Source organism: Lepidochelys olivacea (assembly GCF_965140295.1).
Source record: "Lepidochelys olivacea isolate rLepOli2 genome assembly, chromosome: 12".
In the NCBI taxonomy this organism is placed as follows: domain Eukaryota; kingdom Metazoa; phylum Chordata; order Testudines; family Cheloniidae; genus Lepidochelys; species Lepidochelys olivacea.
This window is the reverse complement of record NC_140422.1, coordinates 17,964,812-19,118,244: the sequence shown is the minus strand read 5'-3', so window position 1 is coordinate 19,118,244 and position 1,153,433 is coordinate 17,964,812. Positions and strand designations below refer to the sequence as shown.

The 1,153,433-nt window shown below is 41.2% G+C and overlaps 12 protein-coding genes, 1 long non-coding RNA gene and 1 pseudogene across 24 annotated transcripts; 6 read left to right on the top strand and 8 right to left on the bottom strand.

Annotated features, from left to right (window-relative positions):
* Positions 1 to 96,176: 96,176 nt before the first annotated feature.
* SHCBP1 (SHC binding and spindle associated 1) lies at positions 96,177 to 135,076 on the bottom strand. Of its 2 annotated transcripts, none has more exons than XM_084644239.1 (13): positions 135,043 to 135,076; positions 126,861 to 127,034; positions 125,992 to 126,107; positions 121,210 to 121,418; positions 119,706 to 119,798; positions 116,445 to 116,678; positions 116,178 to 116,346; positions 114,499 to 114,619; positions 105,064 to 105,195; positions 101,022 to 101,140; positions 100,160 to 100,246; positions 99,649 to 99,790; positions 96,177 to 98,252 (listed from the first exon to the last, which is right to left on the bottom strand). In XM_084644239.1, exons 1-13 carry the CDS (start codon positions 135,059 to 135,061, stop codon positions 97,930 to 97,932), a joined length of 1,938 nt encoding a protein of 645 aa, XP_084500365.1. In that variant the 5' UTR covers positions 135,062 to 135,076; the 3' UTR covers positions 96,177 to 97,929. The 2 variants fall into 2 exon arrangements, with proteins under 2 accessions (XP_084500365.1, XP_084500364.1); XM_084644238.1 differs by lacking the exon at positions 135,043 to 135,076 and adding an exon at positions 129,618 to 129,852.
* Positions 135,077 to 206,192: 71,116 nt separating this feature from the next.
* Positions 206,193 to 210,881, top strand: LOC311528760 (histamine H3 receptor-like). The gene is given in 4 exon segments (XM_084644160.1): positions 206,193 to 206,468; positions 206,471 to 206,800; positions 207,257 to 207,423; positions 209,714 to 210,881. Coding segments are annotated over 4 exon segments (1,485 nt in total). The 5' UTR covers positions 206,193 to 206,371; the 3' UTR covers positions 210,605 to 210,881.
* Positions 210,882 to 214,411: 3,530 nt separating this feature from the next.
* VPS35 (VPS35 retromer complex component) lies at positions 214,412 to 255,419 on the bottom strand. The gene is made up of 17 exons (XM_084644440.1): positions 255,335 to 255,419; positions 240,148 to 240,246; positions 237,775 to 237,871; positions 236,639 to 236,762; positions 234,822 to 235,004; positions 233,779 to 233,992; positions 232,749 to 232,832; positions 231,685 to 231,794; positions 225,618 to 225,714; positions 225,383 to 225,531; positions 223,671 to 223,878; positions 222,800 to 222,955; positions 221,302 to 221,424; positions 219,932 to 220,111; positions 218,275 to 218,514; positions 217,102 to 217,245; positions 214,412 to 215,386 (listed from the first exon to the last, which is right to left on the bottom strand). The coding sequence occupies exons 1-17, from the start codon at positions 255,335 to 255,337 to the stop codon at positions 215,207 to 215,209; spliced, it is 2,391 nt and encodes a 796-aa protein (XP_084500566.1). The 5' UTR covers positions 255,338 to 255,419; the 3' UTR covers positions 214,412 to 215,206.
* A 166-nt stretch (positions 255,420 to 255,585) lies between these two features.
* On the top strand, positions 255,586 to 268,005 carry ORC6 (origin recognition complex subunit 6). The gene is made up of 7 exons (XM_084644895.1): positions 255,586 to 255,730; positions 259,502 to 259,631; positions 260,523 to 260,686; positions 262,781 to 262,870; positions 264,757 to 264,869; positions 265,949 to 266,023; positions 267,298 to 268,005. Exons 1-7 carry the CDS (start codon positions 255,663 to 255,665, stop codon positions 267,423 to 267,425), a joined length of 768 nt encoding a protein of 255 aa, XP_084501021.1. The 5' UTR covers positions 255,586 to 255,662; the 3' UTR covers positions 267,426 to 268,005.
* Positions 268,006 to 270,983: 2,978 nt separating this feature from the next.
* Positions 270,984 to 310,345, bottom strand: MYLK3 (myosin light chain kinase 3; the record flags this gene model as incomplete). Its single annotated transcript, XM_084644159.1, has 13 exons — positions 270,984 to 272,872; positions 274,470 to 274,602; positions 277,294 to 277,446; positions 278,659 to 278,787; positions 282,840 to 282,910; positions 284,927 to 285,068; positions 285,858 to 285,967; positions 287,561 to 287,654; positions 290,100 to 290,205; positions 295,801 to 296,396; positions 301,248 to 301,686; positions 303,546 to 303,636; positions 309,827 to 310,345. The coding sequence occupies 13 exons, from the start codon at positions 310,343 to 310,345 to the stop codon at positions 272,801 to 272,803; spliced, it is 2,655 nt and encodes an 884-aa protein (XP_084500285.1). The 3' UTR covers positions 270,984 to 272,800.
* A 55,303-nt stretch (positions 310,346 to 365,648) lies between these two features.
* LOC311528855 (UPF0547 protein C16orf87) lies at positions 365,649 to 383,086 on the bottom strand. Of its 2 annotated transcripts, XM_084644303.1 has the most exons (5): positions 382,820 to 383,086; positions 378,413 to 378,643; positions 373,363 to 373,459; positions 370,769 to 370,951; positions 365,649 to 366,186 (listed from the first exon to the last, which is right to left on the bottom strand). In XM_084644303.1, exons 2-5 carry the CDS (start codon positions 378,431 to 378,433, stop codon positions 366,068 to 366,070), a joined length of 420 nt encoding a protein of 139 aa, XP_084500429.1. In that variant the 5' UTR covers positions 378,434 to 378,643; positions 382,820 to 383,086; the 3' UTR covers positions 365,649 to 366,067. The 2 variants fall into 2 exon arrangements, with proteins under 2 accessions (XP_084500429.1, XP_084500428.1); XM_084644302.1 differs by lacking the exon at positions 378,413 to 378,643 and having other exon boundaries at positions 382,820 to 383,084.
* LOC311529250 (large ribosomal subunit protein eL34 pseudogene) lies at positions 379,300 to 380,847 on the bottom strand (annotated as a pseudogene). The gene has a single exon. The product of its transcript is annotated as a large ribosomal subunit protein eL34 pseudogene (transcript).
* Positions 383,087 to 383,169: 83 nt separating the features above from the next.
* Positions 383,170 to 443,954, top strand: GPT2 (glutamic--pyruvic transaminase 2). 4 transcript variants are annotated; one of them, XM_084644298.1, is made up of 13 exons: positions 383,170 to 383,221; positions 392,491 to 392,582; positions 396,859 to 397,221; positions 414,324 to 414,413; positions 416,191 to 416,299; positions 425,040 to 425,173; positions 426,706 to 426,949; positions 427,598 to 427,677; positions 428,326 to 428,462; positions 429,379 to 429,553; positions 434,504 to 434,659; positions 435,468 to 435,580; positions 440,929 to 443,954. In XM_084644298.1, the coding sequence occupies exons 2-13, from the start codon at positions 392,580 to 392,582 to the stop codon at positions 441,017 to 441,019; spliced, it is 1,695 nt and encodes a 564-aa protein (XP_084500424.1). In that variant the 5' UTR covers positions 383,170 to 383,221; positions 392,491 to 392,579; the 3' UTR covers positions 441,020 to 443,954. The 4 variants fall into 4 exon arrangements, with proteins under 4 accessions (XP_084500424.1, XP_084500425.1, XP_084500427.1 ...); XM_084644299.1 differs by lacking the exon at positions 383,170 to 383,221 and having other exon boundaries at positions 392,108 to 392,582; XM_084644301.1 differs by lacking the exons at positions 383,170 to 383,221; positions 392,491 to 392,582; positions 396,859 to 397,221 and adding an exon at positions 397,446 to 397,467 and having other exon boundaries at positions 440,929 to 443,952.
* A 1,591-nt stretch (positions 443,955 to 445,545) lies between these two features.
* Positions 445,546 to 463,482, top strand: LOC311529055 (borealin-2-like). Its single transcript, XM_084644722.1, has 10 exons — positions 445,546 to 445,875; positions 450,027 to 450,155; positions 452,853 to 452,902; positions 453,357 to 453,417; positions 455,191 to 455,258; positions 456,114 to 456,184; positions 459,377 to 459,472; positions 460,560 to 460,689; positions 462,339 to 462,425; positions 463,345 to 463,482. The coding sequence occupies exons 1-10, from the start codon at positions 445,740 to 445,742 to the stop codon at positions 463,390 to 463,392; spliced, it is 876 nt and encodes a 291-aa protein (XP_084500848.1). The 5' UTR covers positions 445,546 to 445,739; the 3' UTR covers positions 463,393 to 463,482.
* Positions 463,483 to 469,720: 6,238 nt separating this feature from the next.
* Positions 469,721 to 486,953, bottom strand: DNAJA2 (DnaJ heat shock protein family (Hsp40) member A2). The gene is made up of 9 exons (XM_084644492.1): positions 486,754 to 486,953; positions 482,602 to 482,661; positions 481,247 to 481,470; positions 478,594 to 478,674; positions 478,099 to 478,232; positions 475,030 to 475,226; positions 471,519 to 471,663; positions 471,051 to 471,178; positions 469,721 to 470,495 (listed from the first exon to the last, which is right to left on the bottom strand). The coding sequence occupies exons 1-9, from the start codon at positions 486,829 to 486,831 to the stop codon at positions 470,307 to 470,309; spliced, it is 1,236 nt and encodes a 411-aa protein (XP_084500618.1). The 5' UTR covers positions 486,832 to 486,953; the 3' UTR covers positions 469,721 to 470,306.
* Positions 486,954 to 486,998: 45 nt separating this feature from the next.
* Positions 486,999 to 638,880, top strand: LOC311528952. Its single transcript, XR_014713730.1, has 4 exons — positions 486,999 to 487,283; positions 494,940 to 495,012; positions 637,107 to 637,200; positions 638,364 to 638,880. It is a non-coding gene; the product is annotated as an uncharacterized lncRNA (long non-coding RNA).
* NETO2 (neuropilin and tolloid like 2) lies at positions 567,792 to 617,585 on the bottom strand. Of its 3 annotated transcripts, none has more exons than XM_084644490.1 (9): positions 616,490 to 617,582; positions 599,619 to 599,675; positions 593,631 to 593,771; positions 590,003 to 590,251; positions 585,280 to 585,303; positions 585,042 to 585,169; positions 580,070 to 580,298; positions 571,395 to 571,508; positions 567,792 to 569,419 (listed from the first exon to the last, which is right to left on the bottom strand). In XM_084644490.1, the coding sequence occupies exons 1-9, from the start codon at positions 616,521 to 616,523 to the stop codon at positions 568,839 to 568,841; spliced, it is 1,557 nt and encodes a 518-aa protein (XP_084500616.1). In that variant the 5' UTR covers positions 616,524 to 617,582; the 3' UTR covers positions 567,792 to 568,838. The 3 variants fall into 3 exon arrangements, with proteins under 3 accessions (XP_084500616.1, XP_084500615.1, XP_084500617.1); XM_084644489.1 differs by having other exon boundaries at positions 585,259 to 585,303; positions 616,490 to 617,179; XM_084644491.1 differs by lacking the exon at positions 571,395 to 571,508 and having other exon boundaries at positions 585,259 to 585,303; positions 616,490 to 617,585.
* Positions 622,011 to 837,611, bottom strand: ITFG1 (integrin alpha FG-GAP repeat containing 1; the record flags this gene model as incomplete). Its single annotated transcript, XM_084644488.1, has 18 exons — positions 622,011 to 623,342; positions 625,909 to 626,026; positions 634,668 to 634,750; positions 636,407 to 636,531; positions 675,443 to 675,521; positions 682,896 to 682,939; positions 693,739 to 693,847; positions 696,976 to 697,126; positions 731,423 to 731,583; positions 738,737 to 738,831; positions 764,966 to 765,050; positions 783,535 to 783,596; positions 813,680 to 813,774; positions 823,637 to 823,711; positions 825,183 to 825,240; positions 828,193 to 828,335; positions 829,366 to 829,435; positions 837,185 to 837,611. The coding sequence occupies 18 exons, from the start codon at positions 837,609 to 837,611 to the stop codon at positions 623,283 to 623,285; spliced, it is 2,040 nt and encodes a 679-aa protein (XP_084500614.1). The 3' UTR covers positions 622,011 to 623,282.
* PHKB (phosphorylase kinase regulatory subunit beta) lies at positions 837,531 to 1,047,120 on the top strand. 4 transcript variants are annotated; one of them, XM_084644481.1, is made up of 33 exons: positions 837,531 to 837,666; positions 840,351 to 840,463; positions 856,345 to 856,362; positions 865,892 to 865,981; positions 874,778 to 874,916; positions 892,041 to 892,140; positions 900,485 to 900,592; positions 903,031 to 903,111; positions 932,279 to 932,394; positions 944,923 to 944,986; positions 961,884 to 961,979; positions 964,642 to 964,839; positions 970,090 to 970,147; positions 974,666 to 974,743; positions 976,794 to 976,952; positions 979,483 to 979,577; positions 997,047 to 997,102; positions 997,332 to 997,425; positions 1,004,519 to 1,004,602; positions 1,005,104 to 1,005,208; positions 1,006,619 to 1,006,701; positions 1,006,785 to 1,006,875; positions 1,010,650 to 1,010,711; positions 1,010,800 to 1,010,962; positions 1,012,454 to 1,012,535; positions 1,015,726 to 1,015,783; positions 1,017,913 to 1,018,003; positions 1,019,252 to 1,019,454; positions 1,029,480 to 1,029,614; positions 1,033,593 to 1,033,722; positions 1,034,163 to 1,034,270; positions 1,035,615 to 1,035,755; positions 1,046,087 to 1,047,117. In XM_084644481.1, the coding sequence occupies exons 2-33, from the start codon at positions 840,409 to 840,411 to the stop codon at positions 1,046,222 to 1,046,224; spliced, it is 3,279 nt and encodes a 1,092-aa protein (XP_084500607.1). In that variant the 5' UTR covers positions 837,531 to 837,666; positions 840,351 to 840,408; the 3' UTR covers positions 1,046,225 to 1,047,117. The 4 variants fall into 4 exon arrangements, with proteins under 4 accessions (XP_084500607.1, XP_084500609.1, XP_084500610.1 ...); XM_084644483.1 differs by lacking the exon at positions 856,345 to 856,362 and having other exon boundaries at positions 1,046,087 to 1,047,116; XM_084644484.1 differs by lacking the exons at positions 840,351 to 840,463; positions 856,345 to 856,362; positions 1,017,913 to 1,018,003 and adding an exon at positions 1,016,812 to 1,016,902 and having other exon boundaries at positions 837,564 to 837,666; positions 1,046,087 to 1,047,120.
* The last annotated feature ends 106,313 nt before the right edge of the window (positions 1,047,121 to 1,153,433 follow it).

The following is a 1,153,433-nucleotide window of genomic DNA, read 5'->3' as shown; positions in this document are numbered from 1 at the left end:
TTAAAGGAACCGGGCTTCTTTCTACAGGCAAATTGCAGAAGGAAGTTTTTCAGGGTCTATAGCACAGTTCTGTAAGTCTTATGACTGCTTCTTGCAACTCCACATTTTTGATTAGCTCCCTATAGCAATGAAATTGCAGTGGGCAACTATCCACCCTCCCATTCCACACACACACACACACACTCCTGTTGTCCTTATTACATCATTTCTTCTACCGCCACCCTCAAATGAACACAATGGAGCAGGAGAGAAGAGAAAATTCTTGGGGTAGCAGTAAGTGTCCTTCATAAAAGCATCTTACCTAACAGGTTCTTCTCCCCAGTCCCTGTGAAGGGGCCAGAGATTCTTCCTATGGGGAGGGATCATTTGCTGTGGAAATGGAATAGTGATGTCCTCTTCCATCTCCCCAAGACCGCCAACAATATCTGACAGGTTTTGCCATGGACACTGGCTCATTTCACAGAGGGATGCTGAAAAGTCACCACATAATGGTTGAGACACACCATCAGGCAACAAAGCATGTGCACTGTTGAAAGACAATCAAATGCTGAGCCACCCAAATGCCCAAAGTCAGAGTTTGTCTTTTATTTTAGCATACTTACTAATAGTTGCTGCATTCAGACAAAAGGAAAATAGCTAACGGTTGTATGTGCATTGGTAATGAAAGGCATTAGGGTAAAAATCTTTTATACAATGTTGGGGAAAATTAAGAACAAAGGAAGGAACATACAAGGTAGAAGGGGCATATCATAGTAGACTGAAGCCCCTGAATGAGATTACATAAGAAACACAAGGATAAAAAGGATTTCTCTCACTCCCAGAGCTCATACCTCTGGGTCAGATTTGTGCAGCTTGAAGTCTCCTGGGCTGTCAGTCTAACACTTTTCAGAAGCACTATTTACACAAATATTGAAGTTTACAGTGTAGAAAAGAACTCTGTTGGCCAGGAAGAAATGCAGAATTGCAGCCAAAGAAAGGGCTTGTAGCTCAAAGTCCAATCTATATACACAGAATTGAAACAAATGTGAAAACTTAAGTTGAGAAGAACAGTTAAAAACAAGCGATTACAGGAATTCTGGGTGGTAGAGGACATGTATAAAATGACAAATCATGATGTGTTCATGCAAATCAGAGGATCTGTGTAACAGAGCCAGTACACTGATACAAGGAATATCAGTTACTTTGACATGGGACTGGGAATAAAAGTTATTTAATAATTAAGGAAAGGCTAACATTGTTGGAGATTGAGTAGTGTTGTTCTCTTACACAGTTTGTTGAGCAACCAACATGATGAGATACTATTTCAAATGTATCCCTATAAAATGCCTTGGCAATAAAATAAGATAAGAGTTGCTTAACATCCAAGGCTAATTGAACCTAATTTGACACTTGAGATATACATGAATGCATACTCAAGCCACTCCGTATTGGATTTTAAAGTGACAGACTGAAGGAATATGAAGTAGATTGTAGAAACTGACTGGAATCCATACACTTAAAAAAAAAATCTATTGAAAAAATGAAAAAATAGCTAAAGAAGAAACTAAGGCCACGAAATCTTTATTTGTTCTGGTTATTGTAAATTATAAAATGTCAAAAGTGACAAAAGGAGGCAGTGCAGTTCATCAGTGAAGTAAAGAACAATGACAATGGTAAACAAGATACCCAAGATCATATAACGGAAGGACTGAGAAGATTAAATTTGAGCAGTGAAGGGAGGGAAAGGAGCCAATCTGTCATAATTAAAATACAAAGCACAAGGTGTCACAATAGTGTAGTATAATGAGATTGAAAAATCTAGTCTAAGTGAGAGAGAGAAAGACTATATAAAAAGCAGGCTCTCAGAGTCATGTAAAATTTTAGAAAACAATTTTCTATAAACTTTTCTATAGATGTTTTAAAACAGTCCTGAAGAATGTAATGCAAAGGTTATACTTCAGTATTAAATTCTCAGAATTAAAAAAAAACCCTATAAATATTCTCTTCTAATTTCTATTGTATTTTTGAGAGACAAGGTGAGTGAGGTAATATCTTTTATTGGATCATCTTCTGTTGGTGAGAGACACAAGCTTTCTAGCTTACACATAGCTCTTCAGTATTTTAGTCATTTCTAGAGAGCTTTTTAATTCTCTCGACTAAAGTCCTGTAGCACTTTGATAGATGTGAATCTAGTAGAAGATTTCAAAAATCTTGCATGTGCACACAGTGGTGCGTATTCTTCTGAGTACCTAGTATGGTTTCTCTTTCCAAAGAGAAATGTGCATGCATAGGCAGACGGAAAGCTTGCCCAGAACTGGAAGCAGCTAGCATTTGGGTGTGGGCATGACTATGGGATTTTGAAGAGAGTTAAATCATCTAGATGCTCAAACACTGGGAAATGTAGCAAGTTTTAGAATGTGCAGGAGGTCAACAGGCTACTTGGATCTGCTTCTTTTCAATGTAGCAATTCCCCAAATTCTTACATTTTAAATGGATACGTTTAAATGACAAATGAGTTCTCTAAATAGTATGACATGACCAGAGGATGGGAATCTGGTCAGACTATGGTAAAGAAGCTTTTAAAAATTATTTTAGTGATATTTTCTATGGGTTTTGAGCGCTAAGTGGGGTAGAAGATAAGAACTAGGAATACGTCTTGTGAGGTATCATTTGAACACTAATACTTGCTGGTCAGTATTGTCATGGTGAAATGAATATAGCAGCACTATGTGTAAAGTTATGAAATGTCCCCTGTAGGATGTTAAAAATATAGGTTTATGAAACTTAGGTTTTAGAAGCCTCACAAGCCTGGGCCCCAAAGTACAAATATCCCTGGGGAAGGGTTTTTCCCTCTGCAACAGAACAGACTTGATTCCCCATCATCTTTAAGACAGTTCCTCAATAATTAACTTCATTTTATATATTGCATGCACCAGCATTTCTCTTCTCTCTGGTATCCATTTTATTCCAGTATAATCTTTCAGATTAACCAATGAGATGCTGGTCATTTAGCATGAACATAAATACTCTTCAGCTAACATTGATCTCAGCTGGTAAAATGATCAGTGTACATTCAGGGAAGTTACTAGGTAAATTACTATATGTTTAATGCCCAGAGTGAGGCACTTTAAAATTATATATTTTATAATACTCTTTTTCATCTAAATATTGCAATAGCTACTGAACAGACATCATATTTCTGAAGACTTAGGGTGAAATCCCAGCCCCAGTGAAGTCAATAGCAAAACTCCTGTGGTGTTTAAGGGGGCCACATTTACCTTTGCTCAGCAGCCTCTGCAGACACATGCATACCTGTGATCTTTCAGACATGTTCAGAGATGGTACCAGAAATTTCAGTTAAAGCATTATGAGGGGGAGTACTTTTTCCTTTTTAAAAGCATGTTCAAAAATCCAAATACCTCCATCAGAGTGACACCAAGATTTCCGCCAAAGTCTCTCCCTATTGCATTTTCCCCTATCAAGGTACCCCATGCACACAGCTCAGTAGAATGTTTGGACACAACTCTGCAGGAGAGGCAATGTGCTGATCATTTTTATTCCACAAGCACCCAACTTGACATAGGAAAAACTTTGGTAGTTCGGGTGGAAGTACTGAAAAGTTATCTGCTTGATTTCACATCCAAAGCAATGAGAACCTTCCAGCAGTTCTCTCCTTTTCTAAATGATGGGAACAGTTCAATATCTCTGTCTTTAACAAGCTATTTGTTTCTTCTGTTCCTTTACACTTTTAGGTTTAGGTTGCTAGGAAAAGCAAACTAGTAGAGTCTCCACCAGGCACACACCCCAGGACTTTTACAGGCTACTTATGCAAAATGACAAAGTGAACTGGAGACAGTTAGCATCCTGCACAGAACATCAATTATAACTAGGAATGCACAGAACTGGCAGGCAGTAGAAACCCTTCTGCTTTTCATTTCTTGTCACAAGGTTTTAAAGGAACCATAATTTTCCATAAGCATTTAAATGCAGTTGACAAATAAAGACTGACAAGCATCAAACTGTCTCATCGATATAGACAATATCTCCACTGCTGCAGCTGTCACATTCTTCTTGCAATAATTACTTTAGCCTTCACATGTGTGGCTAAATAAAGGAAATGAAATTCATTCTATCTTGCAGCTGCCACTGGTATGGCATGTCCCCGTGTCAGAGACATTCTGCCTGTGGACTAAGGAGAATAGAAGACTTCCAAGAGGAAGGGAAGGGAGCTTAGAACATTTCTTACAACTGTTCACCTATTATTTAATACAACACTGAGATACACACAAGTAGATGCAGAATTGTTTCCAGAGCCAGAGTCTTCATGTCATCCAGTGTGCAGGAAGATAGTGCCCACCTGCAACCTTTTGGATAGGGACCACCATAGTTGCCCCCCTCACTTTGCACTTAAGAAACACAAGCATGGGCATCTAGGGACCCTTTATTCTCTCTCCATTTCTTGCACACCCACTCAGAGGCAGACATGTCCCAGTTGAAAGCAGAAAGACCAAGGCTGCCTGATCATTTCAGGGTAGAACTTCAGTGTTCTTCAGATGCAGCCTTACTACTCTAAAAAGGGCTCCATCGTACAAGACGCTGAGCTCTCAAGTCCCAATCCAGCAAAGCACCTACGCACATGCTTAACTTTCAAGTTTATGGGACTACTCTTGTGCTGAAAGATAAGCACATGCTTTGTTGGATTGGGAATAGAGAGTGTTCAGCCCCTTGCAGGATCAAGCCCTGAATCAAAGTTAAAAAGCTAATGAGCTTGCCAAGGATTTCACCATTGTGGGTCTAGATAACAGCATATGAAGTATACTTTTGTCAAATACTCTAGTATTTTATATCTCTTGCTCTGTGTGTTAAGTATATTTTGCACTTCAAATATTTCTAAAAAGGATTTTCCATGAGGTTTTAAATTTTAAATGTCAATTCCTTCCATGCCAGCCTGCACTTTCACGAGAGCTTTGATTTCAACTTTATACCATCTCACTAAGTGTTCCATTGGAATTAAATGAAAGTGACAGCATCTGAGTTGGTTGAAGATAATACATTTGGAAAGAGATTATGTAAACTAGTACTATGTTTAATTAATGGATGTCTAAATAGAGACTTGTCTTTGCAAATCCAGTTATAGAAAAAGATAGCTTTGTGAAGGTGTGCCACTAGGCTATTTTCATGCACTTAGGTCTATAAAGAAGGCAAATCAGCTATGTGTCTTTCCCCTGTATGCAGTAGGATATGTTCATCCAGAGCAAAGATGTTAATTTGTTAAACTGAAGATCATGAAACAAAATAAAATTAGCATAAAAACTTTAAAAGAAGATACTCCTAATACTTTATTGTGAGCAGATAGCATCATCTATTAGCATGATACCAGTGATGGGGTAACTTCAAAGGGGTTGGAGTTTCAGTCCAAATAGGCATCCAAAAAAATGCAGATCCTTATTAAAAGGAAATAGAATCCCTTTTCTCCACAGAGCTCTTTTTGTTTGGAAATAGCATGATATAAGGCTCTCCCAAAAGATTTTCAGTAAGCTAGAAAAGCTGCTAAAATAACCTTTCTTGGGGTGGGTTGGGTTGTCTTTTGTTGTTGTTAGTTTTTTTACATCTTTGCTTCCAGTTGGGACTGAAATCAGGAAGTACACAAACGTGTAAAAACCAAAACACACACACCACCATTCCCACAAAATGTTAACCTTTTTCAAGTCTACAAGATTTGGTACATTCTGTTTTCAGACTGGTTTTGCTTCAACCAGTTTAGTTAGGTTTCAGAGTAACAGCCGTGTTAGTCTGTATTCGCAAAAAGAAAAGGAGGACTTGTGGCACCTTAGAGACTAACCAATTTATTTGAGCATGAGCTTTCGTGAGCTACAGCTCACTTCATCGGATGCATACCGTGGAAACTGCAGAAGACATTATATACACACAGAGACCATGAAACAATACCTCCTCCCACCCCACTGTCCTGCTGGTAATAGCTTATCTAAAGTGATCATCAAGTTGGGCCACTTCCAGCACAAATCCAGGTTTTCTCACCCTCCGCGCCCCCCCCAACAAACTCACTCTCCTGCTGGTAATAGCCCATCCAAAGTGACCACTCTCTTCACAATGTGTATGATAATCAAGGTGGGCCATTTCCTGCAGGAAATCCTTGTGCAGGAAATGGCCCACCTTGATCATCATACACATTGTAAAGAGAGTGGTCACTTTGGATGGGCTATTACCAGCCGGAGAGTGAGTTTGTGGGGGGGGGGGGGTGCGCAGAGGGTGAGAAAACCTGGATTTGTGCTGGAAGTGGCCCAACTTGATGATCACTTTAGATAAGCTATTACCAGCAGGACAGTGGGGTGGGAGGAGGTATTGTTTCATGGTCTCTGTGTGTATATAATGTCTTCTGCAGTTTCCACGGTATGCATCCGATGAAGTGAGCTGTAGCTCACGAAAGCTCATGCTCAAATAAATTGGTTAGTCTCTAAGGTGCCACAAGTACTCCTTTTCAGTTTAGTTAGCTGAATCACAACACTAATGTAAACCTCTCATTGTACCTTGGCATTGCAGGAGATACATTTTGCCAACATCTTTTACTGCTCAAAGATGCCTGCAATATCCAATAACCTCGGAAGAGATTTACCATCAACTCTGTCCTTCCTCCTGTTGATTTAAACCAAGACCTTACCCTTAAAAGGCTAGCCATCTCCAGACCAAATTATAGTCCATTCCTTAACGATGCAAAATGAACCTTTTCCTTCTTAGGAGGTAATACTGCTGAATCCCAATAGGGCTATTGTTCTTTGAATTATTGTAGTTTCAGGCAGCAACCACTACAACTGGAACTCCCCCAACAGTTACATTATACACTTCTATTTTCAAATGTTCATCATTTTTGGACAACGTTCATGCATGCATCTGGAATTTTCCATCTTTGAACTTTGCCTAAAAGGTAAAAGAATCCCTTCAATGTTCTTTTGTTCTCACACACTTACTTACTATGTATCCAATTTCTCAAATAAAATCTCAGGCACTTTCTCTCTCCCCCAGACAAATAACTAACAGCTTACCTTTTAACCTTCCTACTTGAATACATAAGGAGACAGGTCTTCAGCTGGTATAAAACAGACAAATCTAAATATTTGAGCCACTGAGTCCTGGAAAGAGGAGCACACACGTTGCTAAAGAGGTTGGAGAATAAAGTTAAGAGATGGAAAAACTAGTTCTCAGCAGCCATCTGTCAAGTTTCTTTGGCTAATGAAGCCCTGGCCTCTTTTAACAAGATAATGCCCATCCTTCCTGACGAGGTGCCCAGAAGGGAGATGAATTATTTGTTCTCAAGCTGCTTCTGGAACACTTGCAGGAGGGAGATATCAATGTCTGAGTGAAATGCAATTTGCCAAAAAGTCATCTCCATAAAACATCAGGAAGGAGAAGAAAATCATGAGTGTCAAAAGGTCACTGAGTCCATGAGTTGAAGGACTCCTGAAATTTTTTCTGGTCTGCAAAAACTTAGTTTTCACTTTAAAAATAAAATTGAAAAAAACAAAAAAGTTTCTGACTCTCTCCATTGGCAAAATATAAGCAGTATAATATGCCCTGGCTCTTTGCTAGGGAAAGACATTTCTGAATTTGATCTGGGAAATTTTCTACTCAAAAATTGTAGTGTATTTGAGTAAAAGCTTTCAACATTTTTGAAATTTCAAGTTTTGACATTTGAAAATTAGTTTTGCTGAGTATCAAATTGTACACAAACACACAACTTCAAAAGTTAGTTCTTTTTGCAAGATGGTTAGCTTTTTCAGGCAGGGAGGTATCTTCCTTTAGGTCTCTGTAGCACATTGTACATTAAGGGTACAAATGTAATATAAAACAAGCAAATAAAAAGGCAACATTTTGAGACCACAAGATACCCTAAAATTAAATTACAAGATTTTAAAAAGTTTTCCTCTTCCCTCAAAAAAGGAATCACTAATTTCACATAGTCTTAGAATTGCAAAGTTTAAAAAAAAACACAACAGTAAAATATTAAACTATGATGTGTAGTGGTTATGTTTATAGCGTCTTCAGTCTTGAAACACTATACTTGAAACGAGACTAGTAATCTCACAAAACAGAAGAAACTCCAAGTGCAACCACTGTATATATAACATGGTGTAATTAGTGTTGCTGTAGAAATCTGAACTTTCACATTTCTGACCTTTTATTTTTATATTCAATATGAGTCATAACATTGTGTTAGTGTACTGTATGCATTTCAGGTGAGTTTTTCCACAAGTGCTCACTGTTAGGGTAACTGCTACCACTGAAATCAACTGTAAGAGTCAGTAATGGAAGCAGAGTTAGGCCAGTGAAAAATCCCACTTGTAAACTCATGGGGCCGGGCCTGTTATTTAGTGTAGGTCTTATAGCACATAGGAAAATGGGGCCCCAACACGATTGTGGCCATTAGGCACTGCTGCAATATTAATCTTAAATAAAATAATGAACATTTTTGTATGGTGCATGCATAAGGTTTCAGGTCTGGAGCTCCTTATAATTAAAAAGTATATTAAGAAATAATAATGAGGCTATGGTTTCACATAAGTGAACATGGTTATCTTTGTAAAGAGTCTGTTTAAACCCAGGCATGTTTTGTTTATTTGATTCCCACAGACACACCCCACCCTTGTTTAGGTGCCAGTTTTGAAATCTGTAAAACTAGAGGAAGTTCTATACCAGAGTGCCTTCTAGTGGCTAAAGGGTACATATTTAAGGTAACATTTGCTAAAGAATTATCCAATATCAACACACAAAATATCTAGAGATATCACAGTGGGATTATCTGCTGATAACCCACTAGTGTTTGTGGTGAATCCTATTGTTATCACAAGTAATTGTATCCCTCTGAAGTATCCCTCTGAATCCTATTGTTATCACAAGTAATTCTAGCAACAGATACACACAGTTTAGGCAAGTAGGATGATTATTAACCAAATGAATCCAACCAATAGAAAAATAAATGTTTACTACAAAACAAGGTACTGGTAAATACTGGGCAAATGTTTCAAGTGCTCAGGCAGTCAGTCCATTCTGAAAACATAGGACAGATAAATGTCAGTTGGCTAGTGTAATAGCCCAATTCAACTCTCAGTGAACTTTTTGGTAGGACATGTTTGAGTGGGTATCCACATGTACATGTAGAAAGTTTAGAGAATACTGAACAACTGATTTACAAAACAAGCACACATCTCTCTCCCCCTCTCTCTCGGGGTTTTGTGCTGCCGATCACTGTAGTAGCTGAGCTCAAATTGCCAAAGCACAGGGATACTATACAACTACAGGCTCACAGCTAAAGTATTTTTCGGCAATAGTTGATGGAATTTGCTGCACTGTAATTAGCTACAGCTTTCTGAATTCAACCACACCACCCACCACAAGTATGGTTGCCTCAGCTTCCCATGTCAGTGCCCAGAGCGTCTCCAATTTAAAACATAGCTAATTTTACCTCAGTTAGGTCTCAAAGTCAGCATTAGACATTTCAAAAGAATACTGAAAGCTTGAAGGTGCATCCTGGTCACTCAGTACTAACCAACCACACATTGGGCAAATCAGCCTTCAAGGTGAAGTCTGTTCAGGCAGAATAAGGCCTTGCTTTGGGGCATCGGAGAGGGGGAAGTCACCACTCACGCAGTAGCAATATACTCAAGTTATCTAAACAACATCTTTCCTTCACCTTTCCTGAAGGACTTACAAGGTTTGCAATTTACGCTTATAGGGAGAGAGCCTTGTCCCCACTAAATCTACCTTGCACCACACTCCTACTGCATGTAGCTTCTCCTCGAAAAATAATTTTGGCATGTCATGGAGTGAGCAGGCATAGCTGGCCCTAACTCCCAAGCCCAGAGGATTGCTCCAAATAATTCTTTAGGGCCATCGTTAGCCAAGGCAGCTTACAATATCCCTGGGGCTGTTGTGAACCACTCCAGGGGCCAGGCTACAGCAAAACCAATCCTAAGACTGGGAGGTACAAATGGCTCCTCTGCAACCTCCTCCAATGCACCAAGCACTGTTAAGATCTATTTCAGTAGACTTTGATCCAGGCCTGCTGGCCTGAATGGCTATTGAAAAAAGTGGAAGGTAATAGGGAAGGTGTCTATTTAAATGCATTTACAATTTTTTTCCTCCTATCTCTTTTGGGGAGGCCACCATGCTTCAATGGACCAATATGACACCCTCTTTAACACCACCTCCCTTATCTAAAATATCTTAAGGAATCGGACCATTATTCAAAACAGTATGATGCCTTAGAAGCTACAGCTATTGTCCAAGTGTGGCTTACACCATAGCAAGGGTCCTGAGTATTCCACAGCCACAGAATTCACCATTGTCACACAATTGTGACAAAATTACATTTCTAGACCGAGTAGATGTGAAACAACATTTAAAGGCTTTTAGGAGCACAGTATTGGTATAGTGCCTAGCCCCAGCTTAGCTGAGACCACCTAGCACTACAACATTAGGGGGCATAGATCAGCTTTCACATTCTACTCCTCATCAGTACCTGGCCCGAGGAAGCTAATGATCCAACAGCAGACCAAATTCGGTGATGAGTCCTGGTCACATGCCACCTGAGGCATACTGTGCATACGCTAAGAAGACTACAATATTATAAATGTTAAACACATGCACAGAGTGTTAACCAATTCAAGGTTGTCTTCCAGAGTATGCATACAGCCTGAAACAATAGCTCTAAGAAGTCTGAATAGCTCCCATTCATCTCAGTAGACATTAACTTTGAAACCTAACAACAATATTGACATTTAAAAATTGTTCTAAACTATTTCATCGATGACAGTTTGAACAGAAAAGCCAGCTCCTGTGCTTATCCCACAAGAAGCCAACAATTTCCCCAGGTTATCCTGGATGCCAAAATCCCTGTTTCCTACCTAGCTGCCAAAATCATCAGAATCCCAGTGGCAATATGTAACTATGATTATAAATGTTATCAGTTCGAAGATGTGAAACACATTGAATATGGAGGGCAACCAAAAATTAATATCAAATTCAATATGCAAGAACTGCACTAATTGTATTTTCCATTTTCATATTTAAATTCAAACACTAAAAACATTATTCCTGTTAAACAAAGCTAAAGAACAGCCATTAGCCACAACATTTAAAACTGAAATTTTAGTTTTGTCTGATGAGGGTTTCAACATTCTCCTCTGTGCTGGTTCTTTTGGAATTTCCAATGATTATGCTTTGGGGGCAAAGATTAGGTGGGGGTCCAAAAAAAGAAAAAAAGACTGCCCACCAACCTCCTTCAAAAACCACAACGATAAGACAACCCACCATCTGTGCCCAGTGTGAAATTTGGAAAAGGTACCACTTACACACACACACACCCCAATTACATAACATCTTGAAGTATCAGCACCTGTAAGTTCTTTTTAAATTAAAAGATCTATGGTTAAGACTGAACATATGGTCATAGAGTTTAAGGACAGAAGGGACCACTAGATAACCTAGTCTGATCTCCTGTATATCACAGGCTGTCACCACCACCTGCACATCCACCTCACAGAGGAAGTGAGACCAAAGCAAATGAGACCCACAGGAGATAAGACTATTATGTGCCACAGGCAGAGAATAGGAGGGATCGGGGTGCACCAGTGTTCTTCACCAGCATCCCATTTCAGTCTTCCCCATGATTTCAGTGAAGTAATATAATAAACTTTTCACTGCCACTACTGATTCTCATGTAATTTAATGAGATGAGCTGGATAGAAGGTAATTAGGTAACAAAAGCATAGGGAGAGGAAGGATAGGCCAGTTAGGGTGGTTGCCTAAACCTGGGTCTCTCGCGTCTCAGTTCCCTGCATCACCACAGGCTTTTTGTATGGATGGGCCTATTGTTGGAGTAGGTAGGTGAGGTTCTGTGCTCTGTGATGTCCAGGAGATCAGACTAGATGATCATGATGGTCCCTTCTAATGTAAAGTCTGAGTCTATGTCCTTGAGCAAATAATTTAGCCTCTCTTGTGTCATGGTTCCACATCTGTAAAATGGGGATAAGCACTTTTCTACCTCAAAGTTTTTGTGAAGATTAATAAATTACAGAATGTAAGGCAGTCAGATAGGAGGAGGATGGGTACACACAGGTACTAAAGATTGGGCAACTTTTTAATCTTTCTAGAGAGCACACATATTTCCTTGATGTCTTTCAGTTTAATTCTTCATCTCCTCAGCTCCCAGAATCTAATTTGGACTCTTTAGCAGACAGCCATCATGTCTTCTCCAATCAGCACCATTTTGCCTCAGATTTAAAAAGAAAAAGTTCCCTAGTTTTAGCAAGCAACTCATAACACACACACACACCCTGGTACACAAGACAGGACAGTGCAAGCCTCACCGCACTGCTCCTTCAATTGAAGGGACCATCACTAGGAGAAAAAGGGGCAGTTCCGTTTCTAGCTCCATGCAGTCCTTAGCTTCTCAGCAAAGACTACGGATAAGGATGCCCATTAACGCAGACTGTGGTGGTGGTGCTTGTGTTCTGCACGCCTGGCCTCTAGGAACTGGACTGAAACTCAAAAACTTGTTTCACACAAAACACTGGACAGCCAAAAAGGCCAAGAATTTTGGGTCACTACTGAAGATTGGATTTTAATTAGTAACCTGAAATAAAAGGGTCTATTTCCTAGACCTATGCAGTTCCCCACTTTTATATTTTAAATGTATATACATCCATTTACAGAGCAATGTGTGTTCATGTGCCACATCCAAAACAAGAAATCATCTATTTGCACTCAGGTAGCATGGTGATTAGCACCAGATTTTATTATGTAATTGGATTAATATAAAGAGGAAAAAATACCTATCCATCTGCTATAAGTACCCCTGTCATAAGCTAAAAATACATCAGAACAAGACCCTAATGTGACTATACTGCAGCAATGCAATTCAATATAAGGCTTCATCAACAAGCCAGGCAACTTAAAACATCACATCACCTTTACGCAAAACACTTATATTACACAAATAGGTCCCTTTCTCTCTGATGGCTTATTACAATATCATGAAGATCTAATGAGCAGCTATGTCATTTATTGCCTCCAATTCTCTCTCCTATACTGGGTCTTAATAAGGTGGGTGAGGTAATATATTTTACTGGACCAACGTCTTTTGGTGAGAGAGAAGCTTTCGAGCTAAAACAGAGCTCTTCTTTAGGTCTGGGAAACATACTCAGAGTGTCACAGCTAAGTATTAGTAGACCTCATTCTATGGAATTGTGTGGGTCTGATGCACTAGCATTACTGCTACCACCTCCGCTTGTATAACATGCTACCACAATGACACATCAAGCCTGTGGGGGTGGAACTATAATTTTCAAACATGAATTAGACACAAGGAGAAGAAAAGGTTCCTCTTGAACAGTATGGAACAGGGAAAGGATAGAATAAGTGGACCACTCCACTACTGAGGAGAAGACAGCTTAAAGGGAAGGATCCACAGATACAGTTAAATCATCAGACCACCATCCGCTTCCCTAAAGTCTCATACAGAGACGAGAGAGAGAGAGACAAAAAGAGAAAAAACTAGCTGCAGAATCCTCTTGCCCACTCCACCATAGAAATAATAACCTTCATGTTTTTTACTTACGGGAAATAGTCCCTTAAAAAGAGGTAGTCACCTACAATCTTCTGCATCCTGTTTTTGTCCTGAGGCACAGCCACCAGTTGTTGCTTACCGCTAGAAAGTGCCATCTTGAGTAAGATGAATGAGTCTGGAATTTGGGAATACTCCCTATTTACAGCATCATATGGTGGCCTAAATGAATAACTGCAGTCTCCAATTGTGATGCAAGAAAAACAAATGTTAGAATAATAAATAAAAACAGGACAAGGATAAGCTTTCTCCAATCCTGGAGCAACCTGCTGCTGGCCTGAGAAGGCTCAGGAGGAGTGTTGTTTTGATGGACTTTTATGGCAGGCAGGGGAGAAAAGTCAACAGAAAATAAAACTGACACACACACGCATATTTTGGGAGATAGGAACGAACTTAGAAAGCTGGGGAAGGCTGGAGCCCATAAAAGTGGTTTCCAGGCACTAAGCACCCAGCACAGGTCAAAGCACCTCTTTTTTTAGGTCTTATTGTGCAATTGCAGTTATAGCTCTGAACTGTAAATGTCTTTGGGTTTTTTAAGACTTCTTCTGAGAAATAAGTGGCCACTTGTTTCACACAACCAGAGTGTAACAGACCTGGAAAAATCTAATGACCTAATATAAAGCTATAGTTGGATGCATCATATTGACCAGAATTCTTGATATAGGAAGATTCAAGACACCTATGTTATGAAGTGGGATCTAGTTCCCTTAACATAGGACAACAGGAATAGAGCTGGTCAAAAAAGTTTTGGATACATTTATTCTCAGAAAAATACAGTGTCAGGTCAACCAAAGTATTCAGAAATTTGGATCAAATTTGGCAAATAGTTTCAGTCAAAAAAAATATTGAAAAAGTCAAAAATATTTGGTTTCAACATTGTCAAGGCAAAATGTTTTGACTTTTCATTCCAAAAATTCAGCTATATTTAAAAAAAAAAAAATCCAAGAGTAATGCCCAAAAAGAGATTTTTTAAAAATCATTTCAAACAATTTCCTTTTGACCGAAAATAACACTGTTTTTTAGTTTTTGATTTTCTTTTCAGCGTTCATCAGACCAAAATAAACTCACCCTATATTCACTCAGCTGTATTCAGGAACCTTCCAAGTTCTCATTCCTGTCCTGATTCTGAAGATTTCAGCAAGTCACATAGTGCTCTGCCTAAAATTCCCCATTTCCAAAATGAGAGAATATTTACCTTCCCCACAGAATTTGGAAGGAACACTGATAGTTAAAAGTCCTTTGAAAACATTAGCTAATGTATTATTATGTTCTCCCTTTTGTCTTCAAGGGTTACTAGAATTTCTTTCAGTAGTTTCTGGTTATTATTGTTAGTCTTCCCAAGATACTGGCTCTCTCTCTTTGGTAGATTCAGAAGTCTGTCTTCTATAACCTTTCTAATCCTTATGCAGGCTCCTGTTCTTGCATTTACAGTCAATTGATTGCATGGGATTCATCATTTTCTACAGACTGCTCTTGCCTTTGCTATTATGTAGAGATGCTAATCCCTTAATAATTTGTGGATCAACTAGAGAGGCATGATTTCCTTTTGGAGATATTTCATGTGACTAAAGAGGTGTCAAATTAATTTGATTTACAAATGGTTAACAATGTATCCTTGGGCTCCATTTCTATCTGACATCTTGATTTTATATTCCATACTTATCGTGAATATTGATCGCCTGCTGTTCTTTCACATTTTCTTTGGTGGCTACAGACTGGGGACATCCAAAAGTCAAAAGGGCAAAATTGACACAAAGATGCTACTCAGAGCTAATTTAGAGCACAAGTAGAGAGGTACTATCCAGTAATGCCAACCCCAATCACTCAAAAGTCTGAGTCAGCACCCCTCCCCCCAAAAAAAAAATCACAATTTTTTTTTTAAAAAAAGAATGCATTTTAGGTTATTTTATTCTCTTTCTAGGTTTTGATCCTTTAGGGTTCACATTTTTGAGCTAGGCATAACCATGAAGGCTAGAAAATAACTAATATGAAAGATGAAATTTTTCTATAATAACCCAGCTCTAGGAACAGGTGCTTTAAGAAAGACACCTAATCTTATTAGGCTCACAATAAGGTCCTGAATGCTGACAATACTGTAGTAATGGACACAAAATACGGTAAACCCTGCCTACAGACAAGTCCCCATTACAGTTCTCACTTTATAAAACTTTTTTTTTTTAAAAAAACCCAAAGATACTCATGCATCCATAGCACAACCATGATAAGATCACCATTCTGTATTAACCAATTATCTTTATCCCCTTTAGAAGTAAATTATTGCATTTGAAAAAAGGACCAGCATACCAGTGTTTGAATGCCTCTTATACTCACAAAAACAAAAACAGTTAGTGTATTGCAGTACAGTGATTGCAGATATAGCGTAAGAACAAAACCAGTATAAGAATCTTGCACCTCAGTCAAAATTCTAACCCACTCCTGTTCAGAATCCAAAATGGACTAAAATGTGCTAGCAAATGGAAGTGGACTCAAGATCATTATTCTCCTTAGCTATGCCTGAGTGTAGCTCACCTCTTTGCGGAGAACCAGTACAATGCAATCCCCACAATCTCAAGATGTAAGCTTTGTCTGGTAAAGCAGGAGGAAAGACTCCTCCATAAAGGGTTCTCCCCAGCTTCTGTTCAGGGCAACAGCAGAGCGTGCATATTTTGCTGCGGTGTGATTCCACTCATTCCAGACTGGATTAGTTAATCCACAGCACACTTTGGAACAACAGGTTATGCCTATCAATGGCAGCATCGAATGCGCATAAGGGTCTGGAGGTCCCTGTTGGGGAGAATAATTCAGTCATTTATGTGTGCTAAACTCTTCTTGTTTATCCCTTCCTTCAGGATCAAGCAACCAGGGCACACATATTGGTGACTAGATGCACTGGCATAATAATGTGCCTGTGGCCCACAGGCAGATGGCTGCTTCCACAAGTTCACTGCTGGGCCTCAGCGGGAAGACAACTCTGAGTTAATATGGATGGGGGGCACTCCCTGGGGTAAACTGATGCCCTTTTGCATTTGTTGGCCAGGGGATCTTGGTCTATGAGCAGATGAATGGGTCAGGCAAGCTGGTGTATGGATCTGTGGGGATTAGGCCTAAAGGCAGGCAGCCTGTTCCCCTAGAGGTTCACAGCTAGACCTTGACAGTGAGAGGATTCTGAGCTGGCATGATAAGAGCGGCACAGCCTGGAAGCGGGTGATACCCCCCTTGCATTCTTTGTAAGCTAAGCAGCAGTCACTGGGCATGATTATTGTACACTGGATGAAAGCTATTTGGAACTTTGTAAGGGGGTTGACTTAATCATTAGGGCAAAGAGATTTAGGATAGATGCAGGACCTTTTCCTGGGAGTGACTGTAAACTGGTCTGAAATACTGCAGTAGAGGGTATAGCAGTGAGCTATCTGGCCTCTGTGGGCTGACAAGGCCAGAAGATGTGTAAATCATCAGATGGCTAAATCTGTACATGAATGAGGAGGGTTAATAGTCATCCCTAAAAATATATTTGGAACCAGAGTTATTCAGAGATGATGGGTGACACCTAACCAAGGAAGGGCTATATTTTTGGCTATTAGGGAGAGAACTGGTAGCCATCTGGGAACCCAGTTTGGGATTGATGGGGGGGAGTAGGGGAAGGCAGCCATTTGCTGCTTCCTCCTGGTGGCAGATGTCCAGTACAGGTACTCATACCACAAGTGGCCCAGTTTCCTGATAAACAGAAATTGAAAGTGGAGTTAGGGGAAAGCATCCTTAAACAGGCTACAGAATGGGACTGGGGCCCCTAATGTCTGGTACAGTAAGGAAATGGCCGCTTCACCCTTGTATAAGGGGAGGGTGGTGTGGTCCCAGCCAAAAAAAAACCCTTACTAGTACCTTAGGTACAAGTGACCATGACTTGATCATATTTATAATGTGTAAACAGAATAAAGTTGAGACCAGTAATATATATATGGCAACATCTGCACTGCTACTTTTAGTCCAGCAACACAAACCCTGCAAGCCCAAGTGAGCTGACCTGGGCCATCCACAGGTTTTTTAAATGCAGTGTAGATGTAACCCTGTGTCTTATATCAGCCCCAAGCAAGATAATGGAGTGGCTGATATGAGACTTGATTAATAAAGATTTAAAGGAGGGTAATAGAGTTAATGCCAATCAACACGGGTTTATGAAAAATAGAGATCCTTAGTTTGACTGAATCTTTTTTTTAAAATGAGATTACAAGTTTGATTGATAAAGTAATTGAGGTAATATACTTAGACTTAATTAAAAAGAACAAGGAGGACTTGTGGCACCTTAGAGACTAACAAATTTATTTGAGCATAAGGTACCACAAGTACCCCTTAGAGACTAACAAACTTATTTGAGCAAATAAATTTGTTAGTCTCTAAGGTACCACAAGTACTTTTTTTTTTTTGTGGATACAGACTAACATGGCTGCTACTCTGAGACTTACTTAAAGCATTTAGGTTGGTACCACACTGACCTTTTGATTTAAAAACTGCAATGTTATAAAATTAACACAAATTAAATGAATTAAAAGCTGGCTAACTGATTAGGTACATTTTGAGACCTAACAGGGAATAATCATTGAATGTGTATGTGTCATAAATATAAAGGGAAGGGTAAACCCCTTTGAAATCCCTCCTGGCCAGGGGAAAGCTCCTCTCACCTGTAAAGGGTTAAGAAGCTAAAGGTAACCTCGCTGGCACCTGACCAAAATGACCAATGAGGAGACAAGATACTTTCAAAAGCTGGGAGGAGGGAGAGAAACAAAGGGTCTGTCTGTAGTCGTCTTGGCCGGGGACAGAACAGGAATGGAGTCTTAGAACTTTTAGTAAGTAATCTAGCTAGGTATGTGTTAGATTATGATTTCTTTAAATGGCTGAGAAAAGAATTGTGCTGAATAGAATAACTATTTCTGTCTGTGTATCTTTTTTGTAACTTAAGGTTTTGCCTAGAGGGGTTCTCTATGTTTTTGAATCTAATTACCCTGTAAGATATATACCATCCTGATTTTACAGGGGGGATTTCTTTATTTCTATTTACTTCTATTTTTTATTAAAAGTCTTCTTGTAAAACACTGAATGCTTTTTCATTGTTCTCAGATCCAAGGGTTTGGGTTTGTGGTCACCTATGCAAATTGGTGAGGCTTTTTATCCAACATTTCCCAGGAAAGGGGGGGTGCAAGTGTTGGGAGGATTGTTCATTGTTCTTAAGATCCAAGGGTCTGGGTCTGTAGTCACCTAGGCAAATTGGTGAGGCTTTTTACCAAACCTTGTCCAGGAAGTGGGGTGCAAGGTTTTGGGAAGTATTTTGGGGAGAAGGACGCGTCCAAACAGCTCTTCCCCAGTAACCAGTATTAGTTTGGTGGTGGTAGCGGCCATTCCAAGGATAACGGGGGTAATATTTTGTACCTTGGGGAAGTTTTGACCTAAGCTGGTAAAGATAAGCTTAGGAGGTTTTTCATGCAGGTCCCCACATCTGTACCCTAGAGTTCAGAGTGGGGGAGGAACCTTGACATGGTGGCACAGTGGTGGGATTAACCTGAAATCATTTTGAGATCCAGTTGAGATTTTTTGAACTAGAAATACAGATTTTAAAAAGGAATTTTTAGGAAGTCCAGAAGGCAGCTTTGAAACTGAAAGCAGCTTGGTTTCTCTCTGCTTTGTGGCCAAGCAGAGACAAAAGGGGATTATCTTGTGAATTGCAGGTTTTCTTTGCCTGGAGGCAGGGTACTTAACTCCTGCAGGGAAATTCACAGTCTTCCAACCCAGAGGTTTTTTTTTTTTCTTTTCTTCCTAAAAGTAAATAGGGGGTGTGTGCTCTACCCATTTGCCTGGAGACAAAAGTGGCAGGGTTTTTTTTAGGATTTTGATTTTTTTTTGTTTTACAAGGAGCACAGGTTTGAAAAGAAATTTTTTTTCTTTGGGCTGGGTAAGCAGTTTTCCAAGTAGTTGGAGGTTTTTTGCTTTAATTTGGGCCCAGAGCAGAGACAAGGGAATTGTCTTTTTCTGTAGGCTGACAATCACTATCAGAGAATAGGTATTCTATTCCAGCACAGCAAAATTTTACAGCCAAGTTTTGTTTGTTTATTTCTAAACCTCGGGTGTAAAGTTAGTTAAAAACAGAGAGGTTAGAATGGCCAAATCCTCAGCTCGACTACAGCTGGAATTAGCCAAATTTCAGGCTGAGGAAAAACAAAGGGAACATGAAAGACAGATAGAACTCATGCAGCTGAAGAAGGAACAAGAAAGGGAGGCAGAACAACACCAAGAGGCTGCCCACAAGAGGGAAATGGAGGCAAGGAAGCATGTGGAGGAGGAGAGGGAAAAAGAGAGGAAGCATGTGGAGGAGATGGAGAGGATAAAGGCCCAGCAGAATATACCAACAAACCCTAGCAATCCTTCTCCAGGTACCACTTCCCATCCCAGAAAGTTCCCCACCTACAAGGCGCAGGTGATGATACTGAGGCCTTCTTAGAAAACTTCGAAAGGGCCTGCCTTGGGTACAACATCTCTACTGACCAATACATGGTAGAGCTGAGGCCGCAGCTCAGTGGACCCTTAGCTGAGGTGGCAGCTGAAATGCCTAAAGAACACATGAACAAGTATGAACTGTTTAAATCCAAGGCGAGAGTCAGAATGGGGATAACACCCGAGCAGTCTCGTCGGAGGTTCAGAGCCCTAAGGTGGAAACCAGACATGTCATTTACCCAACATGCCTACCACATTGTAAAACATTGGGATGCCTGGATATCAGGAGCAAGTGTTGAATCTCCAGTAAATTTGCCCTTCCTAATGCAAATGGAACAATTCTTAGAGGGTGTTCCTGAGGAAATAGAAAGATACATCCTAGATGGGAAACTCAAAACTGTAATTGAGGCAGGAGAGATTGGAGCCAGATGGGTGGAGGTGGCAGAGAAGAAGAAAACTGGTCGCAGTTGGAGCGGAGACCAGAAGGGACCACCCCAGACCACACCCTATTACCGGGGGCCGCCCAAAGCCCCACCTACCTCCCAAAGAACCCTCCAGACCCCTTATCGTCCCACCACCCCATTCTCCAGCAACCCTCCTCGCCCCAGTGACCCGTCAGCTGGACGATGTTTTAAGTGTAACGAGCTGGGGCATGTAAAGGCCAACTGCCCCAAGAACCCCAACAGATTACAGTTCATTGCACCGGAATCACACCAGAGGTCCACAGGCCCAGATACCTCCCAGATACCCTTGGAGCGGAGGGAAACTGTGAGTGTGGGTGGGAAGAAGGTCACCGCGTGGAGGGACACCGGAGCACAAGTGTCAGCTATCCATGCTTCCTTAGTGGACCCCAATTTAATCAACCCAGAGATCCAAGTGACGATTCAACCCTTCAAGTCCAACTCTTTCAATTTGCCTACAGCCAAGTTGCCTGTCCAGTACAAGGGCTGGTCAGGAATGTGGACTTTTGCAGTCTATGATGATTATCCCATCCCCATGCTGTTGGGGGAAGACTTGGCCAATCATGTGAAGCAGGCCAAGAGGGTGGGAATGGTCACCCGCAGCCAGGCTAAACAAGCCGTGAGGCCTAGCTCTGTTCCGGAAACTTCTATCAGGACCCAGTCAGAGGTGATGGACCTGGACCCCAGGCCAATGTCTGCAACAGCAGTAGTGGATCCAGTCCCAGAGACCCAGACGGAACCAGTCCCAGAACCGGAACCAGCCGAACAACCAACACCAGACCCCGTGTCAGCACTGAATCCAGTACTTGCAACCTCAACACCAGAGGGCCCCACCGAACCTGAACTGGCAGCAGCCGATAACCCGACCCAAGAGGCTCAGCCGGAGCCTGAATCCCAACATAGTGCACCAGCGGAGAGCGGTTCACAGTCAACAGAAACAGCTCCATCCCCTATATCGCTTCCAGAGGGACCAAGCCTAGGTCCACAATCCCATGAGGAACTGATGTCTCCAGCATCAAGGGAACAGTTCCAGACCGAACAGGAAGCAGATGAAAGCCTCCAGAGAGCTTGGACGGCGGCACGGAGCAACCCACCGCCTCTCAGCTCTTCTAATCGATCCAGGTTTGTTGTAGAAAGAGGACTTTTATACAAGGAAACTCTTTCTGGGGGACACCAGGAAGACTGGCATCCTCAGAGACAGTTGGTAGTTCCAACTAAATACCGGGCCAAGCTCTTGAGCTTAGCCCATGATCACCCTAGTGGCCATGCTGGGGTGAACAGGACCAAAGACCGTTTGGGGGGGTCATTCCACTGGGAGGGAATGGGCAAGGATGTTTCTACCTATGTCCAGTCTTGTGAGGTGTGCCAAAGAGTGGGAAAACCCCAAGACCAGGTCAAAGCTCCTCTCCAGCCACTCCCCATCATTGAAGTTCCATTTCAGCGAGTAGCTGTGGATATTCTGGGTCCTTTTCCGAAAAAGACACCCAGAGGAAAGCAGTACATACTGACTTTCATGGATTTTGCCACCCGATGGCCGGAAGCAGTAGCTCTAAGCAACACCAGGGCTAAAAGTGTGTGCCAGGCACTAGCAGACATTTTTGCCAGGGTAGGTTGGCCCTCCGACATCCTCACAGATGCAGGGACTAATTTCCTGGCAGGAACTATGGAAAACCTTTGGGAAGCTCATGGGGTAAATCACTTGGTTGCCACTCCTTACCATCATCAAACAAATGGCATGGTGGAGAAGTTTAATGGAACTTTGGGGGCCATGATACGTAAATTCGTAAATGAGCACTCCAATGATTGGGACCTAGTATTGCAGCAGTTGCTCTTTGCCTACAGAGCTGTACCACATCCCAGTTTAGGGTTTTCCCCATTTGAACTTGTATATGGCCGTGAGGTTAAGGGGCCATTGCAGTTGGTGAAGCAGCAATGGGAGGGATTTACACCTTCTCCAGGAACTAACATTCTGGACTTTGTAACCAACCTACAAACCACCCTCCGAACCTCTTTAGCCCTTGCTAGAGAAAACTTACAGGATGCTCAAAAAGAGCAAAAAGCCTGGTATGATAAACATGCCAGAGAGTGTTCCTTCAAAGTAGGAGACCAGGTCATGGTCTTAAAGGCGCTCCAGGCCCATAAAATGGAAGCATCGTGGGAAGGGCCATTCGTGGTCCAGGAGCGCCTGGGAGCTGTTAATTATCTCATAGCATTCCCCACCTCCAACCGAAAGCCTAAGGTGTATCATATTAATTCTCTAAAGCCCTTTTATTCCAGAGAATTAAAGGTTTGTCAGTTTACAGCCCAGGGAGGAGACGACGCTGAGTGGCCTGAAGGTGTCTACTACGAAGGGAAATGTGCTGGTGGTGTGGAAGAGGTGAACCTCTCCATGACCCTTGGGCGTATGCAGCGACAGCAGATCCAGGAGCTGTGCACTAGCTACGCGCCAACGTTCTCAGCCACCCCAGGACTGACTGAACGGGCATACCACTCCATTGACACAGGTAATGCTCACCCAATTAGGGTCCAACCTTACCGGGTGTCTCCTCAAGCTAAAACTGCTATAGAACGGGAGATCCAGGATATGTTACAGATGGGTGTAATCCGCCCCTCTGAAAGTGCATGGGCATCTCCAGTGGTTCTAGTTCCCAAACCAGATGGGGAAATACGTTTTTGCGTGGACTACCGTAAGCTAAATGCTGTAACTCGCCCAGACAACTATCCAATGCCACGCACTGATGAACTATTAGAGAAACTGGGACGGGCCCAGTTCATCTCTACCTTGGACTTAACCAAGGGGTACTGGCAGGTACCGCTAGATGAATCTGCCAAGGAAAGGTCAGCCTTCATCACACATCTCGGGCTGTATGAATTTAATGTACTCCCTTTCGGGCTGCGAAATGCACCCGCCACTTTCCAAAGACTTGTAGATAGTCTCCTAGCGGGATTAGGAGAATATGCAGTTGCCTACCTTGACGATGTGGCCATATTTTCGGATTCCTGGGCAGACCACCTGGAACATCTACAAAAAGTCCTTGAGCGCATAAGGGAGGCAGGACTAACTGTTAAGGCTAAGAAGTGTCAAATAGGCCTAAACAGAGTGACTTACCTTGGACACCAGGTGGGTCAAGGAACTATCAGCCCCCTACAGGCCAAAGTGGATGCTATCCAAAAGTGGCCTGTCCCAAGGTCAAAGAAACAGGTTCAATCCTTCTTAGGCTTGGCCGGTTATTACAGACGATTTGTACCGCACTACAGCCAAATTGCTGCCCCACTGACAGACCTAACCAAAAAGAAACAGCCAAATGCTGTTCAGTGGACCGGAAAGTGTCAGAAGGCCTTTAACAAGCTTAAAGCGACACTCATGTCTGACCCTATACTAAGGGCCCCAGACTTTGACAAACCGTTCCTAGTAACCACAGATGCATCCGAGCGTGGTGTGGGAGCAGTTTTAATGCAGAAAGGACCTGATCAAGAATTCCACCCTGTAGTGTTTCTCAGCAAAAAACTGTCTGAGAGGGAAAGCCACTGGTCAGTCACTGAAAAAGAATGTTATGCCATTGTCTACGCTCTGGAAAAGCTACGCCCATATGTTTGGGGACGGCGTTTCCACCTGCAAACCGACCATGCTGCACTAAAGTGGCTTCACACCGTCAAAGAAACTAACAAAAAACTTCTTCGGTGGAGTTTAGCTCTCCAAGATTTTGATTTCGACATCCAACACATCTCAGGAGCTTCTAACAAAGTGGCTGATGCACTCTCCCGTGAAAGTTTCCCAGAATCAACTGGTTAAAATCGTCCTTGAGATGTGGAAAATATTGTTAGTCTTTATGTACTTGGTAGTATATTTAGAGATGCATGTGTCTTATTAACTCTGTTTTCCTAGAGCTCCAGGAAGAAATCCCAGCCAGTGTTTCACCCTAGCTGAGATTTGGGGAGCGTGTCATAAATATAAAGGGAAGGGTAAACCCCTTTGAAATCCCTCCTGGCCAGGGGAAAGCTCCTCTCACCTGTAAAGGGTTAAGAAGCTAAAGGTAACCTCGCTGGCACCTGACCAAAATGACCAATGAGGAGACAAGATACTTTCAAAAGCTGGGAGGAGGGAGAGAAACAAAGGGTCTGTCTGTAGTCGTCTTGGCCGGGGACAGAACAGGAATGGAGTCTTAGAACTTTTAGTAAGTAATCTAGCTAGGTATGTGTTAGATTATGATTTCTTTAAATGGCTGAGAAAAGAATTGTGCTGAATAGAATAACTATTTCTGTCTGTGTATCTTTTTTGTAACTTAAGGTTTTGCCTAGAGGGGTTCTCTATGTTTTTGAATCTAATTACCCTGTAAGATATATACCATCCTGATTTTACAGGGGGGATTTCTTTATTTCTATTTACTTCTATTTTTTATTAAAAGTCTTCTTGTAAAACACTGAATGCTTTTTCATTGTTCTCAGATCCAAGGGTTTGGGTTTGTGGTCACCTATGCAAATTGGTGAGGCTTTTTATCCAACATTTCCCAGGAAAGGGGGGGTGCAAGTGTTGGGAGGATTGTTCATTGTTCTTAAGATCCAAGGGTCTGGGTCTGTAGTCACCTAGGCAAATTGGTGAGGCTTTTTACCAAACCTTGTCCAGGAAGTGGGGTGCAAGGTTTTGGGAAGTATTTTGGGGAGAAGGACGCGTCCAAACAGCTCTTCCCCAGTAACCAGTATTAGTTTGGTGGTGGTAGCGGCCATTCCAAGGATAACGGGGGTAATATTTTGTACCTTGGGGAAGTTTTGACCTAAGCTGGTAAAGATAAGCTTAGGAGGTTTTTCATGCAGGTCCCCACATCTGTACCCTAGAGTTCAGAGTGGGGGAGGAACCTTGACATGGTGGCACAGTGGTGGGATTAACCTGAAATCATTTTGAGATCCAGTTGAGATTTTTTGAACTAGAAATACAGATTTTAAAAAGGAATTTTTAGGAAGTCCAGAAGGCAGCTTTGAAACTGAAAGCAGCTTGGTTTCTCTCTGCTTTGTGGCCAAGCAGAGACAAAAGGGGATTATCTTGTGAATTGCAGGTTTTCTTTGCCTGGAGGCAGGGTACTTAACTCCTGCAGGGAAATTCACAGTCTTCCAACCCAGAGGTTTTTTTTTTTCTTTTCTTCCTAAAAGTAAATAGGGGGTGTGTGCTCTACCCATTTGCCTGGAGACAAAAGTGGCAGGGTTTTTTTTAGGATTTTGATTTTTTTTTGTTTTACAAGGAGCACAGGTTTGAAAAGAAATTTTTTTTCTTTGGGCTGGGTAAGCAGTTTTCCAAGTAGTTGGAGGTTTTTTGCTTTAATTTGGGCCCAGAGCAGAGACAAGGGAATTGTCTTTTTCTGTAGGCTGACAATCACTATCAGAGAATAGGTATTCTATTCCAGCACAGCAAAATTTTACAGCCAAGTTTTGTTTGTTTATTTCTAAACCTCGGGTGTAAAGTTAGTTAAAAACAGAGAGGTTAGAATGGCCAAATCCTCAGCTCGACTACAGCTGGAATTAGCCAAATTTCAGGCTGAGGAAAAACAAAGGGAACATGAAAGACAGATAGAACTCATGCAGCTGAAGAAGGAACAAGAAAGGGAGGCAGAACAACACCAAGAGGCTGCCCACAAGAGGGAAATGGAGGCAAGGAAGCATGTGGAGGAGGAGAGGGAAAAAGAGAGGAAGCATGTGGAGGAGATGGAGAGGATAAAGGCCCAGCAGAATATACCAACAAACCCTAGCAATCCTTCTCCAGGTACCACTTCCCATCCCAGAAAGTTCCCCACCTACAAGGCGCAGGTGATGATACTGAGGCCTTCTTAGAAAACTTCGAAAGGGCCTGCCTTGGGTACAACATCTCTACTGACCAATACATGGTAGAGCTGAGGCCGCAGCTCAGTGGACCCTTAGCTGAGGTGGCAGCTGAAATGCCTAAAGAACACATGAACAAGTATGAACTGTTTAAATCCAAGGCGAGAGTCAGAATGGGGATAACACCCGAGCAGTCTCGTCGGAGGTTCAGAGCCCTAAGGTGGAAACCAGACATGTCATTTACCCAACATGCCTACCACATTGTAAAACATTGGGATGCCTGGATATCAGGAGCAAGTGTTGAATCTCCAGTAAATTTGCCCTTCCTAATGCAAATGGAACAATTCTTAGAGGGTGTTCCTGAGGAAATAGAAAGATACATCCTAGATGGGAAACTCAAAACTGTAATTGAGGCAGGAGAGATTGGAGCCAGATGGGTGGAGGTGGCAGAGAAGAAGAAAACTGGTCGCAGTTGGAGCGGAGACCAGAAGGGACCACCCCAGACCACACCCTATTACCGGGGGCCGCCCAAAGCCCCACCTACCTCCCAAAGAACCCTCCAGACCCCTTATCGTCCCACCACCCCATTCTCCAGCAACCCTCCTCGCCCCAGTGACCCGTCAGCTGGACGATGTTTTAAGTGTAACGAGCTGGGGCATGTAAAGGCCAACTGCCCCAAGAACCCCAACAGATTACAGTTCATTGCACCGGAATCACACCAGAGGTCCACAGGCCCAGATACCTCCCAGATACCCTTGGAGCGGAGGGAAACTGTGAGTGTGGGTGGGAAGAAGGTCACCGCGTGGAGGGACACCGGAGCACAAGTGTCAGCTATCCATGCTTCCTTAGTGGACCCCAATTTAATCAACCCAGAGATCCAAGTGACGATTCAACCCTTCAAGTCCAACTCTTTCAATTTGCCTACAGCCAAGTTGCCTGTCCAGTACAAGGGCTGGTCAGGAATGTGGACTTTTGCAGTCTATGATGATTATCCCATCCCCATGCTGTTGGGGGAAGACTTGGCCAATCATGTGAAGCAGGCCAAGAGGGTGGGAATGGTCACCCGCAGCCAGGCTAAACAAGCCGTGAGGCCTAGCTCTGTTCCGGAAACTTCTATCAGGACCCAGTCAGAGGTGATGGACCTGGACCCCAGGCCAATGTCTGCAACAGCAGTAGTGGATCCAGTCCCAGAGACCCAGACGGAACCAGTCCCAGAACCGGAACCAGCCGAACAACCAACACCAGACCCCGTGTCAGCACTGAATCCAGTACTTGCAACCTCAACACCAGAGGGCCCCACCGAACCTGAACTGGCAGCAGCCGATAACCCTACACAAGAGGCTCAGCCGGAGCCTGAATCCCAACATAGTGCACCAGCGGAGAGCGGTTCACAGTCAACAGAAACAGCTCCATCCCCTATATCGCTTCCAGAGGGACCAAGCCTAGGTCCACAATCCCATGAGGAACTGATGTCTCCAGCATCAAGGGAACAGTTCCAGACCGAACAGGAAGCAGATGAAAGCCTCCAGAGAGCTTGGACGGCGGCACGGAGCAACCCACCGCCTCTCAGCTCTTCTAATCGATCCAGGTTTGTTGTAGAAAGAGGACTTTTATACAAGGAAACTCTTTCTGGGGGACACCAGGAAGACTGGCATCCTCAGAGACAGTTGGTAGTTCCAACTAAATACCGGGCCAAGCTCTTGAGCTTAGCCCATGATCACCCTAGTGGCCATGCTGGGGTGAACAGGACCAAAGACCGTTTGGGGGGGTCATTCCACTGGGAGGGAATGGGCAAGGATGTTTCTACCTATGTCCAGTCTTGTGAGGTGTGCCAAAGAGTGGGAAAACCCCAAGACCAGGTCAAAGCTCCTCTCCAGCCACTCCCCATCATTGAAGTTCCATTTCAGCGAGTAGCTGTGGATATTCTGGGTCCTTTTCCGAAAAAGACACCCAGAGGAAAGCAGTACATACTGACTTTCATGGATTTTGCCACCCGATGGCCGGAAGCAGTAGCTCTAAGCAACACCAGGGCTAAAAGTGTGTGCCAGGCACTAGCAGACATTTTTGCCAGGGTAGGTTGGCCCTCCGACATCCTCACAGATGCAGGGACTAATTTCCTGGCAGGAACTATGGAAAACCTTTGGGAAGCTCATGGGGTAAATCACTTGGTTGCCACTCCTTACCATCATCAAACAAATGGCATGGTGGAGAAGTTTAATGGAACTTTGGGGGCCATGATACGTAAATTCGTAAATGAGCACTCCAATGATTGGGACCTAGTATTGCAGCAGTTGCTCTTTGCCTACAGAGCTGTACCACATCCCAGTTTAGGGTTTTCCCCATTTGAACTTGTATATGGCCGTGAGGTTAAGGGGCCATTGCAGTTGGTGAAGCAGCAATGGGAGGGATTTACACCTTCTCCAGGAACTAACATTCTGGACTTTGTAACCAACCTACAAACCACCCTCCGAACCTCTTTAGCCCTTGCTAGAGAAAACTTACAGGATGCTCAAAAAGAGCAAAAAGCCTGGTATGATAAACATGCCAGAGAGTGTTCCTTCAAAGTAGGAGACCAGGTCATGGTCTTAAAGGCGCTCCAGGCCCATAAAATGGAAGCATCGTGGGAAGGGCCATTCGTGGTCCAGGAGCGCCTGGGAGCTGTTAATTATCTCATAGCATTCCCCACCTCCAACCGAAAGCCTAAGGTGTATCATATTAATTCTCTAAAGCCCTTTTATTCCAGAGAATTAAAGGTTTGTCAGTTTACAGCCCAGGGAGGAGACGACGCTGAGTGGCCTGAAGGTGTCTACTACGAAGGGAAATGTGCTGGTGGTGTGGAAGAGGTGAACCTCTCCATGACCCTTGGGCGTATGCAGCGACAGCAGATCCAGGAGCTGTGCACTAGCTACGCGCCAACGTTCTCAGCCACCCCAGGACTGACTGAACGGGCATACCACTCCATTGACACAGGTAATGCTCACCCAATTAGGGTCCAACCTTACCGGGTGTCTCCTCAAGCTAAAACTGCTATAGAACGGGAGATCCAGGATATGTTACAGATGGGTGTAATCCGCCCCTCTGAAAGTGCATGGGCATCTCCAGTGGTTCTAGTTCCCAAACCAGATGGGGAAATACGTTTTTGCGTGGACTACCGTAAGCTAAATGCTGTAACTCGCCCAGACAACTATCCAATGCCACGCACTGATGAACTATTAGAGAAACTGGGACGGGCCCAGTTCATCTCTACCTTGGACTTAACCAAGGGGTACTGGCAGGTACCGCTAGATGAATCTGCCAAGGAAAGGTCAGCCTTCATCACACATCTCGGGCTGTATGAATTTAATGTACTCCCTTTCGGGCTGCGAAATGCACCCGCCACTTTCCAAAGACTTGTAGATAGTCTCCTAGCGGGATTAGGAGAATATGCAGTTGCCTACCTTGACGATGTGGCCATATTTTCGGATTCCTGGGCAGACCACCTGGAACATCTACAAAAAGTCCTTGAGCGCATAAGGGAGGCAGGACTAACTGTTAAGGCTAAGAAGTGTCAAATAGGCCTAAACAGAGTGACTTACCTTGGACACCAGGTGGGTCAAGGAACTATCAGCCCCCTACAGGCCAAAGTGGATGCTATCCAAAAGTGGCCTGTCCCAAGGTCAAAGAAACAGGTTCAATCCTTCTTAGGCTTGGCCGGTTATTACAGACGATTTGTACCGCACTACAGCCAAATTGCTGCCCCACTGACAGACCTAACCAAAAAGAAACAGCCAAATGCTGTTCAGTGGACCGGAAAGTGTCAGAAGGCCTTTAACAAGCTTAAAGCGACACTCATGTCTGACCCTATACTAAGGGCCCCAGACTTTGACAAACCGTTCCTAGTAACCACAGATGCATCCGAGCGTGGTGTGGGAGCAGTTTTAATGCAGAAAGGACCTGATCAAGAATTCCACCCTGTAGTGTTTCTCAGCAAAAAACTGTCTGAGAGGGAAAGCCACTGGTCAGTCACTGAAAAAGAATGTTATGCCATTGTCTACGCTCTGGAAAAGCTACGCCCATATGTTTGGGGACGGCGTTTCCACCTGCAAACCGACCATGCTGCACTAAAGTGGCTTCACACCGTCAAAGAAACTAACAAAAAACTTCTTCGGTGGAGTTTAGCTCTCCAAGATTTTGATTTCGACATCCAACACATCTCAGGAGCTTCTAACAAAGTGGCTGATGCACTCTCCCGTGAAAGTTTCCCAGAATCAACTGGTTAAAATCGTCCTTGAGATGTGGAAAATATTGTTAGTCTTTATGTACTTGGTAGTATATTTAGAGATGCATGTGTCTTATTAACTCTGTTTTCCTAGAGCTCCAGGAAGAAATCCCAGCCAGTGTTTCACCCTAGCTGAGATTTGGGGAGCGTGTCATAAATATAAAGGGAAGGGTAAACCCCTTTGAAATCCCTCCTGGCCAGGGGAAAGCTCCTCTCACCTGTAAAGGGTTAAGAAGCTAAAGGTAACCTCGCTGGCACCTGACCAAAATGACCAATGAGGAGACAAGATACTTTCAAAAGCTGGGAGGAGGGAGAGAAACAAAGGGTCTGTCTGTAGTCGTCTTGGCCGGGGACAGAACAGGAATGGAGTCTTAGAACTTTTAGTAAGTAATCTAGCTAGGTATGTGTTAGATTATGATTTCTTTAAATGGCTGAGAAAAGAATTGTGCTGAATAGAATAACTATTTCTGTCTGTGTATCTTTTTTGTAACTTAAGGTTTTGCCTAGAGGGGTTCTCTATGTTTTTGAATCTAATTACCCTGTAAGATATATACCATCCTGATTTTACAGGGGGGATTTCTTTATTTCTATTTACTTCTATTTTTTATTAAAAGTCTTCTTGTAAAACACTGAATGCTTTTTCATTGTTCTCAGATCCAAGGGTTTGGGTTTGTGGTCACCTATGCAAATTGGTGAGGCTTTTTATCCAACATTTCCCAGGAAAGGGGGGGTGCAAGTGTTGGGAGGATTGTTCATTGTTCTTAAGATCCAAGGGTCTGGGTCTGTAGTCACCTAGGCAAATTGGTGAGGCTTTTTACCAAACCTTGTCCAGGAAGTGGGGTGCAAGGTTTTGGGAAGTATTTTGGGGGGAAGGACGCGTCCAAACAGCTCTTCCCCAGTAACCAGTATTAGTTTGGTGGTGGTAGCGGCCATTCCAAGGATAACGGGGGTAATATTTTGTACCTTGGGGAAGTTTTGACCTAAGCTGGTAAAGATAAGCTTAGGAGGTTTTTCATGCAGGTCCCCACATCTGTACCCTAGAGTTCAGAGTGGGGGAGGAACCTTGACAGTATGTTTCTAGTGGGCTCCCACAGGGATTGGTTCTTGACCCTCCCTATTTAACATTTTTTATCAATGAGCTGGAAAAACCACCACTGATTAAGTTTGCAGTCAGTGCAGTTATTCCAGATTTACAGAGTTGTAAAATAAATCAGAATCTGAACTCATATTGTGTCATTAGCAGAAGAGCAACCCTAACTGGATTTTATGGGATTTGTACATTTAAATATTTTTTTAATTCTGACAAGAATTTGGAAGTTGTAAAAGAACCAATTGCTAAAACTTATTCATGCTGGGTGAAAAATAATGAAGCCACCAGAGAGTTTATGCAAGTCTTGTCTAGGCCAGCACACTGTAGACTAGCAATTTAGATGGGCTGGGGGGAGTGCAGAGAGCAGAATGCCATTTGTTAGTAAACTGTTGTTCCTATGGGTTGCTAATAAAACAAAACATTAAAACAGCTCCCCTGCTGCTTTCAGCACGATGCAACACCGGGGTACTGTACCAGGAACAGCAACACACAAAAATCCACTCAGGCTTAAACCGCTATTCTAAGAAGGCACGGCAACTTCTCTAAAATATTCTCTCCCCCTTAAGACTCCTCAGCCCGTTGAAGAGGCACAGACCACGCAGGGGAAAAAAGACAACCCCATAGTGCCAGGAACAGAGACACACTCTGATGGAATGCATCCCTGTAGTCACCCACTGCATGCTGTTACAATAATCTTTGTACAAGGCATGCCTTGTGAGATATCATTTGAAAACTCAACTTGTTGATCAGTAATATCATGGTAAAATGCATGTAGCAACTTTATGAACATAAACTGAAATCATGGCTGAAGTGTTTTCCCCAGATCAGTCTGGGGAGTGGCAAAACCAGTTTCTCAAAGGCAAAGGGCAAGCAGACGCCCCATCCAGACAGCAACAAAGCTGATGGGCCATTACGTGTCAAGTAAAAAGAAAGGGAGTACTTGTGGCACCTTAGAGACTAACACATTTATTTGAACATAAGCTTTCATAAGCTACAGCTCACTTCATCGGATGCTAAATGTGTTAGTCTCTAAGGTGCCACAAGTACTCCTTTTCTTTTTGCGGATACACACTAACACGGCTGCTGCTCGGATACCTATCAAATAGCCATTCTTTGGCAAGAAGGGGGGCAGAGACAAAGGGCTGGTCTAGACAGTCGCTTTACAGCACTGCAACTTTCTCACTCAGGGGTGTGAAAAAACACCCCGAGTGCAGCAAGTTTCAGCGCTGTAAAGCGCCTGTGCCCCAGCACTGGAGGTGGTTTTTTCTACACGAGCCATGTTAAAGCACTGCCTGAAAGTTGCATTTCATAGGAACAAACTTGAATACTGCATAAAAACAGAAAGCAGAACCAACTACAATTATGGAAGAAAATAATTTAAGTTAAAACTCCTCTGCCTGGTTAATAGAGGATGACCTTGGCAAAAAAAAGTCTTGCCCACACAAATACGTTCTATATATTCAAAGCTTCAGTAAACAGCCACAGAGTTAAAGCCAGAATAAATCTCCAGAGAAGACGAAGGTGTATATAAGTTTGCTTCATCAATGCAAAAGGGGACATTCTGGGTCAATTAAAATGAAAAGAAAGATGGAATATTATTTGTCTGCTTTTCTAAAATTACCTGACTAAATCCTATCTTCTCAATTTTGTTCTTTGTAATATCATTCTTTTTAAAATTATCTCAAAATTGTTTAACTGTCTTCTGCAATGAACTGTCTTCAAAAAAAAAAAATCTATAAGCAGCTAATAAATCTATAGACTAAGGATCCATATTCAGATGTGGTCACCTAGGCCCTGAATCAGCAAAGCACTTAAGTACGTGCTTAACATAAAAGCACATGCTTAAATCTTACTGAAGCCAAAACACGTGCTTTGTCAAATTTAGTCTGCAGTAAGCAGTTGCAGCACCCTTGGAAGACTCATGGTTTTATTTAATGGTAAGATAAATGTGCGGGGGAGGGGGAGGAGGAGATCTAGGGTAATGCTTCCATAGGCATCAAAACTGACTATTAATACACAGCACTACATAATAGGAGTGCAGCCCCATGGAGTGCTATATCACATACTTCATTCAGGATCTAGACGGCATCTTCCTAATCAGACTCAAATGCTGTCTGCATGTTTTATGTTAGTTTATGCTGTTCCAAAAATCAACATGGTTTTAAAATATATTGCTATATTGTAAAAACATCCAAGGTGTGACCCCCAGCTTGCTGCCTGAAATAAATAGTACTAACTACCTGAATACAGAACTGAAACCCTAAGCAGAGAAAGGGGCCTTCAATCCTATATGTTTGTGTTTCTATCTTTCATAAGGAAAGAAAAGTGTTATTGCATTTTTATTTTATCCAGGTGTTTTCCTTTAAAAAAAGTTCTACAGACTAAACACTACTACTAAAGCTGGTCACAATTAAGACACTATGAAAACTTCTACGGGAATTTAATCTGTGTTTTAAATATCTGAAAGTGAAAACATTTTGACTAGTTATAATGCTGGTCAAACATCCACATTTTCAGGGTTAAAAAAATGCAATTTGACCAGAAAAAAAATTAAATCAAAATCTGGAAAATTTCAAACTGCTGTAATCACTACAAACCCTGGGCACAACTTTAAAACATGGGTGCATGTAGGACATCTACATCGGATATTATGGTATTCTCTCAACTGGATCATCCAAATACATTGAAGGTAGATCCTGCTAACCTGCCTATTTATATAATTGGGTTCCCAATTTTCCCAGTCAACTTGCATTACCCTGTAAAGCAGACGATAAAGAATATCAGTCTGCTGCAGACACCGATGAACAGTTCAGTTAAATGCAAGAGGACGAGCAACTCTGCATTCACTGCTGTTCATCCCAACAACATATTCTCTCTTCTCTAGAAACTACAGCTTCTCCTACCACACAATGCTGCAGTAAGATACAATATATATGCATGGTGAGAGCACATACTCTTAGATATATTGGTAAATATCTAAATGGCAGTGCACATTCAAAGGAAATAGTAAAATAAAATAGCATTTGGTGATCAAATTCATTTTTAAATGAAGTGGGAGAGGGTGGCAAGTCCTTTCCACTAGTTTTCTAGACACACAGCATCTCTTTCCCATAAAGTGAAATGCCACCAGAAAAATGCACAGAACATTTAAAGAGTAATAACTAATATGGACCACTATAACACTATCACCTCATACTTCATAGTGCTCCCCACCAGTCATTTATTTACACTGTGTTCCCTGGTACCTCTCTCAATACCCACACACTGTATTAATTTTGTATTTTCCAGGTCTCTCTCTCTCTCTGTACCCCCGGGTATTTCTACCAGACAGTGACCAGATACTAAGCAGAATTAAACACTAGCAGAGCCCTCATGCTGTGACTGAACTTTCTAAGTGTATATGTGACACACTTACCATCCCATCTGTGGCTCACACCACCACCTTCATGGTCTGCAGATAGTAGCTCTTGCCAGGTTAACTAAACAGAAGCAACTTCCTGATTGAGGTACCAGGACCTATACTGAGTTTCCTCCATTGGAATCACTTATATTCAGCCGCACAATTTACAAAAATATCTGAACTGTTAAGAACTTAACTATGTTGTTCACACTTCACATCATGTAAAAGGTTGTGGGTTTTCATTATTTATTGTGTGTTACTTTTCCAAGTCCTATAGAAGTCAACTCAACTACACATAACTACATCTGGAGTTAGGTACTCTGCTAAAGAAAAAAATCTGAATGACATTCATTCTCCTGGGTTTCAGCTTCAAAGATGAGACTGAATAAACACAAACAAAAATAGACATGTCAGATGATGTACCCCAGTTTCATACAAACGGTAACCTCTACCAGTGCAAATCATGACCAGTTTTGCCAGTCTAGGCTAGGGATTTGTACTGGTGCAGCTACTCTGACAGCTGTCCATGGTGGGTAAAAAAAATAAAATAAAAAAATCTCACTTCAGACAAGTGCTTAGTTTTCTCCTTTTTAGCCAGTATAGTTGCTGAGCATTAGCGAACACATTTTGTTAACAGAAATGGGGGTTGTAAAACTCGTTTCATGGAATACTCTGCTGGTGAAAGAACCTCCCACAGTGCTGCAATCTATCCTTTTCATCTTCTTATGAACACAGAGTAGGCAAAGAATGACGAAGTTCTTCCATATCTTGAGGATACATACGTATTCAACTCTCTATTATGGCTCATTAAAAATCTCTTGCCTCCACTGACAAAAGGTCCTCACAGCAGCAACCCTCTTGTTTAAAAGCATGTGAGAGTTAACCTGTGAGATTCCTGCAAGTCTGACCTTTATAATACTAAAGAGTTTAACAAAATAACTTCCAACCAGATAAGGTCCAGTGGGATGTTTAAAGTGAAAACCGTGACTAGAAACAAGCAAGTCCCTCAAACAACATTTTATCATAAGGATGCTAAGTAGTTACTTGTATAATCATCAGCTGTGTTTCTCCCCACCCCTTTCCTCATGCAGCCATCTCAGAGCTCACTGTGGTAACCAGCTGTTCTTGAATTAGCATGGTTTTAAATCAGCTTCAAATATCTCACTATTGATACCTATAAAAATTCTGGAACCATTTGTAGAGTTCCCACTCTCCGCTGCTGAATGTAAGCAAGGACATGAGACTCTGGCCCTAAATGGTAACTTGTATATCATTTCTCTCATGACCGTCTCATAAACAAACTAGGGAAATACAACTTAGATGGAGCTACTGTAAGGTGGGAGCATAACTGCTTGGAAAACCATTCTCAGAGAGTAGTTATCAGTGGTTCACAGTCATGCTGGAAGGGCATAACAAGTGGGGTCCTGCAGGAATCAGTTCTGGGTCCGGTTCTGTTCAAGATCTTCATCAATGATTTAGATGATGGCACAAAAAAAAGAGTACACTTATAAAGTTATAAAGATAGTATTAAAATTCAAAATGATCTGGACAAACTGGAGTAATGGTTGAAGTAAATAGGATGAAATTCAATACGGACAAGTGCAAAGTACTCCATTTAGGAAATTACAAATCATTTGCAGGCATACAAAATGGGAAATGACTGCCTAGGACGGAGTACTGCAGAAAGGGATCTGGGGGTCATAGTGGATCACAAGCTAAAAATATGAGTCAACAGTGCAAAAAAATAAAAATTAAAAATAAAAAAAGCAAACGTTCTAGGATTATTATATGATAATGACATTCTGGGTGTCATTAGATGAGGTTTTTGAATGCAGTAATAAGTCACCAGGACCAGATGGTATTCACCCAAGAGTTGTGAAGGAACTCAAATATGAAATTGCAGAATTACTAACTGTAGTCTGTAACCTATCATTTACATCACTCGAAGATAGCTAATGTAACGCCAATTTTTAGAAAGGGCTCCAGAACCGATCCCAGCAATTACAGGCTGGTAAGCCTGACTTCAGTACCAGGCAAACTGGTTGAAACTACATAAATGAATATAATTTGTTGGGGAAGAGTCAACATGGTTTTTGTAAAGGGAAATCATGCCTCACCAATCTACTAGAATTCTTTGAGGGGGTCAACAAGCACGTGGACAAGGGGGATCCAATGGATATAATATACTTAGATTTTCAGAAAGCCTTTGACAAGGTCCCTCACCAAAGGCTATTAAGCAAAGTAAGCTATCATGGGATAAGAGGGCAGGTCCTCTCATGGATTGGTAACTGGTTAAAAGAAAGGGAACAAAAGGTAGGTATAAATGGTCAGTTTTCAGAATGGGGAGAGGTAAATAGTGGTGTACCCCAGGGGTTTGTCCTGGGACCAGTCCTATTCAACATATTCATAAATGATCTGAAAAAAAGGTTGGACATTAGGAAAAACTTCCTGTCAGGGTGGTTAAGCACTGGAATAAATTGCCTACGGAGGTTGTGGTTCTCCAACATTGGTGATTTTTAAGAGCAGGTTAGACAAACAACTGTCGGGGTGGCCTATATAATACTTAGTCCTGCCATGAGTGCAGGGGACTGGACTAGATGACTCTCAAGGTCCTTTCCAATCCTATGATTATCTTCAAATCAGTCTGTTTACTGATGAATGTGGGATGTGTCTGTTGAATGCATGTTTGAGATGCTAGTGGGTTTTTGGCAGATCTGAAAGCACTTCAAGAGTACAGCTTTGCTTTTGGTATACATGACGATGCAAAATGGTATATGACAGAGGGCCAAAGCTTTTGAAAGCGGCTATGCTAGTTCAGTGATGAGCTGCCAGAAGCTGAAGAACTGGTTCCTTCAGTCGCTCCGGGTCTTCGGCAGCACTGAAGGACCTGCTGCCAAAGTGCCGCCGAAGGCTCAGAGTTCCACTGGGTGAGTAAAAATTCTCAGGGGTGCCTCCCCAGCCGAGAGCTCAGGTGGGACGGACAGGACAGTCCCGGGGGCTGCATGTGGCCCGCGGGCCAGAGTTCGCCCACCCCTTTAACAACTGGTTCTAAACCAGCTTCAAAATTTAACAACCCGTTCACAAACCGGCTCCAGCTCACCACTGGGCTAGTTTCACCTGAGAAAGGTACAGCTAATTGCAGCACACATTAACAGGCTTGATTGTACTGAAAGGGTATTCAGTGTTAGTATTTTTACTTCTGTTAATTACACACACAAAATACCTTGATGTCCATAGTACTGTACATGTTTACAATAGCACTTCATAAACCATAAATTTACAAGCAGCTGCTTAAATGCAATGGGCCAAATCCACCTCCAGTGTAACTCCACAGAAGTCAATAGTTTTATATGGAGGGATGAACTGGACTCAATTTGCTTTACTGCCTTTGGATTTTCGTTGAACATTTGGCTTCTCTTGGGAATTGTACTATTGCAAATTTAACAGCTTTCACTAACGTTCTCTGTTCCTTTAGCATAAACATTTCAAAGTCAGGCTGAGGTTAAATATGGATAGAGACCATGTGTAACAAAACAAGCCTAAGATCCAAAAAAAGGTGGCTAATCTGTCTATTACTGCCTTGTGTCTTCCATTTTTTCCCCTGGTTCCGTGAGCTAAGTCTAGCATTGTGCAGAGCTGCAAGATTCACAGATCTGCAGTAAATCTTAGATCAGACTGAAATCAGTGCAGCTGGCTGACGTTTAAGAAGAGAGATAGAGTAGGTTAGCTAATTTACAGTATAGTTTCTGCCAGCTGTAATTTCAGCCTCTGAACGCTCTGGAAATTGCAGCCAAAACGCTTGGGTTTGGGGGGAAATGAGCAGGTTGGCTAAAACTGCAGTGTGAATTATAGAATGACAAAGTATCTTTGCACCCTTCCTCTACCCCCTTCTATATTTTTCTTCCTTCTTGAATATATAACTTTTCAGATTGATCCACTTTTAAATTGCTCTTGCTTTTCTGTTTTCCTTTTTCAAATTTCCCCTCTCAAAAGTCTGCTATGTACAGTATTGCCTGAAACCATCTACCTACAGCTTTGGTTTCATTCTGTTCTACTAGCCAAATCCACCTTGGAAAGCCAAAAATTGTTTTCCATCTTCTGCAGAGTTTTAGATACCATTATAATATGTGCACATCATATCGAACTGCAGGCCTTTACTTTACACTTCTTACATAGTACTTTACGGCTACAGTGTTTACATATAGCCTTTTTCAGCCTTAGCATGATTTTTACATACAGTAGAACCTTACAGTTACAAACCTACACCTCCTCTGGAACCAGAAGTACACAGTCAGGCAGCAGCAAAGAGGGGGAGAAAGCAAATACAGTACAGAATTATGTTAAATGTAAAACTACTGAAGAAAATAAAGGGAAATTAAATAAAAAAAAGATTGACAAGCTAGGGAAACTGTTTCCATGCTTGTTTGATTTAAATTAAGATGCTTAAAAACAGCATTTGTCTTCTGCATAGTGAAGTTTCAAAGCTGTATTAAGTCAATGTTCACTTGTAAACTTTTGAAAGAACCAAAGCGTTATGTTCAGAGTTACCAACATTTCAGAGTTGTGAACATCCATTCCCAAGGTGTTTGTACTGTAGTAGCATATGCAGCACTACTGCATAGGTCAGGGGTGGCCAGCCTGAGCCTGAGAAGGAGCCAGAATTTACCAAAGAGCCACAGTAATATGTCAGCAGCCCCCCCGCTGCCCCCAACAGCTCCTCCCCTCCCCCCCGCTCCTAACACCTCCCACCCACAGGCAGCCCTGCCGATCAGCGCCTCCCAATCATCTGTTTCGTGGTGTGCAGGAGGCTCTTGGGGAGAGGGTGAGGAGATGGCAGGCTCAGGGGAGGGGGCGGGAAGGGGTGGGGTGGGGGCAGGGCCTGTGGCAGAGCCAGGGGTTGAGCAGTGAGCGCCCCCCGGTACACTGGAAAGTTGGCGCCTGTCGCTCCAGCCGCGGAGTCGGTGACTATCCAAGGAGCCGCACATTGACCACCCTGCCATAGGTTTTAAAGAAAGAACATTCTTCCTTTCGGTTTGTGAAACCTAATGTAAAAAGTCACATAGTTAATACTAATTAACTATGTGAACTAAGCCCTATCTCCCAGAGGCCAAATTCTGCAGCATCACGTGACATAGGCCACATCTGCTCAGATGAGTAAGCGTTTGCAGGAGCAGACCCTCAGCTTTCATTCCAGTGGGAGTTTGGCCTATATAAGGACTGCAGAATTTGGCCCAAAGGAGGCAGCTACTATTCATGAAGAAAGGTTGTAACAGAAAATTAAAAACAGTTGTAATATCTGTAAAGAACTCTTATGAATATTCAAGCACTTTTTTAGATAAATAAAAAAGCAGCAAGCATATGTTGCCCGACTGAATTTTTAAAAAAAAGCAATGCGTGTTAGCAACATATCAGACCTCAACATCAGGATTACAACTGTAGTATGTCAGGCAGTGGGGAAAAATTTCACTGGTAGAGTGAAATGGATGAAGTTTGCCATTTCTCCATTTGGCAATATACATCCATTTAAAAACAAACTATTAAAAAAATCCACACCCATACATAAATCAGAAAAAGTATCAGATCCACAACCAGATGAGATTTAGGGTGGGGCACAGAATGCTATATTGTCAGCAGATTCTGAATCAGGAAACAGCCCATTTCTGCCTGTGGATGCAACCCAGGACCAAGACCACAAGACCATGTGCAGACCCAGAGTCAAATCTAACCACTCTCAGACTTTGAAGGAGCACAGATGCCAAGGTCAGGTACATCCACCCGCAGTTGTATGCATTTGTGCCATTGAGCTAAATTTAGCTTATGCTTCCATAAACTGTTTTCCCCACATAATGTGAGGAAGCTGCCTTTTCATTTTAAGAGGCAAAGAAGGGCATCAATACTGGTGTTGGGATATACAGTAGTATATGCTGTAATATGTTATAGGCCATATGGGCGTAGTATTAATGCTGTATGCTTGACATGAGTTGCAACTGAAGCAAGAACTTAAGGTTATGAACAGTCAAGAATTGTCTGTGCAAAATAAATTATAAATAAATTAAAAAAAAGGGGAATGGAATGTCTTGGATTACGATGGCCTGCCTGGAACTACTTTATTGGAGTTATGGATGAAAGGCTTAGTAAACAGAGCTAATGATGTGATGGACTGGTCTATAAAAAAAAATGGTTGCTTGCTATCGCCGAAGTCGGAGTCAGACACCGATCCAGAGCCCTGAAAAAGGTGGTGTGTGTAATGTGGGGCTCCCCACACCTTGTGATTGGACTGAATTTGGACTGGCCATCAGGATTTCCTTCAGATCTTCAGACTCTGATGTAGTATGAAAGGATTGCGAATGTGGAGTGGGGTCTATACTGTAATCAATAAAAATATTTAAAAGTATTATATACCAACAGTGTGTCCGGTAGCTGCCTGCTCCCCCATCCCATAGGGTATCAGAGCCTAACACTGGTTCTACCAGGAATGAAGGCTCTAGATTCTGTGGAGCTTTGTTCCTGCACTGGATGCAGGAGAGAAGTGTGGGGCAAAGGTGGCTCAGTCCCAGGACTGCTCTAAATTGCACAGGCTTGTAACAACCCTCTGTGGGCTGTTACGCTGACACGTATAGCCAGGAGCACCGTGTGCTTTAACCACACCCCTTCTCTGCATTTGGAGGGCAGGGAATGGAGCGGTTATGCCAACCTCACAGCAGGTTGAAAACCTACTGTAATAAGCGTGTTGTGCAGGGCACACTTAAGCCCCTTTTCACTGGCAGAGTCTCATAAAAAGGTCTCTCTTCATGGGTGACAGTCTGGTCCAAAGCATTTAGCGTAACAGTATTGGTAGGGAGGAAGCCTGTTTATATCCACTCCTTGAGTGATGTGAAGAGAGATTCTTAGATAAGAAAACAACACAAAATACATTTGATCCTTTTGCAGCAGAAGTGATCACAACTGGAAGAGGATCCATCTGTTTACTACAGACACCAGCTGAAACCTGCCATTCTGACAGTTCATCACGAGAGACATTATTTATTCATGCTTTTGTGGTCCTCTGCGCACAGACTATTCGAACATGTCTTTGGTAATTAATATCACACGACTTTACAGGGGATGTGCACCTAACTCCCCTCATACATGTTACACATTGTTCCACAAACTTGGTCATGTAATGAAGACTCTGCAGAGACTATGATGCATGACAATAGTGGACCCTGCCAAGCAAGTTGCCTGGCAGCATTCTATAGCTATGTGTTTCCCCAAGGTAAAGAATCCAAAGTAATTCAGGTGGTTTCCTATTTCTATAGGAGAGGAATAGTTCAGGAGCTTTTCTTCAATCATTATTGCAGCTTCCTAAAAATGGGACTCACCTCACAATCCAAGTTTATTCATATCAAATTTAAAAGATTGTTTGGATTTTTTACCTATATATTTGTTTTTGCTGAATCCTGGAGGCCCAGGATCCAGCAGAAAATAAAAGTTACAATAAAATCTTTAGCGTTAATGGTCCTCATCTTAAAAATGCTGCTGTACAAATATCATTCCAGCTAACATATTCAGTTAACTCAAACTTGGTGAAGGGTCTGTGACATGGGAGCAGTGGGGGGCAGGGTGAAATTAGGGTGACCAGACAGCAAGAGTGAAAAATTGGGGTGGGATGCAAGATAATAGGGTGTGTGTGGATACACGTACACAAAAAGACAAAGCCCCGAATATCAGAACTGTCCCTATAAGTTCAGGACACCTGGTCACCCTAGATGGAGAATGAAGTATCTGCCTCCACAAGCAAATCCTCAAAGTCAAAAAGCAGAATAACATTGTTGGAAAGGACTCTACATGACTAATGAACAGGACTCTCAGTCACAATCCAATATCATTAGACTCATACTAAAATTAAGATAGTTGGCAATACTAAAGATGTTGTGACACTCAGCTGGATGTGGCAAAAGTCATTCATTTCTTTGGTACTGCGAGATCACACTATTACAATGCACTCAGCAAGGGGTCACACCTTAACTCTATTGCGAAGTGTAAACTGGCACAGAGCATGTGTGCCTCCTTAGAACCAGCTCCCACGGAAGTCAAATGACAATTTCCTTTGAGTTCAGCGATGTATGATCAGGCTGTTCCCGAGCAGTCTCTCGCCAGGGGAACATTGTACTGAGGCTCCATAGCTACCGGTTAGCTTCTAGGTACAGTTTGACCTACAAAGACTTAAATTGTCTGGATCCCGCCTTCTTGAGAGACTGCCTCTCTTTCCACCCACTGAAGAAACTCAATCTAGAACTCCCTTTGTTTAAAGGGGGAAGCTACCAACAGGGCCCACGAACTTTGAAAATTCCTCACCACCACCCCACCACACACATGCTTCTGGGTCCAAACAATCAGACCTGTTGGCCCTCAGGCCCATCTATTTTCTCAGGCATTTGGGGAAAATAGGGGGGCAGAGCACAAATGAGCAAGCTTTGAGGAAGAATGGAACATTAAAAATAAACCAATGTCGTTTGATGCCTGCATTTCGTTAAGGGGTTGGGCTAACTGGGTTATATGAGTAGATGAGCATGGTATGGGAATATTTTATCTGATGGTAGGGAACCTAGAATCATAGACAGGAATCTTGCTTTGGCTTTAAAAAAAAGTCAGAACTCAAGTACTGATGCGCTATGAAGTGAACAGAGTATTTTGAGAGAGAGAGTTTACGTATTTCTCCCAGACCAGGAGGGCTCCAAGGATCAATCATTTTAACAAAGAGGCCATAGAACAACCGGCAGACACCAGATGTTACCTTAGAAGTTTCATCCAATCACCTTAAGATATTGTTCCCTCTGCAATCCAAAATATCAGATATAAAGCAAAGGTAATGAAATCCAAATGATGGAAATCTTCACAGCAGGGTTTTCCCAACCGCACTTTAACTAAACCACAAGCCAAGTAACAAGGTCATCATATGTAGAAATACAGCTGTTTGATCACGTTAAGTATTATTAAATTTGGTGTAGAGCCAGAAGAAGATGACCTGCACCTTCCTTGTGAATGCCTCACTGCTGTCTCATCAGCAACCAAATGATCAGTGGTATATACACTAGAACTGTGCCAGATTTTCACAGTAAAGCTCTAAATCATCTGAAACTCATATCATTTCAGGTTCCATTATAAACCCAAAGCTCAGACCAGACTCACTGAACAGTTCATTTGGATTCATGAAGCTTTCAAGCCAACCTGGGCCGATGTGGGTTAGTATCAAAATCCCATAGACCCAATCTTGTGAGATGCTGAGCACCTTCAATTGCCATTAGCTACCTGGGAGCCAAGTGCATTCAGTATCTTGCAGAATCAACTCATAGATGTTTTTGCCATGAAACAGAGTCAAGTCAAAATGATATGAGGTATTCCAAAATTTTCTTGATGCAACCCCACCAACTGAAAGAAGTTCACAGCAGGGATCAGTTTAGCCCTTCACTGCAAGTTCATTCAAACCCAAAACCCTAAACGGCAAAATCCCATGTCTAACTACTAGGTTCTTTGTTCCTCTGTGATGGGTTTGACTCCCCTTCTGGGGTGCAACCTCATGTGCCGGGGTCCCACTGAGCCTGCCAATTACACCAGCCTGGGCTCCCTTACCTTGTCCTGCTGTGCACATGCACACACACCCCTGTAGAATCAGGGTCTGCAATCAGCTATGTGGGAAAACTCAGCTCAGGAAATATCACCCAGCACTTCGGTGCACACCCCCCTCTGGAGTGTAAACCCAAAACTAAACTGTCTTGTGCTGTATAGAAATCTATACAATGTAAGCTCAAGAAATTTGCTCCCTCCCTCAATGTGGAGGAAGATAAACAGCTTCCCCCCAGCTCCCGAAGTCATGAATTGTACAAACTGGGTTTTAGAACAAACAAAAAACACGTTCATTAACTACAAAAGGTAAAATTAAGTGATTATAAGGGATAGCAAACAGAACAAAGTAGATCACTGAGCAAATTTAAAAAAAAAAAAAAAAAAAAAAAAAAAAACACATCCAAACTAAGCTTATACACTAAATTAACTGGTTAATATTAGCAAATTCTCACCTTAAGTGTTGTTTTATGCAGGCTGCAGAGTTTCTTGTAGGTAAACTGCACTGCTTGCAGCTTGAATCTCTAGGTATATGTTTCCCAGGCTGATCTTTCTCACCTGGGCTCAACCCCCATCCCGTCCCCCGCCAGCTTAGTTCCTTTGTTTCCTTCAGGTGTTTTCAGCAGTCTTCCTTCTTGGGCGGGGAAGCAGTGGAGAAGAACCCAGATTAACTCACTCCCCAGCCTTAAATAAGACTTACATATGGTGGGAATCCTTTGTTTCCTATTTGACCCCCACCCCCTTCCAGTGGAAAAGTACTAGCATTTCAAGATGGTGTCTGGTACTAGGTGACAGGATCACATGATCCTGCAGTGTCAAAGCAGTATCCCAGGAAACTTCTCAGGAAGGAGAGAGATTAATATCTTCAAAGTCCTATTGTTCTTCCTAATGGCCCATCCTGGTTGTTTGCATACAGTCTGCTGGATGTTCCCCAGGTGAAAACAGTTGTAATTATTATCAATATTTCTAACTTCAGATACAGAAATGATACATGCATACAAATAAGATAATCATTTAGTAAATCATAACCTTTCCAATGATCTCTCATTACCCATCTTGCATAAACATCTTAGTTATGCCATATTCATATCATAATCTTCCTATGAAGAATATGGGGTGTAATGTCACATCCTCCTTCTAAATTGGGAAGGCAGCATAAGCATTTTAACCACACAACGAGTAACCCCTCAACAGGACTTTAAGCCTGTGCAAATGTTTTTCATAATTACTAAACATGATCAGCAAATGCAATGGAAGAGAAATCAATCTTCTCCTTTCAGAATTTCTTCAAGCCAAATACTCTAAGGCTTTGAACATCCAGGCCCTTTAACTTTGATTCTGAAGCTACAGAATTTGCAATGAAATCCACCTTTGCTCACTCTAGACTCTAGTCTCATTTAAAATATCCATCCACGCAGCCTTGTAAGAATAACCTTTAAAATGCAAACAGTATAAATCAATACCGATGGTACTTCCTGAAACAATCTCTCCTAGAGGCAGGAGTTGCCCCATTCATTTCATTTCAATAGCTAATAACGCTAAAGCCTAAAGATGACAATTTAAATGTCAACATTAAATATTTCATTGCTTATAATTTTAGTACAACTGGATGATTAATATCCCCCAATCCTAGACTGCCTCTCAAACTTCTCCAGATATCAAAAGCCCCAACAATCCCCTACCCAGCTGCCCAAACTTGCCGCTTCACCCCATGCCAGGATTACTTTTATAATGCCATTATGTCTTTCCTCTTTATCGTGGTATCAATCTAGTTGGATATCTAAAACACACAGGAGAAAGAGCATGAAACAGACGGCATTAATTCAACAGATTAATCTGTCCCCTTAGCCAAGACTCAAGTAGTTTTACACACACACACACACACACACCCTTCAGAAAGCTTCCTCTTGCACTAATTTGTTATCTTACCCAAAGCTTCTACAGCTCCCAACCTGAAATGGCAGGAACCAAATATCTGAAGTTATTACAAGATGACTTCAAAATAGGACAGTTGTTTGAGGATCAATGAAATCAGCATATTGTCACAGAAAGAGAATGAAGTGGGGATTTCCCCCCCCTTTCATGTTGTAGGAGTGGAACACACTGCTCCATGTAAATAAGTAGTCTATCATTTGCAGGGACTTCCCCTTTCAACAGGAAAACACTTCTGAAGTTTCAGATAATAGATGACTGACAAGGAAATCATGGTCAACTTTGCCGCATTAAGGCTCCAATCCAGCAAAGTTTGCAAGTAGTACCAATAACTGCACATGCACTCCCCCCCACCACCACCACCACCACCCCCCACATTTAAAAGGTTTGCTGGATAAGGGGTTTTAGTCAGGATTGCTCCTGAAGGTCTTTCCATTTGCCCCTGAAGATTCTTTCTAAAAAGTTTTAGATTAAGTTAACTGCTCAGTCCCCCCCCCCCCCCGCTTCTTCTCTGAAGTCTTCCCACAGGCCTGATTTAGGAGTTTCCTTCTCTAGTTATGCTCTGCCTCCAGGGATAGTCCCAGGGTACAAGCACCATCCTGCAGGACTCTGTAATGCCTTTCCCAGAAAGAGGAGACTCCTAACTTCTTCTCACCAGTACCCTGCAGTTCTTACCACCTCATCCGATTCTCCCTTGCTGGGTCTAATCCTTAATTACCTGTCTCCCCCTTCAGGTGCCACAGAATGGGCTAATTGGGCTTTCTGGATCCCCTTAAACTCCTCACTGGAATTGAAAGGGTTAATACACCCCACCACACCATCTTTATACTAGCAGAGCACCTAGCACAGTGGGGCCCCTGATCCCGATAGAGGCCTCCAGGCATTATCACACTTCAAATGACAAATAGCAACTTATTATTCTTTTTAAGGTAAATATCTTTAACTGGACCTTCCTGTCTTGAACATCCATTTTACTGCTAACAATCACAGTACTTAAACTCTCCTTTTAAGACACATTAAGAATCTATTGCAAGAGAAGCCTTGCATTTAAGTTTAGCAGTAATGTTACTGTGCAACATCTTGTTAACATGTGTCATGCTGTATGCCACGACAACGTAAATTTGAAGCTAACAATATTCAGCAGATCTAATAAATTTTAAACACCATCACCTACTTGCACTTGCTATCTGCTGTTTCAGCAAATGACACTTTGAAATGATTGCAGCAAAAAATAACCTCACAGTTCCCCCTCCTGTCTGTAGGGTTGACACATCTGAAGTTTCTCCATTGCCCCAAAACACTTTTTGAATAATCACAGAATCATAGAAATGCAGGGCTGGAAGGGACCTAGAGAAGTCATCAAGTTCAGCCCCGTACACAGAGGCAGACCAAGTAAACCTAAATCATCCCCGACAGGTGTTTGTCCAACTTGTTTTTAAAAAACCTCCAGTGTTGGGGATTCCACAACCTCCCTTGAAACCTGTTCCAGAGCTTAACTACCCTTATAGTTAGAAAGGTTTCCCCCAATATCTAACTTAAGTCTCCCTTGCTTCGATTCAAGCCCCATTACTACTTGTCCTACTTTCAACCTGGAAAACAACTGATGACTGATTTCTTTGAGAACCACTGTGTTAAAGGCTATTCTAAACTATTGGACTGGTGACCCCTCTGAGTGCAAGCCTCTGAGTGACCCCCCCACCCCTTATAAATTAAAAATACTTGTTTATATATTTAACACCATTATAAATGCTGGAGGCAAAGTAGGGTTTGGGGTGGAGGCTGACAGCTCGCAACCCCGCATGTAATAACCTCACCACTCCCGAAGGGGTCCTGACCTCCAGTTTGAGAGCCCTGCTTTGACATATCTGAAAACTTCTAAAGGCTAAACATGGCCAGGTTTGTGGGGGTTTGTTTGTTTGTTTTTAAAAAAAAGCATGCCTCAGGTCAGGTTTTCTAAACTTTTTCCTAGGGCTGTCAATCACAATTAACTCAAAAAAAATTAAAAACAATAGAATACCAACTGAAATGTACTAAATATTTTGGATGTTTCTACATTTTCCCAGTAGATTGATTTCAATTGCAACACAGAATACAAAGTGTACAGTGCTCACTTAATATTATTTTTATTACAACTATTTGCACTGTGAAAATGATAAAAGAAATAGTATTTTTCAATTCACCTCATACAAGTACTGAAGTGCAATCTCTATTGTGAGAGTGCAACTTACAAATGAATTTTACATAACTGCACTCAAAAAAACACAATGTAAAAAACTTTAGAGCCTACAAGTCCATTCAGTGCTACTTCTTGTTCAGCTAATCGCTAAGACAAAACAGGTTTGTTTACATTTATGAGAGAGAATGCTGCCCACTTCTTAATTACAATGTCACCTGAAAGTGAGAACAGGTGTTTGCAAGGCACTGCTGTAGCTGGCATCACAAGATATTTACATGCCAGAGGAGCTCAAGATTCATATGCCTCTTCATGATTCGGTCATTGTTCCAAAGGATATGCTTTCATGCTGATGACACTCATTAAAAAAAAATGCATTAATTAAATTTGTGACTGAACTATTTGGGCGAGAATTGTACGTCTCCTGCTCTGTTTTACCTGCATTCTGACATATTTCACGTTATAGCAGTCTCGGATGATGACGCAGCATGTGTTGATCATTTTAAGAACACTTTCACTGCAAATTTGACAAAATGCAAAGAAGGTACCAATGTGAAATTTCTAAAGATAGCTACAGTACTCAACCCAAGATTTAAGAATTTGAAGTGCCTTCCAAAATCTGAGAGGGATGAGGTGTGGAGCATGCTTTCAGAAGTCTTAAAACAACACTGATGTGGAAACTATAAAACCCAAACCAATAAAAAAGAAATCAGCATTCTGCTGGTGGCATCTGACTCAGATGATGAAAAAGAACATGCGTTGGTCTGCGCTGCTTTGGATTGTTATCGAGCAGAACCCATCATCAGCATGGACGCATGTCCTCTGGAATGCTGTTTGAAACATCAAGGGACATATGATCCTTTAGCACCTCTGGCACGTAAATGTCTTGTGATGCCAGCCACAACAGTGTCATGCAAATGCCTGTTCGCTTCTTGTTTACAATGTCACCTGAAAGTGAGGACAGCATTATCTTCTGCAAATGTAAACAAACTTGTTTGTCTGAGTGACTGGCTGAACAAGAAGTAGGACTGATTGGACTTGTAGGTTGTAAAGTTTTACATTGTTTTTGAATACAGGGGTTTTGTACATAATTCTACATTTATAAGTTCAACTTTCAGGATAAAGAGATTGCATTACAGTATTTGTTAGTATTTTTGTTATTTTACAGTGCAAATTTATAATCAAAAATATAAAGTGAGCACTGTATACTTTGTATTCTGTATTGTAATAGAATATATATTTGAAAAATGTAAAAAACACCCAAAAATAATTTAAATAAATGGTATTCTATTATTTTTTATTCACTTGATAGCCCCTTTTTCCCCCCCTTCCATTTTTGCTGCTCTCCTCTGGATTCTCTCCAATTTGTCCACATCTTTCCTAAAGTGTGGCACCCAGAATTGGACACAATATTCCAGGTGAGGCCTCACCAGTGCCAAGTAGAGCAGGTCAATTACTTCCCATCTTTCATACAAGAACCGTGTTAATGTACCCATGGCCTGCATCATGCAGGAGGTCAGGCTAGATGATCATAATGGTCCCTTCTGACCTTAAAGTCTATGATTCTATATTAGCCTTTTGGGCTCATGTTTAATTTTGTGATCCACTGTAACCCTCACATGGAGGCAGAGCGTAAATGCAGACGTAAGTACTTTGTGCATTTGCAGTTTTAAGTAATAACTTCAGCAATATTTTTTCCTACAGATTGTGCATCTTCTTGGTAATACCTTACAGTGGCAGTCCTATGTTCCCAGAGACAGCACAGGTATTTAAATAGCTGTGGCAACATGTCAGTGTTTACATAAGCATTAACAACTTCCCATGTGGTCTTTGGAGCAGGTGTTCCCCTGAAGAGATTCTGCACCCTAGAGCACTTGTAGCTTTCTATTTGTTGGCAGTGTGATATTTTAAACAGACAATGTTCAGACACTAGAGTTCGTATATCAAGAGCAACTTACAAAACTCTGAGGAAAACAAGCAAAGCACAATATGCAAGAAGCAAAGTCTCATCCTTAAAAGATACCTAGCAACTACTATATTTTTATCCCTTTTTCTTCTGCTGCTATAGAAGCACTTGTATCTTTCATCTCAATCGTCTGAAAGCCTTTCCAAGAAAGAAGTTAAGCTCAAGAAATATATTTGTGTATGTCATTTTTCCCCAGACACTAAATAAAACCTGTCCCTTTTTAAATTAGTTCCATATAGAACCTAATACTTTGGCATATATACTCTCAGAGCATCATTGTAGGATATGTTTCCATTACCAATTTTAAATTCTTGGGACAAAAGTGTTTCATATGAAGCACAAGCCAAGCTGCTGTGTAGGGAGCAGAAGCATCCTAGTAAAGAGTGCCTCAGACTTCCTGCCTACACATGGCAAGATGGCACAGACAAAATAGATGTAGATTTGTGTGTACACACCTATCTAATGTTGCAAGCATATATATTTATTTTTGACACAACCAGCAGGGAATGCACAAAGACTGTCCAGTGCTGACTCCACTAGCCTTATTCTTTTTGTGGATCATTTACCTATTTTTAAAAATCAGGGTACAGAATTTGGGTACTGTCTGTTGCATTGTACATTATAATTTCTCTCTTCATAAGACAAAGGCAAAAAATTCTGCGTGGTCTCCCTTCATGCACTCAACAGTGCACTCTGTCAGAAACAAATAGGAATATGGAGAGAGGGCTCTACTGGTTCAAGGTGTGGCCATGTCCTTGACCTTCCTATGATTGTATTGTCATTGGTCACATGTTGGGAGGAAGGCTGCATCCTACTCCCCCAGGAACAAAAGTGAGGAGAATTTCTGTTTTCTCCTCACTTTTGTTCCTGGGGGAGTAGGATGCAGCCTTCCTCCCAACATGTGACCAATGACAATACAATCATAGGAAGGTCAAGGACATGGCCACACCTTGAACCAGTAGAGCCCTCTCTCCATATTCCTATTTGTTTCTGACAGAGTGCACTGTTGAGTGCATGAAGGGAGACCACGCAGAATTTTTTGCCTTTGTCTTATGAAGAGAGAAATTATAATGTACAATGCAACAGACAGTACCCAAATTCTGTACCCTGATTTTTAAAAATAGGTAAATGATCCACAAAAAGAATAAGGCTAGTGGAGTCAGCACTGGACAGTCTTTGTGCATTCCCTGCTGGTTGTGTCAAAAATAAATATATATATATGCTCGCAACATTACATAGGTGTGTACACACAAACCCCACCCCCCAAAAGTAAGTTCTGGAGACCAAGTAACATCCCTTCTCAAAAGTCTGCATATCACCTGGCACATCAGAGCCCAAGTACACAGACACATATTCCAAAAATATCCCAATTCAATGTTGTAAACAATATGGCTTGTTAGAGCAAAATGCCCTGTATCACACTGTAATTAGCTATCACTCATGTTTGTCAAAATATAAAGATGAGAAGATTTCCATTGGAATGTAAAGAGTGTCTTCACCACCCCCTTTATTGTGGGTCTCTTTGAAAGTCCACCTCTCACTTACTAGAATGAACATTTGCACTTTAATCTCTTTCATCCAAATTGTCACTAAGGCTCAAGTAGTGGAAGGTGTTCTTGAAAAGTGGAAGGTGTAACATACTCAGTTTCTCTCTCCTGTTTAAAAGGGTGATTGCTTTGGGATAGAAAAGGAAAGGAAAGATACCCACCTGCAGAAACTTGTTTTCTGCAATTTTTAAAAGATCATGAGTTTTTTCCCTCCAAATTATTAGCAATTAGAAGTTTCAGCTAAAATAGAACAAGCAACAACTAGGAAATTAAGTGACTCTTAGTGGAATTTCAAAGCCTCAGCACTGTCCCAATTACAGCATTCTTAACGGTATCAGAGATTAAACAAACTAATGTATTAAAGAGATCCATGTGAAAAATGAAGCCAGACTGTTGGGAGAAGAAACAGTACTTGGAGTACTTTTGGTTTCTTATCCTGCATATGATAGTGACATAAGGCTTGGATGTTTCTGGACAGCCAGAAGTGATCTATGCAAGTTCCTGTCACCATATTGTCAGTCAGAAAATGGGGTTCTACTATTTTAAATAAATAATGTTACTCTGACAACTCTTTTAAGCCTTGTTCCAACGCATGAGGCTCTCTTAGCCACAAAAAAGAGCAGTTCCTGCACCCAGGAGCTTACAGGCCATGGTCCAGTGCTTCACTTGGAGAGGTAGTGTATAGGAATTGGGTAGTATGCCAATTAATAGTTTTCAAGCCCTCTAGTCTCACTCACTGTGTTCTAGGTTTTAGCAACACCCAGACTAGCTATGTGGATATGTAAATAGGCCACATGCTTTTTATACTTAGTGAACATTATTTGGCTTCCCTTGCCCATCTGGTTTCTTCACTTATTATTGTGTAAACAATATGACCAACTCTTGCAATTCTTTCTCCAAGTGACAGGCTTTCAAACAGTGCACAAGCTCATCTTGAGAGGACACGAGAAACTCCAGCTAGAAACCAGAAAAAGTCTTAGTCTTCTGTTTGCTGTTCTCACAGCAGAGGACTGTGGGGTATGGGGGAAATGAGGAAGCAAAGAGCCCAGCACAGCTCTGCTCCCTCCTCCTCCTGTGAGACACAGAGACAGGGTAGTGCATCTGCTCCTCCTCCCAACCTCCTTCCCCCAAGCATCTGTCCTAAGAGGAGGCAGAGGGGAGCGAAGAGCTCCTGGAGCTTCCCCCCTCCCCACCCTGGAAGGGTTAAGGGGACCCTGCTGCAGCTCCTCCAGGTCTGGGAGAGAGGGGTGAAGAGCCCGAGGAGGAACAGAGGTGAGGTGTGGGGATAGGTTGGGGACAGGATAATTCCTAGACAGGGGATGGAAAAGTGTAGTGGTGGTGAGAACACCTGCAGCAGGAGCCAGAATCACCTCACCCAATAAATTTGGAAGAGTAGGCAACACTAATTGTTACACAAACACACACATTCTGAGTATGGCCAGGGGGGAATTTAAAAATTGAAAGACAAGCTAGACAAAGAAATAAAACACAAACCAAAACCCACAATATAGAATTATTTTTAAAAAATTTAAATCTCCTGAGGTTGGCAATACCACGTAAAGGGTAATGGACCCAATAGGTGTAAGTCAAAGAAGTTATGCCAGTTTATACCCGCTGAGGATCTGACCCAATATTTCAAAACTGCAACCAACGCTTTATAAAATTCTTTATATGCTCCAAATTCAGGTACAAACCCTGGGCCTGGTCTTACAAGTTATTGGGTGCCCCCCTTCTCACTCAAGTCAATTGACGCTCAGGATACCTCTGCACTACAAAGTGCTGAGTAACACTGGAGCAGTTAGATCCGTTCTGAAGCTGGGTTTTCTGCCCCCAAAGCGTGTGGAAAATTCCATGGACCAGACACTTTTTTTGCCAGAAAGACTGAATTCAGAAACGCTGACAGAACCTTCGGGGAACTGTAATTTGGTAGTGCATGCTTCCAGTTCTTCTCTAGACCAGAACTTCTGGTGAGACTACATCACCTGTGATGCATCACAGTCTCCTCTCATTGGGGGAGGCAGGGCATAAGAAGAATTGCATAGCTACAGGTACATAGGGCTAGATTGGCATCTTGCAAAGAACTGTGAGAAAGTGACAGTGCAGGTACACAGACAGACAGGAGCTAGCTCTGCTCAAACTGTTGCATTAAAAATAAAAGCATGGATGTTGCAGCACAGGCCCGACACCTGAGTACAGGCCCAGAGGGTCAGGTGTTTTTATACTCAGCTTGCACCACAAACATCTACACTGCTATTTTGCACACACTAGCTCATCTGTCTTCCCAGACTGGGAGGCATGCTCCCAGCTTTTATGTAGATGTACGGTGCTTGTGTAGACACACAGTGCATGTTGCTACACTAAACTTAGAGGGAGGAGCACTGGTTGCAGGTGGGAAGTGTTGCAAGCAGGAAGTCAGTCTGTGTGTATATGGCTAAAATGCTAGCAGCAGTTGTAGCACCTCTGTAATTACGACTCTTAATAAAGAGCCAATTTAGCTTTAGAAATTGGAGTCCTCATGTAGTTACCCAGCATGAGATACATGAAACACTCCGTTTTTTCCCTAGATTCCTCTTGGTCCATGGGAGAGAGTAAGGGGCACTAACCCTTTTTCCTGGAACAGGGCCCCCACCATGCTGGTTCAGCTGTGCTAGCTAGAGGAAAGTCTCTGACCATTCCTGCACCAACTCACTTGAGTTGCAATGAAGTAGTGGCTCTAAGATAGAGGTTCTCTACCTTTCTCCCCCAGGTAGTCTGTACACAGTTGTACGAGAGAACCTTACAACCCTCTCATTTCCCCATGCAAGCCCATAGGCCAGCTCAGAGAAGATTCCACAATTGTTAGCAAACAAGAAATAAATCCATCTATGGACAACAGTAAATTAAAGTTGGTTTAATTTGAAGGTTTTCAGATGATGAATCTCAGCAGTTCAGAAAGGGAGCTGCTTAAATTCTGGGATGTCATCTCAAATAACTGAATTAGATTTGAAATTGGAATTACAGCTAGTAGTTTGGGTTTTTTAAAGGCAGCATAACTAACTATATTTAAGTTATGAAGCAATCTGAGCTACTGAATTATTACTGAACTAGGTAAAGAATAAAAGCAGGTGAGATTTATCAAGTATATTACCACGTATTAGTTACCCCAGCTGACATTTTAATGGTGATGGAAAATGTGAACAAGCTAATGGAGGATTTTCATAAACCCAAGCACATATTTTGCCACATGCAGCTTTGAATACATAAATTCATGCTTTGCCAATTGTAATGAGACAGAGTGCAGAAGCCTGCTGGGCCCTCTTAAACATTTCCTGTGGAAAAAAAAAAAAAAACACCATTAAAGAATTGTGAACATTCCCCTCCAATTTATTATTAAAACAGCTCTTCATACTCCCTCTGCATTCTTAACTCACTCCTGTGAGCTGAAATTAAATCTTTATTTGATTAAATATCATTGGAAGCCACAGGATAACCAAAATGGCTGTCCCTTGAACATGTTTCATCAGATCTATCCATCCTTGTTAAAATACTACACTAACAACTCAGAATGCTGTAGTAAAATGGAGTGCTTTGGATCCAGACCAAAGGACATTTTTGTAGGAGCAAACACTATTGTATAGCCAAGATTATCAGAAATTGGGAGCCTAAAATGTAGACTAATAAGTGGCCCTATTTCTAAAAGTGCTAAAAGCCCGGGTGCACAAAAATTAACTTTAAAGACGGCTTCAATCAGAAAGTTCTACTTCTAACGTGGTTTGAAGCAAGGAAGATGAAAAGTTCACCTTTGTCACCTTAAACCCAGCACTTTAGAGTCTATTCTAGACTCCAAGGTAAAGACTTTGATCTCACTAATTTCTGTGTACGGAGCTCAAAATTCTTGTGTACAAGGCCCTGATCCTGTAAAACGATAATTTTGTTCAAAGTGTTAAAGTATACAAAATTTTAAGAAAAATCTGTATTAGCCAAGCAGTTTACTTAAAAAGCAAATAGATACAAATGGCAAATGAGTGACTCACAGGCTACTTTTAGTGTAGTAAACAGTAACTCTGCTATGCTGTGATTAGCCCCTGCAGAATAGATACTCATCAATATTCACTATCTCATTAGTTAATGAAAACAGAACAACTGCCTGTGGAATTATTTCCCCACTGTTATGAGTCTACAAGTTTATTAAGCATTCATCTGCTGTTACTTATGCAACTGATCTCTATTTCTCCTCCTGTGACTTAAAGCACTCCGAGTACAATTATTTCAAATCCCGCAAAAGATACTCAATGTGTTAAAATATAAAGGCCTAAATGAAACCAAAGTTAGGTCAGTACCAAGTAGGAATGATTAAATTAATTTAAACACAATGTTTGTTGATACAACAGTTGTTGTACAACTGCACTCACTTCACTATCTTCTGATTTTGAGGGTGAAATTCCGTTTGGTCAAATGAAAGACAGCATCTCCCAGAACATTTAATTCTTTGTATTCTGCAGCTATTAAGAAGCCTTATTGTTTCAACCTCACTCAGTCTTTTAAAAATTTATCAGAAATGCAAGTCTTAAATAACATTTTGCCGTTATTATTGTTAGTTTCACAGGCAACAAGGTGCTTTACAGAATTACAAACTTGGACCTCAGTCCTGCAAAAAAACAAAAACAAACAAAAAAACCAGACACAGCAACTTATGCATGTCCTTCACTTTACACACTCTTAATAGATCCCCCGTCTTCAATTAGGACTAACAATGCATAGAGATATATACATAGGCTAAGCTCTGCAGGAGTTGGGTCTATGCAACTGCAGAGATCATTGCACCCATTAAATCAGTACCAGCAGTATTACAGACTTGTCAACAACAGAAATGGACACTTTTGGCAAAGAGCTCTGCAGAGGGTATTTAGGAAGGATGACTATAATTACTCAAGCTAGAATTTGGCCAGGGCAGCAGGGTCAACACCCAAGCTTCTTCAGAAAGTTCCAGGGGTTCCTTAAAGCCCTAGGTTTTACATCTCTCACTCAAATGAAGTTACACCACACAGTACACAGGAAAGTTGGAGTGAAATGCTGAGACATTTTCTGAGGCGTCTCCTTGTACAACATTTTGACCGTTATTTATCTCGTACAAGGCATTGATGTAGCTTGCTGAAGGGCAGCTGTGGTACCCAATGACTTGTCAAGATGCCAGCTTCTTTTAAGCAGTCACTAGCCTGTTTGTACCATTTATTACTATGAAACATGCATATTTTGCACACATTTGGTTCTATTATTCAACTTTCATCCACCACATGAATATTATTTTCAAAAGGTGATTGCAGGTGCTAACAACAGCCCTGAAGAGAAAAGATGAGCAATGCAGAAATAGGAGCTTTAGCTTTCAAGGACACAATCCTTTGATTGTGGTTAAAGACATTCTAATAGTAACAGCACAGCACTGACCAAGAATAGATCACTGATCGTTATTAAATTGTTTGTTGTTGTCAGACATATTGTTGCTTCCCTTTGTAAAATCTTGTACCCATGTGCTCATCCCTCCTTAACAGAACACTTTGGCTGAATAGCAAGATGCTCAGTGACTCGCATGCTAACAGTTTTAAAGAGTTAAATTCAACTTTGCAACATTATAGCTGAAGAGGCTTCCTGCTGTGGTAAGGGAATATGACAGATGGCATGAGATATTACAGTAATTTTATGACAAAGAACTGAGCATATCACAGAAGAAATTTGAAATCTATTCGTCGGTTTCCCAGTAGAAACAAGTTTAACAGGCACTGAAGCATAAACTTGATAAACTTGTTCTGGAAGACGGAGGAAATAGGGATCTTACTGAAACAGTATGAATGACTTCTTTGTCTCAGTTATCCAGATAAAAAGACTTAAAGCTTCTATTTGTATAGAAATAAATTGAGTGCCAGTTCCATGAGTTATCCTCATATGTTAGAGTAGAGTAACATTAACTATACATTGCTTAAAGAATGGACTGTTCCAAGATTTGTTCCTTTCTCCTAAAAATTCTTTAGGATGAATGGAATTGGTAACCCTTTTGGATTTACTATTAATAAAAGCATCAAGTAGCATCCCAAGAGCAATTTGTCTAAACCAATAAGGATAAAGTCCTTTACGCTTTGCTGACACAATGTTGGATTCAGTTCAAACATAGAAGCACAGGGGGGGTCACTGAATTTACCAAAATCCATGCAAATGGTTTAAGATGTTTATCCTTTCAGAAGAACAGGTCACAGATAAAAATATCACTAGCTATCATCTTCAGAAATTAGTCAAGACATGACAGGGCTTGTGGGGGCTAATGGATAGGCACTGGACCAGGAAACAGATGGTGGGTTCTGTTGCCACCTGTGCAGCTATTCTTTTATGTGACCTTGGGCAAGTCATTTCGCTATGCCTCCATTGCCTCTTCCAACTCATCTTTGCCCGTCCCATCTATTTAGGATGTAATCTTTTAGGGATTACTGTAATGCAAATCATCATCAATCAAATCCACAGAATGAAGGGGTAAGAATTGCTTTGGAAAAATAAAATATTGCATCAGAGAGTTCATATATTAACACCTATACATACAGACATTGTACATGGTACCAATGTTTGTTATCACTAAGCAAACGGACTGACTGCATCGTGGAGGAAAAACCACATTTCTGCAGGGATAAAGAAACCAGAAAGAAAAGAATCTGAAACAGGAAGTAAGATGACCACCTCTCTTTCAGTCCACAGATAGCTTGGGCTCTTATATTTTAATTACTAGCTAGGAAAGCAGCAGTAATTCATTTTTAAGAACTCCAGAACATAGCATGGGTGGTTTTGCCATAGATACTTAAGTGAGGAATTGAAATGCACAATGTACATAATCTGTGTTGTGTTTTTGAGTCAGAGCTCGACACAGTAACAAACTACCAGGCAAAGCCAGAACTATAGCAAGTATACTGGTCAGAATAGAAATCACACAGAATAACAGCAATGTATACCTAAATGCCCCCAGCTAGTCTGTTTCCACAAATGGTATCTGCTAACTCATAGTGAGGAAGAGAGCAAGTCTCCTACATCATCCCTCCCTTTTGAAACTCTGAAAACCCCCTCCCTTGCAAACCATTCTATCCAAATCACGGTCATCAAAATTCTTGCCAAGGAATGGACGTACCTCCACTCAGAATCCTTAAGGGCCATTACCAATCAGTTACCTGACAGAGAAATTTTGAAGTCAGGAGACATTTACTCCCTCCAAAGAGCTAAACCTACTTCTGCAGCACTCACAGCTTCTGTTCTCCTAGGAAGCAGCAACAGATGAGGAACAAGCCCCATGACGTACAAGAACTGCTAGCCCAATGTTTAGCCACCCAACACTTACCAGTCTGAGCCCGCTGGATGTTGCGGAGAGCAGCTACTCAAGGGCACTCACCTGAAACTGCCAAGCTGTCCCCTGGCAGCTAGTGAAAGAGGCAGACAGCAATTTTGCTGGAATATTGGAGTTAGCTGCAGAACACGGAACTTTAAATCAATAAGAAACAAAAGATGAGAGGAGCAGGAAAACTGTGAGCGGGAGCCTTTCCAAACCTGCTCTAAATCAGAATTCATGTGAAGAGACAAAATCTCAGCTTCTTGCTGGGGTTTTGGCTTTATTAATAACAATATAAAGTTCAGCTGAAGCCTTCTTCCCAGCCTCAGGGACTGCTGTTGGAATTCTTATTTCAGGACAGCTCATCTTTCTCTCCAAAGAGCCACTCCCACCTCCCTTATACCAATTAGGCTAACAAGCCACCCATGTATCTGCAGAATCTACATGTCCCTTTTGCAATAGGAGCAACACCTGCTATCAGGATGGAGCATTTCAGACAAGCCCAGCCTCCTGTTACAGGCATTCAGACACACTTAAGGTAGGGAAGCCAGGATTAACTTTTTGCCCTTTTCCCCATATTTGAGAACTGAAATTGATTCAGACCACACTGACTCTTATTTCAAGTCAGGTCTGTCAGCACTCTCATTGTGTCCACCAGAACAGGAGCCTCTCATCTGTCAAACCAGCTGCAATACTCTGCTTCAAAAAAACTAAAACTAATTTTATTGAAACCAGCATCTAGTGTCTGGACTGATGTTGAGTAGAACAATTTAAATTTATTGCAGCGCTATAACTTTTATAGTTTGTCGGTTGGAAGGATTTGAAGTTTCTTTTTAAACATGAAAAGAAATCCAATACACTTAAATCATTTTGCAATGTGAAAGCCCAGAACCCAACTCATTTTCAAACTCAACCATTTGTTAGGGTGAAAAAAAAAAAAGCTATTGATTTTACAATCACTCTCTACAAAAAGAAAAAAAAATCTAGAATAAAATTCAAAACTCTCCAAATTTTTTGAAACAACATCCATGTAGAGTTATTTTTTACCTGCTTCTAGCCAACAAAAGCAAAGAGACAAAAGGGCGTGTGGAAACAGAATGAGCCTTTTCCTAAGTGAAAGTGTGGCAGATAGGCAGCCCTGAAGACTCAAGTTCTCTGTTTCTCCATACAATAGGATACAGCACTGTCAACAGAAACTTCTTCTTGTACTATCCCATTAGCCCAACTCAAACCTGCTCTGGAAAGGCCACTTCTAGGGGTGAAAGAGTAGTTCACTTTCCATGATCATTCAGTTATTGACCTCTCTCCTGAAACTGCATAGAGATGCCAAGTAATGCTGTTTCTGACAAGACGGTCCTACAGCTAAGGCACCAGACTGAATCTCGGAAGATCCGGGTTCTTTGACCAGCTCAGCCACAGACTCGCTATGGGTACGTTTACAGTGCAAAAAACAAACCACGGCAGTGAGTCTCAGAGCTGGGGTCAACTAACTCAGGCTCATGCTACAGAGTCAAAATAGCAGCATAGGCATTTGAGCTTGGGCTGGAGCTTGGGCTCGGAGACCCACCCCCTCCCCAGGTCTCAAAGCCCAGACTCCAGCTGAAGTCGGAACATCTGCACTGCTATTTTTAGCCTTGCAAGTCTGAGTCAGTTGGCCCAGGCTTTGAGACACTCTGCTGTGAGGGGGTTTTGCAATATAAATGCACCCTCTGTGTCCTCCATTAGGTCAGTAGATCTTTCTGTACCTCAGTTCCCCATATGTAAAATGGGAATAATACTTCATCCTTTGTCTTTTCTATTTAGCTTGTAAGTAGACCTGCACAGGAAATGGTTTCTTTGTATTTCAAAAGTTTTCCCATCTCAAATCAGGAGGAAAAGTCAAAAGCTTTCACAGCCTGAAAATCCCCCCAAAAATATTCTGGTTTAGGTTAAACAAAACATTTTGTTTTGATTCTGACCTGCATTATTATTAATTATTTATTAATAATAATAATTAATAATAAATAATTATAACTAACTTACATTTCAAAGTGAAAAGTTGTTTCACACCAGAAAACTGAATTTATTTTTGCTTTCAAAGTATCAAAATGAAACATTTTGACAATTTCAAAAACTTTCAGACTTTTTTCAAGTCAAGAAGCTCACTGAAACTGATCCTTTCCCAAGAAAAAACATTTCAGTTCCTGACCAGCTCCAGCTGTAAGCTCTTTGGGACACCAATTGTCTTTTTACCTTTACAGCACCTAGCCAAACAGAGCACCAATCTTAGCTTTGTTCTTTTTAAGATGCAAATAATAGTTATTTTACATAGGCAACTCTGCAAAGTAAATATTTAGTGAATGTTTTAAAAAAACAGCTATGGTTATATGGGAATAGCTCAAGAAGAAAAAAAATTTCCTAGGTCCAGTGGCATAGCTGGTAGCTTGATTCCAGCAATCTTACTCTTTAGGCACTGAAGTATAGTAAAGATAATAAAGTTAGTTAATGCTAATATTGATCAACGCTAGTTGGCCATCCGAGGAATAGAGGAACATTAATAAAAAAAGTTAAAATAGAAAATATGTTTCAAAGTGAATAAAGATAAATAGGCTTGGCAGGATTCAATTTAAATTGTCAGTCAGCAGTAAATGTTGATTTCACCTGATGCATAGAAATCAACAACAAAAAATCCATGGATAGCAGTAGACGAGCGCAGTCTCCCCTGCCCCTTGTGCCTGCAGGGATCCAGTTTCCAGACCCCCGGCTATGCAAGGAGCTCTCTGACACTTCTCTGCCTCAGCTCCATTCACCCACTCACCAGCTGGGAGCATAAGGGGGCGACCCTGAGCAGGAGTTGTTCAGCAGTAAGATAGCTTCCCTGACAGATGGGAGCTCATCCCCCTCCCTGGCTAGGGGTCTCTGCTGTGCTCTGCTGTGCTCTGCCCTGCCAGGACTGCAGCCTTCCCAGGCCTTGTGCATGCAGGGATCACCGACATCATGCTGGGAAACTGAAAATGTATTAAAAAACACTAAAATTGGGTGAAAGTTCAAAATTTAAGTCGATATTAACTGTCACATTTATTTAAAAAAAAATTCTGCCAAGACTAAAGATACACATAGGAAGCACATGAGGTACTCAAGAAAAAAAGCAAACAGACAGAGAAAAAGTCAACTGGGTCATTAAGGGACATGAATGTACTAATAGTGACAGATGAGGTTGACATTGCTGAAGGCCTAAATAAATTATAGGCCTTAACATTCATGAAAGAAGCTGAAGGACATCCCTGAGACAGAGAGACATTTTCCTGGGGATTGATGGCATAGCGAGTGAAGTGTTAGAAAGGCTTTGTTTATCCCACACCTCATACCACAGTTAGACAATTAGAGCTATTAAAAGCTGACATGGCATCAGGCTCAAATGAGACTGCTGAAGAAAGTGACAAGGGAAAGAAAAGCTTTTGGCATTGATCTGTGAGAGCTTATTAACAACATGACCAGGGAGAAAGGGAAAGTTCCAGTGCGATTTTCATGTTCTATATACAGATGTCCATGTGCACTCCGAGTGAAGGCTAAAGACCCAGGGACAGGTTTAACCAACTTTTCCAGGAGAAATCCAGGCACCTTGGAGAGAAAGTCCATCAGGAGAGGTGGCAAAAGAGGACCACTACCACCTTCTCTGTTTAGGAGGCCTTCTAGTAGCCAGCACAGCCCAAGTATAACCAGGCAAAGACAAAGCCAGGGGATGTGCTAATCCAGCATATCATCTCAGCTGTTTTCCTCAGGATGACACTGGAAGAGTCCTGATTGCAAACTAAAGCTGCTCCTCTCCACAGTGGAAAACAGCACTTGCCCTCTGTTGGATCATCCCTGAGGCACAGGGATGTGCTTTGCAGGGAAGGATGTCAGTTACATCTTTCTGTGCCAGCACTGGTGAATCTGACCTCTTACAAGATTGTCAAGTAGACGAAGGAGGAAGAAAGAAAGTGCTACCATTGATTTAAGCCCAAATCCTACAAAGAACTCCAGGCAGGTGAATCCCCAAACCCCCTCAACTCCAATGGAGCTCTGTATGGGCATAAGGCTACACATGTGTGGAACAGCCTGCAGGATCCAGACCTTAGAAATTATTGAACTCAGTATCATTCCACTATAGTTGTGCCATGCCCCATGATTAAATGGTGGCTGATGGATATACTGCGATCATCAATGGCCTAAGCCATATCTGAAATCAAACCTTGATGAAAAAGCTTTAACGTACTGCACCAGATAATTCCCCATTTGGGATTGCTGAATGCATAATTTCTCTACCACATTCACATAGTGTAACTCATTAGCCGGTAATGAATAATGTATATTTTAAACATATTTGTTAAACAAGGATATATGAAGCAAGTTATTGATTATTATTTCCCCCACAATTCCTCTTAAAGAGAGTCCACAGACTGACTGGTTAATTGGAGCAGACCACTGCTCAGAGTCAAGCCATCCAATAATCATGAATTTCAGTCTTGCACTTTTTTGTTCAGCCATTCAGATAATTTAAATGATCTTTTCTGCACATCACAAATCAAACCTGAGACATTTGCAAGAGATATTTCCACTCCTATTTATAGTTTAAGAGCTCCAATGCAAATAACAACAAATGGTTGATCTTACTTTATCAGACCCAGAAAAGCAAAAAAACAATCCCAGGAAAAACGAAAATTCTGTGCCAAGTTGGCATCAATGCCCCCACTAAATCCAAGTGGTCCTAATCCTGCACATCCTTCAGCATAAATGCAACCCTATGCACATGAGTGGTCCCATTGGCTTACACAGAACTATTCATTTGAGTGAAGTTATGCATGTCCGTGACTGTTTGTAGAATCAGTAGCTGTATTTGTACTATTAGACATCAGTAGAGTTCCTGTGTATGAAATTCTGCTTCTGAGATCAAATACTGAACAATGAGTAACAGACTCCAGGATGAATTTTCAGACAAAATGATTTTCCGTCTGTCTATGATATTCATGAGGCCAATACTGGACTACAGCGTGCAGTTCTGGCAATGGTGAAAAATTGAAGAAAGCACAGAAAAGAGCCACAAAAATTTTGAACAACTGGAGAAAATGCCTTACCGGATATGTCTCCTGGGAGCTAGGTGTCTACTGTCTACGGGGAGACAGACATGCACTAGCTCTGCTTGAGTTGGCACACTAAAAATAGCAATGTAGCGACGGGTAGCACAGGCAGCAGATTGGGCTAGCTGCCCAAATACAAACCCTCTGTATACTTACTTGGGTGGCTAGCCGGAGTTGTCACCCAAGCTACCCCTGGCTATTTTTAGCTTGTTACCTCAAGCAGAGCCAGTGGATGTGTGTCTGTCTCCTGAGCTGGGGAAGCACCTTCCTAAGTGCAGTGTAAATATAGCCACAGAGAGAGATTTAAAGGGCTCAATTGGTGTAGTTTATCAATGAGAAGATTGAGAGGTGACTTGATTATAGCGTACAAGCTAACCCGATACTGGAATCCATCTTAAATCTGGTACTTTTCCATTTAGAATGGGGGTGGGGATCAAGAGAGACAAAAGATTCCCGCCTTGCGCCAAAGCTATAAAAGGGGGTGGAACAGAACAAAGGGGGCTTCCAGTCATGTGAAAATCCCTAGTTAACACCTAAGATGTCTGCTGGAACTAACAAGGACTGTACCAGGGGAAAGGATTGGGCCCAGACTAGGAAGGAGTCTAGTCTGTGAAAGAAGCTTATTGGAACAGCTCTGACGGTGAGATATTATCTGTAATCAGTTTCTTAATGTATTAGGCTTAGACTTGTGTGTTTTTGCTTTATTTTGTTTGGTGACTTACTTTGCTCTGTCTGTTATTACCTGGAACAACTTAAATCCTACTTTTTATACTTAATAAAATCATCTTTGTTTATTAATGAATCCAGAGTAAGTGATTAATACCTGGAGGAGCAAACAGCTGTGCATTTGTCTATCAGTGTTATGGAGGGCAGACAGTTCATAAGTTTACGCTGTATAAGCTTTATACAGACTAAAATGGATTTATTTGGGGTTTGGATTCCATTGGGAACTGGGTGTCTGTGTGGTGGAGATAGGTGACCTGCTGAGCAGTTTTTGGTTAAAGTCTGCAGCTTTGGGGGTGTGGACCAGACCTGGGTCTGTGTTTACAGGTGGCTAGCAAGTCTGGCTCAACAAGACAGGGTTCTGGAAGTTCCAAGCTGGCAGGGAAAATGGGCTCAGAGGTATTTCCAGCACATGAGGTGACATTCCAAAGGGGGTCTCTGTGACCAAACCAGTCACAACACTATCTCCACAAAATGACAGACAACTTACACAAACCTAATGCCTGTTCCAAGGAAGCAAAGAAATTGTTCAGGTTCATGATTTGCAACTGAGTGGAACATGCACTATTTCCCAGTAACCTGATTTATAGGAGATTTGATTTGTTTATGTGTTGAAATAGTACACCAGCATGTTTCCCACATCAGACAAAATGCAAAGAAATATGAAGATTCTCCCACTGTGGACTAACAAATTTAAAACAGCCTCTTTTGACTGTTGCTATAGTACCCAGCTGCTTTAAGGGCTACTGCTGACGGTTCAAGAGCAGGCTACATGAAGTATTTGTGCAATCACGTTTTATACATAGATAGATCTCATCTTCACTAAATAAAAAAAGCCTGAATCGCAGGAGAGACATGTTTTACTCACCACACTGGCAGAGCGAATGTAATTATACATGGCTCTTGAATGCCTAAGGCAGGACACTGAATTTACACCATGAATTGTTAAAGGTGATGCCTTGTCATCACCCTCTGCTGTGTCTGTTCTGTGAAGTGAATCAACAGAGGGTTTCGCTCTTCAGGGATGTCAGTCCAGCACCAGAGCCTGTTTTAAATTCACTCAGAAAAACCCCAGCTGCTTGTTTATCCTATACACTAAGTCTTTTATAGTACTGAACATGTTCATTTAATCCTAGAATTTAGAGAAAGTAAATACTGTTAAATGAACATCAAGTCTCCACTGCTACAGGATTGTTTCCTTCACTCTGAGGCTAAACCCTGAGATGGCCTCAGTACCAACACTCACAGTCAGTAGAGTGAGAGTGCTGGGTCCGTGTTCAGTACTTTACAGGATCTGGCCCCTAAAGTTTCCTATCCGTTTTTTCTAAAATCTAGACGATGTTTTTTCCTGATGAAAGATATCTATAAATTCTAAATGCTGTGGAGCCCTCTCCCTAAACCTAAAAGGACATAAAATGGCAAAACGATGGCTATTTACCTATCCTCAGGGCAAAAGATACAACTGATGTAAATTAGGCCCCGTCTACACTACCACTTGTCAGTAAAACTTGTCGCTCAGGTATGTGAATATTCCACCAGCATAAGTGGTAGTCTGCACAACACTGTGTTGGCAGGAGAGCTTCTCCCACCCACACAGCAGGTACATGAGAGATCTTACAGTGGCACAGCTGCATCGGTACAGCTGTGCCGCTGGAAGCTCGCTAGTGTAGACGAGTATAGCCTTGTCTACTTGTGTCAAGGCTGATTCCCCACACTTCGAGTGCAGAAGGTGGGGGCCTGCAAGGATTCTAAAAATTAATACTGGCCCCTCCAGGTTTGTATTAAAGTCCCACGTTACAGCTTTTCTGACCTTGGATGGGTAGATGCTGCCACCACCTAAGTGCAGAAACCCCTTTGAGAATCCAGGAAGGTGCACTTGGGAATTTCTTCCTCTGGGGTACCCTCAAGCCCTTTCACACCCCCTTTGGGGAAGAGCTGAGAAAGAAAACAAAGGAACTCAGTTGTTGCCACCAGCTAATTAAACAACATATGCACAAACCTCTTATGGACACAAAAATCCAATCCTGTTCTTTAAAAAGGTAAATTTTATAAAAAACAAAAAGAAAGAAAATACATCTGGAACTTAGGCTTTTTGCAAGGTTTTAAAAAAACAATTACAAGGATTAAGCAACACAATAGCTTCCTGAGGTCCAGCTTAAAGGTTGCAAGCAAAACAAAAGCACCTGGGTTAGCACAGAGAAGTCCACAAGCCATAAAGAGATAAACTTAATCGCATCTTCCTAGACATTTCCTGATCTACTTACATCTCTGGGGTTTCAAATGAGTAGTTTTTAAGCATGATCTGATGATTTTCATACCTGGCCCAAGCTTTTACAGCATATCTCCAGCTCTGTCCCTCTCTCCAGGAGAACAACACAGACAGACAAAGGGGAAGTTTTTTCCCCAATTTTGAAAAGTTCTAGCCTTCCCATTGGCTCTTTTGGTTAGGTGCCCACTACCTTCATTTTACTTATGGACATTTTAACCCTTTACAGGTAAAGCAACTAGAAAACAGCTACTAACAGGAATTTTATAGCTAATTGGCTTGCTGGGTTTTCATAAAAGGAAGCTACCCCCTTCATTTATCAGAACTTGTAACACTGACAGATCTTTTTCAGATATTTTTTAGACCCTTTAATAAGAGCAACTTTTGAGGCGGTAACAACAAACTCAATATACTGATAAATAGCTCATCATCTTTCCAAGCAAAGCTAGAGAAAGGTCAGCACCAAAACTCCAGATCTAAACTTCTTAGCTCTCTAATGAGAAGAACCAAACTTTCTGGATCTGAATCACTTCTCAATTTTGGCAGAGGAAATCTGAATTTACCCAGAATTTCAGGATATTCAGATTCAGCTGACTACATTTGCAGGTTGGATCTGCAAGTATTAATTCAAAGCATAGACCCAGAGTTCTGATCCAGGATTTTGGCCTGGGCCACTCTCTGTTCTACACATATATTTAGAGTGCAATACAATGTGCAACTGAATTTTACCAAAATGAGAAACCTATCTTAATACATTACACACCAAGAAAGTTGTTTAAACCTTGAATGACTTTAATATATTTTCAAACATAAAGACAAGGTTTTAGACACAAGTGGTTTTCCAAAACTTCATAATGTAAATATTTACTGAAAAACTTATTTATGATCTGATAGCTCTCCATTTCAAAGTCAGATCTCTCACTCCTACAATTCTTACAAAATCACACTTTTTACAAAATAGAGAAATTTTACACCCAATCAGATACCAGATAGGGTCTCTCTGTCCATGGACTTAAATTACCTTTTCCCTTCTCATTTAAATTTAATAAAGTTAAGGTATTTATAGCTTGTTTTTCATAAAAATGTTCATGAAAAACTTTCCCATCTCTAACTAGCTCTACATCCCACACAGTAACACAGTGAAATGCAAATCAGGCACCGCATTAATTCAAGGAGTGCAAAAAGGCCCATATAGCTAAATCACTAGGAAGAGGCTTCCCAATCTATCCTCCTGTAACAGGAAAATAATCTCAGAATGCCATTCAAAAAGTGCAGCCTCACTGGGGAAAAATAATGGAGAGTTGGGAAAGGGTTAAATAAACAAACAGGATCTGTCTGAAGGGATATATAGGTATTTTTTCCCCACTTGAGACTAAAGTACTAGAGAATAATATTTATGGAGAGAGAAGATCATCCCTTTTAAGCTAGTTAAGTTATGTTTTTAGTTCATAAGGAGCCACAGAACACTGCATCGCAGAAACAGTTCTTGTATAAAGTTAGGCCAGACCCCCCACAAATGTTTCTCCTTTGAACAAGTTAAGGCCTTCATTTTAATTCTTCATATACCTGATTGTATAATTTTTTCCCCTCTTGATTTGCCTCCGCATCTGCTTTGTCACTTATTTTTTCCACTTGCCATCACTTTTTCCAGCCAAGTGGCCCACCTACTGTTAATGATTTCATCACTCTATTTAATTAATTGCATTTTTAAATTTAGATTACTGCCTAGTTCAAGAACTTTTCATGCTGTCTTAGTCATCACAGTTGCTTCATAGTCCACTAGTCTACTCTGAAGATGTTCTCCATCTCATTAGCCAAATCATAGCTCATTTGCACTGATAAACAAAAGCAACATGCATTGATTAAATATCTCCTTCTTTAAGGAGGCTATGCGGGCTGCTTTCTGTTGATTAAAATGTTTCCCAGCTGTTTGCAATTCTGGTCTAACTCTTTGGGTTGTCTCTTTAGTGAAGTGATATGCTTCACTGTAATTAGTTTTCTCTATTAAAATCTATTTTTCTGAATGTCAATAAGGAAATCCACAATTCCTTTAGCTAATCTAATTCACTAATAAGCAGAACATGGCCAGAAAATTATTTCTGTTATATTGTATTACATTTGTGCCTCCAAAAATACTATTACATTTTTTTCATCTAGATCTGTATTAAATTACTTGTGGGATATTTTATCTCCAACTCTGATAGTTATTTGATTGATGAGTCCCCATTCTGATTAAAGTATTCCCTATGTTTATTGACATAAAAGGACGCAGTCAAAATCTGACTTACATTTTGATGTTTTCAAAATTCTTTGTGGGTTTCTTTTCCTAAACAAAATGTACTAAATTAATTTTTTTCTCTTAAAAAATAAATAAAAACGAGCCTGCACCTTTAAACTCATGCAGCCTTAGAATACAGTAATAAACAACTATGCAAGTGCAGGGCAGGGGAGGAAAAAAAGGAAACGTTAGGAAACAGATTTCAAATTAGTGCATTTCTAATGGATTATTTACTAGAAGTGGGTGAAAAATGGATAGCAAAACTTTTTTTTCCATTTAAAAATGTTTATTTTGTGTGTATCCTAAACCCCTGTAAAATTGGAACAATTATGACATTCCACACAGTAATTTTGTTAATGTTAGGATGATTGAACATTTTGCAGCAAATTTTAAAATGGGTGAGTTTGTAATTGGTGTGCAATTCATAGAGTGTTTGTTCTGATTCCCTGATTGGCTTGGCTTACCCTGTCAGGTATGATAAGTTAGCAAAAGCCATTTTGACTCACTTTCTCAGAGGTGATCATTGCATTTTGCATGTTCTTTCCACTATTGGCACCACCAGCTACAAGATGGTGGCCTTTATCTGTGCAGTGGTGAGATAGGCCTTCATTGCTTGGTCATGATCATGCTAAATGAAAATAGCCCCAAAGCGAGGGAAGACCACTCATCTGTGCCACCATGAAAAGAGCTTATACTTGGTGCCTTCAAATGTTTCTGTTCCTCAAATTAGCACACTGACCTGGCGGGGGCCACAGGATGAAAGATTTTGGCGCACAGAACCTAGTAGAGATCCCTTTGCCAGGTTCCTGGCTGCCCCCCCCCTTCCCTTTCTCTCTGCCTCAGCTCACGTGTGAGACTATTTCTATTGCTCTGTCAGTGTCACTCAATATCTTAAATAAAAATTCCTCAGATGGTTGCCATGGTACTTTGAGAACCTGAGCTAGAAGTAGATTTAACCTGTCTGCGGGGGGCTGGCGGGGGGGAAATGGAATCCTGAAATTCTGAGGGCATGAAAACTGCACAAAACAAACCAGCAAGAAGTGTCATGAGCATTTTCTCCAATCTTTTCTAGCCTTATTTATACATAAAAACAAGGAGAAATTATGGAAAATCCCTGGTCAGTTTCTCTTTAACCATGTTCTATGACAGCATCTAAGAAAAAGGTTTGGTATGATATCTGAGAAATAATAGCTGCTCATAACCTATTACAACTGTCAGTAAATAACTCTGATATTTGTAAGCATACTGCACACATGATCTATAACACTCATCCTTACAGCTTGTCTTTCCTTAGTAATCGCTTTGGAACTAAGGAATGTAGTTTGTTCTTTTATATAGACTTTGATGAATAACTTTTAAACATGTGACAAATGGCTGATTGGCTTAGACTTCTTCAAATGTGTTTGGTCTCCTTTCCTGTTGAGAAGTCTGATTTCCTTGAGCGTCTGTGTATCTAGAGCTTTAAGCATCTTTCAACTAATCTAGAGAAAACTACTGTGGGGTCTTGTTTCTCATTAATGCTTTGGCAGTATTCTTCAACGTCTTAGAACTTAAGAATTGAATTACTTTGTTCCTTTTTCCCTGATAAAATCAGGCTTCTTCATTCAAGAGGCAGTATCATCCTCTCCTCTAACTTGTTAGAACCAAGTATTCTTCTTCATTCTTTACCTTCATCTTCAAAGCAAAACTTTTTCCTCTTCCCCTTGGACATAAAGAATCATCTCCACTTTTTATTTTTGACATTTGTTTTTCCAGTCTTCCTCTTCAATAATTCTCAGTTTGTAACTTTGAATTTCTTGTCTTGTGCTTTTTTTCCCTTTTATGCTGCTGTATGACCATATTTTTCTATTTCTAGGTGCTGACAGCCAATGCAGAGTTTGTGCAATATCACTGTTTTACAGTCAGTGTGCTTAGATCTATTTCTAAACTTACTGTATTTCTGCCATTATCCATTTGTTGTATTCACACCACAGGTGGAAGTGTCAAGTGCACTTTGGTGAGTTAAGATCCCAATCCAGTTGATTTTCAGTGAGACTTGTGCTCCAAAGTCACTTATACCCAGCTTCACAAAGGTGCCTGACCCCAATGTTCAAATGCCTAAGTCCTGTTTTTAGGCATCACTCCAATTAAAATCCTTGCTCAACTGCCACCTCACGCTGTAAATGCCTAAATGTAGTGCCTCCATTTTTGTAGTAGAAGCTCCCTGAGTGTCTATGTTTCTGCCTGGGACTGTACACACTGCAGCCTCACTCTGGACATCTGGGTGCCTAAGTTCCAGGCCACTCCACGAACCAGGGGACACTAGGTACTCTTCTGCCTAACTCACATGCAGAGCCCAATCCGATAGGCATGATCAGAAACTGCCAAGTTCTACACAAGGCAGCTGGGGAAGGGGGTCTCCCCTATGAGCTGTAGCATGGTGGTGGTGGTCCTCTTAGCCCAGTGATTAAGGTACTCCCCAAGGATATAGGAGACCGTAGTTCAAATCCATGTTTTACCTAAGAAGAGATTTGAAGAAGGGATTCTCATCTCTCAAATTAGCATACTGGACTACAGAGACTCTCTCTGGGCCAGTTAATATTTAATCTAATAGAAATATTTTCAGTCAGAGATTGAAGGAGTCCCAAAGCAGAATATCCCATGTAGTGGTAAAGGTATTCACAAGAGAGGCGGACCATCCCTGTTAAAATCTCTTTCCTTCAGCAGGCAGAGATGGGGTACTCTAACCACTGGGCTAATATAATGTAAGGGATGCTCACCTCCCCCACTACAAGCTGTTTTGGTAGATCTACAAGCTGTAGATTGTAGATCAGGCCCCACACTTGAGTTAGGCAAAGGAGCCTTTATCTTCCCCCCAGTTCATGGATTGCCAGCAGAGATAGGTGCCCAACTGTGTGAGGCGGCAAGGCTGAGGACATACTCCTCTCACCAGCATCTCCCGTTGGCTAACTCAGGCAGCTCCCTACCTAGCACGTTGGCTTTATGGATTGTATTCTAAGATGCCTCTCTCATCCCATTCATTGTATGAGGAACCTAGTTGCCGAACATGAGTTAGGCTTTGTGAATCAGGGTGTTGTTCCTGTGATCTTCTAGGCACCACTGTCCCCTTGCAGATCTGGGCCTTAGACACATTTGAAAATTGTACTCTAAGTCAAAAGGAATCAGTCACAGAAATAAGTAAATGTACTTGATTTGGGAACAGGAAAGCAAAATCCTCAAACTGTAGCAGCCATCCAAAACACTTGCATTAAAATGTTTAAATTGATTTATCATTAAAATACAGGTACTTTATATACCTAATGGGGAAAAAAATCAATACTCAACCATGCAATTTTTTTTTTGCCAAGTCTCTTATTGACTTAGAAGAAAGCACAATGTAAAAAAAGTCAAAACAGTTTCATTTACTGCATCACTTAACTACTGTTAGCTAACAGCATTTGTAAACCCTTGTATATAATCAAAGCAGCAGAACAAAAATTAACTCAAGAAATTAAATCCAGGAATGACAACATGCAAGTAGAAATACCGAAATCACAATTGAAATCTAGCTTGTTTAACTACTCCCTCTGAATTTAAGTATTCTAATTAAAATAATCTAGGATTAATACTGCATGAGTCAATTATTGAATTGTTTCTTTATATCCAATATACACAAATGTAAGGATGAATTTAAAAGCACTGTGTCCTTCTAAAATACCCTGCAGAGAACAAAAATGCAGTTTTCCAAGAAAACAGCCTATGAATGTGAATAAAGTGCTTGACAGATGAAGGATGCTATATGTTTGAGATGGTAATAGGTACTACAATGTGAGTTACACTGTTTCAATAGTTTAAAACTTGAATTAAGATGATATAGAGAAAGTACTTAACAGAACAGAAAAATGAACAGGAATGCAGGTAAAAAATGAATGGATGCAGCAGGTCATTTATTTATTATATTTATTATAAGGCAAAAAGTTCTCTCTCTGTTTTTTGTAAAGGAAAATCATGCCTCACCAATCTACTAGAATTCTTTGCGGGGGGCGGGAGGTCAACAAGCATGTGGACAAGGGGGATCCAGTGGATATAGTGTATTTAGATTTTCAGAAAGCCTTTGACAAGGTCCCTCACCAAAGGCTATTAAGCAAAGTAAGCTGTCATGGGATAAGAGGGAAGGTCCTCTCATGGATTGGAACTGGTTAAAAGATAGAAAACAAAGGGTAGGAATAAACGGTCAGTTTTAGTGGTGTCCCCCAGGGGTCACCAGTGGGACCAGTCCTATTCAACATATTCATAAATGATCTGGAAAAAGGGATAAACAGTGAGGTGGCAAAATTTGCAGATGGTACAAAACTACTCAAGATAGTTAAGTCCCAGGCAGACTGCGAAAAGCTACAAAAGGATCTCTCAAAACTGGGTGACTGGGCAACAAAATGGCAGATGAAATTCAATGTTGATAAATGCAAAGTAATGCACACTGGAAAACCTTCCCAACTATAAATATAAAATGATGGGTTCTAAATTAGCTGATACTACTCAAGAAAGAAATCTTGGAGTCATTGTGGATAGTTCTCTGAAAGCATCCAGTTGAGGTGCAGCAGCAGTCATTAAGAAAGGAATAGATAATAAGACAGAAAATATCATATTGCCTCTATATAAATTCATGGTATGCCCACATCTTGAATACTGTGGTCACCCCATCTCAAAAAAGATATATTGGAATTGGACAAGGTTCAGAAAAGGGCCACAAAAATGATTGGGGTATGCAGCGTCTGCCACATGAGAAGAGATTAATTAGACTGGGACTTTTCCAGCTTTGAAAAGAGATGACAAAGAGGGGTATGATAGAGGTCTATAAAATCATGACTGGTGTGAAGAAAGTAAATAATGAAGTGTTATTTACTCCGTCTCATAACACAAGAACTAGGGGTCACCAAATGAAATTAATAGGCAGAAGGTTTAAAACAAACAAAAGGAAGTATTTCTTCACACAACGCACAGTCAACCTGTAGAACTCCTTGCCAGAAGATGTTGTGAAGGCCAAGACTATAACAGGGTTCAAAAAAGAACTCTAGATAAATTCATGGAGGACAGGTCCAGCAATGACTATCAGACAGGATGGACAGGGATGGTGTCCCTAGCCTCTGTTTGCCAGAAGCTGGGAATGGGCAACAGGGAATGGATCACTTGATGACTACCTGTTCTGTTCATTCCCTCTGGGGCACCTGGCATTGGCCACTGTCAGAAGACAGGATGGACTGGGCTAGATGGACCTTTGGTCTGGTCCAGTATGGCCGTTCTTATGTTCTCTCTCTCTTTATTTATATACTTCAAAGCAGGTCTAAAAATGAAATGCTGCATTTGTGTTTAGTGAAAAGAAACTGACAAACTAATCTACAGTAAATGTTCTTCCATTATCTGGACTGCTTAATACCAGCACAGAAAACTGAGAACAGACTGACCCACTCCCTACCTACTGGTAATTCAGGGCCCAATTCTTAATGCTTACTACCCCTTAATGCTGACTACCATGCCTCCTGTGTCATTGCAGCAAAGTAAACCAGTCCTAATACAAATATGACACTCTCCTCCATTGAAATAATCCCAAATTGGAACAAATCCCCCAGGTTTTGAACATACCATTTTTAATGTGGGTCAGTGCGATCGCTAATGTCTTTGACATTCTGCCTAAGCCAACCACAGGGAAATGTTATTAACTGATTTGACTGTTCTTAAGGATGCTTGGTTAGACCGCAACTGGAACCATGCAAACTAAATCCTCCTAGGAGATTTGAAAATTATGAAGGAGATCTTGACCAGTTATCCCATACTTTACATAGCTTTTATACAATCACTATAGAGTGAAAAACGTTCTTCCACTTCTCCTTCAAATTGTAGTTATGGACTTAATTGTGCAGATCACTTGTTCTCCTGGTAAACTATGTTAAATACACCCCAAATCAAATTTTCTTTCTAACCAACTGGCTAATTCCTAGAAAAAATGCTCGTAGGGACATTAAAAGTTTGTGCCACAAGTCCCTTAACCCTGACTCCACATCTGATTCAAAATGAAAAATGTAGGCATACAATCCGGCAGACAAAGTGTGTGCTTATGTGCAGAAATAAGCATGAGCCTGCTGAATGGCTTCCTTTACCCATGGAAGAACTGATCATGTTCACAGCTAAAATTTTCATGGGTCATTATTCAATAAACCGGCAGGAATCACCTTTGGGTGTTTTCCCAAAGCATTAGCAGCCTGCTTGTATGAATGGGAAAGACACATTATGCAGATTGGTTGATGCTTAGGCACATTGACCGTTCCTTCTCTAAATATAATTTTTCTTATATTACACCCTTAAGAATGTTTTTTAAAAACAAGTTTACTTCATGCCCTGATTATTGGTGTTGATGTCTGTCTTGGAACTGTATTTTTCAGTTTCCTTATTCCTATTTAAACTCAAACTCTGCATTTTGTTGTGTGCATATGCCTCCCCTGGACTATAGAGTGATAAAACAACAGGAGGAATGGCATCTGAGCTAAGGGAAAGAGGACTGAAGAAAAGGGTTTCCTACAGAATTTTTCCTTGGCTACTCATCTACATTTTTAGACCTACTGGAAGTGGGCAAATGAGGTAGGTAACATTACATAGATATTATAGCCAGAAGGGACCATTATGATCCTTTAGTTTGACTTTCTGCATAATAGAAACCATAAAATTTCACCCAATAAGAATGCTGCCAGGCCCACAAATGTCTCCAGGTTCAAAGGTACAATAGCAATACTGGTTGATTTAATCTCCAATACAGAAAAATAAATAGATTTCCCCTGCATGATGTGACACCACTATGCATCAGTGAAAGAAAGAGGTGCATTTTAAAGAGGTAGCTGAAGGGCGAAAGAATAGAGGCAATGGCCGACTGATCGAGGAAGGATGCTCCAAGCATGAGGACTGTGTGGGAAAGCCACAGATATGGCACTTAATCAAGGTGCCTGGTGGAGAAAGCAGGGCAAAGAGGTGCCAAAGGAGATGAGAGCAGAGAGGTGAGGCAGGAGCTTGTTCAAGGCCTTTCTGAAATATTGTCACTGATTACATTAACAAGAAATGCTCTAGTTTAAAGGGATCTCTTAGGTAAAAAAAAAATCTCATCCATAATAATTAATGCAAATAAATTCTAATGAACAAAGAGTAGAGAAGAGGATGGTCCTGTGGTTAGACTATTAGCCTAAGATTTGAGAGACCCAAATTCTTTTCTGTTTCCCCAGATACTTTCTGCGTTATCATCGGTGAGTGCACTAGTCTGTTGTGGGGCTCTCTCAGTCGGTCTTGGTCCTCCCATTTTCTATTAAATAATTACATAGTAATTGGGCCCTGGAAAGGGTGAGAACAACACTGTAGTCCAATGGTCAGGGCATTCGCCTGAGAGGTGGGACACCACTGTTCAAATCCTCTCTCCTCATCAGGCAAATGGGTGACTTGAACCAGGGCAAACTGCAATCTGCTGTCCAGCCACTTCCCTCAGTGGCAACTGTAGCCAATTGTCTGGCCACTTCCTCAGTGGTGACAGGGAGGGGACCAAGGCCCACCCACTATTCCAGGTCCCAAGGACTCTATAAGATGGCCGCCACTTGATGCGTCCCCTCCAACTCCTCTGTTCATTGTTCTGGGCCTCTTCGCCCTTGCCTCAGGGCCTCAGCCTGCAAAGCCCTGCAGCCGCCCAGGAGTCGTTTTTAGCTCCCCCCACTGCTAGCAGCACTGCTCTGTCCAAGAAGCTGGTGCTCCCTGCTCCTGCTAGGAGCCTGATCTTCCTTCCTCTAGCTCTAGGCAGCTACTAACCCTGCTCTGCCCTGCAGCTCTTCTTATATGGGCCTGCCCGGGCCTGACTGGCTGCTCCTCGCAGACCCTTTCTAATTGTCTGTCTCCCGCCCAGCCTCCCTAAGCTTCTATTAACCCCTTGTGGGCTAGTGTGGAGCATATGCCTCATCACAGGCGCCTAAGTCACCTGACCTCAGGAGAGGGGTTACCAGCGGTGGATTACAGTCAGAGATAGGCACCTTCACCAATCCTGGACTAAGGCACCAAACTCAAAGAGTGGTGAGCTTATGACAAATCCCTTGACAAATCCCACTGCGTAGCTTCGGCAGCTCCCTGCCTAAAGAACTGACTTTTATGGATCTCATTCCCAAGTCCATCTCTTCCCCTGTGCAACGAATAGGGAGCCTATGTACCTAACCCAGGCTTTGTGGAACCCAGTGATTTTCAAGGCAACTAAAAGTTAAGTGTTTCAATGGTGAACATCTCAATGTCTCAGTTTTCTAAGGCCCAGATCGACTAAGATATGGACAGCCAGTCTGTAAAATGGGGGTAACAGCACTTCCCTTCCTCACAGGACTGTTGTGAAGCAGGAACCACAGTTATTTAAGAGGGAGGGAGAGAGTAAGAGAGACAGGAGAATTAAACTAAAGAGGTATTTTATATGCTGCAAAAATGTTATTTTCTGCCATGCTTGTTTACGCACACACATTTCATATAGTGTTATGTGACCTTATGGAAGCAGTGAAAGGCAGTCTGGGATGGCAGAAGAGGCAAACATGTGGAGTCAGAATCTTTTCCATACCCACAATGCCATCTGAAAGGGAAATGGTCCATGGTCATTCCATTCAGTGCACCAGTCTGGTTAATGGAATTAACTGCAAAACCACTACACATCTCTCTCTCTCTCTCTCTCACACACACACACACACACACACACACACCCCAGCTGCTTCCACCAGATTTTCAATTAAATATTTGTCCCCTTGCAGTTATGACTGTTGAGCAGTTGGCAAGAATTGACAGAAGAGCCAAGAGAGAAATGCAAAGAAACTGCACAGAAGGCAGAGTAGTAAAGCAAAGGGAAGGGACAGAACTAGAGAAGAGTGCAGAAAGAAGCACAAAAGGACAGCAGAAAAAAGAGGAGGAGGCAGCATAACTTAGTACTGTACTTAGAATTAAGGCTGGTTGGAGTATTTTCAACCAAACATGCTGTTTCATCAAAGTGCTAATGTTCCGCAGACAGGTAAAGGTTTTGATGATGTGTTTGTCTGAAAGCTTTTTAGGTTCAGAGCTCTCTGGTTGAGAGAGAGATTAAAAAAAAAATCAAAAACCTGAGCAGTTGAGTCCTAAAACAGCTGTTGTTTTGAAATAAATCCTTTTTGGTTTTCAAACGGAAGGTTTTGGTTTTGTTCAAATAAGGAACAATGACACAAGAGCCAGCGTAAGGCAGGTAAAGTGGTAGATATCAGAGAAATCAGTCAGCTATTTTTAGTAGAATCCAGTTGTACCTGCAGAGAGAGGATACTAGGTCATGCACACATCCACCATCATCTCCAAACATCTGCAACAGTGCAGTTATTTCACTTAATTATCTGCCAGGAGACAGATTTCATTGTGAGCATCTCTATGAGCTGGACATTCTGTAATAATCACATATTCATGCACATGTGGTTAGTGGCTTAAATAAGTGGTGTCACTTTTGCACAGAAAGCAGCTGGGATATTTTCTGGCTTCTCACAGCAGTGCATTAACATGGGATACAACCACTCTCCTCAGTTCAGAGTCAAACCTTATATAAACTGCCTCTAACTGTTAGGTGCTGATATAAAATGTAAAACATTGTAGCCATTCCAAACTATGAAGGGTTCTGCTGGAGAGTCTGATTGCAAACTATTCAGACTGTCAGTCTGTCCAGTCTCACCACTCTCTGATCCTGTCAAAGAACATACAGCCAACAGTATAATAAACTGCCCCCTAACATGGCAACATTAAGCTTAAACATTAACACCCCATTGAGATAAATGCAGGAGAGTAGCTCATAACCAGAAACGTTCTGAGTGCTAAGACCGAACTAGATCAGGGTACGTCTGAAAGGTTTTCTTTGCAATCATGAGGGTTACAAAAGTGTGCATTCTGCACAATCAGAACCTGTCGTTGGGGCTGGATAAATCCATCAAGTGCCCTGGCTATTCACTGTTGTCAACCTTTTGCATGCTGAACTCCCATTGAGTTACACAACTCTAACTCAGATCAAGGCGATGGGAGTTGTGTGTGAGATAATACACCAAATACAGACAAAGGCTATGTCTACACTAATGCCTATGCTGGCAAATCTTACATCACTCCAGGGTTTGAATATTACACCCCTTGAGCAGCATAGTTACACCAACATAAGCTTTTGTGTGCACAGCACTGTGTCGGCAGGAGAGCTTCTCCCACCGATAGAGCTTATGCTGCTTGTGGAGGTGGTTTTTTTAGGCTGAAGGGAGGGCTGTCTCCAATCGAAATAGAGCGTCTTCACCAGACATGCTGCAGCAGCACAGCTGTATCGATAGAACTAGCCAGCTGCAGTGCTGTATGCACAGACATGCACTTAATATCCGCAAAAAGTATTTCACCTCTTTGGTGGAGACTGTGCCAAGTAATAAGAAAAAGGACAGAGGTGTCAAGTATCTTTCTCTCATTTCCCTATTTATTGCAGGAAGCCAACCCTGTGCTCACTGTATGATGTTAGCATGAAGGAATGTTAGTTAACATAATATTATGATGTCACTAGCTGTTGAGATCTGTATCCAATATCCCATGGAGGTACAGGGGAGAGGGAGACACAAAGGGGAAAGATAGTATTTGATATCTGCTGCTTCCAAAAAAAAAAAGTGGATTTATCACCCCCCTATTTAACTTCATCTAAAGATTGCAGATTCTTTCCATTTCATTCATAACAGATTTTATCAAATGTGTCTCAATTCAGAAGACAGTCCCACTTCTATTCATATTCTCTGAATTTGTATTTGGGGATGAAAATACCAAGTTTTTTTTTTCCCAACTCTTTCCACATAGGCCTTCCCCTTTAAATGTAAATATCAACACAGTTGTCATATTTATGTATGAGATATGTAGGAGGCTTCTTTCATGTCACTGTACAACCTCACTGTTTTTCTATCATTGTGTTCTGATTTTTCAGGTCAGAATGTAAGGCTAGGTTTCCTTCCCTTTAATTTTCCTGTATTGTTTAGGTGTTAGCATGAAGCACTGACTTCTCAATTTCAGTAACTCTGAATACAGTAAAAAAGCTGCAGCTGTCAGGAAATCATGAAACCCAATGATGCATGAACACAAGTTTGTAAACCAACATCAGAACCATGGAACAGCTTTAAAGGAGTAATCGGAAAGATTTACACAGACACTGCTATAGCCCCTCAGAGATCTTTAAAAAAAAGCAAGTCATATGTCACCGTCATACCTTTAGGTAAGCCTCCCACATTTTCATGTTATCTTCCTCTGCCCATAAGCATGCCATGAATTCAGGTGAACCATAAAGATGTATTATGTCCCCTCTATCTCTGCCTACAGTAGAATATGCACTGCTGGGTAAACATACAAGAGGACAAATTAACTAGAGATAGGCCCAAGCTGAAAGTAGATCTGAACCCTCTTGAACTCAGAGGATGATCAAATCAAAATTTCGTGCTTGGGATCATCTCAAGATGGGCCTGGCACAGAACAACCAAGTCCAAATGACCTCAAGCTTTAGCGCTCAAGCTGATCTCAAATATTAATCATATGGAAAGGGGGGAAAATTCCAGCCCTGTGGTCCTTCACACAAATCCAGAAACAACAGTACAGTAAAAGCTTCCTCTTAAAGTAACTTGTTTCATTTTCAAATATACATCCCATGATTAACATGTCCTGCTTCCAGTTACCAATGAAAATAAAAGTAATTGTTTACAGTTACGTAACAGATACTAACATCAATTGAAAAGAACCAGCTTTGAAATGACAAGTAAAATTAAACTATTCAAACCAGGTACAAAGCATCATGGGGCTGTGAAGGGATGTATTTCAGCCTGTGGAGAAGGGCATTAAGTTAGTAGATAGTAGATTCAGACAAATGGCTACAAGTACTGGAAATATGCAGTTTTCACAGAGCAATGTGAAGAGAGTTTATCACCTTTTGAGACCACTATTAATCTATTAACATAGGCCATGTTGATGAAGACATGGTCTTACCTCTGTCCCAGAAAATAAAACTGAAGAAGGAAGCTGTGCAAGTTAGCACAGTAATGAATCTTCCCTGAGTCCATCTTTCCTGCCAGCCATAAATAAGCCTTAAAGCACTAATAACTCTCTCCGAAACTTGCAGAAAATGAGCTGCACCCAACATGCGTGCACATTAGAGACTAGTATTTATTTAAAAACAACTGCAGGACTAGAGAATGTGCTAGTGATAAATACTTGTGACAAAGATGCCTAATGGTATCTAACAAGCACACCAAAATGTGGAGCAGTGTTTGCATAAAAGAGCATATTGTAAAATACTCTTTTGAAGAGAAGATCTGAAAAACACTGAGAAGTCTCAATCTGACACCTCAGTTCTATTCATTCCTTTCCAGTTTTAATTTTCTGTTGGCAAATTAAGGCCAGCAACAGCTGGTTAGACCTTCCAGTTGTTCACCTAGAATTACATGAAGGTATCATGCTGAATTAATGGCTCACAAACTGTAGTCCCTGGACCATGACACACATGATAGTGGTCTGCAGCCAGGTGGTTATTCACATGCTGATAGTTTTCCTTATTTTTAGCTGCTAAGAAGCTGAAGATATAAAATAACATCAACAAAGTGTTCAAACTATGTGAGCCATAGGGCTGTATCTATGCGATTATGAAGGAGACGGTAGGATCTGTCTGATCTCAAATGGGAGGAGAGAACCCCTGTGCTAGATAGCAAACAGCTAATTAGCTTGGATGATCAAATCACGCCATACATTAACAAATCTACTTCTTTATCTGAGCCTAAAGTGAAGAAATCTGTACTCTCAGTTATGGAGCAATCTTTCAGAAAGTTAATCATCCATCACTGTGCACTGAGATACCCCACAGGTATCAGCATCACCCATATTCCATCAACCCATATCAAAAGGCATCAGGATTCAATGCAAAGCACTCAGCACCCTCACCTCTCAAGCCCTAAATATGTATTTCTAATTATGTGTGAGCTCTCTAGCCTAAGTGCCTGTAATATAAAACATCTACTCAGATTATGATGTTAGGAGATGAGCTGAAGTGATATATATCAATCTAGAGACATGTATATTAATTTTAATTACATTTCTTTTCTCCATTCCCCCTGGACTTTGTTCACTCAAGGGTTGGTGCAGTGGTTAATTTATGTCATATATTAGCTCTGACACTTATTAAAAAACTCTAAACCATAAGAATTACAAACTTTCTATAGCTCACTTTTATTTTTAATAAAAAAAGTAAAACTTTAAGTCAGATAGCTAGGTAGCATCTAAAATGAAATTGTTCACTCAGACAATTTAATGTAATTCTTTGTCATGAATTGGGTTCGTACAAACACATCTTTAAATCACATTTTATCTGCAGCTCCAGCTGAAACTTTAGCCTTTTATTACAATATCAGAAATGGGGAAAACAGTTATCCTCCCTGGGAAGGATTTTTAATAAAAAGGGAAAGCTGAAGTCAGAGGGGCATTGGTTCAAGTGCAACTCCCAGCTACACAGCGCACAAAAGTAATCGAAACTAAATATTTTTTTAGTATTTTCCAGGGCCTAATTTTGCTCACTACCTCATCCTTCAGTCAGAGAAGAGCTAGCAGCAGGAAGTAGCGTTGGGATTTCTTGCCAGTAACCAGGATCGTGGGGGCAGAGGTCTCATCCTTTCACAGTGTTGGTATGTGGACTGGAAGGAGGGCTCCACACAACTAACACCTGATGGGTTCCTCCCCTTTTCATAAGCAATGGAGTTTATAACTAGTGAATCAGAAAGCAGCATTGCTGAAATGCATTGAATAATATTGGCTTTTTAGCTGAGATATCAATTTTATTTCTTTTTACATAATGTGTATTAAGTGTATTGTTGATTAAAAGATGTTTTTATTGGGTTTTGAAATAACCTATCAATTTTCACAATTTCTAATTCCCAGAAAGATTTGAAAATGGTGCTTTCAATTTAGCTAATATCTGCAAACCATTCCCTGAAATCACACCACAGAAAAGTAAAAAACCCAGACTTCATTTATAAAAAATGAAAATCTGTCCATTTTAGTTCAATTGCTATGTTTTAACCCTCAGCTTCCTGCATATTACAAACAAACTTTGTATTCACAATAAACAAAACCCACACTAATTAGTTCCGAGCAGAATAGGAGCTGATATGTTCCATTAAAAAATCAAAACAAAACAAAACTAAACAAAAACAGCTATCTGGCAGAACTCCTTTGCACTGGAAAAAATGTTTTCTGACACATAACATGCTACTTCTGGCAAACCCACTGCAGTGTAATACTAAATTAACATTTTTGATAAGGTACAGAGACAACACATTATTTAATTTCACACAGTAAAGGACATAAAGGGAAGGGAAGAAATAAAACAAAGGGCATCATGAAAAGTGTGGATTCCTCCTCTAATTAGGTCCTGGATCAGCTTGTATTCTTGTGGTACTATGTTTCTGTGACCAAGCAGTTAGTCCAGTTCAGCTTAGTTACCATCAGAAAATCTAGTTTGCATTTTCAGTGACAGGACCTGGAACTAGATATCAAGAGTCTAATCCACTATGGCAATTCCTGTGCAGTTCCTTCCTTTAGCATTAGTAAACAGTCTTAGATTAGTCATAATTCTGCAAATAACATGACAGAAACATTCATAGAATCATAGAATATCAGGTTGGAAGGGACCTCAGGAGGTCAACTAGTCCAACCCCCTGCTCAAAGCAGGACCAATCCCCAACTAAATCATCCCAGCCAGGGCTTTGTTAAGCCTGACCTTAAAAACTTCTAAGGAAGGAGATTCCACCACCTCCCTAGGTAACGCATTCCAGTGTTTCACCACCCTCCTAGTGAAAAAGTTTTTCCTAATATCCAACCTAAACCTCCCCCACTGCAACTTGAGACCATTACTCCTTGTTCTGTCATTGGCTACCACTGAGAACAGTCTAGATCCATCCTCTTTGGAACCCCCTTTCAGGTAGTTGAAAGCAGCTATCAAATCCCCCCTCATTCTTCTCTTCTGCAGACTAAATCCCAGTTCCCTCAGCCTCTCCTCATAAGTCATGTGTTCCAGTCCCCTCATCATTTTTGTTGCCCTCCGCTAGACTCTTTCCAGTTTTTCCACATCCTTCTTGTAGTGTGGAGCCCAAAACTGGACACAGTACTCCAGATGAGGCCTCACCAATGTCGAATAGAGGGGAACAATCACGTCCCTCGATCTGCTGGCAATGCCCCTACTTATACAGCCCAAAATGCCATTGGCCTTCTTGGCAACAAGGGAACACTGTTGACTCATATCCAGCTTCTCGTCCACTGTAACCCCTAGGTCCTTTTCTACAGAACTGCTGCCAAGCCATTCGGTCTCTAGTCTGTAGCGGTGCATTGGATTCTTCCGTCCTAAGTGCAGGACTCTGCACTTGTCCTTGTTGAACCTCATCAGATTTCTTTTGGCCCAATCCTCCAATTTGTCTAGGGCCCTCTGTATCCTATCTCTACCCTCCAGCGTATCTACCTCTCCTCCCAGTTTAGTGTCATCTGCAAACTTGCTGAGGGTGCAATCCACACCATCCTCCAGATCATTTATGAAGATACTGAACAAAACCGGCCCGAGGACCGACCCTTGGGGCACTCCACTTGATACCAGCTGCCAACTAGACATGGAGCCATTGATCACTACCCGTTGAGCCCGACAATCTAGCCAACTTTCTATCCACCTTATAGTCCATTCATCTAGCCCATACTTCTTTAACTTGCTGGCAAGAATACTTTGGGAGACCGTGTCAAAAGCTTTGCTAAAGTCAAGGAACAACACGTCCACCGCTTTCCCCTCATCCACAGAGCCAGTTATCCACCATAGAAGGCAATTAGATTAGTCAGGCATGACTTGTCCTTGGTGAATCCATGCTGACTGTTCCTGATCACTTTTCTCTCATCTAAGTGCTTCAGAATTGATTCCTTGAGGACCTGCTCCATGATTTTTCCAGGGACTGAGGTGAGGCTGACTTGCCTGTAGTTCCCAGGATCCTCCCCCTTTTTTAAAGATGGGCACTACATTAGCTTTTTTCCAGTCATCTGGGACTTCCCCAGATCGCCGTGAGTTTTCAAAGATAATGGCCAATGGCTCTGCAATCACATCCACCAACTCCTTTAGCACTCTCGGATGCAGCGCATCTGGCCCCATGGACTTGTACTCGTCCAGCTTTTCTAAATAGTCCCGAACCACTTCTTTCTCCACAGAGGGCTGGTCACCTCCTCCCCATGCTGTGTTGCCCAGTGCAGTAGTCTGGGACCTGACCTTGTTCGTGAATACAGAGGCAAAAAAAGATTTGAGTACATTAGCTTTTTCCACATCCTCTGTCACTAGGTTGCCTCCATCATTCAGTAAGGGGCCCACACTTTCCTTGACTTTCTTCTTGTTGCTAACATACCTGAAGAAACCCTTCTTGTTACTCTTAACATCTCTTGCTAGCTGCAACTCCAGGTGTGATTTGGCCTTCCTGATTTCACTCCTGCATACCCGAGCAATATTTTTATACTCCTCCCTGGTCATTTGTCCAACCTTCCACTTCTTGTAAGCTTCTTTTTTGTGTTTAAGATCAGCAAGGATTTCACTGTTAAGCCAAGCTGGTCACCTGCCATATTTACTATTCTTTCTACACATCGGGATAGTTTGTCCCTGTAACCTCAATAAGGATTCTTTAAAATACAGCCAGCTCTCCTGGACTCCGTTCCCCTTCATGTTATTCTCCCAGGGGATCCTGCCCATCAGTTCCCTGAGGGAGTCAAAGTCTGCTTTTCTGAAGTCCAGGGTCCGTATTCTGCTGCTCTCCTTTCTTCCCTGTGTCAGGATCCTGAACTCGACCATCTCATGGTCACTGCCTCCCAGGTTCCCATCCACTTTTGCTTCCCCCACTAATTCTTCCCGGTTTGTAAGCAGCAGGTCAAGAAGAGCTCTGCCCCGAGTTGGTTCCTCCAGCACTTGCACCAGGAAATTGTCCCCTACACTTTCCAAAAACTTCCTGGATTCTCTGTGCACTGCTGTATTGCTCTCCCAGCAGATATCTGGGTGATTGAAGTCTCCCATGAGAACCAGGGCCTGTGATCTAGTAACTTCTGTGAGTTGCCGGAAGAAAGCCTCGTCCACCTCATCCTCCTGGTCCGGTGGTCTATAGCAGACTCCCACCAAGACATCACCCTTGGTGCTCATGCTTCTAAACTTAATCTAAACTCTCAGATTTTTCTGCAGTTTCATACTTGTGCTCTGTGCAGTCATACTGCTCCCTTACATACAATGCAACTCCCCCACCTTTTCTGCCCTTCCTGAACAGTTTATATCTATCCATGACAGTACTCCAGTCATGTAAGTTATCCCACCAAGTCTCTGTTATTCCAATCACATTATAATTCCTTGACTGTGCCAGGACATCCAGTTCTCCCTGTTGTTTCCCAGGCTTCTTGCATTTGTGTATAGGCACTTGAGATAACTCGCTGATCGTCCCTCTTTCTCAGTATGAGGCAGGAGCCCTCCCCTCTTGCGCACTCCTGCTCGTGCTTCCTCCCAGCATCCCACTTACCCACTTACCTCAGGGCTTTGGTCTCCTTCCCCAGGTGAACCTAATTTAAAGCCCTCCTCACTAGGTTAGCCAGCCTGCTTGCGAAGATGCTCTTCCCTCTCTTCGTTAGGTGGAGCCCATCTCTGCCTAGCACTCCTCCTTCTTGGAACACCATCCCATAGTCAAAAATCCAAAGCCTTCTCTCCGACACCACCTGCATAGCCATTCGTTGACTTCCACAATTTGATGGTCTCTACCCAGGCCTTTTCCTTCCTTCAGGATAGTTATAACGTCTACCCAAAGAACCATCACAGGGATGTCTACTTAATTCAGTCAATGTATAATTAGAACCAAACAGAAATTAGGTCATATTAAAAACAACTTTTAGCCTGCTTTTGGATTGTTTTAGATAGGTTGTTCACTTATGGGTTGATTTTCAAAGGTGCTGAGCACCTTTAACTCTCTCTGACTCCTATGGGATTGGGGAGTGCCCGACATCTGAAAAAAATCAGATCTCTGAGGTGTCAGAAAGTTTCCATTTAAGTAACAAAAAAAGGCAAAGCTCTGAACAGCATAGAAATGGATGTTGAGAAACCCCATGATGACAAGGGACTATGGACCTGACTTTCAAAAGTGCAGAGCATCTGCAATGCCAACTGAAGTCCATGGTGCACCCTTTTGAGAATTGGACACAAGTGAAAAGTTGTGTGACAAACACATGATAAAGCCAGGATCTTCAAAAGTGACCACTGAGGTGGGGTGTTTCCATTTCTGGATGTCTAAATTGAATCACTTTAAAGTGGCCTGAACGTCAAAGTGCTTGTGTGCAACACTTTCTGAATATAAGGCCACTTTTAAAGTATCTTGTGTTCGGCATGAGTAGCATCACTAGTCACTTTTGAAAATCTTGGCCATGCTAACTGAAGAGCACTACCACTGCTGAGCAGGCTGATAGATAATATGGGGTTCCTACGTATAACAATACCAACTGTTCATTTCAAGCCAAAGTCATAGGAAGGCATTTTATTCATTGATAAAAAAGAGGGAGATCAGCCCTAAAATAACAGTATTTTGTTGGTCTTAAGTTTAGAAACTAAGATTTTATTTGTTTTGCCTTCCCCCTCACCTTCTCTGCACCTCCCCCCACCCCTGACAAGTTCCAAAGACACTGCCTTTTAAGACCAACTTAGTTATTAAACTTTTAACCTTTTCTCCTAAATGTAACTGGACAACTGCCTGTCTTTGATTTTACAATTTTAGTTTATTATTATATGAAATTATGTGCTTGTAATTTAACACCACATTATCCGCAGGAAAACTTATCAACTGTAACAAAGAGACAAACCTGACAAAAATCTTACTGTGAAGAGGAAAAATAGGAAGACTCAAGGATTCTTTAGCATTTAAAAAAAAAAAAACACGTTAATTTCTCTCCTCCACCCCAAGCACCCACACTGAGTCCAAAACTCCCCCAGTTCAGTTGTAGTCAGAGTACTCTGGCAGTCCAAGCAGTATTATAAAATGTACTATACAGTGGGTGGCTTTATAAGTCCTAACTGACCAAAAAATCACAAGTCAAAACATGTAGCACTGCATGCAAGAGCTGGTTTTAATTAGAATTCTCAGTGTGGGATGGAACAGCTTGATTACCTCCAGGGAACATGGAACTGGAAATGTGCCAGCAACAACAGGCTGACTAGTCTGGAATGTAACAAATGACAAACGCTTCTATAATGGACACAGACTAATGATGTAGGGACTGACTCTTCCCTTCTCATTGGTCGTGAATCGTATCTTACTCCACAGACATCCCCACTGGCTTCAGTAGGACTGCTCACCAAGTGAGGTATTATTAAATGTGAGTAAATGGGGAGCAAAGTCTGGGCTTTAAACATGCTCTAGTTGAGTAGGTGCTAGTGAGTTGGAGATGAAGTGGGAAATGTCAAATTTAAAGCACATTTCTACTCTGAAAACTATGTAACCTGCTTACTCATCGGGGCTACGATTTAGCAAAGCTCTTAAGTGCTGTCCTGAATAGGGATGCTTTCCTTGGGTGAACTCAGCCCTGTCAAAGGGATGAATGCAAGCCTTATGAGCAAAGGCTGAAGGAACTGGGCATGTTTAGTTTGGAAAAGAAGAGATTAAGGAGGGATATGATAGGGTCTTCAAATACTTTAAAGCCTGACATAAAAAGATGGAGAAAAGTTGTTCTCTCTTGCCCCAGAGAGCAGGACTGGAGGCAATGGGTTCAAACTACAGCAGAGCAGGTTTAGATTAGGTCTCAGGAAAAACTTCCTAACTGTAAGAACAGTAGGACAATGGAACAGACTGCCTAGGGAGGTTGTGGAAGCTCCTTCTCTGGAGGTTTTCAAAAGGAGGGTGGATAGCCATTTTAGATGGTTTAGACACAACAAATCCTGCGTCTTGGTGGGGGTTAGACTAGAGGACCCTTGTGGTCCCGTCTAACCCTGTGATTCTATGTCTCTTTACTTCAGTGACAAAAATAAAAGTTTACTACTTTTTACTCCTGTTAGCCCGACCGTTAACAGAGCGAGTGGGTTTCTATTCCTTCTGGTGAATCAGCCGAAGCGGCCACTAAGCTCCAATTCCAGAGCCAAACAATTACACCTGTTCGGACTCTGGCAGCAGTGGTTGTTGACACCAGTGTCATAAGAAGTGCAATCCATCACCAGTGGAGTTGCACGGTTCTCATCCGGGGCGTTATTTGATCTGCTGAATCTTTATCACTAGAGGTGGCATTCAGTTTATTAGCAATAGTAGTAATCGGTGACCTTTGTGCAAAAGCTCTTGGAGTCTAGAAAACAGGGGCAGAGAGATCTTGCAAGATTTTCCATTACTTCTTCCTTCAGGTCAAGCTGGAGGTCTGACAACAATAAGCCTGTTGTATTGTTGGGGAGGAATGAGAGCCTGAACAGAATAGCCTCCCTGTTAACACATTTCTGCCGTTGTGATGGGAAAGCAGATAAGATTAAAAAAAGTGAGAAAGAAGATGTGCAACCTCCACAAAATCTTTGAGGCGATGCCTTTATTCCTTTTGTGGAAAATCATTATTTACAATTTGGGGCTTTGAATGCCATATCTGATGCAATCTGATCAGATCCAAATTATCTCTTGAAAGGGAGAAAATATTGTCTGGTAATTTAGAGCAGGAGACAGCCAGCATTCCTTGGTTTTATCCCAGGCTGCACTATGGTTTTGCTCTTTCACCTTGGGCAAGTCATGTAACTGATCCACGCCCTAATTCCCATTTGTGAAATGGAGTTAATTCTCATCTATCTCTGAGACATCTATAATTGTACTTTGAGATCCTTGGATGAAAGGTAATATATGAAAGTGCAAATTAACACCGCTGTCTGACATCCGCAGATGAAAGTAGCTATGGAAGTGCTGCCGCTGCTGCTAAATGAAAACGAAAAGCAACAGGTAAGAGAACATTTTCCTGAGTATGCTGTGGATTTCTTTGCCAACAGCCTCCACTCCTAAATGCTCATGCAACACAGGAATAATAATATCTAGCTCTTATTACTGACACCCCTCTGAAGTAGATGAGCGTTGTCCTCAAGGTCACACAGCAACACCAGGGTAAAGCCTGGGACAAAACCCAGTGAAGCTGCTCTATTCCTAGACAATACTTTTTTACTATTTAAGAGACATTTTGGACCTGATCCTCAGATGGTATAAGCTGGCAAAGCTCTAGAATCTGGCCCATTTTCTCCTAAAATAATAGGATTTTTGCTGTTATAGAACACTCATTTAGACAATATCAGCTCTCCCCTCTCACTTTGGCCTTCCAGACAGCCAATGAATGTTTTATGAAGAAAGGAGGTGGGTGTTGAGCTATTGGTTATAACAAAACCTAGATCAATTTCTCTTTGCTTGCCATCTGTTTTTTTGTTTGTTTGTTTGTTTGTTTGTTTGTTTTTTGTTGTTGTTGTTACAAGGAAAAGCTAAGTGAATTTTTTTAATTGCCTAAACTGTGAAGTGATATATACCCAGTTATTGATCTCTTTTAACTGACCTTGTTAATCATTTACTGAGTTTTAAATCAGAAGCTCCAGCACTATTGATTTGACTCAAAAGGCTGTTCATAAGCCTTAGGCGCACAGCTAGGGTTGTTCCAAACAGAAGATATTTTATATGTCATTTTTATTGACCTAGATGAAGACACGTAAATATCAATGGTTAGTTATGAGTGGCTGTACTGGCGAGGGATCGTTTGGGAAGAAAGGACTTACAGAAAACAAGAATATAGATCCAACTGCTGTCACGAGGAAGAAATTAATATAATTCATCATGCAGTAATGGCTATGGCTCAGGACGATTGAGCATGAGGAAAGGTGGATGTGCTGGCTACATTTATCCCCCCATGGAAATCCCAGCATGACTGTATTATCTCTATTCAATGAAGAGACACTGTGCATATCAAATAACCACTGCGAAAATCCTCCCTGAGGCCTCAATTCCACAAGCAGCTTGGAGCCCACCTTTGCACCTGTATGGAGCCCCACTGACTTCTACATGTATCAGGTCAGTGCAATTGACTTCAGCTGGTGCAAGGTCCACACGGAGTAGCTTGCAAGACTGGTGCCTTAGATTACAAGCTCTTTAGTCGGGCACTGAGGCTACCTCTGGTGTCTGGAGTGCATAGCCCAGCAGGGCCCTGATAGATGCTACTCTAATATAAATATTTAGACTCCTGACTGGTTTTGCATGCCCCCAATCTGAGGTGAGGGACACAGAGTTAAAGAGAACAGTCAGTAACACTGCTTGGTTCCAGTCAGCTAAGAGGTTTGATTGTTATTTATGTTGTGGTAGTGCCCAAAACCCCCATTGTACTAGGCATTGTACACAGCTCAAGCAAAAAAAGGCAATCCCTGCCCCCAAAGAACTAAGTATAAGATAACAGGTGAATGTAGAAAGATGGGGAAGCATGAAGAAACAAGCAGACGCTATGGGATAGCAGGAAAGGCAGTGGTCTCAGCAAACCACCAGCCCAAAAGAGGCTCCTCCTTTTTGAAGGATTTGTCCCTTCAAAGCACAACTGTGGCTTTAGGTGATAACTTCTAAATTGGGAGGCAGAGGATAAAATTCTTTTAAAAAGAGCTTGTATTTCATTTTCTGGGCAAGTGAGCATCCAGTAATCATAGGTCTTAAAAATACAGTTAAGGAGAGCTTGCTGGGTCTTTGGCTAGTGTAGGTCCCTGGCCTCTCCCACATGACTCCATTCCTCTTTAAATTCCTTGTAATGGTTAATTACCTGGTTTGGAATCTGATATCACATCAATTCATATCAGCTCCCTCTCCCTGGTGCCTTTTAGGGGTACAGCACGAACTAGAGCACAATCTTTTCTTTCTTGGCTTAAAGTATGGTGGAGCAGAATTATCCCCAGCAAAATACTGTCACAGGTTTGGACACATACATTTTACATCCATTGAAAGAGTTACAGAAACTGACCCAATGTTCTAAACTAGGAAAATCCTGCTCTGTAATATGGAATTACAGTGTCCATTTTAAACAAAGCAGGTATCCAAAAGAAGAAGTGACAATTGGAGTTAGAAGGACACTCTTTTGAAACACACATTAGCCTGAGCACATAGATTGAGGAGGCAATTCTTTGTTAACCTTTGTTAGCCCATTCGTGGGGAAGAGCTAAATGAAATGTATGCTGCACATTTAATACAGATGCTATGATGAAAAGCCAAAATGCTCATTTACCTTTTGCATCTCAAAACAGGATTTGTTTCACTGACAATCGTATTAAGATATAAGCACAAAACCAGGAGTAATTCCTTTCATTAATTTCAATGTTACCTATGGAAATCAGAATAAAATTATATTTTAGCAGCGTTGACACAAAAATAATGAGATAGTTAGTGCTGCAAAAATTAAAACCTTATTTCATAAATAGTTAATGTGATTAAAATCTATTTCCCAAGCCTGCAAATAACTGAGTATCCCACAAGGATACTAGACCCAAAACAGACCCACAGATTTACTGAGACTGTAGTTTACATATATGTGGAGCCCTACAATAGTCCTGGGTGATAAAGTTAAGCAGGTTGGTGCCAAGAAATTTTTGCAGACAAAATATCACCTACAAAGCAGACTGTGAATTAAAGGCCAGCTAACAGTATTTTATTAAGTACATTTGACTTAACAGAATCATTTACTTACACCTGCAGTGTTTTGTGTGTACCATGAAAAAGTGAGGTAGGATTCCAATTCGCACTGTTATAATTTATTAGTCTGATTGGATTCACTTTTTTTAAAAATAGTTCTGAAATTCCACACATTCTTTATACTCTAATAAAAGTTCATCTGAGTACTGAGCTGCACAACTAATAGTTTCTCAAGGGCTGAGTACATAAAGATTCTCCTTAAATGTAAATACGTTTTGTCCTAGACTAAGATGCAGAGGTTTTGAGCTGCATCTTGTTTTTCTACAGTGGCTGAGTGGGAATTTTGTATGTATTCAAGTTTCTTGCCACTCTGTACTCTCATTTTCTCCTTTAAAATTGAATCTACTCACACCATTTTCATTCATCTGCAAGCTGCTCATTGAAATCAAATCCAGGTTTAGTAGAAGGAAGTGGCTTACAGACATGTCCTCCATAGTTTCCTTTATAGGACCAGCTTAGCCCTTTAGATGGGCAGTAGGATACTATCTCATATGGCCCCCTATACCATACTATTGGAGTCTCACACTCTTTAAATGTATTTATCCTCACCACCCCTCTGAGGAAAGGAAATGCATTATCTCCCTTTACAGGTGGGGAACTGAAACACAATCAGGAGATCTGGGCTCAACTCCTGACTAACAAGAACTTTGACAAGCAACCTCAGACAGTTACTTAATCTGTCTCTGCCTTGGTTTCCCAGGTGTACAGGATACTTCAATTCTCCCAGTCTATGGGTCTTTAGATTTTAAATTCATCAGGGCAGTGACTATCTCCTACCAAATGTATGTACAGAACCTTGCCTAAGAAACATTAGGGGCTCCAGGGAAGTGATTGCTACGCTGGCCAGGGAAACTCCCGAGAACAGTGCTTGTTAAGGGTGCTAGTGTCTAGTTTGTGTACATACTGCCTAACCATGCCAAATACCCCCATACAAAACCACTTTGACTCGGCAAAGCTTGGAGACTGTTTATTGCACCATCAGTCCCTGTCTACGAAGGCCAAGGCCTAACAGGATTTATGTTTAAATATGGTCCACAAAAGCCTGTTGAGGTAGTATTGTGCACCTGCTCTTGCTCAACCCCTTTAAAGGATTGCAGTGAATAGGGGGGCAGGGCAGAGCAAGGGTTACTGAAAATGTTTTCTGGCCTGGCTGGCAAAATGGCTAAAGCCAATCCTGTACCCCACCCTAAGCACACAACTAAATGATCCTTGTGTAAGAAGAGGTAAAATCAAGGAAGGAGGAAAGGCATACACACTGGGGGGATGGCCACATCAACTACAGTCAACAAGCCAAAGGCTGGAGGTTCCTAGGTTTACGTTAAATGTTGCTACCTCTTTACTAGAGTAAAGTTTTCAAGGGTGCTGGGTTCACCTAACTCTGCTCCCTTTGAAATTAATGGGAGTTGAGTGAGGCTAAGACTGAGCTTTTAAAAATCCACCAGAAAACATCTTGTGCCTGGATCAAACAAGGGAGAGCAGCCCTCCAAAGATTTACTTTTTTGGCAGCAAGATGCCATCACACTGCTGTTCAGCGGTGTCAGCAAGAGTACTGGGGAGGCAGATTCTAAACTGGGATGCAAAAAGATAAGACACTATAAAGCTGTGAGAATATGTTCCTATACCACATATGTCTCACTCTCTCCTTCTCCATCTTATAGGGACCTCATTTAGAGAGACGAATTTAGAAGCCAGTGGCAAACTGCACAGCTTGGTTAGTCAACACATACACAAGCAATTGTTCTGGCCCCAGTGAAAAGTTCTCACTTCCTCCTCTTTAAGCATACCTACCTCACAGAAAGCAATCTGTGAATGGAGGGCTACCAAAGGTAAAATGAAGAGGCTTTCATGTTTCTTGGGCAGACACATGTATGGACTGATAGAGACGACTGAACTCTGATGAGCAAACCAGGTTCTATAGGTCAGACAGTCTGTATCCATGGACTATTTAGTGCTTTGAGCTACACAGATGCTAAATAGCAACCCACCATTTTACACTTTAGTTTCTGTAACAGGCAAAAAGGACAAAAGTCTTCTGACTCAAATGGCAATACTACGCTTTCCCATTTTCTCTCACTACACATATGGACCTCCATTGGATCAACTCTGGTCTCTGGCATCCAAAAAGCAACTGAGTAGTAAAGCAAGCATGTTAAGAGAATATGGTTTTAGTAGTTTACCTCCATACCCATTTAAAAAAGTAAAAAAAAAAGAGGCAAGATGTCAGACATTAAATAGCTTTAAAGTGAACCGTAGGAGAGAAATACCACCTCTAAACCAGCAAATTTGAAGACAGATGAGGGGGGAAAAAAACCACAGATCTACAGCCTTTTTGTGCCAATTTTTAATTAGGAATACAGATTAGAAATTAGACATAGAACCTGATATGTGCATAAACCTCCATGAAGAGTAAAATGGTCTGTGTGACATGCATTATTTAGAGATAGACTACTGAGTCCCAGAGTTAAAATATACCAGATATATGTACCCTATATATAATCAAACCAGATATATAATCTTAGGCCATGACAAAATTTCCATATATTTGTTGACTAGCAGAAATGCAAGGTTCTGTGCTTAATGAATTAAGATAACTGGAGTGAAATTGGGATCTGTGTGGCATTTAATTCTCTAACAATCAATGGAAATTAAATATTCATTTGTGTGTCTTAAGTGGAAAAGCATGCAAAAGGTGGGATAGGAAAGCAGGGAACAGCAATAAGCAGTAAGCATTAAGCAGAATTAAGATATTTAATCACCACTTGACTGAGGTTGGAGTGAAGAGTGTTAAATAGTCAAACCCACATCAATTTTTCAACAAGCTATGCATTTCATTTCTTGTTTTACATTGTGTTAAGCTATCTTCTGAAGTTTTCTGCAGCGTAACATTGAAAATACTTTATCATCCCTTTATCAGCAAGCTGTGTTATTTTACACCTTACAGGACTTTCAGGTCCTCACTCTCCCTGCTAGTATTCCCTTACACACATTCTAAATTACAAAAAAAGCAAATCTGTAGATCTTAAAGGACAACAGGATGAAGAAAGTTAATAAGCTATTACACCAGAAAGATGCTCTAGCAGTTATGGGACTAAAGTCTCACTCACGCAGTCAGTGCAAGTTTTTCTTCAAGTTAGGACCAAGTAAGAACTTGGGAGCTGACCCTTTGTCTTCCATTCACCTTGTGGAGCACAGAGGTGAATGCCTGGTGGGATTAGATCTGATACGCTTTGCCTTTGTTTTATTGATAAAAATTCCCATGGGCTGGAGAAAAAAATTCCAGTTGAGAACTACATTTCTGATAATATTCCATTCCTTCTAAGAGTATGGTCTGATGTCACAAGTAACATGTTTTATTACTTAAAAAGCATTGTGTTAACATCTAAAAATATGACAAATACAAACATGTTACTTTAATTCCTTTTCATTTGGAAATTGTTGCAATTCAAAACACTACTACGGCTAAAGAAAAGGGTACACTGATATTTTTAGCACTAGGCAGTACAAGTTACATGCACACACACATTGCTTTGAGCAATACCATCTTTTCAGATGTTCAATAGATTTCCTAATAAATCCGGTAACTATAATACTGGTAACCCCCAATTTCTTAACAATAAATAAGTGATTGAGTAATACCCTAATTATAAAAAAGCCTTTATTAACATACAAATGAAGTACTATGCCAGTATTACATGGAAGTCAGAACCACTTCAGGCACAGTTAAGAAATAGCATGGAGGGAGCTATATGGTTGCAGCTGTTGTCCACCCTCCCCTCTGGTGCCTAGGTCTTTTTAAAAAGTGTTTTATATTTAGTAGCTAAATAAATACTATAATAAAAGTGAAGTACATGGCTGGTAAAGGAAAAGCTTGTGGATCAGCACTGTCCATAAAGGTTTCCACGTTGGAGTTCTGTTTTCTACATTTGCTGCAAGGAAGCAACCTCACATGTGCAACATGCACACTGTTAAAAAGAATAAATATTCTTGAATTTCATCACATTCTAGCAACATAATGGAAGGCAGATGAGTCAGATAAACTTCTCTGAAAGTAGCAGTGAACATAACAGCTTGTGCAAATCGCCTACCCTAATGGCATTTCAAGTCAGGACAGTCAAAAGAGGAACGTGCCAAAACTTCCTTTCCCATTTCGTTTGAACTGATTGCCCACGATAGAAACAAACATTTCCTGAGACATTAAGTTGTCATCAGCCTCTGTGATTCCCAGTTCACTCAGCCTTTTCTTGTGCATCTGGCTCTTCTTTACAGAGGTAGCAACAAGTTCATTTGCAATTTCATAATTGCCTGCAGTTTGTTCAGAAATCTCAGCTCTCTCATGGAGCTCCAATTCACCTGTTGCACATTCATGTAGCTCTTCATGTCCCAAATCTTCTACATTGTCTGTCCCACCGTTTGACTGGATAGTCTGTATATTTCCTAAATCCGAAAACAGTGATGAGGTTATTACAGACTGTGCAGATGCCTGGAGGAGCTGAACTAATTAAAGTGTCAGATTCGGAATACTTTGAAATTTAGGGGTTTTCTTTAAGTCTTATTAAACAATGAAAATATTCCCCATATTGCAATAACTTTCAAGTATTACATAGTTCAGCTACATCAGCTCTTGTCAATAGGAGCTAATTCTTCCAATGCAAACACAAAGGTACAGTACATATAGCACAAAGAACAAAGTCAGGTGGCAACTGAGATATCCAATGACAATCCAGCATGAAGAGTTAAAATGCAAGAAGAAGTTTTCAAGGTGATTGCCACTGGAAACAGCAAAGTGGCAATGAATATTTTATGAAAAGTTCAGAGAAAAAATTCATCAGTTTCCTCCTACCACCCCTTTGGGATGCAATTTTAATGATAGCCCCATATATTCCAAGTATACGAGTGTGATGCTTAAGAAAGAATCTGGAGACTTAAATAAATTACTCAGAGACAGTCAAGTATTTGAGAGAGAGACAGCTGAGTGGGGATAAGATATTGCAACTGAGAGCTTAGTATCTTTTTTGGAAATAAGACATGGAAAGTACAGTTGTCAAGTGATATTTATGGTGGGGAACAACTACACTGGGAGGAATAAGCTAGATCCAACAAGTCTCATTTCTGCTGCATGGTGGAACAGGAGAGCAGAAAATTAATATGGGTAGCAAAGGGTCGTGGGAGGAATATGCCCACTTTCTCCCTGACAACATGCCATTTTGTGTGTGTGACCAAGTAATTAGTTCCAGTCCTGTAGGATCTGCATAGTGGAGCAGACAGGTCCAGTAGGCAAGAATCAACTGGAAAGCTCCTTTTCCTCACTGAATAGCTACACTCCATTTAAGATGGACTCAGACACACTAAACGAGTGGCTGGGTCAGAGGGGAGACAAATGGAAAGCCTCAAGGACAACTAGCATGGAACAGAGATTAAAACTCCTTTTATTGCAGAAAGTGTCATATTTTAAATGGCTAAGTAGTCAGGATGTTCTGAAAGACCATCATGCCAGCTGCCCGATACTGGCTTCCAGTGCCCAGAATAAGTTTTTACAAATGCTTTGATATTATTGGATAAAAAAGTGAAATTGAAGTACAAGTAATTACACACATGCAACCTGCAGCTACTCCTAAACATTCCTTTGCAGCAGCTGTGATCTGGGAAATCTCAGTCCTCTGATAATTATAGGGAAGTCAGACCTAGATTTATATTTTTTTCTCCTTATTAGAAAGTTTAAGACTTTCTTTCTGCCAAGTTATATGATGTGCATTTTCTAAATATTTTACAGAAACCATAGATTCACCACTACATTTAGACTCCTATTAAGTCACTAGAGTTAAAAAAATACCTTCTGAATTTTTGACAGCAATGTCTTTTACATCAGAGGAAACGGTAGATTTAACCAGGACGACTCCATACCCGTCATTATTATGGATCACATTGTTCACCATGGTGATCTTGGGAATGTCATAATGCTCATCTAAGAAATCCTATAGCGGAAGACAAATGAAAAAAAGATTTACATAACCAATTCTCAGAAAGGGAATTTCAACCTAGCTAGAATGTCTTCTCTAAAAATGAAGATAATACAAAATAACTTCATCTATTTGTATATTTAAGGGACATAAATATAGTCACCATTTTCCTTGTTGCAGCCATGAAGTAGGACTATTTTGCTATAATAGACAAAAATTTAAATCCACTGCTTTCAATGTTATCATACCTTGTCTTTCAAATAAGTTAAAATAAAAAAAGTAGTGACATCATGAGATAACTAACTAGAATAGTTACTGGTAGGTACCAATCTGAATAGGTATGATCTTGATAACTGATCAGAGCACGTTCCATCTGGAACTCACTTTTATGAGGATTCCCTCCTTGCAGTGGTGTACGCCATTGCCCAGCAGGGTACATGTGCTACCTGGGTATATTTCCACACCAGCACCCTGTAAATTAAAGAGACATATCACAAATGAGTCAGCAAGTTCCCAGTGTAACCCATTACCCCAAAGTGGATCTTTGTCTCTACCCAGTGGCTACATGATAAGAGTCTTCTATTTCTTCCTGTTCTTGGCTTAGTAAACTAAGTCAGGTAGGAGATGCTCATGGTTCAATCCCCACTGGCAATGCTGCTACCACACCACAACAGTTCTGTTGGGATGAGATTGCATGACACATGCACAGAGATGTATTTTCTCTTGAATACACCACACCAGTCCTAGGAAATCCAGTGATTTTTTTGTGATGTAATGAAGTGTTAGATTTTGATCATCTCCTTGTAAGAATCAATAGGTAACATGTTCAAAAACAGGCAGTTCAGCTGGAGAAAGAATATCAGTTTAATGAGAGACAAGACCATTTAAGGTGCACAAAACAGGCTCATTTTAAGAACAGCCTTATCCCATGAATCAGCTCCAAGAATGCACCTGGGGTTATTTCATAACTGACTCTTGGTTATGGTTTGATTTTCAGTCTCACATGCAAGTCAATATGAGTCTCCCCTCGTAGAAACATACTACATAAGAGGTTAAGAGAATTTTCTGACTGATTTCTTAAACACCAATTATATTTAGCCATCTAATGGAAAATACCGGTGGTTTTTTAAAGGATCAAGGAACTCATCCACTTTCCTGATTATGATTCCCTATTTGCCCGCAGGGAGCTTCATTTTATTCAAGATGGATTTTTGTTTCAAAAAAATATTTAAAAGTTAGTTCACACCTTGGCACCATACAGATCAGAGTTCTTCATTAATAGCTCTGCTGATGTCCGCACAGTAACCCCTGTAGTTTCACACTGTAGCACACAGTTCTCCAGTGTGGTTTTCCCATGGTGAACACCTGCAATCAAAGACATCCAGTGTCGACATTAGAGATCATTCTAAAAGAGACAGTATAATGGATGATCTATAACAAGAGGAATTTTCTGTTCATCAGGCCAGACAGATACTGTAATGAGAACATATTAGAATAATATCTGTTAAGGAAACATTTTTTCAGTCTGATTTCAGTGGAGCCCAAGCTGGACACTACCATTCAGGCTTTTTAACGAGTATGCTCTCAAAAGTATTTATTTTCTGGGTAACAAACCAATGAAAGTTAAGTGGAAACGATTTCCATACACATTCAAAGACACACTGTTGCGGTGCAGCTACTTTCCAGCACATCAGCAGCATAATCTGAGTCCAAAACCAGGGAGGATAAAGGCAATGTATTAATGATCCTCCAGTGGCAGATACTGTATTCAATGAAAAGGCTCTTTTGCTATATATATATATATATACACACACACACATATATATATATATATATATATACACACACACACACACACATATATATATATACACACACCCACAGCCCCTGCTGCTTGTTTCCACTGTGGAAAGGCGTACAGCCAAAGCAAATGGGGCACAGCTAGGACAATGCAGATTCTCAGTTGTGTTTTCAGCCCTTGCCCCACGGCCAATGCAGCCCAACTAAGTCTGAGTAGTTATCAGGCTGCTCAGTCAGGGGACATGAGGACCAGGACCAACCCCACACAGAGCTGCAGCAGGATCAGAAATGTGTGCAGCAGGATCAGAAATGTGCAAATTACCTTTAAAGTTAACACTCTTGAGTCTGACACTGGATAATAACAGTCTGTCTGGCACACATAGTACTGTGATTGGGACCACAAGCATGTTTGATGTATACCTAGCCTGCAAGATCAACTGTCCTCCTGACATACTTCAGAAAGTCTGAAATAAGAAAGTGGCCAAGTATATGCTGGCGATGGCCAAACCGTGGCTCGTGAGCCACGTGTGACTCTCTTATTGTTAAAGTGTGGCTCGCGGAGCCCCCCTCCCCCCATTCTCCACCTACCAGACTGGGGGGTGGGGGAGAGAGCTCAGGACTTCTGCCTTGCAGCAGAGTGATGGGGTAGGGGGTTCTGCTCAGTGGGGGCGGGGGAGAGGGGTCTCGGGGCTTCAACAGGAGCGGAACTGAAGCCCCAAGCCCTGGCAGGTGTGCCCTGGCTCTTGAACTTCTGAAGATTGTCGTATGTGGCTCAGAGGGTCAGTAAGTTTGGCCACCCTGGTACATGCGCAAACATAGCCCTAGACCTGCTACATGACCCAAATGATCAAACAAGCAAAAATATGGTAAAGTTCTGCCTTTACACCTTAGTGGATAATTTTCAGGTTTCGACTTTCAGAAGATTAAAGCAAATTTAAATAGAATTAGACCTAACCAACCTAAATTTAAAGGTAACAATGCAATAAAGTCATAAGTGTTTTGGTCTACAGGGGGCTTAGAGCCAAAGAGTTCACTGTCTGCATAACTGTTGCCAGATAACTCCAAGTATGTGTGATAATGATAATGGGATGGTCACTGTGAATATTTATAAATGGGCCAATACTTGGCAACAGGTATCTGATAGTGATTTATAAATTTGGCTTGGGCACATTCTCAGTCCAAAGGAGGAGCTCCCAATATTACTGCCCACAGCTGACGGAACTAGACACCTGTTGGAAAAATTGTGATGAAAATACAGAAAGTTATTTCTTCCCATCCTGTGGCGGCTTTAATATCCAGCTCTGCAACAAAGGAGGACTGGCCCCTCTCTTATTTCTTCATGTGTTACCACCTCTTAAAGTGTTCACCTGCTGCCACCCAAGCAGAGTTTAGTCAACAAACACTTTCATACATTTGCAGCATGGGCCTGCGGAGAACTGTGCCATACCCTAAACTGATTTTGTTCAATGCTAACTTAGAAAAGAGGACAACTGTCTAGCTTTGCTGACTCTCTCTCATTAATTGCATGGTTTTTACAAGAGAAAATAATTCAGAGTAATGCATTGATTTGGCTTAATCCCACAAAGAAAATCAGGGATGCATGTAACACAGCAAAACAGGATAACTAGAAGATCTTTTGCAATACAAATAATCATCATCATATATCTGAGACCAAAGCAATTACACACACGGATGTTCTCACATGCCAGTGTACATGTAACCCGGTGGATGTTATCTGGATTATACTTATTTTTATAACTAAATCAGTTCAGTAACACTGATGCAAAAACCTAATGTAGATTCACTTGAACTAATCCAAATTGTGCTTATACCAGTTTCTTAATTTCATAAATTTCTGAATTAAGCTAAAATCAATTTAAATTTGCCTACAATAGTGGTTTGCATAGGTATAACTAAAAACAAATAGTTACACCAGTGCAAGTTTTCTAATATAATCCAGGCCCTTTGTTGCAAAGGAACATTAGAGTTTTGGGTTTTTTTGTGGTTTTTTTTTTTTAAATGACAGCAGTAACCTCTCCATATCAACCTTGAGTCCCTTTCTTTGTGAAGATGTTTTTCCTAAGTTGATAAAATATGAAATACCTACATGAAGGTGCTAAGCACTTTAAAGTGATATTTATTTCAATCCACGTGTATTTAGTGAAGTGTTAATTAGCATCTTCTCCAAAGGCAGATGGGCAGGACCCAATAAGTTTATCTTCAGATGGAACTAATTTTTTCCTTAGATGATCAAAAGAATAGTCTGAGTGATACTCTATTCCAAGAAACGATGAAAATAACAGCCTGTAAAGTAGCATGGTTTTGCTTACAAAATGCAGATTCTCAACTGAAGGGTTTACAGCATGAGAAAAATCTTATTAACCTGAGACCAGGGCAGGCAGCAGTGCTTTCTGGGGAAGCAACGGGATCAAGTTCTCGATTGCTGGACAAGGACAACAGGAGAGGTCAAGTGACATGAGGCACAATAGCACAAAGCTGCCAGTCAGAGGTAGGGAACAAAAGGGAAAGAGGCTGCTTAGAGCTACAGAACTGAGCTGCCAGCACGAAGAGTGGGGAATGGGCCTACTGGATAGCTACATAAATATTGTTTGAGGAAAGGGACAAAAGAAGTATCCTGCTGAGCATGCTTATGGCTGAGCCTCAGTTCGAATGTGCTGTCAGCAAGCGGAGGGGTTGGTGGTGACTAAGGAGAGGAAAGGTTGGTTCAGCAATAGTCAGGTATTTCCAAGGCAGTTCTCTCTGCCAGTAAGGTGAGCAGGTTTCATTCACCAGCCAAACTGGAGTAGGCTATGTAGCAATTTTTAGAGGCAGGTAGACTTTGCAACTAAATTTCCTTTAAACTGCTAGGCCGCACCCCTCCCCGCCAGACCTGCCCTGGACTTGCAGCACACGGCCAGGGGAGAGGAGCCCCTCCCACGGCCCCGCCCCACTGGTGATGCTGGGCAGAGGAGCCCCGCCCTTGGCCCGGCCCAGGCCCAGGCCTGCCGGAGCTTCCAGCGAGAAGCGCCTCTCCTCTGGCCCCGAGCTCCTGAGGTGAGAGAGGGCTGAGGGGGGTCCTCTCTCCCCACCACAGCCCCAGGGCAGCCTGCACCCTAAACCTATCATCCCCGGCCCCACCCCAGAGCCCACACCTCCTGCACTGTAACCTTCTTTCTGCTCGGCAGTGTTTGCTCAGGGCTGGGGAAGGACAGTTTGACTAGATTACTGTTTTTTAAGAATGAGAATAAAGCTTGACAATTTAAGATGGCAGTCAGATAGTTCAAAGACTGGGAGTTATTAAATTCCAAGTTCTTAATAATCTAGGTAAAGAAATCTTGAAGGTCTGATGTTTATACCAATAGGACCCCTTTTCTGTGTACTTTTGCCGGTTGGTAAGAGTGTAATATTGAATGCAAATTTACAGATTAGCAAAGCTTTAATTCTACCAATAATTACGAAAGCATAAAAATGGACAAACGCTTTCTTACTTAAGATCCCCTCTACTGCATCATGCTGAACCAGCTTCAAACTGGAGATTCTTATATTCGCCCCTGTACAGTCAAAAAAGTGGTCTCCTTTGCCCCTCTTTTCTATCACAACATCATCTGGCAGGCCATACCCTGAAAGGAAGGGAAAAAAATCTTAGTGTTACTGTGATTCACGGGTGGACACAGATGCTCAGTGCACATCACAAGATATCAAAATTAGAGTTAAAGGACTGTAACTTGAGTTCTGTCATACGAGCAGGTTTATGTTTTCCACACATCACTCAGACCACCACAGTACTCCCTGCTACATCAGAAGGTTGGTCTCCCAAATGGCTGCTTCACTCAAACCACTACTGCCTCACTGCAAAGGTTTTGAGGCGGAGGGCTACACAAAAACAACAAATTTTATCCATTGCACTACTGACTTTGGAATTTAAATGAGGTGGGTCAAAACCCTTGACTGCTGCAGTTTCCAGGAGAATTCTACTAAAACCACAAACTTTAAAGCAGATGACAATACTGATTCACTAAACCATCCACTGATGTATCAGCATGTAAAGCCTTTATTACTTGTATAGTAAAAATATAAAGCATAGTGAAAGAGTTTGCACTAAATTTTAAACAAGTCAGATATAAACTAATTAGGTCTCAGCACCTCAGAGGGTAGATGAGAAATATAGAATCACTTTCCCCACCACTGATGTACAGACCCTTCTGAGATGCCAGCTGATTCACAGTGCATAGCAAGAATACACAATTTGGGACAGGAAATGAATACTGTATCCAGCTGAAACATACAACACTACAGAAACTGAAAGGAGAATTATTACCCAAATGCAAGGATATCATGGTTAACATGCCTAGAAGTGGCCTAGAGATCTCTAATGACCAGTCAGGGCCTGCCCCTAAAACAGCATGTCTAACAGCAAGAAAAGGCTTGGGTAGAAGGTGGGGACTGAAGAGGGAAACCTTTCCCCATTCCTCCTACTCCATGACATTTGTACAGAGAGTCTCAAGGGTCTCCTCTCTCCATGGGATCTAGGGAGAGCATAATTATTTCTAACTTTAAAAAAAAAGGAAGTTCCAACATATTGTTAAGTTGAAAGAACTTTCTCCTTAAGGGTTTTAAGAAATTCCCATGTCAGCTGTGGACATTTTAAGTTTGGAAAACCCACTGTACAATCGATCACCTATCTGCCATCCCCACCATGTTCCATTGATCACCTTTCCCTGTAGGACTTTAAGACATCTGCACTCTGTAGAAGTAGTAGTCTGAAATTTGGAGAAAACACTAAGCTGGGATATACTTGTACATGTGTCGCCACCCAAATATATTTTGTCACTACACTAACCTTTGCCCTTTTCATGTATATCGGTATTTACAGATACTTGGATAACTGGCAGCATGTGTCGCCTTAATGAGGAATAGGAAATCATAGAACTGTAGGGCTAGAAGGACCTCGAGAAGTCATCAAGTATCACCCTTTGTGCAGAGGCAGAACCATCCATGACATGTTTGTCCAATCTTTTCTTAACCACCACCAATAACAGGGATTATACAACATCCCTTGGAAGCCTATTCCAGAATTTAACTATCCTTATAGTTAGAAAGTTTTTCCTAATATCTAAACTAAATCCCCAATGTTGCAGATTAAAGCAATTACTTCTTGTCCTATCTTCAACTGACCGCCATACCTTTTCCATTAGTTATCCCCACCCCCCATCTTCTTTTCTCAAGTTTAAATATGCCCAGGTTTTTAACCTTTCCTCATAAGTCAGGTTTTCTAAACCTTTTCTCATTTTTGTTATTCTCCCCTGGTCTCTCCCACAGCTTTTCCAGAGGGTGGCACACAAAACTCCAACTCAGGCCTCAACAGTGCCAAGTAGAATGGGACAATCACCTACCATGTCTTACTTATGGTACTCCTCTTAATGCACCTAAAAATATTAGCCTTTTTCACAGCATCACCACATTGCTAACTCCTATTCAATTAGTGATCCCTTCTAACTCCCAGGTCCTTCTCAGCAGTACTACCACCTAGCCAGTTAGTTCTCATTTGTAGTTGTACATTTGATTTTTCATTCCTAAGTGAAGTACTTTGCACTTGTTTTTACTGAATTTCATCTTGTTGAATTCAGACCAGTTTTCCAATTTGTCAAGGTCATTTTGAGGTCTAATTCTGCCATGCAAAGTGCTTCCAACCCCTCCCAGTTTGGTGTCTTCCGCAAAGCCGACTCTCCACTCCATTATCCAAGTCCTTAATTAAAATATTGACTAGCATCAGCACCAGGACAGACCCCTGCTGGGCCCCACTAGATACACCTACACAGTTTGATAGCAAACCATTGATAACTATTCTTTGAATGCTGTCTTTCAACCAATTTTGCACCACCTTATAGTAATTTCATCTAGACCACATTTCCCTAGTATGCTTATGAGAATCAAAGGTTGGATTGTCAAATGCCTTACTAAAATTAAGATATAATCTAAGATATCTACAGCTTCCACCCTATCCAGGAGGCCAGTAATCCTGTCAAAGAAGGAAATTAGGGTGGCTTGGCCTGATTTTTTCTTGACAATTCATGCTGGCTACTCCTAGGTGCTCATAAACTGATTGTCTAATATTTTATCCCAGTATCTTTCCCAAGTTCGAGTGACTGGTCTATAATACCCTGGGTCTTCATTCCTCTTTTTAAATATTTGCTCTTCTCCAGTCCTCTGGAACCTCACCCATCCTCCATGAATTATCGAAGATAATTGCAAAAAGAAAAGGAGTACTTGTGGCACCTTAGCTTCAGCTAATTCCTTAAGCACCCTATGATGAATTTCATCAGGCCATGCCAACTTATACATTGAATTTATCTAAATATGATTTAACCGGCTCTTCCCCTTCTTTCCCTCCTTCCCCCTTGTTGTTAATATTAATTTATCACCTTTAACCTTTTCAGTGAAGTCTGAAGTAAAATAGGCATGAAACACCTCAGCTGTCTCAATGCCAATTATTTGCTCTCCTTCCTTGTTAAGTAGGGGACCTAACACTTTCCTTCATCTTCTCATTCCTAATCTATTTATAGAACCTCTTTTCTTATTGCCTTTTATTTGCCTTGCTAGCTGTAGCTCATTTTGTGCCTCAGCCGTTCTGATTTGTCCCCACAGGCTTGTGCTATTCTTTTGTACTCCTCCTTGGCAATTTATCCATGTTTCCACTGTTTGTAGGATTGCTTTTTGATTTGCAGGTCATTAGAGAGCTCCTAATGGAGCTAATTGGCCGCTTCCTATTCTGCTACTCTTCTGATGGCATTCAGTATGCTGTTTGTTTAGTCAGGATTCTGTAAAGTATGTCTGCCTATGGACTGTGTTTGATTGTACAACAGCTGGAGTTATTCAACCACTGTACAATGAAGAATTAAATATTTAATATCTCTGATGGAATGAAGATTATGGAAGGGTAAAGTTGTCTTGGTTTGGTTTTTCCCCTGAGACTATCATTGCAAAGGCAAACTTATCTGGGTGCTCGAACTGCGAACTTAATCACAAGTGCTAGGGTTTCTTCTAAATTTAGTCTAAACTCAATTCCCTAGTGCTTACTTTACTGATAACTATACATTCTTAAAAGTTTTTATTTACTTCACACTTATTGTGTCTTCAAATAAATAAAGGAAGGCACCAATACAATTGAGTCATGTTATTCCTTCGACAAATTTTCCCAGCCCCTCGTGCCAAGAAAGCACCAAAACAGTATTAACTGCACAGATTAGAGCCAGTGAGATTTTACTTGATGCTCCTGTTTAGGATATTTTCAGCAACACCTTCTGCTAAACTTTCCCCCAATACAAGCCCATATACAGAGATTAGTCATCCTGACACTTGCTCATTAAGGGAGTAGTCCCTATTAAAATAAACTTACTTATATGCTTTGTTCCATAAAGCAGAATGGCTATTTCTAGTCTATGACTCTAATAGTCCGGCTGCTTCACCCCTTGTATGACCATTTTCTCAAAGACAGGACAACAACATCTGTCATAAATACCACCCACCAGAATTTCAGAATACTATCCTCACTGATAAATCAAGCAATTTATGGAAGCCCTTAATCCTGCAGATGTATTGCATATGGGCACGTATATCGATATAAATCAAACATATACAAGAGAGAAAGAAAATTATAGTCATAAAACAAAAAGGCAAGAAAATATAGTAGGGAACAGCAGGAAATTAAACTCCCAGACTTTTTTCTATTAACAAGGTTTGACAAGATAAAGATAAACAATGCAGCTTAAGCAGGTTCTGAGCAGCCCACAATGATGCATAGGTTATTCTATAAAACTGTATTCCTACAGTTATTTGGTAAACTGTTAACAGGTGTAAATACCTATAGCTCAGGCATTACTAGGAGAGATACAAGGATGCAGTATATCCTAGACAAGGCAGGAGCATTTAATTTTAAAGCCATTCTCAAAAGCACAGAAAGATTTGTTGACAAGATACCATAAACGTGTATACATTGCCTATTTGGTTCTGCAAAATAAACACAGAGATCTGAACCTATAGCCAGTGACCTCCTTCTCTATATGGTATAGCATCACCATTCACACTGCTAATTTGTGCACTACACTTCCCAACAAATATTTGAATGCAACAAGCTATTAGGCCTTGACTTGTCCCTTACTTCAGTAAGGTTACACACAACCTGTGCTGTACAAACAATCTTCAGAAGAATACCCTTCTCAAGTAGACTAATAACCCCTATTTTATAGACGGGGAAAATGAAGCACAGAAGTGAAATAGTTTGCCAAAGGGCACACAACTGGCAGAGACAAGAATAGAATTCAGGTCTTCGTAGCCACCAGCCTAGTCCACTAGACCGAATTTCCACTTATTGACAAAAGCTATAAATATAAAATGCAGAATATATAACATATGATCAAGGATCATACTATGTTAAATCACATGAACCAAGTACATTTTGCAGTGCTTCCTCCTGGCAATGAAGAAGGAAAACTAGCTTCCTTGATGATTCACAAAATTCAACTAATGCTCAGTGAGTCTTCCTGGTCAGTGTAATTAAGTGAGGTTCTACTGTACAGAAAACAAAAAACCAAAGGCATAGCTCTACTGTATACTCTTTATATTTGAGAGCCAATGCTCTGCAGCTTAAATACAGACATTACCTCAAGTGACCTTTGTGCTCATTAAATTAAGTCAATCCTTCCTTATATACTCCTGCCAGAGTCTGTCCGCTAGCTAAACATTCAGTCAGTTACTGAATGATTTCATCCAAATAAATAGCATGAGAACACACTAAACTGGGGATTAATGTATTCTTCCGAAGTCCTGTCGTGGCCCATTTGCTGCTGTAGCACACACATCCTCCATGGGCAGAGACAGCATACATACCACTCAGTATGTTTGAAACCGACTCCTGGCTCTAGCAGCAGGGCCTCTGAAGGAATGTCAAGGCACTTAAGAAAAAAGAAAAGTTAAACTCCCAGGCAACAGATCCCTCCTGAAGTTAAGTCCCTTTGCACACTTCAGTTTACTTTAAGAAAATGGACCAGTTAACATTAGTTTCAGGCTCTTCCACGCTTACAAGAACCTTCTACCTTATCTTAAATCTTAACTGAATCAAATTGTACCAGAGAATCTCTATGGATAGAAATTCCATGCTTGCACAATAGCAGCACAGAAGTGGAAATATATTATCAACCCCCTGACGAGGATGATTACTGTGATTGTGAAATACTCAGCGAGATTAGAGAGGCTACAAAGGCAGAAAACACAATAATGGGGACTTCAGCTATCCTCATATTGACTGGATACATATCACCTCAGGAAGGGATGCAAAGATAGACACCATAAATGATTGCTTCTTGGAGCAGCTTGTACTGATACCCACAAGGGAAGGACAATTCTTGATCTAGTCCTAAGTGGAGCACAGGATCTGATCCAAGAGGTGAATATAGCTGAACTACTTGGCAACAGCAACTAAAATAGAGTTTAATTTAACACCTTGGGCTGGGGTGGGGGAGGGTGGAATACTGAAGAAACCTACCGCCTTAGCATTTAACTTTGAAAAGGGGAACTGCACAAAAAAGAAGCTAATTAAACAGAAATTAAAAGGAAAAATCACAAAGGTGAAATGCCTGCAAAATGCAGAGTCTATTTTAAATAGTCTAGTTTAGAGAGGCCCAAACTAAAATGTATACCTCAAATTTAAGGGGAAAAAAAAGTAATAGAATGCAATAAATGCCATAATGGCTAAACAGCAGAGTAAAAGAGGTAGTTAGAAGCAAAAAGGCATTCTTTAAAAATTGGAAGTCAAATCCTAGCAAGAAAAATAGAAAGGAGCATAAACTCTGGCAACTGTAAATGTTTATGGTAGGCCAATAAAGCATCTGAACAGCAACTAAAGATAAAAACAACAGCAAAAAAAATTAAGTACATCTGAAGCAATAAGTCTACCAAACAACAGTGGAGCCACTGAACAATCAAGGTACTAAAAAAGCATTCATGGAAGACAAGGCCATTGCAGAGAAACTAAATGAATTATTTGCATCAGTCTTTACTGCACAACAGATGTGGGGGAGATCCCCACACGCAAGCTATTCTTTTTATGTGACAAATCTGAGGAACCATCCCAGACTGAGGTGTAGAGGAGGGTTTGGAACAAATTGATAGATTCAACAGCATGAAGTCACCAGGACCAGATGGTGTTCACCTAAGAGTTCTGAAGGAACTCAAATATGAAACTGCAGAACAACTAACTGTGGTATGTAACCCATCGCTTAAATCAGCCTCTGTACGAGAACGCTAGCTAATGTAATTCCAATTTTTAAAAAAGGCTGCAGAAGCAATCCTGGTGATTACAGGACAGCGAGCCTAACTTCAGTACCAGGCAAATTGTCTGAAACTATAGTTAACAGAACAGACAAAAACACGATAGATGTTGGGGAAGAGTCAACATGGGAAATCATGCCTTGCCAATCTACTAGAATTTTTTGAAGGTGTCAAGAAGCATGTGAACAAGGGTGATCTACTGTACTTGGACTTTCAGAAAGCCTTTGACAAGGTCCCTCACCAAAGGCTCCTGAGCAAAGTAAGGAGTCATGGGATAAGAGGGAAGGTCTTCTCATGGATCAGTAACTGGTTACAAGATAGGGAACAAAGGATAGGAATAAATTATCAGTTTTCACAATGGAGAGAGAGGTAAATAGCAGGGTCCCTCAAGGTGACAAAAATAGCAAGGTAACAAAATTTTGCAGAGGATGCCAAGTTACTCAAGACAGTTAAGTCCCAAGCAGACAGCAAAGAGTTACAAAGGGATCTCACTAAACTGGGTGACAGGGCAACAAAATGGCAGTTGAAATTCAATTTTGATAAGTGCAAATTAATGCACATTGGAAAAAATAATCACAGCTCTACACACAAAATGATAGTGTCTGAATTAGCTGTTACCATTCAAGAAAAGATCTTCGAGACACTGCAGAAAGTTCTTTGAAACCATTTGCTCAATATGTGGCAGCAGTCAACAAAGCTAACAGAACGTTAGGAACTATTAGGAAAGGAAGAGATAAAACAGAAAATATCAAACATCTGTGGTATGCCCACACCTTGAATACTGTGTGCAATTCTGGTCACCCCAATCTCAAATATTATATTAGAATTGGAAAAGATGCAGAGAAGAGCAACAAAAATGATTAAAGGTATGGAACAGCTTTCATATGAGAAGAGATTAAAAAATAAGGATTCTTCAGCTCAGATGAGACACAACAAAGGGGGGAGGGAGGGGACTTAGAAGTCTATAAAATCATGAATGATATAGAGAAAACGAATAGGGAATGGTTATTTACCCCTTCACATAACACAAGAACTAGTGTCACCCTATGAAGTTAACAGGCAGCAGGTTTAAAACAAACGAAAGCAGGTGGATATAAATCAATACTTTCTTTTTAAATCTAAAATATCAGATTTTTTTTATTTAAATTTGATTTTATTTAAATTATAAGTTTTTTCTTTAAAAAAATAGCCGTTTAAAAGGAAATTTGAATTTACTACACAATACGTTAATAAAAATTATAATTTCTTGAAACATTTAAATAAAAAATAAATGAGATGAATATATGAGCCTCTAATAAAAAACTGAGTTAAAGGCTGCTTTTCTAAATACAGAAAGAATAGAGGGCAAACATCTAACTTCTGAGGTCAAGCTTTATAAATATGACAATACATCATGTACTACATTAAGGGCTTGTTTTGCTTAATAAAAAATAAATGTTATATGCTATTTTGTGTGTTTAGTTTAATTCCAGTTACCATCCTATTGCAGTTGACACAAATCATGAACAAAAAGTTAATTATCTAATAAATAAGCAATATCATTCACCATTCAACCTAGTAAAAATGTACAATTACTAAGAATCTGAAAATATTAAGCTATACCATTGTTCAAATCAATGTAAATAGTTATAGTGTACCACCCTAGGTAGCAAAGATGTACCAAATCTAGTGTAAAGGCTCTAATTAGCTGTAAATCAATGTTTATATTAACCAATAAGAATACACCTGTCTTTAGAAAGTAACTGAAGTACAAATGGAAAAGTTGATTAAAATCAATTATTTAAATCGAGGCTTTCCACTTTGATTTAAATCGCTGATTTAAATCAATCCACCCTGAAAGAAAATACTACTTCACACAATGCGTGATCAACATGTGGAACTCGTTGCTATGGGTTGTTGAGAAGGCCAAAAGTGTTACTGAATTAGATATGTTTATGGAGGACATCCACCAATTGCTATTAGCCAAGATGTTCAGGGACGCATTGCCATGATCCAGGTGTCCCTAAACTAGAGCCCTACAGCGGGACTGGGGTCCTGCAGGACCCACTGCCATAATAGCGGGACCAGGTAAAATGCACTATGTTGCGGGTGGAATTGGATGGGCAAAAAAAAACAGACTGCTGTACTTTGTAGGAAAACACTTTTTTTAAATAAAAGTTTAAATACTTCAATTTAAGCGAGGGATAGCAAGATTTAATGTCTATTATAACAGGAGAAAGTATTTTTTTACGTGGTTTAAGGTATGCTTTATTAACCAGCCTTATTTTTTTTTTTTTTTTTTTAAAGTAGTCTGGGGGGAATCTGTCTCCCCTGCAGGACCTAAGTGTTTGTGGGTGGGAGGTGGTATTGTGCAAGAAACAATGTGGGAATGGGTGGGAGTGGGTATTGTGGTGCGGAACAAGAGTGGGATTAAAGAACTAGTTCTGCACAGTGTTCTACCCTAAACCTCCAACTGCCAGAAGCTAGGACTGGACTCACTCAAAGTTGTCCTACTCTGTTCATTCCCTTTGAAGCACCAGGCACGGACCATTGTCAGAAGATTGGGTATTGGGCGAGATGGACCACTGGTCTGACCCCATCTAACTGCTCTTATGTACCTTCTAGTTCAATTGAGTCAGCAATGCAGAACATGCCATCTACAACGTAACGGCCAGGACAGATGATGACAGTGTCTCCTTCATAGCAGGCACTGACAGCTGTCAGTGGATCACTGTGGAACTGTAAAGGAGAGATAAACAATCAGCTTCAGAAAATGTAAGAGAATGGCTTGAGTTCATGCCAACAGAATTCCCTTTTAATTTGAATGTTGCTACTTAGTCAAAATGCTACCGTTTCTGCTTAAAGGAAACCCATTTTAGTGGCATCTATAGAATACAATTAATACTTTGTGTTCATATCGTGCTTTGCATGCAAGGATCTCCATGTACTTTTAAGAACAGCGAATCAGCCTTAAGACATGCCTGAAAGAAGCATAATTCCATGTACAAATGGGAAACTGAAGCAGGTAAAGATTAGTGCCATGTTTTAAAGAGCCTAAATGCAAACCGCAATTTGCCTGTAAATGCAGTGTTGGAAGTTCTGCCCTAAGTGATTTACCCTAGGTCAGTGGTTTCTCAAGCAGAGGGAGGTGTACACCTGGGGATACTCAGAGGTCTTCCAGGAGGTACATCAATTCATCTAGATATTTGCCTACTTTTACAACAGGCTACATAAAAAGCCCTAGCAAAGTCAGTACAAACTAAAATTTCATACAATGACTTGTTGATACTGCTATATATACACACATATACGTACATACATACACACACACACACACACAATAGTTATATTTCAATTCATTTATTTTAGAATTATATGGTAAAAATGAGGAAGTAAGCAATTTTTCAGTGATAGTGTGCTACTATGCTTACAAAATCAGATAAAATTACAAAAGTAAGCAGTTTTTAAGTGAAGTGAAACTTGGGGGTACACAAGACAAATCAGACTCTTGAAAGGGGTAGTGTTGTCTGGAAAGGCTGAGAGCCACTGCCCTAGGTCACAAAGGAAATATGAGGCAGAGGCAGTAACAGCCAAGGGGACTAGGTGGGAGCTAGTCTAGACACTGAACAATCTTCTCACTCTTGGAGCTGATCTCTCCAAAAAAAGAATTAATGGACACTGCTGTTGCAGTGTGGGATCTGCCTGGCAGACATTTTGGGTTAGTCAGTCTCCTAAGTGGGCAGGCTGGCACCTATCACAAGCATGACAACAGGATTCTACTCTTAACTGTGACTGAAAATGGCATAATGGAGTTCCACATTTATTGCCTCAGTGACTTCCAGATTAAGCATGCTCAATTTACAAGTATTAAGATCCTCTTCCAACTGCTCGCCCTGCACACTCAACTCCTGCCCTCTCACTGACTATTTATCAGTAGAATCAGACCTGCTCAAAATTTAAAAGAAATACCTTTAAAAAGCGTGCACTCAGGTACGTTAAAACTCAAAGTAAATATCATGCCTTACTCAGAATACTTCATTATGAAATTGTTACAGGAATGCAGGGTAGTTTCCCCTATTTCTTCACACAGCTTGTAAAGGAGTATTTACCAGATACAAGTTAGATAAATTCACTGTTTCTTCCATTCTTATTACTCGCTATTTATATTACAGTTGGGATTAAGGTTCCCTCATGGTAGGCTCTGTATGTACAGAAGTGAATATTGTGAAAGAAGAAATTAATCTATTGGGGAAGATAGAAAATGGAGGACAGAGAATGAAAACAACTACTATTTTACCTGTATTTCTAGTTCTTCATCACAGGTCTCAGAACAAAGCTTCTCCCTGAGCAGAGACTGCAACAGACTTGCCATCATAGTAGAAGATACAACATGAGTGATCTTCGTACCCGTTGGACGGGAGCCTTTGGCTTGGAGACCAGCGTGCTTCTGGTAACCAAATACATATCTGAAACATGAGCAATAAACCATCAGATCTGTCCTAATAGAAAGAAGAAACCAGCTAGGAAATGCTCTCCCTCTCACACACACACACACACACAGTACCTCAAGAGAGGATTCTCAATGAGCTTTAGCTTTTGCTTCAGATGCTCTATCTCATCATACAGCTTTAAGCCTTCCACCATAGAGACATTTTCTGCCTCGGAGTCAGAGTCACTGCTTGATATGCCACTCCTCAGGTTTAAGAACTTCCTGTAGAGCACCTCACATTGAGACAGCAGATTGCGATAATCAGCAATGAGTCCAGAAGGGACACGATCCTCAAGTATGTCATAATGCCTACAATTCAAAGTGTAGAAGAGTTAGTGTTCCTCACTTTCCTGAAGCAGAGAGAACCTGATCCAAAGTCCATTTTAATCCATGGGAATCTTTCCACTGACTTAAGTGGGCTTTGAGTCAGAAGGGCTGAGCTCCCTGCATCTATGACACCCCACTTCAAAGGGGCATGGCTGACCAAAAAAACCACACATTTGTCTAAATATGTCAACCCCCGTTGTTACAATGCACACCCACGATTATTAGAGTTGAAAGAGTACACGCAGAAAAAGGGAGAGAAATATTTTTTTAAAAATACAAAAAGATATACTTTTAAAAACCACAAGAATTACCAGGAGGCTTCAGAGGCACGTACATTACCAAGAACTATTTTTAAGTCACTACTTAAACACTGACTAGATGGTGCCCTTTCAAATGTGGGCTTTGAAATAGCAAAAGCAGAAGTTTGTTGAGCAAGAGAAAAAAACACAACTCAGAGAAAGCGAGAGACAACAATTAGAACTGGATGATAGCAGTGAAAGAGCAGATGTACTATAAGATCAAATGTACCATCAAGGAGTCTCTCACACAAGAGACGGAAATACTCCTGCGAAGTGGCTCTGCTGAAGTCAGACAGAGTCACATCTTCCAGATAGAATATGGCTTGCTGAAAATTCCAAAGCAGTGGTGCTACAGTGATCACTCCAGAAAAAGATCAAACAATGAAAAGATACTTGAAAGCAAAAAGAAGAATCCTTCGTCGTCTTCAGTACAATTGGAGGGGAAGCAAGTCAACCCCGTGTAATAACTCCATGCGCAGTCACTGAGGGGTCTTACTGGAAAGAAGAAAACATCCAAGGAAACTAAGGGCCAAGACAATTGCCAAGTTTCAATCACTCAGATGTTCACTAGAGGGCACTCAAAAACGTGCCATAAAGAACAAAAAGCTGGAGGCAGAACAAATATCCACGTGACTGTAACAGACAGACAGTAAAGTGGTACAAAAACCTCCTAGCTAAAACAACTGTGCGGTGATAGTGTTATAAGATGCAGCATGCCTGGCGACAACGCATGAATATACTTCAGAGTAGGTGAGGAACTAAAGGTAGCTGATTTTTTAATGTAATAGAGAAGTACAATACTTGAAGAAAACAATGGAAACTGTACATAAGTTAACCCTAAAATGTGAACGCTCAATTTTAAGACTGAGCACTCTGGAGAACCTACAGTAGAACCTACAAACACCAAATTTACGAACTGACCAATCAACCACACACCTCATTGGGACCCAGAAGTATGCAATCAGGCAGCAGAGACCAAAAAAAGGAAAATACAGTACAATACTGTGTTAAACGTAAACTACTAAAAAAATAAAGGGAAAGTTAAAAAAGATTTGACGAGGTAAGGAAACTGTTTCTGTGCTTGTTTCATTTAAATTAAGATGGTTAAAAGCAGCATTTTTCTTCTGCATAGTAAAGTTTCAAAGCTGTATTAAGTCAATGTTCAGCTGTAAACTTTTGAAAGAACTTAACACTGTTATGAACATTTCAGAGTTACGAACAACCTCAAATCCTGAGGTGTTTGTAACTGAGGTTTTGCTGTAAAACTAAACCTTTACCAACCTTCAATAAAATACTTTACATAGAATTATTTAGCTGTTTCACAAGACCAGAACTTATATTTATAAAGTAAATAAAATCATTGATAAAGTTTGCAGTGCGAGGACTGTCTGCTTTAATTTAAACTCACAGGAGACCTTCTGAATAAGAATGTAAAACATTGCTTGTCTGCATGGATAGAAGGCTATGTTACCGCTATTTATCAGTTGACACACCAGTGCTTATATCAGAGCAGAAGAGCATATTAACTTCAATGTGGCTTAGAGTACAGGCTTGCTTCAAGCATAGTGTTGGGAATGAGAAAGGAAAATATTTACTCTTCATTGCAATACAAAGCTGAAGTATTACGGTTCCCTTTTGGTTCCTCTCTAAAAATGCTTCTACTCCCATTTCAGCCCATTAGCTACCTTTAAAAAAAGTCTGATTGAATGGGATTAGATTCCTGTTTCATTAGATGCAAAGTATTTTTCCTCCAAGGAAAAAAAGCAACTCCTTCCTTCTGCCTCCCCATCTGCTGGCAATGTAGAAGCAGAAACACATAAGAAGTACTTCCATGTAACATTTCCAGACCTCAAAACATTTCCTCCCGGTTTTGTATGAGCTCAACATGGCCCAGGTATAACATGAAACTGAACTGTCATAATGAACTCCATTTCAAAGACTCACCACTTCAGAGTCATCTTCATAACAAAACCAGATTGGCATGCAATATGCATTCCTGAATTCCTATTCTAAATAATTATATGCAGAAAAGAATGGATTGAGGAAAACAGGCATGAAAATAATGGACTGACATATCGTCAAATATGAGGAAAAAGCCCTAGAGAATTGGTAAAGCTACTTTCCAGTGATTCATTTCAGGTATTTAAAAATGAGTTTCTAGTATATTTCCAGAACGTGCCCTTGTGTGCTGTTGAAGTTCCATATGGCTGGATGGTATTAAAAAAACCACATTCAGAAAAACTTAATACAACGTAATCCTACTGGGGAAAGAATACACATGCCTCCTTCAGCATCACTAGGTTTTTCTTATAAGTTTTCCTCTATATTCTGTTCCATTTGGGTTCTTATTCCACACCGAGAGGTCTCTGAGCATCACACACATCTTAATTAGGATTACACTTCACACTTGAAGTCAGACTAGTCTTATGTTTGAAAGAGGCTATACCTGGTTTTGGAACGCCATCTAATGGAAGGAAGAGGGTTGTGCCAAAAAAAAAAAAAAGGCTAAGAAGAAAATAACCGGCAATGAAGTTGTAGGTTTCCCCTAGATCTCTTTCCAAATAAAAGATTTCTAGCAACTGATAGTAATCTGAAGCTGCAACAGCCTTGCTTTGCAAAGAGTTTTGCATGAATTTTGTTTTGTCAGTCACTACTCCAAAGCTTTCCCTTTCAGCCTTCTTTAAACTAAATGTTAGAGAAAGTCACTTACAGTCTCAGTCGAGGTTCAACACATCTGACAAAATAATCGAAGTCATCCTCATCCTCTTCATCCCAACTCCTCCAGATGTGCTGGTAGAAAAACCTTTTGAAATAAAGCAAGTAGTTAAGAGTGCGCTGTCCATCGATGAGCCCAGTCACTTTAACAAAAGTTAGGACTGAAAATAAAAATGCAATAAATTGAGGAAGACATCTCAAAATATTACACCTCTCTAATTCCCATATCACCCTCCTCCAAGCTATTCAGTACACAGAATTTCTTGATATTCCTTGTCTGCTGTAAACCCTATGGGTAAAGTTTTCAAAAATGCCCAGAATGACCTAAGAGCATAAGTCCCATTCATTTTGACTAAAGTTATGCTAAGCACCTTTTTGAAAATGGGATTTATATTGCTATTGACTTAGGCATTTTTGAAAATTTTGCTATGTGTCACTCCAATTCAAATTCTTCCACTGCCTCCTCTCACCTTCCACATTAAGTTTAGCATCCTCACCCTTCAAATGCTCCTTCTGGGCTCTGAGTTGATCAAACATCTATTAGCCATTACAAAAGCAGGATCCAGGAGCAGCATCCAGGGTCTTGCCTTCTCACTGGGACACTGTCCTGGAGAGTGGGGCCCCTCACCTTCGTTTTAGTCTTCAAGTTCAGTCTTTGTGGCTGTTACTAATCAATTTCTCTAAACCCTATGAAGTGTGTGTGCGCGCGTATTGGGGGGCGAAAGAAAAAAGAAAGGAAAAAAGATCTTAAAGGAAGAGCTAGAAAATAAGTAGGGAATGTAGATCAGGGACGCATTGGAGAAACAGCAAATAAGGGAGATGTAGTGTGCACACAGTAGGGAGAGAGAGAAATCCGGGAGAGAAAAGAAAGAAACTGAAAACATTGCAAGGAAAGATACACCACAGTGAATTATAGGGGAAAGGCAGAAAAAGTGCAGTGAAGGGAGGAGGTGAGAAGGTCTAGTAAAAGCAAGGAACAGAGCCAGTTACATCTTTTAAACTTAGTAGAAAATTATTTGGTAATGAGCTACAATGAAACCCAGCATGCACGTTTGATTCCTTGTGACATAGCAACACTGGTGTTTTTCTTCTGGTCCTTCAGGTTAGTTCTTGGGCTAGCCTCAGTAGGAATAGAAATAACTAGAAGGCTACACTGAACTCCCGCTGACTCTCTTATTACACGCTGTAACGATCAATATATAAAGGTAATTAAAACCAAGAATGCTGATCTTAACAGGATGCTTTGTTCCATCAGGTTTACTTTTAAAACCTGGGTCAACATAGCCCCAGGAATGGTCTCAAGAATTCACAAAGATGGGAGTATACCAAAAGCTCTTTCTGAATGGACACTAACAACATCTTTTACTGTAGGTGCATGTATGAAACCCATGCACATTATTTATTGTAGCTCAGATGTGATGCCTAAACTATCTGACTCTTTTAAAATTAAAGAAATAATAGTTCAGGAGACAATTAGCCATTTATGAACATTTTCCTACCTGACATGCTCTATGGCCAGGGCTGTCTGGTCAAACTCTCCTGATTCATCAAACACAACCCACAGCTCCTGCACTGGTAACTGATGCTTCTTCAGCTCCAAGAGCTCTTGCATGCACTCCAAGGTAAAGGTGCTAACATGGGAGTCACACAAGAAAGGCTCACTGAGCCGAACCACTGCTTTCAGAGCGGAGTACTCCACATCCACAACCTGATATGAATAACACAGCTATTAGGGTGGCTTTAGACAGAACAGTACATACAACCAGAAAAGCCAAAACACACACACACACACACACACTCTTATTATAGAAGCCAATCAGCAACTTTATTAAAGCATGAAGTTTTTTTAAATACTACATATGGCATTTTATTCCAGAAATGTCTGCGCATGTATATTTGAAATTATAACCCCAAAACAAGCTTCATTGCTCAGCAAATACATATGTATACATACATCGCTTTCCATCTTCAAAGGACTGTACAAACACTGAGCCTCAATGTCCCTTGGAGGATAGGAAGTTACTATCTTCTTTTTACAAGGGCAAGGGTTAAGGACCCGATTTTTGGATATGCCAAGTATCTGGCAGCTCCCATTGACTTCACTTGGAGCTGAGGGGCTCTGAAAAAAAAAATCAGGACCCAAGTGCCTTGCAGCAGCCCACAGTGGCAGAGCCAGGAATAGCAAGAATTCCTGTGCACTAATCCCATATTTAGCCCAGTAGGCTGCCATGCCCTTTGGCTGGAAAGTGTTTCAACGAGGACCAAATGTGGCATGGGGAATCCTAAAGCATGTCAATCCTTTCCCTCTAATTTAGGGAGGGCAAAGCTGATCAAATGCAGGCCTATGTTGCTGGAAAATACAAACAACTTCTGCTTCTCTAGAAAGACAAACACCAACATGTTTACATGCTTCTACTTATTTTAAGATTGCAATTTCCTTGCAGGCGTTGTAAGTATGGGATGGGAATAGCATTTCCCTTTTTTAAATGAGAGTTAAAAGTTGAAAATCAGATTCATGTAGAAGGTTCACACAAAGGCAACGTGGCGCTGACAGGCGTTATGAGTCCTGCAGACTTTAGCATGGCCATAAGCAGCAGAAGTGCACACAATGAGGAATTATACCTGGCCGAGACAGGGGGAATAGAGAGGGAGGATTTTATTAATGAAAACCTTAATACATAGAAAACTGATGTAGGTTTTACATTCAGATAACAAGGCTGAATTTCTACATCCTGCTCTAGGCTTGCCTCCCTCTGTCCCAGCTTCCATTCCTCTCTGTGCTCACAGTCCCCTACACCTCCATCATAGAATCACAGACAGGTTGGGCTGGAAGGGGCCTCGAGAGGTCACCAAGTCCATGCCCCTGTGCTGAAGCAGGACAAACAATATGAGGACCACGTCTGACAGGTTTTTCTAACCTGTTCTTAAAAACCTCCAATTTCCCCATTCCAGTTCTTAACTATTCTTATAGCTAGGAAGTTTTTCCTAGTAGCTAACCTGAATCTCCCTTCTGCAAGTCAAGCAGATTACTTTCTGTCCTATCCTCAGTGGACACAGAACAAATGATCACTGTCCTCTTTATAACAACTTTCTACAGACTTATGCCCCCCTGCTCAGCCCTCTCTTCTGTAGACTAAACATGTCCAGTGCTTTCATTCTTTCCTCACAAATCACATTTTCCAAACCTCTCCTCTGGACTCTCCAGTTTTGTCCACATCTTTAATAAAGTGTAGTGTCCAAAACTGGACAGAGGATGTCTTAGGTCATTTCAACACTGCAGGCGTTATAGCAGCATAGTTACAGCATCATAGCTCTGCCACTGTCACCTTGTAGTATAAACAGACTATAGTGAAAGAAGTGTTTGTGTCATAGTAGGAACTCCACCTTCCGGAGCAAGGAGAGCTAGGTCGACAGAAGCATTCTTCCATCGACTTAACTGCATCCACACCAGGGGTTAGGTCGGTATAGCTATGGCACTCGGGGGTGCAGATTTTTCACAGCCCTGAGCGCTACAGCTGTCGATGTAAGTTTTAAGCATAGATCAGGTCTTACAGATGACACTTGTTAATATACCACAGAATGACACTTGCCTTTTTGCCACAGCATCTTACTGTTGACCCATTCAACTTGTGATCCACTGTAACCTCCAGATACTTTTCTGCAGTACTGCTGCCTAGCCAGTTTTCTCCCCATTTTGTAGTTGTGCATTTGATTTTTCTTCTTTGGTGTAGTACTTTGCACTTATCTTTATTAAAATCATCTGGTTGATTTCAGACCAATTCTCCAATGTATCAAGATTATTCTGAATTCTAATCCTGTACTCCAACGTGCTTTCAAACCCTCCCAACATTGTCTCATCTGCAAATTTTAGAAGAGTAATCTGTACTCCATCATTCAAGTCATTAATGAAAACATTGAACAATACCAGACCCAAGACACATCCCTGCAAACCTTGATAAGTCCTCCTAGTTTAACAGCAAGCCATGATAACTACTCTTTGGATATGTCTACACAGAAAGTAGACCCCCTGCGGCTGACCCATTCCAGGCAACTCAGGCTTGCGGGGCTCAGGCACTCTGGGACCCTCCCATCTCACAGCAGAAGTCTACACAGCAGTGAAACAGCACCATAGTCTGAGCCCTGTGAGCACAAATCGGCTAGCATGGACTAGCTGCAGGTGTCCAGTTGCTGTGTAGACATTCTTAGAGTACAGTTTTTCTAACCATTGTGCAGTAATTTCATCTAGACCAAATTTCCCTAGTTTGCGTACGAGTGCCATGTGGAAATGTGTCAAAAGCCTTAATAAAATCAAGATGCATCATATCTACTCCTTCCACCCTATCCAGTGACACTATCAAAGAAGGAAATGAGATTGGATTTGTCAAGAGCAAATCACGCCAAACCATGTTGGCTATTTCTTATCCCCCTGGGTTTGAACAAACTGATTGTATAATAATTTGTTTCAGTATTTTTCTGGGCATCAAAGTTGGGTGACTGGTCTCCAATTCCCCAGGTCCTCCTTTTCCCTTTTTTTGAAGACAGGTACTATTTTGACCTTCTCCAGTCTTCTGGGACTTCACCCATTGTCCCTGCAGCATCCCTTAGATGTCCCACATCTTTTGATTTGCTTCCTTCTCTGATCTCCAAAAGAGCCCCCATTCTTAGAGCAGAAACTACAGCTCCATGTCACCCAGTTACAGTCCTTCAGTTACCTGCCCCTCTGCACGAACCCCCTCCTCCATGTAACCCAGACACTGTTTAACACTAGTGTATTCCAAAGGGGTTAGCAACAGTGGGACATTTTTGCCAGTTAACCTCAGTGTAGAGAAGACCACATTGTCATTTGGGAAGGCTGGTAGTTGCTTGACGCACCTTGGGAGAAACCCAGCTGAGGACCACATTGTTAGGCATCTGCCCCTAACACCAGAAAAACCCATTTCCTGACCAGAAAATGTGAAGTGCCACATCAGCAAATCCTAAACTACCCAAATCATGACAAAGTCTCATATGGACAGCACACAGCAGCTGGTGCTCTCAAGCCCTTTTGCATACCTCTGCATCCCTCCAGTGGTTCAAATGTCTGCGTGGCCCTAAAGCAGGGGTCCGCAGCCTTTGGCACACAGCCCATCAGGGTAATTTGCTGGCGGGCTGCGAGATGTTTTGTTTACATTGACCATCCGCAGGTACGGCCCCCCCACAGCTCCCGGCAGCCGCGGTTCGCTGCTCCCAGCCAATGGGAGCTGCGGGAAGTGGCACGGGCCACAGGAACATGCTGGTTGTCGCTTCCCGCAGCTCCTATTGGCCGGGAGCAGTGAACCGTGGCCACTGGGAGCTGCAGCCAGCCGTGCCTGCAGATGGTCAACGTAAACAAAATGTCTCACGGCCCGCCAGCGGATTACCCTATTGGGTCACGTGCCGAAGGTTGCCGACCCCTGAAGTCACATCCTTGAAGGACTGATACTATCATTGAAGCAGATCTAGCTCATTACAAAAGACCTCAATGCCACGATTTGTTTATATGAGAGAATACTTGAAAAAAAATTTCAAGTCAATACCATCCTTACTAGTATAATATAAAAAGAAACATTCAAACAGATAAGCAACTTCTAAGGCCAAGGGAACACAGAAGGAAAATTCCATGTTGACACCATCTTTTCTTGTCTTAGAAACTGCAGAGTGCGCCTAGGAGGTGAAATCTATTTAAATTCAGGCTTTTATAGGTTCAACGTTTTTTGTTCAATAGAACTAGGTGCAAAACTGAGACATAGAACCAGAGTGCAAATTGTTTTCACAAAGGCCCAGCCAGTAAAATAAAAATGCAGCCCATACAGCTGAAGCTCTATAGAGCAAGAGAGGCAGTCCTGTGGATAATTATTATTTGTAGTATAGCAGCCTAGCAGACCCAATCAGGGCCCCATTGTGCTAGACAGTGGACACACAATAAGACAGTCCTGGCCCCAAACAACTTACAATCTGCACAAAATGCATTACAATCATGAGGACTAACAATTAACTGCACTTCATGTGACTGTCAATGATAAGTTTCTACATGTCACAAGTTGTGCTCCTGCATTTTCATGTCCAAGAGACACCACCACTCAAGCCACTGCAAGCAGTTAAATAGCTTTTCGCCTAATGCACTATCCTCCACACTGAGAATTAGATGTGAAAAATATGCTATTTTCGATCAGCTTTAATTAAAAAGAAGTGATTTGCCTGTTAACAGTGGAGTAAAGTGATGTTAATTGGAGACAAATGTCTAGCAACTGAATTACATTTACCTCGACCAGCACCTCAAACACATTAGTGCGCCAGATTGCTTGCCATCCAGATGGTTCAAGGACCTTCTCTAAGTACTCAGCTGTGAATTCTTTTACCTCAGAGGCCTTGCAGTCAGCTAAAATTAAATTAAAATCACTTACAACACGTATTTATGCAATAAAAGGACAAAAGGAATCAAGTTCACACATGAGCAATTAAAGGGAAGCTGAACATAATGGGGTTTTAGGGTTCCTTTATTATGTCAGAAGTTGTCTTCAACTTTGTTCTGCTCAGTCTTTTTATTATTTGTATTGTTGTAGTGCCTGGCATTCTTAATCACAAACCAGGACCGTGCGGTGCTTGGTGCTGAATAAACAGCAAACAGAAAGACAGCCCCGACCCCCAAACAGCTCAGACCAGAGGACTGGAGAGCGTACTCTCAGCCCCCCAAAAACTTCACAAAAAGAGCAACTGCCCACCGGACCACCCAAGTCTCTCATCTCAGTTATGTGACTGGAGTTAAATAAGCGGGGGGGGGGGCACTGTTTTATCTAGTCCTATCAAAAATCCCACCCCCTTTCCATTCTTCAGACTTCAGTCTCTTCTGATGTCAAAATCCACAAGGTCTAGTCCTCCAGCTAAAAGTATGTCATGATATTTTTAATGTAAAAGTTAAAGATATTTATAGAGTCTCAACTCCATCATTAATTGACCTCTCTTGTACCTGTGCCACTAGTCTAGATCCTCTGTAGTTACCATGCTATGGATGGAAGATGGTGCAATTTAAAAGGAGGACCAATACATACAGATTAAAACTGAATCACCAGGAAAAGGCAGCACCACAGAGATCATGACAAGAGGGAATTTTGGAAGCAGAAATGTCACTCACCCAAGATGTAATCCTGATAGGCTTTAAATCGCTCATAAAGCAAAAGGTGATTTGTTTGGAACGTGTCTGGGAAAAGCACATTCCCGTCTGGCACAATCCTTCCTAAAATGGTCCCTGATTTGTCACGACTCCCATAGTCACTGCAGCTGTAGTCATCATCTTCTTGGAACAACTCTGAAGGAAAAAAGTCACAACCTCAACTCAAGTACTGTTCACTCTTTCATTCCTATCCCAGGCTAAGTGCAAAATCCACACATGCCTCCTCTCTAGACCATATGTTAATTTACCGTTGGAGTGGTGGTTAAACAGCTGAATTAGTTTTTCCATTTTTCAGGAATACACACACTTGCCAAAACAGGGTTTCCCTATCTGTTGGATATAGGCCCAAACAGGATTTTTATAACTGAGATTATGCTTTTTTTTCCATTAAATGTAGTATAGAGAATGTCTGAAAGGCTTTTGCTAATAGAATGGATTTCCCCAACTACTTTTTACATTAGAAATATCAGGATTGGCAAGCCTGGTTTGACTGGATGACCTCTTGGGGCAAAGTCCACCTCTTGGGGCAAGGTCCACCTCTTGAAAGGGTGCGCAATCCACTTTGTAACTGAAAGGCAGATATGTTAAATTAAATACATGTGACTGTCGAGCCCACCCCACCCTGAAGCCTTCATTAGTCACTGAATAAACCTTAACAAGACATTCAAAAAAATCAAATCTAGCTAAAAATATATTCCCCTCAATAGTTCAGTTTTCAGTCTCTAGTGCATGTCAGTTTCACCAATTCACCTGTCACCCCAGGCTTTCTACACTAGAGACTAGAATAGTTTCTAACAACCAACTCAAGCACAAATAGTTCAGTGTGCCCATGCTAGTGATGCGGACTTCTGAGCCAGTGCAGTTTTGTCCAAATTCCACCGCTCAGCCATTTCAACTGCAATGCCTTCTAGACAGCGAGCCCACAGGTCCCCACAAGCCTGCCACAAACAGCGGATTCTCTGACACTTGAAAAAGCTACAGTGCTCTGTGGGACTGGGCTTATCTGAACCATGCTAGTACCATCCACACAAGCACAGACTGAACACGTTCTCGTTCTGCTATAAGCAATGAGGCACAGTGGATAAGGCACTGGACTGGGAGTCAGGAGCCCAGGGTTCCATCCCCAGTTTGGCCGCTGACCTGCGATGTGACCTTGGGCAATCACTTCATCTCTGTGTGTGTTTCTCCTCCCCTTCTTTTTCTGTCTGGCCTGTTTTGTCTGTAAGTTTGAGGGCAGGTATTGCAGCTTCCCATGTATTAGTACAGTGCCTGGCTTAGTGGGGCCCCAATCTATTAGAACTTTTAGATACAGACACATGTAACCCAGCTGGATCACTTGTGTGTGGACACAAACCTTTTACAAGTGTTCTATGGGGACCAAACATTCATAGTAAATTTCTATAGTGTAGAGAAGATCTGAACTTCTGATGTAAAAAACACAAAAAACTGACAAAGACCTCTCCGGCCTTTATACATCACAAAGCAGAAGAAATGTCATTGCCCTTTCCTCTGTAAACTTACCTTTAAAAAAAAAACAGCTTCTGTAAGTGGATTATCCACACACGTGGATTTAATGGGGAACAACTTCATGTGTAGATACCCTTTAAGGTTCCTAGTTGCATTGGTGGCCTCAAGCCTGTTAAGGACCTTCCAGAATGCTAACCCCACTCAACACTGCACCCACATCAATGATGCGTTAATGTCAGAGCCATATAAACAGTAAAACAATTACTCTTTAAAGTCTAGGACAGGTCCAAACTGCACAACTGTACACCTCATCGTTCCTAGCCAGGAGCAGCATTTCTATACCTGGCTAAATCAGCCCATGAGCAACCTGCAACTACAGATACCAGGGACACAGCAGAAAGGAACATTTCAGCCTTTGGTGGGGAAGTGGGAGAAGAAAATTCCCCCCTTTCCCTACCCACCAGGATCAAAAATTCAAAGGTCCTACCACCACCCGCCAGGTTTTGATGGGCATAGTTTCAGGCAGACACCCACTGATACTGAGGAAGAGCTCTGTGTAATCTGCATCTGAAGAAGTGGGTTTTTTACCCACTAAAGCTTATGCCTAAATAAATCTGTTAGTCTTTAAAGTGCTATAGGACTCCTCGTTGTTTTTGTGTAATCTCAAAACCTTGTCTCTCTCACAAACAGAAGTTGGTCCAGTAAAAGATACCTCACCAACCTTGCCTCTGATATCCTAGACCCGACAAGCTACACCACCACCGCATACACTCATTGATCCTGTCCCTTAGACATCAACAATCTTCCTACAATTTATCACTCTGACATCAACTGTTTGTCACCGAACTGGAGAGCTGGGTGGGGACAGAAAAGAAAGGCAAGAGCGAAACCTCACCCCTGTCTCAAGGAATCAGAGCCTAGGGGGGCATTCAGTGCATCCTCACACACTCGGGGCCCAGCGCTGCTGGGGAGTGGGCACGTTAGCGAGGGGCCCGGTGCTAGTGGAAGGCTGCTACCGTAGGACTAGAAAGTAAATTGCAGACTAGGAGGGGCCATGGGGCAGGATGCAAGGAAACTACATTCCACGGATCGGGGGGGGGGGGGGAGAGAAGAGCAGGTATGGGGGAGGGGACCGAGGAATTATTAAAGCACAGGGTGCACATTCCGGGGGGAAGTACAGGGGAGGGGGAGTGTGGGGAGCCAGGGGGAAATATGCTCCCGGGGAGTATAAACGGGGGAGGGGGAATGTACCTTGCTTCAGGCCCTGCACGTTCCCCTGCAGCCCGACACCGCCAGCCGCCGGGACCAGCTGCGGCCCTTCCCCACCCCCCTTCTCTTCCTCCTCCCCGTGCACCGCCAGCAGCGGCTCGGGCTCCCCCTGCGCCATGACGAACGGCTGCTCCGCGCTCCCCGGCCCGACAGCTGGGCTCCGCCCGCCCGACCTACTCTCGGAAATTTCAAACTTTCGCGGCACCGAACCCGTCCCTCATGTAAGCACGACGGAGGATTCTGATTGGTCGCAAGGCGCCGCGGGCGTTGTGGGAGCCAATGGGCAGCGGGCAGATCACCCTGTGGAACGTTGACCTATGAAAAGTGCCGCAGGATTCCAATCCGCGGGAAGGCAGAAGGCGTCGGATGGCCGAGGCGGCCAGGGGGCTGCTCGGGGAAGGGGCGAGGTGGGCTGGGCTGCAGCGGGGGCCAGCAGGCGGGGTGAGCTGCTTGAAGCTGCAGCCAGCCGCGCACGCTGTATGGGCCGGGGCTGGCAGCGCGGTACGGTGCTTTGCACCCACCACAGCGGCCTCTAGGGCCTGTTTCCCGTTCCTTCTAGCAGACGTTTACCAGACCGGTTATAATGGCAGTTAACAATAATGAAATATTCACTTGGATTACTTAAGCCCAATGCTGAGATCGTTACAGGGATTTAAGGGGTGCACGGGGGGGCTTGTGCTGGTCCTCTGCACTGGGGTGAATTTCACCCTCAGTGCAGAAATGTCAGACTCCTGAAACCACACATTCCTGTCAATAAAATGTTCATGCTTCTTTCTGTGATATCCAGGCAGCAGAGTTTTGTGCAAGATGTAATCAGTCTGCTTGGCAGATTAACAAGCAACATATTACAGTATTTTAGTCTGGAGGAGAAGAAAACATGGGTTTCTCAGAATCAGCCAACAGCTAGAAATCCTGAGTCTAGCCTTTCTTTTTTAGGTGAAAGTGGGAAGCGTTCATAATGTGCAGAACATAACGTTCCAAGAGCAATCTGAATCAAAAATTCCAGAGATTTTTACTGATGGTTCCAATTTAAATGTACAGCTGATTGAACAGGTTGTTATTGCTATAAAAGACCCTCATGGTTAGGGCTCCTCATATAGGTTTTATCCAGATATCTAAGTTGTTCCAATTTTTACAGCCCATCTCTGACTTTGCTAGGTTTCAGTATTTTTCTTTCAAATATTTTAATGGGTAACCTTCTTCTTTCCTATGTTATATTACTTTCTACCTGCCATCAAAAAAAGAACCTTAGAAAGATCATTTGGGGGCAGATTCTTTGACTGTTCCAAAGGAATGGTCAAGAGTTTACAGTGAATGTCTCCAACGACATTATCAAAGGTTAAATTCAAAATGAGGTGGACAAAGGTAGAGTTAAACAGGAAGAGTCCAGTTACCGAACCCTGTGGATAAAGAGGAGGTGACTAGCGCTAGTTATAGCAGAGACATTTTGGACAGGTAGGAACAAAAAGTGGAGAAAAGGGTACCTGAGATAAGAACGTAAGAATGGCCATACTGGGTCAGACCAAAGGTCCATCCACCTCAGTATCCTGTCTTCCAGCAGTGGTCAATGCCAGGTGCCCCAGAGGGAATGAACAGAACAAGTAATCATACAAGTTATCCATCCCCTGTTGCCCATTCCCAGCTTCTGGCAAACAGGCTAGGGACACCATCCCTGCTCATCCTGGCTAATAGCCAGTGATGGACCTATCCTCCATGAATTTATCTAGTTCTTTTTTGAACCTTGGTATAGTCTTTAGCAAAGAGTTTCACAGATCGACTGTGTGAAGAAATATTTCCTTTTGTTTGTTTTAACCTGCTACCTATTAATTTCATTTGGTGAACCCTACTTGTTGTGTTATGAGAAGGAGTAAATAATACTTCCTTATTTACTTTCTCCACACCAGTCATGATTTTATAGACCTCTATCATATCCCCCTTTAGTCGTCTCTTTTCCAAGCTGAAAAGTCCCATTCTTATTACAGTGGGGAAAAATGTGCTAGCCAGCCAAGAAAAATACTTTCAGATAGTATCATATGCAGCACTAAAGGCAACAAAAATAAGGGGATCAATGTCCAGTGGAGCAGACCATTGACCACACAGGAAGTTAGTACCTCAGCACAGTTTAATACTGGATGGGACAGTTTTGCTTACAAAACCATTTTGTAACTGTGCTACAGCTGTGTTTGCAGGCCTGTTTTCCAAATCGTTGTAGCATTCTGCTAATATGGGCTAGGTTCTAGAAGAGTTACTTCTGGAAATGAAGGCATCTCAAGTCAGTTACATGCAAACTAAATAACAATGGGTCCAAAACAAACCTCTGGAGCAACAACTGAGTTTAGGTGAGTGGAGCTATTTTTAGGTTAATGGAGATATAATATGACTTACACTACACTATTTTGCCAGTGCCTCCTTAAATAACAATTTTAATATATGTTAAGGTTATTTGCAGACTGGGGCCTAAATCTCTCTTGCCTTGCACTCTGTGTCATCCTTTACATCAATGCAAAATGAGTGCAGTGGGTGTGAAATGCTACCAGATCAAAAAGGTAGCATTCGGGGAAAGCGGTAGATTTAATATTCTTAGACTTCAGCAAGGCTTTTGATACAGTCCCACATGACATTCTGATAAATAAGCTGGAGAAATGTGGGTTCGACAGAACTACCGTTAAGTGAATACATAATTGGTTAAACAACCACAAACAAAGAGTAAGCGTTAATGGAATGATGTCAGATTGGAGGGAGGTCTCAAGTGGGGTTCCACAGGGATCTGTCCTGGGTCCGGTGTTGTTTAACATCTTTATTAATGGCCTGGATGTAGGTATAGAGAGCATACTGATCAAGCTTGCAGATGACACAAAGCTGGATTGGGGCGTTGGGGGTTGCCAACCCTTTGAAAAATAGAGCTAAAATTCAATGGGATCTTGATAAATTGGAGAACTGGGCTATAGACAACAAAATGAAATTTAACAAAGACAAATGTAAGGTGCTACACTTAGGGAAGAAAAACCAAACGCACAAATACAAAATGGGGGGAAACTGCTTGGCAGCAGCACTGGAGAAGGATCTGGGAGTTGTGGTGGATCACAAGCTCAACATGAGTCAGCAATGCGATGCTGTTGCAAAAAAAGCAAATGCGGTTTTAGGTTGCATTAACAGAGGCATAGGATGCAAGTCATGGGAGGGAATAGTACTGCTCTACTCGGCACTGGTTTGCCCTCAGTTGGAGTACTGTGTCCAATTTTGGTCATCTATGTACAGAAAAGATGGAAAAGATTCAGAGGCGAGTAAAAGGGATGGAATGCAAGCCATATGAGCAAAGGCTGAAGGAACTGGGTATGTTTGGTTTGGAAAAGAGGAGGCAGTTGCTGTGCTGCACGGAGCAGCGACCCAGAGCAGCCGGCATGAGAAGCGCCTGGTCCCACCCCCTCTGCTCCCCGCCCAGGCCCAGCTGCCAGGAATAGGAGGCAAGCATGCCAGGGAACAGCTGCAGCAGGAGGACAGAGCCCCTCTCCCTTCCCCCTGGCAGGACAATCTGGGGATGCACTTTACCCCACATGCCCCCCCTACTAGTGATGTAAAGGTTTAACTGTCTAACTGATAACCAAAACTGATAAGACTGATGCTTAACGATTAAACTCCACTGCCGCCCTCCGATTGGGGCTGCACTGCCGCCCTGTGCCCCGGATCCCGACAGCCAGGACCCCGGGCACGGGGCCGGCAGAACTCCTTAACGGTTAACTGTTTAACTGTTAAGGAGTTTAACTATTTTTAACCCCTATTTACATCCCTACCCCCTATGCATCACCTCTGCCTGGGGATATGTCTACACTCAAAACTCTGCAAGTGGTGCAGCTGCACCACTTCAGAGTAGATACTGTAGATACAGATACTAGATACAGATACTAGATACTCTGTACTAGATACAGAGTAGATACACCAACGGGAGGTATTCTCCTGTCGGCATAGGTAATCCATCTAGGTCAACAGAAGTATTCTTCCATTGAACTAGTGCATCTACACGTGGGATTAGGTCGGTATAGCTACATTGCTCAGGGGCATGGATTTTTCTATACTGATGTAAATTTCTAGTGTAGGCCTGGATATCTACAAGTTTATTACTACCATGTATGTGTTTTCTCAAACGCATTGTTTAATGGATATCACCAAAACCATGGCCCCGATCCTGCAAAAACTTGCTCACATGCTTAGCTTTTAGTCCTGTTGAGTCCAATAATTGACCTATTCACAATAAGAAAAAGACCAAAGCTGCAATGCCTATTTATTGTAAATCTCTACCATAATCCTGTAATAAAATAAATATAAATATTATGAGAACTAAATATATCTGGTTCTGATCCTGCAAAGACTTAAGCGTGTGAATAATTTTACACTCCCAGTCCTAATGTCAGTGGGACTAATCAGATGTGCAATCACTCATATGTGCTTAAATTTTCATAGTATTGGGGCCTTAGAAATTAACAATAAATACATCATTTTAAAATAATGCCATTGTTGTAGTATAAAGAGGATACAGGAGTACTTTTTTACAATGAATAATTTTTATTCAAATATTTTCCAGCATGACATCTTTAACAAGTGTAATGACACAATACAAATATCAAAATCTTATCACCAAAAACAATGGATCTTTTCAAATGGTTTTACAGAATCATGGATTTGTTTGGGGAAGGAGGGATCACTTTAATTAAAATGGCCACAAGGGGGCCACCTAGCATTTCTAATCATAGTTCAAAAATGTATTTCGATACTAGTCTATTTTTTCACATTCACTTTTAGAATGTCAGTTAGTTGTGCAACAGCAGCACAACCTTGCTAGCAATTTACATGTTCAGAAGAGAATGAGGACCTGATTCATCACTGCATTACATCACTTTTATGCTAAAGCAGATCCACTGAAATCAAGAGTTGCTCCAGTGTAAGACTGAAAGAAAACAACAATGGTTCAAAGGAAAGGAGTACTTGTGGCACCTTGACTAACAAATTTGTTAGTCTCTAAGGTGCCACAAGTCCTCCTTTTCTTTTTGCGAATACAGACTAACACGGCTGCTACTCTGAAACCAATAATGGTTCAGGCTCTGAGTCTCTTCTAAGGTATATCATCTGTAACCCTTTTGACTATATTCTGTGCATATCCACCTTGATTTTAACTATGAAATTTTGATCAATTATAAAATTAAAATTAATATATTTAAGTCCTCAAAAGAAGACTTATAAAACAGGAAGTCCAGGAGTGAAATCCCTGGCTCCATAGTCAATGGTAAAACTCCCATTGACTTCCTTTGGACCAGGATTTCACTCCAAATTTCAGACACAAGCTCCTTAACAGGGCAGCCTGCACTTGGACGATCAAAGTGACTGAAGAAGCCTGTAGTATTGTTTAACCTACCTGGAAGCAGCAGCTCCATCTAGAGGTTGCATAGCCCAAACCTTCCCTTTGAAACTGGCACCAGGCTGCACGGTCAAGTTCACTCATTTATATCAGGACCATCACTGAATGTGCCACACTAACCACAATCATCCCTTTCTGTCCTAGAATTAGGAAAGAGATGATACATGGTCATTTAAATCACAGTATCTTTTTGAGAGGAGAGTGGGGAAGAATTTGCATTTTAGACAGTTTACCTATATGAAGGGGTCAGGCAGGGATTTTTCAATAAGTATTGGCAGATAATTCACATGTAACTTGGAAAATGCTACAGGAAGGAGCAGATGAGGCAAAGGTAACCCGAGGTGTGCTGGCAACACTCCCCAGTCACTGTTCCCTTTCAGCTCCTGTCTGGGAAGTTGAGAGACACTGTTAACAAAATGTATTTCAAATAGCTGCTTAGCACAATATATTTAAAATTGTTCAGCTGCCTTAGCTCTGTCCATCTGAAATTCCACTTATGTGTTTCCATTCGGGCTTTTCCATGCTGGAGCTCTCAGCAGTGGTTAAATCCTGCTCCACCTCCAAAAAGCTGCAAGGTACTGATCTGTGCTTTATGGTATGAAAATAGCCCCAACTATGCCATGTCACGCTCACAGTCACTAGACAAAACCCATTGCAAAAAGAATATTGGCCTTGGCTTTGACCGTGCAACATGCATGCAACACCTTCTCTCTACACACTGCCCTTTCCCCATTTTCCCACTGCCAGCTTCTTCCCCTCATAACCACTTTATGTCCCTGCACTAGTTTCTTTGCTTCATGTAGACACCTAGTGGGGTGGGATTTAAAACAAATAGGACTAAATTCTGCCCTCAAATACACAAGTGACTTATACTGGAATCAACAATAGCTGTGTGTGACTCTAAGGGCAGAATTTCACACTTCTGGCAAACATTTCTTCATAAGATCAGCCTTTAAAAGAAACTATGTTTGCAAATTATGAGTGTCTGAAGCGACACTAAATCTTAATTACTATTTAGGAGCTTGTCCATCCATTTATAACAACACATCATTTCTGAGCATGATGTGAGATTTGATACAATATTTCCTTCATTTAAACAGTAAAGTGACAGTTATTAACATAATTTCTTTATTATAAATCAACTGCATTGAAATGTGTCAGACACTAGTCTCCTGTTTCACAAATAATAATGTCTCTCCTGGGAAGGAAGCTTTACTGACTGAATGGGGGTTTTGAACTCAATCTCCACAGTACATACTGAGCAAAATTGTATTCATGTGTTGTACACAGAATGAGAGGGAGAGTGAAGTAAGGGACAGAGAGAAAACAAGGAAGGGGGCTTAGAGAATCAAATGAAGTTGAGAGTAAAAAAGGACTGAAAAAGGAATGCACAAATGGAGGAACAAAGATGGAGAAGATCCTACAAAATAGAGATAGGAAGGAGGATGGTATTAAGGAAGGAAGAAAGTGGGAGAGGGGAATTCAACTGAGATGGGGAAAGTTTAATCACAGGAATGAGAAGAGATAACCAACATGAATCTGAAAAAGAAAAAAGTTTAGAAAGAGGAAAGAAGCCCAGCTTGGACTAAGAAAAAAATTCAGAAAATCTTTTTTCTTTTTAGGCTGTATTAAAGGAAAAACTAGTCAGCAGAAAAATACAGGATCTACAGCAGTGGCTCTCAGTCTTTTCAGACTACTGTACCCCTTTCAGGAGTCCGATTTGCCCTTGCCTACCCCCCACTCAAGTTTCACTGCACTTAAAAACTACTTGGTTACAAAATCAGACATAAAAATAAAGTCTTTTAATCATAATGTGTTTCAGATGCTGGAAATAGTAGTCATCCTAGTAGTTCACAGGCCTGTCAAATGTGTCCCAGCATTCCCCTGCCATGGAGAAATCACCAAGCATGAGACAAAAACTACTGCAATTCACTGCATGGCTCACCTGGCAGACTTGGTACCACGTGCTCCTCAAAGGAGAACGATATGCAGCCTCCAGACCTCAGAAAAGCCCAAAAGTTGACAGAGAACTAGTTCCCAACCTTCCGGTTGACAAAGAATTACTGCCAGTAATAGCTCCCTCCCCAGGAGCAGTGTTGCCCCCTCTCTGAAGCTACACATTAACACTTCGCTTCCCTCCTGCTCCCTGCAAATGAGTGCATGTCTACAATAGAAATAAGAAAAGGAGTACTTGTGGCACCTTAGAGACTAACCAATTTATTTGAGCATAAGCTTTTGGGAGCTACAGCTCACTTCATCAGATGCATACTGTGGCAAGTGTAGAAGATCTTTTTATACACACAAAGCATGAAAAAATATCTCCCCCCACCCCACTCTCCTGCTGGTAATAGCTTATCTAAAGTGATCACTCTCCTTACAATGTGTATGATAATCGAGTTGGGCCATTTCCAGCACAAATCCAGGTTTTCTCACTCCCCTTTCCCCCCACACACACACAAACCCACTCTCCTGCTGGTAATAGCTTATCTAAAGTGACCACTCTCCTTACAATAAGAAAAAGAAGTACTTGTGGCACTTTAGAGACGAACCAATTTATTTGAGCATAAGCTTTCGTGAGCTTTCGTGAGCTCCGATGAAGTGAGCTGTAGCTCACGAAAGCTTATGCTCAAATAAATTGGTTCGTCTCTAAAGTGCCACAAGTACTCCTTTTCTTTTTGCAAATACAGACTAACACGGCTGTTACTCTGAAACCTCTCCTTACAATGTGTATGATAATCAAGGTGGGCCATTTCCAGCACAAATCCAGGGTTTAACAAGAACGTCTGGGGGGGGGGTAGGAAAAAACAAGGGGAAATAGGTTACCTTGCATAATGACTTAGCCACTCCCAGTCTCTATTCAAGCCTAAGTTAATTGTATCCAATTTGCAAATGAATTCCAATTCAACATTTTCTCGCTGGAGTCTGGATTTGAAGTTTTTTTGTTGTAATATCGCAACTTTCATGTCTGTAATCACGTGACCAGAGAGATTGAAGTGTTCTCCGACTGGTTTATGAATGTTATAATTCTTGACATCTGATTTGTGTCCATTTATTCTTTTACGTACAGACTCTGAAACCTACAATAGAAATGTAAGTTGACCTATGCTAGGACTTACTGCGGTGGTTCATGTCCACACTACCCTCCTTCTGTCGGTGGTGCACATCCTCCTTAGGAGCATTTCCATCGTCTTAAGAGAGGCAATGTGTAGGGCTGAGAGCATGGGCTCGGAGCTCCCTGTTGGGAGCCTGGCTGCCCCCCAGGCTTTTGGCATCCTGTTCCCTGCTGCAGCCAGGGTCCCGACTGTGAGCTCCACGCTTGGAGTTTGGATGGCTCCCAGGAGCCTCTGTAGCCAGGAGCCTACGGGCAGCCGACAGGCTGTGCCCGCCCAGCTCCCCAGCTGAGGATCTGACCCCAAAATTGCAAGCCACCTCCAAAATAATCGAATGTTTCTACCTGAACAAAACAAATAAGTTTTGCTTAATTTTATCTGTAATTCAAAGAGAATCCAGCAAACATTAATGATTTTTTCCTGATATATTATCAGACAGCTCAGTGGAGAGCATGTCCTATTTTTCATACAGCTGCCTTGACACAATGTCCTCTGTCAAGGTTCCTCCCCCACTCTAAACTCTAGGGTACAGATGTGGGGACCTGCATGAAAAACCTCCTAAGCTTATCTTTACCAGCTTAGGTCAAAACTTCCCCAAGGTACAAAATATTCCACCCTTTGTCTTTGGATTGGCCGCTACCACCACCAAACTAATACTGGTTACTGGGGAAGAGCTGTTTGGACACGTCTTTCCCCCCAAAATACTTCCCAAAACCTTGCACCCCACTTCCTGGACGAGGTTTGGTAAAAAGCCTCACCAATTTGCCTAGGTGACTACAGACCCAGACCCTTGGATCTTAAGAACAATGAACAATCCTCCCAACACTTGCACCTCCCCTTTCCTGGGAAATGTTGGATAAAAAGCCTCACCAATTTGCATAGGTGACCACAGACCCAAACCCTTGGATCTGAGAACAATGAAAAAGCATTCAGTTTTCTTACAAGAAGACTTTTAATAAAAATAGAAGTAAATAGAAATAAAGAAATCCCCCCTGTAAAATCAGGATGGTAGATATCTTACAGGGTAATTAGATTCAAAAACATAGAGAACCCCTCTAGGCAAAACCTTAAGTTACGAAAAAGACACACAGACAGAAATAGTTATTCTATTCAGCACAATTCTTTTCTCAGCCATTTAAAGAAATCATAATCTAACACATACCTAGCTAGATTACTTACTAAAAAGTTCTAAGACTCCATTCCTGGTCTATCCCCGGCAGAAACCAACATATAGACAGACACACAGACCCTTTGTTTCTCTCCCTCCTCCCAGCTTTTGAAAGTATCTTGTCTCCTCATTGGTCATTTTGGTCAGGTGCCAGCGAGGTTACCTTTAGCTTCTTAACCCTTTACAGGTGAGAGGAGCTTTCCCCTGGCCAGGAGGGATTTCAAAGGGGTTTACCCTTCCCTTTATATTTATGACATCCTCTCTTTCTCCCTTCCTCATGTGATGAGACAACCTGAAAGCATAAAAAAAGATTAAAAGACTGAACAGTTTTATCAGCTAACAGCTTTTACTGCTAAATGTAAAATAATGCTTGGCAAGCTGAAGAAGTCTACCTACAGCAAGTATGTTTGAAGGGAGAGCCAAGACAAGCAGGAAGAGATGTAGTATCTATCCAGGGAGGAGCAGAAACCATACAAATGCAGGAATGACAAAGAAACTAAAAAGAGAATGACTTTGGGGCTGAAACATGAGACATGCAGGAATTCAGTGTTCTATTCCTGGCTCAGCCACCAACTTAATTTGTGACCACAGGGCAAGTCATTTAACCACTTCCTGTCTCAGTTTCCCCATCTCTAAAATGGGGATAATAATACTTACCTACTGCACAAGTGTCATTAATTTGTTTGCAAAGCACGTTGAGGTCTGTGGCTGAAAGGTTTAATATAACTTCACATTATGGTTAATTAATGTGTTAAACATAACCAACATTCCTCATGGCTGGCCTTTCATCTGTCTTTTGCAGCTGTACAAAACTTAAGTCATAAGCCCAAGTAAATTGAATTTAGTGAAGAAACACAATTAAACGCTTGTGAACCTGTATAATTTCATTCTCTCTAAAGGTCAAAGTCAATTATTTTTAATGAAACATTCTGTAGATTCACATTTGAGACTTCTCTAGACCAGTTTCCCCTCATCCAAGTGTGTGTGTGCACACATACATATATACCAAAGATGGAATCATACTCATGGGTGGCACATAATGGAGGTTGGGGGAGGCTAAACCACCCCAAACCTCGTGCCGCCAGTGGTGGTGCGGGGAATGGTGGATTTGGGGGCCCGGAAGAAATCTCCCCCTGCCACAGGACTGGGGCTGGAAGAACAGCAGGAGCACAGAGATTTTCTGCTCTTGGGGCCGCAGCGGAGGGAGAGGGAGGGAAGTAGCGAGTGAGGGGCAGGTCTGTGGGGGAAGAGGTTCTGGGCTCAGAGGTCCAGCCAGCGCCAAGAGCTCTGCCACAGTCCCTCCCACCCCCAAGGCCTAGGTCACTCACTCATGCTAAGCATTCTTAAGCCTATGTCCTAGTATGGCTAAGCTAAAATTTTACAGGTCTCAGTCTCGGCCTTTAGGCCTTGCATTTCAGCCATGCTTTACTTATATACATACTACACTCATCATTCTGAGATATCAATCCTATACTTCTATAATCCTACAATTTAAATCCATTTAGCATACATTGATTATACATGAACTAGCATATAAATTGACCATAAAATCACATTATATACAAAGATAAATGGATGAAAAAAATAAATGAATTGGTTACAACTCCCACAATCTTTATGGCACCCTAAATAGCTTCAAAGATTCTTATTCCTTTACCTGCTGGGCGTTTAATTCCCACACACCACATACACACCTAGTATTGCTAAATCCCTACATTCTCCAAAGTACAAGTTTCATTTTATCAACCTTTGTAGGTTGCCCTCGAAGTAAATCAACTTGTGACAAATTCCAGTCTTTGTGCTCACAAAAGTTAACACTAAGGATTCTGTTTCCAGTCACTTCTCCAGACATGTTTTGGATTCCTACCTAACAGGCCCTGTCCTTTTCCCAGTGAAGACAGTGTTTAAATGGAAGCAGAATCAGGCCCAATACAAGGATTTTTCATTTAATGTATTCATTATTATACATATATTGGGCCAAATCCTCAGCCATGTTTTATCTCAGGTTAATGGGAACTCTTTAAATCAAGGAGATACTGAGACTTAATAGTCAGGTACATAACTGCACAAGAATGAATTTCGTGCAAAGGACCTGATCACGGTCTACGCACCACATAAACCTTATTTTGAGATCTGAAGTGGGACTTATGCACAAGTTCTACGAACCTCATAAGTGTTCTCAAAATACTATGCCTCCCAACTACTATCACTAAGCTGGGGTAAAACCTCAGAAGGGTATCTGGAGGCAGTCTCTTCTTCGGATGCTCCAAAGTCCTGGTCAGTAATCTAGGAGGGGAATACACCCATGAGATTACAAATGGCTATCTGATTGTCTTCAATGCTATTGTAGTAATATAAGTGAGAACATAATTTTTGGTCTCTCTATATTGAGAAAAGCAGTGTAACAGGCAAAATAGCAGACAGGCGGATTTTCAAACAGATGTTACAATTTACATTGAATATACACCACACATGTTGGATCATATTAAAGAAGTTCTGTATTAAAATCACAAATGAGTTTGATTCCCCAGAGTTTAAATTCCAGGGTATTACTAATTAAGAGGTCTCTTGGTTTTTGGTACTGTTTCTCTCCCTCTATGTGTGAAACTTGCAAGCTGCTAATTGTGTTAGTACATTCCAAGACAGAGTCTGTTCTCAAAGCAATTCACAGAGAGAGAGACTCAAAGCAATACTCTAACAACAGAAACAGCACCCAGAGACTCCCCGCCCTTTTGTTGTATTAACCATTGTGATTAAAATAGAGATAGAGGATGTATGTGGATGGATGCTTGGTGTGGATAATAACTGAATGATCAGGGAGGTGCCAGCCTAAGAATCCAGTGTCCATCGGCTGAAGAAGGCGTCAAGTGGAAATAATCAGAGGACCCCCCCCCCCCCCGGTGGGCAGACTGGAATCCACCCAACAGCCTCAAGGATGGGAGAACCAAAGAACAAGATAACATCTTGGAGCCATCAGGAATGTGCTATCTGCTGATTGATTCAGCAACAGCATGATGAAGCAATTCCCATAGACTGGCATAGGAAGAAATTCCTATAAAAATAGACTCTAAAAAGTGAGAACTTTGGGGTCTGATTCTGCAAACCAACTTCCAGGAGCATCAGATGAGCATCTGACAAGGCCCTGCTCCCTCCTCATGTCCAGGCCACCTGGCCAGTGGCTTGGCATGAGCAACTCTAAGGCTGGTAACTATGATAACAACCTTGCAGAACCTGTGTGTGTGTGTGTGTGTATGAATGAATGAATGAATGAATGTGAGAATAAATTTGAGATTGAATGGAATGTTATAACTATAACTAACTGCTTACTATGATTCTTTCTGTATTCACAATAAATGTGGTATTTTGCCTTTTTCCCTTTAATAAGATCCTGCTGGTTTTTATTTTATTGGTACAACATTTTGGTGGAGAATTGCGAAAGGGGGAATATTGGTAAAAAACCTCAGTTATTGTAAATATTGGTGTGCACACCGCCAGCTCTAGTGAGCTAGGCATTTCTATTAGGTTAACCAGACCTGCTGGCCTCCGAGAAGGTAGCAGGGGACCTGCTGGCCTCCGAGAAGGTAGCAGGAAAAACAGATTAAACCAGACCTGCTGGCCTCCGAGAAGGTAGCAGGGGACCTGCTGGCCTCCGAGAAGGTAGCAGGAAAAACAGATTAAACCAGACCTGCTGGCCTCCGAGAAGGTAGCAGGAAAAACAGATTAAACCAGACCTGCTGGCCTCCGAGAAGGTAGTAGGGAAAACAGATTAAACCAGACCTGCTGGCCTCCGAGAAGGTAGTAGGGAAAACAGATTAAACCAGACCTGCTCGCCTCCGAGAAGGTAGCAGGGGACCTGCTGGCCTCCGAGAAGGTAGCAGGAAAAACAGATTAAACCAGACCTGCTGGCCTCCGAGAAGGTAGCAGGGGACCTGCTGGCCTCCGAGAAGGTAGTAGGGAAAACAGATTAAACCAGACCTGCTGGCCTCCGAGAAGGTAGCAGGGGACCTGCTGGCCTCCGAGAAGGTAGCAGGGAAGAACAGGTTAACCGGACCTGCTGGCCTCCGAGAAGGTAGCAGGGAGAAACAGGTTAACCGGACCTGCTGGCCTCCGAGAAGGTAGCAGGGAGAAATAGGTTAACTGGACCTGCTGGCCTCTGGGAAGGTAGCAGGGGACCTGCTGGCCTCCGGGAAGGTAGCAGGGGAAAAACGCATAGATTAAGCTATGATTTCAGAATCTAGGCTGGGTCACTTGCTAAGTAATACCAGCAGTGACAAAGAGATTGAAATATCCATGTTAAGATGTTTAAAAGAAAACAGGGTAAGCCAGTACCAGAGGGAGGAATGGAGTCAGAAGGAACTCCAACCTTACCTTTTGTTAAAGAAATTACACCTTTTAAACAAATCCTTCAAAAATGTGGGCACAGTCCTTGGACTAAACAAGCCCTAGCTGATGTCTGCACTATTTCGGACTTAGAGGATAGATTGGCTCAGTATATCCTCATGTACAAACCTTCTAGTGCTGCCAAAAGAGATGCAGCAGCAATTTGGTTGTTGTGGGAGGCATGTAAGGATTCTTCCCTCCGCTTGTCTTCATGTAAAGAGGAAAAGGCACAAATGGAAAAGGGAGCAGACAATTGGAAGGTGCTGGCTACAAATATCCAAAGCCAGCTGAAAATAGTGAAAGAGGCACTCCAGGAATACAAAAAGAGTGAAAAAGTTAACTCTGCAGAGGCTGGAGGGAGGCAGGTAAAGGGGGAGAAGGTCCTATGTACGGCACCCCCAGGCATAATTACAAAGAGAAAAGAGAGTAAAAAAAAAAAAAAAGTTAACTCTGCAGAGGCTGGAGGGAATTAAGCAGTTAAACTTTGTATTTCACCCAAACAACTTTTAACCAAAAATGTTAAAAGGAAAAGTGTTAGAGCATTCTTGGTTTCTTTGCAGCCATTCTGAAAGAAAAATGGGCCCTTTTCCAAAGGAATGTCTGTAAATTAGCCAGGCAAAAATAAACTATCTGATTAAAATCATTTGACTGGACAATTTAGTCAAATTTGCTAAAAGAACATAAGAGGGTTCTATTGGAACTTAACTGCCTCAAATGTATAAAGGGAATGTAAAGATGTAAAAAACAGAGCAGTGTGGAAGGGATGTTAAGGAAAAGAAAATGTGTATGTATCTGTCTGTGTGTGTGTAAATATGTAAAGTTCTAAGGACCAGTTAGTTTTGTTTTTGTTTTAAATAATGCCACTAAAAATCCATTTGACTCTTTAATTCAAAGTTGCAAAACTGACAGACCTTTTTGCTAGACACAGGTAATTAGTGTTGTTTGGCTTTGGGATTTGGCATTTAACCCTTAAAAGGTAACTCAATGCTTTACAAAATTTAAAATGTGTTTAAGTTGTGGCTGCAGCAGGGCAGTCAAAATCAGGAGAATATAAAAAAAAAAATTGGATTCTTTTTGTTTGTTTTTTGTTTGTTTGTTTTTGTAACAAAATAGCAGATGAGAGTTGTAGTAAAAAAAAAAAAATTAAAAAAAGACAGTGCCTCTCTGAAGCAACAGCAGGGGTGAGGTGCACAAAACAAAAAGAAGCAATGTTAGAAACACTGAGTCTTAAAATGGCTCTGAGTAATCAGACTGTCACTTTGATAAAGGTACATGAAAACTCTGTAAGCAAAAAAAAAGAAATAGTGACACCTTATGTAAAAATGGATCTGGATAATGTTATAGAAGTTAAACTATGGAAGGAATGTGCATTTGCCCCAGAACATGTGCAGGGTATATTGTAGAAGGGGCAAAAGAAATGCAAACATACCATGCTACTTAATTAAAATGCTATTAGGGCTCCAAAGGGAGCCACAATAGGTTGGGTTTTCTTTTTCAGATTGCTGTGTGTTTTGGAAGCAGAAGTTAAAAGTAATCAAAACTCTGGTGCAAGTTGATTGTGTCCCTTTTAAGATAGAGTCTCTGAGCTGCTGATGGCTTTAAATCCAAAAGCAGGAAGTTTCTGTGAAAATGCAAATTACCTAAATGATAAAGGAAGGAAAGAACTAGCAGCACAAAGGAGCTGCAGATAAAGGACATACCTGGTCAGCAAACAAATTGTCTAAATAAAAGGCATGGGATAACAAGATAATTTTAATAAATGTAATGATAATAAGTATCCCTGTAACAACGTATAGTGTGTATGATTTTTGGAAAAATCCTTTAAGGTCGTATGGTAATGATGCTTCTCAGTTATTACCTGTAAATAAAACTTAAAGCTTAACACAGCAGGAAAAACATTATAAACTTGGTCTACTGTATAAGAAGGAAAACTCAGGGATTTAATGACTAAACAGTGGGATAATTTCCCCATAACCCTTAAAAGATAAAAGCCATTGAAACCTGGCCTGCCTATAGAACAAAAACAGGAAAATATGGGGGCAATTTCTCTGTTTTGCCTGCAATCAGCAAGGGTATTTGTAAAAGAAATATTTTAAGCAATAATCTGCCACCCCAAAAGGGGTAGAAACATGTTCTTTTTGTCTTTCAGAAAATCAGGAAAAGCTGCCAGCTGAAAAGCAACCCAATACCATGAATCTACTGTCACAATAGAAATTGTGTTCTGTGTTCTATGTTTTGTCTTGTGTTTTGTGTTGTTGCTAGCACTGTTGTGTGTTTAAAAAAAAAAAATACTGAAGACCTGCAGGAACTTAAAAATAAATTAAGCTTTCTGTCCCAGCTACAGGACAGCCTGATACAAAAACAAGTACATGCCAATGTAGACTTGGTCCAAATTGGTCTGGGTAACCTAAAAGGCCAATGGAATCTTTAGTAATGGCTTAATACTACCACATGGCTTATCCATAAGAAAAAAAATATTAGAAATAGGAAACTACACAGCCATAGCTATGGGATGCACTGAAATGCAGATACTTGCACTAGCTACTTTGGAACACAAAATGTTCTGGGTCATATTGGGAAATATTAAGGGTTTGATGCATTTGTTAAAAAAGAGATCATTGTTTGACACTTATCAATATGAATGGATGCAATATGTTTCCAGTATTGTAAACCAGACTTGTTAATGGGAGAAATTGTTGTCAAAATTGCACACCAACAGTCCCTGGAGGCAAAGGTATTGAAGGTTAACCCACTCCCCATATTACACATGGGATCCTTTTGGCTACCCTGGACCTTGAGCCAGTGGGCTGGGGAGGGAGGGAAGCTATTGGACACTAGAGGTTGTACCGAATGGACTCCTCAAAAGTGGGTGTGCCTCACCTTGCCTGTTGCCCCAGAACCTTGTAGTAAAGATACATCACTAGGATCATGTATGTGGCATGAATTGGAATCACAAACTCAAATTGCCTCACAGTACTTTCTCTTGAATAGGCTACATAGAAAGTGACACTGACGATTATAAATCTTAGTGTCAAAAGGGGGATTATGTTGGATCATATTAAAGAAGTTCTGTATTAAAATCACAAATGAGTTTGATTCCCCAGAGTTTAAATTCCAGGGTATTACTAATTAAGAGGTCTCTTGGTTTTTGGTACTTTCTCTCCCTCTATGTGTGAAACTTGCAAGCTGCTAATTGTGTTAGTACATTCTAAGACAGAGTCTGTTCTCAAAGCAATTCACAGAGAGAGACTCAAAGCAATACTCTAACAACAGAAACAGCACCCAGAGACTCCCCGCCCTTTTGTTGTATTAACCATTGTGATTAAAATAGAGATAGAGGATGTATGTGGATGGATGCTTGGTGTGGATAATAACTGAATGATCAGGGAGGTGCCAGCCTAAGAATCCAGTGTCCATCGGCTGAAGAAGGCGTCAAGTGGAAATAATCAGAGGACCCCCCCCCCCCGGTGGGCAGACTGGAATCCACCCAACAGCCTCAAGGATGGGAGAACCAAAGAACAAGATAACATCTTGGAGCCATCAGGAATGTGCTATCTGCTGATTGATTCAGCAACAGCATGATGAAGCAATTCCCATAGACTGGCATAGGAAGAAATTCCTATAAAAATAGACTCTAAAAAGTGAGAACTTTGGGGTCTGATTCTGCAAACCAACTTCCAGGAGCATCAGATGAGCATCTGACAAGGCCCTGCTCCCTCCTCATGTCCAGGCCACCTGGCCAGTGGCTTGGCATGAGCAACTCTAAGGCTGGTAACTATGATAACAACCTTGCAGAACCTGTGTGTGTGTGTGTGTGTGTGTATGAATGAATGAATGAATGTGAGAATAAATTTGAGATTGAATGGAATGTTATAACTATAACTAACTGCTTACTATGATTCTTTCTGTATTCACAATAAATGTGGTATTTTGCCTTTTTCCCTTTAATAAGATCCTGCTGGTTTTTATTTTATTGGTACAACACACAGACCAATAGGAATAAGTGGACTTTGCGTAAACATGAAAGTTATAAACACAGACCCAACTCTTTAATTAACACCAAGGTTTACTTCACAGAGGCGTAAGTGTATTGCATATTGAGCACTGCGTTTCACCTTATTACATTTTGCCCCTTTCAGAATTTTCACGGCCATTGATGGGAGCAACTGTTATTGCACCTGCTGCCACCCTGGCTTCCTGTCCCCATGGAGCTGCTGACCATACCTTCAAAAGCATAGCAAAAATGGCTTGGCGTGCAATGATTAAAGACAAAGGATGAAGTCATGATTACTGCAGATGCAGAATACCACAATTCATTAGACATCATTATGCGAGGAAGAAGGCGTGCTTGGAGAGAAAGAAAATTGCTTGCATTGATGATTTTGAATGATAATGGCATCTATTCACACACTATAAACAAAACAAAATTAAATTTACTAATGATGCAGAAGAATGCAGCTGTTGGTGGTGGTGTACGTTGCTTTGATAAATGTTTCCCTTTGTTTCAGTTAAAATTTTGGATATCCTGTTTTAAAATGATTCTTCCTATAATTGTGTGATAGCTCAAATGCTTTAGGTTCCTTTTCAAAAGTCAGCTGTGTTGTTATCTTGAGGACCAAAGTGGTGGAAATTGCAGTCCTGACTCCTAAAACATAGCTGCTAAAGGTTGTCAGAAAAAGATCAATTAGCACAAAGTGATTTCTAACAAACACTTGTCACAACAGTGTATCATAGCATCTTTACAGACTGTAAATGATGGGATGGGTCTGAAGCATCTGAACTCTGTTGCTTGGATTAATAATGGCGTGTAACAGGTAATCGGTTCATTTTGGATATTGTGGGCCAGATGGGAGATTATGCCAATCTACATCTAAAAAGGCTGTGCCCCTTGATTAATGTATAGTTTTATGCCACTGCTGTGGATGAATTAGTTAATGAAAATCTACCAAAAATCCTTATTTGCTCTATAAATCTGGTGATTAATTTGTTCATAATTAAAAAAGACATACTTGAAAACACACACACACACAAATTCAAACTAGAAATAAGATACACATTTTTAACAGTGAGGGCAATTAACCATTACAGCAAACTACCAAGAGAAATGGTGGATTTTTCATCTCTTGAAGTCTTCACATGAAGACTGAATTCCTACCTAGAAGTTATGCTTTAGTGAAATATAACATATTGGGCTCAACACAGGAGTGACTAGATTACATTCTGTGGCCAGCATTATTCAGGTCTGTCTAGGTGATCTAGGGTGCGTCTACACTGGGGGAAAACAAGGCAGCAGTAAGTCTCAGAGCCTGGGTCAACTGACTCGGGCTTGAGAGGCTCTCACTATGGGACTAAAAATAGCAGTATTGACTTTTCCACTAGCGCTGGAGCCCAGGCTCTCCGACCGTCCATGGGTATCTGAGCCTGGGCTCCAGCCTGAGCCTGAACGTCTACAATGCTATTTTTAGCCCTATGAACCTGAGTCAGTTGATTCAGGCTCCGAGCCTTGCTGCCACTGGGTCTTTAATTTTTATTTGGCTGTGTAGACATACTTTTAAAATCTATGAATTGATTCAAAAATTGATACAAAATTCAGATTAAACTTACTAACCTTCTAGATCAATATATTTCATCTGCCACTGTACTTGCCATTCACGTAGGGCCCCAACTGTATGAGTGGTTATCCTCATCTTCATTGTTTAAATTATATTTTATAAAGCAATGAGACAATCTAGTCAGTCACTGGATTTCTAGGACATTCTTGTACTTCTCAAGTAGCAAAAGTCATTCATTTTGTACTTTTAAAGCTTCCCGAGGCAAGCTGCTAATACCCAGAAATATCTGTCATTGCATGACTACATAGCTTTTAAAAATTTATTCCGGGTCCTTTATACCAAAGTAGCTGAAAAACTCACCATCCAAAAACATGTTCTTCAGTAATTTCAAAAATATCTTTAATTCTAAAATCAAATGTCTTTGTAACATTTCCTATTTCTTTTTTGCACTATATATTAGTGCCTGAAAGATAATATTTTTCATTTTAGTCAAATGCAATCTTATCTCTTGTCTAGCTTTTAAAATGTCTATACTCTTCATTTTGTTTGTATGCTTGTATGTGGCACAGCTCGTTATTTTGTAGCAGTGCAGATCACTATGTGCCTGCTTAGATATTGTTGCTATTTCTGTACAGTGAGGGAGCAGAAAAGCAGAAGCACACATGAATCTCTTTTTTTCAGATCATCAATATTGGCTTGTTGACAAAGTAGCCAAACATTATCCTTCAGGAAAGATAATTGCTAATAAATTGTCTCCTCTTTGCTAACTTTATTTCTGAATACTAAAAACAAAACAAAAACAAAAACCTCTACATTCATCATACGTATTACAATTATAGTTCATCAGAATAGCCATCAACAAAGCAATCGTTGCAGCTAAATGTGTATGAAAAATCTCCCCCGCTGCCAAACCAGGGGAAAAAATGGGATGATGCCAAATTTGTTAAAGTCGAATGTCTGACACATTTTCCTAAAAGTCTGTGAATTTCTCATTATGTTGAAAACTTGGCTTTTCACAGCTTTATAGTCAACAAGCACAATGTAAAGAAGAACAAGCAAATCCCAACACTCTCTAAGATACTTACATGGCTTCCATCACTATAGTATCTCAGTGCCCTGCCCCCAGACTTTAATGTATTTAGCCTCACAACAACACTGTGAGGTAGGGCAGTGCTGTTATTCTCATTATACAGATGGGGACTGAGGCATAGAGAGGTAAGTGACTTACCCAAGGTCACACAGGAAATCCATTGCAGAGCAGAGACTCAAACCCAGGTCTCCAAGACCAAACTAGTGACCCAACCACTGGATCAACCTTCCTCAGTGGAGGGTTATACTTCCTTAGGTGGGGTCAGAAAAAAATGCTTTAAAGCAAAGAGGATTGGGGCTTTATTCTTCACTGTGTTGCACCATTTTTGGTCATTAACAACCATAAAAAGTGACAGGTTTCAGAGCAGCAGCCATGTTAGCCTGTATTCGCAAAAAGAAAAAAAGAGTACTTGTGGCACCTTAGAGACTAACAAATTTATTTGAGCATAAGCTTTTGTGAGCTACAGCTCACTTCATCGGATACATTCGATGCAGTGAGCTGTAGCCCATGAAAGCTCATGCTCAAATGAATTTGTTAGTCTCTAAGGTGCCACAAGTCCTCCTTTTCTTTTTTCATAAAAAGTGAGTGCATGATCAGACTCGAGGTCAGTCAGAATCTTGCCACTGAGTTCAATGAACTTTGGATCAGGCCCTATGTGAATGGCAAGCACGGTGGCAGAAGAAATGCATTGTTGACAAATGTGAGGAAATGCACACTGGAAGGAAAAAACCTGATCTATTCATATGCATTGCTGGTTTGATTTTTAAATGAACTGTAGCCACTCAGAAAAATGACCTGAACGCCACTGTGCACAGCTCAATGAAACCCTCAGCGTGCAGCAGCAGGCAAAATGCAAACAATGGTAGGGTATGTAAGAAATGGGATAAACATACCACCAAATGTTATTCAGTCATTATATAAAATGATGGGACGCTCTCACCTGGAATACTGTGCTTGAGTCTGGTCACTCTATTTCAATAAAAGACATAGCAGAACTAGAAAGGGATTCAGAAATAGGTGGTGAAAATGATTTGAGGTCTGTCTGGAAAGACTTCGTACCACGGCAAACTGAAAATATTGTAATTGTTTCATTTACGCTATGTCTGCACTACAAGCTCCGAGTAGGGTTCCCAGCTCACGTATGCACTCACACGAGCTCATTGAGAGTAGCATTAGCATAAATCAGTGTAGCCAAGCAACCCAGGCCGCGGCCGCATGGCTTAGCTGTGCTGGGTAAGTTCCCCTGTGCTTCCGTGGGTTTGTACGCTGGGCAGCTAAGCCATGTCACCACTGTTGCTGCCTGTGCTACCACGGCTACACGACTGTTTATCTTCACGCTACTCTCGTCGAGTTCATACAAGTGTGTGTACACAAACCGGGAATCACACCCCTGGCTCATAGTGTAGACAGAGCCTTAGAGAATAGCCCAAAAAAGAGTAAATAGGGTGCTCTTATTAACCTTTTTTCATGATTCAAGATACACATTTAAAACTGATAAAAGGAAATACATTGTTACACAATGCAAAATTCATCCATAAAAGTTATTATCAACAGGTATCACTGAGGTAGGATAGGTAGGATTCCAAAAAAGGATTGGGGATGAAATCCTGACCCCAGTGAAGTCAATGGCAAAACTCCACTTGACTTCAGTAGGGTCAGGATTTCACCCTAGATTTTTATGTGGATAGTGAGAACATCCAGAGTTTTATTAGATAATTTTTTAATCCTATCAAGGGATATAAACTTTCATGCTTTACATTATAAAAACCCAACCACTAACTAATATGGATTAGAAAAAAACTTCCCCTAGGGACAGATGGTTCATAATTGTCATCTATAGCAGTGGTTCTCAACCAGGGATGCGTACCCCTGGGTGTACACAGAGGTCATTTGCCTAGTTTTACAACAGGCTACTGTGACAAAGCTCTGCCCTTGCCTCCATGGGTCCTGCATTTCCTGGCAGATTTCGCTAGCCTCAGAGGCTCAGTCTGACCCTCCACGTAACCCTTCTTTCTCTAGAGACAAAGGTCACAGTCTACTGAGCCATTTTCATCATACGCCAGCAAGGGAGGTGAGGAGAAGTTATCCTTCCTTGCACAGTCTCTGTTGTCTCCCAGTGTCAGTGATTAATCAAGGGACAAAGGTGGGGGAGAGGGGAGCCTGGGCCCACCCTCTACTCCAGGCTCCAGCCCAGGGACCCTAATAGTATCAGCTATGGTAGCTGACCTTTTAGAAACATGACATGTACAATTCCCTGGGCTACTTCTCCCACAGCAGCCCTCAATTCCTCAAGCTCCTCTTCACCCTTACCTCAGCACCGCCTTCCTTGTGCCTGATATGATGTGTACTACTCAGCCTCTCCAACAGCACAACTTCCTCCCACAGCTCCTGACATGCACACCCACCTGACTGGCTGAGAGGCTTTTAACTAGTTTCAACCCACCCCTGATTGGCTTCAGGTGTCCCAATCAACCTAGCCTTCTCCCTGCTTTCTGGAAAGTTCTTAATTGGCCCCAGGCGTCTTAATTGACCTGGAGCAGCTTCCATTTCACTTAACCTGGTACCAGGGATTTGTTTAGCCTGGAGCTAATATATCTATCTCCCACTACTTTTCTATAGCCATCTGGCCTTGCCCCGTCACACTACATAAAAAAAGCACTAGCAAAGTCAGTACAAACTAAAATTTTATATAGAGAATGACTTGTTTATACTGCTCTATACACTATATACTGAAATGTAAGTACAATATTTATATTCCAATTGCTTTATTTTATAATTATATAATAAAAATGAGAAAGTAAGCAATTTTTCAGTAACAGTGTGCTGTGATGCTTTTATATTATTAGGTTTGATTTGGTAAGCAAGTAGTTTTTCAGAGAAGTGAAACCTGGGGTATGCAAGACAAATCAGACTCCTGAAAGAGGTACAGTAGTTTGGAAAGGTTGAGAGCCACTGCTCTTATTGCACCTTCCTCTACAGCATCTGTAAGCTGCTGTGCCTGTCAGAGACAGGATATTGGATTAGATGGAGTACTGGTCTAAACAGGTATGTCAGTTCCTATGTTCTTATACATAAGTAGCATATTGGGTGTATCCAAAGGCTTCAGATTTCTTGTTGGACTGTCTTTCTTGGTCCATCTTTAGTCTTCATTTGTTGTTCTAAATTATATGAAGTGTGATAAATGTTCAAGTAGGAAATACTGTGCAACCAGAAAGCCTGTATCAAAGAAATAATTTCACAAATAACAAGAGAACAGCAAAGAGGTTGATTGTGCTCATTTGGTTGCCCAGCATGTCTTTCCTCTTCTTCCAAAAGAGAAAGTTTCTCAGAAAAATACAAAGGTGAAATGTGTCGGGCCTGATGCTCCTTTTCCTTACACCAGTGCTACATTTGTGTAACTGCTGATTTCAGTGGCATTTCCCCTGATTCACGCTGACTAAAAAGAGAATTGAGCCATCCTTTCCAGGATTTTCATGCTGACTTTAAAATTAGGTTTTTCAGCTGTAAACTGTTTTCATGATTTTATTACACCTGTAAGTTAGGTTGTGATTCACCACACCAGGAATTTGAAAGGAAAATATAGTTTCTTAACGTCTAAGGGCCAAATTTAGAGGTGTGTATAAATAAGTCTAAGCAAGTCCAGGCATATCTGAGTTGGCGAAATATACAAGATCATCTAGGTTCCTCATTGTCCATTTTAAACTCCTAGGCTTACACAGACTACTTGGACTCACAAGGCCAGATTCAAAGGTGATTTATAAATTAGGGCCCTCTTATGCCAATTTAGGCTCCCATAGAGCTACTTATACCTACTTTACCAAAGTCAAAGGGAGTTAAAATTATGCTGTACTGAAGAACCTGTGGCAGCGGATTGCCCGGTTTTTCCATGAGAGTTTCCTGGAGATCTCCGAGGAAGATCCCTGTGAAGTGAGGGAGTCAATCAACAGCCTGTTCCGCCGCTCAGCCTAGGCATGCAGTGGGAGACAAGCCTGCTTTCTGCAACCCTCCTGCCCCAACAACTTGCTTTGGCGAGTCCCAAAATCAAATCCACTTACCAGGGGCCTCCTCTCCTGTTTGCGCTTCGCCAAGATCCGACATCTGTGATTGACTAGCCTCCTCCAGGGTAGAAAAGAGCTCCTGGCTGCATGCATCTCTGGCCTCCGAGTCATCCTCTGCCTCTGGGTCCCCCTCCCGCTCCTCGTCCAAGATTTCCTCCTCCTGGCTCGATCCACTCTCAACTGGCACACGAGCTACCGAAGTATCCATTGTGGTCTTCGCAATGGAGGTGGGGTCGCTGCCGAATATCGCGTCCAGCTCCGTGTAGAACCGACAGCTCATGGGCGCAGCAGTTTGCCTCCCATGCCTTGTGGTAGGTGTTCTGCAGCTCTTTCACTTTCAGCCTACACTGCAACATGTCCCGGTCATGACTCCTTTCTGTCATGCATCGTGAAATCTGTCCGTACGTATCATAATTCCTATGGCTGGAGCGCAGTTGGAACTGGACAGCCCCCTCTCCCCAAATGCCAATGAGGTCCAGCAGCTCGGCATTTCTCCAAGCGGGGGCTCGCCTGGTGCATGGAGCACGCATGGCCACCTGGAAAGATACCCTGAGACCACTGCACACATCACCGAGCAAACAGGAAGGGGACTTTCAAAATTCCAAAGGAAGGTATGGGGTGGGGATGACGGTTGCTCACCTGAGGGCAGGGCAGTAGAGTTCAAACTAATGACCAGAGAGGTGAGAACAGGCATTGTGGGACACCTCCTGGAGGCCATTTGCAGCGCTGTAATTGGCCAGGGAGTCTACACTGGCACCACGGCGCTGTAGCCCCGGTGCAGAAAGCTCTACGCCCAGTGATGAGCTGCCAAAATCTTAACAATGGGTTCCCTCCTCACCCCACGAGGGGGTCGTTGCCCACCCCCACCCCCCAGGACACCTGCCCCATCCAACCCCCCGCGTTCCTTGATGCCCCCCCAGGACCCTTGCCCCACGCACCCCCCACCCCTGTCCCCTGACTGCCCCCAGAACCAGGCAGGAGGGTCTCGTGTGGGTGCCCACCCCACCCCGCTCCTAAGAGCCAGAGGCACCTGCCGGGGGGTGAGGTGGGGAGTCCTGGCGGTGCTTACCTGGGGCAGCTCCCAGGAAGCATCTGGCAGGTCCCTCTGGCTCCTAGGGGCGGGGGAGCGTAGCTGTGGGGGAGTAGGGGGATTCCCACAAATCAGCTGTTCAGCGGAAAGCCTGGGAGGGCTGAGAAGCAGGTGGCGGCTTCACACTCAGGCTGAAGGAGGTGGAGGTGAGCTGGGGCGGGGAGCGGTTCCCCTGCGCGCCCCCCGCCCCGGGTTACCTGCTGCAGGTGGCCCTCCTCACTGCAACTGCGCAGTTTCTGTGCACTAAGTGGCTTGGCAGAAAGCTGCTTTACTGCGCAGAAACTTGCCAGTGTAGACAGGGCCTAACACCTACATAGTGCCATAGAAGTTCATGTAGCCTAATAAACATAAAATGAGACAGGGCCCTGCCCCAGGGAACTTACAGGTACAACACAAATAACTTAAGGATGAGGAATGAGAGGGAGAGCACAATGGAAGGGTAGGCAAAAGCAGTAAGTATAAAGAGAGTGGAAGAAGGATGTGGACAAGGTGCTTTGTGCACAGGCAAGCAGAGACTGTTCCAAATGCAGGAACCTTTGTGAAAAAAGGCATGAAGCCGAGATTGTCAGGAGCCAGTTGTGCAGGAGCATGAAAGTGGAGACAGAAAAGGTTGTCTAATCACTTTTCCACGTAAGTACCAGAAAGGAATGGATAGCAGAACACAGCAGTGTTTGGAAGTGAAGTGCTCTGGAAAAATTAGATTGGCCTAGATATTCTAAGTATGTGCTATGTTTATATGTGATATTATTTATCTAATCCTCCTGGGGCAAGATTACTCCACAATTAAAAATCTGTCAGAAATAATTTGATACAATGGCTACATTTCCCACCCCTCCACCCTACAAATACGTTTATCTTCATAGCACACAGTTACCATGGTTTCTAGGTGCTAAAGATAGCATTGGGCATAAAATTCAGGTACTTGTTCAGAGCCTCTTTTAATTTTGTATATCACTAATGACTTGGAGGTGCAAATAGCATGCACAGACACAGGAAACCAGTGTCAAAATTATTGCATTGTGTAGATTTGGCTATCTAAACAATTTCTAATCTGTCAGATACTTTGATTCAAATTTTTTCAATCAATTTAACACACATCTAGTAATGACTCATAGGCTTGATTCTGGGCTAGTCTACACTGGCAATGCTAAAGCTGCTCCCAGCGCTCTTAAAAAAAACAAAACAAAACCAAACAAGCCCACCTCCACAAGGGGCACAGCTACCAGCAGTAGGAGTGCTGGCGCACTGTCTACACTGGCTCTTTACAGAGCTGAAACTTGCTGCGCTCAGGGGGTGTTTTTCATACCCCTGAGCAAGACAGCTGCAGCGCTGTAAAGTGCCAGTGTAGACAAGCCCTTTGGGTGATATACCAGGATATTTTTAAACTCTACTAACAACCTGCCAGTTTACTAACTATCAGGTATGTCTGGTGATTGCCATTAGACTAGCTATATGCAGTGTAATTATAACCAGGTCGGTCACAGGATATTAGAGAGATAAGGTGGGTGAGGTAATACCTTTTATTGGACCAACTTCTGTTGGTGAAAGAAACAAGCATTCAAAAGTCTCACAGAGCTCTTCTTCAGGTCTATAACGCACTAATCCCCTCTTTTTGTCCTATGACTGCAGAGGTGTTAATGGGCCACTAATTTGAATGGTCCCTTACAGCATGTGGTCACTACTTATGCTGAACGATCTGTTCCACCTTGCATTTTGCTGTGATGCTGGGAATTCCTTTCCTAGACCTGATGGAAGAGCTCTCTGTGGATCAAAAACATGTGTCTCTCACCAACAGAAGTTGGTCCAATAAAAGATATTATCTCACCCAACTTGTCAGACAAGATTTATGTTAAGGTCAAAGATTGCATCAATTCATTCCTGACTAAAACAAGGGACTTAATGTTGCCATAATTATATAACCTGTCCTATTTTTGTCTTGTGAGCCAAAATAGCTCTCATAACTGCTCCACGCATTACATCATAGTCAGCTATTCCTGAATTACTAGAGGAAACTGCATTTCTTCAATGCTAATTCATGGTGATGTTTAATTAATCACAAGACATTAAACACCAGAACTTTTAAAATCCCCAATATACAATTTATGATCTGACTAATTTATTAATTGTAATAGTTTTCATATGTCATTTTAAAACATAACAGCTAGATTTACAGTGCATAGGTGTTGACTTCCTCACTGACCTTTAGATGTTCAATCTATAAATCACAAATTAGCACATATCTGGTCCTATGTTGGCACCTTGTATAATTACAGTTTACAAGCAGCATTCAAATAAGTTTAAAAAAATATTGTAGTGGGTTTTTCTTTAAGTTCTTGTGCATCTAAAGGGGTAGATTTTACCCTGAAAGTAAAACACTCCCCTCTGAAAATTTCAGTTCACATTCTATATACACTTCATGTATTATAACACATTACTTGGGAGCTAAGAATTTTGTTGTGAAAAACAAATTGATGCCACAACCACCCTCTCTTTTCCACTGTGGAGTAAGCCCTAGGACATGACATAACAAACACAACATTCCTAGTTTTTCATGCACTCTTCCAAACATCAGGTACTCTGGGCCTTATTTTTAGAGTAGATCTGAGAAAGAGGTTTGATTTTTTAAGGCCACTTTTGAAACCTTCCCCTTTATTTACAGTATTGTGTGTTTCAGAGTAGCAGCTGTGTTAGTCTGTATTCGCAAAAAGAAAAGGAGTACTTAAGAGACAATACAACCACCTCTGATTTACGGTGTCTATGAAGCAAAGACAGATAATTTCCAAAATACAAGGATGAGTCCATGGGCAAAGGATGTGAATGAGGATGGTGCATTTATTATATTTAGGGTGAGACTTTTCTATTGGCCTAATTCCGCTCCCAAAAAGCTAGAGGCATTTTAGCATTGATTTCAATGGGAGCAGAGTTAAGCTAATCCTGAACGCTTTTGAAAATCTCATCCATAGTGGACTTAAAAGACAGGATGTCTGTCACTACCGGGTATTTTTCTCTTTCTTCAGTACTCTATGCTCCAGGTACCATAGTTGGACACAGTTGGGCTACTGATCAGTTGGGCTACTGATTAGGGTGACCAGATGTCCTGTTTTGAACAGGACAGTCCAGTGTCTAAGGCCTCCTGCAGGTGTCCCAACTTTTTCTTAAAAATGGGTGAATTGTCCCATATTTTCTGCCTCCCATCCCCCGTCAAATCAGTACCAGCAGGTCCTGCTGCTGGCCAGATCACTGCTCACCAGCTGCCCACCCACCAGGTCAGTGGCGGGCGTCCAGTGGCCAACAATGGGGGTGGGTGTGCAAGGCTGGTGGCAGGGTGAAGCTGCAGCACGAGGGGCCAGCTGCTCCCCCCAACAGTCCATCAGCACAGCACCTGCAGCTCTGGAAGTGCGGGGAGGAAGAGGAAGCGATTTCCAGCCTGTTCCCACCCTGAACCTGCAGGCTCCACAGCAGCCCCCCCGCCAGGCAGGGGCTTAGCACCCTCTTCACCCGCTCCCTCCCCCACCACGCTAGGTCCTGCCCCCAGGGAACTCAGAGCTGCTCCATCCCTGAGGCACCCTCTCCCACAGAGCCACCTCACTGGCCAGGCTCCATGGCTGCTGAAGCCCCTGCAGCCAGGTTCTCTGGGCTTAACCCCTTCCTGCCTGCACTGTAGCCGGGGGACAGGAGGCGTCTGGGTTATGTCGGTGGCCAGAAGCAGTCTGGGGGTGTTAGCTGCCTTTTGACACTGTACGCAGGAAGGGATGAGCTCTGCAAAGACACAGGCTGGGTCGTCCCCCATCCTCCCCTGTGGCTGGAAGCAGCTCCTGCCCCTTCCCTTCTGCACAGCGCCAAAAGGGTGCTGCTGGCCATGTTCTGATATGAATCCTGGCAGAAATGGGGGGGGGGGGGAGAATGTGATTCCACATGCCCTTCCCTACCCCCACCCCCAGCATTGCCTCAGAAAAGACACAGCGCCTGGTACTGGGAGAGGCGGGTCCATCCCAGGGGCCCAGCCAGACACAGAGGGTTGAGAGCACTGGGCAGGGAGGGTTGGTCGGTCCCCCTCCCTGTGAGAGAAAGAGAGAGAGGTGTAAGGGGAGGAGACGGGTGTGTCACCCCTCCCCCTGTGACCCCTGAAGTCTTAAAGGCAAGGTAAATAAAAAGAATTCAACTATGCAGCATTTCTTCTTAACAGGGGCTCAGTCAACTTGATGTTAATTTAAATGTTTGTACTGCATAGTTCTGATTGATTGCCATTGAACTTGCTTGAATATGAATAATTTTAACCAGGTGTCCCATATTCAGCATAGGGATATATGGTCACGCCCCTACTGATCGATCATACCCTCTATGGAAACATTTGCTCTCAATTTACATGAAAATTGTAAACTGGCTGGTTATTAAGAGACATTCCTAACACTAAACACCACTAAGATGCTTATTTCTACTAGAAATGAGAGTAAGCCTCTCCAGCAGAGCTAACTCTCTTCAGGCTTTGGAGAAATTAAAATGAGAATTGATGACTATGTTGGGCAGTTGCATGAGCTGTGGAACTATCCTGAGGACAAAGCATGTTGCTGATGTAGCATAGTAGAACAGTGTAAGGGTGCCCCTCTAATATATTGTAGGTCCTTTTCTCTAAACCTTCTTGCTTGTGTGTCAGACACAGTGTGAAAAGGTTTCAGGTGAGTGGGTTCCTCAGGCCATATCCTCAATGACAAAGAGAGCTTTTTTTAATACCTTGACTTGCAACAGTAGCACCAGCCTCTTGACGATGAGACTTGGTATAATAATAATCATCTTTTGCCTCTGCTTGCGTCTTGTGCAGAATGCCTGATCACTTGTGATCGTTTAACACCTACGCTGTCTTCTTTATTCTTTCCTCTAGCTCCCCATAAAGTGGTGCATTGATTTTTAGCTGGTCCCAGTGATTTACATTCCTTAAAAAAAAACCTCAGTATATTTGATCCTCATGCCCTCATAGGTATTTGCATTCTGACACCAAACATCTTTCTGAGGTGCCATCATTGCACCATAAGTTATCTGGTGACTGAGTCATTATCATGTTGGTGATAGGGTGTGCAATTCACCACTTCAGCCTCAGCCCATCCCACCCCACTTTCAAGATCTGGTTCTGCAAAATGCACTGCAGAGTAACAGGGTTCACTAACATGGATAATTTGCAGAACTGGAGCCTTTAAATAATTTATTGAAAAACTTCTTTTCCAGGAATCTATGTTTTAAAGCATTCTCTGTCCCACTAAGACAACCCCTATGTAATGATACCACTTTGCTTTTACATATTGGATTTTCTTTTTACATTATAGGCCAGATTCTGAACACAGTTTTTATAAAAGGAACCTTCATTGGCAAGACTCTGAATTCACACTGGTGAAATTGAGATCAGAATCTGGGCTCATGTATTTTTCAAATATTTATTTTGCTAATCTTATTTTCATCCATTTGATTAGAGCCTATGGTCTGGGGAGGGGTGGTATTTTTATAGATGAGAATTTCACTATAGCTGTTTATGTGTATTATACCTAAACAAACATTAGGGTCCAGTTCTAACTATCTTCAATTAGGGACAGATTCCGATACTGTTATCCCTATTGGGTAGCACCTAACTTCACAATTAGCTCCATTGACTTCATAGAATATCAGGGTTGGAAGGGACCTCAGGAGGTCATCTAGTCCAACCCCCTGCTCAAGCAGGACCAATCCCCAGCTAAATCATCCCAGCCAGGGCTTTGTCAAGCCTGACCTTAAAAACTTCAAAGGAAGGAGATTCCACCACCTCCCTAGGTAACACATTCAGGTGCTTCACCACCCTCCTAGTGAAAAGGTTTTTCCTAATATCCAACCTAAACCTCCCCCACTGCAACTTGAGACCATTACTCCTTGTTCTGTCATCTGCTACCACTGAGAACAGTCTAGATCCATCCTCTTCAGAACCCCCTTTCAGGTAGTTGAAAGCAGCTATCAAATCCCCCCTTATTCTTCTCTTCCGCAGACTAAACAATCCCAGTTCCCTCAGCCTCTCCTCATAAGTCATGAGACCAGTCCCCTAATCATTTTTGTTGCCCTCTGCTGGACCCTTTCCAATTTTTTCACATCCTTCTTGCAGTGTGGGGCCCAAAACTTGGACACAGTACTCGGTGAGGCCTCACCAATGTTGAATAGAGGGAAACAATCATGTCCCTCGATCTGCTGGCAATGCCCCTACTTATACAGCCCAAAATGCCATTGGCCTTCTTGGCAACAAGGGAACACTGTTGACTCATATCCAGCTTCTCGTCCACTGTAACCCCTAGGTCCTTTTCTGCAGAACTGCTTCCTAGCCATTCGGTCCCTAGTCTGTAGCGGTGCATAGGATTCTTCCATCCTAAGTGCAGGACTCTGCACTTGTCCTTGTTGAACCTCATCAGATTTCTTTTGGCCCAATCCTCTAATTTGTCTAGGTCCCTCTGTATCCTATCCCTACCCTCCAGCATATCTACCTCTCCGCCCAGTTTAGTATCATCTGCAAACTTGCTGAGGGTGCAATCCACACCATCCTCCAGATCATTAATGAAGATATTTAACAAAACCAGCCCCAGGACTGACCCTTGGGGCACTCCACTTGATACCGGCTGCCAACTAGACATGGAGCCATTGATCACTACCCGTTGACACCTGACAATCCACCTTATAGTCCATTCATCCAGCCCATACTTCCTTAACTTGCTGGCAAGAATACTGTGGGAGACCACATCGAAAGCTTTGCTAAAGTCAAGGAACAACACGTCCACCACTTTCCCCTCATCCACAGAGCCAGTTATCTCATCGTAGAAGACAATTAGATTAGTCAGGCATGACTTGCCCTTGGTGAATCCATGCTTACTGTTCCTGATCACTTTCCTCTCCTCTAAATGCTTCAGAATTGATTCCTTGAGGACCTGCTCCATGATTTTTCCAAGGACTGATATGAGGCTGACTGGCCTGTAGTTCCCAGGATCCTCCTCCTTCCCTTTTTTAAATATGGGCACTACATTAGCCTTTTTCCAGTTGTCCAGGACCTCCCCTGATCACCATGAGTTATCAAAGATAACGGCCAATGACTCTGCAATCACATCCACCAACTTTTAGCCCTCTCAGATGCAGCGCATCCAGCCCCATGGACTTGTGCTCTTCCAGCTTTTCTAAATAGTCCCGAACTACTTCTTTCTCCACAGAGGGCTGGTCACCGCCTCCCCATGCTGTGTTGCCCAGTGCAGTAGTCTGGGACCTGACCTTGTTCGTGAAGACAGAGGCAAAAAAAGATTTGAGTACATTAGCTTTTTCCACATCCTCTGTCACTAGGTTGCCTCCATCATTCAGTAAGGGGCCCACACTTTCCTTGACTTTCTTCTTGTTGCTAACATAACTGAAGAAACCCTTCTTGTTATTCTTAACATCTCTTGCTAGCTGCAACTGCAAGTGTGATTTGGCCTTCCTGATTTCACTCCTGCGTACCCAAGCAATATTTTTATACTCCTCCCTGGTCGTTTGTCCAATCTTCCACTTCTTGTAAGCTTCTTTTTTGTGTTTAAGATCAGCAAGGATTTCACTGTTAAGCCAAGCTGGTCACCTGCCATATTTACTATTCTTTCTATACATCAGGATAGTTTGTTTCTGTAACCTCAAGAAGGATTCTTCAAAATACAGCCAGCTCTCCTGGACTCCTTTCCCCCTCATGTTATTCTCCCAGGGGATGCTGCCCATCAGTTCCCTGAGGGAGTCAAAGTCTGCTTTTCTGAAGTCCAGGGTCCATATTCTGCTGCTCTCCTTTCTTCCTTGTGTCAGGATCCTGAACTCGACCATCTCATGGTCACTGCCTCCCAGGTTCCCATCCACTTTTGCTTCCCCTACTAATTCTTCCCGGTTTGTGAGCAGCAGGTCAAGAAGAGCTCTGCCCCGAGTTGGTTCCTCCAGCACTTGCACCAGGAAATTGTCCCCTACACTTTCCAAAAACTTCCTGGATTGTCTGTGCACCACTGTATTGCTCTCCCAGCAGATATTAGGGTGATTAAAGTCTCCCATGAGAACCAGGGCCTGCGATCTCGTAACTTCCGTGAGTTGCAGGAAGAAAGCCTCATCCACCTCATCCCCCTGGTCCGGTGGTCTATAGCAGATTTCAGTGAGACTAGTCATGAAGTAAGGTGCTGCTGGAATTATTAATTTAGGATACTTCTAGACATTAATTTAACCCTACACTCTTTTATACACAATTGCTGTAAACATGCCTAAAAGCCTAAACAAGCAGCAATTTACTACATCCAAACAAACAGTAACAAAACATTTATAAGTAAGGCCCTACTTAACTTGCACTATTGCAGATTCTGCAATATTAGGCTACCACTGCAGTTTTGACACTGGGAGCTCTGGCCACCCTACGGCTGAGAGCAGGAGCCTCCACTGTCAGCTGGTGACAGCCCTAGGGCCCTGCTCTCAGCCCCAGGCAGTCAACAGCTGGACATTTTGGAAAATTAAAAATGGACTTGATTACAGCAAATAAGGTCCATTACTACTTTTCTGCAGTTTTCCATGGCTTTTGTCCAACTCAGCTGCAATTTTTTGCTAATCATCCTGAAATTCAAGTCGGGCCTTATTTAAAAGCATTTGATCAAAATACTCAAATGAACTAAACGCAGGAGTGCTTAGACCCATGTTGGTCAGCTCCAGCTTGGTCAGGCAGTTATTAGCAATGAACCCCTCAAGAGTTTACATTTCATACAATTAACGAAGTGATCTATTTTTTTTACAGGTTTTGGCCGGTTTGGGATCCTTGCTGATTAAACATACACAATCCTCTCTCATTAACTATCCCTGGTATCTGGGGCCTCTTCTTCCTTCTATCTTATCAGTTACCTTTCAGGTTCAGCTTTTCCAATTAAGTCATTCTTTCAAGGCTTTCCTACGACTTCTAACAAAATCTGCACTTAACACACAAAGTGCAAAGCATTTTTTCATTAAACTAAGCTAACTGAGCCTGAGGAAAGGGATTGGAATCTGGCCTACAGTCCTAATTACAGGTTGAGGTAGGGTTTCTGTACCCATGAGAAGCCAACCACTGCTAGGAATAATCCATTACTAAGAAATGGATAATCCTTTTCAAATTTATACTTAAAATAACAAAGGGCTACAGGGAAGTATATATAAATATTAAACTTAATGTAGCCATTTATACTCCAGATCATGTAAAGCAGGGAAGTGGGAAGAATGGAGAAGAACCCAAAAAAGGAATCAGCAGACACTTGTATTGTAGTTGGGTTCTTTAGTTACAAGATTTAGTCATTGCTTTTCTTTCCCTTTGCTTCTCTTCTTTTTTTTATTATTTCAACCCTCTCTTTTCACTCTCAGTGATTTGTACAGATCAATGACACAAGATACCACACTTCATATAAAAAAAAACAAAGGGCCTGACCCTATTCCCATTGAAATCAATAGGAATTGTCCCATTAGTTTATATGGGAGCAGGCACATAGGCGGCAAGTTATATGGGCCCGTGGTGTCCGTGCGCCACCAATATTCAGGAACGTGGGCCCGGCTTCACCAATGTTTGAGCTTAAAATTTTCAGAGCCATCCCGTCCACAGGACAGAGTGGGGAACCGCCCCAGGCTCCACACCTTGGGGGGCCCCGCACTTCAGGGAGACACAGGGCCCAGGGCGGCCTGCACAGTTAGCGGGGGGCCTAGCACCGGCAGTAGCGAGCCACCCGGCCCTAGCCCACCCTGCTCTGCCCCGCCTCTTCCTGCCCCTGCCCGACCCCTTTCCCCAAACCCCCACCCCACCTCTTCCAGGCCCTGCTCTGCCCCCACCCTGCCTCTTTCTGGCTTCTGCCCCCTCCCCCGAGTGACACTAGGTGCCAGCAGGGTGGGCTGGGGCCAGGTTGCTTGCTGCTGATGGTGCCAGGTCCCCCACTAGCCTCCCAGGCTGCCCTGGACCCCAGGTCCCCCTGAAGCACATGGCCCCCCACAAAGAACAGGGCCCAGGGTGGTTGCCCTGGTCCGTATGATGGACGGCTCTGCTTGGACCCGTTCTAGGCACCACCAAAAATTATACTAATCTGGCACCCATGGGCATGTCAAGTGTTAAATTTTATTAGAGCCAAACAGTGTGCAAGGCAGGCAGGCGAGAAGGTGGCCTGAAGCAGCTGGAATAAGCAGTCTGTTCCAATAAAACTGACAGCAGTAGCGTCTGGTTTTCAGGAGCTTTGTCAGTGTAATGAGAGCTGAAATAGTGATTTCTCAGTGTTTTACACTGAGTGACCTACACTCAGTCTGTATGGCTGTGAAGCCTGCTGACTACCTGGGAAGGGTACACCAACTGAGACTGGCTCAGGAAACAAAAAACAAACAATGTTACATTTTGAATGAGATAAATATGAAAAACTAACAACGTATCAAATGAGAGGAACAAACGAAACAAAAGAGTGCGAGTCCAGAAGGACCCAGCAGTATCTTTGTTTTTCTTATTTTCAAGCTGCCTGGAGATTGAAGTGAAAAGACCTGTGGTGAGGACCTCCTGCTGGTATTACTGCCCTTGTCCTGCTGTGCTTAAGTACCAGACAGGCCAAGCCATGCCACCAGGTATTTCTCTTTATTAGGCAAAGGTCACATCTGCATGATCATATTCTATGCAGCTAGATAGGAGAATGCTGGGGGAAAATTGCACCTGACAACCTGTAGACTTCCACACATGCTGATTTACTTCAGAGGAATGCTGTGAGCTGCTAATTCATAAGGGACAGATTCTGAATCCTTTATTTTTGTTGGATAACCTCTTACTCTCCTCTTAGTCCTAGTAAGGTCAGTGGAACTTCTTGTGAACTTCTTTATGCAACCTAAACAGGTATATCAGATTCTGGTCCTAACTGTTTGTAAAACACTAAGAACAATCTGAGCTGCTACAGAAATTATAATGTAATAAGATTAATTATTGAAGTATCATATACCATATTCTCTCATCTCACAGAATCCAGTGCAGTCTGAATAGACCTCTATGCTTTAAAGATATCAGTAATCAAGGATCAAAATCTTCAGACTTTCTTCAGACTAGTTCAATTCCCAGTGAACTCAAGTTCTAGAAGGTTGACTAAGATGAGAAAGCAGACATGATCACTGGAAATCTGTGAGGGCCTAAAAAAGGGGGAGGGGCCTTTAAGAAATGACTGGGGAGAGGGAAGGAGAACAATGGAAGGAGAATTTGAAATGTTTTAACCTTTGCCTCTTGTAACTTGACAGAAAGCCATTTTGTCTATGTAATGGTCCTCACTTAGGGGATGGTTGGGAAGTATGGCCTAGTGATCACAGCCATGACCCAGAACCAGCAGGGTTATTGTTGGTAGAGCCCAGACCCAGGCCTTTTGGAGCTACCAGTGGTCTGGCAACTGAGGCTGCTTAAGGCTGTCCTCCCTGGGCCACTATTCCCCACTCCCCTCTACTGGGCCAGCTCAGTCCAAGGCTTTCCCTGCTGGGGTAATCCACACCAAGAAAATAAAAAAGGGATTACCAATGTCCAGGGTCCATGCAGGGTAGAGGGGGATACTTTCCTCTCTGACACAACTGCCCCAAAGAGGCCCTCCTTGAGGGAGGACCCACCCCAGAAACAGAGACTAATCAGCCTTCCCTCTGCTCTGCTGGAGCTGTGAAGTGCATGTCTGCCCCCACATGAGCTGTTCCCCCCATCTTTTAATTCCTCCACCAGATGACACATTGGCTGCAAGTGTGGCAGGGTGGGGCTGGCTGAGCCCAAAATAATCCCTTAATTTCTTGTTGCCCAGTATAGGGTTTGTACATCCATCACACCCTGCCATGGAATAACAAGCTGCTGCTGATATTTCATGCTGCACTTTTCTGACACAGTCTTCTACTAGGAGAAAATCCATTAACCTTTGTGAGTAATAGGGATGACACATGCATTGCATGGCCAGAAGTGCAGCTTCTCCATTCATATCTATACACAAACATAAGAATCGGAGCTTTCTCTTCAGGGAGGAATGGTATTTCTGGTCAGCATCTTGAGTTTGCTCCATATGAGAGATGAGTCCCTTCACCTAGTTAAATTTATGGGATCAAGAGAAGATAAAGGAGATGGAAGCCTGAATGATTCAGGGATCTTCAGTATTAGTATGATCAGAAAAAACTAGGTTGTGAGCAAATACAAATTCAATAAGATCCTGATTCAGGACAGTACTTGAGCACATGCCTAATTTTAAGTATTGTTTGCAGTGTTGTTGTAATCATGCTGTTCCCAGGATATGAGAGACACAATATGGGTGAGGTCATATTTTTGATTGGACGAACTTCTGTTAGTGAAAGAGACATAGAACTCATTTAAATCAATGGAAGTATTCATATGCTTAAAGTTAGGCATGTGTTTAAGTATCTTTCTGAATCAGGCCCTAACAACACTTTGATGAACTGGGATCTGAAAGTGAATGCGAAAAATCCAGACAGGCTTTCACCCTAATCATTTCTAAGCACCTGTCCATTCTAGGGGTTGCATAGGAAACGAGATATAGAAAATACCACACTGTTTACAGGAGTGAATAAAACATACATACTTGGCACACTTTAATGATCCAGTAGATCAACTTACTTTCATTTCCACTGTTCCATTCTGTGTGACAGCCACACACAGATGATCTCCTGCTAAGTCACCAGCAGCTGAAAAAGAAATTAACTGAGGCCTCCTGTATGCACAGAGCTCTTTCAAGTTGGTAGAGAGCTGCAGGGTGAAAATGATGAGTAGAACAACAGTATTCACTGTCAGCTTTCCTGCCAGGTCTGAGGGAAAGAGCTGCTGATTTCAGAAGCAGAGCTGTAGCCAATCTCGCCTGTAACCAAGAAATAAAGAGGGAAAGGTGAGAAAAGAGGAAAGATGGGGGGGGAAACTAGGAGAAAAGATGAAGAAAATGCTTGTAAAAGGAGGGAAGAGCAAAAGAATAATGTGTAGAAAGCTGGGAAAGGTGGGGAGAGAAAAAGGAGAAAAGAGGTAGTGGAAAAAGAGACTATAAAGGACATCAAGGAAAGATTGACACAAATACAGGAAAATTGTTGTCCAAGTCCCCAGCAATCAGGATTCCATTGTTCTAGGCACTGGAACACTGGAATTGGCATGATAGCTGGAGGCAGATGGGATTCGGTACATAAGCAGAGTCATTTAGACCAGTGGTTCTCAAAGCTGGTCCGCCACTTGTTCAGGGAAAGCCCGTGGCGGGCCCATTTGTTTACCTGCCGCGTCTGCAGGTTCGGCCAACCGCGGCTCCCACTGGCCGCGGTTCGCCGCTCCAGGTCAATGGGGGCTTCGGGAAGTGGCACAGGCCAAGGGACGTGCTGGCTGCCCTTCCTGCACCCACGAAAGCTTATGCTCCAATACCTCTGTCTATAAGGTGCCACAGGACTCTTTGCTGCTTTTACAGATCCAGGCTAACACAGCTACCCCTCTGATACTATATCTATATAGTGTGTGTTCTCTCACACACACACACACACACACACACAATCTCTGTACACAGTTATAATTTAATCTAGTCTAAGAAATTTATGCAGTTAAATGGGAAAAGAAAGGAGACAAAGTTAAAATGCCCCATCCCATTTATATTTATTAATTTATTTTGTTTTAATTGCAAGATGTGAATTCCCAGTGAAATTAGAATGTTCTTATGAGATCTTACAACATGCAGCAAAGAAATTGTGTTCATAAACTAAATGTAAAACTTCATCTGAGTGAATTAAGTGTCAGCAAATTCCCTATTATTTTAATAGAACACATTTGCCCAGTGCTGATAATACACTATCACACTTCCTGCTCCCAGTCATTTTGAACCTTAACAAGACTGATGACACTTAAGAAAAGTCAGCCTAGCCTTATAATTCATGTAGCTTTGGAAACTAAAAATAAAAATCTATCCTGACTAAAATCCTGATCGTACAATTAGATCTCCATTGAAGTCCAAGTCTATTCCAGACCAATCCCCCATGCCCTTGGGAGGTTATTTCACATTCTGTTCAATTTAGGATATTTTTCCTGATATTTAGTCTAAATTTTCCTTTGCATAATTTGCTTTAATTACTCCCAGGATTATATGAAACCAAACAGCTTTGGTGAATGATCCCTGCAGGCCTGGTTTTTGCATAAGCAGCTTGAAAATGCTCCATCAACTACTAGATAGCAGAGCAGAGCAATCAGCAAGCTCCTCTGAAAATCCTTCTTGTGGATTTGGGGGACATTGGGCCTATGTTCCAGATATGACAGATTAAGGATGCATGCTAGCCAACCCCCAAGTATCCAGGAGGGGACCAGGATAAGATTCATGGGGTCCTCTGCACCTTTGAAGACTGCAAAAGTGAAGGCATAGGTATAAGGCCCACCAGTTGGATTGTGGGAAATGGAGTAAGTGGGCCTTGGAGATTGAATAATTTAAGTTTTACATGAACTTCTAGCCCATGTTTGTGCAAGCTGGGGAGAGCTTAAAATTTTGGGTGGGGAAAAAAGGAAAATTTAATGAACTTTTTTCCCTTTTTTTCTGAAATTCAAAATTTCATTGAAGTTTGAAAAATTTCAACCAGCTCTACCCAAAATATTTACATAGTAGTTCTGTCTTTTCTGCCCTGGGTCACCCTAAATATTTCTGTTGCCTCCTTTGTGCCTTACATTTTTCCAGTGTTTGTAGAGAGGTCTTCGGTTCTGAATTCTCTAATAATCAAATGTCTTGCAAAATAAAATTCTTACTAGGGAGCATGCAGGTTAATGGGAGTTACAGATGCTCAGCACCTCTCATGATTTGGCCTATAAAGAGGAAATTTTAAAGACAGAAATCTTGAAGAAAAAAAAAAATCTTCATTTGCAATGAAAAAAAAACAAAAAAAACCACAACCCAAAAACAACCTACCCACACTCCAAGCATGGGAGAACTATAAAACAGAAAACCATGTCCAACTGTCATCATCTATGAGCATTCTCAGTAGTTACCTGAGATTGGCTCTTTTAGCTAGCTTGCACAGAAGCTGGCTTGTGGAAAGATGCAATTGCTTGCTTGGCAATGATCAAAGTGCTGTTGCCAAATCCCAGTGTTTGAGTTCATTGCCAAGCAACTTTGGAATGTTACCATAGTGCTAGGTGTGGTCCCATGAACCCCTGGTGCCAGCTGGCAGAGAGCACAGGGGATGCACAGAGTTTTACAGGGATCTCCTGGGTCAGATCTAAGCATAATAATTCATTAGAGGGTGGCATGTGAGGTCTCCAATGAGAGTCAGTAGTCAACTTGTCATCATAATCACTGCAAATATATGCACAGATAATATTTAAGAAGTTGTGGCTTTATTGAAAATGATGTTCTTAAGGCAAGTTACCAGGAGGTGATATACCTCAGGTATGTTCCTTTCAAGCAAGTGGTACAGACACTTATCTGCTTTTTGGTCAATGTGTAGTGGGTATTGTCCACCTCACAATGCATGTCTATTTGTATACTGAGCCTAAGGCTCAGCAGGAGATTGCGACACCAACAAGAGAGGAGAGCCACAGGAACCAGCAGGGGGGCTTCCTGTTAATGAATATGAACAATGGATTGTTAATATATCTGGGGCTGTCAACAGAGACCCTGGTCCTTTCACCAAGGAGACAGGCTACCAGTGTCTCAGGAACACAAGATCACAGTCAAGCTTGGCTGTAAAATGCAGGAAGAACTTGGTCGAGCTTTGCTCTATAAGACATGAAAGTATCTACTTAAGGAAGTCTAGGTTCTAGAATGTGCCTTATGAATATTTCTACTTGCTATCACTTGTATCTCTATACCTTATTGAATAAAACTTGTATTTGTTTTCCCTACAAAAGTGTCTAGGTGCTAATCTAAGGTGTAACTGGTAAACTGGGGTGCACGGCTTCTTTGGGAGCAGCAAATCTGCAAATATTGCACGTATCAGTGGAACAGAGGCTAGACTCTCCAGGGAGATGCTCAGAGGGCTCGAGGATTGGAGTGTGCCCTCTGCTAGCTTGTGGAGAGAGACAGCAGAGCCTGCTTAGGTCTAAAAGGGAGTGCTTGTGTTGGCTGTGGCCACTGGAGTCACGGAGCTGACCTCCAGCAGGCACAGACAGGGTTCCTCACACTAAGGGCAGATGGTAGCGAGATGTCTCACAATCCTGGGTACCCCTGCAAAACATCACTCTAGGTTGTTCATCACAGGTGAGGCAGCATGGGCAAATCTTGCACCACCATGCCAGTTGTATGGAGAGAGGATTTCAGTTTCCTCAATTGTCTATCCAGCATTTAAATTTCCCTTCGCAAAAGGATTAGATTTAGTCTAAACCAAGCCAGGGAAGTTCAATGGAGAAAGCAAACTATATACTGTACATATACCTTAGTACTATGGCTCTCCTGTTTCCCTTAGGCTTAAGCCCTCCTACATCCCACCCTTTCAAATTTAAAAAGGTATTTCCAACAAAATGGAGAGCAGTGACATTTCAGCCATTTGATTTTGCCTGAGGATATTAATAGTAAAACAGAACACACAGTCCACCATGTACACATAATTATGTCAATTGTCCAGTACCCAGGAAAAAAGGAAATATAGGACTACATTGCCATGGAGACAAAAGTGTTAATTTCCATCAGTTCTAATGATATTCAAGAGGACAAAGTGCTATTGTAGAAGCCCCTGAAGCAGTTTTAATGGACCAAATAAATAAATATCCCTCAAACTCATCACAATTTTTTTTAAACAGCAAAAGTAACATTATTTTAATTATATCTACATTTTACTGAGAAATTTCAATAGACAAATAGTAAATCTGCTCACTACAAAAAGTTAACTCTATATTCCCATCTGCCTTGTGTCATTTTTTTAGATTGGAATTTTTATATAACTTACTCTAATTTTCTGTAGAAAAACCTTTGTCAGTGAAAATGCACAATGCCTAGAGCCCTGTTCTCCCATGGCCTGTTACAAGTAAATCCTACTGAAGTCATTGGGGGAATACTCATATCCTGCTCTAAGATTTGAGTATTCTGACTTTAGGACAGCAACCATTTCACCATATCCTAAATTAATCTTAGGTGAGTTTAAAAGATCAATTTGGTGAACAGGTGCAATGTTGATGGTCATATTAGAAATGAAAACAAAGGGTTAGAGAGAGAGGGGAAAAATTAGGCATACTGATTTTCTACTGACCGCAAAGTTGTCTTCTGAAATGACAAACCCTGCACTGGGAAGCTATGTGATTTGTATAAACATAAGGAGTTGTGTGCATATGAACAGTGGCACGCTCAAAACCTGCAGATGTAATTCAGAGATCAGATTAAAATGTGACCCTGTAGTTCTACAATCCTACAGAATATCACTGGCAATTTATGCCACTTAGAAGAGTCCTTAGGAAGTTTTCTACTAGTAACCTTAAAAGGTAGCAGATGTGTCTGCTACGTATTAAAGTAGGTCTCTTCGGTGACACAATGACTGATGAAAAGACATGTTCAACTCTAGGAAAAGAAACCTTGATACAAATTAGAAATGCAAGGATCTGGAGTTAGATACTCAGGATCCAAAGCCCATTGAAGACAGTGGAAAGATTCCCTCTTACTTCTATGGGTTTAAATCAGTCCCTTAGTCCTGCATTAGTCCACCCATCTCCTTACAAATATGTAGCTGCCAACTTTAAGCAAAACTCTCTGCTCAGATCTGGATTGTGACTCCCATAGATTGTGTCGAGGTGTTACGAGGATGAACATTAGAAGATCATAGATGTAAACAGCAATTTACAGACATATAAAAGGGACATACCACTCATGTGGAGGTTTTTGTAATCTGAGTCAGGTAAATAAAAATCCAAAACAATAAAATATCAAGCATAAAATTGAACATTTTATGTCTGGAAGCTGGAAAGTTGTGAGAAAGCAATAGGTAAGAAAAGGTGATTTGAATAAAAGGGCAAATGTCCATCCCAGGACAAAAAAAAAAAAAAAAAAAAAACACACACAACCACCCACATCTACCTCCCCAAAAGGATTTAAAATGTAATTTCAGGAGTTCCCATTTTCCTCTGCAGAATGAGAGAAAGATGTAAAGTTATTTGATGCATCAAGCAAGGTGTATTTTATTCTGAATAAATGGGATATAGCTGAACCTTCCACTAGAATCATATCTGAGCCAAAGCTAAATTGTCATTAGGAAGCAGGTGTATTCACTAGCAAGGCGATGCCTTGACATTTTCTTCATGATAGGGAAGATGAGCTTTCTAAGGGACAATGAAAGCGTTAGTCACCGACACTTTCACTCTGCAACATAAACCCACTGAGTTACACACACACACACACACACACACACAGAAACAAACAATGTCTGCTCATGTACTTACTAAAATGCCATTATTTTGTCTTCCATTTCTTCTCCCTTCCTCAAATCAATGAGAAGGGCCAAAACCAGAACATCAAATCTGAATACTGTATTGCCACATTTCAGGGGTTGTCAGTTCAAATCCCAAGTTCCAAAGCTTCCGTTTTCTTATATTTTAGTTCTGGGTTAGCTCCATAACTGGAAGAGACCTCTTTTTCTACCTCTAATAGAGATAGAGCCAAGTGATAGAAATCTAATTAAAAGAAATCTGACTATGCATGATTTCTGCCATTTGAGGCCAAAGTCTCATGAGAAGAGCTCGCAAGATTTCAGTGCCATCAAAACTAAACCCCAGATTCTCACACTATTCTGTGCGAAACTGTCATACTAGCAGAACCCTGAGGTGGACGTGGATTTGCACACTGCTTCTTTGACCCATCTGTGGCTAATTCTGATAAATGGTTTATAAATAATTCAGAAAAGCTTATTACATCTCTTCGCTTCCAACATGCCCAAATGCCATCTCTTATGAGAGTTCATTTTAAATCTTGCCGTTTTAAAAATTAACTCTCAGATGTTATCCTGCCTGCTCTAACAAGTCACAGACCTGTCACTTTTTGAAAAAAAACAGACTAATTTATTTCTATGGGAATCACAGATTTCAGGACACTAATCAAATATTAAACTCCATTAAATCCCAGTCTCTACATCTGTACCCCAGCAGCCCATTATGGAGAGAGAGTTACCATGTTATACAACCTTGTGTTGCTTCTTCAAAATTTGGTACCTTAGAGACTAACCAAATTATTTGAGCATAAGCTTTCGTGAGCAACAGCTCACTTCATCAGTGTAGCTCACGAAAGCTTATGCTCAACTAGTACTAGTACGCCTTTTCTTTTTGCAAATACAGACTAACACGGCTGCTACTCTGAAACAATGCTTCAAATTTCCAGTTCTTGGTCTGCAGATATTTAACTCTCTCAAGCAACAGACATGCAGTGCACAGCTGCTAAACTGAATTGCTTTGAGATACACAAGTAGACTTCTTTAAATTCTAAAATAAGGATGCTTTTATTAATCTGACTTGGAAAATATTAAATAGAGATGCAATCTCCCTGAAGACATCTAGCAAGGAGGACAGTGATTTCAGTTTGCAACTTAACTCAGAATCCACTTTGTACTCAGAGCACAGGAATATTTGTCAGTCACTCACTCAGCTGAACATTTTATTTCACAGAAGAGTAGAATTTTTTTTCCCCCCTTACATTGTTGTGGGGATTAATTCCATCTCTTTTCTCCCATATGAAACTGGACCAGCCATGACCATGCAAGGAAGGAGCTGATTCAGTCCCAGAGAAGGCATTCCCAACCAAAACAAGTGTAAATAAGAATGCTAGAGGGCTTTACAACCTGGGACGGCCCAGCTGGCTGCTTTCATATGTACCATGTTCACAGAAAGGGTAGATATTTTCCCCACTACCCATATTAAGAACACCAAGTTTTAAAAGCTTCACAATGGTCACATCTACTGTCACATCTTTACATATATTCAGTGTATTTTATTAAATCTATAGAGTTTGTGTGTTGATGTGACAGGGTGTATGCATGTCATCTAGGAGTTTGGGAGGGACCCCACTGTCTCAGGAGATAACAGCTAGGGCAGACACTTGTGGTGAGACAGCAAAAGCATCCCAGCCATCAGGGCAATATGCAGGATTCACATGGGGATAGTTGCTCTTTAAAGGCCTGATCCAAAACCCATTGAATTCATTGTAAAGATTCCCATTGACTTCAGATCAGGCCCTATACATATACGGGCCACAGGCCCCAGGTCCCACCAGTATTCTAGAAAGCAGGCCCAGCCCCACCAGCGTTTGAGCTAGGGTACAATCAGAATTTTACTCAGAAGGGGGGTGCAGGCTACCTTGCCAACCACCCCAAATTAGAGTGGTGTTTCAACCTGGCACATGGGATTGCAGTGCCTCTCCAATTTGGACCCGCCACCCCTCCATCATGCCATGCCTACGTAAGGGGCTTTACCCCCCGATGCCCAAGTACAGGAAGCTCTGCTCCTTAAACTCCTGCCAGAGGCCTTGGGCCCTACCAAAAATGTTACAACAAATCAGTTATAGTCCTATAGGACCCTTACCTGCAAATTGCAGGGCTGCTCCATCTTCCCTTGATATCATTGGGAATTGCAGCTGCTCATTACCTCTCTGGATCACTTATGGCCATGTTTCAGAGGAGCTCAGTGCATTAGGAGTGCACAGGAGACGGAGTAGTTTTGGAAATCTGGCCATTTCTGAGTAGCTTAAATGGAAGCCTGGCTCCTTTGAAAAATCCGGCCCTGACTGTGGAAGATGAATACTGCAAAATTGGTCCTGAGCGCTTTGCAAAAATCTAGGTGAGTCTAGGTAATTTCCCCTCTCTATTGGCTGGCCCACATAAGTGGTTAATGAGTCTGTTAGAGCCACCAGCTAAGGGATTTAGGTAAAGAGACATTTAAAAGCAGGAACCTTAGATTAGACACTTAAGTCCATATTTGGGCTCCTAAATAGTGTTCTGTTCTAAAGAGCCATAAACTAGTTTGAATTAGCAAGCGGCTCCTTTTTCCTCACAGGGTGGGAGCCTTCTGTTTTTCAAAGCTACCATTTTATGGGTTGTATTCTCATACCACCATGTAGGTATCTGTAAGGGATATACTTTGATAGATCAGTGCAATGTGCAGATCTTCCCATTGAAGAGATACAAGGAATAGGAATAGATGGTCCAGAGCATTTTTAAGTAACTGCTGCTATTTTCCCCACAAGCTACCTGTACACACTATACAACATAAGCGATACTGGCCCCTACAACAAAAGCAAGAGAATAGGCCGAGTCTACCCTGCATGCTGTGTCAGGAAAAAAAATTTGCTGGGCTTTCTATTTCTAAGCAATACTAGATTATCCTCTGTAGTAAACACAGAACTGAATGAGCTCACATTGGAAAAATAGCATTTATTTTGGTGAAAGGAAGTGTATTAGTACCTACAAATCAATTCCTTATGAGATGGAGGATCTGCACACACAGCTCCTTAGATGTTAACAGCAATCAATGCATTGTTTTATAACCACCAATCAAGCCAGCTGAAGCCTCTGTGTAGCTTGCACTCTGTCCTCATTAAAATGCAGATACCCAAAATCTACAGTATGGCATGAACTCTTACATTACTGAGGAACCAATTTAAAAGGACATGTATTTGCACATAGTATGCTTTCAACATAGCAAAATGCTTATTTAAAGCCATATAGTTCCCTTTGAGAGGGAGAAATTTATGCTTAACCTGATCACCTCCTATGCAGACATTGTCAGCACCTCTCCAGCCAGAAGGACAAGCCACTGCAATGTTAACTTTTGAGTGAGAAATAAGTGGGAATCCTATCCATGAATTATTTAAAAAAAAAAAAAAAAGTGACTGACGGCATTTTGAGGTAGCTCCACCATAACAAAAGAATTTGCTTTCAGGGGTAGCCATACCACAACACAACAATTTGCATGCATATCACACTGAGAAAAAGTATTTAGTAAGGAAGCAGATTTTGGTTTAAAATTTCCAAGCAATTATGAATAAAACCAACTATTTTTAACATTACAGAAAGCACCTGGACAGAGTCCTATTGAGCCTTATATGTAATCATCTAGTACAGAAATAGAATGACATGCCTACAGTTGTCCAGCGACAATAATAAAATTACATCACTTCTATGTCCTAAATTTCAGCTAGTAGAGGAGGTACAATGTGATGACCTCCATATATACAAGCACCCAGTAGGAATATTAAGTGGCTCCAGATATGGAAAAGGACGGTTAAATTGAAACTGATGACTTTTATAATCTACGAAAAGCAACACAAGAGTTTCAAGAGAAGAAGTGTTACTGGTGATGGAAGATTTTAATGCAAAAGTAGAATTGGACTGGAATTCCTGAGCAGGAGCAACAGGCAGATTTGGACTTGGTGAAAAAAAATAAAAGGAGAAAAATTATTCAATTTTTGCCTGAATAACAATCTGGTTATAATGAATATGTTGCTTCAACAAAGAAAGCTGAAGAGGAAAAAGACTTGGTTATTACCAGACGGGCAAATGAAAACCATGATCGACTTTATGCTTGTGAATCGCACATAGAAATCAAGTGTATTGTCATGCAAATCATTTGCAGTCAATATCAGATCAGATCATAAATTAGTGCTGGCATCAATGAGGTTGGGCCTGAGAACAATCAAAAAAGTCCTGAAAAATGAGATTCATGATATGGACAAATTGAAAGTCAGATATCAGAAAAGAATACAAAGAAGCTGTGCAGAAAAAACAGGTCTCTGGTGAAAGAAGAAATGAATGTTTAAGAGACATGAAGCAGTGTAAAAATGGGATTATGAGTGTTGTGCTACAAGGACAAAATGAAGAAAACAAGGTGGATTTCAGAGGACGTGCTGCAGTTGAGTGACAAGTACAGAAAGCTAAAAGAATAAAAAGGAAGATGCAAGTCTAAAAGCTAAGTACAATAGGTTGACCAGAGAGTTAAAACAGAAAGCAAAGAGACACAAACAACTGGATCAGTGAACAATATAAAGAAGCAGAAGAGTATGTGAAGAGAAATGTAATACAGGGGTTGTATTGCAAGGAAGAAGTAGTGATTGTGACACACGATTTGAAGATGTTGGCGAACACAGACAAGCACGAGCAGATAACTGAGGGCAAACAAAGTGATGGAAAGAATATTCTGGGGGGAACTGTACAACGTGCAGAGCTCAGGAGATGAAATTGAACTGAAGAAGCTTCCCAGGGCAAAAGAGAAGAGCAGATGCTGGACTACTTAGAAGTAAAGAGCTCAACAGAAAGTTGACAAAGAAAAAGGCTCTGGGAAGTGACAACATAACTGCAGAGCTGCTAGGAACACACAATAAAGGCAAAGCACAGGTTATTTAACAAGAGCTACAAACAAGAGCAAATGCCAAGCAAGTGGGGAAAAGTGATAAAAAGTATCAATGGGTGAGGAGGAGCGAGTGCAAGAACTACAGAAAAATTACCTTACTGAGCATGCCAGGAAAAACATTCGCCAAGGGTTCATCTATACTAGCAATTGTATTTGCGTACATGTCCAGAGTTATGCCATAATCCCGCAATGGTCCACACCTAAACCCCAGAAGCGCATGCCTGAAGGCTAGTGGAGGGCGGGCAAGCTAGCATGCCTAAGAGATATGGGCGAGTACATGCCTTAGGGTTGGTCTACACAGGGAATTTACAATCAGCAAAATCCACCCCCATGAGAGACACCGTTATATTGACCTATCCCCCGGTCCAGACAGTGCGGGGTCAACGGAAAAATTCTTCCATCGATCTAACCGCTACCTCTTGGGGGAAGTGGGTTACCAGTGCTGATGGGAGAACCCCTCCCATCACCATCGGTAGTGTCCAACTGAAGCGCTACAGAGATGCAGCTGTAGTGCAGCAGCCTTGCCAGCATGGTAGTGAAGTGTCCTGTGGACATACTTTGTCCGGGCACAGCCCGGTACCTGTGCTGGTTTGCAGTGGATGGGGGTAAGGGGCATGTAGGAGGTCTCGAGTTTCAGTCGTCCCAACAATGCACTGAACCCTTTTCTTCCTGACCCTTACCTGATCTATAAAGGTTCCTGTCCCCCTTCCCCCCCCCCCCCATCAGTAACAGCATGCTGCGCTGACCACATCAGAATCAGAAGACCTTTCCGCTGCTCTCTTTACAGATCAGTGCAGGGGATAATGGATTCAGCTTAGAGCAGCCACTTAGTCCGGCGACCACACGAGTACCACATCAGCATACACCATCCTCCTCACAGCTTCAGCTGGAGCAGCAGGAAGATTCGCCTCCAGAGAGAAATTTCATGGAGGTAGGAGCAGGTGGACATTCAGAGGACTCTGGCTTCATTCCAGCCTCATTAAGCACTTGAGGCTCCTGTTCAGTAAGCCCGAACAGTCACTTCAGCAGACTTGTCGTACATGCCCCTTCTGTCAGGAGCTTGACCGGATGCTGTCAAGTGCTCCACGTACACAGCCTGAAGTGGCTCACAATCCCCACATTGTCCAATGGGCTGCCAGGGCCAGGAGGCAGCAGGGACCTGGGGGATGCCCCAGAAGACAAGCAGCATGCGATTCAGCACCTCTACCTGGAGAAGCCAGTTGAGGAAGCCCCCTGATGAAACTGAGGTGTCCCCCAAGCCACAGCAGGAACCAGACCCCAAGGCTGGTAAAGTACAACAGACCTCCATCCTCCCCACCATTATCCTATCTTGCTCTGATGCTAAATGCTGGGTTTTAAGATACAGGGCATTTGAATTACTGTACACTGACTTTTCCTGTCTGGACAGCAAGCCATGCGTTATGTCTCTGAGTCTGAATTACAAGTGCTGAAACCCCAGAATTGTCACACCCCATCCTCTTACCAGACTCCTCCAACTTTCTCCCTCATCCAGCCCTCACTCTGCTCTCCATTCCCCCCCCCACACACACACACACACAGAGTCCTCAAGCAAGACACAGTTATAACTCACTTGTGCTGTTGATTTCTGGTTAAACACTATCATGCATGCAGCTTCTAAAAGCACTTTTAAAAATAGATTAAGGGAAAAAAAATCATTGTGCCCTCGTGTCTGCATTTCTCAGCCAGCAGTCAGGCAGCCATGGTCCTGGGGCTATGCAGGCAGAGGCAAGGGAGGGGAGGATTGGAAAGGTCCCAGCTGGGGATAGGACAGTTGTGGAAAACTTATAGTTGGTTGTCTAAATTTAGTAAAGTAGTCTCCTGTCCCTTGAAAGGATACACAGTTTCAGAGCTTCTCCCGTTACCCCAATCTTACCTCCCCCTTACAAACAGGAGATGTGCAGAATGGGGGAGGTGGTGGGAACTGAAGAGGGAGTTAGGCCCAGGGTGGGGAAGGGAACAGAACACAGATGTAGAACACTGTGGCTGTCTGAAAAAAAGTTAGTTGCAACAGTCATTTCATCCTTGGAAGATTGCAACATTTTTACCATCCCTGTTCTTGTCTCTTCTGGAATGCTGAAACATATCAAAATTGTAACCTTCTACAGCCAAGTTATATGCTATAGGGAGATTTTTCAGCTTCTTCCAATAAATAAATAAATCACAATGTTGTCACAGGGACCTCTCACTGCTGCACCCTGCAGGCTCTCTCTCACTCCAGGAGCTGCATCTTCCTCTATGTGACTTGGCCCTCCACGCAGGTCACTATGGTTCTCCCCTTCTGTGGTATTCAAGTCTTCCAAGAGCAACTGTCCCAGATAGTCTGCTTCCTCTTCTCTGGTCCATTTCACTTTCCCAGTGGCTGTTAGGGGAACCTGGTCCTGCCCTAGGTTCCAGCTCAGGGGCCCTTTCATCAGCAGCCAGTGTCCGCCCTACCCCATACCTTGCTGCCTTTTCTACCTTGCTGGCTCTCCCCCCCCCTCTGGGTTTTCCAGCCCAAACTCCCCCCTCCTGGAGAGTAATTGTAAACTACCTGTCTCTATAACCCCAAACATGCTTTCCTTCACCCAGGGAAGGACTGCAGACTACTTCTTTGCAACCCCCAGCTGCTCTCAGCCCCTGTGTTTTACACAGACCCTTCCTGTTCCTGTCCAGCTGAGCCCATTTAATCAATCCCTGCTCCCTGGCTCCTCCTCCAGGTGCAGGTTGGAGGGTTAATTGGCCCACCTGGCCACGTTAACCACTTCAAATCTTGGGTGGACACATTTTATCTTTGAAGTGGCCGGACCTTCAACTCCTAAGAGGGAAACCATGCCTCCAGGAGGGCAGGAGCATCAGCATAGAGACAGCAGAGGCAGACAGAGAAGGACTTGGAAGAACTGCTTATAGGGTTGGACAGGAGAAACCAGGAGCAGTTTGAGTTCCTTAGGGTACAGGAGGAATGGGCTCTTCAGCAGCAGGAGATACTGATGAGGTGATTCATGGAGCAGGAGGTACACCTTAGGGAATGGGAGCATTATTGAACTGGTGGTCAAACAAGATCAGGGTCTGACTGCAGCTGAGGCCACTGAACCAATATATCAACAGCAACCACCACATCCTCCTCCCTCCTCTTCCAGTTGCCGCCCAGGGTGCTGCTAAACCACAAGATCCTGTTTTAAGGATTACTTCACTCTGAATCACTGGGAGGAGAACATGGAGCCTGCAGGACTCTCAGGAGCTCATCCTCCACTGACATCCAAAACTCTGCACACGGGAATCCCCAAAGTGAACAAGAAGGGAATGATGAGCCAGTGGGAGTCCCTGAACCCACCCTCCAAAACCCATGCAAGAGACATCCCCAGTTTTCCCCATGAGTAAATGTTACCTATTGTCCCTCCTTGTGAGGAGGAAGGCAGTAACATTTGGGCAGTGTTTCCAGTTGTATTCCCGTACTTTTTTGAAGATTTGTGGTTGATCTTTCTTTTTAAAAATCTTTCAGTTACACATTGCATCTCATACTTTTTATAAATGTTATACATTCCTTTATTTGTGTGTAGCCTGTCCTTCCTAAGTATGATGAATTGAAGTGAAGATGTTTTAAGGTTCAAAACTGGATCTCACAATTCACAGCACATGAAATTGAATGGTGTATCAATATCTAGTGCCATTATACTAAAAACACTTTTCCGTCTCCCCACGCCAAAGGTTCAGAAATATCTGAAATCCCAAGGATACACAGGAGGGATGGGGTAAATGCAGTTAGTGTTATGTGCTTGCAGAAAGCACTCCCATCTTTCAATGCAGCAGAAGTCTAAAACACAAAAAATGGGGAGATGAATGTCTTTATGACTTAGTTCACATGGAGAAAATCTAAACACAATTCCAGTAACAATAGAGGCAATGACAGCATCTGCCACTATCCTGTACAAAAGTGGCCCCTCCTTCCACCACTCCTCCCCACCCCTGAAATCTTACTCAGTTTCAACCACAGTAGGGATTAGTGCTCCATAACAGTTACTAAGGACAAATAGCCCCACTGACACTGAACAGTCAAAAATCCAAATGGCTGCATACTAACCATCAAGCAAATCTTCACAAGCTCTTTAAGAGAGAGTGAGTGCTCACAATAACAGAGGTTTGTAAACAAACGAGAATAGTGAAGGCAGAAACATTGCATAATGACCCCATTACAACTCAGCCACCACCCTCCACAGAACAAACCAACCCCAAGTTGATAACCCACTGGAGGTGCTCTGTTATAATTGTCTTTACTGTGTACAACGTCACAGCAAATAACCTTCAGATATAGGGAAACAAAACCATCACAAAGCTATGTAGCCTCACAAGCACATACCAATGTTCCCTCATGTGCATTTCCAGCAGCTGTACAGCAGATGTCACCTTCTGCCTCCCAGCTGCCAAACTGTACGCACATATGGCATCCTTGATTCCCTTGCCCATAAGGAACCAAGACCAGTGTGCACATTGTTGGGATATGACTTTCTGAAATGGTAGTTCCAACATTGTGTAACAACACAACAGTGGCAGCGTAGACATGGGTATGAGCATGTGCACAGCATTATACCCATGTCCTGCACAGCATATGTAGACACTTAGCATGGGTATGAGGAGCATGTGCAAGCATATACATGATCCAATACACGAGTATGCACAGCAGTGTGGATGTAATCCAAGACTTTACAGAGAAGAATGAAGAGGTACTATACCTGGAAGTGGTGTTTGCAGAGGAACAGGCCAGATTCAGATCAGGACAAAGTACAAAGGATCAGCTGTTTGTGATAAGACAGATATCAGAGAACATGTAAAGCACTACCAAATCCATTACAACAGCTTTATAGATATCAAGCAGGCACTTGATAGCATTTGGCAGAAAGGGTTAAGGCAAGTCTGGAGAATGTATGGCATCCCCAAGAAACTGATTAAGCTGAAAGAAAATATCTACAGCAAGTCAACAAGTACAATGAGAGCAGACATGATGCTGACTGAATGGTTCAGAATGACTACAGGAATGAGAAAAGTATACATGTTATTGACAGATCTGTTTGACTTTGTATTGGAAGCAATAAAAGCTGTAGCACTGAGAGATGAAACAGGAGGAGTTAAGTTATGTGGGAGGACAGTGCATAACCTTATGTTCGCAGAAGATACTGATCCCATCGCATTGACCAAGGAGGATTTACAGAGAATAACTGACAAGATAGACCAGGAGAGCAGAAAATTCAGCCTAAAGATCAGCATGGAGAAGACAAAAATTATGACAACTGGAAGACAAGAGGAAGAGGTAAAGATGAAAATCAAAGACAAAGAATTAGAACAAATGAAAAAAGTGTATACCTTGAAGGACTGGTATCAAAGAATAGGAATTTTGAAGACAATATTAAAAGAGGAATCCAAATAGCAGCTGTTGCACACAGAAAACTCTGTAAGATCTGGAAGGCTAAAGACATTTAAAAAAAAATGAAAATCAGCATATATGAGACAATTGTCATGCCAATACTACTGTACGGGTCATAATGTTGGAATATGAGAAAAGACAATGAAAAAAATATATTGACTGCAGAAAAGAACAGGCTGAGGGGAACACTGAGAGTTTCAAGACTACAGAAAATAAAAAAAAACTGATAAGAAAATGGCTAGCACAAGAAATAATGCTGTCGCAGAAGATCCAGTCAAGATGATTGTGATGGTTTGGACATGTGTCAAGAATGGACCCAAAAAGAATACCATAAATGGCAATACATACCAGATTGCAAGGAACTAGAAAGAGAGGATGCATTGGATAGACAGGGTGAAGAATGACACAGATCGAAAAGGTTTAAAGATTAACTAAGCCATGAAGCTGATATAAGACAGAAAGTGGTGAAAAAAGTTCATTCAGCCCCATCTTCCCTGCTGAGATGATGAATAGGAATCAAAGAGGAAAGAGAAGAAAAGTTACTACATAATTTTATTTCTGTAGCTTTTTCTGAAAGAAGATCAAGAGTAAAAAGTGCCAACAGCAGAAGGATGAGCATGTCAGAGAAAGTTATTCCTTTTCTCCATTAGATCACATGTCCCAGTGTAATTTCCTCCATTTCTTTTATTTTGTGCTAATATTTTCTGTAGCAATGTAAGGGCAAGAAAACCAGGTAGATTGTCAGTATTAAAAAAAATGTTAAGAGAAGGGTCTGATTTGCCAATGCCTTACACCCTGTGTAGTCATCTGTACAAAGTGAGTATAAAAGTTATTATTCTGATTGGGTAGAATTTTACACCCCTTTGCACATAACTACACAAGATGCAGTGAAGAATCAGGTTTCAGAGTAACAGAATCAGACTCTGTGTGTTTAGCCAGGTTGTGTTAAAAAAATGAATCAAAAACATTTTTGTTTATTTCCATTTACTAGAAACAAAACACTGTTTTCTATACAGCCCTTCACCAGAGTATCGAAATTCTAAAACTGAGACAAGTCCTGAATGCAGACAGGCAGACAGACAGAATCTGGAGCTGTTGTGGGGCTGCTGATATATTACTGTGGCTCTTTGGCAATGTACATTGGTAAATTCTGGTTCCTTCTCAGGCTCAGATTGGCCACCCCTGTCTTAGAGGGAGCTGAGATCATGTGCATATTTTTACATGATAAAGCCCGTGATATAAAAATGCCTGTCTCAGCACCTCCTCACCAAATGATTGACTTACATTCAAATCGTAGGAGGCAGTGATAACCATGGAAATACACAGCTATGCCATTATCACTAAAGTTACAGTGTGATCACAGCCACTGAGAAGGCATAAAAGGTAAATTGTTCAAGCCTTTTCTGAAAATTGAAGAGGCTCTGACTGTTTAGATATTGCAGTTCCCATAGAATATAAGAGATGTTTTGCATCGCTGATTTTTATGACATTCCAGAAGCAAAAAAGTAAGCAAATACATTATGTTCTAAGTTCATTTGTAATCGAATAGCAAATATTTTACAAGAAACAGCAATACTTAGTGAATTAAATGCACTTTTCATTACCAATGGCAAGATGCAAAGCTGAACGATAGAACCAGCTGGCAATACGAGCTGAAGATCACACTGTTTGCACCTCCTTAGCAAATGAGCTGGCACCACTGCCTATCGTGATGATCAATATTGTCTCTGTTCAGTTGTGTTCCTGATCAGTCCGTCTGTATCCATATGTTGCCTCATTTTATATTTAAATTGTAAGCTCTTTGGTGTAGGGACAATCTTTTGTTTTGTATTAGTACAGTGCCTAGCACAGTAGGGTTCTGTACCATGAACAGGGCTCCTAGGTGCTATCAAAATACAAATAATTAACAAATAAGGCATATAGACACAAATATCTCTACTTAGATATATATACTCAGGACCCTGTTCTGAAAAGTGTTGAGCACCTTCCACTCTTATTGAACTGACTGGGAAAGGATAAGACTCAATACCACACATGACCAGGCCAAAGGCACACACTGGGAAGTAGATTAAATCTATTCTAGAAATGCACACATCATAAGAGTGCACATCTTCTGAAATGACCTCCATACAGCCATCAGATGGTAACAACTAGAACTGGTTCAGTATGTTAGCTAAATACAACATTTGACATATATTGCAGGTATTTGTGGACTAGCAGGTTCACTGAATAGTGTTCAGCCTGCTACAGCACTGGTCAAATAACAGAAAAGATTATTCATAAATAAATTATTTGACAAAGACAGTGGCATTCATTGAACAAGATATTTGCCAAATACTATTTAGCCAGTTGCAGAAACAACTTGTGGGCTCTACCAAACTGATCTGTACTTGAATTTTGATCCGGTGATTTATTGTTGAGGGCTTTAAATTTCATTAGCCTATGTCAGAGTCATCTAATGCCCCCATTATTTTCCTATGTAATTTAAGTAAGTGGGCCTCTCAAGTCACCTCTTCTACCCCCACGCTAGCTAAGAATTAGTGCAGACATGTCAAAGATTAATGTGTGACACACAGAGGAAAAATTCATGCAGGAGACATGGCAGATTGCCAATACAGGTGCTAGTCTTCTGACAATGCAAAGCCTTGACAGCATTAACCTTGCATGCAAAATCCCATTCAAAGGAAACAGAAAGAGATTTTAAAGTAATGAAAATAATATGAAGGGTGGATGGGTGGAGATGTTACATGAGAGAAACATGAATTCATAAAAAACCTGAAAGAACAAATTACATTATGGATCTACTCACTTCTTATCATGCTTGCAAATCTTTCAGTGAAGACCAAATAACCCATCGTATATATCTCACATACTTCCCAGCAGAGCAGTTACAGTATTAGGATGTGTTCCTGTAAGTTGTTCCTTGCGTACAGGTCCCTGTGCCTAGAATATGGAGCTCCATTGACATCCATTGTGTTCTAGGTAGACACAGAAATCTGACCTTGTGGAACAGATTACAGGATCAGGACATTAATGTGAAATCAAAGTGGTACCACTAATGCAGCATCAGGTTCAAAATCACAACCCAGTACATCAATAGAAGTGGCTCATACAATGTATGAGCCCTAACAGTTTATTTGCCATCATATTGGATCCAAGGGAGATGCATATGGTACATAAGGTGTTTATAGCCTCACAAGAGGTGGGGACAAGAAGGCATCGCTTGGAATCTGAATTAAGTTTAGGATATGATCTGGATTCAAGACCAAATGGGGAACAGTATTTCAATCTGATTGCACCAAAATCATATGATCTGATCTTGCAAAAATAATGAGTCCACAAAATAACAGAAATCTCATGATTATGTGAGATTTCAGCTGCTTGGTGTTTTCTATTTGTTTATTTCATTTTCTTTCTCTTTTCAAACTGTAATTATTTTGGTTTCTGTCACCCTTCTAGCTTTTACCCTTTTCACAGGTGAATTCTGATTCTGGTCTCCCTGATTGTAACCTTACATCCATACCACTTTTGTACTGTCAGTTTTCAGTACATTATTGAATTCCAGTCAGTTTCCTTTAACTAGAGTTACTCATTTCTTGCAGTAACTAGACAAAACTAAACAAGTTAAGAATGGAATGGCAATTTTAACTCTGAGTTTCCTTACCTTTGCCAGCTGAAATTTGATCTGTGACATTTAGCTAAAATATTTAAGAATGGCAATAATCAATTCTTCTCTCTGAATTAGCTAAGATGAATAAACATTGATTGCAGCAGGTGGTTGCTATACAGAGCTAGATCACATAACTCCAGCGGTCACTGTGCAAAACAAGGTTTTGTTTGTACAGTTGGTACAAAATTAGAAGTTGTATTAAGGACACAAAGGACTTGAGATACCAGCCTATTTCATATTTTTCTTAATGAGCTTCACACTGTGAATCTTGTATGTTAGATTTTGTTTTAATGGCTTGTACCAATATTTTTTCAGTTATCATGGTGCTGGAGCTTATTCTGCCTTTGGCAATTATTATTATAGCCACCACTGGACTAAGCAATTCAGGTAGGTGACAAGCCTAGAAGTCCGCGGATTTACAAACAATAGGCCAAATACAGCAGGGTGGGATTTTCAAAAGCATTCAGAGTTGGTCTAGCTCTGCTTTCACTGAAGTCAATGATAAAACTCCCATTGACTTTCCATGGGAGCAGAGTTAGGTCAAGGGTCATTCGTAGACCCTATTCAAGCAGAAGTAAAAGTGAGTATCACCTGAGCAGGAGCTGCAGAATTTGACCCAATGCAGTCAAATATGCGAGAGGATGAAGTAAAATATGGGATAAGATAGCATGTACATATCAGAGTTTAGTCTGGGCACTGTCCCAACTGCTGGAGTCCCATGAGAAGCAAGTGATATCTCTTGCACTACCAGGTAATCTATTCTGTTGGACCTAAACGCTCCCTTCCCTGGAGACTCACAACCGCATTAATGATGTAGGAATGGCATGGGGAGCAAGAGACAGGAAAAGGAAGGAAGAGAAAGAAGAATATTTCCCCCTCCCTGTATTTGCATTCTTTGTATTTAAACAAGATTTTAAGAGGCATTCTGACAATTAAATATCTTTGCAATGATATTGTCAGAATGGTCACTCAACCACATTAAAAAATACCACATATTGGTGATTCAAACTCAGTCCAACAGCAGCATTAAACAGTCATAAATGATAACAAATGATCTCATCCAATACGTCAAAGGAACAGAAAACCTCCTTTCCATCCCCCACTACCTCTAGTTATGGCTTCTTCTGTATGGACACCCTCATCTCACAAATTTCATGTAACAGAGAAGTCTGTGTTTTGTAGTCCTTTATGTTTTCCCATCAAAAGCAAAAGAGGCCAAACTGAAATGAAAAAAGAACCTTGCTGAAATCTTAAAAGGCTCAATAGAATTAGGCACATCCATCTCAACCCAAACACTGCATTCCCAGGATTCAAGCAGGAAATGGAATTCTGTCCTTTTTGAGAGATGGATTGAGCTCCTTCTCTAACCAAACACCATTATATACAAAATTCATGAGATCCATTTCTAAAATCTCCAAGGAGTACAAAGCTCAATAAAAAGGAAAAGAAATGTATTGGTCTTACAAAAGGAAAACACATTGGCCATTCTTGGGACAGATCAATCTCTGAGATACATCCAGCACTCTCTTGCTTTCTAAATCACCACATACTGAAACTTTATAGATTTGTTCCTAAATTTTTTTCACTGGTCAAGGAATATGTTAAAAACTCTTCCTCAGTGGAGCATTATTTGTAAAATTCTAATATTAGGGGTCTGTGGAAGACCTTCTATGAGTCCTTGATGTGAGAATAAAGTTTCTGTAATCTATCTGTTTATTTCAGAACTTGAATTCAATATCCTTCTTCTTTTTTGAGAAGTCTTTACCTCACTGTAGTCAATGGTTATTTTACCATTGACTTTAGTGGAACCGGGATTTAAACTGTAATACAGTGAGGAAGTGTTTCATCATGCATGTCTAGAACAAACTGACAAAAACCTCCTCCCCCCTGCCCCATATGATTCCATGTAATGTGTAATTTAGTCCCGCAAATATTTTAGTGAAGTTAGCAATTTGAACAAAAAATTTCACCTATGACCTGAATAGATACCAATATGAGTGGGAAACAATTTATAGGTCATAGTCTGAAGGAAGAACATAGGCCTTACAGCACATTCTATTACTTGAGTAATATCAAAGGAGTCCCTGAGATTTAAATGAGAATAAATACTCTCTCTCTTGGTTAAAAATATACATCAGGTTAAGATGTATTACACAGTAAAATATATGATCAAATTCACTGCTTTTGAAAACATAAACTAAACTGAGAGAGAGAAGACTTATTCAATACAGATTTTTTAAAATAATAGATTGAAAATCCCCACGGACCTTTATTAAAATGTAGATTGGACACTGCTAAATACAATTCTGGAAAAACCAGAAAAGTGTCCAAACCATTGTGTAGTTCATTTAAATTCTTTTTCTTCTGCTTTTATTTCTAGGGTTGAAATATATCTAGTGATCTGAGTTCTAATGACCATGATCCTCTTTCATAAGGAAGATTGTCTGTTCTGTTGTATAAGTGAAGTGTCACTACCAAAATGCATATTAAGTTTTCTCTTCAGAGCTCTGAAAATCAAGCCACTTAAGTGCCTAACTTTAAGCACCAACATATAAAATGTCCTAGAGTTTTATATCTCCCTTATTTTTCAAAGAGAAGTCAGTACATATTTTTAATTATTTTCTTCTGGGCAACTTTCATAGCCAGACACACATTGCCACAAATCATATTGGGCATCATAGAGAAAATCTTTTTAATTCCCTTAGGTTTTCCTATTTACTTAATTAAATCTCACCTCCCATGGATAACTGGCAGAAATGTCTGGTTTAGAATTGGCCGTTTTGCCAAATTCTTACATTTTCCACTTAACACAAATTTCAATACACAAATGTTGATACAAACAACTTTAAAGCCATTTTAAAGTGTAGCTATGTTTATATGTAGTTTTTGTCCTTTCAACAGCCGTGCTGCTGCAAGTACTTTTTCACTAGAAATATCAGAGATGAACTTTAAAACAATAAATGGATCAGATGATTCCAAATACGAAAAAATAGAGCACAAGGGCAGGCAAATTCACCTCTGTGGACTGCACTGTGGTTCTCTTATCTGGGCGTTGAATCTCTTGCCAGCTCTTCATTCATTCCTTCTAAGGAACTGCCATTCATCAATAAGTGTGGAATGAAAGCAGGGTGTGACACAATGATCCTCAGGGTGGCTCTGAGGTGAATTTATCTTCATTTTTGTAAAGGGCCTTGGATTTTCATCAAGTATTTCCAGATGCTCTATTCAAATAAATTATATCAATCAAATAGGATGTTGTGAGAGGCTGGGCACAGCTGGCCAATCTAATGTCATTGGACAGGGAACCATATTCAACAATTACAGCTAATAAACTACAAAAAGCAAAGGATCCCAGCAATAAAAGGGTGAGCAACAAAGGAACGTCCCAACAATTCCAGCTAATCAAAGATATGACCTCAGTTCACAGTGCAAAAGAAAAACTTCATAAATAACTCCATAGGCAAAATGTGCTGACTCACTGTGGGATAAGTCTTATTGCTGTTCATCTGAATATTTTCCCCTCTACAGCTATTATGGGCCCGGTCCAAAGCCCAGTGAAGTCAATAGGAATAGGAAGTCAATAGGAAGTCAATAGGTCCTAAACCAGCTATAATTTAATCTAGTGTCATGTTTGATTTTAAAGGCTAGTTTTAGTTTTTCAAATGCTTTAATTTCAAGAAGCACCCACATGGCACAGAAAGAACAGGCTTCTCTGGGTGCTCTTAGCACTCTGATACATCTTGGTGATCTTTTCAGAAATGAATTTCCTATGCCTTCCGGCTAAGGCTAGCACAATCCAGAGGGCTCTTTTTCTCAGTACAAGTTTGCTCACTGAAGTCTTGGTTTTCTGCTCACCATTTTTTAAGCCTTTCTCAGTGTTTCCTATTGCCCAGTTTATTCAGATGTGACACTGATGATAGAAGTCGTCAGGGAAGCAGTAGATCTTCCCCTGTGGAAACTGTTCTAACCCTTCTTTATATGCTTTTGGACCAATAGTCAGTTATTTGTAAAAGTAAAGGGTAGTTTCACCTGCTTCCTACACAGGCAGGTATGGTTTAAGCACAGCACTAGAAAATTTCAGGAAAGTTTTTAGATTAAAAAGACTGACTGTGAAAGCACAAAGAAAATAAAAAACTAAGAAACCGACCTTTCCCCTTCACCTTTCCATACAACTGTCTCTAAGCTTTAGCACTGAAAGAAAAAAAAAACATTCTTTTCTTTTTAAGCCAGGGATTTATCTGTAAAAGTCCTCTGACTTTAATAGCATAAAACAGCAAAAAAGCCTCAGTTCACATTTTAAGTGGGAAAGCTAAAAAAATCAAATATGGTTTTGCAAAGTATAGCAGGTTAGTCTGCATGTAATGAGGTCACACTTTCAATGTCACTTCTCATTTGGTGGACTGTTTCACTTCTTGAGTCCTCCGCTTCTCAAAGGACCCTATACTGCAAACATGTATGCACGAGTGGCCCTATTTGCCTTTTTAAGTGGAAAAAAGTTATTAGTGATCTATTTATAAATTATGTATGATCCCTTTTGGATTATAGAGAGGAGAATGTTATAGCTACCTTGGAGATTTAATGCCCAGTTCCCATTAATTTTCATGGGAACTGGACATCCAAAACATCCAATCTCACCCACATACAAGGTAAAGCAGAGATGCCAAAATGCTCTCTGTTCAAACTGACTAATATAGAAATTAACAGATCCAAGTAACCACACATAATCACCGTCTGGACTGGAGAATCAGAAAAACTGTAGGAGATGTTAATTGTACTGTCATGTTCTATGTTCCCACAGAGAGTGAACTGTGTGTTTTCCATGATAAATAGAATTTGTAATTCATCATGCACAGATTGAAAACTGATTTTAGTTGCTGAACTATGATAGGTGTAGAAATGAATTATTAATAACAAAATAATAACAATATAAAATATCTTAATTAATCTCTCCTTCTTTCCACCTTCCCCCTTCCTCTCCACAGAGAATTCAGATACTTATGCAAAGTACAGGATTATCTAATGGGCTGGATTTATGTTATTGCCCCTTTTTTCCAGTGGAGGAGAAATCAGTGATCCTGAGTATTGGCACACCCTATGTGTAACTTGCTCTATTTACACATGTATACCTGCCCAGCAATGAGATGACCAAACAGCACACAGAACAATTCTTTCTTCCAGAATCTGAACCCAGTATCAGTGTCCACTTCCCAGGGAACCACTCTGCCTCATGAGTTTACTCTAATCAGGAACCAAAGCAGAGAACAAATTATATTGCACCTCTCACAGTTCCCTATCTCCACAAGCTGCCTCTACACCAAACTTTGTATAACCCAAAACTAACGACAGCAGAGCATGTCTTTCCAAGAGTCAAAACTTGCCTGTATGCTAAGAAAAAGAATTTGGAAGACAATGAGTAACAGCATTACCTGGTGACACCTGCCATAACAACATATTTAAATTTTACCCACTCTTCATTGTGTTATCACTTTAAATGAATATTGTTTTAAAATATTGCCTGTTTTCATAGTGTTGGGATCAATAAATATCTATTATAGCTTTTGAAATATAAATTAAAGCATACTGGATATTGAAGGGATAGTGTCAAAATAAATGTGTCATGGTATTTGAAATGTGTTTTCTTATCCATGTCTCTAATAAAGCCATAGGAAATAATTGTGCCAATATACCATGACATTTGCCTGGTTTGGGGTTTTGTTACAAGTTTAAACATCAAACTAGGTTTGCTCATATTCACAAATCTTATGTGCAAAACCAGTGATATTAATATCTGTGACCTGGAGCCCAGGACAGGGATGATGGCACTGACCCAGCAAAGCACTTACGTGGTGCAGAACTTTAAGCACTTGAGCAGTCCCATTGGCTTTTAAAAAAGAATTAAACAAGAGAGGTTTTTGTAAAAGAAAGGTTAAGGAGTATAGTTTCATATTAATGTAGCATTATTATTTGCCTAGCTCCCATTGATGCTAATGGGAACTGCATGCTTCAATCAATGCACACAAATCTGAGTATCTCTCAAAATGTGGTGGGTGATAGCTGACTGGACTATTGTGTTTACTACAAACAGAAAATGGATTTGAACTCTACAATTCTGCTGGCATTGTTTTTATGAACCTCTTTAACGCAAATCAGTTATAGCAACACTTTTGCTTCTATAAAAGGCTTTCATCTGAGAGGCTCCAAATGCCCATCAAGTGTAAACACACTGTCGAATAATGGGAAACAGATATGAACAGCTAAATGATTTGCCCAAGATTTCCTGTCCACAGCAGAGCCAAGAACAGACCACAGGTCTCCTGGTGCCCACTACTGTGCTTTAATGTTTCCTCTGGAATTAGTTAAAACCATGCTTTATAGACTTTGCAAACATGTTTGAAATTAGAGTCTGATTCAAAATACATCAAAGTCAATGGAAATCTTCAGGTTATAAATTGTCATAAACTGTTGATTTATAGCTATGAATGCTGCCTGTATGCACTTCATTACCAGGTATGATTGTGAGCATACTGCTGATCTTTTGTTTCTCTTGTATAATGGACTAATTATATTTTGTTTTATATTTTCATCTTTTTATAATTCTGAGCAGTTTTCCTGTGATGTGTTATGGATCCTAGGTCTATTCTGCTTTAAAGAGAGAAAATAAAGAGACATTGAGCTGCAGTATTATTCAATCCAAATCAAATGATGACAAAGATTTTCTTAATTTAACTTAAAATTAATATGTTCATCAGTTTAGATTGAAAAAATAAATCATTTTAGACTTATGAGATCTGCTGAATGCAAAAATTAACCTACTTAGATGTACTCCAGATATTCCATGGGTTAAAAGTTCTTTCCCATAATCACTGACATTTGGAGTAAGTAACAGGTGACTTCTTGGGCTAGGTTGGACATATCTGTTTCAACAACCATGTGTGTCAATATTTATTCAATTCCCGTTTACTGTATTTTCAATTGATAAAATATTAATAATATAAGATTTGGGGTTCTACCATCAGTAATTTGGAGCAATTACCTACTGCAACAAATATACATAGATACTTTTGTACGTGCAAATGCTCAATATGCAGATATAATTGCATGCAGACTTTGGGCATCAACTTTATGAAAATCAGACTCTTTCACTTAAAGTTTTCTTCCAGCTCTGAAATGAAAGAAAGTTTGTCTCATGTTCTAAACAGAGGCTGGGAATCACAGCTCTTGGTTTCCATCTTGTTGTGCCACTGACTTGCTGCATGCCCTCTGCCAACTTATTTCACTTCTCTCTGCCTCAGTACACCCATGTGTAGAAAAGATGTGATTTTTTTTCACTGAAAAACAACCCCATATCAAAAGGAACATTGTGCAAACTGCTTTCAAACAGAAACAATCCATAACCAAAGTTATACAGACTGGAGTTGAGAGGCAGACCCTCAGATGATGCAAGTTGCATAGCTCCACTGGCGGAGTGTAACATCAGAAAGAGAAGAAAGCTGGACGTTTTACATAATACCTGCCAATAACCATGGGAGACTGCCCTTTTACATCCTGTAGTTTAAAAGGCATTATTCAACCTCTCTACAAAGACATACAGAAAATTAAAATTATTGTCCAAACATAATTCACAGTAGAGATGAATAGATAATGGGTTAAATATTGTTCAACAGCAAATAAAATATCCACAATTAATAATTCACCCAGATCTGATGCACAGACGTTTCTCCAAGGCTCCACTGTCCACATGGTCATTTGTCTGTGCCTCTATGAGAACCCCAAGCCTCTAATAATTCTCCTTTCTCCCTTTATTTCTTTTATGTTTTGATCTAATGTTTCCTGATAGCTTTCTTCTTGCTGTTGATGAATTTGGGTTGAAACACATCTAACCTGCTAGGGAAGCAGATTCAACAAATGCTGCCTGTTTCTTCTGTTGTTTTTTTCTTTCTCTCCAGTTAGTATGCCAGCTATAGTCTAATGAATCATGGCAATGATTTAGTCTTCTAAAATGTGTTGATTTTCCTTGTGTGAAAAAATGCCCTTCTTCATTTCACCTTTTCATCCTATTGATAGCTCTGCATGGAATAAAACCGTCAGGTCAATTAAATTTGAGAGATCATTCTAACCTGATTTTGACAGTAACTACAATCCTAAAGACAGTTTCCGACTCTGCATGATTGAAAGTGAACTGTGAATTCACAGACAGACTAACTACCTTATCATCATGAGACATACTTGGGATTTGATGTGGGAGGGACTGATGTCAAAGCCTGCACTTGTTGTTTACATTTACAGTGGACTGTTATGTCCCTTTACTTGATTGTCTTTTGTGCCTTTTACTTTTAGTGTCTCATATTTGTATAACTCTGATGTCTATACTGGAACATGGTGGGCAGTACCCTGTTTTCACCTTAGCCAGATCCAGCTTCAGTGTTCATCTCATATTTTGACATTTGTCAGTGTTTCTAGAACAAAATCTTGTCCTAGCCCTGAAACTTCCTCAAACATTAACCATATCTCTCTAACCTAAACACAGCTTCCACACTGCCATTTGTCATTGTAATGTATTCTGCATATGTATTACTCTTTGTGAAACATAGTACTGTCTGAGTTCAAAGATTTATGCCTATTTATTCCTAATGTCCTAGTTTTTCCAATATTCTCTTTTATCCCCCCTTGCAAATGTGATAAATGCATTTTTTCAGCTCTATAAAGCATCACATAAAGTCTTTACCTCCCCTAACCTGGCACTACTCACCTTCCTCCCTGTTTCATGTAAAAGTGAAAAGGTGCAAAGCCCAAACCATAATAAACCCTTGAGCCTTCCAACTGGAAACAAAAATAATAAAGCTAAATAGAACTGGTATACTGTCTCGTTATACAACATGGCACAGGGAGATCTGAAGCACTAGATAGTGCTTTCTCACATTACATCAAGTTAAGTCGAACTGCATTTATAAGTAAAAGCCTTTGGTTTTGTTCTGATATGGAATGAAGACAAATTTTGAAATTGTGGAATTTCCCACAAAATGGAAATTCCAGTTCCCACACAGCTCTATATCAGTGGTTCTCAAAGCTGGTCCGCCACTTGTTCAGGGAAAGCCCCTGGCCCGCCGGACCAGTTTGTTTACCTGCTGCATGCGCAGGTTCGGCCAATCATGGCTCCCACTGGCCGCAGTTCGCCACTCCAGGCCAATGGGGGCTGCGGGCCAAGGGACATGCTGGCCGCCCTTCCCGCAGCCCCCATTGGCCTGGAGCGGTGAACCACGGCCAGTGGGAGCCACGATCGGCCAAACCATCAGACGTGGCAGGTAAACAAACCAGTCCGGCGTGCCAGGGGCTTTCCCTGAACGAGCGGCAGACTGGCTTTGAGAACCACTGTTCTATATAACACAATATAACTAAACTTATAACCCAAAATGGGAAACATCCCCCACATAATAGCAGATGCAGAAGAAACACCATCTCACTACTCCAAATAGAACAACAAACAGCAACACCCAAATAAGAGGTGTCAGCTATTTAAAGGTGTAATTGCAATATAACGTTGACCTCCACACAACTGTAATTACAGTCTATCAACTTGAGTATTATCAACCATCAATTTCAAGGTGGGGGTGGGGGGAAGGAAGTAGGTAAAAATGGTTGTACATAGCATAGCAAGCATACACTGCATTCAAGCATGAAGTGAGGTGATTGATAGACACCTGGCATGCCTGAGATCATTTATCATGGGCTCTTAGGACAGATTTGAAATGAAAAGAGTGAAATTACAGGGGCTTATGAAGGTCCCTGGATGTATGTGCCTTTCTTTCTTCATGCAGAATTTCCAACATAAAGGTGGATTGAGAAAATAAAAATACAGGATAAAAGCATGTGTTAATTGTATAATAGTGATGAATCTGCTCCCCGTAGCCCATTGTCTTCCCACTGGCCAGAACCAGCTGTGACTCCTGAGCTGGGCCTCTAGCTGGGGTCTCCATTCTCCAAGCAAATGGTTGGGGGTCCCAAGTACCCTCGCCAGTCCTCTGTAACAACAAACTCCCTCTCCCATCACCTCGTTAAACCCATAGCACCTAGGGAAACTGAGTCCCACCCCCTCTGCATGCAAACCATTGGAAAACCAAGAAAATCTCCCATAGGAAACAAGGAAAAACAATAAAGCATGGATAAAGCTAATTGGACCCTTGCTTGGCAAGAGGATCTCATTTCAGAATAGGCCAGCATTCCACAAGTCCTTTCTCTAACTCCTCTAAATCCATCTTATGTTGGCAATGCACTCGTGCTCATCTGAAATTAGCACACTGCCATTTTAACATATGGACATATGCATTAACATGCAAAAAAAACAAAACAAGCAAATGTAAGCACATCAAGGTCTCGGCACTGGGAACCAAGGTTCCAGCAAACAATATCCAGGGACAGCTTTGGAACATACAGGTCTGAAGGGAAAGAACATCTCCCATTCCTTCTTACAGCTGGAAAGGCTATAAAAATCCAACTCTTGATGCCATAGATACAGAAGGTGAATTTTCAGTGAAGCAGGGGGGAGCATATTAAAATATCTGTTCATGAGCAGCTCGCTGTGGAAAAACAACCCGTTGGTTTGGGGAAAGTAAAGATATGGAAACCAGAATGAGCTTCTAGCTCATTTCTGGAGAATACCAGCTACACCCTGAAAGGAGGTATTTCAGAATTATATATGAATGCTGGAATTCCTGGTTTGCTGTATTGTCAGCTCTGCTAGTTAGAATACTTAGAATCATAGGATTAGAAAGGACTGCAAGGGCCATCTAGGCTAACCCCCTGTCAGGATGCAGGATTTGTTGTGTCTAAGGGTACATGAAGAAGTACCATGTCACCTCTTCACCCCACCCCGACTTTAGTAATGCCCTCTAACAGGGCTAGGAGGAAACTTGTAACCAGCCAGTGGTGCTCGTGTTGCTGCCCACTCCCAACTTTCACTAATCTGCAAACCACACCAGTCTGCAGATTACTAGGTTTTCTACTGTACATTTGTTCAATGCAGAATTTTTTTTTAATTGTGTGCATTTGCATGCTCATTAAACAGTAAGATTCAATCATCTGTACTGGGTCTCCTTGCTAGTAGCACAGATCAGAAAGGTTCTACTTCCTTACCCATGAGAGTGAGAACAGTAATATTAAATTAAAAGGAATCATGCTATTTGTCTGGAGATGATGGAAGAACATCAAACAAAAACACCTGAATACATGTGGAAGTGAAACACTGATTTGTCAAAGTGGAGAAAAATAGTAGGAAATGAGTATGATAGAATTCAATTTCCCCTAATCATTTAATTAAGACCAGATCTATCTAATAAAAGCTTTTCATTTATTTAGTTAATAAATCTATGTATATATTCTCTCAAGCAGCACAAAAATCTGTTCTGGTTGCCACTGACAAAGAAAATACATTCTCCCTCAAGTATTGAACTCTGTTACTCAGTGCTGCTAGCGGAGACAAGAAGAAAGCTGGCATCTGTCTGCACAATCTGAAAGGGGGCTATTAATAAGTAAACGCTTTTTGCAATAATATGCTACAACTGAAAAGTTGCCTTTATATAAGACGACTTTCTGCACTGTGGCTATATCTACGTGAAGGAATTTTACAAAAAATACCACTAGTTACATCTCAGTACTAACATCAACAGGGGGCCTAGTGTAGGCAAGGTTCTGATCACATTCAGAGTTTTGATTATCATGTCAGTTAATCCCAATTAGAGATGTTTTGCATTTGTACTGCTTCAAATACCTGTATTTGGAATCCTTTGGTCAGACAGAATAATCAATAGGTGATGCTAAATGATGAGGTTTGTAGCATGTTTTTCCCCTTGAGATGTCAAGTCATTTCTGAAATAGGCTATCACCGTCAATTAGAGGTGCGCATAGAATTTGCATTAATAATTTGACAAATGTCCACCCCTTTTTTTTTTTTGCTAGTTGCTTGTGAACAGATTGTGATTCTCAAAAGTACATGTTATTCAAAATTAGTTGCTGAATAATTTCTGCAAATTATTCTTGGGGAAAGCTCATTTGCAAAGAGCTTGTTGTGGTAACCACTTGAAATTCAAGTTGGCTTGCTTGGCTATGTAACTCACATGGTGTGTCTCTCACTAAGTGGTGATCAGATTAAATGTAAGTGTTTGTGATTACAAATTCAGAATTCCTGTCCTGCAAATATTGTACAATATTCACATAAAATGTGCTTGCATCAGTGAATGTTCCTACTAATGAACTCCTTCACTAAGACATTCCCAGAGAACAAACACAAAAGGACCACAAATTCTGTCAAAGTGAATTCATTTAAAAGTTCAAATGATTATTCATGCAGATTTTTTGCAGTTTTCACCCAGCTGTAAAGTCAACCAACATAGATTGGTCACAGCTGTAACATCAGGCCCATATTGCTTTCAACTACCTGAGAGGTGGTTCCAGAGAGGATGGTTCTAGACTATTCTCAGTGGTAGAAGAGGACAGGACAAGGAGTAATGGTCTCAAGTTGCAGTGGGGGAGGTTTAGGTTGGATATTAGGAAAAACTTTTTCACTAGGAGGGTGGTGAAACACTGGAATGCGTTACCTAGGGAGGTGGTAGAATCTCCTTCCTTAGAAGTTTTTGAGGTCAGGCTTGACAAAGCCCTGGCTGGGATGATTTAATTGGGGATTGGTCCTGCTTTGAGCAGGGGGTTGGACTAGATGACCTCCTGAGGTCCCTTCCAACCCTGATATTCTATGATTCTGTGATATGGGATTGATGTCTTTTAGTGGCAATATATTCCCAAGTAATATCATAAATATAGTGGCCTCATAAAGTATTTGTGAGAAAGGTTAGAAGAAATCTCCATTCTGGACTCACTTTCCAATTGATACAAAAGTGTCTAGAATTTTTTAAACCTGGAACTCTAGAGACTTTGGAAATAGCCCAAATTTGGCAACTTTCAGGGTATGCTGCAAAAAACACCAGTTTAACAGGCTTGGGTTTTGCTTCCTAGATGATGTAATAGGTACGTGGCTGGCTGTCAAGTTCCTGTGGAACAGGTTTTAATGCTGTTGAAGTTTAATTTAATTGTACTTATTTTATTATTAATTCATGTTAAGGTACCTAGAGCTTTGCATAGGTGTCTTTGGTGTTCATTTGAAAATGAAATAAATAAATTTCACAGCAAATTGCTGGGTGCATCTGTTCCCTTGGGATTTCTCTTTTATTGTTTATTTATCTCATTTCTAATGGTGGACTCTATTCTATCTGTGTTCATTATATTGAGAGGGCCTAGTTTTCAAAAAGAGTTCAGTACCCATAAGCTCTAATTGAGAACAGTAGGAACAATAGCAGCATTAGCGTCCTGAGCACTTTTGAAAATCTGGACTTGAGTTTATTGTGAGCTGTTAATTATAGTAGTATGTTATATTGTACTGCATTAGTCTGTAGGCTATATTCTATTGTATGCTGCCTGAAAGCCTTTGTATCTGAATTTTAACTGTGTTAAAGGATTTTTACCCTGGAATTTTAATTTTATAGTGTTGGGGGCTTGAGAGTAACTGTGTTAAAAGAAATAAACATTACAAACAGCTAAATAGCTTAATAATTTAGTAAATACAGAAACAATCAGTATACTTTTTGCAATTACAATGTACAATAAAACAACATAACAAGGAAAATCTTACTACACTGTACACATGAAGCAATTAAAATAGAATTTCAGTGGTTTGAGCATTAGCCTGCTAAACCCAGTTGTGAGTTCAATCCTTGAAGGGGCCATTTAGGGATTTGGGGCAAAAATTGGGGATTGGCCCTGCTTGGAGCAGGGGGTTGGACTAGATGACCTCTTGAGGTCCCTTCCAACCCTGATATTCTATGATTCTATGACAGCTGAGTGGAGTGAGGCACTCCCAGCAATGGGGCTGCCATGTGCTCAGGACAGAATAGAGAATTTCAACACAGAGTGGAATATCATATGATGAATGAATGAAGATATGACTTCAACATTAATTTAAGTTTCCCATTTTCCCAAAAGATCTTTAATGCTCTTGCCATTCAGATCACTGTGAGAATCCATCTCATCTCAAAATAAAACCTATTTTGGTTTCCAAGCTGACTGAAATGCAAGAAGTAAATAAACAACAGAAAGAGTGAAAAGTAAATTGCATTTTTAAAAAAATTGTTCAGGTTTAATAGGACTTGTGAACACAGAGAAATTGACCAGAATTGCTCCTCCCCATGTGGACACTATTCCAGAATAAGAGTCAATCTATTACCAAATAATGAGGATTCTTCCAAAGTGGAATAAGTATTCTGAAATAAAATCTTTTTTTTTCCAAAGTAGAATATCTAGATAGGGAGCTATTCTAGTCAATTTCCCCTAGGTGGCAAGCTAGTAATCCAAGGTATTATTAGTAACATAAGAAAGGAAATGTGCTTAAAAGGTGTTTTAAACTGTCCATACCTATGCTATTGATGGACATGAGGCTTCTCAGATGTCATTTTTGTGTTATTCATCTCAGGTGAGAGCTGCATTTACTGGACCAACAGAAGACACAGCAAGATTCTGCCATCTGTCAGTTACCCATTTGAGGGTAACAGGTGTAACTGAGGGTTGAATTTAGCCCATTCTGTGGAAAATGTCAGCTGACTGTAGTGGGAAAACACATTCTGTACTGTAGCTACTATAGTGACATTCACCCACATACCCAAATACACTAGAGTCACCAGGAAAGAGCATGATTCAGGCAGCTCTGTGTCTCAAAAGTGACCAGGAGAGTAGGCAAAAAATAGTCTTTGTGATTTTCAAAAATGAAAACAATCAAAAAAATTCATGGAATATTTTGAAAAATTCAGAACCCAGAAGAATGAAAATGCCTTGAAATTTTTTAAATTTATTTTTTTTTAAAAAAAGTTGTTATTTTTCAACCAGCTCTAATAAACTAGACCTTTTGCTTCAGGGATTAGACGGAATTTATTCCTGCATCTTAGTCTCAGGAATCCACAATACAGTCCTCTCCCAAACAATTCAGAAAGATTCTGTACTTCCTCTCTTTTTGCCATGCTTTTTAGCACATCCCAGTTGGAAGGCTGTCCCCACAGGACCGGCAGCGTATGTTTCAGAATAAAACAAAGCTATTTTCTCAACAATTGATTATTATTAAGAAAAAATCAGCATGCATCTGTAACAGGGAAAGGAACAGTATAACTCACTACACATGAGAGATAACCTTTCAATTTACAGGAAAATGAGAAAGTGTTTGAAATCTGTATTAGCAAAATCTGCCATTCTGAGCATGCTGTGCATCTAGCATGTGTTTGTTCTTAGCAGAGCTTGAAGACTTCAGGGAGCATTATCGGGATCTAAAAAAAAAAAAACTCTACACAGAGCAAAAAAATGTGGAGTAATACTTCACTTTTCTGGGAAAAATCTTTAATAGCTGTGGCCATCATGTCTCTTTAAACGGTTAGTACTAAAGGAGAATCAAGAGGTGATTAACCAGTGTGAACCAGTGAGAATCTCAAAAATCTGGCTTCAGGTTGTACACTACAGAAATGTGCACTGATCTCTCTGTACTATGTGAAAATTAAGGTATGCATAATGAGTTGAAGAATATAGCAATTATTTATGAAAAAACATCAAAAAAATCCTTCTCTTTTCTTTATGACTGGGAGTCTTGTTTTCTCTTCTTCGTATCTTTGTGCTGTCTCCATGTATTTTATGCTCAATAGCATAATCAGCAGAAATTATCAATGGGCTTGATCTCATGCATATTGAAGTCAATGAAAATTCCCATCGGTCTTAATGAAAACAGGAGCCAGGCAGGCCCAACATCAGGTAATAATCACTATTAAACCTACCTTAATCATAGACTTAGAATTTAAGGTCAGATGGCACCATTATATCATCTTGTCTAATCTCATGTATATCGCAGGCCATTATATGTCAACCCATTACCCCTGTATTGAACCCAACAATTTGTATTTAACTAAAGTATAAACTTGTGTTTGGCTAAAGCATACCTTCAAGAAAGTCATTCAGTCTTGGTTTGAAAGCAAAATGATGGATAAACCACCACTAGATAGTTTGTCCCAATGGTCAATAACCCTCACTATTAAAAATGTGTGCCTTATTTCTAAAGTGAATTTGTCTGTCTTCAGCTTCCAGCCCTGGGTGTCTTGTTATGCCTTTTCATGCTAGATTAAGGATCCCATTGTTCCTGGTATAGTCTCCCCATGAAGATACTCATACACCATAATCAAGCTATCTCTGAGTCTTATTTTTGATAAATTGAACAGATTAAGCTCTTTTAAATATTTCATTGTAAGACATTTTTTCCAGCCCTTGAATAATTTTTGTGGCTCTTTTGTGCACTCTCTCCAATTTTTCAACATCCTTTTAAACCTTCTAAGGACTTTTATTTGTTTGTTTCCCTCCCTTTTTCATTGTGTGATTTTATTTATTTGCTTTAGGAAGAGAAAGATACAGAAGCATATAGAAAGGGTATTTTGCTTGTACATATTACACTTCAGCCTCAGTATCAGCATAAACTTGGAGGACCAGATCTCAAGCTAATGTAAATAGAAATAACTCCATTGTGTAGTTATGCTGATTTACACCAGCTGTGGAACTGTCATGGAATTTTTATTCCCAATGTTGATAAAAGCTAGCTTTGGGGGTATTCTCTCTGTGAAAAGGGGCCAGTTTGTGTTACTGAGTGCAAGCGTGCATGCACACATACAAAGATTAGGCAGTTTATTAAAACAGCTTTTCTTGTTTGCTTCCCCTGAGATCTATATGACTAGCTTGTTCTTCAGTGTCAGTCCAGTTGCTTTTGAATTTTGTTATTGCAAACTGCAGATTTATGCAAATCTCTTTTTTATTTTTTTTAAAAAAGAGAGAGAGATGTTTATCCACTCTGCAATGGCGTGCAAGGAATAAGTGCCTCCAATAATTGTCTTTGGCCAAACGCTGCTTGCCTTAATTACAAAGATGGGCCCATTGGAGTCAAAGGGACAAAAAACCCTGTCCTTTGAGAAGTGTGTAACTGTCACTGAATGAAAGCAGGATTGTATGCATGTATCGTAGGGCAGAACTTAGCTCAGTAGGACAACTCACATGAGTTGAGATGAGTAGGATTTCACCCATTAAAAGGATATATACCTTCAATCACAGTGGACTTCAATAGATGTTGTGGGTTCTCTAGAGCAATCCATTCTGACCCAATCCTCCTTCCATTGAATCTAGTGACATTCACTTCAGTGGAAGCAGGATCGGGCACTTAAACAGAAAGTGCAGCCTAAAACATTGTCAAATACAATGTATTTTGTAACAAAGCCCAACATAAAACTGATTGTCAAATAAAAAGCATTTTTCAAACAATAATTGCTCTTGGCTTCCCAAAGTGTCAGCTCTGGAATTTTTGATTTCCTTTCTGCCTGGTCTATTTTCTCTTTTGTGTACAAATAAATCATTTTTTCACATTTTCCCTTTACACCGCCAGGGTAATTGGAAGGGCTTCAACAAGGCACATTGTTCTAGCCTATTGTGTGAGACTAACTAAAAGTGTTAGTTCAATGTCATCTTCAAATATCTTTCAGTGGCTGCTTAAATCACTAGCCTTGTATAACACAGTTGCTGACTACTCAAAAGCCCTTAAAAAGGTTGCTCCATGTTGGTATTTCATAGTATTGAACAGAAAAGAAACTAAGACTTCCATCCTGAGCATTGTGAAAAGAGCTAAAAATAGAGCAAAAGTCACCTACACCAGGATTTTGCAATCTTTTTCTGGGCAACATGAACGATTCATTGAAGTAACTTTTGGTTACTGGCTCCCTAACTTTGTGGACAGCTATTCAGCACGTTGCCTGGATAGACTAGAGCTTTCTTTGAATAGAAGAGCCTGAGGTTCCAAGTTAAAGGCAATGACAAATAGAGACCAAAATGTGTCTCATGAAACTCTATCATTTCCCCCACTCTAACTGACACCATGAGATCCTAGTAAACTCAGGAACCGCTTTCGAAGTCTGTGAGGCCAGAAATCTGAAGGGACCCGACCTGGACAGATTCTGGCCAATGATTTGCAGTGCCTCAGGTTTCGGGTGCCCTAGGCGGGACCCATTAAAGGGGGTCTGACTTTTAGGAAGTCCTGAGCACCTGCCCTCTCAAATCACCCGTGGCCGGCCCCGGACTGCGCTAAGGCGCGGAACAGACGCAGGCGGGGGCTGGGATATGAGGGGGGTTGTACCACCCAAGCAACTCACAGCCCGCCTCAGGCTGAGCGCACTCACTGCGGGCGGGAACGCGGCTCTCCGCCGCGCGGCGGGGCTGCTCTCCTCAGCAGGCGACTTTGCCGCTTCAGGGCCGAGCGGGACCAGGGGGGCCGCTCCTCTGTGCCCAGTCCCTGCGCTGCTCCCGCTCCCACACTCCCGCCTGCCGGTCCCCGCCTCCCGCCGGCCGGCCAGTGGAGGAGGGGACGGGGCGGGGGATGCAGCCCGCCCTGGAGTTGCTCCGGCAGCTCGCGCAGAGGCTCCAGAGCCCGACTCGCCTTCCGAGCCGGCAGCGCCCAGCGAGCGGCTTCCCGGGCCGGGCCGGGCCGGGATGGCGCGTACCTGTGCCGTGCCGCGCCCTCAGCCCAGGGCAGCAGCCATGCCCGGGGACCTGCCCTGGCTCAACCTCTCCAGCAGCCCGGCGGCGCTGGGCAACGCGTGCGCGGCCGGCGCGGGGCAGCTGCTTCAGCACCACGGCCAGTTCTCCGCCGGCCTCTCGGTGCTGCTGGCCGCGCTCATGGGGCTGCTGGTGCTGGCCACCGTGCTGGGCAACGCGCTGGTCATCCTGGCCTTCGTGGTGGACCGGAGCCTCCGCACCCAGGGCAACTTCTTCTTCCTCAACCTGGCCCTCGCCGACCTCCTCGTGGGTGAGTTCTGCGCCCGGCGGCGCGCCCGCGGGAGCCGGGCCCCGGGACAGGCTGCGGGGCGCGGGCTGGTCGGGACGGCCAGGGGCAGGGCCCGGCCCGCGCTGGGACCCCCGGGCGATGCGGAGCGCGCAGAGAGAGCCAGTCCCTGGGCGCTGCAGCCGGGGTAGGGACCGCTCCCGGGACGGGGCAGGGAGCGGGGCAGCAAGGTGCCCAGCTGGGGTCTGTCCTCAGGTTAAGTCCCTCGGGTTAACGCCCGGGGGGCAGGGCGCGTGCAGACACCGACCCCGCCTTTCCCAGGGCAACAGGGAGCCAGGCTGCAAGCCGCGGCTCAACCCCAGCCAGCTGCCATTAAACGGGTGGGTCCTGCCCCGATGGAAGTGCCGGGCGTTGTAACACAGGAGTACGCGGAGCCGGGGCCCGGGTGTGCTCCTGCGGCGCTGAGCTCTCTGTCCGCAGGTGGCTTCTGCATCCCTCTCTACATCCCCTACGTGCTGACGGGCGAGTGGAAGTTCGGCAAGGGCTTGTGCAAGCTGTGGCTGGTGGTGGATTACCTGGTGTGCACCGCCTCCGTCTTCAACATTGTCCTCATCAGCTTCGACAGATTCATTTCCGTTACCAAAGCGGTAAGGGACAGAGCCCTTCTACCATGACTGGAGCTCTACGCCCCTAGCTCAGCCTGGAGCTTAGGGGGAGACTCCTGGGTTAAAAAGGATGAGATCAGACATGCTAATAAATGCAAAAGAGAATGTGGGTTTTTGAGGCTGTCACTGCCTCGCCTGGTCAGCACGGTCTGCATTACCACTGCTTGCCAACTGTGCTCCAGCCAGCTCACGGGGACTGAATGCTACCTTAGCAAAACAAAGCAAAGCTTAGAGTGGTTTGGTTTGAGTCTTTAATTTAGGAGGAACTTGAACCTTAACAGACAGTTCACAGAGGGACGTAGATTAGCTGCCTGGAGGCTGGGTTAGAACAAGGGCAGAGAGGTATAGTCTCATTCACAAAAGGGTATGTCTACACTTTGAAATTAGGTCAAATTTATAGAAGTTGTTTTTTTAGAAAGTGTTTTTATACAGTTGATTGTGTGTGTCCCAAGGGTTGGGGTAGTGGTGGCTACACCCGCTAGAATGGCATGCAGTTCATCATAGAAGCAGCATGTCTGTGGCTTTGAACCGGAGCAGCCTGTTTGCCTCTCTGGTTTTTTGGTAGGCTTGCCTGAGCTCTTTAATTTTCACACGCACTGCTATGGGTCCCTGTTACAGCCTCTGTCCTTCATGCCCTTGGAGATTTTTTCAAATGTTTTGGCATTTTGTTTTTTCAAACAGAGTTCTGCCAGCACAGATTTGTTTCCCCATACAGTGATCAGATCCCATACCTGGCCAAACAGGAAATGAAATTCAAAAATTGGCAGGCCTTTCCCTGTCTACCTGGCCAGTGCATCTGAGTCAAGAGCACTGTCCAGAGTGGTCACTATTGAGCACTTAGGGATAGCTCCTGGAGGCCAATACCATTGAATTGCGTCCACACGACCGCAAATTCAATCCAGCAAGGCCAATTTCAGCGCTAATCCCCTCATTGCTGGTGGAGTAAAGAAAAAGATTTTAAGAGCCCTTTAAGTAAAAAAAAAAAAAAAAAGGGCTTCGTTATGTGGACGGGTGCAGGGTTAAATCGAGGTAACGCTGCTAAATTTGACCTAAACTCATAGTGTAGACCAGGCCAAAGAAGCAGTTGTACTTGCCTGTACAAGCCATGATACAAATACTAATTAAAGGCCACAACAGGCATGTGAAGCAGGGAAGTTCCCTCTCCCTCATTTTATAGCAAGTCAAGGACCAGCATAGGATTACAATCACTGTTCCCTCTAAACTGTGTATGTGCATGTGCACAGATCCTAAACCCCGTGCACACAGTGAAACACTGCCCGCACCCAAATTTGCACAGAAGCACAATAATTTACACAGAAGAAAGTTTTTGCACACACAGCCTGTCAACAATTTGCACAGAAGAATTTTTTTTGTGCACAGGGCCTGTCAAAAATTAGAGGAAACATTGATTACAATTCAGGCTTCTGACCCCGCCCCCCCTTTGCCCATTGCTATAGCCCTCACTTCTCTCAATATTTGGGCGTTCACTGAAATACACATTGTGGATTGAGAACAGTCATTTTGCAGAAATAGCATGCACCTTCTTGCCTGGCCAAGTTTTCCTTTTGTCCTTCATGTCATTGCTTTTCTTTGGGAAGCAGGAAGTTTTCCCAACATATTGATTTTCATATCCAGTTTATTACAAGTCACAGACTGAGGCACTAATATTTGGAAGACATGTGGGGACCTAATAATTTTTGGTGATCATAACCTGTCATACCAAAATTAAACATTACAGCCTTTCCTACAGTTTAGTAAGTGTGTACGGAGGTGTTCTGTAAACTCAACTCATCACTTGAAAATGTAATACAAGTTACTTAACTAATGCCACAGAAGAAAATATAAAAACTAAGAAATGAAAATTCACTCCCACAATATCCCTCAAGCAGGCATCACAACTACAGCAACACACATGCGACCTCTGACTGGGGCTAGAATAGGATCCTTTCCTCAAGAATTCATATGTTTCATGCAGTCCGCAGCAGCCTTAGTCTAGCAGCTCTTAGGAATGGTGCAAGGTGCAATTCTTTTTGCACAGAACATGGACAAGCAAACAGCTAGAAGGGTGTCTCTTTTATTAAATGGTGGGTGTTGGAAAGGGAGTAGCAGGAATAGCTTTGGTTTGTTACAATGTGTTTAGTAAGGAAAGTTTTTCATTTTTGTGTGCCCAGCATGTACAACAAAAATAAAACAGGAATCCTTAACATTGTAGTTATAGGTTATTGGATTGTTCTGGGGAGCACAATCATTTGTTACTTTTTTCATTGCTTAGGTGAGTTACAGAGCTCAGAAGGGAATGACTAGAAATGCTGTATTAAAGATGATAATCGTATGGATTGCAGCTTTTCTTCTCTATGGACCAGCCATCATCAGTTGGGAGTATATTGCTCAAAAAACTATCCTCCCTGAAGGAGAGTGCTATGCTGAATTCTTCTACAATTGGTATTTCCTAATGATTGCTTCCACTATTGAATTCTTTACGCCTTTCATTAGCGTTACATACTTTAATATAAGCATTTACATCAACATAAGGAAACGCACTCCCATGAGAAATGAAAACCTAGCACCTGATCAAGAGGACTGTGAAACAAGTTTCCAAGGGAAAAAAAGAGAGCATGTAATATTTTTTGTAAAACCTACTGCCAGACAGAGAGATAAGAAAAGAAGAGCAAGTAGCCTTTCACCCACTAGACCCTGTAGTTCAAAGCTCAGCCTATGTAAACTTGATAACCAGACCCTAGATTTTAATGTCAGTCAAGATTTACCACCCTTACAGGTGGATGTTGAGACTAAAGAACCCAGGGGCAGTCTTTACAAAGCTATAGAAAACATTTGCAACACCACAAGAAGAACAGATATTGCCAACAGCATGGCAAACAGAGTTAGACTTTCCCGGGACAAACGAGTAGCCAAGTCTTTAGCAATTATTGTCTGTGTGTTTGGTTTGTGTTGGGCTCCTTATACACTTCTGATGATCATTAGAGCAGCTTGTCATGGGCAATGTGTGCATCATTCTCTCTACGAGACTTCATTTTGGCTTCTGTGGCTGAACTCAGCCATTAACCCTGTTTTATACCCACTGTGCCACATGAGCTTTAGAAAAGCTTTTATAAAACTGCTGTGTCCTGGTAAGGCTAAAATTCATCCCCGCATTTTTATGTAAAAATATATAAGAAAAATGAGCTTGTTATGTAGAAACACTAATTGCTTCTAAAAGGAACCTACTAGTGCTGCTTTGGTTTAGGTCCATGAATTAGGACTACCCCTGGTTACTTTAAGTCAGGGTAGACTTAGGAGAATTTAAAGATCAATAAAAATACAAATAAATCAGAGAAAGATTTATAACATTGCAATGCTAATGCATCACAACCAGAAAGTGATCCTATCTAGTCTGTTTTCATTCAAAGCAGAATGACATGCAAAAAGGCAAACAGCATTCCTATGAAAAAAATAAAGTAAGAGTTTGCAAAGTCTTTCACCTTTAAAACTTTCAGGTGTTAACAGGTTAGGATTTTTTCTTAAAATATGATCTATAACCTGATAAAATTCCCTTTAATTACTTTGCAATGATAAAGTGTAGACGACATCTGCAGGCCATAAAAATTCAGAGTACAGAAAGTAAAAATACTGCAAGAATTAATGTAAGCTAAAAAATAGAGTCGAGTTTGAAAAAAAGATGTATTTTTCAGAAGGAAGAAACTGGTTAAATTTACAGTATTTTTATCCATCCACTGATTTATCCCTCCATTAAAATAATCAAAATGTACAAAGTTTAAGAAAAGATAAGCTGTGTGTGGACCTATCAACGTGTAAGCAGTATTGCACCAAATTACTGTATGTACATTTATAAACCATGCTGCACTAAGGACCTAATTCAAAATTCACTAAAGTCTTCCTTGGCTGAAGTGAGTTTTGGATAGGGGACCAAATATCTGTGCATGTTTTTAAAAAGAATATCACACCATCGTGCTCTTGCTTGTGTATAATGCCATACCTAAAACACAGCAGCCTATCTATTTTATACCTATGTAAGTCTATAAAACAGAGTTAAAACTAAGTGAATACAGAACAATCACGAATGAATAAAATGTATTTGATAAGTAACAGAAAGGTTTAAGAGTTATTAACACTGGATGGGTATACGGAAATGTGTACTACTCTAAATATGAATGTTGATGTTGCTTATTTTGGGGCTATTGAGAGAAGAGATTAATAGAAGGAAGAAAAATGTGGGCTCATAAGAGTCTAATTCTAGTTTTGTTATTTTGTCATGTTAGCAGTCTGTTAGTACAGAGTCCAGCATAATGTCAATGGGCATTAGGGTCAAAGTTGCAGAGAAATATAAACATGTGCTCCAATTACATGTGGTAGTATAACAGTATATATTTACCCTACAGGCATCTTTTTAAATCTATGAACAGTGCTTAAAGTGATCCTAAATGTTTTTATACATCTCACTATCCACAATGATGGTCTCAAATAAAAATTAGTATTAGACTAAAATTGATTTCCTGCTACTGCAAGATTTTAAGTGAATGAAAATATGTTTAGACAGATATTGGCTGAAATTCATTTTTAAAAACTCAAATCTTTCAAAGCCTAGTTATATACAGTCAGATCAGACACATTCAGTGAAAATCCAGGGAAACACCCCCAAAATAAAGTAAAAAAATATAAACATGCAGTCTGAATCCTTCAAAATGTACATCCTTTTGCAGATAAAAATGGTTTGCCTTTTTTAAAGACTGTGTCCAGTGGCCCATCAGAAAGTTACCAGTGGTAAGTGAAACTATTGACACATCAGGCCCAATACAAATCCTTACTAATCTTTTATTCAAGTCCACCTCCTACCCTCCCATCCCCATCTCATCCAGCGAAGACTGTTCTCCGCAGAGTCTCTACCCAGGCGGGGCTTAGGAGATGGCAATAGGAAAAAAAAGACATTGAAAAAAATCTCCTTTTCTCAAATATTCGTATGGGAAACACTACCAATCAAGCACTTATATTATTTGGAGCAAATCCTGTCCCTAGAGGACAGCCATGCTGTGCATTGAGGCAGGCAGGGGAGAGAGAATGACCAGCCATGGAATGTCAGTGCATAGCCATTCCATAACCAATGAGGTAGTTGTGTAGCTCATCTAGATAATACTTTGTCCTGCCATGAGAGCAGGGAATTCCCTTCCAGGCCTATGAAATACCAGTCCCACTACTCTCGCCCTCCTAAACCTATCTGTGAGAGTGAAATGCAGGAAGCCCCCACAGAAGACAGAGCTCCACAGCATGCTCCCCAGGCCCACAAAAAGATACTGCAGTGGTTCTGCTGCGTTCAGGTGTGTCTGTTAATTGGAGAGGTGAAAGCATGATTTGGTTTTTTACCTTTTCAGTTCTCTCATCTTTCTCCCTTCACCTCAATGGGACAAGTCAAATATCGCTGGACACACTGAATGCCAGTCACATCTTCTACACTTTAAGCACACTGATCTGAGCAGTGAAACCCATGAAAGGATCAGTTTCTTAGCTTGCAGGAGAATGTCCCCCCATGAGCATCCTGTGTTGTTTTGCAACTACTTCCCCATTGACAAACTGAAAAAAAATCAGTAGGTGAATAGCAGTATTCATATTTGTCCATTACCATAGCAGACACACGTTAATCAGCTGTTAAGACCCATCTTGTATTATATGCGGCCTGTGAACCACTGTTTTGAAATCTGTTACTTACAGTAAACTTATTTTTTTTTATAAGTTTTATTAAATTAATTGTTTAAGTCATAAAATAGCCTACTTAATACTTATAGCAGCAGCCTGGTTCCAGCATACATGGTTACTTTGGAAACAGAAAGGGACATGGTAAAATGGACCTATTCCCAAGACTCTGTTAATTGTGCTCTTACTTGGATATGCTTCATGAAGATCTAGCAGATGGGCCTTTAGGACTCCTAGGAGCAGGATAGGGTCTGTATTGTAAAACAAACGGTGACTCTTATTTCTTAGCTCCACACCACCATCACCTACAAACTCTTACGATAAAGATGACTCACTAAACTTTTCAGACTGAAGATTCGCTAGCGCTACAGAATAGAAGTTATGTTCACAGCTTTCTAGCATAAAAGTTTGTAGACAGACTGTTCTTGGAAGGCCAAAAGATGCCAACAATAAACTTTTCCATAGAGGGCACAACTGGTAATTTGTAATCAGTGCATCTCTTGCAGATTTTGAGGCACAGCATAAGGTATCCTTTCCAGAGCTCCACTATTAAGAAATTATACATTTAATAAAGGCACCCATCACCATAGCACAGAATCTGCAGGATCAAATCAGTTGCCTGGATTGCCAGAGATTTCTAGGTGGTGTTCTCTCACATGCATTAGCATGTCAACATAAACTTCTATACTAATTGCCCAAATGGGTCTACTGCTGCTATTTGTACAAGGCTAATAAAACAGTTTTTGGTAGACATTGGGACTGACTATTAGTCCTTAAATTGAGTCAGGATCAGGCAGAGGACAGAATTTTTAGTGAAATTCTGTTGCAGAATGAGACCACCAGTTTCTTAGACTGACTAGCAGCTAGCCCATTAGCCAATTTTGTAAGCCTCCTGATCTACTTTTAATTTTCCTCACCCCTTAATGGATAGGGTATCAGGCTGAGTACTTCCTTTAAATTCTAGTGGGGTATTTTATTGTATGACAAATCTCACAATAGGTATTCTATAAAACAAAAAATATATACACACAAACTTTGAGCCAGATGCTAATAAGTGAATGTGGGTTAGTGTTTCTTGGCTGAATTCTGATGTTAGGTAGCCATTTTATAATCCTGCCATCTGTATTCATTGAAACACCAGTGTATGCTCTCCCCATTAGTTTGAGTTAAACACACTTAGATTTTATGACCCCACCTGTGATTCAAGAAATTTACTTTTGCTTTTATTGTAACAAACATTAAATGCAACAGCAGACAGACATAAAACCAGAGTTAATAGCAACTTTATTGTTTCAATGGTGCAAAATCATGATACTGAATAAACTTGTGTAATGCATTTTCCCCTAAATTTACAATGGTTATACATATACTATATAGATCACAATTTCTCTATTTTTTTATACTATTTGGAACAAAATTATCTTGATAAATACGCCCTGTGCACAGTACTGGCCCTCACTGAATGTCACAGAGCCCTAATATGTAAAATATAATTTTTGTTTCTGAGCATGGTGTTTTAAAACTCTCTAAACATGCATTAATATATTCTAGTTTTTAGGGAAAATATTACACTTAGACTTAACTTGCACTAAAAGAAAAGCTCAAGCAGAACCCAACAAACAATAGCCCCCAAAATCAAACGCTCTATTAAAAAGAAAAAAAAAAATCAGATCACTTTGAGATGGATAGCCACTGTCAGGTTAGAGTTCCATAGTGCTACAGAAGCGACAGTGAACAGAGACAGAAAAGATAGGTCATAACTTGGAATAGAAGAGCCCTAACATGTCATATGAATTTTAAAGAAACAGGTCCAGTCATGCTAACATGATCAAATCTATAGTTGCTGGTCCAATCTGAACACCTTTTAAATTTGTTAACATATTGAACACAAGTGTTTGGAAGTGCTGAACTGAACACATCACATTTAAATGAATTGTAACCTAACTTGGCATTTCTGAAAGGCACAGTCTATTAAATCTATCATAATAAAAAGACATACTGTGTGTAAATGGAAAGACAGAAATAAGTACAGTGTGTGCATGTCTGTGCAAGTGTGTCTTCTTTAAAGGACAAGACCTTCATAAATTGGCCCTTCAGATTCTGGTGATTCCCTCCTCAAACGCAGGTGCTCCAGTGTGTTATGAAAATGTTTGTTAATTTGTTCAGTTTCTTCAGTAGATTCAAGGTTTGGAAGGTCTTCTCGTATCTTTTGTATGAGCTGATTCAAAACCTGAATTGTCACCTACAATAAATATATAAATAGCTAAATCCTACTATTAAATGACAACTGAGCACATTTAATAGAGATCTTAGTTCTTTTTACCCACAGACTTTGCCTCCAAGTAAGTGCAGTTAGGGCACAAGAGAGGTAATCTTGCAGCTCTACCAGAGGCTTGTGTGACAATGATTTTGTACCGCCATTTACCCATCTTTAAAATAGGTACAATGTTTACCTCACCTCACAGGAGTCTGCAAAGACTAATTCAACAACATTAAAATACTTCAAAATCCCTTGTAAAAAATTATAGGGCCAATTTTTATTTATTTCTAGGAGCTTTTCTAATAACCTTAGACTTAGAGCAGCTTCTATTGTAGAGAAAGCAGTCCCTGAAATCTGGGATTCTCAGTGGCGCTTAAAAAAGTCTGGCATCCAACTCACTGGAATTCAATGGGAATTGAGTATCCTTAAACTCATCCAAAAACCCACCCTAACCTTTACATAAAGTACAAGCCATACACAGGGAATCATTTCCTCCATTGTTAAATGCAGCTGCCTCTGGGGTGAAGCACAGCAACTATTTAACAAGACAGTACTACAGGACAGAAATCTGGAAATCTATTGGATTTAGCATATCACTGTAGTCAGATGTAAGAGAATTGATTTTCACAGCAGGATCTATTGAAAGCGTCAATGCAGTTTGGGCAAACCAGAGGAAAATGCTTCAAATAAATCACAGAAAAGGTAGGTCCTCTGAAACTAAGTTTTGAAGTTGTGCATCTTGGAAGGGTATGTTAATTAAGTACAAAGCAGCCTCTGAAGTATGTTAACCACTGAAACCTAATTAGGCTACAAACCCATGCAACCTGACTTCACAGTAGCATTATCACGAAGCGTACAAACTTCAAAGTTACCCCATACTCATTTTCACAACCACATACCATATTGCATCTGAAATCCATTTAAAGTCAGTATAATACCAGAAGCCCTACTGATAAAATAAAAGTTTGCATGTGAAACAAATTAGAACCAGTTCTCCCACTGGGAAGAATAGCTCAACATTCTCCTCTAACAGTTGTCTCTCTCCTTTCACATGCACACAAGCAAGATGTGCAAAATTAAACATGCTATCTACAACTAAATTAAAGTTAAACTTTAGGAGTTGAGTCCTAATAAATTATTATCCAGCCTTAGTTGCTTATTTTATATTCATCTTCACTTACAGCGGGCTAATGGATAATACAAGAACTTTTACTGAACATCTACATTTTATATTATAACCTGCTCTACACCTAAAAATAAGGCTGACCTAGCTACAAATCACCCAGGGCTGTGAAATTTTCAGATCCTATGAGATGTAGTTAGGTCAACCTAATCTCCACTATAGAATACTTCCACTGACCTAGCTACTGCCTCTCGGGGAGGTGGATTACCTACATCGACCAACAATCCTTCTGTCAACATAAGAAGCGTCTACATTACAGCAGCACAGCTCTTTCCTCCATGGAACTAGAGACAAATGGCAATTGCAATGACTTGGAAAAAAGGGGATCTTTTTCACAGACATAGAACTGATCCACTACTTTGTCAACCAAGCAATTCTAAGTAAGAGGTGCTATGAGATGAATTTAGCTCACATCATTAGGAGAGTTGGGTATAAATTGTAGTGTAAGAAAAACTTCAAACAGGGCTCTATTTTAAAGAAAAATCCTATGGTTCTCCATTACATCTTCACTTACCACATCATTTTCCTTTTCATAAAAATAGATGTATCTGTTCAGAATTTCTATAAAAAGCTGAACTTGGAGTGAAGGATCCATGCACTGATTTGCTATCTTTAGAGCCTTTTTCAAGCATTCCATTACTCTCTTTCCTCCGTGAAGCTAAAGATAGAGAAAATAAAATGTTTATACATAGGGACAAACATAAGCCTCCAATACCATTTCAACCAACACCTGAGTGGCCAACAGTCAAAAACACCTGTGTACCAGGAATCTTGCATAGCCTGAGCACAAGGACATGCAAAAACCTACATAAATTCACCCACCTATTAAGACGAATCAAGCACTCCTTGAGATAGAACTATGAATGTACCCAACACTTCTTTTAAAGAGCTTTATATTTACTGTCTCAGATCACTTTATCAGCATACACACTTGCCCACTGGCGTCCACTCTAGCTAAGGTGGCAAAAGCTTTCATTATAAACCCTATGAGTTTATCATCATACTAAAACTTTCTGAAAGAGTCACTAACTGGGCTGAAGTTTGTTGCTTGATCTTTGCAGGAAGGGGCCTTTAAAATTTAATTTGAGAAAAAATCCCTTCAACTACACGAGACTAAAGGGTTAAATTTTCCCCTTTTAAAAATGTAATTACAATCTTTTCTACATATGAAACAAGACCACAGTAAAGTCAGACAAGTATGCAACTTGGTCAAGTCCTCAACAAGGATTGCTGCTTTGAGTCTGAAAAAATGATTTTGGAACCCACTTGGTCATTTTGAAAGTTAACTGTGCAGTATTCACAATAAAATAAGTCTTCAGTAAACCTATAAATGAACACTTCAGTATGGCACTGTGGCTAATTCAGTACTCCCATCCAAAGTCAATAGTTTTTTCTACTATTTTAGGCAATACTGGGTCTGTCCTTAACTACATGCTTTTCAAAATTTGCACTATTCAGCTGTTCATAACATTTTAGTTACAGAGCTTACTTTACTTTGTAGTTCTCATCAAGCCAAGTTTTAGGAAAGTCAAATTTAGTTGTTTTGTAATAGATAATATAAAACAGACTTTACAAGATCATAGCTTATCTAAGGTCTTCATAGACATGAAACCAAAACTCTTAAGAAAGAGTCAGACACCCAAATTCTGGGAAAATACCTAAAATTTGCGTGAATATGCCCTCCTACCTCCTCTCCATTTTTGTCAGTGTTTCGGCCAGACCAAAACAGATGGGCACAGGTGCTTACAGCCCGGCACTGGTCTGGCTTCTTAAGCAGCTTTGAAGCAGCCAGTGCACACTGAGTCCTCAAAGGCTCATGGTTCTCCTCACTGAAGCATTTCATCCTTTCAAATGTTCCAATTATCAAGGTGATTGCAGCCAGCTGTGCTTTTGAATCACTGATTTCATCTTCATACAGAGAGAATGCCTAATACAACCAAGAGAAGAGAAGAGATGAAACAAAGTTACAATTACTGTTCTTTACTGCAATATTAGCAAAGGGAATGTAAGCGTGTGTTCTAAAAGCTCTCTGAAGCTTTGTGGGTGGAATTCCATACACACTTTCAGGCTGAATACTTAGTAAATAGGACAGATTAATTCCAGCATGGATAGAACCAAGCTAGAAAGCCAGAAACTGAAAAAAAAAAACAAAAAAAAAAACAAGAAAGCTTGTCTAAAGCTACCTAAGAGAGAGACGAAAAAAACTAAACGAAAAACCTAGTGGCCTACAACAAGTCAGCTTTAAAATACTCTCAAAGCTTTATTAAAGCTTTGTTTAACCTTTAGTTAAAATGCTACTTAAGAAAAGGAGCTTCCTATTACAGACGGCCCTTGGTGCAGGCTCCACTCTATGTCCAGAATATGTAAAATTACACAGGGGAAGAAAGCCAGTAAGGAGTAAATCAGTGACCCTGGGTAGTAAATCCCACTGACATGAATGTATAGCATTAAAACTATTTGTAAAGCAGCAATGCAAGTGTCTCATGAGGAAAAGACCCTCTTATTTAAAAAGACTGGGCACATACATACACACCTGACATCAGTCTCATTTTCATAAAACAAGATTCTATACACAAACTTTTAAAAGTCACACACCAGCCACAATTAGAAAGTGAAGCATAGCACATGCTGAATGTCTCAGCTATCCAGACCTGGCATTGGAAACACAAGGCAATCCGGGGGGTGGGGGGGGGGATCATCTTTCAAAAGGTTATCAAATGGGGGGGGGGGTTAAGAGGAAAGAATATGTTGGCCTCAAACATTCATTGTTTTCCAGTAATCTGGTCAATCTGCAGTAAAGTTAGCTCAAGCAGTTATTCAACAGGGATCTATGAAATAAATGAGGTTCATTTTCAGATAAAAGGACTATTTGAAATAAGTTTTGTGGAGTTTAGCAGCAAGACCCAGTATGAAAACTCAACATTGCAACTTCTGAAGCTTATTGTAAATGTCTTGGGGTTGCGTCACATCGGACAGGTAGCTGGAGTTTTGGACTAAACCTAGAAAACTTGCTGAAGCAGCATTTAATGTAGAAGAAGCCCTATTTTCCAATGAAAGGACTGCTGGATCAGCACGTGGCACTGCTGTATTCCAGAAGTTGTTGAATTAAAGCACTTGTTCAGGCAGGGAGAAGCTAAACTTAACATGGGGCTGAAGAAGTAAAAGGGAAGATTTAGGGGTCTCTTCCTGAAGAGGATCAGTTGCTAGAATCACACCTTCAGTGATCTTTGCAGTTAAATGTCAGATTTAATTTCTATAGCCAACCAATAACAAAGACAAACTAGCCACACCAAGTTTTTAAAGCAATGCAGGTGAAGAAAAATATTCAGCAACATCATTGTTACCTGGGACATGAATTCATAGGCCACTGTTTCGTGGTTTTCAAAACTAGTTTCTCCAGCAGCCAGTGCTCCTTGGAGAAAGAGCCGCAGAGGCAGCTCTGCCAATTCTGCTTTGATTAAAGCACTGATGGTCTGATGTGCAAATGAGAAGATCTTCTGGCATTTCTTTTCCCATTTGTCATCCTAAAGAAATACAGTTAAGTCAAAGCTTGGACTAAGCCATTGCAACAGCAAGAAGGGAAAGATTCAGGAAAGGGAAGTAATCAAAACCATGATCATTACTCTTCTTCTCTTCCTTTCTCAACTGATCTCACTCAGCTTTGCATACTAATTAAGAAAGCAGAATGTTTAATCACATTAGAGCAGGTTTACCACACAAAATCTGTTTGCACTTCTGTATCCTGGTCTAGAATTCTCATTAGTCTTTCACAGAAAACCTTCCATTTATGACAGTTCAAAAGTAGCACTAAATATGACCTTCCCCACCACATTTTGGAGCTTGACTTTCAGAAATGTATACCCAATTTTTGGGCACAGTTACCGTGATTATGCTTAATACTCACAAGCAAGTCAGCCCAACCACAAAACAGTGAACGTGCACATGATGTAAAGAAAAAAAAAGTCGTGAACAGGGGTCATTATAAAATATAATCTTAAATTACGTGAGATTTCGAGGCTCACCCTAAAAATATTTTGATGAGGAATGTTCTAACATCTCCAATACCAATTAACATCATCATACAAAGTGTGGAACAAACATTTTACTGCAACAAAAAAGTCTTTGGATGAAGTGAGATTGCTAATTTTCAAGGGACCCAAAGTAGAGTAAACTCTGCAGAATTTTTTTTTTAGTATGTACAATTTAGTAACTACAGCATTATAATTAATCTGAAAGAAGGAATTATTTGCTTTCAAAAGGGCTAACATTTTTAAAGATAGTTTATTTTAACTTTATGCACTTTTAGAGCTATAGGTATCTAGCTTGATTTTAACAGCAATTTCATTGCAGTCACCTGAAGTATGCTCCCTTAATCATTCGCTGCATGATATCAGAGCATTAAAGTCAGCCACCTTCAGTCTCAGAACATAATCCAGAACTATCCAAGTTTACATCCAACTTTTGTTTCATAAAAATTTTGGGCGAACAGTTTTAGATAGGAACCTGAGTGGATTAAATAAAAAAACTTATTTCTCTCTTGACTGCTTGAGAAATTGATTTGCTTTCTTATTTAATATCTGCTTTAAGAAGATGAAGAAATCCGGTTTTAAGACCCTGTATCAAATTTTGAACTACACAGTAAACTTTAGCCAAACAGAAAGGATTTTTAGGAGGGCAGGCCTAGAAGCAAGTACGCAAAATGTGCATATCTCACCACTTTGGAATTCTCCTTGTAGCGAAAGGCAAGCTGGTATGCAGCAAAAACCAAGGGTGCCAGTGTGAAACGAATACGTTGGTTCCCACCTGCGCCAAAGTGTTTCCGGGCAGTGTTCAAAATCTATAATGAAAAAAGGACTAAAGTTATTTTCGTAAGCCTAGAGATATTTCCATGTTTGCCTTAAAGAGGACTTAGAAAATGCACATTATTTTCTTTTCAATTTAATACCATACATAAAACTCTCCTCTCTACCGCGGCATTTTTAGTACACCACCTCCACTGTGAATTTAGTTTTGATTTAAAATTCAGCTCTCTAAACTTAGTTTAAAAATAACTAGTTGGATCCAGTGTCTGTTTGGGTTTATAATGATCACGATGTATATATTAAGAACAAGAACTCAAGTGGATAATGTACTCCAGATTCAGTTTACTGCTTACTGACTGCATGACTTTATTAAATCAATTCTTGAATACAAATGCTACTAATACCCAAAAAAAACCCACATTTGAAGTAACGGGAACATGCATAGTGAAAAAAGCCACATCACACTACTTGTATCACCCATGTACAATCACTTGTGATTGTAAAAGTAAAAATAAATCTCAAGAGATGCTTCTGTCGCCTTTTTACCTTCCTTTCCTATATTGATAGTATTTCACACACAAAAAAGTCAAAGAACATTAAGGTTGCAAAGTTGAGCATTCAGATGTTTGGATATGTCAGAATTAAGGTTCCTGGGCAACTTTATTAACAACCATATGGCTCATCAGCATGGTTGAGCCTTTACATGGACAGCACATGCCTCTGCCACTTGAGCTAACTGAGAAACTGGTAGAGAAGGCCAACCTATTACAGCTAAGCAAACCAGCAGTAGCGGGAGAGGAGATGCACGCTTTGCTAGTGGATTTCACAACTACTGGCTGACAGCAGAGGAATGGTGAGACTCAGAAAACGTGAGTTCCAGTCCAAGATCTGGAAGCATGGTCTAGTGGGCTACTTGTTCCATTTGGTTTTAACATTTAAAGACATGATCATGTCTTTATTTATTGTAGACACCTGTCCCATATAGATTTGGCAATACTGCACGTTGTCTATGACTAGACAGCACAAGAGGATAGATTCTCTGACTGCCTCTATGTTCACATATACCCAGCATACACTGGCAGATGCAAGGCAGTGCACAGATATTGTTTCTTCAATTTCAAACAAGACTGAAGGTCACTTCAGACAACTTGGCCCATATGACAGAATATTAACTGCTGTAATCACTCTTGGACTTCTGCAACACCAAGTTTTACACAAGAGTCAACTTGTGTATAGAGAAGTCTACGTGCTCTCCACCCTAATCAGTATTATTAAACTAAGATCTAAAAATTAGTTCCTTTGCTTACAGCTGCATTAAAATGTACCTTATAAACAAATGACGGTTTAAGTTATTACCACAGGTGACATGCTGAAGAGCATGAAATGCATGTGGAAGTGTTAAAACCATACCAGATACTGTTGATCAGGATCATCTGAATGTAGAAGATGAATAAATCTTCCCACAAGGCTCTGCTCATCAGCAAAATCCTCAGGGTCAGGGTCTTCAGCAGGCTGATCTGGTTGGTCCTGGATCAGTGTTGACACCAAATTCATAATTGCATCAACCTGTAAAGAAGGCAACAAAACATATCCAACCAGGCTTAGAATGGTATCAAACATGTAATAAACTACAAACCTGAGCCAAGCCATTCATCAGATCCTATCAGCATAAAAAAGAGTTACTGGTCAGGAACATACAAACTCTTTACATTACTATCTTAAAGAGCAATTCACAGCACTCAAAACACACTGGGAAAAGAGACTTCATTATTATTTTAAACTAAGGAATCTTTATCCTGCTCTGAAGGGTGCCCCTCATAATACAATAGCACCCACTCTGCATGAACAGAAGATTTCATCTCTTCAAATATGTGTAAGGTACTTTTTTAAAAAGTTGTCTAAATACCTTCGATTAAAACAAATAAAAAAAAAACAATGGTAAATCTGCTTTTAGCTAGAGACTTTACATAGTCACCTCCCCACTTAACTCCCACTCATTAATTAGCCAATTTCCTCTGATCACATCTTGGAGGCTTAGGCACACTGGACCAGGGAGATGAGTGAAAACAACCTAGATAATTTTGGAGGGCGAGTGTAACTCTACCAAGCACAGTAAAGAAAATCATGTGCTAATTAAGCTGTGGTTAGACTGTGGTTTTGAGATACCACACACACTCAGCCACGTACATGAAGTCAGTTAGTGTTGGTTTCCAAGACTTCACACAGACAGAAAAAACACTGAAGTTTGTGATAGTTAATATTTAGCTGTATCCTTTCATACCTGTTCTTGGGAGACAATTACTGTGTTATAATCCAGTACATTGCTAAGCACGTAACAACTCATGCTCTTTCTTGACTCATAGTCAAAGTACTCAAAGAGCGGGTGGAAGTGCTTTAGTTTCAGAACGGTCAGGATATTGTTGTAGGTATCAACCGGGATCTTTAAAAGTCGTGTTAGCTCTTTTGAAACAGCACTGCTTGTTGCAATACTGGAATATAAGTAGACAAAAAAATTATTAGAAATCTCTTATGTTGACTGATATTAAAAAAGGAGTAGTAAAAGCTAAAGGTGGAAATAAGTGTTTCTCAACAATATAGTTTCACTGTTCAACATGTGTTCAACCACTTGCTTGTAGTGGGACAGAAAAATCCCTCTACACAGGCAATCTTTGATGGCAATTAAGGTGGAAGTTAAAGGCACAAATCCTGCCTCCAGCATACATCCCAAGTAGCAAGGCTACACACTAGGAGTTGGCCTCCCAGACCAGAGTGGTAGTAGAACTGCATTACAGCTATCATTCCAACTGGAGGACCAGAACAGCCGTGCCTATGCCATCCTCCCACCTCTTCTTCTCCTTTATGAGGAGGAATGGCCAATACACATAATTAGATCGTTGTGAACCTGTACAAAGGGAGGCCCTAAGATAGCGAGCTCAGCTGCATGTAGGTCACGTGAACCTGTGTAGAGACTTTCCAAACCCTGCCCCCACTTCACAGAATGGAATCAATTACACTGTAGCAAGGTCCTCTGTGCCTGAATGTGGGGAGGAGGGTTTGCCCATAAATTGTCTATTTACTGGCAGGAGAGAGGGGACCTGAGAAGTAGTATTTAATAAGATACCTGAACACCACGAACTGAGCTAAGCATCTTGTTCAATTTAGCAATAGTCACAGGTAAACGGGAATACAAGAATTCAAGTCTGTAATTTTTAGAGATTAAGAAATTTGTTGACATTACTTTAATACTGTACAGCGTGAAGGGTTTCCTCAACTCTTCCTAGAGTTGCATTTGTTGATTTTCTTCAGAAACCAAAAGGAAACCTTGAAGATCATACCATAGCCCTTTCAGGAATAATCCTGTATTCCTACAATGTAAAACTTGAATGCTGTCCACCCCCCAGGAATGTCTTATAAAAGATCTGTGTACCTAAGATAAAGGTTAGCACCAATCAACCACCTAATTTATTCAGGGTCTCTTCAATACGTGGTCTTCATCAGTAATTTCAGGATATGTCGACTCTGCATTTAGACACCCACAGCTGCCCTGTACCAGCTGACTTGGGCTAAGGGGCTGTTGAATTGCAGTGTAATCGTTCGGGCTCAGGCTGGAACCCAGGCTCTGAGACCTCACACGGTGCGAGGATCCCAGAGCCCAGGCTCCAGCCCAAGCCCGAATACCTGCACTGCAATTCAACAGCCCCTTAGCCTAAGCCCCACGAGTTAGTCAGCTGGCACAGGCCAGCCACTGGTGTCTAACCGCAGTGTAGACATACCCTTAGAGACCAAATCATCAACCTGTATAACACTGCATAACATAACATAACACTGTATAACATTTTACAGTCTACCAAACAAATGAATAGTTAAGATAACATGTCAATCTCCTCTTTTTTTGGCTGACAGGAGGGTGTTTAAAAAAGCCAAACTAAATACAGTTGCTCCCAGAAAAACTACAGAAAAATTTCATACTTAAGAAAATTAGTGTTCACTTACTGTTCCAGATTAAGTTTATTAAATATTTCCACAGTTGTCTCCAACACTTTATCAACATAGTCAACACGATCTGGATAGCATTTCATAGCTAAGTTAATAAGCGATACTTGCAATGACACCACGTCCTCTGAAGGCATATCTTGTCTAGACTGAAATTTGAGACAGCAGAAGTTAAATTTGAGAGAAACGTCTAGTTTGTTAAAAACCAGATTTGCATCTTGTATTCAGAACACACCTGTATAACAGTGGCCACCTGCTGCGAAAAGATGTCAAAAAGCTTAATATCTGCTGGGATCCCTGGTCCATCTTCACGGTGAGCAAATAAAGCTAACCTGTGAACAGAGGAAGGAAAGAAGCTCATTCAGGTTAGATTCTTCTTACTTTAGGGAGACAAAGGGTTAAATACACACAAAGAAAAGAGTAAAACATGTACATAGACTCAATGTATTAATACCTACTGGACATGAGTAGGAAGTTCGTGAGAGAGATCAGAAGGCACAGCAGTCTTCATAAAAGTAAACAACTAGCACAGCCTGGGAAATACTAGTCCCAAGGAAAGAGATTGAGAATGAATGGTGACAAACAGGGAGCAAGGAAAAATAAAATAAAGGAGGAGAATGGGAGGTCTCAGTATGTTTTTGAATTCATGCTCCTAAACATGGGGCATACATCCTGCACCTCCGCAGCAGAGAACAGTCAGACAATGGTCATATTCTAATGCAGCCACTATTTCATGTTATTTGCTGAGAAAACATCATTTACTTAATCTCTGTACTGGTCTCAAGAGAAAGGTATATTGGAGATAAATACTGACAGCTGGCTGTACACTCATGAAAGAAGTGAGATCAGCAAGTCCAGGACTTTCACTGCTTGTGCAGGGCAAAACATGGAGACAAGATTATGGTTGGAAGCAGTGGTGATCAATTTATTTCCATGTTATGGAGAGAATGCACATCTGCTAAGAATGCAAGCAAGACAAGAGGGGATGTTTATCTGTTCTTTATGTCATGTAATTAGCTGGAATTATGCCCAGTAGTTACAATTCATGCTCACAGCACTGTTTCAATATTTAAAGTTACAAGGGAGAACAGGATGTGTTAGAGGGGGAAAAAACCACTTCAAAAAGAACAGGAAGCCAGTAACATTTGCTCTGCTGTGCAACAACAATACAAAGACTTTGCCAAGCTCCACGTGTAAGTGGGGGAATAGTTCTGCTCTTGTGGGGAACTTTCCTGGCTTCTGCACTACCCCGGTGAAGTGGGCTAGCGAAAGGATCTGAGTCCTCGCTTTCACTTCCTTTACCCAGTGGCCTCCCTGCCCTTGAGGACTCCCTTTCCACTCTCCTGTCTGGCAGAGTCCTCGTAACCCCAACAAGGCTGGGCCTAGGATTCCTGGGGGGCTCGACCCCCAACCCTGCTGTGGTCACCTAGGACAGGGGCTAGGGTGCCCCACGCCGGGGTACTGTGTCTGCACTGGGCACTTCTCTGACCCACTGACCATTACATACAAGTTAAAGCAAATGCAAGTTATATAATCAACAATTCAATTTAAAAAGAATAAGGGAAAATGAGGAAGGTTAAAGGAAACATCAATCCGCTCTGTGGCAGGGAACATCACAAACAGTGTCTCTGGAATGTCAGGGCAGTTCACAGTCTGCTCCTTGTAAGTCCCAGGCCTCCTCCTCAGGCCCTGGCTGTGCTGCAGGGATGCTGCGCATTGGATACTTGCTCTGGTGGTGGCCACACGTTCTCAGGCTCTAAGTGGCAGGACCCTTCTTCCCAGTGTCCCCCCCTCACCCTGTCGGGGTTACGATCCAAGCCTGGCCTGCAGAGCCTCTTGGCTGAGGCGTCTCCCTGTGCTGGGCCTGCTGCCCAGGGTCCCCCTCACTCTCCTCAGCTGCTCATCGCATCCAGCTCTGGACTGCTCCAGCCCCAGCTCCATCACTCTGTCTCAGCACTGCTGCTGCTCTGCCTCCAGCTCCCTGGGCTGCTTCTTTGGCCCCTCTGCCTCTGGGTGCTGCAGCTCTGCTCCCAGGACAGGTCTGCTCTGCAGGCTGCTTCTGTGACTCTGCTCCCAGCACTGACCTGCTTCCTGGGCTGCTTTTCTGACCCCTCTGGCTCTGGTTGCTGCAGCTCTGCTCCCAGGACAGGTCTGCTCTGCAGGCTGCTTCTGTGACTCTGCTCCCAGCACTGACCTGCTTCCTGGGCTGCTTTTCTGACCCCTCTGGCTCTGGTTGCTGCAGCTCTGCTCCCAGGACAGGTCTGCTCTGCAGGCTGCTTCTGTGACTCTGCTCCCAGCACTGACCTGCTTCCTGGGCTGCTTTTCTGACCCCTCTGGCTCTGGTTGCTGCAGCTCTGCTCCCAGGGCAAGTCTGCTCTCTGGATCTGGCACAGCTCTGCTCCCCAGCTCAGCTTGGGCCCCTGCTTTCTTCTTAGCTCAGCCCCACTCTGTCCAACCCAGGCAAATCCAGCTCACATGGACGACAGGACCTCCCTGGCCTCCTGACTCTCTGATTAGCCTGCTTGCCCTGTCATTCAGGCTGACCTGGAGCATTGGCCTCTCCCCACTGTTCCTGGGGCTGTCAGGCTCAGGGTCCTGATTCCCCATCCACCCATCCCCCTTTTTAGTACTGGGAGCTAGCCATCCAAAACACCCACACTGAATGTTAGTAAGGGGGCAACAGTCCCCTTACACAAGCAATGCCACTTAATTACTTTCTAACCACTGTGCCATAGGAGTTCTTCCACTGCCTCACTAAAAGGGGTCTTTTGGGGGGGAGGAGAGGGAGAAAAGACACCCTCACGGAGTGTGCATGGAATCAGCATGTGCCAGCAATGCCCCTCTGCCATGTACATTGGCCAAACTAGACAGTCTCTATGCAAAAGAATAAATGGACACAAATCTGACATCAGAAATCATAACACTCAAAAACCAGTAGGAGAACACTTCAATCTCCCTGGTCACTCAATAACAGACCTAAAAGTGGCAATTCCTCAACAACAAAAACTTCAAAGAGACTCCAATGTGAAACTGCAGAACTGGAATTAATTTGCTAACTGGACACCATCAGATTAGGTCCGAATAAAGACTGGGAGCGGTTGGGTCATGACAAAACCTAAACCTAAATTTCCCCCTACTGTTACTCACACCTTCTTGTCAACTGTCTGAAATGGACCACTCTTACCATTTCAAAAGTTATTTTTCCTCCCTTGGAATCCTGCTGTTAAGTGAATTGTCTCATTAGACTGACCTCATACTTGGTAAGGCAACTGACATCCTTTCATGTATTTATACCTACTCCTGTATTTTCCACTCCATGCATCTCACGAAGTGGGTTCTAGCCCACGAAAGCTTATGCCAAAATAAATTTGTTAGTCTTGAAGGTGCTACAAGGACTCCTCGTTGTTTTTGCTGATACAGACCAACATGGCTACCACTCTGAAGCTTTAAACCAGTTACTCATCTGCAATACTTGTGACATCTGGAACAGGATTTCAAAGTTCGCTCAGACTTATTACAGAAAAGGCAGGTGAGAAAGGTCCATTTGCCATGCTCCGTTTCCCAACGGAGGGAGAGAGAAGGGCCTCAATGATTTAGTTTAGAGGCTGCAAGGGTCCATGAGCCAGGATCAACCCATCCTCACACTTCGCACAGCTACAGGTGCATGTTTGCAGAGGAGCAGGCAGCTCCCTGAAAGCCAAAACACCGTCCCTTCCTGATTCTGCAGTGGCCTCAAGGCAGCTGGCCATGACAGTAGAATATATGTCAAGTGCTGCAGAATCCAAGTAGAGAAACAGTCCGACAGCACTGGCCACAGTATCCTGGCCAGCAGCAAAACAGAAGGCAGCATTTGCACACTATGGACAGAAATAATCATAAGTCAAGGACCCCAAAGCTACAAACCAACTTGACCACTTCTCGTAAGACTCCCTGAACAGAGGGTTCTGATAAGTGTGGTGGGCTAGAACTTCTAGAGGTTTTCCTCCCCACAAGCATCTCTCTGTCTCAACTGTGTTCAGCTTCAGTCAGTTGCCTCTCTACATCTTGAGATCATCCAGATACTGGGATAGCTGAACAATGGTACCATTTATGCCAAAATGTGTTGTAGAGCTGGGTCCTGCCTGCATAACGCTGGCATCTCTGACTATGCTGCCTCCCATCTGCCCCCAATGGCTTCCTGTAGATATTATGAAGGAGGAAATGGGGGGACAACTCCGAGTGAGTGGTCTGCAGTGAAGGAGCCAATCCTGCTCACAGTCTGACTTGAGAAGAACCATGGGTGCAATCTCTGGGCTTTTCCATTAACCCCTGAATTTGCGCTGCAATTACACTATAATCAAAAGCATGAGTTGCCAAAGACAGATCCAGTAATAAGAGAATGGGCATCCTACTTTTGCCTTCAGCCAAGCAGGGGTGATCCACCAGCACAAACAGCACCGTTTATTTTCCATTCCTGGCCTGCATCCTGGCTAGGAGGTGTCCAGAACATCAGAAGTAGCTCCTTGCTAGATTCCATCGCCATCACAAAGGTTAGATACCAGTCAGCAGCCGATGAGTTCCATAGGATCCAGAGATTTTTTTCTTTTTTAGTTCTGGTCAGACTTATGTGATTTATGGTGGGAGATTAGTCTTCTGAGACGTTGTCATGAAACTCTCTGACATCTCTTGGTAATGAATCTGACCTCCAGCTTTTGCTGCACAACAGGCCTCTTTGTAAGAGATGGAAGGTTACAGAGCAAATACAAGAGTTCAGCAGCTAATCCTGCTACCTTCCATTACACTTCTTTTAATAAAAGGTAAGAGCCCAACCATAAGTACCACATGAAACTAAGCTGCATACCTATCCCTGCACACATTTAAGTCATATTTGATTGGACATGAGGCTACCATGTGGCTACATACCATAAATGTTACTATGGTCTCCATACTAGACTAACATTTCATGAATATGTTGGATGGTTATAGAATTCTTTTGTTCGGCTGGAACCCAAGACGCATAACCTAAATATCAAATTTTACTTGACACAAATGAAGCCATGGTAATCTCAGTCATCTCTGCTGTTCACTTCGGAAGCTTAGCCCTTTTAGTACTTAGATGTTTCTCTATTAATAAAGTAATAAGGTAGAATGTGCACATATGTTTATATTGGAAAATCCGAAGAATAATAAGATCTTTGTTTTGACATGGCTGTATAGAGACAGCGATTTGACTCTCCAACTGCACTTCCCATTCCCACTGACACTCTGTATACACACATGACACAGAGTACCAATTTGCACCCCATATCCCCAAACTGTTGGATATGCCCCCTAGAGGGCACGGAGGAACATTCGAGGGGGAGCGACTGGGGCCGGGGTCAGGAAGGGAGCACCACCCAGCTCTACTCCTGGCCCCAGCCCCACCCCCAGCTGTGGTCTGAGACTCGGTCCCCTTACTCTTGTCTGCGTCACCCCTCCTGGAGCTGCAGCCCCACTCCCGGCTGGGAGGAAGGGGGCAGACAGGAGGTTGGGGGAGGGTCACTGGGTAAGAAGTTTGGGGAGCACTGCAGACAGCAATATAGGCCAAAACATTTTCTTTGGTTTATTCAGATATTTATAGTTCAAATAAAATCAATAGTTGCAATTAAAAAAAAATTAACAGATACCAAGAAGTGTAAAAAAAAAGCTCTTTTAGGAACAAGAGGAGTAAAGCTCTGCTGATAGACTATGAAATTAAGAACAAAATACTTTTACCTCCTCAAAACATTCAAGACATACAAAATATGTATATACAAATAAATGCTGGGATCTCACAGATGCTCAAACAAGAGACTGCGTAATAGATAGTTTTGGATATGCAGCCACCTCTGATGTAGCTGCTGCTTTGTTTCATGTGTTCACATCAGAGCTCTTAAATCACTGTGACTAAGTTCATTCATTCATTTCCTGGAGATAACCAGAAAAATCCATCAACCAGAATTCACAAGTCACCAATTCTCCTGGATGGAAAATGCAAAGTTCAAAAAAGAGCAGACACAATCAGTTCTTTAAATACTATATCTATGACTAAGGAAATAAATATGAAAGCAATATACAGTAACATCCTTATCCAGTAACATGAAATCATTCAAGACCAGCTATTCATGGATTTTAATTAAAACTGAAATTTGGAAGATTCAGAAACAAGGACGTTAAATCAACAGTAGGAGAAATCAAAGAAATAAAAAAACAGTAGATCCTCAGCGGTTTGTGCTGAAGCTATTTAGTACTGTAAATTCTATTTAGTCAATATTTATTCCAGCTAAATCCTTCCTCATACTCACCTGTCAATTAAAGCGATGATAATGTTTTTCACATTCACATTTTGGTGTAATTCTGCACAGGCTCGGAGAAAAGGGTTAAGGGTCTGGAGATGAAATTCGTCTGGGAAAACCTAAAATTCATATCAAGAATTACCAGCCTTCACAGCAGTATACACCTTTAGTTATTCATCTCTCTGGAGAAGTAACATGATAAAATTGCTACTAATTTAAAGAAAATAACTGCAGGATAACTGCACTTCACACTATGCAAGAGAAGTCTTGGTGTCACTTCAGGGCAACAGGCAAAATGCGAAGCAGAAGTGGACTGGACATGAAATGAAGCAGATGAAGACTGCATAGGTCTCACAGCACACGAGCAAAGCTGTTACCATCAATCATTTGTAATGCAGACACCTTTGTTTGAACTTACAAACTTCCATAACAAAAAACGCACAGGAGAGGAAATGGGATACATTAGCTGCAGCTTCGAGAGTCACACCTCCAGTTTTCCCCACAAGCTGCAGAGTGTCAAAGCATGGTGCTAGTACCAGGAGACTGAGAGGGCAGCATATGGGAACAGGGCTCAAAACAGTACATGATACTCCCAGAACCCCAAACAAAAACTGTTCCATCACCTATGAGAAAGGAGTGACAGCAACTATGGCCCTGTTAAGAATAAGAAGGGACTGGAATGAGGAAAATTAAGTGGCCTAATGCTCAAGAAGCAACATGCAGATTTAGCCAGTGCACCAAGATGAATATTTTGACAGCTAGTACAAAAAGTATATAGAAGAGTGAGTGAGTGTGTGTATGTATATATATATATATATTACACACAAAAAAGTACTACTTCCCAGCGTCAATTATATGGGCCAATAAACAAAAACCTAAGGAAATTCAGCAGTTTAGTGTTTTGTTTGTTTTTTTATGTAGAAACAGGTCAACTGCTTAGCCCCCACCCCTCCACCTCCCACAAAGAAAAAAAAAAGACCCACCACACTGCAATACACCCACACACTTTACATTTATTTTAAACAAACATCAAGTGAATGTTTATGCTACTTTTTCTCCTTTCTGCAGCTTACCTGAATAATACATTCCATGAGATACTCCTGAGCTAGAGCATCCCTGCAGTTTACTACTTGCTCCAATATTCCAGGCAAAACTATCTGTAAAGGAAGGAAGATGTTGCAATATTTTTTTCCCCCATTGACTTCCTCAGGCTATACAAATCCTGAATCAGATTTTTAAAATGTTATAAAGTTTCAGTCTGCCTACGCATGTACAAACTTTAGAGTTTTACAGCAATAGTCAGATTATCTCACTAGATATCAACATATAAATCCCGGCTGTACACTGACACTGAAATAGTAACGAAGAATTTAATGTCCATTCTTACTGAAAACATAAAATTAAATTTTTCAAATTGAGGCACATGCACACGCTCGCTCGCTTTCTCACCCTCACTCACTGGGCAGATTACAAACATACCGGTGTCCATTTATATAAAATCTCTCCCATTTTAATTAAATGTAATTGTCTTCAGTGGCATTTGTCATGGTTTACAAAGCATTTCTCATCTATTACTTGAGAATGTCCAGATAGCTCAGGGGACATTTCAGATTTTTGGATCATCTGCATTCTCTAGTATTGACAGTTTTTTTTGAGGTCTACTATTTTGAACAGGAATGTAGTCAATTGCTTGAATGCTTTGAAAGGTATCATTTTGTTCATCTTTTTGGCTCCTTTCCCTGTACACATGCATTGCATGTATGCTTATAAAGGGAACTAGTATTTCCCAGTACACAGATTGGGGGACTGGGAGGCAGGACCTCAGAGTCGAATGGCCAGTTCTGTGTAATCTTGTGCATATATCACTTTGTCTTGTTGCACCTCATATTAACCTACCTGTAGGTAGATTTACTTACCTCCTGGAGCATTATGAGATTTCATTAATGTTCTGAGAGCTTCAAATAAACAGCGCTACAAAAGCGCCAAATATTATAGTGATTTTTGTGAAACTAATAACTTTCATAGACAATGGAACTCTTGATTCATGTTTCATTCATCTGGTAAATATGGATACAGTTAAGTGTTAGATGAAAGAAAGCTCACCTGTTTATATCTCTCCACATTAACACCTTCCAATTGACTAAGGCGAACCAAGTTTGTTCCCACTAGGATTCTCAGTTCCTGCCTTTCCCGCTCCCTCTTTTCTCTATCTCGACTGTGTCCTTGGTGTTGCATTCGCACCCAGAGTTTGTTCATCTCAGCAAAGTTCAGCAGCACAAAATCCATGGAATCACTGATGTCGCCGGTGGTTTCTTCGCTGAAATCAGGTCAGTAGTTAAAAATAAGAATGTTTTGGCTTCTATCCTGGGGGGAGGGGGAGGGTTGCGCACGTGTTTACAAAAGATGCATGTTCCACTTTCCCCTTGAAAGGGGAAAGAACTTTAAAGTGAGATCAAGAGGAATTTTAGTTTTAGGAGAATGTGACAAAAAAGAGAAATCTACAACCAATCAAGTACAGATACAATAGACCCAATCTACATGAGCACTTGAACCACGTTAGAAAAAAAATGGTGTGGACAGGGTCAGTAGCATAAAGAATAGTTTTTTAGCACACTTTGTCCCCATCCACAAAGGCTAGAAAACATTTTGCAGACCAGAGATGTATTTGAAACATTAAATATTCTCTACAGTAGAGAGTTTATAGTCTACATTGTGAAGACTAGAGCCCATTTTATCTTGAATCCTACTTTTTACAGTAAGAGAAAACACAAAAAGCTTACATCCCAACCTTAAAGCCAATAAATTAGTTATTGGCCAAGTTCTATGAATATTTCTGGGTGCATGGGGGAAGGAGGAAAATGAGGATGTCGTTTTGACCAGTGAGGCCATTTTAAAGCTATACTTAAGGGTTTTTTTTGCCTAAGCATACAAAGCATGTCTTAAGGTCACCTGCCAGGAATTAATTCATCAGGTCTTCACTAGAGACTGGACTTTCATTGTCTATCCAAAGAACAATTACAAAAAATAAATTCTATTTAAAATATGCACCTATTTCAAGCCTTACAAGATCATAGAGAATAAACACTATTAATGTATTCTTCGTTTAAGGATGAAGCCATTCTGAGCTTGCATCACATTTCTCTTACTCTGTCTGTTCGCCTTCATCTGGTAAAATATTCCTGGTACACTGAAGAAGGTAGTTTCGAAGAAACAAGCCTCTTAGAGGATGCTGGACACCACGGCACATTTCCACCAAATCTTTCAGGATATCTTTTCTGGACTGAGGAAAGGACTTGACATAGACAACACCTACTGTTATCAGCAGATAGCTAGGGGGAAAAAAAACAGTTGAAGAAATTCTGATTAAAATGGTGGATTAAGTATTATTGAGAAAACTTGTATTGATACATGAATACAATACAGTAACCTGGTCAAAGGCAGGTCTACCCCTCTCGTCTCACAAGATACTTAGAAAGGATGAGAAAGAATTAAATGAAGTGTGTATGTGAAGTGTGGGGCACAGATTTTGGAGTGGGTGTGCAAAGAAGTTTATCTAAGTGTGGGTAGTAACAACAAATACTTGGCCCTATTACAGTACTGTATATATTCAAAGCATTGTACAGATGTTAACTAATCAGTGCCTACAATGCACACCCCTTTTGCCTGCTGGGCAAGAATTATTTTTCCCATTTACAGAAAGGGAAACTTAGGGCATGTCTACACTTATTGATAGATTGGCACTGCTCCAATCAATGAAGTGAGTGTCGATTTAGCAAGTCTGGTGAAGACACTAAATCAATGGGAGAGCACACTCCCATCAAATTTAGGGTGACCAGATAAAAGCGACAAAATATCGGAACACATGGGGGAAGCAAAAAAAAAAAACACAAAAACAACCACCAAAGTGGCCAAAGCTGCAATATCGGGACAAATATCAGTTGGGATGCAGGACAAAACTAAAAATCGGGATGGTTTTTAAAAAAAAATTAATTATGGGACTATGATTTTAGAAGGGAATTGACATTGCACAATACCTTGCAGAACTAGTTAACCTAACCCTACAAGCAACTCCTCTTAGGAAAACTTCTGTATTTGCAGAGTATCCCTGATGACTCGGCATGAGCACAGGGGTCCACTCACACAATACCGCTTGCAGGATCGGAAGCTAAATCAACAAGAGGATAAGGAACACTATGTATTTGGGGCAATTAATGAAGTTAAGACTTTTCAGTAGTCTCAAGTGTACTGTATCTGAGTTCAGTTATTGTATCATTGGATAAGCTGAATTTTTGTTTCATCTTCTTTAGGGAATCTTACTAAGAGATACTAAAGATACTACTAAAATGAAGATAGAGACATGCCACAGTTCTGTTTTTTAAAAAGAATGTATAAACTACAGGAATATTTAATATTATATTAAATGTGATATTATAAAGTGTTTTTTCTATTCCCTATGCCAACAACTGAACATAAGCAATTGGAAAAAGAGACCTCCCACTTATCTTTACAAATATAGGGCCAGATCCTCAGCTGTGTGCAATCAATTTACACCAGCTAAGATTTGGCACTTATGTCAATTAGGCTTACTAAGATCAGTACAAGATATTTGAAGAAGCAGTTAAATAAAAAATGTAATTTCTAACAGCTGATTTATATTAAAAATTAGAGTCAGTGAAACAATTTTTTTTTAACTTTATTTCACTAAATTGCTAATAAAACAAAGTACTTGAGTGGGAGAATCCAACTACTAGTTACAAAAGCTGCATTTGGGGCTTAAATATCTCAAAACAATCAGGGGGCTCCTGTGTTATCAGATAAAGAGATTTTCTTTAGAGTACTTTGAAATCCTGCTCTGAAGCAGGAGACAACACAAAATCCAAGGCAAGAATTTTCCCTGAGCAAGAAGTTTTAGAAAAATAGCATTCATTATTTAAGAAAGTTTTGTCAGTGCTCATTTACTTACAGTCTTGGGATAATATTTCCAGCATACTGTACTAGTTCATAAAGATCTGCCACTTTCCTTCCCTTGGCAAATTCATCTGTCAGATATACCTCCAAATAGTGTAGCTCATCAGAAATAGCCATATCTTTTCTCTTATGGTTAAGGATTAAACATTAATATCACTACAACAGATATGCATACCCATTTACTTAACAGTACCAAGAGGAAGATACTGCCCAAGGAGCTTACAATCTGAAGCTAACAGACAAACAGTAGGAGTCCAGCACAGGGAGCTGAAACGGTTTCTCACAGGACATCACTACTGAAAGATTGAATTTACAAGTTGAAATATTTGAAGGAGAAAGGTATTCAGCATGCAGAGGAGTGAGAAAGTATTGAGGGCAAGGATACTGCAGTAGAGGGTGGAAGCAAAGGCACATAGGACTAGGCAAAATAAAGAGTGGTGCAGAAGGTCATGGCTTTCACAGAGGGATATCCCGATCCTTAGCAGCATATATAAAAAATTAAGGCTGTAAGAGTATAGAGTGGGGAAGTAACACCTCGCTTCTCTGCATGTCAACAGCATATTTGCTGCATGAAAAGTTACTAAATGTTCCCTCAATTGATATATCACATCAAAGAGAAGTAAATGTAGTAGTCTCCCAGCTTTTAGAAAGAAAAAGCTAAACCACACAGGGGCCAAAAAAAGGAAGCTAATGCCTGCAGCATGTGCTTTTGGTGTAGGCAAGACCGTTGTATTGACTATAAAAAGACCACCTAGTTTTCTAGGCAAAATCTAGGTGCTCCATAGTTCTAACTCCTTGCTCACCACACTCTGTAGTTTTTAATAATGCCATACAGAATCTTCTAAGAGATCAGGCCCACAGAGTTCTGAAGTGATTACGGACTACTTTGTTCATTCTTGTTGTATAGTACAATCTCTTTCACAGTGAGCTGGTGTGTTTCCTTCTTCAGCTTATCTGGATAGACAACAGTTCCAGCAGAGATAAAGAAAACTGAATAAAGCAATGTTAGGAAAAAAAATGATTTTACAAGGAAGAGTCCAAAGGGATATCATGTTACTCCTAGGCGCACAACTACACAGATTGCAGTGCACAGTACCTCAAATATTCTCCCATCAACCATTCAAAAGATACAGAGTTCATAATAGCTCTTTGGAGATAGCATAGAAGTCCGCAGTTCACCAAGCATGTTGGAGGCATGTTTCAGAGCATCCATAAGCTTGTTTTTGTCCTAAAGATTGAGTGTAAGAACAAACATTAGCAGTGTTCACTTGTCGTTCCCCAGCCTAGACAACAACTGCAATTTGATTTGTGAAGCAAGTTAGCTTTCTAACATGTTAAAAACAGCGTTGGAAAACTAAATGGGTAAAAATGCAAAAAAAAACCAAACAAACCCAAAAAGCCAAAACTGAAAAACAATCTACTTCAAATCCAATTATTTTAAGTAACTTGTTCACCATCTAGACAGAGAAGTAGTGAGTGTTTAACAAAAAAAAAATGATGTAAGTTTTGTTTTGAGTGTCTTTTGATATGGGGATATAGCATACCTGTGGGCTAGTACATGAAACACTGGAGAAACAGCTTATTATTTACACTAGTGTGGCAACCCTCACCCCTCCTCTCCCCAACAAACACAATCCCACCCTGGAAACCAAAGCAAGACATCTTTACAACTCATTAAAGTTCTAGACCCAAGTCTGCTTTCCAGCTCAGTCTAGTGATGAAGCACAGCACTATGCCCTAACAGATAAAGATACAGGGTAACTCACATTATTAGTGGAAAACTCTGCAAGAATTTGGATTAGATTCCCATGTCCATCTCCATAAAAACACTGCTATTTTTAATGTGTGTGTGGAGGGGGGGGGCAGGGGAGTAGTGTTTTATTAGATCGTCGAGAACAAGCAGGTATATTTAGAGAGTTCCATATAATTATCTGGACCATGAACCTGCATGCTTCTTTGTATGAATATAAAACAGACTACTGGGTGGCTAGGGATTAAGTCTTAGGTCTACAGAGTTTAGGAGCATGGGATTTCAAAATGTCTTTAAATAGTGGGACAAGTTCTCCTTTCAGTAACACGGATGGAAAATATAGTTGCAATTTCTCTGCGGGTTGTTTTGGAGATGCCAACACATCAAGATATGAACAGAGGAAATTCATAATTCTGTTGGTGCTCCTGTTTCATCCTCTTTGGCTGCAAGCACAAGACAGCAGTTGGCCAAGGACCACTATAAGCTTTCATAGACTCAAAGCTTCTCAAACTCATTTTAAATTCAGCTTTAAGTTTTATTCATTCTTTTGGAGATAAAGCCAAGTTCTTCACATATGCTAGGCTTCCTACTGTTTATGCACCTCTCATCTTCCCTCCAACTGTCTCTTCAAGTTTCATCCAGCAGAGGAAAAGAGATGAAGGGAGATCTCAGTGCAATGTCACTCATTAGTGCTTTGCATCACAGTACAATCCATTAAGGCTACGTCTACACTACCCCACGGAGCAATGCACTAGGGTCAATTTAGCAGGTCTAGTGAAGACACGCCAAACTGACAGCAGATCGCTTTCCAGTCGAACCTGGTATCTACCCCGAACAAGAAGGGTACAGTAAGTCGACGGGAGAGTGTCTCCCATCAACCCAGCATAGTGTGGACCCACGGTAAGTCGACCTAAGCTACATCAACTTCAGTTAAGTTATTCATGTAGCTGGAGTTGCGTAGCTTAGGTCAACTTACCACGGTAGTGTAGACATAGCCTAACTAATGCCACAACTGCAGCCCTTGGAAGGTCCCCAGTATATGCTATAGGAATAGTACTCCTGCACAGCAGCATGTAGAGGACTGCCCTGCTGAAAATAAATTCAGCAAAATTCTGCATCTTGACTGGAGGGAAGAGACATGGAAAAGCACTGTGCAGAAATACACACTCAACATACTGAAAGTAAGGGACAAGCAGGATGTGTTCTTACCATGTTATGGACTACTTAGTTTCACAAAAAAGGAAAGAGCAACAATAAAACCTTTGTGAAGATAATCTAAAGAGCTTTTAGGCTTGTAGGCACTCGCAGATTTCCACCTGAGAATACTTATTCCCTCACTTGCTGCATGGAATAGCAGCTACTCGGACATTTTTACATTTTGCTGAGGGAAACTAAGTCAGTAAAACTTCTGGCCTATGAAATGAAAAAAAAATATTCCCTCCATTTATTTCAGCAAGCAGTGGCACTAAAAGAAGTGCTCCAGTTTCACCCATTGCTGGAAGTGTCATTTCCATTGGATATGAGAGCTTTGCTGCCAACCTTCATAGTGTGCTGGGTTTCCCCACAACAGGAGAGTCAGTCAATGCTTGTATGCTCAAAGCAGATTGTAAAGTTTATCATGCTTCCAACTGAATCCAATGCATCAAACTGCAGCTCATGGGGTAGGAGAGAAAGAGTTCCTTCCAGCTTCAAGAAATTACATTCCACTATTTTTAAAAACAAAACAAAAAAACACACACAAAAACATTTCTTACCAAGCATCGCTTCATCTGGAAAGACTGGACCTTTACAGCCTGAATGGCTTCATCCAGGAGCTTTTCCTGTTCATCTTGAGGAGATTGCTGTGTTGTCGGCTAAGGAAAGAGAGAGAGACACAAGGAAAAAAATTGACTCAAGTGTAACTATTTATGGTTTGTTCTTCTCAAAGTTGCATTCCTACCATTTTGACTATGAAATGTCTGCTAGGCTTCTGCAAGACTAATCCCAGTTCTACAATTCAGAGTTATTTATCATTGTCCTTTCTCCTAGGGTATGTCTAAGCTCCTGAGACTACACAGGCATAGATAGGTCGGTATAGCCCAATAAACTCAAGCTGGAACAGCAGAGAAGGGCTATTAGGAATGAAAAACTTACCTTATGAGAGTAGACCCAAAGAGTGTGACTTGTTTAGCCTGACTGAAAGAAGTCTGAGGGGAGATATGATTGCTCTCTATAAATACATCAGAGGGCTAAATACCAGGAAGGGAAAGGAGTTATTTAAGTAAAGTGCCTATGTGGAAACAAGAACATATTAATATTAACTGGCCATGAACAAGTTTAGGCTTGAAATTAGACAAATGTTTCTAACCACCAGAGAAGTGAAGTTCTTGAACAGCCTTCCAAATGGAATAGTGGGGGCAAAAAAACCTAATGGCTTCAAAACTGAGCTTGGTAATTTTATGGAGGGAATGGTATGATGAGACTGCCTACAATGGCATGTAGCCAACCTGCAACTGCTAGTAACAAATATTTCCAATGGCTGGTGATGGGACACAAGATGGGGAGGGCTCTAAGTTACTACATAGAATCCTTTCCCAGGCTTCTGGCTGGAGGGTCTTGCCCACGTGTTCAGGGTCTAACTCAGGGGTCGGCAACCTTTCAGAAGTGGTGTGCTGAGTCTTTATTTATTCACTCTAATTTAAGGTTTCGCGTGCCAGTGATACATTTTAAGAAGGTCTCTTTCTATAAGTCTTTAATAGACAACTAAACTATTGTTGTAGGTAAAGAAAATAAGATTTTTAAAATGTTTAAGAAGTTTCACTTAAAATTAAATTAAAATGCAGAGCCCCCCGAACCAGTTGCCAGGACCCGAGCAGTGTGTGCCACTGAAAATCAGCTCGCATGCCGCCTTTGGCACGCATGCCATAGGTTGCCTACCCCTGGTCTAACTGCCATATTTGGGTCAGGAAGGAATTTTTCCCCAGGTCAGACTGTCAAACACCACGGGGGGGAGCGGGGGGGGGTTCACCACTCCCACAGCATGGGGAACACTGGACTTGCAGGTTTAAACTAGTGTAAATTGTGGATTCTCTGTAACTTGAAGTCTTTAAATCATGATTTGAAGTCTTTAAATCAATTCTTCAACAAAAAAACTTCAAATCCAGACTCCAGCGAGAAACTGTTTGAATTGGAATTCATTTGCAAATTGGATACAATCAACTTAGGCTTGAATAGAGACTGGGAGTGGCTAAGTCATTATGCAAGGTAACCTATTTCCCCTTGTTTTTTCCTAAACCTCCTCCTTCCTCTTCCTCCCCCCCCCCCCCCCCGACGTTCTTGTTAAACCCTGGATTTGTGCTGGAAATGGCCCACCTTGATTATCATACACATTGTAAGGAGAGTGGTCACTTTAGATAAGCTATTGCCAGCAGGAGAATGGCGTGTATAAAAGATCTTCTACACTTTCCACGGTATGCATCCGATGAAGTGAGCTGTAGCTCACGAAAGCTTATGCTCAAATAAATTGGTTAGTTTCTAAGGTGCCACAAGTACTCCTTTTCTTTTTGCGAATACGGTTACTCTGAAACCTGTCACTTCTACAGAGGAAGAGCTTTTGGTTATGTAAGGCCATTTTTGGAAGCAGGAGAGGGGAGCACCATGGGCAGTCATAGTGAGAACATCCTCCCACTTTGCTTCTCTGCAGCAAAGCCACTGGATATGATGGAAACAAGTCTAACACTCACCAAGGCTCAGCAGGGACCTGCGTGAGACATTTGGCCAAAATAAAGCATGGAGAGGCTATTGGCTGCACCGCCACTGCCATGCAGAGCGCATTCAGAGGCAACAGAGTATGGCTGCTGCTGCTCCCCTCCCCGGAGCATTAAGAACAAAGTCCCATTCAAAACTGTAACATTTATCTTTGTGCAGAATTACAAGTTACTCGGATAGCAAAGTTTACCAGTACCAGATGGCTCTAACTGGGGCAAATATTAGAGAAACAGAATACTAAACAGATCACAAGTGCAGTATACATTTGTAGACAGTGAACATGTCCTCAGTAAGTGACCGTAAAATGTCTTTCATGTGTTCAAGGACTTCTGCTCCCCCACTTCACAGCTTTGCACCCTGATGAATCCAGCAAGCTTCAGCTCTGAACTAATTTGGGTCCTTCTCATTGATTTAGATATCAGACAGCCCTTCAGAGCCCATTACTGTTTCAGCAGAGAACAACCAATCTTTTCACTGATACCAAGACTAAAGGGATCATGACATATCCATGGAGATACTAGAAGTCGCTGCGTCAGTAGCGTGCAGCTTGGATGATAGACTTAAATATTTGGTACAATATCATGAGCACATCCAGACCAAGGAGACACAGATACAAGTACTCCCTAGCCCTACCCCAAATACAATCTCCCTTGTTATTTGCCAGGTTAAGATCTCATTTATTGTATCACATTTTCTGCCCATATACAGAGCAGAAAAAGACTTTTAGTCTTCTACAATGTTTGAGGCTTTGTACATTAACACTGATCTTATATAAATATTAGTATCACCTGCGCCTTCACTTCTGAACTAGAAGAACAGGGTTGTGATTTAAACTGCCACATTCCAAAATCCCTTTCACAGCAAGCATCTTCTTTATTTCTCCATTGCAGAATTATAGTAAGTCAGTTCACAAACAGCAAGTTTGAAACTTAAGCAAAATATATTAAAGGCTGCAATATCCAAAATTCAGCCCAATAGATCAGTTTGCATTAAAATATTCAAATTTCTAACACGTCACCCCCTACCCCATTTCCTGGGAAGTGGAGACAATTGTTTGCTTCAAAAAACTCCTTCCTGTTTGAAAGCCTTGTCACTTCCTTATTATTATTATCCCTTTTTATAATAGAGGGCTACACTTATTACAAAGCAAACACCACGAGGAAAGGAGGAGGGGGAGATGTCTACTGCAATTTAGAAATTAATTTAATTCACAAAAGACTGAAGCAGAACCACAAGCTACTGTTTTTATCATGACTAATTATGAAAGTTAAACTGCAGTTTTTTGTAAGTGTTATTTTTGTGTAACTAGTGACTGTATTTTTAGGGTAATGCCTCATTTCATTCATGTACAGATAAGCCTTAATTATGATTACCTAAGATTTCTACCCAAATTCTGTGCCCTATTGGACAGTCCAAAAAAAGGCATTGCTCCCTCTAGGCCAAGGACGCATTCTGGTGCAACACATCTTCCCCTAGCTTGGTCCTGGCCAGGCCTTTTAACAAAGCAGCGTGACACACATACCTCTGAAACAGTTTAACGCAAGGAAATTTGTTTCAGGAATAAGATGTCCATAATTGCAAGAACACATCTATTTTCCCCCTCACTGACTAAAGTGTTTGGGTTTAAAAACCACATAATTCGGCTTTTCCCTTTTCATCTGAAAGGAGTGAAGTTAATTATATACCAGTTGTAAAAATTCAGGGCTGAAGATAAATGTTGTTCATACATATAAGCCACAAAGTATATAGTGCTAAAGCAATGTCTGCAGAGGGAGATAGTCACCTATCCAAAACACACAAGAATAACTGCAGAAAATTCAAAAGTAAATATTTGATGCCATTACAACTTAATACTATTATAATTCTACTGATTTTTAGTCAATGAGTAAATCCAAGTTAATATTTTTATTTTAATAAACAGATGTGATGCAACTGACTCCCCAGCACAGTCAAGTCACTACCACTATTCAACCTATAATGTCATCAAAATTAACTTAGAGTCAGATATTCACATAACATTTTATGCCCATTCCCAATTACGTCTCTGAAGGACAGAGATCATTCCCCAAGGCCTAGTGCAGTCTCCAGCGTTAAAGAGAGATAATAAAGTAGTAATAACAAGTGCACTAAAGAAAGACACTTCATTAGTATGATTAACACATAAGCCTTGTCCATGCTAGGAGAAGAGTTGTACTAGCTATCACTATGTTTAAATATTGGATAGTGCAATGGTATATTGGGGTAGGAGGTCAATGCTAGCAGACCATAGAAATATAGGGCTGGAAGGGACCTGGAGAAGTCAGTTTCCAAGATGTAATTCCAGTCTGGTCAGGGACTTGGTGTGGTCCTAGGAAAGTCTGTTAAGATCAGTTCCCATTTTTAAAATGATGGGAATACTACCTCAGAGGGACAGGACTTGAAGAATATGACAGATGATAGTAGTGAGAGACTACTTACCAGCCAAAAAGAAAGATAAAATATGAGGTAAGAATCTCTATCAAAGAAATCCAGGGACAACAACACCCTGACAAGAAGCCCAGCCCTACTGGCCATCCTCAAAGGCTGGGAAGGAGGAAGATTCCTAGCAGAATATCCAACCACACATCCTTGTCTGTGCATTATAACAGCTCCCAGCTAGGATGCTAGATACACACGAGGCTCCATTCTTGCCCCCCTCATATACTAGAAAGAATGACGAGCTTTCCATCTTTTCTCCACGCTCCAGAGGATCCTGGCTGCTACATATAGCAAAGAGAAGAAAATGAATAGAGTCTCCACTGCTCTACTTCGCCCCCACGACTCATCTCCGTTTTGGGGGTTTGCCTCCCTGTAACCCCACAGTCTGCCTCTGACAGTCACTAGCTTTCCACAGACAGCAGCAGACAGTGGAGATTCCCAGGATTCTTGATAGCATCACTGGGTCCCACAATGTTCTTGACAGCAACACGAGTCAGTATTAATTTCACTCAGCTACTGCTTGGTAAAGCTATAAGCAATGTCTGCAGCCTGGGAAATCTTTCTACAGACTCAGGAAGACAACACTATATCGAAAGCTGTCTTTGTAATGGTAAGGGCTAGCTAGAATCCATTTTCTTAAATCAATAGCAGAAGTTAATGATGTGTACCAGGTCAAGTTCCTACTCATACAAGGCAGGGGGATTTCTTCAGGCACTGTTATACCAAGAGACCTGTATAGAGCTATGTATTTCAGAAGCTCTAATTTATGTGGTGTTCACTGTCATAGTAACTGACCACTTGGCAAATATGATTTTTTTTTCACCGATCCTTGTACCTTAGAAAGTATTAGCCGCATTTTACAGATGAGGCACCGATACAAAAAAATCTGTAAGAGTGGGAATCAAATTGACACCCGTTCCCTGTCCGGTGCCTTAACCACAAGACCATTTTTGCACAAGGACTAATTACTAGTACGACAGCAATTGCTAACAGATTTAGCACACTTCCTCAGAGAGTAATGCCAGGGTCAGGAAAGTTTGTTCTACAGTTTGGTCTGCTGGTGGACTTCATGGCACCCTCTCTCTCTGCAGAATATTAAAGTAATAAGAGCATCATCTTTTAGAGCCAAAATTTCAGGTGTACAAATGCACTCTGATTAGCATATGTAAATCAGGTGTTTTCATGCACACATGAAGAACTCTTCCTTTGCATACACAACCATAGAATTGTGCTCTAAAATTAGGCAAGCCTTTTGCAAGCTTAAGACTTCTAAAAATAAAATCAGGTTCTTACTTTCAATGTAAAATTACTAAGCCAAAGATGCAACAGACAACAAGACTGGCTGCATTTGAGTCAATGTATTTAATATTAACACTACATTTAACTGAAAGAGAAAAAAAAGTATTGCAAGTGACAGTATATTCTTATCTAACTCAATTGCTGTAAAAAATAATAGCATAATTTGATGTTCTACAGGGGTGCCAAATATACAGCTCAGGGGCTGGGTACTACCTGCATGATCTATTTGTATTGCTCACATGATAACCAGATTGTGCAGAATCTAAGCTCACGTGTACACTCTCTGCTATTTTCTTAAAAAGTTGTTTAGTCCTCAGGGCTGCAAAGAGTGCCTTCCAAATATGAACCACGTGTAACCAACTGCATGATATCTGCCTCATTTGAGTATCAACTTTGGAACCCACTGACACTACCACATGAGCTGCTCCACTGCTCATCATCCTCACAACTGAAACAGAAATTTTCAGCTTTGAAAAAGAGCTCTGTTCACATTCAAAAGCTTGTCTCGCTCTTCAGCAGAAGTGGGGCCAATAAAAGATACTACCTCACCCACCTTGTGTCCCTAATACCCTGACACCAACACAGCTACAACACTGCATACAATTATACTATTTTTGAACAGTCACAATTTCAGCGTTGCTTATAATGTCCACTGTAGCTCTTCAACAGCAGAAAGTTAGTATATAAGCCCACTGAAGAGAAATATTTTCTGTTTCCATCCTATGTCAGCTGGAAAAGTCCCTTGCTGCAGGTTTGCTTTTTTTTTTTCTTCCCCCCCTTTTCCTTTTTAACTTCTGTATCACTTTGAAGTATTTATATTAATATGATCTGAACAAAGGTTGTTTTTTTTTATTTTTAATACTAATTTTGGCCTGCAAAAAGTGTAACTGTTCTAAAAACAGAGTGGTGAAGATACTAAGGTTCTTGTTAAATTTAGAAGCCTAGATGGAATAGTGAGCAACTGGAGTCACTGACAATTAAAAAGTGTGTGACTAGTTAGCAGAACTGTCTATCATTCAATAAGCAGTAAGCGGAGTTGTCAACTAGTAGGGGACTTTGCTTGGAAGAAGCTTAAAGACTCCTGGAAGGTGGGCCCGGGCAGCTGATGTGGTTGTATAAAGGGTTAGTCTGCTTTACTTATTTTTCAGCCTTCACAACCCGCATTCACTAAGGCAGTTCATCTAGTTCTCATTCCAGCTGTAGTAAGTATGAAAGCTGCTGATGAAGCCTGCAAAAGGGTAACACAGTATATTACCGGGTATCAGAGTTTGACTCAATATCCTTAAAGTTTAAGGAAGTGGTAAGAAACAAACAACTGAATGGATTTAAGCACTGAAACTAAATCATTCTTCTACAGCAATATAAACATTGCAAAGCATTAGAAAATGAGAAAAGATTCATGCTCATCTCAAATAGAAAACTGGGTCCTTTTAGATTCTTCAACATCAAAAATAAGAGAGTTTCATTCAGTATCTATTTGAAGATGAAGACTAGAACACTGATGAGAATTTGATGATCCAAGAAGTAAGATTTTCCAATGACATCAAATTCCAGCTCCGGTAAGTCACTGTTCCACGATGCCCAGCAATAGAAACTTTTCAACATGGACTATAGTGGGGGGGGGGGGGGAAATCAGTGTGTGTTTCTCTCACACACACATACAATAATGCTCTAAAAAAACTGAAAGACAAAGACTTGGACTTGCCATGACAGTATAAAAGAAGGTTGAAACTATCACCACCACCTTCAGTGCAGCATAATATGAGCAGCATAATGAAAAGATGGAAAGAAGCACTTTGCCCTGAATATAATCCTCCAGACAGATTTGAATTTACAGCTGTGCAGGTCTATTACTTAATGATCTAAGTGATGAAACTGAGGTAAAAAAATTAAAGGAAGAAACCCAAAACCCAACCCCTCAAATAATTTGACATTGACATAAAATGGTTAATTGAACACCAGAAGCAACTCTAACAACTACAAGCATCTATGTAGTGAAAAGTGTGTTCCTATATTATGCTACTGCATTCAGCATATTAAAATAAAACTCCAGAATGTTATGTCCAAGGTGTTGAAGATGCTATCCAGGATGAGCACAGAAGAGTATAAAAAGGAAGTCTCTGCTGTTTGTTCAGACAATAAAAGATTGTAAGTTCTCTGACAAAACTACCCAGAACTTTTGGCATATGAATATTCACCACATTACTTAAACCTCATCAAGAAAGGAATAGCACTGCACAGTCCCAAGACACAACAGAGAAGGACTTTTGAGTTTCTAAAACCATAAGGAAGCAGATTAGCTGAGTGAAATAAGATTTATGCCTCAGGTTCCACAATATTTTGCAGAAGTTCCTAAAAGATTGTTTATCTACATTTATATCCGGCTACCTTGTGTTGAAATCTACACTGAAATTTGCACTAAGCGCAAAGACTGATCACAACATAAAAGTAATTTCACAAAAGCAACTGAAGGTGGCTTCAGATGGACTTGACAGATTACAAGATGAACACACCACTGTCAGTGTCACTGGAAATATGACTGCATAAATTAACAAAGTTTTGGACCACATAAGGACACAGTTCAGAGAAAATATGGAACCTTACCATTAGTCTATATGACTGATCACAAACACAAAAGCCAATTGGTTGTCCCCAGACAGGGAAGAAGAGGAAGTTACACTACTAACAGAACATAATTCTGAGTTTCTTCCTTCTCTTCTACAGTTTAACATTACAAAGGGGAATGTGTCACATTTTGTTGCATCAAAATGCTGGAAAATTATAGAAGTCTCTATACTGAGCAGCTGAATTCAGAACTACCAGTTTTTAAAAAGCCTTACATTTGAACAAGTTGGAGGAAGGAAACTGGCCGAGTGATAAAATTAAGTAAATTTGAAGAAAGATCACTATCTACAGGCAGATACGAAAGAATAGTAAGCCTGATTAGTTAGTAGACTAGGATGCTAACTATTTACTCCTGGGGAAATTCTGCGCCACAGCGCGTGTGCAGAATTCATGTCTATCACAGATTTATTTGCTTCCTTGCAGAAAAAGGACTGTCTAACAGGGAAGCTGCAAGAGCAGTCACGGACCCACTCCCTAGCAGAGCAGATAAATCATTTCAGCACCCGGAGCAGCCAGCAAAGAGAAATCACAGCGGGGTTGGGAACACCCCACTCCGGACCTCCACCCCATACCCAGATCACCCTCCACTGAATGCCCTACACTCAAACTCCCACCCTGATGCCCCACCCCTTGCACCACCCTGACCCCCACACCACTGATTCCCAGCTAGCTGCACCCAGACCCCCAACTCACCAACACCCAGAACCTCCTGCTGAGCCCCCCACACCTAGACCCTCCGTTGAGCCCCAACTACCTTCACCTGGAAGCCCCTGCAGAGTCCCATTGCCTCTGTACCTGGAACCCCCACAACAAGCCTCTGTGCATCCAGATCTCCTCACACCTAGACCCCCCACTGAGCTGCCTGCACCCAGATTGTCCCACACAGAATCCTCTCACCCCACACCTGGATACTCCCTGCTCCCTCCACACTTGGATCCTGCCTGGTTGAGGCTGCCTGCCCCACACCTGATGCACCTGACACAGAGGACCGGGGCCCAGAGTGTTTCTGGGGCAAGTCCAGGCCCTGTGCTGTGTCAGGGTCGGGTGCAGCCTCACCACGGAGTCTGGGTCCCGGGATGGGAGGCTTGCAGGGTGATCTCCCACCTTCAGTAAGCCAGTGGCCTGTGCTCTCCACTGCCATGCTGGAGCCTCTGCATTTATTTATTGACAAATAAAACTTGCAGAATTTTAAAATATTGTGCACAGAATTTTACATGTTTTAGCACAGAATGCCCACAGGGGTAAAATTATTGTTTTATTTACAAAACTACAACCTTTTCATTTTGGACAATATGTATCTTGTGTGAGGAATGGATTATTACAACGTGAATGATGTAGTGTAAGTCTGATGTTTAATTTAATAGGAAGAACCTGGTCATCCTAACCACCACCTATTCCCATTCTCCCCCAGAAGAGGTTTTTTTCAGATGGGTGGGGGGGGGAAGAACCACAACAGCCAGGCACAGAATAGATACAGATTTTAAAATGAAAATGTTAAAAACAAAACAAAGAAAGCTACTGCTCTGCACTTCCCATAAACTTAATATTTTAGTCTGTAAGATGAAAATTTCTCTTCTGAACAGATTGTAAAGTTCACAGACCTTCATAAAGTGCATAAGTTAAAGCAACTTACTAGATATTTTTTTTTTTAAAAAAAAAAAGAAAAATATGCATCTGTGTAGCAGCTTTCATCACTACACAAAAGAAAAGGGTGAGGTTACAACTCCCTGTAAAAAGGGATTTGTAATGCCAATAAATCTTATGTTAGCATTACTTGGCTGGGCATGCAAGTCAGGAAATGATAAAGGAGGGTTGCATGTGTAATTCCAACTTTGCTCCTTTCGGAGGTCTAGTCTACATCTAAAAACTTAGGTCAACCTACAGCACTCAGGCCTCTGAAAAATGTCATGCCCTGCGTGATGTAGTTAGGTCAACCTAACCCCCATAATAGACGCAGCTAGGTCAACGGTTCTTTCATCAACGCAGTTTCTACCTCTCTGGGAGACGGGGGTGATTTACTACAACAATGATCAACCCCTTCTGTCACTGCAGTAAATGTCTACACTACAGCAGCATAACTGCAGCTGTAGTACCTGTGGTGTAGACATATCCTAAGTATGTATTTTCAGCTAGTCTCCAGGTGATCATGTACCGTTCCTCAAGTACAAAACACATTTTTCTACAGCCTAACTAGGTAGCTAAGTTCCCTGTAAGCTGTGTGGCCACAGAGCAGCCTTTTAGCACTACGCAGGTGCTCAGGGAAACCACCCAGGCAACTGCCTCAGCCAGGGCACTCCTCCCCCGGCCCCAACCTAGCCCAGCCCCGAACCTACTGTGGCCAGGGCGTTCCCCCCACCCGGGCTCCAACTCTGCCCCGGCCAGGGCACCTGGACTAGTCAGTTCACACCTACCCTGGCTCAAACATACCTGCAGCGGCCCGAATGCAGCCGCAGCCAAGGCGCCACTCCCCCGGTACAAACCCAGCCCTGGCCCGGACCTGCCAGGGAAGGGGCACCTAACTTGCAGCCCCAGCCCTGGAGCTGCTGCAGCAGGGAGAGGTGCCTTTCCCCACCAAGCCCAGGTGCTGCTACAGGGAGAGAGAGTTTGGTGGAGTTCTCTCTCCCTCCATAGCCCTGGAGCACTCTCCTACACCCCCACCCCAGAGCCCACACCACCAGCCGGAGCCCTCACCCCCTGTACCCAACCCTCTGCCCCAGGTCCACCCCAGAGCCCGCATCCTCAACTGGAGCCCTCACACAGCCCTGAGCCCCCTCCCACATGCCGAACCCCTCGGCTCCACCCCCACCACATGAATTTTGTTACGTGCACCAATCTGAAGGTGATGCATCACACATCACCTCCAGATTGGAGCACGTAACAAAATTCATTCCGCATGTGAGTGGGGAAAAATTAGAGGGAACACTGCAAAGTAGCATCTTTTTTTTGTTCTTACACGTTCACATGAATATCATAATGATCGCTATGAATTTATAAAAAAAAGTTGTGAGTTTTCTTCTCTTCTTAAAATACTGGTATGTATTTTATTAAATTTTGTCACTGAGTGTTTACTATATAAACACTTTTCAAGCTGCTTCTACTGTAGGTGGTATTCAGGGGATCAAACAATAAGCTACAGAACTAGTTTGGATAGTGAATGCTATACACCATTATAAAGTGTTACACAACAGACTACAGATATAACATAGAAGTGGCCATATTGGGTCAGAACAAAGGTCCATCTAGCCCAGTATCCTGTCTTCTAAGAGTGACCAGTGCCAGGTGCACCAGATGGAATTTACAGGTAATCCTCAAGTGATCCATTCCCAGCTGCTGGCAAACAGAAGCTAAAGACACCATCTCTGCCCATCCTGGCTAATAAGCATTGATGGACCTATCCTCCATGAATTTATCTAGTTCTTTTTTGAACCCTGTTATAGCCCTGGCCTTCACAACATCCTCTGTCAAAGAGTTCCACAGGTTGACCGTGCATTGTGTGAAGAAATACTTCCTTTTGTTTGTTTTAAACATGCTGCCTATTAATTTCATTTGATGAACTCTAGTTCTTGTGTTATGAGAAGGAGTAAATAGCACTTCCTTATTTACTTTCTCCACACCAGTCATGATTTTATAGACCTCTCTCATAACCCCCCAGTAGTCTCTTTTCTAAGCTGAAAAGCCCGTCTTAATAATCTCTCCTCATACAGAAGCCATTCCATACTCCAAATCATTTTTGTTGCCTTTTTCTGAACCTTTTCCAAAACCAATGCATCTTTTTTGAGATGGGACAACCACATCTGCATGCAGCATTCAAGATGTGGGCGTATCATGGATTTATTTAGAGGCAATAGGATATTTTCTGTCTTATTATCTATCTCTTTAGTAACTATGCCAAACATTATGTTAGCTTTTTTGACTGCCACTGCATGTTGAGTGGATATTTCCAGAAAACTATCCACAATGACTAAGATCTTTTTCTTGAGTGGTAACAGCTCATTTAGACCCCATCATTTTATATGTATAGTTGTGATTATGTTTTCCAATGTGCATTACTTTGCATTTATCAACATTGAATTTCATCTGCCATTTTGTTGCCCAGTGACCCAGTTTTCAGAGATCCTTTTGTAGCTCTTCGCAGTCTGCTTGGACTTATCTTAAGTAGTTTTGTACCATCTGCAAATTTTGCCACCTCACTGTTTACCCCTTTTCCCAAATCATTTAGGAGTATGTTGAATAGGACTGGTCCTAGTACAGACCCCTGGGGGACACCTCTATTTACCTTTTTACATTATGAAAACTGACCATTTATTCCAATGCTTTGTTTCTTATCTTTTAACCAGTTACCAATCCATGAGAGGACCTTCCCTCCTATGCCATGACAGGTTACTGTGCTTAAGAGCCTTTGGTGAGGGACCTCAGATGAGGTCTAAGAACAATTTGCAGTGTACTCGAAATTTAGCAGACTGTTTGGCATAAAGTAGACTAGTAGAAAGTATGATGAATTACTGAATGGTCCAGAGAAGGTACATCTCGTAACGCAACAGAACATTCAATGAGGGAAGGAGAGAAATTCAAAATCAGTATAAGGAAATACTTTTTTCACACATGTAATTAAATTGTGGCATTCACTGCCACAGGAAGTCATTGATGCCAAGAAGTGAACAAGATTCAAAAGGGACTGACCATTTATTTGGATATGAAGAATATCCACAGTTAATACAATTTTACTGAAGAGATATTAAACCTTATACTTCAAGGCTTAAGCCAGTGGTTCTCAACTTACTTACCATTGTTGGCCACATCCAATACTACCTGTATGGCTCTAAGGATGTCACATGGGTCGCAGCTCTGTGCTGACTGGGCCACAGGTTGAGAACCACTGGCTTAAACCAGTCTCTATTAGGGACCTTAAAGGGGAGCAGATTATCCCTATCTGCTCACTGCAAAGTTCTTACACCTTCCTCTGAAGCCTCTGGTGTCAGTTGGCTACTATTAAAAATAGGATACTTGACTGGATGAACATCTGATCTAAGTACTAAATATATAACAAAGGTTGTAAAAAGTTATGTGATCATTTAGTTAACAACTACCACAATGTATTTGTAGAGGGAGATAAGGCTACACATTGAACTTGTATCTTGTCACTGCCTGACTGGAATGCTTAGCCACACAACCCCAAGACCTCTAAGCATGTTTCAAATGAAATGTACCCATACACCTTGATAGATTTACCATAGGGTTCCTGCCCTACATATCTTAGGAAGTCTGTGGGAGTCCTTTTTCTCCTGCAAAGTTTCAGAGCTATGTAGCTTTTACTTCATAAGATGTGCAGCAAATAAGACAAGCTCTTTACCTCATTCACTGAACACTACCACTAGTTTTTTCATTCCATAGCACAGTTAGTCAACACCTGAATGTGCAGTGCTTCCTGCCTTAACTGTACGTTACAAGCTTAGCAATAATACACAATGCAAAACATACTGAGCATATACAATTTTAAGCACATCACAACTTTCAAGTCCACTGAAAATAAGACGCTACCCGATGAATGCTATCTCCATGCCAAATTTCAAGTTTGTCTCCTCACCCACTTCAACAGTATGGCTGTTTGAAAACAAGAACAAACCTATCAAAATATTTTCACTGTACATGTGCTCCAATTAGTGAACTGTTTTTGTTCAAACTACCCAAAAGAAAATTCAGTTTTAGTCAGAGACCCAGACCGGAAACGATCAGCCTGAAAGATGAAAACTATGGAATATTATGAGTGACTGTAGACAGCACATTGGAGTGGGGACAGTAAAGCCATCCTAACCGTAGCTTTGGTATTACTATTACTTTTACTGTGCCACTCCTGCTATTGGCAAATTGCACTTAAACTTTAACCACAAAAGCATTATTAAGGCACTGCTATGATAAAATATATACATCCCATGTATAGTCAAATATTTAGTTGTGAAATTTAACGATACCTAGGTATTTCTCTACTAGTGGATTAACAGTTCTAAATTGCAGTAACAACTCACATTTTAGTCAAGAATCTCTGAGAGGTTTATAAGCATAAATGAGCCGCAGGGAGGAAGGCAATCATTCTTCTACCCATTTCACAGCTAGGCAGACAAAGAAGTCACAGGCCAGATTTTCTCCCCAAAATATCAGCATCAAAGCCAGCCACTGCATTTTCAATGGAGTCACTGCAGAGCCACAACAACATAACAGAGCGCTCAACTGGACCAGACCCAGTAGCACCAAGCTAAAGGAATTTCAGCCTTAACAAAAAAAAAAAAAAAAAAAAACCAGGGATTTTCCCACCTCATTCAAAGTATATAAAAAAGATCTCAGCCTCCACAGAAGTGGATTCACAGTCATCAGCCTCAGACTGAGTAGAGCACTGGAGGAGGGAAGGAACCACTTAACACAACAGTGACATGATGGCAGAGGTGGGCTGGTTTTAAAGCTAGACCTTGCTAGGTTTGCCAAGCCGGGTGGCCCGAGCAAGGATAGCGTTGTACTGCACTTGTTCCTGCCCAGGGCACGCGGGCACAGACCGCCCACGCCCAGGAACCGCCCCGACCCCACTCCTGCCGGCACAGACCCCTCCAGGGCAACAGGGGGAACGCGGACGAGGCTGCCTCTCTCCCCCTCCGAGAGCCAGGGCCTGCCCCTCACCCCAGCGCAGCAAGGCCAACCCCCGCCCCCCGGCAGGGCTGCAGCCCCCGCCCGCCTCCAGCCGCAGGCCAAGGCAGCTCCCAGCCTGCCTGAGCCCCAAGCCGCCGCCGCCCTCCAAGCTCTAGCCCGCAGGCCAGCCCCGCTCACCATGATCGCTCGGAGCCCGCGGCCAGCACCAGTCCAGACAGTGTCTCTCTGTCATGTGACTCCACAGCCTCCTCGAAGCCCCGCCTCCCTGCAACAGCGACCCCTCTTCATTGGCCGACTCCGAGGAAGTCAAGGTGTCAAGGCTGATTGGTTCTAGTGAGCCACGATTGACGCTCGGGATAGCCAATGAGTTTCAGAAATACGCCCCGCCAAGGCGGCGGCTCACCTCCCCCGCCTGTAGTGCACGTCACGCCCTCAGGACAGGAGCCGGTGTGCGGAAGGGGCAGGGCCAATTGTGGCGAGCGGCGCGCGCGGGGAAGTGCGGCCCATGGAGGAGCCCGGAGTGATCCAGCGGCTGGCGCCCAAACTGGGCATCGCTGCGCCCGGAGTTCTCAGGTAGCGGGCGCGGGACACGCTCCCCAGTGCCCGGCCGGGGCAGCCCCAGCGCCTCGGCGGGGCCGGATGGGACCCGTCCCCGGAGCCGCCGGGATGTCCTAGACGGGAGTGGGGGCTCGGGGCCCATTTCCCTGGGGCCCGGATCCGGCCGCCCGCCCGCAGTGGTCTCCTGCCCCCTCGCGCCCCCTGGGCATGAGGGGTGGGTTCGCGCCCCGGCGGTGGCGGCGTTGTGATGGTGGGTGGCAGGATCCCTGTGTGACGGGCAGCACCTTGGGTCCGACGGGAGCCATGGGAGCATCTCTTTGCTGTTAAATAATAGAGGGGATGATCGCCCGGAGCGTTTACACTGTAATTAGGCTTGGCAGAATTCGATTTGTAGTTATCGCTTCAGCAATCGCTGGTTTATTTATACGCATTTTTTTTTATCAGTTCAGATTGTCTCAATTGCAGAAAATTATGGGTTTTTAATTTTGTTTTAGATTATTTAAATTTTCACAGTTGCAGGAAATTATGCTGGGGTCAGACAAACAATGGCAGTAAAAGTTGATTCAAAAAGTTAAAGCTTGGTAACCATTGAAACACAAATTGTCAGCATCACATGTCAAAATATACGAAGTAATCTTCTTAAATCAAACTTAAGTTCTCAAGCAGCATTTTTCATATGCTATCTGTAAAGTTTGATTGTTGATGGAAATTTGTTTGGTCAGTTTGTATGTGTACAGTGAAATCACAGTGGATTTTTACTTAGTAAAAAGAAAAACATTGATTTTTATCCACCCTGAGTGGAATCAATGTTTACCAGTAAAAATGTAATCTTTCCAAGCCTAACAACTAGCTTTTAAATAGCACTTTTCATTAGTAGATCTCAAAACACTTTATAAAGGTCAATATCTCCATGTTACAGATGGAGGAACTAAATCAGAGTCATTTACACATGCACACACAGAGGCTAAACTGGAACAGAATCCAGGTATCCTGAGTCCCAGTCCAGGGCCCTATCCTCTAGGCTATTCCCATAAAGCTCCTTGTGCAGAGATGCGATTCCTGGATATGTCACTTTATTCCAGAATAATTAGTATGCTCAAAGTGCACCAACTATTCTGGAATAATGTGTCCACACAGGAAGCTATTCCAGTCAATTTCCCCATGTAGAGAAGTCATAGTTCTTTGCTGTTATGGTTGTAAAAAAACCATAACCTGAATGTAACTATACAGTGTACAAGATAAATAATAATGTGTGACTGAGTTTGTAGGGAGCCTGACATTTATAGCTCTGATGTGTCAACTGCCCCACTTATTTCAGTGGGTGCTAACTCAGATACTAATAACTAATTAACTGTTGAAATTTAAAATATCTCACTGCTCAGAACATGTAAGAATGAGGAGGAAGTATGCTACTATCAGAGCTGTCCCTTGGGTAGGGCGAATCGGGACAACAGCTCCGGGCCCTGCACTTTGGGGGGCCCCCTGCGATTGGCCGGCGCAGTCAGTCCCAGAAGACAATGTGCAGCAAATTCCCAGTTCCGGCCGGAGCCCTGAGCCGCTATGGCCAACAATAGCTCCGCAGTAGGCACCGGCAACTGCCAGCAGCAGCAGGTGGCCCAGCACCAGGCCGGATCTGTCCTGCCATACAAGCTGCTGATGCAGAGTGGGGCCCCCAAGCCTGCGGGGGTGGATTTGCAGTGGTGCTAGAACATTTTTAATAGTGGCGGTGCTGAAAGCCATCCACCACCACCACCCTCCAGCTGAGGCAGGGAGCAGAGCCCCAGGCGTGTGGGGCTGGCAGCTGGGATCCTGGGGGTGCTGCAGCACCCTATGCACCCCTAGTTCCCACCCCTATGCTGATTTGACCTGGGCCCTGCACCCCCCTAGGGATGGCCCTGGCTACTGTGATTATAAACGCAACTTAGATTATGTCTGCACTTAAACAGGCCACAAAACTTCATCCACCCACTCATATAAGGGACCACTAGCCTCTGGCTGAGTTACTGAAGTCCTCAAATCACTGTTTAAAGACTTCATGTTACAGAGAATCCACCATTTACACTAGTTTAAACCTGCAAGTGACCCAGGCTCCAGGCTGTAGAGAATGGCAGAAAAACCATGGGATTCCTTTTGCCTATCTCACCCCTCGGGGAAATTCCTTCCTGACCCCAAATGTGGCGATCAGTTAGACCCTGAGCATGTCGGCAAGACCCAGCTAGACACCTGTGAAAGAATGTTTGGTACCAAGTTTTACAGAAAATCATACTGCTGAACTGATGGAAGCTACTGGCTAAGCACGTGGAATGGGAGTTTATTGAAGTGCTAAACCAACTTTTGACAGCTGTAGTCTCTGTTTTCTTCATTTCAGTTTATTGAACTAGGTCAGTTCAACGATGAGTTCATTGAAAGTTAAGGAACCTTTTCTTTTCCAATCTATGAATAAAAACAAGGCGGGAGGATAAGATCTAGTTCTAAAATCTTGAAGGACATAGTGACCAGAAACAATCAGTTTAATTCATTAACTACAGATAGTTCTTCCTTTATTTAATAAATAAGTTTTCAATGCAAAACAGTTTTGATGAAAAATTTCATTGTGTCCTGAACACTTACGGTAGTTTTATTTAATAAAAACATGTAAAATGCTGGTTTTGTGCATTTTTAATTGTATTGAATTTCCATCCAAATAGAACTTGACACAATCACAAGTAAAAATGTATCATCTAGTAAATAAGAAATGCATCATTCACCATTTTCTGACATAATAAATGTAAAAATTAAGCTCTATAATTGCTTAAATAAATGCATATAGATATAGTGAATCCTCCCGGTTAGCAAAAAGAAGTACCAAATTTAATGTGAAGGCTGTATTTAGTTGCAAATCAACCTGTTTTAATGGTTACCAACCATTGAGAATCAACTTTCTTTTGGAAAATAACTAAAGTACAAATACAAATATGATTTAAAAATTTGTGATCTAAATCAATCCATTGTGGTAGGGCTCCGTGTGAGTGCAGGAAGGAGTATGCTTGTGGTAAGCCTGTTGCAGTATTGGGACCACATTGGTTAAAATACTTGCAAGCAGATCTGTGCTAGGATTCCTGTCATTGCTAAGCCTCACCTATAAGAGCAATGGTGGGACACCTTAATGCAAAAAAGCAGAATCTTGTACAGAGAAGACCCTTGGCCTAAATGATTCTTCCCATTATCCACTTAAACTCTGCTGCCTTTTTAAATCTCTTATAGGGACGCACTTGTCTCTTATAGCTGGCCTAATCACAGACTTGAACTGAAATAACTACATTGGTTTTAATTCACACCTTAAATTAAATTAAATTTGAAATGAGAGAGTTCATGCATAGGCTGGCCCTGAAATAACTAAAGGTGTGAATTATAATAGATGTAATAGTTGAACATCACTAACACCTGCAACTAAATCCAATCTCTTAACTTCTCTTCAGTGCCTAATCCAGGGGAAAAGGTAAATTACTTTTAACACTACTCAAAATTACTTTGAATTCCTTTTAACTACAATTTGACTGACATTTCTGTAGGCTACAACATGCTACAGTGCATACACAGTTATGCAAATCAGCCTGCCAGTGCTTCCAGGTTTATTTAACTGACGTCCTATTTTTCGTAATCTTTTTTTATTTTGATTTAAAGCAGCCAGTCCTGGGTATGTATGTTTGCATTCCTGCAGATGTAAATGCCACCAGTCTGTATCCTCAGTAGTATTAACAAACGGCATTTTGTGCGTGTGTGTGCTCATGTGGGGCTATTTTATAGAAAAGCAGAAGAATATCTGCGACTGTCCCAGGTGAAGTGCACAGGATTATTGGCTCAGATGACAGCAACAAGCAATGCGGTGATGTGCCTGGACCTAGCAGCTGGCTATATGCAACACCCAGTGGACAAAGTAGGACACAATACGTGACATGGTTCTTTGTTCGTCCTAACTCTTACCAACTCCCATAAAACTTGTACAGTGTTTAGTGTATATGATGAGGCAGCAAGGAAAGACTAGTAAATTCCCATTTCCTCACATTACAGACCAGTCTGCAACTGGGTCCTTCCAACAATCCAGTACTATTCCAGTTTTCATCAGAGGTTAACAATGGAGAATTGAAGACTAGAGTCTCCATTACATTCTGTTGTGAATTGACTTCTACTGCCCCTGACTGAGGGTTCCTTAAGGGTGGTAAACCGTAAGCCGATGTGCCCCTTTATTGTGAGAAGTGATGCAAGGGGGCTCTTAAAGCTACCAAAAGGAAACAGTGGCTACATATGAGTCCCTCTGCCCCGTGGAAGCCTGTGGATGTCCATTTGCAGGACTGCCAGGCAAGACAACTGTCTTTTTTTTTTTTTGGTGATGGTGGGGACAAAAGACATAGCTGATTGTCCATGTAATCTTTTTTAGATTCCTCCTCCATACATGGGAGAGGTTTCCATTGCCTAGATTCCCATGAGTAGCACTGACCTGTCATACAAATGCTCAGTGATCCTGGTATCTTAGTTCTCTAAAAGGCAGTTAAAAGGGCCAAATCATTTTCCAAACTGCAGCACCGGTATAACTATCTGAAGGTAACTCTGCATTGAAATGTGTGTTGTTCCTTTGCCATTGTGTATTTTTTTCCTCTTCATAGGGCAGCCTCATGTGTGTAACAGATCTAACCAAACAATGAGCAAACAACAACAAAACTATTTAAAACAAAAATAGAAGATGGATTGTATTGTATTCTATTTAGATGGGTTAAGTACCAGAAGGGAAATTCTGCTTACACATGAAGTTTTGTTTTGTTTTTCAAAGAGCTACTTAGTTAAACTCTCCGGTTTGAACAAGAGGACTTACCAGAGCTGTATGAAGTCTTTTGAGTGTTTGCTAGGTTTGAACTCTAATCTGGGAATCCGAGATTTGGCTGTACAGTTCTGCTGCATGGAGGCAGTGAACACCGCTTCAAAAATATTACAAAGGTAGGGCACATAACCTTTTATGGCCATCATTTTATCATCCATTTCTATTAAGAAATGGAAATGCTTTCTTTGTTTTTAAATAAGACTGCTAAGTGTGAAAAGCCTGATTTTCAGAGGTACTGAGCACCTGCAGCTCTCACTGATCTCAGTGAATGTTGAGTGGTCAGCACCTCTGAAAATTAGACCACTTATTTAGGAACCTATGTTTGAAAAATTTAGACCATTTGGGAATAGACTGCAGGACTCCTGACTCCCAGTCCAATTTCCTATCCACAGCCCCACACTTCCTCTCATTTAACCCTACCTGTAGCCCTTTCTCAGTCAACCTTGCAGTTCCAGAAGATACATACAAATGAAAGAAACTACATGTTGAGAGAAATGTATCCATTCCAAAATGAATCCTACATTTTCTTGGTCAAACCTGTTGAATAAGAAAACTTCACAAAGTTGAGAGTCCCTTCACTTAAAACCCTCTCCTCTGTGTAATATCCACTTTAACAAAAGCAATTGTTTAACAGGAAATTACAAAAAACCAATGACAACAACAACAAAAAATGGAAGAAGGGGAAGCCGGTAATAATGGCTATCAATTAGAAGATAGAACTATAGAAAATTAATCAAGGAAGCAAAGGGACATAAGGAGACATCTATGGCCAGCAGACTTAAGGGGGAACAAAAAGTAGGAACAAAAAAATCCTGACAGTGGGGTTGGTACATTGCTAAATGGTAGAATTATCAATAATAATGCAGAAAAGGCAGAAGTGTTCAATAAATATTTGGTCTGACAGGGTGGTCGTTGTGGATAATCAACTGAACCTGAGCTCCCAGTGTGACACTGTGGCCAAAAGGGCTAATTCAATCCTTGGATGCTTAAACGGGAATGTCAAGTACGAATAGAGAGGATATTTTACCTCTGTATTTGGCAGTGGTATAGATGCTACTGTCCAGTTCTAGTGCCCACAATTCAAGAAAGATGTTGAAAACTTGGAGAGAGTTCAAAGAACAGCGACAAGAATGATGAAAGGATTAGAAAACCTGCCTTCTAGTGACAAGCACAAGGAAATCCATCTATTTAGCTTAGCAAAAGAAGGTTAAGGGGTATCTTGATTACAGTATTAGCACCTACATGGGGAAGAAATATTTAATGGTGGGTTTATCCATCTAGCAGAGAAAGACATAGCACAATCCAGTGGCTGGAAGTTGAAGCTAGACAAATTTAGTAGGTAAATAAGGCATATTTTTTAACCTGAGATTATTAACGATCTACACAATTTAGCAAGGGTCATGGCAACTTTTAAATCAGATTGGATGTTTTCCTAAAAGATCTGCTCCAGGAATTACTTTGGGGAAGTTTTATGAGCTGCGTAAAAGAATATCTGACTAGATGAACATAATGATCCCTTCGGGCTTAGAATCTATGAATCCTGGGCTGCAAAGAACAGTCTTCACTTATGTAGCTGACACTCTTCATGGCTGCATCATATTTAAAGATTAAGGCGATTGAAACTTACCTGTAGATGTTTCCTTGTATAAACAATACACCTGTCAGTCTGACAACAATAGACTGAAATAAATGGTCTGTTGGCTGTTTCATAATACTCGGAGAATGAAATTCACCTCTGTGCTGAGAACCCGCAAAGCCTTCTGCCATGCTTAAGCCCTATATTAAGTGGGGATTAAATCGTTACAAGAACTATGGGCTGGCCCTCTGCACTGGGATGAATTGAATCCAAAGTGGCTTATCACATTTTTTAGAGATAATTTATAGATGTTAAATACTAGGTTCCATTGAGTGTGGTGAGTAGGTAGAATAGAGACTGTGCTGACTCCACCTTGTCCCCTCTGCCTGATTTCTTGATCTGAAATAAATATCACACCTCCCACCCCCCGTATCTCAGGATGTGCTGCCATCCCTTTCCCCTCTTTGCCCCTTTCTTCTGTTCTCAGCCAGGAGTAGAAAATGTTTGTCCCTGGCTGAGACAAAGAACTAAGCAATCTTGTACCAGGTCTTTGTTCAGCTCCAAAGTAATAAACTTCACAAGCTTTGTTTAGAAGCAAACTGGCTGTGTAGTAAACACCGCTGCTCTCTTTTAGGTATGAATCCAGTCTCTCTGAAATGCAGCAGATGGATCTTGATTTATCAAAACCCTTGTTCACAACAGCTGCATTGTTCACAGCCTGCAGGTATGCTCTTCATACAGTTACATGAGATTCCCCATTATTCTAACTGCGAGAGCACAAAATCACATTCTTGGATTTCCCCGCAACACATGCATGCTGTACATGATGATGAAAGATTTCACAAGTGTGAAGTGGCTGTTACAATGCAAACAGCTGCTCCAGTCCCCAGAATTCCTTAATATCCTGAAGCACCATTAGGTGGTTAAATGTATCTTGTAGCACTACTCTCAGAACCGCAGATAGTCTTGACAGCCTGCTGAGGCTAATGTCTTCCTTGTAGCGAAGTATTCAGCCTAGATTGTGTTTTGCCTTGGAGAAAGAAAACATTAAATCAAACACTTAGTCTTGTAGCCCAAAGGCAAATCACATGATTTTATAATAAATGTTGCCACTGGTACTTAAAGTATCAATGGATGGATGATTCTGTAATGTGACAGTCATCTGAAGATCATCTGTTGGGTGTGTTTGACCTTCTATCAAACCTTTCCCCATGTTAATTTTTCCCCTACTATTACTCACACCTTCTTGTCAACTGTTTGAAATGGGCCATCCTGATTACCACAACAAAAGTTTTTTTTTCTCATGCTGGTAATAGCCCACCTTGATTGATGAGTGTCGTTAGAGTTGGTATGGCAACACCCATTTTTCATGTTCTCTGTGTGTATGTATGTATGTATATATAATATCTTCCTACTGTATTTTCCACTGCATGCATCCAGTGAAGTGGGTTTTAGCCCACAAAAGCTTATGCCCTAATAAATTTGTTAGTCTCTAAAGTGCCACAAGTACTCCTCGTTCTTTTTGCTGATACAGACTAACATGGCTACCACTCCGAAACCTGTCAACATAAGAATGTTACTAGTTAATATCTTGCATTTGGTGGGAAGCTTGTTTATTTGCCAAGATGGACTAGAGTGTATTTGAGTTGGTCATATTACCAACAACGATGTTTGTGGAATGTGCAGTGGTAGTGAGATGATGTTTTGCATTCAAATTGGGAGCCATTGCAGAAAGGCTAAAGACTGACAAGCTCCAAATAAAAATAACGAGGAGTCCTTGTGGCACCTTAGAGACTAACAAATTTATTTATACCCAAATAAATTTGTTAGTCTCTAAGGTGCCACAAGGACGCCTCGTTATTTTTGCTGATACAGACTAACACAGCTACCACTCTGAAACCAAGCTCCAAATAGTCATCTGTTTCTCCACCTCCCCTACCCCTGCAGGCAATCTTGCCTTTGAGACATGGAGCCCTCTAAAGAGAGAGCTGCAACAGCCTGCAAGTTAGTGTCCAGCAGACAATGACTCAAGAAAACCCACATGGACTTTTACTGAACATGAATCTTCTCCCAAGCCAAGAGTTATACATGTTAGAAATCTTATGAACCAGTCTGGCTTTAGGGGTGTTGTACAGTTCATCAGATGAGCTTTAAAAATGAGCACCTGTCTACTGGGGTGAAAGTCCCATTTGACTCATTGCAGGAGTAGGATTGTTTACCCAGTGTCCTGGCCAAATTACAACTTGTAGAACTACTTTCTTCCTGTTTAAATTTCCCCCTGTAATTTCAACAAGGTGTGAAATTTTTCACTTCCTGTTCCAAATTGTTACATACTGTTAGGATTAACTGATCATCACAACTTCCCTGTATGGCAGATGGATATGGCTTATCTCCTTCTTTGCAGATGGAGAAACTGAGGCAGGGAGGAAGTCCCTTGAGCAAGGTCACAAAGTGAGTCAGTAGCCAAGTTGGATTAGAATTTTGGAATTCCAGGCCCCAGCCTTCTGCTTATTCTCCCAGGCAGCGCTGCCTATAAATGCATTCATTGACCTGAGTTATGTGTGTTTGAATGTTGCTTCCTTCAGAAAATAAACTAACTTCCTGTTTTAGGTGCTTGAAACTAAAAGTGGATAAGAAGAAAATGGTGGATACCTCTGGGGTGAAGAAGGCAATATTTGATCGGCTCTGCAGCCAGCTGGAGACAATTGGCCAGCAGATCAGCAGTAAGTGTTCAGTGCTTGCAGTCTCATGGTCTGGAACGCAGGTGATGTAGCCATGCTGTTGGGTCCCACAGGGCAACATCCTTCTCTCTCTGCACCCTTTCTTGGGGTGATCTCCTCTGCTCCTATAATTTCAACTATTCTTTTGGTGCCAGCTTGTCTGTCCACTCCTAACTTGTCTCCTTCAATTCACTTTCTGATCACTGCCTGTCTTGTTCCTCAGGGATGTCATGTCAGTCTGTCATCTAACTCACATAACGCAGGAGCCATGTCTGACTCCTCCATGGTGCTTACCCCACACATGGAGCAATACAAAACTTACAGCTCTTCCTCTGCAATAGATCAAGTTCTGGCCTTTTCTTTACTGCCACACAGCTAAAACTCTCTTCTAGGTCCTGCTCTTCTCCTGCCTTTAGTAGTGCAGCTGCCACCTCTGACTGACGCTCCTGTAGTCCCACTCCATTTCGTATAGTGCAGCTGCGAAGATCATCTTCCGTACTTGTCACAGAGCCCCTGTTACAATCCCTCTGTCTTGTCCCTCTCCAGTCACCAAGTCGATGTCCTCACCTTCCTTGTACAACTCTGCCCCATCATGATTTATGCACTTTTTCCTCGTACTCCACCATTGGCACCCTCAGCCCCCATCCCCTGTCATTGCACCTCCTACCATAATGCTCATCATGCAGAGAATGTCCCACTTGAACTTATCCATAAAGCCATTGCCCTCTCCTCCTTGAAAACCCCTTCAAGACCCACATCTGTGGCTGCTCCTACAAGAAATTAGCCCATTGCTGAAACAGGGATTGTTGATGCCACTTTCAGCTGGGAAGTTTGCCAGGGAAGACACTGTTCTTGTGTGTGTGGCTTGCACCCAGCACATTGCAGGTGCTACTGTAATAGAAATACATTGATTAAGGTGATGGAGAAATCAGAAGCAAGGGAGGGTCCTGCCAGAGTTACCAGCAAAGGTAAAGGGGGGGAGGGTACATAAGTATGGCATGAATATGAATCATTAGGTGCTCTAGTACCCCAATGACTGTCCACAATTAAATAAATAAAAGCAGCTTTCTCTTCTTTAATAGGAGACTGTGCTTCACTGACACCTCAGCCAACCCAAAGCCAAAAGACTTTGCTTGAATGCATTGAAAAGGAAGAAGGTAAGTTGTCTCCTAATTGTGAAATTAAGCTTTGTTCTTCTGCTGTTGCCTAATAATGGCCAGATGTTGGAAATGCTAAGAGAGCCTAGTGAAGTGGGACATGACCCCTATGGGGTCATGAAGGAACATTCAGGGTACTGCGCAGCAGGGCCTGAGCCAGCCTCCGGGGGAGGACAACCCAGTCCCACTCCACCTCTGCCACAGCTCCGACCCCCAGCCCAGCTCCGACCCTATTTGGAGCGCACTCTGCCCCCCCCCGCCCCGCACACACACACACAACCCAGTTGTAACTCCACCCCCAGCGCAGCTCTGCCCCCCGCCACAACTCTGCTCTGCCCCCCAGCCCAGCCCCGCTCTGCCCTCATTCCCTTTCTATCCCAGCCCAGCCCCGCCTCTATCCCCAGCTCTGCCTTAAGCCCAAGCTCCACTGCTCAGGAAGTCTTGGGTGTGCAGCAATGGAGTGGGGACACGGACCACAGGCGCCGGCTTTCTCCGGGCCCTGGGGGTGCTCAACATCCCGCTCCACCCCAGGCCCCACATCCACCCGACCCCTTCCCCCAAGCCTGCCCCGCCTCTTACCAGGCCCGCCCCCACCTCATCTCTTCTTCAAGCCCCCACCCCACCTGGTCCCACGCCGCCCCACCTCTTCCTGTCCAGTTCCACCCCTTCCGCCCAAGCGCATCCTGTCCCCACTCCTCCCCCTCCCCCACAGCGCCTCCTGCACGATGTGGAACAGCTGATTGTGGCAGGCAGGAGGCACTGGGGGGGTTGAGTCTATCCATAGGGCCGCCGGCAGATGGGAGGCGCTGGGGTGGGAAGGGGGGAAGCTGGCTGCTGGTGGGTGCTAAGCACCTATTAATTTTTTTCCACGGGTGCTCCAACCCTAGAGTACCCATGGAGTCAGCGCCTATGGCGCAGACAGATTCCATTACTGGTAAGCGGGGGGGTGGGGGTGGGCACTAGAGGAAAAGTTTGGGCATCACTGGCCTCGTGGAAGCACCATTACGTTTTTGTGGAGCAAGTCTAGTGGAACTAGGGTAGCCTTTTCCACTCAAACAAAAAGACAAATACGTGAAGGTCACAGTGTTAAACAAAACTGCAGCTTGATTTTTTTTCCCCAATGATTGATGGTAGTCTTTGTGTGCATGAAGTAGACTGGCATGTGTACATTCCAGGGGCCTGAGACTCAGCATTAGGCGCTCTCTGTAGGCAAAATATTATGCATGATAGATAGCGTTTCCTGAAAGTTTTTTGGGGTTTTTTTGCCCCCATAGAACATGAGGATGAAGTTGAGACCCCTCGCAAGCGGCAGAAAAGTGAAACCGAAGCAAAACAAGATTATGAAGAATGGAAACAGAGAATCCTGGAAAATGCTACTAAGGCAAAAGGGGCCAATGTCTGACTTCAGTCTCTGGAGTGCCACCAAACACTGTCACTGCCTCTGGTTTATAATTTTAAATCCCCCTTCACACTAGTGCAACTTGGTAGCAAGTGAATTTATGGATGGTAACCAGCAATTCTTATTTATTTGACTGGCAAGATTTTAAATTGTTAAGCCTGTCATTTTACTAAGTGGGACCAGCATTATTGTGACACACTATTACTAGACAGTTGGCCAAAGTTTGAAAATTGACCCTGTGATGCCTTCCCCTCGGACCAGTGCAGACCTCAGCTCTAGGACATGGATAGCCTTGCTACTTTTAAGCAACAAACAGGCCAAATAATGGTGCGGTATTAAGTGATCTCTGAGAAGGTTGCACACTCTTGTATTCCACATTGAAGCTTAAGTCATGGTTACTAAGCTATATGGAAAGGGTCCGTCCATGAGGAAACAACTTGTGTCATCGGCAAAACAAAACTGAGGAATTGAGACTGTTAAAACTTTTTTATAGCCATAATATCTGATTAAATAAATTTTCTGCTGTGTATGTGGGACCTAAATGTTTTTAGAAAGCAATAAAGATTCTTTTTCTACGTCTGGATCTTTAGTTTAAGAATTTGTATATGGTCCTAGGGTTGCTTCTGTGACCTCCTATCACTTTTATTGTATAAATACCATCAGGATCAAAATCTAAATGGGTTTAAAGAAACTTTCTGTACTTACTTTAAATGTTCCTTTACGTCAAGTAATAAGGTCTACAGATCTGTGATAAGAGGTACTTCAGTCTGCTTGCAGCTTGGGAACAGAATCAAACCTGCCAGTCAGCGGCAGCAGGAGAATGCCCCATCCTCTGACGTTGGCTCCACTTGAGACCGCTTCCACAGCCAGCATAATTCAGTTTTTTTTTCTCCTACATTAGATTAACTATACTTTGACGAGAAAACACAAGTTTATTTTATGGCAGAGCATGGGGTTAACGTCTGAAAAAATAAACCCAAATCTTCGGATGTCACTTTCCATCTCTGCTCTGGGTGACCTGTTTGTCTCCAGGGTGAGCGGATCTGACTAGGCTCTGTTTCTCAAATAAAGGACCCTTTCAGGTAAGCCAGAACATTTCCTATTCATTGGGCTAAAAGACAGTGGGATTTTCACAGCTGTGTGCCTCCACTGTTGGAAACAAGGTCAGCCGTTGACTATTTACATTGAAAATGAGGTTTATGGAAAAGTTGTGAAGACTATTTGTCTGCAGCAAAAGTACAATCATGGGTCTTGTCTGGGAAAGCTAACTGAATAAACTTATCTGCATAAAGATAGTAATCATACTTCCAGTCCATTCATGTGGACATCATGATGACAGCTACCCCAGGAGTTCAAATGGGGAGTGCTGCACCAAGCAGAAAGAGGTTCCACAGTTGCGCTCTCTACACTTGTGGGGCAGGAGTCACTGTAGTTGCCTTCAGGAAGCACAGAATGTCAGGGTTTGTACAAAACTTTATTTTGTGAACAGGCTGAGAAGACTATAGTGCTTGGATGCTAATACACCTTAGGGAGTTGGGCATTCCTCTGCTGCCATAGACTGATAGCTGTGGTTCTGCACTCAGGTTGAAGTAGCCATTGTAACAGAGCTGTGGAAATTAGTACAATAAAGTGAACGCCTGTGTTTCAGTCTCCTCTCGCCACCCCACATTTCCACACAGGGCCCTGGTATAAAGGACACAACTAGCCTTTTACAATATAATGCATATATGAAATTAAAATGAGAGGCCCATCTCCAAGGTTAACCAGTAGAGAGCCAGCGCAGAACCTCATCCTTCAGAGCCACAGCATGGAATTTACAGAGGCAGGGTAGGTAATCCTGCATTGTCACCTTTGGGTCATCCTAATAAAAGGCTGCTCTGGGCCCCCAGCATAATTAAAAGAGCCTTGTACACCATCTGAGGTGTGGCACCCTCACTCCACTGCCTTACAGGCTGCAGCACTGCCAGGAATGGCAGTGCGCTGGAGGGCTGCAGCCCCACACCAACACTGCCAGTTCATTGACACTTCACTTGTGAAGCAGTGTTCCTGGGGGAGCTTTTGGGCTGTCCTCCCAGAGCCTGCACTAAGGGAGTCCTCCCAAAGCTGGGAATGGGGGTGTTTAGGACCCTTTTATGCTATGGAAAGGGGCCAAAGTCTCTTTTAATCCACTGATTCATCCGTATGGGGCTGTGGAACAAAAGTCCCCTCTGATGTAATAAGGATGAAACCAAAAGGGGTTCTATAGAAACTTCTGGGTTTTTTTAAATAAATTGAAAGAGCTCTGCAGAGAGGTTAACCCCAGGAGATTGGGGGGGAAGGAGAGACAACTCTCCAAGTTGTGAAAGCCTGGCCTGCTACCATCTGCGGGATGGATATTCTGAAGGGCCTTTCATTTTAAGAATTAAGGTCTGATCCTAAGATAAGCAATTGAAAAAACTAAACATCAAGGAACAGGGTGCAGCCTGCAATCCACGTAAAACATATATCATGAATAAGGCTACGTTTTAGTCACAGATACATTTAGTAAAAGTCATGGGCAGGTCACAGGCAGTAAACAAAAATTCACTGTGCATAACCTGTCCATGACTTTTACTATATACCCCTGACTAAAACTTGAACAGGGGGCCATGGGTGCTTGGGGGGTAGGAGTGGCCCTGGGGGAGGTGGCCCAGGACCCCCAATGGTGCTGGGGGTGGCAAGGCTGGCAGGGGCTACCTACCCAGCTCTGCATGTCCCTGCAGCTCCTAGGCAGCAGATGGGGCCAGAGGGCTCCATGAGTTGCTTCCACCACAAGCACTGGCTCCGCAGTTCCCAGCCAATGGGAGTGGTAGGGGCGGGGCCTGTGGGTGCGGACAGCACGCGGAGCCTCCTGACCCCTCTGCCTAGGAGCTGCAGGGCCGTGCCAGTGGGACCTGGGGACCCACACTCCACGCCGAAGTAAGCATCCCCCTGCCTCTAGCCATGAACCCCTTCCCACACACCCAAACTGCTGCTGGCCCAGGGTCAGCACTGACTACTGCAGAAGTCATGGAGGTCATGGAAAATCACAGACTCGGTGACCTCTGGGACAGACTTGGAGCCTTAAGCATGATTAAGTAAGGGCATTCATCCATTATCCATTTACAAAGACAAGATAATGAAGAAGAGATGCTGATTGACCAGCTTTTTAAGAGATAAGTTTGCTTTTCTCTCTCTTCACCCACTCTGCTCCACCCCATTTTAAAAATTTAAGCGTAAAAGTGGAAGCATTCCTTCCTGTCAACTTACATTTGTTTTGGGATTGGTTCAAGTTAAAATTTTAATAAGTTGATTCAGGAAGAGGCCAGACAAATGCCTGAGGAGCAGGGCAAACACTGAGCAGTCTCAACTCACTAAGACTAGCTGTAAAATGAGATTCCAGAATTTTTTTCTAAATCAGATTTCATAATATCAAAGGAGGGTCCACACTCTGGGCGAAAGTCAGATGTAGCAGGCTGAAATTCTGTTGTAAAGTGCTCACCAATGCTGCCTTTACTGTATTTCAGACTAGAGAGAAATAGGCCAGTTACATTTTTGCTGAGATTTATTAGTGTTAATGTCATAACTATGCATACTAACAATAACTATTTACCATGCAATGTCACTGGGGAGGGGAAATGTGAACAAGCTTGGGCCTTCACAGAAGGTGATCCATTGTCAGGATTTTTTCATGTAACTTTTGTTGCCCTCTGACATAATGCCAAAAGTGCTGTACGAGTCCAGTCCATCTGGAAGTGAAGGGAGACGTTCTAGAACTGAAAAGCTAGACAAGCTTAACATTAAACTAGTGTAAGCAATTTTTAAGGTCTTGATGAGGGCTGGGAGCAACAAACATTTTAGGCAATTGAAAGGCAAAGAGTTAATGGGAGTAAAATTGTGATTTGATTAGGCTGAATGTGCAGACGTAAGCTGCTACTGTTAGTGATAAATTATTTTAATCAGCTCACATAGAGTGGTGCAGCCTGTAGGTTAGCCACAAAGGAAACAGTGTGTCAGCCACCTCTACCAAAGTGCCTGATAAACACTAAGGAAGCACAATTGGTACTGGGATTGTGTTATATGGGGTGACTCCAGTTTTATAAGCATCAGAAAAAAAAATTGGTTCTTGAAATTAACCTTTTTCTTGACAATACTAACTTATTTTTGTTTTTAAACAATCAGAAAAAGGGCAACAGCTCCCATGTGACTGAAACAGAGTCAAAGGCTGGCAATTCACTGATCCCCTACCCAGCAGCTGAACAGAAACAAAAACCAGTTCATCCGTTACAAAGCAGTAGTTTTTCTGTTACACTTCATGGCATTTGGCAAAAGTGTTGAACTCAAATATCAGCTTAGAAAACTAAGCATTCAGGTCCCAGCTACAGAAAACTATATTTAAAATGTATCTCCTGAAACTCACACCCAGAGGGGAGAATAAAAGAATCTCTGTTCCTGGGGAGGAGGTGACACCTAACTGCACTGTATTTCATCCACCAGATTGTCATCCCAATTGTTTTTCATTTGTGGTAGTTAAACCTAAATTCATACCAACACAAGGAGCTATTTAATCAGTTTGACCCATTATAAAAATATAGCAGTAGGGGACAATCTGTCTTAACTTGCTCCAGGTTTTAAATGCCTCTGAAAGCAGTAGGTTTTGTTTTAGAGGATAAGGTGGAAGACACTTTTTCTTTCTACTCTGACTAGTTGCCATGCATTATTGTGATGCTTTGGTGAAGAAAAAAAAAAAAACGGGGGGGGGGGAGGAGGGAGGGAGGCAGAAAAAAAATGAACCCCTTCAGAAGAAAATGTAGAAAAACTGCATTTCTCTACCTCAGTTTTGTCCCTGGGTATTTTGCTTTAAGTAACAATTATCTTTGGGAAAAATAGAGCACTATTATCCCTCCAAATCTATCACCACTGTGGCAATGCCCTAAAAGTGATCGTACAGCACCTCATTAACATAGAAAGTCCTAAGGTATCCCACTGCTGCTGACCAGGTGCTTGCTGCTATACTCCACCCTTTGGATTCATATCAATAATCAAAGACTTCCAAAAGAAGTGGGTCCCACTCAAGGAACTTAGCTGCTAATTATAAGCATATCAATATAGCTATAAGTGGAGTTATATCAGGAATATTTATGTATCACTATGTCCAGTAGCTGAGAGCTTGTAAAACAGAACTATGGAAACCCCTGTTTTATAAAGATTAGTAAAATTCATTCTATGTTGTTGTGCTCTGAGGCAGTTCTGGTACCTAAACACACGCCTGATACATCACATGAGGATGGCAGAAGTGGTGGTGGAAGAGAGAGAAACATCTAGTCCTTTTCTCTCTGCTTCATCTCTAGCTCTAAGGCTTATAGCTCTTCCACAGCAGCTTATGCGAGGTTGACAGACATGCTCGGAAACCTTCTCAGACGATTGGCAGCAGCTACCACGTAGAAATGTTTCTGTGAATGAAACAGAAAAACCTAAATGTGAGCATAACGGAGCCAAAGCATACTGTGCAATTAACATTGGGTTTTTTTCATTGAGGGACTCCGAATAGTAAATGCAGATTTTCTCTAGTTCCCAGACCTCTGCACTGAATACTACACGGAACAGTCTTCAGTTGTGTCACTCCAATATTGACTACCCATTAAAGACAGAGTAATGCACCTATGTCAACTGAAAAGTAGTGGGAGTGGAAGGTTCATGAAGTTTTCGGGGAACATTGGGGGACTAATCAGCACCAGTTCTCACATCTTCTGTTGTACCTGTCAGCCTTCGGGAAGCCAGCTATCTCTAAGTAAACCTCCATTCTTTTGCAGCTCCTAATTAAATCAGGGTTACACTTAAAATAACACAGTCCCCTTCCTCACAAGAGAGTCATGTAAATAAACTGTCATAGAAACAGCCACAATGGATTAAATAGCTTAATCTCCTGTCTCTGGATAATAGCCAGCGTGTTACCAACTCACATGCAACAGACATTAATTACAACACTTTAGGGACCCAAGGTGTCAGCATGATCAAAGGAAAAGCAGCTATCTGCCATTAGTGTAACATTAACAATGCTAGAAGAGTGACACTTGAATCCCCTCCAGTGGGAATCATGAAATGCTTTGTCCTAGAGAATCGACTCTTTGTGGCTGTAAAACAGTGTTTATACAATGAACAAATGGCTGTATGCATCTGTTAGCAAATGTGTAATAAAATAACTTGGGATGAAGACATTTTTTAAATGCAACAAGTAGCAGTAATTCTGGAGTCTGGGAAAGTAAATGACATTTGGTCTTCAGGGTCTAACTCATTAGGAAGGTTTTGCTACTCTCACTAGTGAGTTAAAACTGGGTTGGATTTCGTCCTCTTCCTATAGGTTAAATGTTCCAGGGTTGTGGTGTCCCTCCTTTGCAGAGTATAATTATTGATCACCTTTTATGGAAATTCCTACATATTTACTGAGAATGGTTCAAGAATTAGCAAGAGATTATCAGTGGTCCTGAAAGTATGCAACTTTCCATCTGGCTGGATTGTGACACAAGAAGGTCAAGTAATTTTCCCAAGGTTGTACAGTGAATGAGGGACTCAGGATGGATTTGAACTCAGCTTCTGCTTGGTCCTAGACCTTTGCAATGAATACTACACAAAATAGCTTTCTGTTGTTACATTCCAATATTTTCTATACATTAAAGACAGGCTAATGCAACTATGTCAACTGAAAAGTAACTGCTTTTGCTTGGAAGGTTACACGTTTAACATAAAATAAATAGTGTCTGAAGCCTTTGAATCCCTAGAATTTTACACCTAATTTTTTTTGAAAAATCAATCAGAAATAAGAGTAAAAATTTAGAAAAAAAAATATCTAAACTCAGAGATGCCATGACTTAAAAGGGGAAGTGAACACTCAAATCTATAACTGCAAATATAATTCCAAAATTCATACTGCAAGGGAGTTCTCCATGTTTAGAAGAGGACTATGACAAAGAAGAATAAGGGCCCTGACTGCACTGAACTAGTACGATCACTCGTCTTCGGAAATAAAGATGACAGATTTTGTATATTTACCTTCCATTTTCTATGAGCCATATAACTCTGTAGCAGCAACTGGGACTTCAGGCAAAGCTTGGATTTCTTGGCTTTGCCAGGCAGATCATTTAGCCATTCGTGTTTCAGACACTGTGCTGCACTCATCCTGCAACTGGAAAATAAAATTTGTGAAGGGCTGTGATGTAAATGTTGCTACCACTATTGTGATTTACAAATAATCTCTTTGTCTGCTTGCAGTGGAATGGTTCAGCTGCTCTTCACTGATACCACATGTGAAAGGTTGTTTTTTCTAAATGAAAATAAAAGTAAACATACAAAAAAAGATGGGGGTAAGGCCCTTTATAGCTGTTAGTTATCTCAGCGTAGAGAGCCTGCGTGAAGACCAATTCTCACTCCTACCCTCCAGGTGGGACTAAGTGGTGCTTAGAGGTGTTTTAGGTTCTTCTGCACTTGGGTTTATGCCTGAATATTGTGTAGCCTTGTTGCTCTATTTGGATGTGATTTTGGAATGTGAATGGTAGAACACATGGCATTTAGGTAGGACTGTGCCAAGAGCATCAAAGAACACAGAGATATTAATGTGTGGTGATATGTAGTCCATCTCCCCTGACAATGCAAGAGCGTTCCCTTCAGTATATTTAAGGAGGATCACAGATGCCCACAAAAGTCAATTAACACTAATGAGAGCATCCATGTGTAAACAAAAGGTATGGCTTTCAAGTATTCCTCCTGCAGCTGGCTGGAAACTTATAGATTCTGTTTCAGATTCAACTATCTGCACAGAGCTTGTCTTTGTGTTCAGTACTTTGAAGATGTGACAGCCAAAAGGTTGGTTTATAACTGAAACATAATTTAATTGTAATAAAAATAACTACGGTATGCAGACAATCAGCAAGGTGCTCAATCGAAGGTCATTTCCATAGGTCTTTGAAAACATATGGAATGCAAGAAAATCCTGGATCTTGTCTTTTGGGGCATCCTTTGTGCAATTTTTTTTCAAAATTTGAACTTGCCTTTGAACTTTGATATGAAAAGATAGGGCTAAGTCCTGCCTTTGGCTCACCTGCCACTCAAGGAAAAAGGTGTCAGCAGAACTGATGTTTAGCAGCCCTTTGCATAATGTGAACAGCCAGCCAGAATCCCTCCTGATGAACAAGAACATGCTAGGAGATAGGACAAGCTGTTGCACCAGGTCATCCCCAGATGTCTCAGGAGGGAAGAGTTTGCTGTGCACTGGTCATTCCTCTTTCTCCAAGAGAGTGAGCCACAGCCTGCTATTATGCCTAGTGAGCAGCTGGCAGATCCAACAATGCTTCTTGCTTATAATAATAATAATAATTAATAATCATCTGCCCTTAAATAGCATTTTTCATCCCCAGATCTCTAAGTCCTCTGCACAAACTTAAATCCTTATTAATTCCTTTTTACAGATGGGAGTCTCTCTCTGAAGTTAATATCCCACAGCAAGTCAGTGGCCATCAGGAGCAGACTCCTTGTCTTCTGACTCCTAGCTCTCTGTTCAAATCCACTAAATGACAATTACTCTTCCAGTTTAATGCCCATCTTAACTTTCATTGACAAGTTAGTATTAAGAACTTTATTATTAAATCTCATTTGCATAGTTTAGCTGAAAGCATAGGCCTGGGAACTCTGGGCACCCCCAGGTTTTATGCGGGACCACTGACCTCATGCCCAGGCCTCCACTCCTCAGCCCAGGGCTTGGGTTCCAGCCTCCGGCCCTGCTACCCGGCCACTGGCCCTGTGCCTGGCTCTCTGCACCAGGGCCATGCCCCGGATTCCACTCCCGGTCTCTCTCAGGTCCTGGCTGCTAGCCCCTCTTCCCAGCCACTCTTCGGACACTGGCCCCACTCCCTGGCCACTGGTCCAGGGCCCTGCACTCGGCCCCCCCACTCCTGGGGCTCTGCTCCCAGGGTCCTGGCAGCTGGCTCCACGGCCGAGGCTCTGCTACTGGCCCCACATGTGGGGTCCCAGCTGCGGGCCCCATGCCCGCCCCCAGCCTATGCCCTGTTGCCCTGTCTGGGTCCCCCCTCCCAGAGACATGGCACTGCTCCCAGCCCCAGCCTTGGGGGGAGTTGTGGACAGTGGTAAGGGGGCTGGCTTTCAACACCCCCACTATTAAAAGAGTTCCAGCACCACTGGCTGACAGTCTGGAAAAAGCCAGTGTTCTAAGAGTTCCTGTTGGCAGTTTTCTCCTAAAACAATGTGAAACATTCCCATCATTGGTAGAAGGAGTCACTGGACATATGTTCATCAAGGGAAGACGAGGCCGCTGGACCATGTTCTGTCCTGCAATGCAATGTATACAGCTCCCTTTGACTTCAATGGGAGCTGAGTGTATGACTCCAAGAACAGAATTAGGCCCCAAATGGTTCTTTGTACCTATCCAGTATATGGAAGGCACTTGGATTGGGAATTATGTCACTTTCATAACTGCAGCTACTGCTTATCACCTTTTGTATTTTGAGAGACATTTTTGCAGTTTGTATCAATGCTCATAAAGAAGCCAAAGTGATGACAGAACTAGCTCCTGGACATCTGTGAAAGGTTCTTAAAACAAAACAAATGATTCACATTTCCTCTGCTTCAGCTCTCTTGCAACAGGCACAGTTACTGGGAGAGCCTTTACCTTGATTGAAATACGTTGACATTTTTCTTTTAAAAAATGAGGTTTGTGTCACTACTGAGCTGCCTGGTAGACACAAACATGGCAAAAGAAAAGTCATAGTACTAACTTTCAATGATTGGCTGCCACACATACATTTAGCTAGGAAGGACTCATTCTAAATGGTAGGGCTGCCATGACAAACATAGAAGAAGATACCTCTTCTCCTTCACAAGGAGTTTGGAAATAAAGTCTTTTGCCTCTTCTGAGAGTTGTTCAAATGCTTCTGCATCAAAATCCCAGCTGCAGTTCACTATGTAATTCATTGTCTCTGCGTCCGTTTCTCCTAGGAACGGTGATAAGCCACTAAGCCTTTAAAAAGAAGAGAGAGAGAGAGAAATGGGCAGCTAATAATGGGAAGCATGCATTTCTCCTATGTATCCTCACTGTGCTCACTGCTGCTTTAGAATCACACCAGTCACTTAGAAAAGAGGGTTCCAGGTAGATACATGTGCTATGGTGGGGCTTGGCTACCTGGCTCAGTCCCTAACTACTCAGGTCAGTGGGTTTGTAATAACTAGGAGCATGGTGGCACAATAAAGCTCAGTCAGGGGGAAGGAATGCTTCACGTTGCCCATTTGCAATTCACTCAGCCAACTCCAGGGTCAGAGTGAATGGATACCCCAGGAATTGAACTCAATGCGATGTGAGCACATGATCAACTGCTTCTTCAGACAAGAATAGGACTGCTCAGTTGCCTAAAGCTAAGCATGCACATAAGTGCTGAACTGAGGCCTAAATCCATATTTATTCTGGATTAAAATACTGTTTGAAATATAAAATATTGTCTTCAATTAGTCTCTAAGCCCAGATTTGTTTCTTCAATCATTTATGACTGGATTCACCTACAAATTTTTTTTGGCTTCTACATAAACTTAAATAAAAAATGACCCAGTCCACTGAAAACAGCTACAAAAAAATGTTGCAATGCTGTGTAGTTAGCGAGCCTGTAGAGATGACCCCCCCATGGCTCGCAGCCTAAACTCCGGGGGAGAATTTTAATCCCATTCGTGGCTGTGAAGTGAATTTTTCAGGCCCAGGAAGTAACTCCACACAAGACAGGAATAACTCTTGTGTGCATGTTGGGAGCAAAAGTCCTTTTGGATCAGGTTCCCAAGGGCCTGATTTAAAATGAAAAGATAAGTCTGGGACCTCAATAACTCATTGAAAGCAGAAGTTTTGTTAAGTTTCAGGCAACTGATTACACCTTGTCTAAGTAAATTAAACTTAATTTGTTTTGTTTTTATTAACTAATTAGACACCAAGAAGGCAAAGAGAAAACAGAGGGTTTAAGTATTTAGAATGAAGATTGATTGTTTTTCAGGTATTTAAAGTTGTTTGGCAGTGATGTTCCCTTTCTTTGGCTCTCTCTTTTGGATAATGAAGTGAGTGCAACAAGAAACACACTCTCCCTAGATGGGAATCTCTGAATAGGCTGCATTCCAGCTCTGCAAATACCTTCCACTGGCCTTTCTTACAGAGCAGATGAAGCCATGGCCATGACCCATACAGAAGCTTACTCACAGCATATATGTGATGACGCCTACACTCCACATGTCAGTTGGGAACGAAACAAAGTCATAGTTCACCACTTCGGGAGCCAAGAATTCAGGAGTGCCAAAATTAACTTTCAGCTTCTCACGAGGTTTGTACCTTCATCAGAAACAAGAAGAGGCATCAGCACTGACAGCAGACTAAGTACATGCACTGCACACTTGCAAAAAGAACTGTCACATTTTTCATACTGTAGCAAAGCTGGACAGGTACATTCTACATCTAAGTCTTCAAAGATGCAGAATTTCAGCCTGTGCATCCCCACAGAGAGTTTTTATAATTCACAGTCACTTCCAATTAGTTTGATCAAATGTTTAAGTGAATCAGCCATTTAAATCTGAACAAAATCAAAGCAACTAAATCATTTGTATTAACTTTTTGTCTCTAGTGAATCATGCTTCTGGTGCATATTTTAACTTTGGCACTCTGCTTCAATTCAGAAAGTCACAGTTATAAACAGCTCATTATCCATCATTTAATTTTCCTAATTTAGACAGGTGGTAGTATGGCAGGAGAAAGAGCCAGAGAAAGACTTAGGACAATAAAAATATGGTTGCAACTAAAAGTTGCATGATTACATTAGAATCACCGCCATGTCTTCTGCAAGCTGCTGTATGCCCCCATGTGGTGATTCAGCTAATAAGATCAATCCAAGTCACAGGAGCAGAGGTGGATGAAATAGGCTGAGGGCACTACAGTTGGTTTTCTATGTTATTACAGACAAAAATCAAATTGGAATAGCTAACATTCAGGCACATGTAACCCAACCTCTGTCACTTTTATAGATACTATGTTTGAGTGAGAAATGTCTGGCACAAGTTCTAAAGACATCATCCTCAAACTAGAGAGACAAGGTGGGTGAGGTACTATCTTCGATTGGACCAATTTTTGTTGGTGAGAGAGACAAGCTCCATCCTCAATCCTCAAATTGGCAGACACAGGGCTTAATTCGTATTGCAAGTACATGATAGAGTAACCTATACACCCCCATGTGGCAACAAGCTTTCCACAAAGAGAGGACAGCTTTAAACTCTTGCTGGTCTCCAGAGGAGACTCACGAGCAAAAGTCGTTCAGAAGATGCACTGAATCAACTTCCATTTTTAGGCAAGTTTGGAGATATTTTGCTCAGCAGGATCCCAAACCATAATTCACTGTGTAAAAGTGCTCAGATCACAGAGTTATGGACACAATATAAATGCCCAGATGGAAGCCTGAGAAGAGATCATTATTTGATTTTAGTAACCAGCAGGTTGGTTTTGCAGGAAGTGAAAGATGTTAATAATTTGCCAGTTAATATAAGGAAGGGCACAGTCTTGCAATCATCACTCAGTAATAACTCCTATTAAAGTTAATGGGAGTTTTGCCTATGTAACGAGTCAGATCAGGCCATAAATGTTTGTTGTTTTTAAAAGACTATTTCTTGCAAGACTATGTTTCCAAACTGGCTTTAATAAAACCTTTTCTATTGGGCACCCCTTTCCCTAAAGCTGTAATTTTTTTTTGTGTACATTTTTTTCTATTTTTATAAAATCCTTTTAAAGAAAAAAGCTCTTTGAGCTGAAAGTACATGGGTTTGTATAATGAGAACCCCACAATGTTTAGAAAATATTTTTTTAGGTAAATATTATTATTATTATGCTACCATAAGAAGTTGTTGATTTCTTCTCTGGAGGGACTAACTCATGCCCACACCTCCTGTTTTCACTCAAATATTCCCTCGCCTTTTCCTTTAGGAAAGAGAATCATGCTTTATAGCTGCTTATGTTTTTTCCCCCATATTCTTATTTTTTTTCTGTATATAAAACTGAGGACCCTCTTTCCTGGTCACTGCAAATATGTAATAATAGGCAAAGTCATAATGAAGAGGGCAAAGAGGAGTCCTTAACATAACTGACTCAGATGCAAACATCATCTATATCACTGAGCCACTTCTGGACAACCCTTTGGAGGTACAAAAAGAAATAAAAATCCTTGAAAAATGAAACAGCAGCATATGGGTTAAGATGTAATGTTTACATAAAATTTCCTTTGGCACAACAGCTATGCATCCTCTGGTAAAAGCAGGGCTAATGCTGGTAACATTTCCTAAGGTGAAACATAAAGAGTTAAAAAATTATTTTAGAACTGTTTAGTGAAATCCTGGTTCCACAGAAGTCAATGGGAATTTTGCCATTAATTGCAAGGGATCCAAGATTTTACCCACTGGCTTTCCTCTGGTTCAGTGCAAGTGAGGGCAAAACATAGATGCAATGGTAATAGCAAGGCCTGTCAAGCCCCTGAGAACCCGGAAAAAAGGATGGGTCTGGATTTTTATTTAAGTTAGAGTGGTCAGAATACAAGTGGCCCTGCAAGAGAACTGGGTCAGCATAGAATTGATATAAACCATGACCTGTTGTTTACCTAATCAAATAATCTCTACCTACAGAATTAAGTTAACATTTCCTCAGGATTCAACTATTATTCTGTTCTTACAAACACATGGTCACTTGCTCCACTCTGTAATACCAGACTCTCAAAAGAGCTGTGCTCCTTTTAGATGTAGTTCCATATTAACTGGAGAGAGGGATGAGAGCTAGCAGATCATAGCTGCCACCCACCCAGACTTAGACCAAGGGACTTTTTCACAGTCTCCCTGGCTGTTTTGCAGAAACCTTCCCTATGGTATAAGACCCACTCCTGCACCAAGGATATAATTGGCCCTTAACAAATGATAAGTAACAGCTCTGCTCTCTCCTCTTAGTCTTAGGGAGAGAATGTGGGATGGTGACCAGGGAATATTTCCCCACATGCCTAGTGTTAAGTAAAAAACCTGGGGCAGGCACAGAAACAACCAGGCCTCCTTCTAACCATGTCCATGTGAGAGGTGTTAAATCCTGTACCATTCGGCTGATGTAAATGACCAATGTAAAAACTGGACCACTGCTCACAAATGATGCTGTCTATAGGTCTCACAGGCTTCAAATACTGAACTATGTTAAACCAGAACAACAGAAAGTGAGCATTGGTACATCTTTTGCTTGACACATTCATAGGAGTTTGACAAAGAAAACCCTTATCAAGCCTCCTATTAGTCCCTCTCCCTGCTGTTGCAGGAGTGTTCTAGAACATTCTCTAGTATTTTGTCCATTGTAATTTTAAATGTCCCAAGACGTGGGGCTTCTATGTTTTCCATGGACGGCCTTGCTAAAACTTAGTATCCCTCACTGTTAGGCTCAGATTGAGCATGCATTTTCCTTCCCTTAATTGCATTCTATTACTCGATGTTTCACCACTATTTACTGGACCAGCTAATTCCTCTCTCTCCTTGCTGTTTACCCTCTAAATATTTATAGGTGTTTATGCCTCACCTTAGCTGTCCTTTAGCCAAACTACCCATATTAATCTTTTTTGCCTTTCTTCTTAAGTCTAGTTTTCTGATCATTTTTATTCCTCCACTCTCAGTTTCCACCAATTAAGCAATATCTTTCTGGTAATGTGGTTTCTAGAAGTGAAAACAGTATTCCAGGTGCAGTCACACCAGTTCCAAAAGAGAGATCATTACTGCCCTGCTCTGTGATACCTTTGTGCGTAAAGGCCAAAACTGCATTCTCCACATTGCAGCCATTTCAGACTGCAAACTCATGGCTCATTTCCTATACACCCTCATCCCTTACCCTCATCCATGAGAAGCAGACATATTGTGGCAGATGAGGGATAGAGACTGTGGAATTAGAGCTAATCCACTGTATTCCTGTTTCAAATGAGATAGTTTTGTCATGCATTTTACCATCTGTCTTGGGGGTTTTAGACTGAGGCCCAGCGCTGCAGAATCTGAGCACCTTCAATATAAAATCAATAGCAAAGGTGAAGTCCCTAATGGACGTCAGAGTCGCTGGGGGAAAAATCTCTATTTGAGACATTATTGTGTGTAAATGAGAATACTAATACAACATTAGCCTGCACAAATGTCACTGGAAAAGACAACATGACAGTTAGTGCACTAAGTTGCAAATTCATGCCTGCAGGAGCATATTGCTTTGCTCCTTCATATTTCAAAATCACTTTAGAGTCACTGAAATGTGTGAACAAACATCACAAGAATGAAAGAAAAGAAAATGTCAATGGAAAAGAAAATGTCAATGGATTTTGAGTGGCTCATAGTTGAACTTACCTCCTAGCTAAACCAAAGTCAATAATTTTAATCTGGTTTCCAGTGTGATTTATACATAATATGTTTTCAGGCTAGAAAAACAAAAAAGAATATTTTTAGTTAAATAAATGACAGTGAAATTGCACATAAGACACACTAACAAGAAGAGTAGCCAGAAACATGACCTGAAGTGCAAAGATACAGAACTATTTCAGGAAAAGATTTTTAAAACAATGCTAGTTCACTTCTTTGTTGGTTCACATGTGTCAATCTCACCTTTACGTGGTTTACTACAATGGTGGTTGTATTTTTCCCATTCATTTCCTAAGGCTCTGTTCTATCCTGGCACCATGTGCAGAATACATTATACTGATACAAATATATATTTGAGCCCAACTGTGGTGAAGGACAGCATGGTTCATGGGCTGGTTATGGGGTGCCTAGAGGGCTTGTATAGGAAAAATTACTCTATAAGTCTAGTTGGGAATGTTACCCACAGATCACTTGTTGAAATGCTCCCTTCATTTTTCCCCTTAAAGGGGAGAGAATCAATGATGTGGCAAAAGAAGCAAGGATAAATATTCAGAGGTTTATTGAGATCAACTTTTCCCCTTGGTCTGTTATTACCATGGGAGGGTGATTTTTGGGCCCCATCATCCTCCTAACTAGCTCAGTAAAATGTGTGGGCTTGGATCTCTCCTTCAGGGATTTCATTCCTTACTGCTGCCATGGGGAGTAACTATTTTCCCAGATTTGGCCATAGCAGAGGTATCACATAACATAATTTAAAGGGGTCCTTTTTAGGGGAGGACTGAATGGACACCTTTGTGTGGAATGGTTGAGCAAGCCAGGTGGTAGACGCTATAACACTGGGTTTATTCAAGAAAGTGCAGTATCTTGAGAGACCAGAATGCAAACAAGGAATGAGCCTATTACAGCTAAGTAGCATAGAATCATAGAATATCAGGGTTGGAAGGGACCTCAGGAGGTCATCTAGTCCAACCTCCTGCTCAAAAGCAGGACCAATCCCCAATTAAATCATCCCAGCCAGGGCTTTGTCAAGCCTGACCTTAAAAACTTCTAAGGAAGGAGATTCTACCACCTCCCTAGGTAACGCATTTGCTTTTCCATCAAAATTAAATTTGTGTGTTCTTTTTTGGTGACGTTTTCAGTCTCACTTGTCAGGAGGCGAATAGAGAGTTACTGGGAAGCCACTTAGCTATCCAAGGCTCAGCACCTCACAAGACCAGGTCCTCAGTCCAACTATTATATTTATTATAAATATTATAATTATTTCACATGGATATTGTGGTTAGGGCATTTGGAAAAATGTCCATTGAAACAGATTTTGTAAAGAAAATTGGATTTTCAACTAAACAAAGTTCTAAATGGGAAGTGGCTCCTTTCTGCAAATAATTCCAGCTTTTCATTGAAAAATCAAAAACAATTAAAATGATTTTCAATTTTGGGGGTTTTCAACAAAAAAACAAAATTTTCCACAAATCAAAACACCCACAACACTTTCCAACCAGCTATAATTACAGTAGCAACTGCACATCAACCACATAGGGCTACCATTGTGCTAGACACTGTATAAACATATAGAAAATGATAGTCCCTATGCGCAAAGAACTAGTGGAGAATTGTCACTAGAACATGTTAGTTTACAATGGCTCAGTTCCAGATTGTCAGTGGGAGACACAGACAAGGACAAACATGAGAAGAAGCAAAAGAGAGGACAGGTCTAATAACACAAATATAGAGGGGATTCTAAACCCTCTATTTTCTCAGGTGACAAACCAAGGCACAATGCAATTCTACACAGCTATGAAAAGCTTCTGATCTGAAAGCTGTAAAAGCAGAGGAACCTGCTGTTTATTTAATCATCTTTAAAATAAGCTATCAAATTTAAGAAAAGATTAAACATTAAAGAAAAAAATTAATTTTCCAGGGTTAATTCACAGTGGCCACTGAACTAAATTAGTTTATGTCATTCCAAGATGAAGGGGATGACAAATTACCCTTTATGCGCAGCTCCCATACATACAGACTCTCCATACAGCACAATGTACAGTTTAGCCAAAGACCTGATATCTGTAACTACTGACCTTCAGGTCTAAATGGAGAATATACTGCTGATGTATGTAGTGGACTCCTTCACATATTTGTTTGGTAAAAAGGATTGCATCCAACTCAGTTAGATGGTAGTTCTCATCTGTGATTCGGTCAAATAATTCACCACCATCAACACTAAAATATTGACAAAGAGAAATGTGAAAAAAATACACATATTCCTTGTTAGATTGGGGGTTAGATGCCTAGGCACTTTGGAAAATCCCACTAAGCCCCTATCTTCATCTTTAGGTGCCTAAGTCCCTTTAAAAATCTGGCCCTTTGTCTCTGTCCTGCTATTCTTCTTCACACTCTCTCTGTTCATTCAGTACTAGCCTTCTCAAAGTGTCACCAGACACTCTCACTGCTAGTGGTGCAAAGGCAATTCCTGACTTTTTGAACAGCGTTTATGAACCTCTCCATCAAAATCATTCCTACTTTTTGTTTCTAACTTCTCCAAAAACCACATTGTTTTCTCTCTTCTCTGTCTCTCTTCAGTTCCCTCTCCCTCTGCTATTTCTTTAATTTAACTCTCATACCCTTAAAAACTTTCTAGGTACAGTTCATATAGAAAATGCAGTTGTGTTGTATCTATGGGCCAAACCCGCACTAATGAAAAATAAAACATACTGATGTTTTTCTCAGAATAACAGACCTGTCTGAAATCCCTCTATACTCTCTGGGGTACAGCTGGTATTCTTACCATTTCTTTAAGTTCTGATATTGTCAAATATGTGATTTTCTCTTAAAGAGTTTGCTTCTAAAAATGAAAGAAGCCTTCACCCAGGTTGGGAAACACTTGTAGTATTCCCACCCCCTCAGCCCAATGTATTTTCCTCCATTTCTACTACTGGCTTGAGCAACCACCAAGTTCAAAAGAGCTGATGATTCCTAATTAATTTTAACTTACTATTGATTTTAACTTACTATTCCATGATCAAGGTGAGGTTGTTCTTGCATTCAAAAGCATCATAAAGCTGGATCAGATTCACATGATTTAACTGGTTCATGATGTTTATTTCATTTTTCACTTCCTCCTGAAACATTACAGACAGGAAGATAACAATAGTGACTAGCAACCAGCAGATGCTCCTATTGGAGCATGACCACGAACACTCTTGTGCGCATTCAAATACAAACATTCACACAAAAACTAGCCATTCCCCAAACATTCATGCCAACCGATTCCCTGCACACACCAGTGTTAGTGTAAGCAGAGTCTGGATGAGCTCTCCCCTGACATCTAGTGGTGAGCTGTGGAAAAAGACTTCAGAAGCTGATCTCATTTGCATGGACGCATCCACCCTGCCTCGCTGCTCATCATGATGGGACTGCTTGCCCAAATGATCACTTGTGGCCGGTGTTGGATCCCCAGTCTCCTTGTTATTGGGGCAGGAGTAATAAAGCGTTGCTATCCTTGTTGTGTGAACCGAGGGCAGCAGAACTGTACCTGCCATATCAAAATGGAGGGACTCACCCTCAACTGAACAGCACTCGCTAGACAGAGGACATGGGTTCCAAAGCCCAATGAGTTGAAAGAGTGTGGGTACATGTACCTGGTGGTGTAGACCCTGTTTAAGGGTCCATTTGACCCTTCTCTCTATGGTATAATAAAAGAGCCAATTTAGACTCAATTGAGAGTCTTGTTACATGCTGCAGAGCTGAAATCTCTGGTATCTAGGTCTACTCTGGGACAGTGTCTCTATTGCAAGAGACTGCCCAGTGTGCACCAGCAATGAGTCTCCCCCACTAACAGCTGAAATCACTGAGAGCTGTGTTAAGTGTCGGGGGGCCCTGAAGACATCTTGGTGAGCAGGTAGCTGGTGGAGAGGCGTGGCAAGCGGCCAGCAGGGTGGCTGGCGGAGAGGGCCAGAGCAGAGCCCCACAGAGGCATGGCAATCGGAAGTTGGGGCAAGAGCAAGTGCCCAAGCAGTGCAGCGTGTAAGATGCCTCCTTTCCCCCCCACCCTCCACACAGGGTGGGAGGTGAACTCTGTGGATGAACCTCTGAACTCTGGGGCTGCACTGGCCAAGGACAGCAACTGTGAGTGGGGTATAAAGAAGGGACGGGAACATTAAAGGGACTTCTGGGTTGCTGGACTTAAGACCCTGAGGGGAAAAGGACACTGCCCAACTTACTTGGGGGTGGGTCTTTTGCTCATGGTTTGTGTTTATGAGCGGTGTATTCCCAAATTAATGCTGAGTTACTTCTCTCCTTTTATTAAAAGTTTTTGCTACACTCAAACTCTGTGCTTGCAACAGAGGATGTATTGCCTCTGAGAGGCACTCAGTGGGTGGTGTGTAATTGTCCCAGGTCACTGGGTGGGGCTCGAGCCAGTTTTGTGTTGTATTGTTGACAAGGAACCCCTAGATACTGAACCCGGCCCTTGTTGCTGCTGAATTCACCTGGCAGAAGGCTTACATTAGTGAACACCAAAATAAGAGGACATCAAACCTGGTCAGATCAAACAGTCATATAGGATTCAAGCAAGTAGTTACTAAGGCTGGTTTTGTCACACTTGATACAATGTTGAGTGGGAAAATACTTTAATAAGGAAAGCGATTCGCAGGTGCTTGTAATAAGCCAGATTTACAGTGTCTGTCCATGGAGGTTCACAAAACCATACTTACCCTTTCCTTTGCTCCTTTCACTTTTATTATTTTGGCTGCCAGGTTAAGACCAGTTGACACCTCCGTGCATTTGTGAACTTGACCAAAACGCCCCCTGTTGATACAGAGAGTAAAATGACTTTAAAGTAACTTGCTGCAGAAGCCTTTCAAACACCTATTCTTATCATTGATTAAAAATAGCCTGGTACAAAGTGAACAGAATCAGGTGGTCTGTAGCATGAATCTCCTCTTTCTCTCAGCTTATGAAGGATTAGTTTTATCTTTCCAGCCAGTTGTTCAATTCTTACATGAAAATATTATGCTCCATTTGTATTATTACATTACACAATGACATGGTAACCTGCTGATATTCTTTTTTGGTTCTGTAATTATACACTCCTGCTGTCCTTCAGTGATGCATAGTGGGGTATATTAACAAGGATATTTCTGGTCTGATCACGTAACTTTTAAAATTACATTAAAGCCAATAACTACAGGGCACACATTTATTGCATGATGTAAATTGTCTCCTACCTCACCCATGCACTTGATTTTTAAGCACCGTCTTTTCTCCCACTGCATCACCATCATGCTTGGACCTGTTCGGCCATATTTGCACTTAACTCCACCTGGAAATCATACTCTTCCAAATTACAAATAAGTGCAGAAAAATGAAAGGGCCGAAGGGAAGTGCTCACCTCAAGAGTGAAACCCAGGTGCTATGTCAAAATAATGTCAGTTTGAAAACTCAGCCATTAACACCCTTTAACATGTTGTTGTTTGTGTGACTGGGATGAAGCTGACAGCTTTGCTTTTGTTGGTCACTGGGCCACTTTCTAGAAGGAAGGGGGGGGCGGCTGTATGAATGGAATGTCCTGCATCTCCCAGAGAGGGGGCTAATCTTCATGGATGGAGACTAGCTGGAGCAGCAAGGAAGGTGTTAAATGAACAACTCAATGGGAGGGTGCTACAGCGGTAAATACATTACAAATTTAAACTCAGTGAGTCGTGAACAATTGAACCAATGTGACAAGGAATGTGAAGAGAAGAAATTTTCAAGTGCTTAGATACCACTGCTTGGAGTCTGGGTAATAAGCAAGAGGGTTCGGAAGTTCTCAATGATGGGAAGAAATGTGCTATAATTGGCATTACTGAAATCTGGTGAGACAATAATGGAAAAGCAAATTAATGGATAAGAATATAATTAATGCCAGTAAACATGGTTTTATGAAAAACAGGCCTTGTCAAACAAACCTTATTTCATTCTTTGAGATTATAAATTTGGTGGATAAAGGTAACTGCATAGATGTACTATAGTTATACTTTTGTAAGGCAAATGACTTAGTACTGTATGACATTCTGATTAAAAAATTAGCACTATAAATATCAATAGTGAACACTTTAATGGATTAAGACCTAGCTAACTCCATCTAGCATTTCTAGTGGAGTACAGTACTAGGCCGACACTATTCAATATTTTCATCAATAATTCTGAAGTAAATATACAATCACTGCTCATAAAATTTGTGGTTGACAAAGATTGGCGGAGTGATAAATAATGAGGACAAAGCACTTATACAGACATACAGTCTGGATCACTTGTATCCATTCTAACAAATGCATTTTAATACAACCAAATGCAAAGTTATACATCTAGGAACAAGGAAGGTAGGCTATACCCACAGAATGGGGACTGTAAACTGGAAAGCAGTAACTGAAAAGGATTTAGGGGTCATAGTGAACAAGCAACTCAGCATGAGCTCCCAGTGCGACTCAATGTCAAAAAGGGCTAATGTGATCCTTGGGTATATAAACAAGGGAGTAGGGAGGTGATTTTACCTCTATATACAGTGTTGGTGAGACCGATACTGAAATACTGCATACAGTTCTGGTGTCCACATTTTTAAAAAGATGTCAAAAAATTGGAGAATACGACTTAAGAGTTCAATCCATTTAGCTTATCAGACAGAAGATTGAGTGGTGATTTGAATACAGTGCATAACTACCTTCACAGAAAGAATACATCAGGCATTAAAAGGCAGGTTGGTCTAGCGGAGAATGGCATAACAAAAAACAGTGGCTGGAAACTAGAAGTGGACAAATTCCAATGAGAAAAAAGGCTCACTTTTTAGCATTGAAACAAAATTGAAACAAAATACCAAGGGAAGTGATGGATTCTCCATCTCCTGATATCTTCAGATCAAGACTGGATGACTCTCAAGAAGATCTGCTTTAGCCAAACACAAGTTACTGGACTCAATATAGGGGTAACTGAGTGAAATTTAATGGCCTGTAATATACAGGAGGTCAGAGTAGATGATATCAAAGTCCCTTCTGGCCTTAAACTTTATGAATCTATGCATTTACAAGGTCATCTAAGAGCTGCAGATCTACATGTGTCACCAAGAGCATCCAATGAAAACTATGTATTTGTAGATACTCTGTGGGCAATGGGTAATTGTAATCATCCTAATAGCTCTTTTTCTGTGTATTTAAGCTACTGCAGAGATGTTGCTAAGTGCACCATTCACAGCACAGCATTACAGAGAGACAGACTTACCCTCCTAATACTTCATGCCGGCACACTGAGTAGCACGTTGTTATCTCTGTGTGTTTGACGCTCACTATGCGATGGTCAAAGGGAGCAGGAGAAGGAGGGCTGTCATCTACACAGGAGACAGTTCATTCATTGATTTGGTTTTCCACAAATCATTGCACATTACTTTCATCATCCCCCCCCAGTATTTTCACTTCCCAGGATACAGCTGTATCAAGACGTCAACCAAGGGCAACCTGATAGGTTAGCTAACTACAAACAGGCCTGTACCACCTTGGTCATGGTTGTATGCCTTTTGGCACCTCACTCACTCTACACCTCATCAAAGGTAACGTTCATCATACTCCCACCACTCAAATATCCCTGTCCCTCAGAGAGTCCCCCCAAAGCCAATCTGACCACTGAGACTGGCATCATCACCACAGTACCCCATTGTTTTCTGGAGCAGATGCAAACAGAAATATGGTTCTCCCCCATCATAGTGTTGTTCAGCACAGCTGTGGGTGAGCAGCCTGTACGGGGGAATATCAGAGGGCAACACAAGGACTCAAGATATCTTAGATCCAGCCAGACAATTGTTAGCCATTTGCTTTTAGCAATATTCAAAACAAAAACCCTGGCATTTAATAAGGCTCCCATCTTTCTTCCACCTTTTCACTTTACTAGGTCCTCTAACCAGCAAAGCACTTAAGCAGATGAGTAACCCCACTGTCTCCACTGGATGGTAGGAGTAAAATGTCATGAGTGAGACACCTACCTAACACCTAATGACTCACAACCACTTACTCATTCAGTGTCAGGAGAATGCCTCTCCCAGTAGCAGCGATCACTGCCATTATCAATAGACGAAATCAGTTCCTGGGGAGATGTCCCAATAAAGTAGCTGATCCAATTTAGCATGACGCAAATAAGGGCCAAATCCCAAAGTCAATCTATGCGTAGAACTCGCTTTGACATAACTGGGAGTTCTTTGTGCAAAGCCAGGGAGAGACTGGGCCATAGATGTTACTGATTAATTTAATACATGCTCATTATAAAATAGCTGCACAGTGTATATTACACCTTAAAATTCCATTTGCGCATACATGTTTGCACCTATCAGCCACTACTGTAGAACCCAGACCTTGATCAGCACACCTCCTGGGGCATGCTCCATCCACTGTGGGCAGAGAGTACTCCTGTTCTTGCAGCAACCAGAGTGTGATCACTAACGTGCTGCCCAGAAAAAGACTTATGGCCAGGGGTATAACTAGGGACAAAATGAGACCTTTCCTGCAATATTTTACACTCTCTTCACCTGCTAATATTAATGTGTGGTTTGTACACCCCTTCTCTTACGTGATAATAAAGGCTTTTATTCAAAGAAATAAAGCTTTAAAAGTATCTCTCCTTTTTCAAACACATAAAATTTCATCTCATTTTATTTTAAAAGGATTATTATTCCAATACAGCCTTTAAATTGAATCCTAAATCCAAAAGAACATTTATTCTGAGACTGCAACTGAAAAGGAACATTAGAATAAAAAGTAAGTCCCATGAATGTGAATAAAGTTGTTGTCTGATGCAGTCAAGTGTATGCTTGGTGCCTGAATAAATGCTCTCAAACTAAGGCCTTGGCTACACTTGCGAGTTACAGTGCAATAAAGCTGCCCAGAGCTCTGTACCTCACTCCCCATCTACACTGGCAAGGCACGTACGGTGCTTTGTCTCCGCGGCTCCAGCGCTGCTGGTTCTCCACCTCCCGCAGAGGAATAAAGTTTGTTACGCCGCCACTGGTGAGCTGCGGCACCAGTGTGGCCGCCCAATGCACTCTGATTGGCCTCCAGAAGTGTCCCACAATGCCTGTTCTAGCCACTCTGGTCTAGTCTGGTCTGGTCATCAGTTCGAACTCTACTGCCCTGCCCTCAGGTGACCAACCGTCAGACCCGCCCTTTAAATTCTCTGGGAATTTTGAAAATCACCTTCCTGTTTGCTCAGCCAGGCATGGAGTGCTCTCAGCAAATCTTTCCAGGTGACCATGCCTCCACGTGCCAGGCAAGGCCCAGTATGGAGCACTGGAGAGTTGTTGGACCCCATCAGTGTTTGGGGGGAGGAAGCTGTCCAGTCCCAGCTGTGCTCCAGCCGTAGGAATTACAATACCTTGGGGCAGATATCAAGGGGCATGTGGGAAAGGGGCCATGACCGAGACGCACTGCAGTGCAGGATTAAAGTGAAGGAGCTGCGGAGTGCCTACCGCAGAGCCCGTGAGGCAAACAGCCCCTCAGGTGCTCCCCCCATGACCTGCCGATTCTACAAAGAGTTGGACATGATACTTGGGGGCGACCCCACCTCCACTCTGAGCACCACCAGGGACACTTCAGAGCGGGAGGAGGAGGAGAAGGAGGAAGCGGGAGTGGGAGTGAGGGTGCTGGGGCAGGGGAAGACATTCTGGAATCCCTGGAGGCATACAGCCAGGAGCTCTTCTCAAGCCAGGAGGAAGGTAGCCAGTCACAGTGGCCGGTACTTGGTGGAGGACAAACAGAAGAGCAGGTTCCCAGTAAGCAGCTTTTTTTTCGGGAAGGAATTTTTTCAGTGCGGGCTCTTTGGGCGAGGAGGGTTAGGGCTGCATGCATGCCTAGATGAGGAATAACGCATTGATGTGGTCTATCACTTTGCGGTAATCGGCCTCGGTAATCTCTTCAAAAGTCTCATCCAGAACGTGGGCAATGCACTTGTGCAGGTTTATTGGGAGAGCCACCGTGGTCCTTGTCCCAGTTAGGCTAACATGTCTGCACCACTGTGCCACGAGGGGTGGGGGGACCATTGCTGCACACAGGCAAACTGCATATGGGCCAGGGCGGAAGCCACATTGCAGTAGAAGACCCTCCCTTGCTTCCCAGGTCACCCTCACAGCGAGACATCTTCCAGGATGAACTCCTATGGAAAATGTTGGGACAGCATTCAGTGTAGGTGCTCCCAGCAGCTGTTGCCTCTCCCCAAGGCACAGAAACCAAGAGGACAGTACAGCCGTGAAACAATCAGTCCCCCTTGACCCTGTGCTTACTTACCATTTTGGGGCTCCCGTGGGTTATGTGTGCTCTCTTCGGGATGGGAAAATTATTCTATTGTGTAGACTGTGTATGCCCTCCTTCAGTTCGGGGGAATCATTATTCTGTCTAATATAAACAATGCTGCCTCTGTTAAGTGTTGCATTTTGCCTTTACAGATGCAACCTTGAGATCTCAGCAGTCCATGTTATCACTGGCCGAGAGACTGCAAAGACTCAGGAAGAGGCCACGAAAAAGCAAAGAAGACATGCTGCAAGAAGTGATGCAGCAATCTCTTAAAGAGAATCAAAAAGCACAGGAGTGGAGGGAGAGCGAAAGCAGGATCCGCCAGGAAAACGCAGTGCACTGGCAGCAAAGCACGGAGCTCCGGCAGCAAAGCACGGACTGGCTGATAAGCATACTGGAGTGCCAAACGGACTCTATCCAGGCGCTCGTAGCCATGCAGGCAGAGCACTACCATGCCTGCCCCTGCCTGCAGCCACTATCCCAAAACTCTTTCCCTTGTGCCCCCATGTCACCTCCAACCCACTTTCCCCAACATCTGGGTTCTTATCGCCACCAGTTGCTTCACCACCCAGCCCTGAAAACTATGACCCTTACCCACTGCACTCAACCCCCATCCTGAATTATAGCCATCCTGAAGTGCAGCACTTATTGCACAGCACTCCAGACAGGAAGGCCGAGTATGAGAACAGGACATATGCAAATCTGTGATTGAACCGTTCCCCACCCCACCCCCTTGCCCTTTCTGTTTCCCAAGCAGTTGTGTTTCTTTTCAATAAATGGATTTTCTGGCTTTGAAAACATTCTTTATTATTGCATAAAGTAAAAGATGCCTTAGCCCAGGAAAGAAACAGGCACTGCAAGTCAGCTTAGCAAACACAGATTCCTACTAACATTGGAACGACTGTACTTCACTCCTGTGCAGGGCACCAGACATTACTGGTGGCTTTCAGCCTCAAATTGCTCCCTCAAGGCACCCCTAATCCTTGCAGCCCCGAGCTGGGCCCCTCTAATAGCCCAGCTCTCTGGCTGTGCAAATTCAGCCTCCAGGTGTTGAACCTCGGAGGTCCATGCCTGAGTGAAAATTTCACCCTTCTCTTCACAAGTATTATGGAGGGTACAGCTCACGGATATAACTGCAGGGATGCTGTGTTCGGCCAAGTCCAGCTTCCCATACAGAGATCACCAGCGGCCCTTTAAATGGCCAAAAGCACACTCCACAGTCATTCGGCACCGGTTCAGCCTGTAGTTGAACCATTCCTTGCCGCTGTCAAGGCTCCCTTTGTGGGGTTTCATGAGCCATAGCATTAATGGGTAAGCGGGGTCTCCAAGGATCACAATGGGCATTTTGACTTCCCCTACTGTGATCTTCTGCTCTAGGAAAAAAGTCCCAGCCTGCAGCTTCCTGAACAGGGCAGTGTTCCGAAAGATGCGTGCGTCATGCACCTTTCCAGGCCAGCTTGTGTTAATGTCAATGAAATGCCCACGGTGATCCACAAGCACCTGGAGAACCACAGAGAAATATCCCTTCCGATTAACGTACTCAGAGGCTAGGTGGGGTGGTGCCAGAATAGGAATATGCGTCCTATCTATAGCCCCTCCACAGTTAGGGAAACCCATTTGTGCAAAGCCATCCACAATGTCCTGCACGTTACCCAGAGTCAAGGTTCTTCTGAGCAGGATACGATTAATGGACCTGCAAACTTGCATCAACACAAGTCCAACGGTTGACTTTCCCACTCCAAACTGGGTCGCAACCGATTGGTAGCGGTCTGGAGTTGCCAGCTTCCAGATTGCAATAGCCACCCGCTTCTCCACTATCAGGGCAACTCTCAATCTTGTGTCCTTGCGCCGCAGGGTGGGAGCGAGCTCCTCACACAGTCCCATGAAAGTGGCTTTTCTTATCCAAAAGTTCTGCAACCACTGCTTGTCATCCCAGACTTTCATGACGATGCAATCCCACCACTCAGTGCTTGTTTCCCGAGCCCAAAAGCTGCGTTCCACGGTGCTGAGTGAGTCCGTGAATGCCACAAGCAATCTCGTGTCATACACGTTACATGACTTGATATCGTCGGATTCCTCACTGTCACTTTGGATCTTAAGGAATAGCTCAACTGCCAAACGTGACGTGCTGGCAAGACTCGTCAGCATACTCCTCAGCAGTTCGGGCTCCATTTCCCGCAGACTGAAACGGAACACAGATCGCGCTGCACAGAAACAGTTGAAAGATGGCGCCAAATGTGGACAGAAACACAGGAATTGCTGGGATGTGAAGCAATGCAACACGGGGTGTTGGGACGGGACCCAGAACGCCCCGCACCCCACACCCCCTTCCCACAACCCACGAAGCCAGAATGGGAAGAGGTGCTCTGTGGGATACCTGCCCATAATTCACCACTCCCAATGCCGCTGCAAGTGCCGCAAATGTGGCCACGACAGTGCACAGGCAGCTGCCAATGTGGAGACTGCAGCGCTTTCCCTACTCAGCTGTACGAAGACGGGTTTAACTCACAGCGCTGTATATCTGCAAGTGTAGCCAAGGCCTATGACAATAGCACTAATGAGCATGTTTCAGCTATTATAGTGTATAACATATGCAGGAACCCAAGAATTCTCAGTGTAAAAGTCCCCAGGTATGATTGTGAGCTACTTACCAATGATTACTTCATCCTCCTTGCCAAATGCTTTGCTGGTTTCTACTGATGTAGTGTTTTCTGGGGCGTCTCCTGTATGTTGATTTGCATTGTCATCTTTTTGTCCTGTGTATGTGCTTTCTAATTCCACACATTTTAATTCTAATTCAGATCTAGCATCCTTTGTGGATTCTTTCATTGTTTTTGTTGTTTCTTTAGGGCTTTTCATTTTGCCACCGAGATCTTTTTTAGTATCATTTTCCGCTGTGCTTTGAGAGGATATGGACTTGCATTTTAATTCTGATTTCTCTAGGGGCTTTTTATCAGTCGAGACTTTGTTCAATAGCATCTGTGGCTTCCCTAATTTGGGTTCCTGTTCATTGTGTTTATTAGCAAGCTTCACCCCTTTTACTTCTTGAATTGGGTCAGTTCTGGTGTTTGGGGGGCACGGATTGTGTTTAAATTTGCCAGTCAGATGTTTAATTCCTTCAACTTCCAATGGTGAGGACAGAGGGGATTTTACTTTGGAACTTGTACCTCCATGATCACCTAGGCTTCCTTCCTTGGCCACTGGAATCTTTTCTTGGGTTTCAGTCATCTGCACATTGATGGAAATCCTGCAGAGCAAACATTTTCCTTTTTATACAGATAAATAGCCTTGCTAGAGTAGTGGAAAATATTTTTTACCCTTTGTTTAAATCCCAGTTTCGTAATAATTTCCCTACTAAAAATATCAGATACTGAAATTGCTAAAGACAATAAGAAAATGCAATATTTCAGCAATACTTCAGGATAAATTTACAACATTCTGAAGAGACTCAGTCCCACACAATCTGATTTTAATAGCTATTTTAACATGCCAGCTTGTATAGATGTCTGCCCTCTGCTGGACATAAAATATAACATACCTAAAGCTCAGATTTTGTCATGGATATTTTTAGTAAAAATCATGGACAGGTCAGGGCAATAAACAAAAATTCACGGAAGCCCATGACCTGCCCATGATTTTTGCTAAAAATAGCCCTGACAAAATGGGGCAGGTGGAGGATCCAGCACCCACAGCGGCTGGGAGCTCTGGGGTCCCCCCTGCTGCCTGGTGGCTAGGAGCTGCTGGAGGCCTGCCGCCAGCAGCGCCTGAGAGCTGCAGGGCTGCCTGCTGACAGCTCCAGCCCCAGGGCAGAAAAGGTCACAGAGCTCTCTGGCAGGCACGGATTCCGTGACTTCCGTGACCACGGTGACATAATCGTAGCCTACCTACTCCAGCATTCACCAGCGCCTCTGTGGTGGGGAGCCTTTGTATTTAGCGCTAAAAATTGTGGTCTGGATTTTTAGAAGTACGTGCTAGCTCTTAAAAACCTGGGTGCGTGTGTTCTAGTCCCCCTGCAGTTAGCTGAGAGCGGAGGTGTGAGAGTCTGCATTCATGGGGTGTTATCGAATATTACTCTTTTCACAGTCTGCTATTGAAAATATTATGTTGTACACCTCGGCTCTTTTGGCTCCTCTGTTTTGTTAATATTATTTCCTTTAGCATTCCTGCCACTAGAAACTTTTAAACATTTTCATTAATCTTATGTTGTCTGGAGATAATGGGATTATAAAAAACCTGCTATATTCTGAAGTTCTCTCAGAGATATTCATATAATTAATAAACTTAGAAACAGCAGCAGGATCAGGCTCTGCAAGAGAAATTGTGGAATCCCCATAAATGGAGGTTTTTAAGAATAGGTTGGACAAACACCTCTCAGTGATGGGCTAGGTATACTTGGTCCTTCCTCAGCACGGAGGCGTGGTTTAGATCAGTGGTTCTCAAACTAGGGGTGCCGCTTGTTCAGGGAAAGCCCTTGGCAGGCCGGGCCAGCTTGTTTACCTGCCGCATCCACAGGTTTGGCTGATCGCGGCTCACGCTGGCCCTGGTTCACCGCTCCAGGCCAATGGGGGCTGCAGAAAGGGCAGCCAGCACGTTCCTTGGCCCGCGCCGCTTTCTGCAGCCCCCATTGGCCTGGAGTGGTGAACCGGGGCCAGTGGGAGCCGCAATTGGCCAAACCGGTGGATGTGGCAGGTAAACAAACCAGCCCGGCCTGCCAGGGGCTTTCCCTGAACAAGCGGCACCCCTAGTTTGAGAACCACTGGTTTAGATGACCTCTCATGGTCCCTTCCAGACCTACATTTCTGAGTACTGCAGCTGGCTTCAGTGAGGCGACTGGACATCAGTAAGGGCTGTAAAGTTGCATCTGAGGGACTATAAAACTGCAGGCAGAGAATGTCTCTGGTGCCTAGAAAAGGAAACACCTATCTAGTTTCCTCAAAAGTATTGTCCTTCTGTAACAAAGATGTTGAAAAGAAACCTTTTCTATCTTTTGCATAACAAGTCTGTAGTTTTGTTCTCATTTTTACCATCTCACTGTCATTATAAGCATGTGATAATGTTGTGATAAATGAAAGGGGAAGGGATAGCTCTGTTTTAGGGACACCCAGCCAGCCAGTTACCTATAAATCCCTCTTGGTAGTTGTTCTCTACTTGCTTTACCTGTGAAGGGTTAAAAAGTCTCCCTGCATAGGTAAAAGAAAGGGAGTGGGCACCTGACCAAAAGGGCCAATGGGAAAGCTAGAACTTTTTAAAATTGGGAAAAAAACCTTCCCCTTTATCTGTCTGTGTTGTTCTCCCAGAGAGCAGAGACAGGGCTGGAATTATGCTATAAAAAGCTTTGGGCCAGGTATGAAAAATCACCAGATCATACCTAGAAACTACTCATTTGAAACCCCAGATATGTAAGTAGATCAGGAAATGTCTAGGAAGATGCGATTAAGTTTATCCCTTTTATTACTTTATGGCTTGTGGACTTCTCTGTGCTAACCCAGGTGCTTTTGTTTTGCTTGTAACCTTTAAGCTGGACCTCAAGAGAGCTATCTTGATGCTTAATCCTTGTAATTGTTATTTTTTTTTAATCTAGCGAAAAACCTAAGTTCCAAATGTATTTTCTTTCTTTTTGTTTTTAATAAAATTTACCTTTTTTTTAAGAACTGGATTGGATTTTTGTGTCCTAAGAGGTTTGTGTACATGTTGTTTAATTAGTCTGTGGCAACAGCTGATTTCCTTTGTTTTCTTTCTCAGCTCTTTCCCGGACGGGGGGTGGGCGTGAAAGGGCTTCAGGGTACCCCACAAGAAGGAATTCCCAAGTGCACCTTCCTGGGTTCTCAAAGGGGTTTTTACAGTTGGGTGGTGGCAGCATCTACCCATCCAAGGTCAGAGAAAATCTGTAACCTTGGGAGTTTAATACAAGCCTGGAGTGGCCAGTATTAATTTTTAGAATCCTTGCAGGCCCCACCTTCTGCACTTGAAGTTTCAGAGTGGGAAATCAGCCTAGACAAATGTATTAAGAATCTGTAGTTCAGTGGTATTAAGCTAATAAGTCAGCTGATGCCAGCTTAGAGCAAACATTGCTATGACTATCTAGACAAGTCTAAACTTGGCAGGAAAACCTGGGCATTTCTCTAACAATTCCAAACATTGGAACTCTGTTCTTTTTACGTTTCTGTAGAGGCCTATTGACTTCAATGAGAGCTGCACCCATGTAACCAAGCGCAGAATTTGGCCCACTCATTCAGACTTCACATACAGAAAATATCTCTGTAGGCACCCTGACTACAAACTCCTCCATAAATAAAGTGTAGGAAGATGCATGTTCTTTTCACATTGTTATTTAAGAATAAAAATGCAGAGTAAATTTTAAGTCTGATTATAATGAAATGTTGTGTGAAGTTTATCGAGACATCAAACAAACACACTTCCTTTGCATTTACAGCCCTTGTGTTCAGGGGGTTCCCACACCCCAATCATGTGAATTTGGGAAATGTGCTGGAATAACATTCCTGGAATCTTCTTTTACTTAGCCACACAACTGGTTATGGAAATGCAAGCTTCCCCCACTCTGCCCTGCCACATCCTTACACTGGACCTCTTCTAGAGGTAAAGGGAAATATAGTCTCCAAGCCCTGCCACAGCTTAGCCTTTCTTCTAAGACTGGGGTGCCAATTGCTGCCATTTGCAAAGATGTTTTTTCTCATGTGGATCTGTGTGTACTGAGAAGTAGACCAAGACCACTTCCATTCAGTTTATTAGTTTGGTTCTTCAGTCTCCGGCCTTGTCTACACTTACTGGGGGTTTGACATGCAGCGATCGATGCATTGGCAGTCGATTTAGTGGGTCTGGTGAAGACCCGCTAAATCAATCACAGATCGCTCTCCCGTCACCTCCTGTACTCCACCTGAATGAGAAGCGCAAGGGAAGTAGACAGGAGAGCGTTTCCAGTCAACATCACGTAATGTGGACCCCATGATAAGTAGATCTAAGTACACCGACTTCAGCTACGTTATTCACGTAACTGAAGTTGCTTAACTTAGATCCATCTCCCCCTGTAGTGTAGACAAGGCCTTAATATGCTTGTATTGCATTCATCTGGGAATACTCCAGCACCTGAAAATACCTGTAAATTGCACAAATAACTAAAGACTACCTAGAGAATAAAGTGCCTGTCTTGTATTTAAGGCACCAGAATGCATTTTAAAAGGAATATTTTCAAATGCACACATACAAAAAAGCAGTCAGTTTTTGGTCTGTGTTCAAATGCTGACTTGTGTACCTGCACATCGGGATAATTGTGTATACACAAAAATGTACATGAGCCTAAACTGAACATGCATGGTCATGCACAGACATGTTTTAAAAATGGGATCTCCATTTTCATTTTTTTTCCCATAATGCAATTGCAAGTTAAATCACAGAACTTTTCTAAAGTCCTAACCAAAAAAAAGGACAAAAAAGGGTATCTGATACTAAATATGTCATATGTTAAAGAGAAAAAAAAGTTAGAAAAAGAAATGTTTGCTCACATCTTTGTATGGCCAATGCTTAAAATGGGCTGGGTCATGTGGTCACAGACCTAACCAAAAATACTGACTTCTTTGAGGTGTGCAAAGGACTATTATACATGGGATTGAACAACCTGCCCAAGCCCTGAAATTTTATCACACACTAAAAAAATTCTATCCTCAGTCAATGGCAGACTCCTCTTGCAGACCTATTAAGCCCCATGTGTGATATTTATAGAAACATCCATGTTAGAAAGGAGTCAGCCATTTACAAGGTTCAAGGAAATGAGACACACGTAGAGCAAACCCATTTCAAACCTCCCTGACTCAGAACAGATGTGTAATATTAGTAATTAGCGCTTATCAAGCACTTTCTATCTACAAACATTATCTTCGTATAAATTTATAAGCCACCACGCTGGGCCTAATTCGTCTTCAGATTAACTGTTTACATGGTTCCACAAGCTCCTTTTCTAACAAGGCTTTTCTTCCTACGGTTTCACATATGAGCAAGACTGAATCGTCCTTTTAATAATTTGCCTATTATTAACACATGGAATGTTTCAGATCACACAGAGAATTACAGACTAGATCACTACCTTGTACGTATCACTTCACACCCTGCTCTGGATACAGACTTTGATGTGGATGGCACGGCTTCCATGGACATAGCACTGAATGTAGAGGGTTTGTTTTCACTTTCTTTTGATTTCTGAGTGATAGGATTTCTGTGGTGTTCTTCCAGTCCTGGTGCTCTGTCCATATCAATTGCTTCAGCAGTAACATTCTTGTTCCCCACAGGGCCATGATTTATGAAGGGAAGACCATGGTTTGGAATCAAAGCTTTAATTCCAGTGCCTTTTTGTGGCTGACAATTCTTAGAGCTATTTGTTTTGCCAGAACCTGCTATTTTTTGCAGCTGTGTTGTCCTTTCTTTAACTTGTGGACTGGAGTCAACTTTGGAGACTACAGCGTCAAAAGAGTTTACTTTTTCACATGCTCCGTTAGTTTCATCCAACTTTTCTTCTCCTTTGGGCTCTAAATAAGAAATAGTATTATCGTAATGTCACAGCCTTCCCCTGACACAAGAAAAAATATTACATAGTGGTATAGGTTGTAAAAAATAGGGAGGTAGCCAGGGATGTTGGACTCTATCAAAAACCTACCATCATAGTGAAACTAGGCAATGATGCTCATGTGAAAGGACTAAAAGACACACAAAAAAGACTTAAGCTTAATAGAAGCATGTTTGACATTTCTGACACTGACACATGCAGGTTAATAAAATTACTTACTTGCATTGCTAGCTTTTCAGCAATGGTAAAAGTAAAAATAGAAACTGGATTTCTGAATAACTAAAAACCAAACTGATAAGAGAGAGATAAGGTGGGTGAGATAATATATTTTATTGGACCAACTTCTGTTGGTAGAAGGAATGAGCTTTGGAGCTTCACAGAGTCCTTCCTCAGCTCTGGGGAAGGTAACCAGAGTGTCCATGCTAAATACAAAATAGGACAGGTTGTTAGGCATGCACGTGTTGAAGGAGACTACTTAAAATGAAGTAGGCAATTACCACCTCTGCCCTAGGACAAAGGAAGATAAGTAGGAAGACCTGACTGGACCTGAGGAAGAGCTCTGTGAAGATCAAAAGCTTGTCTCTTACACCAACAGAAGTTGGTCCAATAAAAGACATTATTCCACCCACCCCGTCTCTCTCAGACCCTGGGACGAGCAGGGCTACAACAACACTGCAAACTGAAAATTGATAAAGAGTCAATTGAAGGACGTCCAAGACTTTAAGTACTCTATGGGTCAACATGACATGTTGTTCGGACTCCGAAATCCCAAAAGGCACACCCATCCCAGTGTCCATACTATAAGAAGTAGCACTGACATTGCAAATTGGGACAGGAGGTTTCCAGGAGACACTAAGACTCAGAACACTGCCTCTCTCCCCTAGGGTTTCTTGGTCCCCACTGGAGCTATTCCAATAATTGCAACTGCTCTTAATTATTAGTGATGGTGCATAAAAAGGAAGGGCAGTCTAGATGGGACATGACTTCCATTTCATCTAGGTTTCTACTTGCGCAGGCCCTAGAAATCAATGTGATTTTTGTTTAATTTTTAGTTTAACACCTCAGCCCAAAAGTACTGAGGGCTTTTGAGTCAGAATTCTGAGCAGCAGATTCTTTAGTTTATGTTATTTTCTAAGCCAAGAAACCAAGACAATTTTTGGCCATGCTTGAGAGGAGCCTCTGGTGACGTGGGGAGGTGACTGTAACGGGGCACTATTCACAGTCACATTCACCCCGGTGTAACTCCACTGATAACAATGGATACAATGGATGACTGAAAGGTCTGAGGTCTGAATCCCTTTTCTAACCCTATCCCCTGAGACTTGTTGCAAATATCTTCGCTGACCACGTGAGACATTCCCAGTTCAAAAATAAATCTGTATTTCTGCTTCTTCACGTGCTTTTTTCCTCTATGACTTTACAGATTTTCTTTGTGTTCTTGCGATTGTATCCCTGGTGTCTTCCAAACAGACATTGCTCTCTTTTAATTAAGCTAACTACAACTGCGAAAGCAAAGAAATACAGCATTAACCAAACAAAGATAATGGCTGCTATTCATTTTAATGAACTGTTGCTATTGGATTTGGTTTGGCGGTTTGGTTTTTTTGGGAAAGGGAGTTGTATTTTTGTTTGTTGTTTTTTTGTGATGGTATCAAACATTCAACACACGCTTTTCTGAGTACTTGATAAGTCCAGGTACTTAGTTACAAAGGGATAATTCAGTAGTACCTACATATATAGGAGAATATTGAATCTTCTCTTCCCAACCTATCTCAAATTCCACAGTGGATATGTTTATCATACATACAGGCTTACATATACCTTCCAAAGACTCTTTGCTTTCAGCCTGGACTCCTCTGTTGCTAGATACATGCTTTGGTTTCGCACCCTTCTCTTCAGGTTGATCTTTAGTCTAAAAAATACAATTGAATACACAATTAATTAACAAAGTTAAAGATGTCCATTTCCCACTGGGTCCCTCTAATTCTCTACCAGTGGAGGCAGTTACACACTATGAAATTGGTGGTAACGACTCAGCTTCATTGCATTCTCAGTTTGCTGCTGCTTCTTTATTTCCCCCTCTATGAGGCTTCCTGGGGCTCCAGGGATGTGAGGCATCTCTCCACCATCTGCCATTAGTGTGAGGAAGTCTTGTCTGTGCTCTCCTTGAATCAGCTCTCCAACTGCACCGGCACTACCCTCTAGACCTCGCAAGCCCTGCTGTCACCCTACAAGTTAGCAATTGGCACCCCTTGCCCAACTCTCAAGCCCTCCGAGTGTCTTCCTTGAGTGTCCAGCCCAAGTCCACTGGACACTCACAGTATTCAGATTTGCTGCTTCCAAAGAAACAGTGTACCCCAGTTTACCAGGTCCACCTCAGATCACTGCTCCGCTTGACACACAGCACAGAGGAGAGGAAAGTGATCAGGAACAGTCAGCATGGATTCACCAAGGGCAAGTCATGCCTGACTAATCTAATTGCCTTCTATGACGAGAAAACAGGCTCTGTGGATGAGGGGAAAGCGGTGGACGTGTTGTTCCTTGACTTTAGCAAAGCTTTTGACACGGTCTCCCACAGTATTCTTGCCAGCAAGTTAAAGAAGTCTGGGCTGGATGAATGGACTGTAAGGTGGATAGAAGGTTGGCTAGATTGTCGGGCACAACGGGTAGTGATCAATGGCTCCACGTCTAGTTGGCAGCCGGTATCAAGTGGAGTGCCCCAAGGGTCGGTCCTCGGGCTGGTTTTGTTCAATATCTTCATAAATGATCTGGAGGATGGCGTGGATTGCACCCTCAGCAAGTTTGCAGATGACACTAAACTGGGAGGAGAGGTAGATACGCTGGAGGGTAGGGATAGGATACAGAGGGCCCTAGACAAATTAGAAGATTGGGCCAAAAGGAGTCTGATGAGGTTCAACAAAGACAAGTGCAGAGTCCTGCACTTAGGACGGAAGAATCCCATGCACCGCTACAGACTGGGGACTGAATGGCTCGGCAGCAGTTCTGCAGAAAAGGACCTAGGGGTTACAGTGGATGAGAAGCTGGATATGAGTCAACAGTGTGCCCTTGTTGCGAAGAAGGCCAATGGCATTTTGGGATGTATAGGTAGGGGCATTGCCAGCAGACCAAGGGACGTGATCGTTCCCCTCTATTCAACATTGGTGAGGCCTCATCTGGAGTACTGTGTCCAGTTTTGGGCCCCACACTACAAGAAGGATGTGGAAAAACTGGAAAGCATCCAGCGGAGGGCAACAAAAATGTTGAGGGGACTGGAACACATGACTTATGAGGAGAGGCTGAGGGAACTGGGATTTAGTCTGCAGAAGAGAAAAGAATGAGGGGGGATTTGATAGCTGCTTTCAACTACCTGAAAGGGGGTTCCAAAGAGGATGGATCTAGACTGTTCTCAGTGGTAGCTCATGACAGAACAAGGAGTAATGGTCTCAAGTTGCTGTGGGGGAGGTTTAGGTTGAATATTAAGAAAAACTTTTTCACTAGGAGGGTGATGAAACACTGGAATGCGTTACCTAGGGAGGTGGTGGAATCTCCTTCCTTAGATATTTTTAAGGTCAGGCTTGACAAAGCCCTGGCTGGGATGATTTAGTTGGGGATTGGTCCTGCTTTGAGCAGGGGTTGGATTAGATGACCTCCTGAGATCCCTTCCAACCCTGATGTTCTATGATTCTAGATATGTTTATAGTGAAGTCAAGTATAAGTGTATCAAACAAAGCATAGAGATTTAAATTGCAGCAAATAGCAGTATTGGAAACAAATAGTTACATGTGACATAAAATCATAACATTCATTCTATAGCCTAGATTTAATTAACTAGATACTCATGTCTTGTGGAGTCAGGCTCACCCCAAATCCTTGCAGCACTTTATAGCCACGTTAGCTGTGACCCTTCTTTCATGAGAAAGACGTGCTGTGAGTGTGCCTTCTAGGTGAAGGATTCAGTGTGTTTCCTGGCAGCCCAAGATATAACAGAACAATCCTCTTTCTCTTTTTTCATAAGCAGAACACACACACAAACCCCCCCGCTCTTGGTTTCATCTTGCAGATTTCACAATCTCTGATTTTGCCTGTGGCTCAGGATATAAATAGGCATACACTGTGACGCATTCAAGACACAATACACAAACCACCAGACAGGGAGATAGGTGTCCGTTACCTCCTGCCTGAAAGGAACATTTCCAAAGTATGTCACCTCCTGGAGACATGCTAAAACTCCGAGACTTCGGAGCATAAGTTTTAGTGTGGACACATAATTCCTTAATATTATCCATCCATACATTAGCTATGATTATGGCAAGCTGTGGGCCACTTGTGTTCATGACTTCACATGCCACCATTCAGTGAACTATTATGTATAGATATTTCCTAGGGGATCCCTGTAAAACCCTATGCACCACCACCACCCCCCAATGCCCTCTGCCAGTTGGCATCAAGGACTCCCTGGGTCACATCCACCAATTTTTTTTAAATCTTTTTTCTAAAGCAAAATCTTGTGGAATAATAAATTAGCTCATAGGTCTCAAAAAATATTACTTGCCAAAACTACACCTGGGGTGATTTTTCTCCAATATACAGTTCTATCACATAGTTTTTAATCTAAGACAGGGGAGGCACCAGATGAAGAAAATGTTGGTTTCATCCCTTCTGGCTCTCACGGAGAGATAAACTGCACCTCTTTACACATTTAATGTTATTTTACCATGTAACCCCCAAAAGGACCTTCCATTCATTAAGCCATAGTGAAGTAATATAGACAGGCGGCTATCCCATTGGGCGCCAATCCTGCAAACACTCACCCACATGCTCCAGCCCATTGACCTGAATTCTGGGGTACTGAAAAATCTAGATCCAAATTATTTTTGGCTTAGGTTCATCTCTTTCTCTGGCTGAAGAGACACCAATCTCAGGTGGCGAATGTTTGTTGAATGCTTTCTGGGTGATACCCAATCCTTTCTTTAACAAAAGACACGTTGAAACCACGTCGACTGTTCATCCTAGCTCTAATATTTAGCCAATGATAATGCAGACCATAGAAGAACAGCAAAAAGTAGTGAAAATACATGTATTGGCTGGGAAAATATTAAATATTTGAACCAGAGAAAGGATAATTTAGAGTGGAGAATTGACCTGGTCTCCTACCCTACCCAACTACTGAGTGTGGCAACAAGCAAGAGCTTCTGAACCTCCTATATATTTGAACACACAATTCCAGTTACATGCCTTTTGAAAATCAAGTCCCATTAATATTAGCATAAGGGTTTGAGGTGCTATGTGTGTTGACCTTGTATACCCCAATGTTGACATAGTATAATAAGTTTTTTTCCCTCTCCCTCCACCCTCCACTAAAAAAGTTTTCAAATGTCATTGCCACTTTTAACTAAAACACTCAGTATGCCCATGACAATGGTGACACTGTGGGGATCTTTATTCTTGTCGAATCCCCTTCTGCAAGCGAGACTGCCATGTACCACACACTCCAGCATTGTTTTTTGTAAGTCAAGAGTCAGAAGTTTTAGACATTTACTTATTTTATGAATTTGAGGCCAACCCTGCATTCTCACGCAAACAGTCCTAAAGACGCCACTGAATCCTATTGTTGTGTCAGCAAGCAGCTACTTATAAAAATAAAAACATAAGACCCCCTCCGTCACTGATTCATAAATTCGAAGAAGATGATCACAATGGTCCTTAGTCTAATCTCCTGCACAACATAGCCATACAATTTCAACAAAATAATTCCTAGAGCAGATCTTTTAGAAAAAAACATCCAATCTTGATTTTAAAAAGTGTCAGTGATGGAGAATCTGCCATGCCTCCTGGTAAGTTGTTCCAATAGTTAATTACTCTCATTGTTAAAAATTTACACTTTATTTCCAGTCTGAATTTGTTTAGCTTCAAATTCCAGCCATTGAATCATGGTACACCTTTCTCTGCTAGATTCCAGAGTCAGTTGTCAAATATTTGTTCCCCATGTAGATACTAATGCACTGTAATCAGGTCACCCCTTAACCTTCTCTTTGTTAAACTAAATAGGTTGAGCTCATTGAATTTATCATTATAAGTCAAGTTTTCTAATCCTTTAATCTTTCTTGTGGCTCTTCTTTGAACCCTCTCCAATTTTTCAACATCTGTCCTGAACACGTAGTAACGCTGGATAAAACCACTGCTCTGCTATATGGTGCACTATCATAAAGAGATGGCTAGGAAGCAGAAACAAGCAAGTAACTGGTTATTTTATTTGCAACTGTAGTGCAAAAAGCCTTCTGGAACCTTTTGGGTTTTAAATTAAGTTCTTTATGCTCCAGTTTTACAATGTATACAGCAACACACAAATGAAGGGATGTGGCTGGTTAATTAACGTTGCCCACCTGTCCAATATGTATTTGCTTTCCTATAGGTTTCAGAGTAACAGCCGTGTTAGTCTGTATTCGCAAAATGAAAAGGAGTACTTGTGGCACCTTAGAGACTAACCAATTTATTTGAGCATAAGCTTTCGGCTCAAATAAATTGGTTAGTCTCTAAGGTGCCACAAGTACTCCTTTTCATTTTGCTTTCCTATAATATACTATAACCACATATGAGTTGTCTCTCGTGCATCACAGCCATGCTACCTTCAAAATCCCTCTTAAAAATATCTTTCTTCCAATAAGTCTTTCAGTGAATGTAGCAAAGAAAGAAATTTAAAAACTAGTTTACCATTTTGAAGTTGTTCTTTACCTGGCCATCTAGTGTACTATGTACTTGCCTTTCGAATTTGGAGAGTACACCCCATGAAGCAGGATCCTAGCTGTCTCCAGGTATTACATAGTTCCAAGAACATTGCAAGTGCTAGTAATAATCATATCTTTAAACCTAAAGCACATCAATTTTTAGAACGCTTTTTTCATGTCTCCTACTATTGTACCACACTTCAGTTGGAACAGACTGCAAGTACTGGCACCATGTAAATGTCTGACGGGGTTTTTCAGTGATCTCAACCCAGTTTCCACTGGAAATTTAACCAAAAAAAAAATCTCACAATCTGGTTCAATTGTCAGCCTCTGAAAGAGTAGTGGTTCTTCATATCTGTATAGAGATGGACTGTTAGAGCTGTATCTGAAAATTGGCACAACACCCTCCTGATCTATACTGAGGTCTATTACAGTCTCATTTTTGTAAGAGCTCAAATTCACATTCCACCCATATATTTTAATTGTTGTTTTTTTCAAGTTATTTTGATTTGATTTTTGATTTTCAAGTTATAAAGCCAGGAGCATTCACAGAGTATTCAAATAATTCCATTGCAAGTAGAGTCATTCCTAATGCAATAATGTTTTTACCACCCCATGTTATGAGACCCCCAGGAATGAGACCATGTCCCACAAACACCTCATTGTGCAGATTATTCTTTGTTTCTCATGATGGGACACAAATAGTAGTGAATGATGACAAACAAGACTCAGTGAAACAACAGATATTCATTATAAGTGCCAGTTCATTTTTTTAAAAAGAAAACTAATGAATTCCAAAATATCCTACTGACACTATAAACCATTTCCTGCCCATTATGCTTCATAATTAAGAAATGGTTATGAGTTAGTGTCCTGCACTCTCAGCCCTATTGATCCAATGGTTCGATGAAGTCAATAGAATTGCACAGATGTAATTGGGAAGAATTAGGTCCATGTTCCATTGAAGTTACTGAAATTGTATGAACATAAATGAGGGCAGATTTTGGCCCTTGATGCCTAAATTGTCATGATCAGTTAGAAAACAGAATCCCATTCTGTCACTTCACAGTACATTAACTATTTATTATTCTTCATCTAGGGCTGGATTCCGCAACTAACTTGGACGTCATTGGCCAGGATGTAACTGAGGGCAGATTTTGGCCCTTAAATTGTCAACTCCTTGATGCAGAGACCTAGTCTTTACACCTATTTGAAACCTTCCTATCATGTTTTCTGCCCTATACCATTTATTCTTATGCCTACTACTGAGAGAGGAAAGCCTGAACACACACATGCATTATGTACAAAGTTAACAGGAAAGCCTGGAGCCCTTCTCCTTAACAAGAAAAGGATCGTGAACAGTAAAATAAAACCAACCTCCATGAGGATTTCAACCAGACTCCCTTTCTTCCAGGGTACAATGCCTCTCAGAATGAAATCCACTACTTTAGAATTTTTGAATGTCTCTCCCACAAATGTAATGACTTTATCCACAGTATCAACCATTTTTTCTATCTTTTCCAGCCTCTCCCTGTGCTTCAAGGCATCTTGCTGTGTAGCTCTCATCAGCTTCAGCATTTCTGAGCACGCATTTTCGGTCTCAAATGGGCGAACGCTGTCCCCAGGTTTCAGGCCTCTTTTTGCTGCATCTGTCTCAGCAGCGGATGCTTGGGATGCTGTTAACTTGTCAATGTTCTTTCCTAGGTCGTCAATGCCTCGGTTCACCTTCTGTAGCTTGCCATTCAGGTCTTCTTGGGAACTCAATAATTTATCTACCTTTTCACTCAAAAGATTCAATTTTTTGTCCATTGTGCTTAAATGGTTCCCTCTTGCTGGCTGCAACCTAGCCACTGCATTTCCAGGCCCCTTTCCATGCTCCATGTTATCCTCAGACATTCTGCCCAGACAAGGAGCCAATGGCAGTGCAATTTACTTGGCTCCTCATTAAGTGTGTAAATTAGAGGGTCGTTCTCTGAAAGCTCATCTTCCTTAGTAACTTCCTTACCCTACAACCAAGGATAAATTCTTTGGCTTATTAGAGATGCTAGGAGTGTGTCATTGATCAGCCATTGTGTGAAAAGGTTTCATTTTTGCATTATCTGTTCCTTACTGTGTGCTTTCAATGAGGGAGTTAACTTGGCAATGGACTGTTTTTTCTTGGGCCCCCTTGACGTCACAAAACCATTTAAAATTCTTTCTTGAGAGGCTGTTGATAGGCAAGCATCTTAACAATTGACTACGCCTAAAGCGGATATCTCTGGGTGTGGGAAGGAGCAAGGATTTCATGCCAAGCCTTGTTTTCTGATATTGAAAAATACCCTTTAAAATGTTTCTCTTTTGCCACAGCAGAGAAGTATAAAAGTGAATTTAGTGGTGTCGTGCTAAGGCTGGGAAGATTTCAGCCTGGTAGAACACATGCATAACATCCAGCACAGACGCACGCTGTGCTCTTTAGGTTGGCTGGCACTTGAACTTAAAAATAGAGCACAATAATGACAATGATCTGAAATACGTATCTGGCACCAGGATGTCTCTGTCAACTGAAACGTCTAAAATTAAATTCTTTCTACAGTGCCATGAAAGTGCACAGTGTAAAAAAAAAAAAAAAGACAGTGAGGCATGTCACAATTGCTTTCATAATTGGCAGCAAAATAATTAGTCTGGAGTCCTTTATTTGCTATTGATACACTTTTTTTTTCTGAAGTGCATGAGTGCTGACACCACAAAAACAACCATTGTTCTTTGGAGAGAAGAGAAACCTCTGTTTAGGTTCAGAGATAGCCCACACCATGGCAGAGCTGAGCACCTCACAAACAGTGAGTTTATCCTCACAGCAGCCCTGTGAGAAATGGAACTACAATTATTTCAGTGTCACAGATGGGGATCTGAGGCACAGAGCTTAAGCGACTTGTCTAAGGTTACAGAGGAAGTCTGTGGGAAAAGCATGAACCAAATCCAGATCTCCTCAGTCTCACTTCAGTGTTTCAGAGTGACCTTTCCTGTCTCCATACACAGTGAATTAAAGAAGTTCTGGTCTTTCACACCAGTCAGTGTTTGGGCCTGACCCTAAGAATGATGGCACATCATAATTCCCACTGAAATCAATGGGCTTTGAAGTGCTTAGCACCACTTCTGATCTGACTTTTCAGGGTGTGGGGAAAGTAATACTTTAGGTGAATTTAATTTTTCATTAGAAGTAGTTCTGGAAAGTAAAGTCCTCTATTTACCTACAGGAAAGATACAGAAGGGGGAATAACAATAGAAGCATCCCAACCAAATATACCAAACCAAATATACCAAATATACCAACCATCTTAACAATGTGCCACAACCTTTGTTCTGGAGGGACCACTTCTCTGAGTGAGAAAGTACATTTGTCTTCATGTCCACTATTCCCTTGGTCTGCCTGATAAGGCTCCAAGTAACTCCATTTGATGTGGTGAGTTCATGATGTCCACTAGGACCTGGTCACAGAGGTCACTAACTTCTTTCACAAAAGACACCAAACAGGCATCACATAATGATTTTCTGCCTGCCAGCCTGGGCTGGATTGAACACTGCGATAAGACTGTGTGTGAAATCCTGCCCCTTTGAAGTCTATGGGAGTTTTACCACTGACTTCAGCAGAGCCAAGATTTTACCCTTTGTTTACACTCCTGATCAAACCACTCCCACATTGTTTTTTCACTGTGGTCTTGATTATATGGAAAAAGGCAAGTTTAGTATGTAATGGAGATTTCCCTTGAATCTGAGCTCCTCACAGCTTGACAAATGTCTCAGTCTCTGACATCATGAGGCACTCCAAATCAGAAAAGCACTAAATTCTAGCTCAGCTGCACATAGAGACTTGCACAGCACAGTGCTTTCCTATACCATGCCTGACTCCAAGTTATTGACATCAAAGCCTTACTTGCAAGAGGACACCTACAATTTAAAATAAAGGTAAATATTGGAATTCCAGAGGAAGCTGGAAGTCGAGTGAATATGCTACATTTTTCTATGACTAATGAGTTAGATTCTGGAGCCCCCTACTTTCCAATCCAGGTCACACTTTGAATACATCTTAGATATTTATGAGGTGACAGTTTCTTCTCCCAAAATGGGTCAGGTCAGTTTCCAAGAGTAAGAAAAATGGATGTTTAAAATTATACCCAATAAAGCACCTAAACAGTCTCATTATATGATTATTTAGTGATATTGCAAGAAAATTTTATTCTATAGGGGGAAAAAAATCAGAGATAGGATTTAAGGGTATATACTCCATTAACTCCCAATGCCATTAACTGAAGTTACATAACAAAATAATTGCAATGCTATTTGTTAGTGTAATCATGCTGTTCAAGAAGCAGAGTGTCTGAAAATCAAAGCACAAATCATAAACTAATGACACACAAATGCTGTCATATTGATTTTCGTGTCTTTATTTGTTTTTTTTTTAAATAAACCAAAGACTAGAAACAGAGCGTAATGATTAATGAACAAAGATGTTTTGTTCACAGATCCAAGAAAAAAGCAATTAAGTCCAATACCATACTCTCAGTAGACACATTTCCACTGTAACTAGATAAAACATAGAGAAAGGAGAAAAGCTTCCTTTTTGCCTACATAGGGGGTTGCTATAGTTGCCTTAACTGAGGTGACAAAGTTAACAATGCACTGGCTAGTATGATTTAGCTCCAGTCTGAAGTAAATACATGCTGTGGCTCAGAAAGTTATGTAGGTTCCAAAACACTGATTGAGTCATTAAAATGACTGGGAACTAATATAAAATGCTATTTCAGTAAAACAGATAGCCACAACGTTAGTTAAGCACACTAAACATAAAAACTCTCATTCAGCTCAGGAACTCTGCCCATGTGTTAAATATTTTAGATGCCTTGAATTAAATACATTCATGTAGCACCAGCATTCCAACAAAATATATTTCGAGATTAAATTCTATCAAGTGCACAAACAGTAGGTTTTGCTAGGAATTTCTTTACAAATAACATCTAACTTTGCACTGTTATGGAAAAAGAAAACAGAAAGGCACTAAAGAGTTCAGAATGCCTTTGTTTTGGTATATTTAAATCAGACAGTTAGTAACAAATACTTGAAAATGCAGGTCTAGGTACAAACAGGCACTTACTATCACATACCTACCTTTGTGCACAAATACACATAATTACCATGACTGCATTATCACAGTAATTGTGCATGCAGTTGGGATAATATGTAAATACAAACATAGGTGCACAATTGCACGCATGTATATTTGGAGGTGCAGTTCTACCCAATGGAAGATGTGGCCCTTATTAAACTTAACTGAATGTTTCACAAACGAAATTCCTTTGGTTTGGCATGGCAAACTAAACACCTACATTAGTAATGTCCCATCATCATTTATGAATGATTATTGTTGTGTTTACCAGAAAATAGCTGCTTACATGGAGTAAATGAAAGGCAGTTTTCAATTACAATTTATGATCACTAATCAGGGAAATACATATCAGGAAATTTTAAAAGCACCGGGTGAAAGAAGTATGATCCTGTGAGATTCTGGAGTGGAGACAGCATCTCTAGTGCTCTAGCAATAACTAGAGCAGGCTGTGGAGCCTACTCCAATTCCCGCTTTGTATAAGGCCAATGGAGGTGGCCCTATGCTGTCCCTCTGTCAGGCTGGGGAGGAAGGTGCATGCCCAATACACTCAGCACTACAGGGGATTCTGGGCTGCAGAATATAGGCAGCCTAGGATAGGCTGGTAAATTAGATGAACTCGTGGGGGCTACTTAACTTACAACAGGGTGGGAGAGGGTGAGTGGGCCACAGTGGCCACCAGCAGAGGCAGAATCCAGGCTGTTCAACCATGGCAAAAAGTGACATTTGCCCCTCTCCGTCTGGGCTGTGCCTTCAGGTGGGACAGCACAGAATCTGTCCCATTATACTTACCAGAAAGCTTAATCCTATCAGGGGTGCAAGAAAGCAGCACAGTACAGAGGATGTCCAGCTCTATGTAATATGCACTCCCTGCCAATGCTGTCTCATGCATAGAAGGGTGAAACATGACCACAGACTTGTCCCATCCAAACGTGCCCTTTTAGCTAACAATAATGCAACTTAGCTCCCATCCGTTGTGTGCCCATGTGCAGCCAGCCAAATTATGCTCTTCTGCTGACTCGGGGGTTGGAGAACATGGGGGGAAAGCATAATTTGTCCCGGAATTTCTAGCCTATAGTGAGAAGTTTCAAATGACTGCCACGTCAGAGCTTATTAAATTCAGCTGGGTCAATTAATGTTAGTGCTACGTATGTGAAGTAGATCCAGTAGGTAACAACGCATTCAGTTCTGGGGGTTATTTAGTAAAGAACTATCTTCACAAACTGAATTAAAAGTTGATGAAAAAAGAAAATTAATTGGACCAATGGATTTGGCTGGTTATTTTGTCTTTGGAAGGATAACATGTTCAGACACTGGTAGGAATCCTTCACTCATTTCACTTGGAATGACAATAGCACATATTTTTTAATCAGGAATTTGGTGTAGCGCTAAATTTTGCATTTTGCTTGAGTAGAGCTAGGAAGGCACTCACTTCCACTAAGGCCATGTCTACACTACCACTTTTGTCGGTATCACTGATGGCACTCAGGGGTGTGAAAACACACACCCCTGAGCGACATAAGTTACACTGACAGACGTGCCAGTGTGCACAGCCCTATGTCAGCAGGAAAGCGTCTCCTGCCAACATAGCTACTGCCACTTGTGGAGGTGGTTTTATTATGTCGACGGGAGAGCTCACTCCCGCTAGCATAGAGCGGCTACACAGGCAATCTTACAGTGGCGCAGCTGCATCAGTACAGCTGTGCCACTGTAAGCTCGCTAGTGTAGACATAAAAGAACCCTTCAACACATTTTTTAAAATACATTTAAATCACTGGACTTCATATTGTAAAGCATTGTGTGAAAATTTTTGGATAACATAAAAAAAAAGTAAATTACCATCAAAGGCTGAGTTATAGTTAATTAAAAACTCACTTTGCCATTGGCAGGGTCTACCACCAATAGAAATAATACTTATCACTTACAAATTACCATTATATGACGACAACCTTCTCTCCCCCCGAAATGTGAACCATCTTAAAGTGACATACCAATACTTAACAATGGTGAAGAGTCCCAGACTTGTGTATTGTAGTTCTCTGCTTATCTGCAAGCCAAAGTATATGGTCAGCAGTGAGCCAAACTGCTCAGCTAGTGTTCTGCACCTTAACCCAGAAGCAGCATTTAACTTCCTGCTAGCACCATTTATCCCAATTGACCTCTAATGACATTTCTCCTGAATGGTAACAAATGAGTACCAGGATTTTGCAGAATAGCCTACTGCTCTCCCTCCATTACAAGCTGGAGGGACTGAAAAGACTGTTATAGTACTTTCTAAAGATTTCCATGCACTAACTAAGCCTCCCAGTAGGGAATGAAAGAGGTCAGATGTAGACAAGGGAAAAATTCAGCCCCAACAGAGACCAAAAATGAGCAGCCATGAGATGATTTTAACTTTAATTCATTACTGTCATGGGCTGGATTTCAATCAACAGCCTAGCAGTAAAAGGGTTTTTATGACATTACCAATTGTCAAAGCCATTCTGGTATGATACACTTAAGTATTTTGTAATGCACTTATACATAAGGTAGAGTATGACTTATTCTAGTTATGTCTCTTTAATCTACGTGGAACACAAGACCTTCACCACTGGCTCCCATCTTTGGAGTCTTAATTTCTTCCTATGTCATTTTAATAGCTTTCAGTTCTGTTTCTGTTGTGCATTTCCATGTTGCTCTTGGTCTACTTCATCTCCTCCTATCCTTCGGATTCCAGTCCAGAGCTTGGGTTGTTAGGGTCTTTCCTCCATGTGTCCTAGCCATCTCTATTTTTGTACCATCATTTCCTGTCCTAACAGTTTGTTTCTTCCTCCAAACCTCGTCATATGTGAATTTTTTCCAACCATCTGATATTGAGGATTTGTCTAAGGCAGCTGTTTTAAAAACTTGGAGTTTAGCTAATAAGATCTTGATAGAGTTTCTAAGTGTCAGTGCCTTATAGTAAGACAGACTTTACAGTGGTGTTAAATATTTGAAGTTTGGTTTGATGGTCAAGGTTTCTGTTTCTCCAGTGTTGCAAGGGCACATCTGGCTTTTGTTATTAGGTAAAGCTTACTTCAAAATAATTCACAGATCCAATTTATTGTAATAAATTAGGAAATCTTAAGATTCCCTAGACATTCTTGATATGTTTTTTCTTACATTAACTTTTTTTTTTTAAACCTCTGAAAACCATCTTGAAAACTCTGCAGTTGATATAGTAACTTACAAAACACCCTCTTGTCAGCTCTGGCCATTGCTTTGCCTTTCCAAACAAATGGACCTGAAATGTAATGCTATTAGGTGTTTGCTCAGTTAAGTACTGTGACAGGGTCAAGCCAGATGGCTACAGGAGAGTGGTGGAAGGTAGATACATTAGCCCCAGGTTAAGCAGGTCCCTTTTCCCTGGGTAAGATAACAGGGACTATTCCAGAACAATCAGGAACCTGCTAGACCTAATTAAGGAAAGCAGGCTAATTAGGACACCTGGAGCCAATTAGGAGGCTACTAGAACCAATTAAGGCAGTAGGCTAATCAGGGCACCTGGTTAAAAGAAAGACCTCCCTTCAGCTAGGGAGAGGCATATAAGGAGCTGGGAGTGAGAGGACATGCTGCTGGAGGACTGAGGAATACAAATGCCATCAGGAAGAAGGTCCTGTGGTAAGGACAAAGAAGGTGTTGGTGGGAGGTCATGGGGAAGAGACCCGGGGAGTTATAGTTGTCACACAGCTGTTACAGGAGACATTGTAGACAGCTACGATCCACAGGACCCTGGGCTGGAACCCAGAGCAGAGGGCGGGCCCAGGTTCCTCCCATTCTCCCAACTCCCTACTTGTCACAACAGGAGTTGACCTGGACTGTGAGTCATATCAGAGGGGAAGGTCTCAGGCCTGTCCCCAACCCACTAGACTACGGAGATTGTTCTCCTTCCTTTTCTCCCATGCTGGCCAGTGATGAGGTTAGCTGAGTGAATGGCAGGTTTGAGCCAGTGGCAAAAGTGGCCAAACTGAAGGCTGCAAATCCGCCGGAAAGCACAGGCCCACCAAAGCAGAGGAGGAACTTTGTCGCAGTACACATAGATTCATAGATTCATAGATATTTAGGTCAGAAGGGACCATTATGATCATCTAGTCTGACCTCCTGCACAATGCAGGCCACAGAATTTCACCCACCACTCCTAAAAAAGACCTCACACCTATATCTGTGCTATTGAAGTCCTCAAATTGTAGTTTGAAGACCTCAAGGAGCAGAGAATCCTCCAGCAAGTGACCCGTGCCCCATGCTACAGAGGAAGGCGAAAAACCTCCAGGGCCTTCCAATCTGCCCTGGAGGAAAATTCCTTCCCGACCCCAAATATGGCGATCAGCTAAACCCTGAGCATATGGGCAAGATTCATCAGCCAGATACTACAGAAAATTCTTTCCCGGGTAACTTGGATCTTACCCCATCTAAAAACCCATCACAGGCCATTGGGCCTATTTACCATGAATATTTAATTACCAAAACCATGTTATCCCATCATACCATCTCCTCCATAAACTTATCGAGTTTAATCTTAAAGCAAGATAGATCTTTTGCCCCCACTACTTCCCTCGGAAGGCTATTCCAAAACTTCACTCCTCTGATGGTTAGAAACCTTCGTCTAATTTCTAATCTAAATTTCCTAGTGGCCAGTTTATATCCATTTGTTCTTGTGTCCACATTGGTATTGAGTTTAAATAATTCCTCTCCCTCTCTGGTATTTATCCCTCTGATATATTTATAGAGAGCAATCATATCTCCCCTCAACCTTCTTTTAGTTAGGCTAAACAAGCCAAGCTCCCTGAGTCTCCTTTCATAAGACAAATTTTCCATTCCTCGGATCATCCTAGTAGCCCTTCTCTGTACCTGTTCCAGTTTGAATTCATCCTTCTTAAACATGGGAGACCAGAACTGCACACAGTATTCCAGGTGAGGTCTCACCAGTGCCTTATATAACGGTACTAAAACCTCCTTATCCCTACTGGAAATACCTCTCCTGATGCATCCCAAGACGACATTAGCTTTTTTCACAGCCATATCACATTGGCAGCTCATAGTCAACCTATGATCAACCAATACTCCAAGGTCCTTTTCCTCCTCCGTTACTTCTAGTTGATGCGTCCCTAGCTTATAACTAAAATTCTTGTTATTAATCCCTAAATGCATGACCTTACACTTCTCACTATTAAATTTCATCCTATTCCTATTACTCCAGTTTACAAGGTCATCCAGATCCTCCTGTAGGGTATCCCTGTCCTTCTCTAAATTATGATCTCAGAATCATTAACAATATTTTAAAAGAAATGTACATTTGGAAGCTCCTGAAAGTTCAGATTACTTTAACAGATGAATTATGATATCTCGATTACATGAAAATCCACAGGAGGTGATCAGATATTTCTAGATAACACTGTTTAGTATTTTCATGCATGACTGAAAAAGATATTCTATTGCTTTTCTCTAGGCTATTTTGCCTCTCAGAAGGCAGACTGACCAACAGAACACCTGTTAATGGTTCATATTCACTGACTTTGCCCTACAGCTTATTCTCACACAGGAGTCCGATATCAACAGCAAGCCGGAGGATTAATGTATCTTTCATTTTCAGCCTTTTCATTTTTTTTCCAGACAGCTGCACTAATATTCACTGAAAAAATTCAAGACAGCATGTAATGTTCTTCTTCAGTTGGGTACATTTATGTTCCCCTGTGTTTTCACATTCCAGTTACATCTTCATTCAAGTAAATCTCCTCTGAAAAGTGAATGTAAAAATGGCACTGCTGGGTTCTGACATTTATTATTTTCCAGTGACTCCATATCAGATGTGGTCAGTTTACAGTTTATATTAAAAAATGCTTAATCTAACTGCCAGCCATAAAAATTTAATCTGGGATTTGGGAAGTGAGCGGAGTTATTTTCTTTCTCACTACTAACCGGAATTCTGCCAGCTATGAAGACCTGTTATGCTTTTGTGGGTTTCCACAGGTAACTGATTGGAAGCCATTAAACACTGATGGTGATGATACACAAGAAGAAAAATGATACTACTCACTCCATTAGTTGTGTAGGCTCTGCAATAAGGCCAACATGAGTAAAAAGGAGTAAAAAGCAGGTTTGTTGAGTAAGAAGGTGGTCTTTTCTAGATGGTCAAGTTTCAGAGTAAAATAGCACTCATATATCTGGGTCTTGCTCCAAAGCCCATGGAAGTTAATGCAAAGACTCTCACAGACTCCAACATGCTTTGGATCAGATCATCGAGAAAGGTCTCCAAATTGCCAGCAACATGTTCACTACTTGAACTGCTGGAAATCACCAGCTTTGCATTGCGTTTGGTATTATGCTTTATTTACCTTCTAATCTGGAGAAAACAACAAGGTATTTCATCTTATATGCACATTTGAATTCAGAAATTTTAAAATCAAGCTATTTTAAAGTGTTTGAATTTAATGCTGCAATAAGCAAGTTTTCTAGCAAGTGACATGGATCTTCTTATGTGGCATCTCCAATACAGGATGTATGCAACAACAGAACCCCATTCTAAACAATCTTCTGTTAATCTGTTTGTGGCTGAATAGTCCTTTTGATCGTCCCAGGATCCACTCCATCATCCATCCAAGATCATCTTTTTCCTGCCTCATGTTCTGCCATTAACTTTCCCTCCCAGTGCCCATGAACATATACTACCCATTGAACCCCTGAAAATGTGACCTGCAAATCAAATCTTTCTTTTCATAAATTCTCTTGTCTAGCGTTTGCTGACTTCTAGTCATCTCCAATAATGGAGATTACATTGATCATTTAATCACAATGCTTTGAACCAACTAATTTTGTATAACCCTCAACAGTGTCTTGATACAGTTTGCAAAATCACTGAAAAAAACATGTAGCAATGTTATAACTTTCCAATGTTTAGCAAACTCATTGGGGTTTATCTGTACCAAGACAGCTGTTAACACATTACTGTGGGAATATACTACCTCCATGATGATTCTTCTTGCTTATCCATTTGTTTTTTCAGTAAAAGTAGAAGGAATTGCTACAGCACCATCAGATCCTCTTCCATCAATGGTTACTGAGAAATCTCTATAACCAGCTTGGTGGACTATTTGATGTAAGTTTAATTTTCAGCAGTGTTTGTGCATTCTGGGTACTTAACTTGAGACATACAGCGTCTGATTTTCAGAGATAATGAACACCGACAATGCCAACTGACCTCCAAATCAGACTTGATGCATTTCAAGTTGGGCACCAAAAATGAAAGCTCCCAAAGTTAGTGCCCAATTTTGAAAATGTAACCCTTAAATTCATGGTGTGAACTCCAATACCAGACCACTCCAAGGCCAGACTCCACACCACATTAGGTTAATAATGTGTTCAATATCACCCATAAAATGGTGGACATATTCAGATGGTTATTTCTCATAATTGGACTAGACTTGGGAGTGCCACTATATGGTTTTGGAAAAGTTTACCAATAGACTTATTGTAATATAGAGATTAATTCCAAGCTGCACCATAACTTGAGCAAACTTGTATCAAATTGTCTCTTCCTCACATTTCCACCCCGCACATAGCAGTATCATTTTGTGTTAACAGCTTTTTTATTTTAACATGAATTTTTGATAAAGATATGCATGAGTTTTACTCTTCTCACTAATAACAGAATATCTATACTACTGACATTACAGAGAAAGTGTCTCTTACTTGCCATCTTTTCTATAATGAAATTTTTGTGTTCTGTGGCATATTCATTTGCTGATTTAGATCTCTGTGGCATTTTGATCAGACGTCATTCACAAGTACAGGAATAATTGATCAGTTCAGTTGGGGCTTAGTCTCAATAATGCATGATGAGTAACAAGCAGTTCTGTAAAAAGGATTGAGAGTAAGAGTCTAACTAACACTGGCGGATTTTGCAAGCTTCTCCCCATCAAAGAAAAAAAAACCTTAAGCCAGTGGCCATCACCACCAGTGAAGGTTAAAAAACATGGCACTGTATCTTCTTTGAAATACAAAATGCTGTATCCATTACTGGAGACAGTGAAAAGTTCTAGAGATAATTTCACAATCATTTTAGGAAAGTAAAAACAAAAAAAATATAGAAAACATAATAAAGGATGTCATCTTTAGAGTAGTTTAGAAAAAACAAACACACACCAGCCTCCAAGCCTTGCTATAGCAACAGCAGGAAGGCAATGCAATTGTGTTGCTTATTAAAGCAGACGCTCTAAAAACCTTTGGCTGTGAATATGGTTTGAATTAGAGCTTCAGTGATGTGTGTCAGAGCATCACATCCTTTTTCTCTTTCCCATTTGAAGTTAATACCCCATGGAGGTTAAACAATAAATAAATAAACCCTAAGCAACAACAGTTCTTAGTGCTTGTGCAGGCCTTTACATTTTAAAAGCACTATGTACACACAAATCACTCCTCACAACTTTCCTCTGACACTGGATAACATTAACAACCCTCTTTTTACAGGTGGAGAAGTAGGCACAGAAGGGATATACGAAGTCACTGTCAGAGCTGGGATCAGCATGCATGAATTCTTGGTTCCTAACCATTACTCAACCCACTAGACCATGCTGTCATAACCCAACTTCTAATACACCCCTGAACACTTGGGCTAGTCTATTTTTATGTGAGTTAAGCAAGTGCAGTCTCATTGGTGTCATGGGGAGAACTAATATGATGCCTGTCTACAAATGTAACCCCAAATCATATGGTCTTCTTTTGCCATCATGTTGCATTGCAAGCACATGCTACCACTCAGTGTGGGTGGAGTTGACATTACTGCTTTCTGTGTCCCTGTACCTGCACAGAAAGTTGGAGGGAGGAGAAGGAAAGAGTCTGGAGGAGATACACAAAGTCAATCTATATGCACATGGCATGAATGCTAGCTGCAGATGCAGCATCTATATTGTCATAAAAATAAAGGGAAGGGTAACCACCTGTCTGTATACAGTGCTATAAAATCCCTCCTGGCCAGAGGCAAAACCCTTTCACCTGTAAAGGGTTAAGAAGCTAAGATAACCTCGCTGGCACCTGACCAAAATGACCAATGAAGAGACAAGATACTTTCAAATATGGAGGGGGCGGAACAAAGGGTCTGTCTATCTGTGTGATGCTTTTGCTGGGAACAGATCAGGAATGCAGCCCTACAACTGTTAGTTAGTAAGTAATCTAGCTAGAAATGTGTTAGATTTCCTTTTGTTTAATGGCTGGTAAAATAAGATGTACTGAATGGAATGTATATTCCTGTTTTTGTGTCTTTTTGTAACTTAAGGTTTTGCCTAGAGGGATTCTCTATGTTTTGAATCTGATTACCCTGTAAGATATTTACCATCCTGATTTTACAGAGGTGATTCTTTTACCTTTTCTTCTATTAAAATTCTTCTTTTAAGAACCTGATTGATTTTTCATTGTTCTTAAGATCCAAGGGTTTGGGTCTGTGTTCACCTGTACAAATTGGTGAGGATTTTTATCAAGCCTTCCCCAGGAAAGGGGGTGTAGGACTTGGGGAGGATATTTTGGGGGAAGATGTCTCCAAGTGGGCTCTTTCCCTGTTCTTTGTTTAACACGTTTGGTGGTGGCAGCATAGGGTTCAAGGACAAGGCAAAGTTGTACCTTGGGGAAGTTTTTAACCTAAGCTGGTAAGAATAAGCTTAGGGGGTCTTTCATGTAGGTCCCCACATCTGTACCCTAGAGTTCAGAGTGGGGAAGGAACCTCGACATATATAAATGGTTCTCTAGAGCATGTTTAGTTTTAGAAACATGGAGTTATTACCCAGAACACAGTAAATGAAACAAGGTGGCAGAGGTCAATCTAGCAAGAACCACACAAGAGTGTACAATTAACAATCAAATGTATCAGCACCTAGAAACAGAGCCAGCAGGCAGCAAGGAGGGACTAGGACCACTAGGAATGCTGGATTTCCAAATAACATATTTGCAGATGCATGAAAGCAGTGGAAACAAGAACTGAATCTGCATCCAGAGCTGACCATGGGGGATAAAAAGGAGAACATGAAGGCAAAATCTTTTTTTACTATTTCAGTGGGAGCAAGGGGAGGATGAGAAGTGAATGAGACACTATTTCCAGGAATAATGGCTGAAACACTGGAACAGCTGATAAAGGAGATGGATGAGTACTGTAACCCCAGACAGAGTGAGACTGCAGAGAGATACTGGATTTTTTTATCCTGAAACCAAGAAGCAGAAACGTACTTACATTACAGAGCTGTGAACCCTGGTGTCCACATGTAACTTAGGAGACATTAAAGATTCCCTATTATAGACAGGGTTGTTTGTGGGACATATTATCACACTTTACAGGAGAGATTATTGAGACACACAGATCTCACCCTAGAGAAATGCCTCCAAATAGCAAGGGCAGCTGAACTGTCCAGGGAAAGGATCAAAACAACAACAGCCATTAGTACAGAACAAGAACGGGATCAAGTTCAGGGAACCCAGGAAGTAGGATAGAGACAGACTGACTGAGAATGCAGGTATAGTCTAGTGCATGTATTGTGGAAAGCAATATGAAAGGCATAAAGAAAACTGCCAGCAATGGTATAAAGGGTGGGGAAAACAGAACCACTTTCAAGCGCTGCAGCTATCCCAGAAAGAAAAAAGCAGTAGTCCATGCACTGATGAAGGATATAGATACTTCCAGTGAAGAGGAGAATATCTACAGTGTGACTTTAGCAGATTCAAAGACTCTCAGATTAAACACGCTGCAGAAGGCTGCCAGTCATTCAAGTGCCATATTTGCAACTATGCTATTGGATCAATGACCAATTCAGTTCCAGATGAGTTGTGGGGCCAGCCACAAAATAATCCCAAAAACACTGATACACAGACTAGAGAAAAGTACAAAGTGCTGGTAATGGACAATAAAACCATTTTGAGGCCAGCTGGCAAATGCAGACTATTGATAAGACTATATGAAACAAGAGCTGTGATCGCTTGGAGTTTATAGTAGTTAACACATAGAAGTAACACCTACTGCTGGACAGCAGGGCAGTGCAAGCCATGGAATTGATCACAGTACAACACCAGAATACCCTCAGTGTGGGAGAGGAAGGAGAACAGGTACCAGGGGCCCTGCGCAGCATTCGAACAGAATTTAAGAAGATATTTAAAGGAAATGGACATTTAGAGGTCAAGCCGAAGTTGGAAATAGATCCCCATACGCAGCCTGTGAGACTGCCAAAGCAGAGTTCTATTAGCTCTGGTGGATCCGCTGAAGAAGAACCTGGCAAGCCTGCGAAGAGAAGGCATCATTACACCCATTGAAACTAGAACAGCGTGAATCAGCAGCCTGCTTCTGGTGAGAAAACCTTCCGGTAAAATGAGAACCTACACTGAACCAAAACCACTTAACAGAGCAGTGAAAAGAAGTTACTACCCATTACCAACAACTGAGGACATACTACCTGACCGTCAAGGGCAAAAGTGTTCACTGTTTGTGATGTCAAGACAGGGGTTCTGGGAGACTGATCTATCCAGACACCTCACAACCCTTGCTACACCTTTCACCAGGACAGCCAGGTACAAATGCCTATGTCCATCTGCCCAACCCCAGAGATGTTTGTTTGTGGCATTTGATCCTTGAAATCTGGCTAACTGTGGAGTATTAACCATTTTACTGCCTGTAGCCCATTCTGGTTTTTGTGTAAACGGAAGCAGGCACTAGAGAGGGACTCCCAGATATCAAGATTGTAGCTGATGACATTCTTATTGCAGGAGGAAATGACAATGAAGAAGCAATCTGCAATCATTATGCCAACCTGCTAAACAAGCCTCTGAACACTTGAGACAGTTAACACACAACAATGTAGCATGGGAATGGTCAGAGACCCAAGAACATGCATTTGAAAGAGTAAAGAAAATAATAAATGAGACACCAATCCTAACATACTACAGCCCTGTAAAGCAGCTGAAGCTGCAACATGATGCCTCAGGAGGTGAACTAGGAGCAATGCTGATGTAAAGCCAGCAGCCTATTGCATTTGCACATAGAGTCCTGACAGGCTCAGAGAGGGGATACGACTCAGATAGAAAAGTTGCAACTGGGTGTGCTATTTAGAATGGAACGATTCCATCAGTTCACTTGTAAGCACAAGGTGGAGATGCAGTCAGATTACAAAACATGAGAAAGCATCATGAACAAGCCACTGTTGAGTGCGCCCCAGTGACTACCATGCATGTTACTGACACTCCAGGGTTATGATGTGAGGATAAGGCACCGGGAGGGCAGATACAATGAGCAGTGTATACCTTCCAGAATACCACACAGGCTGCTGTATGGAATAGGAGATAGAGCCTATCAATATGCTACAATACCTTTTCATTTCTAATGGGAGGCTCCAGGCAACCCAACAAAGCATCTAATAGGAGGGGGTGCTACTGGCTGCAGAACAGTTCACGCCCCTGGGCTGGCCAGTTTACCAATGCCACAGGAGGTCATCCCTCCTCCTCAGAGGGTGAGGGATGAGCTGTGAGTGCAAGATGGGATTTTGTTTGAAGCAGAGGCCCCAGGGCCAGCCTTATGGGTCGGTGACCGCCCAGGGCACTGTGGTAAGGAAGGCGCTGTGGTCAAAAGGCAAGGAGCAGGGCAGGTCTGGGGTGCAAGGCCATGGAAGAGAGTTTGGGGTGATGGGGGGGGAAGGCATGGGAGCCCAGAGGTGATAGGGGGTGCGGAGTCTGGGGAGGCAGCAGGGGCAAAGAGCAATGGAGGGACAGGTGTGGAGCCCGGGAAGGCAGCAGGATCCAGGGGCAATGGGGAGAGCCCAGGAAGGCAGCAGGACCTGGGTTCAGTGGGGGAAGGGTGGGGAGCCCAGGGAGGCAGCTGGGGCCTGGGGTGATGGGGGAATGGATGTGGAGGCAGTGGGGGCCGGGGCAATGGGGGGAGGGCCAGGGGTGGCAGTAGGGGTTGGGGCAATGGGTGGGTAGCTCAGGGAGGCAGCGGGGGCCTGGGGTACCAAAATACAAGTTTGCCCAAGGCACCATTTTCCCTAAGGCCAGCCCTGGGAGGCCCAGTATGACACCACTCAACAGATCAAAGACAGCAACATGGTGGAAGCAAGTCCCCCACCAACAGTGATGAAACAGAAGTGGGAGATAGACTTGAAGACCAGCGTACTTGAAGGACTATAAGGCCAAATAAACCACAAGAAGCTTGGTGGTAATAGCCACACCCAGGGGTTGGCTATGTACTAGTAACCTCCGGCCCCAGCAAGTCAGCAAACACCGGCACAAGAGACACAGCAACAAAAATTGTTCAATGGGACATTGTAGCAGCCTGCCATGGAACTTCAAGGGAGCAGCACAGGTTGCAGGAGGGATGGGTTTGGAGCAGGCATGAGGAAGTCAGTCAGTGCGCTCATGGCACAATCGCTAGCTGCGAAGGCAGCATCTCTGTGAATAGTTCTCTTAATAAAGAGCCAGTTTAGTGGCTGGTTTAGTGGTTTAGAAACCTGGAGACCTCTCATGTTATTACCTTGCAGGCAGAACATAAAAACACTTTTCACTGTATATCTATGTGCAATAACATGAATTTGCAGGTGCTTTGTAAACACGTTCCAATCACATGTGGAGTTGTCTGGTGCTGTAAATCCTATCATAACACATTGTACACAACAGTAATCTGAGCTGTCCACTTATGTGAGCAGCAGCAGCCCAGCAGATCACAACATACTAAGCCAGAAAGAGACAGTCTCTTGACAAGCAGACACAAACAGTAAGCTTGATCCCGCAACTACTGAAGTCAATTGCAAAACCCTCACTGGCTTCAATGTGTGCAGAATCAGACCCAAAGCTACAATCTACCATGTATCATATTAGCTGAGATCTGGTTAGCATTAATATCCAGCTTATTGGTCAAACTCTACCTTCAGATTAGTTCTCATTCACTTTAATAAGACCTGTGTGCATAAATCCAAGGGCAGAGGTTGACATTATGTGTTGCCCTCTTTAGGTTTGCTGTATGGCAGTGATGAAGACTATTAACCTTCCCCCATATGCAGAGATTCCTCTAGCATCACATGAATTCAGCTGTGAAAAATCTTAAATGAATGAATGTAGGGAAGGTATGACTGTAGGTTACCAGTGGTCCTGAGTGTTGTAGCCAAAGGTTTCCACAAACAAAGTTCAGTTTAGGACTCATGAAAGCCAATAACAATACATAGCTCTTTTATAGCTTTTTTAATCTGCAGAATGCAAAGAATTTTACAACAGAGGTCAGTATCATTATCCCAGTTCTTGAGATGGAAAAACTAAGGCATAGAAGGGGTGAAGTGACTTGCCTAATGTCATCCAGTAGGCCAGTGCCACAGCTGGAGGTAGAATGCAGGTGTCCTGAGTCCCAGTCCAGTGCTCTAGCCACTATACCACACTACCTCTAAGCAACAAAAATCCAAGCCACAAAAGCCCCAGGAGAGCACATAACTGCAGCTCTGGAATTTAATATTTACTCAGTACAACCCTAAGTGCAATTTCCTTCAATACATAAAAACCTAGATTATACCAGCCCTCACTAACATATTTTGCATTATGTATTAACTTCAGGAACATATAAATTAATTCCTCAGAAATCTGGCTTAATTTAATTGCATTTCTTTTTGACAGGAGTCATTTTAAAAACACTGCATGCTACATTTCATGTTTAATGTCACGTCATCATTCAACATGTATTTTACTGAAAGAGAAATTAAAACAAGAATATTAACAGAAAATTATTTCAAATTTTACCATAGGCAACTTAAAGATAGCATTAGTCACTCTTCATGAAAAAGCAGTTGGGTGGTATATGTCATTCAAATAAAGGGCCGAATTCTGCTTTCAGTTACACTGGTGTAACTCTGCTGGCTCTTTAACATAAGAACAGCCATATTGGGTCAGACCAAAGCTCCATCTAGCCCAGTATCCTGTCTTCCGACAGTGGCCAATGCCTGGTGCCCCAGAGGGAATGAACAGAACAGTTAATCAACAAATGATCCATCCCCTGTCACCCATTCCCAGCTTCTGGCAAACAGAGGCTAGGGACACCATCTCTGCCCGTCCTGGCTAATAGCCATTGATGGACCTATCTTCCATGAATTTATCTAGTTATTTTTTGAACCCTGTTATAGTCCTGGCTTTCACAACATCCTCTGGCAAGGAGTTCCACAGTAATCAAGAACAACCAATCTCCTTGATCATTCTTTGATTATTAAGTGATCCAATGATAAAAAATGTTTCACAATAGCTCTGGCTACATTAAAAGCATTACATTACACACAGTGGAGTCCCTTAAAATCTTCAGGTGAAATCTTGGCTCCATTACAGTCAATAGAAGTTTTGCCATTTACTTCAATAGGGTCAGGATTTGACCTTTGGTATTAAACATATTTATGCTATTTGTAATATTTACTGTACTTAGATTATGGTATTATCTCAAATGTCATGCACCTGCTTAAATAGTTAAATGAGATAAATGAAAAAAATTTAAATGCCTTCTGTAGGAAGCTATTTGGGCAAAATAAATGGATTTCTTCTTCCAAACAGTCTGAAAGAATGTCCAGAAAACAATTCTAGGTTCTGTTAGACTCCCATGTAAACAGTATGCCCTGCAACTTTTTAATAGTTCCTTAAAAATCTATATTCTATATACAGATGGGTTTTCTATTTCCATCCAATAAGGATATTTTCACCAAAGGAGAAACTGACTGACTGTGCAGTGAGATAGTGAAACTGACTGTATTGAAAGGGCTGTCAAATGTGTCAAGTAAAAACAAAAATAAAAAAACACAGAGTAAAATATTGTTTCCCCACTAACTTCCTTCCACTATAACAATCTAAGTGTTACTTGTAACTGTCGATCTAGGACTGAGAAGCAGCATAGTCCAATGGAGAGGTTACTGGATCGGGAGTCAGGAAACCTGAGTCCACTTCCAACTCTACCACCGACCTGCTGCATGACTTTGGCAAGCCATTTCACCGCTCTGTGCCCACTCCTCCTCTCACCCTTGGTCTGCCCTGTCTCTATAGATTGTAAGCTATTTGGGGCAGGTCATGTTTCTTGCTATAGTGTTTGCACAGTACCTAACACAATGAGGCTCTGATCTCAGTTAGGGCGTCTAGGTGTTACCACAGTATAAGTGATAATATGAAGTACACATTTTGCAGACATTCAGTATGCAATGTTCAAGTTAACTGTGTCCCTTTAGCAGCATGCCAAATAAGCAGACACAATTTGGCTGCTTGTAAAATTGCCCCAATAAGAGCATGATTGTGCTCTTATTTAAGTCCATGGTAAAACCCTTCTTTGATTTCAGCTGAAGTAAGGGGGCAGGTCCATTACTGTTAGTGACAAAATTGTCTCAATTTATAAGTATTTAGCTAATACTTAGGGGAAAAAATGCTCTGTTGTGATGCCCACCAAATCTGTGATTAATTTCTCTTTTCCCTCACAGTGATTATGTCAGGCTCTTGTAATTTTTTGCACAAGTATTTAGCTTTTATGAGCCACTTCTTTATTCTAAAATCTCAGACAGTTATGAGATCCATTCTAAAGCAAATAGCTGCAATAATGCAAACAATTCACATCCATGTAATTTTATGGCTGCTCAGCATACTAGTCAATATGTTTGTTACTTAGAACCTTGCAAAATAGACAATGTTTATTTCCTCATGTCAGGTACTACTCCCATTGACTTCAGTGACAGTTTTGCATAAGAAAGGACTACAATATTTGGAAGATAGTATCAAACTTACACAGTACTTACGAAAATGGTGACTAGTGTTATTTCAAAACTAAATTTAAAGTTTTTAAAAAGTCCCTTACCGTAAATCTTTTTATGTAATCAGACACACAAAATCCTCCCGTGCTCAAACAAAGGGATCTGTGCAGTGAAGATTCCTGATACAAAGCTCCCATTTTTTTTTAGCCTGCGTGGCAGTAACCCAGGTAGCCTGAAGCTTTTTACTGAATTAAGCAACGCCTAGTTAGATCTTAATAGAATTCTGTGTGTGTGATAAACTTAGCATTTCAACTTATCTGACACTACACCAGGCATTTCAATCATTTCACTTCCTTATCTGTAGTGCTAGGTTCTATCTGTATCCTTGCAGCTCATTTCCTGCATCACCGATAAGAGAGGAAACAAACTCAGCGGAAGACGATGGCCAAATCACTTGAAGTCAATCAAGAGTCCTCTGCTTTATTGTTTTTGCCCAATTTAACTTTTTGTGCTTATATTTAAAAACTTTGGTTGTAGCTGTCATTCACTAGCGTTGTTCCGACATGCAGTGACAGACATTAATGCAGTATTCACATCACTACAATTGTATCAGTACAGGTGACCTTTAGAGGGCAACAATGTCATAGGAATTGAGGAGATAAAGGTAAATTGTCAGCCTCCATATATGCATTCTAGAGAATTCCTCACACAGGTACATCCACCTGCATACATGGTTTAGATAATTTAATACCTGTGCTCAGACAAGTATTAATTTGCACCTGCAAAATCCTCCATGGTCAAGTGGTTTTACAGGTGTAAATTAACATTTAAGTACACACAGGTGATGAACTATTTCAAGTGCATTGCACCCATAAAGCAAGGACATGTATGTGTCAAGCAATTTTGTGAACACACAGCTGGTGGCCCATAAAGGCTCGTTTAAACATTTTCCCCAAAATTGAAGTGAAAAGCACATTTATGCCAATATGCATACAAACTGAGCCCCCAGTAAATTACTGCACCTTTATTTTGTTTTAGTAAGAATTTAATAAGTTTTTAGACGGTAAGTTCTTTGGAGCAGGGACCATATCTTTTCATATTTTTGCACAGTGCCCAGCACAATGATCCTCATGGGGCCTATGGACATTATTGTCATATAAATGTTAAAATAAGACCACCAGCACATTTTCACAAAAAGAAAAAAAGACATTGGAAGACCTGAGAAGAGAAGTAAGTTTTGCAGAAGTAATGACTGAAATCTACTTGCAGTTCTGTGCTGTGGCTTCATTTTGCCTCTGTTAACGCAATAAATGATAGTAACTAATAGTTTTAGCTCTTTGCAGGTGTGACATTATCTGATTAAAATATGACCAGATAGATCATTGTTGCAACCACTGTTATATATTTGCAACAAATCTTGACAAAATGTGGCATGTAAGATGTCTACAAAAAGGTTATGATTTGCTGGTTATGATTATGCTATTTGTATGCATGGACCATTTTTGTATTTGAAGTTATGAATATTGGCCCCATACCTGGATTTCAAATGTTTGCTCCTGGGGTAACACCCACAAGGTAACTAGCCAGCACATCATGAAGGGACTATTCAAATTGAGTGGCCCATCAAAAGAACATTTAACTAACAATGGACCATGGGAGACACCCATCTACACTTAATGGAATTTCCTGCTGTGACTAGGTGAAATGCAGGGACATGGGACTTGCCCGTGTGACTCCAAACTCCATCTTGTTGCTATAATTTTTCACAGTAAGAACAATGGGATTCCCTCCACATGGCAGAAGATATAAAAGGTCCTGGAAACCCTTCCATTTTGCCTCTCTCCTGCTCCAGCCTCTGGAATGTGGACTTATACTAAGGTGAGCATTCTAACCAATGGACTAAGGGCCTTCCAATGATTTGGAAGCAACTAGAGACTTATTAAGCCAGCAGTTTATTCCATCACTGTTACAAGCCCTGAACCAAGAACTTTGCAATTACTGTATGTATTTGATTCCTTTATCCAATTTTAACTCACCTTTCTTTCTTTTTATGAATAAACCTTTAGATTTTAGATACTAAAGGATTGGTATTAGTGTGATTTTTGGGTAAAATCTAAGTTGTATAATGAGCTGGGTGTGTGATTAGTCCTTTGTGATCAGAAGAACCTTTCATTTGATGAGACTGGTTGTAAAGAACCACTCATCTCTCAATCCAGTGGTTCTGGAGGGAAATAAGAACTGGAATGCCCAAGGGGAAACTGCTTTTATGACTTCTTGTTAGCCAGTGTAGTAAAACAGGAGTTTACTTTGTGGCTGGTTTGGTATATCTTATGAAAGAATAACCACCAGTTTTGGGTTGTGTTTGCCCTATTTCTCAGCAGTTCATCCTGAATTTGGCATCCTCAGTGGTCACCCACTGAGGCACGATTACCACAAGCAATTATGTCTGCTTGGATGAGTGCATTGTAAGAAACTACTTACCTTAGATCAGTGGTTTTCAAACTTTTTTTCCTGGGGACCCAGTTGAAAAAAATTGTTGATGCCCATGACCCAGCAGAGCTGGGGATGAGGGGTGTGGGGTGTGGGAGGGGCTCAGGGCTGGGGCAGAGGATTGGGGTGCAGGAGTGACAGCTGTGGGGTGGGGCCAGGAATGAGGGGTTATGGGTGTGGGAGGGGGCTCTGGGCTGGGGCAGAGGGTTGGAGTATGGGAGGGGGTCAGGGCTCTGGGCTGGGGGTGCGGGGTTTGGGGTGCAAGAGGGGCTTCAGGTTGGGGTGGGGGCTCAGGACTGGGGCAAGGGTGTGGGAGGGGGTCAGGGCTCTGGGCTGGGGATGGAGGGTTTGGAGTGTAGGAGGGCCTCTGGGTTTGCAGGAGGCTCTGGGCTGGGGCAGAGGATTGGGGTGTGGACTTACCTCCAGCGGCTCCCTGTCAGCAGCGCAGCCAGGGTACAGAGGCAGGCTTCCTGCCCTGGCACCGCGGACCGCACTGCGCCCCAGAAGCAGCCAGCAGCAGGTCCGGCTCCTAGGCAGAGGCACACAAGCAGCTCCGCACGGCTCTCGCCCACAGGCACTGCCACCCCAGCATTCCCAGCCAATGGGAATGCGGAGCCGGGGCTCGGGGCGGGGGCAGCGTACGGAGCCCTGTGGCCGCCCTGCCTAGAAGCCGTACCTGCTGCTGGCCGCTTCTAGGGTGCAACACGGTGTCGGAACTGGTAGGAAAGAGCTTGCCTTAGCTGGGCAGCACCACTGATGGGACTTTTAACGTCCAGTCGGTGGTGCTGACTAGAGCCGCTAGGGTCCTTGGGTGCTGAGCAAGGTGACCCAGTGCCTTACATGCCATGACCCAGAACTGGGTCACAACCCGAACTTTGAAAAACACTGCCTTAGATTACATTGGGAAAGAGTAAAGTAGGATCCTTATATACAAAGTGATAGTCCTTTACTTAGGGCCAGTGACTACAGTGGAGATGCATGAGTGTCACTGAAGACAGCTTTTGGAATTAGCACAGGCTATGTCTTCACTGATGAAAAAAGGTGTGTTTTACTGTGGGGTAACTAATGAGCATTAGCTATCCTGCAGTAAAAACATAGTGGAGACAAGGCACTGTACTTTTATCATGAGGAAAAGCTGGTGAGGTTAACCAGGGGTGGTGGGTGTCACCTATCTCTCTTGTGGTAAATTCTACAAATGTCTTGTCTTTACTTAGGATTTTCCAGCAAGGTAACTATTGCCATTCGTTATCTCACTGTATAAAAAGTCACCTTTGTGTCAGTGCAGACACAGCCAAAGAAATAACAGGTAAGGGAACGATCGTCATGTGGTTAAAACCAAGAGACGGACTGGTCCAGGACACTTGATATGCTGAAACAATCACGGCCTGTCTTGCAAATGGTCTGTATTTTGACCTTGCTAGGCATGTTTTTCAATTATGCTAACCTACATCAGAATAGAGGCCATTTTAACGTTCAGGTGAAGGGGTTGGAGGAGACCTGCAAATGGAGAAATCGGCTTAGGGCTTTGGATGGTGCAATATAAGCTCTTGGGGGGGGGGGGGAGCATATCTATTGTGCAATATTTACAGTACATCTTGACTTGTGATCTATACAGCTTACTCCTGACTAAATTACATGCCCTAAGAGTCAGGAAAGATGGGCTCTGGATCTGGTCATAGACTTCCTATGTGACTTTGTACTTTATCTCTGTGCATCGTTTTTCTCAGCTGTAATACTGGGTTATTAATACTTTCCTATCTCACAAAGCTTTACAAAGTTTACAAAGCTTTTGGAGATCCCAGGATTTACTATCTATTAATATTCTATATTATTCTTGTTACTATTATTAAAGATAGCACTAGACTAAAATCTGAGACCCAAAACACCACCAAAATTCAGGAGCTTCAAAACCCAAATCAGTACCCAGGTGCATATTTTGCAATCTAGGCAAAATCCAGCCCTTAGTCCTCTGCTATATGGACAGGAGAATTAGCCACCAAGAGAAGGGCTCCTAAGCTATTCTGCCTGCACAGGACAAGATAGTTCGGGGGCCCTAGGACCGCACACTCAGCAACATTCCTTACATCTGCTCAAATGAAGCTCAATGTATGCTTCCCTACCCCAAATGTCTGCTACCAGACAACACCAGGAACTCAGGAACCAAGAGGTTGAACACGGCCCCTGTCCTAGGTCTTAGGGAAGTCCTAGATTGCAACCCTCACAACCTTAAAGGTGCCCTGTGCAGGTTCTCATTTGATAGAGGCCCAGTTTCCTGATAAATAGGAATTGGATGTGGATTTAGGAGAAGGCATCCCATAAAGAAGTTCGGGGACAGGATTGAGGCTCCCAATGTCTGGTTCAGTGAGGAGACACCCCCTTTTCAACTCCCCCTAGTCCTCATATTAAGAGGGGGCCGTTGGATCCAAGCAGTGGGCTGGAAACAAGCTGTGGAGAGGTGAGGGGCAGGGGGCCGATGGCAGACCTCTACCAAATAGAAATGACTGTGGAAGGAATGATAACTTGCACTGTATGAGTTATGTTGGGTAGTTCCCAGAGGAGTTAAGTTAATTAAATAACATCCTAGTTTAAACCACATCCCTTGAATCTTGTGTTTCTTCCCGGATGTCCAGGACAAATGCATCATGCTTTATTCCTGCCTGGGTGCAGCACTGAGGAAAGAGAAAAGGCTCCTTGCATCCATACAAGATAGGACAAGGTTTTTATTCATACAAGGCAGAGTGTGTTTTATAGTGTCACAAATGATACACAATGAAAATTAAAATGCAGCTAATTTTGAGAGGGTACAAACAATTGCACTGTTGTTTTGTATTTTACAAAGATATTGTATTACTTAATGTGGCACCAAAAGCATGTAAGCATCAAGCCAACTGGGCAAGCTTGCACGACAAAGAGAATCCGTTAGGAAATTTGGCAGAGAGACTGGAACAAGCAATGTTCAGCCTGCAACCTTCCATTATCGGATCTAAATACAGAAGGGTAGCGTAAAATGATACCTTACTGCAGTATTATTAATAATTAAGAATATAATTATGATGCTCAGATCCACCAGCTTTTCCACTCTCTCCTTTTTAACATTTGTAAAGACTGAACATGAAGCTTACTTTTTACCTTCTATTTGGCTCCTGTAGTTCAGACTGTTGGATACTTTACACAAAGATGCTAAAAGCAACTAACAAAAGCGGTCATATAACAATAAGAAAAGGAGTACTTGTGGCACCTTAGAGACTAACCAATTTATCTGAGCATGAGCTGTAGCTCACGAAAGCTCATGCTCAAATAAATTGGTTAGTCTCTAAGGTGCCACAAGTACTCCTTTTCTTTTTGCGAATACAGACGAACATGGCTGTTACTCTGAAACCTGTCATATAACAATGACATTCAGTTTGCAACAGAAGAAAATCAAATGATCCAGTTTGTTGTACTAGATCAGCAAACAGAATAACAGACATAAGGCCATATTTTCCTCTCAAATGCACCTATATAAATCCAGACTAATTTGTCTGGATTTACACCAGTGTAAATGAGAGCAGAATTTAGTCCTCAGCATTCATATGTAGATATTCTAAGAGTTAATTACAAAAAGCCCCATTTTAAATGTAATATTCAATGTGCAGCCAGACAGTATGTCTAGAATAAATGCAAAGCTATTATAAAAATGACAGGGGACTGAAACCTTGACAAGTTGCTTACAAATTCCTGCTACTGTGTGAAATATGAAAACAAAAGTGACACAGAAAAATCAAGTTACTGCTCTAAAACAAAATATGGCCTTCATCTTTCAGAGACGCACATAGAGTCTGCTATCCTTAAACTGAAGTTTCTTTCTTTCATACAAGATATCTGATATTTCCCTTAGTCACTGAAGTATGCGGACATTGGTCAACAGGGTTACGATATGCAGAGTGAAGATTAATACAGGACAAAAAAGTAGATTAAGAGGTTTGGGTTTTTTAGAACCAGATGCTGTGAGGTGCTTAGCAAGCAACTCCCACTAAAGTCAATGCGAAATGAGGGAGAATTCAGTCCTTATAGGTGACTTCCCTCACCTCCCAGGATCAGGCCCTTACCAAGTGCTGACAATGTGCTCAATGCTCTATAGACTGAGTGGGAGCTATGGTCCCTGCCTCAAGGAATTTATCATCTATTATCGTTCTTTATCTACAGCAGGTTTCAACTATGTGTAGTTCAGAGCAGACGTGACGTAACTTGCTTGCAAAGAAATATACAAGAAGAAGCTTCAGTTCTTTTGCCCATGTTCTCTCCCACAATTCAGTATACAGACCATAGGAAGGTTAGCACTCCCTGCCCAAAAACTCAAGCTCTGATTAAATTTTCTGAAGCCCATATCAAACTCAAACTCAGCTTCCAAATTCTACCAACACTTACCCTTTCATTCCGCTTCCATCCACACAGAGTAGAACTGGATATCAGCATATAGCAGCGTTCCCAGGACAGACACAAGGACACTCAGATGGATGCAACAAATCACTGTGTATGAGAAAACTTAAAAAAAAAAAAAAGAGAGAGAGAGAGAGAATCAGTATCTGATCAGAGCAAGTACTCAAGGGTTTCTGAAAAGTTTTTGCAGATGAGACATCCTCTAAGAACAAGTGATTCCTGGATGTCAGAGTCTCACTATGAGTGAGCATATTTCTATAGCTGCTTCACTCAGAATGGATTAATGTTAAAGGTCAGGTCTGAAAGCCTCCCCACCTAATTAATATTTATTTTACACTGTGGATCCCCTTACATAAGAAATCTTCCCTGAGGCCATAAGACTCTCACATTTTATTCCATTGTTAAACCTTCAGTATCCTGCTCTCACTATTTGCTTCACAAAGGAAACACATTAGCAATAACAGCTTCAGTGGGACTTCTTCTATTTAAGTAACTGATACCGGGACAGATTCCTCCCTGAGGTAACTATTAGCTCATGCAACTTTACACCAGGGATGAATTTGCCCTGTAGACTACGAATAGTTATAATTGTTGGCAGTTTTCTCATTCTTGAATTACTCTGCCAGTGCTCTGTATGCCAAAATGGGTGGGCATTATGTCTACAGCTGAGTAAATTAGGGAAAGCCCATCCAGCTAGCAAACACTTTAAAAAATTAACTGCAAGCATGCAAGCCATAAAAGCAGATTAAAAGCATCATAAAGGCCATATTTTCACATCTTGCTCCCGTCAAACATTTGCAGCTAATTATACATGCAAAGCAGACTTTACAAAGCAATTCCAGCCCTTATGGCCAGGGAGAGGCTTCTGGAAGCAGACCTGGTGCAATTTCACTGAGCGAGGATAGAGGGCAGAATTGGGGAAACCAGGCGGCAGTTCTGTACCACCAAATGGCACACAGCCCTACTCCATGGGAGCAATCCTCACAGCAGCAGGCAGAGGATTAAAGGCAAGTGAGATCAGGGCAGCCCAGGGAAACAGATGTGAATGGGGAGGTATAAGGCCAGATATTATGCCTCTGCATGAATCTAGTTCTCCACTCTATGACAGAAACACAAATACAATCAGGTAGAAAAGGAGGACTTGTGGCACCTTAGAGACTAACCAATTTATTTGAGCATGAGATTTCGTGAGCTACAGCTCACTTCATCGGATGCATACCGTGGAAACTGCAGCAGACATTATATACACACAGAGATCATGAAACAATACCTCCTCCCACCCCACTGTCCTGCTGGTAATAGCTTATCTAAAGTGATCATCAAGTTGGGCCATTTCCAGCACAAATCCAGGTTTTCTCACCCTCTGCCCCCCCCCCCCCCCGAACTCACTCTCCTGCTGGTAATAGCCCATCCAAAGTGACAACTCTCTTCACAATCTGTATGATAATCAAGGTGGATGAGCTATTGCCAGCAGGAGAGTGAGTTTGTGTGTGTGTCCCTGGGGGAAAAAAAAAGGGAGGGGGTGAGAAAGCCTGGATTTGTGCTGGAAATGGCTCACCTTGATTACCATGCACATTGTAGGGAGAGTGGTCACTTTGGATGAGCTATTACCAGCAGGAGAGTGAGTTTGTGTGTGTGTATAGGGGTGGGGGGGTGAGAAAACCTGGATTTGTGCTGGAAATGGCCCACCTTGATTATCATGCACATTGTAGGGAGAGTGGTCACTTTGGATAAGCTATTACCAGCAGGAGAGTGAGTTTGTGTGTGTGGCTTTTGGAGGGGGGTGAGGGGGTGAGAGAACCTGGATTTGTGCAGGAAATGGCCCACCTTGATTATCATACACATTGTGAAGAGAGTTGTCACTTTGGATGGGCTATTACCAGCAGGAGAGTGAGTTTGTGGGGGGGGGGCGGAGGGTGAGAAAACCTGGATTTGTGCTGGAAATGGCCCAACTTGATGATCACTTTAGATAAGCTATTACCAGCAGGACAGTGGGGTGGGAGGAGGTATTGTTTCATGATCTCTGTGTGTATATAATGTCTGCTGCAGTTTCCACGGTATGCATCCGATGAAGTGAGCTGTAGCTCACGAAAGCTCATGCTCAAATAAATTGGTTAGTCTCTAAGGTGCCACAAGTCCTCCTCTTCTTTTTGCGAATACAGACTAACACGGCTGTTACTCTGAAACCTGTCAAAATAATCAGGTAGGTATATTTTAGGGGGTGGAGGGGTTTTCTTGGTTTGTTTATTAATTCAGGCCATAATTTGTGGCTGCTGAAAAATTTTATTTAAAAAATATATTTTTCCCCTTTCCACAAGTGCTGTTCCTCCATTTTAGAGAAATGACTTCATTAGATCAACAAGTGTAAACTCTGAATAGTGTTATGTTCAAAAACACATACAATAAATGCTGTGCCTTGACATCAGAATACAAGCAGCAGGCCACCTAATCATGTACAGATCCCAGAATGCACATGGGTCCAACCAGTCGCATTACATTTATCAATGAAACACAATAGGAAGTAATTTGTTTTGCTTTTAAATATGCTTCCAACATGGGAGAGGCCTGATTGTAAGCACAAAGCAAAGGGGATTTGTACTGCAGAACCTGGAGTCCATTGTTTCTTACCGGCCTCAGGCTCTGATTCCTGCTGAGGCTCGGAGCCCTCCTCAGACTCATCAGGGGAGGGGTTCTTCAACCATCTCCTCTGGCTAGAGGTGCAGGATCACATGTGCCACTTCAGGCTCTGAACTGGGAGCCCTTGACTTCACCCAGTCAAGCTGCACACAGAAGGGCAATCTACAACACGCCCTCCTCGAGAAACTGTTGGAGTCTTTTCAGCTCCTGTACAGGAGCCTTAAGTGCTTTATGCCTTCCCAGCTCTGGGCTGGAGTCCGCTGAACATCCACCTGCTCCAGCCACTGTGAAATTTCCTGGCAGACATGAATGTTCCTGCCGCTGCAGGTGAAATCATGGAGCACAGTGTACTCTGACCACACATTGATCAGCACCCAGGTACAATAGGCAGGTCAGGCAGCTGCTTTCAGAGCTGGATCCATTGTCACCTGTACTGAGCTGTAAAGAGTGCAGTGGAAAGCTATTGTGATGTAGTCAGCACAGCACACTACTATCAGTGAAAAGGGGCAGAGACCTTTATAGATTAGGTAAGGGTTAGTTGAAAGGGTTCAGGGAATGGGGGTAGAGGACTATTGAAACCTGAGACCCCGCACATGTCCCTTACCCCCATTCACACTGCAAACTGGCCACAGCCTAAGGCGTGTACTTACCTACACCCCTCAGGCATTCTAGCTAACTCACCCTTTACTTGCCTCCAGACACAGGCCTCTGGGGTTTAGGTTTGGATAATGGGGGGTTATGGTACAACCACATGCATGGACATGCACAGTCACGAGTGTGGATGTGGTGAAGTATGTCATTTTCTGTAATGCTCGTAACCGGAACAAGTTATTCAATAGCTGGTTATTTTTGAATGGGGAATGTCACAAGCTGTGTAAACTTCACTTGACTCTGAAAACACCTGAACAAAATCTGTGGTACTCCAAAAATAAAACAAAATGCCCCACAGTGAAAGTGTGGACACTGACCTTCTCACATGTGGTAATATTTTAGCTCATATACTACAGCAGCTCTTCTTGGTCTTGTAACAGGTTTTTCCAATGATGGGAAAGAAGAAAGGGAAATTAATTGGCTGTCATTGATGTTGTATAATAGATTTTCCCAGGCTCTCAGCTCTCGCTTGGTCTACCCTGTTCCGCATTAGGTATACATTTCATTAACACAATCTTCTTCTATGACTCTAGCCAGAACAACAGCAGCCACAGCAGTCCACTTGGTAATGAGTTCCTCTAACTCAAATGGTCAATCAACCACAGAAGCTGTGGTTTCTGTGAATGAGATGCACAGAAGTACATGTGAAATGTCGAAGCTTGTGGAATGCTGTACGTATAGGTGGAATTAGCTTCATTAATCTCTTTACATTTGGAGCTGGAATACGGAGGCATACATACTAGGTGTTCAGTAGCACACACACACTCTCACATCCTTGACTTCCAGTTGCACGGTATTTAAATTAGTGAGAAGATGTTCTGTTGGGAGACACGAATGAGGAAAGCTGGCTGTCTTTCCTGTCACATTACAGCCTCCTCACCAATCTAGCACCCACACAATTGCTGTTGGGATTATTCTAGGGCTGGACAGCTGAAATGAGAAATCACATCTCCTCAGAATGGATCAAGGCAGTAGAAGAGGTGACATTTCATTTTCCTGGCTCTGCATCCACAGCGGGAGGTGTTAACTAATTTAGTTTGCTAGGTGGGCTATAGGAGAAGGTATGATACCCAATGTTATGGCTGGGGGTAGTGTGAAATTGATTTTGGTACTGTAGGGCTGCTGGATATCTAGTCAAAGGAGAACATCACTAACTTTGTTCAGTCTAGCCCTTGGAAAGCTTCCTAGTAAGATGTGGTTCCTCACTCTGAATAAACTGTGAGAATTATTTGAGGATCTATTTTAATTAAGATGAGCACTTCTGAGCCCCCCTACTGGTGGGTGCATGGTCATCCTAACAACCTGTGAGATGCTGAAGATGCATTAACTTCTCTGTAGCCATCTCCACACAGGGAAAATCCCCTTTTGGGGCAGAGGATGCCCAAAAGATAACAGTACCAGGGGACGCCTAGGCAGTTCATTGCCTGGGAGCCAGCAAACGGGGGAACCCCAGAGGCATCAGGAAGAAATAGCACCTCCATCCAGATGGCCTGTGTCTCACTCAGCTCACACAGGGTTTGGGGAAGGAACTGCTGCCCATTCTACAGGGGAGAATCCTGCCCCTCCTTCCAACCCATTCTATCCTGCCCTCCCTGAATGCACCCTAATTATCTCTTCTCCAATCCCCCAGGCTTTCCTCTCTTCCCAAATATCCCCCTTCTGTTTGTCCTTCCAAGTTCCTTCTGACACCCCTGCCCCAATCTCGCCAAACATACTTCTGCCACAGAGATCTCTGAAATGTACACAAGATGGCCCCCCTCTACTCTACCCAACCCAAAATCCCCACTTGTCTCAGTCTCCTTCCCATCTTTTCCCCCTTAAATTCTCCTGTTATCCCATCCTCTGCCTCCCCACTGCCAGTTCACCCTAGCTCTGGTGTCTACCTTCCCCAAATCACCTCTTATAACCCCAGACTGATTCCCTCAGCTCTCCATATCAATACATCCTTGATCTCACCTTGCATCCCCAAGTTTCTGACTACTGTCTGGTTCCCTCCTCTCCCCAGCTCTCATTCATCCCCCACACAGCTCTCCCTTTGTGTCCTCTCCCTCCAACCCCAGTTCCCCTGAGGCCCTTGCTACATAAGCAAATTCCACAGCAAGTCATGCTGGCTAACAATGAGAACTGACCAATTAAACCCTAAAAATTACTCATTTTCCTTAGACACAAAGATATCTCAGTAAGCTGTTACACAGTTTTAATCTCTCCATGGCCCTTTAAGTCAAAGTGTTTGCCTTAAGAGTTGCTGTAGTCATAAAAACAGAACGGAGAACAAACCACTAACATCGCCTTAAAAATACCATAAACTCATGCAAAGAAACCCTGAAACTAATCATTGAACAACAACAAAGAAAATGAACAACTAGAAATAGGAAGAAAGTAAGCGTAGGAATATGCTTAGAAATAATAAGAATAAGCATAGAAATAGGAAGAAAGTAAGGTAATAATTTCACCTTCGGAAAAACAAATTTGTATTATTTTATGAAAGAAATTTGTAAAACAAAAAAAACAAAAAATTTGTTATAAAACAAATTTGTATTATTTTATTTTTATATTTTATTATTATATGAAAGTAAGCATAGGAATATGCTTAGAAATAATAAGAATAAGCATAGAAATAGGAAGAAAGTAAGGTAATAATTTCACCTTAGGAAAAACAAATTTGTATTATACCTCATACTTCCATTAATCACTCCAGATATATGCTCAGTGCCCCATTTTTGTGATTTTTCCCAAATTCTAAATTTTCAAGGTAATTTGGAAACCAACATGTTTAAGTGATCTCAGATGTTCAAAATGAAATATTTCCCCTCATCCTTTCCATTTACTGTGTATTTTTACTTTTGATATTTTTAAAATTGGATTTTTTTTCTGCAAAGTTCTCTCATATCAAATTTCACACATCCAATAAAGTTACTGGAAACTAACAATTTCACACGCCACATTCTCCAGTGTGTAACTGCCACCTGTTTTGAAATCATGGCTACTGAACATTATAACCAATATTGATATTAAAATATGTGTTTCCTGTTCTGAAGTCTGGGTATAACTTGTACTTCCTTAACCTTCACTGAACTACATTTAGCTGCACATTCATCAGCTGTGTGTGAATGCGAACATCCCTGTTACTCAGTAACAGAGTCTCTCTCTAGCTGGTAGATAGCACAGTGAATGTTGTAAGCAATACAACACAAGTTGCCAGCTTCATAATCTGGCCGGTGCCAAGACATGTAAGCTAAACATTTTGGATAGGATGCCTTTTAGATCTTTGTAAAACAAATGGGAGCGACAATGACAGACAAATACATTGGCTAGTGATCAAACTTCTGGATAATCCTGCACCCTCTGGGACACACTTCTTCCATATCAGGACTGCTACTGAGCATTTCTGTGGATTAACGTATCCCTGAATTTTTATCTTAAGTTATGTTTACTACATTTCCCCTAATTTTCACCTTCCAACCAAACTCTCCATCATCGCTTCCTAGCTACCAATTTTAGATACTTCTATCTATTTAAACTGTAAGGTCATATCACTAAAAAAATACAGTTACAGGGTTACGTTTCAATGTACTCTTTGAAAAATTAAAAAGTTAACTCGTCTATGTGTAAGGCCCCCCTGACAAACCAGAAAATATATTTCCCTGCCAATTTTCGTCAATTTTTTTTTAAACTAGTTTTCAACAGATTAGCATTCACCCTGAGTAAAACTACAGGCTCAGACCCTCGAACAATCCTGGCACAGATTAAGTCCATTACACAAAGTCAGCCAAAAAGGGGCTTAATGACAGCTTTAAGAAGGGAAGATGCAGTTAGTAGATGCAACCAAAAATCTACCCCAGGGCCCAGTGGGAGACTAATTTGGAATCAATAAACTGGCTTGATCAAAGTTAAAGAAACTAAGGTTAGTCCCATCCAAAAAATCACAAGCGGCTTTTCTGGATAAACAACAGCTCCTTGGGGCACCAACACAGGAGAATTCAGATGTAAAGAAATCTAACATATCTTCTCATGTCTAAAATGCCACATCCAGAAAGTGGGCACTTGCTTCTCTAGGTAAATTAGAGGTCCCAAAGTGTGGGGAACGCCCCCTTAAGGGGGCATGGAGGAACATCCGGGGGGGCTGCGGCATAACCCGGGGAGGGAGCGCTACTCAGCCCCTCCCCACCCCCAGCTGCATCCCTGACTCCTGGCTTCAGCCCCAGCCTATGTGCGGCTCCACTCCCAGCCCAGGGCCAAGGCTGAGCGCAAGGCTGGAGTGGAGCTGCACCTGATGGAGGGCTTGGCTGCCAGCCCCCACCACAACCTGGCTGCGGTTCCACTCCCACCCCAGCCTTGGCCCTGGTCATGCCCAGCTCTCGGCCCTAGACCCATCCCCAGCCTCAGCCCCCTTATCCCTGTCTGCACCCCGTCCCCCAGAGCTGCAGCCCCACTCACGACCCTGGCTCAGGGGGCAGGGGAGGCAGACAGGGATAAGGGGGGTGCGACTCTCAAAAGTTTGGGGACCACTGAGGTAAAGACTCTCCTTTAATATTGAAAGCTCTCTGTATCACCAGAAATAAAGGAGACAATAATAGAACTTCATCACTTTCTGAGAAGTTAACTGATCTGACAGTTTTGGCATAGAAGGAATTCTGCTAAGAATCCAATAGACTTCCCTCACTTGAAAACCAATAGACATTTGAACAAAGCCTGCATATTAGCTATTACTTCTTTATCATTCACCCCATCTTTAATGCTGAGTGATCCTGGGTTTCCATAGCCTCAGTTTTGTGACTTTGTTTTCCTTAACTGTGAAGTGACAAGGTGCAAAAACTCAACGTAGTGCATGTGTAGCAAGTTTTCTCAACCAGGAAGCATCTAATCAATCTCATTGTAACAAAAAATAGAAGTCTAATGCCCAGTTGTGTGTGTGTGACATACCCTGCAATGTATTCCTGGTATTTCCAAAATCTATTCTAGCACCTACCAAAGGTATCTAAGGCAGTGAAAGAGTTCTAGTGGGACTTCTACAGACACGTCTTTCCCCATCACTCCTCACTCCCCAGAAAATGCAAGAGGGATCCCTAAAAGGAAGGCCATTTTCTTTGAATAGCCTCATTGCTAAGAACCAGCTTTGTTTACTTACAGTTTGGATTAGCACTAACAGAAATTGCCATCCTCTTTAGAGTCCCCAACATGCAGATTCTTCAAACATGGCACCAAGCCTCAAATGCTTTAAGGGTCTGAAGTGACTTCAGCAAGAGTTAGATCAGGCCCCAATTGCAAGCAATACAGTGTATAAGACTTCGCCTCTGGGAACGAGACCCTCCAGTGAGACAGTGTACACCTACAGGTCTTCCCCCATTAGGTGACAGTAACAGATGTTAGGAACCTTTCGAATTGCAGGTGGGCTGGTACCAGGCTCTTAAATCTGTGCCCCTTCAAATTTCAGAGACATGGTAACTGGATTCAAATCCCTGAGCCCACATGCTAATGTTTTGGTCCTACATCAGGAAACCAGTTTTGAATATAGCTGCACACCAGGTGAGCTGATTTCATTAGACTAAAAACTCTTAAGACTAATTCTGAAGATCTTGGTACCATCTAGTCTAAACCTAAACCCTAACTGGTCTGGAATCTGAAAGCTGAACCATTGCTAAAACCTAATCTGAATTCACATCTGAATTCAACTTCCTTGTCTCACCCATAACTGTAATGTCTGCATTTTTTCTGCTGTTGTCCAAAGCATAGAAATCAGTGAGGTAAAAGCAACAACAACATCACTCTGTAATTTGCAAGCCTAAACTGATGTTGTTAGGGAAGAAAGGCAGCCAAACTGCTTGAAAAAAAAAAAGCTGCCTTCTCGCCAGCATCCAGTCAAATTGACACAGCCATCGCATAGCAATCACACATCAAGATGTAGCAAAATAATCATTGTTTGAATATGATATATTCTATTTTTTAATTCATTTTCTGTTTGACATATAGCAGTGTGTGTATGTTCCGGTAAGGATCAGGAGTGGTTTCCTGGGAAAACAGAGAGTACTCATATATGCAGGATCTTCACTTTACTCCATTAAAAAGATACTAAAATACCCTCAGTTTAATTTCACTTATTTCTAAGTTGTTGACTTTCATTCTGCCCAAGTTGCTTAGCGGGTTTTAAAAAAAACAGCGTAGTATTTCAAACTTCATTCCTTTAGGAAGTTTAACTGTAGACACTGAGTAATTTTAATGAAAGCCCCAGCTGTCGCTAAACTATGTACAATAGACAGCTGTTCTTTCTTTCAACAGTTTCTTATGTTCATGTGTTATAATTTCAGTGACCGCTTGTGTGTTAAAGAAACAAACTATTAACATTATGAGTATGACACATGGTGCAGCTACTCAATACTGATTACATTCTCCTGTCACCCAGTGTATCTTTTGTGAGAAAACTGTAGCTGTAATTCATGAACAATGCTATCAGTGAAAATAAAACTAACTTATCCCTTTAGAAAGCTTGATAATAAAAACATATTTTAGCACATCAAGAATTTTAAACTTTTAAGAAAACCAAACTCCTTTTAAAAAAATGTTACCTTCCAATTTAGTGTAACCTGGCACAGTGCAGCGAGGGCCATAAGAAATAGCAATGGACCTAACAGTAGCACATTACCATTCATCTTAAGGAGTGATGTTACAAGATAGCCCAAAGAAATAAATGTTTGGCCCCAGAGTATAAGAGAGACAAGGTAGGTGAGGTAATATCTTTTAAGTTGGTCCAATAAATGATATTATCTCATCTGCCTTGTGTCTCTCAAAGAACTATATGGCATTGAGAATGAACTCCCTTCTCATTCCTTGGGTTGGAGAAGCACGGAGAGAGTTTACGCTATCGTTCTCCACCCATGCTGTACGTGCTCTGCAGGTCAAATAAAACTGTGTACTAGTGCTGTCAACTGGCACCTTTCACAAGCACTATAATGCATGTGTTTAGATAATTTTTTCTCCCACAATGGGCTGGCTTCCGGAAGTGCTGATTACAGCTAGTTGGAACGTTTTCAACAAAATGAATTTTTGCCAAAATGTGCAGTTTCATCAAAGCTGAAGCTTTTCACTGAGACAGAGCAGTTTTAATGAAGTTTTCACTGGGCAGGTTGAAAGCAAGCAGACACAGCTGGGATGTGGGAGGCTCAGGTTCAAATCCCTGCTTTGCTTGATTCAGTGATCTGGTATGAAAAACTCTTCTGAAAACCAGGCAGCAGAGCAGGGAGTAAAACCTGGGTCTCCCACATCCCAGGCGAATGTCCTAACCCCACGCTACAGCTACACACTCACACATATATGCACACCCTTACCTCCCTGAATTGAAAAGCTCAGGTTTTGAGCCAGAGAGAGAAACTGACACAATTCCATTTTTGCAAAAACATTCAACAAATTTTGTTTTTGTTCCACTGCAGAACAATAACTAATTTCAAACCGCGCCCCCCCCCCCAAATTGCCATGAAATAGGATCATCATCCACGGGTCAGCTCTAGCACTGAGCACATGGAATGGCCGTTGTTCTCAATAGAAGTTGTGAGTGTTCAGCACTTTCCAGGATAAGGCACGAAAGGAGGATGCCAAGCCACACCAAAAAATTAATTTAAAATATTTAACAATAAGGCTTTGAAGGGTAAGGAGAAGTGAGACACAGAAATAATTGCAGAAGAGTATGACACTAAAGGCAGCAAAGGGGCCTCTGCAAGGAAAACAGCACTCACCTCTGGTTCCTAATTATCAGCTGCAGTAGCACAAGCCCTAGCTCAGAAGATTGTGGCCCTCTCCCTGCTGGTGGATACACCGAATAGGTGGCAGAGAAGAATATGTAACTGGTGAAATGCTCCCAGCTCAGGAGAAGCTGAAGGAGATTGAAAAGGAAACCAGTGATGATAGCACAATTTCAAATTCAAATCTGCACACAAATATGTTTGCTCAAATAAGAGCTCTCATTTTTCCAACCACTTCAATCTTTGGGAGGTGGGAAGGGGTAAGGAATGCACACACTACTGTGCCATGCCTTTCGTGTGAGTGACACTGCTTACCTTCCACATCTAGTTTCATCAACTAGCAGCTACAAGCAACACTTTGTAGCAGCAGGAAAAAATCTGACTTTTTCTAATGGTAATAATTTTATTTACTGATTGTAGTCAGCTCCATCTATATTTCATAAAGCTAGACACAAAATATGGTGCATATTCCTGGGGTGCCTAAGAATTATTGGAGTACATTAGTTAAGTCAATGTGTTCTGCTTCAAAATAATGGAAGCAAACGACAAGTCATTGGAATAGTCAGTCAGAAGCCATGTTCAAAGTAGACAAGTCAAAGTAAGAGAGAAACAAAATCCTCCTCTTGGCTCTCATCTCTGATGTTCTGCCCTCCCTATATTCTTGAATCATCCCTGGATGTTTAATATGAGTTCTGAAGAGGTAGGGAGAGCGGAATACTGAAGTCAAATTCAGCTGACTGGATCTGCAGGGAGAATTTGCCCTAAAATAGCTTGAAAACTTAAGAGAAATGATGGAACCTATACAGTCTAAAATAAAAGTACTTACAGAGGATTAATAGTGGAAGAACAATTTCACACACAGAGAGAGTGAAACAACTTGCTTTAATATTCTGTATACTAGTTTAGTGAAAGGAATCCCTCTCATTGTGATGAAAGGCATAATTCACTGAAGTAGGAGAATATGAAGTGACCAGCCATATAAGTTCCATCAGCCTCAGTGGAGGGATCGTAGGAAAAGCTAGTACTGTTGTGCTCACTTGGGAAAGGGGAGATTTTTTTTCTGTTTGTTCTGTTTTTTAAAAGAGGACGTTAATCTAAAAACCCTGAAGTTAAAAGTGAGGAAGTTAAAACCCTCAGACTCAGTGTACAGAAAACTTAATGAATCACAACTGAGTCACAGAAAGCAAACAAAGCAGGAAGGCAAGAAAAAGCAGCATTGTTAAATGGTGAAGTGATACGAGATTTAGACTAGAAAGGACAATGCGGGACTTCAGAGGCACCTAGTAAAACTAGGAAAATGGCCAGCATGCCAGATGAAATCAGCACGGATAAAAGCAAGGTATTACATCTTGACAGGAACCATTTGAACTACTTACAGATTCCTGGATTCTAAGTTATTTGAAACTACAATGATGCCCATGTCTTTTTCCTGAGTGGACAGTTCATTAAAAGTTTCTGCTCAATGCACAGTAACTGTCATAACATTTGGTTTACTTTTAAGTGTAAACAATGGGATAAAAAATATGCCATTGCAACAAATATGGCAATTTCCTGCAATATTTTTGGGAGATTTACTGTATTATGTTTATGTATCATTGTGGACCAGGGATTGTATCTAATTCCATGGGGTAGATGACCAGGAATGAAGAACAGTGATGAGGTGATGAGGCAAATTCACCCTGGTTATAACACCTCCAGAGAAGTACCACCATCATCCTGAGGGGCTCACCTATACTTGTTCAAACTGGATTCAAGAGATCAACAGACAAAGAAAGAACTTTTGAATAAATAGCCTGAGTTTAAACAGACTCAGGGCCTGCTTTCCAACCCAACAAACGAACTGGACCTTCTGTCCAAGGGGTGTCCCAATCCTTCCTGGGAAGGGTTGGAAGGACTTGGACCTACTGAGGTCCCATAAGATTGACAGGTGACCTCTGATAAGCTTTTAGCGCACATATAGAAACTTTTATTTTTATATATATTTTCTCTATAATGCTTTTACCATAAGAATAAATGTGCTTGTGTCTAAAGGCTGTGTAATAACTTATAACTGCTGGCAGTTACATTGTTCATAGCCTTTGAAGAGAAACAAAAAGTACATACTGACCTGTTCAGGCAGTCTGGCTTGCTGAGGATATCACAATGGAGGCAGGGAACTTGCAGCCTGGAAAACCCAGTCAGGAGGAAGAGAGATGCGAGTCTCCACCCAAGAGAGGTGATGGCTGAGAAGCCAAGACCTAGAGTTGGTGCCCTTGTGGGACCATAGGGAGAGAATATAGGTGCAGTTGCCCTGAAGCGTGACAGTCATTATATAGATCAGTGGTACGCTCTCATCTAGAATACTGTGTTCATTTCTGTGCACTCTATTGACAACGATATAGCAGAAATGGAACTAAAACAGAGATAGGCAACAAAGGTTACAGTCTTAGAAATATTTCCAAATTAGGAGAAACTAAAAAAAGTGGGACTATGTAGTTTAAAGGAGAGAAAAATAAAAGTGTGATTCTATTTATTCACAGTACAAGAATACGGTAACATTCAGAGAAAGTAATTTTTTTAAATGTATGAGAGAAAATGTATGTATTTTTATACTACACATAATTTGCCTGTGAAAATCATTGCCACATAGTAAGGAGGCCAAGAGTTTAGGATTCAACAAGGGATTTGACAGTTGTATGGATAATAAAAACACCTACATAAGAATGGCCATACCGGTCAAACCAATGATCCATCTAGCCAGTATCCTGTTTTACGACAGTGGAAAATGCCACAGTTACATTCTAGGCTAAAAGATTCATAAGTAATAATGATTAGCTCATATGTTAAAAGGACATAAACCCTCATCTTGCAGGGCAGAAACCAGCCATCAACTGATAGGATTGGGAAAAAAGATCCTCTATGAGCTAATTACTTAACAGCTGCCCACTACAGGATTTCTTGCACCTTTTTCTGAAACATGTAGTAGTGGCCACTACTGAAGAGTGGATTGTGGATTAGATGGACCTATGGTATGACAATCCCTAAATCATACAATAACATGCCCCTCCCATGTGGAATTTAATCTAATCACATTCAGTACTGTGATTGGGCTTGCTATATGGAAAATAACTCTCCTTAAAACGAAGGCTGCAGAGTTCTTATGTGGACTTCTTCCTCTGCCTCCTTCAGTGTTATCCAGACTACTGTTGTGTCAATACCTCCCTGAGACAGGTATGTATTATCACTGTGGTTGGAGTGGAACTGCTCTGGAGTAATTTATCAATATTATAAATTGACCTAGTTATTGGATTATTAAATCAACAGGGCTCTTGGGAAACAAACAGGAAGATGAAACAATGATTCTAGGTAAGACAGCACCCTAGCAAACTGTTAAGGGGCAATGCAAGATAACTTTGATGCTCTACCTCTGAGCCCCTGGGGAGCTCACAAAGTGGTTTTGGGCAGCAGTACAAAAGGACCCAAGAAACTGACAAAGGACTGCTGGCTGTCTGGAAAGTGATAAACTCTCCAGGGAAGGAGCAGCAGTTTGGGAGACAGTTAAGGGAAACAGACTAACATCCAGATGCCAGAAGCTGGGGTGACTGAAGAAACTGAGGCTGCTTAGGGTCTCTATCAAAGGATGGCAAGACTCTAGGTAAGATAGACATGTGTAGACCTTTTGTTGTTTTAAAATCCTATTTTCTTATGTTTTATTCCTACTGGTATGATTAAACAATACTTTGGTTTAAGCAGGTTGTCTGAGCATTATAGTCACACCACTGGTCACAGACTGCTGCAAAGAACCAGCACAGGTACCGAACCCAGTTGAACCTGCTGGATAAGCATGGTTGATAGACCAGATCATGGGCTAGAGTATCTTGTGTAAAAGTATGATTCCACCCCAGAGACGTTAAAGGCAAAGGCCAGTCAGCTGGAGGGGGTGCAGTCAAAATAGACCAGAGAGGGGACATAGGTGCAGCTGTAGCCGTTACAGTGACAATCACCATTTTACAAATGAAGAATGTGAAGCATAAACTGGTTAAGTAGTTTTCTTTGGGACCTACATCAAGTTTGTGGCAACATCACATAATCTACATCTCTTGATTTTAAATCTTGTCCCCTCCCCACAGGACCATCCTAACATGTCAAACACATTTTCCTTTCTTGTTTTCAGGATCTGTCCTATATTCAACTCCTTTCCTATTAGCACAGGAAAATGAGTAGATGTTTCTGAGAATAAAACAAAATAATTCTTAAGCATTTGCACTTTTTTAAGCCATATTTGAAAGTTAGAATTGCTCTCCTTTTATCTGTGATATTGATGGACAACAGATGGTAGAAATGAGCAATGATTGTCTATTCAGGTATTTCTGCACTGCAATAAAACACCAGTGGCTGGCCCATGTCAGCTCATTCAGGCTCATGCTGCAGGGCTATAAAATTGCAAGATACATGTCTGGGCTTGGGCTGGGGGGGTCCTAAAGCAGGGTCCCTGAGCCCAGTTCCAGCCTGAATCCAAACAGCTACACTGCAATTTTATAGCTTTGCAGCCCAAGCCCTGTGAGCCAGAGTCAGCTGATACAGGCCAGCTGCAAGTGTTTTATTGCAGTGTAGACAGACCCTCTGTGACATAACATCACAGAAACAGTTGATGACAGTCACTCATTTTCAGTTTGGAAAGCCACTAATAACTCCCATTAACAGCATTTCCAGCTCTAAACTTACAGCTAAGATAACCAAGTGCTTTTTTAAAAAAAACATTAACATCTTTGATGCACTTGCACTGAAAAAGCAAGCAAGCTAAAATGATTATTTCTAGTTCCAGTAGCAAGTACCCATGGATTTGCATTACTTTTCTAGAATTATGCTGCCATCTAGCAACAGAATAGGGCATATGCAAAGAAACCGTGAACTAGAATTTGAGTTATGCATCCATTCTATTTTATATTCTGACCCAGTAATACTGTATTGTAATATCTCTTGCAATATAAGGCACAAAGGCCAGATTTTTCAAAGGTAATTAGGCATTCTTCCACTCAATATTGCAATGCCTGACTTAAGTGCCTGAGCCACATCTGAAAATAGGGCAGAGCAGCGCAATGCCTCACTCAACACCTTTATAAATCTAAGCCAAAATGTCTTGTTTTAAAGCACATAAAGGTGTAATGATGGTTTTGGATTTCAGGGTTTGGCATAAATTTACAATTACACCGCAACAGTTTGGGACAGAAACAAGATCAATAACTGAGTAATGGTAAGTGAAGGAATTAAAGCAGATGTTAAAACAAAGTTTTCCACGACACGTTTGGCAAAGACTACAGCTCAGGGGTCTCAAACTCCCGGCCCAGGGGCCATCCTTGGCCCAACAACCTCCCCAATGTGGCCCGCGGGGCTCCACCAATTCTGGGGCCGGGTCTCTGCCTTGGCCCCGCCTGCCGCCCCCGGGCGCTCCCCCACCCACGTCCCCTGGGCGATTTACAATGGCCCGGGCCCCGCCCACCACCAGCAGCGCAGCGCCCCGCAGCTGAGCAGCTTCCCGCGCACTCACTCCACATGTCTGCTGGCCCCGCTCTGCCAGGGCCTCCGTGCACTGCCCCACCCCGAGCGCCCCCGCGGGCAATGGGAAGCTGCGGGGGCAGTGCCTGGGGGCAGTAGCGCGCGGAGGTGCCCCGGTCTACCGCGCCTGAGAGCCCCAGGGGAGCCCCGCAGCCCCTGACCCCGTCCCAGAGCCTACACTGCCACATACCCCCTTCTGCCCCCAAACTCCCTCCCAGAGCCTGCACCCCAATCCCCTACCCCAGACCTCCTCCCTCACCCAAACTCCCGCCCAGAGCCTTAGGCAGGTGGGAAGCGGAGTTGGGGGGGGCGCTTCTGGGCATCATGAGTGACATTATTGGCCCACTGGGAGGATTTGAGGACTGGCCCTGACCCTAAGCTAAATTGAGTTTGAGACCCCGGTATAGCTACTCAAATTGGCTCAGTTAAATGTCACAGCAAAAGGGAGGTAATCATAGAATCATAGAATATCAGGGTTGGAAGGGACCCCAGAAGGTCATCTAGTCCAACCCCCTGCTCGAAGCAGGACCAATTCCCAGTTAAATCATCCCAGCCAGGGCTTTGTCAAGCCTGACCTTAAAAACCTCTAAGGAAGGAGATTCTACCACCTCCCTAGGTAACGCATTCCAGTGTTTCACCACCCTCTTAGTGAAAAAGTTTTTCCTAATATCCAACCTAAACCTCCCCCACTGCAACTTGAGACCATTACTCCTCGTTCTGTCATCTGCTACCATTGAGAACAGTCTAGAGCCATCCTCTTTGGAACCCCCTTTCAGGTAGTTGAAAGCAGCTATCAAATCCCCCCTCATTCTTCTCTTCTGCAGGCTAAACAATCCCAGCTCCCTCAGCCTCTCCTCATAACTCTTGTGTTCCAGACCCCTAATCATTTTTGTTGCCCTTCGCTGGACTCTCTCCAATTTATCCACATCCTTCTTGAAGTGTGGGGCCCAAAACTGGACACAGTACTCCAGATGAGGCCTCACCAATGTCGAATAGAGGGGAACGATCACGTCCCTCGATCTGCTCGCTATGCCCCTACTTATACATCCTAAAATGCCATTGGCCTTCTTGGCAACAAGGGCACACTGCTGACTCATATCCAGCTTCTCGTCCACTGTCACCCCTAGGTCCTTTTCCGCAGAACTGCTGCCTAGCCATTCGGTCCCTAGTCTGTAGCTGTGCATTGGGTTCTTCCGTTCTAAGTGCAAGACCCTGCACTTATCCTTATTGAACCTCATCAGATTTCTTTTGGCCCAATCCTCCAATTTGTCTAGGTCCTTCTGTATCCTATCCCTCCCCTCCAGCGTATCTACCACTCCTCCCAGTTTAGTATCATCCGCAAATTTGCTGAGAGTGCAATCCACACCATGCTCCAGATCATTTATGAAGATATTGAACAAAACCGGCCCCAGGACCGACCCTTGGGGCACTCCACTTGATACCGGCTGCCAACTAGACATGGAGCCATTGATCACTACCCGCTGAGCCCGACAATCTAGCCAGCTTTCTACCCACCTTATAGTGCATTCATCCAGCCCATACTTCCTTAACTTGCTGACAAGAATACTGTGGGAGACCGTGTCAAAAGCTTTGCTAAAGTCAAGAAACAATACATCCACTGCTTTCCCTTCATCCACAGAACCAGTAATCTCATCATAAAAGGCGATTAGATTAGTCAGGCATGACCTTCCCTTGGTGAATCCATGCTGGCTGTTCCTGATCACTTTCCTCTCATGCAAGTGCTTCAGGATTGATTCTTTGAGGACCTGCTCCATGATTTTTCCAGGGACTGAGGTGAGGCTGACTGGCCTGTAGTTCCCAGGATCCTCCAGGATCCTAATCAATAGGAACATGTTAAACCAATATTATTAGTTGCATAATAGGATATTATATTAAAATACTTTTGGAGTTTGCCAGCTGGAATGGCGTTAAAAAAAAACATTTCCATTCCTGTTAATACATACCTCTTACCACAGGAATACTTACTGCTGTAATACTGTACTAATAGCAAGGGTTGATGTTACAACGTTACAGTTGTTTGTATGCCTACTTTGTTACAATATGCATTTATCTTATGTGAACATAACATTGAAGTCAAAAAGAATTCTATGAAGGTTAATAAGAACTATCCATTTTGAAGGGAAAAAACAAAGTAACTTAATTGAATAATGTAAGCACATTACAAGAAAATAAATATTTGTTTTACTCTCAGTGGGAATTAGGACCATGGTACCATAAAGGAGAATTAACTCAAACTGGGCCCAAAATGTGGGTATTATAAAATAAACAAGTCCAACAGAAGTGCTTCCATTTTTTAAATTCAAATTAAAACTTATTTTTTATGTTAAGACTCTCCTGTAGCGATTGCAACCTAAGTATAGAATCTGAAAGTGAAATGCACTGTAATCAAAAGTGAAACTGATTTCACTAGAATGAGTTGTCCAAACTAAGACAAAAAAAGTTAAAAGTAATGAAAAATAAATTGAACATACAAAATTCCAGATTTAATGATTTACAGGGGGATTAGTAACTTAGCTAAAGACATTTGTTAGTTTGCAGTATATAATTTAAGAAGACTGTCAAAATATGAGAAGGGTGTGATTTAGTGGTTTGAACATAGGACTGGAAGACAAGATCTTAATCTAAATTCTTGACAATGAACTGCTGTGTGACCTTGGGCAAATTACTTAATCTCTGTGCCTGTTTCCCCATTTGTAAAGTTGTACTATCTACTTCAGAGGGGTACCCTAAGGATTAATTTGCGTTCTGTAAAGTGTTTTGCCTATGAAAAGCTCTATATATTATTTTCATCCTTATTATGAAATAAATACAAGTGCATGGATAGACAAGCTGTTGGCTTAAAAATCAGTCTCTGAAAGATGCTCAGTGGAAATAGGCAAGTTCTTAAATTAGTGCTGTCCCCATTAACCTGTCCTGAAGATGGATTTATTTTTAAAGCTATGATTTAAATTCCAGATCACTGCTGATTCTTTGCGCAATAACTCTCCACTGAACTGTTGGTGAAGACTGAACATTTATTTAGTAATTGTATATAGATAAGAAACAAAACAGTCCAAAAAGGCAAAGTGTCTTAGATTTCAGACAGAACATTTAAAAGTCTGGAAAGATGGTTCTTTATGTACTTTGCTTACTGATATGATCAATACCACTGACATCAAGATAAGAATGTATAGCACTATACTATAACCCAAGAATTAGCAAGTGTCTGAAACTAATGTATGTGAAATAACAACAGTGATTAAAAGGCCTCATATGAGCTCACTCAGATATGCCTTTGTATCAAAATAATCTAAATCTAACGAAGAGGTAGGTTAAAGTAAAGGCAAAGCAAATAGAGTATTTCCTGCTTTCTGCCCCTAACTATAATTGTATTCTAAGTATCTTTTGCAGTAGCAGTAGAAAAATCGGTCACACTCTTTAAAAGAGTCAAATCAACTCATTAAATGATCTGGAAAAAGTGTGAAAACAAAGAAACAAATTTCTTGCAAGCCTGAGAGGCTCAGAAATCAGCCAAATGACTTGCCCAAAGTCCAGCGATATAACCACGTGAACAGATTAAAAAAGGGATAAAGGGTGTGAACTTCTGCTTTCATAATATACCCCACATCATGTGTCTCTTAATAATTTTATTCATTACAATGTAACAAAAACACATCAGAAGTAATCACAGAATGACAGCATCAGTAAACAATTCTGGAATTCTTAGACATTCAAATAATTTTCCAGAATGAAAAAATATTGCATACGAAATACAACTCTAAATGAGCTTTTATGCCAAGCTATTCAAACAGATTATTGACTTAGCTGTTATAGATGTGGTGAGATTTCATGAGCAAATTCACAATGCATAATTTAACAGACTAACTTCCTCCACTTTGAAATTAAACAGTTTTCTTTTTAATTTCTTAATTATGAATAGTTTTGTGAGCATCTTATATACACTACATGTACTGTCCGTTAGTCTGTCTGGTCAGGTAAATAACATGGCATTGCTATGGCTTTCCAATTAGATGAGTATATAACCATTGATGGCAGGAATACTCTCAAATAAATAAAATAAATAACTATTTTCCATGAGTATGTGTAGGAGGAATGGTAATAGACTGTTAAGCTCTTTAATATTTTCTCTTGTGCACATGTGCTCTTTTAATATATCCTCTTGAGCTATTCATATGAATGATTCCTATTATTTTAAGATTTGGAAATTTTTCATTTTGGTTTTGAAGGACATTTGTAGGATGGATTAAGACTTGGCTCTAAAAGTGTTGCAGCTGAAACCTGATATTGACATTAACGATAACCAATTCGAACCAAACACTATGATGCAGTATTTCAGCACATGCGAACTAGGCTTATATACACAAACACAATCCAGTATGCAATCTTTGGTTAAAGCTATGTTCTGTTGTCTGTATGTGTCCAAAACCCTTAACCATGACCTAAGCTTAGCTTCTCACTTTATAAAATTAAAAAACTGACATATGCCACAAATCAAAGGCTTAAAAGTTTCAGCTTTGGCCTCTTAAATTCTCAAGAATCCTCAATAAGATTAGTTAGTATAGGTATCACCCCAGCTGCAAATATAGGTTAAGGTATGTGTGCTTATACTCAAACCTCTGATGGAGACATAGATTTGTCCATCTTTCATGCATCATTGGCATCTAACAGATTAGCGAGTAATCCAAAAAGAGCTGCAAGAATGCATGCATTTCTCCTTCTCATTCCAAAATTTTACCTACCAGAATCTGTGGTCTCCATTCACTGGCCACAGCAAGGTGAGACATAACGGTGCATGTCTGTCAGATTGTACAGATCAAGTTTGTCCACATACTACCAAATGTAGGAAGAGTTTAAATGAATGCAGAATGCCAGCTGTTTAATTTCAACTGATTTCATAAGTCTACAACACTAATTAGTATTAACTTTGTATGCTTTGGAAAATAAATATGACCTCCCTTGAATTATACTCTGGGGATGGGAAGTGAGAAAGGAACATTGCCAGGTACTGGACAGACTGACACAAGTCTAACCTCCATGATTATCTGTAAATTGGTGGGCCAACCCACCAGCCAGGTAAGTGAAACAACACGCTTTATTTTGCTCAGGGCTTTAATAATTTAGAAACCGATTTTAAAAAATAAAACAAAGCAACTAACAACAGCCTCACTGCCTTTTAGGGTACTGTCATAGGGCTTGCCTCCAAGGCTTCACAGTCCTTTCAGTTTTCCATGCAGGACTTCCAAACCATCCCAAGTGGAGACTTCCAGCTCCTCCCAGCCAGCTCCTGCTTCTTAAAAGGTGTCCTCCTCTCAGACCTTCTACTGGCAGGTGTAGAGCCCCCATTACCTTGTACTTTTTTGACCTTCAATCTCTCCTAAGAGACAGGAAGCCTTGTGTGTATCTGTAAGGCACATGTCTAGGAAAAGATGGGTGAGGTCATATCTTTTATTGGACCAACTTCTGTTGGTGAGACAGACAAGTTTTCGAGCTACACAAAGCTCTTCCGAGGATGTGAAGAACTCTGTGTAAACCAAAAAACTTGTCTGTCTCACCAACAGAAGTTGGTCCAATAAAAGATATTACCTCACCCACCTTGTGTCTCAACTGTCCTGGGACTAATACAGCTACAACCACACTGCACAGGTGATTAGGAAAGGTTATGTGACCTGCAACTGTAGCTCCCAGTTTTAAAGGGTCCAAGAGGCTCACTGGAATCCAGGCACATGTGAACCACAACCTAGTGCCCTGCTGTTTCTGATATGGAAGTCAGAAGGCAAGATTAATTTTGTAGAATAACACACTTGGTTACGTAACAATGTGCAGGGGAGAAAGGGAGGTACCTATTCTCAAGATGCTGCTAAGGCAACAAATGCCAACTAAATGATTCAGTCCTCGAGATTTCTTTTTTACTCAGCAAAGTAATGTAGCAACATATCAGACAGTATTAAATGAGTGAATACTTTTATCTTAATTGCCCTGAATCAACTGAAAGGATAATTCACTTTCTCGTTTACATGCTATTTATAAACTGTAAAAGATTAAACGAAGCTCTGAGGAAAATTTTAGACTTCCAGATTAATCCTGAGAATTCTGCCTCCAGAACCTTATTGTTCCTCTAATTATTTTAGAAGACAATTGTGACCTAACATTTCCATTTACTTTCATCTGAAAAAATCTGATTTTTTATATGAAGATGGGAGCTAAAATACCCATAATTGAAGAACGCAAGAAATACAAATCTGGCTACTAAGTATTTTCAGAAGATTCAGAGGGAGGGCCTAGAACTCCGCACTAAAATAAGAGGTGTACAAAAGACAGAGTTGCATCTGAAAATGTTACACACTGTAGTCTTGCTTCTCAGAAAGTAAATGTTTTCCACTGAAGGCAGCTATTTTAAACAGGCGCAGCTACATTTAAAAGACATTGCATTCCCACCCTCCCACCCACCCCATAATTTAGCAGTCATTAGCTTTAGGTTACTGCTTTGTTGATAAGTACATGGATTACTGCAGTGCATTTATTTAGATTTCAATGCACTTTAAAGTGCATTCATTTACAATGATTTGCTTCAGCTACCAACCCTAGCAGTCATCCTATCATATGGAATTCCACTCAGCTAGTCTGTCTTCCCTTACTACTTGCCACTGTGGCCATACACAGATTTGGAAAGCAGAAAACGTATATGTTAAAGTGAAGAAAACTGTCTTGTTTGTGATTCCTGTATAGATCAGCAGGTTAAGTGTTGTTTCTTTAAAAGGACATCATTTTGTAATAAACAGTTTAAAATTAAAGTAATTTTCCATACATTTTACTTTTCCACTTGACAAATTTCCATTTCCTCTCCCCCTTGTGGTTCAATGGAACTGATATTAACATACCTTTTTCCTTTTAATCGTGTACCAGTATTGAAAATATCAGCAGGGTTTGGGAATTTTTTTGTTAGTAAATCTTTGTTCCCCTCTATTGGCTAGTTCTGCAGCAAGGCCTCATTAGCTATTGTTCACCATAAAAGAATATTGCAATTGTAACCCTTCTGCCCGTCAGAGTTGGCAGCAACAAGGGCCGGGTTCAATATCTAGGGGTTCCATTCCAATAACACAATGCAAACCGGCTCAAGCCCCCACCCAGTGACCTGGGACAAATATATACCACCCCCGCTGGGCGCCTCCAAGAGGCAATACTTCCCCTCTCGCAAGCACATAGTCTGAGTGTAGCAAAAGCCTTTTAATAACAGAGAGAAACAATGTGGCATTATGTTGGGGAAACACCACCAACAGGATTCATAACACAACCCATGAGCAAAAAAAAACCCACCCCAGGCAAATTGGGGCATGCCCTTTTCCCTTTGGTTCTTGAGTCCAGCAACCCCAAATCACCCAAAGTCCCAAAAGTCCAATGCCCCAAAAGTCTCTGTCCCTGGTCAGGGCAGCCCAAGAGTTCGAAAGTTTATCTGCGGAGCTTTACCTCCCAACCTGGGTGGAAATGGGACGGGGGTAAGAGGCACCTTACATGATCTGAAGCTGACCGCCCCATAGCTCCATAGTGGCGCTCCGCTCCGTCAGCCGCCCCACAAACTCCTTCGCTCAGCTGCACTCCGCTCCGCCAGCCGCCCCACGAACTCCTTCGCTCCGCTCCGCCAGCCGCCCCACGAACTCCTTCGCTCAGCTGCGCTCCGCTCCGCCAGCCGCCCCACGAACTCCTTCGCTCAGCTCCACGGCCCACAAGCAGCTCCTGCCATCCACACACTGATCCGCGTCGAACTGCTTCACCAGCCGTCCCGCAAACTGCTCCACCATATATCTTCAGGCTCCCCCACTACTTAACACAACACTCAGTGATTTCAGCTCTTAGGTGAATTCAGCTTGTAGTAGGGGAGCCCCAGTGCTGGTGCACTGTCAGCCCAAAGTGAGCTCAGCAGCCTATAACTAGACTTCTAATGAAATCAAAATTAGCTCTGATATTCCACAGTGGAGAGAGGAGGAAGTGCAATTAGCATGTAAGGCCCTCACCAAGGGGCCCATGCCACCAAGTATTAATACTTGTCCACAGCCTCTCTCTATTCACACAGTTTTGGAACCCATGACCCTTGCTTAGCGAGTGCTACTTAGTTGATGGTGAGTCCCTCCATCATAACAAAAGGCCACGTACAGTTCCAAGCACAGTTCCCATAATCTGGGTAATATCAATTTATTCTTCCTGCCCCAATAACAGAGACACTGGGGATCCCACAGCAGCCAAAGTGACCATTTGGGCAGCTATGGTCTCATTCTAGGCGTGGTGGGTGTGCCTATGCAAATGAGATCGGCCCCTGAAGTTCTTTTCCACAACTTGCCACACCTCACCACCAGATGTCAGGGTGGAGCTCATCCTGACACTGCTTACACAATCTTTTAAAAAAGCATTTTGATAAGGCTTTCTCCGAGACTAACAATATTAAGGGAGGTCTAACCTGAGATCTAAGATACTTGCCTGTATCCCTTGAAAATAGCCTCATCTTGAATAACACTGAGTGAAAGGTGCAAAAAATGTGAAGTGTCATTTAATGTTTCACAAAGACTTTATCATAGCTAGGAGAGAGTCAATTTAGTAGCTATGTTACTCCTGGGAGAATTCTTCACCAAAAAATTAAAAATTCTGTACACAATATTTTCAGATTCTGCAAAATTCTGCATATTTTATTTGTCAAACTAACACAATATAATCACACCAGTTTCAATTATTTTGGTCATTTATTTCAAAATACCTGTCAGCAAGTATGTCTGTAACAATACAGACAACAAAAAAGATTCAGGAAATGTTTTTTGCAAAGATTCCTTTTTTTGACAAAGATTCCTTACTGGGCATATTTATACAGAACTCTGAGTAATAATTCATTTAAACTACAATATAGAACCATATTTCCTGCACCCCTCAGCAGCAGTGCAAAGGCTTGGGGGAGTCGGGAGTAATGGAGGAGATGAGGGAGAGGGAAGTAATTGCTGGGAAGGAGTCTAGATTTGAACTTGGAGGGTCGTTGGCTATGAGTGGGAAAAGTATGGAACAGTTTTTTTGCGGGGAGCAGGGAGGGATTGTTATGGAGCTTCCCCCATGCAGACCCTGGCTGACCCCTAGCCTCTCCCATTCAGTCATGCACATCTGCCCTTGTCCCCTTGTGTTCCTGCCACTCCTGTCTACGTGTCCCTCCACCCCCACTCAGACATCGACTCCCTCATCCCCCTGTGGCCATCCCCATGTGTCTTTGTTCCTCCATTCAACCACCCCCGCATCCCTATGTGGCCCTGCACCCCCTCCCCCATCATCATGTGGCCCTGCACCTCCCTCCCTCCTGCCTGGTGGCCCCGTGCCTCCACTCCCATTCAGCCCCTGCCCCAGTCTGTCCTCCCCCACTAGCCTTTATGAATCTGTCTGACCCCCCAGCAGTCCCATGCTGTCTCCCCACCTGGCCCGACAGGCGCTGTGAAGAAGGCAAGCTCTCTCTCTTCCACAGCTGGCTGGGAGCTGCTGCTGTTTTACTGCCACAGCACCCTTTGGTAGGCAAAAGGCAGAACCACAGCAACTTTCCAGCAGCAGCTTTTTTCTTCAAAAAAAATTTAAAATATGCACAGCTCATTAATTATGCACACGCAGTGGCACAGAATTCCCCCAGGAATAATACTAGGTGTAAAATGAGCTGCAGCTACTCAAGTAGCACTGTAGTATTTAGAGAAACACTCTGTACTCTGTTTAACAAATGAGTATCAATATAATTAGGATGTTTTTCCAAAATCTATTTTTGACCCATAAGTTCATAGACTTTAAGGCCAGAATAGACCACCATAATCATCTAGTCTGACCTTGTGTGACCTCAGCCACCCACTCCTGTGACAGACCCCTAATCTCTGGCTTAGTTACTGAAGTCCTCAAAGATTTTAAATTACAAAGAATCCACCATTTACACTAGTTTAATCTGAAAGTGACCCAGACCCCATGCTGCAGAGGAAGGCAAAAAATCCCAAGGGTCTTCCCAGATCTGACCCAGGGCCAAATTATTTCCTAAGCCCAGATATGGTGATCTGTTAGACCCTGAGCATGCACGCAAGACCCACCAGCCAGACACCTGGGAAATAATTCTCTGTAGTAACTAAGAGCCCTCCCCACCTAGTGTCCATCACCAGTCATTGGAGATATTTGCTGCTAGCAGTCGCAGATCGGCTACACGCCATTTCTAGGTGATCTCATCATACAGTCTACCTCCCATAAAGTTATCAAGCTCAGTCTTGAAGCCAGTTAGGTTTTTGCCCCCACTACTTCCCTTGGAAGACTCTTCCAGAACTTCACTCCTCTGACAGTTTGAAACCTTTGTCTAACTTGAAGCCTAAACTTATTGATAGCTAGTTTATATCTCATTGTTCTTGTGTCAACACTGGCACTTAACTTGACAAGTTTCTACGGATTCATATTGATCAACATTCACATGTGAATGTTACTGCTAGAAACTGAACACTCAAATGACTGACTACAAAAATATAATTTAGACTCGGTAACAGGTACCAGCTTAAGATAACAGAGTGACTGTTCATGCTAGTCCTTAGTGTTGTTGTAGCTGTGTTCATCCCAGGATATTAAGACATACAAGGTGAGTGAGGTAATATCTTTTATTGGACCAACTTCTGTTGGTCCAATAGAAGATAACCTCACCCACCTTGTCTCTGCTCTTTCTAGAAATACAAACTAAAGAGAATCTAGTGGTTTGCCTGCACCATAGAAAAACCTATGTTCTCTCCTTAGAAATAATAAGAAAAGGGAAAGGCTGGGAAGATCCTTATAGTGGCGCTGAAACGGGGGGGTGGAGGAGACCTGGGGGCTGTAGCCCTCCCACTTTTTAAAAGTGGACAGGTCTGGCCTGTTCACTTTTCCCCCATGGCAGACCCTGCCTGCTTCCCTTGCCCCTCCCCCTCCCCCTCGGCCTCACCCTCTGACCAGGCCAGCAGCTGATGGAGCCTGGCTGGGAAGCCCGGGCAGTTGTGGGAGCCACATGGACCCTCTATCTCCTTGCGGTGCAAGGGGACTGAAAGCAACCCCTGGCCCATGTCCCTGTCCTCAGGGCTCCCCGCCTGGTCCAGGGCAGGTGTAGATGGAGGGTCTGCAACTCCACACTGGCTCCCCTCAGCTACCTGTGCAGCTCTTACAGCCAGGCTGCAGCTCCAAGGCCCTGTGCTGCAGCCAGAGCCGGGTCAGGGAGAACCACACAGGCACCTGTGGGGAGCCTGGGTCCCTCCACCTGCCCTGGGGCGGGGGTCTTGGAGGGCTGGGACACGAGCAGTGGACTGCTTTTGGCCCCACCCCGGGCAGTGGAGGCTTCCTGGTCCCACTGTTCTCTGGGAGAAGAGGAGGGGCGGGGTGATGCCTCAGGTGGGGGCAGGGCCTCCAGGGCACCTGGCCCTTTGTCCCCTCATTTTTTGGAAGGCTCTGATGGATCATTACTAACTGAAGGAGATGCAGCTGGCAGCTACCAGGTGCAAAATGGTTACTTTAGGACTTCAGCTGTTTGACTCTGCTAAATTTAAGGAGTCTGGCTCAGAAAGGCATATCTGGGATAAAAAGAGAATACTATATAAAGCGAACTCCGTACTAAGAAGAGTTCCCATGGAACATGAGTCACCACGCAAGGTGATCCTAAAAAAGGAACTGCTTTGCTTCCATGCTTATCCCCACTATATCACGTCTATAAAATGAAGAACCAGAACCACTGATCAAAATACTGATCACAACCATCTTCAAAATGAATAACCGTTCTTAAATTAAAAGGAAAATAAGGTCAAGACACCTTAAATAAGTCCTGTTACAAATGTACTTAATTTCCAGTTCAATAAAATATCAGAATATCAATTTATTAAAAGGTTAGATGAACTATACATATGTAAACTGTAATATAGTTGAAAAATCTGAAATATATTTAGTTCTAAAAGAAAATCATTCTTTCAGAAAGTATTTAAAATATTGCATTTCTGGGCAGCAAATCTAACGAAGTGCTCTGGAAATGGTGCATTCTCTCTGTGCATTCATCGAGCATTAGTCTCCAAAGCATAAAGAACTCAAATGTTGACAACGTCGCTTCTTGCTGATGTGTAGCACACAAAAGTCTGTGAGCTCCAAAACAGCAGCACAGTTTTAACAGGGAAAAGCTATGGTCCTGGTTGATGAAGACAATATGCCTCCTGGGAGTCCATGACACCTTGAAAATATGCTAGCCACACTGCATACAACAAAGTCAGTTGTATGTGGTGAGTTAGAGAATAAGTCTTTGATTGATAATTTTTCTGTTTATTTCCGCCAAGGCCACTGAAAACACGAAAGCCTTTTCATCTGAAAGGTTAGCATACATGTCAACTTCTTTTTCTTGTTTCTCTGTAGAAGAAGAAGAAGAAAAGTCACTATGAAACAAAAGCTTTTCTCCAGCTCCTGTATCAGAAGTTTGTATATAAATTACACAGATACTAAATTACTGTTATATGGGACAACATTCAATATTAGTATTGAAAAGTGGTATTAAAGATAAGCAGCTCCCGTCAGGGAAAAGAAGTCACTGAATCAACAGTCTGAAAATATATGACACAAATGCCTATTCTTCAGTGACAAGAAAAGATGACTCAGCCTAACATCATATGAATGATTCCTAACACACAAATGAGAGAGTAGTTAATGCTGCCTAATGCTTCTTCCTCCAGGTGAAAGACAACTCTCTACATGTTACATTTAAAGAGCACCTTTCTGAGAGGACATAAATGATGTATTACAAAATGAAGGTTTCAACACCTGTAAGAAGTAGGGTAGTCCTTTCCCTATAGTATAGGTAGGAGAGTGAGATTCTGAAAGGTTAAGTAAATTGTCCAAGATCACTGAGCAGATTAGTGGCAGAGCCAAGAGAAGAACCCAGAACTCATGACTCAAAGCCCCATTAGGGGTTTCAGATTTCTAGTACTTCAGGAACACTAGCCTTTTCCTGACATGGGACATGTTAATACCCCAGGGAGCCTGCTCCATCCAGACAAGCCAACTGAGAGTGGAGGGGGCTGCAGGTGGGTCACTTAAGTGCAAGAGTGAGCCATCAAGGAGCTCACCTGCTGCAGCACTCCAACCTTGCAAGGCTCTCCTGTGGCACACATAAGGTCCATAAAACGAAGCTTTGTCACAGCCACCTCTTTTAATTCAGCACTCCACCCACCCAGTCTATCCCGAGCTCCTCCCTGATAACTGCCCAGCATTACAGAAGCTCTTTCGTCAGCTTCTTTTTGTCAACTAGCCAGAAAGGGCTAAGTGAGGCTGAGCAGGGGCTAACATGCATTGCAGGAAGGAGAGCATACTTGGGTAGTCTAGCACTCCATGAGGGAATCTGCACAGATCCCCTATCTTCACCCCCTCAAAGCACTCCCTCACCTGGGTCTTTCCAGAGGACTGGGAATGGGGCTCACAGCTAAGGGGGATCACCACCGCATGGGCTTAAAGTTTGGCTTATTTTAACCTATCAGTGTCCCTGTAAGTATATAATGGTGTCCAGACACACTCAGTATTTAGATTTCAGTCTGGGACCATTTGCTGATTTAAGGTCTTTTCTCCCCACTCAATGGCTCAACATTAAAGTCTGTTGAAAGCTATTTAGCAACCTCAAAGCACCTACACAACTATGCTTCCCACGTTTCACTACACAGCAGCTTGCTTAGTGAGGTACTTGGAATATCAAAAGCCAGCACAGATGTTCTAATGCAAAGCTATAAGAAGGTTGTTTTAGTTAAGTACTAGCATTCAAAACACATTCAATTTTGGGAATACAAGTCACTGTAGCTGGATCCCTGGTGAGGTGAGATGCAGTACCATCTGCTGCATTCAGCTTGAAGTCAGGAACTAAGAACCAGAGTGAAGTGAGCTGTAGCTCACGAAAGCTTATGCTCAAATAAATTTGTTAGTCTCTAAGGTGCCACAAATACTCCTTTTCTTTTTGCAAATACAGACTAACTGGCTGCTACTCTGAAACCTAACAAATTTATTTGAGCATAAGCTTTCACTTCCGATGAAGTGAGCTGTAGCTCACGAAAGCTTATGCTCAAATAAATCTGTTCGTCTCTAAGGTGCCACAAGTACTCCTTTTCTTTTTGTTCCAGAAGAAAGCATTGTAAGTGCTAATTATTCTGTATGAAATACTTCTAGCTTGCAGTCATCTTTTTTCCTGTTTCACACTACTCTAACCCAAACAAGCTCAGCCATCCAAAATTGTTAACATCTTCAAAGAAGGGTTTCTGAGTTTCCTCCAACTCCTTTTTGCTAAGCATGGCAGGAGATTCAATGTATTCAAAATAAAATGTATTTGAAGTACCTCCTTTTCACCATGAACATTCACTTGGAATTCAAATGATTGTAAAATTAATTTTACAAAATTACTCTCATTTATTTACAGGCTTCTTAACCAAGTGAACATTTTTTCCAAGATGTTTTCAAATGAATAGCTATTCCAATGGAAATACAATTTTGAAGAACATAGTGAAAAACATTGCCAGATGATTCTACTATGAAGCAGTACCAATCATCAATGTAGAACTTGTAAGTTATAGCCATTCTTACTACAGTTTCATCCTTCTCACCAGCAACTATTGAACATTTTATAGTTGGTTGACCTTTTCCTACCTGCTACGTACAGCCTCTGATTTAGAAAAAACAATCTGATATCCTATTAAAACCTTCCTCATCTGAAGACAGTCTGACTCAGTTCTCTATTATTCACACTTGAGACTTCTCTGCAGGTATGCACAACTATTTTTGTAAGACACCAGAAATGAGAAGAAATCCTTTGCTGCCAAAATGGAAAATTACACACATCAAAATTTCAGCACACCAAAATAAAGAGAACTCTATCCTAGCTAACAGTGATCTTATAGTGAAGGGTCAAAACTGTGTAGGGCCTAGCACACCACCTCAGCAGCAATCAGAAAAGATTTTTTAAATGCTCAAGAAATACATATAAAAGAAACAGCCACACACACTCTTTGCAGGGTCTAGCAATGTGTTCTCCTCAAACACAATAAATGGCCCTGTCATTTCTAGAACCAAAATTCCAGTGAGTTTTGGATAAGGAATTTAAAAAAAAAAACAACAAAAAAACTCTAGTGAAATCACTATGGAAAAAGTTCTTTTGTTTTTACAGTGAAGACAAAATATTTAAGTTTCAAAAGACCTAAAAGGGCCTATTGCATAATATGGACTAATATCCACTTTTTTCCCCCACAGATGACATAAGATTTTGAAGTTACAACAGCACAGAAGAACAGCCCCAGCATGGTAAGCTTCCAAGAGTGCTTTTTACACTCCAGTAATGTTAAATGAAAGTTCTGGATGTTCTAAAACATGTAAGGGGAAACTTGCTCTTTCTTCACAAATCCTCATATTTGTACGCCAAGCTTTGGGATGAAGTGTTTATGGCCCAATTGAAATCCTCTAAAAATAAAAGGTAAATGAAACGCCAACAGGCTCTTGGTACCAGCAGTTCCAAGAGGCACAGCCACAAAGCTGCACAGTAAAGGGCTGAGAAGTACTTAGAGATGTGCATATTTGATGTCTTACAGTGTTGTTAAGCATCGAGACCGGGACAGATCCAACAAGATAAATTGAGGGTGGTTTTTTCAAAGCTGCATAAGTTACTTAGGAGCATTAATTTCATTAGAAGACAACAGGACTTGTGCTCCCAAGTGACCACTTTTGAAAACCCCCACCCTCTATTACTATTATTACCAGAAATATAATATAAGACAGGTCATAAGTTTGTCAAGAAGCTCTTGCTATTTCTGTCCAATTGCTCCTTACCAATCCTGACTGTATTATTTTCTTTGACAATTAATCAGAGCACCCTAGTTTGTGACTGCAGCGAATAAGGAGTTGGAATGTGTTTTCCTCAAACGCAAGAAAACTATAAAATCGTAACACCAATTCCTTTGGCACCTTCATTTGGAGCATCCCTATCTTGTCTGAAGTACCATGTGAACCAAGAGCATCTGAAGAGAACTAGTTGTGAGATACTTAACATACACTCTCATTATTAAGGAGAGTGTGAATCTCCGACATAGCCCAGTATCTTACTTCTAGCAGTGACTTACACTGGCTGCTTCAGAGAAAAATGAATCCATGTGGTCAGCTGTGTAAAGGTTCATCATGGAGACAGCAGGAAGAAGGAAATCCTCTCTGACCCCTGCAGACAATCTGCTTAAGCCTAGAAGCCTATGAAGGACCACTGGATCTTATCAGAAGCAGATGTTTGCAACAGTTCTTGCTTCTCTGAAGGAAATGAGTTAGCCTTGCCATAAATAACATTACCCAAGTGTTGGTCTGGATAGGAAAACTAACAAGTCACTACAGCATGAGACATTTTTTCTTCCTTCTCATAGACGTTAAGGTCACAAGGGACTATCACGATCATCTAGTTTGACCTGCTGCACATTGCAGCAGGCCACAGAACCCCACCCACCCACTCCTGTATTAGATCCCAACCCCAATTGAGTTACTGAAGTCCTCAAATCATGATTTAAAGACTTCAAGTTTCAGAGACTCCACTATTTAACTAAGGCTATGTCTACACTGCACATCTGATAACGGCATGGCTGTGCAACTGCAGCCACGCCATTGTAAGGTGAGCAGTGTAGCCACTCTTTGTTGCTCCCAGCGACAAAATAAAACCACCCCAAGAGAGGGGCAGTAGCTTTGAAACCAGGAGAGCATCTCTTGCTGCCGAAGCACTGTCCATACCAAAGCTTTTAGTTGTTAAAGCTTTTGTCGTGCGGGGTCGGTTTTTTTTCACACCTCTGAGTAACAAAAGTTTTAACAATGAAAATGCAGTGTAGACAAAGCCTAAAACAGGTCGCCAGTTGGATTAATGACAGCATGCCATTAAAAAAAAACCCCAAAACCAAAAATAACTTTCCCCAAATAGGTTTTCTAATTCTCATACCTCTTTCTTCCTCACACTTTTTGGCTGAGGCACTCTTAGGTCTTCCTCGTCCCCGTCTGCTATGATCTGAATGGCTGTTAGATCTGGACCTTTTTCTGTTTTCTAAGTCTTTATTTACTGCAGAATTTATCTTCTCTCGCTTAACTCTCTCTGTTCGTCTCCTTTTGGCCTCACTCTTGTTTTCTGTATAAATGAATAAAGAAAATGTTTGCTTTTATGTCTTTGTTGTTATTCAGTTTCAGCACTTTCCCCACCCCACCTCTTCCCTTAGGTCTCTTAACAAGAATGATTAGTTGCCTGCACAGTAGTAACCTCTCAAGCAGTTCACAACACTTGACTGCATCTGCACACCATCCGCTGAGCTGAGAGTTGAAAAAGTTGTTCTAGGCAAAGGCACAGACATACCCCTTTTTTTTTTTTCATCACAAAGATCGAGTCTTAATTATGACGACATTTATGTAGCATTTTGCAATAAATAAGGATCATCTATTAGCAATACAGTGCATAGGAAATGCTTAGTTCTTAAGTCAGTGAAACTAACTGCACAGATCACAATTTTAAAATGTTCCTGATGTATCACTTCTGATGTACTGAAAGTCACTGCTTTCATTCCAGGTGTTCCCAATTACTATTAAGAAATGGATAAAGAGGCAAACACTAAATCTTCATTTTTTGTCTTGTTTTGCCATCACTCCTGAAACCATTCTCATATTATACAATTCAACATAAGACACCAATTCAACTGTACACTCAGTATGTACGACAGCAGCACCTAGAGGCTCCAACTACCATCAGGACCCATTGTGTTAGGGGCTGTACAGACACGGGCTATGGCTACACTTCAGAGCTTACAGCGGCACTTCCAGTGCAGACGCTCTCAGCAGATGGGAGAGAGCTCTCCTGTCAACTTAACTACTCCAGCCTCCGTGAGTGGCGGTAACTATGTTGGCGGGAGAAGCTCTCCCGCCAACATAGCGCTGTCCACACCGGTGCTTAGGTCAGTGTAACTTACGTCACTCATGGGGGTGGCTTATTCACACCTCTTAGCAACAGAACTTACACCGACTTAAGCTGTAGTGTGTACACAGCCTTAATCAAGCTGCCTTCACACTTTTCACATGCTAGTTTTGGGAAAAAACTTCCAAATTTTGCACCCGAGAGCTTTTGGTATTTACCTGTTGGATGTCATTCTACTACTTTCCTTTCGTCCCACCTCCCAATTTACTGTAGACTAGACATATGCCACAACTAGATGGCAGGACATAGCTTGTGAATATATTAGACAGGAGAGCCAGATATATTCACTTTCCCACTGTAATTACACAAGAGCCTTGCATAATCATAATAAACCCTTTAACGTATCTAATTGGGTTGGTAACTAGTTTCATTTATCAACCACTAGCTAAACAATGGAAAAAACACCAATCACACCTTCCAAAACAAGTTCCACAGTCATTCCCACACTGCCTCCAGCTTGCAAGAATCAACATGTCTGACATCACCACTTTATATTTTCCTAAAGCTCACAATTGGAACATTTTCTCTTCAGATTAAATTAAAAAAACTCTCTAATCTGATCATGTAAACCTTGTAAGTGAAGAACTTCTACAATTCTAAATCAGATTCTTTGGGGATCTTTCCTGAAGGGGATTTATTCTAATGTCCTATTAGTGGTAGACAAACCATTAATAAAGAACATAAAGGAGAACATGAATCATGCTAGAACGCACATCCAACTGATTCCTTTGCATATACATCAACAGAAAACCTCGAATTCGGGAAAATATATTTTTTTATTTTACTGCATACTTTAAAAATAACATCTTAAGTAGCTTTTAGTTTAAGAGCTTCCAAAATACATTTGTTATACAAAGCATTAAATGACATTCTGCTATTTCAGGACTGAGTTAATAAATTCAATGCAGCTCATTAAAAACAAAAATAGGAATTTACTTTTGAATAAAACAACTTCGGTCATCGAGTGCTATGAAATCTGGCTTCTCTAGACATTTATCTTCTAAGTAGGATTAACAGAAAGCTTTCCGTAGGGAGTATATTTGCATGGTGAATAAGTAAGCAGCTAACAGATAAACAATGAATAAAATGGCACGTTTCAGAGTAGCAGCCGTGTTAGTCTGTATTCGCAAAAAGAAAAGGAGGACTTGTGGCACCTTAGAGACTAACCAATTTATTTGAGCATAAGCTTTCGTGAGCTACAGCTCACTTCATCGGATGAAGTGAGCTGTAGCTCACGAAAGCTTATGCTCAAATAAACTGGTGAGCTGTAGCTCACGAAAGCTTATGCTCAAATAAATTGGTTAGTCTCTAAGGTGCCACAAGTACTCCTTTTCTTTTTAATGAATAAAATGTCACTACCACCCGTACACAGGAAGGAAGGCTGCAAAAACACCACCTTTTGTCTTTCACAGTTTGTGAAAGATTAACTTATATTCAAAGTCTGCCTTGCCCCAGTGTAAAGGAAAGAAGAACGGACAAAAGTCCAAGTTTATAATATAGGAGGCCATACGCTCTTCATTGTTTTTTTTTTTTCCAAAGCAGAAATATGAAAGGGAAAGCCCCTCAGTAAGGTTTACCTGCAGTGGGTGGTGATTTCTCAGCACGTTTGGCATGCAAGAGCTTTCGACTAATAAATATGTAGCCACAAGGGCACGATTTGCATGCAACAGGAACCTGAAAGAAAGTGGGGAAAATAAGGTTTTGAAATATCACAAGAGTTCCTCCGTTAAGAAAAAAAATCCCAAATACAAGGCACATGTGACCTCCAAGATATTCTTCACATTTTGTTTATACCCCAAACAGTATTCCGTGTTATTGTGCATTTCATAAAGTTTCATAACAGGGTGGATTTGATTTAAATCACTAGTCAGGAAGACTTGATTTAATAATGGATTTCTACATAAAAGTGCATTCTTGTTGGTAGTTATAACTTTAATACATATTCTTCACAACTCAGAGATAGATGTGGTTTCATTTGTAGAAGGTACACACTATACATTTTTAAAGTGATTTATTTTGAAAACTTTTCAGATTAGTTTTACAGCAATATCAGAAAATGAATGATTGTTTGGTTATTTCATTTACCAAAGGTAACTGAAGCAGATATTTATGAAGTCATTGGGAGGTGAACTATTCAACAGGTTAAACATTAATATTTGGAGGATTTTCTTGCCATGCTGTATTAGGAGGAGAACATCACCAGACAGACATTTAAATTGTTTCATTTAACTAAAACAACATTATGTATTCTGAATTTTTTTCTTCCACAGCAAACATATAATATTTTAACAAACCAAGCATATGAATGTTTGAATTTAGTTAAACATTCAAGTTTTTTAAAATCAGGTTTGTATTTGTTAAAATTGTTTTTAACTAAAAGAGTTAAAGGAAATATTAAAAAAATTAAATTGACTATGTAAGCCAGGTCAACATGAAAAACGTAAAATATTGGCTTCCGCAGCTAACTCAGTTGTCTTCACCTTCATTTTTCTGTTTGGTCATAATCTGGAAAAGAAAAACGAGCTTTCCTGCTTTTTCAGGTCCCAAATGATTTCTCAATTTGGAATGAATGAATTAGTCCAAAGGAAGAAAATATTCTCTCTTTGTACACTGGCAGAAGACACTACTGCTGTTAAATGTGAGATCATCACTTCAACCGTCTCTGAATCCACTGCTTAAGTGACTTCCACCAGTTCACTGGTGTGACTTTTTTTAAAAGATCATCAGCAAACATATATTTCTTGAATGGTTCTTATTCCCAAACTGGGTCTCTTTTACGGCCTGCTGCCATTATAGGTTTACCCTTCTAGAGAGAGAATGGTATGGTAGATCTCAAATCATATGAAGACTACACTCAGAAAGACCTCAAGACTTCTGGAATATGCTGTTCAAACAGTTTCACTTTTGTTTCTACTGCCTGTCCCTCCCTTCTCACATTTATCTTCTCCTTGTCCAGATCTATTCCGCCCCCAACAATCTTCTATTCATTGAACTTTGAAATTTAGCACTTTTAGAGAGAGGTAGAGGATTGAATCTGTGTACACAAATTTGCAGAGACACAACAGGGTTGAGGTCTGTTATTTCTCACCTCTATATATTATTTATTTCAAAACATTTTTTCTGTTAACAAGCATGTTATCTCTGGAGACACAAATCCAGTTTGAGAACTGCAAAACTAAGCATCTCTGATGGTATCTTCTAGACTAAGCACTGAGTCCCATTGGGTAGATAGAAAGATTAACCTAAATAATCTATACAGAAGCCCCTGGAGCCCCATAAAATTGGGTCCCTAATCCATGAACTATTGGAACTCATTTACAAAACTTTTCTTAAACATTACATGATTATATTGCCTGGTACTATAGTATTAGAATTTATGATCCCTATTCTATGATTAGATACCTTTGCGCTATAATGTATTTTAATTAAAACTATGTTTAGATAGGTTTTTTCCTCAAAAAGTATTTTATCAAAAAATCGGATTTACATAAAAAAATCTGATTTTTTTTTTTTTTTTAAAAACACTGATTTTTATCCACGCTGTTTCATAGTAAGTAGAGGAAACCCAGCACTACCCCATCTGGCTGAATACTTGCAATATGGAAGAATTTAGAACGATATGGGAAAATTCTAGAATGCTTACAGCTACAAGGACAGTAGCGTATTCCTTCCTTATTAAAAAAATGTTAACAAAAATTCTTTCCTTCAACAATTAAAAAAACAGAAAAAGTTACCAAAGCACATCATCTACATTAAACATGTTGCAAATCATGGCTTTAGGAGTCAATCAGGAGTGCATTGTGCTGCTTTGATTAGATCTGTATCAAGACAAAGTTATGCAAAGGACTAAAAAACACAGAGGAAACTAAAAAGATTTGGAAGAAATTAACGTTCAAATAAAACAGTGTTAACGCAGGATACCACACAAAAGAAAAAAACAAAAACATGAACATGTCAAAAACATCGAGACAAATCTCTTCAGGTTCGCTGCTGCTTCTTAAAACCATCAATAATGAAAGTATTTATTGTTTATACTTTACCTGATGCACAGGAAACCAATTTCAGTGTGCTTCTAACAGAAGAACAAAATGCCATAACCAAACTGCTGGTCCATACAAAGGAGAATTCTCCTGCTACACAGGCCACACAAACTGTGTTATTGCTTTCTGCAGCACAGCTACATTTTCTGTGCTTTGCTTCACACGTTTATAAGGACGTCACATTTAAGAAAGGTTTCAGAACAACAGCCGTGTTAGTCTGTATTCGCAAAAAGAAAAGGAGTACTTGTGGCACCTTAGAGACTAAATAAATTGGTTAGTCTCTAAGGTGCCACAAGTACTCCTTTACATTTAAGAAAAGCATTTTTTCGTTACCAAACTTGAAGCATGCAGTGCAATTCTACAAACAGTTCACTTAACTAGTAAGCCATGCAGCTCATTCAAAACGTAGTTGGTTATGTTTTTAAATTAAAAAAGTGTGGAATGGAGGAATACCTCAGAATCAATGGCATGCATTATTTTTACATACAACTCACATATTTTTCTGAGTAAACCTGGCAATTATTTAAGTTTTTTATTCTTTGAAAGAAACACAATTCTAGCAGGTACTTTTTCTTTTCTTTGTTTTTTTTTAATTTAACCCACCCACACAGTTTTAAAAAGCTGCATTCTTTGTAAAGCTGTCCCAGAAGTTTACAAATAAATTTTCATACAAATTTTAATCCTCTTCTATTGTGCAACATCTGATCTCATCCAGACAACTGTGAGGCAGTTCTATTAAAACTTAAAAGGGAAATTCAGGAAGTCCTTGTTTTGCTTACTTGTTCATGTGCCACATCAAAGGGGAACACATCTCTTGGAATAGCTGCAAATGTTGCAGAACCAGTACAGGGAGCACAAGATTTGATCTTTTCGTAGAGCCTACATAAATAGCTATTTTTAAACAATAACTTTTTTAGTCTAAGCTTGTTAGAGGCCAAGTGGCAGTTGGTTTCCTTTGCTGTACTCTTAGGCATCATCATCCTCATGTAATTTAGACTTAATAACTGATCACTTCTGTTTATACCTCACACTTTGATCAGGAGAAACCTCATATGAAATTTAAAAAAAATGTACATTCAAAGTATTCAAGAATACCATCCTTCTAGAGACCACTGAACCAATACTATTTCACCAGCCCAAAAAATAATTCTCAAAACTTGCTTTCACCAAGTCTTTGGTATTAGGATATAGCTGGCTATAATTGTTGTTTTGCACATGTAACCAAATTTTGAGAAGGCGGCATCAGATGGTTATTGAAAATTAGAATTTTTTTCTATTGTATCTAGCGGTTATACTGCCTAAGAGTGGTAAAATAGACAACTTGAAACCTAAACAATTTCAAAAGAGTTAAGTAGTTTCAGTTGCTGCTTCTACCACCAGTACCTCTGCCAATTTTTGTAATTTTCCAATCATTTTTACAAAAATGTCTCTCACAAATTATTGCATAAAAGACCCACACAAACAAAAGGAAACTGATTACACAGAAGATATACTGACCATACTGAAAATGCTGTCAAATGCATAAAACTTAAAAAATAATTTCTATAATTGTTCAATTATAGTAATCTTAAGTGTCACAATTAAGAGAAATAGGCAAAAAAATTCAGAGCAAGTGTGATTTTTAGATTGATGATTTAACTTTAATGGAAAGACTTTTTGTACACAAGGTTTGGCCCGCCCCAAAATCTGACTAACCTACCAGAGATTGCGTTTGCATTTAATAAGCCGATTGTCTGATAACTGTGCTGCAATATCAAGAACCAAAATAATATATTTATTTTTAGATATAGCTGAATGATTGATATCTGAAGTTAATTAAGGTGGCACAGGATTTCTATTCTACTCTGCTTTTGATCACTCCAATCTCTCTGATATTCACCTTTTCAGACTTAATCTCTGCCTAAAGGACTTTTTTTTTGGGGGGGGGGGAGGCAGGGAGTTGAGCTTAAAGGGAAAATGATACTAGATGATTTTGAATATAAGTACAGGTTGAATTTTTACATAGTTGCTTTTCAGAGAAATGCTGGGCTCCAACATCTTTGAAAGGAAAGTGCTATAAAAGTGCAAAATATGGGTTAAAATTCTGTGAATGCTTACTAATAATACATAGTGAATCTATCCCACAATAATAGTCAGAGTTTGCTGGACCATACCCTACCTACTATTCTATGCCAAATTTTCATTTAATTCATTTGCATAACAAATATTAAAAAATAATCTGTTCTTTGTTTCACCCTATTAACGCCATTTGCCTTGGGCTCCCTGATTTACTCAACTATGTGGGTTTGATTTTGTTTTCACACCACATATGGTGAGTGGTTCTAAGCAAGCTCTTACACTTAAGGTGTATGCAGTCAATATACTAAATCGCCTCGAGAGTTTGAATTTAAACTATTTCCATGAAAAGTTCCACACACACATTACTGGCAGCACAGAATTCTGGGCATGTACCTCAACACCCCTGTTCTGAGAGTAGTTGAGAACTGGTAGCACAGACTGACTGCCCAAGATGAGAACTTCCTCTATGGAAGGACTGACAGATAGCTATGGGTGACTATTCTGGGGAATATATAACCTAGCCACTTACATATAAAGCTGTGGGTTCCATTGGTGCGAAGGCAAGAATTTAGCTTCTTCTACTGTGTGCACAAGGGTTCCGGAGCATTGAGAAACAATCAGGCCACACTAGCAGCCTTTGGGCTGGAACAGCACATATGCATGTAATTCCAGGCTAGCAGCAGGAAGAGCCTAGCACAGAAATTCAATTTGGACATGCATACCATTTACTTTAAGCAGAATGAATTTAGATTAGCAGGACCTTTAAAAAAACAAAAACAAATTAATTACTTGCTCTTATAGCATCATAAGCCCCCAACAATATTAGACTGCAAAAAGTCTTACACTGAAATACCTTTATTCATTTTAATTTCTTCTTTTATCACCCAGGATGACAATTGAGCATGTTACTTGCTTCTCCCAGAAACAAAATATAATGCCAAATTGAACATGTCAGCATATTTGCAAGCAATGCTCATATTAAAATTTTGTATTAAAGCTAATGTTAAAATTATACAATACACAGGTTAAGGAAACAGTGTCTGTTCATCTGGGTGTAGTGCTTAGATTAGTACAAAATCTAGTTTAAAAGTCATAAAATATATAATCTTACATAGTCATAAGTATATAATCTGCAGTAACCCAAATTTAGGTGAATAAATTTAACGATAGAGTTTAGCTATTATGCTCCAAATATTCAGGTACATCACTCATGAAAAATTATATAGAGTTGGTTGTAGAAAGCAAATATAGGAATCAGTGTAGATTGTCCCTCAGTAATTGAGCATTTAGGATAGGTTGTCCTTTAGTAGATATAATCCATCAGAGAAGTATTTCAGTTACTTTCTGATTTCACTTCTCATGACCCATAGAATCATAGGACTGGAGGGGACCTCGAGAGGTCATCTAGTCCAGTCTCCCACACTTTTTTTTTTTTAAAAAGTTGAAGTTTCATTTATTAGGCAGACCATACAAAGAGATTCACTTAGATTTCTGACTCTGTGCTTGTGCCTTCAACACTTTCACAACAATCTTCCGCTCCTCAATAAGGAAAGCTTGTTTGATTCTGTCACAGACACATTTAGCACACATAGCAGAGCCTATGGCGGTTCCAATATGCTTCTGTGTTTTTGACAGCCTCATAAGGACTTAAGGGCGCACAGCACGAACACCCCAAAGTCTTCCTGGACACACACCACATGCAGACTTTGGCGCCTTGCCAACTTTCTTAGTGTAAAGGTAAAGAATCCTGTTACTTGTTACAGGTGTCCGGGACAGCCTGGTCTTCTTAGAGGCAGTGTTGTAGGACAACCTACAATGGTATGTCAGATGCTGAACCATTTTTTATATCGGGTGCCAGGACTAAGTATTATTCTAGCCCATTCCTGAGAGATGTTTGTCTAACCTGCTCTTAAAAATCTCCAATGATGGAGATTCCACAACCTCCCTGGGCAATTTATTCCAGTGCTTAACCACCCTGATAATTAGGAAGTTTTTCCTAATGTCCAACCTAAACCTCCCTTGCTTCAGTTTAAGACCACTGCTTCTTCTCCTATCCTCAGAGGTTAAGAAGAAAAATTCTTCTCTCTCCTCCTTGTAGGAACCTTTTATGTACTCGAAAACTGTTATGTCCCCTCTGTCTTCCCTTTTCCAGACTAAACAAACCCAGTTTCTTCAATCTTCCCTCACAGGTGATGTTTTCTAGACCTTTAATCATTTTTGTTGCTCTTTGTGGACTTTCTCCAATTTGTCCACATTTTTCCTGAAATGTGGCGCCCAGAACTGGACACAATACTCAAGTTGAGGCCTAATCAGCATGGAGTAGAGCGGAAGAATTACTTCTTTTGTCTTGCTTACAAAAATCCTGCTAATGCATCCGAGAACGATGTTTGCTTTTTTTTTTTTTTTGGCGCAACAGTGTTACACTGCTGACTCATATTTAGCTTGTGGACCACTATGACCCCCAGATCCCTTTCTGCAGTACTCCCTCCTAGGCAATCATTTCCCATTTTGTATGTGTGCAACTGATTGTTACTTCCTAAATGGAGTGCTTTGCTTATTGTGCTTATTGAATTTCATCCTATTTACTTCAGACCATTTCTCCAATTTGTCCAGATCATTTTGAATTTTAATCCTATCTTCCAAAGCACTTGCAACTCCTCTCATCTTGGTAGCGTCCGCAAACTTTGTAAGTATACTCTCTATGCCATTATTTAAATCACTGATGAAGGCATTGAATAGAACCAGACCCAGATCCGATCCCTGCGGGACCCCACTTGTTATGCCCTTCCAGCATGACTGTGACCCACGGATAACTACTTTCTGGGAACTGTTTTCCAACCAGTTTTGCACCCACCTTATAGTAGCTCCATCTAGGTTGCATTTCCCTAGTTTGAGAAGGTCATGCGAGACAGTATCAAAAGCTTTACTAAAGTCAAGATAGAAATATGAAAGCATATCCCAAAAAGCCTAGCCTCCCAAACAAGACTTGAGGATGAACTGAAATGCCTTAAAACTAATGTAAGTCTATTGCAAGTAGAAGCCAGGCAAGAATAAGCAAATCAACAGTTAACTGTCATACAATTTAAAATTTTTCTTTATAAAAATAGGACACTGTCTGATACAGGCCTAAAAATAAATCGGTTAGAGTTTTATAGGATCTAATATGAAATAGAAACATTTTTCAGTAAGTTAAAAAAAATTATTTTTATTTAAACATTCTCTTGTAGTGCTGTACCATTCTGCCAGTGGATTACAAAAGAGTGAAACTGACTAGTCATTTCCATTGTTCAAAATTAGTACTATGTAAACAGTAAATAGCAAGGACAAGTTAGTTAGAAATAAAATGGTAATAATCCAATTTGGTTATTTTTGCTATGTAATTTTTAATGCTGTTGCAATACAATTCATCCCCAGGGCAATACACCAGTAAGAGATGATCAACTTGTGGAGCAGTAGCTCACAAAACTCCCTACAGATTTGAGTCACACTACACTAGAAATCCTTCTGATTAAGGTCTCAAACTGGTAAACTGCAGCAAAGGGAAAGAAAACTACTGAATCAGTATCACACATTTGAGAGTATTAATCATCCAAAGGCAAAATTGTATTTGTACAGTTAATAAATTGTTTAAAAGTTACTAATATCTTAAGTGTAAATAATTATATATTCTTCACAAAAACCTTCTGCATAAGACAACTCTATAATGCTAATCAATATTTCCAAACGTTCAGATTATATTCCAGATAAAGACTAGAAAGGCAAAGGCTATATTGCACTAGAACACTGGCTCAGAATTAAGCACCATTTAGAAGTGAGTTTATTTTAAACTCAGGAAGCTAGCTCAACTTTTTCATAACTGAATGCATCTGGGCCACAAACTTCCTGAATTAACTTTGCAAAGGTTCAACACCCAGTCAACGTTTTAACTCAGAAAGTCAAGAGATGACTACTCTAACTATCAAGAGCTGGAGAGTGGACAGAAGCAACAGAGAACATTAAAAACATTATATTTAGTGAGGAAGTCCTTGTTGTGGAACACATCACACAAAGCGACCAGTCTTAAGACAAGTGGAAGCAGTGTGGAAAAGGGCTGTGACCTTCTGAACTCTATGCAACTAGATAAGAGGTAAGCCAGGATAAGCACATTGAACATGCCCTGTGCCATGCAAGGAGAGGGCAAAGCAGACTTTTAATAGGATTCTTGAATGATGATGAATTATGAGGTGAGAAGCAATTACTGAATAATAAATCAGACTTCCATTAAGAAAGGTGAACCAGGTTCTTGTGAAAACAACAAGGAGTCCTTGTGGCACCTTACAGACTAACAACTTTATTTGGGCGTAAGCTTTCGTGGGCTAGAACCCACTTCATCAGATGCATGGAGTATCAGAATCCCTTTTCCTACCACCTAAGCTGCACTGTGTTACTAACTTTTTCATACTGAGTGACTTGGACCTCATCAGACAAACAGAATCCCATTTTGTAAGTGGATGCACAGTGCAAAAAAAAAAAAAAAAAGTTCTGGGTTATTTTTAAAAGCTCTGTTCTCCGACCTCACTCTGTGTCCCCCAGCTCTCCTCCGGTCTCCTCAGAGGCACTTTTCTCAGCTTCCGGAGCACAACACTCCAGATAAATAGCAAAGTAGCAGCATGCCCCTTCCCAAAACAACCTTGTAAATCCTAAAGTGCTGCAGTTATAAACGCATCTGTCCTGAAGGACGTTTTATTAAATAATGGAGGCGAGCGGGGATTGCAAAGGTGAGTCCCTCTCTTCCCCTGCCAACCCCTGATGGACATGTGCAGGGCGCTGCAGAGGTTTGGGATGAGGAAAGCAGCACTGCGCGGGCTTCTCCCTTACAGGGGGGCTGAACGGGGCAGGCTCAGTTAATGGGTGGAAGGGGGCAGGCTCGGTGCCCCTTGCCCAGCCGAGGTCTCACCTGCTGGTCGCACTCCGGGCAGGACTTGGTGGCCATCTTCACTTTCTTGGCCCTACTCGAGGACATGCTCTTTGCTGCTGCTGCGGCGGCGGCGGCGGCTGGGTGGGAAAGTGGCCGCCCCACCCCCAAGGGACGCGATGGAAAGCGGGGCTTGCCGGCACGGCGCGCGCCACACACCTCACGCGGCCGCCCGGGCAAGTGCACTCTCGCCCGCGCGACCTTAGGACCCGGCTCGCGCCCGAGCCCGCGCCCACTGCCGCGAACTCTCGGGCCCAAGCGCTCCCGCGTTACTCTCCTCCCTGCCGTCACAAGCCACGCCCCCGACGGCCGCAGCTGCAGGGCGGGATTTAACGAGACCCCGCCCCGTCAAGGGATTGGCCCGGGCCCCGACGGCAGTCTCAGGCAAGCGGGCTAGGGGGGAGTGGGTACGGCGGCGCGCGACGCTTCTTGCTCTGAGGGAAGGCGGGGGGCGCGGGCGGGGGCCGCGGAACCGGCCGTGGGTTCAGATACAGCCCATTCCCATGCCACAGTGGTTCCGCGCAGGGCGCTGCAGCGTGGCCGCTCCGGGGCCGGGGAGAAGGGCGGACGCTTAGCCGCCCGTCCAGTTCTCTCAGCGCCCGCGGCTCCCGGCCGTTGCCCCCGGCTCAGCCAGCGGGAGAGGACGGAGCGCTGGGGCTGCGGGTGTAGGCAAAGAGGAGAAATTCAGTGCTGACAAATAGCAGGGCCTGTAACCAGGGAGAACAAAGAAATCGCGTACTTGCAACACCCATTGCGCTAACGCGAGTTTAATCTTGTCTCACGAGTACCGTTGCAAAATTCCTTTTGTGTGGAGCCCGGGCAGCTCCTGTCGTTGCTTCAGGGAAGGTGTGGAATTGGGAGTCGGAAAGTGGGTCTCCAGGAAGATGGTTTTCTGAAGTGGTTGAAACTAGAAGAAAAACATTTTGAAAATCACTGCGCTGTTCGTTTTTATAACGCTCTCAGCGCTAAGGGTTATCTCCCCCGATCCTTCAATTTCGATCTTACACAAGTAACACGTCATTCAAGGATGGTCACTTTAGGCATCTTCCTTTCCCAGTTGACTGTCCGTCCCATAACTATTAGCAGCAATCATAATATGAGGGAAATTAAAAGACAAGTTTACTCTTATTTCCAGTATTAAAGTATAGGCTAAGTATGAATAAGAAGAATAGGGGTAGTAAAACAGGAGTGGAATTAAATACACATCTCACTGAATTAAAATCTTTTATATACAACAAACACATTTTTTAAGATTTTAAAACAGACTATACAAGTCCTTTGTACCAAGAAATCCAGAACAAGAAAACTCTGGGGGTGAGAAGTGAATTTTTATTTTGCTCTATTCTGTTTTACTTTGATGTTTCTTTCTTTATTTTTGGGTGCCTAGTGCTTCAGCCTGGGTTATGCACACATTATACACTTGCAAATTCAAAATCGTTTCTTTTAATCCATTTCAGTCTTTTTTCTAAATATTGTGCCCGGTATCTGTAGCAAAAAATCAGTAAAATTGTCCGGTAGATTGTTTTTATATATTAGTATTTTTGAGGGGGAAAGTATAGAGAATAAGTGTTTATACCATAATATAAATTTATTGCTGACCAAATTTCTTTTTGAATAAGCTTTCTAAAACAATTTGAGAACATAATTTAAATGTTTTTTTCACATTTGAAAACTAGGTCAAGAAATAGCTCTTAGTCTGAAACTGTTGAATTGTAAAGGGCATTTTTCCCCCTAAAAAAAGTGTTTATAGATGAGCTCAATCTCTGGAGAGAAAAAAGAGGGTGATAGTGACAGTGCTGACAACCTTAACCATAGCCTTGGATGACTTTTCTATATATTGTAAAGGGTGTAATGAGGAAAGAGGAGGGAAAGTCTCCATGGAAAATTCACGTTGAACATTATTGTTTAAGTTCTACTGAAGTAGAACTGCCGAGCTGTACTGGGACTGCAATGCTTCCACATGGGTGGCAATCCATGTATTGTAAGGCTGGCTCTGCACACAATGCAACACAGGAAATTTGGAGTTACATCTCTATTTTGGACTTTAATTCACTTTGCGTTGTCTAGATATTGAAGAAAATCTTAGGATAAAGGTGCTCTTACTAAGAATCTTATCTGTGTTTTCCTTCAGGCAGAGAAACATAGGGACACACTGGAGGATACATTTTTAAAAGCTGATCTTTTTTTGTTATTGCTAGTTTATTCCTCAGTTAAAGTAATACATTGATAAGATGGCTTGATGCAGTCATTTAGTTCCTGGTGGAAAGGAATCAATACAGGGAGTGAGGTATTTAATTATTTACCAGGACAGTGCAGCTTGTTTTTTCCACTGGTCAGATTAAAAAGACACTGTTCTTTCTTCAGACCAATCCAAACAGAAAAGGATTAGAGCTTCTGTTAACTCCTCATAGGATAGATCTTCCTACAGTTCACAGGCCTACCATCCTATCTCCTTGCTGCCATTTATGCACAGACTAGTGCAGGGAGTCAGGTGCCTGGTGCAGTTAAGCTAGTACACCATCCTATAAGGCTCCCTGTTGATTCACTAAACCTAATTGTTGAATTGCTGGCAACGGTTTCAGAGTTTCTTTCTTGGGGGAACGGGAGTAGGAAGAAAAAACAAAGAAACACCTACCCTGGACTGTTAACCACAACTTCCAGACAAAAAAGAACCAACCGTAATGGTCTTCTGCTGGAAGCTCATAGATCCAGTCAAGTTCTAAAAAACCCTTTGTAGGTACTTCCATCTGCTTTCTATCTTCCTTTGCCCATGTTGTCTTTTTGGAAAGCAGATGGGCATTGCGCAGGCCAGGCGCAATGCTAAAATGGAGAGAGCAGGTATAACGGAGGGCAGGTATTCTGCTGAAGAGAGCTGTGTTCTGAGCTCAAAACTGTGAGTCTCCTGAGTTCTGATCCCAGCAATGACACTTATGCCCTTTGTGGCCTTGGGCAAGTTACTGAAAACTCCCTGCCTCAGTTTACCTATCTGTAATGGTGATGATACTCAGAGTGTTGTGAATATTAATGAATTAATGTTTATAAGGCATTTTAAATGTGAAAAGAGTTAAGAATTATTCTAATAAAAAGGGAAGGATAACCCTTGTAGGTGGAGGCAGGGAAACTAATTAAAATTGGAACATATACTCTCAAGTAATTAAAAGAACATACATACTGTAGGTCAGCAACATATTCTTTATTGTGCATTTCTGCTAAGTGCAGACTTAAAATGGCTGTGCTTACTTTTTAAGGCAGACTGTGAAAATTTACTATATGTCCTATGAAGAGCTACGCTGAATACAAGACGTATAATACTCACTCTCATAAGCAGTTTACTACTGGGTGACCTTCTCCTGTTTATTCTAAGGGAGTCCACATACTGACTAGTTAGTACAAAGAAGATATAAAATGAAATGCAAACTATGGCTCAGGAAATAGATGGCTATCCCCACCCTTAGCAGTTATTTGAAACACAGGCCCAGATAGTCTCCTCCTGTAACAAAGTCCACAGGAGGATTTTGGAAAATATCTGCGGGGACCCCCTTGGGGAGATTCTCTCTCCTCCCACTCACACATATACTGTTGGGGGAAGAAATTGCCCGCCCTTGGGGAGGGAAAGCTGCTGTCCTGCCCCCAAACACAGTGGGTCCATGTCCACTTTTGACCCAGCATGCCAGTCCCTGCTTCTTGAATGCATGACTCCAGTGGAGCCACACTGCCAGAGACTGAGCACAAATGTCCTGCCTGAGGGCTCTTAAAAAAAGATAATATAGCCCCCGGGTGGCCATATGGGACTGGAAATGGGGGATGACTTCTATGACTGGACTTGTTACTAGCCTGCCCAGCACCTCACCTCATCCCACCCCACCCCACCCCTTCGCTCTCCAGCCCTTCCCTCAATACAGTCCCGAAATCATGGAGAGCCTTTTATATTATCTAGAGAAGAGGGGCACATGGTGCCATGGAGGCAATTGAACCCCTCTCCCACACAGGGGAAGGGAGAGAGTTCCATACAGCCGGTAATTTCTTTTTATGTATCTTCAGTGTTTACAAGGGATCTATCATAATCTGCAAGCAGTCTACAATAATGAAGTCAATGTCAAACTGAATATGTGAGTGGTATGATAAGTGACATAATACTGACAAACTGATGAATCTATTCATATTTTGTAAGATGTATGGTATAAGGTAAAATAACATAAGAACATTATAAAACCCTAAATGTTAACGTACCCAGGACCGGAATTGACTGATCTCTAGGATTAAAACACAGATTAGGGTGTGCCATAGCTATTCTAGGTCATAGTGAAGTTTTGAATCTACATTTAAAAACAGAATAGACAAAGTTTTTATGCTGATGCTGAAAATCTAGGTGATAAGCTCTTACATTATACCCAAAATACCCAGTTCAGATCCAGACAGGTTGTCAGGTCAATTGAAATCTCCGCATTGTTGCTGTCATTCCTTTAGGGATTAGTAACACTAATTTCACGGCCCACTTTGTCCATGGTTGCTGGTGTTAACAGAGACCCCTATCAGAGGTTTTCTATTCTTTCCTATTGCTTCTAGTTTTACTCAGTCTTTCCTCCTCATTCACTACCCATTTCTTATCCTTGCCTGTTAGTTGTTTTGGAGAGATGCCATGGCTTCTCCACCTCTTCCCTTTCTCGCATTGCTGAATAAATTTACCTATCCATATTAACTATCAAGTCATGGTTTTGATTATTCCCAGGTTTCAGGTCTATTAGATCATACTCTTCCATGTTTGCTAACATCTGTCTGCTGTGCTTCATGTCCTGATATAAAGTTACTGAATTGCCTACCCATTCCTTGTTATTCCCTTCCTTGAGAGTACACTGAAGCACAGATTTTCAAAGGTATTTAGGCAGCTAGAAGTTAGGTGCCTAAATGTCTTTGAGGATCTGGGTCCAGGTCTCTGAGATTGACTGTTCTCACAATGCATTCAGATTCAGCCTGTAGCACGTTATTACTAGCGTAGGCCTTTCTCCATACCTGCATAAAAGGAAAAGCATGTTTATCTTTGCTATAAACTGGGATTGTAACCAAAGGCACAAATCCATGCTATGCAGACAAGAAATTTCAGAGTTTTGTTTCTGAATCAAGATTAGGTTCAATGAGCCAGGAGTCTTATGCTGCTTCTGTTACAAGAGAGATGATTATTTATTTCTTTATTTACATGAATAGAGAATACATAGCGGAAACTGTTTTGTCACACAAGATTTCAGAGTCTTTAACAAAAACAGTAGTGTCCTGCTTTGCATGAAACATTATCTACTGGAGAATGAAAGTAATACATAAATCAATATAAATCTATTGAAATATCATTTATATCAAAACAAAGCATTAATGAATGATATACAGGATGCTGATAACGTTCAGTTTACAGTTCAAAAATATCAATTCAACTATACTGTTACAAATGAAACAAAAAAACGGTTCCCTTACTCCATGTAAAGCTGCTGGTATTCATTCTTTAGGCAATTAATTATTCATTACTGAGACCTTCTGAATAATGCATGTGGTTTTCAAATGCTTTCATTACTTTCTGGCTTTCTTCCCTTTTTATGATTGTGTTCCTTAATATATTCAACTGTTTCACATTCAAATGGAGTTACATTTGTTTAATACATGGTCTCGTAGATTCTGTCTACGGAGAAAACAAATCTAAGCTCTGAAAGTCAAATACTAGCACCATTTCAGACAGCAGCCCTGGGCCCAGTCCAGCATCCAGAAAGACACTAAGCGTAACTGAACCCTTTGGCTTCAACAGGAATTAATGGTACTCAGCATATCAGTGGAAATGCTGAGCACCTTGATGAACTGAGACCCATATGAAATGTGCCTCACAAGAACTTGAAATAGCAAGCAAAAAAGTGATGACACTATTTCCATCTCATTTTAGATCTCGTATGAAAAGTCTTTTCTTGTCCTTGTCTGTTCTTCTTTGTGTCTCTCTTTTATTATGTCATGTAATCTGAACACTGAAGTGTTTTGGGATTTAGAGTTTTTCCTTCCTTTGATTTATTGGAATGCTTTTATATAGAAATTTACGAAAAGAAGCCTCTGTTACACTACAGAATCTCCAAGTGTAAAAGTACTAAGAACAACACAAATCTAATAATTATAATATTAAATTATCTAATCTACAGATTAGTAAAAAGAACCACTGTATAAGTTTAAATAAAAAATGCCTCTTTTCCCTTCCCATCCCACCTCAGCTTCATCCCTCCAGATGAAAGAATTATTTATTATGTGCAAGACACTCCAACTGGAAACTGGCAGTTTCTCCCTCTCTCTGTGTGTTATCCCTGCCTGAGGGGAAATGATGAAGGCCTTACATTTCTAGGGTAACTTTCATAAAATATATTTCAAAAATACTCTGAAACCTTTCATAAAATATGTATACAATAAGTTCAGTTTCACTTCCTCTCAGCAGCTTTAGTCAATCTAAAAGAATTCTGTTCTTTAATACTGGTTTTCTATAGTCCAGAGAGGGGCCTGTGGACCCATGGGATGAAAGAGTTTTAGGTCACATCTACACTACAAATTTTGGTCAACACGAGTTAGGTTGGTGTACAGCCGCTGAAGTATATATATCACTCAGCTGTGTGCATACTCAGCTGCTTGTGTTGACAGTGTGCACTAGGAGAGTTTGTTGATGGACATAGTGAAAAAAACCTCCAGGTTGCTGGTAGTATTCACAGAGCAGCTGCAGAAGGTGGAGCAGTGCTTCTGGGCCCAAGAATCAAGCACTGACTGGTGAGATCACATCATAATTCAAGTTTGGGATGAAGAGCAATGGCTGCAGAACTTTTGAATGAAAAGGTCACATGCATGGATCTGTGTGCTGAGTTTGCCCCAGCCCTCCCTCACAGCAACACCAGAATTCACAGAGGAGAAGCAAGTGGTGGTCATGCTCTATACGCTTCCAGTGCCAGATTGCTATCTGTCGGTGGGAAATTATTTTGGAGTTGGAAAATCCACAGTGGGGGCCTGTGATTGGGTGTCCATCCTACACAAGGCTTGCATAGGTAAAAGGAGCAAATAACCCTTTGACAGGCTGCACTGGGAGAAGAGTCAGGGCTGATAAGTTCTAATTGATGATGAACCCTAGCTGCACAGGGGCAAGCTGAGCTAGTATAAGACCAGGAATTAGAGGACAAGAACTCCGCAGTCATCCCTGAGAGAGGAGGAGGAGGAAGAAGTCTAGGGGGCAGGGGCATGGGCCCTACCAATAATTGGCAGGGGTACAGAGCTCCACCGGGGTTGGGGTGGGGAGAGCGAGTTCCTTCAGCCCTGGGACTGCAGTGAGGGTACAGAATGTGCCCCTCCAAAAGTGGTCACATTTTTATTCCTGCACAAACCCCTGCTAGGGGGAAAGTAAGCCCTGGGATCCTGTGTTGGACAGTTGGACTATACACTCTGGCAAGAGTCTGAGGCGCGTGAAACAGCCACAGGGAGCAAATATAGCTTTGATGGTAACCTAGAGGCGGACTGGAGCTAGCGAAGAAAGGGAGAAAGCAGCCCAGAGAAACAGCAACGGGGTCTGGGATTGCATAGACTGTGGCTGGTAGTCACAGCCTGTTCCCTAGGCTGGAACCTGGCATAGAGGGTGGTCCAGGATTCCCTTACCAAGCCACTGGAGAAGAGGAATAGTCTGGGCAGTGGAACGGAAGACAGCCTGAGACAGATCATCCAGTGGGACTTTGATACCCTGGAAGGGGAAGTCTACCAGAGGGCCAAGCCACAAAGAGAGAGCAATTGAATTCAGAGAGAGACAGGGTGAGCAACCAAAGGAGGAGGCATAGACTGGTCTAGAGCTAATCCCCAGATGTGGCCACAGAGAGGTGCCACAGTGGTGAGTAGTAAACCCTTTGACAGAGCCCTCCCTTGTCGTGAAAATGTGTAAGGCTATTAATGGTCTCCTGCTAAGCAAGACTGAGTTTCAGTAGTGTGCAAGAAATACCAGTGGATTTGCACCAATGGGGTTCCCAAGTTGTGATGGGGCAATAAACAAAACACATATCCCTATTTTGGCACCAGCCCAAATTGCTACATCAACAAAAAAGATACTTTTCCATGGTTATGCATGTGCTAGTGGATCACTGGGGTTGCTTCAAAAGGTGCATGATGCTTGCACCTTTAAGAACAGAGGGGCTGTTCAGAAAGCTGTATGCAGGGACATTAATTCCCAAACAGTAGATTACCAATAACGATGCAGAAATGCCAAATAGTGATTCACAGCCTACCTCTTGCTCCCCTAGGTCATGAAGCCATAGATTGGCTATCTGGACAGTGCCAAGGAACAATTCAACTTCCAGCTCAGTAGGTGCAGAATGACTGTGGAATGTGCTTCTGGTCGACTGAAGGGACACTGGTGGTATTTACTCACTAGCTTAGATCTCAGTGAGAAAAACATCCCAATGGTTATAGCTGGATGTTGTGTACTGCGTAATATATGTGAGGTAAAGAGCAAAAAGCTGCTGTTGGGGTGGAGGTACAAGGTGAAGTGGCTGTCCGCTAAATATGAGCAGTCAGACACCTGGGCTAGTAGAAGAACCCAACATAGAGCTATGTGTTTGAAGCAGGCTTTAAAGGTTCATTTGCATTGTCTGCCACAGTAGCATTCTCTCTTGCTGGCTTGAGATAGTCTGTCTTGGATAATTTAAATAATGTATTTTGGGGGGGTTTTGCCTGCTGGTGTCTGTTGTGTTGTGCCTTCTGCAAATGATAAATACTGCTGGACCTGGGGCTTTGCTTGCTGCTATGAATTGTGTGGACCTTGCTGTAAGTTTATAAATATGGCTGGGTGTTTTCCTGACACTGAATACTGTGGTGCATGGTGTGTGTTTATAGATACCGGGGTGATGGGGCGGGGGATTGTTTTATGACTACTGCTGTGCATTCTGTAATATCTGTTGTGACCTAATAAAGATACTTTGATTTTTCCAAAAATACCGCTTTGAGGGCAAAAATTTGGTATAAAAAATCAAAGTGCAAACACATACAATGTTATACAAACTTCTAACATAACAGGATGAAACTTTTGAAATCCCTATTGAAAAAAGAAGTAAACATTTATGTCCATTTGTGTTAACAAAAAGGTGATTTAGTATAGTCCATTGTGGCTACACATACACCAATCTGGTTTTCACAGGTCAGCTAATGTGACACTTTGGTTTTCCTTGTCCACTGGCATGGAGTGGTAGGGTAAAGATTCATTCCATAATACCACGTGGTATGGCAAGGGCTGTAGGGAGCAGCGACCATGGAGTTCTCCAAGTAGTGCAAAGGACAAGCTTTGGACATGTTTTGGACAAAAGTTTTAAGATTCTACTGTATGACATTGCTGAGACATGCTCCAAGTTTAGAAAAGCAAGCACAGACCAGTTCCTCAGAGATAAAAGGCAAACTGACATGTCAGCCAGGTGTCAACAAAGTCAAATGGATTATCACCTCGTTAACCAGCTATTCTTTGGCAGGAAGAAAGGTGTGAGTAAGAAATGTACATCTTGTCAGACAGATTTGCTGTCACCTGAACCCCAGCTGGAGATGATTCTCAACAAGGAGGAAAAGATATAAAAATGAAGAACAGAGACCCTAAATTTCCTCTCTTCCCTCATTTCTACTCACAGCATCAACAACGTTTGAAAGACTAAAGAAGGCTCATTGAACTGGGGTATTGGTCCTGGCTGAAAGAATCTAGCCAGACTGCTGTAAGCATATGGTGAGAGAAACCTTTTGCTTTAAATTCACTTAGCTTGTTAAGCGAGATATTAGTTTGTGTTTTACCTTTTCTTTCTTTGTAACCAATTCTGACATTTATGCCTCATTACTTCTAATCTCTTATAATCTATCTTTCCATAAAATACCAGGTTTACAATGGTGCCAGTGACACCATGGCACCTGGCCCGCTCCACTTGAGGCCCCAGGCCCCACCAGTTTTTCTCTTCCCCAGTCCCTGCCCCCTGCCCACTGGCTGCCCCTATTGGCTCACTGGCTGGCTGAGGGCTCCTTTCCACCCCCTGGCTGGATCCCAGTGCAGCTCCAGCTCCTGGCGGTTTCCGCTACCTGCCACTTGGGGGGGAGGGGGGCCACCTGCCTCTGACCTCAGAGCCAGGCTGCCTGGGACCAGTGGAGAAGCTGGGCCAGTCTCAGCCAGTGCTAGGGGTGGGGGGGCTTGGCTTGGCCCCTCCAGGTAGGGTAGAGTGACCATACTTCCTTACGGGATGGCCAGGGGCTCACCTGAGCCCCCCTTACCCTCCCGCCCACAGGGCTCGCCGGAGCCACTGCACCTAGGGCTGACTCCCTGCAGCTCCATGCCCTGTGATGCCTGCAGCTGGGGCTGAGAGTCGGAACTCCGAGCCAGGCACTGGGGCTGACCCGTCCTGCTCCCAAGCTCTGCGAACTGCTGTCCGGACTGGAGGTGACCCCTCCTCCCCAAGCTCTGTGTGCTGCAGCCAGGGGCTGTGGCTGACACTACCCCTCCCCAGCCGAGTTCTGTGTGCTGCAGCCAGGGGCTGACTCCCCCAGCTCCGTGCTGCCCATAGCAAGAAAACTGCAAGAAAACCAAATTCTCTCTCTTACCACTATCGTGAGGACATGGAATATGGGAATTAATGTAGAACTGCCCTTTGCTAAACACCACTTGCTCCCCTATGTGCTCTACCATGGAAACTTGTGTTCATATGATTTGCACAGAGTACACAGATTGCTGGTTGGTCATGACAGTTGATCACATATTGACCAGTTTGCAAAAAGCAACCACCATTGACATCTATACATCATGAGCTTGTAATGAATGTATGCCATGGGTAGTTTGGTTCTGTACGACAAAAGTTTTGTATGGAGGACCAGCAACATAAGGATATTTTGCCGTCCTGTAGGGGATCACAAAACATTTTACAAATATTCATTAACTGAACATCACAAAAATCTTTGTTGGGGAGATGACGGTTATCCTCACCTTACAGGTGCATACACTGAGTTTGAGTGACTTGCCCAAGATCGCAAAGCAAGTCAGTGTTTACTTTTGGGGTGAAAACCTGACTCAACTAATGTCAATGGAGTTTTGTCATTAACATCAACAAGGCCAGGATTTCAACCCAGGACTCCAACTCCACCATATTGTCTGATAGGCACCCCTAGTTCCCCTCAGATAAAATATTTATATTTAAAAGTACATTAAGAGGGATGTACTATAGGTAGATGAAGGTATATTTATAATTATGATTATAAAACCAGCACTTATTTACCTATACTATTAAAAAAATTACACCTAAAAGAAATTTAAGATCTTTTCATAATTCCTTCTATTTTTTTATCGTTTACTTTTTGTATTTTTCAGCTTGGAGAATAAAATGAAGCGATTCATTTTCATGTCATGTGCATTTAATTACAAGTCATTTGCACTTTCATGTTAACAAGTCCTATTCCAATGCTATAGTGCATGTGTTACAAACACAGAGGATTGTATTTATTCTTAAAAACATCTACTGGAATTTTAAACAATTGAAACATTTCTATTTGTTTGATAAAAGCTTATTTTAAATCACTTATTATTGTGCAACAAATTTGACCTTAAGTGTCCCTCTAATTCAATTTGAAACCTTTTATTTTAGAATTTTATATTGATCCAGCAATAAACTATTAATACTTTGATCTATTTCATTAGTAGTCAAAAGCAGGCTTCAATAAATGTTCATTTTTGGATATGTTAGTGAGGTATTGCTTTAAAGGAATGTTGTCAAAGTCAACAGGCCCCAAATGTGATCTCTCCCCTTTCAAACGATAAAAAAGTAGCATTACCATAGTCTTAAAATCCATTTTCCACTATGGAAGAGGTCATCAGCCTGTACAAGACAGGCTACAAATATCTTAAACCATGAATGTTTGTTTGAACTGCAACCAAACAAATCCTGAATTCCTAACACATGGTGCTCCCCAGTGTCTCTTGTTGTTGATTTTGGTTTTTCTGGGGGGAAGGGAGAACTGTGTTGTTAACCCTAACAGCATAGAAAGTGTAGTATACAACAACAAACAGATTACAACATAGTTACAAAAGAACATAGCTAAAGAAGGTTGCGGGAGGGAGTTTATTGTAGGGACCTAATAAGCATCTCAAGGAAGAGAGTAAAAATACCAGGAGAGTCTTTGCAGCACATAAAGAAGGAACCCAAAAGAAATTTAGAGCTTACAACATTATACTGCACAGAACAGAAGACTAAATAGCCTGGTGATGTGGTCAAAGAGAGAATGAACCAACAAGGATCTCTATCCTATGGGACAGGGAGAGCAAGTGCAGCTAAAACAGAAAACCTCCTGTCTTCCCCAACAGCTTTCCTTCTATGCATCAGCTTGGAAAGAAGAACACAATCCCTACCTCCGAGCCAGGACAAATGAGAAAGGGCCTCCTCCCACATAATAGCCTGGAGAGGAACCATAGAGACCACATGCACCTGTCCACCTCCCCCTAGAAACCTCTCTTTCCTGCTCTTGCTCCCGGTCCCCCTGAAGTAAGTGGCCAAACTCCAGCTGATTTTAATGAAAATACGAATGAACCACCAAGAGAAGAAAAGAGCCTTGCCCTTCCCATCAGCTAGTAAGAATAAGCAGAAAGAGAGGAAAACCTTTCATTTTCTGAAGGGGGAGCTAGTCTAGGAGAACATGCTGGAATGGGAAAATGAGTGCCAGAAATTGCTACTGTTTCCTTGAGCACTTATTGTAATTTAACGTCCGTCCAACCTATGAGCTGGCTAATCATCATCAGCACGCGACAGATGCGGTGATATATAGATGAAACAAGAAATAAACTAGAAAGTCAAGTTAAAATTTAAACTCCAAGGAGATAGGAAGCAAGGGCTGGAGAGAGGGGATCGGTTTTTGCCAAATGGACAGGGACAAACATCAGCAGAGAAAAGAGATTATAATGTTTCTAATACGTTAAAACAACAGCATACAAAAAAATGAAATTGAAACAAAAGGAGTATGATCTAATACTTTAAGTGGGGTTTTGGAAGCCAGACTTGCTTTGTAATCCTAGGGAAAGCATTTTAACCTCTCTATATCTCAGTTTTCATATCCATGAACTGGGAATAACACTATTACTTACCCCAAATGTCTGTGTAGTTTAACGAACATCTGTAAGGGGCTTTGAGACTTTCAGATGACAAATGCAAAGTAATCGTGTTTCTAAAATGTAAGTGTCCTTTTAAAGTACTGCCTTACTCGGTCCTAGCTCCAAGATGATGCAGCAAAGGCTCGTACCAGTCTCCAAACCTGCTGCTAGCTCTCATGGAGGATACCGGATATCTCTGCTGTTTTTTTCTCTAAAGAGGGGTGGTAGCAGGGAAATAGCTACATTATTTATTCGGCAGTCGCCACCTTTATTTAATACCATACGGCATCTTTAACGTGCATCGGCTCCCTCCACCCCACGATTCCTTTTCAGCCTACAGCCGACACAAGGAAGATACATGACGTACGCAGCCCTGCTTTGAAGAGAGTCTGGATAGGGTAGTTTGTTGCCTCATCACCTGATGCTGTGGGCAGGCGCTGTGGAGAGTTTGTAAGAACTACAAACCCCACCAAGCAGTGCGACGGGTAGTCAGGCTGGTGCAAGCTCTGTTACTTTTTGCATGCTTGGGAAGCAGGCTACTAGTAGCAGAGGGTTTGGGCGTGTGGTGGTTTGCAGTTGTGAGCTAAATGGCTTTCCCCGGGACAATGTATTAATGCAGAGATCTTTTTTGCTTTTATTTTAATTTTTTCTCCAACGCTAAACTATTGCAATGGTGGGATTTATTGATAATCTGGTGGCACTGCAAGATCAATTGTGCCTTGCAATTAAGTTCCAAGAATCTGGATGTGGGGGAGACTGCAGAGAACTGAGCATGCACTTGTAACTGTGCCTGTCCACCGGAATCTCTTGTCGTTGCACCTTTTATTTGTCTGTGTAGATTTTTAATATTTCCAATTTGTAAAAATAATATATTATTATTTGGAAGCGACTACCCGCCAGGAGCATGCATCGGTTTGCAGTGCTTGCCAAGCAAACTGCGGCAAGCCCGGGCTGTAAAGGGCCACCCTGCAGGAATGGAAGGAGAGACGTGGCTTTGCGGTGTATTGCCTCGCTGGTGAAGGGAAAACAGCACCAGCAGCGCTTTACGCAGCGCACTTGTCCGGGGAGAGAAAGACTGGTGCGTTGGAACAGCGCTGCCAAGGCCTCTGCGGTGAAAATCAACGAGAAGACGAGCCGGGAGAAAATCCTGACGCTGGAGTCCATGAACCCCCAGGTGAAAGCGGTGGAGTACGCCGTGAGGGGCCCCATTGTCCTGAAAGCTGGCGAGATCGAGAAGGAGCTGCGGAAGGTGAGGCGCGTGGCGCGGCTGGGATGAGCGCTCGCGCTGGTTCCCGGACCACTTCCCTCCAGTCCTGGGTGCCCGGCAGAGGGCGATGGGCCAGGTGTTGCTCTCTATCTGCCGGGGGCCGTGCTGGGCCAGCCCCTGGCCCCTCCTCCGATGCCGCAGCTCCTGATTGGGGCTGGGGGAACCCTGGAAGGAAGGCACGTTCCTGCACGTTGATAACCAGCGGCAGAATTAGCAAAAGAAAACGTGGTAAATATCAGACACAGCCTTGGAACATCTCAGCGCTTTCTCAAGCCCCCTACTTCCCCCACGCTTGCTTCTCCTAACATTTTAGGAAATGGCTTTGTAACCACTTCTAGATAAGGCATTGACAGGGTGAAAATGCGGTGCGGTGAAGTTCTATATAAATGGACGGGCAGGTTAAAAATTAATACTTAAAACAATTTTCTTACCTTTGTTAGACTCTTACATTAGAACTTAACTAATTTTCGCCCCATACCACGTTTTGTTTGAAGTTGAGTGAGGGTGCTGCTGAATGAAAGCATGTTTTTGTTATCACCCATTTTTGTTAATGGATTTTGTGGGAAATGTCTTGTCATTTTATGTAACTTCACAATACCTAGAGTAATATAGCCCTCATCCTGATTGGTGACATGGATGCTAGGGCAGAAGAAATAAATAATATCAATACTTCCCCCCCCTCACTCCCCCCAAAAATACTCAGTTAACTGTCCTTGTTCTTTTAAAATCTTAATCTAATGTAGTGTAGCACTATATGTACAAGAAGTGTTGTTATAGTTACAAAACTAGCCAGGCCTCTTTGGAGGTGGAAGAGGAAAAAGACAATAAACAGATGCTCTCTCCAGTAACATTTGTTACTGTCTCCGGCATAATTGAACAGGTCAGCTGACATATACACTGTGAAAGTAGTATTATTTTTCTTTTTCTGCCTTGGCCCTCTAACTCTCTTTGGTGTAATCCAGTGCCCCTTTGTGTTTACACAAAAAGGTGAGTGATTAGTTTTCCCTATACAGTGGATGCATTTAAAATATTCACTCTGATTTTAGAGCTACTATAAGTTTAAGTGGTGTTCCCAGTTTTAAATATCGGGAATATCTCTGAAACATGTATTATCACTAGAACTGAAAAGATCTTAATCACATCCACTATACCCATCGTAGTTTTGAATACTTCAGGTCCCTGCTACTCCCTTCTTCTTTTTTCAAGCTGAAGTCATTAAGGCTATGTCTACACTACAGCTTATGTCAGATTAATTTGTCACTGTGGGGTGTGAGTAAACCAACTCCGTGAGCAACATAAGTGTTGATGTGGACAGCGCTGTGTTGGTGGGAGAGTTTCAGCTACTGCTGCTCTCAAGGGTTGAACTAGTTAAGCCAACCGGAGAGCTCTCTCCTGTGGGCTTAGAACAGTGGTTCCCAAATTGTGGGTTCTCGGGGAGGGAAAAATTCCCTAATGGCGGACAGAGCTGTCCCTAGGGACCCTGGGCAGCACAGGGCCAGCAGCCCGGAGCCCCTGGACTTCCAAGAGCTAAGCAGATCAAAGCAAGCATATCTCTCACACTGAGGAGATTTGAAATTCAAGACTCCTTATAAGAAATCGAAAGGGAGGTGGATATTTTTTGCTGTTTTTAAAATTAAATAGGCAGCTAGTATTGTTTTTTAAAATTATTATGAAGAACAAGTTAAGCTTTGTTGTAATGTGCGTTCTTTGCTTGGACTTCTCAAGACCTGAATGCTTGTGTAAGAGGAATACTTGTGTAGGATTTCTCTGCCTCTTATGCAGTTTGCTCCCTCTGTGCTATCCCTCCCATGCATTACATTCCAAAACATTTCTTGGGGATTGGCCTCTAAAACTTGCTTGCAGGATTCTCACCGTCACTCTGTCATACAATGGAACTCTGTGCGATCTCTGGTTTTAGGAACAAAATATAAACACTTCCAGCATATTTGGTGAGTGTATGTTTCTTTTGCTAACTAGTGTTGTCCCCTACCTTGATTATGGTTGGAAAAAGCCTTTTTATGTAACCTGGAAAACAAATGAATATATTTTCCCAGTTCTTCCATCCTTCTCTCTGTAAGCATATGCGTCCATGATACACAAAGTACCTGAGAGTTCCTTGTTAACATAGGAAAAAGTCACTGCTAATGGTTTTTATAAAATGTAATTTTCACCTGTTTGGTTTCTGCTTATGTGGCAGATTTTTCCATGTAAAAAAACAAGTTTTTTTTTTCTCAAAACAGCACAATGGAATATTATCAATGACCATCTGTATTTAGGTCCACATGACTATGCATCGGCTGAAGACAGATAAAACAAACATAGTTTACTGAGCCAACTAGTGCCTAGTGGGAAGGGGAAGGAGCAGGATATGTGAAAAAGCTGAGTAAGTGTATCTGCAAAGAACGTTGTGATCCACCTAAATATGCAAAAGCAGCTGCAGTCAACACTTTCCTCTCTTGCTTTTGTGCTCAAGTTGATCACTTCTTTCCTTGAATCCTTAACAGCATTCTGAGAGGCACAATTATGCACTTTTAACATCTATTTCTTAAACAAACCCCCAGCTAGTAGAATGCTGTTCTATACAAGCAGTGGGTGGCTTTTTATGAACAGAATGATAAGATGGAGAGATGGCAGATGGAGTGTCTTCCCCTTCTCTCTGTGTTGAGAAGGGATGCCAACCCCTTGTCAGTGAGGTTCATACCCCCCAGGCACCTCCATATTAATGACAGGTTTCAGAGTAGCAGCCGTGGCACCTTAGAGACTAACAAATTTATTTGAGCATAAGCTTTCATGAGCTACAGCTCACTTCATCGGATGCATGCAGTGGAAAATACAGTGGGGATATTTTAAATACACAGAGAACATGAAATACACCACACACACTGCAATGAGAGTGATCAGGTAAGGTGAGCTATTACCAGCAGGAGAGAGAAAAGAAACCTTTTGTCGTGATAATCAAGGTGGGCCATTTCCAGCAGTTGACAAGAACGTCTGAGGAACAGTGGGGGGGAATAAACATGGGGAAATAGTTTTACTTTGTGTAATGACACATCCACTCCCAGTCTTTATTCAAGCCTAAGTTAATTGTGTCCAATTTGCAAATTAATTCCAATTCAGCAGTCTCTCCTTGGAGTCTGTTTTTAAAGTTTTTTTTATTGAAGAATTGCAACTTTTAGGTCTGTAATCGAGTGACCAAAGAGATTGAAGTGTTCTCTGACTGGTTTTTGAATATTATAATTCCTGATGTCTGATTTGTGTCCATTTATTCTTTTACGTAGAGACTGTCTGGTTTGGCCAATGTACATGGCAGAGAGGTGTTGCTGGCACATGCTGGCATATATCACATTGGTAGATGTGCAGGTGAACGAGCCTCTGATAGTGTGGCTGATGTGATTAGGCCCTATGATGATGTCCCCTGAATAGATATGTGGACACAGCTGGCAATGGGCTTTGTTGCAATGATAGGTTCCTGGGTTAGTGATTTTTTTTGTGTGGTTGCTGGTGAGTATTTGCTTCAGGTTGGGGAACTGTCTGTAAGCAAGGATTGGCCTGTCTCCCAAGATCTGTGAGAGTGATGGGTCGTCCTTCAGGATAGGTTGTAGATTCTTGATGATGCGTTGGAGAGGTTTTAGTTGGGGGCTGAAAGTGACGGCTAGTGGCGTTCTGTTATTTTCTTTGTTGGGCCTGTCCTGTAGTAGGTAACTTCTGGGTACTCTTCTGGCTCTGTCAGTCAGTCCTGTTAATGACTGCTCCTCATTCTTAGGAAGTGCATGTGTTCAAAGTTGCCTTTTTCCCCTCCCCCATCTTCTTTTGCATAAGAGGTTGAAACTCTCTGTTTAATATAAACTGTGCCATAGTTATTAAGAAGTGACCAACGGTCTCATTAATTTTTTTCAGTCCAATTACATTTCATATTGGCATGTCAAGCTGAACACATTACCAAAGTATTAAATAAAAAGCCTCTCCCTCAGGCAGTCTGTCCTGGATAGGTGTCCACTGCGTTTTGGGAGATTTAGCCTGGTGTCTTCATCATTTTATTAGGTTTCAGAGTAACAGCCGTGTTAGTTAGGCTCTAAGGTGCCACAAGTACTCCTTTTCTTTTTGCATCATTTTATTGTACTTTTCTGAAATGGTGGCCAGTAGTGTCCTATTCACTTTGCAGTATCATTCTTTCATTTCAGGGTTACACGCCGTTTTTCCTCCTCACTTTTTGACGGAAGAGGTTTTGATTAATTTTGGTAATTGAAGAAAATGTTTTTTCTTGAACTCCCTCCTATTTTGGACATTGGAGTTTGCTTATTTTTTTTTTAAGTTTCTCTTGCAGTGTAATGTATGTGGGTCTAACCCTGAAGACCACCTTGAAATTCCAGCTGGAATAGAATAAGATCGCTTGCTTAGTTGTGCAGGTGGAGCACATTGTATGTGAACTGCATGGATTTCACTGGATTCCAGCTTGCATCAATGTGAAAAAAAGTGAAGTTTTTAATCTGTAGATAATGGGCTGTCCGAAATGTTAATTTGGTTTTTGACTAAATGGAAATATATAACATTTTTTTGCAAAAAGTGTCAGCTTTCTGCAAAAGATTTTTACTTTTGTTGAAAAACCAAACACCCCCAAAACTTTGGCTGAAAACTGATTTATTTATTGGGAGATGCCACCAGTTTTCTGTTGTCTGGGCTCCCCAGCTGGGCTGTGTCTCCCTTGATGCACCATGGTGGCTTAGCAAGCAGGAGAAGACTGTGTTGTATCATGGGAAATGTGGTCCAGCCAGGAGGACTGGGCCATTGAGAAGAGGTGGGCCATGAGGCACATGAAATGGAGCTCTCATGAGACATTGCAGTGGCATTTTCAAATAGAAATTTTTCAGATTTTGACCAAAATTTTCCGCAGGAAAAACGTCACTTTCTGACCAACTGCAAGATAAAATTTCCATGCTTTGGGTCAAGGCTACCATGTAGACCCTTTCCGTGTTTGAGCACCATTGTGATAGTGAGAGTAACTCTGCTACTTCTGGTAGTAGTCCCTTTGGTAGGAGTAGGTTTGAATTTCAGAAGGGCTCGAGGCAGTGTGCTTTCAGGGGAGGGCCTTCAACATCTACAATTTGCTTCTCCCAACTGCTAGAAATTGCTAACTTTCGAGGCCTGGTGCAAAGTTCATCTCCTCACTTTGACTTTTTCCGAGGAGAAGACTAAGCAGCACATGGTGGTGGTATAGTGATTGGAAGAGGCAGGGTAAGGGGATTCTGTTTTGTTGACCCTTTTTAGTGCTGAGTTGGAAATGGATTTTTTAAAATAAGATATATGATGGTCATATTTTTAAATTAAAAATTAAACAGAATATATTGAAGAGCAAAATATTTGTTGTAGAAATGCATGCTCATTGTTGACCTCTCCTACTTTTCAAATCAACACATTCTTGGAATGGAATTTTCTTTGATCTATTGTTACAAAAGTTAATTTAATACAAATCACCATTGTATTCTGAAGGATTGAGCTCAAAATACTCCCAGTGCTGAGATAGTTTAATCATTGCCACCATCCCAGAAGTCTTATTTGCAATATATGTAGGAAGCATTTTCAGACCAGGGTGAGTAAAGTTCATCCCGTTGAACTCCACAATAGGGTCTGCAGTCACTCACCTTTAAGGAGACAGTGGTGTCCCATCTGATTCTAAGCACCCAATGCAATGTACTCCATTTTAATGCTGTTTTATTGTCACCTCCCAGCAATTGCCAGTATGTGTCCCCCAGCCTCAAATACATTCCCCCTAGTTTAGACAAAGTTTCAGTGCCCCTTTCCAGAGTAACAGCCGTGTTAGTCTGTATTCGCAAAAAGAAAAGGAGTACTTGTGGCACCTTAGAGACTAACCAGTTTATTTGAGCATAAGCTTTCGTGAGCTACAGCTCACTTCATCGGCTGCATACTGTGGAAAATACAGAAGATGTTTTTATACACACAAACCATGAAAAAATGGGTGTTTATCACTACAAAAGGTTTTCTCTCCCTCCCACCCCACTCTCCTGCTGGTAATAGCTTATCTAAAGTGATCACTCTCCTTACAATGTGTATGATAATCAAGGTGGGCCATTTCCAGCACAAATCCAGGTTTTCTCCCCAACAAACCCAAATATTCATTAAAAATGTTATTTCAGTTCAGGAATTAAGTACCAACTTCCCTCCCTTGCTCATGTCATTCACTGATTTTTTTCTCATGAATTCACCATCTTGCTATTTGTTTAAACCCCAACTTTTCTCTTATTCTAGCTACTGAAATGTGAGGTATTATACCTAAGCCTATGTACATTGGTTTTCAGAATGTGGGGATGGGATTTCTACCACTAACCCAACATCACTGGTGTTCTGTTCATTGTGCGAAAGCAGTAACATTTTAGTGTCTAACCAATTAAAAACATTTCAAGTCATAATCTCTTGAGTCCACAGAACATGTTCCTTTTGATTTATAATTCTGAAGAGTGATTATGACAAAACTCCAGGTTTCATCTCTATTGTGCCTTAATGATGATGTATCAAAGGGGCTGAAGAAAAAATATTCTGTCTTTTTAATGATTGAATAGGTATCACTTGCAACCTTTCTTCTTCCCCCCCCTCCCATTCCCAAATCATGCTTGATCAACAACAAAGTTTTGGGATGGGGACTACATGGCTCAAGAGATTGGTAATGGGTCCTAAAGCTTTTCACCTATGGGATGCTAGTTTGGGTTGGTAGTGACTGTAAGTGGCTACTTTCTGATTGCTGCTTATTGGCTAATATGATATAGGAGGGATTGAGCAAGTCCATATCCCAGTAAACATGTGTCCTCGTCACAAAAAGCACCAACCTCTTGACACTAACTGGTAGGCCAAGGGTGGGGAAACTCTTGCCAGCATTATGCATCTGGCCTGCAGATTCATTTTGTCCGGCTCGCAGCAAGTCTCCACGCCGCAAGCCTGAAGCCTCGGTGTCGTCCTTCCCCCCCCCCCCCCCCGCCCAAGGCTGGAGCCACAAGCGCCGGCTCGCCAGCATGTCTCTGCAGCCCTTAGGTGGAGGGGCGATCAGGGAAGCTCTGTGTGCTGCCCCCACTGCCAGCTATGCAGCTCCCATTACCCAGGAACCGTGGTCAGTGGGAGCTGTGGGAGTGGCACACACGGGCAGCGTGCACTGCGCAGAGCCGCCTGGCCCCTCCGCCTAGCGGCCGGACATGCCAGCCACTTCCGGGAGCAGCACAGAGCCAGGGCAGGCAGGGAGCCTGCCTTAGCCCCACTGCACCGCTGACTGGGAGCTGCCTGAGGTAAGCACTGCCCAGCCGGAGCCTGCACCCCAAACTCCCTCCTGCAGGTCTGAACCCCCTCCCACATCCTAACTCCCTCCCAGAGCCCGCACTCCCTCCCACACGCCAACCCCCTGCTATAGCCCTGAGCCCGCTCCTGCACTTCAAACCCCTTGGCCCCAGCCCGGAGCCCCCTCCTGCACCGCAAGCCCCTCATCCCCAGCCTCACTCCAGAGCCCTCACCTCCAGCCGGAGCCTTCAGCCCCTCCATTACCGGAGCCCCCTCCCACACCCCAACTCCTCATTTTTGGCCCCACCCCAGAGCCTAAGGGGAAGACCTGAACCTCCATGACCCGCCCGCGGGGCTGGAGCTGGAAGCACCTGCTTGCCCTGCTGCAGGGGGAAGCCCCGAGCCTCTGCCCGCTGTGGGTCTGTGTGTGGCTCCCGGCTGATTTTTTTTTTTTTTTTTTTTTCTGTGGGTCAATGGCCCCGGTAGAAAAAAGATTCCCCACCTCTATGGTAGGTAAAGAACTGAGTGGGCCTGGAGATTGAAGTATGTTTGAGGGGTAAGAGCTACAGCTCAGAATTGAAATGTGCAATCTGACAGTAGTAGCTTCTAAAGTGAAACTGTCAAATTAAGTCACACGTTGTATACAAATAGTTCTTTATTCAGTTGTCAGTAACAACTTATATTGGTTCAAGTGAAAAAATTTATATTCATTTTACTCTTCACTATTTAAGCCGTTGGTTTACTTTCTGCACTTAACTCTGTTTGGACAATGGCAGTAATGAAATCACTTCAACTTTAATAGTCCTAATTTCAGGTTTCATGTGCTGTAATGTTTGGGTTAAAAGTACTGGTGTGAATGTTTGTTTGGTAACTCCTTTTCTTTTTTTTTTTCTTTTTTCCTTTTGAGGTTTTTAAATTGCATGGAAACGTCTCTTCTGACTTACTAGCCTAATTTAAGGCTAAATGTGGGTTGACAGTGTCCTGGAGCTGTGGAAAGGTACAACAACAAACAGTTTAGACACTGACATGCAGATATATGATTTGACATTCAGAAAAAAACACAAATGAAATGAATTATTGATCACACTCAAACACAGGATGGCTAATTTAATATGAAAATTGATGTTTAGCCTAATATGTCCTGAGCAGGGGGAGAAAGCGATAGAGAAACCTCTCCTGGAGATAGCTGTTGACCTCATCAAGACAGTCAGAACTGTTCTTCCTCATTTGCCTGCACATGTTATGTAAAAGGAAGATACAGTAGTGCAGTGGTCTCCAACCTTTTTACGCCCACTTTTTGAATTTAAGGGCAACCCAGGATCTACCCAGCTCACTCCATCTCCCCCCTGCCCCGTTACTCACTCTCCCCCACCGTCACTTGCTTTCACCGGGCTGGGACAGGGGTTGGGGTGCAGGAGGGGATTTGGGGTGCTGGTTCTGGGAGGGGGGTCAGGGCTGGGGCAGGGGCTTAGGGTGCAAGAGGGGGTGAGGGGTGCAAGCTCTAGGAGGGTGTTTGGGTGCAAGAGGGGGCTCCGAGCTGGGGCAGAGCATTGGGAGCCGGGGGGGGGGGTGCAGGGTGCTGGCTCTGGGAGGGGGGTCAGGGCTGGGGCAGGGGGTTGGAGTGCAGGAGGGGACTGCAGGCTGGGGCAGGGCGTTGGGAACCAGGAGGGGGTTTGGGGTACTGGCTCTGGGAGGGGATCAGGGCTGGGGGTTGGGGTGCAGCCTCCCGCTGGCCGGCACTTATCTTGGTCGGCGGCGCAGCGAAGCTAAGGCAGGCTTCCTGCCTGCCTTGGCCCCATGCCACTCCTGGAAGGGGCTAACGCACCCCTGCAGTCCCTGCGGGGGCAGGGTGCACATGGCTCTGCACACTGTCCTTCTCTGCAGACACCACCTCTAAAGCTCCCATTGGCCACAGTTCCTTGTTCACAGCCTGCGGGGGCAGTGCTTGCAGGCAGGAGAAGTGTGCGGAGACCTCTGCTCCCTCGCACTCCTGGGGCTGTGCGGCCATGCTCTCCGCTTCTGAGAGCGGCGTGGGACTGTGGAAGGCAGGAAGATCGCAGTTTTCTGGGAGAGTCCCCGGGATTGACCAGTCGATCAAGATTGATGGGATTGACCACTGGAGTAGTGAAATCTTGCTTTCTGTAACACTGGTGCAAACTGATGCAGGTTAGGATGAGAAAGTTGAATCGTTTTATGATTTTGGTAAACGTTACTTGTTTGATGTTTTTCTGCATAAAATCACGTTGTGAACAAAGAGAATGTTATGCGATATGCCGTTAGTTTTACAATTTGCACAGAGACCTTATTTCCACTGCTTTGATAGTTAAATGGAAAAACGTTCTTCAGAAGAACATGCAACTTTTAAAAATGTTCCCCAAACTTCTAATTTATTTTTCCAGGGTAATTACACCATGCCCTGATAAACACTGCTATATGTGTTCAGCAGAATGCAATCCACAAGACACAATAATTCAGTCTTCTCATGAAATATAATGGCAAAATCTTTTCCAAGTTATTCCACTATAATTTAGGAGTTTCTTTAATGGAAGGCCTAATCACATGTCCTGAGTATTATGTTATTCCTTTATTTAAAAAATGTTATAATTAAATCTTACATATTTTTTTTTATGTTCATAGACATTCCTCTGACTGGAATCTCGCTGGTACATTTAAATAAAAATAATCATCTTTTGCAACATACTCCTGTTGTTTGTAGCGTAGCCACTGGCTTTTAGTACCACCAATTACCTCATCCTACTCCAGGGGACATTAAAGCTCAGCACTGCTATTTCAAGTCAGAATCCAGACTCCTCATTCTCTTTCCCCATCAACTACAGTTTTTGTCAGCTTGAATTACACATGCATAACACAAACTCAAAGCCATGCTCTGTGGTAAGCAGGTCAGGTTTTTTTGCTTTTGAGAGCTGGTTTAATAACAGAAGATTAGAATGCTAATTCAGGCCTTGAAGTTCCTATTAGTTAGGTGCCCGAGGGTGGTGCTTTTTAGGTCTTTTTTTTTTTTTTTTTTAAATACTTGGCCTCTGGGGTACCCAGCTCAGTCGTGGTGAAAATTTTTTGTCTTCTCTTCCCATTAGTTATGTAGCCTTCTCTTATTTGTGCAATCCACAAAACAGACAGGCCTGGTTTATGTAAGGAATTAAAAAAAGAAATGGTTCTCTAATGTGGCACCGCTAGAGAGCTGAGACCTGTGAGAGGAGCGAGGAAGAGATGGAGATGAAGGTGAAACAATGAGAGAGACAAGAATGGGCAAAGACTGAAAATAAGAAGCATTTGCTGATCTGGCTTCTTAAGAGGTAGTGGGGATTTCAAAAAAAGGAGGAGTGCTGCAGCGGTAGAAGAGGCAAACTGAACCTATTCCAAAGGAGATGACCCACAGACTGAGGAAAGGGAATGTTAATGGGGATGATGGAACCTTTTGTTTCCAGGTTGCCTGTTGAAATCCAGCCCAAGAAGGTAGCAACTGAAAGTTATTGCCTGTCATAACTTCAGTCCGGTTCCAGTCAAAACCCACCATCCCTGCAATTATCCCTCTTGTTGACAATCTCAGCAGAAGGGCTAAAGAGCAAGCCTTTCATCCCCAGATTTGAGGTGAAGCACTTGGACACTTGCACAACAGCTTATTGTGTTCACTGGTTCTTAATCTCCCCTTCACCCGCCTCTTCTCCCCCTCCCCCAAAATACCTCTTCAGTATACAGAGCTGTCAATGCAGCTTCTATTTCAAGACCCAGACTTGCACAACTTCTGGCCCTTTCTTCATTTAAAAAAAAAGGGGGGTGAGACCTTGAAGCAGAAATGGAAAAAATTACAGTTGTGTTATGCATAAATTTATTCCTGTTTCCTACATTCCTCTGAAAGGATTCCACCGCTAACTGTTAACTCCAGAATGAGGAAAGGTGAGGGCATGTGTGGCAGACGGGGTTCCAAGGAATTGATGTTTTTTGTTGGTTAACTAACTAGGGCTCTCTCTTTACTGCTAAAGAAAGGTAGGTTTTTACTGTTAGATAACTAGTGTGCGTTAGCCATCCAAGTGAAAAATCACAGTGGAGGCAAGGCACTGTAGTTTTACCATGAAGTAAGTTAGGTGAGGTCAGTCATCGTCGGGGGGGGAGGGGGGTATAGTTGACCTTGCCTAGCTACCTCATGGTAAAAGCTTCAGGTATCTTGTCTCTACTGGGATTTTACAGTGAGATACTTACTGTGCTTTTAAAAAACTACAAACCAACTCCTGCATACACTTTTTGGCAGGGAAGTCATAGCCTAGATTTAAGGAGCAGGTAATATATTTACTTTTCTGCGATTCAGACGCTAACTGCTATGAGGTTGGCTAGACCTCATTAAACTAATCTCTTCCCCTCCCTCCTGTGACAGGTTAACCTGGGAGCTCCGCCTTATGTGAGGAAAGGCTAGACTCTTGCACTTCACTAGATGAAGAAGTGGCTTCTGTAGGCCTCCTTTTAAAAAAAAAAAAAAAAAAAAAACAATCAAGGAATGCTATGGCATTCATGGATGAAAAGTGAGAAGATGGAGGGGTCTCTAGCTGCATGGCTTGTTTTTGTTGGTCATTTGTCTTGTTTGTCAAGATGTTTCTGTTCCAGTTTTGTTAATATATGGCTCGGGAACTGTCATGTGGTCCCTTTGAAATGTGTTTTACAGCTCAGAACAAGCATAATATAGTATCTTACTCTAAGGCAAAATTCCACCTCTTACACAGTGAACCAAATCCAGCCTCATTGTAAGCAAGAGCAACTGCCATTACTGTGAGTAGGAATTTTGGCTACATTTTCCAGAGTTGATTTTGACCATTTCTTTGAGCCTTTTTATTTGTAATTTTAAACTTAAAATCAAATGAAGATGGTCTTTGTTCTCCGTGGACCTCCAACTTATTTGAAGAAAGCAACATATTACCAATCCATTATTTTATTAGTCAGAAATGATACTGGATGCTGAGGAGCAGGAATGGATGTAATACAGATTCAGTAAAACTGCTGAACCCTAAAAATCAGATTTTGAATTATGAAGGATCTGTAATTCATTCCAAGCACTTCTCCTGTCAGCATTAAACCCAGAACGCTCTGTCTTGACAAGCAAAAAGGGTGTGTCTTTTAAATTGTGTTGACTTAAAATTTTGAAAAATGTATTCTTTGAGTCTATTGAATCGGGATAAGTTAAGACCTTCAGCTGCGTCTTCCCTCTCTACCTGTTCCATTTCAAAGGAAGCTTGAATGTTATCGTTTTCCTGTCTCTGAATGGCATCATCTGCAGTAACAGAAATCGACTAAGATCTTAAGAATTCACATGCCCATGGGGACCATTATTACCTTCACCACATCTAGTCTCTATGCTAATACCCACTGGCTTCTTGATAAAGAAATGTAACCGTAACAGTCCCGTTCATAACACTTGATGCAGACAAAAGAAGACAGTCCAATTGCCTGGTCCTACAAACCAGTGCACTTAAAGTTTTATTTTCTATTCTTTTTATCCTTTTAAAGAGAGCTCTGATTACAAGCTAGTGTTCAAGTGCTTTCCTTCTATTCTCGTAATGGATTCAATTCCTCATAGGAGAAGTATGGCTAGAAAAAGTAGCCAGCTGTTTAGATTTCACAGATCAAGCATTTTAAATGCTAGTGTTTTTACTATTAACTTTTACATTAGTTAACACCTAAAATCTCCAATCCTAGTATCTCTGCAAACACATAATATAGTACGACACATTTTCTAGCCATTGAGCTTGCAGTCTAATGAGACAAGACACAAACGTTAATTAGGCAGACAGTGCATAAATAAATAGTCAAAAGAACTAAACTTGTTTACATTTTTCCCTGTTTTTTATTTTCCTCAAGTCATCCTGCTTCCCCTCCCTTCCCTCTCTCCTGTTTGGGTACCCCAGTCAACCTGCTCCACCACTGATGACCCAAAATGCTCTCCTTTCATCCTGCCCACCTCACAGATGTAGTTTCAGGTCCAGTCTGGAGAGGAAGAAGGCGGGGGGGGGGGGGAATAAGTTACAGAATGGCCAGAAATGTATAAAGGCCTTGTGGAGGATCTCTAGGGTAGATAGAGGCATTATGGTCTCCATTGCATCATCTGTTGACATTTCCTGACTGGCTTCTCTTTCCCCATGGCCCGCCAGCAGGTTCTATAACTATTCTTTTACCTGAGATAATATTATGGGGCAGGTGTGTAAGACACTTGTTGCTTTTGGGCAGGGTGAGTAATGCATGTGATTATGTGCAATTTAAGATTTTTATCTTTCCACAAAACTGTGTTCTGGTATGTTGGACTGCTTGCCTCTGGTCATTTGCAGTATGCCCCTGCAAACAAAGCTGTCATAGAATCAAAACTCTCCGAACCCAAAGGCTCAGTCTACAGTGGGGCTTTCAGCTGCGTTATAACACTGCTTTATGAGACTTGTTTAAAGTTGGCTGTGGCTGAGCTGGGTTCTGATTATGACCTCATGCTTCACTGCTTATTCAGACAAAACTGTTAGACTAAGAAGTATGTGGTTGGGCTCATGATTGAGCTGGCTAGTGTGGACAGGGGCCTGATGGATGTGAAATCCATTTTAAAAGTGTATTGTAGGCTTGGTGTCTACCAAGGCCACCATTTAAACTTGATTTCACCATAGTTTAGCCCTGTCAACAGAAGCTGGATCAAACTTTATCTAAAACCCAGTTGGGCCATAATAGAATCTAGCAACTAGCTATTGCTAAATTCTGTTTGTTTCGTAGTGCAGGAAACGTTCTCTCTAACTTCTAGGCATTGTTGGCAGCATGGTTCTTTAAACTTGGGTCAATACCTGTGTAGACTAGGCCTAAAAATACTTGTAAAATATTTCTAAACTCTTCCTAAACTGGCATGTAATGACTTCAGATATGTGCTTTAAAATACATTTATTTTACTAGAGTTTGTTACTCATTATGCCAGTGTAACACTATGGAGGTTCACCCAAACCAGTAAGAGGTTGTGTCACCACCTGCTGTGTGACCCAGAGTCCTTGTGACTCAGAGCCCTGATACCATGCTCCCAGCACAATGGCCTCAACCTGGCTTCCACCAGCCTGATTACTCCTTAGGGTGAGACCAACCGCCTTTCCAGTCTTGATCTCCCCAAAGCCATCTCCCCTGTAGTGTCCAGTCTCTCTTACTGGACCCTCACAGAAGTTAACTTTACTGCCTCCACAGAGACAGATCATACAGCCTGTTAATTTAGCTGAGGACTTTGTCTTTCAGTTTGATACACAGAACTGAGATGATTTTGTAATAAAACAAGAATATGTTTATTAACAAAGAACAGATATTTATGTGATAAGCAGGGATCCTAGTTTTCTATGATAAAACCCCCCAAATTCTCCAATAGAAAAACATAAAAATCTGTGTTTTTCTGCGATTAAAATAAAACACTGAACTTTAGTTTCCCTAGCCACAATATATGTAGGTATCAGTAGAACAAAATGTTTTATTGTTATATTTACAATTTTTAAGCAAGTTCGAAGCCTACCACCAATGTGAAATTTGTCCTTACCAAACTCAGTGACATGGTCTTATGGGGTGATTTTTTTTTAACGTTTTCAGCATCTTTTCATAACTTCAGTTACAATTACAACAGTAACGGAGGCTGAAGTGAAAAATGAGTTGCATTAAAACACGAATCCCTATACGCCATTGAATAACCACTGTACGCCGGAAGTGGTTTATTGGAGTATGTTTAGCTATGTAAATTTAAAGCACAATCAAAATTGATCACAAGAGGGGGAGGTAGCGCCCATTGTATAAGTGACACTGGAACTTTCAGTAAAATTTAGTTAATATATGTTTTTATTTTTTTCACAAAATGTAAAAACTAAAGATTCTCTGTAAAAATGCAAATTCCTTGTTTTTCCATCGCAAACAGATTTCTAGGATCCCTGGTGATAAGTAAGAATAAAAGACATAGATATGGTTAAAAGTAAAACAAAAGAAAACATGCTTTCTAGTGACTAAAACTTAACTTCAGCACGTTGCAGTCTTTGTTTAAGCAGGTTTCTCAGTTCCAGATACTCTTGGTTTTCAGGCCAAGAGGATCCACTTTTCATTAGCTCAATGGGAACTACTTTGTCCCCTAGACCAGTGGTTCCCAAACTTTGACAACCTGTGAACCCCTTTCACTAAAATGTTAAGTCTCACAAACCCCCTCCTAAAAATGAATATTTCCAGGGATTTTCTCCTTTACCTCAGTATAAATTATAAAAGCAGTGATCTTGGAAATATAAAATTTGTTTTTATGACATGCTTATTACATGCTATTTATTATTAATTATTTTTTATCGTTACAGTATTTTTATTATGAAAATGGCAACACTCTTCCAAGATCTCACTTTCGTAGCTTGTATCACTTTGAATAAGCCTGTTATCAGACAAGGCTCCTATGTTTCATCAAGGAGTATCAGATGTGAAACAGCATGGTGGTATTTAAGAAGCCAACTCATAAAGAGTTCCTCCTACACAAGCATTCAGGTCTTGAGCAGTCCAGGCAAAGAATGCAGTTTACAGCAATGCTTAAACTTGTTCTTCATAATAATTTTAAAAAACAATACTAGCTGCCTATTTAATTTTAAAAACAGCAAAAGATATCCACCTCCCTTTCCATTTCTTATAAGGAGTCTTAAAGTTTAAATCTCCTCAGTGTGAGAGATTTGCTTGCTTTCATCTGCTTAGCTCTTGGAAGTCCAGGGCTGCTGGCTCCGTGCTCCCTAGGGACAGCTCTGTCCACCGTTAGGGAATTTTTCCCTGAGAACCCCCTATGACATTTCATGAACCCCCGTTTGGGAACCACTGCCCTAGACAATAGATGCTAACATGGCTCTTTGCCCTTGTTTATACTTCCCAAAGTCTACTGTCTCCGTTTCAAGAGCCAGGAAGGTTTTCTAGGGATGCAGGCTCCATCTTCAATCATGATTATTAAAATGTTTTTTCCTGCTCATTTAGCTCTATGACTTTGTTTGCCTTCTATGCAAATGTATTTTTCATTGTCCTCTGAGGTATTACCTGGCTCAGTTTACATTGTAGACACAGGAAAAGAGGCAAAATAACTTTCCTTTGTCTAGGACAGGCAGGGCTTATGCATTGCTTGCAGAGTATCTTTAAAAAAAATTTTCAGCATACAATTATAATTCTTTATACATCACCTGTACATATATTACATGATCATACTAATAACCTGCAAGTTACTGGTTTGCGTATGATACCTTATGCAACACCTTTTATGACAATAAGGTGTTGATTCAATGAATGTGCCCAGCCTAATGGGAGTTGTGATATGGTGTGCCCTCTGCCAGTTAGTACTGAGGGGCAACTAGGGTCACAGCAGGATAGGGACATCGTTCCTTAACTAAGCACAACCACTGTTCTAGCTTAATAATAATAACAACAATTAATAAACAATAATAATTATTAGCATTAGCGGGGAAAGAGGGAAAATTTTTCCAAGGACATCAAAGTGCACCTTTTTTCTTTGAGTCTGTGCCCAGAACTACACACACATATAATTCAAGTCCATCTTTTGTATTGCAAATGTGTGGGTAAAACTAGAGGCCGTGCTTTGAAAATGTGTCCTGTTTTTCTTTTGTAAGGTGCTTTGAGATCTGTTGATGAAAAATGCAGTGAAAAAGATATTACTAATTATTGTTATTGTATTATAATAAATAAGAAATAAATAAGCTATACCAGTTAAGTGGTAAAATAAATGATAGAAAAACTTGGTGTACTTTAGAACTAACAGCGCATTGTGAATTGTCTCACTTCAGGGAATCAAAAAGCCTTTTACTGAGGTCATTAAGGCCAACATTGGTGATGCACATGCAATGGGACAACAGCCCATCACTTTCCTTCGTCAGGTAATAATTTTATAAAATAATATTGTTTCTAATTCTGTTTCCTCTATAGAATATCAAAAAATTTCAGAAACCGTGATTTGCTAGAAAAATTTCTTGTAGCTAGACATTTGATTCCCCCAATATGACTGTAATGCACACCTACTCAATTGTTTTTTCACTATGTTACCAGTTGTGCTTTATAGCCTATGCATGTTGCATGCTTAATTGTTTGTTTGCTTGTGTGAATGGACGTTACTTCCATACATACAAGGGATGTGACACATGGAGCTACCAGTTCAGCTTTTCCAGTAGTGCCTCTACCATCAAAACTCCATAGTTTGCCTTCTAGTAGTCCCCACTGTGGCCCTCTTTTGCATGGGTCCCTCTACAGTATTCTCCCTCTTTTATGCCCCTGAAATGTCCACCTCCTGGCCCTTTGCTCACATCCTCTTCCAGCAAACCAGTTATTGGTAATATAGGTAAGGAAAACATAGACTGTTTTTAATCCAACAGTGTCCTTTTAGGGCCTGACTTTTCAAAGGTGTGGACAAACAGTTGTACACACCCAATTGCAAGTGCCTGATTTGTGTGTTCAAATACCACTTCTGAGCCTGCTGACCAAGTATTTGCATATGCATGTGGGGAGTTAAATGCATAGCAGACCTCTGTTCACAAATAGTCAATCTGAGTGTGCACAAGAGGTATTTGCATGCATAAATTGGGTTGCAGGCATCTTTTAAGGACCTTAATATCTTAACATCTCTGGGCTAGTTTTGAAGAATGTGTTTAGCATCCAGGCATGAGTTATATTGTGGAAACTATACCAAAACAAGAACAACTAAAGACTTGTAGCTACAAGTACATTTTCAGTGAACATCTTGTGCAATTATGCATGTAAAATCTTCAAATTGCATTTTATTTATTAATATTATGGCATCACTCAAAGGTCCCAATCAGGATTGGGGCCACATTGTACTGGGCGTTGTACAAACACAGATGATAAAAACAGTGCAGCTCACCATGTGATATACATACATGCATTAATTCTGCTACCATCTCTGACCAGCCAGGATACTATGGCCCATCCATATCATCCTGGTGAATGCATGCAAAATGAGGCAGAGATTGAGACAAATGAAAGCTGCTCTCAGTAGGGACCTCTTGATTTCCCTCACTGTGGCTTAAATTTCTTCATCATAGTTTATTTCCTTCAGAGCATGGTTCCACTTCTACCTGCTGTTCTCCCTTCATTTCTTATTTAAATACCTTTAGCAATTCAAATTAGTAAAATAAAGACTGCAAAAGTTATTTCAGAGAAGTATGACTAGGGCTGGGAGACTGGGGTTCATTTCCCACTTCTTCCATAGACTTGCTGAGTGATCTTGGGCAACTCCTCTTATCCTCACCTGTAAAATGGTGCTAGAAATAGCTATTCCTTTATCCCTTTTTCTGTTGAGATTGTACATTTTTCAGGGCAGGAATGATCCCTTACTATATGATTGTACAGTGCTTAGCCCAGTGGGGCCCCAATCTCAATCAACTGTAATACAAATAAGGAAAAAGAAATTTGCTGCTCTTAGCATTATTAATTCGGTTCCAAATTCTGATGACAAATATGTACACTTTTTATGATTTTTGGGGGTGGGGGGGGATTTATTTTTCATTGGTTTGAGACCTAATCTATTGATATCCTTCACCTCAAAGGAGCTAACTTTCATATTAACAACTTAAACATAACCAGTGCCATTGAGCAACTGATAGCAATAGTCAGTTTACAAAGTTTTTCTTGGTACTGTAGGTGGTTGCACTTTGTACATACCCAAACCTGTTGGACAGCCCAAGCTTCCCAGAAGACTCAAAGAAGAGAGCGAGACGGATCTTGCAGGGGTGTGGAGGAAATAGCTTAGGTAAGATTTTTATCTAGCCTCATTTGTTTTTAATTATAGGTCTGTTATTTTCTGTTTTAATATCTTAAGCTTGTGTAGTGATGGGCCTTTTAGAAAGGATGTAATTAGATGAACTTGGGTGGGGAGGAAGTGGCCCAAGAATCGTGAACGCGGAGTGTTTACAAGACTCTCTACTAACAAGATGGGGTTGATGCAGAAGATGGTAGGCAACCATTGGTGCGTAGGCACCGACTTCTACTGTTCCCGGTGGGTGCTCGTCCCTGCCCCTGCCTGCCTCTTTTCCGCCTCCTCCCTTGAGCGTGCCACGTCCCTGCTCCTCCCCCCTCCCTCCTGAAAAGTCCTAAGTGCCACCAAACAGCTGTTTGGTGGCGGGAAGCACTGGGAGGTAGGTGGAGGAGCAGGGATGCAGCACACTCAGGGAGGGAGGAGGAGGTGGGACAGGGAGTGAGAGGAGCTTGGCTGCTCATGTGTTCAGAGCACCCACTAATTTTTCCCCGTGGGTGCTCCAGACCCAGAGCAGCCACAGAGTCCGCGCCTGTGCACTGGTGCATGCTGTTGAGAGGTCAAGCAGTAAGCAGACTTCTCAGCAAGATTGTTATTGTATACACATTTCTGGATAACCCATTATCATAGTATATGGGCACTCAGAAAAATGACCCAAATTCTGTTCATTTGTCTAAGGCAGAGGTTCCCAAACTGTGGGCTGTGGCCCCAAGGTGCGCCACCAGTGCAACTGCATTCTCCAGTCAAACTGTTTGGTTTCAAAGATCTTGAAGCATTTCTTTGAGTGCACATTACTAGGGCTTTCTATCATTATGATTTTTTACATTAAAAGGAAAAGGAAAAGTACATACTTTATTTACAGTGTTATAGTTTATATGAATATAATCATTAGTAATTTTCCTCGAGGTGTTAATAGTGAGGCGCAGTGCCTACTGGAAAAATGTTGGGGAGCCCCTGGTCTAAGGTATATAAATTGCACATACACCTGGTTGTAAAATGTATTCTACCATTGTCCTTGTAGTCATTCTAATGACAGCTGAAATCAACCATGTTTACAAGACAAAATAACCCTAAAAGAACATGTTGAAGCTCCAAAACTGTTGTCTTGAACCTCGTGTCCTCCCAAAGGCCCATGTGTGTATTTAGAAATAAATAAAAACAACTTGGGCTGTCGATTAATCACAGTTAATTCCCGCTATTAACTCAAAAAAATTAATCGCACTGTTAAACAACAGAATACCAATTGAAGTTTATTAAATATTTGTGGATGTTTTTCTACATTTTCAAATATATGGATTTCTATTACAACACAGCATACATAGTGTGCAGTGCTCACTTTTATTATTATTTTTGATTACAAATATTTGCACTGTAAAAATGATAAACAAAAGAAATAGTATTTTTCAATTCACCTCATACAAGTACTGTAGTGAAAGTGTAACTTATAAATATAGAATTTGTTGGTTACATAACTGCACTCAAAAACAGAACAATGTAAAACTTTAGAGCCTGCAAGTCCACTCAGTCCTACTTCTTGTTCAGGCAATCGCTGAGACAAACAAGTTTCTTTACATTTACAGGAGATAATGCTGCCTGCTTCTTAGTTACAATGTCACCTGAAAGTGAGAACAGGCGTTCGCATGGCACTTTTGTAGCCAGCGTTGCAAAGTACTTACATGCCAGATATGCGAAACATTTGTATGCCCCTTCATGCTTCGGACAACATTCCAGAGGACATGCTTCCATGCTGATGATGCTTGTTTAAAAAAAAAATGTGTTAATTAAATTTGTGACCGAACTCCTTGGGGGAGAATTGCATGCATGTCTCCTGTTCTGTTTTACCTGCATTCTGCCGTATATAGCAGTCTCGGATGATGACCCAGCAGAACATGTTCGTTTTAAGAACACTTTCACAGTAGATTTGATAAAACGCAAAGAAGGTACCAATGTGAGATGTCTAAAAATAGCTACAGCTCTCGACCCAAGGTTTAAGAATCTGAAGTGCCATCCAAAATCTCAGAGGGACGACGTGTGGAGCATGCTTTCAGAAGTCTTAAAAGAGCAACACTCTGATGCAGAAACTACAGAACCCAAACCACCAAAATGGAAAATCAACCTTCTTCTGGTGGCATCCGACTCAGATGATGAAAGTAAACGTGCGTCGGTCTCCTCTTTGGATCGTTATTGAGCAGAACGCGTCATCAGCATGGCCCCATGTCCTCTGGAATGGGTGTTGAAGCATGAAGGGACATATGAATGTTTAGTGCATCTGGCACATAAATATCTTGTGACGCCAGCTACCACCATACAATGCGAATGCCTGTTCTTATTTTCAGGTGACATTGGTTACAATTGACAGGAGATAATGCCCGCTTCTTGTTTACAAACTTTTTGTCTGAGCAATTGGCTGAAGTAAGGCTGTGTGGATTGGTAGGCTCTAAAATTTTACATTGTATTATTTTTGAATGCAGTTATTTTTTTGTACATAATTCTACATTTGTTCAGTTCAACTTTCATGATAAAGAGATTGCATTACAATACTTGTATTAAGTAAATTGAAAAATACTTTTTTTTTTTGCAGTGCAAATATTTGTAATCAAAAATAAAGTGAGCTCAAAACACCCAAAATATTTAAATGGTATTCTATTATTGTTTAACAGTGCAATTAGTCATGCAATTAATCACAATTAATTTTTTTAATCGCTTGACAGCCCTAAAAACAACCTTTACCTACTTGGGGTGCCAGTTCATTTTTGGCCATCTAGAAGCTCAGCCCACTGCTTGTATCTGGGAAGTCATATTTGAGTTACTATTTTAAATATAGGTTTCAGAGTAGCAGTCATGTTAGTCTGTATTCGCAAAAAGAAAAGGAGTACTTGTGGCACCTTAGAGACGAACAAATTTATTTGAGTCTCTAAGGTGCCACAAGTACTCCTTTTCTTTTACTCTAAATATAGTGCTCTAGCCAGGGCACAGAATCTGAAGAATCTGACAGACCCGATAAACTCCTTTCCAGTATGAAAAGAGACTAAGGGTGACATTTCAAAGTACATATTAGAGTAACTGATGTGTCTATTAATTTTTGTGATTGTAGTGCCTCATTGTTTTATTATTTTATAGCACCTACTACGATAGCAAACAGAATATAATTAGTGATTTGATTAGCAGTCAGGCACATTCAGAGAATGTCAAACAGTTCATCTAGTGTCAGTTCAGCTTTCATTTTTGTCTTTTTGTTTACATGTAGTTCATAATTTCATCTTTTTTTGTGTTGGTTTTTATGTGGTCTTCTGAACTCCTCTCCTAGTTCAATTTAGCAGATTTTTTGCTTAATGTTTTTACATTTTATGGAATTTGTTATAATCCCATATACTAAACCAGGGATTCCCATCGTGGTCTGTTGAGCACTTCCTGGTGGTTCATGGAGAAGAGTTTAGACACATGGTGCCAGCTCGCCTCACTTCCAGCTGCTAAATTGCATTAAAAAATAAAAATACTCGAGTCCTTTCCTATTAGGGGTCTCTTGTGATCTCATGCTATGAAACAGTGAGCCATGCTATGAAAAATAATATGAATCCGTCTGTGGATTAAACTGACCTTTTGTACAGCATGCCTATGCCTAAACTACAAGCTGGGGAAATGTTTTGTTTTGTGGCTCATAGGTGGTTAGTCACCGAGGTCGTGGAGGTCATGGAATCCGTGATTTCCAGAGATCTCTGTGACTTTAGTCTGTGGTGGTCGGGAGCTGCAGGGTCCCACGCTGCCCACGGGGGCAGGGAGGAGGTGGCGGGGGCACCCCACAGCTCCTGGCCACTGTGAGGAACGGGGGAACCCAGCAGCTCCCGGCCATCAAGGGCTGCAGGGGAACCCCCAAGCTCTGGGCTGCCAGGGGCCCCCGGAATTGTAGGCAGCAGGGGTGCCATGCTGCACCGCTCCCGGCCGCTGCAGGAGGCAGGGGTACCCCACAGCTCCTGGCCACCACAGGCAGCAGGAGAGACCTGAGAGCTGCGGGCTGCTGCAGGTGGTGGGGGCCCCCACAGCTCCCAGCCTTGGGCAGTGGGGGACCTTGGAGTTCCAACACCCAACCCGTCGTGGGAGCACCCAGAGCTCCCAGCCTCTGCGCAGATGCCCTGCTGCCGAGGTGTGGAGACCTGCAGATCCCCTATTATGTCACGGATATTTTTAGTAAAAGTCACGGACAGGTCACGGCTTCTGTTAATTTTTCTTTATTGTCTGTCACCTGTCTGTGACTTTTACCAAAAATATCCATGACAAAATCTTAGCCTTACTCCTAGGTAAGGCTACAATTTAGTCACAGGTATTTTTAGTAAAAGTCATGGACAGGTCATGGGCAATAACCAAAAAGTCACGGCCAGTGACCTGTCTCTGACTTTTACTAAAAGTAACCCTAACTAAATCTTACATGCTGAGGGGTGGGGGTGTTGCAGCAGATGCTGCTGCTCCTAGGGGTCGGGGACAGCCTGGGGCCCTGCCGCCACCGCTGCTGCTGCTCCTGGGGGTGGGGAGGCAGCCCAGGGCCCTGCCGCCACCGCTGCTGCTGCTCCTGGGGGTCGGGGGCAGCCCAGGGCCCTACCGCTGCTGCTGCTTCTCCAGGCTGGGGGCGGGCCGGAGCCCTATCGCCGCCACCGCTTCTCCAGGCTGGGGCGGCCGGAGCCCTCTCGCCGCCAGTGCTCTGGGCGGGGGCAGCCTGGGATGCTGCTGCTGCTCCTGGACCGCTGTTCTGGGGCACCGTCCGAGACAAGTTGCCTGCAGAACAGTGGCTGGCCCAGGGCCTCCCCAGCTGCTCAGGTGGCCCTGGGGTTAGCCACACCAGCGGCTGCAGGAGGCCTGGAGGTCCTGGAAAGTCATGGACTCTGTGACCTCCATAAAAGACTTGCAGCCTTACTCATAGGTAGTAACAGGCACAGTGCGGCCTCTATATACTGCAGGGGCAGCTGATGCAGCTCTTAGATAATACTTAGCACTGTATAGTACTTCACATGTTTTGAGGAGTGTTGCAGACGCTAACTATTAAATCCTCCGAAAATCTTTGTCTTCTGCCTTCTCTTGGAGGTCTCTCTATTTGTAGAGCAGTGGTCTCCAACCTTTTTATTCCACTTGATCACTTTTTGAATTAAGGGCAACCCAGGAACTGCCCCGCTCCCTCTCCCCCCCCGCCCAATTTCTCACTCTCCCCCACTCTCACTCACTTTCACCGAGCTGGGGTCACGGGTCGAGAGGGGGTGCAGGCTGTGGGCTGGGGCAGAGGCATTTGCAGTCTGGGAGGGGGCTCCGTACTGAGCCTGGGGCAGGGGGTGTGGGCTCTGGGAGGGAGTTGGAGTGCAGGAGGGGGTGCTGGGCTGGGGCAGAGTGTTGGGGTGCAGGAGGGAGTGGGCTCTGGGAGGGAGTTGGGGTGCAGGAAGGGGTGTGGGCTCCGGGAAGGAGTTTGGGTGCAGGAGGGGGCTCCAGGGTAGGGCACAGTGTTGGGTGCAGGAGGGGGTATGTAGTGCTAGCTCTGGGAGGGGGGTCAAGGCTGGGGCAGGGGGTTGGCATGCAGGAAGGGGTATGGGATGCTGGCTCTGAGTGGGGGGCAGGGCTGGGGTTGGGGTGCAGGAGGGCGGTATGGGGTACTGGCTCTGGGAGGCGTGCTGGCCGCTTCCTGGAGCGGCATGGGGCCAGGGCAGGCAGGCAGCAAGCCTGCCATTACGGCAGCCCCACTGCACCACCGGAGATTGCACTCAGCTGGGAGATTCTCTAGGATTGACCAGTTGATTGCGATCAACCGGTTGGTGACCACTATTGTAGAGTGAATCATAGAATCATAGAATATCAGGGTTGGAAGGGACCCCAGAAGGTCATCTAGTCCAACCCCCTGCTCAAAGCAGGACCAATTCCCAATTAAATCATCCCAGCCAGGGCTTTGTCAAGCCTGACCTTAAAAACCTCTAAGGAAGGAGATTCTACCACCTCCCTAGGTAACGCATTCCAGTGTTTCACCACCCTCTTAGTAAAAAAGTTTTTCCTAATATCCAATCTAAACCTCCCCCACTGCAACTTGAGACCATTACTCCTCGTTCTGTCATCTGCTACCATTGAGAACAGTCTAGAGCCATCCTCTTTGGAACCCCCTTTCAGGTAGTTGAAAGCAGCTATCAAATCCCCCCTCATTCTTCTCTTCTGCAGGCTAAACAATCCCAGCTCCCTCAGCCTCTCCTCATAACTCATGTGTTCCAGTCCCCTAATCATTTTTGTTGCCCTTTGCTGGACTCTCTCCAATTTATCCACATCCTTCTTGAAGTGTGGGGCCCAAAACTGGACACAGTACTCCAGATGAGGCCTCACCAATGTCGAATAGAGGGGAACGATCACGTCCCTCGATCTGCTCGCTATGCCCCTACTTATACATCCCAAAATGCCATTGGCCTTCTTGGCAACAAGGGCACGCTGCTGACTCATATCCAGCTTCTCGTCCACTGTCACCCCTAGGTCCTTTTCCACAGAACTGCTGCCTAGCCATTCGGTCCCTAGTCTGTAGCTGTGCATTGGGTTCTTCCGTCCTAAGTGCAGGACCCTGCACTTATCCTTATTGAACCTCATCAGATTTTTTTTGGCCCAATCCTCCAATTTGTCTAGGTCTTTCTGTATCCTATCCCTCCCCTCCAGCGTATCTACCACTCCTCCCAGTTTAGTATCATCCGCAAATTTGCTGAGAGTGCAATCCACACCATCCTCCAGATCATTTATGCTTTTGAGTGACCTGCCCAAAATTAGTGGTAGCATCAGGATTAGAATTCATTGTCTCCTGATATCAGTCCCATGTTAGGTCTATTAGCCTGTGCAACCTGCATGTGAAATTCTTTGTGTTTCACAGAGTATGGATGATCTTTGAAAAATGTATAGACTCTGCAGGAATCTTTTCCCAGAATAAGTGTATTTCAAAGTATTTGCAGCTTGTCAATGTAAGCAGGGTTCTGATTAAGATTGCTGAAAGCAAGAAAGCCATCTTCAGACAAATGATCATTCTGAACATTAGCATTTTAAAAAATATAAATGACTAAGCTTGCAAAACTTACACAAATGTCAATGGATAAACAAACATTTTGTATGTTAGTGACTGGAATGTGATTCTATAGTATGGTGTGAGTTAAAGAGCAACTGACCCTCTGATTAAGTGTAACAACAAATATTTAAAAACTGGCAGCGCAGATAGAAAAATTCCGATATTCATTTTTAGGTTTTCAGAATAGTGTGTCAGTCACCAATCTCACTTGGCTGATTAGCCCACTCTAAATACTTGTCTAAAATGAGGTGTGTACATTTTTCTGACTGGGAGCTGCCCCGCCATAGTGCTGAGGGTTCAACATTTCCTTTTTTGCTGCTTCTTCCTCTTATTTTTTGTGAATATGGCCCTTCCACACATACTTTTATGGTCTGAGGAACTGTGCTCAAATTACAGCTACAATAAAACTGGCTTCTTGAACAGGTTTGGCAGTCCAACGTGGAAGTGGCCAAACTGTATTTCAAAATCATTTCAAAATCAGCTTTATCTGGGCCAACCCATTCTAACTAACACTTTCCACTGTTGCTACCATTGAGGGGAAACTTTAGGGCTGCTGGTATTTTAACAGCTGTTGACTTACCTTGCTTAGAGCAGGTGTAAATGAAATGGTAGTTAAAAATGTTGTGTTTACAGTGTTTTGGGTGAAACCAGATAATCACTATACTCTTGAATGAACTGTTGCAGAAAAATGATTAAAAAAAAAAAAAAACCCACGATATTACTCCTGGGGGAAACTTTTCACAAAATGATCATTCCATATGTGACCTCTCAGTCCTCATCCTCAAAGAAAACCTGCACCACACCTTCAGATGAGCCGAATCCAATTACCCCACTCCATCCAACAATCTACTTAAAGCCAAGAAGGTCTTGCAGCTTCATGGCGTTGTGCTAAATTAGCTGTGCACTTACCACTTCAGCCTCCATCAGCTCTGGGCCTTATACCTTGAATTCATCTTTCAGTCTGCTGCAGGTTTATTTTTTCCGCATACTTAGCAATGGTGTATTTAGGACCCAATAAACTGCCTTTATTTAAGACAGTTACAACTGTGATTATAAACTTCATCAGAAGCTTGTGTACCATAACCTTACACAGTACTTTTGGTTAGCCTAGCTGCTTCACCTACAGATAATTGAAAAGCGATTTAGATTGGAAGGCAGGATGGTTCTCTGTTGTCACATGGTAATCTGAAATTAAAAGTCTTAAAAGTTTCAGCATGTTTTAAAAAACCTTTATTTTATTATTCCATTCACACAGGTTTCCTCCATTCCTTCCTCTTGTTATTTAAACAGCAGGTCATTTTAAAAATTAAATTGGTTGACCTTTTAGGTGTCGTTCAGTGAAATGGCTGGGTGATTGTCAGAGGGAAGAATTGGGTTTTTATCCATATGGCAAGGCAAACTTCAGATAATTCATATGGGCAATCCAATATCTCCATATTTATTTTGTCTTTCAGAGATGCTTATTTCAGGTTTACAGCCATGGCCGTGTTCCTCTTGCAGCCCTGTGAGTGTATTACCTCATTTCCTCTTTCAGAAAACTGCTGTGCTGGGGAAATAATAAAGCTCTCCTACATCCAAACTATCTCATAGATACCACTGTACGGCCCAAACCTGGGCATTTAAGATTTGCAGATTGTGTACATATGAATATCTTCTCATGTTCTCTGTTTCTCACAGGGTCTTACAGTGCCAGTCAAGGTGTAAACTGCATCCGTGAAGATGTTGCTGCATACATTGAAAGACGAGATGGAGGAGTTCCTGCAGATCCAGATAATATATACCTTACCACAGGGGCTAGTGATGGAATTGCTGTAAGTGTTAAAAGTTTGTGTGTACATGTATATATCGTGTGGTACATTAGACAGATCCCTTAAGAAATATAGACTATAGAGCATGATTCTCATCTTCTTTGCACAGTTGTATGTCTGATCTCTCACATACGCCACGCCACGGATCCTGATCTGATTTATGTTGAAGTCAGTTACGTTATGTGTGAGCAAAAGAGAGGAGTTCTGAAACAGGCCCATGGATACTAAAATCTTCATATGGCCGTCTAAAGCTTTTTAAGTGTCTAAATATGGATTATTAGCCATCTTGGCTTGAAGATTTTGCTGTACATGACTAAGGGCTTGGCTATACTTGAAATGCGTTGCTGTAGTGCTTCAGTTAAGATGCTACTTCTGCTGATGGGAGGGGTGTCCCATCAGTGTACATAACCTACCTCCACAAGAGACAGTAGCTAGTAGCTGTATACGCTGGCTGCTAGATCAGCTTAACTGCACCACTCGGGTATGAATTTTTCACACTCCTGAACAATGTAGATAAGCCAACTTAATTTTCCAGCGTAGACCAGGCCTAAAATGTGGAGACACTAAAGCTTAGAAGAGGATGTTATTCACTGGAGGAACCAGACCCCACAGACTGAGAATTCTTGGAGAGCTTTAAGGAAACCATGTGTTACGTAGATTCAGTGGAACCCGCACTAAGGGCCACCTTCAGTAGCCAGCCTTCTTACATTAAGCGATTCACTTTAAAGTATCCCCAAAGTTTCCAAGGCAGTTTTTGTTTGTTCTTTAGCTGAAGATCATCTCTACTAGGTAACGAGTATATGTTGATCCTTTGCATGGTTGCTGAAGATAGATTTCCTTGTATTTGCTTTGCTGTAGTGCATATTTTAATTTTTTTAATTAGTTTGCAAAACTTTTAAAATGACATCTTGTGGCACAGTTTGGTATTACAGTACTCTGATTTATAGCAGCTTCATTGATTCATCCAGTGTAATGGGTTTCCCAGACTTTGCAATTCCAGGGGCTCTACTGGCAGTGTGACAGGAGTGTGAGCATCACATGTTTTTCCATAAAACTTTATCAGATATAAATGCATATAACTATATTTGATTATACCGGTACTGCCTTTGTTGCTTGTTTGAATTTGCCAGTGATAAGCCTGCAGTTGATGAGTTTCAACTTCAGCTGGCAGTTACAGCAAGAGGGCAGCTGTTGATTGTTTTTAAAGGACTCTCTATGTTGTGTTCGGCCATTGTTATGTGCTAGTAATTTTTGTTATAAAACACCTTAGCATTCTCCATCTAACAGTTGGTGTGAAATGTTTTTTGACTTAAAAGATAAACATCCTTCAGTATTCATAACTAGTAGTGTCACTGTCATGAAGGCTGGTAACTTTGTGCTTCTGTAACTGAAATTTGTCTAAGGCTTTGCGTCCTATAGAGCGGGAGAAAGTCACACAGCAAGTTGTTCCAGAATATACTGTGATTTCCACTGTCATCTGTTTTTTTGTTTTGGTTTATTTTTTTTTTTTCCTTTAAATTCCTAAACTTTTCCAGACTATTCTAAAGATCTTGGTCTCAGGCGGAGGGAAATCCCGAACTGGAGTGATGATCCCAATCCCACAGTACCCCTTGTATTCAGCAGCCATATCTGAACTAGATGCCATCCAGGTGAACTATTACCTGGATGAAGAGAATTGCTGGGCACTAGATGTGAATGAACTTCGTCGTTCCTTGAATGAAGCCAAAGCATACTGTAATCCAAAGGTCCTTTGCATCATCAACCCAGGAAATCCCACTGGTTTGTAATGGTTTCATTTAAATGTTTCAGAGTTTGTTTTGTTCACCCGTTTTTTCTTTTTGCTTTACATGCTTAGGACTTGCTTGTGACTTATCATTGCACATGTATAGCTGGACTTTAATGATAAAATTAGCGATTCCACTCTGAAACTTAGTTAAGCGGTTTTTAATTTACTGAGATAATTTACCAGCTAAGCAAGCAAGCCTGGGTTCAAAGAACATATAAACCCAGGTTTAAGTGTTTTGTGTGTGCATGCTAAAGAGGTTTGGGCTTACCCATGTAAGAGCATGTGTAAACTGCAATGAAAAACATATCCAAAGAAGACTAGTCTTACCCTCAGCTGACTTGTTGACAGGGGTCTAAAAATTAATGTCTCACAAATTCACTGTCTCCTATAATTTAGACAATACATCTCAATTGTGATTGGAGGTTCCCCACCCACCGCCCCCAGACATATTGTATAGAGTATATATAAGTGATTGTAATGAGTTTTATGTACCAACTTCCATAGCATTTTTTTTTTTAAGGTAAGAGGGACAGCTTACTGAAGAGGTAGCAGCCTTCCTGGTTCTAGACTGAAAGACTGTGTACATGTTCTCTACTAATTAACCTGAATTGCAACTTTTCTTCTCTCACTTTAAATTACAGGTCAGGTTCAAAGTAGAAAGTGCATTGAAGATGTTATACATTTTGCTTGGGAGGAGCAACTCTTTCTTCTGGCTGATGAGGTAGTAGAGCATTAAGACTACATACCTTTCTGTGGTGAACACACCTGCAGTGCAACAGAAGCACTAGGTGCTCAGTTCTCTTCCTCTGTGCCCAATAAGTGTGATTGTTGATTTCTAACATGGAGCATGGATTCTCCCAGTGTTACCAGACTAAAAGTTGTGAACAAAAAAGCCAGCTTCTCGGTCCTAAAGAGTTAATTTGAAAAATTTAGTGTGCTAGACTTGACCTAAGCAAAAAGGGTAGTGGCTCCAATAAGGATGTAACTCCAGAAAGAAACTGGAACAACATCTGAGTCTTGACCTACATAATATAGGGTGACATTAGCCATTGGTTTAGATAATTAAAAGGAGGGAAACTGAAGCCAGGGGTGGGGTGGAGATTGGGAATTGAGTACACAGATGAAAAACATAAAAGTTAAGAAATAATATACAAAATCAAAGTTCAATACTCTTCTTGCAAGGGATACTCAGTTAAATATACTGTAAGCTATACATTTGTTATGCTTGAAGGAACTGTAACTTCTCTTTTGTAAAAGCTTTCAAGCATTCGTACATCCCAAACTTTCTTCAGCAGCTTACATTCTGTGTAATATGCTGTCATTTATTCACATTTGGGCAGAGTGCATAATGTTTCCTCTGATTGTGTAGGTTTATCAAGATAACATTTACTCAGAAGAATGTCAGTTTCATTCCTTCAAAAAGGTTCTGTATGAGATGGGACCAGAGTACTACAGCAATGTAGAGCTAGCATCCTTCCATTCCACCTCCAAGGGATACATGGGCGAGTATGTCCATCTTCATTTCTTTATTGTATAACCTCTTGCACAGTATTTAGTAGAATAGCTTCCCCTTACTTCTTGTCAAGCAGGATGATTTTTTCACATTAGTGAGCTGAGTGTCATCTTGTATCTTCTGGTACTGTTACCTAAAAACTAGTAAACAAGGAAAATGCATGAGTTTATATATGGAACATTGTATAACTTATGGGCTGGCCCAGTGGTTTTGCAAACTTTTTATTTAATGGAGTAGTTTTTAAAAAAGAGAGCACCTATCACAGACCTGGAAAAGAATGTGAACCAGGCACTCCTTGATCTGCACAAGCTGGCAACTGACAAGAATGACCCTCATTTGTGTGACTATCACAGACCTGCCTCCCATCCCAACACCCCAGTCCTACATTAATAGGTTCCTAAAATAGTTATGTGTGCAGCCTACCAGGGATGGCACAGTGAACCTCTGGACTACTGACTAGTTCAAGATTCACTGGATCAGCCTGATTTTATGGAGGGGTGGAATGTGTGTGTGTTTGTTTCTTTTATGGGGGGATCAGGGGAGGGAAATGGCAGCTTCCTGATCAAATGGATTCTGTTTCTGCTGTACACGTTTGCTCTGAGGAATAAATATCCATGTTAATAGCTAGACTAACCTCGTATTGAAGCTGCATATGTTAATGTCTAAACGTCACACCCAATATTTTCTTTGATGGTACTTAGCTACCATTATACCTTACCCAAAACAGAAGAAGATATTTAAAAATGTAGGTTACATGTATTGATGCTAAGCAAAATGCTCATGATTAATATAAAGTTCAGCTGGATGCTCCCTCTTTTTCCTCTCTTGGGGTTCTTTTCAGTAATAAACATTCCAAATTATATTCATTTTTTTCCTCTCTCTCTCGCTCTCTATCTACTGTATTCTCAGGTGCGGCTACCGAGGGGGTTATATGGAGGTGATTAACTTGCATCCAGAGATTAAAGGACAGCTTGTTAAACTTCTCTCTGTTCGTCTCTGTCCTCCAGTCTCTGGACAGGCAGCTATGGATATTGTAGTGAATCCTCCAGTACCAGGGGAAGAATCTTATGCACAGTTCATTAAGGTCAGCTTTAATATTGTTTGTGTATTTCTTAACCCTATCCCATACATCACCAGGGTGTGATGAGAAGATACAGAAAGCTCCATCTCAGCTTTTCTTATGGTAGAGCCCTGTAATAACACTGGCCAACAGGACTACAGAGTAATTTCTAATACTCTTTGTACTAGTAGCTTCAACATCTTGGTGGAGCCACAGCTCTTCCATCACATGTTTGTGGCTTTTCATTGAGTTCATCTGCTTTTAAATATAATTTCTTTCCCCTGTGGCTTCCATGGTAAATGAGGGTAGCTACTCAACAAAGCTGGCTTCTCTGAAAACTGCACAGGAAAAATGAAGCTACTAAGTGAGGGTGACTTTGTAAGTGAAACCATATGGTACCCTTTTATATTGAATGCTTATTTGAACAAAGAATAGTAGCTTCTCATTTGTACAAATGCTCTACCAAAGTCAGCTCTAGTGTATAAATGGAGTTAAAAATGGATAAATGTGGCCCATTATTTTAAAAAGAAGAGTTTTTACATTACATGCAAAATCAATCTCATTGTAGTAGAGATCTGTCAAACAGAAAATGCTTAGCTGGTTTTAATTGTGTGTTTTGGTGTGCGTGTGTTTTTCTTTTTAAAGACAGCTCTTTTTATCTTGTAACTATAGCCTGGTGAGCAGCCTGGATAGCTTAAGATATTGTTAATTAGACATCACTGATTTGTCTTAGGATCACCAGCCCAGATTGATGGTGACCGAAAGTCATCATCATCTGAAGAATGCTATTCTGTGACCTTTTGAAAGGAGTTTCTCAGTACTGTTCCAAATGAACAAGTGTTCCTCTCACAAAAGCCCCAGCTGGTATCCTGGTAGGTAGTCTCAGCAGAAATCCTAAAAACTGAATGAGTATGGAGACTGAACTACTCTCTCATCCCTGGAAATTGGTCCTGCCAAGTCAAGCTTGAGGCATATTGAAAATACAATTTGAGAAGGCTGACCTGCTGTACCTATTCTGTGGTTAAATAGAGAATTCCAGGAATGTTGTTCTAGAACCATTGTTCCAGAACCTTTCACAAATGCTAAATTCAGAAATGTACTTCCTTAAAAATGATACCATCTCCCCTCTACACACAGCCTGTGGACTAGGCCTCCCACTTGAATTCAGGGCCTTTCAAGGGTAGTGTCTGCAGCAGTGACTTGGCATCGGCTTTGCTACACATGCAGAACTTCCTCTTGGCCACAGAACCGCAGAAGCTCCGTTCCAGCGGTTTGGGGTGTTATACCAATTAAATAAAAACCAGCAGGATCTTATTAAAGGGAATAAGGCAAAATGCCACATTTATTATGAATACAGAAAGAATCATAGTAAGCAGTTAGTTATAGCTATAACATGCCATTCAATTTCATATTCATTCACACACACACACAGGTTCTGCAAGGTTGTTATCATAGTTACCAGCCTTAGAGTTGCTCGTGCCAAGTCACTGGCCAGGTGGCCTGGACACGAGGAGGGAGAAGGGCCTTGTCAGATGCTCATCTGATGCTCCTGGAAGTTGCTTTGCAGAATCAGACCCCAAAGTTCTCAGTTTCTAGAGTCCATTTTTATAGGAATTTATTCCTATGCCAATCTATAGGAATTGCTTCATCATGCTGTTGCTGAATCAATCAGCAGATGGCACATTCCTGACGGCTCCATGCTGCCAGATGTTATCTTGTTCTTTGGTTCTCCCATTCTTGAGGCTGTTGGGTGGATTCCAGTCTGCCCTCGGGGGTCCTCTGGTTGTTTCCACTTGACGCCTTCTTCGGCCGGATGGACACTGGATTCTTAGGCTGGCACCTCCCTGATCATTCATTTATTATCCACACCAAGCATCCATCCACATACATCCTCTATCTCTATTTTAATCACAATTGTTAACAAAGCGAGATGAATACAACAAAACGGCAAGGAGTCTCTGTGTGCTGTTTCTGTTGTTACAAAGTATCCCTTTGAGTCTTTCTCTGTGTGAATAGTTGTTACAAAGTATTGCTTTGAGAACAGACTCTGTCTTAGGATGTACTAACACAATTAACAGCTTGAAAGTTTCACACAGAGAGGGAGAGAAACAGTAAAAATACGAGACCAAAACCCAAGAGAGCTCTTAATTAGTAATACCCTGGAATTTAAACTATGGGGAATCAAACTTGTTAGGGGGCTTATTCCTTCACCCGCTTACTTCCCTGGTCCTTCTCGCATGAACAGAGAGCAACAATACCCGAAATCCAAAGGTGCAAACAATTCGATGTTTATTGGGGTGAACTTCCAGCAAGCATTATTCCAGTTTCTTTCCTTAGTATCCTCCTTCCCAGCTCTGACACCACAGAGCCTTACACCTGTGTCCCTGTTCCCATTCCTGCCCTTAGCCAAACATTATTCCAATTTCCTTACCCCCATTCCCATTTCCCCCTTTAGCAAAACATGATTGCAATTTCCTTACCCCCATTTCCCCTCTTTAGCAAAACATGATTCCAATTTCCCCACCCCCATTCCCTGTTCCCATCTCCCACACCCACCCACTCACTTCCTGATTGACTGCAGGCTATATAGTAAAACTTGAGTTCTGCTTTGCTATACCTTAACCAATCATTTTCCTGAAATTTAACTAACCAATCCTAACATATTGTAACATGATTATGTAACCAATTATATCCCACCACCTTAATTAGTTTACACCCAGCAAAATGAATTATACAGCAGACAGGAACAATCACAGAACCAGACAGAGATTATACAGACAAACAATAGCAAAGTGGGAACTATAATGACAAAACAATACAGAAGTTAGGATTTCACATCCCAGCTATTGATAAGTGGGTTCTTGCCAGACAGGATGCTATCAAACTAAGTTTCCTTTGTTTTCTAGGCACTTCCCTTTCTCTGGAGGTGATAGGCACTATCAGGACAGGATTATATTCCTAAAAGCCCAATAGCACCTTATTTCAATGTGACTAGTCTGGAATGTGAGGAGGTGACCGGTCGCTTCCCAGCTTATAGAAAAGGAGTACTTGTGGCACCTTAGAGACTAACCAATTTATTTGAGCGTGAGCTTTCGTGAGCTACAGCTCACTTCATCGGATGCATACTGTGGAAACTGCAGAAGACATTATATATACACAGAGACCATGAAACAATATCTCCCCCCACCCCACTCTCCTGCTGGTAATAGCTTATCTAAAGTGATCATCAAGTTGGGCCATTTCCAGCACAAATCCAGGTTTTCTCACCCTCCGCCCCCCCCCCACACTTATGGCTTCCTCTGCTGCTTAGCCAAAGGCCTTAGCCTAAGAACAGGGCCTCAGACTGTCACAGTAAGAGAAGGCCCTTACACCAGCAGACAGTGATTTTGATTCTTTCCTTTATACCTCTAGAACTAGCCAAGTGATAAGAATACACCTCAATTCTTAAAGTACAGGCCTTTGCAGAGAGGCCTGAATATCTACATCCTAACAAAACTCATTTGTGATTTTAATACAGAACTTCTTTAATATGATCCAGCATAACAGGGGCACTTTGATTGTATAGCACACGTGTCAAGGTTCCTCCCCCACTCTGAACTCTAGGGTACAGATGTGGGGACCTGCATGAAAAACCTCCTAAGCTTATCTTTACCAGCTTAGGTCAAAACTTCCCCAAGGTACAAAATATTACCCCCGTTATCCTTGGAATGGCCGCTACCACCACCAAACTAATACTGGTTACTGGGGAAGAGCTGTTTGGACGCGTCCTTCCCCCCAAAATACTTCCCAAAACCTTGCACCCCACTTCCTGGACAAGGTTTGGTAAAAAGCCTCACCAATTCGCCTAGGTGACTACAGACCCAGACCCTTGGATCTTAAGAACAATGAACAATCCTCCCAACACTTGCACTCCCCCTTTCCTGGGAAATGTTGGATAAAAAGCCTCACCAATTTGCATAGGTGACCACAGACCCAAACCCTTGGATCTGAGAACAATGAAAAAGCATTCAGTGTTTTACAAGAAGACTTTTAATAAAAAATAGAAGTAAATAGAAATAAAGAAATTCCCCCTGTAAAATCAGGATGGTATATATCTTACAGGGTAATTAGGTTCAAAAACATAGAGAACCCCTCTAGGCAAAACCTTAAGTTACAAAAAAGATACACAGACAGAAATAGTTATTCTATTCAGCACAATTCTTTTCTCAGCCATTTAAAGAAATCATAATCTAACACATACCTAGCTAGATTACTTACTAAAAGTTCTAAGACTCCATTCCTGTTCTGTCCCTGGCAAGCGCAGCATACAGACAGACTCAGACCCTTTGTTTCTCTCCCTCCTCCCAGCTTTTGAAAGTATCTTGTCTCCTCATTGGTCATTTTGGTCAGGTGCCAGCGAGGTTACCTTTAGCTTCTTAACCCTTTACAGTTGAGAGGAGCTTTCCCCTGGCCAGGAGGGATTTCAAAGGGGTTTACCCTTCCCTTTATATTTATGACAACACGTCTGCAGAAAAGGCACTGAAATTACAATGATCTTATTCAGTGGGGGAAAAAACTGCAAGTCACAAAACTTGCCAAGACCAGAACAATGTTAAACCTTTGGGTTTGCATTCAGTGTTACAGGAAATATATGCCTTTTGTCATCTTCCAGCAGAGGGTATTTAAAATGGAAGACTTAGATTTGACTAGTGAGTGACTGTTGCATTATGATTGACATCACTTTTGGTCCATTGCCATTTGTCTTGGGTATTTGTTATTGCTAATCTTTGATATATTCTATTTACCTCTTACCTAGTAAGGAGTGTTATTGCTAATCTTTGATATATTCTATTTACCTCTTACCTAGTAAGGAGTGAATGTAAGGAAACATTTTGTTTTACCAACTGCAAAACTATTGAACCAACCTACAATTCATCATCTAAGGAGAAATTCAACTGTTTTCTATTCTCCCTCCCCTCCTTTTCTTTTCAACAGGAAAAGGAGTCTGTTTTGGACAATCTTGCCCAAAAAGCCAAGCTAACAGAAGACATGTTTAATAAAGTGCCAGGAATTCACTGCAATCCACTTCAAGGAGCTATGTATGCCTTCCCAAGGATATTTATCCCTTCCAAAGCCATTGAGGCAGCAAAGGTCAGTCAGCCATTGTCCGTCTAACCTCCCCACATTGTTATTGGTTGTTATCCATGAGGGAATTTTATGCCCTGGAGTAGAACAAGTGCTTTCCAGCTACAAACAAAGACTGGCAATTGCTAAGAGATTATATCACTAATAAACAAGTGGCAGGCAGTCCTTTCATTTTCCAGTTCATTTCTGATTGGGGCTCAGTTATACCTGTGTTACTGAGACCAAAAGTGGGGTCCTTTGTGAATTTTATGAGCTGAAATAATGCCTCTGAATGACGTAGTATATAGACTGGGCATGTTGATTTGACTAACTTAAAATATAAGAAGTTCCTCCAAATTATTATTCAGGTGATTTACTACTCAGCAGATGTTTTGGGAAAATCCAGTAGGAATGTCTAATTATTTGTGCTCTGGGCAATATTGTAAGGATAGGCATGTAGGAGTTAATTCATCAAATATTTTTAATACCTTTAATCTGTTAGACACTTCAGTGAAATTGGGTTTAGAACACCAAAAAACTCTGTTGCGAGAAGTTTCTATGTCTCAGTCAATCAAAGAAGGGAGTAGTTACGTAAAGACAGAGCGACTGGCTAATTCTGTTCTGTTGAGCTGGACTGATTGAGAGCCTACAGTGTGGAGTGGATCCATTTCACCACCAACGGGAGATGCTGTGCATCCATGTAGTGAAGAAAATGAAAGTGCAGGAGAAACGTTTGGAAAGAAAAATGACCATAAAACTGTATTTTTTGCATTATGATTTCATGTTATGATCTGGAGATGAAAAATTACTCCAAAAATTCAGTCTCTTTTCTCAGGCTCATAAAATGGCCCCTGACTTGTTCTACTGTATGAAACTTTTGGAAGAAACTGGAATCTGTGTTGTACCTGGCAGTGGATTTGGCCAAAGAGAAGGAAGTTACCACTTCAGGTGCAGTATCTATTTAATAGCAAATTACAGCGTATTATAAGAATCCAGTTGTTAGAATCTTTCTCTTTACTAAATAAATAAAACTGTTAGAGTTCTTATGGCATGTCCATGGTATAAAAACAGACTTGGACTAATTCACATTGTTTGTGACACCAGCCTCTTTTTTTTTTCTCGGGCATACTCTATGTAGCTAATAATTATATCTAGAACAGTAGGACTGGTTTTTGCCATGTCATTCGGCTTCATACAGTATTTCCCCAATTTGCTGACATCAGTTCCAAATATACAGAACAGAGCACAGTGAGGTATCTAAATGAACCCTCAAGGGATCAGAAAATACTGGTTCTTAGAAGAAGTGATCTTTAATTCTGCTGAAACGGTGGTCTACTTTTAAAATGGTTATCTTACGGTATGGCTCTATACTGAAAAGTGATAGTGAAAATTGCACCACCTCACTCAACGGTTGCAGTTCCTGTGTACCTTGAGTAATGTGTGCTCACTTTAATGAAATAAGGTGTGGGGGTTTTTTTAGCTATTTTTGGGCCTGACTGCCGCTAATACTTGCACTAAGCAGCACCTTACTCTGCAAGAAGTATAGTTATCTTTTGGGGACTACTTGGGGAATACGGTGTTGCTGAATGTAAGTGTTGTAGAATCCAGACCTTTGTTAGTATTGCATAATTAGTATAACGGGGAAAATGAGCTGGATTGTATTTTGACTTGCCTGGCTCCAACAAAACTGTTAACTGAATTCCAATTGCAGGGCCAAATTTTGCCCTTCATTATACCTGTGGAAGCCCATGAAAACAATAGGGTTGCTGTGACCCAAGGATCTCGTGATGTCAAACATATGGCACAGGAGTGCATAAGGGTTACAGTTATCCCCTAGGTCTGGTATTTACATTCTAGTTTGTCAAAGAGTGTCATGTAAAATTTCTACTGAAAGCCTGTGTCACACTGGTGGTCATAATCTTAGTGAAATGTATGTGTGAATATATATTGGAAACTATATTTGTAAGGCCTTTTAGTTAAAGGCAGGTCACCCAGAAGTGTAGCATGCCTTGAGACAGATTCCACCAAACAGGAGATGGGAGACACTTATCTCCTTAGCTGATCATTGTGTATTGTATGTCTTACAATAGAAGTCTATTTGCATACTGAGTCAAATGCTAATGAAGAGATTGCTGGGACTTCAGAAGGCAAATTAACAGAAAGAGATAAACAGTGGGGGATGAGAGGACCCTGTTTTAGAGGTGAAGAACAAAAGACTGGGCTAGTATATCTAGGGGTGCAGAAAGATGTGTTGGGGGAGACAAGTTGCCAGCAGGCTTGATCTCATGAAAGGAGAGTCTCAGCCATGCTGGTTGAAAAACACTGTGAGAGGGAGTTGGGGTAAGCAGTACCATAATAGACATAAGAATGGCCATACTGGGTCAGACCAAAGCCCAGTATCCAGCCCAGTATCCTGTCTGCCCACAGTGGCTAATGCCAGGTGCCCCAGAGAGAGTGAACCTAACAGGTAATGATCAAGTTATCTCTTGCCTGCCATCCTTCTCCACCCTCTGACAAACAGAGGCTAGGAACACCATTCCTTACCCATCCTGGATAATAGCCATTAATGGGCTTAACCTCCATGAATTTACGCAGTCTCTATGCAAAAGAATAAATGGACACAAACCTGACATCAGGAATCATAACATTCAAAAACCGGTAGGCGAACACTTCAACCTCTCTGGCCACTCAGTAAAAGATGGTTTCAGAGTAACAGCCGTGTTAGTCTGTATTCGCAAAAAGAAAAGGAGTACTTGTGGCACCTTAGAGACTAACCAATTTATTAGAGCATAAGCTTTCTGAGGAAGTGAGCTGTAGCTCACGAAAGCTTATGCTCTAATAAATTGGTTAGTCTCTAAGGTGCCACAAGTACTCCTTTTCTTTCAGTAAAAGATGTAAGGGTGGCAATTTTGCAACAGAAAAGCTTCAAAGACAGACTCCAAGGAGAAACTGCTGAGCTTGAATTAATATGCAAACTAGATACCATTAACTTGAGTTTGAATAGAGACTGGGAGTGGCTGGGTCTATTTCCCTAAGTTAAGTATCCTCACACCTTCTTGTCAACTGTCTAAATGGGTCATCTTGACAGGTTTCAGAGTAACAGCCATGTTAGTCTGTATTCGCAAAAAGAAAAGGAGGACTTGTGGCACCTTAGAGACTAACCAATTTATTTGAGCATGAGCTTTCGTGAGCTACAGCTCACTTCATCCGATGAAGTGAGCTGTAGCTCACGAAAGCTCATGCTCAAATAAATTGGTTAGTCTCTAAGGTGCCACAAGTCCTCCTTTTCTTTTTGGGTCATCTTGATTATCACTACAAAAGTTTTTTTCTCCTGCTGATAATAGCTCATCTTAACTAATTAGTCTCTTACAGTTTGTATGGCAATTTCCAACTTATCTGTATATATATATATGTATCTTCTTACTATATGTTCCATTCTATGCATCTGATGAAGTGGGCTATAGCCCACGAAAGCTTATGCTGTAATAAATTTGTTAGACTCTAAGGTGCCACAAGTACTCCTATTCTTTTTATGAATTTATCTAGTTCTCTTTTAAATCCTGTTATAGTCCTAGCCTTCACAATCTCCTCAGGCAAGGAGTTCCACAGGTTGACTGTGCGCTGTGTGAAGAACTTCCTTTTATTTGTTTTAAATCTGCTGCCCATTAATTTCATTTGATGGCCCCTAGTTCTTATATTATGGGAACAAGTAAATAACTTTTCCTTCTTCACTTTCTCCACACCACTCATGATTTTATATACCTCTATCATATCCTCCCTTAGTCTCCTCTTTTCCACGATGAAAAGTCCTAGTCTCTTTATCTCTCCTCATATGGGACCCATTCTAAACCCCTAATCATTTTAGTTGCCCTTCTCTGAACCTTTTCTAATGCCAGTATATCTTTTTTGAGATGAGGAGACCACATCTATATGCAGTATTCAAGATGTGGGCATATCATGGATTTATATAAGGGCAATAAGATATTCTCTGTCTTATTCTCTGTCCCCTTTTTAATGATTCCTAACATTCTGTTTGCTTTTTTGACTGCCACTGCACGGACATCTTCAGAGAACTATCCACAATGACTCCAAGATTTCTTTCCTGATTAGTTGTAGCTAAATTAGCCCCCATCATATTGTATGTCTAGTTGGGGTTATTCTTTCCTGATTAGTTGTAGCTAAATTAGCCCCCATCATATTGTATGTCTAGTTGGGGTTATTTTTTTCCAATGTGCTTTACTTTACATTTATCCACATTAAATTTCATTTGCCATTTTGTTGCCCAATCACTTAGTTTTGTGAGATCTTTTTGAAGTGCTTCACAGTCTGCTTTGGTCTTAACTATTTTGAGCAGTTTAGTATCATCTGCAAACTGCCACCTCACTGTTTACCCCTTTTTCCAGATCATTTATGAATAAGTTGAATAGGATTGGTCCTAGGACTGACCCTTGGGCAACACCACTAGTTACCCCTCTCCATTCTGAAAATTTAGCATTTATTCCTACCCTTTGTTCCCTGTCTTTTAACCAGTTCTCAATCCATGAAAGGATCTTCCCTCTTATCCCATGACAACTTAATTTACGTAAGAGCCTTTGGTGAGGGACTTTGTCAAAGGCTTTCTGGGAATCTAAGTACACTATGTCCACTGGATCCCCCTTGTCCACATGTTTGTTGACCCCTTCAGAGAACTCTAATAGATTAGTAAGACATGATTTCCCTTTACAGAAACCATGTTGACTTTTGCCCAACAATTTATGTTCTTCTATGTGTCTGACAATTTTATTATTTACTGTTGTTTCAACTGATTTGCCCGGTACGGACATTAGATTTACCGGTCTGTAATTGCCGAGATCAACTCTAGAGCCCTTTGTAAATATTGGCGTTACATCAGTTATCTTCCAGTCATTGGGTACAGAATTTACCTGATTTAAATTGTCCTGATTTAAAGGACAGGTTACAAACCATAGTTAATAGTTTTGCAATTTCACATTTGAGTTTTTTCAGAAGTCTTGGGTGAATGCAATCTGGTCCCGGTGACTTGTTACTGTTAAGTTTATCAGTTAATTCCAAAACCTCCTCTAATGACACTTCAATCTGTGACAATTCCTCAGATTTGTCACCTACAAAAGATGGCTCAGGTTTGGGAATCTTCCTAACATCGTCAGCCGTGAAGACTGAAGCAAAGAATTCATTTAGTTTCTCCGCAATGATTTTATCATCTTTAAGTGCTCCTTTTTTATCTCGATAGACAAGAAGACAGCTTGTTAGCTGAGTTTAAGCTTTAGAATTTGTGTTATGATTTTGTTTTATATGTAACCCTTTATTTCTAATATTTCTGTTTTTACTATCCTATGAATCTCTGTGTTACATACATTAACTTGCATTCTCTATAAACAAATCTAAGTGCTGTGAGTTAAGTGGAGCTGTGATCTGAGGTGTAACTAGTAAGCTGTGATGTGCTGTTCCTGTGGGAACAAAGGATCTGGTCATTCTATGAGAGTCCAGTGGATAAGGGGCTGGACATTATACAGGGACGTTCTGAGGACTCAGGGGTTAGATTGTGGCTATCGCTAGCCTGGATGAGGGACAGCAGAGCCCAGGTGGACTGAGAGGGGAGTGCTTGTGTTGCCTATGGCTGGGAGAATCAGCCCTGGCAGGTACAGACAAAGTTTCCTCATTCTAAGGGCAGGTGTCCGGGGTTACTCACAAACCTGGCAAGTGTCACAGTTGTACCTGTGTAACTGAGAGCAGAATTTGTTTTGTAGAATTTTTTTACTGGTGAGAATACAAGAGCTGGAAGGAACCAACTCCACTTGCAGATAGCTGAGTTTGCAGGGCTGGCTGTTAGAAAAAACACATTTCACATGTAAACTGAACAAGCTTGATACAGAAACGTTAAAATAATAAACATAGTACCCCACAATGTAATTTTTGTAGTCTCTTTCCAGAAGTTAAGATTCACAAATGAAAAGTAGACTGTCTATTGGAGGCGGCACTTAATGAGGTTTTGCTCTATTTAAAAAAACTGAGATGACAAGCCCCTGAATTTTAATACACAGGTTAATCAAAACCAGGTGTTCTATGTACAGTAACTGTAGCTGTAACATAAATTCAGAAAATAAGGGAATCTTTTTAAAAGCAGGTTGCAGGAAGTTAAAAGTTCTACTTTCTGTGCACCGTTTGGGAAATATATCTCTGGGGGGGTTGGGGTGTCTGTTTCTGGTTTCCATTTCTTTAATGTTTATTACAATGTATCTTATCAATTGTTTTGCAATAGTGTTTCTTCTCTTTCCCAGAATGACCATTCTCCCTCCAGTAGAGAAGCTGAAGATTGTGCTGGAGAAAGTGAAAGACTTCCACATACAGTTTCTTGAAGAATATGCATGAAAGAGATGCAGACTTCCCCCCCCCCAAAGCAAATGCAAAAAATGAACAATATGTGCTGAGAATGGGCTGTTCATCTAGTTAACTGCATTTACAATAGATAGAGCCCATATGTGGGTAAAACTTACACTTACCTGAACAATTAAACCTAATGTCTGGTGTGGGAGATATTGCTATACAGAGGTGGGTTGGAGGGGGAACATGAAGAGGGAAGGTGAAGAGAGAGTCTAGTAGACTATTTTGTGCCTTGATTGGAAGTTTATATTCTTGACTTATGCTTCTGGCCTAATTGGTTATGGAGGAAAGTCACGTATGAAAACTATTGATATCGTCTTCTACAAAGCAGAAATGCAGATGGCCAATATATTTGCTCAGAAACATCCATTTCCTGTTTGAGATTTTACCCCAAAAAAATCCTAAAATCTATATTCTGGGTGTGGTTGATTTATTATTGTTTGAGTATAAAGTGTTACCCACATCTGATCAAACTGGCAGTTGTTAGAATGTTCATAAAAATCTCTGGCAGATTATTTTGTGTGACTAAGTTCTATTGCATCTGAACTTTACATTATTTCTAAATAAAATCTGAGTGGAGACAGGCAGTTCTGAGGGCAGAGATAGTACATATGATGTGTTTAGAGTCTTAAGAAATTGAAACTTAGTGAATTATGACCACAAACTAGTTTATCCACACACAATTCAAGCTAGAGTAGACTAGTACGAGAGAACAATAGCATTGAGCTTTTCATCTCATAACCACTTTGTTAAAAATATAGAAAAGCTGAGGAGTCTCCTGTTCATATATGCCATTTGTGTATATTGATTATTACAAGCAACCAACTTCAAAGCAAATGTGAACACTGTTAAGGCTTAAAAATAATAAGGTCCAACACAAAAACTTAAAATTGCAGCACCTCTTGATCCTCTGAGAATGATTCTTTGGAACTTGATGATTAGGATATTAGTTATGGGAGAAGAGTCTTTCGCTTTTCTGGTTACTGGTTTGAATCTAGCCCAACTCTGTAAAGACTGAAAGATGCTTCCATCAGACAAATGTTTGTATGTAGCTTAAAGGAAATTAATTGGTGATTTCAGTCTTGTTCCCAGTGAAAGTGACTGTATTGCACAAACTACTATGTATGGCATTCTTGGCAGGGAGGTTAACGGCCAAATGGACATGCAGGATTGGGCACTCTGAATTCGAGAGGGCTCTTCCAGAACAGGATAAGGTATTGTATAGATGCTTGTACCACCTGTGCCATTCTTATTTTGTGGAGGAACAAAAAAATTTAGTCTCGAGGTAGGCTGTCAATTTGGCACCTTTTTCCAGCACAAACACAGAACTGAAAACTCCCACTACCAATCACGGAGATACCAAGTAACTTCATCAAGTTTTGTCTGAGTAGTTTGTGCAGATCACTGTTTAGTGACAGCATCTCATTTATTCACATATTAACTTAGATCTTATTCTTTAGAAATAAATTAGAAATCTTGTTTGTTTACTGACATTATTTTGTTAGTAATACCTGGCTCAGCATGTGGTGCTAATAAGGAAGTTAAAATCTTGGGAGTTGATTCAAGTACAGGGACTAGTGAATTAACACATTGGATAAAAGGATGCGGCAGTCTAGTGTGTTAAGGATAAAGATGATTATTGGCCACATCTCTTACAACAGCATCAACTGGAACAGACTGCAGTTAGAAACTATGAAAATATCAAAAGGATGCCCTATAGGGAATTAATCAGTGACTTCCTTTCAATTGCTAGTGGACAGATATCCAAAACACAACCTCAACTGAAAACGGGACACTGGGGAGTAGTGTTATCATGGAGGCCTGGAGACTGAACTAAACTTTTAACTTTGAAGAGATGGGTCTCATCTCATCAGTTGTATCTCACTGGGAGGGTAGTCTGGAAAAGCTCGTGTTGCTGCCACCCATAGATAAACAGAACGCTTCATTTGGCATCTTTCATAAGCACTAATATAACTACAGAAATTTAAAAGTAAAAAAATGTAATAAGAGGTCAAAACATTCACATTTAAATAAAAAATTATCCAAGTAATTACATTTTTTCTTGCTGTTGAAATTAGTCCCCAAGTCAAATCTGGTTTGGGGCTCACTGCTTGGAAGTGGCTGCCATAACGGACATGTAGTTTGAAAATTCTACAATCTAATAATGGAAGTTAGTATATTTTTTTACACTTTTGTAACAGCAGCTTTTTTTCATGGGGTAGTATTTGTAGTCTAACAAACCAATAGATTTTATATTTACCTTGTGTTTACACCTGATATTCCTGAAAACAGTCCAAGGTTTACAACATACGAGAGACATTCTATATGCATGTTGAAAGCTGCTTTTTTCCCCCCAGTCAGAGCAGCAATCCTTATAGGTAAATTTTAAATCTAGGATAGTGACCTAATTTTAGTTTTCTAAACATTATATGATGGTGCCTTTTATGTTTCTGACATTGCAAGGGAGAACATTTGTTTTGATGTATCTCCTAGAGAAGGGTTAGGGCTTTCTACTGTTCATCCACAATATTAGTATGTACTGTGGCAAGCTACAGTATGCAGGTACGTTTTTGTGGGACATAACTGAAAAACTGAGAAACAAAGACTTACATTTTCATTGTCTTCAATGTTTAACAGACCATCTCTATCTTTTAATGCATGTTTCTAGGTTTCATTTACCTACAGGTGCTCCTTAATACTGTACTTAGATTAACTTAGATGTATCAAAGATTTCAGAACAATAAAATAGATGTCAAAGATGTGGTAGTATTTAATCTTCTGGGTTGTTTGAAACCAAATGTCCAGTTTGTATGGTGAAATATTTATTAACTCCGTGGTCTCTCACAATAATAAATAATTTGATCAACATAATGTATGGTTGATTTCATACTTCCTCAGATACATCATTCAGTACACTTGTCAAACTTCTGTTAGCAGAGTTCCCTCTTTCCCATGCTGTAGATGGCCTTAATTAAGAATTAATTCAAAATTGAAGGGGGCTGATGTCAGAAGATAGTACTGAAGTCAATTGGCAGGAAGCAAAATTCAGCCCATTGATAGAAGAAAAGAAATCTATACAATAATTAATTTTAAAAAACCCTTAAGTATCTTTTTGAAATACAAGACCTGGGCTGCATTATACTACATATGAAACTGAGAGCAGCAGTTAATCTCCAGAGCTGTTCCTGGAGCCAAAGAAGAAAAGGGGGCTAGATCCTTGCAAGTTGGAAGAGGAATCTAAATGTGCTACTTAAGCAAAAAGCTAGCCCTTATTTCCCTAAATACCTACATGTAAGCCAGCAAGCTACAAAGTCCTTGCCTATCATCATCTATAGAAGCTCTTCAGGGAAATGTGGCAAGGGCTTTTGGAGCAGGAATTGTGTTTATCATCTGTTTGTAGTGGATTTAGCTTAATACCATCCTGATCCTAATGAATGATTTACTGAATAAGCCATTTAAACCATCAGTTAAAGAGATGAGTCATCCTAGTACCACTTACAAATGAACTATATGCTGTAAAAGACAGAAAAAGTTCTCTGACTTGATCATGCAGTACAATGAGATAGACCCAGTGCATGAGAAGGAAATCCAGCCAGCCAGCCCTTTAAATGGATTCCTTTCTAAATCCCTGCTCCAAAGAGTGTAGGACCAAGCTGTTAATATCATGGTATACTCCAGTCTCCTAAACCAAAACAATTACTTATCTTCCTTTATTCTTATTGCTGAATAAAGAAGAAGGTGCCCTTATTTCTGCAGTTTGAAGTCTATGTTTGTAAGCTGATATTAAGTCAAAGAGGGTAGGAGGGAAAAGTCTGGCAAAAGAATTAGGTAAACAAATGTATTAATGGTATCATTGCCTGGACACCCAAACTCATAATTTTAAATGAACAAGTGCCCAATCACACACTCTTCTTTACATTATTCTGTTTTCTGATTAAAAAATGAAGGTGAGGTGGGTTTATCCCTCCTAGCCCTGGGGAGGTGGGTAGAATCCCAGAGTGCCCCGCTCCTCTCGGCCCAGGCAGGGGGCGCCCCCCGGTGTGACCCCCTCCTCTCGGCCCAGGCAGGGGGCGCCCCCCGGTGTGACCCCCCTCCTCTCGGCCCAGGCAGGGGGCGCCCCCCGGTGTGACCCCCCTCCTCTCGGCCCAGGCAGGGGGCGCCCCCCGGTGTGACCCCCTCCTCTCGGCCCAGGCAGGGGGCGCCCCCCGGTGTGACCCCCTCCTCTCGGCCCAGGCAGGGGGCGCTCCCCGGTGTGACCCCCTCCTCTCGGCCCAGGCAGGGGGCGCCCCCCGGTGTGACCCCCCTCCTCTCGGCCCAGGCAGGGGGCGCTCCCGGGTGTGACCCCCTCCTCTCGGCCCAGGCAGGGGGCGCCCCCCGGTGTGACCCCCCTCCTCTCGGCCCAGGCAGGGGGCGCCCCCCGGTGTGACCCCCCTCCTCTCGGCCCAGGCAGGGGGCGCCCCCCGGTGTGACCCCCCCTCCTCTCGGCCCAGGCAGGGGGCGGTCCCCGGTGTGACCCCCTCCTCTCGGCCCAGGCAGGGGGCGCTCTCCGGTGTGACCCCTGCTCTCGGCCCAGGCCGTGTGGAGCCCTGCGGGGGCGGGTCCGGCCGCTGCCCCCGCGGCGGAGGAGGGGGAGCCCCGCGGCTATAAGCGCTACCCGGGCCGGCGGGAGCGGAGCGGAGCGGAGGTTGCGGCTCTCGCTCGCTCAGCCATGCCGCCGAAGAAGTACCTTGCCGCGGGCAAGAAGCGCAGCGCCGACTCCGGTGTGGAGACAGAGCGGGGCGCGCTGACCCAGGAGCAGAAGGACCAGCGGATCAGCCTCTTCCTCAGGGGCTTCAACCAGCAGGGTGAGGCGCTGCCCCGGGCCGGGCCCCTCCCCGCGCGGAGGCTCTGGCCGGAGAACGGGCAGCTTGGGGGGGCTGTCCCCAGCCAGCCACTCGGGAGGGGGGCCGAGGCCGGGGTGGTGGCTGCTGGGCCTTCTCCGTTCCAGGCCCGCGCATCTTCCTCTCTCCCGTCCCGCCCGCTGTCTCTGGGGCCTCAGCCCGGGGCGGTCGGCGGGTGAGTCTCCGTGCGGAGCGGGCTCGGCGGGAGGCCGCTCTCCCGCCACGCGAGGGCTGGCCCAGGGTCTGGGGCTACCGCTGCTGGCCAGACGATTCGCCTTCCTGGGTATCGGGTCAAATCCGATCCCTCCCGCTGCAGGGCCAAACCGGAGCAAGTGGCTTCCCCTGAGCAGCGTTACTCGGGGGGGCGCCGGCCTCGGCCCGCTCCGCATGGTGAGGTGGGCGCTGTGAGGGACCGTCACGGTGATTGATGCCAGTTAATTGGTAGCGTGAGGGAGGAAGGGGGATATTGATCACACTGAGCAAGTGCATCCTTGCTCTTGTGGTGGGCGCTGCCCGTTGTATTAGTACAGAGTGGCCCACTTCCTATCCTCCGCTAGAAAAGGAGGCAGGTAGCTGAGAACAACAGCACAACTTCCAGTTAGAAAATACGACTTAAATGTTTGGTTTGTTTTCTTTACAATCCCTTCCTAGATTTCGTTCACTAAGGCTGATGCCTTAAAAGCGGAAATGGCGAAACACTTGAAAGAAAGACACAATGACAAATGGAAACGCATTCATTTTTAAAAAATGAACAAACATGTGAGCACTAGTAGATAAAGTTTGGATTTGTGCAAACAGGATGTAGATAAAGGGAGTTAGCATCTTCGTAGAATTCATGGGTCTGTTCATGTTCTTATGAATGTGGAAACTTTCCATCTGCACTTTCAACTTAAGCATTGGGGCACAGAACTACCCTGTACAACTTCTATTGGGATGACTATTGTCTGCAGAACGAATAAATACATGTATTTACATTTGATTTCTAACTACATAATTCATGTCTAGCTAAAAAAAAAACATACATGTGACATCAGTCCTGATATGTTTCAGAGTAGCAGCTGTGTGATGAAGTGAGCTGTGCCTCACGAAAGCTTATGCTCAAATAAATTGGTTAGTCACTAAGGTGCCACAAGTACTTCTTTTCTTTTTTCAGTCCTGATATGTAAGCTTGATGTTATCAGAGGCAACAAGCTGACTTATTATGGTCTAAGGATTTCTAATGAAATTAGTTGAACTAGACTTCTTGGAACTATTCCAGTAAAATCAACAGAGGCCTTCTAATATTTACTGACCATCTGCACTGAAACTAATGGGAAATGGCTACTGAAGTCTACATTTGATCAGATCAGTCTGGCAATTCAAACGGCATGCAATACAAGGATAAAGAAATATAGCTTTGGCAAATGCACAACTTACTAAATGTTAACATTTGATATTATAAACTGCCTGTCAAGGCACTTAATGACTAACCACCATTGAACAATAGCCTTCAAAAGAGGCCAAACTACTAGTTTAAGTTGCTAAACAACCATAGATTTGTTCAGCACCTTTGAAAAATCAACCCTTAGACTTTTCCTACTAGGTGTGACGCTACAAATTGGTTTGCTAACTCGTATGCAGGTAATAATAGCTTTATCATCACTCTCTTTAAATAAAGAAATACACTTTATTTACCTAAAATGTTGTTAAACTTAATTTTATGCAGTCTCTTTCCTTCCCTCCACTTAATGGCTAATGGCTTTGTAACCTTGGGCAAACTGGATAATCTATCCTTCTCTCATCTATCTGTAAAAATGGGATGGCTTTCCATATTTTCCAGGAGTGTCCTGAGGCTTAATTAATAGTGGTGAGACACTTGACGACTAAGGTGATGAGGACATATAAGTACCTCAATAAGGATAATGCTAGTTTTAAAACGTTGAATTGTTTACCAGTTTGAGGCCAGTCAGATACTAGGAACATGTAGCATTGCATAACTTAAAATCTGCATGCTACAAGGGGCCACAACAATGGTTCCCTCAACCCACCCAGCAATATTGTTAACCTATCCAGCTATATTCTCAGCCCAGCAGAAGCAGCTATCCTATCTTGGGGCCTCTTCTTCTGCCCCTCCACCCCCACGAACATGATACAGTTCTGTGGTGACCTAGAATCCTATTTTCGACGTCTCCAACTCAAGGAATATTTCCAAAATACCTCTGAACAACATACTAATCCACAGAGGCCTCCCTACCAACATTACAAAAAGAAGGATTCTAGGTGGACTCCTCCTGAAGGTCGAAACAGCAGACTGGACTTCTACATAGACTGCCTCCGCCGACGTGCACGGGCTGAAATTGTGGAAAAGCAGCATCACTTGCCCCATAACCTCAGCCGTGCAGAACACAATGCCATCCACAGCCTCAGAAACAACTCTGACATCATAATCAAAAAGGCTGACAAAGGAGGTGCTGTTGTCATCATGAATAGGTCGGAATATGAACAAGAGGCTGCTCGGCAGCTCTCCAACACCACTTTCTACAAGCCATTACCCTCTGATCCCACTGAGAGTTACCAAAAGCAACTACAGCATTTGCTCAAGAAACTTTCTGAAAAAGCACAAGATCAAATCTGCACAGACACACCCCTGGAACCCCGACCTGGGATATTCTATCTGCTACCCAAGATCCATAAACCTGGAAATCCTGGGCGCCCCATCATCTCAGGCATTGGCACCCTGACAGCAGGATTGTCTGGCTATGTAGACTGAGACAAACACTTACAAGATCTCTATCAAGCATTCTTACAACTACAATACCCACCTGCGGAAGTGAAGAAACAGATTGATAGAGCCAGAAGAGTTCCCAGAAGTCACCTACTACAAGACAGGCCTAACAAAGAAAATAACAGAACGCCACTAGCCGTCACCTTCAGCCCCCAACTAAAACCTCTCCAACGCATTATTAAGGATCTCCAACCTATCCTGAAGGATGACCCAACACTCTCACAAATCTTGGGAGACAGACCAGTCCTTGCCTACAGACAGCCCCCCAAACTGAAGCAAATACTCACCAACAACCACATACCACACAACAGAACCACTAACCTAGGAACCTATCCTTGCAACAAAGCCCATTGCCAACTGTGCCCACATATCTATTCAGGGGACACCATCGCAGGGCCTAATAACATCAGCCACACTATCAGAGGCTCGTTCACCTGCACATCCACCAATGTGATATATGCCATCATGTGCCAGCAATGCCCCTCTGCCATGTACATTGGTCAAACTGGGCAGTCTCTACGTAAAAGAATAAATGGTCAAGAATTATAACATTCATAAACCAGTCAGAGAACACTTCAATCTCTCTGGTCACGCAATTACAAACATGAAGGTCGCTATCTTACAACAAAAAAACTTCAAATCCAGACTCCAGCGAGAAACTGCTGAATTGGAATTCATTTGCAAATTGGATACTATTAATTTAGGCTTAAATAGAGACTGGGAGTGGCTAAGTCATTATGCAAGGTAGCCTATTTTCCCTTGTTTTTTCCTACCCCGCCCCCCCCCCCCCCAGACGTTCTGGTTAAACTTGGATTTATGCTGGAAATGGCCCACCTTGATTATCCTACACATTGTAAGGAGAGTGTAAGGTCACTTTGGATAAGCTATTACCAGCAGGAGAGTGAGTTTGTGTGTGTGTGTTTTTTGGGGGGGGTGAGAACCTGGATTTGTGCTGGAAATTGCCCACCTTGATTTTCATATACATTGTAAAGAGAGTGGTCACTTTGGATGGGCTTTTACTAGCAGGAGAGTGGGGTGGGAGGAGGTATTGTTTCATGGTCTCTGTGTATATAATGTCTTCTGCAGTTTCCACAGTATGCATCCGATGAAGTGAGCTGTAGCTCACGAAAGCTTATGCTCAAATAAATTGGTTAGTCTCTAAGGTGCCACAAGTACTCCTTTTCTTTTTGAATTAAGCTGAACTTCTAGTCAAACTGACTGACCCCTGTAAATACATGATCTTAACTCTTTAACTGGAACAAAGGTACTACCCAACAGGCAAACTATTAATGCACTTGGAAGTGTATTGTACACTGAGCAACAGGTCTGTTTTGTTTTTTTTTATTTGAAGCCAAAGACAATCTTCAAGAAATGAAGAAAGAAATTGATTCACTTATGCAAACAGCTGAGAAAGCTTTTAGAGTGGAGTTACTGAAGATGCCCGTTGCTGTCAGAAAAATGAAAAGAAAAGACTTGCTTAGTAAGTGTGGTTTTCTTAGCATTATCCATGCTGTCTATAAGCATGCATTCCATCTACTTTCATGTCTTAAGGGTAGCGCTAAACCTCCCTGTAAACCAGTTTCTCAAATGGGTTCGTGGACCTCTCGGGGTTCCCAACGGTACTCCAGGGCTTCTGTGGGCCCTGCTCGTCTACACCTCCCCTTTCCTTCCTCCCTCAACTCCTCTCCCTCCCTCCCAGCACCTGCACACTGTGGAACTGCTGTATCTCCCAGAGGCTACTGAAGCGAAACCGGGAGACTTTAGGCGCCAAAAGTCCAGAGGCGCAGTGGGGGCAAGGCAGGCTCCCTTCCTGCCCTGGCTCTGTGCCGCTCCCGGAAGCGGCCGGCATGTCACTGCGGCCCCTGAGGGAGGGCCAGAGGGTCTCCGTGCGCTGCTCCCATCCCGAGTGCTGACTCTGCAGCTCCTATTGGCAAACTGCAGCCAATGGGAGCTGCAGGGGCAGTGCCTGCAGGCAGGGGTAGTGTTTGGAGACCCCCTGATCCCCCTGCTAAGTAACCGCTGTCAGAGAGATGTGCTGGTCGCTTTTGGGAGCAACGTGAGGTAAGCGCTGCCTGGCTGGAGCCCGCACCACTCACCCCCTCCTACACACCAACCCCCTGCCCCAGCCTGGTGAAAGTGAGTGAGCGTAGGGGAGCGCAAACAACACAGGGAGGGGGGATGGAGTGAGTGGGGGGTGGGAAGAGGTGCAGTGGGGCCTGGGGGGAAGGGGTGGGGCCTGAGGCTGAGTGGAGGAGCTTGAGGGTCCCTGAAAATTTTTATATCAAAATGGGGGTCCTCAGGTTGCTGAAGTTTGAGAACTGCTGAGTAGACTGTTATTTGCTTATTACTTTTTGATAGCTACTTCCTTGATTGAGTTAATTTATTTAAATTTTAATTGTGATGCAATCATACATAAAGACTAGAAATTATTATTCTGATCAGCTAGTCTGACCTGTATAAAACAGGCCATAGAACTTCACCCAAAAACTCCCGCATCAAACCTAGAACTTCTGTGTGAGCTTCTATATATTAGAAAGACACTTTGTCTAGATTTAAAGACTCCAAGCAATAGAGCCCTGTACTATCAAATCTTCTCACCATGTAAGTAACTAGGCTTAAGACGGTTTTGATTCCAACTTCTACTTATGAAATAATAGAATCAATTCAATCTGTGATAGACAGCAGCAGTAATTTGCTGCTATAGGAATATTGGTTTCAGAAGTTTCTCTTCCCAAGTGACAGGTTTCAGAGTGTTCTCTTCCCAAGTGAAACTCTCATATGGGACCAAATCAGGATATGCTTATGGAATCTAAGGTTAATCAAAGTGGATCTGGATGCCTAGCTTCTGCTAAAATCCCAGTCTAAAGTAGTTACAACTGTGACTAGTGCCTTAAATGTAAACTTTCCTTCCCTTTTCTTTCAGTTACAAACCATGTTTTGTGAGAATATACGTAGCTCCTTTAGAGGTATCAGTACCCTAGAATAGTGGGGAAAGCTGGTATCTGAGCTGTTGGCCTTCAGAATTCAAGGAATTATGAAATGAAGGGCTTGTCCAGATATTGAATTAGTGTATGACATATTGGGGTGTAAATCTACAGTGCACAAGCTTTCCGCACACTAACTGTCCATGTGGACCCTGTTGATCTGCACCATAAGTTCCCAGATGCACTTTGACCTACTCCAAAGTAGCAGCAAGGTCCACATGGATGGTTAGGGCATGGAATGTTAATGCTCTGTAGATTCACACCCCAGCTTGCTGTGCATTCTCTCCATCAAGACAAGCCCTAAAACTCTCTTTTCGGGCTTGAAATTGTACAAATGACATACCAACCCAGTCAAGGTCAATTTCTTGCATCAGTGGTGCATCACAGCTTTCTCCCCAGCTGCATAACTTGTTCTCTTCCAGGCTCTCGCCTTCATCTAGAACAGGTGTGGGCAAACTACGGCCCAGGGGCTGCATCCAGCTCACCAGACATTTTAATCCAGCCCTCGAGCTCCTGCTGGGGAGCAGGATCCAGGGCTTGCCCCACTCCAGCCGGGGAGCAGGGTTGGGGGCTTGCCCCACTCTGCACGGCTTCCAGAAGCAGCAACATGTCCCCCCTCTAGCTCCTACACATAGGGGAAGCCAGGGATCTCTGCACACTGCCCCTGCCCCAAGCGCTGCCCATGCAGCTCCCAATGGCTGGAGACTGCGGCCAATGGGAGCTGCAGGGGTGGTGCGTGTGGACAGGGCAGCATGCTGAGTCAGCTGGCCATGCCTCTGCATAGGAGCCAGAGGGGGAACATGCTGCTGCTGCTTCTGGGAGCCGCTTGAGGTAAGCGCCGCCTGGAGCCTGCGCCCCCGGCCCCCTCCCGTGCCCCAACCCCCTTCCCCAGCCCTGGTCCCCCTCCAAACCCCTCCGACGCAGGCCACAGTAACCTCCTGCATCCCCAGCTGAAGCCTTCCTCCCTGCCGCAGCCCAGAGCCTCCTCCCACACCGTGAACCTCATTTCTGGCCATACCCCAGAGCCTGCACCCAACCCCCAATTTCATGAGCATTCATGGTTTGTCATACAATTTCCATATCCAGATGTGGCCCTTGAGCCAAAAAGTTTGCCCACCCCGATCCAGTTAAGCAAATAGTAGTTACTGTAAACAGGGTATGTTTGTTTGTTTTTTTTTCCCCTTGTGTAACAGACCTGCAAGGAGGAGAGGAAGCTGCTGTTGTAGCTGCCGCTGTTGTAGCGGTAAGTGTTTGTAAATTGTAGCAGAACTTTAAATATGGAAAATTTTAAATTCTTACTGACAACATAAAGGAACTTTAAAGGGAACATTCTTTGCTATTAGCTTAATTTAAGGAAAAAAAAAAAAGTGCCAAACAAAAATACGTGGCAGGACACAATGGCCTATAATAGTGTGAAACTACTGCACATTGTATCTGACTCTTTTAGGGTAACTTACAGATATTGTTGCCACAACTTCAAGTTTAGTTATTCACTCCCATCCTGTCTTGTGCATGTGACTGAAAATGGATTTGCTGAAAGTTTCCAGCATGAGGTAAAGATTACGATCTCTGAAAACACGTTGTAAAACTTCACTTTACAAACTTAGTCACCCTCTCCACTAAGCTAACATAAATGTGCATCTTGGGGAAATTTACTGATTGTACAGATTTCACTTTGTTCTTTAAATATCTTCTAGAATGACTGCTCTGTAGAGGACATTCCAAATAGCAGGCTGGTGAGGAATTGCAGCAAAAGAGGTGAATGATTTCATGGCATGGATTACCAGTATCTGATTTATTTTTTTATTAGTGGTATGAATTTAGTGACTGCAAAAGCAGTATTGTTGTTAAGACTCCCTTTGGTACTCTGAATGTATAATTTATTACAGTAAAGCCTACATAAGAACAGCCATACTGGGTCAGACTAAAGGTCTATCTAGCCTAGTTTCCTGTCTTCCGACAGTGGCCAACGCCAGGTGCCCCAGAGGGAATGAACAGAACAGGTAATCCATCAAGTGGTCTATTTCCTGTCACCCATTCCCAGCTTCTGGCATACAGAGGCTGTGGACACCATCCCTGTCCATCCTGGCTAATAGCCATTGATGGACTGATCCTCCATGAACTTACCTAGTTCTTTTTTGAACGCTGTTAGCCTTGGCCTTAACAACATCCTTTGGCAAAGAGTTCCACAGGTTGACTGTGTGTGTGAAGAAATACTTCCTTTTTTTTTTTTTTTAAACCTGCTGCCTATTAATTTCATTTGGTGACCCCTAGTTCTTGTGTTATGAGAAGGAGTAAATAGCACTTCCTTATTTAGTTTCTCCACACCAGGCATGACTTTATAGACCTCTGTCATATTCCCCCCTTAGTAGTCTCTTTTTTCCAAGCTGAAAAGTCCCAGTCTTATTAATTGCTCCTCATATGGTAGCAGTTCCATACCCCTAATCATTTTTGTTGCCCTCTTCTGAACCTTTTCCAATTCCAATATATCCTTCCCCTTAGTTGTCTCTTTTCCAAGCTGAAAAGTTCCAGTCTTATTAGAAGTCCCAACAGATATTTGGGATTGCAGGAAGGGGGAAGCAGAGTGGTGCAGCATTGTGTTGGGCACTGTAAAAATATCTGCTAAGAGATTATAATCTGAATAAAGGGTGGAAGGGAACATAGGTGAAGTGAGTTTCCCAAGGTCACAAAAGTCAGTGGCAGAGCTGGGAGTAGAATGCAAGTCTCCTGGGGAGTCCCATTCCGGTTACCTATCTGATGGACTACTCTGTCTGTAAAAGAATAAGTGATCACTCTGTATCTGACCTATCAGTCCTCATCCTTAAAGGAAACCTGCACACTTAAAAGATGAGTTTGGGAGTTTACATTCATAACTTTATTAAAACCATGGTTTTTAGTCTCTAGCAAAGACACTGGATTTATGGCTTATTACAACAATCTGAACCCCACTAATCCCCTTTAGTCCTCTGACTATAAGGGTGTTAATGGGCCACTTCACCTTGAATAGTCCCTTAGAATGTGTGCTAACTATTTTTGCTAAACTGTCTGACCTTGTATTTAGCTGTGACACTCAGTACCTTTCTCAGACCTGAGCTCTGTGTAGCTTGAAACCTTGTCTCTCTCTGCAACAGAAGTTGGTCCACCTCATCTCTGTAAAAGAGTTTTTTTTTTCTTTAATCTCAGAACAGGTGCAGTAGAAATGTTGCACCTCTGTCAGGGTCTGAACCTACTCTGGAGGGGGGTTCACCTCTAAGGGTGAGAGAGTCGCTTGGTATCCTTGGCATCCCAGATATGTCAATGAGGGTGGAGATCCATATACAGTAGTTATGATGTTGGGCACACTTGCAATCCACCTAAGCATTGAACTGAGTGCCAAATGGCCATCAAATGGTGCAATCAATTGCTATTTGTCTACTAACAGTCAATGTAGAGCTAAATGGGCTTGTTGTGGTGCCCATCGCTGGAGCTGTTAATATTCCATGTATTTCTAATCCACTTTGAATTCTTTTTTTTGTTTGTTTGTTTTTTTAGTTAAGGTAACTACAATTGTTGAATATAAAGATGAGGAGAATGTGCCTGCCAAGAAAGCATCTCAAAAGGTATGTGTTAAAGGAAAATAACCAGGGCTAGAGCTGTCCTGAAACCTGAGACTACCTCAGTTGGTCCCTGGTCAGTTGCCTGCTTGTCATCTTAAAATAAACTATTTAAAAAAAAAGAAAAAAACCCAACTTAATTCAAAATTAGTTGTGGTCCAATATGCTTATTTTAATTAAATTTAATATAAAATCCTATTGTGAGCTTGTTTGGTAATCAACGGATAATTAATTAATAAAAGTATGTACAACAATCACCGGCTGTAAATTCAGTACTATTTAAGTCTCCTCCTGAAATTGAATAACTTTCTGGTAAGGGTCCATCCTACTGAATCATTAGGGGATATGATGGGACTCTAAAGTCCCTAACTTGATTTTTCTGTTAAAACATAACTGTTTGATGCCCACTTTATGTTCAGTAGATACCTCTCCATATTTGAATGGGTTGTTTTTAGAGACAAACAGTGATAAAAAGCATTGCATCTGCATCAACTTATCCAATCTAAACTCTGTCCCACAACTCAGGGACTTGGTTTTGCTCAATGACTTGCAAGTTTCAACTGGGCATTATGACATGGGTCTTCTTCCCCCATATCCAGCAAAAAGATGTGCCAAAATGGCTCATTCGAAAACAGTGTTATGTGGTGTACTGAACTGTCAAGACAAGCAAGACAGTAAACTGTTCTGTACAATGAAGCTATAGCATAGGGATTTCATGTGCCTCAGTTTACTCATCTATAAAGTGGGTATAATTCCCTATTCAACAAGGGTTTTAGGAGGTTTAAGTCTTCATCTGAAAGTCTCAGTCCTATTACATTTAATGTAATTTATTCTAACAATGCTTTATTTATTTGTTTTAAGGTGTCTAAAACAAAATCACTGGTTTCCTTAGCTTCTGGCATACATCTCAAAGAAAACCACTCTCTCTCTCGGTAAGACCATGATCTTCAGTAGTTTTTGTAATTTATTTGGACTGAGTGGCTTTTCAAAGAAACAGCAGTGTAGATTTTTTTTTTTTAACTCTAAGGAGAAAGAATTTAATGAACATTACACAAGCTGGATCAGATTTTGTGATGTACTCTGCTGAAGTAAATTTGAATCAGATGACCCCCCCCCCACTCCCCAAAATGGGGTGGCCGCTAAAGGGTTATAGTGCAATCCATTTGAATGTATACACTTGTGCATACAATTGTGTGTTTAATATAAAAATGTCTGGTTTCAGAGTAGTAGCCATGTTAGTCTGTATCCACAAAAAGAGCAGGAGTACTTGTGGCACCTTACAGACTAACAAATTTATTTGAGCATAAGCTTTTGTGAGCTACAGCTCACTTCATCGGATGCATGCAGTGGAAAATACAGTGGGGAGATTTTATATACACAGAGGACATGGAACAGTGGATGTTACCATACACACTGTAGTGAGAGTGATCAGGTAAGGTGAACTATTACCAGCAGGAGAGGAAAAAAAACCTTTTGTAGTGATGATCAAGGTGGGCCATTTCCAGCAGTTGATAAGAATGTCTGAGGAACAGTAGGGGGCAGGAAATAGTTTTATGTTGTGTAATGACACATCCACTCCCAGTCTTTATTCAAGCCTAATGTAATGGTGTCCAGTTTGCAAATTAATTCCAATTCAGCAGTCTCTTGTTGGAGTTTGTTTCTGAAGTTTTTTTGTTGAAGAATTGTGCCTTTTAGGTCTGTAATCGAGTGACCAGAGAGATTGCAATTTCCATCCCATGATCAACCTCCGTCTGGACCAGTCCACACAAGAGATCTACTTCCTGGACCTTACAGTGCTAATAAGCGATGGTCACATAAACACCACCCTATACCGAAAACCTGCTGACTGCTATACTTACCTACATGCCTCCAGCTTTCATCCAGACCACACCACACGATCCATTGTCTACAGCCAAGCTCTAAGATACAACCGCATTTGCTCCAACCCCTCAGACAGAGACAAACATCTACAAGAGCTCTTACAACTACAATACCCACCTGCTGAAGTGAAGAAACAGATTGACAGAGCCAGAAGAGTACCCAGAAGTTACTGACTACAGGACATGCCCAACAAAGAAAGTAATGGAACACCACTAACCGTCACCTTCAACCCCCAACTAAAACCTCTCCAGCATATCATCAAGAATCTACAACCTATCCTGAAGGACAATCCATCTCACTCACAGATCTTGGGAGACAGGCCAGTCCTTGCTTACAGACAGCCCCCCAACCTGAAGCAAATACTCACCAGCAACCACATAACAAAAACACTAACCCAGGAACCTATCCTTGCAATGAAGCCCATTGCCAGCTGTGCCCACATCTATTCAGGGGACACCATCATAGGGCCTAATTACATCAGCCACACTATCAAAGGTTTGTTCACCTGCACATCTACCAATGTGATATATGCCAGCATGTGCCAGCAATGTCCCTCTGCCATGTACATTGGCCAAACTGGACAGTATCTATGTAAAAGAATAAATGGACACAAATCAGACGTCAAGAATTACAACATTCGAAAACCAGTCGGAGAACACTTCAATCTCTTTGGTCGCTCGATTACAGACCTAAAAGTGGCAATTCTTCAACAAAAAAACTTCAAAAACAGACTCCAAGGAGAGACTGCTGAATTGGAATTTAATTTGCAAACTGGACACCATTACATTAGGCTTGAATAAAGACTGGGAGTGGATCTGTCATTACACAAAGTAAAACTATTTCCCACCCCCTACTGTTCCTCAGACGTTCTTGTCAACTGCTGGAAATGGCCCATCTTGATTATCACTACAAAAGGTTTTTTTTCTCGCCTGCTAGTAATAGCTCACCTTACCTGATCACTCTTGTTATTGTGTGTCTGGTAACACCCATTGTTTCATGTTCTGTGTATATAAAATTTCCCCACTGTATTTTCCACTGCATGTATCCAACAAAGTGAGCTGTAGCTCACGAAAACTTATGCTCAAATAAATTTGTTAGTCTCTAAGGTGCCACAAGTACTCATTTTTATAATAAATAAAAAAAAAAAGTCTACAATTTAAAGATTAACTAGATAACATTTAATGGAGGAAAGTAGCCTTTTAAGTAACTTGAAATGTTACAGTTAATAAGAATAACAAACTGTACGGTAATACTTTTGCTGATTTTTACTGCTGAAAGTGATTTGCATGAATATCAGTAGTGGAATATCTATTTGAGCTACTTACAGCAAAAATGAGCCGAAGTCTACCCTACTCTTCTTTGGTTTGCGAATCGGAGGGACTGATGTCTCCAGTCAAATTGGCATAAAAATCTGTGCAATTACGTATTGCAACTGTTCACTTTTTAAAAATCTGAACGTGTCTACTAGTTCAACATACACCTTCTGTCCTCTTTTAAAGTATACTCTAGATGCTGAATCAACTCCTACTATACATGAGAAGAAAACTAGAAAGCCTTAACTAGGTTTAGTTATTCAGATTCCTAATTTAGTATTACAGATAATCTTCAAATCCGTAAAACTAGTCAGCTCCTCAGGCAGGCAAAACCTGTTGTGTCAGTCTCTGGTGTATGGTTTTTCCCTAATGTTCAGTAGCATTTTGCTCACACCAGGTCCTGAAGCAAACTCGCTCAATTCTGTGTGTGGGGAGGGCTTCAATCCCTCGCTCCAAAATCATCTTTATGGGCCCATTAGGATCCAAAACTAGAAGTGGCTGTTCTGACTGTGGTTCAGATGTGGCTTCTCAAGAATTCTTGTGAGAACTGATTTTAGGAATACTTCCTCCACTTTTGATTAAAACTGCCAGGAGACTGAATTGGAACCTTCACTTAACTATGTCCAGAAACTGTGCTCTCTCAGCCAGTTTCTAATACAAATAAGCCTATATTGCTTCTAGCCCCCTCGACTTAAATAGGCTAGATTCTGGTGGATTATATCTTGCTGTGTAAAGAACTTCACGTTTGCTGTGCCCCCCCCAACCCCCCCCTTTTTTAAAGCAACATTAAGTAGATAACTACAGAGTACTGTAACATTGTCTGATTTAGCAGTCTTCTGCTTAGGGAATTTAAAATATCTGTTTCATAACTGGAACTCTCTAGACTAAAAGCACTGTACTGTGTAAAAGCAAATGATCTTTTTCTGACAGATCTGCATGCTCTACTCCAAATGTGAGGCATTTTAAGGCTCCTACATCTGATCGCACAGCTGCAAGCTATAAATCTGCTCCACGGGTTTCTAGAAGGTAAGCCTTTCAGGTCATAACACAACTGATCTTTTTTTTTTTTCTTTTTAAACTCTCTTACAACCATATATATCTGGATACTAAATAAGGAATACTCCTTTGAACCATCTAAGGTGCCACAAGTACTCCTTTTTCTTTTTGTAAGTACAGTGTCTGTCACTGCAGGATTTTAGGAAAGGTAGGTGGCTTTTATCTATAAAAGGGCTCTTGTTCATGGAGGAGGATGGGGGAAGAGACTGAAGTGGATACAGTTTACACTTGTGTTGAAATTCTGGAGGTACTGGCTATGTTTTCATCGTTAAGGTTACATTCTGAAGCTGGCTTAATGGGGCACAAACTACTCGCTTTCTCTACATGTGTTGACTATAGTTTACGGAAACACAACAGTTTAGAAACAAATTTTCAGTACTCTAATTTTAGCTGAAATAATTCACTCTTGGTTGAAAATACTTGCAACATTTTGTTTAAATTCATACAAATACTTCCAGTCAGTTAAACTATACATTGTAGCTGGAAATGTTCTTAAAATTGGTAATTCTGAACTTGCTTCTGGCAGAAACAACCTTCTGAAATGAAATCTTTTACAGTAAGATAGCTAAAATCAGCCTTGAAGCAACAAAGTGGTTCACAGCATTACCCTGGCCTGCTATTATTATGTCATTGTATCAAGAGTCTCAGAGTAACAGCCGTGTTAGTCTGTATTCGCAAAAAGAAAAGGAGGACTTGTGGCACCTTAGAGACTAACCAATTTATTAGAGCATAAGCTTTCGTGAGCTACAGCTCACTTCCTCAGATGCATATCGTGGAAACTGCAGCAGGCTTTATATGTACACAGAGAATATGAAACAATACCTATTCCCACCCCACTGTCCTGCTGGTAATAGCTTATCTAAAGTGATTTCCAGCACAAATCCAGGTTTTCAAGAGTCTGTCTCCATCAGGTTAAAGATGCCTGAAACATTATACTTGCTCTCAAGTATTGGAGTCTGCCTTTTACTGAATCACATTGGCTCTTATGGCTCTCTCTGTAGGACATGAAAATGCAATTTATTAGAGGTGAAACTCTGTTCTTGTATTCCACTTCTAGACTACCACAAATAGCTGTCTCAAGAACTGTACCTGTGAGAGAAAAAGTCCAAGCCATGTCACTAAGAAGTAACTCAGTGCCTCGGGAAAAAGCTGTTCCTTTTGTAAATATACCTCTGGCTGATGGAAAGGTAGTAAACCTTAACTTTTCAATTTCACCTGCTTTAAATGAATCTTTCTGGCAGATACATAAACAAAGGGTATCTGGAAATTTTTTTTTCCTGTCTTTGCTAGCAGTAGTAGTTGCTAGAGTTAAGTGAGCAGCTTGTAAACAAAACGGCATTTCAAAATGGTCACTTTCTGAAATGACCATTTCTATTAACTTTCCATATTATAACAACGTAAGAATGGCCATACTGGGTCTGACCAAAGGTCCATCTAGCCCAGTATCCTGTTTCCTGACAGTCGCCAATGTGAGGTGCCCCAGAGGGGATGAACAGAACAGGTAATCAAGTAATCCATCCCTTGTCACCCATTCCCAGCTTCTGGCAGAGGTTAGGGACACCATCCCTGCCTATCCTGGCTAATAGCCATTGATGGACCTCTCCTCCATGAACTTACCTAGTTCTTTCTTTTTTGAACACTGTTACAGTCTTCACAACATCTTCTGGCAAAGAGTTCCACAGGTTGACTGTGCTTTGTGTGAAGAAATACTTCCTTTTGTTTGTGTTTTTTTTTTTAAACCTGCTGCCTATTAATTTCATTTGGTGACCCCTAGTTCTTGTGTTATAAGAGAGTAAATAGCACTTCCTTGTTTAATTTCCCCACACCAGGCATGATTTTATAGACCTCTATCATCCTTTCCCTTAGTTATCTCTTTTTTTCAAACTGAAAAGTCTGAGTCTTATTAATTACGTCTCATATGGCAGCAGTTCCATACCCCTAATCATTTTTGTTTTCTCTTCTGTACCTTTTTCAATTCCAATATATCTTTTTTGAGATGGGACGACCACATCTGCATGTAGTATTCAAGATGTAGGCATTCCATGGATTTATAGAGAGGCAATATGGTATTTTCTGTCTTATTAGCTATCCCTTTCTTAATGATTCCCGACATTGTGTTAGCTTTTTTGACTGCTGCTGCACATTGAGTGGATGTTTTCAGAGAACAATCCACAATGACTCAAAGATCTTTTTCTTGAGTGGTAACAGCTAAATACTGCATTAGTGTCTGTCTAGTAAATGAGTTAGATTCTTGTCTGAACACTTGGACCTATGATGAAGGTTTCTAGGTATCATACCAATGACTATACTGACCAGGATTAGTGATGTGAAATAAGCATTTGATGTATTTCCCCTACACCTTCACAGAGCTGTACAGTCTAAAATAACTGAACACTTTTTAAAGAAACTCTCTGTGAATAACTTGTTTCAGTCTGCACTACTACTGACTTTGAAAGATGGGATTCTGGTTGTGAAAGTTGATGGATATTGGTTAGCTAACAAAACTTACATCTCACTGTGCCCTGGGTGTGCTGAGAACTCCTGTTCCTTGAATTATTTCCACTTAGATTTGGCTCCCTGACCAGCAGCAGCCCTAGTTTAATGGCCCATTAACTTGTGTTCATAATGTCAGTCATAACTAAAGCCAGTGATAACTTGGAAAGAGACATGTACAGACTAACTTTTTGGGCAGAATTTCTTTTGAGCCAATAAAGCTGTTCACTGAAGTTGAGTTAAGGCATATGTTTATGGTTGTAAGAAAAACTGATATGGTGATTCATGTGAAACATGCTGAATAGTTTTATCTCAAAATTAATAACTTTGTGATTATGCTCAGACTCTCTGTTCTGCTGGTGAAGACCTCCGTAACATCAATGTCGAGTTGCTTAATGATGACACGGTTCAGCATATTCATAATCTAGTGGTAAGTTTACAGAACCACTGTCTTGTAAATAGTCTAAGATTGCACAGCAGTCCTGGCACTTCGTCTTCAAATCACCTATGCAAGGAGCAAACTATTTCTAGTAAGGGAGAAATGTTGCTGCAACATTGTCCCCTTACTAGAAAGAGACAGGCTTTGTATAGGTCTATTATATTGAGTCCTGTCGGTGACATTGCTTCTAAAGAAAGGGCAGAATTTTTCTTCTCCTCATGCCTGCCTGCCTGCCATGTGAAGAAACTCTGCTTTTCTCACTAATATCAATGTGTCAATTTGCAAATCAAAACAAAGACAGCTGAGTTTCACATCATGTATACTGATGGAGTACATCACTCTCTGAATAAGAACTATAAGGGTCCCATCAAATCTGTACTAAGCTTGGACAGTAACTCCTCCCCCAACATTCTGACGGTGTGCTTATATACCTCTCTCCAGGAGAGAAATTGTACTCTGCTGCTAACCACCACTACTAATTTTATGCCAACTAGTGGCCATCCTCCAAGAGGTTTTTGTAATGGGGACTCTAAGACCTGGCTAGTATGTAATATTAGAAATACAGTGAAATATCCATAGGTAATGAGTACTATATGGAAAAGTGAGCCACCCTTATAGATGGTGGGACCTTACTTTAAATTATATGAATTATAGCAGACTGAAGATTTGACAGCTACAGTATTGGCATGCCTCTGTCTCTATTGCAAGCACAGGGTGGGGAGGTGTCTTTAAAAAGCTAAATACTGGGCAGCAGCTAGATGGTTCTGCCCTCTCTGCTAATCTGTACATTATCCTACTACTCTACTGCTGAAGATTTGCTCCTCAGTTTAGCTGTCTTGCAGAGTTTAATCAACTCTAGTTTTAATGTCTGCCAATAAAGTTGGTCTAAAATGGCTTTCTTTCCCCACAGAGCCAGTTGACTGTTTTATGTGGAAAAGCAACAGTTAAACCAAGTTAATGGAGTCTACATGTGTATCTCTTTTTCTCTCAGCTGTGTATTATATAAATATTCTGTGCAATTACTGCTTGTCTGTTTTAAATGTTTACATAGAACTGAATATCTTTTTAATAAAGTTTTATACTGCATATTAAACTTTCTATGTATAGAAAGACTTAATGATCACATTGCTGTAAAATTAGTATGTTTTTACAACCTCAAAGCCATGTTACTAGTTGCTTCCTTAACTGAAAGATGAGGCTGCTTCCTATTCATGTTAGTTTAATGAAGGGACAATTTTGTATCCTTTCCAGATTGTTCATCTCTATTCTTGACCACTTGCGCTCAGTAAATTTTATACATAGGAATATATAGTAAAATACATCTGTTACATCAGAAGCTAGTTCCCATCATTCTGAAGTTATGCAGCATTAGTGCTAAGCACCAATTCAAGGTTATGTAAGGTGATATAAATTCACTCTTTTAGAACTGCTTAGACCTACCTATGTGCAAGTCTCAATTTGTAACTTGTATGCTGGGACATGCATGGAGGGTGTAATGTAAATTAAAGAAGGGTGGATGTCACTCTAAGCTCCTATTAGGCTGTCTTGGTATTTCTCTAGTCTAGCCCATAGTCATCTGACTAAGACCAGGCTACACTCAGAGTAAAACCCTAAGTTAAATGAAAGGCATTTGGGCTCAACTGTATCGATCAGTTTCTCATTAGGCTTCCCTAAATTCATTTTTGCAACTGTTCTAAAGTTTTCAGTTTCAAAACTCCTTGATACAGCACCCTGAAGCTTTACTTGTGTGTACTGTGTTGACATGAGCTGCCAGTTCTTTATCTTGTAACCCTTATGGGGTTAATGAGCCTGGAATTCGATTATCATCAACAGGATGTCATCAACCATTTCAGGTTTCCCTCTTGATCCAAAGAACAGTTGTCCCTTGCAGTCTTGATTATAAGAAGCCTCTATATTAGAGGAAGCTTTTCTTTCTGACATCAAGATGTTGGATAACTAGGAGGACAATAGTGTAAAATTAGCAGTGGATTGTTTAGCAGTTGAAGAGTAAAAAATAGCAACCTTCTGAACAGTTACTCTGACAATCTATATCTGATAAAACCTTCCACTTGAGTTGACTTTCAACCAAAATTTTTTTGCATAGTAGGCCGTCCTGTAAACTTCCATTCAAGTTTGGAGCATAACTTACAGAAGCATGTTCCACTAGCTAAACTTTAGTGTTGCTTCTCACAACAACCTCACTTGGGTGCAAAGATGAACTGGGCCTTAACACAAGGGTCTGTGTTGAAATAAGAGCGGGACTGCAGCCTGATCAGTCTTACGAGAACTCTAGTAGCTCAAAGAAAAGGAGTACTTGTGGCACCTTAGAAACTAACAAATGTATTTGAGCGTAAGCTTTCGTGAGCTACAGTGGTCCTGTAGTGGCTTTTTACGTGGGTTTCCCTTAAATGTACACTTATTATTCTGCATATTTCCTAGAGTAATTCCTTCACTGGAAATAGGCATATATTTAAGTATGGTGAGAGGCAAAGCTGTGCTGCTGGAGTAGCTTTTTAAAACTAAGGGACTTTCCTAGTACTCTGCCTCTGTTACAGATCTAGTGCTGCTCATGCCAATCTGTGTCCTCTATTGGTAGAGGATTAGCAGTGGAAAGGCTGAGCTAATTTCTCTAACTTCAGTAGCCGTTCTTATGATCCTTTATTTCTGTTAAGAGCATAGGAAACTTTGTCACATTACCTCTACTTAATGCAGCTTTTGACACTTCTGCATCACTGGTGACCCTTTCCCACTAGAATCTTTACTTAAAAGGCATCTGCCTTGTCTGTCATAAAACTACATACATAACAGCTTCCCTTTCTGGTTACATGTTCCAGTTAATGAAACTAGCCTTATTTTCATCTCTCTTTTTTGCAGTGTAAAATTGCCAATTATAATCAAAGGGAAACAGTCCTTGCAGACTCTCAAACATAAACAAAGGAGAATGTTATGTTGGGAAGTTGAGAATATTAAAAAAATAATTGTGTTCTCTTGGTTAGGTTGGGTGGGATTACCATGGCATTGGGGGAAGAGTTAGTTAATTTATTATCAGGGTTTATGTTCTCCTCCTGAGTCTCAGTAAAGTTGGCAAGAGCTTCAACCTTGGCCATAGAGTTCCTATAGTTAGTGGTAATAGACTCTTTGTTACTATTTCACTCCTTATAAGGGTAGTTTTCTCACACCTTTTGTATTTCCACTCTGAGGGCTTTTCTAAACATGGAGATTTTCCTGATTAACCCTGTAGGTGGACACACTCTGGGAATAAATGAGGAACAAGTCAACTTGCAGACAAGACCTAAGGTAAAAGGGGGGGGAACTCCTTTGGAAGTCAGAATTTTGGTACTTGTGATCTGTCAAAACAATCCTACAGCTCTTGACTGCCCCATTCAGTACTAGTACAAACCAAATGTCCATGTCCTAATTTGCAATACCCCCCAATAAGATGATCCAAGCCATGTCAATAATGCCATCTCCACCACCTCAAGAAGAAGCATATAACTGTCCAAAGATGATGTATAGAACTAGGATTGCAGCTGTTCTACAGCTGTGGAATATCCTGAGAAGATATTACCACACATCTTGCCATTAATTTCAGAAATGCAAGATCTCCTTTTTCTTAAGTTACCTATTTCAGAAATTGAAGCTAGACGATGTGATGGTGGTAGGGCAATGCAGTAGGGGGAAGAGGAAAATGGATTAGAAAAAATCCTTATGCTCACAGAGGGATTGGAAAGGAGGTACAGTGAGTAGCTAGAACAGCTCAATTTTGATCAGTCTTAGTAACCTCCTAGGTGCTCAAATACAGCAGTAATATACAGTGTACATAAGTAAAATAACTGTACCCCATTTCCCAGAATATTCTTGAAAATGTTTCTTTAGGGTTGAAAGAAGCTTTTAATCCCTCTGTATGAGGTAGCAACACACTAAACCCTGATCTGCACTAAGAACTTAAATCAGTATAGTTTTCTCTCTTATACATCTCGGATTTTTCACATGCTTAAGTATACTGTTGTAAATTCCTAATGCAGACAAGAGGTCAGTAGAATTCTTCTCCTGTTGGAATAGGTGCTGCCTATTGGGGAAGTGGATTACTTATGCTTATGGGAAAATCTTGGTGTTGGCGTAGGTGTAGTTAATGTCTACGCTGAAGGGCTATCAAGGTGCAGCTGCAGCATTTTTAAGTGTAGACATACACTTATGGTCTAGGCTTATGGAGGGTGAGTTTGTGACAGCTGGGCAAGATAAAGATAAATAACTTGGCATAAATGGTGAGTAGGTCCTCAACGTTAACACACTGTCTATGCTCTTTAATCCTAGTGGACCCTAATAAGTAATTCAGAAGAACCAAATTACTGTCAAGTGACATTATCAAGCTTGTTAGGACACTATCCTACAACACTTAGTACTTATCTTCAACTTGTTTCTTTTGCAAGTCATTACCCAAAACCATATAATCAAAATGCTGCACAATTGTTGCTAGGGAAGTATATGTTTACATGTTTAAACTTGCTGTACTTAAACAAGCCTAAGCAAGTATTATGAACTTAAGCACTGATGTGGGAGAAGGAGTCATGTGCAGGTCAGTTCATTCTACAAAAATAGACTGCTCCTTTAAACATAAGTACTACTTACTTCCCTGCCTACCTCAGCACCTGGAGCTGATCAATACCCTTTTCAGTGCCTGGGTGGGAATCTAGACTCTTAAAAAGCAATCATGTTCTATTTCCCTATGCTGAGTACTTGTAATGATGCTGCATTATTGTGGTTCCACTGCATAAGCATAACATCACTAACCTGAAATAAGCAGTAAGATCATCTACACCAGGGGTTCTCAAACTTCATTGCACCACCACCCCTTTGTGGAGCCTGAGCCCTGATGCCCTGGGTGGGAGGGAAAAGGGGCCACAGGCCAAGCCCTGCTGGGGGGAAAGGGGCTTGCAGCTTGAGCCCCATTGCTCCAGGTTGGGTGGAGGGTGGAGCTTAGGCTTTAGCTTCAGCTCTGGGTCCCAGGAAGTCTAATGCTGGCCCTGATGACCCCATTAAAATGGGGTCATGACTCACAGTTTGAGAACCACTGATATACATTTTTAGAATTAGGGAGATGAGTATTACAACTCAATGTAAATATCTTGATGGAAGTACAAGAATTCAGTGGGGATGGGTAAAGCTAGTCTGTCCTGTCCTAGTTCTCTAATCACTCCTTCAGTATGTACTTTGGAGGATCCTCTTCATCCTTCCCCCAGTGCTTTTGGGGGAGGCATTGTGCTGTTTATCCCTTCTCTTGTCCCTTTACAGGTTCTCAAAGTAATCTCATTCAGAAACACCAATTCAACCACCATCTCTGCCTCCTGTCCAAAGTAAAATTGCACCCTGCTATCTTAATCTTTCTCCCCTCTCCCTGCTGCTACTTTCTTAATCGCTGTGGACAACACCATACTCCTGTCTGTCACCCAGGCTTACCACATAGGTGTCTTTCACTTGAACCGCTCTCGCCCCTTGCATCTAAGTCTTATTTCTTTCTGCATAACCTCTCTAAGAGATGTCCTTTTTAAATCATTCACACAGCTAAAACTCTTCTCTAAGATCTCATCTCATAGCTTGATTACTACAACATCCTCCTTTCTGGCCTTGACAACATCCAACTCTGCTCATATTCATTCAGAATGATACTGCAAAGATCATTTTCTTAGGCTGACATTTTGAGCATGTCATCTCTCTGCATTTCTCCACTGGTTTCCTCATCTCTGTTGCATAAAAGAAGCTGCTTGTCTTTACTTTGAAGGCCCACCCTACCTATCATCTTGCCTTTGCTGTTTAGATGTTGACTCCTGCCTCTGATTAGCCTGTTGTACCAGCCTCCATTACACACACATTAAATTTTCAAATGAGCATGTTCATGTTTTCTCTTATATTGACATCCTAGGTGGGAGGAGCTCCCTGTGAACATCTGCAAAACTAATTATTGTCCTTCTCACTGCTGTCTACAACTCAAGAACAGTTTGATGCTATGCTGGGGCCCTGTCACATTGTCTTGTATTTTTTTTTTGTACTCCTATGTCTGTCTAGCTGTTGTTACTTCTTGTTTTGAACTTAGTCTCTGCTCCAAGGAACAAACAGTGTTTGGTTTGTACAGTGCCTCACACAGTTCAGCCCAGGTCTTAGTGTAGGACTCCTAGCTCCTGGGGGAATATAAATAAATAGATCTCCCACAAACCTAGTTTTATACTACTGTATTTATATTAAGTAGGCATATTTTTGAAGATAGTTTAATGCCTGATCCTTGAATTTTATTTGGACTTCTGCCTACATGAAGACAGTTCTACAAAAAAAAAATGCAATGAAAATTGAAAGTAATGATGTAGTGATGGAATTGTTCTAATTCCCATCTGGTGGTTTAGATACTATTCCCCCCCCTCCCCCCAGCCGCCTTACAGAAATAGGGAATGCAGTGTAGTTGTAGCTGTGTCAGTCCCAGGATATTAGAGAGACAAGATGGGTGAGGTAATATTTATTGGATCACTTTCTGTGGGGGAGAGACACAAGCTTTGGAGCCCTATAGAGCTCTTCTTCAGGTCTGGGAAAGGTGCATTTAGCTGTGATGCTCAAAGTAAGGTGGAACAGACTGTTTAGCCTTTAAAGTAAGTAGAACATAGTTAAGGGTCTGTTTATGCCAAGGGTTAGGCTAATTATCATATACAGTCTCTTGAAGTCACCCATCTTCAATTCTGGAAGGATGTTAAAAAAGCCTTGTTGCCACTCTAAGGACAGTGGATTAAAGACATATCTCAAGACTTGCCTAATATCAAAGGGGCACTAAAGGGGCACCCAAAAGCTAAGAGCTGTTAAACAAGGAACAAAAAAATCCTTAATTTTGAGAATAAAGAGGATTTGGTTTTGGATGTCAAAGCTATTTTTCTAGCATCTCCATATTGAGAGGTGAAATCTTTTCACGCATGTTTAAAGATTTAGAAGGCAAGGAATTCTAGTGTAAGATTGAAACCACCTGTATGCAGGCCAACCAGTTCTTATGTTAATAAATTCAAAAATACTTTGATTAATAAGGAAAGCTGCATGCAGGTAGAGGTACTTAACACTGAAATGGCTTTTCATTTGATTGTGAACTCCATGGGGCAGGGACAAAGGTTGTACATAATGTAGTCAAGTACAAGGCTGCGATTGTACTAGGACTCCTAGGCAGTATAGTAAAACAAATACCAAGGAACTAACCAGTTAGAATCAAGTTTAGTGTATCCTTTTAGATAAATAAAAGTGTGACAAGGGGAAAGGAGTATATTATACACCAACTGCTTTTATTTACTTTCAGAAACCTCACAAGATGGTAAAAAACTTTTACAACCACTTCTAATTTAGTCTTCTGTTGTTCCCAGTCAGCTCTAAACCCATTATGTGTGAAGCCCATTTATTTACCATGCATCTAAAATGATAGATACAGGCTATGAAATTCTTTATTCTATTGCAGCTTATGCAGGTGCAGCCAAATACCAAGCCTCAGGACAAGTTGTACACAAACTTTACAATGTAGAATTTGAATTTAAAATATGAAACTTAAAATCTACACAACTGGTAAAAATCAAGCACAGATACGAGGACAAACTTAAAACCCATATGAAAAGGAGTCTCGTCTTCCTTTCAAGTGCTTTATTCTGCTACAGAACAGTCAAAATGAAGATGTAAGCTTTGTGGTTAGTTTAAATTATACACTCTGTAGATACTATAGACCAATTTAAAGGTTACACATACAGCAATAGATGTCCCTCGGTTCATCTGGATTGCTTATACAATCCAGCTGGATTGCTGAAAACAAGTCAGGCAAAACTTGAAAGAAAATCCTTGTGCAACATTTTAGACAAATGTTTACTGATGGGCACACTGTACCCCAGGTCCATGATGAGTGCTTTCTTCATCAGAACTATCATTGTAGGCTTCACGTCTCTGACCACCTCCTGATCCACGAGTGTTATCAAATTCCTGAAGATCTACCTCTTCTGTATCACCAATTACAGTGGGAACTTCTGGTCTAGATGGCAGAAGATCTTCAAGTTCCTGCCAATAAAAGGAGTACAGTTAGTGGTATATCAGAAAGCATAGGTGTCAATATTTGGCACACATCTCTCCTGTGGGGGCATTCATGTTAGGTTAAGAATGTCTTACATAGTTATCATAAATGGATTAGCAATCTTAAAATTCAGCAGGTGTTTGCACCACTTTGCATTGGTTAAAATCCGTCCTTTTCACTAGTACAACTTTCTCATATAGACAAAGCCGTAAGCAGCAAGAACTGATGGGTCAGAAATCAAAACAGCAGCCACTTTCTTTCATTTGTCCTAGTAATTGCTACTATATCAAGAGAGCAGTTTTCAAGTGCTTTTATATTACACCTGCACCCCAGAACACCAACCCTCCTGTGGTTTTTCATGTAAACTAACCAACTTCAATGGAAAGTTTTAAAATCACTTGTGCATTGTAAACTACATTGAACAATTTGGCTGTACTCGAATCCAAATATAACTACTCGAAAGAAAGTGCGTGGGGCACAATACAATGAGCCCTTAAGACATCTCAAAAACACATTTTTGATCAAACTGAAGGAATACTTACTGAGAGCTTTTCCGGGCTAATCCAGTTATTTTCAGGAAACTGTACATCAAACTTTATGTAAAGATCTCCTTTTTCAAAGGGATTCCGATATTGTGGCATTCCTTCACCTCGAACTACACGAACACAACCTATAATTAAGGACAGAAAAAGATCAATCAGTTTAACGGAAACCTGTACTGTACCAGCTTTCCGTCTGACAAAGTAATATCTCTGCATTTCTATAACAGTGGCTACAAGTTGCAAGAGCATGAGAGGTTTCAGAGTAACAGCCGTGTTAGTCTGTATTCGCAAAAAGAAAAGGAGTACTTGTGGCACCTTGAGACTAACCAATTTATTTGAGCATAAGCTTTCGTAAGCTACAGCTCACTTCATCGGATGCAAGTGAGAATAATTTGATGATACAACATTTCAAATAGTACAACCACACATGTATCTAGATAAAAATTCTTATATCAAATCAAGGTTTACCTGGTTCAATTACTTTTCCAGGAGGATATTTCACCACAATCTGACGTCCATCCAGGTGTTTGAATGTGAACTGAAATCCACACAGTGCTTCAACAAGTCCTATCTTGTGTGTCATATGCAAGTCATTTCCTTCCCTCTGGAACACCTAAGAATGAGACAATCATCATCATCATCTTTATTCTAATACTTATTACTGTCAGATCTTTAATTTAATCCTGAAGTAATAAAATCCATAAACTATAAAATTTCTACTTTCGAAAGTTAGCATTCATGTAAAGATCAAACTACAGATCTACACCAGTTCTAGCTTTCCACAATTAAGCAGGTCCTAAGAGTTGCATGTTGTGCAATATGCAATAGTATATAGATGTTAATTTCTGCAACTCTAATTTGTTTCTAATGAATATGGAACCAGAGCTATAAAATGCTCTATGACTGTACAACAGACTGAGTCTTTCCCTGACCCAAAGATCTTCTAATCTAAAGACAAATGACAACACAATGGAGACCCAGTAACAAAATTATATATTTAAAGACTATTTCACTTAGCCTCAAAATGTTCATGTAGAAGCTAGCTGTTGATCATGCCACTATTTTCAGATTTAAAAAAAAAGGGGGGGGGGCAAGACAGAGTGTTGTTCAAAGTCCTCAGGACTAAGCCCAAACCAGTTGTGGATAGTTGCTTTAACTCATCTATATATTCAAGCAAGATCACAGCTGCTTGAAATTTTCTGTAATGAGGCTTTTACAGAGGTGTGAAGTGAATGAAGGATTGTTAGCCCATTGGCATGAATCCAGAAAGGTTGCTTCTTTTTCCTTTCACACCTCCATTAGAGATACCTGAAGTTGTTCACTGCTTGCTTGCTCACAATGTACAGATATTTAGTGTAACAGCATATAAAACTTGGTTCATGACTTCATCCTCAAAGTTATCCTTTCTTGCACAGCAAAAAAAGACTTGCTGGAAAGTTTTTCTCCAGCACTTGTTTTTCTCCAGCACTGTCCTTGAAAATAAAATATGGCAACAGTTTTATGCTGACATGTGTGAGAAGACAGCAGAGTTTCTTCCCAAGAGCAAGTAGTTTTTGGAACCAGGAGATATAGTCTCAGCTGGCATATCAACCATGACAATAATTTTAGTAGTTTCATTCTACCTGCAGACTCGAACACATTCAAGTAAAAGTCATTTTCTCAGCTTCTAAACCCAAATTTAAGAACCTGCCAATATCTTAGTTTCTCCCATCTTGGAAGAAGTCAAGTGATTGAGAAGCATTTTTCAGTACCACAGTTGAGCTATTCAGGCCTCAAGCTCCAAATGCAGTTTAGCTACCATGATTTTACTTAGAGTCAAGTGGCAACAGGAGACCTGTATTCACCTTTCCTCAAGCTTTTCAGTACATTTAAACTATGGTACCAAACTGATTTAATGCTTTAGTGAGCATCTCTCAAACTAGGGCCCATGGGCCCTGCTGATCAACTCCCCCTTCTCCCTCCCAGTGCCTGCTGCATGCCGGGGGAACAGCTGTTTAGCAGTGTGCAGGAGGCACTAGGAGGGAGGGAGAGGAGCAGGTGCAATCATGTCTGGGGCTGCGGCCCCGTTGATCAACTCCTTCCCCTCTCCCCAATGCCTCCTGCACACTGTGGAACAGCTGTTCCCTGACATGCAGGAGGTGCTGGGAAGGATGGGGACTCGCTCAGGGGATGGGATGGAATCATGTCTGGGGCCAAGGGTCCTACTGACCAACTCCTCCCCCTCCCTCCCCGTGCCAGGAAACGGCTGTTCAGCAGCATGCAGCAGGCGCTGGGAGGGAGGGGGAGAAACGGGGACAGGGCATGCTGGGAGGGAGGGCAGAAAGAGGTGGGGAAGAGGAGGGGCAGGGGCAGAGAGGGGGCAGGGCGTCTGGGGGTGTGTGAAAAATTTGAATCAAAATGGAGGTCCTTGGGTTGCTAAAAAGTTTGAGAACCACTGCTTTAGGTTCCTCTCAAGCTCATATAAACAAAACACAATATCACCATTTCACCACCATACTAACAATTATGCTAGCAATCTTTTGTCCATATATTCTTAAACTGCAACATGCTTATTAAAACGCAACTGAGGACTGACCTACAGAGTTACCAGTAAATATGGTCATAGCAAAAAGGAGAAAGCCACAATATGTTTTACTGTCCAAGACAATACAGCAGCAGACATAGCTAGATCAAAAGACCAAGACTGAGAAGGCCTCTGCTTCAAATCCTGGAATTTCTGACCTGTCATTAGTGCTGGCAGTACCTGACACTTGAAGTCACATTGTTTATCCTAGTTGCCTTCCTTTCCCTTCACCCAAGCACAGCCAAGAAGTTGGGAGGAGCACAAAGTTGCAACTGAACACACAGGGAAACCAGACAGACAGCTGTAGGAGAGGCTGGGTCAAGTGCTTTGGTGTTGGAGTGCTACTCCAGCATGAATCATTTAAAGATTTTTCAGATACCTGTATTACTTCAGTTTTTAATTCAAAGCTTTCCTGATGGATGACTAGAATTTGATTACTGAAATATGTATGAACTTAAATTCACAATACTGCATTGTGTTTATGGAACACCAGAAAAGGAACAGCTTGCACCACACAATTTCACACAATAGTTTTATACGCTGTTTTCACAATACTGAACCATCACTTATGTTTCTTCATCTAATACTCTGAACTTTGCCAAAAATAGTTACCACATTAAAGAATGGAAAAATTCTCCTGGACTTTACTATATACTGCAACTTTCCTTAATTAACATGTTCCAGTAATTTAGCATCGTGTACTGTGTCAGAATCAGTTTTATAGTACCTAGTTCAAATGTATGAAAACCAATATTCTCCAAGGTACATACTGTGTAGAAATATGCCAAGACAGAATAAAAATGCAACTAGCCAAATGCAGGTCTACAGTTTGGGTAGAAAAGAGGAGGGGTCCTATGATGAGTGCAATATCAGCACGACCATACTACTTATCTGGGTTAATATCTCCCAACGCATTTGTCACACTTCCTAGGTTAACAGAAGCAGACAGCACAGTTTACAGCAAGTGAAGATTGAGGGAGATTCCCCATTTTCATCTGATAGCCTTTGGAAAAACAAAAAAAACAAAAAAAACAAAAAACCCAACTCCCCCCCAAAAAATCAGCTGGCTTTATACTCAGCTTTACTTACTGCATGCCAGGGTTGAAGCAGGTGCACAACAAGGACAGGACATTCATAGTGGTAAGTCTGCCAAGGGTAACCCTGCTTCAGTTAGGAGAGTAACTTTTCATGACCATATTGAGACAGTGGGATGCTTGGTGTGCTCATCTGCATGTCTACAGACAGAACCTTCTAGCTCAGAATTATAGCAGTTACCACTAGGAACAAGCCATGTATGCTAAGTTCAGTTTCTCTCCCTCAGTTGTTCGTTTAAAGTAATCTAGGAAAGTGTATAACAGTTAAATATTTCTAAGGAAAACCCACCAACTTTACTTCACCTATCAAGTCACAAGTTACCTCATTCTCCTTTTCTTGGAGCAGGAGGACAATATCTCCCGGTTCCACTCCTGGGGCCTGATCTGCTTCTCCAGTAAATGTAATCCTCTGCCCATGTTTCATGCCTTTATCTACATGGACTTCAAGAATCTTTACTTCTTTGATCACCTTCTTCCCTTCGCATTTTTTACAACGGTCTTTTTCATTAATAACTTCACCTAGAGAAAGAAGGATTGAAAAATCTAGGAATGTTTTTCTTCCTTATTTGAGGATACAGTACCACTTATTTCACCATACATTGGGGAATGTGTCCAAGAGAACCAATCTCAAATCACTTTGGAAATTTTTTTCGTTTAGTGTTATTAGTGTGTCCCACAAGGGGAAAGCTAATAATTTAATGCTATCCTAATGAGAAGAAAGAGACCCAAAAGGCACTGAGAGGCATGAGATTATCTGCCATCCCACAAAATTATTTTGAAGAGTTAGAACTCAGATTGTAAGCCTGATGGAACAAGAACCATGACTTCCAATTCCAAACAGCATGACCATTTAAAGAAAACCTGCTAGACAAAATAAGCTTTGTCTATGGCTTTTATTGCTCTTCATGAATAAAAACGGCCCCCTCCACTCCTAAACAAAAAGTTACAAGGAGTCAGGTTCTTCCTTTCCTCATTTTGCTTGGGAAACCTATGAAAAATCTTTGAGAAACCTGAATGGTAATGGGACATAACTGAAACTAAGATTCAGTTCTCCTTTCTGGGGTGTGGAGGCTGAGTTTCAGACCATGGGGAAAGGCTCTGGCAGGAGAAAACTACACTGCTAAACATAGCAGCGTAAAAGTGGGAGGCACTGCTTGGGTGTGTAGAGAGCGGTGTAGGGTATTTACCTCTGGCAGTTCAGGTATGTAGGGCACTCTACTCACCTAAGCTGTCTCTCACCATCTACACTACTATTTATACCTGTACAGATGGTGAGAGACATCACTGTAAGTGTACACGTAACCGGGGGGTGGGGGTGAGGGTGGGAACACGGGGGAGAGGAGAGAGAAAAAGCAGCAGGTCAAGTTATAGCTTAGCGTGACACCACCATTCAGGTTCTCCTGCAAAGAGGACCTGACATTCTTAGTGTATATGTTCACTCTTAAAGCATTTTTTACACCCTGACAATCAGTAAAGAACAAACAATTGTGCTTTGCCTTTCACCTTTAACAGGAGAACTTTGCCTTCTAGAAGACTGCAGGGTGGTTATCCAAAAAATATCCAATACTTCTTAAGAGCTTTTTTGTTTTCTAGTTTATTTGGATATACTTTTAAAGGACAGATATTTAATACGGAACTGCCTTCATTATAGTAGACCAGAATAACCAGAATGTATTGGTAAAATATCCTGTACAATCCCATCGCTTCAGTTGCCGGTACAGTGCCTATTGCTTCTTCCATTTAAGTACTGCAAGCAGAAGCAATTGTTATGTTCAGATATTTAGCTACTCAGAAATTAAAGCCATACTCCTATGTGAAACAAGTGCACAGAACATTAGGATGCAGCAGGTGTGTCCAGTCCTACAGGAACTATGCATTTACATTAAATCAGGCAAAGTGACAAAGCAGCTAAAAACAGGAAACCACACTGTTTTTCAATTCTTTGGTAAAAAGTTTGACTGGTTATAGAATAAAAACAGACCACCAAAAACTAAATTTTTATTGCAGTTCAGCATTTTCAGCTATTACGTCATAAGTAATACAAGCACAAGATTTCAGACAAATTAGTGGTGTTTTGTAAATTAAGAAAGATCCAGGAAATATATGCAAGGCGGAGGATGTTTAATTCACTACCACATATGAGCCCAAATCAGCAAAAGTAATATAGAATATAACACTACTATTTCCATCTTTCAGAAAGTTGTATATGGATTTTAACACTTGCTTCTGAAAGAGAAATAAATTGATAATATTTTGGATCGCTGAGAAGAGTGGATACAAAAATAATTGATTTTTGTATCCACTTTCTCAGCGATCCAAAATATTATCAATGATTTTTGTAGCCAAAGAACTTTAAATTAAATACAGGTTTATTTTTAAAACTCTATTTAAAACTAAATTTGAGATGACATGTAAGTTTAGGCCTAAATTTACTATAATCATTTAAATAATTTAAAATAAAAAATATCAAGCAGTATGTTTGGTGCCTAGTTTGAAGGAAAGCTTGCTTTCCTCTTCCAAACTACGAATAAAACTAGGTGAAAGAGGATGAGATCTACTAGTTCTAAAATTTTGAAGGACATGACCCCAGAAACAAATCGATTCAATTATTAACTACAGATAATACTTCCTTTGTTTAATAATTTTAAATGCAAAACTGCTTCCATTAACTTTTTTGTTATATTTCCAGCACACTGAAGGTAGTTTTATTTAATAAAGCCATTTAGTGCATTTAATTGAATTCAAATTTCCATCCAGAGATTGACAAAAGATACAAGTAAAAAATTAGTCTAGTAAATAAGAAACGGATCTTTCACCATTTTCTAACATCATAAAAACTATAAATTTGAATGCAAGTTTCCTAATTGCTTCAGTGTATAGATATAGTGCATCCCCTGGTTAACAAGAAGCAGCACCCAATTTAATGGGAAGGCTATATATAGTTGCCAATCAACATATTTCAATGGTTGCAAATAAATGACAATCACCTTCTCTTTTGGAAAATAACTCAAATGAACAAATGCAAAACATTGCTCTAAAATGCTTTGATTTAAATCAATCTATCCTGATGCTAAGTTAAATTTATCCCATAAAAGTAAATGTTTTTTTACAGTGCTAGCACCAGACAGCAAGACACTGGGGCAAGCATGTCCAAATATTTCTAAGCAGTAGCACCTGCTATTCAGGTTCCAATCCTCCTCTAAGCAGACTACAAATTTTGTTCCTGTTCTGATACATGAAGAAATATCCCTGACAGACTAAAATCAAACTTCACTAATTACAAACAAAATCTAATTCAGAAATTCTCCAGATGAGATATGACAATTTACTATTGAACCTAGATTCGAACCACATTAAATATTTTTAAAAGCACAGGAAACATTTGGCCTACCTTCTCCATTGCAATCAGAGCACACAGACTGCATCTGCTGAACCATCCCAGGAGCCAGCTGTCTGATCATGATACGTACACCTCTACCTCGGCAAGCACTACACTTCTGAACAGCTCCAGACTTCCCACCCTGACTAAATTGGAAAGTGCCAGTTAGATTATAATTGAAGTTATTTTGAGACTATATGGAAAATAAATACCAACCTTCCGTTTTACAACCCCAATTGCACTGATGCAGTGTCAGTTGCAATTAGGCTAATCTATCACTGAGATACAGAGGACAGCTCTTCAAGATTTCACAAAGAGCGCCATTAATTGCATCATAAGTTAGATTTTGGTATCTTCATGCTTCAATACTTGAACCGGTTCCTAGCTTACATGTGACGAATTACTACACTTCATGCTATATACCAATTTGAATTAATAGTTTAACACATTTAAGAGTAAAAGCAGCCAAGAAGTTCTAGCACTGTTAATGAAAAATATAAAACTTACCCATTACATGAACTACAAAGGACATTCTTGCTAAGCTGTAGTTTAGTTGTCTTTCCATTATATAGATCTTCTAAAGACACTCTAGAAAATAAAGAAAATTCTCCAGTATTAGCATTCCAATAATCACTTTGGGAAAAAGTCATTTTAATAGTCTAGTTTAGGTACAAGCTATTGTCTAAGACAATTTAGGGTAAAACTAAAAATCACAGCAACTTTCAGCCTTGTCTACAAATACTTCTGAAAAAAAACAACAACCCAGACATATGTAAAAGAGACAAACAGGAAGTTTTTGAGCAAGTAAAATTCTGTACACCAACACTGTAACAAAGGCTACATTAAGATAAGCAGTTATTAAAAACAGAGAACCCAATCTTTTAGGATTTTAAGTCAAACTTTGCAGAACAGTTTCATGTCTGGTGAAATCCCATTAGAAACTATGCAACTGTAAATGTACATACTTCAAGGAAAAGCTTTAGATTAGTCAGAAGCCAGAGCTGAGGTTAGCTGTCTAGTAAAAGCCAACAGGAAACAAATTAGCCTAGTCTGAAGAATTAAGAAGGGTTTAAAGGAAATCTAAAACAAGTCTCTCAGATGGGTTAACACAAGGAAGACAATTCCTAGCAGTTCTGGAGAATAGTTATAGTTTAATATTTTCCTTAAGAATTCACACTAGGAGTTTAATTTTATCTTATTCATTTCCATTGGAAAAGTGTTTTTGTTGATATACTGTTGGTATGTTTCCATGACCACTTTAGCAGTCAGATTTGCTAACATTGAACTACAAGGTATCTAATGCACTAGAAAAAAAAACCTAAAACCATTTGGGTCTTATCAGTATAGTTAAGCTACTTAAAAGTAATTGTCTAACAACATTAGTTCAGAATTTTGCATATTTCCAGAGACTTCAGAAATCACTCAATAATAAATGCAACTCAGTTTATTTTGAACTGCAAAACTTTGCTTCTGGTGTCAGGGTTTAGAAAGAAACAACTAAAAAGAGTCATGAGAATACAAAAGCTAATTTATAGTTTGCTTGTACAGTACTAGTTGCTAGACAAAGTAGCTGGCATGCAAAAATAAATATTACACTAAGCACTTAATGCGAGGAGTGGCCTAGCCCACAGAATAGCAGAGGTGAAGGTCAGAAAGAAGCTGGTCAGCCTGCAAAAAACAGCAGTGAAAATATGGTGTAGGCTTATGAAGATGAACAGGGATTCTAAAAATCCATTTGCCATGGAAAAAAAAAAACAACACAGAATTTGCTTTTTTACAGGGAATCTTTAGTTTTTATATTTTGTAAAAAATAAAAAACACATTAACTAAATTTTACTGAAATTCCAGTGTCACTTATTCCAGTGGTGCCCAACTTTTTACACAAGAGAGCCACATAAATTTAAGCACAACCTTATGTGCACCAAACAGATTCTACACATTTAATAACATTTCAGCGGACAGTGGGAACTTTATATTTTGTGCATTTGAACAAAATTCTGAAAATACAGAATACAGAGATATTTGGTATATGTAAGAAATACAAATTGCAATTCTATAAATTTTGTTTTATTATAGTGATTGAAGGCACTCAGACTTCAAACTGATTTAAATATTGTAAATATATATCAATAAAACTGTGTTCAAATGATATATATAGTGGATAGGGAAACTAAAGTTCAGCATTTCATTTTAATCACAGAAAAACATGGATTTTTATGTTTTTTTAAATCGGAGAATTTTTTTTTTTTATCATGGAAGAAGACAAGGATACCTGAAGATGAGTAGCTGCAACTGATTTGCTGGCAGTAATTTCTGCTCTGCATAATTAATGGAAAATCATAAGATATTTGCACTTGTTTTCACACTGGTCCCAGGATAAGAGTATAAATACCTAAAAAAGTAACCCCATAACACACTCGTCACTCTACTTCCCCAAAAGATTCAACTAGTGAATACTAAGTTGTTCCATATGTTCTGACCTAAGGAATGCATGACTAGTTATGTTAAGAATATAACTAGAGAAAATAATTCTTACCAACCATTTATTAACAAGCTAATGAATGGGGCTGCAGAATTTCTAATCAACAGGATCCCAACAAAACATATAGGTTGTAGGCTCCCAATGAAATGAAAGACAGTCATTTTCAATTCTAAGGGAACTAATTCTCCATGGACCAAACTTCTAGGTCCAAATAAAACATTCAGGTTAGATGGTGAATACATATCACCAGATTACTCGGAGGCTGGAAGGCTAACATGTCCCACTGAACAACTTCAGGCATATTTATGATCAAATAATTTAAGACAGTCATTTGTGCAAATCAGTCAAGAATGGGCAAGATTTAAATGTTTATAAAAAGAAGCAGAGTTTATACACTGACTATAAAGATATGGACCTTAAGACTTGAAGTTTCAACCACATGTATTATTCTTTTAAAACACTACTACCAAAGGCAACCTTTTAATGCAGGAAGATCCATTTCTTTTAACTTTTGCTGAAATCTAGAAGTAATGCTTTCAATGAATTTGAGTTGGGAACAGTAGACCTTTTGAATGAACTGAGGCCCACTAGAGCATCAATGATTATCAGACAAGGTTCACCTTCACCATATCTTTTCGGAAACTTAAGTGAGAAGAATCATAGTATTAAGATACTCACTTAAGTGGATGCATCATATCTTCTCCTCTTCTTCTACCATTGCGACTTCTACTCTGACTACCCATGAAACTGAACAATCCACCACCAAAAATGTGGGAGAAAATATCGTCCATTCCACCACTTCCACCGCTACCTTCTCGAAGACCCTGTTCTCCATATCGATCATATAACTCGCGTTTCTCAGGATTTGACAGAACTTCGTAGGCAAAACTTATTTCTTTGAACTGAAAAAGAAGTCAGGAAAAAAAGCCTGTAAGTTACTTTTACATATATAAAAACAGATTTACTTGGAAGACAGTCACAAAGGAAATGCTAGCATCTGATTTATAGCCCCACTTTATCCTTTTATGCATGAGGGAGTGTACAACCCTAAATACTCTTCCACTTCAGAACATTCTATTGCAGTCTATATTTTGACCTTTAGAACAGGTAGATTTGGCTGTGCTTGTATGCATCCAACCCTTTTCTTCTGTTTTACCATGAAGGATGAATGTGTCATCCTCTTTACATCTCTCTATTGATTTCTCCTTCACTGCCCAAGTACAAACTTCTTATCTTTACCTCCAAGGCCTTGTCAAGACTGGGATTTAAGTATGTGTGGTTACCACATTAGCTAAGTATTAATGTTACTCTTAAAGTTGTAATCTAGACAAAGTCTAAGGTCCTGTCTTGATGGACAAAATGGATGTTTTAATCATGTTAGCTTAACAACTGAAGAGCCCTCAACAGTTGTTAAAACAATAACCTGTTGTAGTCTACACAGTCAACTAACATGGCTCCAGATATGCTAGTCTTCTTAAATATTAAGAGGACTTTTCCGTCATGTTAACCCAACACATTTGAGACATCACTGAAACATCTTTTTTCTTTCTCAAGACAGGTTACTTAACTAAGCCTTGCATGTCTAATCTATTTTATCTTGAAGGTGAGCCCTGTATTCATTGTTTGCATCTCTTTCAAATACCTCCACTTCCATCTCTTATGAGTGGAGAACACTTCCATGAAAGATCTGCAAAACTGCTGCCTTACTCTTCAGTTCCCTCCTAAACATTCACCTCTCCCATGATGCCTCAAAGCACAGCCAGCTGACTCCAGTTAGGCAGGCGGTGAATGGAGGCTTTTGCTTACTATACAGCAACTCATTTTATGTTACTTTGTCCTTGGCCACATTTGTCTCATCCACTTCAGAGACTGTTTCATAAACTAGATTATTATTTCTTTGGGTCACTGTCTTTTTGTTACTGTGTACATGAACAAGTCCTAATATCGCAGGGCCCTGAATCTCTTGTTTGGTGCCCCTAGATACAATGGCAATACAAATAAATACATTTCAAGATAAAAAAAAAAAATCTTACTTTGTCTCCTGCATTTGGATTCTTATCAGGGTGGTATTCCTTGGCTAGCTTTCTGTATGCCTAATTGACAAAAAAATAAACACAAGTCATTAAGTCTGTGATGGATTCCAGGTTTCAAAATAAATCAAGTTGATTAACTGAACCTGTACTCTACAGAGAACGATACAAACATCTCCTGTAAGTGTACAAACAGCACCTACTTAAGTCAATAATCAGATACAAATATTCCAAGGTCAGAATTTAGCCATAAAGCAAAAGTCCACTAGAATAAAACAAATGAAGAGAGTCCTCTGCAATAAAACAGAAAGTACCTGATGTTTTATTTTACTGACTCAGTATTAACTACCCATTTATGGATTTGGCACATTAATGCAGTGCATAGAATAACTGAGGTACTACAAAACCTAGCATTTAACTGTTGATTTTCTGTATTCTGGTTTAGGTGTTACACTGAAACTGAACTCAACCAATTCTTTATACAGCATTCATTACTGACCTAAAACTGTAATTTCCAAATATGAATAAAGGGTGAGGATTACCATTAGCTGGAGGGTATGGATTTGCATACCCTAGTTATTAAACCATCATACTGGATGTAAATCCTGTCCTGATTTGTCATGCCCCTCAGAAGTCCATCAACAAAATGGCTGCCTCAGGTTCTCAACCCAACCAACCAACCCACCCACATAGATAGTTTCTTCATTCTCTTCCCTACATACTTCTCCAGAAAGATTTAGCGCCACTTTGAATTAAGTATATGGACAGAAGTAGTGGACTCTAATCTTTTAACGCAATTGTTCTGAAAGAGTAGCACAAGGAAGTAAAGCAGGATCTCTAAAAAGTGGTTTTCAAACTGCTTCTTTCCTTTTGAACACTTCTGGCTGTACCTGAGCAACAATATTTTGCATACAGCTTAGCATAACCTACATTCCTACTACCACTTCAGCGTTATGGAGCTGAATTTAGTTGGGGGAAGTTTTCACTACACTTGTCTCAAATCAGTTACAATAGTTACTTGTGATTTAGAGGGAAGAAACTTTACTAATATAAAGAACGAGGAGTACTTGTGGCACCTTAGAGACTTAGCAAATTTATTTGGGCATAAGCTTTCGTGGGCTAAAACCCACTTCATCAGATGCATGGTGCGTAGAGACTGTCCGGTTTGGCCAATGTACATGGCAGAGGGGCACTGCTGGCACATGATGGCATATATCACATTGGTAGATGTGCAGGTGAACGAGCCCCTGATGGTGTGGCTGATAAGGATAGGTCCTATGATGGTGTCCCTTGAATAGATATGCAGACAGAGTTGGCAACGGGGTTCTATTTTTAAAAATAGAAATTTTTAAAAAGTTAACTGCTCAGAGAGTAGAGACCTAAACTTCTCAAGAACAAGAAAAAGCAAGGTGTTGAAAAGGATTTACACATGTTTTTTCCTTTCTATAGTATAGTATTACATAAAATCTCCACGTCATTTTCAACTGACCTATTTTTCTAGAATGCTGCATTTGAACTATATTTGTATTATTTTCATTTAAACTAAAAGCTCTTGGGGTAGAGAACACATTTCCCTCTTTTGTGCAGGGATGACTAGAATGATACTTACTCCTTAGGGAATTCTGTGCCAAAAAAAATTAAAATTCTGCACCTAAAAATTATGCGCACAGTATTTTAAAATTCTGCAAAATTTATTTGTCAATAAATAAATGTGGGTTGAGCATGGCAGTGAGGAGCACAGGCCACTGGCTGCAATGAGGTGGAAAGATCACCCTGAAGACCCCCACCTCCCCCGGCACAAGGACTTGGCAGTGACGCTGCACCTGACCCTGACACAGTGCAAGGGCTGGGCCAGAAACACTCTGGCATGTAACCTCATGTGCCTCCCCATGCCTCACCTCTGTTTCGAGGGGAACAATCCCCCCGCCCGCCAAACTTCCCTGTCATTTTCTGCAGGGAAGCACTGGAATTCTGCTGGGGGAGGGGCGCTGTGGGGCATTTTCTGCAGGCACGTGGTCACACAGAATCCCCCAAGAGTAGATACTGCTTTATAACTAGAGACCCATCTTTTCACTGCATAATTACGAAATATTCTGCATTCATGCATGTAAAGAGGGGATATGAATGCTTACTGTAAAACTTAGCCAGCGTAACAAAACAGAGCCTTGATTATAACCCAAATATTCTTGAATACACTGAAAAAGTCAACTGCAAAATCCCCAGGCCATGTCAACATGGAGTATACCAGTAAAACTCACTGTGTGGACACTTTCATTCTGGTATATGTGATATAAGCAAAACCAAAAAGTCACTTTTATACTGGCATAGAAGAATGTCCAAGTAAGGGGTTATACCAGTATAGTTATCAGTTTAAAAATAAAATCATACCTTAGCTCATCCTAGTATAACATTCCTGTTTAGACAAACCTTTACTAGATCACTATGGGTATGTCTACACCTCAGCTAGGAGCAAGCCTCCTAGCCTAGCTAGACAGACTCACACTAGTGTGCTAAAGATAGTAGTGCTGACATAGCTATGTGGGCTGTTGAGCCCACCCAACCTCCTGGGTCTGAGCTCAGGTGGCTAGTCTGAGTCTCTGCTGGAACCACCACAGCCCCACTGCTATTTTTAGCATGGTTTGAGCCATTTAGTTGAATGGAATTACTCAAGTCCATAGTTATTCAGAGAAGTATTTTCAGGATCTGGGCCTATATTAGCATACTACTTCAGCCCTAGAAGATAAAAGATAGTACTTAGTACAAATTAATCAGCACTGAAGATTGTTTTGCCATCTCACCAGCATCATGATGATAAAGCTATTTTGCTTTGCTTTCACTTTTCTTTTCTGCTTTGGTGTAAGGGCTTGACACCAGATTAAAACAGTACCTAAATACATTGTCTCAGTTGCATTAGGGTAGCTTGTAAGTATGTTCTCAATATTTGGACACTCAGTTAAGTCTAAACTAATTAATGAGAGAGGATGCTCTTGGCACTGGTAGAGACAGTTGGCAACCTTACCATTAACTGCTAAAGTACTTTTTAAGCAATGTTGAATCTATATTTTGGACTATATAAGTGCTTTTATAGGTATTAAACAGTTGTGTTCCCAGGTTCTCCATTCATGTAACGAACAGGATACCCAAAACAGGCTTCTTTCTGTAGACTGATGATATTTGGCTATGATCAGCTCATAGCTTCCTTTCATCAAGACACTTCCACTTTGTTGTTTCATAATGATCAATACCCACCTCAAACAAATTTGGCTATTACATGGAGATATATAGTTCGCTTGCAATGATGGGTGGTACTGCTACTGTGATCACAGGCAGTGAATAGTAACTACTTCGCCAAGGCTCTAGTGTAGTTTTTAAATGATGGGTAGTGCCGTTCTCTGGGGGAGTGGGAAGGGGAGGAGTGGCTTGTACACTAGAACATTAAATGGAACCAATAAGTGTTTAGATGTCAGTGCTGAGTACAGGGTAATGAAGATCACAAAGCTTTAGGCTCTTTTGTTCAGCTTCTTTGTTTATTTTCCCTAGGTGCTTTCAGCCTGGCAAAGATCAGCTCTATAAGGATGGGACAGGAAGACCCGAACGGAGCCTGTGCCGTTGCTGAAGCAGGTCAGACATTGGTACTGGCTGGAACGTATTGCACTCCAGCGGGTTTTACAGCTGAAGCCTTTAATTGTGAGGGGATCGGCCAACAGAGCACCACGGAGATCCTACCTTATAGAGGAATAGGAGACGGGGGGAGTCTCCCCCTGGTGCTCGGTTACCATTCTGGGCATCAAGTGAGGAGAGAAGAGCAGGCGGCTCTAGGGCAGGGAACCCTGGCGATCCCCTCAGGTACAGCGGGGATCCCAGAACTCCTGGCTAGGATCCCCTCCTCCCACCGGCCACCTGCGCCCCAGCTCCTTCCTGCTGGATGCCTTGGCCTCCCTGCGGCCTAGTCGCCTCCCCAGCGCCGGCCTGGCGGGCAGGCCCAACCGGCTTCACCGCACGGCCTAGCCTGGAGGCCTGGACTCCAGCCGGCCTCCCGCCCAGTCTGATCCCGGCCAAGGCTCGCGACTGCCCGGCCCGGGGCCTCCCCGCTTCATCGTGACCTCCCGGCTTGGGGCCTGCCCGGCCCGGAGCCTCCCCCGCCCGGCCCGGTACCTTCTTAAGCTCGTTGTCGGTGGCCCCAGGCGGCACGCCCAGGATATCGTAGAGCTTGGTGTCGGCCACGTTCGCCATCGCGGAGGGACGGGGCGGCGCAGGCAAGACAGGCCGAGGGGCAACGGAGCCGGCAGCGAGGACGAGACCGGGACCAGAATGAGAGAGGCCGCCACGACGTCACCCACGTACGGATAACGTCATCGCGCCGCGCGACGCCACCCTCCTGCTGCTGCAGAGCCCCGCTCCTGCCTGTCCCTCAGGCAGACGCCCCCTACCGGAGGGCCGCGCCTGCATCTCAAGGCCACGCCCCCTCCCGCCCCCGGCTTGCCTCGTGGGTCAATGCTGTGTGCCGGAGCCGGGCAGGGGCCCGTTCCCCCGTCGCTGTCCAGCTGTGGGCGCGTCGGGGGGGCACAGACAGCGCCATGGGTCCCCCTAAAGACGAAACAGACTCCCCGCCCCTGAGTGCAGGCGGCCCTCGGCTGAGAGAAGACATGGAGCAAAACCTGGAGGGGATTGTGCTCTTCTTACAGGTGTAGTGAGTCAGGCTGTGCTACACCCAGAGTTACACTCAGGAGCGTCCATTACAAAGGGGCGGTTTTAGCTGTAGATGCGCCTCTCAAGCTTTTACCTTTCAGTATGAAATTTTCCGTGTTTGCTCAGCCCCTGATTACTTCCTTCCACATTTCATAAGCGTTATTGGAGTTTCCCCTGAGATGTGTTGAGATTTACCTCTACCCCACATAGGCTCACAGTAAATAATCAACAGGGAAAATGCCGAGCCATGGAATAGAAGTTCCAGAAAACTTTCGGTGGTGGTAAAAATGAATCCAATATCACTTCTGTATTTTTTTTAATCTTCAGTATTATTTAAGTTGTGTTCTCTCGTTTTGTGTCTTTCTCGTGCAGTTTAAAGGAAGGGGTCATACGTTAGGATTTTTGTAAGTTGAAAGCTATAGTTCCTATAATCTGTGTGAGTAAGTGGTAAACAATGCTTGCTATTTTAGGGAAGTTTCTGAGTTAGCTAATTCTGACACATGAAGCACCATTTAGAATGGGGTTTAACCATGAGATTTGAACCATATCTGAGCTTTTCCAGGGTAAAGAGGGTTTGGATAGTATGTTGATACACATGCATTTTACAAAGGTGGGTCAGTCTGTGCTGCAAAGTTTGGGTCTAGATGTGGTCCAAATTTCTCCAAAATACAAGTAGTTCATCTGCATCACATTACATATTATAGGTGATTATATTGGATTATTATCATTTAGTGCAGTAGATTTCATTTTTTTGCTGCTAGGATTGTATTTACTGCTTCAGAAACATCTTCCTAATATCTTGGTAGTTATAATAACATTTGTTTTGGCACCTTGTGCAAACATTAGGTATTATGGCAATGTTGCACTGGCCCACAGAGTAATCTCCAATGAGACTTCAACCAGACAAGTCTTCCCTCCCCCCCAAAAAAAAAGGGGGGGAGAGGAATTCTGTTAGCATTTAATGAAAGGCTTCTCTCTTTACATCTTGCATAAAGACTAGCTGCTTAGCCTTCTTCCCAGGTGAACGTCTTCAGAGGTTTCAGAGTAACAGCTGTGTTAATCTGTATTTGCAAAAAGAAAAGGAGTACTTGTGGCACCTTAGAGACTAACCAATTTATTTGAGCATGAGCTTTCGTGAAGTGAGCTGTAGCTCACGAAAGCTCATGCTCAAATAAATTGGTTAGTCTCTAAGGTGCCACAAGTCCTCCTTTTCTCTTCAGAGGTGTTTGCCTCATTAGAGTGTTCTAGAATGCAGTGTAGGGGCTAGTAGCTCCAGGAAAGGGAGGCACTTGAGGCAGCTGTCTGTCTGCATATGTGCAGAGTAGCCTTGTAAAGAGGGGTGAAGAATTATCCAGCAGCCCTTCTCTTGCTCAAGTTTTGAGGGAGGGAGTTGGATAAAACCTTGAGTTCCCCCGTGTCCGAAGCCTGAGGTGAAGATGTTCCTACTGGTATCTCCCCTACTGCCTAAGGAGAAAATGTGAAGAGGCTAAGCCTTCAGAAGGGTATGTAGGAAAGGGAGAGCTGAAAAGCAGGGTGTTTTGTGCAACATGGCCTTGAAGAGAGGACCATAGAGGTACTTTGAACTGATTTATTGCTCTGGGGTGTGGGTATTTGAATTGATTGGCTGCTGTGAGGGAAGTGGATTTGAATTGATTCAACTGTCTGTCCTGTTCTCTCTCCACACATTCACACAATAACCTGATAGGGATGTGCCGGAAGAAGCTTCATGCCTCCTCCCCCTAGTTTAGGAGGAGGGGGAGGGAATTTCTGGCCCTTCGGTAATGGATCCTGCTTGTAGACCTAAATGCTGTCATATCTTGTTTATTATGGTGCTTTTCACATGAGCCAGCAGGGAATAATCAACAGGGAAAATGCCGAGCCATGGAATAGAAGTTCCAGAAAACTTTCGGTGGTGGTAAAAATGAATCCAATATCACTTCTGTATTTTTTTAAATCTTCAGTATTATTTAAGTTGTGTTCCCTCGTTTTGTGTCTTTGTCATGCAATTTAAAGGAAGGGGTCATACGTTAGGATTTTAGTAAGTTGAAAGCTATAGTTCCTATAAAGTTCCTTTTAAAGTGAGTCAAATGGTAGCTGACAGGGACAGGACAGCAAGTACAGAGAAGCCTGTCTCTGCACATTTGAAAGAGACATGCCTCTCCCCAGAGATATTTCCCCTTCCCCACCTGTATGCCCGCCCACCACACTGCAGACTATTTGAGGCATGTGTCTTTTTCCTTGGGAGGCCCTTGTTGCCTCCCTCCAGTGCTGCATTATGCTGTGCATAACCAAATGTCAAACTACCACATAATCCAACAGCAAATACATAGAGTAAGAAAATAACTTTGAGAGATGAAAGTGTTTTGAGCCTACTTTGAAATGGAGTAAAGAATCAACAGCCTGGATGAGCAAGGTTTTACCAAACTAAAATAAAATAAGCCAAAGGCCAAATATTAAGCAATAGCAAAGAAGGATTTCCTTCTGCTGGTATCAATGCCAGTATCTGTCCATCAGGTATCTAGGTAAAATATAAGCCATGTGCTAAATGAAAATATACCATTTATATACCCCAGGTATTGTTATCTTTGTTCTGGTTCTGTCTCTACCCATTCTTTGTGTCATCCGTTCTTCTCTTACATCACCACCCCCAACAAATTGATAGTATACAAATATAATAATGCACTGAAAGGGAAATGCATTAAAACCATAGCAGCTGCTACATCAAGTAGCTGAGGAATTTCCTTAGTATTACCTTTTAAAAAGAAATGATACAGTCTTTACCACTGCCAAAGAGGTTGTGTACAGCAGGACTCGGTTAAAATGAATGGTACAATTCAAATCTTTCGGCTGTTTCAGGCTGTTTGCAGACTTAGGTAGGCATTAGGTAGAAGCATTTTTTTTTAATTAAAGCTGAGTTTCCAATTTCATCATGTGACTCCAGAAGCTGCTTATGACTTAATCTGACCCTGGCCTGTACCCAGATGCTCCTGTCCAGTTTTTACACTGAGCCCATTACAAGGTGGGACAGAACTTTGTGAGTTTAGAGAGTATGATGTGAAGGCTCAAATGCTGTAGACTTGATCAATAAGAATTACATTTGCAATTATATATTACACCTCTGAGTCTCAGTGCCATGGTTTAAGGAGCTCCCTGTAGCAAGGGTTCACAACAGATAACACTTTGCAGGAGGTACCCAGTATCTTGAAGGATCCCTAAGTGGCAGCATGATAAGGGCCTGACAAATAAAGGTAAAAGACAATTTTTAAAAAATATTTAAAGTTTCAAATATGGATCCTGTTCCTTCAAACACTTATACATGTGCTGATCTTTTAAGCATGTGAGTAATCACATTGAAATCAGTTGCTTAAAGTTAAGTGTGTATATAAGTGTTTGCAGGTGGGGACTATAATCCCAAATTTCAGTCAGAGAAAATGTAGCTAGAATTCTCATGGGAAGTAACCGTACAGGCAGGATTATAGAAGAGGTGACTCTATTTTGCATTCCTTGTAAACATCAAGCTCCCATTTGACTTGAGACGATTTTGTTTGAAAAGACTTATGAGGTTTCTTTTTTTTTTTTTAAATGTGCCAAGTGATTTAGCAAAAAATCTACTAGGATTAAGAATGGTTTTATGAAACTTTTTTTTTAGAATTGTTTGTATGAGAACAAGATTTATTTCCTTTTTCAAATTTTAAGCATTCCTCTTTGGTATTGGAAACTGAGACATAACAGTATTTTGTTAGAGAATCAGAAAGTGAAACTGATCAGTCTTGTTCAGGGGTAGGCAACCTATGGCACGCAAGCTGATTTTCAGTGGCACTCACACTGCCCGGGTCCTGGCCACCGGTCTGGGGGGCTCTGCATTTTCATTTAATTTTAAATGAAGTTTCTTAAACATTTTTAAAACCTTATTTACTTTACATAGAGCAATAGTTTAGTTATATATTATAGACTTATAGAAAGAGACCTTCTAAAAACGTTAAAATGTATTACTGGCATGCGAAACCTTAAATTAGAGTGAATAAATGAAGACTCTGCACACCACTTCTGAAAGGTTGCCGACCCCGGGTCTTGTTTCACTGTTAAAGAAATGCAAAGTTCATAAAGTAAATAGATTGCAAAAATAGATGAAAAAATATTTTAAAAATATTTTAATTTTAATAGTCTACAATACTACTAGTAATACATAATAGTGCTCCTTCCTTTCTTTCCCTCCCTCAAAAATGAGAGCTGATGCAGTACCTTAAGGGCCTGATTGGTCTTTGCCCTGCTCCTTGTGTAAACATTATACCAGTGCAAAGTGGGTGTAAAATGCTACCAAATTAGAATGTTAGCATTTTACATTCACTTTCTAATCACTTTGCACTGGTGTAAATAATGGCACAAGGTGCATTTGGTTTTAAATCTTATACCTATCAATAAACCTCTCAATGGAAGAAAAAAGTTTATCTCCATTCCTGCAATGATATTACAAATACTAAGGCCATGTCTACTCTATGGGTGCTGTCGCACCATAGTGTAAATGCTTCCGACAGTAATAAAAGGGGTTTTTCCATCTCTGTAAGTAATCACCTCTCTGAGTGGTGGTAGCTAGGTCAATGGAAGTATTTTTCCATCAACCTAGCCACATCTACACCAGCTGTTGGTCGACATAGTTACAGTGCTCAGAGTGTGAATTTTTCACACCCCTGAGTGCCATAGCAATGTGGTGCTAATTTATAAGTAGATCAGGTCTAATTTTTTTGGGCAGATTTCCAAGTACCAAAATAACTGATAGATTAATGGGCGAAAGAAGCTGAACACGTAGACAAAAGAAAAGTTACTTTTTGAATTCTTTATAATATTCAGGGAGCAACTAACAGGATAGCAAAACCCAAGAGTTTTTAGAAAGTCTAACTCCTTTTAAGCGTCACAACACACCTAAAGGTAATTATGTACTTTATTCATTAGAAAAAGAAAATAAGGGAACATCAACAAATAGTGAAAAGTAATGAGATTCTGTCTGTATTGCTTGGATGGGCTAAAGGGGGAAAGAGAGTCCAGGGGCTTCTTCCCTCTCACTCAGGACTTGTTTTCAGTGAGAGTTAGTGGGCATAAAGCCAGCGTATAAATGTACAGTGCACTAGACTGTTGTGCGTTAAGTTGTCATGTGGACCCTGCTACTGTGCACTAAAAGTTCTGTAGTGTACTTTGATATAAAGAAAACAGCAGTACGTTAAGGTGCACAACCTGAAGCAAATACTCAGCAGCAACCACACAACAGAACCACTAACCCAGGAACCGATCCTTGCAACAAAGCCCGTTGCCAACTGTGTCCACATATCTATTCAGGGGACACCATCATAGGGCCTAATCACATCAGCCACACTATCAGAGGCTCGTTCACCTGCACATCCACCAATGTGATATATGCCATCATGTGCCAGCAATGCCCCTCTGCCATGTACGTTGGTCAGACTGGACAGTCTCTACATAAAAAGAATAAATGGACAGAAATCAGATGTCAAGAATTATAACATTCATAACCCAGTCGGAGAACACTTCAGTCTCTTTGGTCACTCGATTACAGACCTAAAAGTTGCAATTCTTCAACAAAAAAACTTCAAAAACAGACTCCAAGGAGAGACTGCTGAATTGGAATTAATTTGCAAGCTGGATACAATTAACTTAGGTTTGAATAAAGACTGGGAGTGGATGGGTCATTACACAAAGTAAAACTATTTCCCCTTGTTTATTCCCCCACCTCCCACTGTTCCTCAGAGGTTCTTGTCAACTGCTGGAAATGGCCCACCTTGATTATCACTACAAAAGGTTCCCCCCACCCCTCTCCTTCTGGTAATAGCTCACCTTAAGCGATCACTCTTGTTATAGTGTGTATGGTAATAACCATTGTTTCATGTTCTCTATGTATATAAATCTCCCCACTGTATTTTCCACTGAATGCATACGATGAAGTGAGCTGTAGCTCACGAAAGCTTATGCTCAAATTTTTTAGTCTTTAAAGTGCCACAAGTACTCCTTTTCTTTTTAAACAACTTTTAATACACTATAGCAGGGTCCACATGATCAGCTAGTGTGTGACAAGCTAGTGTGTTGGAGATTTACATCCCTGCTTCCCATGCATACAGGCCTGATCTACATCTAAATATTAGATCAATCTAGTTACTTCATTTATGACTGTGAAAAATGTCATTCAGTGTGTGACTTGGTTAGGTTCGCTAAACCCCAACTGTAGACCCAGATAGGCTGAAAAACTCCTTCTGTCAATGCAGGAGGTGTCTATGCTACAGTGGTACAGCTGCAGGGCTGTAACTGGGCTGCTGTAGCTGCTGTGGTATAGATATAGCCTCAGGTCACCCCTCCATTTAACCACAGCACTTAGATACGTTTATAGTGAAAACAAGTAAAAGTTTATTTAACTAAGTATAGAGATTTGAGTGAGAGCAATTAGGAAACAAATGGTTACATATAAAATAAAATCATAAGATGCATTCTAGAGCCTTGACTTAATTTCAGTATATTCTCATATCTCATAAAGTATTGCTCGCCAGTGTTTTCTGGCCAGACAGGCCGTGGTCCCTTGTTTCTGAGACAAGCCACCATTGTCAGGTTATCTCCTAGGTGAGGGCTAGAATCTTGTTCTCTCTCTTCCCTTTTTTTTTTTTTTTAATGCAGTTACAGACTATTGTGTCTTCCCCCAGGAGGTCTCCTGTTCAGAGTCTTATTTTTTGGGTTCCTTTGTCTTTGCAAATTCTCAGGCTCACACCAGGCCAAGACATTAAACACAGGTAGCCTGTGTCCACGGATGTTCATTGTTCTGTAAGTTGATGGATTTATTTCAGAGGCTCACATGGACTCAGATGACAAGCTTTACTTTAACAGTTTTGGAACTTCTTATTTTACGTATCTCTTAAACAATTTTCTGTATAAACATTTTTCAACTATTATGACAACCAGTGAGCCACTGGCTCTTGGTAGAGACCTTACATGCCTCCCTTACGTAAACTTAATATGTGTATATCTGACCCAGGGGATCCCTGAAAAACTCTTTGTATCCCTCTGCCAGGTAGCACCAAGGTGTTCCTGGGTCACGCTTCTGTAACATCATGTGGAGCAACTACTTATAGGATCTAATCCAGAAACAAAATATGCATGAGAAAATTTAATACAAAACTAACTGCAAATGAACAAATGTGGTGGTGGTGGTATTTTTTAAATTTGCATGTTCACAAATAATTTTAAGCAGAAAGGAGGACTACATTCATCAGATAAATTATTTGCAACGAATAACTCAGCCCACCCTGTTAGACTTCTGGAGGCTGTCATCCCTGTGGGGCTTTAAACTCTGGGCCAAGGTCAGCTGTATTCTCCTTCATACAGCTTGCATTACCAATGGGGATTATACTAGACAACAAGTCTTAAATAAGGTTATAGTGGGAAATAAATAACATTTTAGTTAAGACTTACAGTATGAAACAGTTGAAAACACTAGTAATAGAGATCTAACACAGGGCTCAAAATTATCCATGCCACTGGTGTGAAATGGTATTGCCAAATTTTGTAACTTTTTTAAAATTATCACCTTTAGCAGTTTACGTGGGTTGTTCTATTAATCACTTTTCTGTATAAACTTTATTCTCTTATCTTTTCAGAGTTTGCAGCAACAGAGTTTCTTTTGTTTAAGGAAATCCTCTAGCATTCCCACACTACGTAAACATTTGAACTGTAAGTACCCAGTCTTTTAATATTTTTCAACATTTTGGGATTACAAAAAATTGTCTGTATCCTTGGAACACTTTATTTTAACCTAATGTCCTGTGGATCCTGGTGCAACTCTTTCCTTGTAATTCTAATTAGGGGTACCACTGTTTCCATTCCTAGAAGAAGAATTTCAGATTGTGATGAGGTGCTCAGTATTGAAGTGTGTGTGTGTGTGTGTGTGTGTGTAAAAGTAGAAATTCAGTGCACATATATAGCCCCTGTCTTGCATGTGTGCAAATATCAGAGGTTGCATAAACATTGGAGTTTGTACATTCAGAAGTCGGGTGAATGTACGCTTTTGAAAAATCTGTCCCATTAGATACTGTATTCTGCAGACCATACAAACTGGTTAAACTATGAAGGGAAATATTCCCATTGTTTGTTTTGTCTGAGGTTTATTTAGTCTATTATTTAATCTAGCTGAATGCATATTCTGAACAAACAATTTTCTGTGTTTTAGAGAAGCATAGGAAGGATATTTTCCAATGATACAAGGGAGTATCATAGCAATAATAAAATTTCAAACTTATCTAGCCTAGGGGTTCTCAAACTTCATTGCACCGTGACCCCTTCTGACAACGCACATTACTACATGACCCCAAGAGGGGGGACTGAAGCCTGAGCCAACTTGAGCTCTGCTGTCCTGGGGGTGCCAAAGCTGAAGACTAAGGGCTTCAGCCCCAGGCAGGGGGCCTATAACCTGAGCCCCACTGCCCAGGGCTAAAGCCCTGAGGCTTGGGCTTTGGCCCTGAGTGGTGGAGCTTGGGCTTCTGCCCTGGGTGGTAGGGCTCGGGCTTCAGTCCTCGACCCCAGCAAGTCTAAGCCAGCTCTGGCGACCCCATTAAAATGGGGTCATGACCCACTTTGGGGACCCAACCCACAGCTTAAGAACCACTGATCTAGCCCCATTCTTCCCAAATTATTTCATAGATATATAATACTGTATAAACTGTACATACATTAAGGTGTGCAGTGTTATACTAGGATCAACACAGCTACATTAGAGAAACAAGGTGGGTGAGGTAATAGCTTTTATTGGACCAACATCTGTTGGTGAAAGAGACAAGCTTTCAAGCTTACACACAGCTCTTTTTCAGGTCTGGGAAAGGTATTCTTAGGCGTGGTCTAACCTAAAAAGTTAGGTTGTCCCAGCTGTGTTGCTCGTGGATGCGAAAAATTCACATCCTTGAGCAATGTAGTTAAGCTGACCTAATCCCTGTGTAGACAGTGCTAGGTCACCAGAAGAATTTTTCCACTGACCTTGCTATCACCTGTTGGGGAGGTGGATTAGCTATGCTGAAGTGCTGCAGCTGTGCCACTGTAGAGTTTCAAGATTAGACAAGCCCAAAGTGTCACAGCTAAGTACAAGGGTAGAACAGATAAGGGGATACATGTTCAAGAAACTATTCAAGGTGAAGTTGGCAGTTAACACCTCTACAGTTGTAGGACAAAGGAAGGTTAGTAGGTTACAGATTGTTGTAATGAGCCTTAAATCCATGATTTTTTGGTATCTAGCAAAGTTATGAATTTAAGTTCTTAGATTCATCTTTTGAAAATGTTGTTGTGCAGGTTTGAAACCTGCGAGGGTCCTACACATGCCTATCACAACATGTGGTGTACCTCATCCAGTGCACTAAATGCATCAGCAACCTCTATGTAGGTAAAAAAGAGACAATTACTACACTCTCAAATGAACTCACCCAGAAAAATGATAAAAGACAAACACACCGTTATCACCCCATGTGAGTACTTTTTACAAATGAGCACTCCATATTTGACCTCTCTCCTCATCCTCAGAGATAGATATTATGGGATGTCTTGTTCCTAACATGATAGTGCTGCCATCTGCTCCAAAAGCCATCCTCACCTTTGTGCAATGTGGCTGTGAGAGAACCTGTGCAACAAGCAGACGCCAGTGCCGCAGGGAAGATTTGGTATGCGCTAATGCATGTAACTGGGACAGTGGTGAGTGTAGCAACGGAGTATTAAACACAACAGACACGCGCTCTGAGGAAGAGTAGAAATGTTTTAGCTATGTGCGAATTACTGTGACTATTTCTGAGAGTAAATATAGCTTGAAGGGGTGTTGTGTTAGACAATCAGTAGTTCATAGTTGTATGCATGGGTTACATAAGAGTGCATGGTTATACTTTATTCGTACAGTATGGGCAAACAAGACATTCTGCAGCCCTTCTTCTAAGAGTCATTATTGTTGTATAAGCAGTTTACATGTACTGTCATATTCAGTGATAGTAGGGTGATAATTACAGTTGGACTATGTGTGCTTTAGACTTATTCTTCAGCCAAGCAGATAACATCAAAACTGTATGTTTTATAATTAGGGGGTAGGGCCTGTTTCTATGAATTATAGCCCTTTTTGTTCATTTTTTTAAATGGATTTTTTTTGGATTGTATGCCCGATAATGTTTAAACATTACGTGATATAGAAAAACGGCACCACGTTCAGCATCTCCATCTACCCTGGTGCTGACTGCCAGATATGTGCCTAGTGCAGTAGCAATGAAATTTTCTAGCTAACTAGAAACTAAGATTTCTAATTAAGGTTACCCCTTAGTGCCCCAAATGGGTTCAGGCTGGTAGACTAAAACAACAAGAAGGGAACGGGGTAGATGCCCCTTGGTGATAATGGGGTATTGTGAGTATACACATCAGAGGTGCCCTGTAAAATATTTCTTTTGTATTAGGTCTACAGGGCTTCCTAGGCTCAATTTGCATAGCTTTTATCCAACCAGAAAGGAATTTTTCACTGCTTGGGGGGGAGGAGGTGGAAGAGGGGAGAGCATTCCAGTTTTCCTTAAAATTCAAGGTAAACACAATATTTCAAGATTTTGAGAAACCCTGATTTCTCACTGCTTTCACCTGCACAGCTCTGCTGCTAGAACAATTCTCATAATTTTACTGATAGGGTATGAGAAAGTAGTAACCACTTTATTAGAAGTGGAAGGACCTCAGTAAGCAATTATCAAGCATTCAAATCTTTTGTCATGAAAGCTTTCTGAGGAGTACTGTCTGTCAAAACCACTAGAGACTGAGGCATTCTTTAGCAATAATGTGTCTAGGGGCAAAACAGTTTACTTAAAATTATTTAATTCAGTGAATTCAGTCGGTTTCAGACTATTGTCAGCAAATATTGCTTTACTGGTATACGAAAATGAGCAGAGATCCTTTTTGCTGTCTTCTTTCAGTCACAAAGCAACAATTTTGACTTCTAGAGTTTCATTATTTTCTGGTGAGATGATCCAATAAAAGTCCTGTATTGGATACAGAGCTCCATGTACTGATACCTTAATGTAGCGTGTAGTCATGTTGTAAGACGGTTCCACTCTGGAAAACTTCAAGCCCGGGGCAACATTCCTCTAACCAATTAAGAAGTGGTGTTTCATAGCTGTACCCTAAAGGGCAAGTTGAGGCTCATGCATGAATTCTTTATGAGCTTATTGAACCCCCCCCCACACACACACACACTATTGACACTGTTTTAGCTCTAAAGGTTACATTGTGATTTGGACTTCAGCAGCAAGCAAGACTGTATCCCACAACAACTGTGGTGCTAACCTCAGCAGGAGCTGGTGCTTTAACATATCTCTCCTGGGTTTGCAGAATTTCAGAAATAATTTTTAATAACTAATATTAGAATGAGAATAAATTTTATCTGCAGTTTATTTTATAATATGGGCCATGTGTCTAAAGCATTAGATTTACCCCCTTGCTCTTAACTGCCACCAAACCTCATAGCCTTTGTGAGCAATACATAACTTATTTAAAAAAATCTTTACTACTAACCCCCCAAGTAAAACAAAATAAGTCTGCAGATATTCTTTGTCATTTAAAACAATGAACTACTAGTTCACACATCTGTTCCCTTTGTGTTTTCTGAGAAAACAAAAAATAACGGTGTTAACTTATATATCCTCACACTTTTCCTTGACTAATGAGTCATTTTTGACCTATAGTGTATAAAAAAGCCAGAACAGAAAGTCTGTTTTGTACTGTAATGACCTTCTCTGCAGTTCCAGAGGGAAAAAGGCCTGCAGCAGACCTAAAATGAAATCCTTTTTCCCACCAGCACAAAACACAATAAACTTTAATAAGGTCAGACAGCTAGCTAGCTTTTCAAATAGTAGCACAGCTTGGTTTTCAGACCCACAGTTTGTTGCATTCTTCATTTCAATGGATGGCAACAGATGACTGAGAGAATGCAATGAGATGGTTCTTTCAGAAGGTCAGGGATTCAGAAGATAATTTGCTCTCGATCTACAAAAGGCTGGTTTCATTCACAGACATGAATGCTACCAGCTACGAGTTTTGAAGACTCCTTTTCTAAGGCTGTGATGGTCTGTGGTCCATTGCATTTCTAGGACCATTTAGGTGGCAGGTCGTGCTCTAGAGAATTTTCCTCAATCACTGCCTCTTGCTGGATGCTGGAATTGTTAGTTTAAAACACTAAGAATGATGCTCCTTTTCACTACAGTATTATTATAGTGGCTGCAGCCTGTGCCACACCACAAGGTGTGTAGGAATGGCAGATGAGCCCCAAAAGAAGAAAGTGGCAAAGGTTTCCTCCTCTTGCTAACAAGCATCAAAGAAGTCTTCTGCCTTGTAGTCAGCCTGCAGCCAGGCACATTAATAGGGTCTCAAGCCAGTCTGGGATTGTTTAAGACCATCTCCCTTGGACGTGCAAAGAAGCTCCCTTTTCCCCTTGCTTCAGGAGGCTGAAAACTGCCCAGGGCTATTTTGGCAGCCAGTGTTCCTGATTACAGACCTTGTCTCCCACATTTACCTCCCAGGCCAAGGGATAAGGATTTAAACCAGGGAACCTGCAGACACCTGACAACTCCCACCAAAGTTGTCAGGTGCCCTGCACCCTCTAAACTTGGTAGACCGTGTTCATCTGGGCTACTACCTGCTGTCAGTTAGAACATCCTCTGGATTCCTCTGTTAAGGCTCTCAAACCAACAGAAACGAGTGTCATGGGGCAGGCACCCAAAGGAAAAGCTGCAATTCATCCCCTGGGATATCCACAGACAAACTCCTAAGCTCCCAGCCATTAGTTCCATCAGGACAAGAAAAAAGATCCCAAAAGACATGAAATAAGGGCAAAAATATCGCCTCTCCTAAACAGTGGGCGGTGTATTTCACACCCCCACCCCTCTGAGTCTGAGCCAGAGAACTCAGCTTGAGGAAAAGCTGCCCACTGTCCCTCAAATTAGGAAATGCTCCACAAAGGAGTGAGGATGGTCTTTTTTTCTTGGATTTCTGTAATGGGTGATGTGACCATGTTTAAAGTGATTGATATAAGCCATATCTGTGTGAAAGTGATTTGGAAGACTTCCTCATACTGACCTTATTAAAGCTATTTGAATTCTATTGCCTCATAGTGATGGGCTCTTATCTTTCCTTTACTATCATGTTTCTCTTTTCTCCCCATCTTTCCTCTTCTCTTGTCACTAAAGGGGTGACTTTCCCTCTGTCTGTAGTCTTGAAATTGACTTGGGGAAAAACTGAATCAGAAAATACTGTGAACTCTTGCTCTTTGATTTTAATTTGGTTGTTGTCAACCTTCCCTTGATCTTGCCACCAGAGGGAGCTTTTGTTTGCTAAATAATTTTACACACACACACGCATGCACACACACACACACCTTAATGTCAAAAAAGAAAGAAAGATCAGCAATTATTCATCTGTTGAAATTGAGCATTCTGGTATTTTTGTCATAGCTGATAAATTGTCTCCGCAGCAATTTAACCCCCCCCCCATACACCTAAGAACAAAATCTCATCTGTTACATCAAATTAACTCTGGAGTAGTTCCACTGAAATTGGTGGGATTTCTCTTCATTTATGAAAGTGAGATCAAAATCTGTCCCATGATAGGTGGTCAAGTAGCTCTGGCAGTACATTACATTGTATTGTGCAGAAAATCTGTGTTTGGATGCAATCCATCACTCCTATCTTTGAGCTGGCATGGAAGATAGTAGCAAGAAGAATAAGGTCAGAACTTCAAAAAATCTAAAGAATACAAGCTAGAATCCTATAGGTAAGATGTGGAAGGAGAAAATTTCCTTGATGAACTTCAAAAGATAGGAATTGGGGATCTGAGATTGACTGACTGATCTTTGGTATATATTTTGCAATAAAACACAAATTCAGAAATGTGCATGTGCAGTAGCATACAGTACAAAGGTGCCCACACTTTGGGTACCATTAGGCAAGCTGCTGATGCTTTTTAATTTTTTTTGCTTTAGTGTAAAATGTAAGCAGGGATGTTGTTTCAGGGCTCCTGAGTGTAGCCAGGGCATGTAACATCTCATCCCCAGATACCTTTGTTAGACCCTAATGTTATACACATACATTTGGCTCCCCTTCAATTCCAATTCAGTCATTTAGGGAGTGGGAGGAAGATTTGTCAGTCACTGACACAGGAGTGGAGAAGACTCACATCTAGGGGACAAGGAAGGCCCCTAAGAGGAGGGCTTTAGGCCTTTTGTATGTAAAGGAGAGAGGAGGTTGTCAGAATTTGAGGAGACTCCCAAAATAAGGCTGGAAGAGCCGTAGCTTAGGCAGTTAGTAGGCAGTCCAAGGAGTTGGGAAGTCCTGGATGGAGAGGAGAGGGGCCCTGGATGTTTTACTTTGCATAAGATTGGACCTTCAAAAAGAGTCAGACTTCTTGAGGGAGTCTGTCACCTTATGTTCTCTTGACAGTGAACCTGAACCTTTCTGTGGACTTTATTCCAATGTTCGAACATGCACTAAATAGTTCAGCCCCATAGAGTGTCAGCAACTTTAAGTGCTCTAAACATTTTTAAGCAAGATTAAATTAGTCAGGAGGATTATCATGTATGGGGAAGGATTATGGTAGCTAATATACGTGAGAATCACATTATAATTCCTTTTGCTGCTTGTGGTGGTATTTTGAGGTTTATTTTCCCCCAGTTGAAAACCCAAGAGGCACATTAAAAATTAGAGAAAGAAATAGCCATCCTCCAAATGGGAGGAAGATTTATCAATGTTTCCATTACAAGGTGGATGCCAACAACCACCTACTGGCTAGTTGTACGAACATCCTCTACCAGCTAGTTGAGCTATTGAGAATGGAGACTGTGTTCCATTCTGCCATCCTAAAGTGTTTGGGGAAATATCTTTTGATTTGTTTCTGGTTTTATTTAAATAAGGGGGAGAGCTTAAGGGTCTGGTGAATGGAAGGCTGGGGAAGAAAGTAAATTTCACACTGAGAACTAAAATCTTTGACACAGGAGACCCAAACTCAGAAATGATCCCAGGACTTCCGTTTGCTAGGCAACAGACAGAGGAGATCTAACTGGCCAGGGTGGTATGAATATCCTCTTTTTTGTTTATAGTATTCCAGACTGTTAGGGACCTTTGTTCTGCCCTTTTAGAGAAGTAAGCACCATAATTGTAACCATATGTGAGTGGGAGAAATGAGAAGGAAATGGTATTAATAGCTCCAGAAGAAAAAGGCTGCTGGGAGAAAAGAGCCCCACTCTGTGGAAGGTCAAGTGTGGGATCATAGAATTTAAGGAGCTACTGAGTTCTGATCCTTCAGTTAGGATGTCGAGCACCCATCCTGAAAATAACATTTCTTGCAAGTGTTTGTTTCCGAAATTGTTAATAAAACAAATCCATCTTAATGTGCCACTAAATTTTATCACCTCAAGAGTGACGATAAAAAACAGTTTGAAACATGATAAATGGAGCATAATGGCCTTTTTACTCTTCTCTCCATATTCAGTTACAGGTTATAGATATCTTATCTTCCATTTCCAAGAAAAACATAACCTAAACAATTACGGTATTATATCAGTCACATTTTTGTTGTCTTTTTAGCTCACAATTAAACTAGATGTGCCCTTTGATCTATCACAGTTATCTTTTCAGTGCTAATTCACTTTATAGGTTTTTTTTTTTTAAACCTGGGAAAATTATATCTTTTTGTAATTTAGTTTTCACTTAGTATGTGTGAATCTTCAGCATTCAGATACTTTAAATTGGCTTAGCCACATACTTTTGTTGGTATTTTGGCTTTATTCACCAAAATAATGAATGAAATCCCTTTTGAGAGATAATTAGGAAAAATTTTTTTGTCATGGTGGAACTCCTCTTATATGGTAGCTTAAAAACAATTTTGCCTGTCCTGTACTGGGTGCTGTTTTCATCTAAATTACACTGTGAAATTAAGAAAGTTAGGGTTTTCTATTCTTTTATAGGCTATATATGTATAAAGAAAACCAAGTAAGTCCAAACATTGCAGTTGTAATTTAAAATATTCTAATGAAATATCTACTAGCTGGGTGCTGGACCAGCAAAGGACTATGATGGGTGTCACTGAGATCTGAGTGCCTGAGCTGTAAACACATTATCCATCTCCCTTAACAAAATGGTGCATGTTAGACATCTGGAGGGAATTAAACCAACATAGGGAGGATACAATAGTTGTTTACATATTTCTAAAGCCAAGTTTACCCAAGGTAACTCCATTTAAATCATTGTGGTTGTGTCCACTTAGGTCAGTGGTGAATTTGCCCTCTAGAATCTACATTTTAGAGTGTCCTTACAGGATGACAAATTTTGTGAGTAAATTCTGGTTCACACATAAGCAGGTTAGCATGATCACACTATATGCATAATAATCACAAGGGATTTGCGTGTCACTTAAAGCAAAAGTTATCTTAGTTGAGCCAACAACCTAGAAAAACTCTCTGCATTTTGCAAAAAGAAAAGGAGTACTTGTGGCACCTTAGAGACGAACCAATTTATTTGAGCTCATCCGATGAAGTGAGCTGTAGCTCACGAAAGCTTATGCTCAAATAAATTGGTTCATCTCTGAGGTGCCACAGGTACTCCTTTTCTTTTTGCGAATACAGACTAACACGGCTGCGTCTCTGAAATATCTCTGCATTTTATATTTCTCTCTGGTACTGCTACAAGATGAGGATCCTCAAGGACTAGTCTTTCATCGTTAGTAGTTTGTCAGCTAAAACCTGCCTGAAGTGAATTTTGTGATAAAACTTTAGCGTTTGATGGCCCATTTTAATATCCCGAACCACACAAGTTGTCAGATGTTTTAAACTCTATGCAGGAAATGTCTACAAGTGGTGTAGCAGATAGGTTACAGATCAGGCCCTTAGTTGTGCTTGCAGAACTGTGAGGAAGGATCCTGGTTAGCCTGTAGATTATTACTTTTTATGTGCATTACTATTAATTTATTACCTTATTAAACTTTAATAGAGGTTGGCTGCTAATGCAACAGAAAAAACAACAGAATGCCAATGGCCTCTAATTCATTCAGTTCTATTAGTTAAAACCGAAACCAATCACGTTTAATCAACAAGCTGATTTTCTTCAGTCAATGCAATTACAGTACATGGATTTGGCACATAGTCAATTAACAGAGCAGCTGGCCTACAATGACTGTATTGATAATCTCTCAAATAAGATGCCCTGGCAGAGATAAAGCCTCATAACAATAAATATACTGCTTCCAGATGGTGAAATGAGTAATGAGCCCGGATGCCCTCCAGCACTGCTCAAGCCTGCAAATGCTCTACCTTCAGCACTGCGTTTCTTTGTCAACTGTGGGAACTTATGGACAGAATTAGCTAAATGCTCCAAAAGGAAGCATCTAAACTGTTAGTGTGTGACACAGAAGGGTTATAGACTGGCACTTCCATAACCCCCAGGGAAGTTCCATTGCTAGTGTCAACCTGACAGAGAGGGCAAAGAGCCTAGCTGTGATGCAGCATCAAAGTGAGCAAAATCAAATAATAATTTCATCCCTTGCTGGCAGAGTCTGTGACAAAAGAAGTGTGATGTGACTAGGGGAGATCAGTGGAAGAAGGAGCTGTCTGCAATGAAATGTTTTAATCTGGCTTTGGCAAGGAAATGTGTAAGTTCAGAGAAACAAGGTTTAAAATAAAAATGATTGCATAAAAATCAGAGGATATTTTTCTGGTAAATATTTGCTCACCTTCAGTGTTCATTATAAGTGAAGTGTTAGTAGTACTGACCTGGAGGAGGTGCTGTTCCGAGCTTTCCCATACATATGCTTGCGAAAACTCTTTTTCTGGCCTGCAATGCCTTTGCTTTCCTAGTTCTGTGCCTATGCTGAGCAGGGACAACCGATGTAGCCAATGTGTGGTGGTTCGGAGATTTGGACAAACATCCACTGGCAAATAGACTGAGACCAGATTTCACTTATGGGTTCCAGTCTAGGTTAGCTTACATCTCTAGAGTTATAATAATGCATTAGCCAATTGTTCCAAGAATACTCATTACAATGGATTTTAAAGTAATTTAGAAGTAAGACTTGAGGCTTTCTAAAGTGTGAACAAAAACCGACCTACCCGATCCTTGGGTGTACTAGACAGGAAAGAGAGCATAGGGAGACTGTTCCATCTGTTCAATTGCAAGAGAGGATTCTAAACTCAGTGCTTATTCGAGCCAAAATGGATACAAATTGATAATTCTTAAAAATAAATAAAAGGATTTTTAAAATCAAAACTAGTTTTTTTTAAATGTGCCTATTTTAAATTTAAAATAGGCAACCTGTGTTAAGCCCTAAATTTAGTATAATCTATTTAAAACCATTTAAATTAAACACAAAAAGTAATACTAAGTAGTACATGTTTGCTACCAAGTTTTAAAGAAAGTCAGACCGCTGGGCTGGTGGAAATCACTGACTGAGCACCTGGAACCAGAGTTTGTTGAAGTGCTAAAGCAGCTTTTGACAGCAAGTAACCTTTGCAGACAGAATATTTTCTTCATTTTAGTTTACTCAATTAGTTCAGTTCAATGACTAGTTAATTCAAAGTTAAAAAATCAATTGAGATTTGAAAAAGCAGGAAATTTATTCCAAGAATAAAATAAGAGAGAAAACTAGATGTGAGGATAAGATCTACTAATTCTAAAATTTTGAAGGACCTGATGACCAGAAACAATCAGTTCAATTCACTAGCTACAATTAATTCATTTAGAGTTGCCAATCCTCCAGGATTCTCCTGGAGTCTCCAGGAATAAAAGATTAATCTTTAATTAAAGATTGTCATGTGATGAAACCTCCAGGAATACGTCCAATCAAAATTGGCAACCCTAAATTAGTTTGCTTTTATTAATCAATTTTAAATGTAAAACATGCTTTAATAAACTTGTTAACACTTTTCTTATGTATCAAGCATGTTTAATTTGATAAAATATTTAAAGTGGTGGTTTTGTGCATTTTTAATTTAATTTGAATTTCCATTCAAGCAAATCACGTTTCTTTTAAAAGTCAACTAGTAAAAAGAAATGTATCATTCCCCATTTTGTAACATTGTAAAAATCAAGAATCTGAATACATGTAAGTTATACAGTTGCTTAAATAAATTTGTATAGGTATCGTGTATCCTCCCAGTGAGCAAAAAAAGCACCAAATTTAGTGTAAAAGCTGTATTTAGCTGCAAATCAACATATATTAGTGGTTACCAAGCAATGAGAATCAACTTTTCTTTAGGAAAATAAAGTTCAAATACAAAACATGATTAAAATCGATGATTTAAATCAAGGGGTTTCTTTCTTGCTGTTTTAAATCATGATTAAAATCAGTAATTTAAATCTTTTTAATTTAAATCCCATCTTTACCTTGATTAGAGCAAGGGGATAAGAAATGACTGTCAGTGTAATAGTCACAGGGGACCCTGGCAGCTCCAACCAGGCCATTTAAAAGTCAGGCCCCTCGGCCTCAGCCCCACCCCAGAGCCTGCACCCCTAGCCAGAGCCCACACCCCAATTCCCTGCCTCAGCCCAGAACCCCCTTCCACACTCTGAACCCCTAATTTCTGACCCCACCCCAAAGCCCACACCACAACCCTCTGCCCCAGCCCAGTGAAAATGAGTGAGGGTGGGGGAGAGCGAGCAACCAAATGGGGGGGCATGGAGTGAGTGGGGGCGGGGCCTCTGAGAAGGGGTGGCGTGGGGTCTTGGGGCAGGGGCGTTTGGTTTTGTGCGATTAGAAAGTTGGTAACCCTATGTATATCACAGGCCACCAATAGCACCCACACGCTAAATCCAAAAACCAGTAAGATGACAATAAGGAGAAACCCTTAAGTCCTAAATCCTCTGGCTTGTCCAGAGCTATTCCTTTTTAAAGGAGACCTGTGAATAGAGTACCAGTGTGATGTACAGTCTGCATCCATTGGGGGTGTCATAAATATAAAGGGAAGGGTAAACCCCTTTGAAATCCCTCCTGGCCAGGGGAAAGCTCCTCTCACCTGTAAAGGGTTAAGAAGCTAAAGGTAACCTCGCTGGCACCTGACCAAAATGACCAATGAGGAGACAAGATACTTTCAAAAGCTGGGAGGAGGGAGAGAAACAAGGGGTTTGTGTGTCGGTCTGTAGTCGTCTTGGCCGGGGACAGAACAGGAATGGAGTCTTAGAACTTTTAGTAAGTAATCTAGCTAGGTATGTGTTAGATTATGATTTCTTTAAATGGCTGAGAAAAGAATTGTGCTGAATAGAATAACTATTTCTGTCTGTGTATCTTTTTTGTAACTTAAGGTTTTGCCTAGAGGGGTTCTCTATGTTTTTGAATCTAATTACCCTGTAAGATATATACCATCCTGATTTTACAGGGGGGATTTCTTTATTTCTATTTACTTCTATTTTTTATTAAAAGTCTTCTTGTAAAACACTGAATGCTTTTTCATTGTTCTCAGATCCAAGGGTTTGGGTCTGTGGTCACCTATGCAAATTGGTGAGGCTTTTTATCCAACATTTCCCAGGAAAGGGGGAGTGCAAGTGTTGGGAGGATTGTTCATTGTTCTTAAGATCCAAGGGTCTGGGTCTGTAGTCACCTAGGCAAATTGGTGAGGCTTTTTACCAAACCTTGTCCAGGAAGTGGGGTGCAAGGTTTTGGGAAGTATTTTGGGGGGAAGGACGCGTCCAAACAGCTCTTCCCCAGTAACCAGTATTAGTTTGGTGGTGGTAGCGGCCATTCCAAGGATAACGGGGGTAATATTTGTTACCTTGGGGAAGTTTTGACCTAAGCTGGTAAAGATAAGCTTAGGAGGTTTTTCATGCAGGTCCCCACATCTGTACCCTAGAGTTCAGAGTGGGGGAGGAACCTTGACATGGTGGCACAGTGGTGGGATTAACCTGAAATCATTTTGAGATCCAGTTGAGATTTTTTGAACTAGAAATACAGATTTTAAAAAGGAATTTTTAGGAAGTCCAGAAGGCAGCTTTGAAACTGAAAGCAGCTTGGTTTCTCTCTGCTTTGTGGCCAAGCAGAGACAAAAGGGGATTATCTTGTGAATTGCAGGTTTTCTTTGCCTAGAGGCAGGGTACTTAACTCCTGCAGGGAAATTCACAGTCTTCCAACCCAGAGGTTTTTTTTTCTTTTCTTCCTAAAAGTAAATAGGGGGTGTGTGCTCTACCCATTTGCCTGGAGACAAAAGTGGCAGGGTTTTTTTAGGATTTTGATTTTTTTTTGTTTTACAAGGAGTACAGGTTTGAAAAGAAATTTTTTTTTTCTTTGGGCTGGGTAAGCAGTTTTCCAAGTAGTTGGAGGTTTTTTGCTTTAATTTGGGCCCAGAGCAGAGACAAGGGAATTGTCTTTTTCTGTAGGCTGACAATCACTATCAGAGAATAGGTATTCTATTCCAGCACAGCAAAATTTTACAGCCAAGTTTTGTTTGTTTATTTCTAAACCTCTGGTGTAAAGTTAGTTAAAAACAGAGAGGTTAGAATGGCCAAATCCTCAGCTCGACTACAGCTGGAATTAGCCAAATTGCAGGCTGAGGAAAAACAAAGGGAACATGAAAGACAGATAGAACTCATGCGGCTGGAGAAGGAGGTACAGGAGGCTGCCCACAAGAGGGAAATGGAGGCAAGGAAGCATGTGGAGGAGATGGAGAGGATAAAGGCCCAGCAGAATATACCAACAAACCCTAGCAATCCTTCTCCAGGTACCACTTCCCATCCCAGAAAGTTCCCCACCTACAAGGCAGGTGATGATACTGAGGCCTTCTTAGAAAACTTCGAAAGGGCCTGCCTTGGGTACAACATCTCTACTGACCAATACATGGTAGAGCTGAGGCCGCAGCTCAGTGGACCCTTAGCTGAGGTGGCAGCTGAAATGCCTAAAGAACACATGAACAAGTATGAACTGTTTAAATCCAAGGCGAGAGTCAGAATGGGGATAACACCCGAGCAGTCTCGTCGGAGGTTCAGAGCCCTAAGGTGGAAACCAGACATGTCATTTACCCGACATGCCTACCACATTGTAAAACATTGGGATGCCTGGATATCAGGAGCAAGTGTTGAATCTCCAGTAAATTTGCCCTTCCTAATGCAAATGGAACAATTCTTAGAGGGTGTTCCTGAGGAAATAGAAAGATACATCCTAGATGGGAAACCCAAAACTGTAATTGAGGCAGGAGAGATTGGAGCCAGATGGGTGGAGGTGGCAGAGAAGAAGAAAACTGGTCGCAGTTGGAGCGGAGACCAGAAGGGACCACCCCAGACCACACCCTATTACCGGGGGCCGCCCAAAGCCCCACCTACCTCCCAAAGAACCCTCCAGACCCCTTATCGTCCCACCACCCCGTTCTCCAGCAACCCACCTCGCCCCGGTGACCCGTCAGCTGGACGATGTTTTAAATGTAACGAGCTGGGGCATGTAAAGGCCAACTGCCCCAAGAACCCCAACAGGTTACAGTTCATTGCACCGGAATCACACCAGAGGTCCACAGGCCCAGATACCTCCCAGATACCCTTGGAGCGGAGGGAAACTGTGAGTGTGGGTGGGAAGAAGGTCACCGCGTGGAGGGACACCGGAGCACAAGTGTCAGCTATCCATGCTTCCTTAGTGGACCCCAATTTAATCAACCCAGAGATCCAAGTGACGATTCAACCCTTCAAGTCCAACTCTTTCAATTTGCCTACAGCCAAGTTGCCTGTCCAGTACAAGGGCTGGTCAGGAATGTGGACTTTTGCAGTCTATGATGATTATCCCATCCCCATGCTGTTGGGGGAAGACTTGGCCAATCATGTGAAGCAGGCCAAGAGGGTGGGAATGGTCACCCGCAACCAGGCTAAACAAGCCGTGAGGCCTAGCTCTGTTCCGGAAACTTCTATCAGGACCCAGTCAGAGGTGATGGACCTGGACCCCAGGCCAATGTCTGCAACAGCAGTAGTGGATCCAGTCCCAGAGACCCAGACGGAACCAGTCCCAGAACCGGAACCAGCCAAACAACCAACACCAGACCCCGTGCCAGCACTGAATCCAGTACTTGCAACCTCAACACCAGAGGGCCCCACCGAACCTGAACTGGCAGCAGCCGATAACCCTACACAAGAGGCTCAGCCGGAGCCTGAATCCCAACATAGTGCACCAGCGGAGAGCGGTTCACAGTCAACAGAAACAGCTCCATCCCCTATATCGCTTCCAGAGGGACCAAGCCTATGTCCCCAATCCAATGAGGAACTGATGTCTCCAGCATCAAGGGAACAGTTCCAGACCGAACAGGAAGCAGATGAAAGCCTCCAGAGAGCTTGGACGGCGGCACGGAGCAACCCACCGCCTCTCAGCTCTTCTAATCGATCCAGGTTTGTTGTAGAAAGAGGACTTTTATACAAGGAAACTCTTTCTGGGGGACACCAGGAAGACTGGCATCCTCAGAGACAGTTGGTAGTTCCAACTAAATACCGGGCCAAGCTCTTGAGCTTAGCCCATGATCACCCTAGTGGCCATGCTGGGGTGAACAGGACCAAAGACCGTTTGGGGGGGTCATTCCACTGGGAGGGAATGGGCAAGGATGTTTCTACCTATGTCCAGTCTTGTGAGGTGTGCCAAAGAGTGGGAAAACCCCAAGACCAGGTCAAAGCTCCTCTCCAGCCACTCCCCATCATTGAAGTTCCATTTCAGCGAGTAGCTGTGGATATTCTGGGTCCTTTTCCGAAAAAGACACCCAGAGGAAAGCAGTACATACTGACTTTCATGGATTTTGCCACCCGATGGCCGGAAGCAGTAGCTCTAAGCAACACCAGGGCTAAAAGTGTGTGCCAGGCACTAGCAGACATTTTTGCCTGGGTAGGTTGGCCCTCCGACATCCTCACAGATGCAGGGACTAATTTCCTGGCAGGAACTATGAAAAACCTTTGGGAAGCTCATGGGGTAAATCACTTGGTTGCCACTCCTTACCATCATCAAACAAATGGCATGGTGGAGAAGTTTAATGGAACTTTGGGGGCCATGATACGTAAATTCGTAAATGAGCACTCCAATGATTGGGACCTAGTATTGCAGCAGTTGCTCTTTGCCTACAGAGCTGTACCACATCCCAGTTTAGGGTTTTCTCCATTTGAACTTGTATATGGCCGTGAGGTTAAGGGGCCATTGCAGTTGGTAAAGCAGCAATGGGAGGGATTTACACCTTCTCCAGGAACTAACATTCTGGACTTTGTAACCAACCTACAAAACACCCTCCGAACCTCTTTAGCCCTTGCTAGAGAAAACTTACAGGATGCTCAAAAAGAGCAAAAAGCCTGGTATGATAAACATGCCAGAGAGCGTTCCTTCAAAGTAGGAGACCAGGTCATGGTCTTAAAGGCGCTCCAGGCCCATAAAATGGAAGCATCGTGGGAAGGGCCATTCGTGGTCCAGGAGCGCCTGGGAGCTGTTAATTATCTCATAGCATTCCCCACCTCCAACCGAAAGCCTAAGGTGTATCATATTAATTCTCTAAAGCCCTTTTATTCCAGAGAATTAAAGGTTTGTCAGTTTACAGCCCAGGGAGGAGACGACGCTGAGTGGCCTGAAGGTGTCTACTACGAAGGGAAATGTGCTGGTGGTGTGGAAGAGGTGAACCTCTCCATGACCCTTGGGCGTATGCAGCGACAGCAGATCCAGGAGCTGTGCACTAGCTACGCGCCAACGTTCTCAGCCACCCCAGGACTGACTGAACGGGCATACCACTCCATTGACACAGGTAATGCTCACCCAATTAGGGTCCAACCTTACCGGGTGTCTCCTCAAGCTAAAACTGCTATAGAACGGGAGATCCAGGATATGTTACAGATGGGTGTAATCCGCCCCTCTGAAAGTGCATGGGCATCTCCAGTGGTTCTAGTTCCCAAACCAGATGGGGAAATACGTTTTTGCGTGGACTACCGTAAGCTAAATGCTGTAACTCGCCCAGACAACTATCCCATGCCACGCACAGATGAACTATTAGAGAAACTGGGAAGGGCCCAGTTCATCTCTACCTTGGACTTAACCAAGGGGTACTGGCAGGTACCGCTAGATGAATCTGCCAAGGAAAGGTCAGCCTTCATCACACATCTCGGGCTGTATGAATTTAATGTACTCCCTTTCGGGCTGCGAAATGCACCCGCCACTTTCCAAAGACTTGTAGATGGTCTCCTAGCGGGATTAGGAGAATATGCAGTTGCCTACCTTGACGATGTGGCCATATTTTCGGATTCCTGGGCAGACCACCTGGAACATCTACAAAAAGTCCTTGAGCGCATAAGGGAGGCAGGACTAACTGTTAAGGCTAAGAAGTGTCAAATAGGCCTAAACAGAGTGACTTACCTTGGACACCAGGTGGGTCAAGGAACTATCAGCCCCCTACAGGCCAAAGTGGATGCTATCCAAAAGTGGCCTGTCCCAAGGTCAAAGAAACAGGTTCAATCCTTCTTAGGCTTGGCCGGTTATTACAGACGATTTGTACCGCACTACAGCCAAATCGCTGCCCCACTGACAGACCTAACCAAAAAGAAACAGCCAAATGCTGTTCAGTGGACCGGAAAGTGTCAGAAGGCCTTTAACAAGCTTAAAGCGACACTCATGTCTGACCCTGTACTAAGGGCCCCAGACTTTGACAAACCGTTCCTAGTAACCACAGATGCATCCGAGCGTGGTGTGGGAGCAGTTTTAATGCAGAAAGGACCTGATCAAGAATTCCACCCTGTAGTGTTTCTCAGCAAAAAACTGTCTGAGAGGGAAAGCAACTGGTCAGTCACTGAAAAAGAATGTTATGCCATTGTCTACGCTCTGGAAAAGCTACGCCCATATGTTTGGGGACGGCGTTTCCACCTGCAAACCGACCATGCTGCACTAAAGTGGCTTCACACCGTCAAAGAAACTAACAAAAAACTTCTTCGGTGGAGTTTAGCTCTCCAAGATTTTGATTTCGACATCCAACACATCTCAGGAGCTTCTAACAAAGTGGCTGATGCACTCTCCCGTGAAAGTTTCCCAGAATCAACTGGTTAAAATCGTCCTTGAGATGTGGAAAATATTGTTAGTCTTTATGTACTTGGTAGTATATTTAGAGATGCATGTGTCTTATTAACTCTGTTTTCCTAGAGCTCCAGGAAGAAATCCCAGCCAGTGTTTCACCCTAGCTGAGATTTGGGGGGCGTGTCATAAATATAAAGGGAAGGGTAAACCCCTTTGAAATCCCTCCTGGCCAGGGGAAAGCTCCTCTCACCTGTAAAGGGTTAAGAAGCTAAAGGTAACCTCGCTGGCACCTGACCAAAATGACCAATGAGGAGACAAGATACTTTCAAAAGCTGGGAGGAGGGAGAGAAACAAGGGGTTTGTGTGTCGGTCTGTAGTCGTCTTGGCCGGGGACAGAACAGGAATGGAGTCTTAGAACTTTTAGTAAGTAATCTAGCTAGGTATGTGTTAGATTATGATTTCTTTAAATGGCTGAGAAAAGAATTGTGCTGAATAGAATAACTATTTCTGTCTGTGTATCTTTTTTGTAACTTAAGGTTTTGCCTAGAGGGGTTCTCTATGTTTTTGAATCTAATTACCCTGTAAGATATATACCATCCTGATTTTACAGGGGGGATTTCTTTATTTCTATTTACTTCTATTTTTTATTAAAAGTCTTCTTGTAAAACACTGAATGCTTTTTCATTGTTCTCAGATCCAAGGGTTTGGGTCTGTGGTCACCTATGCAAATTGGTGAGGCTTTTTATCCAACATTTCCCAGGAAAGGGGGAGTGCAAGTGTTGGGAGGATTGTTCATTGTTCTTAAGATCCAAGGGTCTGGGTCTGTAGTCACCTAGGCAAATTGGTGAGGCTTTTTACCAAACCTTGTCCAGGAAGTGGGGTGCAAGGTTTTGGGAAGTATTTTGGGGGGAAGGACGCGTCCAAACAGCTCTTCCCCAGTAACCAGTATTAGTTTGGTGGTGGTAGCGGCCATTCCAAGGATAACGGGGGTAATATTTGTTACCTTGGGGAAGTTTTGACCTAAGCTGGTAAAGATAAGCTTAGGAGGTTTTTCATGCAGGTCCCCACATCTGTACCCTAGAGTTCAGAGTGGGGGAGGAACCTTGACAGGGGGCATAAAAGCTCCCTTTCTTAGGTATCCAAAGCACCTGTTATGGCTACTGTGGTTTAAATACATGCTTAAATCACCAGTCAAAATTCAGTACACAAACTCCACAAAAACAAAATAAAAATGGCCATGCCAACTTTAAATCCACCCCCGCCCCCCCAAAAAAATCAAATGGAAATGAATCAGTAACAGATGTCTCTAAAATGTGCCAGCCATCTTGCATTAGCCATTTTCATATTACACAGATGCATACTTACACACCTCAGCTTGCTCTAGGATGCTCTGGGACTCCAGTCAAGAATCCCATTCATGGGAAATGCCAGGAATGTGCATGAACTCTAATAATACTGAACATTTTAACTAAAAATTGTGAAACAACTAAAATTCACATTAAATAAATGAAGGCATTTCATCTATACCGTCACATGAATCTTTAAAATTAGAATGCTGTGTCACCCCATGGCAATAAGTTGTTTTTTTCTCTCATAAATTATTCTGTATATTAAGTATTTATGATATCCATGGTAGAAGAGATCTGTATGTACAATATACACCACTTTAAGGCTTGTTAATCATCTTAATTATAGAGTCTGCTTTCCTCTCATAAAAAAGGCAGAGTTGTATTACTTTTCACAATCTGTCCCTATAAATTAACTACCTCTCTGTTTTTCCCATACATGTTGCAGTGGGGGAGGTTTAGATTGGATATTAGGAAAAACTTTTTCACTAAGAGGGTGGTGAAACACTGGAATGCGTTACCTAGGGAGGTGGTAGAATCTCCTTCCTTAGAGGTTTTTAAGGTCAGGCTTGACAAAGCCCTGGCTGGGATGATTTAACTGGGAATTGGTCCTGCTTTGAGCAGGGGGTTGGACTAGATGACCTTCCGGGGTCCCTTCCAACCCTGATATTCTATGATTCTATGTCTTTTACCATGCTGCTTTTTTTACTTATAAATAGACACTGTCAGATTTGTGCATAAGTAATTTGTTTATTTAAGTACAGAACAGTTTTGGACATCTAAAAATCTTTACATATTTCATTTCAGTATATTATGGTACACTCACATTCTGTAAAATCTTCCAAACAAAGCAAACTACATTGCACGAGGCTTAGTGACTTGATAATTGTCTTATTAACCTGCAAAAATTAAGGCACTCTGAAAACCAAAAAACCTAAGCCATGATGCTTTATCATCTGTTCACAGAAATAGCTTAAAAACTAATCATCACCCAGACAGCAAAGCCATGGAGAAAATTCATTAAGAGATCAGATTTTATGTAATTTAAAATAGGGCATTAGCAAATTGAGTCTTTTACGTACACTGTTATAGTGACCCTATGGGTAAATATCAGAAAAGGTTTGTACACAGCTCCTGCATTAGGGGATTCTGTTCTGCTCTCATAAAAAGGGAATCTTAGAACACAATTGGGCTTTTTTTTTTTTTTTTTTGGTCAATAAAATAGGGGTTTTTTTGGTGGGGGGAGGAAGGGGGACAGGATGTGCCCAGCGGTACATTGTGTATTCTATTCTTCCTGCTCTTGTACTAAGGGAAATAGATCAGTTATTGAATCAAACTTTTTGTTCTGTCTGTATAAAATGGACAATTAAGAGGGGAATTGAACTCTCCCAGACCTGAACAGTTTCAATGCTGATTCAGTGTTATGAATGATTGTAGACTGCTTTGCTTTTCTGTGTTTAAAAACCCTTATATATCAAGCTTAGCTCTGTCCGATGGGACAGAAGAAACAGTCCCTCCTCCCCTCCCAGCAGCAATATATTTACGGCCTAAAAATGTTCAATTGGAAATTCAAAAATGTTTGTTGTAACTGTATGCGTAATTTACATATATTATTGCTGCGGTTGCACCTGCAAACCTGATGTTTGCATGTAAATAGCCAGTTATACTACTAATTATTGGTTAAAAATATTTTAAAAAGTGAAGATTAAGAGACTTTCATGATCAGATTCAGTTTTCCCTGAATGCCACGTTTGGTCTTCAAATATTATGGAACATAAAAACGGCTATACTGGGTCAGACCAAAGTAGCCCAGTATTCGGTCTTCTGACAGTGGCCATTGCCAAGTGCCCCAGAGGGAATGAACAGAACAAGTGATCATCAAGTGATCCATCCCCTATCGTCCATTCCCAGTTTCTGGCAAGCAGAGGCTAGGGATTCCATCCCTGAAAAATCGTTCATTCTTAGTAGTTCTGCTTTATACATTTAGTGTGAAATTCACTCCTAAGCAGAAAGTCCGCCCAAAATTTATGCACCATGTAAATTCAATTTAAGCCCTGTATGTTGCATGGGCCTTATTCTGGCAGTCTGCAAAGAGGTGAATTTCGCCTTAAGGACCTGATTTTGCCAACCTTAATTTGGAGTCAGTGAGCTCTTCGTGATGTAAGGTACTACTTTATCTGAATAAAGGTGGCTGAATCAGGCTCCAGATTATTTCATATTAAGTCTGTGTTAAGATTTTTAGTAACGTACAACTAAACGATACCTACATATGTCAGTTATCCCCTGCACAAATAAGTTCATAGCCTAGCCACTAACCAACTTGTAACCCACACTTAAATAAAACAGCAACAGACCATGTCAAGCCAGGTAGATACCATGCATAGATATTAGTTGTAACTATTTTTCTATCCCCGATATCCATAAACTCATTTTTATAGCTAATGAACCTTTAAAGAGAACTTATCTTGTCTATGCCCAACGAAGAGGCTAAAATCTTCCTTATATCCTAGGCTAATAAACAGACTTACTTAGGAATTACCATACTAGATCAGACCGATGGGCCATCTAGCCCAGTTTCTCATCTCTGACAGTGAATAGCACCCAGATACTACAGAGACAGTGCAAGAAACCTCATAGCAGGCAGTTGTGGGATATTTCTTTTAACAAAAAGTCTCATTATAATCTCTAATAGTTAGAAATTGGCTTACAGTGTGAGACATGAATGTTTTGTCAGTTCTGATACACTTATTTTTTAGCACTGACTAATATAACTCTGGGTATTCTTGTTATCCATATAATAGTCCAATTCCTCTTTGAATCTCGCTAAATTGTTGGTCTCAACAGTATTCCATGGCAATGAGTTGTAGAATCTATCAGTATTGCAAATTACTAAATGAAACAACATTAGTAGACATCCATGTAGGGCCCAATCCTCCAGTCCTAATGCAAATAAAACTCATGTGGGCCTTTTACCTGCATCAGAATCACTGTTCCCTATTAGCTGTGTGCATAAGCACGTGCACACACATACTAAACCCCACGCACATGGGGAAACACCGTGCGCACAAACATTTGCACAGAAGCACAACAATTTGCACAGAAGAAATTTTTTGCGCACATGGCCTGTCAAAAAGAGGGAACATTGATCAGGACTCCAGGATTGGCCCCAAGAGTTTAAATTAATCTTTTTCTTTTCTCGGTTATATCCCTGCCCCTTGATTCAGTGCAACACTTCATTTTTTTTGGTATTTATTTGTTTGTTTATGGATATCTTTAATAAAGTCTCTCTCTGATCCACACCCTTTATAGTTTTGGCATAATCAATATATGGTTACTGCTGGTTTTGACTGGCTTTGCTGAAAAGCCAGCAGTTATTCCCCCACGCCAAAAAAACTTCCATGAAAACAAACAAACAAACTCCCCACCATCTAGAACAAAGGAAAAGGAGAATTGGTAATGCTTTTGCAGTTACATTTATGCAAAGGCTTGTCTGCCATCTGCTGACCTTCTCCAGTGTGGTGATGAAGATCATTTTCCCTTGCAATCTTCTTCAAAGCTTGACTGGCTGAAAACAACAAGATACTCATCTTTGATCTTGGTAAAAGCAAGTTGTCTCTGCTGGTGCCTCCTTGCTGATGAGGTCAGCGAGAATGTGAATGTGATTTTGTTGTTGTTTTAAACCAATTCAAGGTTGCATTAATGAACAGGCCCCAAAAGCCTACTCCTAGGGGGTAGCTATTTTGAGCATGTTATTTAGGAGATGGGTAGACTGCAACAAGGGGAGCCAGAGACACAGGAAGACCCTAAAGAGCAGCTAGCCAGCCAGCACTGGTCACATCGTTGCAGCAGTGCCAGTTTGCATAGGAGAGGAGCTACAGCTGTATGTTTAGTGGAATAGCAGAAAGTTGGAGAGGTTTGGAGTGAAGAGACTGGTTGGAGGGAGGAACTTCAGAGCTGGCTAGGGGAAGATGACAGTGTGGTGAGTGCACTGCAATTTTGGGTGCATCAGAAAACAAGGGGATTAAAATGTAAGGGTTAAGAAAACAGGATTGGACATTGGCTTGACCCAATTCTGATTGTACTTCCAAGTTGGTTTTGATAGCAGATGGCCTGATCATCCCCTCCTATTGGAAAAGACATAGGATGAGAACTTTCTAAAAAGAAGTCTCCATGAGGATGTATGGTATGTTGGGAGCTAAAATTTGACTCTCCACTGAAAAGCCACCCCAAACCTGGCACATCCCTTAGGATCTGCAGGAGGCCCTGTGCCAATTCAGCAGCATTGGTCCCAGTGGCCCTACTGTTTCCTTGGCAGCGTGGCTTCACTGGAGTCACAATACCAGGAACTTGCTTTGGTTGTAGTTTCCCCTGGATATCCTGAAGGTCAGGGGAGATGTCCAAAAATGTTAATACAGCCTAGTGCTTGTATTAACTCGTCTTTGTAACTTCCATGGGGTTGGAGGGGGATGATTTCCATTTCCCTTGGTACTGAGGTTCAAGTCCCCTTCCACATGTAGGAGTTAAGATCAGCGGTCCTCCATACATAGGTCTAAGAGTATAGGATTTGACCCTGAGCAGGAGGTGTTTTCTGCGTAATCTTCTGGTAGATTTACAGTACTTGGGCCAAATTGTGGCAAGTGCATAACGACTCCCTCAAATCATGTCACCCACATGGTGTAAAAACTGTGCTAATGTGCATCCATTATTCTTGCTGTGAGAGGCCACAACCCCATCACAGCCCACAACATGCACAGGAGGCTATATGCAAGAGCTAAAATTTTGCTGGGGAACCTGGACTGTGATTTTTTTTTTTTTTTTTTTTGGTGCGTGTGCAGGGATGAAATTGAGCAACTTTTGTTATGGTTGTGTTTTTTCTTTTGTTTTGGTTATTTTGCTGTGCACACAGCCAAAATTTGTCCCAAGAACAGCCTGTGTTATTGCTTAAGTAACTGAGCTAAACCTCTTTTCTACTGCAGATTCTCTTTCACTTCAAGGTCTCCAAGTGACAGAGTGATCCTTCCTTAACTTCGGTTCTGCTTCAGTTGAAAGATCAATTTCACTTTTGTTTTATAGTTATCTTTATTTTCTGCTTCCAGTGCACTAACACTGTGGCATTAACTTTCCAACACTGCAGGGAAAAAATCTCTTTTCATTAACATCTCTTTAAAAAAAACAACCCTGAAAATATCTGCAAAATTTTGAAAAATCTGAACCTTATTAATATTAGGGTTCATAAATATGATTTAAAAAGCAAAACAACCAATCAAGTGAATTTTGAGTAGAATTGGTCCAATATCAGAAAACATTTGCTAAATATGTTGTTTGGTCAATTTTGCCATTTATTGTCAATTTATAATTTGAAGAGTACTCAACTCTAATTTTGAGTTTAAATCTACTTGACCGAGTCTCTTAAATGTTAGAACAGGTAAAGAAAGAATAAACCACATGGTGATAATATTTTACTTTTAATGGAGCATGGGCATTGTTTTCAGTTCTGTAAGGCTGCAGGAAGGCAAGCCCAGGGCAAGGGGTTTGTCTTGTAGGGAGGTTTCCTGAGCAGGGGTAGGATCCAGGGATGAGGAGATCTGTGGAATGGATTGCTGCGGGGAGCCCTCCTCTCACAGGACATCTGAGTTGGGTCAACTGGGGAAGAATCATGGGAAAGAAGTGAGTCTGAAAACTCTCAAGTAGATGGCTTGGAGAGTTGGGTTCTGGGAACAGACTGGAGACAGAACTCGGGAGGATGAGCTGGAAATGATGTCTCTGTAAGGGGGCATGGAAAACCACTGTGATTCTGTTGTATCCTGGGATTTTGGGAAGTGTGGTTTTATCACAATGATTCTGTAGATTATATCATGGGTACATGAATAATTTATGCTTAAGGCGGGACTTTGAATGAACACCAAGAGAGGTTGTGTTCCTTTTTATGGAGGGTAAATGAAGGGGAAACTGAGGCAGATATAATGGTTGTGCCAAAGCCTGCCACAAGGGGATGCTTGAGATAGGAGAGCCATCTCCTTTGAGATATATGCAGGGAGGTTGTGTGAAAGAAGAGCTAGACGTTAAGGGATACGTAGGATGTGTAGGTCCTCTGCATAGGGTGAATTTCATCCTCTGTATATAAAGAGGATAGCTTATGAATCTAATTATCGCTCTATTCTGGTTTATAATGACGTCAATTTGAGTGTGAAGTTACAGAGGAACAAAGTGGGGACCATAAATCTTCACTGAAGAAGAATCCTGTGACTTCTCTGGTGTTAGGAATGTTTTTATCACTCAATTATTCTTCCTTAATTTGCAATTTTCAAAAAAGACTTGAGAAAACTGAAAGGGAAATAAGAAAGTATGTACATAAGGTAAAAGAGCAAACTGTGTCTGAAAGATCTTCAGGTCAAAAGTTCAAATACGATGTCTGTTTATGGCATGCAGTTTTTTTAAATGCCCAATCACTTTATGCATGGAAGTAGAATAATTTACATGAGCAAATCTCATTTGCATATTCTGCTCCCTTTGTCTGCAGATTAAGTTTATGCTTCTATCACTTGCATGCAGGTGAGAGCAAAGAATATTGCATGTGTATACAAAACTGTGTGCCAACAAATAATACCCACATTTTGAAAATTTGGTCTTCATTATCATTTTATCTAGACATTTGCTCACGAACAGGTGCTGTCTGTAACAAAGCTAGTTTTGAAGAGAGATATTAATAAAATATTTTGCTGCCACCACTCTCTCATTGAGGTTATATTACTTATTAAATAAAGAAAATTCCCTGATCCTTCTTAGATCACTCTTGCAATGCAGCATGATATTATTAATGATCTGGATGATGGGATAGATTGCACCCTCAGCAAGTTTGCGGATGACACTAAGCTGGGGGGAGAAGTAGATTCGCTGGAGGGTATGGATAGGGTCCTAGAAAAATTGGAGGATTGGGCCAAAAGAAATCTGATGAGGTTCAGCAAGGACAAGCACTCAGGACAGAAGAATCCCATGCACCGCTACAGGCTAGGCACCGACTGGCTAAGCAGCAGTTCTGCAAAAAAGGACCTGGGGATTACAGTGGATGAGAAGCTGGATATGAGTCAGCAGCGTGCCCTTGTTGCCAAGAAGGCTAACGGCATATTGGGCTGCATTAGTAGGAGCATTGCCAGCAGATCGAGGGAAGTGATTATTCCCCTCTATTTGGCACTGGTGAGGCCCCATCTGGAGTATTGCATCCAGGTTTGGGCCCCCCACTACAGAAAAGATGTGGACAAATTGGAGCGAGTCCAGTGGAGGGCAATGAAAATGGTCATGGGGTTGGGGCACATGACTTACGAGGAGAGACTGAAGAAACTGGGCTTGTTTATTCTGCAGAAGAGAAGAGTGAGGGGGGATTTGATAGCAGCCTTCAACTACCTGAAGGGGCGTTCCAAAGAGTATGGAGCTAGGCTGTTCTCAGTGGTAGCAGATGACAGAACAAGGAGAAATGGTCTCAAGTTGCAGTGGGGGTGGTCTAGGTTGGATATTAGGAAACACTATTTCACTAGGAGGATTGTGAAGCATTGGAATGGGTTACCTAGGGAGGCCCAGCTTGACAAAGCCCTGGCTGGGATGATTTAGTTAGTGTTGGTCCTGATTTGAGCAGGGGGTTGGAGTAGATGACCTCCTGAGGTCTCTTCCAACTCTGATCTTCTATGATTCTATAATATGGAGTGGATATCACAATTAGCTGAATCATTTTCTTTAAAAGAAAAGGAGAACTTGTGGCACCTTAGAGACTAACAAATTTATTTGAGCATAAGCTTTTGTGAGCATCCGATGAAGTGAGCTGTAGCTCACGAAAGCTTATGCTCAAATAAATTTGTTAGTCTCTAAGGTGCCACAAGTTCTCCTTTTGTTTTTGCGGATACAAACTAACACGGCTGCTACTCTGAAACCTGTTATTTTCTTTAAAGTTTACCCTAAAACTAAAGGCGACACTTTATTGCCAAAGGGCATGATGAATACAAGGGAAATATGCAGTATAAATACATTCTAAAAAGTGCAAGCATGTGTGACTGTTTAAAACAACCAGGAAAGGATTAATAATTGTGTACCTCTCACATGAGCCAGCAGCAGGGGATTTAAGGGAACGGTGTATTGTCCTTCCACCAGTGAAGACAGGCAAGGGTCAGGGAAAAGCCTCTGGGAACTGCAGCCAGGCAGGGCAGGGGAATTGCTTTGTTTTGGTGTTACTCATGAGTGCTCTGTTTAACCAATAAATTGTGTCCTAAGGCAATGGCATGACAGTGGTTTGTTCCAGGGCTGATGAGAGAGCCCACTAGCCTATGCCATACCTGATAAATATTTTAAAAAGTAGAACAAATATAAAGTATTGTGTATAATATCAAGCAAGGAAACAAAACAACCTTGGTTTTCAAAACGTATATGCATGCCTTGTTTGCATGTGTGCTTACATGCACTAATGCCCCTAATTGGTCATTGTGAGACCAAACACTGTACAATGGCAGTAATTATACAGGTAAATTTGGGCAAATGCATGTACATTTTTTTCTGAATTTGCATAACTATTTGAAAATTAAATCCTCAGATCCATACTGAACAGCAGGATTCTTTTAAAATAAAGTAATATTATATGTAAGGCTGCTTCAGCAGGTCCTTAACATTGCCTAAAATACTAACTGCAGGTGAAAGTAATTGACTTGTCATCTTTTCCCACACTATATATTTCTCTGAGTAATCTGACTACCTTTCTGACTGACCTTCACCCCTTGTCTCAGATCCAAAAGACGGCCCCTTTCTTTAGGGCTCCCGAAGGACTGATATCTAGCAGGCCTCTCTTCCTCCTGTTAACAATATTCCCTGGGTTTTCCAAGCCTCTTTCTTCCCTTTGCCCTCTCTCTGAGCTGTATTGGTGGCACGTGGACCTCAATACAGCTCCGTGTCACTCGAAAACTGGCTCAAAGATGCAAAATCTGCATACTGTGGTTACCTTAGCAACCCTCCAGTGTTATCCCTTTGGAATTTCCAGGGCAACAGCGCTTCATTCCCTCTTTCATTAAAAATTTGTTTTAGTTCAGTGTCTCAGTGCACTAGCTTTTCACTCTGGAAATATGGGTTCAAATCTATGTCTCAAAAGAACGTGTGTTCGGCTGTCTTATACATCCTTGTTCCTAGTGGAGAAAAATATTTGCTCACATCACAAAATCATTTGGTTATTTGGAACAGTCTTGTACAATTGGCAGCCTCTGGTTGTCAGAGCTCCAGGATCTGAAATAACATGGATTTTGCAGATCAAGATTGAGATGCATGACCACAGCTTGCAGGGGAAGCTTATTCAGCACCTGCCTGCCTTTTACCTGGTTTTAGATAATGTGTTTACAATATGGTTGTTGGTCCCAGCATATTAGAGAGACAAGGTGGGTGAGGTAATATCTTTTATTGGACCAATTTGCGTGTGTGAAAGAGACAAGCTTTTGAGCTACACCGAGCTCTTTAAGAAGCTTGTCTCTTTCACCCACTGAAGTTGGTCCAATAAAAGATATTACTTCACCCACCTTCTCTCTTTAGATAGTGCTTGTGAAGTAACAGCACTCTGTTCTCCCTCAAATCTTATCAAACAAAATAAAAAGATCAAATTAAAAGATAAGGGAGAAGTTCACCTTCTCTGTTTTTAAAAAAAAAAAAAGCATACAGGGAACCTTTGTTTTATTTGTGTCCTTTTGAGTCTGCAGTTCCATGCTGGACAATGAAGCTAGCTTTGTAAGAAATCTTGGTCTGGGTGTAGGTATAGTTTTAGAATATAAACAAAAAGTATCCGAACACTTTCCATACAGATTTACAAATTAGGTATTAGATTTGTTTTTCCATCACAAATGTCTGTGTGCCAAGACCAGTGATTTGACAGCACAGTATTCAATATCTAATAAAATATATAAATAGTGATGAACTGAACTATGGGTAGGGTTACTATTAACCCAGCTTGAAGTGTCTACTCTAGGAGACCAGCAAAATGTGATTGCATGGGTAGAGGCGTTTGTTTAAATAAAGTTCAAACAGAATTGTACTGGAAACCAAGACCGAGTCAGAGGTGGCTCTGAGGGAGTACGTTGCTGCAGTTTACTTTAGGCATAGTTAGTATACAGTCTATAGAAAGAAAGAGCACAGGCCAGAATATGCAATGCACATTTTACATCGTGCTCTCCATCAGTAGAAGATGCATGGGAGCTGCTAGGTTTCCTGAGAAACATGAGGCAGAACATTGTTTTATGAGCCTACCTCACTATTTCATCTCTTCTCACTCTGTACTTTGATTTGCACCAACTGAGTTTCCCAAAGGATGATGATCTTTGTATTTTTCTGTTTCTATGTGGATTGTGATAATTGGCATGTTCTCCCTGAGTCTGTCTGCCGTATGTCCTGGCTTTTCCTTCAAGTCACTCTTTAAAACACATTTCTTCCAGGGAAGCATAAAACTCTAGACACTGCCTCTCTTTTAAAAATAATAAATAAAAAAAAATCAAAACCAAAAACTCATCACTAATAAGCGGCTTGCTGCATCTCTTATGCTTTGCGTTCATTCCATTTCCCATCTCTTGTCTCCTCATTATCTATTTAGACAGCAGGCTCTTTGGGACAAGGACTGTTTTTGTCTGCAATGCATCATATATGCTTTTGCTGCTGTGTTAATAACTGTGAAGCTGCTTATATTACTGGTTACGATACCTGGTTCCACAATGCACAATCTCGAAAGATGTGGGAAGCGTGCTGTGCTAAGATAAGGATAATTCTCCTCCACGAATTCATAAACCTGGATCTGTTGTTTGAAATGAGAATGATACACCACTAGCTGGTGGTCTGTGCCATGTCTTCATGTCTGTGCCAAAATAACCCTAACTACATTGCTGTGAAAAGAAAAGGAGTACTTGTGGCACCTTAGAGACTAACCAATTTATTTGAGCATAAGCTTTCGTGAGCTACAGCTCACTTCATCGGATGCATACTGTGGAAAGCACAGAAGATCTTTTTATACACACAAACCATGAAAAAATGGGTGTTTACCACTACAAAAGGTTTTCTCTCCCCCCACCCCACTCTCCTGCTGGTAACAGCTTACCTAAAGTGATCACTCTCCTTACAATGTGTATGATAATCAAGGTGGGCCATTTCCAGCACAAATCCAGGGTTTAACAAGAACGTTGGGGGTGGGGGGTAGGAAAAAACAAGGGGAAATAGGTTATCTTGCATAATGACTTACCACTCCCAGTCTCTGTTCAAGCCTAAGGTAATTGTATCCAATTTGCAAATGAATTCCAATTCAACAGTCTCTCGCTGGAATCTGGTTTTGAAGTTTTTCTGTTGTAATATCGCAACTTTCATGTCTGTAATCGAGTGACCAGAGAGATTGAAGTGTTCTCCAACTGGGTTATGAATGTTATAATTCTTGATATCTGATTTGTGTCCATTTATTCTTTTACGTCGAGACTGTCCAGTTTGACCAATGTACATGGCAGAGGGGCATTGCTGGCACATGATGACATATATCACATTGGTGGATGTGCAGGTGAACGAGCCTCTGATAGTGTGGCTGATGTTATTAGGCCCTGTGATGGTGTACCCTGAATAGATATGTGGGCACAGTTGGCAACGGGCTTTGTTGCAAGGATAAGTTCCTGGGTTAGTGGTTCTGTTGTGTGGTATGTGGTTGCTGGTGAGTATTTGTTTCAGGTTGGGGGGCTGTCTGTAGGCAAGGACTGGCCTGTCTCCCAAGATTTGTGAGTGTGTTGGGTCATCCTTCAGGATAGGTTGTAGATCCTTAATAATGCGTTGGAGGGGTTTTAGTTGGGGGCTGAAGGTGACGGCTAGTGGCGTTCTGTTATTTTCTTTGTTAGGCCTGTCTTGTAGTAGGTGACTTCTGGGAACTCTTCTGGCTCTATCAATCTGTTTCTTCACTTCCACAGGTGGGTATTGTAGTTGTAAGAATGCTTGATAGGGATCTTGTAGATGTTTGTCTCTGTCTGAGGGGTTGGAGCAAATGCGGTTGTATCGCAGAGCTTGGCTGTAGAAAATGGATCGTGTGGTGTGGTCAGGGTGAAAGCTGGAGGCATGTAGGTAGCGGTCAGTAGGTTTCCGGTATAGGGTGGTGGTTATGTGACCATCGTTTATTAGCACTGTAGTGTCCAGGAAGTGGATCTCTTGTGTGGACTGGACCAGGCTGAGATTGATGGTGGGATGGAAATTGTTGAAATCATGGTGGAATTCCTCAAGTGCTGCTTTTCCATGGGTCCAGATGATGAAGATGTCATCAATATAGCACAAGTAGAGTAGGGGCATTAGGGGACGAGAGCTGAGGAAGCATTGTTCTAAGTCAGCCATAAAAATGCTGGCATACTGTGGGGCCATGCGGGTACCCATAGCAGTGCCGCTGATTTGAAGGTATACATTGTCCCCAAATGTAAAATAGTTATGGGTAAGGACAAAGTCACAAAGTTCAGCCACCAGGTTAGCTGTGACATTATCAGGGATAGTGTTCTTGATGGCTTGTAGTCCATCTTTGTGTGGAATGTTGGTGTAGAGGGCTTCTACATCCATAGTGGCCAGGATGGTGTTATCAGGAAGATCACCGATGGATTGTAGTTTCCTCAGGAAGTCAGTGGTGTCTCGAAGGTAGCTGGGAGTGCTGGTAGCGTAGGGCCTGAGGAGGGAGTTTACATACCCAGACAGTCCTGCTGTCAGGGTGCCAATGCCTGAGATGATGGGGTGCCCAGGATTTCCAGGTTTATGGATCTTGGGTAGTAGATAGAATATCCCAGGTCGGGGTTCCAGGGGTGTGTCTGTGCAGATTTGATCTTGTGCTTTTTCAGGGAGTTTCTTGAGCAAATGCTGTAGTTTCTTTTGGTAACTCTCAGTGGGATCAGAGGGTAATGGCTTGTAAGAAAGTGGTGGTGGAGAGCTGCCAAGCAGCCTCTTGTTCATATTCCGACCTATTCATGATGACAACAGCACCTCCTTTGTCAGCCTTTTTGATTATGATGTCAGAGTTGTTTCTAGGCTGTGGATGGCATTGTGTTCCGCACGGCTGAGGTTGTGGGGCAAGTGATGCTTTCCACAATTTCAGCCCGTGCACGTCGGCAGAAGCACTCTATGTAGAAGTCCAGTCTGCTGTTTCGACCTTCAGGAGGAGTCCACCTAGAATCCTTCTTTTCGTAGTGTTGATAGGGAGGTCTCTGTGGATTAGTATGTTGTTCAGAGGTGTGTTGGAAATATTTCTTGAGTTGGAGGTGTCGAAAATAGGATTCTAGGTCACCACAGAACTGTATCATGTTCGTGGGGGTGGAGGGGCAGAAGGAGAGGCTCCGAGGTAGGACAGCTGCTTCTGCTGGGCTAAGAGTATAGTTGGATAGGTTAACAATATTGCTGGGTGGGTTGAGAGAACCATTGCTGTGGCGCCTTGTGGCATGTAGTAGTTTAGAAAGTTTAGTGTCTTTTTTCTTTTGTAGAGAATCATAGAATATCAGGGTTGGAAGGGACCCCAGAAGGTCATCTAGTCCAACCCCCTGCTCAAAGCAGGACCAATTCCCAGTTAAATCATCCCAGCCAGGGCTTTGTCAAGCCTGACCTTAAAAACCTCTAAGGAAGGAGATTCTACCACCTCCCTAGGTAATGCATTCCAGTGTTTCACCACCCTCTTAGTGAAAAAGTTTTTCCTAATATCCAATCTAAACCTCCCCCACTGCAACTTGAGACCATTACTCCTCGTTCTGTCATCTGCTACCATTGAGAACAGTCTAGAGCCATCCTCTTTGGAACCCCCTTTCAGGTAGTTGAAAGCAGCTATCAAATCCCCCCTCATTCTTCTCTTCTGCAGGCTAAACAATCCCAGCTCCCTCAGCCTCTCCTCATAACTCATGTGTTCCAGTCCCCTAATCATTTTTGTTGCCCTTCGCTGGACTCTCTCCAATTTATCCACATCCTTCTTGAAGTGTGGGGCCCAAAACTGGACACAGTACTCCAGATGAGGCCTTACCAATGTCGAATAGAGGGGAACGATCACGTCCCTCGATCTGCTCGCTATGCCCCTACTTATACATCCCAAAATGCCATTGGCCTTCTTGGCAACAAGGGCACACTGCCCTTTGAGAAGCAAAGTGTGTGTTGTAAATGGCTTGTCTAATTTTAGTAAAGTCCAGCCACGAGGAAGTTTGTGTGGAAGGTTGGTTTTTTATGAGAGTATCCATTTTTGAGAGCTCATTCTTTATCTTTCCCTGTTTGCTGTAGAGGATGTTGATCAGGTGGTTCCGCAGTTTCTTTGAGAGCGTGTGGCACAAGCTGTCCGCATAGTCTGTGTGGTATGTAGATTGTAATGGTTTTTTTTTACCTTAAGTCCTTGGACACTGTTACTGAGGTTGTCTTGAAGTTAACCACAATAGGCCAGAATCTGTTCTAATTTACACCAATGTAATCTGGAGTAATTTAATTGGATTTACATCATACCTAGATCAGAATCTAGCCTAGTAATTGACTGGGAGAAACTATATGAAAAGAAAAGACACATGGAGCCTGATACTACATTCACTTAGACATAATTCTATTGAACTCAATGAAGTTACAATGGCATGAAACCAGAATAAGTGAAAGAAGAAGCAGAGCTCATGATGTTGGGGGTGGGTATTTGTATCAAACATTTTGGAAATGGTGTAAATGAACAGTTAGGGTTTTTTTTGGCAGTACAGTCCTTGAAATGGTGCCAGGGTTGATGAGAGCCTGAGATCTCCTCCTGCTAATGCATTGGTTCAGTTCAGGCTTCCTGGATTTGTCTTTAACCTGTGATTTCAATTCTGAACATACAGGCCAAGATCCTGGGCCTCACCATGGCCCCTTTGTAAAGCTGCTTAACCAACTAGTGGAAGATCCACTCCACCCAGTGTGTGGGAATCCTGGGGCGATATAGAGCTTTCTGTGCTGACTCTTACCACCTCCCTCACAGTCTCGAACATAGGAAATGTTTTGGGGCTGTACTACTTCATTCCAGTAATCCTCAGTTCACATAATGGCTGGCACGAGTGGCTGTCATAACTTGGTCCCCAGTATTGGTTGATATAAAGGTGCCATTAAGTCCCCCTTCTCCTCTCGGCTGAATGACTTAGAGGAGCGTGTCTGGAGCTAAGGATCAAGCCCTCAAAGTATTTGAGAAGCATAGAGGGAAAATCTAGTATCCTGGCACACAGTGCCCATTGGCACTAATTCTTAAGTAGGTTCCTGAGTCACAGTTCATCAGGAACGTACATTGCAATTCTGTTCTAAATTCAGCTTTTGGTTTTATAACAATACATAAAATTAAAGCCCTGTCGTAGCACAATAAATACTAAGGTAAAACAAGAAACTCTGACCCTGAAGCAAAACCAAAAAGTTAAGAAGATAATTCTCTGCTTCACCAGCTCCTCCTTTAAAAAAAAAAAAAAAATCAATCTGGACACCTGCCGTGGGTAGTTGCCACCTGCTGTTCCCGTTGCTTTATAATGGTTTCTTGGATAGCTATTAAGCAGATATTGTAATTACAAGATTATCCAGAATCCTCAGTCGTTGGTAATGCCATTAGCAGTTACCATTTTGTCACATTTATCCCAAGTGTTCTCATGTTGTTATAATTGCTGGGTTCTTTAAACCCCCGTGGAGGAGCAGACAATAAAAGAATCATATCAGTGAAGTCTCAACATGGCACAATTCAAATAGTGATAACATTGGCACTCCCCTGCAATGGGAGGCACAGAAGAAAACAAAACAGTAATGTGGGGCAAAAATGCCCTAAAATCGATGGGAGAAGAAACTGTGGTTCCACACTATTCTCCCTTCTGTTTTCAGAGACTGCTGAAGCCCCTCCTTGTGCACTCTCCAGGGTAAGCTAGTGGGAAGTTGATGCCACACACAGGAGCAGGTGGAGATGTGGAACAGCCTCTTTCCCAAATATGCCCCTGCTTTTGCTGAGTTCCACCCTTCCCGCAATCTCCTTATAGAAGGAGAGGAGTCTTGGGGATAATATTAATAAGGATGGGCCCAAGCATAAAGCACTGTAGTGCATGCTCGCACTGGAGTCAATGGCAGTTTTGTCTGCCAAAGGACTTCAAGGTAGGACCCAAGGAGATGCTATGAACTGGACAAAAGGAATGTAATGATTGTAAATACACAATGCTTCAGTTAAATACCAATTATTCTAATATTTTTTATATATATGCAAGAATGTATATGAGGACATTTCCACTTTGAGCTTCGAACAGCAAAGCATTGGGTAAAATGTTCAGAAGTGCCCAAGCGACTTAGGAGGTTAATGGCAACATTTTAAAAAATGCCCAAATTCCATTTTCATGAGGTTTAGGCTCCTGCGTGCCTCAGTCACCTTTTGAAAATGGGACTTGGGCTCCTGTGTCATTTAGACACTTTTGAAGCTTTCACCGTTAATCTCTGCTCTTGGGATTTATGATATCAACTGAATCCTTGTTCGAATATCCATTCTTATAGTAATCATTTTTACTTCTGTAGCCCCTTGTGCTGAATTTTACAAAATTTAATTAAGCTTTGCCTTTTGAGGTAGTATTGTTATCCCCATTTTATAGATGGGTAAATTAAGAGCTTTGTCCAAGGCTATGCCATGAACTAGGGTATATTTACTCTAGGAAAAAAAGCATTGTTTTTTTTTAAAACCCTAGGAAAGACAAGATTGATTGCCTCAATCAGCTAACAGGTGCTACAATACAGCTTGCATGTCAACACTGTCAGGTTTTTAAAATGTTAGCGAACAGTTTTTTGTTTTGTTTTTTGTTTTTAAACCAACACTTTTATTTTAGCCTAGACATACTCCCAGGTCTGCAATTATGGGTAAAACCTAGGGTTCCTGACTCCCAGTCCCCTGCTCTTTCCAGGGCGCAGCACTTCCTCCGAGATATGTTACCTGTAATATTTGTGACAAATGATTGTCACGGTTCCTGGGTGGACTGTGTTTCAGACCACTTTTAGTTCCTCTAGAGCAAGGGTGGGCAAACTTTTTGGCCCGAGAGCCACATCGGGGTTGCACCACTGTATGGAGGGCTGGGTAGGGAAGGCTGTGGCTCCCCAAACAGCGTGCCCCCCTACCCTCTCCTACTTCCCACCCCCTGACTGCCCCCCTCAGAACCCACAACGCATCCAACCCCCCTGCTCCTTGTCCTCTGACTGTCCCCACCCAGGACCCCTGCCCCTAACCACCCCCCGGGCTCCACCCCCTATCCAAGCCCCCCGTCCCCTGAGTGCCCCGCCCTCCGGGACTCCCACGCCTATCCAACCCCCCTCCCCGTTCCCTGTCCCCTGACGACTGCCCCCCCCCCAGAACCTCTGCCCATCCAACCGCCCCCTGTCCCCGGACTGCCCCCTGGGACCCTCTGCCCCTTATCCAACTCCCCCTGCCCCCCCCCTTACCACGCCGCTCAGAGCAGCAGGAGCTTGCAGCCCCGGCTCCGGAGCCAGCCACGCTGCCCGGTAGGAGCAGCGGGCCAGAGCGCTGGCAGCGCAGCAAGTTGAGGCTGCGGGAGAGGGAGGACCACAGGGGAAGGGCTGGGGGCTAGCCTCACCATCCAGAAGCTCAAGGGCCGGGCAGAATGGTCCCACGGGCCGTAGTTTGCCCACCTCTGTTGTAGAGTGCACCCCTATGAGTACAGGCCTCACGATCTTCACTCCTCTCGGGGCGGAACCCTGCAGTTAACCATTCTGGGACAGGATTTCTGGGTGTCAGCACCACTCTTACCCAACTGTGTTAATGTGACGGGCCCAACTGGTAATGTGGCTCAAAAAACAGTAGAGGAGCAAAGAGATTCAAAATAAAGCACTATTTATTCTTTCCCCCAAAGATGCAGAGCAGAGGGTGAAACAGCAAAGTTCTGTACACATTTTCCCCTACCTACATCTTAATCTTTCCTTGCAGTCATTTGTAAGTTCCCTCAGCCCAGCTAACCCTCATCTCTGGCTGTGAGAAGTGCACTGTCCTGCCTGCAGCCTGTTCTTTGACTGTGTTTCTGTCAGCCTGGGTGTCTGCCTCAGTCTGTCCACTCGTACCCGCTTCTTCCTGATGCCAGTATCTTTAAGGATCTTTTAGGATCCCCTTTGTGCCTTGGCTTTTAGGCTTAGGAAGAGTAAACCATGCTACTCTGGTGGAAGCCCAGGAGGGGCATTCCCCAATTAATAACTCCACCAACTGCCATTGCTCTCTTACTGGCAAAGATAAAGCTCCTTATTTTGTTTCCTGTTTGCTTCCCCCTTAACAGTCTATTTTTATTTGACTCCTGGCAGTCAAGCAGGTTAATATCACACAGATAACATGGGGGCACATTATATTTATTAAAAAAAAAATACACATAACTCCCTCCTTCTCCACAGTGATTAAAATGGGAAACTGCTGGTCCTGGTCTCTTGTACTCTGGGCTGGCAGGGCAGAAGCTGGGAGTACTGCAGAGGCAGTCCACTTAGCCCCAGAGGCAGAGTGTGAGCACTCAGGAGAGCCTGTGTTGCCTTATTTAGCACCAACTTTTGGCTAATTAAGAAGCAGCACTGGGAAAGGGAATCCCATCTATGGGCTGGATTCTTGGTTACTGTGGGGCAGGGTCTTTGGGAAAGAACATCTAAATAAAGCAAGGGGAAATGGTGAGATCATTCAGGCAACAAGAAGAATGCTTGGTAGCCTGTGGCTCCCAGGGAGAAAATTGGGAATTGCTAAAGGAATTTGTCACAGATGATCTTGAAATTACAGAATAAATGGCTGTTCATGCCCAGTAAGATGGAAGTTCTCTATTTCTGTGATGGAAATGTAGCTTATATCTGCATGATCTTCAGTGTAACTCCCCTGAGGTTATGTCCAGGATGAATTCGGCCAATTAAATGAATTTGCTTCCTATGAAGATGGGATTTCTGTAAATTTATGCATTGCTGTAGCATATTTGAAAAAGTAAGTACTTTGAAAAAAAATTTCCTGTCCAAAAACTATTAAAGACTGCTTTCTGTCAAGTATTTTAATTGAAGGTTTAACTGTTATGTATGATAGATGCTGGCTCTCTGCATAAATAACTCCTGCTCTCCTTACTTAAAAAGATATGTAGGCATTTGCCCCATTTGATTGACAGATTTCTTAACAGATACTGAGTAGGGTTTTGATTATGAGCAGTGAAATGATACTGGGATTGAATTTTGTGTTCTGTGCATCAGGTGAAATATCTGTAAGCAAATTAAGGCCTAGTCTATGAAGAGAACAGATTGCAAGAAGCACAACAAGCTGAATTTCTGACCTAATAATTTTAAAATAAGTACTGAATTAAAGAGAAGGAGCTGGAATCTGTCCAATTTTCAACAGAGGAAAAGAACTAATTTTTCCTCTTATCTGAATAGATATTTTTTGAAGACATTTTTGAAGCTGTTTACTTAGGAAATAAGCTTCATTTGACAAGGTTCCCACAAATGTAGTCTATTAGCTTATGGAAGTTTATAAATAACATGACTGACCAAGGACTTTGATTACGGAGAAACAATAGAATTTCACAAAAAGAAAAGGAGGACTTGTGGCACCTTAGAGACTAACCAATTTATTAGAGCATAAGCTTTCGTGAGCTACAGCTCACTTCCTCAGATGCATATCGTGGAAAGGCAGTTTCCACGATATGCATCTGAGGAAGTGAGCTGTAGCTCACGAAAGCTTATGCTCTAATAAATTGGTTAGTCTCTAAGGTGCCACAAGTCCTCCTTTTCTTTTTGCGAATACAGACTAACACGGCTGCTACTCTGAATAGAATTTCAGTTCAGCTATTTACCAATTAGCTAATTAAAATAAGGTCTATGACACTGCAATTTACTCTGAACTCCTCTCTCACTTTTAGTGAATTTGGCTTGAGAAGCACTTAAGGACAGCTCACTAGCTACATAATGATCCTTATATAGACAAGAACCTCCTGTCACTTTCCTTTTCTCCCTACAACACAAACAATGCTGCTAAATTTAGTTGGTCTTATTTCCACCCACAATGATTTTTTTATTGGGTTTTCAGGTTATACAGACAAGAAATATGTGAAATCTAAGAAGGTATAAGAGATGGATAAAGCAATATAATTATATATATCAGGCTTGATACTACATACCATCATACATAAAAAACCTAAACATTTTTATGTAAGTCAAAGCTGAAGGAGAAAAACAAAATTAGATTGGGAAGTAAAAATTGCTCACCGAAGTAGAAGAATATAAGCATAAAATAAAAGCCTAAAATAGAGCTAACAAAAGTAATGGACTTTTAGTATACCAGCTCCTGCTGGTAATAGCTGTAATTGTAAGGAGAGTGATCACTTTAGATAAGCTATTACCAGCAGGAGAGTGGGGTGGGGGGAGGTATTTTTTCATGCTTTGTGTGTATAAAAAGATCTTCTGCACTTTCCACAGTATGCATCCGATGAAGTGAGCTGTAGGTCACGAAAGCTTATGCTCAGATAAATTGGTGAGTCTCTAAGGTGCCACAAGTACTCCTTTTCTTTTTGCCAACCTATTATTTGTTTTCCATTTGGAACAATCGGACCTTTTTATGTGCCTTCACCCTGTGCTAGTCAGATTGCTGTAATACCTTTCCTCACGCACTTGTTGTTTGTGGAGAAGTCCCCTGCTGGAATGCTCCCTGGAGCTAGGATCACTGAGCACATTACTATACGCTGAGAGAACTCCAGAGGCATCTTCCAGTGCAGCAGCACAATTGTATTCCTTGTCTTGTGTTACTCAAACAGCACAAGAGGCTGAGCAGGCTCATTCTGAAACTCTTCAGGGTCACGGGTGTGTCCTTGACTCAAAGGACTTTTCCACTGTCTGTTCAGGGTACGGTTGTGGATGATGCTTAGGCAAGTGAACAAAGTGCGGGAGAAGGTCCAAAGGAACTTTCTTTGCTTACACCTCTGCAGCCTCATTTGCCTCAAGGAGGCATAATACCTCCTGGAGCTCCTTGTGGTGCAGCTCTGCACTGTCTCCACTGTGGGCCAGTGCCTTAAAGACACAAATGACCTCTCAGCTGAGAGTAGCATTTAGGGTGAAATGAGTAAAATTCATCCCTTCTGTAACTCTCTAGTGAAACCAGTGAAGTTACACCGAGGGGAACATGACCCACTATGATTTGCTTCTTTAGCACCTCATCTTTTGATGTATGCTTCCTATGAAACTTCAGATCAGTGGGCCAAATTCTGCTCTGATTTATATCCCATGCGATACACCTTTGTGACCACACTGACATTATTGGTAAGTGAAGACAAAATTTATCCCAGTTGACTGGCTTGTTAATTTTACATCCAGTCTGAAAGTCCTTGTGCCAAATGTTGGAGTGCTTGCTCAGTTTTTATTTGGTTCTTAGGCAAAATTTCAAGTAAAGCCAATGGGAGTTTTGCTGAGTAAAAACTGAATCAAGACCTCTGGATTTAGCCTCACTGATGTTATATATGCTTTAAAATATTATTTGGTTTTACTCTGTTCAAAGTGCTTCCAATTGTTCACATGAAAAGTCCTGTAGAAGTGGGAGTGTGGTATGATGCCAGAAACATAGTCACATTTGCTTTTCTTAAGTTGACTTTTTTTCCTCTCCCAAATTTTGACTGCCACTCCAAAATAAATGAAAAGAGGAGCAGCTCTGTAGGAATCTGAGAGCACTGAATAGGAAAACTGGATTACCTCATATAATGCTCCTCATTGATTGATATTTTAGTTATCTTTTTTATATGACTTAATAACATTTAACATAGTAATTAAAATTTAAATAATACATTTTCCTGCACAGCCATCTAATCTTCATTAAAAATGTAAAGATCAACTAATAACATTTTGGGCATTAGACTGATTACCATGGATTCTAGAGTCGCAGTCAATTAGTTTATCACTTACTGAAGTCCTAGGATATTTATATATGCTCCTTGCAGTTTATAGAAGCATCCTTTGGATGTGTCGATTCCCTTTGTTGTTGAGTAGGTTAGGGTAGGTTTAGACTTCACAATGCCAACTATGTGGGTATTGGTAGTAAAATCAGTAGATTAAGAAGGATAAGTTGTTGTTTTTTGCCCAGTACAGTCACTGGATGAGATTCTCTGTCTGTTTTACATTGCTTAGGCAATGCAAAGCAGCTGGAAAGCTGCCCTAATGGAGGCAGCTAGGAATTCATTGTGCATAGGGGATTTTCCAGATGGCCTAGCTAACTTTGTTACATGTTCCTAGCATTCCAAAACATAAGTGGTTTTCTGGGAGCAAGCTTGGTGGTAGAGGAGACCAGACAGAGTGTGCTATCCTAGGTTACTGGAGCAATCACTAGATGTGTTGGAGGCCATGCTGACCCAAGCACTAGGTGGTGGAGCCAAAAGCTACTGATGCTCCCACAAATGAGGATCTAGCCAATAAGAATTCTGTGCTCTTAGGTCCGTACCAGAGAGTTAGTGCTGTGGGTCGAATATATAATATAGGATTAAAAACTGAGTCAGTTGCCAACTTGGAACATGTGAATTGGTGAATCAGTGTTTTTAATGGCAGCTCCATAAACAATGTACAAATGAGGATGATTGATAATCACATTTAGAGCATCTTCAGTGTAGATCTGGATTCATTTAGGTCAAAATTAAAGGAGAATTGTGCAGTCTGTGCGGCACCAACTACTCTATCTTGCTGCAGCTAATTGCTGCAAATAGAGGCTTCAGAAGGATACTCGAGTGCTTTGTGCCATTGATTATCTTTCAGATCTCCGCTCTAAAGTGTAAAAACCTTAAGTATACATGCGGGAGTGTTTAAAAAAGCTGAGAGATAGGAGCTTATTTGGGTTAGATCACTGTCATGTTTTTACTAATTGGTCTTGTCCTACTTGTTGAGTTTCTTTTTTTGAGACTGTGTCCAGGAAGTATCTGACTTGTAGGTACAAATAGGAATCCAGAGATGGGAGATTACAATTTAATTCTGAGCTGCTTCAATATCAGTAGATATTTGCCCTGGAAAAAGTCTGTAAGAATCAGCAGATGTTTGTCATCCCCTTATTTGAAGCTAGCACCTTCCAATCCTATATGAAAATCTGTTGTCTGCATATTCAGGTACTCAGTGAGAATTCTGGCACTATGGCAACGTTCTCAATGGCCCTTTATTTCATATTTGCAGAATGGGCCTTTAGTAGATTATTATGTGATCTCCTGAGGGAGCAAAGTGTCTTTACATCAAATCAGTTTGGAAAGAATAAAAAGAGATCAATATATACAGTATGCTCCCTCTCTCCTTTCCCCTATGGTACTGTGGTTTTGAGTCTATAAAATGTTATCATTTCCAAAAGTAACAAATTGCAGTTGCCCAATTATAGAATTTCTAGTTGGGGAGGCTAGTACTGGAGACTTGTATGGCCATTTGTTTTTATTTCTTGAATCTCAGTAAGCTGATGCTCAGTCTCTTTCTATGTCATATAAAATTGCTGAATAGCCTGTCTAGTTCTACTGCCTATTTGGTATAAAAGAATACTGAAAAGACTTGTAGGAAGAACAACACATAGGGAAGCATACTAAGTTTGATCAAATAGACTCAGGCACATATAGTTAACAGTAAGAAATGCTATCTTTTGAAGGCCTTGATGTAAGGTAATTAAAAGCACATGCAGATTTAGTTCAGTTGAATAAAGTGATGTCAGAGTGGATAAAAATCCGTGATTTAAAATATCTGATTTAAAAAAAACAATTAAATTAAATAACTTATTCTTTTTTAAAAATAAATTTGAAATTAAAAACCCATGTTAAGGCCCAAACCTAATATGCTTTATTGAAATAATTTAAATAAATTAATTTTTTTAGCATCAATGAGTCCTCCTCCAAATTTTAATGAGTTAAAGGTTTCTGCTTTTTAAAGTATATACAGAACCGTCTTTTATCTTTTGATGTCAACTCAAGCTTTATAAATATGTCACAATGTCATATACTGCATTAACTCTTTACATCAGAGCCAGTACTGGTATTTACATTTTTTCCAAATGTAAGTACTTTCAATCTGTTTTGTGCAGAAAAGTTTTTGCCTTAATTATTTTGGGTTTCAGTTAGCAGGTGCAGAGACAATACTTTCTTCATTTGCACTAGTTCACAACTGAGACACTGATTGGTAGTTGTAAAAGCAGAAATACTTTCTCCCCTCTCCAATCTATGGATCAATCAGTTGGAAGAGTTTCAGAGTAGCAGCTGTGTTAGTCTGTATTCGCAAAAAGAAAAGGAGTACTTGTGGCACCTTAGAGACTAACCAATTTATTTGAGCATAAGCTTTCGTGAGCTACAGCTCACTTCACCTGCTAATTCTAAAAAACTTGAAGGATATGGGTCAGATTTCCAAAACTATTTAGGTTTCAGAGTAACAGCCGTGTTAGTCTGTATTCGCAAAAAGAAAAGGAGTACTTGTGGCACCGTAGAGACTAACCAATTTATTTGAGCATGAGCTTTCGTGAGCTACAGCTCACTTCATCGGATGCATTGAGCTGTAGCTCACGAAAGCTCATGCTCAAATAAATTGGTTAGTCTCTAAGGTGTCACAAGTACTCCTTTTCTTTTTGCAAAACTATTTAGGCACCTGAAGAAGCAGATAGGCATCTAGTGAGATTTTTCAAAAGCGCCTAAGCAGGTTAGGTGGAAAGGAAATTAGACACCTAACCTGTTTTTAGGCACTTCTGAAAATCCCATTAGGTACCTGCTTGTATTTTTAAGCACCTAAATAACTTTGCAAATCTGTCCCATAGTGATCAAAAACAATCAGTCAGTTCAGTAACTACAGTTAATACTGCCTTAGATTAAGAAATTAGTTAGTTTTAAATGTGTTATGTTTTGAAAACTTATTTTTTCTTATGTATCCAGCACATTTAAGCTAGTTTTATTTACATAATAAAAACAAATTTAAAATTCTATTTTTAATTTTTAAATTGAATTAATTCCAGTTTCCATCCAAATGCAGCTTGACACAAATTATGAGGAGGAAAAAAGATAGCTGGTAAATCAGAAATGTGTCATTACTGTTTTTTAACAGTGATGGAAGTTGGGTGGCTCTCCACAAGAATGTCTTTGATCTATGGGCAATCACACCATGTCATTGAAGCTGTTGAGCTTGAGAGCTTGTTGAGCTTTTGATTCAGGCTAAATAAGAGAACAATTAAATGTCCCTTTGTTTAGTGATAGCTGAAACAATGGAAATGACCTCCCATGGACTAGACCATATGCAAGAATTGGGCAGTGGATGAGCCATGGGGTCGAGGAGTTTTCCTGCAGGCCCAAGTGCTAATGCAGGCTGTGTATTGATTTGATTGCAGCGGTGTGTCTATTTCTGTGTGAACTGGAAACAACCATGAAGCAGAAAACCAAGGAAACAACAAGAGAAGCTGTTGTAGTGTGACCTTAAGAGAGAGATTTCTGAGCAGAGCGCTGGCTAGAAAGAAGTTTAGAATTGTGAGCAAGAAAAGTGCTTCTTGTTGTTTGAGTCCCACTGTGTTCAGGGAAACATGACTTTTTATTACAAAGAATGTACACACAGGATTGCATGAAAGAAATACCTGATCCTTATCAATTTTTCCTCCTAATGGAAACCCAATACAAGACCCACAATATTGGTTAACCTTTCAGGCCAAGTAGGGGGTAACAAATATTAAAAAAGCAAAAATCAAGAATCTGAATAAATGTGTGTTGAGCTAACTGCATAAATAAAAGTGTATAGATATACTACATCCTCCTGGTTAGCAAAAGTACCAAATTTAGTGTAAAGATTACAGATAATTGCAAATCAACGTGTTTTGATGGTTACACCAGTGAGAATGAGCTTTCCTTTAGGGATATAAAAAGGGCAAATGCAAAACAAGATTAAATTTGATGATTAAAATAAAGGTTATGTATTTGCTAATCTGAATCATGATTTAAAAGGGTGATTTAAATCAGTCCACCGTGGATGATATGCATACTTCAGGCATTACTCCTCTCTTTGTTCCACTGCTGTTAATTGATCTGAAGTCCATTCACCCTTTCATGTGGTTGTTTTGTGGAGACTTGCAAAGATGTTTTGATTCATGAAAATGTGCTGTCCATTACTGTGCTGAGGTCTAATTTAAAATATCTTGGTGATCAGATCATTGAGTTTTACACACAACTTGACTGTGTTCCTGATATGTCCTGTTGGTTTAGATCTGTGAGTTTTGATATCATAGACAGCAGAGTTATCTTCGGAAAGGATTTCATACAGTATTCAGAAAGTTATTTCTGTGGTGTAATGTTTGGGTATTAAAAAGTTAGCATATGAAATAAAGGTATTTACTGACACTGCTTAGAAGGTGTGCAGCATTATATGATCTCCCAAGTCTAATCTCTTACATTTTTGTTTAGTTCTCCGTGGTTTTGCTTACTTTTTGAGCCCTTTTTACTTTCCTGACAGAAGAGCACATCTAAAAAGTGACAGATTTCAGAGTAGCAGCCGTGTTAGTCTGTATCCACAAAAAGAACGGGAGTACTTGTGGTACCTTAGAGGCTAACAAATTTATTTGAGCATAAGCTTTCGTGGGCTACAGCCCACTTCATCGGATGCATAGAATGGAACATATAGTAAGAAGATATATATATATATATACACACACACACACAGAAGGTGGAAGTAGCCCACGAAAGCTTATGCTCAAATAAATTTGTTAGTCTCTAAGGTGCCACAAGTACTCCTGTTCTTTTTATCTAAAAAGTGATTCATCGTATTGCAACTCCGTCTACAGACATCTTTTTTTTCAGTGTGATCTTGTCCATATTGTTTATCTTTTGTACATACAGTGCTTGAGCTATTTTCTTTTGTGCAGGATTTTCCTTTGTGCAGGTGCAACTATATTAAACTAAGTGATCCCTTTATTGGGATAATTGAGAATAGGAAGGACAAGCTTCCCTGAATCACATCCCCTTCACAAACCTAGGAAAAACAGAGGACTGCCGTTGTGCAGGATGTTGAGTGCCTCTTAAGAGGAACTAAGCAATCTCAACTTCCATAGACTTCACTGGAAGTTGAGGGTGTTCAACACCTACCAGGATCAAGCCCTTGAGTAGGAAGAATAATACCTTAATAGCTAACTTTAAGGGAAGTTTCTTCTTTATTGCAAATTTGTTCTTTATTTAATCCTCAACCCTTGTTTTTTATTCTGTTGACAGAACCTTTGGTCACCGTAATCCGTAAGAAGCGCTAATCCATACTGGTCTCTGTTTATTTATTTATTTATCTCCATACAGTTCCCGTTTGACCTGTTGTATCTCTGAATTTAGCTAAGTCATAAAATATGAATTCAGAGCTCAATCTGTTGAGCTATCTTGATGTGTTTCCCCTGGTTTGCTATGAGAGCAATTCTTGGAATTTGAGCATTTTCTGTTTTAGGTAAATTCAGTACAAAAGGTCACCTAGAATTTCTTGGATTTTGTTTTTTGCTGCTGAAATAAAAAGCTGAAATGAGGATGCAGAATTTAATTAAATATACAGGACATTTTTGCCTAACTTCCTTAAGAGTTATACACATCTGAAGTCAGAATTTCGACCTATCTATCTAAGGGACTTGCATGATGTCTCTACAATTCCTGTAGCATCTGAGAGCATCACAATTTTTAATGTATTTATCCTCCCTATATATCTGTGAGGTTGGGAATTATTCCCATTTTACATGGGGCATCAAGGCACGGAGAGGGTAAGTGACATACCCAAGGTCACACAGGAAGTCTGTGGTGGAGCAGGGAATTGAACTTGGGTCTCTTAAATCCCAATTTAGTGTTCTGTGCACTGGACCATCCTTGCATTGATTGCACTGGGACTTGGCTGCACATTGGTGAAACCCATAGCCTTTTCAGTTGCTGTTTTCTTAATGCGTATTGGGGCAGCAGTGTGATATGGGGAGAGCAATGAAATCTAAATTCTGACTCCAGCGCTGACATGGACTTGCTGTGTGACCTTTGAAAAGTCAGTGCCTCCGTTTCCCCATCTGTAAAATGGGGATGATAATACTAGCCATACCTTAAGGGTGGATTGTGAAGCTTAATCAGTTAGTGATCAGTTACTTGTGCAGTCTCATTGAACTCAGTGGGGGACTACTCATGTGCATAACTGCTCAATAGTCTGAGAGTCACAATAAGGCCCTTAGCATTTGTGAAGCATGTTGAGATCCTCAACTGGAGGGTGCTATAGAAGTATTAATTTATTATGATTATGTACCCTACATTTGAACATTGCAGTTATCTTTTGTTTTTAGTTCTTCCAGCACTAGCAATGAATGCAGCAGAGAATCATTAAGGGATCATCTTGCACTGCATGTGATATAATGCTATATGAACTGCTTTCTTCTCTTATTTCCAGTTCCTCAAATGTACATGGGTATGGGAGATAGTTAAAAATCATTTTTATGCTAACCTATTCATCTGTTCCCTTGATATCTATGAAAATATGTCTGTTGTTAAACCCCTTGTTGAAAGGATTGGGAGAGAAGCTATATATTTTAGAACTTGTAGTCTCTCTTTCTCACATTTAAAGTAAAAATGCATATATAACCTTTTGAGCTTCCCATTCTGTCATGGCTCGGAATGATCAAAAATGGAGTTTGCAGCCTTTGATCTCTCTCTTTTTACCTGCTTCTGTATCCAGCAAGTATAAATGAAATCTGTTTCCATTTTCTCTGATTTTCTGCCTAGTTTTCATCAAAGCTGACTTCTTCTACTGGCTTTAAACAAGTCATTATTTTGGTGGTTTTTTTTTTTCTAAAAACATGTCATAGGTTGTTTTCTTCAAGAAATGGCATTTATCTTGTATAGCTCAGTAAGTCTGGTCTTGCAAACTACCTTCTCCCTGGCATTGTTCCCTTCACCTTCCACCCTGTAGATGAGTCACTGGTCATACACAGAAAACAGTTTTTAGGCTCATAATACATAATTTGCAGTCACTGGTACATGTAGCAGTGATGGGTACCTCATGCTTTTGTGACAGTTGCTCTAAGCTCCACTTCCTTATTTTATGCTTTCTTAAGAGACCCTACCTTCCGTTCAACTGGGCACTGCCTCTTTCAATATAGAACTTGCTCCAAATTCCAATTTCACAATCAGACTTGAGATCACAAGACTGAGGTTTAGAATAGCTCAACCTCCATTGTGGGATAGAGCTTGCCTACTTAAATAGAGGTTGGGCACCAGCTGTTAGTGCTTGAGGTCTTACTCTTATGAACTAGTGCTGTTGCCTGGAAAGGTTTGGAACCACTGTCCTAATATACAGTAAACAACCGAGATTGTCCTGAACCAAAACCTTAGACTCAAACATCCCCTGTCCTGGGGAAATTCTGATCCAGATCAGAACTTTCCAGTTGGGATCCATCCCTGATAAATATTAAAGCAGGTTTATGGTCACACATATGTTTCCTCAGTGTTGCTGCACATGTCATCAGACTTCAGTTATTGCCCTAAAGTTCCAATGATCTATGCAGCAGAAGCAGATTTCACTCTGTAAATTGAAAACAAGCTAAAAAGCACAAAATAACCGTATAAAAATAATGTACAGGCTTACCAGAATTTACTGTCTGTCCCCAACATTTTCAGTCTCTTGGCTGGTACCAGCCTCTCTTTCCCCCCCCCCCCCTTCTGTGTTTGTATCCGCTTAAATAAAATTCACAACTGATACAAAGCCATGCTGATGCTTTAAAGGTGTCTTGTTTCCATTTCTCTTTTTTCCTTTATTTTATCTTTCAACAATTCCTGCTTCCCTCAGAACTCTCAGCCCTTCCCTCTCTGGAGCTTGTGTGCCTATGCTTCCTACTCTTTAGAAAACAAAGGAAATTTATTTACCTTTTAATAGGCTATTGCTCCATTCCAGGGCATGTTTCCCTCTCATCCTCGTTTCTGTGTGCAGACAATTTCATTTACTATTTTTTGTGGCACCACACAAGCAGTATTTTCAATAGGGGTATGCTCACAACTATCAGTGTGAGGAGTGGTGCCTCACGAAGGAGTTCACCATTGCCTTCTTTCTGCCAGGAAAGGGCACTTAAATTCGTCATCTGAACTCCATAAGAGACCCATTTGCAGAAGCTGCTGATGGACATGCTGAATCAGCACATCCCCCACCAGGCCACTCAGAATACAAGCCTGTGTTCGCACCTCCAATCTTTGAGGCTGCACTTGTCCACCCATGGGACACTTGGTGGGCTGTGAGTTGAGTGCCACTGAAACTTCCCTCTGGGCAGGCTTTTTGCCTCTGCATGTATAGTTCCCTCTATTATCGATTCTAAATTTACTGCCAGTCAAATAGCCTCTTACTTTTCATATTATGGGAGGTGGTGAAAGAAGGAGGAACAGCTTAGATAGGGAGAAGACCTTTCTGTTTTTATATCTGTCAGGATCCCTCTATTATTTTCTGTTTCCAGCTTTGGTTGGTAAAGAAATCCCACCATCCTTCTGACCATTTTGGTTGTCTTTCGCTGGACCTCTTCAATCTAATGCATAAAAGAGCTTGTGTTATTGAATACTACATCCCCCCCCCCCCGCTTGAGTCTATCAGTTGTGACTTTGCCATCTAAGATCGTGGCATATTGCAGGCTCCCATCACAGTATCAGTAGAGATGGTATGTAGTAAAGGCTCTTTTCCATTTTCCCCCACCCCTACTTTTCCCTACACGGTAGAAAGCTTTCTGTAGTAGAAAGGAGTGAGGTAGTGACAGCACTTGTCCCAGTGACAAAAGCAAGTGCTCAACAGTTGGACGAGGGTATGTTACCAGAAAAAGATCTGTTCTTATGTATGCGGGGAGTCATACTCTTGTCCCGCTTTTCCCTTAGTGTCAGTAAAGCGGGGACAGTTATTTTGAATGTGCTCCTGAATTCACTATTTCACCCCTTGTGTTTTTCTGTGCTATGGAAATAGTGCTCGCTAGTCAAGATCAGTGTGTTTCAGAGGAGAATTTTATGGCCAAAAGTTTTCTTTTCTTTTCTTTAAATGATGTGAATGCGCTTTTCCAGGAGCATGATGCATACTAAAACTGGAGAAAACAAGTAGAATCTTTTCAGTGTCTAATGTAATGTGTGAAAGGAGGACTGCCTTGCTCAGGAAATGTTAAGTACTGTCAAACTATTTGTAAAGTAAAGGGTATGTACACAGTGACAGTTAACATTTTAACGCTGTATCTTGAAAACATAATTATGACTTTTCTTATGGGACTAAACATCTGCTTTAAATGTCAGCACAACAGTAAATCTAGCACTTTGAGTTAAGGTTATAAATATGAACCAAAGCTGTAAACAAAATGGCTTTAAAACGTTCTCCTTGCATGAGAATTTTGCAACCAAATGCTTCATCACGCTGAGTTGTTTACTGATGCTATTTGTAATACATATGCACAAAATGTTACATATGCACAAAATGAAAATAACAATGAAATCTAAGCTGAGCAATGTGTCTGATAGTATTTATATTGCAGTAAATTAGTATGAAGAAAATGATGCACAAAAACAAATGAGATCATTTGCTGTTTCATCTAGAAAAATGATAATAGTAAGCACAGTAAATTGCAAAGTGCTTTTACAAAGATGAACAGTAAATATTATTATTACTAGCCCAAGGTCACAAAGTGAGTCAGTGGCAGAATGGGCAGTAAAACCCAGGTCTCTGGACAGCAAGTCTGGTGCCCTAATCTAGTGGATCTTGGCTGCCTTCATCTAGCTCTGTTCAATCAGAGCTACCTTGTGACTTGATTGCAGTACAGCTTTTATAGACCAATTCAGTTATGCACAAAGAGCTGAATTTGAAACTTTTGAGCCCTCTGTTAAAAAATTCAACGACATGCTGGGCTTCTAGAGGTGGATTTCTGGAATTCATTGATGTTACAAAATCCCTGGTGGGTCATCCTCACTGCCCATTCACTTACTTGGTGCTGTGGATAGGTGCCAGAAATTCCGAGCTTCACAATGCGGCACAATGTTATCAGTCCCTGTCTGTCTGTCCCCTGCTTATTGCCTCTCTTGGTGCCTGTGACTCTTCCCAGAGGAACCTGGGGTAGTGAGGTACCTCACTTCCACCCGCCATTAGTGTGAGGAAGCCTTGTCTGTTTCTTCTGTGGGTCAGCTCTCCAAATCCAGCAGACTTGGGGAACACAAGCACTTCCCTCCAGGCCTACACAGGCTGTGCTCGCTCTCTACAGATTAGCAATAGGGCACACTTCAGTCCCCAAGTCCTCCCAGTATCTCCCTGGAGTGTCTTTCCCCTGTTCTTCTGGACACTTGCAGTATTCACAGATTTGCTACTCCCAAAGAAGCAGTACACCCCAGCTTGCCAGTCACAAGTGAGATCACTGCTCTGCTTGCCACACAGCACTTAGACATGTTTGTAGGGAAAATAAGTAAAAGTTTATTCAACAAAGTATAGAGATACAAGTGATAGCAAATACAAGTCTTAGAAAGAAATAGTTACATATGAAATAAAATCAAAAGATGCATTCTAGAACTTAGACTTACTTAACTAGATACTTTCATGTCTTATAGAGCAAAGCTCACCCAAAGTCCTTCCAGCGTTGTACAGCCAGGTTTGGCTGTGATTTTTTCCATTCAAGACACAAGTCACACTGTCAGCCTGTCTCCTCAGTGTCTGCTTACTCCCCTAAATGTCTGGGTGTCTGTCTGCTCTCCAAGATTATATGAAAACAATCCATTGTCCTTATTCATAAACAGAATGCCCTCTTGCTGGTTGTGTTTTCCTGTATATTCTTTTCTTTTATATTTCCCAATCTCTGAATCAGCCTCTGGCTCAGAATGTAAATAGGGCAATGTTGTGAGGCTCACTGTACACAATGACTAGACAGGGAGATAAGCGTCTGCAACCCTCTGCGTGAGAGGAACCTGTCTTAGACATGTCACGTCCTGGTTATTTGCCTTAAGAATATAATTTTTCACTATAGACACAACTCCTTAAATATTATCTGTACATACATGTAGCAATGATTATGCTGATGAGTGGGCTACTGCCTCTTGGTAGAGAACTCACATGCCCCCTTTTATGAATTATTATGCATATATCTGACCCAGAGGATCCCTGTAAAACTCTTTGTATCCCCTGTGCCCTCTGCCAGTTGGCACCAGGGGTTCCTGGGTCACAATGCCAATTAGGGCTTTTCAGGAGCTAAGAGGGAAATTCTTGATACACCTCCCATCTCCACCAGCATGCCAACTAGGGAGTAGAAAAGGAGAATCTGATTTTGCTCACTTACACCAGTGTAAATTAAGAGCAAGTCTAGTGAAGTCAGTGGAGGTATATAAACATATAACTTCTGTAAGTAGGGTCAGAACCAGGCACAGAAGGCCACTCTGTACTGCCTCTCTCCAGTTTGTAGCAGGAATACATTATGTGCAGTAAATATACAGAATTTTCACCATTTAGGTGGGAAACTGCATGTGCATAACTGGAGAGTGGATATAATGTGCCTTTCTCTAAGGCCATGACTATCTTCTGCTCTGCACCTCTCACCAAGTCATAAGAAATCAGAGGAGGTGGGAATTGATTAGGCTTGCCACACATCTCTCCAAAGGTCTGCAGTTCTGAAAGGACATGTTTATTTGAGGCATGACTTCCTTGTCCCTTATATAAAGCTCTAGGACAAGTCAGTGCTTGGAAGGGTGAGTTGTGTCCACTCTCCCATTATGTGAATGCTGCTTCCCCACCTTAAAGGATTTTTCTGGTTTGCATAGTTAGATACAATAGATGTCTCTTTATACAAGGCTACTCCTTTCCAAAGATTAATTTTAAAGTCAGTTGACTTGTGTGATGTGTAAAATTAGTAAAATATAACTGTTTTATCAGTATTCCTAACTCTTTCAAATTAATTAACTACAAATGAAACCTATTAAAACCCAAACGTGTAGTCATAATGTAAACGTAATCAGATTCGGCACATTTCCCCATATGCTTGAAATGATGGGTTATCCAAACTGCCCTGTTGGGTTATTAATTTCCTGGATATCCAGATATGTAGGTCTTTACTTCAGACAATAGACTGTTTTGCAAAACATTCGAGACTAACCAATTTATTTGAGCATAAGCTTTCGTGAGCTACAGCTCACTTCATCCGATGAAGTGAGCTGTAGCTCACGAAAGTTATGCTCAAATAAATTGGTTAGTCTCTAAGGTGCCACAAGTACTCCTTTTCTTTTTGCGAATACAGACTAACATGGCTGTTACTCTGAAACTTTGCAAAACATTGTCACTTCCTTCAGGAGGTCAGTTATATCTCCTTTGGCAGATTTCTCACTGTTAGGAAACCATGTTTTTGTTGTAGGGTCACTACAAAAACTAATTTCCCCCTACTGTTACTCACACATTCTTGTCAACTGTTTGAAATGGGCCACCCTGATTACACTGGCCTCATTACCACTACAAAAGTGATTTTTCCTCCCTTGGTATTCTACTGTTGAGAATAGCCCAATTCCACCTTAATTGAATTGTCTTATTAGCACTGACCCCTCCACTTGGTCAGGCAACTCGCATTTTTTTCATGTACTTTGTATTTATACCTGCCTACTTTATGTTCCACTCCATGCATCTGATGAAGTGGGTTTTAGCCCACGAAAGCTTATGCCCAAATAAATTTTAGTCTCTAAGGTGTCATGAGGACTCCTTGTTGTTTTTGCATGTTTTTTCTGACTTTCCCCAGGAATAGCTTGTGACCATGGATTTTAGGCACTTCAAGGATCCCTGCAGAAAATACATTTAAAAGTGAGTGAAAAGGTTTAATACTGTATATAGGAATTAAATAATTCTGAAAACACATAACATTGTAGATACTGTAGGAATGTTTTTTAAAAAATCAGATGATAGAACAGACACCCAAAGGGCCACATTTTCGAAAGTAGCCCTTCTCAGTTGCATGTGAAAATTTCTCAAGAAGTCTATGGACACACTCTTACCAGATTGCCCACATTTTCGAAAGTAGCCCTTCTCAGTTGCATGTGAAAATTTCTCAAGAAGTCTATGGACACACTCTTACCAGATTGCGTGTCCTTATTTGTTACACGAATCCAGGTTTTTGCATGCAGAATTTCAAAAGCCTTCTTTTGAAAATTTGATGCAGGCTTCGTCGGTTTTTAATTTTCAATTCTTCCAAACTCTGCAAGAGCAAATGGAAACAATGTCTGCTGGTATTTCGGAGTCCTTCCAGGTTACATTTCCTTCCAGATAACTAAAGAGATCATCTTTCTCTTTCTCCATCCATTAAAGGCCATAATGCACATTTTTTGCAGGCACCACTTAGTTGCTTTTCTTTTAAAATATAGCCCTAAAAGTTACGAAGTGTCATCATAATAATTACCCCCTCTATTGATGGGCAGGACCAGACTTTAGCAGAAGAAAATCTAGCAGCTGTGTGGGATCTGCAAAAATGGCCCTATATCCTCCCCTGGAGATGGACTGGAGTGGGAAGTAGATAATGGCCTAATCCTTCCTTCCAGCTACATGGGCTTGTTAATTACACCAAATACAGGACAAGCGAGAGTGTTAGGCTCTGGTCAGATAAAACAAGGTGCATAGACAGGAAAACCCTGTTACTGGTAGCAAAGACATCAGATCTGTTCTCAGAGATAGCAGGACCCTAAGAGCAACGAGGCTTGGGTAGAATGCTGAATCTGAAGTTTGTTCTCTTTTTGTTTGTTTGTTTGAGTTACGTGTAAAGTCAAACTCCATGCAGAGAAAAGTTTAATCATATACATCATGTGTACACTTCATTGGAGGCAGTGTCCTACCTGTTCACAGGGACTTATTTATTTATCTAAATAAGTACAGTACCTGTCCCCCTCACGGCCCCCGTACTGCACCTTCCCCCTTGGCCCTCTGCCCCTTCCCCCCCCCGCGGGAGGTGCGGTAAGGGGGCCATGAGGGGGATGGGTCCCCCTGCTCCCGGCGCGACTGTCAACCGGGGCAGACTGTCCTCAGTGCGCCCTGACTGGGCCGCGCCAGGGTGTCCAGGGTCTGCAGCGATGTCGGCAAATGCTCAAATAAATTTGTTAGTCTCTAAGTTGCCACACGTACTCCTTTTATTTTTGTGAATACAGACTAACACAGTTGCTACTCTGAAACCTGTTAAAGAACAGAAAGTCAAAGGAAAGAATATATCTACAGAAGAAGCAGACTTGTCTATGACTGCAAGGAAAATACTCATCCCTTCATCTCTTCTCAATAACATCAGAATCCCAAGGGATATCAGTTCTCCAGTTTGATGTCACAGAATAAAACCTTTCAATGGCATCAATATAAGAAAATTAGATCATGAGATGGGTGATAAACTCTACTGGTAACAAATGTGGCAAACATTGCTGTAAAACAGTGCAGTGTTTCAATGACACTGAAGTTATTTGGACTATATCAAAAGAAGCCTGTTATTTCCAATTTTCAGCTTTATATTGATGCTAGTAAGACTTATGAGTATTGCCTTGGGTTATAACGACAATCGAATTTTTCACCCCTTTCACAGTGTCATTGTGCATCTGATAGTTTTGTAATTTAACCTTCTCTCTCTTATCCAGCTATGCTCAGTCTGAAAGGGTTCTACACATTAGATATAAACCACAAAATCAGAAGTGGCATTTTTCTCATATAGCCTTCCTGTGGCTGCTGGGGAAAAAAAGAGAACCTTGTTTAATTTGGTTTGCTAAATGGCCCTTCAGTGAGGAATGCTGCAGTGCTAGAGATTAGCTATTAATACTGGGACAAGGTCTTCCTTTAAGAAATCAATAAACACATCTAACCTTAATAATCAGGTCTGCTTGGTAACCAATACAGTCACTTACATAATATATTACTGTTCATGACAGCACTGCAGATGGCCAGACTTGTCTAGAAATCTCTGAGCATGGGTGTGGATTCCTGTTGGAGAGTATTTTTTGTTATGCTCTGTGTTGCTATTCTCTGACCCTAATTCTCATAAAGGGCCCAATTCTTCTCTTGAAGTCCATAGGAGTTTTGACAGTGATTTCAGTAGGAACAGGAACTATGTACTGTTGTTATGGGTGTAATATACAATACCATGAATACTAAATAAAATTACCATAAAAAGAAAACGGCCATTTTAGAATAAGAGGAAAAGAGAGAAGACAGAGCTAGAATGAAAGATGCAGAGATCTGTTCATCCAAAACTTTTAGAAAATGCCTAGTGCAGCCATTTATTATTTTGTACATTGTTTGCGTCCTTCAGTAGTGGTGACTGTGCTCTGTCATCCTTGCTGTGTCATACAGTAGCCTCTTTAAAACTTGTCTCCTTTGTGAATATATCTGTTTAAATGTCTAAAAAACTAGTAGGGAGGAAAAATACCAACATTGACCCCAAGATGTATTTGGGTATTTGGTATGTATGACTGAAGCTCAGAACTGTCACACTCTTTTGCAGTTTCTTAGTCATGTTTGCCCCACCCTCCCATTCAACTTCCAGTCAAGCTCTTCCCCACTAATGTTCTTTTACCATCAACATTTTGTAATATTAAGATAGCTCTCAAAATTCATTGAAAAACGGATGGCATCTTGTTTACCAAATCAAGCCAGATTTGTACTTTCCTTCCAGTTGAAAGGCAGCATACTGTACACTCTTTTCTGTAATAACACTCTCCATTCACAAAAACTTCCTCTGTTAATTACATGGATCCACTAAAGAGCATCAGTTGTGTACAACAGCACTGGACTAGTCGAGCCAATTTCTGCTCTCACTGGGTTTAAATCTGGAGTTAGTTCAGACTAACATTGGTGTGATTGGTTTCAAAGTAGCAGCTGTGTTAGTCTGTATTCGCAAAAAGAAAGGAATACTTGTGGTACCTTAGAGACTAACCACGCATCCATGATGCATGCATCCGATGAAGTGAGCTGTAGCTCACGAAAGCTTGTGCTCAAATAAATTGGTTAGTCTCTCTAAGGTGCCACAAGTACTCCTTTTCTTATTGGTGTGATTGAGGTCAAAGTCAGGCTACTTATCTTTACCTCCACTGGAAAAACAGAGTTCTCTGTGGACCTGCTTTTTCTTACCAGTCCGCCACAGTCATTAATATTCTTTATGGAAAGTCTTTCTTTATTACTACAGTACTTATTTTTCCTCCTTTGCTAAAAATGTACAAATGTAGATCTGCTATATTGCTTATTTTCCATCTCCTCACACTTTGTTTGTCGGTCGGGATTCTAATGCTTTTAATTTCCACAGTGCTGCTGCCTGAAGCTATTGCCAAAATGCTGCACATACAGGCATTATCCTCTTGGAGATGTCAATGATGTAAATTAGCTGGGATACTGATAGCTTCTAAAAGCTCTTATGCTCAACAGGGCATTTGCTGTCCTGTGTCATTTCTTAAGTCACCAAAGACAGTTAGCTTTGCCTTTTATGATATAATTCACTTTCATCATTGCATGATCCCAGGATGACACATACAGTCTGTTGTGTCCATATTGCTTAAGTGACCACAATTACGATGATACAGAGTTCATTCTAGGACTGCACTTAGCAAAAGTAGTCTGTGTTTTCTGGTTATTGAAATCTAAAGAAGTGTAAAAAAAACTGTAAATGCTCTGTTTCCTTAATCATTGATTTATGAATACATAAAATAACAAAAATCTTTGCAATTCAAATAGTTCAATTTCAGTAGCTGTTAGAATGGCAAAAGGGTCATTTTATTTAGCTTATTTTCAGTCTTTTTTTTTAAAACATTTCATTTCTGCTCCTTTTCCTGCAAAATATAGCACCAGATCCTTTTATCTGACTGAGCTGCACAAGGCTCTCGGAGGAAGTTAAGGTTGTTTTAAGTCACTTTTGTGACCTCTAAATCCTGAGGCCAATCTGTGCTGGTCCATGGCATGGTACAAGTTATAGCAGGCTAAGGGCTTCTCTCATAAATGTTAGCTACTCACAACCCCTTGGGGGTCTTTCCAGTTGCCTGGGATCACCAAGGTTGGGGATGTACTGCTTCCTCCTCTTTTATTTTATCCCTGGAGAAACAGAGACACAGAGGCTGGGATTTTCATGGGACCTAAGCGAGTTAGGAATCAAAATATCATTGAAAATCAATGACAGGTTTCAGAGTAGCAGCCGTGTTAGTCTGTATTATATAGCAGAGTAGCAGTATATCAGAGTAGCAGCCATGTTAGTCTGTATTCGCAAAAAGAAAAGGAGTACTTGTGGCACCTTAGAGACTAACCAATTTATTTGAGCATAAGCTTTCGTGAGCTACAGCTCATGTCATCGGATCCGGATTATTTTACAAGGGAGTAGCATTCTCGAGCAATTGGAGAAGAGGCAAGAAATCAGGACCTTCAGGGGTTTTATTCTGGGCTTAGCTGTTGACTTACTGTGAGACCTTGGACACATCTGGTAACCTTTGTTTGTTTCATTTTGCATAGCTGTAAAATGGTGATGATAATTCTTCCCTAACTTACAGGAGTATTGTCAGTTTTTAATATTTAGAAATAAGATACTGTAACCTTTTTGAAGGCTACATTGTTGTGTATGGGAGAAGGAATGTTTGAAAAGGACATACAGGATTAGATCGTGCCTTTCAGCCATGGGCATTGTAAACAGCAGCGCAGAACATCCCAAGGGGAGCATTGGGAAGCAGTCTGCCTCACAGAGGGAAAATGCATCCTGGAGCTCCCCGGCTTCACTATGGGGAGAGTGATTTGGTATAGTGCTTTTAAAGAGTACGGAATACTCCTCCACTGGCCAGTTCCGCTAGCTGTATTCTTGTGAGGGAGGAAGGAAACTGAGTCAGGGTTTCATGCCACTAGCTCCATTTCTGGTGAGTTGCTCATCTGGGGAGCAAGTTGGTAGCAGTCTTTATGCAAACCTTAGCACAATGACTGCCATTTTGGGCAACCCTTATGTTAGCTGCACAACAGGGTATCCTCCTTCCCACTGTGTGGACACATTTAAACCTGTCTGCCTTCCTTCTGGACTTTGACCTAGGATTTCAGATTCACTAGATTATTCCTGAGAGAAATTTCTGAAACTTTATATAAAATAGGAACTGCATAAAAATAATGGGACAATTTCTGCTTTCAGATGCACCAGTAAATCCAAAGTAAATCCTTTACACCAGCCTATCTCAGAATAAAATTTGGCCCATTGTCCTTTTAAAAACATCTTGTCTTCACATTTTCAAACAGCTTATCATTAAAGAAAATTCACTTACTTTTCAGGGAATACTATTATTTATGGTCAATATAGTATCTCTTGAGGTTTCCTTTTTCTGTCCCATGGGGCAAAAAAGTAATGCTTTTGGGGGAGAGTTTGAAATGACTGCTAGAACTTAAACTGATAATTGTGAGGTTTGCTGTACTGAATTATTTTAAAACTTACACCAGTGTAAATTAAGAGCAAGTCTAGTGAAAACAGGTGTAGGGGTTGTTATCCCCATTTTGCAGATGGGGAAATTGATACAGAGAGCTGCCCAAGCCCACACAGTATGTCAGTGGGAGAGTTGGGGTTTGAATGCTCAGCCCTGTGATCATTCATGCCTCTCTCTTATTGGTAAAGAGAGAGCTAGAGACTGTTAGAGGAGAGGAGAAAAAGGAATGAGAGAATATATGACTGATGTATCCGTGGAATAAAAATTGCCTTACAGACTACAAGCTGCCCTTGGCCAAGGAAACCATAGTTTTTTGTCCATATTGTTTTGATAGACTTTGAGGAAAGTGTGTGTGGGGTTTGGTTTCTTTAATAAGGTGAAGCTCTGGGGCAGGGATTGGTGTAGGGTAAGAAGAGTGGATAGAGAAGAGACTGGATAACCTTAAAGCTGACAAACAATCAAGGAGATGGTGATAGTTATTGTCCCTCAGCAACCAGAGCAACGTTTCACTGGGGATGGATATATGTCCCCTATGGAGCTGGGGGAGAGGAAGATTCCCTCAGAAGTGTCTGCTGAGTTGTAGTGAGACAAACCTTGGGAATCTGTGGAGAGTTATCCTGAATAAGGACTGAATGAAAACGGAGTTAAGGACTCAGGGTTTGGCCAATGAAAATAAAAGCAAATGCCAAGTAGGTGACTTTATTTTATTACTGCATATAAAGTAGCATACAGATTTTAAAATCCACTTGGAATTAAGTGAAATGGAAAGGGACATATTTTTCTGATTTTTTTGTGGGGGGATCTCTCTTCCTGTCCTCCTACACACATTTTCCTCACCCTGTCCTTATCTCTGACCTCTTTGCCTTCATACCTCTTGGAAACTACATGGTTGTGGCTTTCAAAGACATTTTCCAACTGTTACATCATCTTAATGTGTGACTCAAAACCATCTGTTTTATGAAATGATGTGATGTATCCATAGATGCCATGTTAGGCTCTCTTCCGGGTGCTTGGTAAGCAGGCTTTATATGAAATATGGTCCCTTTGTGATGACAGAACATTGCAAAGGGGCCATAGCAGGGTGAAGAATTTGGTCCAAGAGTTCTGTTCCCAGATTTGCTATTAACATGCAGTGTGACTTTGGGTAAGTCACTTCAACTCTCTGAGCTTCAGCTTTCCCAGCAGTAAAATAGATATAATGATGCTTACCCTTCTTTACTGAAGCATTCTGGGAGCTATGGATGAAAAACACCATGCAAATGCTAAACATTGTTCTTCTTATATATCAAGTTACACTGTTAGATGTTAAAAAGGAAAAATCTCTCACAAGTAATGCAGATATAGTTTGGTTCAAATAACAGGGGAAATCATGATGAAGAAGGAGCTGAGGTTTTCAGTAAATAGTGTCTTAGTTCAGGTCTGGACTATTGCTGGCAATTTTTAACAGCACTTCAAATTCGTTGGTTTGACACTAATGGATTATAGTCCTGATTAACAAAAGCAACCAGGAGGATTTTGTATGTGACTGTATTTGTCAGAGATGATCTGATGGCACCATATGGCCATTTGAACAGTTTCCTATATCTTGGGATGAGAGCTTTTATTAGTGTTGACTGGCCAACTCCGTAATATATTTATTCCAGTGGCTGTAAAATAAATGGTTTGTGACTCTTTGCTAAATTAATTATTTTTCTTTTAGTAATGTTATCTATTTTTTTATTCATTTTCTGAAAGCATGTAATGTCGTTTCGGTAGACATGCTGTGAACATAATTGTGTATGTTGCAGTAACTGTTCCACTTAAAAAAAACAACAACAAAAAACAGGTGTTAAAATATTTCAGCAGCACATGGTGTTTGTGGTGAAGTGATATCTTATACTTCTGAAAAGAAATTGGCTATATTTCCATGTTAAAATAGATATATATACCGTATTTCCTCATGGTTCTTTGTCATATTTCTCCACTCTGCAATTGGTGTGCAGACCTGGGAACGAACTGATCTTGCCATTTGCCCATGAGTCCTAGTTGTTGTTCCCCGAGTTTAAAAAAAAAAGACTTGCTTGATGATGATATTTGTTTTGTACTAGCACACAGGAGCCCCAGTCATGGACCAGGACCTCATTGTGCTAGGTCCTGTACAAACACAGAAGACAAACACAGTTCCTTTCCTGAGATTAGTTCTTTATCAGCTAGGCAAGGATTAAGATAGTATTCTTGTGCTCAGGACCCCACTGGAGCAGCAAGTCAGCAGTAGAAGGCAACATTAGAAGAGTAGAAGGCCCACACTGTTTACTGCTATCTTAGATCCCAGGGAGGAGACAGAACACACTAGAGCCATGGCATCTTTTTCAATCTCTCCAATTGTGTCATGATGTGACCAAGAGAAGGGGAGGTGGTGAGTCATCCAGGATGCCTGGAGAGTCAGGTTTTTGGTAGATCCAAGTTATTTATAGTCTGAATCAATCCCTGGTTTTAATGAGGTCCAACTTGGGTCACCTCTTCCTGGTACTTGCTAATCTCATCTCATTTTTGGCTCTAAAGCGCTAGGCCAGGATTTTCCAAAATGGGTGCCTAAAGTTAGGCTTCTAAGACGGAAGCAGGGGACGGATTTTCAAAGTGCTTCACTACCCAGCAGGTCCCTCTGACATCAGTGGGAGTTACTCCTGTCCCTTCAGCAAGAAAGTAAGGCTCCTTAATATTTAATATTTTAACTGCCATATTAATCTGTCCTATTTAATGAGCTCTTCATGGTGGTATCTAGTGCCAACAAAATTACAGAAAGCAGCAACGGCTAAGGACTCTCCTCTCTCTGGTATGATGCAGTTGGGAAGTATAAGCAAGTTAACAGTATCAGATGTTTTGTTTTTAATTGTGCATTAGTTACTCTCTTCTGGATAGAAGTATTGCCAGGTCATTGAAATTGTTCAAAGGACACTCTGTATTTGCAGAAGCAAAATATAAAATTAATGTTACCGGTCTGAGTAGAGTCTTCTTGAGCTCATCCCATGTTGTAAGGGGGAAAGGAAGGGCCAAATCCTCCTCAAAGGCCTTTCAGGAATGGTTACTGGTAAACTAACAATGTGTTAGAAAGGTTTCACAGAATGTAACTGAATGCAGGTTTTAGTCCTAGCTGTTTCCACTGTGCCACATTTGGACTGTGTAGGAAAATTTTCCCAGAAGTAAACTATACAAGGTCTTAGGCAGTAAGTACATCTCATTCTGCTGACCCAAGCAAATGCCTGAGTAATAACTGAGCAAGAGTTACATACCCAAGACAGATTATTCATGCATGACCTCAAAAGATCAAACTAGCTGCTGTAATCTGTCCATCATTCTTGTGAATGACATGCTGGATATTAACTATTGATGAATTCTCCATCCTTGATTGGCATTCAGGTTAGGTTTATTTTTGTCTATGGTGAAAGAGTCATTCCTTTTGCACAGGTCTGAACTGCTTTCTGAAATAATGTAGCTGTGGCTGGCTTGCAGTTATTTGTGTTAGATGTACCTTTGGCTGCATGCTGCAACAAACCATCCATTCCTGCTGTGCAGAAGAGGCATGAGGCAAAATAGTACAGGTGCAAAGGACAAAAGTCAGAACAGAGCTCTTGCTAGGGAGTGTCTCTTAATTATCTTGTTCAGTACTTAAGCAGTGCACCTTTAATGACCTGAAGATTTTCCTTTTACGTTTTTATCCTGCTGGGTAATTTTTATGGTAATAAGATAAATGTTGTTTTTTAAGGTCTGGTATTATTTTATCTAAATCTTTGTGATTAAAACAAATAACTTAGAACAAGATGTCAAAGTACATAGCTGGGAGCAATGCCTGTGATATCTTAGGCCTTGTCTACACTGCCACTTTATAGCGCTGAAACTTCCTCGCTCAGGGCTGTGAAAACACCCCCCCGGAGTGGTGCAAGTTTCAGTGCTGTCAAGTGGCAGTGTAGACTGTGCACAAGTACTGGGAGCCACTCGCTTCGTGGGGGTGGGTTTTTTACAGTGCTGGGAGAGCTCTCTCCCAGTGCTGGTGCCACGACTACACAGCCACATTAAAAGTACCCATTGTGTTCTGGCTCAGTTAAGCCCCAAAGGCCATCTCTTCCTCCCCCCCCCCGCCCCCCCCCAAAAAGTGTTGGGTCACATTAAATGTAAAGTGTCCATAGCCGCAGTTTCGTGAAGGATGTTGTCCTACTATTTCCAAGCCCTAATCTCTGTTTTGAGCCACAACTCATTGTTTAAAAGGAACACATTAGTAGCTAACACTTTTCACCAAGAATTCCCTGCTTCTTTTTTCCTAGCTGCCTCTGCTAGTGACTGTTTTTCAAACCTGTTTAGTTCACAGGCTAGGGCAGTGGTTCTGAGCCTATTTACCATTATGGGCCGCAGCCAGTACTACCTGTATGGTCCTGAGGATGTTACATGGCCGCAGGTTGAGAACCATTTGTTTAGGGGCTTGATCTTTCAGTTGGGAGCTGAGTGCCCTGTATCTAACTGGAGACAACACACACCTCACAGGATTAGGCATTGCCTTTCTATGTCTATTTTGTGGTGGTGTCAGATATCCCTATAAAATCTTCTAAGTAACTGGATGCACTTAAGTGTTTTGGTAAATGCTTCTCAAATGATCAGCAGATAGTCAGACTTTAAAAAATCATAAGTAAGAGGAAATATTCAGAATAATTAATAAATTATACACCCCTTCCACCCTTCAGCTTTGTGAGTACTTGAAATGTGGCTCAGCATCAGAAATTTTGAAGATTGAGCTCCTCTCCGATAAAATAAAAACACAGTAAGAGCTGACGCTGGTGTAAGTCTTTCCATTCAAAGATCCAAGGTGCATAAACATATTATGCAACCCATGAAGCAGCCTTAACATACCACACTCATGGAAAAAACAGGAAAAGTAGGGGGAAAAAAAGAAGAGAAACTAATATCCGTTTTTGTGTGGCATTCTGGTGTACTCTCCCATCCTAGATGGGTTTGATGGCCACACAAAAGGACACAGGGAGTGTGGACTTCTAATTGTGTGAAGCTCAAAGGATCTGTGAGGAATCCTGGCTCCAACTCTATGGGCCTGGTCTACATGAGAAAATTTGGCTGGTTTAACTACATTGGTCAGGGGTGTGAAAAATCCACACCCCTGAGCTGGGTAGTTACGCTGACCTAAGTCCCCATGCGGACAGCACTAGGTCAATGGAAGAACTCTTCCTTCAGCTAGTTACCGCCTCTCGAGGAGGTGGAGTACTTATGTGGCTGGAAGAATCCCTCCCGTCGGCAGAGGTTGTACCTACACCGAAGCACTACAGCTTTGCCGCTGTTGCGTTTTAAGTGTAGACAAGCCCATAGAGTTTACTGCTCTGCCCTTCTCCGCTACTACAGCTGACTCTACTTCCAGGGTGCTGGTGGCCCTTGGTCCGTGGCTACTAGCCATGGAATTCAGTGGGCTTTGTATTAGGCTTTAGCACCCCCTTCAAAGAGATGGGGGAAGGAGAAAGGAGTAGAATCCACGCTTTTGTTTAATAGAATTATGGTTTTGGTTATTCTGCTATGGCTGCCTAAGGCCTACAGGCAGGCCTATCAATTGGTTAACTGATTACAGCATATATCTATTTTGTAATTCACACCTCTGAATAATTCATATCTTTAGACATACAAGGATGGGTCATGACCTGTGGGTCTTAGTCAGGTAAAATTCTCCATTGACTTAAGTGAGGAATTTCCCCTGAGTGAAGCCTGCATGATAAGGCTCTGTCTCTCTAAATTCATATATGTGATCTGCTTAGAAAGACGACCATTAATCTGGAAATATTTTTTAAAATTCTACTCCCCATTAATTCTTCACAAAAGAAGAAGCAAAAGCTTGTGGGCTGCTTTTTAACTTCAGCTCCTGTGTCTAGTGGTGTTGCCATGGAACAGTTATTTGCCTTTAGTTGTGTTTCCTTAGGTGGGAAAAAAAAGGTTATTGAAAAGGAAGTGTTTTTGTGTTCTTGTTTCTCTTGTTGTTGAGCATTAGCATTCACCTGCTGTACAGTACTAGCTCTGTGGGTGCTGCTGAAATGTTGTCATTAATTCCTCCTGGTGTTACACATCTGGCATTCTGCCTAAATGCAGTAATATGCAGAAGTGCAGACTTCGGTGACAAACTAGCTATGTAAATCAACATTCAAAATAGGGGTTATATAAATACAATCATAAACAGTGCACAGCATTTTAAATCAACCCGACCTTTTTGTTTGGAGTTTTGTGACTGAGAAATGTGTATGAAGTACATTTGCTTTAACAAAAGTCTTTCCCCTTTTATTTAAGCTGATGTCAAGACCTGAAGCAAAATCACTTTGAGATGTCAACATGTAGAATGAATTCCTGTATGTGTTATAAAAAAAATTCGGAATTTTCACTTTACTAGTTTCATAAAAGACTGTTTCAGAGTAACAGCTGTGTTAGTCTGTATTCGCAAAAAGAAAAGGAGTACTTGTGGCACCTTAGAGACTAACCAATTTATTTGAGCATGAGCTTTCGTGAGCTACAGCTCACTTCATCGGATGCATGCCGTGGAAACTGCAGCAGACTTTATATACACACAGAGAATATGAAACAATACCTCCTCCCACCCCACTGTGGGAGGAGGTATTGTTTCATATTCTCTGTGTGTATATAAAGTCTGCTGCAGTTTCCATGGGAGGAGGTATTGTTTCATATTCTCTGTGTGTATATAAAGTCTGCTGCAGTTTCCACGGTATGCATCCGATGAAGTGAGCTGTAGCTCACGAAAGCTCATGCTCAAATAAATTGGTTAGTCTCTAAGGTGCCACAAGTACTCCTTTTCTTTTTATAAAAGACTGTGTTTCCCAAACAAAACTGTCTCCATTTCCACTGTGATGAGCAAAACAGTGCAGGCTTTCTAAGCTTGCAGAGTTGATCACTGCTCCAGGGTCTTTCAAGAAAGAGTATAACTCAGCTTTCTGTTATCACTGCATTATTCTAACCAGTTTAAAATCTTGATTATTAGCATACAAGTGTGAGAGCCTGACCTAAATGGAGAAGTGGCTTGGAGAAAGTCACAACCTCTGTGATAGAAATTGGACTTTTTTTAAAGCCTACACAAAATATTTTCAAATCTGAGATACTTTTTAATTAATTTATGTTGCGATTGATTTTTACATAGACCTTCTGTAGTGTCACTGTAGCTTGTGGAGTTCTATTCACAATCAATAATAAATGTTAAGGACTAGAGAAGATTAATAAAAATCTTGCACAGGTGCTGCTCCCTCTGGTAAGGGCAAAATAAACAGAATGTCTTTGCTCTACCAGATTGTTTTCCATCACAACAGGAAAAATAAAAATGATTTGGCTTCATCCTCAGGCCCTGACCTACTCCACTGGCTTATTAAACATACAGCAGACCCAAACAGCAAGTGCTATTCGATATGTCCCCTCTCTTCATGCTAACTACAAGTTTCACTACCATGTTTAAGAGACCTGGCATTTATTTATTTTTCATTTTATTTTTAAGAATCTCTTTTACCCTGGTAAATGTTTTCACGAGTGTTTCTTCTCCCCACAAATCAGTCTTTGAACCATCTTTTCAGGTACTAATCCAGCAGTAACTGAGATTGCTATCCAGTAAACAATTGGCAGCCTCAATTTACTGGATGTATTGACAGTGTTTAATGAAGTGAGGGAATCTAACATATTGCTTCAATAGAATTGTATGCTTTATTACCTTCAAAGTAATGCCATTAGATTCAAGGGAGAGTTAGCCATCACCTCAGAAAGGACAATATCCAGTGATTATGATTTAATTGTCACCTAGTTTGCATTTAGAATGAAGCATAATCTAGTTTCACGCCTCCTTAGGATTTAACCTTCTTAGAAGTTCAGGCTGGTGGCTGGCTTTGCCAATAGACCTGAAAGAAGGTTCATGCTTTGGATTGTTGTAGTTTCCACAGTCTAGTGCTGTAGAAGTTGAATACAAGTGTTTATGTGGAAATTGTCTGCTTTCTTTTTGACTTGTTCAGATGAGCCTGGTAGCACAGAACATGGACATAGTATGCTCCTAAAATAAATAAAACACTTGCATATTCAATGATAAAACTATTTCTCCATAATACAGTTCCAGACATTAACTGTCAAAGAATTGATTCATTTATTCTAATTTTACTATATTCATTTTAGATTAAGGGGAGACACGCTCTTGCGTCTCAGTTTTCCTTTCTTTAAGAAAGCAAACCATTTTAATAGGAAGTAACCCCTGGGAGCTCTGACATCTGGAAGGGCTCACCTGCTCTTTATCTGACATCTGGGGTGGGAAGGTGATTTTGTGTTCCGAAACCAGAATTTTAGCATGGTGGTTTTAAACACTGTGACAAACACCTGAAAAGCTGTGGTGCCCATTACATGGTTCAACTGTTGCACCTCCATTCTTGCTCCCCAGACACCTGTGCAGGAAGGGTGTACCAGGATGGGGTTCAGGGCCCGTCAGTGCACTCCATGTCTTTTTAGCATGTATATCTTGATCTGTCTTCAATCTCTACCCATCCTTCCAGCTCAGATTAATGAGTAATCTGTAGGTGGAGATGGGCATAGGGGACTGGTGTTTTGCAGGTGCCCTAGCCTGGCCAGAATAAGGGTACAGTCTAAGGCTTCGGACCTAAAGCAATCATCAGAACCTGTGTTTTTGAGTCAGGGGAGTGGAAGTGCAGAGAGCCTGCATCTTGTTCATTATCTTTCTAACTGCTGGCAGCATTGTCAGTCTCAACCATTCAAAATTCATGTCAGACTCTAAAATACAAGATTGGTTTAAAAATTATGAATATTGTAAGAATGTTTTATTTTTTAAATTAGCTTTAGATTTTCAGAGCCTTTAAGGGGAAGCTGCCTACCTTCAAATTGTACATGAGCATTTAAGATTCAAATTCAACCAGAAGAACATACACAAGAATGTGGGTCTTTTTGGTCACTGCTCCATGGGGGAATACACTAACCTTCTCCTATCCCAAGAGGTGGGGCAGCCGTCATTCTACCTCTTTCCTCCTCCCTTGTCATGGTTGTGTCTCTCTCCCTTTCCCACCTACTCTTCTGCTACACTTAATTTTTCTTCTGTGTTCCCCGCCAGTGTCTTGTCCCTAGTCCATTCTCTACAGTCACCTGCCATGTTTTTCCCTGCTTTTCCGCTATACTACCCCTCACATTCCTCTTTGCCCCCCCGTCTTCCCTTCTGTGGCTTTATTGCGGGGTAGAGAGTGAGGCTATTTTCTGTCCTCCTGACAACTGACCCAGCTAGGACCCAACCCTTCTCAAGTTCAGGTAAAATTGCAGAGGATTGCTTCTAAAATGTGACCCAACTGAAGTGGTTTTCAGAAACAAACTTTTTGGGCCAGACTGTGAGATTTGAGGTCAAGTAACCTGGGCTGTAACAGTAGAGGTGGCAGAGGGAAATTCCATGTATCTGCAATCTAATTTCTTCAAATTGGTACAGGTCTCCAGCCCCTCTGCGTGGGTGTTCCTAGGGGGTGGGAGCAGTACATGCTGCTCCCTTCACACCAGAAGTGACATGCAAAGGGGTTGGAACAGAAAAGAGAATCTGGCCTCATGCATTTATGTCCTACTCTACCCACTACCCAGCAGCAGCTCCTGGGCACAACCACCCTTACAGTTATGGAACAGGAGCCAGGAGCAGTAGGTGACCGTGGGGGGACAGCTACCAGCCAAAACCCCGTGACTTTTAACATTTATCTTGCAATGTGTATGTGCTATGTACCTGTTCGTTGGTTTTTCACAGCACTTTTCTCTCGCTGGTCAGATCTGACCCATAAACAACATGCATTTCTTTGATTAAAATCAACTGGTAGAAATGACACATCGGTAATAAAAAGACATACAAAGACATGAGGTCTTCACTTTGTTTGTCTCCAGGCTTGACTCTCTAGGATCAAATAGGCTTATAGAAATTAAGCTGTTTTATCTGCTGTATTTTGGATTATCAACAATGGCTAGATAAGGGAGAACAAATTGAGAATTCAAAAATGATTGTTAGTGGTGATATATAAAGCAGATGGAAAACAGATTTAGCTAAGCTGATTCTGTAAAATGGAGTGTAGCAAAAGAAACTGAGTGAAAACAGCCTTTCACAGCTACACGCATTTCGTATTGGAGTCCATTTTTATCAGCATTTATCTTCTACAGGGACAGTTAAGGGAAGAGAGAAGCAAAAACCTTGCAAATATCACTCAGCTAGCTCATAAACTGATAACACAATCACATTCAAAGCAGGAATAGACAGATGATGACAGATTTTTTTTATAGATAAACGTATATAGTATTAACATATGTAAATTACTTAACTGTTCCAGTGGGTTACAGTTAGGGTAGTCTTAAATGTTTCTCACTGTAACCCCAAACCATGTAAAATGTCTGTACGTTTGGCTTTGTGAGGGATTGGAACCTTTCATTTGGTGAAATGAGCAAGCACTGGGGTGATGCATGGATTTGTGTTGACACCAGGTGAGAGCAAGTGGCTTTGTCTGAATTTTGGCATGAGTATATTTGAATATGAAAAGCAGAGTTGAAAATAGAGGAGGCTCAAAGCTGAATAAAATGTTTGCATGAGGCCTGAATTGAAGTCTCTCATTTTCACTCTGCTCTGGTCCCAACTTCATTCTGGCTTTTCAGGCACCAGTGAGAAGTACTATTTCAACATTGTTGGTGAAGCATGTAGGCAGTAGAGCATGTGATGTCTGCAGCATTCAGCTATATAGGAAAGTTGAGCAACATATGATTTATTAAAAGAATAAGTGTCTTTTTCCTGAGTCACTGCTGATACACAGGTCTTTGCACAGTTAGGAAAGTCACTAACAGATGGATAAGGTGGGCTTTTCAGTACATAAAAATGATGTGAATTTTGGCACGAGTTTTGTTCTCAAAATTTGTTATGCAAATGATAGCTCTTCCGTCACTTCTTTTTAATTGTGTGTTGAATGTAGATGACAATATGTATACTGCTTCTTTGTCCTTAGTACACTTTATGAAGACCACGTTCTTCCTATAAAGCAAGAAAATGTCATACTTTTTCTGTATAAATTAAGATTCCTGTGATCCCTGAAATGCTGCAGCATTTTAGAGCCAATCTCGGTGACATGATGAATCACAGCTATATACAACTCTAGATACTTCCCTGTACCCCTTCCAAGAGTCTTGGATTGTCCCTCTTATCTCATATTTATTAAAGGGTAAAAAATTGTAGGGCCAGTTAACAAGTAGTAAATCATGCAGCAGACAGTAGCATTGTGATGTTTAAGCTATCTCAGTATCAAGGTATAGATTGGGGTGGCCAAATTGTAGCTCACAAGCAACATACAGCTCTTTCACAGTTAGCATGGCTCATGGAGCCCCCCTCTGCCCAGGCCCCCTCCATTCTTCACCTACCAGACTTGGGCAGGGGAAAGCTTGGGACTTCCACCTTGCAGCAGGGCAGAAGGCCCAAATTGCGGCAGGCGTGCCCCAGCTCTTGCGCTTCTGAAGATTGTTGTGTGCAGCGTGGAGGGTCAGTAAGTTTGGCTACCCCTGGAATAGATGGCAGTATCAAAAGTACCACTACTCACTAAATGTTGGCTTTTTAGTAATGACTGCCTGGGGAAACACATCTAGCCAAATTCTGACCTGGTCTACACACATGAAACATACTGAGAACAAATCAAAATACTGCAGAAATGAGTGGATAGGAGAAAGGGTGGGAACAGTGCTATGGGCTCCTTGAAGTTTTAAAAATCCAAAAGATTGTGTTTTTCTATTAAAGCCAAAAATGACTTCTAAAATGCATATCACCAATTACATCTGGGTCTAAAATCCTAACAGAGGATGCTGGATTCTCTTTTCAAATGGCTGGTCTTAGAATTTCTCTTTAGTGGCAGTGTTTTGTTTCACGGGAAATGGAATTCAGGATGAGAATTGTTTTCTTGAGCTGAAAGTCTTACAGATAACATTTCAATGAATGTCTGCACACTTTCATTTACTGTCCATGTATATTAGGTAAATTAAGCTGATTGCATTGCTTTGATAGAGTGGCATGTACCATTTTTAACAGATGATACAAGTAAGTTGAAGTTGTTCTGATTCTTGGGTTCAGTAATAAAGCAAACAGAGAAGGAGTGTTCCTAACTTTAAATAAACCCCATTGCTATAAAGGGACAGAAATAATAGTTTTGTTCCCCACCATCAAATCATACCTGGTCAGGAAATCAGCAATTAAAGTCTCATTTGTTTTAATCTTAAAAAGGAAAAATAGTCTGTTTTATACACATGCCCAGCAACTGCTATGTCCTCGCAGTGCAGAAACCTCCAGTAACTGAATTAAATTTCATTGCAGTCAGCACCAAAAAAAAGTTTGATTTATGTCTTTATGTACATTTAATACAGGATATGTCCAGTAACTGAGAACTGTAAGGTCACATTTAGTGAAAGAGTAACAGTTTCTGTGTTTAAAAAAAAAAAGAGTAAAAAGGCTAACGTATGTTAAGTATTCTTTACAAGTTACAATGTACACACCAATCACTGCCTGTTATTCAATGCTGCTAATGGGGACACTGAAAGAGGCTTACTGTACATGTGTTAAATCTTGATTTAATAAACAGTTTGTATTAGTATCAAATTACATCAAAAGAGTCTAAAAACCCATGATAATTATTTTACAAATTGTCTTGTGCAGTAAAAAAAAAGTCTAACTTGCAATTTAAAAAAAAGTATGAAATGTGCATTTTTGCAGCATGGACACAAGTGCTAGAAAAAAGTGCTAAAAAGCTCATTCAGTTACTTTGATTTCTCTTTGTCCCCAACAATTTCATACACCTTAGTTATCACATAGATCTCAAAGTGTAACACATAGCAGGCTTCATCCTGTGCTTTCTGTGCAATTCAGACACCCATTGAGTGTATCCAGCATGGATTTCAATAGGGAGGGTGCGCTGCATAAGGAATATAGTACTAGGATCACTACAGGAGACAGAAATATATAAGTCAGTCAGTCAGCGGAGTTTCTTTATGCAAGTAACAGGAAAAAACAGAGAGCCTTAGTTATACACCTGTGAAATCAATGGAGTTGCATGGCTTTAACACATGGCAGAAATCAGCCCACCCTATGCTTTTGAAAATCTACCATCTTCCTGAAAGAAGCTTCTGTGTAAAGTCTGTATCTACCAAGACGTACTTGAGAATTGGGTTAAATTTTAATCCACAACCTGCAAAGGCCATATATTCCCAAAGATACTAAAATGAATACTGTATAGCCAAGATAAAATACTGTTAAAAGGCAATAGACCATTTCACATATTTCTCACGGAACACAGAGACTAAGGAAGCAATATAAAAACTAGTCAAGATGCAACATAACTCGTCTTAATTAGCATTTACCAAAGTAACTCTAGCTGCAATTTGATAAATATGCTCACAGACATCTGTGTCAAAATATGTGGTGCCTTTTACCACTTTTACTTAAACTAGTTGGTCTGAAAACTAATTATTTAACAAAGGAAGAGAGAAATAATATGAAAGGGAGGGCAGAAAAATAATCTAGTCATTTTCACATTTAGTTAAAAATATTCTTGATTGTTCCCATGCAAAACCTTCTGTTTTGTTGCTCAAGCCAAGTGGCAGCTTGTGGGGGATGGGTGCAAAGTCCACCACTGCAACAATTATTGGTTATGAAGATCTTTCCTTTTAAAAATATTGGATACAGTAAGCTAAAAAGTGTGTGTACCTATACACACACTACATATGGTGTATTTTTATACAGACACAGTGTGTGTCAGATAAACACACACCCACACATACCAATTTTACCTTTAACAGGAGATTAAAAGTCAATAGATAATGAGCCTTGTGCAGCATCCTCTCGTCCTCTCACATAAATTTCACAAGGAATCTCCTCCATCACCCTGTCTTCTATTACCTGCTCAGGGCAGTCATGGGCCTGTTTAAATGTGTAACTACTTTTCTTGAAGGTGCTATTAAATGTTTTCATTGGCTGAGGTTGCGCAAAATCATTGCGGAAAGGAAGTTCCATGGAACTGAGATTGGTCCTGCTTTGTTTTATACTGGAAGCTTGAGAGCCACAGTGATGGTCATGAATACATCTCGAAGCAATAGAGGAGCGTCTCATTTTCTGATAGTTCTCAAGTTCTTCTGATAAGTCAGCCAAGTCTGTAGAAATCTCTTTATCCCTTAATGAGAACAGTTCATAATGTGGAGGATCAAATACTTCTTGGAAGCCAGCTTTATTAAAAGCAGTTTTGCAGGCCATAACCTTTTTGCGAGGCTGCTTTACTTGCACCAGAATTGAAATTATGAGAAGAACCAAAACTATCCCTGAAGTAATTCCAATGATGGTTCCATGAGTTTTGGTGATTTGTTCAAACAGTCCAGTTTTTTTCTTCTCTGCAAAAGAGAGAGAGGGTTAGCTTTTGAGTCTATCTAAAATGTCTGATCAGAAATAATTCAGTAAAATTTCAGGTTTGATTTGGTATGCAAAGATTTAAGATAATGAAAAGTGTAAATTATAGGGCGGGTCATATGCTGATGTCACTCATATGGGTGCAAATGTCTATTAACTATTGGCTCCATTAATGGGCACTGCATCCCTGTGAGGGAGAGCAGAATTTGGCCCTGTATGCTTTAAGTATTAGTCCTTACTCAGACAAAAATCACTGGTTACTCTGGAGTTTTGTTTCATAAGGGATAAGCAAGAACCGCAGGACTGAGCCCACTCAACAGCATGTAATTTCAGGCAAGTTTTCGATGCATAGGACCATGCTCTGCTCTCATAGAAGTGTGTGCTATTTTCCTGGAGGTTCGTACAAACATTCATGAGGAGAATATGGCCCATAGTTTTGGGGGAAAGAAGTTACATTAGAACAACCTTAGAAATGTAATGGACTTATAGATTTGTGGGATTTGCCATATTGAATCAGTGCAATGGTTCAGCAAATCCAATACCCCTGCCTTCAGCAGTGACAAACACCTGATACTTCAAAGGCTGCTGGGATCCTCCCCTAATCCAACAACATACCTATTTAATTGGGATGTGGGTTCCTTCCTGACCCCTGTGGTAATTAGTTTACATTCTGAAATCTAAAATTTGATTAAACAGCATATCATTACTTTAGCTTGTATAGCTACAAATGCTCATATACAAAGGGCCCAATCCTGCATCCATTGGTGCTCATGGCAAAACTCCTATTGATTTGAATGGAGGAAAAACCAGACCCCAAAATTATCTAGTCCTTTAAAAAACAATATAAAAAAATCCAACCATACTATTTATCTTGCCTTCACTGGATGGCTTCATAACTGGACTAAATTGTACCTACGTATTGCATTGCAAGTTATTTAACATTCCACATCATAAGATCAGTTTAAAAAATAATTTCTTGATAGAACTTCCTATGGAAGTACACAAGATGGCAGTATCTGATTACAGCAAGTTTCCCACACGTAAGAGACAAATTTTTAGCAATATTTTGCTCTGGAAAAAGTATTTGTCCTGAATGACTAAAAGAAATTTGTATGAATACAACACACTGTTCATTAGAAAACAGTAAAAATATTTACTGCTTTCTGGGTTTGCGTTTTGTTTTTTTTCCTGTGATGCTAGGTATTAAGAATTCTGTTCATGTATAAAGCTAAAATATAATGGGGAATGTAGTTGAGCACACAGTAGTTAAAAATGCTGGGCAAGATGGTATTGCTTTGTTGCTATATATTTAATAAATAAATCTGTCATATTGCAGTAGGTTTGTGAAGCATTCTAGGAAAGGTGTATATTTCAGAAAAGCACCCATAGTTCAGGAAAACATCTCAGAAAACCATTTCTGATTGGAAATGTGTATTATACTTGCACAGGCAGAGCTTCAGGTGCAGCAAACTTGATTTTTATTATAGAAACTTGGGAGCCACTGATCAGTTTTGTTAACTGTAATAAATAAAACAAAGATGCTGTGACATGATACATTTTAGCTTAGTAACTACATTTATATTTTCACACTGTAACATAAAGGGGCCTCCTTCAAAAAACAAGGATTTTTCCTGCAAAAGCATCAAGGTTTAGGAATAGATGGTAGCGGTACAAATCAGGCAAATACAGAAGCATATACTTAGTAGGCCCAATGTTCTGTGTAAAGTTTAAAATATACTTTGTGAAGGGCATGTGATGTTTCATTTATAGGGCAGGTACATTCTTCAACCCTGCTCACAGGCGTCTTGGTTTTAAATTAAAAATTTGGAACATCTCCCTGAGTTAAGTAGAATAGCTGTCTTCAGCACATTTGCAGGAAAAGATGTTTTATGACTTTCTTAAATGAAAGGCTAACTGACAATCCTGGATCACCAAGGTTATGCTTTGCACTATATTCACCTTTGCAATGATTTTCATCCCAAGGGTATGCACAGTTTTGAATGCCATTGCAGACCAAAGAATTATTGATGCACATGTTGCTATGGCAAAAGTAACTGCTGCCTGAGCATGGAGCTGCAGGAGAGAAGGAAAAACAAGTTATGAGTTGCCAAGAGCTCACAGAGTGCACAAAGTCTGTGAAGAAACTTTATATTTCTCAATATGCATATTCCTTCTTTCACTGACTGATCTAAGATTTCACATTAAATGAGTTTTCCTGCATATCCCTTATTAAGTAGTTTAGTATACGCCCATTTGGGGTTGCTTCTGGATGCACAACTGACACTATGAACAAAATAGTACTGATCCAAGTGGTTAGCAATAAGAGTCATACACTGGTTGGCCACCCAATGCATGTGATGGAAAAAGCTTCTATAGTCTTAAATGCCTGTCTTATAGCATTATATTGCATTCTGAATTACTTGTTGATTATTGAGATTGCAGTGGTGCCCAAAATGGTCATATGCTTTCCAAACTCACAGGAAGTCAGTTTCTTCCCTGAAGAGTATACTTCCTATCTATACAGAATACCATAAGTGCATCATGCTTTACAGATGAATGAGATATGACAAATTCCTGCTCTGAAACATTAAAAATCGAAGGGAGACGCGGTGTAGATCTGAGGCAGCTAAGGTTCCTACCCTTCTTCCAGCACTTCCAGAACCTAGGCTGTTAAGTGAAGGTCAGATTCCATTTCCTGCAGACTGGGAGCTAACAAGTTCCCCAGTTAAGGTCCCTTTCCTAAGAACTCTCTTCTTTCTCCTCCTCAGGAATTCAAATCTTGGCATTTTCAAAGAGAACATCTCTGCTGATATCAGCCATTGAGACAGTCCATATGAAGAGAGATGTAGCTTGGCTTCAAGCCCTATAGAGCTTTGTAGATTAAAGGAGATACCATGAATAGAATCCAAAAGCAACTGGGAGGCTAGTATAAAAAATACATTATATAGCTAAAGTGGCAATCCATTGGTAACAATAATAAATAGTAGCATTCAGCAGTTCTATACTGCCTGCCCTCTGATGATCTCCAAATGCTTTATAAACGTTTAGAAATGTCTGTCAGGTAGGCAGCAGTAGTGTAAACACTCTAACAAACCTGCCACCTGTGGCTTAATGGTTATTGCTATACTGTATACAGTGGTCATTTGGACCTTCATGGTGAAAGAGGTAAACTCCTGCTCATTAATGGGCCTTTTTTATTAGAAGATAATAGAGGGTTTAAGGAAGAGCAGCCTTTAGCTGGCAGCTGTTTATAAGAAATTTGAAGAAATAAAATAACTATACGTTCTCTCTAAAGAGGATTTTAAATTTCTATCATATTACACGCCCTTGACATTAGAACAGTGTCAAAGCATCCATTTTCATTAAATAAATATAATTTTCGCATTCTTTCTGCTTTTGATATTCTATCCATTATACAGTTTTCTGTTCCATTTTTCTACATCAGTGTAGTATTTATACACTAGAGATTTCTGTAAGTCAGTTACATATCAGCATTGATTTTAATGTAAGGACAGTGGTGTCCAGGAGAAGGTAGTGGCTTGTCTTGCTCACATGCCAGTTTATTACATATTTCCCAGATGATAACTCATGCTTGAGCATCTGGGGTTCACAAATGCTGAGGTGAACCCAAGAGGTAAGTGATGGAGAGGATGGCAAGTGGGAAAGGGATAGAGTTCTGCCATGTGTTCCCATCAGTTAAACCCCTGGACCCTAATTACTTCAGCTGGAGTTTTGCCTGAGGAATTAATGGAGGTTTTAAGCCTATATTTCTTAACCCTCTAAATTTGCCTTCCTTAAAACTGTCTTTGTACTACCACTTCACATGACCCCATTTCTTACTGTGCTGAATTCCACAGGCTCATGTGCACTGCTTCTGAGCTTTATTTTCATGTTATCAATCAGTTCCTCTATATTGGAAAGAAATAGATCCATAGACGATCATCTGTTTGTAGTCTCAACTCTTTGGATCATAAAGCTTTCGTCATACATAATTTAGGAACTTTAGAAAATGCATGTTACCCAATTTTTATGTTAATAGTAATGATATTTAAAAATACTGAAATTACTGTTTCACACACCTTCCTTGACTGGGTGTTGCAAAAATTTAAATATCTGGAAAGTACTTTGAGATCCTTTTGAAGAACAGTGCTTTATAGTATTAATAATTCATGGAAAGTTGTGGAGAAGAGTCACTGTATAAATTAACAATGAGAGGCTTAAGGCAGTAGAGGCGGAAGGGAATATGTGAGGTATTGCCTTTTCAAAGCAACTTCCACTTATCCATTTAATTTCTTTTTGCTATTTAGTTTGAATGTATAGTGATTTTGAGCCAAATATGCAAAAGAGCTGAGCACCCAAGTGTTAAGCATCCAAATAAGTGGCCACATTTTCAAGAAAGTTCTGTTCCCATTTAAGTGCATAAATAAGGGTCAGTTTGTTCTCAATGGGAGATGCTGGATGCTGAGCTCTTTTGAAAATCTGGCCATTCATTTATTTTAAGTGCCAATAGTGAAGAATAAGATCAAGGTTTTTGCCTGCTCAAACTCTGGCTGCTTCTTTAACTACAGAACCTAAGTTATGAACACCAGAGTTACGAACTGACCAGTCAACCACACACCTCATTTGGAACCGGAAGTATTCAATCAGGCAGCAGCAGAGACTTCCCCACTCCCCCATCAAAAAGCAAATACAGTACAGTATTTGCTTAAAACGTAAAGGGAAAATTTTTAAAAAAAGATTTGACAAGGTAAGGAAACTGTTTCCATGCTTGTTTCATTTAAATTAAGACTGTTAAAAGCAGCATTTTTCTTCTGCAAAGTTACGTGTCAAAGCTGTTAAGTCAATTTTCAGCTGTCTTCAGTAAATGTAAACTTTTGAAAGAACAACCTCCATTCCCGAGGTGTTCGTAACTAGTATTTAACTAGTTACTGTTTTATTGGAAAGAGAACCTGTTCTCATGCTGGTGCCCAAGCCACATCCTTACATGCCCCTTCATCCTGAATGATAAGGAGGATAAAACTCATGCAGCTATAGCCTTTATGAATATGACACTGGATCAGCTACTGTTCTGGTTGGAAACATGGAGGTTAGACTGGATAGAACCAAGCACTGAATAGCACAAACAGAGAAGGACCTTAAGTGATTCAGACTGAGAAATGGGTGCATATCCAGCATTTCACATAGCATATATAAAGAGAAAAAATCTGCCCATTAGAGTGGAAATGTTGGAGATCCAGATCAAAGCTACACTATTAAGCTTCTTGGACTGAGAGCACATGTGGATGGAAGAACTGACTAGATTTTTTTTTTTTTTTTTATATTTAGAAGAGATAAAATTGATCACCTACTCCTGCAAGCTGTAATTTCTGGAACACCAAAGAAACATTAGTTGTTGGATAGAACTGAGTGCTTTCTGAGGGAAGAATAACTATGTGCTGGAAATGGCCCACCTTGATCATCATACACATTGTAAAGAGAGTGATCATTTTAGATAAGCTATTACCAGCAGGAGAGTGGGTTTGTGTGTGGGGTGGGGAGAAGGCCCTCCTTGATTATCATACACATTGTAAAGAGTGATCACTTTACATAAGCTATTACCAGCAGGAGAGTGGGGTGGGGGGGAGAGAAAACCTTTTGTAGTGATAAACACCCATTTTTTCATGGTTTGTGTGTATAAAAACATCATCTGTATTTTCCACAGTATGCATCCGATCAAGTGAGCTGTAGCTCACGAAAGCTTATACTCAAATAAATTGGTCAGTCTCTAAGGTGCCACAAGTACTCCTTTTCTTTTTGTGAATACAGACTAACAGGGCTGTTACTCTGAAACCTATGGGACATAGCATCAGACCAGGAATTTGATGAAAGCTGAATTTTTTTTTTTCAGTAATACTTTCTCTCAGCCATGTCATTTTGAGGTTGACTATAAGGTGTGAAATTTGACTTTGTTTGAAATATACCTGGATGATTTATTTTAAACAAACATTCTTTCCTTTTTCTGTCCCTAGATTTTTTTTAAAGCATTTTGATTTTGAAATATGTACATTACCAAGAACTGAGAGAATGTCTTGGAAGAATAAAGAGCTTAGTTTCTTTTGCCAAGGAAGATCAGTTGAGTACCATGCAGTTTACTGCAAATGGAGAAGGGGAAAGTCTTTTGAATGAGAATTTAAAAACAGGTTGTGTGGACATTGAAGACCTTGACATTTTCCTCAACAGTAGAGATCTGCCCCAATGTACTTGGCCACAATTTCAGGAGACTCCGCTAATGATATTGGGCAACCAAGAGCCTGCTTACCCCTGTAAATGAAATTGATTTTTCATGACATGTTCAGTTTTCAAGCAATTATGAATGAACTAGGAGCCCTAGGTCTAGTTCACCGGTTCTCAAACTTCTGTATTGGTGACCCCTTTCACACAACAAGCTTCTGTGTGCAACATGTGCCCCCCCCCCAATTAAAAACACATATTTAAATATTTAGCACTATTATAAATGCTGGAGGTGAAGCAGGGCTTGGGGTGGAGTCCAACTGCCCTGCTTCAGCGACCCCCCCACATAATAACCTCATGACCCTCTGAGGGGTCATGACTCTGTTTGAGAGCACATGGTCTAGCCATCATAATAATAATACCAGGCTCTTACATAGCATTTTTTATCTGAAGATCTTAAAGTGCTTTACAAAGGAGGTTAGTATCATCATCTCCATGTACAGTGAGTGTTAATACTTGGTACACTGATTCTTGTGTCAGAATGTTGTATATGGTAGATGAACACTGAATAGCATTTAGCTATGTTCACTACTTATCTTCAGATAGTTTAACGGTGCTTTTCTAAAAGAGGATGATGTCTCTCTGGATAGTTGCTTGTTTGCTGAATATGCTAATGAAAATGTCTTCTGTTCCTTTCACGAACTTAGGCCCAGATTGTGCTATTTAATGACAGGGGTGGTATATAGCCATCCCACCTCTCAGAGAACTAAAATAATTATGCCCCAGAATGCACAGTCTCTCCCTTTGCTACCGGATGTTCTGGGGAGTTTTTCTGCACCCAGCCAGCTTCATGGACTGGTATGGAGAAGGTGCAAGACTGACTTCTCTCTGTTGCCTCTTTCATTCTAAAAGGAGGTGGTTTGTAGTAGCACATCTGCCTGGATGGAACACACAGGCTGCACTCTACCCTCCCCATCACTTATATTGGAAAGTTGTCAAGAAGGGCAAAGGAATTAGAAGGCTCCTTGCAACCTCTCTTTGCTGCAAAAGGGGCAAGGACCAACTGGCCCCATCAATATATTCTCTTCTAATAGTACTAGCAGTACCATGTATAATACTTGGCTATCTATTCAGGTTGCGTAACATTTCCTATTATAGGACTCTGTTTTCAGTAGCAAGTAACTGTGCAAAACCCAACTATCTGAGCTGAAAATTTTCCATGGTGGGTGTCTGCCTCAAGCTGAATTTTTTGAAATGTCAGCCACAATGGTTCAGTTGTTTCCAAGAAGATGACAAAGTAAAAAAAATATAATTTGTCTGTTAAATTCGGAAGGATTTCTTCCCCTTTGAAATGAAGTTTTTTGGTGGTGGCCTTGTGTCAGGGATGTGACTTCTGCCATCCCTGTGAAAATCTGCCCAACTGCTAAGTCTCTGAAAACCAAAAAAAACAAACCCAGTTTGTACATGCTCAGTAGAGACTTAGATTACTAAACTGTTCTGTCCCTACTGCGTATGCTCCCAGCTCCTAGTGGCTGACTGGACTGCATATGCACCATCCCCACAAGAGTGACTAAGGATGCTTCAGTCTAAGGCTACAGGGGTAAAGCTGGACTTTCCTGGTAATTGCTGCTCCAGGCTTGGAAGTAGTCAGGCACTGGAACTGAGAGCAGAGAGCCATAAGAATACTCCTACACAAAACTACACTGAAGAATGTTATTCAGGTTGCAAAAGCAAGCACTCAAAAGTTAGGGAATGCCAGATTTAAGGTTTCTGGTACACAAGTGTCTTTTATTACATGATCTTTTTTCCACAAGACCCCAGCTCTGGGGTGGAATCAGGGTTGTGTTGTAAAAGCAGCTTTTTTCTCTATAGGACCCTCTCTAATTTGTTGATTAAGTTGGAAGGTACCTACCAAATGAGAGGGAATTACAGGAAAAGAAAGGTGGATCTCATGGTTAAGAGAATGCCACTCTGGTGGACTGGATTTGATCCCTGTCTCTGTCACACAAAGTTCCTATGTGATGCTGGACATGTCATGTAAGCCAGAATTATTCACAGGCAGGTCACTAATTAAGAATTCCTCATTTTCTGGATGCCCCCACTTGAGACTCTGGGGCCTGATTTACAGAAGTGGCACTTGTTCACAACTGCAACTGAAGTCAATAGGAGCTGTGCCTGAATACAAAGTGCTTAGTACAGTACTCTGGTCCTAGGCATTTCACAGTCAGCACCCAGACCTAGTGGATAATTTTGACCTTTAATCTCCACGAGAAAACAGACTACAATACTAAGGTTTAGGGCCACACACTGAAAACTGAGGAGAACACAATATTGAGATATGATCATTCGGTGCACTGAATAAGTGGAAAAAATAGTATGTAATCACTTCATTAAGATCATAACACATATGCACAACAAGGCTAAATTAAGGTTTCACAGGCAACCTTAATTCTGGCATTTCCTTATTTTTGAGTGCTTGACTTTGCAAACTTAAGGTTCTTTTAATATAGGTAGTTGTGTTCATAAACTGTATCAAGGGAAAAAACAAAACATTCTATTTTATCTCATCCCCTTTAGCTGAGTTACGCTATTTCAGTCACGTCTGCAATGGGTAGTTGTGAACTGAATATGTCATGCAGAATTAGTTCATTTACGTAAACCTCTTCAGAAATATTGTTTTTTTTCATGGATGAATTCATATAATTACAAATCAGTAGCTAGGTAGAAGAGAAAGTGCTCAATGATCTGAAAAAAGAATAAGCACATAATTTCACTATTCTGAGCACTGAAGTTTGCTTATAACAAGGATATTTTAAAAATGATTTTTTTAAGATGCATGAAATGCCCTGTTTTATTGGCCTTATTTTTTTAAAATCAACTCATTATCTCTCTCCTTTTCCTGAGATATCAAACCTCAAGCTGCGAGATAGGTAAGAACAACTGTACATATCTTTACAGACTTGCTTTTGGCAAAGATTTTTTGATTAGCGATCGGCTTTTTCAAAGAGAGGAGTCTGTCTTTATACCTGTTCATCACTTCAGCTTGTTGGAGAAGCAAGAATGGAAAAAAAAAATCAATATTTATAATATGAACTGATAGTTTGACCTGTAGAAACTAATCTTATAATGTCAAAGCTAGAGCATAGCCTCACCAGAACTACCATTATTATTATTAATCATTGTAGCTGAGGAAGAAGTGAACTGAAGAAAGCAAAACAGCTTTTGTAATTTTGGTTAGCAACCAGTACCTAAAAGTGGTAGTTACAGAAAAGGAATGGAAAAGTATTAAAACACTAGACAAGTTTCTGGAATATCATCTGTAGTTGTTTCTTAAAGTAGAAATATCCTATTCCTCTTAAAAATCACCGTCACAACAGAAGGATTGTTTCAGGGCAAGTAAATTTTTATATGAGTGTATAACTTGAACTCTAATGTTTTATGAAACAATAAAATACCACTATAAAACAGATAAATTTAAAAAAGACCAACCCTGCAAGGTGTTGAGCAGTATCACTTCCAGGATCAGGCAAAGAAACAGCAGCATTGTCAATTAGTTTTGCGCTCTCTCTACAACCAAACCTGTACAATATCTATTATTCAGGTCACAGTAGTTGGAAACTTAACATTAAGAAAAACGCAAGAATGATTGTGCTAGTGTCAAATGGCAGGCATGCAATAAGCAAACTCTGTGCTAGGTTTCCTGTGCTGTTCTTCCAACATACCTCATGCCTGCTCTACAGTTCCAAGCTCTGGCCTCTCTTGTAGTGAGCCTGCCAACTGTTTCAAATTATCTGGTGTGATATGGATGTGTGTCCACATGGGAACAGACTGAGGCTATGCAACTCATCCAGATTAGGGGTAAAGTATGCAGAATAAGGGGTAGTATATTAACCTACTATTAAATGTTGTCCCACCTAAAACATCTTGAATCATAAGTGTCGCAAACATCATCATTAAACTTTTTACATGCAATCCCTACAGAATCTCAGAACAGCATTCACAATCCTGGTCTTAACCTATGGAGTCCTTAACAGATTGGGACCTAACTCACTCAAAGGCTCCCTCACCATCCAAGAGAACTTTGCTCCACAGGCAATGCAGCAGGGGGAATCTAGATTTAGATTATCAGATGGTGGGGAAGAGCAGGACCCTGGCTATGGAACTCCTCTCAAGAAAAGGCTTAGCATCTGAAACTGGCTATTACTGGGTTCAAATGTAAGGCAGGCCTTTATGAGAAAATCTGCCCCTAGGAACAGTGTCCATGAATAATAATCAAGTGAGTATTTTGTTCCCCTCTGACTAGGGGGTGTGTGAACTGAGAATCAACTTTTTTGTTATGCCTGGTGCTCATATAACACAAAGCTGATGCTTTTTCTGAAATACATTCAGCGCTTGGCCACTAAGATAACGGAGGATGTACTTACGATCAACAAATGAAGTGAACAGCATTCTGAATCTGCTGAGTCTGCTACCCTCATCTGCCCACATCCGTACCACTCCTGTTCCCGTCTGCAGCATCACATCGTTTGCTACTGTGCTGCAAAACTTTGCCTTCAGGTTTTCAATGGAACTGCTTCCATCATACACAGCTACAAAGTTTCTCTTGCATTCATTTGAGTGCTCCATTTGGTAGTCCAGGAATCTCAAATAAATCTGTTTAAAACAAAACCCCACAACCTCTAAGAAAAGAGAAACAGAATGCCTTAGTAATAAAACAGGACAGAATTTTTCTCTTAGCCTCCCAGTAGACCTGGATTACACAGTATTCTGTCGTCCTTGTATAGGCACGAAACTCCAAGTTCACAAACTCTCGTATTGTATGCTTACAGTTTCAGAACCAGTGATTCCCTCACAAAATGACATCATTATGGAATATTATTTGCAATTATTTTATCCTAAGTATCAATAAATGACAAGAACTTCCCAATGAAAATTGACTAACTTGTTTTCTCTACGTAAGCGTACAAGAAAAGCAAAGCTTGTAATACAAAAAATGGTGCAGGCTGAAGAGAGCGGCTTTCAAGCACATTCTAGAACAGATGTAAGCAATATACAAGAAGAATGCATGAATTTATTTTTCAGGATTTTGGGAAAGGCTTTTTTCTGTGGAAGGTTTCTGAACTTTAGAAAGACTGATTTAAAAAAACAAACCAGAGAAATCTAGTTGAAGAATCCTAAAGTAAAAAAAAAGGAAACAAGTCCTTAAACTCAGCATGGAGGCAGACACAACCTAAATAGAAGCAGGAATGCAAAACACGAACGATTCGAGTTGAAGGGTAAGATTCAAGAGGTTATGTGAGCCAAACTGGTATCCCTCAGAGGCTGGAAATCCAACCCAAAGACAAGAATGAGGACCATATATTACAGCAGACCATACATAATAAGGAATAGGAAGACTAAGGTGGAATTTGAAGTGCAAATAGACAAATTTTAAACTATTTTCCTTCAGGTGCATCTGCAGCAGAAACCTGTGACCCTGCCACTGGGCACTAAAAGTTCTGTAGCGTGCTTTCACATATTGCTGTTTGTTTTGACATACTGCCATTTCAAACAAAGTGCGCTACGAAACTTTTAGGGTATGTCTACACTACAATAAAGCACCAGTGGCTGGCCTGTGTCAGCAAATTTGGGTTTGGGGCTATAAAATTGCAATGCAGATATCCAGGCTTGGGCTGCAGCCAGGGCTCTGGGTCTCTGCTGCAATTTTATATAGCCATACAACCTGAGTCAGCTGACACAGGTCAGCTGCAGGTGTCTTATTGCAGTACACTAAGGGTATCTCTAAACAGTAGCAAGGCCCACAAGCAACTTAATGGGTAGCAGGCTAGTACGTATTCCCCCTAGCACCCTAAGCCATTGCAACTCCCAGTGTTCTTCACAGGCAAAATGCGGGTAGTATGCCCCTTACGCACCATGTTTGAAAGCCAGTGTCTCCCATATTTTTTTTTCCCCTTAATGTGAGAAAATACTCTCTCTAGTAGTTTATATCTGAAACTTTTTCACTGTAACCTACTTCAGTCTGTGCTCAGTATTGCAAATTGTAAAGTACCATTTAGGTGAGTGTTTCATGTCTCTCCTTGCTGTCCCCCATTATTACAGCAACTGTAGCTTTTGTTGACTTCATATCCCGCTGAAGTCAGACAGAGCTGCAGGCGCTCAGCATTTAGCTGAAATATGTAACTCATAACTATTGAGTAATTGGATTTTTATTCCTGCTGTGAAACTATAATGGAAGGAATAAAACATTAATACTCAAGCTAGCACTCACGTTGCACCCTTGCTCTGTGCTGTGTACACAAATCAAGGGCACAATTTTTTCCAAAAAGTTTCTGCTCAGTGAAAGATGCATCTGGTTTCTGTGCCTATTGAAAAGAATTTTCAGGATTTCTGCTGTCCACAGAGAAGTTAATACTATTAGAGGCTTCCTCATTAGAATGTTGATTAATATATTATAGAACTTTTCTGAATCCTTGAAGGTTATTTCAGAATATCAATGATGCATAAGCTTTTTTTAAAGTCTTCAGTGACTGTCAATTTTCAGATTTATTTTTTATTACAAAAAAAATAAAATCAAATTTGGGAAATTGAAAACCTTTTTTCTTTTTCTCATAAAAGGACAAAACACCCAAGGCTGTTCCATACAACTGTTCAATGTCAGAATCCTGTCAAAACCAGAACTCAGGAGACCAATTTTTAGCTCAACAGTTTAAAAATAAGTGTAAAGCTCAAATCATTTAGAAAAATAATCTAGTCTCAAGAGCCACTCAACTACAGAACTGGCTTTAAGCAACATTCAATAATTATTAAAATAATTTAGGCATGGAGTACTCCAAATAGAAAACAAGACAAAAAATGATTTTTGAAAAATCATTTCTGGAATGACAATTTCTGTAACTCACTCCAGGATAGAGCTTTTGGGAGGTATGAGTCACTTCCTCAAAACGTGCAATAAAGTTATTTTTTTCTGTTGTTACCCGACTCTCTTGTCCCCTATTATTCTTATGGTTTAGGTAGTTATTTTTGGTACTATTTGGGAAGCTGGAGAACTAGGGCTGTTGGAAAGTTTTCTGTCTAAACTGATTTTTCAACTCAATTAAAGAAAGTGTCTGTTTTCTGTGAAAAACTTGAGTTTTTGCCAAAGGTTTCAGCCAAAAAAAAGTTTGTTGAAAACCAATGTCCATTTTTTTGGGGGGGAGGGAAAGACACCACCCATTTTCTGATCAGCTCTACTGAAGAATATTTATATCTCTTGCATATGTACCACAGAAGATATATTTGGCACCCTGGGTCTAATCCCACAAAGTGCTGGCTACCCTCAATTCTTCTGGGAGTTGAGGGTGCTCAGTACCCTGAAAGATCAAGCCCCCTTGACCTTCAACAACTGGTTTTATTTCCAATAGGGTAGAGAACATTTACTTCCTTTCCCTCTATTTTTTTTTCTTGCATCATGCTATTTTTTATCCTATCACAAGTAGGCATGCAGCTTAAACAGCTATTACTTACCCTATAGGAACTGTAGTTCTTCAAGATGTAGTCAGTGTGGATCCCACTGTAGGTGTGCTTGAGATAGGATTCTTTAAAAGTGAGGATGGAGGGAGAGTCATGGGATCCACACTGCCTACATTATCTTGAAGAACCATAATTAGTGTAGGGTAAGAAACTGTTTACAGCTTGAACTGTACTGTAGGGGACTAGTAAGCAGTATCCCCATTCCCCTCAGGATAAAGTTCCTGCTGCATCTATTGAACAATAATTGTGTACTGCTCTCCTGAACTTGGCATCTAACCTACCAGCTAAATTCCAGCAAGGTCAGTGGTTTACTCCACATCACTTCATTGCATATAAAATTCTCATACTTATACATTTCTGAAGCAGGTGGAGTGAGCCTTGATGTTCGGTGGGTGAGGTACACCAACTGTCTAACAGTGAGATTCAAAATAGTTAATTCAATGCAAGTCATTGTGATGAGATTACCTTGGCTATAGCCAGAAAGATGGGACAATAGTCTGATTGCTTCATTACATTGACAAGAGTAAACCAAAGTCCTGGATACATTTAGTGTGTGCAACTTTTCTCCTGTGTTGTGTGGTTTTGGTTTGAATTAATTTTGGGTGATGTCTTATTAGCATTATTTCGCTCTGAAACACTGCAGTAGGTGTCTAGCCATAAGCGCCTGAAGCTCACTTACTCTGCTGGCTGAAGAGATAGCCACAAGGAAGACAGTCTTCTGAGTGAGGAGCATTCTGTGAGCTCAAAGTGGCCCTCATGGACTGATCTAGCAGCTGTAGTTTGAGCCAAGTGTACCTGCATTTATAAGCCCTGGAAGAAAAGGTGGATCACTTCTATACAAAAGAGACATCGACCTTGATGGAGATCAGTCAGTCATAGGATGGCCAGGGTCTGAAGTCCAACATGAGGCATGGCTGTTGGTGCAATGCACTTTGCCCCTCTGCACAGGAGGATTAGCATTTATATAAATCTCCTTCCATGTTTTGAGAGTGTGAAGGTAAGATTTCTTCATAAATTTGGTGAAAGAAAATTTTAGAATATTGCAGCTTGGACACTCACCGGGTTCTGTCTCCCTGCCATGTTGAGTATGAGAGCGGAGGGAGGGACACAGCCACTCCACCCTTTATGCCCTGTTACGGGAGGACGAGGAGGCACAGGGGCTGTGCTCGACCCTAACGGCCACGGCTATTGAAAGAATCCAGTCTTGTGTGCATTAGGCACAAGTACAGCTACAATGACACATACTCAAAGAAGAATCTCAGAAACAGTTACTTGGTTAATGCATAAGATGGTAAAACTTCAGTGACACACTCATGTAGTAATCCACAAACTGAATATGTAAGATTCCCACATGCTACAAATGTGACCAGTTTTAGAAAGGAGGTTCAATGGTATATGTTTGTTAGCAGGCCTGATTCTTTTCCCACTGAATCCCATGGCAAAGTTCCCACTGACTAATTGGAGTGGAATAGGACTCTGTTTCTATACACAGACTCCAGTTCTGTAGGCACAGGTATAGAGGTTCCATAAATTCCCGATTTTGCTCACATATCAGGTAACAAACATTACCTAAGACTACCCTTTGTCTACAGCTAACTGTACCCATTAAACTGGAGGCCAAGTTGCAGGCCCTTTAAACATGTAACCCATAAAATTATCAAAGTGTCTGAACATTATAAATTTCAGGTCCGGGAACAGTAGCTGCATCAATGGACCTGCAGTTATATTTATTTCAGAAACAAGTATCTATCTTAATTTCCTCAACTGCCAATAGCTAATTAATTTAAATGAAAGTGAGACATTTTGTAAATAATTACTAATGACCATTCCCTATTACTAATGGGCTTTAGAAGCCCATTATATATTTAATGATATAAATGGCCTTGCCTTAGCATTTGGAGTAGCCTTAATTGTCCATATGCAGTCAATTGCTTGTCCAGGTTTTGTTTTCTCTTCTTGTTCTACTTGACTGGAACGTACTATTCCATCAGCTCCTGAAAGCTCAAACTGGCAGTCTAGAAAGAACATACAACTTGCTGTCAAATGCAACATGAGATTGATTAAAAATTTCATGTACAAATAAATTGGTATTGTAATACTAGACCTGGGATGGGATTTAAAATACCTCCTAGGTAAGTGAAGTCTGGATCTGCAACAAAAGAAGTCACAAATCATTGGGGCTGGCAGTTGAGAATCACTTCAAGGTTTAACACAATCTAGAGACAATCTATTTCCTAACACACCACAAAATATCAAGTGCTAGAACAGATATTGAATCAATGGGAGAGATGTGATACTCTTGTTACCTGAGGCTTGATTCCATGATACATGACCATACCTCACTAAGATGGTTTAATATTTCTAATATAATGGAGGTGGTTAACACCACACTAGAATTTCCTTTGTTTTTTATTCCCACCTAATCCTATAACCTGATCTGCACTGATGGATCCCTGCACCTGTGCTGGCTTACACTAAAATCAACAGAGCTCCACAAGGGCACAGGGATATACCTGTGCACATCAGACTGCAGGATCAAAGGGTATATAAATAGCTCTGTACAGCATCAGGTAGAAGAGGTTTATTAGTTCAATTTGATGTTGCAAGATCAGAGTTCTGGAATTACTAGTTACTCAGGAACATTACAACAAAGGGTAAACAAGCAACAAGGATCAAGATTTTCCCTTGGATACACACGTCTCCCATTGATGTCACTGGTAGCCACAGACATGCATCTAAGGACATAATTTAGCCCTAGGTTTCTCTTGAACTGTGTTCTATACATACCTGCCTGGAAATTGTACTGCTAATGAGTTCAGAGCAGATTTTTCCAAAGAGGTCCACAGCAGAGGAGCAACAGAAAGCTCCAGCATTTGTCTCTTCATTTCAGTGGAACCAGAATTTGGTCCAAAATGAGCATGCACCATTGCATGTGCAAGCACTCACATTTTCATGAGCAGTTTAGTATTTTTCCCCACACACAACTCAACAGGTGAGCCTTGCAAGTTACATGTGCATGTGTTGCACAGGCAAAACCTGAATTTTTGTATACCAGTGTTCCAGTCCACAAACAGCTCCACAAAGTGTGTGGGCAAATGGTAATCTATTATTATTGTGCAGATGCTAGTGTTTGCCCATGCAATGGCTGCATGTCCATTTTGGACCAAATCCTGCTCCCACTGAGCTCAAGGCGCAGAATTTGTGTGGGCCTTTATCTATAAAAGGGATTTACAGTTAAACAAAAAATGCATAAATCCTGATTGACTTAAATACTTAAGACAGTTGGGAAAATTCCATCCTTGCCCACTACCATTGAGCTATATAGTCTGGCACATATGTTCACTGTAGGGAAACCTCTGCAAGTCAGAGTTTCAACCTCCTTTCTGAATTTGCTCTTCCTTGTGAATTTAAGTCAATTACTTAGTGTCATTTAAGTGTTTTGTGAGGCTTAATTTCTTTTTCTGATTTTTGTTCATTGTCACTGGTACTTCAAATATTTAAACATATTGTGAAAATGTAAAAGAATGAAAACAGAATATAATGGTTCTTTCACAGTCATTACAGTCCACCACAAAAATAAATATGTGCGTGGCAGATTTAGAATACAAGCCCGAGCCTTGCTAGCACTAAGCTAACTTGGTTTTGAGAATGACATATTAGTTCAATTGCTTTGGAAGGTAGCTTGGCGCACACATCCATACAACCCCTGCAAGAACATTTTAGCACATCCCACACGGTTCCCAAAGGTTTAGTGACCCATGCTAATCGGAACAGCACGAGAAACTAAATCCACAGAAGAGTGAAAACAGTTCTGTTGAACACTTATACTAATGTATAATATTTTCCTATGATTCTGGAGATGAAGGGCATGTCTGGGAAAGAGAGGAAACATAAAGCAGTTACACCTGTGTATATAACACTTGTCGCAATAGCTGACATTTATATTTTGCTTTTGGTCCCAAAGGATCCTAAAGTGCTTATAACTATATGTACAGTATCTAAAATACAGCCACCTGGAGCAGAGCATTCTGCACAAGGACATTAGATCAAATCCTCTCTCACCAAAGGTGCCATAGGAACTTTATTTCCACACAGAGCAGAAATAACCTCAGTTTGTTTTTTTTTTAAAAATGAGCTTGCAACCAAAATATTCCTCTTCTCCGCCCTGCCCCCATAATGTGCTCAAATCTGCCTCAGCAGAACGAAGAGCTGAGTCAACACTCTTAGGATTTGAAACCACGGTTCCAGAGAATCTACGTATTTCAAAAGCTGATGCTTAGCCCATTAAGCCATTTTCTCCAGCTTTGCATGCCTGAGATTATACCCTAGTCCAGACGTGGGCAAACTACGGCCCGCAGGCCGACCCTCCTGCCTGGCCTGGGAGGCTAGTCCCCAGCCCCTCCCCTGCTGTCCCTCCTCCCCCACAGCCTCACCTCGCCGCACCACCGACACAATGCTCGGGGCGGTGAGCTCCTGGGGCAGTGCAGCTTCAGAGCCCGGCCTGACTCAGTGCTCGGTGCTGCATGGTGGCGTGGCTGGCTCCAGCCGGGCTACAATCAACTGGTGCTCCAGGCAGCGCGGTAAGGGGGCGGTGGATGTTGGATAGAGGGCAGGAGAGTTTGGGGGGGGTATGGACAGGGGTCCGGGCGGTCAGAGGGTGGGGAACAGGGGGGTTGAATGGGGGTAGGGGTCCCGGTGGGGGGCAGTCAGGAAGGAGGGGAGATTGGATGAGGTGGTGGGGGGGGGTTGAATGGAGACAGGGGTCCTGGGGGGGGCAGTCAGGAGACAGGGAGAAGGGGTGGTTGGATGTGGCAGGGGTCAGTCAGGGGCAGGGGTTCCGGAGGTGGTCAGGGAGAAGGGGGGGTTGAATAGGGCAGGGCAATCAGGAATGAGAGGAGGGGTTGGATGGGGTGGTGGGGGTCAGTCAAGGATGGGGGTTCCAGGGACAGGTGAATGGGGAGGGGGGGACGGGACGGGACCTCAGGAGGCGAGAAGCAGAGGAGGGTAGATGGGGGGGACGGGGGGGACACACATCAGGAGGCGGGGCCACGCCTGGCTGTTTGGGGAGGCACAGCCTACCCTAACTGGCCCTCTATACAATTTCTGAAACCTGATGCGGCCCTCAGGCCAAAACGTTTGCAGGCCCCTGCCCTAGTTGGTACATTTGGTACCAGATTCTGTTTGCCTCTAGTCAGGGGCACACAGCTCAGGATCAAAGAGGGTGTAGGGAAGATGCATTGGCACAGGGAGACAACAGAATCCATATTCTTGAGCTCCTTGAGTGCAAGCTGCACTAATCCTATCACTTTACATAAGCAGGGAAGGGGAGAGAACTATGGCCCATTGCACACAGATTGAGCTACTGGTCTGAAGCCTGCAGAGGGACTATATGCTACACATTAAAAGGAGGCAGCAAGTAGGAACATGCTTCTTCTAGCACCTTCAGAGACAGTCTGTATGCCTCATTACAGCTGCTGAGGTAGCCCTTCCATGCTATATCCTCCCTGCTATTCCTGCCCCATGTAAATGATGGCTTAGAAGCCACAACATGGCCCTAGCTTTTGACTAATATGATGCATATTGGAGAAAGCAGCACAGTTTAAACGCTAGCCTTGCTATCCTCTTTTAAGCCATCTTAAATTTCTTTATCGTGTTCAGTTTCTTAAACTATGTTTGTGAGGAAGTTCTCAAGACTGGGTTAGCTTAGTGCTATTACGAAAAGTGATTGTGTGGTAAATAAAACTCTTACCATTCTTAGAGTTGTTAGATAGGCTGTATACAAGCTGTGAATCAGCAATTATGCTCTGTTGTTTCCAGGTTCTTACCATGATTTACAATTGCTTGTGTAGACAGGGCTACAGACTAATGCCTTCCATAGGCATGTTGCCCTCTTTGGAAAAAAATACATATTTACACTATTATACACGTATGTTTTTCTTCACAGATTAAGGTGGCTCTGAAAAGGACCACAAATGGACCGACTGAGGCATCCTTACAAATGTGGATTTTTGACCAAATGTTAAGAACTCTTGAGTCCATGTGAAAACGTGTCAGATCTTATTATGAAGCTCTGAAATAATCAATAGTGATTTGATAGATACCAATTTTAATATGTTTAAAGAGTTACCACATAGTCTCAGTAACCAATTTTCAAACATTAGTTCAGTCCACTTAGTATCTCTTTAAAAAAGAAGACATGAGATGGGCATAGTCCACATCACAGACTAAAGGACTAAATCGGTCAGGTGCTGTGCAACCACTATGAGGTACTGAGCACCCTCCACTCCCAGACTGGCTATGCCTAGGATTCTTTGTGCATTCCTTCAGTGCTATTCTAGCACCCGTGCTAAAAAGTTTGGAATGGTAGTGTAGACTGGCTGCTGCTGTTTTTGATATCATGTCAAGCTAACACAGGTAACATGGTGGGGAAATTTCCAGGGGCTAGTTAACCCCGACATTCCTACTACAGCACCCATGGAGCTGTGCTGGTTGTAGAACAACTGTGGGAGAATTCCCTAAAACCCTCAGCATTGACCTCTTTACTCTGAAAATTAGGGCCTGTAATTTTCCACCAGGTTTAGCTCCCCCAGTTTCAGCAATAGAGGAAGCTGTAGGGTTGACAGTGCTCAGATGTTTTTGGCCACCATGTTATCTAACCCTGCTCACAGCTGTACCAGTCACGAAATACAGCTCCCAACTGCCAGTATAAACAGCTACTGAGTTCATGGCAGTAGATGGAACTGAGATTTTAAAGTCTTGAATTTGTACCTTGATATTAGTTTGAAATTCTGTCCGAGCAAAAACAACAACTAGACGATGTAAGAAGCTATTTAATAAGGTATCTTTACCTGGTATAAACGAGTATTTTGCTTGAAATCCCTCTCCTTCTAGCTCCTCATCCGAAGTAAACTTTATCCACATAAACCTCCCTGTTGATCTAATTAGTGCAGGACTTTTCAGACCACAGTAACGATCGATGAGAGGGGAAAAACCAAAAGGTCCATCTCGAACTTCAAGGTGATCAAATCGACATTCAAATGAGGGTTCTATGTAATAAGGTTCATCAAAGGTCAACTCAATTCTTTGGCGTGGAGCAGCTACAACACAATAAAAGTTTCAACACAGTATTAATTGATAACGTGTGAAACACTGACACTAGGCAGTGAAATAATGAAGCAACAAAACCCCAAAAAAAGTGTAAAAATCAGAGGCATGTGACACTTCTCAAAGTCAGTCTAGTAAGCTTACTGAAGTAACTGACACCCTGTATAATTAGAATGCCTTCTGCATAATCAGGTAACCTTTGCATTTTTTCAGTAGGCTGTAAGGTTTTATTATTTTAATACGAACATCACAAAGACCTCTACCCCCCACAAAAAGCTTAAAATTATCACCTCTAACATACATACACAAAACACATTTTAACAGCCTTAGTATTAAACTACAAAAATCAAATAAGTCAGTATTTTACAACTAATGGGGAGATAACACAGACAAGGCAGGGAGAGAAAGGGGAAAAAGATGGGCGGGGAGGGAGTCGAAAAGGAGGTCTTGACTGACGGCTGGGTCCTTGGTGTTCATTAGTCAAATGTTTCTGAAAATGAAGCCCAGATTTCTTCCAACTCACTGTTTTTCAAACTCTTCAACTACATGGGTGGAAGGTGACTCTCAATAGTTCTTTTCGTAACTGAATCTTTACTGAGAGTTTAAATAGCTCCTACAATATACACCAGGATGCATATACACATTCATTATTCAAATGTGGGTGTCTAAAGTTCGACACCCAGGAACTTGATCTAAACCCCAATGGAGTCAAAGGGAGTCTCTGACTTCAATGGGCTTTGAATCAGGCCCTTCATCAGGCACGAAGTGCAAGTACCCAAGGTTCTTTTTTGTGCCTTTCTCGTGGCGCCCACCTACTCTGTGTATAGTTTGAAAATGCTTTGTTCTAGCAACAACACTGTATGGAATATGGGTGACCATTTATAAAATTATTGATACCAATATCACAAAGTTGCAATGAATCTTACAAGATATGCCATGTAAGGTATCAGTGGAAAAGTTATTTGCTAAATAGGATAATCTTGTTTATATGTATATATATCATCTTTGTATCCTGAGTTATTATAACTTAATATATGAGATATATTTGAATCTCAAATTTGTGCTGTGTTTCTGGGTGACACCCCAGACAGATTGGAATCAGCAATATCCAGCCTGCTTCATGGCTCATCGAGGGCAATCAAGAAGAAGCCAGGGGCTACCTACACCTATGAGTCAGCAGGACACGTAGGAACATGCCTGTGGACAGGGGACTCCACATTCTTTTCCATGCCCATATGCTGTGAGCTTGTGTTTGGGGCAAAGGATATAAAATGGAGAAAATGCAGCTGCCTTTTTGTCTTCAATCCTGCTTCTCACCTCTGGAGTAACTTCTCTACAAAGATCAATAATATCTTGGTCCTTTGAATAAAGGACTGAGTGACCCATCCAACCTTTGGATGTGTTCCAGAGGGACTTCACAAGCCAGCCAACTCACCAATGCTGCTAAAAATCTTATATATGGACTCTGAAGTCATATGTATGTATCTGATTGCTTTCCATCATTTAACAACACTCCTCTTTCCTTTCTTTTATAATAAACTTTTGTTTTAGATAGTAAAGTATTGGCTAGCAGCGTGGTATTTTGGGTAAGATCCAAACTAGTAGTGACCTGGCAAACTAGTAGTGGCTGGCCCTTTGGGGATCAGAAGAACATTCTGTATAGTGAGTAGAGTTTTAAACAAACAACTTCTCACTTTACTGGACCTATTTGCTGATTGGGAGCCAGAGATTGGGATGCAATAAAGAGGGCTGTGTGATTTAAAAGATTCTTGATAACCAGCGTGATGGATCAGGAGCATGGCGTGTAACTGGTTGGTTAATCTAACGACAATGTTAGCCACCAATTTTGGGAGAATCTGCTCTCCTTTTTGCAGCCTGCCCTGGGTATTTTCATTGTGGGCTAACCTAGGCACCTCAAGTCACACTAGGTATATACTATACCAAATTAATCTGTTAGACTTTGACTTGTGGAGTAGAGAAGCAAGGAGCTGCTTTAAAATCTACCAGCTGGCAGTGATACCTAAGGGACTATATACCACCTGAAAATTGCTGGAGAGCATTGTACTCGCCCATGCCCCCTCTACATCCTTGCACTGGGAGCTGTAGGGAGGGAGGCAGAGGAACCCGCTCTCTGCCTGTTGGGAACTCCCTCATGCCAGGGAAATTTCCCGCTAGGAGTCTGTGGCCAGTCTCAGCACATTCCACGTGGCCTGTGCAGGGCAAAGGGATCAGAGCATGGCAGAATATCTGCCTCAAAGTATATTCAGTCATAAATAAGACACAAAGGACCATAAATGCATTCAAGAGAAAACCAAATATACTATACTTATGGCTAAGACACCACTGAAACTGAAAACTCACCACAGGATATTGTAAAGGAGACTTGCAGTGACACAGGAATACTTAGTTTCATCACTAGAGGTCTGAGGACAATCCCACTGAAGTCAGTGTGGGGGTGAGTGGGGGTCCTTCTATGGACTTAACTGGTTTTATATGAATCCCTATGAGAGGAATCTGTTCAGTGTGGCCCAAGTCCTGCAGTCCTTATTCAGCAAACTCTCACTGCAGTACATTTTTTGAGTTAATGGGATTTTTTTTTTGCCCCGTCACACACAACCTTAACGGGGAGCTCAGCCACACTGAAGCACCCTAAGTCTGCAAATGAACAGGCTACAGGACAGTCAGATGCGTGTCTCCCTGCGGATACAGGCGAGCACAAGGTCAGCTTTGAGATTCTGTGTGACACCGAGTTGGATGAAGATGGGGATAGATACTGTCTTTTTGAAGTGGTGGAGATGGCAGAGTGTCCCTTTCAGAGTGCATTAGTATTGTAGGTCAGTGGTCTCCAGAGTGGGGTGTGCAAGACTCTCCCTGGGGGTGCACAGCAGGGGGAGCTCAGTCTTCGGCGGCACACCGGCGGCAGCTCGGCTCTCCCTGCTCCGTCTTCAGCTGCAGCTTTTTTTTTTGCTTCCCCAGAGCTGGCCCTGGAGGTGCGCGATTCAAAAAGTTTGGAGACCCCTGCTGTAGATGATGCGACAGTGGGGAGGAAAGCTAAAGACTTCTCCTTTAAACTTGTTATTTCTATGCTTTCAAGGATTTGGGAGGGACCTGATACATCCCTAACTGTCACTAAATAAGGGCTTTGTGTTAATTCATAAATGTTTAAGTATTCCAGGAATTTGTAGTTACTGTTTTGCAGCCCAAACGTGTCCCCTCCTTACTCAGCCTAACATCTGCAGAAGCAAATGAACGTATTACCAATATTGTCCAAGTAACTTTACTTAATATAAACAGAATAGTAGAACAGTTCCACTTCCTATACTTTCAACAGTAAGAATACAATACACCAAAGGAGGAAGAGGATGTTAGTACCTTCCAAAATGTAGATACACTCCTGGTTTGGTGGGTACAAATTAGGATAGTTTGGTGAAGCAAAATGGCCTCCATTGCTTGTCCGAACCCAGTTGTCACACTGTGTAGATGGTATGTGATTTACTCCAATATTCTGCCCACCTTTAAAAAGAAAAATCACACGTGTATACTACAAGAGACAAACAAAAACCATCCATTTGGAACAGTATATCTTAGGGTGTGGCACTAACTGTCAGAGGGAAGAGACAGCTGGTGCTACCTGCAGATCCTCTTATACTAGCCAGCTGTCCCTATTTAGCAAAGGGATTTTATTTCTGTAAAAAGCATATTATAGTTTAGCAGCATGGCAGATCCCACCCACTATTTTGGAATATCAAATCTGCATAGTTATTACTGAGAAGTGGTAAGGAACCTGTGATAAGAGTTAGAATCTTGAGTACATTCTTCTTTTCAAGTCAGTCACTGTGGCATGCAATACTGCTATACTCCTTTACAATGAACTAAAATGCTACAGAAAACCCCCCCACTCAATATTACCACCCAGTTTTCTTTCACGCTCATATGCAAGTTTGACCTATTAAAGTAAAAGGGCAAGGCTTAGCAGGACTGGATCCTTGATTTCTCTGTTTACATTACTGCTGTTGGCCTGATTCAGGATTGCACTCAAGCACATACGCTTGAATTAAGACCTTCATCTATAGTATGTGGTTCATTATAATATTTACAATGTTTAAAATAGTTATTGCTAAACGTGGCAGTATTAATAATAAAACAAGTTGAAGTAATATTGCACTAGTGTCGAGAGGGTATGGCTACACTATGAAGTTAGGTCGATTTTATAGAAGTCAATTTTTAGAAATCGATTGCGTATGTCCACATTAAGCACATTAAGTCGGCGGAGTGTGTCCTCACTAACCGTGGCTAGCATCAACTTACGGAGCAGTGCACTGTGGGTAGCTATCCCACAGTCTCTGCCGCCCATTGGAATTCTGGGTTAAGCTCCCGATGCCTGATGGGACAAAAACATCTTTGCGGGTGGTTTTGGGTACGTCATCAGTCGCCCCTCCCTCCATGAAAGCAACAGTAGACAATCGTTTCGTGCCTTTTTTCCGTGCAGACACCATACCACGGTAAGCATGGAGCCCGCTCAGCTCAGCTCATCGTCACCACTGCTGTTATGTCCTGGGTGCTGCTGTCAGCAGATGATGCAGTACAACTGCTAACCGTCATCATCCATCGCTTCCGCAGCAACTCTGCTCTCCTGCTCTTGTAAATGAACTCCATCTCAATAGCAAATTTCTCCATGTTGTCGTCATCCACTGCAACTCTGCTCTCCTGGTGCCATGAATCCACCTCACAGGTCCTCGTCGTTCTGTATAAATATCTCTTCTTGTGGCATCTGTCGTCATCCTCCGCTTCCGCTGCAACTCTGCTCTCCTGCAGACACCATACCACAGCAAGCACGGAGCCCGCTCAGCTCACCGCTGCTGTTGTGAGCATTGTAAACACCTCGCGCATTATCCTGCAGTATAGCAGAACTGGGCTAAGAGATGCCAGCACAAGGACGATTTTGATGAGGACATGGACACAGACGTTCCTGAAAGCATGTGCTGTGGCAATTGGGACATCATGGTGGCAGTGGGGCAGGCTGATACAGTGGAATGCCAATTCTGGGCCCGGCAAACAAGCACAGACTGGTGGGACTGCATAGTGTTGAAGGTATGAGATGATTCACAGTGGCTGCAAAACTTTCGCATGTGTAAGGCCACTTTCCTGGAACTCTGAGTTGTTTTCCCTCACCCTGAAGCGAAGGAATACCAAGATGAGAGCTGCCCTGACAGTTGAGAAGAGAGTGGCGATAGCCCTGTGGAAACTTGCTACACATGACTGCTACCAGTCAGTCGGGAATCAATTTGGAGTGGGCAAATCTACTGTGGGGGTTGCTGTGATCCAAGTAGCCAATGCAATTATTGACCTTGTGTTATCAAGGGTAGCGACTCTGGGAAATGTGCAGGTCATAGTGGATGGCTTTGCTGCAATGGGTTTCCCTAACTGTGGTGGGGCGATAGACTGAACGGATATCCCGATCTTGGCACCAGACCACCTTGCCAACCAGTATGTAAACTGCAAGGGGTACTTATCAGCGGTGCTGCAAGCACTGGCGGATCACAAGGGATGTTTCACGGACATCAGCATGGGATGGCCGGGAAAGATGCATGACGCTGGCATCTTTAGGAACTCCGGGCTGCTTGAGCAGCTGCAAGAAGGGACTTACTTCCCAGACCAGAAAATTACCATTGGGGATGTTGAAATGCCAATAGTTATCCTTGGGACCCAGCCTACCCCTTGCTCCCATGGCTCATGAAGCCGTACAAAGGCAGCCTGAACAGTAGTAAGGAGCAGTTCAACTATAGGCTGAGCAAGTGCAGAATGGTGGTAGACTGTGCCTTTGGACGTTTAAAAGCTCACTGTGCTGTTTGCTGACTAGGTTAGACCTCAGTGCAACCAAACATTCCCATTGTTATTGCTGCTTGTTGTGAACTCCATAATATCCGTGAGTGTAAGGAGAAGACGTTTATGGCGGGGTGGGAGGTTGAGACAAAATTGCCTCGTGTCCGATTTTGAGCAGCCAGACACCAGGGCTATTAGAAGAGCACAGCAAGGTATGCTGTGCATGAGAGAGGCTTTGAAAACCAGTTTCATGACTGGCCGGGCTTTGGTGTGACAGTTGTGTGTTTTTCTCCTTGATGCAAATCTGCTCCTTTTGTTGATTTTAATTCCCTGCAAACCAACCACCCTCCCCCCTTCGAAATAAAGTAACTATTGTTTTGAAACCATGCATTCTTTATTAAACAAAAAAAGGGAGATAACTGACAAGGTAGCCCGGGTTGGGTGGGGGAGGAGAGAAGGACCAGGCCACATTGCTTATTGTAGCCACACTACAAATCAAACTGTTTTAGTGACAGCCTTCTGTTGCTTGGGCCATCCCCTGGAGTGGAGTGGCTGGGTGCCCAGAGCCTCCCCCCACCACATTCTGGGGCATCTGGGTGAGGAGGATATGGAACTTGGGGAGGAGGTCAGGCGGTTCTACAATGGATGCAGCAGGGAGTCCGTGCTCTTGTTGGCTTTCCTTCAGCTGCACCAGACGCTTTATCATGTCCGTTTGCTCCCCCATTAGCCTTAGCATCACCTCCTGCCTCTGCTCTTCACGCCCTGCCTTTGCTCTTTGCGCTCACTTAATGCTTTCCTAGCCTCTAACACTGAATGCCTCCATGCATTCAGCTGTACCCTATCAGTGCAGGAGGACTGCATGAGCTTAGAAAACATGTCATTGTGAGTGCGGGTTTTTTTTTGTCTTCTAATCTGCGATAACCTCAGGGACGGAGATGATAGGAGGAGCCTAGAAACATTTGCACCTGGCGGAAGATAAAAAAGGAGAGTAAAATATAAGATGATACATTTCTGAGAACAAAAGGGGAGACTCTTTCACAGTAAATCAAGCAATTCACAGCAGACAGCACATGTTCTTTACGTACAAGGTCGCATTTTGCCTTTTATATTGAGCACCTGCTGGTATGGGGACACATCACACATGGCTGGGGAACAGAATTCAGTTTCCTTACAGCCACGGTAAGACAAAGGGTACGTGGCGTTGGCTTCTTATGCATAACATGTGGGAATGGTTTCAAACTTCAGCGCCATCCTTTCCCATAGCAAGTAATGGGTTGGATTTCACATTTAAAAGGAGGGGCTGCGGTTTTCAGATGGATGTGCAGCACACATCTCCCCACACCCCACCGCATGGCTATTCTCCGGGATGATCCCTTTTAGCCAAGCGCAAACAGCCCAGCATGAACGGGGTCCTTTTACTGTTCCCTTACAAAAATCACCCTATTTCAACCAGGTGACCATGAATGATATCGTTCTTCTAAAGCTAACAGAGAAAGATATAGACTGAATGTTGCTTCAATGTGACCAAAACCCAGGACCATTTGCTGCCATGCTTTGTGCTGCAATGATTCCAGAATACTTTCAGAGTACCTGTACCTCCAGGAGAGCTTCATGGAGATGTCCCGGGAGGATTCCCGCTCCATCTCCGGACATGTGAACAGACTTTTCCCAGTAGCTGTACTGGCCGCGAAGGCATCCCAATTCTTCAGGGCAAATCAAACATTAAACACTATTGCTTTTAAACCCTGTACTGTAGTTACAAATGTGCACTCACCAGAGGTGCTCTCTAGCTTTAGGGTTGAGGATCCCGCCTTCGGAGGGTATTGGCTCCAGGGTGATGAAAAGGTCCTGGCTGGCGGGGAGAATGGATTCACTGCTTGCCTGCTGTGCATTCTCCTCATCCACAAAATCCTCCTCCCTGTTGCGTGAGACTTCCCCCTTGCAGGTGTCCACAGACAGTGGTGGGGTAGTGGTAGGGTCCCCTCCTAGAATGGCATGCAGCTGATCATCGAAGTGGCATGTATGGGGCTCTGACCTGGAGCGACCGTTTGCCTCCTTTGTCTTTTGGTAGGCTTGCCTGAGCTCCTTAACTTTCACACAGCACTGCTGTGTGTCCCTGTTGTGGCATCTCTACACCATGCCCTGTGAGATTTTGGCAAATATATTTGCATTTCTTCTTTTTGATCGGAGTTGGACCTGCACAGATGCTTCTCCCCATACAGCAATCAGATCCAGTGTCTCCCTTTTGGTCCATGCTGGAGCTTGTTTGCTATTGTTGGGGGGACTACGTGGTCACCTGTGCTGCGGAGTTTGCCACACTGATCAAACAGGAAATGAAATTCAAAAGTTCCCAGGGCTTTTCCTGTGTACCTGGCTAGTGCATCAGAGTTCAAAGTGCTGTCCAGAATGGTCACAGTGGAGCACTCTGGGATAGCTCCCAGAGGCCAATACTGTCGATTTGCATCCGCACTACCCCAAATTCGACCTAGCAAGGTTGATTTTAGCACTACTCCCCTCACCGAGGAGGAGTACAGAAGTCGATTTTAAGAGCCCTTTAAGTCGACGGAATGGGGTTGTTTGTGTGGACGCATTCATTTTAAAATTGACCTAATGTGGCTAAATTCGACCTAACTCTGTAGTGTAGACCAGGCCTAGAAAACTATGATCCCTGCCCTGAGGTTAATTGGTTTGATAAACTAAGATACCATACCAGATCACTCCCTGGAGCTATGCACACAGAAGGGGCCCTCCAGGCATAGATGTCCCTGCCACCTCTCTACCATCTTAACACCATGGATATCCCTTGGTGGAGTTTAAGATCTGCAGGCTTGGAAAGGGTAGGGCAGGACAACTGGGTTTCTGCTAGATCCTCCCATTCTCACAGGGGAAACAACCATAATGTACTTATGCAACTTTCCCTTATACACTGGAGAACTGGGCTTTTGAGGGGGATTCTATGGTGAAAGGAGTTCCTAGCAGCCTCTAGTAGGTCCCTCCAAAATAGATAAGAATCTTGGGAGAATTCTGGAGACTGAATTCTGCAGAAGAAGTCAAAAGAAATTCTGCAAGCATCAACTCAGAGAAATTCTCTCTCTCCTATGCAGGTTATTCCAATCTAAGGGAGAAACTGGCTTGTAATGCCATTTGCCTCTTCCCTACCCCCCAATGGGGATTATCTCCTAACATTTTGAGGGAATGCAGACATATTAAAAAAATTGGAAAGGCTTGCTGACATACACAAAAAATGGAGGGCTCTGTACTGTTTTGTTCTACCTATAAGGACTGAACTGATCTGGATATGAAAAAGATAGTTGGTTATTTGCAGTTAACTTTTTTATTTTCATTAAGAGTTGTATTCATTTGGCAAAATGAAATGCAATAAATAAGGAAAAATATATATAAAAAACTGAAGTAAATCTTACAAAGTGAAATATCCTAATGAGAAAGCATTTTGTATTTCCCGGATCTACCTAACTTGCTTTATTTACAATTACAAAAAACAAATTTCTTTTAAAGAAAATCTTGTCAAAACTGTACCTTGTGTCTTCTGTGCCACAGCAATCCCTTCCACTACAAGTATTGTTATTAACAACACTGGTGAGAGAAACAGAACAAGACAGACATCAGTAATGAAAGCAGAAACCAGAAGTCTTTCTGCAGCCCTTACTCAGGCAACACCTAAATGAATCCAAATCACGAGTCAAAATACACATACCGGTTTATTAAAAGCAAATCAGTTATTTTAATTCCTAGGAAACTTAGTGCTCGTGAAAAGTGCTGGATTTACAGTCCTGAAGATAAAGGACTTTAATCTACTTTTGAGACAAAGAAGCTACTCAACATTCAGAGCCGTAGGGATGTTCCATATAGAAGTAGAAATTGAAGCATCTGGTATTTTCTTTGACAAAATCTTATTTACAAGGAACATACAAAATCCTGCTCCTCTGAATGCAGGAGGAATCAAGAACACAAACCCCAAGCCTCTGTTGCCAATATCAGACCCAAAGTACTGTTTAGTTTTCCCAGGGTCACTGTGCATACAGGCTAATGCTTGGCCTTCTTGCCTCTCTCTGTTCTAGTCTGTTCTCAGTTTGTGTGTTCTCTCAAACCCTTCCCTGCCACACACCCCTGCTATTCACAAAGCCCAGTGGCTATGGGCTAGTTTCTGGGCAGACTAAGGGTACGTCTGCATTATAAAGAAAAACCTATAGCACCAACTCTCAGAGTCCAGCGCAATTGACTTGGGTTTTGCTATTTTTTAGCCGCACAGCTATGTAGATGTTCCCACTCAGGTTGGCCCCTGGGCTCAGCCACCCATCACCATCAGCAGATTTCAGAGCCCAGGCTCCAGACCAAGTGGGAACATCTATATTGATGTTTTTAGCCCTGCAGCTCAATTGACTCGGACTCCAAGGTTCAGTGCTCCAGGTTTGTTTGTTTTTTTGATGTGTATGCATAGCCTAATATTGAGCAGCATGGTGTTACTGTGTTTGGAGGACGGATTGCAATTATGCCACTATAAGGGCAGCCGTTTCTGTCTAAACTAGCATTAATGATGCACAATACAGTGGTACAGAGTTTTACTCTGAATGGGTGCAATTGCTAGAGCTCACAACCTTTGTGCACCACTGCAAGCACTCATATATGCTAATAAATTGTGTTACTAGTGTGGCAGATGCTTGCACCATCAGCCTTTTCAAGTATAGGCTTGTTCCATGTTCTCTATTTGTATAGCCCCCCCAAATACAACTGTCGGATGAGGTCACCTTTGCTTCTCAAATTGCTTGTCTGTGGTCTTTAGGCTTTTCCCATGCATCATGTGAGTTGCAGCATGAGCATCAACAGCACCTATAGAGAAAGGATTCTAATCCAGGTCTCTGAGTGAGGCCTGAATGGGGCTTTGGCCTCAGAGTGGGGAAGGTCTGGAGTTTAAGGATAATTTACCTCACCTGGGACAACTCAAGAATGGAATATTCCTAAACATATTCATAGGCCACAAGAAGTAAAAGTAAAGTAAAACCAAGCATATTAGAAAAAGTGAGGGGAAAATATTCCAACGAACCAACCAACCATTTAAAAAAAGCAGAATCATCTTTGGGCATGTATACACTAGAAATTTTTGCCACCGCAAATTACATCATCTTAAAGTTGCTGCAGTTAGTATACCACTTGTGCATGTGCAAACTTAACTCCTTGCGTCAGCGCTGTGTGTACTCACCAGGAGTGCTTGTGTTGATGAACAGTGGATACGTATCAGCACACTGTCTTCTGGGAAATGTTGGCAATGCATGGTGGGGCAGAAACGAGTCACACGGATGACTGGGAGCAAGGGGTCAGTTTCCTAGCATGCAACTTTCACCATCCCAAAATGTCATCTACATCCATGATATTTTCCCCCTTTTAAAAAAATCCCAAACACCTGTGTGACCATTCTTGCTATCCGCCATTTAAGACCGACGCGTAGAGTCCGCACAGCTCTGCATTAATGTCACGAGCGTTGCAAGCACAAGATGCACGATCCTCTAGTATTGGCAGAGCTGCAACAACAACAGAATTGGGGGGGAACATGACAATTTCATGGAGGGCAGATGGCTGTGGGACATAGGGAGAACCAATTCAAGGTGGTTGGTGTTTCTGGAGCAACCGCAGGTGGTTGAGTGCTGCTTACGGGCCCAAGAAGCAAGCATTGACTGGTGGAATTGCATCATAATACAGGCTTTGGATGATGAGCAATGGCTGCAGAACTTTCTGATGTGTAAAGCTACATTCCTGGATGCATGTGCCAAGCTCACTCCAGCCCTCCCGCACAAGGACACCAGAATGAGAGCGGCACTGACACTGGAGAAGTGACTGAAAATCCCACTGTTGAAACTCGCAACACTGGATTGCTACCAGTCAGTGGGAAACCATTTTGGAGTTGGAAAATCCACATGTGGGGGGGGCAGTGTCATGCAAGCGTGCAGAGCCAGAATTCATCTCCTGCTACATAGGACTGAGATTCTCAGCAACGTGCAGGACATAGGGGATGGATTTGCAGCAGTGGAGTTCCTGAATTGAATTAGATGGCACTCATATCCCTATTTTGGCACCACACTACCTTGCCACAGGGTGCCATCAACAGAAAGGGCTACTTTTCTATGGTTATGCAAGCATTGGTGTATCACCAGGGATGCTTCACCAGCATCAATATGGGTTGGTCAGGGATGGTGCATGACGCTCACATGTTTAAGAACTGTGACTGTTCAGAAAGCTACCACCAGGGACTTGCTTTCCCAACCAGTGGATTACCACTGGCGATGTTGAAATGCTAATAGCAAACTTGGGGGAGCCAACCTACTCCTTGGTGCCCTGGCTCATGAAGCAGTACACCAGCCACCTTGACAGCAACAAGTAAAGATTTAACTCTGGCTCAGCAAGTGCAGGATGACAGTTGAATGCACTTTCAGTAGACTGAAGAAATGCTTGCATTGTTTAAGATTGATTCTCAGTGGAAAAAAAACCATCCCAATGGTTATAGCTGCCTGTTGTGTCCTGCATAATATCTGTGAAGCAAAGGGAGAAAGTGTCACCTCAGTGGAAGTGGAATGGCTGTCTGCTGAGTTTGAGCAGCCAGATACAAGGGCTACTAGAATAGCTATATTTGGTTGGGGAGTCTTTGAAAGAGCCCTTTAACAGTAAGCTACAATAATTCATTGTGGTGTATTGTGCTCTACTTGTCCCTGCGGTTTGATGACTGGTTAGGAATTGTGTGGATCATGGGGCAGATCTATGAATATAACAGAATCAAGGCACCTATTAATTTTTATGGTGTACATTTAAGATGGTATTTGTTACTGGTCCTACGAGTTGTGTCATACTCAACAATAATTAGAGCGTTCTTTCAGTACTGGTAGACATTCTGCAGCATATGTTGGGAATGTATAAAGATGAATTCTTTTCCAAACAATAGAATTTTATTGAGTAACAAAAACAGGGCAAAAAAAATTCTGTGCAAGTTAAAAGCAAATACATTAAAACTTAATAAATGTATGGAACAGAGCTAAAGAAGGTGAAGGAACATTCATGTCCATTTTAGATACACACACTGATCTGTGAGAACCCTGGTTGCAGTATGTGAAGTCAGCATAGTCACAACAGAAAGTGAAAGTTAAGATTTAGAACTCCATTCCCTTACTCCCTAAAGTTTTAAATTAGACATGCTTATTGACACTTCTATGACTGTAGGGCAACGGTACTGAATACTGGCACCATTTTCCACGGGCGGTAGAAATTTTAGCTGATACCTTACTCGACGGTGACAAAGGCACAGAGAGCACAGCTGCTACTGGCTTCCAGAAGGCACCTGCGTCCATATGTTGCTAGCCCGTTTACTGCAATGTTGCCCAAAGTTATCTCCAACTGGCATGGGAATGCATCCTACTGAGGAGAGAGAATAAGGTAGCCATCCTTAGAAGCCTAAGGGAGAGGATTGCAGAGTACCTCCATGAAAGTTTCATCGAGATCTCTCAGGAGGATTCAAGAGACATCCCTGCATACATAAACAGCTCCGCATGGCCCTCCCCTCTAATTGTACAGGGGACTGAGAAGCAGATAAAAACCTCTACCTCTCTTTGTTTTGGTGCTACCTCTTCTAGTAGGAGTAAATTAATGAAAAGTTGATAGCTGTGTCCTGTTAAGTTGGGGGTGCCATCAGCATAGGTGCCAACTCTGGGGGTGCTCTGCACCCACCACCAGCCAAGCTCCCCTCCCCTACTTCCTCTTCTCCCTCCGCCTGAGTGCCACATCCCCACTCCTCTGCCTACCTCCCAGCATTTCCCGGCCACTGCCAAACAACTTCGGGGTGGGGTGGGGAGAAGGAGCGGGAACGTGGCATGCTCAGGGAGGTGGTGGGAAGAGGCGGGGCTGGCGCTGGCATAGTCAACTGGGCAGTTTTGTGCAACCATGGAGGGCTTCTAAGATGTGCTCTCCAACCTGGGCAATCCGGAAAAGGCATTTTAAAAATTCATAGGGTTTTAAAGGGTGGAAGGAAGGGCTTCCTGTATCTGTGACCCCTCAGCAGCAAAGTTCACAATTGTGACAAGACCAGTCAGAGTCAAACATTGTGGGACAGCTGCTGGAGGACTGTTAGGGTCAACATAGGTAATGCAGAGTCTACCCTCGCACTGCATCAACCTCAGTACATCAACCATGGCTCAATGCCGCTTGAAGAGGTGGTGTTACTGTGTTGCCGTAACACAGCACTTACATCAGTGGGAGACAAATTTAGGTATACGCATGTGCAAAACTAGGCTGACGCAAGGCAGCTTATGTCAAACTAACTTTGTAGCACAGACCAGGCCTCAGTCCTAACCCTGTGTAGTAGCTCAGCCAGCCGAGGCATAATCTCGCCATTCCAGAACAATGAATTGCATTTACTCAGAGGTTTGTCATCTTTCATGAGGCTCTCCCCACCACCCTCCTGTCAACATACCAGCAGCTCAGTGGCTCACACTGAATCAGCCTTTCCCCACCTCCCCCCTGTGATTTTCCCCACATTGTTTTCTACACAGCTGCCAGTTGTAAGCTTTGAACTCTTAGACATGGTCAGGGTGGGTTTGCATTGGCATGTAAGCTAGGAGGTCATAGATCATATTCACACAGATACTACCTGAATGTTAGCAATGTAATCTGTCCCCAAAGCCTGATTATAGGTTCTGACTTTATTCAGGGTTATATGCATCTCTGCTCTCCATCTCCTATCACTTCCCATAATAATTTACCTATACAGGTACCTGCCTTCCCTCACAGACAACAGTTTTTCCCCCTGCTGGGCTGGATCATTACTGTGTAGCCTTTTGTGTCCCAACTGATTTATGAATCTTTCAAACGAGGGTACCATTCCTAGAGGCATCTCTGCCTCCCCTGGATTAATTCAGTCAATAGGACAGACTCGTCCATAGCCTCCAAATCCCCATGTGTACAGTGATTCCATATTGTCATTAATATGAATCTATAACAAATATAATTTCCCAACAGACGGTATCCCATATGTTACAGATGGTAACAGCCCTTGATCACAACTCATCTGCCTTGGACTTGGAAGAGGCATTATAGAGAAGAAAGTCTATAGCCCATTATTGGTCCCCAGAGCCAAGTTTTTCCACTAGTTAATTATTTAAAAAAAAATTAAACTCACACACAAAAAAAGCTATATTTTTGACATTTTAGTTTTCAGAGTCTACGTTGTCGATCTAATGGTATTTACTTTCTCTTGTACAGGACAAACTCCATTCTGTTTTCATATCGTTTGAGTCTTTTTGTTTATATCTTTTTAAATTGTGAAACTCAAGGACATGTAAATGTTCTACAGAGAGACTAATGATAATGCATATTTTTGTTCCAGATATATATTTGAACTCTAACCTGTTACAATTTTTCTCCACAAAGCAGCTTGACAGCTGCTATAAAATTATCTTGATTTTGATAATTTCTCTTCTATATTGTCTATAGGAACAGGAGTGCTAAACTGAACTTGGCTTGTATCTCTGTATTAGGTATAGTTCCACAATTCCATGTTAATAATATATCCATGCTGTGCTACTGAATTTATGGTCTCCTCTAAAAGATGCAGCATGTCTGAGCTTCTGCTGGGTAAGGATGCAGCAATCTCAGAGAAATCAATTTTACCCCAGTTTTTATAGCTTTGTACTTCTTCCTACAACGCAAAAATTGGACAGAGTTTTTTTCAAAAAGAATGAATCACATATCATTAGAAAAATAGAGACTTTTCATAATTAATTCAGTATTTCAGACAGCCAGTTTCTCTCTTTTTAGGTACAGATATCTACTATGGCTGTCACTTTTATTATATGCCTTTCCCCCAGCCTTTAAAAAAGAATCAGTGGGTGTCAATGTTTATTTCAGTGGTACTTGCTCAGTGCCTCACTTGCATTCTGAATGAAGACAAAACTAGGCTCTATATTTCAGTGCCACTATCCAGTGATTTCCCTTCTTTAAAGGGTGCTGTTACAGAAACAAACCTCCTGGAGGATTTAAAAAATTTGATTGGTTTTCACTACAGCTCATGCTGATTCTATAAATAGTTGACAGCTCTGTGTGCACGTGCGTGTAAGAGAACAGGGCACATATTCTGCAGAACAGCATGCAGTAGCAAATAAGCTGGCAATTACAGCAGAAAAGTGGGTTAGACCAGCAGTTTTCAAACTTTTTGAGCAGAACCCTCTCTTTGAGTTACAATTTTTGGTTGTGCCCCCCCCCAACCCAGACAAAACAGACCCACAGCCAGGGTGGCCCACGAAGGTGAATGGGGGTGGATGTGGCACTCCCTCCCCAAGCCCCACAGAATATTCCTCTGTGCCCCCCTAAAGGGGCACTGGGTGCACCCCACACTTCAAAAACCTCTGGGTTACATAGACATTTGCTTGCATTTACTTAATATAGGGCCACACTCCCCCTTTCCATTCATTCCTTATCCCTCCCTATTTCTTTCTTTCTTACCTTCTTCCTCTTTATCCTTATTCCTTTCATCTCTTGCTATCAGAGACTCTCAGTCCTTGCAGATGTTTACAAGGCATCCTTTCACTGTTCCTCCTACCTCTGGTAATTATATAAGGGAGAAGGAGCCTCAGAGATGGAACCACATCAGCAGCGAAGACCCAGTTCTCTCAGGCAGCAGTTCTCAACTGGGGGTCTGCAGCCCCCGGGGGTCCGCAAACTGGTTTCAGGGAGTCTGTGAAGCAGGGTCAGTGTTAGACTGGCTGGGGCCCCAGGCAGAAGCCCCGAGGCCCTCCCCCCGAACCTGCAGGACAGAAGCCCCAAGCTAGAGAAAATCCAAGATCCTGTTGGAAGGGGCATTAGTGAGATAGATCGTTCTGAACTAGTCTCCCAGTATGGCATTTAGGGCTCAGAGCCACCATTTGGAGAAGATCTAAAGAGGTCCTGACTACTTGCATTAAAGGTCTCATGCCATCTTCCAAAAACAAGGCAGTTAAATTCCAATTTATCAAAGATAACAGTCATTACACTGTATCTGACTGAAGTGCCCTGCTTTTATAATAGGACACAGTATTATTCTTTCCTTCCTTTTTTAACCTATTATGTAGAGTTGCTCTGCACCAGAAAGAGCTGCATTTCAGTGGGAGTGCAAAATGAATTCATTATAGTATATAACCCCAAATTCCACTCTGATGCACACTGTACAAGGGAGTAACTGTCTACAAATACTGGGTGTATGTGGCTAGTGCATATGATTAGTTTCTCCACACCAATTCAAGACCACATTGTACAGATCTCAAGGATTTGGTTTTTTAGACAGTCATGGTTGGTTGTGGGACACCTAATAGAAGAAAGTAGGGGATGGGAGGCAGCTGCTTTAGGGGATGCTCCCCTGATAACCCTACAAATCTTTAGTTAGCAAAGATCAGAAAAGTTAATGCTACTTTGAGACAGCATCAATTCTGCCCCATGATGTGTAAAACCCAAGAGAGGCTGCTGGGGAACCACTGGCAGTATCGCTATTGAGCCAACCACACTTCCAGTGGGGAAGAGAGGACTGCAAAGGCACTTCCATTGTACATGGATCTGGCATTTTCTGCAAATCTCAGTTCCCTGGTTGTGAAAGGCCATGTTGCCTGCTCATTCGACAGCAGGAGTCACATTACCAAAGGAAAAGACAAGTAATAGATCGCACACATTAAAAAAAGAGGGCTGTGAGCTTTTGTTTTGTTTTCCTATCACTACTTTTTCTTTTTTCTCTCCTTCCTGACTTTGCGTGGAATCATTTAGCCACTATAGCTTTGGGATTCTTCAGCAGAGAAGGCATTATGATATATATTTTTATTCATTACTACTACTCAGGTTTTTTAACAGGCCTGTGTTGTGTTATCAAAATATTCATCTGAAATAAATTTTAAAAATGCATTGTTGGAGGGGGAGGGGAATGGCTTCTTTGTTAGCATTTTGTTGAATCATTTTAGAGAATGTACAAGAGATGAAAAATAAAATATTTGTTTCTTTATTGAAGTACAGAGAGTTAAAGTCACAAGCATCTGGCATCTTTGTATATTAAAAATAAAAATGTAAGTAACTCAGTTTTGCTCTAAAATAGATTGCAAGAACAAACTGAGTACTGAAGGACAGTGCTTAAAGAGATATGAGTGCATTGGGCACTTGATTTGACATATGCCTGTTCCTATCTGGTGAGAAGCATCCTCCTGATTCTACAGGCACAGCTCCACACTCCCATCTGCTGCATGGCATATCTCACCTCTGTGTTTACTGTGTGCTCTGGGGATTTGCACATACAGAGCCAGCAAAGAGCAGAGATGAGAATCTGCCATGTGGCTCAGAGCAGAATCTTACATCAATAATGTCAATGCGGAATCTGCACATGCAGGGAAATCTGAATATCAATCTTGAGAGCAGCCATGCAGACCTGAGAAACAGTATGGAAAAATTCTATTTTTAAAAGAAACACTTTGTCACTTAAAGAATATTCTATCTATATCTATATCTATCTAGTGGTAGTCAGGATCCTAGGGATAAGAGTGATGCAGACACTGCTTACTGAAGGGTTCACTGTTTTATCTCCACGCTAGACCTTCTGTGCCAGGAAGTACCAGATATACATATAGCACAGACACAGTAACTGGTGAAACACAGGTCATAGATGTTACAGAGAGCCTTGCCAGGAGGTCTACTATTCTCTGACAGATACAGCAAAGAATAGCACATGCTTAATCCTAATGGAAACCAATTCTCCCCCTTTGGGAGCAAAGCTTTTGCATATACATAAATCTAGCTAATTTGGTCTGTGAAACTAACATTAATCCTAGCACGCTGTAACTGCTAAGAGGACTACCATAGCACACACATCCATTGATTTTTCTATCTATGTCCAACATTAATTTTAGCTGTTAACGTAGTGGGGGCATTTACTGTACACAATATCCCTTCTCCTTCCCTCCTCTTCTCCTTGTAGTAGCTCCTAGAAGCCCTAACCACCATTCGTCCCATGGTGCTATGCACTGTACAGATACCCAGTAAGACAGTCCCTACCTGGAAGGCATACCGTCTAAATAGACAAGAGTCCATAGGAAGGTAAAGACACACTGTGGAGTTTGATGAACAAATATCCTGAACACGGGGTCATCTCTTTTCCTTTCAGAAAGCTGGTCTGTGCACAAATGGCCTGCTTCATGCTGTGTTTAGCTCAGGAAACGGACAAGTGGTAACATCTGGGTCAGTAAGAATTCCCAGTCTACTGCCTCATAATTACATTGATTCTTGTGGTTTACCTAATGCACAGTTTCCCCATTTTCTTGTGGTCTCACAACATATTGCAAGCTGTTGAATGAGTAGGCATCAGAGCAGGTGACTAGAGTTTACCCCATGAGTAAGTAGCTCTAGTGGTTTATATTGGTTTTCTATGTTGCACAGCTCTATGTGGCAAGGGAATGACAGAATATGGTAGTAGTTGAGCAGGTGTGAACCAGGGGAAGATAAGTCTTTGCTGGTTTGTCATTCACCTCTGCCTCGAGCAGGAGTGGGCAAAATATGGCACACAGGCTGGATCCTGACCATCTAACATTTCAGTCCAGCCCGCCAGGCTCTTTGGCTGCCCCCTCACGATCTCCAGCGCAGCGGGGAGCTCAGGCAGGCTGCCTGAATGCCATGGCCCCAATGGGAGCTGTGAGGATGGTGCTAAGGGCAGCGCACAGAGCTGCCTTCCTCCCACCACCAGGGGTGCACAGAGACATGCCAGCAGCAGCTGGCCACTTCTGGGAGTGGCATGGGGCCATGGCAGGCAGGCAGCCTGCCTGAGCCCTGTTGTGCTGCCAGCCAGGAACCACCTGTGGTAACCACCTGTGGCTCTCGCACCCTCTCCCACATCCCCAACACCCTGCCCCAGGTCAGAACCCCCTCCTGCACCCAAACTCCCTCCCAGATCCCACACCCTCACCTGCACCCTAACACTCTGTACCAGCCCAGAGCTCCCTCCTGCACCCAAACTCCCTCCCAGATCCCGCACCCAAACTCCCTCCCAGATCCCGCACCCCTCCATTAATATAGTGGCAATGTGCGGCCCATGATGACTTACCAAAACTCGTGGAGTGGCCCCCCCTGCAAAAATTATTGCCCACCCCTTGCCTAGAGCAAATCAAGTTTTCAGACTTTTTTTTTTTTAATTTTGCACTACTAAAGCCTTATATCAAAAGTGAGCTTCATCAGCTTGGAAAGCTACTAGCACCTTCCCAAAATGCCAACTTTGGCAAGAATAAGGCATGCCAGTGAGATGTTTGAATGCACCCAGAGTTTTGTACATACTCATGCTGCAGTTATATGTCACTCCAGTTGTTTCCAGGATAATTCCTCTCAAGACAGCTAGAGAGGCAAGTGGGAGCTCACTGAAAGCAAGTTAACTGGTTTCAGGGAGTAAATACAGTTCTCCCAACCTCCTTTACTCAAAACCAGTGGCAGATCAAGCCATGCCTGAATGGATAGACTAATCCACATTTCTAATGGTCACCTTCAGTTTTCCTCAAGAGGGACAGCAAAATTTCTTACTCCCTCCTCCCCCAGAAATACACAAGCAACTGTAGGGTGCCTTGTTGTTTCAGTCAATGCAGTCCTGTTTACCCTTGACACATCCACAAGCATATCCTCTGTTGGAAGAAGAAAAACGTTCAGCTTCCAAACATGGGCTTTATTTTGTGAATGCATTTTTGTTCATTGTTTCTTCAGGCTGCCTGTGGCAGTGGGCTGCTGGGAAGGCTGCATATACATGATGTGCTGGCAAGGGGGCCCCAGAAAATTACTTGTTAAAATTCTGCCATCAAATTAAAGGGATGTCAGGGTGGTTTCCTTGCTGTTGATAGATTTTACCTGCTCTCTGGCTATTGCTAGAAAGGACTTATTCCTGGGATTCCTAAAAATACTTCTGAAGAGCAGGTGTTTGATTTACCATATAAAGCAGGAATAGAACAGATTAAATACCTGACATTTACAAAGACAGGTACAAAGACTAACAGCGGCTTGGAGAAAGACATCTTTCTGTTCCCTCCTATTTGCATCCTCAGACTTTTTCCTTTACTATCAGTATAGTCAGTATATTTTTCAGGAGGGGGAATATGCCCAACACATTTCCAGCAAAGTCCACATGAATGAATTTGTTTGGGAATTGCTGTTGCCTCACACCTTGTTTGAGAACACAAGTTTGTCTAAATGGAAAAACGAATGATTTTTCACAGTCCCTAACTCCTGCTCTCCATGAGCAGACAATGGTCCTGGTTCCTGGGTATTATCATAGGCAAAGGAGGGAATTTTTGTGATGGGCACTTATTAAAACATTGGTTTTAACAGTGCCACATATCAGAGCAGGGACACTTACACAGGGTCTGTCCTGTAAGAACCAGGAAATGGAGTGGAGTTTATACCTGGTCAAATAAATGGGGAAAACCTTCACAAAAAACAGTTGCTTTTTTTTTTTGTTTGTTTAAAATTTCCTTTAAAATTTTTATTTATTTTACCAGTTCCAAATTAAGCTAGTCTTCAGATCTTAGGATATGAATAATTGCTGGTAATACATTGAGACAGGCCACTTACATGGTATTCTATCTAATTCTGCAGATACTTAGAGACAAGCAAATTGGTGGGAAGTTGTTCTGCATGGAGGAGTGTGGCAGCAAGCTTATTTATAAGGCTTGCATCCCCATAGTATTTAGGGCACCATATATAAAAAGAGCATGTTTTGTTCCAAGAGGACACATGCAATTCAGGGTATGGTTATTTCCTTAAATTAGATTATTTTGTAAATAAGATTTTGCCATTTCAGGAACAATTATACAGTTTTCAGTAGTAACTGCTCCCAGAAAAGCACTCTATCTTCCACTGCACTGAGCTACGCAATTGAGATAGGTGAATATCAGACAGATGGAATGAGAAGCTGCATATTTTAATCCTTCTGTAAAGTCTCTCTCCATAAAATAAATTGGGGAAAAGAGAAATAGAAAATCATGGCTTTTTCATTAGTTAAATGATGATTTTTATTACATATTTCAAAATCTCCCTTAGCATCAATACTAGATCATTCTCTGTTCTCATTACAATTGTGGGGGCATGGATCAGCATTCACATCGCACTCCCAGTCAGTTCCCACCTGGGCCAGGTTGGAAGTTAATAATCCCAACAGTGGACCAAATTCGGTTATGAATCCTGGTCACATGCCACCCGAGGCACGTTGTGCATATGCCAAGACGACTACAATTGTGCAACCGAGTCACACACTGAATTTCTATAAATATAAAGAAGTTCTCAATAGTTTTGCCGTAAGATTTTTACCCAGTGCCTGTGCAGTTTTAGGGAAATTAGTAAATCAAATAAACCTTTGATTAAGTTAAACTACTATAAGAGAGCAATACCCTTCATATACTTTTAAGCTTGTAAATGCATTAACAACAAGAATGAAAAATACCACCAAGCATACGTAGGCACAAATAAAGCTGCTTTTGGGGCCCAATCCTGTAATTCACCTCCTGCTTAACTCAATGGGACCTGCTTGGTACTCAGCATTTTTAAGCCTTGCTGCTGAGGTCATATGCAGTTCCCATTATTTAAGTTCAAAATAAAGTTTTGTAATTTCTTGACTGCCCTCATTCTGAAATTTCCTTCATTTAACTTCACTGGGCCCTTGTAGCTCTTACTTTGATTTATAATTGGACAAATGACAGTCTCCATATCTTTAAATATTATTTTCTCTACTTAACTTCAACTTTATTGGCTCATTGTAGCACCTTTTGAATCTGAAAACAGCAAGATGGGATTACAAGCCTTAAAGTGGAAAAAAGCATTAATCTCCGTTTATGGGTAATTAGGTATTAAAAATTATGCCAGAATGCAAATGATGGGCTGCGGAGAATGGCAGTGTTAATCACACCAATGTGATTTTAAGGTCCATGCTCTTGCAGCCTGCCAGAAATGGAAGTTAAATACTTGTGCATCTCTGAAAAACTGGGAATGCCAACTTTCAAGGGGTACAAATGTTTACTTCTAGCTCTGCTGTTTGAGAAATACCAGACCAGAAAAATCCCACTGATCCCTCTGGCTAGCACTGTTTTTTCCACACTATTCCAGGATTTAAAATTTACCAAGTACAATCATCAATTCATAATTTTATGTCAGTATTTATGTTTTTGGGTTTTTTTTTTTTTTAATTTGAAGGGGTTTGGGTTTTGTTTGTAGGGAGTGTGTGTGGTGGGGAGAGATGCATGGGCTGACCAAGGGAACAAAACCACCCTTAATCTGCTACATTTCAGGGAAAATAAGACGCACTAAAACTAAAAAGATAGATATATTTAGTTTCAGGTTCTAAAGGATGAAGGAATCATGACCTTAATTATAAAAAGAGGCCTATGTCTCCCCCCTGAGAAATTCAAAAGAGTTGTAATATGCTATTTTAGAGTTTCCTCCTGCACTTGACCAGCTATGTTCCACGTACTGCACGTCAATCAAAATGGCTAGACCAGAGCATTTGAAGATCTCTGAGATACGGTGAGGTGAAAGCATGTCACTTTCTCAGGCTAGTGGAGTATATAGGTTCTCAGATAAAAATCCCATTGGGAATTGGAGTCTGGTTGTTCACACAGAAGTAGTGTGCATCACTAAGAAAACAGGTCAGCATTGGTTGGGCTCCACTTCAGCAAAGCCTGCAGTGGTCATAACCTTAGCACTATCCTGCTCCACCATTTCTTCCAATAAATATTGGCTGTCACTTGGTGGAGCAAGGTGGGAGCATATTAATACCAGCTGCCTCAATAGACATAAGAATAATCTTCAGATCTTTTACTCAGTATTGTGTGTAAGTGGCATTAAAATCAGATTTGGGGGGTTATTTAAGTCACAGCCTGCATTACTGATAGTGAAGAAAGTCCATACAGTAAGCCCTGAGCAATCAGAATAAGATAAAAACTACAAACTGAATGATGGCCCTGATTCTTCCCTCAGATTTGCAACCCAAAATTTGTTTGATGGCTGACAGCAAAACACTTGTGTGTTTCACAACGCCAAGAACAGAAGAGCAAAATGTTCTGAAATGTTATGGAGAATGATTTGCCACTGAAATACCGTCAGATCTGATGGAAGATACTAGTAATTAATATATGTTCAAAGCAGGACTCTCCCTCAATTTCAACAGGAAGTTCTCTTAAAAACAAAAAAGATGGCAAGACAGCCCAGTATTCTCACCAATTCAAGTAAATATTTTGCAAACTTTTAAAATCCCTTACAACATGCAACTTAAAATAGTAAAGATTAATTTGAGAACTGCTCATAACAGTTCAGGCACATAGTTTTAATTTTAAAAGTGTTTATAGGAACCTCATTTTTACTTTGTATTATTAGATGTAATAATCTGGCTATAGAAAGATTTCTTCTGGAGAGGACAGAAGACAGCACATGATGTCAAGTAATCAGAGGCAACCTCATTTTTACTTTGTATTATTAGATGTAATAATCTGGCTATAGAAAGATTTCTTCTGGAGAGGACAGAAGACAGCACATGATGTCAAGTAATCAGAGGCAATTTCTGGAGTCAGGGATGAACAGTGTATTTAGAATTAAGAGCTCACTAACATTTCAACTCTGTGCAGTTTATATATTTAACTGAGCATATTCAAGTCACAGACACCAAATAAAAACTCTTACAAAAGAAACTGAAAAGGGTCTCCAGTAGATTGTTATAAGATTTTCTTGAGACTCTGTAGTGTTTATAGAAGATTGTAGACACACACGTCTTAGGAGACAGTTTACACCCACACATACACAGGAAGCGCACCCACTCTACACATGCAGGATTAATTGCATTTGGGAGTATAATTCAAGAAGCGTTTATGCCAACTGTATTTTATGAACACAGTTGTCTTCAAGAGAATTTAAAAAAAGTCACTGAAACAAAGATTTTAGATTGAAGACACCCTCCTTTGCTGTCTAGCAACAGCAGAAGAATGTTAATGTAATAATTAAAGAAAATACATTACATTAAAGACAAAACATGATATTTGCAATAAATATTTACCTAGATGTAGAGGTAAATAAATGAGAAATAACTTAGTTTGCCAAAACAACTGTAGTGTAAGAAAAAGAACTGCATGTGATACGCATGTATTTTGGGTTTACAACAGACTTCTTTGCAACTTTCATATCATAGATCACTACACAAGAGATATTACTTTCCACCTGCAGTATCTGCCTTTGTGTTTTACCCTGTTTCAAGCAAGCAAACATTCCTAAACAGTATTTCCTAACAAAATGTTCTATCATTTAAACAAAGGATCAAAGGCTCCCGGATGGTTCAAATCAGCTATTGCTACAAAAGATACAAAATGCTGCAAATTATCTGTGAGGCAAAGTTAACTGTCAGGTCTGGCTTCATATAAAATAAACCTTCCTCCCCACTGTCGAGATACATAAGACATGCTATCACAGACACTGAGATGCTCAGATAAGGAGCCTGGTCCTAAACCTTTACCTCTGAACATGGAGGAGTAAAACTGAAGAGAAAGCCAAAACGAAGGTGGATCAGGAGGCAGATAGAACTGGGTAGTTTGTGACACTCTACTGATTGTGTGTTATTTTGCTAAAACCAGATCTTGCGCTAACAAGAGTGATAAATACCTGACCAGAGACACACAGCGTGTTGGAGTGTTAGCAAAACAGGAGTAGTTTAGTGGGAAAAGGAGGAATATGGAGTTCTTGATTTTCCTCAGATCCATACTATGCATTTCAGCAGTCACTGTTACCATAACCGTCCCTCTGGTCACCCCCACCCCCACCCACTCAGCAGAATAAAGGCAGCCGGCATCTGGCAGGGCTTCTGGATGTGTCCATACATGGTCCCTTCCCCACCACTCCCTATCCTGTTCTCATATAGCCACATATTCAGAAGTGGTCACTCCTTTGGGGCCGTCCAAGCTCCGACCGCGGGGCCCGATTTTCAGAGCTGCTGAGCACACACAGTTGCCCCCAGCTTCAGCCGGAAGTGCAGGCACTCAGCACCCTGAAGAGCCAGGCTCTGGTGTTTCCCGCCGGGCCCCCAACAGCAGCAAAAGCCACTGGGCTAGGGGTACCCTGAATACTCAGCTCTCCGCCCACCTGGGCTCAGGACGAAGCCTCACCCGAGCTCGGAGAGCAGGTAGCTGGACAGGGGAGAACCAAACGCCCGGGCACCAACCAGCGTCCGGAGCAGGGTCTTGCTCTGGAGCGGCCGCCCAGACCCTGCTCCCGAAGAGGCGAGGAGGACTAGAGCGTGCACAGCCGCCGGGCCCGGGGAGCCGAGGGAGAGGGCGCGGCCGTCCCGGGGGTTGGCGCAGGTGCCGCCGCCCGTCCCCACGCTCTTCCCGCCGCGGGGCTCCTACCTTCCAGTACCGAGCAGAGTTTGTCCAGGGCCATCTTCTCTCCGGGGCGGGGGCGGCACGTCTCTGCCGCTCCTGGCCCAGGACCGAGCGCCGGGGTGGCAGCGAGTCAGAGGCGAGGCATAGCCACGTCCGCACGGAGCCAGGGGCGCCGGAGCGCAGCAGCGGGGGAGCTGCCCGGTGGCTGGTGCAGCTAGGCGGGTTCAGGTCTCCGCCCTGGCCATGGCCGGTGCCCCGGGCTCAGGGGAGCCGCCCCCCTGGCAGCGAGTTCAGCCAAACCCCTCCGAGCCTGGAGCCTTCGCTGCCGCCGCGCTCAGTCCCATCGAGCGGGGGGTGGGTGGAGGCTGCCGCCGCACAGAGTGCCGGGGCGCGCTGCTCCCCCCGGGGTCGGCAGCTCGGCGGCTCCCGGTTCAGCTGCAGCCGCTCACTGAAGCTCATTTAAAGGGGGGGGTGTTTGCCGGAATGAGCCGCTTGTACGCATGTTCCCTCCCCCTTCCCACGCCAGCAGGGCCGCTCCCCTCGGAACCCGCCCGGGCAGGGGGCGCCCCACACAGGGCTAGCGAGAGGAAGGCAGCGGGTGCGAGGGGCGGGAACGGAGAGCTGTGAGGAGGACGAGGGGAGGCTCCCGGCGGGCACGTCCCAGCCCTGGGGCGAGGGGAGGCTCCCGGCGGGCACGTCCCAGCCCCGGGGGGCGCACAGGTGCCGGCAGCCCTGCCCCGCTCCCAGGGATTTCCCCCTCTCTGGGGAGGGCCGTGTGGAGCACGGGCAGTGAGGGGGAGAAGGTGCTGGGCCCGCCGGGGCAGGTCCCCGCCGCTGGGGAGCCCACGGTGAGGCAGGAGCCCGCTTCCTCCCTCCTTCCCCCCCCCAGTTGGCCGGGGTCCCTGCCAAGCGAAGGGCGGTGTCCGTTCAGGGTGGAGCAGGAGCAGGTCCCCGGCGCCCGGTAGCTGCAGAAAAGCAGCGTCAGCAGTTCGGGGAGGCAGCGTGTGGCCGGCGCGGCGCCTCGCCCCGCTCCATTGTGCCGCCTGCAGCGTCGGGGCCGGGAAGAGCCCCGCGCACGCTGCTGCCTGGCGGGGAGTGACGGCTAAAATGGAGCGATGATTTTACATGGAGTTAATAAAAAGGCGCACTTAGCTGGCTGCCTGGCCCCGGCTCCCCGCTCTCGGGCTAGCTGGCGCGGGGGAGCTGTCAGGGAAGGGGGGAGAAGAATCTCCTCAGGCAGCGAGGGAGGCAGTGGGCTGGCTGGAAGGCACTTTCGTCGAAGCAGGGACATGATTATGGCTCTCAGCTGAGCGAGGAAACCGCGGGTCGTAGAATCAAAGCCTGGCCAGCAGAGAGACCTGCCCTGTGTCTACAAACTCGGCTTGGTTGAGTGAGCGCAATGGACGTGTTCGGCCGTTTCAGGCTTGTGGTGCTGAGCTTTTTTAAACAAATGATGGAGACATGAAATGGCACGTAGCGTGTTTCCACTCCAGCCACTCGCGGCTCGGAGGATGGGCACAGCTGTGAGGGGTTAGATTAGTAACGGGCTGTAAGTACTCTTCATATGCGCGCAAGTGCTTTCTCAGGTGAGCAGCTGGGCGGCACATGTAAATTCATTTAGTCGTTTTCCGTCTTCTTCAAATGTCACAAGTGAAATACATTAATTGGGGGTGTCTCCGCCTAGTTCACAGTGGACGTTTGCCTTCGTTCCAAAAGTACCCCACTGTTGGGTGGGCTTGACAACCGTTTGTTCAGGAACCGCAAGTAGTGGAATAACAGGACTCTATCAGGTCATAGATATGTGGAGAACCTTGCCTCAAAAGAGTTGCTAGTTACTGCAAGTTTTCTTTTGTTTTTATGAGCATAACATATCCTCCCCTTCGCTGTTAGATTCTCCCCTTAGAGGCTTCCCACTATTGCTGCTTGTCCCTGCAAATTTGCTACTATATTTTGTGCCATATCAGACTACAGGTGATATGTCTATCATGTTTAAAATTAGCATCTGGTCCCCTTTAGTCAAAACAAAAATAGCATTATCAGTTTCTAGAGACTGTTTAGTTCAATATTTGCATTTTTTTCCCAAGGGCAACCCATGCAGTAGTGTATTGTGTTGTAGTTCTAAACTTCAAAGTAGTCAAGAGCACCCTACTCTTGGTCCCTTCCTGCATTTCACCTGTCAGTGTTCCAGTACCTTATGCAGCAATTTGGAACTGACTTCAGAGCTAATAAATCTAGCAAACTGCCTGCAAATTAGATGGACACTTGCAACTGTTGTATTTTACATATATTTTGTACATATGTAGTAGTAGGATTTAAAATTATATAAAATACAAACATAAAATCCTAGTACTACTACACTGTGAAGCACAGACTCTACTGTGGCCATCTCAATGCAAACCTGAACTTGTTTTTGGCACTACAGTGATGGATACTATAGGAATATTTAAACTAGACAGAGTAAACTTGATCTAGAAGTGAGAGACAAACATGCCCCCCCCATGATGCCAGTTCATAGTATTATTACAGCAGAAGCATACTTTAGTAGTGAATTTGTTGAACTTCTCATTCTATGATTAAAGGTGCTATAAATGTGCAATGTATTACAGCTAAATTCTGCAAACACTATTGAAGTTAGTGGGACTACTCATGTTTGTGAAGTTAAGCAGAAGCATTTGCAGGATCAGACTAATGGCACAGTTGTAACAGCTGCTGAGCTATAATAAAACGCTGTCTTGCTTTTGCATTAAAACTGATTTTGTGCCGCCTCTCTTCCAAACGCCTCTACCCTAAAATTGCCAGAAGTCCTCTGTTTCAAATTTGCTTTGAGTTCTGCTTTGTTTTTGTTGTAATAGTGTTTGAAATAATGTTAGAGGCATGCTGAGTAGCAGATGGGTGCCTGTTTATTTTATAAATCACCAATAGTCTATAGCCAGTGGACAATTTTGGACCACATTTGAAGTGCTTAGGATATTCTGTGTTTTATGCTAGGCACATACAAAAATAGGTGTTAATCATAGAGAGTTGGAGAGGAGTTGGGAACTTGTTTAGTGATCATAGAATCATAGAATATCAGGGTTGGAAGGGACCCCAGAAGGTCATCTAGTCCAACCCCCTGCTCAAAGCAGGACCAATTCCCAGTTAAATCATCCCAGCCAGGGCTTTGTCAAGCCTGACCTTAAAAACCTCTAAGGAAGGAGATTCTACCACCTCCCTAGGTAACGCATTCCAGTGTTTCACCACCCTCTTAGTGAAAAAGTTTTTCCTAATATCCAATCTAAACCTCCCCCACTGCAACTTGAGACCATTACTCCTTGTTCTGTCATCTGCTACCATTGAGAACAGTCTAGAGCCATCCTCTTTGGAACCCCCTTTCAGGTAGTTGAAAGCAGCTATCAAATCCCCCCTCATTCTTCTCTTCTGCAGACTAAACAATCCCAGCTCCCTCAGCCTCTCCTCATAACTCATGTGTTCCAGTCCCCTAATCATTTTTGTTGCCCTTCGCTGGACTCTCTCCAATTTATCCACATCCTTCTTGAAGTGTGGGGCCCAAAACTGGACACAGTACTCCAGAACTATTTTATTGTCTGGGCTTGTCTGACAGACTATAAATGGCTTGTATGAAAATTCTTAGTGAGATACAGCCCCCAAATATGAGATGTTAGAGGCCCTTGTGTTTTCCATCTGCTATCATAATGTAAACATATTTAATGTCATGTTGAAAAAGTTATTCAGTGTAGAGTTAGGAACATCACAATTTAGCCAACTTCCTAAGTCTCACAGAGGCCTCCGGCAATCCTTAGAAAGTTTGCCAGACAGTTGGCCAAGTTGCAGTGCCCCCACATGCATACTCTCTGTCACGTAAAGCTTTACGGGATCATTGCTTCTTGCCTGCATACACATAGCCAGAACAGTACCTGAGAACAAACATTGAGACTTCAGGACAGGTTTATCTCATTAGCGACTTATTTTCCATTTTCCATTGGTTGAGTGAGTCCATCCTTCTTTATGGTTAAATGTCATCCACAGAAAAATAAATACTTTTCCAGGTTTGAAGGCAATCATTCCCCTCTCCTCAGTAGAATTTAATGTGTCACTGATTACATGTGCCTTAGGCCCAGAATGGGCCCAGCTCATAAAATGTGGGCAATAATGTAGAAACAAGGGTTAGTGTATGGGATCATGTATACTTGGCATCATAATTTTTTATAATAATGGTTTAAAGAGATCTACAGGTATTTATAAATCCATGTATAAAACTAATCATTGTGGTTAATATTTTTAAAGTGACACATGAAAATTTTATTCCAGCATCTTCTCCAAATTTATAGCCCCAATAAGAAAAAAATGTTGTAGAGAAGAATGGAGGATGGCAGTGGTACAGTCAGCAAACCACTGTAGTGGCTTTTCCCAATTTAAGATGTCTTGTAGCTGTAGATCTCTTTATCCAAAAATAACACCACCTAAAGGGAAAATGGAGCAGCAGGCGCAATTAGTTGCTGGGGAGAAATTAACTGTTGCATTCTGGGAGATGAGAACAATGAAGACTCATATTTATTTCAGCAACCATTTGTCAGCTGGCTAGTTGATGGTTTCTGCATAGGTGAGATTTCACATTGAAGAAGCCTCCAGCTAGCATTGTTCACCACGGTTGAGTATTGTGGATGTGTTCTGAAAGTTTATATAGTTAGAACAAGTTCTCACCACCCAATTACTGTGAAGAGCACTTGGAAATACACAGTCTAATTACAGTCACATCCTTGATCTTACTGTTAGTGATGGCAATCTTGCTGAAAATTTTTGTTTTTGACACCTGCAGTATGGAAAGCCTAAGTAAGGTAATAAACATCTTATTGTAACTTAATGTTTAACAATAAAACAGTATTTAATACTGATGATATGTAATGCTTAGAATGTATTGTTCATTATCATTATAGGGAAAGCTGTGTGTTGCAACTAGAATCTGTTGCATAATAAAGCTTTTATTAGAAAAGCTTCTAGTCTGTTTACAAATAAAACTTTAAAAACAATCTGAGTATAAACTGATGCAATGTTGGATTATTGAGTGTGCAAAATATCCTGAAACAAAATCGAAGAGAGGCATAGAACTGACTCATTCAACTCATTGAGATGTTTGTTAAGAAACTGACCAGTACACATGGGATATGTCAGATTACCTTATATATACACATACACAAGAAGCTGGTACCAGTGAAAGCTTCACAGATTGGTAGAAGTATATCATGGATGGTTCTCCTCCTCTTGTATGAGAGCTCATTTTTAAGTGTCATGACAGTTACAGAAATAAATTATTCTAACCATGATTTACGATGGACATAATCAGTTTAGTTTACTAGCCCTGTTTTCCTCTACTAACAGCTCAATGTTGACAGGAGAATATAGTATCAGAGGTTAATGGGTGACAACAGATTATGGGGCAGTGACCACTCATACAGTGAAACAGACCAACAAGGCTACAATATAAAGATAGCACCAACGATAATATTTGTTTGCACTTAAGCAACTAACATGCTTGATTTAATAAACATTTATTATGAATGCACATTAACAGATTTAAATACACAGTGAATCATGTAAATGCAAACCATTTTAAGAACAAAGGAAAACTGTATTACATAAAACAAAAGCATGATTGTTTTCAGGGAACATGTATTACCATTGCTGCAGTCTAATCTGGATGATGGAAAGCTATCAACATTTTGAATATACAGAACTGAGCTTCTCTTCAGACATAATCATCACTCTCTTCCTACAGAATTTGGGGACAATAGCATAACATGCCCTCAAGTAAGAAGTTTACATCAAGGACTTGATATGAACTATAGAATACCTCAGCCCTTAATCATGAATGGCCTCTGGGGTGGAAACAGGCAGGCAAAACATAGGACTCCACCCCAGTCTCCCTTACAGGTTTTTCTATAAGCTTCCCCCCAAGAAAATCAAATTCCATTCATAATCTTGATGGCTATTTGCTTTCATAATTAAATTTAAGTATAGTCACATTGATACACATCAGTACTCAAGCAAAATTCTTCTGATCACATCCATTCTAGGAAGGCATAATTTTTACATATTTTGGATTATGATAATTAATTTCTGTATAAACTTAGGTTTTATTTATTTTTTAAAATTTGAATGCTTCATGCCTAGAACTAATATACATCAACAGTACAGATGTCCAATGATTAGTTATTTGGCTATTAGCTTTGTAGATTTAATTTAGTCATTCAGTAAATAAATTCTCATCTAACTATTGCATGTAAGGATTAAAACAAAGGAAAAAAGATCTAGACACTTTAGATCAAGCACCCCAAGAGTACAGTTATAGTAATTGATGTAAAATGTCTCATCTGATAATCTGCATTAGGTTAATTTACAGACATATAATTTATATTGCAGAAATGACAAGACCAATTCCAGCGGCACTAAAGGATTCTTCTCAGTGAAATGCTAACTTTATTTACACGTTACTTCTTTTCCGTCAAATGTTGTACTGGAACAAGTGGCAGTATGTAAACATTGGAACAAATGCAAAAAAAATCCCTTACTAAGAAAAATAAATTGACAGTGTTGTTAAATAAAGGCCAATAACTGCCAGTATATACAAATTGTTTACTGAAAGCTCATATTGAGACATTCAGGTATGATTTTAGTGCTTTTCAAATAAATACCAAATAATGCAACATGTACAAATAACACACTAACAATACCTCAGCTCCCCCAATCTCCTTTACAAGTTGGAATTTCGTATTTTGATTAAGCAAATGAATAGCAGCTCCTTCATAGATCTTAAGGCATGTTACATAGCATCAAAATGGAACCGATGGGCTTCTTGTCGTTTCTCTCGGTCATCTGCTTTCTGAAAAATAAACCATAACACTTTATAGAATACAAGAAACAGCATAGTACATACCTTGCATTCTAATAGAAAATTAGTTGTCAACTGCCACAGAATGGCTATTTTTTCAACTCTGTCATTCAACAGAAGACAAAAAGCTAACTATCTGCCTCAACAATTAATACTTAATAGGTGTCAGTTTATAATAGCAATAATCTGTTCAAAATTGGCTGCTGCCGTTAATGATGAGATGTTTTAGTATTAATGACCCAATGCTTTGGGTTATTCTAATGAACGTTTTTTTCAAGGATTATTGCTTAAGTGGTTAAATGAAAAATGCTTTGAAGTGCGCTTTTATGTCATCTGCCTTGTAAAAGATGATAAATATTATTAGGAATGGTGAATTGGCTCTGAAGCAACCACACGTGGTCCCAGCTCTTGTAATTTAAGAACTAGATTATTTTAAAATTACTGTTAAGAGAACCAAAATTGAAAAATTTGACAAAAGGGACAGTAAGACTGTAGCAATTCAACCAATAATAGCATTAAGAACTGCAGATGAAAAATTGGGGCTCCACTTTGTTTGTGGGCATATGCATGTGTATAAACAGTGAACAACTGGGAAGGTAAATACATTTCTTTCCTTATTTGAGTGCTGTACATGTAGATCTGTCAAAACAACAGTGTTACTGACATGTGTGTGTTTATGGATAAATAAGGAGAGTATTCAGCTTGTACCTATATCTGTATGGTCTCTAGTTACATGTAGTAATTTTCCATGTATTTTATTTCCTCTCTCCAGTCCAGAATATTTTACCTATGTACTTCTTTCCAGGGTTTACTAATGTTGGATTAACTTTATTGGGAACTGAGATTAGCCTTATGTGACAAATAAACTGTTTGTCTGCAGCTACAGAGTCCTAACAACATTTCTAACATATACACGAGCAAGCAATGAATCGCTCTTTCAATTTATCCGACTTGCAAAATTCTTCCTGCTTGCTACTTGAGGCTAATACTTTTATTTTTAAGAGTGAGTAAAATATTGTTGGCTTGTCACCATCATGACATAGGCATGTGCCTGAGCTGGTAACCTTTCACAACAATTTTACTAGGTATCTATGCTATATCTCTCTATATTTCTATAACGAAAACTAGGTTGTGGGAAACATGGTATCACCTGCTCTGGCTCCATTCCAAAGATTTCGTTGTCACAGACCACACAAGTGTACAATTGGGCATCCTACTGGATTGTGTTCTACTAGATTTTGCTGTTTTAGTCTTCTGTGACAGGCTTACAGTTCTCAGTGTAGTTAAAGCATCCCCCCCCTTTAAAAACAATTTCCATTCAGTTGTGTTCTCTCTTTCTTTCATGCATTCTGAAAGTGTTAAAGACGATTTCTGAATTGACAATAATAATACTGATAGTTAAGTTTTAAAGTGCTGTCTATGTAAACTGATTAACCATCACATTATTCCTATGTGGTATCATGATCACTATATAGATGGGGAAACCAAATCAGTGTCTGAGTGATTTGCTCACACAGCAGGGCAAAGGGAGGCTGAGAATGCAGGAGTTCCGGGATCCTTGCTCATCTGACACCTATCTGAATGTTTAACTGGCCTTTTAGTTCACAAACACTGCCAGGCATACCAAGTCAAAAATGCAGTAATTTTATTTGACAGCTGTAATTACGGTATGCTAGGTAGCAGCACTTATTGGCTATCCTGCCAGTTGAATATTATTGTGCACTGAGAGTGGTTAAGAAAAATGGGACCACTTTTCTTTTGTGACATGAAAGAACCCTCTCAAAATGCTTCTTCAAATCAATGAATTTCTATACACTGTAGTGTATTTCAGCTATATACAACAAAACAACCAGTATGTCCATGATAAAATCACACACACGGTCTTAAATGTTAATGTTAGTACACTCAGTGAGGACACAAAATGACAAGGGATGTTTCCCTTCTCTCTGAATTACCAGCAGAACTAAAGAAGTGTAAGCTGGGGGTTTACATGTAGTTTTATTTCCAGACTCATTCCTTTAAATTCTGATCAAAGGCTGAGAGTGCAAGATATTCATCCTGGATATGAACTAGGGTGACCAGGTGCCCCATTTTATAGGGACAGTCCTGATATTCTGGCCTTTGTCTTATATAGGCACCTTTTACCCCCCACCCTTGTCCTGATTTTTCACACTTGCTGTCTGGTCACCCGAATATGAACTGAACATTTTCCATTTAGTTATGAATTATGGTTTTCCCTGAACTATCAGCACTTACCTGTTACTGCCAAATTTCCATTTTTATGACTCAAAATTAAAACTAAATACCAAATATCTGTTTCTAAGGTTTCAATAAGTCCTAAATTTTCCTAATTTTGTGAACAATAATAAAGTCTGATACCTTTCAAGAATGAGAGGATTATTATAGATTGATGAATTTAGTGAATATCCCCCAAAACTTTTCAAACTGAAAAACACTGTTCAAAACAACACAGCTTAGGGCATATATTAAAATATTAGGAAGTTTAAAGTACAGTAAAGATACATGTAGAAAATCATTTCCACTTAATTAAGCTTACCTTTTCTTGCCAGTGCAATATGCCAATTATTGCTAAGATAAAAACACAGACTCCAATTAGGGCTATAGCTGTGAGCAGCACAATGTTACTTGGGGTCAGGTACAGCTTGGCACTCCAGCTACACGGAAGAGGAGAAGCAAAGGAAACCTCAGTCACTCTTCATTAGGAGAAAGAGTAGATTCAATAGAGATTATGTTTACAAAAATATAAAGGTAGTACGGTGACCCACGACTTGGTCTTCAAAAGCCAGGGGCTTTACTGAAAGACCTCCCCTAATAATGTTTACTTACAAATATAGGGTTTAATATCATTGCCATTTCCAACTAATGCCATCTCTAAGCTTAGTTTCTATTGAAGTGCTCACAGAAGTGCTATGGTTAGCCGCAGGGACTGACTCTTTCATTTAGGCACTCCTTAACGTGGCACTTCTTTTGCAGTGGGCATGGAAGGGAGCAAAATAAAATGCACAGGATAAGCCTCCAAAAAAGCCGTGCCTGAGACTTAGGTGAAGGGAAAAGAGCAGGGAAACAGTCCACCTGGCATGCTGCCTCTTCTGCCAAGAAAGCCCCTTTGCTGCAACACGGCACTGCAGGGGACTTGGGGAGCAGTCATTGTACATTTCCATCAGTCATCTGCATATCTACACTGTTCAGAAATTAATGCTGCATTAAGTTCCTCTCTGTGCCTACGTAAGTATCAGAACCCACTGTACAGGCATGGCAAGGACAGCCAATGACAGCTGTGCTTCCAGGGAAAGAGAGGGGCCAGGCAGCATCATGGAGGGTCATCACACTGTAGAGTAGTACTTCATTTCCTTGTAGATAATGAAGTGGGGGTTTCATAGGGTACGGATGCCTTGCTTCCTGTCTCCTCCACAAAATCCTGCATTTGGAGGGGAAATTTATAAACAAGTCTGCCTGACAAACTTTGTGGAGTTTCCTGAGTGCTCTTGGTTTTACTCTATCAGGGAACAATGTGACTTTAAATCAGGTTACAACAGGGCATTTCTATGAGATACAGAAATAGCAACAATTTCAGTATTTGTGACAAACATTTTTGCACATCCCATATTAGTAGAGTGTATTAAGAGACAAAGTTACTTAATCTTTCTAATCTGTTTTATTCCACTTTTTTGTACTTGGGTATTCATAACAATTGATTTTAAATCATGTAGTAAGTACCTTATGCACAGTACACTACGGACTATGAAACTAGAAAGATTTTTCACATCAGAATAATTTTTCACATTGATAATAAAGGTGTTTAAGATCCAGAAAGCTTACTCCTGAGTTGTAGCACATTTCTGTGCCATTAAAGACTACGTCCAAAAATATAGTTTTATTGGTTTCATATCCATCAGATGTGCCAGTGTGATATGGTGTTTTATGAAAACCAACCCTACTGATCACAGGGAGTTAAAAACAAGATGTCAGTAAAAAGAAAAGGAGGACTTGTGGCATCTTAGAGACTAACCAATTTATTTGAGCATGAGCTTTCGTGAGCTACAGCTCACTTCATCGGATGCATACCGTGGAAACTGCAGCAGATATTATATACACACAGAGATCATGAAACAATACCTCCTCCCACCCCACTGTCCTGCTGGTAATAGCTTATCTAAAGTGATCATCAAGTTGGGCCATTTCCAAATGGCCCACCTTGATTATCATGCACATTGTGAAGAGAGTTGTCACTTTGGATGGGCTATTACCAGCAGGAGAGTGAGTTTGTGTGTAGGGGGGTGGAGGGTGAGAAAACCTGGATTTGTGCTGGAAATGGCCCAACTTGATGATCACTTTAGATAAGCTATTACCAGCAGGACAGTGGGGTGGGAGGAGGTATTGTTTCATGATCTCTGTGTGTATATAATATCTGCTGCAGTTTCCACGGTATGCATCCGATGAAGTGAGCTGTAGCTCACGAAAGCTCATGCTCAAATAAATTGGTTAGTCTCTAAGGTGCCACAAGTCCTCCTTTTCTTTTTGCGAATACAGACTAACATGGCTGTTACTCTGAAACCTGTCAAGATGTCAGTACAGTCAGATAAGGCTGTAAGATAACTATAGCCAATCAAATGTAATCTCATTCTTTCCTTAAGTACAAATTGTTTGATATTGATTTTACTTAAGTATTTCAGCAAAATTAGCTGCAAGTGCCTCATTTGTGGTGATGGGATATAATGTTTTCAACCTGCAAACATAAAAATGTTAGCCTTTTAGAGAGCTGACATATTAGGCATAATCTACAGAATTTCTGTAAAAACAGATGGATTCACAAGAAACTGCATCCCTCCCTATCCTGCAGCTCTCCAGCACCTTCCCCTTAGGGGGCAATTTATCAGCCTCCCTGATGCCCTTTTCTGACTTTGTCTATGGGAGGAGTGATCTGGGCTTGCGATGTAAAGTCCACGTCTGCAGTATGGTTAGCTTAAGTAGTTCATTTCCTGCATGTCCAAATATTAACACAAAACCCTCTGAGCCATAGGTCCCTACATCCAAAAATCTCAAGGCACTTCACAGCCATTTATTTAGCCTCATACCTTTTTTACCTATAAACTGAGGCACAGATTTGTTAAGTTTTTGTAACTTTAACTACTACTTGGATCTTTTAAAAATATTTAAGTTATTCTGAAGAAAGATAAATTCAAGCCCATCACAAGTTTGTCATATTTTCAAATAGGAATAATCCACCTTTAAAGCTCACATTATTTTAAACATTCAGCTCAAACTTTGTGACCAAATAAGACATTGCCATTCAGGCCTCGCCTTCCACTCTCTGCTTCAAACTCCAGTGGCAAAATCTTCTAAGGTATGTATTACTGCTTACCTCTTATTATATATGCTTAAAAGTACAGCATTTTTTGTTTCTTTTAAATATTACATGATTGTTGCATGTAGTAGTTCAGTGCATATCTTATTTTTTTAAGTGACTCGCTCAAAGGCAGAAATTAAATATAGACCCCTTTTTGGATTAAATCAAAATTTATTGACCAATAAGGTCAGTCTCTGTAGTCAATAAACCTTGAAATAGACTGAAAAATGAAACCAATGTGTATTTTATTTCTAAATAAATTTGCAGAAAACATTCCTTCAGAAACACAAGGGGGGCAAATAAAAGTGCCCAAGAGGTTGGTTGTAGCTGAAAGTGGTACAACAGAATTTATAAAAATATCAATGGCAGTGAGACTGTATAGAAACTTAATTATTGCTAATTTGAAGAACAGTACCCTTGCATTACTTGCAAAGTACGCTTTGTCAATGAGATTTTATTTTTAAACAGGATTCCTAATATGTTTACAATTTTTGTATTTGGAGATGTGCGCATGTATTGTTGGCATGGGTGACTAAGTGCTGGCCATGGCCCCAGTTCAGCAAAGTACTTAAGAATGTGTCAAATTTTAAGCATGTCAATACATTAATACATTTTAAAGTTGGAAGAGACTATCATCATCATCATCTAATCCGACTTCATGCACAACATAGTTCATAGAATTTCACCCAGTAATTCCTGCATCAATTTCTGTTTGCACTAGTGTGTAATAATCTTTTAGAAAAATATCTAAGTGTACTGCAAGCAGGCTGTCTTTCTAAAGAGATATGGTCTGTCTCACTGAGAAGTTAGGGGCTTTATGTAGAAATCACTGGGGAAGTTCTATCACCTGCGTTATACAGGCTATAATGGCCCCTTTCTGGCTTTAAAATCTATGAATCCTTCCAGACCTTCTACAACAGGACTACCCACATGCTTAAACTTAGACAAATGCTTAAGTACCTTGCCAAACTGGGGTCTATTTGCATAAACTGCTCAATATTCTCCCATTTGGAGTATTAAAATAAGCACTTGTGTAAGTCTACTTAGAGAGATGAATTGAGTTGCCCAGAGTCACCAGCAGGGCAATGCCAGAGCTGATAATGAAACTCAGCTATTCTGAGTCCCAGTCCAGTGAGCTATTAGGTCCCACTGAATTGAGTCAAGAAGCAAGTAATTTACCTGACTTCTTATTCTGGCACCATTTGTAGGCTAGCCAGTAAGAATCAACCAATTTTAAAATAGCTTCTAACACAGCTTATAAAATTAAGGAGATAGCCAAACAGATCATAGTGTTATCCTTGAGGAAATCCCATGGTCCAGTTACACATTTTTTTAAAAAAAGGGCAAAAGTGTCTTTTATATACTTTATATAATAGACTGTCCACTCAATTAAAAATTTAAGTCAGTCAATCTGCTAATATACAATGAATATTTGGTATCCTACAGATAATATTATATTGCATAGAAGTACAGATAGAAAGAAAAATGGATCTTTTAATACGTGAAGTACACATAGGCCTAATGCCACCCACTCCATCCAAACACCCAGAACTAAGGAGAGGTTCAGATCCAGAGCTGGACATATTGCTCATGCCTATGTCAGATTTGAACTCTTGGGGTGAGGAGACTTCCATCTATTTTTAATGATAGCAATGGAGCACATGGAAGGGCAAATTTCCAAAACAGGGTACAACTGGCGGACCTACCCAAGACGTGCACACACCCACTGTGGTTTAAAAAAAAAGGTACAACCATGGGTATAAACAAGCAAATGTAGTAATAGTGTAGCTAGACTCTAAGGTCCTGCACCTGCAGTGGGCCTGTTTGTGGTGCACATGTGGGGTTTTACAAGTGCACAGATTTAACTTTGAAGCCTTATGAGGATGATTATGTATCAGTCAGCACTGTTCTATATTTCACTGCTGATCAATGCAGCTACTCTGGAAATGAGGGTGACTCCTGAGTAGTAACCTTTCCCCCTGGGATTTGACCCATCTGTTCTCAACCCATTGTGCTTAGCACTGAAATTTTGGCCCTTGATGTTTGGTCTTTGTTCACCCAGTCTTAAAAATGTTTTGGCTTTAAGAGACAGGGAAGGGAACTTTTATTATGAAGAAGGATTAGGGAGAAGAGTCTGATGACAAGGGTCAAATTTGTCAGAAAAGGGGGATGTTTAAGCTCCACTCAATTGCAGAATAGCTGGATGTTTCACCTAAATTGATCATCAGTGAAATAGTAAAGTGTAAACTATAAATCTTCATTAGGATTCAAAGTTAAAACCCCCTTGAGATGAATTAAGCAGTTCTCTCTAAAGTGATACTGTTCAGTTTGACTGGCTGCAGACTTGAGAGAACAGACCATTTTGTCCTGATAATTTGTATATTTGAAGAGAATAGAGGATTCATTCCTTAGGCAATTTCTTCCTATTTTATTATATTACTGGAGGAAAGAATCAATTCTGTCAATAGAAGAATGGATTAATATCCTTAATGCCTGTTTATCATTGGAAAAGACTATTCAGAGAGAATGATGATTCACTGGGACTTTTGAGAAAATGTGGAAGTACTGCTTGGGGATTTAAGGAATCTGAAAAGGATTTAAATACAAATTAGGATTGCATCCCGTATACTTCTCTAGGCTGTAGAAATAATTTTTTTTTAAAGGGGTTTCTTTCCTGTTTAGGAATATCAGATGTGTAAAGTCTGGTCTTCCCTTATTTTTGTAGAGGACATCCTTGATGTGTCACAGCAGCTGCACTGTGTGCACTCTCATCTTAACTGAAAGCAAAAGTACAGAGGGATGCGCTTGAATCTGTATGTTTGACTCCGTAATAAACACTTCCTTTCACCAAAATGTTAGTCACTGAAGTTATATAAGAAAGTTTTAAACAGCCTGATTAAAATCATCTTCCTCTCAACTGCTCATCTTCTCTCTTGACTCATGATATCATTTCACTCGTTTTTCCCATCATTAAAACCTCCAGTCATGGGGTGTGACTGGAGCTCAAGAAGACATTCCCAAGCTGTCTTTAATTTAGCTATCTCGGATCCCGGAGCAGTTAAGTCCACACAGAATCCTGGTTAATTACTTGTAGGGCTAGTCTGCACTAAAGCACATGCTGGTGCAGCTACAGTACTTTGGGACATCAGGTAGCTAGATTACAGCTAGCTCAGGTATGTCACCTTGAGCTGCAATCATGCTATTTAAATGAAATCTGGATATAATCTTAGGAAATGTCTATGTGTAGTGAAAGTTTTGAATATGTATATTTCTCCTGTTTTCACATAATCTCCAATATTGAGTTCCACCTATTGTCAGTCTACAGTGTCCATATCTGCATGTGTTTCCTCTATGAGAAAACTAAACCCAATAATTTGAAAGCAAGAGGATTTAGAGAGATTTCTGTACGTGGGAATCTTTAAAATACATAAGGCTAGAATGTTAAATCTTATTCACCTGACTGATGTTATTCTTGTGCTTAATCACTAACGCAACATAGTTTATATAAAAGGGATGTCACATCTCATCTCTTCTCATATTTGATTCTACAGTAAAGTTATAATGCTGAAATTGTGATATAAGAATAATTTCATTATATATAAAATTGACTTCACTGCAAGATCAAGCAGAAGAGAAAGCAAGAATGTGACTAATCAAGTATTTATTATGAGTAGGGGTCTACCAAATTCGCAGTTGTGAAAATCACATCACAGAATGTGAAATCTGGTCTCTGGCTGCCCGGCTCTGAAGGCAGAGTGGAGAAGAGCTGTTGCTGGCCGGGTACCCAGCTCTGAAGGCAGTGCTGTGGCCAGCAGTAGCAGAGAAATAAGGGTGGCATGATATGGCCACCAGCAGCTGCTGCTCTCCGCTCTTCAATACCTCTGCTGCTGCTGGCGGCATTGCTGTCTGCAGAGCTGGGCGCCTGGGCAGCAGCTGCAGGTTTCCCGCCGCTTAGCTTCAGGCAGCGCCACTGTCAGCAGCAGCAGTGGAGAAGTAAGGATGGCAATACCACAACCCCCTAATAGGCTTGCAACCCCTTTTTGGGTCAGGGCCCCAGTCTGAGAAACGCTGTGGAGAAATCACACATTTTTCATGGGTTGGTCACAGTATAAATAGCAAATTTCGCGGATGTGTTACCCATCTGCGAAATGTGCTATTTATGTCGTGACCAATCTGGGAAAAATGTGTGATTTCTCCGTGATTTAAGTAGACCCCTAATTATGACAGATATATTCAATAACAGCAAAAGTAGCACAGAAAAGTGCTGGCCAAGTTCAGGTTTTTGGTATAAATGTTTTTATTCTAAATTGATTTCAATATGAAAGTCCTCCTTCAAGGAACCCTCTGACCCTTAGCTACAGGAAAATACATGTATCCATGGCAACACACACCATGTGTTGAAGGACTGAATAGAACCTTTGTATCTAACTGGACACACTGAATGTATATCTGATGAAACCAAAAAAAGCCTATTTTCCCCATGACAATGCTTGCTACTTGGTCAAAAAGAAAGTTGGCAGGTATGTTTTCATTTATTGGAAAATACTTAATGGATGCTCACTGTAAATATATAAAACATTTATGCAAATACCTGTATGTTCAATAATTTAAAGAGAAAATACCAATATTACTATAGTGTGAAATGCGCAATGTATTTTAAATTTGACTGTCATGATCCACAAAAGGAAATAAAGCTATATGCTTATTTACAAGAATCTCTCATACAGATGAGGGAATACGTACACATATTCCACATAAACATGTACACATATTCTCTCTCCATCTGCCTACTCCCCGACAATTTAGCAATGGTCACAAATGAACACATCTATAATATACCAAGTATGACACACTGACAATATCCTGTAATAGCCTGAACAAACTTTATGGAATTAAGATAAAGTTTATTGAATTAAGTTAAACCTGACTGAATTAGGGTCAATACTTTGGGGTACATTGTATAAAAAATGCAATTGTGTGTTATTGTGGCATTGTATGTACCTTCTCTAGTAGGGAAAGGGGGATGCTAATGTACTTCCTCCGTTATCAACCCTTTGAAGCCACCCACCTGGAGAGGTTTGCACATACTCGTTCAAACTGAAATCTCCAGGGACCAGACAAAGCAATGGTTTTTGGACAAACAGCCTGGTTTTAAATTGGCTCAGGGTCTTCTACCTGATACAGCAAATGGACAGGATCCCTGGTCCATGGAGGGCTCTGATCCTTTGGGGAGGGTTGGAAGGACAGGGCCTCCTGAGGGCTCATGAGACTGAGTGCTTGTTCTGAGCTGAAGCTGTGATGAACTTGTAACCACAAGGAATCCCCCTTATGTGGGGTTTGAAGGACAGCTCCTGTAAGAATCCATGTTAGGATAGGGGTGAACTCTGGTAAGCTTATTAGCACGCATATAGGTTCTTTTATTGTTTTCACTGTGGAATGTTTTTTACCTTAAGAATGAAGTAGGCTTGCACAGGAAGTGTTGTGTTGTGCTTTATAACTGTAGCAATTACACCTCTCAGTCTTTGCAGAGAAAGCAGGCAGACATACCTGGGCAGCCTATCTCTGCTGGGATTGACACAGTGAGGACAGGGAATGGTGCAGTCTGGAAATAGCTTGGTCAGAAGGGAGGGAGAAACGTGTCTCCACCCAAGAGAGGTGACAGCTGGAGTGTCTGGAAACTAGAGTGGCTGCCCTTGATGGACAATAAAGGGGGAACACAGCTGCAGTTGCCCTGAAGGGACACACCAAGTTCTGAATATGCTAATCTGCTCTTCAGATGATCAAATGTAACTAGCTGCACATGAAAAGAAAAGACCTTTTCTGTTAGAATTTTTATTAAACCTTTTCTATAATCATTCCACCATCATTCATTCATAGTCCATGACACACAATTACAGTTCTGCATCCATAGTATCATTTTCAAAATCTACTTCAAACGATTACATTACCTTCGAGGAACGTTGTGTGGATATGGAATGACTATAAGTTGGGAGTTCGGGATGATAGCTGTCCATTCCTGTTTTCTTATGGACTGAAAGAAGGAATGAAGGTATATCCGCTTCTTACAAACTAATACAAATTTTAAATATTCTGAACTTTTCTGATTAATGTTATACAAGAAAAAACAAAAAGCTCAAACACAGTTAATTTTCCAGAAGACAGGAAAAAAATAGTGATAATTCTCTAACATGAATATAAAGATTTTTTTATCCTGAAAGATCCCAAAGCAATTTACAAACTGAATAAAAATGATACACAAGGATCACTTAATCCACCACTGAAATACCACAATCTCTGAGGTGAACCATGGCAGTGTTTAAAAAGTGCACATTAGCACTCCAGTTTAGAGCAGGAAGTGAAGAATACGCAGGGGTGAAAGTAAGTCTAGGGACTTACCGGTATGGGGCTGGGCTGGGGCCGGCTGTGGCCCCCGGAAGGGGCGGGGCTGGGGGAGGTCAGAGCCAGCTCCGGCCCACCCTATACCGGCAAGTGCTTCCTTCCCCCTCCCCAGGGTAACAGCGGCAGCCAGGGGCTCTAGAAGCGGTTTAAAGGGTCCTGGGCAGTAGCGACAGCCGGAACTCTGGGCCCTTTAAATCGACTCTGTCGCTGCTTCGCTAGGGCTCCGGCTGCCACTACCGCACCGGCCCTTTAAATCGTCCCTGGAGCCTGTTGGAGCCCTGGGGAAGCGACGGCGGCGGGGCTCTGGGGACGATTTAAAGGGCCCAGGGCTTGGCCACCGCTACCGCCCCAGGCCCTTTAAATCGCCGCCCCAGCCCCACCGCTGCTACCCCAGGGCTCCGGCAGTGGGGCTCTGGCAGCAATTTAAAGGGCCAGGGGCTCCAGCCACTGCTGGGAGCTGCAGGCCCTTTAAATTGCGCCGGGGGAAGTCGATCCACCCTGGTACGGCGCACCGGCTCTTGCCGGTATGCCATACCGGGGCATACCAGCTTACTTTCACCTCTAAAAATATTATATCCAACTGATTCAGTAGGGAAATTTTATATAGGCAGAATTTAATTATCCAAATGTAGTCAGGACACTGGAGTAAACAGTCCTATTTTTAAAAATAGCATTGTGAGACCTTTCATCACCACAAGTTGTCAGGATCGTGGTTTCACATTTCATCAGCAGGAAGGTTCCTCCAGCAGAACCGTTCCCCTTGCACCATGCTGGTAAAGAGTACAATACCAATTCAGAGGGAATCAGGTGATTCAACAGGTGACAGACATTGTTTTCCTGCCCTACCCTGGAATTCTTGAGTGTTTCCCAGCCAAGTACTGAGTCATGTGGGCCTCATCCACCTGGGGAGATCTGATGGGATTACAATATAAATTAGTGTGGTTGCTGGCATAATAATTGGATTCTTAGAGCAAACTGAAATGTTATTAATATAAACCAGCTCTATTTTTCTATGCAAACAGCACACAAACGCGTACTTCTCTGTTTTTCTCATGAGTGATATTTTTGTTTTATTGTTTACTTCAGAGGCTAATGAGTTAAACTATATGCTGGAGAAAATGGACACACAGTAATCTTCAGCAAACCGTTTTCAATACCCATGAAAAATGTTTCTTTATAATTCTGAGTTCTGAAAGAGAGCAGTCCTAAGAACAGCACCCCCCCAAAACTTCATTGGGCAAGGAAAATACCAGAAAAAATAGTTCACCCATGATAAATCTCAACTTACCTTTTCTCCTAAAGGACGAGGAATGCCAACATATAAGTGATCAAGGAAATTAGCACTGCGTCCCAAACCTAGCACATTGTAAGGCAACTGGAGAGCGAAATGAGCTGACTGGCTAAGTTGTCCAGCTAGAATTTAATTAAAAAAAAAAAGGTGTAGTGAATCTACTGCTTAAGACTTTCATCACAATAACATATTTTGACTGCAGTAATAATAATGTTTTAAAAATTATAAGTAAACAATACAATTATCTGTTCTTAAGTGACAGATCCTGCATTTCCAAATAATCTGTGGGCATTCAACATGAAGAATAAACTTATTCCACTAACAATTTCAGAACTAGCCACCAAATGTATACTGTAGACCAAATCTTCCTCTGATTTAAACCTGAGTTACATTAATTGCAAGCCAGGGCAGAAATTGGCTCCATTGGTAATAGATAATTATAAACAACTGAACACAAAGAACCATTTGCCATTAACTGAAATCATGAAAAAGATACACATTTTTCTTAGCTAGCTTTAGATTCATTAACAACATATGATCTCCAGATATATTACTTTCTGCATTTCAGCAAAATCTCTTACAATCTTTTCATCTTCTACAAGCACTTCTACAGCATATACTAACTTGGATCAAGTGTGGATCCTTTGTTTTCTAAAAAGCCCCTTATTAAAGGATTTGTTTATTGTTTCCATAACAGGAACAAGATAAACAATAAAACCACTTCAGCCCTTCACCAGGATAACAGAAATAATTTCAACCTGGAGAAGGGGACTGGCCGGTGACCACATGAGGTAAATTTTCAAAGTGTGAGAAGTAGTTTTCACAATTTTTTTTTTAAACAGGAATTTGAGTGTCAAATTCTTGCACTGCTTTGACATGCTCTGATAGGTTATATTTTAAATCAAGTATCTCAAATTAAGCAATAAGACATGACGGGTTGTGAATTTTGGGTGCAATAATTCACACCTTGTATGTTAGAGTAGGAGGCCGCAGGCTGAGTTCTATTTATGCAACTAGGCAGGAATTATTATAACATAATTCAATCCCTGCAGTCCTTTCTTAGACAAAAATAAATATACTCCACCACCAAGGGAAGTAATCATTGGCAGGATGGTAAAACTTGAGAGCAAAGAGATCAAGATATTCTGACATGTTTTCTATTTTATTTTATGGATTCTGAAACACTGTTGACTTTATGACCCTTGGAGTGTTTAAAGCAATTGAACACTTTCATTTTAATTTCAGTTTGTATTGGCCTGTCACTCTGTTTAGCGTTTAGCTGCATCCCTTGTTGCCACGAGTTGTCAGCGATATGTAATTTTACTAGGGTGGACAAAGCCTTCATTGCTTATCCTCTGATGGGGCAATGCCTTAAGCCCTGATCTTGCATCAGGTACAGCTGAACTCAGCTTTATTACAGAAAAAAAAAATTTCTAAAACTTAAAGTTAAACACATGGATACACTTTTGTAGAGATAAGAGCTTAGAAAGGAACCAGACTATCTTTGAAGAGCATGTTTTCAAATAACCAACTAGTTTTGTTTCTTATTTTAGCTCAAAGTATAGTTCAGTTAAGGGGGTGGGGGAAAAAACTAGATCAGAATCTAATTGATTTAAATGAGCTTGGTTTCAATCCAAGGTGTGGAAATTTCACAGGAGCTGTCAGCAGCATTAGAGCTGCTCCAATTAAAGGCAGAAGGTAAGTTCAGCCCAAGTCAAGATGCTGAAACACAACATAATTTGTATACATGCCTAAAGGAGTGGGAAGCTGATATAAGATACCCATGTCACACTTTTTGCATTTGGGGAAACCAGATTTTTGGGGGAACTCAGCTGAAGAGCAGCCACTCTTTACAGTGTGCTCCACATCAAGCCAAGACGACATATCTGCTGGATTTGCTGCTGCTTACCGCAGCAATGACTTTGACAGTCACTTCTGAGTTTCTATTTTCCAGCTATGTTCATACGGAAAGTAGAATTCAACCATGGCATGGTACCTACGTGACCTCTGCTGCATGACGGAGAGGGAACACAGAAGTGTGGTGTTCTGAGACTCACAGGATGGACCCCCAGTTTCCCTGCAGATACGGAGTCTCTACCAGTTTGGGCAGGACATCCCTGGCTCCCTTTGCAAGGCGGAAAACCAAATACCTCCAAATATCCAGGGCCTCGCATCATGTATATTTTAACTTGAAGTTTAACTTTTTTTCCCTAGGGAGGGTACCATAGGCCCAGTGACTATTGTCTTGAATTGCCAGCTTGCCTTAGAGCTCTTCGGCTTGTAAGGCTTATATTACATTGTACAAGGGGGTAGAACTGGTGATGATTGCCACAGATTTAAGATGTTACCGTGTTATGACCTTTTCTTAGACAGCTGTGAGTTCATGGATATCATTTCATACTACATGGTTTAAATGTGCAAATTGTGGAGTTTAAAAATTATCTATTAAAATGAAACTGCATTTTTGTATTCTTGGTTGGGAATCCCAAATATCAGTCAGGCAGAAATTGCAATTAACTCTACTGTAATAAGGATGAATGAATTATAGTATTTATCAAGGATACCACAACACTAAATAAAAAAAATATTAAAATGTTTGTTCCTAAATAAAGAAAGAAACTACATATGACATCTTTAATATGACATATGAATACACAGGCTGAGAAAAAAAGAAAATGATTATTTAAAAAAATAGATTTTTGGTAAAAGGATTTAATTTAATTTAAAAGGATTTAATGTCTTAGCTTGTGAGACAGGACTGAAAAATTACAGGCTTTCCCACAAGTCAGTGTGGTGCAGGAAGACAATTAGTCTTTTAAAAAAGAAAACTTCCTCTTTATATCATGGAATCTTTTATTCAAACTGAGGTGATCTGGTTAGTATTGTATTTATCAACGAAACTGAAAAGTCACAGCATAAAGAAGCAAATGAATTACAAAAGTGCATTGCAACAGTGAAGATTTTATTATTGGAATGCATAATAGCAGCAATAATGAAAAAATATCAGGGAATCTGTATAAGATGCAATACAAGTGTCAGACTTGCCAGCACATACTGATCTCAACTATGTCTGACTCAGGTCGAAGGATGTGAGAACATAAGAGAATGCAGCAAAAATTCAATCAAAAACAATCTTGGATCTTTCTGATTTTGAGCATAATTGTGTTCACAAATCTAAGAAGTGGACATTTTTCCAAAACATAAGGGTGGCTAACTCAATATTTGCCACAGGACTCTTTGCCACTTTTACAGATCCAGATTAACACGGCTACCCTTCTGATACTTGACACCATGCAAGGCACTGCATTTAGCCGTATGGAGTGGAAATCCATCAACCTCATAAAGAAACTTGCACAAGTACAGACAGATATCATCTTCCTTTCCAAATGCAAACGGATGGACATCATACCAACTGAAGGTGAAAAATCCACTGCTATCTATATATTGCACAGACCACAGTGAGAGATTATGCCACACACTATCAAAGAAACTGAGGAACCACCTGATCATCATCCTATACAACAAACAGGAAAGAGCTCTCCAACCTGGAGACTCTCATAAATAACCAACCTTCCATACAAACGGACTTTACTAAAATAAGACAGGAGATCTACATTACACACTTCACCTCTCGACAAAGGAAAAGGGACTGTAAGCAATTTAAAATCCTACCTGCCACATGGGGCCACAACAGTGGTACCCATAACTCACCCAGCAATATCGTCAATCTATCCAGCTACACTCTCAGCCTGGCAGAAGAGTCTGTCCTATCTTGGGGACTCTCTTTCTGCCCCGCCACCCCCACAAACATGATACAGTCCTGCAGTGATCTGGAAGCCTACTTTCGCCGTCTCCGACTCAAAGAACACTTTCAAGATAACAGTGAACAGCACACTGAAATACAGATACCCTCCCACCAACAGCACAAGAAGAATTACTCCACATGGACTCCTCCTGAGGGTCGAAATGACAGTCTGGACCTATACATAGGATGCTTCTGCCGAGGTGCACAGGCAGAAATTGTGGAAAAACAACATCGCTTGCCTCATAACCTAAGTCGTGCAGAATGCAATGCCATCCACAGCCTCAGAAACAACCCTGACATCAAAGAGGCTGATAAAGGAGGTGCTGTTGTCATCATGAACAGGTCTGACTACGAAAAGGAGGCTGCCAGACAACTCTCCAATACCAAATTCTATAGGCCACTTTCCTCAGATCCCACTGAGGAATACACTAAGAAACTGCACCATCTACACAGGACACTCCCTACACTAACACAGGAACAGATTAACATACCCTCAGAGCCCCGAGTGGGGTTATTCTATCTACTACCCAAGATCCACAAACCTGGAAATCCCGGATGCCCCCATCATCTCGGGCATTGGCACTCTCACTGAAGGACTGTCTGGATATGTGGACTCTCTACTCAGACCCTATACCACCAGCACTCCCAGCTATCTCCGTGACACCACTGATTTCCTCAGAAAACTACAATGCATTGGTGATCTTCCAGAAAACACCATCCTAGCCACCTAGCCATTGATGTAGAGGCTCTCTACATAAACATCCCACACACAGATGGAATACAAGCTGTCAGGAACAGTATCCCTTCCAATGCCACAGCACAACTGGTTGCTGAGCTCTGTGACTTTATCCTCACACACAATTATTTCAAATTTGGTGACAATATATACCTCCAGACCAGTGGCACTGCTATAGGCACCTGCATGGCCCCACAATATGCCAACATTTTTATGGCTGACCTGGAACAACGCTTCCTCAGCTCTCGTCCACTCACGCCCCTTCTCTACCTACGCTACATTGATGACATCTTCATCATCTGGATCCATGGGAAGGAAACCCTAGAAAAATTACACCACGATTTCAGTAGCTTCCACCCCAACATCAACCTCAGCCTGGACCAATCTACACGGGAGGTCCACTTCCTGGACACCACGGTGCAAATAAGTGACAGTCATGTTACCACCATCCTATACCGAAAACCCACTGACCGCTATGCCTACCTTCATGCCTCCAGCTTCCATTCTGGACACATCCACGATCCATTGTCTACAGCCAAGCGCTGAGGTACAACTGCATTTGCTCCAACCCCTCAGACAGAGACCAACACCTACAATATTTTCACCAAGCATTCTCAAAACTACGATACCCACACGAGGAAATAAGGAAACAGATCAACAGAGCCAGACGAATACCCAGAAGCCTCCTGCTGCAAGACAAGCCCAAGAAAGAAACCAACAGAACTCCACTGGCCATCACATACAGTCCTCAGCTAAAACCTCTCCAACGCATCATCAGTGATCTACAACCCATCCTGGAAAACAATCCCTCACTTTCACAGGCCTTGGGAGACAGGCCAGTCCTCGCCCACAGACAACCCGCCAACCTGAAGCATATTCTCACCAGCAACTACATACCGCACCATAGTAACTCTAACTCAGGAACCAATCCATGCAACAAACCTTGATGCCAACTCTGCCCACATATCTATACCAGCGACACCGTCACAGGACCTAACCAGATCAGCCACACTATCACCGGTTCAGTCACCTGCACGTCCACCAATTTAATATATGCCATCATGTGCCAGCAATGCCCCACTGCTATGTACATCGGCCAAACTGGACAGTCTCTATGTAAAAGGATAAATGGACACAAATCAGATATTAGGAATAGCAATATACAAAAACACTTCAACCTCCCTGGACACACAATAGCAGATTTAAAGGTAGCCATCCTGCAGCAAAAAACTTCAGGACCAGACTTCAAAGAGAAACTACTGAGCTTTAGTTCATTTGCAAATTTGACACCATCAGCTCAGGATTAAACAAAGACTGTGACTGGCTAACCAACTACAAAAGCAGTTTCTCCTCCCATGGTGTTCACACCTCTATTGCTCGACGAGGGCCTCATCCTCCCTGATTGAACTAACCTCGTTATCCCTAGCCTGATTCTTGCTTGCATATTTATATCTGCCTCTGGAAATTTCCACTACATGCATCCGACGACGTGGGTATTCACCCACGAAAGCTTATGCTCCAATACCTCTGTTAGTCTACAAGGTGCCACAGGACTCTTTGCCATCAATATTTTCAAAGACTTTGATTTTATCTCAGTATTTTTATACTTGTAAATCCATTGCTTTCAATTAAACAAACTACAGAACAAGCAAAAAATAGAAAAACAGTGACCAATGTGTATTTGATAGTAGTGTCTTCTCGAGTCCCACATACGTGGGTGACATGATATTGCATTTGGGATTTTAGAAAGCACCAGAATGCTTTAATAATGTAAGCTACAGCATAAATAAATGCATAATCTATTATGATGATTTAGATAATGTATTTTACACTACTAACATGAACTGAGGCACTGTATTAGTATTAGGGCCAAGTATTTTGTGTGCTCATAACTTCTAAATTGCAATTTTTTAATCACTCACTGTTAAGAATACTACTTAATGATAATTTTCCTTTTGATCTTCTTTTGGATACTAGCAGCTAAAGAAATGTGTCCACACAAAAAACATACAAACAACAGTATATAACAAAATGTAGTTATGCATTATAAACTTCTGGAGACAGGGACTTCTATTTTCTGTCTGAGTCTGTACTATGATGTACAGAGCATACACATAGGTGCATAAGAATATCTGTGCTCACAGTGAGTGTTCGAAGGATAACACCATAGCATTAATTATGAATCCTTCTACTTTAAGTCAGTTTGTGGAAAGCCTGGTACTTGAATAAGCTATTTATATTCTGCATTTTTGATTAATGGCATCGCACTGCAACAGTAGCAGAACTTCAGCACGTGCTTGGTTTGATATTCAGAGTCAATTCTTTGTTGGGCTGTGAAGGGACAGTACCACACACTGTTCTCTGGGAACACCTCCAACTGACCAAGGACCAGCACTGACAGGTGGCAGTGAGAACAGCACCAACCCCATCTCTGTCAGATGGCAAGGGAAACTTGAGGGGGTGTAAAATGGGAAATAAGGAGATTCGTGGGGCTCTGAGGGCACTTTGAAAGAAATGGCAACCACAGTTTCCTCCAAGAATGTCTTTTGATGTGCCATAGAAATATCAAGTATTGTTGAGGTATATAATATAACCATAAGAACATGCCTATTGTGGAGACCATTTGTGCTTTGAAAATTTATGTTTTCCTCTTAGGACTAAGATGCTATAGCCTTGGCTGTTAGAAGGAAGGTGTTCATTGGGACCATGCACAACGCTCTGCAATACCTACTGTAGGAGTAGGATCTTCTTATATTTTGAATAATTTATCTGTAACCTTAACAAGTCCAAAAACTCAGCAGCGATGTGTATCAATACCTTTTTTCAAAGCAGTGACCTTAGTGAGCGGTTTGCCCTGGAGACAGTCTGCTCACAGAGAGGAGACTTCACCAGAGTCCTGCCTGGCTTCGTAGGGAGCAGTTCCACAGCATCGCCCGGGGACTCCATGACAACTGGTGGCAGGATACTGTTCAAGGACAAGGCAAAGTTTGTACCTTGGGGAAGTTTTTAACCTAAGCTGGTAAGAATAAGCTTAGGGGGTCTTTCATGTGGGTCCCCACATCTCTACCCGAGAGTTCAGAGTGGGCAAGGAACCCTGACATGAGTGGAAATGGGCATGAATTATCAGTAACTGTAGATAAGACAGTAGTGTATATAATACATATGGAAATTCCTAGAAACTAATGTCAACCAATTTTCACTTTTCTCTCTGAAAACTACTGACATATGCTTTTGTGGCCGTATCAGCATTTGTTTCAGAAAATAACTGCAGTCTATTTTATTCAAGATGGGGAAGTATAGTAACTCCCCAAACGCAGCCTTGAATGTTTTTTTTTTCCTCCATAAATATTTACTGTTTCGAAGTCCAACGCTGGCACAGCATCCCTATATTTATTCTTTATGGGCTCAGGTTCTACTATATTTCAGTGAGAAAGAGGTTTTTCTTCTAGTACTGCATTACAAAGAGGATCTCTCTTGTAGAGTGTGAGAATGTAGAGGGAGAAAACGGTGAAGTCCAGAAAGGCTTAACAGCTATCTCAGAAGGATACAGGGGAGGAAAATTTTGAGACTCAGAATGTGAGTGGTATTATTTATCATTTTGGGATTGAGCTTTCACACAAAGATGGATATCACCAGGAACCAAACCTGTCAGATATCTATTTATAAGTTCACATTTGCACATCACAGGAGAAAACAATTTTTTCAATTAGCGAATAGGCCAAATACTTTTCTCAGTCTCTCTCTCTCTGTCTAATTAGGGGGATCTTGCCTTAAAGATGGTACCTAAAGTTTTAGGCATATTAATTCATTGGGGCTGGCAGTTTCTAGTATGATGGTAATATTATTAGTACAAATGCAAGAAATAAGAGTTCCAGGGATGGGATTCTCAACTCTCAGATTTAACTGAGGAAGATCCATTTCTAATTTCTATTAAAATATAGTATTGGGTTTTATCAAGTTACTTTCTTGGGAACATTATAGTGATGTAAGAGAAGTTATCATGTAAATCCTGAGATTATATTTGATCACTAAAGTGAAGTTCTACTTACTGACATCACTGTTTTTAAAACGTGAGGGTAATGTAAGTGGTTCATTTTGGTTCTTGAAATTTTGTTTAATTTTGCATTTTTGCACCCCCTAAATTATTAATTTCTCTTCCCACTTTCAGGCACAAGTCCCCTTCTTCCCAGCAGGCTCCTACATAATCATAGGGTTGGGGCCAGAAGCAGCTTCCTGTAGAGACTGCTTATGACGACTTCTGAGATGCCCAAGAGGGAAGAGAGAAAGGCATACTTTGTGGCTTCCTCCTTCCCCAACCCCTCCAGATAATCTGGTGCAATGTGAGGGAAGGCTGAGAAGAAATACTTTGCCAGGGTAAGACATCACAGGGGCTTGTGTTCCAGGATGGACAGGGGTCTTGGTCTCTGTTGGAGTTTCCCCGACTTGTTCCCTGCTGGGGTATTTGCTGCCTTGCAGAATGAGTAGGGGGAATCAACTCCCTGAATGAGATCTTGGAGGAGCCATAAAGGTCAGGTGAATCCTATGGTGGGTGTGTCTCTTTGAACTGTCTCCAGGCTCCCTGTAACCCCTTCCTCAAGAGCTGCAGTGTCAAGAAGTCCCCTACTGCCCTACAATTCCTGGAAGAGGAGACCTGTAAAGTAGGAACCTGTTAAGTTACTGCTAAGGGTTACAAGAATCATAACATAGCACTTAAATTTTCAGATGGAAATGTGATTTTTCAAGTTGATGGAGTCCACTGAACTATGGAGTCATTACAGCAGCTCTATGCACAAAAATGCAGTCAATAGCTATTCTGATACTTACAACGCTGTCTGATGGTTATATCTGAACATTTCATTTGTAGATCTGTAATTCCCTTTTTCTGGGGTGAGGAAGGAGTACAGGGTGTTTCTTTTTTTTTCTCTGCAAACGTCACTTTACCTCAACTAAATCCATGTTTGTCTGTCTGAGCCACATATTAATTTTTGTATTATCTAGTGCAGATCGTATCAGCTGGCTAAACCAAAGCATCCAAGATCAACTGGATGCGTACACTGTGGACAGTTCAATGTTGGAACTTAAAGGGAATGTATTGTGATGCTGGGAACTCCAATTATTGTGGGCGTAATGTGTGAGCTGAGGTTGGTCTGAAACAGTGAGTTTCTTGCATTTTAATGACTGCGGATATGGGAAATTCACTTGAACAATCTGAAGTCTAAATTAATGAAGATTTTTTAGTTTGGAAATAATAAAATGCTGTTTTGAAACTAAGGTCTCTGTTTAAACCTCTGGAGTATCCTTTTCTTTATTACAGGTATTTTAGAGCTGCAATGTTTTCCTATAAAAAGGAGACATTAACTTTAATTTGAGTTAAATACATTGAAATAGGATAGGTAATTTAACAGTCAGTTTTCTACACAAATGTTTTTTAAGCCACAGTATTTCTTTAATGAGGTATAGCTGTGTTGTAGTATTTTATAAGTTCTTTGAAATGAGACATATTTTAAATTATTTTTATTGAACGTCTATAATCTGCACCACCGGATAATTAAAATATAAAAGCTGAAATATTTAACTGGGATTTATGCTTTCAATCACCTGTTATAAATGTAGGTATGTTAAGTGCATTATTAGGCTAAGGAAACAAGTCCACTAAGTTTAAACAAGTTTACATATAAAAGCAACTATTTATTAAGAAAAATTGTTCACTCTGCTGCTTCTTGTCCAAAGATAACAGAAATTGAAACATTTTACTTAAGTCCAGTCAGTCACCAAATTGCCATATTCATAATCACTGGAAAATGTGTTGACATTTACTTTAATTCCCATTTATTGGGAAAAAGGCAGGAAAAATACAGAAAATATACTGAGTTCATTTAAAACATTAGGAAGTCTTTATTATGGCTTTTAACAACAGAACTTCCAAATTATAGCCCAATTTTGCCAATGTTACTCAAACTTGAGTACTGTCTTACTCCACAGGTACTCTCCCTGCTTTCAGTAGGACTATTCAAGAGGTAAGATACTACTCAACATGAATAAATGGCAGAATCAGGTCTTAGATACACTGTTAAACAAACCCTATTTGCTTACTCTTTCCTTTTCTAATCAGTAAACTATCTTGCCTTTCCTACTGCTTGTGTCATAAAACAGAAAACCTTGTAAAACCTAGAACGTACCCTGAATCCTTCCTTCAATCGTTCAGGGCTCCAGCTCTGAAGAGGCTGGGAATTCTGTGATCTCAAATAGGATCTTTAAGAGGTTACCACTGAAATAAACCTAAGACTTCACTCACTTTCACGAAGGGCTTGTATTAATAGAAGATGCACTGGTTTAACTTAGATCATTTTAGTTAAATCAGTGCAACTTAAGTGTGGACTCTCTTCTATCAGTTTATAACTGGTTTTATGGGTTTAGTTTGAACCTATAAATTTAGGCCTTACCTACATATGTGAGCTGCTCTGGTATACCAAACTGTTTTTTTTAAACAGAGGTATTTAAACCAGCCAAACCCCTTATTTCGGTTTAAGAGTAGCTCTTTAGGTTTAAATTAAACCTGTTCCCAATGAGTTAAGCTAAATCAAAAAAGCCACTCAAAGCAGGGTCGACATTGGGGACCAGCAATTTAATTATTGGTTTAAATTCACACCTTGTTTTATACCAATGCAACTTTGTTTAAACAAACCCTTACTGACACAAGCACACAAAGTTCCTATGGGTTAACTAAACCACTGTTAAAAAAAAAAAAATCACACCTTAAGTTAAACTGGTACAACTCTGTAGGTAGATCAGGCCTGTGGAATAACAGGTTTAAAGGAACTTTCTTACCTGGAAAGAGGTACTGGCATATATGAAAGAGAGAGATAATTTGAAGGTCTCTTGCTGCTTTCTTTTCTAAATTATCTGCCCTTTTTCTTCCTCTCCAGCTCCATCCCTTTCCCTCTGTTCTTGTTACTCTATTTTCTTGCCTTCTGCTTCTCTTTTACTCACTATGTACTCTCTCACTCTTTTCCTCAGTTCCATCTCCATGTTTTACACACAATCTCTCTCCTCCTTCAAACTCTTCTCGCCTGTTTTTTTTTTTTTTTTGGTTCTTACTCCTATTCAATCTCCAGAATTCTCCTCCCATTTCTTTTGCTTAAATGAGGGATGGTGCCAGGCCTGCACTATCCACTTCTCTAAAAGCTAACCTGACTTTTTATGGGAATTGTCAGCCTCTCTAGATAGAATTTTCTGTAGAGCAATATAGCTGTGAAAATGCAGAGTGGCCACAACCTGCTTTCAATGCACATTTAAGTCACTGTGCAGTGAGATACTCTGGATCAGCCAGAAAACTAAGGGAGAAGGGGGAAGCTCTTTACCAGAAACATCTGAATGATTAAAAACACAACAGCCACAAAAACAAACCAACCGAAACCTCAAGTTACCATGTATATTACGGATCTGTAATTACTTGTAAATTTGGAATCCGTTGTGGAAAGATTTCAGTGGCATCCGGCCATTGTGCAGCAGAAGTATGGACTGGTTTACACATAGTTTCTAAACAGATTTAGTTATCATTGGAGACCCCTTGTACTGATACTATTAGTTTAGATTAGAGGGCCCTAAATTAATTTATGTTAAATGCACGCCAACATTCTTGAACTCTGAGGATTTGGGGAATCTAATACTCAGCTCAGTGTCATTTTCTCACTAGCTAGGAGGTGTTAGCTGAGGAGCCTGAGCATCTTTCACCTCAGGGAGGAAGGATGGTCCACTGGTTAGGGTGCTACCATCTGACTGGGGAGACCTCAGTTCAAGTTCCTTCTTTGCCACAGGCTTCCTGTTTGATCTGGGGCAGTTACTTAGTCTCTCTATGCTTCAGTTCCCCATCTAGAACAGGATTAATTCTCTACTCACAGGCATGTAGGGAGGATGAATACATTAAAGATAGGCACTCAGATACAATCGTAATTGGTGCCATATAAGTACCTAAAATCAATTTAGCTTAATTAATTAAACAAACCAATGTAGGCTAAATTGATTGAAGGTAAGTCCATAAAAGGGGTTTTCACTGATACAACTAATCATTCTATATGGTTTCCTAATATTTTCTTTAAAACCTTATTTAGTTTCATCACTATTAAATTCTACAGGACTTTTCAGAAAGGAAACTGAGATACCGTAATACTAGGATATTTAGCATTTAAAGGAGAACTGTTAAAGGGGGATTTGGTTGAGATATTTAGGATTATGAGGAAACTGGAACTGAGCAGGCCCTCCTTTTCTTACTCTGTCCATCACACAAAAAGGAAATTAATGTCAGTTAAAATTAATAAAAGGAAATACCACACACAATGTATAGTCAGACTTAAGGTGGTTAGAGAATCAGATACTATAGCTGGGTTTTAAAAAATGCTGGATAATTTCATGGCTAATAACATTTGTCTTTATGCATGTTAAAATTAGGGAAATCAAATTTTTTGCTTCAGGGTGTAAATTGATCATTTGCAAAGATCAAGAAGGAATGTTTTCCTCTGCACAATCTTGAGGAAGTGGGTAGGTGCCTTATGATTTAATTTCTTTTGCTTTCCTTTAAGAGCATCAGACATTAGCCAATACTGGAATTAAGATACAGGACTTAATGGTTTAATGGTCTGATACAGTTTGGCTTGACTGTATATTTTTAAGTCGCTGACAACTCTCCTGATTTAAAAAAAAAATTACTTAAAATAAAAAGTATCTTATACAAGTTCGCAGGTTTCAAATATTTGATGTGTTGCATTTAAATCCTCTGTTGGATTTATATATAAGTCATAAAGGATTTGGTAGTCACTTATTATATTTTATTTGCATATTCTCATTTTTTGTGCTTAGAATTGCAAACTATTTGTTTGAAATGACAAATGTGTGTCTCAGTGATACGGCTGCAAGAACTTGAATCAAAGATTAAAAAGTAAATAAAGGGAAATTATTGAAAGCACTGTTTTAGTAAGCTGTTACAGCTTTTTGCAGTTCTGAGTCATTCCTAGTATGTGTTGGTTCTCCAATTAAAATATAAAAAGTTTTAATTAGATCTAAAAGCTGATATTTAATTTATTTATTTAACTATTGCAACTATGAACATGCCACTCATCCTTCAGGCAAGAAGTTGGGGGTTAGAAACCTCCAGCTTTCATCCAGACCACACCACATGATCCATTGTCTACAGCCAAGCTCTACAATACAACTGCTTTTGCTCCAACCCCTCAGAGACAAACACCTACAAGATCTCTATCAAGCATTCTTACAACTACAATACCCACCTGCTGAAGTGAAGAAACAGACTGACAGAGCCAGAAGAGTACCCAGAAGTCACCTACTACAGGACAGGTCCAACAAAAAAAGTAACAGAATGCCACTAGCCATCACCTTCAGCCCCCAACTAAAACCTCTCCAGCACATCATCAAGGATCTACAACCTATCCTGAAGGATGACCCATCACTCTCACTGATCTTGGGAAACACGCCAGTCCTTGCTTACAGACAGCCCCCCAACCTGAAGCAAATACTCACCAGCAACCACACTCCACACAACAAAAACACTAACCCAGGAACCTATCCTTGCAACAAAGCCCGTTGCCAACTGTGTCAACACAGTTGACACAAATGGACACAATGGACGTGAAGAATTGTAACATTCAAAAACCAGTCGGAGAACACTTCTATCTCCCTGATCACTTGATTACAGACTTAAAAGTCACAATATTACAACAAAAGAACTTCAAAAACAGACTCCAATGAAAGACTGCTGAATTGGAATTAATTTGCAAACTGGAGGCCATTAAATTAGGCTTGAATAAAGACTGGGAGTGGATGGGTCACTACACAAAGTAAAACTATTTCCCCATGTTTATTTCCCCCCCTACTGTTCCTCATACATTCTTGTCAACTACTGGAAATGGCCCATCTTGATTATCATTACAAAAGTTTTCTTTTTTTCTCCTGCTGGTAATAGCTCACCTTAACTGATCACTCTCGTTATAGTGTACATGGTAACACCTGCTGTTTCATGTTCTCTGTGTATATAAAATCGTCCTACTGTATTTTCCACTGTATGCATCTGATGAAGTGGGCTGTAGCCCACGAAAGCTTATGCTCAAATAAATTTGTTAGTCCCTAAGGTGCCACAAGTACTCCTGTTCTTTTTGTGGATACAGATTAACACAGCTGCTACTCTAAAACAGAGCTTCTGAGATAGACACTACTGCTGCTTCATGAATGAGCAAGCGATATGTAGAAAATGTCTGTCCTGTCCCTAGTAGTGACTTCACCATACTTCTGAGATTTTGTTCAGCTTCATCACCTAGATCACTAGCACCTCTGCCAGAGATATCAAGCTGGCTATTCTTTATTACATAAATTAGTACTACTGCGATTATGAAAGCAGTTGGGTGAAATTTCTTTGACTTATTAAATTTTCACAATAGTGAAAATTTCCTCGGTTGATTAAAGATGACATTCCAGATACAAAATCCACTAATTTACTTTCAGATAGTAAAACAAACAAACAATACAAAATACTCATTCTAATTTTACAATGCTATAGAAAGTAGCCTGAAAAGGTTACTCAGTCTGCAGATCCTTGGGCAAGAAGAACCACTAGTGCAATTAAATTGCACTAAAGTTATAGGCCACCAATAAAAGTGACATAGGTTCATAGACTAGCAAAGAATAGTAAAAGGGCAGAGTATACAAGTAGTAATAAAAATCTTCTGTTATGATTGTACAATATCATTTGTAAAAAATTGTTTGTAAATAACCTCCAGTACTGAGCATAAGCATCGTGTATTGTTGATATAATATCTTCTCCCCTGTTATCTGTTTTGAGGGGCCAATTACTTTTTTAAACTAATAGTATCAACAACCGCAAGCATTCAACAATCTTGAGTCAGGCCCCCAAAATCAAAAGACCACCTTAAAACATGAGATTGTAATTAAGTTTTTTGCTTTTGCTTTTATCTGCTTTTTGATTTTTTTCACCTGAGGGGGAAGCTGCCAAACCCCAATTTGTGTGTGATAATCTCAGGTTCTTAATTAATCCTTCAATGCACACACAAAAAAGTAGGACTCTGTTTCACCTAACTTCTTATATCTACTGAAGCATGGGGAACTGCCTCACTCATATGCACCTGGCCTGCTCTACCCCAAATGTACTGTTCCCCACTTACCCTCTTTCTTTCCCCTCTTTCTTCTCAGTCTCATACCCATCACATTCTCCTGCTCTGCCATATCATATTTCCCTGCATCCCCCTCAGTCTGTCTCCTGTTCCCCCTAAACTCATCTCAATCTGCCTCCTGCTTCCCATAGTCCTCATTTCTCAGTATCCTGTCTAGTTTCCTAACATACTCCTTTTCCTGTTGCCTCTTCAGTCTCACTTACAGAACCTCCACAGTCACTGACCCCAGTCTGGCTCTCACATGAGAACTAAAAAGGCCACTATTTTCTTTGAGGGCAGCTGGTTGCTTCAGTCTCATTTACAGTACTGGGAGATGGTGGCCATCTTGGATAAAAACCTACACAACTTTGCAAACATCATTATGATCACCATAAAACAGCAAGCATGGGCAATATTGGAGCTAGGGCTGCCAGTTTTGATTAGACATATTGCTGGACATTTCATCTCATGACAATCTTTGATTAAAAATTCATCTTTAATTCCTGAAAACTCCAAGACAATCCTGGAGGGTTGGCAACCCTAACTGGACTAATTCTATTACTCAAATAATGGTCTAATCTCTTAAACAGAGCTTTTTAATTCTAATATCCTGAACTATAGGATTCCAGCTTAGGTTATTGTTTCAAAAGGCTTGGGAGGGGGAAAACACTTCAAGCAACGTTACTTCAATTAGTCACCAAAATATAAGATTTTAAGAAATGACTACTGATTTGGGGTTCCTAATCACTCTCTGAAAATCAGGTCTCTTAAAAACATCTCAACTTGGGTATCCAAAAATTGAGGCACTCAGTCACAAGTTATTTTTAAAATCTTGACTCTAATGTAGAATGCAAACTCCTCTTCTACACAAACAGCAAGAGCACCTTCCCTTTCTATTAAATCTGAAGCTAGATATTTCTGCTCTGTTCCCACTGTGGGGATGTTTAGTCTCTGTAAGCTTAATGGCCCTTGGCTGTGCCTCATGCTAAGCTGTAATGCCCGACAATTGGTTCCATTTCAAATGAAAAATGAAAAGAATAAATTAAAAAGGGACGACAGAGTCATTGGTGTATCTTGCTATTCTGAGGGGTTTTTTTGCTATTGGGGATTGGATCAGGATTTCAAATAGCTGTGTAGTCAACTCACACATTCTGCTCTACTGATGTTTCACTAAATAGGCTTACCTAAACTGTGATTGCACAATATCTGTACTCTGTAAACTGTAATTCCATTTATGTAGGTTCAACTAGGCTAGTTCAAAAATCCAATATCACACCTTATTAGTTCTGTTTAAAAGAACAATAGAAAATGTTGGTTTTAAATATAAATGCAATAGCCTTTCTTATACTAAGTTATATTGATTTCAATTAAGCAATGATGGATGGTGAGGTGTAGTTACCCTAAAATAATTACATTTCTTACCTAACCAACTACATACTTTCATATCTATTATGTCATAATCCACCTTTTTGTTTTAAGTCTATTAATATACATTCAGATTGACTGAAAACTTAGTATTACACTATCGTGTAGCTTTTGAACTAACTAAAATGTGAAAGTCACTATATTAAGGAATTGAAAATGAGTTGAATGCATGTTGGTAAGTACAATATGGTATGACCATCTAACACAATCTCCTCTTCTAGATGCTATATTTTGCTCCTCATTTACAAAATATTGCATTTGTCAAAGGCTGTGTTACATTTACCAAAATCCTAATTGACCAAAGATGTTTGTGTGAAGCAGTTTGTCAATACCACATATCCAAGCATTGCTGAGTTTTAAGAATTATCTTCATTTTCACTTGTTGACAAGACAGATGGCTTTTCTAGTAGCTATGATCCACCATGTAGAACACAGCATCAGATTGGTAGCCTGTAGGCCCAAACAGACTTCTATAATTCATAGATCACCATTTTGCTTTTACATACAAGGCAGGACATTCAAGTTTGCTTTTTCTAAATCTTGGACACATATAAATGAGTAAATATCTCAACTAGGGCTGTCAATCGCAGTTAACACTGCGATTAACTGAAAACACAATTAATGTGTTAATTTATTTAATATGTTCATCACAGACCTCTGGACCAGGAGGGAGGCATCAGCTGTGAGGGACTTGACAGTGTCTGGTCAGGTGCAGTAACCCAAGCCACCACTGGAGGGCAGGAAGAGAAGAGGACAGAGGAAGAAATGGCTCTCATCCTGGCTGTGGCAGAGGCAGGGATCCTGACCCCCTCCTCCCCAGTGCTCTACTCCATTGTCCCTGGTCAGCCACTTCCTCCTGGGACCATACCCCGCCCCTCCCATGTGCCATGCCCCATTGCCCCGGCCAGCCACTTGCTACTGGGACCAACTCCCCCCATTGCCCCTGGCCAGCCACTTGCGCCCAGGACCAACTCCCCCACTTGTGCCATGCCTCACTGCCCTTGGCTAACCACTCACTCCTGGGACTGACTCCCCCACCTGCGCCATGCCCCATTGCCTCCAGCCAGCCACTTACTCCTGGGACCAATCCCCCCACTGCACCGTGTCCCATTGCCCCATGCCAGACACTTGCTCCCAGGACTGCCCCCCCACACCTCCTGCACTATGCCCCATTGCCCCTGGCCAGCCACTCTCCCCTGCGACCACCCCCCACGCCATGCCATTGTCCACAACTGGGCCCTTGCTCCAGGGACCGACCCCTCCCCATGCCCCAATGTCCCCAGCCGGCCCTCGCTCTGGGGAATACCTCATAGAGAACACGGGCCTGGCAAGCTCAGCCTCCATGCACCAGCCTCTTCTCCCCCACTGCATGTGGAATCCTTAAGATATAATCCACCCCCCCTTGCAAACAAGGGCTCACTCTGCTGAAGGAACCCCACGCAGCTCAGTAAAAGTAGCATAATTGCACTGTTTAACAGTGTGATTAAAACTATGATTAATCGCGATTAATTTTTTTAATCGCTTGATAGCCCTAATCTCCACAGAACTGCAAATTAGTCTGGAAAAGCACACTCAGATAGGGTGGAATAATGCAGATGGCTGCAGTAGGCCACATACAATAGAAATAGAACAAAGCCAGTTCACACAATGGTGTCATAATTGCAGCTACAGGAACCCCTTCCCCACCCCACCCTTATATGTTGAAATCCTAGTGTGTGGTTTACTACTCCATCTTCAGTGCTGCATGGTGCACAGCAGTGATTCTTAAAGTTTTCAGGGTAGTGAGCCATTCAAAGTTTAAAAAGAAAAAATTCAAGACCCCCCTCACACTGATTATATAAGTCAGAGGAAAAAAGTATCAATGATAACAATAAGCCTATATAATTGATTTGTGTGTGTTTTTCAACAGGTAGACAAAAAACTTGACCTTGAAGGTTAAGGGTGTGCAGGGAGTGGAGGAGCAAGATTTTCCTTGCTTTAGATTGTAATATAATTTCCAGCCTCCCTGCTTGCCTTTCTTGACCCCTTTGGGAACTGTGATCCACTGACTGAAGAACACTTGTGTAGAGCATGAGCTGAGTTCAGAGTTATGCAGTAATGATAACCAGCTCTCTGGGAAATCAGGATGGGGTGGCTCCCTTTGTTTCCACCCTGTCTGGAAAAAGTCACTGGTTCTCTTGTTCACCTGCTCTACAGCTAACTCCATCCAACCTCCTTCACAGACCCAAGCAATTCTGGAGGCAATTCCTTTCGTCCACCCTTTTGAGACTGAGTCTCTTCACTCAGGCTGCCATAGCAGGACAATTTGGGGCAGGTGAGAAAGGTGAAGGGGGGAGAACACAAATCAATGTTTGAACATTTTCAACTTACAAATCTAATGTTTGCAGTACTGTGAACTCTCATAATATTTGGTGTTTTTCTTAAAGTCACAGCTTTCATTTAAAAAAAAAAGTTTAGGTCACATGATTGCTGAGAAGAACTGCAAAGTATATCCACTAAAGGCTTATAAACTACAAAACTAAAGAATTAAAATGTATTTATTTTACAATCTTATAACTTTTTGAGGCATGACTTTTATGATTTCTTAGTATTTAAGGATGGTAGTATTGTATTTGATATCAGAAATTAGAATGAGCTTCCTAATCAAATTATAAACACAAGTTTCTCTCTCAATAGAAACACCAAAACTCGTATTAGGTAACCATCTAAGAGACTAGTAAGAATTGTTTATCTAGTAGAGATGGATATTAAACAAACAAAATTGCACATGGTCCTTTCATTGCAGCTGCAGAAGTAGGGATAAGAAAGATATCACTTCACTTAAAAACACAGGTTAATGAAGAAAAAGCCACCCACAAAAACAAGCATAATATGGAAGTGTGATTCTCTATGTCCTCCAATTTAATATTTAGTTGTAAATTCAACTTTTTCCACATTAACCCTCAGCCCCCTATTACAAACACACACACCATCACATTTAATGTGTTCTAAGGGAATACTGCAGTGTCATCAGATATCTATTAAAATATGGCATTACATTTCACTGTTGTCTAGTATGATTTGCAATGCACTGTTTGTGTTTAAGTATGTTAGTAAAATGGATGCAACAAATTTGTATGCAGATCACAGTCCAAATACAATGATAAACATAAGGACCCAATGCAGCAGTAAAATAATAGAGGCAATCCAAGTTGTGCAAGCCCAGGAGGGCCACAGGTGCTGCCTCAACAACAGGTGAAAGATTAGTTTGCCATGAAAGGTTTAAAAAACTCCAACAAAAACATAAAAGCTTGGAGTTGTAAAGGTGTTCAGAAGATAGTGCTGAGCCTCGATAAAGGGCAAGGTACTGAAAAGTTACCTATGTATAAAGGGTAGGGGTGACCTTGTATGGGGAGATTTTGGCAAACCAGTAAAGTGCCTGAAACCACTATTGCTTATTGCGAAAAACAGTCATGTCAGCAGGCTGTAAATTGGCTATGCAGCAGCCTGAGCTTAACCAAGGCAGGAAGGGAGGGGGGTTTGGGTGCCACAGAAAGGGCAACATGACCCCCGCATCCTTCCTGATAAAAATTGTGTTGAAATTGCCGATACATTGATTTTAGGGGCCTCAAGGCGTCCAAACTCTGAAAAACCACACCTGGTTAATCCATGACCAGAAGGAAACCTCTTGCTTGACCTTTGAAACTGCTCGCTTAACAAGTTTTCTTTAAGTGACATGTCATTGTATTACTAATGTATAAATAAGGGAAAAAAGTTGGAGGTAGTGCAACTCTCTCTCTGGATGCATCTTGTGTTCCCCACCAGCAGGCAGGCTGTCGCTGTGCCACTCGAGAGCCACACTCAGCTTTGGTAATTATCGACGGTTGGGGGTGTTTTATTAACCTGTTACGGATGTGTGTAAGTGCTTGAGACTAAGTAAAGTTTAGCTTTAAGTGAAAGCACTTTTGTGTTGTCCTGTTTGTGCCAGCCATCTAGCGGTTGGACGGCCATGTCTCCCCTGATTTATTTCCTGACACCACCAGACTAAAAGTTACCAAGAGTTTTGGGTAGAAAGAACTCCAGGTAACAACCTCTTGTGCCCGTTTCTCATTGTCAGAGGGTCAACAGATAACAGAATTTAATGCTGATCAGTCATCTTTATGTGAATTCTTACCGTGCTTCCTCAGCAAAGTAGTACAGTATGGATGAGGAGAATCTATAGAGAAACTTTCTGCAGGGGTGTCAAGGTTCCTTCCCTACTCTGAACTCTAGGGTACAGATGTGGGGACCTGCATGAAAACCCCCTAAGCTTATTTTTACCAGCTTAGGTTAAAACTTCCCCAAGGTACAAACTATTTTACCTTTTGCCCTTGGACTTTATTGCGGCCACCACCAAGCGTCTAACAGGGAAAGAGCCCGCTTGGAAACGTCTTTCCCCCCAAAATCCTCCCCAAACCCTACACCCCCTTTCTTGGGAAAGGCTTGATAAAAGTCCTCACCAATTTGCATAGGTGAACACAGACCCAAACCCTTGGATCTTAAGAACAATGAAAAAGCAGTCAGGTTCTTAAAAGAAGAATTTTAACCGAAGAAAAAGTAAAAGAATCACCTTTGTAAAATCAGGATGGTAAATACCGTACAGGGTAATCAGATTCAAAACACAGAGAATCCCTCTAGGCAAAACCTTAAGTTACAAAAAGACACTAAAACAGGAATATACATTCCATTCAGCACAGCTTATTTTATCAGCCATTTAAACAAAACAGAGTCTAATGCATATCTAGCTAGATTACTTACTAAGTTTTAAGACTCCATTCCTTTTCTGTTCCTGGCAAAAACATCACATAGACATCCCCCCCTCCAGCTTTGAAAGTATCTTGTCTCCTCATTGGTCATTTTGGTCAGGTGCCAGCGAGGTTATCCTAGCTTTTAAAAGGGTTTTTCTTCTGGCCAGCAGGGATTTTAAAGGTGTTTACCCTTCTCTTTATATTTATGACAAGGGGTAATTAGGAGCTTGACCAGCGATACAAGATAGGGACTGCTGCAGGTAGAGGATGCATGGTACATCATCATTCACAGGGAACTCTCTTAGGGATTCAGTTATTAATGGCAATATTGGAGTAATCCTCTTTTTTTGTAGTCATGGAAAGTGGATGGATCAATTAAAACACAAACTTGTAGATTAAGCAGAAGCTTAGAAATTGATTCCTTTAGATTATAGGACTACATAAAATCAAAATAGGAAAAAAAATTAGATCACGGAGCTCATCTTTTCTCTGTGCAGGGATGCTATCTGAAGATATAAAGTGGATATCAATGGATTTGCAGGGCTCTACCTAAGGTACAGTACACAACAGAGGGATAATTTAAGAATCTTTGTACAATTCATTAACGCATTTGTTCTGGTTAATCCATACCTGTTGATTCTTAATTTAAAAAGGACCTGACTTTATTCATGCTGTTTTGGAAACACAGGAACATCTGTTTTGGAGAAAATCACTTCTTTAAATAATTTAGTGTCTAAGGTGCCACAAGTACTCCTGTTCGTTTTGTGGATACAGACTAACACGGCTGCTGCTCTGAAACCTGTCACTGATTATTAAATCAAATGCTTTAAAGAACCATATATCCCTGAAAAGAAGGCTAAAAGGATGAATATTGGGGTTTCTACTTTTTACATCTTGCATTAATGATATGCCATTTTAATCAGCAGCAGAACTGTTAAATATGCTGACGACACATATGCAAAAATATTAGAGTACAGCAATAATTTTTAGCAGTACTGGTTCTATCATCTTATCTGCTTTGTCTAATTAAATCACTAAGCAAACATGTATTTAAAAATAAAAACAGAGGAAAGGCAACTGTTTCATTCAGCGTCATTCAGCTCAAACACTTTCTGAAACACCAAAGTTGACAATTAAACCTCTCAGCTAGAAGGCAGCTTGTTAAATAATCCTGACAGTTTAAAACAGTGCCCCCCCAAAGCAATATAAAAACTAAAAAAAAAGAAACTTCCATTCCCCCCTCAAAAATGAAATATTCGTAGAGGTTGTGTGTCATATTAACTAGTTTTAGCATGTCATGTTTCAACTGAACCTGACCGTGTGCTCCTTGGGGCAGTAGTTTAGCTTGAATTACTCTGTAGAACACTGTGAAAACCAATGTATAAATAAGAATGCCTACACATTAGAACTATGACAAATATCAATAAGACTAATGTCACTAATGGTGCAGCATTTTGTTTTATTTTTAGAAACCTATTATTACTACTAATTCTAATATGGCGAACAGAGGAAACATGCATCTGTGATCCAACCTAAGCCCTCCAAAAATTGATAGCACATTTTTTATGAGGAACATTTCAGATCCACTTTCAAACCTGCTTACAGTGGGGAAAACAAGATATTTGTTGAGTGAGGTGAGCTTTTCACCTTGAAGTTTAATGTTCTGAACGATTATGCTGCTATTGCTCCAAACGATTCCCTCTGGCTCCAATGACAGGAAAGAATAACCATTACTTACCTTGTTGCACAGAAAACCAATTGCTTAAAAACCCCCAAAACACCTACATCCCCGGGACCCCCTCAAAAAAATCCTGTATCCAGGCAATTTGCAAACTGAGTTTTCTTTGTAATTCTCTAGTAAAACATAATTTCCTGCCATGTAATTAAAATGTTGATTTTTACTATATAATAGCATTTTTAAAGAATAGGGTTTAAAAATGTTAATGTGTCAATAATTCAGCTATCCACTCAATCAGTTAACTTTGGTATATAAAAAGAGAGATTATTACTTAGTTTACAGCAATTTTTATATCAGTGCCTAAGTGACAATTTATTGAATGAATGCATTAAATTTAAAACGCTAATCAATGTTATCGTATGCCACATTCCATCTATGAGTAAAGAAGAGATAAAACAAAATTCCTTGATCATTTATACTTAATCACATGTTAACTGTTGAAAAGATGTGAGTGGGTGCTAAACATCTGAATCTGTTGCTTAGGTTTAACCTATAAAATGATTGCATGTAGGAGTTCTTTTAGACTACATCCAAAAGCATTACATGCTTTTTACTGCTAGACGGTCCTTTCACTGAAGATTTCTGTGGAGGACTGGAAGCTAACATCCTCATTACAGCAAGCAAAATCACTCATTATACAAAATCATTACTAAAAAAATTGTCCTCTTTCTATAGCTGGTTAGCTTTACTGAATGCACCTTCTTTTTTTCAGGACGGTTTCAATTTACTTTGTGCTCGGCTTCAGCTACAATACACTGACTGATGGCTTGCACTGTTGCTTAGAATTCTATTCTTCTGCTGCAAAACACTGTTAAAATTATGTTAAGCATTTGTTCTAATTCCATAAAAGCACGGAAATTCAGAGTTAAGGCTGGAAATCCAAAGTAACATTCATCCTTAACCTACTGTATGTAGTCAGTTTAAAATATTAAAAAAGAAAATTCATTCATTTCTGGAAATAGTTCAAAATGTCTGGCTGAAGTCTCATTTTTTCAAATTTAAGCTGGATTCTGGGCAGATCTTGGGCACAAGGCAAATCTCAGGATTCTGGGGCACAAGCTTTAAGTCATTTTTGTGCTTCCCCAGTACGGAACTGTTGAGCCCAGGCTGGTCCATATGCATAGCTTAGAGCAGCCTAAAGACTGCTGTAAATTGTGCTGTGCCAGAGGTTGTACTGGGCTACAAAGGAGGGAATTGTTGGGGTGCAAGGAGGAAAAGAGGGAAGGTGTTGTAGAACTTGGTACTGCAGTATTCTGTGCCACCCAAGCGTCTCTTTACACAAGGTGAATCCTCAGATCCACTGTGTTTAAATCTGTTTTGTGCCAGGATGAAATGGTACAAAACTGAGTGAAAGCACTGGAGAACCATGGCCTCTAATTGTAACAGTTTTGCTGCAACTGAATTTCTCTCAAAGAGGTATGGGTGCAATGGTTTAGGCACAGGACCAAGATTCAGAACCAGCTCATTTCTAATGGCCATTCTGACAACTACTACCCCCCAGTAGCCTTAGGCCAGTCACCTTCCCCCCATTTGTAATTAAACAGAGGCTACTACTATTTACCAATGTTACAGGGGAATTGTGAGAATATGATAAAATTAGTAAAGAGTGTGAAAATGAAAATTCCATGCAAGTGCTAGTTATTCTCACTTTTTACATTATTCAAAAAAAAAAAATACAGTCCTGAAATGGGCTGGAGGAACCCTGTTATGAGTTGAGATAAAACGTCATTAAAACTGATGTGAGAATGCACCCTTCATTTAAGATAGTTGTAAAAGATGGCTAAGGGGCCACATCTAAAACAAGGCCTATTAAAATCTACCCAGAAACAAGCACCATGTGGGTTGGAGGTTCCACTGGGTATTGTGACCACATGTGGGTGTGCGAGAGAACACACAGAAACTGAGAACAGACAAGAACAGAGAGGGCAGGTGCAACAAACCTCATTGCCAAATGTGACCGCATATCTATTCAAGGGACACCATCACAGGACCTAACCACATCAGCCACACCATCAGGGGCTTATTCACCTGCACATCTACCAATGTGATATATGCCATCATGTGCCAGCAATGCCCCTCTGCCATGTACATTGGCCAAACCGGACAATCTCATCACAAAAGAATAAATAGACACAAATCAGACATCAAGGATTATAACATTCAAAAACCAGTAGGAGAGCACTTCAAGCTCCCTGGACACTCAATAACAGACTTAAAAGTGGCCATTCTTCAACAAAAAAAACTTCAAAAACAGACTCCAACGAGAAACTGCAGAACTGATATTAATTTGCAAACTTGACACCATCAAATTAGACCTGAATAAAGACTGGGAGTGGCTGGGTCACTACAAAAAATAATTTTCCCTCTGTTGATATTCACCCCTTCTTGTCAACTGTTGGGAATGGGCCACATCCACCCTGATTGAATTGGCCTCGTTAGCACTGACCCCCCATTTGGTAAGGCAACTCCCATCTTTTCATGTGCTGTATATTTATACCTGCCTACTGTATTTTTCACTCTATGCATCTGATGAAGTGGATTATAGCCCATGAAAGCTTATGCCCAAATAAATTTGTTAGTCTCTAAGGTGCCACAAGGACTCCTAGTTGTTTTTGCTGATACAGACTAACACGGCTACCCCTCTGAAATTAGTTATGTTTCCAGTAGTCTGGCACCTCGTATCCAAGAAAAGTTTAGACTAGAATTTCAACATCTTATGCTATTTAATGGATAGCGCGAGTATAGAATGAGGGAGGTATTTGTATTATTATTTTTCTGTTTGTATGGATATAGAGTATACAAGAGATTCCAAATTAACAATCCTGGAGACCTCCAGAAGGGGCTTAGCATAGGCCGTAATAATGAAAGTTTCTTCAAACTACCATCCTGATTTGCCTCAATCCCTGAACTGGAAGGATCACTATGGGATGACAGGGTAATTAGGTTGCCATGAACCACTCAGTTCTCAGCCTCTCTACTAAGGCTACCATTCTAAGGGTGTAATTTTGTGTGTGTGTGTGTGTGTGTGTGTGTGTGTGTGTGTGTGTGTGTGTGTGTGTGTGTGTGTGTGTGTGTGTGTGTGTGTGTGTGTGTGTGTGTGTGTGTGTGTGTGAGAGAGAGAGAGAGAGAGAGAGTGAGAGGAGGTCATATTTCAATTGGAAAATTAACAAAGGAGTTATTTGCTCATGATGACTTGTACCAGCTCTTTTTAGAGTCTACTTAGATAATGGATCATTTTTAGATAGGAACTACTGGATTTACTCACCTTCTAACTATACAAAATGAGTAACAGTGATACAGTTCTTCTCAAACACTTTATGCCAAGTTACATCTAGAGCAAGATGATGCTAATTTTATAAATTCCAGGAATTGGTTTTTATTACAGAAACATGATTAGACTAATTCTTATGACACCCACAGCCTCCCTATGGTATTACCTCCAAACAGACCTTTAATCATATTTTTAAAGCTAGTATTTTCAATTCATCAATACTTAGATCCCAGGACTTCAATTTTGGTTAAACAGATTTGTGGCTTCATGTCATTACTGATCAGGAGATGCAGGCCAATGAGACACAGGGATGGATTTAAAACAGCAGGTCCCACTTCATTAACTTTAACAGGGGTGAAGGAGGCTATCCATATCCCCCTTCAAAATACAGGCATTTTATTGGGTCCAATGCAGAGTTAAATGGCCCCAGGCCTTTTAAATCTGGATTGGAACCCTTCAGACTAACCCTTTAAACTCAGCCACTTCTGAATCTTTTTGCCACTTCCCCCTCAATGGGGAATGAGAGACCTCAGCGTGGGAAAACTAAGGTTTCCCCTTCTCCCTACAAGGTAATACGAACACCAGCTGTATCGTGGGTCTCCATTCATGTTTACCCTGAGAGCTCGGCTTTTTAAACTTCTATCCACACTGGCCACAAGCTGAGATGAATTAAATATTTCCATGGTAAATGATTTTTTGTTTCAGTTTTCACCAAAAAGTTTAGTAGCAACTAGACATCTAACTTAATAAATGCCAGTGAATGTCAGGTAGGATCAGATGCTAAAATAGGGAAAGAACAGGTTAAAAATTACTTATACAAGTTAGATGTCTTCAAGTTATCAGGGCCTGATGAAATACATCCTAGAATACTGAAGGAGCTGACTGAGGAGATATCTGAACCATTAGTGATTATCTTTGAAAAGTCATGGAAGATGAGTGAGATTCCAGAGGACTGGAAAAGGGCAAATATAGTGCCAATCTATAAGAAGGGGAATAAAGACAACCCAGGGAAATACAGACCATTGAGCTTAACTTCAGTACCCAGAAAGATAATGGAGCAAATAATTACGCAATCAGTTTTTAGACACCTAGAAGATAATAAGGTCATAAGTAATAGTTAGCACTGATTTGTCAAGAACAAATTGTGTCAAACCAACCTAATAGCTTTCTTTGATATAGTAACAAGTCTTGTGGATGGGGGGAAGTGGTGGATGTGGTATATCTTGACTTTAGTACAGAGAGTACACTTATAAAGTTTGCGGACAATACCAAGCAGGGAGGGATTTCTAGTGTTTTGGAGGATAGGATTAAAATTCAAAATTATCGGGACAAACTGGAGAAATGGTCTGAAATAAATAGGATGAAATTCAATAAGGACAAATGCAAAGTACTCCATTTAGGAAGGAACAATCAGTTGCACTCATACAAAATGGGAAATGATTGCCTAGGAAAGTGTACTGCAGAAAGGGATCTGGGGGTCATAGTAGACGACAAGCTAAATGAGAATCAACAATGTAACACTGTTGCAGAAAAGGCAAATATTCTGGAATGTATTAGCAGAAATGTTGTAAGCAAGACAAGAAGTAATTCTTCCATTCTACTCCATGCTGATTAGGCCTCAGCTGGAGTATTGTGTCCAGTTCTAGGCACCATATTTCAGGAAAGATGTAGACAAATTGGAGAAAGTCCAGAGAAAAGCAACAAAAATGATTAAAGATCTAGAAAACTTGACCTATGAGGGAAGACCGAAAAAAATTGTGTTTGTTTAGTCTGGAAAAGAGAAGACAGAGAGACATGATAACAGTTTTAAAGTACATAAAAGATTGTTACAAGAAGCAGGGACAAAAATTGTTCTCCTTAACCTCTGAGGATAGGACAAGAAGCAACTGGCTTAAATTGCAGCAAGAGCGATTTAGGTTGGATGTTAGGAAAAACTTCCTGTCAGGGTGGTTAAGGTGGAATAAATTGCCTAGGGAGGTTATGGAATCTCCATCACTGGAGATTTTTAAGAGCAGGTTACCAAACACCTGTCAGGGATGGTCTAGATAATACTTAGTCCTTCCATGAGTGTAGGGGACTGGACTAGAAGTCCTCTCAAGATCCCTTCCAGTCCTACAATTTTAAGATTTTACTTCCTAATATTAAATTTCTATCTATTCCTTTTAACCTAAAAATTGGGCCTCCAGGATGTGGTGAGGAAAAAAAAATCCTCCCCTAGACATCCTGTCCATTTGGCCCAGAGGCAAAAATTCCTTCCTGATCCCTAAACAGGTGATCTGTTCAGACCCATAGCATCCTGAAAACGGAGGCTGGCAATACCTCAAATATAGGACAGGAAGGGATAGTAACAGTAGCATTAAAATAACTGCTGGACATGCAGGAAGGCTTTAAATACAAAGGAGACTGTGAATGAGTGGTCAGAAAGTCAACTGTCTCATCTGCCACCAGCACATTCCTTATATGTATTCTGAGCCAGGAAGAGAAGAAATGTTGAAGTGAGACTAAGCATGTGGGCTCCTCCTTCCTATAGGACCCAACGGGTTGGCCCCCTGCTGGTCTGACCTGTGCCCACTGAGACTAGGGGGCCCTCCAGACATTTGCAGTTGTCTTTGTACTTCACATTGCCATAACTCATCATCTGCAAAGAGCTGCTATACATGGAACATAATATTTATTTCAGATAATCAAATCACTGTATGGAAAGCATCTGATGAAGTGAGCTGTAGCTCACGAAAGCTTATGCTCAAATAAATTGGTTAGTCTCTAAGGTGCCACAAATACTCCTTTTCAAATCACTGTAGTGTATACCAGTGGTGAAAGTAAGGCGGTACGGGCCAGTACAGAATACCAGTAAAAAGTGGCTGGCTGTACTGGGCCCTACCGCTTTACTTTAAAGCGCTGCCGTGGCAAAGGACCACAAAGGACCCTGCTTAAAGCACTGCTGCAGCAGCGCTTTATTGTCGCTTCCCCTTTTGCCCCCCCCAGGCTGCCAACTGGGGGGGCATAAAAGCTATTTGTAAGTAATGTGGGTTTAAAAAAAAAGGGGGAAGATTCAGAAGACTGCCAACTGGGGAGTTGCAAAAGGAGTACGCAAAAGCTTTTATGGATTAAATTGTGCCTACCTCTGCACAAGTGCATATATATATATTTGAGAACACAAGGAGACTCCCTCACTTGCATGAGTGTGGGCCGTGCAAAATTCTGGTCTTTGTGCTCCTGCTAAGCAACAGCTGGGGGAGTCTAAAAAACACAGTGGCACCAGACTCAAAGCAGGGAGAGGACTATCATCCCTCCCCTCTTACTCCACAGCAGCAGGGTATACTGGAACTACTCAGATCCATACTCCCCAAGTGTTCTCAGAGTCACTAAGCTTGTCTAGGACACAGTGTTTCTGGGAGAATGTGCTTCATACATCTTGCAGCCCATCATACATCCACCAATGTGAACAACAGTTTGGAACCAGAATCTTGCCGTAAAATAAAAACAAAACAACCCAATTAAAATAAAGAAGTTGGGAAACGCAAGCATTAAGATTCCTACGTCTCTTCAACTACATTGCACTTGTTTAGTAATTTGTATTCCTGCTTTTCTTGTTAAATATGCCAGAGTTTAAGGCCAGAAGGGAATATCAGATCATCTTATATGTCTTAATACGTTTTTATTTATGATGTTAATTTACAGACTCGCTTGCAAATTAACCAAGTAGCAGTCCCTGTGCCTGTCATTCCTGAAAGAGAGAATGTGCACTGTGAGGTCAAATAGTAAGATTTTTAGCAGATGCCTACTAAGCATGCACAAATATTTTTTCACTTTATTATTGTCCAACCAATTTGTTTCAAATGGGATTCTAAAGTTCTTAATTTTTTAAAGCAAAGACATTCACTTAAAATAAATCCTCTTCTTGTAAGCTTAGTCCTAAAATGAGAGCAAACCAGTGTCAAAAGAAAATGGAAAACCTCAGACAACATGGCTTTTATGAAACAAATGGAATCTCAGCCAATTGTCTTTAAAGAATATATGTCACAATTTCTGCTTTTAACTATGCTATTTTGTGGATCATAAAGCATCTTTTAGCAAGGACTTTACAAATAGAAACTAACAACGTATTTTTGCAAGCTGGTTGTTCTTTTCTCAGATATGAAAAATCACAATATGAAATAGCGCACTAGAATCCATTCTGCAAGTAACATTTCATGAAGTAAATGTTTATCAGTTTGTCTATAGTCTCCATTTTCTTCACTATTCTTAAAAACAAAGATTCATCTAAAATATTTTAGTATTTTGAACCCATTTAATAGGATAATAGGCTATGCTAGATGGATAGATCATTTAAGATTCTTCGCACAGCCCCTCCAAAGCAATATCCTTCCTTTCATATCATTCTACTTGATAGTTTAGTACCATCAACTAGTGCTCACAAATACTACTTTATTGCTTGAGTTGCTTTTTGATTGGCTGTTACATTAAGATTCCAATTGACTATGTCTTCTAAGGTAATAAGAATCTGCACATCAGTAACTCCGTTCAGAGGACCATTTGCTGTATTGTACAAGTCAGGCAGATATTTCCTGAAAATATCTTATAACAAAGTTTAGTTATAGTTTTATGGCTACATAATTGCTTCAGAAAATAAGGCTGTGGAATGTACACACAAAAACTATATAGCCTCAAAAATCTATTAAAGTTGGAGAAACTCATCAAAACCAACGTTATGAATTATCATATGGGATCACCATAATGGCCACCATGCACTTTTAATACAGTTCTGTTGTTCCTTAACGCTACCACCCAGAAGAAGATTTATCATGATTTGGTGAAGTTTCACAACAAGTGAAGGTTTGTGTATATTGCAATACAGCAGTATCTGCAGACACAGGGAAGTACTGATGTCATTGTCCAAGGCACTGGTAAGACCTTATTTGGACTGTGTACAATTCTAGTCACCCATATTCAAGACTGATGAATTCAAACTGGAACAGGTCCAGAGAAGAGGTACTTGATCAAGGGAACTGAGAGCTTAACTTGTGAGGAGACTAAAAGAACTTAGCTTGTTTAGCCAAGCAAAACAAAGGCTGAGAGGGGATATGTTTACCCTCTACAAATATATCAGGGACAGTGAAGAGCTATTTAAGCTAAAGAAGAATATTGACACAAGAACAAATGCGCATAAACTGGCCATGAAATTGAGCTGGGAATTAGAAGGTTTCCAATCACCAGAGGAGTGAGGTTCTGGAATAGCTTCCCAATGGGAACTGTGGGGGAAAATAACCTAATTAATTTTAAGGTAGAGCTTGATAAATTTATGAGTGGGATTGTATGAAGGTTGTCTGAAGTGATGAAGTATGGGTTTGGTGGCCTTGGGAGCTTTCAGTTAATATTCTATAGTTCCTAAAATCTGATGCTTCAGGACTTCAACCAGTCAACTATATGGATAAGGAAGGGGATTCCCCCCCCCTCCGATGTATTATGTTTTTGTCTCCTTCTTCTGAAGGATCAGATATAGCCATGGCTGGAGATGGGCCACTGCTATGGGGTGGTAGCGAGAATTTAATTTTTTTTCTTGAAAACTCAAAATTTTTTGCCTGAAAAATCAAAGTGAAATATTTAGTTTCACATCAGATTGACTCAAACTGAAATATTTGGGTTTGTTGAACCAAATGAAAATGCAGAAAACCAGTAGAGCCCTTGACTATCTGAACTCCTGCAATACTGCATGGGTTTGAAGAGTGGGGCCCAGTTTCCTTGTTGATACTGAGGGTATAATGCAGCTCTGGTGAGTCCATTCTAGTCGAAGTAGATGGTACTGATGAGGGTGCCTTGGGGGCGGTGCCAAGGATCTATAAGAAGCATGGTATCTTCCCAGTACCAAGGTCATCTTAGTGGCCAACTTAGATGTAGACTGTATAGAAGTAGTTGTGGGAACTGTCCTCTTAGAGAAGGAATTATTCGATGCTGTAGTGTCCTGCTTGTGTGGCACCGAAGGATTCAGTATTGTGGCATGCTTGCTGCCTTTTTTCTCTGTTGAGCACAGAGCCCAGGCACAGGATCAGTACCGAGAGTGTCTGGAACCTTAGATGTACTCACTGTGGGATGTGAGGTTTTCGCTGCAGTCTTGTTCCATGGGGACCAGTCTTTTTGAGGTGGACTCTTTCTGTGGAGAATGACTCTGTTTGCTAGAGGCCTTGTCCATGGATTTACTTTGGGTAGACCCAGGTGAACATGCTGAAGTTGGAGGGGCACAGTGTTCAGTCAGCGAGCAACATCCAGAGGTGTCTCCTGGCCTAGATCTGAGGCCATTTGGAGGGAATGCTGCATCATTAAGAGTCACAGTTTTAGCTCCTAATTTTTTCTTGCCCTGCCCTTAATAGCAGAGCAGATATAGAACTTTTGTGGGATATGAGACTCTCCCAAGCAGCAGATACATCAGGAATGCCTGTTGCTGACTGGGATGGTCTCCTGGCAAGAGACGCACCACTTGGAGCCTGAAGAGCCTGGCATACCCAGGGGAAATAGGACTGTATTATTATTCACAAGCAAGAGTGAGAAAGAGCCATGATTGGATAAACAACTGACCCAAGTGAGTATAATTAAATCTAAAGAAACATTATGTTGTGGTATATTTGATTTATAGCACACCTCACCCCCCAAAGGAGATAAAGCTGCTCAAGTTGGTGACTTTTGCTAATCTTTCCTCCCCCTCATGAAATACACAACTGTTTGCTAAAGAAAGGAGAGTTACTTATCTGCAGCCTTAGTTCTCTGAAAATAAGTAGTAATATGGTTATATATTCCTTGGTCACATGTCCTCTGGCACTTCATGAAGAAGTTGATTCATAGCTCAATAAAGTCTTTTTGCCTCAATGCACATCAAGAAGCAAATACACTCACTTCACTGCATAACTGTTAGTTTCTTTTTGACTTGGGTCCAGACCTAACCAATACAGTGACCTAACTTTAATGATGTAATCCAGGGATAATATTTTCGAAGACCTCAGTTAGGAATTAATTCTCAAAAGGAAGTGTTATAAATAGGTCCACATTTCTGGAGACTCACATAGCACAACAGACATACTGGACAACAAAAAGTATTCTATTAACAACTACAGGAGGTGCCTATTAGTGGACTCCAGTCCTTCAGCTTTATTTCCGTGTAAGAGATGGAGATACCCAAACAACAAAAAGATGAGTAAAACATATGGCCAGATGTAATTACCTTCCAAGCGGTTTTCAGAAAAGATGGAAAAAATAGATTTTTTTTTTTTTTTTTTTTTTTTTTTTGCCAGAGACAGCATTCAGATTTTAAGCACACAAGACCAAACATGTTTGTTGGCAACAAAACACAACGAAAACGCCAATCATTAAAAATATCTTTCTCAACACTATCTTAACAACATATATCTTAATAACCCTAACTTTCATGTCCAATACTTGCTTCTCAGTCATTCAAGCACAAAAGACAAGACATCCAGACACCAACTAGACAAGATGGGAAGAATAAGGCTGTCCAGTGTGAAATAAAGTAACAGACAATGTAGCATTCAATCTCCTTCAAAACTTATGCTGAGCCAAAATGGCTTTAAAGAAGAGTAAGCAAACTCTATATTTAAGATTTACCAATGTCTTCAAGTGTGATTGATCTGAGGTGGGCTACAACTCAGGCAGCTTTGACAAGCCTCTCAAGTTTTAAACTTGATAGAGGACAACAATTAGAGATGCAAGTTGTCAGTCAATAAGAAACTATCCCCTTAGGGTACAGTCTGATTTTAATATAGTATGTTAGTGTAAAATTAAATGAAAAAGTGTCTGAACTCATCATGGAGTTCTGAATGCTTCTAGCAGAAAATAAGAGTTCTTTTTAGATTCAGGTCATGAAGCTTGCTTTGCAGTGATGAAGATGGGAAATGAAAAACACCAGCAGAATGATTTACTAGTTAAGATGAATTCCGACTATGTATTAGGAAGGAATTTTGAATTAGCATGAAATATTACTTCATCTCATTAAAAATGTAGGCTAACATTTTCAAATTTAATTTGTCTGAAGTTAGGCACCTACATCCATATTTAAGAATGTAGGAAAACAGAAACTGCCATACTGTATCAGACCAGTGGTCCACCTAGTCCAGGATCCTGTCTAAGAGTGTTTCAGAGGAAGGTGCAAGAAATCCCACAGTGGACTACTATGGAATAACCTGCCCATAGAAGGTTTCTTCCTCTATCCATTAGTGATTGACTTGTATGCTTTAGCATGAAGATTTATATAGATCATAAAAAAACTATTTTTAAATTCTATCTATTGAAATGCTGGATGTTCTCAACCATACTAGTATCTATGACTTTTTTAAAATTTTACTAAGCTCTTCATCACAATGAGGCAATGAGTTCCACAGGTTAATTATGTATTATCATAGAATCATAGGACTGGAAGGGACCTCGAGAGATCATCTAGTCCAGTCCCTGCACTCATGGCAGGACTAAGTATTATCTAGACCAATGGTTCTCAAACTTTTTTTTTGCAGACCACTTGAAAATTGCTGAGGGTCTCGGAGGACCGCTTAATGATCTTTCCAAATGTTGTTTGTACCATTAGCTAAGTATTGTAAAGCGCTTTGGATAAAAGTGCTAAAAAAACCCCACACAAATAATAAACAACTTTTTTTGTTCTACAAATAAAAGCACACAACTCATATTTTAATATGAGTAGTCTCACCTTTCTAATGAGATGGATGTGCCCTCTCCCCCCCGCTGCAGAAGCCCCCGAGCTGGGGCTGGGAATGTGGGCTGTTTCTCCCTGGCAGCTGCAGCCCTGGAGCTGGGGAAAGTTGCCTCTTTCTCTGGCCACCGCAGCCCTGCATGTCCCAAATTTCCCCCACCCCCTCTTCTCACCTCACTGCCCCCTCCTGTTGGGTCGCCCTCAAAGTTATGTAAGTATGATAGAATTATAATTATGTAGTAGTAGAAATAAAGATAGACAAAAGAGTATATAGGTATTGTAAAAAGGTATGAACATCAGTTCCATGCTGTTGAATTTCACTCTGTAACAAATGCAAGGCCAAAGTGCTAATTATTTCAGGCCGGTACAGGACAAAAAGTCTGTGCTGGAAAGTGATAAGAACTTTGAGGAAACAATGCTGTTCTTTAAAACAACACCCTGATGCTCTTCCCCCTTGTCATGCCTATGTAAATCTTGGTATCCAAAGAGGGAAAAATAGATAGCGGAATAAAACTTGTTAAATGAATCAAGAGTCATAGATTGCGTTGTTAAGTAAAAGAATGAATGATGAGTACATGGAACTGAGAGCCTGAAGCAGGGAAATAATTGGTTAGTAAATGGTGCCAGCCCAATCCTAAGAATTTCAAACTTGGTATCGATGGGCCGAAGAATATGCAAAGTGGAGACAATCAGGTGACCCCCAGAGGGTGAACCGGAATCCACCCAAAACACATCAAGGAAGAACAAGAAGATAACACCTAGCCATCATGGAACCATCATGGATGTACCACCTGCTGATTGAGCTGATTGATGGTCATCTCAATTGTAAATTCAGCATGATGAAGCAACTTCCATAGACTTGTATTGAACCAGAGACCTACAAAAATTGGGTCCAGGGACTGTGTTCTTTGAGTCTGGTTCTACGACCACCCTCCAGGAGCATCGGATGCGCATCTGACAACAACTCGGCTCCACTCTCATAACCAGGCCACCTGGCCAGTGACGTGGCACGAGCAACATCTAGGCTGGTAACTATAACAACCTTTATGTAGAACCTGTGTGTGAATGTCTGTGTGTGTGAATGGATCTATATAGAAATTGCATATAGGAATATTTTGTTGTATTTACAATAAATGTGACATTTGCCTTGTCCCTCTTACAAGATCCTGTTGATATCATTTTTATTAGTGTAAAACTCCCACCTACCCTCTATTCCCCCCAAGGCCACCACCTCACCTTACATGTGTGTCTTCTCCAGGGTCCAGGCACCTAATTAGTGGAGCCACGCAGGCGGGAGGTGGGAGGCCCTTCATTAATTAGGTGGGAGGCCCTTCATCCTCTCATGTGCGGCCACCCAGCTACACCCCTTAGAGAGAAATATCCACGAACCTCCTGAACGAGGCTCGCAGACCACAGTTTGAGAACCTCTGATCTAGACTATTCCTGAGAGGTGTTTGTCTAACCTGGTCTTAAAAATTTCCAGTGATGGAGATTCTACAACCTCCGTAGGCAATTTATTCCAGTGTTTACCCACCCTGACAGGAAGTTTTTCCTAATGTCCAACACAGCCCTCCCACTGCTTCTTGTCCTATCCTTAGAGGTTAAGAAGAACGATTCTTCTCCCTCCTTCTTGTAACAATTACAAGGAGAACAATTTTTGTCCCTGCTTCTTGTAACAATCTTTTATGTACTTTAAAACTGTTATCATGTCTCTCTGTCTTCTCTTTTCCAGACTAAACAAACACAATTTTTTTCAGTCTTCCCTCATAGGTCATGTTTTCTAGACCTTTTATCATTTTTGTTGCTCTTCTCTGGACTTTCTCCAATTTGTCCACATCTTTCCTGAAATGTGGCACCCAGAACTGGACACAATACTCTATTTGAGGTCTAATCAGCATGGAGTAGAGCAGAAGAATTACTTCTCGTGTCTTGCTTACAACACTCCTGCTATTATCTCCCAGAATGATGTTCGCTTTTTTTGCAATAGTGTGACACTGTTGACTCATATTTAGGTTGTGGTCCACTATGACCCCCAGATCCCTTTCTGCAGTACTCCTTCCTAGGCAGTCATTTCCCATTTTGTATGTGTGCAACTGATTGTTCCTTCCTAAATGGAGTACTTTGCATTTGTCCTTATTGAATTTCATCCTACTTACTTCAGATCATCTCTCCAGTTTGTCCAGATCATTTTGAATTTTAATCCTTTTCTCCAAAGCACTTGCAACCCCTCCCAGCTTGGTATCGTCCGCAAACTTTATAAGTGTAAGAAAGTATTTATTTTTATCAGCTTTAAATTTGTCATCTTAGTTTTGTGTGTCTCCTTCCTCTCATACTCAATTAAAGGGAAAATAGAAGTACCCAATTTACCTTCTTTATAACTTCCTATCATTTGTTTATACCCATATCACATCCTCTCCTCTAAAAAGTCCCTATTTAACCAATTTTTTTCATGCAGATGTTTTTGACACTCATCTCTGGACCCCTTCTATTTCTCTTATATCTTTTCTGAGTTAGGGTAACCAAAACTGAACACAGTATTCCAGGTGAGGGCATACCACTTATTTGTATAATGGCATAATAATACTTGTCATAATAATGGCCCATTCCTTATATGTCCTAATATTTTGTTTAATTTCAACTGCTACACAGTTTTTCAATGATGTGTCCATAATGACACCTATGTCTTTTTCCTGATTGGTTACAGTTAATTTGGAACCTGGTAATGTGACTTAAATGAGAGATACAAGTACATGGCCCCTCAGAAAAATCAGGCCCCTTATTTAGGTGGCTAGATATGGATTTACATGGTTAACTTTAGGCATCCAATTTTGCAAATTTGACCTTAGCAGACAGTACATGAATCACCAGTACTAAAAAACTCAACGATCCTCCAACATGCATTGAACAATACCAGAAAAAAATCTACATTGTGTTTGTTAAATGAATTATCATACATGTAAAAGGGAATCAAAATGATTTTATTTAGTGAGTAGCATGTGCATTGTATTCCACAAAAATAAAGATCCTGACTGAAAGTTTCTAGCCCATCACTACCCTCGATCTTTTACAGCTTCAGTTCATGAAAGACTGAAATTATACCTAACAAACTTTTCATGACACTGCCCAGTGCTCAGATTCTGACAGAAAGTGGAAGCTATTCAAACTCTGTTTGCAAAGGACAAATGAAAGGAAGTAATTACAGTCGTCACAATAAATATGTAAGATGAAAACTGAATGGAAAACATACTGTATTTGTGCCTTGTATACTGAAAGAACTGTTCAGGAACAAACGGACCCATTTAATCTTTTAGTAGATTTTTTGTAACCTCCTGTATGTTGCTGATGATTACGTGCAGAAAGATCATAATTACATGTACAGTATTAAGAAATAAATACTGGTCCTACCTGAACCATTTTTCAGATACCCATTTGCATCTACAGTTGTGTACATGATATAAGGTCCAGGCTGATTCACACTAAAGGGCTGCAACACAAAGATGAAATTAAGCATCCAAACTTTGATTCAATTTTTTTCAAGTTTAGAAATTAGCACAGTTAAAATAACAAAATAAAACTAAAGGCGAATTTCTGTGGCTTCATGGTTAAGATCACACCTTAGATGTGGATATCTCTTCAAATGTTTTACTATATCAGAGTAGAATTCATTTTCAAAATATGATAATCATTTTGCTATCTATAAGTAATGATACTCCTTTCAGTTAATTCCTAAACACACTTTTCTAAAAGCTTTATTGTAAAAATACTTTTATTATACATGATCAAAAATGATAATGTATAAAAGTGTTCACTCTATCAAGTGCTCATTCCATCATAGTATCTTTAGTTGTGGTTGATTTGACTAAATGCAGTCAAATGAAACAATGAATCCAGTCAGTTTAATGTAAAAGCTAAGTCTGGAACATTCTGCATCATTTTCAGATGCTTTTAGTCAACGATGCAGAAAACAGTATTTCCAGTACTGATGCTGTTTCATCAACTACTGCAAGTGTAAAGGGAATGACTGACTGCAACCTGACAGTTTGATGGAACTGTAGAAACTAGTGTCAGAACTTAAATGAGTTGATTATCTAGGGTTTAAAGTCACAGACTGTACAATCTTATTAGAATCTATCTTAAATTCTTTCCCCAAAATGAAACCAAACAACTTGACCTTTTTCTTGTAAAGGACATAATTTTGAGCTACTTGGCCATTAGCCAAAGTAACATGCTAGCAATCACTATATAAGGTCTTTTCACAGTTTCAGTGTTAAGTATGGTTGCCCTGACAGCCATAACTTATCGGGACTAAAATCATACATATATACTTTACATAACAAAACCTTATAAATTATTCAAATTATTTGACAATTTGAATACCTTCTCAGTGAGACATATTATGGAGTGGTGAGTGTCAATCCATAAGTAAGGCTGCAACTGAATTCTATTGTAATCTGATTTTCTGTAGTCCTGACCCGCTAAAATCCACAAACAAAGGAATACAGGCTTCAAAATTGATGTGTCACATCTGGGGCTGAGGTTTAATTTTTTTTTTCCAAATTGGAAGTAAATTCAAGAAGATATTACTGAATGATGACATCTCAGGAATTGAGGTATTTACCAGAGTTCAAAAATTCCATTTTTTTCTGCCATTTTGTAGGGAAAAAAAAGGAATAAAACTTAAGTTTACTGTAGATCTCTGGTTGAACTCCTGAGCAAAGGACTCACAATTAGTTTGATTAAACTCTAATTTTAAAAGATTTTAAATGGTAATATCAGAATGGCACATTGGCTCAGACAAGCTAAAAGTAGGTCTGATGACTGCTGGAAAAAGACTTGTACTGTAACTATTGCTCTTCAAGATGTGGGTGCAGACCTGTAATTCCACTCAGGTGTGCGCACGCTTAGTGCACTGAAACCGGAAGATTTTGCCTAGCAGTAGTCATATAGGTAGTGCTCACACCATTTGACTCTAGTCTCTCCCCACACAATTTAAGGGCAGCACTGCCCTGATCCCCCTGAGTTATTTCACTCCGAATATCAGGAGTAGAGACTGATGTGGAGAGAATGGAAGATCACAGAATACATGTCTGCACCCACATCTCAAAGAACAATTTACAATACAGGCACGTAACAGTCTTTTCTTCTTCAAGTGGTTGTAGACGTGTATTCCACCTAGTGATCCATAAGCAAGCACTCACAGGAAGTGTGGTTCAGAGTCTACTTAAAGAATGATTGCAGGACTGCCTTCCTGAAGTTTACATCTGACCTAAATGCAATCTTAATCACATAGTGTCTGATAAAAGTATGTGTAGAAGACCAGGTAGCAGCCCTGAAATTGTCCACTGAGGAATGCTATGTATGTAGGTTCGGCACTCATTGAATGACCCTGCAATCTATGCGGAGGCGTGGTCTGAGCTATTTCATATGCTGATTATATGTAGGAAGTTATCCACCTGGAGACTGTTTACACAGAGACTGCCTGACCCTTCATTTGATCTGCATAGGAGACAAACAGAAGAGGTGATGCCCAAAAAGGCTTAATTCTCTCTAGGTAAAATGCCAAACATCATCTTGAATTGAACATGTGAAGTCATTGTTCATCTGCACTGCAGTGTGGTTTAGGAAAGAACACCAGTAAATAAATCAATTGGTTAAGATGAAGCTGTGAAACCACTTTTTGACAATTTTGCATACAGCAGTAGGGCCACTTTGTCCTTGAAAAACTGGTTCTAGAGGGACTCTGGCATTAAGACTTGTACCTTGCATGTGCTCCTTGCATATATTATGGCCACAAGGAAGGGAATCTTCTGGCACAGAAGTGACAGAGAACAGGTTGCCAGGGGCTTGAACTGAGGTCTTACAAGAGCAACCAGGACAGTATTAATGTCCCACAAGGGAACCAGTTCTTTCTCAGGCAAATGGAGACTAGTGACTCTCATGAGAAATCTTACTACCCCGGGGTTTGAGAAACTTGACTTCCCTTGGATAGGTAGATGAAAGGCTGAGATCACTGCTAAGTGAACCCTCAATGAGCTGATTGAGAGACTGGAAGACTAAAGGTGTACTAAGTACTACAAATGTTCTGAATGCAGGCCAGCATCAGCTGAATCTTCTGAGCAAACGACCAAACTGAAAATTGCTTCCACTTGGCAAAAAAAAGTCACCCTAGTAGATGGCTTCCTGCTGCTAAGCCACAACTGTTGAACAGCTTCCAAACATTGTTCCTTCTCCTCAAATACCCATGCAGCATCCACATCATGAGATGTACAGTGTTCAGTGCTTGATGCAAAACTCGACAGTGGTGCTGAGTCAGTAGGTCGAAATGAAGAGGAAGAAATATGAGAGGATGAATCAACAGATAGAAGGTCGGAGAACCAACATTGCCCCAGCCAAGCTGGAGCAATTAGAATCAGTTTGGCCTGATCCAACTTCAGCTTAAGAATGACCTGGGATGACTGGAATCAGGAGGAAGGCATACCTCAGAGTCTATCCCCAACTGAGTTGGAAGGCATTGGTTAGGGACCCTGGGCTGAGACTTGCTTGAGAGCAAAATTGATAACACTTCTTGTCTCTCATTGCAAACAGACTGATAATCAGAATGCCCCACTCTGCAAAGACTGATCTCAGCACACTGGTCTTCCGAGACCACTAGTAATCCAAGGGGAAATTCCTGTTGAGATGATCTGCCAGTTGTTTCTGGATCCCTGGTAAGTGAGTGGCTGTGGGAATTATGATCTCCTTGATACAGAGCTTCCAGAATTTCATTGCCTCGAGACATAGCTGGTGGAGAGCACTCCATGTTGATATTGAGGGAAACGTCTAGTTCCGACCACAAAACCTGCACCTTCAATGTCCCCAAATGCACTCCCCAACCTATTGAGGAGGCATTGATGACTGTCGTCCTGGTTGGAGGAAGACAAATAAATGGAACACCTTGGCATACAATGCCCTTAACTGTCCACCACTACAGAGAATACAGGATTGACTGAGGCACTCTGTTGTGCCTGTCTAATTATTGACAACTCAGGTGACAGAACAACCTTAACCATGGTTAAAGAGGATGAGGGCACAGTCTTTGCATGAAGCCATATGGCCTAGTACACTTAGGAAGACACAGACTGTAGTTGACAGTTGAGACTGCAATTGAGGAATTGTTAGAAACTGTTCATTCAGCAGAAACGCTCTCAAACTTGTAGAATCTAGTAGAGCCCCAATGAACTCAATTTTTTGAGTTGGTATTAATGTCAACTTCCCTTTGTTCAAGATGAGACCCAGACGATCGAAGAGACATAATGTGAACTGGACATGAGAGGATTTGCTCCCAGGACTAGCCTCTCACTAACCAATTGTCCAACTATGGGAAGATATTAATTCCTTTCTGAGGTAAGCTGTCACTACAACCATGCATTTTGTAAAAATGTGAGAAGCTGAGGACAGGCCAAAGGGAAGTACAGCGCACTGACAGTGGTGACCTCCCACAACAAAAGGGTATAAATACCAGCCCCATCTTCTAGTCAGCAGGAAAGGCAATCCAGAGATCTTGTCTTAATGTCACCCCAACTTCTTCCTGTCCATCCCTGTAAACTTTCCCCCTTCTCCCCATCTGGGAGCCTTTAAAGGGGCAATGCCCCTTTTCTTCCAGCTTGCTGGACAAAGACCCAATCGTATCAAGGTTGCAGTGGGCACATTTATGTAACTATTTTATGCATTCATACGATAGCATTGGTAGCAGACTCACAGTTATGGTTTTGTTCAGTTTTTCAGACAAAGGGGGATTTACATCCCTTTTGACAGGCATGAAAATTATTGTTGTTAATAACCAAAAAGATATTATACTCTCTTAGGGTGAATAATTAATTTCCTGAAAAGTTACAAGTGCAATCAAGCAACATACTAGGAATTCAAAGGAATTGAAAATTACTTCCTTCTGAAAATTCACAGCCAGTGTATAATGCTTTCTCAGATTTCTCTAATGTCAAAGCTTTGTCTGAAACTGTATGTGCAAACAGTAGCTTAAAAATTATTAGCATTATTCATTACTATTGTTTTATTTACTCAATAAATGCTACTTGATAAAAGTTTGTCAAATGCCAATGTGTAAAATTTTAAAATTTGATGTTTAATGTTCTCTTCTGAGGGAGAAAAAAAGGTGTTAAAATAATAAAGTAATTATAGAAAACTGAAAGGGATTTGTGGATCATTGTACGATGAATGGTAACAAATGAGTTTGGAGGAGGAATGGGAAAGACTGTTGAATTATCCATCATATTTGCGTACACAGGAAAGGAATTGGAGAAATGGTGTTTAAGAGAGAGAGATGAAAAGGTTTGGTTTTTACTATGTTGAGTTTAAGCTGATGCATTAACATTCAGCAACAGGTCTCTCAGAAAGACAGCTGCAGATGTAAGACTGAACAGAAAGGGAGAAGACAGAGGGAAATTTGGCAGTGATCTACATAAGTAGCAACATAAGTAAGGCCCTACCAAATTCACGGTCCATTTTGGTCAATTTCACGGCCACAGGAATTTTAAAATTTCATGATTTCAGCTATTTAAATCTGAAATTTCTCAGTGTTGCAATTGTAGGGGTCCTGACCCAAAAAGGAGTTGTGCGTGTGTGTGTGTGTGTGGGTGGTCGCAAGGTAATTGTAGGGGATGTTGCGGTACTGCTACCCTTACTTCAGCACTGTTGCTGGTGCGCTGCTGCCTTCAGAGCTGGGCAGCTGGAAAGTGGCAGCTGCTGGCCGGGAGCCCAGCTCTGAAAGCAGAGCCACCGGCAGCAGTAGCACAGAAGTAAGGCTGGGCATGGTATGGTGTTGCCACCCTTATTTCTGCACTGCTGCCTGAGGGCCCAGCTCTGCAGCCAGCAGCTGCCACTCTCCGGCCGCCCAGCTCTGAAGGCAGCAGCACAGGAACAAGGGTGGCATGTTATGGTATTGCCATCCTTACTTCAGCACTGCTGCTGCTGGTTGTGCTGCCTTCAGAGGCGGGCACCTGGCCAACAGCCGCCACTCTCCGGCCGCCCAGCTCTGAAGGCAGCACAGAAGTAAGGGTGGTAATACCTCAATGCCTCTAAAATAACCTTGTGACCCCCCTGCAACTCCTTTTTGGGTCAGGACCCCCAATTTGAGAAATATTGGTCTTCTCTGAAATCCATATAGTATAGGGTAAAAGCACACAAAAGACCAGACTTCATGGCGGGAGACCAGATTTCACGGTCCATGACATGTTTTTCATGGCCGTGAATTTGGTAGGGCCCTAGACATAAGTTGCATAGACGTAACAGTGCTGTAGACAAGCCCAGATACAGTAGCTGAAGTCATGAGAACAAGGCAAAGAAGAAGAAGGCAGTGACCAAAAACACTTATAAGAGGGACACTTATGAACAGTATGGGTGTGAGGAGAGCTGAAAGTACAAAGTGAGTTTCATGCTGATATTGTCATAAAAGGTTACTTATACTGTAGCAAACAGCTCCTATACTTTTTTGTAGGGGAATTATATTTACATTCAGTGTTATTTAAGTGGCTGCGATGGGGTGTCTACCCCACACAAGCTCTGCAGAGATAAATTAGGCCCATTAACCTTAGGCTGCACCTGGAGGAAACCTAGGAAGTGCTAGGGCCTAACTACAGATCAAGTCCAGCTAGAGGGGAGGAGCTGGACAGTATCTAAAAGAGAGGAAGTTGGCAGGCCGGAGGAAGAAACCTGCAGAGGCACTCCCTGATACACAGGGGAAGAGCACAAAGCTGCAAGGACAGAGTAGGAAGCAGTCAAGGAAAGGAGCAGAAAGGGCTGGGAGAGTAAAAGCCCAGAGCTGCTTGGCTGAAAGTCCCTGAACTAGAACGTGGTGTAGAGGATGGGCCTGGGTTCCCCTACCAGCCACTGGGGAAGTGGCACAGACCATCCAGTGGGCAACAGACTGCCTGGGACAGTTTACTTCAAAGGACTTGTGATCCCCCAGAAGGGAGAATAACTTTAATGTGACTTAGCCAGAGGGCTAAGCTATGAAGAGGACAGTGCTGCTGCTCTTCGCGCATGAGAGGCCACGGAGTAGCTGAGGGGAATGACAAACTGCGTAACCACAGGATGGGGTGTCAGACCAGGTGAAACAGCTAATTCCCTGGATGAGCCACAAGAAGGATACTGCTGAGCTGTGAGTAGAGCAGTCCCCGTAACAGTGGCACTGAGTAATAAACTTTCCCCAACATCTGTTTATTAATGTTCATTTCTGATGTGATTCCCTCTTTTTTATTCCTTCAGCTGACTTTTTAATATTGTGAGAATGGTTTGCTATTTCACATCACAAAATGTCTCCTAAATAAGTACATAGATTTGATTGGAAAGGTGGTTCCATATGTAGCAATTTCTTGACTCCTAAATACACTAAATACTCCTAAATACAGTATAATCAATGTCTTGTTAAAATGAAATTCTTATACATTATATAAACCTGAATTATTTTTTAAAAAAATCTGTTAATTTTACTTTCTTCAAGCTCCTTTTCCAGACCTAGTTGTACTGTGAATATGGAAAACTGCCAACTAATAATAGCTAGCTGGGTGGCTATTAGTGATTACTGATAGAAATTGTTCATTATCTTTTGTAAAAAGTCTGCAGATTTTGGATGTAATCAGTCTTGAGAACCACATGTACTTGTTAGTGTTACTCCTACTCTTCCGTTCCCATTCCCTTAGTCAGTTACACCCACTTGTTGCTCCTTGTCTTAAGTTAGACTGTAAATTCTTCCAAGCAGTGGCTGTTTCTTGTATGTTTGTACTGCAGTCAGGACGAAGGGGCACCATTCAGACTGCGCCCTTTAGAAATTAATTTCATTAACAATGTAAATAATTATACTTACTGTTATTTTACTAGGACAATCGTTAGAACAGAGGCCACTAAGAACTGTGGAAAAACAGAAACGGGGTTTATAGTTATTATATTGTCAAACAATTTTACATTAAGCATTACCTCTCTCTGAAATCTATTAGTGTAAAGCATCAATTCAAGCCCCTCTACATAGGTATACTTAGCTTGCCTCTCTTGTAAAATAGTTAATGAAGAGAATAAACATTTAAAAAGACTATTGATCCATTTAAATTATGTCACTTTGCAGAAGTTAATAAGCTAATCACTGCTCTATCACACTTATTACACTAACCAATCAGGTAGTTGCAAAGATAGATTTGCCACTTAAGAAAAATGCAAACAAATTAAAATGTATGCTAAAAATAGTTGCATTGTATACTGTGCTCATTATCCTTCATTTCAAGTATACGACTACTCCTACAGTTTACTTACTTTTTTTATCAGATTAAAAAAAGGAATCAGTAAACTTCAAGGTAGTAATAAAACTGTTTATATTTGTGAAAAATTATAATATATCTATCAAACAAATTCCTAACAATCATTTATCCCATCAGTTAGAAATTAGTCTTATTGACAAATGTATGTAGTTGCATGTAAAATGTAACTTCCTCGTGGCTTCCTGTAACACAAGTGAAAGTCTGCCTCTCAGATTTCAAATGGCTGCAGATTTGGGCTCTGCCATTCCAAACTAGGTCTCTGCTGTGTGTGTGGGGTGGGGTGGGGGGGGGAAGAGAAGTGCGAGCTCCAGACTTGAGGACACTCCAGTGAAAACACCAAACCTACAATGTACAGATAATTGACAGATCTGTGCATCTATGCCATTGAACTTGGGTGATGCTGTTGAAAGTCTCCCCTAGTGTCTAGCTGAGATTTGGAACACCAAGTACTGACTTCAGAAATAACTAAAAAAAATTCACAGTTGAATCTTTGGCATCACAGAACACTAGAATTTAAAATGAATGGCAGGAAGTACTACTGGTCATTTCATTTAGCAGCACAAAGATCTGGAAAAAACCCAACAACCACCACCCCCAAATCTACTTATACTTGATTTTGAGCACTGACCTGATTCACGATGTCAAAAGATTTGAACTTCGTTCAAATATGTAACAGGATCATACTGTTAAGATGCTTATGTGTTTAGTCACTACTCTTAATTTACTTTACTAAGAGAAGTTTACTTACACAATACTTGGTCCCATCTATAAAAACTCAACTCAATGATTGTTTTATGGTGCGTTGTAAACCGTTACAAAAAGCATGCAACATAGAAATCTAAGTTTTTCCTGAGTCAAACTATCAGTTAGTCCAACTGTAGACCAGAAACAGCAGAATATTGTTTTCTGAACTTTCATTCAGTCTAATACGATGACAAGCTCTTGTTTAACTGGTAATCAATTTATGATTTCTACATTCATTATTGTTATGGAGGTTAATCTGTGCTCAAGTACAAAATGGCTAGCTCACTGAAAGAATGGTTTGGGTAAATTAGCTGTGTTCCTGTGATTGAACAATGTAATATATCATAGCCTAGTGCTCTAAATATACTGGGATATAAAAGCAGTGTCTGAATAATGCAAGAATATATCAAATTTACAGCTAGTATTTTGTATAGGACATACAACTGTAATCTACCTTTAAAAAGTAGTATGGGATTATCGGAGTGTATAATGAACATATTTTTATTATATAGGGTTAACACGCTAACAACATTTAATTTACCTTGAGCTTCTTCTTAAATAGTTACTCATTAGTAATGCTGGGGCCTGTTTGCATTTTTTAAAAAAATTTCTATGTGGTTTTAAACACATACAACTCCTTCACCCACAAAACAAAGCATGTGTACACAGAAGTATGTGAGACCCTGTTACCTACATACATGTATAAAACTGACTCATGCATTGTTATATGCAAACATGGGATTTTTGTAGAAGTAATGGTTGCCCCACCTTCTGATTACATGAAAAAAAGCAAACAATTGAAGGGTATATTTTTAAACAGATTTTCTTGAACATAGCTCTATTTCTATTAGCAGAAAGTTGCTCCCCTACCACACATGAACTTAATGAATCAAAAATATGAAATATATGATCAAACTTGTTACTTAGATAATATTGTAATGTAAACACACTTAAGTGTCTACGGTGTATGTTATTTATCTTTTAAAAAGCCAGTTTTTCTTTTCAATTTAACCAGAACCTTCTGAAATACTATTTTGCAGATAATTGGCTCATCATGTGAATTAATCACTTGTACGGTTAAATTCTGTGCTGCACCTCTGAGAGGCGTAGCACAGACCTTACAACCCAGGATGAGAACGAGCAAGGTAGCTTTGAAAGCCTGTCTACATTGTAAAGCTTTACCATTTAAACTAATATAGTTATACAGATGTAAGGTCCACATGGGTACTTTTTTCTAGTAAAAGAATGGAGTTATTTGGTTAAGCTTCCCAACCAACATGCAGTCAACTGAAAAAAGGCATTATGATACTAGAATAAAAGTGTCCATATGGAGGTTTATAGGCATATAAATATTGGTTCAAATTCACAACATAGGTTATATCAGAAATGCATTCCAATGCAGACCAGGCCTAAACATCTTTTTACTCTCCCAATCCTGGAGTACTTTGCAGGGGGATTATGTTGGATCATATTAAAGAAGTTCTGTATTAAAATCACAAATGAGTTTGAGTCCCCATAGTTTAAATTCCAGGGTATTACTAATTAAGAGGTCTCTTGGTTTTTGGTACTGTTTCTCTCCCTCTGTGTGTGAAACTTTCAAGCTGTTAATTGTGTTAGTACATCCTAAGACAGAGTCTGTTCTCAAAGCAATTCTTTGTAACAACTACTTACACAGAGAGAGACTCAAAGCAATACTCTGTAACAACAGAAACAGCACCCAGAGACTCCCCGCCCTTTTGTTGTATTCATCTCGCTTTGTTAACAATTGCGATTAAAATAGAGATAGAGGATGTACGTGGATGGATGCTTGGTGTGGATAATAACAATGATCAGGGAGGTGCCAGCCTAAGAATCCAGTGTCCATCGGCCAAAGAAGGCGTCAAGTGGAAATAACCAGAGGACCCCCAGAGGGCAGACTGGAATCCACCCAACAGCCTCAAGGATGGGAGAACCGAAGAACAAGATAACATCTGGCAGCACGGAGCCGTCAGGAATGTGCCATCTGCTGATTGATTCAGCAACAGCATGATGAAGCAATTCCCATAGACTGGCATAGGAAGAAATTCCTATAAAAATGGACTCTAGAAACTGAGAACTTTGGGGTCTGATTCTGCAAACCAACTTCCAGGAGCATCAGATGAGCATCTGACAAAGCCCTTCTCCCTCCTCATGTCCAGACCACCTGGCCAGTGGCTTGGCATGAGCAACTCTAAGGCTGGTAACTATGATAACAACCTTGCAGAACCTGTGTGTGTGTGGGTATGAATGAATGTGTGAATATGAAACTGAATGGAATGTTATAGCTATAACTAACTGCTTACTATGATTCTTTCTGTATACACAATAAATGTGGCATTTTGCCTTATTCCCTTTAATAAGATCCTGCTGGCTTTTATTTTATTGGTATAACACTTTGTGGTCCCCAGAGTACTTTAATCAGCCCTTAGGTGGCCTAAATTGCAGCAGTGCTGCATATGGTGAGGCTTAGTCCCTGACTGCCTTTCCTGTTCCGAGCCCCACAACCAGGATGCTCCCTTCACCAGGGCTTGTGAAAGGGTCCTTGGAACGCAGCCTTATGACTGTCTTCTTCAGTTTGTGTGCTGGGAGATCCTTCCCAAACTGGAACTCCCAGTGTAAAGTCTCTAACACAGAAGTAAAGCACAGAGCACCTGTGGTATTTTAAAAAGTTACCATTCCATTAAACTTAACTAATGTAGTGCTCAATACAGATTTTTTTCTGCTATCTTCCCCTTATATTTCCACAGTACTATTTATCCTTAATATAAAATATTTACTACTGTGAATGTATATTCAGAGCAGTAAAATATATTTATCTCTTGGACCTTAGATTCTAAGTTAGTCTTTCGTCTCCGCTTTCTTTTAAATATTGTCCAAATTTAAACAAAATTACCATGGGCACTACAATCTTTAAGCACAACACTGTAGACTAGAGTTTCTGCCTTAACTTTGCATTTCCTTTCCCCCACCTCATTTTAAGACAAACTGTTAGTTTTTGAAATGTGGTGTTCAAAATGACCGGCCCTTGCCTCACATTAGAGTCAAACTGTGTCATCAGATTACTCTCAGTAATTTTAAACCTTTTTTCTAAGTTTGAAATGAACTCAGTTAAAAAACCCAAGTTAATAGGAGTTTGATAATAAACCTGCTTCTGACATCCTGCCAATTTTTGTGGTTTTACAGTAATGTTTTCCTTTAAGGTATTTCTTTCTTCCCTGTTGCTGAGTGAAAGACCTACACAAACGAGGAACTGACTGAACACTCAGGCAAAACAGTTAAACTGACAATAGAAAGTGTTATCAAGGTGTGCACAATAAATAAACTTAATAAAAAAGGTATTTTCCATCCTAATTTCTTTAATTTATAGTAGCATTTGGTGTTACTTGAACAGAAGTGTGATTTTTAAGTTGCCCCTTTAAACAGTGATGTAAAGTCAATATTACATCTCTCTCAGTAACAGCTTGGGGAGACACATGATTGAGGAAATAGCTTGCTGACTATGAAAAAGAAGTCAAGGCTTTCATCAGCAGATTGCAAATTAATATCTCATTCACTTTTTATTTTCTTTGCTCCTTAATACCAACATCTGTTCCTGAGCATACTTCATCCTTGTGCCAAGACTTAAAACTGGTTCAACCATGTAAAACACTGATTAAATAACGATACTCTAATAACCTGGTGACAAATCTGTGATCTTTCAGAGAAATTCTGATTCTACAAAATTGCTCTTTTTAAAGTAATCAGTAGGTCTTCAATTTAAGATGTAAGAAATACCACTTTAAAAGAAAAACAAGGGAAATGACAAATATGCTTTTTACAGGTTGTATATAATTAATTTACAATTTCTACTTCCCAGTACATCCTTAAAAGCACTATTTAATTTACATTTTTGCATAGCTGGAATCTGGGGGAAGTAAAATGGTTGTGTAAAAACAATTATATACTACATTGAATGAATTACTCTCTTACAAAGTTAAACACTGCACAACAAATTAGTTTAACTAGGTGCACTGATGTAAATTAAGTTAGTGCTATAGTATGAAAACAGATCAAAGATAAGCTCCAAGTACACCTCTAACTGGGTGTCATCAACTAAAAGCAGAAGTTATAGGGGTTGTACTTTCAGTTCTTTTGGAGAGAAAGAGAGCCGAGAGGAGTCCATATGACAATGGATGGGGAAGCCCAAAGATACAGGTGGAAACACAATTAAGGCCATATCCACATTATAGGGAGTGTAGTGACACAGTTATAGTGGTATAATCGCATACCATCCATGTAGCCTACAGCAACGGAAGAGGTTTTTCTGTTGCTGCAGAAAAACCAATTCCCTGAGTGACAGTAGCTTCTTCCGTTGACCTGAGGGTTAGCTTGGCGTAGCTATGTCACTCAGTGGTGTGGATACAAGAGCCTCCAGTACTCTCCCTCAAATCAAGCATCGCTACCATTTCTTCTTGTTTTTTCCCTTAGCCGACAAACATAACCATATCCTTCTCTAAACTGTGATTAACCAGCTAACCCTCTTCCCAGCCCTAGCCATTGCCAGGCACTAGAAAAGACATATTCAAGCTGAATGACAGTAATAAAAAGTTATATGTCATCTGCATACTGATGGCACTGTCCTCATCTACCACCTCACATAATTACACTATTGCCAAATGCTTCCCTCACAAAAATAAAATAAAAAAAAAAATTTGAAAGGCCTTTCTCTGTTATACTACAGACTAACATTCCAAATTTGTTTTAAAAATGGACACAAAAGAAAACGATTTCTTAGGACCAACACCAAGAACGTATGCCATCTTGATCAAATTATATTTGGATTACTCTACAGCCTCTGAAATACGTCATTACCTGTTAAACTATTCAACATCCAAGATCCAAGTACAGGGATTTATGCTACTCTTCACACTGTTTTAGATGTTAAGGAAATTAACTGTACTAGGGGAAACAAAGAACTCTAATTTATGTTTTTGCATATAAGAGAAGAATATTTTCAAATAATTTGTTTTAAAATATGTTTACTATATTTGTAAACTTTCAGTCCACATATACTCTGGTAGTGATTTCAGATCTCAATTTTTTTTTAATGTTACCCTGTAAGTAACCTTCTGCAAGAACCATGAATTCTGTTCTTAAGAGACTGAGATCAACTTCCTCATCTTCATGTATGAAGATCCTGAGTGTACGCTCTACTTTACTGAAGAAATGTACATTGGTACTGTTCACATAGTATGTGTGCTCAGAAGCAGCAAATGGTATTGATGTATTACTCTAAAACAGGGGTCTCCAAACTACGGCCCAGGGGCCGGATCCAGCCTGGGGCTTCCATTTGTCCGGCCCTCCAACCAACAGGGGAGAAGCGGTTAACAGCTGAGCAGGCGCGCCGTGCAGGCAGGGTGAGTGACCACCGGCAGCAGCTCACGCGGGGCGGCAACACAGCTAAGCTGTGTGGAGGGTTGAGTGCCTCTGGGAGCCAGTGTCCCCACAAAAGGGGAGCCAACTTAGGGGAGAATCGTTGCTGCAGCCGAGCAGGAGAAGCAAACAGGCAGGCATAGATATCCATCAGCAAAAAGCAGGCAGACTGATGAACATTTACAATCAATTTTGAGGACAGGGAACACTAACTTTGAACCACAGCTAAATGCAATTTTGTCAGAAAAACATCAGTACCATACTTCTCATTAATTCTAAAATAATATGTCTTTATTTTTGAATATGTGTATTTGTATGATACAAATGTGAGTTTTGAGAAATAAAATAAAAAAAATGTGAAATGATTTTTAATGTATTGACAAACATTGTGTGTGATTTCACAGTACCTGCATTCATTAACTTTTATACCTGATTTAGTGCAACACTGACACGAGTAGAGTAGTGTTGTTTTTTAAACAATTTTGCATATATTTAATTTCTTTCACAATTGCTTCGGCCCGCGAAGCCCCTTCAAAAATCTAACATCGCCCTTGTCTCAAAGTTTGGAGACCCCTGCTCTAAAACAATGCTATGTTAATGATGATGATAATTACCTCACACAAATATGAGCCATGGGCTACTGATAGTGCTATCTTCTGGAAAATGATAAGCACCTTCCTAGGATGTCAGAGGACATTCACAAATGTCTCTGTATTACTTAAGGCTTAGATGTTGGTGTTACAAGGGGGACACATCAGGGCAAAGTCAGCTGTAGCAAAGGACATCCTAGTGTTTTTACAAGATGGCCTGATTAGGGGGCTCAAGGCTGGAAAGAGAAGTAAACCACTGCAGAACATCACACTGTAAGAAACCCATGAGTATCTTTCACTGCTGTCAGATAACAGATCCTTGAGGACTACCACTCTTGTCAGCTCCGTGGAAATATTTGTGTGTCATGGTCTTGATCTGTGTTCTACAAGTTCTAATAAAAAACAACTTTCAGTTTCATGATTGATATCTCTTCCTCTTCTCCCTGAAAGTATCTTGCCTACTCTCCACCTACTGATCCAAGGGAGTTTTGAGGCTTGGCATGCTCTCAATGAAACTCCAGTTACACGTTCTAGTTTTGCAAACTATCCAGGCCTCCACCCCCAAGGTTACCACAATCTCTCATAAAATAGAAAGTAGTACTGTTGCTCTTCTGGTTGAACTCAAGCATTGTAAGGGAGCAGAAACACATAAATTGGATGTGAACACCACCTAATAATGAATAAAGATGTATATAGTAGAGGCACTTAAAGCCTCAGGTACAACTCCTCTCATTACTATGCACTCTGTTAGAACATGAGTGATTTTGTGGGTGGAGAGATCACACAGCTTATGAGAAGGTCTATAAGGCTCTTATAAAGTCTTACACTTACACTTCCTCTAATACTGTAGAGTTGACATCTTCATCCCTGCTGATGCAGTGTTTGATAGAAGGGTGTTATGGAACAGGTTGCTCATGTAACCCTTTTGAATTCTACATAGGTAAATGGAATCCTCCTCCCTCCTTCCCTAGAGATGACTTATTACTTTCTATTTCACACTGTGAAGGCTGTCTGACATGGAGGGGACTGAGAGGGGGAAAATTCTCTTTCTTGTGAAGTCACATTCTAGGATCCTTCATGTCAGACAGTCTCACCTCTCCTCAGATGATCACAATATATCCAGAATTGTTTTGTTTTTTTATGACTATTGCTTACTTGTTAAGTAGTTGAAAGGGAACACTGCATTTCATTTGAAGGCTTTGCTATGTATGGTTCTAATTGAATAGAGCTTTTTACTTTTTTTTCATCTTTAGAAGCTATCATTCTGGAGGCTTCTTGCTGAGTGGTGGTCCTAAGCACCATGACATCTGACTGGCCTCTATCTGTCATGGAGATAGAGAATGCTCCACTGTGACGACTGTCCGACAGAGGAGCCAAAAATGAAAATTCACAGTTTAGACAGAATTTTCCTTATCTTGCTTATGGAGTCTAACTAGCTAATTTTTGTAATGAGGAAAGTAGTATGGTCTAGTAGTCAGTATAAGACTACTAGTCAAGAGTTCTGACTAGGTGACAAGTTACTTAACCTCTGTGCTTCATTTTACCATCTGTTTAAAAAATAACAGAAATAGTACTTGCCTCCCTCACACAGGGGTTTAGTAAAGTTTATAAAACATTTTAGTATCCTTGAATGTAAAGTGTTGTGGAAGAACAATTATAATAACTTAATTCACTAAATAACCCCTTTCATTTATTTTTTTCTGTTCTGCTGTTTGTGTGCAGCTAAGTGACTTGAAAACTGGATTGCTGATGGTTAGGAGAGTCAGATGTTAATTGCCTCACACAAATATGAACCATGGGCTACTGGGAGATCAAAAGTGTGTGTGTTCCAGTTGCAAATGAATCAGGTCTCAGCACTGAGATTTGAAGGTTAATGCGAAGGGGATTATAATCACTGTTCCTTCACAATCTTTACCACTTTTAGGAGCTGCTGGGGGAAAAGCATATGAAGACACTTCTGAGATAATTGGACGAAGCCTCTACTTTTGAGTGTCTCTTTCTCATGTAGCATACCCATTTTGATGAGGTAGCTCAATATCAGATGAGGGCACAGTGTGAAGTACCCCACATGGAATGGAAGGGAAAACCTGCCCAGATTTGGGAAACCCCAAAACAAAAGAAGCTTTTGATGTTGGATGGTTTTCCAGAGAATCCCAGCTTGGTTTTCCAACGCTTAAGAAAGGCAACAATGCCCCCCGCTCCTCATGTGTAATCTCTATGCTGGACCCTGGAAAAGCAGCAGCTTCAAACAAGACACAAGCTAGAAGGAGGAAGTGCCATATTCCTGCGTTTACAGCCTTAGCAAACTGCTATGTGTGTCTGCTTCCCAAAGAGCTTACCAACAAAATATTTCTAAGATATCAGTGTTTAACCTGCAATTCCAGCTTCTTTAGGTGGACTCTTAGTTGCTCTCCAGACATGTTTTTGGAAGTTTGGAATATACAGCAAATCAGAATCAGGTGAATCATCAGTTCTAGACAAGCTGCTAGGGAAATCTAGTTTCAAGTAGATTTTACGTAGGTGGGTTTTTGTGCATCAACTCACAATGGATTCCCAGTGGAGAACAGACTTCCACAATAAGAACTGCAGTCAATACTCTCAGGGCTGAGGATGACATATCCAAGTTTCTCTGGAAACCCACCCAAAACCAAAAGCTTCTCTTGTTTTTGGGTTTCACGAGTCATCGATTTTGGCCTGGTGTCAGTGTGGGAAGCTTCCAAATGCCTGCTCAACTGTCTCAGCACAGACTTCACCTGTATGATGGTTGGGAGCCAGCTTCTCTACAATCTCTTCAGCTGTCTCAGTGTGGACCATACCCACAGGCCAGCTGGGGGCCCCAATTTTGCCTCAGCCTGCTTAATTGTCTCTGCATGGACCTTGCTCGTGTACTGGTGGGAGTCAAGTTTAACTTCAGCTTGCTCAATTGTCCTGGTATGGACCTTGCCCACAAGCCAGCTGGGAGTTGAGTTCCTGCAGCCTGCTGTCTCTGTCTGCAATTGTTGAGTGGGGAAAAGGAAGAAAGAAGCAATGCTGGCCTTCAAATTCTCTTAGAAAGTAAAAAAATTTTGAGTTTAGCAGTTCTGAGAAAACTTTTTAAGCTAATGAAGAAGCAGAAAAATTTATTTAAGAATCTTAAAAGTTCTGTGAAAATTCTGCTATAAAGGAAAATATGGAGTCTGCTGCGTGTGCCACTTGTAGCAAGAGAATTCTGGAGAGTTCCTCCTAAGGGACAAGCCTAAGCCCAGGCTCAGAGTGAAGATATGATCTGCCATGGACATGGAGAATGCCCCACTGTGAAGACTGTCTGACTTGGAGTGTACTGCAAATATTATTTTAAGATAGGGTTAGTCAAAATTTGTGTTTAAAATACTTGACAGTGTTCTTTTAAATGCAGATAATAGAATTAATTAAAATAGAAAAACAGGAAACAATGATAAATAACTTGTCAGAGTTCTGTATAGTATTTAGAATTCTTCATCTGCAATAGCCCCCTCCATTTTTAAGACTTACTTTTGATACACTAATACAACTATGCTTTTCTTTTCTAGCATTATCTCACTTAGTATAATAGTTAAAGTATTCATACTGCTTTCATGAAGTCCCATTTGTATATGATTTTATGGTGATCACTTACCAATAACTTTAACAAAATAAGCATCTGCTTCAAAGTTATTCTTTAATGTGTGGATGGCAAAGTCACTTTTGAAATAGCCTTTGCTTAGTACAATGATATCCAAGATTCCCTGTGAGGAAGAAATCAAAAGATTAGAATAAACTAGCAAATTAAATAACATCTAAATACAGTAAACATAAATCCTCTTAAAGAGAGAAAATATTTCTCAATTTATGTGCTTAGTGAGATTTATAGGATACCAAACAACTGTGATTTCATATTAGGATTCTAAATTATCTAGATTAAATAATTACATGTAACAAAATGGAATCCGTTTCCTTCTCCAACCTCTTATCCCAAGTCAGAGGAGAGGGGAAAATGAGACCATAAAACCGCTTTTTCAGTTCTGAACAACCTTTCCCCTTGACATCTCCATTCCTCAAAGCCATGTGCACCTTGGATAGCTGAAAATGACTCCCTCTGGAGCCCAGTGGTTATAGAACAGCAAAGGGGCGTTCTTCCAAATTGTAGGGAGAGTGGTCACTTTGGATGAGCTATTAGCAGCAGGAGAGTGAGTTTGTGTGTGTGTTTTTGGAGGGGGGTGAGAGAACCTGGATTTGTGCAGGAAATGGCCCACCTTGATTATCATGCACATTGTGTAGAGAGTTGTCACTTTGGATGGGCTATTACCAGCAGGAGAGTGAGTTTGTGTGTGGGGGGGTGGAGGGTGAGAAAACCTGGATTTGTGCTGGAAATGGCCCAACTTGATGATCACTTTAGATAAGCTATTACCAGCAGGACAGTGGGGTGGGAGGAGGTATTGTTTTATGATCTCTGTGTGTATATAAAGTCTGCTGCAGTTTCCACGGTATGCATCCGATGAAGTGAGCTGTAGCTCACGAAAGCTCATGCTCAAATAAATTGGTTAGTCTCTAAGGTGCCACAAGTACTCCTTTTCTTCTTCCAAATTCTGTTTGCTTATGAGCAAACTCTGTTCTCAACTTAAATTGAGGTGTTTTAACTATTTGCATATAAAGTAGGTACTATTTAAAAATATCTGAAATACCTGGAATAATTATAGTATCAGCTGGCAAATGATGAGTTTTTAAATATCTGCTATATATAAACAAACATGTAACCAAGGATTTTATTTATTTATTACAGTTGACACAATCAGCTTAGCTTGAAAACCTATCTACCTGAATACCTGATTCTAGTAATGTTTTTGTTAAACTAATCTTTGCAAGGACACATCAAAAAATTAAAGAAAAAATAAAACACCCAATTTTGTGTGGGAAATTAATTTAACTGGTTTACTACCTATGCAACTTTCAAAGCACAGGTGCTCATCAGATACTCATGAAACTACTCTGTCTATAAGCACCACACACTATGTCATCATGTCAACTCTACAGAGGACAATTTTACTTTTGAGTTGAGAGGCTGGCTGGGTGAATTACCAGCAGCTGACACTTGACTTGAACAAGGGACGGTGATCTCTCCTTCAGCTCGAAGCTCTCTAAGGAGTGAAATTGGAGATTAGAATGACTCAAAACCATCACAAAGTTTTACCCCAGCGGATCTTGTCTGAAAGGTATATTGGCTCAATGACGGCTGTGGAGCCAAATTAGCAGATATCCAGATACTTTTGAAAGAATGGCTTTCAAAGGTAGCAAGGTTAACTCCTCTGAGCATGCGCTTTGGTTTTCTGCCATGATTTTCTTGCATAATTTGTTGTTTCATTATTGTATATATTAATGTAACTAAATATCCCCAAATGAGTTACTTAAAAAGGAAAGGAAGAAAAAGATACAAAAACCATTTTTGACTACGTTTTGGACACAGCAAAGAATAACAGTTGGGAATCAGACATAACTGCCTTGAGGATGCCCTTCAAACAGAACTTGTTATTCAGAACTTGTCAAGAGTTATTTATGAACATAGCTTTTTAAGAAAAATCTAATTTAAAAAATGGTGTCCTATGAAATCGTGAATTTAAGACATACAAGTCAGTTTTGAAGTACTCTATTTTTAGGTACAGTAACAATGGAAGTGTCACTATTTTTTTAAAATCAGTTACAGACAATAATTTACACACAAATGTCTCTGGCTGAAACAGATTTTGTTTTCTAGGACCCAGCTGTCTCTAAGGCTCAACCCTGTGTAAGGTGTCTCACCCCAGGAGAAAACCAAGTAAGGAATTTTAGTTACTTCCATGTTCACTACGCACAATTTTTATCTTGGGGGGTTAGGAACAGGGAAAGGGGGAAATAACTTACTAAAGCTCTGAAACTTATTGCACTGCTGACAAGCACATGGAGGTGGGAGAGAGATCTACACTCTTCCTACTCCCTGGGGAGAGTATCAGGCACAGAGCCCCACCTTTTCCTCCTGTGACTGAGCTATGATGTGGGGAGACCTAATGGAGCCACATGGGGGCAAGGGTTTTACTCCATTTTACGACTCTATCCACCAAATAATGGTAAATTATAAATAACCTTGTTTAGGGCAGATTATGAAGTTTATATCAGAAACCTAGATTTTCAAAAATGAGTTCTCACAAAGCACAAAAATGAGTACTATGCAAATCATGTACTTCATGCACAAATGGCCAGTTTTTAGTATGATGGTTTGGGTGACTGGATTTGGAGCTTGTCAAAGGTAATGGTCAAGCGAAAGAAAGGAGTCCCTGCTAGATATGGGTTGGAGTGCTTCTTGAAATGCACATGGAAGGATTAAAACAACAGACACTAGGGGTCGGATAGAGTAATTCTGGTGGTTGTAGCGGGGGTACAATGCTGTAATGAGTTTACTTGGTCTAAGATTTAATATTAATTGCCAAATTCTCTTAATGCAGCCATAAATTATTTTTCAATCAACAGAGTTGTACATCTGGGTATTTTGGTTAAATAGTCATAGAATAAGCAGCCTTTTTTTTACTTTAGTGATAAGAATATCAAAGGGCTGCTGAACTCCCTTTTTAGTATAAATGTAAAAAATGTACACCAAAAAGTTAACAAACATGAATCTATTCAAGGTATTTGTATCACTTACTGTATCAATCAGGCAGTTCTTTCATGAATTCTATTGCTTACCCTTCAACTTTAAAGGACTTGTTTTATTTAACTCATTAGCTTTCATTAGTTTTTTAGATTTTCAAGTCAAATACTAAGTAGTAGTACTTTAGAATGAAAGCTCAAATAGGAATGGGCAGATGGCAATTAAAAGCAGAAACGCAGTGAAGTGTGTTGAACTCACATCTTCATAAATGTCAAAGAACGTTGCCAGCACAGCATCTTTGATTTGATTTAGATCAGAGAGCTCCCAGTAGACTTTAAACATACGATGTATATTCCTGCAGCTTGCATTGTTGCATGGAACATTCTCTAATAAAAATGCCTGCTGATTGCTGTAAAAGAAAAAGCCATTAACAGCTTATCCTATATAAAGAAAGTCTGTATATCATATTTCGTCTGTAATCTCTGCTAGCTTAAATATTTATAACTTCATATCTCTTGAAAAACGACTATAATAAAAAGAAGCTAACAACTGAAGGATACTTTAAATCTACATACTACTAATCACCCCTGTGAAAGGCAACTTGTTTCACTTTATCCCTGGAGCAGAAGTCATTTATACTAAAGTGATTAAAGGATTAAAGGGAGAGTGGAGAAGCCTTGTCCAGGAGTAGAAAGCACTGTTGATATTTTCCAAGCCAATTAATAAACATATTGTAATGCTCGATAATGTCCAGCCCAACTGAAAATATTTCCTTTAATAAAAAATGTAACTGACATACTGCATAAATGAAGAAAATTAGCCTCCACCCTTGTATCAATATATCAATGACTTCATGAATAAAATTATTCTCTTAAGATTTAGGAATTTTTTGTTCAAATTTAAGATTACACTAATTTCCTAATCAATACATTTTTCATTACTATTCTAAAACAATAACTTCTATAAACCAATGGTACAATAACAAACAAGATATAGAAATAAACTGAATTAGACATTTGCTATCCTCCAAAAAGACACATAATACAATGAAGTTGTGATAGGACAACAAGGAGAACAAAACCTGGGTACTAACTCATCAATATCATCATTCTACAGATTTAACAAATGCATAGACCTTTGCCTTATAAAGTCCCCCTCTCCCCTGTTTACACTAAGTTTTCTCCTGAAATTTGGGAGAAAGCAGCAGTTTTCTACAAAATCCAAAAGCTTGATGTTTGTAGTTTAAAAATGTTAAAACAATATCCAGAAAAGTTTGTGAAATGGGAGGTGGGGGCAAAGCTCACTCCATGCTCACAAGATCTTACAAGTTTGCCAGTGTATCAGGTTATTTGTTACATTTGGATATGATATGCTGTGGAGGGAAAAAGACAATGGGTAGACAACTGTAGCAAGACTGATAGATGACAATACTGGTGTTTCTATTGCACTATTCATGTCTCTCACACAGTGACTGACTCCTCTAAGATGGGGAAGGGTCCAGTGCACATAGATTAATTACCTGCTGTCCAGTGGGCTTAAGAGAAGCCCACCTGGGCTTTATAAAAGGGGAGACAGCTGCAAGTTGTTAGCAGATGCCCGCAGATATTTCAGGAGTAAGAAGGTTCCTGAAGGGCCCAGAGTCAGCAAAGGAAAGGCCTGTAGAGAAGGCCGAACTCCAGGCAAAAGGTGCAGCTAAGAAAGCGGGAAGACAGATCGCCAGGGAGGAGAGCTTGGTGCTCGGGTGAAAGAAAAGAACTTTTAAAGAGAGGACAGACCCTCAGGGAGGAGGGACTGGGCCAAGCTGAAACAGGGATGAAGACTTTGTAAGTTTAAGATGTGTTCTGAAAGACTTTGTGCAGGACTTAATAAACTGGACACCAGAAAGGAATGTTCTGAATATCTGGCCTGTGTGGACTTTTTAGGAGAGCCCAAATTAAGGGCACAGCAGAGTCATGCTAGCCAGCTGGGATGCTAAAAGGTGCTTGATAATCTGTGATGTACTTCACGAACATTAGCTAATTAATACTTACAAAACTTCTGTGAGGTAAATAGTATCTCCGTTTTACAGAGCTGGAAAAAAGGTAAGCCAAAAAGCCAATGTGACTTGATGCCCAAAGCCATAAAGGAAGTTGTCACAGCAAGGGTTAGAAAAGAGGTTTTGTTCTTGGCTTCCAGTCTTGTGCTCCAGTCAAGCCTTTTTTTCGCCCTACCCCTCTTTTATTTTAATAAAATACAGGCTGGCTACTTGCTAGCCTCTCTTATTACCTGGCTACAGAATGAGTTTCACATTTAGGTTTAATTAACTTGAGAAGGATTTAAAAAAAAATTTTTTTTAAAAAAAGTTGGACAAGGCATATTTAGTTGCCTGGTTCAAAAGCAGTATTTTAAAAAGGGAGAGAGATTCTGGCAACATATAAACCATCATGAGAATAAATAATTCTGCCTAGTACAGACATGGAGTAGCAGCGGAGGAGACTTTTCACAGCTGTCAATAGAAGGAATAATGTAGGCAACAATACACAATTCTGAAACATTATTATTTGTATTGTGGTAGTGCCCTGAGACTTCAATCTAGATCAGGTCCCCCTTGTGCTGAGTGCTTTCCAAACACATAGGAAGAGACAGACCAGGCCCTGAGGAGCTTAGAACCTAACTCATAAAATACAACAATATCCTAAAAGCTATGCATCATGTTACATCAAGAGAGAAGTACACACAGAGAGGTAGACATCTAACTATTACAGACAACATAATTTTAGGTGTTTTTAAACACTTGAATCCCCACAGTATATAGGTGCCATATATACAAATTAAAAGTAAAACTTCCATCTAAAGAGCTCTAATCTCTAACATTTATTAAATTTGCTTCAGAGTGACATTTTTGGCTGGGTCTCCATAAGAGACAATTCTGACTATTCTGCAGTCATTGGCTAGTGTAGCTGCAGGAACTCTCTGTACTGAGGACCGATCTAATAGAGATTTGGATGAGTCTGCATTTGAGGCACAGTTTATTACAAAGAAGTGAAATATGACAGGGAAAGGGCTTAGACTTGGACCATCTTGTAGGAAAACCAGAAGATGGCATGCTTGGTTGCTTAGAGATGATCCTTCTATCTTGATCTCAGTAAGACAATGTTGTCCAAACCCTTGTGTGGGTCAAAAAGGCAGAAGGTCTGAATGAGTCTAAAAGAATCTGTACTGCTTTGAAGGAATAGCCCACCACATATTTAGAGTTTGCTATTCAATAACCAAGCTTTCAGGCTCAAGTAGTCTGGATTGGGAGGTATGAGTGAGACCTGGGTTATGAGATTTAAGAGTGGAGACTTCAATGATATTTCCACTAGAGCTGAATACCACTGCCTTCTTTGCCAGTTTCGGGGTTACAGAATGGATAACATTTTCTCCTTTTTTATTTTCTGATCATTGTTCCCAGCGAAGAGTGCAGGGGACAGTAGATTTTGGCAATCTGTGACCCAGAGCACACATTCCCAGCGACCTCTGGTCTTCCCAAGTAAATAAGTTTCAGATTTGTCTTTCAGTTGGACATGAATACATCCACTGGGGGATAGCTTTCCTCCCCAGATATTAGCTGGGATACTATTTGGTTCAGGGACCATTTCACGCTGTCAGATTGTTTTTTCACTATGTTACTCTATCCTAGTGATCACTCTGATGAAGGCAATACCGCTGCCTGCCTAGGAGATAATCTGCATCTTTTTGGCATTTAGAGTGGAGTACTATATATTCCTTGTCAATTTATGTATGCTACAGTCATTGTCTTAGTTTAAATTGGGCAACATAAACCCCATCCTCAGGTGGTCAGGAAGAAAAAACCTGACTGCTCTCTTCCTTAGAAAGCTGGGGCTCTGGAGCATCTTTCACGTTGACAACATTATCTGTTTATTGCAGTGCCCTAAGAATGCTCCCCCAATCTCAAGGACTACCATCCATAGTCTATATTTAGGGGTGTGGATTGAGGATTTTCTTTGAAATCCTGTTTTCCAGGGCTTCGAGCCAGAACTGGAGCCTGGCCACTCAACTGCCATGGCTCTCACTGGCAGCCTCATGGAATCCATGGATGACTACCACAGGGCATTAACTAGGGATATTTTCTCTCTCATGGACTTAAATTTGTTGTGCTTCTGTGTGTGTGAGAGAGAAAGCTTTTTAGGTTGTCACAGCTGGACATTAGGGCCTAGAAAAGAATGCACTTGGCAATGAGAGCTCTAAAGGCTGCTGAAGAAGCTTCTAAGTTCCTCCTGAAGGGTGACTTTTATTCTTTCTGTGTACAATGTATTTTGGGATCAATTCCCCTGGTAGGAATATCATGCCCTTTGCCATGGATGCAACTGCTGCATCACCTTTAGGGAGGATGAAAAAAGAATATTGGAAGAGGGCATAACACAATGCTGAGAGAGCACAGATCTTCCTCCTGGGAAGAAAAGGCAAGTCACAAAGATTCCCTGCAAGTGTCTCCTCAATGAATAAGCACTTCTTGGCTTTCTGCTTGCCTCATTTAGCCTGCTCCACCAAAAGAAAGTTGAGAGAACAAGCGCAAAGAAGCCCATTTGGGAGGAATGCCCGTGAAACTTTGATCCCTTTTGGGGGGAGAAGAATGATTTTTGGGGAAAGATTTTGCTAGCTGCTGCCCCCAAAACAGATTTAAATGCTACATTTGCAATGGATAAGATGGCAGTACTGAATTGCTGCTCTGCTTGCAACACCACCAGCAGAAAATTTGGTAAAAAAAAATCAAAGGGGTGTGACTGAGACCTACAACTTCCCATACTAGTCTGAAACGACCTCAAGTATCTACTGGAAGAGAGAGACAACAAAATGTCTAAGATTGGGGGAGAGGCTGAAATCCAGAAAAACAGTTTGTTTTTGTTTTTTAAAAAACAACCACTCTCTTATCTTGATCAATAGCGCACCTCAAACTGTTATGTGAATCCCTCTTCCCTGCTGTATTAATACTTCCTGTACAAAACAAATGACTCAATCCTTTGTTTATTGTTACCCTCCACATTTTAATGAAACTTTTATAAAACTATGAGCCTCCTTTAACACTTTTGTTCTTGAAAAATATTGTCAAGAATATTTTTGCATTTATATCTAGTATGACTCATCACCATTTTATTACCTCTGCAATTTTTCTGACATTGTACTGTCTAAACTGAATACCACACAGCTCATTATCATAAAAATGGTAGCATATTATAATTTCTTTCTGTATTATATTAGTACCTTGTCACGTAAGGCTAATATATGATACGGTGTGACACAGCTCGAGTATAACATATTGTTTCAATTTATCTTTTTCATCATATTTTGATACATTAATTTGTAAACGGATGTTTGTTACTTGGCAAGAAATTTTACGAAGAGGCTTTCTCCCAGTTTAGTTTCCAACCACAATATTCTGTTTTATCATTTAATGTAAGTGATTAGATACTAATGATTAAGATAGATGATTTTTCAGTTTTGAATTGTATCATAGTTCAAGAATGACTATTTACCCCATATATGATGGAAACCATAGAAAACTTATTTACTAATGTATGCTACATTTTCCTTTCTTGGTTGTCTGAATGCCTTTCTGTTGAAGCACGTAGTCAGGAAATATGGTACCATGCCAAAAGAATATATTAGAAACTCACAGTATGGACAAGCAATAATGGAAATTACATTGCAAAAAAAGAAACACTAAGAAAAGATATTAATAATAAAATGGCACTGAGAAAGGCAAGAAAAACTGGAAGGCAGGCAACATTGCAAATAAGCAGATGATGTAAAGACAAACAAATATATGTTGAAAGGTGAGAAGCGCACAAGTAGAAAAATGTCCAGTAGACTGAGGACAAAAAAACACAAATTCACAGATGCTGAGTATCTCTCATGGATGAGCAGAGACCAGAAACAGTAGTAGTTTACAGGCACAAATATAGGTTTTGTCTGTGCATATTTAGAGGTCATTTTTTTGTCTTGATAAAAAAAACTAGTACACAAAATTAAAGGATAAATAGAGTCCCTTGATTCTGAATATGCAAAAAGCAACAAAAAATAAACAACCCCAAGTAATAATAATGAAAGTAGTATTATAACTAACAAAATATGAACAATTGTGAAAAAGCCTCAACCATGATTAGAATTCTCCACCCAATTATTTAAGTAAGGGATAAAAAAAAAATGTGTTAAGAACAACAATGTCTATTATGGCCATCTAAACATATGTAAACTCTCCAGTATTCACCTAAGTGTTCTTGGCTCTCACAATAAAGACTCAATAGATTAAGAACAGCTATATCCCAGTTTTACAGCTGCTTGGTATATGTACAGTAATAACTTATAGCAAGTTTGTGACAAGGCAATTTCCTATGATTTTAATGACACTTGGTAGCTTTACTATCTCAGAACAAATCTTTTGAATCTGACAAAGGAAGAGAGTCCCTAAATGGCAAAATGATATCTCTTAGAGTCTACAATTCAAGACAAAAAAAAGGGGGGGGGGGAGAATGAGGGTAGAAAATGAGCAGACCATAATATAATGATAAAATGTCAAGTCAATGCAAGTTATGCTAATGTTAAAAAAAGAAAACATAGCAATTAAGTTGAAGTACTGATATGCAGCAGAGCAATATAAGCCCATCAAGCAAAGGAACTCTGATTTAAGACTGCCACATTACCCGTAGCATCCTACACACAACATTAACAAAATATTTAGCTCTCCAGCCAGAGAGAATACACAGATTGGTATAACTAATTTATTTACCACCTGCATAACATTATTCCAAACAATTTATGAAGTACAGTCAAGGGAATGTAATGTCTAGTGTAGTGTTACCTTCCAATAAAAGGCTGTATATTGCTGCAAAGCTAGATTTAGCAGGGCCAAGGCTTAAATCAGAATACCTTTCTTTCATGGTTTTGTATAACCTTAACGTTATTTTAACATACCTTGGGGGAAATAGTAGTAAATATCCACTGCTAAGTTTCTGTCCTTGTGTCATTCTATGAACTTTATTCTGTGTACTTTCAAATGACTGCCTGTTACCTAAAGGAAATCTGAATAACTAATATCTAGCTCCAGACATTCATGATCATATATATTGGCCTCTATTTTTTAGATTTACTCAGTTCTAGGTTGCTCATCTAGCCTGTATATTAAGGGATATCCCTTGTTTTACCCTACATCTGACAGCCTGTAGCCAACAAGAAGCTACTAAGAAACATTTGATGAAATACGTTTTCAAGTAATGCTGATGCAAAGGATCATACAGAGTGTTGCAAATCTATTATTTTGTAGCACAAAGAGAATACCATGAAGAGAAGTTGCTTAAAAATATGCTCTGTTTTGTATTTTTATCTACTTATTGGTTATTTACTTCAAATATGGTTAGTCATGTTCAATTTCCTAGTTGTGAACTATCTGGTTCACTGCTCTTAGACTGCTATTCATGACTAAGGTCCAAATATATATATACACACACAGTAACGTGACGATATACTGTTAGTCAGTAAAAATGCTTAGGTTACTACATTTGAACAAAAATCCTTGGAAAATAATTTGTTAGGTTTTATGTTAATAGTTTAATACCCATTTTCCATGCTTTTGGGGAGGTTACATGAAAAGCTGTGTTGAAAGTAACTGGTTACCATTAATTTTATTATAGCTTAGGGAAAACTCCTAATTAGGAGACTGAATGTAGCAAATAATATAGAGATGCATATGCAGTACTTAAAAGAAGTTTTGAATATTATTAGAGTCTCTAAAGACAGAGTACAAAGAAATGAATACATTAGAACAATACTGAAGAGATTAACTGTTGTATAGTAACTGGATTTAAATCCTTTTATCTCTTTATTATCGCTTGAATATTAGAAATTCCAAGAATTTAAATACAATCCTACTCAAAAGAGAGAAGATATATGCATTTGTATTGCCTATTGTGACAAAGCTCTGTCCTTGCCTCCATGGGTCCCGCGTTTCCTGGAGGATTTTGCTAGCCTCAGAGGCTTAGTCTGACCCTCCACATAACCCTTCTCTCTCTAGAGACAAGGGTCACAGTCTACTGAGCCATTTTCATCATAAGCCGGCAAAGGAGGTGTCAAGGTTCCTCCCCCACTCTGAACGCTAGGGTACAGATGTGGGGACCTGCATGAAAACCTCCTAAGCTTATCTTTACCAGCTTAGGTCAAAACTTCCCCAAGGTACAAAATATTCCACCCTTTGTCCTTGGATTGGCCGCTACCACCACCAAACAAATACTGGTTACTGGGGAAGAGCTGTTTGGAAACGTCTTACCCCCAAATAATTCCCAAAACCTTGCACCCCACTTCCTGGACAAGATTTGGTACAAAGCCTCACCAATTTGCATAGGTGACCACAGACCCAAACCCTTGGATCTGAGAACAATGAAAAAGCATTCAGTTTTCTTACAAGAAGACTTTTAATAGAAATAGGAGTAAATAGAAGTAAAGAAATCCCCTCTGTAAAGTCAGGATGGTAGATACCTTACAGGGTAATTAGATTCAAAACATAGAGAATCCCTCTAGGCAAAACCTTAAGTTACAAAAAAGATACACAGACAGAAACAGTTATTCTATTCAGCACAATTCTTTTCTCAGACATTTAAAGAAATCATAATCTAACACATACCTAGCTAGATTACTTACTAAAAGTTCTAAGACTCCATTCCTGTTCTATCTCCGACAAAAGCAGCATATAGACAGACAGAGACCCTTTGTTTCTCTCCCTCCTCCCAGCTTTTGAAAGTATCTTGTCTCCTCATTGGTCATTTTGGTCAGGTGCCAGCGAGGTTACCTTTAGCTTCTTAACCCTTTACAGGTGAGAGGAGTTTTCCTCTGGCCAGGAGGAATTTTAAAGGGGTTTACCCTTCCCTTTATATTTATGACAGGAGATGAGGAGAAGTTATCCTTCCTTGCACAGTCTCTGTTGTGTCTCAGTGATTAATCAGGGGGCAAAGGTGGGGGGGGGGAGCCCGGGCCCACCCTCTACTCTGGGCTCCAACCCAGGGACCCTAATAGTATCAGCTATGGTAGCTGACCTTTTAGAAACATGACATGTACAATTCCCTGGGCTACTTCCCCCACAGCAGCCCTCACTTCCTCAAGCTCCACTTCACACTTACCTCAGGGCCTCCTTCCTTGTGCCTGATATGGTGTGTACTACTCAGCCTCTCCAACAGCGCAACTTCCTCCCACAGCTCCTAACATGCACACCCACCTGACTAACTGGGAGGCTTTTAACTAGTTTCAGCCAGTCCCTGATTGGCTTCAGGTGACCCAATCAACCTAGCATTCTCCCCGCCTTCTGGAAAGTTCTTAATTGGCCCCAGGTGTCTTAATTGACCTGGAGCAGCTGCCATTTCACTTATCCTGGTCCTAGGGATTTGTTTAGCTTGGAGCTAATATATCTCCCACTACTTTTCTATAGCCATCTGGCCTTGCCCCATCACACTATATATAAATCTATAAATTGGGATTCTAATCTGCAGATTCTGATTCAAGTATTTAAGTAAATCATCCTTCATAGAAAAAAAAACATAGCAGCCCACTCTGAATTAAAACTCTTCAAGTATAAGAACTTTTGGGGTTCAAAGGCACATTTGGAAACAAAAAAATGAATTTATTTATTGAAATATATTCATGCTGTCAAAGTTACAAGGCTATTATTCAAAATCAATAGGATGTGGCAGGAGATGGAACAGCATGGTCTTATTTCAGATATGAAAACACTTGAGGCTAGCCATCATTTTTCTTCTTATTTACTTGGAAGGAGAGTGAACCCTGATAATCTCAAAACATAGTATTTCTACTCCAATGTTTTGCAGAGAATTGTAAAAACCCACTTTGAACCAATTTTTCAGAAGGATGTTAAAGGCATATGATCAGTTTTATCTTTATTCTTCCATGTCAGAAAGCCATTGCTGTAGATCAGCATGGTCTCAGATGAATAAAATGCTGCATGCCCCCTTTAATTCCACTAAATTACAATATCATAGCAATTAAAAACTAGGCTTCCTGGACTCTAGCACAGACTCAAGTCAAAGGTTTAGAAAAAAGCTCTTATTACTTAATCATAGTAATCAATCACTGAAATTAGATCTGTAGTAGTAGTATTAAAGTTGTAGGAAAAATAATTAAATAGCTTGATCCAAAGAGATGGTTCTTTAGTAACTAGCTGAGGTTTCTATTTTTGTTTTATTTCAAGTAGAGTTTAAAATTTAATTCTTATGGTCTATGTGAATTCCGTGGGTCCTTTGAGCCAATGATGCATTTGTTTAAATCTGTCTAAAACAATGAATTAATAACACAACTAAAAGTAAAATATGACAGGGATACCGGGCCTGCAGAAAAATGTCGTTTTATCAAGGCTTATTCTATTTGAAAATATTAGGAAGCTGCTTCTGCGATTCTTATGCATACAGTTAAATATGCTGCATTTTTTCTAGTATTGTATTTCTCAGCTCTTAATTGCACGTCTGTGCTGTCCCCGCTAAATCTCTTTGCTCCTCTAGCCTCTCATTTTTTCCTGAGAAGTCTGACAGAACTCCCCAGCTCTCTGAGTTCCTCTGATCTTTCCTCACAGCTTGTCAGCACCCTTATCTGCAATTTTAGTTCCCTCGGTCAGACTGTGCGCCTTACAGCTTTGATGCATTAAAGCCTGCAAAGAATTTTTGTATGATAAAACCAATATTAATATCTGATACTTGTGATGCTGGATGTAAAAATAATATATAGGAGATAAATGGGAACTAAAATTATGTGTTCCAACAGGTTTCAGAGTAGCAGCCGTGTTAGTCTGTATCCGCAAAAAGAAAAGGAGGACTTGTGGCACCTTAGAGATTCACAAATTTATTTGAGCATAAGCTTTCGTGAGCTACAGCTCACTTCATCGGATGCATGCAGTGGAAAATACAGTGGGGAGATTTATATACTTAGAGAACATGAAACAATGGGTGTTACCATACACACTGTAACGAGAGTGATCAGGTAAGGTGAGCTATTACCAGCAGGAGGGGGGGTGGGGAGGTGGGGAACCCTTTGTAGTGATAATCAAGGTAGGCCATTTCCAGCAGTTGACAGGAATGTCTGAGGAACAGTGGGGGTGGGGAATAAACATGGGGAAATAGTTTTACTTTGTGTAATGACCCATCCACTCCCAGCCTTCATTCAAGCCTAAGTTAATTGTATCCAGTTTGCAAATTAATTCCAATTCGGCAGTCTCTCCTTGGAGTTTGTTTTCGAGGTTTTTTTGTTGAAGATTTGCCACTTTGAGGTCTGTAATCGAGTGACCAAAGAGACTGAAGTGTTCCCTGACTGGTTTTTGAATGTTATAATTCTTGACGTCTGATTTGTGTCCATTTATTCTTTTACGTAGAGACTGTCCAGTTTGGCCAATGTACATGGCAGAGGGGCATTGCTAGCACATGATGGCATATATCACATTGGTAGATGTGCACGTGAATGAGCCTCTGATAGTGTGGCTGATGTGATTAGGCCCTATGATGGTGTCCCCTGAATAGATAGGTGGACACAGTTGGCAATGGGCTTTGTTGCAAGGATAGGTTCCTGGGTTAGTGTTTTTGTTGTGTGGTTGCTGGTGAGTATTTGCTTCGGGGTGGGGGGCTGTCTGTAAGCAAGGACTGGCCTCTCTCCCAAGATCTGTGAGAGTGATGGGTCCTCCTTCAGGATAGGTTGTAGATCCCTGATGATGTGTCTGAGAGGTTTTAGTTGGGGGCTGAAGATGATGGCTAGTAGTGCTCTGTTACTTTCTTTATTGGGCCTGTTCTGTAGTAGGTGACTGCTGGGTACTCTTCTGACTCTGTCAATCTGTTTTTTCACTTCAGCAGGTGGGTACTATAGTTGTAAGAATGCTAGATAGAGATCCTGTAGGTGTTTGTCTCCAGCTTTCATCCGGACCACACCACACGATCCATTGTCTACAGCCAAGCTCGAAGATACAACCGCATTTTCTCCAACCCCTCAGACAGAGACGAACACTTACAAGATGCCCCACTGAGATGTTTTTTCTCTCTCATGCTAAAGTTAGATTTTGATTATATTCAGATACATAAACTGATAAATTAAAGAACAAATTATTGCATTACATTCAACTGGCATTTATTTGTTCAACTTTTTTTTGTTTTTAAAAGAGGCATAAATACCATTCTCTGTTATTCCCTAGCTTCAGACTTAAAAGTGCATTGTTGTATACACTACAACTATCCTTTGTACTACTTGCCATGTGCACCAAAGTAGTGGTCAAAAAGGGAAAAATGTTAATCGGAGGCTTGGCAGTAAAATATTTAGACATCTATAAAAGTGATGGGATGTTTTGGAATGTCGTTATCAGAGAGCTCTTTATTTCCCTTTTCTTCCATATTTGAACATTTCTCACCAAAATATTTTATATGTCACAATCCTTTAGAAAGCTGCCCTTTTGAAAAATGATTCAACATTATTTTAATTAAACTTGTTTATCTGACCTGGCAATGAGTTATCCAACTTCTAAGCAAATACAAAATAGTCAGTTTATGTATTCCCAAGTATTGTCTTCCAATCCTTGTGATCAGATTTTAAAGGTTCCTTATCAATATTTTTTGGTTGGGAGTGGCACAAAAGGTCCATCTAACTAATCTAACTATGGCAAAACAATAAAATAGTTTACAAAAGAAAAATACAGCCAATTGAAGGAACTGAGTGGTAGGGCCATGGCTTCTTATAATACTTACTGTTTGAACATTTGGTATCATGAGAGAGCATGTGTGCAGCTCAAACAGTCAAAGCTTTCAAGAGAGTTTTGGTAAAGATGTGGTATGAGTAGGCACATATAGAAATTAGAGCTTACAGACAATACTCAAAGAATAATTACTGGTTTGGTTATTTCATCCTGTTTTTAAATTGATTTTTGTTTGAAGCATAGCTCACATCTGCATTCTAGCTATTATTGCCTTCCTGAATCTTTTTTCTTCACTTCCTGCATTTTAAATAGGTTGACAACTCTGAAATTATCTTTAATTAAGCAGCTGTGTTCAATTATATCTTAAAAGTCAGAACAATTTCTTTCCCTGAAAAGTAACATACTTTCTTAAAATTTTCAGTTAGCACTGAAAATATGGTCTGAATTAATAAAAGGACTAAAATTGTCTTAGCACAACTGTAATACCCCATACAAATAAGAATAATACTAGTTGTTTGTCTTGGTTCCTGCAGTTAATGTTTTCCTTTATTTCACATTCTTTTTTGATTATGGTGTTTCATGACCTTGTCCTTCATTTATTTTCTTAAGAGCTGTTCTGATGTGGCAATTACAGCATCAAGAAGCACACATTATATTTGAAAGAATGATACTTATACTACACATTAAGAGATCAGAGCATATAGCCAAAGAGCATAGATTGACACATTCAGGATGAATGTGTCCAAGAAGTAAATCCACTAATCAAAGCCTAACACCTTTTTGAGCCACAGAAACTCCCCACAATTTATACACTGAATAAAAAAAAAAAAGCACTATTAAACCCATTATAGTAGTTGGAAATTTCATTGACTTTTCCTATCAAAATATTACAGGGAAAAGGTCTACACAATATATTATAGAGGTCTTCTGATTTACATGTTAACTCAAATTAATGTTAAAGGGACATACACAAAACTTAATATACTCCTGTATCTCCTTTCACTTCAAGGGTGAAATCTTGACCCCACATATGTCAATGGGATTTTTGCCATTGACTTTAAGGAGGCCAGGATTTTACCCAAGATATTTTAAGAACTTCTTTTTCCCTGTCAGTATCAGTGTTTACTCACTTCTTGAAAAGCAAACTATAATCCAACATTTAAAAATCTATTCGACTCTTTGATTTACCACTTTTCATATCAAACTGAATATACTTTGCTTGCGTGGCTACATAAAATAGCATTTTATATTTATATAGTATCTTTCTGACCTAAGTGTTTTATAGAACACTACTGAAATGCAGCCACCTCTAAGAATACCAGGCTGGAAACAAAAACAAACAAAGATAGGATGGGAGGCTACCAAAGCCAACTGATAGTGTTGGAAATAGTTCGGTGGTGTCTCCAACATTCATGTAAAAGCTGACAGCACTCAGCCTTTTAAGACGAACCAACCGCATACAGTGCACTGTATAGAATTTAATGTATTTACATCAGACGGATAAAAGGGCTCAACTGATTCTTTCAGACAGTGGTTCCAGAAGCCCTTCTTTAGCCAAGCACTTAAGCATATTCTTAAAGTTAGGCACATGCTTAAGTTATTTGGTTAATAAAGATAGACTTTGCTGAATCAGGACCAGGAAGTGGAGGTATTTCAAATCTAATACTTGGACTTCTAAACTATAAATTGAAAAAATACTGAATAATTTTAAAAGGTCAGAACCAGTACTTCTGACGTAGCTTCATCAGATCATGATTTCACATAGCAAAAGATTTGCAATATCCTGCTAGGACAGGAAACGCAGCACTAAAATAATAGGGTAAAGGGACACACTGGACGTGACCAAGAAAGATTCCATTTGTATATATTATAGGTGTTCTTTTATTTGCAGAACTACAGCATTTACAGAAGCAGTTACTGCACCCAACATGATGATACCCTTAAAAAAAAAAAATTGCATGCATTCTTCCTACAAAGACTCTGTTGACCAAAGATGCAATATGTAGAAATTTTAACTTGACATAAGAAAATCAACTTTGATTTTGTCTGCAGCAAAACAGTGTTTTCAAATTTTTATTTCTTGAAACAACCAGTTGATCATAAAAACAGGGTGGATGTAAAAGATAAATACATGAAGCAATATCAAAAGCATCTTCTTTTCCAAAATGTTAGACTATGTAGAAGACTCTGTGTGTATGTCTGTGTGGACAAAAAGAAGAGTTCTACTGAGGTACATTTCTTATGCAGCTTGCTGTGCTTGATACTGTGGTTAGGCAACCAGCAAGGTGTGTACTTCTACAGTACAGTGCCTATCATATGAGGATATCAGAAAGCTTTAAAAAACTTTACCCTGACAATCAGACTATGTAAAATTGACTTGCCTCACATATCTGAGCCTATGAGGCAGGTAATACATATACATCTGACAAATGGGGAAACAGAGAACCAAATTCAGAGACAGAGTCCATGGCAGATTAGGAAACAGAATCCAGCTTTCTTAATTTCCAGTCTTATGTCTTATCCACAATATCTCCATAATTGATAACATTTGCCAATCTATATAATTCTGTCATCCCAGTCACTGTTTGCCATGGAAGTCATCCTGGTTTAAGATGTTTCTAAAGCAAGCAAGCATTTTCACCAATCCTATTCACATTAGGAAAACCCTATTCTCCAGCAGCCTGGAATAGTCAAAACTCCAACCTGGACAAGTAAAATTAAAACAATGCCAACTGTTGATCTTACTAATTTGCACTTCTAAATCTTGGAAGCAGTCAAGTATTGTATCCAACTGGAAATGCAAATGAAACTGGCATTCTCCCTCAATTTCTCTGTAAAAATTACTTAATAGCAAAAGAAAGTGAGTTGGTCACTTGGCCAGTCACTTCGCTAAATTCCCCCACTGGCACTGGCGATATATTTATGCCATTTTGGGACAAATGAGCATAGTTAATTATGTATGTATTCTCTCTAAAGTAATTGTGAGCAACAATTGTTATTTTTAAGGTGGGAGGTCAAGTTTTCATTTTCAGCCACTGGCTGAAGACGCAATTTACTGAATGCAACCAGTATGTTTGAGTACAAGTGAAATCAGCAGTTTGTCCTTGGGGAAGTGACAGCTCATCCACACAAACATCCTACATTAATCAAAAATATTAGACCAACCCAATTTGAGGTCCAGACTATCTTTGGGACAATGAAATTTAAGAAAATTCTCAGATCATGGCTATGCCATTTCCCCCCAAATATTTACAATAGTATCTTTACAATCATAACTTGATTGAAAAATTATTTAGTAAGTCATCATAAAACGCTACATAGTACTTTATGACAACCACAGAGTAAATACATCAGCTCCACTGAAAACAATGATAGCTATAGAGCAACTTCCCATAACTTCCCATGTTCTATCCATCTGTATCTGAAAACCCCAAACTGTTGGAACTAAAAATACTGAGGGCGACATTTATTCAAAACATGTCCACAGATTTTCATCTCCCTATTTTTTTCCCAATACTGTATTTTAAAATAATGGCCACAACTGGAATAATAATTATCTCATGAAAATATGACAGAGACAGGAACAGATCTCTTGACTCTCAGTCTTAGACTTTTTAATTATGAGATCATATTTCTTCAAATAGTATGAGAAAACAAGGCAACACTTTTTATCTAGCAAGCTTAGCAATTTAAAAATCAGGGTTCTGCAGAAATTCATTCAGATAATTAGAGCTGATTAGTGTTGATCTATTACTCCTAGTATCACATATGATAAGTTAGATGCTTACAAAGTGTGTACACTAGAAAGAAAAATTGACATCCCCTAAAAATTTGATTCTACACAATATGGGTTATCTCAGATTGGTAACTAAATCACAAATGATCAGCTAACAATTAGAGTAGTGAAAGGCAAGCTCCTAAAGATACAACAGCAATTTTGAACTTCCTGCTTTCTGAACATATGTATTAAAATTAGCAGAACTTTTTAAAAATGCTTCTATTGTCTTCAGTATTTGTTACAGGTCAGAGATCAAACACATATCATACACCTAAACCAGATTTTGATTATTCCTCCTTTAGAAGAGTAGAGCGGAAGAATTACTTCTTGGATCTTTGCAAAAAGAAAAGGAGTACTTGTGGCACCTTAGAGACTAACCAATTTATTTGAGCATAAGCTTTCGTGAGCTACAGCTCACTTCATCAGATGACTTTTCTGATGAAGTGAGCTGTAGCTCACGAAAGCTTATGCTGAAATAAATTGGTTAGTCTCTAAGGTGCCACAAGTACTCCTTTTCTTTTTGCGAATACAGACTAACACGGCTGCTACTCTGAAACCATTCTTGGGTCTTGCTTATAATACAATACATCCCAGAATGATGCTTTCTTTTTCCAACAGTATTGTATTGATGACTATTTAGTTTTTGATCCACTATAACCCCTAGATCCTTTTCTGCAGTGCTCCCTCCTAGGCAGTCATTTCCCATTTTGCATTCGTGCAGTGGACTATTCCTTCCCAAGTTTAGTATTTTGTATTTATTCTCATTGAATTTCATCCTATTTATTTCAGACCATTTCTCCAGTTTGTCAAGATAATTTTGAGTTCTAATCCTGTCTTCCAAAGTGCTTGCAATCCCTCCCAGTTTGGTATCATCCACAAACTTTATAAGTGTATTCCCTATGCCATTATCCCTATAATTTATGAAGATATTGAATAGAATTGGACTTAGGACAGATCCCAGTGGGATCTCATTCGATGTGCCCCCTTCCAGCTTGACTGAACAATTGATAACTACAGAGTATGTTTTTCCAACCAGTTGTGTACCCAACTTATACTAGGTTCATCTCGGCTTCATTTCTCTAGTTTGTTTATGATAAAGTCATGAGAGACAGTATCAAAAGTCTTACTAAAGTCAAGATATATCTACTGCTTCTCCCCTATCTAGAAGGCTGGTTACACTGTCAAAGAAGGGTATTAGATTGGTTTGACATGATTTTTTCTTGACAAATCTCTGTCAACGGTTACTTATTACTTTATCATCTTTGGATGTTTACAAAGTGATCAATTGATTATGTGCTCCATTATCTTTCCCGTTCCCGAAGTTAAGATTGAGCTAAAATTCCCTGGATTGTCCTTATTTGCCTTTTTTATAGATAAGTACTATATTAGCCCTTTTCAGGTCCTCTGTGATTCTCTCCTGTCATCCACAAATTCTCGAAAATGCTAATGACTCAGAGATCTCTTCAGCCAGTTTCTTAAGTATTCTGAAGAACTGGTTTGCAAATGCAATAATGCAGAATGCAGGGATGCCTACTCATTTGTCTTAGTTAGAAAACCCTGAACACATGTCATAAGATCATGTCTAGACATCTTGTAATAGCAAACAAAACTGCATTATATGCTGACTTCTGATTGTTTATCTCCTCTCATCTAACTTTCATCTTGGTTCTTATTAATATCATCGACATTCAGTATTATGTCCGACTCAGATGAATTACCAAATTTAAGAACTTATTATTTTGCAGTTTATAGTAATGAAATAAAGAACAAAATTAGTTTTGTGTAAAGTGGGGCATGAGAGAAAGAAAATATTCTGAGGGAGGTAGGCTGGGTGTTGTTGTTCTATCCTATATCATGCAGTGTATGATAATTAATGTAGAAAGTTTTCATTTGCCCACATAACCTATCTTTGTTATGTTCTGAGCATAGTGCATTCATTGATATGTTTTTAACCTAAATTAGGGTACGAATGAAAAAGGGTTGGTAACCTAATAGAGCTCCAAGACAACACTAATCCGTATCACAGAATCAACATCGTTTGACACCACAAGTAATCTGTAATCAAGAGAAGCACAAGACTAGCTCACTGGGACACTGCAGTTGAGACTTCGGTTCATTGGCAGGGCAGGTATATGTGGAAGAAGGCTAGAAATACAATTTAGGAGACGGCCACATCAGCCAAAGAGCAATTTCAAAATGAGAAAGCAATGTGGTTAATTTTCTTAGGCCTGGCCTACACTTGAAAGTTTTACTAGCATAGCTAAATCGGTTAGGGTTGTAATTTTTTTTATTGACATTGTTATGCTGATAAAAACCTTACTGTAGATGCACAGATGCAAACTTATGACAGTTTGGGGAACATTCATACCACTGTAACTGTATTCACACTAGAGGTTTTGCTGGTATTCCAGTGTAACTATACATATCAGGAAAACCTTCCTAGTGTTAAGAAGGTCTTACTGCTCTTCCATCTTCCTAACTTTTAGTTCTTCTTCCTTTTCTTCAATCACTTTTCATGTAAGTACTTTTGTAAAAGCCATGTAGAATAGCACAACAAAAACAAAAGCAGAGAGGCAAATAACTTATCACAAATTATGCCACTTCACATAGTCTAAAAATAATTCTAATGTAAATTAGATGAGGGCAGAGCAGGTGGGAAACAGAATGTAGAGGATGGGATCTCTGTAGCACAGCTGCCTTACAGTTGCTTCATTACTCAGAATTAAAGACTTATTAAACCATCCAGGCTGCTCTTCAGGGGAGGGAACGTATACAAAAACTGAAATTTGGAGCAACCTTCAACATGTTTAAGGTACTTCCAATTCTTGGTGAAGAGGGGCATATTTGAAAGCCTTCTTCCCTCACTTCCACTAGTAAACTGTGTCTCTTTCACCTCTCTTTGCTCCCATTACCTCTATAGATTTGAAAATTTCCCATTTCCTTTTCTGTGTTCACTCTTCCTGGTTTTTCCTCTCTCATCCTTTCCTTCCTTCTTCCCCTGACATTCTCCTCCATTCTTTTTTTTTTCTGCAGCACAAGATCATGTTTGGTTTTTCCCCAAGCTCCCTCCTATCCTCCTTCTCCACCAAAAGAAAGTTCTAAAAGTACCACTTTTTAATTTTTATCTTAAAAATAAATTAAAAAATTAAAGAAGTTAACTATTTACTCTCCATTCCTTTAAAACAGTGTAATTTTCTTTTCCTTTGTCCATTTGTGCCATCATAATCGTAACAGTGAAATAAATTATAGACTAGAACTCTACAAGATTTCTAATTGTTTAATGGGTTTGATTTGCATAGATTCCAGTTCCTTGAGATTTGCAGGTTCTTGTGAAACTCTTAAAGGCAAACTAATTCAAATTACACCTTCTTTCCTTAAAATGCTTGACTCAATTTTGGGCTTGAGTAAGAGCAACTGAAAGAGGAAGCACTCTGAAAATAAATAGTAAAATGGTGGTGTAGGTAGTGGGCTACTTGTCCCTTGCAGATCATGAAAGTTTTGCGGAATAAACTTAGGGAAGTAACGTGTAAGCACAATCCCCACTCCCTGTGCAACGGACACCTGATGGTTGAGGAAGGGGAGGATTCTGGGACAGAGTTACTGTTCAGGATTTTCAATACTAGCAAGAGGGTTACTTCTAAACTGAAATTCAAATGTCACAAAACTAATTTCTGACGCTACTTATCCTTGCCCTGTATCTTTGTTCTTACATTCTCTCTGATATGAAGTACATCCCTATTAAAAGATCCAGCAAAGTCTACCTTTAATGACTGCTTAAGTATTGAATTGTTTGAAATAGCATAAGACACTTCCTGCCTCTCAGAAGAAGGAAGTTTCTTTTGTTGGTACATTTATTTTTTCATTCATAGAAAGAGCAATTGCCATACTGGTCAATCTAGTCCAGCATCCCATCTCCAAGCTTCAGAGAAGGTTGCAAGAAGTCCCTCCAGCAGACAGATGTGGAGTAATCAGCTGCCAATGGAAGTCTCATTCTAAGTCCTAATAACAGTTAGAGATTGGTTTAAGTCCTGAAGCATGAGGTTTTATATCTGCCCCCCCAAAACTATAATGTCTCTGGATAGTCTTGTTATCCATATAAATGTCCAATCCCAAGTTGAATCCGGCCTAATTCTTGGCCCAATGACATCCTACAGCAATGATTTCCACAGTTGAATTATGCAATGTGAAAACAATGCTTCCTTTATCAGTTCTGAATTTGCTGCCAAGCAATTTCATTGACTGATCCCTTGTTCTTATGTTAGGATCAGAGAGATCAGAAGCTCTTGATCTACTTTCTTAATATCCTTCCATTTTTAATACCTATATTAAGTTCCTTTTATTGAACTCCATTCTAACATAAACAGTCCCATTTTTTTCAATCTCTCATGATACAAAAGTTTTTCCACATCCCTAGCAATTTTTGTCACCTTCCTCTGAAACCTCCCCACCCCCGCTTCTCTAGAAATCCAAAAGATGAACCGCTGGGTAAATTTCCACCGATATCCATGGATGTTAATTTTTTTTTTAACTGGGGATGAATTTTGCCTCTTGAGATGTGACACCAAGTTGCCCGAAGGATTAAAAAGGCACTATTATCTGCATCTTTAAATTAAGAATTTTGAGCACAGAATAATCTCTCTTCCTCACAGGCTATATTATTTACATTCTTACTCCTTAATAATTCCTAACTGCAAGTCCTCTGGCTTTGTGGAGGCACACATGTAGAACAAGAGACATTTTTATTTGTAAATTTATTTTTACACAGTGGGGACAGATTAATTTAACAGGAACTCTCTAATGATAACATTATAAATATAAGAGTGACTGGGAAATTGATCAGCTCCCTATTAATGTAATCCTCGAACACCCTATAGTTAGGCTTCCGTGTCTGTCATTGAGGTCGCGGAAGCCACGGATTTCTGTGACTTTCTGCGACCTCCATGACTTTCGCAGCGGCCAGTGTGGCTGACCCCAGGGCCATACAAACAGCTGGCTCAGAGGCCAGGGCTCAGGTGGCCCCGGTGACAGCCACAACGGCTGCTGCTGGAGCAGCTCCACAGCCAGCTGCTTGGGTGGCCCTGCAGCCAGACACATCTGCCGCTGTCCCAGTGCAGCTGGCCCCAGGAACCGCCCAACCTGCGGCCGGTGCGGCTGGCCCTGGAGGGTGGTGCTGCTGCCCCACCCCCCTCAAGAAAAAAAAAGTCTGTTGAAATATATCACAGGTGAGATATAACCAACCAGTGACCTAAGTGCATGGACCCATGTAAGCAGGAGACAAACAAACCCACCCTCAGAAGCAAATAAAATTATTTTCAGCAATTCCTGGGGTGACTAAATTGTAATCAAATAATATGGTTTAAAATAATCAAATGCTACACATTTATCAAAATATCTACCTTCTTACAGTATCATTTCATAAAAAATATTTGACTAACACTGCTCTCCCTTCAGTTACACTGAAAGTGGTAGTAGATATATGCCTTTGTTGTAACAATTCCTATGTAACGTTACTTAACGGAATGATTTGTTTGTCTGGAGAGACCAACATCCAGATTTACACATTGTAATACTTTTATGCTGTCCTGAGGGAAGAAGTTATGAACTATGTAAACAGAGTTCCCAAGTGACCCACCACTTGCACTAGCATTCAGGTGCTAGTGGCTGTCCAGAATTTGCTATGGCTTACTAAAATCTGTATAATCCACAAAGTAATAAACTAAGAAGAAGAAACTCAATCCATGTTGTGTTGTGTATTCTGGACCACCAGTCTTTTGTTTAGAAGCAATACAGATGCAGTGTCAGGAGTTATAGGCCCTTTATCTCTAGAATGGTTTGATAACAATTAAGCCACCTCTATCCTACACAAAATGTGTACCGTTTATGAGATTAAATTTTTAAAAATTTAATTTGCTTAACATTTTATTTAAGCTTTGGAAGGCAAAATGCTCACATGCAGAAAGGTCTGCCTGGAACAATGTTTTTATTGATATGTTTTCCCTTTACTCATGTCTTGTCTTTCTACATAGAAAGCCTATGTGAAGAGAGTAGAAGAGACAGTACAGCATCACTGAGCCCTAATGCAGAGCTGGACCCTGAGTGTCACACAATGGGAACTATGGGATAAAGAGATAGCAAGATTTTAAATTTAAAGCACCATTTCCTCTTAGGGAGGAGATCTATTCTTGACAGCCTGCTACAAGGTCTAATGCTAGCATGGCACACCATTCATTACCTGTGTTTCAGCCTACACATGTTGATGCCCAAGGATAATATAGGTTCAAACACTGGATGTGGCCAGAGTAACAATAATACTGTGGTTTGTAATATGTATGGATAAAAAATTAGATTAAGGTAAGTAACACTAAAGGAAGGAACATATATAGCATTTATGGATCTGTAGCAGATACAACACTTGAATAGAACTCCCCAACAGAATGATTTTGTATTGACTCAAAATCTTAAAATAGGTGCAATGAAATTTCAGAAACATGGCATTGACATTTTGGAAATATGTTCAGAAAAATTAAACAAACGTTTGAAGAACCAGTGTTGCATTTTCCATTACAACCATTGACTTTTTAAAGGTACTCTATGAAAAACAAGCAGTACAAGCCAATGACAAATTAGGTAACTGCCACACTAAAAGAGATAATTTAACTGGAATTCTTTCTATTACATTTATTTAGGGCTCTAATTCATAAGTGTTCTTCCTTTACAGCCTAACTTTTCTGAGCTATCGGAAATAAAACATTTCTCTTCAGTACAGCAGGATTGGATAAATATAAAAATTTAAAAAAATAATTTAAGTTTAATCATTCTTCCATATTTTATGATTTTGTTTCAAATGACATTTGAAAGAAAAAGGCTTCCTTCTTGTGTGGTACAATGTGGGTAACAGAAAAGTAGCACTGATTGGCAAGACAGGAGTGGGAGCCTGTGAGTTTCCCATTTGTTTCAAAAGGAGACTTGTCAGTGCTTTACATTATAATGGAGTATTTGACCATTCTGTGAGCAACTCTGCCATATTATACAACTGAGCCTTTAAAAAACAACAGCAACTTGATATTAAATCCTGATTAGAGTATGTAGTCCACTTCACTACACATACATTTGTGGGCTGAGGCCCCTCTGACAGATGGCATGGGACATGACTTGGATCCCAAAAGGAGAGGAAGTGCCAGAATGCTACTATAGGGAATATAAGATTGTTCATAACAGTTCTTTTAAAAGGTTTCAGAGTAGCAGCCGTGTTAGTCTGTATTCGCAAAAAGAAAAGGAGGACTTGTGGCACCTTAGAGACTAACCAATTTATTAGAAGTTTTGACCTGTGTGTGCTCCACTGTGATACTGAAATGTTGGCACTGTACAATGATTTACTATTGACTCACGCTGCAGGAAACTCATTAGACTAATTAATATTTCTCTTTATATGTAAAATACACCTTTAGAACTAAGAAGGATGAACTATGTGTACACAAGCAATAATACAATGAAGATATTTAAAACAATAAAACCCTAGTATCTTACAAACCATTTTTCAAGGAATAGTTCATTTATAACTAAGATATTTATTCTCAATTTCTGTTAGAGCTGCAAAGCAAAATGCTTAGTATTCAATAATGATTTTATTACATTTAATTATAAATTGTATATTACAGACTGATTCAATAACCATTTTTCAGGGGAAACAACTGGATGGCGAAATTCCATTCCAGGTAGCAACTTCAAAGGAAAAAATAATTGCCTCAGGAGATTGATTAAAGACTGAACAGACTTCAGTGAATTGCAAATATAAATTGGTTTGCTTGCTAAGGGCCTCTATCCATTAAAGAAGCATTTTATATGTTAATAAGTTAAATACGCAGGATTTCATCGATTCACACAGAAAACGTGGATTAAAGGTTACTCATTTACATTTAAGCAGGTGTAAAGATTTTCTCAGAACAATTAATGGTGGTAAAGATTCTTTTTGATCTCTGAAAGACTTTTTCTCAACTATTCAGGGGAAACTGTCATTTTACTAAAAAAAAAAAAAAAAAAAAAAAAAAAAGATGTCCATCACTCCCTCAAACAATGAGTATTACAGAAAACTAACCTTATTAGTTAATATGAGTAAAAACAAGTTACTTACCAGTAGCTGAGAGTTGCCTCTGTGCATTCACATTTGTGAGATTATATGCCCTGGTGTCAAGCTGCGGAACTGGTTTAAAAAACACTCTTGCTTGGGAAGTGCAGAGGAGATTTCATATGACGGCAACACTGTCCTGACATATATAAGGAGGTGTGCTCCCAACCACCTTGGTTTCTCTTCTCTAACCACAGAGTCCTGATAATTTATACATAACTCTGAGGCAGAGGGAAAGATGGGCAGGTAGCATATATGCACAGATGCTATTCTTGAAGAGGAACAGTTACTGATAAGTACTCTCTGTTCTTTGACTGTCTCTGTGCATTTCTGCTTGTAGGAGATTCGCAAGCAGTGCTCCACCAGGTACACAACACCACTCTCCCAAACAGGGTGTTGTAGCACAGTGCTAAATTCAAGGAGTAATATCTGGTAAAAGTGTGCACGGAACTCAAGTTGCTGCTTTATATCTCTCTGATATGGGAACCGGCCATTGATGCCACGGATGGTGTGATGGCTCTCGTGGAGTGGGTCGTGAAGCCATGAGATACTGGTTGTTTAGCTAAGATGTAGCAATGTCCGAAACATTCTTCCAACACAGTATGAAAGTTTCTTGTAATGTGTTCTCTCGTATCTCTCCTCATATGCTAAAAAATGATCCATTACTTTTTCTAAAGAGCTTGAGTCTTTTCCAGGCAAAATTTTTTTTATTAGGTCTTGGGTGGGGCCTTAATTGGCTCCAGGTGCTCCAATTACCTTGTAAGTAACCTTTTCCTAGTCCACAGGGAATAAGGTCTTGATCATCCTAGAGTTTATATACCTCCCTTCCACCACTCTCCTGCTGCATCACCAGGGTGAGAGAAGATAGATTTGCCCTTAACATAATTGTGATGAGCAAATATTTTTGACATATAAACCTTCATAAAGGCTAAGTCCTGAGTCTTAAGGTGTACAAGCTACTCTAGGACTGTAGAGACCACAGCTCAAGACAGAGTGAGCCCTTTACCACTTGCCTAGATAGTAAATAGTTTATATTTTTGTTTACAATATTTTAGGGTGGACACCTTCCTGATTTGTAAGAGGAAGGCTTAAACCCTCCAAAGCAGAAACTATCTACATAAGTGAGCAAATCGTCCTTTAGGCTGCAAGATGGAGAGCCTCTTGGGTTGGGACGCAGAATCCTTCCTTTCCACTGAGACGAAGTCTGGAGACAAAGGCAGCATACACACTGATTCACTCATCAGCTATTAGAGATCTGGATACTGTGCTGACACCGCCATATTGGGGCTATTAGTAAAGTGTTTGCTCCATCCAACCTAATCTTCCTTATGACCCTGAGTATGAGGGGAACGGGAGGGAAGGTATATATAAGATGTTAGCTCTGGTCCAGCAGAAATCCACCAAAGATCTTTTGGTATTCTTGTGCAGCACACTTGGTATTTGGTGTTTTGTTCAGATATGAAGAGGTCTATTACAGGGTTAGCCCCAACTATAAAATAGTTCACTGGCAACTGCTGGTTTGAGGGACCACTTATGTTGCTCCTGAGACCACAGCTGAGCAATTTTACTTTCATGTTTTCCTCCCTTGGAAGATGACGACTTAATGGGTGGATTTGATTTTGGATGCATAGTGTCGTCTGTAAGCACCTATATTAAACGATGCTGCAGAGCTAGATGAAAGGCTATGAGGCCCCACCAAACTGCCTCTAGACCTAGTATCTTGATATGGAGATTGGATTCCTAGGTGTTCTGTAGGCTGTGTACTTAGAAGTCTTGGCAAAGGGCTATGACTATCCAGTGTGTAGGGAGAGACCTGTAACCTAATGCTTCAGAGGTCTCATGTTCAGATGAGCAAAGGGAGTGACATAGGTTGATGAGGCCATCAGGCCTACTAGTCTTAGGAAAAATTGTGTTAGCTCTACAAATTGTTTCCAGAAAGTTATTGGAAAATTTCTTATTTTGGGGAAAAAAACAACAAAAACTTTCTCTTTTGGATGAAAAAGCTCTGGTTTGAATCTAGGGCTGCTCCAATGAAGGTGATTCTTTGTGTGGGATGAAAGGAGGATTTCTGCCAGTTGATTACCAGTCCCAAATACTAAAAGAGGTTGCACGTGTATTGGATCACAGAGGTGAGGTCCTGCTGAGAGACGGCGCTTAAGAGCCACTAAACAATGTAGGGGTAGACAAAGATTCCTTGACATCTGAGGAGTGCAGCAACCACAAGGAACTTGGTGAAGGATGAGAAAGGCAGCACTTTCTCTTTTCTTTCAGCTCATGTCCAGCTTGTTGGGAGATATGACGGGTGTCTGCACCTAAAATTGATGCAACCAGAGAGGTATTGGTACCAGGCAATTGGTATGGCAATGACAACAGTGCCAAATGAGGAATAGGCACCAAGGGGGTGCTTCCTGAGGTTGTCATAAAGGCTATTGAGGAGGCTTTAATAGGCAGTGTTGGTTTGATCTTTAAGACTGCTTTTAACTTAGCTGTGTCAGGCTGTGTTAAGTGAGGGATTCGCTCACAGTAGCGGGCTAAGCAGATGCTGGTCTAAGGCCTATGGTAAAACACAGCATGGAGGCTGAAGAGGCAGTGTGTCTTGAGTCCTGTGTTAGAAACTCTTAGCACAGACGCTGGTCTTAGTACTCCTGACAGGCATGGAGTATCAGGCTATTGGCACTGAGAAGCCAGGTGAGCCTGAAGTTTCTCTCCTTTCTAGTGTGGGGAATGACGGTTCAGCAAACTGTACACAGAGTTACTGAGTGGGTTTTGCCCAGAGGTCAGAGGCACCATATGTGGGCACTGGTCTATAGTATGACTGCTGGACAGGAGTACCAACTCTTCAAGCCCTTACAAGGCTGACTGCCCAATATGGTCCAGGTCTCAGGGCCAAAGGTTTATAGATTCACAGACTTGACGGTCAGAAGGGACCATCATGATCATCTAGTCTGACTTCCTGCACATTGCAGATCACAGAGCCTCACCCACCCACTCCTGTAATAGACCCCTAACCTCTGGCTGAGTTACTGAAGTTCTGAAATCATAATTTAAAGACTTCATAATTTAAAGACTACAGAGAATCCATCATTTACTCCAGTTTAAACCTGCAAGTGACACGTGCCCCATGCTGCGGAGGAAGGCGAAAAACCCACAGGGTCTCCCCCAATCTGACCTGGGGAAAAATTCTTTCCCAACCTCAAATATGGCAAATCAGTTAGACCCTGAGCAAGTGAGCAAGACCCATTAGCCAGAGACCTGGGAAAGAATTCTCTGTAGTAACTCAGAGTGGTCCCCATCTGGTATCCCATCACCAGCCAGTGGAGATACTTGCTGCTAGCAGTTGCAGATCATATTGTAGGAAGTCTCATCATACCATCCCCTCCATAAACATATCAAGCTCAGTCTTGAAGCCAGTTAGGATTTTTGCCCCCACTACTCCCCTGGGAAGGCTGGTCCAGAACTTCACTCCTCTGATGGTACGAAACCTTTGTCTAATTTCAAGCCTAAATTTATTGATGTCCAGTTTATATCCATTTGCTCTTGTGTCCGCACTGGCGCTTAACTTAAATAACTCCTCTCCCTCCTTGGTATTTATTCCTCCGATGTATTTACAGAGAGCAATCATATCTCCCCTTAACCTTCTTTTGGACTGGCTAAACAAGCCAAGCTCTTGGGGTCTCCTCTCCTAAGGTAGGCTTTCCATTCCTCTGACCTTTCTAGTAGCCCTTCCCTGCTCCCGTTCCAGTCTGAATTCATCTTTCTTAAACATGGGAAACCAGAATTGCACATAGTATTCCAGATGAGGTCTCACTAGTGCCTGGTATAATAGTAACAACACTTACCTGGCTCTAATGGAAATACATCGCCTGATACATCCTAGGACTGCATTAGCCTTTTTCTTTGGCTGCATCACACTGGCGGCTCAGTCATCCTGTGATCAACCAGTACACCCAGGTTTTTCTCATCCTCTTTCATTTCCAAACGATATGTCCCCAGCTTATGGCAAAAATTCTTGCTGTTAGTCCCTAACTGCATGACCTTGCACTCTGAACTATTAAATTTCATTCGATTTATATTACTCCAGTTTTCAAGGTCATCCAAGTCTTTTTGAATGATGTTCTGGTCCTCCTCTGCATTGGCAATACCTCCTATCTTTGTGTCATCCACAAATTTCATTAGAACACTCCTATTTTTTGTGCCAAGGTCAGTAATAAAAATGTTAAATAAATTGGTCCCAAGACCGATTCCTGAAGAACTTCACTAGTAACCTCCTTCCAGACTGACAGTTTACCTTTCAGTATTGTGGAAGGAAGGATGACTATCTACACTAAACTATCAGACACTATTATATTTACAAGAAATCATTAAGCTAGAGAAAGGGAAGTTCTAGCATAAGGACATGAAGGAGAGTTCAGTTTATGTTGTGCAGCTGCAGCAAAGGAACTGAGGTATTTGGGAGAGGTGCTCCTTTACATAGTCTAGGGTGATGACATTACCCTCGTGTGAGATCTCTTGTGCACCACAATAGAGATAGCTTTTCAAGGGCTGCTCAACATTAGGGGTGCCTTCAAAGAACAACCTCTGATTAATTACATTATATTAATTATATCTATAACTAAAAAAAATTAATCGTGCTTAAAAAAATTAATTGTGATTAATCGCAGTTTTAATTGCACTATTAAACAACAGAATACCAACTGAAATTTATTACATATTTTGGATGTTTTTCTACATCATGTATATTGTATTCTGTGTTGTAACTGAAATCAAAGAGTATATTATTTTTTATTATAAATATTTGCACTGTAAAAATGATAAACAAAAGAAATAGTATTTTTCAGTTCACCTCATACAAGTACTATAGTGCAACCTCTTTGTCGTGAAAGTGCTGTAGATTTCTTTTTTGTTATATAACTGTACTCATAAAACAATGTAAAACTTCAGAGCCTACAAGTCCACTCAGTCCTACTTCTTGTTCAGCCAATTGCTAAGACAAATAAGTTTGTTTACATTTACATTTCTTCTTATTTACAATGTCACCAGAAAGTCAGAACAGGCATTTGCATGGCATTTTTGTAGCTGCATTGCAAGGTATTTACGTGCCAGATATAATAAACATTTGTATGCCCCTTCATGCTTTAGCCACCATTCCAGAGGACTTGCTTCCATGCTGATGACGCTCATTAAAAAAATGTGTTAATTAAATCTGTGACTGAACTCCTTGGGGGGAGAATTGTATGTCCCCTGCTCTGTTTTACGTGCATTCTGCCATATATTTCATGTTATAGCAGTCTCGGATGATGACTCAGCACATGATGTTCATTTTAACAACACCATCACTGCAGATTTGACAAAACGCAAAAAAGGTACCAATGTGAGATTTCTAAAGATAGCTACAGCAGTCGATCCAAGGTTTAAGAATCTGAAGTGCCTTCCAAAATCTGAGAGTGATGAGGTGTGGAGCATGTTTTCAGAAGTCTTAAAAGAGCAACACTCTGATGAGGAAACTACAGAACCCGAACCACCAAAAAAGAATATCAACCTTGTGCTGGTGGCATCTGATTCAGATAATGAAAATGAAAATGCGTTGGTCTGCACTGCTTTGGATTGTTATCGAACAGAACCCATCATTGGCATGGACGCATGTCCCCTGGAATAGTGGCTGAAGCATGAAGGGACATATGGATCTTTAGCACATCTGGAATGTAAATATCTTGCGATGCCGGCTACAACAGTGCCATGAGAACGCCTGTTCTCACTTTCAGGTAACATTGTAAACAAGAAACGGGCAGCATTATCTCCTGGAAATGTAAACAAACTTGTTTGTCTGAGCGATTGGCTGAACAAGAAGTAGGACTGAGTGGATTTGCAGGCTCTAAAATTTTACATGGTTTTATTTTTGAATGCAGTTTTTTTTGTACATAATTCTACATTTGTAAGTTCGACTTTCATGATAAAAAGGTTGCATTATTTCTATTAGGTGAATTGAAAAATATTATTCCTTTTGTTTTTTACAGTGCAAATACTTGTAATCAAAAATAAATATAAAGTGAGCACTGCACACTTTGTATTGTGTGTCGTAACTGAAATCAATATATTTGAAAATGTAGAAAACATCCCAAAATATTTAAATAAATGATATTCTATTATTAACAGTGCAATTAATCGTGATTAATTTGTTTAATCACTTGACAGCCCTAATTATATTGCAATACAAAAGAAATACAGTTACTAAGAAGATATAAAAATGTCCATAATAAATAAAAACCAATGTATTTTTTCCATAGATTTCAGATTCATTTTTATCTTCGCTGAAAATAAAAAGCCTAATAAGGGAGAAAATGTCTTCCCTGCAAGTCTGTTGCCACTGGAGATTGGATGTCAATACTGCCTTTTCAACAGAGCCTCAGGGGATCTGTGGTAAGGAAATGAGTATTACCTTTCCTCTGCAGGAAAAATATGTTGCTATATTTTAATTAACTTCACCTACTGATTTGCATTACACAGTAACAAATGCTATATTACGCTACAGCATATTACAATATGGCATGAAGGTAAAATTAATTCTAGCAAGCCATATGAAAATATTGCATGCAAATTATGTCTTTACAATATTTTAGTTGCCCTATGCTTATAAAATGTACTTGAAAATGTAATTACACATAAGTTAATATAATGGAAGAGCAGCAGCACTATTTGAGTCATGGTCTAAGGGCCTGATCCTCTAACCTTATTCTTTCCCACTGTTTAACCCTATCCTGCCTTGCATCATGTCAAAAATTAGACCATAAGCTCTTCCTAATAAGGATATTTTCTTTCAATTTGTCTTGCAATGCACCTAGCATGCTTTTGGGCACCATAATAAGTAATAATAATCCTGATCAATTGGCATCAATGAGAGTTCTTTGGAAGGGTTTTTTTTTTTTTTTTTCCAAATGGGTAAATAAAACAATGTACTTTTCACTAATGTTCCCAGAAATGGCTGAACCATTTTAACTGGGTAGGGGAAGTCAGCCTGAGGCAGACATGGAATTTTCCTGGCATGGCATGTAAAATTTACATACAAATGCTTTAAAGTCAGCAAAGTTATAAGCCATTGAAAAGTAGAGTTGAACGAAAATTTTCCAGGGAAACTTTTTTTTCCCAAAAAAGATATAGATTTGGGTCTAAAATCATTAAGCAAACATTAAGCAAATCCATGCCCAATTCACTGAACCGTTTCAGTAAAATTTGCAATGTGTTCTTGACATTTTTGAAATTAAACATTTACTTTAAGATGAAATGACTTTTCATTTTGAAATGTACTTCATTTTGTTTTTAATAAAAGGTAAATCTCAAAAAAAGAAATGAAATGTTTCAGTTTTGGTGAACCAAAACATTTGGTTTGATCAGAAATGAATCTCTCCACCCCCCTCATGCCCCCCCGCAACTTTTGGTAAGGACAGCAAGCAGAAAAATGATTATTCACATAGCTCTACTTAAAACAAGGTCTTAAAATGGAAGAGTCAGGAAGCCACACTACCAAATCCACCTATAATTATTATTATAATTGAGCAGCCTTTGAAATTACTATTGGTGGGTACTACTTTTGAATGTGGAGGACAATAAAATGGATGGATTTTTAAAATTTGTACTACTTGCAAATACTAGTATCCTACTGGTCCTTACAGCAGGCTGACAGGATACTAAATATAGTTTTACATGATAGACCTTCAATCACATGCATTTTAAAAATTCCTTTTAATATGGATTAGATTTCATGACCATCTCAGTAATCTGAGTTTATGGAGCTTTTAAAATGTGGATTGTAGGGATTTTTGAAAGTATTACAGGGACTTTGAGATGCTTTTTTCTTTTCTGGTACTATGATAGCACAGAGAACTAAGCAACGGAGTGTGTGTGATATTACAGACATATTTTAGAAAATGATGACAGTGGATGTACTGGGAAAGCAGTTTGGGAAAGAAGGATTTTGTATCACCTGTTTGAAGAGCTTGAAGAGATGGACTGTAGGAGGATAATGGAAACTAACAGAGTTGTCTGTGTGAATGGAGCATTTGGGGGTCTCTTTCTGGCTGTATACCTGAACCTACTTTATATGCTGTAAAGAGCTACTGAGTGTGTGGAATTGATTTTGCTTCCTGTTTCTCTCGAACCTTTTTATTGTGTGATAACACAGTAATTAGGTAAAATGACGTGTTTTATGTATTAAATCTTACTATTAAATCCTAAAGCACATATATGCAAGAAGTATATATGTACTAAGTACAACATTTGCATTAGAACATAAGTGACTGGGCATAATGTCTTCTGGAGTACTGTGTGCTCTGATTTCTTCAGCTGGTGCAGGCTATTAAAATCCAGAGAAATTGGCTCTTCTAAATAATCCTACTCTTCATACTACTATGTGTGGATCATATTGGGACAGCATTATTGTGACAAAGAACTGGAGATACTGAGCAGAGAAGTGTGTGACAACCGCAATAAAATGTACTTATAGTTTTCTGCATTAAAATTAAGTGGGTCAACAACTGTTTGAGGGTGAAGTAGCTGCCTACGGGGGAGGCGCACACTGACTACCTGAATGGAAAGGTAGCGCTGGGTGAAGGCTGATGAATCTTGCCCATATGCTCAGGGTTTAGCTGATCGCCATATTTGGGGTCGGGAAGGAATTTTTCTCCAGGGCAGATTGGAACAGGCCCTGGAGGTTTTTCGCCTTCCTCTGTAGCATGGGGCACGGGTCACTTGCTGGAGGATTCTCTGCTCCTTGAAGTCTTTAAACTACGATTTAAGGACTTCAATAGCACAGATATAGGTGTGAGGTTTTTTTTGTAAGAGTGGCGGGTGAAATTCTGTGGCCTGCATTGTGCAGGAAGTCAGACTAGATGATCATAATGGTCCCTTCTGACCTAAATATCTATGAATCTATGAATTTTGTGTAGGAAACTCACCTCCACTCCCCCAGTATGGGGACTAAGAGCTATGTGCTGACATCAGAAAAAGTAACTTCTCCATTATGATGCCTGTAGCACTCCTTGGGGGAAGAGTAAATGGAGAAAGAGAGTTGGGGCGAAGGAAAGAGGAAAGAAGCCATATTTGGGATTAAAGAACAAATGGGGGCAGAGATTGAAAGGAGAAAGAAAACAGAAAAACGACAAAAGTGACTGAGGAATAGAGAAGGGAGTAAAAGAAAATATGGAAAGGAAGGAAACACGGGAAAAATAAGACAGCGAAGATTCACCTTATCTAAATCTAACTGTAAGTGTCTTGGAGAGAAAGAAAAGATGAAAGAAAGGGAAATTACTGGGTTGTGAGATGGATTCAATATACACAACAAGGACAAAGACATCAAACCTCAGCACTAACAGAAACAAATGGCAGAAAGAAACCAGACTGCTGAACTTTGGAGACTGGAAAATGAGCTGAGCTTTCCATAAGTCATAATGGACAGTGAACTCCTATTTAAATCACTGTTCAGGTGCTCACTGAGAACTGAGGATAAGGCAGGTGAAGGAGACTCCAATGTGAGCAATTCATCAGACTGAAGCAGTGCAAGTTCAAGAAAAAAACTTGAAGATATTCACAAATAAATAAATAAATTCACACTCCCAGAGTTTCCCAGTTACCCCCTACACAGAATTATCTTCCCTATTAAACAAAAAATAATTGTATTGCATTTGAGAGCCCCTCTATTAACTTTAATTAAGCTTGGAACATACACAACTATTGGCAATATAACAGATGCCTCTAAATCAATTGCTTCCCCAAAATACAAGATCTCCTGGTGATCTAGAACACTGAAGCAAGAAGTCCTTTTTCCCCTCTTAACTTCCCTGTGCAGTTGGGCATGTTGAGCCACAATCTGGCCCTATGCTATGATGTATTTTACAATTTTCATGCAAAATGTAAACCTTTTAAGAAGGAAAATGCTTAGTAAATATAAAATTAACTATTCATTTTATGAAGAAGAGTGAGGTAATCTAACACTAAAAATTTCATACACATTATTCTAATCAATGGTGTAATTCTTAAAATTGCATGAACTGATATTTGGATATATGTTTTGATAGTGTTTTTACTTTTAGCTTCATACATACTGTACCTTCCAGAAGTATTCCTTAGTATGGCAAGAGCATCTGGGTAGCCATCCATATTGTAATCTCCAATGTGAAGAGTAATTGGAACTGAGGATTGATTGTTTTCATACGGCACAAAACCCCAGACTGCATCCTTATTTCTGAAGTCCTGCAACACTGGTATCCACTGAAAAAGCAACAAATAACTGGAGTTAGAGGTGTACGTTTTATTTGCTAAAAGTATCTGATGCTATTAAAGAGATCATCATTTCACATCTACTACTGTTCTGCAGCTCTTTTCACCAAGGAATTCAAAACTCTGAACATTCCTGTGACGGAGGTAATTAATACATAGGGATTATTTTATCTGCCTCTGTAGTGGAACAAGTTAGCTGTTCAGCCCTATGAGGTAGGTGTGTGCCATCTAGGTGTGTGAGCACCCACGTGCACAATCATCAGAGATTTTTTGCCTTAGTGGTATCCATAGGTTTGGCTGTGGCACCCCTTGAGTGACGCACTTATGCACTGGTATATTAGGCGCGACCGGCCCTACGCCCTCTCAGTTTCTTCTTGCCGGCAACTCCAACAGAGGGCAGGTGGGTGGGTAATGGAATGGACATGAGCAAAACATCTCGAAGAACAGTTACGAAAAGTAGGTAACCGTTTTTTCATGTTTGAGTACTTGCTCGTGTTGATTCCATTCTATGTGACTCACAAGCAGTATCCTCGGAAGTGGGCTTGTAGTTCACAGTCTTGCGGCTTGTAACGTTGCTCTATCAAAGCCAGCATTGTCCCAGGCATGCTGGGTAAATGCGTAATGGGACGTGAATGTATGGATGGACAATCAGGTGGCCACTCTACAGATGTCCTGGATCAGCACTTGGGCTAGGGAAGCTGCAAAGAGTCTTGTACCTTTGTTCAATGGGCGGTTACGATTGCTGGAGGTGGCACCTTTGCCTGATCCAGTAAATGCAGGCAGTGATTTAAGAACAAATTCTTTGAGCATACACTGGACGACCTTTCATCCTGCTGGCCATCGCAACGAATAATTACGTTGATTTGCGGAATGGCTTGGTCCTTTCAATGTAGAAGGCTAGCGCCCCTCTGATGCCTAGGGAATACAGCCAATTCGCCTCCTCTGACTTATGTGGCTTAGGAAAAAAGACACATAAATAAATGTCTTGGCCAGTATGAAACTATGAGACCACCTTGGGCAGGAAGGCCAGAGTGGCTGCAGCTGGACCTTGTCCTTGTAAAAGACTGTATAGGGCGGTTCAGAGCAGTGTATGTGCGGAATGAATTTTGTTATGTGCACCAATATGGAAGTGATGTGTGTGCACATAACAAAATTCATATGATAAGTGTGGGGCCGAGGGTTTTGGAGTGTGGCAGAAGATTTAGGGCTGGGGAAGAGGGTTGGCTTGTAGGGGGTGTGAAGGCTCCGGCTGAGGGTGCAGGCTCTGGGGTGGGGCCAGGGATGAGGGGCTCAGGCAGAGGGTTGGGGTACAGAGGTGTGAGGATTCTGGCTGGGCTCTGGGGTGGGGCTAGGGATGAAGAGTTTGGGGTGAGGAGGGTGCTCCGGGGATATGGCAGGGAGAGGACTCCCCCCCAGTTCTTTCTCCCTGCAGCAGCACCTGGGCTGGGGAGGAGAGGCACCTCTCCCTGCCATGTTAGCTCCGGGGCTAGGGCTGCAGGATAGGTGCCCATTCCTTGGCCCCAGCTGGCCCAGGCCGGAACAGGGATCAGGCCGGGGGAGAGAACCCCGGCCTTACCTGGGTCTGGGCCTTGCTGTCTGTGCTGCGCCTGGAGCCAGGCCGCACTGCAGGATGTAACCTGAAAATATTATGTCAAGCACCCAATGGTCCGAGGTCAGCAGCGACCAGGCTGACAGGAAGGGGCGCAGGTGGCTGAGGAAAGAGTAAGGTGGATCCTGGAAAGTGACTGGGGCGCCATCCTCGGCACACCCTCAAAATGCCTGCTTCTGGCTACCTTGGCTTCTGGAAGGACCAGACTGGGCAGAGGAACGGGAAGACGAAGGGTGCTGCCACTTAAACCCCTTGTCTCTGTCCTTTTTTCTGTAGGTGCTTGTTTGGGAGACATACCAGGATTTCGGCAGAGGAGGTGGAGGACAGAACAGATTCCTAGCTTGTTGAAGGTGGCATGGGAGTCTTTAAGGCCATGGAGCCATACATTAGTTAACTCAAAGAAGAGCCCTGTTCCCTCAAACTGGAGGTCCTGCAGGGTGGTCTGCATCTCCTGGGACAGCGCAGAGGACTGTAGCCAGGAGCTGTGCCTCATGGCCACCGCAGAGGCAACCACCCTTGCTAGGCATGGAGTCCACTGGGGAGGGCTCTGAGGCAGGAAGAAGTGCATCCTCCATGAGGACGACCCTCAAGCAGATAGCCCGCTCCTTTTCAGTTTGAGGGCGAAAGCTTTTGCAGATCCTGCACTTGTCTTTTCTATGGGACTCCCCCAAACACTTTAAAAAGCTATCGGGGGGTTGCCTAATGGACATCAACCTGCTACACGATGAGCATGACTTAAAGCCTGGGGAACGGGGCATGCCCCACTCCGAGATGAAGTCCCAGCCGGGACGCTAACTACTAAACTACACTAACACTTAACGTAATGGTCTAACTAAACTAAATAAAAAGGAGACAGAACAATGGGCTGTAAGAACTGCTAACGCACTTGCAATGCAAGACAAGGTGCTCCTACCAACCATCATGGCCCCCGAGGCCCCACACCACTCACTCCATTCCTCCCTCCCTTCATCGCTCGCTCTCCCCCACCCTCACTCCTTTCACCGGGCTGGGGCAGGGGACTGGGATGTGGGAGAGGGTGCAGGCTCTGGGCTGGGGACGAAGGGTTCTGAGTGTGGGAGGGGGCTCCAGGCTGAGCCTGGGGCAGGGGGTTGGGGTGCAGGAGTGAGGGGTGCCAGCTCTGGGAGGGAGAGTTTCGGTGCATGGGTCATATGGTCACACTGCACCTAATCTCATAGAATTCACTGGACATTTCATGAGTTTTACTGTTTATTGGTATCATTTGTGGTTTATAAATACAAAATCATTTAGGGATTATCACAAGTCAGTGTAACATTCTCAGCTGTGGGGTGTGCATTGGCTGAGCCTGGGGCAGGGGATTGGGGTGCAGGAGTGAAAGCTCTGGGAGGCCGTTTGAGTACAGGAGGGGGCTCCAGGCTGCAGAGTTTGGGGTTCAGGAGAGGGTGAGGAATGTGGGCTCTGGGAGGGAGTTTGGTGCAGGAGGGGGCTCCGGGCTGGTGCAGGGGATTGGGGTGCAGGAGGGGGTGAGGGCTCTAGAAGGGAGTTTGGGTGCAGGAGGGGGCTCCGGGCTGGAGTGCAGGAGTGGGGTGTGAAATGCAGACTCTGCCTGCCTGCCCTGACCCCAGGCCGCTCCCAGAAACAGCTGGCTGCTGACACGTCTCTGCGGCCCCTGGAGGAGAGAGGGCAACGGGTCTCCATGCGCTGCCCTTGCCCACAAGTGCCACCCCTGCAGCTCCCATTGGCAGGTTCCTGGCTAGTGGGAGCTGCGGGGATGGTGCTGGGGACGGGGGCAGCACGCAAAGAGGCGTGGGGCCAGGGCAGGCAGACAGCCTGCCTGAGTTCCACTGAGACGCCGGACTTTTAGCAGCCAAGAGATTGCGATCGACTGGCAGAGGCTCCAGGATTGACCAGTCGTTTGCGATTGACAGGTTGGTGACCACTGCTGTAGAGATTGTGCTCGAAGTGTGGCTGAGAGAAGGAAGTGTAACAGGAGTTCTGTTGCATGCCATTTATCCCTGGATGCTGGAATGCTTCCTTGGGGCTGTAGTCAGACAGACACAAATTTCAGCAGTCCTAAAATTTTTCAAATTTCCACTGGAGCCAAATGAGTTCTAAGACTAGGAGGAAGCATAAATGGGACAGATGTTTTTGTCTTGCCATGAGCACAACTCAAGAAGGCTTAAGGATTAGACCCATGGTCTGAAATACTGTTTTGTTATTGTTTCTGAATAGAAAATGTTTGCACATGCTATTTACCAAATTTGCACTATCATGAAGATATACAAAACTATTTATGATTGCCTAAATAAAAGGGTCAAAAATTAAAATAGAAATCAATAAGTAGATTCCTCTGTTCTGTTTTTCAAAAATTGTTTTGCATCCATATACCCATTTGTTTTGATAAATATTTTTTGGTTATTGTAAGCAGACTGACTTTTGAAAAGTCTAGGACAAAGAATCTGAAAATGAGAAACAGAAGGTGTCAATCTTAAGGGCATTACATGCTTACACCAAAGTAATAACAGATTCCCGAACATTAATTTGTCAGACAGAAAATATCCAGGAACTATGGTGCAAAATAGTATCTTAAAAAACCACTGGTCGAGTCAGAACAATGAATACAAGTTTTACTTCACATGGCATCATTCACTCATACAACCTTTATGGCCAAAACACAAGTTTCCATACCTGTGAAAGACCTATCATATAAATTTTCACATATCTGAAGTGATTTTAGAGAAACTAACCCATTTATACTCATTATAGCACCTCATTGAAAAGAAATTGCTGGGAGGAAATATGAATTATTATTCTGTTTTCACCCTCACAGGAATATTATTTCATAAACAGTAGCCTTATAAACTGCAGGCTCTGATTCCATGGGGTGCATATATTCTAAATTACCGAACACATTTAAAGTACTTTTATATGAGTCAATAAAATTAGCCTATTGTTTTCTTCTGCCAGCGATGACACAGCAGATTATCATTAGTCTCATTATTTGCTATTTTAGCAGAAAATGGTCTAAGGGGTTTTGGTGATTATTTTATTACTGTAAAACTGACATGCAGATTGATGGATGTAATGAGGACATTACAGTGCTACTGAAAATCTTCCGATTCTATGACTTCTGTTTACAATGTAGAAAAAAAATAGAAGGCCTCCAAAGAGGAATAAGTGTGCCTTAAAAACAAAATAAAACACAAAATATTATGAGACAGATAATAAAAGAGACTTATTTCTTCAATTCCTTTGTTAATTTCCATCATATGGCATCATTGGCACCATATTATCCTAAAACAATTAAATATTCAAACATTTTAAGTCCTGTATTTTATACAATGTATTTACATGCTTTAGTTTAATTTATTCTAGGCAATGCATAAAATTTAACTCTCAAACTCTAAGTGTGTATATATATATTTTTAAAGGAGTAAACAGGACAGTTGTTTATTCTAAGAAAGAAAATGGATTTACTTATAAGGGATGCTCTGTTTTCCTATTTATGAGCAACTATTAATGGCAAAATATCTAAGCTAGATGACAAAACTGAACAGAAAGATTTGAAAATAATAAAAATTCCAACCACATTTTTTTGTTATCTCAGTTTTCAAGACCACTTTACATAATTAAAAAATAAAACTCACCTAGGGTACAATTTCAAAAGGTGTCTTTGTGACTTAAGAGTAGAGCTACTGAAACACAGGATTTCTGTTTTGTAAGAAATTTGAGTTTGTCGGTTGGTTGATCTGTTTTAGAACTCAACAAAATATTTGAAAATTTTCATGACCTGGAATCGCTTCAAAAATTCATTTTGGAAACAGTGTTTCTGGACCAAAATATATTCCCCAGGGTAGGAGCTGCTGACCGAAATTGACATTCTTGCCAATTTGACCACTGCTATTAGCTACCTAGGCAAATAACACAGCGAGCCAGCTGATCCAGGAGACTGGAAGCCTTGGGGTCCCTAGCCCTGGAAACCCATCTCAGGACCTCCAGACTCCCAGATCCATGATAGTAATCCTGGAAGCTCTGAGTGTTCCCCAGGTTTCTAGGCTCCCTGCTTCCAGGCACCATAGAGACAGGCATCGAGGTTCCAAGAGCCAGGCCTCCTAGGGTTTCTGGAATTATCAGGGTCCGGCCTGCACAAAAGCCCTGGCATGGGGCGGGGCTAGTCCAGAACTGCAAACCCTGGAAGCCTGGGTCCGCATCTCCAGCGCAGTTCACATGGCCAGGATCCCCTGTTGAGCTGCCAAGGAACCAGGAAAGTTTGTTGAACCTGACTGGCTTTTGTAAGAAATTTCAGGTTCAACAAACGCACATTTTCCAAACAGCTATACTTTGGCACCTAAATCCCAATTCCAAAAGTGACTTAGGACCCTAAATCTCCTTGACTTTCAGTAAGACTTTGGCTCCTAAGAGCCCAAATCACTTTTGATAATGGGACTTAGGTACAGAGTTGGTCACCTCATCTCAAAAATGTTATTGCAGAATTGCAGGGGGTGCATCAGTGTAAAAATGCATGTCTATGATTAAAAGCCATTGTTCAGATGTGTAAAGGGTGCAAAACATTGTGAAAATTTAGCCCCAAATATTTTGCTACTTGTGATAAATGTAAAAATTGACATATCCTTTAAAAACAGTTTATTTAAACAGGATACCTCAAATATTTCATTCTTTTCTATATAATCTATGCTAATGAATATTTTACATTAAAACAACTCACTTATTTAATGAGCATAGGTCATTAAATACTCATTTGATGAATGCAGTCTGAATTTTCCAATTTTTCAACCAAAAACTGGTCTTTAAAAGGCACCAATGCTACTACATTGCTCATTTCAGGCATCATTTTGAGTGGGTGGTAGAATACTGGTAAACCAAGTGCCACCTCTGGCCAAGGCTCTAGGCATTAGCTAAGAAGTGACAGACTCATAGATGGAAACCAAACGAGCTCCCCTGTATGTTAGTTTTGTACAAAATAAGTATTAGTCTTATAAGAATGTATTTAGACTGAAATTTTGTAAGTTGCTGCATTCATTAATCTCACTTTAATGTCTGTATTCCATGCAAAAGGAAATATGTAAGTTTTGCTTTATAACTTTGAAAACGTTTGTTCTGATGTTGTGAACCCAGGCACAGGAATCGTCCCGCCCCTCCCCCCCAGCCCATCCAGGAGGACTAACATAAATTAAGTGGGCCATTATAAGACAAAAGCTTTGTTAATTGCCCCATCTACCCATGGAGAAGAACATGCAGAAGGCCTCATCATTTTATTAATGGTATCAATAATATTTTTTTCAAGTATTTTTTCTTTTCACTCAGAAATAACGATGTCCTTGGTAAATAGTTTTTCTTCTCCCTTTAAAGATCTATAGATTGTATTCTATCAAGAACACAACTTCTAACCAATTATTAAAGAAAAAACATTTCTTCCCTTCATTACAAGCTAATGTTGCAGGAAATTTGTTTTGGAGTTCTTCTGGGTTGTTTTTCTTATTCCCTACATTAAACATGGTATTCAACTTTGTCTCTGCAAATGGAAGCTCAGAATACCTGATTCAGTCCTGGTTTAGATAAGTAGATGGCACTTTTTTGACAAATTACATCAGCACAGGCTGGCAGTAAATGCTCAGTTTGCCCATCCCCATCTGCCAAAAAAAGAGAAAAAACAACTTTATCAGCTCATTAATATTTGCAAAACCAAATGTTCTTCTAGAAGAACATTAAATTAACTGTGCATACAGAATAGCCTGTATAAATCTTGATAAAATATAAAGATTAGACAAGTGTCAAGAACAATTAGAATTTTTGAAATACTTAATCTTGTCAACATGTCATGTAGTTTGACTTTTGTTTGAAGCTGCAAGTGCATTTCTCTTTGTTAAAGAAATATTAATTTTGATCCATTATGCAGAAAAGTTCCCATTTCAAATCTTAAATGTAAAAATACATTTCAACAGAAGGAAAAAAGAGTAACTGACATTGGCCAAACCAGACAATCTCTACGCAAAAGAATAAATGGACACAAATCAGACATGAAGAATTATAACATTCAAAAACCAGTCAGAAAACACTTCAAGCTCTCTGGTCACTCAATTTCATACCTAAAACTGGCAATTCTCCAACAAAAAAAACTTCAAAACCAGACTCCAGCGAGAAACTGCACAATTGGAATTAATTTGCAAACTAGACACCATTAAATTAGGCTTGAATGAAGACTGGGAGTGGATGGGTCATTACATAAAGTAAAAAACTATTTCTCCATGCTAATTTTCCCCCTACTATTACTCACACCTTCTTGTCAACTGTTTGAAATCGGCCACCTGATTATCACTACGAAAGGTTTTTTTCTCCTGCTGATAATAGCCCACCTTAATTGATTAGTCTGATTACAGTTGGTATGGCAACACCCATTTTTTTCATGCGTATATCTATCTATCTATCTCTTCCTACTGCATTTTCCACTGCATGCATCTGATGAAGTGGGTTTTAGCCTGTCATAAATATAAAGGGAAGGGTAAACCCCTTTGAAATCCCTCCTGGCCAGGGGAAAGCTCCTCTCACCTGTAAAGGGTTAAGAAGCTAAAGGTAACCTCGCTGGCACCTGACCAAAATGACCAATGAGGAGACAAGATACTTTCAAAAGCTGGGAGGAGGGAGAGAAACAAAGGGTCTGTGTCTGTCTGTAGTCGTCTTGGCCGGGGACAGAACAGGAATGGAGTCTTAGAACTTTTAGTAAGTAATCTAGCTAGGTACGTGTTAGATTATGATTTCTTTAAATGGCTGAGAAAAGAACTGTGCTGAATAGAATAACTATTTCTGTCTGTGTATCTTTTTTGTAACTTAAGGTTTTGCCTAGAGGAGTTCTCTATGTTTTGAATCTAATTACCCTGCAAGATATCTACCATCCTGATTTTACAGGGGGGATTTCTTTATTTCTATTTACTTCTATTTTTATTAAAAGTCTTCTTGTAAGAAAACTGAATGCTTTTTCATTGTTCTCAGATCCAAGGGTTTGGGTCTGTGGTCACCTATGCAAATTGGTGAGGTTTTTTATCCAACATTTCCCAGGAAAGGGGGGGTGCAAGTGTTGGGAGGATTGTTCATTGTTCTTAAGATCCAAGGGTCTGGGTCTGTAGTCACCTAGGCAAATTGGTGAGGCTTTTTACCAAACCTTGTCCAGAAAGTGGGGTGCAAGGTTTTGGGAAGTATTTTGGGGGGAAAGACGTGTCCAAACAGCTCTTCCCCAGTAACCAGTATTAGTTTGGTGGTGGTAGCGGCCAATCCAAGGACAAAGGGTGGAATATTTTGTACCTTGGGGAAGTTTTGACCTAAGCTGGTAAAGATAAGCTTAAGAGGTTTTTCATGCAGGTCCCCACATCTGTACCCTAGAGTTCAGAGTGGGGGAGGAACCTTGACATAGCTCATGAAAGCTTATGCCCAAATAAATTTGTTGGTCTCTAAGGTGCCACAAGTACTCCTTGTTTTTTATTGTCCTCATAGTTTGCCTTTGAGAATGACTAGTTTTTACAGCAGTCCATCTCCACAAACAATGCATTTCATTTTTGAAGTGATTTGTGCTGTGAGTGGAGCACTGGATAGACAGACATGCAAAAGTTTGTATATATAGACACCTACATGGGTAAAAAAAAACAAAACAGTACTCAAGTTACGTCATTACAACAGACAGCTGCTCTTGGCTTCTTGCACAAGGCAAGTCTGAATTCACATAGTTCACAATTCTTCAAGAATGTCACTTTTAGCACATTTGTCCCATACATTTCCAAGTACTCAAAAGTAAAATTATCCCTATTTTACATATTGAAATGAGGATTATATAACTGCCCTATGAAAGTTACCATGAGATCGAGATGCTAAATTGAGGTGAGCAAGTAAATATGTGTACAGAACTCCAGATAGCTATCTTGCAGACTTACAAGATAGAAACATTAGAGAGGCATACCACTGATACTTCCTTAGACCTGGCAGAATGAGCTGTAAGACCACGGAGCATGAATATCCAACTAACAGAACTCATCTCAATACACAACCTAATTCATTTAGACAAATGCTTTCTGTTTATCTTGAAAAGATTACTGACTTCCAGATGCCCTAGTTCTATCCAAATAGAAACTTAAAGCATATAGTAAAACACCTGTGAAATACTAAAAAATTATCTAAAAACTGAAGCCTGATAAATCTCACAATGTTAAAACTTTAAAACAGAATTTAGCTATTTCACTGACCATAAATCAGTATTACTGCAGATCTAATTTAACAGGCATGAAAATAACAATTCCACTAGTTTAACTACATCTCTTTTATTTAGCCTTTACATCTTAAAGATGTATAGATACAAATGGTAGACAGTACTGCAGCCTTTCCATTATGTAATTAAGATTTTTAGCAGGAAAATTACTTTATATTAAGAAAACATTTGTTAACAGAATGGCAGTTTGGGGTTGATTTATTTACATTTAAGCCTCACCAGCACCACATTTTAATCATGCACGAAAGGTTTATATTTACGTTTTCAGATAAGTAAATGGAGATCTGCAAAGTATAGCAAAAGGATTGTCCTGGATGTGCAGAAAGACAAGACACCAGGGATGTGGTTTAACTAGGCTGAAATTTTATTCACTTAACTCACCTGAAAACTATCTGGCAGTAACTCTTATGTGTAGCCCTCCTTGTCAGAGGGCTGCTGTCAGCACCACTTCACACTGGGTCAAGGCTGTTGCTGCAACCCCGCTGTCATCCTCTCATATGAGTTTGGAGCTGTTCCACACACTGAGAGCTCCAACCTCATCCCCCCAACTTCCTTAGGGGAAAGCAACTCTCTAAGTCTACTTCTAATTACAGTTTATCTGGGAACAGTCACCCCACCAGCCACCAGGAGGTGCCAGCAATTAGCATGGCTGCCTTCCGCCACCCCAAGCCGGGTTTCCATCTAGTTAGCAATTCTCTCCTCAGCATCAGCCAAAAATATATTCACTCCCCGATCAGACAGAAGTACCACCCCATCTTCCCTGAATAACTTGAGGCACTAAATATATTTTGAGTGTGTAACCACTGATCCTCCCTGATCATGTGCAAATTTAGCCACCTCCTAATTCACACATCTTCTGGCCTTGTCAACCCATGGAGGCCTGATGGCTCCCAGGTATACCTTCTGTTGAAGCATTTTATACCAGTTCACAATTACCCTTGGGAAAAGGTTGTGGATCTGCCCTAAATCTTTCTTTGTCCTGATGAAATTACAAAATCCCCTTACAAAATCCCAATTTGTTTTAATTCAGGCGCACAATCATTATTTCAGATGACTGCTTCATCTGTCATTTTAAACTAATAAGCATAACAAACTAAATAAGATTTTATGTCCAGAATCCCACAATTACCCAACAGAACATGGAAAAAGGACGTTCGGGTACTCCAAAAAATTTTTAATTTGAAGCATAAAAGGAAAATTCCACTGGGAGTGGTTTTGTTAAAGGGAAAATTCTGAGAAAAGTACAATTTTCTGCAGACAGGAGTTTGCTTGTGTACAGGATCTGGAGAGGATGTATGATGAGGTTTTACCATTCTAGGAGAAAGCAAAGCAGAACAAAAACATCCCACAACGGCTGTTAATGTTAATTTGGATCAATTTTCCCCAAATGCCACTTATGCATGGGGGGAAAAATACCAAAAAGTAACAACCCAAAAACCCAACACATCACTAAAATACAAAATGTACGCATACAAAAAGACCATCCCAAAACAAAATAAATCCAACCCTCCCACTTCCCCCCAAATCAAATAAAACATGTTTTTACATGGACAAGATTAACTATATGTGCAACAATCTATAGGCCACTCAATGTAAACTTTAGCTTGCTTTCATATAGATTCAAGTCCATGTAAATTGAACCAACAGTGTAGTGTGTTCTCCATGTTCCTTGAATTAAAATAACTAATGGATAAAAGGAAACTAGAAAAATGTTTTTAACTGTCAGAACACAAATTTTTAATTATTACTAGACACTAGCACTCCTTTTCTTTTTAGCCAAAACTAGAATCTCAGTTTTTGATCCCTTCAATTTTTTTTGGTTTGGGGGACTGTGAACCATCCGCTGATACATTTTGGTTGTGTGCCAGATTAAAATTTGAAAGTGATTCCAGTTTGGATCTGGTGAAAATTTCATCCAATGAGATTTCAATCCAAAATTGAGGAAACTTCGAATTAATCTGAGTTGTAGCCTTAATTCAGTTTGGAGTCGTAACCACAACCTAAACATTTTCTGGGTTTGAAATCCACTACACTCCGGCCACTATCCTCTCCTAACACAGTTGACATTTTAACATGCATGTGAAAGACCAGTCTTAGCCCTTCACAATACCGTCCCCCAACCCATGGTACAATTTTGATCCTTAGTGTTGAGATTCAAATCATCAATACAGATAAAGTTTTGCAGAAAAGAATGGCAACACATACATATGAATTGTAAAATGCATACTTATCTCAAATTTTATAAAAATATATTACACAGACCTTATGAAACCCAGGAACAATTTGAGAAAAATTCAAAATTATTCACTAGCTTTTATGCATCCCATTTCCAAAAACAAACTTCATGGATGAAAAGATATTTTTATAATAACCTGCCCATCTCTGCAAATAGCAGGTACATTTATTAAATCATTTTATCAATCTGATCTCTAAGCACTGTGACTCAAAGTGTGTACTGTCTAGAAAATAATTATTGGGAACATAGCTTTAAACATGTAATGACAATAGTTCTATCAGAAAAATTACTTGCAGATGAAGTTTTCTAATTAATTATAAATATAAACACTTTCACTTAAATGGCTCAAATCTTTTCAATTTATCCTAAAGTCAGACTTGAGGGGATAATAATAAATGTTTGAAGTTAGATTATAAACATTACAGTTACTAAAGGAAAGTTATAATCTACTATAAAAAAACAAAACACAATATTATTGTAGCCTAAACATATCATACTCTAAAACAAAATCACATAGCAAGTGGTTTTCCAAAGAGACCTCCCAGTCACTTTATGAGATTCACTGCTCTGCTGGCATCTAGCTTTTCAGTAAATTACACATCTTCACCTTGGCATAGTCCTGTCATCTGAATTATAATGGTGACACTAGGATCTGTGTGGTTTCAGCTTGAACAGCAAAGAAATTGCTGCTGCAGCTTTGTTAATTTCTTTCCCCCTCAAAGCTGTAGCAAATGATAATCATCCAGCACTGACATAAACCCTTTGTCAAAAAACTGCAACCCTGTCAGCTTCATCGGGTAACAGCTTCCATTCTTCATGAACATGATGATCTACCCCATACATGTTATAAATTTTATGTAAACAATTATTTCTAATCTAGACAGGAGTTTGTGCAGCAGGCCGTGTAAAATAAACAAAATTACAAAGTCATCTACTGTCTTTTATTTGTAACTGATTCCAAACTTAACGTTGGTGTGTCAGCATTTGAAATGAGAATATACTCACTGACTTTATTTTACTGATTACAGTATAAGAACTAGTGTTTAAATGATATACCTCTAACCCAGGGGTGGGCAAACTTTTTGGCTTGAGGGCTGCATCAGGTTTCGGAAATTGTTTGGAGGGCCAGTTAGGGGAGGCTATGCCTCCGCAAAACAGCCAGGCGTGGCCTGGCTCCTGCCTCCCTGCTTCTCACCCCGACGGCCCCTGCACCAAGACTGCAGCCCTATCCACGCTCCCTCATTCCCTGCCCCTGACCGCCCCCAGAATCCCTGCCCCGACTGCCCCCTGCCTCCCCATCCATCCCTGGCTCCTTCCTGACTGCCCCCACCCGGGACCCCTGCCCCCATTCAACCCCCATTCCCCACCCTCTGACTGCCCCACCCCCTGACCACCACCCCCAACTCCTCTGCCCTCTCTCCAATCACACCTGCTCCCTGCCCCCTTACCACGCTGCCTAGAGCACTGGTGGCTGGTGGTGCGGCCCAGCTGGAGCCAGCCACGCCACCGCACAGCACAGAGCACCGGGTCACGCCGGACTCTGCAGCTGCGCTCCCCAGGAGCTCGCAGCCCCATCGCCCAGAGCATTGTGCCAGCAGCGTAGTGAGCTGAGGCTGCAGGGGAAGGGGAACAGTGGTGGAGGGGCCAGGGGCTAGCCTCCTGGGCCGGGAGCTCAGGGACCGGGCAGGAGGGTCCCAGGGGCCAGATGTGGCCACAGGCCATAGTTTGCCCACCTCTGCTCTAACATGTCTCTGATTTGAAATTATTATGTGTATGCATTTAATACTATCCTTAATTACAATCACTAGAATTTCTGCAGGATCCTGCCTAATTTCAGTGCATAGGATGGGCTGTTGCATAATGAATCAAACATTTTTATAGTATTTACTTTTATCTTCACTGATCAAGATGTTGATTCCTACATCATTCACTGCACATTGTCCAAGTGCACTGAAGATGCAGATCCTGCACTGTAAATTCAGAGTAAGTCATTTGATATCAATGGATTTACACAATGGTAAAAGAAAAGAGAATTTGGTCCAACATGATGCATGGTTCCACAGAAACCCTGCCACTCTGTAAAGGTGTTTTACATGCTTTCCAACCTGTGCCCACAATAAAGCTGGAGACTTGTGGAAATCAGTACGTAATTGAAGCCTATATCATAAAGTACAGACACAATGAGCCAGAGTACATGTTAAGAGGATCACAGTTAGGTCTTCCATAGGAACTTTTGGAGTTGTCATCATATTACTTTTACTTTAACTGGGTACTCAGACCAGTTACACCTTGATCCTACTTTTGCCTTCCTTAATGTCAGAATTCAATTTACTCCTTTCTGAAATACCTGACAGTGATTACTACTCACAAACTACTCCAAATATGTTAGGTGAAAACAATGTTTTTGGAAAATGGTGAAAAATTTAAAAAAACCCATACACTAAATTAACAGTCTAAAACGCTAAGAGAAGTGTAAGCAGCTAGGTTCTAATCTGAGTGCAACATAATTGCATCGGAATCTTAGATACTGCAAAATAATCTGGCCCTGAGCATCTTCTATTCTCTTTGTCCTTGTGGCTATAGATGCTAAAAAAGCCTCTGTTGCGTGCTGCCTTGCTCACATATCACAAACAACAAAGGACTCTAACATACCTTTCTCTACAGTTCTTTACAGAGAGGTCAGAGAAGAAAAATTCTCCCAAGTACCAGAAGGAAAGCTGGTTGTTCTCCTGGGTGAAAGAAAGACTATGCAAGAGACATTTGGTTCTGAAAGTCATAGGTATGGAAGAGTTATTATTTCCATTTAACTGAAGTTATTTTTAATGCATTTTCATATATATATATATATATATATATATATATATATATATATATATATATATATATATATATATATATATATATATATATATATATATATATTATGACAGGGTCAGGCCAGATGGCAACAGGAGAGTGTTTTTTTTTTTGTGTGGAAAGCACTAAAGGCATTTTTATTTCACATACAAATAAAAAATCCGTACAGCTAAACAAAGCGTGGTGTGGGGCTGCAAACAGCGCTGCCCCACAGGAAAGGGCTAGCGGCCAAGTCCCTCCAGTCCAGGTCGAGTCCCCTCAGGAGCAGTGGGCCCTGCAGTGGCTGGTCCTTAAGACATGTGCTTTCCTCGTAGTTAGGCCCCATCTTGGGAAGCGGCGGGTCCAGGTTCCCCCGCCCGGGGTCTGGCCCAATCCCGGCTCCCTCCCAGGCCACAGCCACTGCTGGAGGCAGGGCAGCGGAGCAATGCGCTTGCCGGGCTCGGTCGAGGGGAAACAGGGACCAGAGCTGCCAGCCCAGGCTCCCACCCCCAGCGTCATTGAGGCAGCTTCTTCTTGCTCCTCCTGAGAACTGCCCCCACCTCAAATCCATCCCAGCTTCGCTCCCCTGCGGGCGGGCGAGTTCTGGGGAAACTGGGCCAGGTCCAAAAGTTTGGGGGGTGGGTGGGGGAGTGCCCCCTGGCAGGGCAGAGGGAGGGGTGGCGCTAGGAGAGTGTTTGAAGGCAGATATGTTAGTCCCAGATTAAGTAGATCCCTTTTCCCTGGGTAAGGTAACAGGCAGTTGCAGAACAGGCAGGAACTTGCTGGAACCAATTAAGGCAGGCAGGCTAAGTAGGACACCTGGAGCCAATTAAGAAGAAACTGCTAGAATCAATTAGGACAGGCTGGCTAATCAGGGCACCTGAGTTTAAAAAGGACCTCACTTCAGTTTGTGGTGTGTATGCGAGGAGCTGGGAGCAAGAGGCACTAGGAGCTGAGAGCAAGAAGGCACACTGCTGGAGGACTGAGGAGTACAAGCTTTATCTGACACCAGGAGAAATGTCCTGTGGTGAGGATAAAGGTTTAGGGAGGAGGCCATGGGGAAGTAGCCCAGGGAGTTGTAGCTGTTGTGCAGCTGTTACAGGAGGCACTCTGAACAGCAACAGTCCACAGAGCCTTGGGCTGCAACCCAGAGTAGAGGGTGGGCCCAGGTTCCCCCCAAACCTCCCAACTCCTGATCAGACACAGGAGGAGTTGACCTGAACTGTGGGTTCCACCAGAGGGGAAGGTCTCTGGGCTGTTCCCCGACCCACTTGATGGATCAGCAGAGACTGTGGGGATTGTTCTTTCTTTTCCCCATGCTGGCCAGTGACAAGGTTATCTAAGTAAAAGAGCAGATTTGAGCCACGAAAGTGGCCAAACTGAGGGCTGTTGTGAATCTCTGAGGAGAGCAAATCGGCCAATAAGCTCAGGACCCACCAAAGTAGAGGAGGATCTTTGTCACTATGTACATTAGTTCATTTTTGTTTTACTCTGTATATGGTTCATTCTTGTTTTCCTAATCCCTGTCACTTCGTACATTCGTTTCTTCCTCTTTCACCTTGATCTTGCCTTTTAAAATTGTAAGAACAGTAATAAAATAAGGAGGTAAAAATCCTGTTGTGACAGTGCTCAAAACACGAAAAATATTGTCCTATGGGCAGTCAGGAAGACAACCCACAGTACTGAGCTTTATATTCAAATAAAATAAAGGTTAACTTAGTGGCTATTAGAAAAAAGAAAAGGAGTACTTGTGGCACCTTAGAGACTAACCAATTTATTTGAGCATGAGCTTTCGTGAGCTATAGCTCACTCATGCTCAAATAAATTGGTTAGTCTCTAAGGTGCCACAAGTACTCCTTTTCTTTTTGCGAATACAGACTAACACTGCTGTTACTCTGAAACCTGTCATTAGTGGCTACTGATTATCTTAAATCTTTCTTCTAAAAAAGTATACGAGATGTGAATCACAACATCTCAAGCAGCTGTAAAGAGCTTTTATGACTGTGTCAAGGATCTCCAGGCATTACAGAACTCCACAGCTTTCTTGTTTTTAGAAGCAAATCAATTCTGATTCTCTAAAATCCCTGACTACACCTTTCCAAGGAAACTGTGCTAGCAGCTTGATAACAAGAACAGCATTTAACCATTGCTCAACTGAGAGCGGCAAACAATACTTCCCTGGGCAGTAAGGACAGGGTCTAACAGCCAAGGTCATGCCATAGCTGAAATGGTGAGATTTTAAAGAACAGAGAGTTAACTGGAAATTAAAAAAAAGAAGAGAAGCATGCATAAAAAGACCGATATAGGACATGAATTTCTGCTAAAGTTTATACTGAAACAGATAGCCTGGCCACTGTTGAAACAGATGGCATAAGGCCTGGTTGCACAGCATGAAACTATCCAATGTTCTACAGATAGTTGACTGTTGTGACAAAGTGTACCACTATTGTCTGTGCTAGCAATAAAAACATGAGGAAAAGCAAAATGCTGACTGCTGTACTACTGAATTTTGGTTAAGGGATTTTTGTTATTGTTAAGCAAGTAATATTGTCAATGGTATTTTCAATGTTGATGAGATCAGACTGTTTAACAAGGAAAAACAGACAAGGGTCATGCACTGTATCACCATGAGTTTACCGCTTGCAAGAAAGCAAAATAATCCACAATTGTGCCAACCTACCTAGCACTGTGGAAAAAATAAGTAATACCGAAGTGTTTTTTTAAAAGACATTTGCACCGTGCCAGCAACTTACACCAAATTGGCAAATGAGGGGAAAACAGAGAAAATTTTTCAGGAACAGTCACTGATCTGGAACCAAAACTCAAAACACATGGGCAAAAATCGTATCCTTTCTGCAGGCAAGTAAAAAGCTCTTTCAAGAGAGTTTGGGGAAAAAATAAATTAGGGCCCTTATTTTCTTCTCTGCCTATGCTGATGGAAGGGACAAAAACATAAGGGATCCCTGCTGAGAGGTATGAAAGGGAGGATGGATGGAAATGGTTGCAGCTTTTGCCATGGATGCTGCCTTCCCTTTCTATCAACGTAGCACCTCCACAGGGATCAGGACATGTGGAGAGGTGGGTCGGAGCACGCTGCTTTATGTGGAATCTTTCCCTTCCAGAAGATTAGCCAACAAATTAATGCTGATCTAGGTAGCATTGTTTTGCTGTTATTCCTGCCTTGTGCTGAGCTGCTCCCTAGGATGGAGTGTTGGCTTCCAGTGAAAGTGGCTGAAGAGTTTGTTGATAGTATTACATCTCCTGCCGGTGCTTTATGACTGGAAAGGGGTGGCTGCTATTTCAAAAGAAAAGAAGTTTCTGTGCATCTTGCAGGAGGAAGGATGGTTTTAAGGGAATAAAAGTTTTAAGGGAATTTAAGGCATGCACAAGAGAAAGAGCAACATGAGATTGGGAGGTGGGCACTCTGGAGGAAAGTGAGAGACTCATGAAGGGTGAATTGGGAATTTCAGGAAGGAATTTAGAGCCCATTTCTCCTCAAAGGTCACCCAATCCACTTATGATTCTCTTACCCCCACCTCCATATTCCCCCCCACAACCTGAAGGTGGAGAAAGGAAAGCCATATGGGGAGATTGGAAGCGGTACAGTGTGTGGAACAGCATGAAACCTCAGAGTGCAGTTCATCATTCAACACTGTCACAATGAATATTTCCTTAAGTGTTTTAGAATACTGAAAGCAAAACCCCTCCACCCTCTAGTTAAATTATTGTTGTGATTGTAAATATCAATTGATTTAACGGAAAACCCCTCATTAGAATTTTTGTCCAAAAAAGGTAAGGTTACACAGAAATATGAAAGTGTACAGTTAAGGTAAGTTAACAACCTTAACACTGTGTTGCTGCCTACAGAAAAACCAAAGAACAATTATAGCCTCAAAACCACACTTCCACATTGCTTCAGTGACTCCGCAAATGGAGTAGTTATCAGCCTGAAGTATCTCTGCACACTGCCATAGCACTGGAACTGAAGAGTACCTGTCTTCACATCACTAAAACTACTACTTCTTTCTTCTTTGAGACCACACAGAGTTGCTGGAAAAAGCCAGGCTTTTACATCTTTTCAGTCAGGACAATTCCCCCCAAATGTACAAGGTTTCAAACATAAAAGTGTTGTCTTACTGGATGTCAGGCTCCGTAGAGAGTCCTTTAAGCTGGAGACAGGGACACTGTTCATCCTAGTCACAGTATACAAACACATTTTAATTGGTGCAATTGTGAAAGGGAACAACTAAGTTGTAAAATGGCACAGGAGCACAGTTGTAATACAAATTTGTGTGTGGTTAGAAACCTCTTAAGGGAGGGAACAAAAATTAGGTGGACACAATGTGAAAGAGAAATCACACTTATTATATAGAGGTGTAAATACAAAACTAAAGCCACAACTCCATAATATGACTCCTTATGCCAGAGGTCTTCAATCTGTGGAGAACGTCCCACTAGGAGGGCACAGAGGAATGTTGGGGGATGGGGTGGCTGCACCCTAAACCAGCCCCCCACAGGGGGTGGGGAAGGAGTGCCACCCAGCTCTGCTCCTGGCCCCAGTCCCCACCCCCAACTGTAGCCCCAGCCTCGGCCCCTTTAACCCCTGTCCATGTCCCCCCCCATCTTGGTGCTACAGCCTGACCCCGGTTCCATGGGGGAGGGCGCAGACAAGGGAAAGGGGAGGGGGGTGCAAGGTAAAAAGTTTGGGAACCACTGCCTTAGGCAGATTGAACAAATATAGTGTATTTCAGATTTTGACAGCTATAGGCTTATTATAGATTTTAATTAAAAATCCTTCATCAAATTACATTTACCTTTCATGCAAGGTGCAACAGGTATGTTGGGTTAAGGACAGAGTTAAGGTTATTTGGGTAATCTCAAAATGTGCATTTCCATACTTTATAATTTGTTTACATTTAAGTATAATTAACTCTGAATATCCAGGCTAGCGTTTCTTGTTTTTATCATTTCTTTAAAAACATTCTTTTAGGCGTTTTTTTCGTTAAGTAACTTATATTTTTATAACCTTAATTTCACATTAATTATTGTGGGGGCAGGAAAGGGGGATTGCCTGACAATCATAATATTGTTATTGGAAAACTGGCTTTAACATCAAAGGAATCTAACCATTCTCAATTTTCTTTAAAAGTACAGCTAAGCAACTTAAATATAACAATGTCCCCAGCCTAGGCTTTGTCAGTGAGGAAAACTTTTCAAAGTTATCATGAATGAACATGAGCCTATACCATTCAGTAGGAGAGTACACAGATCAGGCAGCCCTAGCAGAAGCAAAGAAAACAACAAATGAGAATAATGATGAAGGAGGAATGGAAAGAACCAACGAGGAGGTTGGTATATGCTGCCCTCAGAAAATCATCAGAATCTTGTCATCTTTGTCTACAGCACAGACTGTGCAAACACAGCGTGAGCTAGTTTCACTTGGGGAACTACTTAACACAGTCAGCCATACAAACAGTACCTCTTCACAGTCTAAATAAAGCAGAATTACTGATTTAAGCGAGCTCAAACATTTAAATTAATTAATCAAATGTCCATGATGAAACTAATTTTTAAATCTCTACTGAAGCGAATAGATCTACTGAATGAACAGTAAGAGGCTCATTAATCCATGCAAATCAGTTTTTATTCACTTCATTTAAGAGACACACTTGGTTAATCTAAACTCAATGGCCATTAACAAAGCCCAATTATACAGAGTCTACATGCCCATTATTTTCATAAACTTTTCCACAATGGAGCCAAAGACAGCTTTCTATACTAACACGACTTAGCAATTATATAATGCTTTTTACCCAAAGAACTGTAAAGCACTTTACAAAACCAAGGTAAGCATCATTATCCTTATTTGAGAGATGCAGAAACTGGGCCACGGTGATGTGAAATGACTTACCTAAAGACATACAGTAAGTCAGTAGCAGAGCTGGGAAGAGAACACCTTAACTCCCAGTTCCGTGCCCTATTCATTCAACCAACTACTCCCTAATGAATTTGTTTCAGATTGAATAAAATAACGAACACTTATATAAGTTATATAAGCACATAACTGCCTTGTTTACATATATGAAGAGCACAGACCCTGTACAAACTAGAAAACCTGATGGTAAATTGTGAAGATTATCAAACCCACAGAGGTTATTTTAAACGGTCAATTTAGGAATCACCTTTATACTCATATATTGCAACTTAATTGAATTTATTCTTTAACAACAAGTACCAACCACCTAATAACTTCCATCTTTTGTACTCTGGTGAATTGTGTAAATTTCTCATAATTTTGCTATTTGTATAGTATAAAGAGATGAGAAAAATATGTCCTATTAAACAGAAGAGCCAAAAGTTTCCAAACCTGGTTGTTTAAAGTTGGGCTCCAAAATCCACACTAAGGCATTTAAATAGAAATTGCTTGATTTTTCAGAGGTTCTCCCAAAATGTAAAATCCCAAAACCACTTTTTAATAACAAATTATAAAAGAATCATATCTGACAACCATGATTCATACTAAAGAGAGTATGGGTATCTCATGAAAGCCTCTGCTAACATAACAGACAGCAGCAACTGAAGAATTAATCATTTTTGCTATAGCAACCACTGCATTGCAATTACCATAGTGACATGGGGAGAATAGAAAAAAATAATAATGAAGAGCTCTTACTTATTTGGCTGACAAAGTGCTCCAAAGAAGAGTAGAATTCTCCAGCGCACAGCCCTTCTCACCTTAATCACTTCAGATGCCATTTATAGTAAATTCATATCTCAAAGCTTTCTCTGATTTTTACTTTTATTTTTTTTAGAAGGGCAATACAATTTTGTCAATTGTTTTTCTGTCCTTTTGGTCAAGTTAATTATAAACCATCACCATCATGTTCTAGACCAAAGAGCAATTTATTTGATAGAGTCTGGTTTTCATCAAGTTGAAGCCCTGAGGTCTAGTACATTTCTGAGCAAGCATTTGCATGCCTGTTTTGCATGCATAATATCAATAATCTTTATTAACTGATTGAGATATTTTAGGAATTTTACCTCAGAAATACTGCTAGAACAGTCTAGGGACACTGTTATTAAGGTTAGATGTTAATACTTGTGACAGATAACCATATTATGGATATATGGTACAAAGTTTTGCAGTAAACACAGCAGTATCTCTGTTCTAAATACCCACTTATATCAAAATAATTTCTACTTAGCATCCTTTGTCCCAGTAGCTCAGTTTAAGCATGGGGAACTTATCCAAGAAAAACTGACTGTGTAATAACCCAACAAAAGCCTCTTTAAAGATTTTTTCTTTTTTACAATAGTTAAGGACATCTGTGAGATGGGAAGGGGTCATTTAAAGAAATTATGCCAAATGTCCATACATAGTTGGAGACAGGAACTAAAAAATGGTTACAAACCTTCTGTTGTTCTTCGAGATGTGTTGCACATGTCCATTGCAGCATGTGCATACCCAGAGCACAGTCGCCTGAAATTTTCCCCTCCATGGTACCTGTTGGGGCAGATCAAGCGCTCTCTGCCAGCCCATCCTATAACACCTGTATAAAAGCGCCCAGTTCAGTTCCTTCTTTCTGGAAAACTCCGACGTGAGGGTCAGAAGGGTAGGTCGTGGAATGGTCATGTGTAACACATCTCAAAAAACAACAGCTACAGAAGGTAGTAACCGTTTTTTCTTCTCTGAGTGATTGCACATGGGCATTCCATAAAACCCAGAATGCAGCATTGTAGGGAGCAGAACTGGTGATACTTTCTGTTGTACCTGTTTGAAAATAGGTCTATCCAGGGAGTCCCCCACTGCTGGAAAATGCCTCTTGCCACATCCAGGCACAGAGACCACTCATGATGACTGGAGAAAGACCTGTTGAGGTGATCTGCCAGCTCATTTTGCGCTCCCAGAAAGTAAGAGACCTCAAGGCTGATTGAGTGGGCTATGTAAAACTCCCATAGCTGCATTGCTTCTTGAAAAGAAGGGAAGAGTTAACTCATCTTTGCCCACTGAGGTAAAACATGGCTACAGTGCTGTCCGTGAGAAAAAACAAGCTCTGCCCATAATGTGGAGCAGAAAGGTCCAAAAGGCAAGACAAACCACTCTAAGTTCTCTGATACTGATGTGGAGTGAAAATTCCTTCAGAGACCAAAGGCCTTGAGTTCTGAGGGGCCCCAGTTGAGCTCCCTACCATAGCACTAACATGTCTGAGACCAGGGTCATTGACGGTTGAGGGCGTATAAAGGGAAAGCCCGCATAAACTGTGAGTGGGTCCAACAACCAATTTAGAGAGAGACGAGAACCCGTAACCAGTACAGTGTCCAGATGGTGGCAGTTTGGGAGCATAATGTGGCCAGACACACTGGAAGAGGTATGAGGTGCATCCTTGTGTATTGTACCACGTATGTGCACAAAGCCATGTGAGCCGAGAGCCACATACAATTTCAAGCTGTTGTGAGTTGATGACCTTTGAGGTGTGTTATCAGGGAACTCTGGGAGGTAGGCCCTGGCCCCAATTACCTCTATCCTTCGCATAAGAGTAAGGTTAGACTTTTCTACATTTATCAGAAAGCCTTGGGCCTTGAATGTTGAGTGGATGAGTCAAACATTGGACACTATCTGAGCCTTGACCAGCCCTTGACTCGCCAGTTGTCTAGATAAAGATAGACCGGAACCTCCCCAGGAAAGCCACCACTACTGCCATACATTTTGTGAACACCCACTTTGCTGCAGACAGGCCAAATGGGAGGGCTGTGAATTGGTAATGTGAGCAGTTCACTACTAATCTGACGCACCTTCTGTGTCCTTGGTATGTTGATACATGAATACAGGCATTTCTCAAATTGAGGGCGACGTACCAGCCTCTGGGATCCTGCAATGGGATAATGGATGCCAGCATGACCATGAGGAACTTTATTTTCTTGAGATAGTTGAGCTGAGGCAGATCTAAAATTGGTCTGAGACCTTCGTTGGCTTTTGGGATTAGGAAATAATGGGAGTAGAACCCCTTCCCTCTTAAATTCTGCAGAACCTTTTCCACGGCTACCACTTGAAGAAGAGACTGAACCTCCTAGACCAGAACTTCTATACGAGTGGGTTCCCTGAGAAGGGATGGGGGGGAAGTGGGAAGGAGGAGTAGAAATAAGCTGGAGGGTGTATCCTACTTCCACCCTGCTCAACACCCAACGGGCTGTGGTCATACGTAACCAAGCACTGAGGAAGTAGGACATACAGTTTGCAAATCAAGGAGAAACAGGGATCACAGAAACTGGTATGGCATCCTCAAGTATCCCATCAAAACACCTGCTTAGAACTCCCTGGATGTCTGGGTGGGGCATGCGATGATGTTGAGGTAGAAGGGGGTGTTGACCTAAACCCCATTTCTTTTCCTCTGCCGGTCCTGATGGGCAGCCAGGGCAGAGTACCAGAGGGGCAGCTGAGGCATAGAATTTTCTTTACTAGAACAGCTAGCTGCCTTGGCAAAATATATTTTATGCAGAAAAATACAAAATTATGCGTGACTGAGGAATTCTGCGCGTCCACAGATGCTCAGAATTCCCCAAGTAACACACACCTAGAGTAGAATGCACATGTGCAATCACTAGAAGAGCAACATTAGTTAAAACTACTTTTTGAAAAGAAATGTGTTTTTGTTAAAATGCAGGTATCACCAAGGTAAACCACTTTACTGGATCAGACAAGAGGACAATAAAAGCCCAAGATACTTAAGACCCTTGATAATCCACCAACTCCCTATTTAATATTTCAAGACTGCACACTAATGATCTATGTTCTTATGTGTAGTCCCAGCACTATGATCTCAGGAACGGAAACTGAAACTGGAATTAATGTACATAAAAGTTAGTTATTAACAAATACATACAACAACCAACAAAATTCCAATAAGATAGCCATTGAAGTCTAGATCTCAGAAATCAACATTTCATGACTTTTTCCTCAAGTTCCAGATCTGGTGAGTTAATCAGTCTGGCAAGCAGTCATCTTCCTAAATAAATATACATGTTCACCTGGGGAATATAAGAACATAATTTGCTATGAACAGTAACCATGGTCCCAGATTCTATGGATTCAGGTGTACCAATGATTCTTAAGTTGTTAATGTCTGATTTGAAGAAAACTTGTGTGGGTGGGTCCAACTTAGTATACGGCAGTGATAGTTAAACCCCATGTTCAAGAGCCATAAAACACTGCAATCCATTAAAAAGGGCTGGTAAATCAGCAGGAGCACCATGAAGGAATGTTAACAAACCTAACTGGCAATAATGCCTAATTCCACAAATAGTGGGGTATTTAAAAAAAGCAGCAAGGGACCTCCCTATACTGTTTCCTTGTTTGACTTAGGACCGCAGAAAAGCTCTACGGCGGCTGACTTATCTGAATGTCCATTATTGGGGGTTTTTTTGTATTTAAAAACATAACTGAGCTTTGGATGCAGAAAGTCATTTCCCCCCATTTTTGTACTTAAGATGAAGTTAGTTTTAGTTTACAATTAGATTACAATTATATATGTTCTTTTTTCTTGTGAATTGCACTGTCACACAGACTAGTGTATTTCACAAATCTGGTAGGTGTAGCTTTATTCTGTTTTACAGATAGCATTGTATTCTGAAATCAAGTAATCCATGTTACTGATTATCAATTTTAAGGCAACAAGGGAATTTTGCAAAGTATGAAACTTTATACATAAAAAATTAAAAAATCTTTGTACAGCAGTAACCATAAATAAATCAAATAATTAAATAATGTTGCAAAGCAATTTCCATTTCAGCAAAACAAATTAGAAGTGTTAATGGTAACAAGTTGCCATCTTTGCTATTTGATGATTCAGACAGCAGAAAGGACGGTCTGTAAGTGCTCAATTTTGATTTGGGCAACATATACTACTCCACCATACTTGTAAGGGATCCCAAATGATAGTGTGCAGCAGGGAACACTTCTCAAATTTCAACCCTATATTAAATAAGCAAAACAACTACACACTCCAGAATAGAGCTTCACAATGGTGTGACCTCTTCCTGATTTGTAAACCCATACTCTTCATCTTCGTTACATTTGTTAGTTGCTTGTAAAAAGTGTATTCTAGGCTAAAGTTCTACTTTTTCCAGTTGCACAGAACTTGTATATGTTTTAGAAATTTAACTCAACCTTCACTCCCTTAAAAAAAAAGAAAACCACCCAAAACAACCATTTTGGTTCTATTTGCAACTTTATCCCATCCACAATGAACAAACAGCTTAGAGGTTTAAGAAGACATACTTGAACATCTGAAGAATTGATCCTTCAATTTAAGCAATTTAAATTCTAAACAGAAACAAAACTGAAAATGTAGGATATTTTACTTTGAAAGAGAGCTATTGTGTATGTACAATAACTATTTCTAATAAGGATTTTTACTACACAGCTTCAATAAGTCTCCCTATTGCAGGTAAAACTGAAAGGATACATGTATAACATTGAAGTATCTAAATCTGTACTTGCACTACAGATATTAATCCCCCAAAAGCTCGGTTACATTTAATCAGGTGAATGTATTTCACAATTATTTACTTGTTACACTAGACTTGAACTTTTTCAGCTTCCCATGCTATTTAAATTTTTGTACTTAGTTTTAGCCAAATGGAAACAAAAATAAATGTTAGACAAAAAAGCACATAATCCCAAACAAAAACAAGAAGAAAATGGGAACTTTAGAATTAAGTTTATAGTTATAGCCTTCCCTTCAATGACTGTGCCGAGATATTGTCAGTGTAACGTTTACTAGAATATGGAAATTTCTTGCACAATGATAAAGGTTAAGGTTGGAGTTTTATACTTAAGTGCTTTTCTAAACAAATTTTAGAAAAAAAGTGTTTAAAGATCTAAAATCATTAACTGAACATGAGACCTTAAACTTACAGGTTAATACATACTTTTTGAAAATGAAATTTTTGTTTCCAGTTGGCAAAGATATGAGTTCAGAAAGCTGTGTGCATAATGTATTTGAAGCGTTTTGCAGAATATATGAGTTCTAGAAATGTGAAGTGCAAAGAAAATGGAGAGGGAACAATGCCCCTCTGCCCACTGTCTCCGTGGAGGAGTGAGGAAGTTTGACCTGATCAGTAGGAGAATGGTCCACACTTGGGACCCTGATAAGGGTAAGGTGGGGAGCGTGTATGTTCAAGTACACTGTAGCCTTTCCCTCACTGCATCTTTCTTCCTGCCTTAAAATGCATTTCAGGGGAGGGAGGAGAGCTTTTCTCTGCCACCCTAGTAGTCCAGGTTTTAGATTTAAGGAATAGAATAGAAATGTAATGTTGGGAATTAAAAGGGAATGTCTAATTCATCTCAGCTTACAGTCAGTGTCCAATGTGGATAGAAGTCTGAAAGGACCAACTCCTTGGGTAAACACGAATGAAGACACAGAATCTGGCTGGTATTCCTAATAGCTTGTAAGGAGAAGGGGTAGACCGTAAGTCTTTGCAGACTGATTCCCATAGTGGGACAAGAGAATTCAGAGGTAGTCTGAGTCCAGTGAGTTAGGCTGAAGGATGACAACCCTGATTTATTGGCTATATGGAATAAGGCCATTTAATGCCATGCTGGACTCCATTCAGGTGTCTGGTACTGACAGGAGGGGAGACCAGGAGGCTGCACTCACTCCCATTGCTATTCCAATTAAAATGAATTAATAAGTTGTGGCCTCTGCTTTAAAATCCATCCCCGAATTTGTGTCTCATTCACCTGCATATCCCAGTCAACTACTATTTTGTATTAAACAGTTTTCTGTTCACCTTAGCCTTCATATTTCCTGACTTTGGTTAGTTCATCTACAAGCAATGTTTACTGAATGCCATACTTCTGTATTTGATTAAATTCCATATAGCAATACCACTGTCTCTTTGAACCAACAGTTTGAGATGCTCAGTTTTCACATATCTGGAATGTCTCTCCAGTGGTTCAAGTATATATTAAGGACGGTTATAAAATTAGATTCTTCTGGTCAGGTTTTTCTACTTTATCTTTCACACATTATCTACTCAACTTTTAATTTACTAAGATATTGATTTAGATTAGTCACAAAAAGATCAAAGGGAAGAAAAAATAATTATGCTTAAGAGTTCTGTTTTAGTTTCCAGAGGAAAAACAACCAAAGACACACTTCTGAAAGTCAGTTTGCTTTTAGACTCTGTACATTGCAACTTCACTGGTATCATCTTTTCAGAGAAAAAAAAATGACCAAGAAACCTTTAGCTGTCTCTCTCAAATCAAAAAGGATTTAAATTATTTTCTTTCTTTTACAAAATAAAAGTGCAAGAAACTTCTCACTTTTTCTGTCCTCTCAACCTAGCTATATCAAAAGAGCCTAAAACAATATATTGTTACATTGTTTCATAATCATGTTCAAATTATGAGAAGCTAAAGCTATCCCTGAGCTTTCTCTGGGACTACAGTATGTGAAAAGTATCTTTTCAGTTTGTCTCTACAACAAAGGGAACATGAAAATCTACAAAGCTTTTTGATAGTAATTAGAACCAAATTCTGCAATTACACTGTGGCTTAATATTGAACATCTAATTTTTTATTCTTCACTCAACAAGTTAGATGAACATACTTCTTATATTTCCTGAAAAATATGCTCACAAAATTAGAATAATTTAAGAATGTTCAAGATCCCAGATATCCTGGGATCTAAGTTAATTTAAATGTCTTATCAAATATGACAAAGTTTCTAAAATTATGATGCATCCTTTGGCCATATTAAGTCACTTCCGTTTGCTACAACACATGGTGAGAGAAATCCTATTTCAGATGGCTCCTTAGGACTTACATCTTTCAAAAGAAAGCTGACGTACACTTTGTGCCTATTAATATTCATGGCATCAATCAAAGCCATCTGCTTTTTGGAATCATTAACAGCCATGTCAATCAGGGCAATACAAAACTGTGAAAGCATGGATAAAAAGCATTTCGGAATATTTTGAGGTTTTGTTCTTTCTTTCAAACTGCATACAATATGCAAATGTTTGTAGATGGCCTAATTTTAATTAAAACTTTAATTTTTAATGACTTTTGCACAATACATTAAATAAAATTTTTTAGCATAACCTCTAAGTATCATTGAACTTCTACTTCACTTTGTTATACTATATATGAATTCTGTATTCAGCAGCCATACCACAGACCAGCAAAATTCAGTCGCCTAGGAGAGGTGATCTTTAAAGGTCAAACTAAACTGTGCTAAAAAATCTTGAGGATTTTTTAAGTATCACCATAAAACAGAGGAATCTTCTGGCTCTAATACGGGCTCTCTTCTTACTCCCTCAAGAGCATCACTGTAAATAAGGCAAAAATTGCTGTACCACACGTCAGAGCAACTGTCAGGGTTCCCTCCCCACTCTGAACTCTAGGGTACAGACGTGGGGACCCGCATGAAAGATCCCCTATGCTTTTTTCTATCAGCTTAGGTTAAAAACTCCCCAGACACAAATTCTCCCTTGTACCTTGGGTTTAAGTAACGCTGCCACCACCAAGTGATTTAACAAAGAACCAGGGAAAAGGACCACTTGGAGTTCCTCTTCCCCCAGCAATCCACCCAAGCCCTTACACCCCCTTTCCTGGGGAGACTTGAGAATAATATCCTAACCAATTGGTTACAAAATGATCAAAGACCCAAATCCCTGGGTGTTGAAACAATGGAAAAATCAGTCACATTCTTAAAAGAAGGATTTTTATTTAAAAACAAAAGAAAGGTAAAAATCATCTCTGTAAAATCAGGATGGAAAATACTTGACAGGGTATTCAGATTCAAAACAGAGAGGATTCCCCTCTGGGCAAAGCCTTAAAGTTATGGAAAACAGGAAAAAACCTTCCTATTTGCACAGGGAAAATTCACAATGAAAGATAAACTAATCCACCTTCCCTGGCTTACCTATACTGGTTGCAATATTGGAGACTTAGATGGGATGGGTTGGAGAAGACGGATTTCTGTCTGGCCCCTCTCAGTCCCAAGAGTGAACCCCCACACAAAACAAAGAGCACAAACAAAACCTTCTCCCCTCCCAAGATTTGAAAGTATCTTCTTTCCCCATTGGTCCTGTTGGTCAGGTACCAACCAGGCTATTTGAGCTTCTTAACCCCTTACAAGTAAGGAGGAATTCTGGGCTACCCTTAGCTGTATGTTTATGACAGCAACCATGTCACAACATCTAAATACGGGCTCAATCCTGCGAATACTCATTAATGAGGGTAAAGCTAACTATCACAAGTAGATCCACTAATATGCAGTAGCATTTGCAGAATCAGGGCCATAAGACTGCTAGTTACTGCGGTGGGACAAAGCACTATCTATGGAAATCATCTAATTCCAGAGAATAATTTATGTGTTTATCTTCTTTAATATGTGCATCACCTGAATCATTGTTTAAAAAATTGATAGCTGTAAATGCTACCGTGCGAACAAATAACATTTTAGCACACAGTCAAAAAACAACAAGGTGCTGAAATAAAAACATTATCAAACTGAGATCAAATGGATCACTACTTGAAATGCCTCCCAACATATTCAACATACACAATGTATGAGATTTTGCTTGATTATAAACCTTCAAATTCAAGTCCTAATGTAAGTTAAATTAAGTACAATTTTTGAATGGACTCTACAAGGAAAATTTTGATGAACAAAACAGAACTAATTTTAACATAATGTCCTTTTGACTATTAAAATATACAAACAAAAATCCATGCATTTGGAAGTATTACTGCTGAATGGAAAAATCTAGACTAATTGTTTCTAATACTCGCAAAAAAAAAAAAGGATTTATATACAAATTAAGTTTATACCTTTGTTCTAAAGCTTTCTGAAACAAACGTTGATTAAAATATTAAGAATCCTGATGTTTCAAGAATCTTTAAAGAAGTCATTTTAATTAATTTAAATGTTGGTCCTACTTTCTTATGCATATGAACAGTTTATGGACATTTGCGTAGATAATGTCTTCTGAACAAATTACTTCTTAAGGAAACAATTGTACGTCAAACAGCAATAATTTTTAAAAAATGATAATGAAGAGCAACATGAATATTTGCATTATTTCTATTTGTTTATTACTGAGAGTGGCGTTCAGCCCTATACAGTACACAAAACCAACACGCTCTGTCCCGAAGAGTTTACACTCTTAAAAACTAGACATATGGATCTCCCAGTGTATCCTAAAGCTGAGGAAGACTTGTGGGATTTTTTTTTTAAAGTTATTTATCAATTCGTGTATTGTGACCATTGCAAGAAAAACTGGCTATTAAGAGGGTCATGAAATAACAGGGCAGTGGCCTGATGAAATGGGATGACGAGGGCATTCCAGGTATGCAGGGTAATGTGACAAAATGCCCAGAGAAGAGGACTATGGATAGGAAAGATGAGGTATTATAAATGACAGAATAAAGGGGCAAACAGCAGAAGATGATATCCAAAATGCAGATAGAGTAGAGTTGTGAAGGGTTTTAAAGGCAAGAATGAGAAGTTTAAACTTGATGCAGTAGGTAAGAGGTTGGCAGGGAAGGTTTCAAATAAGGGTTTGAAATGGTCAGATTGACAGGCAACATAATTTTGGTGGCTACATTCTGACTAGGGTGGAGAAGTGTAATGTGGGTGAGTGAAGCTAGAGAAGAGGTGATTTTGATAACTAATATGTCCATATCGACATATTCAGTAGGTTGTGGAGAAAAGTGGCAAGATCTAAAATGCTGCAGCTGCCCCGCTCTAGCACTTCAGCGTAGACGCTCAATACAGAAACAGGAGGGGTTCTCCTCCTGTTGCTATAGTTAATCCACTTCCCCGAGAGGTGGTAGCTAGTTTGAGAGAGGAGAACTAATGCTGAGAGAGCGAACAGAAGACATAATGTGAAGAAAGGGGGAGTGATGAAAGAAAGAAACAGTGAAGCTGAGGAACATGGGGATGGGGGAAAGTCAGGAACAGGTTATGACAGATCCTGTTGTGAGCAGTTACATTAGAGTGGACAGGGCAGAAATCAGGATGGAGGGAACCCAAGAGGTTAGAGGAAAAAAAGTCTCCTCTCTATAATATTCTTCATAGTCATCTAATATTACAGTCTTGACAATTAAATACAATGGACAGTTGTTAGGGCACATTTAAACATCCGAAGTGACTCTGTACATAAGAAAGGATTCCCAACAGATGAACAGCATGACGTGAAAAAGCAAACCCCAGCTAGGAAAATAATGAGGTCAACACCACAGTAATCAAGTTCGCTGAATACAGCAACAAATTAAATTAATAAACTATGCGAAGTATTCAGTCTTTAAAATTCCAAATCATCTTTTACAAATCTGTTAAGTTTATTAATCTATACAAGCCATAATTAGTTAATGAAAATTTAGGATTAATTATCCTAAGAGTTTAGGTGCATTTAAGCACCTAAATGAAGCAACTAGAAGTCCAAGAGTGGTCATCACCCAGTAGCTGTTAGCGTTCTTAACTTGACTACATTCTGATGCACTGCTTTTAAAATATGATTTGAGTATATTTGATCTATTATTTTCCTCCTATATTCTATTTCTCATTGCCCAATACGTACTCCAATAATCTATACCTTTACTCAATGTTTAAGGGCCAGATTTTCATAAGAGTTTAGCATCCAAAAGCTTCTAATTAGGCATTCTGGAAACTGCGAGGTGCGGAGAACTTCAGAAAACTTACCACTTTATTTAGGTGCCTAAAGGGAAGCAAATGTCTTATGAAAATCTGATCAAAAAGGCAACAGAGAAATACATGGTTCTACAGACTTGCTATGTCCTCACATAGCTTTGAGCCATTTCATTTTTTCAATAAAATACTGATGAATATATGAATAGAATCTAATCCCTAATAAACTGCAAATATTTATATTGAAAATAAAAAGAAAATAATATTTTAGTTCATAATATGTTCCATTACTGCTTTTTAAAAAATAGTTATTATATCCAAGTTTAGACCCACTAGACAAAAATGTCAAAAAATGTGCTTTAAAGTAGTCTTAATAGGGATTTAAGACTCAATCCTGCACACAGTTTACATGTGCTTAACCTCAGGCAAGTAAATAGTCCCACTGAAGTCAAGGGTTAGGGTTGCACCGGCGTAAGCAGGTACAGGTCTGAGACGATGAACTAAAATAGTCACTTCCAAATTATCAAATCCTTCTGCGTGCACAATACTCGTTGACTTCAACAGGTGTTCTATATATAGAAGGAAAGGAAGAGTGAAGGAATACAATACATGTATTATATGTCTACATGACTATGATGCCTGCAAAGGAACCACTGCAATCTGTTGGGTAAAAGCTTAACATGCGTTTTAAAATATATTATATATATATAAAAATATAACTAATTAATAATAAAAATAAATGTGTGTCAGATAGCTTAGGGGGAGGAATAAAGGAGGAATCTCACCAAAATCTGCAAACACTGATTGTCCAACAACCATCGTATCTTCAGGTTTTTGCTTTATATCTGTGACTTTGGAGAAATTCCCATCCTATCAAATACAATAAACATACACCATAAAAAATGACATTAATGAACTGTAAACAAAGCAATGAAAATTTGAAGTGTAAACTAAAGACTAAAAATAGTTTTTAAAAAAAGGATTAATAGGTGAAAAACGGTCTTTTAACTGAGAAAACTTGTGCTGTTTGGAATACTAGAGCCTGAGCCGCCAAACAAATCTGATGTGCAGACCCTTAGTCCTGCATGGAATCATGGAAGTCAACAAGACTCCATGAATGAATAGGAGTATGCACATTTAGATCTGTTCTTAGGAAAAGATTTAGTCACTTCATTGGGATAATCATACGATAAAGGTGTCTAAATATTCAAAACAATGAATATTAAATTACATTAATGAATTAAGACTTACAATTTATTAAATTACTCTATTAATATAGAAATTACCTTCCAGATTATTCGGATTATACTAGTGCTGTGTAGGGCTTGTTTCAACACCATGCAATATTATGAATTAAAACCTGATCCTGCAAAGCGCAGAGCCTCTTTCCAGTCCTACTGAAATAACAGGATTAGAGGGCACTAGGTATAGTGCAGGCTCAGGCCCCAGCTGTTGAACAAAAATGTTACATATTAAAATAAATAAAAAAAGATCTGAGGCCCAATGCTCCAATTACTTTACTGGGAGTTCTCCTCACCGGAGTACTTGAAACCTGTAAAACGCAACACATTAAGTAATATCTTGAGTCAAAATGTAACAGGTGTGACATCTCAGAAAACTACTGCAAAAACACCATGAAATATTTAACATTTCATCAAATCTGAAATATATATTTTGGAAATTTAGGAATAAAAAAATTAAGAGTTTCTCCCACTGATTCAGAGTTTTCTCAGTTGTAATTTATGTTCAAATTGGACCATCACTTATTTGGACAGTTTTTGTGTTTTAACCTCCTGTGTATCTTTATTACACTCAGACAATTTATCTGACTCATCTCCCTTTTAATAATGTTATCTGTTTAGAAGGTATATCCATAGAACTAGTTTTACATGAGGGATTAAAACTGAGTCTGATCGCTATTGTTACTTTGGAGATTGTCCATATTTTTCTAACTCATACACTATTTAGATTTATAGACTTAGCTCTCTAAATGAGGTTTCGTTGGGGATAGTTTTCCCTTGACATTTGATTATAGCTAATTTTTTTCTTGGAGTATAATTTGTAACTGATAGTGGCTCAGAGGACAAATTAATCAATATGGATGCAAAAACAAACAGAGTGATTTCCCCAGAACGGTAAGCTCATATTGTTATCCATGAACAGCTCCAGTAGAATTATCTGACTGCAGTGCTGAGTCTGTAATCCTTACAGATGCTACTTATCTCATTGCAGTAACGAGGACTAGGCCCTATGTCAAGTGACCAGAAAAGAAAGAAAGAGGCCAATACCTCTAAAGCATTTTATGGTAGATTAAAGGAAGAATATACTTTGTTTCAGATAAATTTTTATCTTTAATCAGAAAGATGTATTATGTCTTAAAGTCTCTGAAGGATCCAGTATCCAAATTGTTCTTCTTAACTGACTTGAATAAATTTTAGATTTTACATTTGAGTCCCCTATAAATGCTGCATGTGGTTTTTATTTATGTGGTAGTTAGATTGCAGCCATTTGCACTGAGAACATATAATAAGGCCTTCCAAACACTGAATTCTCATGTCACCTTTGATCCCCTGATGACAGAGACAGAAATGTATTTCAGATTAAAAGGAAGAAAATACTTAGTTCCTGAAACAGTAAAATTTATGTTTCTGGGTGACTATAATTCTACTCAAAGACACAGATTTGAGTTATTGACTCTAGGTTTTCAGTAACCTTGATGCCAAAAAGTTATATTTTATCCAATAAAGCTTAGAAAGCAATGCCTACATACATATGCATGGACTGCACTAATGACAACATATTTTAAATTTATATTTTTTCTTATAATTAAAAATCATTACCACCAATTCTTCCCAACGTCTAAAACAGAAGCCAATCAACATATATGATAATTTAACTACAAATATTTATTTACTGGAGTTTTAATTACATGTAAAATATTCTCACTTTTGAGAATATTTCTCACCATCTTAATGATATGCAGTTTTTTATTCTAACTAAAGACTGTAGTATTTAAAAGACATTATGCTTTTTATTCCACTAGCCATTCAACAGTGTATGCTGGTTTTCAGGTAAGGGGAAAAGCTCTTCCAGTGCTGTAAAAGAAGCACACACACACACACACCCCACGAGGGGAGTAGCTACCAGCGCTGGGAACGGGTGCACTGTCTACACTGCCACTTTACAGCACTGAAACTTGCATTGCTCAGGAGGGTGTTTTTTCACACCCCTGAGCGAGAAAGTTTCAGCACTGTAAAGTGGCAGCATAGACAAGGCCTTAATTAATTGTACTTCATCCATCTTTCCTGAAATAGTTCAGTTAATTTAATACATACAATGAATCATTCTATTTTTCTTAATTCTTTTATTCTTGTCTGTCAGATTTCTATAGCTGACATTTGTTTTTCCACTCCAAATGGCAAATATTTACTGGTTGAAGCCACAAAAAAGTCCAGACACCCCAGAAGGAGAACAGAAGGCTTAAACCCCAAAAATATACAGTTAAATCAACTAATTGTATACTATGTCATTGTACTACACAAATATATTTAGGAAAATCTTTTATGAAAGCTTGTAATGTTCTGAACTTGATAGTCACTATGAGAGATGTATACAGACCATGGTTATGAATTTATGTATTTGTGTATACAGAAAACTGTGCTCACAAGTTCATAGCAAGGGAGGGTGGGGAGCAATCCATCAGGGAGGGACACCTTCCAAGCCAATTGTTTACATGAAACCAACTTCAGGCACCCATCCATTGTCCAGCCCAGGAAAAGACAACAATGGAGTATTAGAGTTAATGGGAAAACATTGTGACATCACTAGAATTTCCCCACTTTGAATTAACAGGAGTAACCATGCCACCATTTTTATCTCAAGCAGATCTGGTGTGTCAACTGTGTGGAATGTGTGTGCCAAAGCAAACTGATAACAGGGGACTGGTTTCACACCATTGGGAGGGGGGGGGGGGCTGCCAAACCAGTGAGGAATAGCTTCAGAACTCAGGAAGACTGATTTGTGGAGACTGGGACTGGAAGGGTTGTTGTCACCTTGCAAAGAGTAACTTGGCTGTGTCAGGCATTTGAATCGCAGATGCACAGCACCAAGGACCCTGAAGTTATAGGGCAGGCAGTGACACAACCCTTTACCAGTCTGGGTGTTCCCCAAAATGTCTCAATACCTCTGTTTAATTTCAGGACATTTTCCTGAAACTATGGTGATAGGAATTTGCAGTGGTGGTGGTGGGAACAATATCCTTGATATAGCTCTGGCATCAATACTTTATCACAGTGGTTTTCAAACTGGGGTACACGTACCCCTGGGGGTATGCGAGGAAAAATCCTGTAATGCCAGACAACACTTTATTTAGTACAGAGGTTTTCAAATTGTGGGGCACAGAGGAATGTTTGGGAGGGGAGGGGCAAGTGGCCTATTTCAAACATTTTGAGCTGAGCCCCTGCTTTGAGTTACAATTTTTGATTACATCTCCTTCCCCAACCGAGACAGGTTGAGTGGTCTGCTAAAGTGAGTCGGAAGTGTGTTGTACCAATAAAATAAAAACCAGCAGGATCTTATTAAAGGGAAAAAGGCAAAATACCACATTTATTGTGAATACAGAAAGAATCATAGTAAGCAGTTTGTTATAGCTATAACATTCCATTCAATCTCATATTTATTCACACATTCATTCATACAAACACACACACACCCACACACACAGGTTCTGCAAGGTTGTTATCATAGTTACCAGCCTTAGAGTTGCTCATGCCAAGCCACTGGCCAGGTGGCCTGGACATGAGGAGGGAGCAGGGCCTTGTCAGATGCTCATCTGATGCTCCTGGAAGTTGGTTTGCAGAATCAGACCCCAAAGTTCTCACTTTTTAGAGTCTATTTTTATAGGAATTTCTTCCTATGCCAGTCTATGGGAATTGCTTCATCATGCTGTTGCTGAATCAATCAGCAGATAGCACATTCCTGACGGCTCCAAGATGTTATCTTGTTCTTTGGTTCTCCCATTCTTGAGGCTGTTGGGTGGATTCCAGTCTGCCCTCCGGGGGGGTCCTCTGGTTATTTCCACTTGACGCCTTCTTCAGCCGATGGACACTGGATTCTTAGGCTGGCACCTCCCTGATCATTCAGTTATTATCCACACCAAGCATCCATCCACATACATCCTCTATCTCTATTTTAATCACAATTGTTAATACAACAAAAGGACGGGGAGTCTCTGGGTGCTGTTTCTGTTGTTAGAGTATTGCTTTGAGTCTCTCTCTCTGTGAATTGCTTTGAGAACAGACTCTGTCTTAGAATGTACTAACACAATTAGCAGCTTGCAAGTTTCACACATAGAGGGAGAGAAACAGTACCAAAAACCAAGAGACCTCTTAATTAGTAATACCCTGGAATTTAAACTCTGGGGAATCAAACTCATTTGTGATTTTAATACAGAACTTCTTTAATATGATCCAACAAGTGGAGGTGACATTTCCTTCCCAAGCTCCGCTGGGTTGCCCTGAGATATCACCACTCCCATCCCCAACTGTTTGTCCGTACTCCCCTAAAGGGGTGGCCCCACAATTAAAACACCTCTTAAAGATGTTGCTAAATGGAATGCATAAATTTGAGGGGGTTCACTGAACGGCAAACAGTTTACACAGAACACATGCAATCTACACTAAAAACTGTATTCAAATATACTCAAAGTGCATGAAATCATATTTTTATACTTTTCATTAAAGACTTAAAGGGGCACATATTGTTCTTTATATTATTGGTATTTTAGGAAAAACTAATTATGAGTACCATTAAGTAATGTTAAAAAATACAGTCTTGATTGACCATTGCATGTCTCTCCATTTTACCATTCTTCAACACAAAGCAAAGGTAATTATGGTTAGATGAAGAAGGTGCATGTCTTTATTCTCATAATTTTGATGCAAAGCTGTGTTAAAAATTTACTACACAATACATTTAAGTGATAGTGTATTAATCTCCCCTCCCATGCTAATGCACATGTTAAGCAAGGCATGCATAAAAAAGGCCTTGTAAGAAAGTTCAAAGTAATATTATATTGTACTTAAGATTTTATAGATTTCTTACTTCTATTACAGCCTTAATTTACAATATAAACTATAAAAGGTGATCACTGCTAGATTTGATAGCATGGCTGCAGCACATGTTGCTGTAGGGGAAGTTAAGATTTTAGTCTTAACTGAATAATAATCCTGAATCTAGATTCTCATTTATACGAATACCCTTTGATGTTCTGGTAGAGTAAAGGAGCTAAAAGAGCTCCCTGAGCCTTGGTCTATACTAGGACTTTAGGTTGAATTTAGCAGAGTTAAATCGATGTAAACCTGCACCCGCCCACACGATGAAGCCCTTTATTTCTACTTAAAGGGTTCTTAAAATCGATTTCTTTACTCCACCCCTCACAAGTGGATTAGCGCTTAATTTGGCCTTGCCAGCTCGAATTTGGGGTACTGTGGACACAATTCAACGGTACTGGCCTCTGGGAGTGTCAAGGTTCCTCCCCCACTCTGAACTCTAGGGTACAGATGTGGGGACCTGCATGAAAAACCTCCTAAGCTTATCTTTACCAGCTTAGGTCAAAACTTCCCCAAGGTACAAAATATTACCCCCGTTATCCTTGGAATGGCCGCTACCACCACCAAACTAATACTGGTTACTGGGGAAGAGCTGTTTGGACGCGTCCTTCCCCCCAAAATACTTCCCAAAACCTTGCACCCCACTTCCTGGACAAGGTTTGGTAAAAAGCCTCACCAATTTGCCTAGGTGACTACAGACCCAGACCCTTGGATCTTAAGAACAATGAACAATCCTCCCAACACTTGCACCCCCCCCTTTCCTGGGAAATGTTGGATAAAAAGCCTCACCAATTTGCATAGGTGACCACAAACCCAAACCCTTGGATCTGAGAACAATGAAAAAGCATTCAGTGTTTTACAAGAAGACTTTTAATAAAAAATAGAAGTAAATAGAAATAAAGAAATTCCCCCTGTAAAATCAGGATGGTATATATCTTACAGGGTAATTAGATTCAAAAACATAGAGAACCCCTCTAGGCAAAACCTTAAGTTACAAAAAAGATACACAGACAGAAATAGTTATTCTATTCAGCACAATTCTTTTCTCAGCCATTTAAAGAAATCATAATCTAACACATACCTAGCTAGATTACTTACTAAAAGTTCTAAGACTCCATTCCTGTTCTGTCCCTGGCAAGCGCAGCATACAGACAGACACAGACCCTTTGTTTCTCTCCCTCCTCCCAGCTTTTGAAAGTATCTTGTCTCCTCATTGGTCATTTTGGTCAGGTGCCAGCGAGGTTACCTTTAGCTCCTTAACCCTTTACAGGTGAGAGGAGCTTTCCCCTGGCCAGGAGGGATTTCAAAGGGGTTTACCCTTCCCTTTATATTTATGACACGCCCCCCAAATCTCAGCTAGGGTGAAACACTGGCTGGGATTTCTTCCTGGAGCTCTAGGAAAACAGAGTTAATAAGACACATGCATCTCTAAATATACTACCAAGTACATAAAGACTAACAATATTTTCCACATCTCAAGGACGATTTTAACCAGTTGATTCTGGGAAACTTTCACGGGAGAGTGCATCAGCCACTTTGTTAGAAGCTCCTGAGATGTGTTGGATGTCGAAATTAAAATCTTGGAGAGCTAAACTCCACCGAAGAAGTTTTTTGTTAGTTTCTTTGACAGTGTGAAGCCACTTTAGTGCAGCATGGTCGGTTTGCAGGTGGAAACGCCGTCCCCAAACATATGGGCGTAGCTTTTCCAGAGCGTAGACAATGGCATAACATTCTTTTTCAGTGACTGACCAGTTGCTTTCCCTCTCAGACAGTTTTTTGCTGAGAAACACTACAGGGTGGAATTCTTGATCAGGTCCTTTCTGCATTAAAACTGCTCCCACACCACGCTCGGATGCATCTGTGGTTACTAGGAACGGTTTGTCAAAGTCTGGGGCCCTTAGTACAGGGTCAGACATGAGTGTCGCTTTAAGCTTGTTAAAGGCCTTCTGACACTTTCCGGTCCACTGAACAGCATTTGGCTGTTTCTTTTTGGTTAGGTCTGTCAGTGGGGCAGCGATTTGGCTGTAGTGCGGTACAAATCGTCTGTAATAACCGGCCAAGCCTAAGAAGGATTGAACCTGTTTCTTTGACTTTGGGACAGGCCACTTTTGGATAGCATCCACTTTGGCCTGTAGGGGGCTGATAGTTCCTTGACCCACCTGGTGTCCAAGGTAAGTCACTCTGTTTAGGCCTATTTGACACTTCTTAGCCTTAACAGTTAGTCCTGCCTCCCTTATGCGCTCAAGGACTTTTTGTAGATGTTCCAGGTGGTCTGCCCAGGAATCCGAAAATATGGCCACATCGTCAAGGTAGGCGACTGCATATTCTCCTAACCCCGCTAGGAGACCATCTACAAGTCTTTGGAAAGTGGCGGGTGCATTTCGCAGCCCGAAAGGGAGTACATTAAATTCATACAGCCCGAGATGTGTGATGAAGGCTGACCTTTCCTTGGCAGATTCATCTAGCGGTACCTGCCAGTACCCCTTGGTTAAGTCCAAGGTAGAGATGAACTGGGCCCTTCCCAGTTTCTCTAATAGTTCATCTGTGCGTGGCATGGGATAGTTGTCTGGGCGAGTTACAGCATTTAGCTTACGGTAGTCCACGCAAAAACGTATTTCCCCATCTGGTTTGGGAACTAGAACCACTGGAGATGCCCATGCACTTTCAGAGGGGCGGATTACACCCATCTGTAACATATCCTGGATCTCCCGTTCTATAGCAGTTTTAGCTTGAGGAGACACCCGGTAAGGTTGGACCCTAATTGGGTGAGCATTACCTGTGTCAATGGAGTGGTATGCCCGTTCAGTCAGTCCTGGGGTGGCTGAGAACGTTGGCGCGTAGCTAGTGCACAGCTCCTGGATCTGCTGTCGCTGCATACGCCCAAGGGTCATGGAGAGGTTCACCTCTTCCACACCACCAGCACATTTCCCTTCGTAGTAGACACCTTCAGGCCACTCAGCGTCGTCTCCTCCCTGGGCTGTAAACTGACAAACCTTTAATTCTCTGGAATAAAAGGGCTTTAGAGAATTAATATGATACACCTTAGGCTTTTGGTTGGAGGTGGGGAATGCTATGAGATAATTAACAGCTCCCAGGCGCTCCTGGACCACGAATGGCCCTTCCCACGATGCTTCCATTTTATGGGCCTGGAGCGCCTTTAAGACCATGACCTGGTCTCCTACTTTGAAGGAACGCTCTCTGGCATGTTTATCATACCAGGCTTTTTGCTCTTTTTGAGCATCCTTTAAGTTTCCTCTAGCAAGGGCTAAAGAGGTTCGGAGGGTGTTTTGTAGGTTGGTTACAAAGTCCAGAATGTTAGTTCCTGGAGAAGGTGTAAATCCCTCCCATTGCTGCTTCACCAACTGCAATGGCCCCTTAACCTCACGGCCATATACAAGTTCAAATGGGGAAAACCCTAAACTGGGATGTGGTACAGCTCTGTAGGCAAAGAGCAACTGCTGCAATACTAGGTCCCAATCATTGGAGTGCTTATTTACGAATTTACGTATCATGGCCCCCAAAGTTCCATTAAACTTCTCCACCATGCCATTTGTTTGATGATGGTAAGGAGTGGCAACCAAGTGATTTACCCCATGAGCTTCCCAAAGGTTTTTCATAGTTCCTGCCAGGAAATTAGTCCCTGCATCTGTGAGGATGTCAGAGGGCCAACCTACCCTGGCAAAAATGTCTGCTAGTGCCTGGCACACACTTTTAGCCCTGGTGTTGCTTAGAGCTACTGCTTCCGGCCATCGGGTGGCAAAATCCATGAAAGTCAGTATGTACTGCTTTCCTCTGGGTGTCTTTTTCGGAAAAGGACCCAGAATATCCACAGCTACTCGCTGAAATGGAACTTCAATGATGGGGAGTGGCTGGAGAGGAGCTTTGACCTGGTCTTGGGGTTTTCCCACTCTTTGGCACACCTCACAAGACTGGACATAGGTAGAAACATCCTTGCCCATTCCCTCCCAGTGGAATGACCCCCCCAAACGGTCTCTGGTCCTGTTCACCCCAGCATGGCCACTAGGGTGATCATGGGCTAAGCTCAAGAGCTTGGCCCGGTATTTAGTTGGAACTACCAACTGTCTCTGAGGATGCCAGTCTTCCTGGTGTCCCCCAGAAAGAGTTTCCTTGTATAAAAGTCCTCTTTCTACAACAAACCTGGATCGATTAGAAGAGCTGAGAGGCGGTGGGTTGCTCCGTGCCGCCGTCCAAGCTCTCTGGAGGCTTTCATCTGCTTCCTGTTCGGTCTGGAACTGTTCCCTTGATGCTGGAGACATCAGTTCCTCATGGGATTGTGGACCTAGGCTTGGTCCCTCTGGAAGCGATATAGGGGATGGAGCTGTTTCTGTTGACTGTGAACCGCTCTCCGCTGGTGTACTATGTTGGGATTCAGGCTCCGGCTGAGCCTCTTGTGTAGGGTTATCGGCTGCTGCCAGTTCAGGTTCGGTGGGGCCCTCTGGTGTTGAGGTTGCAAGTACTGGATTCAGTGCTGACACGGGGTCTGGTGTTGGTTGTTCGGCTGGTTCCGGTTCTGGGACTGGTTCCGTCTGGGTCTCTGGGACTGGATCCACTACTGCTGTTGCAGACATTGGCCTGGGGTCCAGGTCCATCACCTCTGACTGGGTCCTGATAGAAGTTTCCGGAACAGAGCTAGGCCTCACGGCTTGTTTAGCCTGGTTGCGGGTGACCATTCCCACCCTCTTGGCCTGCTTCACATGATTGGCCAAGTCTTCCCCCAACAGCATGGGGATGGGATAATCATCATAGACTGCAAAAGTCCACATTCCTGACCAGCCCTTGTACTGGACAGGCAACTTGGCTGTAGGCAAATTGAAAGAGTTGGACTTGAAGGGTTGAATCGTCACTTGGATCTCTGGGTTGATTAAATTGGGGTCCACTAAGGAAGCATGGATAGCTGACACTTGTGCTCCGGTGTCCCTCCACGCGGTGACCTTCTTCCCACCCACACTCACAGTTTCCCTCCGCTCCAAGGGTATCTGGGAGGTATCTGGGCCTGTGGACCTCTGGTGTGATTCCGGTGCAATGAACTGTAATCTGTTGGGGTTCTTGGGGCAGTTGGCCTTTACATGCCCCAGCTCGTTACACTTAAAACATCGTCCAGCTGACGGGTCACTGGGGCGAGGAGGGTTGCTGGAGAACGGGGTGGTGGGACGATAAGGGGTCTGGAGGGTTCTTTGGGAGGTAGGTGGGGCTTTGGGCGGCCCCCGGTAATAGGGTGTGGTCTGGGGTGGTCCCTTCTGGTCTCCGCTCCAACTGCGACCAGTTTTCTTCTTCTCTGCCACCTCCACCCATCTGGCTCCAATCTCTCCTGCCTCAATTACAGTTTTGGGTTTCCCATCTAGGATGTATCTTTCTATTTCCTCAGGAACACCCTCTAAGAATTGTTCCATTTGCATTAGGAAGGGCAAATTTACTGGAGATTCAACACTTGCTCCTGATATCCAGGCATCCCAATGTTTTACAATGTGGTAGGCATGTCGGGTAAATGACATGTCTGGTTTCCACCTTAGGGCTCTGAACCTCCGACGAGACTGCTCGGGTGTTATCCCCATTCTGACTCTCGCCTTGGATTTAAACAGTTCATACTTGTTCATGTGTTCTTTAGGCATTTCAGCTGCCACCTCAGCTAAGGGTCCACTGAGCTGCGGCCTCAGCTCTACCATGTATTGGTCAGTAGAGATGTTGTACCCAAGGCAGGCCCTTTCGAAGTTTTCTAAGAAGGCCTCAGTATCATCACCTGCCTTGTAGGTGGGGAACTTTCTGGGATGGGAAGTGGTACCTGGAGAAGGATTGCTAGGGTTTGTTGGTATATTCTGCTGGGCCTTTATCCTCTCCATCTCCTCCACATGCTTCCTCTCTTTTTCCTTCTCCTCCTCCTTCAGCCGCATGAGTTCTATCTGTCTTTCATGTTCCCTTTGTTTTTCCTCAGCCTGAAATTTGGCTAATTCCAGCTGTAGTCGAGCTGAGGATTTGCCCATTCTAACCTCTCTGTTTTTAACTAACTTTACACCCGAGGTTCAGAAATAAACAAACAAAACTTGGCTGTAAAATTTTGCTGTGCTGGAATAGAATACCTATTCTCTGATAGTGATTGTCAGCCTACAGAAAAAGACAATTCCCTTGTCTCTGCTCTGGGCCCAAATTAAAGCAAAAAACCTCCAACTACTTGGAAACCTGCTTACCCAGCCCAAAGAAGAAAAAAAAATTTCTTTTCAAACCTGTGCTCCTTGTAAAACAAAAAAAAAAAATCAAAATCCTAAAAAAAAACCCTGCCACTTTTGTCTCCAGGCAAATGGGTAGAGCACACACCCCCTATTTACTTTTAGGAAGAAAAGAAAAAAAAAAAACAAAACCTCTGGGTTGGAAGACTGTGAATTTCCCTGCAGGAGTTAAGTACCCTGCCTCCAGGCAAAGAAAACCTGCAATTCACAAGATAATCCCCTTTTGTCTCTGCTTGGCCACAAAGCAGAGAGAAACCAAGCTGCTTTCAGTTTCAAAGCTGCCTTCTGGACTTCCTAAAAATTCCTTTTTAAAATCTGTATTTCTAGTTCAAAAAATCTCAACTGGATCTCAAAATGATTTCAGGTTAATCCCACCACTGTGCCACCATGTCAAGGTTCCTCCCCCACTCTGAACTCTAGGGTACAGATGTGGGGACCTGCATGAAAAACCTCCTAAGCTTATCTTTACCAGCTTAGGTCAAAACTTCCCCAAGGTACAAAATATTACCCCCGTTATCCTTGGAATGGCCGCTACCACCACCAAACTAATACTGGTTACTGGGGAAGAGCTGTTTGGACGCGTCCTTCCCCCCAAAATACTTCCCAAAACCTTGCACCCCACTTCCTGGACAAGGTTTGGTAAAAAGCCTCACCAATTTGCCTAGGTGACTACAGACCCAGACCCTTGGATCTTAAGAACAATGAACAATCCTCCCAACACTTGCACCCCCCCCTTTCCTGGGAAATGTTGGATAAAAAGCCTCACCAATTTGCATAGGTGACCACAAACCCAAACCCTTGGATCTGAGAACAATGAAAAAGCATTCAGTGTTTTACAAGAAGACTTTTAATAAAAAATAGAAGTAAATAGAAATAAAGAAATTCCCCCTGTAAAATCAGGATGGTATATATCTTACAGGGTAATTAGATTCAAAAACATAGAGAACCCCTCTAGGCAAAACCTTAAGTTACAAAAAAGATACACAGACAGAAATAGTTATTCTATTCAGCACAATTCTTTTCTCAGCCATTTAAAGAAATCATAATCTAACACATACCTAGCTAGATTACTTACTAAAAGTTCTAAGACTCCATTCCTGTTCTGTCCCTGGCAAGCGCAGCATACAGACAGACACAGACCCTTTGTTTCTCTCCCTCCTCCCAGCTTTTGAAAGTATCTTGTCTCCTCATTGGTCATTTTGGTCAGGTGCCAGCGAGGTTACCTTTAGCTCCTTAACCCTTTACAGGTGAGAGGAGCTTTCCCCTGGCCAGGAGGGATTTCAAAGGGGTTTACCCTTCCCTTTATATTTATGACAGGGAGCTATCCCAGAGTGCTCCATTGTGACCGCTCTGGACAGCACTCTCAGCTCAGATGCACTGGCCAGGTAGACAGGAAAAGAACCGCGAACTTTTGAATCTCATTTCCTGTTTGGCCAGCGTGGCAAGCTGCAGGTGACCATGCAGAGCTCATCAGCACAGGTGACCATGATGGAGTCCCAGAATCGCAAAAGAGCTCCAGCATGGACCGAACGGGAGGTACGGGATCTGATCGCTGTTTGGGGAGAGGAATTCGTGCTATCAGAACTCTGTTGCAGTTTTCAAAATGCCAAAACCTTTGTCAAAATCTCCCAGGGCATGAAGGACAGAGGCCGTAACAGGGACCCGAAGCAGTGCCGCATGAAACTTAAGGAGATGAGGCAAGCCTACCAGAAAACCAGAGAGGCGGACGCCGCTCCGGGTCAGAGCCCCAAACATGCCGCTTCTATGATGAGCTGCATGCCATTTTAGGGGTTCAGCCACCACTACCCCAGCCGTGTTGTTTGACTCCTTCAATGGAGATGGAGGCAACATGGAAGCAGGTTTTGGGGACGAAGATGATGATGATGAGGTTGTAGATAGCTCACAGCAAGCAAGCAGAGAAACCGCTTTTCCCGACAGCCAGGAACTGTTTCTCACCCTGGACCTGGAGCCAGTACCCCTGAACCCACCCAAGGCTGCTTCCTGGACCCGGCAGGCGGAGAAGGGACCTCCGGTGAGTGTACCTTTTAAAATACTATACATGGTTTAAAAGCAAGCATGTGAAAGGATTACTTTGCCCTGGCATTTGCGGCTCTCCTCGATGTACTCCCAAAGCCTTTGCAAAAGGTTTCTGGGGAGGGCAGCCTTATTGCGTCCTTCATGGTAGGACACTTTACCACTCCAGGCCAGTAACACTTACTCGGGAATCATTGTACAACAAAGCATTGCAGTGTATGTTTGCTGGCGTTCAAACAACATCCGTTCTTTATCTCTCTGTATTATCCTCCGGAGAGTGAGATATAATTCATGGTCACCTGGTTGAAATAGAGTGCTTTTCTTCAGGGGACACTCAGAGGAGCCCGTTCCTGCTGGGCTGTTTGCCTGTGGCTGAACAGAAATGTTCCCCGCTGTTAGCCACGGGGAGGGTGGAGGGTTGAGGGGGTGGCCACGCGGGGGGGGGGGGGGGGGCAAAATGCGACCTTGTAATGAAAGCACATGTGCTATGTATGTAATGTTAACAGCAAGGTTTATCATGAAAGAAAGAGTGTAGCCACTGTTTTATAAAATGTGTCTTTTTAAATACCGCTGTCCCTTTTTTTTCTCCACCAGCTACATGTGTTTCAATGATCACAGGATCTTCTCCTTCCCAGAGGCTAGTGAAGATTAGAAAGAAAAAAAAAACGCACTCGAGATGAAATGTTCTCCGAGCTCATGCTGTCCTCCCGCACTGACAGAGCACAGACGAATGCGTGGAGGCAAATAATGTCAGAGTGCAGGAAAGCACAAAATGACCGGGAGGAGAGGTGGCGGGCTGAAGACAGGGCTGAAGCTCAAATGTGGCGGCAGCGTGATGAGAGGAGGCAGGATTCAATGCTGAGGCTGCTGGAGGACCAAACCAGTATGCTCCAGTGTATGGCTGAGCTGCAGCAAAGGCAGCTGGAGCACAGACTGCCACTGCGTAACCAACTGCCCTCCTCCCCAAGTTCCATAGCCTCCATAACCAGACGCCCTAAGAACGCGGTGGGGGGGCCACCGGCCAACCCGCCACAGAGGATTGCCCAAAAAAAAGAAGGCTGGCATTCAATAAATTTTAAAGTTGTAAACTTTTAAAGTGCTGTGTGGCATTTTCCTTCCCTCCTCCACTACCCCTCCTGGGCTACCTTGGTAGTCATCCCCCTATTTGTGTGATGAATGAATAAAGAATGCATGAATGTGAAGCAACAATGACTTTATTGCCTCTGCAAGCGGTGATCGAAGGGAGGAGGGGTGGATGGTTAACTTACAGGGAAGTAGAGTGAACCAAGGGGCAGGGGGTTTCATCAAGGAGAAACAAACAGAACTTTCACACCGTAGCCTGGCCAGTCATAAAACTGGTTTTCAAAGCTTCTCTGATGCGTACCGCGCCCTCCTGTGCTCTTCTAACCGCCCTGGTGTCTGGCTGTGCGTAACCAGCAGCCAGGTGATTTGCCTCAACCTCCCACCCCGCCATAAACGTCTCCCCCTTACTCTCACAGATATTGTGGAGCACACAGCAAGCAGTAATAACAGTGGGAATATTGGTTTCGCTGAGGTCTAAGCGAGTCAGTAAACTGCGCCAGCGCGCCTTTAAACGTCCAAATGCACATTCTACCACCATTCTGCACTTGCTCAGCCTGTAGTTGAACAGCTCCTGACTACTGTCCAGGCTGCCTGTGTACGGCTTCATGAGCCATGGCATTAAGGGGTAGGCTGGGTCCCCAAGGATACATATAGGCATTTCAACATCCCCAACAGTTATTTTCTGGTCTGGGAAGAAAGTCCCTTCCTGCAGCTTTTGAAACAGACCAGAGTTCCTGAAGATGCGAGCGTCATGTACCTTTCCCGGCCATCCCACGTTGATGTTGGTGAAATGTCCCTTGTGATCCACCAGAGCTTGCAGCACTATTGAAAAGTACCCCTTGCTGTTTATGTACTCGCCGGCTTGGTGCTCCGGTGCCAAGATAGAGATATGGGTTCCATCTATGGCCCCACCACAGTTAGAGAATCCCATTGCAGCAAAGCCATCCACTATGACCTGCACATTTCCCAGGGTCACTACCCTTGATATCAGCAGATCTTTGATTGGGTGGGCTACTTACATCACAGCAGCCCCCACAGTAGATTTGCCCACTCCAAATTGATTCCCAGCTGACCGGTAGCTGTCTGGCGTTGCAAGCTTCCACAGGGCTATCGCCGCTCGCTTCTCAACTGTGAGGGCTGCTCTCATCTTGGTACTCCTGTGCTTCAGGGCAGGGGAAAGCAAGTCACAAAGTTCCATGAAAGTGCCCTTACACATGCAAAAGTTTTGCAGCCACTGGGAATCGTCCCAGACCTGCAACACTATGCGGTCCCACCAGTTTGTGCTTGTTTCCCGAGCCCAGAATCGGCGTTCCACAGCATGAACCTGCCCCATTAGCACCATGATGCATGCATTGGCAGGGCCCATGCTTTCAGAGAAATCTGTGTTCTTGTCCTGATCACTCACGTGACCGCGCTGACGTCGCCTCCTCGCCCGGTATTGCTTTGCCAGGTTCTGGTGCTGCATATACTGCTGGATAATGCATGTGGTTTTTAATGTGCTCCTAATTGCCAAAGTGAGCTGAGCAGCCTCCATGCTTGCCTTGGTATGGTGTCCGCACAGAAAAAAGGCGCGGAACGATTGTCTGCCATTGCTCTGACGGAGGGAGGGGTGACTGACGACATGGCTTACAGGGTTGGCTTCAGGGAGCTAAAATCAACAAAGGGGTTGGCTTTACATCAAGGAGTATTTCAGGCAGGACTTCACAGAGGGTTCCAATAAGAAATGATGCACCTAAGTTATTGTTCTTATTGGAATAAGGAGGGTTAGTCTGGCCTCTGATTGATACATGGCTAGATTTACCTCGTTGCACCTTCCCTGTGAGTGACTGCAGTGTGACCTAGAGGAATGAGTCCCCTAGACGGGGGAGGAGACAAATGAGTACAAAACAAATCTGGTCTATTTCTTGTTTTGATCCACTCCATCTATCTTTTACATCTTTGGCTGGCAGCAGACGGTGCAGAATGTGTGCATGCCATCCACATCTCATGGCTGCTCGGCAGAAGATGGTGCAAAGGACTGCTCGCAATCCGTATCGCCTGCCTGCTCACCATAAGATGGTTCAATAGGACTGACTGCAGGACTAAAGAGAATGACCTGGTCAAGTCACTCCAGATTTAGTCCCTGCACCCATGTCTGCCCAGGCGCTCGTGGCCGATGTGGCCAGGAGCACCTCGGACTTGACGATGACGGCTACCAGTCGTACTGTACCCTCTGCTGCCACAAGGCAAGGGGTTGCTGCTACTGTGTAGCAATGCAGTACCGCGTCTGCCAGCACCCAGGAGACATACGGTGACGGTTACCTGAGCGGGCTCCATGCTTGCCGTGGTATGGCGTCTGCACAGGTAACTCAGGAAAAAAGGCACGAAACGATTGTCTGCCCTTGCTTTCACGGAGGGAGGGAGGGAACGGGGGCCTGACGATATGTACCCAGAACCACCTGCGACAATGTTTTAGCCCCATCAGGCATTGGGATCTCAACCCAGAATTCCAATGGGCAGCGGAGACTGCGGGAACTGTGGGATAGCTACCCACAGCGCAACGCTCCGGAAGTCGACTCTAGCCTCGGTACTGTGGAAGCACTCCGCCGAGTTAATGCACTTAATGCACTTAGAGCATTTTCTGTGGGGGGACACACACTCGAATATATAAAACCAATTTCTAAAAAACCAACTTCTATAAATTCGACCTTATTCTGTAGTGTAGACATACCCTGAGAGTACTCTGTACAAGGGGCCTTCCTGTCATAAGGGGTCTATGGTGGCACTAGACCAAGTCTCGGTTGCAGGGTCAGGGCCTGAGTCATGGCTGGAGGGTACTGTGTGTTGCAGCTATTTTATTATTTAAACATGAATGAAAGGCATAAAATTTAAAGCTACCAAAACAACTTAGGACACCTTCATGGCTCATAGCTGTACTACAGCATCATTATCTCCTCAACCCCTCTGTCCCCACTCAAAACCCCCACACCTCCTCATTATTTCTATGTTTAGATGTTTTCACATCATTCTAGAAGTGCCTATCTTTACCAGACTGATTCCCAATTGAATTTTTCTCCATGTTCCACTCCCTCCAGGCTCAGCAATACTGCCTGAATTGCACAGTATTTCCACAAGATCTCCATGCCATTTTGTGCACAAAGCAATGGATAATGACATTATCAAATTATATTTTACTTAAAGACTGCCTATTCAAACCTTTCATTTTTATCTCATACTACCTAATGGTTTTTTTAATTAATTGTTACAAGCCAATCTGGATTGAATCACGGCTTTTAATAGAGACATCTTGAAAGCAGATAGTCAAGAAATGGACTTCCTGCCGAAAAAGATTGATGCCTTTTGTTTGTTTTTCCTTTTTACTCTGAGTTGTGCTGTGATAGCTACTTGGGAGTTTCCGATCTATAATTAGAGACATGTTCTATAGGGAAAAGTGTGTCATCTAAATATCTGACTCACAAAAGTCTTTTATTCATGCCTTGAAATCTTTTTAGCCACATTTAAATCAAACTAAAAATATCCATGCCTGGAGGCAACAAGGAAAAATTACTCCTTAGAAAAGCTTTTTCTTCATAAACCATCATGCTGACAAATTAAATGACAGTAACCTCTTACAACAGCTGACACCACCACAGGAGTCCTGTTAACATGTGCATTAGGGTAGACTGATTGGTTTAATTGGCAGTCATGCTAAAATCCTGCAGAGGAACTGATGCTGAGTGAATCATCTCCTCCAGCAATATTCAGCAGTTTGAATGCAACAGTGCAGCTACGATCTCTTAATGTCAGCTCTGTTTATTCTTGAAATCAGTATCAGGTGACCTCTTTGTTTTATATTTCTTAAAGCTATGTTTTAGCATAAGATGTTTGCTGTATTTTATTCCTTACCTTATTTACCCATGTTTCAAACTGAATTTGTTGGGAATTTGATAATGTTGTAAGGAACAAATCTGAAACAACAAATGTAATACAATTACAAGATTTAATATTTAATTATACATGTACTTTTAATCCTATATATATGTAAATTAGTTTACTTAGTAGTCCAGTGGTTTTCGAATGCATAAACAAACAGATCAAAACATTGTAAAAAAAAGAGCTTGTTTTCAGCCCTAAGCCTCTACTTGTACAACTACAACTGTTTGAAAATACACACTTTTGTTACACTAATGCCTGTGAATGTATACACATACCTAAACAAAAACATAAAAAGATGTACACACAGAAGTAAGTGTTAGAAAACCACGTGTACAAGTGAAGAGTTATGAAATTCCTCATTAGGGAAGAGAGGTAAACAATTCTCAAAACTGAAGAAAACATCACACAGAATCTTTATCATTTGCTAAACATCATAATGTTTTTCTAGCTTCTCTGGCATCGAAATTAGCTCTACACTGATTAGCCCCCCCCGCCCAAAAAAGAGACATTTTTTCATCAGAACATTACTGCTTACAGAAGAATCTATACTTTTGATTGGAGGTATTTTGGGAAGATTTCCAAAGAGGGAAAACGGGAGGAGGGAAGGGAGAAGGGAAGTGGGGAAAGGATTTTGGAAAGAATGACGACAACCAAGTACTATATGCATTAAAACGTTTTAAACACAATCACCTTTCAGCAATCTGATGGCCCATTTTGTTATTTTTTCCTTCTTCCATTTACTATTTTAAATTTAAAATGGCAAAACTATTTCACTACTTAGGTAACAGAGCTCCATGACTGCGCTCAAGTGTTGTCACTATTCAGGCTATGATACAGTTGTTCCTTTGTATACAGTAAGAACCCTCAAAGAGTTACTGTTACATTCATGCTTTTCCCTGATATCATCCTGAAGAAGCAGACAGAATGTGTTATACGAAAATTTAAAAGCCACATTAAGGATAAGTGTCCTGTTCGATTAAAGAAACCTTTTTAAAAAAAAAAAAAACCCTGAAAGCTACAACATTTACTCTATCTTTCTAGACCCTTAAAAATGTCTATCAAGCATTTAAGACTTATGAATGGATGACCGTCTGAAAATGTGACTCACAAAAAGATACCCAATAGTTAACTTTTAATAACCAATTGTTCTTTACAATTAGAGCTTTTAAAAATATTTATTTAAAAATACCAGCAAAGATGACAAACTAATTAAACATCCCAGTTAAACTAAGATGCAGTCTAGCTCCTAAATCATTCTAGTAGCTTAATTTATTATGTTAGTATAATGATAACATAATGACCATTTTACTCAGTGCATATAAATGGAAGACCTTAAAATGATAATTTGCTTTATTTGAATTTTAAAGCTGTATTAATCCTTATGAATTTTAAATTGAAATAATCAGGACTAATGCATAAAAATGTGATATGTCAGAGACTTTTTTCCCCCTTTTTTAAAATTTACTTATTGTAGCTTTGAAAACAGAATTTGAACTTGGCAATGTTTTACCTTTTGTCTGTGGAAAATCATGGTTTATATATAGAGTCACTGAACATGATGCTGATATATACATTAAAATATTAAGAACCTAGCCACAAAAGCAAGGATAATCACTTATTAGAGCCATGGGAATAATCCAGTGATTAGTTTAAAAAAAAAAAAAAAGATATTTTTTCTTCACTTCTGCTGTACCTGGGTAAGGCGCTACCAAATTCGTGGCCATGAAAAACGAGTCACAGACTGTGAAATCTGGTTTTCCCTCATGGAATCTGGTTATTTGTGTGCTTTCACCCTACACTAAACAGATTTCACAGGGGAGACCAGCATTTCACAAACTGGGGGTCTGAACCCAAAACAGGGTTGGGGGGTGCAAGGTTATTTTAGGGTGGTCATGGTATTGCAACCCTTATTTCTGTGCTGCTACCTTCATTGTTGGGCAGCCGGAGGGCAGCAGCTGTTGGCCAGGCACCCAGCTCTGAAGGCTAGTGCTCACCAGCAGCAGCACAGAAGTAAGGGTGGCATGGTATGGTATTGCCATCCTTACTTCTGCGCTGCTGCTGGCAGCGGCTCTGCCTTCAGAGCTGGGCTCTTGGCCAGCAGCCGCCGTTCTCTGGACACCCAGCTCTGCTGGCAGCAGTGTTGCCAGCAGCAACAGTGCAGAAATTAAGGATAGCCGTATTGCAACCCCCCCTACAATAACCTAGCAATCTCTCAACTCCTTTTTGGGCCAGGACCCCTACAATTACAATACCGTGAAATTTCAGATCTAAAGATCTGAAATAATGAAATGTACAATTTTAAAAAAATTCTGTGACCATGAAATTGACCAAAATGGACCACGAATTTGATAGGGCCATACATATGTGGCCCAGTCAAACTCTCACTGAGAAGTCAATGAAAGAAAGACTTAGGGATTCTTAAAAGTAAGAGCAATTTTAACATTCAAAACATTAATATCCTCTCCACACTACAACATTTAAGCACATTTGCAAACAGTAATTGTCATGGTTGGCTCTAAACATTTTGTGTGTCTCCATACCACATGTAGAATACCTGGTGAGTAACAATGGCAGCTAAAAGAGTTTCTTCTTTAGCAGAGACCTTGGCTGGCTGTGACACATGGCTAGAAAGGGTTACACAGCTTGCAGGCTGAATGACCCAAAGCTCACCTTTAAAGTCATGTTAGAAAGGTATGTGAATGATAATTAGGGCCATTCATGCTAAATAGGCTCGACCTTTGAAATGCAAACGTATATTGTTTGAAGTAATACTAATTGTGTGCATCTTAGATGCTATTCCTAAACAGACAGTTCCTGTCCCTCACTACAAGTACTGATTCAGAGATCAAAAGGGAATATTAACATTTGGATGAATCTTGGGTAGAATAATGTCATTGTCTATATGTCTCTTTGAAGTCTGTAAAAGACTGCCTAATGGATAAATTGCCCTATGTTAATTTGTGTAACTAATTACTGATGGGTTTGAGAGTGGTATCTGTATCAGCAAAAAGAATGAGGAGTACTTGTGGCACCTTAGAGACTAACAAATTTATTTGAGCATAAGCTTTCGTGGGCTAAAACCCACTTCATCGGATGCATGCAGTGGAAAATACAGTAGGAAATACACACACACACCCCATGAAAAAATGCGTGTTGCCATACACACTATAATGAGAGTGATCAATTAAGCTGTTTAGAAAGCAAATGATTACATCAAAAGCCTATTGTTTAACCAGGACTGTGTGGTCAAGTGGATGCTAGGACACTGTATACAAAGACCCTTGGGTCCTGATTCTGTCATCTCAGATCTGCTTAGGCTTCATTGAAGGAAGTTTGAGTTGCAAGACTGAAGTCCCAGTTATGCTGGTATGCCCTGAATATGATATTTTGACATTGGATTATGACCTATGAACTCAATTCTAAAGGAACTCTTTGCAACTACAAAGCTCACCATCTCTGCTATGAATCTGAACCTTAATGGACTGAACTCATGTCTGTATATATATTGATCTTTTAACCATACTCTCTCTCTTTTGTTTTTTTAATAAATTTTCATTTAGTTAATAAGAATTGGCTGTAGCATAAGATCTGAAATATCCAGTAATGTGGGAGGTAATGTGTCTGATCCTTTGGGATTGGTAGAATCTTTTCTTTTATATGATGAAACAAGATTTACAGAAATTTTCATCATATTTGACGTGGGTACCTGGATGGAGGCCTGTGGCTGGATCACTTTAAGGGAACTGTGTTGTTTGGACTTCTGAGTAACTAGTAAAGTAATAAAGAAGCTGTTTTACACTGGCTTGGCAAATTTAAGTATTGTAATATCTGCCATCTTTTTGGGGTTTGGCTGCCCCATTCTTGCAGTTCACCCTAATTGAGTGACCATAACTGGCTCTCAGTCACACTGGCAATATATCAGTCTTCACATAACCTGTTTGGTACACTTTTGCATAGTGCATATAAGACCTCCTAAGTGTAACTGATTAACATTTACATCCTGGTGCAAGTGCTAGAGAAGCCAACTGGGGGGGAGCTTTTCTTGACCTGCTGCTCACAAACCGGGAAGAATTAGTAGGGGAAGCAAAAGTGGATGGGAATCTGGGAGGCAGTGACCATGAGTTGGTTGAGTTCAGGATCCTGACACAGGGAAGAAAGCTAAGCAGCAGGATACGGACCCTGGACTTCAGGAAAGCAGACTTCGACTCCCTCAGGGAACGGATGGGTAGGATCCCCTGGGGGACTAACACGAAGGGGAAAGGAGTCCAGGAGAGCTGGCTGTATTTCAAGGAATCCCTGTTGAGGTTACAGGGACAAACCATCCCGATGTGTCGAAAGAATAGTAAATATGGCAGGCAACCAGCTTGGCTTAACGGTGAAATCCTAGCGGATCTTAAACATAAAAAAGAAGCTTACAAGAAGTGGAAGGTTGGACATATGTCCAGGGAAGAGTATAAAAATATTGCTCGGGCATGTAGGAATGAAATCAGGAGGGCCAAATCGCACCTGGAGCTGCAGCTAGCAAGAGATGTCAAGAGTAACAAAAAGGGTTTCTTCAGGTATGTTGGCAACAAGAAGAAAGCCAAGGAAAGTGTGGGCCCCTTAATGAATGAGGGAGGCAACCTAGTGACAGAGGATATGGAAAAAGCTAATGTACTCAATGCTTTTTTTGCCTCTGTCTTCACGAACAAGGTCAGCTCCCAGACTGCTGCACTGGGCATCACAACATGGGGAATAGATGGCCAGCCCTCTGTGGAGAAAGAGGTGGTTAGGGACTATTTAGAAAAGCAGGACGTGCACAAATCCATGGGGCCGGACGAGTTGCATCCGAGAGTGCTAAAGGAACTGGCGGCTGTGATTGCAGAGCCATTGGCCATTATCTTTGAAAACTCGTGGCGAACGGGGGAAGTCCCGGATGACTGGAAAAAGGCTAATGTAGTGCCCATCTTTAAAAAAGGGAAGGAGGAGGATCCTGGGAACTACAGGCCAGTCAGCCTCACCTCAGTCCCCGGAAAAATCATGGAGCAGGTCCTCAAAGAATCAATCCTGAAGCACTTACATGAGAGGAAAGTGATCAGGAACAGTCAGCATGGATTCACCAAGGGAAGGTCATGCCTGACTAATCTAATCGCCTTCTATGATGAGATTACGGGTTCTGTGGATGAAGGGAAAGCAGTGGATGTATTGTTTCTTGACTTTAGCAAAGCTTTTGACATGGTCTCCCACAGTATTCTTGTCAGCAAGTTAAAGAAGTATGGGCTGGATGAATGCACTATAAGGTGGGTAGAAAGTTGGCTAGATTGTCGGGCTCAACGGGTAGTGATCAATGGCTCCATGTCTCGTTGGCGGCCGGTGTCAAGTGGAGTGCCCCAGGGGTCGGTCCTGGGGCCGGTTTTGTTTCATATCTTCATAAATGATCTGGAGGATGGTGTGGATTGCACTCTCAGCAAATTTGCGGATGATACTAAACTGGGAGGAGTGGTAGATACGCTGGAGGGCAGGGATAGGATACAGAGGGACCTAGACAAATTGGAGGATTGGGCCAAAAGAAATCTGATAAGGTTCAATAAGGATAAGTGCAGAGTCCTGCACTTAGGACGGAAGAACCCAATGCACAGCTACAGACTAGGGACCGAATGGCTAGGCAGCAGTTCTGCGGAAAAGGACCTAGGGGTGACAGTGGACGAGAAGCTGGATATGAGTCAGCAGTGTGCCCTTGTTGCCAAGAAGGCCAATGGCATTTTGGGATGTATAAGTAGGGGCATAGCGAGCAGATCGAGGGACGTGATCGTCCCCCTCTATTCGACATTGGTGAGGCCTCCTCTGGAGTACTGTGTCCAGTTTTGGGCCCCACACTACAAGAAGGATGTGGATAAATTGGAGAGAGTCCTGCGAAGTGCAACAAAAATGATTAGGGGTCTGGAACACATGACTTATGAGGAGAGGCTGAGGGAACTGGGATTGTTTAGTCTGCAGAAGAGAAGAATGAGGGGGGATTTGATAGCTGCTTTCAACTACCTGAGAGGTGGTTCCAGAGAGGATGGTTCTAGATTATTCTCAGTGGTAGAAGAGGACAGGACAAGGAGTAATGGTCTCAAGTTGCAGTGGGGAAGGTTTAGGTTGGATATTAGGAAAAACTTTTTCACTAGGAGGGTGGTGAAACACTGGAATGCGTTACCTAGGGAGGTGGTAGAATCTCCTTCCTTAGAAGTTTTTAAGGTCAGGCTTGACAAAGCCCTGGCTGGGATGATTTAATTGGGGATTGGTCCTGCTTTAAGCAGGGGGTTGGATTAGGTGACCTCCTGAGGTCCCTTCCAACTCTGATATTCTATGATTCTATGCACCAGTCCTCCTTCGCACCAGCTCTCAGTGCAGCAGGGCATCTTTGACAACATTATCCCATTATTGCTGGTGATGCATTGCATGTGCCTGTTTTCCATGAACTATGCCCTACTTAGCCAAAATGGGATGGCTGCCAATGCACACACATGGCTCACGGGCTGTTGTGAGGCTGAACTTTCATTTTGTTGTAAATGGGTCAGTTGATTGTGTCAATCTATTTACAAAACACTGTTGTGTTTTTAGTGTAGAAAAGCCAGATTCATAGGCTACGCAAAGTAAATTATTCTGAAGCTGTTATGAAGTTCTTAGTTGTGGAAGTTCTTGGTTTAAGGTTTGTTTTTATCCTAATTTTTTTTATTTGTAAAAATTAGCATAGACTGACAAAATTTTAACATAGTTATAGAGCTCTTTTACATAGACAATGAAATAGTTTTGCCATTTTTAAGCACAAATCATAATCAGGTGCCTTTGGTAATCTCATGATTCTCCCCATATGACAATATGGTACTGTACAGAGGCATAGCCAAATAGTTTCTCTCTTTCTCTCTAAAGTAGACTAAGATAATATGGATGGAGTGTGTTTACCAAAATTCCAAGAAATTAAATTAACACTACTGAGAATTAATGTATACAGTAAATAGTTAATTTAATCTCCACTCTTTGAAGCTTTCTGAGTAAGTATCTGTGTATGCCATTTTTTAATAACAGTCCTTTTTCCAAGCAAACCATTCCACTATATGCAGTTATGAGTTCACAAATAGGACATATTTGCAAGTTATGAATTAATAACAGTTGCAATCCTGACGACAGCTATTTTAAAAAACAGTCCATAAGACAGTCTATTCTTCATTAACTCCCACGAATGGGCGTTAAACATTGGACTACCCTCCACACAGCTCAGATCACCCCATTTGGAAATAATTTTTTGATCAACAAAAACACTCTTCCCCCACATTCCTATATTTTCATGCAGTTAACCCAAGAAAAACCAAACAAAGATGGGTGGCAGGCAGGGGAACTGGAACAATTTGTATAGTGGGAGTGCTGAAAGCCTTTGAACCAAACTGCAAACCCTATAAATGATGGAAACCGCTTCAAAGCAGGGAGTGCTGCTGTACGCCTAGTTCCAGCACCTACAGTGGCAGGGTGCATCAATACATTAGATTTTACTTTTGGAAATTTGGATTCAACTCTAGTTAAGGTCATAAGCAAAAAATGATTTTGGAGGCCTCATACTAATCTTATTACAAGCACAACACGCAATTTGGAATGACTAATGGTCTTTGATCAGGTGAGGATAAAGACTGGAAAAGCAAAATGCCAGTAATGAGATATATGGACAAAACGGTGAAACAAGTTTCCCCACACATCTGCTTGCCATTAATTTTGGCCCGTCAATACATGTAAGCCCTCCTTTTCACACAAATACCATTATTTAAAATATAATGAATCTTCCTGGCTAAAGCTTTGCCTTCAGTTTGCCGGAACAAGTAAAACGTCTTATAATGTAATCCATCAAAAAAGGGATGACTCTTGCCTATAGTAATCCTGGTGAAATGAGGTTTACAGGATTGAAGCTATACATTAATATGGATGATGCAAGTCTGCCAGTAAAACCTGCAAAGGAAGTGTGGGCATATTATCTACTGTTAGAAAGTTAAACGCCCTAGCCATGAAATAATGCTTATAGGACTAACTGAATGTAATTACCCTTTTTTTAAAATTTTTTTTTGTTTTGGAACTGTACCGAATACCAAGTTATTTTTTTCTCTAAATTAGAAAATACATTAAACCAATTAAATCAATATTTTAGGCATGATTCCTTTCATCCTACAGAGTCTCTCATTCAATAAAGTTAATGGAAGGCCTGCCTATTTTAGTATGGGATCAATCCTTTCTGTCTTCCTTGAGAATTGCTATATAAATATAGCTTGTCTTACTACTGGTATGTGTTTCACAATACATGCACCAACTAACTTCACACATGGCTCATCCTTCTTTTATAAAGACAGGTTTCAGAGTAACAGCCGTGTTAGTCTGTATTTGCAAAACGAAAAGGAGTACTTGTGGCACCTTAGAGACTGACCAATTTATTTGAGCATAAGCTTTCGTGAGCTACAGCTCACTTCATCGGACGCATCCGATGAAGTGAGCTGTAGCTCACGAAAACTTATGCTCAAATAAATTGGTCAGTCTCTAAGGTGCCACAAGTACTCCTTTTCTTTTTGTTTTATAAGATTATTTTGCATTCGATTGGGTCTGAACATCAGTTTACTCCCATGTTAGTTTGTATTATTTTCCTCTAATATTTGTAATTTAGAGTGCATGTCTTGTTCCGTAATATTTTCTAAATGCTTGTAGTGAGTGGAAATATGTGGTGAATTAGTTTTTTCTAATATAAAAATCAAAGATTTTCTTAAAAAAGTTTCAGCTTGATGCAGATTAAATTAGTCATGTTATACACGACTCAAAATATAATTTCATAATGGGAACAGAGATTTATATTACTGCTACTGGGAACTGCTGTAACACTAGGTGGCAAATTAAAAATAAAAAAGAATCTCATAAAATTCATGATGATAGGACCAGAATAAAAAATAGCTCTAAAATGAATTAACTACTGAAAAAACTAGAAAGAAAATACAATGGCTTGTATGTCACTTAGCCTAATAATACACATTTCAGCTATCTAGTGTGTGGGAGGAATAAATCTGGGGATTGAATCTGAGACAAACTACAAAAGCTAATGAAAAGATTATAATTTAATATGTCTGAATTGTTTACTACAGAGGTGGGCAAACTACAGTCTGTGGGCCACATCCAGCTCGCGGGAACGTCCTACCGCGCCCCAGAGCTCCTGGCCTGGGAGGCTGTCCCCCTTCCCCTGCCGCCACACTCTGGGCAGCAGGGCTGCAGAGCCCGGCCTGACCCGGTGCTCCGTGCTGCCAGCCACCGGTGCTCCAGGCAGTGCAGTAAGGGGGCAGGGAGTGGGGGGAGGAGGGGTTGGATAGAGGGCAGGGGAGTTCGGGGGGTGGTCAGGGGTGTGGATAGGGGTCGGGGCAGTCTGAGGGTGGGGAACAGAGGTTGAATGGGGGCAGAGGTCCCAGGGGGGCAGTCAGGAAGGAGAGGAGGGGTTGGATGGGGGGGCAGTCAGGGGACGGGGGATGGATGGGGCAGTGGTCCCAGGGGCGGGAGGGGGCAGTCAGGAAGGAAAGGCGGGGGGTTCGATGAGGGTGGGGGCCAGACCATGCCTGGCTGTTTGGGGAGGCACACAGCCTCCCCTAACCAGCCCTCTATAAAAAATTTCAGAAACCTGATGCGGCCCTCAGGCCAAAAAGTTTGCCTGCCCCTGGTTTACTATGTTAAATGAAAATGTGGAGGTGAATACATTTATAAAGTCCTTTTTTAGCTACTGCAGTATATTGGGAAGGTCTTCCATTCTGGATGTTTCAAGAAACCTTGGGCAAAGTTTTCAAAGGTGACCGCCTAAATTACAAACCAAAGTCATGCATGCCTGTATGGTTTGCACAGAGATCATGAGTAGCATACGGTCTTGGGTAGTAACTAAGTAACTTTGATTTATTCAGCACCTTACCAATCAATTCAGTATCATTCAGCAAAAAAAAAAAAAAATCCTTGCCCTTAGGGCCAGCATTACTTCTACCTTTTGTTCCCCTTTCTTCCACATCCTCCTTTCTCTATTTTCTCCTTCTTCCTGGTCTTTGAGACTTCTTCATTGTCTCTGCATTTCCCTGCATACACTGTAGTAACTTTCAGTTTCCCTCTCAAGCCCTTTTCCCTTTTACCGATAAAATGAGCAAAACAATGTGACATACCAGGGTACAATCCAGACTAATGGGTAGCTCTGTCACCCCACCCTCTAATCTAGGATGCCCTTTAAAATGGGTACAGCATGCAAGTCACTCCCAGCTATGTCTCTGTCTGTGCTGCTACCAGCCACACCTTGGCTCTTTTCCAGTTTTAGGTTTTCCCTCAGAAACGTATGTCCTGAACTGCCCAGCCCTCTTCAGGACAGTACAAGTTTAGATAAAGCCCCCCATTTCATCAACAGAAATAATATGAGTACATCTTGTTGCCCCAAATGGAGTTTCCCCCACACTGCAATTTAAACACACTGGATTAGATATAAAATAATACAACACATTTATTAACTACAAAGAGAGATTTTTTTAGTGAGTACAAGAAATGACACACAAAAGGCAGAAATGGTTACAAGGAAAATAAAGATAAAACACAACTGGCTCCTAATTTAACACACTATGTGAAATTCAAAGCAAAGTTTTCTCATCACATCCAAGACCAAGAATTTCACACCCGAGTCACTGTTTTAGGCTTTATGCAAACGGGCATTGGTTTACACACCATTTACTTATCGAAGGTCCCCTCTGCAAACACGAAGGCTACAATTTTTCTTAAGATCCTGAATTTACCACCTGACCCCACACAAATGCATCAAGTGAGCTGGATTCAGTCCACAGACCAGCGTTTCACAACTCCGGGGTATGCCATTCTGCTGATCATTTTTGTGCAGTCTCAAAGAACTAAAACACAACCTGAAGGTCCAAAGCAAGTGAAAAGGAACTACAGCAGTGAAAAGGAATTAATCTCTTACACTGTCTGTGCCAACCCCAATAATGAAATTTCATTTTCTGAAACATGAGAATTCAACAAAAAATGATCACTTAGAATGCTAATTTAGATAAAGCAATTTTTATGTGCTCAGAGTTGCAGCTGTTTCTCTGTTTTTAGATTAAACAAAAAGACTGCTAAGCAAAACTATGCCATCAGTTCAAATAGCCGTCTTTAGACCGCCTCTAGTGAGGATGCTCCAAATGTGACATGAACTGGGAGATGGTGACAAAGGCTTTGCATTCAGTACAGCATCAACAATCCCAACTGAATACACAACTTTAATCCATTTCCTCTCCCTCTGACCCCTCTATTTTAAGGCTATGGCTACACTACAGTTTAGGTCAGCAGAATTTGTGTCACTCAGGTGTTTGAAAAAACTACCCCCATGAGCAACGTAAGTAACACACATATAAGTGCCGTTGTGGACAGCACTATGTTGGCGGGAGAGCTTCTGCCGCTTGTGGAGGTAGTTTTATTATGCCAGTAAGAGAGCTCTTTCCTGTAAGCATAGTGTGTCTACACATACAGCCGCTGCAGCGCATTTGGTGAAGACAGGCCCTTAAAAGTAGTAGCAGGTTCTCTCCCTGCAGGACCCTGATTATTGCACTGAAATCTTGCATGATTCTGGTTCTTCTTTAGGTACAGAAAATTATGACTGAAGAGGAAGCCTACGTCATATATGATTTAATAAAATTTTCGGGCACCATTAAGTTCTTTAATATTGTTGATCAAACCTGCTGGAGGGAAAGAGGAGTGGACAGACATCTGTCAGAATGAACAGTAACATTTGGGTTTCAGAATTTTGAAGAGCTACTAATATTAGTATATGTTATTCAGACTTGTACATGCATCCCTAGATTTAAACTGTAGAGGTCATGTTTAAAATTAACAATTTTGAATCATTATTTGCAGTGTCAACTAAACTTCACCCCTATTCTGACATACGTAGCATACTACAAATCCAAAAAACGAATTCACTAAAAACTGACAAGCCTTTAAGGGTGCCCTACCGTATCTTATGTCGGCAGTTCTGCTAAAAATACTAGCATTTGAATATGCGCCTTTTAGTCTGAAAAGCACAGAGAATGAAGTATTTGGCACTGGTTAAGATACTCCATTCAAATGCTGATGGGTTTGATGGCAGTAGACATAGGGATATTTATAGTCTAAGATTGGATAATCAACAAATGAAAGCTCATGTATATTAACTATCTGAATTGTACAGAAATTACATTCAACTAGTACACTACAGAGAAATGAAATCCTTGATACTTTGAAAAAATCTCAAGCCAGATGCAGGCAAATTTGCTGTAATATATGTTTTTCACATCCTAATCTAATGGCTGGAATTAAAGAAAGTATTACAGTCTGAAAAGGACGTTTACCACTCATATACATGTAAAGGAGATGGTAAATGGTGAAGCCTATGTTTTACTTTTATATTATTGGTTTAACAAGTAGCAATCAATATAAAGTCACAAAACTGATGGAAAAGTTTAAATTAAATTCAAAAGGTTTGGAATAAACCACGTGAACAAAAAATTAGCAAGTACTGAAAGTAGTATGGGATTGAACGCTGGCATTTTAAACAAACCATTCAACACATTTTTACAGAATAAGGTTGTGGTAGTCTCTGCCAACAGAAAAATGTGGTCTTGAGTGTTTACATTCAGCATCCTCACTTTTACAAAAAAAAGTGTCGGGAGTAAGTGACCGGTCTTGCCCAGTTTTTCAATTTAAGTAGGGTTACGTGGCACAGTGGTGAAAATCCTGGCAGCCAGCCTACACTAGTTCTCTCTCACCACTGGCAACAACGCTGTGAGAATTTCCAAAAATCTTCAATCTAAATGCAGCCTGGGAGTTCTGCCAGAACACTGAAGTTAACATCCATAATCTTGTATGAAGCCACATAGGAATTTTTATAAACTATTCACTTAAATTTAGCCATTTTTAAGATTAAGCGTTTTAATATTAGTTTCAAGTTAACAGATACAAGTTGAACAAAGATCACCACAATTTTCACTAATCTTCACAAGTCAATTACTTAAGTGAATTAAAACACCTGAGTACAGTAACTGCCTGGTTTATATTAATGTCATATAAAAGCACAGTGTTTAACTGAATGAAACTTCAATAAATAGAATGAAAAGATATTTGAATTTGTTGGCTTTCAAGATGTTAAAACTACTTTGCAAGCTACCACTTAAAACTTATAATATGGTCAAGGCCCCTAATACTCTGGCAGGGCAGACTATATGGGCGTGAACTGCAGAGCACACCAAAATGTTGTGCTTTAACTGCCCTGTGTGGACACTGCTAGCACCAGCTAAAAGTTACCTAGTTCATAAGGACTCAGGACTTGTCTACACAGGCAATTAATGGTGCTGCAATTTTCTCGCTCAGGGGGGTGAAAAAACACTCGAGTGAGAAAGTTGCTGCGCCGTTAAGTGCCAGTGAAAAAACATCCCCCTCAGTGCAGCAAGTTTCAGCACTGTAAAGCGCCAGTGTAGACAGTGCCCCAGCGCTGGGAGTTATGCCCCTTGTTAAAGTGGTTTTTTTAGAGTGCTGTGCCACCACCACACAAGCCACATTTTTGTGCACTTTTTGCGCTTTAAATGGCAAGTGTAGACATAGCCTATGTTAACATGAACTTGGTATCTTTGAGTTGGATCCAGGAGCATCCACACAGGGCAGTTAAGAGTGTAACACTTCGAGGTATTCTAAAATTCACACCCCCATAGCCCACACTGTAGAGTAGTATAGACAAACCTTCTGTGTCAAGCAGGACCTAAATTGCCTGGCAAGATGTCTTGTTTCTGTTGTACTCTCGTGGCAGCTTCATTTAAAATCAACCAATCTTCAACAGTAACAGTCAATTCACAGATACGCCCAACTACCCTTTTCCAGAATAGCTCCCACTCCCTCAGATAGTGGCTAGGCATATTGTAGCTACAAGTGTCTGCTAAAATGATCAGCCATGAAAGCGTTCAAGGTTGACATTTAAATATGACAATTAAGCTTCAGAGCTAACACCCTCAATGAGATAAAGGGAACAGTTCATACTTCTCCAAAGTATCATTTCAAGCCCAACTGAAGGTGGAGGAAGACAGTATTGCAGTGATTTATATTCAGTTCACATTTAGGAGGTTTTGCCCCACCTCTAAGGGCTAGAAACGTTGTTTTGTTTGAAACAGATTCTAGAACACAGCTCTGTAGTCATGTTTGTGGGTGTGTGTTGACTTCACAGCAGCAGAAATCTTAAAAATTAAATTCATATTTCAATGGCTCTGAGGGTTTCTCAAAGAGTGACCTGGGCAGAGTTTTTGTTAAATTGTGTACTGTGTGGTGCTCTTTTCAATGGTTTGTCTAAGTGTTGTGTAGGGACCATAATTAGAGGTAAATTAAAATCACCAAAAGTTCAAACTTTTGGGTCATATGGAAATAATTTAATACATTTCTTCATTAAAAGTGAGTACCTAAACTGGATTTTTGTTCATTGGCACATACATTCTCCATCAGTCTGGTTCATAGTTACTGATGTGTCATTCTAATAAGCAAAAAATTAGATGTACTTCTGATTGTAACTGTGAAACTCGTACAATAAAGAAATAAATCCCAAGCAATTGGTTGTTAGCAACACATAAGTAACTAGATCGTTAACTGCCCTGAAAATGAAGACAGAAAGGGTTCGTAATTTTGATCACATACAATCTATAGTACAGCAAGAGGGGAACATTATTAGAAATTTCAATTTGCACGTACATGCATATGTTCAATGCATGCACAAGCTTTTGAATTTACTACATATACAGTAGAAATTAACATATGTTCATCTGCTGGAACGTTAGAATTATGCAAAGTTCAACACAACTAAAGATTGTTCAGAATGCCACATGCTTCCCTTCAGTTCTTATTACTCCTTTCAGCTGTCTCACAAGATATTAGTGTAAGATCCAATTTTACTTTCAGTCTATGTACATTGACACTTGGAAGGATGATTCCCGTTGGACAATTCCTACTGCCTGTAAAAGGCAGCAGGATTTGTTATGGTCAGTAATAAAGTGCTTTGCAGGGAGGAAGTAAAATCCTTTTCCAGCTTCCCTCTGCAATTCCTCAGATAGCAACCTTTTATCTGCATGAAGAACTTTTCTCGTAAATGGGTTCATGCATGTATGTCTTCCTTCCATTGTATCTGCAGCAATAAAAGTCTTAGTGTAGATCACTATTTGCCTTTTAATTCTCAAAACTGTTATAAGTGGCAAAGAAGTGAAATTTCATAGCCTGAAATAGATTTTGAAATTAGGTTTTAGACTGATTAGAAGTGTTTTAGAATGAGCATTATTTATTTCAAGTACATTGGTTTTCTTCTGAATGATGTATACGTGTGTTTTGCAGAGGTCTTTCTGCATGGCTTGTAAATATGCAAATTTGAGTCATTTAATTTAGATATTATTGGCATACAGATACATAATTAAGTTAATTTCTTGGTTTCAATGGGTTATTTAATCATTGATTATGTTGTGGAAGTATATCAACACCTGTATCTAGGATCTGCGGCCCATTGTGGTTGGCACTTTACACACAAGTAATAAAGAGAGTTCCTTCCCGAAAGAACTTCCAACCTTAATGTATGATGAGACACAATAGGTGGATAAAAAACAAATATAGTGAAGCGGGGAGGGGAAGAGGAGGAAGACAATGTAACTGTGAAGCGATCATGATAAACATAATGACCAGTAGGCTCAGCACAATAATTGCCTACCTGTTTTTGTCAAATGTTTTCTAGACATCATGGCACAGGATAGTTTTATGATATTTGAAGGACAGTGTTGTAGTTTTACAAAAATGTGTCTGCAGGAAAAAACTGATGAGGGCAGAAGCCTGGATCATTGACAAAATGGATGACTTGACAATGTTTTAGAGCCAACAGGTACAGCAGAGCTAAAATGTCAACTACGATAAAAATTCCTGTTTATTCAGGTATTTTCCCTTTTGATTATACTTATTTTAGAATTTCATTCACAGTACTAAGTTAAAAGAACATTATTAAGTAAGATTTCAAAGTCTAGCACTCAAAAGTTCAGAAATGCCTGTGCAACCTTAATTCAGCCCCCGGAGGCAAATGCATGATGACAGAGTCTTTAATTATATGACCATATACTAACCTTTTCATAAGACATCAGAATCAACCAATGTCCAGAATGGACCTGCTCTGGGGATGAATCAGGGTTGTGTAACGAAGACTACCATCCGTAGGACTCTTGCTTCATTTGTCGCACAAATTGGAAGGTGCATCGTGAATGAGGTAGCAGATTGGTCTCATGGTTAAGGCAGACTAAGGCTGCTCTAGAGAATTGGATTTTACCGTTTCTGCCACAGAGTTACTATATGATGCAAAGCAATTAATGTAAACCAAACAGGTGGACATTAACTGTGTTCCTTGTTTTCTGCATGTCCATCTTGAAGCACTGGGGTCTCATTTGCAAAAGTGATGAGCACAATAGAGCCTATGCTACGAACATATACAGCGCTATATAAAGTTAAAAGTGCTTGCTGTCTCAAATTGGGGACCCAAAGTTAGTGGTTACTTTTGACCTTAATCTCTGTCTCTAACTTCACATTTGTAATATGGGATAACAGTCTCCCTTCCCAAAAACTCCTATTCTCACATCTGAACTCCCTAAACCAATCTCAGTCTACCCTCTCTCCCAGCAGTGTCAATGCCCAGCCATTTCCAGTTTCCCCCTCCTGGCTCCTAATACAGTAACTCCTCACTTAATGTTGTAGTTATGTTGCTGAAAAATGAGACTTTAAGTGAAATGATGTTAAGCGAATCCAATTTCCCCATAAGAATGAATGTAAATGGGGGAGGGGGGGTTCCAGGGAAATTTTTTTTTGCCAGACAAAAGGCATTATATACATTTTAAACAAGCAACTTAATACTACAGTCATCATTGTAGCAAGACAGCAAGGCAGGGCCTCTGCTGTGCACCACCCTCAGCTGCTTTGCAGGCAGCTGGTGGCCTTGCAAGCACTTGGTGTAGAGCCCTATTCCCGAGCAGGGTCTTTGGGCCATAAAGCAACAGTGAATCACTGGGAGTGCGGGGGAGGAAGAAGCGTGCACGTCTTGTGTGTTTACAAACATACTGTACGTACAGTACTATAGTTGGGAGGTGCCCCCGCCTTACTCCACACAGGCACAGCCCACTGGCACTGGAGACAATGAGGCAGGCAAGGAGGCTGAAGGCGCTGTAGGCTAGGAGAAGCATGTTGCACAGCAGCAGCAGCTTCCTCTACTCTGCAAGCACCAGAGGCGGGGGGCTCAACCCTCAGCCCACCCACTCCACCCCTTCCCCCAAGCCCGCACCGTTAACCCACCCCTTCTTCCCCCCCCTTTACTCTGCACCGCCGCACCCTCGCTTCCTCCCCTGCCTCCTGCCCATGGCAATCAGCTGGCTTGCGACCTTCAGGATGGAGGAGAGATGACTCGGCGCACAGCCTCCCTCCTCCCTCCCCTGCCTCCTGCCCATGGTAATCAGCTGGTTTGCGGCATTCGGGAGGGAGGGGGAGCCTGCACGCCGAGTCCTTGCTCCTCCCCCATCCCTCCAGAATGCCGCAAGCCAGCTGACTGCCACAGGCAGGAGGTGGGAGGAGGAGGGAGAAGGCCCTGATCCCTGGGGTCTGCTGGTGGGTGGGAGGCGCTGGGGAGGAGGTGTAGGGAAGCTGATGGGGGGCTGCCAGCTGTGGGCAAAGCAGGCAGCCAAACAACATTATAGTGAAGCATTGCACAACTTTAAATGGAGCACATTCTGAAATTGAGCAGGGACTTAAGATCGAAACATTGTTAAGTGAGAGGACGTTAAGTGGGGAGTTACTGTACAATTTCTCTCTCCAGCTATTCCTGGCCTTCAGTTGCCCACCTCTTGATCCTCTCTCCCTGTTCCCCACTGGCTTCTTGTCCCAATCTCCCTCCCCAGACTACTTGTGCAGTGGTACTGGAACATTTTTTACAGTGGGGGTGTTGAAAGCCAGTAGTTCCCACCCCAAACTTTTTACCTTTTCACCCTCCCTTACTCCTGTCTGTGCTCCCCCCACCCTGCAGAGCTGGGACCAGGAGCAGGACCATGGCTGGGGGGGGAAGAGAGGGGGAACAGGGGCAGAGGCCAAGGCTGGGACCCGTGTGTGGGGCCAGAGCAAAGCCCCTGCTGCAGGGCCAGTACAACCAGGACCCTGTGTATGGATTCCAGGTGCCGGGGTCATGAAGAGAGTGCTGGGTGCGGGACCAGCAGCAGCCAGGAGCTGAGCCCCTGGGCACAGGGCCAGGAACAGAGCCCCGGGCGCGGGTCCAACTGCAGCTCCAGCGACAGCTGGGACCCCATGTGTGGGGCTGGGAAAAGAGCCCCAGATGCGGGTCCAGCAGCAGCTGAGACCCCATGTGTGGGGTAGGAACAAAGCCCCGGGTGCAGGTCCTGCAGCCAGGAGTCAGGACCCCAGATGCGGGGCCAGGAGTAGAGCCCTAGGCCAGCAGTGCTGGGACCCTGGGCACGGCATGGCAGGCGGGACCCCGCACAAAAACTGGGGTTGCTGCAACACTCCCTGCACCCCTAGTTCCTTCGCCTATTAACTTGTGCAGCGTCATTATCGACTCCTGCACAGACTCTTTGTCCAGCCTGTTCCAGCTCTTCCTCCACACCTGAGCTCCTCATCTTATCTTTCTCCCCTTACCTCCCTCAGACCACCCCACTGGTTCTCAGGTCTGGTCTCTTCCCCTCCCTGGCTTCACATCCAGTAAGTCCCTCCCCAGCTTCCACCTACTGACTCCCAGTCCTCTCCACAGTTTCCCTTCCCAGTCTCCATGTGCAGCCAATATTAGTCTCCCCTTCAAGTCCCAATTTCCCTCATCAGCCTCCAGTCCCAGTCCCCCTCTCTCACCCTTGCTTCTTCTCCCAAACTATTTCCCTTACCTGCCCAGCTCTTGCCCTCTGTGCATTCATATCAGGCAGCTGCCTCCTGTACCAGTGCTGAGCTCAGCAACAGGTGGGTGGGTGGTTTGAAAGCAAAAATGATAGGAGTCTCCCTGCTCTCAGTTCAGGTGCCCAAACAGAGCATGGCTCACAGCAGTACAGGGTTGTACTTGCAGAGAAATCCTGCTCAGTCCAAGGCTGGAGCATGCTCAGCATGGATGAAATTTTGTGGGAATTTAGCTGCAAAAAATCTACAAAGTCTCTACTGAGCATGTGCAACCCGCAATTTTTCAAAGGTAAATAATTTGGCCAGATGTTTACTTAAACAGTGTAACTGTATGGCACCTACTTCTCACAAGCGCCCCTTCTGCGAACTGCAGCTGGTGCTGCGGGCTCCCCCACTCAGCAGCACCTCCTCCACCCCCACCCCCCAATTCAATCAGGGGTATTTATGGTAGAAGTCATAGACAGGTCCTGGGCCATAATTTTTTATTTCTTGCCCATGACCTGTCTACGACTTTTACTAAAAATACCAGTGATTAAATCATAGCCTTAGCTATATACAGCTGAAACCAGGACTTTATAATGGAAAAAGTCAGGCAATCTCAATAACAGGCACTGTTACCAGTCCCAGCTACAATAATCTTTTCCAGTAGAAAAGACAGGCAGGGAAAAACAAAGGACAAAATTTACTTGTTACTTTCAGTTAGCATCTAATTATCCTTGTTATTTTTTCTAGTCTCTTCTTTGCATGTTATAAAAGCAGAATGCTATTTATAGGTTAAGATGAGTGTTCATTTCACTAATGATTGACTTGACCTTTCTCTTTAATGTCAAAGGGCTTTATATGAGAACTGAAACCTTCAGCATTTCAGGACCTTTACTATTTTTTTTTTTAAATTGCGTCCAGGTACCAAATGAGCAATATACATGAGCAGCATTTTAAAATTAGTTTTATTCAACTAACAAAAATATCTTAAAAACTGGATACATATGAAAAAAATAAACTGATTAAGCAAAGGAAGTATTACTTATAATAAGTGAATTTAACTTATTGTTTCTCATCAACATTTCCTTCAAGACTTTAGAACTATTAGATCTCATTCTCTCACACCTTGATTTTATTCACAGATTGGAAAACAAGCTTTTCTACTTTTTCCAACTCCCAATCACTTTCTCAACTTTGAAAGAACTAGTCACTGAACTAACTAGTTGAATAAACCAAAATGAAGAAACTACCCTCTGCAGCTGCAGATGAGGTTATTGTTGTCAAAAAGCTGGTTTATCACTTCAACAAACTCTGGTTCCAGGTGCTTAGCCAGTGACTTCCATCAATGTAAGAATCTGACTTTCCTTAAAAGTTCAGCAGGAAACATGTACTGCTTAAATATTAGTATTTCTATTTAATTTAAATGACAAATATAGAAATTTCAGACCTCAGCATATCTTGTCATAATATCAAATTTAGTTTTAAATAGATTTTTTAAAATATATTTAATTTAAATTAAAAATCTAATTTTTAAGTTAATTTTTAATCCACTCTAATGTGGTGAGTAATTTTTGGGCCATAACTCCTTTGTGAGATGTTTGTTGCAAGTACTTGATATTCAGATTGTAACATGTCACCTGGAATGTTTTTATGGCCTAGGCAGATTAATAAAACTTTTACAATTCAGACTCAATGGCATACACACTTATACATTTGCAATTCATTTTCTATGAATATTTTGCAATATTTACATAGAATTAGATGTTTGATCAAGTTTTTCTTCTAGAAACTCATTTGATGAAGTATTCTTGGAAAACAAAAGGGATGATTTCAGAATACATGAACATTTCGAAGGCTTAAAAATTTAACAGTCACATTACCACAAATTTAAACCCTATATCAGTGATACTCAGACCTCAGTGATTCACGAGCCAAATTAGCGATCAACATTACCAAGAAGAGCCACAGTAGTGTGAATTCATTGTTTCATTTACTGTAGTACTATATATTCATATTTAAACAGTATGAAGGGAAATATTTAGTGTGTGTGTGTCTATATATATATAAATAATATATATATAAATTCTCACAGCAAAATGACCGACCAAAGTATTATTTGATCAACTACCATTGGTTAATAACATAGTAAAAGCACCCTGATTGGTTAATAATTAAATCACACAGTGTTTTAATATCATGTGCTGCAAAGAGCTGCAGGAGACACATTAAAGAGCCACTTACTCAGACTGAGGCTCAAGAGCTGCAACACTGCCCTATATTAAAGTAAAGGCTCTAATAATTATAAAGAAATATTTAATTCCTTTACATTTTTAAGAATTAATGCAGCAAAAATGATATATTAACCCTCAAATATCATTTAAACATTCACATTTTTAAATTAGCTCTCTACAGATATATTATGTTTCTGATTATGTAAAGCAACGGGGACTCATCCTTTGGGATTTTAACAAAATTACGTCAATCCTCACACTGGAAACTCCATTGATACTTGGAATAAAGCTAGCAATATTGTAATGAGCACTCTGCATCAGCAGTATGAACAAAAATCTGGCTTTATATAGATCTCTGTAAGGCCAGTCCCAAATTTTTCAAGGAGAGAAAACTAACTCTTAAAATAAAAGGTGAAGGTTGCCCTTCTACCTTTCCCAAGCTGCACTATGGGCTAACTCTAAAACATATGTATGTCACAGAGCACCAGAAAGAGGGAAGATTAGATTTAAGTGTATACTTTACCACCACCCTCAGCTTGGTGACAGGAAAACACAAAAAAAGAATTCATTTTTACAAAAGTAATAAGTTTCATCAGTAAATAAACATTGTCTCTAACAATATGAAGCTCCTTGATTTCAGTCTTTAATAAAAAAATCCATTTATTCTATGGAAATAAGTCTCACATTCTAATTTGCTCAAAAGCATTCATCTGAAAGAGTACCCATGCTAAAGAAGGAATCCAAGGGCACGGCTACACTTGCAAATATAGAGTGCTTTGAGTTAAACCAGCCTTCGTGGAGTGCAGTAGGGAAAGCACTGCAATCTGTCCACAATGGCAGTTTCAAGCACACTGGCGTGGCCACATTAGCAGCTCTTGCAACGGTCACAGAGCAGTGCATTTTGGTAGTTATCCCATCATGCAAGTGGCTGCAACATGCTTTTCAAATGGGGGTGGGGAGGTGGGGTGGAGCGTGACAGGGTGTGTGTATGTGGGGAGAGAGACAGTGGGTTTTCGGGGGGCTGAGAGCATGTCAGCATGCTGTCTTGCAAGTTCAGACAGCAGCAACCCCCCCCCCCGCCTCTCTCTCTCTCTCTCTCTCACACACACACACACCAGTAATGGTTGCTTTGTCTCGGAGCAGATAAGCATGCCAGCTGTCAGAAATGGAGCTTTCAAAGGGCATATCCGTATTCCTGCAGCGATTCCAAAACAATGACAAGAGTGGCCACTTGACTTAAGGGGATTATGGGATGTTTCTGGAGACTGATCAGAGCGCAGTAATGCAACACCTCGTTCAAACTGATGCCTGGGCGTTTCAGCCAAGGCGCACCAAGCGTTAATCTTCTCGCCGAGGTGCAGTACCAGGAGCACTCTAGCTGTGGAGGCTCTGTGTGTCTTGCCAGTGTGGACGGATAGTGAGCAAGGGTGCCCAGGGCTCCTTTAATGTGCTCTAACTCGCAAGTGTAGCCAAGCCCTAGGAGTGTTCTGCAGCCTAGACTAAATGACCACTAAGCTTTTTTGGTTCTATATTCAAACCAATGTGTCAAAACCACCTAAAGTTGCTAAAGAACAACAATGCAAAACCAAGAATTATAATGTAAAACTATATATACACATTTGTGTTTATCATCTTCTCAGATCCACACATGCTAGGAAACTGCAAAGTATGATTATTATGCAGCCCAGAATTAAAAACCGTGTAAAAAAAAGGGCAAGCGTGCCCTATAGCACCGCCTGTCGCTCAAGAGTAAATCTGCAGCATCCTGTGTCAGTTTACCCTTCTCTCATTGCCCCATGATAACTCCACACCATCCAAACATTTTAGATGCAATTCCCCTGCTGAGGCTCTACTCTATTAAGTCCAAATAAAGTCTCTTGCATAGAGGCTCAAAATAAAGTTTCTCTGGCCTCCAGTCTCTGTCCCCCATGTTCAGGGGATTGCGTAACTCTCCTTCTTGGGGCCTGTACTTCTAGACTCAAATCAGCTCCTCTGGCAACTTCCCCAGTTGCTTCCTTCAGGAACCCTTTCAACAGCTTTCTGTGTTTCTTTCCCTTACCTCCCTGGGCTGAAAGAGATCCATAGGCAGCAGCCTTTCCCCTGTCACTATCTCCCCTTTTGTAAGGCTCAGGTACCTTCCTTTAAGCCAAAGTGGGTAGGCAGCAAGTAACTATCACAGGCACACTGGACTCTGTTCCCTCTTGAAGGGGCCACTCATCCTGTGACAAACCTCTAGGCTCTCCTAGTTCTATACAATTCTCCAGACCCTGGCTTTAAAACTCTAAGAGGCTAGGGGTTGGTGGGAGAAGAGAAATAACTTTACATTGTTAGCTACATGCATTTTACTCATATGGAAAATACCATACTTAACATAATTCCTTACTCTGGCCATCTAATCTTGACACAATAGCAACAGTAAGGTCTACAGACTAAACAGTTAAGAGTCATTGGAAGAATAAAGTAGACAGCTATCAATGTTCTTAAACACTTTGCTCTGTAAACATTCTGACTTAGGGTACGTGTAGACTGCATAGTCCTTACAGCAGCATGTAGAGTATATATACACTTCATGCTCCCCTAGCACCCATATAAACAGCAGTGTAGACTTGAGGCATTGTTTAGCTAAGTAGAATAAAGATGCACCAGAAGCCTTAGGGTATGTACCCTACCCAGCTCTCTACATGCCCAAGCAATGCCTCATCCCATTTACCCTGTTATTTGTAGTTTATTTTTAGTATCCTGGTGCTTTTCCTGCCAGAGGGAAAGGCTCCAGCAACGGAGAAAGGCTCCAGCAACGGAGAAAGGCTCCAGCAACGGAGAAAGGCTCCAGCAGCTCCCCACTGCTGGAGCCTTTCCCTGTTGCTTTCCCTTTGCTAGAGCCTTTCACTGAAACCTGCAGCTAAATGCTGCAGTGGGGACACAGCCTGCTTCTCACTGCAACATGTAGCTATGTACCCTATGCACGTCTGCCAGTGGTGTGCAATGTAGACGTAGCCTTAGAGTCATCATTTTATCACTATTTTAGTGATTAGCAATTTTTAGGTGCTTCTGGATCAACCACATTCTTCTTACATATTATGTAAGATTAAAAGAATTTTAAATTCAGGAAGAAAGACAGACCAAGTGTGACTGTTATTTCCTGAGTTTTGCTGTGTCCAAACTTACAGAATCAGGGCAAATTTAAAGGATTTCCTACCAAAACACTAAGTCTTGTTTTCCAGCAGTTGTGCCTCCAGAAACCCACATTGCATGGCTACAGAGTTATAGTTGGGGTGCATATACACAGTCTTTGAGCCTCAAGTTTCACAGGCAACTGTATGAAGGGAAAGAAAGGATTTGGGCCCCTCCATGAACAGAATTTGAAGATAATTATATGACAACACCTAACAGATGCTCCAGAAATACATATCTGTCTTGCCAAGCTTTATGAATAACAAAGCAAGGATTATCTAGGGTTCACCTAATACGCTGTATTTTCATGCCTTGATATCAGGTTGATTATACTCATGATCAAAACCACACAACATTGTCTCATTTCTTACCCGTTATACTATATCAGCCCATTCCTTGAAAAGACTGAAAGTGTATAAGGGTGTAACTATATGATAGAAGACTTTGGATAGACTTAACTTCCTTTGCCTCAAGTGCTCCAGGTTATCCACAAACATCTTGATGCTTTCCTAAAGACCCTTCATCCTGAGACACATAGTACACTTATTTTCCTTTCTCCATTTGACATCAGAACTATTCAGTGTTCCTTTGTATGACCCAAGTTGCTCATGAAAGAAGCTATTCCTCCATTAAGAATTAGCTACAATGGTACACTTGAATATTGTCAAAAATGAAATTTTGTAGAACAATTCTATCTGTAATCAGGATATGGCAGTGAGTTAAAGGCTTTGTCATCAAGCCTTTTCTTCACTGAACTAACATATTGCTTTCTGCAACCAGGCAGAAACCACTGACCTTGTTTGTGGATTGATGCGTACCCAAATTTTGCAAAAAGAAAAGGAGTACTTGTGGCACCTTAGAGACTAACCAATTTATTTGAGCATGAGCTTTCGTGAGCTACAGCTCACTTCATCGGATGCATGCCGTGGAAACTGCAGCAGACTTTATTTATACACAGAGAATATGAAAAAATACCTCCTCCCACCCCACTGTTCTGCTGGTAATAGCTTATCTAAAGTGATCATCAGGTGGGCCATTTCCAGCACAAATCCAGGTTTTCTCACATATTCTCTGTGTATAAATAAAGTCTGCTGCAGTTTCCACGGCATGCATCCGATGAAGTGAGCTGTAGCTCACGAAAGCTCATGCTCAAATAAATTGGTTAGTCTCTAAGGTGCCACAAGTACTCCTTTTCTTTTTGCGAATACAGACTAACACGGCTGTTACTCTGATACCCAAATTTTATATCTAAAACCCTGCAAATCCGTGGACCCTGTTTGCAGATTGGATGTGGATATCCGTGGACCCTGTTTGCAGATTGGATGTGGATACAAATTTTGTATCGATGCAGGGCTCTACCCATAGTCATTCGCACAAGAGGGGAAGGGGCAGGAGGGAGCTAAAGAGACAAGCAGCTCAGGACAGGTCTGCTCCCTCCTCCCGCTCTCCTCCTGTGAGCAATGCAGACTGGATGTCACCTCTACTCCTCTTTCTCTCCCCCACCCTGGCGTTGGAGAGGGAGTGAAGAACTCCAGGAGGAGTAAACATGAATCTGGGGGTGGGCCTGAACAGATGGGGGGTGGGGCCAGAACTAATTTCTGGGCAGGGGATTGGCAAGAGCTCCTGCAGCAGGGGCCAAAAATCACATTGCCTAATGAATTTCAGAGCGTGGGCAACACTAAATTGTCTCACAGACACACATATGGGATGGGTGGTGGAATTAAGTAAAATCAGCAGTCAAACTAAAAAAATCACAATCTTTTTAAAAAAATCATGATATTGTGGGGTTTGACTCATGATTTTGATAGCAAGAGGGTCTCTATTCATGATTTTCATCTCTTGAGCTTGGCAGTACTATAGAAGTCAAACCTGTGTTACCATACATGTATGTCATGTCTATTATTACACATGAATAATCACACAGAGGATTTTTTCTGTTTCATTTTTTAAAAACAAGGCAATTACATGCAAAACTATGTTAAAAAAACATTAATAAGGTTGCAAAGTACACAAAAATTAGGAAATGCCAGGATTAAGATTACCTGTGCAATCGTTCATTTGGTCCCGTTGTGTGTATACATTGTGATACAGTCTTTAATTATGTGATCCCATACTGCATCTGTCTCTGTGGAGTACCTTAGATTTTTTAAAAAGGATTTTTTTTTTCAGTTTGCATCATATGGACATCCACACAGATCATCAGCAGGATTGGAACCTTTAGATCTACCACACAGACCTTTGTCACTTGAGCAAACAGAATAATAGTTGTGGTAGGTTTTCATCCTCTGTGTGGACCAATACTAGAAGGGGATGGGACACTTTGCCAGTGGTTACACAGATATTTGCTGATGCCAGAGGAATGGGCAAGAGTTATGAATCTTGGGTTCTATTCCAGGCTCTGAAGGAAAATGTGCTTACTGGACAAAGATCTCTATTGCCTCCAAATGAGACCCCTTCTGCTTTGGCCCCTTCAACCTGTCCCTGTTACTGTCCATGTCTCCTCACTCCCCCTTCCCCCACAACCCCGGCTCCTCATCCTCATCCCATTTTCCACTCCTCAGCATTCTCATCCCAGTCTCAGTCTCCTTGCCCAGCAATTCTTAGTCTCACTGCTTCAGACCTCCTGTCACAGTTTCCACTACTCCCAAGTCTGAGTCTTCTTGCCCACCAATTCCATAACCCCAGTCTCTTTGCCCAGTCAGTCCATGTTTTCTCCCATACTCAACTGTTAAACAGGTCTGTTTCCATATCCCCTTCACCACCACATTAGAGCTTTGTCTACACAACAGACCTTACAGCAGCACCACTGCAGCGGTGCTGCTGTAAGGTCTCCTGTGTAGTTGATCCATGCTGGCAGGAGAGAGCTCTCTTGCCAGCATAATTAAACCTCCCCTAACAAGCAGTCTCCTGCTGACATAGCGCTGTCCACACAGCCACTTTTGTTGGTGAAACTTTCGTCGGTCAGGGGTATGTTTTTCACATCCCTGACCAACAAAAGTGCTAGTGTGGACAAGGCCTGGTTCTCAGTTTCAGTTTCCTTCATCTGTCAGGCCCATTCTCCCGTAGCTCTTCATCTGATGACAGTCTCTCCCGCCCCATCTGCCAGCTCTCTCTCCCTCTGTCCTGAGCATACCAGATGTGGATAGAATCTTCAGGGAACTTAGCTGTCAGCATCTAAGGGCTTGTCTGCACTACCCGCTGGAAAGGCGGGCAGCGATCGATTGAACAGGGGTCACGTAGTCTCGTAGCTGAAATTGACTAGATGGATCACCCCACCCTAGTGTAGACCAGGCTTAAGTCCCCACTGAACATGTGTGAATGGTTATTTTTCAAAGGGGTAGAACTTGGTCAGATGTTGGTGGATTTTCACAGGGACAGCAAAAGGCACATCTTTGATACAAAGTCCAGTCCCTCCTTTGAAAGTTCAAGTCCCCACTCCCAAGCATAGAGGTACTAGAGCTTTTCAGAGAAAGGGTAGCCACTTTTTTCTTTCTTTCTTTCTTTTTTTTTTTTTTTTTTTTTTTTAAAAGCATTGGTAAAACATTTTCCCCTTGCTCCATTCTCAGAAACAGCTAAACTATTTTGGCTGAAGTTTTCCAAAAAACTCTGCCTGTGGAAGATAACTGGCATTGGAAATTTCAACCCAAACAGTTTAAGTTTGGCAAAGTTATAGGTAACTGAAAACAGGGTCATACAATGTAAGTATCAGGCAACCTTAATAATAGATGGTGTTTCTAGCACCAGCTAAATTACTATAGCTAGCAAAGGAATGTGTGTCTATATGCCACCACCAAGCACAGAATGAATCTCTAAGGGCATTTCCATTAGCTACCTCCCCTCCGTATATGATTTTGAGTGTTGCCAAGAACTAATCCTGCCATTTGACTATTCTAGGCTAGGAGAGAGAAGTCGAAAAATAAAACCATATACTGTACGTAGATTTTAATATACCACCCTAAAAAATAATCACCGTACAAGTTAACTGTTTATAGGCCTTAACACTAATAAAAAATTCATTGCATAAGGTTTATAGAATACTTTGAACAAAAATGGCCATTGCTGAAACATAATGCACACTCTCCATACTAACTTAATGTATTTAATTCTTCCAGTTTGAGTCTCGCACATAAAGACCTGGTCCAGCAGTGTTTCAAAACTGCAAACAAACGTTTGACTGTGAGCTAGGGCAGAAAACTTAGTACCTGAGACTCAGAATGGAATTGTTTAAATCAACCTGTCGACTCTTCTCTTTCCCTTCACGATCAGATTACTAATTGAAATAGACCACCACACTTTCATTTCTTAACTTCTTTTTTCCAAAAGTGTATTTCATACATTTATGAAAGTTACTTTATGAACGGAATACAGGCATCTACAAAGAGAACCTAGCAATTACAATACTCATTTGATATGCAGGGAACCAAGGCAAGACTAACTGTGAATGTGAGAGTGCGTTTGAACAGGTATAAGTCACATATGTACTACACAATGTACTCATTATGGTGACCTAAAGCTAAATTTTACATTTAAACTCATACAAAACACTGTACAATTTGTAAAGCTGAGACAAGTTATGTATAATATATGCATTTGTAAAACACTAAAATTTAAGTTGATTATAAGATTCTCTATTCAGAAATGGAGGAATTATGTAGAAGATAATGTAAATGAGAGTTTCACATGTAATCGCCCATGCATCAGTGGTAGAACACACTCCAATATAGAGAATATAAAATGGAACGGATAAAGAGATGTTAATAGAACCCTTGTGCACCAAGTCACATTTAAATCCGGTACCCTAAGCAATGAAAATAAGCATAAGCATCAATATTTCAAGTATCAAGATAAGGGAAAGCCCACAACAGAGGCAGTTAACTACTCAAGATTTTACACCTGGTACTTGACAACATACTTGAAGTGTACAGTCATATTCACAAATCACAGATCTCGTTATGTCTATATTAAAAATTTATGTGGGTTAAGGGGTTCCAATCTCATGAGAGATGTGATTACATTCAAGTTTCCCTTTTTTAAAATGCAAAAAAAGTTATTTTTTGTCCAAGATGGTGACAATGAAGGTGGTGGCAAGGGGAACTAACATTTCAGCTATCTGCAGAAAACAAACTAGAGACACTGTTTCTCTTTAACTTCCCATGACAGTGGGCACCTTTAACCAAGTATTCACAGTTACAAGGAGCACCGACAGAACCACTGGAGAGTAAGAAATGTGGTTTTAACAGTGGCCACTAAATCATCTCGAGTTAGCTGTAGTTGCAACATTTTGTTAAAGCGGAAAGACGGACGAAAGAAAGGACGAAAGGTGTGCTGGTTGGGAGACATCTTTTCTAAAAGCTTTTACTACCCTTATTCAATTTGGCAGACATTTTGAAAAAAACTGAGCCATTTAATTTACAGAAGTTAGTACCTTGCATTCAAAAACCTATAAAGCTTTGTAAAAACACTTTTTTGAACCACCGACACTTTCTGGAATGTATTTAAACTTGCTATCAATAATATAATAGTTGTAAAGAAAAGTAAATTACAAGTAACGAGTTACTTTAAAAAGAAATAATATTAATAAGGCATCCATTAAATTGAATATACTGTAGTCTATTACATTCCTTTTATCATGTAATTGTTCTTTCCTGTCTGACAGCTCAGAAATCTACTGTTTATTATTATTGAATGCAATAGATCTGTTTTTTAAAAGCAAGATTAGTATCTTTATGGCAATTAAATAAAACATTACAATATTTGTGACTCACCTGCAGTGAAGTCTCTATTCAAATCTATAAAAGCATGAGAGTGCGGTATGTACATTTTATTCTTAGTGTCCAATGCAGGATGCCATGATAAATTCCTGGGTGACAAAGAAAACAAAGCTATTCTTATGTGTTTACGATTTAGGACTTGTCAACCTTGATACCACTCTTTAAAAGATTTTGAAATACACAGTTCTAGCTTTTTGTAGCAAAATTTCACTAATATTCAGGTTTTTTATAGGTTTCCTAATATATTGAGAAATTCTTGACAATATTTACCTAAAATACTGTCAATACAATGGCTTACCTTGGGTACTTTTAACCTTGTTTCTTGTAATACCTGGCTATTTAAACTAACTTGATTCAGACTTAACGAAGAATTACAAACACCCAAAGGAAATGGAGCATAATTTCAGAAGTCTTACCATATTTCAAATCAAAACAAACAAAACTTGCTTTGCTTTCATAACCTGTTTTAATCAAATTATTTTGTGAAGTCTTTACCTTGGTGGCATTTCAAAAGATCAACAAAACCAGAAATAAACATGCTGACAAAAGTAGTTTGTGCCTCTTATGTTTAAGCACATTTGTTTTGCTAAAAAACTGAGTTTTCACAGTAAAAGTAATATAATCTCATTAAGCAATAGACCAGACAGGTACTATAGTATCTGGGTACTGACATATTAAAATTATTCTGAGGCCGTTAAGAGTACCCTGCATGAGAATCCATAACAAGAAATGGAATGGAGTTCATTACCAGGAAGCCTTGGGTACAACTGAAGAGTCACTGATTTCAAAATAAGTAGGTTTGCAAATTACAATGTTCATTTATTTTAAAAATTCTCAAATTGAATTATGACCATGTTACATTAACCCTAATGCAACATTTCATAAAAGAGAGAGTCAAATAGTATTTTACAACTATGAATGATGAAACCACAGCAAATAAGGAGATCTGTGTTTTTGTCCAAGATCTGTCAGATTTCCTTGGTGATCTTGGTCAAGTCACAACCTCTATGTTCTGCAGTTTCATTTGTAAAATAGGGATAATCCCTAACTAGCTACCTGCCAGCAGCGTTGAGAGGTTTAACTAACTTTTATCAACTGTTTTAAGAGTCTCATGTGAAATGGGGCTGTAAAAGTATAATTATGCCTCCAAACATTACAAGAATATGGTGCTCTTATTTGAAATCTATTCAATGCGCCGTTGAAAAAATATCTATTTTTTTCATAATTAGAAAGCCTCTCACTATCACAGTTAGACAAAAAAAAGCCAAAGTGTAAAGCAAATAAGAAGCTGTATTTAATTGGTAGTTTAATTGATAGTCATAGACAGAATAGTGACATATCAAAGTTGTATAACATTTTTCATTATGACATCCTTATATAATTGCTTATAACTGACATGCATTAACTGTTTGGGCTGAAGTTTTCCATGCTCAGTCTCTGCCTCAGGTTTCTAATTTTAAAATTTTAGCAAAAGAGTTCAGAGAACTGTTTGAGAACAAGTCTAGTGAAAAATAAGTAGTATAAGTTGCAGAAAACCACTACTTGCACAGCAGCACTTGTTAGTAGCTTGCACACTTCATTTATTGAACGCTCCAACTGAACTGTGCATCTGCCCTTGCTCTGCAGTGGCCACACAATGGTACACAAATAAAACTGATCCTCCTTCCCTGATCCTCAGGGAAAGGTGCACCATGAGTTGAACGTCGTCTTTTCAACCAACTGGTTATAATAATTCTGTGCACTATACAAGACACACTCATTGAGCAAGTTCCCATATCACTGTCCTCTGAGGAACGCAAGTATTACGTCTCTCCCAACTCTACCCCATTTTACAGACAAAATATAAGTTGCACAAGGTCACTTCTTGCAGAAGCTGTGAAGATAACCTGGTTCTCCAATGAGGAACCCAAGTCTCATTCACTTCACATGCTAGACAGAATCTGTCACATCATTATGCTTGGTTATGATGTCTATAAAATGGGGCCACTTCCGCATAGTTAACCCACTGGTGAAGTTACATAACCCCTACTACTGCTGCCAAATAATGGAGTTAATGTTAATAACAGACACACGAACAAGCTTAATTCTATTACTTCCTAATTTTGAATGCCTGACTTGTCAACTTTAACATTCTTTTAACAGATTTTTGTATAGTTATGTTACAGTGGATTAAGAGGTTTCAGGAACAAGGGTTAGCTTACTGGACTGGCTTTCAACTAATTTTACATTTAATTATTGGAACTATTATTCAAAGAGACTAAGGCAATATTAGTCCCCTCCTTTGTTCCATTTTCACCCCTTTCTCTCTCATATGCCTACGTTTACCCTTGCTATCATTTTAAAGAGAAGGATTTATTGAGATCCTACATTAAAAAAAAAAAAATACACGGGGATGACTTTGGCCCAACATATCTGCATGGAAGAAAGGGCCATTTGTTAAGTTGCTGAAACACAGTATTTTAAGTTATAGAAAAATGAATGTGCAGGAACCACTCTAGTTACCTAAGTAATGTGTTAGGAAAATAGGTAAAGAAATACTCAGGCTGCAACAAAGTGCACAAACTAAAATTAATGGGAATACAGATCTGGGAAAGCATAAAATAATCTGTCACAACAGTCCAGTCTGAAATTCAAGCTGTGCAGTTAGTTATAAGTTACCCAAAGTATGAACCATAACTCACCATAGCACCATATCAAGTCAGAACAAGGTACAGTATCAGAATATTTCTCAGACAATGAAAAAGTATCTCCTTCACTTGATACAATAGCACTGGCAATGCTACAGTGTTGCCGCGGCAGCACTTTAACATGGTTTGTGTAGTCACGGCAGAGCGCAGGTGCACTGTTTACACTGGCACTTTACAGCGCTGAAACTTGCTGCGCTCAGGGCAGGTGTTTTTTCACATCCCTCAGCAAGAAAGCTGCAGCACTGTAAATTGCTGAGTGCAGACAAGCCCTCAGATGGTGCAGATTACAGGAAGAAGGTATGCAGCAGAGTCATTGCCTGATAATTTCCCTAGGCTGCAACTTAAGTTAGTGAAGTTGCAGCCTAGTTAGGCCACATTCCTCATATGTCTTGTCCTTTTTTCCTCTTCAATGAATAAATACTACACTTCTAAATAAGTCTGGACACAATCTAGCAATGAGAACTGAGTTGCAAGAAGCAGCATACGCCTAACTCAGATAATATAAGGACCATATTTAAAGTGAATACAGAACACTGGCAGTTTTAGCTTTTAAAGCTCTTCATTTGTTGCTTTCTTTATTGCTACTTTCCACAGGCATGACTCATTTTTTGTTATCTAAAAGAGTCTACCTTTGAATGAGAGAGACAGAAGCATTGTTCCACTCAAGTGGGTTTCCAAATCATTTCCCAGCTCCACCTATCTTCTTCAATCTATAAAGACTTAATATTTGTAAAGCTATTCTGGGGGTAAGTTACAATTCAGAGCAAAGGTGACCTGCTCTCCTTTGAGCTCACATTAGTGTAATAAAAAGGGAGAAAAACCAAGCCCTGTCTACAGTAGTTTTTGATTAAAACATGTTGTTCATGTCCATCTTCAGAAAACTAAACTTTTCTATCCATGGATCATACTTCTTTCAAGTGGAAACTACAAAGACATAATTTAACAGAACTAGAAAAAACACGTCTGTGATTATATGAATTGTATTTAATATGGAACTGTCTGAAGATTGTACTGTAGGTGATCATAGAAAATAGCTGCCTTAATTCACCGTGAATAGCTGCTCTTTGCTACATTTCTGCTCTTTCATGCTGCAGTTTGTTTAATTAGGCAGGCTTATTTCCAAGCTCTTATTAAAATGCTCACATCACCATCCTGGTTCATGTTTTTCAATCAAACAAATATCCACAAATATTTCCAAGCTTTCAGGTTCCAGCATGGCAAGCCTTTCAAAGGACAGTGTTTGAATAAGACGTTATTTTTCATATGCAGAAGTCTTAACTATTACATTTGGTAAAAATCCAACTCAATGTTAATCAGACACTACATGATGGGTGTTAGTAGTGATTCAGTTATTTCAAACATAGCTCTAATTAGGTTTTCCCCAACACCCAAAATAGTTCTCATTGTCTGTAGTTGTAAGGGTTAAGATCAGCAAATATCAGTATCCAAAGTGTATCTTCCATAGATTTAAGATTTAACTATGAAACTTTGAAACAAAACACAGAAAAAACCATCCTGTGCAATTAAAAACAGATCTACTGAAATTATATTCCAGAACATTTACTTCTAGAGAACTATAAAACAATTAAGAAAATGGAGAACTGTTGAAATCTTCATGACAAGCCTAAAGTTTTTCCATTAAAAACTAAACATTGGTTTTGTAAGGAAATAAAATAAAGCTATATTTTCCAAACATTATCAAACAGATTATATTCTGACCTATAACATTCAACCTTCTTTTGAACTATTAATCTATTTCTTTGTACCAAGGTGCTGTTATAAATATTTCTTCACAGAATATTAACTGTGCTGTTCTCCTACAAAGCTGATAAAATCTTCCAATATAATCACTGCAAGGTTACACTTACTGTCATGAACACCCTTGGGGGAATTTGCAGGCTTTGTTCCATAAATCTCAGATTTAAATAAAAGTCAACTTGATAAAATTCAAGCTGAGATTAATGGTCAAAAAACTCTCTTTTAGAAGGGCATAAGGACTTCCAATTATACATTTGCAGGATTTAAAAATAATCACAATATTGTTTCCAGTCCTATACTGTAATTCTTTGTTTATCAAAAAAGATCTAGAAATCTTCAAATAACCCTGTACTAAAAGGAAATGCTCTTATTGAGAATGATATTAAAATGATGCTACTAGCAATGATTACATTTTGAGTAAATGGGTTACACATTTGCTAAAACCTCTTACTATCTATCTTGGACAACAACGTATCAGACTAATATCAAGAATAAAAAAATTATTTAATTATACATTGCTTAAGGTCCAGGAAGATGGAAAGTTAGAAATGCTGATGTACGGTTTCTATGGAAACAGGTATAATCTGATTGACTTCTCTAGTTCTATTGGGCTTCTCTTAACACAACAGCTAAAAAATGCCCCAGGGAAATTCAAAACACTTCACAACAAACCATTTCTTTTAAAGTGATGAGCATCAGTGTTGATTATATACACAAAAAAACCCCAAACAGCTGTCAGAGACTAACTACATCTGGATTTACTATGCAGCAAATATCATTGTACATTTTCATATTAATACAAACTACTAAATAATCAGATGTTAGATAATACTACAAAGTTCCAGTTAAAAGCTGAAAAAACAGTGCGTTCTGAGACTCAAAACTGCTATTCATTACTTGTGATTTAATTTAAGCAGACACTACTAAAAAACAGAGGTGTGAACAGAAAGAGGGGGCTGTTCCAGTGAAATGATGTAATGCACAACTGATCTAGGAGCCTGTGTCCTAAATGCCTAATGAAATTGACAGGAATTGAAAGAACTCAGTACATCAGAAGATCAGACCTAAAGATGCACATATTAGTACATAGGTGCCTAAAGCTAAGTACTCACATTACTATTTGTAGAGGGAACCAAGTTTGAATTTTTCTGCTTGGGTGTGTCGGCCATTTTTCTTTTCAAAAGGATTTTGAATTGTTTTCAGAGTTAATATAGCTGTGAAAGTGAGATGTGTTCATTTCTACTTTCATGAACCACATTGCTATCGATGTTCTGATTCTAGACTCTTGTTTAGCAGTTATTTCTTTTCCTCCACTGGTAATGTATAGTAGGTGATGTATGTTGTCTGTATCTGTACAGGGTAGCAATATAATAGGCAGAGAATACAGCTTGATTTTCCAAATAGGTTAAGCCTTGTTGTTCAACAGGTATTCCCCTCAACCTTTGTGAAGGCAACGTGTTAAATTTTTCATTTTACTGAGTTACACCCAAACTAAATAAACTTTATACATAATCATGCAATATCAATTGCACAGTCAGGTAAATTCTCTTTAGAAAATTAAAACTTTAAATTAAATTGTTGGGTACAAACTAAATATTTCATATTTAAATGTACTAGAATGTTTATATAAATTACTTTAGCTGGTCAGGTCAATTCCACAGTTTTAAACACGTGGGACTGTTTTGTTACTGTAGTATTCTCTGTAAATTAAGAAAGTCCACAAAACTTCAAAAGAAAAGAAAAAAAGAATATATACAATGGGTTGGGTATTTTTCCCATGTACCAGGCTGCTAGCAATTCACATAGAAAGCTTCATGTGCTGAGCTCAAAAGAGTTCACAAAGAAAACCATGATGGACTAAGGTCCACAGAAGAAAAGCAGCATATATATAACCCTCTCCTGAGGAAATCCTGAGCCCCCCACAACAGTGGGCTGTCTCTGCTGCTTTTCTGCTGCACAACTTTTGATACTCCCCCACCTTCTGCAGAGCTCAGGAATCCTACAGAAGAGAAGTAGAAGTGAGAACCAGAGCTAATTTGGGTTATCCAGGAACTCTGGATGTTAAGAGTTTTGCAAGTTACAAGGAGCAGTATGGACCACGCAAAAAGAACATTAGCTTAGATCGCCAACCAGTCAAAGTACTGAAGCATGAAACTTTTATGTGCATAAAACTTTGATGAGCTCAACTCATTGAAGTTAAGTGTAGGACCGGCTAGAGAATTTTAATGCACTTATCGTTAATTATTTTTAAATTTGTGAAGTTCATTACCCAAAAGTTGTTGGTTTTATACCTTGTTGCAAGTTATAAACTAAGTAATTATGGATTTTAAAAACTGAAAGTAAGTACAAAATGAATCTGATCTGAGTATGAATGATGTGCAAAACGAATCTGATGTAAATATGAAACAAGTTACATTACTCAAGCCTTCTCTGTGCTGCATCTCTCCCGAGTACCTCTCCAGTCACAACCGAAAGTCACATTGTTCAGCCAACTCTAACCCCTCCTTTCGTTAACTTCTCTCTTTCTGCTTCCAATTCAAAAACTTTGCCCTACCTTCTAAGCTCTATATAATTTTGCCTCTACCTACATCTTTGATCATCTCCAAGTTTTCCTGGTCATGACCTACAAGCAGCTGCTTTTTAACTTCACAGTTCCTTCACGTTCACCTCCAATAATCACCTTGGTCCCCATGCATGCTGTCCCCTAACCTCAGAATAAATTCCCTGATCACATAGGCCATGTAGCTTCTCTTTCCTCCTTCAATTCTCTCCTTAAAATCCAGTTCTGCTATCTTCCCAATTTGTACCATACTCTTGTAAAAGGCAAAAGTGTAAATTCTGAGTTTGGGCCTAGTTGCCTATTATAGAGATCCCTATTCTATACAGACTTCAGACTTTCTGTCTTCAATGAAGTTCCTCTATCTAGAAACCAGAATACTTTCCACATATAATTTCATAAAGAACATGAAGTGTAGGCTCTATATACCCTGCTTAACAGTTGTTCATGGAAGGATTATGCTAGTAACCCAGAATGACTCGAATTTATGTCCCAGGTAAGTCCCAGTCATAGTAGGTATTACTAGCTGAAGTGATCCTTTTCTTCGCCAGGTAGGATTCATAAACTAGCACTTTGGAAGGGTGAACGGTCTTTGAGCTGCTCCTCCAACTTGTTAAGCTGCAGAACCAGGACCATGTTTAAAGTAACTGAGAGCATACTGTGTCAAACAGGTTTTTGATCTAAATTCCCAAAGAAAAAGAAAAAACAGTTCTTTACTATTAGTTTTCTTAGCTAACCTCTCATTCTCATTTTCCCTATAGGCATTTTATTTTTTTAAACCTTCTCTACTATCTGATGGGGATGCATGTGCTTTTATCCTGCTTTTGCTATATTAGCCATGTCTACAACATCTTCTAATCACCAAGAAAGTCCTTTGCTCAGGGTATAACCAGAAATCCCAGATAAAGTTTAAATTTTTATTCCAGTATTCACTAGCAAGTCTTATACTGAAACCAGCTTTTTGTTGAAGAGATTCATATTCTGTTCCACTGTTCTTGAAATTCTAACCACCAGACACCCAACTATAAGTTTGCAGTTAGAGAAATACAGAAAAGGACTTTTATTTTCTCATTGCTGCTCTAATCCTGAGGAAAAATGCATCTCTCTTCCTTGATAGATCTCTGCTCTTTTAGGATAGGTCTGCATTTGAAACTTGGGGTTTTTAATCTGAATTCCCAAAGAAAAATAATGCAGTTCTTTACTATTGGTTTTCTTGAAGTATTTGGGGTGTGATTCCCAGGTTGAGACATACTTGCAATAGCTCTTATAGAACTAGCACACTAAATATAGAGTGTAGCCAGGGTAACATGGAGAAGGGGAGAAGAGACTAGTCACCCCAAATACTTACCATTCAAGACCCTAGACATATACCCTCTTACACATAATAGTTTCTCCATGCAGACATATTTGACTTGGTGAACATTAGATACTATAATGATAGGTGCTATAGAAAACCCTAAAAAAAAATATAAAAGGTTAAAGAACAGTCTTGGGGTAATTAAGTCAAGTGGTCTTCCCTGCAAATATATAAGATTAGGAAAAGGAAGATATAAACCATAACTGAATAAATATGGAACAGTTAACTTAATTCTGATGCATACATTCTCCCAACATCACCACACCCACATAACAGTATTTAAAAAGGAGTCAGATAAAGCTTTTAAAACAAAACAAAACCCCCACAAATTTGGAAGTAAATGTTCTCTTGTAAATTGCCTCTTGCTTAAATACAGCTATTTCAAAAGCTAAAATTCAACAAGGTATTACTGCACGGGAATTAGTACTGGATATTTAAAAGCAATTAAAATTAAATAAAAAATGGAAAAAACTTAATATTTTCATATTGTGCATTTGATCTCTTTGCTGTAGTGTAGGCGGAAGGTGCAGAGAGCCCCAGCCTATTCTTATACAGGAGACTACTCCCACAAGGAACCAACAAGTAAGTGGAAGGGAGGAAAAGAAAACAAGACAATTATAGACTTAGTCCAACAGTAATTGGTGTAAACAAAAACCCCAACAGCATTCACTCAGTTAAAATTTGTTCCAAAGGCTTTAGGCAACACAATATCAGGAACTAATTTCATCTTTAGGCAATATTTTACTATTAATCCCTGAACCAGCCAAGTGTACCTCTGTGTATGTCAAAACTATACATACTTTATGCCTCAATCTGAGCACATGAAAAATATTGCACACATTTTTCATGTCTGTTCCCTAATCACTAATGAACAGCACACTGGTATCTTCCGACATACTTTTGCATTTACATGAATGGAATCTTGGAGTGTATTAGGCCAAATATAAGTTATAGACTTCAGTGTGTACACAGATGACAGGTTTTTGTTACATATTTGCACAGCACCAATCAAAAAGACTCTGGCATCTATGTTCTACCATAATAAAAATAAATGAAATTGAATTCATTACCACTGTACACCATAATACACCTCTACCCCGATACAATGTGACCAATAGAACACAAATTTGGATATAATGTGGTAAAGCAGCACTCCGGGGGGGAGGGGCTGCACGCTCCAGTGGATCAAAGCAAGTTCGATATAACTTGGTTTCACCTATAACGCAGTAAGATTTTTTGGCTCCGGAGGATAGCATTATATCGGGGTAGAGGTGTAGTTGCAAGAAACCACCATGTACTTTCTCATACCAGCCACCGTTACTCAAGTTTTAGGTTCTTGAAACCGCCACAGAATTTCTAGTTTATTACACAGAAGTGCACAGAAATTAGATCCTGTGTGCCACAGAGTACACAGAACATTGCTCCTTAAGATATCAAGAGGAAGAGGGCCAACACAAGAGCTCCATGTCTATACACCACCCGCTCAACATGGAAATTTCATGCACTTACACTTACAGTAGAATTGGGTGTGCCAACAACTGATATAAACATTCATGTTACATGCTAATAAATAAGTAAACATTTTAGCTTACCTGCCTATCAGTATCTGAGGCCTATCTGACTCGTTTGTGACACCAAAGACATCAGGAATTAAATCACCATTGAAGCTGAAAATGTGAAAAACAAGCTGTGTCATCTTATCCTTTATTAAAAATGTTCAGTCTGACTATTCTAAATCATCCCTTTGTATTTGGGACTCTAAGAATTGAAAAACTTGATTCTGTGCATTCTTCTCTGAAGATTCAGTTCTAGTCTGCACTACAGTAGAACATCAGAGTTATGAACAGAGTTACAGACTGACTGGTCAGCCACACACCTCAGTTAGAACCAGAACTATGCAATCAGGAAGCAACGGGGGAAGAGGTGGGGGGGGGGGGGTTGGAGAGAAGCAAATACAGTGCAGTACTGTGTTAAGCGTAAACTACTAAAATGTAAAGGGAAAGTTTAAATCAACATGCCCACAATCCCTACCCTAACCAGACCTATTAGAATGATTACCTACCAGCCACCATCCTTTTAGCAGATCTCTGCGCCTGTCTTCTCCACTGTCCTACCTTAATCTCCCCACAGTCCTTATCAGTTGTGGTAGCCTCCCTGCTTCTCCTAGGTCAATGAGGACTTTTAACCTTTCCTACAACATACTCTGAAGTAAACAGCCTCAGCAAACATGAAATTTGAGTTCACCAATCACTGTGACTGTGCAGAAGGGCTGTTTATTTGAGGTTGCAAAGATGACATAAGTAGTATGACAGATGCATGGAATATCCAAAGACTATAGTATCTACTTTATACATGTAATATGTATCTGTTTGGTCTAGGGATTATATTCTAGCTCCACTGGGGGAGGTACAGGAGTTTCCTGCAGGAACTAAGATCACTTGGCAGGGACAGGGATAATTAATGCGAATCAGTAGGCCTGTAACAAGTCTAGAGAAACCTCCACCCTGGGGAAAACTGCATGAACTGATCTGATTGATGTCACCTGGGCAAACAAACAGTATAAAGTGACTATCTGGCTACATGGAGAGATTACTCTCACTGCATCCAAGCACTGACATGAGACTGTGACAAGAGATACAGACCTCATGAGAGGACCTGGAGTACTACGAAACCTACCACGGTCCTATGTAGCGGCCAAGTATTATCTGGTAAGCATGCATGTAAGCTGTTTATTGTTTTCTCTGTAATGCTTTTGTTCTGAATAAATACTTGGTTTTATGAACACTGGCCAGTCATTTTGTTAACCCTGTCACTGTCCCTGAGAGACGAGGACTGCAGATGTAGAATTAAAGACCAATCTATTGAGGTGATCACAGTAAATTGAAGCCTAAATGCCTGGTCTAGAGGCAGCAAGTCATGAGACTTCACCTCGAGGAAATGCGACAACCTACAGCCTGGATGATTTCATGTTGTGTTTTTAATATCGGGCACATTTCAGACTTAAGATATTAGGTGTTTTAATTTGACATTGTTAAATAAACTAAACACTTAAATGTTAAATATTTTTTAATATTTAACATTTATGTTCTAATTTATTTCTGCAAGTTTTGTTCAAGGTAAGATGCCACACATACTTACTCCATAATTAGAGGCTCATCATGAAAAGTTTTATTTAACACAGTCTTACGATTATAATCTGAAAACAGAGAAAGCATTCACTTGATTAAATTGCACACATTTTATGACATTAAGACACCCAGCCCTCATTATACTATATTCTTTATTAACTTTAGGTCTTCCAAAGCTATTTAGTGATTTTGTTTGTTGGGCTAGTGTACAGATCATCAAAAGCGCAGCCAGCCTTCAGCACAAACAATATAACTGACAGCTTTGAACTCCATGTAAATTTTAATTGCCAGCACAAAGAAGAAAGGCAATTCAGAGACCCAACTCTGGAACTTACCATCTATAGCAATGTGGGGGCTCAACAAAATTACAAAAATAACCCTTACTACAAAAGTCCATTTCTACCTAGGTTAGTAATCTTATAAAATAATACTAAAACGTAGATTGAAGCATATGAAAATATGGTTAATAAGGATAATCTGAACCCGTTGGGACAAAAACTTGTCCAGATATAACATATGCACAAAATGTACCTGAAAAGTATTCTTTATTCAGTGTTTCAGAGTAGCAGCCGTGTTAGTCTGTATTCGCAAAAAGAAAAGGAGTACTTGTGGCACCTCAGAGACTAACAAATTTATTTGAGCATAAGCTTTCGTGAGCTACAGCTTACTTCATCGGATGCATTCAGTGGAAAATACAGTGGGGAGACATATACACAGAGAACATGAAACAATGGGTGTGATCATACACACTGTAAGGAGAGTGATTACTTAAGATGAGCTAATACCAGCGGGGGGGTTGGGGGGAGAGAAAACCTTTTGTAGTGATTATCAAGGTGGGCCATTTCCAGCAGTTGACAAGAACGTCTGAGGAACACGGGGGGGGGGGGGGGGGGAAGGGGAATAAACATGGAGAAATAGTTTTACTTTGTGTAATGACCCATCCACTCCCAGTCTCTATTCAAGCCTAAGTTAATTGTATCCAGTTTGCAAATTAATTCCAATTCGGCAGTCTCTCCTTGGAGTCTGTTTTTGAAGTCCTTTTGTTGTAATATTGCGACTTTTAGGTCTGTAATCGAGTAACCAGAGAGATTGAAGTGTTCTCCGACTGGTTTATGAATGTTATAATTCTTGATGTCTGATTTGTGTCCATTTATTCTTTTACGTAGAGACTGTCCAGTTTGCCCAATGTACATGGCAGAGGGGCATTGCTGGCACATGATGGCATATATCACATTGGTAGATGTGCACGTGAACGAGCCTCTGATAGTGTGGCTGATGTGATTAGGCCCTATGATGGTGTCCCCTGAATAGATATGTGGACACAGTTGGCAACGGGCTTTGTTGCAAGGATAGGTTCCTGGATTAGTGGTTCTATTCTGTGGTTGCTGGTGAGTATTTGCTTCAGGTTGTGGGGGCTGTCTGTAAGCAAGGACTGGCCTGTCTTCCAAGATCTGTGAGAGTGATGGGTCGTCCTTCAGGATAGGTTGTAGATCCTAGATGATGCGTTTGAGAGGTTTTAGTTGAGGGCTGAAGGTGATGGCTAGTGGCATTCTGTTATTTTCTTTGTTGGGCCTGTCCTGTAGTAGGTGACTTCAAAAGGTTTTCTTCCTCCCCCGCCCCGCTCTCCTGCTTGTATTAGCTCATCTTAAGTGATCACTCTCCTTACAGTGTGTATGATAACACCCATTGTTTCATGTTCTCTGTGTATATAAATCTCCCCACTGTATTTTCCACTGAACGCATCCGATGAAGTGAGCTGTAGCTCACGAAAGCTTATGCTCAAATAAATTTGTTAGTCTCTAAGGTGCCACAAGTACTTCTTTTCTTTATTCAGTGTGTTGTTTAAGACTGTAGCACAATGTAAATTGGAAGGAGTAATTATTAACGAGGAGACTATGTGGAAGTGTAAACTGGCTGGGTGTCCAGCACTGCTCCCCCCACAGACCTCTCAAACGCTACATCCAGCTGTCCCTGGCATATCTCTGTCCATCCCTGCTCAAAGCAGTCAGTTATATTGTTTCCTTTCACCCTGCACTTTCATTTGGACCCATCTTCTGTCCCCCACTTCCTGGGCGTGCACTAGTACCCTGCCCTTCCATCTTCTACACCTTCTATCTCCTGTAGGTATATAACCTCTCCATTAACACCATTCTATGCCTCTCATTCTCCAAGCTTTCAAGGTCCCCTAAATCCCCTCTCAGCCAACTGGCAAGGAGGCCTGCATCTTCCTGTTTGTACCTCACTCCATGTCAACCCTTCATATTCCTCCCAAATCCTCTGGTCATCTCATGTCCTTTCCTGGACATGCTCCAACCCATTTCCACAGTCTGCTACTTCACAATCCATTACCCGCACTTGTAACTCAGCCCGGCAGCAACACTACTTGAAGTCAGTAGTAGCTCGATTTATACTTCACAAATATTTTAATATTGATTGTTTAAATATTGCTTTTAAGGCACTTAAAGACTCTTTAGCCTTCCCATCCCTCCCCAAACCTTCCCCGTAAAAGCTGCTTCTCAGCAAGGTCAACAAAAATTGAACAACTTGGAATTTCTAAACCAAACCATTTTATTAAATGTCATGAGCCCAAAAATGTTAGCATAATGTTGACAAATGAAGGAGAGATAAATTTTCATAACACTGTATCCTATTTCTTACGCATCTTCCCGAGATAAACTTTAGCCTAGGATAAAAATAATTATTCTTGTCGATGCGGGGGAGTTGGGAGGAGGTAGAGGCAGCAAGAAGGGATGGGGGGGGGTAGAGAAAATAAGGTTTATATTAAGAAAATAGCTCCAACTTGAACTGTGAGTTGGCTATTGCTACTCCACAATAAAGAGACTGATTTTTTTACCCTCCTACCCACTGTAGTTCTACTACAAAATTTTATGCAGATGTGAAACTGCAGATCTGCTATAGATGTTTAATCAGTATTTCTGTTATAAACAAATAATGGTTATGTTGTCTAGTAAGTTATAAATAATAAAAAAATAATTAAGTTAACAATAGCACCAACTTACCTAATGTTTGATTGCGTCCCCAGAAAATAATAACTGATAGTTCATCGGTGACATGATTTTGTGGTTGTGTTGTCAGGAGGACATCCATTTGTGAATCACCATCATAATCTCCAGGAACCACACTGGTTATGACATCCTGATTTCTACAATTATAAAATTAAACATTTAAATGTGCAAATGGATGTGAGATTAAAATCTGTTGTCCCCTAAAATATTGAACATCCATAGACTAATAATTTCTTTTCTTTTTGCAATGGGTATATTACATGAAATTTTGTAGAATGAAAGTTTTAGCCCTAAGTCTTGGCAGACACTCTTCCCACACTCCCCAGTACTTGCAAAACTTTACTAGTCCCACAGTATAGCAACTTATCACTGCGGGCCCCTAAAAGCTCTAGTATAGACACAAGGAAACCTTCTAGTTTGATCCCAGTAGCTAGATCATAAAACATGATGTCTAAGCAGTTGGGACCGAAGCTGTAGATTGGGGCTTCAGAAAGCCCCATCTTTTCTCCTTTGTTGTGTCTTATTCCTTCTCACATACTATCTTTTGTTTTCTGCTGTCGTTCTTTTGGTCCACACACACATTGTTCCTTGAGTATCTGGGCTTTGTTTCTAAATGAGAAGCTTGAATGTCAGTGCACCCGTACTCATGTGTTGGCATGTGCAAATGTGTGCCTATTCTGTGCATGAGTACTCAGTTTGTTCAAACTCATATACAGTTATGCACATACATGCACATATGAAAGATGTAAATAAGGATATTCAGTTTTCTGTGCACACAGTAGATGGGCATTTGCATAGGAACTGGAAATAAGGCCCATATTCTCTATTAAATAAGTGAAGCTGAGAGGGGAATGTATCTAACTAAACATAAACCCTATAGATTACGAAGTTCTTATTTCCCCAACTTCTCTCAGAGGATGCATAAAATTTAGGCAAGTACAGAAAATACCAAATGGCCTTTCCTGACATCATTAAGCAAACTCATCTTTCAAGTTTAAGCTTGAATTCTAGCAAACAAACTGAATCATACACTTAAACAGACAAAAAAACAACGCAGAAAGAATCTTAATCATGCTCCCACCGAATCTTGCTTCCAATTCAGTCAGTCTTAACCAAAATGAATGCTTCCATCACATCATCATCAAGATATTATGTATCAATACTTACATTGACAACTTGACTTTGGGTTTAAAATAGGGCTCCTTTTGGTCTGCCAGAAAGATAAGTAATTCATTACCTAAAAAGGAAGCAAATATATAGCATTAAATGAACGAATAAACCCTATTAGATACTGGTTTTATGAGAATGAACACAATATTTAACAAGGTATGGTTGAGATGGTTTGCACTCCAAATATAATTGCTCCTCCCAGCTAATGAAGAAAAAATATTCAAAGGTGACCAAGTCTCATTTCTTCAGGGCCGGCCCACAACATTTTGGCACCTGAGGAGGGGAGCTGAAATGATGCCCCCATGCCTCCTCGCTTGGGCCAAAACTTTGAAAGGTCTCAATTCTTCTTCCTGTTCTACAACTCTCATGGTACTGCTCTGCTACCTACCCAATAAAGGAGAACAACTTAAAATACCCTGTTCAAAAATTGTAAGTAACACTTAACTTTCAAATGCCTGAACAGCAAACATAACTTTTCTTGTCTGCATGGTAAACACTGGCATTTTTATCTGTTTGAATAATCAAAGTGGTGCTTTCCGTGCCTTCTTGGTTGCAAAGATTTGAACTGCTTCCTAAAGGTCCACAGTCTGGATCAGCTCGTGCTCTACTGAGATGGTTGCAAGGCCGACCAGCCTCTCCTGCGTCATTGTAGAGCGTAGATGTGTTTTTATTAATTTCAGCTTGGAGAAGCTGCGTTCTCCACTGGCAACTGTTACAGAAAGTGTTAGAAGTATGCACAGAGCAACAAAAGCATTTGGAAAGAGGGTGGTCATCTTATTTGTGCACATATATTCCAGAACAGCCTTTGGAGTTGATCCTGCTGAAATGTATCTTGAAAGGGCTTTCAGTTCATCACCTAAATCACTCGCATCAATATTGTGCATGTCATCATGTGTCAACACTGTCTCTAGTGCCCTGCACTGCATTCTTCAGGAATAGTGAGGAGTTTTGGAATATCATACACCATCCCAAATATACTGCTGTGTTTCCTGAGCTGCATGAAACACTTCAACTGACTCTATTGCACAATCTAGCACTCGGTTAAAGAATTCAACTTTGAATTGTTGTTTGGGGTCTCTTATAGGATTATCCCGTGCCTCGTAATCAAAATGTCTTCTTCTTCGGTGACTCTTGTATTCTTGAATGGGTGGGAAGATAGCTTCAGTATAAAGTTCCTCTGCCAGCTTCTGTGCATTCTTAAGAATGTTTTGAAATCCCTCATCTTGCTTTGTCCAGTTGTTCCATTGCTCCAGATATATCAAGGTCAACAGCTAGAATCATAGGATATCAGGGTTAGAAGGGACCTCAGGAAGTCATCTAGTCCAACCCCCTGCTCAAAGCAGGACCAATCCCTTGGAGTCTCTTGCTTACAACATTTATTTCAAACAGTATTTCATGCCACAACACTGAGCCATGTGGAAATTTGAAGTTATGTATGTTTCTGGTGATTCCATTTCCCTCTGCCACTGTTCTCCCACAAACAGTTCCTGTCATAGCATTATCCTCCATAATGGCAATTATGGCATTATCTATCTTCCCAATTTGGCGTTTGATAGGGTTTATCACCTCCACTCGACTTTCCCATCACGTGGCACTCAGTGATTTCAGTGTCAGAGAGGATGTTCCCAGATGCTGCTTCAAAATTTTCCATCGATGAATTGATGCAGAGAAAAATACACAGATGCTTTGAATCACATTAACAAATTCAGAAGCCTCACTAGAAACTTATGCTGCATCACTGACCACCAAGTTCAATGAATGAGAACTGCATGGGACAAAAAAAGCTCGAGGGTATCACTCTTGGACCTGTGTTTGCACTCCTCTCTTCTTTCCTCTCATGTTGGTACTATTAGCGTAGCCCTGACCTCTCATGTCAGCTATCACAATTCCTGTATCTTCCAGCTTTCTAAGAAGCACATTTGCCACACTAGCTCCTGTAGTATCATCAATGTCAATAAATTCTAGAAAATGCTCTCTGACAGTCACCGTTGCAGGGACATTTTCACTGGGTTCTGTTGTTGTTACAAAACGCACCATTAAAGTAATTTGTTCCGTATGGCTGATGTCAGGTGTGCAGTCCAGAACAACAGACTAATATCTTGCTGACTTCAGATCTGCCACAATCTTCTGTTTGACTTTTGTTGCCAGTAACTGTGTGATCTCATTTTGAATTTTTTTTTCCACGGTAGTGCTGAGTGTACATTTCTTGGGTGGTGACTCTCCTCAGATGCTCCTGGAGTACAGCATCAAACTCAGCCATCAGCTCCACAATTTTAAGGAAGTTTCCATTGTTTGGCACATACAGCTGATCTAAAGTGCCACGCAGTGCTAAGTTTTACTCTCAGAATGGCAACGAGCCTTTTCAGAACATTTTGCCAGTAAAGAGACTCTGATGCAATCTTTTCTTGATGCTGGTCATCTACGGTGGCCTTTAACCTTAGTCTCATCTCAAGCTCTTTCCACCTATGGAATGCTCTCTGGTGATTTGCTGCCTTCTCATGGCATGCCAGATTTCTAGCCAGTTTCTTCCAGTCCTTTTTTCCTGTAGAACCCAATGTGGCTGGAACAATAGACTGGAAGAGTTTGCAACAAAAACAGTATGAGGCATTCTGGGTTTTTGCACACATAAGCCATGGCCTCTCCACTTTGTCACCATTGGGGATTTCACACCAGTAATGTGTTGGATAGAAACTTCTATTTTCGTCGTCTTTGGGGAACATGAAGTTTTTCACTTGCTGTGGCCCATGCAGTACAGGGAAGTCCCTCAGGCTACTGCTCAAGAGTGTCCACAGTCCTGGATCATCTAGACTTAAGGAACTAAACTCAGCAGAAGTTGTTTCTTGCGCCTCCACCACACTCTTCTCTGATCTACACTTTTCTTCAGGAATGTGCATGGTTACATCCATTTGAGATGGAGATATGGATGCGGCAGTAGCTGCCATTCACCTGCACTCTGACTAACTGGAAGATCAGGCATCTCCTCACCACTCACACCCTCACTGAGGCCGGAAGGCTCACCGTGAACATTTGTATATGTATCTCAGGAGAGCTCCTTCCTCCTTAGATAGAAAAGCTTCCTTTGCTTTCTTTTTTTCTCCTGAATGCTGCCCCAGAGGGGCGTTTTCTTCTTTCAGTCATGACTGCTGTTCTGTGCCAGCTATAGTGGCTCTCAACAGTCAATTGAAGGGGACAAATAAGCAGGTTGGTAGCAGGGCCTGAGTGAGGGAAGATATCAGCGTCTTAAGACCTAACTGGCTCCTACTACTTCAGTTGACTGCCTGTTCCCCTCAAAGTGGGTTCAGGAAAGCAGCAGGAAACAGGAAGCTCCCTGAGAAGCTGGTGTTAATCAGTCCAGGCTCCTCGGGGTGCTAGAGAGGTACATAAGAGGTTCTCTGCCTGCAGCTCCTTCTGCTTTCTGTTATTCTCTCTCTCCTTTTCTCCTGCCTGCCTGTTACGTCTCTTGGGCCCTCCTTCCTCCAGCACAGCACTCGACCATCTCTGTGCATCTAGACCAGAGAGAATACATATGCACCACCAGCAGACACAATTTTCTACACTGAATCCTAGTAGTGCCCCCCCCCCCAGTCTGGTACCTGAGGCGGCTGCCTCAGTTCTCCTCAAAGTAAGGCCAGCCCTGCATTTCCTTTTGCTTCAAAAGAGGTAGAAGGGGAATATTTTTTCACCAGGGCACTATGAGCTGCATTTCAAATGGAAGTGAACTTAACTCAAAAAAACCGCACATTCTTGCTTCAGTCACATCCAGATGCTTGATCCAAGTTTTTGCAGCAGAATCAGAGCAGCTATCCTGGGTTTTCTATTTAGTCAGTGAAACTACAGGGACAAAAATTGCCTAGATTCAGAAGGATCCAGGTGCCTGTTCTGGGTTTTTGTGGTACTGCTGCACCAAGGTCTGGATTTATTTGACATACTGGAAGCAGCTAGATTTCTTCTCTATTTCTGCAGTAGAATTAGAGATGTTGGGTCTGAAAATTGGCTAGATACAAGTGCCAAATTTGGGTTTTTGCAGTGCTGTTGCACCCGCATACTTTGGGATCTAAATATTCTTGATGCAATAGGAGCAGCTAGACTTATTCTCTATTCTGATGATATAACTTGAAGGCTGGAGTTGAAAAAACCAAACCAAAACAGTAGGCTACAGGTATCGCCAGCTTTTATGTTTAGCTCTGGTGTAAGAGAAATTTCTTTCTCCTTTCATATATCTAGGGGAGCGGGAATCAAGGTATCATGCAGTCACTCTAGTTTGAAACTAGTCTAGAAAATGGACCCTCAATTAGCGTCCAAAGACAGCATTCTAGAAGCAACACTTGGCCGCTGAAAGTACCCTGAGAATGATTAGAGCTGGCACGGCTCCTGGAGCTCTAATGTTACAGTACTTCCAATGCATAGCAGCCAGACCACCAACCCCCTCTTTGTACTGGTCTTCAGGTAACTATTAGTGAAAAAAGCTGTGTTATTTTAGTATTTTGCAAACCTTGTGTCAATGAAATTTTAAGTTCAGAGAATTCAAATAATCCAATTGGAAATAGCAATATTTACTTATTTTAGATGGACTTTTTCAGATAATGCCTAACCAGAAAAGAGGAACATGTATATGCAATTCTGCTGTGCAGAAGCAACCATAAGTTAGTCATCTTATGCAAAACCTTAATGTTTACATACATATATCTGAAAAATAATGAGCCAAACATCAAATATCTTCTAATATAATCACACAATTATCAGTATTCCTTTTAACTCTAAAATAAAATTTGTTCACTGCATAGTCCAGCTGAGTACTTCCATACAGCCATGTTTAGGACTGCTAGTATTTAAACAATCCAACTAAACTTTGAAATTAATTCACACCTTTGCTGCTGCCATTGTACATTTGGGAACAATTTTCTGAAAAGTTGAATGAGCAGAACATGACTCAAGTCATTTGCAGTGTAAATATCTTATAGCTGTGAAGGACAAAAGCTTCCATTTTTAACATGGCAGTTGGCATCTGCAAAAGACACTGAAATTTGATTAGAAAACTATGTATTTTGCCATTTGTATGTATCCATGATTTCCAAATGTCCTTTTTTAGCATGAAAACAAGTCTTTCATCTCAACATCAGTAGTTTGATTCTGATCTAAATATGCAGTAGTGATTGGACACTGTTACAATTTGGCAGCTGTTGTGTGGCCTAAATGAAATTTAACCCCAGCAGGTGGACTTTCCCATCATAACTTATTATACAATTTGACACCAAGAGTTTGTTTAGACTAGAATCCCAAGGCAACCTCAAAAGGCCAAAGCTGAATGAAAAGTGATTTACTCTATGAGCCTCAGAGATGCTTCTTCCCACAATAGGGTAATATATTAGCAAGACCAATAAGTAAGCTTGCCTTGCCACAACCCATGTTGTATATTTTCTGTCTTCACAGTTAGATATTTAGTTCATTTCAAAATCACTAAGTTTATTTAAAAATAAATTTAAATGATCTTACAGTATTTAATAAGATTTTAAAATTCTTAAGCATGTGTGTTTAAAGAGTTCTTTCAAAAAAGGTGCTGTAAATGGTTTCAAGCCTCAGAGGAGCAAGACAAAAATGATCACCGCTTGAGATTTCTCCTACGCCTTAGGAAAGTCACAGAATAGTAGAACTGGAAGAGACCTTGAGAGGTCATCTAGTCCAGCCCCCTGATATAGACCATCCCTGACAGGTGCTTGTCTAACCTGCTCTTAAAAATCTCCAATGATGAAGATTCCACAACCTCCCTAGGCAATTTATTCCAGTGCTTAATCTCCCTGACAGTTAGGAAGTTTTTCCTGCTGTCCAACCTAAACAGCCTTTGCTGCAATTTAAGCCTATTGCTTCTTGTCCTATCCTTAGAGGTTAAAGAGAACAATTTTTCTCCCTACTCCTTGTAACAACCTTTTATGTACTTGAAAACTGATATGTCCCCCCTCAGCCTTCTCTTCTCCAGACTAAACAAACATTTTTTTTTTCAATCTTCCCTCACAGGTCATGTTTTCTAGACCTCTCATCATTTTCGCTGCTCTTCTCTGGACCTTCTCCAATTTCTCGATCTCTTTCCCAAAATGTGGCACCCAGAACTGGACACCATACTCCAGCTGAGGCCTAATCAGCATGGAGTAGAATGGAAGAATTACTTCTCGTGTCTTGCTTACAGCACTCCTGCTAATACATACCAAAATGATATTTGCTTTTTTTGCAACAGTGTTACACTGTTGACTCATATTTAGCTTGTGATACACTATAACCCCCCAGATCCCTTTCCGCAGTACTTCCTTCTAGGTAGTCATTTTCCATTTTATATGTGTGCAACTGATTGTTCCATCCTAAGTGGAGAACTTTGCATTTGTCCTGATTGAATTTCATCCTCGTTACTTCAGACCATCTCTCCAGTTTGGCCAGATCATTTTGAATTTTAATCCTATCCTCCAAAGCACTTGCAACTCCTCTCATCTTGGTAGCATCCGCAAACTTTGTAAGTATGCTCTCTAAGTCATTATCTAAATCACTGATGAAGATATTAAACAGAACCGGACCCAGAACTCATCCCTGCAGGACCCCCACTCAATATGCCCTTCCAGCTTGATTGTGAACTACTGATAACTACTCTCTGTGAACGGTCTTCCAATCAATTATGCACCCACTGTAGCTCTATCTTGACCGTATTACCCTAATTTGTTTCTGATAAGGTCATGTGATCAGAAACAATATCAAAAGCCTTACTAAAGTCAAGATATACCATATCTACAGCTTCCCCCCACCCATTAGGCTTGTTACCCTGTCAAAGAAAGCTATTAGATTCGCTTGACTTGATTTGTTTTTAACAAATGCATACTGACAGTTACTTATCACCTTTTTATCTTCTAGGTGTTGGCCAACTGATTGCTTAAATATTTGCTCCACTATCTTTTTGGGTACTGAAGTTAAATTGACTGGTCTGTAATTCCCCATTTTGTCCTTATTTCCCTTTTTATAGATGGGCACTCTATTTGCCCACAGAACATGGGCATCAATCCTGCTGCCTGTTGCATGCTAAGCAAACATTCTACCACTTGAACAAATTCCCCTTGACGACATAACATTACTTTAATTTTTGTTACATGCACCTTCAGTATAATGCTGATTGTAGGATAAGACTACAACTATTAAATGACATGCCTTAGAACAGAAACCACTGATAATACAATATTGTCCAAAAGTCTCCCTCTGACCAGACTGACAAAAATGTCAATATTGTTTCACAAAAAGAAAAGGAGTACTTGTGACACCTTAGAGACTAACCAATTTATTAGTCTCTAAGATGCCACAAGTACTCCTTTTCTTTTTGCAAATACAGACTAACACAGCTGTTACTCTGAATATTGTTTCACAGAGATGAGAAGCCCTTGGCCAAAGGACTTGTTAACACTCACACCCTGTTTTATGATCGCAGATAAAATTAGGAATTAACTTGGGTTAGAATCAAGACCATTAATATTTAAGAGTTACACCCAGTACTTACCCCCTTATTACGTTATATAAGCATTATTGATGGGCCTGCCCATGAGGGGTGCACCATTCCCCAGCCGAGGGGCTCAGAGACCACAGAGAGAGGTGCGGTATGAAAAGAGAAGAGACGATCCATGACATTCACGCCGTTTCAGTAACCAGTGGACTAGCCCCATCTCTGCTGCTAAGGGGGCAGCCTCACCTCACCCCACCCCACCCCACCCCACTGCTCCTAGCGGTCGGGGCGCCCACCTCCCCCCACCCACTCTCCAGTCCCCCGGGGCCCAGCCCCACCAGCACTCACCGCCCCTCAGCACGAACAGGTCCGTCTGCTTATCCGAGTTAAAGTCCCCGAAGGCCACCAGGGTCCCGAAGGCCTCGGCCCCGAAGAGCTGGGCGGTGACGTTCTGCAGCCCCCGGCCAGCCCTCAGCAGCCCCAGGAGCAAGGACAGACCAAACAGGTAGCAGCGCCCCATCCTCCAGCACCTCCAACCCACTCGCAGGCCTCCGCCAACATCACTTACGGCAACGGGGGAGGGGCCGTCACAATCCCCTCTTCGCTTCCGGGACTGACTAGACGCCGCATTTGCGACAGTGTCGTGGGCGTGTTTACGGCCGGCCAGGGTAACAACGGCGGCCAGAGCCGTGCTGTCGCCTCGGTCTGTTCCGGTGGAAAAGGCGCGCGGGGAGGGGAGTAGTAGTGGTGGGGCGTCCGCGCGATGGCGTTGCATCTGGCAGACGTGAGCTGGAGGATGTTGGAGCTGCGAGCCCGGTCCAAGCGCTCAGGTCTGACCCCTTCTCCTGGACAGGGAGGGGGCTGCGGGGGTCTGTTTGCTTGTGCCCGCGCTGAGAGAACGGCGCTCGCCTTGTTCCCTGTTCCTCTAACCCCTCTCAGGCGAGCCCAGCTCTCGTCCCCCCGCCTCAGCTGCGGCTGTCACTATTCTGGCTTGCTTGGCCCTGCGGCAGCTTCGCAGCTCACTCAAAGGGCAGCTGCCGCGGCGGAGCTGAAGACACAAGTGCTGCTACTGCTGCTGCTGCACGGTTTTCTCCTCACCTTCTTACCTAACGCTGACCAAGTCTGAGCGAAAATCTGAGGCTTGTTCAGGGCTATGGTAACTCGCATTCTCCAGCCCTGTGGTGCACTTCCCCATTAAGCTGGATGTGTCCTTGCTATCGCAATAACTGACAGAGATGTAGCTCAAATTTAGATTCCTTTCTAGAGCCAAAGTCTTAACCCTTTTGTTTGCTTTTTCATCCTCACACTTTGTAAAAACAAAAAACGCAACCGATCCAATTAGTTTGGAAATAAAATCTTTTGGATTAATCTGAAGGTCATTTAAAAAATCTGCTACTCTGCTGATGCATAACTTTGCTGAGACATTTTAAATTCATGAGTTTAATGGGACATTTAAATTTCAGTAAAGTTCAGCTTAGCACATGTTGTAAGCAAAACTGGTTTGCTTCACACATCATTGTGTTTGACAAGCTGTTGAACAGTAATGTATTCTGAAACCACTAATATATTCTTACATCAAAATCATGAGCTTTGTCTAATTTTGCTGAGAACCACAGATTAGACTTGCATTCCACTCCCCTGAGATAGGTAAGCCAAGGATTTTTCAACAATTTATTGCCATAAACCAGTAGTTCTCAACCTGTGGCCCATGGGCCACTTGCGTCCCAGTCAGCACAGAGCTGCTGCCCATGTGACATCCTCAGGGTCATACAGGTGGTATTGGATGCAGCCCACGATGGTACAATAACCAGTGCCATAAAAACAAAATAGTTTGTAGTGACTTGTTACACTCTAAAAATTGCTTTCCTTAAAGGGAAGTTATCACCGCAAGGTGACCCACAAAGTTAGGTTTTGTCAAAGCTTGTTTGTAGCTCTGTATTTGTAGAATCATTCAGATAGTTATTAGAATAATTCAACTTTTAATGCTGACCACACAGTACTACTTAATTAAACTTACAAAACATGCAAGACCATTTTTAATCGAGCATAATTTTACAGTCAATGTTCCTATCTAAAAGGAAAATGCATATTTAACTATATACTTGACTGAAATAAATGTAACCACTTTTGCTTATTTAAAAGGAAATTACAAATAGTTTACACAAAGTATGTATTTAAATGGAATGTTCAGTGCAAAATTTAGTAAGTGTGACTCAAGTTTAGAGTCGAAGGGTGAGACTCACATTTTACAGTATCTTCTAGAAAACGAAATATCATTTAGGCCCCAGTCTTGCAGACACCTGTACATACTCCAGTTACACTTTAAAAGTATGAAAGTGAATTTTTGCTAGGAAAAACTTATAAGTACCAATGAATTAAATAACTGATTGATTACAGTTGTATTAGTAGGAATGTACTGCAGATAATACAGTAGTAGGCCAGTCCTGCAATCTGACTGGTACATAGCCTCACTGACCGTAGCAGGATTCCACACATGTGTAAGAGGGTTGCCTGCACAGCTTCGTCTGCAGGATCAGGGCCTAGTTTTCAACATCAGTTATGAAAACTACAGCTTGTTTTTTGTGTGTTTACCCACCAAAACAGAAGAGACACCAATTCAAATAATTACTATTCTCAGCATTGTAATCATGGTATAGTACTGCAGAAGGAAACCAACCTGTAGATTATTTGTAGCCTAAAAATTACTGGGTTGCAATAGCTGTTTAAATGTGTATCACTTGCTTTGTTTTAGTACAAAATATTGCATCTTTACTATTAATGGAAGAAGAAATGCTTTTCTTTTGGATCAAGGCGTGGGTGGCGGGTATCAAGCAAGGGGAGGCTGAGCCTCCCCAAACAGCCCTGTGTTGCGCTGCCCATGCTCTGCCCCCAGACCCTCTCCTGCTTCCTACTGGTGTTCTGTGACTTTTCCCCTGGGGCTGGGTGGCAGCCCAGGGCTCCAGACAGCTGGAGCCAGTGCTTGCACTGCCCAGCACTGAGCAGGAGTTGTGGGGCTGGTGGCCATGAGGGGGCTCAGGCAGGGGAGTGGGGTGGGGCGGGGACTAGCCTCCCCAAGCTTTAATTCAGTGCTGCCTATGGATCAAGGATTTATTTAATCTTGGAGTAGAATATGTATGGGCTTTATTCTGCACATATTGATATCAGTGGCAAAACTATTGACTTCAGCGGTGCAAGATCAGGTCATAGAAAGGGTAAATATTCAAAGCATTGTTATAAATTAACCAGGAATTTTACTTCAAAATAAAGTAATATTATTTTTATATAATATTCAGTATGGGAAGATTATGCATATCTGGGTCCTGTTACTTGGTTAGATGTTGTTTATTAAAACTAAGGCACAAGAAAACCAAGTTTTAGGGTATAAGAGGGAAAACATAAATAATAATAATTAACCTTAATTATCCCCTTGATTGTCCAGTGCATCATGTTAATAACTCTGCTAACACTGCTTTCACTAATTTAATGCTGATTGCTTCTAACCCTCACTGGACAGTTTTGAAAATTGCTGTAGTTTAGCCTGAGACGTTTGTGATTAGCTGCATCAGTTTGAAATGGCCAATTCGGACGATGACAAAGCGAGCTCTGCACATACTTTCTCAAGGTTTGGTAAGTGTGTGGTCTTTCCTTTTTTATGTTTTTGTGTCTTCCACTTTGAAAAGTGTGATTGCTTGTTGCTGCTTTCTTGCAATGTTAACATAAAAATGCCATATGTATTTTGTATTTAATTTGTACTGGCAGTTCTTTTATTTATAATTTTTTAAGAAAAATTTATGTCCAAGGATTGAGCTTCTTGTGGGGAAAGCCTTCCAAATTTCAAATCTCTTATTTTCAGAAGGAAAAAAAAATCCTTAATTATGTTGGGTTTTTTGTGTGTATTTTTGTTGTGTATTATTTATCAGTTCTTTTACGGTGACAGTCTTGGTTATGAACTTTCCTTTGTAATGACAGTTAAGTTAAAGGTGCTGTTAGAGCATTGTTTAGCTTCTTTTTTTTTTTAGTGTTAAACCACAAATAGCTTCTTTTTTTAAGCATGTCTCATGTAGCTGGCTACAGTCTTAAGGCTTGTCTACGCTTGAAAATAAATTTGGATTAAGATACAGTGTTGAATGTAAAGCACAGTATCCGTTCATATACCACTCCACATGAGTATATAAGAGTGCCTTTTTCCAGTTTAGCTTAATCTACTAGATATTGTACTAGTAGCACAAATTTTCAGTGGTGACTCTCAGTCGGATTGCATCTGAAAGGCTTTCAGCTGTCCACTGCAAGGATCTCAACAGAAGAGCCCCGTAAGCTTCTGTTGTACTTTTCTTTCTCCATCCCTTCTGTGTTAAAGGAGCTACTTGGGTTCTTGCCTCTACTGATAATCTGGGTTTGTCTTCACTACCAGGGAGATCGATGCAGATGTCGATTTAGCGGGTCTAATGAAGACCCGCTGAATCGACAGCAGAGTGCTCTCAGGTCGACTCAGGTACTCCAGCTCCCTGAGAAGAGTAAGGCAAGTCAAATGGAGAGCATCTCCCTTTGACACAGCGCAGTGAAGACACCACGGTAAATCAACCTTAGCTATGTCAACTCCAGCTATGTTATTCACTGTATAGCTGAAGTAGTGTAACTTAGGTCGACTTACTCCGGTAGCGAAGACAAGCCCAGAGTTTTTCTACTTTCTTAATTTGTGTAACTACTCAACATTTCCTACTGGTAACTAAACAGATTTGTACCAGTTAAAAGCTGATGTTGTCCTGAAGTCTCAGGTTGAGCAATGGCAGCAAAAAATACTGACATTTGAGTATCCAAAGATAGTTTCCTGTTTGGTTTGTAGCAATTTCAAGACTTGTTTGGCAAATGCCTATGTTTATGTTAATGGGTTTTGAGAATAAACTCCTGAGTTTATTGTTTCGAGCGTCTACTGTGTTACGTATCGTTAGTTACAGCAAGTTCTGAAATCCAGTGGTAAAGTCCAAGTACAGTGAATTACATAAACTGTTTCTTTTATTTCAGAAGATGAAGAGACTTAATAAGATGTATCAGAAGAAATATGTTTGGAGTTGGTTTCTCTGTCTTGTAAAGGAGAGTAATAGAGGTTTTAAAAGGGTTTTACACCAATGAAACAAGGGGTCATTGGCAGAAGTTAGCTTAATTTCTGGAAATAGTACAATTTGAACACATTGTATATTGTAAGCCTTGCAAACTCCAAAAACCTTAATCGCTTCCAAGGACAATTTTGTTTCTCTTATTTTAACTTAGATGATGCTTAGTTTTAAATGGCATGCTTTAAGGAATAGACTGGTAAAATACATTGCATGTTTTCCTCCTTACCATGGAATTACAAAGACATTATATGCATATGCACATACAAAATTCTTTATCACAAAAGGCTATTTAAAAGTTTGGTCCCTTTAAAAAAAATTAGTAGTTTTTTTTTTTTAATTGGTTCCTCTAACTAAACTGTGAAAAGAATTTAAATAACTCAGTTTTTTTTCCTGGTAAAAGATAATTATGAGTTCTCCTAAGTTAGTAATTGCAGTTTATGTTCTCCCAGGTTAGTAGTTGAAGTTTGTTTGTTTGCAGTTTTGCATGGTAATTTACTGCTTCTCATTACTGAAATATTTATTTTGGGAATGGTGAAAAGCTAACACAAATAGCTTTACAGACAAGAATTCTTTGTAGTACTGTCCCAGTATTACCTTTATAGATGAAACATGTATTTAAAATTACTGCTAAAAGTGGGCTGCTTCTCCTAAAACTTTGCTCTCAAGCTTCAGCTATCAGGACAAGTAAAGCATTCTAAGACGTTATATCTATATATTTTAGGGCTTTATGTTGCCTCCCGTCATTGTAGTATCCGAGTGCCTTCCACCTAAAGTCAGTAGCAGTCCTGAAGTTTGTAGCAGACTCCATTGGGTCCCTGGCATTTCTGCGTTTTTGGGGACAAAACTCTGCTTATGGTCAGCTTTTGATTTTTTGGGAGGAGGGACCTGATTGGGCTTTAGAAATAGAAGAGGGTATTTGTATCATGTCACTTAAGGTGGAAAGGTGTCACTTGACTGGGATGTCAGTGGTCGTGCCTCATGGTTGAAGGTGGAGTCAGGCAGCCAAGAATTGGAGCTGCTGGTCATAAGTGGTACTCCTGGGGGAATTCTGTGCCACTGCGTATACAGAATTCATGTCCGTTGCAGATTTATTTGCTTCCCTGTGGAAAAATGACTTTCTGACGAGGAAGCAAAGAGAAGCCACGAGAGGTCACATGTCCCTCCCTAGCACCGCAGGCGCTTTGTTTTGAGCGCCTGGAACAGCTGGCGGAGAAGCAAATGACTGTGGGGCTGGGGATGCCCTGGCCAGGTCAGATCGTACCGGACTCCCCCATACCCATATCCTACCACCAAGCCTCAACCGCGCGCACCCAAACTCCCACTCCACTGAGCCTCACCCCCTGCATCCGGAGCAACCCTGCACCCAGACCTCCCCCACCCAGACCCTCCCCTGCATTCAGACTGCCCCCACCAATCTCCCCCCAACCCTCCCCACTGAGCCCCTCTCCCTTCCCTCCTGCATCTGGACCTCCCCTGAGCTCCTTCACCCAGACCAACCCCCTCTGAGCCCTGCACCTGGACCTCCTCTGCCTAGCTCCATCCCCCTGCACCCAGACCACCCCCTGCCAAGCGACACACCCCTGCATCTGGATCCCCACACTTGCACCTAGGCCCCACCAACTGAGCCCCCTGCACTTGAATCCCCACCCGAACAAGCCCCACTCCTATACACCTGGACCACCCTGATGAGCCCCACCCCTGGACCCTCTCTCTACTGAGCCCCAACTAGCTGCACCCAGACTCCCACCCCACCAAGCCCCACTCCTCCAGCACCCAGATTTCTCTGATGAGTCCCACACACACAAACTCCCCCTCCTGAGTCCCATCCCCCATGTACCCAATCTCCTCTCACTGAGCCCTAACCACATTCATCCGGACCCACCTGCAGAGTCCCATTGCCCTTGGATCCCACCCCCCCAACAATCCCCTGTGCATCCAAATCCGTCCCACTGAGCCATCCACACCCAGATTGCCCTCTCACTCCACATCTGGATCCTCCCACACTAAACCCCTCCACATTTGGATCCTGCTGGGCTGAGCCTGCCTGCCCACACCTGGTGCACCTGATGCAGAGAGGCAGGGTACTGGGGTGTTTCCTGAGCGTGCTCAGCCCTTGCACTGTGTCAGGATTGGGTGCAGCTTCACCGCCGAGTCCGTACCTTGGGGGCTGCAGGGTGCACGTTGATCTCCCACCTCCATGCAGTCAGTGGTCTGTGCTCCTCACTGTTATGCTGGAGCCTCCACATTTATTTATTGACACACATTTTCAGAATTTTAAAATATTGTGTGCAGAATTTTTAATTTTTTGGTGCAGAATTCTCTCGGGAGTAAACTGGAGTCAGAAGCCAGATGCCAGAGCCAAGGGTCAGAGCCAAAGTCAAGTCAGGAACTGGAGCTGTGGGTCAGAGTTGCATGACCTGGGCTGAGGAAAGGCTGCGAAAAAACCTGGCACGGGAGTTATTGCAGGCATGGGCAAATGCTTTGAGCAGCCAGCTCCCAATTGCTAGTCATAAGGGTCTGCTGATCCCCTCAGTCATTTGGACAATTTGGCGTCTCAGTTGGGCCCAGCCGCACTCCTTAGACTGCCTGGGTTTTAGGTTAGCAGGTAAGCAGGCTAGCTGCAGGTCCTTACTCCTGACAAAAGTCTGTCTTGAAGAGGAAGATTTTCAGCAGAGTAACTTTGGAAGAGTTGCCGGATTGTTGGAAGCATTCTTGATGTACACTAACGCAGGAGCCAAGGTTATTGTTAAAAGCAATAATCCATCTAACCTTAAAGTGGAAAGAAAAGCTGATAGTGATATGACTGATTCCAACTGAACTAGTTTGGTCCCTGTATTAGATAATAGATGTAGTGGAAACCACAAGGACAAGATTTAAAAGACCTGTCAAAATGTCTTGCCTTACGCCTTCTGTAAGAGGATATGGTGAACAAGATAGCTGTTATCTTTTACAGGGTACAATGCTGGTCAACCATGACTATTTTAGATTATTTGAAAGTGCATCTGGATCTTACCAGCAAAACATGTCAAGGAGCTGCCAGTGCCACTGCTATTCAAAGAATATGAATAATTGCCATGTTTGTAGTTCAGTAAAGTTCACAGCATTTAGCCAGTAACCTAAATCCAGAGTGATGATCTTTGATCAGTTGGTGATTCAGACTAAAACAGAGGGTGCTTAAATTAGTAAACCCCTCATGTACTTTCATATAAAATGTTTCATTTGAATGATTGGTTCGAATTATATTTCTGAGTTGAAAGGGTTATAATTTTTATCTTTCCCAGTCCTAATTATTGCAATATGCTTTTGTTCTTTTAATTTATTAATAATACCTATATAGCATGTATAATACAGATACGTATGCTCATTGAATTTTTTGGGGGGATGAGTATGGAGTTAACATAATAAGTACCCATTCATCACTGAAAAATGGATTAAAGTCCTCTTTAATCTCATAGTTTTTGTTTCAATGAACATTAATTGAGGATAAAAGTTTGACTTTTGGATGGAGGTGTGGGGATAGAAGGTTACACTGTCATGGGACAAATTAGAAAAGGGGTGGCACAGATAATGGCAGATTAAATTAGGAAAACATGAGAGAGGGCTAGTTAATGGGTAGGAATGATCTTATAGTACAGAACTAAATTGCAGGAATGAGGGTAGAGAATGAGTGTCGGAATGGAGCTGTGACTAAATGAGTGCAGGTTGTAGAGAAAGTATTGGAAGGAATCAGATTTTTTTAAATCAACAACAAAAACACTTGGAGCCGAAAAGAGATGAGACCTTACCAGATGCCCCCTATTTCAACACCAAGTTGAATCCATTAGACTGCTTTTGACATTATAAAGTCAGGGCAGGTGGATATGGGATGCGTACAGGTCTAGGAGAGGCTGGAAGAGGAGGGAAAAGTAAAAATGAGAGAACCTACAAAAATAATGGACTCAACAAAACGTATGAAAACATTGCCTCAGTCTATTTACTTCTAAGTTTGCATCCTTTCTCCTATGCCCCATCTGTTTTTGTCTACTGAGGTTATTATGTTTACACCTTGTTACATGTACATACTCCCTAATGAGTATATGGGTAATATATACTGATAAGGTTTATCAAGTGCTTTGACCATAAAAAGGCCTATATATGTGCTAAATAGTATTAACTGTGACTATAAATTACAATACATGTTTGGTCTCAAATTATTACATTTTTCTTGCACCCCTACAACTATTTTTGACATGACATTGTCTTATTTCTCAGTGGCAGCTTTATTCCCGAACTTAATTTGGCCTTGCCTTTCTGATCTCCTTGTAATGTAGGTTCCATTTCTGCCAGTTCACCCATGTGGACAAACTCTTGCATCCACATGGATCTAGTTGCAGGAACAGGGCCATGAGATTAAAGAAGGAATCTAATAAATTGAAGGTTGGAAATTAGTATTCTGTGAAATTTTATTTTTCCCACTGAATATTTTAATTTAAATCTATAAAAAGAAGCATTTTTTCATTCAGTCTAAAGCCTTGATCTCTTTCCTCTTAGATTATTAAATTAGTAAAGAAAAATTGTACTTAAATAAAATGAAGAAAATAATCTGTCACGGATAAGAACCACATATATGAATTAGCATAATTCATTAATTGAATTCTGGACTTAGTCTTACAGGGCATGTCACAAATCTACATAATGTGCATGAGTGCTAGATCTTACATTTGAAAATTTAGTTTGCTAAAGTAAGCATAAAACATTTGTAACTGGATTAGGTATGCATCTAATTTTTTCCTGCCAATTGACCTTGCAATGTTCACTCAGTCAATTGCCTGTCTCAGATGCTGGTAACGAAATACTGAAAGTGTTTTGCTAAAAACACCTGCTGTTGTCAAACCTTACTCTCCCTTGGGAAGAACAGAAGCTGCAGGCAAATCTTCAAACATTTAACTTTACTTTTGAGAACTTCGAAGTTGAAATTTGGCCCTCTGTATAAGAACATAGTTTATGTATTACCCACTGAGTGGCATGTTTGTAAATGCATTGATCTACATACTTACGTATTTCTCATCACCATAGTGGCTGAATGTCCCACGATCATTAATGGCTTTTTATCATCACATCACAACATTAGTTTGATTTAAGTAGGTATTCTCCATTTTGTGTACAGAGAACTGAGGCACAGTGAAGATTAAGTGACTTGCCCAAGATCGCACAAGAAATCTGGCTGAGCCAGAAATTAAAGTCCCATTCCCATTCACTAGCCACTACTCCATCCTTCCTACAGTATGAGGAATAAATTAGGACACAGAACTTCTTATTTTTTATTATTTATTATGAATCTTCAAGCATTGCCAGACATTCTCATAATGGAAAAGCTCAGGGTTGAGGTTAGACAGTGACAATAACTTGTTGGAGATGTGGTTACCATTTCTAAAATATGAAAAAAGATTAAAAAAAAGAGTGACCTAGGAAATAGACATTGTTACTGTAAACCATGAAGTCGTTAGCCTTTGTTCTAATAACATATGGAATTAGAATTATTGAATGCTTAAACTTTTCTTGTATCAGCTCTTGTTCATAAAATTGTCATAGTTCTTGCCATTATGTTTTTCCTTTTATCTGCAGAGTTTTTTAAATAAAGTGTATTGTGTTGTTTTTAAATCTTCATCAACAATATATTTCCTAAACTTATTGGTTGACTTCCTAAGAAGTGTCTTCCTGTTCTAGATTTCAAAAATCTTTTCGGGTATAATACTAAGAAGAGACAAATGAAGGCGATGTAATAATAATACTAAGCACATACATAGCACTCAACATTTATTTCTCAAAATATCTCAGTAAGGGAAATAAATATCCACATTTTACAGTTCAGGAAAGTGTGGCTGAGATGCTAAAGGACTTGTCAGAGACCATGGACAAAGTCTGTATCAGAGGTGTGACTAGAGCTCAGTCCTCTCTTCAAACAGTAACCCATACCTATCATATCTCAGTATTTTCTCAGTTTGTGTATATTATTTTTTATAACTTCGACTGTCTGAAGCAGTTCTTTCTATAAACATGTATGTGTCTATATTTTTAATTTGTTTTTACAAAAATGTTTTAATGCGAAAACTAATTTAAAAAATCACGTGTGAAGCTTTACTTTAAGTTTCACTTTATATAGAGAAATCTTTGAGGAGGACAGATGCAAAATGAGGGTAGGTAGGCGGTTGCAGACCAGCCAAGCTGATTGGGGCAGACTGTGTGAGTTAAAGAAAAAGTTGTCACAGGGAAAGGATCTTTTTGGACCAAGGACAAGACTCCCATTTAAAAGCAGGAACTTCAGTGTATAAGGTAACCAAGAAACAGGCAAAAAGAAACCTGTGCTAGTCACACCCATGTGAAGAGACGACCCATACCTGTTGATAGTTGGGGGGACAGAGTGAGGGCAGCAGTTTCAGCAGACGTTACTGAGCATGCTCAGTACAAGCCAAGCAGCAACTCTGGGGAGGCACGTGACTCCATGTGCCCCCTCCCACCATGCCTCCTCTTCCCATTTCTGGCTAATGGGAAATATTTGTTCAGAACGTCTATTCTCAATACATTTTATGAATTGTTTGTGTTCATTACCCCTGGCTGTAAGGAGTGTTCTTGTAAACTAAGACCATCAGCCCATCAGAGAGGCACAGCTAGTGAGTTTATAATGACTGTGTTCTTTAAGACCCAAACTGTCTAGTTTGGGGAAGGGGGAAAGACATTTGCTAGAAATACTGCCAGGGAAATAAATTATGATCTTAGACACGTTGACAGTGCCTCTTCAAATATGCCCGTTAATTAGTTTACAAGGAGCTGATATTCTCAGAGGAGAAACATGAGGGAAGGAAGGGAGTGGGTCTCTAAAAGTAATTGGCATTTACATAGTGCTTTTTATTTATAAATCTTAGAACTATATTGGAAAAAAGTGAAGCACACACAAGTTAAGGATCTTGTCTAAGGATTTGTAGCAAGTCAGTAGCAAAGCCAGAACTAGAATCCAGATTTCTAATTGTTCTGTCCAGTGTTCCTGTCCAGTGGATCACAACTTCTAGTACACTTTTAGAGAAAAACTACATGAACTGTGAACATATAAAAGCCATACATTGACTACCAAATTATATTTTGCTCCATAACATTGTGTTGAAAGCCCACTGAGTTTTTAATTGGACAAGTGTTTCATCAAATAGGCTGTTTGGCTTGAAACTGAGACTTTTATTTTCACACTACTTTGTTTCCCGTCTGACAGTAGACATCTGTTCAGATGTCGTTTGGATGGATAATTTGAGAGTAAAAAGCGGGTGATTTTTCTAACTCAGATAGTACAGTGACATATTTTGCACACCTCTCAAACATCACTACAACTTGGTCAATGAATTTAAACACAGATTTCAAAGGAATAGTTAACCATAGTTTCCATAGAAACTAATGAGTGTTATGCATTCATTCTGGTTTCATACACTCTGTTCATTTTGCTTTGAATTATCTGTTCTTGTGTGGTAATGTTCTTGGAATTACAGGCGGCAATGCATATCCTTGTGCCTGGGAATAGTTCATTCTTAAAATAATGCAATTTGTTTAAAAAAAAAATCTTGCTTACCCCTCTAAAGGCTTTGGGCAACCAGTGATGGTAGTTCTTGAAAAAATATTAAAAATACCCTGCTCATAGCTTTTAAATATTTGATATACAGACTATACAAATATAAATGTGAATTGAACGTAGGGAGAAAGGTGTCTTATTTTTCCCTGCTTTAATTTTACTACTTTTAAAATGTGTTATCTCTAAAACATAATGCATGTATAATAGTGCAAAGTTGCTTTATAGATCATAACTTTGGTCCTATTGCAGAGCCAAGTAATTCTCATGTACAGTCATACATCGATGCGTTTTGCAGCTGAATTCATGAGGATAGGTTGTCTGATTGTAAAAACAGGCTTTTTTCATAGTTTTCCTCCGTTATGTCGTGATTAAAAATGACAAGTAGCACAAGGAGTTAATGTTTCACCTGTGTAGACCTGGGTTCATGGAACAACAGAACAAGGAATAATGGTCTCAAGTTGCAGTGGGGGAGGTTTAGGTTGGATATTAGGAACAACTTTTTCACTAGGAGGGTGGTGAAGCACTGGAATGGGTTACCTAGGGAGATGGTGGAATCTCCTTCCTTAGAGGTTTTTAAGGTCAGGCTTGACAAAGCCCTGGCTGGGATGATTTAGTTGGGGATTGGCCCTGCTTTGAGCAGGGGGCTGGACTAGATGACCTCCTGAGGTCCCTTCCAACCCTGATATTCTGTGATTCTATTAATCATAGAAGTTAGATATGTAAAGGAGCTATTAGATCATCCACTCTAATTCTGTGCAAGATCAACTAGTTTTCTACTTTGTCATCAACACTAGGTTCAAATGGGTCTTCGTCACAGTTGAGAGCACTTAATTTGTTTCATCCTAATCTCTACTAGTGCTAGCATGTATGAATCCAAAATACAGCTTTACACAGTTGGCATTCTTTATTCAGGAGTGATTTAAGACTGAAATGTTTTGTCAGTTGTATGGCAGGATTGAGGTGCATTGACAATATTTAGTGGAGTAGTTTGTATAACATCTGTCTGTATCAAACACTCTCTACTGCCATGTAGTTAGTTCCATACTTCACTTAGCAGTAAAATTAATAAAAAGTTTTGAAAATAGCTGCACAAGATTAGGTGTATGTGTGTTCCACGTGTTTTGTTTGTTTGTTTTTTAAAAAGGGCAACAAAAAGCTTTTTTTAAACACCTTGCCCAATTGCATGATCTTCTGCATAGTTACTGTATTTAATCCAAACTTTATTGTAGTTTACCACATGCTGGCATGGAATTCTTAGTAGACTACTCCTACAAGAACAAACTGTACCCTAGCTAGAAACTCTTTGCTCTTTGGTAATACATTCTGACAGGTGCTGCTCTGTAATCTTAAAAAACTGAGGAAGAGGATGGTGGGCCAGGACATGATTATGGAAAGGATATGATATGGCCTAACCATTATTAATTAATTTTGGTTGACCTTAAACAGTACAGTGTAAAACATTGGTGGGCAACCTGCAGCCCGCGGGCCGCACATGGCCTGTCAGGTTAATCCGCTGGTGGGCCACCAGACAGTTTGTTTACATTGACCTTCCGCAGGCATGGCCACCCGCAGCTCCCAGTGGCCGCAGTTGTGGTTTCTCTCAGTATCAAAAATTGTTTATAAGGCACAATAAACATGTTGACATTATCTGTCATTGCTGCATGTGTGGATTTCACCTGCATGTTAATCTTATTTTTTAAAATGTTTGTACTTTATCAAAGTATCATAGCTGACAGCCATATTTTCTCATCTCTGAATGCTACTGTATTTCCATATTAATAAGTGACCATTGTTAGGGAAATCCATTTCACCAGCACTATGCTGCTTTATACCTCTAGCCAATTTCTGTGGGAAACTGTCACTATTTTTAGTGATCTTCAGACTTCAGGAATAATGGATTTGAGATGCTGCAACTTTTAAGTAAAGATGAACCATTATTTGAAAGGGCTGGGGGTCAATTGCTTAACATTTACTCAAAATATGGTTATATTTAATCTATGTACAGTATATATTGTAATATCAAAAATAATTGAGGATTTCATGGAAGTTGGGGCAAAGATCTTGAGAGGTCTTCTCATGAGATATTTCCAAAATCAAAATGATAACATCCTATGCTTTTATGCCCTGTCTGTTTTAAGCCACTTGAAATCCTGCTAGTTACTAACTTGCAGAAGTCCATTTCTGATGTAAGTTAATAATTTAGTTCTATAGATATTACTACCCAGCTTTTTGGAGGAAAACTTAGATTAATGCATCCATGTACTAGATCCAGATTTTGTGTTGGATCCTAATGTACGTTGTTGTTCAGTATTCTTTTACATTAAAGTTCAGTCTTCAAGGGGTAGTGAACATAACATAAGAAAATAGGTATTGAATGCATATGCAGTTACAAAGGGTGAACTACAAAACATGCAAACCAAATGTTTGCACTTTTTGATATGCAAAGAGATCTTGCAAGCCTTTTCACACTTGTTCATTTTGTTTTACTTTGTTTTTCTAAATGTCTTCACTCTCTTTGTCGTGAAACCTTGGTGAAATCTTCAGAGGACTTGTTGATGATGCAAAGCTGTAGTTTGATAGATGTCTCTTCCCCATAAATCAGTTTGGAGGGGACCATTAGATTGTCTAATAGTAAACATTCCCTCCCTTCCATATACTCCCTCTCCTCCCCAGTTTAGGGGATGGAGAGATGTGAGATCCCTCCTTTAATCTTCTAGTAAAGAAGGAAGTGAGTTCCTGATGTTTGATATTTCAAACATAAAATATGTGCAGGAAGAAGGGTGGTGTTTGAGGCCGCGTTTTACGTTAAAAAGGGGCAAAACACAAAAGGCAAAAACACTTTTTGATCTTGCTTCACACTACACTTTGATTTTTAAAACTCTGCTGACACACTAGAGAGCCCTACAGTCACCACCGCCTGTGTGACTTGCCTCATGAGCAGAGGAACCAAGCTCAGGAATAAGAGCGAACTTCAGCAATTGGGTCCTGCAGAGATTTTCCATCTGCAGTGCTGTAGGCAGGCTCGGTGAGAAAAGATGTGGGAAATCATTAAACAACAACACAGACCAAATGGGGGCTTGTCTGTCCTGCAACGTCCAGTAGGCTCTCCACTTTTTGCTGCTACAGCTGCTGCTTCTAGTATTATCTCAGCTGTTATACCAGCCTGGAGACAGAGAGTGATACCCTGTTACGCAGTATTTACCTATTTTGAATTTAAGTGCCTGATTGCAAATGCCAAATTTGTATACTCGTGAGATTTTTTTTCTGCTACACCGCACCTGCCCCAAAGTTCACCAGCCACCCGACCGCTGGTTATTGTCAATCCTGAGTGTTCATAAATCATGAGTCAGGGCCCGCCCCAGATCACATGATTGGCTTAAAAATGATTTTTCGTCTTTAAGTTTGTTGGCTCTTTTATTTACTTTCTAGTTTTTTAATGTTTATGGTTCACATTTTCAAGCATTTTTCCACAACCATGAGGGCTGGAAACTTCCTTTTTCTTTTTTAAATGAAAGTGGAGGTTATTACATGATAGCATGTCTCCAGAAGCTGGAGCATTTAAAAAAAATCAAAATATTATGAAATCCATGATAAACATTTATGACCCTGTAAATGGTTGACACAGTACTTACTAACTGTAAATAAAATACTGGTTCTTTTATAGTAGTTTCCTGAGATATTTGCTGTCCTCTTATCACCATTGTATCATTTAGTTCTTTGGGGGCTATATCCTGCTGTTGTGTGAGGCCCAGATCTTGAAAACCTTTATGTATGTGCTTAACTTTGCTACTGTGAGCAATCCTATTGATTTCAATGTTAAATATGTGCATAAGACTTTGTAGGGTCGGGGCTTAAATTGATAGCAAAATGTCCATTAACTTCAGTGGGTGCATGATTGAGCCTTTAATTAACAGCAATTTGAAAGTAGTGGAATGGTCTTTTAATTTTTCTTTCCGTATTTTACTGCAATTTTGTATTCTATTTTGTTTACCAACTATTGCAGAAGTAAATCAAGCTTTCTGTCTATAATGTAAAATTTTTAGTCTTAACTGACTTTTTTGCCAGTCATATGTAATCAATACACTTGCTAATGTTTACTGCTATTTGTTTGTTTGTTTGCCATTTTTGAAGCACTTGTGGCATGTATAGGAAGAATGAGTTATTTTGCTTTGGATTCCATTTATACAAACATAGTGGTGGAGGTTCCTAATTTTTCTAGCTTTTCCAATTTTTAAGGGTCAGATTATGGCTTATCTTGCCTGCCCATGCAGGAGAGTAAGGTGTGGTGTCATGCATCTCCTTATTCCCCTGTGCTGGGTACCTCCTTTTGGGGGTTGGGGGTGAGAGATGAGAAGGACGTGGCCTCACCCCAAGAGCTATACTCATTCCTGCACAGGTAGGAAGGGTATATTTGTGTAGAGGAAGACAAGTGGCTCTGCCCTAGAATGTGTAGGGCAGAACCAACCCACCAGGTGATGTTCCTTGCACCTGTTGTACAGCTGACACAGAGTATGTCTCCCTTCACTTTTCCTCCTGCAGTAGCAGAGTCACAGTCTGCCTCCTGGACTCACCCACACCCTTTTCCCCACACAGGTTAAGAAATATCTGAAGTCCCAAGGATATGTGGGAGGGATGCAGAAAGTGCAGTTAGTGTTATGAGCTTTTAGAACCCACTGCTAGTTCTAAAAGCAGCAAAACCCACAATACAGAAAATGAGTAGATAAACATTTTTATGGGTTGGTTCACATGCAGAAAAACAAAACACAGTTCAAGTAACAATACAGTCATTTGCCACTGCCCAGTGATTAAATGGTCCCTCCTTCTTCCCTCACCCCCGAACCATGACCTGCTTCAACCTTATGATTAGCGCTCTATAATAGCTGCTCAGTGCATGAGTTAGCACTGCTGACAGCAAGGTTAAAAAAAGAATAGGTGTGCACACACTGTCCAAAGCAAATGTTGATAAGGGAGATTGAGTGCTTCCCGTAACAGAGATTTGTAAACAAGTGTGAACAGTTGAGACAAAAGCATTGCCCAGTGACCACTTTATAAATTAGCCACCACCCTTCACAGCACAAACCCAACCCTAAGGTGATTAGCCAGTGGAGATGCCCTGTTATAATTATCTAATGTGTGAATTGTCACAGGAATGAACAGCTAATGACCTTTGGCTACAGGGAAACAAAACCATCACAAAGTTATGTAACCTCACAAGTATGTGTTCTGTCATGTGCTTTTCCAGCAGCTGCACAGGGTGTGACTGCATTCATCTGCACAATCAGATGTCATCCTGTGCATCCTTGCTGTTCGAAGATGTGGACACATGTGGCAGCCCTGATTTCCCTTGTCCACTGAGAACCAGGCCCAGTGTGCACATGGGTGGGATCTGGATGCATGGACAGAGTTTGTAAACCAGAGTTGTCCTCAGCCCACTCAGTGAGCAGCCTGTGCCAATTATATGAATGATGTTGGCCATATTGGCGTCCAGATGGGTGCATAGGCAGTGCCAAAGAGATTTCAGTCTGTCAAACATGCACTCAATGACCATTCCACAGCTACTTAGTTTGTAATTGAATTCCTTCTTTCCAGCATCACAGATGTCAGGGTACAGTTTAGTGTGCCAAATCAGGAGTTGGTATGTGGGGTCCCCCAAAATAACAGCTGGCACAAATACACTGTAGAAAACCATATGGTTTCTGAGGAATCAGGTCCCTTTTTCTGTCCTGATTTCAGCACCCTGCTGTGTCAGGAACTTTTCCGGTGTTTCCCATATTCATGAATCTGCCTCTCTGTTCCACTAAGCCTTGCAGAAGGAGTGAATGGTAACTTTTTCAGTTCAGGTACTCACTTGCTCCATTTGGTGGGCAAAGTATTGGGATGAGGGTGACTTCAGTGGCCACTGTATGGGTTGGAAATCCCATGCTCTGAAATCCAGCTATTATTTCTGGAATTTTTCTAACGGAAACCACCCATTGATAGGTTAGTGTTAATTGCCTTGGAAACCTGTACAACCACAACCCTGGCAGAGGGCTTTCAAACTCCAAAGTGAATTACAATGGACCAATAGCTGTTTGAGTTGCAACCTTCGCCAGGGCAATATAGCCACCTGCTTCCTCACCACTATGGCTTCCCTGAATCGAGTGTTCTGGCACTAGAGGTTTGATGCAAGCTCCTCGCACAGCTCTGTGAGGATCTGTTTGCTCATTCAGAAGTTCTGAAGCCACTGCTGGTCATCCCAGTTTCCAAAAGGATCAGATCCCACCACAACATGCCAATTCTTGTGCACCAGAAGTAATGGTCCGCTGGTTGGCACACTGTGACAATGCCAACAATTCATCATATCTGTACCCGATGAGCTGAATGAATTGTCATTCATCCTCAAGGTCAGTTGTCTTTGGTGTGTCAGAAAGTTCTGCCCAAATTCCATCCAGCCTCTCACTGATTTTGTTAGTCCTACAAATATAATTATTTCTCCCACATGATTACTTCTTAAGAGTAAAACTATGTTATGCTTTAATCACTTTTATGGACTTTTTATCGCTTGTCTCTAACTTTTAATTCTCATGGTTTTCTATTGTGTATTATCAAAAAGTTGAGTAGTTTTAAATTATTTCTATTGCTAAAATGTCAGACACTTAAATTTAACACTATTCGTTGCCTGTAGGACTCTGACACTTCTATGTTTTTCTGTTCCACTCAGTCCTTTTTCTGCATAAACTTTTTATATGTTCCATTCTTAAAATAAAAATGAAATATATTACTTTGTGGATGGTAACTTTGTTTTGTTTCTTTGCTGGCCACAGAGGGTCACAGATTGTCCGGTGAGTATAACTGTTAGAACACAATCTGATCTTTTGGAATTTGAAAATCCCTGCAATATATATATATGCTGTGTTAGGTAAAGCTTCTTCAGTGGGTTTTAAAATAGATTCTGTACTAGTAAAATTATTTGACAAATGATTTATAATAGAATATTGCTTTGGTGAGCACGTGAAAAGTTACATAAACAGCTAAGTTACATTGCACATTCATTCATTCATTCATTCATATATATATATATATATATATATATATATATCAAAAGAGAGAGAGAGTCCTTTTTCAAAACTGAAGACTGAATATATATATTACCTGAAAGAAACCATTGGATTAATCATCTTACTTCGAACTTTAAAAAAATAGAAATGACTTAAGTGTGTATACACACACACATACATACACACACACACCATTTTGTATTTAGTAGTAGTATTATGTAAGTAATATCATTGAGTAATATTGTTTTATTTCCACATTGTAATAAAACCATTCTGTTTCAATTCACATCTCTTCCCTTAATTGTGTTTTAGTTGACAGACTTGCAAGAGTCACGCACAGCTATGCTTGTAAATTCATTAAATTAATACATGTTAACTCCATATTATTTTTAACCTTTGCCAGACAAGCTAAATACCATTCCAGTTTTTTAGCCTTTATTTTATGTCAAGTGATCTTTCAGGGACTATTTTGTGTGTTTACAGGAATAGGAGACAGCTGAGAGAGGGGAAGACAAATGAAAGCTCGAGGGGTTGGGGAGAGGAGAGGGAGAAAAGATGGAGAAAACCAAGACTTGATTCTACTCTGATTTGAAGTTACTGGAATTTTGCCATTTCAGTGGAAGACAAATTTGTCCTGTAATGATAGCGCACATGCGTAAACTCATGGTTTCTATGATATTGAAATACAAGTAGATTTTTATTTATAAATTAAAATTTCTATCTATGAAATAGTAAGGTTACCAGCTTTGAAATGCAAAAACCTGCCCAAACAACACAAGTCCACTGCTACCCTAACCACAAGGCAACTCCACAAACTCCCCCTTGAGCAGCCACTTGTATCTAGAGAGAGAACAAATATAGTTAAGATTGATAACAAATGGGTCTTTGTTTTATCAGCACATTTTGCCAGTCAGTCTTTGTACTCTGTATTGTGTAGCCAGTTGTCGTTGAATGTGCAATTTCTGATGTAATCCTTTTTTATTCAGGGTATTAGTATGATGACTTGCACCATTGCCCTGATTTTCCATTATTTAATATTCCTCTCACTCTCACGTGACTCAAACCCTCTCTCACGCACACACACAATGCACTTGCATGTTAGTGGGCAGATAGCTTCTGAATTTTCAAGAGTGTTGATCTGTTATTTCTTAAACCGCAGAAACGGGAACACTGCAACATCTTTAGCTGAACACAGAAACTTTTAACATTGGATATCCCAGTATATTGTGATGATGATGCAGATATTTAGACCCACATTTAAAAAAAATAAAGACAGATTAAAGTATTTTTGTGGCCATTGGCAAATCCATTTAAAAAAAAAACAGGCTGGTCAAATACCAGAGAGGTGGTAATCCTATGTAATAGCCACAATGTTTGAACAGTTCGTTATTTTGTCTGAATAACAACATTTTTGGTAATATAGAAAAAATTGATGTGTATATATATCTGTTAGTTGGGTGGGTATAATCAACAGTGTTCAGCCATTAAACTTCCATTCTTTCTTTGTGATGTCTAGCGTGGAGTAAGAAAAGATGATGCAAATGAAGATGTTCAAGTCTATCAATAGGGAGCTGTTTTGTTTCAGACTATTCTTACCACAGGTTTTGTCCGGGAATCCATCTTGGTTGGAACCATTTCCCAGCATATGCTGAATAAGATACAAATTATTGTGGCATTATACATGAGCTAACATAATTCACTCTAAAAAATAATTGGTGTCTGGTTTGGGTATTTTCATGGTTCAGGGCTGGCTGCGCCTTTGATCTCTCTCTGAGTCACGGGTGATGGATTTTTTCCTAAAAGTGTGGGGTGGCATGAGGCCCCTCCCTTTCCATGGCCCCACCACCAGCCAAGCTGCAAGCTGGAGCCGGGTCGGGGAGCCCAGGCTCCTCCACCTGCCTGTGGGAGGAGAGGGCAGAGAGTAATCCCCAGCCTGTGTACCCACCCAGGGCATGTGGAAGGTCTGCGGCTCCCCACAGCTGCCCATGTGGCTCTTACCCTGACCTGGCTCTGGCTTACCGCCTGGCCTCAGGGTGTGGCCTGGCCAAAGAGATGCAGCTGAGCCATGGTAAGAGCTGCCCGGGCAGCTGTGGGCAGCCACAGACCCTCTATTTGCCAGGGGCAGGGACATGGGCTGGGGGCTGATCTTGGCCTCCCCTCCGCCCCCATCCTAGACAGGTGGAGGGTTTGTGGCTCCCCGGGCCACTCTTACCCAGCCTGGGCTCCAGGTTCTGGCCTGGCCAGAGGGCAGGCCCTCAAGGGGAAGAGGAGGGTCAGGGTGCTGGGCCTGTGGCAAAAAATGGATGGGCAAGGTCTGTCCACTTTCAAAAAGTGGGAGGGCCATGGCCCTTTGGCCTCCTCTATTCCGGTGCCTCTGCTCTGAGTCCATGTTTTCAAGCAGAGGATGAATCGTAGGCACCCAAGTGTGATATTGATGGCAGCAACTTGTCAGTGCTTTGTGCATTCACAGAGCAGCTGCTTACGGTAGACAGTCGTTTTAGGCTAGAGAAACAAGCACTGATTGGTGGGATCGCATTGTCATTCAGGTGTGGCATGACGACCAGTGGGTACAGAACTTTAGGTTGCGTAAAGCAACCTTCATGGAGCTACGTGCTGAGCTGTCCACTGACCTGTGGTGCAAGGACACCAGATTGAGAGCTGCCCTTTCAGTAGAGAAGCATGTTGCAATTGCTGTGTGGAAGCTGGTGAATCCAGTCTGCTACCGGTCAGTTGCAGATCAGAGGCTAGCTATGTGAAATGGTTCACCAGTACAAAAGTTTGAGAGCCACTGCTCCATAACTTTTATCATCTGCTCTGTTGCTTGCCTAGCAAAAGCAACATTCTCTTTTCTGTCCTGCCTTTTGGCTTCCCAGCACTCTTTCCATTCCCTGGTCTGTCTCTCATCGCGCTACAGCACCTCGGAGAACATGTTTTCTTTGCTGCACCTAGGGTTTTTTCTTATCTGCTGAAGCCAGTCTGCAGGGATGCGAGATGTGTTCTTCAAAGTCTGTGCTGAATAGAAGGGGGATTGTTACATTCCAGCAAATGATTGAAATGTTTTAATAAAAAGTGCATTTTGCTAGTAGAAATTACTTTCTCTCTGAGACTCTAGGCAGGCACACAGCTCAGGGAGCACCCCAATCATGGTGAGTATTGGAGGTTGGGGGAAAGCGGTTGTGCGTATGGACAAAAAGGTCACGGCTTGCAGGGCAGCTTTGTAGGGAACTCATGCTAAAATTATCCCACACTTTTTCATATGCAGCCAACCTGCTGGCTGACATCTCGCTGCTGCGGGTGACCAGAGAAACCAGGGCACAGCTGCTGAATGCTTGTGGCTTTCACCCCAGTCTATATGCAGCTCAGCTATGTGCCACTTCGGTCCAGCTCCAGTGATTGCTAAATGGCATGGTAAAGTTTTCTACAATGGGGGAACTAACAAGGCTGTAATCCATTGGAATCTGTGGCAGAGGAGTAACAAGTAACTCTTTGAAATTTTCCAGAGCCTCTCTGGAGGATTCCCTGCAGGTCTCGATGTCCATCGATACCCTGCTTGGCCTTGCAGATTAGCTACACAGAGCAATGTCCAGCTCACAGAAAACACTACCTACCTCCCACTTTTCGATTCCCTACACAAGCCTCAGCAACTTATCCAGAGTCTCATCTGCTTCCTGCTCGCCGTTGAGCACTTCTGGAGTGGAGAAAAGTTCCTGGCTGCCTGCCCCACCAGGCGACCCCGCTGGGAGCACCACATCCTCTTCTAGTTCGACTTCTTCATCTAGAATTTCAGCCTGCGGGTTACCCTCTTTCTGCTGCCTGCGAAGTATCCATGGGGCTATTGGCGATGGAGGAGGGGTCACCACCGAGGACAGCATTCAGCGCCTTATAGAAGCGGCAGGTCTTAGGCACACCACCGGAGCGATGGTTTGCCTCCCTCACCTTATGGTACACCTGCCTTAGCTCCTTTAACTTCGCTCTGCACTGCTGCGTGTCCCGATCATAGCCCTTTTTGCACAAGCCTCGAGAAATTTGCCCATATGTGTCCCGATTCCTATAGGTCAGTCACAGCTGCGACTGAACAGCCTCCTCTCCCCATATACTGATCAGATCCAACAACTCAGTGGCGGTCCAAGCGGGAGCACGTTTGGTGCTATAGCCAGCCATGCTCACCTGGGAAGCTCCTCTGGGAAGCCAGCAAGCAGGAAATGAGATTTAAAATTCCCAGGGCTTGTAAGTGGGAGGGGCGGGTTGGCTGCAGGGCAGCGGAGTTCAAACCACTGACCAGAGTGGCAGCGTGGGAATTGTGGGATTCTTTCTGGAGGCCAATAAAATTGCAAAAAAACCCTGGTGTCTACACTGCATGTTTGTCGACAATAAAGGGAGGGGAAAAGACAAAAGTCTCTTGCAGGGGTGGAAGTTTTTTGTTGCCAAAACTCGGCTTTTTTTCCGAAAAAAGGCCAAAGCCAGTTTTTGGCAACAAAACTTGCCAATGTAGACAAACCCTAAGACGTGTAGCAATGGAAAAATGAGTTCAGTTATTGTGAATGATTCATTTTTATATCACATTTTCTATTATATTTGTTTAAAATGTTACAGAATTGTTTTCAGTTATATCGTAGCAGCAGGTGCCACATGATTAATTTGGCAGTCTTTATTGCTAGTCTTCTTTCTCTATTAATATGCAAGACTGCACGTCATGCATGTTCACTTTGCAAACTACCATTAGGGTTGTTTTTAATTAGAAATAATGAACATCGTATTCATAGTAAATGAACTGCAGCATTTGCTCGTATATAAAGTACTGACCAGTTTTCATCAGTATGTAAATGATGGAATACATTTTTAGTGGTATTCCTTCTTCCCCACCTCCTTTTCTCCTTACCACAATCAAAGTGTTTAAGTAAAAGGAAGTGTGTCATTTGTTCTCCTGAGCTCAACTGCTGCAATAGGGAATATAAATCTATGGGGAAAGAACTTTAATTCTTTTGATATGTTTGAGGATATTCTGTAACTCATGGTCAAAAAGCTGGTGGCCTAAACACCATCTGTCTTTGTTAGTCTATTGAACTAAAGGAGATTGTAATTTTAACTCTGTGTGTATATTACAACAAGATATATAATGTAAAGGAAAATAAAGTAGCTAATACTGAGCAACTTGTATATACAAGTGAATCCGAAGAAACTTTAACTTGCACATAATATCATTTTACTTACAAATGTCAGTAGAAAAAATGTCACATCACTTTTTTATTTTTAAAAAATTGACCCAAATTTTAGTCTCTTCAGATCTTGTTTATCATGGTGCACAACAGTCTCTGATTTTAATAAACATTTTAAGCTTGGGATTTTATGTTTTGTAATTTCTAAATCAAACACGGGTAAAGTAATTCAGAATTGTTTTAAATTTAATAGTTGTGTTTATACATGCGGGTTTTTAAGTGTATTTTTTCTAATTAGTGTTCCACTGTTTTTTTTTTTCCTATTTCACAATTGAGTCAAACTTACGACCATACTTGGCATATAGTTGTCCAGTTTTTTAGTTTTGTTTTCTTTAAGCATCCTTGACATTTTGTTTTTGGAATGTCTTGACCCCGACTGTTACTTTCTCTATTAATTTATTCACATGTTTAAATTTCTATTCTTGTTCACTTTCTCTCCTTAATACCACAGTGGTGGTGAAGGGGCAGTATATTCAAATTCCATGGTTCTGTACAGACCTCAGGACTATATCTTAATATGAATTTTAAATATGGGCACTTGATAATGCATGGTAATGCAGTGAATAAACAGTAAAGAGTAAAACCAACCTCCATCGTGGTTAGAGAAGAACAGGTTGGTTTCATAGCACAGTGCAGAAGTGCCCCAAGTGACTTTGTACTGAAAGTGCCAGTTCTGCTGTCAGAATATACTAGATATCTGCATTTCAAACTACTGTATCTCCAGCATCGTATTTGTTCAGTACTGAGTTGGAGGGAAGAGTGTTGCTTGCTGAATCATCACTACCATTTCCAGCAGCACCCTGGGGTTTCTTTGTGGTTGAGGTGTTCCCATTTAAGTATTGATCAGACCTGATCCTTCTTATCTTGTGAGATGTATATGAGGAGTCACATTCTAGGTGGAGTGATTGAAGGTCTTTTCATGTTAAAGTCTTAAAAGTTCTTCCTTTAACTTGTTTAAAGTTTAAACCATTATTTAAAATAAACTAGAAACTAATATGATAGAGTACCCATCATAGTATCTCTTTTCAGGAAAATGGCTGCCAGGCATCTCTGCAAATGGCAATTGTAGCTAACTTCATTTTATACATTACTTTTCACTGTAGACAGAGGGAAGCACTCCTCACCATTTGAACTTTGATTGTTTGTCCTGGTCATAATGGGTGAACTATACTTCTAAATGCCTCTTTTGTCCTATTCGTTACAGGGACCAATATACTTATTTTTTTCCTACAACTGTGTTTGTTGGCAAATTACTCATTAAAGTTCTGAGACTAATTAATAAAAAGAATTATCTAAATTATTGATTGAAAACCTGACTGGCTAAGAAACTTGCGGAGATAAAGGATGAAGGAGGCATGCCTCGGGGCCCTATTTTCACTCTGGGGTGTTAGCTACTTCCCACCACCCAACACAGATTTAATGAGGTTAAGAGGTGTCCGTATAAAATAAGTAAGAACTAATAATTATTCCTCAAGAAAGGCTTTTAATGATTTCCGACTATAATAACAGCATAAACAAAACAAGAAAAGGAAAACCAAAGACCAGCACTGAATAAGGATTAATACAAAAGGCAGATTATATTGAAGACAAGCACAAGTACATGTAATATTGTGGACCATTTCATAGGTTCATAGATTCATAGATATTTAGGTCAGAAGGGACCATTATGATCATCTAGTCTGCGAGTTCCTGAACAGTGAATCTACATATGCTGGTCCTGCAGGTTATAATAAAAGCCCTGAAGACAAGCATAAGTAAAGCTATTATTCACCAGCTCTATATTCCTGGTGACAAACTATTTCAAAGGCAACGTAAAGCTGATGAACGATAGCACTACATGCACTTGCTCGGACTACTTAAAAGACAAGCACTAATACATGCAAAGCTATTATGCATCAGCTACCTATTATTGATTTTATACTCCAGTATCGATACAACTATGATCAATTCAGCTCGAGCGACCAGACTTCTTTACTGCATAGACTTGCCATGCATTTGTCCGAAAATACGTTACCCTTCAGTCTGCCATTTTCCACACTGGCCAGGTACAGACAGTCGAGAAGCGCATGTCCCTTCAGTTCAGGGGGTGTGGGTCAGGTTACCAAAAACACACACACACAGTCCCGTGCCTTCTTTCTTTTTATCTGATCTGATGGCCATGTTTTAGAACAGACCAACCAAATCAGGGTGGGCCACATTGTTTATGTGGTTGCCCTAATTGTATAATTGATGCGTATTTAATTTTCATGTCCAATTGTTAGTTGTTCGTATAATTGAGGCCTATTTATTTTCAGTAGCCAATGAGATTTTGAATGTGGGTAATTTGGGGTTGATAAGTACATAGGAGTCAGCATAAATTGTTATCTGGTTGCAGCGTCCTGACCACAAGCTTAAGCTTTGTTTTTGCAAGGCTTGCATTTCAAAGCATACGGAAGTTTGAGGCCTAACATTTGCAATACTTCTATTTCGTTCAAGCTTGACAAGGCAGTTGCTCAGTTTATTCACAAAACTGAATTGGCTAGTTAAGTATTAAAAAATAATCTTTTCTTAGATAAACTATGGCTATATTAGTCAATGTGGGCTATAAAGACTGAAGAATCTAAATTAGGTTTGTTACCTTGTCCTCATTTTGTACCTCAAATTGTCACTGAAGTATACTATGCTTTTGAGTAAAACTTAAACACTACAAATCACTTAACATAATAGCTCTAGATATTCTCAAATTAAACACTCATCAGTGGTAGTGTATTCTTTGTCATACATCCATGTACAGAAAGGTATTGCGGAGTTCTGTCATAGGAAAATTGAACACTTACTTTCACAAAATGCAGATCCTCCTGTCGCTTGGAGATCAGGAAAGCGTACATTTCAGTAGTACCAGCTATCAAGGTTTTCCCATAATTTTAAAGAGAAAGATAATGAAACCTAGAATGCTGATTGTGGAAGGGAAAAATTGATTGCTTTTTGAGGAGGGAGGAAAAGAAATACTCCCCAATGGCATACAAAATTAGGTCAACCTCATGCCTGTCATAAGGATATAGATTCAAATATTGTGGTTCCCAGAGGCTCCAGTCAGGATTAGGTGAATTTATTTTCTGACACAACATCTCCGGGTGGTGGTATCGGTGTATCTTTTTTAGATATCTGAGTAGAGGATCCTGCATTTTCTCCATGTCCCCAATTTCTTAAGTTTATAGTTTTTAACCTTACCAAGTCGTGAATTCTTTACTAGCTGCAAAACATGCCACATAGTTCTTACTGGTTATGAGGTTAAAAACGTCATGGACATACAGAAGCTTGACTGAAGAAGTCTTAACTTTAAAATTAAACTAAAGCATAAGGAAATTAAATAATCATTTGGCCACTCATGGTCTTCTGGTTTCTTAAGCATATAGTGCTTCTTACCATAACAAGAATTCATTAATTCTAGCTCTCTCTTTTGAAGGAAGGCACCTCACTGCCTCTGACCTTATGAAGTGGTCACTCCTGAAGTAATTTAATTGTGGTGTAAATGTGCAAAGTTACACTGGTGTGCAATTTCTTTTTAAAATGGTTTTCATTTAATGCTGAGACTTGTCTTAAATGTATAGGTAAACTAGTTCTGAATAATACCTTTAATAATATATAGGACTCTTGTCCTTTCATCTCCTCTTCTAAATGCCTGGATTTAAATTCTGTAGCACCCAAAGAAATAGAACTCAAAGCTTTTTCTGAATGGAACTGTGCAGCTCATGTAGTAAAAAGTTCAGATTTCCAGTAATTGAATGGTAGCTCTTACCCTCGAGGCATTTAGAAAGTGATTGTTGGCTAAGAAGTGGTGTGAGAGCTTGGCTGTGCTTACAACCTGTGAGCCTGACATTAGTGTGTTTAGTATTGGACAATCATGTAAAATCAACTGGTTTACAGAAGAAGTAAAATTACATTTTTTAAGTGAATTGAAACTGAACAAAGTGTTATGTTTGTGTCTTAAATATTTATGCAAGAAAAAGCATGCTAAGAGTATTTTTAAACAATATTCCTATGATAATTTATGGAAATAATTTTGATGTTGATAACTGTATTTTTAAATAATTTTTTGTGATTTTTTTTTTCTTTAGGCTCTGTTTATGAACCACTTAAAAGCATTAACCTTCCAAAGCCAGAGGGAGAAAGTCTGTGGAATAAATTGGATCATTATTACAGAATTGGTAAGTAAAGTAAGGGGGACCCTTTGCAGTAATCAAAAAATGTTTGCAGTGTAACTTGTTAAAATTCCTCAACTGCCATAAAATTCTTATTTGTATGAATGACAGTTGAAAAAAAAAAGTATAATGAACTTGTTTGGATGTCTTCTATACCATCTGAAAACTCATGATCTTTCTCTAACTTTTTTCAAATCAACCTGTTGCTGATCAATTGCCATATTCAATAGGTCATACTGATTTTTATTGGATCTACTCTAAAAAATGACTACGTAAATAAAGCAACTTCTTATTCAGCAGAATGGCTCCGTAGATGTAGCTGTTTGAACCTAGAGATAGAAATAAATGTTTCTTATTTACTCATATTAGTCTTACAGAACCATTGCAGCTATGAGAGAGGGAGCTGGATTCTGTTGTTATGCATATTAAGTTAAGAATCACCTCACTGATTTGGTATTAGCTCACAGGTTAGTCTTTTAGCCTAATGAAGGGGCCAATATATATCTGTAACTTCTGTCAGTGTAGACCCTATTACTAATGTAATGATTCAGAACATAAAAATTGTGACATTACCCAGGGTTGAACAGCTATGTCCTCTCAGTTCTCCAACCTGGGTGCCTTTTATACTATTTTGCTTGGAGAGCAACCACTCCTGGCCTGCTCTCACACAGCCTCCAGCATATATATTACTCCCAGCTATACTGTATGAGTGCTTTGGCCAGTCACCCTTGAATTACACTGCAGAGCAACACGATCAAATTCCCAGTCCCAGACTTTGCCCCAGAAATGTGCATTTTGTATTGCCCAGCCCTCTCCTGGACAATACAAGCTCTTATAAGGTCCATTATTTTATAAATAAAAAGTGATAGGCACAAATCCTGTTATCTCAAATGGAGTTCCCCAACCACTTTAGTCCAAGCACACTGATTTATTAACTACAGAAAGATTTTAAGTGATTACAAGTAATGAGGCATAAAAGACAGAATTTTTTTACAAAGAAATAAAAGGTAAAATGCAACTAACATCTAACTTAGCAAGCTAAACGATTTCAAAGCAAGTGTCTCTCTCACCACATATTTTAGCAGTCTTACTGGCTAAATTTCTTTCTGCCAGGATCCCTCCCCAATCCAGTGATGCTTCCTTTGTCCTTAAAGTGTTGCGATGCCGTGCATAGAGATGAAGGGAGAGATCTTTTGGGGCATTTGTTCCCCTTCCTTATAGTTCTCTTTTTTCTTTGAAAATCCTCTCCATTTGAGGTTCAGGAGCCAGCATGGCTGTGGGGGATGGGAACCTCCAGCTGTTTCTTTGCCAAAATGTAGATTTCTCACTGTCTTTTTGTCTCTGAGGAACTGGTTTTGTGCCTGCTTTTCTAAACTTGGAACATGTCTCAGCAATGTTATACAGTAGAATTTTATAGCTATGTACAATGTTGCCACACACATTTTACCAGGACAATAATGATCAGCAAAGTATGAGTTTTCAAATGATACTTCACAAGGCATACTTTACACAACATTTATCATAATCTTCTAAAAAGAATGAACATAAGGATACAGACTGTCACAGAAATATGTAAGTACCATAAAACACAGACACAGAATGTCATATTTCTCAGATGCTGTCCAATATTCTGTTTAAAAAGAACAAGCGTTTCTACTGTAGGAATTTCTAAGTTTGGTTTGAAGTTATATTAAAATAAACAATAATTAAAACTAGATCACTCATTAATTCTGAATTCATTTATGTGTCTTATTTTATTCTCTTGCTCTGAGCCAACAGTGTAAAAGTTAGCAGCAAAACTTGCAAATGCCTTAAGATTTCATGAAAAGTAACTCCTGATTTTTTGGGGGGTGAAATTAGTACTTACTAGCAGAAGTCACAGCCGTAATCCTGGTCAATATAAAAATTTTCAACCATTTAGATTAGGATAGGTTATTATTTATTATTAGTTGCCTTTAAAGTGTTTGCTGCTTATTTTTAAAAGCTATGTTTATTATTTTTATTTTAAATTGAATCAGCCTATAAGAGAAGAGAACACTTGAGACACATTTCAGTATAGCATCATATCACTTCTGTAAATTTTCCTTGGTAATTAGTGTTCAAATTATGTACTAAGCAATGGTGAAAATGATGGGCCATTATCAAAGGTTAGTCTTTAAATGGAGGATGGAAAAGTTTGAAAGAAAGAAAAAGCTGTCAAGCAACATTTAAGGACCTTGTGAAACGCCCCTGGATGCATAAAACTTTACAGAAACTCAGTAAGAGTTTCAGGTTATGCATAGGAAACCCTCTTGAGGATTCAGGTGTTTGGTTTTTTTAATAGATTTTCTATGGCCAAAATAAAACTGAAGACTTCAAACACAAAAGCAAACTATCTAAACAGGGCAGTTGCCACTAAGATGCAACTACAATTATTAGGACTTCCTATACTTTTCCTCAACTCAGGGAGGCACTCCCACAAATTCTGAAATTCCAATCTGAAACTCTTTCTGAGGTTGAACCTACAAACATTTACATCACTCTGTTTTTTTGGGGCCCTCCCCTCAGAGTAGCATGGGATAGGGTACAAAAGGATTTGTATACCATATCACCACAGTGAGCAAAAATCTTTTTTCTTTTTTTTTTAATTTAAAAAATGAATTTTCTAGTTTAAATTATTTAAATACAGGTTTATTTTTAAAACTAAACTGATTATTACATTGGAAATTGACAATGTAGGTTGAGGCCTAATTTTACTATAATCTACTAAAATAATTAAAATAAAATAATATTAAACAGTACATGTGTTCTGCCAAAGTTTTAAAGAAAGTCATTTGACTGAACTAAACAAACTTTGACTAATTACCTGGAACTAGAGTTTGCTGAAGTGCTAAACCAGTTTTTGACAACAGTAACCACTTCTGCTCATGCAGAGAGAAAATTTTATTCCTTTCAGTTTATTGAACTAATTCTGTTCACCGACTAGTTCATTCAGAGTTGAGAAACCAGTCTGGAGTTCAGAAAACAGGAAAGACTTGTTTTCCTCTTCAGTCTATGAACGAAAATGAGATATACTCATTCTAAAATCTTGAAGGACATGTTCACCCAAAACAATCACTTCAGTTCACTAACTTCAGCTAATAGTTCCTTTGTTCAATAAATCAGTTTTAAAAGCAAAACATGTTTTGATAAACTTCTTGATATTTATGTATCCAGCACACTTAAGGTAGTTTTACTTAAATGATAAAAATATTAAATGCTTTTTATACATTTTTAATTTAATTTGAATTTTCATCCAAATAGAGCTTGACACAAACCACAAGTAGGAATATTAATCCTCATCTAGTAAATGAGAAATGAATCACTCACCATAATAAAAAAGAAAAACTCTGAATAAATATAAGTTAAGCTTTATAGTTGCATAAATAAATGTGTGTAGATATAGCTTCTCCTTCCAGGTAGCAAAAAGAAATGTAACGGCGATGTTAAGTTACAAATCAACATGTTTTAATGGTTGTCAACCAGTGAGAAATCAGCCTTTCTTTAGGAAAATAATCAGAAGTACAAATGCAAAACAAGATTAAAATTGATTATTTATATCAAGGTTTCCTGCTTGCTGATTTAAATCATGATTAAACTTGGTGATTTCAGTCAATCAATCCACTCCACACATCAGAGTGCTGAACTTGTGCTTTTGAAATCACCAGTTATAGCTTTTTGTTTACTGTTGAATTCCTTTTGAATACAAATTTGTTCTAAGAACTTAAAATAGTTTCTTAAATCTACTGTTTTCACACAAGTATGAGACCCTCGACACATACTCAGGGCAGCAAGCCCATCATGCTGGTCGCAAAGCTGCGATACGTTCCAGTTTAAGGGAGCTAGCTTGCTGAGAGCTACTGCAGGTATATCCCCTTGATTTAGGAATCACACCTCCACCTTGACTCTAGCTGTTTTGCTATACTACTGGATATAATGGTGCCAATAGTTACAAGAATGAATGGGCTTATTGTATTTTCATAACATAAGTGACATCGATTTATTTAAATGTTGAAATACTTTTAGGTATCTATTCTGTAGTGTCTTCTAAATTGAATTATTTATCACTTTCTTCTAATTAAATTTGTGATCAACTGTAATCATACACACACTGTTTACTTAAAGGTGTAATGTTATCAAGAAATAGCTATAAAAATGCCTGTTGTCGTTTTTTAAATCAAGTCATGGTTGTGCGATTCACTGCCGAAATTTTAAGTTTAATCATTCATTGGTAGAGCACAGTAAACAAAAAAGATATGTCAGCCTGAAAAGGAGGGATGATACTCTATTAAAGCATGTGAAACCCCATGAAACCAAATTTCTGGTTCATGCTTGATCTGTACACATTTTATTGTTTTGTAGATTCATTGCTTTTGTCTTCCCCGTGGAGTGGATGGCAGTTCAATTTACTTTTAACAGTTGGCAATGGCAAATCTGTGCTGCTGTTCATCATTCATCTACTTCGGGCTCTACATGTACTGCAGCCAGTTTTCTGTTTCAGCTGAAAATGTGTTATTGAATTTAATCAATTCTAGAATGAGCTATATTAATGCTAGCAAAATGATTTGTCATAGAATATCAGGATTGGAAGGGACCTCAGGAGGTCATCTAGTCCAACCTCCTGCTCAAAGCAGGACCAATCCCTAAACGGCCCCCTCAAGGATTGGACTCTCAACCCTGGGTTTAGCAGGCCAATGCTCAAACCGCTGAGCTATCCTGGCCAATGGGAGCTGTGGAGTTGGCACTTTTGGCGGGGGCAGTGCGCGGAGACACCCCCCCCCCCAGCCATGGAGACGAGCTAGCTGCTTATGGGAGTGGCATGGGGCTGGGGCTGGCAGGGAGCCTACCTTAGCTGCCGCACCACTAGACTTTTAGCACCTAAAATCTCCCAGTTTGACTTCAGTAGCCTCTGGGAGATGGGGCCTGATTCCAGGAGACTCCCAGTGAAACTGGGAGGGTTGGCAATCCTAACTATAGTGCAATCTCTTTATCGTGAAAGTGCAACTTCTAAATGTAGATTTTTGTTTTGTTACTTATCTGCACTCAAAAACAAAACAATGTACAACTTCAGAGCCTACAAAACCACTGAGTCCTACTTCTTGTTCAGCTAAAAACAAGTTTGTTTATATTTACAGGCGATAATGCTGCCTGCTTCTTATTTACAATGTCACTGGAAAGTGAGAACAGGCGTTCTCATGGCACTTTTGTAGCCGGTATTGCAAGGTATTTATGTGCCAGATATGGTAAACATTCATATACTGCTTGATGCTTTGGCCACCATGCCAGAGGACATGCTTCCATGCTGATGGCACTTATTAAAAAAAATGCGTTAACTAAATTTGTGACTGAACACATTGGGGGAGAATTGTATGTCTCCTGCTCTAGTTCACCCACGTTCTGCCGTATATTTCATGTTATAGGAGTCTCAGATGATGACCCAGCACATGTTAATTTTAAGACCACTTTCACTGCAGATTTCACAAATGCAAAGAAGGTACCAATGTGAGATTTCTAAAGATAGCTACAGCACTTGATCCAAGATTTAAAAATTTGAGGTGCCTTCCAAAATCTGAGAGGGATGAGGTGTGGAGCATGCTTTCAGAAGTCTTAAATGAGCAACACTCTGATGCTGAAACTACAGAACCTGAACCACCTAAAAGAAAATCAACCTTCTGCTGGTGGCATTTGACTCAGATGATGAAAATGAACATGTGTCGGTCTGCACTGCTTTGGATTGTTATTGAGCAGAATCCATCATCAGCATGGATGTATGTCCTCTGAAATGGTGGTTGAAGCATTAAGGGACATATGAATCTTTAGCGCATCTGGCACGTAAATATCTTGCGATACCGGCTACAACAGTGCCATGCGAATGCCTGTTCTCATTTTCAGATGACATTGTAAACAAGAAGCAGACAGCTTTATCTCCTGCAAATTTAAACAAACTTGTTTGTCTGAATGGCTGAACAAGAAGTAGGACTGAGTGGACTTGCACGCTTTAAAGTTTTACATTGCTTTATTTTTGAATGCAGGGTTTTTTTGCACATAATTCTAGATTTGTAAGTTCAACTTTCATGATAAAGAGATTGCACTACAGTACTTGTATTAGGTAAATTGAAAAATACTGTTTTGTTTTTACAGTGCAAATATTTGTCATAAAAATAAAGTGATCCCTGTACACCTCATATTGTGTGCTGTAATTGAAATCAATATATTTGAAAATGTAGAAAACAGCCAAAAATATTTAAATAAATGGTATTCTATTATTGTTTAACAGCGCAATTAATTTTGTTAATTGCTTCACAGCCCTGAATGAAACACTTTTTATTTTGTGACTTTTGTAGCTTCAGATGTTGGTAGGCTTTTTTGTATGAAGCTAAAGTTTTACACTTCATACTTACAACTGTGAGACATAGAAATTTTCCTTTTACTTACTAAAATATGTTGCTGTAGCTGATTTCTGGGATTCTTCTTGGATGGTAATTACTGAGCACTGTTTGGGCTTGTCTACACTGACAAGTTTCTGCACAGAAAAGCAGCTTTTTGTGCTAAAAGTGCAGACGTGCACACACTGCAAAGACACTTTGTGCAGAAACTCCTCAGTTGCAACGCTGCAAAAAACCACTTTGCCGAGAGTCGTATGGCTATTTGCACAGAGGCTCCAGCACTCTTTTGCCAGAGTAGACACTTCATTGGTTTCTGCGCTATAACTGGCCTCCGGAGCTGTCCCATAATGCCTCATGTGACTGCTCTGCTCATGTGACTCTACTGCCCTGGAGACATGCGCCCCTTCCCTTTCAAAGCACTGTTTCTGACAGCTCTTGTGTGCTGTGCTGATCTGCTCCAGGACACAAAGCAAACCATTAATGTGGAATGCTCGTGCTGTTGAACACAGAGGTAAGGGTTTGTGTGTGTGAGAGAGAGAGAGAGCGCTCAGGGAGGGAGGCGGGGGCTGATGTTAGGGTTTCCCCCTCCCCCTGCCTCAGGACTGGTTGCTTCCTGCCGCTGTATCAATTTATGAGACAGCATGCTGACACACTCTGGCCCCCAAAACACACTCTCCCCCCACCCATACACTAGGGTTACCATATTTGAACATTCAAAAAAGAGGACACTCCATGGGGGGGGATTTGCTCATGCCCCCCGCCCCTTCCCCAACTCTACCCTCTCCACCCCCATTCCAACCCCTTCCCCAAAGTCCCCGCCCCCTCCCGTGAGCGCATCGCGTTCTCCCTCCTCCTCCCTCCCTCCCAGCCTGTTTCACACCTGAAACACCTGTTTCGTGGCACAAGCTCTGGGAGCTAGAGGGAAAAAGCGGGCACTCTCTCGAATGATCAACATTCACTCTCTTTCTAGAATGATTAACTCTTCTTTGGGGAAAAATAATAATGGCAAAATGCTGGACATTTTTATATATTTAAAAATTCTTCCCAGATGACGATTTAAGAACCAAAAAGCTGGACATGTCTGGGAAAATACACTCTTCTCCCATGTCTCCCCCCACACATACACACACTTCAGTTGAAAAGGAGCTCGCAATGTAATAGGATTGGGAAACCTGCATCACGTGGTGCTGTGCCTGCCCCATGAGGCATTGCAAACCCTTCCCAAAGTACCCTATGGCCAGTTGCACAGTGTGATTGCTGTTCCTTAGGCGTCAGAGAGTGTTTACACTAGCAGCACTTCCATCGTCGATGAGAGCTGCGCTGTATGGCAGCTATCCCACAGTACAGCTCTCTCGATAGGTCTTGTGGGAAGCGGGGGGTGAACAGAAGGCGTTCTGGGTCCCTGCTCAGTGCCCCATGATGCACTGCTTCATATCCCATCAGCCCCATTACTTCCTTGTTTCTTTCAAGGCATTTTTTAAAATCCTCTGCTGTCTGGCTGCTTTTCCCACCACATCTACAAGCAAAGGAAAACGGAGTTTCAAACTTCCCGGGCCTTACAGTGGGAGGGGCGGACATCCTTTTACCTGGCGTCAGAGCGGTGGAGATGCTGCCCAGAGGGTCGCTTTTGGAATTGTGGGATATCCTCCGGAGACCAAAAGGTGTTTGCACAGGTGGAACATATCTTCACTTTCAGAACAGCACAAAAAGAACAGTGGAAAGAACTGTATGCCTCTCGTGAAGGTGGTTTTCTCTTTGCGGTGAACTTCTGAGTTCACCGCAAAAAGTCATTATCAAGTGTAGACACTCCCACAGTTTTAGCGCAAAAAAGGGACATTTTGTGCTTTAAATGGCAAGTGTAGACATAGCCTTAGTGCACAGTGATCAGTGTGTATAAAAGAAAAATGCCTGTATAATCCAGAATTGTTTCTATTGGGCAAAGAGGATTTTTTAAACCCTGTCTGTCCTTGAAATCTTTTGGGGACAAATCAAAATACTGTAGACTTTCATTTAAATTAAATTTTAAAAAATGCAGTGCCCATGCAAGCAAATTCAGATTATTGGAGTGGCTTGCATTGAGTTGGTTTTAATGTAAATAGGCTGTGATATAGCTATAAACTAATTTTTAATCATAGAAGTTGCTTTGAATACTTATTTTGAAGAAATATTAGTGTAGGAGAGATTGATAAAAGCAATGGCATGTATGTGTAGGGGGAAAATTACCTTGTTTTTGGGTCTCTCGTTTGTTTTTGTTTTTTCTCTTGTTTTTATTTCCATTGTGTAGTTCTCTTATAGGTTGTCTGCAGTTTATTCCTAACTCCCCCCCTCCCCCGCCCATTAAGCTTAATTTAGGCTTGGAGGAAATTGAAATCTTAAAAAGATTTGTTTTTCTTTGCAGTCAAGTCAACGGTGTTGCTTTATCAAAGTCCAACTACTGGTCTCTTTCCCACAAAAACGTTTGGTGACAACCAGAAGGCAAAGGTGCAAGACAGTCTTTACTGTGCTGCATGTGCTTGGGCATTAGCACTTGCATACAGGTAAATTGCTTTTCTTCTGATGGTAAAGATGGTTAATAATTATCCCATGTTTGGATTTTATGGTGTTGCATACCATAGAAGCATCTAAGTGAGAGACATCGTGTATCAAAAATAGTTTTGTAAACCTCTGGAAATGAAAACGGTGTAAGAAGCATGGTATAAATGTGCATACTGCCACTTTAATAACAATGTCACTTGACTTTCATAAGTTAGAAAACTGATTTTTTGTTTGTTTTTAGCATAACCTTTTGAGATGTGTTGTCTTCACATAAGCGCCTCTTCTAAATTTTCACTGTCACCGATGTTCTGAGGCAGTATGATTAAGGCATGTTGTCAAAAATTGTTATGGTAGTGAACAATACTACAGTACCTGGAAGATAAACTGAGTTCTTTCCTTCTCAGGCATCCGCACTGATACATTTTGCAGGCCAAATTTTTGCCTTCAGTTACACCTGTGCACCTCCACTGTGTGCCTGTTGTATATTTGTAACTAGAGGCAGAATGTAACCCAATAATTGAAACTTAGTTTTGATTATAGATAAGAGAGAATAAAAACCTCATTCTTGGAGTGATGTCCCTATAGGTGCTCCACTGTAGGTGTATGTGCGCCCCTGCGCGTCTAATCAGAGATTTTTGGTAGCAGTGTCCGTTGAGCCTGCGCCTGTGCTCTTCTCCATCCCCTCCACCGTGGTGGTCTGCCTTGAAGCTATCTAGCACTGCGCTGGTGAACCCCGCTCACTTCCTTCTCAACTGCCTTTGGCCTTGAACAGAGTGAGCAGTCGTCCCTTCTTTATCTGTGTCATTAGCATAAGTAGTAGCTGTTTTTGTTTTTCTGTTCTCCTTAATAGTTAGTTAGTGTTTCCTTTTTTTTTTTTTTTTTACTTCTTTGCAGGGTGTCTAAAAATCAATGATTTAAAAAAAAAACAGATTTATTTTATTTAAATCAGATTTTTTTGATAAAATACATAAAATGTATCCAGCAATCATCCCTCCATAATGCAAACTATAATAAACTTCAGAGCTAAGGGTGAACCATTCAAGAAATATGTTTGATGATGATGTTTTAAAGAAAGTCACACCAGTGAACTGGTGGAAGTCACTTAAGCATTTGGATTCAGAGACTGTTGAAGTGATAATCCCCCTTTTAACAGCAGTAGCTTCTTCTGCCTGTGTAGAAAGAGAATATTTTCTTCCTTTGGACTAATTCATTCCAAACTGGGAAATCATTTGGTACCTGAAAAAGCAGGAAAGCTTGTTTTTCTTTTCCAGATTATGAACAAACAGGAAAATGAAGGGGAAGACAACTAAGTTAGCTGCAGAAGCCAATATTTTAAGTATCTCATGTTGACCTGGCTGATACAGTCCATTAAATTTTTGTGGTTTTTTTTTAAATATTTCATTAACTATTTTAGTTAAAAACAATTTTAACAAAAAAAAGCCCTGATTTTAAAAAAATTGAATGTTTAACTAAATTCAACAATTCATGTGCTTGTTTTGTTAAAATATTATATGTTTGCTGTTGAAGAAAAAAATTCAGACTACATAATGTTGTTGTTTTAGTTAAATAAAACAATTTAAATGTTTGTCTGGTGATGTTCTCCTCCTAATACAGCATAGCAAGAGAATCCTCCAAATATTAATGATTAACCTGTTGAAATGGAGATAGTTCACCTCCCAGTGACTTCATAAATATCTGCCTCAATTACCTTTGGTAAATGAAATAACCAAACAATCATTCATTTTCTGATATAGCTGTAAAACTAATCTGAAAAGTTTTCAAAATAAATCACTGTTTAAAAATGTATAGTGTGTACCTTCTAAAAATGAAACCTACATCTATCTCTGAGTTGTGAAGAATATGTATTAAGGTTATAACAGCCAACAAGAATGCACTTTTATGTAAAAATCCATGATTAAATAGAGTCTTCCTGATTAGTAATTTAAATCTATTTGATTTAAATCAAATCCACCGTGCTCCTTTGGGATTTAAAAAAAAAAGAAAGTAAGTAAGTAAAAGAAATTTAGTTTCCTGCTCTATCTGGGGGCTTTCCCCTCTTCCCTCCCCCCACCCCCATTGGGCGTTTAGTATACTTTAATTTTTTTTTCAGTTTTAAAAAAAAAAAAGGAAAAGAAGAGTAGTAAAAAAGATGTTTTTTCTGCATTCCTCACTGCTAGAGGATGATAGCTCCCCGCCCAGGGGCATGCCTGGCTCTCCCTGCTCCAAGAGGTGCATCTCCTGCAAGTAGTCAATTCCTGTAATGGCCAGACACTTTCACAGTGCCTGGGTGAGCCTCACAGTGGTGCTTGACCTGCCACAGCTAAAACAGCAGTCTGCAGGAACTGAGAGCTGAAGTTAAAACTCCTCCTTATGGAGAAGGCACTTCAGTCTCCAGGGAACTCTGGTGCTGACCCCGGATCATCCATGGAGCCTTTAACTTCAAAGGGAGTAAAGTTGTGGACAAAACCAGCAGACTCCCCCTGTAAAGGCTTATAAAAAGGGCTCCAAGTAGTTGGTCAGCCAGAGGGGCTCCCCAGTGCGTCCACCTCGGTACCAGCAGCTCTGAAGCAGGATACCCAGATGGGGGCCTCCGCTATGAGCTCTGCTCTGTGGCACTGGCTGCACCACCTGGAGAAGCCAGGGGCTCCGCAGTCAGGCTCTGAGGCAATGGTACCGCCCACTAAGGAGACAGACAATTACCATACCGTCTCTAAAAGAACGTCACAAAGAAACCCTTTGGTATCAAGTGTGACAAAACTCCCATCTATGGAGTGCCCCGCACCTTCCCAACCATCGGTACTGACAACATACCACAAACACTCCTCTGCAGTTCCAAGTGAGCCCATGGTACCACATGAGCTCTGGTACCCTGGAGATCTGTGGCCCTGGTATCCAGGGAAAGACCATGACTGTACCATCTCTAAAAGAGTGGCACCGACAAAACTTTCTCTACCAGGCACAACAAAACTCTCATCTGAGGAGTGCTCTGCATCTTCTCAACCATCATTACCGACAAAGTACCATGGACGCTCCTCCATGGTACCGAGTGAGCCCAGGGTACTACATGATCTCTGGTACCCTGGAGACCTGATGGTTGGGGAAGAACCGCAATCCCCATTACTTGGTACCAGGGTCCCGGTACTGAGCACATCCCAGCACCTGGGATCGCTCTTGGTACCGGGCTGTGTATCACCAATACCCCAGTTGGCGCTGCCCTTACCCAGTGACGAATCAGACAGTGGCCAGGAGGAGGTCATTTCTGGCCCCTCATTTTGGCCCACCGTCACAATACAAGGGTCCTCTCCAATTCCACAAATTGTGGTATGGGCCCTCTGGGGTAAGCCCCCTCAGCCAGGGGAGGAGGAAGCTTTCTCAGAACAGGAAGAAGGACTCGAAGGGGAAGCTACCCCTCCAGCATGCTTCTCCTGATTTCTACTTGATGAGGCTGTACTGCTTCCCCTCCCATCACTTGGGGATGATTATAAGAATTTTCTGGACTTTACCAAGTGGATGACATATGAGCTGCAGATTCCCCTACAGGAAGTTGCAGATACACATCACAAGTGATACACATCACAAGTTGGTGGATATTCTTCACACCTCCTCCTCATCCAGAATTGCTCTCCCAATTAATGAGGTGATTCTAGATCCTACCAAAGTCATCTGACAGACTCCAGCCTCCATCGCACCAACCAGCATCAGAGCCAAAAATAAAAATAATTTTAAAAAATTACTACATCTGTCCCAAAGAGGCAGACTTTGTTTCAACATCCGCAGCCCAACTCCATCATAGTGAATGCACGAAGCACACAACATAATGCCAAGTTGACCCCATACAATCGGGCTTGACAAGATGGTGTATTACCATTACATTACCATTTAGAGTCACGAATTACCAAACTGTCATGGTCAAATACAGTTTTATTAATTATGGGAAACTCAGTGCATTTCTAGAACATTTACTGGAGATACAAAAAGAACAGTTTCAGACCATTCTTAGAGAGGGTTAGTTAATAGCCAGACTGGTGCTAGAGACAGCACTGGATGTAGCTGATACAGCTGCCCACCCAGTCTCCATGACAGTGGTACTGAGGCGGGCTTCTTGGCTACACCTTTGTGGATTGCCCAAAGAGCTGCAGAAGGCTTCCAGTTTGAAGGGCTCAAACTCTTCGCGGAGAAGACAGATTCTTCTCTCCACATCCTGAAGGATTCCCAGACCACATTACGCTCCCTAGGAATCTACACTGTGGAACAGAAGAGAAGATATACCTTTAGCCACAGCACAGGTCACAATCTCCTCAATACCCACCATCTCAGTGCTGTTACAAGCCACGGTGTAAGAGGACGAGGGCTCAAAAGCGGAAGCAGTCTGCACCCCAGTCTGTGACCTCTCAAACCACCTCTTCTAAGCACTTTTGACAGGTTGGTCGAGGGCCTGAACAATTATACCTTGCAGTGTCAGCTGCCACCTACACACCTGTCATGCCCCTTCAGAATTCACCTGGCCCTACTTCACAGTAGTTGGGAGAATATCACCTCTGACAGATGTGTCCTGGAGATCATTTTGAAGAGTTACGCCATTCAATTAATGTCCCTCCCCCATTCTAACCCTCCTTCCCTGTCCCGCTTCAGGGACCCTTCTCATGAGAACCTAGTTCATCAGGAAATATATAATTTGTTATGCTTAGGGGCCAGTGAACCAGTCCAAGTGCAACTCAGGAGCAAGGGGTTTTACTCTCATTATTTCCTGATCCCCAAGGTGAAGGGAGGTTGGAGCCCATTCTAGATCTAAGGGCATTAAACAAATACTGGAAGGCGCAGATGTTAAAGATGGTCACACTAGCAGCCATTATTCCAGCTATAGAGCAAGGAGATTGATTGATTGATTTCCAGCCGTCAGCCTACAAGATGTCTACTTCCATATCTCAATACGGCCATCGCACAGGAGATTTCCTATGATTTACGTTTGGGACAGGACCATTGTCAATACAGACTGCTCCACCCAGGGTATTCTCCAAGGTTGTCTTTATTGTAGCTGCACACTAACCCCGGTATAGTGACTGGAGTTTCAGCACCAACCTTGATGTGGTACAAGCGAGAGCATTCCTCCCACTACGCAGACTCACCACCCTGGGACGGATGCCTCCCTAATAGGCTGGGGAGCTCACCTACACAACCACAAGGGTCAGGGCAAATTTCCTTCCGTAGAAATGACCTTCCATATCACTCTTTTGGAGCTAAGGGCTGTCAGGAATGCCTGTTCACACTTTCTGCCTTTCATCAAGAACACCCACACACAAGTCATGATGCACTTAATATGACTTGTATGTTGTACGTAAATTGCCAAGTGCGTGCCAGATCTCCCTCCCTTTGCAAGGAAGCACTCAAACTTTGGAATTGGTGTATCCATCACAATGTGCTCATCTCAGCCTTCTGTCTACCAGGGATACAGAACGTGACAGCCGACAATCTGTTTGTGCGCCTGTGGCACTCCCAATGAGTAGATATTGAACTCCAAAGGGCTTCAAGATACATTCGCCATTTGGGGAACCCTAACTACGAATCTGTTCGCTACTTACCGGAACAAGAAGTGTGCTTGTTACTGCTCCAGGGCCGGCCTGGGGAAACATTCACAGGAAGACGCCCTCATCCTCACATGGGACGGGGCCCTCTTGTATGCCTTTTCCCAGTTTCCTCTTCTATCCAAGGTCCTGTTGAAAATTCAAAGAGACAAAGCTAGTGTTATTCTGATTGTCCCTCCTGGCCATGACCAGTGTGACTCCCTTACCTGACACAGATGGCAGTATGCCCTCCTGTTCCTCTTCAGCGCATTCCTCACCTGCTCTCTCAATACAATGGGCTGATCCTTTTCCCCCAACCTGCGGGTCCTGGTCCTCCACCTCCAGGCTTGGCTCCTTCTTAGTTCCAAGGCTTAGAAGCAGAATGCTCTGACGAGCTGAAAGATGTGTTGCTACACACCCAAAAGTTGACCACGCAACATACTTACCTACAAAATTGAAACAATTTGAAGTTTGTTGTCATTCTAAACACATAGACCCAACCTCATCTTCCCTCCCTCTGATTTTGCACGACATTTTAGACCTCAAGAGGTCAAAACTCTCACTCAGCTCCCTTAAGGTACATTTCCTGGTGAAAACTGTTTTCCACTAGCAGATAGAGATGTACTTTGGTGTTTGCTCACCCGCTGACGTGTAGATTCCTTAAGGGCATTTGGAATCTCTTCCCACATGTGATACCACCCGCTCCAGCCTGGGACCTTAACCTAGTTCTCAGGGCTTTGATTAGACCTCCCTTTGAGTCCATGGCAACTTGCTTTCTCTTACACCCGTCCATGGTGACAACATTTCTAATTGCCATCACCTCGGCTAGGCGCATAGGAGAAATAGCAGCCCTGATGGCTCACCCACCGTTAACGGCCTTTTTTAAAGATAAAGTAATTCTAAAGTCATATCCCAAGTTTGTCCCTACTTTCTCTGCACTTTCCATATGAATCAACAGATCCATCTCCCTGTTTTTTGTTTTTTTTTCGCAAAACCACATTGTGACAACAGGGAGATGATTCTGCATATGCTAGATGTTAGAAGGACACAAGCATTCTACTTGGACAGGACTAAGGACTTTAGGAAATCCCCTAAACTCTTCCTTTCATCTACAGAAAGATCCAAAAGCTCTGTGATATTGGCTTAAAGACTACCCAGGTGGGTCTTTGGTTTCATTAATCACTGTTATCAAGGGCACAACCTGCTTCCATCCAGAGTCCATATGTACTCCATGAGTGGAAAAGGTAGAAAATTGAGTTTTGTTGTTGCTGAGTAGTTGCTAGAATAGGTCAAAACTGGAGATGTTATGCTTTGTTTTAGATGGTTTTGAAACTTACATTAAACTTTTGAAAAGATAAGTACTTAAAACTAGAAGTTTTAATTGGGAATTAAGGCACTTAAAATATATTCAGATGGTAAAGTACCAAAAATGGAAAAGGTAGTCTAATTAGGTATTTTCCCATATAGGTAAATCTGTTGTTAGGCCAAAGGCAAAATATCTGGAGAGAGAACATTGCCAGCCAATGTAGGAGGATGTTGCAGGTTTGCAAATTACATCTCCAGGCGCCAAGAGACCTTTGATTTCAGGTTTTTGCAAGGATATCTGGTGACCAAGATTAAGGCATACCATATCTGGAACTTTAATTTTCTGTAGTCAGTTGTAATTTTACCTCTAAAAGTATTCACTGTGGTGGCATGCAGATCTTCCTGTCTTTAACTGATAACAGAGGGTTAAGAGTAAATTGAATTTATAAAGTGAAGTTGAGAACAGGGGAAGCAGAGATCTATCCAGTTTGATTCTACCTCTAGCTGTACTTCCAAATACATTATCATTCCCTTAGGACTTGTCTACATGGGAAAAAAGCCCAGAATAGCTAGTGTGGAATAGCTGTCCCTGAATAGCTATTCAGCATTAACTCCCTGGGTGAACACTATTATTCCACACTGAATGCCTTTATATAATTCAGAGTAATTGACTTTGGAAGTGAGAGATAGGTATTGTGCTTTAAATGCACAGCCTAGCTGTTTTGCACTATCTTCCATATGAATTTCCCATTTAGGCAAGCCGTTGTAAAGTTTTAAATCTTCTGTCAGGAATGTATGTATTTTGTAGCTAAACTTTAAGATTTGTATTAAGTATCAAATATGCTATTTAAAAGCTGTTTATAACTTTTTGTCTTCATTTGGTCCACTTCTTTCCTCATTTACCACTATAATTTTGAGTTCTTGAACACTGTTATAGAAAGGTCCTAACCACTTAAAATCTATGCTGTTGGTTTTAAAGCCCATGCCTCTTGCCACTGAGATCTAGATTTCCATACAGGAATTAAACCTAAATTATATGAGTTCTGGAGGCCTCAAAAGTCTCCTGGTGGATGAATTTTTATCTGTTTCAAACTATCAGCTCATGCAGACTCAATCAAAAATAAACAAACAAACAAGCTATACAGAAATGTCTACTTTTATGTATCTTTTTATTTGTCGCTCCTTTGACCTGACTTTTTGAAATGAGGTTTTGGGCTGAATAGCTTTGTAAAACTCCAGTTCCCTAACTTTTATAAGTATAGCTTCATTTGTAAATTTCTGTTGGGAGTATAGCCCAAAAACCTGTGACAATCATAATAATTAAAAAATTTAACCCTTTTTTTCACTCCCATAACATTATATAAACAGCTTTTTAAATTTTACTTACCAGGAACATCAAGAATATCTTGTGAGCTCCCTGTTTCACTAACCTATATAAAGGGTCTCCACAACACATTGATGGCAGTAACTTTTTTTCCCCTAAATTTTTTGCTGTGTAATTCCTTTTGACTTTAGTTGGGAAAGTATGGTTCCTGTCGTCATAAAATCATAGAATATCAGGGTTGGAAGGGACCTCAGGAGGTCATCTAGTCCAACCCCCTGCTCAAAGCAGGACCGACCCCCAATTAAATCATCCCAGCCAGGGCTTTGTCAAGCCTGACCTTAAAAACTTCTAAGGAAGCAGATTCCACCACCTCCTTAGGTAATGCATTCCAGTGTTTCACCACCCTCCTAGTGAAAAAGTTTTTCCTAATATCCAACCTAAATCTCCCCCACTGCAACTTGAGACCATTACTCCTTGTCCTGTCATCTGCTATCACTGAGAGTAATCTAGATCCATCCTCTTTGGAACCCCCTTTTAGGTAGTTGAAAGCAGCTATCAAATCCCCCCTCATTCTTCTCTTCTGGAGACTAAACAATCCCAGTTCCTTCAGCCTCTCCTCGTAAGTCATGTGTTCCAGATCCCTAATCATTTTTGTTGCCCTCCGCTGGACTCTCTCCAATTTTTCCACATCCTTCTTGTAGTGTGGGGCCCAAAACTGGACACAGTACTCCAGATGAGGCCTCACCAATGTCGAATAGAGGGGGACGATCACGTCCCTCGATCCGCTGGCAGTGCCCCTACTTATACATGCCAAAATGCCATTGGCCTTCTTGGCAACAAGGGCACACTGTTGACTCTTATCCAGCTTCTCGTCCACTGTAACCCCTAGGTCCTTTTCTGCAGAACTGCTGCCTAGCCATTCAGTCCTTAGTCTGTATTGGTGTATTGGATTCTTCCATCCTAAGTGCAGGACTCTGCACTTGTCCTTGTTGAACCTCATCAGATTTCTTTTGGCCCAATCCTCTAATTTGTCTCGGGCACTCTGTATCCTATCCCTACCCTCCAGCATATCTACCACTCCTCCCAGTTTAGTGTCATCTGCAAACTTGCTGAGGGTGCAATCCACACCATCCTCCAGATCATTTATGAAGATATTGAACAAAACTGGCCCCAGGACCGACCCTTGGGGCACTCCGTTTGATACTGGCTGCCAACTAGACATGGAGCCATTGATCACTACCCGTTGAGCCTGACAATCTAGCCAACTTTCTACCCACCTTATAGTGCATTCATCCAGCCCATACTTTAACTTGCTAACAAGAATACTGTGGGAGACCGTGTCAAAAGCTTTGCTAAAGTCAAGGAACGACATGTCCACGGCTTTCCCTTCATCCACAGAACCAGTTATCTCGTCATAGAAGGCAATTAGATTAGTCAGGCGTGACTTGCCCTTGGTGAATCTATGCTGACTGTTCCTGATCACTTTCCTCTCCTCTAAGTGCTTCAGAATTGATTCCTGGAGGATCTACTCCATGATTTTTCCAGGGACTGAGGTGAGGCTGACTGGCCTGTAGTTCCCAGGATCCTCCTCCTTCCCTTTTTTAAAGATGGGCACTACATTAGCCTTTTTCCAGTCGTCCGGGACTTCCCGGATCGCCATGAGTTTTCAAAGATAATGGACAATGGCTCTGCAATCACATCCGCTAACTCCTTTAGCACTCTCGGATGCAATGCATCCGGCTCCATGGACTTGTGCATGTCCAGCTTTTCTAAATAGTCCCGAACCACTTCTTTCTCCACAGAGGGCTGGTCACCTCCTCCCCATGCTGTGCTGCCCAGTGCAGTAGTCTGGGAGCTAACCTTGTTCGTGAAGACAGAGGCAAAAAAAGTATTGAGTACATTAGCTTTTTCCACATCCTCTGTCACTAGGTTGCCTCCCTCATTCAGTAAGGGGCCGACACGTCCCTTGACTTTCTTCTCATTGCAAACATACCTGAAGAAACCCTTCTTGTTACTCTTAACATCTCTTGCTATTCGGGTCTTTGAAAATGTACTCCTACTGGTATGTGTCAACACTTAAACTCAAGAATAAAATTATTCTTAGAGATCCTCTTTTAAAAGATACACTCATTGTTTCTAATTCTAGTGATACTAAATTTTTCTGCTTGCAAGCTAAATGGATTACATGAGAAGGCTCTTACCAGGTACTCGTTCTTTAACATGTTTCTAAGCAATTTCTTTGCTTCCAATATATCTCCTAATTGGGCTGTGTTCCTGATTGATGCTTTTGATCACTACTGTAGTATAAATAATAATCACAAAATATTGTGAGTTGGTAGGGAAAAACTAGCAAATGCAGGTGTGACGGGTTCGGTCATAGAGACCCCCTTGGGACTGTCACGTGATGTGCTGGAATTACCTCTGAGCCTGTTTTCTCTGGCAGCTTGGGACTCCAGAACCCTGCCTTGTTGAGCTAGACATTCTAGCCTGCTGTAACACAGACCTGGGTTTGGTCCACGCCCCCAAAGCTGCATGCTTTAACCAAAAACTGCTCAGCAGGTTACCTGTGTCCAGCACCCAGACACCCAGCTCCCAATGGGATCGAAACCCAAATAAGTCCTTTTTACTCTGTATTAAGCTTATACAAGGTAAACTCATAAATTGTCTACCCTCTATAACACTGATAGAGAGATATGCACAGCTGTTTGCTCTCACAGATATTAATTACTTCCTCTGGGTTTACTGATACACAAAAGTGATTTTATTAAGTGTAAAAAAGTAGGATTTAAGTGGTTTCAAGTAATAACAGACAGAACAAAGTAAGTTACAAAGCAAAATAAAACACTCAAGGCTAAGCCTAATCCATTTAGAAACTGTTTACAGGTAAATCTCACCCTCAGAGATGTTCCAATAAGCTTCTTTTACAGACTAGACTCCTTCCTAGTCTTGGCCCAATCCTTTCCCCTGGTACAGTCCTTGTTAGTTTTAGCAGGCATCTTAGGTGAAAAGCAGGGTCTTTTTCATGGCTGGGACCCCCCTTTGTTCTCTTCCACCCCCTTTCATAGCTTTGGCACAAGGCAGGAATCTTTTGTCTCTCTGGATCCCCACCCATCCTTCTAAATAGAAAAACACCAGGTTTAAGATGGATTCCACCATTCTTCCTGGGCTGGCTTACAGGAACACAGGAAGGCTTGCAAGTAAACAGAGTCATTTACAACCAATTGTCCTAGTCAAGGGGAGGCATCAAGATTCTAAACCATCATCAGTGGCCCACACTTTGCATAATTACAGTAGTACATCAGAGTTATACTTTATATTTCTAGCTTTAGTTACAAGAATGATACATACATACAAATATGTTGAACACACTCAGTAGATTATAAGCTTTGTAATGATACCTTACAAGAGACCCTTTGCATAAAGCATAGTCCAGTTACATCATATTTACACTTATAAGCATGTTTCCATAAAACATTATGGAGTGCAATGTCACAGCATGCACCTTCTAAATCTCAGTTTCTTTTCATATAGATGTCTCTCTATTAATACACAAAAAGGTAAGGGAAAAAATATAAATAGTAACACAATTGTTTCCAAATAGAGTGTTTTCCAAAGTTTCTGTAAAGCAGGTCTTCAGTTGAAGTTATTGGGCTTTCCTGTCCACCTCTTGCCACTTAATAGTGAAAGTTAAGTTGGCATCCACCTTGACTTAGAATTTTTTGGAGGTGTTCATCTGATATAGAATATTTAATGTTAAGTGTCAGGATCCGGTAGGAAGAGGCTATAATTAGGGCCCTACTAAATTCATGATCCATTATGGTCAATTTCACAGCCATAGAACTGAAAATTGGTTAATTTCACGTTTTCAGATGTTTTAATCTGAAATTTCAGGATGTTGTAAACCGGCGGGGGGATCACAAACCTGGTGTAGGGGGGGTCATGGGATTGCCACCCTCAGTTCTGTGCTGCCTTCAGAGCTGGACAGAGAGGGGAGGAGGGGTTGCAGAGCTATCTGCATCTGGGAGAGATACACAAGAGCAGCCCTGCAGGGAAAGAGCAAGTCCTGTCCTGTCTCTCCCCTGCCCAGACTAGCAGCTAGGAGCCCCCTTTTCTGGGGCGCTCCCAGCAGCACAGGGAAGATCGGCTCCAACTCCACAAGCCTTCTCCAACTACAGGAACCTTTGGGGCTGCTGCACAGTCCCAGAGCATCCTGCTACAGGGGGAGGCACCCAAAGGTGGGTCTGCTCTTCTCCCCCCCCCCCCACCACAGTGGCTATGCAGGGAATGCACAAGTCCTGTCCCTCCCCAGCCCAGCCAGAGCTAGGAGCCTCCTTTGCTGGGGTGCTCCTACGAACAAGGGGACATCAGATTTCACAGGGAAAGGCTTTTTCACAGCCCACCTTGCGTTTTTCACAGCAGTGAAATTGGTAGGGCCCTAGCTATAATCAATGCCTGAATGAACTCTTTTCCAAATTTTACCCAAATCTTAGGTCTTCTGTTCCTTATACCCTTCCTTCCCAGCCCTAACTTGTTTGAACAGTAGCCTAGGAAAGTGAACAGCACTTGTAACTGAAGTTAATTTACAGTATGATTTGCAGAATTATGGGAGCCATGTTGCTCCCATAATTATTTATGGGTAATTCCTTGCAATTCATGCTAATGTGGTATTCTTTTAAAACATTACTTCTCCATGGTTAGTATTCCACATTCTTTTTCTAACAGACAGTGCTGAGCAAGATGGTGTGAGTTCAACTGTAATGTATTTATGAGAAGGGAAGAATGACATGAGAATAATGAAAAAATTTAGTCCCTACTAACAGTCAGCATCACACAGTAAGGAGATAATAATTTTTGCCAGCACAATTCAATTATATTTTTAGTTGAAGAGCTAATTATAATTCATTATAATACAGAGAATTTTTGTTCAAGTGCAGATGATCTATTATGTGGATAAAAAATGTGGGTTAGATTTTACCCTTCCTTAATCTATATTACTTATTGGTCAAAATTGTATATCTCTGTGGATTTACTTGAAAGATGGATTTAAAATCGTTTGACTCGTCAAAACTGCTTTTTTGCCTTTAATAACCGTTCATGTTACAGACATACCTTTGCATATCCTGTTTTTTTGACTACTCCCTAATTACTCATGGTGGCTGCAAATGAAAATAAAAAATATTCTTGACCAGCGTAGCATCACCTTAGGATTTTATTTTAATTAGCAGCTGAAATGGCTGCCCTTAAAATTTTTTATGTTTAATTTCACTCTTATGCTTTAAACGTATTATGAAAGGCTAGCAATAAAAATATTAAAAGGGAGCCAGGATTTGTAAAGCGTGGTTGTTGCTTTTATTATCCACTTGTATTGAAGGAATTCATTACGTCTTCCTTTTCATTTAATCTTTTAATTCCTCCCCTTTGTGGATGAAGCAGAAATGTTGGGAAGATGGAAGAAACAGAGATATTGGAAAGGAAGGATTGGGAGGGGAGTGCTGAATACCTCATGTTTACAGTAGCTGACAGACAAACAAAGGCTGGTGAGAAAAGGGATGGTACAGATCTTGCTGGAGTGATGTAAAGTCTCTGCTTCCTGATATCTGGAGACATACAGCATGATATATGGGATTTATTTTGTACTTTGTATTAGAGGGGTAGCCGTGTTAGCCTGTATCCACAAAAACAACAATGAATCCGGTGGCATGTTAAAAACGAACAGATTATTTGCACATAAGCTTTCATGGGTGAAAAACCCACTTCTTCAGATGCATGGAGTGAAAATTACAGATACAGGCGTAAATATATATTGGCATATGAAGAGACGGGAGTTACCTTACAAGTGGAGAACCAGTGTTGACATGGCCAATTCAATCAGGGTGGACGTGGTCCACTCCCAATAATTGATGAGGGGGTATCAATACCAAGAGAGGGAAAATTGCTTTTGTAGTGAGCCAGCCACTCCCAGTCCCTATTCAAGCCCAAATCGATGGTGTTAAGTTTGCAAATGAATTGTGGCTCAGCAGTTTCTCTTTGAAGGATGACTACTTTTAAATCTGTTGTTGAGTGTCCAGGAAAATGGAAGTGTTCTCCTACTAGCTTTTGTATGTTACGATTCCCGATGTCTGATTTCTGTCCATTTATCCTTTTACGTAGAGACTGTCCAGTTTGGGCAATGTACATGGCAGAGGGGCATTGCTGGCACATGATGGCATATATCACATTAGTAGATGTGCAAGTGAATGAGCCTCTGATGGTGTGGCTGGTGTGTTTGGGTCCTGTGATGGTGTCGCTATAGTAGATACGGGGACAGAGAAGGCAACAGCGTTTGTTACAGGGATTGGTTCTGGATTAGTGTTTATGTGGTGTGATGTGTAGTTGCTGGTGAGTATTTGCTTCAGGGTGGGTGGCTGGCTGTAAGCGAGGATTGGCCTGCCTCCCAAGGCTTGTGAGAGTGGGGGATCGTTTTCTAGGATAGGTTGTAGATCGTTGATGGTGCACTGGAGAGGTTTTAGCTGGGGGCTGTATGTGATGGCCAGTAGTGTTCTGTTGTTTTCCTCGTTGGGCCTGTCCTGTAGTAGGTGATTTCTGGGTACCTGTCTCACTGTGTCAATCTGTTTCCTCACTTCCCCAGGTGGGTATTGTAGTTTTAAGAATGCTTGATAGAGATCTTGTAGGTGTTTGTCTCTGCCTGAGGGATTGGAGCAAATGCGGGTGTATCTTAAGGCTTGGTTAGAGACAATGCATCATGTGATGTGTCCTGGATGGAAGCTGGAGGCATGTAGGTAAGTATAGTGGTCAGTAGGTTTCCGGTATAGGGTGGTGGTTATGTGACCGTCGCTTATTTGCACTGTAGTGTCCAGGACGTGGATCTCTTGTGTGGACTGGTCCAGGCTCAGGTTGATGGTGGGGTGGAAATGGTTGAAATCCAGGTGGAATTCTTCAAGGGCCTCCTTCCTGTGGGTCCATATGATGAAGATATCATCCATGTAGCACAAGCAGAGGAGGGGCGCTAGGGGACGAGAGCTGAGGAACCGTTGTTCTAAGTCAGCCATAAAAATGTTGGTATACTGTGGGGCCATGCGGGTACCCATAGCAGTGCCACTGACTTGAAGGTATAGGTTGTCCCCAAATCTGAAATGGTTGTGGGTGAGGACAAAGTCACAAAGCTTAGCCACTAGGTGTGCCAGGGCTACATCAGGGATATTGTTCCTGACAGCTTGTAGTCCATCCTGGTGTGGAATATTGGTGTAAAGAGCTTCTACATCCATGGTGGCCAGGATGGTGTTTTCAGGAAGATGACCACTGCATTGTAGTTTCCTCAGGAAGCCATTGTACTTTGAGGGAAGGTGAGGTGGCAAAAATACTAGTGGTAAATTGTGTTCCCTTAGTGCAATTACACTTCTTTTGTGAGAACAGAGTTCCTTCCAGTCCTTTAATTGCACAACCAGTTTAGTGTGATTTGGGCATTCTTTTCTCTCAAGAGGTCCAGGGCTGGGTCAAAATATGTGCTATAAGCCAGAAATGAGTTCCAGTGTCGGGAAGATGGCACAGTTCTTTTATTGATGTTACTGTCCTTGGCTCTCCACAATGTTTGCTTACATTTCTTTAGAACATTTTGGGAAAAATAAGAAACAAAAAAATTCGGAGTAAAAAAATAAAATCAAGCAACTTGAGTTAAGGACTTTAATAGCGCTCTTCACTCACCCACTTACTGTGTTATACTTAGATTTTAAATAAATGTCTGTTGCAAACTATACAGTTAAAACAGTGGAAATTTACTCAGTTTGTATTTTTGTGGTCTTATTTTTGAGTGGGCTTGCTTTTCTTTTCCTCACTTGAGTTTTTTAAATGAAGATGTGTATTTCACTTTTGGTATATGCATCTGTCTGTGTTTGTAGTGGTACTATTTAAAAAACTTCCCAATGATACGTTTTCAGTCCATGACATGAGTCTTAAAGACACCACTGTGTTTATTGATTATCATGATGGCAAGCAGAATTAGAGCACATCTGCCTAGTACTCACTTCTCTAACAATACATTGCTATTATTGTGACTCATTCCCCATGGCAATACTCTCACACTTGCATATAGTGCAATAATCTTTAAACTAGCCACAGTTAAATTAGTGATGGTGATAACTAAGGTTAGTAATTAATCATCAAATATGTAAATACTTACAGATTGCACTGTTTTGCATATTTGTATCAGAGCCACATTGTGATTGGTGCTCTATAAAATATAGGAAAATACTATCCTCGACTGAAAAACCTAAAATGTTAGACAGAGAGCAGGGGGAAAGATACAATATATGAGCAAAGTGGTCAAGGTAATGCAGACAAATATTAAATCAATTTTTATTTAAAAAAATAATTTATTTATATAATTTTTTGTAATATATTGAATTTAATTGTTTAAACCATTTGAATTCATAGCATAGCCATGTTAAGAGAGAGGTTTCTTGACATAAATAGCAACTGGTTGACAAACCATTAAAATGCACTATTATAACTCTTCAAAAAATTTAACTTTGATTATATCAATGATAAGCATTTTTGCAAAATTAAAAAGAAAGGTTGCAGGACTTAAGTATCCCAAAGAGTTCAAGAAGAATATATTTTGCTCTTGTAAAACAGCTGGAAAATTTTTCCTTTTCATTTTATTTTGTTTTGAAAGAGGAAAAAAAAATCCTACACTGAAAAATTTGCAGGCAAATTTGTAGCCCACAATTCTTGTTGCTAAGGCACACCATAAACTGAAAAACGTGGATTGTATCATGGAAAAATGGACAGAACTCTAAATGTATTAACATTAATGGGAGTCGCTATAATATAAGTGTTTAACTATGTGGTTAAGTACTTAATTATCAAAAGCACTACTACCTTTAACTTTTTTCCTAATGCATTTGCAGTTTGTTTCATGGGTTATCTCTCTCACTCAGGCGCATTGATGATGACAAGGGAAGGACACATGAGCTGGAACATACTGCCATAAAATGTATGCGAGGAATTCTCTACTGCTGTATGCGCCAGGCTGATAAGGTAAAAACACTGCAGTGTGGACACAAGCACTCACTTAATTCTAAAGGACTAATTTAACTATAAGCTGTAACATTTTCCAAATATAGATAAAATTAAAAAGGCAACATAATACTACAGTGTAGTCCAGCTAAGAAAGGACTGCTCTGATTTTCTGGGCCTAGCCATGTGAAAATGTGAAAGGTAAGAAGAACTTCACCCTGTGTATAAATGATGGAATATATTTCAAAATTATCTTTTTAAAATTACTATTCAAATTGGAGCCTATGACTGGCAGCCATCTAACTAAAATGTTAATAGTTTGTGATATAGTTAGTATAGTGGTCCTATGAAAAACATTCTAAGCAAGCTTCTGGCAGGACTCGTTATTAATGTATCGGTCATAACAATGAGTGATGTTTTCAGCATTTATGGCCTGATGTTCAGAACAGCTGAACACCAGCGACTACCACTGAAATCATTGAGAACTGAGAGTGCTCAGAAGGTTTCAAAATCAGGCCACTGGCTTAGTGATTTTCTATGGAAGGATGTGGGATTATCGGGAGCTCCTTCCTTTCCTGACTTCAGAAACGTGGAGAAAAGGAGCTTTCAACAACAGGTGGTACTTCCTTGCCACTGAATTTCGGATGTTAAGAGCAAGGTACCTCTGCTGTTGAAGTGATGCTGGAACTTTCTTGGTCAATTGGTCAGGCAGATCATGGAGTATACTGGTCATCACTTCTCTATCTCTTTGTGGCTTAGTTTTACATTGTAATAAATAGGTACTAGAGGAGCACCATGAACATACTCATCCCATGATCTCCCTGTTAGCAGACCCTGAATATTCTGGGATTATAACTGGGTTTTTTCCCCCATCCATAGTTAAGGTTCCTAGGGAATATCTTGAAATTTCAGAATGCTGTGTAATTACATTTTCTCACATAATACGCTGTTAGTGGTGGGGCTTTGGCTCTGTGTGTGGCTGTGTATGATGTAGGGGGTAAGGTAGCCAAAGAGAGTGGATGAGTTAAAGGGACTCTGTCAACTTGAAAATAACGTTTGTCTGAAAACTTGTACTTACTTATTCCAAGTAACCTGTAATATGAGTATAACAGAAAAAGAATAAAGAAGAAAATCCTTTCTTTTCCATTTTGTTTACTTTGGGCATTTGACTGTGCTTAATACATAGTCAATTTCACTGTTTTGTTTGATGGCCTGTTGTGCTTAGTGTCTTGTACTCTCCCATATAATGACATCACTGTCATGTACTGCTTTGTGGGACCTTACATACACTCTGTTCTCTGAGATCTGTGGGAAGGTATTCATTAGTAATACAACAGTAGGGTTGTTGCTTTTTCTGTGTTCCGGGTCAAAGGGATGACCTCTTTTCCTAGCCCCTGCATGGAGTAGGAAGCAGCAGGAACAGAGGTGCAGCTTAGTGAGCCCTTTTTTTCAAACTCTAGACTCTGTACAATGCTGAGGGAACAATAGGAGCCTGAAGATGATGAGACACTTCCACTCCCTGGAACCCTACCGAGACCCCAGGTGGCAACTGAAACCTGGGGGCAGGGAGACCCATTTTTTTCCCTTTTCAGTTTTCTGTGTAGGGCTGCAGGATGGGAGCCCTTCATTTCCCAATATGGGGCCATTGAGCAGTGAAAGGCACAACATACTTCTCTACAAGTCCCAGAAAAGAGTAAAGCAGTTGGGAGGCTTCCATGCAGTTGTTGCTTTTTTTTTTTTTTTTTTTTGAAGGTGAAGTAATAAACAGGAGTGTGACCAAGTGGGAATCATGAACATGTTTGATCAGTATCGGCTTGGATCTGTCCACTGTCTCTTACTTGAACAGACCCTTAAAGCATTTTTTTAAAATTTAACTTTTGCGAATTAAATGTAAGGCATGCTATTTAAAAGATGTTCTGTCTGAAATTTATGAGTTTATTTTTAAATTGTTCAATGTCAAATTCTTATTAACATTGTCAGGTTAAAATAAAGTACCCATCCTTTTTGCGTGGGTTGATTTGACAAGGTGATGGGAAACTGTTGTAAGAGAGAGAATTCATGTAGGATTACTTATGAGCAGGTATCCCCAAGAGAGTGAGATTTGAACTTTATGAATGGAGACTTTTTTTAAAAAAACCAGGAATTTATGTATCCCTTTTATTTCATGTAACTTCTATTTCGTGTTCATTTCTAAAGAGCTGTGTTTGGCCACATGTGAGACGATGTGGGGATAAAGATGGAAGAGAGATGGATTTTTCTGTAGTTGCTTCTAAAGTTAAAATCTGCTGCTTTAAGTTTTTTATGTTTTTAAATGCTGCATATTTCTCTCCTTAACACACAGGAGTTTGTTATGAAGAAAGAATCAGAGGGGGATGTGAATAATAAACAGTAAATAAGCATTGATTTAATGTTATTTATATACTGGCTGTTATTTGTTACCTTGGTTACTACGTGTGGTGCTCTATTTAAGCAATGGAGTAGCAGAAGCAATGTGAGATGCCATTAGACACATAATTCCAATTGGAATTAACTACAAACATATACTGTACTTTTACAGTTGAGAAATTTATACTAGGAAAAACATGAGTATGTATGCCAAAAATGACCACACTTGAAATCAGTATATAATATTGTTTGTGGCTTGCTAATTACATTGATTGTCTTCCTCTTCTGTGATTGGAAAGGCGAACTATAACCTGAAGTATCTCTGTAATATACTGATATACTCACCGTAGTCTACACACATACAAATACATATTAAGTAAATTGTTTTATGCAGTTGTTCAGCATATGAATTCCATTCCTCATTCATAGGCTGTGTTGCATCTGGAATATGTACTGTGATAAATTTGGCTTGTTGATAGAACAAGAAGTGTAAGAATGGTGTTGCGATGCTGTAGAAGGTAGACCTTCTAGAGGCAATAATTGTGGTTATGGCACCAACTGTTCATTGTACTGTATTGCTGTACTGCTTGAAGAATTATGGAATGTGATCTTCTATTGGACATTCTGCTTTGGACATGGGAATGCTCCTCACTTGCCCTTCCCTGTGAGTTTGTTTTTTATTTTTATTTTCCCGGGATGCTGTGTCTTCCTCGCAGTTACCTGACAATTCAAAATAGGTTAGTAGTTTTGTGAAATAATGGAGTGTGTATGTTACAACAAAAGGGGAAGCAAAAGGAAGTTATGCGGCACCACCATGCTTCTTTCTTACTTGTCTGCTGTCCTCCTGCTGCACTTTACAAATCTTTCTCTCTGGCTGGTATTTTCCAAAGCACTTAACCGGCTTAGGTGCCCAATTCTCATTGAATTTTAATGGGAGTTTGGTGTCTAAATCCTTTAAACTGAGATTTTTCAAAGCAGTCATGTAAATTTCTTCCTCCTCCTCGTCCTGTCATTCTCATTTTCCCTACACAGCTTCAATCTAGACTTTTGTTTTCAAGCCCTTTTGTCTCCTCTACTCTTTGCTTACTTCTGTTTTAATTCTGTTCCTTCTCTTGATTCTGAATGTAGATCAGATCAGGAGCTGTACCCACGTTCTAATAAAAATACACATAGCTCCACTGAAGCCAAATGACAATAGCCAAGCTTCTGGCCCATAGTTTATACCCATGCACCATGTAATGTTTTTTAAAATCTTTTCTATGTTAGTTTGAGAACACGAATGAAAAAAATCTTTCAGTTTTTTGCAATCTCTTTAGGCCCTTCTTTCTTTCACTTTCCATTCTATCTTTTGGTTCCTTTCTTTCTTTTCCAGTCTTAAAGCTTTTTACAAACACACATCCAATTCACTCCATGCCATCCTAACCACATCATAACTACTCGAAAATATTTTGCTTCTTTCCTTCAGAAAAGAAACTAGCTAAGTGGTATTGGGAGTGAAGGATAATGTACTTTCTGTTTTGGTTTCAAAGATGTACGTAAGAAGCATTGATGCTTGTGATGCTCCATTATTGGAGATTTTTAAGAGCAGGTTAGACAAACACCTGTCAGGAATGGTCTAGATCAGTAGTCTCCAACCTTTTTACACCCAAGATCAGTTTTTGAATTAAGGGCAACCCAGGATCTACCCCATCCCTTCCCCAAAGTCCCACCCGTTATATACACACACACTCTCTCACACCCGTCGCTCGCTCTCCCCACCCTCACTCACTTTCAGCAGGCTGGGGCAGGGTTTTGGGAGGGCGTGCAGGCTCTGGGCTGGGGCCAAGGGGTTCGCAGTGTGGGAGGTTGCTCTGGGCTTTGCCTGGGGCAGGGGGTTGTGGTGCAGGAGGGGGCGAGGGGTGCAAGCTCTGGGAGGATGTTTGGGTGCAGGAGGGGACTCCAGTCTGGGGCAGAGTGTTGGGGTGCAGGAGTGGGTGCAGGTTGCTGGCTCTGTGCGGGGCTCAGGGCTGGAGCAGGGGGTTGGGCTGCAGGAGGATGTATTGGGGCAGGGCTTGGAATGCAGGAGGGGATTCAGGGTGCAGGAGGGGGTATGGAGTGCTGGCTCCAGGAGGGTGCTCAGGGCTGGGCGTTGGGGTGTGGTCTCCCACCAGGCGGCACTTATCTCGGGCATCTCCCGGTCAGTGGCGCAGCAAGGCTAAGGCAGGCTCCCTGTGTGCCCTGGCCCCATGTTGCTCCAGAAAGGGGCCAATGTGCCCCTGCAGCCCTTTGGGGAAGTTGGGGGGCACGTGGCTCTGTGTGCTGCCTCTCTCTGCCACCCCCAAAGCGCCCATTGGCCACAGTTCCCCATTCCTGGCCAATGGGAGCTGTGAGGGAGGTGCTTCCAGGCAGGAGCAGTGCAAGGAGAAACACGCCCCCACTCCCCGGGGGCATGCTGACCGCTTCCGGGGTCTGCCGCGGCCGGAGATTGCGATTGACTGGGAGAGTCCCCAGGATCGACCAGTCGATTGTGGTCAACAGTTTGGTGACCACTGGTCTAGATAATACTTAGTTCTGCCATGAGTGCAGGGGACTGGACTAGATGACCTCTTGAGGTCCCTTCCTGTGATTCTATGTTTTGGGGATCACCCAGACCAGTAAAGGGTTCTGTCACCGCCTATCTTGTAACTTTGGGTGCCTTAATGTTATGCTCTGTGGCTCAGAATCCTGACACTAGAAGCCAGCACATAAGCTTAAAGGTCTCATCCTGCCTTCTACCATCCTAGTTACTCCTTGCAGTGTGATCCCAACAGGTCTTCCAGTCCTGAGTCTCTGCAAATCCATCTACATTGAGTTTTAAACTGCCAGACACTCAGAATTTCCCCCACCAGTTCATCACCTCAAAGGTGTAAAAACAGCCCCCAGTTATCAGTTCATTTTGGGGGACATACTCCACACAGTTGGCACACCAGAGCCCTAGCTGGGATAAAAATTAGCAAGAAATGTATTTGATATAAAAATCACAGATTCAAAGATGAAATATTAAGGAGAAACAAACATATACAGGTTATACAGAAAATAAACATAGAGATGCAACCTCGGGCTTCACATTTCTATATTAGATTAATTCCCTTGTCTATATATGAGTTACCTATTGCCTCTGAACAGTTTCCCAGTGTACCCTGTGTCATAAAGAGGGATCCAGTTTTTCATGGGGTAGCTTCTGATTTGGAGGCTGCTCCTCAGTTTCTGGATAGACTGCTTTTGAAAGGATTTTTTCTTTCCTGGCATGTTGACTCATGGTTTTTCAGAGTCGGGGGAATTCCCTGTTGCCTCAGTGTCTTTCCATTAACTCTAATGGTTCATCATAGTCTTTTCCTGATTTGGACATTGGATGGGTACTTGAAGCTGGGTTTGTGTAAACAACTGCCTTCAGAGGTGCCCTCCCTGTGTGATTGCTTCCTTACCGTGTTGTGAGGTGATGCTATAGTTGCATCAGCTACATTTACAGTTTTCTACATTTTTACATTGATAATCATAATCTGTATGTGTGTGTATATGTATATGTGTGTGTGTGTGTGTATGTATATATATATATGTATATCAATCATAATGACTGTCAAATTCAGCACATTAAAAGCTTCCATAAAATAACTTATTTGACATATTTTTATACACAACAGCAATGTATAAAATCAGTTGATTCATTTGCTTATTCTTTGGGATTCAGACTCCCTGTTCTCACCTTTGCGTGTCTGAGCCCTGATTATCACAGTGCTGTTGCAGAAAAAGGAGCTATGAAATAAAATTTGATTCTGTGAGTACATTTCAAACCCATGAATTCAGAATGAGTGTGATATGCTCCAGTATATTTTTGCATAGCTTGCTACAACTTTGTTTGCAATAAAATGAGCTCTTTAGCCCTGCAGTTTGTTTAGCCAATAGCTGCTATGATGTACTTTTAAAAAAATGCCTGGGCTACACTACAGGGACGGGGTTCGAACTAAGATATGCAACTTCTGCTACACTGTTTGCATAGCTGAAGTTGAAGTATCTTAGTTCGAGTTACCTGGCCATCCTCACGGCAGCGAGTCGACCGTGGCAGCTCCCCCGTTAACTCTGCTTACTCCTCCTGCCGAGGTGGAATACAGGTGTCAATTTGGGGATCGATCACTACCCGGCGAGCCGGTGGGTAGTGAGGACGTACCCTAAGTAAGGATAAACCAGATGCTTAGTATTCTGTACGTAATTTAGACTAGAGAAGTGATTACACAGATCTTTGTTTTTGTCGTTTCCAATCAGGATAAGAAATGCTGGATGTTTTCTCTTATTCTATACTATTTCCATGGTGTTGCATTTTGTTCCCAGACACCATGCCCCACTAATCTCTTAAATTTATAGAGTTTGTTTTTTGCTTAAATTTTAAATTAGTCTTTTTAACAGCTTCAGATCTCAAAGCACAGTTATGCAATTTCTTTTGAGTATCTTTAATCATTTGGTACTTGCTATTCCTTTGCATAGCGATTATATTTAAATTCTCATGTTGTGTTCCTGTATGTACTGAAGAAAAATGAAAATGACAAAGCACCAAAATGTCAGTTGAAGCTGTTATTTAGTTAAGTCAGTAAGATCTGCATACTTTTGATCAGTGTTGAATGAAAAAGATACATTTTGATATAATCCAGGCACCTTAGACTGAAGCAACCAGAAAAGTATGTGTAAGACCTTAGGTGTAAAAAAAAGAAGTAAGTTTCCTGCTGCTGTGCAAGTAAAGAACTCTATAAGAATTTGTGTGTGCTTGTGTGTTTTTCACTGACTTCCTTTTGCAAAAGAGTTTTTTTAAATTATCTATCTATTTTAAGCATCTTCTTCTGGTAGTGATGCACCGGTGTATCTTGGCTAGTAAAGATTGATTCTTTGAGGTGACACAATTACTCTTTATCATCCCTTATGTTAAAAATGCAGGAGGTAATGATCCCTGCTAAAAAAAGCACATCATCAATTAAATCTTTGTCAGTGGTTCCCAAACTTGTTCCGCCGCTTGTGCAGGGAAAGCCCCTGGCAGGCTGGGCCTGTTTGTTTGCTTGCCGCATCCGCAGGTTCGGCCGATCGCGGCTCCCAGAGGCCGCGGTTCGCTGCTCCAGGCCAATGGGAGCTGCTGGAAGCAGCGGCCAGTACGTCCCTCGGCCCGTGCTGCTTCCAGCAGCTCCCATTTGCCTGGAGCAGCGAACCGCGGCCACTGGGAGCCGCGATCAGCCGAACCTGCGGACGCGGCAGGTAAACAAACCGGCCAGACAGGGGCTTTCCCTGCACCAGCAGCGGAACAAGTTTGGGAACCACTGCTTTATGGAATTACTTTTTTAAAGAAAGAAATTAAGAAAATCCTAGGCATATTTCAAGGAAGGGCAAGCTTGTGTGTAAAAAAAAAAAAAAAAAAAAAGTGTGAAGACCCCAAAAATGAAAGTTAATATGGATGCAATTAAATCATACAGTGAAAGCATGGAATAAGATCCTTCACCCAGAGGGGGAAATGTGCATAAAGAAAACTTTTTTTCAGTCTACAGAATAACCGAACAAATGGAATGTAGCAGAAACCACTGTCTGAAATGTTGTCCTCATAGTCGATATCGTGTGACTGCTTAGCAAGTAGCACCAGAAAGGAGATGGAAATGACTAAATCTCTATGTAGCAATATACTTGTGTTCACAGTAGAGAAACTCCTTGATTATGAAACCAGTGTATGGAATGAAATTACATGTAGAAAGAAGCCACATTCAAACTGAACAATTCTATCATTTAAAAAAAAATAATATAAACTGGAGTCGATTACTGCTTTGTTATTCGGTGCTAATTCACATAAATCTTTATTCAGTGTTAATTCAGCAATAGATTGACACTTGCATGACACCTTAAAATACCTATCACACATGGTGAACTTGTTTTTTTGGGGAGAGGGAGTGTATTTATAATCAATTTATTTCATTTTTTGAAAATTTGCCTCTAGGTTCAGCAGTTTAAGCAAGACCCCAGGCCATCCAAATGCCTTCATTCTGTTTTCAGTGCACATAGTGGAGATGAAGTCTTCTCCCATGAGGCATATGGCCATCTTCAGGTAAAAATAGCAAACAGTTCTCTTAAATGTGATTGCAGAATTGGGTGCCTTTATGTAATATTACTATTGAATCTAATGCTTTTTCATGATGGATGTTTCTTTATAGTTTGATAAAATTTACAGAATTTATAAATTGAGATGTCTGCTGTAACTTGTATTGAAAGGATCAAGCTGTTTTGAAATCTGACTTCAAGCTGTATATCTTGTGCAGAAGATATCAATGCAACTGTAAAAAAAAAAAATTGTTTTGAGAAAGAAAGTGATTTTCAATAAATAACCCCAGCATAAAAAATAGTTTCTGCCCATACTGTATTATCAATAAATTGAGGGATTGCAATAATCTTATATTGGATACTGTATTTTTGTTAATGTTCCCAGCCACATTTTCCAGAAAGCTGAGAAGTTTTAATTAACAATTGTTTTATTTGTTTTTAATTTGTTATTCTCCATTGTCTGTGATGCTCTCTTCTAAGATTGGAAAATATAAATTCTACTTTTTTTTTGTCCTTTTCCATTTGCCAGATATTGATTTGCCCTCCACTGTATAACCGTGATGTTTCCTATGTAAATGACACCAAATTCATTTCATTTGTGTTCGTTAGCATCCTTATTTATAAGAGAACACGCTGGCACAGCTCTAAGAACAGTGATGCTGCTTCTGAAACAGCAGAGCTAGAACCAAAGCACAAAATATTGTGTAGTTAATCAAGTGTGGTTGTTATACTGGGAATTATTTAATTTCTTGGTGCCAATATGGCCAAGTTATTCCCTTTATAAAATATACCCATTTCAGAGTCAGAAAGCTCTGTTAAAGACAGTTTCCTGCACATCGTTTCATGGATGGAGTGTTATGACCCAATCTGCTGCTGAATGAAACCTGCTGAACATGCACAGCATGGGGAAATTGCAGTGGCCTGATATTCTAAGCATCTCTTCCTCACAGCAGTGCTACTCCTTCTGGACTTGAGCTGATGCAGCTTCTCTAGCTGGTGGCTGTCATGAAAGCCACATACACAACAAAATGGGGATGTGGGATATAATCCTGACTAAGCTCAGTGTAATATTTTGTGATAAAATCCTTGTCAATTTGCAAGGGAACAATGCCATGGAAAAGAGCAGCCCTCCCTCGTACCTCCAGCAAGTCTCTTCCACAGTGTGGCACGTCAGCATCATGTAGTGGAAGTACAGGGGCTTCTGTAAGATTGAGGGGTGAAAAGATGGGAAGGGGCATGTTGCAAAATCACTACGGCCTCTTTGTCCTCATCCTCTTTCCCAGTCCATTGTGACTGTGTTCGGTTCCCTTTAAATTATGTTACAACATGGGAGCAATAGATTGTGATGGAACCTTAAAATGTAAAACATAAAATAAAATTGATAAAATATTCAAGCTACAAATATGCTTGTTAATATGATCTGATATAAATCTTTATAACTTTTGGAAATATTTGGGAAGTGTAAGAGAGAGAGATCTACCAGTCTTTTTCTGAAATAGTTACGCTCTAGTTCTGCTATCCAGTTCTGTCACCCTAGTCAGTGGCCTGAAAACAATAGAATCTTAAAAGGTTTAGAATTTGGAGGATATTCTTCAGCATGTGTTAAAAAAATAATTCAAGGAAGGTCATGGTTTGGGTCCAGACTATTTCTGTAAATCCCACACACTGAAGTTAAGGCTTGTATTAATTTCTTAAAGCAAGTTACTGATGTCACTAATTTAGTCTCTGAATCATCAAAATTATATGAATCCTATATTATACAAGAGTGGTATATCATGATATTGTTTTTGCTTCATTGATGTTTCTTCTGATATCCTGGTGTAATGGTACTCGTGTGAATGCTAAGGCAGTTGATAACAATCACTAATAGACTATTAGGTTAACAGAACAAAACAACTAATTTTTTCATAAATGTAATTTAATCATATGCTGAACAGTTGATTAAAATTAATACTTCTCTCCAGGTGGTTGCATTAATGCTTTGTTTGTTAGGACTTAAATGGTCTGTTTTCCAGATAGGCAGACTACTGTTTAAGTTTGCATCTTCTAGTGCTCCACTTTCCAATAACTTTGTTGTTTACATAAATTTGCAATGGCTTGTCACAGGTGACTGTGAAATAATTGCCTTTGGGTCAAAACAGTATTCCCAAGCAAAAATGTTTAAATATCATAGTTTTCAAGGAAAGCTTTAAAAACAAATGTTGTAGAAGCAGTTGTTTACAACAGTGCTTGCTGCAGTTCTCTTGATCAAGTGTTCCACATCAGTACACTTACATTACATGTGTAATACTACAATGGATGAAATTTCTTAAGAACCTAGCCACGTCATAGTAGAAAAGCCCCCTTTTCTCTGTCTAACATCACATTTTTGTTTTGAAATTCAACTGGTCTACTTTGACCCCATAAAAGTAAAGTATACTTTTTTTATCCTTTTCTTCACCTCAGATAAATGCTGTGTCACTGTTCCTGCTCTACCTGGTTGAGATGATATCTTCAGGACTGCAGATTATCTACAATACAGATGAGGTATTAACTGAATTCTGACATTAATTAGTTATGCATGTTGAAGTTTTCTGTTGGCTTTTACTTAGTTTATTAACCATAAAATTGAGTGAGTTTCTTCCTACAATTAGGTAATTTGTCATCTAGAGATGCATCAAAAAGCCACTTATTTTTTAATGATTGCCGTATTAAAGATAAGCTGAATATATAACCAATAGGTGGTAAAATGGCACAGCTACACAAGTGCATTTTAATATGATCTGATATAAATTTTAAAACTTTTAGAACTGAATGGGAACCATAAGAATGAGTGATCTACCAGTTTCTTCTGGGATAGTTATTTTATCCTCTTCTGTCTCCCTTTTCAGTGGCTTGAAAACAAGTTAATACCTGGATGTTCTCTTTTTTGCATCACTTTTTGCCCCATTCCCTAACAGATCTTCAAGTTACATGCATTAAAAAAAAATCAAATTTTTGTATACCACAAGTGAAGCATCAGTTATTACAGTGAAATTTTTTCCTACTTTGGAAATGGGTCAAATAAGAATGTTAGAAACAGCAGCTCTAATGCACGAAAAAGAAAAAAAAATAAAAAATTCAAAAACCAGGAAATGTAGAGAAGTTTTGTAATATGTTTAAAGAAAAAAGGATATCATAGTAGGGCAACATCCCTTCCACGTGGCCTTCCTTGCCTGTAAATTGGGAGATTTTGCACAGTATGACATGGCTGAGTGGAGCCTGTAAACAAGAGGTAAAAGTGTTCAATAAGCTTTGATAAGAACATGTCAGGGATAAGATTGTCAATTTTGGTTGGACGTATTCCTGGAGGTTTCATCACATGCCTTAATCTGTAATTAAAGATTAATCTTTAATTCCTGGGGACTCCAGGACAATCCTGGAGGCTTTGCAACCCTAGCCAGGGATGACCTCACAAACTGTATAACAGAGGTTTAGTGGGAAACAGTGGGAATCACTCACTCGGATACATGAAGATGGAACTTATTTCAAGTTAATGATAATATACATGTGGGTGAATTATATTCAGTATTTTTAGTAGAAGTTTTAAACCATTTTATTTAAATAAAAGTAATATAGTTACATCAGACAAGTGTGTTAGTTTTTGAGCTTGAAAGGGACACAAATAGATCACAAGCTGTTATAGTTTTAGTCTGAGCACAAAGTGCTCTTCCCCAGAGCTTAAGTTTTATTTCATGACTCTCACTTATTTCACACTGTTCTCAAATTAAGTCTTTAATCAGTCACTTCTCTTGAGTTACAGCACATTCTTTCCAGAATTGCTGATATAAATCAGCTTGGAGGTGTTTCTGGCTTCCTTCAAATGGATGTGTTAGTATGTGCTTCGTACAATTATATAATGTCTTTAATCAAACACAGAAGACCCAACTTAGAACTTTAGGAGTATAGTGAGTTGTACTCGTATTAACATGAACCAGAATTGGCTGCTAATAGGTGTCCAGTTGTAAACATCACCCTAAACCAAACTTTAAGCAGTACACCATATTCATGTATATAAAATTTCAGGCAGTTAATTGTTGTTTGGCCTGTTGGCCATGATGCTGTGTTTAGTTAGAAAATATTTGCCACACTTATGCAGTCAAAATGTGTAATTTAAAATCTAAATATTTTATTTTTAAACTTCCTCTGGTGTATTAGAAAGTTGACACCAGATAACCTTGGTATTTTGGGCGGAATAGGACGGGAGAGAATGTACACGATCATCTAGGAATCCTACCTCTTCTTTGTGCTCACCGCTACTTAACCACATCCCAGTGAAATGGTTATAAGTAGTAGTTGTTGAACAGTTTGTGTGTTTACACGGGAAGACAAAATCTTGTCTAAAACTGTGTATTTATTTAGCCTGACATATTACATTGCTTTCCTTGTGTTATCACCTAATAAAGGTTTGCCTTTATTTATGCAATCTCAAGGACAAGTGATAGTGTAGAAGAGATTGGTTCCCTGTACATGAGACATTCCCATTCTTAAGGTTGGAATGTGGAGTCCACTGTTGTCTGAGTCCATTAATCAGCATTTACTTAGTGCATATCAACTGAGCACTATTAGTCTGTTTTGTGAGAAAATACAGTTGAAAGGCCTTTTTCTTTCCTCATCATTGTCATAAAGTGGGGAGTAAGCAAAAAAAAGGAAGAACTTTATTTTTCTTATTTATTTTGTAGTGCCCAAAACAGGGCTTTTTTCTCCTTTAATTTCTGATTATAAATGCGTGTTTTTCAGCTGTTTTATATTAAATTTCTTCAATGTTACAAAAACAAAAAGTGCATTTTTCTAAGTATTTTCCTATTTTTCAAGAATGTTCGCTTCTCCTCACTGGTTACCACCTGTTAATTGTGTACTTTTTAACTTTTCTTTGCTTATGGCTGATGTATGGGCTGCTAAAATCTGCCACTGTCATCTCATATTCCAGGAATGAGCAGGTCAGATCTCTGAAAGGGAAGGTGTCCATGTTAAGTGTGGGCATTGTTTTTTTAGTTTTTACACAGCACTTACATTCTGGGTAGTTTTTCCTCTCTGCAACCCAAATTAGAAAGGTCTGGGACAACATTTGTATATGATGCCTCCATAGAGCAAGTATTTGACAGTATTTGTTTGTTGCATTTTTAGGTTTACTTTTATATCTTCTGGTATCATTTTATAATTGGTTAACACTTTTGCGAATTTCTAATTTGCTTCATGATTTAACGTAAGTGTACCATGGAAATCAGGTTTCCTTGGCACAAGAATTAGGTTCTTTGTGCTGCAGACTACATTAAATGCTAAAATCATATATGCAATTGAGTTGCTTGATTACTAAAGTTTTACTAATTATGTTAATATCTTGTTTTTGACCCATATGTCAAAAAGCTAATTTACACCAGTCAGGGATGTGGCCTATACATTTTTTCCATTGCAGTTCAGTTTAGCAGAATGGAGGGTCTCCACTGAGACAGAACATTCTGTCTAACTCCCTGCCTTTTCCTTTTTCCTCTTTCTCTGTGAATCTGTGATTGTCAGGCTTTGCCAGCTGAACTGTCTCCTCACCAAGGACTACAAGCCATTTTGGTGTTCATGGTCTCATTAGACTACTAACTTTCAGCTCACTGGAATCAGCTTAAGCACACTCTGTTCTGCAGGTGGCCTTGCCATGCCTGACTGATAGTTGATATGTCTGTTTCAGCAAGATATTGCTTGACACTGGAAGGAAAATACAGCAGCAGTAAACAGGCTTTGCTAAATGGTGCCATCCTGGACTTGCTATGCGTCCACTGTGCTACTGATCTTTCTTCTACAATGGCTAATTCTTCAAGCTTCACCACAGCACTGGTGGCAACCCCACACATCTTTTTCATGTCAAGATTCCATACTCTTCATTCTTCAGTTTCACTCAAAGACCTACGTTTCAACTCTTTGAGGCTTCCAGCAGTATTCAGTGTCCTGTGAATATGTTGTAGGAACAGAGCCTGACGTTTTAGCCATGAATCTCTAGATTCATGAGACCCACCCACAGCCAGACTAAGATTGGCTTATCTGGCTGGGGTCTATATGATATTATAAACACAGTTATCCCCCTCTGCAGTTGCCATGGGATGAAGAATGGTTCCTTGTCACTATTGAAGTAGCCTTCCTGCTTGTGAATCTCTACACACAGGATGATGAAGTTGGGTGCTTTGTCAGTCAAAGTGCTGCATTTTTCCATGATAAAGTACTTATCAGGACACTGCTACAATTCAGTCTCAATATATGCTTATCTCACCACCTGAATCAGATTAGTTTACATCTTTTTGCTATTTTACAATGGTTTGGCACTATTATTTGGATTTCAGAAGGGCATTTGGATGGCAATTACAGAATGCTATCAATATCTGAGAGAGACTTTTCTGTATCCATCTTCTTCATTGGATCTAGGGCAGTGTCATGGATAGAAACAATCTGCAGTCATGAAATTACCTTTGATTCCATTACCAAGTTCTATATGACTGATATGCATATATTAGCAAATAATGCATGGTTGAAGACCTCTAGGCTGCCATTCGTAACTTAAAGAACAAGGTGTGCTTGTGGCACCTTAGAGACTAACAAATTCATATGGGCTTTAGCCCACGAAAGCTTATGCTCAAATAAATTTGTTAGTCTCTAAAGTGCCACAAGTACTCCTCGTTCTTTCTGCTGACACAGACTAACACAGCTACCACTCTGAAATTTGTAACTTACTTTTCCTTTCTTCTTTTTCTTTCTTTTTCTCTTTTTTCCTTTGTCTTCTACTGTTACTCCTAGCTAATTCTCAATAGCTTGCGTTGGTGAATTGGGTAATGTATTAAAGTGCGACTTTTTTCTAACCTATAAATTAACTTTCAAATAGAATACATAATCCTGCAGAGTGGAGTAATGTGAATGGTCAATAATAACATTTCAGTTCATATCTTAAGAGCCTGGGATCATTTTCTTGATTGTACTTTTATCTCCAACCTTCCTGGTGGTAGTGTAAAAGAGCTGTCTCTGACATTACTACATGACCTGACAGAAATTATTGGCGGATATTTTTATGCTATGAGAAGATGAATTTAGTGGTAAGGTACAAAATTGTCCCATTACAAGCAGGTATATAAAATGCAGCTTTAAATTCCTTTCCCTAATTAACTTAAATGCAGCTTAACAGTTTCCACTATTAGATAATGTATTTTGTAGGATACTGCATTTTTAAAGGGGGGGAAACCTTAATTCCTTATTCACTTGTGAAATGTTTCCCTGTTTTTTCTTCTTATATTTATGCCTCAACCAAAATTTCTTTTTTGTTTAAATATTACTCTGCTATTAAATATCTAATAGTTTTCTTTCACCTAAAGCCAAGAGAACCTTTATCACAATACAGGACACATTTTTCTGAAAGTCAAGCCTCCATTGGGCCCATTTTTGTGGGTTTCATTTCTTTCTCATTTAGAAAGTTAATTTGTGTAGCATGTGTATTGTACATTGAGTGCAGTGAAATAATTCATCACTGCTATTTTTCCCCCTCAGAGATGAATGTGTTAGCTCTGTTAGCAGATGGAAGGGCTGAAAAGTTTAACAATTTTAGATACAGGTTTAATGGGTTTTGTTTCCTTGTGATTAATAGTAAGGTTAGTCAAACTCACATAAAACAGAGGTTGTGATCATTTTCTATTTGTTGCATTTTTATCACAAAACATGTAGTAGAACACAGTAACTTCCAAAATATTTAAAGTTCCAAGTAAGCATGGAAAGCAAGCCAGCAAAAAAAATCTAAAAAACCTAATGGTGCATGTTGCAATATTTCTGATCAAACTAATTATTTGGTTAAACAACTTAAAAATGAGGCCAAAGCATTTAATAAAATGCTCAAGTGGTTCTGAATTAAATAGCTAAATAAATTAAATTTTCCTCTCCATATTCCTCTTGATCATTTTCTTTCATGTTAAAAAAGCACCAAGAAGATTTCTGGGATTCCTTTTAACCTTGTCCTGAAAGTAGGATTGCAGGGTCTATGTTTCCTTCTTGGATGAGGTTTGATAAGGTTTAAAGTTGTTTAAATTTTAGTATTCTCTCTGCTTGTTCTTGCCGAGGACTGCATGCTACAGGTTTTGCTGTCATCTTTCATTTCTCGGAGAATGGTACTGAAACAGGGCTGCTATGGTTAAAGGTGCTGACAAATGCCCGATGTTCACCAAGCTGTCATCTTAGGAGATGTTTGTTGTACGCAAGTCTCTTTGCAAGGTGAAAATAATTGTTCACAAGACTTATTGTCAATAGTAGCTAAAAATGACACTGAGTTTGAGCAATGCCAATTGCAAAAATAATTATATTAGTCCTTCTATCTTGGAATCCTTAGCAAAGAAATCAGCATGTAATTGTTTGGTAGCTAGTTTTCATGCAAATGAATGAAATTGATCACAGTAGCTGCATAAAAAGCTGAAATAACAGCGGTGTTATTTTTCACTCATCCATGCTACATGCATATCCTTTACAATTGCTTGTTCTATACATGATTGATTTTTGAATATGTAAGGTTACCACGAACAATTCCTAATTTTTGTATGAGCCTTTTGGCACTGACTTTGTTAGATCAACACATCTGAGATGAGGAATTGCTCCATGACCATGTGGGTTGACAGCAATCTCTTTTTTCTGTGTGGCTGCTTGCTTTTCCTTAGTATTCTAAACACAAGGGATGTTCTAAACACACAGAATGTTCCATAGGCTCTTGTAATCTTTACATCTTTCACCATTCTTTCACAACCATAATGGACAGCCGCATATAACTATGATTAATGACCTTATATGTTTATTCAGTGCTGACAAAGTACACTGCTTCTTCATGGAAGGTGCTTCTTAATGAGTGTATCTATGTCACCACATTGTAGGCTTCCATAGCTGGGGAAGGGAAGGCTTTCAGCCTAAGTAATCTGCATGTTACTGTCAAACTGAAAAGGGCATTTTACTTTAAAATTAAGCTTAAATTATTAGTCTGCCCTGACTATTCTGATTTTTTTTTATGGCACCACTAATTCTTCTCAAATGCTTGCAGACAGAATCTATCCTGAATCACAGTGTGGCTTCAGATATGAAAGGTCTACTATTGACATGATCTTCTCACTGAGACCACTACAAGAGAAGTGCAGAGAACAAAAAAGCCCCTCTACATAGCCTTTATCGATCTCAGAAAGGCTTTTGACTTTGTCAGTAGAAGTGAACTATTCGAGCTTCTAGAAAAGATTGGATGCCCCCAGGCTCTTACGCATGATTCAATCCTTTCACGAAAACATGTATGGCACAGTCCAATACAACGGCACAATGTCTGAGGCTTTCCAGCTTCGTAGCAGAGTTAACAAGGTTGTATTCTTGCTCCAACCGTGTTTGGGATCTTCTTCTCTCTGCTACTGAAACAAGCTTTTGATTCCTCAACTGGGGGAATCTACTTTCACACAAGCTCTGATGGAAAGCTGTTCAATCTTTCAAGACTCGGGAGGTCCTTATCCAACACCGCCTCTTTGATGATGCAGCTGTGACAATCCAAAATGAAGCTCATCGTCAAAGCCTGATGGACAGTTTTTCCAAAGCCTGCCAAGACTTCAGGCTTACTAAAAGCCAAAAAAGGCTAACATAATGTGCCCAGGAATTGAGGAAGCACCCTCCATCAAGATCAACAGCTATGAACTTGAAGTGGTGAATGAGTTCACACACCTGGAATCCACTATCGCAGTCAACCTTTCACTTGAAACAGAACTCAGCAGCCGCATTGGAAAAGGGACAACAATAATGTCTAGACTGAACAAGGGTATGGCAAAACAATAAACTGACAAAACATACAAAATCTGTGTGTATTGTACATGTGTTATCGGCACGCTTTTGTATGGGAGCAAGACATGGACCTACGCTCTCATCAGGAAAAGAGGCTCAACAGCTTTCCTAAGAGTTGCCTTCATTGAATCTTTGGAATCTCCTGGAGGGACAGAGTCACCAACACCAAGGTGCTCAAATGGGCCAGCATGCAAACACACCTCAGAGACGCCTCCGCTCTCTTGGGCATGTGTGCCAAATGAATGATGGGCGCATCCCAAAGGACCCCCTCTACAGTGAATTGGCATCTAGAAAAAGAAGCATAGGATGCCCAGAATTGTTTCAAGGATGTGTGCAAGTGAGACCTCAAAGAAATGGACGTGGATGTGGACAAATGGGACGCTCACACTCAAGACTTCAGCCTTTGGAAACAAGAGCTTAACAAAAGTCTCTGGAGTTACGAGATGAAGCAGTCCAGCTTAGCAGAGGAGAAAAAAGCTTGCAGAAGGCAAAGCCCAAAGGGTCAAATTATCACCTTTTAAATGTGACAGATGCAGCTTGTCTCTCTCAAGTGGGTCTCTTCAGCCACGTTCGCCGCTGCCATAAAACCAACTGAGTAGATTCTTTACCTTTCAGGAACACATACCCATTGTCTCTCAAGACTGAAAGATGCCTACTTCTCCCTGATCATGCATGTGGAATGGTTACTATATGTCATATTATAGTGAACCTGGTATTTTGCAGTAGTCCACTTGGAGATGAATGGTGGTGGCAAAGCTGTTCTTTAGAGCTAATTTTTGCATTGTAAATACATCCACAGCTGCTACTATAAGCTAATGTTCATGAAGAACGTTAAACCACTGCTAGAAACTAGGTCTAATATAAATGAATATTCTCTGCAAAAACTGCTAATCCTTTCACCTTGAGTTGTCAAAAGCTGTTATCAATAAAGTGGAGTGCCCCAGTTTTGCTGCAACTCTTCAGTTGTACAAACTCTGAGACGGCCCACCTCTCCAGTTTCTTCTTCCTCCTGCTTCCTGCAGTTTCTCCTGTAACCCATCTCTGCCTCCTTCCTTTCCATGGTGCTGCAACTCTTTCCCTAAAATTACCCCACTGCTCTAGCTATAACAATCCAAGCCCTCCTGATTGCTGTTACTAATTTGATTTCCTCTGAGTACTAAAAATGACAAAAACATCAGTGGTGAAGAGGGTCTGATCGATGCCAGGCCATTTCTCAAATTTATATACTTAGTCTCTCAAATTGGATGTTTTTTGCGTGCTATTTTGTTGTTTTTTAGTTAAGGGAAAAATGGGGGAGGGAGGAATGATTGGAAATAGGAGTTGATAACTTTTTCAGTGATGAGTGGTAGTGTAGACTCACCAATGAGAGAACCTTACTCTCTTTCCCTGGGCAACTTAGCTCAAGGAACCAACAGAGAGAAATGACCCAGCAGATCAGAATCCCCTAGGATTCTGGTTCCTGAATCATTTGGGGTTTCATAAATCATGAAAAAGATGAAGGATTGACTAGATAGTGTGACAAAGTTCCTCCTCTACCTTGGTGGGTCTTGCGCTTATTGGTGGATTTGCTCGCCTTGGAGCTTCATGGCAGCCCTCAGTTTTGCCATTTTCGTGAACCCACAGTCCAGGTCAACTCCTCCTGTGTCTGACCAGGAGTTGGGAGGTTTGGGGGGGAACCTGGGCCCGCCCTCTACTCCGGGTTCCAGCCCAGGGCCCTGTGGAATGCAGCTGTCTAGAGTGCCTCCTGGAACAGCTCCACATCGGCCAGGAGCGCCTGGGCAGACATGGGCGCAGGGACTAAATTTGGAGTGACTTGATCAAGTCATTCTCTTTAGTCCTGCAGTCAGTCCTATTGAACCATCTTATGGTGAGCAGGCAGGCAATATGGATTTCTAGCAGTCCTACTGCATCATCTTCTGCCGAGCAGCCATAAGATGTGGATGGCATGCAGTCCTTCTGCACCGTCTGCTGCCAGCCAAAGATGTAAAAGATAGATGGAGTGGATCAAAACAAGAAATAGACCAGATTTGTTTTGTACTCATTTGCTACCCTCCCTCCCCAATCTAGGGGACTCATTCCTCTAGGTCACACTGCAGTCACTCACAGAGAAGGTGCAGTGAGGTAAATCTAGCCATGTATCAATCAGACGCCAGACTAACCTCCTTGTTCCAATAAGAACAATAACTTAGGTGCACCATTTCTTATTGGAACCCTCCGTGAAGTCCTGCCTGAAATACTCCTTGATGTAAAGCCACCCCCTTTGTTGATTTTAACTCCCTGAAGCCAACCCTGTAAGCCATGTCATCAGTCGCCCCTCCCTCCATCAGAGCAACGGCAGACAATTGTTCCATGCCTTTTTTCTGTGCGGACACCATACCAAGGCAAGCATGGAGGTCGCTCAGCTCACTTTGGCAATTAGGAGCACATTAAACACCACACGCATTATCCAGCAGTATATGCAGCACCGGAACCTGGCAGAGCGATACCGGGCGAGGAGGTGACGTCGGCGCGGTCACATGAGTGATCAGGACATGGACACAGATTTCTCTGAAAGCATGGGCCCTGCCAATGCATGCATCATGGTGCTAATGGGGCAGGTTCATGCTGTGGAACGCCGATTCTGGGCTCGGGAAACAAGCACAGACTGGTGGGACCGCATAGTGTTGCAGGTCTGGGACGATTCCCAGTGGCTGCAAAACTTTTGCATGTGTAAGGGCACTTTCATGGAACTTTGTGACTTGCTTTCCCCTGCCCTGAAGCACATGAATACCAAGATGAGAGCAGCCCTCACAGTTGAGAAGCGAGCGGCGATAGCCCTGTGGAAGCTTGCAACACCAGACAGCTATCGGTCAGCTGGGAATCAATTTGGAGTGGACAAATCTACTGTTGGGGCTGCTGTGATGCAAGTAGCCTACGCAATCAAAGATCTGCTGATATCAAGGGTAGTGACCCTGGGAAATGTGCAGGTCACAGTGGATGGCTTTGCTGCAATGGGATTCTCTAACTGTGGTGGGGCCATAGACGGAACCCATATCCCTATCTTGGCACCGGAGCACCAAGCCGGCGAGTACATAAACAGCAAGGGGTACTTTTCAGTAATGCTGCAAGCTCTAGTGGATCACAAGGGACATTTCACCAACATCAACGTGGGATGGCCGGGAAAGGTACATGACGCTCGCATCTTCAGGAACTCTAGTCTGTTTCAAAAGCTGCAGGAAGGGACTTTATTCCCAGACCAGAAAATAACTGTTGCGGATGTTGAAATGCCTATATGTATCCTTGGGGACCCAGCCTACCCCTTAATGCCATGGCTCATGAAGCCGTACACAGGCAGCCTGGACAGTAGTCAGGAGCTGTTCAACTACAGGCTGAGCAAGTGCAGAATGGTGGTAGAATGTGCATTTGGACGTTTAAAGGCGCGCTGGCGCAGTTTACTGACTCGCTTAGACCTCAGCGAAACTAATATTCCCACTGTTATTACTGCTTGCTGTGTGCTCCACAATATCTGTGAGAGTAAGGGGGAGACGTTTATGGCGGGGTGGGAGGTTGAGGCAAATCGCCTGGCTGCTGGTTACGCGCAGCCAGACACCAGGGTGGTTAGAAGAGCACAGGAGGGCGCGGTACGCATCAGAGAAGCTTTGAAAACCAGTTTTATGACTGACCAGGCTACGGTGTGAAAGTTCTATTTGTTTCTCCTTGATGAAACCCCCCGCCCCTTGGTTCACTCTACTTCCCTGCAAGCTAACCACCCTCTCCTCCTCCCTTTAATCATTGCTTGCAGAGGCAATAAAGTCATTGTTGCTTCACATTCATGCATTCTTTATTCATTCGTCACACAAATAGGGGGACGACTACCAAGGTAGCTCAGGAGCGGTGGTGGAGGAGGGAAGGAAAATGCCACACAGCACTTTAAAAGTTTACAACTTTAAAATTTATTGAATGCCAGCCTTCTTTTTTTTGGGCAATCCTCTGTGGCAGAGCGGCTGGTTGGCCGGTGGCCCCCCCCACCGAGTTCTTGGGCGTCTGGGTGTGGAGGCTATGGAACTTGGGGAGGAGGGCGGCTGGTTACACAGGGGCTGTAGTGGCAGTCTGTGCTCCAGCTGCCTTTGCTGCAGCTCAACCATACACTGGAGCATACTGGTTTGGTCCTCCAGCAGCCTCAGCATTGAATCCTGCCTCCACTCATCACGCTGCCGCCACATTTGAGCTTCAGCCTTGTCTTCAGCCCGCCACTTACTCTCTTCAGCCTGCCACCTCTCCTCCCGGTCATTTTGTGCTTTCCTGCACTCTGACATTATTTGCCTCCATGCATTCGTCTGTGCTCTGTCAGTGTGGGAGGACAGCATGAGCTCAGAGAACATTTCATCACGAGTGCGTTTTTTTTTCTTTCTAATCTTCACTAGCCTCTGGGAAGGAAAAGATCCTGTGATCATTGAAACACATGCAGCTGGTGGAGGGGAAAAAAAAGGGACAGTGGTATTTAAAAAGACACATTTTATAAAACAGTGGCTACAGTCTTTCAGGGTAAACCTTGCTGTTAACATTACATACATAGCACATGTGCTTTCGTTACAAGGTCGCATTTTGCCTCCCCCGCCACCGCGTGGCTACCCCCTCAACCCTCCTCCCTCCCCGTGGCTAACAGTGGGGAACATTTCTGTTCAGCCGCAGGCAAACAGCTCAGCAGGAACGGGCTCCTCTGAATGTCCCCTGAAGAAAAGCACCCTATTTCAACCAGGAGACCACGAATGATATCTCACTCTCCTGAGGATAACACAGAGATAAAGAACGGATGTTGTTTGAACGCCAGCAAACATACACTGCAATACTTTGTACAATGATTCCGAGTAAGTGTTACTGGACTGGAGTGTTAAAGTGTCCTACCATGAAGAACACAATAAGGCTGCCCTCCCCAGAAACCTTTTGCAAAGGCTTTGTGAGTACATCCAGGAGAGGCGCCAATGCCGAGGCAAAGTAATCCTTTCACATGCTTGCTTTTAAACCATGTATAGTATTTTAAAAGGTACACTCACCGGAGGTCCCTTCTCCACCTGCCGGGTCCAGGAGGCAGCCTTGGGTGGGTTCGGGGGGTACTGGCTCCAGGTCCAGGGTGAGAAACAGTTCCTGGCTGTCGGGAAAAGCGGTTTCTCTGCTTGCTTGCTGTGAGCTATCTACAACCTCGTCGTCATCATCATCATCTTCTTCGTCCCCAAAACCTGCTTCCATGTTGCCTCCATCTTCATTGAAGGAGTCAAACAACACGGCTGGGGTAGTGGTGGCTGAACCCCCTAAAATGGCATGCAGCTCATCATAGAAGCGGCATGTTTGGGGCTGTGTGGAAGTCAGCAGGGTACTTTGGCCAGGAAGGTGCCAGTACTCATGGGGTGCAGCCTTCCACATGCCTTCTGACCCTTTTGTGCAGCCATGTCCGCTTCCTCTCTGCGGGAGGGGAGCAAGATGGACAGGAAGCTGGGTCCTGGCAGCTAAGACAGCCCAACTGCTGTAGGGAACAGAAGGCTTTCTCAACTGCCACCTGGTTAATACCCCTTCTCCTCAGCCCATGAGTTCTGGGCACCCCTCTCTCCTCATCCCCTATGAGTAGTTGGCAACATTCCCCCTGTCTGCCTCCCTTTATTTTTAATTCTTACCAATTTTCTCCCATTTAAGTTTTTGAATATAAAATGATACATTCCAAGGAAATTAGAACAAACAGAACTAAGAAAAAAGGCCTTGCCTATCTATACTGTGTTCTGAATTCACAATGTTGTTATGAAGAGAAATCCATTGTTTGTGAAGTGCTTAGATGATAATGATTAGTGTAATAGAAAAGCTTTTAAACAATTATTTCTCTCCATCATGTTCATATACAATGCAATAGGGTTTACTGATTTTTCTGCCACTGCTGTGCTAGCTAGAGGCAGGAAAATCAGCACAGTTACAGCGTATGGGAACATAAGAGATAATTTTTTGTTTAAGTTAAATATATGGAGGTAGTATTTTAGTCAACTACTGAATGGGGAACTAGTTATCAACACCCCAATTTAGAGGAAGAAGATCTGCATGTGGAATTAGGACCTATCATTAGAGTAGAAGAAGAGAGGGCAGTAAATCGGTTAAAAAGTGGAAAGGCACTGGGTCTGGACAACATCCTAATAGAAGTCCTTAAGGCAAACTCAAAGAACATTTTAGACATTTTGTTAGGCTTCTTACAGATGATATGGGAAGAAGGAAAAGTACCAAACAAGTGGAAAAGTAGTCATATGTTGAGACTGCCAAAAAAGAGAGACCTAAGTCGGTGAAAGCTGGAGGGGGCATTTGATTGTTGTCTGTCCCAAGTAAAATACTTACACATTTTACCCTAGACCAGGGTTTCTCAAACTTCATTGCATCGCGACCCCCTTCTGACAACAAAAAAATACTAAAAGACCCCAAAGGGGTGCCAAAGCCTGAGCGCCCCCCCGCCTTGGGGGGTGCTGAAACTTGAGGGCTTCAGCCCTAGGTGGTGGGGCTTGCACTTCATCTTCAGCCCCGAGCCCCAGCAAGTTTAATGACAGCCCTGGCAACCACATTAAAATGGGGTTGCGGCCCGCTTTAGGGTCCCAACCCACAGTTTGAGAACCGCTGCCCAAACTAAAGAAAGCAGTAGATTTAAGGCTATGATAAGAACAGGCAGGGTTCTGACAGGAGAAGTCATGCATAGATCACATAGTAATAGAATAGCAACCATCATCAGAGTGTTATACCAATAAAATAAAAACAAGCAGGATCTTATTAAAGGGAATAAGGCAAAATGCCACATTTATTGTGTATACAGAAAGAATCATAGTAAGCAGTTAGTTATAGCTATAACATTCCATTCAGTTTCATATTTATTCACACTTTCATTCGTACACACACAGAGACAGGTTCTGCAAGGTTGTCATAGTTACCAACCTTAGAGTTGCTTGTGCTAAGCCACTGGCCAGGTGGCCTGGGCATGAGGAGGGAGCGGGGCCTTGTCAGATGCTCATCTGATGCTCCTGGAAGTTGGTTTGCAGAATCAGACCCCAAAGGTCTCAGTTTCTAGAGTCCATTTTTATAGGAATTTCTTCCTGTGCCAGTCTATGGGAATTGCTTCATCATGCTGTTGCTGAATCAATCAGCAGATGGCACATTCCTGATGGCTCCGTGCTGCCAGATGTTATCTTGTTCTTCGGTTTTCCCATTCTTGAGGCTGTTGGGTGGATTCCAGTCTGCCCTCTGGGGGTCCTCTGGTTGTTTCCACTTGATGCCTTCTTTGGCCAATGGACACTGGATTCTTAGGCTGGGACCTCCCTGATCATTCATTTATTTAATAATTTTATTAAGATAATGTTGAAATAAAAAGAAAATGGTACAGAGTTTAGGTATAGAAGTTTCTGGTTATCAGGCAATAAGGTACAGATTATCAAGGGGTGCAAAATTTGGTTTAGGAATGGGTGGCGTAAGGAATACATAATCTGCAATCTCCCTGATTGGGGATAAAAGTTTAACCTGTCAAAGTACAGACATTGAGATATGGGGGTATGTTGTCCATATAATGGCTATGTTCAGGTGTGGAGTATAATGGGTGGATACGATGATGGGGATGGATCTACCCTCATTTGGTGGGATTTAATGTTCAGTGAGTTTATGGTTCCAATTCATACAGTCCAATGGAAAAAGCCTCTCAGTCCCTTTCCCATAGTGGATGCACGATGTCATACTGGCTTACACCTCCTGGTACTGTCGGTGGCCGATGATGTGTTCAATGTAGATGTCCCTGGACCATCGGATGGTGTCCGAGACCATGAGGCGCTGCATGAGCCGTGCGTAGCGTCGACCAATCCCACAAGTCTGCAGCACACGCTCATTGCCGGGGTCCCAAGCGCCCGGGGCTCCGACAATCAGGGCATCCATATGCACCTTGTAGCCCTTTGCTCTCAGGGTGTCCGCCAGAAGGGCGTATTTTTCCAGCTTACGAGCTCGGGCTTCTCAGAAGGCCAGGGTCCTGTTCTCGAAGGAGACCATGATGTTGACCAGGATGATCTTTTTCTAGGCCTCGTCAGTGATCTACACCAATCATCCATCCACATACATCCTCTATCTCTATTTTAATCACAATTGTTAACAAAGTGAGATAAATACAACCAAAGGGCGGAGAGTCTCTGTGCTGTTTCTGTTGTTACAAAGTATTGCTTTGAGTCTCTCTCTGTGTGAGTAGTTGTTGTTACAAAGTATTGCTTTGAGAACAGACTCTGTCTTAAGATTCATAGATTCATAGATATTTAGGCCAGAAGGGACCATTATGATCATCTAGTCTGACCTCCTGCACAATGCAGGCCACAGAATTTCACCCACCACTCCTAAAAAAGACCTCACACCTATATCTATGCTATTGAAGTCCTCAAATTGTAGTTTGAAGACCTCAAGGAGCAGAGAATCCTCCAGCAAGTGACCCGTGCCCCATGCTACAGAGGAAGGCGAAAAACCTCCAGGGCCTTCCAATCTGCCCTGGAGGAAAATTCCTTCCCGACCCCAAATATGGCGATCAGCTAAACCCTGAGCATATGGGCAAGATTCATCAGCCAGATACTACAGAAAATTCTTTCCCGGGTAACTTGGATCTTACCCCATCTAAAAACCCATCACAGGCCATTGGGCCTATTTACCATGAATATTTAATTACCAAAACCATGTTATCCCATCATACCATCTCCTCCATAAACTTATCGAGTTTAATCTTAAAGCAAGATAGATCTTTTGCCCCCACCACTTCCCTCGGAAGGCTATTCCAAAACTTCACTCCTCTGATGGTTAGAAACCTTCGTCTAATTTCTAATCTAAATTTCCTAGTGGCCAGTTTATATCCATTTGTTCTTGTGTCCACATTGGTACTGAGTTTAAATAATTCCTCTCCCTCTCTGGTATTTATCCCTCTGATATATTTATAGAGAGCAATCATATCTCCCCTCAACCTTCTTTTAGTTAGGCTAAACAAGCCAAGCTCCCTGAGTCTCCTTTCATAAGACAAGTTTTCCATTCCTCGGATCATCCTAGTAGCCCTTCTCTGTACCTGTTCCAGTTTGAATTCATCCTTCTTAAACATGGGAGACCAGAACTGCACACAATATTCCAGGTGAGGTCTCACCAGTGCCTTATATAACGGTACTAAAACCTCCTTATCTCTACTGGAAATACCTCTCCTGATGCATCCCAAGACGACATTAGCTTTTTTCACAGCCATATCACATTGGCAGCTCATAGTCATCCTATGATCAACCAATACTCCAAGGTCCTTTTCCTCCTCTGTTACTTCTAGTTGATGCGTCCCTAGCTTATAACTAAAATTCTTGTTATTAATCCCTAAATGCATGACCTTACACTTCTCACTATTAAATTTCATCCTATTCCTATTACTCCAGTTTACAAGGTCATCCAGATCCTCCTGTAGGGTATCCCTGTCCTTCTCTAAATTAGCAATACCTCCCAGCTTTGTATCATCTGCAAACTTTATTAGCACACTCCCACTTTTTGTGCCCAGGTCAGTAATAAAAAGATTAAATAAGATTGGTCCCAAAACTGATCCTTGAGGAACTCCACTGGTAACCTCCCTCCAACTTGACAGTTCACCTTTCAGTAGGACCCGTTGTAGTCTCCCCTTTAACCAGTTCCCTATCCACCTTTCAATTTTCCTATTGATGCCCATCTTATCCAATTTAACTAATAATTCCCCATGTGGCACAGTATCAAACGCCTTACTAAAATCTAAGTAAATTAGATCCACTGCGTTTCCTTTATCTAAAAAATCTGTTACTCTCTCAAAGAAGGAGATCAGGTTGGTTTGGCACGATCTACCTTTTGTAAAACCATGTTGTATTTTGTCCCATTTACCATTGACTTCAATGTCCTTAACTACCTTCTCCTTCAAAATTTTTTCCAAGACCTTGCATACTACAGATGTCAAACTAACAGGCCTATAATTACTTGGATCACTTTTTTTCCCTTTCTTAAAAATAGGAACTATGTTAGCAATTCTCCAATCATACGGTACAACCCCTGAGTTTACAGATTCATTAAAAATTCTTGCTAATGGGCTTGCAATTTCTTTTGCCAATTCTTTTAATATTCTTGGATGAAGATTATCTGGGCCCCCCGATTTAGTCCCATTAAGCTGTTTGAGTTTCGCTTCTACCTCAGATATGGTGATGTCTACCTCCATATCCTCATTCCCATTTATCATGCTACCATTATCCCTAAGATCCTCTTTAGTCTTAAAGACTGAGGCAAAGTATTTGTTTAGATATTGGGCCATGCCTAGATTATCCTTGACCTCCACTCCATCCTCAGTTTTTAGCGGTCCCACTTCTTCTTTCTTTGTTTTCTTCCTATTTATATGACTATAGAACCTTTTACTATTGGTTTTAATTCCCTTTGCAAGGTCCAACTCTACTTGACTTTTAGCCTGTCTCACTTTATCCCTACATATTCTGACCTCAATAAGGTAGCTTTCCTTACTGATCCCTCCCTTCTTCCACTCCCTATATGCTTTCTGCTTTTTCTTAATTACCTCTGTAAGATGCTTGCTCATCCAGCTTGGTCTACAACTCCTGCCTATGAATTTTTTCCCCTTTCTTGGGATGCAGGCTTCCGATAGCTTCTGCAGCTTTAATTTAAAATAATCCCAGGCCTCCTCTACCTTTAAACCCATTAATTCTTCAGTCCAATCCACTTCCCTAACTAATTTCCTTAATTTTTGAAAGTCAGCCCTTTTGAAATCAAAAACCCTAGTTGCAGATTTATATTTGTTAATCCTTCCATTCAGTTTGAACTGAATTAGCTCATGATCACTTGAGCCAAGATTATCCCCTACAACCATTTCCTCTATGAGGTCCTCATTACTCACCAAGACCAAATCTAAAATGGCATCCCCTCTAGTTGGTTCAGCAACTACTTGCTGAAGGAATCCATCAGCTATCTCATCTAGGAAAATCTGAGCCCTATTATTATTACTAGCACTCGTCCTCCAGTCTATATCTGGGAAGTTAAAGTCTCCCATGATCACACAGTTTCCATTAGTATTTACTTTATTAAAAACATTAAAAAGGGCTCTATCCATATCCAAATTAGATCCCGGCGGTCTATAGCACACCCCAAGCACTATCCCAGGGGAGGCTCTAATAGTTTTCTTCTCCAATTTAATTGTTGCCCAGACAGACTCAGTCATATCCATTTCATCGCTTCTTATTTCTTTACATTCTATCTCATCATTGATATACAATGCTACTCCACCACCTTTACCTTTATTTCGGTCTTTCCTAAACAGCACATACCCTTCAATACCTGTAGCCCAGTCATGACTACTATTCCACCAGGTCTCTGTTATACCTATAATATCTGGTTTCACTTCCTGCACCAGTAACTCTAGTTCCTCCATTTTGTTACCTAGGCTCCTTGCATTAGTGTACAAACATCTTAATTTTTGCTGTTTGGCCTCACTCACATTCTGTACCCTATTAGGCACGGTTATTTTACTACCAGTATAACCTATTAGACTTGTATCTACATTGCCCTTCCTCCTACCTACAGCTGTATCCATTCTTACTTCATTTTCTTTCCACTCTATGCTAAATTCTGGCGTGGAGATTACCTGGACATCTCCCAACCATCTCCCCCAAATTCCTAGTTTAAAGCTCTCTTAATCAGTTGTGCCAGCCTCCATCCTAGAAGTCTATTTCCTTCCCTACTCAGATGAAGTCCATCCCGAGAGAACTGTCCTCTATCCATGAATGCCTCCCAATGGCCATACATCCCAAAGCCCTCCTTATAGCACCACTGCCTAAGCCATCTATTGATAGTCATAATCTTGTCACACCTTTGTTGCCCTTCTCTAGGAACAGGCAGAATCCCACTAAAGATCACCTGAGCCTCAATTTCCTTAAGCGTCCTCCCCAGCCTAGCATAGTCTCCCTTAATACTTTCCAGCGAGAATCTAGCCGTATCATTTGTTCCCACATGAAGGATAATTAGGGGATTCTTTCCCACTCCCTTTAGAATCCTTTTCAACCTCAGGTCTACATCCCGTATCTTAGCACCTGGAAGACAGCACACCCTCCTATTTTCTGGATCAGCTCTGGTTACAGGCCTATCTATTCTTCTCAGTAAAGAGTCCCCAATCACATAGACCTGCCTTTTCCTAGTGACGGTGCTATTCTCCAGTCTATCCCCTGTTCCCTCTGGCTGCAAGTTCTTTCCATTCCCATTCTCCCGTGTAATCCTTTTTAACCCATCCTGTATCCTCCTGGGGCTCATATTTGGTGTAATCTCCATTAACTCTTCCCCTTTTCCTATAGGACTAACCACTCTTCTCTTCTTCCTTGCCCTATCACCTTCAGTGACTACCTGCTGAGCCCCTTCTTCATTTTCCAACTCTGCAAACCTATTCTGAAGCTCTATTTCTCCTTCACTAGCCCGTCTTTTCCTCTGCCTAGTTCTTTTAGTCACATGCTTCCACTGACCACTTTCCTCACCCAGTCTCCCCTCAGAATTCCCTAGTCCTGCTTCCATCTGCAAGTCTGAGCTTTTCCCTTCAGATACCTCATGTCTTTGCTCCATAATCTGCTCAAACCCCTTCCTAAACTCTACCAGGCTTTCCACCTGCATCTCCAAACCTCTGATCTTTTCCTCCATCAGCTCTATCAGACGGCATTTCATGCAGAGAAAACTCTTACCAGGTGCCCCCTCCAGGATCATGTACATACCACAGCTTCCACATCCAGTCATCTTCATTGTGTCATCTGCTACATGGGTCACTCCCACTGCCACCTCTGAATCTGTCATAGCCTTCCCACCTAAATCCTGTTAATCTGGGAAACACAAACCACACCAAAACACCACCACCCACAGCAAAACCAAACCCCACACAAGCACCACAAGACAAACTCCCCTTTCAAACTCCCACTCAAACTCCCCTGTTTACAGCTCTGTTTGCTAGCTCCTGTGCTGCTGCCTGACTGGCTGCTACCTTTATAGGACCCCCAGTCAGTGAAGCCCCGCCCCCTAATCAGGGCTCAGCTTCTCTCCCAGCACAAAGCCCCTACACATACAGATACTAACAATACAAAACCAAACACACACACAAATACCTTCTCCTCCAACAGAACTCCCACTCAAACTCCCCTGTTTACAGCTCTGTTTGCTAGCTCCTGTGCTAACACAATTAGCAGCCAAAAACCAAGAGACCTCCCTCTTAATTAGTAATACTCTGGAATTTAAACTATGGGAAATCAAACTCCTTTATGATTTTAATACAGAACTTCTTTAATATGATCCAACAATAGAACTGTTGATTGTATGGCAATCATGGCTTTACACGAATTTAATAGATTTCCAAAAAGTCTTTGATACAGTGGATAGAACAATCTTATGGAGTCTGCTGTGCCACTATGGAATTCCTCAGAAATTTGTGAATATTATTCAGAGCTTGTAAGAAAATATCACATGCCAAGTAATACGTAATAGAGAACTGACTCAGGGCTGGTTTAGACTGGGAACTTATATCAACATAGCTACGTTCTCAGGGGTGTAAAAAATCCACACTTGAGGGACCCGTTGCTCTGTAACTTGGCAATATTACATAACATTTGTTGATTAGTACTTATTCACAGGGTAAGAATGTCAGGTTTTCGTTTCTGGTGTCAGATTTAGGAAAATAATCTTGACTCTCTTCTCATATAAAATAAGAAGTTAGAATTCCAAACTACAGTGCTTCAGATTGTAGAATGCTGTCAAGGCTGCTTAGGTGTTACAGTTTCTCAGTGCTTTTGTTTTTGGAGCTTTGGTGTTATCAGCACTATCAGAGAATGCAGCCTACTAATTTAGCAGACCTTGATGTTACTCATAGAGAAAGGTGAGGCATGAATTGGTGACAACGGCATTTGGCCAGGTTTGTTGCCTTCAAAGCACAGTCCTAATGACTTGCACAAGTACGTTACCACATGAGTGCCCTGTGGCAAGAAGCAGCTCAGTCAGCAGTGGGAGGCTTTGCTGTCCCCTCAACCACCCAAAGGGTTATGGCAAGGCACCCAACATTTATAGACTAAAACAAATAACTGGGATAAACAACTTACATGTTTCATGACATTTGTTTACCTCCTCTTGTTCCTGATATCTCGAACAAAACTTCCCTATTCATTGTTCTGTCAAACCATCTTATCTTGTTCTAGATTGGGGTGTATTTGCACTAGCTTTCTAAAATGTGTTTACGTAAATATCTAGTGCCTAGTACACTAGCAACAACTTTGCCAAGTTCATGTACAGAACAGTGAACTTGTAAGCATTTACTTTAATACATGGCCTGACTTTGGTTCACAGCCTTTGGTTCAGGCCTCATAATAATGATTTTTTCATGTTCAGGAAAGAAGTATTTCAGGAAAGAGTAGCAAAATGGCTAGTGTATTTAGGAATTAAGTGTTGTAGTTTGAGAAATCTGTGTTTTACAATCATTTGTACAACGGTGTTGTAGAATAATTACTCTGTCTTTGGTGCCCGTTATGCTTATGATTTTTTTTCTTTGGACAAGTTTTGTTCATGTACAATATTCATCAATTATTCCAGTGTTTTTAATATTCTTTCCTGTATAAATAATTTTGTCTTAATTTTAAAAGCTAGCATTAATATGTTTTAGAGAGCTAGTCTTTATATTACAAATGTAACAACCACTATCATAGCGAAACATGTTGATTTGCAATTACTGCAAATCCAAAGTATTTTGGAGTCCAAGATCTTAACGTTTTCCTGCAAAACTCTCTAGTCTGTCTAAGGAACTACTTAACATTTTCCTGCAAAATTTTCTAGTCTAAGGAACTACTGTATTATATGTTCATCAAACCTTCTAAATGTACATTTTATTTAAACATGTACAGCACTTGAGAAAGAGTATGAGGTTTTGTGGCCATGCGTTTGCTGTACTTATGTTTGGTTAAGTTTAATATGTCTATATATGTTTAAACATATGTAGGTAAGTGGATTTACCCTGTTCCTAACACAGTATACTGGATAGTAGGCTAAACTTAACCCATGCAAAGGAGTTATCTTTATTGCTAAGATAAATAATACAACATAAACCTCAACCCAAACTTTCTTCTGAGCTAGGCTGTTCTGAGGGTTTCATTTTCTGCCAAACTCCTGTCCCTGCTCCTATCTCCCTCTGTGTTAGGGGGGAAAGACAAATTGTTTTATGCTCCTGCTATAGTAGGATCCATCTGATCTGACCTCAGGTTGTTATGAGTAGTGACTGCATTAATCTAGGGAGTGCTAGTACCTGATACCAATATGTGAGCAGAAGAGCTTTGCTTTTCCATGCACGATCTCAGAATATGACACCCTGTTACAGCATACTTTATTAGCTAGGTTATAATTATAAAAGAATACTGTAGGACAAACAGGTAACATAACTGTTATTGCAATATTGCCTTACAAACTGAGTATACTAACACTGTGCAAAATGGGTAAAGATGTGACTAGTCTCCTAGTGATGTAGTCCCCAACAAAGTGTGTTTTCCCTTTTAGTTTCAAATAGCTGAAGTCTGATGATGATTGCTTGCTGACGCATCAAGCCAAAGAAGATGAACACTGCCAAAATTTGTTGGCAAAATACATTTTTGGTAATATTTGACTTATAGATAAATTCACTGACATTTAGCTGTTCTCTCATCCCAACTTATTTTGAAAAAACAAAAGTACTAGTAGGAGTGTCTATCTCTATCTATCTGCACGGATTCTCAAACTGTGGGTCGGGACCCCAAAGTGGGTTGCGACCCTGTTTTAATGGGGTCATCATGGCTGGGATTAGACTTGCTAGAGCCCAGGGCTGAAGCTGAAGCCTGATCCCCGCTGCCTGGGACTGAAGCCCAAGTGTTTCAGCCATGAGTGGCAGGAGTCAGGTTTCAGCCTCAGCCCTGGGAGGCAGGGCCCAGGTTGCAGGCCCCCCTGCCCAGTGTTGAAGCCCTTGGGCTTTGGCTTTGCCTGCTCCCCCTCCTTGCAGCTGGTCACCGAAAGGAGATAGAGGAATGGGAAACTGTCATCTGTACCATTATTCAGTGACTTCAGTGGCAATATCCTCTCTCCCCCAGACATGAGTGAGAGTTAAGGAAACCTGCAGCAATGGGATCTGCCCCCCACTACCAAGAAAAAAATCAGCGAAGTTTTAATTCTGCTTATTTTAATATTGGAATACATAGGGTTCATCTTTAATCCCCACCATTCTTTTTACTTCCCTTATTACTGACTGCACCACCCAAGCGTGGGACGGGAAGATATCATTGTGATGGGTTCCCCCCAGGGTACCACCTGCACTGGGTTATGACTGAACCCCCCTGACCCACCAGCCTGTACACTGTACTTCTGTGACCAACCTACTTACAGATAGGGACACACCCAGCTTCAGTTACATGCAAATGTTGTGATCAGCTCTGCATGGAAAGGGTCCCGCTAAGGAACTTCCCAGCGACTCAGGCACACCTCTCCCCCACACTCCAAACTGGAGTGTAAACCCAGACTTAAACCGTCTTATGCTGCACAGGGAACTGTACAGCATAAGCTCATAAAATTCACCTCCTCCCTCAGTGTGAAGAAGAATATACAGCTTTCTGCCCTGAGTTATGACTCCCACAAACTGGTTTTAGACCAAGCAAAAGCAAGTTTATTAACTCTAAAAGATAGTCTTTACGTGATTATATGGGATAGTTAACAGATCAAAACAGATCGCTACCATATTTCCTAGGTAATCTCTGAAATGCTTCCAGTTCCACAGGAAGAACTGCAGGGTCTCAATGTGTGGATGAGATGATGGTGTAGGGAGCAGGGGTTAAGATTTATTAGCAACTGGGGAAACTTTTGGGAAAGGGGGAGCTTATACAGGAAGGATGGGCTCCACCTTAACCAAAATGGAACCAGATTGCTGGCACTTAAAATTAAAAAGGTCATAGAGTAGATTTTAAACTAAGGGCTGAAGGTAAAGCCGACAAGTGAGGAGGAGCACATGGTTCAGACAGAGACATCCCTTAGGGGAGGATCTATTAATGGAGATTCTCTATGTCCTAGTAAGGAGGAGAGGATGGAAGATGATAGAATATAGGTAACAGGATCTGATGAGAAACAGTCAAATGAAAAAAAGTCCCATTCAATTACATCATGTAATGGCAGACAGCTGAAAATTGACACATTTTTAAAGTGCTTATGTACCAATACTAGAAGTCGAAATAATATGGGTGAACTAGAGTGCCTCGTGTTAAATGAGAATATTGATATAATAGGCAACACAGAAACTTGGTGGAGAGGGGATAATCAATGGGACACAGTAATATCGAGGTACAAAATATATCAGGAGGAGAGAACAGGTCGTGCTGGTGGGGGAGTGGAACTATATGTGAAAAAAAGAATAGAATCAAATGAGGTAAAAATCTTAAATGAACCAAACTGTACCATCGAATCTCTATGGATAGTAATTCCATGCTCTAATAATAAGAATATAGCAGTAGGAGTATATTACTGACCACCTGACCATGATGGTGATAGTGACTGTGAAATGCTCAGGGAGATTAGAAAGGCTATGTAAATAAAAAACTCAATAATAATAATAATTAATAATTAATAACAATGGGGGATTTCAAATATCCCCATCTTAACTGGGTACATGTCACCTCAGAACGGGAGGCAGAGATAAAGTTTCTTGACACCTTAAATGATTGCTTCTTGGAGCAGCTAGTCCTGGAACCCACAAAAGGAGAGGCAATTCTTGATTTAGTCCTAAATGGAGCACGGGATCTGATCTAAGAGGTGAATAGTCCTGGACCGCTTGGCAATAGTGACAATAATGTAATTAAATTTAACATCCCTGTAGTGGGGAAAAACCACAGCAGCCCAACACTAGCATTTAATTTCAGAACTACAGTAAAATGAGGACGTTAGTTAAATAGAAACTAAAAGGTACAGTGCAAAAAGTGAAATCCCTGCAAGCTGCATGGAAATTTTTTAAAGACACCATAATAGAGGCTCAATTTAAATGTATACCCCAAATTAAAAACATAGAGAACCAAAAAAGTGCCACTGTGGCTAAACAACAAAGTAAAAGAAGCAGTGAGAGGCAAAAAGGCATCCTTTAAAAAGTGGAAGTTAAATCCTAGTGAAGACAATAGAAAGAAGCATAAGCTCTAGCAAATGAAGTGTAAAAATGTAATTAGGAAGGCCAAAAAATAATTTGAAGAACAGCTAGCCAAAGACTCAAAAAGTAATAGCAAATTTTTTTTTAAGTACATTAGAAGCAGGAAGCCTGCTAAACTACCAGTGGGGCCACTGGACGCTCGAGATGCTAAAGGAGCACTCAAGGACGATAAGGCCATTGCGGAGAAACTAAATGAATTCTTTGCATCGATCTTCACGGCTGAGAATGTGAGGGAGATTCCCACACTTGAGCCATTCTTTTTAGGTGGCAGATCTGAGGAACTGTCCCAGATTGAGGTGTCCTTAGAGGAGGTTTTGGAATAAATTGATAAACTAAACAGTAATAAGTCACCAGGACCAGATGATATTCACCCAAGAGTTCTGAAGGAGCTCAAATATGAAATTGCAGAACTACTAACCGTATTCTGTAACCTATCATTTAAATCAGCTTCTGTACCAAATGACTAAGGATAGCTAATGTGATGCCAATTTTTAAAAAGGGCTCCAGAGGTGACCCTGGCAATTACAGGCTGGTAAGCCTGACTTCAGTACTGGGCAAACTGGTTGAAACTATAGTAAAGAACAAAATTGTCAGACATATAGAGAAACATAATTTGTTGGGGAAGAGTCAACATGATTTTTGTAAAGGAAAATCATGCCTTACCAATCTACTAGAATTCTTTGAGGGGGTCAACAAGCATGTGAACAAGGGGGATCCAGTGGATATAGTGTACTTCGATTTTCAGAAAGTCTTTCACAAGGTCCCTCACCAAAGGCTCTTAAGCAAGGTAAGCTGTCATGGGATAACAAGGAAGGTCCTCTTATGGATTGATAACTGATTAAAAGATAGGAAACAAAGGGTATGAATAAGTGGTCAGTTTTCAGAATGGAAGAGGTAAATAGTGGTGTCCCCCTGGGGTCTGTACAGGGACCAATCCTGTTCAATGTATTCATAAATGACTTGGAAAAAGGGGTAAACAGTGAGGTGGCAAAATTTGCAGATGATATAAAACTACTCAAGATAGTAAAGTCCAAGGCAGACTGCGAAAAGCTACAAAAGGGTCTCTCAAAACTTAGTGCCTGGGCAACAAAATGGGCAGATGAAATTCAGTGTTGATAAATGCAAAGTAATGCACATTGGAAAACATAATCCCAACTATACATATAAAATGATGGGGTCTAAATTAGTTGTTACCACTCAAGAAACAGATCTGGAGTCATTGTGGATAGTTCTCTGAAAACATCCACTCAGTGTGTAGCAGCAATCAAAAAAAGCAAACAGAATGTTGTGAATCATTCAGAAAGGGATGGGTAATAAACAGAAAATATCATATTTCCTCTGTATAAATCCATGGTACACCCACATCTTGAATACTGCATGCAGATGTGGTCGCCACATCTCAAAAAAGATATATTGGAATTGGAAAAGGTTCAGCAAATGGCAACAAAAATTTAGGGGTATGGAATGGCTTAAGTATGAGGAGAGCATAATAAGACTGGGTCTTTTCAGCTTGGAAAAGAGACGACTAAGGGGGGATATTATAGAGGTCTATAAAATCATGACTGGTGTGGAGAAAGTAAATAAGAAAGTATTATTTACTCCTTCTCATAACACAAGAATTAGGTGTCACCAAATGAAATTAAAGGCACCTGGCATTTGCCACTGTCAGAAGACAGGATACTGGGCTAGATGGACCTTTGGTCTAACCCAGTATGGCTGTTGTTGTGTTCTTAAATAAACAAAACATGCAAACTACGGTTAATATACTACATAGATCCGATATAAATAGCAAATCCTCACCCTAAATGATGATACAAACAGGCTGCAGATTCTTAAGGGGCAAGCTGCACTAACTTATAACCTGGAGTCCCCAGGTGTTCCATTCACAGGCTAAAAATCCCTTTAGCCTGAGCTCAGCACTTTCCCCCAGTTCAATCTTTGTTACTCAGGTGTTTCCAGAAGTCTCTTTGGGTGGGGAGTCAGTGAAGAACCATGATGATGTCACTCCCCTGCCTTAAATAGCCTTTGCATCTAGTGGGAACCCATTCTTTCAAAGCTTGGTTCCCACACCAGTCAGTGGAAAAACACTGATATCCCAAGATGGAGTCCAGCACCAGGTGACCTGGTCACATGTTCCTATAGTGTCACAGCAGCCGTGAGTCTGAGGCTGTCTGCAGTGTTCTCAGGAAGGCTCCCCCGTGGGAAATAAGCTTCTTCTAAGGCCTATTGTTTTCTCCTAATGGCTAATTAACCGGAATGGGCCCTTCCCAGCCAGCCATATAGACTGAGAGCCTTTTGCCTAGTGGGCATTATCCAGGTATACCCACGTTTGTAATACAGATGCATAGTCAATTTTCCTAACTTCAGATACAAAAGTTGTACATGCATACAAATAGGATAATCATATTCAGTAAATCATGTTTCCAATGACACCTCACATGACTTATCTTGCATAAAATACATTATGATTGTTATCATATAATATCGCTGTGAAGAATATGGGGCACACTGTTACATTCATATTCTTCGTCGTCCTCCTCTTGGACACCATGAAGCAATGAAAGAGGCTCCCTATCAGCTGATCTCCTGGTGGAGGTAGGGAAAAGGACAAGTCAGTTACCGAGAAATACACACATGCACATATACTCCTGAGACAAGCTGGTAACGGCTGCTCCTTTTCCCATCCAGTGGAGCTAACAGCTGCAAAGTTAGATTGCTGGAGATGAAAGTTAGATAGTGGAGAATAGCAGGGCCATTTTCATGTCTGGAACAATGGAACTGTTCAGGAATGAGAACAATGTTTACTATAGTATCTTTGGGATGAAATGTAAAACTCATCTCTTCACCCTAGCTTTCCTAGGATCAAAAAAAACCTACTCTGTGGAACATGGAGGTGAGAAGAGAGAATTTTTGTTTACCTTTTCAGCTTGAGTTAATTTCATAAGGTACTCAGATACCACAGTGGTTAAGGTACAATCAAAACCTAGATAGAGAAACCCATAATCATGACTTATTGTCACCTATATCTATGAATAATTTCCTATTTTCTAGTAGATTTTCATAATCTAAGACTAGATGGTAATTGAATAAATTGTGCCATTCTTTTTATTTTCATGGAAGGATGTGCTGCATATATTTATATTGAGCTAACATGACAGAACTTGTTTTACATGTCAGAGCTGTGTTAGAATGAGTGGTTAGGGACAATGCCAGTGTTTCCACGCCCCAAACTTTATTTTAACTGTTACTTATAGGGCTTAATTTCTTCTGCTCCCTAACAGTTATTTTTGATACAATTCTTTAAAGATCAAGATGTTAGATTTTTTTTTTTTTTTGGCACTGATGTTCTAGCACATTACTTTAATACCCAATCATTTGCATTCCTAGCTTCATTAAGGCTTTGTGTAAATTAAGTTGCCAGTGTTTTGGGGAGTGTTTTTTACCATATTTAATAAAAATTGATTTTACAAAGAGGTGCCTTGAGGTTGGGAACACCATACTTCACAAGGAAAAAAAACATAATTGGGTGGCAAGTATAATTATGCAGTCTAAAAAACATACCATTTTCTTTTTAAAAATACAAATAAAAAATGTTGGCATATTTCAGTTTCCTTTGAGTTTTTTTTCTTTTCCTCATAGGTGTCCTTCATTCAAAACCTGGTGTTTTGTGTGGAAAGAGCATACCGAGTACCTGACTTTGGTGTCTGGGAAAGAGGAAGTAAATACAACAATGGCAGCACAGAACTGCATTCAAGGTAACTGGCAAAACTCTCAGTGTGTTTTGTTTATTTAAATGCATGTAATGTGAATGCAAAGAATTCAGGAAATGTATCAAAATAGAAATAATTGAAGTAGTGTTCCAATTTCTTCTAAAAATGTATTGTCTAGAGTGAAATTAGTACTCATGAAATATGCCACATTGAGGCCTTCTGGAGACTGAAGTCTATACCTCATGAGAAATATGAGCACAGTTCTATACCTACATTCCATGTGCAAATAACAAGATACACATGTAAGTAGTTACTTGTGCATCCAAATTGCTGTAATTGCAGCTGCATATGCATTTTTACTAAAATTTACCCAAAGCCTTCTGCTCATTATGGAGCAGTTATAGCACATGCTTTGGCAGTCTAAGATTCCCATTACCATACCACCTGTATCTGGAAGACCAGCTCTCTGAGTTTAGTGCCCACTGCACTGGCGAACTAAAGTGCAGGCTCCAGCCAATTTGGGGATCACTGCAGGAGCACCAGATCCTATGTAGAAGAGGGGGGCCACTGACGCTGGAACTGTTTTCTGTTTTGTCCTCCTCCAGAGTTCTTCATTTGTGACTCTTTTTTCTGGCCATCTGATATTGAGGATATGTCTAAGGCAGCTGCTTTTTAAAACTTTGAGTTTAGATATTAAGGACTTAACAAATATGCAAATTACAGCGCCATAGTAAGACCGACTTTACAACGGTGTTAAATATTCAAAGGTTAGTTTGGGGGGCAAGATTTCTGTTTCTCCAGATTAGCTGTAGAGTTACAAAGACATGTCTGGCTTTTGCTATTCTGACTTCGATGTCTAAGTGTGTTCCACCTGTAGTACTTACAGTGCTGCCAAGATGTGTGAAATATTGGACCTCTTCTATCTCAATTTGTATTTCTGTTTGTATTTCTTGTGGAGTATTGATTCTCATGGTTTTAGTTTTTTGTGTGTTGATTTTCAACCTTACTAATTGTGCATAGCCTGGAAGATCATTTGTTTTGGCTTGCATATATCTATATGGTGAGGGATAGCAAGTTGTCATCCACAAAGTCAAGGTACTCTAACTTCTATGTGAAAGTCGATTTGTATGACACTTGGTTGTTCTGTGTCTTTCTCATTAACCAATCCACTACCAGTAAAAAGATGATGGGTGACATAAAATGTCTTTTTCTGATGCCTGGGGAACCTTGAATGGCTTAGTTAGTTTGCAGTTGTGTATGTACTTGGCATGTCATAGTTTCATAGAAGCTCTAAATGATGTTCACAATTTTCTGAGGGATTCCATAGTGTCACAGCAGCTTCCATAAGACTTTTCTATACACTGTTACAAAGGCTATTTGAAATCTATAAAATTCATATTAAAGTAATGGCTGCCATTCACTGACAGTTCTGGTAAGAGGTCCTAATTTGACATTCACACCTTCTCCTATCTCTGTGTCTGGCCACTGGCTCACCAGTCAGTAGTCCACTTAAGTACTACCTCCATATATTTAATTGTTCTGCGGTCTCATTGTTTTGAACTGGTTGATTGGTATGTGATTTTTCGTCCTGTCAAATGTAGTAATGTTGTACAGTTTCTTCATGTCATTTTATGCTGCAGTGGTCTGTCACATCTGCTGCCATTTTGTCTATAAGTCTTTTTGTTGGAATTATAATTGACACCGGATATTACCATGACACTAATTTAACCATAAATTCCTTTATTAAATCCAGAGGTCAAAATAGTATTTGTACAATTGCTTTAAACTTGCCTAAGAAGTCAAAATAATAAGCAGTTTATTATGTCCAAACAATAAACACTTATAAACATTTGATCAAGATACTTACTAGTGGGCTAAACCCAGGGGTGCTTAAACCCACAATGTTCAAGCAGATATTAGCAATGAAACTTTCACTTTTTTGTACCCATTAACAAACTAGTGATGTCATTGCCAATTATCGGACCATAGCTATGTACAGATGAAGCAGTTTCTTATATAGCCAATTCTTTACTGCATCTGGTACCCAATTAACTGTTTTATTTCTCTTATTTCAGGCCAAACCTTAAATAAGATAACACTGGTATTTCAAAGTCACTACAAGTTTAACACAACAATTCTTCCTTCTCATGATTTCATTCTTTTTGATTCCATGCTTTGGGCCTTTTGTTCATGCTATTATCCCAAATCGATTTAAAACCATAGTGCACCCAAATCTAATATGGGCCTATATTCCTACACTTTCCTACACTCTTTTTTGGTCTCTTTGTTCTTCACAGTATATTCTTCCTCTAGTCGGTGTGTCTGTGATCTTGTTCTTGCTTGATTTAATTTCAGTATAATTTTGCATCTTCTTCTTTCTCCCATGTATCCTCAAATGACCATTTGTTTTGATGTTACTTTCTGAATTCCAGCAGTACTTCACACGTTTTAGTGAAAGTTCCTTTTACCTGTTCAGTTTGCTTTCTATGTTCCATCATCTTCGTCTTCAAGCACCTGGTATCTATTTGCTAGCTCAATTCTAAACTCTTCTTGTGTTGTCATCTGTTTTAGCTTGGTGATGTTTTAACATGTGCATCTCTGTTATTCAGATATCTTATTTGTTCTTATTTTTATTCTCAGTTTAGCTACCGCTAGTGCATGGTCCATTCCCACTATGCACATCTTCTAGTGGAAGAAGCAATGTTTGTGCTGAAAGACAAATGAAAACTTTTAATTTTTGTATAAGTTATTTAAATTCAAATCTGAAGCTTCCTCTGTTCCTATTTATTATCTAAATTCTTAAAGCATTGCAGCATTGATTTTATAAGTTGTCTTGATTTTTTTTTTAAAAAAATATTTGTCAGCTAGGATGCATGCAGCCTTTAAACATCTGGACTCTCATCCATCCACTTCCCTCTCTGAGATCATGTATCAGAAAATATAGACTATAATGTCCTAAAGCACAGGCTGAAGGTATCATGAAAATCTGAAGGAAATCATTGTTTCCACCTGTCCATAAGTTCAGAATTATAATTTCTACATCCCTCCTATTACATCTACCTTGATCATCATCTCTAGAAACAAAAAAAGAAATACTGTGGGTACCTCTCAGCTACCTCTAGTCTGAGTTGAGGCTTCAGACGTCATTTGGTTTCTAGAGTAGTGATATGTTAAATGTCGGGTTGTTGACCTAACTCACTTCAAACATGTACAGTATTTGAATGTCAGGTTGAGCTCTTTAATTCCAAGAGTGTTTCAAGAATTGTACTACCAAGAATATCTTAACTTTCATGTGGGCACATCATAGACTACTGGATAACGTAGACCTCCAGAGTCTAATTGCTTTATGATGAGAATGTCTGTATACTTATTAGCTGTGATCTTTTTGTTATCCATGTCCTCTCAAAAGAAAACTCTGAAATCAGATACAAGCATTATTTGTGCTCTATTAGCTATAAAGTCAACAGAGCTGTGGCTTTTTAGATGACAATTGTAATAATTTTTTTAGAGAAAATGGGCTTACAAAGGTAGATTAAAAGAAACATGACGATAGTCTGACACAAATGACATCCATAGTATGTAGGATTTGCCATAATGGATCAGTACACTTATTTTAGTGTGCAGTAATTTTACTTAATTTAGTTGCATGATGTGGAACTCCATGTGTTGTGAATCTCATTGCATTAAAAACTGCTAATTATAGGTACGTCCTTCCTATACTTAGGTGAAGTCTTGTTCACATAAACTACAACACATACAAAAAACAAGCAAACAAAAATCTAAAAGATTACACTGTGTTGCAGTAGTTCCTCTTTCTTTTGTGGTATATGAAGTCTAAAAATGCCAGTCCACATCAGAGCTCACCCCTACTGTCATCCACTCATACAAAAATAAATAAAAAAAGCTTCCCATTGAAAAATCAATGCTCCAAGTTATAGCCTTCATTTGTCTCTCCCAGTGTTTTCAGTGTCTCTTTTGTGCTGTTTGTGTATTTAGGCTGCAAGCTCCTCGAGCCAAGGACCAGAATGTCTTTGTTGTGCCATATGGGACTGAGCTCATTGTTGTTCCCAAAATAACAATGATCTTCGTAGCTTGTTTTTCTAAGCTGAGAAATAGAGCTTTGACTTCTTTTATCCATCACAGAAAGGGTGTAAGCTGCTGCCCTCCCCATCTCCCTGCCCGTGCACAGATATCCTTACTCTCTCTAATTCAGGGATTGGCAACCTTTGGCACGCGGCCGGGACTGTTTGTTACCTGCAGCATCTGCAGGTTCAGCCAGCCACATCTCACACTGGCCACGGTTCGCTGTTCCAGGCCAATGGGGGCTGCTGGAAGCGGCGGCCAGCACATCCCTCGGCCCGTACCGCTTCCCGCAGCCCCCACTGGCCTGGAACTGCGAACCACGGCCAGTGGGATCTGCAATCGGCTGAACCTGCGGACGCTGCCGGTAAACAAACCGTCCTTCCAACAGATTTCCCTGACAGGCTGCGTGCGAAAGGTTGCTGATCCCTGCTCTAATATCTTTTGGAGGTTTTTTCCTTTAATTCTTCATGGGAAAGAGCTGAGGTCCAATTTCAGTCACAGATGAGGAAAAATGGGAGAGAAATGTGCATTGAGGGATCTGTGTGGATGAAAAAAAGAGACTAGGGTACTCCAAAATACTCCATGCATTGCCTCAATGTACGACCACTCTGGTAGAGTGGCATAGGAGAATATCGGAAATAATTCAGGAAATGTGTATAATGCTACTCAAGGCTGTAGGTGAATTGTTTGTCCATGCCTCTCTAATGGCTATGGTTTATGAAGCAGGCTCTTAAGCCTCAGTACACTTTTGACACTGGATTCTTGTCACTTAAATCTGAGTGATTATTCCTGCTCATAATTTGTGCTTTCTTTCAGAATTGGAAGTTAGTTCTTGTCATTTTTAATTGATGTAGGCTTCTTTCATACAGGATACTGTCTGATATAAAGTAATTTGAGTGATAACCAAAAAGCCCAGCCTGTGATGAAGAAGATGCAAATATCTTTGAAGTATTTACAAAAGGCTAGCGTTCTAGTTTAGATTAGTTTCAAGTTGGTGATAATTAGTTTCTAATTGCCACTGAATGGTGAAAAACTCTTTGGACCAGATCCTCACCTTTATAAAGATGCTACTACACTGAAGTCAGCTTTGTTGATGCAGTGTTGATTTGCACATGCTGGGGATTGAAGTCTCTATTTCTAACTAAAGGATTTTGAAGTTAGCACAGAAGTCAGAAATCATTGTGAAGCAGAAAGATGTAGAACTTTTTAAAATACTTTTACATAACCCTGGAAAAGATGGGGTTCCTCCATTCACAGTTTCAGGATAACTGCAGCTGTGTACTCTCTCTGTGTTCCAATTCAGGAATGAACAGTCAGGTCTCCAGCCATGACCTGTATCTGAGCCTGGACCCATGTCCCACACTCCCTTCCAACCAGGGGTTTTAAGGCTGCAGAGCCCCATGCCAAATATTATGATATACCCAGCAAGGCAGTCTGCCTGTTGGCCCTCACCTATCCTTTTCTTTCTCTCCAAGGTCTATGACCAGTGTATGCCAGTAGGTACAGCAGTGGTTCTCAACCCACAGGCCACTTGTGGCCCAATCAGCACATAGCTGTGGCCCATGTGACATCTTCAAGTCCGTACAGGTAGTATATATACTGTGTGGATGCAGTCCACAGAACACCGAGAGCTGCATATATGACCCACAGTGGTAAATCGGTTGAGAACCACTGAACTACCCGTTACCACACACACCTTTCTTTCTCAGCAAACTACATTTATTCTTAGGATAAAAGCATCATAGAGAAAACATTAAAAATAAAATTAAAGGGCCTATAATATTTACTAAATATACCAGAAGTTTTCCATCAGTCCTGTGAGCTCTAGTAGGCCAAAAGAATTCCTTTTTCTGAATCAAAAGAAAGACCCTTGAGTCTGTTTATACTCAGCTTTTATATATTCCAAGTTTGTTCTTTGACTATTGGTCTCTGGAAAACCTGTTTTGATTTGAACCAATATATGCAAATCACCCCAAGGGGTGGTACCTTTCCAGAGTTTGTTTACAGTCTCAGCAATTTGCCTTACTCACCATTCCGAGCACACACACTTTTTACTTCCTAAAGAAGCTGTGATAGTCTTCTCCACCATGGAGTTGCATATAATTCCTGGCCCAGAATGATATATTAACCATTCATAAACTTAATACAGTATGGTCCTCAAAAATACTTGATCTGCTTGCAATATCTGTCTCATCTCCATTCTTTTACTATTGGATTTCTCAATAGGGGAAACTCAGGTCTGCTTTTTTCTCTGGTTCAAAGGCAAGCATTGTCACACCTTTGAGAATAGTATGTTTCCTTACCCATGTGTTTGAGCTTCTGAAAAATTACTTTGTCCTGCAACCATTTGATCAAGATGTTCTCCAAGCATCTCCTGAGTACTTCTGCAAAAAATGTTTCTTTGACATCTGCCATTTGATAGGATGTTTCTAGAACACAGCATCTCCATATCCTAGGTCAAAAAGGCATAGGAATCTTGATCTTGTGCTTCTTTGTTGAGCATATCATATGCTGCTGTCATATTGTTTGCCCCTATTAAGATTGTTTTGTTGGTCTGCCTGGCTGCTTAAAATGGAGTGCCTTTTTAACATATATTTTAATCACACATATATATGTGCAATATCTCTATGCTATTGGACATTATTTCTGTCACCGTTTGTGATGTTCATTTTAACCCCGCAACTTGTAGGTGCAGGAAAAAAAGTGCAGGTGTAGATGAGAATCCTGATATTCTTGGGTTTATCAAAGGATTCAGACAAATGCTAATTGAGGACCTGTTACTAAATTTAATGGGAACTAACAGTTCAAGCATTTTTCTTTCAAAATAATTTATGTGCATTAGGCTAAATACATGCTAAAATACATTATCTTGAACTGTTATGTTTAGAGGGAAACAATCCAAGCGAGGGGACCTGGAACTTTTTATTGTCTAAGATTTTGATTAGCAATTAGCAACAATGTACAAATTTTAGTGCCTGCTTTCCATTCTTTCCTTTAGTTTATGGGACAGATGTAGCAATTTAAAACTGTAATTAATGACATTTTAGTAACTCAGTTAACTTCGTTGTCATGCCAGTAGCATTATGGAATACAAATGTTAGTTAAATTAATAAAGACATGGATTTAAGACCAAAAAAAAATATTAGATCCAGGTCCTGACTACCCCAAATCTCAAGAAGGGTTGGATCAGGTTTTGTTTTGAGGCCATCTACAGATAGGACATCTTTCACAATGAGAATAGAGTATACTGAGTTCCTACAACATGTTCATCTTGTGCTGTTGTCCATGCTAAAGGGGAAAAGAAGGAAAAATTCCTTAGAAGTTATGACCAGAGCTGTATATTTTAAGACCGTATTTCTTACGATATTAATTCTTAGGGTATGTAATGTACAAATGACCCAAGAGAAATGAACGTAACATCCCTAATAGCGGAAACTCTATTGTGTTTTATTTTTCTGACTTCTCCAACAAGAAGTTGGAGGATTGAGCCAAAAGAAATCTGATGAGGTTCAACAAGGATAAGTGCAGGGTCCTGCACTTAGGACAGAAGAATCCAATGCACTGCTACAGATGAGGGACCGAATGGCTAGGCAGCAGTTCTGCGGAAAAGGACCTGGGGTGACAGTGGACGAGAAGCTGGATATGAGTCAACAGTGTGCCCTTGTTGCTAGGAAGGCCAATGGCATTTTGGCATGTATAAGTAGGGGCATAGCCAGCAGATCGAGGGACGTGATCGTTCCCCTCTATTCGACATTGGTGAGGCCTCATCTGGAGTACTGTGTCTAGTTTTGGGCCCCACACTACAAGAAGGATGTGTATAAATTGGAGAGAGTCCTGCAAAGGGCAACAAAAATGATGAGGGGTCTGGAACACATGACTTATGAGGAGAGGCTGAGGGAACTGGGATTGTTTAGTCTGCAGAAGAGAAGAATGAGGGGGGATTTGATAGCTGGTTTCAACTACTTGAGAGGTGGTTCCAGAGAGTATGGTTCTAGACTATTCTCAGTGATAGAAGATGACAGGACAAGGAGTAATGGTCTCAAGTTGCAGTGGGGGAGGTTTAGGTTGCATATTAGGAAAAACTTTTTCACTAGGAGGGTGGTGAAACACTGGAATGCGTTACCTAGGGAGGTGGTAGAATCTCCTTCCTTAGAAGTTTTAAGGTCAGGCTTGACAAAGCTCTGGCTAGGATGATTTAATTGGGGATTGGTCCTGCTTTGAGCAGGGGGTTGGACTAGATGACCTCCCGAGGTCCCTTCCAACCCTGATATTCTATGATTTTAAGTAATTAATGATTAAATCTTCAACTGTCTGAAATTTAATAGCATTCCTAATGTGCATAATCTTATACTGCTTCCGGTTTTGAATAGCTTTTCATTATCTTAAGACATATTTGCTATTTCAATTGTTAAAATATATTAGCACTTTTCCTCTTTACTGTAGTATTGCAGGATCTTCCTTATATATTTGTCATCTGCAAAATATAGCACTTATGGCAGTCACAAGCATACAGTAGGGGAAGGGTCTGATAGACTATTAACATGAAGGAATATTTATTATATGATGGGGAAATGAAATCAGCCTTTTAATTTTAAAACACTAGTATTTTTATGTGCAAGCAGTGTTTGTGCAAGTAGTGAAATCTCCAAAGTATTGAATAAGCAAAGGTAGAAAAATACTGATGAGCTACAATTGGTATTGATTGTTTACCCAGGAATATTGAGTGAGCAAGTAAAAGTCATATAAGTTAAAGTTATTCACTATGGAAGAATACATATTTTTTTATATTCTCTCTGAGCCTCCTCCTCTTATCTAGACAAAATAAGGTAACTTATTCTGCCTGATGGTCGTTGCTCTTTCCCTTCCAGTCAACTATTACCTCTTAGTTTTTGCCAGTCAGTGTTTCTTGCGCTCACTCTCCAAAAATAGCTGCTCATGCGTATTGAAGGTGTTCCCCTGGAAGAAGAAATAGGGACTTCTCCATTAACGTGTAATCCAGTTATCAAAGCAGTGGATTTATCTTGTGCTCATAGAGCATATCCAGTTTATTTAGAGTATAGCTGTAACACCCAAGAAACATGATTTAACTAAGTTGCTATGCCAATTTCAGTTAAACCAGTTGCTCTTTCATAACTGTACTTGATAAATAACGCTACTAGAAGAAAGTTAGACTTGACTTGACACTAAGGAAATGGTTAGTATCGGTTATACCAGTGAGTTTAGCTTACTACTTCATTGCATTATCTGGGTAACAATAACTTTCTAATCATCCAAAGTTTTAAAAACCATGGGATTTTACCAGCCTTTGATGGCAGCTGCTCCAAGCAGAATTTTTTAGCTAACATAATCAACTTTCCCTTGTTGAACCAATTAGAATTAAATCCCACAAGCGCTTTTCTGGCAGTGTTTCTGAAAGGAAGACAGGTTTTATAAACCTGTTGTTGATGGTTTGAAAAAAATGATATAGCCTGAAATCAATTTTTTAATGGAATTGCTGGTAATGAAAACAGTCAAAGAGAAATAATGTGTGCTAAATATAGTACATGCAATTCTGCAACTAGACACGTTTCCCCTTACATTATGTTGAAAATATTTTCTGCATAGTTATAAGAAGCTCCCTTGACTAGGGTCTGATTTTATTTTTAAATATTTTTATTTTGAATATCCATAAATAATACAGTGGCAAACCTCTTTGAATTTTGAAGCCCCAGCAAGGTCAGAGGAGATATTTTTGCCTTATTGTAATAGCAGGTGAACATAGACCAAAGTGTGTGCTTAGAAAACAAAAACAAAACATGCACACTGAATCAATACATAGAATCAGAGGACTGGAAGGGACCTTGAAAGGTCATCTAGTCCAGTCCCCTGCACTTGTAGCGGGACTAATTATCTAGACCATTCCTGATAAGTGTTTGTCTAACCTGCTCTTAAAAATTTCCAATGATGGAGATTCCACAACCTCCCTAGGCAATTTATTCCAGTGCTTAACCATCCCGACAGGAAGTTTTTTCTGATGTCCAACCTAAACCTCCTTTGCTGCAATTTAAGCCCATTGCTTCTTGTCCTATCCTCAGAGGTTAAGAACAACAATTCTTCTCCCTCCTCCTTGTAATCACCTTTCATATACTTGAAAACTATTATGTCCCCTCTCAGTCTTCTCTTTTCCAGCCTAAACAAACCCAATTTTTTCAGTCTTCCCTCATAGGTCATGTTTTCTAGCCCTTTAATCATTTTTGTTGCTCTGGACTTTCTTCAATTTGTCCACATCTTTCCTGAAATGTGGCGCCTGGAAGTGGACACAATACTCCAGTTGAGGCCTAATCAGCCCAGAGTAGAGCGGAAGAATTACTTCTTATGTCTTGCTTACAACACTCCTGCTAATACATTCCAGAAAGATGTTAGCTTTTTTTTTGCAACAGTGCTACACTGTTGAATCATATTTACCTTGTGGTCCACTATGACCCCTTCCCTCCCCCCAGTCGCTTTCCGCTGTGCTCCTTTCTAGGCAATCCTTTCCCATTTTGTATGTGTGCAACTGATCGTTCCTTCCTAAGTGGAATACTTTGCATTTGTCCTTATTGAATTTCATCTGATTTACTTCAGACCATTTTTCCAGTTTATCCAGATCATTTTGAATTATAATCCTATCCTCCAAAGCACTTGCAACCCCTCCCAGCCTGGTATTGTTCACAAACTTTATAAGTGTACTCTTTATGCCATTATCTAAATCATTGATGAAGATATTTGACAGAACTGGACCCAGAACTGATCCCTGTGGGACCCCACTTGTTATGCCTTTCCAGCATGACTGTGAACCACCGATAACTACTCTTTGGGAACAGTTTTCCAACCAGTTATACACCCCTCTTATAGTAGCTCCATCAAAGTTGTATTTCCCTAGTTTGTTTATGAGAAGGTCATGCAAGAGAGTATCAAAAGCTTTACTAAAGTCAAGATATACCACATCTACCCCTTCCCCCATCTACAAGACTCATTACCCTGTCAATAATTAATATAAATCAGAAAAACATTATTTACTTAGGGTGAAATCACCTCTTTCTGCACAAAGCCTGAAAAACATATTTTGTGCAGTGAACTAATTATGGCATGGCCAGGACCAGCTCTAGGCAACAGCAAACCAAGCACATGCTTGGGACAGCACATGTCCAGGCGCGGCATTCCGGCCACCCTTTTTTTTTGCTTAGGCAGTTGCGCTCTCGGATCTTGGGGTGGCAAAAAGCCTAGAGCCGGCCCTGGGCATGGCTAATCCAAATGGTCAGGATATGGGTTCTGCAAATCCAGTAGCCAGTCTCCCAGCCTGCCCCAGTAGATCCCTGCATTCCTCTTCAACACTGAAAGACGTTCCTGCCAGTGTTTTACTGTGGGACATAAGATGGCACAGAGATTCTTACATAGGACTTTCAAACATGGGTGAATTTCAACCTCTGAGAGCAATTCATATTGATAATTAAAGCACAACTAGATTTTTGATTGTATGGATGATATTAAAAGCAACATATCAAATTGATGAGGATTCACTGATATAAAAATACTTCAGATAATTTATTAAATATAACCCATACTAAGATTAAAACAAATGGGATGGAAGTATTCGTCCCTATTTTTCATTAAAAAAATGAAATTAGAAATTTTTCTAGCAGCGTTACTCAGCATTATGCTGCTCCCATTGTTCTTTTTCGAAGCTACTGGCTTCTGAGGACTTTTGAAAATCTGGCCACTTCATGTAGATGCCTAAATGAGACATGAGCTCTTCTGAAAATCAGGCCCTGAGCAACTTTTCACATGTAGTAGGCTAACTATATCCATTACATAAAAATTTCAGAATAAACAAAGTGTAAAAAAATATGGATAATCATTTATCCAAAGATTATAACAACATTGATGTGGGAAATCATGGAGAAAACATTTTGGATAATAAGTTCATAGCATCGATATGGCTCATTTTGGTTTAATGGATATAGCCTACTACACGGTGTATCTCAGTATTTATCCACTAGTTGAGTGAATGAGTTGACAATAATTATAGATGGATGGCTGACATCAGAACTGTGCAGTTTCTTTGGTCTAAAACTGATATGTGGTATTTAACTTTTCATCCAAGTTATTTGAGCAGAGGTTTCTTTTGTCACATTTTCTGTCTGAGAGCTGAGTATACAGAAATTGTGCAGAAAGTAAACCTGCTGTCCTACTAGCAAGGCCTTGAAGCACAGAATGCTAGATGTCCAACAGCAAAATAAAATCAGATGTATTTTTTCCAGATGATCACTGACTTTTAAAGACAAAGAAAAAATTGAAAAGAAAAATTCTGGAAAATAAGTACAACCTGTTGCATCATTGTTCATTAGCTTAGTGTTTAAACACAAAATACTAATCAAGAAGAGATTCTACTTCTGAAAGACACATCAAGTATTGATTTGTTAAATTCCAAGTTTGTAAGCATAACAAATGTCTTTCTTTTCTCCCCCTCAGCTCTGTTGGTTTAGCAAAAGCAGCCCTAGAAGCAATTAATGGATTCAACCTCTTTGGCAATCAGGTAGTAAAAACATTTGTTTGTTCATTCTATATTTTTAAAAAGTAACAGGTTGTTTTTTAACAAACTGTTTTCACCCCCGATCAATGGATGTGTAAAATTCATATAACAGAGTCAGTTCAATCTCAAAACTGGTACATTAATTTGTTACTTTTTCAGGTACAGAATGATAGCTGAATAAAATCAGATTTGTCCTTACGTACAGCAAGTTTTATTTCTCTTTCCAGTTGTGTGTGGTTTTTTAATTTTTTTTTGGTTAACTCTGGTTAAAATTGAAATATTTACAACTTTTCTACTTCCCTATCACCTTTGGTCAAGATTTTAAACAACTCATCTTGTTTGTGATCTAACTATTGTCATTTGTGTTTTAAATCTCAAGTTGGTTGCACCATCATTTGAATCTCTTCTATTATCAACTTTGCACATGGTCTATTTATTTTGGATTTTTTTTATTTGATTTGGGTTTCTCCCCAACTTCCAGATACATTGAACTCCATTAAAAAACATAAGCTTTTCATCGTACGTTACCTCTGCCAGACATTCCCATTTTTACATTCTCAAAAATGATGGATATAGGTCTCTTACGATATTATACCCACAAAAGTCTAGACTCAAAAGAGTATTCTTTCCAAATTTAAGACTCTGAAAAGGTGGGTAATGGAGGAAATTTGTCACTGAGCCATGAAACATTGTCAGTCAATGGGGGAAAAGGGAGTTGTGGCTGTACAAAACTAAAGAAGAGGTGGATGGTTCCATACATGCTGTCAAGGTTCCTCCCCCACTCTGAACTCTAGGGTACAGATGTGGGGACCTGCATGAAAAACCTCCTAAGCTTATCTTTACCAGCTTAGGTCAAAACTTCCCCAAGGTACAAAATATTCCACCCTTTGTCCTTGGATTGGCCGCTACCACCACCAAACTAATACTGGTTACTGGGGAAGAGCTGTTTGGACGCGTCTTTCCCCCCAAAATACTTCCCAAAACCTTGCACCCCACTTCCACACCCAAACCCTTGGATCTGAGAACAATGAAAAAGCATTCAGTTTTCTTACAAGAAGACTTTTAATAAAAATAGAAGTAAACAGAAATAAAGAAATCCCCCCTGTAAAATCAGGATGGTAGATATCTTACAGGGTAATTAGATTCAAAAACATAGAGAACCCCTCTAGGCAAAACCTTAAGTTACAAAAAAGATACACAGACAGAAATAGTTATTCTATTCAGCACAATTCTTTTCTCAGCCACTTAAAGAAATCATAATCTAACACACACCTAGCTAGATTACTTACTAAAAGTTCTAAGACTCCATTCCTGGTCTGTCCCTGGCAGAAACCAGCATATAGACAGACCCACAGACCCTTTGTTTCTCTCCCTCCTCCCAGCTTTTGAAAGTATCTTGTCTCCTCATTGGTCATTTTGGTCAGGTGCCAGCGAGGTTACCTTTAGCTTCTTAACCCTTTACAGGTGAGAGGAGCTTTCCCCTGGCCAGGAGGGATTTCAAAGGGGTTTACCCTTCCCTTTATATTTATGACACATGCAGAGATAACCAAATTGCAAAGGCAAAGCACTCTGGCAGAGGATTGTCCAGAAGTGACTTTTGGCAAAAAAGTGAGTGCAGCAGCAGAGCTGTGAGTTTAAAATGTTTTAATGTTTTAAACTTGCTCCCACGTTGCATTTTTTCAAGTGTTAATTCTTTCAGTTATCAGGCAGTATTTGTCTTTCTAGAATACCCATATGTCTTCATTTCTGAAAAGAGAATATTAATAGATGTAATGTTTCAGAGTAACAGCCGTGTTAGTCTGTATTCGCAAAAAGAAAAGGAGTACTTGTGGCACCTTAGAGACTAACCAATTTATTTGAGCATAAGCTTTCGTGAGCTACAGCTCACTTCATCGGATGCATACTGTGGAAAGTGTAGAAGATCTTATTATATACACACAAAAAAAGCATGAAAAAATATCTCCTCCCACCCCACTCTCCTGCTGGTAATAGCTTATCTAAAGTGATCACTCTCCTTACAATGTGTATGATAATCAAGTTGGGCCATTGCCAGCACAAATCCAGGTTTTCTCACCCCCCCCCACACACACACACAAACTCACTCTCCTGTTGGTAATAGCTTATCTAAAGTGACCACTCTCCTTACAATGTGTATGATAATCAAGGTGGGCCATCTCCAGCACAAATGCAGGTTTTCTCACCCCCCCCCCCCACCACACACAAACTCATTCGCCTGCTGGTAATAGCTTATCCAAAGTGACCACTCTCCTTACATTGTGTATGATAATCAAGGTGGGCCATTTCCAGCACAAATCCAGGGTTTAACAAGAACGTCTGGGGAGAGGGGTAGGAAAAAACAATGGGAAATTGGCTACCTTGCATAATGACTAAGCCACTCCCAGTCTCTATTCAAGCCTAAGTTAATTGTATCCAATTTGCAAATGAATTCCAATTCAGCAGTTTCTCGCTGGAGTCTGGATTTAAAGTTTTTTTGTTGTAAAATAGCGACTTTCATGTCTGTAATCGCGTGACCAGAGAGATTGAAGTGTTCTCCGAATGGTTTATGAATGTTAAATTCTTGACATCTGATTTGTGTCCATTTACTCTTTTACGTAGAGACTGTCCAGTTTGACCAATGTACATGGCAGAGGGGCATTGCTGGCACATGATGGCATATATCACATTGGTGAATGTGCAGGTGAACGAGCCTTTGATAGTGTGGCTGATGTTATTAGGCCCTGTGATGGTGTCCCCTGAATAGATATGTGGGCACAGTTGGCAACGGGCTTTGTTGCAAGGATAGGTTCCTGGGTTAGTGGTTCTGTTGTGTGGTATGTGGTTGCTGGTGAGTATTTGCTTCAGGTTGGGGGGCTGTCTGTAGGCAAGGACTGGCCTGTCTCCCAAGATTTGTGAGAGGGTTGGGTCATCTTTCAGGATAGGTTGTAGATCCTTAATAATGCGTTGGAGGGGTTTTAGTTGGGGGCTGAAGGTGACTGCTAGTGGCGTTCTGTTATTTTCTTTGTTAGGCCTGTCGTGTAGTAGGTGACTTCTGGGAACTCTTCTGGCTCTATTTCACTTCCACAGGTGGGTTCTGTAGTTGTAAGAATGCTTGATAGAGATCTTGTAGGTGTCTGTCTCTGTCTGAGGGGTTGGAGCAAATGCGGTTGTATCGCAGAGCTTGGCTATAGACGATGGATCGTGTGGTATGGTCAGGGTGAAAGCTGGAGATACGTAGGTAGGAATAGCGGTCAGTAGGTTTCCGGTATAGGGTGGTGTTTATGTGACCATCGTTTATTAGCACTGTAGTGTCCAGGAAGTGGATCTCTTGTGTGGACTGGACCAGGCTGAGGTTGATGGTGGGATGGAAATTGTTGAAATCATGGTGGAATTCAGCAGGAGAGTGGGGTGGGAGGAGGTATTTTTTCATGCTTTTTTTGTGTGTATATAATAAGATCTTCTACACTTTCCACAGTATGCATCCGATGAAGTGAGCTGTAGCTCACGAAAGCTTATGCTCAAATAAATTGGTTAGTCTCTAAGGTGCCACAAGTACTCCTTTTCTTTTTGCGAATAGATGTAATGTTATAGTTTTGCAAATTCCCTTTTAGTGTTGAAAATCATCCAAAACTTGATTTTTGAAACTATTATTTTTTTCTTTCTTTAACCACTAAATTAAACCTGCTACTGATAAACAGTAGTTCATGGAAAGTGTGTGATCCTTGAAGGGTTAAATCATTTTATAATGGGACCATACGTACTTGAAGTAGCATTGATCTAATTAAAAGTCAGAGGCTGGAGAAATATATCCAAATACGCTGAGAGGATTGTCCCAGCTGTACACTGAATGAAAACATCAAAAAATTAAGGACTGACTGAGCCCTGGGAATCTTATTCCAAAAATTTATTCTTGATGGTTTAAAAGGGAGGGCACTCTTTTTTTTTTTTTAATAAGTCCTGGTACTTTTCTGTTGCCTCAAAAGTCAGAGAGAGTGCAGAGTGGCAATCCTTGCCTATTTCAAAGCTTAAAATCCTGCTTTAATATACAGCTAAATTTGATTCCCATGGTGAACCCAGTGTGGGAGTTGGGGAGGAAATTTACACAGTTACCAAAGAAAAGCTTTGGTCTTTAAAGTTTTTCTTAATATTGTCTTAACTGAAGATCAGGGAGACTTGAGCATTTTTTTGTAAGTCACCTTTATTTAGACTTGCAAACCCAGGGCTGAGTAAATGTACTGACATAATGCTTTCCAGATGAGCTAGTGGGTTATTTATTCATTATTACTACTATTTTCTTATTTGTATTACTCTAGTGCCTGGGAGCCAGAGTCATAGAGTTGGATTCCATTGCAAGGCACTGTACAAACACAGAACAAAAAGACAGTCCCTATCCGCAAACAATTACAATCTAAATATAAGACAAGAGAGAACAGGAGGATACAGACAGATAGGAGTACATGAAAACAATGACTATATTATCTACGTAGACAAGACAGACACTGGGTGGGAGAATTGATATAACACAGAAGCCAAGTGAACCATGTGATAGCAAACATATTACAGAAAAAGCTGTGTTATCTGGCCCTGTACCAGCTGGAAAGCTCTATAAACTGGCATTTATAATCTTCATAGAAAGTCCGGTTTATAGTCCAGATGGCAGGGGGCCGGCAGGTTCCCTCCATGGCTCCAGAAGTGGTGACATGTCCCTGCTGCTCTTAGGTGGAGGAACAGCCATGAGGGGTTTGGAGTGTGGGTGTGCAGGGGGTGGGGTGGGGTGGGGCGGGGCGTGGGTTGTGTGCAGGGCGCAGGATCTGGAAGGGAGTTTGGGTACGGGATTGGGGTATGGGCGTGGTGCAGGGCGCAGGCTCTGGGAGGGAGTTTGGGTGCAGGGAGGGTGCGGGGCTGGGGGTTGAAGTGCGAGCGGGGGATGCCGGATCCGGGGGGGGCTCTCTCCTCAGGTGGCTCCCCGCAAGCAGTCCTTGTGGCCCCTAGGCAGAAGCACAGCTAAGCATCTCTGAGCACGCTGCCTCCACCCCGGTTTTGGCTCCACAACTCCCATTGGCTGGAAACTGGGGTCAATGGGAGCTGTGGGGATGGTGCCTGTGGAGAGGGGAAGCGTGTGCAGAGCTGCCTAGCTGCGCCTCCACCTAGGGGTGCAAGGACTTGTCGCTGCTTGTGGGGAGCAGCTCGAGGTGAGCACTCCTCACAGCTGGTGCCCCACATCCTCCCTCCCCCGCACCCCACCACACCCAAACTCACTCCCTCTTAGTTAACTGGAATTTTTCACTTACTGCACCTCCCATTCCCCCAACATGCCGGATGAAAAAGCTTTTGCTGAAGTTCCACAATTTCGTGGGGTATTGGAGGGATGAGCAAGGGAGGAGAGGGTAGGAGCGGCAGGTGTGGAATAAAGCGGAGCTGAAGGGCCTGAGGAGGGAGGGGGAGAGTTGGTGCAAACAGCCAATTGGCACAGGGCAGAGAAAGTCAGAACATTCTGTAGTGTCCCCAGAGTCTGTGTGGGTCTTGCCTGCACAGTTCTGAGTCTGGAGGGGTGGCCCCAGTTGGGCCCCACATTCTACACCCCTGTCTCTGCTTTGGCTGTTCCTCTTCCTACTGGTTGGAGTTAGCACAGATCTAATGTTAGTATGGCACTGTGTAAGCTGGCGTGGCCATCCCTCTGCTTCTGCCTCTGGGGGAGGCCACCCCTCCTCCCAGTTTGGTCTGCTAGAGTCTTTTCCAAGCAAAGAAAAAAGAAGGGAATTAGCGGTTCTCAAGGGGCCCTGCCCTTGAAGCAGGGCAGGGCCGTAAAAAGTCTGTGCTCTTGCCTGCAACCAGGCAGAGTGCTAGCAGTCTATTCACCCCACCGTTAAACAGGACTCCAGCAGGGATGGTGAGCGCCAAGCACAGTCTATGGGGCTCCAGTAGGGATGCCCGAGGACCACAGGCTGTCTGGCCGAAGGATGGGGAGTATTGCCACCCCAGGAGTGCAGTGGCAGGGGGACGCAGGCCCGCCCAACTCCACCATGTCTCAGCCCAGGGCCCTAACAGCGGCTGAGTGGTCCATCAATGCAGGGATCCGCCCGCAACACACGGACCTTGTTTCAGGCCAGCTCCCAACCAGACTGTTGCCTGGTTCCCCTGGGCTGCTTCCTACTTCTCCCCCTTGGGCGTACCTGTGTCCAGAAGTCGTCGTCAGTCTCTCCGTGATACACTGCTAAGGGTATTGGTAGCAGCTCCTCAGCGTCAGGTGTGGCAGGGCTCTCTGGAAGCTCAGGCTGGTTCCCAGGGCAGAAGTGCTTCTCCTTGGCGTCCCTTTCCAGCAGTGGGGAAGAAGCATCTGTCTTCTTCGGCAGCTCCCTCTCAACTGAGCTGGGCCGGCCTTTTATATTTCCGCTTCCGGTTCCACCCCTCTGCTTCCGGTGTGTGAGTTGTGGTCCTCCTGGCTCCGCCCACCAGGCAGCTCACAGCGTTCCCTCCACTTTCACCTCTCAGGGCGGCCATGCCTCCTCGCTACTCACTGAAAAACAGGAGACCAGGATTCCCATTCTAAATTCTGTTCCTTATTGTCTGTATGATTTTTTTGAGTAAACCCCTTCAATTATTTGTTCCTTAGTTTCCCCATCTGTAAAATTGGGGATAGTAATACATACCTCACAGATGTATTATGAGGCATAATTAATATTTGTAAAGAATTTTCAGATCCTTAGGTGAAAGGTGCAATGTAAGTACCAAGTACTATTCTTCTTCTTACTAGAAGTACTTTAACTAGACAAAGTTTCTATAAAAAAATGAACTGTGCTTAATGTAGAATTTTCTCTCCTTATTTTACTGAAAGACAATATAGTACAAAAATGTAGATTATAGAGAGGTGTATTTGGCAAAACAAAATATTCAGGTTTTGTTTGTTTAATGTCATACAATGAGTTTCTAAAGTCTGCTGCAGATTCCATTCTACACTGTAAGATTTTATAATTCTCTTTTAAGGATGCAGAGTATCACTGTGTAACTGTCGGTTTTTGTAAGTACACAGGCTTCTGGGCCTGAGTCTTGCACCACTAAAATCAATGCAGGTTTTGCCACTGACATCAATTGTGCATGGACAGACTCTTAATTTCACCTGTGGTAATTCCCGCTGAAGTGTAACCTTACAAGAAAATCAATTGAAAATATGGAAATTCACAATTACACTACTCAATCTTTTTGTAATTCTTCCCTCCTTCCCCCCAGATCTCTCTCTTCTTCCTTAGCAATCTGAACCTCTCATCCTTCCTTCCTTAGTTCTTTTTCTAGCATAAATTATTTTTGGATCAAAGACATTTTCTAAGACTTTTTTTAAGTTCACAGCTAGTGGCTTAGATTTTGAATAGTCACTGTATTTGTGCAGCTTACAGGTGAATATCCAAAATGTTCACTGCAGAATATTGCTTTATAAATGGTGTAATCTCTCCACTGTAAACGTGCTAGCTCTGTATCACATACTTCAACCAGTGGTTAGCAAGTGCAGTCAAAGGGCTCAATCTTTCATGGTGCTGAACACACTCAACAGCTTGTATCATTGGGTCTAGTGAGGAGAAGTGAATGATTATTATAAGCCTGCCTTTTATCTCATCAAGAATGTCTAAAGTAGTCTTGCCACTCTCCCCCCCCTTACCCCCCACCCCCAGCAGTGTGCGAATGCCAGAGTTGGCACAACCACTTTGTGACTAAGTAAATATTCTGTTTTTTTATTGACTAATAAGATGAATAACTTTCTATGAGTGGAAAAAGGTAGCTTGTGGTGTTCTTCAAGCGCTGATCTCTGTGTATTTCTTATGTGGGTACACATGTGCACCATGCACCTGAGTGTGGAGATTTAGTAGATCATAGTATCCATTGTCTGCTCATACGCAGTTGTTCTCCTCATGCTCCGAACCAAGGATATAAGGGGCAGTGCAGATCCTTCTTACAACTGCATGGCCTGAGTTGTAATCCTCTGTATCCACAGATTTCTCCATCCTTTCTTTCTCTTAACAAACCTGTAAATATATTGTAAATATTTTTAGTATTTTAGTATAGTTAGTATAACTTAGTTTTCTCCCTGCCTCAGGGAGACTCTCTCCAAGACAACAGACTACTCTCAGAGTCCCAGGGTTTAAGAACTGCATTTCCTGCCTCCACTCCTTCTCCATGAGCAATGAGCACCAATGCTGCCTCTGTTTTCTGGGTGAGGCATATATCTCAGTTAAGCACAGCATTTGCTGCTTGTTTCTCCCTCAGATCCACAAGGCTCGTGAGCTCCAGCTGAAAAAACATCTGGCTATGAAACCTCAGTTTGATCTGGGTTAGGGAGACCCCCTTGTATGTCAGTCTCAACCGATGAGGAGTACCCCTCCAAGCAAATGCTCAGGAACAAAAGTCAGAGCTGCTAAGCCCATAGAGTCATCATCCAGGGCTTCTCATGACACTGAGGGGCACTCTCACAAGTATAAGGCCATATCTCCTTCCAGATCTGCTTCCAGAAGAGATCACTCCCTTACTCCCTCCAAGTCAAGTGAATCTTCATAGGTGGAGCCTAAGGAATTAGATTCACTTAAATCCTTTGGCCATGAGGGGAAGGTGTAAAGGAAAAAGGATCCACCAGTACTACTGTTGTGTCTGATTTCTAAGCCGAAGGATCGGCACTTGCCGACAACATCTAAGAGTTCACTTGTAGACTCTTTGACAGTAGTGGCCCTTCCCTGTAAAGAACTACCATCCTGATGACTGTGGATGCACTGGATCCATCAGTCTTAACTACTGGAACGCCCCAGACTGACAGACCAAAACTTACACCTTGTCAGAGGATATCTTCACCCTTCCTTAGCCTCAGTCTCCTTTTCCTTTGGATCTGACCTTCCTGTGAGACATTGGCACACCAAAGGAGGAAATTACTTCCAGAAGACATGAGTATTCCCCTCCTTTCACCCACTGGTGCTGATGGCTCTACTGGTAGAACAGGAACCGGCATTCTCTTTGGAGGCTCCAGGTGATTCATCACCCCCACATAATGAGGTAAGTCCAGACAGAGACTCGCAAAGATCTGGGGTCTATCCCCCACCCAGATATGACTACTTAAGGGAACAATGGTATCCAATGCAGTGGGGTCCTCCTCAATTGATTGACCCTTCCTACTTGGCCCTATTGGGATCCATGGGACCCCTATGGTAGACATCCCGGATCAGTCCACCGTACCTCTTCTGTGCGACACCTACCAGCTCCATTGGAGCATGAGGAAGAGGGGATTTATCTGGATCTACATGTACCTACATGTGCTTTGTCTTCCTCACAAGAGTAGGCAGTTGCCCCATCTTTGCCATCCATATCTGACAACCCCAGTCAATATCACAAGCCTCTGCAGAGAATGGCGAATGACCTCCACATTCCACTAGACGAGGTCTAGGCTACCTGTCATAAATATAAAGGGAAGGGTAAACCCCTTTAAAATACCTCCTGGCCAGAGGAAAAATCCTCTCACCTGTAAAAGGTTAAGAAGCTAAAGGTAACCTCGCTGGCACCTGACCAAAATGACCAATGAGGAGACAAGATACTTTCAAAAGCTGGGAGGAGGGAGAAAAACAAAGGGTCTGTGTCTGTCTGTGTGATGCTTTTGCCGGGGACAGAACAGGAATGGAGTCTTAGAACTTAGTTAGTAATCTAGCTAGGTATGTGTTAGATTATGATTTCTTTAAATGGCTGAGAAAATAGCTGTGCTGAATAGAATGACTATTCCTGCCTGTGTGTCTTTTTTGTAACTTAAGGTTTTGCCTAGAGGGATTCTCTATGTTTTGAATCTAATTACCCTGTAAGGTATTTGCCATCCTGATTTTACAGAGGTGATTCTTTTTTACTTCTATTAAAAGTCTTCTTGTAAGGAAACTGAATGCTTTTTCATTGTTCTAAGATCCAAGGGTTTGGGTCTGTGTTCACCTATGCAAATTGGTGAGGATTTTTACCAAACCTTCCCCAGGAAGTGGGGTGCAAGGGTTGGGAGGATTTTGGGGGGAAAGATGTTTCCAAACAACGTTTTCTCAGGAACCCAGTTAAAGTTTGGTGGTGGCAGTGGAAGTCCAAGGGCAAAGGGTAAAATAGTTTGTACCTTGGGGAAGTTTTAACCTAAGCTGGTACAAGTAAGCTTAGGAGGTTTTCATGCAGGTCCCCACATCTGTACCCTAGAGTTCAGAGTGGGGAAGGAACCTTGACACTACCCAGTATCACCTCCTTGACATTTTACAATCTTTTGGTCCCCCCAGTAGGATGGTCCTCCTTGTAAATGATGCCATCATGGAACCAGCGAGGATGGTGCATCACACTCCAATCTCCTGCACCCCAACTGTGCTGAGAGACACATTTGTACCAGCCAAAGAAGCTGAGTTCCTCTTTACACACACAGGACCCAACTTCCTGTTGGCACAAGCAGCCACCGAAAGTTCTAGATTACAACATTCTAAGGCTACACTGACGGATAAGGACTAAAAACAACTTGATCTTCTGAGGAGGGGAAGGTATTTTCCTCTACAAGTCTTCAGTTCCCTATTGCTAACTACCAAGCTTTGTTAGGAAAATTATTTGAGTATCTGGGGCTTTAAGGACAAACTCTTCCAAGAAGACAGAGCCCAACAACAGTTAGATTCCGGAAGAATCTATTTGGGACCTTCCCACCAGTGGTGAAATCTGCACCACAGTAGGACCTCACCGTTGTACTGTCAGTACTTACCAGACCACCATTTCGACCACTGTCCACATGTTCTATGTGTTACCATTCCATGAAGGTCACCTTTTCAGTTGCCATCACTTTGACTAGAAGGGTGAGTGAGCTGAGAGCTTTCATTACTGACCCATAATATACTATAAAAAGAAAAGGAGTACTTGTGGCACCTTAGAGACTAACCAATTTATTAGAGCATAAGCTTTCGTGAGCTACAGCTCACTTCATCAGATGCATATCGTGGAAACTGCAGCAGACTTTATATATACACAGAGAATATGAACCAATACCTCCTCCCACCCCACTGTCCTGCTGGTAATAGCTTATCTAAAGTGATCATCAGGTGGGCCATTTCCAGCACAAATCCAGGTTTTCTCACCCTCCACAAGTCTGCTGCAGTTTCCACGATATACATCTGATGAAGTGAGCTGTAGCTCACGAAAGCTTATGCTCTAATAAATTGGTTAGTCTCTAAGGTGCCACAAGTACTCCTTTTCTTTTTGCGAATACAGACTAACACGGCTGTTACTCTGAAACCTGTCATAATATACTATGTCTTTTATGAAAAAACGTTTCACTTTGCCTTCACCTAGTATTTGTCCCTAAAGTAATTTCTAAGTTTCACATCAGTCCACGAAGGACACAACCAATTAGAAAATCACCAAGACCCTTTGTGAGTATAGTTGAATGGTTGCGAGGACAAGCATCTGCTTGGAGACTCTCTAAGTGTATCTCTGGCTGCATCATTCTGTATTACCAATTGGTAAGTATTCCTTCCCTGGATCGGGTGACATCCTTTTCCACTAGGGCCAACGAACCTCAACAGCATCTTTTAGAGAGGTGTTTATACTGGATATCTGTACTGTGGCTACCTCAAACCATATGTTCATGAAGCGTTAAACATTAGGTCAAGCCCTTTCGCCAAAATCAACTCTTGGGACTGTAGTACTACAAATATGTATACCAACTACGTCATTGTACCCCCTTTTAATCACCCACACATGGAATAACATTGAGACCTGCATTCGAAGAAGAAATGGAGGTTAGTTACCTGTAACTGGAGGGTCTTTGAGATGTGTGCTCCTTATCTGTTTCCACTCCATGCCTTCCTTCCCCTCCGCTTCAGATCTTACCTGATTTGCAGTAAGAAGAGGAGCTGGAGAAGCATTGGTCCACGCTGCCCCCTATACTTTTGGTTCAGAGCATGAGGAGAACAACTGCGCATATGTGAACTAACGGACACTACTTTCTAAAAATCTCTGAACTCAGGTGCATGGTGAGCATGCATGCTCACATGTGGAATACAGATAGGGACCACACGTGAAAAAACCTCCAGTTAAAGGTAAGGCACCTCCATTTTCTGATTTGCGTAGGGAATTACTCTGAATATAGGAGCAAAGTTGAGGTAGTTTGAGTACCATAAATAAATGTTTGTCCTTTTAAATGTTTGGATTTCTTGTAAATTTAACTCTGAATTTCCTGGGCTTTTAAGGGTTGTATTTTCCCTAACTACAACATTCCTGTAAGGCTTTTTACGCTTAGGATGTTCGTACGTATTGTCAACCTTAACTTTGCTCCAAAGAAGTTTTTGTGTGGAATTTCCTTAGTTTTTAAAATTGCCCCTGAATGTGAGGTTTGCAAGAGGGGAACCCTCTAAGATCTACAGGGAGAGAACTCCTGTTGGGCAGAATTTTGGGAGTACAATCTATAGAAGTATGGCTTTGTCTGTGTAAGTATATTAACAGCCAGCGAGCATTATAATGAGCCCGTTATCCTCATTCTCTGCAAGATTTCAGAGGCTCATTGATGCCCACAACCCTTCTGTACAATGAATCTTAGTGGGCTCATGCCCATTGCCCTTAGGTAAACCTTGGAGTCTCTTCATTCATTCATTGGAGGCCTACACACACACCATACAAGTCTTGGAAGGATTGTCAGGGACGTCAACTCATCTCCCCCAGGCCTTAGACTCATGGGGAAAGAGTATAGTGTCTGCATGGAGAAGATAGGTTGGGAGTCCAAGTAATTTCCTAAGGATTGTGGGGTTTGGGAAGAGGCTGATAGACCCTCATCGTGGCCTCACAAGAGGAGGCAGATGGGGTCCACTTAAACTATAGCCCCACACAAGGAGACTTTCTGAGACACACCCACAAGCCTCCTTTCATCCCCCAAAATACAATCAATAGTCATCTGACAAGTGTAAATAGCTAAAATGAGTTCTAGATTGTCAGCCTAAAAAAAAGGAGGGGGTGTTTGTCCCCTACAGAATGTTGTAAAGCTTAAATGGAATAACAGTCTTCTAAGGGAAGAAAAAATCAATTTTTTTTCATTGCTAAAAGGAAATGTTTTTTCCAGTGCTGGTTTTGAATGAGTTTGTGTATTTACACAGTTGAATCTCATATCCTAACATAAACTTTCCATGAATAATGAAGGCCAAATAATGAATGTTTAAATAAACAAAAACCCTTCAAATAAAAACAGCTAAATCTAGAAGCAGTGAAGGGCAAAGAATTTCTTATCAGATATGCCATTTCTTAATTGTTGTGGTTAGTGCCTAGATACGATGGTGATGGATGTGTTAGAAGTACTTGGAGATGAAGCAAAAAGCTGGGGAGGGGGTGGGGTTGGGGGTGGAGTTTGTTTTTGTTTTTTACCAAGTAGATGAACACATCTTTCTGTTACAGAGACTTTTCATACTCTCACAAGATTTGTTTTAATCTTTAAACTTCATCATGTAATGTCATACCCAACAAGTGATAACTACACCTCTTTTTATATAAATCTCCTCTCCATGCACGTGTGCATGTACGTGCAAACTTCCCCATACGCTGATTTTTTTTAATTAGGATATTTATTTTTATTTCCTGAAGCCTTTCACACCATCCACAGTTTAAGTGCAGAATCTTTCTGGAAGGGCTGGGTGGCTTCGTGTTTCCAGGCATCCTTCAGTCTGGTGGTATTAGTATAGTTTCAAGTGCAGGCAGGTTCCTCTCAAGATGCTCAGCAGGACTTCTCAAAGAGACTGGAACACCGTTGGAAATGAAATATAGAAGCTGTCTCTTCTTGTGCTTGACTTGATTTAAGAAATGTCTGCAAAGATATTGGTTATTTCCCAGATGAAAAAATCATATATAAAGCCAAGACACTGGTGTTCTAAAGAGCATTATCCTGTCTATTATGCAAGTATATGAAGGATTTTCTCCATTTTAAATAATTAGTCTATCAGAGCTTTTAGTTTTTAAAAACAAAATGAATGCTTGAGACTGATTTCTCTTTCAGCTAAAAGACTAGTTTTGACAGTACAACTCTCTATTCAGTTCTGTTCAGCTTGTCCTGCATATAGTTAATAAAAGGACAGTTAGGTTAAAAAATCACAATTGTATTTTCAGATTTTTTTTGACCTATTTATCAATATGTTTAATTTTTCTTCCAATTTTGCAGTTTGAGTTAATGTTTAGTTTCCTGCTAACAGAGCCCTTTGGGTAGATAGCAAAGTTGTTGCTCCTGTGCTGCAATTCAAAATGCTGTTTCATAGAGAAGATCAGCTGCTACAATGTGTATTTTGAGATCATAGGCCAGAGCTCCAATTGGCTATATACATGGATATAAATTCATCTTTACCCGTTGAAGTCAATAGAGCTACACTGATTTACACCAGCTTAGGATCTGGACCATGAGGCAAATGTGTTCTGTATTGTTTTAATTAATGGATTACACCAGTGTTTATTAAGGTTGCACCTTTCTGACCACGGCTCACCAAAAGATAGCACAAATAAACCTGCAGCAAACCTGTTTTCACCAAAAGAAGTGTGACAGGATCCTTTCCCCCCCTCCCCCATTTCCATCCCCTCTCCCCCATAGGACGCAACAGCACTTTTTTTTGTCAAGAAAAGGTTGACCTTAACAGCGCATCCTTTTCTCCTGCATGGGGAGAGGGCCAACAGTAGAGCCCCCTTCCATCAGCCATCCTTTGCTTTTGAGCACATTAGATGATGTCATGAAGCAGGGACACCCTTGTGTGAGCCACGTTTACAAGTTTGTATCCCATTGGTGTTTAAGATGCAAAACACTGGTAGGAGTGTTTCTAGAACCAATTATCTACATTGTTGTGGTTTTTGTTTGTTTGTTTTGATTTTTGGGGAAAGGGGAGAGGAGACAAGGAGACAAACATTTTGAAATCTCTTTTAAAAAAAACCCTAAATGTGGGGATTAAAAAACGGGATATTTTCTGTTTAATATTCTCAAAATATTCATATCGAGAAGCTTTTTCATCTTCCTTATGGAAATGATCCTAGTGATCATGTGTCTGGTATTCATGTAAAGCATGTTACGGCTTTTACTTCCTTTATCCAAGATAGAGAACAACAGTGTTTCACTGAGATGATAATAGGTAGCAAACTTTTGTGAAAAAGTTATTTACAAGGCTAAACTGTCAGTTTGTATCACAATACTAAGCGAGGATAATGATAACCTCATATCGTATTACTACAGCTAATAGTTTTGTATAATAACATAAATCAAGTAATTGTCTTTCCATCCCCTTATCAAAGGAAAAAGATTTTTGAAACATGGCTTGAAAGCAATGTAAAGGAAGAGAACACTGCATATTCTAAAACATACTCTTTGCTGCATATTCTAACATTGTTTTGGCAGCCCTCTCCAGAAGGATGACCGTGAAATGGCTAACAGTCCTGGAACCCAAAAAATGTTTTAAAATTTACAATGCATGATAAGTAGCTTCTAAATATCTCTTCTTAGAATGTTGGTAGTATCTGTTGAAATATCTTGTTTGTGCAATACACATTTGTAATTAACAGTCGCAGAATGTTGTAATGTGAGTTTCAGAGTAGTAGCCATGTTAGTCTGTTAGTCAAATAAATTGGTTGGTCTCTAAGGTGCCACTAGTACTCCTTTTCGTAATGTGTGAGTGTTTAGCATTGACAGCATGTGTGCTAAGAGAGACAGTCCTGTAGCCCTTCATTTATTGAAAATAGCAGAAAAGTCTTCCAAGGCCTAAACCAGCTGTGTATCCAAGGGGTAGGTAGATAAACTGATATTTTTTATTGGTTTTTTTTTTAATCTTGGAAAAATTGCATTTGACTCAGGTCCTTTTAGCACCTCAATAAGTATTTGTTTGAGTGGAGGTTTTTGAGTTTTAATTCCAGCATCTCAGATAATGAAATCTGACAATATAAGCATGAAAGGTGAATCCCGACTTCATTGAAGTCAAGGGGAGTTCTGCCATTGACTTCACTGGAGCCAGAGATTTTACCCTAAGGCCCCAGACCTACAGTCAGATCCATGCTTGTGGACCTTTGTACTCAAGCCAAGCCCTAAGTGGCACATATTGTTTGGCAATAAACTCCTTTCATACATTTTCATGCATTTGTTTGTCAAAAATTGAAAGTTAGTAAAATTATATTCATAATGTAAATATTGTATTATACAACTTAAAATTCAAAAGATCCAAATGTGACTATTAAATTAATGTATTGGAATACTTGGGACAAGTATAAGGAATGTTTTGCTTTTAGGGCTTTGTTTCAAGTAGAAGAGATTCTGTTATGTCAAAGTGGGTTATTCTCCCTAATTTTTGCTGAGTTTTAAGTTTTTTTTGAGAGCCTCTTCCTTAATGAAATGAAGTGTAGTGTGATAACTGAAAGACAATATTTGTTTTGTTTTTGTAACTCCTATTGAGATGTAATGCATTGGAAAGATCTTCTCTTTTTGGTTGTCTCATAAGGGAGCTGTATGGTCTCTTTAACTTAACCATTAAATCTCCTTCTTTCTCCAGTCTCTGTTATCGAATTGCCTTTGTTTAAGAAGTTATGGAAAATGTAATCCATGTTACATCTTTGCTGTCTTAATTAAATGGTCCAAACAGTCGTCACTTGGAATGGGGAGCTAATGTTTTTGTATTCTCAGATTCTGTTCTTGCTGTTTAATTTCTGCCAATTGCATTTAATTCCTTTATTAAAAATATTATGTTCATTATATTTATTTAAAAATTTACATTTGATTCCTACTCTGGTGAAAATTATTGGCTTCTGATTTCTAGTTACCTTAAATTGCCTAAGTAAAACAAGAGAGCTGATAGCTTTACCAGTATTTGCTGTTCCAGAAATTTGTGTATGTTACTCTCCCCCCCATCTCAACTTAACTTTCATATTCTCTTTATAGGGCTGCTCTTGGTCTGTCATATTTGTGGATCTTGACGCCCATAATCGAAACAGACAAACTCTTTGCTCATTGCTACCCCGAGAATCGAGGTCTCATGTAAGTAGCTTGATGGAATTCAGTTTAACAGAATATAGAAAAAATAAATTGGTGAGAACATAGTTCTTAGCTTTATTACCATTTTAATATCCTATTTAATAAAGGATATGAACTTGTTGGTTGGGAAGAAATTAGATTCTTCTGTTTAAATATTACTGCAGAATAGGAGCCATCTCTGCAATAGAATTATCATGGCCAACCTCTCTTTAATTTAAGAATAATTAGCGCTAGGTGAAAACAGTGGCCTAAATAATTTAAAACAGAAAGACCTATTGGTCTATGAATAAGCGCAGCCAAGAGAGATGTTTAAAGGGGTTTGAAGTCTCATGGGTGGTGTGCTTGTTTTCATCCATCTTGCACACTATATAGTGGCTAAAATATCTGCCGTTTTTAAGATATTTTTGTTTCATAGTAAACCCAAAGCCTGAGGTACTAAATTACTAACAATTTGAATTTGGGATTTCATCTGTTACAGAAGGTATATGAGTAAGGCCCGACCTAATTCATGGCCATGAAAAATATATCACGAACCATGAAATCTGCCCCCCCCCTTGAAATCTGGTCTTTTGTGTGCTTTTACCCTATACTATACAGATTTCACGGGGGAGACCAACATTTCTCAAATTGGGGGGTCTGACCAAAAAGGGAGTTGTGGGCAGGGGTGGTCACAAAGTTATTTTAGGGGAGGTCACAGTATTGCCACCCTTACTTCTGTATTGCCTTCAGAGCTGGGCAGCTGGAGAGTGGTGGCTGTTGGCCAGGTGCCCAGCTATGAAGGCAATGCCTTTCCAGCAGCAGCGCAGACGTAAGGGTGACAATACCATACAATGCCACCCTTACTTCTGCACTGCTGCTCATTGCTCAGCCTATTGTCTCAATCTCAACTCCCAGGACTCTGGGTTGTCTTCTTCTCTAGGACTCAGCTGCTCCCTCTCTGTGACTTTTCCAAGGTCTGTTAAAGTCTCTCTGGACAAATTGTCTCTCTGCTGTTCTGGGCAGTGCTCTATTCTACATCCAAGGCTCTGCCACTTCTCCAGTGGCTGGAAGGGGAACCTGGGCCCACTCTCTACTTCAGGTTCCAGCCCAGGGACCCTGTGCTCCACAACTGTGGTCTACTCACTCCCAGACCTGTTTGTTGCTTCCCTGGTCTCTGTCCTACTCCCTCCTTCTATTTTTTTGACACCTCTGGGTTTACCACTTGTCTGAGCTTCCTCTGCTCTCCGTGGCTTCGTCCCTTTTTGCTTCTTGCCAAACCCTATTATCTCCAACACACCTCCCTCCTGTCAAGGATTGACTGCAGACTACTTCCCCCTTCTGTACTCAGCTTCTTAGCTTTATAGAAGCCCTGCCTGTTCCTGCCCAGGTGAGCTTCATCCTTAATAAAATGTTATTGATCCCTGGCTCCCCTCCAGGTGAAGCTGATGCAGTAATTTCTTCCTTTCCTCCCACCTTAAAGCAAGTTCATTTTTATTCTAGCTGAAGAAGACAGATTCCATACAAAGCTTTTAAGAAATTCTGGTTAACCGTATTTGCTCCTTAATCTTGCCAGCCTAGGTAATAAAGGTTCATGGTTGGTCTTGAAATTGGATCCCCAAATTACCAGTCTGTTCACTGGGCTAACTTAAAGGGTGCTTCCCCCCCTAAAAATAGAGATCTAGAATATCTTCAGTATATACCCCATGCAGGTTATCAGCTTAATAGTAGGTCAAATTTTGGGCCAAATAACTTATCTGTGTATCCTAGTTTTTAACGCCTATTTCTCAACAAATATTGTAGCTAATTAACTAAATACACAATTTCTTCTCTAACCTTATGCCTTTTTATTGTTGGGATTTTTAAATCTTCTTGTATTATTTTCCATGGTAGTTAAGTACAGAAAAACTGTTTTATCCGGCACGTCACCAACCAGAAAGCTCTATAAACCAGCATCTCTGATCTTCATTGAAATGCCAGTTTATAGTCTGGTTGGTGCAGGGCTGGCAGGGTGTGGGAGGGGTGCGGAGCACGGGCTCTGGGAGGGAGTTTGGGTGTGGGAGGGGACTCAGAGCAGTGGGTTGGGGCGTGGGAGGGGGTGCGGGGTGCCGTATCCAGGGGGTGCTCACCTTGGGCGGCTCCCCACAAGCGGCAACCCAGTCCCAGTTGCTCCTAGGCGGAGGTGCTGCGGGAGGCGCCGCTGCCCCATCCCGCCCTCAGTGCTAGCTCCGCAGCTCCCATTTGCTGGGAACCGCGGCCAATGGGAGCTGCGGGGGTGGCGCCTGCTGGCGGAGGCAGTGCACAGAGCCGCCCTCCATCTAGGAGCAACCGGGACACTTCGCCACTTGCAGGGAGCTGCCCAAGGTGAGCGACCTACGGATCCGGCACCCCATACCTCCTCCTACACCCCACCTGCTGCCCTGAGCTCCGTTCTGCACCCAAACTCCCTCCTAGAGCCCTCGCCCGAAACCCCAGCCCTGCACCTCCTCCCGCACTTAAACTTCCTCCCTCTTAGTCAACCAGCATTTTTCATTTACTGGCACCCCCCATTTCCCCAACATGCTTTTACTGTAAATAGTCTTTTTGCTTATATTCTGATTTCATATTTCATTCACTGGGTTAAGTTCTCTTTGATTATGCATGGAATGATTTCTAAGAGATGAAGAGAAATTAATTATTTTTTCTCTAGAACACTGATGCAGCACTTCTACCCTGCATTAGTTATCCTGCATTTGCTGTGGATGATGATGCTTTATACAGTCAAACACTTGATAAGGTTGTTAGAAAACTAAAAGGAAAATATGGGTTCAAACGATTTCTGAGAGATGGTTACAGAACATCACTGGAGGACGAAAATCGGCGTTACTATAAGCCAGCAGAAATTAAGGTAATGGAATATGTTACTGGAACACACAACATGCTTAGGGAGAAATTCTGCTCTTTGACATGAATGGAGATCTGGAGTTTTAAGTATTTGTTTTCAGAACAGAATTTGACATGTTTTTGCTGATGATTGCTGCTACTTGTTATGGTTTTAATACAGAGTTCTGCTTCTGCTCACTGCTGGCTCCTCCAGGTATCCTGTGAGTTTTGTCAAAAGCAGAAATTTTATTGAAAAATAGCTGAGTCCATTGTAATTACGTGTATTAAAATGGTGCATTCACTATAGTTACATTTGTGTCAGCTCTTCCTGTATAGTTTTCTCTTTTCAAAGATTTTAACTAGCTTTATAAGAGTGTCTTTCAGGTTGACACTGGTCCATACATAATCTGATTTTGGTGTATGTTTTTTTTTAACCAAATTCTGAAATGTTAGTTTGGCCATCATTTTTATGGGTCCCACTGGTTTTCCAAAAGTAGACCTATTCTTATTGACACAGCTACATTTCGCCTGCTTGTTGCTCTCCGTCTATGGTGGATTCTTCTAGGCAACTATCACCTATCAGTGAGTTAATAGCTTTATCATGTCTATATTTTTTCCAGTGATATCCTTTAGTGCTGGAAAATCAGGCCTGTGTAATAGGACACAAAATTAGACTTCCAGCAAGAGTCTAGAGCAGGGGTAGGCAACCTGTGGCACGTGGGCCAAAGGCAGCACGCAAGCTGATTTTCAGTGGCACTCACTGGTCTGGGAGGGGTCCTGCATTTTAATTTAATTTTAAATGAAGCTTCTTAAACATTTTTAAAACCTTATTTACTTTACGTACAACACTAGTTTAGTTATATATTATAGACTTCCAGAAAGAGACCTTCTAAAAATGTTAAAATGTACCACTGGCACACGAAACCTTAAATTAGAGTGAATAAATGAAGACTCAGCACACCACTTCTGACAGGTTGCCGACCCCTGGTCTAGAGAGACCATATTGCGAAGCCAAAAAATTTAAAAATTTTGTTGTTTTCTCCCTGTAAGCCTTTCCTCAATAGAGAGAGAGGTAGGGGTGTGTATGTGTGTGTGTGTGTGTGGTGGGGCGGTGGGGGGTAGTCTCTCATTTTATATAATATAGAAGCAACCTAGTTGCACTATACTTAAGGCTGTTAAAGATTATATCATCTCTCTAGAAATAATATAATAAAAATGCTTAAATACATCTGTTTTTTATAAGGAGCTGAAAAAGACAGTTTTAAACTAGTCTTTACTTCAAGATGTCTCTGAAAAACAGAAGCAAAACAATGAGTGGAAATGGTTGTACTGAGACTGAGGGTCTTAACTTTGAATTACAGTCACTCCTCGCTTAACGTTGTAGTTATGTTCCTAAAAAATGCTACTTAATCGAAACGATGTTAAGCAAATCCAATTTCCCCATAAGAATTAATGAAAATAGGGGGGTTTAGGTTCCAGAGAAATTTTTTTTGCCAGACAAAAGACACACACACACACACACACACAGTATAAGTTTTAAACATTTTAATACAGTACACAGCAATTATGGTTGTGAAGCTTCGTTGAGGTGGTGAAGTCAAAGGGTGGAAGAGGATGGGATATTTCCCAGGGAATGCCTTACTGCTAAATGATGAACTAGCACTAGGCTGAGCCCTCAGGGGTTAACACCTTGTTGTTAATGTAGCCTCACACTCTACAAGGCAGCACAAATGGAGGGAGGGGAGACAGGATGCCAGAGAGAGACTGTCATAAATATAAAGGGAAGGGTAAACCCCTTTGAAATCCCTCCTGGCCAGGGGAAAGCTCCTCTCACCTGTAAAGGGTTAAGAAGCTAAAGGTAACCTCACTGGCACCTGACCAAAATGACCAATGAGGAGACAAGATACTTTCAAAAGCTGGGAGGAGGGAGAGAAACAAAGGGTCTGGGTCTGTCTGTATGCTGGTTTCTGCCAGGGATAGACCAGGAATGGAGCCTTAGAACTTTTAGTAAGTAATCTAGCTAGGTATGTGTTAGATTATGATTTCTTTAAATGGCTGAGAAAAGAATTGTGCTGAATAGAATAACTATTTCTGTCTGTGTATCTTTTTTGTAACTTAAGGTTTTGCCTAGAGGGGTTCTCTATGTTTTTGAATCTAATTACCCTGTAAGATATCTACCATCCTGATTTTACAGGGGGGATTTCTTTATTTCTATTTACTTCTATTTTTTATTAAAAGTCTTCTTGTAAAACACTGAATGCTTTTTCATTGTTCTCAGATCCAAGGGTTTGGGTCTGTGGTCACCTATGCAAATTGGTGAGGCTTTTTATCCAACATTTCCCAGGAAAGGGGGGGTGCAAGTGTTGGGAGGATTGTTCATTGTTCTTAAGATCCAAGGGTCTGGGTCTGTAGTCACCTAGGCAAATTGGTGAGGCTTTTTACCAAACCTTGTCCAGGAAGTGGGGTGCAAGGTTTTGGGAAGTATTTTGGGGGGAAGGACGCGTCCAAACAGCTCTTCCCCAGTAACCAGTATTAGTTTGGTGGTGGTAGCGGCCAGTCCAAGGACAACGGGGGTAATATTTTGTACCTTGGGGAAGTTTTGACCTAAGCTGGTAAAGATAAGCTTAGGAGGTTTTTCATGCAGGTCCCCACATCTGTACCCTAGAGTTCAGAGTGGGGGAGGAACCTTGACATGGTGGCAGCAGTGGGATTAACCTGAAATCATTTTGAGATTTGAGATTGAGAGGAAGAGCTGTTTGGACGCGTCCTTCCCCCCAAAATACTTCCCAAAACCTTGCACCCCACTTCCTGGACAAGGTTTGGTAAAAAGCCTCACCAATTTGCCTAGGTGACTACAGACCCAGACCCTTGGATCTTAAGAACAATGAACAATCCTCCCAACACTTGCACCCCCCCTTTCCTGGGAAATGTTGGATAAAAAGCCTCACCAATTTGCATAGGTGACCACAGACCCAAACCCTTGGATCTGAGAACAATGAAAAAGCATTCAGTGTTTTACAAGAAGACTTTTAATAAAAAATAGAAGTAAATAGAAATAAAGAAATCCCCCCTGTAAAATCAGGATGGTAGATATCTTACAGGGTAATTAGATTCAAAAACATAGAGAACCCCTCTAGGCAAAACCTTAAGTTACAAAAAAGATACACAGACAGAAATAGTTATTCTATTCAGCACAATTCTTTTCTCAGCCATTTAAAGAAATCATAATCTAACACATACCTAGCTAGATTACTTACTAAAAGTTCTAAGGCTCCATTCCTGGTCTATCCCTGGCAGAAACCAGCATACAGACAGTCCCAGACCCTTTGTTTCTCTCCCTCCTCCCAGCTTTTGAAAGTATCTTGTCTCCTCATTGGTCATTTTGGTCAGGTGCCAGTGAGGTTACCTTTAGCTTCTTAACCCTTTACAGGTGAGAGGAGCTTTCCCCTGGCCAGGAGGGATTTCAAAGGGGTTTACCCTTCCCTTTATATTTATGACAGAGACAGAGACACACACCATGTGTGAGAGAAAGAGAGACGTGCATTGCCCCTTTAAGTATGCTGACCCCACTCTAAGTACATTGCCTTTTTAAGTAGATCAGCAAGTTGAGACAGCAGCTGCTGCCAGCAAGCTCCCTCCGTCCTGAGCCCTGTCCGGTCCCCCTTGCTCTGTGGAGATGGCCCAATGGAGTAAAGGAGCAGGGGGCAGGAGTGGGGTGAGGGGGACACCCTGACATTAGCACCCCCACCCTTCTCCCTGCACAGCAAGCAGGAGGCTCCCGGAAGCAGCTCCAAAGAAGAGGGCAGGAGCAGCACACTGCAGTCGGGGGAGGGACAGCTGAACTGCTGGCAATTGATAGCCTGCTGGGCGGCTGCTGCACAGGGAACTTAGAGGAGCGGGGAGCTGATAGGGGGCTACCGGCCCACCCTGGTTCCAAGCCCCCACCAGCTAGCTCCAACGGGCTGCTCTTTCTGCAACCAGTGGACAAAGCAGGCGGCTGCCAAACAACGTTATAAGGGAGCATTGCCCAGCTTTAAATGAGCATGTTCCCTAATTGATCAGCAACGTAACAACGAAACAAGGTTAACTGGGACGACTTTAAGTGAGGAGTTACTGTACATCTGCCCAGGGCAAGGAGGGCATTTGGTCTGGGCCTCAAGCTCAGGGGGGGCCTCAAATTTAGGTATTCGTTAATTTTTTTGCATTTGATCAGTTTCACAACTTGTTTTTATACGCATCCCTATCGGACCATAATGTGACACACTCTCTTAGCTTAGAGCTGCAAATTTAAGCAAATAAGAGATGTGATTTGATAAAAGACATAATTTTTTTATTAACTGATAGATTTTGTCATATTGTAGAGTTTAAAATATTCATAGATATTAATAAAAATGTGTCTGTTCTGATGGCACAAGATGAGACCATGTGTCATCATTTTTTATTTTTATAATGGCTAGGGGCCTCAAAACCTGGAATGGCCCAGGCCTCTCTGGACCTCTGAGAGGGCCTGTGGCTCTGCCCTTTGTGGTCTAATGCTGGCCTTACTTAAACTTTTACTTTTAGTATTTAACTAAATTTGTATTTAGTATTTCAGAACATTATATTATTTTTTCTAGATCATATTCTTCTCACGTGAAAATGTGAGCTTCCAAGATTGAGAATGTTTCAGTACTTTTTTTTAGGAGGAAACAAACTGGAAAAACTTCTGAGTTATTAGATTACGCAGAATTGTGCAGTCCATTTGATTGAGATGTGTTGTATCTTTGCATGTGCTGTTCTGAGAGAATGTTAAGTCAGCAGTTTAATCATTGATTTGTCTGATGATAAATGTGCTTACATTTAAATTCAATGAACAGCTGGTTTCACATAACAAATAGGCAGGTTATTTATCACTTAATTTAATTTCACAGTTGGCTACAGTCTGGGTATATTAAAAACAATTTCACTGCGTTTTTGAATATTAATGTCTATCAGTAAAGGTTGTCTGAATTAAGTTTCCATTTTTCCTTCAAATACTTTCAGATGTGTCTTAATTAAATAAAAAATCTTCTGCTGAGAATATAACTTAGACTATGTAAATTTATTACTTGAATATATGCTATAACATGTTAAAAGCACAATAAATCTCCATGAAACAAGAAAAATGATCTGTATTTTAAAATGAAGAACTAATGTACTAAAATAATAATTTGTATTCATTTTTATCCTCTGGTTTAAAAGTGTATTTGAATGCATTTCTTTTAAACTAAAATGTTGAAATTTTTTTTCTTTTTAGCTGTTTGATGGGATTGAGTGTGAATTTCCTCTGTTTTTTATTTTCATGATGATTGATGGTAAGTATGGCTTGACACTAGTGTTTGGTAAAGACATTAGAGGCTGGTCCTTAGAGAACAGAAATGAAATTATTTTCCTTCCCTGCAAGAGTAAACTGTAATTCAGTGATACAAATGTCTCATTGATAGGTCTGCCTCATGAGTCAAATACAATGAATTATTTCAGATATTAAGGGTGAACCATTTCTTTGAATAAAATCAAAGATACAGATAGCAATCACTTAAGTTAATAATAACGATGCATGGTTCACAGACACAGTACACAATTCTAGAAGTTCAGATCCTGCTTCAATCTTTAACTAAACCTGTAGGAGCGGCTTAGCTTTTCCTTCGCCAGCAATCACCTCCCTTAATCCATGGGCCCTAAAATGCCTACCATTAATCTTCTTCCTTACTCTTGTCATCCATCATTCTTACTCTCTTTAGGTTATCAGGGACTCCACCATTGCAGTACCTGGCTGTGTGTTTACTAGAACTTGGTACCTCCCATTTTCTCTCTCTCAATGGACCTGAGATGCACCAAACTCCAGTGTGTGAAAGAGGTGAAAGTGGGGCTTCTAAAGAGCAGTATACAGGAAAGCTGGATTTTGCAGCAAATCTTTAAAAGAGTGGGTGTGCTGTGGTAAATCAAGCAGAATGCAGGAGAGGATAAATAAGCAACTCAGAGATCTCTTGGTGGCAGGAGAATACTAAAGCTAAATTTCTTTACAAGATGCCTGTAAGTTTCGGAGACATGTCAGAGAGGTTATTGGAATTGTTGAAGGTGTGGAGGAGAACAATGAAGGGAAGGAGGGAAGCAGAAGCTCTTATGGAGGTAGCCAAGGAAGTTTTGGAAAAGAGGGTTGAGTAGAGGGGATTTCAACAGAGTAGATCAGAACCTTCTAAAAAAGGTTTTGCCATCAATTTGTTTCCAAGAAATTCCCTTTATTATCTGAGCAGCAGATCAGATTTTCTATTTTGGGTAGGTAGACTACAGTGTGAGGAGTGGTAAGGATGCCAATACACAAATGAACATTTCCTTTAGGGATAGACATTTGCAGTTTTCACAAGGAAGCCAAATATGCTGCAGAGAAGGCTCTGATAGGTTCCCCTCACATGGAGCTTTAGACAAGCAGAAAATGTTTACTGTTCTACTAACTGTGGATGGGAATGGTTAAGAGAATGTTGTCTCTCTTACTTCTGTAAGCTGAGGGAAAAACTACAAATTTCATAGCTTTAAAAAACAGTTATAGCCTTTCGCTTCTGATACCTTCATCTTCTTGAATAAAATAAATGTGAATTTAGCTGCCTCTGTGCATGTGTGCATTCAGAGTACTAATATCTGCTGCTCTCTTTTTTGTAATATGTTTTGCCATCAAGATTAGGCTTCAAAAACCTCTACTACAAAAGGCAGTTAGGCTGCTTGGTGTCTTTGCCATAATGCCACTCTAAAAATAAGTTCTCTATTTGCATGTGGGAAAATTGCTATTTCCAAATTGCTCATTGGTCTGTAATATTAAACTCATGTAGTGATGAAAACAACTGTGGGTTAATAATGAAAATAGAATGTCCATGGCAGGCCAGAGAAACCTTCATCCAACTGCCACCCAGGAAAATATATAAAGTACCTTGTCCGCTGGTTGTAAAATAAACAAGTGAAGAAAATCAATGATCAAAGGAGGCAATTGGCTGAAAGACATGAAGTAAACAAGTGTTTCAAATTTTTGAATCAAATCTTATTACTTTATATCATGACTTAGTGGTAGAAGCCATAGTGGGATAAAATATTGGTCAGAATAACCATCACCACGAAAGAAAGTATATGTTTCTCAGTATGGGAGAAAAAACATCTCTGAATCTCCAAATCTCCACACCTAAAGTTAATACAAAATTTGAAATATGTAGAGAGAGACTAATAAAACTGGAAAGGGAAAATGAAATTTCAGAAAGAGTGAATTACCCCTACCATGAATGCTTACTCTGTTGGAAGCAGTTTGTCATCACGTAACACCCTACCCCCACCCGCTCTTATCTACAGGGGAAATTATTTCAGCAAAGGTACTCTGAGCTTTGTGGCTTGAGTGGAATAGCGGAATATAGACAGTGGTAACAGAGATTCTTAAAATCAGTCACTGATCATTTAAAAAAATAACCATCATCACAGCAATGAAATTCTTCTGTGCTCTTCTAAAATAAAATGACACATTTCCCAACAAATATACACATCTACAATAATTAATTTTGGCTTAAAGCATTTTGTTCGGTTATACCATGAGGTAACACAGGTTTTCCAATATTTTATTGATATACATGTCAGCTTTTCTGTTGTCTGTCAAATCACAACTTTCTAATGTTTGAAATTGGGAGGAGTGGATGAGATTCTGAAAATTATATATTCTGGAATTAGTTTTGCATTTTCTTTTAACATTAACAGGAGCTGTCTCTTAAATTTCGCATATGTCACACTTATTATTTGCCCTTTTCCAGATGTTGTTTGGTATAAATGGCTACTGGATTTTCACATGCAGCTTGTGATGATTTTTATTTACTAACATCTGGTAATTGAAATAATTTGCAAATAAATGCTGTCAAAATATTCATTTCTTTGTCATGTCAACACAGTGCTCAAAAGTATGTTGATGAGAGGTCACTGTTCTATAGTCTCAATGTGTTTTTAACATACCCTTTTTCCTTGCACAAACCTTCACCTGCCAAGATTTGCAGTTTTGTTTTCTGTTGCATTTATTTCTCCTTAGCTCTTCTTACATATGCTGTATACGTAGCAATATTCCAAAATATATGGAAATACGTTTGCTAAGATATTTTCTTGCCCTTTAGTATTACAAAATTGGGTGAAAAAGAAAAACCCTCTAAATAGTGTGTTCAGAGAACTTCCCATCAACATTCTGTTATGAAGGTTGAGTTTAGACTTCTTTTCAAAGCCCTGGTTTAATTGGAATAGCCAGTTGGCCACATTGGTATGCTTAAAACAGATTATGAGAAGAAATTTTAGAGTTTAGGGAAATGTAGATTAAGAACTTTATATGTTTAATAAAAATGTGTTTGTTTAATTTTTTTCTGAGCATCATACTATTTTTTTTTCAGTTCGTGTGTTTTTAGTGGTCTATGTTTTCAGGACTCCCAGTGTCACACACAGATGTATTTCTTCCAGACTCAGTACCAGGGTACTTTCCTTGTGGGGCCTTTCTCAGGAGAAAATTATTTAGCAATTTTAATCTTTTGTGGATGAATCATAGAGTGTAGAAGGGGATTGTGCTAGACAAGCCAGTTTCATTATTGGGAAATGTCGTGCCCGTTTTCTGCTATTCTCTGTGATTTTTGGAAACTACAGAAATCCTTCGCGACAAGGGTATGAGGGGAACCTGATGGCAGAACGGAGGAGCAAGTATAAGATGTTATGACAGTTTGAAAATTGACTGTTACTATTCGTCAAAAGAGAATCAGCTTTAGAGCTCCAGAGTAGCGCTGATGTATATTAAAGGAAATTAGCACATCCCAAATTCCCTCCACCTTTCCTAGTTGGTAAACCGTCCCCAAACCCCTTCAAGACACAATTTTACCCCTTCAAGGTCAAGCGTAGTTGATTCCTCCCAACTTTGCTCTTGGTATTAAAGATACTGTGCCTTCATAAAATGTATTAAGGGTTTTTGGATTGGATTTTCAAAGGGGCATTATAGGATTTAGGCATGTGAATTCTTTTGAAATTCAATGGGAGTTGGACACCTAATTTTCAGGTATCTGAAAAGTCCATCCTAAAGACCTAGAGCTTGCCCAGGAAAGACTGGATCGCTCAGAGCATGTACAGTGGGATATAAAGTCTACACTGAGAATACTAGCTCTCTAGCTTTACTATTGGGTGGCTATTAAGAAGCCTATGTGAAATGAGTCTGGTAGCCTCATTTGACTTTTTAAAAATGGACACGTATTGCATCATTTTAAAAAAAAAAATTGCAGCTGGCACTTCCAGCCTCCTCCTTGACAGTCTCAGCAAAGGTCAAAGAATATGGCCATAGAGACTTTACTACCATCTTGCCCTTAGCCCTCCTCTGTGAGGGAAAGGTTTAGCAGAACTGTTACCTTGATAGAAGTCTCCACCCCCCACCAGCCCCCATATAGACATCATTATTCTGGTATAAGAGTGGCTTTTTTTAGCTTAAACTTCTTCCCAGCTTGTATAAACTAAATTGAAAAAAGGCACTCATACTGAAATGGGTGACTGCATGTGCGGGTTATACTGATATAACTGTATTGGTTTAAATTCACAACTTAGGTTATACCCAAAAAAGCTTTCCTGCATAGACAAGACCTTAGAGTGCTCCCTCCAGGTCAGGACTGAGACATACTGGCAGGGCAGCATGGGGACACTGCTTTGGCACTGCCTGTGCTGGATCCATTCTGCAGATAACTCATTCGGGTCCAGTCATCAGCGATGTTAGTATAGACCTTTTCATGATTGCTAAATTCAAGTGTAAAAAAAAAAGTTGTTTATTAATTGAAATTTTACTTGGTTATTTGTAGGAATTTTTAGAGGAAATGCGGAACAAGTAAAGGAATATCAGGAGCTTCTGGATCCTTTGCTTCAACAGTCAGTTGAAGGTAGTGTGCGATAGTAGTTTCAAGGAATTGTAGGTTCCTTTGGGTTATCTGAACGTTTTATAAGTATACTTAAGTTTTCTAAATTTTTTTGCAAATACTGTAGCAACAGAAGATCAAAGTAATGTGGAAAGAATATATTGTTATGAGAGTAATGCTTCACAGCACTTAATATAATATATAATATCATAATTTTATTATAATTTATAATATAAAACCTAGGTTTTTTTTCTTCCGTAAAAACATATCTAATTAGAAAAGGAGTTCATTATCTGGGAAAAGAATTGATGATGGTTTAAATGCAAGGTTTACTCAGAAACCTTTTTTTGTTTTGTTTTGTTTCATTATTTACAAAGATTACGATGACTATGCTTGGAAAGTTTAGTTACTAATATTCCCAATGTCAAAATATTCCACTCTGAGACAAATATAAGTAACTGCTTTAATTATTCACTGGTTCTCAGCTTCAACAGCAAGAGTGCTCTAAAAATTATTCAGTATTTGAATATGATACAGATTCTAGTTTGGATTTAGCATGCTGTGAAAATAACAGTATTTTAGAATTATTTGGAATGTTCTGTCTTCTAAATCACTCGAACTACAGTTTTAGTGGAACTGCATACTAGGAAGCTCACAGATGGACTGAATGGGTATTTTTCCACAATGAATAAGGAGACCACGGATTAAATGAAAACAACAAAAATGGTCTGAATAGAGCTCAGGCTTAGATTATTGGTAATCCAAGCCTAAAGTTTTGAGTTTCGTAGAATAATGTGTTTTGTTAATAATAATCAGATATTCTACACATCTATGGCATTGTGGATTTTATGGTATTCATTTTTGTCTATGCAAGAATCTTCTAGTCTTTGTATCATTCCTGGATCTTGCAGTTTTAATTAAACTGAGTCAATTGCTCACAAGAATTGAAGAATTGTCATACTGCAGCCGACCACAGTGCAAATCTTGCCACCTCATTGATCATCCTCTTTTCCAGATGATTGATTAATACATTAAGCAACATGATCTTAAAAAATAATCTTGTGTGCTGACTGTTAACCTTTGTCATCACCATTTATTTTTGATCTGAACTTTTCTGACTTTGAGCCATTTTCTAGTCCCTTAGAGTACTTCATATGTCATTCTATTTCTTAATTTCTGTATTAGCCTCTTGAGAGTGATTTTTTTTTTCTTTTGTCCAGAGATATTGTCAGCTGATTTGCCTTCATTGGCTGTTCTGTTGAAATGCTCAAAGAAACCTAGAAAATTAGTGAGGCACAGTCTTTTTGTTTGCAAGGGGCTTGCTGGTTTGTCCAAATCATACTGTAATCATCTAGATGTTTTATAATTCTGTTTTTAAATGGTTGATTCAGCCAGTTTACATGGTAATGAAATAAGGTCTACGAATCAGTAATTCACAGAAACACACTTGGTAATTCCATGGGAACACCACTTTCTATCCTCCTGTGTGCCAGTGTAATAATTGTGCCATTTTGTTTCATGCAATTTCATAGAAGTTAAATTTTACTTAAAGCAAGATTTTGATTAAATATCTAACTTTGCACTGAATACATGCAAAAACTTGGAATTTACACATGATTTATTATAAAGCTATTTTTCCTTGAAAAGAATCTGTTTATCTTTATGATTTTTTTCACAAAATGGGTCTAATTTTGAGTTTGTAAAGAAATGCAAAAAACCTCTTTATTTCCAAGTAATTTTGATTATCTGTGAGTATTTTGCTAATTTCTAGACAGCATACCTTTTTTTGCTATCTATAAATAAATATTCATTCTGCTTTGCCCTGAATAGAATATTAAGAGACGGTACATTTGTTCAGTAAAGAAATCATGTAAAAATGATGTTCAGGCATAAATAAAGTAATGTTTAATATAGCTCTCAGTCTGCACTGCCTTGGAAGGATAACACAATGCTGGCAACCTTTCAGTTCAAACAGATTATCAGTGTATATTTTTTCCATTTTAAATTCACTTCAGTTTTATAAGGGAAATAGTTTTATATATTTACGTAATGTATTTATTTTAAAATTCCACAGGATATCCTGTTGTACCCAGGTATTATTATGTGCCAGCTGACTTTGTTGAATTAGAAAAGAAAAATCCTGGTAGTCAGAAACGATTTCCGAGCAACAGTGGACGTGATGGAAAGCTTTTCTTGTGGGGACAGGCACTGTACATCATTGCAAAACTCCTGGGTAAGAGGAAATGGATAAAACTAGATTCAAATCATGTTTATCACACTGCTAGTAATAAAACATATATTTCTTGTCAACATTTTTTTAAACCAATATACATATCCAGATTTAAGTTTTGAATGGACTCTGGATAGTTATTTTGTATGTGTGTGTATATAGATATGTATGTATGTATGTATATAAAAATCCGTCACTACCTCTCCTTTGATAAATATGTGGAGTTCAGTTCTGGAACAATCTTTCAAGGGGAGTAGTGGGGGCAAAAAACTAACTGGCTTCAAGACTGAGCTTGGTAAGTTTATGGAGGGGATGGTATGATGGGACTGCCTACAATGGCAGTGTACCTGTGTGTTTTCCCATGTTCCTTCACGTGTGAAACATCCTGTCAGCTTTTTAAAGTTTCAAGCTTTCCTCTGATTCCACCCCCCCATACACTTCTCTATCCTTCAGCCACTAACCTTTGCTTTCACTCCCCTGCCAGCATTATAACATCATATACTCCACCCTAATACATTAAAATCATATTCTGAACCAATAACTCCTTTAATAAAACTTGAAGATTGCACAATTAAGCACTCAGAACAGGAAATGCCAGATTTACGGTTTATTGTGCCAATGACTGGCCTAACTTCGAAACTCCTTAGAAAGTTAGGTCACCAATTAAAACTCCATAATGACTAAACGAATTAGTTATTTTCATTGAGATTGAGAAAATTGTCATTGCTGGTAAATCACCTGAAATACAAAGTCAAGGATCCGATGAGAGAATAAAGTTTGGGAATAAAGAAAAAAGAGTGGGGGGATATTCATAAGAATAAAGTTCTATCAACTTTCAAACACTTTTCAATATTGCACTGTGCATTAGGAGAGATGGCGCTTTTTCACAAAGTAGACATCTTCATAGAGGGTTGGTCTTGTGGACACATTTCTTCACAACTTGCCAATTATGATCCCATTCTTCTGACCAGGCTCAAAAATGAATGTGACTCCTCCCAGTGAAGCAATAAGCTGGCTAGCCAGGGTGAGACTATATTTGTACCACCACCCCCTTTCTACCTACCAGACCACGTTTGCTGCAAATTAAGTGAATAAAGGAGTTGTGTACTGTTTATTGTTTAGTATATTTAATTGTAATATTAGCAGTCAATCTTGTACTTAATGTTTTAGATGCCACTTCCTACTAGGATTGGTCAAATAGCTGGAAAAAATAGGTATTGAATATATTTGATGAATTCCAATGGTATTAATCTAATAGGTTTGCTAAATAGTATTTGATCGGCTCTGTAGCTGATGAATACTGGTAAAATAAATCAAATGAAATATTTGCCAAGCTGTTTGACCAGCTCTACTTGCTACATCCCCTTGCTTCTGTTTTACTTTCTTTCCCTTCCTGTTGTTACTTTTTCTGTCCTGTAATTAATCATGTTGAATCATTTCCTAAGTTATCATTGGTGTCTTTCCTCTTATCTTCTTATTTAACTTTTTCCCATGTTGCATTCGCTACTACAGGTTGATCACTAACAGTTATATGCAGGTGTTCAGTATGAATCATCACTGGTTGATTGGTCAGATGAGTAACATGATATTGGATGAATGCAAAAATTTTCTGCACAAATACTCTTACCTGAAAACTTATTCCATTTCTTCAACTACTCTACTCATAGTTTTGAATCCCACTGACTTGTTGATTGATTCCCTTCCCTGTGAGCTGATATAAGGTTCAATTCCAAGGAGTGAGAACATAATTTCCACTCACCATTAATACAATGACCCTGCATCCTCCCCCTCCTTTCCTTTTTATTGACATTCAGGTTGGTGTTTTGTATCAATTGTATACACCTATTTTGCTAAACATTGTTATGTGGTTAGTGCAGGTGTGTGTGTGTGTGTGTGTGTGTTTTGCAGGCTTTCCATTGTGCTTAGGGCTATGGGTGACTGTCAGTTTTGGGATCAAAAGCGAATTTTTCTTTCAATGCCAAGCTGTCAGAGTTGAGTGTTTATAGGGGAAATTCACCTTCTCTTGTAGCATCCATGAGTGCCTGATGATTTCCTTGTTACAATAGGTATACCATCACGGCTGAACAAGCTATGTATGGCTGTTGGGCTTTTATACCCACTTCAGTGGACGTTCGCTGTTTTGGTCACAACTTTAATTGTGCCAGAAACCCCATCACAGTCTTGGCACATTATGGCTTGTCGCCTGTCTCAAACATGAGCATAGATCCAGGAACAAATGCAGCTGTAGGATGCTTTGGGGAAATTAACACATGGGAAGAGATGTTGTTATTGAGAAGGGATTTAAGGCAACACTTGGTCAGTTTGTGTGAGAAAAGAGTTTGGGAGTTGATTGCCTGTCTTTAGAGACTGTAGTGGTCCTTTCAAAATAGTACCTGAAGCTGCTATTTCTATGCTATGTGTCTACATTAATGAAAGTAATACTAATGGATTACATAATATTGGTAATAGAATACATGTTACCTTGAAAGTGCTCAGACTCTTTAATAATGTTTCAATTGTGGTTTACTTTCAGTTGATGGATTAGTAAATCCCAAAGACATTGATCCAATAGGGCGTTACATACCTCCACAAGATCAGCGGAATGTCAGCATGAGATACTCAAATCAGGTAAGCATATGCTTAATTTAATCTATTAGATTAAAATATTTTAGTTCAAAACAGCATCAATACTGTGTCAGAATTCAGGTTATTTTCCAAATTAAATGCATGTATTGTGCTTTTTAATTTATTTTTAAATCAATTTCCGGTAAAAATCAATGGATCCTTCTGAATGGTGGATTACTGGTTTTCTTTCAGATTTGTATGTGTGCTCTTTGACAGAAACTGATACTATGTAGTAATATGAAAATGTAAACCTCAGGAAATCTTGCTTCGGGTGAGAAGTACGTTCTATGTGAACTCTTAGGTATAGTAGTATAACAGCTTTAGTAGTGTAGACAGGACCTATGACGATTATGTCACTTGCAGTAGCTGTTTCTGGATACAGGTTATGATATAAGCAAGATGCCCGTGATTTAGGAAGCACATCACACCTAAATTATGTGGCAATCAAAGATGTCCATAGTCTTGCACACTGTAAGAGGTGCATAGGGAGGCAGGGAGAGACCTGCTCTTCTCTCGATCTCCAGATAAATTTTGGCTGTAGGTGTATAAAAGATTTTCTACATTGACTTCCTAAGACTTTTAGGAGTTGGGCTCTCTTCGATCCATACATCCAGTGATGAGCTGCCAAAATCTTAACAACGGGTTCCCTCCTCACCCCACGAGGGGGTCGTTGCCCACCCCCCGCCACTCCTGCCCCATCCAACCCCCCCCCATGTTCCTTGATGTCCCCCCCAGACCCCTGCCCCATCCACCCCCCTCCCCTGTCCCTTGACTGCCCCCAGAACCGGGCAAGAGGGTCTTGTGGGTCACCGTAGTGAGTGCCTACCCCACCCCTATCAGCCAGAGGCGCCTGCCAGGGGGCGAGGTGGGGCGTCCCGGTGGTGCTTACCTGGAGTAGCTCCCAGGAAGCATTTGGCAGGTCCCTCTGGCTCCTAGGGGCGGGGGAGCGTAATTAGGGGGGGGGAACGGGAAGCGGCTGATCCCCCCACTGAGAGTGTAGAAAGGAAACTCTTATTGTTTAAATCAATTTAAGTTACACAGAGATGGCTGAGAAACCACATTTTAGTTCTGCAATTTTTTTAAGCTTTCAGAAACATTTTTCATCCAGATTCAGGATGAAAAAACAATAACTCAAAAATTTTCACAGGACTTAAAAACCCACTATTTTTTTTCCTGAAACACTGAGATGTGGTGTTTCCAAAACAAAATATGCTCACCAGAATCCTCAGCTGCCTACCAGCTGGGCTGCAGCTGAGCCAGGAATCCTGGAAGCCCTAGCAGCTGTGGACTGAAATTGACATAATTCCTGTTAGTTTCATGACTGCTCTTCAGTAGCAGGCAGAAGACTGACAAGAATTATGAATTAAGAATCATGTCAATTTCAGTCTGCAGCTCCATGGCAGCTAACCTGGTGGACTATCGGGGAGACTCGAAGCTCTCCGAGTACTGGCTGTCAAGTTCCAAGGCCTCTGGTGTGACCTGGCAGGAAGACAAGCAGATTTCCAGCAGTAATTTGTCAAAAGTAAACTGATTCTGCAAAAAATTTAGATTTTGACAAAGTGGAAAATTCAGATGAAAAATTGTTTTTTTCAAAATTTTTCCGACCAACTCTATCTGTGCAGTTTGTATGTAGATGAGCCCTTTATAATGGAGGCAAGAGCCACATGCATGTAAAAAGTGTGAGGCAGGTGATTAAAAGCACATTCTGAACCTTTTACATTCTTGCAGAGAGACATTTCCTTAATCGAGAGTAACTTTTTTTCTTACTGTGCAGTGTTGTAGAAGAAATTGTGGAATGTTTATCAGATATTGATGTAAACTATTCTGTGGGAACAAAAGCTACTGTGTCTTGTGCAAATGAATGTGTATCCTGCTTCCAAAGCATTTCTTTTTTCTTGATTTATCCAAATACTCCTTACAAGCACTCAGTATCTTCCCATTTCTTGTTGCCTAGGCAATCCTGATGCCCGGGTGCTAGCTGATGATCTGTGAATGAGACTTCCATTGTTCACACTGCAGCACTTACGCTATGTTAATGTGAGATAATGGAAACTCAAAAAGAAAAGGAGTACTTGTGGCACCTTAGAGACTGACCAATTTATTTGAGCATGAGCTTTCGTGAGCTACAGCTCACTTTATCGGATGCATACCATGGAAACTGACAGCATGTATGGAATTTGCTTGTGTGTTTTACCCAGCACCTCAGGGTGCTGCCAGAAGAAGTTACATTGCACAGTCAGTTGTGCAGCACTAAAGTTGGATTCAGTTAGTTAGCGTAAGAATTGCCTCTTGCTTTACAGCCATTCTCAATATGCATAAATTATCCGCTACCTTGATCTTCCCTTGTATCCTCTTTTTTAGTTAAAAGAAAAGGAGTACTTGTGGCACCTTAGAGACTAACCAATTTATTTGAGCATGAGCTTTCGTGAGCTACAGCTCACTTCATCGGATGCATACTGTGGAAACTGCAGAAGACATTATATACACAGAGACCATGAAACAATGCCTCCTCCCACCCCACTCTCCTGCTGGTAATAGCTTATCTAAAGTGATCACTCTCCTTACAATGTGTATGATAATCAAGTTGGGCCATTTCCAGCCCAAATCCAGGTTTTCTCACCCTCCGCTCCCCCCCGCCCCCCCCAAACTCACTCTCCTGCTGGTAATAGCCCATCCAAAGTGATCACTCTCTTTACAATGTGTATGATAATCAAGGTGGGCCATTTCCTGCACAAATCCAGGTTTTCTCACACCCCCCCCCAAAAACACAAACACACACACACTCTTCTGCTGGTAATAGTTCATCCAAAGTGACCACTCTCCCTACAATGTGCATGATAATCAAGGTGGGCCATTTCCAGCACAAATCCAGGGTTTAACAAGAACGTCTGGGGGGAGGTTGGAAAAAACAAGAGGAAATAGGCTACCTTGCATAATGACTTAGCCACTCCCAGTCTCTATTTAAGCCTAAATTAATAGTATCCAATTTGCAAATGAATTCCAATTCAGCAGTTTCTCGCTGGAGTCTGGATTTGAAGTTTTTTTGTTTTAAGATAGCGACCTTCATGTCTGTAATTGCTTGACCAGAGAGATTGAAGTGTTCTCCAACTGGTTTATGAATGTTATAATTCTTGACATCTGATTTGTGTCCATTTATTCTTTTGCGTAGAGACTGTCCAGTTTGACCAATGTACATGGCAGAGGGGCATTGCTGGCACATGATGGCATATATCACATTGGTGGATGTGCAGGTGAACGAGCCTGTGATAGTGTGGCTGATGTTATTAGGCCCTGTGATGGTGTCCCCTGAATAGATATGTGGACACAGTTGGCAATGGGCTTTGTTGCAAGGATAGGTTCCTGGGTTAGTGGTTCTGTTGTGTGGTATGTGATTGTTGGATTTGTGCTGGAAATGGCCCACCTTGATTATCATACACATTGTAAAGAGAGTGATCACTTTGGATGGGCTATTACCAGCAGGAGAGTGAGTTGGGAGGCGGGGGGGCAGAGGGTGAGAAAACCTGGATTTGTGCTGGAAATGGCCCAACTTGATTATCATACACATTGTAAGGAGAGTGATCACTTTAGATAAGCTATTACCAGCAGGAGAGTGGGGTGGGAGGAGGTATTGTTTCATGGTCTCTGTGTATATAATGTCTTCTGCAGTTTCCACGGTATGCATCCAATGAAGTGAGCTGTAGCTCACGAAAGCTTATGCTCAAATAAATTGGTTAGTCTCTAAGGTGCCACAAGTACTCCTTTTCTTTTTGCGAATACAGACTAACACGGCTGTTACTCTGAAACCTGTCTTTTTTAGTTGTTCTTTTGTTCATTTCCCTTGTAAACAACTTGGTTCTTGAGACCAATATCTTCTGATGATCATAGATGAACAGTATTGAAAATCTAGAAAGGATTTGCTCTACAAACCAGTGGAACACAAGTCCTCCTTTTCTTTCAGGAAATCTGTGTTAATTTTCCAGATGTGTAGGGAGAAACAGATTCTTCCCTAAGGACTTTGATTATCAGAGATGCAGTATGTGTTTCTTTTTCTCAACTAGAATCCTGTATGATTTTAATTTAATGATGGGACGTACCATAATGAATGATACGAAGAAGGTGAATTAGGCACTCGTATTTTGAGAAATGTGAAATAGAAGAACAAGGAAACATCAATGAAAATGAAAAGCAAAATTTTAAAATTGATAACGGGAATTTCATAATTAGCCTGTGGAACTCAGTGCCACAAGAGAGATTTAGTTCACGAGCCAAGTAAGATTGAAAGATTAGGTAATTGTATAGATAATAAGAGCATCCACAGTTATTTTTGGTAGGATAAAAAAGAATAGAGGATATAAACTGTTATGCATGGAGGCAAAAATGTAACCATTGACTGGGATTGGGAAGAAACTTCCCCATTGACCAAGTTATTCCATTACAGAGTTTCTTGCTCCTCCTCTGAAGCATCTGTTACTGTATGCTGTTAGAGATGAGATACTAAATTAGGTGGTCCATTGTTCTCATCCAATATGGTAATTCTTGTGTTCCCATTCAGTCCTCGGGAATTGCTCATACTAGCAGTACTGTAAATGACATTGTGCCTATTACAGGCAGGCTGGTAGCACCACCTTTTGTTATGGGTGCCACCACCTCCCCAGCACTGTGTCTCTCACAGACTGCGACCCTGAGCAGAGTCAGCCAGCATTAGAAGCGGCTCTGTACTGTCCCTTCAGCTTCCCACCTGGGCCCAGTGGAGCTGGAAGTGCCAGGGGTGGGTGATCAAGAGACACAGCAGGAGAAGGACAAATCCTCCCTCCCGCACCAGCAGACGGAGCAGAGCAAGCCCTGCAAGGGCATCTCTGTACTCTCTGAAATTGGGGGGAGGGGGGCAGTTAACTCTGCATGCCCCCTCTTTCCCCCCCCCCCCCCGGCGTCACCTCCGATTGTTGGTTCCCCTTCTTTCTTTCTTTTTTGCTCAATATTTTTCTTATTGGCTTTTCTGTTCTGTATTTCACATCTACTCAAACAGTTAATCTTAATATTTGATTATGCCATTTTTATCGAATTTAGCTCAATTTATGCAAAATCAGTGTGCAAGTCTATTTAGTACTCACTTTGTGGTAAAAATGGAATATGAAACTAGAATACAACACATTTAACTTACTTATGTCTTCAAAAACCAAAACCAGCTTCTTTCCTTATAATGCCTTGTTCCTTTTTCCACAATTAAAAAAATGCATTAAATTATTTCATTCTCTTTTTTTAAAAAGACAGCTATTTCAGAGCATTTGGCAACTTAGGGTTACTGAAACAAAATCAATCAACCCAAATTCAGTTTTAAAAAATAGAGCAATTTTATTAATTATTATTCCATTTGCAATAAAACAACTTAATCAGACCTAAGTCTTGTTCCACAAAGATTTAGATAGACGAGACAACTCTAATTGCTATCTATATGAACTTGCTTTGTGTATAGTATCTTGGAAACACGTCTATCAAGAGACAGGCTACTTTATAACTGCAGTTCGAGTGCAGTGGTCTAAATGCAGGGAACTACTGAATTGTCTCAGATACAATTTTGTGAATACCTGTGGGTAAATATTAAAATTTCAGTGCTGATCACTATATACTACTTCTGCAGAGGCTCCCTCTTGAAAATGGTGATTATCTGTGCTGCAGCTCTGGAACCACCTAGAAAACAGTGACCATGTGGTTCATGCTCATATCCTCTGATGGATACAAACTTTCAGTGAAAGGCTATACAAAAGGCTGCAGACCCAATTTTTTTTCTCAAAAAGAAAAGGAGTACTTGTGGCACCTTAGAGACTAACAAATTTATTTGAACATAAGCTTTTGTGTGCTACAGCCCACTTCATCGGATGCATGCAGTGGAAAATACAGTAGGATGATTTTATATACACAGAGAACATGAAACAATGGGTGTTACCGTGCACACTATAAGGAGAGTGATCAGTTAAGGTGAGCTATAACCAGCAGGAGAGAAAAAAAACCTTTTGTAGTGATAATCAAGATGGGCCATTTCCAGCAGTTGACAAGAACGTGTGAGGAACAAAAGGGGGAGGGGAAATAAACATCGGGAAATTATTTGAATTTCAAAAATATTTGAAATACCAGTGCAGGACCCCAAATAATTGGGAAGGGAGACTAGGATGACCATGGAATTGCAAAGGGGAAATATACTGTGAGAACTACAATTATGGGTGAATTATTTTCTTTTCTCCAATAATTGCCTCTACAGATCCCTGCTTCAAGAGATTAGTTAACCCTCATAACCCCCTTGAAGAGTGTCCATTTAATTGTCCTTAATTTCACCGTGGTAATTTATCTGTTCACCACTCTTCATACTCAGATAAGATTCTTCTAGCAAAAGTAAACATTTCCATCTTCAAAAACAAAGGGTTTGATCCTCACTGTACCAAATCCAGCATACTGGACGTCACTGGGATGCCGTAACTATTTCTGAAGTGATCATATTATTTTTTACTTGTTGGAGCATTGCCATATTGTGACAGTCTGGCTAGTTCTCAGGAAAGAGACACTGGATGTCAACTGTCTTAAAAATTGCCACCATGTTTCTAGTCTGTTCTGAGGCAAAATCATTTGAAATGTGACAACATCCATAATCTACCAGCATCTGATCTCTTTTAACATCCTGGACTTTTTACAATCAGTATTAAGATCCAGCATGGCACAAAAACATATGTATGTTAGTCTGTGTTACTGCTGCTAACTCCAAATAAAGAAATATGAAGAAAAAACTCAGTGAAAGCAGAAGAGTTTACTGGATAATTAAGATTAATTCCTTACAGCATGTCTTAAAATACTTAGGTATTGGTTTATTTTTCCCTTTAGTAATAAAACAACTAAAATCACAAATTAATAAATAAATGAGACTTAAATATTCAATTTTTTTTCACATCTTACACTTCAATAGATGCCTGATATTTTGGAGGTATTTGTATTTATCCCACATCTACTACTTATGTGTTTGAACCACATTTAGCCTTTGCTTGTTGAATAATGATAAACAAATGTGTGTTTAGTGTACTGAAGGAGCTCTTCCTTCCAGTTCACTAGCGTAACAAAGTTGGTACATAATTCAGTGCTCTATACTATGTGTCTCACATTTTGAGTCAAAATTCATAGACTTCTTTTCTGCTTTCTTTTGCTGAAAATTTGTTTAGAATACATCATAATACCTAGATAGTAAATTACATTAAATGTGACACTCTTTTTAAAGGAGCACTAATGTAGTGAAAAATGTTGGCTGTCCTTTAGCTAGCAAGATGTACAAATGAAGCCTAATGAGCACAAATTACTCTTATTTGAGGAACTGAAAGCAAAATTTTATTAAATTCTCAAAACACACTTTTCCCTTAGGTCCAAGAATTAGCACTGTATTGCAGATAAACTCTGTATTAGGATCACTTATTTTAAGTTGTAGCATGAAAGTTTAGTCTCTGAAGATTCTTTGTTGTTTAAGACCTACAATATGTTAAGTAGTATATAAAAATATGGTCTGGTTAAGTGATTTATAAAGGATTGCTTTGTAAATGGAGTATTATCTAGATGGAAGGCATTAGTTGTTATAGCTAAAGCTAAATCACTCATCTTAAAGCTTACAAAACCTGTAAGAACAAAACAACAGTCTTGTATGTTACAGAATGCTTGTGGAGCATAATGAGCAATATGACAAAGACTGTGTTAAAGTGCTTCAGTACAAAAACATAATAAAATAATTCAATTAGTGTACGTAGAAAAACAGTAGTATATTGCTCTCCTAATTAATCCCGAAACATTTTTTTATTTTGTATTGCAGCAAAAGGTCTGTTTATATAACATAATGTGAAATCATCAATATAGAATTAGTCCACTACACAAACAAGGATTTTTACTTTATGTTCCAAAGTAGAAACAAGAATGACACCACAATCTAAGCCATTCTGGTTTGTGCTAATATTTTCATGTAAACCTCATATTTTGCTTTGTAGTGACATCTGATCATTATTTAGTGTTCTCTGTTGGACTTCATTTCCCAATAGATAATTTAACTTAATTATATATGGTTTCAGAGTCACAGCCGTGTTAGTCTGTATTCGCAAAAAGAAAAGGAGTACTTGTGGCACCTTAGAGACTAACCAATTTATTCGAGCATAGGCTTTCGTGAGCTACAGCTTACTTCGTCAGATGCATACTGGAATGGGACCATGGAGGCCTGGTGTGTGAGCTGTAGCTCACGAAAGCTTATGCTCAAATAAATTGGTTAGTCTCTAAGGTGCCACAAGTGCTCCTTTTCTTTTTAATTATATATATATATTTTTCACTCATGTGCACTGTAGTTTTTTAATAGGTATAATGTAGGTGGTCAATAACTCTTCTTAAGTAATTGTTATCTTTTTGCAAAACCTTGTTTGGTCCCCTTTTGTTCCTGCTGGACCAAATTTGTTGCAACCGAGTGTTGATTATTATTTTTCATTTTGGGATTTTAGTGAATAAGATGGACCAGATTCTAGTGAGAAAAGATGTATTAAGGAACTGTCATGTCAAGGTTTCCCCTTTGCAGGATATGAAAGCTGATATTTTACTGTTTTGTTTATTTTGTTTGCTGTAAAAATCAAAAATGAAAACCTGATTCCACTGACCTAGTGTGAGCAATTGAGTTACTGATCAAGAGTATGTGCAAAACTTTAATTACTGACAGGTTTCAGAGTGGTAGCTGTGTTAGTGTGTATCAACAAAAACAAAGAGGAGTCCTTGTGGCACATTGGAGACCAACAAATTCATTTGGGCAGAAGGTTTCGTGGGCTAAAACCCACTTCATCAGATGCGTGGAGTGAAAAATACAGTAAGCAGAATATATATTATAGCACATGAAAAGATGGGAGTTGCCTTACGAAGTGGGGGGTCAGTGCTAACGAGCCAATTCAATTAAGGTGGATGTGGCCTGTTTTCAACAGTTGACAAATGGGGTGAATACCAAGGGAGGGAAAATTACTTTAGTAGTGCTCACAAGGCCAATGCAATCAAGGTCACCCATTTCCAACAGTTGACAAGAAGGTGTGAGTATCAGCAGAGGGAAAATTACTTTTTGTAGTGATCCATCCACTCCCAGTCTTTATTCAGACCTAATTTGGTGGTGTCCAGTTTGCAAATTAATTCCAGTTCTGCAGTTTCTCATTGGAGTGTGGTTTTGAAATTTTTTTGTTGAAGAATTTCCACTTTTAAAAATTGCCTCAAGGACTCCTCGTTGTTTTTAATTACTGAGGTTCTCTAACCTGAACAAATACAGCTAGAATACTTTTTTTTTTAAATTTGGGATGTTGATCTTTTGATTTGGAGACTGAAGCTGCCATTATTAATATTTGGGAGAGGGTATTCAAAACGTCACTTCTTGCATAAATCACTGGTTAATTTTATTTTCAGTGTTGTAGGTAATTCTCTATAAAGAATCAGCACAGATTACACTAAAGATAGATAGACAAGGATTTCCAAGATAAACAGAATCTGGATTATGTTTGTTTGTTTATACCACCCTCACTTTTATAACATTGGAGTGACTTCTCCATTATACTGGCCAGATCTAGAGAGCTGTTGAAACAGTGAACAAACCAAAAATTGTAAGCCTAATTCACCAATGGTAAAACTCCATTGACTTTGACCATGTAGTTATTTGAGAGTTAGGGAATGGCTAGAGGATAAGACAAGGGTGTTTTTGTTTGTTTGTTTTTAATTATGTAAAGCATTTTAGGATGTGGCATATCTAATTTGATAGGTTAAAAAATAAGTATCCATGTTACAGAAATTTTTTTCAATATTCCATCTAGGTTAGCAGTTAATCCTTGTAGAGAGATGCTCAGAGTACTGTGCATTTATTTTCTAATAGCATCTATTATCTTAAAATTTCACTGCAGACATGAGTGGTCTTGGTGTGAAATTTTCTGGATCTGTGGCATATCCTGAATAATTTAAAAAAAGTAAGAGTTTCACTGACCCTTTTAAATGCTAAGTAGTCATTTTAAAGCCATGTTCTACCTCAAACAAATGCAAATAGCATTCTTTTGCCTTTGTGGATCATTTTTCCTCCATCCAATAAGTGATATATACAGTATTTGTCACAGAGCATCTGACTATTGTATTTAAGGTATGTTCTATACACCAAAACCAAATACACTTAACTCCCTGTATTTCTCTGGTCTTGCCTCCACTGTAAATGTTATCTGTAGTGCAAGCTTTGCATTGAATCTTTATCATAACTATATATCTTGAATACCAAAACTAAATTTGACTTCCATAAATCTTTTCTTCCTGTTTCTGACTATAGTTGGGGAAGCTATAATCTTAGGCATGTTCCTGTTTCCTTTTAGCTTTACTATGATTGTTCAAAATATTCAATGCTATGTTAAAAAAAACTAGATGTTATATATATTTTTAGTTTGAGACACTTCTGCAAGCTTGCACCAGCAAAATTGCCAAAAGTACGCCTCTTCCCCGATATAACATGACCCGATATAATGCGGGTTCGCATACAACGCGATAAAGTTCCGACACGCTGCTCTGAGCAGCGTGTCAAGGGTGCCGGGCCGGGCCGGGACTGAGGGGTTGGATAAGGGGCAGAGGGTCTCAGGGGCTTCTCCCCCCCAGGGTCTGGGAGGGGAGAGCTGGGGGGGCACTTTTGGGGGCCCCACAACCCCAGAGTGGCCCGGGACTTAGCTAGGGGCTGGGGTCAGCCCACTCTGCTTCCCTCGCCCCAGCCGTGTCGCTCGGGGAATGGGGTTTGGGGGAAGGGATCCCCGCAGCACTTACTGGCAGCGGCAGAAGCGGAGCAGCCTGGCCCCAGCCCGCTCTACTCCACCAGCTCCCAGCCGCAGCACTCTGCTTCCCACCACAGGTGAGTGCGGGACCTTTCCCCAACCCCGCCCCCAGCGACTCGGCTGGGGCTGGGGCTGGGGCAAGGAAAGCGGAGCGGTCTGGGGCCTTTCCCCAACTTCCCCGTACTCACCAGTGGCTGGGAGATGGTGGAGTAGTGTGAGCTGGGGCCACATTACGTCACTTCCCGCTACTGCCGGTGAGTGCCTGTCAGGGGGTGAGGGGTGTGGATAGAGGTCGGAGCATCAGGGGATAGGGAGCAGGGGCATTGGGTAGGGGGTGGGGTCCTGGGGGTGATTAGGGATGGAGGTCTCTAGAGGGGGCATTCAGGTAACAAGGAACGGGGGGGCCAAAGCATGTTTGATATAACGCGGTCTCACCTATAACATGGTGAGATTTTTTGTCTCCCAAGAACCGCGTTATATTGGGGTAGAGGTGTATTGGGCATAAATTGTTTAGCACTGTCCAAGTACTGACTATGACATTCTGGGGTGCAATCCACACCAGTAAGGGGCTGTTACCCCTGCCCTGTGAACTTGGGTGCCTCACAGTGCTTTGCTGCTGTAGCTCCCACCTGGACAGCTCACAAACAGCCTTCCAGATAACACCCTGGGTATCTGTGGATAGCTGCAGCCTGCTAGCCATACATCAGTCACAGCTCTGGCTTCTACCAGTCTGGGTTGCCATGTGCTGGGTGACCCCAACACACTCCCTGTTCTGGATTTTTCATCAAAATATGTTTTCTGCGCTGTCTAGCCCTCTCCTAAACACTCCAGATATGTTAGGTCTGTTGCCCCTCTAAGGGGATCAGTATACAACAGTTTGCTATCCTAAATGGAGTTACCCACACAGTTCACAACACTGGATTAGTTTTGATTAAAGAATAAAACAAATTGATTTAACTACAAGGAGATAGGTTTTAAGTGAGTACAAGTCTAAGGCATTAAAGTCAGGAATGGTTACAAGAGAAATTAAGATAAAATGCTTCCTAATACTCAAACTTAATAAACCATACTTGATTCAAGGTGAAATTCCTTACCACATGTTTCCAGTAACATTGCTGACAAAATTATCAGGCCACGATCTGCTCCCAATGTCCAAGGGCTGTTTCTTTTGTTGTCTTAGGTGAAAGAGAGGGATGGCTAGGTAGAGATAACTTGGGGTGTTTTTGCCCCTCATTTTTACAGTTATCACCCTTTGATATGTATTTATAACATAAGAACAGCCATACTGGGTCAGACCAAAGGTTCATCTAGCCCAGTATCCTGGCTTCCGACAGTGGCCAATGCCAGGTGCACCAGAGGGAATGAACAGAATAGGTAATCATCAAGTGATCCATGCCCTGTTGCAAAATTCCCAGCTTCTGGCAAACAGAGGCTAGGGCCACCATCCCTGCCCATCTTGGCTAATAGCTATTGTTGGACCTATCCTCCATGAATTTATCTAATTCTTTTTTTGAACCCTGTTATAGTCTTGACCTTCACAACATCCTCTGGCAAAAAGTTCCACAGGCTGACTGTATGTTGTGTGAAAAAATACTTCCTTTTGTTCCTGCTACCTATTAATTTCTTGTGGTGACCCCTAGTTCATGTTATGAAAAGGAGTAAATAACACTTCTTTATTTACTTTCTCCACACCAGTCACGATTTTAAACCTCAACCATATCCCCCCTTAGTCGTCTCTTCTCCATGCTGAAAAGTCCCAGTTTTATTAATTTCTCCTCATACGGAAAAGTCTTATTAATCTCTCCTTCTATACCCTAATCATTTTTGTTGCCCTTTTCTGAACCTTTTCCAATTCCAATACATCTTTTTTGAGATGGGATGACCACATCTGCACACAGTATTCAAGGTGTGGGCATACCATGGATTTATATCGAGGCAATAAGATATTTTCTGTCTTATTATCTATCCATTTTTGAATGATTCCCAACATTCTGTTAGCTTTTTCGACAGCCGCTGCACAAGAAGTGGATGTTTTCAGAGAACTATCCACAATGACTCCCAAGATCTTTCTTGACTGGTGGTAACTAATTTAGACTCCATGATTTTATATGTGTAGTTGGGATTATGTTTTGCAATATGTATTATTTTGCATTTATCAACAATGAATTTCATCTGCCATTTTGTTGCCTAGTCACCCAGTTTTGAGCGATCCTTTTGTAGCTCTTCACAGTCTGCCTGGGACTTAACTATCTTGAGTAGTTTTGTATCATCTGCAAATTTTGCCACCTCACTGTTTACCTCTTTTTCCAGATCGTTTATGAATATGTTGAATAGGACCCCGGGAGGGACACCACTATTTACCTCTCTCCATTGTGAAAACTGATGATTTATTCCAACCCTTTGTTTCCTATCTTTTAACCAGTTACCAATCCATGAGACCACCTTCCCTCTTATATCATGACTTACTTTGCTTAAGAACCTTTGGTGATGGACCTTGTCAAAGGCTTTCTGAAAATCTATATCCCCTGGATCCCCCTTTCCACATGCTTGTTGACCCCCTTCAAAGAATTCTAGTATCATAGAATCATAGAATATTAGGGTTGGAAGGGACCTCAGGAGGTCATCTAGTCCAACCCCCTGCTCAAAAGCAGGACGAATCCCCAATTAAATCATCCCAGCCAGGGCTTTGTCAAGCCTGACCTTAAAAACTTCTAAGGAAGGAGATTCCACCACCTCCCTAGGCAACGCATTCCAGTGTTTCACCACCCTCCTAGTGAAAAAGTTTTTCCTAAATATCCAACCTAAACCTCCCCCACTGCAACTTGAGACCATTACTCCTTGTCCTGTCCTCTTCTACCACTGAGAATAGTCTAGAACCATCCTCTTTGGAACCACCTCTCAGGTAGTTGAAAGCAGCTATCAAATCCCCCTTCATTCTTCTCTTCTGCAGACTAAACAATCCCAGTTCCCTCAGCCTCTCCTCATAAGTCATGTGTTCCAGACCTCTAATCATTTTTGTTGCCCTTCGCTGTACTCTTTCCAATTTATCCACATCCTTCTTGTAGTGTGGGGCCCAAAACTGGACACAGTACTCCAGATGAGGCCTCACCAATGTCGAATAGAGGGGGACGATCACGTCCCTCGATCTGCTCACTATGCCCCTACTTATACATCCCAAAATGCCATTGGCCTTCTTGGCAACAAGGGCACACTGCTGACTCAGTAGATTGGTAAGGCATGATTTCCCTTTACGAAAACCATGTTGACTCTTCCCCAACACATTATGTTCAACTATATGTTGACAATTTTGTTCTTTACTGTAGTTTCAATCAGTTTGTCTGGTACTGAAGTCAGGCTTGCCAGGATCACCTCTGGAGCCCTTTTTAAAAATTGGTGTCACATTAGCTATCCTCCAGTCATTTGGTACAGAAGCTGATTTAAATGGTAGATTACAGACTACAGTTAGTAGTTCTGCAATTTCACACTTTTGTTCCTTCAGAACTCTTGGGTGAATACCATCTGGTCCTAGTGACTTTTTACTCTTTAGTTCATCAATTTGTTCCAAAACTTTCTCTAATAAAGCCATCTGTTTAATTCAGTACTTTTTGCAGTACTGACCCCTTTTCCTGAGGGTTACCCCTAGACAAAATTCATTCCTGCTGTGAGGACAGAGACAAAGAGCATGGTGATTAAAGAGGTTCCAGGTTGTTGTTTGCTGAGATGCAAATCTGTTTGTTCCTGCCCCCCTTCCTTGCCAGAGAATGGCCACATGATAGGCGATTGTTCATCAACTTTGACACCTGGCTAGAGGTGTCAGCTTGTCCTTTGTCTTCAAGAAACTGGTTTACTGATCTGGTAAACGCATTTCAGACTTAATTTCAGCTGATGTTCATAACTTTACATAGTTGCTACATATGTTTCACCATGATATTCTTGATCAGCAAGTTATTTGTTTTCAAATGATACCTTACAAGGTATATTTTGTGCAAAGATTATTACAGTGGTGTGTAGGGTATGAATATAGGGTCATGGTGACATCCACTGCATTCAGCTTTGATTGAATATAGGTAGTTAATGCTGTATCTATATATCTATATATAAACTCAATATAGTGCATTTAACTAGCATTCTACTATGTATGAAGCAGAAAGCAAATGTCTTTGCCTTTTACTGTGTCAAGGTCTGGGAGACAATATAAAGTTATAGATCTAGAATGTGCCACAGCATACTGTAAACACTGTTAGAATATTCAGTTAGAAGATGAATGAAATAATAAATATATTAATGAAATATATATATAGAGAGAGAGAGCGCACTATAATTTCTGGGGACTGATAAATGGCTTTATTTCATTCATCTTCTAACTGAATATTCTAACAGTGTTTACAGTATGGCGTGGCACATTCTGTAAATTTATATTGTCTCCCAGACCTTGACACAGTGAAAGGCAAAGACATTTGCTTTCTGCTTCATACATAGCAGAATGCTAGTTAAATGCACTATATTGAGTTTCTTGCAGTATTTTTTGAAAGTCTTAAGTTTCACACAGCCAGGTCCTCTAATATAAAAATAACTGAAGCAGTAAGTCACTTAGAAAAAGATTGCTGCATCTACCTTTTGATAAAGTACTTCATCAGGTGCAGTAATCCATGAAATCCTGCATACCAGTAAATAGATTGACACGAGAAATAAGGGATCTGCAGTTTATTTTTAATAAACTCCCTTTTTTGTCCCAGGCATTATTTTCTAGAGTCTGTACTAAAATTTTATAGCTAAAAATTATTTTACCTGTTTCTTTGAGTGGCAAGAATCTAATTACTCAACCAACTTAAATACACTGTCATTTGGAAATAAAGAATTCTAGTTAGAACCTGCTTTCTTCCTTCTGTCTGCTATATACAAATCTAAACATAATAACTTGACATAGAATGCTTATCCAAAGATCTTTCTCCAGACTTTCATTTCAAATAGTCTCAATTGCAATAGTCAGACAACCTCAATCTCTTACATGATATTAATAGACATAGAGCAGCAAAGAAACTTCCTAATTCTAATTCTGAGGTAAAGTTTGTAGTGGTTTATTATACTGTCCTGACATAAAGTAATTTTGTCTGTTTTTAATACCTTTACAAACAGTGTTAAGTCAATAAGAACTCCCTGTTGTTGAGGACACTGTTTTGTTATCAAAGTCTTATGTCACTTGAATTTCCAACAGGTCATTCTGGCTCCCATATTGTAATACTTATATTGAGGGAAAAAAATCTGGTTTGTGTGCTTAAAAAATGTAGGTTATAGTGCTTCTGCAACCTCTAGTAGAAGTTATTATTCATGTATTTTTTAGGACAAAAAATACATTTTTTAGGACCTCAAGATTTGCTTTTCTGAATACAGCAAGTGCGATTTGGTTTGGAGGAGTCATAAATGCCTGAACTTGTCTTTTTACTTTAAAGACTTACAATGGAAAGAAATTATGGTACATTTTGGATGTAGACATTTAAAAAAGTTAACATAATTTTAACTTAATTTTTGCTCTGCAAATTCTGCAGTTTTTCTTTACATTGTTAAAATTAAAATTCCAAGTCAGGGGTTTTTACAGCTAAAACTGCTGTTAGAGAGAACCATCTTGGAAATAACACTGTATTTGCTTCTGCTGGATACACCATAGCACTTCCCCTTCCCTCTTCCTTCTCTCCTCCCCCCAAAAATCAGAGTATGTATACAGAGTGCATTGAATACTATCAAGGAAATGAATGAGAGTAATGCAGACATTTTACATCTTAGCCAGTGAAGCATGTTGCCAGTTAAATCCCGGCCCCAGTCACTGATTTTAGTGCGGTCAAAATTTTACCCATCTGTTTAATTCAATACTGTTTGCATGTCTTTTTTCTGACCAAAATACTGTCATTTATTTTGTTCTTAATAACCTAATTAATCATAACATTAGAAATATTGTCACCCTTTAGAAATGTACATTATATCTTTCATACAACAATACAGTTAGCAACTGTCCAGTCAAAAATACTTCAGATTAAAAATATTAATGCTATTAGCTTGCATGTCATGTGTGTGTGTGCATTTTGTTTTTTGGTTGTTTTTTTATGAAGGCTATCAGTTATACAGTCGGTTGTGTGATTAATTCTTTACAAAGTCTATGCAGTATATCAAAATAATACTATGATATAGTAGGTATAAGGGGAAAATACCAAAAACATCAATAATATAACCTTGCATTTTTTCTGGGATACATACTGAAGGATTTTTACCATATATAACAATTTTTAAATAAATCTCTTACATGGTTTGTCTTTTTTTCATTACAAAAATGTAAATGGTGGCAAAAGAAGAATTGGTCCCTATCTCTCCAACATGCATCATTCAAAATACCATTGACAGTACAGCCACTCACTTAGTTGTGAGATTTATGGCTTTTAGTTCTATGGTGTTCCATTACCCTGTCTACACAGTTAAATTGATTAACAGACAGTTGAGAGCAGGGAGAAGCAGCAATACAGTGAGTTGATGCCGATCGTATCTATGAACTGTTTAAATACTGTTAATATTGTTCTTGTTTCTTGTTGAGATAACAAACTGTTCTTGGTTAACTGTGTTAATAAAAGTATTTGTTTGCTGTTATTGATTTTAGGGGCCTCTAGAAAATGATTTGGTGGTCCATGTGGCCCTGATAGCAGAAAGTCAACGGTAAGACATTTACTTTTATTAAGAATTTGTATTTTAAGAAAGAATTGAATATGACCGAGATCTACAGTCTGGCACAGGTTTTCAAAGAAGCAGGAGTGAGAATATTAATTCAGATTTAAATTGATGTGATATTCATGTTTTTGCTTCTTCAGTAATTGCTACCACAGCCATTACAAAATCAGACTGTAGTTATACTGTGATTAATCCCTGCATTTATTTTGTTTTATAGCCTGCAAGTTTTTCTGAACACATATGGAATCCAGACTCAGACTCCCCAGCAGGTGGAGCCTATTCAGATATGGGCTCAACAGGAACTTGTCAAAGTAAGAGATTTTGCATTAATGACTTATCTATGCTGTTCTTTTTTTTATTTTTTTTTTAATGCAATTCCTTATTTGCTGACAACCGGACTCAAGCATACTTATGTTGCAGCAAACTGTCTAGCTTTTTGTTTCATTTTAATTAAACTGTATGATACTTCAAAGTGTGCATTATTGGTTTATAATGCATGCCTGGTTGCAGCATTTTCCAGTACTGCTGCTGCTTCCTGCCACTCCAGGTGAAGTACCATTGATGACCTGCTATTTTGTCTACTATGATTGGCCTTTCCTCTGCTCCAGTTACAAGGGGGAGAGGGGCCACCATGTTGGCTTCCACTTCTCTTACATGCATGCTTGGTGTTTCCAATAGGAACAAAGACACTTCATTTCATTAATGGCAGAACAGACATTAAAACTAATATCCCCTTTTGATGCCTGTGATTTTGCTACTGGTAACTCACTGTCTATATAAGCATGCTGGGCTGGATGGCATGGGATCATGCATTCCATCCACAAGCCTTGGTCATTCTTACCCCATAGCAAATATGGCCCTTCTAATACCCTAAATCTAAACTCCTCATCATGTCACAGCTATCCCATTCCTATGTGGCATTTGCCCTTGATATGATGTCCATGGGTTTGAGAAGGCTGGGAGTATATTGGTGTCTGTTCCTTTTGCATAGTCCACTTGCATATATAGAAAAGGCTGGAGTCTAATTATCCAGAGTCCTAGCTACCTTGAGTTTGCTGAGGTTTATTTTCCTTCTGTTTTTTCATCAGCATCTCACCCGCTTCCCCCCCCCCCCCCCCCGCTTCTTGAAATAGAAGGGTGAATGCGTCCACATATTTCTAATTTTTGTCTTAACCGCTTTTGATAAATGGGCTCCAAGTGGCCTGTCAATTCCTGCATATGGTCCCCTGTCTTCAACGCCTATGTCCCCTATATCCTTCTCAGTAAAGAGGGATATGGTGTCTGATAGTCCACCTTTGTCTGCTAAGCACTCCACTGCTACTTGGTGTTGGGGTTCACAACATATTCTAGTACATCCAGCTTTTTGGACATCTGCTTCTGCAGTTCAGGGACCTGCTGAGAAAGACCATCTCTACTCCATACCTGTTCCAATAGTGCTCTTCCTCCTGAGGAGGAACTATCCATGTCAGGCAGGTGCCCTAGCCTTGCACACAGGAGAGGAGCCAGTGAGTCCACTAATACTACTAGCCCCTCACAGGGCTGCTTCTCAGCTGCTCTGCACCTGGGTATATCTGCAGCTACCTGTGGCATGAAGCCAGAAGCAGTGCTGCTGTTCATCTCCCATGTGTTTCCAACCCTACAGCTGAGGGATCCCAGCTGGGCTATTTGCATGCTCCTACAGGGAGGCTCTAACCCAATCACCCTTTGGTTGCCACTTTTCCCCGCCTCCATGCCTGAGTCCCATTGTTTCCTGATATAAGGACCTTGGGTCCTGACCCTCCCCTCACTCTTTGTGGTTCACTTTCACACCCCAATAGCAGAAGGAATTAATTCCTCCCTTTTGAAACCTGCTGAACGAGAGGTTCTGACTCACCACCTGCTGTCAGAATCCTGGGTCTGTCAGTCTCTGTCCATCAGCAGACCTCTTTTCCCCTCGCTGTGGTGGTGGTTTCTTGCTTCCACTCCTTGATCCTTCCCATGCCTCAGCAGGCTCCCCCACACCTGTGCACAGCCAGCTCTCCTCACTCCAGAGGAAAGGTCACTGCCCCCTTCCGCTAGCCTGTAGGTACACAAATTCTGTTCCTTTTTGGGGGGCGGGGGCTGTCTAAAGCCAGTGATTGCTTCACAAAGCTCAGCAAAGAAGTGACTTCAGCCGCGGATCACAGGAGGGAATGGTTGGGTACTCCCGACTTGGCAGTACTGGCCCCACCTGGCTGCCCAGACCCTCTGTAGCCCACTGAGGTGGAAGGCACCATTCTAATTCCTGCTGCTGTGGCCGCAGCCATTGCGCCCTCCGAGCATCCAACTGCTGATGCTACCCGTGACTGCATGGCTTCCATAGCCCACCACTGCTGTCACCTAGCTCCCTTTTCTCCCATGGGGGCAGTCCCAGAACTCAGCCATGTGGCCCCAATAAGCATGGGACAAGGCAGTCACAGAATCAGCTGCAGTAACGTGGCCCCCACTTGAATGCTGGAGGCAGGAGTCACAGACTTGCCCACAATGGGTGATCCCCTATGAGTTAGTAGAGGGCCAGCAGTCCTGGCCATGGTAAGGTAGCCACATAGGGTGGGGGAAAGGTGGGGCAGTTCTAGGCTGTCCTGCAGTACTAAAATGATCCCTACCCTTGTGATTGCTTGTTATCCACACATTGGCACTTGTCCCCTGATCTCAGCATTGCCCACTCTGGATGAAGTTATCTGGCAGCAGCTAATGGGCAAGAGGCTTTTGAAAACTCTAGGAAGAGTTTAAATAGATTGTGGGAGGGGACTGAGGGAGCAGCCAAGAGCCCATCAGCCCAGCCACTGGGAGGAGCTGAGCAGGAGGAGGGGCCCACTTCTGCCTCATCAAGCATATGCTCTTGCTCTTGCTTCCTCCCTCTCTTCCGGGCACTTACCAGTCCAGTCAATAACCCCTCTTGCTGATGCAGGGGATGTGTGAGGGGGGATTTCCTTCCCACGTCCCCTGCAACAATCATGGCGGGATTTTGTCTCTCTTTATTTTTCTTTTGTTTTTCTAATACTGTCCCTTCTCCTATTATGCTTTTTCATCTCTTTCTCCCTTCTTGCTTCATTTCCTTTTCCTGCTTCTACCTTCTTCTTTCATCATATTCACTGTATTTACTTACATTATAATGTAAAAATTATATAACACTTTAAAATGTATTTTAAATTAATGCATTTTATATTATAAAAGACTTTTTGTTGTTGTTTTGAACATATTCTGCTAAAAACAATCACAAAAGGTAATTTAAGGTACTTTTCCCAATCCCACTATAGCTATCTATATTTTTCATATAATTCGGTTTGATGTTTAATATAGTTCAAAATACTTAATTACAAAATTGCAAACTAGTCTAGCCACCAGTGATGGCATATTAAAGCTAAAACTTGGGGCTGTGTCCGAAGAAATAGTATATATGAGAGAAGGAGATGAGGAAAAGATATGAAAGTAGGAATGTAAGAAGAGAAAAAAGTGTGTAAGGAAGGGCAGAAAGATAAAAGAAACAGTTAAAGAAGAGGAAGATGAGGTAGACAGGAGGAATGCTGAGGATAGGGAAATTGAAGCAAGTAGAATAAGAAAACAGATGGTAGCAAAATCAAAGAATAGAAAAACAGATGGCAGAAGAGTCCACTTTGGCTTTTTGAAAAGGTTTCTAGAATCTGGATACCCATTATCACTCCAGGCTTTTATAGCAACCTCCAGCTATCATTAATTCTTGCTGCACTGCATTGAACCAACTGGATAGAGAAGGTTAACTTGAAAAACTTCCATTAGTGAATTGTACAGTACTTGAGACATTTCTTGGAAATGAACTAGTGTTCTCGTGTTTTGAGCTAGGGGTGTAGTTGTTGGCTAAAATGTTGGTTAGCTTAAAGACACATTTCCAAAAGTAAAGAAATGAGGCTGAATCTGAATTGATGCAGTTTGTGTGTGTGGGGGGGGGTGGTTTATCTGTAATGGGTGAAGCAGGAGATCTATTATTGGAAGATGCAAAGTAGATTATAGAGCATAGCTGAATCCCCAAAGAAAGATGTGGTATTATAGGATTATTAGAATTCCGTTTTTATTAGTAGAGACAATTCTTTTATATGTAAAATGTTATAGACTGTTCTAGGGAGGTAGAGCTCCATCTAGTGTTACGTTATAATGTGCTTATTACTTGTCATTCATATGCTCTCCATACTATGTAAGAATAAGCAGCTTAACATGAATGGCAGTTTTTAATTTATGTTATGTACAGACACCATATTAAATGCATTAATATTTTTGACATTGAATGGACTCTCCAGTCTTTTCCCACTTGAATATAGTCATTCAGATTGGATAACTGTGGTAGGGGACATTTTGTTCATTGCATTGTAGCAGTGTGATTGACAATTCTATATCACTGTTTACAGTTTTGTAATGAGTGAAAATAGCCTTTGTGCTACATACGCAACTTTTTTTAAATACTAAAGCTAAACAAGCTGACTCCAAGGCCAATTTACATTGTACCTAATCTGAAGAACATGGACACATAGGTCAGGGAAGTGGGATTTTTTTTTTTCCAAAATAAGGACGAAAAACTCCTTCCCTTCAGTTGGATAGACAGCTGGAGTCCCATGCCTGTTAGCTACTCTCCCATCAGCTTCAGTTCACTAGAGTTAGGATAGCCCGCAAAACGGGTTCTATTACATGACTTTCTTTCCCTGTTTTCCATTAACTCTCCTTTCTCCCTTGGTAGTTCTATCATACTTCATTGGGTAGAATTTTTTTTTGTTACTTTTTGCAGCAAGTTGACTTTTCTTCTGTAAGGTCATCCTTCTTTAGAACCAGTAACCACAGCTTTCTGTAGTCTGAGGCGCTCAAAAAGCCTCAGATGATTTGGGCTTGCTAGAGTTGATGTGTTCAGTAATACTTCATTGTTTTCAAATATTCTAAATAGTGAGATTTCTGCCCTTACAGTTAATTTACAGCTGCTATTGGCTTATCATCTCTTCTCATCACTGCAGAGTTAGGCTGGGTGATCGGCACATGGGTTAACCTAGCCCAGGTGTAAGCAGCCATGCTGCAAAATACTACCCAAGCTACCGTGTCCTCACACATGCTGCACTCCCCCACGTGTGTCTTTAGGACTTCTGGGGGCATATCCCATGGTTCTTTATGCTGCAGCAAGATGAGCCACTCTGATTCTTTCCCTGCCAATTGTGGGAAAATATTTGTCTTTCTGGGGACTTTGGGGGTGGGGGGAAATTGTGGAAAGGCATAGGAGGACTGTCAGCAGTCGCATGATTTATCCTGCATCTGCAATGCAAAAGTGGATGGGTTACCAGTCCAAGTGAAAGGGGAATCCAGGTTCTAGCCCACACCCCCAGCCACATGCAGTTTGAAAGCACCACTTAATGCCGGTGTGAGATTTTTGTGTATGGACACAAAAGTAAGAACCCAGGCTAATTCTGTGGTGAAGACATACCCTAGGAGATCATAAGTAGATAGTCATCTTTGTCTAAAACTTCATCTTTATTTATCCCTGAGAGATCTTCCTTCCTGCATTCAGAGAGAATGTGCCCAGAGAAATCTTCCTGATGTCACTTATAAAATTCTAGGAAATTTAGTTCCATTTTAATAATGGTGAGCTTGTCATCTAAAATCACCCAAACAGAATGGGAGTTGCAGATTTTTTTTCAAAGATTTAATTTGCATGTGTACTCTCGTTTACCCACAGCTCAATAGTTATGACATGTTTCTATTATACATTGACTAATCTGATACAGCACAGTGTTGTAAACCTCACATATTAATGAATACGTTACCATTACAGGAAAACGATATTTAAGTTAAAAATATTCTGTTGGTAAAATGGTATAAGCCAAAAATTAATGCCTAAATTAGCTAACATCAACATTTGCTTTAATGATCAATCTAGGGTAGATAGTTTGGTTAAGTTGGAGAAGTTTTGAGATTTCTGATTTGGAGTGAATCAACCTAGTCAATAGAACTCGAATTCCCATTACAATGTAAGCCCGAATTCTGAAACTTGCTTCACATAGGCAGGAGTCAGTGGTGTTGTGCATAGGTCCAGGAGTGCACCCAAAGCTCAAGGATCAGACCCTAATTCAGCACTGTGTGGTAGGCTCTGCTGAAGAGACTCAGGACTATAATTGCTTTGATGTTCAGGGCCATGATTGAGATCCTAACAATACAACAGTGTTAGCCACTCCTGTTCGCTAGCTCCTCTGGTTGCTTAGGAGTGGGCTTTTTAAAGCCCTGGACTTCCTGAGTATGCCCACCCCTGGTTAAGGGTTGAGGGGTGGTAAAGGGCTTAGGGATCAAAGCCTCGTTAAGAAGCTCTCAGCCTTGCCTAGCAGGCTGCTAGGCTCAGTGCACACACGGTCCCCCAAACAAACAGACCACAGGGTATATTTCACTCAAGCAGCAAGCACACCACAAACACACACACTACAGGCAACAAACTTACCTAATATAATCGCTCCTCCTTCACCTGGAGAACTCCCTCGCAAAACTCCCATTAGCTCCTGTTCACTAGCTCTCAATCAAACAAAGGAAGTATTTCTTCACACAGTGCACAGTCAACCTGTGGAACTCTTTGCCAGAGGATGTTGTGAAGGCCAAGACTATAACAGGGCTCAAAAAAGAACTAAATAAATTCATGGAGGATAGGTCCATCCATAGCTATGAGCCAGGCTGGGCAGGGATGGTGTCCCTAGCCTCTGTTTTCCAGAAGCTGGGAATGGGCAACAGGGAATGAATCACTTGATGATTACCTGTTCTGTTCATTCCCTCTGGGGCACCTGGCATTGGCTGCTGTCGGAAGACAGGATACTGGGCTAGATGGACCTTTGGTTTGACCCCATATAGCCATTCTTATGCTAGTAAAGAGCATCTTTGAGATGCTTACATAGCTCCTACCTCCACACCATGCTGATATTAGCAGCTGTTATCCATCACTTTGCTTTCATAAGCAATGAAAAGTAGGGTTGGAGGACTATATAGACCACAGGTACACAGCAGAAATATAATGAAATTCAGTGCTGGTGATCTGCCAGAGGTGATGTGGCTTTCATTATATTGAACATGGTTTGTCAATGAAGAGATTATTAAAAGTTAAGATAATTCACTTTTTGCTTCCTTACTTACTGGGCCAAATTCAGTCCTTGGGCTACACATTTAGTCAAGTTTTATCTGTTTTTCTCAGTTCTTTTACTGTGATACAGATGTATGTCCAAAAAGCCAATAACAAGAAAAAATTGTAATCGTTTTATATTTATGCCCTCCTCAAAAAAAAAAAGCTGAGTTCATGTTTCTGGGGTTGTTTAATGCTGGGGGGAAAAACAAGAAGGACCTGAATTTTGCCTGTGTAACTAGATGGCCTTACAGTGTCACAATTATTATTTCTTTCAGGCTTACTTTCATTTGGGGATTAATGAGAAACTGGGATTATCTGGAAGACCCGACAGGCCTATCGGATGCCTTGGAACATCAAAGGTCATTGCAAGAAGTGACTGATTTGTATTACTATAATTAGCATGTACTCCAGACAAATTTTGGATTATTTTGTGGAGACAGAATACTATTTAAATTGTTGAATTTACTAAATGTAATCTTATTTTCTGCATGTAAATCGTATTGTTTATTATAAAATGTTTTTAATATAGTTTATAAACTCATTAAGGACAGAGCATAAACTATCTCACTATTAAATTATTTCACGCCTTACCTAAGCAACTAGTTACAGCAATACTTACTCACCCAAGACAAGCTTGATCATGATTGGGTGAACCGCTGTGATTAAAAAAGAATGTGGATTTGCTCACTGTGTAAGAACAAGGATTCTTCAAATTAGATTTTTCAGTTGTCCTTTTTGCAGATCATTATTACTTTGACAATTCTGCAAGACTACATCTGTGTTTTCACTTTTTAAACTGTATTAATGTTAGTTTAATATATTTTAAAGAAATGGGTAATGTTAGCTTTTTCTTCCTACAGATTTATCGAATACTAGGAAAGACTGTTGTTTGCTACCCAATCATTTTTGACCTAAGTGACTTCTACATGTCTCAGGATGTTATGCTGTTGATCGATGACATTAAGGTATTTATCTGTTGTTTATCTTATGCAACCTGATGAAATAAGTCCTATATTAAGAATAAATTGTGCTGTTCTAAAGGTTTGATGAAATGTAGGATTGAAAAATGGGGATGAAAAAATATATAGTCTGTATACCTTACTATATAATGTAAGACGAGCAAAGTTATGGTGGGAAGAACAATGCAAATATTAGCATTAATATACTATTAGACCAGTGCAGACCCTAGTGGATGTTCTACGTTGGCAGAAATCTAACTCCAGGAGGGGATGAGAATGCAGTGGCACAACATGCACGAACCCCTGTTTTCCAGGGAAACTCAAGTGCAGCCCCAAAGACAGACAAATTTGGCAGGGGCAAGGGGCATGGCCAGTTCACTTTAGGGATGCTTTGATTGAAAGCCTCATCTGCTGGGGCTTTTCTGGAGCCTTGGCTACAAATTAAAATTTGCCTTCCTTGGGTGAAACACAGTTAAGGGCAGCAGTGTAGCTATGTGAATAACTGGTTGTTCAGTTTGCAGCAAGGACTGGAACCTGGCTATGACCCTCCCAAATCAGTGCCCTGGCCACTAGACTGTAGGGTCATTCCTCTCTCTCTGGTCTGTTGAATATTTAATTATTTATGCAAAGTGGAACGACATCAACAGGAGAAATTGAGAGAGACCCACCCTAGAATACTTTATAGCCCTGTAGGCAGGGCATTCATCTGCAAGTTCAAATCAGGCAGAGTGGGGATGTGAATCTGGGTCTTCCATGTCCCAGGTGAGTGCTCTAACCATGGGGCTATCAGGTATCAGACCACTGCCACCCCCTCTTCAGTTTCAAAAATGGCACCTAAGGCCCCTTATGAATCTATCCTGACTTTTTTTTTTATTGATGAAACTAATCAGTGAATTCATGTCAAATAGGGGATAGTTTCAGTTGACCTCTAACTGCATTTTTCAGCAAATATTCTATTTGAAAAAATGTCCCCCAGTTCTAGTGCCAGCATCACCTGCCCTATTCCCCCATCCTCACAGTGAAATGACCTGGGCTGCAGCACCTACTTCTGGTGTATAAAAGGTGCCAATGATCTCCCCTGCACTTTCACTCGCTATTCACATCAGAACCCTCTTTATACAGATCAATAGATGTAATCCAATATTTCATTCTGCTCAGACTGGTGACTTGGTTGGTTTGTGCCTAACCTATAATGAGAGCAATGTTGTTATAAAGCTGTGGCTATGCAGCGTTTGCAAATTGCTTACATTCTGCAAAAAAATAAATAAATACATAACTGAAAAAATTAACTGTTTGGGATTTGTAATCTGTTGGGTTTATAGCAGTACCCTTTATTTTAAGTTGTTTGTTATAGTTACAATATATTGTACTGTATGTTTCCTGGCATGAATCACATACACTTTTATGTTTACCTAGAATGCATTACAGTTCATTAAGCAATATTGGAAGATGCATGGTCGCCCCCTGTTCCTCGTGCTTATCCGTGAGGATAACATAAGGTATGGAATACATGTGAAGATCATTATTTGTAATGTGATTTTTCACATTTTTAATATTAATGTGTTTGTTTTTAAAATTATAGGGGAAGCAGATTCAATCCAATATTAGATATGCTGGCAGCCTTTAAAAAGGGAGTTGTTGGAGGAGTGAAGGTTCATGTTGATAGAGTGCAGGTATTTTTTTTTTTCCCTAAATGTTGCATTCATACTCTGGCAGTAGTCTGTGTTAGTCCATGAACTGTGAATTATTTCTACAGACATTTTATTCCATCAAAATTCTTTGGTTTCTCATGTGACTTTTTAATACCTCACTGAGTGTTATAAAATTAAAGATGAGATAAATCAAGGGTTCTGCTTTTCTTTAAAGCCCTTTGTTAAGTCTCTGTACACTGTAAATCATGCTTTCTCTAAACAGGAGCACAGGGCTTTGATATTTTCAACAAAGGTCCTTTTAATGTGGCAGGAAATCTATTTTATTTTTACTTCCAGCCATCTGTCTTGTGGAATTTATCACAAAAGGGCAAGCCCTTGATATCAAGGGTTAAGGGCTCTATTCTGGGCCATATCAACAGCAGGGAAAAGTGTGTGTTTCACATGTTAACTAATGTTAAAATTCTAGCCAGTTTTAATACATTAGCTGCTCAAGATAAATCTTAAGGGGGAGACTAGGGTTTACCGCAAGCAGCTAAAATGTTAAAATTACGAAGAGAACATTCCTAGCTCTAACAGTAAAATAAATGCTTTCAATGACCATTTAAATAAACATTTGTAAATTACCTAGTTCATAAAATCTCTGGCTATCATAAGTTAGAGTTCCTGATGTCAATGTCATTGCCATCCATGCAAAGCACTACCTGCAGGCTCCAGGGGGCTTTTGATGTTTATCTGGAATGCCTCCTGTTTATTACTTCGTATTTTATTAAATTGATATATTGTCACAAGAAACATTTCTCAAACATTATCTACAGTGTGCTCTTACATTATTTTACACATTGTACTATTTCAAAGTCCTCAGTAAACCATTGTTCCCCTCCACATTCAATTCCTTTCCCTGAAGATACTTTAAATAATTAATAAGCCTTTTAGAATTGTTTTATCAATTTGACAATCACTGCTGTTCATGTTGTCTGTCTTATTCATGAAGGGTGGAAAAACATTTCAATAACCTTTTTAACTGGCTTGGGTCTAGGATGGTTTTCATCGAGGTTGTGTTGTGCTGTGTCTTGGTATTCTGTGTGCTCTGGGTTTTCACCATCCAATTTCAATCATGGGCACCAAAAATTGGAGATGAGCATTGTTGATGAATGTGACACTAGTAAATAAAGTTATATACTATGCCCCACACCCCTGAGTATCTCTTCATGATATGTTTCTTTGAAAACCTACTGAGATTTTTCCAAGAATATATTGTTAAAGCAGCTGTGAAGGTAAGTAATCATTTCCACAGGATTCAGTATAATATATACTGACTAGGTTAGGTTTATAGTATATTAACTATGATACAGTGAATGTTTATTTCCTACTACAATTTTAAACTAAGGATGTGGAAACTGATTTGGGTGAAATAGGAATCATCTTGAATCTTTGATTCCTCTCTCAACTCTAAACTTTTATTTGAGGTTTTGTAGAGTTTTAGGAAGTCTTGTTATCTCCTTTCCCCCTCCTCACCCAAAATTTGTAGGCACTGCTGATCAACTGAGGAGAATTATTTGTTAGACAGAAAATAATGTATATGTTCCTTTAGTCTAAGAATTGTCTTACAAACTTATCATACAGTTTGGTCAGCTGATATATTATGCCAAATGTGCAGAAAATGCAAGAATTTCCACTACAGGATGTGCAAAAGCTCAATCATTTAATCTCCTGAATATATTGTCATATTTTGGAAATTGTGCATTTCATTAAAGAGGAAAAAGTCCTGAAAAAGTGGCTGAAATTGCAAAGAGGTGGTAACGCATCATCTATTAAAACAATATACTTTATACTGCTTTTTCATAATTTATATTGAGCTTGTACATTTGTATGTACATGTCTGAACATGTACAGTTAGGCTTTAATATCTTAATTCACAAAAGGGGATGTACAATCTTTGCTTGTGACATGTACATTAAAATATATTCATCCTTTCAGGCAACATATAATTAGGCTTGGCAGAATTCAGTTTTTATTTTTTCATAATTTTGACAGACAATATCTGTTTAATGACAGTAGATGTTGAGATTCAAAAAGTTAAAACTTTATAACCATTAAAACTTAAATTGTCCACATCACATGTCAAAATATACAAAGTAAATATTCTTAAATTAAACTCTAATAGTTCTCAAGCAGCATTTTTCTTTCTTTGCCTAACTGTAAATTTCACTTATTATCAATGGAAATATTTTTTGTATGTTTGTATGTGTCTAGTAAAATGGACAATTACTTATTAAAATCCTAATCCTTACAAGCCTACAAATAATTTGTATGGTTTCCAGCACTGTTCTTAATCATTTTTACTTTCATTGTCTGTAACTGCTTCCATCATCAGCCGTGTTCCAGAGGATTATGTGTCATAAAGATGGCTGGAGGACATCAGCAATAAAAATAAACAAAAAAAAAGCAAGCAGCTTTTTATTTTCACAATCAACTCTTACAGTGTAATACTGTGGTATTTTACTATAAATTGTAAAATGAAAACTGAGTTTAAAAGTTCACAGGACATGCATCCAGTTTTTTTTCTCCTATTGACAACTATCAAAACACAATGCTTTTTAAGAAAGTCCTCTTTAAAACTGCTTTATTAGAACAGATTTTCTCTAGAAGTACATATATATGAAATTCATATGAATATCAAATGAATTAATTGTAATCAATAAGCATATTAAAATATTAATGACAGAATCTTAACGTTGTTAGAGAGAGTGCAAATATTTGTCTGTAGACGTATGTGTACATATGTATATATGTATGGGGACAAGAGGGAGGTACCTTTAGACTAAGGAATGACCTAAGAATAAGGAATCCCAATAGATTTGCTATGCTGGGAGTTGGGTGAAACCTTATTCAAACTTGTGGGCATAACAGGTGCTCTTCATTCAAGAAAAATGTAAAAAGCAATTAAATAACCCAACTCCAGGAATTATGGCCCTGGGGCTTCCCCTCCTTGGGGGAGGTTCACTGGGGGCAAGACCTGCTCCCCCACCCCAGGCACCTCTGGAGCTCCTGGGGGGGGGGAAGCCCCAGGGTCATGATTTCTGGAGCTGGGAGGCTTGGGCCCCAGCTCCCTGGATGGGGGCTGGCTAGCCACACAGTGGCTGCAGCTGGGCTTGGGGCCCCAGAGGGACCCTCTGTCAGGCATGCCAGCAGCTAAGCCTACTCTCTGCATCCTGTTGGGCTCAGATGTGCTAGGAGCCACCATCTCCTGCTCCTGCCTCTGCTGTCTATGGCCAAAGGTGGGCCTGGGTCCCCTGCCCTGTCCCCTCTTGGTGCACCTCTGCATACTAATGCATACTATAAGAGGAGAGAGTGGCTACTTTACAATAACTGTGATTCTTCAGGATGATGATGTCAGTATGTTCCCATGACCTGCTCTCTATCCCTGCTTTTTGGATTCCTCAGCAATGTGAGGTACCTGCACACCTACAATGGGAGCCACACTGACTACATCTCAAAGAACCACAATAACTGTAGGGTATGTAACCAGTCTTTCTGTAATTGTAGAAAAAAGGCTATTATGATTTGTGGTGATAACATACTACACTTGCCACTCATACTACACTTGCTACTTGCAGGAAAAGGTGCATGAAAACTGAAAAGAAACTGGTATTTTAAAATATAGCAGTTTCTTATCAGTCTAACTCAAATGTTCCTGTTTAGTAGGGGGCAATTTGTTATGTTGTTGATCTCAGAATTGGTATGTGCAATGTACAGACTGATACTGAGTGCTTGTTTTTTTTTTTCCCTCCCCAGACATTAATATCTGGAGCAGTTGTTGAACAACTTGACTTTCTGAGAATCAGTGAAACAGAAGAGTAAGGATATGTGGGAGATCTAATTATGGTGTTTTTCACAATTAAAATATCTTCTGAAGTGTGGACAATTAAATAATTATTTTTTCAGGCCTCCCGAATTTAAGAGTTTTGAGGAGCTGGAACTTCCAAAACATTCAAAAGTCAAGAGACAAACTAGTACTCCAAATGTTTCTGAACTCGAACAACAACCAGAAGTAAATATTAATGACTGGAAAAACAGATCGACTTACGAGATTCTTGAGAAACTGAATGTAAGAAAATTGGAGAAATTGTTCTGTAGTTTAGTTCTAGTTCTCATCAGATGATTTTTTTTTTGTTTTAATTCTGCTAGTTAACAGCACGTTCTTCAGATGAACATGGTTAACATTGTCACCCCAGCAGCCACTCTCAACAGTTTTCTTGGCCAGAAACTTTATATTTCATTAAATGTTTGTTGATTTTTTTTCATAAACAGATAATGAAAAGTACAAAAAGGTAAATGACTTATGGCTAATATATGTTTCCAAATACCACGTGCTTCACAGGGTCTTTAATAGACTTATACAATAATGCAGTTTTACAGCTTGTCAAAGCTGCAAGACCAGACAAAACCTACACAGAGATAACATGTTAGCATGGGGTAATAAAACAGGAGATGACGTACATAAATAGGGAGAGTAGTGAAGGAAGGGAAAAGAGAAGGGCTTAGGTGGAGTGGAGGTCTGGCATTCTTTGAGCACCCATCAACATTTTTTATCTAAATGCATCTGGAAACAGGGTCAATAATTCTTTTAATTCATATAATTGTTCTCCACAGTTTTTAAATAGAACTAGTAACTTCTGGCTTCTCCTACACTGATATTTGCTTCAAGAGTCTTCCCTCATTGTAGCCCTCTCCCCAGGTGCCACAGAACCCTCTGAGCTGCCACATTCCAGCTAACAGTTTTCCATACTCCCTTTAATAGAATCCATATTATTTTTTTTTCTGGTAACACCTGAAATATTGTAAATGGGGAGAGATGGTTGCATCCCATATGAATAAATACCTCATATATAGACTGCAGCTCCAAAAAAAAACCCCAAAAAACAAAAAAACCCTGAATGGTTGAAATCCACTAAGACAGACTGATGACCTTTTGGTGACTTTTGACGGTAATATCAACTATATAAGTTTCAATTGGGTATTTTTCCTGTACCCAGAAACCAACAATGAATGAGTATTTCACATTTCAATATTCTGTCTTAGTGGGAACTTGGAAAACTATCATGTCAGTTAGTCATCTGATCACAAGCATTTGTTTTGCAAATGGTAGAGGTCAAGGGCACTGAGACAGGAATGATCTTTCTGAGCTAAGTGGTGCAACTTTATTGAACCTTAATATATGTCCTTAAAAAAGCCATTCTAAAGCAGCAGTGAAAAGAGAATTCCCAAACTCTGTACCAGTGTTGCTGTGCCACTCTTTCCTTCAGAGGAGATAGAAAATGAAGACAGAGATAATTATATAACTGGGGTATCACTAAGGTCCTGATCTGGTAAGGTGCCGAGAGCTCTCAACTCCCACTGAAAATCTAAATTTGGCTATTTGGTTACCATTGTAGGGGGACCAAATGAAGATTTAGCATTTGAGGAGAGGGGAGACTTTCTCCTTGAAATGTATGTTGTATGCTACTGCTAAAACAATTGTCTTCTGGTTCGTGTGGAATTTGTAATAACTGTGATATCTTTTGCTAGACATTTAAATCTGAAAGTTGTTCTTTTTTAGGACTGCAATTGCCTAGCAAGTCAAGCAATTCTGTTGAGTATTTTGCTCAAAAAGGAAGGACCGAATTTCATCACCAAGGAAGGTGAGATATCCTTTCATGTGACTATTCTAAATATTAGAGGAGGCAGTTTTCTGTGTAGTTCTAATGAACATGAATAATGGACATGGTTACAAAAAGTTGTGTAGCTATTTTCTTCTCTATTAAAGCAGTTTCTGCTTTAGATGGAAAATGCACATCAATATACTGTAGTGTGGAATGAGCTGTTAAATCTAGTAACTCTTTTAAATTGTTTGCATGCAGCATGTTGCCTATTCATAATTCTGAGCAAACAATTTTTGTCAGAAAGGGTTTGATTTTGTATAATAAAATGAAGCTGAAGACAGGTTGTGTGTGCCTCTGCCTCTTAGTCTAAAATGTATTAGGAATCTTATATGGATGGTTTTGTTTTATTTTCTTTATTTTGTAAAATCAGATTTTATTTCAAAATATTATCTATAGAGGTTATTCTGCTTCAGTTTTATATCAAAGTTTTGTATTAAAATGCAGAATTTAAATACACATAAGACATTGCGAAACATAAGATAATAATAATCCAATAATGCTAACCTAGATAATGGTAGATTGGGACCAGCTCTGCTTCCCTCAGGAAGCAAACGGATGGGAAGGGGAAAATAAGGGTTGGGGAGTGGGGGAGCTATGGCTCCATACAGGCCAGTGGTGTGATTGTACTCTTTCAAGGCTGCTGTAAACTGTTTCCCACCCCTCAACCCACAGACACATCCCAGAGAAAGAGGTGATCAGAGGTGGAATTAGGACTCTGCTTCACATTTTCTCCCTTGGATAATCGTAGGGTATTATAGTTTACCCACTACTTTATTTCACAGAGCTCTACCTGAAGATGGTCTAATTCTATGTTAGTGCACATGATGGAGACTTGGCACTTGTAATATAAATACACCTTATATGCAGTATCGCAGTATAATACACATCCTGGAAAGTACTAAAAAATACAACATGCTTCATTGTATTTTATTTTTTTAACTTTATTTTTATTGTTTTTATTTAACAATATTGTTTTATTTAACTTTATTTTTATTTGTTTTGTGTTTATATTGTAAATATATACAATATAAACACAAAACATTTATGAATATATTCACAAGATGGAAATATCATATAAATAACAACATTCAGTATTTGTTATTTGTAAAACCTGGAAAACAAAACAAAAACAAGCAAACAAACAAAAAACCTTAATCCATAGAGGTTGTGCAGGGCATCAATTACTAAAGTGACTAAATAGATAAATAAGTAAGAACATGTAAGTGAACAGGGGGTTGGACTAGATGACGTCCTGAGGTCCCTTCCAACCCTGATATTCTGTGATGTCTTATGAGCATCAGGGACTAATATACTAAACTGCAAAAGTATGCAGTAGTTTCATGTGTGACAAGACACCCTCATATTTCTTCCAAGTGTTTCTATTAGGCACAATCATTTTTTCCATTAGTGGAGTAGTAGAGAGCTCACTAAGCTAGTCGGTATATGAGGGAGGAATTGCAGATTTCCATTTTCTAAAAATAACTCTTTTGGTCACTAAAATAGTTACTGCAGTCAATTTCTTAATGTTAACTGGTAATACCAACTCATCCAAACCCCTAAAATACACAAGCTTGGATCAGCAAAGATAGCAACTCTTAAAGTTTTTGGGAGTGCACTGAATAGGGTGTTCCAGAACACGTGCATTTTTGACAGGTATAAAGGATGTGTGAAAGGTTGATTCATTGTATTATAAAAACATGTTTAAGGTTTTGTGAATTTTGGCCACTGTATCCAGACACGTGGTCTACTTCTGAACATCAGGGAGGTGTTCACCCTCCCACAACCCCAAATTGTCTGGAAAGTAATTTGTTGTGGGCTTAGACACCTCCGTAGCTTTCTGTGGTCATTACTCTGAATATGTAGTTTCTTGCTCTAATGGAAAATGTTCATAGGAAACCTCCCACATTGAAGGTTAGTTGCAACCAACACAATCACCTCATCTCCCTGATCCTCAGTTCACAATGAAGCAAGTACTCATCTGGAGACCTCTGGGATTAATACAATTCTTGCATTGCCTTCTGATCAGATAGTACTAATCTGTGCAAATCAGAGGCCTCATCCAAGATGAAGTAGTGGATAGTGATAACTTTAATAATTACTGATCTTGCATTAAACAGTACAAATCATTGACTAGAGTCCCTGGCCAGCTAATTTCTTAGGCTATCCCACACGGGCAGTGAGACTGACATTCAACACTGAATATGTGTTGTACACAATAAATAAATAAAATATTCTCTTCCTACCTAACCTCCACTTCTACCAATAATGGTTTGAAGGACCTAAGTCCTTCCAGTTGACATGCCCAGGGCCTTCAGATTTACATATCCACAAGCTATGATCTTGCAAATCAACTCTCTCATGCACCCTACATTGTCTATTGAAGGGAGGTTGCTGCTACACCTGGGGGGTGGATATAAGTGCATCTCATCTCTGAATTTTAAATCTGATGGATATTTCAAGCCTAAGGAATTGAATGGTTATCAGCACCCACTCTGACTTCTCACTGAGTGGTCTCCGTGCAACTCCCGGTTCTCAATCCTTTACCATTGAGGCAAAATTAGTGCAGCAGGGCCTGTGGATTTGGGGGAAGGTGATATAGGAAACTAGTTCTGAGCAGTGCAATATTGTATAATAATGCATATTGAGCTATTATAACTGCTGCTGCATTACTAGTCTATTTGTAATAAAACTGTCAGACTTCATTTTCTGGACATTCTTACCAATGCCCATTTTTGGTCTATTTAAATCTTCAGACATCCTTCAAGGTAGTCATCAAAAAGAAAATCTTTGAAAAATAAGCCAATAATTCACATTTAGGAAAAGTTATTATATACTTAGCAACAGAAAAGAAACCAACTTTATTTTTTTATGTTACATGTATTTTAGCTGGCTGCTTATATGAAAATTATAAAATGCTGTAGAACATTTGATTTATTGAGTTTTCTTATGGTATCCCAACAGGTTTGACGAAAATTAGTCAGAGTTACTTGAGTGGTGTCAAAGGACACAGGTGATGACTAGGTGGCAGGTTAAATTTAAACTTTAAAGTTAAACATGTACTTAAGTGCTTTACTGAATCTGGTTCAAAATTAACTAACATCTCTATCAAACTTATTTTATTGTTGCTGAATAAAAGTCACTACAGCTTTTATTTTTTTCATGTGTTTAGGTACTGTTTCTGATCAGATTGAAAGAATCTATAGACGAGCTGGCAGCAAAAAGCTCTGGTTTGTATATAATATCTTTGTGTTTCACTTTTGTTTGACAGATAAATGTTGTTTTCTTCATGTTTACGAAACATAAGGCCAGATTTTTAGGTAATGTAAAGAAGCACAGCTCTGCTGACTTCAGTTCAGCCATACCAGTTTACACCAGCTGAAGATCTAGCCTGTATCTCTTAACATAAAGAAACAAATGGAAATTAATGTACATGTGATGTACCTTGTTCCTGTCACAAATATATCACAAAGCAGATGGCTCAGTGATCAGAGCAATAAATGTTATTCTTCATAAATTGGTCTGTAGCCATGTGAAGACCCGTTAGTATAAACTGTGATTGTCGACATTGTCCCTGAAATCAGGGTGACTGGTATTACTTTTTCTTGTAGAATTGTGTTAAAATATGTCCATTTAACAAGTTGCATGGTAAACATACAGTACTAGTCAAATAAAAAGAATTAGAATTAGTAGGGTAATTGACATGATCATCTCTTGGGGAGAATGTTACAACAGTATAAAATAATGGCTTTCAGTAGCAAGGTTGGTAGTCAAAAAAATTAAATTAATAACAAAAGTAGCTACATTTATGCAGCTTACTGCTTATTGTTCCTGAAGACATTTGGGTTAATGATGGCTTTACCAAAATAATTTTTAAAGGGTTGGGAAAGTAAAGTATAGTATTTTACATGTAGTTTGAGTAATTGCTTTATTCAGACTGAAAGTTGAATAGAAATCTCATTATTTAGTATAGAAAACAAGATTTGAGCCTAAGATGAAGCCCACTCTCACCTTGTAAATACTGTTAACCAATAAGGTGTTTTTTGGAAAAGATATTAACTACATAAATACAAGAATTGATTTCAGTTTTTTAGTTTTAGTCAGTTAATAAATGAAATGGACCTGTATCCAATTATAAACCAAATGTTTTCATTGTTGGTATTTTTAATACTTAGAAAACTGAGGCATTTTATAAAACTAAAATATGTAAAGTCTTATTTTTTATTTCTCTTTTATGATTGTCATATGACATACCTAGGTTGATGGTACGCTACAGTGCTGCATTTACACAGAAATTTGCTTCCTCTATAGCCACACATATTACTACTTTGCTGGTACATGGGAAACAGGTAAAGTGCACAGAGGTCTTAAATAGTGCTGCTTGAGATTTGTTGGCTTACTTGCATTTTGATGGATCAGCTAGCGCAGTTTTGAAATGCTTTGCTCTTGATTTTGAAAGAGTGCACACCATTTTTCACAGAAGTCAGTATCAGTTGGGTTGAGGGATTTTGTACTAACTTTATTGAATATTGTAACTTGTTCATTAACTCTCTTGATAAATGATTCTTTGCAGCTACAAACCCCATGTAAGAAAAGCTTAAACTTAGCTTAAACTTCAGTTTCCATTTTGTCATGAAATTATGATTTATAAAGTTAAATATTACTTTTTAATAGTAATAATACCGTGTAATTCTAGTTATTTTTTAAATTTGCAGCCAGTTTTAAACCCAGCACTTTACATGATTCCCTTCTTTTCATCGCTTACATATAAAATATTGCCTGGAGGCAAAAATTGTCAAAAATGTCATTTAAATATTTGTTGCACATGCTGTACTTACTCTTACAACAAAATTTTTTGCCTAATCTTTCAGTATAACTTTCTGAGAAGTTAAATGCTTTATTTCCTTTGCAAAGAATGAGTAATATGGTTTGCTTGAAAATTTCTAAATCTTTCAAAAACAAACCAAAACATCTACCAAAGAGAAATTTTTCACTAATTGCAAATTGGTGGCAAACAAAAACATTGGTGGCAAACAAAAACAGACATTCTTTGATGGAAGAAATAATGATAACATGCTGTTTTCTTAACATGTTGTGAGAGAAAAGAAAGCCAGCTTATTATTTGCAGTCCATAGTTTAATGAGTTCTAACTGTTCCCAATACAGCTATTATTGAATACTTGCTCTAGTGATTAATAAAAAAGAAAAACTGTATGAAGTGACATTTCAAAAAATTATATGTATATTCATGGTTAGTCTTTTGGGACTTATCAAATGTGGTGACAAAATTCAAACACATATTTGAATTCATTAAACTAGCATTTGATATCCAGTGGGATTGCTCTGTTTTCTGCCCTCAGGTCTGTTGTGCGCTTCGCAGCAAGCCTTTTAGGTAAACTAGTGGACAGCCTTGCACCATCTATTACTAATGTTTTAGTTCAGGGCAAACAGGTAAGTCTGCATTTTTCAGAATTGCATTCAGCAATGGTGATCAAGAGAGAAAAATCTATATAGGCTCTTTCATTTTGTAGGTCTCAGATACTTTAAAAAGTACAAGACTCAAAAAGCTCATTTATTAAATAACAAAAGAACTGAGTAAAATAAAAATTAGTAAATAATGTTCTGCATATAATGTTCTGCATATACTTGTGCTAAGAAATGTATGCATATCTAATGAAGTTGAGAGCAACACAGAGTAGATAGTTGAGAAGACCAGAACTAGATGGGGAAGAGGAGAGAGACATGCTGCAATTAAAGTTAAGGGGGAATATATGTGAGAATTTTTAAGGAAGAATTAGTATACAAAAGGACATTGAAGCAAGTAGTAAAACATTATTTAAAGAAAAAGTTAATATATAGAACCTAAAAAGCTAAAAAGGATATTAGTAAATTGTGTACTATGAGTAGCCAGTGAGTGGGGAACTTTTCACCATTCACATTTTTCTGTCTTTACACCTCTGCCTTAGTCCTAGACCCTAAATTGGACTATTGTTTGCTCTCCTGGCACAAAAAGTTTAAAGTAATTATAATATGATTATAAAAAGTTTCTTTCAATTCGAAAAATATATATATTGGGCCATTTCATCATGAAGTTATTCCAAACACGAAGGGCTGGTAGCATGCTTCTGGTGCTATGTAGGAAAGTCAATGTGCATGTAGAGTGGTTTGTAGTTGCTTATTTTCACCTTTTTTTATTAACCTGTCCTGGGCAAAACATTTTTAATGTAGATTTTTTTAAATGTCAGGAAGAGTGTGTGTTTCTCTGTTTCACTTACAGTAAATGAGAAATTTTAAAATTTTACATTTTTAAGCATGTTTTTCTTTTGGCTAATTAGTCCAATATCTTGATTGCATTAGAATTTTAAAACCTAGAACACAATTTTGGAAAAAAATATTAAGAAAACAGTAACAAGAATCATGATTCCTTAATTTTAAGGAAGGCTTGCTAGAAAGCTATGACCTGGGAAAGGAAAGTATTATCTAGAAAACTATCCAAACTGTTCCAAAATAAAGTGATGGCCTACTAAGGTTTCTTTCTCTTGGGCCAGTTACTCTTACCAATCAGTTGACACCACACTATATTTTGCCCCGAATGCAGTTTTAATACTACCAGGAAAAGCTTAGACTATGAAGTCTAACTTATAATTGTCATCTGTTGTTCCTGTTTTTTCCCCTACATTGTTGCTAATATGTTCTTAGGTGACTCTTGGAGCTTTTGGCCATGAAGAAGAAGTTATTTCCAATCCCTTGTCTCCAGGAGTGATTAAGAACATCCTCTACGACAAGTGTAATTTACAGGATGAGAGGGAAGCTGTAATTCAACAAGAACTTGTCATTCATATTGGCTGGATCATCTCAAACTCACCTGAACTATTTAGTGGCATGTTAAAAATACGAGTTGGGTCAGTAACATGTCTTTGTTTCTTTTTTATTATTATTATTTATGTGTATTATGGTAGCAACAAGATGCCCCAGCTAAGATCAGGGCCCTGGTGCGCTAGTGATTTATTTAAGCAAATATACTGAAGCTTTTATTTATTTATTATATTTTGCACTAAGTCTTAGTTTATTTTGCACTTAGTTTAATGTAACCTGTATTCTGCTATAGTAATATTTCCAGCTAAATTAGAGTTAGTTCAGGTAAATATCACGTACATGTTCTTTTTCAGAGAATATACTTGTCTTTCCAACCCAAACTTCAGATCATTCAGCAGGATATAGTTCTTCTATACTAGCTCTATTAAAACATTTTTATCACGCAAGTCACAGTAAGATTCACATTACTCTGCCAAGCTGTATACAGTGCGCAGTATAATGAGTATTACTTTTATGCAGTGTTACATGGTGGAGTCACTTTATTACATCTAAACAAAGCTTTTAAAGTGGAGGCTATTTTCCAAGATTTTATGATGCTATCTTTTCTTTCTCAAGTAGTTTCTGCTTGACTGCTGATTTACCTTTTTCAGATTCAATTTATATTATTTTTGTTGGATAACATCCTCATCTTCTGAATTACTAATTTTGTGCTGAAGCTTCTTAGATTTCGTGTGAACTATATTTGTTTAATTTATTCTAAAAATAGGTCCCCTGCTGTTTTATTTTTGCTTTTCTATATTCACCATATACTTTAGATGAGAAATATTACTTCTTTTCTTTAAATGCTATGTCAGTAAAGTTAAAAATTTAATTCTAGTATCATGTAAAATTGTATTTATGTACAGTAGAGGAGCATCATCATGAAGAAAAAACTTAATGGAAAGCTTAAACTTTCTTAGTTCTTGAAGTGATTGCACATGTACATTCCACTCTGAGTGTTGGTGCATCCAGTACATGACTGTTGGAAACTGCTTGCCTCAGCGGTACCAGTTGGGTGACTTGAGCTCATTCTGCTGCCGCACGCCACTGCGTGATGATATTAAAGGCGGAGCCACCCATAGACCTGCTCAGTTCTTTCTTACAACCTGAAATGGTCATTGGAACTCTGTTTTATACCAGAACAGTTTTAAATTAATCACTGCTACGCTTGGGAACCATATAGGAGGTTCCATGTGGTCTCTTTGGGAAAGAGAGAGACAGAGTGTGTGTGTGTGTGTGTGTGTGTGTGTGTGTGTGTAAAAAAAAAAAAAGAAAAGGACATGTTTCCCCCCCCCCATTCCTGGTATTGAGGTATACCCCAGTCACCAGGTTTCAAGTCATGTGCTGCTTGCTCCAGGCCTCTGCCAGTGAGCGACCCGCACCAAAGCTCCCTGAAGTGCTTGGGGAAAGCACATGTGAAGGACTGGTTCTAGATTTGCAGGGTGTTCGAGCCTAGGATGAAGAAGGATAGGGAAGCTAAACTGAAGCTCCTGCTGACGGAGGCAGCTCTCAAGCTACCGTCACAGCTGTCCTAGTCTTACTCAGGGTCATGTGCTGCAGCTTAAGTGAGAGAAACACCTGCAGATATTGGCAAATCCCAGCACTGTTCTCCCTTACCTGTACCAAGGAAGAAATACAAAGCTTCCAGAGAGGAAACAGTCAAGGGAAAGTTTCCACCCTCTACGTCTGGGAAGAGGGTCAAGAAGGAGTCAAGTAGAGTGCGCCTGTCAGACCTCTTTCTGATTTCATGGTCACTGGGATGCATGTATTCCTACCCACCAATTCCTTTGATACCAGGAATCCTCAGGAAGATCAGACAAGATGCAGACCTAACAACAATAGCCCCAGCAAGGCCCAGGCAGTTTTGGTATTCCAACCTCATGATCCTGTCAGCATGGCTCCCCGATTGTGTTCCTGATACAACCAGATGTGATCACACAATTGGAGGGACAAATCTATACCCGAAGCCAACATCCCTGCATCTCACAGCCTGGATGCTGGCTGGCTGACATCCACTGACAAATTCTGCTCTCAACAGTTGAAAACATCCTGGTTTGCAGCAGAAATGACTCCACCAGACTTGCCTGTCCCACTAAATGGAAGAGTTTCTCAATCAGGGCATTAGATAATCATCTATCTCCCTTTTAAAGCACTGCTGTCTGACATCATAGAATCATAGAACTGGAAGGGACCTCGAGAGATCATCTAGTCCAGTCCCCTGCACTCATAGCAAGACTAATTATCTAGACCATTCTTGATAGGTGTTTGTCTAACCTGCTCTTAAAAATCTCCGATGATGGAGATTCCACAGTCTCCCTAGGCAATTTATTCCAGTGCTTAACCACCCTGACAGGAAGTTTTTCCTGATGTCCAATCTAAACCTTCCTTGCTTCAATTTAAGCCCATTGCTTCTTGTCCTATCCTCAGCAGTTAAGAAAAACAATTTTTCTTCCTCCTCCTCCTTGTAACAACCTTTCACATACTTGAAAACTGTTATCATGTCTCCTCTCAGTCTTCTCTTTTCCAGACTAAACAAACCAATTTTTTCAATCTTCCCTTATAGGTCATGTTTTCTAGCCCTTTAATCATTTTTGTTGCTCTTCTCTGGACTCTCTCCAATTTGTCCACATCCTTCCTGAAATGTGGCGTGCAGAACTGGACACAATACTCCAGTTGAGGCCTAATCAGAGCGGAATAGAGTGGAAGAATTACTTCTTGTGTCTTGCTTATTACAGTCCTGCTAATACATCCCAGAATGATGTTCTCTTGTTTTGCAACAGCATTACACTGTTGACTCATATTTAGCTTGTGGTCCACTATGATCCCCAGATTCCTTTCTGCAGTACTCCTTCCTAGGCAGTCATTTCCTGGACTACATGCTCATCTGAAAGCATCTGAACCTCTCCATCAACTCCGTAAGAGTATACCTGGTGGCTATCTCTGCTCACCATCCTGTACTGGGAGGCCAAACTGTCTTCTCTCATCCAAGAGTGGATAGATTTCACAGAGCTCTCATTCATGTCATCCCACCAAAGAGACTCCATTGTGCTGAGACCTCAACATTGTTTTAACAGGTTTGACAGGAGCTTCCTTTGAGGTCTTGGTGACCTGCTTCTTGTACCACTTCTCCATGAAGATTGCCTTCCTAGTTGCTGTAACATCAGTCAGAAATATAGGAGAGGTTCAGGCCTTTATGGAAGGACCACTTTGTGTTATTCCACAAGGACAAAGTTACATGAAGACCTTGCTAGAAGCTTTTATCTAAAGTCATTTCTGACTTGAATATAAATTGGATGACCCATCTACCTGTCTTCCTCTCCAAGCCTTGCATCACATGAGCAGAAGCTAAACTTCACACCTTGGATGTCAGGCCTCTTTCTTACTATCTGGACAGAACAAAGCTGTTGAGAAACTCTCCTAGATTGTTCATAGCATTTGTTGATAGAATGAAGTGACAACCAATCTTCACTCAAAGACTGTCAAAATGGGTCTCGGATTATATTAAGACATGCTACATGGTGGGCCACTTAGACCGATCTGGACAGTTTAGGACCTATTCCACCAGAGCTCAGGCTGCCTCATTAAAAGGTGTCCTTATTTTGGAGATTTGCAAAGCAACTACGTGGAGTTCAGGTCACACCTTCACTCAGTATTACTGCTTGGTATAGGGCTCCAGATATGATGCCCACTTCAGTACAGATGTCCTGCACTCACTGCTTCAGTAGACTGAGTACCCACCTCCATGATGAGTTATTGCATGTGAGTCACCCAAAGTGGAAGATATGTAGACAGTCACGCAAAGAAGAAAGAATGGTGTGTTACCCTACAATAACTGTGGTTCTTTGAGATGTTTGTCCATGTGTATTCTACAACCCAGCCTCCTCCCCACTACAATGGAGTTCCTAGCAATCTAGATAATCTTTTAGCGAAGGAACTGGAGAACAATTGCAGATGCCCTATCCTTTATGACCTCAGCCACAGGATGTGCAGGGCACAGGTAGGGCCCTAATGGACACTGCTACTGAAAAGGTTATGATTTTGTGTGCATGGAGCACATGCACACCAGAAGAGGAATACATGCCAACAACACATCTTGAAGACCACATTTACTGTAGGGTAGAAAACTGTTCTTTGGCAGACATTCCAGAAGGAATGTAATTGCAAGTATATGGATAATTTGCAAGGTAAACATGGGCAGTAGCAGTGTTTTCAAGTCAACTTATCTTTAGTCATACTAAAATACTGGTTTTATTAACAGTTCATATTTGATAGAGTCACTCATAAGTGCAACTGTTTTTTTCATTGTAAAACATACTTTCTGCAATGTCTGCTTATTCACATTACTCACCCCAGAATCTTCTTTAAACCAATCCCAGTGTGTCAGTGTTCCTCTCTGTTCCAAGGTTTCATCCTATAGATTCAATTTCATTTTACTGTTATCACCCACTTCAATAAGTAAAATTAACTTTCTCACAGAAATAGTATTCCAGTCTGATGATGATTTGATTTGGTGTCTCATTATTGATTTGTAGTCTGGCTTTGATGTTGAAAAAGATCAAGTTCCTGGCAGACCCATTACTGTAACAACTTCTAATCACCTGCTTTCTACCCAAGCTCTGTCACTCAGGTTTTAGCAGGAGATACTTCTAAAGGTTTATTATATCAGACATTTTTCATCTCCACATTTTATATGGTCAGAACACCTCACATAAGCAATTACAAACAGAAAATACCTTGTCGGTAAGTGAACTCCTATTGATGCCTGAACTGCATCTTTGTGTCTGTGAACCGATTCCAAAGGTAATTACTGTATTTTAGTAACAGGACAATGACATTGCTTTGTCCAGGCAAAGAAAATAAATGCAATTGATGTTCTGAACCCATAATCCACTAAAAGGAATTTCTATGAGTTTGCTTCTGACTTTTGATATGAGAGTTGGGGTAATGATAGATTTAGCCATGTAGATAGCTATCTTACTATCCATAAATCATCATATCATATGGCTGTCTGAATCATTATTATCCAAGTGCAGTACACAAACCTTCAAATTACCATGTTTTCATTGATAATATATCTCTTGTAGAATACAGCTTCCTTTCATGTGGGTGACACCTGTTTCTGTCTTTCACCCACACACTGAGAAATGGGGCACATCTCTCTCATTAACTCAAAATATCAAACCCTTGGTTGCATGGTGATTTTTAAAGATAAGCTTCAAATCTTTATTCAAAAACTTTGTGGAACATCCTAAATCACCAACAGACATGTATTTGTTAGTCTTTAAAAGTCAATATATTTTTTATAGTTGAAAATGACTTATCCTGCCATACGTCCTGACTTTGAGTCCCTTGCCACACTTGATGACATAACTAGCACAAAAGGGAATCAGGAAAATGTTCCTGGTTACTGACATCTATGGTGTCAGGGTGCTACTCAGGACTTGGCAGGAAAGTGAAGGAGGAATGAATGACTTTATATTCTGAACAAAATATCTTAAAGTGCACTTGTATTATTGAAGTCAGTGTTTCCCGTAAGATGAGGCATGCGTAAAGGACTACCCTCGGTGTGGAGACATGGATATATCTCTCATTTGTTTTCTAGAGTTTCAGAATTCATTTGTTTAAAAAGTCTCTAGTTATAGTTGCAGAGAGAACTTTCAGAACATGAAGTCTATGTAACTGATGCAATGCAGTGACATCTGTATGAGTTTGTAGAGTCTGAAACAATAGCTTTGAGGTGTGTATTGTCATTGGAATGGGCTTTAAGTTAGGTGTCAATGATGAAATTTTAAGTGTCAACATTAACTATATCATAGCTCATCAAAGCATGTAAGAAAGAACATAATGTATCCTATTTTGAAGATCTACCTCAGCATTTCCCAAACTTGGGGCATGGGGATGAGGGGCTATAAGAACTATTTGTGGGGTGTGGGCAAGGAAGATGTATACACTAGGATGTCTGAACTTTCAGCAGTACATGGTGGAGTTGCAGGGTTGGGGCATGTAAATGGTTTTGTTTTCCTGAAGTGGGGACTCAGCATTCAAAAGTTTTATAAACAGTGATTCAGTCTACATGCATACACAGAAACTGTGTGAATAATTTAGGGTTTTAAATGGAGACCGCAAAGATTTCAATTTGTACTGTGGAATCACTCTTAAAACAGAGGCAAACATGAGTGAGTTTGTCTTGAGTTTATTTGAATTAATAACTTGTAATTTTGACTACCGGGGGAGGCTGGGGGTTTGAGACTGCAAGTTTGTTTTTTTTAAAAAAGTCCAGTATACCCATCTGCTAATCATTTGTTGAAGGTGGTAACACGCAGCTCATGTACTATGAGCCCATCTTTGCCCAATGTATGAGTAGGCATTATGTACAGATTCTCAGTCTTGTTCTACTTCTTTTGCACTATTCTGGGGGTATATAGGGGAGTGGAAAACAGCTACAATTTCCAAACTAGGGTTCCCCCCCATGTAGGAGGGTCCCTAGCAGGCATATAGGTAGCTCCTATACTACGCCCTCCTTCAGGCCCAGCATAAGGCTTATGACTGGTGTGGGGAATGGGCCTGGTCAGGATGCCCTGCACACTTATCAGTCACAAGTTAGCAAGTGGTCCCTTGGGAATAATTGTCAGATGGTGGAGTGTACAGCAGCTTATTGCTGGCACAGAAACAGCCAGAGAATTGGGAAATTATAAGCAGTTTCCTTTCCAATTCCCTGCTACAAACATGGAAACTCTGAGAGAACTAAAACAATATTTCTCTTCAAATAGCATTCCTCTTAAATATAACAATACAAAGGCATACACAAATGGAATATCAGAGCTACATATCAAAAGGTGGGCACCATTAAAAGTATGTCTCTTTGCTTCACGTTCAATTATTGGCTGAAATAAACAACATCTGTCTCAGCCTGACTGAATGTATGAGCATATGAAAAATCAGACTTAATTGTTAGGTTATAAGTCTAGTATCTGTCTTTTATATTTTTAGTAACTATAACTTAAATTTCTCTGTAATGAAATCTTACACCTAGTAGAGGGGAAAAAACCTTTATTTATTTATTTATTTATTTATTGAGAGACATTCCACTAAGTGCAAAATCTTGGATACTTGTTTTATATATTGTCCTGTTTATGTATGTAGGTATGGATATCAGAACTAACTTGAAGGAGGTTGCTCTTTTGTTACTTTATATGTAAGGCCTGGAAAATTGTATTCTGAAGGGCATTGCTCAAGTTTTTAGCCTTTCATAGAAAACACTTTTAAATTAAAACAGCATATGTATGACACAGGAATTTTGAGGCATTTCATTTGTGCCAGACCCAAACATAGCTTCCAAGTTTCAGTGAAGTCTTGATATTAAGTTTCTTATAGAGAAAGAAAAAGTGATACAGTCATCCAAATTTAATAAAATCTGAGTACCACATTATATAATGATTTAAAAAAAAGTTAATTTAAAAAAGGCATGAACAATAAACAGTGATGTATCAAAATACATTGTGATGCTCTACTGATGGTGTAAAAGTGCCATTTTACTGATTAGTTACATTCTTGAATACAGGGCCAGCAATGCCTTTTCAAGAACATATCTGAAAGATGTCAGATGTCAATTAAGTTGAGGCTAACTAAACAGTAAACACAAGCTCTTATTTTGTGTTCAATCTGTAAAGTAGAAGACAGGTGACTCAGTCCAGATGAGTTCCAGTGAGCAAATAATGTCATTCTAATTTATACTGTATTGTAATGGAAACATGCCAATTTTTATAAGCAGTTTTAATATTCCATTAAACAATCCAAATATAATTTGCTTTTAACATTTTATGCTTTTTATGACAGTTCTTCTAAAAGAGAGACAAGGTAGGCAAGGGATCAACTTCTGCTGGTGGGAGAGATGCTTTCGAGCTTACACAAAGGTCTTGCCCAGACCTGAGAGAGAGCTCAGTGTAAGCTCATTAGCTTGTCTGTCTCACCAGCAGAACTTGGTCCAATACAGGGACAGCCCCAGGCACCAGCGTTCCAAGCAGGTGCTTGGGGCGGCGATCTGCAAGGGGCAGCAGTCCGTGCGCCATTATGGCGTTTCCTCGGTGGCAGCAATTCTGCGGCAGCCTCTCTCTTCAGCCGCCTGCGGCGGCAATTTGGCGGTAGCTTCTGTCTCTTCAACCACTCACGGCGGCGGCAATTCGGCACGCTGCTTGGGATAGCAAAAACGGTAGAGCCGGCCCTGGTCCAATAAAAGCTATTACCTCAACCATCTTGTCTCTCTAATATGCTGAGACCAACACTGTATACAGGTTCTTTTAAATGGCAGCTAATATTGATAGCAGTGTCTGTATGGTGAAACTCACGTTTTTCAGCTATGCCTATACAGTACAGTGCATTTTAAACACCAACTCTTCCATTTTCCCTTTTTTTGTGACTATGGATACCAGCCTTCTCTGTTTTTTATGGAGAAGGATAATATGCAAAATCATTAGGGATAACAGGCACACCTTAAATAGTGTGTTCAGTACCAGATATCATGTGCTATCCTGTCTTTCCTTTAAATAAATAGATATGAGTAGTCATAGTTTAAATCAGTGGGACTACCTTTGTGATTAACTGCTGATCAGTGAGAGTCAGGAGGTTATAATGTGGTTATATCTGAACAAAGTGGACTAGTTTGGGAGGTTTCCAGATACAACTTTTTAATCTCTTGTCAATTTGTTCTCCTTTACCACGGTGAATTCTCTTCCAAGAAGAGACTATATAGCCTGTTATTCCTACATTGCCTGTTGATTCATATTTATTCTCCCTGTTTTGGGCCATTTCTTGACTCCTAATCAGGCTCTACACTGCAAAGCAATGTAGAATATATGTCCAGGTGTAGGAGTCTTGCTGGCATCACAGAAATATCACAGATAGATACTCTTATCTGTGAAATTACAAAGTTTTAAGACTTGTAAATGTGTTTATATAAATAGACTGGGTACCATTAAATAATTTGAGGATGTGTTGTATTCTAAACAAAGTATGTATGAAAGTTGAATACAATGGTGAAAGGTGAATCCCTAAGAAATACTTGCTAGAAATAGACTTGTGTATTTCATTCTCTCTTCATTCCTTCACTATCGTGACTGGACAGAGACTCTAAGCCCTAAAACTACTTTTATTGAGTGTAATGTTACAGGATGCCTGCCCTAGAGGGCCAGAGCTAGTCAAATTTATTTTAACTAGTGACAGCAAATACCACTTTGTGCTGAAGGAACTGTGCTTAGTAAGAAAACACGGTAGCTGAGTAATCCTACTTCCCAAATTGACCTAGCAATACAGTGTCTTTTCATATTCATTATTCAGTTAAAGACTGTAGGACTTAATTGTCTCTGTAAGATGTAAAATAAGCCATTTTCCATCTCCTTTCTAATGGTTTGCAAATTCTGCTTCCCTAAGACCTAAGGCTGAATGTTGAACAGAAAAATATGATTGATTCCATAATTATTTTAATTAAATCACAACAGCAAAATAATTTTAAATATTAACTGACTTTTTTAATATCAGAGGACAGGTAATGTTTTTTCAGTAAAGGTCAGTGATATAAGAGGAAATTCATGGGGCAAGCATATTTTCCATGTAAATGGCACATGTACAACAATATTATTTTACAACCCATCTCCTAAAACTGTTTCAGTACTACTTTCAGTTTGGATAAAATACACTGTGGGAATCTGAACAAACTCCATCACAAAGTAAAATTGGTATAATAGCATCTTGTTGACCTAGTTATTGATGCATCTCTTGGCAGCCCAAGTTACATAAAAATGATCTTTCTGGGTTCTGTAGGGGTATTGTATCAGACCATTTTGTTTTAGGAAAGTGCACTTTTCTTGTCTTCTAGTAAAAAGCATATGTTCTGTAATTCAGAATCCTATATAAACATATATAGTTAAACTCAAAAGGAACCACATGATGTTTTTTCTCCAGCTATCTGGCCAGGTAGAGGAGAACTATGTTATTAAAAAGTTCTGTTTCATACATTTCAAAAGGTATGTGTTTTTGTAATGTCCTATAAATAAATATTTTCCTTCTTATATTTCAGATGGATTATCCATGCTATGAAGTATGAACTAAAAATCCGTGCTGGGGATATGCCACCCATGGATTTATACCGGCTGTCGCCTAGTGAAGTGAAGCAGCTTCTGTTGGATATTCTTCAGCCACAGCAGCAAGGGAGGTAATGAGATCTGAGTTTGTATCTCATGCTGCTATTCGTAATAGATTGATTGCATAATCTTTGTGTTTCTGAAATAATTTGTATGCATCTTAAATCACTAGGTATCTGCAATCAATAATGTTTCAGTCATACATTATGTATAAGGCTGTGAGACAGTCACGGAGGTCATGGAATTCAGGGATTCCGTGACTTTCTGGGACCTCCATGACTTCTGCAGCGGCTGGTGTGGCTGGCCCGGGGGCCGCCTGAGCAGCTCGGGCAGCTGTACCAGCTGCTGCTGAGGCAGTCTCGGGCCACCGCACCCCATCATCCCCCAGGAGCAGCAGCAGAAGTTTGGGTACATATGGGAGGAGGTTGGGGCGTGGGAGGGGGTGAGGGCTCTGGGCAGCGCTTACCTCGGGGGGCTCCCCAGAGGTGGCAACATGTCCCTCCATCAGCTCCTAGCTCTGTGCGCTGCCTCTGCCCAAAGGCATCGCCCCCGCATCTCCCATTGGATACAGTACCCAGCCAATTGGAGCTACGGAGCGAGCGCTTGGGGCGAGGGCAGCACGCGGAGCTAGGAGCTGAGGGAGGGACATATCGCCACTTCTGGGGAGCCGGGTAGGGAGCCTGCCAGCCCCACCAACCCCCCAACACCTGCAGGGGTCCAGGGCTGCGCACCACTGCCCCCCACCCTGCAACACTGGCGGGAGGCGGGGAGGTCCTGGGCTGCTCCCCCCTAGCACAAATCTGGTCCCAAGATTTAGTCAGGGGTATATAGTACAAGTCATGGACAGGTCACGAACTGTGAATTTTTGTTTACTGCCCATGATCTGTCCATGACTTTTACTAAAAATACCTGTGGCTAAAACATAGCCTTAATTATGTATACAGAGGTAGTGAAGACACACATTGATTTGTTTGTTCTTTTAGCTGTCTGCAATTTTTCTGATTTTCTTTTACGTCTAAAATTCTGCCCTATTGCCCCATAATCCTTGTGTGAAACTTTACAATAAAGTAATATTTGATACCGTAGACATTCGATGTGTAGGATTTTCCTCACCTAGCCTGACACTAGGAACCAAACAACATCCCAAGACTAGTTACTTAAGGAGTTTTCACCAGTCAGAGCAGGGTTTATTGACTGCTTGTTGATCTCCAACTGAGCTGTAATTATTCCTTGTTTAAATCCCCTGTCTCCTCACCATCCTCAAGCTCAGGTACATTGTCTGACATGTACCATCTCCTTTAAGGCTGTAGCACTGGTTTTTATTAGCTGCCAGAGAGATCATTTTTAGTTGGTGCATCACAAATGAGCAGGATAGAAGCTGAGGGCATTATCTCCATGCTGGTCACAAATTGATGTGGGAGACCGAGGTTACAAATTTCCTTACAGGCTGTGTGTTAGTTTAAATTTTTGCAATAAGGCTTGCTTACGTGGCTCATAATTTCTATAGTCCTTCTGGGCCATGGGTGACAGTCTTCCCTGTCAGTAAAGGAGATAGATAGCATACATTCACTTCACAGTTCACCTCCAAAGCATATAGAAATACATCTATGTCATTCCCATACCTGTAGCAAGGTAACCATTTAAAATCTATGCTGCCTCCTAAGGCTGGTGTTCAGTCTCTGTCCCCACTTACCAAATTGATAGGCACTGACTGTGCTGTAGCTTCAGGTCCAATTCATATCTTCATAGCTTCTTTCTCACACCCTGCTCACGGTGGTGCTGTTTCTACTCGTGCTGGCACTGGGCCAGCTCCAGTTTCTTTTCTTCCAGCTGCAGCTTTTCCTCCTCTAGACTCTGCTGATTCAGGGAACTCTTAATGGCATTTGGTTGTTTCTTCAGTCACTGTATACATCATCGTCCACACCAGGGGTTCTCAGACTTTTGTACTGGTGACCCTTTTCACATACCAAATCTCTGAGTGCAACCCTTCTTATACATGAATTTAACAGTTCAAAAAGTCTTTTGTGCCCGACTTCCGCCTGAAGCTCCAGCATGCCTGGAGGGAGACTTCACAGGGCTTGTTCCCTTAAGTTCTCGTGACTAGGATTATCTCTAAAGCCACTGCCTGCAGCTCTGTATAACCACCCAGAATTAAATAAACTCTTTGATCCCAGGTAGCTACTGGCATCACAGTAATCAAATAAACAGAGGTGTATATATAATATTCGTAATAATAATACAGATATCTCTTTCGTTCTTCACAGAGAGTAAAGGTAACCGAAACTGGTGGCTATTCTGTTACTCTGTTCAAACACTCAAAATGTTATAAGGTGGGAGTGTAAGGGTGTAATAAATTTTCTAAGAGTAACAGGACCAGCTCGTTCAATTATAGAAAACTATTCAGCACAGCACTAATTAAAATTTAGGTTACCTATACAAATTGGTTACCTATACAAATAATTCATAACATTTAGTTTTCTGACTTCTCTGCCGCCAATGTCTGGCGCATGCATACAGGTTAGACATAGTGCTCTCCTAAAAAAGACTTGTTAATTTTTAATAAAACAGCTATATCTTTGAGCTGAGAGATAAAGTATGAAATGAGGCACCTGGTCCACTATTCATTTTCTTCTGCACTCCTTTTTCTTAATATTAAAATAACTGAGGAAAACAGCACTTACCCTCAGAATTTAGTTTGGTTTCTCAGGAAAGCTCTCTCAGTTCAATACAGAGAGCTTGTACAAACTCCTGCTGCATGGGAAAAGATTTTCTCCTTCGAAGAGAAGACCTCTGAAGACTATACTGCTGCTAGGAAAGAATTTTTTTAAATAAATACTTAAATAGAAATATTATAAACTAACTATGAAATATTGCTACCATAGACTAATTTTATAAACTGAATTTACTCATTACAACCATTACCAGTTCTCACAGTTTTGTTGCTAGTCTTTCAGTGTTTGTCTTTCTTAAAGCCCCAGCCCTGGGAGTCATGTTTTTTTGTAATAATCTCACCTTTCTTTTAAAAAGAAACGTAAATTTGTAGTCCTTTATAATGGCAAAGAAAAGTTTGAAGATATGATCCACTAAAGGCTCAAAAACTGAATGACAAATAAACAGAATCCAAAATTTATTATCCTTTAAAATCTCATGATTAAGCTCATCTCATAATTCTGGGGGATCTGACTCATATTTTTCAATGTTTGTGGTTGGTAATACTGTACTACACTAGTCTACTAAACCCTTATGATTTTTTGTTAAATTAACTGTAGAATCAACTTCATAAATGTAGGTTTCTTAATTTCTTTAAAATTACAAATGCTGTAAAGCACTGGACATTTGGGATGAAGCACCAACAAAATTTCAGCTTACCAACTTCAATTTTTTTTAAATTACAACATGCAAAAATGTCTCTTCAACTTAGTACACTTTTTGCAGTCTAATTTGGAATTGCAGGGTTTAATATGGAAGCTGTACTAGTACCGTAAATTGTATTACATGCAGTAGAGGGGATAATAAAGGAAAATTTATACTGTAGTTGTATTAGCATAGATCATGGTTTCTTCTTTATGCAACGTGTATACATTTTGGTGCCATACACATGTGCCTGACAAATTGTATCTCCGGTAAATTAAATGGCAAATTTGCTTTCCCTAAACATATATATGTTTTCTTATGTATTATAGGTGTTCTGTCAAATTCTTCCCTAGTGCCTGGTAACTTCATTGACTTCGGTGAAGTTACAGCAGAGTTTAATTTGGCCTATGTCCTGTTCTGTGTTAAATTGATTTAAGTGTTAAATTTGTTAGACCAGTTAATAAGATAACATTCCAGACTCTAAATCATCTTGCTTTTGTTCTCTTTAGGGTCTATTTTTATTTCCATTTAAAATATTTAACAGGAAATGCAACACACACTGTGTGTGTATCATTGATGGATATTTACTGTTATTGCTTACCCTAATGGCTTATTTAAACCACAAAGAAAGCTTTGTTTTGAATCTGAAACAGATTGGTTTTTCAAGCCCTTCAGTCATTTTGTTTTGTCCACAGATGTTGGCTTAATAGACGTCAAATAGATGGTTCTCTGAATCGAACTCCCCATGGTTTCTATGACAGGGTGTGGCAAATCTTGGAGAGAACCCCCAATGGTGTAATAGTAGCAGAAAAATATTTACCACAGGTAAAAAGAAAATATTTAGAGAGTTGCACATTGGTTTTTAAATTACTGAATGCATTGCCATTGTCTTTTTCTTCTCTTTTCATGGAATGTTTGCTACAGCTAACAAAGGATTCCAGGTGTAAAATAACATATTGGACATATGGTGCTGGAAGAAGACTTTACATATAAGAAGCTTTGAGTTTACTATTTGCTTGTAACTGCAGTGAAAATATTTTAATATTCTGAAGGGGAAAATAAATCTCAGACTAGACTCCTAACAGACTGCCTTTATCATTGACTAGAAATTTGCTTCTCCTTTGATCCAACAGAACCCAAATTGTTAATGTTGGATAAATAATCCACAACAAATAATCCAACCAGTTCTATTAGAATTATTTTTATTGAAATCAAATGGTTAAAATATATGCAGCATTTTATTATTTGTTTTATTTCTTTTTCAGCAACCAACACTATCTGATATGACTATGTATGAGATGAATTTTTCCCTTCTGGTTGAAGACATGTTGCAAAATATTGACCAGCCTGAATACAGACAAATTATTGTAGAGGTCAGTATCATATGAGTAAGAGAAGTTTTATATATGTGACTTGTTCGTAACAATTTTGAGAGAGAGTAACTGAACCCCACAGAGAATTGAATTAACAGGAATGGCTTAAAATCACAGATAAGCACCTGCAGATCCAAACTACTATGGCAGTTTTTAGGACACTGTCTCCACAGATTTTTGTGTTTTATATTAAGCAGGTTCACATTAATGTATTTGGATAATGCATTTCAGGATGTTGGGGTCCCCACACTGCACCAAACAAAGCAAACAGTAGCCATAGCGTTAATAATACTGGGCCTGGGGAGCGGCAGACTTTTAAACAAAAAGCTAATTCCAAAATAGCACTATTTGCAGCCCCCAGCTTAAGCCATGGGATCCTTTCTTCAGAGCCCAACTGTTCTAAACACCAGTTCCACCTGCCAGATGACGACTCCTCCCTCCCATCTCTGTTGGGCAGTCCAAAGAGCCACACTTGCCCAATGAATCAACAGTATTTAACCACCAGCTACCTCCACCAGCTAACAAAGTGAGGCAATAGAGTCCTGCCGTCCTGTTATGCACTTTTACCCCTAGAACCAAGCCCTGGGCATGCTGTCTGAGCAAACCAGGGGGCAGTTCTCCTTTCAATAGCTGCCAGAGTATTTGGCCTCTGTGCAGCCACTAGTATTTCTTGCCTGCAACTATGAATCTGTCCCTGGATATTCCCTGGCGCTCAGGAGTTCAAAACTGTTTTGATCATGCCCAACAACTACTGGCATGTTGAGTACAACATCTCAACCTGCAGCTGAAAGATATGGCCTGGAGTCCCCAAGGACACAAATGATCAATATGCACTCCACCACCAATTGCTTGTCACACCCTTAAGGCCTGCAAAACAGTCATGCAAGTCAGTTATTCCCATTTTAAATGCTGTTATAGCTGCAAGTAATTCAGGATCCTTTGACTTAAATTTGTTGTTTGTTGCTTATACATATTCCATTGATAAGACATCTAGATTTCAGTTGTTTAATGTGTCTGATTATACAAATGCTTGCCCTTGCCTACAGCTAAGCCTTTATCTATTCCCTAGTATTGGTTATTTGCTCAGATTACTGTAATGATCTTTTGACTGTTCTACCTACTTCATCAATTTCAAACGTACATTTTTACGTAAAATTCTGCCTTTTCAATATATAGAAATTCAAAAATTATTTGTTTACACTGCCATAATGAAGATGTTTCTTCACGAATCACTTTATGGCTTGATTCAAGCATGAGCCTGTGTTTACAACGTCATCTTTTACGTAACCTGATTTCAAACTGGCCTAAAATTAAAGGTGTTTGTTTATTTTTTTTCTATTCTAGTTGTTAATGGTTGTATCTCTTATTTTGGAGAGAAACCCTGAGTTAGAGTTTCAGGATAAAGTGGATTTGGACAAACTGGTGAAAGAAGCATTTCATTATTTCCAGAAAGATGAGACCAGGCTAAAGGGAGTTGAAAAGCAAGTGAGTAAAATATTCACTTCATGTAAAATTTAGAGTTCTTCTCAATCAAAGACAAAATTTGGTAACAAATTGTAAATGTGTGAGGCTGAAAATAAAACAGACATACAGAACTCCCAAATGGAATCCATGAAATTTAATTCTATTTAAGTGTAAGCAGAGTCAGAATGAGCTCTACCCTGACATCTGGTGGTGAGCTGTGGAAAAGGATTTCAGGGGTTGATCTCATTTGCCTGGGCACAGCCCCCCACCCCCAGCATGATGGGACTGCTCACCCAAATGGTCACTTTGGATGCTGTGGAATCCCCAGTCTCTTTGTGATTGGGGCAGAATTGTTGTTATCCTGGTTATGTGAATCAAGGACAGTTGAACTGTACTTGGCATTTTATAAGTAGCACTCGCTAGGCAAGGGACATGGGTTCCAAAGCCTAGTGAACTGAAGAGGATGGGGACAGGTATTTGTACCTCGGAGTGTGGGCTCCTTCTGAGGGCCCTCAACACCACTTTGACCCTTCCTCTCTCCACTGTGTAATAACAGAGCTAATTTTGACTCCATTAGGAGTCTTGTTACATGCTGCGGAGCTGAAATTACTGATACTTAGGTCTAAGCATTAGACCTACTTTGGACTAGTGGTTCTGAGTGCACCAGCACTGAGGCTCCCCTACTAACACCTGAAATCACTAAAGAGCTGAAGTTACTGAGAAATCACTGAGAGCTGTTAAGTGGGCAGGGAGCCTGAAGACATATTGGTGAGCGGCTAGCAGGACGGCTAGCAGAGAGGCACAGCTGGCGGTGAAGACTGCAGTAGAACCCCATGGAGGGGTATGTCAATTGGCTGTTCACCCGAGCAGCGGAGCATGTAAGGTGCCTCCATACCTCCCCCCACTTCAACCCAGGCTGGGAGGTAAACTCTGCAGATGAACTTCTGAACTCTAGGGACTGCACTGACCAAGGACAGAATCAGTGGGAAGGGTGACTGTTGGGTTGCTGGACTTAAGACCCTGATGGGAAAAGGACACTGCCAAACTTACTTGGGGGTGGGTCTTTTGCTCATGGTTTGTGTTATGAATCCTGTTCGTGGTGTTTCCCCAACGTAATGTGGCATTGTTTCCCTCTTTTATTAAAAGTCTTTTGCTACACTCAGACTCTGTGCTTGCGAGAGGGGAAGTATTGCCTCTTAGAGGCACCCAGGGGGTGGTATGGAATTGTCCCAGGTCACTGGGTGGGGGCTCGAGCTGGTTTTGCATTGTGTTATTGAAATGGAACTCCTAGATACTGAACCCAGCCCTTGTTGCTGCTAACTCTGATGGGCAGAAGGGTTACATTTTGGGGGTCTCATCCAGGATTCCTGGGTCAGTACCCCTCACAAGCACCTGTTGAATGACCCACTACATTGGGAAACAATTGTGTTTATATGTTGAGGAAACTACTGTTTGTATAATGGCTAATATATCAGGTTTGTTGGGCCCCGGCTCAGCAGCCTCTAGCTCAGGGACCACAGCCTTGGCTGATGATGGGGCAAAAGCACTTGGGCAAACACTGGAAAAAGTTGTGCTGTCCCATGCTACTTCAAACTCTTGTCATAAGTTAAGGTTATTTGCTGGGGAAGAGGAGTTTGAATCCTGGTTAGAGCATACTACTGAAATGCTGCAAGAGTGGGCCATACCACATGCAGAAAAGCAAAGATGTCTAACAGAGAGTCTTGGTGGCCCAGCATTAGATGTGATTCGCACCCTGAAGCTCATTGACCCTGGGGTCAGTGTGAAGGACTGCCTAGAGGCCCTTGAACACACCTTTGGGAGCGTAGAGGGCCCTGAAGACAGCTACTGTAAGTTCCTTATTTCCCGACAGCAAAGGGGTGAAAAGGCTTCAGCCTATATACAGAGGCTGAAGAGACTGCTTCAGAGAGCTGTCATGAGGGGAGCAGTGACTGCTGAGCAGATGGATCAGACCAGACTGGCTCAAATTGTAAGAGGAACTCGGTATCAGAACCCGATTCTACTTCATCTCCAGCTAAGAGAATGACAGGAACATCCCCCAAGTTACTCCCAGCTGATAAAAGAGATCAGAGAGGAGGAAGAAAGGCAGGCTGCCAGCAAGTTTTAGGAAGCCCAAACATTGGAGCCAGCCAGCACAACACCACTGCAAACGCCCAGTGTACTGATGGTGAGCACCAAAGAGGAACTTGCCCAACAAATGCAGGTCCTGACAGAATGGATAGCTGAGCTGCAAAGCATCATTGACCGAGCTAAGACTTCCAGGAATAAGGAGCCTCAAACTGTGGCGATTGAAAAGTCAGCATTTAGAGCCACCATCCCACCCAGGCGAAGCGGGAAAGGACAGTTCTTCTGCTACCGATGTGGTCAGGATGGGCACAGTGCTGCCAAGTGCCATACTGAAGAAAATCCCTCCTTAGTGTATGGAAAGCTGAGGATCAGTTGGGAGAGATCCAGTACCTGCCAGAGGGTCTGGGGACAGGGACCATCCAGGCCTGCAGGGTTTGAAGATTCCCCCAGAAAAGACTGTCCAGCTGGGATCCCCACAGGACTGATAAGGTCCTGAGCAGAGGTCACGGTGAGGATTGAAGGGGCAGAGTGTAAAGCAGTGCTTGACACTGGATCTCAAGTGACTATTATATTTCAGTCATTCTACCAACAGATGCGTAGGCATCTGCCTATACAGCCACTGACTGGCCTTGGTCTGTGTGGCCTCAGCCTGGATGAATATCCCTTCCAAGGATATGTCACAGTGCACCTGGAATTCCCAGAGGAGGTTGCTGGGGTAAGAGAAGAGATAGACACAGCTGCCTTAATATGCCTTGACCCTAAAGGGACCTCTGATGTGTCTGTGCTGATAGGGACCAACTCCAGTCTCTTCAAGGTATTTGCGGATTACTGCAGACAATGGGCTGGGGACCAGTACCTGCATACCCTGATGATCCATAGGCTTTGTGCTGAAGCGTATAGGAAAATGGAGAGTGCTAAAAAGGAGATATCTGAGCTACCAATTGAGGCACTGAAATACACAGGCATGACCCCCTGAGTAGTGCCTGCAAGGATGGAGCAAGAGGTGCTTGTCATGAGTACCTAGCTGAAAGGCAGTAAAAGGGCAATAGCAATGGTAAAGCAGCTGGTTGAAAGAGAGTTCTCTGAAGGAGTTCTGGTCCCCAGTGGAGTCATGACCCTACCTGCGGAAGCCCACGAAAAGGTAATTATACTGATTGCTAATGAAACAAGTTGTGATGTTCTTGTGAAGCAAGGACAACACATAACAGACCTCTTTGAGCCTGAATTAGTTGTAAAACCCCAGTGTGAAACTCAAGTTCCAAGAATAGACCCAGCAAAGTTTGACGTTGGAGATTCACCAATGTCCGAGGAGTGGAAGGATCGCCTGAGGAAGAAACTTTGTGAAAGATCCAAGGTGTTCTCACTGCAAGATTGAGATGTGGGATGTGCAAAAGGAGTAGAGCCCAACATCAGACTACATGACTCAGGGAGAGATCTAGGAGGATTGCTGTCTCCGAGATGGAAGATGTGCGACATCTTCAGGAGCTGGCTATGAATGGCATCATTACAGAGTTCCGCAGACCATACACCTCACCCATTGTGGTGGTCCATAAAAAGAATGAGAAAATTCGGATGTGTATTGACTATCGTACCTTAAACAGCCGTACTGTGGTTGACCCGTACACTATGCCTCGAGTCCAAGATGCCTTAGACCATTTGCTGGGAAGCCAGTGGTTCTGTGTTGGATCTTCAGATTGGATACTACCAGATCCCTCTGGGAGAAGAAGTTAAGGAGAAGATAGCCTTCATCTGCCCATTAGGGTTTTATCAGTGTGAACGCATGCCACAAGGATTTCTGGAGCACCTGCCACATTTCAGTGTCTTATGGGGAAAGTTGTGGGAGACATGAATTTACTGCAAGCGTTAGTTTATTTGGATGACCTGATTGTGTTTGGAAGAACCTTGGAGGAGAATGAAGAAACACTTCCTAAAGTGCTTGATAGGTTGGAGGATTATGGTTGAAGCTTTCAATTGACAAATGCCAGTTCTGCAGAACCTCAGTGAAGTATGTGGGTCACATCGTGTCCCAAGAGGGTGTGAGTACTGATCCCGATAAAATAGAAGTACTCACTACATGGCCATGGCCATGTCCAAGTAACTACAGAGAACTCAAGACCTTTTCTTGAGGGCTAGACAACCAGCCCACAAAGTTGCTTGAAATAAAGTGTGTCCTAGCTCACTGAATGTTAGAATGATTGATTGTTTTGGTAAAGCTGGAATAACCTGAATATTCTTAGAAAAAGTTGGTGTCTTAAAATGAAATGTTTCCTCTTTGGTAGGGGAGCAAGAAGCTAAGCGGTGGTGTTATCTAAATAGATGCAGGATATGATATTTAAAAACAGCCTGAAGTTAGAATCCTAAATCCATACTGAGGCACCTAAATAAGTGCCCAGATATTTAGAAGTGCTGAGTACCCAGAAACTTCAACTGACCTCAACAAGAACATTTTGGTGGTAACACAAACTCAGTTTTGCATCTAAAGTGTTTACCCATTGATTATTGATTCTAGAGGAGGTCGCCATAACCTACTGAGCTGTTTCTTCATCAATAGTTTAGGAAACAGCACTAGTTTCTAATTAACCACCAGTCCCTAAATAGTTTTAAAGAAGATATTCCAAAATGATATAGAAGTCTTTCTTCTGCAATGGCCTCTGTACATTCCCACTTACAGAATTTGATGCCTCTAGTGGTGAACTACAGAATTGTATACCAAAGTTCTATCTAATGGAGAAGAGCAGTAGCGTGCTTATGCTAGGATGACATGATTGGATCCATCTACATAAGGAAAGAGTACCTCTGACCATCTCAATTCCTTCACCACCACTGCAGAGAGCAAAACTGAACTACCTCTCGTGCACATGAGTTAATTAGCCTATCTTCTTGTAGTTAGTTCTTGGTTAGTTCCTTATAGTATAGTTAATTAGTTGTTGCCACTGCTTGCCTCAGACTGTGGGTCAGTCGACTCGAGCTCACAGGGCTATAAAATTACAGTGTAGACGTTCTGACTCAGACTGGAGCCCAAGCCCAGAAGTCTACACAGCAATAAAATAGCCTCACAGTCAGAGCCCCACAAGCCTGAGTCAGCTGGCATGGGCCAGTCGTGGGTGTCTAGTTGCTGTATAGACATACCCTAAGTTATCAAGCAAGAGTCACACCCTGCTTTCTTATACAAAGTGACCTGTTGCACATTGTGAGTGGATCAAGAGGTGGGTGGGGAAGCAGCAAGTTAAGACAAATAGAAATGACTGACTAAGAATGAAGGTCAAATTAGGCAAACTGCCTGTTACCCCAAGAAATCCAAACTACATGTTAAACTGTATATTGTTTTCCTTGTAAACCAAATATACCATGAGTAATCTCACTGCAGATTAAAAGCTGCACATCTGATTGCCTTGTGAGTCAGATCAATATCCTTCTAGATGTGAATACAGTCTTTGAAATGAAATCTTGTTATACCAATAAAATAAAAACCAGCAGGATCTTATTAAAGGGAAAAAGGCAAAATACCACATTTATTGTGAATACAGAAAGAATCATAGTAAGCAGTTAGTTATAGTTATAACATTCCATTCAATCTCATATTTATTCACACATTCATTCATACAAACACACACATACACAGGTTCTGCAAGGTTGTTATCATAGTTACCAGCCTTAGAGTTGCTCATGCCAAGCCACTGGCCAGGTGGCCTGGACATGAGGAGGGAACAGGGCCTTGTCGGATGCTCATCTGATGCTCCTGGAAGTTGGTTTGCAGAATCAGACCCCAAAGTTCTCACTTTTTAGAGTCTATTTTTATAGGAATTTCTTCCTATGCCAGTCTATGGGAATTGCTTCATCATGCTGTTGCTGAATCAATCAGCAGATAGCACATTCCTGACGGCTCCAAGATGTTATCTTGTTCTTTGGTTCTCCCATTCTTGAGGCTGTTGGGTGGATTCCAGTCTGCCCTCCGGGGGGGTCCTCTGGTTATTTCCACTTGACGCCTTCTTCAGCCGATGGACACTGGATTCTTAGGCTGGCACCTCCCTGATCATTCACACCAAGCATCCATCCACATACATTCTCTATCTCTATTTTAATCACAATTGTTAATACAACAAAAGGGCAGGGAGTCTCTAGGTGCTGTTTCTGTTGTTACAGAGTATTGCTTTGAGTCTCTCTCTCTGCAAATTGCTTTGAGAATAGTCTCTGTCTTAGAATGTACTAACACAATTAGCAACTTGCAAGTTTCACACATAGAGGGAGAGAAACAGTACCAAAAACCAAGAGACCTCTTAATTAGTAATACCCTGGAATTTAAACTCTGGGGAATCAAACTCATTTGTGATTTTAATACAGAACTTCTTTAATATGATCCAACAATCTAACCACTTGTTGTTTACTGGATACTGATGGAAGCAACAGAAAAACTGAAAGAGCTGAAATCTGAGCATTTACTGGGCACGTACCCAATAGAAATCAGAGGATGGTCACCTCCATCAAGCCCTAAAACTAAGGTATATAAAGCTGAAGTCACCAAGTGCTCAAGAAAGTTGACTGAACCCATCAAGTAGCTGCAGAATCTTGAGTGCAACTGACACTTGGACTAGCTGTGTGGAAAGGACTCTTCTCCCATCTCAGAGTTAAGAAGGATAACAACAAGCGGTTAGATTTCATTTCAAAGATTGTATTTCCCCTTTTATCCTTTAACATAAATAACTGTAGTCTGCACTCTCTGGTGAGACCTCAAGTAACCATATTTTAGATTTTAACTCCTTTGTAAGTCCAAGCAAACTGGCATATGACTGAAAATCATAACTTTAAGTAAATGCTTTTACTATTCTAAACGTGTCCCTTTTTGATCAATCAAGTCAAAGAGTAGTGATCACACTCTTAAAAGTGCATCCTTGGAAGTGTGATAAATGTTAGGAATTGAGAATTTATGATAGTAAGTAAATGTAATAAGAAATCTTGGTGATTTGCACTGTTTCTTGATGTAACTACTGAGCCTTAATTCTAGTATGTGGTAACTGCTTGCAAGACGACTGGATGTGTAGTATAGACCTAGAACACTGGTTGTATCTATACTTTAGTGGTGAACCGTTGCCTATATACTGATGTGATTCTGGGTGAATTAATAAGTTGTTATTTAGTTAAGAATAAGCAAATGTTCTGATTTGAGAAATACTCTTCCATTTAAAAGTTGACCTGAAAAGAATCCAGTGTTTAAAACTATAAAAAACTAATACTCCCCTGACTCAGTAAAAAGGGGTTATCTTATTAGATACCATTCTATATTGGCTATTAAGTTATCCAATTGGCAAACCAAGTTGGTTAGATTTCAACATAAGAATGGCCATATTGAGTCAGACCAAAGGTCCATCTAGCCCAGTATCCTGTCTTCTGACCGTGGCCAATGCCAGGTGCCCCGGAGGGAGTGAACAGAACAGGTAATCATCAAGTGATCCATCCCATTGCCCATTCCCAGCTTCTGGCAAGCAGAGGCTAGGGACACCATCTTTAAAATGTAACTGGCATCTCAGTAAGTTCATAAAAATTGATCTTCTTTCACACTTACAAAGCCCTTCAGAAAATCTAACAGATTATGTGTTGCCACTGAGAAAACAGAGTCTTTCTCGTTGAATTAAAACGTGTACTGAGCATTGTTATACATTGGCCAAAGAACTGGTACCTCTGGGTTTAAAGACGCGTTATGTAGCTGCTGATGTAGCATGTCTGAGACAGATCCCGATTGTAGGGATTTGCAAAGAAAGAATAAGGAGTTCTGTTCATATATTCACTAAGCACTACTAATTGGATGTGGCACAGTGATCCAATGCTTTGTTTGGTAAAGTGGTGCTACAGTTTTTTCCCTAGAACTCCTTGCCCTTCACTGTCTATGGTGAGAGTGGGGGCACTGTGCTAATCTCCCATACACAGGAATGCACAGAGACCCTTAAGGAAGTAATGAAGGTTACTTACTAATAACAGTTGTTCTTCAAGAGCTACCTCTGCATTCATGCTGCCTACCACCTTTCCCTCTGCCTTAGGAATCTGTAGGCTAGGGAGAAGGAACTGAGGTGGTCAAGATGAGGAGTGGGTTCCTCCTTATATATATTAAGCCAATGATGTCATCTTAGCAGGAGAGCACTACAGTGCCCCACAGCGGAAAATGCTTTGTTGTATAGTTCCACAGCTCAAGACTAGAGATGCCAAATCCCTAACTTGTGAATGCACGCAGGCAACTCTCGAAGAACAATAGTTATAAGTAATGCATTTTCCTTAAATACTAATTAATGGAACTTTATATGATTGTTTATGAAGAGAGCTCCTAGATTTAGAAAATGTATTAAATTAGCTCCTTAGTTTTAGGAGTAAGAATTGTTAACATAAAATAAATTAGTGGTTTGAAGCCAGAATGCACTACTTAGTAGACCCGGATGGGAAACTGTTTATCCACCCATGAAAATTCTCAACGTTTCAAAAATGTTCACGTTCCACAGCAGGACCAACCTAAGATCTTTTGGAAACCTTCATGAAAAAAACATAACAGAGACACCCACTCCAGCCTAGCTAATAGCTAATAGCACAGAAGCTAGGGCATTCACCCAGGATGTGGGAGACCCAGGTTCAAGTCTGTGCACCTCCCACAGTCTGAGTGAGTGCCCTAGCCACTAGGCTGTTAGCTAGGCTGGGGAGGGTGTCTCTCTCAGACCAGAAATATGTTTCAGCAAAAAAGTTCCAGTGTAGATGAAGCGACATTTCCCAATGAGAAATCCTTCTATCAAAAAATTCCTGACCAGCTCTACTTAGTACTTTTCTATTAATACTTCCCTATTAATAATTATTCCAGCACAGAAAGCTTCACACAGAATTAAGGTGCCTTACATTCATTCCCAAAACATACACTAAAAATACAGAAAATCCTTAGTTCAGGTTTTTTCACAAACTCTGGCCTTGATTCAGCAAGGTACTTATAATATTCCTAACTACCTTACTAAATCAGGACCTTTAAAAATTACTTCTTCTTTCATGTATAATATTAGACAATAGCCTCACAAATAAGGCCTGGCTTACATTTAAATTTGAGGTTGATGTAGCAAGAAAGGTCAGGGGTAAAAATCCATACCCTTGAGTGCCATAGTTATGCTGACCTAACCTCCAGTGTAGACGTAGCCAGGTCAACAGAAGAAGGCTTCTGTCGACCTAGCTGCCATCACTCCGGATGCTAGTGTTCCTAGAGTGATGGAAAGACCCTTTCTGTCACTGAAGGCTGTGTCTACACCAGGGATCGGCAATCTTTGGCACGCGGCCCATCAAGGAAATCCGGTGGCGGTCTGAGACGGTTTGTTTACCTGCAGCATCCACAAATTTGGCTGATTGCAGCTCCCACTGGCCGCAGTTTGCCGTTCCAGTCCAATGGGGGCTGCAGGAAGCAGCGTGGGCCAAGGGATGTGCTGGTCGCCGCTTCCCGCAGTCCCCATTGGCCTGGAATGGCGAACTGAGCCAGTGGGAGCTGCAGTCGGCTGAACCTGCAGATAAACAAACAGTCCTGGACTGCCAGCGGATTTCCCTGACGGGCCATGTGCCAAAGGTTGCCGATCCCTGGTCTACACTAAGGGATGACGCAGGCGTAGCTACTGTGCTGTATCTATGCTGCTATAGTCTCTGTAATGTAAACATGGCCTAAGTATAAGTAAGTCATCAAATTTTTCATATAATCCCTAATTGAGCTTTTAAAATACCTGGACTCTTATGTGATGCGAGTCTAGGAAGAAAATATTTGTTTTTTCTTCTAAGGTTAATGGAATAAGTCCCATACTTTAACTGCATTTTTAAACACAACCTTAGTCATGGAGTTGAAACCAGCCCCACTATAATGTTTGAAGAGAGATTATCTAACTAATATGTTTTGCAAACAATGTGAAGAAACTGACCTGTCATTAGGAAATAAAGAGGAAATTATGTGACCAGATTATGTAATATATTCTTTCACAAAACTGTGCCCGAATAGGTACACGCTAAGATTTCCAAGAAAGTCTTTAAGCAATTGAACATGTACATATTGTACCTTTAGAAAAATCTTAGATTTTAAAATTCCTGTTTGACAACTAATTGAACAATGAGTGTGTCATACAAAAAGACTTTCAAAATCAATAATGAGAATTGCACTTTTCACCTATAAAGTGGTTTCAATTAACTTACTCTTTATCAAGGGTTAAACTTGATTCTTATCAATCAACACTTCGTTAGAAAAATACACTTTTTTGTTTTTGTTTTTATAGGATGACATGACTTCATTTTACAACACTCCCCCAATGGGAAAAAGAGGAACATGCAGCTACTTGACTAAAGCTGTGATGAATTTATTGTTGGAAGGGGAAGTGAAGCCAAGCAGCGATGATCCTTGTACCATTAGCTAAACTTCAGAAAGAAATATAGGAACCATTGCTTATTTAGGTTTTAGTGTTGTTTTGCATGTGATGTTTAATTCCTATTTTGAAGAGTAGTCATGGGCAGCAATATAAATCTGTACCATCCTTCACTGTGATAAACAGAATTGCTTAGGGTAGTAAATACCACAGCTGATTTGGCAATAAAAATAAATATATTTAATCAAGAAAAAAATCTCAACAGCAATCAGCAATCTTCACCTAAATGTCAAAATAGTGTGCTGACTGAAAATTATGCATGAAGCATGACATACAGTTCATATTAAATGAGCCCAATGATATTTAAATAAAGTTGGCTGGGCCTGTATTTTTGGTTTTGCAACTGTTTAAAAACAAATGATACGCTTAGTTATTTGTGTAATTTTGAACTAACAGTTTATGCAAGATTTATTACCTCTTTCTTCCATTTGTACTGTAGTTCATTACAAAATGCTGTAATTTAAATGCTGAGTAAAATACAAAATGCAAAATGTAAATGCTGAGTAAAATACAGCCAGAATTTTTAAAAAACAGAATACATTTGAACTAATGGTTAGCACCCAAAACAGATGGACACTTAACATAAAAGCTAGAGTGGTTTTGTATTTGGTCACCTTAGTCAAAGTGGAGGTAAAATAAAAACAATTTAATTTGTATAACGTATGAGAATTGTTTAGGGTTTTAATGGCTTAGTTATAACCTGATTACACAGATTGAAGACAGCCAGAAAATGAAATACAAAATATGTAGAATTGCTTTTTATATTTTAAATAAATGTCATTGCAGCTAACCACATGTTCAAAAGTTTGTATGAGATTTATAAATTAACAGTGGAAACATTAGTTAATATGGGATGGAAATTTTTAAAAATGTATTTAATTGAAATTAATGTTGGGAAGATGATTGAAGAGAGACTTTCATTAAATATAAGCGTTTGACAAGTTCTTTCCTGTATTGACGGTTTATTTGTCTCCTACGCTTGATTATTACAGAATCTACAGATTCGAACTAACCCTGCTTGAATTATTTTGAAGAAGGTAGTTTCCACGTTCCTTTATAAAAGCTTGCTTTTTCTATCAGTAACAATGCCCTTAGAGTCTGATCCAGATCTTGTGGGAAGGACTCCCATTGGCTTTTATTGGATGAGGCCCTTTTGAGCATATATCATCAAAACAGCTGTTGTGACAGAATAAAATATGTTCAACTGATTGAGACTTGTGTATAGCATTGGAAATCTAATAAATGGTGATCCACTACAAGTATATTTACAATAAGTTTTTCCTTTAAATCTGTATTAAATACATAATAGTGAAATTGAGCCACAGATATATGGTGAACAGAATATGAAAATGATGAAATGAAGATCAGCGCAGTTTAAGTACCTACGCAGAAATTAATTTAGGACAGGTGTTCTCTGATGATGGTCATGGACCTATAGTAATCTACAGACCTTTTCCTGGTGATCACAATTAAATAATTCTGGAACCACATGGTGAGGCGATTGATTGTTGAGTAGAGAAAGGATCCCTCTCTAAGTGGTCTACAGAATTAAAAACAAATTTGAAAACCTCTTGTTTTCAGCCTAATAGTAGGAGTTAAAAACAGGTGCCATTGGCCTTTTAGTTTCAAAATATTTTTAAACACCTGCAAGAGAAGTTAAGTAAAAATATTAACACATTTATCAGAACATTGCAAGACTTAAATCTGATTTAAAGTTTACAATCTCACAATGACTGATTCAGTGAAGCCAAGTTTATTCTATATGCACCAGCTGTTACAAATCACTGAACGAACAGCAGTTTGTTTTATTACCTGGCCCTCATAATAAGTCATTTTTATTTCATCACTTTGTGGTGCTATCAGAGTCCTACAATGTTGCATTCAACTATCAGAATTTTTTCAAAAACCAAATTGTTTCTAATATGTTTAAAAATGATGAAATACTGTCAGCTGAATATCACAGTGAACTCTCAGCACATTGAGTAGGAGGTTTTAAAGAGACTGGATTGCGGAGACAACTTCTTGCTGCGATTGTGTCATCAAGAGGTAGTCATCCAGGTATGCGATGACTGTGTGTCCTTGTTGTTTCATGTGGACTGCTACCACCATGAATACCTTTGTGAATGCTTGTGTCATCACGCTGCTGAATGGGAGGACATGGAACTAGTAATGTTGGTGTCGCACTGTGAAGCGGAGGAATTTCCTATGAGATGGGTGGATGTCTACATGGAAGTATGTGTCTTTCATGTCAAGAGCTGCGAACCAAGCTCCTGTTGGAGGGAATAACTGATGCCAGTGTTATCATTCAGAACTTTAACTTCCTGATAATGTAGTAGCAGGTGAAGAACTAAGATGGGTCTCCACCCATCACCCTTCTTCAGGATGAGAACGTATGGTGAGTAGAAGCCTTTTCCTTGGTATTGGGGAGGGAGGCCCTCTATTGCACCCTAGAGGAGCAGGGCTTTGGCTTCCTGTTGAAGAATCAGTTGATGGGAGGGATCCTCGGCGGGGCTCAGGTGGGAGGGCAATGAAGTGGAAAGGAGAGAAACTGAAGTATCCATGGTGGATGATCTCCAGTACCCAACTCTCCAGGGTGATCTTGCCCCAAGGGTGAGCAAATCAGGCATTTCAGCAGCTGAAGATGATGGGCAGGTGAGGTGGTTGACATTGGAGGTGGGTCGCGGGCCACAAACTGCATATCAAAAGACATCCTTGCCCTGCAGCTGGGAGAGGGTCAAGGAAGTTGTAGTGGCAGAGAATTGGGTTCTCTGGGACCTCTGGCACTTCATTGATCTATGATGGATGATCGTAGTAGGATGGGTAGGTTGTGTGAGGCCGTGGTCAAAAGGGCTGCCTCGGGTTTGCGCCTCGGAGCTGGGATTCCCAGGGATTGCAGGGTGGACTATGAGTCCTTCAGAAAGTGCAGGGACTCATCCATCTTCTCACAGAAGAGGTTGGCCTCATTGAAATGGAGGTCTTCATGGTATTTTGGACCTCCCTGGGGCAACCAGAGGGTTGCAGCCATGAGTCCCTGCACATCACAAGGCCAGTGGCTTGCGAGCAGGAAGCAATGTCAGCTGCATCTACTGCAGCCTAGAGGGCCACCTTTGCCATTAAGCACTCTTCATCTATGAAGGCCTGAAACTGGGCATGGTCATCTGTAGGAAGCTCATCATTGAACTCTGCTAGCCTGTTGTATGTGTTAAAATCATACTTGGCTAGTAGAGCCTGATAGTTCACGATACAGATCTGTTGGCCCGCTGAAGAGAAGACTTTCCTGCCCAGAAGGTCCAGTCACTTGGAGGACTTGTCAGGTGAAGTGGACATCTGCAGTTGTTGCTAAGCCCATTCCATGGCCACCTGGACAACCAGTGAGGTGGGGGCCTGGTGCGTGAATAAAAAATCAGCCCCTTTAGCCAGCATGGAGTAGCATTTCTTGGACTCCCTTTGGAGTGGGGGAACACGTGGCTGGTATAAGCCACACTGGTCAGGCCAGTTCCAGGATGGCCTTGTTTATCAGGAGAGCCACCCTAGAAAGTCCTTGTGACTGGACAGTGCCCTGGAGATGATGTGGGTTCTGGACTTCTTCCAAGGAAATCTGCAGATCTGCAGCCACCTTCTACAGCAGTTCCTGACACTGCCAGTGATCGTCTGGGGGAAGGAGTGGGAGAGAGATGATTGCCTCACTGGCAAAGACGAAGCCCTGGTTGGGACTGTCAGTGCTGGAGGTACCAACTTGATGTCTTCCTCTTCGTACATCGATGGTGCAGGATGGTGCGTGGGGGAAGCACGGTGACCCTTGTGACAGCTCCGGACATCTCTGCTATGGGTCCCAGAATGAGAGGTCCCCCTGTCTAGGTGAGCCCCTGTCCTGAGTGGATCCTAGGCAGGAGGGTAAGGGTGCCTGGGCCATGTGTCCATGCTCCTACATGGCAGTGGTGATGCTGGCGATGCTGTGTCCAAGGACTCCTCAGAGTCAGATGGCAGTTCTGTCAGAAGAAGCGGTACTGCGGGTACCCAGAGGACTGCAGTGTGGCATAGAAGAGTGGGGCATTTCCTGCAGCAGCAGTAGGGGTTCATCCTCTGGTATGGGAACTCCATGGAACAGGGTTAGGCCTGAGAGAAGTGGAGACTGTGGGTATGGCAGAATTACCTCCTCTGTTGTAAGGAAGGTCTCTGTGCATCCAGCAATCCGGGGAGTACCCATAGTCACTCTGGAGGGGCTCAGTGAAGTAGCTGGAGTTGGCCCGTCTGTCTGGTGGTGAGACGGCACCATTGGAGAAGTCAGGGTCATGCTCGCACCTGGGCGGTCTGACTGTCTCCGTACTAGGATCACCGGCCGTACCAATGGATCCCATTTGTTTTTGGCCTTATCCTCCAGCCAGGAGGTCTTCGTCACTGGTCCTGCAAGATCTGCATGCAACATCTCACCCGACCAGGCACAGCTCAGGGAAGGAACACTGCGCTTATGAGCAGTTTGCTGTGGGGACCCTCTCTTGTACCCGTGAGAGTGTGTCTGGCTCTCATGATGGGGTTTGTCCTTTGTGGTGGTGGCTCCACACCTTGTGGGGTGCTCGGAGGGGCACTCACAATCAGCAGCAGCTGCTGCACAGGGGAATCATCCTGGGCAGGATCCAAGTGTACTTGGGGCCTCATTGCCTCTTCCATCAGGTACTTGGGGAGGCAAAGCTCACAGGCCTCTCTGATTCTGGGCAAGAAGGCCTTAGATAGCGCACATTGCCCAAGATGTGAGCCTCACCCAGACCATAGAGACACTGTTGATGCTCATCGCTGATGGAGACAGGAAAAGGACAGGAGACAGATCTTGAAGCCCAGGATCCCGGGCATAGTCCCCGGGGTGGTTAGGGGTTTGAGTCCCCTGAGCAGGGAAGTTATATACTACACTACTCTATGCTATTCAAGCTAAGTTAAGTAACTCTATAAACTACAATAGACTACAAACTATCTGGAAATGCGAAGAGCAACTCTCTTAGCTAACTAAGGCGAAGAAGGAACTGGCTTTCTGAATCGGGCCATGGAGTGGTAAGAAGCAACTGGAGTGGTGTCGACCTGCATTGCCCCTTATACCCTCGGTCAAGAGTACAAGGAAATACACTACGCACATGCAGGTCAATGGACACTGCTTGGAAACCTTTCCAAACTCAGGTGCATGGTACGCATGCACAGTCACATGTGGAATACAAATTGGGACCATCACTCGAAGAAGAAGAATATTTTTTCTGTTCTGTGCAAACTGTGAATCCCACTGAAAGCCAGTTTCTGATTTTAAAGGTTATTTCTGAGCCACCAGGACGCTGCTGAACAGTGGCATCGATAGTGACACCAACTTGTATGGAGGCCTAATGTCAGAAATCACTTACCCGTTTCCAATGTGCAGTTTATTTAGTTTAGAATTGAAATCAAATATTAAGCTTTAAATAGCAAAGTTTTTCTTTTGCTTGTTACACCGCAGAGATGCTATTTTTGCAACTTGTTTGACCAGCTGGCCCCTGTTTTGACTGCTTCACTCATGATCCATTCTTTCAATACAATATTGCCAGCTATGATGAGTTTCAAGCTTGCTAATTTTAATCAGAATCTTTCAATTCAATTGATATTTTTTGCTGATGGCAAGAAATACTTTTCCTCATGCAAACTCTTTGGAATACAATCTGTGGGGAAAAAGGGTTCTGTTTTCCCTCATAACCTTCAAACCAACACAGTTCACACATTTTATAAAATTGTAATCGAAGTGATTTTTCAACTTCTATAAAGTAAGGATAAGTAACTGGAGTATAAAAGGCAAATACCAAAAACCAGCAGAGTCAGCACTCATTTAAGAAGCTCTCTCGCATACTGGAAGAACAGTGCCATCAATCTTCTCTAATTCTTCTGAAATAGCAACAGAAAAGGAGTCTGCCATAAATGGCTTCTTGTTTTGGAGCACTTCACCGTACTATAGATAGGTTTCTAAGTAACGTGGCAATTGAATTATGGTTTTAAAGATTGCACTACAGGCAACTAGATGGTGAAAAATTTCCTCTATTGTATCTTTTCAATGGAAATGTTTTCATACTTTATAAAATGAACTGGACTGATAGCCCCGAAGACTTAAATCCTCTATTTACCCACAAACCAAATAAAGCAAGGATCTGCTAGTTCAAGCTTTCTTACATAGTGCTATCAATATACCTCAGCCTGGACATGACGACCATCTCCAGTGATGAAATACTAGATCTATCACCATTGTCAGTCCTTCCCCACCTCTGCTGAAAATACCAACAAGGCTGCCAGTTGTGATGGTGTAATTCAGGATGTGGGCACTAACCAGCAGGAACCAGTTTGAGAATCTGTTACTCCTTATACAGGCCAATGAACAGCTGTTAATTAGTAACTAATGACAGGCTAACTTCAAAAGGTTTGGTAGCTTAGATCAATTTAGACAAGCCTACAAATATACAGATTAGTTCTTCTATCATTTCTTGAACTACTTTGGTGTGAAAAATCACCTCTCATGAGATTTCCAAGTTCTAATTTCAGATGAGTTGGAAACACCCCAAGAACAGATTCTTCTCGTGTTCTTTTTGTGTTTCCAATTCCCCTTCCAGACAAAGACATACAAAATAATTTTACTAAAGTTGTTTTGGGGGTTTTTTAGAGCTTCAACAATTTGGATCATTTCAGACTTGAGCTGAAGATTCAAGTTGGTTCTTATTTTATGCAAATTGCTTTGCTAGTCATAGTAATGAATTTCTTGATCACTAACCCACTGGGTCAGATTAGAAACCATAAGTTAGAGATGAAAGGCTCAACATCCATTTTCCAACTCTTGAGCTACTAGTTCCTTCTCAAAGTCCTGTAGAATCTTAAGGCAGTCTCTTGCCTGTTTTTCATGCATGCAACTTCCATTAATATCAATGAGAGTTGTGGGCATAGATTGAGGGCATGATTATACCCTGTAATTAGAGATGAGGGGCATAGTTTTAGCCTGTAAGAAATCACAATAAAACGAATCTCTGTGATTCAGAGCATCTTATGCTGCCAAAGATTTTTCAGGCTGAATCTGTCTTTTCAGTAAGGCAGCAGCAATCAAAGAAAGATACAAAGGTTCATCTACAGCCCAAGCATCTGAATCAGCTGCATACCACTAAGTAGGGTTCTGGAGGAAGAAAAGGAGTTCTTATTTAATCTGGTGACCAACTCCAGAGTGACCATTGGTCCCTACCAACTGTAGCCTATAGGATGGTTTAACTTAAGAAATAGAAGTTAGGCTAATGTAGGCACAAAACCTAAGTGCAGAGGAACAAGGGGGAAAATGGTAACTAACCTTCTGTAACTGTTGTTCTTCAAGATGTTTTGCACATGTCCATTCCACTCCACGTGTGTGCATTCTCCGAGCACAGTCGCCGGAAATCTTTCCCTTAGTGGTACCTGTACAGGCGGCTCAAGTGCCCTCTAATGCTCATAGCGCCAGTATAAAGGGCCCAGCCAACCCCGCGCCACCTCACTTCCTTCTTTCTGGAAGACTCCAATGCAGAGGGGTAGGAGGGCAGGTCAAGGAATGGACATGTGCAGCATATCTTGAAGAACAGTTATGGAAGGTTACTAACCTTTTTTGTTTCAAGTAATTGAACATGTGGATTCCACTCCAGGTGACTCCCAATTAGTTGTATAGATTGAGGGATCGGAGTTCATGGACACACAGACTGCAGGACAGTATGAACAAATTTGGCATCATATCTCAACTGCTGAGTGATGGCGTAATGAGAAGAGAATGTATGTATCGATGACCAGGTCGCTGCTTTACAAATGTCTTGGATAGGGATCTGTGCTACATATGCTGCTGAGGATGCTTGTGACCTTGTGGAATGAGCCATCAGGACAGCCGAGGCAGAACCCCCACTTGATTGTAACAAGACCAAAACGCATGATTTAATCCAGAAAAAGACTGTCTTCAAAAAGACAGAGAGCCTTCATCCTGTCTGCTACCACAAGGAACAGTTGCGTGGACTTTCGGAATGGTTTAGTCCATTGTATGTGGAAAGCTAGGGTTCACCTAACGTTCAATGAGTGAACTTATTGCTCCTCCCTATTTGCATGTGGCTTTGGGTAAAAAACAAGAAGGTAGATTGCCTGATTGTTATTAAATTGGATAGTTCGGTAGGAAATTGGAGCGAGGACATAATTGCACCTTGTCTTTAAAGAAGATGGTGTAAGAAGGTGCTGATGTGAAAGTCTGAGCTCTGAGACCTCCATGGCCACTAACAAAACCACTTTCTAGGAGAGGTAAAATAAGGAGCACATTGCCAGTGGTTCAAATGGCAGTCCCATGAGCTTTGTGAACCAAATTCATGTCCCAAGGAGGAATGGGCTCTCTTACTTGCAGGTATAACCTCTGTAGTTGGTGGCTGCGCAGGGAGCAAACTTTCTGTTGTGTCGGATTGCAAATAGATCCATCTAGGAAGTCCCTCCACCACTGAAAAGCTTCCCTTGCCACAGCTGGGTAAAAGGACCACTCATGGTGATTGGAGAAAGACCTGTTGAGGTGACCTGCCAACTCATTTTGCACTCCCAGAAGGTACAAGACCTCAAGATTGATTGAGTGGGCTGTGCAAAATTCCCACAGTTGAATCTCTTCCTGACAAAGGCAGGAAGAGTGAGCTACTCCCTGCCTGAGATAAGACATGGCAACAGTGTTGTCCGTAAGAACAAACAAATGTCTGCATGTAATGTGCAGCAGGAAAGCCTGACAGGCCAGGAAAATTGCTCTGAGATTTCTGGCGTTGATGTAGAGAGAAAATTCTTCTGAAGACCAAAGTCCTTGAGTTCTGAGGGGCCTCAGGTGGGCTCCTCAACTTCACAGTGATGCATCTGAGACCAGAGTCATTGATGGTTGAGGCCATACGAAGGAACCCTGGCACAAACACTGAGTGAGTCCAGCCACCAAATGAGAGAGACAAGGACCAGAAGAGACACTCTGAGTACAGAGTCCAGATGGTGGCCATTTGGTGAGTAGACTGAAGCCAGCCACTTCTGAAGAGGCCTGAGGCTCAGCCTTGCATATTTCACTAAATACGTGCAAGAGACCATGTGGCGTAAGAGCCTCAGACAAGTTCTGACTGTTGTTATTGGATGGCCCTTGAGGTGTGTTATTAGGGACATGATTGTCTGAAACCCACCTCTGGGAGGTAGGCTTCAGTGGAGTTGAACACCACTCCAATAAACTGTATCCTCTGTACTGGAGTGAGAGTAGATTTTTCAACATTTATTAGGAGGTGTAGGGCCGTGAACGTTGACTGGAGGAGCTGAATGTTGGATGCTACCTGAACCCTGGACTGGCCCTTGATTAGCCAGTCATCTAGATAAAGGTAGACCTGAACCACTAGTCTTCTCAGAAAGGCTGCCACTACCACCATATATTTTGTAAACCCCCAGGGTTGCGAACAGTAGTATCACAAATTGGTAGTGTGCATGCTTCACTATGAATCTGAGGAACTTTCTGTGACGGTATATTGATATGTGGAAATAGGCATCTCTCTTAAATCAAGGGCAGCGTACCAGTATCCAGGATTCAGGAAGGGATAATGGATACCGGAGTGACCATGCAGAACTTTATTTTCTTGAGATAGCTGTTGAGGTGGTGCAGGTCTGGAATCAGTCTGAGACCTTCTTTGGCTTTGGGGATTAGGAAATAATGGGAGTAGAACCCCTTCCCTCTTAAATTCTGTGGAACCTCTTCCACATCTCCCACCTGAAGGAGAGATTGAACCTTCTGGGCCAGAAGATTTTTGTGAGAGGGGTCCCTGAAGAGAGACAGGGAAGGAGGGTGGGAAGAAGGAACAGAGATCAACTGGAGGGCATGCCCCATTTCCACTGTGCTCAACACCCAACGGTCTGTGGTGATACAGGACCATGCACGGAGGAAATGGGAGAGGGTTTGAAAACAAGGGGGAAATAGGGTCTGGCATCATGGGAAGTGGTATGGTGTCTTTGAGTGGCCTGTCAAAAGATCTGCTTAGAGCCCCCTGGCTGTCTTAGTGAGGCAAGCATTGATGCCGAGGTATAAGGGGATGGTGGTCTACACCTAAACCCGTTTCTTTTTCTCTGTAGATCCTGATGGACAAGTGGGGGATAGAACCAAACGGGCTTTTGGGGCCTGTAGTGCTTCCTTGAAGTCACTGGTGTGCACAAACGCCCTAGAATCTTTTAACCTGTGAAGCTTTGCATCAGTCTGTTCTGAGAAGAGCAAAGCAAAGCTTCTTTGAAGTGTAGGTCCTGAATGATTTGCTGGACCTTCTACGGGAGTCCTGAGGACTGCAGCCATAAACTACTATGCCTGTCTACTACTGAAGCCATGGACCTGGCTGCTGAATCAATCACATCCAACACAATTTGCAATGAGGCAATCACCACTGATTTTCCCTCTTCCACCAGTGAGAACTCTTGCTTGGCCTCTTAAGAGAGCAAGTCCTTGAATTTCAGCATGAAGTCCCACATATTGAAATTATATCTGCCCAGCAGCACTTGCTGGTTTGCAATCCTGAGCTGTATCCCCTTCAGTAGAATAAACTTTTCTACCAAATAAGTCCAACTTCTTGGAGTCCTTTGCTTTAGATGTTGCACTCTGATGACCCTGCGTTTCTTTCACTGGCCGCAGATACCACCACAAATGCTGCTCATACTCTTTCTGGTGCAAATCCAATATAAGGAACCCCCACCACCACCATTGTGAGCCAAACATTTGATTCAACTGAATGTTTAACTAAAAGGACAAGGTAACAAACTCAAGCTCTATTCTAACAGCCACTGAAAATGTCCTATTTCCTGCACCCATATGGGCCTGTCAGCTTAATTGTCTCATGGGATCAAGTGTACAATAAGAGATGCAACTTCTAAAATAGCCAGTCCCAGACCCTTATAGTGTTATGTATAACTTGAATCGTACCTAGGCATAAATGGTAAGATGTTCACAGAGTGCAGGCCATTAAAAACTGACCATTTACCAACAATTACCATATCCCATAGTATCTTAGCTATGTTACACAAATGCTCGTGTGTATATGACTGTAATTACATCAATTCATTGAGCAAGCCAGCCGCACCACAATCTTCAAGGGCAATCTCATATAATGCCCATTTCAGGCATCCAGGTGTGGGGAGAGGTGTATGACTGAGGTATGCAACAGCATGGAAAACTCAACTAACTGCAATTTTTTTATTTTAAATGGCAAAAGCCCTCTCTGCTATTTGGGGGGGTCCATAAGTATGCTGAACTTACAAAAAGTTCCCTGGCACAGAGAGAACAAACTATACTCATAGATAGAACAGACACAATGCAGACAAATTATCCTGTACCTCCTTCATAGACAGACTGAATCTCAGCCTATTCATTGCCATACAAATCTACATCACAGCTAGACATGGCAAATCAAGGAAATTAGATCTATAACTGATGTAAAGGAAAGAAACAGCACATTAATAGCCAACAGTTCAAAATTCCAGTTTTGTCAATCTGTTTCATAATATTCACTTTGCATAATTTTTTCAGTCTAGGATTTAATATATGTATATTAAGGTCTTTCCTTATGCAGAACTTGCAGCCCCTATCCCAATTCTTCACAAGCCAAACTGTGATGGGGTGTACCAGCCCCTCACTGGTTCAGCAGGGGTTAATCCTACTCTGTGGGCCAAGAAGGCCATGCTCCCTCAGCTCTGCTGAGTATGCTTCAGCTGGAACACAGATATAAAAGGGAGCAACTCACCGCAGTCGGAGCTGACTGCTAAAGGAAACGGAGGTGCGCTGCAAGTTCCTGCGGAAGGACTGCTGGCACTTCAGGACGCGGAGGCCAGCCAGATGGAGATGACCCATGTACCCCAGGCAGCAGACGCCATGGAGGGAGGAGTTGCCATGGGAACCCTGAGACACAAAGTCATGGAGGAACAGGTAGGAAGTAACCTAGGGGAACTTAACAGGGAACCGGTCATAGAACCGGGGTTAGCTCAGGATGTTTCAGCAGGATCCCCACTGAGTTCGTGGCAGGCCCTGACCGCCAAGGCCATGGGTTGGGATCCGGGGGAGTAGGGAGGGCCAGGTCCCCCTACCTTGGCTGCCCCCCACCCTGAGGCAGTGCCCCCCCTGCTCCAACCACTCTGGCTGCTAGACCACATAGCCCTGACAAAGAGGACAGCCATATTGGCTCTGGCTGCTAGACCACACAGCCCTGACAAAGAGGGCAGCCCTATTGACTCTGGCCCTTAGGCCACACTACTCCGACTGAGGGTAGCTTTATGGATGCTGGCCATTAGGCCACACAGCCCCGGCTGGAAGGGCAACCACATTGACTCTGGCTATTAAGCTGCACAGCACGGCATAGCAGGGCCACCTTGTCGACCCCCACACATCAGCCCATACTGCCCTGAGAGTACAAGCAGTCATCTAAACTCAGCCTTGAGGGCAGAATACCCCTTCAACCTGCCCCCAGAGGGTGATGGGGTGTACCAGCCCTAAGCCACAACCTAATCTTTCTCTTCTGCAGTGGAACTCATCACTATGTCAGAACCCCTGATTCTTCCCCATCTTCTGACAGTAGGACCAGCAGTAGGGATAAACTCATGGCCTATTTTCCACCACTACTTCCTCACTCTTATTTGGCACCATGACTATCTGACAGTTAAAGTCTATTATTTCCCTTCAGTTCCATGGAGCTTCCTTAATAGTCTTTATTCAAAAAGATCACCATCCTATTGCATCTCTTAGAACATGAATATATAGATGAGAGTTCCTTGATCCAATCAAAATGGCTAATCATGGATTAGATGAATTGGAGAGTGCTAACAAAATGTGGACGTTTTGCCCTTAGGATGTACATTAGAATCCAAGCCATGTCAGCAATGATAATAAATTGATACTACTTGGCTTTTCAATGGCCCACATGAAATAAAACCAGTTCCCAGTGACCAAGTGACTACAGCACACACCGGCACAGTCTGCTCATTTATTAGCAGCCTCAACACAGAGCCAAAGCAATGAATAGGCATGGAGACTGAATACCCACTTACCAATAGAGTAAGTCACTCCAAGACAGGGCTGAGGAATACTGACAGAGCAGTGTGGAGAAATTTGCAGTGTCACTCCCTTTGCTGTGCTTGTTCTATAGATATAGAAGGCTTCAGTCTTCATGGCTTGCAGTCTAACATTTTGCAAGCAAGTTTAAAAATAAACTTTTAAACAATTAGTAAGTGGTTGATTGTGCTAACAAATACATTTGAGAGTCACTGGGCCATTACTCTATGCTTGTAAGAATGGACTTTATCACAACTTTTTATCACAAAAAAATAGCTTTTTTGAAGTTCATGAAATGCAATAAGCACTGAATATGCAGCCTCTGAGCACATGTTTCAGATCAGACTTTCACGATCGTTCTGTTCACATTGTAGGAGTCACTTGCTGCAAGCTCATAGTATGCCTGGTCATGAAACATGACAGCAAACGCTCTGCCCTTTCTCAGGTATTCCAACAAAATGCTCTGCTTTGTCTTTGACCAATAATCCAGAAACTACATCCTTCCCTTCTTTATTTGGATACCTCAGCATTAAAGATAGACATCTACATGTATCTTTATTAAGGTTACTTGAATACTTGAACAGAATTCTCTTTGTGCTTTTAGGAAAGAAAAATTTTAGATCCCCAAACTGAGACCATACAGCTGAATTTATTGTATCTTTTTTATGCCTGCATATTTCTTCTTCCTGTCATTTTGTGAACAATAGAGGTGGTGATGGCTTGAGCAAAGTGTCTTTTCAAGGTCAGGATGTAGCAGCAATTGAAAGGTCTAGTAGGTATGATCATACAATAAATAAAGTATAACTTCAGGGACCAACATCTTGGCTAAACAGCTTATTTTTATTGTTGCTGTTTTCAACTGCAAGGCTGCAGAACTCATGAAGCAGCCTGGCTACCAGAAGGGTTGAGGAAACTGTCTTGGTTTTTCAGAATCAGGAACAGGGTCATTCAACCCTGGATTCCATTATATCTAAACTACCAAATTACAAGATAGTTTGGACACAAGATGTCAGTTTATAACATCACTGGTTGTGGATGGTGCTCAGATATCAGTTATGGCTTTATTACATGTTTTTAGACAGATCAGAGAATGGATATTGTAAATAAATGCAAATTCTAGACCAAATCTCAGATGAAATGAAGTTTTTTAAAGTGAAAACTAAAATCTAGCTTGTATAGGTATTTAAAACAAATATAAAATTAATATATATTCAGCAGGCATTTTATTAGGAATGTGCAATTTATCATGGAACTCAATACCAGGTGAATCCAAGTATTATTTAGTTTCCATGCAATCATTTAATCTGTATCACAGGAATTACTTTATTTGAAAATAGTACATTAAATCATAGGTTTTCAATCTGTAGTGGATGAGGTTATCAGGAGAGTATGAGGACGAGATATGCCAACCCCCCAGAAAAAAACGCAGAAATTGGACTTGTTTTTGGCTTAATTGACTTGTGAGTTGCTTGTTGGCTAGTTTTTCGTTTGTAGCTTGGTCCTTATTTGGCTTTTAGCTTGTTGCTTCTTTTTTTCAATTGGCTCAAGCAGGGATGGGGGGGGGGAAGTCGGGTGCACAGCAGGACCACCACAGTCCCAGACTGCAGACCAAGGGGATCTAGTCACATAGAATGTTGGGATTCTTAGGGATTGGCTTCTTTTGAAATGGGATTAGCTTGATTTTTGGCTTATTGTGAAAGTTGGGGAGCTTATCTACTGCGTGAAAGTTGAGGACCTGATGTGAACATTCACATTCACAAAATAAAACATTCCTTCATTCTTGCTATTTACTGAGGAGCAGGAGCCAGCAGAGGCAGCACCTCACCACAGGCAGGAGCCGTGGCAGTAGATGGTGCACAAGAGGAGGTCCCCAGAAAGAGCAGCTGGAGATTGAGCCTGCTCCTACAGTAGCTGTTACTGCCCCCTGCCATATGCCCTGGATACTGGGCTGGTGGGAGCAGGGGTGCTGGAACAATCTGTATAGGGGGAGTGCTGAGAGCCATTGACTGTAAACCCTGTATATATGATGGAAATCACTTCAAGCCAGGGGGTATAGCAGCACCCCTAATTCCAGCACCTATGGCAGGCAGCGCCAGGGTGGAGGAAGAAGCTGAAGCCAATGAGTGGAGTTAGCAGGAGAGATGGGCTGGCTAGTGCTGCAGGAGGGAACAGCAGGCTAGGAGGGTAAGAGCGTGGGGGTAGAGGGAAGAAGGGGTATGCATGGGACATGAATCTCCAAAGATAGGTGAAGAAGAAAACGTTTGGTAACCTCTGCACTAAATAAAACAACTTAAACATATTAAGTGTTTTTCTCCTTTTTCTAAAGCAAATTTCGCTATATAGGTACATACTTAATATCCATTGCTAAAGAGCCATGCTACATAATGCTATGATCCTGTCAGATTTCACAAGTTACGCTGGTTTGGGCCAGAATTATGATAAAGGAGCTAGTGTGGCTGTTACTATCTAATTCACCCTGCTATGTTTTCTGGTTTAAGTATTGTCCTGGCTCTTACAGTGATTTGTCTTGATCATGGCAGAGTTTATTTATGGTTGAAAGACAAGGTCCTATACAGGGAGTATTCCCTCTCAAACTCAGCACCCCTTATTTGCCATTCTTTACCTATACAGTAACTCCCCACTTATTGTCCTCTTGCTTAATGTTGTTTTGATCTTATGTCCCCGCTCCATTACAGAACATGCTCCGTTTAAAGTTGTGCAATGCTCTGCCATAATGTCGTTTGGCTGCCTGCTTTGTCCACAGCTGGCAGCCCCCCCATTAGCTCCCCTACACGCCCCCCTCCAGCACCCCCGACCAGCCAGCAGACCCCACGGATCAGTGCCTTCCCCCTGCTCCCCCCGCCTCCTGCCCACAGCAATCAGCTGATTTGCAGCATTCAGGAGGAAGGAGCGAGGACTTGGCGTGCAAGCTCCCCCTCCCTCCTGAACACCACAAACCAGCTGACTGCCACGGGCAGGAGGCAGGGGAGGGACAGGGGAGGAGCAAGGACATGGCATGTGGAGTAAACGGGGAGGTGGTGGGGTGGAGAAGAGGTGGGTTAAGTCTGGCTTGCAAATCCTGAGTGATGACGATCCTGACGGAACGCAGCTCCAAAGTGATTAGGGGAGTTAGTTATCTAATGACTTGCTATAAAGAAATTTACCAAGAAAAAAAAAAGGGGGAAAGCAAAACAACAATCTCTAGATGTGTTTTTTCAAGTTCAGAAAGTTCAGCAAGAGGAGCAGCCAGACAATCCACCCTCTGACTCCACCACCTCAACCAAGCTTCAAACTCAATGATTATAGTATTAAATTGTTTCTTTAAAATAGTTTAAAACTTATACCTGTACTAAATTGCTTGTTTAAAATGTATATAATGCCTTTTGTCTGGCAAAATTTTTTTTTCCTGGAACCTAACCCCCGCCCCCCCATTTACATTAATTCTTATGGGGAAATTGGATTCGCTTAACATCATTTCGCTTAAAGTTGCATTTTTCAGGAACATAAACTACAACATTAAGTGAGGAAAGGAGTACTTGTGGCACCTTAGAGACTAACAAATTTATTTGAGCATAAGCTTTCGTGAGCTACAGCTCACTTCATCGAAAGCTTATGCTCAAATAAATTTGTTAGTCTCTAAGGTGCCACAAGTACTCCTTTTCTTTTTGCGAATACAGACTAACACGGCTGCTACTCTGAAACCTGTCATTAAGTGAGGAGTTATTGTACTTCAAGACCTGATGCCTTTCTGATCCAACTCTTGCATAATTTAGTCTTATAGCACCAGACCAGAGGTGGGCAAACTACGGCCTGTGGGCCACATCCGGCCCGCCGGACCCTCCTGCCTGGCCCCTGAGCTCCTGGCCAGGGAGGCTAGCCCCCAGCCCCTCCCCTGCACCTCAGCTCACTGCGCTGCCAGCGCAATGCTCTGGGCGGCGGGGCTGCAAGCTCCTGGGGCAGTGCAGTTGCAGAGCCTGGCCTGACCGGTGCTCTGTGCTGCGCAGTGGCATGGCTGGCTCCAGCTGGACGTTGCAGCTGCAGCACCGCCAGCCACTGGTGTTCCAGGCAGCACGGTAAGGAGGTACGGGGGGTTGGATAGAGGGCAGGGAAGATCGAGGGGGCGGTCAGGGGGCAGGGGTGTGGATAGGGTCGGGGCAGTCAGATGGCAGGGAGAAGGGGGGTTGAATGGGAACAGGGGTTGGGGGGCAGTCAGGAAGGGGGGGTTGGATAGGGCAGCAGGGGGTAGTCAGGGGACAGGGTGCAGGGGGTGGTGGATGGGGCAGGAGTCCCAGGGGGGCCATCGGGGGCGAGAAGCAGGGTGGGGGTTGGATAGGGGTCGGAGGCTGGGCCATGCCTGACTGTTTGGGGAGGCACAGCCTCCCCTAACTGGCCCTCCATACAATTTTGGAAACCTGATGTGGCCCTCAGGCCAAAAAGTTTGCCCACCCCTGCACTAGACAGTCTCCTCTTGTGTTGTTCCCAATGCAACCAGGTGTGTCTCACATCCTTATGATGTTAAACCGTTTGTGGCTCTCATATAGGTTTATTGGACCTGGGGCTACAGCTGGTACCTCATTTCTCCAAGTAGAATTTCACTGGCCTTTCCTACTCTCAGTTTAGTTTTACTTTTTTCATTTAAACAGACTCATCATTTGATTTATGTTATTTTACAGTCACAGACCTGAAAATGTTATGTTTGGAAAGACAGCACCTTTAGAAATATTATTTTCTCCACAAAGATAGATATCTGCTGTGAATGAACTGGAATGAAATATCTATCAGACAAGCTTGCAATCTCCAAACATAAATTATTTAAAACCTACCAGACAGAGTTCTTAGTTTCTAAATTCTTGATAAAAGAGGGGAGGGAGGGATTTCTTAAAATAGTTTGTCTTTAAATTTACATGTCACTCATCTAGCTTCTTCCCCTCATCCCAACCTGCCAAACAAATGAACCAACTTCTTCACCTGCCTTCTTTCCTGGAAATATCACCAGCATGGTTAATTGGAACCTAACATGTGAATAGTATACATAACAGTAACTCAGCCAATTCAAACATACTGTAGATATTGACGGTCTATAGCAATATGTACTTGACAACTGAGTCATACAGTTTACAGTAAGGGGTGAGCAAACTATTAAAATACAAAAATCTATCTTTCATACTCTGCTATAGTTTCATGTAATCATAAAAGACAATATGGTAGTAAGGAGGGGAGGAATAGTACTGTATCTACAAGTCTGATTGCCAAGCATCATTCAAATATATTGTTATTTGTGCAGTGATAATGCCAAGGGGCCCCGATCAAGCCCTTGTGGTAGGCACAGTACAAACACATAATAAAATGTGCCTCCCCAAAGAGCTTGGATCTGTGATGTATACATTATTTTAAGTGAGCTTCCTAGTGGATAGCAGCTCAAAGAGATTGTCCTGTTTCTTATTTAGATCCATGTAAGTAGTTTATCCACATTAGTTTGTTTTAAATCCAAGTTGTGTCTGTTTCTATTGAACTCAGCTGCCTTTTTTATAACTGCATTGTGTCTGTTTCTCTCTTGTTAAAAGCTGAAGTTCACTGATCAGTGAATGTCATAGCATAACTGGCACAATAAAAAGTTTAACAAGAAGACTTTAAGTACCCTCTTCGCCAGAAATAAGGCCTGGATGTTTTTCTTAGCAACTGCTTAGAGAAACTGAAGTACAGATTTGCTCAGGGATTTTTGAGTGATACATTTCAAATCCAACACTTTACGTTTAAAAAAAACAATCCTGAGGCTTTAAAATGTGAAATTAAGTGTTCCAAAAGCACACTGGTTGGCCCTGCTCTTATGCATTTTTAGATTAACAAAAAAAGCACCACAGTGCAGCTTGTCCACTACTTGGAATCTACATGGAATTTGCCCAGGCTATAATTCATTACAACCTGGAACCCAGTCCCTAGACCACAAGATAAAATCAGTTTCAGTATTTCTTGAGCTGGGACAAAGCTTGAATAGACATTTATTAATAATGCAATGTTTCTATTTTTCTTCTAGTTTAAACACATCATTCTCTGCTATTTTTGAGTCTCCTCTCCCAGGCTTCTATATTCCTCTCATTCACTAGCTTAAATCCTCTAGGTTGAGTATATGTTATGTTATTTAAAAGCTCTTTCTTTTAATTGCTAGAATTTGAGAACAAGTAGAAGTATCAGAATTAGGCTGCATAGACATGAAAGGCTACTTTTATGTCCCCCTCCCTATTTCTTTTTCCTAAAGTATATATCCCTGTAGGGTGGTGGACTTGTTAAGGGATATATAACACACACAATACCACATTCACCAAACAAGGACACGCCACCAGAGAAGTAGATCACATTATGGAATGGGACACACAAATATCCTGAGAGAACGTGCTTTAATACAGAAATAAAACCCCCCTCCAACTCCACACCCGTAGTTGTCACCTACCACCGCACATGGAACCCATACCGGGGTATCCTCAAACTACACCTATATTTGATGGGGACCTCATCCTGAAAGAAATCTCTCCTGATCTCTCCTCTGGCCATTGAACCACCCCCCCAGACTTATCGGAAGCAAGCTCCCCACGGACCAGAACACACTAACTCAAAGCAGGACACAACCCTGCCAGAACAACAGATGGAAAACCTGCAGACATATCTCCACCGCTACGATGATCAACACCCCCCACCTTCCAAGACTGATGGGTCCTACACATGCCTATCACAACATGGTGTACTTCATCAAGTGCACTAAATGCCCCAATAACAAGCATGTAGGTGAAACCAAACAATCACTACGCTCAGGGCTTAAATTTGAAGAGATTATTTCATGGAGCCCCAAATGGCCCCTCATTTGGGACTCTGGGTTTCAACTGCACGGTGGGGAGTGTCTCAGGGCTTTAGGCCCGTGAGGGGGGGTGCTGAGGCTCGGGGTTTTATCCTTGTGGAGCACCTTCGGGCTCCTGCCCCACGGAAGGCTCACAGTGCTCAGGGCTTCAGCCACCTGAGAGGTGCTGGGGCTCCTGCGGGTTTGAAAATATTTACAGGAGCTCTGCTCCGGCCAGCTCCAGCTGAATTTAAGCCCTGACTACACTCTCAAATGAACTCACACAGGAAAATGATACAAGACAAAAATACCATTTCACCTATGGGTGGGCACGGTTCATGAAGCCATCATTCTATATATGACCTATAAGTCCTCATCCTCAAAGGAAACCTGCACAACACTTTAAAAAAACAAGCATGTGAGCTTAAATGCATTAATTTGTTAGACACTAAAAATTAAGATCTTAATAAAAGATTTGTGTTTTATTACAACAATCTGTAACCCATTAATCCCCTTTTTGTCCTGCAACAACAGGGGTGTTAACAGGCCACTTCACCTGGAATAATCCCTTAGAATATGTGCTAACTACTTTTGCCGTTTGCTCTTGTATTTAGCTGTGACACTGTTAGTATGTTTCCCAGACCTGCAGAAGGGCTCTGTGTAGCTTGAAAGCTTGTCTCTCTCACCAACAGAAGTTGGTCAAATAAAAGATAATACCTCACCCACCTTGCCTCTTTAATTTTAAGAAGTGGTAGATTTTGTATGGATGAGAGAACCTCAAAAGTGGATCTGTACAAGCTCATGGAAACCTGCCTGTTTTAGCAAACTAAAACATTACTTCTTTCTCCATTACTTCTTTCTTTTAAAAGAAAGTTCTCCAGGTGGGGCATAGAAGAGGCACTTTGTCTCATGCCATGGATAGACAGAAAGTGTAAAAACCAGGCCTACGGATCTGCTTTACAGTCTATGTGCCCAGTCCAGCTAAGTGGTAGGTACCTCCTGCCAGGTACTGTGCAATGTCCCCCCTCATTTACTTTTTTGTGTATGGTAGACATGATTGCCTGAACCCAAGTTACTCCTTCCTCTGCCCCTTCATTCATTCATTCCCTCTACAAAAACTTACTCTCCCACCTCATTCATTCTGTACATAAATTTCATCATCTCCCTCCCTCCATATCCCACCCACTATTCTTCTCACAATTCCCAGACCCCTTCCTAATTTTTGCCTTGGGGACAGGGGGAAGTTGGAGCCTTGGAAGACATTTTCCATTTCCCTATACTGCCATTCCTGCCTATATGAACCAGAAAGCAATTCCCTTGTGCAACAGGCAGTTACTTGCAGAAGCATGGCTGAGTAACCATATGGCTTATGGGGGGCCTTTGGTACTGAGTATAGTCTGACCCCATTGTCTTTGTGGGGAGTTGAGGATGCTTAGCACCTCACAAAATTGGGCCTGATCTGGTTGCAGCATAGAACAATTTCTAATTCATGGGAAGGAGGAAGGAGATAAATCAGGAGGGGACGTAGCTGCCTAAAATGGAAGAATCAATGCAGTTTCCCATATAGGCCACTGAAGGCTGAATACAAGATGGTTACTAACCTTTCTGTAACTGTTGTTCTTCAAGATATGTTGCTCATGTCCATTCCAATATAGGTGTGTGCATGCCATGTGCACCATTGCCGGAAGAATTTTTCCCTTAATGGTATCCCTCGGGTCAACTTTGGTGCCCCCTGGAGTGGAACATGCATGGCACAGTATATAGGCACCTGACGACCCACTGCTGTGATATTGCCCTCTATATGATTTTATAAAAATATGCTAATGAGTGTGAATATAATGTAACTGGGATATGCTTCATGCAAAAGGTCTCTTGTAAGGTATCATTACAAAGTTTATAATCTACTGAATGTGTTCATCCTATTTGTATGAATGTATCATTCTCGTATCTGAAACTAGAAATATAAAATATAACGCTGAGGGCCTATTGTAATTATGCAAAAAGTGTGGGCCATTAATGGTGGTTTGGAATCTTGATGGTTCCCATTAACCAGGACAATTGACTGTAGATGGCTCTGTTTTACTGTAAGTCTTCCTGTACACGTGTGTGCTGGCAAGTGGGTAATGAAGTCTTACAGTGACATGTGATCGTGTCAGCTGAACTGGAATCCATCTTTAACCTGGTGTTTTTCCATTGAGAAGGAAGGGTGGGAACCCAGAGAGGGACAAAGGATTCCCGCCTTATGCAAAAGATATATAAGTGGGTGGAACAGAACAAAGGTGGGGGGCCATCATGAGAAATCCCCTAGCTGCCATCTGAGCTGGAACAAGGGCTGTACTGGGGGAAAGGATTGTGCCCAGACTAGGAAGGCATCCAGTCTGTGAAAGAAATGTATTGAAACATCTCTGAGGGTGAGAGTTTATCTGTATTCAGTTTCATTACAAGTCTAAGCCTACTACAGTGTGTTTTATTTTATTTTGCTTGGTAATTCACTTTGTTCTGTCTGTTACTACTTGGAACCACTTAAATCCTACTTTCTGTATTTAATAAAATCACTTTTTACTTATTAACCCAGAATATGTATTAATACCTGAGAGCTGTGCATCTCTCTCTAATCAGTGTTACAGAGGGCGAACAATTTGAGTTTACCCCATATAAGCTTTATATAGGGTAAAATGGATTTATTTGGGGTTTGGACCCCATTGGGAGTTGGGCATCTGAGTGTTAAAGACAGGAAAACTTCTTAACACACTGTTAGTATGTTTGCTTTCAATTAAGCCTGCAGTTTTGGGGCACGTGGTTCAGACCCTGGGTCTGTGTTGGAGCAGACTGCCATGTCTGGTTCAATAAGACAGGGTGCTGGAGTCCCAAACTGGCAGGGAAAGCAGGGGCAGAAGTAGTCCTGGCACATCAGTTGGCAATCCCAAGGGGGTTTCTGTGATCCAACTCATCACAGTGGCGCAGTATATAGGTACCTGCTGACCCACTGCCTCTTCAGTTCCTTCTTGCTGGCAACTCCAACAGAGGGGTAGGTGGGCAGGTTGTGGAATGGACATGAGCAACACATCTCGAAAAACAGTTACAGAAAGGTTAGTAATAGTCTTTTCTTCGAGTGCTTGCTCATGTCCATTCCAATATAGGTGATTTCCAAGCAGTCAGGTGGTGGGATCAGAGTTTCTGTTAGACATGGACTGAAGGACCGCTGCACCAAAGGCTGCATCACGTCTCGTCTGTTGAGTAGGGGCGTAATGTGCCATGAACATGTGGATGGAAGACCAGGTCACCCCCTTGCAGATATCTACAACTAGAACATGATCCATGAATGCAGCTGATGAGGCCTGCAATCTCATGGAGCTTGCTGTTAAGCATGGGGGAGACACCTTTGCCAGGTCATAGCATATGTGGATGCAGGAAGTTATCCAGGAAGAGATCCTCTGCACCAAGACCGGGCTGCCCCCTTTCTGTAACAGCAATGAATAGCTGGGTGGACTTTCGAAAGGGTTTGGTCCTCTCTATATAAAAAGCCAGAGCACGTCTAACGACAAGAGAGTGAAGCCTCTGTTCCTGTTTATTTGCATGGGGCTTAGGAAAGATGTTATTACTATGTGGAAATGAGAGATCACTTTCAGAAGGAAGGACAAGTGTGGACGAAGCCAAAAACATTGTCCTAGAAGAAGACCATGTTGTGTGGTTCGGATGTGAGGGCCTGGATCTCTGAAACCCTCCTGGCCGAGACGATGGCCACCAGAAAGGCAGTTTTTCAGGATAAATAAATCAAGGAACACATTGCTAATGGCGCAAACGGCAGTCCTGTCAACCAAGATAGCAACAGGTTGAGATCCCAAGGAGGCAGAGGCTGATACACCTGCAGATACAGGCGCTCCAAGCCCTTTAAGAACCAAGGGTTAATCAGGTTGGAGAACACCGATCTGCTGTTCACCAATGGGTGGAATGCTGAGACTGCGGCTAAATCTGATGGAAGATACTGTCTGACCTTCCCTCTTCAGGTGAAGCAGATAGTCCAGGATAAAGGAAAGTGTGGCCTCCAAGGGAGGGACTCCCTTCTGAAGTGACCAGAGTGAGAACCTCTTGCTAGATAGGCTGTTCTGGTTGACTGCTTTCTACTACCCACAAGGACTGCTTGAACCGGTGCCAAGCAGCCCAGTTCCATTTAGCTCAGACCACAGAGATGCCAAGCTGTCAGATGCAGGGATTCCAGATTTGGGTGGAGCATGTGGTTGTGGTCCTGGGAGATCAGATCTGGCCACATCAGAAGACCAACTGGGTATCTATCAAAAGGTCCAGGAAGGTTATGAACCAGCTGGCGCGGCCACATGGGAGCTATGAGAATCAAGTGTGCTTTGTCCCTTTTGGACTTTGAGGAGTACTGTGTGGATGAGGGGTGTGGGAGGAAAGGCATAAAGGAGCCTGCCCCCCATGGCAGATGGAAGGCATCTGAGAGGTAGCCTGGCTGTGCCCCAGATACGAGCAGAACTGGGGGAAATTTCCTGTTGCTTCTGGTTGCAAACAGGTCCCGCTAGGGAAACCCCCACTTCTGGAAAATAGCCTCCAGGATGTCCGGCCAGAGAGACCACTTGTGATGACTGGTGAAGGATCTACTCGGGTAGTCTGCTAGCCCGTTCTGTGAGCCCAGAAGATAAGCGGCCTCCAGGTGAATGGAGTGGGCTATGCAGTAGTCCCAGAGCTTCAACACCTCACGGCACAGGGGAGAGGATCGGGCTCCCCTTGCTTGTTTATATAGAACATTGCTATGGTCGTCAGGGAGAACTGACACACATCTGCCTTAGCACTTGAGGCAGAATGCTTGGCAGGCAAAGCACCCTGCCCTCAGTTCCCTGACATTGATATAAAGGTGTAACTCCTCTGGTGTCCAGAGACTGTGCGTCCTGAGAAGCCCCAGGTGGGCTCCCCGCCCCATATCTGAGGAGTCTGTGACTAGGTCTACCGAAGGTGCAGGTCTTGCAAAGGGAATGCCGGCACACACTATGCCTTTATCCACCCACCACTGAAGGGCTTTGAGAGTTTTTGGAGGAAGAGTAACTACTCTGTCTAGCGGGTGATGATCTGGTATGTATACCGATGCCAACCATGGTTTGAGAGCATGAAGTCTGAGACATGCATGCTGCACAACGTACGTGCTAGAGGCCATATGCCCCAGGAGCTTCAGGCAGTTCCTTGCTGTAGTGGTGGGGTATGCTTTCAGGCTTTATATAAGAGCTGAGATGGCCCTGAAGTGGCTCTCCGGTAGGGAGTCCCTTGCCCAATTCGCATCAAGAACCACTCCTGTGAATTCTTTCCTCTGGACGGGCATGAAGGTGGACTTCTGTTCATTGATCAGGAGACCCAGGCTCTTGAAAGTGAACAGTATGAAGACCAGTGTTATTGCACTCGTACCTTGGACTGACCTCTTACCAGCCATTCGTCCAAGTAAGGATAGACCTGCACCCATCTGCTCCTGAGGAAGACTGCCACTACTAATAGGCCGAAGTGTAGAACCATGAACTGATAACTTTGGTTTGTGGTAAATGCAAACCACGATCTTCTGTGGCCTCAGAGGATAGCTATATGGAAGTAAGTGTCTTTTAGATCAAGGGCGGCATACTAATCTCCTGGATCTAGGGAAGGAATAATCGAGGCAGGAAATATCATGAGAAACTTCAACATCTTTAAGAACTTGCTGAGGTTTCTGATGTCTAGGATAGGCCTGAGATCCGCATTGGAGGTTGGGATCAGGAAGTAGCGGGAGTAAAACCCCTTCCCTCTTCGCTCCATAGGAATCTTCTCCACTGCCCCTGCCTTTAGGAGTGTGATTGCATCTCCTGACTCAGGAGATTTTTGTGAGAAGGGTCCCTGAAGAGGGACAGGGAAAGGGGGGGAAATGAGAGGAGGAAATAAATTGCATTGTGTATCCCACTTCTACTGTGCAGAGCACCCATTGGTCAGATGTGATGTTGCCCCATGCCCAGTAAAAATAGGATAAATGGTCCACAAACATAGGGGTAAGATCCAGGTTCTTGACTTGTACACACCCTCAGGCACACCCTCAAAAGTTTTGCTTATTGCCTGACAGTTGTTTCGCGGGTGCAGATGTTGAGGCTGCAGAGGAGTGAGGCGCCTGTCTTTTCCTGAAACCCCAATTTCTCCTCTGCCCAAAGTCTTGCCTCTGATGAGACTGGTAAAAACGGCCCATGGGCTGCAATTTATAATGTTTCCAAGATGGGGTCAGAGTGTGGAGGCTCAACAATTTCAAGGTTGCCCTTGAATTTTTTCAACTATGCAGCCAGGCATCTGTTTGTTCAGAAAATAAGGACTGTCCTTCAAACAGGGGATCCTGGACTGTCTGCTGGACTTCATAGGGGAGGCCCAATGACTGAAGTCAAGAACTTCTTTTCATTACAACTCCAGTGACCATCGCCTGGGCTGCTTCATCTGCAGTGATTAGGGCTGCTTGGAGGGATGCCTTGGCTATGGCTCTACCCTCTTCTGCCATGGCCGCAAACTCTGCCCTAGAGTTAGATGGCAGGAGCGCTTTGAATTTCTGGACTGCTGACCAGGAATTAAAATCATAGTGACTAAATAGAGCCTGGTGATTCACAATCCTTAGCTGGAGGCCCCCTATGGAGTAAATTTTCCTCCCAAGGAGGTCCAGCTTTTTGGCCTTTTTAACTTTCAGTGATGGACCCTGTTGCTCTTGCCTCTCCTTCTCAGGGGCAGGAACAACCAAGAAGCAAAATGGAGGGTAAGTGAACAAATATTCATAACCCTTATGGGGAGGGAGAAATACTTCCTCTCCACCCATTTGGCTGTAGGCTGAAGAGAGGCTGGGGTGGGCCACAATGCCCTTATGGGCTGTAGGATGGCCTCTTTCATGGGCAGTGCAACTCTTGCTGGCCCTGAAGAAGTCAAAATGTCTACCAAAGCCAGAACGGTGACCAGCATCTAGGCGAGGTGTGGAGCTGCTGCTGCGAGTGTGACCTCAGTTCCAAGTTTTCTGACAATGAGAGGGATGGGAGGCAGTGCCTTGCCATCTTTGTCGGCTTGCTCAGGACTGGTGCTTGCTCTCTTATGGCTGGGCCCTGCAGTGCCAGACTTGTTCCTTGCAGGCCTTGGTTCAGATAACGTGGTGCCAGGAGGGTTAGGAGGTTCTGCAACACCTTGTATGCCTCTGATGTCGATGGTACTGCCAGGTCATGTCCCCTTCTTGGCTCACCCTGTGTGGAGAGTGCCTTGATACCGGACTTGATGGTTACCCTCCCGAGGCCAGAGTCAATGGAGCCGGTTGAGTTGCACCTGATTGAGAGTGGTCCACCATGGATCATACTCTCTCCATAGTCTTTCTTGAGGGGGAACGCCCTTATTCAGACTTCTTTGTTCACTTCTTCAGCACTGGTGATGGGGAACAGTTCTGTGTCATCGACACTGACTTCTTGGGCATCAGAGAAGCATGCTGATGTCGAGAGGAGGCCAGCGCCGGGAAGCCCAGGCTATGCTGGGTGTCCCAAATGGATGCTGGCGCACTCCTGGTAGAGGAAGCGCTCAATGCCAGGTCAGGTTGCTGCTCTGAAGTGCGACAGAGTGCCATCTCCATAAGTAGGAATTTCAGTCTATTGTCTCACTCTTTTTTGGTTCTTGGTTTGAAGTTCCTACAGATCCAGCACTTATCTTTAGATAAGACCCTCTCACAGGCACTTCCAACAGCTCTTATGAGCGTCACTAAGTGGCATGTTCTTGCCAGCATTCTGCACACTGCATGCCCTGGGGCCCAGGCAGGAGAGCCCCACAGGGCAGGTGCTTATCAGAAAACTAACTATTTACACTTATCTATAATCTATTTACAGGAAGAAGACCACAATGGGGATCCCTTGTTGAGCAAGAGGTAAGAGCATTCCAGCAACCACCACAGACAGAAAGAAAGAACTAAAGGCGGCAGGTCAGCAGGTGCCTATATACTGTGCTATGGAGGCGCCACTCCAGGGGGCACCAGAGTCGACCCAACAGACACCACAAAGGGAAAAAAGTCTTCTGGCGATTGTTGGGAACACTGGGGCATGGCCACTAGGTAACTCGAGGGGATGGAAGACCACGAGTGTCGATGAAGCCCCCTCGCACTAGGCCCCGGTGTCCTTGCCCCCCCCCCTCCTGCCTGGAGGCACTCGCAGCAGCTCTGTGTGCTAGGCCCAAGTGTCCTTGGCCCCCCCGCCTGGAGGCACACACAGCAGTTATGCTGAGAATCTGCAACAGTATGTTGCAGAGTCAGACTGCCTGAAACTAAGCAAGGCCAAACAGGGGAGATATGGAAGAACAATGCTGAATAAAGCAGCTTTATGTATAGTTTAACAAATGATACAGAGAATCAGGGAACTAGCTGGAAACTGGATTGGCTGGCTATATGGATACTTGGGGCAGCTTGCTATTGGATAAGTATGCTGGAAAAAAGGATGTATAAAAGCCTGTGTAACTTCCTGCTCTGTTGTGCAGGATTTGAGATTTTATTCTCCTTGTACCTTTTTGCAGCTGCAAATAAACTTTTCTGCTTCTCCACCCTGTTGTGATTATTGGGTGTAGCACACCGGGTAACGAACCACTCCAGCTGTTGTTCAGCCTCTCGGCACTGGGTGCCGGCAACACGATGGTGCATGCTTTGCACGCACATCTATACTGGAATGGACAAGAGGAAGCACTTGAAGAACTGTATCTAAACAGAGTCCAAGCTGGGTGGGTGAAAGGACACATGGGTTCACACAGCTGCAGTTCTCCTGTTCTAAATCTTTGCAATTCTTCAAACTTGGAAGCCCATTCTGATTAATAATTGAAGTAGGATACAGTTGAATAGTGGGTAGACAACAAGGGGAACAGTTTACACTAAAGCTGATCAGAAAACTAGATTTTTTAAAGTCCATTTTTGTTGAAATTTTGTTTTGTTAGAAACTATTAGAAAAAACTGTTAGAAAAGCTATTCCTTTCTGCTATCTGGGTAAAGGAAGTGGGAATCTCAGCCTCTCAGCTGCAGCTCCCAAGATAGGTACACATCACATTCCCAGACAAACCCTCTCACATAGAGGATGCTACTCAACAGGGTACTTTAATACAGAACCATCACCTTCAAATTCTGGATTACAGTGACAGTTAAAAGGTGTCATGTTCACAGACAGACATTTCAAATAGCTCAATTCAATTCAGAAGCCATGAAATTAATACAATTTAAAACTGACTCCAAACATGACATTTTTACTAAATTCACTTAATTTTAATCTGTTTCCTTGACATGAATCTTCACTTTCATTCTCCCCCCACTAAACACACCCTGTTTGATATAGCATTTCTGCTTCTAAGTAATGTTGCACAAAGTTGTTTTATGTTTAAAAAAAAAGTAGACTGCCAGATTTTTAAAAAGTGCCCTGAAGTGTTTTTCCTGCTATTGTGTTCGCACAGGGCTGGGTAAAGCAGTAAAGGACCCTTTTCTAGGTGCTGGGAAACTTTGGAAGCTTGGGATCTGTAAACCTTCTGACATCTAATGTCTGACTTTTTTTTAAACTTTCTCAGTGGGGGTGTTACAAATTTGACATAATGAGCTCAAGATCCCTGTGGTGATATCATTGGAAATTGGTCATTCTGCTTTTGTAATGTCTGTATGTCTCATACTATACTCTGTACTTTAAACCACTTTTGTTTATTGTATTTTCAGCTTATGTCTAGGGGAATCCTGTGATGCTGTGCAATATTTTGGGGTGTAGCACCAATCTTTTAACATTGGAAGCACAACCAACAGTTTTCCACAGAAAGAACTTTGGTCAAGCTTCCCTTGCTGGAAGAAGAGCTGTGTTCACCAAGATTGATATAACCTGACCCTTTTCTGAATAATATTACTCCTGACAGAATTCAACTCAATTCAGCCCAGGCAGTGCATTTGTTTCAGCATGCCTGGAGCAGCTTCAGAGATGCAAATCACTGCAGGAGAAGGGGAGCTGGGCATGTATGCCTGAGTGGGAGATATTGATCACTGCCAGGGGGCACGGCTGGCCGACATGCAAGAGAGACTGTCCCTCTCTCTTGATACTGCAGCTTGAGGAGTGTGGAGGAGGGTAAGTCTTTTTGTTATGCAGAAGGAAGGCTCTGTCCCCAAGGCAGAAATGTGGCAGCCTGCCTGCCTAGTAAAATGCAACTTCTTGAGAATTGAAAAAGCACTTAATTAAATATTAGTATCATGTTACTGAAAATTGTTTGTTTTTAAGTTAAATAACTTTTGTAAAAAACAAACACATTTTGTTAATGTTGCTGTTGATAGTTAATTGATCTCATTCTCTGAGGCAGAAATATAGCAACCTGTCTGCAGAATAACATTGAGAATGGGAACAGTTAACTAACAATTGAATAATTAACAGTCAATTCCCTCAGGAGCATAAAAACCTGTAAAAGTTTTAAGGCCCTTACATTGCCAGAGTGATGTAAAGCCTTATAAATGACAGTAAGGGAATCAGCTAGGAAGATCTATGCGCTGTGTCACTTTTTTCCCTGTGCCAAAGTGGCACAATGGGGTTAGATTTTTACTTACCCATTTAAAAAAAAAAAAAAGAGGGCAAATAAAACATTTACCAAGCAGTCAATAAAATGTCAGTACAATCAGAACCAAGCACTTCCCAAAGTCCACAGCTAGGTCCAGGACAATGATTAGCAAAACTGTATGACTTTCATGTGTGACAGTTTGAGCAATTTAAAATGACATTCTACCCCCCCCCACCCCCCACCCCCCCGGTTTGGTGTTCTGTAATGTAATTCAAATGAAAATCCAGGATTATAACTGGAATGCAGGGTATTAGTTACCAAGTATTTGTAACTTAGCTTTCACATGTTTAGGAAATGCTGAATAGTTATTGTGACTTTTTTTCTGTATTGTAGTTTAAATCACTTACCAAAACAATTGAAACTGTTGTGATTATATTGCATTATTTTGACAAATAAAATCTGCAGAATTTTGCAGAATTTTAAATGTTTGGTGCAGAATCCCCCCAGGAGTAGAACAGGGATAATTTCTGTTGTCGTCTTGATTAGTTCTAAGAGAGCAGCTCATTCCTTCAAAGAAAGAAAAATGTTTTATTCCAGGTGGCAATCCTCACCAGGAGGTAATAAATATTTCTTCTGGATCAACTTTTAGATCTTGCACTTCCTTACTTTTCCTGTCCATATACCTGAGCTTAAGGTTTAAAGGCCTGATACAAAGCCCATTAAAATCAAAGGAAAGACATCCATTTACTTCAGTGGACTCAATCAGGCCCTGAATTAGCACCAGCTCTGCAGCTTCCATTGGCCAGGAACTGCAGCCAATGGGAGCTGTGGTGGCAGCGCCTGTAGGCAAGGGCAATGCACGGAGCCTCTCTGGCCACCCTTGCACCTAGGGGCTGCAGGGACATACCAGTCACTCCCGGAGCCTGCAGCCCGACCCTCTGCCCCCCTCACACCCAAACCCCACACCCTCTCCCGCATTCCAAACCCCTCAGCCCCAGCCAGGAGCCCCCTCCTGCACTCCAAACTCCTCATCCCCAGCCTCACACCACACCAGAACCCACACCCTCAGCCGGAGCTGTCATCCCCTCTCACACCCCCAACCCCAGTCCTGAGCCCCCTTCCTCACCCCAAACCCCTTGGCCCCACCCCAGAGCCTGCACCCCTAGCCAGAGCCCTCACACTCTCCTGCACCCCAATCCCCTGCCCAGTGAAAATGAATGAGTGAGTGATTGTGGGGGAGAGCAAGCAATGGAGCGGGGGTGGAGTGAGCGAGGGGCAGGGCCTTGGAGAAGGGCAGGGTGGGGGGTGCACCAAGGGTGTTTGGTTTTCTGCAGTCAGAAAGTTGGCAATCCTACTTACATACATGCTTAACTTTCCTCTGTTTATTTCAATGGAATGACTCATGGTAGTAAACTTAAGCATACACATAAGTGTTTGAAGTGTCAGGGCCTGAATTTCCATCATCAATAAAGCAGACTGAAAATCAGAATTTCTGTCCCATAGGAAATTGTGATATTTTGACTTTTTTCATTCCAAATATCAAAATTTTCCATGAAACAAAGTTCCAAAAAATTTTGGATTCAGAAATGTTTTGTTTTGACATTTTCAATCAACACAACATTTCAACATTCTGGAAATTAAATTTTATTTTAATTTTTGAACTCAACTGAAATGTTTCATTTTGAGCCAGTTCCATATCAAACTGTATTTTCCCTATTGTGCCACACTAGCTCATGGGAGTTGTAGTTCTGGATGCATCAATCCTCATTATCTCGTATAGCTGGGCTCCCTGACCAAACTACATCTCATATGAGGACTATAGTTACATGACTATGACTTCCATAATGCACTATGCAGGTCAGACAGGGGAGACTGCATGATGCATCATGGGAGATGTAGCCTGGCCAGGAAAACAAAATGTTGTGTCAATTTTCTGTTGCAGCAATCAAAATTTTTTGACAAAAATCAAAGTTTTCACACGGTAAGATCTGGGTCTTAATGTGGACATAGGGTAGCAACTATTTATACAAACAGACGTATACACTAACACTAGGATGGCCTTTGTGGCATGATTACTAATGTTAAAAGTTGCCATTGCTAGAGTCAGCAAGATTTAGAGCACAGTATCTTTGTGTAGTTTTCTAGCATACTGAATTTTTCATATCACTCCAATCAATGAACATAGTGTTCTCAGCATTGTGTTCAAGTGTTCTCATGGTGGGGGTCTACTTCTTGAGAAAGAATTGGGGTAGCATTATTTCTTCATCAATGAAGGAAAAAACAACTGTGGCAAACAGTGAAACTGAAGGACACACATTAGGTCATTACAGGTCTCATTCTCCTCCCCTAAACTGGTACATGCAAGCTGCTCTTTAAGAGTTTGGTCAGCATGGAATCATGTTTTATTCAGGATCATTCTGTTAAATCTTGGCAATAATGAATATGAATACAATTTAGTTGCAGCTGTTCATGGATACCAGGTTGTGAAAGGGAGAGAGTGGTTGTTTATGCTCCATAGTTGGAGTCTTTAAAGTGATAAATGCCTCATGAATAATGCCATGCAGTCAATCCTTAATTATGTCCCCCCTCTATTCTGAACATCTACTAAAATTGTAATACACACAGTAGCTTTGCTGAACTAGGTCTGTGCCTTAAAACCTCCTTAGTGGTGTATGTGATCCTTTTGTCTTGCTACCCACAGTGGCTACTCTTATAGGATTTTGAACATGAGGGAGTGAAAAATTCTCTCAGGGAGGGCACAATCCAAAGCTCACTGCAAACAATGGAAAGACCCTCATTTCAATGGGCAGGGGATTGAGCCTTATACAGAATTAGGCTCTATGGGTCAGGGACTATCTTTTACTTGTTGTTTCTTTGGTTGTCCAAAATCTTGACAGATAAAAGGAGATGCAACAAAGTCGGCCCATAAGTGATGCCTAGAAATGGTATGGGAGAAGAGCCCAATGTGCAAGTGGCAAACATTCCCACAGTGGCTACAGGTCCACTCACCAGATGGAGGTTGAAGTATACTCTGCTTCCTAGCTAGCCTGCAAGTTCAGCCTGGGCTCTCTAATGATTCTCTGTGGTGACTGCACCTGCCTTAGCCTGGCTTCTCCAAACTGAAGAATTGTGGGCAGAATTTTCCTAGTTGTCAGTGGGAATGCTGAACTTCTTGAGACTTTGCTTGACCTTGTTGCTGTATCAGAGCTTTGGCATTCCTCTGCCTCGTGAGTGGTTCTTAAGCTGGCCATAGAGCACAGCCTTCAGCAGGTGATCTTGAGGCATGTGGTCCATATAGCCCAATCAACGAAGCCTGCAAATATCCACCATAGTCCACATAGTAAGCTGGTTCTCTCAAGGAACTCATTATTGGTGATCCATTGGTCCCAAGGAATTCCAAGGATTTTTCTAAGACAGCGGAGGTGGGAAAACGTTCAATTGCTGCTCCTGCTTGGTGTAGGTAACCCATCTTTCAACACCATAAAGGATGGTACTAAGGACACAAGCCTGATAAACAGACATCTTTGTGTTGAGAGTTAGCAACCTGTTGTTCCAAACACGTGAGGTAAGTTTGCCAACGGTAACAGAATGTTTGCCGAGTCTAGCATCAAGTTCCCTATTGAGGTTAAATGAGCTGGTAAGAATTGAGCCGAGATAGCAGAAGTGATCGACATTATCCAGAGTTTCATTACTGACAGATTTTAAAAGGAATGTTGGTACCTTGTGACATGACAACTGTTTTCTTGATACTGATTATCATGACAAACTTGGTGCATGCTTCAGAGAACTTGTTCATCATGACCAGCAATTCATCAGGTGAATTTGAGACGAATCTGCAAAAAGCAGATCCTGAATAGTGAGCTGGGTGGCATGCCTTCTGCTCTGCAATTGTCTGATGTTAAACAACCTGCCATCCATCCTCAATTCAATTAGTATGCCAGATTGATCACTTCCAAAAAGGTGTACTTAAGAAAAATAGAGAAGATGCCAAAGCTGGTGGATGCTAAAATGCAGCCTTGCTTCTTACCAGTATCAATACTAAACTTGGATGTTTCATTTTTATACTGGATTGTTGCCTTCATTCCCTCATCAAACTCCTTGAATAGGGACAGCACCTTTTATGGAAAACCAGTTTTCAACAGGATCTTATAAATGCCATTCCTGCTAAGGCCATTTTTAGGTGAATGAATGATAGATAGTGAGTTCCTGTTATTCACAGCCTTTTACTTGCAACAAATGCAATTTGAAGGACGTGTCAGTAGCAGAGCATCCAGCTCTGAACCCTTTATTTTTATATAGGGTAATTATCTTTGAATCTTTCAGATCCTGGGGTATGTGGCTTTCTTGTCAACAGGTGCAGAGAAGTGCATAGATGTCACTCACAAGCTTCCTCCCCCCCACCTTTAGGATCTCCAGAGGTATCTGATCATTGCCTGCTGCTTTCCCAGGTGCAATCTCTTTGATATCTTTTTCTACATCTTCAGGAGTTTGGTCCAGCTCCTGCATCGGTGGAACCTGGGGAATGGTAACTAAGGCAGTATCACAGAAAATGGCATCCTTTGAATAGAATTGTTTGTAATGCTCAGTCCATCGGTCAAGTTGTTCTTCCTCTCAGTCAATATGGTACCATCTTTCATTTTCAGGTTTGCAGACCTTTTTATAAAGGTGGATGAAGTGCCTCTTTAATTCCATTATAGATACCACAAAGATCCCCTCTTTCAAAGCGGACCTGAATCTTTTTGCACGTCTTGCTAAAATTTCTGGGCACATGCTCTGGTGGCATTCTGAACCACAGCCTTAGCCTCCTTAAACTTGAGAGTTCTGAGCTTGGTTGGTTGTTGAAGTAGAATTAGGCAAGCTTGCTCCCCCCCAACCCCCGTCCGCATAAGTGAGAGCAGCAGATGTTCAGATGCTGCAAACCAGTCAAGTTGTTTTTTCTTTGTTGTTCCAGACATCCTTGGCAGGAGACAGTGTTTTATTCTTAAAATTTTCCCACAAGGTGTCATAATCAAGGGAATCAGGTTGATCATTTTCAAAACACACTCAAGCACACACTGAAATTTTGCACCAGTGTCAAAGTCCTTCAGGTTAGTGATGTGGAGGTGAGATTTGCCATTTGGCTTTGTATAACAGATCTTTTGAAGATGTAATTGGAGCTTAACCCTAACAAGAGCAAGATCAGTGTCGCAAACAGTGCCATACATTGATGAAGCATGCAATACATCATGAACGTTTCTGTGACAGATCAGGATAAGGTCAAGCTGATGCCAATGGCATGCAAGGGTGCTTCCATGTGACCTTACTGTGGCTGTTGCCAGCAAAATAGGCATTCAAGTCTATAAGCTCACAAGAGGCACAAAGCTCCAGGACACACTGGCCATTTTCACTGAGGCTACCTATACCATGTTGAATAATGATGTGTCCCCAATCCTTATTCACACAGGCATTGAAATCACCAAGAACAGTAAGTCTGTTTTTTGCTGGGACATTCTTAATGGTTTGTTCCATTTGAGAATAAAACTCATCTTTTTGCTGTTTTGGAACAATCAAGTGTTGGTCCATAGATGGAGAGAAGAGTCAGGGTTCCAAGTTCATGTTTACATCCTCTCATGTATGCTGCATGATCCTCTCATTGATAGGTATCAGCGGGATACATGAACTGAGAACAGACTTCTTGACAGCAAATCCAACACAATATATCCTTGGTTCATAGTCAGGTTTCCCAGACCAGTAGAAGTGGTAATTTACTTCATCTAGTGATCCAATTTCTGAAAACCTTGTCTCACTGAGGGCTGCAATATCAATTCTCAATTGATGTCGTTCTCCATCAATTATGGCTGTTTTCCTAAGTTCATAGTCTTTCAGTTCAAGTCCGGTTAACATATTGTGATTGTTCCAACAAGCAATGATTAGTTTAGAGCCAGGAAAGAAGAAGGTGGAAAGAAGCTTTTTTAGCCCACTTTTTCTAGGGCCTTCCCCAGGTCGGGGCAAGCAGGCCACCACTAAATAGGGCTGCTTGGACATCTGAACCACTGCCCAACGCCTGGGTCCTTCCCCATCAGAATGGGTGACCATCGAGCACAGACCCTCGACACATATGCCTAGGCAAAACAAAGGAAGGGGTTGCCTTGGGCCCTCCACCTTCTCTCTCACCAGAAACTATACAGCTCCAATAGCAAAATGAAGGTCAAGATGATTGTTATAGGCATGCTGCTGCTTCTAACTGAAACATTCCAAGTTGAAGAAAGCGCCCTATCATGTCTGCAACTGCACTTTCTGGATGGGTATGGTCCCAATAGTGTGGATACCATCGGCCAACAAAATTCTGGCTCATCTGGTTTTCTGGGAATATTTCATTCACCCAGGGGTTCCACTACCCCACCTTTAGGCACTCCTACACCCAAAGCCATTGGAACTTCCCAAGGGGAGACAGGTTTATTAACTGGCACCTGTCATTGCCATTGCATTGCTGGCTGCACTGTTTACGCATTCAGTGGCGAATCCCAGGAGAGGGACTGGTCAGACAGCGCACTTTGTGTTATATTACAGCTAACACAATGGGGCCCATATTCTGACGGGAACCTCTGAGCACTACTGCAACAAAAAATAATATATACCTCAATCCCTGCCACCAGGAATCAGCAAAACATGTCTGTGATGGGAATACAGTACTGTGAGATTTTGATGGATGCATAAGATCAATGAGTTAAAGTGTATGGCCCAAATTCTCTGCTGGTGTAAATGGGCACAGCTCCATTGACTGTAATGGACCTGTGCCAATTTATACCAGCTGGGAACCTGGGCCAATATGTTTATACTATATTCTTAATTCAAAATTGTGCATGAACGTAAAGATGTATTTTATAGATCTACAAAATGGATTTACACCTGACCTTTGACATAATATACTCTGCCATTGATGTGTGCACATTTTAACTGAAAGCTAACTATTGTTAAGTCAAATAACCTGAAAGAAAAGTAGGATTAAAAAAAGTGATTTTTCCCCCTTTCTTCCTCTAAAGAGCTCAGAGACCCTCACTGGAAGCATTTATCTCTAAAATTATTTTTAAAGAATAAAATGTATCTTAACCAGTGAAGCCAGAAGTATAATTTTCCATTATAAATTAATATGCTAAGAAGTTATAACAAAAGTAATAAAGGTAAATAACCTACCATTAGTAAATGTGATGACAAATGATAGCACATCTGTCATACTTTAATGATAAATAGGTGTAGACATTACAGTACTTTAGTATATGATTAGGAAAATACTTTAATAAGTCCAGTACAATATAAATCAATATATTCAGAGCTTTTACCTGGAAAAGTTTTTAAATGACAGTCTGCAATAGAAAAAAAAAAGTTTAAAGGGGTAGGGGAGATGCAGCAACCAGATACCTGCAACGTAATTAAGTAAATTGCACTTCAGTATTTTAATCCAGTCAGGTCTGAGCAAATGATCCAAAAATCAGTCAAGATAATGATGCTTGAGTGGATTTTTATACAGTCATGATCTCCAGACTCCTTATTAAATCTATTTCACTTTTCCTAAAAGTGAGATGGTCTTAAGTTCCTTTGATGAGCCTAAAACTAGTCAGCATGGGAGAAGAAAATGAAGGGAGTAGAAAGGTGCACCACAATGGCAGAGCCTAGATTGTGAGTAATGGGATGTTCCAAGACATTGCTAAAACCACAGGGGAATTTCTTCTCTCCCTGGTGTGTGTAAGCTACTTTCTCCTACACTCCCTTCCTGCTTGGTTGCTGCAATGGGAAACAGAGCTCCCTGCACAACAGCCAAGGAGGAGTGCAATTATCTAACCCAGGGAAAGGAAGGAGAGTTCCCTTGTGCTGTTAGGAGAGGTAGAGGAGTTGCCCTCCCATTCACTCCCCTTTACTTTAACCAATGGTTGAGAGTAGGGAATTGGAAGGGACTGTTGTATGTTCCCTCCCACTTTTTCTATACCTTTAACCTTTCTAGGCAACATGGTTTGAATGGCAAGAGCAATAAAGCACTAACTGGTGATTTCCAGCCATGCTGCTTGTTGTTTTTGGAGATTAAATATAACTGGAGAATAGATGTAAAAGTACAAGATGTGGAAAAATTATCTGTGGTGGGTGAAATGTCTTCCCCATGAAGTAAGAGTGAGCTCCTAAAGGCTTTACCAGGGATTTTCTCTTTGTACAGTCTACCAACATTTCTCATTAAGACAAAAATTATTCTATTTTGTTTAATCTGAAAGAATTACTAAAAGTGGGTTATAAAAGTGGGTGTTCACAAAATATAGCTACATCAAGGCTGAAAAGAAGGTATTTGGTATATATTGCACAGTATACTCCCTCCCAGCTCCAGACAATAAGGAGCAACCTCACATGAACCTGTTTCCTAAAGACAACAAACAAGGTATGACAGTATGAAGCCTGGGCAGCCATATGATGCTAGCCACTGGTGAATATTTTCAGTGATAACAATGGAGCCAGACAGACAGAGAAATAGTAGTGACCCCAAAATAGGAAAAATTGTAAAGTCTGACAAAATTGCTTGTAACTCAACTTTCCCATTAGTGAATATACCTGAAGTGATAGAGAGAAAAGACACCTGGAGACCCCATTCCAAACACATGACAAAAACTTATACACTGCTAATAGTCATGGGGAAATAAGTCACGGTGCTTCACATTTCTTTAGTAACACAGCTCTAAAACTGCATGTGCCTTCCCCAGTGTGGGAAAATAATGGAGACGTCATTTGGCTTACCAAGAAGTAGTTTCAGTCTCCACAGATTAATCTCAACAACAGTGAGGCTGATATGCTCTAAATGGAGAAACATTGACCTTGACCTGACTCTCTTAAAATGGACACACAATTTAAATATGCAAATTTATAACACCTCTGTCTCTGTTTATGAGAAATTGTTACACAAATAACTGGTCTGTACAGCACCTTTTGATTATCAATACAAACAGAACCCAAAAAAGAATGATTACTTACTGTGACAATCAGGGTCCAGACACCCCAAAGGGAAAACAGAAGGTTTGAACAAAAAAAAAAATGCAGTTAAATCAACTGATACTTAATAGTACAATAGCATTATCTAGAAAGATTTTATTCTGAGAGCTTGTAATGTTCTGAACTTGATTATGATATATGTATACAGACAATGGTTATGAATATAAGTATCTATAGAAAACTGTAACTGTGGTGCAACAGGGTGGTGAAGCACTCAGGCAAGGAGGAGTGACCACCAAAGCGAGGTGTTTACACAAAACCAACTTCATGTACCTATCCATTGCCCAGCGCAGGAAAAGACGATGGTGGACCATTAAAGTTAATGGAAAGACATTGAGACAAGAAGGTTACTCAGAGTGAGGGAAATTCCATGAGTCACCTTCCCTGGAGAAGTGAGACAAAAGCCTTTGATAGCAAGCTTGAATCTGAAGTTTTCATCCAGAAACTGTGGGCCAGCATATAGGCTAGAGACTATGTGAAACACTGAATTCCCCACTACAAAGAGAGAGGGGTACACTAGCAAAACGTGAAAAGGCAACAGGTATTAGAAAAGGGATTTTTACTTATATAGAAGTGAGGTTGCCTGAGGTTGTCTATTTATTAGATAACTTGTATATGTTTGCTCTCCTTTACTACTCAATCTGTGCTTTTTCTGTTAAATAAACTTTGTCTACTTCTACCCCAAAGAGGTGTGCAAATTGGGTGAACTGTGTTTGCCAAAGTGAGCTGATAACCAGGAGGCTGGATTCACATCTTCAGGGGTGACAAACAACTCAGGAAGGATGGATCTGGGGAGACTCAGGACTGGAAGGGCTGTTGGAGTCACCTGGCAAGGAGTAACTAGGCTGGAGAAAGCCAGGTTGAGACTTTGTGCTTGGGAGAAGGCTACTGGGGTCAGGGATCTGAGCCACAGCAGCAAAGCATAAAGGCATGCCACTGTTACAGGACTGGAGGTGACAAAACCCCTTACTGGTCTGGGTGAGTCCCCAAACCTCACACTTACCCTACAGTAACGTGGCTCTTCAAGTTGTTCTAGTTACTGTGGATCCTACTGTAGATGCGCATGAGGCTCATGAATCCAACACCAAATTTTTCTTGACAAGCAGTGTCTGTCGTAGTCACATGAGCATTCTGCACCTCTTTGTGATCCCATAGGAGGGCATAAATTGCACAGCAGCCCCAACCTTTCAATTCAAAGCTAGCCTTCCTGAGGACTCTGAAAAGTGAGGATGGAGTGCGAGTTGTGGGATCCACACCAACTACTACATCTCAAAGTAACCATTCTTTCTTCAAATATGTATCAGTGTCGATTGAATCATAGGTAACTGACAAGCATCATCATCTCTGAATGGTGGTAGTGAGGATTCTTGGCTATATTCGTTAAACAGAAATTGAAGTACTATTTTTTCTCAACTTGACATCTACCCTAGCTACCATGGCAAGTGCATAAAGTTTAACAAAGATCAGTGGGTCACTCCACATGGCTATCTTTCTGAAGCAGGCTGCTTGTGTCCTAATTGAGTGTGCCTTGACATTCAGAGAGAGAAGCTCTCCAGCTAACTGAAAACTGGAGAAAATACACTCTGTGATCCACTTCAAAATTCTTTCAGACAAGATACCTTGGGCTTTTGATGCACCAGATACACAAAAAGGTAGGGAGAGAGCTTGAAAGGCTTAGTCCTGTTGAGGTATTAAAACAGGGATCTGAAGATGTCCACAGTTTGGAGCTTCTTTTCTCCTGGTGAAGACTGTGACTTCAGGAAGAAGACTGATAAGGTATGATACTGGTTCAGGTGGAATTCTGAGACCAATTCAGGGATGAACTTAAGGCATGGTTTCATCATCACCTTGTCCCTATGGAAAGATGTTATGGTAATTGGGCCACAAGAGCTTGGAGCTCACTGCCTCTCTGTGCTGATGTGATGGCCATGAGAAAGACTGCCTTGATTGTGAGGTGGTATAGTGAGCACCCCAACATAGGTTCAAAGGGATGCTCAAAGCTCGTAGGACAACATAGAGATCCCACATGGGAGTTAGGTCCCTAAGTAGAAGGCAGAAATAATGAAGGCCCTTAAGGAATCTCGACACTGTATGGTATAAGAAGACCAAATGAAACAATATCAGAGCATGACACACAGATATTGCTTTTAGTTGGACTGTATGAGAACTCAATGCTTGTCCTGCTTGTTTCAGGAGATATATCTATAAACCAGAGTCTCTGGTATTGGGTCCTGTGCTGTGTTCAAGTTGTTTTGAGCAGTCCATTTCGAAAATCTTTTTCACTTTGAGGAATAAATCTTCCTGGTGTAAGGTTTCCTGCTTTGTATAAGGAATTTCCTGAACCTGTAGGGAGCAGTCTCAGTCCTGCTCATCCAACCAACATCCAGGCCAGAAGATGTAACGACTATGGGTTTGAGTGCACTATTTGGCCGTGGTTCTGAGATATTACCTTTGTTCAGATAGGAAAGTGTAAGGGAGGTTGGCTGGATATGTGAAGTAGATCTGACAGCCAGAACTGTCTTGGCCAGTGGGGGGCTATTATGATGACTGTAGCTTTTTCCTGTCTGATCTTGGATACTGTGCTGGGGGTCTGGAGAACTGACGAGAAAGCATACAGGAGTCCTTGAGACCACTGGAGGAGGAAAACATATGGTAGGGAGCCTGGAGTCACATCTGCTCTGGAGGAGAAGCACTGGCACCAGGCATTTATCCATGTGGCAAATAAATCTATTGAAGAGAGGAGGCACTGCTAGAATATCAAGTGTAGGATGGATTTCTGCAGTGATCATTTGAAGGTGGTTATATATACCTGCTTAAAAAGTCTGTTAGCTTGATGCTGATCCCTAGAAAGTATAAAGCCAGTGAGATCCCCCGGTTGATGACACCATTCTCAAAATTCAACTGCTTCTTGACAAAGAGGGGATGATTGTGTGCTTTCTTGTTTATATAGTGCCTTGTCGACTTGTTGTCCATCAGGGTTTATACCTTAGAGCTCTGAAGAAGTCAGAAATACTATACAAGCTAGAATGATGGCCCTCAACTCCAGAATGTTCATGTGTAAAGATTCAAATGGTCCTGAAATCACATACCTTGCAGCTGAAAGTGGTTCAGGTGGGTGCCCCAGCCTATCCCTGACATAACTGTGACAAGCATCACTGTTGGGGAGGGGACCAAAAAAAGTACCCCTTTCCTCACTTTCAGGAGGTCTAAGCAAGCTCTTGTAGGACCTGACGTGGAACTGTGACCTGTTTGTTCACGTGATGTTTGGAGTAGATGGTCCTCAGCTGCAGATGAAGTCTGGCAAGCCAGTTTCACATAGATGCACCCAGACATATGGCTTAAAAGCACCAGGCATGTATGCAGGGTCATCGCTGTGCCTGTCCGTAGGTTGTGTGTAATGGACTGAAGGAACCCTAACCTGTCCTCTAAGAGACAGGCCCTTGCTAATCTGGAGTCGAGTAGGGCTCATATGAACAGTATTGTCTGTGATAGTGTGAAATATGATTTCTCATGGTTCACCAAGAGTTCCAATTGAAAGAACAAGAAACTAATGTGATCTTGATCTCTTCGTGGGACCGGCCTCTGATCACCCAGTCATCTAGGTATGGGTTGACATTAATTCCCTGTTTCCTTAGATGTGCCGTTACTACAACCAGCACTCTTGGTGCTGTGGAGAATCCAAAGGGCAGAACCCTGTATGGATAATGATTGGGCCTTCCTATGAATCTGAGGCATAGGCAACTGCTGATGGGGGCCAGGGGGCACAAAGGCAGGCCCCTTGCCATCACAGTCACGGTCAACTTTATGGTGACTGCCAGGCACCCTCCAGCAACAACCTCTTGACCACAGTGTCTTCCTGACCACGGCATCCTGGGTTGTCACCCATGTCATCTACCCTAAAGGCTGGCCCTGCCAGAGTTAGACTTAGAGAAAATGGTGCCTAAGGCAAACTTGTATTTTGGTGCCCAGACCTTCGCCCCCCTCCCCATTGCCCCTGGCTCCTGTTGCCTCACCTGGTCCCCCACCTATCCCTCAATTGCCACTGGCCCTCCCTCTCATCGCCCTTGACCCCTGCTGCCTCCCTAGGCTCCCCACACCAACCCCAGCTCCCCGGGAACCCGCTGCCTCCCTCCCATTGCCCCAACTCCCCGAGTGTCACACAGGCTAGTACAGATACATACTTGAGCAGATAACTGTGGCTGCTGGCTGGCGAAGAAAGGATGTGACTCAGCAGGTTTCCCCACACCCCCTCTGGCAGAGAGCTGTGCTGCCAGCCCAGTCTTGCTTCCCTGCTCTGGGTGGCACCTAGTGGGGCTCAGCAGGAGCGCTCACTGCTGGTGCCTTTCCCAGGCACATCCCTTCAGCCGCACTCAGCCCAATTCCCACCCAGGCAGAAATCTGGGTGGGGAGGGCATGTGGGGTCTCTCCCCCACACACGTTGCCTATGATCTGAGATATTTCCTCCTGTGAGCAAGATGGACAACAATGTGGAAGTATACATCCTGCAAGTCAAGAACTGCAAACCAGTCTTGAACTTGGAGTGATGGAATGATGGGGGCAAGCACGACCATCCTAAACTGGAGATGGTATGTGTATTTGTTGTCTCCTCAGGATAAGACTAATTTTTTCTTCAAAATGAGAAAGTATCAAGAGAAGCCTCTTTCCCTTTATCTCTGAGAAACTTCCTCTATGGCTCCTAAACAAAGCAACAAGGCCACTTCTATTTGTAAAAGACTCTAAGAAGGGTCCCTCAAGAGGGATGGAGATGGATCAAGTGGAGAGAGGGTAATGAATGGAACTGGATGTGGTAGTCATGGGCAATGATCTCTAGCACTCATCTGTCTGATGTGATGGCAGACCATGTCTGGTGGAATGAAGCAAGGTGGTTTCCAAAGATTGAATGCTGTGGACTGGATCTGGTGCAGGACTTGACCATCTCATCAAATCTGTTGATGTATCATATGTGCAAGTGCAGTGCCAAGTTTGAGGAAGATAAATATCTACATGGGTAATAAATATTTAATAATGGGCTCTTCAATCTAGCAGAGAAAGATATAAAAGGTTCCAGTGGTTAGACATTGAAGCTAGAAAAGTTGAGACTTGAACTAAGGTGTACATTTTTAACCATGAAAGTAATTAACCATTGGAACAATTTAACAAGGTTCATGGTGGATTCTCCATCACTGACAATTTTTAAAATCAAAATTGGATGTTTTTCCAAAAGATCTGCTCTAGGAATTTTGGTAGTTCTATGGCCTGTGTTATACAGAAGGTGAGATGATGATCACAATGGTCCCTTGTGGCCTTGAAATCTGAATCTAAGATTATAGCCCCTATACCACCTCAGGTGTTTCTTGGCATGGTATTCCATCTGCCAGTGGTAAGACAATACACACTGTCTCTGTTGATGTTGAGAATGAGGGCTGTAATATGGCTTATGACAAGATGGAAGGGTATGGTTCCCCAGGGAGTGGAAGGTCACTTTTGATTCCTTCAGCAAGAACAGGGTGCTGTCAGTCCTCTCACTAAAAAGTTATGAGTCTTTGAAGTTGTGACTTGCACTTCTTGAGCAATGCTGGAGTATGACTTCCTCCCAAACAGCCTGTGAAAGTGGGCCACAATAACTCTAGTAGGAATATGGAGGCATTCTGTATGCATACCAGGGACTGGCAAGTTGTTGATTAGACCAGTGCCACTATTGGGAGGCCAATGATTGGGTGCTATAGAAGTCCTCTGGTCTCTCAGTTCATCACTCATGGACCTGAGAGGGGATGGGTCCCTGCTAGATGCTGTAGAAAAGGTTTGTATCCTGGACATGCCAATGACAGTGTGTAAGGCACTGTTGGGATGCATTTGTCCATTGGAATCCACATTGACACATACCTGTCAGAATCACCATTGGTTGATATCACATGATTACAAGTTCAGTCACTTTTTAGGTTACCTTTAATTACTATATTGTTCCACGAAGAACCCCAGTTCAGCAAAATATTTAAGCATGTGCTTAAGTCCATCCTTATTCAGCAAAGCAATTAAGATCTACTTAACTCTAAGCATGAACTTACATCCCATTACAGTAGCTGGAACTAAAGTAGGTGCTTGAATGATTTTCTGAATCGGAATTAGGGCTGTTGATTAATCGGAGTTAACTCAAAAAAATAAATCGTGATAAAAAATTAATTGCACTGTTTAATAGAATACCATTTGAAATGTATTACATTTGTGGATGTTTTTCTACATTTTCAACTATATTGATTTCTATTACAACACAGAATACAAAGTGTACAGTGCTCACTTTATTTTTATGACAAATATTTGCACTATAAAAACTATAAACAAAAGAAATAGTATTTTTCAATTCACCTCATACAAGGACTGTAGTGCAATCTTTTTATCATGAAAGAGTAACTTACAAATGTAGATTTTTTGTTACATAACTGCACACAGAAACAAAACAATGTAAAACTTTCGAGCCTACAAGTCCACTCAGTCCTACTTTTTGTTCAGCCAATCGCTAAGACAAACAAGTTGGTTTACATTTACGGGGAACACTGTTGCTGCTTCTTATTTACAATGTTACCTGAAAGTGACAACAGGCATTCACATGGCACTTTTGTAGCTGGTGTTCCAAGGTATTTACATACTAGAAATGCTAAACATTCGTATGCCCCTTCATGCTTCATCCACCATTCCCGAGGACATGTTTCTATGCTGATGGTGTTTGTTAAAAAAATAATGCATTAATTAAATTTGTGACTGAACTACTTGTGGGGAGAATTGTATGTCTCCTGTTCTGTTTTACCCATATTTCATGTTATAGCAGTCTTGGATGATGATCCAGCACTTGTTTGTTTTAAGAACACTTTCACTGCAGATTTGACAAAACACAAAGAAGGTACTCCTATGAGATTTCTAAAAATAGCTACAGCACTCAACCCTAGGTTTAAGAATCTGAAGTGCCTTCCAAAATCTGAGAGGAATGAGGTGTGGAGCATGCTTTCAGAAGTCTTAAATGAGCAACACTCCGATGCGGAAACTACAGAAACCGAACCACCAAAAAAGAAAATCTACTTTCTGCTGGTGGCATCTGACTCAGATGATGAAAATGAACATGTGGGTCACTCTGCTTTGGATAGTTATTGAGCAGAACCCGTCATCAGCATGGATACATGTCTTCTGGAATGGTGGTTGAAGCATGAAGGGACATATGAATCTTTAGCACATCTGGCACGTAAATATCTTGTGATGCCAGCTACAACAGTGCCATGTCAACGCCTGTTCTCACTTTCAGGTGACATTGTAAACAAGAAGTGGGCAGCATTATCTCCTGCAAATTGTAACCAAACTTGTTTGTCTGAGTGATTAGCTGAACAAGAAGTAGGACTAAGTGAACTTGAAGGCTCTAAAGTTTTACATTGTTTTGTTTTTGTGTGCAGTTATTTTTTGTACATAATTCTACATTTGTAAGTTCAACTTTCATGATAAAGAAATTGCATTACAGTACTTGTATTAGATGAATTGAAAAATACTATTTATTTTGTTTTTACAATAAAAATATTTGTAATAAAAATATAAAGTGGGCACTGTACACTGTGTTGTGTTCTGTAATTGAAATCAATCTGAAAAAAATGTAGAAAACAGCCAAAAATATTTAAATAAATGGTATTCTATTACTGTTTAACAGTGTGATTAATCACATGATTAATATTTTTAATCACTTCACAGCCTCAATAGGAATGTTTTTGCAGCCTCACTATAGACACCATTCCACAATAATCTGGCTAGACTATTCCTTTACCAACTAGCAGGAGCCATTAAAAGGTTGGAATGATTTTCTTTGCTATGTTCAATGTACCTGCAAATAGATGTAATGATGTTAGGTAACATAACAGCAGGTTGGCTGTTATAAACTAGAAAATGTGTTTTCACCTCCCCCCCTCATTAAGCCACACCAAAATGCACAGGTATTCAAGCAGATATAACTGGATCTGTGCTGGATCTCTCTCTCTCCCCACTTTTTATTATCAGTAAGTTTGATCTCATTATGACATATTTAAATATCCCCTTATTTATTACTGAGGAGCCATGAAGCTGGGGTGATTTTAACTGGGGAAGTTTTAAGTGTTTCATTGAATCTCACAGCAAAATACTTATTTCCAAAAGGGAGATACTTGAAAAAACAGCCTTAAAAGGAATGCAAAATGTGGGAGTCTCAATCACAGAGAAGCAACTTTTGGTTGGGCATATTACTTGCCATTGTGTACAAGTGAACAGGTATCAATCATTGTTACAATTAAGGTTTCAGAGTAACAGCCGTGTTAGTCTGCCTTTGCAAAAAGAAAAGGAGTACTTGTGGCACCTTAGAGACTAACCAATTTATTTGAGCATGAGCTTTCGTGAGCTGCAGCTCACTTCATCGGATGCATACCGTGGAAACTGCAGTAGACATTATATACACACAGAGACCATGAAACAATACCCCCTCCCACCCCACTGTCCTGCTGGTAATAGCTTATCTAAAGTGATCATCAAGTTGGGCCATTTCCAGCACAAATCCAGGTTCTCTCACCCTCCGCCCCCCCCCCTTCCACACAAACTCACTCTCCTGCTGGTAATAGCCCATCCAAAGTGACCACTCTCTTCACAATGTGTACGATAATCAAGGTGGGTCATTTCCAGCACAAATCCAGGTTCTCTCACTCCCTCACCCCCCTCCAAAAACCACACACACAAACTCACTCTCCAGGAGTGAGCAAATTAGGTCCTCGTGGTCTATAGCACACCCCAAGCACTATCTCAGAGCAGGCTCCAATAGCTTTCTTGCCCAATGTAATTTTTGCCCAGACGGACTCAGTCATATCCATTTCATTGCTTCTTATTTCTTTACATTCTACCTCATCATTGATAGACAATGCTACTCCACCACCTTTACCTTTATTTCGGTCTTTCCTAAACAGCACATACCCTTCAATACCTGTAGTCCACTCATGACTACTATTCCACCATGTTTCTGTTATCCCTATAATATCTGGTTTCACTAGGCTCCTTGCATTAGTGTACAAACATCTTAATTTTTGCAGTTTGGCCTCACTCACATTCTCTACCCTATTAGGCATGGTCATTCTACAGCCAGTATAACCTATTAGACTGGTATCTACACTGCCCTTCCTCCTACCCACGGCTGTATCCTTTCTTACTTCATTTTCTTTCCTCTCAATGCTAAAATCCGGCGTGGAGATTACCTGGACATCTCCCAACCATCTCCCCCAAATTCCTAGTTTAAAGCTCTCTTAAACAGTTGTGCCAGCCTCCATCCTAGAAGTCTATTTCCTTCCCTACTCAGATGAAGTCCATCCCGAGAGAACTGTCCTCTGTCCATGAATGCCTCCCAGTGGCCATACATCCCAAAGCCCTCCTTATAGCACCACTGCCTGAGCCATCTGTTGATAGTCATAATCTTGTCACACCTTTGTTGCCCTTTTCTAGGAACAGGCAGAATCCCACTAAAGATCACCTGAGCCTCGATTTCCTTAAGCGTCTTCCCCAGCCTAGCATAGTCTCCCTTAATACTTTCCAGCGAGAATCTAGCCGTATCATTTGTTCCCACATGAAGGATAATTAGGGGATTCTTTCCTGCTCCCTTTAGAATCCTTTTCAACCTCAGATCTACATTCCGTATTTTAGCACCTGGAAGACAGCACACCCTCCTATTCTCTGGATCAGCTCTGGTTACAGGCCTATCTATTCTTCTCAGTAAAGAGTCCCCAATCACATAGACCTGCCTTTTCCTAGTGACGGTGCTATTCTCCAGTCTATCCTCTATTCCCTCTGGCTGCAAGTTCTTTCCATTCCTATTCTCCCTTGTAATCCTCTTTAACCCATCCTGTACCCTCCTGGGGCTCATATTTGGTGTAATCTCCATTAACTCTTCCCCTTTTCCTATAGGACTAGCCGTTCTTCTCTTCTTCCTTGCCCTTCCACCTCAGTGACTACCTGCTGAGCCCCTTCTTCATTTTCCAACTCTGTAAACCTATTCTTGAGCTCTATTTCTCCTTCACTAGCCCGCCTTTTCCTCTGCCTGGTTCTTTTAGTCACTTGCTTCCACTGACTATAATCTGCTCAAACCCCTTCCTAAACTCTACCAGACTTTCCACCTGCGTCTCCAAACCTTGGATCTTTTCCTCCATCAGCTCTATCAGACGGCATTTCATACAGACAAAACTCTTACCAGGTGCCCCCTACAGGATCATGTACATACCACAGCTTCCACATCCAGTCATCCTCATTGTGTCTTGTATGAGGTGAATTGAAAAATACTATTTCTTTTATCATTTTTAAAGTACAAATATTTGTAATAAAAATATAAAGTGAGCACTGTACACTTTGTATTCTGTGCTTTAACTGAAATCAATATATTTGAAAAAGTAGAAAAATATCTACAAATATTTAATACATTTCAATTGGTATTCTATTATTTAACAGTGCGATCAATTGTGATTAATTTTTTTAATTGCAATTAATCGCATGAGTTAACTGCAATTAATCTAATATTAAATTTATAAGAATGTGTTTAGATTTTACGGAATGCTTGTAGGATAACATCTGTATCCCATGTTATAAGGTAATGTCTAAATGTTTGCTTCATAATTAGAAAAATGTTTGCTAAGATTTCAAATTCCCCACTGTCAGGAGAGAAGCATTATCAAATGTGAAATGCTAGTCTACCACAAGAGGTGTTATCTCCTCCCCAACAAAAGAAGGTCTACAGACATCAGACAAGCCATTATGGACAAAAAACTTTGCTGATCACTATCCTCACATCCCTGAAGAGGGCATATGCGCAAGCCCACATCCCATCATAGCTTGAATGCTAGGGGAAGGGTAATAAAAACGCCTGTTAAAGAGAAATTGATATCTTTATGCTGTCTGGACTCTGAAGGGCAAAGATTCCTACACATAAGCAAAAGATCTCCAAGCTGCTTGGCTTGGGTTAGCCCTAAGGCACACAAAAGCTTGCTTATGATAGAAATGTCTGTTACCTTTTGAACTTAAGATTGTACCTCATTTATGTGTGTATGTTTACCTTATTTAACCTTGTAAATAACTCTCATTTCTTTTTCCTAGGTAATAAACCTTTAGTTAGTTTGTTACATGATGAGCTACAAGTGTTGTCTTTGGTTTAAGATCTGAACACAACTGACCTGGGGTAAGTGACTGGTCCTTTGGGACTGGGAGCAACCTGCACATTGTTGTGATTTTTGGCATAAGCAACCATCTATCACAAAATCCAGCTTGACTGGGTGGCAAGATAGACTGGAATGTTCAAGGGTATTGCCTGTGACTCCATGGTAAGACTGCTGTGGAGTGTTAGAAGCTCACACTTGTTACTGGGTTTGTGAAATCTAATTATAGAACATATAACCAGTTTGGGGGTTTTGCCCTACTTCTTGCCAGTCTGGCCTGAGGTTGGCATTCACTGTCATGAGCCACTCCAGACAGTGTGATATGTGTCTACCTCAGTTTACATATAAGTAGTATACAGGAATCTCACGACAACAGGGAGCGGAGATGGAAGGTGTCATAAATATAAAGGGAAGGGTAAACCCCTTTGAAATCCCTCCTGGCCAGGGGAAAGCTCCTCTCACCTGTAAAGGGTTAAGAAGCTAAAGGTAACCTCGCTGGCACCTGACCAAAATGACCAATGAGGAGACAAGATACTTTCAAAAGCTGGGAGGAGGGAGAGAAACAAAGGGTCTGGGTCTGTCTGTATGCTGCGCTTGCCAGGGACAGAACAGGAATGGAGTCTTAGAACTTTTAGTAAGTAATCTAGCTAGGTATGTGTTAGATTATGATTTCTTTAAATGGCTGAGAAAAGAATTGTGCTGAATAGAATAACTATTTCTGTCTGTGTATCTTTTTTGTAACTTAAGGTTTTGCCTAGAGGGGTTCTCTATGTTTTTGAATCTAATTACCCTGTAAGATATATACCATCCTGATTTTACAGGGGGGATTTCTTTATTTCTATTTACTTCTATTTTTTATTAAAAGTCTTCTTGTAAAACACTGAATGCTTTTTCATTGTTCTCAGATCCAAGGGTTTGGGTTTGTGGTCACCTATGCAAATTGGTGAGGCTTTTTATCCAACATTTCCCAGGAAAGGGGGGGTGCAAGTGTTGGGAGGATTGTTCATTGTTCTTAAGATCCAAGGGTCTGGGTCTGTAGTCACCTAGGCAAATTGGTGAGGCTTTTTACCAAACCTTGTCCAGGAAGTGGGGTGCAAGGTTTTGGAAAGTATTTTGGGGGGAAGGACGCGTCCAAACAGCTCTTCCCCAGTAACCAGTATTAGTTTGGTGGTGGTAGCGGCCATTCCAAGGATAACGGGGGTAATATTTTGTACCTTGGGGAAGTTTTGACCTAAGCTGGTAAAGATAAGCTTAGGAGGTTTTTCATGCAGGTCCCCACATCTGTACCCTAGAGTTCAGAGTGGGGGAGGAACCTTGACATGGTGGCACAGTGGTGGGATTAACCTGAAATCATTTTGAGATCCAGTTGAGATTTTTTGAACTAGAAATACAGATTTTAAAAAGGAATTTTTAGGAAGTCCAGAAGGCAGCTTTGAAACTGAAAGCAGCTTGGTTTCTCTCTGCTTTGTGGCCAAGCAGAGACAAAAGGGGATTATCTTGTGAATTGCAGGTTTTCTTTGCCTGGAGGCAGGGTACTTAACTCCTGCAGGGAAATTCACAGTCTTCCAACCCAGAGGTTTTTTTTTTTTTCTTTTCTTCCTAAAAGTAAATAGGGGGTGTGTGCTCTACCCATTTGCCTGGAGACAAAAGTGGCAGGGTTTTTTTTAGGATTTTGATTTTTTTTTTTGTTTTACAAGGAGCACAGGTTTGAAAAGAAATTTTTTTTCTTCTTTGGGCTGGGTAAGCAGGTTTCCAAGTAGTTGGAGGTTTTTTGCTTTAATTTGGGCCCAGAGCAGAGACAAGGGAATTGTCTTTTTCTGTAGGCTGACAATCACTATCAGAGAATAGGTATTCTATTCCAGCACAGCAAAATTTTACAGCCAAGTTTTGTTTGTTTATTTCTAAACCTCGGGTGTAAAGTTAGTTAAAAACAGAGAGGTTAGAATGGCCAAATCCTCAGCTCGACTACAGCTGGAATTAGCCAAATTTCAGGCTGAGGAAAAACAAAGGGAACATGAAAGACAGATAGAACTCATGCGGCTGAAGGAGGAGGAGAAGGAAAAAGAGAGGAAGCATGTGGAGGAGATGGAGAGGATAAAGGCCCAGCAGAATATACCAACAAACCCTAGCAATCCTTCTCCAGGTACCACTTCCCATCCCAGAAAGTTCCCCACCTACAAGGCAGGTGATGATACTGAGGCCTTCTTAGAAAACTTCGAAAGGGCCTGCCTTGGGTACAACATCTCTACTGACCAATACATGGTAGAGCTGAGGCCGCAGCTCAGTGGACCCTTAGCTGAGGTGGCAGCTGAAATGCCTAAAGAACACATGAACAAGTATGAACTGTTTAAATCCAAGGCGAGAGTCAGAATGGGGATAACACCCGAGCAGTCTCGTCGGAGGTTCAGAGCCCTAAGGTGGAAACCAGACATGTCATTTACCCGACATGCCTACCACATTGTAAAACATTGGGATGCCTGGATATCAGGAGCAAGTGTTGAATCTCCAGTAAATTTGCCCTTCCTAATGCAAATGGAACAATTCTTAGAGGGTGTTCCTGAGGAAATAGAAAGATACATCCTAGATGGGAAACCCAAAACTGTAATTGAGGCAGGAGAGATTGGAGCCAGATGGGTGGAGGTGGCAGAGAAGAAGAAAACTGGTCGCAGTTGGAGCGGAGACCAGAAGGGACCACCCCAGACCACACCCTATTACCGGGGGCCGCCCAAAGCCCCACCTACCTCCCAAAGAACCCTCCAGACCCCTTATCGTCCCACCACCCCGTTCTCCAGCAACCCTCCTCGCCCCAGTGACCCGTCAGCTGGACGATGTTTTAAGTGTAACGAGCTGGGGCATGTAAAGGCCAACTGCCCCAAGAACCCCAACAGATTACAGTTCATTGCACCGGAATCACACCAGAGGTCCACAGGCCCAGATACCTCCCAGATACCCTTGGAGCGGAGGGAAACTGTGAGTGTGGGTGGGAAGAAGGTCACCGCGTGGAGGGACACCGGAGCACAAGTGTCAGCTATCCATGCTTCCTTAGTGGACCCCAATTTAATCAACCCAGAGATCCAAGTGACGATTCAACCCTTCAAGTCCAACTCTTTCAATTTGCCTACAGCCAAGTTGCCTGTCCAGTACAAGGGCTGGTCAGGAATGTGGACTTTTGCAGTCTATGATGATTATCCCATCCCCATGCTGTTGGGGGAAGACTTGGCCAATCATGTGAAGCAGGCCAAGAGGGTGGGAACGGTCACCCGCAACCAGGCTAAACAAGCCGTGAGGCCTAGCTCTGTTCCGGAAACTTCTATCAGGACCCAGTCAGAGGTGATGGACCTGGACCCCAGGCCAATGTCTGCAACAGCAGTAGTGGATCCAGTCCCAGAGACCCAGACGGAACCAGTCCCAGAACCGGAACCAGCCGAACAACCAACACCAGACCCCGTGTCAGCACTGAATCCAGTACTTGCAACCTCAACACCAGAGGGCCCCACCGAACCTGAACTGGCAGCAGCCGATAACCCTACACAAGAGGCTCAGCCGGAGCCTGAATCCCAACATAGTGCACCAGCGGAGAGCGGTTCACAGTCAACAGAAACAGCTCCATCCCCTATATCGCTTCCAGAGGGACCAAGCCTAGGTCCACAATCCCATGAGGAACTGATGTCTCCAGCATCAAGGGAACAGTTCCAGACCGAACAGGAAGCAGATGAAAGCCTCCAGAGAGCTTGGACGGCGGCACGGAGCAACCCACCGCCTCTCAGCTCTTCTAATCGATCCAGGTTTGTTGTAGAAAGAGGACTTTTATACAAGGAAACTCTTTCTGGGGGACACCAGGAAGACTGGCATCCTCAGAGACAGTTGGTAGTTCCAACTAAATACCGGGCCAAGCTCTTGAGCTTAGCCCATGATCACCCTAGTGGCCATGCTGGGGTGAACAGGACCAAAGACCGTTTGGGGGGGTCATTCCACTGGGAGGGAATGGGCAAGGATGTTTCTACCTATGTCCAGTCTTGTGAGGTGTGCCAAAGAGTGGGAAAACCCCAAGACCAGGTCAAAGCTCCTCTCCAGCCACTCCCCATCATTGAAGTTCCATTTCAGCGAGTAGCTGTGGATATTCTGGGTCCTTTTCCGAAAAAGACACCCAGAGGAAAGCAGTACATACTGACTTTCATGGATTTTGCCACCCGATGGCCGGAAGCAGTAGCTCTAAGCAACACCAGGGCTAAAAGTGTGTGCCAGGCACTAGCAGACATTTTTGCCAGGGTAGGTTGGCCCTCCGACATCCTCACAGATGCAGGGACTAATTTCCTGGCAGGAACTATGAAAAACCTTTGGGAAGCTCATGGGGTAAATCACTTGGTTGCCACTCCTTACCATCATCAAACAAATGGCATGGTGGAGAAGTTTAATGGAACTTTGGGGGCCATGATACGTAAATTCGTAAATGAGCACTCCAATGATTGGGACCTAGTATTGCAGCAGTTGCTCTTTGCCTACAGAGCTGTACCACATCCCAGTTTAGGGTTTTCCCCATTTGAACTTGTATATGGCCGTGAGGTTAAGGGGCCATTGCAGTTGGTGAAGCAGCAATGGGAGGGATTTACACCTTCTCCAGGAACTAACATTCTGGACTTTGTAACCAACCTACAAAACACCCTCCGAACCTCTTTAGCCCTTGCTAGAGAAAACTTACAGGATGCTCAAAAAGAGCAAAAAGCCTGGTATGATAAACATGCCAGAGAGCGTTCCTTCAAAGTAGGAGACCAGGTCATGGTCTTAAAGGCGCTCCAGGCCCATAAAATGGAAGCATCGTGGGAAGGGCCATTCGTGGTCCAGGAGCGCCTGGGAGCTGTTAATTATCTCATAGCATTCCCCACCTCCAACCGAAAGCCTAAGGTGTATCATATTAATTCTCTAAAGCCCTTTTATTCCAGAGAATTAAAGGTTTGTCAGTTTACAGCCCAGGGAGGAGACGACGCTGAGTGGCCTGAAGGTGTCTACTACGAAGGGAAATGTGCTGGTGGTGTGGAAGAGGTGAACCTCTCCATGACCCTTGGGCGTATGCAGCGACAGCAGATCCAGGAGCTGTGCACTAGCTACGCGCCAACGTTCTCAGCCACCCCAGGACTGACTGAACGGGCATACCACTCCATTGACACAGGTAATGCTCACCCAATTAGGGTCCAACCTTACCGGGTGTCTCCTCAAGCTAAAACTGCTATAGAACGGGAGATCCAGGATATGTTACAGATGGGTGTAATCCGCCCCTCTGAAAGTGCATGGGCATCTCCAGTGGTTCTAGTTCCCAAACCAGATGGGGAAATACGTTTTTGCGTGGACTACCGTAAGCTAAATGCTGTAACTCGCCCAGACAACTATCCCATGCCACGCACAGATGAACTATTAGAGAAACTGGGAAGGGCCCAGTTCATCTCTACCTTGGACTTAACCAAGGGGTACTGGCAGGTACCGCTAGATGAATCTGCCAAGGAAAGGTCAGCCTTCATCACACATCTCGGGCTGTATGAATTTAATGTACTCCCTTTCGGGCTGCGAAATGCACCCGCCACTTTCCAAAGACTTGTAGATGGTCTCCTAGCGGGATTAGGAGAATATGCAGTCGCCTACCTTGACGATGTGGCCATATTTTCGGATTCCTGGGCAGACCACCTGGAACATCTACAAAAAGTCCTTGAGCGCATAAGGGAGGCAGGACTAACTGTTAAGGCTAAGAAGTGTCAAATAGGCCTAAACAGAGTGACTTACCTTGGACACCAGGTGGGTCAAGGAACTATCAGCCCCCTACAGGCCAAAGTGGATGCTATCCAAAAGTGGCCTGTCCCAAAGTCAAAGAAACAGGTTCAATCCTTCTTAGGCTTGGCCGGTTATTACAGACGATTTGTACCGCACTACAGCCAAATCGCTGCCCCACTGACAGACCTAACCAAAAAGAAACAGCCAAATGCTGTTCAGTGGACCGGAAAGTGTCAGAAGGCCTTTAACAAGCTTAAAGCGACACTCATGTCTGACCCTGTACTAAGGGCCCCAGACTTTGACAATCCGTTCCTAGTAACCACAGATGCATCCGAGCGTGGTGTGGGAGCAGTTTTAATGCAGAAAGGACCTGATCAAGAATTCCACCCTGTAGTGTTTCTCAGCAAAAAACTGTCTGAGAGGGAAAGCAACTGGTCAGTCACTGAAAAAGAATGTTATGCCATTGTCTACGCTCTGGAAAAGCTACGCCCATATGTTTGGGGACGGCGTTTCCACCTGCAAACCGACCATGCTGCACTAAAGTGGCTTCACACCGTCAAAGAAACTAACAAAAAACTTCTTCGGTGGAGTTTAGCTCTCCAAGATTTTGATTTCGACATCCAACACATCTCAGGAGCTTCTAACAAAGTGGCTGATGCACTCTCCCGTGAAAGTTTCCCAGAATCAACTGGTTAAAATCGTCCTTGAGATGTGGAAAATATTGTTAGTCTTTATGTACTTGGTAGTATATTTAGAGATGCATGTGTCTTATTAACTCTGTTTTCCTAGAGCTCCAGGAAGAAATCCCAGCCAGTGTTTCACCCTAGCTGAGATTTGGGGGGCGTGTCATAAATATAAAGGGAAGGGTAAACCCCTTTGAAATCCCTCCTGGCCAGGGGAAAGCTCCTCTCACCTGTAAAGGGTTAAGAAGCTAAAGGTAACCTCGCTGGCACCTGACCAAAATGACCAATGAGGAGACAAGATACTTTCAAAAGCTGGGAGGAGGGAGAGAAACAAAGGGTCTGGGTCTGTCTGTATGCTGCGCTTGCCAGGGACAGAACAGGAATGGAGTCTTAGAACTTTTAGTAAGTAATCTAGCTAGGTATGTGTTAGATTATGATTTCTTTAAATGGCTGAGAAAAGAATTGTGCTGAATAGAATAACTATTTCTGTCTGTGTATCTTTTTTGTAACTTAAGGTTTTGCCTAGAGGGGTTCTCTATGTTTTTGAATCTAATTACCCTGTAAGATATATACCATCCTGATTTTACAGGGGGGATTTCTTTATTTCTATTTACTTCTATTTTTTATTAAAAGTCTTCTTGTAAAACACTGAATGCTTTTTCATTGTTCTCAGATCCAAGGGTTTGGGTTTGTGGTCACCTATGCAAATTGGTGAGGCTTTTTATCCAACATTTCCCAGGAAAGGGGGGGTGCAAGTGTTGGGAGGATTGTTCATTGTTCTTAAGATCCAAGGGTCTGGGTCTGTAGTCACCTAGGCAAATTGGTGAGGCTTTTTACCAAACCTTGTCCAGGAAGTGGGGTGCAAGGTTTTGGAAAGTATTTTGGGGGGAAGGACGCGTCCAAACAGCTCTTCCCCAGTAACCAGTATTAGTTTGGTGGTGGTAGCGGCCATTCCAAGGATAACGGGGGTAATATTTTGTACCTTGGGGAAGTTTTGACCTAAGCTGGTAAAGATAAGCTTAGGAGGTTTTTCATGCAGGTCCCCACATCTGTACCCTAGAGTTCAGAGTGGGGGAGGAACCTTGACAGAAGGAAACAGAGCAAATTTGCATTTCAGCAAACACACATGAGAAGAAATAACATGGAGCCTCCTTCAGCATCAGACTCCATGTCTCTTTCTTTACAGTTAGAATAAACTTCTGCTGTGAGGGGTAACCCTCAGAAGAATCCACTTCAAAGTTTAACTGGACTATACAAGAAAGAGACAGAAAGCTCCAAATGCATTCTCTCTTGCTCTCTCACCTACAACGACAAAGGAACCAGCCCTTTGACTTTGCGGGGGAGATCCTGACCTGAGAATTTGGTTATCCATGTTGCTGGGAACATGTGGTAAAGATTTTACCTTGTGTAGCTTGTTAAGTTTTAGCTACTAGAAAGCATTTTATCTTTATTTCTCCTGTAACCTTTTCTGATTTCAATACCCAATCCTTGAATTTACTTAAAACTTCTTTCTTTGTAGTTAAATTTATTTTATATCTAAACTAATCTAGTGTTGTGTTTAAACTGAACTGTTTGGTATCTCCAGTGAAAGTAGCAAACTGTTGAATATTGACCCTGTACAGGGGCAATGGACTTTTAATACCTGAACTGTCCAGGAGAGGGCTGGATATGTTTTGGGGAAAATTCATGACTGGGAGTGTGTTGATGTCACTGTGCAAGTACTAGCCAAGGCTGGTGGCAGCCAGAGTGTGACTGGAGTGTTGCTGACGGGCTCCTGGGGTCAGAGCTGTTGGACCAGGGCTACAGCTATACACAGACACTCAGGGTGTGACATGCATGCTGGCAGGCTGCTTGTGAGCAGCCCAGGTTGGGAAGTACAGCAGCAAAGCATTGCAAGGCACCCAAGATTGTGGGGCAGGTGATGACACAACCCCTCACTGGTCTGGATTGCACCCCAGAATGTGACACTTCCCTATTTAGCAAAGCACTTTCGCATATATTTAAATCCCAGTGAAGGGAAAATGCATAGTGTGACAAAGTTTCTTCTCTATCTTGGTGGGTCCTGTGCTTTTTGGCAGATTTGCTCACCTCAGAGGTTCACAGCAGCTCTCAGTTTGGCTGCTTCTGCTAGAGGCTCAAACCTGCCATACACTCAGCTAACCTCATCACTGGCCAGCATGGGGGAAATGTAGAAAAATCTCCACAGTCTCTGTTGTCCCACCTAGTGGGTTGGGGACAGGCCAGATCCCTTTCCAAATTAGACCTTCCCTTCTGGTGTTGTTTGCAGACCAGGTTAACGCCTCCTGTGTTTAATCAGGAGTTGGGAGGAACCCAGGCCTGCCCTCTACACCAAGTTCCAGCCCAGGGGCCTGTGGATAGCAGCTGTCTACATCTCCTGTAACAGCTGCATGACAGCTACAGTTACAACTCCCTGGGCTACTTCCCCATGGCCTCTCCCAGCACCTTCTTTATCCTCACCACAGGATCTTCCTCCTGAAGCCTGATCGCACATGTACTCCTCCAGCAGCACACCTTCTCATTCCTTGCCTACACTCCATTAACTGATGGGAGGTCCTTTTTAAACCAGGTATCCTGATTAGTCTGCCTGTCATAATTGATTCTGGTATGTTCTTAATTGGCTCCAGGTGTCTTAATGATCTTGCCTGTCTTCATTGGTTCTAGCAGGTTTCTGATTGCTCTAGCGCAGCCCCTGCTCTGGTCACTCAGGAAACAGAAAACTATTCATCCAGTGGCCAGTATATTTGCCTTCTACCAGACTCCTGTACCCCACTGGTCTGAGTCCGTCACAATAGGCATGCAAGTGCATTAGTGAATAGGAATGGACTACTCAAACGTGGGCCCAAAGAGGAAACTAAGCAAAAGACAAATGTTGTTTGCTAAGTTGGAAAATATGTCTGTTTGTCCTTGACCCAGTGAGATGAATGGTATGCTCTCCTACATATGCTACAGGGTATTGAATGTTGCACTTTCTGAAGATAAATTGTATTTCTGTAAAATTCATAAAAGAACAATAACTTAACAACATTCTCAGAAAATAATCTCTCTATCACACTCTTTTACACAAAAGAGCACTATTAAAATAGGGCATTAATGGGCTGCCTTCCATTCTGAAAACTATGGGTATGTCTACACTGGAAACTTCAAAGAGCTGCAGCGGGAATGCTCCCTCCCTCCACAAGGGGATTAGCTCTGAGCCCTGGGAGCGCGGCTCCCAGCGCTCGGAGCCTGTCTACACGAGTGCTTTAAAGTGCTCAGACTTGCTGCACTCAGGGGGGTGATTTTTCACCCCCCTGAGCCAGCAAGTCAGAGCGCTATAAAATGTAAGTGTAGACAAGCCCTATTATGTGAAAACACAAGAAGGATGAAAAGAAAAATGGCAGGAGATACAAAGTAGTGTGTTTTGGAAAAACATCAAATGCTCCTCAAGGCAAGGACATACAGATATGTAAATAAAGAGAAACAAAACTGCTTCTTAATGATGCACTAAAAAGAGGCATTTAGGGTTCACCATCTCTACATTCATGCCTCCAGATTGCTAGTGCTTGCTTAATGCTTTCTTCTGAGTTGTTATATTCTTAGCGCTATGAACCTCAAGGATTTAAATACAACTGAAATGAATGGCCACCTGAGCTGTTTTATTCCCACTTCCAGTGAGGCTTTTCACCTTAATATATATTATCTTTATTTTCCTTTCTTTTCATTGTCCAAACATGAAAGCACATAAAATGTGTAGCTCAACAAGTTGTTAACTGTTTAATTCTGCATGTTTTCCCTCTTCCCCTAGGGTATTTCTTTTAGGCTATGTCTCCACTAGATTTGGGGGGGGGGAGGGGAAGGGGAATAGCCAACCAAAGCACTAACAGTTATTATTATTATTTATTCGTATTACTATAGCACTTAGATGCCTTAATCATAAACCAGGACCCCACTGTGCTACACATTAAATCAGAGAGTGATCTCTGAAAAGAATCTAGTGTAAACAAGGCTAAGTGGGTAGCAGCACCATTTCAAACACAATATACATGCTCTAGTGTTGGAATCTGACTTGTCCTTCATCTTAATGTCAGTATGACAAATGACTAGTTTGTCTGTGACCCAATAGCCTTCTGTCTTCACATTCCCCTTCTCTTCAAACTTATGAGAGATTTTTATTTTATAGGACACTTAATCCTGTTCCCTTTGCCATCAATACCACAGCTCCTGTTGATGTCAATGGGAGCAGGATCCAGGCTCACCGAAATTTGTTCTAACAAATTTCAAAGGCCACAGCTAAGAAAGGTGTTACATTTTGTGTCAGGCCTGATAGGACTTTAGTAACAAAGCCTCAAACCAGACACTTAGTGTTTGTGCCCAATGGCAAAACCATCTGTTAATTAAGGAAACTATTTGCAATGTTTAGATTCCAGAGACACAAAACACTGGGGATTTGTCAAAACCAGTGATTTTTCATCACTAGGGTCTTATAAAACTAATGAATCTGTTACTTTTATATAGAAAACATTGAAACTTTCTGTTTTCAAAATTGAACTGGTAAAACGTACAAGTTTCACTCAAGTTTCATGAGACTGAGTTCACATGAGCTGAAAGCTCAGAAGGAATCTGAGTACTGGGAAGTTAGCACAATTAACCAAATCTGACAATCACTATATAACTGTTTAAAATTCAAACAGAAATAAAAACTAATTGTGAATGAGTAATTATTTTTACTCCCTTGGTGACTTCAGAGTGGGAAGGAAAGCATTACATATCATATGTAGTTCTCCACATGGCAAAACATCGCTAGCTCTCAGGTTCCTCAGCGTATCCTGTATATGAATAATTTCTGGCAACACTTCTGATAGCAGTTTTATAAAGAATTGCATGATCTTTTACGCAGGCCCTGCAGAGTGCATGTGTGTTGTTAAGATTTTGTCTTTGGTTGGCAGCAGTTAACACTGGCAACAGAGCAGTTAACATTATTTTTTAGAAGCTACTTTCGGATGTTTGTACACTTTCTCCTGTATCTATTGTGACAAAGTTCTTCCTCTACCTTGGTGGGTCTTTCACTTATTGGTGGATTTGCTCGCCTTGGAGCTTCATGGCAGCCCTCAGTATTGCCGTTTTCGTGAACCCACAGTCCAGGTCAACTCCTCCTGTGTCTGACCAGGAGTTGGGAGGTTTGGGGGGGAACCCGGGCCTGTCCTCTACTCAGGGGTTCCAGCCCAGGGCCCTGTGGAATGCAGCTGTCTAGAGTGCCTCCTGGAACAGCTGTGCAACAGCTACAATTCCCTGGGCTACTTCCCCATGGCCTCCTCCCAACACCTTCTTTATCCTCACCACAGGACCTTCCTCCTGGTGTCTGATAATGCTTGTACTCCTCAGTCCTCCAACACTCTGTGTTCTCACTCTCAGCTCCTAGTGCCTCTTGCTCCCAGTTCCTTACACGCGCACCACAAACTGAAGTGAGCTCCTTTTTAAACCCAAGTGCCCTGATTAGCCTGCCTAAATTGATTCTAGCAGCTTCTTGATTACAACACCTGCAGCCGATCAGCCTGTCTGTCTTAATTGTCTCCAGAAGGTTCCTGATGGTTTTGGAACCTTCCCTGTTACCTTACCCAGGGAAAAGGGACCTACTTAACCTGGGGCTAATATATCTGCCTTCAATTACTCTCCTGTAGCCATCTGGCCCGATCCTGTCACACTATGTTCACTTTGCACCAAGATTTCTGCTGAACAGTTTCACAATTTATAGGCATTTTAGATTTATCCATTCATTCTACATTCTGCAGGCAGACAAAGGCAAAGCCATTGCAATTATGGACAAGACTGACTATTAGAAGAAAGCCCCCTGGAGAAACTGAATAGTACTCTACACATTAAATCAAATGAGTAGGTATTAACATCAGTTGTAAACAATTTACACTCTGATGTTGCTGCTTCCTTGCCATATTTCCTTAAGAATCAGATGTGAATTTCAACTTACCTTGTTAGTTTAAAAAAGGAAGTGTTCTTAAAAACTGCAGCCATAACTAGAATGAAAGCATGTATTGAAAATCCATTACATGAAAGCATGCCATGTAAGCAGTAACCCTTTCAATATATGAAATATGTATAAAATGTACAAAACTGAAAATTATTATTACTGATTCTTTTAGTTTAAAATAAAATGATCAGCAAGTCTGGATTTAATAATTAACTACAAACAACAGCCAAATCCTGAGGTCTTAATTTAGATTTTACTCAGTCATTTGCTAGGCAACTCAATCTTTGCTTAGACAGAAGTCTCATGACTTCACTCGGAGTCAGCATAAGGAATGAGTAAAAACAGAGTAAGGGCCTTAGGGTCTGGCACAAACTTTGGTGGATGATTGCTCATGAATGATTGCTACAAATCTCCAACACTCTACACTGTATGTAGTGTGGCAGAGCTCCTTTTCCACCTCCGTGAATTCCTCTTAGCGGCTGTGGGGATTCCTCTTTCCCTGGGAATTTCCCCACGCCTCTGGGTTTACTGTTCCCACCTTGTTGGAGCAGGGGTTCCTCCTGGCCTCCCTGGCAGGGGAGAGGGAGGGCAGTCTCTTAGTCTCTGGTAGCTCCTCCAGGCGTAGTGGCAGCAGGCCAGATACCCAGTTCAGTCTCTCCCTTCTGGCGGGTTCTCACCCCTCTGGGGCCCGAAAAGGCTGTTCGCCCTGTTGGGCAGGGTTTCCCCTGCTCTTCACCTCTGTACCTGTGAGGTCTCCCTACTGGCGTTTGTCAATGTCTGCACCGACCAGCTCTCCAGTAGCACACCTACTCCCCACAGCTCCTATTGCGCGCGCCTATCTGACTGGAGGGGAGGCTTTTAACAGGTTCTGGCAAGCCCTTGATTGGCCCCAGGTGTCCTAATTAACCTGGAGTAACCTCTTGTTCAATTACCCGGGGAAAAAGGACCTGTTTATCCTGGGGCTAATATACCTGCCTTCTACTACTCTCCTATTGCCATCTGGCCTAACCCTGTCACATATCCCTCCCCCTGCTCAACACCATGGCGTTGGGAAAGTTGGGTCATCAGGCAATGTACCCGTGACAGGCCATCCACATTGCCGTGACTGCTTCCGGCCCTGTGTTTTATGCTGAATTGGAATGGTTGGAGGGACAAGAACCATCTGGTCACCCTTGTGTTCTTCTCTTTGTCCTGCTGCATCCACTGGAGGGGTGCATGCTCGGTCACGAGGACAAATCACCAGCCTAGTAAGTAATAACTCAGAGTTTCCATGGCCTATTTGACTGCGAGGCATTCCCTCTCCACCACTGCATATTTCTGTTGCCTTGGAAGAAGTTTTCTGTTAAGATAAAGGATTGAGTGTTTGTACTTTCTGACCATCTGTGACAGAACAGCTCCCAACCCCACTTCAGATGCGTCCGTCTGTAAAATGAATTCTTTGGTAAAGTCTGGGGCTATGAGCATGGGATTATTGCAGAGGGCTGTCCGTAGGTCTGTGAACACCCTCTTTGCCGTGTCGGTCCACCTCACCATGTCAGGACCCCAAGCCTTTACCAGGTCCATTAGGGGATTTGCCCCATGGCAAAGTGGGGGATAAATCACCGGTAGTTCCCCACTACGCCTAGGAACGCTCTGACCCATTTTTTTCTGGTTCAGCTGGGGCCAGTTTTGGATCGCCTCCAGCTTATTTAGTTGGGGCTTTACTACGTCTCTCCCTACAATGTACCCAAGGTATTTAGCCTCGCTAGCCTTATGGCGCACTTATCAAGATTGGCTATGAGACTGGCCCGCCTTAGGGTATTCAGCACTGCTTCCACTTTTTAACCAGGTGGGTCTCCAAGTCTGGGGGATGGATGATCACATCGTTCAGGTAAGGCGGCTGTGTAATTGGCATGGGGGGCACAACAGCTCTCACTGGAAGGTGGCTGGGGCCCCAGGTTGCCCGATGGGGAGAACAGTGTACTGAAATAGTCCCTCTGGTGTGGAAAACAAGTCTTTTCTTTTGCTTCTTTGGCTAGGGGAATCTGCCAATACATCTTTGTCAAGTCCAGGGTGGTCAGAAACCGGGTGTTGCTCAGTTGGCCAACTAACCCATCTATATAGGGTATAGGGTATGCATTGAATTGGGATACCTCATTCAGCCAGCGAAAGTCATCGCAGAATCTTGTGGTGCCATCAAGTTCAGGCACTAGTACAATCGAGCTGGACCACTGACTGTGGGATTCCTCAATGACCCCTAACTTCAACATTTTCTTCACCTCGGCTTTGATTTCTTCCCTTTTGGCCACTGGGATCCAATAGGGCCTTAACGTCATCTTGGCTCCGGGGTTCGTGAGAATTTGGTGATATGCCTGGTTTCGTCAAGAACACATCCTGGTTCCGGTTGATCATCTCAGACACCTCAGTCTTTTGGTCCAGCAGCAAGTCGGGGGATATCCTCACCGGCTCATGCAGGTTGCTTTCCTGGGGCAGGGCCTCTTGGGTGACAATGCATACCTCTTGGGTGTGCCAAGGCCTTAGGAGGTTGATGTGGTAGACCTGCTCCTATTTCCAGAGTCCCGGCTGCTGCACCTTGTAGTTTACCTCCCCAACGGGTTCAACCACTTTGTAGTGCCCCTGCCACTGGGCCAAGAGCTTGCTCTCTGTTGTGGGTACCAAAACCATCACTCAGTCTCCAGGTTGGAACCACTGAACCTTTGCCTAGCGGTTGTAGTGGGTTCGTTGGGCTGGCACTCACATACAAACCTTTATATGAGATGATCCAATAGAAATTGCTTTTGAGATCAGAGTCGGGATTGCACCATTTTGGCTGTCTGGCACACATTTGAATGAAGCCTAAGGCATATCTCATTCTGGTTTGCTGAATGAGGCATGCCATAGTCAAAAAGCTTGCTGGAAATAGGCTTTAAGGTCACTGACAAGAATGCTCTATCACAAAGTGCTGCAACCCTAAAGGCAAAGCATTGCCATACACATTGGTTTAGGTGTGTACAATAATACTGTTCAGTTGTATGTAAATTGTAATTGTACATTGAAACCTCAATCAGGATCTGAGTCCAATTGTGCTGGATGCTTTACAAACATACAAAAGACAACAGTGCCTGCTCCAAAGAGGTTACAAACTAGGACCTAGATTCTGAAAAGCACTTAAATGTGTGGTTAAATCCCATTGACTTCAATGAGACTTAAGGACATGCATCTGCTCAAGCATCCTTCCTGAAAAAGAATGTTTTCCTGAAGTGGGCCTCAAAACCACCAAGACATGACAGATGGCTAAGGAGAAAGACAAGGGTGCATGTTAGCTGAATGTACAACTTGGAGCCTTTTTAGTTATTTTTAAAAATTAAATAAGCTAATTGAACAAGAGGTATTAATGAATCACTAAAAAGCCACCTGCTAAAAGGATTACAACAGTGTGTAACTATATATGTAGATAATGATTATTTTGAAAGAGAATGCATGATCAGAGTACAAGGATAGGCATCAAGTTACTTCCATGAGAGCAACTATGTGAAAACCACAATGTAGTAATAGTAAGGAGTGACTATGCTAATGTCAGTATTAAAAGTCTGAACGTGCCCACTGTAAACTTTATTCCAGAAGCCTGAGCAAAGTCAGAATGAGCTGAGTCCACATGCATTGCTGGCAGATAGTAAGAAATGCTGTGCCTCTCTCCTGATAAAGCTGACCCTAACAATCTTACTGCTTCTTCCTGAATTACATTTCCAAGATCTGACCTTTCATTTGTGTCCATGCTGCCAAAATTTTGTCCAAGCCCTGATCATCTTGTGCCTTGACTAAAGTAATTTCCTCTCCGGCTTTGATGCCTGCAACCCCATTCCATTCCGTTCTATTCAAAATTCTGTTGCTAAAACATACTTCTTGTCTCTTTGCTTTTACTGTTTCACTCCCTTCTGTAAGTCCCTCCAGTGGTTCCCCCTCTCACACCACATCAAACACAAACTTCTTTCAAAGCCCTCCACAATTTAGTCTCACCTGCCCTAGCCAAGCTTTTATCTTATACCAAGGGCAATGCTCTGCCACTGAAGGGAGTCTTGATTGACCAATTCTCTGTTTCTCTGGCAAGCACTTTTATGCTTTGTTTCATGCTGCCCCTTATGAGTGAGAAAAGCTCCTAGTCAAAAAACCACAAAGTTACTACCTTAACCTCTTTCAAGGTCCTCCTCAAAACTCACCTCTTCCATAAAACAAACAAATTATAATTTGATAACAGGCACACAGGTGGCTAGTTGCGATCACTGTGGCTGATTAATAGGATGTGTGCAATTCTTAGACATTTTTGTTGCCCTCCTTCTGCCTCCCTCACCCCCACATGCTTATTTCTTTACATTGTCTTTTAGATGGTGAGCTCTTTGGGGGCAGGCATTGTCATTTTGTATATGTTTGCACATTGTGCATAGGACAATGTGACCTTGCCCTAGCTGGCCTCTAAGTGCTACCACAAAATAAACATTATATAATAATGTAATTGTACGTTACTGAATGGAGAGTTATCTATGACATATTTGAGATGGCTGCATTACACATAAATGCCTTTACAATTAGCCCTAAAATTCTATATGATACCAGAGACCAAGGACTCCCTGACTTCTTCCTGAAGGTCACTGAGGTTGTGGTATCCCTCATTGGCGAAGGATATGGTGATGTCTGCTAAAGGTGATTTTTCCTTCCAAGTTCCAAGACTGGGAAATAGCAACCCTTGGAAGGAACTTCAAAAAATTTTCATTGGCCACCAGAGCTTTTCTGGCAACCATATGCTTATTTGGGGCTACTATATTCTGGCACGAGTCCTTAAAAAAACATCATCCCCCCAAACCACAATGAATGAAGATCAATTGCAAAAAACCTCAGCAACAGCATTTGTCATTAAGAGTGCATGGATTCCATTCAGCTGAGACCTAGAACCATGGCAGCACACTCAATGGTCAGGCACCAACTCTGGCTTAAACCCTGGAGAGACGACAATTATTTAAACCAAGTTCACCATGCCTCAGCTTCTCACAGGAAGTTTGTTCAGGAGAAAACCTATATCAGATGGTGGCTAACAATTCAGAGGAGCCAGCATGTTCAGTCCCCTTGCTAGCAGATGTAGATGCTCCTTTCATTCTTATTTGCAACAAAAGGTACCAGAGGAGATACTCATCTTATCTCAAAGGTAACCCTGGATTCTATACACAGCGGATGCCTAGACCTTGAAATAGGACTAATCCCTCCTTCCAATCCAAATCCACACCATAGCCTGTCTCCAAAGACCAAAAATAGGCATTGGTGGCAGACTCTTTTTAAGAATTTGTAGTCAGTTGACTTCTGGGATTTGGTACTAGAGATAGCACAGCATGGCTGTTTTCTGTAGGCTCCTCCACATTGCTTTCTCATATACTCCCAACCTTGAGAGAGGCTAAGAAACATCACACCATTTGAAAGCTGGCTCTTGAGAATATCCTGGAATGCCTGAAGAAAGAGCATGTCCAAATACAATCAGAGAATACAACAGTAGCATATGTGAACAGGCAAAGGAGAATAAAAACTCAAGTCTATACTGGATAGAAATACAGATCATTTAGCTTCCATCTGGGCGATCCACATAAATGAGACATTGTACACAAAAACAGACTTGCTAAGCCATTGGCAGCTAGACAGCTATGAATGGTCTCTGAACATGTAAGTTCTCTCGCTGGTGCCCAGGTGGACCTATTTGCATCTAGGTTAAGTTTTACACTGAAATTAAAGTTTCTTCCACCACTTGCGTTTAAATTACCCATAAACCTCTGTAGCAAATATATCTGGTAAGGAATCCCAAGCCATTTTTTTTGGGGTAGGGTGGGGAATAAATCTTTATTCTAATATAGCTCATTTTTAGAATAAGACTCTCCCCCCCCTCAGATTGCTGGCTCTTTGAAGGCATTTGTTATTAGAGAAGCTTCTTACAGCTGTCCCCTATATGACACAGGCCAGGCTCATCAAATGGAGGAGCTGATTTTTTTGTAAAATTTTAATGAATAAATAGCATTCCCACACATCAAGTGTCTAATTCCTGAGTTTAATGAATAGTGGTAGTGATAATTATACCTGTCTATAATTATAGGAAGCTGCTACTTCATAAATATTGAATTGAATAGAATATGTGAATTATCTACATACAGTATGTGCCTGTTTTATTTCCAAAAGAATTTTCTCATCAGGGTAATGATGTATCCCTAATATGCCACCAAATAGCTATAGGCCAAGAACCTTAGCACTCCTGGTAGAACCAGTGAGTATTTTGTAAGTTTTTCCTGCGTATGAAGCCAATAGCTGGGGCTCTACCCATGGGCGGCGCGTAAATTGCCAGCTGGGGGAGGCTAGCTCCAGCCCCGCCGCTTTGGCCCCATCAGAGCCCAGAGTCCCCCCTTCTACTCATCCCCCCGCCAGAGCCCAGAGCTTCGCCGCCCCTCCCACCGGCCCAGTCCTGCGGCTAGCCCCCCCCAGCCCCAAAGAAGTGCCAGGAAAGCAGGAGGTGGCCCCAGCCTCCCCAGCCCCAGAGTACTGGGAAGGCAGGCGCCATGTGGCCCCAGCCCCGGAGCACAGGAGATGCGTGGCCCCAGCCCTCAAGCCCTGGAGCATTAGGAAGGCAGGCAGCGCATGGCCCCAACACCAGCCGGAGCACTGGGGGTCTGGAGCTGGAGGACTGGAGACACACGCAGGGAGCGGTGATGGGTCGGGGTCATACCTGGCTGTTTGGGGAGGCAGAACCTCCCCCAGTCTATGCAACCCGACGCCCATGGCTCGACCATTAAATGGTGTCCTGTGTGGCCCTATGTCTACGCCTGGTTTTATTTTACCCAAGACTGTATTGTCAATAAATCACTGCATTTAGGCCCATATGTTACCTCGGAATTTGACATTTCTGCATGTTCCCCAGAACTTGACAGTACTACAGTCAGCCATTTTGTATGTTCAGCCACTGCCAGCTGAAAACCAAATATCACTTAATCTTAGGTTTTTGTGAGACAAGGTCAGATAGCTGCATTCTTGCAGTTTGTTAATCAGAATAGAAGGATGGGACAGAAAATTATGGAAGAGAGTGAGTGAATAGCGACCTTCATTTTAGGTGCCCCTAATATATTATTGTTTTGGCTAGAAATACCAGAAATGATTTGAGAGAATGAGTAGTTTGTTGAAATTAGGAGAATTGGTGATCCACTCGGAGTCACTATAGGTTATGTGGTTTGTTAGAGTTAACTATAAAAGATTAGGTAACAGTAAAATACCTTGGAGCAGTCCAAGGGAGCTTTTCTTAGGGCAAGGAGCTGACATCTAAACTCTCCATCAGCTGGACGGAAAAGCGCAGTTGGCGATCACTCAAAACCATCTCAGACTGTAGGTAACTATATCTGGGATGTCCTACACCTATTGCATATGTGTATGTGTGCTTAATATCTAATAAATAGTAGTTTTAGACACAAGTAAGCATGCTTTTATCAATCATTTATCAGATGGAAGCACTGTGTTCCCATTGATTTATTCCTGACACCATCTGGAGGGAAACAGTTAAGTTACCATTGCTTTGGGTTCTGAAAACCCCCAGATAACATGCTTGCACTTAGATTTAACACTTATAGGAATAACATAACAGCATAACAAGGGACATGGTATTATATCAGCAAATTACTGATAGGATAGCAAAATAAGCACCCTTTCTTTGGTTAAGTCAGAGAGTTTTTTCTTCTATAGAGTTTGGATCTTAGTCTAGAGGAAAAACTGGACAGATGGTTAGTACTAGGGCTGTTGATTAATCAGTTTTAATAGCCCTGTTAAACAATAGAATACAAATTGAAATGTATTAAATATTTTGGATGTTTATTGTTTTTAGAGTGCAAATATTTGTAATAAAAATAATATAAAGTGAGCACTGTACACGCTGTGTTCTGAATATTTGAAAATGCAGATAAACAAAAGAAACAGTATTTCCAATTCACCTCATACAAGTACTGTACCCTTTATTGTGGAAGTGCAACTTACAAATGTAGATTTTTTTTGTTACATAACTGCACTCAAAAATAAAACAATGCAAAACTTTAGAGCCTACAAGTCCACTCAGTCCTACTTTTCATTCAGCCAATTGCTAAGACAAACAAGTTTGTTTACATTTACAGGAGATAATGCTTCCTGCTTATTATTTACAATGTCACCAGAAAGTCAGAACAGGCATTCGCATGGGACTTTTGTAGCTGGCATTGCAAGGTTTCTACATGTCAGATATGCTAAACATTCGTATGCCCCTTCATGCTTCGGACAACATTCCAGAGGACATGCTTCAATGCTGATGACACTCATTAAAAAAATAATTCATTAATAAAATTTGTGACTGAACTCCTTGAGGGAGAATTGTATGTCTCTGGCTCTATTTTACCCGCATTCTGCTATATATTTCATGTTATAGTAGTCTCGGATGATGACGCAGTACATGTTGTTCATTTTAAGAACACTTTCGTTGCTGATTTAACGGAATGCAAAGAAGGTACTAATGTGAGATTTCTAAAGATAGCTACAGCACTCGACCTGAGGTTTAAGAATCTGAAGTGCCTTCCAAAATCTAAGAAGGATGAGGTGTGGAACATGCTTTCAGAAGTCTTAAAAGATCAACACTGATGCAGAAACTGCAGAACCCGAACCACCAAAAAAGAAAATCAATTTTCTGCTGGTGGCATCTGACTCAGATGATGAAAATGAATATGCATCAGTCCACTCTGCTTTGGATCGTTATCAAGCAGAACCCGTCATCAGCATGGATGCATGTCCTCTGGAATGGTGGTTGAAGCATGAAGGGACATATGAATCTCTAGTGCATCTGGCACGTAAATATCTTATGATGCCAGCTACAACAGTGCCATGAGAACACCTGTTCTCACTTTCAGGTGACATTGTGAACAAGAAGCAGGCAGTATTATGTCCTGTAAATGCAAACAAACTTGTTTGTCTGAGCGATTGGCTGGACAAGAAGCAGGACTGAGTGGACTTGTAGGCTTTGAAGTTTTACATTGTTTTATTTTTGAATGCAGTTTTTTTGTAGATAATTCTACATTTGTAAGTTCAACTTTCATGATAAAGAGACTGCACTACAGTACTTGTATTATGTGAATTGAAAAATACTATTTCTTTTGTTTTTTACAGGGCAAATATGTGTAATCAAAAATAAATCTAAAGTGAGCACTGTACACTTTGTAATCTGTTATAACTGAAATTAATATATTTGAAAGCACGGAAAACATCCAAAATATTTAAATAAATGGTATTCCATTCTAACAGTGTGATTAATCGCAATTAATTTTTTAAATCGTGATTAATTTTTTTAATCATTTGACAGCCCTAGTTAGTACATTTCTTCTATCTACAAAAAGAAAAGAAGTGACTGATGGGGATCAGAGTCATCACTATGGAATGCATTTTCATTTTTAAACTTAAACTATTTGTCTCTCTTTTTCCAGCACAGATATCTTACAGCAAACATGAAGCAGCCCTTCAACCCAACACATCCACTTGCATTTTGGGATTGCAGTGCAGAGTAACTCATGTAAATGGACAAGGAGACATCTGTTTAACAAGCATGATATAGCAGAGCAGCACTCCCTCTTAGTTTGTCTAAACAACATATTGTTTTGGTAACTTCCATGCCACATATAACCATGTCATTGTTGAGGGTAATTAGGTATTATATACTACATAATTGCACAGCTTGTAGAGAGCTATTTTCTTTAAATATGTTAAAATAAATGGCTATTGGGAGACCTTAGAAAAAAAATTTTGGAGAGACTAAAATATGTGCTCTTAATTTACTAAATGTATCTTGTTAAACAGAGATATTGGAAAATAAAAATATCTCACAGTATTTTATTTTTCATTCCTCTTTGAACATATTTCTGTAACTCTCCTGCTATGCAGACACAACTAGCCCAGATTGATCCCTTTTATCATGTTGACTTTATTGTCATTTTGGTAGTATTGGCCAGGGCACTAAAAAATAATCATTTCATTTTTTCAAAATACAACCTATTGTTGCAAAATGAGTTACACTTTCTTCATAACATAGGCTCTCTAAGCTAGTACTGCCAGCTTCTGGGTCTGTTCCACTAAGATAACTGAGCACTGAATCAAGCCCTCAGTGACAGGCTGAAGTGACTGGTTTTCAAGTTGTTGTCCCAGCTGCATGAATATATCTATATAGCCTTTTGCGTGGCAAATAGGGCATTGCTGAAGGATCGTGCCTTGAGTTGGCAGTTGTCTAGATACGGATATATCATAATTCCTAGTTCACGAAGATGTGTTTATACCACAGATGGGACTTTTGAGAACACTCTGGGTGCAGATGATAGGTTGAATGGTAGTACCTTCTATTGAAAATGGTCTTGACCCAGGGTGAATCTCATAAAGCCTCCTGTGGGATGGTTTGATCACGATATGAAAATAAGCATCTTGTTGGTTGAGTACCAAGAACCAGTCTCCCTGGTCCAAAGATGAAATTATTGCTGCTAATGTAACCATCCTGAATCGTTGTACCTTTACGTATCTGTTGAGTGAACTCTGTTCCTTTTTGGCAACAGGAAGTATTTGGAGTAGAAACCTCTTCCCTCAAAGCTGATTAGGAACTGGTTCTGTAGCACCAAGGTTTAGGATATTGTTTATTTCCTGATGTACCAGGTGATCGTGAGAAGGCTCTCTGAAGATGAATGGGAAGGGAGAGCGGATAGGAGGAAGAGAGGTAATGTGGATTGAATAACCACTGGAGATGATTTCCAGTATCCACTTGTCTGATGTTATCTTTTCCCAATTTTGTCAAAAAAGAACAAGGCCGGGTCTGAAAGGCTGTAGATGATTCAAGTTTTGCAGCAATTGATGGTAGGAGTGGTAGCTTGGAGCCTTGACCAATGCATCAAAACTGATGTTTTGACATTTACGGTTCTGAAGTTTGGGGCATTATTGGTCTTCGTTTTTGTATCCCTTGCCTCTTCCTCTGGGTTTTATAGTTTCTCTGGGGTGGAGGGAACTGAGCAGGCCAGAATCTTTGTGATGTCTGAGATTTACTTTATGTCTTTTTCTGTGCAGATGAGTAGATCCCCAGAAATCAAAACATGGCTCTTGTGTCTTTTAGAGTCTGTTCTTTCCACATTTTGACTTCTCTTGGGAGGCCAGAAAGCTGAAACCACAAAGCTTTCCGCATTACTACATCTGTTGACATGGAGCATGCAGTTGTATCAGCAGTATCTAACATGGTCTGTAATGATGTCTTCACCAGAAGCTGGCCCTCTGCAATGATGGCTTGATATTGCTTTCTCTGATCATTTGGGAGCTGTTCAATAGAGGTGCTATGTTTCAAATAATTGATATGATTGTACTTCACCATAAGGACCTGATAATTAGCAATCCTAAATTGTAGTCCAGCCTTTTCCGGTCCTTGTCATAGGGTGTTGATTTAGCATGGTGCTATCTGCCACGTTAATTTACAGCGTCTACCACAAGGGAACTGGGGGATCGATAGGAAAACAGAAAGTCCACGTCTTTAGAGGGCACATAATATTTTTGATCTGCCCTTTTGCATTTGGACAGTATTGTGGCTGGTGTTTGCCAGGTGGTTTTGGCTGGTCTAGTAGGGCCCCGTTGACAACTAATGCAATATGAGCTGATGAGGACATATGTAGGATGTCAAACAGCTTGTGTTGCAACTCCTTCATTTCTTCTAGGGAGATCTGAAGTGTCAAGGGAGTCAGTGGTACCTGTAGTCTTCTGTGGTCCAATGAGTGGCCAGAAGATGGTGCTCTAGTCTTTTGCGTAGTGGACATGCTCAGTACCGAGACTCTCCTTGTCTCTGGAGGTGCCATTTTAGAGGAGCTACTGTGCTCTCTACCACTCCTTTCCTCTGACAAAACCTATGTCCCTGAGCCTGTGCCCTTCAGGTCTTTAGGCTTACTTATGGTACCAGTATCTGAGGAGCCTATAGTTTCATGGGCACCCAGTCGCAGTTCATTCGGTACCGAGTTGAATGATTCTGCTGTGGATCTCTTTTTCCTGGTCAAGTATTTAGTCTGAGGACTTGTAGCCTTCTTTTCTTGAGGTTTTCTGAGAGAAATCACCAGATTTCCTCTTTGAAGCCACCTAAGTGTGAAGTCCTGAGAATTTTGATGGTTGCGTTACAGACTGTTGTTCTGGAGGGGTCCCAAGCAATGCTCCCTCTAATTTTTGATAGGCCGTGTGTGCAAAAAAATTGTTCTGTGCAAATTTTTGAAACAGAGTTCAAATTTGTGCACCATGAGGCAAATGCGCCCAAGCGAGTAAAATGCTGATACATTTAAAAAGTTTTAATTTGCAATTTGTGATGATAATAGTTTTACACCATGTTATTTTATAAATGTCGTTTTTAAATACTTAGAAAAAGGAAATGTAACCATTCTTCAAGAAGCAGAAGTTAGTTTTAAGCATTACGCTTTATGACCTTTTTTATAGAGAATCACAAGCATATATCAAGCACATAATAAACATGATCATTATCAGTCCATAGGCTTCTGCCCATTGGTGTCCACTTTCACCTTTCATTCTATACACATGTCCGAAAAGATTTTGATAAACATATAATAAAGACAATTTAATAAGTATGCCATTATGTCAATTTATATGGGTTTTCAGATAGAGATATCATAAGTAAAAAAAAGAAAAACAAGAGTTTGTGTTTTAAATTTAAAATTTTCCTAAAAAAATCAATAAATGATTATCAGCCAAGAATAAGATATGTAATTACAAACGCATTTTAATTTCCTTATTGGTCAAAATGTCAAAGACTGCTAAAGTAACCTTACTGTTTTTCCCTGCGATCTTTTTCCTTTGCCCATTCAATATAAACTCTGTCCAGATCTATCAGTCCTCCATCCAGCTGGTAACGCTTAATACACGACAGCATGTCCAAATGATCTACTTGTAAACGATTCCGTAGTTTGTTTTTTAGAGTGTTCATTAAGCCAAAGCCATGCTCCCAGTTTGCAGTTGGTGCTAGGAATGTTCCTCCAATATCCATCAACTTTGCAAGATCCTGAAACTGTTCGTTCTAGTGAGCAAATGTCACCATATCCGGGAAACTTAAAACCAATTGGCTTTTGATTCTTTCGGCTACTGCAGACTTTGTCATTGTACTGACTATAACAATCTTGTCATTTTGGACAATGCACTTGATAATTTCAAGAAATTCAAAAGCATAATTTTTACTTCTCCAGCTCGCTGGCATGCGCACATACTTTTCCATATCATCATTCATATCCTGAACAGAAAGCACTGAGCTGTTCATTTTAATGGCCAACAACACACTGTCAATAAGTTCCTTGATTTCTTCTGGGTTTGAGCGCTTGCGTTCAAGATGAATTTGCCTCCTCTGCTTTTCAGCTGGACTCTCAAGAATCAAGCTAAGCAATCTGCTCGGTAAGGAAGGGTTTTTGTTTCTAAGTCTTGTTACACCATCTATATAGGGCAAACGGGAGATAATTCAGATCAGGATACCAGAAGTTTGTGCATAGCTCCGATCATATCCATCCATCTGCAGCAAAAAAACGCGGGGAAAGTGGTAAAACATCATGAGTAAATGTATGTAGTCCAATGCCTTTGAAAGATTTCAAACACGAAAACAACACTTACCTTTGTCCATTTCTGGGAAATCTTTGCAACTACGGGAAGTTCCTTAGCAACTACGGCCAGGCATTTTGACTTATTCACACGTACTTGAGTTTGTACACAGCCAAATGAATAGACTACAAAGAGATGTGTGGGTCCCGACCGTCCCGACGTGATCAATGTTCCATGTTCGAAATGCTGGGAGGGAGGAGTACAATTCATTGCCCTCTCCCTTTCCCCCCTTTGCCAGTTAGTAGAATCTGGCTGTGTTGATAGATGGCGGGTGAACAATGTCAAAAGTCGCCCATAAATGATGTTTCAGCCTGGCTCCGATATAGTATTTCATTTTTTATGTGCACAGTGTTTCGCCGTGTGCGTGGGGTTTAGGATCTGTCTGCGCGTGCATATGCACACAGCTTAGAGGGAACAGTGGTCCTGGAGCGGAAGTCAGGAATGACAGGGGTTGGATGGGGCGGCAGAAGATGGGGCAGCAGGGGGAAGTCAGGGATGGGAGGTACGGGGGTGGTCAAGGGACAGGGAGCAGGGGGTGGTGGATGGGGTAGGAGTCCCAGGGGGGGCTGTCAGGGGATTGGGGGGTCGGATGAGGTAGGAGTCCTGTGGGAGCTGTCAGGGGGCTAGAAGCGGGGGGGTCGGATAGGAGGCAGGGGCCGGGCCATGCCTGGCTGTTGGGGGAGACACAGCCTCCCCTAACCGGCCCTCCATACAATTTTGGAAACCTGATGTGGCCCTCAGGCCAAAAAGTTTGCCCGCCCCTGCTGTAGACTACTGTGAATGAAACACAGTGAGACACATCAGTGAGCCATACTGCAAAAGAGTGTCGACAGCAGGGTCAGAAAATTGTAATTATGTACATGTACAAGATGAAAGTATTAAAAATATTAACACTTTTAAGTACTTTCTCATTACAACTCCAAAAATCCACTAAATTTGCATGTCTTCTACTTGCAATTTTGCATTCAAATACAATCCCAAAACCTTTTGTCTACTCTTTAAATAATACAGGTTTTCTTTTGTGTGGATAATATACAGTACTGTTGGAGAAGGATTGGCCCATGCATGTTTTTATGGGCAGTTTGATCTGATTTGGAAGGGAATCTAAACATTGTAGAAACGGGATATTTCTATAAATGATTCAATAATGCATATTCAAGTTGTAGAGATTTTTGAGGTGGTATATCTGAGAGTGATGTAGAAAATGGCATGTCCACCAGTAAGTTTTTTAAAAAAAACAAAACATGATCTTATTATTGTTTCATCCTAATAACTAGCAGCCACTATCTCTTATTTTAGTTTTTTGTGTTGTGTTGCTTATTTCCTATTTTAACTCTTGCTGGTTTTCTGTGGATTTTTCCTCATTTATTTTTAACTCTTGGCTCTTAATTTTTGTTTTTTTATGCCCATGGGCACCTATGTTCTGCGTGGGCTGAATTTCTTGTGTGACTATTACATATTCTAATTTACTTTCAGATTATTACTCCCCCACCACCACCATAGGTACAGTCACACAGAAGCCACATTGAATGTGTATAGAATGAATCAGAAAACAAATATTTTAATCTGTCCATATTGTCTAAGAAGGCTTTGACAGATTGAGTCATTCTGACAGTGTATATAGCAGTGGTTCTCAACCTCTTTACCATTGTGGGTCTCATCCAATACTACCTGTATGGCCCTAATGATGTCACATGGGCCGCAACTGTGCGCTGATTGGGCCGCAAGTTGAGAACCACTGGTATATAGACTTACCTGCAAGTGCAAATACATGCATACTACAGTTTCATGTGACACAATATTTCTATGTCTTCATACCAATTTCAGACCTATAATCCCATGGAATTCCACATACTAATGTAGACTTGCAGGCCTTGGGTCTCCTCCTCCTCCCTGAAAAAAATTTGGCCCTAGGGTTCTTATCGAGAATCCTTACACTTTGGTAAAATCACTGAAGTTAACAGAGTTACAACAACGTAAAACAAATGTAAATGAACGCATAATCAAGCCTTAAGTCTCTGATGAAAGTGGATGCTATTGTCATTTTGCTGTATTCATACATATTCTGCCTTTAAATATGATTAAAAATACATGTAAAACAAAAATATGCCAACTAGTTTGAGAGAAAGGTATTATACAAGACTCCTGAATGCGCTGATATAGGAGTTGTTTACATAACCGAGGTGTCGATTTGTTTGTTTTGTATATGATAGCTTTTCTTTGCTTTTCAAAACAGCCTCTTTTTTTCCCCTTAAAAACAATGTTTCATGTCACCGCAGTTTTGAGAAAACCATTCTTTCAAATTTCACAGCCAACTGGTTGGTTCTGTCATGCTATGTTGGATCATGTCAGTCCCATTATGTTATATAATAGGACATGACTGATGCATTCAGACATGATGCGTCAACTGCAATTTTTTTTAAAGTTTCAACATTTTCTCAAACCAAGAAAAGAATAAACAGCAATTTTCACAGAACTGGAAAAATATTGGTTAAAAACCCAGTTATACTAGTTTAAAAATGCAAAATACTGGCATGGCCCATTCCACTTCCTGAACTGGAATAAGCTATACCAATATAACTTCATCCACAATACCCAGGCCTGCGGAAAAGCTTTGTGTAGATCAAAACCTTGTTTCTTCACTGACAGAAGTTGGTCCAATAAAATATATCACCTCACCCAACTTGTCTCTCTGCATATACACTAGTCCCCCCCTCCCCTCGCCCCCTTTAAACTATACTGGTAAAATTAAAGCAACAAAATTTTCTAGCATGGATAAGCCCTAAATCTGCCCAGTAGTTCTCCATCCAGTCTCTTTCTGGTACATGAGTCATTCTTATCTAAGATTCATAAAAACATAAGGAATATTAGGTCAGCAAAAGGCAAAGCCCATAGTGCTAGCCCATTTTTAGTGTATCTGCCTTAATTTAGTGTAATAGTGTATCTGCCTAGTTTACTCCTTTTTCACCTTTCCAGTGAAGAAATCTAGTTGTCTTTTGTATTCTTTTTAATCATCTTCCCTAGGAATTTATTCCATGTTTTTTGCCTTTTGTTTATTGTTCTGCCAGAAATTCCATTTAATACTAACATCAATTTTTAGATTATGTTCTCTAGTTACTGTTCATTACACTGTCTCATAGTTTTGACACTGTGGGAAACTGGTACTTCTATAAATGATGCTGCTGAGCTGAGTGGTCAAAATGACATAATGTATCTCCCAGTAGCACAGATTTTGGGTGTGGTATATCTGAGAATGACACAGAAGATGGCTTGTCTGCCAGTAAGTCACTTTTTTTAAACTTGATTTCATGCTGAACTTTCCCCTTTTTAATATTGCTTGATCCTTCAAGTCTCCTCTTTTTAATGAGAATAAAAAACTCCAAAAACCTGTCCTTAGAACTTACGTTCTCCAGTCCTAGTACCATTTTTATTTCTGTGAACGGCATCTTTGCTAAATCAGTAACATTCTTTCTATGAAATAGAGACCAGCATAGCACACTGAATTCTAAACTCAGTTTAACAAGTATAGTCTGTACACTAGGCTGATAGTTTTAATGATTTTTTGTTTCTGTACTAACCCACATATACCTTTTGTGATCAATGGGTTGGATGAGTGTCCCAAACAGCATATATTTCCTAGCTTGGTTCTTTGCTCCCATATTATTTCACAATTACCTTTATCTTAAATGACCTGCATTTGCAACTTACTGGCCACTTAACTACATCGGAATCTTTTGGAATCCTGTTGCATTATAACTCCTTTGGGGGAATCTCCAATTTCAGTATCTGTAAATGTAGATGCCTTGCTTTCAATCTGCTCCTCCGTCATCACTATACACCATACATAGACAGCAGAGACACTGAAGTTTAAATTAGTGGAGGTGCCTCTGGGGCCTGGTCTACACTGGGGGGGGGCGGGGGGGATTGATCTAAGATGCGCAACTTCAGCTACGAGAATAGCATAGCTGAAGTCGACATATCTTAGATCGACTTAGAATCACTTACTTGGCGTCCTCGCGGCGTGGGATTGATGATGGCCGCTTCCCCGTTGACTCAGCTTCCACCTCTCGCCATGGAGGAGTTCCGGAGTCAACGGCAGAGCAATCAGGGATCGATTTATCGCGTCTACACGAGAGGCGATAAATCGATCCCCGATAGATAGATCATTACCCGCCAATGCGGCGGGTAGTGTAGACGTGGCCTCGGATCTATTATCATTTTATCTGTTTGCCACATTTAATTGTTAACAGCAGATAACCTACAACTGGTATCTGAGGTACTAAAATTACCCCTTGCCACCTTGAGCAGTTTTTATCTGTAGCTCTTATTTATATCTTGCTCTTAGCCAGTTTTCTAACCTGCACACAGACCTCTCAGATAGAGCATCTTTGCAAGCAGGCTGGCTAACCTAGTGAGGAAGGCTTTAAACTAGGTTCACCGGGGGAAGGAGACCAAAGCCCTGAGATAAGTGGGGAAGTGGGATACCGGGAGGAAGCACGAGCAGGAGCGCGTAAGAGGGGAGGGCTCCTGCCTCATACTGAGAAAGAGGGGCGATCAGCGAGTTATCTCAAGTGCCTATACACAAAAGCACAAAGCCTGGGAAACAAGCAGGGAGAACTGGAAGTCCTGGTACAGTCAAGGAATTATGTGATTGGAATAACAGAGACTTGGTGGGATAACTCACATAACTGGAGTACTGTCATGGATGGATATAAGCTGTTCAGGAAGGACAGGCAGGGCAGAAAAGGTCGGGGAGTTGCACTGTATGTAAGATATCAGTATGACTGCTCAGAGCTCAAGTATGAAACTGCAGAAAAACCTGAGAGTCTCTGGATTAAGTTTAGAAGTGTGAGCAACAATGGTGATGTCGTGGTGGGAGTCTACTATAGACCACTGGACCAGGGGGATGAGGTGGACGAGGCCTTCTTCCGGCAGCTCGCAGAAGTTACTAGATCGCAGGCCCTGGTTCTCATGGGAGACTTCAATCACCCTGATATCTGCTGGGAGAGCAATACAGCAGTGCACAGACAATCCAGGAAGTTTTTGGAAAATGTAGGGGACAATTTCCTGGTGCAAGTGCTGGAGGAACCAACTAGGGGCAGAGCTCTTCTTGACCTGCTGCTCACAAACCGGGAAGAATTAATAGGGGAAGCAAAAGTGGATGGGAACCTGGGAGGCAGTGACCATGAGATGGTCGAGTTCAGGATCCTGACACAGGGAAGAAAGGAGAGCAGCAGAATACGGACCCTGGACTTCAGGAAAGCAGACTTTGACTCCCTCAGGGAACTGATGGGCAAGATCCCCTGGGAGAATAACATGAGGGGGAAAGGAGTCTAGGAGGGCTGGCTGTATTTTAAAGAACCCTTATTGAGGTTACAGGGACAAACCATCAGGGACAGGGCGACCAGCTTGGCTTAACAGTAAAATCCTTGCTAATTTTAAATACAAAAAAGAAGCTTACAAGAAGTGGAAGATTGGACAAATGACCAGGGATGAGTATAAAAATATTGTTCGGGCATGCAGGAGTGATATCAGGAAGGCCAAATCACACCTGGAGTTGCAGCTAGCAAGAGATGTTAAAAGTAACAAGAACGGCTTCTTCAGGTGTGTTAGCAAGAAGAAGAAAGTCAAGGAAAGTGTGGGCTCCTTACTGAATGAGGGAGGCAACCTAGTGACAGAGGATGTGGAAAAAGCTAATGTACTCAAATCTTTTTTTGCCTCTGTCTTCACGAACAAGGTCAGCTCCCATAGTCCTGCACTGGGCAGCACAGCATGGGGAGGAGGTGACCAGCCCTCTGTGGAGAAAGAAGTGGTTCTGGACTATTTAGAAAAGCTGAACATGCACAAGTCCATGGGGCCAGATGCGCTGCATCTGAGAGTGCTAAAGGAGTTGGCGGATGTGATTGCAGAGCCACTGGCCATTATCTTCGAAAACTCATGGCGATCGGGGGAAGTCCCGGACAACTGGAAAAAGGCTAATGTAGTGCCCATTTTTAAAAAAGGGAAGAAAGAGGATCCTGGGAACTACAGGCCAGTCAGCCTCACCTCAGTCCCTGGAAAAATCATGGAGTAGATCCTCAAGGAATCAATTCTGAAGCACTTAGAGGAGAGGAAAGTGATCAGGAACAGTCAGCATGGATTCACCAAGGGCAAGTCGTGCCTCACTAATCTAATTGCCTTCTATGATGAGATAACTGGTTCTGTGGATGAAGGGAAAGCAGTGGACGTGTTGTTCCTTGACTTTAGCAAAGCTTTTGACACGGTCTCCCACAGTGTTCTTGCCAGCAAGTTAAAGAAGTATGGGCTGGATGAATGGACTATAAGGTGGATAGAAAGCTGGCTAGATTGTCGGGCTCAACGGGTAGCGATCAATGGTTCCATGTCTAGTTGGCAGCCGATATCAAGTGGAGTGCCCCAAAGGTCGGTCCTGGGGCCGGTTTTGTTCAATATCTTCATAAATGATCTGGAGGATGGCGTGGATTGCACCCTCAGCAAGTTCGCAGATGACACTAAACTGGGAGGAGAGGTAGATACGCTGGAGGGTAGGGATAGGATACAGAGGGACCTAGACAAATTGGAGGATTGGGCCAAAAGAAATCTGATGAGGTTCAACAAGGACAAGTGCAGAGTCCTGTACTTAGGACGGAAGAATCCCATGCACTGCTAGAGGCTAGGGACTGAATGGCTGAGCAGCAGTTCTGCAGAAAAGGACCTAGATGTTACAGTGGATGAGAAGCTGGATATGAGTCAACAGTGTGCCCTTGTTGCCAAGAAGGCCAATAGCATTTTGGGATGTATATGTAGGGGCATTGCCAGCAGATTGAGGGACGTGATTGTTCCCCTCTACTTGACACTGGTGAGGCCTCATCTTGAGTACTGTGTCCATTTTTGGGCCCCACACTACAAGAAGGATGTGGAAAAATTGGAAAGAGTCCAGCGGAGGGCAAGAAAAATGATTAGGGGACTGGAACACATGACTTACGAGGAGAGGCTGAGGGAACTGGGGATGTATAGTCTACGGAAGAGAAGAATGAGGGGGGATTTGATAGCTGCTTTCAAATACCTGAAAGTGGGTTCCAAAGAGGATGGCTCTTGACTGTTCTCAGTGGTAGCAGATGACAGAACAAGGAGTAATGGTCTCAAGTTGCAGTGAGGGAGGTTTAGGTTGGATATTAGGAAAAACTTTTTCACTAGGAGGGTGGTGAAACACTGGAATGCGTTACCTAGGGAGGTGGTGGAATCTCCTTCCTTAGAAGTTTTTAAGGTCAGGCTTGACAAAGCTTTGGCTGGGATGATTTAATTGGGGCTCGGTCCTGCTTTGAGCAGGGGTTTGGACTAGATGACCTCCTGAGGTCCCTTCCAACCCTGATATTCTATGATTCTATAACTGCATTGTTCTGCATATCCTCCATTGGAATGGTTCAGCCTCCATCTTGCAGCACTGCATTCTCAGGACAGGGGCTACCAACCTGAAGCTCTGCCCCCTCTTCCCTTCCCTTCCCTCCCCTCCACTCCCCTCTAAGCAGCAGAGAGAGACCTGGTTGGGGGAGCTGCCCAGGAGACAACAAGAGATTTCAGAAGAGGAATGAAAAGGAAGAGAACTGAATGGAACAGATACCCTTTTCACCATAGGGATTGGCGAAGGAATGAGCTGAAAGATCGAGCTCTGCTCACTCCTCCCTTTTCCCTTCTTTTTTATCACGCCCTTTCCTTCTTACCCTTCCCCTACCTGAAATCCTGTGTTGGGTCCAGAGCAGCTCGCCTTCCAGGCCTGATTCTGCATCTTGGAAGGAAGAGCAGACCAGGGGCCCAGAGCTGAAACAACCAAAGCAAGTGGGAGTCTCTGGACACAAGCACAGCTGCAGAGGTGCAGCAGCAAGGTAGGGAAGGATTAACTACATGGGGAAGGAGAAAGGTGATGTGTATGGTGAATGCTGTGTAATTGTAGGATATGGGCTTTGCATTAATTGTGGCAGGTGGGCAGTGGTGTACATGTGTTGGGCAGCCTTAACAGAGTCCCCTCCATCCCTCCACTTAAGTGTCAAAATGTTTTGTTTTTTGGGGGGCTGGGTTTTGTTGTGGGTTCTGCCACAATTTATATATATTGTTATTTTTAAGTATAAACCCTGTGCATGTCAAAATAGCCTGCTTTACAATCTGTACCAGGTTGATTGGTTGGAAAGAGATTAAGCCTTTTAAAGATTAGATAATTGGCTGAGTTGTTTTACACAGTGAGAGAAAATCCTTAGAAATAGGTTTTATACTTAAAAATCATTATAATCTGACAATTGTGTTTCAACATGGAACAAAACAGGTGCTACAAATTTGAGCTATTTGTCACACGTCAGTGACTTACATTACACATGGACATGTTTGGAAGCTGAGAGGTATGCTTCAGTGAACTGCAGCATGTTAGTTAAGCAAGACATCCTTTGTGGATGAGAGACAAGCTTTCAAGCTTACACAGAGCTCTTCTTCAGGTGTTAGAAATGTATCCCGGACCTGAAGAGCTGTGTGTAAGCTCAAAAGCTTGTCTCTCTCACCAACAGATGTTGGTTCAGTAAAAGATATTACCTCACCCACCTTGCTTCTCTAATATCCGAGGGCCAACGTGTCTATAACACTGCATAAAATAAAATGAAGTAAGAATTCCATAGCAAATAGTAGAGGAGAACAAAAAGGCAAAGGGCTAGGGGCCTATTAGAAGGTGATAACTAGTTGAAAAGGCTTTATTGCATGCTTTGAGGAGAAAACAATGGCAATTGAAGAGAAGAGGATTTGGGGAGCCTGTTGGAAGATAATACTCCTGGGGGAATTCTGTGCCACTGCACATGTGCAGAATTTATGTCCCCTGCAGATTTCTTTGCTTCCCTGCAGAAAAATGACTTTCTGATGGGGAAGCAAAGGGAAGCCAAAAAAGCGGTCATGCAACCCTCACCAGCAGTATGTTTCCGGTGCCCAGGGCAGCCGGCGGAGAGGTAAATCACTGTGGGGCCAGGGTGTTGCACTGGGGAAGACCCAGCTGGTGGCTCCTACCCTGTGCCAGGCTCAGCTGCTAGTCCCAACTGGCCTGGGGAGGATGGGACTTCCTCTTCCCCTACAAGGCATCTGGAGCCATCTCAGATCCACCCCCAGATTTCTCCCCTGGCGGTAGAAGCTCTGCAAACTCCCCCTCCCACACACACACGCTTTCTGCACCCATTGCTCCTCAGCTGCAGGGGGAGGGATCACTGTACAGGGAGCTGCTCCCCTATCTGCCCAACCCCAGTGCATCCAGACCCCCTCATACCCAGACCATCTCACCAAGCCATCAGCTCTTCTAATTTCCTTAATATTTCAAATGCCTGGCACTTTCAGGAAAACAGGTAGATAAATCAACAGCTCAGCAAACAACATATTCAAGCATACCTAAACATATCCACTGTTCACTGACTTTGCTTTAAAAAAATGGCTCCATATAGGTCAATGGTAAAAATGCAAAAAGAAATGAGTCCATTCATATAACTTACCTGGCAATGTTCTGGATCCCTCTCATTAATCTTATTGGTGGAATCACTTAAACTCCATACAGATTATTTTGAAAATGTGTAGTCATTGCAAGTGTGAATTGGAACCCATTATTAACTTTACAACATGTCTCATGCTAAGAACCACAGAGAATGTAGTGTAAAGATTAATATGAAAACATTTGGTCATCTATAGGGTTGGCAGCCATCCCCACCTTGAAGCACATCTCATCACCTAGAAGAGAAGTAGAAAATCATTATTCATTGGAAACTGTCTCTTTTCCGTTTATCTTGAATCAGTCTTACTTTTCCTTCTCATCTGCTCTTAAACAGCTGAGAGCCATGTGGCAGCATGGAATCCCCAGGTAAGAAAGTCCATCAAGTATCTTTACTGCCACAATATTATTTTCTTTAACTGGACTATTCTTCTAACCAACTTTAATTGTAAAGTGCATTTATATGCTTCCAAAGCAAGGGTCCTTCTGCAACTCAAATTAAACAGCTTCTGCCAAGAAGAGAGGAAAATCAATATTCAGTACTTTGAAGATGTACCAGATTAGTAGCTGAACTGTCCACTACATTAACTGATTACCTTTTTGGAACGCAAAAATTGGTTTTATTAAAAAAAAAAACCCAACCCCCAACCACCCTCCCCACTTAAGATAGAATTGGGACACAGGGCCTAATTATTACTGGAGTTGAATACTAGTTTTATTGCTGAAGGAAATAATTTTAAAAACAAGAATCAAATAAACAATCCTTGCATTGCTCAGTTTTTCTGTCTTGACTGACCTGTTTGATCTTCCCATATTTTAACAATAACTGCAGCTCTGTTCCAGCACATACTGCTTGTCCACACCTTGTGTTGTACAATTCTTAAGTGTATGTGATTATTCTTGGAGAGGATCCTGTGCCAACATTTTAAAAGCTAGCTCAGGAGTGCAGTCTTTTTCAGTTCACTTAGATTACCGCTCAAAGGCTATGTCTGTCAATTATCCCTCCGTCTTAGGCTATGTCTACACTACTGTGGTAAGTTAACCTATGCTACGCAACTCCAGCTACGTGAATAACGTAGCTGGAGTCAACGTACCTTAGGTCTAGTTACCGCGGAGTCTACACCACGGGGGATCGATGGGAGAAAATGTCCCGTTGATTTACCTTACTCCTTTACTCTTCTCATCGGGGTAGAGTACAGGGGTCTACTGGAGAGCGAGCTGCAGTCGGCAGGTCTTTACTAGACCCGCTAAATCAACTGCGGGTGGATTGATCTCAGAGCATCGATCCCTGCTGTAGTGTAGACCTGCCCTAAGAGAGACTAAGTGTATTTCAATACAAAAAGAGTGACTGTCAAAAAAAAATTGTAGCCACATTTAATATTAAATGTAAGTTGTAAAACCAGAATAGTATTGTCTTATAACCATTCATGTTTGCCATATACAATTTGATCCGGTAGCCACTTTGGTAATTTTTATGTGGTTTTAAAACTACTTTTAATGTTGTTTTCGGCAGGTCAGTTTCAGTGCCTGATCCTACACAGTCCCTACCTGGAATTTAGGGAACTTCCTCTAAGACAGTTTTGCCATTCCCTTCAATTCAGAGCTGAAGAGGTCACCAGCTGCAGTCTTTCTATTAACTTTTTTTTCTAATTGTGTGTCCAAGTCATTCCTTGCCTATATATTCAGAATTGTATAGGAAAAAGAATCCAAGTTACCTGGTCAATGGCCCTCTGTTCATTTTCATCCTCATTACAGATTTGCCTTGAGAATATGCAGAAAAAATTATTTCTAATTGTTTTGACTGTGAAAACAGCCATTTTGCAGAAGTTTCACAAAGGAAAATTTGGGTGGGTGGGAAATTATGGTTGCATTACACAAAATAAAACAGTCACATAAAATTCCATGAAACACAAATGCTGAATTTCATATAACTGTATTTTGGTGACAGTCCTGACTTCAGTAGTTTCAGTCCTGACTTCAGTAGTTTAATATTTTATTCTTCTAGGCCTGGGACTTTGCCAATCTGCCATCTAAATTGATTTGTGCTTGAGGAGCATCTTAAGATAATGTTCTTGAATGTACAATGTGTCTGAAAATGATACTATATATAACAGTGATTTTCTTAGAACACCATTTTGACAAAAGGCCAAATCCAAAGCCCACTGAAGTTAATGGTCATGAAGCAGGCTGCAAGATTGTTGTTCTAAAGTGCTTGGATTTCCATAGGTGACTTGAACCAGAAAAGTCTAACAGGCTAGTTTAAGCTACTCTTCATACTGAGCTCACATGCATACCACTGTTTAGATTTAATCTTCATAAAGGAGCTGGGTGTAAAATAATGTGAGGACGGTGGTATAAAGTAAGCAGTTTGTATCTAAGACCAAAACAATCTAAGAAGCTCAAAGGATTCTCTTAAAACCTTGCCCATTGCCCTAATTAATATTTCCACAAAGAAATAACATTAACTAAAAATGAAGTATTCTTATAAGAGAAAATGGTAATATTTAAGGACAACCTCAATGTATTTTAGATATTGTGTTTGGAGGGATTCATTGGATTGCAGGTGGAACATGCTATTAAAAACAGTAAATATGGTAAGGAGTCCGGTGGCATCTTAAAGACTAACAGATTTATTTGAGCAAAAGCTTTTGTGGGTAAAAACTCCACTTCTTCAGACGCATGGAGTGAAAATTACAGATGCAGACATAAATATACTGACACGTGAAGAGAAGGGAGTTACCTCACAAGTGGAGAACCAGTGCTGACACAATTCGATCAGGGTGATGTAGTCTGCTCCCAACAATAGATGAGGAGGTGTCAATTCCAGGAGAGGCAAAGCTTCTTCTGTATTTTAGTTCTGCTGTTTCTCTTTGAAGTCTGTTTCTGAAGTTTTTTTGGTCAAGTATAGCTACTTTCAAATCTGTTATGGAATGTCCAGGAAGACTGAAGTGTTCTCCCAACTGGCTTTTGTATGTTACCATTCCTGATGTCCAATTTGTGTCCATCTATTCTTTTACGTGGGGACTGTCCGGTTTGGCCAATGTACATGGCAGAGGGGCATTGCTGGCACATGATGGCATATAAAGCATTAGTAGATGTGCAGGTGAATGAGCCTGTGATGGTGTGGCTGATGTGGTTGGGTCCTCTGATGGTGTCGCTAGAGTAGATATGGGGACTTCAGAAACAGACTTCAGAGAGAAACAGCAGAACTAAAATTCATTAGCAAATTTAACACCATTAATTTGGGCTTGAATAGGGAGTGGGAGTGGTTGGCTCATTACAGAAGCAGCTTTGCCTCTCCTGGAATTGACACCTCCTCATCTATTGTTGGAAGCAGACTACATCCACCGTGATCGAATTGTGTCAGCACTGGTTCTCCACTTGTGAGGTAACTCCCGTCTCTTCATGTGTCAGTATATTTATGTCTGCATCTGTAATTTTCACTCCATGCATCTGAAGAAGTGGGGTTTTTAACCACGAAAGCTTTTGCTCAAATAAATCTGTTAGTCTTTAAAGTGCCACCGTACCCCTTGTTGTTTTTGTGGATACAGACTAACACGGCTACCCCCTGATACTTGAGTAAATATGGTGATAGTCTCAATGTAGTATGCAGATTACCTGCTAGTGGGACTAATTGTGCCAAAGAAATCAGGGCATAATTACTATTGATTATTTACTAATTGCTAATGACCATTAACTATTTACTGTGTACACAAAGGAAAAATAGTATTACACTATTTTACATTTTTATAGCACCTTGCACTGGAGGATATCAAAGCATTTTACAATCATTAAGCCTCACAACCCCTGTGGAAAGCATACATTGTGATCTATGTCATAGAATCATAGAATATCAGGGTTGGAAGGGAACTCAGGAGGTCATCTAGTCCAACCCCCTGCTCAAAGCAGGACCAATCCCCAATTAAATCATCCCAGCCAGGGCTTTGTCAAGCCTGACCTTAAAAATATCTAAGGAAGAAAATTCCACCACCTCCCTAGGTAACGCATTCCAGTGTTTCACCACCCTCCTAGTGAAAAAGTTTTTCCTAATATCCAACCTAAACCTACCCCACTGTAACTTGAGACCATTATTCCTTGTTCTGTCATCTGCTACCATGGAGAACAGTCTAGATCCATCCTCTTTGGAACCCCCTTTCAGGTAGTTGAAAGCAGCTATCAGATCCCCCCTGATTCTTCTCTTCCGCAGACTAAACAATCCCAGTTCCCTCAGCCTCTCCTCGTAAGTCATGTGTTCCAGTCCCCTAATCATTTTTGTTGCCCTCCGCTGGAGGGCATCTTTCCAATTTTTCCTTCTTGTAATGTGGGGCCCAAAACTGGACACAGTACTCCAGATGAGGCCTCACCAATGTCAAATAGAAGGGAACAATCACGTCCCTCGATCTGCTGGCAATGCCCCTACATATACATCCCAAAATGCCATTGGCCTTCTTGGCAACAAGGGCACACTGTTGACTCATATCCAGCTTCTCATCCACTGTAACCCCTAGGTCCTTTTATGCAGAACTGCTGCCCAGCCATTCGGTCCCTAGTCTCAAGCGGAGCATGGGATTCTTCCGTCCTAAGTACAGGACTCTGCACTTGTCCTTGTTGAACCTCATCAGATTTCTTTTGGCCCAACCCTCCAATTTGTCTAGGTCCCTCTGTATCCTATCCCCACCCTCCAGCGTATCTACCTCTCCTTCCAGTTTAGTGTCATCTGCAAACTTGCTGAGGGTGCAATCCACGTCATCCTCCAGATCATTTATGAAGATATTGAACAAAACCGGCCCCAGGACTGACCCTTGGGGCACTCCACTTGACACCGGCTGCCAACTAGACATGGAGCCATTGATCACTACCTGTTGAGCCCGACAATCTAGCCAACTTTCTACTCACCTTATAGTCCATTCATCCAGCCCATACTTCTTTAACTTGCTGGCAAGAATACTGTGGGAGACCGTGTCAAAAGCTTTGCTAAAGTCAAGGAACAACATGTCCACCGCTTTCTCCTCATCCACAGAGCCAGTTATATCATCATAGAAGGCAATTAGATTAGTCAGGCATGACTTGCCCTTGGTGAATCCATGCTGACTGTTCCTGATCACTTTCCTCTCCTCTAAGTGCTTCAGAATTGATTCCTTGATGACCTGCTCCATGATTTTTCCGGGAACTGAGGTGAGGCTGAATGGCCTGTAGTTCCCAGGATCCTCCTTCTTCCCTTTTTTAAAAATGGGCACTACATTAGCCTTTTTCCAGTCGTCTGGGACTTCCCCCGATCACCATGAGTTTTCAAAGATAATGGCCAATGGCTCTGCAATCACATCCGCCAACTCCTTTAGCACTCTCGGATGCAGTGCATCCGGCCCCACGGACTTTGTGCTCGTCCAGATTTTCTAAACAGTCCCAAACCACTTCTTTCTCCACAGAGGGCTGGTCACCTCCTCCCCATGCTGTGCTGCCCAGTGCAGTACTCTGGGAGCCGACCTTGTTCAATGAGGTTGCCTCCCTCATTCAGTAAGGGGCTCACACTTTCCTTGACTTTCTTCTTGTTGCTAACATACCTGAAGAAACCCTTCTTGTTACTCTTGACATCTCTTGCTAGCTGCAACTCCAGGTGTGATTTGGCCTTCCTGATTACACTCCTGCATCCCCGAGCAATACAGATAATTACAGAAAATTAGTGAGCAAAGGTTGGTGAAGTAATTTCTTTTATTGGACCAACTTCTGTTGGTGAGAGTGACAAGCTTTCGATTTGGCTACAACAATACAATTACATATAATTAAACAGGTATAGAGAAGTTAAGTGGCTTTTCTAGGGCTGCACAGAAGTCTTTGGATTAGTGAGGAATGGTATCCAAATATCCTAACTCCCTGTCATGTGAAGCAACAAAAAGACCAAGGGAGCTATAAACAGAAAAACACCATATGAACGAACAGTTCAGCACAAGTGGTATGTGATGTGGTAAATGATAATCAAAATGACTACATAGGTAATGGTCATCCAGTTTCTCAGAGAGTATTACAGCATATGGAGCACCACACAAAGTGATTAACTAAAGTCTCAGGCATAGGGTGCCTACAATATGCTTCAGAGATTTGCACATGAAAATATCAACTTTGAATGCTTTAGACATAACCCTGTCTCTGCACATACTGAGATTATTTCCCAAAGTGTGACTTGGTTTTGGCACTTCTAGTTCCAGCCAGCATCAGATATTGTAGAAGAAACATGGAAGTGTTCATATTTAAAGTTTTAGGTACATTTTTAAGCTTCATCATCCATGATAATTCTTGGTCTCTGACATCAGAGTGGGTTGTTCTTGATAGCACATAAATACTTGACAGCATATACTGTAGCATCACTGGTTTCAGAGTAAAAGCCGTGTTAGTCTGTATTCGCAAAAAGAAAAGGAGTACTTGTGGCACCTTAGAGACTAACCAATTTATTTGAGCATAAGCTTTCGTGAGCTACAGCTCACCTAAGAACTGTAGCTCACGAAAGCTTTCACTTAAGAACTGTAGCTCACGAAAGCTTATGCTCAAATAAATTGGTTAGTCTCTAAGGTGCCACAAGTACTCCTTTTCCTGTAGTGTCACTCTTTTTTACACTGAACAGAATACTGACTATATATATATATATATATATATATATATATATATATACACACACACACTTTTACACTGGATATGATTTTATCTTCAGTCTGTTGGCTAAATTCAACAGGATGTTTTTTGACTCATATAGTTTGTAACTTTTATTCTGATCCAAAATAAGTAGCACTGTGTGTAGAATCAACAGTGGAAATAATACTGTATTGAATAGATCTTATACAATGTATTAAACTGATTCTTGCTCTTTGGATATTACTATCCAGGAACTGTAATAGAGTAAATGAGGTGCACTCCATAAATTTCATTTTAGATGGCAATGGAAATCCACCATGCTTGGCTTACATATCACTGATCATCACTATTACTACATTCATCTGAAACACATTTTGTAAGAAGGTGTCACCACCTGACGGGCTTTTCTTTTTCCTCTCATAGCTTTTTATATTATGCAATTCAAAAACTCCTGTATGGAGGATGGAGAATCCCCTAATCAATATAGCACTTGGTATTTACAAATCTAGGATTCCATTTTAGATAAATGACCTTCATGTGCTTCTTGGTATCCCCTGGCTATCTGTAACAACAGTTCTAAAGCGTTGAGCAACTGATAACGTATCACTGACTCCCTTCCACATTAATGCCTTATTCCATTTTAAATTCTAGCAAGCATATTTGTAATCAGTTGATATATATATAATAGATCATAGAGAAGAAGAGAGACATGATATGTGTACTATAAAAATAATTGTGAGCTACAAGCAAGGCCTTGGAATTTCGCAGTTCTTTACTGGGCCAGTTTCTGTAGCACATCTTGCAGATTCCTCACTTTCCTATTTCTTTTATCCCTACTCCTCTTTACCCCTCTTTTCTTTTTATTCTCCTTTACATGCTCCTGGTTAAATTCAGCTGGTGTCAATTGTCATAGATACATAGACTACATCTGATAATTTATACCAGCTAAGCATCTGCTTCTATTTCTCTTGCCTTTCCCTCTCCATCTCCCATAGCTATTTATTACATCCTCTTTTTCCTCTGATTTCCTTTCCTTGTGACGATGCTCACTAATGCACTTTAACATGGGTTAACTGGCACTAGTGAAGGATGAGGCCAGCCAGTTTCAGGTGGTGTGGTAAAAACCCAGCCTGAGCAGTCCTTACCCCTAGAACTGAACCATGTCTGAAAGCTTTTATTTTCAGGTTTGGATCCAGTGAAAGAGTGATCCCACATTCTCTCCCCAGTTCCGCTTCTGCTCCTCCTCCCTATTAACCTCCTACAAGACTACTGATTTACCCTTGATTCCTTTCCTCCATCTTCTCATAGACCCCTGTCTCCCTTTTCCTCCCATTACAATTCAGTATAATTAAGGAGAGTTACGCATGTGTGTCAATGAGAGATGATACCCTTAACAAATAATCTTCAAAAAAGTCTTGCTACTTGAGTAGATAGTTATTTTTTTGATGTTATGCACTATGTACATGCCTTGTGATAAATTTTATTTTTATAGTTTTTCAGGTGATTTTAAACATTCCTCAGACAAATGAAAGGGAAAGGAAAACAAGAACAACAGTTTACTTCTAAACAGATAGGACATCCATCCTCTTGTGGGGAGAAAATATCTGGCACTATTCAACTAAGTCTATTTTTTCCAGAATTCTGTTCAAACACAGCGTGAAATCTTCACTAACAGAAAGTAGCTTTTCCATGTAAAGAGATTTGTCATGGAACGTTCACAGAGTGAACCTTACACTTTGTAGCCAAACTTTTATACATGCAAAATGAGGTTGTAAACCAGCTCCTACATAGTCAAACTCCATATAGCCCTGGTGATAGAGAACCATCAAAGTTCATATTTGAATGTTTATCCAATTCTATGAAGGCTCCATACAGTCCTCCCTTCACAACTAACTTGTGTTATTTTCTTGCAGAGGATCTGCTGGCTTTCACTCCCACACATCTTTTGTGGATGGACCACTTGATGTCTTCAAGGGACTACTGGGCAGGGCTATTATTCTTCTGAAACCCTCAATAGTCTTCATAGTGGGTAAAAAATAGCTCTCCCTACTGCAGCAGAAATTAACATACAATACTACTCTGTGATGCTGCTACTCCCTCTGAGAAAGTGAGTCAAAATTACTTAAGGGTATGTCTACACTACGAAATTAGGTCAATTCTATAGTAGTTGATCTGTAGAAATCAATTTTATACAGTCCATTGTGTGTGTCCCCACTAAGTGCATTAAGTTGGTGGAGTGCGTCCTCAATCCCATGGCTAGCATCGACTCACGGAGTGGTGCACTGTGGGTAGCTATCCCACAGTTCCTACAGTGTCTGCTGCCCATTGGCATTCTGAGTTAAGCTCACAATGCCTGATGGGGAAAAACATTGTAGTGGGTGGTTTTGAGTACGTCTTCAGTCTTCCCTTCCTCTCTCCCTCCCTCCATGAAAGCAATGGCAGACAATCGTTTTGCGCCTTTTTTCCTGGGTTACCCATGCAGACTCCATAGCACGGCAAGCATGGAGCCCGCTCAGCTCACCGCTGCTGTTGTGAGCTTTGTAAACACCTCATGCATTATCCTGCAGTATGTGCAGAACATGGCTAAGAGACGCCAGCACAAGGATAATTGTGAGGAGGACATGGATACAGATGTTCTTGAAAGCACAGGCTGTGGCAGTTGGGACACCATGGCGGCAGTGGGGCTGGTTGATACAGTGGAACGCCAATTCTGGGCCCGGCAAACAAGCACAGACTGGTGGGACCGCATAGTGTTGCAGGTATGGGATGATTCACAGTGGCTGCGAAACTTTCGCATATGCAAGGCCACTTTCCTTGAACTTTGTGAGTTGCTTTCCCCTGCCCTGAAGTGCAGGAATACCAAGATGAGAGCTGCCCTGACAGTTCAGAAGTGAGTGGCGATAACCCTGTGAAAGCTTGCAACACCTGACTGCTACCAGTCAGTCGGGAATAAATTTGGAGCGGGCAAATCTACCGTGGGGACTGCTGTGATTCAAGTAGCCAATGCAGTCACTGACGTTCTGTTATCAAGGGTAGTGGCGCTGGGAAATGTGCAGGTCATAGTGGATGGCTTTGCTGCAATGGGGTTCCCTAACTGTGGTGGGTTGATAGACGGAACGGATATCCCGATCTTGGCACTGGACCACCTTGCCAACCAGTATGTAAACTGCAAGGGGTACTTCTCAATGGTGCTGCAAGCACTGGTGGATCACAAGGGACGTTTCACTGACATCAGCGTGGGATGGCTGGGAAAGTTGCATGACGCTCACATCTTTAGGAACTCTGGGCTGTTCGAGCAGCTGCAAGAAGGGACTTACTTCCTAGACCAGAAGATTGCTGTTGGGGATGTTGAAATGTCAATAGTTATCCTTGGGGACCCAGCCTACCCCTGGCTCCCTTGGCTCATGAAGCCGTACACAGGCAGCCTGGACAGTAGTAAGGAGCAGTTCAACTATAGGCTGAGCAAATGCAGAATGGTGGTAGAATGTGGCTTTGGACATTTAAAAGCTCGCTGGCGCTGTTTGCTGACTAGGTTAGACCTCAGCACAGTCAACATTCCCATTGTTATTGCTGCTTGCTGTGTGCTCCATAATAATTGTGAGAATAAGGGGGAGACGTTTATGGCAGGGTGGGAAGTTGAGGCAAATCGCCTGGCAGCCGATTTTGAGCAGCCAGACACCAGGGTGATTAGAAGAGCACAGCTAGGCGTGCTGCGCATCAGAGAGGCTTTGAAAACCAGTTTCATGACTGGCCAGGCTATGGAGTGACAGTTGTTGTGTGTTTCTCCTTGCTCCAAACCCACCCCCTTTGTTGATTTTAATTCCCTGTAAGCCAACCACCCTCCCCCCTTCGATCACAGCTGGCAAAGGAAATAAAGTAACTATTTGTTTTGAAATCATGCATTCTTTCTTTATTAATTAAAAAAAAGTGAGATAACTGACAAGGTAGCTCAGGTAGGGGGGAGGAGGGAAGGACAAGGCCACATTGCTTATTGTAGCCACGCTACAAATCAAAATTGTTTGAATAACAGCCTTCTGTTACTTGGGCCTCTTGCCTCTGCTCATCGCGGTCACTTAATGCTTTCCTGGCCTCTGCCATTGAATCCCTCCATGCATTAAGCTGTGCCCTATCAGTGCAGGAGGACTGCATGAGCTCGGAAAACATGTGATCGCAAGTGCGTTTTTTTCGCCTGCTAATCTGCGATAACCTCAGGGACGGAGATGATAGGGGGAGCATAGAAACATTTGCACCTGCGGGGGGATAAAAAGGGAGAGAAAAATTTAAGATGATACATTTCTGAGAACAAAAGGGAGACTCTTTCACAGTGAATCAAGCAATTCACAGCAGACAGCACATGAGCTTTAGGTACAAGGTCGCATTTTGCCTTTTATATTGAGCACCTGCTGCTATGGTGACACATCACACACGGCTGGGCAACAGAATTCGGTTTCCAGGCAGCCATGGAAAGGTTGGCTTCTTCCAACTTCATAACATGTAGGAATGGTTTCAAACGGCAGTGCCCCCCTTTCCTATAGCAAGCAATGCCAATTGGGTTTCACATTTAAAAGGAGGGGCTGCCGTTTTTGGGTGGATGTGTAGCACACACCTCCCCCAACCCCACCGCTTGGCTATTCTCTGGGATGATCCCTTCATCCCTCCCCCTGCCACGTGGCTATTCTCCGGGATGATCCCTTTTAGCCAAGTGCAAACAGCCCAGCATGAACGGGATCCTTTTACTGTTCCCTTACAAAAATTCCCCTATTTCAATCAGGTGACCATGAATGGTATCACTCTCCTCAGGCTAACACAGAAAGATATAGACCGAATGTTGCTTGAATGCGACCAAAACCCAGGCCCATTCGCTGCCATGCTTTGTGCTGCAATGATTCCAGACTGCTTGCTTCTGGTTTGGGGTGGTAAAGTGTCCTACTGTGGAGGACGAAATAAAGCAGCCCTCCTCAGAAACCTTCTGCAAAGGCTTTCAGAGTACCTCCAGGAGAGCTTCATGGAGATGTCCCGGAGGATTCCTGCTCCATCCCCAGACATGTTAACAGACTTTTCCAGCAGCTGTACTGGCCACAAATGCATCCTAATTCTTCAAGGCAAATCAAACATTAAACACAATTGCTTTTAAACCCTGTGCTGTAGTTACAAATGTGCACTGACCAGAGGTGCCTTCTCTGGCTTCAGGGTCGGGGAATCCCGCCTTGGAAGGGTATTGGCTCTAGGGTGATGAAAAGGTTTTGGCTGCCGGGAAGAACAGATTCACCCCTTGCCTGCTGCTCATTCTCTTCGTCCTCCTCTTTCTCCCCCACAAAATCCTCCTCTGTGTTGCATGAGACTCCCCCCTTGCAGGTGTCCATGGACAGTGGTGGGGTAGTGGTAGGGTCCCCCCCTAGAATGCCATGCAGCTGATCACAGAAGCGGCAGGTATGGGGCTCTGACCCAAAGCGACTGTTTGCCTCCTTTTTCTTTTGGTAGGCTTGCCTGAGCTCCTTAACTTTCATGTGGCACTGCTGTGCATCCCGGGGGTAGCCTCTCTCCACCATGCCCCATGTGATTTTGGCATATATATTTGCATTTCTTCTTTTTGATCGGAGTTCTGCCTGCACAGAGTCTTCTCTCCATGCAGCAATCAGATCCAGTGTCTCCCTTTTGGTCCATGCTGGAGCTCATTTGCGATTGTGGGGGGACTGCATGGTCAACTGTGCTGCTGAGCTCGCCATGCTGACCAAAAAGGAAATGAAATTCAAAATTTCCCGGGGCTTTTCCTGTGTACCTGGCTAGTGCATCAGAGTTGAAAGTGCTGTCCAGAGTGGTCAGATTGGAGCACTCTGGGATAGCTCCCGGAGGCCAATACCGTCGAATTGCATCTGCACTACCCCAAATTCAACCCAGCAAGGTCGATTTTAGCGCTACTCCCCTCACCAGGAAGGAGTACAGAAGTCGATTTTAAGAGCCCTTTAGGTCGATGGAACGGGGTTGGTTGTGTAGATGCATTCATTTTAAAATAGACGAAACGTGGCTAAATTCAACCTAACCCTGTAGTGGAGACCAGGGCTCAGTTGAGCATTCTGGCCATATGGAACAGGCTTATCCAATCAGCAAACCAGAATCAATGTCATATGACTTATGACCATTATCAGCTAGGCAACCGTGTTTGAAACACAGGTCTTGATCCTGCAAAGAGTCTTGTGAGTAACTTTATTTATGTAAGTAGATTCATAGAAGTCAATTGGAAAACTTGCATGAGTCAGGTTAAGTTCATGCATAAATGTTGTCAGCATGGTCTATGGCCTGGGGTATGTTTTCCAGCACCCTATCCCTTTTACGTTTGGAACTTTACTGAAGAGGTCAGAGGGACACAGCTCTAGTGAGCAGCTGTCGGTCACTAGAGTTTGGTCTTTCCAGCAGTGGGGCTTATGCAAACTGTTTGGTCCTGACAAAAGTTTTAATAAAGCACTCCAGTTTAACACAGTACCTTAATCTTGCAGTGTAACATCAGGAACATGAAAATAGTGAACATATTTTTAAAGCATCTTTTTATGGTTGTCCTAATAGCTAAAAATCTTCTATGAATTTTTCATTGAAAAATATCTAATTTAAAAAATATGAGTTCCAAAAAAAATCAATCCCAGAAAACAATCATTTTTTGCTGAAAATACTTTACCAACATTTTGTCTTCCCTCAAATGAGTTGTCATTAGCCTTAAGAAGAAAAATGCTTTGTTTTGTTTTTCAGAATTAATGTACTGTAAATTTTAGCATCTTTGTGTTTGTAGGTGCTGTTCCAACACTCACTATACTCATCCTGCAGCTACAGCTGAAATTTACAAGAGTTCTAAAAATTCTGCTACTGGCCACCATTTCCATGAAAAAGGGCAATTTAAAATAATCACTGTTTTAAAACTTTCAATTACCTTTTTTTTTTGCTGAGCTGATGTCTGTTTCTATGGAAACTGGAGTGGTAATAGTACACAGCTGCAGAGCTGTTAGAATTCTCTCTTGTACATTTTATTTGTGGCTATCTGCAAAGAGCTTCAAGGGCCATTTCCCAGATAACATATCTACAGGTTTTGGTGTATAATAGTGTGTAAGACTTATTTAGGGAAAAATGTAAATCTTTTAAATAATTTTTGTGAAGATTTACATCTAACAAACATGCATCTATACCAGATGCCTCGGAATGTATTACGATACTCGCTTTAGAGATGGGTACAGTAAAGTGCAGAGAGAGTGAGTTACCCAAGGCCACTTAGCAAGTCAGTTGCAGCCCCAGAAAACAAAGATAAGCTAGCATCTGTACATATACCCAAGCAGAAGATTACACCTCCAGTTGCAGTGTCGATGTACCGAAGAATGGGATTTTCAGAAGGGTTCAGCATTGACTTCAATGGGAACTAGAGTGAGGCTAATGGTGAACACATTTAAAAATCCAGTACAAAGTTTTCTAGATCCCAGTGCTCTGTTGAAAGTACTGAACCAAAATTCATTATGTGCTCATTTTAACATAATGTGAATATATTGGTGGTAATTATGTACTTTTTACCTCAGCCATAAAGGACTCAGTACCAAAGACTACTGTTACCAAGGGGGCGACTTCAGTGAAATCCATGAACCCCTCAGTATTGACATGAGTGCCATGGACAACAGCATCGGGGGTTGGACCAGTTCTGTTGTGCTGCCAGTACTTCAGGAGTTCTGATATCTGAAAGACCTTATGATCCCGAACGAGTCTGAGTCTCCCCTCTTTGCGACCTCTGGACACCTCTTGGTACCAAGGTCTGCTGGGTCATCAACTGCTCATGTTTTTGTGAGACTTACCTCTTCCCTATTTTCTACTATCTATGAAGAGGGGTTGTCACCTCCTGTACAATATGTGGAGGAGCATCCCGTCTCAGAACTTTCCATTCAAGGCTCTCCAATTTACTCCAGGAGATGTTATTCCCCGATGCAAGAAAGGCAGAATACCAGACCCCTATCTATTAACACTTGGGATGACCAATGCATAACCTCACCCTTATGGTCCTCCTTAGTGGCCTTATTGGGATCCATGACAATGTACTGCCAGCTATTTTTAAAGACTCCGATTCAGTCCCATAAGGAACAAAGAAGGCCTCATTCCCTGGTACCCTCCATCCCTCCCCTCTGATCTCAGTCAGCAGACAAGACCTTTGAGGAGCAAGAGGCAAGAATAGACAAGGAGGTTTCCCTTCTTACAAATATATCTTGGTCATCACCTGACGAGGAAATAATGCCACCACTACCATTAGCTGATGACTTTCGGCAATTCCAGGACCTGATGAAGCAGGTCGCAAACACCTTGCAAATTCCCTTGGAAGAAATCTAGGATTCCCATTGCAAGCTCCTGGACATATTGCACACTTCTGCTTCACCACTGGTGGCACTGACAATTAATGAAGCCATTCTTGAGCCAGCCAAGACCATCTGGCAAACTCCAGCAGTGACTTCCCATACATGGTAGTGGGCTGATAAAACATACTATGTCCAGGCCAGGGATTCTGAATTTTTGTTTTCTTGACCAGCATCAAATTATCTGGTCATGGATGCAGTCAATGAAAGGGACAGGCAACATTCCCAAAAAGCCAATCTATATATTAAGGACTAGAAAGATCTGGACCTTTTTGGTCATAAAAGCTACTCTTCAGCAACATTACAGTTTAGGATAGATAATCACCAGGCACTGATGTCAAAATATGACAGCTTGAACTATGAGAATTTTAATGCTGTTATTGACCATTTGCCACAGGAACACCTAAAACAATTTAACACCATAATAAAGGAAGTTAAGCTCTTGGGTAAGCTTCCTGCAGGTGTCACTTTATGCAGCAGACACTGCACCCAGATCTATATCCACCGCAATAGTAATGAGACAACGTTCCTGGATTCAATCGTCTTGATATTTCCTCATTCACCCACAATTACATTCCTGAAAGATCTTATGTATCTTCTTCTGCCGATTAGAGCCCCTACACCACTTTGGGATCTCAACCTTGTTCTTAACCAGCTCATGGGGGTTGGACTAGATGACCTCCTGAGGTCCCTTCCAACCCTGATATTCTATGATTCTTTGAGCCAAAAGACTGTGCTCACTGCTATATCTGTCTATGAAGATGGCCTTTTTGGTGACCATCGCTTCTGCTCACAGGATTGCAGAGAGGAGGGCTCTAATGGTAGGCCCTCCATTTACTGTATACTCCAAGGAGAAGGTGTCATTATGACCCCATTCAAAATTTTTACCTAAGGTTTTTTTTGAGTTTCATATTAACCCAACTATCTACCTTCCAGTTTTCTTTCATAAGCAGCATCAGTTTACACATGACTCTGCCTTAGATATGCTTGATGTTAAGAGGGCATTAGCCTTTTACTTGTACAGCACTAGGCCATTCAGGAAGCTCTTTAGACTCTTTGTTTTTATTGCAGGTAGGTCTAAGGGAGCCTCTATCTCCACTCAGAACCTTTTTAAATGGATCTCTGGATATATTATTTCCCGTTATGGTTCCACTGAGGTTCCACCTCCCCTGTGAGTGACTGCACACTCTTCTACATCACTAAGTCTGTAGCCCTAGTGAAGAACTGCTAGTTATGGAAATCTGCAAGGCTGCAACATGGTCCTTGGTGCACACATTTTACACCCTTTATGCTTTGGTTTTCTCTGCAAGATCAGATGCTGCAGTAAGCAACACAGTTCTTTCTTCTGAAACTCCCACCTCTTTAAGGGATTACTACTAGGGAGTCTCCTGAAGTGGAGCACCCACAGGGACACAACTGAAAGAAAAAGGATATGTCACTTTTTCCTTGAGCAAATAACTGGAGTTCTTCAAGATGTGTCCCCCTTTGGGTGCTCCACTACCCGTCCTCCTCCCCTGCACTACAGAGTTTTCTCTGTGTGACTTTGCAGTAGAGAAGGAACTGAGCGCAATTTACCCATGCAGCCCTATATAGCCTTGGTATGAGACACAAGGATATGTAGGGCACATGCGCAGGCTGAAGAGGCACTGCTACCAAAAGTTTCCGATCAAAGGAGCAGGGTGCATATGCACCTGAAATGGAGCATCCATGGGGGGGACATCTCAGAAAAATCCAGTTACTGCACAAGGTGACAGGTTTCAGAGTAACAGCCGTGTTAGTCTGTATTCGCAAAAAGAAAAGGAGTACTCGTGGCACCTTAGAGACTAACACATTTATTTGAGCATAAGCTTTCGTGTAGCTCACAAAAGCTTATGCTCAAATAAATTGGTTAGTCTCTAAGGTGCCACAAGTACTCCTTTTCTTTTTGCACAAGGTGAATAACCTCTCCTCATCAGTGATGAGGCTGTTTATATAAGGAGTTGTCTTTATCTGAGAATCTACTCTTCTGCAAAATAAAATTGCTTTAAACATTTTTTTAGTAAGGGATAGTTCTGAATATTACAATCTAATTGCCTTTAAAGATCTGTATATGAGATACAAATGAAACACACCAAGAGTTGCCAGTCGATTGATTGCAGGCATTTTTCAAAAAATGAAGCAGAAATTGAAGAACAGATTCAGGAATTATTCTTAGGCATTGTTAATCTCTTACACATACATTTATTCTTTCCTATAGATAGACCTGAGTGTCTCTGGATTAAGTTTAGAAGTGTGAGCAACAAGAGTGATGTAGTGGTGGGAGTCTGCTATAGACCACCGGACCAGGGGGATGAGGTGGATGAGGCTTTCTTCCCGCAGCTCGCAGAAGCTACTAGATCGCACGCCCTGGTTCTCATGGGTGACTTTAATTTTCCTGATATCTGCTGGGAGAGCAATACAGCGGTGCATAGACAATCCAGGAAGTTTTTGGAAAGCGTAGGGGGCAATTTCCTGGTGCAAGTGCTAGAGGAGCCAACTAGGGGGGGAGCTTTTCTTGACCTGCTGCTCACAAACCGGGAAGAATTAGTAGGGGAAGCAAAAGTGGATGGGAATCTGGGAGGCAGTGACCATGAGTTGGTTGAGTTCAGGATCCTGACACAGGGAAGAAAGGTAAGCAGCAGGATACGGACCCTGGACTTCAGGAAAGCAGACTTTGACTCCCTCAGGGAATGAATGGGTAGGATCCCCTGGGGGGACTAACATAAAGGGGAAAGGAGTCCAGGAGAGCTGGCTGTATTTCAAGGAATCCCTGTTGAGGTTACAGGGACAAACCATCCCGATGTGTCGAAAGAATAGTAAATATGACAGGCGACCAGCTTGGCTTAATGGTGAAATCCTAGCGGATCTTAAACATAAAAATGAAGCTTACAGGAAGTGGAAGGTTGGACATATGACCAGGGAAGAGTATAAAAATATTGCTCGGGCATGTAGGAATGAAATCAGGAGGGCCAAATCGCACCTGGAGCTGCAGCTAGCGAGAGATGTTAAGAGTAACAAGAAGGGTTTCTTCAGATATGTTGGCAACAAGAAGAAAGCCAAGGAAAGTGTGGGCCCCTTAATGAATGAGGGAGGCAACCTAGTGACAGAGGATGTGGAAAAAGCTAATGTACTCAATGCTTTTTTTGCCTCTGTCTTCACTAACAAGGTCAGCTCCCAGACTGCTGCGCTGGGCATCACAACATGGGGAATAGATGGCCAGCCCTCTGTGGAGAAAGAGGTGGTTAGGGACTATTTAGAAAAGCTGGACGTGCACAAGTCCATGGGGCCAGACGAGTTGCATCCGAGAGTGCTAAAGGAATTGGTGGCTGTGATTGCAGAGCCATTGGCCATTATCTTTGAAAACTCGTGGCGAACGGGGAAAGTCCCGGATGACTGGAAAAAGGCTAATGTAGTGCCAATCTTTAAAAAAGGGAAGAAGGAGGATCCTGGGAACTACAGGCCATTCAGCCTTACCTCAGTTCCCGGAAAAATCATGGAGCAGGTCCTCAAAGAATCAATCCTGAAGCACTTACATGAGAGGAAAGTGATCAGGAACAATCAGCATGGATTCACCAAGGGAAGGTCATGCCTGACTAGTCTAATCGCCTTCTATGATGAGATTACTGGTTCTGTGGATGAAGGGAAAGCAGTGGATGTATTGTTTCTTGACTTTAGCAAAGCTTTTGACACGGTCTCCCACAGTATTCTTGTCAGCAAGTTAAAGAAGTATGGGCTGGATGAATGGACTATAAGGTGGGTAGAAAGTTGGCTAGATTGTCGGGCTCAACAGGTAGTGATCAATGGCTCCATGTCTAGTTGGCAGCCGGTGTCAAGTGGAGTGCCCCAAAGGTCGGTCCTGGGGCCGGTTTTGTTCAATATCTTCATAAATGATCTGGAGGATGGTGTGGATTGCACTCTCAGCAAATTTGCAGATGATACGAAACTGGGAGGAGTGGTAGATACGCTGCAGGGCAGGGATAGGATACAGAGGGACCTAGACAAATTGGAGGATTGGGCCAAAAGAAATCTGATGAGGTTCAATAAGGATAAGTGCAGGGTTCTGCACTTAGGACAGAAGAACCCAATGCACAGCTACAGACTAGGGACCGAATGGCTAGGCAGCAGTTCTGCGGAAAAGGACCTAGGGGTGACAGTGGACGAGAAGCTGGATATGAGTCAGCAGTGTGCCCTTGTTGCCAAGAAGGCCAATGGCATTTTGGGATGTATAAGTTGGGGCATAGCGAGCAGATCAAGGGATGTGATCGTCCCCCTGTATTCGACATTGGTGAGGCCTCATCTGGAGTACTGTGTCCATTTTTGGGCCCCACACAACAAGAAGGATGTGGATAAATTGGAAAGAGTCCAGCGAAGGGCAACAAAAATGATTAGGGGTCTGGAACAAATGACTTATGAGGAGGGTGGTGAAACACTGGAATGCGTTACCTAGGGAGGTGGTAGAATCTCCTTCCTTAGAAGTTTTTAAGGTCAGGCTTGACAAAGCCCTGGCTGGGATGATTTAATTGGGGATTGGTCCTGCTTTGAGCAGGGGGTTGGACTAGATGACCTCCTGAGGTCCCTTCCAACCCTGATATTCTATGATTCTATGATTCAGTATCTTAAAGGGCAAACAAATTAAGGCCTCAGTCCTGCAAGGACTTCCTCATGGGCGGATCTGTGCCTCATGCAGAGCCCCATAAGTTTCAGTGGGACTCTGTGTTGGGACAGGAATCTGCCTGCAAAGAACTCATTGCAGGATCAAGACCTGAGATTCAAGTTTTGCCTCTATAAGCACTATAGGATTGGGTCCTACAGTATGTGCAGTATATGTCTTGTTTTATAAATAACATGAATTGCTTATTTATACAGTCAAAAGCCAAGGATTTCATAGATTGCACAGAGGAGATATTTTCTCTTTCTGAGCCTGCCATTCCCAGATTGATCTCCTGTCAACACATTCTAAGTTGTTTATAAAAGCACTAGCATGGCAGCAGTGTTGCAATAATGAGAATAAATAGACCCCAATGAACCTATTGTTCTCTATTCAGACTAAAATGTTATCTTTAAAGTAAAAGGCTAAATGTAAGGAATAGTGTCTCTAACCTCTGTTTGTCAGAGGGTGGAGATGGATGGCAGAAGAGAGATCACTTGATCATTACCTATTAGGTTCACTCCCCCTGGGGCACCTGGCATTGGCCACTGTTGGTAGACAGGATACTGGGCTGGATGGACCTTTGGTCTGACCCAGTATGGCCATTTTTATGTTCTTATGTTCTTTTGAATTAATATTAAAAAATTAAGTTCCAGCTCATCTTGCAAGGCATTTGTGAACTTTGAAATAAATATTAACAAACTGTGGCATTGGAGGCAATGCTCTGAATAAACCAAGCTGGAAAGTTTTTAAAATTCAATTTCTCCTGACTATTAATAGATTGAGTTTTGGGTTTTCTGTACAGTAGGCATAATGAGGTTTTTGGGGGTTTTTCAAATAAATAGTTTTAGTTGACATTGGTCAACTGAATTTAAAATATGGTTTATACCCGTGCACCCAGTGACAATCAGAGAGTTGCATATTTAAATGTTTAAAAATAAATTCAACTCTTAAAACACTTAGGACCTGATCCTACAAGGAGCTCTGCATTGGTACCCCTGTAGCCAAACAGCACCCCATTTAAGTCAAATAGTATAACACTGCAGTATATAACATAAAACAGTAGGGCACTATGGGGCACAGGAATCTGCTGATGGGGAGCTCCTCACAGAATCAGGGCCTTAGTTAACCTTCCTTTGTAGTTTATGTTTAGGAAAGGCTAAACACTGTTATATATTATGTCATGAAGATTAAGTGAAACAATGTGATTGAACAAGACAAACTTTCAAAAGTGATCTATTTGTTTGTATGTACAAAATACACATGCAAAATTTTAGGGACCCAAAATCTCAGATTTTTGCACAGACATGGAGTAGTTAGAGAACTGTTTTGGGCATGCTAAA

Excerpts from the sequence above, each read along its gene's own strand:
- SHCBP1 (XM_084644238.1), bottom strand. The coding sequence starts at position 129,753 with ATGGCGCAGGGGGAGCCCGAGCCGCTGCTGGCGGTGCACGGGGAGGAG. Across the intron at positions 127,035-129,617 it reads CGTGCAGGGCCTGAAGCAAG|AGTTGTTCCAAGAAGATGAT; the intron begins GTACATTCCCCC and ends TTTTTCCTTCAG. Across the intron at positions 100,247-101,021 it reads CTGATCTGTATGGTGCCAAG|GGTGCTGGTGTGGAAATATA; the intron begins GTGTGAACTAAC and ends TTTAATTTACAG.
- VPS35 (XM_084644440.1), bottom strand. Across the intron at positions 237,872-240,147 it reads TCCAGATGAAGCGATGCTTG|GACAAAAACAAGCTTATGGA; the intron begins GTAAGAAATGTT and ends CTCAATCTTTAG. Across the intron at positions 217,246-218,274 it reads CTGACAAAAATGGAGAGGAG|CTTCACGGAGGAAAGAGAGT; the intron begins GTAGGAGGGCAT and ends CTCTATCTTTAG.
- ORC6 (XM_084644895.1), top strand. The coding sequence starts at position 255,663 with ATGGAGGAGCCCGGAGTGATCCAGCGGCTGGCGCCCAAACTGGGCATC. Across the intron at positions 255,731-259,501 it reads GCTGCGCCCGGAGTTCTCAG|AAAAGCAGAAGAATATCTGC; the intron begins GTAGCGGGCGCG and ends GCTATTTTATAG. Across the intron at positions 266,024-267,297 it reads ATGCATTGAAAAGGAAGAAG|AACATGAGGATGAAGTTGAG; the intron begins GTAAGTTGTCTC and ends TTGCCCCCATAG.
- LOC311528855 (XM_084644302.1), bottom strand. The coding sequence starts at position 382,885 with ATGTCCTCGAGTAGGGCCAAGAAAGTGAAGATGGCCACCAAGTCCTGC. Across the intron at positions 373,460-382,819 it reads GCCCGGAGTGCGACCAGCAG|GTTCCTGTTGCATGCAAATC; the intron begins GTGAGACCTCGG and ends ACTTTCTTTCAG. Across the intron at positions 370,952-373,362 it reads GAAATCACCACCCACTGCAG|AAAACAAGAGTGAGGCCAAA; the intron begins GTAAACCTTACT and ends TCATTTATACAG.
- GPT2 (XM_084644298.1), top strand. Across the intron at positions 397,222-414,323 it reads TCGAGAAGGAGCTGCGGAAG|GGAATCAAAAAGCCTTTTAC; the intron begins GTGAGGCGCGTG and ends GTCTCACTTCAG. Across the intron at positions 425,174-426,705 it reads GGGCTAGTGATGGAATTGCT|ACTATTCTAAAGATCTTGGT; the intron begins GTAAGTGTTAAA and ends AAACTTTTCCAG.
- LOC311529055 (XM_084644722.1), top strand. The coding sequence starts at position 445,740 with ATGCCGCCGAAGAAGTACCTTGCCGCGGGCAAGAAGCGCAGCGCCGAC. Across the intron at positions 455,259-456,113 it reads CCAAGAAAGCATCTCAAAAG|GTGTCTAAAACAAAATCACT; the intron begins GTATGTGTTAAA and ends ATTTGTTTTAAG. Across the intron at positions 459,473-460,559 it reads GCTCCACGGGTTTCTAGAAG|ACTACCACAAATAGCTGTCT; the intron begins GTAAGCCTTTCA and ends TTCCACTTCTAG.
- DNAJA2 (XM_084644492.1), bottom strand. The coding sequence starts at position 486,831 with ATGGCGAACGTGGCCGACACCAAGCTCTACGATATCCTGGGCGTGCCG. Across the intron at positions 481,471-482,601 it reads ATCCAAATGCAGGAGACAAA|TTCAAAGAAATAAGTTTTGC; the intron begins GTAAGATTTTTT and ends CTTCTTTTTCAG. Across the intron at positions 471,664-475,029 it reads TCCAAGAAAAGGAGAATGAG|GTGTTCCAGAGGGAAGGAAA; the intron begins GTAACTTGTGAC and ends TCTCATTCTTAG.
- NETO2 (XM_084644489.1), bottom strand. The coding sequence starts at position 616,523 with ATGGCCCTGGACAAACTCTGCTCGGTACTGGAAG. Across the intron at positions 585,304-590,002 it reads AAAATACTCGTTTATACCAG|ATCCAGACTTCACTTACCTA; the intron begins GTAAAGATACCT and ends CTTTTGTTGCAG. Across the intron at positions 571,509-580,069 it reads GTTCACTTCATTTGTTGATC|CTCCATGCTCAGGCAGCAGT; the intron begins GTAAGTACATCC and ends TCTCTCCTGCAG.
- PHKB (XM_084644481.1), top strand. The coding sequence starts at position 840,409 with ATGGCCAATTCGGACGATGACAAAGCGAGCTCTGCACATACTTTCTCA. Across the intron at positions 976,953-979,482 it reads CATCATTGCAAAACTCCTGG|TTGATGGATTAGTAAATCCC; the intron begins GTAAGAGGAAAT and ends GTTTACTTTCAG. Across the intron at positions 1,029,615-1,033,592 it reads CAGCCACAGCAGCAAGGGAG|ATGTTGGCTTAATAGACGTC; the intron begins GTAATGAGATCT and ends TTTTGTCCACAG.